The 1,060,430-nt window shown below is 45.4% G+C and overlaps 2 protein-coding genes and 2 non-coding genes across 6 annotated transcripts in view; 1 reads left to right on the top strand and 3 right to left on the bottom strand.

Moving 5' to 3' along the window:
* The window catches only part of LOC139232510 (probable tRNA methyltransferase 9B), a 101,536-nt gene extending 83,589 nt beyond the window's left edge, over positions 1–17,947 (top strand). The window contains exon 3 of the mRNA XM_070862833.1: positions 16,881–17,947. Within this exon, the coding sequence (XP_070718934.1) occupies positions 16,881–17,947 (1,067 nt within the window). The remainder of the gene's footprint in view (positions 1–16,880) is intronic.
* Positions 17,948–69,486: 51,539 nt separating this feature from the next.
* On the bottom strand, positions 69,487–69,559 carry trnaf-gaa (transfer RNA phenylalanine (anticodon GAA)). Its single transcript has one exon. It is a non-coding gene; the product is annotated as a tRNA-Phe (tRNA).
* A 26,036-nt stretch (positions 69,560–95,595) lies between these two features.
* dlc1 (DLC1 Rho GTPase activating protein) lies at positions 95,596–792,450 on the bottom strand. 3 transcript variants are annotated; one of them, XM_070869823.1, is made up of 18 exons: positions 792,397–792,450; positions 776,397–777,544; positions 597,137–597,286; positions 562,876–563,007; positions 391,359–391,392; positions 139,818–139,889; positions 138,102–138,183; positions 129,069–129,132; positions 123,856–125,276; positions 118,763–118,942; positions 113,633–113,792; positions 113,125–113,323; positions 108,841–109,054; positions 106,988–107,102; positions 104,034–104,255; positions 102,051–102,268; positions 101,167–101,343; positions 95,596–100,053 (listed from the first exon to the last, which is right to left on the bottom strand). In XM_070869823.1, the coding sequence occupies exons 2-18, from the start codon at positions 777,414–777,416 to the stop codon at positions 99,936–99,938; spliced, it is 4,578 nt and encodes a 1,525-aa protein (XP_070725924.1). In that variant the 5' UTR covers positions 777,417–777,544; positions 792,397–792,450; the 3' UTR covers positions 95,596–99,935. The 3 variants fall into 3 exon arrangements, with proteins under 3 accessions (XP_070725924.1, XP_070725928.1, XP_070725925.1); XM_070869827.1 differs by lacking the exons at positions 391,359–391,392; positions 562,876–563,007; positions 597,137–597,286; positions 776,397–777,544; positions 792,397–792,450 and adding an exon at positions 287,794–287,853; XM_070869824.1 differs by lacking the exons at positions 391,359–391,392; positions 562,876–563,007; positions 597,137–597,286; positions 776,397–777,544; positions 792,397–792,450 and adding an exon at positions 155,352–155,689.
* Positions 484,891–484,963, bottom strand: trnak-uuu (transfer RNA lysine (anticodon UUU)). Its single transcript has one exon. It is a non-coding gene; the product is annotated as a tRNA-Lys (tRNA).
* Positions 792,451–1,060,430: the final 267,980 nt, after the last annotated feature.

Genomic DNA, 1,060,430 nt, shown 5'->3' with positions numbered 1-1,060,430 from the left:
TTGTCCCTCTCTCCCTGTTCTCCCGGTCTCTCTCCTTGTCACTCTCTCCCTGTCCCTCTCCCTGTCTTGCACCATGTCCCCCTGTCCCTCTCATCTCCCTGTCCTCTCTCCTGTCTCTCTCCGTCTCTCCCTCTCCCTATCCCTCTCTCCCTGTCTCTCTCCCTGTCTTGCTCCATGTCCCTCTACCTGTCTCTCTCTCCCTCTCCCTCTCTGTCTCTCTCCCTGTTTCTCCCTATCTCCCTGTCTCTCCCTGTCTCTCTCCTCCCCCTGCCCCTCTCCCTGTCTTGCTCCATGTCTCTCTCCCCTGTCTCTCTCCTCTCTCCCTGTCTCTCTGTCCCTCTCCCTGTCCCTCTCCCTGTCTCTCTCTCCCTGTCTCTCTCCCTGCTCTCTCCCTGTCCTCTCCCTGCTCTCCTGTCTTGCTCCATGTCTCTCTCCCTGCTCTCTCTCCTCTCTCCCTGTATCTCTCTCCCTCTCTCCCTGTCTCTCTCCCTGTCCTTCTCTCCCTGTCTCTCTCCCTCCCTGTCCTCTCCCTGCCCCTCTCCCTGTCTTGCTCCATGTCTCTCTCCCTGTCTCTCTCCCTCTCCCTCTCTCCCTGTATCTCTCCCTGTCCCTCTCTCCCTGTCCTTCTCTCCCTGTCCCTCTCCCTCCCTCTCTCCGTCTCTCTCTCTGTCCCTCACTCCCTGTCTCTCTCCCTGTCTCTCTCACTGTCTCTGTCTCCCTGTCTCTCTCCCTGTCTCTCTCCTGTTTCTCTCCCTATCTCTCTCCCTGTCTCTCTCCCTGTCCCTCTACCTCTCCCTGTTCTCTCGCCATGTCTTCTCTCCTGTCTGTCTCTCCCTGTCTCTCTCCCTGTCTCTCTCTCTCCCTCTCTCTCTCTCCTTGTCTCTCTCCCTGTCCTCTCTCACCCTCTCTCTCTCCCTGTCCTCTCCCTGTCCCCTCTCTCTGTCTCTCTCCCTGTCTCTCTCCCTCCCCCTGCCCTCTCCCTGTCTTGCTCCATGTCTCTCTCCCTGTCTCCTCCTTTCTCCCTGTCCTTCTCTCCCTGTCTCTCTCCTGTCTCTCTCTCCCTGTCCCTCTCTCTCTGTCTCCCCCCCTGTCCCTCTCCCTGTCCCTCTCTCCCTGTCTCTCTCCCTGTCTCTCTCCCTGTCCCTCACTCCCTGTCTCTCTCCCTGTCTCTCTCCCTGTCTCTCTCACTGTCTCTCTCTCCCTGTCCCTCTCTCCCTGTCTCTGTCCCTGTCTCTCTCTCCCTCTCTCCCTCCCTGTCTCTCTCTCCCTCTCTCTCTCCCTGTCCCTCTCTCCCTGTCCCTCTCTCCCTGTCTCTCTCTCTCCCTGTCTCTCTCTCTCTCTCTGTCTCTCTCCTGTCTCTCTCTCCCTCTCTCTCTCTCCCTGTCTCTCTCTCTCTCTGTCTCTCTCCCTGTCTCTCTCTCCCTCTCTCTCTCTCCCTGTCTCTCTCTCTCTGTCTCTCTCCCTGTCTCTCTCTCCCTCTCTCTCTCTCCCTGTCTCTCTCTCTCTGTCTCTCTCCCTGCCTCTCTCTCCCTCTCTCTCTCCCTGTCCCTCTCTCCCTGTCTCTCTCTCTCCCTGTCTCTCTCTCCCTGTCTCTCTCTCCCTCTCTCTCGCTCCCTGTCTCTCTCTCCCTCTCTCTCTCCATGTCCCTCTCTCCCTGTCTCTCTCTCTCCCTGTCTCTCCATCCCTGTTTCTCTCTCTCTCTCTCTCTCTTCCTGTCTCTCTCTCCCTGTCTCTCTCTCCCTGTCCCTCTCTCCCTGTCTCTCTCTCTTCCTGTCTCTCTCTTCCTGTCTCTCTCTCCCTGTCTCTCTCTCCCTGTCTCTCTCCCTGTCCCTCTCTCCCTGTCCCTCTCTCCCTGTCTCTCTCTCCTTGTCCCTCTCTCCCTGTCCCTCTGCCTGTCTTGCACCATGTCCCCCTGTCCCTCTCTCTCTCCCTGTCTCTCTCCCTGTCTCTCTCCCTCTCCCTATCCCTCTCTCCCTGTCTCTCTCCCTGTCTTGCTCCATGTCCCTCTACCTGTCTCTCTCCCTCCCTCTCCCTCTCTCCCTGTCTCTCTCCCTGTTTCTCTCCCTATCTCTCTCCCCTGTCCCTCTACCTCTCCCTGTCTCTCGCCATGTCTCTCTCCCTGTCTCTCTCTCCCTGTCTCTCTCCCTGTCTCTCGTTCTGTCTCTCTCCCTCTCCCTCTCTCCCTGTCTCTCTCTCCCTGTCTCTCTCCCTGTTTCTCTCCCTGTCTCTCTCCCTGTCTCTCTCCCTGTCCCTCTACCTCTCCCTGTCTCTCGCCCTGTCCCTCTCTCTCTGTCCATCTCTCCCTGTCCATCTCTCCCTGTCTCTCTCTCCATGTCTCTCTCTCCCTGTCCCTCTCTCCCTGTCTCTCTTCCTGTCCCTCTCTCCCTGTCTCTCTCTCCCTGTCTCTCTCTCCCTGTCTCTCTCTCCCTGTCCCTCTCTCCTTGTCTCTCTCTCCCTGTCTCTCTCTCCCTGTCTCTCTCTCCCTGTCCCTCTCTCCTTGTCTCTCTCTCCCTGTCCCTCTCTCCCTGTCTCCCTCTCCCTGTCACTTTCTCCCTGTCCCTCTCTCCCTGTCCCTCTCTCTCTGTCCATCTCTCCCTGTCCATCTCTCCCTGTCTCTCTCTCCGTGTTTCTCTCTCCCTGTGTCTCTCATCCTGTCCCTCTCTCCCTGTCTCTCTCTCCCTGTCTCTCTCTCCCTGTCTCTCTCTCCCTGTCTCTCTCTCCCTGTCCTCTCTCCCAGTCCCTCTCTCCCTGACTCTCTCCCTGTCCCTGTCCCTCTCCCTGCCCCTCTCCCTGTCTTGCTCCATGTCTCTCTCCCTGTCTCTCTCCCTCTCCCTCTCTCCCTGTCCTTCTCTCCCTGTCTCTCTCCCTGTCTCTCTTCGTGTCCCTCTCCACCTGTCCCTCTCCCTGTCCCTCTCCCTGCCCCTCTCTCTGTCTCTCTCCCTATCCTCCCTGTCTCTCTCCCTGTCTCTCTCGCTGTCTCTGTCTCCCTGTCTCTCTCCCTGTCCCTCTCTCCCTGTCTCTGTCCCTGTCTCTCTCTCCCTCTCTCTCTCCCTGTCCCTCTCTCCCTGTCTCTCTCTCTCCCTGTCTCTCTCACTCTGTCTCTCTCCCTGTCTCTCTCTCCCTCTCTCTCTCTCCCTCTCTCTCTCTCCCTGTCTCTCTCCCTGTCTCTCTCCCTGTCCCTCTCTCCCTGTCTCTCTCCCTGTCTCTCTCCCTGTCTCTCTCCCTCCCCCTGCCCCTCTCCCTGTCTTGCTCCATGTCTCTCTCCCTGTCTCTCTCCCTCGCCCTCTCTCCCTGTATCTCTCCCTGTCCCTCTCTCCCTGTCCTTCTCTCCCTGTCTCTCTCCCTGTCTCTCTTTCCCTGTCCCTCTCTCCGTGTCTCCCCCCCTGTCCCTCTCCCTGTCTCTCTCCCTGTCTCTCTCCCTGTCTCTCTCCCTGTCCCTCACTCCCTGTCTCTCTCCCTGTCTCTCTCCCTGTCTCTCTCTCCCTGTCTCTCTCCCTGTCCCTCTCTCCCTGTCTCTGTCCCTGTCTCTCTCTCCCTCTCTCTCTCCCTCTCTCTCTCCCTGTCCCTCTCTCCCTGTCCTTCTCTCCCTGTCTCTCTCTCTCTGTCTCTCTCCCTGTCTCTCTCTCCCCCTGTCTCTCTCTCTCTGTCTCTCTCCCTGTCTCTCTCTCCCTCTCTCTCTCCCTGTCTCTCTCTCTCTGTCTCTCTCCCTGTCTCTCTCTCCCTGTCTCTCTCCCTGTCCCTCTCTACCTGTCTCTCTCTCTCCCTGTCTCTCTCTCCCTGTCTCTCTCTCCCTCTCTCTCTCCATGTCCCTCTCTCCCTGTCTCTCTCTCTCCCTGTCTCTCCATCCCTGTTTCTCTCTCTCTCTCTCTCTCTCTCTTCCTGTCTCTCTCTCCCTGTCTCTCTCTCCCTGTCCCTCTCTCCCTGTCCCTCTCTCCCTGTCTCTCTCTCTTCCTGTCTCTCTCTTCCTGTCTCTCTCTCCCTGTCTCTCTCTCCCTGTCTCTCTCCCTGTCCCTCTCTCCCTGTCCCTCTCTCCCTGTCCCTCTCTCCCTCTCTCTCTCTCCTTGTCCCTCTCTCCCTGTCTCTCTCTCTCTGTCTCTCTCCCTGTCTCTCTCTCCCTCTCTCTCTCTCCCTGTCTCTCTCTCTCTCTGTCTCTCTCCCTGTCTCTCTCTCCCTGTCTCTCTCTCCCTGTCCCTCTCTCCCTGTCCCTCTCTCCCTGTCTCTCTCTCTTCCTGTCTCTCTCTTCCTGTCTCTCTCTCCCTGTCTCTCTCTCCCTGTCTCTCTCCCTGTCCCTCTCTCCCTGTCTCTCTCTCCCTATCCCTCTCTCCCTGTCTCTCTCCCTGTCTTGCTCCATGTCCCTCTACCTGTCTCTCTCCCTCCCTCTCCCTCTCTCCCTGTCTCTCTCCCTGTTTCTCTCCCTATCTCTCTCCGTCTCTCTCCCTGTCCCTCTACCTCTCCCTGTCTCTCGCCATGTCTCTCTCCCTGTCTCTATCTCCCTGTCTCTCTCCCTGTCTCTCTTTCTGTCTCTCTCCCTCTCCCTCTCTCCCTGTCTCTCTCCATGTCCCTCTCTCCCTGTCTCTCTGTCCCTCTCCCTGTCCCTCTCCCTGTCTCTCTCTCCCTGTCTCTCTCTCCCTGTCTCTCTCCCTGTCTCTCTCCCTCCCCCTGCCCCTCTCCCTGTCTTGCTCCATGTCTCTCTCCCTGTCTCTCTCCATGTCCCTCTCTCCCTGTCTCTCTGTCCCTCTCCCTGTCCCTCTCCCTGTCTCTCTCTCCCTGTCTCTCTCTCCCTGTCTCTCTCCCTGTCTCTCTCCCTCCCCCTGCCCCTCTCCCTGTCTTGCTCCATGTCTCTCTCCCTGTCTCTCTCCCTCTCCCTCTCTCCCTGTATCTCTCCCTGTCCCTCTCTCCCTGTCCTTCTCTCCCTGTCCTTCTCTCCCTGTCTCTCTCCCTGTCCCTGTCCCTCTCCCTGCCCCTCTCCCTGTCTTGCTCCATGTCTCTCTCCCTGTCTCTCTCCCTCTCCCTCTCTCCCTGTATCTCTCCCTGTCCCTCTCTCCCTGTCCTTCTCTCCCTGTCTCTCTCCCTGTCTCTCTTCCTGTCCCTCTCCACCTGTCCCTCTCCCTGTCCCTCTCCCTGCCCCTCTCTCCGTCTCTCTCCCTGTCCCTCACTCCCTGTCTCTCTCCCTGTCTCTCTCACTGTCTCTGTCTCCCTGTCTCTCTCCCTGTTTCTCTCCCTATCTCTCTCCCTGTCCCTCTACCTCTCCCTGTCTCTCGCCATGTCTCTCTCCCTGTCTCTCTCTCCCTGTCTCTCTCCCTGCCTCTCTCTCTCCCTCTCTCTCTCTCCCTGTCTCTCTCCCTGTCTCTCTCACCCTCTCTCTCTCCCTGTCCCTCTCCCTGTTCCTCTCTCCCTGTCTCTCTCCCTGTCTCTCTCCCTCCCCCTGCCCCTCTCCCTGTCTTGCTCCATGTCTCTCTCTCTGTCTCTCTCCCTCTCCCTCTCTCCCTGTATCTCTCCCTGTCCCTCTCTCCCTGTCCTTCTCTCCCTGTCTCTCTCCCTGTCTCTCTCTCCCTGTCCCTCTCTCTCTGTCTCCCCCCTGTCCCTCTCCCTGTCCCTCTCTCCCTGTCTCTCTCCCTGTCCCTCACTCCCTGTCTCTCTCCCTGTCTCTCTCCCTGTCTCTCTCACTGTCTCTCTCTCCCTGTCCCTCTCTCCCTGTCTCTGTCCCTGTCTCTCTCTCCCTGTCTCTCTCTCCCTGTCCCTCTCTCCCTGTCCCTCTCTCCCTGTCCCTCTCTCCCTGTCTCTCTCTCTCCCTGTCTCTCTCTCTCTGTCTCTCTCCCTGTCTCTCTCTCCATCTCTCTCTCTCCCTGTCTCTCTCCCTGTCCCTCTCTCCCTGTCTCTGTCCCTGTCTCTCTCTCCCTCTCTCTCTCCCTGTCTCTCTCTCCCTCTCTCTCTCCCTCTCTCTCTCCCTGTCCCTCTCTCCCTGTCTCTCTCTCTCCCTGTCTCTCTCTCCCTCTCTCTCTCTCCCTCTCTCTCTCTCCCTGTCTCTCTCTCCCTCTCTCTCTCCATGTCCCTCTCTCCCTCTCTCTCTCTCACCCTGTCTCTCCATCCCTTTTTCTCTCTCTCTCTCTCTCTCTTCCTGTCTCTCTCTCCCTGTCCCTCTCTCCCTGTCCCTCTCTCCCTGTCTCTCTCTCTTCCTGTCTCTCTCTTCCTGTCTCTCTCTCCCTGTCTCTCTCTCCCTGTCTCGCTCCCTGTCCCTCTCTCCCTGTCCCTCTCTCCCTGTCTCTCTCTCCTTGTCCCTCTCTCCCTGTCCCTCTCCCTGTCTTGCACCATGTCCCCCTGTCCCTCTCTCTCTCCCTGTCCCTCTCTCCCTGTCTCTCTCCCTGTCTCTCTCCCTCTCCCTATCCCTCTCTCCCTGTCTCTCTCCCTGTCTTGCTCCATGTCCCTCTACCTGTCTCTCTCCCTCCCTCTCCCTCTCTCCCTGTCTCTCTCCCTGTTTCTCTCCCTATCTCTCTCCCTGTCCCTCTACCTCTCCCTGTCTCTCGCCATGTCTCTCTCCCTGTCTCTCTCTCCCTGTCTCTCTCCCTGTCTCTCTTTCTGTCTCTCTCCCTCTCCCTCTCTCCCTGTCTCTCTCCATGTCCCTCTCTCCCTGTCTGTCTGTCCCTCTCCCTATCCCTCTCCCTGTCTCTCTCTCCCTGTCTCTCTCTCCCTGTCTCCCTCCCTGTTTCTCTCCCTGTCTCTCTCCCTGTCTCTCTCCCTGTCCCTCTACCTCTCCCTGTCTCTCGCCCTGTCTCTCTCCCTCTCCTCTCTCCCTGTCTCTCTCCCTGTCTCTCTCTCCCTGTTCCTCTCTCCCTGTCCCTCTCTCCCTGTCCCTCTCTCCCTGTCTCTCTCCCTGTCTCTCTCTCCCTGTCCCTCTCTCCCTGTCTTGCTCCATGTCCCTCTCTCCCTGTCTCTCTCCCTGTCCCTCTCCCTCTCCCTGTCCCTCTCTCCCTGTCTCTCTGTCCCTCTCCCTGTCCCTCTCCCTGTCTCTCTCTCCCTGTCTCTCTCCCTGTCCCTCTCTCCCTGTCCCTCTCTCCCTGTCTCTCTCTCCCTGTCTCTCTCTCTCTGTCTCTCTCCCTGTCTCTCTCTCCCTCTCTCTCTCCCTGTCCCTCTCTCCCTGTCCCTCTCTCCCTGAATCTCTCTCTCCCTGTCTCTCTCTCCCTGTCTCTCTCTCTCTGTCTCTCTCTCTCTGTCTCTCTCCCTGTCTCTCTCTCCCTCTCTCTCTCCTTGTCTCTCTCTCCCTGTCTCTCTCTCCCTGTCTCTCTCTCCCTGTCTCTCTCCCCCTGTCTCTCTCCCTGTCCCTCTCTTCCTGTCTCTCTCTCCCTGTCTCTCTCTCCCTGTCTCTCTCCCTGTTCCTCTCTCCCTGTCTCTCCCTGTCCCTCTCTCCCTGTCCCTCTCTCCCTGTTCCTCTCTCCCTGTCTCTCTCTCCTTGTCCCTCTCTCCCTGTCCCTCTCCCTGTCTTGCACCATGTCCCCCTGTCCCTCTCTCTCTCCCTGTCCCTCTCTCCCTGTCTCTCTCCCTCTCCCTATCCCTCTCTCCCTGTCTCTCTCCCTGTTTCTCTCCCTATCTCTCTCCCTGTCTCTCTCCCTGTCCCTCTACCTCTCCGTCTCTCGCCCTGTCTCTCTCTCCCTGTCTCTCTCCCTGTCTCTCTTTCTGTCTCTCTCCCTCTCCCTCTCTCCCTGTCTCTCTCCCTGTCCCTCTCTCCCTGTCTCTCTGTCCCTCTCCCTGTCCCTCTCCCTGTCTCTCTCTCCCTGTCTCTCTCCCTGTTTCTCTCCCTATCTCTCTCCCTGTCTCTCTCCCTGTCCCTCTACCTCTCCCTGTCTCTCGCCCTGTCTCTCTCCCTCTCTCTCTCTCCCTGTCTCTCTCCCTGTCCCTCTCTCCCTGTCTCTCTCCCTGTCCCTCTCTCCCTGTCCCTCTCTCCCTGTCCCTCTCTCCCTGTCTCTCTGTCCCTCTCCCTGTCTCTCTCTCCCTGTCTCTCTCTCCCTGTCTCTCTCTCCCTGTCTCTCTCCCTGTTCCTCTCTCCCTGTCCCTCTCTCCCTGTCTCTCTCTCCCTGTCCCTCTCTCCTTGTCTCTCTCTCCCTGTCTCTCTCTCCCTGTCCCTCTCTCCCTGTCTCTCTCTCCCTGTCCCTCTATCCCTGTCTCTCTTCCTGTCCCTCTCTCCCTGTCTCTCTCTCCCTGTCTCTCTCTCCCTGTCCCTCTCTCCCTGTCTTGCTCCATGTCCCTCTCTCCCTGTCTCTCTCCCTGTCCCTCTCCCTCTCCCTGTCCCTCTCTCCCTGTCCCTCTCTCCCTGCCTCTCTCCCTGTCCCTCTCTCCCTGTCTCTCTCCCTGTTTCTCTCCCTGTCTCTCTCCCTCTCCCTTTCCCTCTCCCTGCCCCTCTCCCTATCTTGCTCCATGTGTCTCTCCCTGTCTCTCTCCCTCTCCCTCTCTCCCTCTCTCTCTCTCCCTGTCTCTCTCTCCCTCTCTCTCTCCATGTCCCTCTCTCCCTCTCTCTCTCTCACCCTGTCTCTCCATCCCTTTTTCTCTCTCTCTCTCTCTCTCTTCCTGTCTCTCTCTCCCTGTCCCTCTCTCCCTGTCCCTCTCTCCCTGTCTCTCTCTCTTCCTGTCTCTCTCTTCCTGTCTCTCTCTCCCTGTCTCTCTCTCCCTGTCTCGCTCCCTGTCCCTCTCTCCCTGTCCCTCTCTCCCTGTCTCTCTCTCCTTGTCCCTCTCTCCCTGTCCCTCTCCCTGTCTTGCACCATGTCCCCCTGTCCCTCTCTCTCTCCCTGTCCCTCTCTCCCTGTCTCTCTCCCTGTCTCTCTCCCTCTCCCTATCCCTCTCTCCCTGTCTCTCTCCCTGTCTTGCTCCATGTCCCTCTACCTGTCTCTCTCCCTCCCTCTCCCTCTCTCCCTGTCTCTCTCCCTGTTTCTCTCCCTATCTCTCTCCCTGTCCCTCTACCTCTCCCTGTCTCTCGCCATGTCTCTCTCCCTGTCTCTCTCTCCCTGTCTCTCTCCCTGTCTCTCTTTCTGTCTCTCTCCCTCTCCCTCTCTCCCTGTCTCTCTCCATGTCCCTCTCTCCCTGTCTGTCTGTCCCTCTCCCTATCCCTCTCCCTGTCTCTCTCTCCCTGTCTCTCTCTCCCTGTCTCCCTCCCTGTTTCTCTCCCTGTCTCTCTCCCTGTCTCTCTCCCTGTCCCTCTACCTCTCCCTGTCTCTCGCCCTGTCTCTCTCCCTCTCCTCTCTCCCTGTCTCTCTCCCTGTCTCTCTCTCCCTGTTCCTCTCTCCCTGTCCCTCTCTCCCTGTCCCTCTCTCCCTGTCTCTCTCCCTGTCTCTCTCTCCCTGTCCCTCTCTCCCTGTCTTGCTCCATGTCCCTCTCTCCCTGTCTCTCTCCCTGTCCCTCTCCCTCTCCCTGTCCCTCTCTCCCTGTCTCTCTGTCCCTCTCCCTGTCCCTCTCCCTGTCTCTCTCTCCCTGTCTCTCTCCCTGTCCCTCTCTCCCTGTCCCTCTCTCCCTGTCTCTCTCTCCCTGTCTCTCTCTCTCTGTCTCTCTCCCTGTCTCTCTCTCCCTCTCTCTCTCCCTGTCCCTCTCTCCCTGTCCCTCTCTCCCTGAATCTCTCTCTCCCTGTCTCTCTCTCCCTGTCTCTCTCTCTCTGTCTCTCTCTCTCTGTCTCTCTCCCTGTCTCTCTCTCCCTCTCTCTCTCCTTGTCTCTCTCTCCCTGTCTCTCTCTCCCTGTCTCTCTCTCCCTGTCTCTCTCCCCCTGTCTCTCTCCCTGTCCCTCTCTTCCTGTCTCTCTCTCCCTGTCTCTCTCTCCCTGTCTCTCTCCCTGTTCCTCTCTCCCTGTCTCTCCCTGTCCCTCTCTCCCTGTCCCTCTCTCCCTGTTCCTCTCTCCCTGTCTCTCTCTCCTTGTCCCTCTCTCCCTGTCCCTCTCCCTGTCTTGCACCATGTCCCCCTGTCCCTCTCTCTCTCCCTGTCCCTCTCTCCCTGTCTCTCTCCCTCTCCCTATCCCTCTCTCCCTGTCTCTCTCCCTGTTTCTCTCCCTATCTCTCTCCCTGTCTCTCTCCCTGTCCCTCTACCTCTCCGTCTCTCGCCCTGTCTCTCTCTCCCTGTCTCTCTCCCTGTCTCTCTTTCTGTCTCTCTCCCTCTCCCTCTCTCCCTGTCTCTCTCCCTGTCCCTCTCTCCCTGTCTCTCTGTCCCTCTCCCTGTCCCTCTCCCTGTCTCTCTCTCCCTGTCTCTCTCCCTGTTTCTCTCCCTATCTCTCTCCCTGTCTCTCTCCCTGTCCCTCTACCTCTCCCTGTCTCTCGCCCTGTCTCTCTCCCTCTCTCTCTCTCCCTGTCTCTCTCCCTGTCCCTCTCTCCCTGTCTCTCTCCCTGTCCCTCTCTCCCTGTCCCTCTCTCCCTGTCCCTCTCTCCCTGTCTCTCTGTCCCTCTCCCTGTCTCTCTCTCCCTGTCTCTCTCTCCCTGTCTCTCTCTCCCTGTCTCTCTCCCTGTTCCTCTCTCCCTGTCCCTCTCTCCCTGTCTCTCTCTCCCTGTCCCTCTCTCCTTGTCTCTCTCTCCCTGTCTCTCTCTCCCTGTCCCTCTCTCCCTGTCTCTCTCTCCCTGTCCCTCTATCCCTGTCTCTCTTCCTGTCCCTCTCTCCCTGTCTCTCTCTCCCTGTCTCTCTCTCCCTGTCCCTCTCTCCCTGTCTTGCTCCATGTCCCTCTCTCCCTGTCTCTCTCCCTGTCCCTCTCCCTCTCCCTGTCCCTCTCTCCCTGTCCCTCTCTCCCTGCCTCTCTCCCTGTCCCTCTCTCCCTGTCTCTCTCCCTGTTTCTCTCCCTGTCTCTCTCCCTCTCCCTTTCCCTCTCCCTGCCCCTCTCCCTATCTTGCTCCATGTGTCTCTCCCTGTCTCTCTCCCTCTCCCTCTCTCCCTGTCCCTCTCTCCCTGTCTCTCTCCCTGTTTCTCTCCCTGTCTCTCTCCCTTTCTCTCTCCCTGTCCCTCTCTCTCTCCCTATCTCTCTCCCTGTCTCTCTCCCTGTCCCTCTCCCTGTCTCTCTCCCTCTCCCTCTCTGCCTCTCCCTCTCCCTGTCTTGCTCCATGTCCCTCTCCCTGCCTTTCTGTCTGCAATTGTCTCCACCTCTGTCTTCGCCTTCGGTGATGTCGGAGCGGGAGGTTGAGTCTCAACACAACCCATGAAGCGAGAGAAATGTTGTAATTTCAAATATGCGCTGAATGATACAGGCAAATATTTGGGAGGCAGACCAGTCCTTGAAGTAAAAATCACTGCCAACGGTCCACCAACCACTCTACGTATGTGTTGGAAAGCAGAAGAATGTAATGGTTAAACAGAAATTTGTTTCAAGATGGCGCCTTTAAATAGCACTGCTCCAGTTGCTTCCCGACTGCAACTTGACAGCTAAAGCTGTCGCTGTCACCGCCAAGCGGTAAGTGAGGGTGTGCGGCCTTTTTTCACTTCCAGGGCCGTAACGGTACGATGCGCATGACGATGACATCATCAATGCCGCCGCATATGAGCGGGGCGCTCCCGGTAGGTTCAAGTAAACCACCTGCAATGTCTGCACCTGTGAGTATGCACAGATCTGTTGTAGATCTGTTGAAACACCCAGGCTGCGACTTTCCGTCATCAGACCTTGCAGAGATACCTTGCAGAGCCCCCTCCTAGATGGTGTGCGCTGGTGACGCCTTTCTTCCATCAGCAGTACTGCCTCAATTACGACACGTAGCTCCTGTTTGTGAGCCTGGGGGGCGTCAGGACCGCCATGCAGGGGCTGCCTGTCTTTTACCAGGACCTCATCAGGCTCTGGAACAGAGTCGCCACCAAGCACAGCTCTCCCCCGTCTGGAGTGGCGACTGTCCTGCAGGAGCCGCTGCTCGGGAATCCGTACCTCCGCGACCGAGGTTTTAGGTGGCAGGTGGACGAGAGGGCTGTGGCTGGCGAGGTGACCATAGTCAGGGACCTGCTCGATGGCAGAGGAGCTGGATGGCGGCAGACGTAATGGCACGGCGCCTAAACTGGGCCGACGTCCGCCGTGCGGGCAATGCCATCGAGTCGCTAAAAACAGCACTGGGCCCTAACTCCATTAGGTGTGTCGAGGAGGCCCAAGCACGTGGGGAGATCCCGTCCGAATTGACCCCCATCTGGATGGAATTCCTCATCGGCGCCAAGCCCTGAAACCTCCCTCGTGAGCCGCGCCTCACAACTTGAGCCGCCTCGGGGAAATCCCCTCCGTGCCTTTCAGTTCTGCGTGGAGGGGTTTCCTGTATGGGCTGCTCCTGCACATTCTCCACCTTGCCATTCTCGTCTGCCGTCCGGACACGCCATGGCGCACCATCTTGCCATCCGGAGGAGGCGAGGGTCCTCAGTGGAATGCACCCTACGCGGGAGTCCTCCCACTATTTATTGGGGACTTGGCCTGGAGGGTGGTGCATGGAGCAGTCCCATGCAACAAGTTTTTAAGCTGGTTCACGGGCTCCCATGCCGCCTGCAATTTCTGCGGTCTAGAGGTGTCCGTGTTCGATGTTTTTACAGAATGTGCGAGGTTGCAGCCCCTGTTCCATTATTTAAAGGGGCTGCTCCTCAATTTCTGGTTGCACTTCAGTCCCACACTCCTGATCTTTGGGCACCCTGTGCGGAGGGGAACGGGTAGGTCCGAGGGCCTCCTCGTAGGACTGCTCCTGGGCACGGCCAAGGGGGCCATCAGCCAGTCCAGGCAGCGGGCGGTCGAGGGGGTCATTCTGCCCAACTGCCTGCCCCTCTTCCGCGATTAAATCCGAGCCAGGGTGTCCCTGGAGATGGAGCACGCGGTGTCCACCTGTACGCTCGCGGCTTTCCGCAAGAGGTGGGCGGCGGAGGGACTGGAGTGCATCATCATCCCTGGCAACCAAATTTTAATTTGAACCACGTCTAAAGTTTAATTTGTTTATGTTTGTCGGTTTTACCCAGGGGGCACGTGTATAATTTGTGTTTTTGGTGCCCTCAAAAAAATCCCCAAAAAACAAAAAAAACCAAAGGGGCACTTGAAAAGTTTTTGAAGTGTGACCCTCCACTTTAACCAGGGGGCACTTGTTTACAGATACAACAAAAATTGTTGTAGAGCTGTTGAAGCTCCCAGGCTGTGACTTTCTGACTTCAAGCCGTGCAGAAATACCTGTACTTCGAGTACCCTCCTATATGGTGTGCGCTGGCGACGGATTTCTTCCGCCAACAGTACTGCCTCAATTATGACACGCAACTCCTGTTTGTGAGCCTGGAGGGCGTCAGGACCGCCATGTGTGGGCTGCCTGTCTTTTACCAGAAATTCATCAGGGTCTGGAACAGAGTCGCCACCAAGCACAGTTCTCTCCCGTCTGGAGTGGCAGCTGTCCTTCAGGAGCCGCTGCTCAGGAATCCGTATCTCCACGACCGCGGTTTTTGGTGGCAGGCGGACGAGAGGGCTGTGTTTGGTGAGGTGACCAGGGTCAGGGACCTGCTCAATGTAGGAGGGGCGGGCTGGATGGCGTCAGAGGAGCTGGCACGGCGCCTATCCTGGGCCACGTCTGGCGTGCGCCCAATTCCATCGAGTCGCTAAAGAAGCACTGGGCCCTGACTCTGTTAGGTGTGTCGAGAATGCTGAAGCACATGGGGCGATCCCGTCCGAATTGACCCCCGTCCGGATGGAATTCCTCAGCGGCACCAAGTCCCGAACCTCCCTTGGGAGCCGGCGCCTCACAACTTGAGCCTCCTCTGGGAAATCCCCTCTGTGCCTTTCAGTTCTGCGCGGAGGGGATTCCTGTACGGGCTCCTCTTGCACACTCTCCACATTACCATTCTCATCTGCCATCCAGACACACCATGGCACACTATCTTGCTGTCCGGAGGAGGTGGGGATCCCCAATGGAGTTCTCTCTATGCGGGTGTCCTTCCTCTATTTATTGGGGACTTGGCCTGGAGGGTGTTGCATGGAGCAGTCCCGTGCAATAAATTTTTAAGTCGGTTCACAGGCTCCCAAACCACCTGTAATTTCTGCAGTCTAGAGGAGTCCGTGTTCAATATATATGCTGAGTGTGCAAGGTTGCAGCCCCTCTTCCCATATTTGAAGGGGTTGCTCCTCAAATTCTGGTTGCACTTCAGTACCACATTCCTGATCTTTGGTCATCCTGTGCGGAGGAGAGCGAGCAGGTCGAAAGGACTCCTCGTAGGACTGCTCCTGGGCATGGCCAGGGTGGCGCTCAGACAGTCCAGGCAGCGGGCGGTTGAGGGGGTCGTTCAGCCCGACTGTCTGCCTCTCTTCCATAGTTACATCCGAGCCAGGGTGTCCCTGGAGATGGAGCACACGGTGTCCACTGGTATGCTCGTGGCCTTCCACGAGAAGTGGACGCCAGAGGGACTGGAGTGCATCATCACCCCCGGCAACCAAATTTTAATTTGAACCACGTAATGTCTAAAGTTGAATTTGTTTAAGTTTGTCGGTTTAAGTGACCCCCCCCCTTTAATCAGGGGGCACTTGATTTAATGATTTATTGTTTTACAGGTGCAACTAAAATAGTTGTAGAGCTGTTGAGTTGGGAGTGGCTTAGCCAGTCACATGATGTTCACAAAACTCAATAAAACCCCAGCCAGTTGGGTTATGGGGATTCACAATGAGGCAAGTGGTTATGAGCCTGGTGGATGAACTAGTAATGTGTAGTCTGATTGTTAACCCTTTTGCTAATAAATAAACTAGTTCTTAATAGAAATGTGTTGCTATGAATTTTTGAGCAAAGAATCCATGAAGCGAATACAATATATCGCCCAATTCCCTGGGGGTGATTTTAGCACCACGCCTGGGTGAAAACCATTTTGCAAAACAGAACAATTTCGGCCCCTTAATCGCTAGTCGAGATGCCTACTGGCTATGGCATGCTGTTTCTCACTTTCTTTTCCAATATTTCCACCAAGTTCAGGTTACAAATATTGAACTTTACATTTCAAATGTAATGCACTGGAATGTACGACCTGAAAGGATGGTGGAAGCAGACTCAATAGTAACTGTCTAAAGGGAATTGGATATGTACTTGAAAAAGAAAAACATTGCAGTGCTTTGGGGAAAGAGCAGGGGTGTGGGACTAATTGGATAGCTCTTTCAAAGAGCTGGCACAGACACAATGGGCTGAATAGCCTCCTTCTGTGCTGGATGATTCTGTATTATGCTTAGGTGAAAAAATAGTTTCTAGTTCCATTGTATAAGGAGTGTGCAGTTTTAAGGCTGCATGGCAAATAGTGCTACCTATCCTCCACAGTGTTTATGAAATTGCTGAGTGTAATTGTATAAATGTGTGGCTTGCAAGCCATACATTCCTAATCAAAGTGCTCATATCCTATTTCAGTTTCTGTTCATATCGTTTTCCAACTCAGTGATCACAGAATCATAGGTTGGAATTTTCTGCAGGTTGGGGGTGGGGGTGCCTCTGAGGCAGGAAAATTTAACGGCATGGCCTGATTTGCATGTGAGGCCTCGGATTCCTGGCCGCAGCCAGCCAGATCAAGAGGCTGGTTGGCTGTGGGCGGGTAGGCCTGTCGATGTAGAGAAGGAGCGTGGGATCGGCTGTGGTTTGGTCGGGGATCGGCAGGGGAGAATTGGGAATGGGGGTGGTTGGAGATCGGCAGGTGTGGTCGGCTGGGGATCGGTAGGTGGAGTGAGAGATTCGGGGCCGGCAATCGGAGGATTGTGACCAGCCTCAACAGGTGGGGTAGGGTGAGGAGGCCTCATGGTGGGGATCGGAGGCCTCATGGGAGGTCTCGAATCGTGGGGGATGGGTTAGGCAGGGACCCTGGATCTCGGAGATAGTTATAAAGCCTGGATCCAACAGTTCCCCCCCCCCACCTCGGTTTAAATGTCAGGTTTCAAGAATTGTGTGAATCCCGTCCACATGCAATTGTATTAAAAATGGAGGTTAAAAAAGAGGCTTCCAGCTTTATTATAATATTTACATTGATGTCCCACCCCCTGGGAGAGGGTAGGTTGCACACCTCCCGTTGAAACTGGAAGTGGGCGGTTGGAGGCGGGATCAGGTCGGGAATCCCATTTTTAATAATTTAACTGCCCCACGCTCCAAACCCACCCTTTTTTTAAGGGCAAATTCCGGCCATTGAATCATACAACGCAGAGCAGGCCATTCGTGTTTGTGCCGGCTCGTTGAAGAGCTTTCCAATTAGTACCTCTCACCCGCTCTTTCCCTCTTTCTAGTGGGATCGGGTCGGGGCGAGGCGCTGGAGTTCGGGCATTGCACTCACGCCATCGTGCGGGGCCTGGCCGACTCCCTGGGCCGGATGGCTGCGGAGCGGCGGGGAGGTGGGTCTGGCCGGAGCCCCCGAGTCCGAGGTAGACATGAAGCGGGCCTGCCGCCAGCACCAGCACTATGTGGGGGTGCTGCGCCACACGCTCGGGCTGCAGGTGCTTGAGCTGCCAGCCGACCACAGCCTGCCCGACTGCGTCTTCACCGAGGACACGGTCGTGGTGTGCGGGGACACGGCGCTGCTCACCCAGTCCGGGGCGGCCAGCTGGAGGGGAGAGGCATTTTAGAGAAAAAATACACACCTACCTTAAGCTGCTGCCCACGTTGGACTTTCCGATGCTGAGGCCTCTCCTGACTGCCAGTCGCAGACCGTGCACGTCGACGCATGCGCAGGCCTACAGCTGGAGTCACGTGGCTCTGGGCAGCCAATCAGGTAAAATATCATAGTAATAGGAGTTCTGCAGGGTCCTAAACTCCTATTACTATGATTGTGATAAAGCCCGAAACACCCAAAACACTAATAAAAAATAGAAAAATAATTACACTACATTCATTTAAATTAAAGTTATTAATGTCTTTTTAAAAATAAAACAATGTTCTCCTATTGTGTTGATCATTATAAGTGAATCCTGTCATTTCTTACTGCAGTGATTCACCATTTTTCGACGAAAGACAGACGTATCCAAGCAATAAGAGAAATATCGAGAACCTTGCACCGCGGTGGACGAATGATGATTTATGTGTGGGCGATGGAACAAAAATACCGTCGTTTTGAAAAACAGGACATCTTTGTTCCTTGGAACCGATCCTTGTGTTCTAGACCATCATCAGAGTCTGGTCAAAACAACAACAAACCCATCATCGGGAGAACAGTCGAAGCACAAGATAAAGACCGAATAAAAACAGCTCCAATTGAGACCAGTGCAATGTTGTCTCTCGGACAGGATCAACACGCAATACTTCCTTACACAACTGACAATCACACCTTGTTAGAGAACTGCTGCCCCAGGATGTCCGAAGATCAAAAGTATCGATTTTACAAGAATCTGGGCAAATCGCTTCGTTCATGGTTCTTCTCCAAATCACTCGATGAGGCGACAATGCAGACACACATCGACCACCTTACGTCAATGAGGAATTCACCAGACGTAATACACGCATGGCGAAACAGCACTGTTTCCATGCAGCCTGTGGGGAAGTTGAGGATATCTTCTCGACACTGCAGTTTGGATGGAGGCTGCCCACCATTGATGAAGGGAGACAGTTTTGAAGATGATGAAGTATTCGCTGAAAATTCAAAACATGAAGAAGCACAATGGATAGAGACCAGAAGCACTTTGAAAGAAAAACAAGGAAGACATCAAAGTGAAATTTGCAGACATGGGGGCCTAAATCCTAATCAGGCTAATTCCATGGAAGACAGCCAGATTTTTCAGAAAAATGAAGAAGCACAGAGGTCCGAGGGAAGTGGGGCTAGGGTTTTTAAAAGGACTTCCACAATAGAGTCAACAGACTCTATGATTGACAGTACCAGAGCTGTGGCTTTGGACAATAAACAGGAGGAACTTGCAGATGCCACAGAATTCATGAGATATTATCATGTCTTCAGGGAAGGAGAATTGGCTCAGCTAATTGAAGAGAACGTACAAGAACTTCACATCCTCAGTTCTTGTTATGATCATGGCAATTGGTGTGTTATAGCAGAAAAAGAATGATATGCAGAGATTGTTAACTGACATATACATTTTAATATAGAAGCAAAGGTAATAGCTCTTTACGCCACTAAATTGTAATCACGCATTGCAGCAAAACTGTTTGCAACTGCAAATGTGCCAGTGGTAAGCACAATATTGAATACCGCAATGCTAAATATTAATTGTAGTCTGTAAAGTGACCTAGAGGTTTGTGCAATTGAATATTTCAGATATAATTGGACAGCATTTTCAGCATATTTTCTCATTGGTGCCACTAGAATTGCAGCAAAGCATGAGTGAGGAAGGGGCTCACATCTAAGGTAAGTTAAAATGACCATTCATCCTTGGTTATAGGACTGTTTTTAGGAATCAAGCATCAAAATGCCATAAGGTCATTGAAAATTACCACCTCACCAGTGCCAGGAGACTTCTCACACCTCTAGTAGTGCCACACTAATACTGCTCCAAAGAGGTGCATGGGAGCGACTTCATCACCCGATTATTCCCACCTATGCTGTGTGGACACACTCTGCCTCTGCTAGGTGGCTCTCTATAACTTAATGGTCCCACACATTGCTGTACCAGTGTGCTGCACCACCAGGTTGCGCGAATGTATTTTATACATCCTTTCTGGAAAGTGAGTGTTAGCTTGGTCTTTTGGGGCTGAAAACCTGCATGTCAGTATGTACCCATTGGTGACCTCTGGCACTAACCCCACTAGAGTTTGCAGGATTAAGGGGAGGTTATCTTATTAGCATACCAAGGACGACTCCCGTGCCACTAGGGAGGCACCTTGGGCTCTCTCACTTGCCCCAAGTTGCCAAGGAATTCAGGAGGAACATCTTTACCCAGAGAATGGTAGAATGTGGAACTCACTACCACAAGCAGTAGTTGAGGCGAATAGCACAGATGCATTTTAGGGAAAGTTATATCAATACAGGAGGGAGAAAAGAATATAGAGTATAAAATGTTGATAAAGTTAGATGAAGAAGGGTGGGAGGAAGGTTGTGTGGAGCATAAACACTGGCATGGACCTGTTGGGCCAAATGATCTGTTTCTGTGCTGTAAATACTATGTAATTAATCCTATAACAAATCTACAAAACATAAGCCTGGAAATCACTAAAAACAATGTTATAATATAAATATAGTTAAAGGGTTAACACCTACATCAAAGAAAAATTGATACAAACTCTAACTGTTTCTACAATAATATATTTTACAGCCATTTCCAAGATATAATTTTGAATATACCTGTATATATAAAATAATTTTAACAGACAACATACTGGCTTACTTAATTGTTAAAATTAGTGATAAAGATGCACTGTAAGGAGTCAACAGCAGGATGCATTCTGATTTTAAATATTCGTACTAGTCCCTTTATTTAAGCAATATAAAATTTCTTTATAAAAATGGTGATTCTTTATAAAAGCTGCGTTACACAGATTCTGTCAGATTTTGGAAATTTGATCAATAAAGATCAATCAATGTTGTTGCTCTGTAATGTTCTTAGGAAAGGTTAATATTTCCAGGAACCACATGATACTGTTCCAATATTTTATGCTCTTTTAGTATATAAGTGATACGTAAGTGATCATTGATGTTGTGTTGCTTTAGTTGGCCCCAGAGATAATATTTTAAGTTACAGTATACATAAGAACATAAGAAATAGGAGCAGGAGTTGATCCCTCGAGCCTGCTCCGCCATTTAATACGATCATGGTTGTACTTTGCTGCCCGCTCCCCAGTACAACAAGAAATATTTTATAATTTTGAACCGTTCAGTACAGGCATCATTTTTAAACATAGAACATCTAACATTAACTTTTTACACCATACATTATTCTAATTTAAGTTTAAATATAGGCTCCTTATATTAGTTATTACAAAACAATTAATGACATATTTGTTATTATAAAATCTCTGGAAATATACATTGGTCTTGGAGAGGATACAGCGCAGGTTCAGTAGAATGATTTCAGGGCTTCAGGGGTTAGATTATGAAGACAGGTTGAATAAAATTGCTTTGTATTACCTTGAGTTCAAAAGAAAGAAAGAAGAAAGAAAGACTTGGATTTATATAGCGCCTTTCACGACCACCGGAGGTCCCAAAGCGTTTTACAGCCAATTAAGTACTTTTGAAGTGTAGTCACTGTTGTAATGTCGTAAAGGTTGCGAGGTGATCTAATCGAGGTGTTAAAAACATTAAAGTAATTCGATAAGGTATGGCGGGTAAATGGAGCTGAGGCACAGATCAACCATAATCTTATTGAATGGTGGAACAGGCTCGAGGGGCTAAATACCCTAATCCTGTTGCTATGTTCCTAAATACTTAAAATATGTAGGCAACCACTGATGAGGGTTTGAGGAACAAGTGAGAATGTGTGTTGGTTTAAGTGCACTGTTAAACCTCAGAGAGAGAGAGATTTACCTGCCAGTGATCAACAGTCCTGATTTGGGCAACAGCGCTCCAAGGCGAATGGAGTGGCACTGCTGCAGACAGACTGATGAAATCCACTTAAAGAGCTGACGTTTGCTGGTGCCTTCCAAAGCACATTTGCCCTTTCCTATTGGGAATATAATCCCTTCCACAAGAAGTAAAGGTCCAAATTTGTTTTGGTCACTGGTAAGCTGAGCATCCTAGCCTAAGTGCACAGGCAATAACAGTGGGTTTGTGATCACTGGTCCATATGGATTGTTCCCCGTCATTGAGAATCGTGGCTGCCAAAACACAAAGGAGCAACAGTTTCAGGTTTCTGCAATACAGGGTACTGTGGAATCTTCCCTTTAAAGTAACTGGGACAGATTTCACAACACCAATGCCAGCAATATCCACAGAGATGTACCTGATCTCCTGCCGTAACTTCAATGGAAGATCGGTGGAAACTCCTTGGAAGTTCTCCCCAGCAAGAGTTTATGGTACAACTGCTTCTAGAAACTGTTCTGCAACATAAGTATGTCTTCGAGGTAATATGGCGTCGGCCTCCTGCAATTTTTCAAAATGACCTCTCACAGGTAATTAATGTTCTGGACAGTTTTCCATGTCTTTTATCACTTCTTCATTCTAAATCGTTATCGCATCATGATGTTAGTATGCTCTCCATTTGTTTCTTAAATATATAAATAACACAAATCTAAGACCTAATATTTTGGTTGCCTCAGTGTTGACTATAAAAGCACAATCTAAATATTCTAGCAGTCCTATTGCAAAAACCTGAACTTGCAAACAGGGGTCGGTGCAATAAATGTGTTAACCTATAGTCCAGCTTCTTTCTCAGGATTCTTTATCTGCAGTGAAAATTCCAAATCCTCAGCAATTTTCAAAATCTCATTCCAGTGTTCCGAAGTGTATAATTTCTGAGATGTTTTTTTCTGCTGACCCGTCCAAAAGTCAAGGTCAAGATTCTTTGAATAGACACTACAATAATACAAATTTCCCTGTGTTTCTGATATAATATATTGTCTAACCCTTGATTTCACAATATCTTTCTCTTGATTTATAAATCTGCAGGTGATATATTCTCCAACTCATTGCATATTTAATTAACATTAAACAGGAGTTAACAATATTTTGTTTTTTGTTTAATTCTTTGGCTTTCTGATCCAATTCTTGTTTTGTTTGTACAGATTGAACCTCGCTTATCCGGCACCCTTGGGACCTGGCCTGTTCTGAATGAGGGATTTTGCCAGGTGAGGGGAGGTCACGTGTTTGGGTGGACTGTGCCTTTAAGTGCCATTGCTGGGCTGGGCTGGGGTGTTGCTGTGGTCAGTGTGTGTGTGCGCGGATTGGCAGGAATGACAGTCAGTCAGTCAGCCAATCAGTGTGCAGGGGACTGAAAAGAGTCAGCAGGCCCCGAAGAGTCGGTGGGTCCCGAAGATTTGTTGGGCCGGCGGGCCCCTAAGAGTCAGCCTGACCACCCAGAGGGAGCGCTATGGGGCGGAGCAGCCGGCCTGAGGACTGTGGCTGCAGGAGCTTCAGCAGGGTAACAAGGAGGAGGCCGCCGATCGAGGAGAAAGATTATATTGGTGAGTAGGATTTCGACGGACCGTGTTCTGCGCATGCGCCACCCGGTGGCCGGGAATGGTCCCGGACGAGGGGTGGTGTTGGATAAGGGAGTCCCGGATAAGTGAGGTTCAAGATATATATTGGTTTCTTCCCTTTCCTTCTCTTAGTCGCCATGCACTGAACTACCAAGAAGGTAGGCATGTGACATAGTTTCGGGTATCTATCTGCCTGTCACACTCTTTAATCAGCTGTTTGTGGGATTGATTGAACATAGAATATAAGAATTAAGAGCAGGAGTATGGTCCCTCGAACCAGCTCCGCCATTCAATAAGATCTTGGCTGATCTTCAATCTCAACTCCACTTCCCCATTCGATCTCCATACCCCTTGATTTCCCCTAGAGTCCAAAAATCTATCTATCTCAGCCTTGAATATACTCAAAGATTCAGCAGCGACAACCCTTTAGGGTAGAGAAATCCTAAAGATTCCCAACCCTCTGAATGATGTAATTCCTCCTTGTTATGTCTACAGATGCTCTAATAATGACTCCATGTGACAATGTGTTGTGCTTGAACTGCAGTGACCTTAGTCCATTTACTGTAACTCCAGAGTGTGGATCACACATGTTGGCCAGCCTTTTATACTAGGCCTGGCACACCTGTACAGGTAACCTACAAGTCTCCCACTGCAGTGCCCCCAGGTGGCACATCTTGTAATAGTACAAGCAGTAACTATGTAGGATACATGACACTCCTCATCTTAGTCTTAAATAACCGACCCCTTATCCCGAGACTCTGTCCCTTAGTACTAGACTCTCCAGCCAGGGGAAACAACTTCTCAGCAGATGCGACGGAGACGGAGACGGAGATGTAACAGGTTTTTAAGCAAGTGTAGGGGAGGGGAGGAAAGAACAAAAGGGATGGTCTGTCGCATCTCCGTCGCATCTGTTCTGACGATGCCACCTTCCATACTAGTGCTTCCGATATGTCTTCCTTTTTCCTCGATCGAGGATTCCCCTCTACTGTGGTTAACACGGCCCTTGACTGTGTCCATTCTATTTCCCGCACTTCTGCTCTGATTCCTTCCCCTCCTCCCAGAACCACGAAAGGGTTCCCCTTGACCTCACCTTTCACCCCACCAGCCTCCACGTTCATCGGATCATCCTCCGCCATTTCCGCCATCACCAGCGTGATCCCACCACCAAGCACGTTTTCCCCTCCCCTCCCCTTCCAGCATTCTGAAGGGACCGTTCCCTCCGTGACACCCTGGTCCTCTCCTCAATCGCACCCAGCACCCACTCCCCTTCCCACAATACCTTCCCGTGCAAGTGCAGGAGATGCAACACCTGCCCTTTTACCTCTTCCCTTCCCACTGTCAAGGGCCCCAAACATTCCTTCCAGGTGAAACAGCAATTTACTTGTACTTCTTTCAATTTAGTATACATATTCGCTGCTCACGATGTGGTCTCTCTACATTGGGGAGACCAAACGCAGATTGGGTGATTGCTTTGCAGAACACTTCTGTTCATTCTGTAAGGTTGACCCCGAGCTTCCGGTCGCCTGTCACTTTAATTCTCCGCTCCACTCCCACGCTGATCTCTCTGTCCTCGGCCTCCAATGAAGCTCAACGCAAGTTCGAGGAACAACACCTCATCTTTCGATTAGACACTTTACAGCCTTCTGGACTCAACGTCAAGTTCAACAATTTCAGTCTGTAACCCCTGCCCCTATATTTTATTTTCTGTTTTTTTCTGGGGTTTTTTCTCTCTTTCCCATGGCAGCTGTGGATGATTCTGCCATCTCCACTTTCACACTTTCTAGACTCATCTTTTGTTTCTTAATTTGTCCCACTACCATCTCCTTTTGCCTTGCATCATCATCCCTCTTGTCTCTTTGAGGTTGAAATTCGGTTGCAACCGCCAGCTGAGACCGCCTGAGTGAGGCGACAATGGGGCGTAAACGGCTGGGTGGGGGTGCTGTCTGATGGGACATTTGATTGTCCTTCTTCAAGGGGTAAAGATTTGCTGCCCCACTGACTACCGCCATGGAAATCCTGACATCAGTATGTGTGCAACGCCTTCTTGGTGCCGGTCTCGCCAAATTCACTTTTGACACCTCATTGGCGGGGACATGCCACAAAAAAATTGGCATTCGCAAGTCATAGTAAAGATTCTGGGGTGTTATTTAAATGGAGTTGCCGCAGGGCCATAGAGATCGCGGTCAGTGCTGCGTTCTCTCCTCGCAGAGTGCGTAGGTGGCATGCTGCAAATACTCAGCTTCACAACTAGCATTTTGCAAAGATCGATTGCTTTCAGGTTGGATAAATTGGTGACTAGCACATCACGGCTACCTTCTGCAACTTACTAAGGGCATCACCCACCTCCATATCCTCGATCACGCCTTCCCGCTCTCTGAGACCGCTTGATCCTCCGTGGCGTCCAGAGAGGTGTCCTCTGCCTCCTCCTCCTCCTCTGCACCATCACCCACAGTGGAAGGCTGACATGACGGCCCCTGGACGTCTGAGTCATCATCTGAAAGTACAAAGCCAGAGAAGAGTGGTTACCTGCAGGGGAGGAGGCCAGGACTGGGAAAGGTGTTCGGAAATGCCAGTCTCATGGAAAGTGGTGAAGGATTGTGGTGTCAGGGCTAAATGGCATGCTAAAGGCTGCAAAGAAACTCAACATACCGTCATTGTCCCGAGGGGGGTCCTGAGGGGGCTGGACCTGAGCCATCATCACCGCACCTACTTGTGCACCCATCAGGGCCGATATGCATTCTTGAACAGGAGTTAGGGGTTGCATCTCAGAGTCCCCTCCTCCGGTCTGCATCTGGTCTGCAATAATTGGGGGGTGGGATCAGGTGAGCAGAAATTTAAAAAGTCAAAGAGAAAGGAGAAGGCAATAGTGTAGGGTAGCAATAGGGGCAATGATAACCAGAGTGACAGGAAGGGACAGAGCGTAGAAACATAAGAATGCATCAGAAAAGGGGGTCAGAGTAGGGAAAATGGTAAAAAGACAAAATTAAAAGCTCTTTATCTGAATGCACGCTGCATTCGTAACAAGACAGATGAGTTGACAGCACAAATATAAATAAATAGGGAAGATCTGATAGCCATTACAGAGACATGGGGCTAGATTTTCCATTATTTTTGCATGCATACCGCCCACTTTACGTCCATTTTAACGCTGAAATGAGGTATAATGCCCAAATATCACCCATTTAGGCACAAAATGAAAACTGACGCCCATTTCTCGGACACTTATCGCCAACTGTTATTTTCGGCATGTAAGCAACGCCGGAAAAAATAATACCGTCCACCCACTTTTTTGGGGCGGAATCATCAGAATGGGTGAACCCAACGCCCATAATATCGCCCAGCGTTACTTTCAGCACGTAATTAACGCCGAGATTCAATAATATCAACCACCCGTCATGAAGATCACATTTGCCAAAACTAACGGCCAATATATCGGCCAGCATCACTTTCAGCACCTCGCACACATCTCGCCCACAATATCGCTCGCCGAAAAAACCGCTGTGAAAAAGTTGAACTGTTCTGAACTAATCACAGTGGTGTGGATGCCATTTTGTAAATCGCTTCATTGAAAAGGCTGCTTTAACTTCGGGGGAGTTTGGATTTACTCTGGAGTTCTTCTCAGGTAATGTGATCATCTGAACAGACATCTTATCATACTGTGGACGATTGGATTTTACTGTAGGTGTCTTAGTGGGGAAATTTATTGCTTGTGAACCACCAGTGTTGTACTTTTATTGGAATGGGGCCAGCCATTTCTCAGCCTGCGTCGATTACAACGCAGATGCTGCAGAGCATAAATGGAACAATGTCTAATCCACATATTATGTGTCCAATCTAAGACATGCCAGACTGATGAGGAGGACCAGACCATATACCCCCCGCACTTACAGGGAGAAGTGGTCTTACCTTGACTTATCTGAAAACACCTTACTTCAGAGACTGCACTTCCACAAAGTGGTTATCAGTGAGATATGCCAGCTCATCAGGGCAGATCTGCAGCCTGCCAGCACCTTCAGGACATCACTGTCCATCAAGGTCAAGGTCACTGCAGCACTGTCGTGCTACGCGTTGGGTTCCTTTCAGGCCTCTGCGGTTGACATTTGCGATATATCTCAGCATGCCACACATTGCTGCATTAGACAGGTCACTGAAGCCCTGTATGCGCGGAGGATGGACTTTATCAACTTGTCTTTGACGACGGAGGCTCAGACTGACAGGGCTTGAGCATTCTACCGAATTGCTAACTTCCCCAAGGTGCAGGGAACAATATACTGTACGCACATCGCCATGCGGGCACCTTCTCAGGACGCAGAGGTTTTTTGCAACCGAAAAGGATTTCATTCCCTGAAGGTCCAACTAGTTGTCGACCACAATCAGATAATTATGGCAGTGAATGCCAAATTTCTGGGCAGTTTCAATGAGGCTCACATCCTGCGTGAGAGCTCTGTATCTGACATGTTTACCAGTCAGCCACAAGGTCAATGCTGGATGCTTGGTGACAAATGATATGGCCTAGCCACCTGGCTGATGACCCCGCTGCATGACACCTATACCGAGGCCAAGAAGCGATACAATGAGAGCCACAGAGCCACATGCAATGTGGTTCAGAAAACTATTAGTGTGCTTAAGCAGCGCTTTAGATGCCTGGAGCACTCAGGAGGGGAACTACAATACAACCCTGAGCAAGTAGCTCAATTCGTGGTCGTGTGCTCCATGCTGCACAACCTGGCTATCAGGAGGGGACAAGAATTGCCAGAAGAGACTAATGGTCCACCTCAGAAGAGAGAGGAAGTGGAGGACAAGGGGCTGGATGCTGACCCAGGGCCAGACAATCAGGCTGACTATGCAACCATGGCCACGCCCCACTCCAGACCGCAGGAAAGGGCCCATGGTGGCTGCACAGCTGCAAGACTCTTACGTCAGCTGCTCATAAATGAGCGATTTGCCTGAAAGAACTTTGCTGTTATTGACAAAGCTGTGTGTGGAGCTCAGACATCAATGGTGGGCATCACCCTGGTTCCAATTAATGTTTAATTTGTTTGAAATTAAGTTTAATTATACACTTTCGTGTTAAGGAATCACCAGTGTGTAACGGTCCAGCTATCTGAGGCAATGCACAACAAGGTTATGTTAGATAAAAAACATTTAATATGACCATTGGTCTGAAATCATAAGTATCATGGGCAAAAACACCCCACCCCCACCTCATTTTTTAGAACATTGACATCAATCAAATGGTCAACATGTCCAGCAACACAGAACACAAATGCAAACCAACAGGGTGGCCCCCTCCTCCCATACCTTACAACAAATTGCATACACCGAGATGGGGATATAACAAAGCCATCACCTGCAGACATGCACCTCACTTTCCTTCCCCCCTCCCCTTCTTCTCCCCACCTCTACCCCTCCCCTCCTTGCTCCATGCCGCCTGGCCGAGGCGGTGCCTCATTGGAAGGGGATGAAGGCAGAGCCGGTGGTTGCACAGAAACAGGAGTGGGGATACCGAGGTGGGAATATTCTCGAATCCAGAAGCAGGATCTTGCTCCAGCCTCTCATATGTTATTGGCATTGGGGATGCGGAGCGTAGGGGTGGAGTGCCGTGCTCCGGGACCACTGGGAGGCCTGTTCCACTAATGTTCCTGGCTATCGCCTCCAGGGCCTCCGCCATCCGTGGAACATACTGCGTAAAGGTGCCGGAAATGCTGCCAGCTGTCAGGATAGGCCCCCAATGCCTGGTCACCTATGTCTACAATCCTCCTGGACAACTCTACCATGTCGCCCCTCTCATCTGGCGCTTGTGGAGCAGACCTGCCACATCCACAAAACCTCTGTGGGGTCGGTGCTGTGCTGGGGACACCTGGGGTGCCCTGTGGTGAGGTGCTTGGGCCCGGTATCTCCAGAGTGGAGGTGGGAATGGCTGGAGGAGCACAAGATGATCTTGGGATCGAATATCTTTTGGAGCCTGGCGATGCAGGCTCCTCAAAGTTTGTGCTCTCCTCTGTTGAGAATGGACCCAGCAGATTGACGGGCGAGAATCGGAGCTCCTCAGCACCAGATGTAGGTTCGTCCGGAGAGTCGGGCCCCGCGCCCCCACCTTCTGGCCTCTGTGGTCTTGCCTGGTGCTGCGCTGCTGGCTGAGCTGCAAAACACAAATGAGGTTATTAGAGGAGAAGTGGGTGCTAGGGTCACAAGGTCAGTCCAGCGCTACACACAGCATATGCACGACAAAAGCACCACCGCTCTCAAAATCACCACAGACATCACTTTTCATGCCCATCAACACATTCTGCATTGCAATGATTCTCATGAGGCCAGCATTATTTATAGGACACTTTTAGAAATCATCTGTCAAAAATTATTGTTTGGATATGAGTGGGTAGGCATCTATTGACTTTACATCATGCAATGGTGTATACTTTACTCACGTGGCATCACTTCAGGGTCTGCAGCTGCCTGCCGTCCAGGGGTTGCTCCCGACTAGTGTGAGCACCCACTCCTCCATGTCAGTGATGTCTCTGATGACTGGTGGCCTCCCCACCCATTTGCCTCTGCTCGGCCCTATTCCTCGATACACTCTTCTGTAAAAGGTATCAAGGTAGACAAGTCTCCTGGTCCTGATGAAATGCATGCCAGGGTATTAAAAGAGATGGTGGAAGTTATAGCAGATGCATTCGTTATAATCTACCAAAATTCTCTGGACTCTTGGGAGGTACCAGCGGATTGGAAAGCAGCTAATGTAACGCCTCTGTTTAAAAAAGGGGGCAGACAAAAGGCAGGTAACTATAGGCTGGTTAGTTTAACATCTGTAGTGGGGAAAATGCTTGAAGCTATCATTAAGGAAGAAATAGCGGGACATCTAGATAGGAATAGTGCAATCAAGCAGACGCAACATGGATTCATGAAGGGGAAATCATGTTTAACTAATTTACTGGAATTCTTTGAGGATATAACGAGCATGGTGGATAGAGGTGTACCGATGGATGTGGTGTATTTAGATTTCCAAAAGGCATTCGATAAGGCGCCACACAAAAGGTTACTGCAGAAGATAAAAGTACGCGGAGTCAGAGGAAATGCATTAGCATGGATAGAGAATTGGCTGGCGAACAGAAAGCAGAGAGTCGGGATAAATGGGTCCTTTTCGGGTTGGAAATCGGTGGTTAGTGGTGTGCCACAGGGATCGGTGCTGGGACCACAACTGTTTACAGTATACATAGATGACCTGGAAGAGGGGACAGAGTGTAGTGTAACAAAATTTGCAGATGACACAAAGATTAGTGGGAAAGCGGGTTGTGTAGAGGACACAGAGAGGCTGCAAAGAGATTTAGATAGGTTAAGCGAATGGGCTAAGGTTTGGCAGATGGAATACAATGTCAGAAAGTGTGAGGTCATCCACCTTGGAAAAACAAACAGTAAAAGGGAATATTATTTGAATGGGGAGAAATTACAACATGCTGCGGTGCAGAGGGACCTGGGGGTCCTTGTGCATGAATCCCAAAAAGTTAGTTTGCAGGTGCAGCAGGTAATCAGGAAGGCGAATGGAATGTTGGCCTTTCATTGCGAGAGGGATGGAGTACAAAAGCAGGGAGGTCCTGCTGCAACTGTACAGGGTATTGGTGAGGCCGCAGCTGGAGTACTGCAAGCGGTTTTGGTCACCTTACTTAAGGAAGGATATACTAGCTTTGGAGTGGGTACAGAGACGATTCACTAGGCTGATTCCGGAGATGAAGGGGTTACCTTATGATGATAGATTGAGTAGACTGGGTCTTTACTCGTTGGAGTTCAGAAGGATGAGGGGTGATCTTATAGAAATATTTAAAATAATGAAAGGGATAGACAAGATAGAGGCAGAGAGGTTGTTTCCACTGGTCGGGAGACTAGAACTAGGGGGCACAGCCTCAAAATACGGGGGAGCCAATTTAAAACCGAGTTGAGAAGGAATTTCTTCTCCCAGAGAGTTGTGAATCTGTGGAATTCTCTGCCCAATGAAGCAGTTGAGGCTAGCTCATTGAATGTATTCAAATCACAGATAGATAGATTTTTAACCAATAAGGGAATTAAGGGTTACGGGTAGCGAGCGGGTAAGTGGAACTGAGTCCATGGCCAGATCAGCCATGATCTTGTTGAATGGCGGAGCAGGCTCGAGGGGCTAGGTGGCCTACTCCTGTTCCTAATTCTTATGTTCTTATGTTCTTGTGACATGGCATGAGATCATTGCGTGATATATAAACATAGAAACATATAAACATATAAAATAGGTGCAGGAGCAGGCCATTCAGTTCTTCGAGCCTGCACCACCTTTCAATAAGATCATGGCTGATCATTCACCTCAGTACCCCTTTCCTACTTTCTCTCCATACCCCTTGATCCCTTTAGCCGTAAGGGCCACATCTAACTCCCTCTTGAATATATCCAATGAACTGGCATCAACAACTCTCTGAGGTAGAGAATTCCACAGTTTCACAACTCTGACTGAAGAAGTTTTTCTTCATCTCAATCCTAAATGGCTTACCCCTTATCCTTAGACTATGTCCCCTGGTTCTGGACTTTCCCAGCATCGGGAACAGTCTTCCTGCATCTAACCTGTCCAGTCCCGTCAGAATTTTATATGTTTCTATGAGATCCCCTCTCAACTCCAGTGAATACAGGCCCAGTCGATCCAGTCTCTCCTTATATGTCAGTCCTGCCATCCCAGGAATCAGTCTGGTGAACCTTCGCTGCACTCCCTCAATAGCAAGAACGTCATTCCTCAGATTAGGAGACCAAAACTGAACACAATATTCCAGGTGAGGCCTCACCAAGGCCCTGTACAACTGCAGTAAGGATTCCCTGCTCCTATACTCAAATCCCCTAGCTATGAAGGCCAACATACCATTTGCCTTCTTCACCGTCTGCTGTACCTGCATGCCAACTTTCAATGACTGATGTACCATGACGCCCAGGTCTCGTTGCACCTCCCCTTTTCCTAATCTGCCACCATTCAGATAATATTCTACCTTCGTGTTTTTGCCACCAAAGTGGATAACCTCACACTTATCCACATTATACTGCATCCGCCATGCATTTGCCCACTCACCCAACCCATCCAATTCACCCTGCAGCCTCTCAGCGTCCTCCTCACAGCTCACACTGCCACCCAGCCCAGTGTCATCTGCAAACCTGGAGATACCACACTCAATTCCCTCATCCAAATCATTAATGTATATTGTAAATAGCTGGGGTCCCAGCACTGAGCCCTGCGGCACCCCACGAGTCACTGCTTGCCATTCTGAAAAGGACCTGTTTATCCCGACCCTCTGCTTCCTGTCTGCCAACCAACCCTCTATCCACATCAGTAGATTACCCACAATACCATGTGCTTTAATTTTGCACACCAATCTCCTCTGTGTGACCCTGTCAAAAGCCTTTTGAAAGTCCAAATACACCAAATCCACTGGTTCTCCCTTGTCCACTCTACCAGCCATATCCCCAAAAACTCCAGAAGATTTGTCAAGCACGATTTCCCCTTCATAAATCCATGCTGACTTGGACCGATCCAGTCACTGCTTTCTAAATGCACTGCTATTTCATCTTTAATAATTGATTCCAACATTTTTCCCATTACTGATGTCAGGCTAACCGGTCTATAATTACCCGTTTTCTCTCTCCCTCCTTTTTTAAAAAAGTGGTGTTATATTAGCCTCCCTCCAGTCCATAGGAACCGATCTAGAGTCAATAGACTGTTGGAAAATGATCACCAATGCATCCACTATTTCTAGGGTCACTTCCTTAAGTACTCTGGGATGCAGACTATCAGGCCCCAGGGATTTATCGGCCTTCAATCCCATCAATTTCCCTAACACAATTTCCCGCCTAATAAGGATTTCCTTCAGTTCCTCCTTCTCACTAGACCCTCGGTCCCGTCGTATTTCCGGAAGGTTATTTGTGTCTTCCTTCGTGAAGACAGAACCAAAGTATTTGTTCAATTGGTCTGCCATTTCTTTGCTCACCATTACAAATTCACCTGATTCTGACTGCAAGGTACCCACGACTGTCCCCACCAATCTTTCTCTCTTCACGTTTCTATAGAATCTTATGCAGTCAGTTTTCATGTTCCCAGCAAGCTTCCTCTCATACTCCAATTTTCCCCTCCCAATCAAACCCCCTGTCCTCCTCCGCTGAACTCCAAATTTCTCCCTGTCATTCGGCCCGCAGCTCCTTTTGGTCAATCTATATGCCTCTTCCCTGGACCCAACACTATTCTTGATTTACCTTGTTAGCCACAGTCATTGCTAGGTACTGTCACAGACACTGATACAACATATAACCAACAGATGTAATCATGATTATTATGATAATTATCATTCTTTACCTAAAGACGTACACCGTGACGGCAGGCTTTGAGTACAACATTCCCGGTAAAAGTGAAAGACCTCACATCTGATTATAGTCAATCATGACTCTTACAAATCAAATTATTTAAATATATAAGTACATGTAAATAAATGTAATACTTACTCTTGCGGATCCGACAAGGTCGTTCCATCGCTTTCGGCATTGGTTGCCCTCACGCTCCTTGTTGGTCGCCGATGAGACCACCTCTGCTATCTCAGCCCATATCTTCTGGTAGGCCTTTGGGGTGGGCTTCCCACTCCCTCCCTGGATCAAATCACTCCAGCGTGACTCGACCTCCTGCATGAGGAAAGCATTTGTCTCGTCCTAGAACCTCCTCGCTCTCTTTCGTTCTCCCAATTGTTCCTCTCCCAGCTCACTGCTCTCGCACCAAATTCGTGATAATATCTGGCTGGTAACAGCTAACTTTTTTCGCAGAATTTCCTATGAAGCTCGAAACTCTCCCTCCTACCTCCCAAAGCAGCCAAACAAGCACCCACACCACAGCCACACACGCCTTCACTCCCTCTCTGCTCCCTTTCTCTCTGTCCCCTCTTATGTGCATGTAATGAAGACCCTTGACCTCCTGAATCGCGGGAAATGAGCGTTGCCATGCCGTTGCTAAGGACGGTGAAACTTTACGGCAGAAGGTCAGATAGATTTAATGCTAATGCCCATTTCAGATCGCTCGCGATAACGCCCAATTTTTAAAATGGAGACTAGGTGCTTTGAAAATGGACGACAATCTGGCGATATGAAAACCCATATTTACTGCCCACGCCGGAAATAATGCCCATTTTTGGGCGATCTGCGCGAAAGTGTAAAATCTAGCCGCAAATCTTTATCTAGAGCTGGCCACCATAAGTAACTGCGTGCAAAACTTTTGGTCAAGCACATTCCCAGGTGCTGGTCATGGAGGTCTCCAAATAATTTGGACCTGAATTTATTTGTTTAACCACTCTTGTACCAATCTTTATTGACTGATAATTCATTCCTACAAATGAAGGATGGATGAATATCTTTGTCTGTTACCTGGTTTGGTCAGCCATTTGCAATATAATCATGCACCTTTGACATATCTGAGTCATGTTTGGCTGCTCTACCAATCTCTTCAGCTGTGACTGGCAGTTCATCAATGTATTAAAAATAGAACACTTCTTCTTTATTGGGTGTAACTTGGGATGGGGAAGGCAATCTAGACATAGCATCAGCATTACTTTGATCAGCTGATCGTCTGTATTCAATATCATATGTATATGCTGACAAAATCAAAGCCCATCTCTGCATTCGGGCTACAGCTAATGTTGGAACTGGGGACTTTGGATGGAGGATTGCTGTCAGGGGCTTATAAGAACATAAGAACATAAGAATTAGGAACAGGAGTAGGCCATCTAGCCCCTCGAGCCTGCTCCGCCATTCAATAAGATCATGGCTGATCTGGTCGTGGACTCAGCTCCACTTACCCGCCCTCTCCCCGTAACCCTTAATTCCCTTATTGCTTAAAAATCTATCTATCTTTGACTTGAAAACATTCAATGAGCCAGCCTCAACTGCTTCCTTGGGCAGAGAATTCCACAGATTCACAACCCTCTGGGAGAAGAAATTCTTTCTCAACTCGGTTTTAAATTGGCTCCTCCGTATTTTGAGGCTGTGCCCCCTAGTTCTAGTCTCCCCCACCAATGGAAACAACCTCTCTGCCTCTATCTTGCCTATCCCTTTCATGATTTTAAATGTTTCTATAAGATCACCCCTCATCCTTCTGAACTCCAAGGAGTAAAGACCCAGTCTACTCAATCTATCATCATAAGTTAACTCCCTCATTTCTCCAATCAGCCTAGTGAATCGTCTCTGTACCCCTTCCAAAGCTAGTATATCCTTCCTTAAGTAAGGTGACCAAAACTGCACGCAGTACTCCAGGTGCGGCCTTACTAATACCTTATACAGTTGCAGCAACACCTCCCGGCTTTTGTACTCCATCCCTTTCGCAATGAAGGCCAACATTCCATTTGCCTTCCTGATTACCTGCTGCACCTGCAAACTAACCTTTTGGGATTCATGCACAAGGACCCCCAGGTCCCTCTGCACCACAGCATGGTGTAATTTCTCCCCATTCAAATAATATTCCCTTTTACTGTTTTTTTTCCCCAAGGTTGATGACCTCACACTTTCCGACATTGTATTCCATCTGCCAAACCTTAGCCCATTCGCTTAACCTATCCAAATCTCCTTGTAGCCTCTCTCAGTCCTCTACACAACCCGCTTTCCCACTAATCTTAGTGTCATCTGCAAATTTTGTTGCACTACACTCTGTCCCCTCCTCTAGGTCATCTATGTATATTGTAAACAGTTGTGGTCCCAGCACTGATCCCTGTGGCACACCACTAACCACTGATTTCCAACCGGAAAAGGACCCATTTATCCCGACTCTCTGCTTTCTGTTCGCCAGCCAATTCTCTATCCATGCTAATACATTTCCTCTGACTCCGCGTACCTTTATCTTCTGCAGTAACCTTTGGTGTGGCACCTTATCGAATGCCTTTTGGAAATCTAAATACACCACATCCATCGGTACACCTCTATCCACCATGCTCGTTATATCCTCAAAGAATTCCAGTAAGTTAGTTAAACATGATTTCCCTTTCATGAATCCATGCTGCGTCTGCTTGATTGCACTATTCCTATCCAGATGTCCCGCTATTTCTTCCTTAATGATAGTTTCAAGCATTTTCCCCACTACAGATGTTAAACTAACCGGCCTATAGTTACCTGCCTTTTGCCTGCCCACTTTTTTAAACAGAGGCGTTACATTAGCTGCTCTCCAATCCGCTGGTACCTCCCCAGAGTCCAGAGAATTTTGGTAGATTATAACAAATGCATCTGCTATAACTTCCGCCATCTCTTTTAATACCCTGGAATGCATTTCATCAGGACCAGGGGACTTGTCTACCTTCAATCCCATTAGTCTGTCCAGCACTACCCCCCTAGTGATAGTGATCATCTCAAGGTCCTCCCTTCCCACATTCCTATGACCAGCAATTTTTGGCATGGTTTTTGTGTCTTCCACTGTGAAGATGGAAGCAAAATAATTGTTTAAGGCCTCAGCCATTTCCACATTTCCCATTATTAAATCCCCCTTTTCATCTTCTAAGGGACCAACATTTACTTTAGTCACTCTTTTCCGTTTTATATATCTGTAAAAGCTTTTACTATCTGTTTTTATGTTTTGCGCAAGTTTACCTTCGTAATCTATCTTCCCTTTCTTCATTGCTTTTTTAGTCATTCTTTGCTGTTGCTTAAAATCTTCCCAATCCTCTAGTTTCCCACTAACCTTGGCCACCTTGGTCTTTGATTTGATACTTTCCTTTATTTCCTTGGTTATCCACGGCTGGTTATCACTTCTCTTGCCGCCCTTCTTTTTCACTGGAATATATTTTTGTTGCGCATTATGAAAGAGCTCCTTAAAAATCCTCCACTGTTCCTCAATTGTGCCACCGTTTAGTCCTTGTTTCCAGTCTATTTTAGCCAACTCTGCCCTCATCCCACTGTAGTCCCCTTTGTTTAAGCATAGTACTCTCGTTTCTGACACAACTTCCTCATCCTCAATCTGTATTACAAATTCAACCATATTGTGATCACTCATTCCGAGAGGATCATTTACGAGGAGATCGTTTATTTTTCCTGTCTCGTTACACAGGACCAGATCCAAAATGACTTGCTCCCTTGTAGGCTCTGTTACATACTGTTCTAAGAAACAATCCCGTATGCATTCTATGAATTCCTCCTCCAGGCTACCCCCTGCAATTTGATTTGACCAATCGATATGTAGGTTAAAATCCCCCATAACTACTGCCGTTCCTTTTTCACATGCCTCCATTATTCCCTTGATTATTGCCCGCCCCACCATGAAGTTATTATTTGGGGGCCTATAAACTACGCCGACCAGTGACTTTTTCCCCTTACTATCTCTAATCTCCACCCACAATGATTCAACATTTTGTTCATTGGAGCTAATATCATCCCTCACAACTGCCCTGATATCATCCCTTATTAATAGAGCTACCCCACCTCCCTTCCCTTCCTGCCTATCTTTCCGAATCGTCAGATACCCCTGTACATTTAATTCCTAGTCCTGGCCACCTTGCAACCATGTCTCGGTAATGGCCACCAAATCATACCCATTTGTAATGATTTGTGCCGTCAACTCATTTACTTTATTTCTAATGCTGCGTGCATTTAGGCAGTGTTTTCATCCTCGTTTTTAAACCATGATTTTTAGTTTTTACCCCTCCTGCAATGGTCCTTTTTGTTTCTTGCCTTTGGTTTCTCTGCCCTCCACTTTTACTCATCTCTTTTCTGTCTTTTGTTTTTGTCTCCTTTTTGTTTCCCTCTGTCTCCCTGTATTGGTTCCCATCCCCCTGCCATATTAGTTTAACTCCTCACCAACAGCACGAGCAAACACTCCCCCTAGGACATTGGTTCCGTTCCTGCCCAAGTGCAGACCGTCCGGTCCGTAAAGATGTTAAACTTACAACCATACAAGCATTTGTGGAAATTCTTGACCCCAAAAATTAATGCCAAAGCTTCCCTTTCGATTTGTGCATAATTACACTCACTGGCACTGAGAATGTGTGAAGCAAAAGCAATTGGTCTCTCCTCCCCACTATGTAGTACATAAGAGATCACTGCCCCAACTCCATATGGAGAGGCATCACATGCTAGCTTGATCACCTTAGATACGTCAAGGTGAACTAACATGGTGCTCTCTACCAATTTGCTTTTACACTCCTTGAATGCTGTATCGCATTCTTCTGACCACTTCTAATGGACCTTTTTTTTCAATAGTTCATTCAGTGGATGTAATACTGTAGCCAAATTTGGTAGGAACGTCCCATAATAGTTCAAAAGACCCAAAAATGATCAAAGTTCAGTGACATTCTTGGGAATGGGTGCATTTCTGATTGCATCCAGCTTTCCCTTGGTTGGATGTAAACCATCTTTGTCTACTCTGTACCCTAAGTACTCCACGGAGTTTTTAAATAACTCACACTTACGAGCAGACACTTGTACTCTGTGCTTCTCTAGCCATTTGAGGACTTCATTCAATATGTTATTATGAATTTGCCTATTTGGTGCTGAAATTAGTATGTCATCTAAATAACATACTACCCCTTCAATACCTTGCAAAATTTGGTTCATCACCCCTTGGAATATGGAAGGGGCGGAAGACACTCCAAATGGTAGCCTATTAAATTGATATAGGCCTAGATGAGTATTTATAGTCAAGCATGACTTGGACTCCTCATCTAGTTCAAGTTGTAAGTAGGCATTTGTAAGATCCAACTTTGAGAAGATCTGACCACCTGTCAGTGTTGTGAACAAATCTTCTATATTTGGCAATGTATTGGGGAGATTACCCTCTAGAACCTGGTTTACGGTTACTTTATAATCATCACACAATCTTAGCTCACCATCGGACTTGGGTACAATAATGTAGCCCAATTACATAGATCTATCTTAGAAATAATATTCTCAGCCTCTAGTCTTTTGAGTTCTTGCTCAACTTTCTCCTTGAGTGCAAATGGTACGGGACATGGCTTCCAGTAAACCGATCTAGCGTCCTTCTGTACACTGACACTCGCCTTGAAGCCTTGGATCGGACTGCCTGTTTCGCAGAACACTTTCGGATAATTCTTGATGACAACATCTTTTGATGCAAATCTCGTTTCAACATGAGAAATCTCACTCCAATCCAGCTTCAGCTCCAACCAATTTCTTCCTAGTAAGGCAGGCTTGTCTCCTGCCACTACTAATAGAGGCAAGCTCTGAAATTGATCCTTGTATTGTACCGGTATGGTGATACAACCTACCACAGGAATGTTTTCTCGAGTAGCCTCGCAGCTCTATCTTGGATTTCTCCAGTGGGAAATCACGCAACTTGTCGAGGTATAGCGATTCCAGTACTATACTCGCGGATGCACCAGTGTCGATTTCCATGGGTATCTTGGTTCCTGCAACATCTATGTGGATTATGATAGTTTTTGAATCACTGTTAGTTAACCTCATGCTCCTGATGCTGTGTAGCTCTAAAACCTCCTCGTCCTGTTGTTTTTCTTCCATGCTATGTAGTCTCTGGGGATTTCTACTTATAGCTTTGAAAGCTGGTTTACCCTTCAGTTGGCATGCCTTCACAAGATACCCAGTTTTCCTGCAGATGAAACACTCTGCCTTCACATATGGACAACTTTGAGCAATGTGTTGTCCCAGGCACCGATGGCAGGACTTCAATGCTCTGTTACCATTGCCAGTTTCTGAGACCTTCGGGCCCAACTGCCTTTTACTTTTAACCTGCAGGCAATTCACCTTGGTTGCCTGATGACTGGAAATAGTGTGAAATTCTCGGGAATATTGGTTGGCCATGTTCATTAACAGAGCTGTCTGACAAACTAAATCAAATGTCAAGTCTGGAGGAGTTGTCAATAACTTTCTTCTGATTGCATCATTTTTCATCCCACAAAGCAGTCACGCAATGCTCGGTTCTGAATGTTTCTGAAATTACAGTGAATAGATAGCTTTTTTAATGCTACAATGTACTCACTGATATTTTCTTCGGTTAACTGATCTCGTATTCCGAAACAATAACTTATAGCAATTTTCAGGGGCTCAGGCTTGTAGAGCTGTTCTAACTGTTTAAGAGTTATGTCCTTTGGCTTGACAGGCACAAGCAAATTTTTCAGGATTTCATACACCTCGGGCCCGGCTTCAGTTCAGAAAATAGCCCTTTGTCTTTCCAACACCACCTGGTTATGGTTTCCATCATTGGGGACTTCGGTGATATTATTTGCAGTGAAAAACATTTCTAGCCACTCCACGTAGGCTCCGAAACTTTCACGGTCACGTTGAAACTCCCCCAAATGCCCTGTTATTCCCATAGGCGCTGCCATCTAGACTCTGACAGTTCAGATAAGTGTGCATGTAATTTACCTTGGATTTGTAGTTATTAATCAAAAGAGAGAAGCTCTCAAAATCTCTCTGTCAGTTGGTTGAATCATCCACCAACAAAAATTACAGCATTGTTTTCAGATTATTCCATTCTCGTCGCCATTTGTTATAGCTTCAGTACAACTCACAAACATACACAACCTGTAAGATGGCTGCTAACATCAGGAATCCTAGTCAGGTGATTCCCTTCTTTATTGTTGTAAACAGCACTGGCTGCATTGCCACAGTAGTCCACCAGATGGAGCTATATATATTACACCCAGCCCAAATCTCAACTCCATCATAATTCTGAACCATCCGAACCCCACTTTGGGCAGATTTCTAAACTCTCGTCTCTACTCAATAGCTTATATTATCACCCTCTCCCCAGTTTATGTCTCACTCCCTCCCCCAGTTTGTGATTTTTCCTCTTCAGTTTGTGTGAGTCTCTTGCCCCAAGTTTATATTTCTCGCTCTCTCCTTCTCCAAGTTTGTGCTTCTCTCTCTTCCTCCCCAGTTTGTGTCTCTCTCCTTCCCCAAGTTTGTGTTTCTCTCTCTCTCCTTTCCCAAGTTTGTGTTTCTCTCTCTCCTTCCCCAAGTTTGTGTTTCTCTCTCTCTCCCTCCCCAGTTTGTGTTTCTCTCTCTCCCTCCCCATGTTTGTACTTCTCTCACTCTGTCCCTCCCCAGTTTGTGTTTCTGTGGCTGCGAAATTCCCCCTCTTACCATCAGCTGTTAAGGCCGGTTTTGGCCAGAAAATAGCAGCAGCTCCGCATCTATAAGAACATAAGAACATAAGAAATAGGAGCAGGAGTAGGCTGTGTGCCCTTCGAGCCTCCTGCGCCATTCAATAAGATCTTGGCTGATCATTGACCTCAACTCCACTTTCCCGCCTGATCTCCATATCATTTGATTCCCCTGGACTCCAAGGGGCTGAAATTGCCCCTTTCTATACGGCCCATGGCTGCCTGAAAGCAGTGGCCATGCATCGGAGCAGAATGGCTGTCGAGTCGCGGCAGATTGAGCAACATTCGTGGCATTGCCCTGATCAATATTTCCGGCAGTGTAGGTATCTTACCCACTCCCCCCACTTCAGCCCCGCTCCTGCATAGGTGTCGTTAACGACGTCATCAGAGCACGCCCCACGTCGGAACCGTCCAGGAAGCTACATTGCCGCTAAATCATCTTCCAGCCACCTGTTGGTGTCAACGACAGGTTTTTGGGTTGGTGCACACTGCCTGCTGAAGACCGCTAGCGGCATTTAAAGGCGCGGTGTGTCTCCCACCATTCTTGTTGGGCAGATTATTTTGAACACTTTAAACCATTGAGAGTTGCCTTCTTGACAGAGGAATTGAGGAATAGTGGACCAACCTCTTCATACTCAGCAACATAGAGCTCTGGTTTCGGATGCTGGGCTTGAGGAGGATTACTAAATGGGGTCAGTGCTGGCAGCGGAACGCCTCTTGCACATTGTGCGCAGCAGGGAGGCACACAGAAGGCGCCGGTTCCAACGACTGGAGAGGCAGTGAGCAAGGGACGCAGGACACATGGATGAGGAACATGCAGAAGGCCATGGAGATGGCGACAGAGCTGAACCCAGAGAGGTGCCCCAGAAAGGACCTCAGGAAGGGCCTGCCATCAGGAAGAGGTACGCAGACCCCCAGCACAACATAGTGGGCCAGATGGACAGGAAGCAGCCTGCACAGGAGGCAGATGCTTGCCAGCAGCAGGCTGCAGAGGTTGTGGGCCAACAACAGCAGGAGGGAGAAGGCAATGAGGCAGCTGTCAGAGGAAGATGCTTACATAGATGTGGTGGCAGAAGGACCTATCGTCAAAGGGTCTACAGACAGCAGTTCTCCTGCATGGACTTGAGTAAGTTGTAGCGGCAGATCGGATTCATCAGAATTACGGGCTTCCCCAGAGTTTGGGGTGCTAGAGACTACACTCACGTCGCATTGAGGGCGCCACAGAACAATCCCGAGATGTTCCGTAACCGCAAGGGATTCCACTCTCTCAATGTCCAGCTGGTGTCCGACTACAACAGTAAAATCATTGCAGTTGATGCCCGGTATCCTGGCAGCAGCCACGGTGCTTTCATCCTGCGACAGACCGGTGTGCCAGGCGTCTTTGCTGGGCCAAACCAAGATTGCGGCTGGTTCCTTGGAGACAAGGGCTACCCACTGTGCACTTGGCTGCTGACTCCCCTTCACAACCCCAGGACTGCAGCACAGCAATCGTACAATGACTCCCAATCAGCCATCAGGTGCATCATTGAGCAGACCATCGGAATCCTCAAACAAACAGAGATTCCCTTGCCTGGATCACTCAGGAGGAGTGCTGCAGTACTCACCTGAGCAGGTGTCCCTATTTGTCATCGTCTGCTGCATGCTTCACAATCTGGCAATCATGAGGGCACAACCATTGGAGGACGAGGCAGCAGTACCACATGAGGAGGAGGACAAGGAGGAGGAGGTGTATGAGTACGACACACAGGAGGAGGAGGCACAGGAGGAGGACCAGGATGCAGGTCATCGGCCATGCAGGAGGCAGCATCGTCCTGCGAGGGAAGCCCTAAACCGTCTCATTGCTGCTCATTTCCACTGACTTCATGCGAACATTAGCCTTCATCTGTGCATCTCCATGGTCAAACCAATGAGCCCTTTCACACATCATTCCCCATCGTGAAATGAGCGACCTGCACAGATATTGAAACCCAAAATAAAGATATATTACACAACAAATAATGATGCAACAATACATAAACATTATCAATTCTCACCCTTGTGCATTTCCTTATAACCACTCTTACGCATACCTATTCTGGTATCTCTCTGTGGCTGCATCATGGCTCTGGGAAGGCTGCTGTATTTCAGGTGTAGAAGCTACAGATATTCTTCTAGGATGCTGTTGACCAGCTCTGGCCCTGGAAGGGCTGGCTGCAGACTGAGCCGCATCCTCCTCAGCGCCTTCAGTCGTCCTTGGCTGGGGCTGTAGGGGTGGTGGATCTGTCAGCTTCACCTTCTGACCTTGAGCGGTTCGATTCGCTCCCACTCCCTGGTTCTAGACCTTGGACTTATTAGTCAGGATCTAATAAAGAGCAGCAGACAATTGTTTTGGTGCAAAAAAATCCTTATGTTTATTTTAGGAAGACAACACGGCACTTCAAGATGATATAGAAAGGTCAATACTTAGAATAAAAGGGGAAACATTAAGTTACAGGTGGAAAAACACACTCCCAGTCTTGCCTCCCAACTCCCACTTCTAACTATCTAAGCCAGAACTCTAGGGTTACAGGGATTATACTCACCAAATGATTCCTTGACAGTTGAGCTGGTTCGCGGTTTCGGGGTTCGCGGGATGTGGTGGTTGGGGCCTGCCGTACCCCGGACGCGGTAGAGGACTCCAACTGCGCACCTGGTCAGTCTTCGCGAGTCCGCTGATGCGGTTGGGCGGGTTTTGGAAATGTACTTGGTGAGTACCCGATTTCCTTCCTCCAGCTGCAGTTTCAGGCCCCTTTAGGTAAATTTTACCCCGTTGGTCGTTAGGAATCGATTGTGGTGGTCGGGTTTTGGTCGGACCCCGGTTTTTCTTTCGGGCCTTTTCCTCCGGCGTCGATTTGTTGGTCGTGGTGTCCTTGTTGCCTCGTGGTTGCTGGGATGGAAGGTGGTGGCTTCTTCTCAAGTTTCTTTGCTTCCTAGCTTCTCGCTTCTGTTGTTTTTCTTCCTTTTTTTCCTTTTTTCGCTTTGTGAGGCCTCTAGTTATACTACTGAGGGGCCTGCTAATCTTGACGCCAAATCGCAAGACTCCTTTGTTCTGTCTTGGCTGGCCCATTGATTCTGATGTGTGTCCTTTGTTAAGTTTGGTGTGCTCGTTACCTTTTGATTAGAGTTAAATGGTTGGACTAGGTGTCGATGGGACCCGGAATTTCTGCGTTTATTTTAGATGGGTTGCCGAGCCCTTGTCTTTGTCATGTTTCTCTGCTGGTTCCAGGAGGTCTGGGTGAGGCCAGAGATTTCTATGGGCTTGCCTCAGTATCACTGTGAGGTAGGGGCACTCTGCTGTGGGCTGGCTGTTTAAGATGCTAATGTCCTTCTGGGAGCTTACTAGGTTAACAGTTTCCCAGACAGTCTTTGATCAATCCAATACCCAAAGTCCAAATTACAGAGGTAGATCCCACCACCCTGCTTGCAGCTTTTCCTTTCACAGGCCTAACATCTTTGAGAAACACAGGGATTTTGTGACCCTTACAGGCGAAGTCATGATTGGCAGCAATGGCGGAGTGGGAGGTCTCAGCTCAGGATTGCTGTGATCCTGAAAGACCACATCAGGATCCTGGTCTGAGGAGCCTGCACCACTCCCCCAGGGCAGCACCTCACCATCCTCACCAATCTGCTGGAGCACAGGTCGGAGGGGTGGCGCGACACCGGAAAGCCCCTGTGGACTGTGATGGATCCAGCCACGATGGCAGCTGTCAGAGATCACGTGGCATCTAGCTGAGACTGCATGAGAGCAGACACAGTCTCGATGCCACCAGACACGACAGCAGTAAGACACTTCATGGCCTGTTGCTGAGAGTGCGTGAGAGCATTCTGAGCTTCCAGGCCAGGGGCCATCCTCTCCAAAGCAGCACTCAGACAATTGTTCCCTTTGCTTGCACTGTAATGGCAGCTGCCACATCACCCATGACACGCATCATCACATCTGGATCCGCATGGTCACTCTGGGAGTCCACCATCATCTGCACACTGGCAATGATGTGCGCAGAGCTGTCCACAATGCGGGAGGTGGACTCCTCCATGCTCTTAACCACTTGCAACAGGCTCTTGGACATCCTTGCCATTGCCCCCATCATCGGTGAATGCATGGTCTACACCCTTGTTTCAAAAGCCGTCACATCGATGGGCTCTTCTGAGTCCTCTGCAGCAGAACTCGTGTGCGAACTCATCTCCCGGAGAGTTGGCACCAGAGTTTCCCATTGCCCCTCACCATGCTGCAGCCTGCTAGGCCCCAGTGCATCACCCAGTGCAGACCCCTCTGCTAATTCTAACTGACCCGACCGCGAACTCCCAGTATCTGAGCTGGCACGTGTGAGTGTAGGAAGCAGTGATGCAGTGCTGGCAGCAGTGTCCCCCTCTTCCTCGCCCTCATCGGACATGTTACCAATGTCTGCACTCGGCTCAAGGGTCTCGTCCTGACTGTTGCTTACACTTGGCTCAAGGGTGTCAGCCTTACTCTGGCTCACACGCACCTCAAGGTTATCAGCCTTACTCTGGCTTACTCTCGGCTCAAAGGTCTCAGTCTCATTCTGGCTCACACTCAGGGTACCAATATCATCATTGTTATGCATTTTAACCCCTTGCAACCTGTATTACACTACCACCAGAGGGCCTACCTGTTGGAGTCCCAAGAGATCCCAGCATCCTTTGGGAGCACGGTATATAAGCAGGCCACCCATGCAGTACCTGCACTCTGGAGTCTCATTAATGGAGCTAAGGTCACACTTACTCATTGTACACAATACTCAGTTTCATCTTTTATTGTGAGCTTATCAATTGGTGATGAGGTAACGAACAGCCACACGAAAATGCAAAGTACAGTTGGTATCCTGGAGAAGTTCTCAGAAGGGGACGATTGGGAGGCCTTCGTGGAGAGGCTCGACCAATACTTAGTGGCCAATGAGCTGGAAGGGGATGAGAACGCTGCCAGACAAAGGGCGATCCTCCTAACTGTCTGTGGGGCAACAACCTATGGCCTCATGAAGAATCTCCTAGCTCCGGCAAAACCAACAGCTAAGTCCTATGAATAATTGTGTACGCTGGTCTGGGAGCACCTAAATCCTAAGGAAAGCGGTTTGATGGCGAGATATCGGTTCTATACGTGTCAACGGTCAGAGGACCAGGAAGCGGCGAGCTATGTCGCCGAACTAAGGCGCCTCGCAGGACACTGCGAATTTGAGGGATTCCTAGAACAAGTGCTTAGAGACTTTTTGTACTGGGCATTGGCCATGAGACAATCCTTCACAAACTGTTGACTGTTGAAACTCCGAATCTAAGTAAAGCCATAGCGATAGCCCAGGCATTTATGTCCACCAGCGACAACACCAAACAGATTTTGCAGGGTAAAGACGTTTCAGCCAGTGCTGTGCACAAAGTAATGTCGTTTTTGAGCAGGATTATACATGGCAGAACATACACGCCATCTGCTGCATGACCTCAGATGAATCAGAGTCCGCCATCAATCATTAATGCGAGGCAGTTAACACCTTGTTGGCGCTGTGGAGGTGATTATCCGCCCCATCAATGCCGCTTCAAGCACTATGAAGTGCAACAGTTCCAGAACAATGGGACACCTCCAGCGAAGGTGTTCCATTGTTCTGCAAACCCTGCAAACCACCACGTTGCAGAGGACAGTCGATCCACTGTGGATCAGGCTGAATTGGAGTCTCGTACCGAGGAGGTAGAAGTGTACGGGGTACATACATTCACCATGAAATGTCCACCAATAATGTTGAAAATTGAACTGAACGGAATTCCAGTATCTATGGAACTGGACATGGGTGTGAGTCAGTCCATAATGAGTAAAAAGGCCTTCGACAGGCTGTGGGGCAACAAGGCACACAGGTCCAAGCTCAGCCCCATTCACACCAAACTAAAGACTTACACCAAGGAACTGATCCCTATAAGTGGCAGTGCAGAAGTCAAAGTCTCCTATGAAGGAGCAGTACACGAACTCCTGCTGTGGATTGTGCCAGGGGATGGCCCCACATTGTTAGGCAGAAGCTGGCTGAGAAAAATCCGCTGGAACTGGGACGACATCCGAGCACTTTCGTCCGTCGACGACACCTCATGTGTCCAGGTTCTGAGCAGGTTTCCATCGTCCGAGCCAGGCATTGGAAGCTTCTCGGGGGCGAAAGTGCAGATCCATTTGGTTCCCGGTACGCGACCCATCCACCACAAGTCATGGGCGGTACCGTATATGATGAATGAGAAAGTGGAAATTGAGCTGGACAGGCTGCAGCGAGAAGGCATCATCGCGCCGGTGGAATTCAATCCGATTGTCCCGGTACTTAAAGAGGACGGCACGGTCAGAATTTGTGGGGACTATAAAGTAACGATTAACCATTTTTCGCTATAGGACCAGTACCCGCTACCCAAGACAGACGACCTATTTGCAACCCTAGCTGGAGGAAAGACGTTCACCAAGCTGGACCTGACCTCGGCCTACATGACGCAAGAATCTTCGAAAGGCCTCACCTGCATCACACGCACAAAGGTCTGTTCATCTATAACAGATGCCCATTCGGGATTCGGTCGGCCGTAGCAATCTTCCAACGGAACATGGAGAGCCTGCTAAAGTCAGTCCCTCGCACCGTGGTTTTCCAGGACGACATACTGGTTACAGGTCGGGACACCATTGAGCACTTGAAGAACCTGGAAGAGGTTCTTCGTCGGTTGGAACGCGTGGGACTCAGGTTGAAATGCTCGAAGTGTGTTTTCCTGGCACTGGAGGTCGAGTTCATGGGAAGAAGAATCACGGCAGATGGCATCAGGTCCACCGACGCCAAGACGGAGGCCATCAAGAACGCGCCGAGACCACAGAACGTGATGGAGCTGCGGTCGTTCCTGGGACTCCTTAACTATTTCGGTAATTTCCTACCTGGGTTAAGCACCCTGCTAGAACCACTACATGTGCTACTGCACAAGGGAGACGACTGGGTATGGGGGAATTCACAAGAGGCTGCCTTTAAGAAAAACAGGAATCTGTTGTGTTCAAACAAACTGTTTGTCCTGTATAACCCTTGTAAACGATTAGTGCTAGCTTGCGATGCGCCGTCATATGAGGTCGGGTGTGTGTTACAACAGGCTAACGAATCGGGGATTTCGCAATCGGTCGCTTATGCGTCCAGAAGTTTGTCCAAGGCCGAAAAGGCCTACAGCATGATTGAAAAAGAGGCTCTGGGCGTGCGTTTACAGGGTAAAGAAAATGCACGTACTTATTTGGCCTCAAGTTTGAGCTTGAAACCGACCACAAGCCGCTCATATCGCTGTTCTCTGAGAGAAAAGGGATTAACGCCAGTGCCTCTGCCCGCATCCAAAGATGGACGCTCACGCTGTCGGCAGACAACTATGTAATCCGCCACAGACCGGGCACAGAGAACTGTGCTGATGCTCTCAGTCGGCTGCCATTGCCCACCACCGGGGTGGAAATGGCACAGCCAGGAGACTGGCTCATGGTAATGGATGCATTCGAAAATGAAAAGTCCTCCATTCCGGCCCGCCAGATCAGGATCTGGACCAGCCAGGATCCTTTACTGTCCTTGGTTAAAAACTGTGTCCTCCATGGGAGCTGGTCCAGTATTCCAGTGAAGATGCAGGAGGCAATTAAGCCGTTCCACAGGCGCAAAGACGAGTTGTCCCTGCAGGCGGAATGTCTGTTGTGGGGCAATCGCGTGGTCTTGTCCAAGAAAGGCAGAGATACGTTCATTTGTGAACTGCACAGCACCCACCCAGGCATTGTAATGAGGAAAGCCATAGCCAGATCCCATGTGTGGTGGCCTGGCATCGACTCAGATTTAGAGTCATGTGTGCACCAGTGCAACACTTGCTCTCAGCTGAACAATGCACCAGAGAGGCACTGCTAAGTTTGTGGTCGTGGCCCTCCAAACAGTGGCCGATGATCCACGTGAACTATGCAAGCCCATTTCTAGGCAAAATATTCTTGGTTGTTGTGGATGCTTACTCAAAATGGATTGTGTCATGCATTCAACTGTCATTGTAATCCATGTATAAACTGACCTAAGTTGTACACCGTGAGAACACTGACCACTAGGTGGTGAACTTGTGGGAGACACTCCTAACCTGGACTTTCAGGTATAAAAGGGGAAACTCCACTCACCTTCTTCACTTCAGTACTGGAATAAAGGCTACTGGTCACAGAGTGACCTTCTCTCAAGTATGTGCCTCGTGTGCATTTGTACTGTATAGTAAGGACATATCATTGGCGACGAGAAACTGGGATTTAAACCACGCGAGCATGGCCACTCGCAGCACAGACGAGAGGTACTGTGTTGGTGATGATTGGGACGATTTTATTGAGAGACTACAGCAAAGTTTCGTCACTAAGGAATGGTTGGGACAGGATTCAGCCGACAAACGCAGGGCTCATCTCCTGACGGTTTGTGGATCCAGGATGTACTCCCTGACGAAGGACCTTCTAGCGCCAGAGAAGCCGGCAGACAAGACTTTTGAAGAGCTCATTAAGTTGATCGGGGAACACTTTAAACCGGCGAGCAGCATGCACATGGCAAGACACCGTTTTACACCCACCGGCTGCGAGAAGGGCAAAGCGTTCCAGACTTAGTGGCAGACCTCCAGCGACTGGCGAGCCTATGTAAGTTCCCAGATGCATGCAGAGCGGAGATGCTGTGAGACTTTTTTATTGAGGGCATCGGGCATGCTGGGGTTTTCAGGAAACTGATTGAGACCAAAGACTTGACCCTGGAAATGACGGCTTTGATGGCCCAGACATTCATCTCAGGGGAGGAAGAGACCAGAATGATGTTTGACAAAAATCTTGGTTGAAATGCAACAAATGGGCAGGGAGTCAACATTGTTAACACGGCGCACAGTTCTCCAGGCAGACAAGGGCAATCGGACATGCCTGAGCATGTAGTCGAACCCAAAGGGGGATTTCAACAGAGACAATGGCAAGCTGAACGGTGATTCATGCCATCGCAAGGGACAATGCGGCCAATAATGGGGCCATCAACACCTGTCAATGGTGCGTTTAAGGAGAGGTACAGAGACAGTCAGAGATGATCGACTGGTAATAGACCTTTTGTTTCCAACAACGGCTCATGTTGGAGGTGTGCAGGCAAACACACAGCCAGAGCTTGCAGGTATCAGCAATATACCTGCAGAAATTGCAACGTCAGCGGTCACTTGGCGCAAATATACAGGAAGCCTGCAGCCAGGTTGATGTACGAGGAGGACGGGCCCGATGTAAGCCCTATGAGGCCAAATGGACACTGGGGGAAATCGCCGGAAGCTGAAGTTCAGCAAGTTCATGTGGAGCACATATACAGTTCATACACCAGGACGCCACCGATAATGATGAAAGTGCTCCTCAATGGCATCCCAGTATCAATGGAGCTAGACGCGGGGGCCAGCCAGTCCCTGATGAGTATCAAACAGTCTGACAAGTTGTGGGCAACCAAGGCCAGGAGGCCAAAATTATTGCTGATTGACGCACAGCTACGGACATATACAAAGGAGATCATTCCGGTGCTAGGCAGCTCCACGGTAGTTGTGACCCACAAAGATTCGGAGAACAGGTTGCCACTCTGGATGGCTTGCTGTCATGAACTGGAAATGGGACGATGTCAATGCAATTTCTTCTGTGGAGCGAATATCATGCTCACAGGTCTTGGACAAATTTGACTCACTATTTTAACCCGGCATTGGCACTTTCATGGGGATCAAGGTAGTGATTCACATCAACCCGGACGCTAGGCAAGTACATCACAAGGCCAGAGCAGGAAAAGATAGAAGGCGAATTGGACCGCCTGCTGAGGGAAGGCATCATCTCGCCAGTCAAATTTAGAGACTGGGCGAGCCCGATTGTGCCGGTGCTCAAGGCGGATGGGTCGGTCAGGATATGTGGTGATTATAAGGCCACCATCAATCGGATGTCACTCCAAGACCAGTACCCGCTACCAAAAGCGGAGGACCTCTTTGCGATGCTATCCGGTGGCAAACTTTTTTCAAAATTGGACCTGACCTCAGCTTACATGACCCAGGAGCTGGCGAGTGAGTCGAAGAAGCTGACCACCATCATGACACATAAGGGGTTGTTTGAGTACAACAGATGTCCGTTCTGGATTCGCTCAGCCGCCGCGATCTTTCAACAAAACATGGAAAGTCTCCTCAAGTCGATTCCAAGGACGGTGGTTTTTCAAGATGACATCCTCATCAGGGATTGCGATACTGAAGAACACCTCCACAACCTGGAGGAGGTGCTAGGCAGACTGGACCGGGTAGGTCTGCGACTGAAAAAGGCGAAGTGCGTCTTCCTAGTTCCAGAGGTAGAATTCCTGGGGATGAGGGTAGCAGCAGACGGGATCAGCCCTACTGCGTCCAAAATGGAAGCGATCCAGAGAGCACCCAGACCCCGTAACACGACGGAGTTGCGTTTGTTCCTGGGGCTCCTGAACTATTTTGGTAACTTTCTTCCCAAATTGAGCACGCTGTTAGAGCCACTACATGTGCTCCTATGCAAAGGTCGCGAATGGGTCTGGGGGGACAGCCAGGAAAGGGCTTTTGGTAGAGCACGCAATTTGTTATGCTCCAACAATCTGTTAACGCTATATGACCCATGTAAGAAACTTGTTTTAACGTGCGATGCATTGTCCTATGGGGGCGGGTGAGTGTTGCAGCATGTGAATGCCAAAGGTCAGTTACAGCCGGTAGCTTATGCCTCCAGAAGTCTTTCCCAGGCAGAAAGGGGCTACGGGATGGTAGAAAAGGAAGCGTTTGCATGTGTATATGCAGTAAAAAAAATGCACCAGTACCTATTTGGCAGGAAATTTGAGCTGGAGACAGATCACAAACCCCTTACATCCCTTTTGGCTGACAACAAGGCCATAAATGCAAATGCGTCGGCCCGCATACAGAGGTGGGCACTCACGTTAGCCGCCTATGACTATACAATTCGACACAGACCGGGCACTGAAAACTGAGCCGATGCACTCAGCAGGCTCCCACTAACCACCACTGAGGGGGTAACCGAGCATGCTGCTGAGATGGTCATGGCTGTTGAAGCTTTCGAAAGCGAAGGCTCACCCGTGACAGCCCGTCAGATCAAAGTCTGGACTAATAGAGACCCGCTACTGTCTTTAGTCAAGAAATGTGTCCTGAATGGGGACTGGGCAGCCACGTACGGGCATGCCCTGAGGAATTTAAACCATTTCACAGGTGCAAGGATGAACTCTCGATTCAGGCTGATTGCCTACTGTGGGGAAACCGAGTAGTCATGCCCCAGATGGGCAGAGAGGCGTTCATCCGAGAACTCCACAAGGAGCACCCGGGCATTGTCATGATAAAGGCAATTGCCAGGTCACACGTTTGGTGGCCAGGGATAGATGCAGACCTGGAACTTTGTGTTCGCAGGTGCAACACGTGTGCCCAGCTGGGCAATGCTCCCAGGGAAGCCCCCCTCAGCCCCTGGTCCTGTCCCGCCAAGCCATGGTCACGTATCCATGTGGAATACGCAAGTCCTTTCATGGGAAAAATGTTTTTGGTTGTAGTAGACGCCTACTCCAAATGGATCGAGTGTGACACTCTCACTTCAAGCACATCCTCTGCCACGGTAGAAAGTCTACGGGCAATGTTTGCTGCCCATGGTCTACCGGACGTCTTGGTCAGCGACAATGGGCCATGCTTTACAAGCATTGAGTTCCAGAACTTCATGGCAGGAAATGGTATCAACCATGTCAGAACGGCACTGTTCAAGCCGCCCTCAAAAAGCCAGGCGGAATGAGCAGTGCAGATAATCAAACAGAGGATGCTTAGAATCCAAGAGGGTTCCCTACAAAGCCGCTTATCACGCCTCCTGTTGGCCAATAGATCCCGACCACACTCGCTCACAGGGGTTCCACCCGCAGAGCTGCTAATGAAAAGGACGCTCAAAATCAGGTTATCCCTCATACACCCCACCATGAAAGAAATTGTTGAGAGCAGACGCCGATCACAACATGACTACCATGACGGGAGGGCGCGATGTATTGATGTCAATGACCCTGTCTTTGTCCTCAACTACGCTGCAGAGCCCAAATGGCTCGCAGGCACTGTGATTGCCAAAGAGGGGAATAGGATTCTGGTAGTTAAACTTACCAATGGACAAATCTGCCGCAAACACGCGGATCAAACAAAAAGGAGATTCAGCAACCCCATAGAAGAAGCAGAGGAAGAACACGATGTAGAGTTCAATCCACCACAGGTGACCGAACACCTGAACCAAGTGGAGGAGAGCCCAGTCACTGTGGGCAATCCGGACAGGCCTGAAGCACCGCAAATAGCAGACACTCAGGCCAGCGCCCAACAACTGGAGCCCCAACTCAGGCGCTCTACAAGGGAGCGTAAACCACCAGAGAGACTTAACCTGTGATCCCAATAAGACTTTGGGGGGAGGTGATGTCATGTATTGAACTGTCATTGTAATCCATGTATAAACTGACCTAAGTTGTACACCGTGAGAACACTGACCACTAGGTGGTGAACATGTGGGAGACACTCCTAACCTGGACTTTCAGGTATAAAAGGGGAAGCTCCACCCACCTTCATCACGTCAGTGCTGGAATAAAGGTTACTAGTCACAGAGTGACCTTCTCTCAAGTATGTGCCTTGTGTGCATTTGTACTGTATTGTAAGGACATATCAGATTGAATGTGCAATAATGTCTGTAAGCAAGACCACGGCCACTATTGAAAGCCTACGAGCCATGGTTGCCATGCACGGCCTGCCTGATGTCCTAGTCAGTGACAATGGGCCGTGTTTCACCAGTGCCGAATTCAAGGAATTCATGACCCGCAATGGGATCAAGCACGTCACATCTGCCCCGTTCAAACCAGCATCCAACGGCTAGGCAGAACAGGCAGTTCAGACCATCAAGCAAAGCTTGAAACGTGTGTTGGAAGGCTCCCTGCAGACCCGACTATCCCGAGTGCTGCTCAGCTACCGTACCAGACCCTTTGGCTCATTTGACATGGACGAGTTCCAAGTAGAGCGCTTGCTTTGGGAGTCTCGTGTCTGGCATGTGAACTATGTGGCCTGCCCAGTGGAGCTGATCAAGTGTGGTCAGTGCTTCAATGCAGGGGATGTTGGCCTGGGCGAGGACGCTAATGTTGGTGTGTCTGTCCTCCCAGGGGAGACATCGTTGATGGTATTTCTCCAGATACTTGATGTGTCTACTGTGTTGTGCATAGAAGAACTTCACGAGGCTGAGTACTGTGACCTAAACTTAGTGTGACCTTAGTCTTCTTTATTACAACTCCAGATTGTCTAAACAACATGGCAGCCAACCTTTTATACTGGCCCTGCACGTGTGTGCAGGTGACCATTAGGATTCCAACAGTCGTGCCCTCTGGTGGCAAGTATTACGTAGTTACATACATAATATCACTCCCCCCCCACTCCCCAAAGTCTTTGGTACAAGTTATTTACAAGTTGAGGCGATCCGGGGCCCTTCGCTCCCTGGTTGGTCGTCTAAGTTCAAACCCTGGCGTGTGTGAGTTGGTCGGACCATTGCTGCACTGCACTGTGGCTGGTCTGACCAGACTGTCAGGAACGGTGGGTTCATCCTCGTGATTGACAACGAGGTCGATTGCTGGTTGGGTGTGTGTTGGTGGATCATCGATGGTGATGTCCTCTTCAAGTCATTCCTGGTTGTCAGTAAATCGCAATTTGGTCTAATCTAAAGGCTTTCTGCATGTTTGGCCATTTAACAGTTTTATTATAAAGACCCTATTCCCTTCCTTGGCCAAAACAGTGCCAGCAACGGGACCATGACCGTAATTCAGGACAAACACAGGGTTGTTAACATCAATGTCACGTGAAACAGCCGCGCGATCGTGGTACATGTTCTGCCGGTGTCGCTGGGTTTCCACGTGATCATTGAGATCCGGGTGGACTAGGGTGAGCCTGGTTTTGAGGGCTCTCTTCATTAACAATTCTGCCGGGGGAACCCCGGTGAACAAGTGGGGTCACGTCCGGTAACTGAACAGAATGCGAGACAAGCGGGTCTGCAGGGAGCTGTCCGTCACGCGTTTCTTGCTCTGCTTGATTGTTTGGACTGCCCGCTCTGCTTGACTGTTAGACACGGGCTTAAACGGAGCAAACCTGACATGCTTGATGCAATTGCGGGTCATAAACTCATTGAATTCCAAGCTGGTGAAGCACGGTCCATTGTCGCTGACAAGGACGTCGGGCAAGCCATGGGTGGCGAACATGGCCCGGAGGCTTTCAATGGTGGCTGTGCTCGTGCTGGATGACATGATTACGTATTCAATCCATTTGGAATAAGCGTCCACTACTACAAAAACCATCTTTCCTAGAAAGGGGCCGGCAAAATCTATGTGGATCCTGGACCACAGTTTGGAAGGCCATGATCACAGACTCAGTGGAGCCTCCCTTGGTGCATTGCTCAGTTGCAAGCAAGTGTTGCACTAATGCACGCATGACTCCAAGTCCGAGTCAATGCTGGGCCACCAAACATGCGACCTGGCAATTGCCTTCAACATGACAATGCCTGATTGGTACTGTGTAGGTCGCGTATAAATGTTTCCCTGCCTTTTTTAGGCAAAACCATGCGATTACCCCATAAGAAACAATCCGACTGGATGGACCTTTCATCTTTGCGTCGGTGAAACGGCTTAATTTTATCTTGCATTTCCCCGGGAATGGCCGACCAGTTCCCATTTAGGCCGCAACTCTTTACGAATGATAGCACAGGATCCTGGCTGGTCCAGGTCCTGATCTGGCGAGCAGTGACGGGTGACCCCTCACTCTCAAAAGCATCCATGACCAGTGGCAAGTCTACGGGCTGTGCCATTCAACCCCAATGGTGGGTAATGGTAGCCGACTAACAGCATCGGCACAGTTTTCAGTGCCTGGTCTGTGGCAGATAACATAGTCATAAGCGAATAATGTTAGTGCCCATCTTTGGATGTGGGACGAAACATTGGTGTTTATACCTTTGCTCTCTGAAAACAGCAAAATGAGCGGCAGTTTCAAGCTCAAAACATTTAGTTTTGGCCTGTGACGCATTGTCATATGGAATTGGTTGCGTGTTACAACAAACCAATGAGTCAAGGAAACTTCAACCTGTTGCTTATGCATTGAAAAGTTTGTCTAAAACAGAAAGAGTTATGTTCATAATAAAGTAATGTAACTGAGTACTGTAGACATGAGTAAGTGTGACCTTAGTTCCTTTATTCTAATTCCAAAGTGTTGGTAAAGCATTGGGAGGCCTGCTTATATACAGTGCTCCCAAAGGGATGCTGGGATCCCTTGGGACTCCAACAGGTACGCCCTCTGGTGGCGGTATAATACTGGTTACATAGGGTTGCATACATAACATCACTCCCTCCCAAAGTCAATAGTACACTTATTTAAAGGTTGAGACGATCTGGGACCTTTGGCTCCCTAGTCGATCATCTCGGTACAAATGCAGGTGCAGGTGAGTTGGTTGGTTCTTCGCTAGGCTGCTGTGCAGCTGGCCTTGCTGGGCTGCTGGGGATGGTGAGTTCAGCTCCATGGTCAACCATGATGTCGGTTGCACTTGTGTGTGTGTCGGGGGTTCGAAGTTGGTGGTGTCCTCTTCAGGTTGCTCGTGGTTGTCTGTGAACCGCAGTTTGGTTTGGTCGAAATGCTTTCTGCAAGTTAGTCCATTTGCAAGTTTGACCTGAAACACCCTACTCCCTTCTTTGGCTATGACGGTGCCAGCAAGCCATTTGGGACCATGTCCATAGTTGAGTATAAATACAGGGTCATTGACTTCAATATCGTGTGACAGATTTGCACGATCATGGTACATGCTTTGTTGATGCCGCCTGTTGTCCACGTGATCATGGAGATCAGAGTGGACAAGAGAGAGCCTTGTTTTGAGCGCCCTTTTCATGAGCAGCTCGACTGGGGAAAAACCCGGTGAGCGAGTGGGGTCTGGTGCAGTAGCTGAGCAGAACTCGGGACAGGCGGGTCTGCAGGGAGTCTTCCGACACCTGTTTCAAGTTTTGCTGGATGGTTTGGACCGTCCGTTCTGCTTGGCCATTGGATGCGGACTTGAACGAGGCAGATGTGATGTGCTTGATCCCATTGCGGGTCATGAATTCTTTGAATTCAGCGCTGGTGAAGCATGGCCAGTTGTCGCTGACAAGGATATCAGGCATGTTGTGTGTGGCAAATATCGCTCGTAGGCTTTCGATGGTGGCAGTGGATGTGCTTACAGTCATTATTACACACTCAATCCATTTTGAATAAGCATCCACAACAACCAAAAACATTGTGCCTAGAAACGGGCCAGCGAAGTCAACGTGGATCCTAGACCACGGTTTGGAGGGCCATGACCACAGGCTTAGCGGTGCCTCCCTGTGTGCATTGCTCAGTTGAGAGCTAGTGTTGCACAGGCACACGCAAGACTCCAAATCTGAGTCGATGCCGGGCCACCACACATGGGATCTGGCTATAGCTTTCATCATTACTATGCCTGGGTGGGTACTATGTAGGCCATGTATGAACATTTCCCTGCCTTTCTTTGGCAAATCCACGCGATTACTTCACAAAAGATAGTCTGCCTGTATGGAAATTTCGTCTTTGCGCCGCTGGAACGGCTTGCTCTCTTCATGCATCTCCGCTGGGACGCTGGACCAGCTCCCATGGAGGACACAGTTTTTTACAAGGGACAATAAAGGATCCTGGCTGGCCCAGGTCCTGATCTGGTGGACCGTAACAGGTGACTTTTCGTTTTCAAATGCATCCATCACCAAGAGCAAGTCTGCAGGCTGTGCCATTTCCAGTGGTGGGCAATGGTAGCCGACTGAGAGCATCAGCGCAGTTCTCTGTGCCTGGTCTGTGGCGGATTACATAGTTATATACAGACAGCGTGAGCGCCCATCTTTGGATGTGAGCAGAGGCATTGGTATTAATCCCTTTGCTCTCTGAGAATAGCGATATGAGGGGCTTTAGGTCAGTTTCAAACTCAAACTTAAGACCAAACAGATACTGGTGCATTTCTTTACCCCGTAAACGCATGCCAGAGCTTCTTTTTCAATCATGCTGTAGGCCCTTTCGGCCTTGGACAAACTCCTGGATGCATGGGCGACCAGTTGCAATGTTCCCGATTCGTTTGCTTGTTGTAACACACACCCAACCCCGATGAAGACGCATCGCAAGCTAGCACTAAACATTTACATGGGTTATACAGAACAAGCAGTTTGTTGGAACATAACAGATTTCTGGCTTTCTCAAAAGCAGTCTCTTGTGATTTCCCCCATACCCAGTCATCTCCCTTGTGTAGCAACACGTGTAGAGGTTCGAGCAAGGTGCTTAACCCGGGTCGGAAATTACCAAAATAATTGAGGAGTCCCAGGAACGACTGCAGCTCCGTCACGTTCTGTGGTCTCGGCGCGTTCTTGATGGCCCCCATCTTGGCGTTGGTGGGTCTGATGTCGTCTGCCGCAATTCTTCTCCCTAAGAACTCGACCTCAGGTTCCAGGAAAACACATTTCGAGTGTTTCAACCTGAGTCCCACCCGATCTAACCGACTTAGAACCTCTTCCAGATTCTTCAAGTGTTCGATGGTGTCCCGACCTGTGACCAGTTTGTCGTCCTGGAAAACCAAGGTGCATGGAACCGACTTTAGCAGGCTCTCCATGTTCCTTTGAAAAATAGCACCAGCCGATTGAATCCCAAACGGGCATCTATTGTAGATGAACAGACCTTTGTGAGTGTTGATGCAGGTGAGGCCATTCGAAGATTCCACCAGCTCCTGCGTCATGTAGGCCAAGGTTTGGTCCAAATTGGTGAATGTCTTTCCTCCTGCCAGGCTCGCAAATAGGTCATCTGCCTTGGGTAGCGGGTACTGGTCCTGCAGCGAAAAACGGTTAATCGTTACTTTATAATCCTCACAAATTCTGACTGTGCCGTCGCCCTTGAGGGCCGGAACAATTGGACTGGCCCACTCGTTGAACTCCGCCGGTGTGATGATGCCTTCTCGCTGCAGCCTGTCCAGCTCGATCTCCACTTTATCTCGCATCATATATGGCACCGCCTATGCCTTGTGGTGGATGGGTCATGTGCCAGGAACCAAGTGGATCGGCACTTTCACCCCCAAGAAACTTCCGATGCCTGGCTCAAAAATGACGGAAACTTGCTCAGAACCTGGACACATGAGGCGTCGTCGACGGACGAGAGCGCTCGAATGTCATCCCAGTTCCAGTGGATTTGTCCCAGCCAGCTTCTGCCAAACAGTGTGGGGCCATCCCCTGGTACAATCCATAGTGGGAGTTCGTGCACAGCTCCATCATAGGAGACTTTTACTGCTTGGTTGCCAATTACAGGGATCAGCTCTTTGGTGTAGGTTTTCAGCTTGGTATGAATGGGGCTAAGCTTGGGCCTGTGTGCCTTGTTGCACCACAGCCTGTCGAAGGCCTTTTTGCTCACAATAGACTGATTCGCACCCGCGTCCAGTTCCATGGATACTGGAATTCCGTCCAGTTCGACTTTTAACATGATCGCTGGACATTTCGTGGTGAAGGTGTGTACCCCGTGCACTTCTACCTCCTCGGTTCGTCTCTAGTTCTGCTTGATCCGCCACAGATCGATCTTCCCCTGCAACGTGGTAGTTTGCAGGGTTTGCAGCTGATCGGCACATTCGCTGGAGGTGGTCCATTGTTCCACAGCCTTTGCACGCATATGTTTGAAGTGGCATTGATGGGCTCAATGATCACCTCCGCAGCGCCAAGATGATGTTAACTGCCTCGCATTAACGTTTGATGGCGGACTCTGGGTCATCTGAGGTCATGCGGTCGCAGGCGTGTACCTTCTGCTATATGCATTTCTGCCTGAAATCGACGTGTATAGTACTTGCCGAAATCTCTTTATGCTGCGAAATGTATTTGGTGTTATTGCTTGCGGACATAAATGACTGGGCTATCGTTATAACCTTGCTCAGGTTCGGTGTTTCAACAATCAATAGTTTGCGAAGGATAACCTTATGGCCAATGCCGAGCACAAAAAAGTCTCTTAGCATTTGTTCCAGGAATTCATCGAATTCGTAATTATCATGGATCTTACATTATTATATATAACTGTATCCCAACATGCTGTACATGTAATAAGATATGACCTGTAACCACCAGCATACCTTACCACCGGGGGTGCACTTGCAAGAGACAGGTACCGTATATACTCGCTTATCATGCGACTTTTGAAGACCTAAATTGTAACCTAAATTTGGGGGGTAGCATGATACGCGAGATACAAAATTTGCGGGTGTGAAGTGCTGGCCAAGATTAGGCTGTTCGGCTGTTAAGCAGACCGTATCCATTTACGGTAAGTCAAATAGTACATATGTATATCAAATAAAGATGATTTTGATAAAACTGCTGTTTTACTTGCTGATACACACATAATGTTTACGCTTTCCAAATCAGCTGAGAGGCATATCAAAATTCACGGGTGTCTCATCCATGTTTCCAATGCACGATAACTTATAGCTGTTAGCTTTGCGATGTTTGATTACAAATGTTTGAAAACTAGTCACTTTTTCTTCTAATTCTTTTGGGAGTTTCTGTGCAATTTTTGTTTTTCTTCTTAACACAAAGTCATGTCTTTTCATCAACCGCGTACACCATCCGAGACTTGCAGTAAAAACACGAATGCCCATTTTTCTTGCTTCTCGTAAAGCATAAAGTCTTATTTTAGATCATGTTATAATATAACCATTTTCTCGATTTTCGGACACCCACTTTGATACTTTATCTTCTAAATGCGGCCAATGACATTTCGACCCGCGATTTGCGCATTTATAGGAAGGAGTTTCCTTCAATTTTTCTTTTTGTTTTCTCCAGTTTCGGACACAGCTTTCTCCGACACCAAACAGCTTTGCAGCTACTCACCACCATCAAGACATATCGAAGCCTTTTCATGTACAATCGATGCCCATTCAGCATCAGGTCGGCAGCTGCCATATTTCAGCGCAACATGGAGAGTCTGCTCAAGTCCATCCCGGGGACGGTTGTATTTCAAGACGACATACTTATCACGGGCAGGGACACCGACTCCCATCTCCATAATTTGGAGGAAGTATTAAAGCGGTTAGATCGGGTAGGCCTACGAATCAAGAAATCCAAGTGCCTGTTTCTCGCACCCGAGGTTGAATTTTTGGGCAGAAGGATTGCCGCTGATGGAATCCGCCCAACAGAGTCCAAAACAGAAGCAATTCGCCTGGCACCCAGGCCCCGGAATGTCTCAGAACTGCGCACCTTTCTCGGGCTACTCAATTACTTTGGGAACTTTATGCAGAACTTAAGCACGTTGCTGGAGCCTCTCCACGTGCTACTCAGGAAGGGGTGCAATTGGTTTTGGGGGGACGCCTTCAATAAGGCACGCAACCTTCTGTGTTTTGACTTTTTTTGACCCAGGTAAAAAGCTAGTTCTCACATGCGATGCGTCAGCGTATGGGGTCGGATGCGTTTCGCAACATGTCAATAGTGTGGGAAAATTACAACCTATAGCTTATGCCTCCAGGTGATTTTCGCGGGCGGAGCGCGGGTACGGAATGGTAGAGAAGGAGGCGCTCGCGTGCGTGTACAGTGTCAAAAAGATGCACCAATACCTTTTCGGAGCCAAGTTCGCGTTAGAAACTGACCTCAAGCCCCTCACGTCCCTCCTATCCGAGAGCAAGGCAATAAACGCCAATGCCTCGGCGCGAATTCAATGTTGGGCGCTCATGCTGGCGTCCTACTATACCATAAGGCACAGACCAGGCACAGACAACTGTGCCGATGCGCTCAGCAGGCTACCCCTGGCGACCACGGAAGGGTCTGACAAACAGGACTGTGAGATAGTCATGGCAATCAATGCCTTTGAGTCCACAGGTTCGTCCATGAAGGCTCGCCAAATCAGAGCCTGGATGGCCAGCGACCCCACGTTATCCTGAGTAAAAAGATGTGTCCTAACCGGTGACTGGGCAGAGGCTCGCGATGCCTGCCCCGAGGAATTAAAACCCTTTCACAGGCGCATGCATGAGCTATCACTACAAGCAGACTGCCTGATGTGGGGCAGAGAGCCATTTGTCCGGGAGCTCCACGGCGAACACCTGGGGATCGTTCTCATGAAGGCCATAGCCAGATCCCACGTCTGGTGGCCTGGTATTGACGCGGATTTGGAGCTCTGCGTCCGAAGGTGCACCATTTGTGCCCAACTCAGCAATGCCCCCAGGGAGGCTCCACTGAGCCCCTGGCCCTTGCCTACCAAACCGTGGTCGCGGGTGCACGTAGACTATGCGGGCCCATTCATGAGCAAAATGTTCCTCGTAGTTGTAGATGCATTTTCAAAGTGGATCGAATGCACCATTTTAAACTCGAGCACAACCTCCACCACTGTGGAAAGCCTCGCAACCATGTTTGCAATGCACGAAATCCCTGAAATATTAGTCAGTGACAATGGTCCGTGCTTCACCAGCGCAGAATTCCAAGACTTTATAATTGGCCACGGCATAAATCATGTCAAGATGGCACTGTTCAAGCCGGCCTCCAACGGTCAGGTGGAGAGAGCAGTGCAAATCATTAAACAAGGCATGCTAAAAATCCAAGGTCCCACGCTGCAGGGTCGCCTGTCGTGACTGCTGTTGGCATACAGATCTCATCCGCACTCACTGACTGGGATCCCCCCCCGCGCAACTGTTGATGAAAAGGACTTTAAAAACAAGACTCTCATTAATCCACGCAGACATGCACGAAATCGTTGAGGCAAAGCGCCGTAAGCTGACTGAGTACCATGACAGAAATTTGAGGGGGAGATGGAATGAGATAGGGGACAAAGTGTTTGTACTAAACTATGGCAGGGGTCCCAAATGGCTTGCAGGGACAGTAACGGGCAAAGAAGGAAACAGGCTACTGGTAGTACACATGGACAATGGCAAAACATGCCGGAGGCATGTAGACCAAGTCAAAAGCAGATTTACCAACAGCACTGCGGAACCAGAGGCAGACTACAATGTGGAACTCACACCACACCTGGTGGACAGACAGAGAGAACAACCTGAGGAAAGGGCAATCCCAACCGACAGCCCAGGCAAGTCAACAACAATCACACCAATCAAAACAGACAGCCCAGACGAGATACCAGCAACCACACCCAAAGAAAAACAGACACCAAGGCAAACCAGAGCGTAGACCATCTGAGAGACTGAACTTATAAAGACAATAAGACCTTGGGGGAGGCTGATGTCATTTATCTTACATTATTATATATAACTGTATCCCAACATGCTATACATCACTGTAATAAGATAGGACCTGTAACCACCAGCATACCTTACTACCGGGGGTGCACTTGCAAGAGACAGGTATAAAGCACAGGTCTTTGGCAAGTGCAGCATTCCAGAGCTGTGACATAAAAGGTGCAGGTCCAGAGTGACCTTGACTTCACTACATGCCTCGTGTGAATCTGTACTGAGGGGACAGGGCTTTACAGTAATGTCCTGCAAGAAGCCTTGGTTCGGCGACGTAGCTCGCCACTTCCTGGCCTTCAGACCGTTGACATGTATAAAATCGATATCTTGCCATCAGAATGCTCTCCTTCAGATTTATGTGCTCCCGGACCAATGTACATAGTTCTTCATACGATTTGGTTGTTGGTTTCACCGGAGCAAGAAGATTCCACCTGAGGCCATCGGTTGTTGCCCCACATACGTTGAGGAAGGATCGCCCTTCGTTTGGCAGCGTTCTCATCCCCTTCCAACTCCTTTGCCACGAAGTATTGGTCGAGTCTCTCCACGAAGACCTCCCAATTGTCCCCTTCTGAGAATTTCTTCAGGATACCCCCAACAGTTCTCTGCATTTTTGCGTGATGGTTTGTTATCTCGTCGCCAGTTGTTATGTTCATAATAAAGTAACATAACTGAGTACTGTAGACATGAGTAAGTGTGACCTTAGTTCCTTTATTCTAACTCAAGAGTGTTGGTATAGTATGGGAGGTCTGCTTCTATACAGTGCTCCCAAGGGACACTGGGATCCCTTGGGAGTCCAACAGGTACACCCTCTGGTGGTGGTATAATACTGGTTACATAGGGTTGCATACATAACAGAAAGAGCCTACAGTATGGTAGAAAAAGAAGCTTTTGCATGTGTGTACGGTGTTAAAAAGATACATGAATATTTGTTCGGTCTGAGGTTCGAATTAGAGACTGATTACAAGCTGCTCATTTCGTTGTTTTTTGAGAGCAAAGGTATCAATACCAACACTTCATCCCGCATCCAAAGGTGGGTACTGACATTATCTGCCTATGATTATGTAATTCGCTACTAGACCTGGCACAGAGAATTGTGCCAATGCTTTGAGCTTGTTGCCGTTGCCCACACCGGAGGTGGAAACGCCACAACCGGCAGATTTAATGTTAGTCATGGACGCTTTTGAGACTGATGGTACCCCTGTCACGGCTCAACAACTTAAGATCTGGACCAGCCAGGACCCGATATTATCGGTGGTAAAGGGTTGCATCCTCAAAGGGGATTGGTCTGCCATTCCTAAGCAAATGTGCGAGGAGGCCAAACCATACATCCGTCGCAAGAACGAACTGTCTATTAAAGTAGATTGCATATTGTGGGGCAATCAAGTTGTAATGTCTAAGAAAGGGAGAGAGAAGTTTCTGCGTGAGTTACACAGCACACATCCTGCTATAGTAATGATGAAGGCCATCGCCACGTCCCACGTATGGTGGCCAGGAATTGATTCTGAGCGGGAAGCATACATACATCAGTGCAACACCTGCATGCAGCTCAGCAAAGCACCAGCGGAATCGCCGCTGAGTCTGTGGTCGTGGCCATCCAAACCTTGGTCCAGGATCCATGTAGATTTTGCAGGTCCGTTCCTGGGCAAGATGTTTTTAGTGGTAGTGGATGCTTATTCGAAGTGGATAGAATGCATAATCATGTCATCCAGTACATCCATGGCAACCATAGAGAATCTCAATGTCATGTTTGCGACACATGGTCTGCCTGACATAGTGGTGAGTGACAATGGGTCATTCTTCACAAGTCAGGAGTTTCAGGAGTTTGTAAAACTTAACGGCATAAAACATGTCAGGTCAGCACCGTTCAAGCCTGCGTCCAACGAGCAAGCAGAAAGTGCAGTACAAATTATCAAGCAAAACATGAGGAGAGTAACCCAAGGGTCACTGCAGACCCGCTTGTCTTGCTTACTGCTGAGTTACAGGACAAGATCCCACACACTCTCAGGGGTCTCGCCTGCTGAACTCATGATGAAAGGTTATCTCTTGTACACCCGGATTTAAGTAATCATGTTGAATACAGAAGACAGAGTCAACAAGGGTACCACGATCGCACAACTGTGTCACACTTAATTTCTGTTAATGATCCTGTATATGTGTTGAATTATGGTCAGGGTCTCAAATGGATCGCTGGTATGGTCATGGTCAAGGAGGGCAACAGAGTATTTGTTATTAAGCTCAAGAATGAGCAAACTTGCAGGAAACACATGGATCAGACAAAGCTGAGGCACACACACAAGCTAGAGCAGTCGGATGAAGAAACCGTCGACGACCAACCAACCTACCAGCAGCCTTCAGTGAACGCAAGGGTCATCAGTGAACCCGGAATTTCCATCACCGACTTGTTCACTAAAAATGGACTTGCAATTCCTGACATGGCCATTGCCACCCCCAACAAGTCGGCCATCCCGCCACAACAGACTCCGCATATTCACCCAAGGCCTGAATCGAACTGAGATTGTCAATCCGGGAGCGTAAAGCACCGGACCATCTCAACCTGTGAAAGACTGTGATATGATCTCAGAGGAGGGTACTGTCATGTATGGTGTCATTGTTGGATACCACTGAGCAGCACGCACATGTTGCTGCTCTGGTGTAAAAGGCCAGCCATTTTGTGAGTCAAGCACTTTGGGCCAAAATAAAGCAGAGCAAGGTTGCACCTGGCTTAGTTAAACAGTACGCAGTTTGAACCTTTATGGCATACATGACAGAACCTCCATTTTGTTTTGCATGCTTAACGCCCACTTAACGCCTATTTTACCGCTGAAATGACGTATAACGCCCATATATCGCCCATTTTAGCACAAAATGAAAACTGACGGGCATTTTTAGGAAACTTAACGGCGAGCGTTACTTTCCCCATGTGCTTAACACCGGGAAAAAATATTATCGCCCGCCCACTTTTTTTGGGCAGAATCATCAGAATGGGTGAAATCAATGCCCATAATATCGCCCAGGGTTACTTTCCTCACAGAATTAATGCCGAGATTCAATAATACCGCCCGCCCACTTTTTTTTTGTTGTAAAGAGCACATTTATTGAAACTAACGCCCAGGAGATCAGCCAACGTCACTTTCACCACCTCGCATATATATCGCCCACAATATTGCTCACCCAAAAAAACGCCCAGTAAAAGTGGAACTGTTCTGAACGAACGTCAGCGGTGTGACTGCCATATTTTAAATCGCAGGTCGCTTCATTCAAAAGGCTGCTTCAGCTTCGGGAGAGTTTGGATTGACTCTGGAGTTCTTCCCAGGTGAAGTGACCATCTCAATAAACATATTTTCTGAATCTGGACTATTGGGGGTTTACTCTAGGTGTATTTTAGTGAGGAAATCATTACTTCTGATCAATCGCTATTATACTTTCACTGCAATGGGACCAGCCATTTCTCAGCCTACATCGATTAACATGCAGATGCTGCAGAGTGCAAATGGCTCAATATGTGATGCACATCATTATGTCCCCAATTTAAGACGTGCCAGAATGAGGAGGGGGGCCAGACCATACACACCCCGCACGTACAGGGAAAAGAGGTCTTACCTCGACGTCTCTGACCACACCTGCCTTCGGAGACTGCGCTTCCACAAGGTGGTGATCAATTAAATATGTGAGCTCATCAGGCCACATAGGACATCAGTGTCAGTCGAGGTCAAGGTCACCGCGGCAATGTCTTTCTACGCGTCCGGTTCCTTTCGGCCTTCGCGGTCGAGATTTGCCCTGTGTCTCACCATGCAACCCATCGCTGCATTAGACATGTCGCGGAGGCCCTGTACGTGAGAAGAATGGACTTTATCAGCTTCCCCATGACCACGGAGGCTCAGACTGACAGGGCTGGAGCATTCTACCGCATTGCTAAGTTCCCCAGGGTGCAGGGAGCAATACAGTGCACTCACATCGCCATGCACGCACTTCTCAGGACCCGGAGCATTTTCATAACACAAAAAGATTTCACTCCCTGAAGGTCCAACTAGTTGTCGACCACAACCAGATCATACTGGCAGTGAAAGCCAAATCTCCAGGCACCTTCAATGAGGCTCTCATCCTGCGTGAGAGCGCTGTCTCTGACATGTTTAAGAGTCAGCCACAAGGACAATGCTGGATGCTTGGTGATAACCGATATGGCCTAGCTACCTGGTTGATGACCCCCCTGCGTGACACCCACACCGAGGCCGAGAAGCGATACAACCGGAGCCACAGACACACACGCAATGTGGTCCAGAAAACAATAACTGTGCTTAAGCAGCGCTTCAGATGTCTGGACCACTCAGGAGGGGAGCTACAATATAACCCTGAGCATGTAGGTAAATTCTTGGTCGTGTGCTCCATGCTGCACAATCTGGCTATCAGGAGGGGCCAAGAATTGCCAGAAGGCACTGATGCTCCACCTCAGGAGAGAGAGGAAGAGGACGACGAGGGGCTGGATGCTGACCTAGGGCCAGACAATCAGGCTGGCTATGCAACCATGCCCACGACCCCCTCCAGACCGCAGGAAATGGCCCGTGGTGGCTACATAGCTGCAAGACTCTTACGTGAGGAGCTGAGATCTGAACGATTTGCCTGAAAGAACATTGCTGTGAGTGACAACGCTGACAGTTAAAGTTTACGTTGATTGAAGTTAAGTTGTATTTAACCCTTTCATGTTAAGGAATACCAGTGTGTAACGGTCCAGCTATCTGAGACAATGAGCAACAAGGTTATGTTCAATAAAAACATTTTTATACCAACATTGGTCTGAAATCATAAGTATCACAGGCAATAACACCTAACCCTCGTCAACACCCCACTTTTTCCACCATTGACATCAATCAGATGTCCAGCAACACGGAATACAAAGGCAAAGCAGGAGCGTGGTCCCCTCCCCCCATACATTACAACAAATTGCACACACCCAGATGGAGATATAACACAGCCATCACCTGCAGACATGCACCTCACTTTCCTTCCCCTCTCCCCTTCTTCTCCCCACCTCTACCCCTTCCCATCCTCGCTCCACGGCGCCTGGCCGAGGAGCTCCTCAGGCGGTGCCTCATTGGGTGGGATGAAGGCAGATGCGGTGGTTGCATGGGTATGGGAGTGAGGGGTGCTGAGGGGGCAACATTCTCTGATGCAGAAGCAGGACCTTGGTCTTTGCTCTCATCTGTTGTTCGCAGTGGTGGTGCGGAACCTAGGGGTGGAGTGCCGGACTCGGGGACCACTAGGAGGCCTGTGCCAGCAATGTTCCTGGCTATCGCACCTAGGGCCTCTGCCATTCGCGGAATGTACTCAGTTATGGTGGCCAGCTGACAGGATATGCTCCCAATGCTTCGATAAGCTAGTCACCAATGTCTACAGTCCTCCTGGACAACTGTACCATCTCTTTGCTCTCATGTGGCACTCGTGGAACAGACCTGCTGTGTCCACGGCACCCCCGTGGGGTTAGTGCCATCCTGGGGACAAATGGGGTGCTCTGTAGCGAGGTGCTTGGAAAAGATTAAATAAACCATCTTCCTACCTGTGTGAAAGTGCTTCAGCCAGGGAGAATTCTGCAGCCGTTCTTGTCGCTGAGCGGGAGGGGGAGAGAAAGAGAGAGAGAGAGGGAGGGAGAGAGAGAGAGGGGGGGGGGCAGGGAGAGAGAGAGAGGGTGGGGGAGGGAAGGAGAGAGAGAGAGGGGGGAGGGAGGAGAGAGAGAGAGGGGGGAGGGAGGGAGGGAGGGAGAGAGAGGGGGGGAGGGAGGGAGAGAGAGACAGGGGAGGGAGGGAGGGAGAGAGAGAAAGAGAGTGAGGGAGGGAGGGAGAGAGAAAGAGGGGAGGGAGGGAGAGAGAGAGAGGGAGGGAGGGAGGGAGAGAGAGAGAGGGAGGGAGGGAGGGGGAGAGAGAGAGGGAGGGAGGGAGAGAGAGGGAGGGAGGGAGGGGGAGAGGGAGGGAGGGGGAGAGAGAGAGGGAGGGAGGGGGGAGGGGGAGGGAGAGAGAGAGAGAGAGAGGGAGGGAGGGAGAGAGAGGGAGGGAGGGAGGGAGAGAGAGGGAGGGAGAGAGAGGAGGGGGAGGGAGGGAGGGGGGGAGAGAGAGAGAGAGAGAGAGGGAGGGAGGGAGAGAGAGAGAGGGAGGGAGGGAGAGAGAGAGAGAGAGAGAGAGGGAGGGAGGGAGAAAGAGGGAGGGAGGGAGGGAGAGAGAGGGAGGGAGGGAGAGAGAGGGAGGGAGGGAGAGAGAGAGAGAGGGGAGGGAGGGAGAGAGAGAGAGGGGAGGGAGGGAGAGAGAGAGAGGGGGGGAGCGGGTGTCGGGTCTCGGGTCGGGGCGGGTGGCGGGGGGGGGAGCAGGTGTCGGGTCTCGGGTCGGGGCGGGGGGGGGGAGCGGGTCTCGGGTCTCGGGTCGGGGCGGGTGGCGGGGGGGGGGAGCAGGTGTCGGGTCTCGGGTCGGGGCGGGGGGGGGGAGTGGGTGTTGGGTCGGGGCGGGGGGGGGGGAGCGGGTCTCGGGTCTCGGGTCGGGGCGGGGGGAGGGAGCGGGTGTCGGGTCGGGGCGGTTGGGGGGGGGAGCGGGTGTCGGGTCGGGTCTGGTCCGCGGGGTGGGGGGGGGGAGCGGGTGTCGGGTCGGGTCTGGTCGGCGGGGGGGAGCGGGTGTCGGGTCTTGTTGGGGGCGGGGAGCAGGAGCTGGCCGTGGGAGGAGCCTTCTTCACGCAGTCCCAGTGAGGCCATTGGGCCAGGGCTAGGGGCTGCGTGCTTCGGGCCCCTCCCACACAGTTCAGCGCTTGGAGCTACTGCACTTGCGTGCTGACTGTAGCGCGCATGTGCAGAGGTCCCGGCACTGTTTTCAGCGTCGGGACCTGGCTCCGCCCCCCCCCACAGCTCGTGCTGGCTGCGCCGAGGGCCAGAGGACCTGTAAGTAAGTGGAGAATACCGAGGATTTTTTTAGGCGCCGTTTTAAGCGCGAAAAACGGGCGCCCAGCTCGGAGGGGCGCCCGTTTTTTTTCTTGTGGAAACTTGGGCCCATGGAAACATAGAAAATACGTGCACGGGTAGGCCATTCGGCCCTTCGAGCCTGCACCCCCATTCAATAAGATCATGGCTGATCATTCCCTTAGTTCCCCTTTCCTGCTTTCTCTCCAATAAAAAAAATAAATAACCAGAAATTGCCAAAACCCGTGATTGAACTATGGACCTTTAGATCTTCAGTCTAACGCTCTCCCAACTGAGCTATTTCGGCCCCAATGTAATACTTACTCTTGCGGATCCCACGAGGTCGTTCCATCGTTTGCGGCATTGGTTGCCCTCACGCACCTCGTTGGTCGCCAACTATCTTGGTCCATATCCTCTGGTAGGCCTTTGGGGTGGGCTTCCCACTCCCTCCCTGTGTCACATCACCCCAGCGTAACTCGACCTCCTGCAGGAGGGAGGCATTTGCCTCGTCTGAGAACCTCCTGGCTCTTTTGCGCCCTCCAATGTGCTCCTCTCCCACTCACTGCTCTCTCCAGCATCAGCGTGCTGTGATGCCTCCTCCTCTCCCTCCATTATAGGCCAAATTCTGGCAAATATGTGGCTGGTAACAGCTAATTTTTCTTTCCTTACTTGCTGTGAAGCTCTAAAGTCTCTCTCCTTCCTCCCAAAGCAACCACACCACACCCAGCCACGCCTTCAGTCCCTCTGAGCTCCCTCTCTCTCTGTCTCCTCTGCTGCGCATGTCATGATGACCCTTGACCTCCTGAATCGCGGAACCAAGCTTTGCCATGCCATTGCTAAGGACGATGACACTTTACGGCAGAAGGTCAGCGAGATTTAACGCCACCGCCCATTTTATATCGCTCGCGGTAACGCCCATTTAAAAAAATTGAGACTAGGTGCTTTGAGAATGGGCAAGAAACTGACGATCTGAAAAGCCAGTTTTACCGCCCACGCTGGAAATAATGCCCATTTTTGGGCGATAAGCACAAAAGTGGAAAATCTAGCCTCAAGTCACCTAGTTTTAGTTTCCCCTATGAGTGGAAATATCCTCTCTGCCCCCTCATTATCTTATAATTTTCAATAAGATCACCTCTCATTCTTCTGAACTCCAATATGTATAGGCCCAACCTACTCAACCTATCCTCATAAGTCAAATCCCTCATCTCCGGAATCAACCTAGTGAACCTTCTCTGAACAGCCTCCAATGCAAGTATATCCTTCCTTAAATACGGAGACCAAAACTGTATGCAGTACTCCAGGTGTGGCCCCACCAATACCCTGTACAGTTGTAGCAAGACTTTGTTACTCTTATACTGCAAACTCTTTGCAATAAAGGACAACATGCCATTTTCTTTCCTTATTGCTTGCTGTACCTGCATGTGTTTCTTGCACAAGGACACCCACATCTCTCTGAACACCAACATTTAATAATTTCTCACCATTTAAAAAAATTCTGTTTTTCTATTCTTCCTACCAAAGTGAACAACTTCACATTTCCCTGTGTTATACTCCATCTGCCACCTGCCCACTCACCAAGACTATCTATATCCCTTTGCAGACACTTTTTGTTCTCCTCACAGCTTACTGTCCCACCTAGCTTTGTATCGCCAGCAAACTTGGATACATTACACGTGATCCCTTCATCTAGGTCATTAATATAGATTGTAAATAGCTGAGGCCCCAGCACTGACCCTTGCTGCACCCCATTGGTTATAGCCTGCCAACCTGAAAAAGACCTGTTTATCCCTACTCTCTGTTTTCTGTCCGTTAACGAATCCTCTATCAATGCTAGTATATTACCTCCAATCCCATAAGCCCTTATCTTGTGTAATAACCTTTTATGAGGCACCTTATCGAATGCCTTATGGAAATCCAAATGTACTACATCCACTGGTTCCTCTTTATCTACCCTGCTAGTTATATTCTCAAAAAACTCTAATAAATTTGTCAAACATGATTTCAGTTTGATAAAACCATGCTGACACTGCCCAATCATGTTATGATTATCTAAAGCCCCGTCCAGCATGTCTCGCAGCCACCATCATTTTGGACAGGTCGGCAGCATGGCTGTAGCCTGCATTCGTTAGAAAAATGCTAATCATTCAGATCATGACATTAATCAGTGTGCAATGCTGTTTTGATGCATGACTTGCTATTTAGGGCATCACCGCTCGACTGCAAGCCCTCCCAAAACACAAACATCTGGGCATGCGTTCAGCTGCACGAGGGAACCACCCCACCAGTGGTATTTAAAGGGATCATCAACAACTTGTAGGTAACTTTCTCTTTGATTTCTCCTGGCTGTGTAAGTTTGTGCAGCTGTTTGGAGCTTATTACAGTTATTAACAGTTGGTGAAGTGTCAGGTTATGGTGCTGCAAGTGGATAACGCCTTGCTTCTGATTTAAAGGGTCCTGCTCACACCACTTGCTCCCAGTCATGGGGGCTCTATTTCCAGTCTCCCTCACGCTCAATTATGACAGGGAGATGGAGCAGAGGCAACGAAGAAGAAGACAAGCTGCTTGCAGAGGGAGGAGAAGGAGTGGCACGTGGGCTCTCTGCAGGAGGCTTTACCCACCTATGGTCTTCCAAGAGCACTTCTTGTACCTGCACTTAAGCCAGTGTATTACGCCGATGTATTAAGCCGGGGTATTAAGCTAGTGTATTACGCCGGTGTATTAAGCTGGTGTATTAAGAGGCTTTGCTTCACCAAGGAGGTAGTCACGGAACTCTACCACATCCTGGAACCAGACCTGCAACCTCAGAGCAGGGCAATGACAGCGCTGCCAGTTGCTCTCAAGGTCACTGTGGTCCTCAATTTTATCACCACTGGATCCTTCCAGTCTGGAGAGATGGCTAACATCTTCCAGTTCGCTGTCCATCGCTGAATCCGGAAGGTCACGAGGCTCTCTACACCAGGAGAGGGGATATCATTGTCTTCTCACTGACTTAATGTGCAGTTGGTATGGGACCACGCCCAGCACATCATGATAGTGAATGCCCGGTATTCTCGCAGCAGTCATGATGCCTTCATACTGCACCAATCTGGTGTGCCAGCAATCTTCCAGTCACCATGTTAAACCTGAGGCTGGCTGCTCGGAGACCAGGGCTGTCCACTCTAAACCTGTTTGATGACTCCCCTCTGCAATCCACCACTTGAGGCCAGCACTCATATAATGAGAACCATGTTATCATGAGGAACCTCATCGAGTAGACCATTGGGGTTCTGAAGGAGCGGTTCCGCTGCCTTGACCGCTCGAGAGGAGCTCTCCAATACACACCGGAGTTGGTGTCCCATTTTGTGGTGCATCCTCCACAACTTGGCCACCACAGGTTCCACGACCACCTCAGAAGGAGGAGGAAGAAGAGGAGTAAGGGGAAGAGGAGCAAGGGAGGAGGCAGGCAGCAGATTCCTATTCCAGGCGGGCTGTCCGTGAGAGCCTCATCAGAATCTGGTTCTCCTGAATGAAACCCCAGATCGACAATGCTCACCACTTCCTCACCTTACAATCCCTCTGTTTCGGAACATCGCAGCATTCTCTTGGGCACAAAGCTGAAATGAGAGCCACCACAAAACAAACATTCCAAACATAACACATAAATTAATTAATGCAAAACTATGCACTGTGTGGGAGATTGCAGATGGCCCTGCAGGATGACCTGAAGCAGCTCTGGACCTAGAAGGCCCAGCTGTAGACTGCACCATCTCGGCATGGGCAGCATCAGTTTGGGCTGCTGGCTGACATGCAACATCAAGGCGGAGTGGCAGTAGTGAGAATAGGAATGCTGTCATCTTGAGAGAGGACAGCAGGTTCTTGCTCCATGGAGCCATTGCCACTCCCCCAGGGCAGCACCACAGCATCCCTAGCAATCTGTTGGAGGACATATTGCTGGACTGTTGTGGCACCCTGCAAGCCCCTTTCCACACTCGTAAACCCAGCCATGATGGCATCAGTTAGAGCTTGTGTGGCAGCAAGATGAGACCGCATGAGAGGAGTCTGAGCCCCGTGCAATGTTGGAGCCAGACACTGACAAGGGGCTCTCTGGCAGGCTTGCCGTTGCACCAAGCATTTTGTGTGCAGCCCATCACCTTCTTCTGAAGGCCACCCCATCAAAGTCATCATCTGAGTCCTGTGCAGCAGAACCCGTGCGCAAGCTTGGCCCCTGGGAAGCTGGCACCTGAGCTACTCTTTCCTCCTGGCCTGGATGCAACCCACACATACCCGGTGACTCACCACGTGCAGAGCCTGCCTCTATACTACCCTCGAAAATACGCGTAGTGTCATTTTCTGAGCTGGTGCCTGTGAGTGTCAGATTGAGTGACGGTGCCTCTTCTGCTTTACTCTCCTCCTCCACAGCATTGGAGGTAGGCTGTGCTGGTGGCAATATTTGCATATCTGAAAGATGCAGAGGCCGAAATTCCTTATGGTAACCACTGCAAGGTGGGACATCCTGGGTCAGGTCCAAACGTCCCGCTCCGGCTGTGAAATTTGGGTTACCGCCCCCAAGAGGAAGTGGAGCGCAATGTCCAATAAAGGCTCAGCAGTCGGGCAGTCCGGGGAGAGAGGCGGGAGTCGGCGACAGGCAGCGGCCTATAAAGGCTCAGCAGTCGGGCAGTCCCGGGAGCATCGAGAGAGGCGGGAGTTGGCGAGAGGCAGCGGCCTATAAAGGCTCAGCAGTCGGGCAGTCCCGGGAGCATCGAGAGAGGCGGGAGTTGGCGAGAGGCAGCGGCCTATAAAGGCTCAGCAGTCAGGCAGTCCGGGGAGAGAGGCGGGAGTCGGTGAGAGGCAGCGGCCTATAAAGGCTCAGCAGTCGGACAGTCCGGGGAGAGAGACGGGAGTCGGTGAGAGGCAGCGGCCTATAAAGGCTCAGCAGTCGGGCAGTCCGGGGAGAGAGACGGGAGTCGGTGAGAGGCAGCGGCCTATAAAGGCTCAGCAGTCGGGCAGTCCGGGTTGAGAGAGGCGGGAGACGGTGAGAGGCAGCGGCCTATAAAGGCTCAGCAGTCGGGCAGTCCGGGTCGAGAGAGGCAGTCCGGGTTGAGAGAGGCGGTACAGCTCCAACTGGGAGAGAAAGCAAAAAAGAAGTAGAAAGAAATCAAAAGGTGATGTCACAGCCAAGAGGGTAAGTGATTGGCTGGTGATTGGTGAGTAGCTTTTCTTTTTCTTTTTTATATCAGTCAGTAACTTTTAACATTGTTGTTGTCAATTTAAGGGTATCTAAGGGTTAAGTCATGGCAGGAGAGCTCGGTCACATGATATGCTCCTCCTGTAACATGTGGGAACTCAGGGACACTTCCGGTGTCCCTGACGACTACATCTGCGGGAAGTGTATCCGCCTCCAGCTCCTGACGGACCGCGTTGCGGAGTTGGAGCTGAGGGTGGATTCACTCTGGAGCATCCATGATGCTGAGAATGACATGAGTAGCACGTGTAGCGAGTTGGTCTTATCGCAGGTGAAGAGTCCACAGCCAGATAGGGAATGGAAGACCATCAGGAAGAGCAGTGCAAGGAAGGTAGTGCAGGGGTCCCCTGCGGTCATCCCCCTGCAAAACAGATACACCTTTTTGAGTACTGTTGAGGGGGATGACTCATCAGGGGAGGGCAGCAGCAGCCAAGTTCATGGCACCATGGCTGGCTCTGTTGCACAGGAGGGCAGGAAAAAGAGTGGGAGAGTGATAGTGATAGGGGATTCAATTATGAGGGGAATAGATAGGCGTTTCTGCGGCCGCAACCGAGACTCCAGGATGGTATGTTGCCTCCCTGGTGCAAGGGTCAAGGATGTCACGGAGCGGGTGCAGGACATTCTAAAAAGGGAGGGAGAACAGCCAGTAGTCGTGGTGAACATTGGTACCAACGACATAGGCAAAAAAAAGGGATGAGGTCCTACAAAATGAATTTAAGGAGCTAGGAGCTAAATTAAAAAGTAGGACCTCAAAAGTAGTAATCTCGGGATTGCTACCAGTGCCACGTGCTAGTCAGAGTAGGAATCGCAGGATAGCGCAGATGAATACGTGGCTTGAGCAGTGGTGCAGCAGGGAGGGATTCAAATTCCTGGGGCATTGGAACCGGTTCTGGGGGAGGTGGGACCAGTACAAACCGGACGGTCTGCACCTGGGCAGGACCGGAACCAATGTCCGAGGGGGAGTGTTTGCTAGTGCTGTTGAGGAGGAGTTAAACTAATATGGCAGGGGGATGGGAACCAATGCAGGGAGATAGAGGGAAACAAAAAGGAGACAAAAGCAAAAGACAGAAAGGAGATGAGGAAAAGTGGAGGGCAGAGAAATCCAAGGCAAAGAACAAAAAGAGCCACTGTACAGCAAAATTCTAAAAGGACGAAGGGTGTTAAAAAAACAAGCCTGAAGGCTTTGTGTCTTAATGCATGGAGTATCCGTAATAAGGTGGATGAATTAACTATGCAAATAGATGTTACAAATATGATGTGATTGGGATTACGGAGACGTGGCTCCAGGATGATCAGGGCTGGGAACTCAACATCCAGGGGTATTCAACATTCAGGAAGGATAGAATAAAAGGAAAAGGAGGTGGGGTAGCATTGCTGGTTAAAGAGGAGATTAATGCAATAGTTAGGAAGGACATTAGCTTGGATGATGTGGAATCTATATGGGTAGAGCTACAGAACACCAAAGGGCAAAAAACATTAGTGGGAGTTGTGTACAGACCTCCAAACAGCAGTAGTGATGTTGGGGAGGGCATCAAACAGGAAATTAGGGGTGCATGCAATAAAGGTGCAGCAGTTATAATGGGTGACTTTAATATGCACATATATTGGGCTAGCCAAACTGGAAGCAATACAGTAGAGGAGGATATCCTGGAGTGCATAAGGGATGGTTTTCTAAACCAATATGTCGAGGAACCAATGAGGGGGGAGGCCATCTTAGACTGGGTGTTGTGTAATGAGAGAGGATTAATTAGCAATCTCGTTGTGCGAGGCCCCTTGAGGAAGAGTGACCATAATATGGTGGAATTCTGCATTAGGATGGAGAATGAAACAGTTAATTCAGAGACCATGGTCCAGAACTTAAAGAAGGGTAACTTTGAAGGTATGAGGCGTGAACTGGCTAGGATGGATTGGCGAATGATACTTAAGGGTTGACTGTGGATGGGCAATGGCAGACATTTAGAGACCGCATGGATGAACTACAACAATTGTACATTCCTGTCTGGCGTAAAAATAAAAAAGGGAAGGTGGCTCAACGGTGGCTATCAAGGGAAATCAGGGATAGTTTTAAAGCCAAGGAAGTGGCATACAAATTGGCCAGAAATAGCAGCGAACCCGGGGACTGGGAGAAATTTAGAACTCAGTGGAGGAGGACAAAGGGTTTGATTAGGGCAGGGAAAATGGAGTACGAGAAGAAGCTTGCAGGGAACATTAAGACGGATTGCAAAACTTTCTATAGATATGTAAAGAAAAAAAGGTTAGTAAAGACAAACGTAGGTCCCCTGCAGTCAGAATCAGGGGAAGTCATAACGGGGAACAAATAAATGGCAGACCAATTGAACAAGTACTTTGGTTCGGTATTCACTGAGGAGGACACAAACAACCTTCCGGATATAAAAGGGGTCAGAGGGTCTAGTAAGGAGGAGGAACTGAGGGAAATCCTTATTAGTCGGGAAATTGTGTTGGGGAAATTGATGGGATTGAAGGCCGATAAATCCCCAATGCCTGATGGACTGCATCCCAGAGTACTTAAGGAGGTGGCCTTGGAAATAATGGATGCATTGACAGTCATTTTCCAACATTCCATTGACTCTGGATCAGTTCCTATCGAGTGGAGGGTAGCCAATGTAACCCCACTTTTTAAAAAAGGAGGGAGAGAGAAAACAGGGAATTATAGACCGGTCAGCCTGACCTCAGTAGTGGGTAAAATGATGGAATCAATTATTAAGGATGTCATAGCAGCGCATTTGGAAAGAGGTGACATGATAGGTCCAAGTCAGCATGGATTTGTGAAAGGGAAATTTGCTTGACAAATCTTCTGGAATTTTTTGAGGATGTTTCCAGTAGAGTGGACAAGGGAGAACCAGTTGATGTGGTATATTTGGACTTTCAGAAGGCTTTTGACAAGGTCCACACAAGAGATTAATGTGCAAAGTTAAAGCACATGGGATTGGGGGTAGTGTGCTGACATGGATTGAGAACTGGTTGTCAGACAGGAAGCAAAGAGTAGGAGTAAATGGGTACTTTTCAGAATGGCAGGCAGTGACTAGTGGGGTACCGCAAGGTTCTGTGCTGGGGCCGCAGCTGTTTACACTGTACATTAATGATTTAGATGAGGGGATTAAATGTAGTATCTCCAAATTTGCGGATGACACTAAGTTGGGTGGCAGTGTGAGCTGCGAGGAGGATGCTATGAGGCTGCAGAGTGACTTGGATAGGTTAGGTGAGTGGGCAAATGCATGGCAGATGAAGTATAATGTGGATAAATGTGAGGTTATCCACTTTGGTGGTAAAAACAGAGAGACAGACTATTATCTGAATGGTGACAGATTAGGAAAAGGGGAGGTGCAAAGAGACCTGGGTGTCATGGTACAGCAGTCATTGAAGGTTGGCATGCAGGTACAGCAGGCGGTTAAGAAAGCAAATGGCATGTTGGCCTTCATAACGAGAGGATTTGAGTACAGGGGCAGGGAGATGTTGCTACAGTTGTACAGGGCCTTGGTGAGGCCACACCTGGGGTATTGTGTACAGTTTTGGTCTCCTAACTTGAGGAAGGACATTCTTGCTATTGAGGGAGTGCAGTGAAGGTTCACCAGACTGATTCCCAGGATGGTGGGACTGACCTATCAAGAAAGACTGGATCAACTGGGCTTGTATTCACTGGAGTTCAGAAGAATGAGAGGGGACCTCATAGAAACGTTTAAAATTCTGACGAGTTTAGACAGGTTGGATGCAGGAAGAATGTTCCCAATGTTGGGGAAGTCCAGAGCCAGGGGTCACAGTCTAACGATAAGGGGTAAGCCATTTAGGACCGAGATGAGGAGAAACTTCTTCACACAGAGAGTGGTGAACCTATGGAATTCTCTACCACAGAAAGTAGTTGAGGCCAATTCACTAAATATATTCAAAAGGGAGTTAGATGAAGTCCTTACTACTAGGGGGATCAAGGGGTATGGTGAGAAAGCAGGAATGGGGTACTGAAGTTGCATGTTCAGCCATGAACTCATTGAATGGCGGTGCAGGCTAGAAGGGCTGAATGGGCTACTCCTGCACCTATTTTCTATGTTTCTATGTTTCTATGTTTCTCTCGGGGGCGGGACTGGGGCGCTAATCACAAGAATTTTCCAGTGCTACGCGGAGTGCTGCATAGCACTGGCGGGAGCACAGGGCCCTCCCCTTCTATTGAAGGGGAGGGCATGCTGCCAACTCTGCATCGGGGAGAAGGGGCCACCACTTCACCACTGGAGAGCGGGGTGCCGGACTGCAACATCTCGACACGTACCCCGCAAATTGCACATGGCATGTCGGCCATTTGTTTTAATCTGCGTGCCACTGCTCCTCTTTAATTTTCGCCCCGTGAGCAGAGTGTGACCTGTTTTGCGACCTGCGAAGCTAGTACGGGCATTGTCCGCGGCGGCCTCATGGGGAGTTAACGCATTTTCGGTCCGGGGCGAAAATGGGTCGCTGCGCATGGTGATGATGTTGTCATCGCTGGTGCAGCGGCCCAGGGCACTACAAGCAGGAGTGGGGAGCTTCTGGTTTGCAGCTCGGGTAACTCCCGCGGAATTTCTTGGGGGGCGGTAGCAGACCCGTGCCCCGGGCGAGAAGTCATTTGTGCCTCATTAGCGCCCACGGGGGCATTAACGGGAGGCGCAAATGATGCAAATTTCTCCCCCGTGACCTCACCACCTACACGTCACAAGGATGGCCTTTCCCCAGGTCATGATTGTGCACAAAAGTTGAATGTGCGCAGACAAAGACATATGTGCATAACCTCCACGCAAACTTGGTGTCAGTAAGTGACTACACATAATGTAACTAAGTTGTATTACAGTAACTTCAGGTGTTATGCCCTTGGAAGATAAGAAGGTGGTAAGACTTTTTTAATTGGAGGTATGGCCACTGAGCTGTGAGTCTACATGGGATGCAATGAGAGAGGTGTACGTTTGTGTAGGAGTTTAGAATGGATGAGCAGGAACAGTGGAACAGATTAACTGTTCACATTTTTGGGCTAATTACCTGATACATGGTACATGTTGAACCTCCCTTATCTGGGACTCCCTTATCCGGCACCATTCCCGGCCGCTCCAACATGAACAAATTGAACAAATTGAAGTCTTTCCTCGCTGCCGACTCCCGCAGTCACTGGCCTGACCCCACGATCCACCGCCGCCGCCCCCCCCCCGGCCTCCCCTCTGTCGCACTCCCAGTCCCAAGCCAGCCAGCCCTGATGTTCCCTTGTTCAGTACCTGTACCATGCAATTTACCGTGACCTCCTCTCGTCCGGCAAAATCCTTTATCCGGCACAGGCCAGGTCCCAAGGTTTCCGGATAAGAGAGCTTCAACCTGTACTGGTGGGTAGTCTGCCCTTGCGAGATTGCTAAAGTGTGCCTTCTTCTTTTGCAATTGTTCCCAGGATCTGCAGGTTATGTGCACAGTACTGAGCCTTACTGCCAGGATGGTGTACTGATGTTCTTGGGGATGGTGCCCTGAAGTATCAAACCGGACATCCCTTCTTACATCCATCTCATTCAGCAGCACATCCACTCTACTACTAAGGTCGATGCTTGTTAGTGATTGCTGACTTTCTGGGAACCTGGGCTTCAAGGTCCTGAAACAAATTGAGAAAGACCTTCAATATTGGTGACACTACAAGGCAGTTTCACCATTTTTCAGAGAATTTCTGTGTACCAAGCAGCACAGTGGAATCTAAATCAAAAGATTTGAATGGCTTGGGCATTACTTCATCTGGACTTTAGTTCTGATGCTACTTAGTTAGTTGTATCACAATGGTGGGACACAAAAATACTACAGCTGCTCTTGTTTGGTTGGCCAGATATGTTTTAGGATTCAGTAAGTATAAACATGTTCAGTTATATGAAGAAGAATAAGAAAAACAATAGCACAGAACATTTAAAAGTATGAGTGGAGATAAATAAAGCCATAAAAACGACTAATAGAATTTTGTGCTTTAGAATAGAATGGAAATAAAATTTGGGTGAGATGACAAATGGGCTGCCGATTTGCTATCACCCGATTTACACTAACATACAAAGTCAAGATCTACCCCAATTTCTAATTATTTGCGGAAGTATTCATTAGCGGCTGTACAAAGAAATAGTTTGTGTGTAGAATTTGCTTTGTTGTGTTAATACTGTCACCTGGTGGTTATTCTGGGACTTGCAGACTAACTCCGACTGCAGTGAACCTATGAATACAAACCTTTAGAGGGAGAAATTGCGTAGCGCCCTGTTTGGGGCGACAACTTTTGCGGTAGACATAGGTCTCGCCTTGCCCTATGGGAGGGACGTCGATGCAAAATTCCGGTTTAGCGCTCCAGGAAGGAAGTTGGCACAACCATCATCACCTTTAAATACCACTCTCCAAGTGCCTGGCCACCCGAACAACATCTCCTGCAGCTGTAAATCTGCGGTGATGCCACAGGGAGTGGAACTGAAGTTCGGGTCCAGACGCTACCGGGGGGGATGGGGGGATGTGCAGCGCGATGCCGTTCTGATCTCCGGAAGCAGAAGATCATGGCACTAGGAGTTACCACCGTCGCAAACCTTGACGGGAATTTTGTGCGCCCGATTGCAAAGCCGGTAGCGCCTCGTTATTGGCCACCGGACGTGCTAACGGGAGGCAAAAAGGAGGTGAATTTCTAGCCCTCAGTATGCCACAGAGTGGTGTTATTTATCACACAAGATACGTCCTTGGATTTAGTGTCACTAGCCACTCTTTTTACTGTATCTTGCATCCTGTATGTCCAAAATGCACCTTTAGTGCCAAATATCTAGATAAATGTAGTGAGACTCGGGAAGAACAGAGAACCTTTGTCAATCTACTGCACCTTACTAGAATTTATCCCATGCCACCTTTGACGAAAAGTCAAAGAATAAGGAGAAGGCAATAAAGCAGGGTAGTACTGCGGGAATTGAAAACTAGAGCGTGACACAAGGGACAGAATGTATAAACATAAAAGTATATCAGAAAGTGGGGTCAAAGCAGGAAAAATGGTAAAAAAATATATATACAAATGGGTATGATCTGATAGCCATAATAGAAACGTAGTTGCAAGGTGACCAAGGCTGGGAACTAAATATTCAGGGGTATTTGACAATTCGGAAGGACAGACAGAAAGGAAAAGGAGGTGCGGTAGCTCTGTTAATAAAAGATGAGATCAGTGCATTAGTGAGAAACGATATTGGCTCCGAAGATCAAGATGTTGAATCAGTTTGAGTCGAGATAAGGAATAATAAGGGGGAAAAGTCGCTGGTGGGCGTAGTCTACAAGCCCCCTAACAGTAGCTATACTGTTGGATGGAGTATAAATCAAGAAATAATGGAGGGTTGTAGAAACATAGAAACATAGAAAATAGGTGCAGGAGCAGGCCATGCGGCCCTTCGAGCCTGCACCACCATTCAATGAGTTCATGGCTGAACGTGCAACTTCAGTAGCCCATTCCTGCTTTCTCGCCATGCCCCTTGATCCCCCTAGTAGTAAGGACTACATCTAACTCCTTTTTGAATATATTTAGTGAATTGGCCTCAACAACTTTCTGTGGTAGAGAATTCCACAGGTTCACCACTCTCTGGGTGAAGAAGTTTCTCCTCATCTCGGTCCTAAATGGCTTACCCCTTATCCTTAGACTGTGACCCCTGGTTCTGGACTTCCCCAACATTGGGAACATTCTTCCTGCATCTAACCTGTCTAAACCCGTCAGAATTTTAAACGTTTCTATGAGATCCCCTCTCATTCTTCTGAACTCCATTGAATACAAACCCAGTTGATCCAGTCTTTCTTGATATGTCAGTCCTGCCATCCCAGGAATCAGTCTGGTGAACCTTCGCTGCACTCCCTCAATAGCAAGAATGTCCTTCCTCAAGTTAGGAGACCAAAACTGTACACAATACTCCAGGTGTGGCCTCACCAAGGCCCTGTACAACTTAGTAACACCTCCCTGCCCCTGTACTCAAATCCCCTCGCTATGAAGGCCAACATGCCATTTGCTTTCTTAACTGCCTGCTGTACCTGCATGCTAACCTTCAATGGCTGATGTACCATGACACCCAGGTCTCTTTGCACCTCCCCTTTTCCTAATCTGTCACCATTCAGATAATAGTCTGTCTCTCTGTTTTTACCACCAAAGTGGATAACCTCACATTTATCCACATTATACTTCATCTGCCATGCATTTGCACACTCACCTAACCTATCCAAGTCACTCTGCAACCTCATAGCATCCTCCTCGCAGCTCACACTGCCACCCAACTTAGTGTCGTCGCAAATTTGGAGATACTACATTTAATCCCCTCATCTAAATCATTAATGTACAATGTAAACAGCTGGGGCCTCAGCACAGAACCTTGCGGTACCCCACTAGTCACTGCCTGCCATTCTGAAAAGTACCCATTTACTCCTACTCTTTGCTTCCTGTCTGCCAACCAATTCTCAATCCACGTCAGCACACTACCCCCAATCCCATGTGCTTTAACTTTGCACATTAATCTCTTGTGTGGGAGCTTTCGAAAGCCTTCTGAAAGTCCAAATACACCACATCAACTGGTTCTCCCTTGTCCACTCTACTGGAAACATCCTCAAAAAATTCCAGAAGATTTGTCAAGCCTGATTTCCCTTTCACAAATCCATGCTGACTTAGACCTATCATGTCACCTCTTTCCAAATGCGTTGCTATGACATCCTTAATAATTGATTCCATCATTTTACCCACTACCGATGTCAGGCTGACCGGTCTATAATTCCTTGCTTTCTCTCTCCCTCCTTTTTTAAAAATTGGGGTTACATTGGCTACCCTCCACTCCATGGGAACTGATCCAGAGTCGATGGAATGTTGGAAAATGACTGTCAATGCATCCGCTATTTCCAAGGCCACCTCCTTAAATACTCTGGGATGCAGACCATCAGGCCCTGGGGATTTATCGGCTTTCAATCCCATCAATTTCCCTAACACAATTTCCCGACTTATAAGGATTTCCCTCAGTTCCTCTTTCTTACTAGACCCTCTGACCCCTTTTATATCCGGAAGGTTGTTTGTGTCCTCCTTAGTGAATACCGAACCAAAGTACTTGTTCAATTGTTCAATTTGTTCCCCGTTATGACTTCCCCTGATTCTGACTGACGTTTGTCTTTGCTAACCTTTTTCTCTTTACATATCTATAGAAACTTTTGCAGTCCGTCTTAATGTTCCCTGCAAGCTTCTTCTCGTACTCTATTTTCCCTGCCCTAATCAAACCCTTTGTCCTCCTCTGCTGAGTTCTAAATTTCTCCCAGTCCCCGGGTTCGCTGCTATTTCTGGCCAATTTGTATGTCACTTCCTTGGCTTTAAAACTATCCCTGATTTCCCTTGATAGCCACGGTTGAGCCACCTTCCCTTTTTTATTTTTACGCCAGACAGGGATGTACAATTGTTGTAGTTCATCCATGCGGTCTCTAAATGTCTGCCATTGCCCATCCACTGTCAATGCCTTAAGTATCATTCGGCAATCTATCCTAGCCAATTCTCACCTCATACCTTCAAAGTTACCCTTCTTTAAGTTCTGGACCATGGTCTCTGAATTAACTGTTTCATTCTCCATCCTGATGTAGAATTGTAAAAAAGGAACGGTAATAACCATGGGCAATTTTAACCTTCAGATTGATTGGACAAAGCAAATTGGCCAAGATAGTCTTGAGGATGAGTCTGGATAGTTTCCTTGACCAGAACATTGCAAAACCAACCAGGGAGCAGGCTATCTTAGATCTGTTTATTAAGACAGGATTAATAAACAATCTCCTAGTGAAGGATCCTCTAGGAATGAGTGACCATAGCATGGTTGAATTTCAAATTCAGTTGGAGGGTGAAAAAGTTTGTTCTCAAACCAGTGTCCTAAGCTTAAACAAAGAAGACTACAAAGGTATGAAGGCAGAGTTGGCTAAAATGGACTGGGAAAATAGATTAAAGTATGGGACGGTTAATGAGCAGTGGCAGACATTTAAGGAGATATTTCATAACTCTTAACAAAAATATATTCCAATAAGAAGGAAAGACTGCAAGAGAAGGGATAACCATTCGTGGCTAACTGAGGAAGTAAGGGATGGTATCAAATTGAAAACAAGGGCATACAAAGGGGCCAAACAACTGGGAGGCCAGAGGATTGGGGACCTTTTAAATGCCAGCAAACAACGACTAAAAAAATAATAAAGAGAAGGAAGATAGATTATGAAAGCAAACTAGCACGAAATATAAAAACAGATAATAAGACTTGCTACAGGTACATAAAAATGAAAAAAGTAGCTAAAGTAAATGTTGGTCCCTTAGCGGATGAGGCTGGGGAATTAATAATGGGGAACAGGGAAATGGCAGACTTTGAACAAATATTTTGTATTGGCCTTCACAGTAGAAGACACTAAAATCATCCCAATTGTGGATAATCAAGGGGCTATAGGGAGGGAGGAATTTAATACAATCACTATCACTAAAGAAGTAATACTCAGTAAAATAATGGGACTAAAGGCGAACAAGTCCCCTGGACCTGATGGCATGCATCCTAGGGTCTTAAAAGAAGTGGCTACAGAGATAGTGGATGCATTGGTTGTAATCTACTAAAATTGCTTGGAATCTGGGGAGGTCCCAGCGGATTTGAGAACCGCAAATGTAACGCCAATATTTAAAAAAGAAGACAGAAAGCAAGAGACGATAGATTAGTTAGCCTAACATCTGTCGTTGGGAAAATGCTGTAGTCCATTATTAAGGAAGCAGTAGCAGAACATTTTGAAATGCATGATTCAATCAAGAAGAGTCAACATGGTTTTATGAAGGGGATATCAGGTTTGACAAATTTGCTGGAGTTCTTTGAGAATGTAACGAGTAGGGTGGTTAAGAGGGAACCAGTGGATGTAGTGTATTTGTATTTCCAGAAGGCATTCGATAAGGTACCACATAAAAGGTTACTGCACAAGATAAAAGTTCACGGGGTTGGGGGTAATATATTAGCGTGGATAGAGGATTGGCTAACTAACAGAAAATAGAGTCGGGATAAATGGGTAATTTTCCGGTTGGCAAACAGTAACTAGTGGGGTGCCGCAGGGATCAGTGCTGAGGCCTCAACTATTTACATAAGAACATAAAGAACATAAGAACATAAGAATTAGGAACAGGAGTAGGCCATCTAGCCCCTCGAGCCTGCTCCGCCATTCAACAAGATCATGGCTGATCTGGCTGTGGACTCAGCTCCACTTACCCGCCCGCTCCCCATAACCCTTAATTCCCTTATTGGTTAAAAATCTATCTATCTGTGATTTGAATACATTCAATGAGCTAGCCTCAACTGCTTCCTTGGGCAGAGAACTCCACAGATTCACAACCCTCTGGGAGAAGAAATTCCTTCTCAACTCGGTTTTAAATTGACTCCCCTGTATTTTGAGGCTGTGTCCCCTAGTTCTAGTCTCCCCGACCAGTGGAAACAACCTCTCTGCCTCCATCCTATCTATCCCTTTCATTATTTTAAATGTTTCTATAAGATCACCCCTCATCCTTCAGAATTCCAACGAGTAAAGACCCAGTCTATTCAATCTATCATCATAAGGTAGCCCCCTCATCTCCGGAATCAGCCTAGTGAATCGTCTCTGTACCCCCTCCAAAGCTAGTATACCCTTCCTTAAGTAAGGTGACCAAAACTGCACGCAGTACTCCAGGTGCAGCCTCACCAATACCCTGTACAGTTGCAGCAGGACCTCCCTGATTTTGTACTCCATCCCTCTCGCAATGAAGGCCAACATTCCATTCGCCTTCCTGATTACCTGCTGCACCTGCAAACTAACTTTTTGGGATTCATGCACAAGGACCCCCAGGTCCCTCTGCACCGCAGCATGTTGTAATTTCTCCCCATTCAAATAATATTCCCTTTTACTGTTTTTTTTCCCAAGGTGGATGACATTTTCCAACATTGTATTCCATCTGCCAAACCTTAGCCCATTTGCTGAACCTATCTAAATCTCTTTGCAGCCTCTCTGTGTCCTCTACACAACCCGCTTTCCCACTAATCTTTGTGTCATCTGCAAATTTTGTTACACTACACTCTGTCCCCTCTTCCAGGTCATCTATGTATATTGTAAACAGTTGTGGTCCCAGCACCAATCCCTGTGGCACACCACTAACCACCGATTTCCAACCCGAAAAGGACCCATTTATCCCGACTCTCTGCTTTCTGTTAGCCAGCCAATTCTCTATCCATGCTAATACATTTCCTCTGACTCTGCGTACCTTTATCTTCTGCAGTAACCTTTTGTGTGGCACCTTATCGAATGCCTTTTGGAAATCTAAATATACCACATCCATCGGTACACCTCTATCCACTATATACTATCCACTATCCACTATAATCTATATTAATGACTTGGATGAAGGGACTGAGTGTAATGTAGCCAAGTTTGCTGATGATACAAAGATGGGTGGGAAAGCAAATTGTGAGGAGGACACAAGAAATCTGCAAAGGGATATAGACAGGCTAAGTGAGTGGACAAAAATTTGGCAGATGGAGTATAATGTGGGAAAATGTGAGGTTATCCACTTTGGCAGAAAAAATAGAAAAGCAAATTATAATTTAAATGGAGAAAAATTGCAAAGTGCTGCAGTACAGAGGGACCTGGGGGTCCTTGTGCATAAAATACAAAATTTAGTATGCCGGTACAGCAAGTAATCAGGAAGGCAAATGGAATGTTGGCCTTCATTGCGAGAGGGATGGAGTACAAAAGCAGGGAGATCCTGCTGCAACTTTATAGGGTATTGGTGAGGCCGCACCTGGAGTACTGCGTGCAGTTTTGGTCACCTTACTTAAGGAAGAATATACTAGCTTTGGAGGGGGTACAGAGACGATTCACTAGGCTGATTCCGGAGATGAGAGGGTTACCTTATGATCATAGATTGAGTAGACTGGGTCTTTACTCGTTGGAGTTCAGAAGGATGAGGGGTGATCTTATAAAAACATTTAAAATAATGAAAGGGATAGACAAGATAGAGGCAGAGAGGTTGTTTCCACTGGTCGGAGACACAAGAACTAAGGGGCACAGCCTCAAAATACGGGGGAGACAATTTAAAACCGAGTTGAGAAGGAATTTCTTCTCCCAGAGGGTTGTGAATCTGTGGAATTCTCTGCCCAAGGAAGCAGTTGAGGCTAGCTCATTGAATGTATTCAAATCACAGATAGATAGATTTTTAACCAATAAGGGAATTAAGGGTTATGGGGAGCGGGCGGGTAAGTGGTGCTGAGTCCACGGCCAGATCAGCCATGATCTTGTTGAATGGCGGAGCAGGCTCGAGGGGCTAGATGGCCTACTCGTGTTCCTAATTCTTATGTTCTTATGTTCTTATGTTCTTTATTGCAAGGGGGGTGGAGTATAAAAGCAGGAAAGTCCTGCCACAACTGTACAGGGTATTGGTGAGGCCACACCTGGAGTACTGCATGCAGTTTTGGTCTCTGTATTTAAGGAAGGATATATTTGCATTGGAGGCTATTCAGAGAAGGTTCACTAGGTTGATTCGGAGATGTAGTTGACTTATGAAGATTGGTTGAGTAGATTGGTCCTATACTCATTGGAGTTGAGAAGAATGACGTGATCTTATCGCAACATATGAGGGGGCTCGACAAGGTGGATGCATAGAGGATATTTCCACTCATAGGGGAAACTAAAACTAGGGGGCATAGTCTCAGAATAAGGGGCCGCCCATTTAAAACTGAGATGAGGAGGAATTTCTTCTCTCAGAGGGTTGTAAATCTGTGGAATTCTCTGCCATAGTGAGCTGTGGAGGCTGGGTCATTGAATATATTTAAAGCGGAGATAGACAGATTTTTGTGCGATAAAGGAATAAAGGGTTATGGGGAGCGGGCAGAGAAGTGGAGCTGAGTCCATGATCAGATCAGCCATGATCTTATTAAATGGTGGAGCTGGCTCGAGGGGCCGTATGGCCTACTCCTGCTCCTATTTCTTATGTTGTTATGTTCTTACGCCGCCACTTGATTTCCTTGCCTTTGGTAGGCAGAAGAATATATGTTCTATCAGACCATGTATCAAGCTATAGACCACTATAGAACAGTGGCTTTATAAATCTAACAATTTATCTCGTGTTATTTTTTAAAAGGCCTCTGAAATATACTTAACATTTCACTGTGAATATTTAGCTTTGCACATCGCCAGCTAAACTGGCTTTAAAACACATTCTCATCTGAAACATTTGAGACAGTTTATTGAAATTATACAGATAAACAAACAGTAGTCAGTGCAAACAGTAGGGGAGAAATTCAATTTGTGCCAAAAATGGGCACAAAATCAGCATACCAACTGCTCTGTATGCCCAATGATCTTCGCGAGAGGTGACTCAGATTGATGCTCATGCCTTATTTATGAATGGTGAGCTGCCAGCACTAGTCGAGCTATTTAGTGGCAACTCACCAACTGGAGGGGGCAGATGGGGGGTTGGTGGAGGAGGGTGGTAAATCGGGGCGCAGTGATGCCATTTCAAAGCAGCCTGTACTTCTTTAAAGGGATGTGTATTTTGGCTGTTTTGAATAAATGCTTTCAATCATTGCTGTAAAGTGAAGATGACGGCTAGAACAAGTTTTACATGATGCTCCGATTTTCACACGCCGCTCTGGATGTCCTCATGGAGGAGATGACCAGGAGAAGGAGCTGCTTTTCTAGAGTGGCCAGAAGTGGGGAAACAGGCTAGTGTGAGGAACATTGCACCCAGGACCTGGCACACCATACCAGGGAGCTGACAAGGACAGATACAGGATTACCATCCCTACATTAGAAGAGACTGTGCTGGAACTAGTTCACCACAGGCGGAGTGTCACAACTAGCAAGGCTGGAGAATATGCTCTGCAGAGCTTTTGATCACCCGACCCTCCTTTTCTCTTCTCGCTGAACTCTCGCTCTCACATATTCTCCACAACAAAGTGGTGCTGCTATAAGATGTCTCTCATCTGTTTCTGCTAACCCTTGAGCATCACTTTTCTTTCTTGTTCCATCAGAAGTAATAGACCCAGTTGCAACAATAGGAGGAAGCCATTCAGCCCCTTGAGCCTGCTCTGCCATTCAATTGGATCATGACTGATCTGTACCTCTACTCCATTTGATTGCCTTTGTTCCATATCCCTGGATACCCATACCTAACAGAAATATATTAAGCTTGGCCTTGAAAATTTTAGTTGATCCAACATCCATAAACTTTTACCACCAAGTCAAAAAGCGCTTCCTAATTTTACTCCTGAACGACTGACTCTAATTTTAAGATTATACCCCCTTTTTCTGAACTCCTACATCAGAGGAAATAGTTTCTCTGTATCTACCCTATCAAATCCCTTTATCATTTTAAAGGGAACCTCAACTAGGTCATCCCGCAACCTTCTGAACTCAAGGGAATCCAATCAAGTTTATGCGATCTGTCCTCAGAATTTAGCCCTTTAAGCCCTGGTATCATTCTGGTAAATCTGTGTTTTACCTCTTCCAAATATAGTTACAACACTGGTGTCTACCTGACAAAGTGGAAAATTGCCCAGGTAAATCCGGTCCACAAAAAGCAGGACAAATCCAATCCAGCCAATTACCGCCCCTTCAGTCTACTCTCAATCATCAGCAAAGTGAAGGGAGGTGTCATTGACAGTGCTATCAAGTGGCACTTACTCACCAATAACCTGCTCACTAATGCTCAGTTTGGGTTCCATCAGGGCCATTCGGTTCCAGACCTCATAACAGGCTTGGTCAAATCAGGGACAAAAGAGCTGAATTCCAGAGGTGAGGTGATAGTGACTTCCCTTGACATCAAGGCAACATTTGACCGAGTGGCATCAAGGAGCCCTCGTAAAATTGAAGTCAATGGGAATCGGGGGGAAAACTCTCCACTGGCTGGAGTCATACCTAGCACAAAGGAAGATGGTTCTCAGCTCCAGGACATCGCTGCACAAGTTCCTCTGGGCAGTGTCCTTGGCCCAAGCATCTTTAGCTGTTTCATCAATGACCTTTCCTCCACCGTTGTAAGTTCAGAAGTGGGGATTGTCATGTATCTTACATTATTATATATAACTGTATCCTAACATGCTATACATGACTGTAATAAGATATAACCTGTAACCACCAGCATACCTTACCACCACGTGTGCACTTGCAAGACACAGGTATATAAGGGCAGGTCTCAGGCAAGTGCAGCATTCCAGAGCTGTGAAATAAAGGTGCAGGTCCAGAGTGACCTTGACTTCACTACATGCCTCGTGTGAATCTTTACTGAGGGGACAGGACTTTACAAGGATGTTCGCTGATGATTGCACAGTGTTCAGTTCCAATGGCTACTCCCCAGATAATGAAGCAGTCTATGCCTGCATGCAGCAAGACCTGGACAACATTCAGGCTTGAGTTGATAATGGTAAATAACATTTGCGCCACATAAATGTCAGGCAATGTCCATCTCCAACAAGAGAATGTCCCTTTGTAACGTTCTGTTCCCAACTATACAACTTAGCATCATCTGCAAACTTGGATATATAACTATCTATTCCTCCAACTATGTCATTAATATAAAAGGATAAAAAATGAGAACCCTGAGGAACCACTTGTCACATCCCACTAATCAGAACATTTCCCTTTATCACTACTCTCTGTCTCCCAACTCCCAACCAATTGCCAACCCATTTCACGGTCACTTTCAATTCTGTGCACTTTTTTGCTAATAATCTCTTGTGTTGGATATTATCAATTGCTTTTTGTATATCCATATCATAATCATCATCATCATCATAGGCAGTCTCTCAAATTCGAGGAAGACTTGCTTCCACTCTAAAAGTGAGTTCTCAGGTGACTGTACAGTCCAATACAGGAATTACAGTCTCTGTCACAGGTGGGACAGACAGTTGTTGAAGGAAAGGTTGGGTGGGGAGTCTGGTTTGCCGCATGCTGCTTCCGCTGCCTGCGCTTGTTTTCTGCATGCTCTCGGAGACGAGACTCGAGGTGTTGAGCACCCTCCCGGATGCTCTTCCTCCACTTAGGGTGGTCTTTGGCCAGGGATTCTCAGGTGTCAGTTGGGATGTTGCACTTTTATCAAGGAGGCTTTGAGGGTGTCCTTGAAATGTTTCCTCTGCCCACCTGGGGCTCGCTTGCCGTGGAGGAGTTCTGAGTAGAGCGCTTGCTTTGGGAGTCTTGTCAGGCATGCAGACGATGTGGCCCGCCCAACGTTGCTGGTCAAGTGTGGTCAGTGCTTCGATGCTGGGGATGTTGGCCTGATCGAGAACACTGACGTTGGTGTGTCTATTCTCCCAGGTTGGTGCGTCTATCCTCCAGGCTTTTTGTATAGCCATATAGACACCATCCAATGACTCTCCTATCCACCATGTGAGCTACCTCTTCAAAACAGTCAACTAAATTAGTCAGATATGACCTACCCTTCACAAATCCATGCTGACTCACTTTGATCAGCCCACACTTGTCCAAGTGCTTAGTCACTCCTGTCTCTGATTATAGATTCCAGTAACTTCCCCATAACTGATGTTAAACTGACAGGTCTGTAGTTACCTGGTCCCTATCTGCACCTCTTCTTAAATAATGGAATGACAATTACAATTTACCAGCCCGATGGCACAATTCCTGAATCTCGAGCTTTGGAAAATTATGACTAACACATCTGCAATTTCCTCATTTACTTGAATTAATCCTCTGGGATGGAAACCATCAGATCTTCGAAATTTGTTTACCTTGCATCCCAATTTTTTCTCCTTCACAATTTGTTCAGTTACATTGAATCTATTAAGTTCCTCCCTTTTATTTTAGGTCCTCTTCCTCCACTGTGAAAATAGATAAGAGTATTCATTTAACAAGGAAGAGGACTATGTTCCTTGGATTTATGAAGGGGAAATCATGCTTGACAAATCTTCTAGAATTTTTTGAGGATGTAACTATAAGAGTGGACAAAGGAGAACCAGTGGATGTGGTGTATTTGGACTTTCAAAAGGCTTTTGACAAGGTCCCACACAAGAGATTGGTGTGCAAAATTAAAGCACATGATATTAGGGGTAATGTATTGACGTGGATAGAGAACTGGTTGGCAGACAGGAAGCAGAGAGTCGGGATAAACGGGTCCTTTTCAGAATGGCAGGCACTGACTAATGGAGTGCCGCAAGGTTCAGTGCTGGGACCCCAGCTATTTACAATATACATTAATGATTTAGACGAAGGAATTGAATGTAATATCTCCAAGTTTGCAGATGATACTAAGCTGGATGGCAGTGTGAGCTGTGAGGAGGATGCTAAGAGGCTGCAGGGTGACTTGGACAGGTTAGGTGAGTGGGCAAATGCGTGGCAGATGCAGTATAATGTAGATAAATGTGAGGTTATCCACTTTGGTGGCAAAAACAGGAAGGCAGAATATTATCTGAATGGTGAGATTAGGAAAAGGGGAGGTACAACAAGACCTGGGTGATATGGTTCATCAGTCATTGAAAGTTGGCATGCAGGTACTGCAGGCGGTGAAGAAGGCAAATGGCATGTTGGCCTTTATAGTGAGAGGATTTGCGTATAGGGGCAGGGAGTTCTTACTGCAGTTGTACAAGGCCTTGGTGAGGCCACACCGTGAATATTGTGTACAGTTTTGGTCTCCTAATCTGAGGAAGGACATTCTTGCTATTGAGGAAGTGCAGCAAAGGTTCTCCAGACTGATTCCCGGGATGGCAGGACTGACATATGAAGAAAGACTGGATCGGCTAGGCTTATATTCACTGGAATTTAGAAGATTGAGAGGGGATCTCATAGAAACATATAAAATTCTGACAGGATTGGACAGGTTAGATGCAGGAAGAATGTTCCTGATGTTGGGGAAGTCCAGAACCAGGGGTCACTGTCTAAGGATAAGGGGTAAGCCTTTAGGACCGAGATGAGGAGAAACTGCTTCACTCAGAGAATTGTGAACTTGTGGAATTCTCTACCACAGAAAGTTGTTGAGGCCAGTTTGTTAGATATATTCAAAAGGAAGTTAGATGTGGCCCTTACGGCTAAAGGGATCAAGGTGTATGGAGAAAAAGCAGGAATGGAGTACTGAAGTTGCATGATCAGCCATGATCATATTGAATGATGGTGCAGGCTCGAAGGGCCAAATGGCCTACTCCTGCACCTATTTTCTATGTTTCTAAGACACACCATAAGTCGACCTTAATCTTGCAGACACCAGCTCAGAAATTGGCAAGCATAGTTTTGAGGGTCAGTTAGAGAGGACCGCACTGGGAAATCCATCCAACACATGTGCAGGATCAAGGGCAGGGAGAAAGGATGGTCCACTGATGGAAGTTGCTTGCCAGAAGTTAGGTTCACATCTTAGCCCTGTTGCAAACGACACAATTGATTTAATTTCACAGGCACTGAGAGTGGCATTGGTTTCATGGGAGAGGCACCTGCTGTCCTAAGGACGACAGCATGCTTGATCCCCTGCCTGCCTCTCAGCCTGTGCTCATGTTTGTGCCAGCTGGATCAAACTGCCCTGGCTGTCACCGAGATGCTGTAGTCTGGATCCGGGTCCATTGCAGCTAGAGGTCGCCCGCCATGGCCATCTGAAGTGCCCTCAGTGGATGATCAGCAACCTCCCATGGTGGCCATGGTGGGTGGTTTAGGCACCCAATGATAGACCCCTTTCAAAATGTTGCTGGCCTCTTAATCAGTGTTAACGTGGCAGTAACAATACCATCGCCATTTTGAGACCGTTACTGCCCATTAATGCCAGACAATAGAAGTGAAAATTGACCCCATTGTGTGCAAATTTTTTGCCCACTCTAGAACTGGGTTACTGACAATTTTGGGGCATATTTTCCACTCTCCTGACTCCAATCCCCCGACCCAGGCTCCAATCCCCCACCCCGGCCTCCGATCCCTCTTCCAAACTTCGCTCAGTCTTCCTTCATGTCGCACTGGCCCGCTCTTCATTGGCTGGCCATTTGTGTCATGCTGGCTTGATGTTAATGAGGCCTGAAACCCAATATCAGGGGCACCTTGAGCATCACCATTCAAGTGCAGGGACATCATTCGACCAAAAATGGGTGTGCCTGAATTTCAACCCCATCATTTTTAATCTATTTTAATACTGGCAAGAAGTTGAGTGCTTAAATGCCCCTTGTTTCTTTGTTAACAATAAAATGTTACTGATATTTTAATGGCAATGAGTAGTTAGTTAGTTAGAGTCTCTTCTGCCTTTGGCACATGAGGCAATCCATTTCTTGCACTGTTGTCTGTCCAGAGCACGGTATTTGACTGCAGTCAGAGTATCATGCCTTACATCCAGCAGATCATGATGCCCCACAGTTGATGTTTATATTTGCAAGCCTGTTACAGACTCATCTCTGGGTTGTTTTTGTAACGAAAGGCATTTTATGTGGACCGGTCATTAGCCTGATTCACAATCACTGCCAGGACCACTGCGAGACTGCCTTTAGTCTGGCTCTTACCTTACGACTTGTCTGGCTTGGGTGGCTCTACCAGAAGTTATACCCTTGCCAGCATTGCTCTCAGGTCATAGGAACATTCAGCACACCAGTGTGCAGTCTCTAGCGAAGACAGTGAGTCGAGCAGTATGCAAACCTGCAAGCATGCATCCCCAGAGCTCAGTTCTTTCTGGCCAGAGAACAATAAATTGTCTCTGCATCACTAACTAGGTACTGCTAACAAAAGGTGGCTATACTGGCAGTTCTGTGAATGAGTGGAAATAAAAATGGGTGTTTTAGAGAATAGCATTTCCTCCTAACAGTATTGGTCTCATCCTGCAGCACAGAAGTGTCCAAGATTTTTGTTTTCATAGGTGCATAGCACAGAGTCTTGCAGGATACGTACAAAGTTGAAATCACAGTTCACATTAATAATCTCAAATTATTGATACAATCAGATCTTGTTTTTCTGGTTTAGGATTTATCCATTAAAGCGGCAACAGCACTAAGTCCTTTCCAAATCTCCAGCCCAACACAATTCAAACAGGACAGACCAAAATCAAATTGAAAAGAGTTGCCCAAATGTCCAGGATTTCCAGGCCGCATGTGGTGCATGGATTGTGGTTTGAGTACTCCTACTATAGCACACCAAGAACAATGTCCAGAAGCACAGAATAATTATTCTCATTTAACACATTTAATAGTGCACTTGACGGTTATAACTGTACAGACATACAAAGATATAAACACTTTCTTGGTTCTTTATACCTTAGCTTTTAGATAGTGAAATATTTACAATTTAAAAGAAAAACTCGAGGTACAAAAAAAGTATAATTGAGGTATAAATACGTGAATACTTAAATAATTAATAACATGCGTTATCCCTATTTGGCAGTATGCAGCTAGACATGTATACGCGTTTACAATACAATGGTATATACAGGGACATCAAATTCTACAAATACCAATCAAATTCTTGTAACAAACACACAGAAAGATAAGCTAGTGTTTTAAAGTGAAGGGACAACACTGATATAATTACTGATAACATTGTTCTCATTGCCACAAATTTCACTAAAAGCTCTTTACATAACACTGAATGGTAAATATTTTAAACAATATTAGATAAATCCTTCTTTTAATTTCTGCTTATTAAGGGCTCCAGCACCCACACATTAAAAAGGGTAATTGAATTCCCAATGGCAATATTTGTATTAACTACATTCCATTTAAAGCCTCAAACAAACAGCAATGTTACAGTAAAACCTGTACAAAAGACCACCTTCTCTGAGAGGACCACTTGGCAACTAGCATCCTGTGATTGTTAATAAAACCTCATGATTGTCAAGTGAGGATGAAAAACAAATTAAAAATGAAAACAGAAGTAAAAAAATTAAACTTAAAAGTTATCTTTAATGTCAGAATTATTTCACTAACAGAGTTGGGGATCTTCCATTGCACACCATTACAAATATTATCTGATACCATGAATAGTAATACTAGGTGGGAATTAAGGAATGTTTGGTTCTATTACGAAAAATACTGAAGACCCAATAACGCAGGTGGTAAGAACCTTGAGTGTATCATTTAGTGGTCAGTCACACAAGTGTGATATGGCCACAGCTCAGTCCCCATGCTCATGTGTTTTACACTACACCTGCACACCCAGAAACAGTCTTAAAGTGGCCATTTTATGTGTGTAATGCCATAGTTCTGATCCCATAAATAAGACAGCGTCCATATCTTACAATCAAAGAAAAACTCACTCATCGTACACCCGCGCTTGTGATGAATATAGCAAAATATTAATAGGCTGTATTAAGACATGAGCCCTGAAAATCAGGGCCATTCAGGCAGATTTCCCACAGTAATGTTGGCAGGACTCTGCCAGAATGCGAGATCCCTCCTTGCGCCTAAGTTTCTGAGGTGGCCTTGTGGGGGTGGAGCCTCTGCTTGTCCTTTCCCAGAGTGTCATCATAAGTGGGAATTCTGAACATTGGAGTCCCTGTGCCCCCAGCCTTCTCTAGGATCTGGCGTGTAGTTGATGGGGGTCAGACCAGCGATACTGACTTATCTCCTGGTGGTTGTGGATCCCACCTGGGAGTCCAGGCCAGAATCTTAGCCTGGACTGCAAAAGATTTGGCAAACAATTTTTAGTCATTTTTTAATCTATTTCCTCTCAGGACATGGACAGTGTTGGCAAGGCTGCATTTAATGCCCATTCCTAGTTGCAGCAAGATGGTGGTGACTGGATTCTTGAATAAGGATTGTTTGTCAGTCAAGTCAAACATGTGGAGTGGGACTGGAGTCACATGTAGGCTAGATTGGGTAAGGGTGGCAACTTCTCTTCCCTCAAGGCCATTAGTGAACTAGTTGAGTTTTTACCACAATCAGTAGCATCCATGATCATTTTGTTCTTTGTGGTACCCTGAGTATTTCTAGATTTATTCAATTCGACTTCCATAACTTGCCCTGGTGGGATTTGAACTCGTAACTTCAGGATTGCTGGTCCAGTGCAATAACCACTATGTTAACACATCCTTTTATAAACTGACCCCTGGCAATGAAGGCCACCTATACCCTATTTTTGGGGATAACCTGGCATTCCCCACCTTTGGCCTGATGCCAATTGCGGGTGCCCCAGATGCGGCCCTAATGGTGCGAATGGTCACTACTATGATAATTAAGGAATCTCCCTCTGTCCCCATGAACTTTAGTGAGGTCAGCTGCGGATGTCTGGGGCAGACGTATTTCAGCACAAGCCAAGATATGGCTTCCAGTGATTTTCAAAGTCAGATTCAAGAGGGTACAAATTGCCCTGGTTCAATGTTTTTTACCGCAGCTGTGGTTCAGGTCGACTCAGATCGACTCTTTTGGGAAATTCCGCTCTTTGCTGCTTTTTTGTTTTTATCCGGAAGTCGGTCATAATGGGGACGGTGACTACAACTGAGGGGCAAAAATGTGGCGGTGACAGCAACTGAGGGGTGGAAGTTGGAGGTGGGTGTGGAGTCACCGCGCGATTATGTCATTGCAGCGCCGCGTCATCGTGGCTCACCCCTTCACTTAAAGCGGGGGCCTCTGCACTTGTTAAACTTCGGTCCACTGGGCCACTAGGGAGGGTTTCGGCCAGGCAGTGGCCTGGCACCCAAGAGAGGGTACCAGGCTGCCTGGTGATGGCCCGGCCAAACCCGGGGGCATAATTGTCGGGTGGACCTGGTAGTTGGCCGGAAAAAAAACTTGGCGTCAGCGGCAGTGAGCCCTTCCCTTCACTGAACCACCGGGCGGGCCGAAGATTTTCCGAGGAGAATGTCGCTGTTGTTGTGTTAGATCGGCGGTGCGCACGGTGATGACATGCTTAACACCGATCGGCAGCAGAGGAGCGGTAAGGAGGGGATCGGGGCATCGCCGGGAAAACTCGGGAGGGCAATTGGGCGAGCAGCGACTATTCCACCGAAAGTCACCGGCCACTCTACTCCGCAGCGTGGCCACCCATTTGCGGTGATAACAGGCCTTAAGGAAAGCGGAAATTTTGGCCCCAAGCAGTTTTTCAGCAAAAGCTGACCTATTAGAATATAGAAGGTAAAATATCCAACTTGACACATTTTTCTGCTTCAGAGGTGGACACAGAATGAAAAAGGGTTGCATTTTACTCTAAAACTATTTTAGTATGACTTGTATAAGTAGCATGCCAACACCTAAAAAGGCTAACAGTGCCACAATATATAAGTGTGACTTATATATCAGCGGCACCAGGCCCCCTATAACTTTCTGCATATAGGCCCAGAATTTTCTGTTTCACAACAGTTTCTATTATTGTTTTTAAAAGATACAACACTTCGTACTCCATGCTAAAAGCAGTTTTGCAATGTTATGCCCTTGCCTTGGATAGAATAAACTCCATGCTGATTGTTAAAAATGTCGCACAGTGTAGTTGTGGGTTGTATATATAAATGTTCTGTAGCATTAAATGCCATCAGTTGACTGTTTAATTGATATGTTTCTGTCCCAATAAGCTTTCAGGACCACATAAGGCCCTCATCTAGTGGGTAATACAAAGGATATGGTATTGTTCATCAAAAAACCCAGCCCTTCTACTTTGAAGATATAGCTGGAGTCCATCAGTGTGTTCAAACAACATTTAGAGGGAACATCAAAGTTGTTACTTTGTTCCAACCAAACCCTCTCCTTATCCCTGCCAGTAGAAAATGGACTGTGTTGTTGGTAGGTAGAACTGCCATCAGTGGTAACCTGTTAGAATCCACCATGAGGAAAAATCCAAGCTCTGGTGGGAAAAAAGTGGCCCTAAAGTGGTCTCCATTGTCTTTCACTTCAAATACTATATTGACAGGTTTAACTGTACTGGACACTCATTGATTGACGGACATAATTCTGCCATGCCAGTGCTTTCCGAGCAAGCAGTGTACCAGACACCGTTCCTTACCCAATCTCTCACTTTTCAGCTCCTCAGAAACACATGCTCAAGCACACACTCCTCCAGATGCACTATGCTAAATGGATAACTGAACCAAGCAAGCACAACAGAAATGCACAACTCTGGAAAATACAACAATGCTCCATAAACTATGAAGATATAAAATGAAATATAAAAAAAAGGAAATCACGTGAACACACCAGGATATTCTTTTACATATGCATGATTTATATTACACAAAATGCTTGATGCTTCATAGAAGCAATTGTGGCCCCTAAACAAGCAAGTGCAAAACATGTTTGCACTTCACTTTTCTCAAAGGACCATTAGTCCCATCCAAGTATTCCAGTAAAGGCCTATATGACAGCCCTCATGTATGAATTAAGCAGCTTTTTAAAAGTATATCGCTACAGTCATAATTAAGAATTCTATTAAAAATAAAATAATTAATTCAAGGTCTGAATGTGCAGGCCTCCATTATAAACGTGTAATTCAGGTCCACCACAGTTTCCTAACAAATATATACGGCTGTTCTTTGAAGCACCGTGCTTCAGAGTTAACATACTAGCTCATTGGAAGTAGTCTCCTAATGCTTGGTTTCATGACTGTCGGAGCCGGGAATATTAAAAGAGTCTCGTATTCTAACAATTTCTGCTGCGCACAAGTGTCCAAATGCTTTATTGTACCATTCCGGCATCCGTCCCCTGAAACAAATGATACAAAATATTATTTAACATTTGCAACACTGATTTAAAAATCTAAACAACACATATTTGATTATGAAAGGCAGTCCCTCGGAATCGAGGAAGACTTGCTTCCACTCTTAACATGAGTTCTTAGGTGGCTGAACCTAATACAAGAATCATAGACTATGTCACATGTGGGACAGATAGTCGTCGAGGGAAGGGGTGTGTGGGACAGGTTTGCCGCATGCTCTTTCCGCTGCCTGCGCTTGATTTCTGCATGCTCTCGGGCGGCGATGAGTAAAAAACTATATTGCGTTGACAAAACTCTATAATAGAAGTCAGAAGACTGTCCCAGGGCCATGTGTTTGTAGTTGAAGGTAGCCCAGACTCTGACAGCAGGGTTGTTGTGTAAATGAGGCTGCACTAGTGCCTCTATGGAGGCCCAGCTCAATAGTGGTTCCCGCCTTGCTCTGCCGCAGATGCACCACTGCTGCTGGCAAATGTAAGCAGATGCTGCTGCCACAATTTTGTTCTGGCTCTGGACAGGCTGAGTTCGCCAGAACAGGCCAGCAATGCAGCTTTGCAACAGGATTTACATGGAAGCAAAATTTGTTTGGTTGACTCAATACATTATTATTATTATTGTAATTTACCGCTGGATTTATTTGCAACTCTTGGTGCCACCATAAGCAATATGGATAGTCCTCTGGATACTTCTCATAGATTGCACTTTTATTTAAACCATACTAGGGTTTGTTGAAAATTGGTGCTGTTCTTGTACAAATGCTTAATGTGCTTGGATCAAATTGCTCTCTGCACTATATGATCAAAAAATTTGGGACATTTAAGCATGTAAATCATTTAAATTATGCACCATGTGTGTCTTAACATTTTTTCATTCATATAAGGGCAGATTTTCCAACCAGCGTGGTACCTGTATAAACTTTTACCTCGGTCACACTAAATTCCACGCTGCATTTTAACATAGCAGCGAATCTGTTTCAATAAATGTGTTAAAAAAGGGCAGAGAGAGATTTAGTATGAGCTGTCTAACGTTTTTATACAGCAGTGGTTGGAAATATACCTCTATAGTACTAACTAATACTACACAAAAAAACACCCTGTCAATACCTTGTGTCTATCCTACACAAGTACGTCAGCTTGGATTTTCCTGACCCGCAGGGTTCGATCAGATATCGTGAGGTAAGAGCATTAGCTCGGACGCCCCCAACCACTGGTGTCCCATTGTGCTCCACCGAGGTGGTCACCAATGCACAGCTCCCCTTGGGCAAGTTTGTTCTCCAAGTCCTGAAAAAAAACATGAAATACATTAATGTTATAAACAGAAGAATTACAAGGTAAAATCAAATATTCAAGAAAATCCTATTTCTAGAAACATTCCTATAAACCTGTTTCTGCAAACTATTTTCCTGTTTTCCCTCCTCTTCTCCTGAAAGAACAGACTCGTTCTACAGCACAGCAGCTCACCAGAAAGCCACACAAGTAGCCATTCTTCGTGTGTGAACCTTTTCAACTGTCTGGAACATCATAGCTGATCCTGATACTGCCTTTCGCCAAATTGCCGTATACGTGCACTTTCTGGAGGATGCCGTTGGACAGTAACAAAAACCTTAGGTGATTGTTTTCCTGTTCCCTAGCCCAGGGAAATAGAAACCAATTGTGGTGCCTACTGCCATCTAGCTGAGATCAGCTAACTCATACACACCAGGGATCATAAGAACATAAGAATTTAGGAACAGGAGTAGGCCATCTAGCCCCTCGAGCCTGCTCCGCCATTCAATAAGATCATGGCTGATCTGGCCGTGGACTCAGCTCCACTTACCTGCCCGCTCCCCATAACCTTTAATTCCCTTAATTCCCTAGCAACTTCCTGTTTTGTATTGGAGAAACTTTTTCAACAATGCAGTCATTGCAAGGCAATGCTGGCTAATCTAAAGCTTCTTTCTTTCACCTTGCAGATGATACTTAGATGAGTTTTTTTTTAATAAGTTTACCTTATGAGCACATAATCTCTGGTTGGGTGTGGAGCCATACTGCTTTGCACATAATGATAAATATCCGTTTGACTATTCAAACTTTCAATGACTTTTGAACTAAGAAGGTCATCATCCCAGAGTTGACGGTCCCGCAGTATCCGCCAGAGAACATCTTCTGGGGCAGCAAGAATCTCAATGCAAGCCTTCCACAATTTTAGAGGAGGTCCGTCACAAACCTGGTCAAAAAAATTGCATTTTAAATCTTTTTATTCTTCATAAAATGCAGCCAAAATAACCATTTTTTTGTAATCTATTTTGCCTAAAAATGACTGCTAGCCATACTGTCCTTGAAATTCGGTAGGAGACTAAGGGATAAAAATTGCCCCCCTCCCGAAACGGGGCGCACGCACCCCGTCTGAATGGTTTTTATCGCAGCTGCGGTTGAGGTTGCTTCTTGAGCACCATTCCACTCTTTGTTGTTTTTTTTTCCCTTCGATTTGGAAGTCGCTCTTAATGCAACACCTGAGGGACGGAAGGTGGGGCGGTGCGAAGTGACCGTTTCAATGACGTCATCATGGCGCCAGGTCACGAAGGCTCTCCCCTTCACTTAAAGGAGAGGGTCTCCGCGATTTTAAAACTTAGGCCCACTGGACCGCCAGGGAGGGTTTCAGCCGGGCCAGCGGCCTGGCACCCTCCTGTTGTCGGCCCTGCCGAATCCAGGGGCATAATAGTCAGGCTGACATGGCAGTCGGCGACAAAAAACAACATGGCGGCAGCAGCAGTGTATCCTCCCCTTTAAAGGAAGCTGCACTGCCGTTGCAGAAGGCCACAGCCTCACTGGACCTCCGGAAAAAACAGGTTTTGTCACTGCCGGGCGGGCGAAAGATTTTCAGAGGGGAATGTCGCCGTCGAGGGTTTAGATTGGAGGTGTGCACAGTGATGACGTGCTTACCGCGGATCGGCAGCAGCACAGCAGTTGGGGGGGGGAATCGGGGCACCGCCGGGAAACCTCGGGAGAGCAATTGGACTATCAGTGGCCATTCCATGAAACATCGGCGGCCACTCCACTCCGCAGTGTGGCCGCCGATTTGCGGTAATAACAGGCCTTAAGGTGAGGGGCAATTTCGGCCTCTAAATTTTGCTGGCCTTGGCAGGCAGGCGTCAAATATGAGCCGCAAGTGGCACTTGCCCGTGCGTTCTATGCAAATGAGGTGTCCTCCCAATGACTTCGTAAACTCAAGCAAGGGTCAGTATTGAAAAGCACCTGCGGGCGCAATCAAGGCACATCCATTAGGATTTTACCCTGTGGAATTCCGGAGTCATTGTTCATTCCTGGATGAAAGTGGCCAATTTAGCTCAAATATGCTTTTAGATTTCCAGTACTCTTTTCACCTTTGAAATGATTTTCACTATCCAACCACCTTTCTTTTTTAAACAAAGCTCTGACACACACTTTATTTGCAAGCTCAGTTCACACTGGTAAAGGTATACAGGTGCAGTGTCGAGAATCCAGAACCCTCGGGACCGAGGCCGTTCTCGATTCCGGGCTTTTCCGGACTTTCGATCGTCTTTCTGACGTCACGAACCCGGAAACACCTGAGCCCAGGTTCGGGTATTTCCGGAATTCAGAATGTCAGAAAGAGCCGGGGGGGGTGGGGGGGGGAGGGGGGTTCCCCGCCGAGGAGCTGTTCGGGCCACTGGCCCTGTCGGTGAGATCGTCGGGCAAGGCCACGCCGCCAAGGAGTTGTTCGGACGGCGAGTTAAGGGGAGCAGCAGCGAGCGGGGTAAGGCGAGGGGCCGTGAGGCGGGGCCCGAGGTCAGGTAGCGGTGGGACCCCGAGGTTGGCAGGGTTGGCGGGTCCGGATTCCGGAACATTTTACGGACTCCGGGCGACCCTGCCACCGATCAGTCTGGAGTCCGGAACATTCCGGATTTTCTACGCTGCACCTGTATTGCTATTGCAGTCTATTGTTGTATTCCTCTTTAATCAATAGTAAGTACCTTTTTGTAGGCCAGCTCTGCTGACTCTGATGTTGAACAGTTGACCCAGCCTTTAAACTTGTCTTTGGCCTCCTTCAGCAGAGTATCAATGTAATTCTGCAGATAAGTCCGGTAGTCAGAAGATGCACCCTTGTTTGTTTGGCCCAGCTCCTCCAAACTGACTGGCTGCAAATCCTGCTCCATGTAGGAGTTACGGCAATGGCTCATCATTTCCTCTGGAATCTAAAGAACAAAAATATCCCCACACTTATTATACCGTCAACAAATATGGCTGCTACTATATTATGGCTTTTTTAATTCAGTTCTGGACAATTAGCATCTATGAGTCAGCTCCCAGTGTCTACGCTGAGTAATCTGGCTCCCTTATGCTGGTGGCAGACTCAAATTAGTTGACATCAAAAACTGGGTCTACAAATCTGCCGTCAGGATAAGAGAGCTGAATTTAGTACTGCAAATGCAGCGAGCCTGCTCCTGAATCTAAATTAAATGTTGCCAATATAAAAGCAGCTTATGACATGCAGATTTGACTACAACAGGCACCTTCTAAGGTGCATTTATACTATAAATTTAGTTAGCCTTGTCCCAGTGGTAGCACGCTAGCCTTTGAGTCAGAAGGTTATGAGTTTAAGCCCCACTCCGGAGACCTGAACACGTAATCTAAGTTGACACTTTAGAGCAGCACTGCCAGAGCTGCTGTTTTGGGTGAGACATTAAACTATCTCAGGTGGATATAAGAACATAAGAACATAAGAAATAGGAGGAGGAGTAGGCCATACGGTCCCTCGAGCCTGCTCCGCCATTTAATAAGATCGTGGCTGATATGATCATGGACTGCTAAAAGATCCTACGTCGCCAATTAAAGAAGATAAGGGGAGTTTTCCCAGTGCCCTAGCCAACATTTATCTCTTAACTAACACCAAAAACAGATTATCTAGTCATTTATCTCATTCCTGTTTGAGGGACCTTGCTGTGCACAAATTGGCTGCTGGATTATATAAATTACAACACGGACTAATTCATTGGCTATGAAGAACTTTGGGACATCTTGAGATCGCAAAAGGTGCTATATAAATGCAAGCTTTCTTTCTTCTCAAAACAGTATAAACTAATCCAAAATTCAAAATAGTGCATTTAGCTAGGTTGCTGATGTATATTGAATGATGTGGACTAACTATTTACTCAGGAATCTCTGCATAGATTTTGTTAATTCCCATATATTCTCTTATCTTAAAAGTGATAATTATCAAAGTCTAAAATAAGTTTAAGTTCAAATACAACTCGGAGATTGGTAAGGCCTTGCATGGGATCAGGGGGCAGGAAGGTTCCTAGTCCATTGGCAGGAAGTCCATTGGCTTCAGGACTTTTTAATTGCTGTTGGAGTGCCATGAGTGTGGGGGGGATGGTTATCAGTTCTATTGCTTCTGGATGCTCTAGGGGCCCCTGCAGCCTCATGCCAGCTTTTGGGGGACACCTCTCAGCTTTTAAAAAAATTATTTTTTCCTGGGATGTGGCTGTCACAGGCAAGGCCTGCATTTATTGCCCTTGAGAAGGTGGTGGTGAACCGCCTTCTTGAACCACTGCAGTTCCTGTGGTGAAGGAACGCCCATAGTGCTGTTCGGGAGGGAGTTCCAGAATTTTGACCCAGCAATCTTGAAAGAACGATTATATATTTCCAAGTCAGGATGGTGTGCAACTTGGAGGGGAACTTGCAGGTGATGGTGCTCCCATGCGCCTGCTACCCTTGTCCTTCTAGGTGGTAGAAGTCGTGGGTTTGGGAGGTTCTGCCGAAGAGGCCTTGGCGAGTTGCTGCAGTGCATCTTGTAGATGATGCACACTGCAGCCACGGTGCGCCGGTGGTGGAGGGAGTGAATGTTTCAGGTGGTGTATGGGCTGCCGATCAAGCGGGCTGCTTTATCCTGGATAGTGTCGAGCTTCTTGAGTGTGATTGGAGCTGGGCAAGTGGAGAGTATTCCATCACACTCATGACTTGTGCTTTGTAAATGGTGGAAAAGCTTTGGGGAGTCAGGAGATGAGACATTTGCTGCAGAATACCCAGTCTCTGACCTTTTGTGGCTGGCCCAGTTAAGTTTCTGATCAATGGTGACCTGCAGGACCTCTCCATTTGGTCAACCCATGGTGATACAAGATGGGAGGAAGGCTGGGAATGCCCCGTCCTGTCATATATGGCATGGTTACACTGGGATTGCACCAACTGTGACTGTAGGTCCAGTCCTGTCTATTATGGGAAACTCCCAGGCAGCATAGATAGGGGCGACCAGACTCAAAGGCTCTCTGCTTGCATCTCCTCTTTGCTGTGCCTGGCCACTGAGCAGTCCCAGCCTCAGTGAAGAGCAAATTCTAACATGTCATGTTTGCAAATAATTGGCTAAATACTGCTTGCATTGCAAGGTCCTGCAAATCCACTGGGAGGATTGATGCACCAACATCAGTGTTCTCGCTCAGGTCAACATCCCCAGCATCGAAGTATTGACCACACTCAATCAGCTCCGTGGAGCGGGCCACATCGTCCGCATACCTGACACGAGATTCCCAAAGTAAGCAAGCCCCAGGTGGGCAGAGGAAATGCTTCAAGGACACCCTCAAAGCCTCCTTGATAAAATGCAACATCCCCACCGACACCTGGGTGTCCCTGGCCAAAGACTGCCCTAAGTGGAGGAAGAGCATCCGTGAGGGCGCTGAGCACCTCGAGTCTCGTCACCGAGAACAACTAGAAAACAAGCGCAGACAGCGGACGGTGCGTGTGGCAAACCCAGACTCCCCACCCACCCGTTCCTTCAACCACTGTCTGCCCCATCTGTGACAGAGATTGTAGATCCCGCATTGAACTCCTCAGTCACCTGAGAACTCAGTTTTGGGTGGAAGCAAGTCATCCTCGACTCCGAGGATGAAATACTGCTGGGTCTGGAATAAAAAAGATCACAATCACAGCACACCTTGAAAAGCTTCTTGCACTCAGCGATCATGTGGGCCAGACCTTGGGTAGCAGCCAAGTTTTCATTCAGGTCCTTCTGGTCAGGTTTGCCCAAGCTTTGTTTCCTCTGTATCACTCTAGATTAAAAAGGAACAAGGACCTCATTAATACGTAGTGACCAATGAACAATAGCACAGACACCTAGGTGCCAGCACAGGTTATTTGCTGAATTGGACAAAGGATCAGTAAACAGCAGCAAACCCTGCAAACTTACACAAGAATCAACGATAAACACACTCGATTTACGACTCACACTTACTTGCGTGGGAGTAAAAATTCTTCCACTCTAGTAACCCTACAGCAATTTGTCTGCGCTTTAGGAGCCGTCCTGAAATGGGACTTGTCTTTCATTTAAATGAGTTAGTGTACTGCACGGCAAGGTCAAGGTTTTATTTTAATTAAGGTCTTTGAGGCAGTGGTGCAGCATGAGGTCAGTGCTTAAACTGTCATATCGGAACACGTCCTTATCAGTTTTACCCACTGATAGATGACAACTTTACACAATAGGTCCATACAACAAATAATTAGGAAGGACACCATAAAGAAGGCATTTTCATACTGGCGCTGTTTTAGTTTGGCAGTCTGTCAGCTGCTTCCTGGTGCTTACATAATGGAATTTGCACCCTTATCTAAGAGATGAATTTCTCATTTATGCTGTTTTTCCTGTGTTTACTACAGCTCTTCCGCTGAAATTACAGTGGCAAGCGGGAGAAACCTGCAATTCTGCTGCAAGGATCTTCCCCTGTATATGTAGATATGTGTTATTGGTCTCCCTGTGCGTCTGTATGTATATTACTGATCTCCCCCTGTAAACGTTTGGATATCTGTATTACTGGTCTTGCCAGCTCATTTTACGTCTCTCCCAATTTTTATTTCCATTGAAGTCACCCATTTCACACTATCACACAAAGTCAAGATCTACCCCAATGCGAGTTACTGGTTTCCTTGTGTTTCTATCTGTATGCAACTGATTTTCCCATGCAAAGGTGTGGATCTGTGTTCCTGCTCTCCCTGTGTCTGTATATCTATATTATCAATCTCCCTGTGTATCATGGGCGACTTTAATCTACATATAAATTGGGCTAACCAAACTGGTAGCAATATGGTGGAGGAGAATTTCCTGGAGTGTATTAGGGATGGTTTTCTAGACCAATATGTCGAGGAACCAACTAGAGGGCTGGCCATCCTAGACTGGGTGATGTGTAATGAGAAAGGACTAATTAGCAATCTTGTTGTGTGAGGCCCCTTGGGGAAAAGTGACCATAATATGGTAGAATTCTTTATTAAGATGGAGAGTGACACAGTTAATTCAGAGACTAGGGTCCTGAACTTAAGGAAACGTAACTTCGATGGTATGAGACGTGAATTGGCTAGAATAGACTGGCGAATGATACTTAAAGGGTTGACAGTGGATAGGCAATGGTAAATATTTAAAGATCACATGGATGAACTTCAACAATTGTACATCCCTGTCTGGAGTAAAAATAAAACGGGGAAGGTGGCTCAACCGTGGCTAACAAAGGAAATTAAGGATAGTGTTAAATCCAAGGGATCAAGGGGTATGGAGAGAAAGCAGGAAAGGAGTACTGAGGTGAATGATCAGCCATGATCTTATTGAATGGTGGTGCAGGCTCGAAGGGCCGAATGGCCTACTCCTACACCTATTTTCTATGTTTCTATGTTTCTATATGTGTGGATGTGTGTTAATGATTCCCTATTCTTGTGTACCGAAAACTAGCTAATCTTTAAGCAGAAATAATTTTTTTATTTAAAAAAAAAAGCACACAACCTCTGTTCCTAGAAATGAATCAGTACCTGGGAGAGGAGTTTTCTCTCTTGAGAGTGTTGAGGTGGAACAGTGAAGGGGCCAGGCAGACTGCAAGGTTCGTAGGTGTCATCTGGTTCTCTTCTACGACAGCTGCGACATCACTGAGGAAATAGAGGAGAGTCTGCAGGGCCTCGCGATTCTCATCAGGCAGCAGCATGATACCAGCCTGGATTGCCTGGAGACGCTGATCCTTTGGGACATCTGCAGCACAAAATTCATTTTTTGTAAGACAACATTTAGTTTTCAGACTTGAATGAGAAAAAGTTAAAGGCGCCTTAATGGTTAAAGAAAGAAAAACTTGCGTTTATGAAGCATCTTATTGGAATAACTCAAATTGCTTCATGTACAATGAATTACTTTGAGATACAATGACAGTTGTTATGTGTGTATTCACTAACAGGCCGAGCACAAAGCTACTAACTGAGTAGCGTGACTCACTAAAGGATGGCTGTTGAGAGAAGTGAAAATGAAAATGGAAACAGATGCATTCTTCGCAACCAAGCCACTTTCAGTTTAAATTGATAAATGCACTGCCCAGTTTGAACTGATCTGCAGAGACTAGGAATCCTCTGGTTCAGCGACAATAACTTGAATATATATAGTACCTGTAACATAGCAAAAAATGTCCCCAAATTAGTCTGTTCCATTCAAATGAGCTGATGTCAACCAGGCCAACAGTACAGTACGGGCGATACAATTGGCAGTCAAGCTTTCGGAACACAGATTGGGGAAAAAGTTAGCCACTTTCCTGTTCCTGATTGCTAACTGGTCACTTCAGGGGAGGAGCGAGAGAACATTAGAGAAGAAAATAAAAGGTATTTCTACAAATTGAAACAATTTTCAACAGTTATCTTGTTCCTTGGGCCTTTGTTTTTCTGCCCTGTGTTTGTAACGTGATGCTTTTATTTTGTGCAGAAAGGCAAGCCATAGTACCCTGCTACCACAGTGCACATAATAAGCTTGACAAATTCAACACACATTAATTTACCTCAAACAGATGAAACAACTTCCTTTTTTGTTCTGAAGCGCATGGGTAGTTATATGTTTTTATTAGGAGGTGAAGGATAATGAAATACATGATGATTGATGAGCCTATACAGGGTTACTTTGTTTTCCTTGTGCAATGAGCTGAGCTGAAAATACATGTAAACTGTTTCAGGCAGAACACTATAACACAATCCTGATACTCTGGGCACATACATCACCGTCAAAATATACATTATCCTCAAAATACACATCATCTTCAAAATATGCAGTGCCTCAAAATATATAACACCCTCAGAATATTTACATAGGAACAACAAAAAATAAGTCAGCAGGGACATTTAAACAGTGATCTCTAAGACCTTTACACTTATAAAGTGTTTATGAAATCACAGCGTCCTTAACACCCGAGAATACAGTACCACTTTCGCAACTTATCAGATGGAATTGCCAAATTATGACGTGACATTATTAAACCTTTGCCACCTTTATGAATTTCAGAAATACCAAAATAAATTTTATTTGGTAGTTTACAAGTGCAAAACACGATAACATAAATTGTGCTCAAATGTATCATCTCGTCACTTGCTCATGACATTATTGTGGTCAAAATGAAACATGGCCTCTCCACTTTCCCAAAGAAAACACCTATTCCTGAAGAGAGTGGCCCCAGACTTCCGCTGGACCTGGACAAAGTTAACAGGGTCAGGAGGAGGTCCCATGATTTAAATGCCTTTGGCAGGCTAGGATTGCATCTGGGGGGTCCTCTGCCAAAGATACCTTTAAATTTAGCCAAAGAGTCCTGGACCATGGGGGTAGCTGATTTGTGATCCCCACTTGGAGACATCTTTCAGCTACCCCAAGACCCTCTTTCTAAAACGGGGAAGGTGGCTCAACCGTGGCTGTCAAGGGAAATTAAGGATAGTGTTAAATCCAAGGAAGAGGCATATAATTGGCCAAAAAAGCTGCAAACCTGAGGAATGGGAGAATTTGTAATACAGCAGAGGAGGACAAAGGATTTAATGAGGAAGGGGAAAATAGAGTATGAGAGGAAGTTTGCTGGGAACATAAAAACTGACTGCAAAAGCTTCTATAGATATATGAAGAGAAAAGGATTAGTGAAAACAAACATAGGTCTCTTGCAGTCAGATTCAGATGAATTTATAATGGGGAACAAAGAAATGGCGGACCAGTTAAACAAATACTTTCGTTCTGTTTTCATGAAGGAAGACACAAATAACCATCCGGAAATACTAGGGGACCGAGGGTCTAGTGACAAAGAGGAACTGAAGGATATCCTTATAAAATGGGAAATTGTGTTAGGGAAATTGATGGGATTGAAGGCTGATAAATCCCCGGGGACTGATAGTCTGCATCTCAGAGTACTTAAGGAAGTGGCCCTAGAAATAGTGGATGCATTGGTGATCATTTTCCAACAGTCTATCGACACTGTCAGTTCCAATGGACTGGAGGGTAGCTAATGTAACACCACTGTTTGATAAAGGAGGGAGAGAGAAAACGGGTAATTATAGACTGGTTAGCCTGACATCAGTACTGGGGAAAATGTTGGAATCAATTATTAAGGATGAAGTAGCAGTGCATTTGGAAAGCAGTGACAGGATCGGTCCAAGTCAACATGGATTTATGAAAGGGAAATCATGCTTGACAAATCTTCTGGAATTTTTTGAGGATGTAACTAGTAGAGTGGACAAGGGAGAACCAGTGGATGTGGTGTATTTGGACTTTCAAAAGGCTTTTGACAAGGTCTCACACAAGAGATTGGTGCGCAAAATCAAAGCACATGGTATTGGGGGTAATGTATTGACGTGGATAGAGAACTGGTTGGCAGACAGGAAGCAGAGAGTCAGGATAAACGGGTCTTTTTCAGAATGGCAGGCAGTGACTAGTGGAGTGCCGCAGGGCTCAGTGCTGGGACCCCAGCTATTTAAAATATACATTAATAATTTAGATGAAGGAATTGAGTGTAATATCTCCAAGTTTGCAGATGACACTAAACTGGATGGTGGTGTGAGCTGTGAGGAGGATGCTAAGAGGCTGCAGGGTGACTTGGACAGGTTAGGTGAGTGGGCAAATGCAAGGCAGATGCAGTATAATGTGGATAAATGTGAAGTTATCCACTTTGGTGGCAAAAACACGAAGGCAGAATATTATCTGGAAGGCGGCAGATTAGAAAAGGGGGAGGTGCAACGAGACCTGGGTGTCATGGTTCATCAGTCATTGAAAGCTGGCATGCAGGTACAGCAGGCGGTGAAGAAGGCAAATGGTATGTTGGCCTTCATAGCTAGGGGATTTGAGTATAGGAGCAGGGAAGTCTTACTGCAGTTGTACAGGGCCTTGGTGAGGCCTCACCTGGAATATTGTGTTCAGTTTTGGTCTCCTAATCTGAGGAAGGGCATTCTTGCTATTGAGGGAGTGCAGCGAAGGTTCATCAGACTGATTCCCGGGATGGTGGGACTGACATATGAGGAGAGACTGGATCAACTGGGCCTTTATACACTGGAGTTTAGAAGGATGAGAGGGGATCTCATAGAAACTTACAAGATTCTGACGGGACTGGACAGGTTAGATGCGGGAAGAATGTTCCCGATGACGGGGAAGTCCAGAAGCAGGGGACACAGTCTTAGGATAAGGGGTAGGCCATTTAGGACTAAGATGAGGAGAAACTTCTTCACTCAGAGAGTTGTTAACCTGTGGAATTCCCTACCGCAGAGAGTTGTTGATGCTAGTTCATTGGATATATTCAAGAGGGAGTTAGATATGGTCCTTATGGCTAAAAGGATTAAGGGGTATGGAGAGAAAGCAGGAAAGGGGTACTGAGGGAATGATCAGCCATGATCTTATTGAATGGTGGTGCAGGCTCGAAGGGCCGAATGGCCTATTCCTGTACCTATTTTCTATGTTTCTATGTTTATATGTAAAGGGGAATGCCATAAAATCATTAAATAGAAAAAAAATATTTTTCAGAGTTCCAGGCTCTCAGGTGTGGGAACCATACACCATGTGGCAAAGAATGGCCATGGTGTCGAACTATGACATTTGGAGTCTCGGCCCCCGGTCCCCTTGTGTTGAAGGCCTTGCAATGTACAGGTAACAGTCCACGAGAATAGCCATGAGTTTTCGGAGCCAGTGTCCCTATAATGTTAATATCTTCAGATGTACGTTTAAAATTCGCTTTGGGCCAGTAATGAAAGACAAAGACAATCCAGTGTTTGTAGATCTAGAAACTTCAGTCAAGCTGCAACATTTTCTCTTCAGCTATTACTTACACTGGTAGATCTGAAGAAATGTTTCCGAGAGTTTGCTGGTCATCAGTGGTTCTGGCAGATCTCTGAAATACTGTTTAAGCATGTCTGCTACGTCATATGCAGACTGGCCTTCGTAGTTTACGTTATCTGTACAAGTTTCATTCATCTGCCGCAAGGCTTGGATTCGGGACTTTACTCCAGACTTCCGGAATAATCCAACCTGTTTTATTAAAAATGAGGAGAAAAACCTTTTTGTAAAGAATGGTCAACAGCAACATCAGAAAAAAGTGAGGTGCAATCTATCAGCAAGGCCCTTTTGCAGATCGCAACAAAAATATCCAACCAACCAATTAATGAAATTATAACAATGTTACATGAATCTTTTACTACATATAGATATAAAAATATATAAAACCATCCACTTTTATCAACATCAAGATCGATGTTTCAAAAGATTAGTGAGTTTACAAGAATTGTGATTAAATGTCATTGTGTCCCTTTTTCACGATCTATGCCGTATAGCACTGACCTGGTCCAGGCACTGGTTACGCAGGTAACGCATGGCCTGCTGAATGCTCTGAGGGAGAGGGTGCCCTGAGCGCTGAACATTCACCAGCAGTGGAACCCCAAAAACATTTCGGTCCTTGTAGTCCGGAACCTTGATCCTCTTCATAAACTTGGGCACGGCCCTGGAAAACAGCGAATATGGAACAGTATGAATACCAATGTATCTTACACACACTTGGAATGGAGCTTGATTAATCAGGAATAGAGTTTTATTTATTCAAGCAATAGCCTGCTGGCACTCTGGCTGGCTGACATGGTCACCTGGGGAAGCGCCAGAGGACACCGAGGAGGGAGGGAGAAAATGCGGGGCGGTGGGGGGGGGGGGGGGGTTGGCAGGGGGAAGGATGTTTGACAATTAGGTGATGCAATTGGCAGTCTAATGAAGTAGGGCAGTGAACTTCACGTGTCTCAGATTGTAGCTACGCTGCCAGATGGAGGGGTTTCAGTGGAGACAAGAGACTTCATCACAGCGAAGCAGGCATTCGAAGAGCAGTGTGAACACATATTTCCTTACTAGAGTACGGTTTCACAAGTGCTAGGGACGCACTGGAACCTCACCATAGTGGATGTTATTCATTGCAGAGCCTTTACACAGAATGTTGGCAGCTTATTTAACTATGTGAGCTATCACAGTCGAGCTTGGTGCTGTATTCACACAATGTGAATACTGTCAGTAGGTGTAGTCATTATTGATAAGCTATTTTTGCTTAGATGCTGTCGGGGTGTGGGGAAGGGGGAGCAGGCAACAAGTTTACAAGCTTTCTCATTTGCAATAGCAATGCCTTCTCCTTTGCACACTACTTTCATGTCTAGAATTTATTTGGTGACAAGATGAGAGAGAGATTGACAAAAGAATGGGATGAGGCTGACCATTAATAATAGCGGAACAGGCTTGAGGGGCTCAATGGCCTAATCCTGTTCCTATGATAAACTGTTTTAATGTTATTATTCTGATGTAAAGCTGAGGTAGATTTTAGCTTTCAGTGGGGGCGGAGAATGGGCAGCAGTACTGAAGGAAAATTGGGCGTGGTGTGTAACGAGCAGCCAATTGGCAACTGCCCATTTGCCTCCCCTGCAAAAAGTTAAAATCTACACCATCGAGTTTTGGGTGTTAAACGATTGTGTAGTTTAGGGTTAATATAGTAGAGTAATAAAGCTTTTCCTGGTGTTGGAGTAACTGTATTACTGTAATATCAATGTTTATTTCATCATTACAGTATATAATCTGAATAAAGGCAGGAGTTGATCCAGGGAGCCAGGAATTTCAGCAGCCCAAGGGTTAATTGTAATGTTTCATTTATTATTTGAAATGGCCTGACATGCCTTCCTTTCATTATACCATTGCCAGGATCATATTCTCTTTGGCATCCTCTATGAAGTACCAATATCCGCTTTGATTCTCTAATTGTCTGTAATCCAATCTGATACTGATTTTAAAAAAAAATCTAAACATCAAACAAGTCCAAGGGCCTATTGGCCACACTACTGACATGTTCCACAGTCAACGATAACATTGAGCTCTGGGCAAAAAACAAAAGTGATCTCTGGTTGATTTGCATCCAAGGCAAAATGAAACCTAATGTTCCACCGTGCTCAATGATGCCACTTCTTGTAGCTCTGGATTGAACAGCTAAGCTGACAATGTGGGTTTTGTGTAATAAGAGCTTGGTTCCATTAAACCTCGAGGCAGCCAGAATGTCCACTGTCATTTATGACAGAGTGAGACTGGTGTGAAAATTCAGACACTGCCAGTGGGAAACACAGCTCGACAAGTAACACAGCTGAAGAGAAGCAAACATCCCCAGCCCGTGCACTTCACGTACTGCTTTGAACGGAAAGTATGCAAAAATACGCTAAGAACTGAGGACGTATTGCTGTGTTTAACTTGAGGCATTGAATCACATGTAGTTTAAAAAAGAAACACAGTGGGCATCTTTCAGATAGATATACAAAGTACTACTGTTAGAAAAGAAGGAAGGATGGAACCATACTTGAAGTCATAAATATTTCTTAGAATAGGCTAGACAACGAGAGTATTGTTGAATGTTGTGAAAAAATACACTGGCGTTTGTAAAGGAATTGGGTACAAGGTTACCATTTTTAGTGTGGTTCATGGAGAACTGGCCAAACAATTCATAGAAACATAGAAACATAGAAAATAGGTGCAGGAGTAGGCCATTCGGCCCTTCTAGCCTGCACCGCCATTCAATGAGTTCATGGCTGAACATTCAACTTCAGTACCCCATTCCTGCTTTCTCGCCATACCCCTTGATCCCCCTAGCAGTAAGGACCTCATCTAACTCCTTTTTGAATATATTTAGTGAATTGGCCTCAACAACTTTCTGTGGTAGAGAATTCCACAGGTTCACCACTCTCTGGGTGAAGAAGTTCCTCCGCATCTCGGTCCTAAATGGCTTACCCCTTATCCTTAGACTGTGACCCCTGGTTCTGGACTTCCCCAACATTGGGAACATTCTTCCTGCATCTAACCTGTCTAACCCCGTCAGAATTTTATATGTTTCTATGAGGTCCCCTCTCATTCTTCTGAACTCCAGTGAATACAAGCCCAGTTGATCCAGTCTTTCTTGATAGGTCAGTCCCGCCATCCCGGGAATCAGTCTGGTGAACCTTCGCTGCACTCCCTCAATAGCAAGAATGTCCTTCCTCAGGTTAGGAGACCAAAACTGTACACAATACTCCAGGTGTGGCCTCACCAATGCCCTGTACAACTGTAGCAACACCTCCCTGCCCCTGTACTCAAATCCCCTTGCTATGAAGGCCAACATGCCATTTGCTTTCTTAACCGCCTGCTGCACCTGCATGCCAACCTTCAATGACTGATGTACCATGACACCCAGGTCTCTTTGCACCTCCCCTTTTCCTAATCTGTCACCATTCAGATAATAGTCTGTCTCTCTGTTTTTACCACCAAAGTGGATAACCTCACATTTATCCACATTATACTTCATCTGCCATGCATTTGCCCACTCACCTAACCTATCCAAGTCGCTCTGCAGCCTCACAGCATCCTCCTCGCAGCTCACACTGCCACCCAACTTAGTGTCATCCGCAAATTTGGAGATACTACATTTAATCCCCTCATCTAAATCATTAATGTACAGTGTAAACAGCTGGGGCCCCAGCACAGAACCTTGCGGTACCCCACTAGTCACTGCCTGCCATTCTGAAAAGTACCCATTTACTCCTACTCTTTGCTTCCTGTCTGACAACCAGTTCTCAATCCATGTCAGTACACTACCCCCAATCCCATGTGCTCTAACTTTGCACATCAATCTCTTGTGTGGGACCTTGTCGAACGCCTTCTGAAAGTCCAAATATACCACATCAACTGGTTCTCCCTTATCCACTCTACTGGAAACATCCTCAAAAAATTCCAGAAGATTTGTCACTAATAAAATTGTTGAAAGTACCTATTCTTAAAGGGGCAGTGTACAACGGGTGGGGGGAGGGAAAAGAGGTGGAGATGAGGACAGCATGTCCCCAATATTTTTTTTAGTTTGGTTATGTCTCTCTCATTGTCCCCATTCCGAGTCCTAGGCCTAGAAATTGGCCTTCTTAGTGCCTCCCGTTATGCCCTCCGGGGGGTGAAATGGGGCGCTAAAGACTTACCGACCAGGCACGGTGAGAAGATCGACTCCCACCATATTCGGCTGGAGGTTAGCGGCATCGGTACAATGTTGTGCCCAAATTTCTGTCGTCCAGAGATCGTGACATCATAGCCATATGCATCACCTAGACCCGAACTTGCATTCCGCCCCCTGCAGCATTGCCGGCAGCTGCAGGAGGCGTTCATCGGGAGGCCGGGAGCTTCATGGGCGATGCTTAAAGGCGAGGTGGCCGAGATAAGTAAAAAAAAATTTGAATCCTCTATTTGATTTTTTTTCTCCGTTTATTGCCCGCGATCGATCAGCCCAGCACTCTGCCGCATTGCATCGGGCTGATCAGGTCGGATCGCGGCTGTTGTCCAAAAGAGTATAAGTCTTCCTTTGCCGAACCTGCACAAGTACCACCTTGCCTGCTGCCTCTTGTGCTCCAGAAAGGAAGTGGAGCGTTTGATTTAGCGCTCCACTTCTTTCCTGGAGCGCAAACGCCAAATTTTTTTAAAGTTTGAAAACATTATCGCCAGCCGCTAATATTTCAAACTTTTAAAAGGGGCGCTCCCAAATTTCTCTCCCCTAGTTTTGCCTCTGATGTCCCTCCCCTCCCCCAATTTTTGAATATGTCGTTGTGCCTCTGGAATGAGTGGAAAGAGTGTTGACATCGTGGCCTGGAAGACGGTTAATCAGCCTATAAATCCATCCACTACTTTGCACTGTTCTCCAAAGGAAGATATGAAAACAACAATTATCCCCAGGATCAATCTGGGTTTCCCAGGTAAACAATCTAAGTACAAAAGACAGTGGGCTAAATTTACGCAGAAGTGCTCCCACTTGTCTGCTGTAACTTCAGTGGAAGAGCCACTGAAAGATCAGGAAAATTACACAAATGTTGTTTACGCCATTTTCCCAGGGTTTCTGCGGCTCTTGTGGTGAGATTACGGCGATTGAGCAGGAGAACCTCTGCAGAAACTCATCCCCTTAGTCTTCACAGTGTGTACGATAACAAGCAGACAGGCTTTAAATCTTAGCAAGAACATGACAACATGATCCTGCAACCTCCTCTGATCCTGATCACTGAATGCAATGATTCCATAAAGTTAAGCTTGACCTCAGAGTGCTGTAGATGCAACTGGTTTACTGTGGAAAGGAATCTGATATTTTAATACTGGACTCTTAGGTATTAGACTAGTGGTTGCAGTCAATAAAAATACGTATATATTCTTTACCTTATGTTTTTATTAATGGGACCAGGAAATATTGATGGAAGATATTTGCTACTGGCACAAAACTCTTGCACCCGGCCCTATGCTTCTTGCAGATTTAAGACAAGATGCCATCGATTGATGATGCATGCATTCCAAAATGACTGCGCAGTTCACAATTTAGACAACTATCATATGGCAACAGATTATCATCTAGAGGTCCATATACATTACTGATTTCTTTTCATTTTTCTATGCAGTGGCACATACCAGTTAAATCCATGCTTGTTCGAAGGTGAATATTTCTCCATCAGGGCAGTAAGCTTCAATAGAGAGAATTTCTGCAGCAGGTTCATCTGCGCTACAGACTGGCTGTTGATCTGCAGAGAGGCTGAATTTAAACTTGGTCTGTGAGAGATCTGGAAGCTGCCCCATCGTAATCTCTGTCGCCTGTTTAATTAAACAACAATAAAAATGAAATCAATAGTCTGAATACTTTTGGTTTGTAGTCTAGCAGGTAGGTCCCATTTATACAATTACTCAAAGAGGATTAAGAGGATTACTTATACAATGCATGAAATGTTTCAAAGTCAACAATCCTATGTGGGTTTAAAATATTCTTTTTGTATTAAAACAGCCACAGAATCTGTTCAAAAGTTCACTTAGGGCCCGAATTTGATGAAGGCCTTCACCCGCCCAAGTGCTGCCCAAAGGACCACCAACAGCCGCCGAGGTACCTGACGGAACTTTAAGCAGGGTTTTCATCGAAGGTTGGGGGATGGCAAATGAGCAACTTATGCTGCCAAACTGGGCGGCAGCCGGCGGGAGCTCTCATTCTCGGCGGTTCCTGGCGGCTCTTCCCTCCCGCCCACTCCAACCCACCTTGAAAGTGGCACTGGGCGGATCTTCAGGAGGAATGTCGGCGGCAGTGGGCAGCAGTCGATGGCAGTGGGCAGTAAGGTGATCAAATTCGGGCCCTAAATGTTCTAGGCATCATGAGCAGTAAAGTACATTACTGCAGAAGATTTCTTAAGTGGTCATGCTCTGAGACTAAACACATAAAATAGAATTTGGTCATATTTTTAGAATGGTCTTAAAATCATCCATTACTGATTAATCATTTCAAACATAATGCATTTCTGGACCCAGAATTAAAACTCCTTTTTCAGTAATGCTGAAATATTCCATGGGTCAGTACACAGAGCTATACAATATTCATATAGACCAGATAAGGACAGCAGGAAAAAAGGAATGGACCGCACCAGAAAAGCCCATCTTCTCAGTCCCAAAGTTAAAAATACCAACAATGCACAACGTCTTGTAATCCTCAAGTGCTGTTTTCCAACTAAGCTATCATGCTTCCTTTTGAATGTGATGACACTATCCGCCTCCATCATTTGTTTCAAACATTCACAACCCGCTTTGCGAAATTAAAACTAAACTGTCCTTCTTCTGATCTTGTTTAATTTTGTTACTGCTATGAAATTCCATGCTAAAGGTTTCAATGAGCTGTCCACCAATACCTCGAGCTCCTTCTGCTATGTTGTGTCCTTGTAGTCTACTTCTGTTCATCTTATATATTCACTGGTTATTCCTCTTCTCAAGACTCATCACCTTACATTTGTCAACATTCCCATTGCTGATATCTACCAGATGTCTGCCCAGCCCCCAAGGTTACAGAAAATTATTGTTGCTGCTCCTAAGCAAGGAGATAAAACTGAAAGTATATAAAACCAAAGTCCCCTGCAGCAGGCAGCACTAGAAAGCGGGCACCATAGTGCAGTGGATATGTTACTGGACTAGTAATCCGGAGAATGCGACTTCAGAATCCAACAATGGCAGTTTGAGAATTTGAATTCAGTTAAAATAATATGGAGATGTCAATAAAAAGTGATCATGAAGTTGCTAAAAACCCAACTGGTTCACTAAGGTCCTTTAGGAGAGAAACCTGCCGTCCTTATCTGGTCTATATGTGACTCAGGCCTACACAAACTTGGTTGACTCTTAACTGCCATCTGAAGTGTTCCAGCAAGCCTCTCAGTTGTATAAAACTGCTACAAAGTTTTCATGGCAACTAGGAAGGTTGGCATGCAGGTACAGCAAGCGGTTAAGAAAGCAAATGGCATGTTGGCCTTCATAGCGAGGGGATTTGAGTACAGGGGCAGGGAGGTGTTACTACAGTTGTATAGGGCCTTGGTTAGGCCACACCTGGAGTATTGTGTACAGTTTTGGTCTCCTAACTTGAGGAAGGACATTCTTGCTATTGAGGGAGTGCAGCGAAGGTTCACCAGATTGATTCCCGGGATGGCGGGACTGACATATCAAGAAAGACTGGATCAACTGGGCTTGTATTCATTGGAGTTCAGAAGAATGAGAGGGGATCTCATAGAAACGTTTAAAATTCTGACGAGTTTAGACAGGTTAGATGCAGGAAGAATGTTCCCAATGTTGGGGAAGTCCAGAACCAGGGGTCACAGTCTAAGGATAAGAGGTAAACCATTTAGGACCGAGATGAGGAGAAACTTCTTTACCCAGAGAGTGGTGAACCTGTTGAATTCTCTACCACAGAAAGTTGTTGAGGCCAATTTACTAAATATTTTCAAAAAGGAGTTAGATGTAGTCCTTACGACTAGGGGGATCAAGGGGTATGGTGAGAAAGCAGGAATGGGGTACTGAAGTTGCATGTTCAGCCATGAACTCATTGAATGGCGGTGCAGGCTCGAAGGGCCGAATGGCCTACTCCTGCACCTATTTTCTATGTTTCTATGTTTCTATGAATGGGCAATAAATGCCAATTTTGCCAGCGATGCCAAAAATGAATTAAAACAAACACGTTGGTAGTGCAAAATTGCAGGGGCCAGGAAAAATAAAGGGAGCACAAGAGGTGTAAACAGAAGAGCGATACAGAATGAAAGTTCACTGGGCTCAAATTTGGCCCCTGCCGATTTTTGGCGCACTCACCCGAGGTGCGCCGACTTCCTAGGATAAAAACGGCGGCAAAAAGTTGTCCCTGCATTCTGGCCACTCCCATGGCTTGGCACGGCATGGCAATTCAATTAGGGAGTGGAGCTAGGGCCCTGCACTCAAAAGAGTGCTGGCAGCTCAACGCATGCACACTGGAGGTTTCGTGCATGCGCAGTAGCTCCTCTGCAGCGTGGGACCCGATGTCCCGTCCCATCCCAGGCTAAGTGGCATCACGACGTGTGCCAGGCTACTGCATGCCATAGAAAGAGACCAGCACCTATCCCCGGCCGAGTGGCCTCCCGCACCGGCCGGCCGGCCCGCTGACTTCCCGGGCCGAGGTAGGACTTAAGTTTTATTTTTTATTTATTGATGATTGTGCTTTGTTTAGTGAGGAGAGTTTTGATTGCGGGGGGGGGGGGGGGGGGGGGGGGGGAGGAGGAGTTTTGATCGGAGGGGGAGTGTGTTTTGATTGGCGGGGGAGTTTTGAAAGTGGGGGGCTAGTTTTGATGGTGGGGTTGATGGGGGGGGATGAGGAGAGTTTTGATGGCGGGGGGGGGGGAAGAGTTTTGATGGGTGGGGGAAGAGTGTTTTGATGGGGGTGGTGGGGAGTTTTGATATGGGGGGGTAGTTTTGATGGGGGGGGCTGTAGGAGGAGAGTTTTGATGGGTGGGAGAAGAGTTTTGATCGGGTGGGAGAATGTTTTGATTGGGGGGGGGAGTTTTGATATGGGGGGGGAGTTTTGATGGGGGGTGGAGGATGAGCGTTTTGAAGGGGGGGGGAAGAGTTTTGATCGGGGCGGGGAGAGTGTTTTGATCGGGGGGGGGGTAATTTTGATTGGTGGGGGTGATAACTGTTTTTATTTGGATATTTTGAAAAAATTATGTAAAAATGTTTTGTCTCTACTTCTTTTATTTTTGTAGTTGAAGCTTCCATGAATGCTTCTGTTGTATAGCAAATTAACTTTGCGAAGTTTGTCATATGTCCTGTATAGCTGTTTGATCCTAATCAGATTCTTTAGTCAAGTCATTAAGTACCTACTTGCGCTGATTTCTGAACTCTCCACAAGGGTTTTTTGTGCAGCCACAAGTCGCCACATACGCTGGCCTAAGTTAGTTTGGAGCAACTATTAGTTGTGCAAACTGGCTTAAATGGCCAAAATGGCTGGTAACGCCCCCTTGGCTGGTAACGCCCTCTTTTGAAAAAAAAACTAAACTAAATAAAATCCAACTAACTCACTTACACTGGCGCAAATTGAATGTGCAGAATGGGGATTTTTAAGACACTCCAGAAAAATCAAGTTGCTCCAAATAAATGGAGCAACTCCTGGGCAAATTTGGGCCCATTACAAGCAGCAGGGACTGATTGGGAGATGATGATAGGACTGGAAGGCATATGAAATAAAGAGTGAATAGGTGGGAATAACACATGTGGAAGACTACCACTGGAAATATATTGGGCCGCAAAGGCCTCCCCGGGTGTGTACGATGCGCGCACACTCCTGAAGAGGCCTCGTAAATGCCGGTTCTCGGCCCGCAAAGTGCTTGCGTCGAATACCGGCATTTGTGATCTGTCAAATTGTCTTTTGACAGATCGCCGCATCCCCGGGAGAAGGACATTTGCGGGACAGAGATTTGGGCTATTTGCTCAACTCCTGCCCAGCGAATGTCCTTCACTCTTAAGAGTTTTAAAACATAGAAAAATTTACTTTTATCACTAATTTTTATATTAAAAATACTGTCAATTAAGGTAAGTTTATTTTTAACCCTATTAAAACATATTTTAAAAAATTTCAAAAAAAAATTTTTTTCCAAAACATTTCAATTAATTTTAAATATGTGAGGTGTTTTTTTTTCTTTATTGTGTTGTGCGTACAAATGGTGCTCCATTATTATCAATAAGAATACTCTATGTTCATTGGTGGTACAGGCCCACATGATCCCAGGTTCCACTTACATTCCTGGGATGTATGAGCCCATACACTGCAATGTGCATCTAGGCCTCAGACCATAAGTATACGTTCTTCCGGGACCACCAGGTACTATCGAGAAAAAAATTTGGTCAGAGGTGTCCATCCGCAGGAAGCCTCCGACCGGAATTTTCGGGCCAATGTAAAAAATAATTTTTCATCTTTTATATTAATGATACAAATATTTAGTGTGAAAGGACTATTCAGTTCTTGGAGAATTAAAGGATTCAGCAAATTGAAAAGGCTTGTTTCTCATATTGAGGTACCTGGACATAACCTAAGAAATTGCACAAAAGATATAGGTGTAATGTTTTATTTCTTTGCCAAAAGGAAAGTTGTCAGTTGTCTATGCACGCTCCAAAGCTAATTGAGTTTATATTGTACAACGTAACTTACTGCCTGTGAAACTTCAAGTACAAATGATTTTACTGACCTGTTAGATCTTGTCAGCGATGCACCAACACCTGAGTCTCTCCTTTCTCGGATTACTGATTGATCCTCGGTTTCATTGATGGAGTTCCCAGTGCTGTCGACATCACTAGGTGAGGCTCTGCCATTTTCGATATCCAGGTGTATTTGTTTGGGGGAAGATGGACAGGGAGAAATAGAGTCCATTGCTGAATCTGAGTCCCCCTCATCAGATAGCTTTTCTGACCACTGGTTTACAATCCTTTGTAATCCGTTGACATGGTGCAGAATGTCATCCAGTTCTGGGAAAATGTCCTCCTCATTCCCGAGATCTGCCAGATCACCAGTGCTGGAGTAAAGGTGGGACCCTGGCACATTGTCATAAATACTAAGGCGGCTGTCTGAAGAGCTGCACGAGTTTCGTCTCCGTCCAAAACTCGACTCCTTTGAGCTGTCAGCACTATTCTCCCTGGTCAGGCTATGATGTCTGTGTCCATGAAAACTTCCATTGCGCCAGTTTACAGAAGTGCTGTCTGGGGGGGAAGAGTTGCCATTAGAAAGTGCTTTAGGAAAGGTGCCCGGCTTGTGATCCTCTGGTATATAGAAGATGATGTCCTCTTCCATGCCCTTCTCATTCTTTAAATTCTGTTCTCTGGTGTCATTCAACATTGACTGGCTGAAAGGGTCAAAGCCTTCTAAATACATTCCGCTTCGCTTATTGCAAGTGCTGTGGCTGCGAGTTCTGGTGACAGGGCTGGGTGTGCTGACTGCGCTACTGGTCTCTGACTGACTGCTGCTGCTACTTGTTTGCGTGGAATAAGAAATACTTTGATTTCGTACTGTGGGAACATTTATATGGTTGCCATTGAGTGTGGATATCTCAATGCAGTTCAGGCGTTTCAATTTTTCCTCATCAATGCCTTCCTGGAGCACAGGTCCGCTGATGACCAGGTTATTTTTTGAAGGAAGTTTCTTTTTGCTGTGAGAACTCTTGATGCGCAGGCTCTCCATCCTCTTCAAGAAGCTCTTGGCCTTGGATTTTGTGTTCCTTTCAGCTTTCACATTGAAAGTTAAACTGGAGAGGTCCTTTGGTGAAGGGAAGGTACTGAATGAGTCATCGTTTGTAATCAAGTTCCCTGAGGAAATCACACTGATCTCAGAATTTGTCCTTTTGGTCTCTACGTCCTTTTGCAAGTTTGCCCCATTGCTCCCTGTGCTGCTAGCACTGTGAATCGATGCCACTTCTTGCCGTTCACTTAGGTCAGTCAGCACACTCTCATGACTCACTGCATTCTTCAGCAAAGCTTCATCAGCAGAGATGTCATTTGCAACCTCTGCTGGTGAAAAAACGTCAAATTCCTCTAATCTTGACCATCGTTTGCTGTCCCGCTGGAAGGTCCATCTGCCACTGATAGCACAAGGCTCATCTTCATCTGAATCTTCACTCTGAAAGAAAACGTGAGCTTTTAGGTAGAGTTTGCAGCAGATACCTTATCTACACAAGTGCTGAGATAAACTTCAAATCATGACTCTAATATGCAGCTTCAATGTGAGACAAACTAATTAAACCCAATTTAGTGAAGAGTGATGAATACTTCCTCTTGCTAAAGAATCAAAATAGAATGAATTTCTTACATCTCTTATTACTGCCCCATATTTTAGGCATTATTTTGGGACACCTAAGCTGGGAATTTCCTCGGTTTGCTGCCGTAACTTCCGCAGAAACACCGTTTAATTCACAGTGAAGTTACAGCAACTCGGAGAAAATTCCTGTCCCTGGAGACCTGTGGAGATAAAGACAATAACGGGTTCTGATGAAAAGGTTCTGTATAAAATTGCTAACTTATGTTTCAGATCCTGACTGACCAGCTGTGTATTTGCAGAATTCTGTTTTTTTTTCAAGTTTCCATTGAATTTCTGTTCATACCTACGTCTAATACATGGGGTTGTGTTTCTCAAGAGTTGATGCTGTTTGTCGCAGCAAATACCATAGACAGCCAACATTTTAATGTTGCATCTGACACGAGCCACACTTCTCCGGATAGAGAGAAAACATTTCTCATTCCCCATCACTAATGAATGCCAGTAAGTGAACAAATTATTAGATACAATTTCACAAAATAACAGCTACCTTATAAAAAAACGATTTTTGTTTTATAATTCCCTTAATAGCAATTACATACATACCTCAAAGCCTTATCCAATTTTGACTATCACAGTGCTTGTCTCAGGACTTCTGTATCTCCCAACTGTGACTAATGAGATGGCGACACATGGCCATTAAATCTCCACAGTTAATGCCCCAAGGTCCTCCCCTGTCGCCTGTTACAGATGACACTGCAAAGCTAACCTGGGGAGTTTCAGATCTGACCCAGTGCTCTGTAATTTAACACTGTGCCTAATTACCATTCTCAGACATCAAGCACCAATGATTATGAAGCCAGGCTTCTATAAATTGTATAGCAGTTTACCAGCATTAAGCAACTTTTAATTAAAAATATATACTTTGCTTGAGGTGTTAAAACAGTTTAATATTTTCAACTGTCTTTGTAACTTCTAGCGATTACTAAATTATTGAGGAATGACTGAGGCTGATGCTTGTGTTACTAACTAAAATGGGGAGCCCCAGTCTGCTAAAACTTTATGCTTGTGTCTCTCACTGTCAAGGCTCATACATAAATAATGGTCACTTCAAGGGCAATCTGTGCCTTTGGAACCGAACCCAGCAAAATATTAATGCCTTCAGGAATGGAGAAGTAAGAAGAACATTGACAAGAAATAGAGAAAATAATTCTCTATTTCTTTTCAAATATCGTTTAGGGCTAAAAATTTCCATTGACAAAAATTGGATAAATGCTTAATGTGTTTATACGACATTCCTCTTAAAATGAATGAGTTAATTCTTCTGTTAAAGTAGTGGACAGAAAATATCATCTAAATATGTTAAGCATTCATCTGCTAATATCACCAAGAATAATTTCTAACTTACAGTTTCCAAATAAAAATGGATGCATTTCCCCCAAGAACCACAACACTTATTAATCTGCAGATATGCAAGATATGTAATCGTTATGTTTTGTAGCGTCAATTGAGTTGCCTTTTTTTTAATTGTCAGTGTTCATATAATTATAGAGTATCTTTGACAATCATGTCTATTTCTTGATCTCTTTATTCTTCTAAAAACCCCAAATCATAAACCCAGGAATATCTCAAGCTTTTAATTGCAGGACTGTGAGAAGTACAACAGTGTGTAGTTATTTATCCAGCAAAGTTTTGAATACACAGTGAAGGTTTTTATTAAAGATGCATGCTGCAAGGCATTTGAATAATGTCACGTCCAGCAAACAAAACTGCAATGAGCTACACATTCTTTTTTTTGAAACCATCCTTTATTGATGTTTGCATTGCGTAACAAGTAATGAGGACCTTAAACTGAGACAGAGCTTTGATCTTAGGATCTGTATGTACTGAAGCTAGATGTTAGTTGAGATTACACTATGTCGTACACTTGTTTTACAAAACTATATTTACAGAAGCAAATACCTATGTGTTCTTTTATCTACCCCAATCTCAAATCACAGCAGCTTGTTGATGACTAAATACCATAATCTGACAAGAGAAAGACAGAAGGGTAAGAACTTTCAAGCATGGCCCTAGCATGCTGACATGCATTCCTATTTAAGGCAGGGCGGCACCAAAAGGAATGAGCAAGTCATTTCTTCCCCTCACCCCTTAGCCGGTCAACAGGGATCTTTGTTGGTCTCTTTGGCCCACTGAACACCAGCTTCATTCACATGCAGTCAAATTTATAGACTGACGGCAAGAGCAATGCAACTTAAATGTACAAAATGGTAGACTTTTATCCCAGATTCTGATCTTCCACCCTCCATAAACATAAGGTCATCCGAAACTCTGCTGCTCTATTCCTAACTCGACCAGTTCACCCCTCACCCCTGTGCTCGCTGACCTACACTGGCTCCCAGTTAAGCAACACCTCGAGTTTAAAATTCTCATCCTTGTTTTCACATCCCTCCATGGCCTCACCCCTCTCTATCTCTGTAACCTCCTCCAGCCTTCCGAGATATCTGTGCTTCTCCAATTCTGGCCTCTTGCAATTGCCCGATTTTAATCGTCCCACCACTGTCAGCCATGCCTTCAGCTGCCAAGGTCCTAAGCTCTGGAATTCCCTCCCTAAACCTCTCCATCTCTCTTTCCTCCTTTAAGACGCCCCTTAAAATCTACCTCTTTGACCAAGCTTTTTGTCATCTGTCCTAATATCTCCTTATGTGGCTCGGTGTCAAATTTTGTTTGATAACACTCCTGTTAAGTGTCTTGGGATGTTTTACTATGTTAAAGCGCTATATAAATGCAAGAAGTTATTGTTGTTGTTGCAAAGCAGTATCGGACAATTTGCGGAGGCACTGACCACTTCTGAAGGGCTGATCAGAGGGGAGCCATTTCCAACAACGCAATCCTCAGTACATGTTTTGGGGAAATGCCTCCTTGCCCATGAAACTGGACGTAAAATTTGGGAGATATAATGTGGTCTACAGCCCAACTAATAATAACTACAGATAATATAGCTTAATCCTAATAAATACACTTATCCCCAAAAAATGACGTACAGTACTTGGATTGGGATTATTTTATAGCAATTTTTCTGCCTAACAGTAGTGATTATGTCCACTGGAACTCTGCTCTGGAATCGGCAATACACTTATTCAGACTCTGCTATGTACTTCATCAACTTCTCTAATTTTATTGTGCTTTTATTACATATTTTATTAATTACATTGCTCCCTTTCTATAGTTTCTTTAGGTTCTCCAATCCATGCCGTAGGTGAGTGGGTTGGTGACGACTGCCACTCCAGTCCCCTACCAATGCTATGGAGAGTTGTTTGACATTTGCCCACAGGGACTTGCCCTTTGATTATCTGCCCTGTGGGAAGTGCTGTGACAATGCCACACCCAAGCAATAGAGCCACGATTAGTGAACCCCTGTCAGGGCACAGAACCATTCATAGTGTGCCTTCAGAACCATTCATCACAGAACCATTCATCACTGTGCCTTCTATTGGCACTTTAAATAATTTCTCAATGAACAGGAACTGTGTTACTCTTAGATGGTGGCTGTGGCTATTGTCTTAAGGGTTCATAATGAAAATCTAAACATACTTGGAAAATCTAGCATGTCATCAACAGTTCCTCAGAAAGAGCTCCACACAAGGTTGAACTTACTCTTTTTCTCTGTGGGCTGATTTCTAGTTTCATCACAGCACATTTATTAAGGGTGTTTAATCGCCTAAAAAAAGAAAAGTAGATTAATATTGACAAGCTGAACCAATCCTGCCCAACCATAGCCAATTCCCGCACCATGAATATGCATTATACAACTCCTTGTGAAGCTCATCTGCATAAAAATGTGTGTATGAAAGGCTCCAATTAGCATCCATTATATTCAGTGGATAATCATTATGTTGTAGGGAAAATGCAGAACAAAAGGACAAATGCACAACCCGAATTACAGCACAGCCTTCACACATTCTCCTGGTAACTTTGTGGAATGTGTACATACTTTGTTTTGAAAGAAGTGAAAACTCAATTTCATCCAGAATCAATGTATTGTTAAAATACAATAGAATCCTGTGAATTTATTTCATGATTACAGTGATGATATCTCCAATACAACTTGTCCACAAAACATTTATCAAAATGATAATCTTTATAAAGAAAACTAAAGACTTGCATTCATGACCGACAATGTTTAACAGCCAATGAAGTGCTTTTTGGAGTGTAGTCACTGTTGTAATGTAGGAAACGTGGCAGCTAATTTGCACATAGCAAGCTCCCACAAACAGCAATGTGATAATGACCAGATCAACTGTTTTAGTGATGTTGATTGAGGGATAAATATAGGGCAGGACACTAGGGATAACTCTCCTGCTCGCCTTCGAAATAGTGCCATGGGATCTTTTACGTCTACCTGAGAAGACAGACACAGTCTCGGTTTAATGGCTCATCTGAAAGACGGCACCTCCCACAGTGCAACACTCCCTCAACAATGCACTGGAGTGTCAGCCTACATTGTTGTGCCAATCTCTGGAGTGGGACTTCAACCCATAACCTTCTGACCCTGAGGCGAGTGTGCTAACCACTGAGCCACAGCTGAATTATGAAACAGAAATATATAGTTCTTCTCCACCCTGCATGTGTTGAAATTGAGGCACAAAATAATTTTCTACTCCAGCTCATTCCTTCCCGCCAACTCAAAACTGTAGAACTCCTTACTCTCCCTCAGTTTTCCTCCCACAATTATATTTTAAAACCAAGCTCGGTGACACCTAATGACTACTTCCTGATTGACCCTGTGTTGTCCCTTACTCTCTTCAGCCTTGGTGGTATCCTGCACTGTGGGTTTTGGCCCTTTGCCCAGGTTTCTCAATAACCATCTCCATTGTACAAGTCAGCAGATCCAATTGTTCTATCAATCTAGTTCTTTGTACTGTCCTTGCGCATGACTTTCTTTCCATTGTACCACAGATCTATGTCATCTCATGTTGTCAGAATGAAAGAATTACATATTAACTGCTTCCAGATGTACCGGCCTGTTGTGGATCATCTCACTTTCAAGTGGCTCTGACAGCACCCTTTCAGCTTTCACATATGATTTGTAGCCACATTAATGCTCATCTACATTTTAGACTATTTTTTATTTCAGGTGAGGAGCAGAATATTGAACATTCCTCACCACTTGGAATTTTTAGCAGGAACTAAGTTCAATTTTTACATAATAAAAAACAAGAAGCAGCTCCTTTTCCCTGACGTGAATCTACTGTCTCCTTGCCTTGTGCAATCACACTCCTGTGGAGCCCCAGTTACTTTGATGTGGGAAACAAAAAATGAACAGCCTGCCTGATAAGAATGCCTTTGATAATTCAGACATTTTGTTGTGCATCAACGTTCGCATAAACCTCCTGTCAGCTGTGACAGATAAGCCAAGTGTCTACAGCGAGGGAGGCAGGCAGCTGTAAGGTAAACAAAACAAAAGGCACGGCGCAGATGAGGCACATTCCTCTTAACAGCCAGGTGAGCAACACACACAAAGATTTATTCCCTTATCGACTGCATCACTTTCTCTTACAAAGTGTTACAAAGTATCTAAGTGCTTTATCTTTGAGATCCATTTGACCAATCTTTTGACAGAACCATTAATTCAAAAGCGTTGATGTTAATTTCTAACATATTTTGACAGCAAGACAAATGTTATCACTATTATCTGATATTCTGAAAATAACGTCAGACTGTTAATAAAGAAGATGGCTGTGTGCGTGCGTTGGAGGTGGGGAGGTTTTCAATGTAAATTATTCCCTCATCTTGCTTAGAATCTCCTATCTGGTACTACAAATATTATTCTAATCTCTCCCCACAACTCCAGAGATCCACCATTTTGCCCTGAAACACAAGGCATAGTTTTGATCGGCCAATAGGTATTTTCGCATCCCTGAAATTTCTTGTGTTCTCACCAGACAACCATTCAACTATCATCAGCTATCGGCTCAGTCAGTTACTGGCTCCATATAATCACCAGAGATTGACAATCTTTTTAGTCCTGGCTACAGATCAAGAGACATCAATAGTTTCAATATCAGTATTGGCTGAGTACACAGCAGTAGGGTGTCTGTGGGGGGAGATGGAGAGATTAAATGTTAGATTTCACATATCAGGTAGGAGTCTAACTAGACGGGTGGTGGTAATAGTGAAGTGGGACATTGTGTCCTTCAGGAATTAAGGGGTTAACAATGCAACCTACAAACTAGCTGCAATGGCTGAGATGGCACATACACATAAACCGCAGACAGGCTTAAGCTAAAAAGAATCTCCTAAATTCATGTCCAAAGCGCAAGCACAGGTTGTGGTTGCTAAATGGCTAGTCTAAGAAGCAGTAATGGCTTCAAATGTACAAACCATAAACTTCAGGCGAACTTTGAATGTTACGCAAACTAGGCATAAAAATAGGTAACCAACCAGCCATTGTGCACGTGGACTTTGAACGAATCAAATGGTGTCACAGAATCGTGAGGTTGAGCATGTACCTTTAAGTGTATAAAAAGCTGTTGAAACTTAAGTATCGTTGGACAGTGACTTGGTTAGACCCAGAGCAGGTCACCGGTACAAAATAAAGACTACTTGAATCTTCGAACGTAGACCTAGTGTCGAGTGTTTATTTTAAATACTCCACTTCAATTGGCGTAGTCGGGCAGGATCTCAAGCGGGCAGCGGACACTGGCAAATCAAAGCGTTGTCAAAGGCGTGAGTACATTTTAATTACCACGCACTGTTAGGACAAGGGCTGAAATCTGTCTGGTGTCAGCTGCCTGAGAGATCTGAATCTGCAGGTCTGGCCGAGACTTCAAGTAGTCAGTGGAAGATCCCAGGTAAAACAATTGCGATTGGTTATATAGAAGTGTGTCTGTGTAACGTTGCGATTTTTAATTGGTATATGTTGCAAGTATCTGTCTCGCTCAGGACAAGTAAGTAAGGGACGTACCGCTGACAACCAAGAGGGTTGCAAGTATCGGTCTCACTTGTGAGGAGTAAGTAAGGGATGTACCGCTGACAACATATAGCCATGGGAAGTGAGAAACTCGCATTGGGACCAGAGTGGTCTCTGACATGGTACCTAGCAGATAAAAATTGAAAACGAATTGAAATAATGATTAAATAAAATTGGAAACCAGAGACCCACCCATGGCACAAAGGAAATGGCGGTAGTCGGAAAAGAAACAAAAAGAGGAGAAAGCCCTCGTTTTAGTGACTCGCGCGTATTGTGAATTAAATAGATGGACTAAACTATTGACTGAGAAAGCGACAAAATAAACCGACAGTAGGTGTGACGGTGACAGCATCCCTCAGGATGACAATATAGAAGGGGGGGAGGTTTAGAGAAGATCTCTTCACCCAGTGGGTGATGGGGGTCTGGAACGCACCCCCTGAAAGGGTGATAGAGGAAGAAACCCTCACCACATTTAAAAGGTACTTGGAGGTGCATGTCGTGTGTATGGGGATCAGAAATTGATACTGGTTTAAGGAATAATGGATAGTTATTACTCAATAAAAAGAAACGAGAAGATTATGCTTTTACTGTTCTGGTGTTTTTTTTGGTGTTTAAAGTTTTTGGGAAGGCATTGTGTCATTGTGGCTCCTCCCCCTTTTCCAAGTGGCACTGGGAAGTTTAAGATTGGAATTATTGAGGTTAATTAACCTATTAAAAATCAGACTTTTATTATGGCCGATAAAATTCTGGTTGGTGTAAATTGTGTGGGGAGCCTTTAGTTTCGAACATAAGGCATTTCACATCAATAATTGGTTTGGTTTTAAAAATTCTGACCAATATGTAACTGGGAAGAAAAACATGAAATGCTATTGTGTGCAAGCTTGTTTTTCTGAATATTTATTTTAAGGGTAAAAGCACAGTGAGGTTAAACTGGAAAGGCTACAAGCTGTGCGACGAAAGTTGACATTGTTTCATGGAGTCTGTGTTTGTCACAAAGGAAGTTAACTCTTTCACAGGCAGCTGTGAACTCTGTTTTAATTCAGTGGGCGATACCTTTTGAATATTGGAGATTTTCTTAATTTCAAGAGAATATTTGCTCCTGGGGTAGAAGGAATTTTAGGATCATATTACAAATTGACCTCTCGGGCTCTTAAGCAGAATCACCAGAGATTCTCTGTTTCTTTTGTTTTAAGTAGGTGATCATCAGGAAGAAATGATGTTGTTTAAAGGGGTTAGTGGAATGTGCCTGAGGGAGTAGGAGGGCACACCACCATAACCGACTACATGTGATGCCAAGTAAATCTCAGGAGTGGGAGGTGGGGGGCCAGGCAATGGAACAAAACTATGTCAGGGTGGAAGTTTTGAACTCCAGTACAAGGGACCGTATAATATCGTTGATAAAGCTGGTCCCATGGTATATGCAGCCCGTTTTTACCTAGGAGAATTAAATGGTTTATATTAACCAGATTAAGTTTTTTCAGTTCAACAGGAGGAAATGGTTATGAACTTGGGGAGTGGGATTTGTCCTCTCCAGGGGGATGAGGAAGAAAGGGTGCCTAATGGGATGCCCCCACCTAATCAGGTATAGTATGATCCAAATGGAAGTGGACAGGACACATGAGCTGGAAGAATCTCCTTGGGTCCAAGATCTGGAACCACCTCCTGTCCACAGACATGCCTTGCAAACCCCGCCAATCTCATGAAGTAGTAAGAGACATATCGTGAATGTTAGAAGTAGGGATGGCCAAGGGTATAGGATTAGGGTACATTTACAGTGGCATGGTAATCATACCACTGTAACTGTCCATGATATCAAGGGATGCAAGGACAGGAGCGCGGTTGTAAAAGCAGTAGAGTTTTTTTTTAAATCATCCAAAGGCTCCTTCTCCAATGAATAAACAGATTTGTGGGAAAAGCAAATTGTTTGTCATAAACACATCCCAGGGCCAACAAATGGGCTAATGGTAATCCCCACTCAGATGATATTGTATCATGATGTGTATCACAAAGTGGTACCTGTAATAATGAATCTGACCAAATTGGGACTACCTGGGTGGTGCAAGCCTAAAACAGCGCAGCTACATGGGAGAATGATCAAGGGATTTTGGCAGAGGGCCAGTACAGCCTGCACTGAGTTCAGGGAGAGTGATGGGCTTGATCGTACCTTGACAAGAATGGCGTCGAGACTACTGGGGAGAATCATAACAGAAGGCAGTGAGGCCCGATTAATATGTTGCAACTGGTTTAATGTTAAAAAGGGGGTAAACCAGATTATCGAAGGGGAACAAATCGTCTTCAATGAAACGGCTCGAAGTAATGTATGGATCTTGGTTTGTGGAACAAGCATATTGCAGAGGGAAAGCTCTCTTTCTGGGTAACTGATTGAGATCTGAGGGCAATGTCCACTTATCAACTGACTAAGACTATGTGCCAAGTCAGAGAGTTGGTACAGGTGTACCCAGTGGCATGGGTGCCATTTACAGGAAAAGAATGACATCACCCTGTTAGAGATAGTATGGTATTACCCAATCATGCCTGAGAAAATTTAGTAGGATACAATGAACACCAGAAATGTAACCCGGATGGATGGGAAAAACATGGGTAGCCCCAGGCCGAATTAGGTGTGCTCAAGCTCAAGGCATTTGCTTTTACAATGTAGTAGTACAGTGCAGCCTCTGCACGCGGGTTTAATTGGGATGAGATAACATGGAACTGCACCATGCAGCATTTTCCTGTACGATCTGTATAAAGAGGGAAGGGTGAATATTGTGTGAGCACCATATACCGGGAATACCAGTACGGTACCAACCTGACCTGTCCCATCGCGACAGGAATGTTTGTTTTACCCCTGTCCAAACTGTGAGACTTGGGGCCCGGGTGTTATTAAGTATTTATTTGCGTAGGCAAGTAAATATCACTGTAAGAAAGGAGTTAAAAATGTAACTGCCAAAGGGAAGTTATAATGAATTTGGATAGTTAATTGGGCCAATTGAGGACCAAATACAATGGGCATTAAGTGAAATGGGGAACAGAGGGTGACAACGGCTAGACGCTGAGGTGATACTTACGGTACATATGATTGAGATAGTCCGACAATGAATCGCGAAACGATGTGTGGTTTTTATGTTATCTATTGTCTAACAACAACCGACACACACTGTCGGTATGTGGCGAGGGTGGCAACTGTTAACACATTTGACACAGCCAGTATAGACCAAGAAGTTCATGACTTACCCCAACGTTTGCGAAACCTTTTACTAAAGAGAAACGATCTGATTTCGCAGTTGTCAGAAACAGGGGAGGAGGTCGTCAGACAAATGCTGCAAGTCGAGGAAATACGAGAGCCTCATGCCCAAACTATCAATAAGATAAGTGTACGACTAATCTAACCCAAGAAACATATAAACAACTTGTATGTTCAATGTATGGCACATGGTTACTAGGTTACATCTTTACTAGGTTACATGGTTACTAGGCACATGGTTACATCTGATACAATGTAAACCAGATGAAGCAGGAAAAAATACCTGATTAGGCAAGTAATGAGTTGTCCAAATGGACTAAGGATGGTACTATCCTCTGTGATGTTCGCAAAGCAACACAAGTGTTTTTGTCCCCAAGTAATTGTATCACCAAAGTGATGAAGTTGATAGGTATGGTCCTAGCTGTCCTACAGATAGAGGGCGCGGAGGGTGACCTCTGTGGACGATATGGAACATTGGCGAGATACAAGGTCAATCCGGGTTTTATTTCAGGATATGCCCCCCTATGCGGTGAAACTAAGTGGCCCATTCCAAGGGATGCACATCGATGGCTGCATGCAATATTTGGATGATGTGATAGTGTGCGCACACCCCATAGAAGGAGGGCAATGTATAGCGTGCAGTTTTACTCAGATGGTTAATTGCATGTTGGAAATCAGCCCCCTTAGTCAGGGAGGGACTGAGATGGCAGCCCGGGATGATGGGACGTACTGCATATCTACCAAGGAAAATGAGTAAAAGCATGGTAATGTCATATGTCCGTTCCGAGAACCTAATTTCTGTTTTATGCCCAAAGCTGTGGTCCAGATAGGAAATCGATACCTATTCCCACAAAAGGAGGATTTTGAGCAACCCGGAATGGAATGATAAAATGAAACAATTCGAGATACCCAGTTTGCAGCGCAATCCCCGTCTTGAGGAACATTTAATGCAATTGAAAAGGACACTGATAAAGTAAAAGGACATTATCAGGAGATTTTGGAAGATACCATAAAGTATTCAAAGGACATCAAAGAAACCCTAAAGGATACTCAGTGGTGGAAACATGTATGGAATTGGGGAATGAATGTGGATATCCATCCATGGATCCGTATAGCTTCTCACGTACTGGTGGTTATACAGTTAGGATTAGCAGTGGGATGGGGAATTGGGTTATTTCTGGCATGCAGGAAAAGGAAAGCAAAGGCGTTGATTATGGAACAGCGGAAATTACTAGCCGAGCACCCTGAAATATTCTGAGATGTAGGTTACGTCCTGAGTCCCCCAAACCGTGTGGCTGATCACCACAGAATGGGGCAGGGGACACAGGACGAAGCAGAATTAGGTTGGTATTCTTGGGCTGGGTAGCCAAGTACCAAAAGGGGGGGACTGAAGTGGGACATTGTGTCCTTCAGGAATTAAGGGGTTAACAATGCAACCTGCAAACTAGCTGCAATGGCTGAGATGGCGCGTACAGATAAACCGCAGACAGGCTTAAGCTAAAAAGAATCTCCTAAATTAACGTCCGAAGCGCAAGCATGGGATGTGGTTGCTAAACGGCTAGTCTAAGAAGCAGGAATGGCTTCAAATATACAAACCACAAACTTTAGGTGAACTTTGAATGTTATGTGAGCTAGGCATAAAAATAGGTAACCAACCAGCCACTGTGCACATGGGATTTGAACGAATCAAATGGTGCCATAGAATCGATGGTTGAGCATGTACCTTTAAGTGTATAAAAAGCTGTTGAAACTTACGTATCGTTGGACAGTGACCTGGTTAGACCCAGAGCAGGTCACCTCCCCACCGGTGCAAAATAAAGACTACTTGAATCTTCGAACCCAGACCTAGTGTCAAGTGTTTATTTTAAATACTCCATTTCAATAGTGATGTGGGTGAAGGGCAGGCTCCTCGCATTCAATATGCTTCTCTAAATCTACCTTTTCTATTTAAACCCTATTGTGAAATCATGTTGTTAAATTTGCTTTACTTTGATACAGAAATCATTATTGATGACATGAAAAGAATGCTGAAAAGAAACATTTTCATAATTCTAATTCTTAAACCATATATTGTTCATAGGGAGGGCAGAAAATGTAATGTGTAGAATCCAGGCCTGCTTGTCAATAGAGTCCAATACAGGTATACACTTTTAGGACATGTTAATGCACCATGAAAGCACAAAGCACACATTCTTACAGCACCCATTTCACAAAGTACACTTTGAAATTTTTCACCCTACCAAATGTTCCCAGAATGCAGGTGTTTGAATATACTGATTGTTTCATTCAGCAACTTTGGTTAGTGCAGTTATATTATTTAACATTTCTGAAGATCAAAATATGTTTACAAAGATTGTAGAAGCCTTCTTTCATGAACTGCCACAGCTAAATAATCTGAATGCATGTTAGGCAAGTGGCCTGGAATAGTTCTGCCATATAATGGACTGTTGCGGGGCTAAGAATCAATGTGTACCTGCAAAGAGATTCAATTGCATCTCGATCCAGAAAATCATGGTCCCTCTTCACTGAAGAAATGTCAATGGGGAACAGCAAATCTGTGATGTAATCAAGACAAATGGATGTATATTAAAAAACAATTCCTACTAATCAGAACCAGCTTTCTTTAATAAAACCAGTTGTCTGCATTCTACAAAACAGAAAAAAACTCCTCCATGATAAATAGAATACCTTTTAGCAAAACATATAGGAAAGCAGTTGCATGAAGACGTGATAAAGTTTGCATTTTAAATGTGAAGAATTCACCAAGGTAAAGGTTAAGAGGCAGAGATAAAAGAATACAATTGCAGCTATAACAAGCAATCTTAAAGTTATCAGTGGGGCAAACCTAATTTGGGTGTAAGCAAAGGGGTTGAAAATCCTGTGTCTTTCTGGCCCTCCCACTTTATGGTCATTCTATTGTGATGCCAGCCCATAATTACCGGATTTAGTGAATTCAATTTCACAGCTTATCGTGACAAGATTTGAACTCGAGACCTTGGGTTAGTGGTCCAGTACCATAAATGAGATACTAACGTACACTATTGATCAAGCATCAATGCAATGCAATATTATTTACTCAGTGAGGTGTGGGGACGGAGTGAACATTAAATTAAAAACTATTCCCAGGTGTTTTCTTGCCTTTTGTTTTCATAATTGCACAGGATAAATTTACACTTATTATGGGATCACTTTCCATCCAGTAAGGATGCTTTTAGACTCAGTTAGGAAGTTAGAAAGACGGAACGATAACAGTAGACACAAGAAACAAATCACACAGGAAAAACAGAAATTAAGAAATTCTGCCAAGAGGAATATTCTAATACAGCAAAACTAACTTAAACAATTGTTTTCATAATGACCGCATTATCTTTCAGAATGATTCACATCTGCACTTTTCATAGGCATAGAGATGGCTTCTAAGGCCAATGTACAAGTGACAGTCACTACCACAAGAATTGACTGGCATCAGTTTATTCTGATGAGTTTACTAAGCCAGTTATAGAAACGTTGCTTCTAACATACGTTATAAACATTTTTCTGTCAAACAATTTTTCTTCAACTCCTTCTTTCCCATAATCAATCAAAAAATTCTCTTAATTCCTAAGGTAAATGCATGTGAAAAATGTTTTTGTCAATTTTCTCCCGTGTCCTCTTCTGAAGCATTGACTCCTGCTAGGGTATGGTTTCTCTGGCACTGAGTAGCATTCTTCGTATGTGACTAGACATTAAGAGTTGGGAGGCTATTCAACTGTGAGTCTGTCTCGCTCCATTTTTTTCAGCCCCTTCCTTCCCATAATTGGTCAACAATATGCTTTACAGGTACAAAGCCCAATTTAAATCACAATTAAAAATCTATCTTTAACACTTTCACTTCTATCATTTGGTAATGCTTTAAACATCTGGAATACCACAATTTTAAGCGCAGCCTTTTGATGGGCTAGTCTTTTTAAAAAGTACTCAAAAGCAAAATTCAGAAATTTCCCCCAGGCAATAAAGTAATTGCTATCAATGTACAGCAATCATTCTGGTTTGAGTGACTTAAAATAGAAGAACCGTGTTTGGTGCAAAATGAGAAACTTAACTGTCTTTAAGCTATAGTTACCACATGACTCAAAAGCAATTTCTTTCATGCCAGCTTTCATCTGACTTCTGGCAGCTTCAATAACAACTATGATATATGTTGCCTCACCTTCATACAGCTGGGCGTATTGTGGGAACCCTGCTGCCCGCAGCCAATCACATGCCTCCTTGGCCTCAATCTCTAAAAGGAAAAAGAACACAATATCCCATAGTTAGTTAGTTGTACAACGACAACAATTTGCATTTATATAGTGCCTTTAATGTAGTAAAATGTTCCAAAGTGCTTCACAAGAGCGTTATCATAACAACCTTGGCACCCAGTCACATATTAGGACATAGGTTTTAAGGAGCGAGAAAAGGGACAGAGGTAGAGACGCGGAACTTAAGGCTGAAAGCGCGGCAACCAATAGTGGAGTGATGAAAGTCAATGATGTGCAAGAGGCCAAAATTGGAGCATTGTGAAGATTTTGGAGTGTTATAGGGCCAGAGGAGGTTACAGAGATAGAGAGGGACGAGGCCATGGAGGGATTTGTAAACAAGGATGAGAATTTTAAAATCGAAGCATGACTGGACCGGGAGCCATTAGGCATTCTATGATGAAGAAATTGGTACCGGTCCTTCATTAAAAATAGAGTTTATACAGCCTTTTCACTTCTCGGACCTGAATTTGAATGAATCCCAGACGAATGGGATGATAAGTTTCCTCTCTCTGGCAGCAGATAGGCATTAAATGAGCCTCAACTTACAGTATTGGCTATTGAACTCCAGCACCAAATTGATCAACATTTGAAATTTATTTACACTAAATATATTTATTTGCACTAAGAATCAGCTTGGCTCTGTTGGTAGCACTGTTGCTTCTCAGCCAAAAGGTTGTGAGTTAAACCTCACTACAAATTTGAATGCATAATCTAAGCTGACACCTCAATGCAGTATTGAAAGAGTGCTGTAATGTTAGTGGTGCTGCCTTTCAGAAGAGGTGCTAAACCAAGGCCCTGTCTACCTACACAAGTAGATGTAAAAAAAAAAATCTTCAAAACTAAAATATTTGAAAATTAGCAGGAACTTTGCCTGGTTTCCCAGTCAACATTGCTCCCTCAACCAATGCCACCAAAAATAGATGATCTGGTTGTTCATTCATTTGGTGTTTGTGAGACCTTGTTGTGTGGAAATTGATTGTAATGTTTGCTACATAACAACAGTGGCTGCACTGTAAGTAATTCATTGGGATGTCCTCAGGATGTGATAAGGCACTTTAAATATCAATTCTTTCTTTAGTCCTAGACTGATAATCTCACTCAAAGAAGCAATAGGAGTCACATGGTGAATGGAGAAATGTCACAGGTGCAATAGGGCTGCTTTTCCAAAGTTAGGCTTTAGCGCAGAATACAGAAAACTTTACTCTGCAACTAACTGTGCTAGATTTAATCTAGGGTGCCTGAAATAGAGCAAACACCAACACCTACCACCTTGCTGAGCACAAAAAGTTCACACAAAATAAAAGTGTATCTGACTGTCTTGAGTGCTCAAAGGGTTATAATACTGGGCTGAAGTCCAATACTGCTATTGCATACCAACACAATATCATGATTGAGGATTTGTAATCTCTTAATACTTTATTATACATTATTATCGTGAAACCTCAATAGTCCTTTACAGATTAGAAAAACGTCCTTGTCGAGGCAGTAACCAGCACTGACACTCAGCATGCAGGGACTTAAATCACTAAATCTCACAATCCCTTGGCAGTGCTAGTCTCCTCGGAATGGAATGTCTAATAAGAAGCACAATACTCTTCCAGTTTAAGGCCACGGAGAGCCAGGACATTGAGAAACCATCGATTCTCTGCATTGGGAATTATTTTAATATATTTTTCATCTTAAGTATGCCACCAATGACACGTAGAGTTACATTCACAATTTGATATAGTCAACATTCCTACAATGAGGAGTGATGTGATAACACAATTGTACAACTGTTCAAACTATTTCTTAATCTTTCTGAAACAATGAAATTGTAAATGTTCAATTATATTCCCTCATTTCCCTAGCAAGTCCCCCAACTCAATTTTGTAAGTACCTGTACGATCCTTATAGTACAAAAGGAAAAAGAAACAGACTGGAGTTTATTTTGCAATAAAGCATAGCACAAATGCGTTACAGTCCAAGTACTCTACCTCCGTCCCCGACCATTTTAGTACAGTATAACACTTTGGTGTATTCTGCTTTGAGAAACCATCGATTCTCTGCATTGGGAATTATTTTAATGTATTTTTCATCTTAAGTATGCCACCAATGACACGTAAAGTTACATCCACAATTTGATATAGTCAACAACAATTATAGACAAAACAACATCAATTCAACACTTTTAAGTAACATTTCCAGCAGTTATAGTTCACTGGTGAATATAGTGGCTTTACAGTACAAACTGAATGTAAGGAATGAGTCTGCAATGGATGACCTCAACAGATCTGCAATGTGCTGCCAAATGATCATAGCTCCTTCTTTCACACATTGTCAAATCAAGATTACAGGTGGCAAGCAACGATAAATTCCTGGCATTTAACCAGCCTTGACCGCATTTAGCCCACCCGGTGAAGCAGAACACAGAGCTTCATTAGACACAAGCAAGTGGACCATTTTGCTACCTACTTCAACCATATCTCCTGCTTCAAAACACTGTTCTGAAGATAATGCTACTTATCAACTAGTTGACTAGCGAAGAGTGACGTCATCAAGGTCCAGGTCGGTGATTGGGACTTGGGCAGATACAGCAGGAGCGGCGATATCGGGGCAAAGGAGCGGCGAGAGACTGTGGAGCAATGTGATCGGGATCCAGGGGAGGCGTGAGTTCGGGGCCAGGGGCCCAGGAGCAGCACGGGCCAGCCCACTCTGCGATATGTGTGTGTGCTAGATCCGTGCAGCAGAGCAAGTCTCCAGCCGTCTTGGGTAATCCTTGCCACTGGATCAAGACCTAGCTCTGTCAAACCCGTGAGGTGGCTGGTGTGCAACAGCCACCCCGCGTTAAAAAAATCCACGCACAGGCATCTTCCACCCTTCAGGATGTAGTTCAGGACCTGGAATTTTAGGTCTTTCATTGGAACACCTGTGAACTTACCCTTTTTTGGCGTGGAAGCAAGTCATCCTCGCCTATGATGATGATGATGACCAACTGCAACATTTTTAGCATTCATTTTCTGCCTTTTCGATAAACTGTTAAATCTGAAGAACCATTCAGTGCTTTGCTTAAAGGGATGGTATATCACATTGGGAAGTTTTCAGACATTCAACTCGAAACGAATCCATGACTGCTTGCTCTGGAAAGCTTGCCAAGTTATCAGATGCTATTTTTACTGTAGTTTAAACACCGGGAATGAGGTTTTGCTTTCTAATGCTAGCTTCTAAATTGTATTTCCTCCCACCTGGCCAGGTACCCTCCCCCTTTCCTGAAGGTGGTTTCTCATGCTGGGTTACTACACCATTAGCACGAGCAGCCCTCTGGTACCTTGCTCAAGTGTCGATTCAGCTCGTGAGCTCCAGTGGGTTATTTGACCATGGGGAGGGAAGAATCACCGAGCTGAGCACAATCCTGTCCTCAACCGACACATGCACATGTCCACTTTCTGACAGGACTCAACTCACTATATACTGATCAGGAGCTGGATTCCGGGCTAATTTCCACCCTCCCAAGCCCAGGAGTGCTGAGGCCAATTGTGTCCATTGCTGACTCAGCACACACCAGAGATTATACCCAAGATCTCTTGCTGGAAAGAGTTGTGTACGTGGATATCTAGTGGGGACAGAATTGAGTTTGGCTGTGATTTCCCAAGTTAAATAGTCCACGACTCTCACTGTCCAAACTTACATTTGATGAATGACCATCAGAGCAAGATATTAGGGGTTAACAGCTAGAACTTCTAGAACTGTATCTCAGCAAAGATTTAATACTTTCAAGAGAGAAAACTGTAAGGAAAAAATAATTACTGTTAAAATTCTGAAGCCTAGTGTAGGCCAGGGGCAGGAAGAAAGAATGTCCACTGCCTTTGACATCCAGCATGGAAAAAGAAAGGTCATGCAGGGCACAGTCAGTAAGGTTAGAATTACCAGTAGGATGGGAAAGATAAGTTTAAAGATTCATATTAGGAATCATATTCTGTAGTATGTAATACTTAAGAACAATATTTAGTTAATCGGTATTTTTTCATATCAAGGTTTAAGTTTTTTATTTGTCCTACATTTAAAGGATTTTTTAAAAACAGTGCTGATCAATGGACATCCTCCAGTCACGACTTGTCAGTTAAAGCTGATTAACTTCTTAGTGACCAATTGATTTTGCAATTGACGCATCTCACTCGGGGATTTAGAGACTGCATGTAGACCAACACTGACTGAATGTCTTGGCTAGAATAGACTGGCAAAGGATACTTAAAGGGTTGACGGTGGATAAGCAATGGCAAACATTTAAAGATCACATGGATGAACTTCAGCAATTGTACATCCCTGTCTGGAGTAAAAATAAAACGGGGAAGGTGGCTCAACCATGGCTAACAAGGGAAATTAAGGATAGTATTAAAGCCAAGGAAAAGGCATATAATTTGGCTAGAAAAAGCAACAAACTTGAGGACTGGGAGAAATTTAGAATTCAACAGAGGAAGACTAAGGGTTTAATTAAGAGGGGGAAAATAGAGTACGAGAGGAAGCTCGCAGGGAAAATTAAAACTGACTGCAAAAGCTTCTATAAATATGGAAAGAGAAAAAAATTAGTGAAGACAAACGTAGGTCCCTTGCAGTCGGATTCAGGTGAATTTATAATGGGGAATAAAGAAATGGCAGACCAAGTGAACAAATACTTTGATTCTGTCTTCACAAAGGAAGACACAAATAACCTTCCGATTGTACTAGTGGCCAGTAGGTCTAGCGAGAAGGAGGTACTGAAGGATATCCTTATTAGGCGGGAAATTGTGTTCGGGAAATTGATGGGATTGAAGGCCGATAAATCCCCGGGGCCTGATAGTCTGCATCCCAGAGTACTTAAGGACGTAGCCCAAGAAATAGTGGATGCATTGGTGATCATTTTCCAACAGTCTATCGACTCTGGATCAGTTCCTATGGACTGGAGGGTAGCTAATGTAACACCACTTTTTAAAAAAGGGGAGAGAGAAAACGAGTAATTATAGACCAGTTAGCCTGACATCAGTAGTGGGGAAAATGTTGGAATCAATCATTAAGGATGAAATAGCAGCGCATTTGGAAAGCAGTGACAGGATCGGACCAAGTCAGCATGGAGTTATGAAAGGGAAATCATGCTTGACGAATCTTCTGGAATTTTTTGAGGATGTAACTAGCAGAGTGGACAAGGGAGAACCAGTGGATGTGGTGTATTTGGACTTTCAACAGGCTTTTGACAAGGTCCCGCACAAGAGATTGGTGTGAAAAATCAAAACGCATGGTATTGGGGGTAATGTACTGACGTGGATAGAGAACTGGTTGGCAGACAGGAAGCAGAGAGTCGGGATAAACAGTTCCTTTTCAGAATGGCAGGCAGTGACTAGTGGAGTGCAGCAGGGCTCAGTGCTGGGACCCCAGCTCTTTACAATATACATTAACAATTTAGATGAAGGAATTGAGTGTAATATCTCCAAGTTTGCGGATGACACTAAACTGGGTGGTGGTGTGAGCTGTGAGGAGGATGCTAAGAGGCTGTAGGGTGACTTGGACAGGTTAGGTGAGTGGGCAAGTGCATGGCAGATGCAGTATAATGTGGATAAATGTGAGGTTATCCATTTTGGGGGCAAAAACACGAAGGCAGAATATTATCTGGGATGGCGGCAGATTAGGAAAAGGGGAGGTGCAACGAGACCTGGGTGTCATGGTTCATCAGTCACTGAAAGTTGGCATGCAGGTACAGCAGGTGGTGAAGAAGGCAAATGGCATGTTGGCCTTCATAGCCAGGGGATTTGAATATAGGAGCAGGGAGGTCTTACTGCAATTGTACAGGGCCTTTGTGAGGCCTCACCTGGAATATTATGTTCAGTTTTGGTCTCCTAATCTGAGGAAGGACATTCTTGCTATTCAGGGAGTGCAGCGAAGGTTCACCAGACTGATTCCCGGGATGGCAGGACTGTCATATGAGGAGAGACTGGATCAACTGGGCCTTTATTCACTGGAGTTTAGAAGGATGAGAGGGGATCTCATAGAAACGTATAAGATTCTGATGGGACTGGACAGGTTAGATGCGGGAAGAATGTTCCTGATGTTGGGGAAGTCCAGAACCAGGGATAAGCCTTAGGATAAGGGGTAGGCCATTTAGGACTGAGATGAGGAGAAACTTCTTCACTCAGAGAGTTGTTAACCTGTGGAATTCCCTGCCGCAGAGTGTTGTTGATGCAAGTTCATTGGATATATTCAAGAGGGAGTTAGATATGACCCTTTTGGCTAAGGGGATCAAAGGGTATGGAGAGAAAGCAGGAAAGGGGTACTGAGGGAATGATCAGCCATGATCTTATTGAATGGTGGTGCAGACTTGAAGGGCTGAATGGCCTACTCCTGCACCTATTTTCTATGTTTCTATGTTACCCAAAGCTAACTGGAGGTGGGGGCAAGCATAAATTCTGCTTTCATGTATGAGGAAATTGATTCATTTTCCATTAAAGAATAATGGCCCTGAAAACGTGTGAGCTTGCAATCCCGGTAATTACACAGAAATCGCACCTTCTGGTAACCTCTGCGGTGGAGGTCCCTTAACTAGGATAGCAATTGGTGGGCACCTGCCTGCCTCGCAATCTGTGGTAATCGGATCCTGGGGGATGCAAAGCCTCCCCTGGAAAGAGCAAACAGGAACCCCCTTGATCCCCTTTAAAGGGGCTAAAATATCTGCAAAATCTTTGCCTCCTCAGAAACAATCTCAGCCTGAACCTCCACCCTCCCCCCAAGGTGGGCCCTACTTCTGCCATTTAGCGACCACTACTGCTGATCCTACATCAGATCCCTCTAAGGCTAGAAACGTGGGAACTCCCAACACTGGAAGTCGTAGCCTAAACCCGCTGATGCCGCTGGCCCAGTAAGGGGCAGGTGGAGACTCCGCCCCTTCCAAGATTCCCACAGAATCCCCCATGTGAGGCCAGGTCTTGACACTGCTGAATTCCAATTCCAGATGAATTTCTGGCCTTCTGGCACGCTCCTGCCGAAGTTGTGATGGGAATGCTCCAGTTAGGCCCTGAATTTCAGCTCCAATGACCATACCATCAAAGAGAAAAGGGAGACATTTACTTTCAAAAGGGAGTGAATATCAACAAACCAATTCCTATATTATATGGCTCGTGGAGATTTTTTAAACAGTGAAAAGTAAAATAATTTTTACAAAGAAAAAAAACAAGATTTCAGCAAGTGCACATTAAAAAATGACTTTTCAGTCAACTGTTGTTCTCCCACCCTCTTCATAACTGAAACTACTTGTGTCTGGTTAAAGTGAGTTTCATTTTTACCTTTCTTTCCTACAGTTCGTACTTTTATTGCAAAAAGGTGCCACCCACTCCTTACTCATGTCCACAGGTAATAAATACAGGACTACGGTTCTGCTGAAACATCTTAGCAGCAGCAGCAGCACCCAAATGTTTAATTGTCACAACTGACAAGGTCTGTTTTTGTTTGGCCACAAGACAAAAGACTTCTCAATTGTAATGGCTCTGTTAACAAAAGGACCAAACTGTACAATAACAACAACATGCCAAACAAATGGTTTAAACCCCTAGCTAAAATCAGCCACCCTCACAGGGTCTCCCTGGCTGTTCGGAACAACAGGGAGTATCTGCTTATCACAATGCAGAGTGCTACTGAGGTGACCGTATCTAGGACAGCTGTGACAGTCATCAGAATCAGTGCTGTTTAACATCAGAAGACTTTATCATCTAGCCTCTAAATGATTTAAATTACAGTAGATAATACTTGAGTCCCACTAAGAGAGCAATGCAAGACATTTTCCCACCAAAAGAATACAACACAAAATGGCTACCTGCACATGTTATCATGATGGTCTGCAATGTCTTCAGTTTGACCACAGTTTTCCAGACTGACTTTAGTGGGACTTGTGCACTGTAGATAAATGTCAAAATGCCAGCCACTGACTCACATTCAACTTTCCGGAATCTATTTAGTCGCAATGTTTCCACACTGAACCTCAGTCATCACAACTTCTTTTGTTTGTGACTCCTCCAAAAATCATAGCGCGTAAAGACAGACTAGAAGGTCCTAAATTGATCCCTGATCGGTGCTGAGTTAATTAATCTGAACTACTTGGGATGTAACTTTTGGCCTCAACACACCACTGTAGGGAGGGAAAATCTGCTGGGATTTTTGCCCCGGATCCTATCGAGTGACCTCTGCTACAAAGTGCTTGTGAAAGGACAAGGCTCAGTTGTGATGTTCTCCACAGTCTGCCAAAATTTAGCGAATAGATTCACATCTGAAGAATGGTCACTTGGATGAGGCACTGGAAGGAAGACTGCCCATGAAAAAGTACATCAGTGCCTTCAGGTGAAAAGGAGAGAAAAAGAGGTTTGAAAAGGGTAATTCTGACCTCTGCCCCCACCCCCCAAAAAAAACAGAAGCTTTACTGTTCCATGCCAAAATAATAATCAGTCTCTTTTTAAATAAGGTTAAATATTTTCATACAGTATATTACTCTATACAAAGTTACACAGAAAACCTTTTTTTTAATAAATAGATACTTTGGAAGTGTAAGTGTAAGTACCAGTCTTGGCTCTTAGAAGGTTGTGAGTCAGAAGGTTGTGTGTTCAAGCCCCAGTCCAGAGACTTGAGCACATCATTTAGGCTGGCACCTCAGTGCAAAACTAAGGGAGTGCTGCCCTATGCTAAACCGAGGCCCCATCTGCTCTCTCTCTCTCTCTCTCTCTCTCTCTCTCTCTCTCAAGTGGATGTAAAAGATCCCACGACACAGAGGAGAGATGGTCTCTGTCTCTCCTGGCCAACATTTATCCCTCAGCCAATACCACAAAACAATTATCTAGTCATTTATATCATTGCTGTTTGTGGGATCTTGCTATGCACAAATTGGCTGCAGTGCTTCTTACATTACAACAGTGACTGGACTTCAAAAGTACTTGATAGGATGTCCCAAAGCGTTTTGCAGCCAGAGGTCATGAAAGACACTATATAAATGCAAATTATTTCTTTGTAAATGAGAATTTAATCCATGGAAGTACTGTAAATGCTTCCATCGTTTACATGACAGTGCTTTCTTAGTTAATATTTCAAAATGAAAGGACCATGCCATAAGAATCAGAAAATTATCAAATGTCTAGATACATTCTTTTGGGGAAAAATAATCAACAGAAGAGAATTGTCAAAGGTTTATTTATAAAGTGGATTGCTGTAGTGCTGTGAATTCTTTCACAAGTATCATTAGACTGCACCAGCACCACAGTGAAATGTTGTTTGTCAAATGTTGACATATTTGTAAACCCTTATTTAAATGCCTTAGGGTCAATGAGTTTGCAGAATGTGGAAGAACACTGACACTTTTTGAAAAAAAATGCTTTGACATACAAGGCTTCATGCTCTGAAATTCCCACCTTGAACCCCTCCATCTCCCCACCTCCCTCTCCTCCTTTAAGACACTCCTTAAAGTCCATCTTTTTTGACCAAGCTTTAGGCTACCCTTCCTAATATCTCCTTTTTTAGCTCAAGGTTCAAACTTTTGATTCCGCCTCTGTGAAGCACCTCGGGCCATTTCCTACCTTGCACCCAGTGGGATCCTTGTTTCATACAAGGATGATGGCCCACCTGACTACACTTGCTTTAGAAATACTTTAATGTTCTACAGTAAAGTCCACTTTTAATGGACTTAATCATAAGGATATAGCCTGCCCCTCCACCCCACCCCCCGCACCTTTACATAGGTCCAGGAGAGACAAAATGTGTTATAAAGAAAACCCCATTTGTACACAAATAGATATATTTATATATTTTAAAGCCATTCAGTTTGTGTCATTAACCCATGTGTTAAGTAAGTACAGGCACATCTTGTGTCGAAGATCATTATAATGGGCAGTGGAAACATTCCTAAAAGCGAACCCACTATTTTGTTTCCATAAATTGTTAGCAGTTGAAAGACAGCTTGATTGCATTATTTTAATTTTCGCTGTGTTTGAATATTGTGGATGATTTTGTTTGGAATCAACTATTCTTTAAAGACCAGAGCTTCTGGAACACTTTGGGGTTGACACAAACAGGTGAATCCAGGGGCTGCATTCAGTTTGAGCAGACATGCATGAGTTATGTGACTCAAACCCTGTACCAGCCCAAGTTAAATTCTGTCTGACCTTGTCTACTGCTGTTCTATTTTAATTCCTGAAACCAGAAAGCACACTGGAAACATTGATTGTTTTGGACACCTTTAACCTGAGTGCAGTACTTTGCACAATGAAGAACTTAAGTTTTAAGATGTGGAGTACATGAGGCTGTCCTTTTGACAGATTCATTGTTCGTCGTTTGTCAAATTATACAATTCACTGATGTGCGATTTTCTCATTATATTTCAAGTAAATATTTGCCTTTTCCCAAATAGATATTTAATACAAGTTTTCACAGTGCATACGATGACTATATAGATACTGGCAGAGAATAACACAATGTGTAAAGCTGACCTTAATTCATATAATAGTTATCTAGCCATAAATACTGGACTTAACAATAGGCAGTTCCAATTGTGTCCTTGTACAGTGCCAGACAAAGGACATCAGGTCAGTCCAAATTAACAGACGTTTTAGGCTAAAATGTGGTTTGCCAAGAATGTCTGCTATTGTTTAAACCACAACATCCTCAAGTTGAACTGCTGTGTGTCTATGGGAAAAGAGTAACATTTCCGAGATTTAGCACTATCCTGTCAGCTCTGCAATAACAGAATATCAGGCATTTGGAAAAACAGTGCTAATGCAATTTAATGAATCTCTAAAAAAACTGCAGCCTTTACACTCCTACATGTGAAAAGATTAACTTGTAGGCAAACATAATAAATACATGCCAATTTTGATGTTTAACACTACAAAGGCCTTGTTCTTCCACTCATACAGAACTGATTTAGGACATAGAACTGGTTTGAGGTATAAAAACACAAGTGAGGCATCCATTAACTATGACTGAAAATTGTCATTCACTACAATTTCCTCTTTCAATTACTGATTTTTTTTAAAGACAGACGCTGTTGTAATGTGGCACAGCAAGCTCCCACAAACAGATAATGTGATAATGTGATAATGACCAGATAATCTGTTTTGATTATGTTGATTGAGGGATAAATATTGGCCAGGACACAGAGGATAACTTCCCCGCTCTTCTTCAAAATAGTGCCATAGGATCTTTTAAGTCCACCTGAGAGAGCAGATGGGGCCTTGTTTTAACGTCTCATCCAAAAGACAGCACCTCCGACAGTGCAGCACTCCCTCAGCACTGCACTGGAGTGCCAGCTCAAACATTTGAACCCAACCTTCTGACTCACAGGCAAGAGTGCTATCCACTGAGCCACAGCTGACACTTATAAAATGTGATTTTGAATAACTAAACATATTTTAAAGCAATAGAAAAAGTCAAGGAAGGTAGAAAATTAAATTGAGTACAAAGTAAACTGAGATTCGCAATCCAAATATCAAAATAAAAATGGTTTTAAGTAATTTGATGAGAAGCAAATAAAATAGAAATTAGGAACAAAAGAGTTTAAAAAATTTGCTTAATACTTTAGAACTATTATGCTTTATATTTTTGTCCATGTGCAGAAGATTTGAAAAACATTCTTCAATGTCATTGCTTACTACAGTCTAAAAGAATAATTTTATAATTAGCGATGACTAGCAGCTCCCGACAGTGTAGCAATATAACAAACACTGCATTCAGGATAATGGTAGCCCCAAAATGTGACAAGTCATCTGCACCACAACACGGTTTGATGAGCTGGTGTGTGTGCTCCTGTTATATTTAGGTGTGGTGCATTCTACTTAATACAATACAAAGTGGGTCCCTGCTACTGTGCAGTAAACCATAGGAGTCGAATGAAAGCTTCACCATAAACACACATTACATGTATTTACACAAGAGAAAAACAATGAGGGACTCGATTTATTTTGTTCCATGTTATTTATAGACATGATGAGTCTGGCACGCTGTATGGCGAGTTTAATATTGTCTGGAGCCATTCAGGATCTTTGCTCTACCTCCTTTCCTGTGCTCTCTTCCTGTTGCTAAGAGGAACAGTAAAGCATGAGACTCCTGTTTACAATGCTGGACCATCCTGTAGAGAACAAGCCCTCAATTGCAAGCAGAATCCAACAGATGCATCCTGAACAAACAAAAGTGATCAGGCACTGACATCGAACCACATCTGCTGAGCTATCTTGCCTGTGTGCAGGACTTTAATCTGCCACAAAATTCTTTTTATCATGAAGGCAGGTCAGGAGACTACAGGAGGCCACAGCCATCTGCTATATCCTGAAAGAAGACACTGGAAACACAAACTTAAGAGAAATAATGGAGATAGCTATTACCAATTAGCTGCACTATGAAGTACCAATAGCTGCAGGCCAGATGGACTCACTGAATACATACAGGCCAGTGGAGCTTTTCTGTGCTCGTGACAGATTTATACACACCAGCTTCTGACCAATCTGCTTGTCTGTTATCTTTACTCTAATTTTTACTTGAAGATACTGTACAGCCACTAAATTAAAAAGCCAATGTGTCCCTCCACTCTGACTGAAGGCATAGCCACAGATTATTTTAGGACAATCTCATCAGCAGATAAACAATGTCACTACTATTCTGTAATGCAATCCTGTACTGTGCATTTATACTCAGAATGTCAAACCGTCTATAAATTGTAAAAGCATAATTATGTATTTTTAAAACCCCTGCTATTGTATAGACTTAGCCAATATAGTGGAATCCCCATTATCTGTCATAATAGCGAGGATGAGGACCATCAGCAGATGATGGAAATTGGCAGATAATCTAAAGTCCCCAAATTTTGGTCTTACACATATGATACAATAACTTTAGGCACAGGAATTAAGACTTATAAATACAAAATAAACACTGTAGATATGTTTTGCCCAAAAAATTAAATACAAATAACCAAAGAAGCTATGCGATGAGGTGAAGTCTCGCATAAGGCTTTGCCCTGTGCAAAGTCCAGCAGTATTGCCTCTAATAGTAATGCAGGTCCTACTGTAAGGTGATATTTTCAACTAATCTATTAATATTGGTCATGAACCAATTCACAATAGGTAATTTCAACAAATTCATTATTAAGATCTGACAAAATCAAATATGAATGCCTGTTGGCTCCCTTTGTGGTGTATACAATTGGCACATGGGGCCGATTATCAATCGCCACAGCCTGAAATTGATGAACATTCCATGGCAGAAGTATCGGGACATGCTCGATTGTGTATGTTTCCCTTTCTCCTGGATATAGTTACACTTCCCAACACAAAAGGTACAATTACATTGGAATAAATATGTCATGCAGATTCTCTAGCAGCGATGTACAAGCACATTAAGTTCTTAACCTAGAGAATTGCAGTGATTTTTAACACCAAAAATACAACTTTTTTGTTTCTTATATTATGAATTAAGAAATGCTATTTAGTACTGAAGATAACTGGTAGAGTATATCGTCATTTCTTTTGCTAGAATATCCACATATTAGTGTCAAGGTTCCCAAAGGTTCCTCTAAATATGCAAAAAGACTAGTGATTAGTGAGCTGTGAAAATGTTTTATACACATACTTGTCGAGCAACTCACTTTTCTCCACCTATAGGTTTATTACAACTTGTTAATAGTTTTATTAGTAAATATTTATTCGGAGACCACATGCTGTTCAATATCAAAGCATCCATGTACAAGTACTGTTTGATAGGTGATTCGGATAAGGGAACAGAGTGATCTGATTGGCTGATTCAACCAAAGGGAAGAGAAGCAAACTCCATCCTGTCCAAACACAAATTGGGCCCATCTGCACTTTCCAGCAGGTAAGTTTCCCGAAATCAGGTCGCAAAGTCTAATTTTTGTGGTTCTATCATCATTCCAGCTGAGATTGGCTACTTTAGCAGGGATTGTGGAATCGAGCCTGGGGCTTTCCTAGTCTATCCTAACCATCTGGCCATTGGGGGAGTGGAGAGCTGCAATTTCTATAAAATCAACAACAGTGTGGTACAGAAGGTTCTTCAGTCAATCCCAAAGGTGCAGTGTGAATGGAGCATTTAAGCTTAAAAAAATTGGTCACAGGGATAAATGTCGAGAACTGTCAAATTTGCACTTTTAATGGAGACATATATTGTTTGGAAAGATGAAAAAAGGCCACGAGTTTGTATCAGATTTTGATGAAAACGCACAAGCTGAAAGACTGAATGCCCCCCAGTTGTGTTGAGCAGCGATCGGTAGCAGTGTGAATGGGACTGGTGCTGGAGGCAGGAAGGCAGGAGCCTGCGGGACAATGTCTGTTTTGCCTTTCTTGCTCCCTGTCCAGTGATGCCGCAGCTGCCTGCAGGAGGCGGGCGGGCGGGGCAGTGACGGGGGCCATACGCCCGTGGATCAAAGGGGCCGCCACTGAGCCAACGCCTACTGTCCAACAAGAGGATTCCGCGCGGTCCTAGTCCCGCCCGATGCAGCAGCCCTGTGCAGGATCCTGCTCACAGTCTCCCCGGAACTGCACCGACATACAGCTCAGGCCTTACCGTGCCGCTTCAAAGCGATCATTTGTAGGCACCGAAACCATGCCACCATCCAAATATAACCAGATCGATCAATAGAGAATCCAAGCTCTTAAATTTATAAAAATGCAAAAAACCTACTGCAGTATTTCCAAGTACAGAAGGTCTGGATTCCCCGGCACGTTAAAGCTACAACAGCCTCTTTCGCACCTTCTCTGTTTCAATAAAACCTGAAACTGAACATTACAACGATATGTTTTATCAGAGTGAATGCCAAGGCAGACACGGGAGCAGCAGGAGAAGGCGGGTTGCCCCCGGGCCCAGGGTATTTGACGGCAGACCTGCGGGGAGGGGGGTCGCTGGGACGAGGCTTACGTGCAGCCCGGGTCCTGCTTATCTGACAGCTTCCATGGGAGAGTGTGGCTCTGAAGTGGAGACAGCGACACATCAGGATCTGCTGACACTCACCCCACCCACCCCCAGACCAAACCAAGCAAGAAGAAAAAATAAACTTCCAAACAATGTATCAAATAGGAAACACTAAATCTTGTCTGCCTGCTTTATCCAGTTCATCGTAACTGGGACGGAATACTGTGAGGAGGAATGCGTTTGAAGTGATAACTTGGTAAAAATGTAATGCTGGAGCTCGGAGCTTTAAAGAAATCTACAGAAAATTGAGATTAAGACGCCTGTTTTGGATTATAATTCCCCTTCGCAATGACCCAAGCCGCACTTTCCAAACAGTTCGCGTTTACAGCACGCATCAAGCCCTCATCTGTCGCACAACCGAATCAAATGTGTCAAATGATTAAGATTTAGCTCACTGCACAATCTCTGTTTGTCAATTCACTTCATTTCACCATCTACAGTTCATTAAACAGTTGCAGGGGGGAAACCCCAGGAAATCATTGCATGCTTACGTGTTAAAATCATCGTTTCCAGCGTTCACATCAATGTACAGTTAGAACGGTATCCAGCTCTGGACAAGGACCAGCTCACTGGCTTTTTGTCTTCCTTCAATAACCGAGCAACAAAAACTGGGAGCCCAGAGCGGGGAGTCCTTGAAAACTTGAAACTGTCAATGTTTTTGATTTTTCAGAGTTGGTTAAACATCCCCAGTTATCACGAAATGATATAAATCCATATTCTCAGTCCTAGTATTCGCTACTGTCTGTACCGAGGAATGGTTGGACCCGCACTGGTTAAATAAAGCTCCGTGTAAATCTCGCTTTTGCTCAGAGCCTCCGAACCGCTCACATCGCCTCTGATCGCATCTGGTCTGCACTCAGCGCAGTGCTGGATCCCAAGTAGCCACTCCTTCCCTGTTCTGCAACCACCTCCCACACACACAGGGGGATCCGATCCAGCCACTGGACGGCCTTCCAACCCACAAGGAGCACCGCTCACTTTAGCCACTGTGCTGTATTAACGTTATGGCACAAACAACGGCAAATATTATAATCCTCTACATTAAATGCCCACATTCCACATAGTTTACCACAAGTCATCTGCTCTCTCAAGGCTCTGAGAACTGTAGTTCTTTCATTCCGAGTTCAGTAAAGTGGCTTTATACAAGGTAAGAGCACAACATTGTCACGTGTGCTTTACTTGATGATTGCTTCCATTATTACGGTTTGCTAATGTACTGAGGGAGTGCTGCACTGTCGGAGATGCCGTCTTTCAGATGAAATATTAAACCGAGGCCCCGTCCATCCTCTCAGGTGGACGAAAAAGATCCCTTGGCACTATTCAAAGAGCAGGGGCATTATCCCCGTCTCCTGGCCAATATTTATCCCTCAATCAACATCCTGAAAACAGATTATCTGGTTATTTATTTTATTATTGTTTGTGGGACCTTGCTGTACGGAAATTGGCTGCCGCGTTTCCTATATTCCAATAGTGACCACACTTCCAAAGTATTTAATTGGCTGTAAAAGAGCAGAGGCTGGAGCTGTGGGCAAATCAAAAAAAGCTAGCCACCATAGCAGAATCAACAATGGTCTCGAGAGGGCGGCAAAACCAAAGTGGGCAACAGAATTAGACGTCACCAGAATGCAGGTAGATGATTGGTGGCATATCTTGGAGCGTGGTGGAGCCTAGTGGAGGGGTCGGGACCCAAGAGCAGGAGCGGGATAAGCAGAGGACGGAAGCAGCGAGGAGCAGAGGTCAGAAGCGACGTGGAGGGGAGGTAGGAATGGGGGAGGAGTGGAGGGAGGGACTGATGAGGAGCAGAGATCGGGACCGGCGAGGTCTGGTGGTCGGGACCGGCAAGGTTCGGAGATCGGAAGCGGAGAGGAGAGGACGGATGAGGCACAGAGGACTCGAGAGGTCAGAGCCCAGAGTGGAGCAGCGTGAACAAGACCAAGGGAAGGCACAACACGGGCCAATAGCGTGGCTGTGAGGTCGTGAGGCTCACATTGCGAACTATGAATTCCACATAGAGAGAGATCCTGTGGGAAGGAGGAAGGAAGGAGGGCAGTAGGAGTATGTTTGAGTTTGTGTGTAAGTATTGGCGCATGCGGCAGAGCCTGGTCTCCAGTTGTCTTGGATCCCCTTGCCACTGGACCAAGACCGCGCTCCGTCAAGCCCGTGTGGTGGCTGGTGTGCAACGGCCACCCCATGTTAAAAAAATCCACACACAGGCTTCTTCCACTGTTTAAAATGAGTTCATCAGTCACCTGAGTACTCATTTTTAGTATGGAAGCAAGTCATCCTCGACCCCCAAGGGACTGCCTATGATGATGAAAAGGTGTCAGAGACACTAAAAGAGGGGAGCAATACATTGGAAGCAGGCAGAGAAGAGGAGCCCAAATTTTAATAAAGTTGACCGACAGACACTGCTGGATGAAATATAGTAAATGAGAGGGAGATTGCTGGGTGCCCATGGGAGGATACCTGAAAAAGGTCTCCAGATAACACTGAGGACGACTGCTCTCACCTCAGAACTGCAGGAGAATGGCAGAGAAAGTTCAATGGCCGAATGAGGGCAAAATAACATGACGGTCACTGTCCCTTTTCTTTTGTGGGCACCATGAGCACTATCCATAATGTCCCAAAATACTTCACAACCAATTCATTACTTTTTTTTAAAGCCCAGTTCCTGTTATATGGCCAAACCCAGCAGCCAATTTGTGCACTGCAAATTTCAGTACATTTGTTATACCACTGTAATGGTGAACTGATGCTGCATTTAGGCTGCGGTTGCATAATGGTAAACACCAGATGCTGCACTCAAGATCCCAGTATGCATATGCAACACCACAGGAGATCTACTTGTGCTATATATGTCTTTTATACAGGAGAGGGGTAAAACACATTGGGTATGGATGGAAATTTTAGACCATCAGCCTCTGAAAAAAGAAAAGATGGGATCATATTTTGGGTGAAAACCTTAATTACAGCCATCATCATAGGCAGTCCCTCGAAGCAAGGATGACTTGCTTCCTCGCCAAAAAGGGATGAGTTCACAAGTGTTTCAAAGAAGGGCATAATACTCCAGATCCTGAGCTACATCTTGAAGGGTGGAAGATGCCGGTGCGTGGATTTTTTTAGCGTATGGTGCCTGTTGCACACCAGCCACCACATGGGCCTGACAGAGCTAGGTCTTGGTCCAGTGGCAAGGATTAACCAAGACGACTGGAGACCAGCTCTGCTGCGCGGACCTAGTGCGCACACATATCGCAGTGTGGGCTGGCCCGTGCTGCCCTTTGGCCCTCACCTCTTCTGGGCTCCGAACTCTCGCCTCTCCTGGGCCCTGATCACATCGCTCTACGAACTCTTGCCACTCCTTCGCCCCTACCTTGCCACTCCTGCTGTACCTGCCCGCACTGCAATCAGCCATCACCTTCCTGCAGCAGTACGCGCTGCTCCCTAAAGTGGCATGCCACCGCATGCTGCTCTCTCTAATGGCCCTGGCCTGCTGATGGTCTTGTAGGCTGAGACCATGCCAATTTACGGGCCGGGCTGCCACACGCTGGCACAGCACAGAAGTATTAGTGGGTATGAGACATTAACACTCTGTTTCCACTTCTCTTGCCTAAAATGATTACACCGTATATAGTCTTCTATATTTTTTGCCATTAGCAATGTTCCTAGAGGCCAATAATGCAGTGTCAATTTCACACACATAAAAATATCTCAAACCTGAGGTCCAGCTAACAAATCTGGATCTGATGAGGGATTGTTTATAGACAAACATGTAAATAATTGATAGACTGCACCTCCTCCATAATCACAGTAGCCATTTTAAAATATTACAATACGAGCCATAGCTACACAGTTCTATTATAACCTGCAACAGGAGCTATCCTCAGGTCTGTCATAGTACTGACCCTCATCAGTATCCAGTGGCCCTCCGTTGAAAATCCCTGTGCATGGTCATCATGTGAAAACAAGATTTGGCTCAGCTGTGTGTAATCCATCCCATGATCAAGCAAGCTCTCATTGAATTATAGAATCATAGAAATTTGCATCACAGAAGAAGGCCATTCGGCCCATTGTGTCCTTGCTGGCCAATAAAGAGCTATCCAGCCTAATCCCACTTTATAGCTCTTGGTCCGTAGCCCTGTAGATTACGTCACGTCAAGTGCATATCCAAGGACTTTTTAAATGTGGTGAGGGTTTCTGCAACTACCATATTTTCAGGCAGTGAGTTCCAGACCCCCACCACACTCTGGGTGAAAAAATTTCCCCTCAATTCCACTCTAAACCTCCTATCAGTTACTTTAAATCTATGGTTGTTGACCATGTCCTTCCTATCCACTCATAATTTTATACACCTCAATAAGGTCTCCCCTCAGCCTGCTCTGTTCCAAAGAAAACAACCCCAACCTATCCAATCTTTCCTCATAGCTAAAATTCTCTAGTCCAGGCAACATCCTCGTAAATCTCCTTTGTACCATCACTAGTGTAAGCACATCTTTCCTGTAATGTGGTGATCAGAACTGCATGCAGTACTGTAGCTATGACCTAACTAGTGTTTTATACAGTTCAAGCATAACCTCCCTGCTCTTGTATTCTATGCCTCGGCTAATAAGGGCAAATATTCCGTATGCCTTCTTAACCACCTTATCTACCTGGCCTGCTACCTTCAGGGTTCTGTACTGGATAGATGTGAATCCCAGATAATTCTGGAATAAGGCTAGTGGCATGAAATATATTTCAGATAGTGGATTTATTTTCCATTTTACTGCTGATTGATGATCAGTTTTGTACACAAGGATACATTATTAATGAAAAGGATCCAATTCGCTGATCAGCCACTGAGTGTCTGGCGCTGGAGTTAGGTGTATATAATACTGAGTAGATAGACTTTTATTTTACAGTTAACTGATTGAGAAATAAATACTTCTAGTAGGATTGACAAATGGATAACAAGCCGATAAAATTATAGGGATGGAAAAGCAAATTACCAGGAATAAGTACAGGCCATACTCTCATACCCGTGCCACAATCTGAGTTAACATGTTCTAATGAAATATGGAAAATTGAACCTTTATTCTCATAGTCAAATCTCTGAACAAATGCAGAACTATTTTAAAGCTTCTGGAATGAAAACTTGTTTCAACTTTATTTTCCTTCCCACAAATAAGTGCTTTGTTATTTATCATGTAAGACCAATCTTTGCTGTCAAGTGCATACATGATATGCACTTGATCCAGATACATGATCCCAAAAACTTCAGCTCATGCCGGCCATGATACAGTTTGATAATAGTAGGTTTCAATATTTAAAATGAAGTGGCATTGTCCTGGGGCAGCTAATCTCACCTGAAAGAAAAGTGACTGCCAAAGGCTGGACAATCAATTCCCACAGATTGTCAGCTCTCTTCATACTGCTAATTAGATACAGTCTAGATGACTCTCATCCAAATTGTACTGGATCTCTTGAGTATTTACATAGTAACTCCTCTACAAATGCTTTTACATTGATGTTTTTTCCATGTGCATCATGGGAGAGCAGCGTTTTACGTTGGCTCTCTACGTTACAGCTGCTAAATTCATCTCCCTTATCCTGATGGTTGAATTCTGGATCCAGATTTTTATGGCCTAAGATTTTGCGGTTGGAATAAGGCAGCTGGCTTTAACAGTGTAAATGTGGGGATTCATGGCATAGACACTGCTTCCTTCTGATCCAAACTAAATAAGTGCCTTATACTTCAGTTCAGCTATTAAATTGCTTTAAATTACCATCTAGGGTCTCAGGCCAGATCCTGGTCTGTTCTGATCTTATCTAGGGCAGTGGTAGGATTCCTACAGTAGGGCTCAGCATGTTTGGTCTAGGGAGAGGACAACAATCGGCCAGGATTCCTATTTTAGTGGCCACTCCTTGAAAGTTTGCATGTGTAGCCATTAGACATAATTCTGCAACTTTGCATTCTCAGTGGGGAGCCTCACCTGCGGCGAGCAAATATACAAAATTGCGCTTCATGTGATTTTCCAATCATTTAAAGTAATAGTTGTAAAATCATGTGCAGCGGGTGCTGGAATTTAAGACACGTGTTCTTAGGGAGGGATAGCTTTGCGGCTCGCTGGGAGCGCAAAGTCGGAAAATTATCTTTACTGGGTGAGGATTGGATCAGCCTTAATAGTGATGCCCCTCACTGTTAAATAGCCTCACTAACTAGGTTGATGCATGATGATTGACCAGTTGGGTGGGATAGAAGAGGTTTTGCGTTCCTTCAGGAGAAACAAATCTTTAAAATAAAATGCCAGACACATGTGACTGTTGCATTTCAGGGATGGTGGTTGATTCGACTGTTCTGTCCTGATTCAAATGCATTTCCTGCTTTGAAAGCAGCACGACAAGCTGAGAACTTTTACTCCAAAATAGCAGTGGAGTCAATTATGTCATCATATTTTCATTTGAACCCAGATTTACGTTTGGATCTGCCCTAAGTAGAGATCTCATACATGGCACATCAGCGGTACAGACGACATTACACAGATGCCACGGCTGGCCTCCCTAGGCACTGGGTTAATGTTTCCAAAGCAGCAGCAGGATGACATGGGATTCACAACAGGCTTAGTTTAAAGAGGCTTCTGTGGGACAGATCCCTTCAGGAACTCTGTGTTTGAGATCCATCTAAAGACTGATAAAGAAAGCCCAACTTGTCAGCTGCACACAGCAGTGGTCACAGCTGGTTTACGGTTGCTCTGGCCTGCAGGGGTCACAGCAAGGGCCTGCTTTAATCAGCCATTCAAATCTGCTGCCTTCAACTTTGTTCCACGAAAAATAAACACTCACCAAGCTCAAGAAGCATTAGGATATCATGGCATTTTAATTAATATGTATAGCAGTTCCTAAATGTTTGGCTTCATGAGGGCATTATTTCCATTACAATTTTGTTAGAGATATTTTCACTGTTTTTTTTAAAGAAAACTTTGTGACATCAAATTTGATTGCTGTATAAAATAATCTGACACTGGCAGACTTTTGCTGGACGTTCACTTTATTTGTAAAGCTTTAAAAAATGGGTTTGCTTCAATTTATCAAAAAAATCAGTAAATTTTCTCCAAAAATATACTGGTGGGAAACATTTCCAGATTCATACTAGCTTTATAAATAGGAGTCTCATGGTCTGGGGTACCATTAGCACTGTAAGCAAGTCTGATTTAAAAGCAATCTTTATCTATTCTGAGTTCATGGCTAACTGGATTCTACCGAACAAAAAAAACTAAAATGATTGTCATCTTTCAAAAAGTTGTTCCATAAAAGACTGTGCAAATTAAAAAAAAATCAAACTTACTGCTTTTGTACATGGGTATTTGTGAAATTAGTCACAGAGTGAGTATGAATGGTCTCTACTGTTCATATATGCAAATGTGGAGAAATTGTTTTTAAAAGGTCTGTGCTACCTGAAGAATGGCATGCTACTTCTGGGGAGTCACCCTGTACCTAATCTCAATAGATGAAAAGTTAATGAAAGAGCATCAGGGACTGTGCGTCTCTGAGCTCCCTCTATCACTGTGAAAAATCAGATAACAGGCATGCAGAAGCCGTCCTCGTTCTCAATGAAGAAGGAACTATAGCCTAAGGCTGTGACCTTCATAGTGATAAACATGTGTTCATTATCGCAACTGTGCCATTTTAGAACGTATGAAGTGTTGAGCAATGGTCTCGAATGAAAAATAATGAACATTTTCAGACCTGAAACTAAGTGACATTCTAAGCATCAATTTCTGGGGTATATATCCCAACCAACGCTGCTCCTGTACAAACACTTAATGTGCTCGCTAACAGGTTAATTCCTGTTAAAAGAAATTGAACACAGGGGTTTGGTACAGGAGCAGTGCCAGTTAAAAAACAGAACAAACTAAGCTTAATCATTTTCTTTTCTTTTGTTCTTGCCTCTGTGTGAAGAAATGAAACGCAACCTTTAATTTAGCTCCAGAATCACTTAGCAAAATTAGTTCCATGAAGGATGACTTTTTCACATTCATTAAAGGCTACTTCCTGTGGCTAGACTGGACAGCTCCAGCCACCTGAGCTAACTAACCAAAAGCCATCAGGCTACTCCTGTTATTATACCTCAGGGGACACCAGTGATGACAGGAAATCATCTTGCAGTAGTGAGTTGAGAAAGCATGCAAATAATGTAAGCTGCAGTACGGCTCTCAGTGGATTATATCACGTCAGCACAATAAAACTTGTGACTTGGAGGCAATTTGTTTGGTTCAAGAAGGATGGGTGGGGGAGGGGGAATTTGTTCTCAGCAAACAAGCCAACATTTGTTTTCAACAATAAAGAACAAGTATTCATCTCAATTTACAGCAGAACCTGACCTTTAGAGGCGCATCTGCACCAACTCCGTGAAAAAGTGTTCGACAAACCCATGCAACTTACTGACATAGATCATGTTAAACATATCACTGCATTACTTGCAAGTGAATATCATCAGGATGCAAAATCATGCATGGTTCTTCAGTTTTCCAACAACAAAATTGGCAATAGCTTTTTTCCACAAAGCTTTTTGCCCTTTAGTACTGTATCACTTCACAGTATTGAGTCAACAACAATTTACTCCTCACGTAAAAGCAAAATTCTCATGTTTAAAAGAGTTTAGGCCCTAAACAGGCTTGATATTGGTGGTGAGCCCAAGGCGGGCGTGATATCGGCAGTGAGCCCGAGATGGGCCTGATATCGGCAGTGAGCCCGAGATGGGCCTGATATCGGTGGTGTGCGCAAGCGCCACAGTCAGAAGGTCCGAACCATTTTCAGGTTCAGGCTTCATTTAAATTTAGTTCTGTGTAAAAACCATGGGTTTTGGCCCGGAGCCGACCAACAGGTAGGGCCTGGTGTGGCGGTGGTGGTGGTGCGGGGAGTGGGGGAGGGGGAGGGGGGGGGGGGGGTGACCGGGAGAGCGGCTTGTGGTTTACAGGGCTTGGTGGGGGGGGGTGGGTGGTGCAGAAACAGGCCCGCAGCAGGTCGGAGGAGCATGAATGTCTGGCCTCACACTCAAAATAGAAAAACTTACTTTAAGTACCATTGGGTGGCCTCTGAATATGCTACACATTTCTCTATGAAAGTTGCACTTGGGGCCTTACAGCTGACATATAACCCCGATTTGCATCAACCTCTCAGCTGTTTTGGCTGTGAGCGCTGGGCACCTATTGAATCAGGTAGGGAATGGGTGCACAGGGTTCCTGCCAGATGTTCCTCAGCCGATCAGTCAAGCCAGTAACTGGTAACCGGCAGTTGAAAATCGCGTCCTTACCCCATGATCTCATTAGATGGAAATCATTTCAGTACAAAATATATTATGATATTTGGATATAAGAATTGCTCACCAGTTGTTTTAAGAAGTATGTGTAAAAGGGTTGAAATTCAGTGTAATTTTTTTCCACTGTTAACTATTGCGGTATGTTGATTAAAGTGCTGAGAAATTATTTGCTACTAAGTTCGTAAATTCTTGGGTTATCGATGGTACTTAATTCCTTTAACACCATCCCATATCACTGTTCTGTACATAATCTACTGGCAATGGTTTTTTGCTGTATAACTCTTTCAACACACACATAAATTAGGAGAATTGCATCATGTTTGGTTTATCGCATAAGCTTGTTTGGACTTGAAATGCATTTTGGAATGCTTCCTGTCAATTTGAGAGCTAATTGAGCATGGATTGATCTCCAGTATTTAAGAGCTTTGAACAAAACTTAGTATTTGCACAACTATCATCAGGGTGAAAAATCATACACAGTTCTTCTGCTTTCCAGCCACGAATGACCTCTTTTTGTGCTGTAAAAGCATAGGCGAGCACCGCGAGTTGCAATATACCGGTTCAAGGAGTGCAGGCAGCATGTCAAGTTCGTACTGCCTGCTAATTCTAATGATTGTAACACACTGCCCAACACTGAACATGCTGCTGACAGGCTGTGCACTTAGCAGGGGTCCCAATTTCTCGATGTTCGAGTGAGGTTAGCTTCATTTAAGGCGAGCCTACATCTTGTAAAGGTGTAAGCTGGCCTTAAATGACTGCCTCTGCGATCGGGTCTCATATCCTTCTAATCTGGAAGGCCTCCTGGCCCCTGTGGGTAGAGGACCTCTCTTCCAGGGTTCACCCCTGCACAAAGCTCAAGTGCTGCTTCCGAGACCCTGGGTACCCTTTTCATGACCTGTTGAGTCATTTGGGTTAGTGCTGAAGCACTTTTAACATTTTTGATCAACAGAAGGCAGCTCACCTTTAAGAGGTAAGCATGCACCTCTTGCTTTTTCGCCTTCCCCTCCCAACAACTCCATCCTTGGGCCTTCCTCATTTCACACACAAGAAATCCAGCCTGCCCAGCCTGTAGTTAACAAAGAAGAGGGAAAGGAGAGTGAAGTGGCATACAAATTGGCCAGAAATAGCAGCGAACCTGGGGACTGGGAGAAATTTAGAATTCAGCAGAGGAGGACTAAGGGTTTGATTAGGGCAGGGAAAATAGAGTACGAGAGGAAGCTTGCAGGGAACATTAAGACGGACTGCAAAAGCTTCTATAGATATGTAAAGAAAAAAAGGTTAGTAAAGACAAACGTAGGTCCCCTGCGGTCAGAATCAGGGGAAGTCATAACGGGGAACAAAGAAATGGCAGACCAATTGAACAAGTACTTTGGTTCGGTATTCACTAAGGAGGACACAAACAACCTCCCGGATATAAAAGGGGTCAGAGGGTCTAGTAAGAAGGAGGAACTGAGGGAAATCCTTATTAGTTGGGAAATTGTGTTGGGGAAATTGATGGGATTGAAGGCCGATAAATCCCCAGGGCCTGATGGACTGCATCCCAGAGTACTTAAGGAGGTGGCCTTGGAAATAGCGGATGCATTGACAGTCATTTTCCAACATTCCATAGCTCTGGATCAGTTCCTATGCCGCGGAGGGTAGCCAATGTAACCCCACTTTTTAAAAAAGAAGGGAGAGAGAAAACAGGGAATTATAGACCGGTCAGCCTGACATCAGTAGTGAGTAAAATGATGGAATCAATTATTAAGGATGTCATAACAGCGCATTTGGAAAGAGGTGACATGATAGGTCCAAGTCAGCATGGATTTGTGAAAGGGAAATCATGCTTGACAAATCTTCTGGAATTTTTTGAGGATGTTTCCAGTGGAGTGGATGAGGGAGAACCAGTTGATGTGGTGTATTTGGACTTTCAGAAGGCTTTCAACAAGGTCCCACACAAGAGATTAATGTGCAAAGTTAAAGCACATGGATTGGGGGTAGTGTGCTGACGTGGATTGAGAACTGGTTGGCAGACAGGAAGCAAAGAGTAAGAGTAAATGGGTACTTTTCAGAATGGCAGGCAGTGACTAGTGGGGTACCGCAAGGTTCTGTGCTGAGGCCCCAGCTGTTTACATTGTACATTAATGATTTAGACGAGGGGATTAAATGTAGTATCTCCAAATTTGCGGATGACACTAAGTTGGGTGACAGTGTGAGCTGCGAGCAGGATGCTATGAGGCTGCAGAGTGACTTGGATAGGTTAGGTGAATGGGCAAATGCATGGCAGATGAAGTATAATGTGGATAAATGTGAGGTTATCCACTTTGGTGGTAAAAACAGAGAGACAGACTATTATCTGAATGGTGACAGATTAGGAAAAGGGGAGGTGCAACGAGACCTGGGTGTCATGGTACATCAGTGATTGAAGGTTGGCATGCAGGTACAGCAGGCAGTTAAGGAAGCAAATGGCATGTTGGCCTTCATAGCGAGGGGATTTGAGTACAGGGGCAGGGATCTGTTGCTACAGTTGTACAGGGCCTTGGTGAGGCCACACCTGGAGTATTGTGTACAGTTTTGGTCTCCTAACGTGAGGAAGGACATTCTTGCTATTGAGGGAGTGCAACGAAGGTTCACCAGACTGATTCCCGGGATAGCGGGACTGACATATCAAGAAAGACTGGATCAACTGGGCTTGTATTCACTGGAGTTCAGAAGAATGAGAGGGGATCTCATAGAAACGTTTAAAATCCTGACGGGTTTAGACAGGTTAGATGCAGGAAGAATGTTCCCAATGTTGGGGAAGTCCAGAACCAGGGGTTACAGTCTAAGGATAAGGGGTAAGCCATTTAAGACCGAGATGAGGAGAAACTTGTTCACCCAGAGAGTGGTGAACCTGTGGAATTCTCTGCCACAGAAAGTTGTTGAGGCCAATTCACTAAATATATTCAAAAAGGTGTTAGATGTAGTCCTTACTACTAGGGGGATCAAGGGGTATGGTGAGAAAGCAGGAATGGGGTACTGAAGTTGCATGTTCAGCCATGAACTCATTGAATGGTGGTGCAGGCTAGAAGGGCCAAATGGCCTACTCCTGCACCTATTTTCTATGTTTCTATGAAGAAGAAGAAGAAACACCGTCACTCGAATTCACACTCCCAGCCACCAGCTCCTCGAGGTCATCCTGCAAGGTCATCTGCAGTCTCTACCCCACTGAAAGTCAGTAGCCTTCCACCAGCCATGCTGCAGCCACTGGAGATCGGCAAAGGCTGACGCACTACAGAGAATGCACAAGGGTGATTAGTTGATTTTCTGATGTAATATTAGATGGATAGATGTGTAAAGTTGGATTGGAAAGTTTGTTTTGTGGTGGTTTTTATTTCAGCATTGTGGCCAAGAGGACGCTGTGATGGCCAGTAACAGAGAGAAGGTAAGGTGTGGGACAAATATTAAAGGGAATTGGGATTGTCGTCATTGGTACCACAGGCAGATGATTCAATCCTGGATATCCCGGCCAGAAAGGTGCTTTCTGGGTTGCCTCCTTCCTTCCGTTTCCTCCTCTCCTGCTTCCTCCTCATCTGTGAGCAGCTTGGCCCATTTGCTGCCTCTACTCCATCTCCATATCATGCTGCAGCTCAAGGGGTCTGCAACTAGAGACCCCAGGACTAAGGCCTTCCTTTAAGAGCCAAAGTCTTGCAAATGTCCAGCAGCATCCCTTCACACTTCAACAATGTTTTAAATGTCTTTCACCAAGCCACGACTCAAATAAAATGTAAAGAAATCAGTACAAAGCAAAAATCCAAACTGACCTGAAAGTTGTGTGTGTCCCTTTAAGATGCGCTGGTCGTACAGCTGCATGCACGTTCTGCTGTGCGTGCTATGAAGAGAGCTTTAAAAGGATTGGCGATGTCCAAAACAGCAGGTCGTGCATCAATTCTGTGTTACACGCTGATTGACATCACGACCTGACTAATTTCCATATCGGTAGTGAGCGCTACAATGGCAGCGCTGTTGACCTGTCCAAAATAGCGGCCACCGTGTTCTATGCTGGAAGTGGGTGCAAGTGAGGCAGCTGCCATTTTTTCATCCAAGTCGGCCTTATCAGCCGGCGCTAAAGGGCCAAATTTCACAGGCTATGATTCTAACTATCCATTTTAATAATTCTATTGAGATATTCATGCTGCCCAGTATGTCAGTCCCGAGTGGAGTTGCCCTAAAACGTAACACATTTGCTATAAGTTAGCTTAGACGTTTACGTGCCCCGTGGCTGCCTATTAAAATTCTTCCCTTCACATTTTTAGCTTTCAGTCTCGTTAACCCTGAAACAGATCCTCATAGAATCATAGAAATTTACAACACAGAAGGAGGCCATTCGGCCCATCATGTCCATGCCGGTCGACAAAGAGCTGTCCAGCCTAATGGTTTGGGCCATAGGCTTCTCCAAGTATACCACCAACAAGGAGTGGTGTGGAGGCGGCCCACCACCCAGGTGGCCCCGAACTACGAAGAACATCTGCGGCACGTCGGGGTCTTAAAAGGAGCATACCACTCCAGGGAGCAGCGCGAGCTGGTGCAGGAGGGCGACAGCAGTGAATAGGGCAACTAGATCGGACATCATCATAATCCAGGTCGGATTATGATGCGGAGGAGCATCGGGGTCGGGGCGAAGAAGCAGCGAGAAATTGTAGAGCAGTGTGATCGGGGCCTAGGAGAGGCGTGAGTTCGGGGCCCAGATGAGGCGAGGGCCCAGGGGCAGCACGGGCCAGCCCACACTGCAATAGATGTGTGCGCACTAGGTCTGTGCAGCAGAGCTGGTCTCCAGTCGTCTTGGTTATCCGTGCCACTGGACCAAGACCTAGCTCTGTCAAGCCCATGTGGTGGCTGGTGTGCAACAGCCACCACATGTTAAAAAAATCCTCGCACAGGCATCTTCCACCCTTCAAGATGTAGTTCGGGACCTGGAATATTAGGTCCTTCATTGAAACAACTGTGAACTCATCCCTTTTCGGCGTGGAAGCAAGTCATCCTCGATATGAGAGATTGCCTCAGAGAAGAAGCTGCTAATGTGGCAGAAAGTGAGTTAAAGCAGGATCAGCCCTATCCCATTCTCACCTCCCCCATAGATAAATTGTTCTGTTCATGATCAGGCCAAGACGTTGTCAAACTTGCCCCATGAAGGTAACTGAACATTTGAATACCCTTAAAGGCTGAGTTTTGAGCTCATGGCCTCCGAGTGCAAAATACTGCTGGAGCTACAGTACCGATAGAACACACACTGCATGTATTAGAAGATTGGGTGGACTAGAAATTCGTCTCGGGCGGTCGCGTAAGACGGGCGGTATCCGATCTGCTGCCCATTATACGCTGCGCCTGATATTCAGTTCTGTTGACTGCAGTGGATCTGAATATCAGGCGCTGCATATAACGGGCAGCCAATCCGATACCGCACGTTTTACGCCACCGCTCGAGACGAATTTCTAGCTCTCTGTTTCAACAGTGTTTCTGCTATAAAACTACTGAATTTGGCGCTTAGTTTTTTTAAGTTACATTTTACACAACATTATTTTGCTACAGTTTATATAATACAAACTTCACGCTAATCTGTGCAAAATGTTTGGTTCCTGAGGTATGTGTTTTTCATACTCAACTCTGTCTCTCCTGAAGGCACTGATTAATGTTGGGGTACAGGCAATGGCTGTCCACTGGTAACTCACCCAAATGATCATTGTACTTGTGTGAATATCGACAGTGAGTATTAGGTTGCTATTCGATTGCTGAACCCAATTCTTTCCCTATCAAATATCCACACGCATACACTTTCTCAAGAATAGTGATCAAATGCACTTGCTGAGAATTTTTTTCCCTTCCACAGCCCAGGTACATGGAGGGGGACCAATTATTTCATTCCCTATTGCCATCCTGGCAGCGAACAGCTAACTCAACACAGATTAGAGACTGAAGCTGGGATCTTACTGAACTGTAGAGCTCAACATCACACCACATGTTGCACAAACTCACTGAGCCATCAAAGGAGCAAAAGTCGGTATTATAATAGCAGTAAGAGTGATCACAAGCAGCAAGTTAGGCCACTTCACATCAAACAGAAAGGCAATCAGTGGGGCAGCTGCTTCACTGGTACCTGACCCTTCTAACATGGTGTGTGTACCAAAAAGAGTTTCTAACATGGTGTGCACAGAAACCAGCTCAGCAACACTTTTTTTTAAAGCAATCAGAAATAAGGAAAATATTACTGTCATCGAGATAGAAGCACAAAACTTTCTGGAATAAATTCCATTTCAAATGAAAGGGTCTGGAGATACCGCACTTACAAACAGTAAAATCATGATACCATTGTAAGAATGTGAGGAAGGGGAGGGGAGGGGAGAGAGCAAACAGCTGAAGCTCAAGGGAAAAGACAGGACACAGTGCCTCTTGTTTTCTGTTCCACGATGAAAATAACTGTCTCCAGACATGATGACCATTTCTTTTTATCTTTGTTTTCCTGACTGAGGTTTTAGACCCATTTACAGCAGTGCCTTCAATACACATTAAAAATAAATTAATTTGACTGGAGATCAGTGAGAGATCTCCTCGGTTGATCTCAACTTAAAAGAGATGTTAATTTAAAGAAGTTAAAGAAATTGAAAACTTGTTTATTGTTAAAGTACATGTAGATATTTATTTTCTCTAGTTCCCTGTAAAATTGTCTTAAACTGAATCCAAAATAAAGCAGACCCTGAAGGTGTGCATTGTTCACACTGATCTTTTGGAATGTTCCAGGAAGCTGCAGAATTTACAATTTGACCCCAACAAGAATGATTCTAGTGTAAAAAATAAAGTTATACTGTTTGGGATAAAATATGTAAAAAACAAAGGCTTATGGTATTTACCACTCCAGTAAATGTTTCGAAAATCACTTGTTTTCTCCACATCTGCTGTCTCGATTACCAATTACAGCTTGCAGTCCTTATATTTGAAATATCTCACAACCACTAAAAATGTTAAAAAAAAGTTAGGAAGAACCTTTCTGTATATGGCCTTGGGAAGTTGCAAGCGCTTCAAACTCTTTGAACTTCAAACTCTCTCAAATATAAACTTACTGCTGACCAAATACTGACCGAATCACTCGAACACTGTACATAGCTCATTCTGTGCCAGTGTGGAGCAAATACTCTATTGCAATGTAATCTCCTGGTTACACTGCGTGTTCTCCTGGACTCTTAACGTTCTCCGAAAAATGATCTCCAGTATACTTTAACAAATTATCCAGGAGGATTGGGAATTACTCGCGGGGTACTTACTGCTGACTCGCAACAAGAACAATGCTGATTTTGGGCTGATATTGAAGACTTTTTGAAAATGATGAAAGGCTCAGGGTAGATAGAAGCAGACTGTTCCCAGCAGTTGAGGGGTCTAGAATGAGGGGCCACAGATATAAGGTTAAATATAAGAAATTTAAAACAGCGAGCAAGATAAATTTCTTTATACAGAGAGTTGGGAGCCTGTTACTGGTTGAGGCTGAAACTGTGTTAATATTCAAGATTAAATTGGATAGGTGGATGAAGAAAAAGCGATATAGGTAAATGTGATTAGAACTATTTGCTTGTGTGGAGGGGAAATGCCGACACAGACTGGTTGGGCCAAATGGCCTGTTTCTGTGTTGTAACTTCAGTGCATTTCTATGTGGCAAATCTTCTAACTGGACAGTGCAGTCGGAAGGTGTGGGAAATCGTGAAGCTCTGTGCCAGGAGTACTGAAGTTGAAAATTTAACTCATGGGGGGATGGGGGTAATTTTGAATTTGGTAATAGTGTAAAACAGGCAATTTCCACAGTCAGTGCAAGGGATGTATAATGGGCGACTGGTCTGTCATCCCCAGTTTTTTCACACAACAACAACTTGTATTTATATAGCGCCTTTAACATAGTAAAACATCCCAAGGCACTTCACAGGAGTATTATAAGACAAAAAATTAAATTCAAAATTATGCCCATTGAGTTGTATATTCTGAATCAGTGCTGCTGTGGAGAAAACCCATCTCAGGAATTGCTCTGGTTTGAATACACACCAATGGATCCTGGCATGTAAGCACATAAGGAAGCATGGAATGAGAAAAAGTTATTCAATATTTCAAACTGACTCCTTTCATAGACTATGTACAATCTATCCTTTCATGGATTATACCTCACCTATTTAATCTGCTGAGGGACAGTACTGCAAAATGCCCCTCATAACTCCCAATGCAGCAACATTTCAAACTATTGACCTATTCCCACAATTGCACCACTCACCCCAGCTAGTTTCACAGATGAAATTTGCTTGTTCACAGCAGTCCAGGAACTATGTTATATTATTCAGCAGGATCTTGGCTTGAAGGAACAAATAAGTATATATGCAGTTGAGTTTGAAGTCAGTGGACTTCAAAGTTTATACAAGGTTTATATCAGACATTGTGGAGGTTTGCACTGAAATCACATGGCCTGCCAAATGCATCTGCAAACATTGGGGCCAAGTTTCGGCCTGAATTGCTCCTGTTTTTTTGGAGCAACTGGTTTAGAATGGAATATCTTAGAAATTTGAATTCTCGGCATTTAGTTTGCTCCAGTCCTAGTCAGTTAGAACAGTTTCACTTTGGAACAGAATTTTTTTTCAAAAGGGGGCATGTCCGTCCACTTACGCCTGTTTTCAAAGTTTAGGCAGTGAAAACTTACTCCAAACTAACTTAGAATGGAATAAGTGAAGATTTTTGTACATTCGAAAAAACCTTGTCTACACTTTAGAAAATCAGGCGTAGGTTACAAATCAGGCGTAGGGAATGGGGGGTGGGGGGGGGGGTTTAAAGGAAAGTTTACAAACATTAAACACTTCAGTTTTACAAATAAAGAGCCATCATCAATAATAAATGATAAATACATCAATAAATTAACCAATAAATCAATCAAAAAAAATTAATAAAAAATAAAGAAATTTAAAAAATCAATAAATAAAAATTTTCTACTTACCGTCTGCAGCACCGGGAGTCCTCCAACAGCGTGCTGGGCGGCCTCCCCAGTGTGTCTCTGTCAGTGTCTCTATCTCTCTGTCTGTCTGTGTGTGTCTCTCATTCTTTGTCTGTCAGTGTCTGTGTTTCTGACAGCGAGGGGAGGGGGAGAAGGGGGGTGGGAGGGGGAGAGGGAGAAGGGGGGTGGGAGGGGGAGGGGGAGAGGGGGGAAGGGGGAGGGGGAGAAGGGGGGTTGGAGGGGAAGGGGGAGAAGGGGGGGTGGGAGGAGGAGGGGGAGAAGTGGGTGGGGGGGAGAAGGGGTGGGGGGAGGGGGAGAAGGGGGGGAGAAGGGGGTGGAGGTGAAGGGGAGTGGGGGGAGGGGGAGAAGGGGGGTGGGGGGGAGGGGGAGAAGGGGGGTTGGAGGGGAAGGGGGTGGGAGGAGGAGGGGGAGAAGAGGGTGGGAGGGAGGGAGAGAATGGGGTGGGGGGGAGGGAGAAGGGGGGAGGGGGAGAAGGGAGTGGGGGGAGGGGGAGAAGGGGAAAGGGGGAGGGGGAGAAGGGGGGTGGGGGGAGAGGTGGAGGAAGGAGGAGGGAGGTAGAGGGGGGTGGGGTGGGGGGGGGAGAGAGGAGGTGGGGGGGAGGAGGGGGTTGGGGGGGAGGAGGTGGGGGGGGTGGAGGTGGGTGGTGGGAGGAGGAGAGGAGGGGCGAGGAGAAGGGGGAGGAGGAGAGGGGGGTAGAGGGGGAGAAGGGAGAGAGGATGGAGGGAGGGAAGGAGAGAGGATGGAGGGAGGGAAGGAGAGAGGATGGAGGGAGGGAAGGAGAGAGGATGGAGGGAGGGAAGGAGAGAGGAGGGAGGGAGGGAAGGAAGGTGAGAGGAGGGAGGGAAGGAAGGAGAGAGGAGGGAGGGAGGGAAGGAGAGGGGGGAAGGAGGGAAGGAGGGGGGGGAGGGAGAGAAGGAGGCTGAATGGCCGGGCCCAAGAATTTGGGCTGGATTTACAGGTAGGTGGCGTCGGGTCTCGGGGGGGCGCGGGGATGTGGGGTCGCGGAGGTCCAGGGGTGGGGGGGCGCGCATGTGCCACGCCCAGCTCCAGAGGGCCTGCAGGGAGCCGGAGAATAGCTAAGTTTTTTTTAGGCGCATTTTCTGGCGCGAAAAACAGGTGTCCAGGTCCGGGCTGCGCTGTTTTAGGCGCGGCCTGAAACTTGGGCCCATTGTCTTAACTTTTGGCATTAGACTCACGTCATCAGAAATTACATATATTTCAGGAAAATTATCATTTAACACAAGCTGCCAGCTTTGTACTGTAACTGCTATATTTGGCAACCACGTTCTTGTGCAAGAGCAACATCCAAGGTAAACCAGTTAAATTTTAACTTCTTCCAGATTACCGCCAATAGTGGAGCGATTAAAATCGGGTTGCTCAAGAGGCCAGAATTGGAGGAGCGCAGATATCTCGGAGGGTTAATAAAGAAAAACCCCGGCTTCTATTCTCCACTGCAAACCACCTTTTTAAACCCTCTCCCAGTCTCCACCCTCACCTCCGACAATAAGTGTGAGGAGCTCATGGACTTCTTTGTCTCTAAGATTGAGACCATCTGTTCGGCCACCTCTGCCTCTTCCCTTCCTTCCCCTAGCCCAGCGGGCCAAACTTCCTCTAGCTATCTCCCCTGCTCTAGCCCTGACCTCACATCTTTCTTCAGCTTCTCTCCGATCTTCCCTCATGACTTTTCCGAGCGCATCATGTCCATGAGACCCATTTCATGCTCCCTCGACCACCCAATTTTGTTTTCTGGCTCCCATGTTAGCTACATTGTTAAGGGTTCACTCTCCTTAGATACTTTCCCCCTCGCCCTCAAATTTGCTGGCATCACCCCTCTCCTCAAAAAAAAACAACCCTCGACCACTCCGTCCTTGCAAACTACCGCCCCATCTCCAACCTCCCTTTCCTCTCTAAAGTCCTTGAATGTGTTGTCGCCTCCCAAATCCGTGCCCATCTTTCCTGCAATTCCATGTTTGAATCCCTCCAATCCGGTTTCCGCGCCTGCCACAGTACCAAAACGATTCTCATCAAAGTCACAAATGATACCCTTTGTGACTGTGACAAAGGCAGACTATCCCTCCTCATCCTCCTTGATTTGTCTGCAGCCTTTGACCATTCTATCCTTCCGTTGTCCAGCTGGATGGGACTGCACTTGCCTAGTTCCATTCTTATCTAATCTTAGCCAGAGAATCACGTGCAATGGTTTCTCTTCCTACCCTCGCATCGATACCTCTGATGTCCCCCCAAGGAGCTATCCATAGCCCCCTCCTATTTCTCATCTAAATGTTGCTTCTTGGCAACATCATCTGAAAACAGAGCATCAGTTTCCACATGTACGCTGATGCCCACCAGCTCCACCACTTCCCTCGACCCCTCTACTGTCTCTAAATTGTCAGACTGTTTGTCCAACATCCAGTTCTGGATGAACAGAAATTTACTTCAGTTTAATATTGGGAAAACCGAAGCCATTGTTTTCGGTCTCCGCCACAAACTTTGTTCCCTAGCCATTGACTCCATCCCTCTCCCCAACTTCTGCTTGAGGCTGAACCAGACTGTTTGCAACCTTGATGTCTTATTTGACCTTGAAATCAGCTTTCGAAAACATATCGGCAGCATAACTAAGACCGCCTATTCCACCTCCTTAACATCGACCGTCGCTGCCCTTGCCTCAGCTCATTTGCTGCTGAAGCCCTCATCCATACCTTTGTTATCTCTAGACTTACCTCAGCACTCCTGGCTGGCCTCCCACATTCTACCCTACATAAACTAGCGGTGATGCAAAACTCGGCTGCCCGTGTCCTAACTCACACTAAGTATCGCTCAGCCATCATCCCTGTGCTCGCTGACTTACATTTGTTCCCAGATAAGCAATGCCTCGATTTCAAAATTCTCATCCTTGATTTGAAATCCCTTCATGGCCTCACCCTCTCTATCTCTATAATCTCCTTCAGCCCCACAATCCCCCGAGATGTCTGCGCTGCTCTAATTCTGCGCTCTTGAGCATCCCTGATTATAATCGCTCCACCATTGGTGGTGCACCTTGTGTTGCCTAGGCCATAAGCTCTGGAACTCCCTGCCTAAACCTCTCCGCCACTCTGCCTCTCTTTCATCCTTCAAGATGCTCCTTAAAACCTACCACTTTGACCAAGCTTTTCGTCACCTGCCGTAATTTCTCCTTATGCGGCACGGTGTCAATATTTTAAATTTTAAGTCCCTGTGAAGCGCCTTGGGACATTTCACTATGTTAAAGGCACTATATAAATACAAGTTGTTGTTGTTGTTGTAGTTGTACAGCTTCAACATGCTGGGGGATGGGGTGTGGATGTGTTGAGGGAGCCATTATCCTAGGCTTCACAAATCTCTGATGCCCAGCTGTCTGTTCACATTCTGATCATTGGGCATGCTGAGTGAGTGCTGAGCAGCAGGAGCATGGTTGGATAAAGCTGCTGTCTCTCAAGGCAATGCCACATCTGGCCCATTCAGTCCACCTGCTCAAATAATGGGCAGGACCTACTAGCCACTGCAATATTGAACATAATGCAAGCAGTTGCAACGCCATCTCATAACTTAGTACAAGGAGATACACAGGCACATGCATCCCAAGAAGCATACACCGATATCCAATAGCTAGCCACTTGACTTACTGCTCCCACTGGAGCATTACCAGAAGGATGGACATTAGGATAGGATCTAGAAGACAGACCCGAAATCTGAGCAAGGGAAAACACTGCAGGGAGGGGACATCAATGGCACATACACTGATCAATTGTAGGGAAATAAATGGGTTATACTTTATGAAAATGTTATCCAGATAGTTTACTTCAGTTGGGCTGGCATATTAGCAGATTAAAGAATGGGCACTGATGATAATTAACTAGTGCAGAGGACAATGGTAATAGTGCACAAGACCGATTCATTATGTACACAGATAGGACTGTTTGCGCACGGGGCAGATCAGCCACTTAGCTGAATCCATTGTGTATTGGAGCCATATTTGCAGGATCTTGCGGGTGGTATTTCTCCAGCGATTTGAGGTATCTACTGTATATGGTCCACGTCTCTAAGCCATACAGGAGGGCGCGTAACACTAGAGCCCTGTAGACGATGAGCTTGGTGGCAGATTTGAGAGCCTGATCTTCGAACACTCTTTTCCTCAGGTGGCCGAAAACTGAGCTGACACACTGGAGGCGGTGTTAAATCTCGTCATCGATTTCTGCCCTTGTTGATAAAAGGCCCCCGAGGTATGGAAAGTGGTCCACGTTGTCCAGGGCTGCGCCGTGGATCTTGATGACTGGAGGATAGTGTTGTGTGGCGGGGTCAGGCTGGTGGAGGACCTTTGTCTTACGGATGTTTAGTGTAAGGCCCATGCTTTCGTATGCCTCAGTGAAGATGTTGACTATGCTGTCTCCGCAAGATCTTGCAAATCCCCTGGGAGGACAGATGCACCAGCGTTAGCATCTTCGACCAGGCCAACATCCCCAGCATCAAAGCACTGACCACACTCGACCAGCTCCGCTGGGTAGGCCACATTGTTTGCATGCCTGACACAAGACTCCCAAAGCAAGCACTCTACTCGGAACTCCTACTCGGCAAGTGAGCCCAAGGTGGGCAGAGGAAACGTTTCAAGGACACCTTCAAAGCCTCCTTGATAAAATACAACATCCCCACTGACACCTGGGAGTCCCTGGCCAAAGACCGCCCTAAGTAGAGGAAGTGCATCCGGGAGGGCGGTGAGCACCTTGAGTCTCATCACCGAGAGCATGCAGAAACCAAGCGCAGGCAGCAGAAAGAGCGTGCGGCAAACCAGTCCCATTCACCCTTTCCTTCAACGACTGTCTGTCCCCCTTTGACAGAGACTGTAATTCTCGTATTGGACTGGTCAGTCACCTAAGAACTAATTTTTGAGTGGAAGCAAGTCTTCCTCGATTTCGAGGGACTGCCTATGATGATGAGAGCCATATTGGAGCCAAACTCTTCCTGGCAACAAATATTCATTCTCAGTGTCATTGCTCTGCCACTGGTTGTTAATGGGCCTCTTTATTCACCTTCTCCATGATAATGCCTCCCTGTATAGCAAAGTTATGAAATATGCAGCACATAACTATCATCTTTTACAAAAAAACATAAGAAATAGGAGTGGGCCATTTGGCTCCTCGAGCCTGCTTTGCCATTCAATGAGATCATGGCTGATCTTCAACCTCAACTCCACTTGCCTGTACTATCCCCATATTCCTTGATTCCCTTAATATCCAAAAATCTATTGATCCCTGTCTTGAATATGCTCAACGACTGAGCTTCCACAGCCCTCTGGGCTAGAGAATTCCAAAGATTTATCACACTCTGTGAAGAAATTTCTCCTCATCTCAGTCCTAAATGACCGACCACTTATTCTGAGATGTGATTCCTGGTTCTAGATTCCCCAGCCAGGGGAAACATCCTCCCTGCATCTACCCTGTCAAGCCCTGTAAGAATTTTGTATGTTTCAATAAGATCACCTCTCATTCTCCTAAACACTCGAGAATATAGGCCTAGTCTACTCAATCTCTCCTCATAGGACAATCCCCCCCATCCTAGGAATCAGTCTGGTGAACCTTTGTTTCACTCCCTGAATGGCAAGTATATCCTTCCTTAGGTGTGACCAAAGCTGTACACAATACTCCAGGTGCGGTCTCACCAGGGCCCTATATAATTGCAGTAAAAAGTCTTTATTCTGATACTCAAATACTGTTGTAATAAAGGCCAACATACCATTTGCTTTCTTAATTGCTTGCTGTACCTGCATGTTAACGTTCAGTGATTCGTGTACAAGGACACCCAGGTCCCTCTGAACACCAACATTTCCCAATCTCTCACCATTTAAAAAATACTCTGCTTTTCTATTTTTTCTACTAAACTGGATAACTTCACATTTAGACCTTAACAAGTCTATACTACAAAACCCCAATCTATCCAATCATGAATGGGTAGATTTTATGAATTAGCACCCCTGGCACAGAGCTTCATGCTACAGGAGTGTAAATTGGGAATTTAAATGTCGAGGTCAGCGTGGCCTTCAAGAAACCTGGATTATACATAGGAATTCATGGATCGACATCTAACTAATGGAATAATGGTTTTTGGGGTTGAAATTTGGTACTGCCATTTTGAGGTGTTGTCACTGCATGAGAGAAGTTTTTAGTGCCTCGCTTCATGCATGATCCCCAAACGCGAAATTCAGTGTTGATGCCTAAAGAATTGATAGCAGTGTAAAATCATGGTGTTGCACATTTACCTGGATGCGCTATGCTGCGCTAACTGGGCCGTTAAGTGTTGGCTCTCCGGGAATTATGCCGCACTTGGAGCTGTGCCACAGACATAATAGAAACATAGAAACATAGAAAATAGGTGCAGGAGTAGGCCATTCGGCCCTTCGAGCCTGCACCGCCATTCAATGAGTTCATGGCACCACTTGGATTCCATGGAGGCATTGATTGGGCACCTCAACGCCTCGTGGGTATATTCGCTTCCTACGCACTCAGAGGCTGAGCATGGCAGATCCAGCAGCAGCAGCTCGTCAGCGTGCCCATTGGTTCTCGGGTGCTGCACTGGCTATACTCCTTGATGCCCTGGAGAGGCGACGGGAACCAACTCACAGAGATCTATGGAGGGAAATTTCACAAGTTTCTGCGATTGGCACGGTGGCCAGGACAGCCATTGAGTGCATACAACAGTAGAATGACATAATGGGGCTAGTGAAGGTGAGTATCTTGCATTTGAACCATCAAGATACTAAGCTCTAATCTCACTGTGCACTTCTCACAATGTAGTGTCTGGGAATCCATGCTCTACGTGGTAGCCTCCTCATTACTGTTGGGTCCTGGCCCCTGAATTCAAACATTGCCACAGCAAGTCCATGCAGTGAATGGAAGTTACATTGAACTCTGAAGACTCTCATACAGTTACATCCATTAATCTATGTAAGGCACTTGGGACACACTGACAGAAGAGCTCTAGCTCTGAAGTTCTCATTAATCTCACAGGACTGCAGGAAGGTACTCTGACCAGTAGGTCCTGACTCCGTTTGAGGAATGTGTCTCGGCCCTAATGGGCGTTCAATTTGGTGCCATGGTGTTGGGTGAGGCCGAACCCCCTGGGGACAGTGACAGTATGTTGAGTTCCTTTGCAGCATCTGCCAGGACACTTAGGCCTGACACCGTAATCCTTCAGCTCTTTCCATGAGACTGGCATTCTCGAATGAGTTTCCCGCTCCTGGCACTGTCCCCTGCAGGTAACCGCTCTTCTCGGGCTTTGTGCTTGATGAGTCAGACGGCCAGGGTTCTGCACGTCAGCCTTCCACTGCAGGTGACGGTGGAGAGGATGAGGAGGTGGACGACACCTCTCTGGATGTGACCAATGATCCAGCCTCCTCATAGAGCGGGGCCAGCAGCTTTTTGTCCGAAGGCTTGGTTGGGAGATGGAGGTGGGTGATGCTCTGGGACCCAATGGCCTGCAGCAACGCCATGGAGGAGTGGAGATCAGGGGGCCAGTTCCCTGGAGGGTGAGTGCATGCCTGAGTGATGCTCAGCAGCACTCTGATGATCAGGCCGACTTAGAGGATCTCACCAATCATTGTAGATGCACAGCGATCTGCTGGGTGTTTTGTCAAAGGTGCCCGAGAGTGTTGATGCACTTGCTTTGAATGTGGTGGAGGCTGCCTCAACAAATTGCATTTGTGTCTCAGCAGCCCATCGAGCCGATCCTTGGTCGATACCAATGGATGTAGGAATCTTCAAGTGACCGTGGGGTCCCAGACATGGTGGCATGGGCTATGGCTGACGTGGCAGTAGCCACTGAGCACCAGGCCGATGCTATGGTAGGCCTGCAGACTGTCGTGTGGTCAGTGCGTGGTGGCATCAATCAGCTCTGTGGTGTGCTGCAGATGCAGTCTGCACTGATGCAGAGCCAACTTGATGCCATGTAGACACTGGCCGCTGCCATCGTGTCTGGGGCCCCATCAGTTCCACAGGGACCTAATGTGCTCACCCAGATTGCTCCAGATGCTGAGGCTCTGCCCCGAGGGAGTAGCACCGTGTCGGGCCTGTTGGAACGTGATGTCGTTTCTCAGGATGACATCATTCTGCCCTTGCCCCTGCCGCTCTCTGCAACCCATCCACCACAGAGTGCTGCCGCCCATGCTAAGGTGATGCAGACCACAGCCAGGCCTTCCAGGGACCAAGTTGGTGCCAAACGTCCAGCTAGGCCCTCAGCTGTGGCAGCTGCGCCAACACAGCAACCTTCTACCAGCTTTGCTGCAGGCACTGAGACCCCATTGAGGAGGGGCAATAGGCGTGGGAGGGGGGAGAAGGGAAGGGGTGGAAAAGCACTGAGAAAGAGCCGGTAAAAATGTGTGTGCTAGTAGCCAGAAATGATCACCTTGCTCCAATGTGAACAATGTAAATAGTTGCAGTTGGATGAGCCAATAGAATTGTGTGATGCTGCCCAGAGATGCTGTTCTTGTTCCATGATGAAGTAATGTGAATAGTTGCACGTGCACGTGGATGATAATGTTTCAAGGGGACTAGTTTCAATTATTGTTTGCTGTGGATGATGGTGTCCTTTAGTGCTTCTTTACGGCATTCTATGGTGGTTTCTGTCAGTAAAAATGTGTTTCATTTGTCACAATCTTGTGTTGCTGTTTGTATGCACGGAGGCTTGGAGGGTGGGGCGTGATGTCTTCAGCAGATGGCCAGGTGAAGAGGCTGCCAGGTGAGGCGGGGCCTGCAATCCCAGATGAATATAATCGTTGGCTCCCTGAACCCTGGGGATGCCTGCTATCATGGCAAAGCCACGGGAACTGTAATGTCCTTGCACAATACCACAAATCCACACGAGGCACATTCTATGGATAAGGTCACTCCATGACCTGAACCTTTATTCACAGGACCAAGAAGTGATGACCCAGCGTGGGACCCCCCTTTATATACCTGGATGACCAGGTGAGGAGTGTCTCCCACAAGTTCACCCCCTGTGGTCAAGGTGTGCATTTCTTACGTATATACAGTATTGCAGTGTTGTTACATAAAGGTTACATACATGACAGGAATGTTCATCCACGTCTTCCCTGGACATGCTGAACTTGATCTAGTCTATTGGTTTGCTGTGGAGAGTGTCTGTAACCGGCGAATGCAGCAATGTACTGCAAACTGTGAGATGTTGCATATATCGCCTACAGGAGAATGGAAGGAGCCAGTAGCATAGAAGTTGAGTGCTGCTGTCACTCACTGCCACTGACAGTGAGGTCCTGGTGCTGATGTCAGCTGCCAGGTATGCCCACCTGCTTGAGGGACCTCAGCCTTCTTAAGCACTGCTCCTCAACATTTCAAGATAAGAATAATGCCCATGGTAAAGCCTGTGTCTGTACGGCCTCCTGCCCTGCTGTCTGGGGTGTCTCCTCTGGGGAGGATCCACATTTGCGCTAAGCTGTCTCTGCAGCCGCGCCTTTCAAGTTGTCGCCGCAGGACGATGTGGTGTGCCATCACTGCCCCCATAAGTTTGCAGAGGTCAAAGCGAAATCCAACTTTCACATTTTTCCGATATTGAACCCAACAATGTCCGAGATACTAGGACTGATTCTGATGAGTCAACAGCAGTACGACGCCAACATCCTACTCTCTGTGCGAGCATCACACACAGCACTGACCGAGACCTCTGAGCCCTGGCTGCAACTCCCTTTAAGTAACGCCCCGAATTCGTTTCTCCACCTTGTGCAATCCAACTTTTTCAGGCATCATGGACGGCAGCTGTTAAGTGAGGCAGCAAAAGTGAATGTGGCGAGAAGGGCGCCAAGGAGACGTTGCACGCTTACTGACGTCATGATTTCCATGGCGTTAGCCGGCGCTACATTACGTTTTAACGCCCTTAAAAAATTACAACTGAATTTCGTGTCAGGCGTGAACAGCACCGAGTGCCACTCCCAAATGCCTAACTCCCAGTTAACACCCAATCCCGGCATTATCAGCAGGCATTAGCAACTGAATTTCGATCTCTCTGTGTTTAAAGATCATTCTTCAACAAATCGAACACTTGCTCTTCTCATTCAGTCACTTCCCGTATATACCTCATATATAGCTCAGCTTTCTTGCATTTGGCTAGGACAGACATGGCCAACATAAATATACATTTAAAAATTAAAATGGCTACTAGTTAAAATAAAAGTCAATATTTTGCAGGACTGGCTTTTTAAATGATTAATTATGAAATTAGCTGGGTTATTCTATGACAGACATATTTATCATAGTTCGGACCATTATTTATATATTATTTCAAATTATATTCCAAGATGCTGCACCTGTTTTTAAGTGGGATTATGCCAGAAGATATAATGCAGACAGTACAATGGCAGATAATGTGACACTCAAGTTTGTTGTGGTTAGCCAAATTTGTCTTACACCTGTAGATTCAGCAAACATTGACGTTAGCGTACTAATAACAACAACCACATGTTATTTAGTTTTACTGCCCTTTTTGTTTGTGCCAAGTACCAGTAGCACTGCATAAAGATTATTATTACAGAAATTAAGGACAGCATGTTTTGAACTGCAGTATCCCGCATGTGCAGATTCATTTTTCTGCTGAAGTTAATGGGGCTACAGTGGTGTCATATATAACAATCTTGGTTCGGTTATAATGTTTTAAGCCCATAGTACGTGATTAAGAAAATCTACCCATCAACATTGCATTATGGCAGCAGGTCTTAGCATAACTGAGCTGTGACAGTGAGTGTTTTCTCCATAAAATGTTCCTCACGACTATTTGCTTTTTGCATGACTCCCTTTCTGAGGATCTATATTACACACAATAAGCTGATGGCAACATTAATTTCATTCAGGCAAGACTACTTTACTCATTCGCTTCAGTAAATATTACAGTTATGCACCATGTAACATTTTTTATATCTTCAGATAAAGCATGCAGTCTGCACTGTGAAATCCTCTATCAGGGTTAGCCATAGCATATTTACGAGGTGAACATGCCAAGGTGAGTCACCAGCATCATTAAATAATGTCTAATCTTGCACACTGTGTTACTAACACTGCTGGAATGCTCAGTTGGCGCACCAGGTTTACATATTATCTTTGTAAGAGTATTCACACTGACAGAACCCATGAGCTACACCACATTCAGTGGATGCGCTAATCTAATTATGTTCGTCTCACCTCAGGCTTACACTGGATTATATCCAACATTTTTGCACGTGGTGTGGAGAGTGGGCCTCAACACACCACTTCACAGTGCACCTGAAGTGCTCAGAGGGTTGACACAAAATGTTGGCAAGCAAAATGAAAAATCAATTTGTAAGAAAGCCAGCAAAAGGCTTCATTCCAGCAGCATGCTGGGAGAACACTTTGAGAGCCCCTTTCATGAACACATCTGGGGAACACTGAAGAAATCTGTACGCTTTATTCAACTTCAGCGGACAATTTGTATACATGCTATTCTTATTAGTCTATTGCAAAGCAATTTAAAAATATGACCATATAGTAAAACTACTGGCTCAGATAATTAAGGACTAGAATTATTTTTCACCGTTTGGTAGTGACCAAATTCGAAAGAAAAGTTAACATATAGCTTGAGATTTTCTCATAGAATTCAGCCAAATAAAGGTTAATATACAATAACTATGAATAAGTCACATAAGTACAAGATTACTCAGAGTTTGGGCTATTTAGTAATATGCTCCAGCATGAGTTTGATGTGCCCATTTTGCACATCAAATATTTTTTCTTACTAGTTCTCCCCATCCCCCAAGGTGTCTCATTGGCTATAAGTCAACTTGAGGACCTCATGCAAGTGGCCATTATTTATTAGTTTTGATAGTAAAGTGCACCACAGCCAAACTCAATTCTGTCTTCACCCGATGTCCACGCACACACTCACATTCAGCTGGAACCCTAGTTGATTTTCCCCTTCTGTAACCCAGGGGTGCAGGGGCCAATTGTAATGTCTTTACTGCTACTGCAACTGTGATCAGCTCACTCAGCAAAGGCCAGGATCAAATCTGGAGCCTTTCTGGTCGTATGGTTCGGTTGATCGCTGAGTGAATGCACTGACCGATCAAAGGAGGAGAACTTAACAGGCAACTCTTCCACTTTGTTTAAAAGTAGGCATTCATACATGTAAGTATTAGAGATTACTTAGGAGCAAGCACAGAGCTTGGGGTTCAGGGAATGCTGATATACTACTCATGGCTTCTGACAACTGAACCCCTTGATAGTCTATTGTTTTGAAGCAGCTCTAGCTCCCTGTTATCTAATGTGAAAAAATGAATCAAGAATGGTTGCATGCTCCCTGACAGCCAGCACTAATACCTAGGCTTTTCAGTGCTGTCAGCAACCTTCAGGGTTAGGTTTGTGAGACAGATCTTCTAATTATAGTTACCGTTTTCTGCAACTCTGCTGCTGTGTTAGTTAAATCACTAAACCCTTTTGAGCAAAATAAACCAATTTTTCCTTTGTTTTTTTTGGGGGGGTCGGGCGGTGGAGGGGGGAGCTGGGTGGAGTTCAACAAATGTAGAAAGACAAAATATAAAACACTGTTATAAAGCCTTTCTATTTGCCTGGTGAATATATATAGGGAACAAATAATTTTTGGCTTAATCAGGCTCATTTTGAATAAGACTCACTGAAAGTAGCTCCTTGTTGCAATATGTCTTTATTTGCTAATATCTTAATACTTTAGGAGAGGAAGTGCTGTAAAAGAACGCTGATGAATCAAGACAAGTATAAACATAGGAGATCTCCTCGGAATTACATATGTTTTCCTTTATATGGAAAAGGAACACTGTTCAAACTTCCAACCAGGAATGCTGCTTCATTTCATACAGGTCACTTAGTGTGTTTACGCCAAGTAGATGCATTGGCTGATTTCCCACACTGATATCTTACTGCAATAAAAATCAAGTAAGCACTCTTTTTGCCTTAATGCAATTTCAATGCATTTGGTTGATGTAGAGTAAATCTTTTGCTGCAGCTTCTTAAGTGAATGAAGTAATATGCGCTTTACTGGATACAAAAGCAAGTTTCAGCAACCAAAATCTCTTAGCTGATTTAAAAGCTACTTTAAGAGGGCTATGTAACTTTAGGCGATGCATTAATGACATATGGGGATTGATTTTATCTTCCGGGCGGAAACATGGCCTAGCCAACGACCAGCCCATCCGGGAGTGGCAGCAGGGAGGCTCAGCTGGGTTTAACATGCGCTTGCTGACTTGCAGACCACAAGGAACAATCCCTAGCCATTAGTATTACTGGGCATCAATAGCCAGTTTTACCCTATTAATGTGCCATCAATGCCAGATGTATAGTGCTTCAACTGCAAATGGCACCTAGAAATATAAAAGGAGGTAAACTTGATGCTTCAGGCAATGGGTACGACCCAGATTTTCATGAGCGCTGAGAGCTGCTGTTTGAGATGACACAAATATGTTGTCACAAAAAGTGGTGCTTTGAGCATGTGTGATTTGAAGAATTTCTGAGCAGTCACTAGTAAGTTTCAGAGTTGGATTAGAAGCCTATTAAGGATTTGTGAATTTCTTGACTTTCACCAGAAGACTTTGAAACAAACTGGAGGTTGATTTTCTTCACAACTTTATTTCGGGCAAGTTTTCTATTAAAAATGTTAACAACTGTATTCTTATGAACTATTCAATTTTTACCTTCTAGACTGATAGACAACACCAGTTTTAACTCCGATTTTAATTTAACCCATCTGGTGGGAACAGCTTGGGCTTGGGCAGCATTTCCATTTGACACTCACCCAATTTTTACACTCTCTTAACTTCATTGGACTGTTCCCATCAGGCAGGTTAGGTTAAAATCGGGGCTCCAGACAGCAAAACCAAAAAGAATGCTTTTCTGAGAATTTATTTATTTTTCTCAATGGAAAAGCCAACTAGAATTTTAGGGTTTTTTTCCCCAAGTAATTTAAACCTATCTGGACAAAGAATTGGAAATACTGGGCTCCGTCTGATTGGCTTCCCTCTGTGTCAATAATAGCAAGCCGCTCACTCTTTATTTTGGCTTCAAATTCAGTTAAAATATTTCTCTTCTGATAGTGAATCAATTTTGGTCTTTCAGGTAAATTGTTTTGCACAAACAATGACCTTCTGAGCATTCTGTGCAGAAAGTTTTGTTTATTAACAACTGTATGGGGTAGAAAATCTGCAGGACTGAAATTCCAGCATACATGCCAGGATGTGCCTGTAGGTAACGTAACCTCCACTCCTGACCCTGTCCGAGAGTATGTAGGATCAGGGTAATGTCACCTTATTTAAATATAGCTGCTGGGCACCCAAAGTAGTAAGATGCATCTCAGGCATCTATCTGACTGGGGAGGTCAATAATTCTGTGAGAGGTTGGCCACTGTGGGCCGCCCCCAAAAAATGACTGTACTGATGTCCCAGCCATGGCCATTCTGACAGGTTTGAATGTAGCATATCCAGATCCCAACCAAATTCTGGGCCTTCTGCTACAAGTGGGAGTGTGCTGGAAGGGCCGTAGACATTTGAGGCCGATAAGTCAACAAACATACTAATTGTGCTCTTAATAATTTAAGGCAGGAAACATCTGATGATATGGAAAGTGATGAAGCTGGTGGTGGTTTTGGGGGGGGCGGGGGCGGGAGGTATGGTCTGGAACTAATGGCCCAAAAGAGACTGTGTGGGGGGATTTTCCCGGGGGTCAGCGGGCGGGATCGGTGTTGGGTAGGGCGATAAATTAGATTTTTTTTGACAGCAGGTTGGGACCCCGCTGTCGACCCGCCACAATGCACCTTTCTTACAGGCGTGTGTGTGATCTCTGATCCGACCCAACCTACAGAGGTGGGTGACCCAATTAAACTAATTAGTGGGCTGTTGACAGACCCTTATTAATGCTTGTAACCTTACCTTTTCACGTTAACTGCTCGTCCACGGGGTCCACACTGCTAGGGGACCACGTCTGTGAACCTGAGGTGGGATTTGAATGATCATTGCTCCAGCTAATTATTTGACAGCTTCAAATGTACAGTAAATGCTCGCACCTGACAGTTTATCACTTTCCTCAGCAACAAGCTGTTTCTCAGTCCATTCCAGCACAGATTCTGCAAGCTTTCCATTTTCCACTCTCCATCACTCTTACCTCATTGGAAGAACAGTCTCAGAATAAGAGGTTGGCCATTTAGGACTGAGATGAGGAGAAATGTCTTCACTCTGAGGGTGGTGAATCTTTGGAATTCTTTATACCAGAGGGCTGTGGATGCTCAATCGTTGGGTATATTCAAGACAGAGATTGATAGAGTTTTTGGATATTAAGGGGATCATGGGATATGGGGATAGTGCAGGAAAGTGGAGTTGAGGTAAAAGATCAACCATGCTCTTATTGAATGGCGGAGCAGGCTCGAGGGGCCGAATGACCTACTCCTACTGTTAATTCTTATGTTCTATGTTCTTATAAATCTCTCACCATTGACAGATCGCTTCTGTCATCTCTACTTCACCTGCCATTTATTCCATCAGCATGGGTGCCCTTTATACTGTTTCACCTTGGTCCTCAGAATCCGACCATGATCAGCCCCAACACCAGCAGCATCAGGCACACCAGTAGCACCAACAACAACACCAACCTTCTCCACAATCAACTGATGCTGCACAGGACAGAGGGTATCACCACCTGACCACATTGCTGCCTGGAAGACCAGGGATGGCTGCACCATGGCCAGATTTACTTCACTTGATACTGTACACCTTGGCTGCCACATGATGCGCCAGGTTGGCACCACCCCTCATCAACACCATAAAGCTTCCCTACAATTTCCAAGCCATTTCTTTCACACTGACCACCATTGCAGGGAGTACTGTTATGTCTCACCATTCACTGCAACTCACAAAGCTACTTCCAAAGGCGCACACAAATCTGTCCATGAACGGAAATTGTTGAAAATAAAGATTTCAATGTTTGACAGCACATCAACATAAACTTTACATGAACCTTGGTTAAAACATCCAAGTGTATGTTGTGGGGTCAGTATGTTGTTAGTTGCTATGATTGCACAAGAATGAGGGTGAGTGTGAGGGGTGGCTAGTGAGATGTCGAGGGGTGGTGGGGGGGGCTGGCTGTGAGATGTGGATGTGATAATGTAGATAGGGAGAGAGGGATGGGTGGAGGTGCAAGGTAAGTTGGTGTGAATAAGAATGAGTAGGAGTAGGGTAGGGAAGGCAGAGTGATGGGGATGTGATGAGAGGCACAGGAGGATGAAGGTGAGTGTGGCTTTGTACTAATGCTTTGTGATCTACTGCAGCTAGGTCCTCCTGATGACATACCTGCTTGTGCCCTCCTGTGCAATGTGCAACCAGGCTGTGTTGGTCTCCTGGGGAGGTCCCTCCCACCCATGGGAAGGGAAGAGGACCTCCCTGCATGCTGAGACTCCCTTCATAAGCATATGGAGGAAATAATGGGAGAGCCTGGGTGCAGCCCTGCACCTTTGTGAAGTGATTGTCAGTGTTTCCATCACTTCAATGTTGTAGAACACTGACAGCACAACTGTCAAAAAACAAAGTTGTCCATGGTCCCTTTAAGTCTATCGATCTCCATCTTGAATATACTCAATGACTGAGCATCTACAGCCCTCTGGGATAGAGAATTCCAAAGATTCACTACCCTCTGAGTGAAGAAATTTCTCCTCATCTCAGTCCTAAATGGCTGACCCCTTATTCTGAGACTATGACCCCTGGTTCTAGATTCCCCAGCCAGTGGAAACATTCTCCCTACATCTACCCTGTCAAGCTCTGTAAGAATTGTGTATGTTTCAATGAGATCACCTCTCATTCTTCTAAACTCTAAAGAATATAGGCCTAGTCTGCTCAATCTCGCCTCATAGAACAATCTCCAGTGGGGATAGTCCAAGAGTCATCAAGGGTAGTTAGGGTTCCATTCTCCTCGGTACCCAATACTTGCCAGACACAGCAACCCCCCACTATTGACAGACCCTGGTACCCTCAATGAGACGAGACCCATTTCTCCTGGACCCAGGACTCCCATACCGAGGACTCCCTGTCTGCTCCCAGTTCCCTGGAAATCCTCCCAGTGCTCACTAACCATAAGAACCCCCTCGCAGTTTTCTCTGATCGCAGACTCTCAGACAAGACCTTCATTTCCAATGCTCTCATATCCCAGTAATCCAAAATCCCAAGACCTGCACCACCATTCTCAAGACTCCTTTCTGCAGTGGTTCTATGTCTCAGCACCTCCTTCAATATACTTCTAGACCCTGATTACTCTAGTACTGTCAGGTCCCAAGCTCCCATCCCGGTGCTCCCTTATCCCAGGATTTCCCCAAGTTCTGAGAAATGAGTGTCCCTAATAATAATACTTAATCACAACACACGTGTTCTTAAAAATGCTCTGACTTATTGTGAGTAATGCTGTGGGACATTAGCTAGTTAACATTAAAAAATATTAGCTGCTCTCAAAGACAACCAATACTTGTATCCCATAAGCAGGGATTACCTTTAAGTAACGACATTCTTTTAAATTTACGACTGTCCCTTATAAGCAGTGGAAAGCATTGCTTACATGTAATTTCTTTCACCAGTCTGGTGAACTCCCAAGGCCAGACCCAACATGGGCTGGGAGCTGCCTACACCATGTAAATGATTCTAACCCCACAAAATCAGTACTTTTGTGGGGTGAGCACCAATAACACACCACCCAATTAATTCTTGATGGAATACATATCCTCAAGGTCAAGTATAATAGATGCATGGGACCTAGAACGTGATTGGTGTTCTTGAATTGATACTCCGGCAAGAAGACAATGCCTTCAGGGGAGGAGGAAGGGTAGAAAATTCATGAGGGAAAATAATAGATGTTAGGACCCAGCTCTTTAGTTTTGGTCATGATCTGTTCTGTTCAAACACATTAACTGGTATGAGGTACTGGTAAGAAAACATTGAAATGTGAAAGTTTGAAATTAAATGTGCTTCCGTTAAAATGGGGCTGTTTCCCTTCCAATCCATTAGGACATAACTTCTGCTCCTGGTGGGTTTTGTTGAATTTGACATTTTCAAATAATTCCTAGCAATTAACTATTCATCAGGAAGGGGTAAGAACATAAGAACTTAAGAATTAGGAGTAGGAGTAGGCCATTCCGCTGCTCGAACTTGCTCCGTCGTTCAATAAGATCATCGCTGATCTGCTACCTCAACTCCACTTTCCCACCCTATCCCCATATCCCTTGCTTCACTTAGTGTCCAAAAATCTATTCATCTCACTCTTGAATATACTCAACGACTGAGCATCCACAGCCCTCTGGGCTAGAGAATTCCAAAGATTCACAGCCCTTTGAGTGAAGAATGCACCAAAGCCACAGTCATAGATAACATCTTTAAGCATTTGATTAGAGCTATTTAGGTGCTGCAGCAGTGGCGGAAACCTGATTGGAGAGACTGATACAGGGAATTATGGGAAAGATGTGCACAGATTTGGAAGACAACAACATGTTCAAAGACCTTGGAGAGAAAAGGGAGACTGGAGATAGGGCAGGAGTTTAAAAGGACAGAGGGGTCAAGAGTGGAATTTTTGAGGAGGAGGTGATGAGGGCAGTGTTGAAAGGGAGGGGGCCAGTGCTTGAGGAGTGGGAATCATTTTAAATGTCAGATAGCATGTGGGCCAGGAAGGAAAGTTGGGTGCTCAACAGTTTAGTGGGAATTGGGTCAAGGAAGCCAGAGGTGGACATCATGGATGAGGTGAGCTTGGAGTGGGTATAAGGAGAAATGGGAGAGAAACTAAAGTGAGATGCAAGTGCAAGACTAGGGCACAGATAGCCTGGGGGAACATTTAGCTTGGTGGACAAGGGGAAGTAGGGGGAAGCAGCAGAGATAACTAAATGGATGGTCTCAGCCTTCGTGACGAATAAGTCCATGAGCTCCTCATCTTCTGGAGGGAGAGCGTATGTCAGTGCCACGATTATGTTACTGGACCAGTATTCTAGACTAATAATCCAAAGAACATGAGTTCAACTCCCACCATAGCAGTTTACAAATTTGAATTTAGTTTTAAAAAATCCAGAAATAAAAAATTGGTAGCAGTAAAAGTTACCATGAAACTATTGGATTGTCATAAAAACCGAACAGGTTCACAAATGTCCTTACCTAGTCTGGCTTCTATGTGACTTCAGTCCCACTTCAATGTGAATGACTTTTAACTGCCTTTTGAAGAGGCCTAGCAAGCTACTCAGTTGTATCAAACTGCAACACAGAATTTAGTGGCTTGAGAAGAAGGCCCATCACCACCTTCTCAGGGCAACTAGGATGGGCAATAAATGTGGCCTTGTTACAGATGCCCACATCCGGAAAATGAATCTAAAAAGAAGAAAGCAGGGGAGGGGGCCTGAGAGGACAGCTGGTAGTGGAGGAAAGAAACAGTGGGTTATCTTTACTTTGCAGGATGATTTGGTTTTGGCAGAGAAGAATGAGGTTCGATAAGACTTGATGTGGATGAAATACACCCCTCTCCAGAAATGAAAACAAAAACAGCATGAAAATGAAGTGACTGTCTCCATGAATATGCACATACTTGTCTGAATACCTCTGCAACAAATGTTTTCATTAATGTATATTATTATACCAAGCACTTCCTTTGAAGAGAAATAGAACAGATGTAGATGTCTCTGGTCTGATGAAATAATGCAGAAAGCTGACTAAGTGAGGTCAGATGAAAGTAATAGCTAAGTTTCCTTTGCCTTCCCTTGTATGATCTAAAATAGCTGTTTAAAATAACGGAAATTCCTACTTGTGAGACCAAAGGACATTTAATCTAAAATCAATGTGCTTGCAGGAAGAGTATGTTAGACAATGCATTTGAAATTCAGGAAGAACAAGAGAAAGGGTAGTTCAGAGCACAAACAACCATAGTATGATATATAGTATTATTCAAAATCAGAGAAAAGAAAAGGTGTAATGCAGAGAGGGGTAGAAGGTTAGAGGAGAACAAGGGATTGCTTATAAATTACATGCTTTCTCCTGCTCAGAGTTGCAAAAAAGTAGTTAGAAGAGCAAGATTCAAGTCCTGGATATATTGAGCTTTTAAGATAGACAAGAGTTGCTGATGGGAAAAAAAAAAGTGTTTAGCACAAAGAGTGATCTGGGCTTTTTGGAGGCACTCTTAGTTAAAGTACAAGAGTGCGTAGCAGCATGAGGTGGGATTCTGCAAAATAGTAGTGAATTGAGCATAAAGAAAGCCGAGTGACTCAGTGACTAAATCCACTTCATGGTGTAGTAAGGAGGCATACAGGTCAGGAAGGTCCCAAAGCTGATTGCTACTTTGCATTAACTAATGATTTGAGCCAGAGTGACAGGAGAGGTACTACAATTGGCCTCATTGACCTTGGGCTCAGGAGGAAAAATAATAGCAATGTATAATAATACAAGGCTGTACTCATTAATATGGGTCAGTATAGAACAATATATAATATATAGGATATGAAAGCATAGAATAACACACAGGCAGAATACAATGTTTTCCAGCAGCATAAAGTTACGTACAGGTATGTACAATAGTGTATACAATTATCCTGTATAGGAAAGATTGTACAATATATAGGAATGTGCAATAGTATATATAAAGATTGAGTAATTATAACAATTTATTGGGGTATTCAGTAATTATAGGAATGTATAATAGTATATATAACTACCCAGTAATGTATAGGGCTGGACAATTTGTTAGGAGTATACAGTAATAGATAGAATACACATCAATGTATCGGAAAATACAGTAACATGTGGGGTAAGCATTACAGACTACATTGTAGTAAGTGGAAGATGCCTGCGTGTGATTTATTTTAATGTGGGGTGATCGTTGCACACCGGCCACCACTCGGGAGCCTCCTATCAACAAGAGCAGGCATTGATGATGAGATCCAACCGCCTCCAGTGCGCCAGTACAGCCTTCGGCCGTCTGAGGTAAAGAGTGTTTGAAGACCAATCTCTCAAAACTGTCACCAAGCTCATGGTCTACAGGGCCATAGTAATACCCACCCTTCTGTATGGTTCAGAGACCGTGGACCATGTACAGTAGACACCTCAAGTCACTGGAAAAATACCACCAGCGATGTCTCCGCAAGATCCTGCAAATCCCCTGGGAGGACAGACGCACAAACATTAGCGTCCTTGTCCAGGTCAATATCCCCAGCATTGAAGCACTGAACACACTTGATCAGTTCTGCTGAGCAGGCCACATAGTTCGCATGTCAGACACGAGACTCCCAAAGCAAGCGCTCTACTCGGAACTCGTCCATGGCAAATGAGCCAAAGGCAGGCAGAAGAAACGCTATAAGGACACCCTCAAAGCCTCCCTGATAAAGTGCGACATCCCCACTGACACCTGGGAGTCCCTGGCCATAGACCGCCCTAAGTGGAGGAAGTGCATTCGGGAGGGCGCTGAGCTCCTTGAGTATCGTCGCCGAGAGCATGCAGAAATCAAGCGCAGGCAGCGGAAGGAGCGTGCGGCAAACCAGTCTCCCTGCCCACCCTTTCCCTTAACGTCTATCTGTCCCACCTGTGACAGAGACTGTGGTTCTCGTATTAGACTGTACAGCCACCTACGAACTCAGTTAAGAGTGGAAGCATGTCTTCCTCGATTCCGAGGGACTGCCTATGATGATGATGATGATGTAGTAAGTGGAATTTTTCCACAAGCTTTGAAACAATGCTATTTCTTCTTATGTAACTTTTCCATTGTGCAAAAATCATGACAGGAATTTAAACATTGATTGGATTCAATTTTAGAAAGAGAAGTGTCCCCTTTTGATTGCATATTTACCAGTAAAGTTAAATTGAAGTGGAGCACTCTCCTCAGGAATCTTTTATTCGTACACTCCAAAAGTACTTCAGTGGCTGAAAAGTACTTTGAGACGTCCAGTGGTCGTGAAAGGCGTTATATAAATGCAAGTCTTTCTTTCTTTCTTGCTATCTCTGGTTATACTGTACCTCCTAATTAGGAACCAGTCCCAGTATGAACTGTGCAGGTATTAAACTGAATTTACAGAGGACTAGAAAGGTCATGCCCGCAGTGTTTGTTAAGTAAAAGTGATAAGTAAAAGTGATAAAGGAATCTAGTATATTTACCAGATTCTGTTCAAAGTTTTTCTGCCACAAGCTTCCCAACAGAACAAGTTTAAACAGTCTGTAAGGTTAAGCTTATCTGCTTTTGACCTTTAGAAACTGCGTAAAGGTAACATTTGCTGATTTGCGTTGAGAGGGTCACTTAAAAGTCATTGAATATCAAACTCCCTTCATGTTTTTCTGCAATAAATCAACTGTTTGTGAGATTTATGAAGTTAAAAGGGAGGATGAATTTAAACATTTTGTCCAAAGACCGATTATTACCTTGTCAGTCATGCTAGAATTTCACAATGGTGATCTATGATTAGTTTGAGAAATGTGGATTGATGCCCTCTCTCCTAAGCTAATTTGATCATTTCTCAATAGTTTAGTCATTTATCTTTGAGCACTGTGAGTACAAGGAAGGACTCGCAATGTTGCTCAACATCCAGGAGGTTGGGTAAATGGTCTATGAGTCTCAGCTCTACTTGGAATTGTTCCAGTGTAGAGATAAAAAAAATAAGTGCAACGTACAAATTTTCATTTAGAAGATCCAAATTATTAGTTTTCAATCAAATAAAGATGTATATATATTTCTGGTGTGCGGCTGTCTTTGCTGTTCTTGAAGTAATTTAAATGAGAGATCACAATGCAGTTTTGTATGTTTTATAAGTCTCCTAATCAATTCGGAAGAATACAGACACTTGACCCAAATTTGGCCCTCCGTTTTTTTACATGCACCTCCGAGCCCCCTGCTGACTTTTTACCTCAGAAGCAGCGCCAAAAAAACTCCCTGCGATCATGGCCGATTCTCGGGCCATCTGTGGAGCTGGCGTGGCATACAATGAAGAGAGGTGGACGGAGTTAGGTCCCGGCACTGTTTAGACCTCTGCACATGCGTGGTAGAGTCCGCACGCATGTGCAGTAGCTCCTGGCAGGCTGTTTCGGCAAACGCGTGCTGCAGGCTGTATGGGAGTTGCCGAAGCACGCCGTCCCTAGCCCTGGCCGAATGGACTCCCTCATCGGCGGCCCACTGTGTTCCCTAAGGTAGGACTTCTATTTTTTATTTGTTATTTACTGATTAATTTTGGTGCTTTAGGTGCAGGGTTCCTTCTATTTTTTTATTTTTTATTTATTGATTGCTTATTACTTTGGTCTTGGTGCTTTAGGGGCAGGGTTCCTTCTATTTTATTAATTAATTGCTTAATACTTTTTGCGCATTGTATGGTGCTTAGTGGTGCTTTAAATGTAGTTACTTGCACCGATTTCTTAACTGTAAGTAAAGTCTTTCTGTGAGGACAAAAGTGGACACATAAGCTGCCCTAAGTTAGTTTAGTACAACTTTTTTCTGGCCAAATTGGCATAAATGGTGTAAGTGGCTGGGAACGCCCTCTTTTGAAAAAAGAACTGACCGAACAAAAAACCTAACTAATGCACTTACACTGGCGCAAATTAAATAGCTATATTTGCAACTAAAAAGATAGACCAGAAAAATCAAGTTACACCAAAAAAAACGGTGCAACTCATGGGAAATTTGGACCCACTGTGTGGGCTTTGCCACCTCCTGGTTTTTGGTGTTACAGCCAAGTCTCTTGACTACACTGCTTCATTGTCCCCTCTAAAGGGGTGCAGTCAGGAGAATTGTCTGTACCATTGGGAGTTGGGAACCCAGCGCAGGTCATTTGGGAAATTGGGATCCTCCTGGATGTCAGGTAATGTACACCATGGGAACATGTGCAGTAACGTGCTACTGATTAGGACATGCAGGCTACTTACAACATCGGGGGCGGGTGGCAGGGTCAAAACTGGCAAAAACTAGTAATGAACAGAGACAGTGCAAAATTACCGACATCATTCATTCTTATCTGTTTTCTGCACAACATAAATATTATAAGAAAGCACAGTGGGAAAAGGCACTTTGACCTATTGAGCCTGCTCCTTTCTACCAACTATGCACAATTGGCTATCTTGTGGACTCTAGCCAATGTATGTAATACCCACAGGCAAGTAAAGAGTATGCAGGTAAATGTTCGAAGAAGACAAAACTGAGATTTCATACTGACCTCAGGATATCAGTCTAATATTACAATCTACATTCTTCAACCCTGACTGGTTACATTCCATAGATGACATTCCCATAGTCCCAACAGACTAGAACTCGCAGTGTTCACTTTTATCTGTATTTATCCTTATAACCTTCAATCCCATTCTTAACCAGATATTCATTCAACTCTTTATTAAAGGAGTTAATCCATATGACAGTAATTGCTTCTGATGGAAAGGCGATACCGTAAACTTACAACCATATCTTGTGATTACAATGGCTGCCTTTTTAGTTGTTACTTCCAATTGAATTGACCTTTTCCTATAGTTTCTATTTTTTTTATTATTTTGTTCATTGTAAGTGTCAATTCCTATCCATTATAACTTTTGTTTTATGCGTACTTTCTAAACTATATATACTTTACAATTTCACTGTGATGTTCATATTGTACCTAGGCGTTCAAAGTCTTGTGTGTATAGAAGGGCAAGAGCTGTCAATGTTATGCAGCAATATAGTGAGACTCTTTCTCTGCTTGCATTAAAGCTGTTCCAAATTTAAATCCAAATTCATTGGCATGAGCAGCCTTCATTCTTAAGGAGCAGTTCTTCTAAACTGGTCAAATGTTATGAAATCCAGTCATTAAACAGTTTTAATTTTTGGCATAATGCCTTCCTTATATTGTAGAACCATTTCTATTTGAAGAGGTTCTGAGAAATGCTGGAGTTTCTAGTGTTGTGGAATCTATCCTGTTTCTATTGAGGGGCGGATTCCAGAGCACTGGCAGCAATGAAAAAACAATTGCTTCTGTTTGTTTCCAGTTCTTTAATAGTAATGATGGTGATTTCCATTTTCTAGCTGCTAGCCTTCCCCAATGTAAAATAAAAGAAGCATTTAATAGGCACCGTGTGGTATGTCAAGACCATTAATGAGTAAGTACACCATTACTAGGTATCAAAAGCATCAAGACTGGTACAACTAGTCTCGTTGGACAGATTTTTCCAATTTGATGTCTGGTAGGGAGCATCACATGCTCGGAACGCCTGTTGGGAATTTAAAAATGGATGTTAGCAGTCTCCACAGGATTTTCTGTCCATTAAAATTAAGGGATGGAAGATCCTGTGAGACTTTAGTGATCGCTGTGCCTGAATTACTAATATGTGCTTTTGGCATGCGGAGCTCCGCAGTGGACGTGTGAATCCATAAAATCTAACTGATTACATACAAAATTGCTTTTATATATATACGTTTATGGCCCAACTCTGACCTGTACCATGAAATGCAGAGAAGTCTGAGGTAAATACTACTATTACCACTATTACTGCAACCATAATTACAACTGCAACTACAATTACAACTTGTGTTCATAGAAACATAGAAACATAGAAAATAGGTGCAGGAGTAGGCCATTCAGCCCTTCGAGCCTGCACCACCATTCAATATGATCATGGCTGATCATTCACCTCAGTACCCCTTTCCCGCTTTCTCTCCATACCCCTTGATCCCCTTAGCCGTAAGGGCCATATCTAACTCCCTCTTGAATATATCCAATGAACTGGCATCAAAGACTCTCTTCGGCAGGGAATTCCACATGTTAACAACTCTCTGAGTGAAGAAGTTCCTCCCCATCTCAGTCCTAAATGGCCTACCTCCTTATCCTAAGACTGTGTCCCCTTGTTTCTGGACTTCTCCAACATCGGGAACATTCTTCCCGCATCTAACCTGTCCCTTCCCATCAGAATCTTATACGTTTCTATGAGATCCCCTCTCATCCTTCTAAACTCCAGTGTATAAAGGCCCAGTTGATCCAGTCTCTCCTCATATGTCAGTCCAGCCATCCCTGGAATCAGTCTGGCGAACCTTCGCTGCACTCCCTCAATAGCAAGAACGTCCTTACTCAGATTAGGAGACCACACCCACTCATATCAGAACAATCATATATGATAGATGGGGAAGCTGAAAAAATCCATCCTTCGCACGTACAGGGCCTCTGTCTAATGCAGCGATGGGTGGCATGGTGAGACAGAGGGCAAATCTCGACTGCGGAGTCCAAAAGGAACCGGACACATAGAAAGACAGTGCCGCAGTGGCCTTGACCTCGACCGATACTGATGTCCTGATGGCAGGCTGCATACGTGGCCTGATGAGCTCACATATTTCATTGATCACCACCTTGTCTCCGCAGTCTCCGAAGGCAGGTGTGGTCTGAGACGTCGAGGTAAGACCTCTTTTCCCTGTACGTGCGGGGTGTGTATGGTCTGGCCCTCCTACTCATTCTTGCACGTCTTAAATTGGCACATAATGATGTGCATCACATTTTGAGCCATTTGCATTCTGCAACATCTGCGTATTAATCGATGAAGGCTGAGAAATGGCTGACCCCATTGCAATGAAAGTATAATAGCGATTGATCAGAAGCAATAATTTCCTCACTAAAATACACCTAGAGTAAACCCCCAATAGTCCAGAGTCTGAAAATATGTCTGTTGAGATGGTCACTTCACCTGAGAAGAACTCCAGAGTCAATCCAAACTCCCCCGAAGTTGAAGAGGCCTTTTGAATGAAGCGACCTGCGATTTTAAAAATGGCACCCACACCACTGTGATTTGGTCAGAACAGTTCCACTTTTTCTGGGCATATTTTTGGGCGAGCGGTATTGTGGGCGATATGTGTGCGAGGTGGTGAAAGTGAATCTGGGCGATCTCTTGGGCGTTAGTTTCGGCAAATGTGATCTTTACGACAAAAAAAAGTGGGCGGGCGGTATTATTGAATCTCGGCATTAATTCTGTGCGGAAAGTAATGCTGGGCGATATTATGGGCGATTGATTTTGCCCATTCTGATGATCCCGCCCAAAAAAAGTGCGTGGGCGGTGTTATTTTTTCCCGGCATTACGCACATGGGGAAAGTAACGCTCAGAGATAAGTGTTCGAAAAATACCCGTCAGTTTCCATTTTGTGACTAAATGGGCGATATCTGGGTGTTAAACATCATTTCAGCGGTAAAATGGACGTTAAGTGGCTGTTAAGCAGGCAAAAAAAGTGGAAAATCTAGCCCTAAGTAACACCACTTTTTAAAAAGGGAGGGAGAGAGAAAGCGGGTAACTAGAGACCAGTTAGCCTGACATCAGTAGTGGAGAAAATGTTTGAATCAATTTTTAAGGATGAAATAGCAGCGCATTTGGAAAGCAGTGACAGGATCGGTCCAAATCAGCATGGATTTATGAAAGGGAAATCATGCTTGACAAATCTTCTGCAATTTTTTGAGGATGTAACTAGTAGAATGGGCAAGGGAGAACTAGTGGATGTGGTGTATTTGGACTTTCAAAAGGCTTTTGACAAGGTCCCACACAAGAGAATGGTGTGCAAAATCAAAGCACATGGTATTGGGGGTAATATACTGATGTGCATATAGAAGCATGGTTGGCAGACAGGAAGCAGAGAGTCGGGATAAATGGCTCCTTTTCAGAATGACAGGCAGTGACTAGTGGAGTGCCGTAGGGCTCAGTGCCCTGGGACCCCAGCTCTTTACAATATACATCAATGATTTAGATGAAGGAATTGAGTGTAATATCTCCAAATTTACAGATGACACTAAACTGGGTGGCGGTGTGAGCTGTGAGGGGGATGCTAAGAGGCTGCAGGGTGACTTGGACAGGTTAGGTGAGTGGACAAATGCATGGCAGATGCAGTATAATGTGGATAAATGTGAGGTTATCCACTTTGGGGACAAAAATGCGAAGACAGAATATTATCTGAATGGCGGCAGATTAGAAAAAGGGGAGGTGCAACGAGACCTGGATGTCATGGTTCATCAGTCATTGAAAGTTTCCTAATCTGAGGAAGGACGTTCTTGCAATTGAGGGAGTGCAGCGAAGGTTCACCAGACTGATTCCCGGGATGGCTGGACTGACATATGAGAAGAGACTGGATCAACTGGGCCTTTATACATTGGAGTTTAGAAGGATGAGAGGGCATCTCATAGAAACATACAAGATTCTGATGGGACGGGACAGGTTAGATGCAGGCAGAATGTTCCCGATGTTGTGGAAGTCCAGAACCAGGGACATAGTCTTAGGATAAGAGGTAGGCCATTTAGGACTGAGATGAGGAGAAACTCCTTCACTCAGAGAGTTGTCAACCTGTGGAATTTCTGCTACAGAGAGTTGTTGATGTCAGTTCATTGGATATATTCAAGAGGGAGTTAGATATGGCCCTTACCGCTAAGGGGATCAAGGGGTATGGAGAGAAAGCAGGAAAGGGGTACTGAGGGAATAACCAGCCATGATCTTATTGAATGGTGGTGCAGGCTCGAAGGGCCAAATGGCCTATTCCTGCACCTATTTTCTATGTTTCTATGTTTCTTGTACTTTTACTGGACTGCTCATGGAACAACCATCTCAGAATGTTTTACAGGGGCCAAGGAGGAGATGGAGATTGGAAATTATGGGAGAAGCAACCTGAAAGCCAAGTCTAAAAGATGTTTAGAAATGTTTTTTTAATGAGGTTTTTAAAGGAAGGGAGAAAGATAGCAAGTAAGGTGATATAGAAAGAGTAGCGACTGAAAGATCTGCTTGGTGACCTGATGTTGTTATTTTTATACCAACTGTGATTATAAAAATGTAATGTTGAACTGAAAACTAACAAAGGTTGTCTTGAAAAATTGATGCTTTGCAACAATTTGCATAACAATGTTTGCCATAGATATGGAGGCCGAAAATGCCTCTTTCTGGGAGGCGCTAAAGGGACGATAAGTCTGTGAAAGTGGGTTTGGGCTGTGCCCCGTACTTTTCGCTCCGGGCGACAGCGCACACACCGATGACATAATTGCCGTGCACATCGACCCCTTATCGCCACACGCCGACCCCTTTATGTCCCGCAGGGGAAATTGCCCGCGAGAGTGAGGTTGGCACAGGGTGATGCCATAAACAGTTTTGCAGGTCTCAGTTTTGTCGGCCGACTTTGTAGTTGGCACGACAATGGCAGATGCTGGTATGGCCGGGCTGCCAATAGGCTCCCCCTCTTGGATGCCGGGCCACTGGCCCAGCCAAAATCCTCCAAGTTGGCCCTGTGGGTGCCATGGAAGTGGCTGCAGAGTTCACAGCATTCCTCCCCTTTATGAGAAGGGGAGGGACGTTGCGATGCGTCAGCAAAACGTGGCACATCTGCGTCGTGCTGACGTCATCAGCGCCGTGCTGATATGCTCAGTGCAGTGTTGGCTCACAGCGCTCTGCTTCTGCCTTCCACCCACCCCGGGAGTGCCCGGATGATTTTTTTAAGTTAAAGTGCCCAATTCCAGGGCTCTTACGTCCACCTATCGCCGGACCAAAAAAAAATCAATTAATTTGAATTAAGCGCCCAAACCGAGCGCGGGCAATTTCGCCCCCGTGGTGTCTGCCACAACACTATTTTACACAAACGGCCAATGTGATGAGCCTTGTATGTGGGGTTACAACTATTTCAGTCCAAAGCCAACCTTGGACAGGAAATAGGAGTTCGGTTATCGGAGCAGGTTATACTTAGTTTCTCAGAATTGTGGCTAGTTTGGTGATAATATTCCTTTAAGATGTGTGCCAAGCAGTCGCAATGGGCTTTTCGTACAGAAACAAACAGGCCATTCATTCTGAGTACAACGGAACAAAAATTCTGGGGTCAAAATTGGCCACCACCGGAAATGAAGCGCACCTACCATTTTTGATGTGTTCTGGAGGCGGCCTAACCGTCGAAATTCAGCACTTCAGGGATTTTTCCCAAGCGGGGTGGAAGTGGCATCATCATGGGGGCAGACGTGGGGGTGGGCGGAGTGGACATCAATAGTGGGGTGGAAGTGGGGGCAGGGCGGAGTAGCCGATGCTGTCAGTCATCAGCGCCACGCTGATGATGTCATCACATGGCGCATCACAATGTCTCTCCCTTTCAGTCAAAGGGGAGGCCCGCTGAAAACTCTGCAACCACTTTAGTGGCAAATATTGGGCCATCAGGGAGAGTTTTGGCCGGGCCGCTTACCCGGCACCCAAGAGGGGGTGCCAGGCTCCTGTTGGCGGCCCAGCCAAACCCGCGGCCAAAGTTGTCGGACTAACCTGGCAGTCGGCCGACAAAAAAAAATAACATCGCGACCACGGCAGCGACACCTCCCCTTTAAGGTTGGCCGCGCCGCCAAGCCACAGAAAGGGGACCGACAGCAAAAGCTGTTGGGGGCACCGACCGGCTGTGGGGCCGTTCCCGAGGGGCAATTTTGGGAAAAGGGCAATTTCCTGAGGGGCAATTTCACGAGGGGGTCGCCTCTGGTCGGTAAGGGGTCGGCGCATGTATGCTGCGGTGGGAAAACGGGCAGAGTGATCCTGGACACCGCTCCAAAACTCAGGAGGGGCAATTTCAAAAAGGCCGGCCCCTCCGCAAAGACTTTCCGGCCATTTTGCTCTGACCCATGGACGCCTCTTTCAGACGGCCAGAGGCCTTATCAGAAGGGACAATTTTGGTCTTCTGACTTTTCAGAAATGGCTGAATTTTAGTTCCGATTACTGCTCTCCTGAAATTATGGTCGAACCACTTCAGGGAGTATTTCTGCAATGCTGACTGCAGCCACAGGTACACCTATATCTATTCAGGGATGCTTTCTGCAACATCAGATCTACATTTATTTAAACAACTGGCTACATGTTTTTCACAAGATTATAATGGATGAGGAATGGATGTAATTTGGCCCATCTTAATTCATCCATCCAGAACAACTTATATTTATATAGAGAGTCCAACGTCCCACCATTTCACCATCCAATTGTTACTTAAATGATCCTATGGATTTGCCTCCAATACTCTTCCTGGAAGACTAAGCCACATATTGATTACTCTTTGTGTGAGAAGAATTACCTGATATTAGTCTTAAGTTTACCTTTTACTAATTTGAACCTGTGTCCCTTGTCCTACTTTCACAATTTAATTCAAAGTTGTTGTTTTAAACTGTTAGTGGCTTATTGCTAGGAGGTGCTTCCTTCCTTCTTTCAATTCAGTATACTGTATTCACCTCTACATTGGGGAGACCAAACGCAGATTGGTGACCGTTTTGCAAATCACCTTCGTTCAGTCCGTAAGCGTGACCCTGAGCTTCCAGTCGCCTGTCATTTTAATTCTCCACTCCACTCCCACTCTGATCTCTCCGTCCTTGGTCTCCTGCATTGTTCCAACGAAGCTCAATGTAAGTTCAAGGAACAGCACCTCACCTTTTATTTAGGCACTTTACAGCGTTCTGGACTCAACATCGTGTTCAACAATTTCAGACCATAACCTACCTCTGCCCCGATATTTTTCCCTGTCCTCCTTTTTCTTACAACCCTTCCCCACTCCCCGCCTTTTTTTCTCTTTCCCATAGCAGCTGGTGATGATTCCGCTATTCACACCCCCATCTAGACTCATCTTTTGTTTCTTAACTTGTTCCATTACCATCTCATTTTTGCCTATCATCCCTTTTGTCTCTTCAATCTCTCCTGCCTTCCCCCCCTAACACAGACCTTCTCTTTTGTTCTTTCTTCCCCTCCCCCTTTCACTGTCCCTGCACTTCCTTAAAAAACTGTTGCGTCTCAAACTTTTCCAGTTCTGACAAAGGGTCACAGGCCTGAAACGTTTATTTAGCATTGAAGCACTGACCACACTCGACCAGCTCCGCTGGGCAGGCCACATCGTCCGCATGCCCGACACGAGGCTCCCAAAACAAGCACTCTACTCGGAACTCCGTCACGGCCGGCGAGCCAAAGGTGGGCAGAGCAAACGTTTCAAGGACACCCTCAAAGCCTCCTTGATAAAATGCAACATTCCCCACTGGCAACTGGGAATCCCTGACCAAAGACCGCCCTAAGTGGAGTTGGAGCATCCGGAAGGGCGCTGAGCACCTCGAGTCTTGTCGCGGAGAGCGTGCAGAGTGCAGGCAGCGGAAGGAGCGTGTGGCAAACCAGACTCCCCACCCACCCTTTCCTTCAACCACTGTCTATCCCACCCGTATTGGACTGAATAATCACCTGAGAACTCACGTTTAGAGTGGAAGCAAGTCTTCCTCAATTTCGAGAGACTGCCTATGATAACTCTGTTTTTCTCCATAGATGCTGCTTGACCTGCTGAGATTTCCAGCATTTTCTGTTTTTGCTTCCTTCTTTAGTGGCTGGAGATGGTTGAAACAGATCAGTAAAAGTCTAACTGCTTCATTTGCCTGAATGGCCAAAAATCAGAGCAGCCCTGCATCCAATGGCAAGTGTTTATGGTCTGAATTTTAATATTTTGCCGGGTTGGCAGCGGGGAGGGGGGTTGGAAGCCTTCAGGAAACCCTGGGTTTTCCACAGGCCCTGCCAAATTTAACACTGGGATCTGATTTGCATTTGAAAACCTGTTTCCCACCCGCAGCCAGTCAAATTGAAAAAGAAAGAAAGACTTACATTTATATAGCATCTTTCATGACCACCAGACATCTCAAAGCCCTTTTGCAGCAAATGAAGTACTTTTGGAGTGTAGTCACTGTTGCGATGTGGGAAATGCGGAAGCCAATTTGCGCACAGCAAGCTCCCACAAACAGCATTGTGATAATGACCAGATAAACTGTTTTTGTTCTGTTGATTGAGGGATAAATATTGGCCAGGACACTGGGGAAAACTCCCCTGCTCTTCTTCGAATTTGTACTATGGGATCTTTTACGTCCACCTGAGAGGGCAAAAGGGGCTTCGGTTTAATATCTCGGGGGGAGGAAATCGGAGGCCTGAGGGGGTGGTATTTGATACTTCATGGGAGGGTTCTCTGATTGAGGGGGGTGGGTTAGGCAGGGACACTGGAGGTAACTGTAAAGGCACTTAGCTCCTAGATCCAACAGGCCCCGCTTTCCATTGATGGCCAGGTTTCACGAGATCTGCAAAACCCGATCAGCCACCATTAAATAGGTTCAGTGAGTGGGAAAAAAATTGGCAGATGGAGTATAATGTGGGAAAATGTGAGGTTATCTACTTTGGGAGGAAAAACAAAAGGAAATTATTATTTAAATGGGGAGAGATTACAATTGTTGCAGTACAGAGGGATCTGGGGGTCCTTGTACATGGAACTCAAAAAGTTAGCATGCAGGTACAGCAAGTAATCAGGAAGGCAAATGGAATGTTGGCCATTATTGCAAGGGGGATAGAGTATAAAAGTAAGGAAGTCCTGCTGCAACTGTACAGGTGAGACCACACTTGGAGTACTGCGTACAGTATTGGTCTTATTTAAAGAGAGATATACTTGCACTGGAGGCAGTTCAGAGAAGGTTCACGAAGTTGATTCCTGAGATGAAGGGGTTTTCATATGAAGAAAGGTTGAGCAGGTTGGGCCTATACTCATTGGAGTTTAAAAGAATGAGAGGTGATCTTATTGAAACATATAAGTTCTTGAGGGGGTTTGACAGGTTGGATACAGAGAGGATGTTTCTTCTCGTGGGGGAATCTAGAACTTGGGGGCATAGATTCAGAATAAGGGGACGCCCATTTAAAACAAAAATGAGGAAGAATTTGTTCTCTCAGAGGGTCATAAATCTTTGGAATTCTCTACCCCAGAGAGCTGTGAGGCTGGGTCAATGAATATATTTAAGGTGGAGATAGACAGATTTTTGAAGGATAAGGGAGTCAAGGGATATGGGGAGCAGGCAGCGAAGTGGAGTTGAGGCCAAGATCAGATCAGCCATTATCTTATTGAATGGCAGAGCAGGCTTGAGGGGCCAGATGGCCTGCTCCTGCTCCTATTTCTTATGTAAAGTGGTTAAATCGGAGGCACATTATTATAATTTTTAAACGATAACTCGCCTCCTGGGAGGAAGTTGGTTGTCCACCCCCGACCCTGCCACCGTTAAAAGCGGAAGTGGGCGGGTTGAAGGTGGGTTCTGATTGGGATTCAGATTTTTAACCCTTTAACTTCCCACCCGACCCCAACACACCTGTTTTTTTGGGGCTAAAACTTCCCTCTATATAATTGTTGGGGACAGTGATACTTTAAGCGGTGCGGGCGAACACAACCTCTTTTAATGGTATGTATTGCCTCCAACAGCACTAGCAGTGCTTTATTTGTTTTTGCTGAAGTTAACTGAGGTGCTGTTGATTCCTTGGAAGCAATATAATTGGGTTATTACCAGCAAAGTCTGCAGGCTTGAGGACAACTGAACAACAACCCAGTTCTTTATCGACCTAATCACCAACATTAGCCGTATTTACATGAAACTGTTAAAGTGTCTTTGTCAACTAGTTTCAAGCTCGTCTGCAAAATAAGATAAATCATTACTCTGCACATTACATGCAGCTGATGTTTTCTTCTCTATTTTTATATGGACTGTGGTTTTATCGACCTTCTGTGATTTTATACACCAGTCTTGACATTTTCTTAAAACTGATTTGCACATGAAGCCAGAAAATAAAATGTTTAGCAACTGAAATTGCCCCGTGCCCCAATTGATGGCGGTAACCTTCCCGGGCCGGGGCTTTTATCGCCCCGCCCGGAGGTCCCGCCCAAGACGCGGAATTGGGCCGTGCGCCCCTGAAACGAGGCAGAGCACTGTCTCCGGTGGTCCTCCTTGCTGGAAGGGAGCTCCCGGAGTGGCAGCGCAGTGCTGGACTCAGTTAAAGGGGAGGGCAGCTGCGCACTCTGCAGGCACTTTGGTGGACACCAATGGGCCAGCAGGGATGCTAGCAACCGGGCCAGCGGCCCAGCACCCAAAATGGAGTGCCGAGCTGCATGATGGCGGCCCGGTCGGCATGAGGGCGCCATTGTCGTGCCGACCCATGAGTCGGTTGACAAAATAAAATGATTGCCCGGGGGAGATAAAGGCCTCTCCTTTTAAGAGGCGCCCTGGCACGGACGTCCGCCAGTTTCGCGCCCCGCGGGGCAATTTCCCCCATAGGACACAAAGGGGTCGGGGCGGTGTGAGGTCTGGGTGCATGGTAATGATGTCATTTCCTCTTGCGCACAGGCTCGGGGTGCTAATCACGGGGCATGATGCTGTTTGAACAGCACCCCAAAACCTCTGGGCAAATTTTCCCGGTGGTGCCCTCCCCCGGGCGAAAAGGCCATTGCGCCCCGTTAGTGCCTCCCGGAGGCGCTAACAGGGGAGCACAAAAAAGGGGCAATTTCGTCCCTTTAATGTCTTCCACAAATACAAACAAAATCTGACAATTAGGTTAGCACCAATTCTCATGAAAAGTTGGCACTGTGTAAATATGAGAAGCCATTTTCTGTGGACAAGTCTGAGGGGGAGAAATTCGCATCATTTGCACCTCCCGTTAGTGCAAATGCCTTCTCTTCCGGGGCGCGGGTCCGCGACCGCCTCCCGTGTAATTCCGTGGGAGTTAGCGGAGGCACAAATCGGTAGCGCCCTGCTCCTGCCGGTGGCGCCGCAGGCCACTGCGCCGATGATGAAGACATCGTCACCGTGTGCAGTGACCCGTTTTTGCCCCAGAGTAAAAATTCGTTAGCGACCTATGAGGTTGCTTCACGAGTCATGGACCGGACCACACTCCACTCATGCCTTGTCCAATTCGTGGGGTCCGAGCCGCGATGTCGCAGCTGCGTTGCTGCCACGGGACCCTGGCTCCCGATCGTGAAGTGGTGGCCCCTGCTCCTCATTGCAGAGTTTGCAGCGTGCCCGCCCCTTTATTCCGGCCCCCGAGAGGAAGTGGAGCGTGTGACATTGTGCTCCATCTCCTCTCGGGGGCGGTAAGCCTAACTTCACTGCTGGGGCGGGAATTCCACACCTGTCGCAGGAACTCAACCCCTGCCTCGGTTACCGCCCCCGAACAGGGCAGTTCCGAATTTCAGTCCCTGAATATCTAGTTTAACAATTAGTTTTCATATTGTCCTCTAAAATGTAGAGACAAGATACTAATTGTGTTAGCTTGGCTCTGATGCGTTTATAATAAAGGATGAAACAGAGTACTGTGTACAATGAGCAAGTATGAACTTAGCTCCTTTAATAAGACTCCAGAGTGCAGGTACCTCATGGGTGGCCTGCTTATATACCGTGCTCCCAAGGAATGTTGGGATCCCTTGGGACTCCAACAGGTAGGCCCTCTGGTGGCAGTATGACATAGGTTGCAAGGGGTTAAATACATATCATCACTCCCCCGTAAAGTCAATAGTACACTTATTTACAAGGTGAGACGATCTGGGACTTTTCGCTCCCTTGTCGATTGTCTCGGTACGAATGCAGGTGTGGGTGAGTTGGTTAGTTCTTCACTAGGCTGTTGGGCAGCCGGCCTTGCTGGGCTGCTGGGGATGGTGAGTTCGGCTTCGTGGTCAACCATGATGTCAGTTGCCACTTGTGTGTGTGTTGGAGGGTCAAAGTTGGTGGTGTCTTCTTCGGATTGTTTGTAGCTGTTGGTGAACCGCAATTTGATTTGGTCCAAATGTTTTCTGCCCGTTAGTCCATTGGCCAATTTGACCTGAAACATCCTACTCCCCTCTTTGGCTATGACCGTACCAGCGAGCCATTTGGGACCATGTCCATAATGAGTACAAACACAGGATCCTTGACCTCAATATCGCATGACAAATTTGCACGGTCATGGTACACACTTTGTTGATGCCGCCTGCCCTCCACGTGATCATGGAGATCAGGGTGGGCAAGAGAGAGCTTTGTTTTGAGCGCCCTTTTCATGAGAAGCTCGGCTGGGGGAGCCCCGGTGAGCGAGTGGGGTCTGGTGTGGTAGCTGAGCAGCACTCGGGATAGTCGGGTCTGCAGGGAGCCTTCCGACATGCGTTTCAAGCTTTGCTTGATGGTTTGGACTGCCTGTTCTGCCTGGCCGTTGGATGCGGGCTTGAACGGGGCAGATGTGACATGCTTGATCCCATTGCGGGTCATGAATTCCTTGAATTCAGCACTGGTGAAACACGGCCCATTGTCGCTGAATAGGACATCAGGCATGTCGTGTGTGCCAAATATCGCTCGTAGGCTTTCAATAGTGGCCGTGAACATGCTTACAGATATTATTGCACATTAAATCCATTTTGAGTAAGCATCCACGGCAACCAAGAACATTTTGCCCGCATAGTCCACGTGGATCCTTGACCCTTGGAGGGCCAGACCACAAGCTTAGCAGTGCCTCTTTGGGTACATTGCTCAGCTGAGAGCAAGTGTTGCACTGGCGCACGCATGACTCTAAATCTGAGTCGATGACGGGCCACCACACATGGGATCTGGCTATGGCTTTCATTATTACAATGCCTCGGTGGGTGCTGTGCAGTTCACAAATAAACATATCTCTGCCTTTCTTGGGCAAGACCACGCGATTGCCCCACAACAGACAGTCCGCCTGCAGGGACATTTCATCTTTGCGTCTGTGAAACAGCTTAATCGCCTCCTGCATTTCCGCTGGGATGCTGGACCAGCTCCCATGGAGGACACAGTTTTTTTTACCAAGGACAGTAAAGGATCCTGGCTGGTCCAGGTCCTCATCTGGCGGGCCGTAACAGGGGACTTTTCGTTTTCGAATGCATCCATTACCATGAGCAAGTCCGCAGGCTGTGCCATTTCCACCCCGATGGTGGGCAATGGCAGTCGATTGAGAGCATTAGCGCAGTTCTCCGTGCCCGGTCTGTGGCGAATTACATAGTTGTATGCCGACAGCGTGAGTGCCCATCTTTGGATGCGGGCAAAGGCATTGGTGTTAATCTCTTTACTCTCAGAGAACAGCGATATGAGTGGTGTATGGTCAGTTTCAAGCTCAAACTTGAGGCCAAGTAAGTACTGGTGCATTTTCTTTACCCTGTAAACACATGTCAGAGCCTCTTTTTCAATCATGCTGTAGACCCTTTCGGCCTTGGACAAACTCCTGGACATATAAGTGACCAGTTGCAAAATCCCCGATTCATTAGCCTGTTGTAATGCACACCTGACCCCGTATGACGACGCATCGCAAACTAGCACTAATCGTTTACAAGGGTTATACAGGACAAGCAGTTTGTTTGAACAGTACAGATTCTTGGCTTTCTCAAAGGCAGCCTCTTGTGAATTCCCCCATATCCAGTCGTCTCCCTTGTGCAGTAGCGCATGTAAGGGTTCTAGCAGGGTCCTTAACCCAGGTAGGAAATTACCGAAATAGTTAAGGAGTCCCAGGAATGACTGCAGCTCCGTCACGTTCTGTGGTCTTGGCGCGTTCTTGATGGCCTCCATCTTGGCGTCGGTGGGTCTGATGCTGTCTGCTGCGATTCTTCTTCCCAAGAACTTGACTTCCTGCGCCAGGAAAACGCACCGAGCGTTTCAACCTGAGTCCCACACGATCCAACTGACTAAGAACCTCTTCCAGATTCTTCAAGTGCTCAATGGTGTCCCGACCTGTAACCAATATGTCATCCTGGAAAACCACGGTGCGAGGAACCGACTTTAGCAGGCTCTCCATGTTCCATTGGAAGATTACAGCAGCCGACCGAATCCCGAACGGGCATCTGTTATAGATGAACAGACCTTTGTGTGTGTTGATGCAGATGAGGCCTTTCGAAGAATCCTCCAGGTCCTGCGTCATGTAGGCCGAGGTCAGGTCCAGCTTGGTGAACGTCTTCCCTCCAGCCAGGGTCGCAAATAGGTCATCTACCTTGGGTAGCGGGTACTGGTCCTGTAGCAAAAAATGGTTAATTATTACTTTATGGTCCCCACAAATTCTGACCGTGCCGTCCTCTTTAAGTACCGGGACAATTGGACTGGTCCACTCGTTGAATTCCACCGAAGCGATGATGCCTTCTCACTGCAGCCTGTCCAGCTCAATTTCCACTTTCTCACACATCATATATTGTACCGCCCGTGCCTTGTGGTGGATGGGTCGCGTATCGGGAACCAAATGGACCTGCACTTTCGCCCCCGAGAAACTTCCAATGCCTGACTCGAACAATGATGGAAACCTGCTCAGAACCTGGGCACATGAGGCGTCGTCGACGGACGAGATCGCTCGGATGTCGACCCAGTTCCAGCGGCTTTTTCGCAGCCAGCTTCTGCCAAACAATATGGGGCCATCCCCTGGCATGATCCACAGCGGGAGTTTGTGTACTGCTCCATCATAGGAGACTTTAACTTCTGCACTGCCAATTACAGGGATTAGTTCCTTGGTGTAAGTCCTTAGTTTGGTGTGAATGGGGCTGAGCTTGGGCCTGTGTGCCTTGTTGCCCCACAGCCTGTCGAAGGTCTTTTTACTCATTATGGACTGACTCGCACCCATGTCCAGTTCCATAGATACTGAAATTCCGTTCAGTTCAACTTTCAACATTATTAACATAGAAACATAGAAACATAGAAAATAGGCACAGGAGTAGGCCATTCGGCCCTTCGAGCCTGAACCGCCATTCAATGAGTTCATGGCTGAACATGCAACTTCAGTACCCCATTCCTGCTTTCTCGCCATACCCCTTGATCCCCCTAGTAGTAAGTAACTCCTTCTTGAATATATTTAGTGAATTGGCCTCAACAACTTTCTGTGGTAGTGAATTCCACAGATTCACCACTCTCTGGGTGAAGAAGTTTGTTCTCATCTCGGTCCTAAATGGCTTATCCCTTATCCTTAGGCTGTGACCCCTGGTTCTGGACTTCCCCAACATAAGGAACATTCTTCCTGCCCCTACCCTGTCTAAACCGTCAGAATTTTAAACGTTTCTATGAGATGGACATTTTGTGGTAAATGTGTGTAGCCCGTACACTTCTGGCTCCTCGGTACGAGTCTCCAATTCATCCTGATCCACAGTGGATCAATCTTCCTCTGCAACGTGGTGGTTTGCAGAGTTTGCAGCTCACCTGCACATTCACTGGAGGTGTCCCATTGTTCTGCAACCGTTGCACGCATAGTGCTTGAAGCGGCATTGATGGGGCTGGTGATCACCTGCACAACGCCAACAAGGTGTTAACTGCCTCGCATTAACGATTGATAGTGAACTCTGGGTCATCTGAGGGCAGAGAAACCCAAGGCAAAGAACAAAAAGGGCCACTGTATAGCAAAATTCTAAAAGGACAAAGGGTGTTAAAAAAACAAGCCTGAAGGCTTTGTGTCTTAATGCAAGGAGTATCCGCAATAAGGTGGATGAATTAACTGTGCAAATAGATGTTAATAAATATGATGTGATTGGGATTACGGAGACGTGGCTCCAGGATGATCAGGGCTGGGAACTCAACATTCAGGGGTATTCAACATTCAGGAAGGATAGAATAAAAGGAAAAGGAGGTGGGGTAGCATTGTTGGTAAAAGAGGAGATTAATGCAATAGTTAGGAAAGACATTAGCTTGGATGATGTGGAATCTATATGGGTAGAGCTGCAGAACACCAAAGGGCAAAAAACGTTAGTAGGAGTTGTGTACAGACCTCCAAACAGTAATAGGGATGTTGGGGAGGGCATCAAACAGGAAATTAGGGGTGCATGCAATAAAGGTGTAGCAGTTATAATGGGTGACTTTAATATGCACATAGATTGGGCTAGCCAAACTGGAAGCAATACGGTGGAGGAGGATTTCCTGGAGTGCATAAGGGATGGTTTTCTAGACCAATATGTTGAGGAACCAACTAGGGGGGAGGCCATCTTAGACTGGGTGTTGTGTAATGAGAGAGGATTAATTAGCAATCTCATTGTGCGAGGCCCCTTGGGGAAGAGTGACCATAATATGGTGGAATTCTGCATTAGGATGGAGAATGAAACAGTAAATTCAGAGACCATGGTCCAGAACTTAAAGAAGGGTAACTTTGAAGGTATGAGGCGTGAATTGGCTAGGATAGATTGGCGAATGATACTTAGGGGGTTGACTGTGGATGGGCAATGGCAGACATTTAGAGACCGCATGGATGAATTACAACAATTGTACATTCCTGTCTGGCGTAAAAATAAAAAAGGGAAGGTGGCTCAACCGTGGCTATCTAGGGAAATCAGGGATAGTATTAAAGCCAAGGAAGTGGCATACAAATTGGCCAGAAATAGCAGCGAACCTGGGGACTGGGAGAAATTTAGAACTCAGCAGAGGAGGACAAAGGGTTTGATTAGGGCAGGAAAAATGGAGTACGAGAAGAAGCTTGCAGGGAACATTAAGGTGGATTGCAAAAGTTTCTATAGGTATGTAAAGAGAAAAAGGTTAGTAAAGACAAACGTAGGTCCCCTGCAGTCAGAATCAGGGGAAGTCATAACGGGGAACAAAGAAATGGCAGACCAATTGAACAAGTACTTTGGTTCGGTATTCACTAAGGAGGATACAAACAACCTTCCGGATATAAAAGGGGTCAGAGGGTCTAGTAAGGAGGGGGAACTGAAGGAAATCTTTATTAGTCGGGAAATTGTGTTGGGGAAATTGATGGGATTGAAGGCCGATAAATCCCCAGGGCCTGATGGACTGCATCCCAGAGTATTTAAGGAGGTGGCCTTGGAAATAGCGGATGCATTGACAGTCATTTTCCAACATTCCATTGACTCTGGATCAGTTCCTATGGAGTGGAGGGTAGCCAATGTAACCCCACTTTTTAAAAAAGGAGGGAGAGAGAAAACAGGGAATTATAGACCGGTCAGCCTGACCTCAGTAGTGGGTAAAATGATGGAATCAATTATTAAGGATGTCATAGCAGTGCATCTGGAAAATGGTGACATGATAGGTCCAAGTCAGCATGGATTTGTGAAAGGGAAATCATGCTTGACAAATCTTCTGGAATTTTTTGAGGATGTTTCCAGTAAAGTGGACAAAGGAGAACCAGTTGATGTGGTATATTTGGACTTTCAGAAGGCTTTCGACAAGGTCCCACACAAGAGATTAATGTGCAAAGTTAAAGCACATGGGATTGGGGGTAGTGTGCTGACGTGGATTGAGAACTGGTTGTCAGACAGGAAGCAAAGAGTAGGAATAAACGGGTACTTTTCAGAATGGCAGGCAGTGACTAGTGGGGTGCCGCAAGGTTCTGTGCTGGGGCCCCAGCTATTTACATTGTACATTAATGATTTAGACGAGGGGATTAAATGCAGTATCTCCAAATTTGCGGATGACACTAAGTTGGGTGGCAGTGTGAGCTGCGAGGAGGATGCTATTAGGCTGCAGAGTGACTTGGATAGGTTAGGTGAGTGGGCAAATGCATGGCAGATGAAGTATAATGTGGATAAATGTGAGGTTATCCACTTTGGTGGTAAAAACAGAGAGACAGACAATTATCTGAATGGTGACAGATTAGGAAAAGGGAAGGTGCAACGAGACCTGGGTGTCATGGTACATCAGTCATTGAAGGTTAGCATGCAGGTACAGCAGGCGGTTAAGAAAGCAAATGGCATGTTGGCCTTCATAGCGAGGGGATTTGAATACAGGGGCAGGGAGGTGTTGCTACAGTTGTACAGGGCCTTGGTGAGGCCACACCTGGAGTATTGTGTACAGTTTTGGTCTCCTAACTTGAGGAAGGACATTCTTGCTATTGAGGGAGTTCAGCGAAGATTCACCAGACTGATTCCCGGGATGGCGGGACTGACCTATCAAGAAAGACTGGATCAACTGGGCTTGTATTCACTGGAGTTCAGAAGAATGAGAGGGGACCTCATAGAAACGTTTAAAATTCTGACGGGTTTAGACAGGTTCGATGCAGGAAGAATGTTCCCAATGTTGGGGAAGTCCAGAACCAGGGGTCACAGTCTGAGGATAAGGGGTAAGCCATTTAGGACCGAGATGAGGAGAAACTACTTCACCCAGAGAGTGGTGAACCTATGGAATTCTCTACCACAGAAAGTAGTTGAGGCCAATTCACTAAATATATTCAAAAGGGAGTTAGATGAAGTCCTTACTACTCGGGGGATCAAGGGGTATGGCGAGAAAGCAGGAATGGGGTACTGAAGTTTCATGTTCAGCCATGAACTCATTGAATGGCGGTGCAGGCTAGAAGGGCTGAATGGCCTGCTCCTGCACCTATTTTCTATGTTTCTATGCAGTAGCAGCCAGCGTGTACGTTCTGCTCTGTACATTCCTGCTCGAAAGCGACGTTGCTTTGTGCACAGTATTGGCCGAAACTTCTTTACTCTGCGAAATCTGTTTGGTGTTGTCGCTGGTGGACATAAATGCCTGGGCTATCGTTATGGGTTTACTTAGATTTGGAGTTTCTACAGTCAACAGTTTGCGAAGGATTATCTCATGACCAATGCCCAGTACAAAAAAGTCTCTAAGCACTTGTTCTAGGAATCCCTCAAATTTGCAATGTCCTGCGAGGCAACATAGCTCGGCACTTCCTGGCCTCCAACTGTTGACACGTGTAGAACCAATATCTCGCCGTCAGAACACTTTCCTTAGGATTTAGGTGCTCCCGGACCAGCGTACAAAGTTCTTCATAGGATTTAGCAGTTAGTTTTACTGGAGCTAGGAGATTCTTCATAAGGCCATAGGTTGTTGCCCCACAGACAGTTCGGAGGATCACCCTTCGTTTGGCAGCGTTCTCGTCCCCTTCCAGCTCGTTGGCTACAAAGTATTGGTTGAGTCTCTCCATGAAGGCCTCCCAATCGTCCCCTTCTGAGAACTTCTCCAGGATACCAACTGTACTTTGCATTTTTTGCGCGGTTGTTTGTTACCTCGTCGCTAATTGATGTGTTCATAATAAAGGATGAAACAGATTAATGTGTACAATGAGCAAGTGTGACCATAGCTCCTTTAATAAGACTCCAGAGTGCAGGTATCTCGTTGGTGGCCTGCTTATAAACCGTGCTCCCAAGGGATGCTGGGATCCCTTGGGACTCCAAAAAGTAGGCCCCTCTGGTGGCAGTGTGATACAGGTTGCAAGGGGTTAACTACATACAGGCTCAGTCTGTTGCACTCGTGCCTGTGTGTCAAATGTTGTTCTGTACAAGAACAGTCACTGCACCTCAGAATGCATTCATTGTGTGAACTGTTTTCAATAAGATATATTTTTTATCTCATAGGGAGAAAAACTTTACTAATAGTAACAAATGGGAGTTAAATCTTTAAGATTTGAAATATAATAATTACATTTATATAGAACGTTATCACATTGAAATGTTTAAAGCACGTTAAAGCAATTAATTACTTTTGAAGTACAATGACTGTTATGTGGGCAAATTTGGATTCCTATTTGCTGCTCTGAGCATAGTGAACTTAGACTGTTCAGTATAAATGAGACCCAGCAGAAATGTTGTTTATACTGAATTCTCTAAAGTGTTATAAATGGTGATTACAAGTACTGGTGGGAGCAGACTTTTTTTTGCCACCACTGCCATCTTTCCCTCCCTCTTGATATAATAGTATAAACAGGATAATGAAGGAAAAAGTCCAGACATTCAGAGTCACTGTCTAATGTGGCTCTGCAGCACAAACATAGCATCACAAATGTTACCATATTCACTTAATCCTTACTTCCATGGGAAATATTTCCAACCACTGTACTTCTCTCAGATTATGAAAACCATTCTCAGATCAAACTGCCCTTTTTGTGCATCTGGTACGTATTCTACACATCAAAGTTTCTCAGAGATGTTGGCCTTGTGATATACAGCCTGTTATGTATAAGTTCAGTATTTCGGGTACAAGAGTTCAACAATGCAGAGTAGCTCTGTGGGAGGGTATGGTCACTCCTTATACAGTGTGTATATCAGCATTCCATTGTGACGTCTTGACTGACATCAACTACTGTACTTTCATGCAGTGCGATATGTACATCGTTGCAGTGGTGTGTGCTGTCAACATGATCTATGGGCTAAGAGAGTAACAGCCATGGCCAAGGAAATACAAGGCTACCAAACACATAGGAACTACTTTCCTGTTATTGGAAGAAAGTAATTTTAAGCTGATGACATTTACTTTAAATACTAAGTAGGAGAAATTCGGGGGGTTTGCTCCTGCCATTAACACTCCCGGGGTACAAATGACTTTTCGCCCGAGTGTGTTGCCGCTTCCGACTCCTGTGAAATTCCACAGGAGTTTAATGGTGGTGGTAACCGGTAGCACCCTGCTCCGCCAGCGATGATGACATCATCACCGTGCGCAGCAAACCCGTTTTAGTCCCGGACCGAAAATTCGGTAGCGTCCCTGTTGCTGCCGAGGGTGATGCCTGCGGCTGTAGGCCATTTACGGGGCGATAATTAAAGTTGAAGTGCCGAGTTCAAAATTTTAAAAATAGCCGACTTATGTCCTTCCTCGCCTGTCATGTATGTATATGCTGTTTGTAGCCACCAGATGGTTTCATTGTTGGAGGCCACTAAGCAGCACGCACATGGTGCTGCTCTGGTATAAAAGGCCAGCCATTTTGTGAGTCAGGCACTTTGGGCCTAAATAAAGCAGAGCCAAGGTTGTACCTTGCTTAGTTTAACAGTACTCAGTTTGAACCTTTATTGCATACATAATATTTGGCGACGAGAATACAAGAACCTTTGTTTGCAAAATGAGCACGATTGGATTTTTAGAGCGATTCGTGGAGGGAGAAGATTGGGTAGACTTTGTGAGCCGTTTGAACCAGTACTTCGTGGCCAACAAAATGAAGGGGTTCGACGATGCAGATCAGCGCCGGGCCGTGTTCCTCACTGTGTGCGGTTCAAAGATCTATGGTCTGATAAAGAATCTACTCATGCCTAGTAATCCAACAGAGAAAATGTATGAGGAGTTGTGTACATTGGTACGGGAGCACCTCAAACCAGACGACGGCATCATCATCTCAAGATACAGGTTTTATACACACGTTCGATCGGAGGGCCAGAGCGCGGTGGAATTTGTTGCCGACCTGAGACATCGAGCGGGACCGTGCAAGTTTGGGACGGTGTTGGCAGACATGCTGCGGGACTTCTTTGTTCGCGGTATCAACCACGAGGTGATCCTGCACAAACTTCTGGCGGTGGAGGAGTTGAATTTAAAAAGGGCCATCCAGATCGCTCAATCATGTGTGACGACGGACAGGAGTTTAAAGCAAATATCGGTGAAGAACCGAAACTCGGCAAGTACTGTAAATGCAATTGATTCGGTGTTCGCCAGAGCGGCACATGGCAGGGCCTATCCGGCTGCGTTCGCGAGTGATTCGGCGTTCGGCAGAGTGGCACATGGCAGGGCCTAGCTTGCTGCGTTCGCGAAACCTATGGCTGCCCAAAGTCCGCCAATGGGAATGTATCCGACTTCTCCGTGTTGGCGTTGTGAGGGAAATCATTGGCACCAGCAGTGCCGATTTAAGCAAAGGTATCAATACCAACGCTTCATCCCGCATCCAAAGGTGGGCACTGACATTATCTGCCTATGATTATGTCATTCGCCACAGACCTGGCACAGAGAATTGTGCCAATGCGTTGAGCCGGTTGCCGTTGCCCACACCAGAGGCAGAAACGCCACAACCAGCAGATTTAATGTTAATCATGGATACTTTTGAGAGTGAAGGCACCCCTGTCACGGCTCAACAAGTTAAGACCTGGACCAGCCAGGACCCGATATTATCGGTGGTAAAGGGTTGCATCCTCAAAGGGGATTGGTCTGCCATACCTAAGCAAATGTGCGAGGAGGCCAAACCGTACATTCATCGCAAGGACGAACTGTCTATTCAAGCAGATTGCATATTGTAGGGCAATCAAGTTGTAATGCCTAAGAAAGGGAGAGAGAAGTTTGTGCGTGAGTTACACAGCACATATCCTGGTATAGTGATGATGAAAGCCATCGCCACGTCCTACGTATTGTGGCCAGGGATTGATTCTGAGCTGGAAGCATGCGTACATTAGTGCAACACCTGCATGCAGCTCAGCAAAACATCAGCAGAATCGCCGCTGAGTCTGTGGTCATAGCCATCCAAATCTTGGTCCAGGATCCATGTAGATTTTGCAGGTCCCTCCTGGGCAAGATGTTTTTAGTGATGGTGGATGCTTATTCAAAGTGGATAGAATGCATAATCATGTCATCCACGGCAACCATAGAAAATCTCAATGTCATGTTCACGATACGTGGTCTGCCTGACATAGTGGTGAGCGACAATGTGTCGTGCTTCACCAGTCAGGAGTTTCAGGAGCTTGTAAAACTTAACTGCATAAAACATGTAAGGTCAGCACCATTCAAGCCTGCATCTAACGGGCAAGCAGAACGTGCAGTACAAATTATCAAGCAAAGCATGAGGAGAGTAACCCGAGTGACACTGCAGACCTACTTGTCTTGCATACTGCTGAGTTACAGGACAAAACCCCACACACTCACAGGGGTCTCGCCTGCTGAACTCATGATGAAAAGAGGTCTTAAGACCAAGTTATCTCTTGTACACCTGGATTTAAGTAACTATGTTGAATACAGAAGACAGAGTCAACAAGGGTACCACGATCGTGCAACTGTGTCATGCAAGGTTTCTGTATATGTGTTGAATTATGGTCAGGATCCCAAATGGATTTCTGGTATGGCCATGGGCAAGGAGGGCAACAGAGTATTTGTTATTAAGCTCAAGAATGGGCAAACTTGCAGGAAACACATGGATCAAACAAAGCTGAGGCACACAGATGAGTCAGAGCAGTCGGACGAAGAAACAGTCGACGACCAACCAACCTACCAGCAGTCTTCAGTGAACTCAAGGGTCATTAGTGAACCCGGAATTTCCATCACTGACTTGTTCAATAAAAATGGACTTGCAATTCCTGGCATGGACACTGCCACCTCCAACAAGTCAGCCATCCAGCCACCAGCCACAACAGACTCCGCACATTCACCCAAGGCCGGAATCGAACTGAGACGGTCAACCCGGGAGCGTAAAGCACCGGACTGTCTCAATCTGTGAAAGACTGTGATAAGATCTGAGTGGAGGGTATTGTCATGTATGTACATGCTGTTTGTATCCACCAGATGGTGTCATTGTTGGAGGCCACTGAGCAGCACGCACATAGTGCTGCTCTGGTATAAAAGGCCAGCCATTTTGTGAGTCAGGCACTTTGGGCCTAAATAAAGCAGAGCCAAGGTTGTATCCTTGCTTAGTTGAACAGTATTCAGTTTGAACTTTTATTGCATAGATAACATCGTCCTAGATCGTAAGGTGCATGCCGCGATCTTGCAGCCCGGCACTCCACTTGTGTGCCAGGTTGCTGCCATGGCACCCCGCTCCCTGGTGGTCCAGCTTAGCCCTCGCCTTTAATGAAGGGGAAGGCCTTGTCTACGCGGCAGCGCTACACGACCCATCTTGTCCCAACATTCTTTTGTTGTTGAAGTTTCCATCAAGGCAAATGTTATATTCATGGATCTAAAGGAAGCTATATTCATTGGCCCTGAAATTCTGGCCTCCCCAGTTCCGTACAGAGTTCCTACGAACCCGGGAAGGCATCGGAAATGCTGGTTTCCAGCGCGCAATGCACATGCGCTGGAAACCAGCATTTCTGATCTGTCAAGTTTCTGGCTTGACAGATGGCCACATCTCGGGAGCGAGGACGCTTGTAAGTGAAAATTTCCGATATTTACGCTTACAAATGTGCTCAAAAATCTTGCGCCTGAAAAAGCAGGTGCATAGCCTACTTTTACAGGCACAAGTTTTTTAAAAAACACAAAAACATATAAAAATAAAGTTATTAAAACATATTTTATCATTAAAAACCCTCCCCACAATGGTAAATTTATTTTAAAAAACTTTTTTAAAAATTGGAAAATTATTTTAGAACCCCGCTGAACTCCGATTTCTATGATACTTTACCTGATTGGCTGCCCAGAGCCATGTGACTCCAGCTTGAGGCCTGCGCACGCGTCGACATTCACGCGCTGGGAATCGCAGTCGAAGGAGGCCTCAGCATCAGAAAGTCCAACGTGAGCACCAGCTTAAGGTAGGTGCATATTTTTTCTCTAAAATGCCCGTGGGAAGGCGAAAACGGAATTTCAGGGCCATTATTTTATTCATTACTCTTTTTCTGCCGCCACACCGCTCTATAGGGCAGATTTTGTGACATGGGGCTCCTGGCTTGTGGAGCCTCGCTTGTTTGGGAGGGTAGGTTAGCGAACTGGCTGCATAGGTCAGTGTGTCCAATTTGCTGCATTCCTGATTTTCTGCTGAATTATTTTAATAATTGAAAAATTGGAAGCATTGAAATTCAGGCGTGCTAACTTCAATACCGATGATGTGATCTATGATCAATTGAAGCTCCATGTCAGAAGTGGAGCCTCCCACCATTTATACATATATAACTTATTCCATTGCAGGATCTATGGTTATCACCTAGTTTCAGGCTGATGATTCCTATTGATCCTTAAAAGGTGCATATGCGTGTTTCTGGATGTATATACATGTACAGGTGTCTTTGGGTGCATAAGGCAGACATTGATGCGGAGATTCAGCATCGCCTCCAGTGCACCAGCGCAGCCTTCGGCCGCCTGCGGAAAAGAGTGTTTAAAGACCAGGCTCTCAAATCTACCACCAAACTCATGTAGTAATACCCGCCCTCCTGTATGGGTCTGAGGCATGGACGATGTACAGAAGGTATCTCAAGTCGCTGGAGATATATCACCAACGAAGTCTCCGCAAGATCCTACAAATCCCCTGGGAGGACAGACGCACAAACATCAGTGTTCTCGACCAGGCTAACATCCCCAGTATTGAAGCACTGACCACACTCTGATCAGCTTCGCTGGGCAGGCCACATAGTACGCATGCCAGATACGAGACTTCCATAGCAAATGCTTTATGCGGAGCTCCTTCATGGTAAACGAGCCAAAGAAGGACAGTGGAAACGTTATAAGGACACCCTCAAAGCCTCGCTGGTAAAGTGCGACATCACCACTGACACCTGGGAGACCTTGGCCGGAGACCGCCCGAGGTGGAGAAAGTCCATCCGGGAGGACGTTGAGCCCTTTGAGTCTCGACGCAAGGAGCATGAAGAGGCCAGGCGCAGGCAGTGGAAGGAGCGCGCGGTAAACCAGCCTACCGCCCCCTTCCCCCAACGAATGTCTGTCCCACCTGTAACAGGGTCTATGGCTCTCGTATCAAACTGTTCAGCCATCAAAGAACTCACTTTGGGAGTGGAAGCAAGTCCTCCTCAATTCCAAGGGACTGCCTATGATGATGATGACAGGTTTGTAAAGCGAATTCCTAGGGATATTTTTTGTCTCCACTGCCTGGTGGTCATCTGGTGGAGCAGAGTCCCTGCCCATTGATTTCAGGCAGCTGATTCACTCCTCCACATTACTGCCCAGGCTGTGAAAACGTATCCGTTAGGTCCGTAATAGCTCAGTTATTTCTAGCTCTGATGGCATTCAAATCATTTCATCTAAAGCCCACATGAAACTCTAAGCATCTGTAAATGTTGCCACATAGATGCTAACTTAGAAAAGCCATAAAAGCTGATGAACATCTCCAAAAAAGCTCACAATTCACATAACAACCAATCATCCAAAAACAGTCTTGAATATAAACATCTGATAAGTGCCACTACTTTATCGAGACAGAATAAGTTTGATTCAATGTTATTACCTTTGGTGCCCACTAGTCTGGGATGACCGCTAAATGTGTTGGAGGCTTCCCGCTCCAGGGGGGCTGCTAGGATCACCCCCTCCCCCCATCCAAAGAAACATCACATAATATACCCTTTCTCCCCCTTATAAAGGGGTCAAGAACATTTTACAAATCTCTGGGCTTCAGACCAAATCCCAGGCCTGGACCCTCAGGTTGGGTCCACTTGTGGCTCTGCACTGACTGGCACACTTCTTCTCATTTGGTGATTTAGCTGCTGCTGATTTGTCAGGCCAGGGCCAAGGAAACTTCGGGCCTGGGAGTCCACTCATCCCAGTCCCACTTCGTGTAATGTGGGTGTCCCCATAGCGTCACTGAGTTGGAACAATAGCAAAGTTAGAATTATATAAAATGAATACTGAGTTAAGACAGTGGAGCTATCATAACTATTTCTCTGTGGCACATATTTAAAATGTTGGAATCCACTGGCAGTTATCTTTAACCAATCCTCTTCTCTTTGTAAATCTATGTTCACTGACCCAGTGTATAGACAGTATTTGTAAGCTTTATCCTTAACTGAAACAGTTGGAATTGTTTATTTACACAAGCAGTAATGAATGAGTGACACTGGATGTAACTCAGTAAACTGGCATTGTTTATTTTAAGTGTGGCTTAAGCCAAGCCTGCTGTATTACCTGGATTTGCTGCAGCCCTTATATAGCAAGTGTGTCAGGCATGTATTCTTTAAACTATGCTATCTTTACCAGGTCTAAATATGCTTTTTTCATAAAAGTATAACACAATCAATATACATTTTTATATATGTATATAAAATATTAATTAGCAAATGTTATTTTCACCTCAATGTTACCTCCGTCTTTTCTTGATTCCAAGTTTAAAATGTCCAATCGACATTCAGGGCCATTAAATGCTGATCATTTTTTGGGGTTTACGTGTTTATCTTTCTGCATATCTCCGGGGCTTTGTGGTGCGTTTATTTTTGTCCAAATGGCCAATACTTTCAGTTATGTGTCATACACTGGGAGAAATCTACAGTTAAATCAAGTGTGAAAGAAAATTCGGCTTAAAGCTGAACACTGGAAATGCAACAAAGTGCAGCTTCATTCCAGCTGGAAGAATTTGGTTAAAAGGTGCGATAACCTTTAGGAAAAAGTATAGAGATTGTTATTTTCTTCCCTGTAATTCTCAGCTTATTTACTATGTAATTGAACAATTTTATATCACAATATTTAGCCCTTGAAATCCTTATTTAATACTGAGTATTAGCCTTTATCACAAATGTAAGTAACTTTGGTTTTGAAATTTACTTTCCCACCTCTATTAAGTTACACCCTTCACATGTACTACATCTTACATGGCTGCGGGGGTGGGGGGTGGGGGGAGGGGGGTTGTAGGAAGTGTCTCGTCTTGATGTTCCAGGCATCATGAATATGGGGCAGGCTTGATGGACTTGGCTGGTCTTTTCCTACCCATCATTTTCATATATGTTTGTATATGCCAGTATCAATCTGTAACCAACCGTTAGGAAGTGCCCGATATCAGTCCTCATCATTCGGTACAGGTCTCCAGTCGTCCTGATTAACCCTTGCCACTGGATAAAGGCCGTGCTCTGTCAAGCCCGTGTGGTGGCTGATGTGCAACGGTCACCACACATTAAAAAAATCCATTCACAGGCATCTTCCACCCCTTCAACTGGAGTTCAGGACTGGAATATTGGGTCTTTTATTGAAACATCTGTGAACTCATGTGGAAGCAAGTCATCCTCGTTCGAGGGACCGCCTATGATGATGGTATAGAATTCCAGTACCTCACACCATTAATGCATACTTCAGCCTTTACAAAGTTTGTTTGGATAGTAAAACCCAGTGGTGGGCACATTAATAATGGAGGCAGAAAATCAACACTGCAGCCCTGTTTGATGAGGCAGAGGTGGTGCAAAATGATGTGAGAGTGAGGAGTGTGGGTATGCTTGCCGTGAAAGGAGGCAAAGGAAGAGGACTTGAGGTCACAGCTGATTGTTACTGTTTTTGACAGTGCCAGTCCTGTTGGCCCAGTTAGTTGCAGGTGTCCTTGCAGTGGACGGTACAGCTGCAAATCTGTCTGTTAACCCAGAACCTAGTTCCCTGTGTAATTGCCAAGTAAGTACGTCTCCGCCTGTAAATATGAGAGGGAGGGTACTGGCAGATGGGCACAATCAGCCTCTGATGCAACCTGACTTGCCTGGCATCGCTCCATTGAATGATACATAGAATGATACAGCACAGAAGGAAGCCATTCGGCCTATCATGTCTGTGCTGGCTCTTTGGCAGAGCTATCCAATTTGTCCCACTCCCCTGCTCTTTCGCCATAGCCCTGTAATTGTTTCCCTTTAAGCATATATCCAATACCCTTTAGAAAGTTACTCTGAATCTGCTTCCACCACCCTTTCAGGCAGTGCATTCCAGATCACAACAATTCGATGTGTAAAATCATGTTCTTTTGCCAATCATCTTAAATCTGTGTCCTCTGGTTACTGACGCTTCTGCCACTGGAAACAGTTTCTCCTTATTTACCATTCAATGCTTTTGAATACCCTCTACCAAATCTCCTCTTAACCTTTGCAGCTCTAAGGAAAACAACTCCTTCTTCAGTTATGTGGGGAGACTGAAGTCCCTCATCCCTGGAATCATTCCAATAAATCTCTTCTGCACCCTCTCTAAGGTCTTGACATCCTTCCTAAAGTGTGACGCTCAGAATTGAACACGGTGCTCCAGCTGAGGTTTAACATAACTTCCTTGCCTCTATTCTGTGCCTCTGTTTATAAAGCCAAGGTTCCCATATGCTTTTTTAAACAGTCTTTTCAACTTGTCCTGCTACCTTCAAAGATTTGTGTACATACACTCCCAGGACTCTCAGCTTCTTCACCCCCTTTAAAAATGATCATTTTGTTTATCTTGCCTCTCCTCAATCTTCCTACTCACATGTATCACTTCACACTTCTCTGTGTTAAATTTCAGGTGCAATGTCTGCCAATTTCACCAGTCTGTTAGTGTCCTCCTAAAGTCTGTTACTATCATTCTCATTGTTTACTACATTTCTGACTTTATCTTCTTTAAAAAGAATAATCCAAAGGGGAATTCCCATTGTCCAATGTTGCTGACATATCATAAAATATCAGTGCCAGAACATTTGGTACAATGCCTACAGACCATCTAAGTGGAAACATGAAAAAGAAAGGCTCAGAAATAGCTACAAGATGCACTACCATAAACAATACATCTTAGCAGCCATGAATGACCATTTTATATGGCTAGGTAGATGACTGAACGCTGTACTGCTGTAACTGTCAGGAAACTGCATGGCACCTAATTATAACGTAGTTAATTGCAAACTACTGGGTGCTTCTGGCACCAGTACAGAAGTCCACTAGAAGCTGGATCTAATGTTAATTGAGTGGAAATTTTCTGTCGGTTACACCAATTAATGGAAGTAAACAATTGGAAAATCTACCTTATTCTGTCTGGCTCACATATGAAAAATGGCCACCTGTGTGAGATATTTCAGGGCTGCAAATGCTTGTGGATCATTACCTAATCAGAGTAAACACCTTTAGGAAATGAAGAGGGAGAAGGGAAGAAGGAGGAAGGAGAGAAAATTGACAAAACAAAACTGCTACTCAAATTCAAATGGTTAGCACGAGCAGAAAAGGGACGGTTTTCTGGTCATACCATGTGCACTGAGAGGCAAAGACCATCAGAGGCCTTACAAAAAAACAGAAGCTTTAAATGTCCTTGGAGCTGGATGTGCCACGTATATAATCTGGGAATACCAACAACCGGGTGCTCGCACCCTTGACCCGCTTTCACTTTCTGGAGTCACAGGCATTTGCATGTACCAGGCAGGTGTCCACCCTGTGAATGGTACAACTGGGGAGTCTGCGTCAGGTGGGAGGAGAAAACTAGCAGTGGGGGTTAATGAGCTGGCCAAAGATATTGAACATAAAACAGAATTGCCCCATTTGTTTCAATCCATACTAAAATCATTCACTCTGACATTAACTGCAGTAGGAAAATGCTGGCCCTTCAGTTCTGGATCCACTGGCCTAGCAATTCTAGGTCCAGGGATGACACCATTTTTAAGAACACAAATGTAGGAATTATGGTGTGTCTGGAATTCCTACATTTGCATCTACCAGGCAATTTGTGGGTGAGCATTGTGTGCCCTGCTAGAAATTTGGCTAGAAATTCCAAGGGTTGAAAAAAGAGACATTGGGGCCCATTCTAACTGTGGCCCTGCTGCCTTGAATACGGTGCCAAAGAATGTAAGGGGGCTGAAATTGCCCTGCTGAGAAAGGCCCATTAGCATCTCCTGGAGTTGCTAAAGGGGTGCTAAAAGGTTTTTGCCCAGGCTTGGCGGCCAAAGCGGCCACCACTCCCCGCAGAATTGCCCTCGGACTCCACGCGCGAAAAGTGCTTTGTGTTGCGCCCCGCGATTAGTGGCCCGGCGCAGCGCAAACACGGCGATGATGTCATCACCATACACGCCGGCCCATTATCACCCTGTGCCGACCCCTTTGTACTGTGGGACGCGAGGTTGGCATGAGGCGATGCCACCGACAGCTTCGCTGGCCAAGAAGCTGTAGTAGCTGGGGTGCTCCGGCCGTCCTTAAAGGGGAGGTGGAAGCGCCGCTGCTGCCTTTTCTGTGTCAGCAACTTCTCAGTCGGCTTGACAATGACGGCCGCATGACTGGGACGCCAATATGCAGCCCGGCACCCCCTCTTGGCTGCTGGCCCACTGGCCCAGCCTACACCCTCCCTGGCAGCTCAGTCGGTGCCACTAAAGTAGCTGCAGAGTTCACAGCGGCCATCCCCTTTAAAAAAGGGGGAAGGACGTTGTGACATATCAGCATGACACGGTACTGATGTGCTCAGGGCAGCATTGAGAGTCACGCCCTGTTACCGCCCCACACATTGGTTTTGCTCTGACCCCAATTCCATGCCATTTAGCAGCCCATCTTGCCGGGCACTAAATTTTCTTTGAATTCAAATTATGTGCCCAAAACTGGGCGCGAGGCAATTTCGCCCCCAAGGAGGTTTGTGGTCAAGAGCTCTTTTTTGTAGCCTGGGCTGTGACTGAGGTTCGGACTGCTCAGTCCACTTGAGATCAAACAGAGGAAGTTTGCATCCAGTTCATCTAGGTTAGGTTTGAACCCAGGGACCCTGGATAACAGGCTAGTGACAAGAGGATTGCACACTTTAATGATAATGACTTATAGCTTAGGTATGTTGTGGTGAGGTGGGGGCTGTGGGGAAATGCATTGATATTTCAAATTGAAGGAAAACAAGTTTGTTTTGGTTACCAATGCGCAATATCCTGAGGTTTATGTAATTTCTTATGCTTTTAGCTTCTCTGTTGCACAACCAGTTGGCTGTGCCTCACCATCACAAGTAGAGCGCAGTGTCAGTCAACACCTCGTCAGTTGTACTATAATATTTATATAAATGTGACTGGTGATTGAGATAATAGTCATTGTACAATGGATGGTTGTGAATAAAACATTCCGTTAGCAGCTATAAGCTACAGTCATCCTGAAAATCTTCCATTAGGACAGAAAGGATGAGTCCACCCTGATATTACAGATTAATCACACAGTGAAATTCTATACGCAAGACTCCATTTTCCCATTTGTCATGGGCAGATCAAATACAGAGGCAACTCAAGCGCAAATGACCATGCTACATGGCTACATGCATTTTTATAACTTTCTCTCTTGCATACTGTGCTATGATATGGAAGACTGTCCTGCACAATAATTTAACAGGTCTGTGTGTAGATGAAAACAAATCAGCATAATGATTTCACAGAATTATAGAATCATGCAGCACAGAAAGAGGCTATTCGGCCCATTGGGCCTCTGCCGTCTCTTCTCCCATAGCCCTGCATTTTTTTTTCCTTTTCAAGTATTTGTCCAATTTCCTTTTGAAAGTTACTGTTGAATCTTTCAGGCATTGTATTCCAGGTCATAACAATTTGATGGCATCAATGCATCATGGACTTCCTCCACTGCTAAAATAATAAAACATGGATTTTATGTGACCTAATAGTCACACAGCAGCAGTTTGCAGAGAAGAGTGTATAATATCTACTAGCCAGTATGATGTAGAGTGGAATGTTTGTTTTACAGGTAAGGATGCAAACAGATTACTACAAGATAAAGCATCATTCTGTTTACTTCACTTTTTCATTATTTTTAAATATAAAAGGCTTTGTCGCACAGATTTACTACCTGCTTCTGGCCATCCTGCTATGAAACATTCAGTCCTGTCAAGTATCACTATTTAGGCACTTTTATCTCAATGTTATGCCCCTGACAGCAGGCACATGCTTCTCCCACTGTTGATGGGATTCCTAAATATAAACAACACGTCCTCTGGAGAACAGAAAACATCACAGACCCACGTTTTCCTCCTCCTCTGACCTACTAAACACACTAAGCACATTTTGTGAATCTGCATCAGGGTGCAAAACTAGCTGTGCTTCAATTCCTAGGCCTGTTGCCTGTATTATGATCTGCAATTGCCTCATGATGTGACATTCTCAAGCCTCCCCTGCCCTGGACTTGATTGATTTGGGTCAGCATAAGGCCAACATGACAGCAGGATCTTCTGCACATGCACTGAAGAACGGGTCTACGTTTTTCAAACCAGCATCTAATGAGTCTGTAATAGAGTCACTTGGATTAACTCTGCTGCCCATATCTTAACTTGCACCAAGTCCTGTTCACCCATTATTCTTGTGCTCGCTAACCTATATTGGCTCCCGGTCTGGCAATGCCTTGATTTTAAAATGATCATCCTTGTTTTCAAATCCCTCCATAGACTCATCGCTCCCTATCTCTGTAACCCTCTCCAACCCTACACCCCACTGAGGTCTCTGCACTCCTCCAATTCTGGCCTCTTGCACATCCTCAAAGGCGGCCTTACCTTCAGCTGCCTCGGCCTTAAGCTCTAGATTTCCCTGCCTAAACCTCTCTGCCTCTCTACCTCTCTTTCCTCCTTTAAGACACTCCTTAAAAACTACCTCTTTCCTAATATCTCCTTATGTGGCTCAGTGTTAGGTTTTGTTTGATGACGCTGCTGTGATGCACCTTGGGATGGTTTACGCCATTAAAGGGGCTATATAAATGCAAATTGTTGTTGTTTCTCTCTGGGTCCTGTTGATTAAACTAAGAGGCTTCTTCAAATGACCCAGTCAACCATTTTAGTTTAAAAATGTAACCCATCGATGTATACCACTCCTAAAATTAAACACAACTCCAGATAACTAAATGGGTTCATAATTCGTGCCATCTTCCAGTCAAAGCCGAAATACAATACTTATTTACCATCAAACTGGCAGTGTTAAAGCACATGGGATTGGGGGTAGTGTGCTGACATGGATTGAGAACTGGTTGGCAGACAGGAAGCAAAGAGTAGGAGTAAATGGGTACTTTTCAGAATGGCAGGCAGTGATTAATGGGGTACCACAAGGTTCTGTGCTGGGGCCCCAGCCGTTTACATTGTACATTAATGATTTAGACGAGGGGATTAAATGTAGTATCTCCAAATTTGCGGATGACACTAAGTTGGGTGGCAGTGTGAGCTGCGAGGAGGATGCTATGAGGCTGCAGAGTGACTTGGATAGGTTAGGTGAGTGGGCAAATGCATGGCAGATGAAGTATAATGTGGATAAATGTGAGGTTATCCACTTTGGTGGTAAAAACAGAGAGACAAACTATTATCTGAATGGTGACAGATTAGGAAAAGGGGAGGTGCAACGAGACCTGGGTGTCATGGTACATCAGTCATTGAAGGTTGGCATGCAGGTACAACAGGCGGTTAAGAAAACAAATGGCATGTTGGCCTTCATAGTGAGGGGATTTGAGTACAGGGGCAGGGAGGTGTTACTACAGTTGTACAGGGCCTTGGTGAGGCCACACCTGGAGTATTATGTACAGTTTTCATCTCCTAACTTGAGGAAGGACATTCTTGCTATTGAGAGAGTGCAGCGAAGGTTCACCAGACTGATTCCCAGAATGGCAGGACTGACATATCAAGAAAGACTGGATCAACTGGGCTTGTATTCACTAGAGTTCAGAAGAATGAGAGGGGATATCATAGAAACGTTTAAAATTCTGATGGGTTTAGACAGGTGAGTACTGGAAGAATGTTCCCAATGTTAGGGAAGTCCAGAACCAGGGGTCACAGTCTTAGGATAAGAGGTATGCCATTTAGGACTGAGATGAGGAGAAACTTCTTCACCCAGAGAGTGGTGAACCTGTGGAATTCTCTATCACAGAAAGCTTTTGAGGCCAATTCACTAAATATATTCAAAAAGGAGTTAGATGTAGTCCTTACTACTAGGGGGATCAAGGGGTATGGCGAGAAAGCAGGAATGAGGTACTGAAGTTGCATGTTCAGCCATGAACTCATTAAATGGCAGTGCAGGCTCGAAAGGCCGAATGGCCTACTCCTGCACCTATTTTCTATGTTTCTATGTTTGAGCTACAATTACTGTGAGCAATATTTCAATATATCGTAATATTAAACCTAATGTCAACTGTCTCCTTTATTTATTATAGCTAATTAATATCTGTTTTCCTTTTATGGGAAAAGGAAAGATCTGGAGTTTGCCAAGGTTTTGTCAGACAGTATTAACAATTTAGTTTCAGGTCGATGATGCTTTAGAAACTAATCTCCCTTCATTCATGGAAACAAAACCTTTTTTATACTGTGAGGGTTAAAAGGATTACAATATAATTCTGCTAATCTGTTATGGAGCTATTGGGCATGAGACTCACAAATGTATTCAGATCCACAACATTGGAAAAACTCTCGATGTGTTCTTCTCTCGGGCACCAAGTGAGTGGTACTAAGTGGAGCTGGGCCGCAGTTCAGAAAAATGCTCTGTTCCACTCACCACAAGGTGCTCGGTGAGAACTGAATGACGTTTTCTTTCTTTGTTCTTGGTACATGGGTAATACTGCAAGACAATATTTATTGCCCATCCCTAGTTGCTCCGAGCTCATTATGAGTCAACCTCTTATAGTGGGCCTGGAGTCACATACAGGCCAAAACAGATAAGGGTGGCACGTCCTCTGTCCAGAAGGACATTGTTACAACAATCCAACAGCTTTCATGTGGACTTCATGTGTGTCAGTTCACAAATTACCAAATTTATTCAATTCAATGAGATAACCTGCCATAACACAAAAGCAAACACAATGTGGATGCTGGAAATTTGAAATAAAAACAGAAAATACTGGAAATACTCAGCAAGTCAGGCAGCATCTGTGGAGAGAGCAACAGAGTTAACATTTCAGATCGATAACCCCTTGTCGGAACTGGAAACAGTTAGAGATGTAACAGGATTTTAAGCAAGTGTAGGGGTAGGGAAAGTGAGCAGGGGAGGAAAGAACAAAAGGGATAACTTGACATGGTGGAATTTGAACTCACAATCTCTGAGTGACTAAGTCCAGTTCCAATAAACACAAGGTATTAATGGGTGACTTGACTACAAGGGACTAGAAATTTATCTTGGATGGCAGTGGTAAAAAGGGGCGATATTGCACTGGCTGTTTGTTCATACCTGCTGCCCGATGTTCAGTTCCATTCAAGGCACTTGAATTGAATACTGGGCTGGGTGTATGACGGGCGGCCAATGTGACACCGCGCGTTTTGCATTACTGCCCAAGATGAATTTTTACCCCAGGATTTTTACAGTGTTTATTTTGCATCAAGAAGCAGTTCTCCAATATTGTCTCAGTGCTGCAGAGACTGCTCCAGTTGTATTGTAGACTGTTTTCCACAGCAGCCAGAGTGGCAGTAAAAGGAACTTCCTTCCTCAATCACCAGGGAAGGGCCATACAGACTGGTGAATGAAGGACAAAAAACACTGAACTGTATAAGCTTTATAGCACTCGCCAGAATGCATGGCTGCTTCTATCTCGAACAGTAATGGTGCCATTACCATTAGTGTTGGAGCTGCCTCAACAAGAGCTACAGAAGTTTTGACAATTTTTCGATTTTCTAGAGGCCACCTTGTTTCTTTTACCATGCTGCTGAAATGCAGGGGCTGTGGCTCCCACCACTAAATTCAGCACCTAAGCAGCAAGTTCCAAACGTGAATTTAAGTCAGATTTGTGAGGTGAAGTCAACAACCTCCTCATCCTTCTCACCCCACTAAATATGGTAATGTAGTAGATTCTAAAATCAATGGGGAGAAATTGGTTTGGACCTCAGTGTCTGTCATGGCTCAGTGGGTAGCACTCTCGCCTCTGAGTCAGAAGGTTGTAGGTTGAAGGGAAGGCTACAAGCAGTGAACACTACAAATTCAGAAATGTGAGACCAATAGGCTAAAAAGGAGTCATTATGAGGAGATTTATTGATATTGTAATATTCTCTGGGTTATATTCTTATATTAATGGATGATTAATGGAACAAACTATATTACAAAAGAGTTCAGTACTTTACGCGGATGAATAGCAATCACACCGGAAATACAGAACAATACTTACTTGCAAAGCAGCTTTTTGTTAAAGAATTAGGTGCCATAGAAACAAATAGGAATTGTTGATTACCTGGAGGAAACATGTTGTTAGCCTGAGCTGTCTGTTTTTAAATATCAGTTACCAGTCACTAAGGAGGTAGTACTCAATAAGATAATGGGACTAAAGGCAGATAAATCCGTTGGACCTGATGGCTTGCATCCTTGGGTCTTAAGAGAAGTAACGGCAGGGATTGTGGATGCATTGGTTATAATTTACCAAAATTCCCTGAATTCTGAGGAGGTCCCAGCAGGTTGGAAAACTGCAAGTGTAACGCCCCTATTTAAAAAAGGAGGCAGACAAAAAGCAGGAAACTATAGACCAGTTAGCCTAACATCTGGGTTGGGAAGATGTTGGAGTCCATTATTAAAGAAGCAGTAGCAGGACATTTGGAAAAGCATAATTCGGTCAGGCAGAGTCAGCATGGATTTATGAAGGGGAAGTCATGTTTGACAAATTTGCTGGAATTCTTTGAGGATGTAATGAACAGGGTGGATAAAGGGGAACTTGTGGATGTAGTGTATTTGAACTTCCAGAAGGCATTTGACAAGGTGCCACACAAAAGGTTACTACACAAGGTAAAAGATCATGGGGTTGGGGGTAATATATTAGCATGGATGGAGGATTGGCTAACTAACAGAAAACAGAGAGTAGGGATTATTGGTTCATTCTCAGTTTGGCAATCAGTAACCAGTGGGGTGCCGCAAGGATCAGTGCTGGGTCCCCAACTATTTACAATCTATATTAACGACTTGGAGGAAGGGACTGAGTGTAATGTAGCCAAGTTTGCCGATGATACAAAGATGGGAGGAAAAGCAATGTGTGAGGAGGACACACAAAATCTGCAAAAGGACATAGACAGGCTAAGTGAGTGGGCAAAATTTTGGCAGATGGAGTATAATGGAAAGTGTGAGGTCATGCACTTTGGCAGAAAAAAATATAAGAGCAAGTTATTATTTAAATGGAGAAAGATTGCAAAGTGCTGCAGTACAGCGGGACCTGGGGGTACTTGTGCATAAAACACAAAAGGTTAGTATGCAGGTACAGCAAGTGATCAGGAAGGACAATGGAATCTTGGCCTTTATTGCAAAGGGGATGGAGTATAAAAGCAGGGAAGTCTTGCTATAGTTATACAGGGTATTGGTGAGGCCACACCTGGAATACTGCGTCCAGTTTTGGTTTCCATATTTACGAAAGGATATACTTGCTTTGGAGGCAGTTCAGAGAAGGTTCACAAGGTTTATTCCAGAGATGAGGGGATTGACTTATGAGGTAAGGTTGAGTAGGTTGGGCCTCTACTCATTGGAATTCAGAAGAATGAGAGGTGATCTTATCGAAACGTATAAGATTATGAGGGGGCTTGACAAGGTGATGCAGAGAGGATGTTTCCACAGATGGGGGAGACTAGAACTAGACGGCATAATCTTAGAATAAGGGGCCGCCCATTTAAAACTGAGATGAGGAGAAATTTCTTTTCTCAGAGGGTTGTGGATCTGTGGAATTCGCTGCCTCAGAGAGCTGTGGAAGCTGGGACATTGAATAAATTTAAGACAGAAATAGACAGTTTCTTGAACAATAAGGGAATAAGGGGTTATGGAGAGTGGGCAGGGAAGTAGACCTGAGTCCATGATCAGATCGGCCATGATCGTATTAAATGGCAGAGCAGGCTCGAGGGGCCGTATGGACTTCTCCTGTTCCTAATTCTTATGTTCTTATGTTAACCCCATGTAGGTATGCAGGCATGTCATACCTTTAGCTGTGACTGTTGCATTCATATCTAACAACACTTTGTTTATTATAAGGAAGTGTCTGGACAGGACCAAGGGAAATATGCCAGGTCCTTTCAGCTATAGTGATTCGGGGCTAAGGGCAGCAACATGCATAATAAGGGAAAAATGTACCAATATTCATATGTTTTTTTAAGGGAGTCGAACTACATATCAAACGAATGAATACTATTCCTTATCTCAAATTTCAACTTCAGCCAAATGCTGAAGAATCCACTATTGAGAAATCCACCACCTCCCTCCACATTTTTTACTGTTTGGACAATTGTCCAGTTATTTCAGGATTGCAGATTTTTTTGCTTCTGGTAAAAACAAATTCTTTAGAATGCATAGAAAGGGCAATTCTCATCTTTAGGGGTTTGCTTCAAAGTCCGCAACAAACTTTTTGTCATAATCGAATAGTAAAATGACAGAATATGCCAACAACAATTTAGACAAATTTAACGCATCTTCAGAGCTTGAAATCAGATGGCACCAACTCTTACAGCATAACATTGAGCGGGTTGCAGAAAATCCATGTGTTTTGTTTTTGAAAGTAGTGTTTGCATAAATTCTTGGAAACAACAATGGGTACTTTTTGTATTGATCAAAATTTCCTCGGACCCGCTCCTGCTCCACCACTGTAACTTTGTCGCACATATGTGAAGTTATGTTGGTAGATGATCAGTGTCAGCTGTGGCTCAGAGTGTAGCACACTGGCCTCTGAGTCAGAAAGTTGTGGGTTCAAGTCTCCCTTCAGGGATTTGAGCACATAAATCTAGGCTGACACTCCAGTGCTGTACTGAGGGAATGCTGCACTATGGAGGTGTTGCGTTTTGGATGAAACATAGAAACATAGAAAATAGGTGCAGGAGAAGGCCATTCCGCCCTTCAAGCCTGCACCAGCATTCAATAAGACCATGGCTGATCATTCCCTCAGTACCCCTTTCCTGCTTTCTCTCCATACCCCTTGATCCCTTTAGCTGTAAGGGCCATATGTAACTCCCTCTTGAATATATCCAATTAACTGGCATCAACAACTCTTTGCGGTAGAGCATTCCACAGGTTAACAACTCTCTGAGTGAAGATGTTTCTCTGCATCTCAGTTCTAAATGGCTTACCCCTTATCCTTAGACTGTATCCCCTGGTTCTGGACTTTCCCAACATCGGGAACATTCTACCTGCATCTAATCTGTCCAGTCCCGTCAGAATTTGATATGTTTCTATGAGATCTCATCTCATCCTGGGATGTTAAACTGAGGCCCTGTCTGCTCTCTCAGGTGGATGCAAAAGATCCCATGGCACCATTTCGAAAAAGAGTAGGAATGTTCTGGCCAACATTTATCCATCAATCAACATAACAAAAACAGATTATCTGATCATTAATCACATTGCTGTTGTGGGAGCTTGCTGTGCGCACATTGGCAGCTGGGTTTCCCACATAACAACAGTAACGACACTTCAAAAGTACCGAATTGGCTGTAAAGCGCTTTGAGATACCTTGTGGTTGTGAAAGGCACCATATAGATGCAAGTCTTTCTTTCTTCCTTGAGTGGGAGTGGAAGCAGCTATGAGGAAATCCCTCACCATTAACGGTGAAGGTAACTGAAGAAGTAGGCACTGGGAGCAGGAGATACAAACATAAGAACATAAGAAATAGGAGAAGGCCATTTGGCCCCTCGAACCTGCTCCGCCATTCAATAAAATCATGGGCTCAGCTCAGTTATGTATGCAACCGCCACCAGAGGACATAACTGTTGGAGTCCCAAGGGATACCAGCATCCCTTGGGAGCACTGTATATAAGCAGACCTCGCAAGCTGTACCAACACTCTGGAGTTTGAATAAAGGAGCTAAGGTCACACTTACTCATTATCTACAGTACTTTATTATGAGCATAGCAACTGGTGACGAGATAACGAACAATCAGGCGAAAATGCAGAGAACTATTGATATCCTGGAAAAATTCTCAGAAGGGAACGATTGGGAGGCCTTCGTGGAGCGACTCGACCAATACTTCGAGGCCATCGAGCTGGAACGGGACGAGAATGCTGCCAAACGAAGGGCGATCCTCCTCACCATCTGTGCGGCAACAACCTATGGCCTCATGAAGAAACTTCTAGCTCCGGTGAAACCAACAATCAAATCGTATGAAGAACTGTGTACACTGGTCCGGAAGCACCTAAATCTGAAGGAGAGCATTCTGATAGCAAGGTATCGATTCTACACGTGTCAACGGTCTGAAGGCCAGGAAGTGGCGAGCTATATCGCCGAACCAAGGCGCCTTGCAGGACATTGCAAATTCGATGGATTCCTTGAGCAAATGCAAAGAGACTTCTTTGTGCTTGGCATTGGCCATGAGGTTATCCTTCGCAAACTATTGACTGTTGAAACACCGAACCTGAGTAAAGCCATAACGATAGCCCAGGCATTTATGTCCACCAGCGATAACATCAAACACATTTCGCAGCATAAAGAGGTTTCGGCTCGTACTGTACACAAAGTAATGTCGTTATCAAGCAGGAATGCATATGGCAGAAAGTACACACCTGCAGCTGCACCACCTCAGATGATCCAGAGTCCGCCATCAAACGTTAATGTGAGGCAGTTAACACCTTGTTGGCGCTGCGGAGGTGATCATCGAGCCCTCAATGCCGCTTCAAACACTATGTGTGCAAAGGCTGTGGAACAATGGGACACCTCCAGCAAATGTGCAGACGAGCTGCAAACCCTGCAAACCAGCACGTTGCAGAGGAGGATCGATCCATGACGGATCAGGCTGAACTAGAGACTCGAACCGAGGAGGCAGAAGTGTACGGGACACACACCTTCACCACAAAATGTCCACCGATCATGCACCGATCGAACTGGATGGAATTCCAGTATCCATGGAACTGGACACAGGTGCGAGTCAGTCTATCATGAGCAAAAAGGCCTTCGACAGGCTGTGGTGCAACAAGACACACAGGCCCAAGCTTAGCCCCATTCATACCAAGCGAAGAACTTACACTAAAGAGCTGATTCCTGTTATTGGCAGCGCAGCAGCAAAAGTCTCCTATGATGGAGCAATGCATGAACTCCCACTATGGATTGTACCAGGAGATGGCCCTGTCATGTATTTCACCATCTTGCAATGACTATAAGTATGTAACTGTAACTCAAGCATACTGTACCTGTACCCTTGTAATGCACACCCTGACCACAGCAAGTGAGCTCCTCACCTGGGCTTCCAGGTATAAAAGGGGAGGTCCCACCCCGGATCAGCACTCTTTAGTCCTGGGAATAAAGTGAAGGTCACAGAGTGACCGTGTCTGAGATATCCATGCCTCGTGTGAGTTTGTAACAAGGTGCAGAGACACAACATCTGGCGATGAGAAACGGGAATCACCGAACCACGAGGATGGCCACCGGCAGCACAGAGGAACCGTACTGTGTGGGTGAGGACTGGGACGACTTTGTGGAAAGACTCCAGCAGAGCTTTGTCACAAAGGACTGGCTGGAAGAGACAGTGGCTGACAAGCAGAGAGCGCATCTACTGACCAGCTGTGGTCCATAGACGTATGCGCTGATGAAAGACCTGCTCGCACCCCAAAAGCCGGCGGACAAGTCCTTTGAAGAGCTCAGCCAGCTGATCAGTGAGCATCTCAAGCTGCCGAGTAGTGTACACATGACCCGGCACCAGTTCTACTCTCATCGGCGTCGGGAGGGTCAAAACATCTCGGACTTCGTGGTGGAACTGTGGCGTTTGGCCAGTCTCTGTAAGTTCTCCGATGCCTGCAGGGGGGAGATGTTAAGGGACTTTTTCATCGAGGGCATTAATCATGCCGGCATTTTCAGGAAGCTCATAAAGACTAAGGATTTGACTTTAGAAGGGGCGGCATTGATAGCTCAGACCTTTATGGAAGGGGAAGAGGAGACCAAGCTAATCTACGCACACAGCCCTGGCTTTAAAGTTGCGTTGAACCAGGGAATCAATGTTATAAAAATGACACAGAACCCCACAGGCAGGCAAGGGCAATTTGACACAGTCCAGGCAGGTAGGCAAGGGCAATTCGACACCACCCAGGTAGCAACAAGCTCCTGGCAACAGGGACAATGGAAAGGGGATTGGCAATTAACGCCATCACGAGGAACAATATATCCTGTGATGGGACAATTAACATCCCCCATCAAAGTGCTTAGAAACAGTCAAAAGGACCATCAGAGAGAAATGCCTGGGAATGGTCCTTTTGTTAACAGCAATCTCAGCTCATGTTGGAGATGTGGGAGCAGACACACTGCAACAATCTGCAGGTTCCAACTTTACACCTGTAGGATTTGTAATGTCAAGGGACACCTGGCCAGGATGTGCAAAAAGGCAGTAGCGAGGCTAATCTGCGAGACGAACCAGACGAGGGGTCTGAAGTGCAGGATGAGGCCTGGGGAACAACCATGGAGGCTGAAGTTCAGAGAGTTCATGTGGCTGACGTCCACAGCTCATACACCAAAACGCCACCCATGATGATGAAAGTCTTACTGAATGGCATCCCAGTGCACATGGAGCTGGATACCGGAGCTAGCCGGTCACTCATGAGCGCCCAACAATTTGAGAGACTATGGCCACACAGAGCTAGCAGGCCCAAATTGGAACGCATCGAGACGCAGCTGCGTACGTACACCAAAGAGATCATCCCAGTGCTGGGCAGTGTAAACTTGGTGGTAATGCATAATGGATCACAGAACCGGCTGCCACTCTGGATTGTTCCGGGAAATGGCCCCGTGCTCTTGGGGAGGAGTTAGCTAGCTGAGATGAATTGGAAATGGGGGGATGTGCACGCCATTTCATCTGTGGAGCGAAGTTCATGCTCGCAGGTATTGCAAAAATTCAAGTCACTCTTTCAATCCAGTGTTGGAACGTTCAAGGGCACCAAAGTAGTGATACACATCATCCCGGATGCCAGACCAGTGCACCACAAAGCCAGAGCGGTGCCGTACGTGATGCGTGAGAAAATTGAAAGTGAACTGGACAGGCTGCTCAGAGAGGGCATAATTTCGCCCGTTGAATTCAGCGACTGGGCAAATCCCATTGTTCCCGTCCTCAAAGCAGATGGCTCAGTTAGGATTTGTGGCGACTACAAAGCCACCATCAACCGAGTGTCGCTGCAAGATCAATACCCGCTCCCGACAGCGGAGGACCTTTTTGCCACGCTGGCAGGTGGTAAGCTGTTCACAAAGTTGGACCTCACTTCGGCCTACATGACTCAGGAACTGGCTGAAGAATCCAAGTTTCTGACCACCATCACGACACACAAAGGATTATTTGTTTACAACAGGTGCCTGTTTGGCATTCATTTGGCAGCGGCTATTTTTCAGCGAAACATGGAAAGCTTGCTCAATTCCATCCCTGGAACGATCGTGTTCCAAGACGACATCCTTATAACAGGTCGAGACACTGAGGAACACCTCCGCAACCTGGAGGAGGTGCTACGCCGATTGGAACGGGTAGGCTTGTGGCTGAAAAAGGCCAAGTGCATGTTTTTGGCCCCAGAGGTCGAGTTCCTGGGCAGGAGGGTTGCTGCAGACGGGATCCGGCCCACTGAATCAAAAACTGAGGCGATTCGCCGGGCGCCCAGGCCCGGCAACACGTCTGAGTTGCGATTATTCCTGGGACTCTTGAACTATTTTGGGAACTTCCTGCCGAACTTAAGCACATTGTTGGAGCCATTATACATGCTCCTCCGTAAAGGTCTTGGGGGGATTGTCAAGAACGGGCTTTCAATAAGGCGAGGAACCTGCTGTGTTCCAACAAACTGTTGACTTTGTAGGACCCCTGTAAAAAACTGGTTTTAACATGCGATGCGTCATCCTACGGGGTTGGGTGTGTTTTGCAGCAGGGTAACGATGACGGCCGACTCCAACCGGTGGCTTACGCCTCCAGGTCGCTCTCCCAGACAGAGTGTGGATACAGCATGGTCGAGAAGGAGGCACTCGCGTGTGTGTACGGTGTGAAAAAGATGCATCAGTACCTTTTCGATAAACGGTTCGAGCTAGAGACGGACCACATGCCATTAACATCCCTGTTGTCTGACAGCAAGGCTGTCAACGCTAATGCGTCAGCTCGCATACAGCGATGGACCCTCACGCTGGCTGCGCATGACTACGCCATATGGCACCGGCCAGGCACCGAAAATGGCGCTGACGCGCTCAACAGGCTCCCATTGGCCACCACCGACGGGGCGTCGGAGCAGAGCGCCGAGATGGTCATGGCCGTTGAGGCTTTTGACACCGCAGGCTCCCCCATCACAGCCTGCCAGATCAAACTCTGGACCAACAGGGACCCCCTCCTATCCATGATAAAGAAATGTGTCCTGACTGGGGACTGGGCGCCCGCACACAGGGTGTGCCCCGAGGAAATCAGGCCGTTTCAGAGACGGATGGATGACCTCTCCGTCCAGGCCGACTGCCTGTTATGGGGCAGCCGGGTAGTCATGCCCCAGAAAGGAAGGGAAGCGTTCATCTGGGAACTCCACAGCGAGCACCCTGGCATCGTGCTAATGAAGGCCATTGCCCGGTCATACGTGTGGTGGCCGGGGATTGACTCAGACCTGGAACACTGGGTTCGCAGGTGCACAACGTGTGCCCAGCTGGGCAATGCCCTAGGGAGGCCCCACTCAGCCTGTGGCCCTGGCCCACCAGGCCATGGTCACGTATTCACGTGGACTATGCGGGCCCGTTCATGGGAAAAATGTTCCTGCTCGTTGTCGATGCATACTCGAAGTGGATCGAGTGCATCATATTGAACTCGTGCATGACATCTATCGCTGTGGAGAGTCTGCGTACGGTTTTCGCGACCCATGGCTTGCCGGACATCCTGGTCAGCGATAATGGCCCGTGTTTTACCAGCCATGAATTCCAGGAGTTTATGTCGGGCAATGGGATCAAGCACGTCCGGACAGAGCCGTTCCAGCCGGCTTCCAATGGCGAGGCGGAACGGGGGGTCCAAGTCATAAAGCAGGGCATGCTACGCATCCAAGGACCCTCCCTTCAGTACCACCTATCGCGCTTCCTGCTGGCCTACAGGTCCCGGCCGCACTCGCTCACGGGAATCCCGCCAGCGGAACTCCTCATGAAATGCATGCTCAAGACCTTATTCACCCAGCTCTGGCAGACATTGTTGAGGGCAAGCGCCAGTCCCAAACCGAGCTCCATGATCGAAGCTCAAGGGGGAGGTGTATAGAAATAGATGACCCGGTATTTGTTCTTAACCATGCTTTGGGACCCAAATGGCTTGAGGACACCGTAATTGGCAAAGAAGGAAACAGGATCATGGTGGTCAGACTAAACAATGGGCAGATATGCCGCAAACACTTGGACCAAGTAAAGACAAGGTTCAGTGCAGACACGGAGGAACTGGAAGAAGAACATGGTGAGATGGCACCCACACCACTGCCAGCGCATGAGCAACAAAGACAGCCCTCAGCATGCACAGTCCCTGCGGCCAGCCCGGACAGGCCGGAATCACCTCAAGTGACAGAGACGCGTGCTGAGGCTCAGCCACCAGAGTCACAACTGCGGTGCTCCACGAGAGAACGCCGATCACCTGATAGACTTAACCTCTGAAACTAAAAGACCTAAGGGGGGAGGTGATGTAATATATTTCACCATCTTGCAATGACTATAAGTATGTAACTGTAACTCATGCATACTGTTCCTGTACCCTTGTAATGCACACCCTGACCACAGGGAGTGAGCTCCTCACCTGGGCTTCCATGTATAAAAGGGGAGGTCCCATCCAGGATCAGCACTCTTTAGTTCTGGGAATAAAGTGAAGGTCACAGCGTGATCGTGTCTGAGATATCCATGCCTCGTGTGAGTTTGTAACAAGGTGCAGAGACACAACAGGCCCCACACTGTTCGACAGAAGCTGGCTGGGAAAAATCCGCTGGAACTGGGACGACATCTGAGCGCTTTCGTCCGTCGACGACACCTCATGTGCCCAGGTTCTGAGCAAGTTCCCATCGCTGTTTGAGCCGGGTATCAGAAGTTTCTCGACGGCGAAGGTACAGATCCACTTGGTTCCCGGTACACAACCCATCCACCACAAGGCACGTACAGTGCCATACATGTTGCGAGAGAAAGTGGAAATTGAGCTGGACAGGCTGCAGCGAGAAGGCATCATCGCACGGTGGAGTTCAACGAGTGGACCAGTCCAATTGTTCCGGTTGTCAAAGGCGACGGCATGGTTAGAATTTGTAGGGACTCTAAAGTAACGATTAACCGTTTTTCGCTACATGACCAGTACCCGCTACCCAAGGCAGACGATCTATTTGCGACCCTGGCTGGAGGAAAGACGTTCACTAAGTTGGACCTGACCTCGGCCTACATGACGCAGAGCTGGCGGAATCTTCGAAAGGCCTCACCTGCTTCAACACGCACTGTTGATCTATAATAGATGCCCGTCGTGATTCGATCGGCCGCGGCAATTTTTCAAAGGAACATGGAGAGCCTGCTAAAGTCGGTTCCGTGCACCGTGGTTTTCCAGGACGACATACTGGTCACAGGTCGGGAATACCATCGAACACTGGAAGAACCTGGAAGAGGTTCTAAGTCAGCTAGATTGCATGGGACTCAGCTCGAAGTTTGTTTTCCTGGTGCCAGAGGTCGAGTTCTTAGGGAGAAGAATCGGGCCAGACGGCATCAGACCCACCGACGCCAAGACGGAGGCCATCAAGAACGCGCCGAGACCACAGAACATGACGGAGCTGCGGTCGTTCCTGGGACTCCTCAACTATTTCAGTAATTTCCTACCCAGGTTAAGCACCTTGCTGGAACCCCTACATGTGCTACTACACAAGGGAGATGACTGGATATAGGGGAAATCACAAGAGGCTGCTTTTGAGAAAGCCAGAAATCTGTTATGTTCCAACAAACTGCTTGTTCTGCATAACCTATGTAAACCTTTAGTGCTAGCTTGCGATGCGTCTTCATACGGGGTCGGATGTGTGTTACAGCAAGCAAACAAATCGGGAACATTACAACCGGTCGCCTATGTGTCCAGGAGTGTGTCCAAGGCCGAAAGGGCCTACAGAGTGATTGAAAAAGAAGCTCTGGCATGCGTGTACGGGGTGAAAAAAATGCACCAGTATCTGTTTGGTCTCAAGTTTGAGTTAGAAACTGACCATAAGCCGCTCATATCACTATTCTCAAAGAGCAAAGAGATTAATACCAATGCCTCTGCTCGCATCCAAAGATGGGCGCTCGCGCTGTCTGCATATAGCTATGTAATCCGCCACAGAGAACTGCGCTGATGCTCTCAGTCGGCTATCATTGCCCACCACCGGGGTGGAAATGGCACAGCCAGCAGACTTGCTCTTGGTGATGGATGCATTTGAAAACCAAAAGTCACCCATTACGGCCTGCCAGATCAGGACCTGGACCAGCCAGGATCATTTACTGTCCCTTGTAAAAAAAACTGTGTCCTCCGTGGGAGCTGGTCCAGTGTCCCAGCGGAGATGCATGATGAGATCAAGCCGTTCCAGCGGCGCAAAGACAAAATGTCCATACATGTGGATTGTCTTTTGTGGGGTAATCATGTGGTTTTGCCTAAGAAAGGGAAGGAAATATTCATACGCGACCTACACAGTACCCACCCAGGCAGAATAATGATGAAAGCTATAGCCAGATCCCATGTGTGGTGGCCCGGCATCGACTCAGATTTGGAGTCTTGCGTGTGCCTGTGCAACACTTGCTCTCAATTGAGCAATGCACCCAGGGAGGCACCGCTAAGTTTGTGGTCATGGCCCTCCAAACCGTGGTCTAGGATCCACGCTGACTTCGCTGGCCCGTTTCAAGGCAAAATGTTCTTGGTTGTTGTGGATGCGTATTCAAATTGGATTGAGTGTAATAATGTCTGTAAGCATGTCCACTGCCACCATTGAAAGCCTACGAACCATATTCGCCACACACGGCCTACCTGATGTCCTAGTCAGCGACAATGGCCGTGCTTCACCAGTGTTGAATTCAAGGAATTCATGACCCGCAATGGAATCAAGCACATCACATCTGTCCCGTTCAAGCCCGCATCCAACAGCCAGGCAGAACGGGCAGTCCAAACCATCAAGCAAAGCTTGAAACGTGTATCAGAAGGTTCCCTGCAGACCCGCCTGTCCCGAGTACTGCTCAGCTACTGCACCAGATCCCACTCGCTCACCGGGGTTCCCCCAGCCGAGCTGCTCATGAAAAGGATGCTCAAAACAAGGCTCTCCTTTGTCCACCCTGATGTCCATGATCACGTCGAGGGCAGGCGGCATCAGCAAAGCATGTACTATTATTGTTTTGTATGGAGAAAGTGTCAGACTGAACACTGTGAGCTCAAAGTAAAGTGTGACATTAGCCTTTTATTGCAGGTCTCCAGAGTGCCTCTCCAACCTGTGAAGCCTCCTTAAAAACCTATGCTCCCAAGGGATTATGGGATCACTTGGGACTCCAAGGGATGAGCCCTCTGGTGGCTGTACAGAGTAAATACAAGTTTACATTTATAACAATTATCGCGCAAACTTGTCACACGATATTGAAATCAATGACCCTGTATTTATACTCATCTATGGATATGGTCCCAAATGGCTTGCTGGCACCATCATAGCACAAGAAGGGAGTAGGGTGTTTCAGGTCAATCTTGCAAATGGACTAACTTGCTGAAAGCATTTGGACCAAATCAAATTGCGATTCACAAACAGCCACGAGCAACCCAAAGAGGACACCACCAACTTCGACCCTCCAACACACACACAAGTGGCAACCGACATCACGGTCAACCATGAAGCTAAAGTCACCATCCCCAGCAGCCCGGCAAGGCCAGCTGCCCAGCAACCCAGTGAAGAACAAACCACCTCACTCATACCTGCATTTGTACCGAGACGATCGACAAGGGAGCGAAAAGTCCCAGATCGTCTCACCATGTAAATAAGTGTACTACTGACTTTGGGGGGAGTGATGTTATGTATGCAACCCTAGGCAACCTCTATCATACCGCTACCAGAAGACATTCCTGTTGGAGTCCCAAGGGATCCCAATATCCCTTGGGAGCACTGTGTATAAGCAGGCCTCCCATGCTGCACCGGCACTCTGGAGTTTGAATAAAGGAGCTAAGGTCACACTTACTCATGTCTACAGTACTCAGTTACATTACTTTATTATGAGCCTAACAAGATCCACTTCCCTGCCTGCTCCCCATAACCCTTGACTCCTTTATCATTCAAAAATCTGTCTCCCTCCTTAAATATATTCAAAGACCCAGCCTCCAGAGCTCTCTGGGGTAGAGAATTCCAAAGATTCACAAACCTCCGAGAGAAGAAATTCCTCCTCATTTCCGTTTTAAATGGACGACCCCTTATTCTGAAACTATGCCCCCTAGTTCTAGATTCCCTCATGAGGGGAAACATCCTCTCTGCATCTACCTTGTGGAGCCCCCTCAGAATCTTATATGTTTCAATAAGATCCCCTCTCATTCTTCTAAACTCCAATGAGTATAGGCCCAACCTGCTCAACCTTTCTTCATAAGGCAACCGCTTCATCTCAGGAATCAACCTCGTGAACCTTCTCTGAACTGCCTCCAATGCAAGTAAATCCCTCCTTAAATAAGGAGACCAAGGGACCAAAATTGCCCCTCCTTTAAGGATTGTTAAAACCGGAAATCACTGGCCATGCTACGGAGTGCAATGGCCGCTGATTTTTTGTGTAATGGCCGCCATTATCAAAATTTTGCTCCTGCAATGACCCACTCTCCCCCCACCCCCCCTGCCGCTCCACTGCTGGTGAGCCATTCTAAGTGAATTATCAGAGTGCGCATTGACGATGTTCACCCCGACAGTGAAATTCCGCCCAGAAAATCCCTGCCACCGGGTGGTGCCAAAACCTGATTTTTCAGATGGCCTAGAGAGGCTGAGGCCTTCTAAAATGGCGGTGCGGCTCCCATTAAAGGAGAGGATGCATTGCTGCTGCCGCCATATTTTGTTTTTGGCGGCCGACTGCCATGTCGAGCTGACAGTTATGTCCCCGGGTTCGGCTGGGCCGCCAACAGGGAGCCTGGTACCCCTCTTGCATGTCAAGCTGCTGGCCCGGCTGAAACTTTCCCTGGTGGCGCAGTGGACTGAACTTTAAAAATCGCGCAGGCTCTCCCCTTTAAGTGAAGCAGAGAGCCGTGGTGATATGGCGCCATGATGATGTCAGCAGTGCTAGGCTGATGACTGACAGCGGCGGTCACTCCGTACCCTCCCAACTTCTGCCCCTCAAGTGTGCTCACCGCCGCAACACCGCCCCTAATATGAGCGACTTCCAGTCCGCCAAAAAAAAGCCAAAGAGCGGAATTTCGTTCAAGAGCCACCTCATCCACTGTGGCGGTGAAAACAACAGAAATTGTGTGCATACGCCCCGTTTCCAGCGGGGGGGCAATTTCGACCCTCAAAACTGGACGCAGTATTCCAGGTGTGGTCTCACCAACGCCCTGTACATTTGTAGCAGGACTGCCCTATTTTTATACTCCATTCCCCTTGGAATAAAGGCCAACATTCCATTTGCCTTCTTAATTACTTGCTGTACCTGCATGCTAACTTTTTGTGTTTCATGTACAAAGATCCCCAGATCCTTCTGTACCTCAGCATTTTGTAATCTCTCCCCATTTAAATAATAATTAGCTTTTTTATTTTTCCTACCAAAGTGGATAACCTCACATTTTCTCACATTATACTCCATCTGCTAAATGTTTGCCCACTCACTTAGCCTGTCTAATCCCTTTGCAAATTCTTTGTGTCCTCCTCACAATTTACTTTCCCACCTATCTTTGTATCATCAGCAAATTTGGCTACATTACACTCGGTCCCTTCATCCAAGTCATTAATATAGATTGTAAATAGTTGAGGCCCCAGCACCGATCCCTTGGCATCCCACTGGCTACAGTTTGCCAACCTGAAAATGATCCATTTATCCAGACTCTCTGTTTTCTGTTAGTTAGCCAATCCTCTATCCATGCTAATATATTACCCCCAACCCCATGAACTCTTAACCTTTCATGTGACACCTTATCGAATGCCTTCTGGAAAACCAAATACACGACATTTACTAGTTCCCTTTTTATCCACCCTGCTCGTTACATCCTCAAAGAACTCAACAAATTTGTTAAACATGATTTCCCTTTCATAAAACCAGCTAAATGCATGAGAAAGCATGGAATGAGAAAAAGTCATTCAACAAATCAATCCTGCTTCTTCCCCAGATCATGTACCTGATCATGCACATTACCACACCCATTTAATCTACTGAGTCTCAGATAGATTGATTTAAAAAAATAATAAATAGTCCTTTTCATGAAATAATCTTGAATGAAAATTCACTTCTAGGGGAGAGATTTGGTCGCACCTCTGTTGCGGTGTTAACACAGGCGGAGGGATAATTTTAGTGCCTTGAAAAAGTGTGCGCCTCCCACCGAGAAATTTGTCGGAATTGGGCAAAGGGCTGAAGATGGCGCAAAATTTACTGTTACACATTTGACCTGAGGGGAGGGAGCTAACGAAAATGTCAGCGCTAAATTTATACGACCCATTGCGCATGCGGCGATCTCCAATTGTGATCCTGGGTAAAGCCAAGTCTTAAAGGCACGGCACATTAAGTATGTGTATGCGCAGTTCCACCTCCTCACTGGCCTTAGAGCGGGAAAATGGAGGAGCCAGGAGGAAGGCAGAGAGTGCACAGTTTCTCAGCCATAGTACATGAAGTCTTTTTGGATGCTGTGGAGAGGCGCAACAATGCCCTACATCCTGGAGGGGGACGAAGGCCATCTCCACAGGTGTTCAGGAGGCTGTGGGTGGAGGTGGCCCAGCACGTCTCTGCTCGCGACACGTTGGTCAGGACAGCGACTCAATGTCGCAAGAAATACAATGACCTCACTAAGGTCATCAGGGTGAGTACGCTTTACATTAACTTTGCAATGCGTTCATGTGAGCCTCACTGTCTTACACAATGTAAAGGCTTTACACTGCCCACCCCTTCTCTATGTGTACCAGGCCATGCTCCTCGTTGTTGGAGACACCCTAAAACCTCTCTATCGCCTCATCCCACATGCCTTGCACATCCAAGCATCTCTCCCCTTCTAGTTCCCAACTCAGCCTGAGGACACCAACCAACACCTTTTAATTCTCCATATGTAGCCACAGGTCTTCAGCCTCATACTTACTCGTAGCTTTGTCTCCAAATCCCACCTTTGACACATACACTGTGCGCTGCCATGCAGGCTGAGGTGCAGAGAATCACACTTCGCAACATTAGTATCGAGTCATTTACTGCAGACACATGTGACACAAGAGAAACTACAGATCCACTGACAACTTCTTGTTTTGGTCATTGCAGGCCAAACTCGCCCACAACAGGCGGGAGCAGGAGCAGACGGGAGGTGAGGTGCCAGACCTCCAGGACTTAACCACCACAGAGGAGCAAGTGTCCGCCCTCATGGGCACACCAGGCGGGCCGGTGGCAGCAGGAGAGGCAGAGCCCCCGATCGATAGTGACGGTTTATGAATGAGATATCCACTTTCTGTGAGAGCCCTGGACCTTGAGCCCACATGCCTACAACATGTAGTTGCACAATAACGATGCCCCCCCTCTGACTACTACACACACTTGTGTTGCTTTGTGCTTACGGACGATGAAGGCAGATGAAGCGCAGCCTGAGGAGGACGTGGAGATGAGTGTGGCCACAGAGCGGGACCCGTTCTCAGTGCCCGCGAGTGGGGAGACCAGCTCGGTGGAGGAGGGTATGTTCGTGGGGTTTCCAGATCATGATGCTCCTGGCCCTAGTGGCCTGCAGCAACGCGCTGCGCAAGGGGAAGCTTGGGGGCCAGCTCTCTGGAGGGCAAATCGGCCCAGGTGTCCTGCTCACAGTCAGACTGATGAGGACCTCGATTGGGGGCTCTGTCCAGGGAGTCGTCGCAGATGCACCGTGAGTTTATGGTTTATGGGTGCATTGGGGAGTGTGTCACGGAGTGTGGCTGCACTTGCTGTGAGTGTGGCGGAGGCCGCCTCCAGCATTGCCCATGTCTTTCAGCAGTCCACTGAGACCACCATTGCCTGTCTAAACCTGCCTCAATGAGCGACAATGGGGTCCCAGAGGTGATAGCACGTGCCATGGTTGACATGGCAGCAGTCATGTAATCATAGGCCGAAGCAACACAAGGTCTTCGTAATGTCATGCGGACACTGGTTGCTGGCATGTAATTTCAGATTGCAGCGGTTAAAACACAGACTGCATAGTTTATGGCGCTCCCTGCGTTTATGCCATCTCAGAATGCTGCCATGCCAGCAGTGTCTGCCGCTATCCTCTGTGTCATCCCCACAGTCGGTCGGGGAACAGATGGTGCCGCAGCAGGTCAGCAATCTGTGGGGGATCGTATTGCTCCTGATGCTCTGGCTCCAACCCACAGAAGTGGCAGTGTGCTGCTGGAAATGGAAGGTGCTGTCCTTCCTCACACTGACAGCATTCCAGCTCCCGCCACTGCTAGTCTGCCTTTGCACCCGACGCGGCCTGCACCCCAGCTATCCCACACTGCTGCCGTCCATCCTGAGGCAGTGCATTCAGCAGTCGGGCCTTCCATGGCCGCAGCTGGTTCAGGGCGTTCTTGTAGGTTGTCTGTCCTGTCTCCCTCAGACACAGAGCAGCCCTCGAGTGGTCTTGCTGCAGCTACTGAGGCCACATTGAGGAGGAGCAGTAGGCGAGGGAGGGGGGTGAGGCAAAGGGATGGGAAATGCCAACGCAAGAAGCACTGAGGAAATGTGTCCTCATGTGACGTCTGCAAAAAATTAATCAACTCTCTGTTGTTTTCTTTGAGGGGGCGGATGCTCCATTTTGTTTCATTTGTGGGTGTGGGATTTTTGGGGGTGTTCCAGCGATGTGTGTTAAATAAACTCTTACTTTTACTGTCTCCTTCAGCCTCTGGTGTATGACTGTGGACTTAGAAACATAGAAAATAGGTGCAGGAGTAGGCCATTCGGCCCTTTGAGCCTGCACCACCATTCAATAAGATCATGTCTGATCGTTCACCTCAGTACCTCTTTCCTATTTTCTCTCCATACCCCTTGATCCCTTTAGCCATAAGGGCCATATCTAACTCCCTCTTGAATATATCCAATGAACTGGCATCAACAACTCTCTGAAGTAGGGAATTCCACAGGTTAACAGCTCTCTGAGTGAAGATGTTTCTCCTCATCTCAGTCCTAAATGGCTTACCCCTTATTCTTAGACTATGTCCCCTCGTTCTGGATTTCCCCAACATCGGGAACATTCTTCCTGCATCTAAACTGTCCAGTCCCGTCAGAATTTTAGATGTTTCTATAAGATCCCCTCTCATCCTTCTAAACTCCAGTGAATACAGGCCCAGTTGATCCAATCTCTCCTCATATGTCAGTCCAGCCATCCCAGGAATCAGTCTGGTGAACCATCGCTGCACTCCTTCAATAGCAAGAACATCCTTCCTCAGATTAGGAGAGCAAAACTGAACACAATATTCCAGGTGAGGACTCACCAAGGCCCTGTACAACTGCAGTAAGACTTCCCTGCTCCTAAACTCAAATCCTCTAGCTATGAAGGCCAACATACCATTTGCCTTCTTCACTGCCTGCTGTAGCTGCATGCCAACTTTCACTGACTGATGTACCATGACACCCAGGTCTCGTTGCACCTCCTCTTTTCCCAATCTGTCACCATTCCGATAATATTCTGCCTTCGTGTTTTTGCCACCAAAGTGGATAACCTCACATTTATCCACATTATACTGCATCTGCCATGCATTTGCCCACTCACGTAACCTGTCCAAGTCACCCTGCAGCCTCATCCGCAAACTTGGAAATATTACACTCAATTCCTTCATCTAAATCATTAATGTATATTGTAAATAGCTGGGGTCCCAGCACTGAGCCCTGCGGCACCCCACTAGTCACTGCCTGCCATTCTGAAAAGGACCCGTTTATCCCGACTCTCTGCTTCCTGTCTACCAACCGGTTCTCTATCCACATCAGTACATTACCCCCAATACCATGTGCTTTAATTTTGCACACCAATCTCTTGTGTGGGACCTTGTGAAAAGCTTTTTGAAAGTCCAAATACACTGGTTCTCCACTTGTGATGGAGATGTGGCATAATTGTGGCACAACACGCAGTCATTATTAACTGCATCGCTCAGCTCCTTCCATTTAAGCAAACCGATCCCTTATGATCCTAGTAAAGGATCCCCTTGGATTAAGTAATCATAGTATGGTTGAATTTCAAATTCAGATGGAGGGTGAGAAAGTTGGATCTCAAACCAGCGTACTAAGCTTAAATAAAGGAGACTATGAAGGTGTGAGGGCAGAGTTTCCTAAAGTGGACTGGGAAAATAGATTAAAGTGTAGGATGGTTGATGAACAGTGGCTACATTTAAGGAGATATTTCACAACTCTCAAGAAAAATATATTCCAGTGAGGAGGAAAGGGTGTAAGAGAAAAGATAGCTAACCCGTGGCTAACTAAAAAAACAAAGATCAGTGTCCAATTAAAAACAAGGGCATACGAAGTGGCCAAAATTAGTGGGAGGACAGAAGATTGGGAAGCTTTTAAAAGCTAGCAAAGCATGACTAAAAAATTGATTAAGAAAGGGAAGATAGACTATGAAAGTAAACTAGCATGAAATATAAAAACAGATAGCAAGAGTTTTTATAGGTATATAAAAAGGAAAGTGGCTCAAGTAAATGTTCGTCCCTTAGAGGACGAGACCGAGGAAGTAGTAATGGGAAACATGCAATGGCAGAAACTCTGAACAAATGTGCATGAGTTCTTTTAACGTGGGGTGGCTGTTGCATAAACACCGGCTACCACATGGGCTTAGCAGAGCAAGGTCTTGGTCCAGTGACAAGGGGGTCCGAGATGACTGGAGACCAAGCTCTACTGTATGGGCCTAATTGCCTACGGTAGGTACACACACACACACACACACACAGTCTCTGACTCACTGAGGCACTCTCACACAAAGCGTCAGTCACACGAACACAAACCCTCCCCCTCACACACACACTGTCTGACACACATTGTCTCTGATAAACCCACACTCACTCTCTCTCTCACACACTGACACTCTCTCATACACAGTGACAGTCACACTAACACCATCAAACATCTCGCACTCATTCCCTCACACAGTCTCTCAATCACACACAAATACACGCTCTCGGGCCCCTGATCCAGCAATCATAGATATTTGGTGTTTTATTAACAATAAATCATTTGTGAGAGTGTGTGTGACAATGCAATGTGTGTTTGTGAGCGTATGCGATTGAAGATTTGAGTGACTGAGAGTATGTGTATCAGAGACTGTGTTTGTGTGTGATTGTGTCAAAGTGACTGAGTGAGAGTTTGAGTGACGGAGTATGTGTGTTTATGAGAGAGAGTTCCTGATGGTGAGTGACTGTGTCAGAAACTGACTGTGAGAATTTGAGTGAGAGTGTGTGTATCAGAAGACTGTCAGAAAGTGTGTGACTGCGAGAGTGCGTGTGTGTGAGCATTTGACTGAGAGTGTGTCAGGCTGTGTGAGGGGGAAAGTTTGTGACAGTGAGAGAGACTGACGGTGTGTTAGTGTGACTGACAGTTTGTGAGTGTATTTGTGACTGAGAGTTTGTGTGTTTGTCAGACGAACACAATCACAACCACAAAGGCGGTGGTACTCAGTAAGATAATGGGACTAAAGGCGGATAAATCCCCTGGGCCTGATGGCTTGCATTCAAGGGTCTTAACAGTAGCGGCAGGGATAGAAACATAGCAAATAGGTGCAGGAGTAGGCCATCCGGCCCTTCGAGCCTGCACCACAATTCAATAAGATCATGGCAGATCATTCCCTCAGTACCCCTTACCTGCTTTTTCTCCATACCCCTTGATCCCTTTAGCCGTAAGAGCCATATCGAACTCCCTCTTGAATATATCCAATGAACTGACATCAGCAACTCTCTGCGGCAGAGAATTCCACAGGTTAACAACTCTCTGAGTGTAGAAGTTTCTCCTCAGCTCAGTCCTAAATGGCCTACCCCTTATCCTAAGACTATGTTCCCTGGTTCTGGAATTCCCCAACATTAGGAACATTCTTCCTGCATCTAACCTGTCCAGTCCCATCAGAATTTTATATGTTTCTATGAGATTCCCTCTCATCCTTCTAAACTCCAGTGAATAAAGGCCCAGTTGATCCAGTCTCTTCTCATATGTCAGTCCAGCCATCCCTGGAATGAGTCTGGTGAACCTTCGCTGCACTCCCACAATAGCAAGTACGTCCTTCCTCAGATTAGGCGACCAAAACTGAACACAATATTCCAGGTGAGGCCTCACCAAGGCCCTGTACAACTGCAGTAAGACCTCCCTGCTCCTATACTCAAATCCCCTAACTATGAAGGCCAACATACATTTGCCTTCTTCACCGCCTGCTGTACCTGCATGCCAACTTTCAATGACTGATGAACCATGACACCCAGGTCTTATTGCACCTCCCCTTTTCCAAATCTTCCGCCATTCAGATAATATTCTGCCTTCGTGTTTTTGGCCCCAAATTGGATAACCTCACATTTATCCACATTATACTGCATCTGCCATGCATTTGCCCACTCACCTAACCTATCAAAGTCACCCTGCAGCCTCTTAGTGTCCTCTTCACAGCTCACACCGCCACCCAGTTTAGTGTCATCTGCAAACTTGGAGATATTATAGTCAATTCCTTCATCTAAATCGTTAATGTATATTGTAAAGAGCTGGGGTCCCAGCACTGAGCCCTGTGACACTCCACCAGTCACTGCCTGCCATTCTGAAAAGGACCGTTTATCCCGACTCTCTGCTTCCTGTCTGCCAACCAGTTCTCTATCCACATCAGTACATTACCCCCAATACCACGTGCTTTGATTTTGCACACAAATCTCTTGTGCGGGACCTCGTCAAAAGCCTTTTGAAAGTCCAAACACACCACATCCACTGGTTCTCCCTTGTCTACTCTACTAGTTACATCCTCACAAAATTCCAGAAGATTCGTCAAGCATGATTTCCCTTTCATAAATCCATGCTGATTTGGACCGATCCTGTCACTGCTTTCCAAATGCGCTGCTATTTCATCCTTAATGATTGATTCCAACATTTTCCCCATTACTGATATCAGGCTAACCAGTCTATAATTACCCGTTTTCTGTCTCCCTCCCTTTTTAAAAAGTGGTGTTACATTAGCTACCCTCCAGTCCATAGGAACTGATCCAGAGTTGATAGACTGTTGAAAAATGATCACCAATGCATCCACTATTTCGAGGGCCACTTCCTTAAGTACTCTGGGATGCAGACTATCAGGCCCCGGGGATTTATCAGCCTTCAATTCCATCAATTTCCCTAACAGAACTTCCCGCTTTATAAGGATATCCTTCAGTTCCTCTTTCTCATGAGACCTACTGTCCCCTAGTACATTCGGAAGCTGATTTGTGTCTTCCTTCGTGAAGACAAAACCAAAGTATTTGTTCAATTGGTCTGCCATTTCTTTTGTTCCCCATTATAAATTCACCTGAATCCGACTGCAAGGGACCTACATTTGTCTTCCCCAATCTTTTTCTCTTCACATATTTATAGAAGCTTTTGCAGTCAGTTTTTAGGTTCCCTGCAAACTTCTTCTCGTACTCTATTTTCCCCCTCTTAATTAAACCCTTAGTCCTTCTCTGTTGAATTCTAAATTTCTCCCAGTCCTCAGGTTTGTTGCTTTTTCTAGCCAATTTATATGCGTCTTCCTTGAATTTAACACTATCCTGAATTTCCCTTGATAACCATGGTTGAGCCACCTTCCCCGTTTTATTTTTACTCCAGACAGGGATGTACAATTGTGGAAGTTAATTCATGTGATCTTTAAATGTTTGCCATTGCTTATCTACCATCAACCCTTTAAGTATCCTTTGCCAGTCTATTCTAGCCAATTCATGCCTCATACCGTCGAAGTTACCTTTCCTTAAGTTCAGGACCCTAGTTTCCGAATTAACTGTGTCACTCTCCATCTTAATAAAGAATTCTACCATATTATGATCACTCTTCCCCAAGGGGCCTCGCACAACAAGCTTGCTAATTAGTGCTTTCTCATTACACATCACCCAGTCCAGGATGGCCAGACCTCTAGTTGGTTCCTTGACATATTGGTCTAGGAAACCATCCCTAATACACTCCAGGAAATCCTCCTCCACCGCATTGCTACCAGTTTGGTTAGCCCAGTCAATGTGTAGATTAAAGTCGCCCATGATAACTGCTGTACCTTTATGGTACGCATCCCTAATTTCTTATTTGATGCTGTCCCCATCCTCATTACTACTGTTTGATGGTCTGTACACAACTCCCACTAGCATTTTCTGCCCTTTGGTATTCCGTAGCTCCACCCATACAGATTCCACATCATCCAAGCTAATGTCCTCCCTTACTATTGCATTAATTTCCTCTTTAACCAGCAACGCCACCTAGGCATCGGAATCGCTGCTTCAGCAGCCCTATTGTCTGCTCGATGATGTTGCAGGTGGTGGCATGGCTCTCATTGAAGCGTTCCTCCGGTTCTGTGGTGGGGTTGCGGATGGGGGGTCATTAACCAGGTGGCCAGGCCGTATCCCTTGTCCCCGAGCAGCCAGCCTCGGCCTTCCAATGGTGGCTGAAACAGTCATAGTACAGTGCTCTCCTGAAGATAAATGCATCATGTGTGCATCTAGGATAGTGAGCATTGACTGCGAGTATGCACTGCATGTGGTCGCACACCAGTGGCACATTTAGGGAGTGGTATCCATTTCTGTTTCTGACTACCTCTGCATTCTGGAATGGTGCTTGCAAGCCCACATGTGTGTCATGTGCTCCTTGCACCCTTGGGAAGCCCACAATCCTGGCAAACCCACTTGCGTGCTCACGCTGTTTCTCTGGTCAATGTGAAGGTAATGAAGTTCATTCGATGGGTGTAGAGAGGTTGTGTGATGTCGCGGATGCCACCATGTGCTGTGAATTGTGAGACGCTGCATATGTCCCCTGATTCAGCCTGGAAAGAGTCGGAGGCATAGAAGGTAAGTGCCACCGTGACCTTCACTGCGATAGGCAGTGCAGTCCTGGTGCCGATGTGAGGCTGCAGGTCTTCCTGCAGGAGATGGCATACCTCTATAACTACCTCCTTTTGGAAGTGTAGCTTTCTGACACACTGCTCCTCCAACAGGTCCAGGTATGAGTGTTGCTGCCAGTAAAGCCGTGGGGGTAAGGCCTCCTGCCCCGATGTCTAGGGGCTCTCCTACTTCAGCCGCAAACATGGCCAACAGCCCTTCTCTCTTTATGGCGCCACCTTGCTTGAGCATGCAGAATGCGACGCTAGCGAACTAATAATGCCCCCATTAAAGTTTTCGAAAAGACTTTTGTCTCAAGCTGACCTATTATGTCTGTTTGCCATTGCAAACTCGGAGGCTCACCACCATGCTGTGTGTAAACGTTGCACTGACTGTGACTTCCGAGGGAAGCACTTCCTCATCACTTTAAGTAGCCACCAGTTAATGACTCTGCAACCCTGTACCGACTGTTTTTCCAGTCATTATTGGCGGGCGCTAAATGAGGTGGCCGCACCTAATTTAATGAGCTGGGCGTAAGCGTGGTCGTTGCACAAGGACTGACGTCATGACCAGAATGATCGTCAGCAGACAGGCGCTAGCAGTTTGTGCCCCAGTGATCCTCGAATGAATTTTCCGTCAGGGCGCTAAAAGCTGTGCGCCTGATCAGTAAGCTCTAACACTTGCATTAACGCCCCCTCTGGGTGCTAACTAAAGCGTTAGACAACCAGCCCTACTGTTTTCAGACTTACTGCATTGCAATTTTTTTTACTCTCACCCGGCTGAATTTCAATTGAAATGAACTAACACTAACATTAACATCAAGACCGGGTCAACACTGCTGGAGGTCACTTGGCTATTGTAGCTCCAATGTGTCTAATTCCTTCTTTAACTGATGAAACGTTTCCACAGGTGAGCTGGAATTGGAATTATTTCAAAACTGACTGCTAGAACCAAGCATTTGACTCTGATCATGTCTTACATCCAGCAGATCATGGTTTTCCACATTTGATGTTTATATTTGCAAATCTGTAGCAGACTCGTCTTGTCTCTGTGTAGTTTCCGGAACAAAAGGCATTTTATGTGGACAGGTCATTAGTCTGACCTACAACCCTGTCTCCTACCCCGTTTGACTTGGGTGGCCCTACCGGAAGTTATACTCCCGCCAACATTGCTCTCAGGCCATCGGAGCATGCACACCTTCCTACCATACCAAGGCACAGCCCCAGAGGAAGCCAAGCTGACACAAACATTAACTCTGACATATTAATGCACAGTTATACTGCAGGTGTCATAAAATTATGTGGCTTTTCAGATCACTATGACACATTATCTTTTACATAACTCTGTCAATGTGGACTTGCAGCAGCGCTTTAGATGCAGCTTAGCAAAGGTAGTTTTGTATTACTGGCGACACGCAATGGGACCCACTGCAATGGGATCCATTGCATGTATTTTGAGCATTACATTTTAAAATGTAAAAATGTCTCAGATGGTCGGGTCTATTAGCCTAGAAATTGAACTGGGTAGCACACATTTTCCAGACACTATGCATCCTCCTGAGTCTCCAAAATGGCTGCAGTGTTAGCAGTGGGCTGAATGTCCATCACTTACCTTCATGACTTCCTCCAGCAGCATCGTTAAAATGGGAATGAGGTCCGATATCCGGGGCTGCTCGGACCATAACCTTCGTTCGCAGGGTATCCTGCGCGGTGGGGGGTGGGGGGGGCGGAGAATTTCTAGGCCACTGCCTTTCTTTTTGTTTTGTTTCCAGCATTGTTCTGTCATTCTTTTGCAGCCATGAGAAATGTAACTTGTAGCAAGAGCCTGGTGTTTTTTGTTAAGTATACATGCATCGACTATTCTTTCTCCCAATCAACAGGAATCAAGAGGTACGGTTTTTGGCTTGCAATGTAACTGGAGCTTCTTAGGCAACAGAAGGCCCTGAAAGTGAATGTCTGCAGCGTATGCTATTACGCTTTGTGGTTGCTTTGTTGAGGTACAGGTGTAGAACAGGGTGGTTACCCTCTATTCATTAATCACTGGTACTGAAAAATGCGCTGTTGTAAAGACTATTACGTTACTAGCTGCCGTCAGTAGATCTGTAAAGGAAATTAATGGTTATTAACACAGAGGATTTCCCTGATCATTAGCACTCACATTCCACACAAAATAAGTTTTGAAGATATCATGCAGACTACCATTGTAATGAATTAGTTGATCCTATTAATAATGACCATTTATTGTGCAACCATTTTGACATACAAAGGCTGGTTGCTTCCAATAAAGAGCATTAACTGTGAATGATGAGCAGCTATAATGGCCCCAAGTTTCGTCCTGTGGTGAAAACGGCGCACCTCCGAGCTGGGCGCCTGTTTTTCGCGCCGAAAACTGCGCTTAAAAAAAAAATCCGATATTCTCGAGCTCCTTGGAGCTCGATGTCTGCTTGGCGCAGCGCGCTCTTTGCAGCAGGGGACGGAGCCTAACACACGCGCCGATTTTCTAAGTAGCAGGGGACGGGTACAATTTAAATTAGCCTTCGTGGTGCCGGCAAACCTGCGCGTGCGCATTGGAGCGTGCGCGCATGCGCAGTCTCAAACAAACATTGGCACTCGGCCATTTTTAAAAGGACTGCAGAAAAAGTGAAGATTTGTTTCTTGGACCCACTGACGCCGCCCCATAAGCGTGGCCGAACGGCCTAAAGAATCTTAATCAGCTGCGTGTGTCCTGTGTTCTTTCTTCTGCTCCCGGCCAGCCACTGACGCCGCTGCAATCCCAAGGCCGAATGGCCTTAAGTCCGTCCGGGTGCTGCATCTTCGCGGGGAATGAAGGCCTGCCTCAAGCACTGCAGCTCAGCTCGAAGGCTGCTTCCCGCCTACCGCTGCCATCGAGACACTGACGCCACACCCCTGCCTGTCTTCAACATGAAAGGCCTGCCTGAAGGACAGCAGCTCGAATGCTGCGGCTGTTTCACACAGGTAGGAAGATGGTTTATTTAATATTTTCTTATACATTTTTATTCAGGTTTGATTTATTTGTATAATATTTGTATAAGTATAACTAAGGATTGATTGTAGAATTTAATGACTTCCCTTCCCCCCCTCCCCCCCCCATTCCCTACGCCTAATTTGTAACCTACGCCTGATTTTCTAAAGTGTAGTCAAGGTTTTTTACAGTGTACAAAAATCTTCACTTACTCCATTCTAAGTTAGTTTGGAGTAAGTTTTCACTGACGAAACTTTGAAAACAGGCGTAAGTGGCCGGACACGCCACCTTTTGAAAAAAAAATTCTGTTCCAAAGTGAAACTGTTCTAACTGACTAGAACTGGAGCAAACTAAATGGCGAGAATTCCGATTTCTAAGATACTCCGTTCTACACCAGTTGCTCCTAAAAATCAGGAGAAAATCATGTCGAAACTTGGGGCCAATGACTCTGAAGCAGTTGACAATACACATCACAGATTTCACTTGAAAGTACAGATTTATCATTTTTATTTTAATCTTAATCAAATCCAAGATTAGAAATACGAGAAGCAGACTGGTATATTTTGCACAAGGGAAGGCAAAATCTAGTATAGTGCTCTTGTCAACTCCCAACGTGTCAATATTAGCCCTTTAACCGCTGCTATTTAATGTTCGGTGAAGTGCTGTGCTACTGGCCACTGGCTCTCCACACACAGGGCTACTGGCCACTGGCTCTCCACACACAGAACTACTTGACACTGGCTCCCCACACACAGGGCTACTGGCCACTGGCTCTCCATACACAGGGCTACTGGCCACTGGCTCCCCACACACAGGGCTACTGGCCACTGGCTCCCCACACACAGGGCTACTGGTACTGGCTCCCCACACACAGGGCTACTGGTACTGGCTCCCCACACACAGGGCTACTGGTACTGGCTCCCCACACACAGGGCTACTGGTACTGGCTCCCCACACACAGGGCTACTGGCCACTGGCTCCCCACACACAGGGCTACTGGTACTGGCTCCCCACACACAGGGCTACTGGCCACTGGCTCTCCATACACAGGGCTACTGGCCACTGGCTCCCCACACACAGGGCTACTGGCCACTGGCTCCCCACACACAGGGCTACTGGTACTGGCTCCCCACACACAGGGCTACTGGTACTGGCTCCCCACACACAGGGCTACTGGTACTGGCTCCCCACACACAGGGCTACTGGTACTGGCTCCCCACACACAGGGCTACTGGCCACTGGCTCCCCAAACACAGGGCTACTGGCCACTGGCTCCCCACACACAGGGTCACTGGCTCCCTACTAACAGGGCTACTGGCGCCCCACACACAGGGCTTGTGCAGATAGCAGCCCAAGGAAAGGTTGCTGGATTGGCAATGGTCAACTGCTGGAAAGAAAGAAGGAAAGAAAACGTTGCATTTATATAGCGCCTTTCATGACCACAGGAGGTACAAAAGCATTTACAGCCAATGAAATATAGTCACTGTTGTAAAGTAGGAAACCCAGCAGCCAATTTGCACACAACAAGCTCCCAGAAACGGCAATGTGATAATGACCAGATATTCTACTTTAGTGATGTTGATTGAGAGATAAATAAATATTGGCCAGGTCATCAGGGATAACTCCCCTGCTCTTTTTCAAAATAGTGCCATTGGATCTTTTATGTCCACCAGAGCAGACGAGGCCTCGGTTTAACGTCTCATATGAAAGACGCACCTCCGACAGTGCAGTGCTTGCTCAACCTTCTGGCGTGTCAGTCTAGATTTTTGTGCTCAAATCTCTGGAGTGGGACTAATGACATAGATGGGAGGGTGCTACTCACTGAGCCACAGCTGACACTCAGAAAACAAAGAAAAAATAAGAAGTTCTCTTGGCTGCTGGCGTTGGCAAATCTGGCAAGTTTACTTGGGGGCTTTTGCGTCGGGAGCGGCCAGCACCGACGTGGATCTTGCACAGTATAAAAGTAGCTTTTGGGCATAGGGAAACATGCCTGGAAAGTATGGGAAAGGACACAGGGAGCTGTTATGATAATGATATCAACACCACTGAGTGCCTTGAAGGTTATGTATAAATTGTGGCACATGCATGATGATATTCAGCACATTTTCCTCTCCAATCTGGTAAGAGTGAACTACAAAGTCATCTGTTTCACTTCAAATTAATAAATAATAATACTTCCATTCATTTAGTGCTTTATCACACCAAAGCATGTCAGATGTGCTTCACACAATAACTGCAGTCATTGCCGTTGTTATGAAGTCACAGAGTCCCGTTTTATTCTCAATAGTTTCATTTTACTAGATAATCCCACTACTTTGAGCCTGCGGTGAAAGAGCCAGGGGTGACAACTAAGTGTTAACCACATCTGAGAAACTTTAGCTAAAATGAAAATATCATTAACACTTGTGGAATTAGTATTCGTATAATATTCCAAATCTTTTTTAAAAACACCTTTTTTCCAGTTTTCTCTGGAAGACACTGACACTGGAAGTATTCAGTCGACACCAGTTGTCCTTAAGTGGCTTCACCAATGGACGAGCCTAGACATTGAAGTCATGGGTTTCTGGCCCCATCCTGCCAATTTTCCGGTGGACTTGGGGTGGACCCATCTGAACATGTGCTCAGAGGCATGTTCAGTTGTGACCACATGTGCCCAGAGGCAGTGCCAGTAGAACAAAATTGCATTGCAAATTACATTAAATTGAGGGAAACAGGCCTCTCCCATACAAACCTAAACCGACCGTACATAGTACATTCCGAGGCTACAGACACAAAAAAGCTGAGCCCACTAGAGCCCCCATAACCTTTCAGAACTTTCAACAACAACTTGTATTTATATAGCACCTTTAACATAGTGAAACATCCCAAGGTGCTTCACAAGAGTATTATGAGACAATAAAATTGACACCGAGCCACATAAGGAGAAATTAGGGCAGGTAACCAAAGGCTTGGTCAAAGAGGTAAGTTTTAAGGAGTGTCTTAAAGGAGGAGAGAGAGGTTGTGAGATGGAGAGGTTTAGGCAGGGAGTTCCAGAGCCTGGGGCCTAGGCACAGAAGGCACGGCCAGCAATGGTTGAGCGATTATAATCAGCGATGCCCAATAGGGCAGAATTAGAGGAGTGCATACATCTCGGGGGGTTTTGGGGCTGGAGGAGATTACGGAGATAGGGAGGGACAAGACCACAGAGGGATTTCAAAACGAGGATGAGAATTTTGAAATCGAGGCGCTGCTTAACTGGGAGCCAATGTAAGTCAGCGAGCACAGGGGTGATGGGCGAGCGGAATTTAGTGTGAGTTAGGACACGGGCAGCTGAGTTTTGGATCACCTCTAGTTTACGTAGGGTAGAATGTGGGAGGCCAGCCAGGAGTGCGTTGGAATAGTCAAGTCTAGAGGTAACAAAAACATGGATGAGGGCTTCAGCAGTGAATGAGCTGAGGCAGGGGTGGAGAGGGGCGATTTTATGGAGGTGGAAATAGGCGGTCTTAGTTATGTTGCGGATATGTGGTTGAAAGCTCATTTTAGGGTCAAATATGACACCAAGGTTGTGAACAGTCTAGTTCAGCCTCAGACAGATGTTAGGTACAGGAATGGAGTCAGTGGTTAGGGAACGGAGTTTGTGGGGGGGACCGAAAACTTTGGCTTCGGTTTTCCCAATATTCAATTGGAGAAAATTTCTGCTCATCCTGTCGGACAAGCAGTCTGACAATTTAGAGAGGGGTTGAGAGAGTGGTAGTGAGGTAGAACTGGGTGTTATCAGCGCACATGAGGATTGAACACAAAAGCAAAAAGGTAAATATAACCTAGTACAAAACAATAAGTAGGTCACATCATGAATGTTGTGTACAGTTTTGGGCTCCTTAACAGAGGAGGGAATAATAATAGCAGATTTACCTGGATAATATCAAGCATGAATCTAAGTTAGAAGAAAAAGGAAAGGAACTGAAAGTACTTCACATCCGATTAACTTCTTTTTGAAGTGTAAGCTATAAAGAAAGGCTAGAGCAACTTGAGCTGCATTCTCTCGAACTGAAAAGATTGAAGGGGTTTGATAGAGGTACTAAAATGTTAAAAGGAACAGACAAGGAAAACATAGATATAAGATTGCTATTGGTAGGTAAATCAGAAGCACGAAACCCTGATCTCAAAATAAGCAGTAGATACATAAAGGAGATTAGAATAAACTTTGTCATGCAGAGTTATTGGAATGTGCAATGCTTTGCTGCAAATGGTGATCACTGCTAAATTGATTACAACATTCAAAAAGATACTGGGTAATTGCTTAACGAAGAATATAAAAAGGAGAAAATGGAACTGTGTAGAGTAAAAGACCTAGCTAGGGATCGAGATTTTAGCACACCAAAAAGAGATGATCTGTTCAGTATCACAAAGGTGTTTGTGGGAGCTTGCTGTGCGCTAATTGGCTGCTGCGTTTCCTGCATTGCAACAGTGACTACACTTGAAAAAGTACTTCATTGGCTGTAAAGCACTTTGGGACGTCCGGTGGTTGTGAAAGGCACGATATAAATGCAAGTCATAGAAACATAGAAACATAGAAAATAGGTGCAGGAGTAAGCCATTCGACCCTTCTAGCCTGCACCGCCATTCAATGAGTTCATGGCTGAACATGCAACTTCAGTACCCCATTCCTGCTTTCTCGCCATACCCCTTGATCCTCCTAGTAGTAAGGACTTCATCTAACTCCTTTTTGAATATATTTAGTGAATTGGCCTCAACAACTTTCTGTGGTAGAGAATTCCACAGGTTCACCATTCACTGGGTGAAGAAGTTTCTCCTCATCTCGGTCCTAAATGGCTTACCCCTTATCCTTAGACTGTGACCCCTGGTTCTGGACTTCCCCAACATTGGGAACATTCTTCCTGCATCTAACCTGTCTGAACCCATCAGAATTTTAAACGTTTCTATGAGGTCCCCTCTCATTCTTCTGAACTCCAGTGAATACAAGCCCATTTGATCCAGTCTTTCTTGATATGTCAGTCCCGCCATCCCGGGAATCAGTCTGGTGAACCTTCGCTGCACTCTGCCCGCTCAAGTGCCACCCAAAGTGTCGCCGATGGCCGCCAAGGTACCGGACGGTACTTTTGGCGGTGTTTTCATCGCCGAGGTCCCTCGAAGGCCGGCGGACAGGAAATGAATGACGTATGCCGCCAATCTGGGCAGCAGTGAGTGGGAGATCTCATTCTCGGTGGCAGAGGTGCTTGCCGCCCAAGTGTCGCTGAGGATGGATTCGGGCCCACGGAGGGTCGAAGATAAATAAAAATCATCCGATAGTTTTTTTATTTTTTAACTGAAGACCTTCAGGGGAGCCCATCCAGGTAAGTTGCTGTGGCAAAAAAAAAAATTCACTTCCCTTTTTTTCAGGATCTTCAGACTTACCGTTGGGGACAGACCAGCCTCCAGCCAGCGGTCCACCCCCATTCTGGCACCGACTCTCACCTGCATGAATATGGGAGCTCGGCGGGCGGGAGCTCAGTTGCGCCACTCACACGTCCGCTGATGTCAGCGGGCGGTTCCTGGCAGTTCTCCCCTCCCACCCGCTCCAGGCCACCTCAAAAGTGTCACTGGGCGGATCTTGCAGAGGAATGTCGGCGGCAGTGGGCGGTAAGTTGATCAATTTCGGCCCCTTACTGTCTAGGCTCACACATGAAGAATGGTTACTTGTGCAATGAACTGGAGGACTGCCTTCAGAGGAAAAGGAGAAAACTGGAGGGAGGGAAGGAAACTATAAGAATAAGACCTTCCTTTCTGCGAATAGTGAAATATGCAAATTCCAAATCTGACGGAATTTTTTGTAATGAATGACAAACAAGCAGGTGACTGTGATGGAGCTCCATGTCATGGTTAAATAAATCACAGCTGGAAAATCTTTGAAGTCACTAAACAACAAGAAAATAACATGTTGGTCTGTGAAACAGATGGACAGACAATACTGACACAGCAAGAACTCCTTTGATCCCATCTGTTGTTGCTGCTCAGACTTTTCACGAGCAATGGCTAATTTAACTACTGCTACCAGCCTCTCCCGTGATAATTTTGAGATTCAGGGGCAACCTGCACAATGCATAAAACACTGCATTTCTTTAACTCTTCTTTGATCAGTTTTCTTCTTGTTGAGCTCACATCTTTGTTTCTATACAGACATCCTCAATCTTTCACTCCTTATAACTAACAGTTTACAGCCTACCTGCCTGCAGCAGTGCCAAATGTGGGTCAATGAGCGTGGCTGCATTTAGTGCATGCAAAAACATTTTTTTCCCCCTTACAGGGCCCAAATTTGCCCAGGAGTTGCTCCGGTTTTTTTTAAGAGCAACTTGATTTTTCTGGAATATGTTAAAAATCCCCATTCTGCACATTTAATTTGCGCCAGTGTAAGTGTGTTAGTTAGGATTATTTTTAGTTTCTTTTTTTTCAAAAGGGGGCGTTACCAGCCACTTACGCACGTTTTGGCCATTTAACAGTTTGGACAGCTGATAATTGCTCCAAACTAACTTAGGCCAGCGTATGTGACCACTTGTCGCCGCACAGAAAACCCTTGTGGAGAGTTCAGAAATCAGCGCAGGTAGGTACTTAATGACTTGACTAAAGAATGTGAATAGAATCGAACAGCTATATAGGACTGACAAACTTCACAAAGTTAATTTACTATACAACAGAAGCATTTATAGAAGCTTAAACTACAAAAATAAAAGAAGTAAAGCGACAAAACATATTTACATAATTTTTTCAAAATATCCAAATAAAAAATAGAAGTACCTGCTGCTCGTAGGAAAACATTTTCATCAACAGGGTTAAGGAAAGTCTTGAGTAAGCTCATTAAAATTACTGGCAACAGTTATCACCCCAACCCCCATCAAATCTCCCCCACCCCCCGATCAAAACTCCATCCCACCCCGATCAAAACTCTCCCCTCCCTCATCAAAACTCTCCTCCACCCCCATCAAAACTCTCCTCACTAAACAAAGCACAACCATCAATAATGATTAAAAAAATAAAACTTAAGTCCGACCTTAGTCCGGGAAGTCAGCAGGCTGGCCGGCCAGTGCGGGAGGCCACTCGGCCAGGGATAGGTGCGGGACTCTCTCCATGACATGCAGCAGCCCAGTGCGCATCGTAACGCCACTCGGCCTGGGATAGGGGTGGGACATCGGGTCCCACACTGCAGAGGAGCTACTACTCATGCGTGAAACCTCCAGTGCGCAATCGTTGAGCTGCTGGCACTCTTTTAAGTGCAGGGCCGTAGCTCCGCCCCCTAATTAAATTGCCATGCCGTGCCAAGCCATGGGAGAGGCCACAGAGCAGTCAGAATCTGGGACAACGTTTTGGTGCCGTTTGTATCCTGGGAAGTTGGTGCATTTCACGTGAGTGCGCCGAAAAAACGGGTGGGCCAAATTTGGGCCCACAGAGTAGAAATACTGGCTGCTATTTATGAGCAGTAACTGCAATCTGTTAATCCCAGTGGCACCGACAAAGCACGCATCATATAAATTCTCCCACTATTACTCTACTGTTGGAGACAGTTCACTTTATAGAAGACAGTTGACTCGATAGACCTATGACCCACAAGAATTTGTTTAATGGTAATTCAGACGAGTACACTTTAATTACTCAGCTGATCTGATGTTAGTTTGCATTGTATAATGACAGAAAAATCTGCTATTTCTTTGAGAAAGAAATAAATGACAATCCTTGTTAATGACCTTGCATCAATGGTGTCATCATCATCATAGGCAGTCCCTCGGAATCGAGGAAGACTTGCTTCTACTCTTAGCATGAGTTCTTAGGTGGCTGTACAGTCCAATACGAGAACCACAGTCTCTGTCACAGATGGGACAGACAGTGGTTGAAGGAAAGGGTGGACGGGGAGTCTGGTTTGCTGCACGCTCCTTCTGCTGCCTGCGCTTGATTTCTGCATGGTCTCGGCAACGAAACTCTCGGAGCTCAGCGCCCTCCTAGATGCACTTCCTCCACTTAGGACAGTCTTTGGCCAGGAACTCCCAGGGGTCAGTGGGGATGTTGCACTTTATCAGGGAGGCTTTGAGGGTGTCCTTGTAATGGTTCCGCCGCCCTCCTTTGGCTCATTTGCCATGAAGGAGTTCTGAGTATAGCGCTTGCTTTGGGAGTCTCGTGACTGGCATGCGAACTATGTGGCTTGCCCAGCGGAGCTGATCAAGTATGGTCAGTGCTTCAATGCTGGGGATGTTGGCCTGGAGGAGGACGCTAATGTTGGTGTGTCTGTCCTCCCAGGGAATTTGTAGGATCTTGCGGAGACATTGTTGTTGGTATTTCTCCAGCGACTTGAGGTGTCTACTGTACATGGTCCACGTCTCTGAGCCATACAGGAGGGCGCATATTACTACGGCCCTGTAGACCATGAGCTTGGTGACAGTTTTGAGGGCCTGGTCTTCAAACACTCTTTTCTTCAGGCAGCCGAAGGTTACACTGGCGCACTGGAGGCGGTGTTGGATCTCGTCGTCAATGTCTGCTCTTGTTGATAGGTGGCTCCCGAGATAAGAGAATTGGTCCGAGGTACAGGGCACCAGCTTAACTTGGCCCGTGAGCTCCTTAAACCTAACCCACAGTTCTTCACTTCTGCTTGTACCGGACCGAGCAGTTCAAATGCCCTGGACTTTGAGGTTTAGAAAAGCTGTTTCCTGATTGGTGCATTAAGGCCAACGAAGGAACAGCATTTTTTGCACCAATGAGGAACCTATTTCTAGGCCCAGGTAGTTTCAACAAGTTGAAAGAGAGTTCATCTGTAATGTGGAAGTAGGTGCAGATGTCACCAGGCTGTAGAGAAAGATGCAGGGGTGTAGGCCAGGACAGGAAGAGCAAAAGGAAGTGAAGTCATTTGTTTGGGGATGCTGAGTTTGAATAATTACAATTATTGCTGTGGTATAAACTAACTGCTTTATTTCCTGACCCTCTAGAAAATTCTCATCAACGAATAACAAAAGCAATACAAGACAGACCTTGGAGTGTACTTGCTATAATGTGCTTAAAGAAAGAATTACATTTATATAGTGTCTTTCACGACCGCAGGACATCCCAAAGTACTTTTAAAGTGTAGTCACTGTTGTAATGTAGGAAACTTACTGCCATCATGGGACCATCTAGTGTTTAGTTAACAAAATGCAAGTACCTTACATATTTTTTTTAGGTGGTGGGGAGGGGGTTGGTGTTGGGGAGGTTGGGGGGGGGGGAGGGGGGTAAGGAAAGGAAGAGATGGGTGAAAGGAAAGGAGGAAAGAAAGAAGAAATAGAAAATACAGAGGCTGTAATATTTTTACTGCTTAGTTGGACTTGGATTTTTTCTGCTTGTGGGAAGTTTAACCTTTCGTTGGAAATTTTAACTGGGGAGTGGGACTTTTGAGTTTTTGTCATATTCAGTCTACTTAATAGTTATACAAAAGCAAAATACTGCGGACATTGGAAATTTGAAATAGAAACAGAGAATGTTGGAAACACTCAGCAGGTCAGGCAGCATCTGTGGAGACCTTCAAGTCCAAACAATGCAGAGCAATAATCAACAAATCACATAGAATGCTGAACTACATCGCCACAACTGGATTGTAAAGTCAGAGGTAATTATGCTCTAATGTATAGTGCTCTGTTAAGACCAGTCCTAGAGTATTGTGTCCAATTCTGGTCACTGAGATATAGGGGAGACAGTCGAACATTGGAAGCAGTGCAGAGAAAAACCATGAAGCTGATCGATAATATCGGAGCGTTGAGGAAAGACTGGGCAGGCTTGGGCTTTTCAGCCTGGAAAGGAGGCATCTGAGAGGTGATCTTATAGAGGTACGTAAGATAGAAAACAGTATGGAAAAGGTAAATCCTCAAAATTAGTTTAAACTAGATTGTGAGAGTAGGATTACCAATATTGCCAGGCTACAATCAGCTAACTCAGCAGAGATCAGGAATCAAACTTGGGACTGCCAAGACTGTATCGATCTATATCTCCCCAAAAGGTGTATTTACCTTCTGAACAATTGTGGCTCCTTCATTTGTTTTCTATCCTTGCAGTGTATGTTTGGACTACAGGGAATATCTGGTCTTGTATGAATTTGCTGTGATGGCCAATTTTGTTGAAGATTTCATAAAGTGATGTTCCCGGCTGGTCTGAAGAATCCATGTTAAGGCAATAACACCCTTGCTATAGTTTTGTGGCTTTTTTATCCTCTTTAACTCTAGATTTTTTGGCTCCTGTATCTTTGGTCACTTTCATAGATAAGTCCCTATGCCTTTGAGAATATCTCTACTAGCTTGGATATATAGACACAGCTTTATTAATGTGCTCATGGTAACAGACAGAACAATCTTTTCATTAATTATTTTAGGTGAGTGTTACCAACTGAGCTAAGTGGCAGTTTGATTCAGTTGGTAGCATCCTCGCCTCTGAGCCAGATGGTGTGTCCCTTGATGGGCATGAGCACATTATGTAGGCTGACACTATCATCATCATCATAGGCAGTCCCTCGGAATCGAGGCAGACTTGCTTCCACTCTAAAAAAATGAGTCCTTAGGTGGCTGAATAGTCCAATATGAGAACCACAGTTCCTGTCACAGGTGGGACAGATAGTCATTGAGGGAAAGGGGGGGTTGGGACTGGTTTGCCGCATGCTCGTTCCGCTGCCTGCGCTTGGTTTCTGCACACTCTCGGCGATGAGACTGGAGGTGCTCAGCGCTCTCTTGGATGCACTTTTTCCACTTAGGGCGGTCTATGGCCAGGGACTCCCAGATGTCAGTGGGGATGTCGCACTTTATCAAGGAGGCTTTGAGGGTGTCCTTGTAACGTTTCCTCTGCCCACCTTTAGCTCGTTTGCCGTGAAGGAGTTCCGAGTAGAGTGCTTGCTTTGGGAGTCATGTGTCAGGCATGCAAACAATGTGGCCTGCCCAGCGGAGCTGATCAAGTGTGGTCAGTGCTTCAATGCTGGGGATGTTGGCCTGGTCGAGGACGCTAATGTTGGTGCGCCTGTCCTCCCAGGGGATTTGAAGGATCTTGCAGAGACATCGTTGGTGGTATTTCTCCAGTGAGGTGTCTACTGTACATGGTCCATGTCTCTGAGCCATACAGGAGGGCGGGTATTACTACAGCCCTGTAGACCATGAGCTTGGTGACAGACTTGAGGGCCTGGTCTTCAAACACTCTTTTCCTCAGGTGGCCGAAGGCTGCACTGGCGCACTGGAGGTGGTGTTGGATCTCGTCGTCAATGTCTGCTCTTGTTGATAAGAGGCTCCCGAGGTATGGGAAATGGTCCACGTTGTCCAGGGATGCGCCGTAGATCTTGATGACTGGGGGGGCAGTGCTGTGTGTCGAGGACAGGCTGGTGGAGGACCTTGTCTTACGGATGTTTAGCGTAAGACCCAAGCTTTCGTACGCCTCAGTAAATACGTTGACTATGATTTGGAGTTCAGCCTCTGTATGTGCGCAGACGCAGGCGTCGTCCATGTACTGTAGCTCGACGACAGAGGTTGGGGTGGTCTTGGACCTGGCCTGGAGACGGCGAAGGTTGAACAAGTTCCCACTGATTCTGTAGTTTAGTTCCACTCCAGCGGGGAGCTTGTTGACTGTGAGGTGGAGCATGGCAGTGAGGAAGATTGAGAAGAGGGTTGGAGTGATGACACAGCCCTGATTGACCCAGGTCCGGACGTGGATTGGGTCTGTAATGGATCCATTGATAAGGATCACAGCCCGCATTTCATCATAGAGCAGGCGGAGGATGGTGACGAACTTTTAGGGGCATCTGAAACGGAGGAGGGCACTCCATAGATCCTCGCGGTTGACAGTATAGACATTATAGTAAAGTACTGAAGGATTGCTGCAATCGGGGGGTGATTTTCAACTACTGGCCACCCCATTTAGGAGGCTTCTGGCAGTTGAAAACGACAACGAAACAACAGCTGCCCTTTGGATGTCCAAGACCTGCCTGATGCGATTTTCAAAACAGGCAGGAGGCTTCTTGGATATCCAAATTGGGGTCCTACACGATTGTAGGACCCTGTATGAAATTTTCAAGTTAAAAATGGTGGTGGTGGTGGGGCATGCTCCGCCCATTTGTACCAGGCAGTGAGTGGCCTAACCAGTTGTCCTGCAAGAGCAATAACTGACGCTTGTGATGAGACTATAGTTATGGCGCATTGTTGGGACAGTTTAGTTGGCACATTTCCCTGTGTCTGCCTTGCATTATGCTCACTGGGGAGGCTTAATACAAAAAGCAAAAGCCTGTTCCAGTGTTGATGATTTAGCTTGATCAACATTAACGTGTATAGTGCCTTTAACGTAGAAAAACGTCACAAAGTGCAATATCAAACAAAATTGAAACACCAAGCCACATGAGATATTAGTACAGGTGAGCAAAAGCTTGGTCAAAGGGGTAGGTTTTAAGGGAGATCTTAAATGAGGAGAGAAAGAGGTAACGAGGCGGAGAGGTTTAGGGAGGGAATTCCAGAACTTGGGGTTCAGGCAGCTGAAGGCACGGCCGCCAATTGTGAAGCAATGAAAATCGGGGATGCGCAAGAGGCCAGATTTGGTGAACTCGTGGAAGATTCTGAGGGGGATTGACAGAGTAGATGCTGAGAGGTTGTTTCCCCTGGCTGGAGAGTCTAGGGCTGTGGGGGGGATAGTCTCAGGACAAGGGGTTGGCCATTTAGGACTAAGATGAGAAGGAATTTCTTCACTCTGAGTGTTGTGAGCCTTTGGAATTCTCTGGCCCGGAGGGCTGTGGATGCTCAGTTGTTGAGTGTATTCGGGGCTGAGATGGGTAGATTTTTGGAGTCTAGGGGAATCAAGGGATATGGAGATCGGGCGGGAAAGTGGAGTTGAGATCGAAGATCAGCCATGATCTTATTGAATGGCGGAGCAGGCTTGAGGGGCCATATGGCCTACTCCTAATTCTTGTGTTCTTCATGGAGGAGCGCAGTGATCTCAGAAAATTGTGCAGTGGAGCTTTTCCAAGGGCTCAGCTGGTAAATACACTGACCCAAAGAAGGTTCTGAATTGCCCTCAATATTCCTGGACTAAAGATCAGAAAATAAATTGCCAGGGTCCTAGTTCTGATCACTATTCAGTGATTCTGCTGGAAAGTAAGCATTTGTAGATATAGGGTAAGGTCGAGGGTCGAGCTTAGCTGCGATGCATGCTCTCATCCCTTACCCCACCCCACTCTCCCAATCAGTTGTCTCTTATGGGGCATAAGCCGACTGGCATTCACTCCCTGGGCTCACACATGTAGAATGGCCAAACGGCCCCTCGAGTTCACTCTGGCATTCCCCTAGAGACCAGAAATCTATCGGTCTCTGCCTTGAATGTGCTCAGAGACTAAGCGTCCACAGCCTTTTGGGGTAGAGAATTCCAAAGACTCACTTTGTGGAGTTATATCCCAGCATGAGTTAAAACCTCGAGAATAGGACCTGGACAGATATGTACAGAACTCATCTCAAATACTTGGGTATATGGAGTTGGGTCGCAGATCAGCCATGATCTCATTGAATGATGGAACAGGCTCAAGGGGCTAAATGGCCCGTTCCTCTGACCACTGCTCAATGTTGCTCAGTAGGACAACATCTTGGGCCGCTCCGACCTGTGTGAGAACACCACAGGTCGGGGCTATAAATAGAGCTGGAGCACTGGGCCCTGGAACATCGTGGGTGAAGGTGCGGTGAATGAGGGTATGGGGCCCAGAAGAGCCAAGGGCCCAGGGGCAGCACGGGCCAGCTCACGCTGCGATATGTGTGCGCACTAGGTCCGTGCAGCAGAGCAGGTCTCCAGTCATCCTGGTTCAACCCTTGCCACTGGATAAAGGCCTAGCTCTGTCGAGCCCGTGTGGTGGCTGATGTGCAACGGTCACCACACGTTAAAAAAATCCACGCACAGGCATCTTTCACCCGCTCAATTCGAGTTCTGGACTGGAATATCGGTTCCTTCATTGAAACATCTGTGAACTCTTGTGGAAGCAAGTCATCCTCGTTCGAGGGACCGCCTATGATGATGATGTGTCCTGACTGGGACTGCTGGAGGCCCCTCGAAATACGTCCTGGAACATTATTTTGGAGCAATAATTGTGGGGTCAAGAGGAGCAGGAATTCTTCTCATATTTCGACAAAAATACTGCAGTTTGCTGGGTAGCCCCCCACCCCTGTCCATCTCCTCCTACTTTACTGCGAACGTGCTACTCAACTTGCCCATGGAGCTGCCTCCTGGCATATAGAGCTATAGGCATCAGCAGCCCTCTGGTACCTCATCCAAACACCATTCTTCATTTGTTAGCTTAAATAGCGAATGCCAGCAGGATATTCTTCCTTATAGTGGCACCACACATGATATTTGTCATCACTTGAGGTCCACACTTACTGGCTACTAGTTCTTGCAAAAACTGAGCATGCCTGAAAAATCACTAGACGAGTTTGATAGCACAAGAAGAAACCTTCCGAATCATTCTAATTTCTGAACAATCAGCTCTTAATATAAATAGGCACGACTCTCTTCGACAAGAAGTACTTCATATTATCTAGTTTTATGCTTATGTAACTTGTGCCCTGGGCCTCCCTAACCTGTTTACATTGACAAAGTCTAATCCTTTTATTATTTTAAAGATTTCAAGCAAATCTCGAAGTGTGTGCTTATGCAAGAGTAAAAAGCCCTAGCTCTCTAAACCTACCCTGGTAACTGAGGGCTTTTAAACGACAGACTTGATCTTTGTTTGTGCTGTATATCAGACAGGCGCTGTGTGGGGCATTCACTCTGCCCATCCAATGTCATCACCAGGAAGACCAATAGATGTTTTGTGATCAGGCCTTATTTAGGTTTGGGTGATGAGCTGCCAGTGTTAATCACGCTACTTATAGACGGCTCACCTCGGGAGGGAGGGGGGACAAAAAGCCAGCATCTGAGGAATGGAGAGAAGCAGATGGTGTTTTCAGTGTTAAAGTCAATGGAAATAAAAATCAGGAGAGATGTAAAAAAGGGCTGTTGATTCGCTATCACCCATTTTACCCTGTGCACAATGTCAAGATCCAGCCCTGTGTATATACTTCGTCTATTTGTCCTCTCTTTTGCAAAATTATTTGAAGGAAAACTAATCAAACAGATATTGTTAGAGATTCAAGAGACTTTAGCCTATAAATTGGGGGCGCAGAAGTTTTGCTCCACTCCTTCCTGGGGTGGGAGTGGGGCGCACGGCTCAGCAGTGCTACGCACTGGGCTGCGTAGCGTTGCCACATACGAGGGGCTCTTCCCTGAATTAAAGGGAAAGGCCCAAGCTGTATACACTCCTCACATACCCACAAAAATATTGCAGTCTGCTGCCAACTGTTAGGTAGCCCCCCACCCCGATCCATCTCCTCCCACTTTACTGAGAATTTGCTACACAACTTGCCCATGGAGCTGCTGTATTTTCTGCCTCCCGGTATACAGAGCTACAGGCATTAGCAGCCCTCCGGTACCTCACCCAAACGCCATTCTTCATTTGTTGGCTTAAATAGTGAATGCCAACAGGATATTCTTCCGTATAGTGGCACCACACATGATATTTGTCATCACTTGAGGTCCACATACACACACTTGCTAATAGGAAAGGGTCACTTTATGCAGGTTTCTGCATCATTTTTTCTCTTCCTTAGCCTGAATGTAAACTACTGAACTCCAGCTGCTCCTCTAGTTGAAATCACAGCTAGCTCAGCACAGACTAGGCATAGTTTTGGTCTCCTTATACTTGCTTTAGAGGTGGTACAACGAAGGTTCACTAGATTGATACCTGGGATGAGAAGATTGTCCTATGAGGAGAGATTGAGTAGATTGGGCCTATACACTCTGGAGTTCAGAAGAATGAGAGGTGATCTTATTGAAACAAATCGGCTGGATTTTCAGCTTTGATGATTTTGGGGTGGTAATGGCGCCCGGGAACAGTTTGTGCCTCAATCATCAATGGGCAGCTGGGCGCTGAGTCTGGGCGCAGCGCTAAGGGAGGTTTTGCACACCTCTCTTAGGGCATTAGCATTGGAAAATCCCGAGCTAAAGGGTCAGGCAGGGAGCGCTCTGAGAGATGCCTGGGGAGAAAATAAAAACCTGAACAAAACCCCACAAAAACATTCCCAATACATAGCCCACGCCATCACAATATAAATCCCAAAAATCATTAAAAGAAAAAACAATCACACTTACATTAGAACTGCATTACTTACCTCTCTGCAGTTGGTATAGATTGGACCGTCTGATTTCCCAGGCGGACACAGCGGGGTGCGCTGCGGGCCGTACAGGTCGGGCTGGAGTCAAAAAGCGTGCCGGTGTTGCAACCAGGAGCGTTGCGCATCGGCGCAGCTCTTCCGGGCGGTACTGCTCCACACTGCTGCAAAACCAGCACGAAAACCCCCTCGGCATACTGGAGGCTGACCTCCCGCCCAGCAGACCTCACCACCATCAGTGCCATTGCTCTGGGGTGAAAAACGGTGCGCAAAACCAGAAAATCCACCCCAAAATCTGAGGGGGATTGACAAGGTAGATGTTGAGAGGTTGTTTCCCCTGTCTGGAGAATCTAGAACTAGGGGGCATAGTCTCAGGATAAGGGGACGGTCATTTAAGATTAGATGAGCAGGAATTTCTTGACTCAGAGGGTTGTGAATCGTTGGAATTCTCTACCCCAGAGGGCTGTGGACGCGGAATCGTTGAGTATATTCAAGGCTCTGATCGATCGGTCTGATCATTTTATGGCATCACGAGCTCAGGTGAGCTGTTGCCTTTATGGGAGACCAAATGCCTGATGCTATCCCACAGAAGACAATGAGAGAAAGTGAGGTAGTGACAAGGTGAACCACTGCTGCTCCCTTAAATCCTGCAATGAGAGGCTTGTATGGTATGAGATGGCCAGTTATATGGTGAGCGCTGTTGCAGATAGGTTGACACCGTACCTTCACCCAGTGCTGGTAATTAGGATGCATGTGAGGGGCTTGTGAGACGCTGGTTGTCATTTCACAATAGTTCATAGTGGTCTGGTGAAAGACTACCATTACATGTAGGGCAAACAGGACCTGTGGATGAGCACAGAGGTCCAGCTGGATTATTTTGCATTTGTAGGTGGACCTTTATATGCTGTTCAATGCATTAATAGGAAATGAAATAGGTACCAAGGTGGCTTTAGACAGGCAGCTTAGGAAGAGGAGATCAGGGTGACATAGTGCAGAGCCGGCCTTATTGATCCAGCACTGGCAGCTGTGGAAGTCATTGACCGAGTTGCACAAGGTCTAGGACTCCTCACAGCTGAAGAATCTCTGGGGACTAGACCAATTTCAGGCAGAGAGTGCATGACCAGCTGAATGACATTTACTCATTCAATATTTGCACATGCTGCTATGTTTTATTTAATTTTCAAAATATTAAGAGAGTTTGCTTTGAAATATTTTAAAATGCTAGAAGCAAATTTCATTGTTAGATGGTTGCAATCACGCACTGTTCGCAGCGGACGCAATACCAAATAAATTGACATTCACATAGCAAAAGGAACTTGGATTGACAGGGTGAGTTGGAGCGATGGAAAGAATGAGCTGAATCCATGGAAAGAGTGAACTGGATATATGGAAGGAGTGACTGTATTTCAAACAGTCACTTACACATTAGGTACAATGGATGGATTGTTTGCAGCAATCTCAAAGAATTCAAAAAGTGGGCGTGTTTTAAGGCTGCATTCTTGTCTGGGAAGATGTCTCAAGACAATTTACCAAGTTAGCAAAGAGGAGTAGAATGCAATGATAGTGAGCAATGCAACTATGGCTGTACAACAGTGACTACACTCCAAAAGTACTTAATTGGCTGTAAAGCACTTTGAGACGGCCAGTGGTCATGAAAGGCACTATATAAATGCAAGTCTTTCTTTTTCTTTTACTAAAAATTAGTTATTTCTAACTTAGTTTTAAATTAGATTTTTTTTTAAGTAGAATACTCTTTGTAAAAATAGGTAACAGTGTAACCAATATTGCAATACGAAGGGCGAGAATTGGCACCGCGTTTGGCTGTTTAGAGCATGAGACACGGGAGATTTTAACTCTCAGGCCTCATTTGAATACCCCGAAAGTAACTCTCGCCTGAAGCTGATGGGAAAGATACCAATGCCGGCTGGTGGGGGTGGAAATTCAAATGGTCCCTGGCAAGGTAAGTGAAAACAGGAAGGTGGGGTGGGGCAGAGGAGGCCCACTACTGCTTTTCCTTGCCCACAAGGATTCCACTTTTTTTACAATTTACCTTGCCCTCTCTGGCCACTCCACAGACTTTCAACATGGTTCAGGTGTCGGGTTGGCCCTGTGCGGATCTTCTCAATGCAGAAGTCAAAATGCCATGATGGCACTGAGGATATCATTGGCGCACGACTTTCAGGTTTAAATTGGGTCCCCGACTCCCCACCTGTCTTTAGTGGGAGCCTCAGCATCTTCAAATTCGATAAAAATGCCATTGGGTGAGAATGGTGTGACCTCAGATCAATAATTGAACTCGGACGATTTTATCCCCTCCCTGGTACCGATTCCACCAGGCGATCCCATTGTTTGCAGCTGGCTATTAGTTCTTGCAATAACTGAACATGCCTGAAAAATCACTAGACGAGTTTGATAGCACAAGAAGAAAACTTCTGAATCATTCTAATTTCTGAACAATCAGCTCTTAATATACATAGGCAATGACTCTCTGCAACAAGAAGTACTTCATATTATCTAGTTTTATGCTTATGTAACGTGCCCTGGGCCTCCCTACTACAGGGCTGTAATGATACCCGCCCTCCTGCATGGCTCAGAGACATGGACCATGTACAGTAGACACCTCAAGTCGCTGCAAAAATATCACCAATGATGTCTCCGCAAGATCCTACATATCCCCTGGGAGGACAGATGCACCAACATCAGCGGCCTTGACCAGGCCAACATCCACAGCATTGAAGCACTGATCACACTTGATCAGCTCCGTTGGGCAGGCCACATAGTTCGCATACCAGACACAAGACTCCCAAAGCAAGTGCTCTATTCGGAGCTCAATCACGGCAAACAAGCCAAAGGTGGGCAGCGGAAACGTTACAAGGACACCCTCAAAGCCTCCCTGATAAAGTGCGACATTCCCACTGACATCTGGGAGTCCCTGGCCAAAGACCGCCCTAAGTGGAGGAAGTGCATCAAGGAGGGCGCTGACCACTTGGCGTCTCAATGCCGAGAGCATGCAGAAATCAAGCTCAGCCAGCGGAAAGAGTTTGCGGCAAACCAGTCCCACCCATCCCTTCCCTCAACGACTATCTATCCCACCTGTGACAAAGTCTGTGGCTCTCGTATTGGACTGTTCAGCCACCAAAGAACTCACTTCAGGAGTGGAAACAAGCCTTCCTCGATTCCCAGGGATTGTCTATGATGATGATGACATTGACAAAGACTAATCTTTTCATTATTTTAAAGATCTCAAGCAAATCTCGAAGTGTGTGCTTATGCAAGAGTAAAAAGCCCTAGCTCTCTAAACCTACCCTGGTAACTGAGGGCTTTTAAACGACAGACTCGATCTTTGTTTGTGCTGTATATCAGACAGGCGCTGTGTGGGGCATTCACTCTGCCCATCCAATGTCATCACCGGGAGGGCCAATAGATGTTTTGTGATCAGGCCTTATTTAGATTTGGGTGGTGAGCTGCCAGTGTTAATCACACTACTTATAGACGGCTCACCTCAGGGGGGAGGGGGGACAAAAAGCCAGAGTCTGAGGAATGGAGAAAAGCAGGTGGTATTTTCAGTTTTAAAGTCAATGGAAATAAAAATCGGGAGAGATGTAAAAAAGGGCTGTTGATTCGCTATCACCCATTTTACCCTGCGCACTATGTCAAGATCTAGCCCTGTGTATATACTTTACTAGTCCTCTATTTGTCCTCTCTTTTTCAATATTATTTGAAGGAAAACTAATCAAACAGATATTGTTAGAGATTCAAGAGATCTTAGCCTATAAATTGGGTACTGCCCCTTTTGGGCGTGGTAACCCCAATTTATTGCGAGGTGCAAGACTCGCCCCTCACAATAAATTGGGGTTACTGCCCCCAAGAGGAAGTGGAGCGCTTGATTTAGCGCTGCACTCCTTCCTTCCTGGTGTGGGAGCGGAGCGCACGGCTCAGCAGGGTTACGCAATGGGCTGTGTAGCATTGCCGCGTACGAGGGGCTCTTTACTGAATTAAAGAGAAAGGCCCAAGCTGTGTACTCTGCATACGAGGAACTCACCTACCTGGACCACCGGGGAGCGGGGGTATCACGCGATCAGCTTGGCACTCAAGCACAGTGCCTGGTTGAGCAATCATGGCACCGATCCCATGATCAAAGTGCCACCGGACTGGAAAGGAAAACAAGAGATTTTTTTCAGTAGCAGCTGGCCACCTTCCCTTTAAACCTTGCCCTGTAGCGGCCAGCCGCCCGGTACACGTGCCCTGAAATTGTCACTGTCATCGCCCGGCGCAGCTTCAGGGGGCAAAACCCAATTTAGGGTCCATGGCGCTAACAGGAGACACAAATTATGCCAATTTCTCCCCCATATTGTATTAGTTGGGCTGAATGAATACTACCTTCATTGCGAGAGGGATGGAGTACAAAAGCAGGGAGGTCTTGCTGCAACTGTATAAGGCATTGGTAAGGCCGCACCTGGAGTACTGCGTGCAGTTTTGGTCACCTTACTTAAGGAAGGATATATTAGCTTTGGAAGGGGTACAGAGACGATTCACTAGGCTGATTCCAGAAATGAGGGGGTTACCTTATGATGATAGATTTAGTAGACTGGGTCTTTATTCGTTGGAGTTCAGAAGGATGAGGGGTGGTCTTATAGAAACATTTAAAATCATGAAAGGGATAGACAAGATAGAGGCAGAGAGGTTGTTTCCACTGGTAGGGGAGACTAGAACTAGGGGGCACAGCCTCAAAATACGGGGGAGCCAATTTAAAACCGAGTTGAGAAAGAATTTCTTCTCCCAGAGGGTTGTGAATCTGTGGAATTCTCTGCCCAAGGAAGCAGTTGAGGCTGGCTCATTGAATGTTTTCAAGTCAAAGATAGATAGATTTTTAACCAATAAGGGAATTAAGGGTTACGGGGAGAGGGCGGGTAAGTGGAGCTGAGTCCATGACCAGATCAGCCATGATCTTATTGAATGGCGGAGCAGGCTCGAGGGGCTAGATGGCCTACTCCTGTTCCTAATTCTTATGTTCTTATGTTCTTATGTTCTTATCACATAACTGTTTGTGGGTGCTTGCTGTGCGCAATTTAGTTGCCTCATTTCCTATATTACAACAGTGACTACACTCCAAAAGTATGTCATTGGCTGTAAAGTGCATTGAGATGTCCGGTGGTCATGAAAGGCGCTATATAAATGCAAGACTTTCTTTCTTTAGGCAAAAAAATATGCAACCAGGGCCCATGCCTGAAGCAGGCGGTAGCTCCTTTGTATATTTAAATAAGGGATCTAGCGTGTATTTGAAGCCCCCTTCTGCAATATTGGGTATTCAGAAAACCAGGTCTACATGTGACCTAACAGGTAGTTCTTAAAGGAGAAGTTCCATAAAAATGAAACAGTAGATTGTAACATTTTCAAATGTATTAAATCATCATCATAGGCGGTCCCTCGAACGAGAATGACTTGCTTCCACAAGAGTTCACAGATGTTTCAATGAAGGACCTGATATTCCATTCCTGAACTCCAATTGAGGGGGTGGAAGATGCATGTGTGTGGATTTTTTTAACGTGTGGTGACCGTTGCACATCAGCCACCACATGTATTAAATAGCACGAGTGGAATTAGTAAATTATTTATTTACAAAATCTTACAGGGATATAAAAGTTCTTATTTTCTAAACAGTATTTCAAATTGTTCACTCTTACTGCCTTTGTTTAGTACCAATTGGGAAAAAAAGAACTAGCTTCTGCCTTTGTATTACAATGAACAGTCTGCCGCCAACCCCCATCCCCAGCCCAGTTAACAAGAGGAAACAGAAGTTTGGCACGTGCAGACAGCCTCACAGGCTAGTGTGACCACATCCGTGAACTGCCTAGGGTTTATGTTGCCATGCCGGCACCACACTGGCACCACAGAACTGTTTTGGAGACTGTCTATGTTCCTTCTGTTGGAAACAAACTCTGTTCTGCCTCAATCCCTCGCCAATTCAAACATTTTCTGAAGTGCTTACTTTGTTTATCAAGTGTTTAGCACAAGCAGTCAAGTGAACACTGTCTTTAGTTAGTGTGGTAGTGAAAAGGTAAATAGAGAGATCTGCCCATGTCAATGCACATACAATCCCCAGGCCCTTTTTAAGCAATCTAAGTAACCAGCACTATTCAGAAGTAAGGTAGTTCGGGGGAAATAAGAATACCTCAGCTTTACAAAAGGGGGACAAAACCAGTAATGCTTTGGCTGGACCAGCTGTAATAATAGTTTAATTCAAGTCTTGAAACATTTCCTAACTTTAAAGTAACTTGATCTTTCCTTTGTCCTTAACTATATTTTGACAGCTTTAGGACAGCGAAAATAAACGTACAATTCCATTTACAGTCATTCAAAAGTCAGCTAAATGTTGTGTTGTACTTGCACTGTTTTAGACACATTTCGATGCATTTAGAACACAATCAACCCAGAGACTAATGAACCAGCAATAACCTCCTTCCCACTAAATAAGGAAAATTTACAAATCTTTCATTTCAGGCCCCATTTTCAGATTTCTGGGCAAAGTCACTTCACTCCGCATACGTGCCAACCTGAAAAACAGCAGAAGCTGACTAACAGCTCAAAAAGTCTACAGTCCCATAAAAGCTGACAGTCCTTTATGGCCAGAAATATAAGCATATGACAGGTGAAACCAAATAATTAGACTCGAGTTGCTTTATTTAATTTAGGTATACATAGCTTTTCTTCAGTCATATTAGAAGACATATCAGTACATAAAAGCCAGAATGTGGAATATAGCATGAATCCTACCAGCGGGAAATATAATATATATATAGTTCCACTTTATTGGTCATTTTCCAATATTTTGGAGTTTATCATAGGTCAGCTGATCCATTCTTCCCCTCCACTATGGAGAGCTCCTTTCACAATTCTCCAAGGTAGGTATGTCATCTGGAGGCCCACCTTAGCAAATACTCTCCTTACCAGTACCAAGTTACATCCTAAATAAACTGCACTTTGTTTTAAAAAAAACACTCCTTTGCCCACATCCGATCCTACTCCCCTATCACCGCTGTCCTCAACCACCTCTACTCAGATAGCACTTTGAGGGTGACCTTTAACCTCTCCCATCCAGCGGAAACTGAGCGGGTGGGCAGTTAAAATCTCCCACGTCAGTTACCCACCTTGGTGCTGCCAAGTGCTGACCCATTGGGATTTTCATCGCAGGCGGCAAAGGCACCCACCTGAAGCCAATGGGGTTCTTTTTAACATGTATGTCGGGTTTTGATATAAACCAATAGGAGAGATACTGGGTGGATATATATTTCCCGTTGGTAGGATTCCCCCTATATTCCACATTCTGACCTTTGTGTACATATAGGTTTCTTGCCTTCCAATATGACTGAAGGAAAGTTGGGTATACCTAAAGTAGGGGCCTTTGTCTTAACTTGTTCAGATTGTGTGAAGTCTGTAAATAAGTTACATAGCTGGAATATTTATTTTAAATAAGAAGAAATTTCCTTCTGCTGCAACTGGTCTGTCCTTCACTGTGGCTGGACAAGTAGCCCCGACATCTGATCTCGAAGCCAGTTGTTGTAGGGGTGGGTGTCCGGTCATGGCAGGAGAATCCCATTACAGTGAGGAGTCCACTCACCATAGGGGGAGAGACCGGTCACAGTGGAGGAGGGATTATTTAAAAAAGTTCGTCGAGCCGTGACCTAAGCAAACCTGTGTTACTTAAAATAAATACTCAGCTGCTGGGAAACCATTTTAAGAAATACCCATGACCACTCATACCGGACCACCCTGCTTCAGCTGCCCATCGCATATCAAGCAGTCATGGTGCCCCTCCCAACCCACCCCCCATGCCCACTGGTGACACACCCCCAAGAAAATGCCCAGCACCAGAATTTTGTCAGCAGGACCACTCAACCCCTCTCTCAGTACTCCCACACTCAGCAAACACCCCTCACAAAGATGTCATAGCCTGAAAATACTCTCCCAATCCTACCAGGCCCTGGTACCCACTTCTCCCTGCTCCCAAACATTGCAATGGCCTTCAGTGCTTCAACATTGTACAATCCCCCACCCCAACCCATTCTCCCAGACCCTTGTACATCGCTCAGTGTTACCACACTTCATGACACTTGATGCCAAATCCCAAGATCTAGACCTTCCAACATTACCAACACACAAACAATCCTAGTTTCTCCCTTATTGGTTTATATAGGGGTAGATTTTTGTCTTCACGGCCTGGGCTGTAATTAGGTGGAGCGGATTGCTCACCAATTGTAGAAGCCAACTGATTTTCATTCCATTGAAATCAAGTGCGCAGCCTACTCAGACAGACTACTGCCCAGGTGGTGAAGACAAAACTCTCCCCCATAATTACTACAGCCTAACTCCAATCGAACTGTAATTTAGAATATATTCCCTCAATTCTCCTCTGTATAAGAACATAAGAACATAAGAAATAGGAACAGGAGTAGGCCATACAGCCCCTCGAGCCTGCTCTGCCATTCAATAAGATCATGGCTGATCTGATCATGGACTCAGCTCCACTTCCCTGCCCACTCCCCATAACCCTTTACTCCCTTGTTGCTCAAAAATCTGTCTATCTCTGCCTTAAATATATTCACTGACCCAGACTCCACAGCTCTGTGGGGCAGAGAATTCCACAGATTTACAATCCTCTGAAAGAAGAAATTCCTCCTCACCTTAGTTTTAAATGGGCGGCCCCTTATTCTGAGACTTTGTCCCTCAGGGACTCTCCTGCTCTTAAATTCTTATGTTCTTATGTTCTTAAATTTCGGGCCACTATTTCAGACGGATGAGCTTCCACTTGAAATATATTTCCCACAGCAGCAACAAAAACTTGCATTTATATCGGGCCTGTAATGTAGTAAAATGTCTCAAGACACTTCATAGGAGTGTTATTAAACAGAATTTGACACTGAACCACCTAAGGAGGTATTAGGACAGGGTCAAAAGCTTGGCCAAAGAGTTAGGTTTTAAGGAGCATTTTATAAAGGAAGAGATAGAGATATGGAGAGGTTTAGGGAGGAAATTCCAGAGCTTAGGGCCAGTGCAGCTGAAGGCACGGTCGCCAACATTGGAGCGATTAAAATTGCGGATGTACTAGAGGCTAGAATTGGAAGAGCGCAGAGATATTGGAGTGTTGTAGGGCTGGAGGAGGTTACAGAGATAGGGAGGGGCAAGTCCACGGAGAGATTTGAAAACATTGATGAGAATTTTAAAATCAAGGTGCTGCTGGGCAGAGAGTCAATATAGGTCAGCAACTCTCGGGAGATGGGGCTTTATGTAAGTTAAGATGGGTGAACGGGAACAGTCGGAGGGAATTATCGACTGCACCGTTGCATTCTGAGCATGTGCCATTGTTGGAATTTCCCAGCATGCACCAGTAGGTATGTTTCTGAATGTTATCTCCTTACTGTGTGACACAATTTCCATGTTTATTTTGTTGAAAATGATGTGGAAACCACCTGATGATTTTTAAAATGCAAAACGCAGGCAATCTTTAACATTTAAAGTATTATCAAATGCATATTTTTCTTTTTATGATCCTGGAACATTTGAGATTTTTTTCTTAAAAGACAAATACATTGAATTTTGAAATGTTTTAGTTAAGCAGGTCAAGCTACTTGCATCACTTATGGTTTATCTGTTATTTTTGAGAAGATAATTATTTCACCTGCATTATCCAATATTAACCATTGTAATCTATTACAACTGTGTTAGTTGGAGAATACTGCATTGTCGACAAAGACAGGAATAAAGTGCATTTCACACTTAAACCGGGTTCAGTGCGGCATAACCCTGAACCTAAGTGTCGGTATGCTCAATTGCTTGAACTGGTCAGGGGATGCGTCAGCCCAGGTTCTCCTGGGCCTTCCATCCTCTCAATTTTGTCAGATTCTGGTACCTCTTCATTGCTCCCAGACTCCAGGATTCCTCTTGCCAATACCCTGAATCCTAGGATTCCCGTCAATGCTGCCAGATTTTAGCTCCCTTCAATGTTATTCCCTCTGAATCCTGCTGGACCCTGGAATCTGACTCCCGTGTTCTCCTGGACTCTGGTATCGCATTCCCCAGTGGTTCCTGACTGCAGGAATCCCTTCAAGTACTACCAAACCTTGGGACTCTCCAAGAACTCAGAGACTCAAAAACCTACCATTCCGTGCTCCGTGACTCCAGGGACTCCTTCCCCATTCTTACAATCATTAGGACACCCTTCCCCTTGCCCCGAGCTTATGGAAAGTCCTCCCCAATGCTTCAAGTCCCCAGGACCTCAGCCCTGTGCTCCAGATACAAGTTGCCCCACCTTCCCAATATGACCAGACCCAGATTTCCCCTGTACTACAAGAGCTGGTACTTCCTTCCCTGTGTGACCAGACTCTGGCACCCAAGATGGGATGCCAGGCTGCCAACACCCATCGCCATAATTGTCGGCCCGACCCCAATCTTTGTTTTGCTCTCTAACATTTTTAAAAAGTTAGAATTTTAAGAGCTTACTCACTTCCTTGCTTGCTGTCTGTGAGAATTCTGCCTTTTGATTGGCTGCTCAGACACCTTGTTTCCGTCACAGCAGCTCGCACTAGGGAATTCCCACTATAAGTCGTTGATTTCAATTGAAAGTCAAAAAACTCAAAGTTCTTGACACAGAGACGCGAGATTCTTGATCGAAGCTTACTTCGGGGCCAACACCGAACGCCTTCGCTTCCACAGCTGACAGCAAATTCCGGGTCCTTGTCTTTGTATCTCTTCCACTCTTTGGGCCCAAGTTTCCACATGATTCGCGCCTGATTTTTAGGAGCAACTGGTGGAGAACGGACTATTTTAGAAATCGCAATTCTCCACATTTTTTTTTCTGCAGTTCTAGTCAGGTAGAACAGTTCTAGTTTAGAACAGAATTTTTTCTTCAAAAGGGGGTGTGTCCGGCCACTGACGCCTGATTTGAAAGTTTCCACAGTGAAAATGTACTCCAAACTAAAGTAGAATGGAGCCAGTGAAGATTTTTGTAGAACTGAAAAAACCTGTTCTACACATTAAAAAATCAGGCGCAGGTTACAAATTAGGCGCCCAGAACAAGGTGAGGGGGGGGAAGGGAACTCATTAAATTCGACAATAAATCCTTATTTATACTTCTACAAATATTATACAAATAAATCCAACCTGAATAAACATTTATAAGCTAAGAAAAGATTAAATAAACCATCTTCCTACCTGTGTGAAAGTGCTTCAGCCAGGGAGAATTCTGCAGCCGTTCGTGCCGCTGAGCGGGAGGGGGTGGGGGAGAAAGCCGTTCGTGTCGAGGGGGGGAGAGAGAGAGAGAGAGAGAGAGGGAGAGAGAGAGAGGGGGGGGAGGGAGGGAGAGAGAGGGGGGGGAGGGAGAGAGAGAGAGAGAGGGGGGGGAGGGAGAGAGAGAGAGAGAGGGGGGGGAGGGAGAGAGAGAGAGAGAGAGGGAGGGAGGGAGAGGGGGAGGAGGGGGAGGGAGGGAGAGGGGGAGGAGGGGGAGGGAGGGAGGGAGAGGGGGAGGAGAGGGAGGGAGGGAGAGGGGGAGGAGAGGGGGGGAGGAGAGGGGGGGAGGAGAGGGAGAGAGGGAGGGGGGGGGAGGGAGGGGAGGGAGGGAGAGAGAGAGAGAGGGGAGGGAGGGAGAGAGAGAGCGGGCGGGGGGTGTGGGGGGGAGAGAGAGGGGGGTGCGGGTCGGGTCGGGGAACAGGAGCGCGGGTCGGGTCGGGTCAGTCGGGGGCGGGGGGTAGCGGGTGTCGGGTCTCGGGTCGGGGCGGGGGGGGGGAGCGGGTGTCGGGTCGGGGTGGGCGGGGGGGGAGTGGGTGTCGGGTCTCGGGTCGGGGCGGGGGGGGGGAGCGGGTGTCAAGTCGGGTCTGGTCGGCGGGGGGCAGGGGGGAGCGGGTGTCTGGTCGGCGGGGGGGGGGGGGGCGGGGAGCGGGTGTCGGGTCTTGTCGGGGGCGGGGAGCAGGAGCTGGCCGTGGGAGGAGCCTCATTCACGCAGCCCCAGTGAGGCCATTCAGCCAGGGCTAGGGGCTGCGTGCTTCGGGCCCCTCCCACACAGTTCGGCGCCTGGAGCTACTGCACTTGCGTGCCGACTGTAGCGCGCATGTGCAGAGGTCTCGGCACTGTTTTCAGCGCCGGGACCTGGCTCCGCCCCCCCCACAGCTCGTGCTGGCTGCGCCGAGAGCCAGAGGACCTGTAAGTAGGTGGAGAATACCGAGGATTTTTTTAGGCGCCGTTTTAGGCGCGAAAAACGGGCGCCCAGCTCGGAGGGGGGCCCGTTTTTTTTCTTGTGGAACCTTGGGCCCTTTGTATCTATCTGTGTTTGACTCTTCCACGTGTGCTCTTTCCTTCTTTTCACTCTCCCTCTTTCTCTCTTTCCTTTCACTCTCCGGTTTCTTTCTCGTTGAACTGTTGCTCCCAATTAAAATAGTTTTCATTGTTAAACAGGAAAAAAATGATCTGTGTCTGTTGCCATAGTTGGCTTTAGTATCTTGGATGTGGGAGGGAGAAAGTTGTGATTGCACTAGAGGTGGTACAGAGGAAATTTACGAGGATGTTGCCTGGACTGGAGAATGTTAGCTATGAGGAAAGATTGAGTAGCCTGGGTTTGTTTTCTTTGGAACAGAGGAGGTTAAGGGGAGACTTAATTGAGGGCTATAAAATTATGAGGGGCCTGAAGAGTGGATAGGCCGGAACTATTTCCCTTAGCAGAAGGGTCAACAACCAGTGGGCATAGATTTAAAGTAATTGGTGGGAGATTTAGAGGCGATTTGAGGAGACATTTGTTCATCCAGAGGGTGGTGGGGGGCTGGAACTCACTGTCTGAAAGGGTAGCAGAGGCAGAAACCCTCACATTTTTAAAAAGCACTTGGATATGCACTTGAAGTGCTGTAACCTACAGGGCTATGGACCAAGAGCTGGAAAGTGGGATTAGGCTGGATAGCTTTTTGTCGGCCGGCACAGACACGATGGGCTGAATGACCTCCTGTGCTGTAAATTGCTCTGATTTCTGTTGTTGATTGCTTTCTGGTTAAAGTGCTTGTGTGTAGATGCCAGCTTCAGATAGGATTAGCCTTGGCTATAGTGATTGCCACAGCCACAGGCTGCAGTGGGCACTGCAGAGGATCTCCTGGACTAGTTTAGATCACCTAGCTGGGTCAGAGAGGAATTTCCCAGATTTTTTTTCCCAAATTGGCCTGGGTTTTTGATCCGTTTTTTTGCCTCTCCCAAGGGATCACATGGTTTCAGGTAGGGCGCAGTGCATATGGTGTGATGCACAAGATATCGCAATTGTGTGGGACAGAGGCGATGGTCAAGACGGTCTTTACATGTCCGTCATTGTTCGTATGTTCGTAAAATAACCTGCTGATGGTCAATGTCCACGCTTACACTTAGTCAAGATACTGGAGGAGATGCAACCTTGGAAGTGCAACCTTGCACGAGATGACAAGTTAGGGGGAAGGAATCTGGTAGCTGGAGCGGAGGGTGCAGGTGACAACCCAGCATGAGATGTCATCTTCAAGGGAAGAGTTATGGCATGCAGGCTGGAGCGTAATGGACAGACAGCATCCGATACCACAGCCTATTGTTTGTCCTTTGGGATTTAAAGTAACCGGGGGGAGGTTTAGCGGAGATATGAGGGGAAATTTCTTCACCCAGAGGGTGGTGGGGGTCTGTAACTCACTGCCTGAAAGGGTGGTAGAGGCAGTAAGTTTCACCACATTTAAAAAATACTTGGATGTGCACTTAAAGTGCCGTAACCTACAGGGCTATGGACCTAGAGCTGGAAAGTGCGATTAGCCTGGGTAGCTCTTGGTTGGCCGGCGCAGACACAATGGGCCGAAATGGCCTCCTTCCGTGCTGTAAATTTCTATGATTCTATAACCTGGCAGTCGGCCAACAAAAAAAATAACATGGCGGCTGCGGCAGCGCGCCCTCCCCTTTAAGGGCGGCCACGCCGCCAAACCACAGAGAGTGTATCGACAGCAAATGCTGTCGGGGGCACTGGCCTCCGGCGGGGCTGCTCCCGCGGGGCAATTCCAGGAAAGGGGCAATTTCCTGAGGGACAATTTCGCGAAGGGGTCCCCACCAGTTGGTAAGGGGTCAGCGCATGCACGCTGCGGCGGGAAAACTGGTGGAGCGGTCCCGGACACCGCTGCAAAACTCAGGAAGGGCAATTTCCAAAATGGCTACCTCTCCGCGGAGACTCGGTGGCCATTCCACACCGACCCATGACTGCCACTTTCAAGCGGCCAGATGCTTTATCGGAAGGGGCAATTTCGGCCCCGACAACGAGCTTGATTAGTTGCATCTGGGGCAGCCAAGAAAGGCAGTGGGGGGGGCGGGGAGGGGGTGTGGAGGAGATCTCTTTGAAGACATTTTTGAAAATAATAGGATAGGTGAATTGAACCGATTCAGCTCCCTTCGGTGGATTAAGATTTAAATTCCCCTTTGGTTGCCCATAGCTGAACACCAGGGATAAATAGGCATAAATGACAGGAGATATATGAATGATATATCCCTATCATTTGGTTCTCATGTGAGTGGATATATTATATGCCTGATGTCATTTTCAGTGGAAATGACATCAGGAGCAGGGAGCAGGTGAAGTGGCTCCCAAAGAATTTTCTGCCACATTCCAGTTAAATTGCTCGAGTTTTCTGGGCTAGCGCTTAACCGGGAAATACTGTCCAACATCTGCTGCCTGCTTTAGTTCGAAATAGATAATGTCAGTAATGCCCATGGAATCTTTTCTGATATGTATGCCACAGTTTTTTAGTAAAGAAAGTACTTCCATTTATATAGCACTTTTCATGATCACAGGCCATCTCAAAGTGCTTGACAGTCAAAGTAGTTTTGAAGTGTAGTCAATGTTGTAATGTGTGGAAACAATTGTGCACAAACAGCAAGGTTCCACAAACAGCAATGCGATAAATGACCAGATAATCTGTTTTTAGTTGTGTTGGTTGAGGGATAAATGTTGGGCAGGACACCAGGAAAACTTCCCTGCTCTTCTTCAAAGTTTTGTGATAGGCCATTCTGTCCCTCAAACCTGTTCCGACATTCAATTGGACCATAGCTGATCTGTACATCAACTGCATTCACCCACCCTTGCTCCAGATTCCTTGATACCATTACCTAACAAAAGGCTATCAACCTCAGTCTTGAAAATTGTAGCTGACCCAGCATCCACAGCCATTTGGGGGAGAGAGAGTTCCAGATTTTCACTTTCCTTTGTCTGATAAATTTGGCATGGGCGATACTGTGTACCATTATGTAATTTGGCTAGACCAAGCTATTTTTTATAAAAATTAAGAACTTCAAAGAATACAGCACAGAACAAAGAGACGTGCAATCGTTTGAAGTCAAATTTATAAGGACCAAATCAGTAGCTGGATTAAGGTGTTCCATCAATATTAGGTTAGTTTATGCAGATAACCAGGTCTCTTTTGTGGTGACTAAACTCCTTTCCTAGTTTGTTGCCTATTTAATCAGTAATCATTTGTGTGCCATTTGAGGATTTAGGCACTGGCCCAGAATATTTAGGTGAAAGGTTATTCGTTAGCAAATTCAGTGCTCTTTGGGCCCATGAGGAGTGTTCATTTTGATACTGTTTGAGCTTTGATAATCTCTGGGCTATATTGAAATGATACACAGTCCAATAAAAATCAAAACACAACAATAATTTGTCATTCAAAAGGAGATATCTGCATTGTAGTCTCAAAAAGTGTAATGACAATTTAAAATTGTAAATTTCCAAGAGTTTGCCAGTGTGTTATAAGAAAAGGACTTGCTCAAAAATGCTTTGACCTGACATAAGGACATGGAAGTTCACAAACATATGAAACGGATTGAAATGTATTCCTGTACTGTTCCGGTCTGTTCTACTGCTCTTATTCATGAACTTTGAAACTTTTGTGTTCTCAAGGAAGTGCCATACTGACTACTTGGCACCAAACGCAACCTCGGTGAGATCTTAACAACATTCACTAATTAGAAAGGCTGTTCCCAGACAGATTTTCTTTCCCAATGTTCGTCAAGACAGGGATTCAGTCTTTGATCTCACAAATACCTCATTTGAAAAAACAGTGTCTTCGACAGTCACTCGTCAAAGGTTCTAATTTTTATTAATCTCGCCTTCTATTCTAAGGTTCTGACATAACAACAGATGCATATAAGTTTACGTGAACTAAATTTGTCAGACAGGACATTAAGTTATGAAATCTAGTGGATATCAAAGTAATATAAAAAGCAATGCTTGTTAATATGTTAATTTCATTAATAATTATTCTATTGGTTATTGAATATTGAGCATTCATATATACCAATTATGCAAGGGCTGTAATTACTTTTCTGCACTGCATCCAAAAATAATAGAAGATAGAGCATTCCACTCCAGGCTGTTGAACTAACAGAGGTCGTGTTTCAAACATCCTCTGCATTATTTATGACCTGACTTTTTTTTTACAATTTAACACACTGATAATTTTTCTTTCAACTTGGAAAACATGTTGTTTCTTTGAGACTAAATGTCCCTTACTTCTCAAAGGAAAAGGACTAAATTATTCGAGTTGATACCACTTTCTGGTAAATTGGCCCAGCAGCCACCGAGTCGAATTGAAGGTATTCAAAAGCCAAGCAAGTCCAATGTAATTTTAATAGCACAGGTACGTACAACATATCCCATTCTCTGAGTTATTATTTCATACTGATTACAGGTAAATCAAGTAATTCAATAAACAATTAGAAAAGAACTCTCAAAGAGTGCCTGTCTCTTTAAGAATCATCCTGTATCATCTTCTTCATATTTTATAGAGTATTAGATAATAATAAGGTAGATTAGAAAATAGAGACGAGTGACTCTTTTCAATTTTTATTTCAACTTAAAGCAAGCAACAGAAAATACAATTATAGCAAAACACTGGGGTAGATTTTCACCTTCACCGCCTGGGCAGTACATTGGTGGAGTGGATTGCCTGCCCATAGTGGGGTAAAGAGAACAGGTGGTGGCTTCATGGACAAGACGAGTTTGTAGATGGCACAATGGAATCAGAGTGGGGTGGAGCACGTTTTGGAAGAGGGAAGCAGCAAAAGATCACAGTCAAGGCGGAGACACTGTCTCTTCAATATTGGGCAGATGAAGATGATGGTTGACCAGGGAAGTAAGTTAGAGTTGATTTTACTCTCCAAAATAACTTTATAGTAGACAAATTTAGCCGGGGAGAGGGAAAAATGTCAAATCTTGAGATGCTCAAGCCACATCAACCAAGCCAGTTAAATGGCAGGTTTCACAGAGCTCTCCATTTGTAGATTGTCACAAATGTGACTACTTTAGCATGAGGAGCGAGAAAGGAATAAACTTGGCTTAGACAGACAATAGAGGAGCAGAATTCTGAAGAAGTGGGTCAAGTGATAAAAGGGTATAATGTTCAGAAAGGAGGAAGAAACATCATCTGTAGGTCTTGCAGTTACTTACATAGAATCATAGAAATTTACAGCACAGAAGGAAGCCTTTCGACCCATCCTGTCTGTGCCCGACAGTTCAGATATGACGGGGCCGAAATTGCCCCTTCCATAAGCTCCATTAGCCCCTCCAAGAGGCGGGAATGGAGCGGAGAGGCCCTACCGACTGGGGGCAGACGGAGAGGCCCCCGGGCTGGAAGTGGCGGGAACTGGTTTCCGGTCTGCCTGCTTTCCCGCCACGTCGGGCATGCGCCGACCCCTTACCGACCGGCGGCGACCCCCTTTCTGACCCCCACGGGGAATTGCCCTGCGGGAGCGGTGCCGCTCCCATTCGGTGCCACTGACAGCTTTTTCTGTTGGGAAGCTGTGTGTATCTGGGCAGCATATCTGCCCTTAAAGGGGAGGGCGCACTGCTGCAGTCGCCATATTAATTTTTTTGTCAGCTGACTGCCAGATCTGGTCGACAATTATACCCCTGGGTTCAGCCGGGCTGCCTCTTGGGTGCCAGGCCACAAGCCCGGTCGAAACCCTCCCTGGTGGCCCAGTGTTTGCCACTAAAGTGGCTGCAGAGTTGTCAGCGGCCCTTCCCTTTAACTGAAGGGGAAGGACGTTGTGACGCGTCAGCAACGGCCGCTCCGACCCGCCCGCACTTCCGCCCCGATGATATGACCATCCGCCCTGCTCCAAAAAAACCCACAAAGACCTGAATTTCTCTGGATTGTCCGCCCCGTGCATTGGGGCAGATGAAACCCTTCGAAATCGGTAAGTGCGCCCCATTTCGGGCAGAGGGCAATTTCGGGCCCAACATTTCTCCCATTCTTCTCCATATTTATTGGCCCTTAATGTTTGATTTTGTGTGTGTGGAAACTAAGCAACTCCTTTACAAGACTGAACAATGATGCACTAGAAAATGGGCCATGTATATATTCTGCAGTTCACTTTTCTGGAATCTTTCTGATCATATTTATGTGTAAGTTGTTAAAAGAGACAGCATTTGGGTAACTAATAATAATGTTTGCATTTACATAGCACCTTGTATTGAAACATCTCCAAGCAGTTAATATAATGAATTACTTGTAAATTGGGGTGACTGTTGCGATGTAGGCAACCTCTCATGAGAATGTGTAAAGTACACGGTAAGCTGTTCTAAACAGTTAGTGATTGAATTCTGATCAGTGTTCTAACTGATGTCATGATTACTTGCTCAGGAATCAGAGCACACTCTAGAGCTCTGCATTTACTCCATGGTATGTTGACTCTCTTATGTTTGGAGGCTGCTCCCACACCTTACAAAAGAAAACACTGACAATATTGTTTCTGGAATTTCATGAGACCATTACTACAACTTTATCTGCAGAAATATTTGTGTGGGTAAGACAGCTGAGGCCAACAAGCAGGCAATACTCTTTGAACTACATACTGTATTAACACTCAAAATTAATGTCATTTCTAATCATTGACAAGAACATTTTAATCGCATTAAAATGACCAATTTTATCATCAAACAGACAAAAGAGTATTTTTTCTCAAAACTTAATCTCTCTTATCCTGATATAAATATTGACTCAGGAGGATAGCTTTGATCCTTCGAATGGTAATGTATTTTTGCCATTTTCTTTGACCTCAGTTGGGTTGGTGTTGAAGAATTTCCCATTCCCATTCCCATTTAAAATGGTACTAGCAGCCATGCCATCTTTGAGGGGCTTATTGGTGAAAAGATTGGTGTAAAGTGTGCTTTAATAGAGGTACACATCTAATATTTAACCTAATTTAGGCTGATAAATTTAAAGTCAGATGTGTACTGTTATATATCGCTGTACACAACCTCTTTGTATTGATAGCTTTGAAGCCGTTCTTTTGAATGTTCTAATATTCAAAAGAACATTAATCTTTCTATTTTGCTTCTACCTTTCCTCTTGTTCTTGTCTCTATACATCCTTCCTTCTGGCAAGAGGGCAGCATGGTGGAGACTAAGCAAAGAAACACAGGTAGTTCTTAAAGAGATCAGTGTCTTGGATTGACCCCAAAAGGAGACCTCCTTGTTCCATGTCAATCTACTCCATACTCTGGTGCATTAAATAGATGCATACAGGGCTGCATGGAGGTGCCTTGCAATAGGAAATTTTGAAACTAAGGCCCTAAAAATCTAGGGGATGAAATTCCCCTGTTCTGCACCTCCTGTCAGTGCCTCCAAGGGTGATGCTAACAGAGCGTGAAAGTGCTTTCACCCGGAGGGGGCGCTAATGGCTCCCGCAGAATTAGGCGGGAGTTAGCGGAGGCGCGCACACGGTAGCGCCGCGTCCCCTCCGGTAGTGCCACGGGCCACTGCACCTCCGGTGATGATGTCATTGTTGTGCGTGGCGACTGGTTTTTGCCCTGCGGCGGAAATTGGCAGGATGTGAACCAGGCAGGGCGAACCTTAAAGGGGAGGTGTGCTGCACCGCGCGCTGCTTTCTTGTTTTTTTCCCGATTCACCGGTCAAGCCGATTGCCGCTCCTTTCTCTGGGTCTGGGCCACCATCGTGCAGCCCCGCACTCCATTTCAGTGCCGGGCTGTGGCCACAGCACCCCTTCGTCCTGGTGGCCCAGTGGAGGCCTTCAGATAACCTGCAGAGTTTGCAACATCCCTCCCCTTTAATGGGAGGGGCGTTGAAACGAGTCAGTGCTACGCGGTGAAGCCACGTAGCGCTGTCGAACCTGCCCCAAAGGGAAGTGGAGTGCGTGGCATTGCGCTCCACTGCTTGTGAGGGGTGGTAACCGTAATTTTGCAGCCGGGGCGGGATTTCTGCGCTGGGCGGAGGAAGTCCCGTCCTTCAAACGGGACATAACCAAATTTTGCCCCCTAAAGTCTTCTTGGTGAATGTGGGATGAATTTGTGAGGGAAGAGGCCGATATCAGGGTGGGACCCAGTTATGACAGCTCTCCAGTCACTTTGTGCAGAATTGGAGTTTCAGCAGGGTAGTGGCAGGGCCAAAGGAAGGTGTTCTAACTGCACACCTGCATGAAGCATGCATACAAGTACTTTCGAGCTGGTAGAGGTTGGCTCCATCAAATTTGGAAAGTGATCAACTGCTGTAAGGAAATCTATCTTACTGGAGAACTTTGAAAGATGCTGCATTATTTGGTGGGACCTGCCTACAATTGTTTCTTCAGTGGTTAGCCATTGTTCCAATTTCCACCCCTGCCCCCCCGCTCCCCGCCCCCCAACCTCTGTCCCCACCCCACCAGTCCCCCCACCACATCTGCTGCTTTTGGAATGGGTCCTTTACCACTTTATTTAAATTGCCTGACCCTGAGAATTCTAACAAGGCCAGGTCCGCGAATGGCCGTCGGGAGTGTTGGCTTTTGGGGCCATACTTCAAGATAAAGAAAAAATTAAACTATTGCCATTCAGTTATGGTATTCTTCAAAGGTACCTGTACAACACTGCTGTAACATTGAATGGTTGTGGGTATCACTCTCTCACAGGCACCCAATGAGTAACTGTGCATCCCAGTTCATGACTAAATTTGCACATAATTCCAATGCCTTCCTATTGAACAGGTATTGCTTGAGCACCTAAGGAGAATAAGAACATAAGAACATAAAAAATAGGAGCAGGAATAGGCCATTTGGCCCCTCAAGCCTGCTCCGTCATTCAATAAGATCATGGCTGATCTGATCATGGACTCAGCTCCACTTCCCTGCCCACTCCCCATAACCCTTTAATCCTTTATCGCTCAAAAATCTGTCTGTCTCCGTCTTAAATATATTCAATGACCCAGCGTCCACAGCTCTCTGGGGCAGAGAATTCCATAGATTTACAACCCTCTGAGAGAAGAAATTCCTCCTCATCTCAGTTTTAAATGGGCGGCCCCTTATTCTGAGACTTTGTCCCCTAGTTTTAGTTTCCCCTATGAGTGGAAATATCCTCCCTGCATCCACCTTGTCGAGTCCCCTTATTATCTTATATGTTTCGATAAGATCACCTCTCATTCTTCTGAACTCCAATGTGTATAGGCCCAACCTACTAAACCTATCTTCATAATTCAACCCCCTGATCTGCCAAATCATCCTAGTGAACCTTCTCTGAACAGCCTCCAATGCAAGTATATCCTTCCTTAAATACGGAGACCAAAACTGTATGCAGTACTCCAGTTGTGGCCTCACCAATACACTGTACAGTTGTAGCAGGACTTCTCTGCTTTTATACTCTAGCCCCCTTGCAATAAAGGTCAACATTCCATTTGCCTTCCTGATTACTTGCTGTACCTGCAAGTGAGCTGAATTGACAAGCCATTGAGAGGAACTAAGGAGACTTCAGGAGCAAATGGTCTATACTTAAGTAGATCTTTGCCTGTGAATCTAAGGTAGATTTTCCAAGTCCTCGCCTTTGTTCGCTGCAGGAAAGGACTCAGTAAATCTACCCTTCTCTGTTGTTGTGATAGTTTATGGAGAATCACCTTCTTGTCTTGGTCAAAGGCTTTTGATTCAATGTATTGCCTGAGATCATGAAAAATTGTTGAAATTAAGAGGAGACATCAGCTAAGATTGTATCTAATTCACATTTCCGGTTCATACCTAAGTTAAGTAACACTTTAATGATCATCTCCTGTTATATAAATACAAGTTGTTGTTGTTGCTCATAGCAGAATGGGCATTAAAAATAAATCAGCCTAGGCTCCCTTTATCAATATTATTTGTTCAGCCAGCCAGAAACATTTACCAGTGGATGTCAGATGAGGACAGAATTGATTTTGGCTACAATGCCCCTCCCTTCATGGTCCAATGTTTTCTGTTGCCGCTCACTGTTTAGATACAAGGGAGAAGAAGAAACAAGAAACAGATCTCATTCTGTATGAGTTGCAAGAGAGTGGCTGGAACCCATGGAACTGTACCTCCACATGTTTTGGCACCTTCAGGATAGGAAGAAATGTTGCTTGTCTGAACGCACATGTCAAATTTCTGTAAGAGATGCCATCACTCAGCTATCTGACAGATATAGGTAGTTATCCAGGTATGACTCACAAAACTTGTTTTTCATTAATGTGGAAAAATACACCAATTCCTCATTTTTCCATCTCTAAATCTGTTAGTGATGCTATAAGGTTCTGCAACATGATGAAACGCAGACTGTAACTTCAGCTGTAAGACTTTCTCATTCTATCAGTGATTTTCACACAGTTCTGCTTTCTGTATGACTGTTTTCATTCACATCATTCTTGGCATTTGTTATCAATAACCTTTCCCCTTCACAGCTGCATTGGTTTTCCTGTACACCCCCACAGTCCTTTGCAGCATTTAACACCTCCGCTAAACTCTGGCAAAATATTATGGGAAAAATATGTGATTTCAGTTCTTTTTTTGTCACAGTAGCTCTTCAGCAGCCCAACTGCCAAATTTGATGTGTAAAACTGAGCTGAGCCTTATGTTTATGTACTTTTGAATCCCCAAATTAGGTGTTAAAATTTTGGAGATGGTGAGGCTGAAATTGCCCCCCGACTAAGAGTAGGCACATTCACCGTTTGTGAAGATTTTTCTCCGCCCCAATCCATGGGGTGGAGAATCAAGCAATATTCAAATCTTGTTTTTTTTTTTCTGGTCGAGGCGATGTCGGGTCGTCAGCGGGGCGGAAGTGCCGTTGAATCGGGTTGGCCATCGCTGACGCGTCACAATGTTCCTCCCCTTCAGTTAAGGGGGAGGGCCACTGCAAATTCTGCACTGAGTTTAGTTTGTCCCACTGAGCAACCAGGGAGGGTTTGGTCTGCCGGCCAGGCACACAAAGCTTCCCAGCGGCCGCACTGCTCCTGCGGGGCAATTTCCTTGCGGGATGGAAAGGGGTCACTGCCAGTTGGTAAGAGGGTCGGCACGTGCCCGACGGGGCAGCATCACGGGCGGCGCAGAAACCCGTTCCTGGTACTCCCGGCCCAGGGCCAATTTTGGATAGGTTGGCCCATCCATCTGCCTCCGGTCGGTGAGGTCTATCCGCTCCATTACTGCCTCTTAGAGGCGGTAGTGAGCCTGAAGGGTGGAGGGTTGGAAATTTTGGCCCCTTTAACCTGCTATTGGGGCACAGAGGATAATGTTTCAGAATGTGGGTCACGGGTACATAACTGCTCTCCAGAAACAGTTAGACCCTAAGCTGTTTCCATCCTTGTTTTTCCTGAGCTGGCCTATTGGACCTCATTGCCCAGAATGAACCAAACTTTAGATACGGAACAAAAAACTTCAATTGGAAAACCACTAGTTTCTGCCAACATCACTCATGACTTCTTTTCCAAAAGTTTTATAGATGTATAAAGAAGCCATTAAAGCAATATAAATCTCATAAGGCTTACAGAGAAATGTAACATTGTCAGAAATCATGTAGCCAAGAGTTTAAAAAAAATAATCTTTATTGGTTAAAAATGTTAAAGTCAAGCTACTCATCATAAGTGCTTTACTTTCCAAATGCTGATTGTTACCTTTCTTAATGGTATGTTTTATTTCAACATTTGATTATCAAAGTTTAAAGAATAATGTCAGAACAGCCATCTAAATGCTTGCTTCATAAACAGTTTAAAGCCCACTCTGTTGATGGTTTCAGACAAGTTAAACTCTGCCAGCAGATAGTCTTGCCACAAAAGTAGGCTCCATTACCAAGGAACAGAACTCATCCTGGGAAGCTGCCTTGCCAGGATAAACTCTGCTCCCAGTTTAAGGTTTGTCACTTGGATAAGCACTGATATCAGGATAAGCCTCATCATCACAGGAAGCCTTGTCATCATGGTAAGCCTCAACCACCAGGTTGAGCTGTGTTTCTAAGACAAATCTTGCCCCTGGGGTAAGTTCTGTTACTAAAGTATGCATTGACATCAAGGTAAGCTTTGTCACTAGCTAAGCCTTGCTGTCAATGAAAGTTATTCGTCCAAGGTATGTCCCTCCACCAAGGTAAGCTCTTCGTTGACTCCATTCTGACAATTATACTGAAAATATTATTTTTGCAATGATTTTTGGGATGGTTTAATTTTAATTTTCAATTAAAGTTAAACCATTTTAAAGGAGCTGGTATGATCATTGATGCAATTACATCATGGCACCAATCATGTCACTCCACACACCTCTAAGAGACAGCAATGGCCAACTAACAATTCAGCTTGAATCCCATGAGATTCAATACATGCTCATTACACTAAAAAGTGAGATGTGGAATCCCGAGGTGGCCTCAAGTTTACTTTGGCTTAGGTTATGCAGAGAGTTAACTGCGTTGACATTAGACGTCATTTAATTACCAAGCCAAGTGTTTGGCCAATATAATTCTATGTATGTGCATACTTTTCATGAGAAGTTTCAAATAAAAACAGGAATCAAGGCTGACCTCCTCCTCACAGACTGCACATTCTGTAAGATCACATCACTTTCCCTGCTAATGATAAATATTAGAGATCAGTTACACTGGCATCAGGCCAGGAAGAAATTTCTCTCTTGCTGTTTTAATAATACTCATTTATTAAGAACGTCTAGTCCACAAACAGAGGAATGGCAATGGCAATGAGAACTCAACTAAAACACAGAGATCCAGCAACATCTGGAAGTCATCATTCCTGTGAAATGCCTTCCACTGATGCAATGAAGTCCTCCAGATGTTAACAAAACCATAGCTGTTTTAATTAGAAAATAGCCTTAAACACAGCAAGGCAGAACTCCCTCTTATAACATGGATGCATGAGAAATCAATTTTTTCTTTTAAAATTTAAGCCTTTTTTTCTAGCAACAAAATAGAATGGATGTTCATTGCTTTTTTGTAAGATCTCGTTGAAAGAAATAAAAAACTTTTTATAGTAACTTTCACCTTTCTCAGATACATCTCGAAGGGCTTCACTTCAATTTTGCTGTTATGTGAGTAAACAGCAGCCATTTTCCCATAGTTAACTGCGATGATATAAATGATTACCTAATCTATTTTTGGTGATGGGTTGATGGTGGCATGCTAACCAGGACACCACATGAACTCTGCTGATCTTTAAATAGTGCATGGGTAAACCCATCAGACCTCAGCCTCCCATATCATCCAAAGGACAGCAATTCCAACATTGCAGCCCTCTCTCAGTATTGCACTAGAATATCAGTATTGCACTAGAATATCAGTATAGATCATGCACTCTTATAAGGGGTTATGAAGAGCGGGCAGGGAAGTGGACCTGAGTCCATGATTGGATCAGCCATGATCGTATTAAATGGTGGAGCAGGCTCGAGGAGCCATATGGCCTACTCCTGCTCTTATTTCTTATATTCTTATGTTCTCAAGTCCTAGAATGGATTTCAACCCTCAAATTTCTGATCCACAGCTGAGAGTGCTATCAACAGAGCCAAGCAGACACTGAAACTATGAAAGCATTGCCTACATAATGAATATCACTACATTTTTGGGACATTTCCAGGATATTATAAATGCAAAATAAAAGGTTATTTTTTTGCCTTTTCCAGAAGGCTACATGGTTCCAGGGGGAAGGGAGGGAGTGGTGGAGGAGGGGGCGCGGGCAGCGGAGGGAGGAAGCATTTAGTCATGATGCTCCAGCCATCATGGTGTGCGGCAGGCTTGGTAAACCAGCTGATCTTTTCCAGCCTGTCAATTCCATATTTTCATAGAATATAAAAAACGATTCAGTAAAAATGTCTTTTAGTTTTATACACTGTTATTTTCTACAGGTGCATTAACCTGTATCTCTCTTTATTTAACTGATTGATTGGCCTACTATGTGTACCTTTCTCTGTCCTTTTATTTCTTAATTCCCTACATTCCATGATTTTGATCTCCTGTTTCCTTTTCTTTTGCTTTTGGGCGAGGAGTGTCACTGGCAGTATTTATTGCCCATATCTGGCTGCCCTAAGGGTACTTAAGAGTCATCCTTGTAGTGTGGGATTGGTGTCACAAGTAAGGGTGAGAGATGCCGTTCCCTGAAAAGACATCAGCGAGTCAGTTGGATTTTTATGATAATTTGACAAGTAATTTTCTGGTGCTTGCTCACAATTCAATTTCACAACTTACTGTGGCAGAACTTCAACTCATGTGCCAGGAATTTCCTTGAAGTTTACGGCAAAGTTACTGAACAGGAGAAGCCCCAAAGAAATTCCTGACGTAATCTCTGTGTTACTAATCTACTACAATAGCCACTATGTTTTCACTTATTTTGGTGTACACTGTTTTCTTCTATTCCATTGCAGATTTTTCCATGTCATCTATCCCTACATTTTTCTTTACATGGTTCTATTCTGTCCTACATTCTCTCATATCTTAACCTGCCTTGTATATCATATGCATTTTATATTAGCATTTTCTACTATTAAGTACTGGTATTCTTAATGCCTTTTCTCAGCAGATTGTTTCTTGCATTATATATTTCTACTCCTCCCGTAAAGGCACTAGAAAAATGTTGCCAATATTAAAACTAACAGCATAAAAGGTTATTTCCAAAATTGTAATGCAAAGAACTTGTTTTCTTTACCATTGTAACAACTTACTCCTGCTCTTCAGAAAACCGTCACTTATGTTGAGGTACATGAATACTAGCCAGCCACCCGCCAATACTCTGCCCAAGTAACCATTATTCATGTGTGAACCTATACAGTGATTTTTTTTTTTAGGTAGGCTATTAATTGTGGAGGGTATCACAGCCGAACATGATCTGTCCACACCCAGCATCCGCACGTTTGCACTTTTCAGTGGGGTTATTGGACAGTGACTCCCCCTGATTTTTCTCTTTGTTAGTCCAGGGCACTAAGACTAGTTATAGAATCCCACTGATACCTTAGCTGAGGCCGTGGAGTCACTACAGGTTAAGGAGCAAACCCAGGATTATCCTAGTCCATATAGCTTAGTTGTATCCTGGGCAATATATTTTCAACTGAGGTATTCGGGGAACTACCTTCCTGTACTCATTAAAGGATCTATTTTTCCTATGGAATGAATATGAACATTAAAAGTGCAAATAAAGAGTTACCATATATATAAAACCAAAGGACATGGCTAACAAGCAAAAAGAAATACTTGAACTTATATAGCGCTTTTCACGATGTCCAACATAGCTTGTATGCTGACAGGGTTCGAAGTAGGGCAGTCAGCAATAAAGATTAATATAACAACTTTTAAAACCAAGCAATTAGAATGACATACTGCCAGGAATTCAAATACAAGTGGCATACTCTCTTCTATTGGTACCTCCTTAGGAATGTCTACGAAAACTGAGACTCCAGAACCAAGTCACCTGCAGACCAAGTGAGAAATACCATTTGAAACAAAACCATATTTCATAAGTTGGCTGGTGACCCCACTTCATTTTATCACATTTCTGAGAGATGCAGGATTAGGTCTTTATATCTTAAATTCTACAAAAGTGCTTGGTTGTCACATACCAAGTGTAATCTATGCCCTATCACTCCTGAAAAACCTGCCACTCCTGTGTACTGGTTACATAGATCTCGATTTTCATCGATTTGTCAAAATCTCTACACCTTCCAAAAGAAACTCCGGTTTTGTGCAAATGTCACATACGGCCACACACTCAACAGGACATCTGTCCTTACATATTTTTAAAATCTAATATCTGGCTGGGAATTAAGCGCAAGATGATAAGGGGCTTCCTATTTTTCGTTGTGGAAAGAACAACCACGATATCAGGTGATTTCAATCTCATGCTGGTTTTGCAAATAAGTTGTGCCACATGTTTCTGAATTAAATTTCGTAAGTGCATTACAGGAACATTTGGACAGCGAGTGACAGTAAAGTCCAATTCCTTGTTATTCAGGGTGCTGGGTTATCTGAATCATCATTGTTTTCCTGGCATTCCTTCAGTCTGAGCTGCTATAATACCACTGTTGGGAATGGTAGCATAGTGGTTATGGACTAGTAATCCCGAGGCTTGGACTAATGATCTGGAAACATGAGTTCAAATCCCACCAGGGCAGCTGGGGGAATTTAAATGCAGTTAATTTTAAAAATCTGAAATTTTAAAAAAAAGCTCGTATCAGGCCATGAAACTACCAGATTGTTGTTAAATTAGGGAAGGAAATCTGCCATCCTTACCTGGTCTTGTATGTGACTCCAGACCCGCAGTGTGATTGACTCTTAACTGCCCTCTAAAATGGCCAAGCAAGCCACTCAGTTGTACCAAACCACTACAAAAAGAACAACGGTTCTTCTCGAGGGCAATTAGGGATGGACAATAAATGCTGGCCTTGCTAGCAATGCCCACATCCTATGAACAAATAAATATAAAAAAACGGAAAGCATTTTGGGATTGTCAAAATGGCTGGCACCGACAACTAATTTTACACAACTAGTATAAACGCCACATGGTGTCAGCCGATGTGGATTTTTACTTATCACTTGATTATTTGTTCTCAATCTTGGTGTCCTATTTGAGCTGAGCTTGAAATTCAACATCCTATCCAGTTCCAAGACTGTTCACTTCCATCTCCGCAAACATGGCCTCCCTCCTCCCCTACCTCAGCTACTCTGTTGCTCTAACAGTTTATATGTGCCTGTCACCTGCAAACTTGATTACTCTAGCATTCTCCTTGCTGGTCTCCCTTTCTCCACCATTCATAACCTACAACATATCCAGAACTCTGCTGCGTGTACACCAAGAGGGAAATTTTAACCCCAAAAAAACGGGCCGGCTTAAGTCGAATGGGAGGTTAAGGTGTTAAAAATCTGAATCAGGACTCGAACCTGTCTCCAACCCACTCACTTCCGGTTTTAATGGAGGCAGGACGCCTGGGGCTGGGGGAGGGGGGGGGCATGGGGGACAGGGGGAGGGCAACCAACCAACAACTCATTCCCAGGAGGTGGGTTGGCAATTTAAATATTAAAATGAAGATTCGTGCTTCATATTGATCCACCATTTCAAATTTAACTCTGGCGGGCCGGGTTTTCCGGGCTTCGGGAAACCAGCTGGCTAAAGGAAGGCGAGAACTGTTGGATCCAGAAGGCAAGTGCCTTTCCATTTACCTGCTGGATCCAGCATACCTGCCTCCTCAATCCCCTATGATCAGACAAACCCTCCCGTCTCTTCAGATCTCCGCCTGACTTCCCTCACAAGGCCTCTGACCTCACCTCTGATCTCAAACCCCTCCCCGAGGTCTCCAATCTCACCACCCCCAGCCTCTGACTCCCCCGGCCTTGAGTCCAGCCCAGTCTCCTTCCACCCCCACCCCTGCCCCATTCAGAAAGGTGACAACCCTGAATGAATATGACTACTTACAGTATCTAGAAGTGATTAAAATAACAGTCTAATTGTGATAAATAGATGCAAACCAGTTGGCTGATGAGATCCAGTGTAACATACCATTAAACAATATTATGCAAAGCGCTTTCTGTAAAGTTTTTCCAGGCGTGGCTCCTTTAAATCGAGTATAATTACACGTGCACGTTGCACATTGTAATCAGAGAATTCCCCTTCACAGCTGCATGTTGATTGCAGCTGAGCCCCAGGCACTGGGGTCAAATCACTGTGTGACCAAAAAATAGAGGTCAAATCTCATTACATCTGCTGCATGTGCAAATCTGTTGTATTTTGTTAGAGATTGTGACCAACACCAGCAATGCTCACTGTAGCAGTATCTAAACTGGTGGAGGGATCAGCTTAATTCAACATTCAGGAAGGATAGAATAAAAGGAAAAGGAGGTGGGGTGGCATTGCTGGTTAAAGAGGAGATTAATGCAATAGTTACGAAAGACATTAGCTTGGATGATGTGGAATCTGTATGGGTAGAGCTGCAGAACACCAAAGGGCAAAAAACGTTAGTGGGAGTTGTGTACAGACCTCCAAACAGTAGTAGTGATGTTGGGGAGGGCATCAAACAGGAAATTAGGAGTGCATGCAATAAAGGTGCAGCAGTTATAATGGGTGACTTTAATATGCACATAGATTGGGCTAGCCAAACTGGAAGCAATACAGTGGAGGAGGATTTCCTAGAGTGCATATGGGATGGTTTTCTAGACCAATATTTCGAGGAACCAACTAGGGGGGGAGGCCATCTTAGACTGGGTGTTGTGTAATGAGAGAGGATTAATTAGCAATCTCGTTGTGCGAGGCCCCTTGGGGAAGAGTGACCATAATATGGTGGAATTCTGCATTAGGATGGAGAATGAAACAGTTAATTCAGAGACCATGATCCAGAACTTAAAGAAGGGTAACTTTGAAGGTATGAGGCGTGAATTGGATAGGATAGATTGGCGAATGATACTTAAGGGGTTGACTGTGGATGGGCAATGGCAGACATTTAGAGACCGCATGGATGAACTACAACAATTGTACATTCCTGTCTGGCGTAAAAATAAAAAAGGGAAGGTGGCTCAACCGTGGCTATCAAGGGAAATCAGGGAGAGTATTAAAGCCAAGGAAGTGGCATACAAATTGGCCAGAAATAGCAGCAAACCCGGGGACTGGGAAAAATTTAGAACTCAGCAGAGGAGGACGAAGGGTTTGATTAGGGCAGGGAAAATGGAGTACGAGAAGAAGCTTGCAGGGAACATTAAGACGGATTGCAAAAGTTTCTATAGATATGTAAAGAGAAAAAGGGTAGTAAAGACAAACGTAGGTCCCCTGCAGTCAGAATCAGGGGAAGTCATAACGGGGAGTAAAGAAATGGCAGACCAATTGAACAAGTACTTTGGTTTGGTATTCACTAAGGAGGACACAAACAACCTTCCGGATATAAAAGGGGTCAGAGGGTCTAGTAAGGAGGAGGAACTGAGGGAAATCCTTATTAGCCGGGAAATTGTGTTGGGGAAATTGATGGGATTGAAGGCCGATAAATCCCCAGGGCCTGATGGACTGCATCCCAGAGTACTTAAGGAGGTGGCCTTGGAAATAGCGGATGCATTGACAGTCATTTTCCAACATTCCATTGATTCTGGATCAGTTCGTATCGAGTGGAGGGTAGCCAATGTAACCCCATTTTTTAAAAAAGGAGGGAGAGAGAAAACAGGGAATTATAGACCAGTCAGCCTGACCTCAGTAGTGGGTAAAATGTTAGAATCAATTATTAAGGATGTCATAGCTGCTCATTTGGAAAGAGGTGACATGATAGGTCCAAGTCAGCATGGATTTGTGAAAGGGAAATCATGCTTGACAAATCTTCTGGAATTTTTTGAGGATGTTTTCAGTAGAGTGGACAAGGGAGAACCAGTTGATGTGGTATATTTGGACTTTCAGAAGGCTTTCGACAAGGTCCCACACAAGTGATTTATGTGCAAAGTTAAAGCACATGGGATTGGGGGTAGTGTGCTGACGTGGATTGAGAACTGGTTGGCAGACAGGAAGCAAAGAGTAGGAGTAAATGGGTACTTTTCAGAATGGCAGGCAGTGACTAGTGGGGCACCGCAAGGTTCTGTGCTGGGGCCCCAGCTGTTTACACTGTACATTAATGATTTAGACGAGGGGATTAAATGTAGTATCTCCAAATTTGCGGATGACACTAAGTTGGGTGGCAGTGTGAGCTGCGAGGAGGATGCTATGAGGCTGCAGAGTGACTTGGATAGGTTAGGTGAGTGGGCAAATGCATGGCAGATGAAGTATAATGTGGATAAATGTGAGGTTATCCACTTTTGTGGTAAAAACAGAGAGACAGATTATTATCTGAATGGTGACAGATTAGGAAAAGGGGAGGTGCAACGAGACCTGGGTGTCATGGTACATCAGTCATTGAAGGTTAACATGCAGGTACAGCAGGCGGTTAAGAAAGCAAATGGCATGTTGGCCTTCATAGCGAGGGGATTTGAGTACAGGGGCAGGGAGGTGTTGCTACAGTTGGACAGGGCCTTGGTGAGGCCACACCTGGAGTATTGTGTTCAGTTTTGGTCTCCTAACTTGAGGAAGGACATTCATGCTATTGAGGGAGTGCAGCGAAGGTTCACCAGACTGATTCCCGGGATGATGGGACTGACCTATCAAGAAAGACTGGATCAAGTGGGCTTGTATTCACTGGAGTTCAGAAGAATGAGAGGGGACCTCATAGAAACGTTTAAAATTCTGATGGGTTCAGACAGGTTAGATGCAGGAAGAATGTTCCCAATGTTGGGGAAGTCCAGAACCAGGGGTCACAGTCTGAGGATAAGGGGTAAGCCATTTAGGACCGAGATGAGGAGAAACTTCTTCAACCAGAGAGTGGTGAACCTGTGGAATTCTCTACCACAGAAAGTTGTTGAGGCCAATTCACTAAATATATTCAAACGGGAGTTAGATGAAGTCCTTACTACTAGGGGGATCAAGGGGTATGGCGAGAAAGCAGGAATGGGGTACTGAAGTTGCATGTTCAGCCATGAACTCATTGAATGGTGGTGCAGGCTAGAAGGGCCGAATGGCCTACTCCTGCACCTATTTTCTATGTTTCTATGTTTAAGCAGACATCGGGCCTCGGTGCAGTTGTCTTTGGCTGCTTGTCTTATTTTTTTTCACTCATGTTCTCATTTCCTCTTCTTCCCACCTTGATTCATTAGTAAGCAATACAATTACTGCTGATGGTTTCTGTCATGTATTCAACCAGCATTGTAACCCATGTATAATCTGACCTAAGTTGTACACTGTGAGAACAATGGTGGTGAACTTGTGGGAGACACACCTAACCGGGACCTTCAGGTATAAAAGGGGAAGCTCCACCCACTTCCATCACTTGAGTGCTAAGGAATAAAGGACAGGTCACAGACTGACCTTTTCTCAAGCATGGGCCTCGTGTGCATTTATACTGTATAGTAAGGACGTATCAATGGCGACAATAAACTGGGATTTAAACCACGCGAGCATGGCCACGAGCAGAACAGACAAGAGGTATTGTGTTAAGGAATGGCTGGGAGAGAGATTCAACATTGTTAAAGCAGCACACAGTTCTCCAAGCAGACAAGGGCAATCGGGCATGCCCCAACATGTAGTCGAACCCAGAGGGGGAGTTCGACAGAGACAATGGCAAGCTGAACGGTGATTCACGCCATTGCAAGGGACAATGCGGCCAGTAATGGAGCCATTGACACCTGTTAACGGTGCACTCAAGGACAGTCACAGGGGCAGTCAGGGATGATCGACTGGCAAGGGACCTTTTGTTTCCAACAACAGCTCATGTTGGAGACGTGGAGGCACACGCTCAGCCGGAGTTTGCAGAGATGAGCAAAATACCTGCAGAAATTGCAGAAATGAACGCTGGGGGAAATCACCGGAAGCTGAAGTTCAGCGAGTTCATGTAGAGCACGTATGCAGTTCATACACCAGGACGCCACCGATAATGATGAAAGTGCTCCTCAATGGCATCCCAGTATCAATGGAGCTAGACATGGGGGCCAGCCAGTCCCTGATAGGTATCAAACAGTTCGAAAAGTTGTGGGTGTCCAAGGCCAGGAGGCCAAAACTATTGCCGACTGACGCACAGCTATGGACATACGCAAAGGAGATCACTCCGGTGCTAGGCAGTGCCATGGTAGTCGTGACCCACAAAGATTCGGAGAACAGGTTGCCACTCCGGGTTGTCCCAGGGGACGATCCCGCACGACTGGGGAGGAATTGGCTTGGTGTCATGAACTGGAAATGGGGCAATGTCAATGCAATTTACATGACCCAGGAGCTGGCGAGTGAGTTGAAGAAGCTGACCACCATCACAACACACAAGGGGCTGTTTAAGTACAACAGATGTCCGTTCGGGATTCGCTCAGCCGCCGCGATCTTCCAATGAAATATGGAAAGCCTCCTCAAGTCAATTCCAGGGACGGTGGTTTTTCAGGACGACATCCTCATCACGGGTCACGATACTGAAGAACACCTCCACAACCTGGAGGAGGTGCTACGCAGACTGGACTGGGTAGGGCGGCAACTGAAAAAGGCGAAGTGCGTCTTCCTAGCTCCAGAGGTAGAATTCCTGGGGATGAGGGTAGCAGCAGACGGGATCAGCCCTACTGCGTCCAAGACGGAAGCGATCCAGAGAGCACCCAGACCCTGTAACATGACAGAGCTGCGTTCGTTCCTGGGGCTCCTGAACTATTTTGGTAACTTTCTTCCCAAATTGAGCACGCTGCTAGAGCCGCTGCACGTGCTCCTACGCAAAGGTCACGAATGGGTCTGGGGGGACAGCCAGGAAAGGGCTTTTAATAGAGCACGCAATTTGTTATGTTCCAACAATCTGTTAACGCTATATGACCCATGTAAGAAACTTGTGTTAACGTGTGATGCATCGTCCTATGGTGTCGGTTGTGTGTTGCAGCATGTCAATCCCAAGAATCAGTAGCTTATGCCTCCAGAAGTCTGTCCCAGTCAGTAAGGGGCTACGGGATGGTAGAAAAGGAGGCGCTCGCATGTGTATATGCGGTAAAGAAAATGCACCAGTACCTGTTTGGCAGGAAATTTGAGCTGGAGACAGATCACAAACCCCTAACGTCCCTTTTGGCTGACAACAAGGCCATAAATGCAAACGCATTGGCTCGCATACAGAGGTGGGCACTCACATTAGCCGCCTATGACTATACAATTCGGCACAGACCGGGCACCGAAAACTGCGCCGATGCACTCAGCAGGCTCCCACTAGCCACCACTGAGGGGACTACCGAGCATGCTGCTGAGATGGTCATGGCTGTTGAAGCTTTCGGAAGTGAAGGCTCATCCGTGACAGCCCGTCAGATTAAAGTCTGGACAAATAGAGACCCGCTATTGTCTCTAGTCAAGAAATGTGTCCTGAAGGGGGACTGGGCAGCCACGTACAGGGCATGCCCTGAGGAATTTAAACCCTTTCACAGGCACAGGGATGAACTCTCGATTCAAGCCGATTGCTTACTGTGGGGAAACCGCGTAGTCATGCCCCAGATGGGCAGAGAGGTGTTCATCAGAGAACTCCACAATGGGCACCCGGGCATTATCATGATGAAGGCAATTGCCAGGTCACACTTTTGGTGGCCAGGGATAGACGCAGATCTGGAACATTGTGTTCGCAGGTGCAACACGTGTGCCCAGCTGGGCAATGCACCCAGGGAAGCCCCCCTTAGCCCCTGGCCATGGCCCGCCAAGCCTTGGTCACGCATCCATGTGGACTACGCAGGTCCTTTCATGGAAAAATATTTTTGTTTGTAGTAGACGCCTACTCCAAATGGATCGAGTGTGACATTTTAAATTCAAGCACATCCTCTACCACGGTAGAAAGTCTACGGGCAATGTTCGCCGCCCACGGTCTACTGGACATCTTAGTCAGTGATAATGGCCCGTGCTTCACAAGCACTGAATTCCAGGACTTCATGGCAGGCAATGGAATTAACCGTGTCAGAACGGCACCGTTCAAGCCGGCCTCAAACAGCTAGGCAGAACGAACAGTGCAGATAATCAAACAGGGGATGCTCAGAATCCAAAGGGGTTCCCTCCAAAGCCGCTTATCACACTTCCTGTTGGCCTACAGATCCCGACCACATTCACTCACAGGGGTTCCACCCGCAGAGCTGCTAATGAAAAGGACGCTCAAAACCCGGTTATCCCTTATACACCCCACCATGAAAGAATTTGTCGAGAGCAGGCTCCAGTCACAATATGACTATCATGACAGGAATGCGAGGGGGCGATGTATTGATGTAAATGACACTGTTTTTCTCCTCAACTACGCTGCAGGGCCCAAATGGCTCGCAGGCACTGTGATTGCCAAAGAGGGAAATAGGATTCTGGTAGTTAAACTTACCAATGGACAAATCTGCCGCAAACATGTAGATCAAACAAAAAGGAGATTCAGCAATCCCATAGAAGAAGCAGAGGAAGAACACGATATAGGGTTCACTCCACCAACCACAGGTGACCGAACACCGGAACCAAAGGGAGGAGAGCCCAGTCACTGTGGGCAGTCCAGATAGAAACATAGAAAATAGGTGCAGGAGTAGGCCATTCGGCCTGAGGCACCGCAAACAGCAGACACTCAGGCCAACGCCCAACAACTGAAGCCCCAACTCAGGCGCTCTACAAGAGAGCGTAAACCACCAGAGAGACTCAACCTGTGATCCCAATAAGACTTTGGGAGGGAAGTGATGTCATGTATTCAACCAGCATTGTAACCCATGTCTAATCTGACCTAAGTTGTACACTGTGAGAACAATGACCACTAGGTGGTGAACGTGTGGGAGACACTCCTAACCTGGACCTTCAGGTATAAAAGGGGAAGCTCCACCCACTTCCATCACTTGAGTGCTAAGGAAAAAAGGACAGGTCACAGACTGACCTTCTCTCAAGCATGGGCCCCGTGTGCATTTATACTGTATGGTAAGGACGTATCAATTTCATTCCTCACAGTCATAAACAATTGACTGACAAGAAGAGTTACAGTCAACACCCTGCAGCACTGTCTGAACAAAATGTATTTCCCCTTTAACCCCAGTTTTTTTAACAAGTGAATCAATAACCTTAATATGATCCTCCAATTTTAACTGGCAACTCTCCAGTCAAAGCTTGCCATTCAATTTCTCTCAAAAATTCTAAAGCCATGGAACTGGAAATTTGGTTGGAGGTTTCTCAGGGCGCTAATGGTGACGGGACGATAAATTTTGCACCAAAAAAAATGGTTTGTGATGGCAGCCAATAATTCGGTTGCTGCGCCCTGAGAGTGGAGTGGAGTACTAAGGGAGGTGTTCCACACCTCAGGGCGCTAGGCCGGGTGAGCAACGGAAAACCTGTTAATAAAGAGCTGGCTTTGGAGTGCCCAAAGAGAGGCCTCCCTGCAACAAAAAAAAATTGGAACAAAAAACATTCCCAATAAAGTACTCCCCCCACTCCTCCCCCCACCCCAAATAAAGGTGAATCGCATAAAAAAACCCACAAAGAAATACAATTTAACTTGCCTTTTTCAATCCCTGAGCGCCGCGGGGCCCCTCTGCACGCCAGCTTTCTCTGCCGGTGTCACTACAAAGCGCTACAGATGGCGCTCCAATATTGCATTACTTTGAAAACCGGGGGGGCGCATTGCACACAGGCATAGCGCACCTGGGCGATACTGCTCAGCGCTGCCGCTAAACCAGCACCAAGTTGTTGTTGTTGTTGAAAATCGAGCCCATGGAATTCTCAAACTATCAGCTAAGTCGCCTTGGCTTTTCAATGGGGCATCATCATCATAGGCAGTCACTCGAAATTGAGGAAGACTTGCTTCTCACTCTAAAAGTGAGTTCTCAGGTGGCTGTACAGTCCAATGTGGGAATTACAGTCTTTGGGTTAGACTTTCCCGAGTGCCCCTCAACGCCCGATTGCCCAATCAGAAAATCCATTAATGTTTTGCAACTAACGCTGGCGAGAATTTCCATAATTAAGTTCAAAATAATCGCCCAGCGAGAAAATGTATTTGCACCAGTATTCTTGGCGGTTTCTCAGCAGTTAAAGGCGAAACTAAGTGAAACGGGTGGTTCTTAAAATTTTTCAAAAATTTACTCCCAGGCTGCGGTTGGGCCTCGGGAGGGGAAAACTTTTTTAAAAATTCACTAAAAAAATGTGTTGAAAAACATTCCCATGACAGTTTTAAAGCTAATCGCCATTTTACAATAAAAAAAACAATAAAGAAACTTTCTTTGCAGAGTACTCACCTACCGCCCTGTTTAAGCAGCTTTCACAGGGCGGTTCCCTCGGCGATCTGGATGGGTTTCCGCTGAGGCCAAACTTACTCCCTTGCGATTTTCTCGGTGATGCACGTCGATGGTTTGCTCCGAGCGGGCATTTTGAGATTTGGGCGGTACCAGTGAAAAAGTAAGGGGGAAACTTTCACCGGGCAGTTTCTCTCCCAAAAACAGCTGTACTGCTGAGAAAACCGCCAAAATGAAGGTGAAAGTCTCCCCCTTTGTAACAGGTGGGGCAGACAGTGGTTGAAGCCTGCGCTTAATTTTTGCATGCTCTCCGGTGACGAGGCTCGAGGTGCTCAGCGCCCTCCCAGATACACTTCCTCCACTTACGGCAGTCATGGGCCAGGGATTCCCAGGTGCTGGTGGGAATGTTGCACTTTATCAAGGAGGCTTTGAGGGTGTCCATGAAACGATTCCTCTGCTCACCTGGGGCTCGCTTGCCGAGTAGGAGTTCCGAGCAGAGCACTTGCTTAGGGAATCTTGTGTTGGGCATGTGGACAATATGGCCTGCCCAATGGAGCTGGTCGAGCGTGGACAGTGCTTCATAGAAACATAGAAAATAGGTGCCGGAGTAGGCCATTCTGCCTTTTGAGCCTGCACCACCATTCAATATCATGGCTGATCATTCACCTCAGTACCCCTTTCCTGCTTTCTCTCCATACCCCTTGATCCATTTAGTGCAGGAGTAGGCCATTCTGCCTTTCGAGCCTGCACCACCATTCAATATCATGGCTGATCATTCACCTCAGTACCCCTTTCCTGCTTTCTCTCCATACCCCTTGATCCATTTAGCCGTAAGGGCCATATCTAACTCCCTGCTGAATGTATCCAATGAACTGGCATCAACAACTCTCTGCGGTCGAGAATTCCACAGGTTAACAACTCTCTGAGTGAAGAAGTTTCTCCTCATCTTAGTCCTAAATGGCTTACCCCTTATCCTTAGACTGTGTACCCTGGTTCTGGACTTCCCCAACATCGGAAACATTCTTCCTGCATCTAACCTGTCCAGTCCCATCAGAATTTTAAATGTTTCTATGAGATTCCCTCTCATCCTTCTAAACTCCAGTGAATACAGGCCCAGTCGATCCAGTCTCTCCTCATATGTCAGTCCTGCCATCCCGGGAATCAGTCAAGTGAACCTTCGCTGCACTCCCTCAATAGGAAGAATGTCCTTCCTCAGATTAGGAGACCAAAACTGAACACAATATTCCAGGTGAGGCCTCACCAAGGCCCTGTACAACTGCAGTAAGACCACTCTGCTCCTATACTCAAATCCCCCAGCTATGAAGGACAACATACCATTTGCCTTCATCACCGCCTGCTGTACCTGCATGCCAACTTTCAATGACTGATGTACCATGACATCCAGGTCTCGTTGCACCTCCCCTTTTCCTAATCTGCCGCCATTTAGATAATAATCTGCCTTCGTGTTTTTGCCACCAAAGTGGATAACCTCACATTTATCCACATTATACTGCATCTGCCATGCATTTGCTCAGTCACCTAACCTGTCCAAGTCACCCTGCAGTCTCTTAACATCCTCCTCACAGCTCACACCACCACCCAGCTTATTGTCATCTGCAAACTTGGAGATATTACACTCAATTCCTTCATCTAAGTCTTGTAAATAGCTGGAGTCCCAGCACTGAGCCCTGCAGCACCCCACTCGTCACTGCTTGTCATTCTGAAAAGGACTCATTTATCCCGACTCTCTGCTTCCTGTCTGCCAATCAGTTTTCTTTCCACATCAGGACATTACCCCCAATACCATGTGCTTTAATTTTGCACACCAATCTCTTGTGTGAGACCTTGTCAAAAGCCTTTTGAAAGTCCAAATACACCACATCCACTGGTTCTCCCTTGTCTACTCTACTAGTTACATCCTCAAAAAATTCTAGGAGATTCGTCAAGCATGATTTCCCTTTCATAAATCCATGCTGACTTGGACTGATCCTGTCGCTGCTTTCCAAATGCGCTGCTATTTCATTTTTAATAATTGATTCCAACATTTTCCCCACTACTGATGTCAGGCTAACCAGTCTATAATTACCTGTTTTCTCTCTCCCTCCTTTTTTATCAAGTGGTATTACATTAGCTACCCTCCAGTCCATTGGAACTGATCCAGAGTCGATAAGACTGTTAGAAAATGATCACCAATGCATCCACTATTTCTAGGGCCACTTCCTTAAGTACTCTGGGATGCAGACTATCAGGCCCCGGGGATTTATCGACCTTCAATCCCATCAATTTCCCTCACACAATTTCCTGCCTAATAAGGATTTCCTTCAGTTCCTCCTTCTCACTAGACCCTCGGTCCCCTAGTATTTCCGGAAGGTTATTTCTGTCTTCCTTCGTGAAGGAAGACAGAAATAAATACCAATGTATTTGTTCAACTGGTCTGACTGCAAGGGACCTACGTTTGTCTTCACTAATCTTTTTCTCTTCACATATCTATAGAAACATTTGCAATCAGTTTTTATGTTCCCAGCAAGCTTCCTCTCATACTCGATTTTCCCCCTCCTAATTTGTCCTTCTCTGCTGGATTCTAAATTTCTCCCAGTCCTCAGGTTTGCTGCTTTTTCTGGCCAATTTATATGCCTCTTCCTTGGACTTAACACTATTCTTAATTTCCCTTGTTAGCCGCGTTTGAACCACCTTCCCCGTTTTATTTATACTCCAGACAGGGATGTTCAATTGTTGAAGTTCATCCATGTGATCTTTAAATGTTTGCCATTGCCTATCCACTGTCAACCCTTTAAGTATCATTTGCCAGTTTATTCTAGCCAATTCACATCTCATACCATTGAAGTTACCTTTCCTCAAGTTTAGGACCCTAGTCTCTGAATTAACTGTGTCACTCTCCATCTTAATAAAGAATTCTACCATATTGTGGCCACTCTTCCCCAAGGGGCCTCACACAACAAGCTTGCTAATTAGTCCTTTCTCATTACACATCACCCAGTCTAGGATGGCCAGCCCTCTAGTTGGTCCTCAACATATTGGTCTAGAAAACCATCCCTAATACACTCCAGGAAATCCTCCCCTGCCATATTGCTACCAGTTTGGTTAGCCCAATCTATATGTAGTTTAAAGTCGCCCATGATAACTGCTGTACCTTTGTTGCACGCATTCCTAATTTCTTGTTTGATGCTGTCCCCAACCTCACTACTACTGTTTGGTGGTCTGTACACAACTCCCACTAGCGTTTTCTGCCCTTTGGTATTCCACAGCTCCACTCGTACAGATTGCACATCATCCAAGCTAATGTCCTTCCTTACTATTGTGTTAATTTCCTCATTAACCAGCAATGCTACACCACCTCCTTTTCCTTTCTGTCTATCCTTCCTGAATGTTGAATGCCCCTGGATGTTGAGTTCCCAGCCTTGGTCACCCTGGAGCCATGTCTTCGTGATGCTAATTATATCATATTTGTTAATTGCTGCCTGTGCCGTTAATTCATCCACCTTATTACGAATACTCCTCACATTGAGGCACAGAGCCTTCAGGCTTGTCTTTTTAACACACTTTGCCCCTTTAGAATTTTGCTGTAATGTGGCCCTTTTTGCTTTTTGTCTTGGGTTTCTCTGCCGTTCACTTTTACTTTTCTTCTTTCTATCTTTTCTTCTGCCCCCATTCGTTTTCCCTTTGTCTCCCTGCATAGGTTCCCATCCCCCTGCCATATTAGTTTAACCACTCCCCAACAGCACTAGCAAACACTCCCTCAAGACATTGGTTCCGGTCCTGCCCAGGTGCAGACTGTCCGGTTTGTACTGGTCCCACCTCCCCCAGAACCGGTTCCAATATCCAAGGAATTTGAATCCCTTCCTTCTGCACCACTCCTCAAGTCACGTATTCATCTTAGCTATCCTGAAATTGCTACTCTGACTAGCATGTGGCACTGGTTGCAATCCTGAGTTGCTGCCTTTTAGGTCCTACTTTTTAATTTAACTCCTAGCTCCCCAAATTCAGCTTGTAGGACCTCATTCCATGTTTTACCTATATCGTTGGTACCTATATGCAATACGACAACTGGCTGTTCACCCTCCCCCTCCAAAATTTCCTGCAGCCGCTCCGAGACATCCTTGACCCTTGCAACATACCATCCTGGAGTCTCGATTGTGGCCGCAGAAACATCTATCTATTCCCCTTACAATAGAATCCCCTACCACTATAGCTCTCCCACTCTTTTTCCTTCCCTCCTGTACATCAGAGCTATCCACTGTGCCATGAACTTGGCTGCTGCTGCCCTCCCCTGATGAGTCATCCCCCCCAACAGTATCCAAAGCGGTGTATCTGTTTTGGAGGGGGATGACCGCAGGGGACCCCTGCACTACCTTCCTTCCACTGCTCTGCCTGATGGTCACCCATTCCCTATCTCTCTGTGTAACTTTTACCTGCGGTATGACCAGCTCACTAAACGTGCTATGCCCTGCATCCTCAGCATTGTGGATGCTCCAGAGTGAATCCACCCGCAGCTCCAGTGCCACAATGCGGTCTGTCAGGAGCTGCAGCAGGACACACTTCCCACACATGTAGTTGTCAGGGACACTGGCATCGTACCTGAGTTCCCACATAGCACAGGAGGAGCATAACATGTGTCTGAGCTCTACTGCCATGACTTAACCCCTACATTAACTTAATTTGGCAACAACAATGATAAAAGTTACCTACTGATAAAAGAAAAGAAAAAGAAAAACTACTCACCAATCACCAGCCAATCACTTACCCCCTTGACTGTGACGTCACTCTTTGATTTCTTTCTTCTTCTTTTTTGCCTTCTTTCCCTGCACCAGCTGGCTTTCTCGACGCTGCTGCTTCCTCCTCGGTCTCCTGCTGATGCCTCCCTGACTGCTGTGCCTTTTATAGGCCTCCTCGACGCTGCTGCTCCCTCACCATTCTCCCGCTGACGCCTCAATGCTGGGATGTTGGCCTGATCGAGAACACAGATGTTGGTGCATCTATCCTCCCAGTGGCTTTGCAGGATCTTGCGGAGACAGCTTTGGTGGTACTTCTTCAGTGCTTTGAGGTGTCTGCTGTATATAGTCCACATCTCTGAGCCATATAGGAGAGCGGGTATCACTACTGCCCTATAGACCATAAGCTTGGTGCCAGATTTGAGGTCAGATTATAGTCAGTGGTGACATGAGAGTAAAATCAATGCAATTTTTTTATGGAACCTGGGTATAGGGAGCACTCGGAGAGTGAGGGAAGAAGTTGTGAAGAAACTTCTTTGCATACGGAGTTGTTGGAGCTTTGCCACAGGGAATTGTTGATGCGGAGACTATTGTTACTATTAAGGGAAAAGTTCTTTTGAAGCAGAGGAAGGTGGAAGGCAGCGGGGAAAGCAAGGTAATGCTGTTTCTTTGAATGTATTTTTATGACATCAGTATAAGTACATCAAAAATGGAAAAGTTTCCATGATTTCATGGTTTTAAACATGCTGTGCTTAATGTGCATGAATATCGGTTGGATGGCTTGAAACTTAAATCAACAATGACAACAACATGTATTTATATAGAGCACTTAGCATAGTGAAATGTCCCAAGGTGCTTCACAGGAGTATTATGCGATAAAAATTTGACACCGAGCCGCATAGGTAGAAATAAGCCCAGATGACCAAACGCTTGGTCAAAGAGGTATGTTTTAAGGAGCGTCTTGAAGGAAGAAAGAGAGGGAGAGAGTTGGAGAGGTGCAGGCAGGGAGTTCCAGAGCTTGGGGGTCAGGCAACAGAAAGCAGGGCCGAGTACAATTAGGGATGCTCAGGAGGGCAGAATTAGAGGAGCGCAGATATCTCGTGGGGGCGGGGGGCTGGAAGGGGTTGTGGGGCTGGAGGAGATTACAGAGAAAGGGAGGGGCGAGGCCATGGAGGGATTTGAAAATAAAGCTGAATATTTTGAAATCGAGGCTTTGCTTAACTGCATACAGAAAGAAGGAATATATGGTACGAGTTCTCCGCTTACCTCGGACCCCGATTATTTATGCTGATTTTTACATTCCGGCGTATACAATGAGATTGGCAGGAAATTTAAGTGTAATTTGAGACCAGAAAAATGGGTGCATGAATGGTGTAATTTCGAATGTAACTTCCTGAATATGCCCCGCAGCAAATTCCACCCAATGGGTCAAGTGGCCTCCACCTGGGTTGTAAACTACTGTGCTTTTACGGCAAAATGTACATAATAGAAGTTAGTTACAAATAGATTGTTTACAGAAAAACAAGTTATATTTGTGTCTACATTCTTATGACCTATATCAGAAGCATCTCACAACTTATAACCAATTCTGTTCTGTGTTTACCCAGAGTTGAAAAGGTTGTACGGTGTGGTGATCCTTCTTACTGAGAGCAGCTACTGATAGATGGGAAGATGCTATTAGCATCATTGCCTTCCAGATCACATCACCCTGAATGCAAGAGTTGGGCAGAGGACAACATGGGAGCAAAGAATCAGAGGGCATTAAATGTCAAAACGAATTAAGAGGAAAGACAATAGCCAGCAACATTTTGGAAGTGAGGAAGAAGAAAGGAATCAAAGAAAAAGGTGACCATTTCTGTTAAAATATTGATCATTTCATGTGGAAATTGCTCAGTGAGTTTATCCAGTGAGTACTGAACTATGTCGACCAGGAAAATCCTGTTAGTCGGCCACACCAGTTACTAACTAGTGTTGGCTGCTTACAGCTAATTCCTATTGCGACTGGTCTAGCAATGTGCCTTGGAGGACGTGGAAAGATGGCCATCACGCACTTTAAGTGAGTGCCTTCTACCCCACAGCCCTTGCCAAAGAGTTTACAGCTCACAGATGATCAGACTGACTTTTTTTAAAATTCAATAACATCAAATATAGAGTAATGTAATGAATGTTCTGTCCCTGTTGCCTTCCTCGAGGCTAAATGAGTCCTACTTGCATTTTACAACTGACTTAAAGGATTAGTGCTGCTCTCTTCCCATTGACTGGCCTGCTGTGTGGAACAGAATTCCCACATTTTAGCCCACGACTGAAAACAGAAAAAAATCTGTGTAAACCAGCAGCTGTGAATTCTCCCAAAAATATTTAGTAATCCACAGTTAGCCCACAAACAGCAATTTCCTGGATCATATCTTGAATGTATGAGAATCGTTCTTCCCCGTCTTTAGTGGGTTATTGCATTCCTGGAATTTACCAACACAAAGCCATCGCATGTTCTGACAATTTTCACTTGTTCCAGGTAGGAAGTGCAGGATAGGGACAGATTACAGTCGGACATGTTGATTTTGACATGTTGGTTCTGAAAAGATTCCAGAAGCCAACAAATGGAGGTCAGGAGTACAGTCTGTCAGGTATTATGAATGAAGGCTTCAGGCACGAATGCGGAACTGGATTCAGAATTTGTCCGACAAATGGTCTTTCAAGGCAAGAAGTAAAAAATATCAATCCTAGCTCATTACTTGAGATTGTACCAGTAGGTTAAATCTTATAGCCTGGAAATTACCTTTAACCCGTTTAATGCCTCTGCTAGCAAACCAAGGAATATCACTAAACTTGTAAGCATTAATCTGCTAATATGGTCAACTGTAATTTCTGGATTTACATTCTATATTTTCTTTAAAGTGTTCTTCAATTGAGCAGGTAAAATTTTATTTACAATAATTTCTAGTCGGGAATATACTTAATGGAAAATAAACATATTCCAAAAGTCATCTGGACAAACTGTTGGAAGACTGTTGTCTGGGATCTAGCTCAAGTTCAGGTGGCCAAATAGGGAAGGTAGGTTGCGATTGGAAAGCATCTGCAGGGGAACCATGCATATTATAGATATAGTAATTAAGCAAAACCAATTGGTCAGGTAGTTAAAATTTAATGTAAAACAATTGTGTATTTTCATTTGACAGGCAGGGTAGTAGAGGATAAATTCTACTTGAAGCAATTTGAAATAAATAATAAATCTTTTTATTTCTACTTGGAAGCAGTTCTGCAATATGCTGTAGCTCCTGGTACTATAGAATTTGCTGCATTTGAAACTAATACTTTGCATTGAATTACAATGTGCAAACAGGATGTTTGACCCAAATAGTTCATGTTGATGTTTTTTTCTCCACATGAGCATTAGCCCTAATTCCATGTGCGAGCCCAGTTCTTTATTCCCTCTTCCCTTTTGTGGGTTCAAGTCCCACTCCAGAGATTTGAGCACAAGATCTAGGTTGACACTCCAGTACAGTACTGAGGGAGTGCTGCACTGTCAGAGGAGCCATCTTTCAGGTGAGATGTTAAATCGAGGCCCTGTCTGCTCTCTCAGGTGGATATAAAAGGTCCCGTGGCACTATTTCGAAGAAAGGGAAGGAGGGGAGTTATCCCCGGTGTCCTGGCCAATATTTATCCCTCAATCAACATCACTAAGGAAAAAAGATTATCTGGTCATTATCACATTGCTGTTTGTGGGAGCTTGCTGTGCACAATGTTTTGCAGCAATGTTTGCTACATTACAACAGTAACCACAATTCAAAAAGTACTTCATTGGCTGTAAAGCACTTTGGGGGGATGTTCTGAGGTCATGAAAGGTGCTATATAAATGCAAGTCTTTCTTTCCTTCAACATGCAAATATTTAAATCTTTATATTTCAGGGTACATTGCACAGCATGAGCAGCAATGGAGAAACAAATGCATGTTCGGTAAGCATGGCTTTCATTTTCTAGTCGTGCATCTTCCCCGATGTCTGTGTCTGCTCAGTACGGGTCAATAGTATGAAATCTCATTGCTGGCCTGCGCAGGTAGGTTGAGCATGCCCAGAAGAAATGCTGACTACAAAATGGGCCACAGCCATTTACATGTGGTGTTAATGCTACTGCCTCAGGAGGACCCTTGGAAAACTCTTCATGTGGTTCTTGGGTCCCCTGATGCCAGTAGCTGCATTGCAGTTATATTACAGTGCTACCGCTGAAGTCAGGGCTGCTACACCTGCTGTCACATAAAAAGGGAATTATTTAAAACCCGTAGTTTTCCGACCGTATCCCTTTAAGAGCAAACATCTGCTGTGTTTATACAAAACCCAAAGCCAGTAACTGAAAAGTGCTGCATTTCTCTATGTTGGTCTATATTCTAACTATTTTCTGTTGCAGTTGGGGAATCAATGCACTTGTGAAGAAAGGTGTAGAAGTGCTCAGCATACCACATGTGTCATATAAATAGCAACTGTTTTTATTGTTATTTAAACAAATGAAATGTATAAATATCTTACAGAATAATTTCATATGTAACTCAGCACCTTAAAGCAACATTACTGCACTCATAGGGAGCCTATTTGTCACACATTACCATCTAAATGCCTCCAGTATTGACATTTCCAGGCGTATTTGTACCTTCTTTTATCTTTAAAAAAGCACATTTTCCCAGGCAGAGGAAAATGGAAAAAAAACAGATAAGAGTTCCTGCTCTCGATCACTATTCTGCTACACAGTACACATAGAAATACTTGGAAATACATAGAAGTTACAACACAGAAAAAAGCCATTCGGCCCCATCAGTCTGTGTCAGCATTTAACCTCTGAGCGAACAAATAGTCCTAATCAATTTACCCACCATGCTCCTATATCTCTACATCCCATTTTCCTTCTTCCACCTATCCAGTCGAATCTTGAATGTTGACATAGTTTCTGTCTTACCCACTAACCCTGGAAGTGAATTCCATATATGGATGTTAGAGGCAGACAGGATTGGGCTTGCCTGTAATGCCTCTTTGACACCTATTGTGTGGGTTCACACAGGCAGAACGGTGACTTGGGCAAGATATCAACAAACTGCCAAAAGCTTTGGAACTGCACCCGAATATAAGTCGCCACCTGCAGAGAAAATGTGGGGGGGATGGGCAAAATTATGCAGTGGACGTGCAATGAAGTCACCCTCGTCTGTTTACAATCTTGGTGAAATGCCTTATAAACATGTGGTGTCCAAGCTTTCGTCTTTTGGGGCTGCCTAGGTGCAAACTATAGAGCCTCAAAAAGCTACAAATAAAGTTGGAATCAATGTTCCCATTAATTTGAATGTATCTCAAGTGCCATTACTAGCAGATATGAGTATTCTGATTTAAGATTTATTCATCAATGAGGCAACAGTGCTAAGAACAGCCTTTTCCACGTTTCGGGAACTATGAAGTTGAAACGAGATAAACTCGTATATAAGAAATAGGATTGAGTTGTCAGAGCTTCAATGACTGAACTGCCAAATCTTAGTGGCTGCATGTGGCTTTATTGGATGTCCCTGTTGTAAACATAAGAACATAAGAACATAAGAATTAGGAACAGGAGTAGGCCATCTAGCCCCTCGAGCCTGCTCCGCCATTCAACAAGATCATGGCTGATCTGGCCGTGGACTCAGCTCCACTTACCCGCCTGCTCCCCGTAACCCTTAATTCCCTTATTGGTTAAAAATCTATCTATCGGTGACTTGAATACATTCAATGAGCTAGCCTCAACTGCTTCCTTGGGCAGAGAATTCCACAGATTCACAACCCTCTGGGAGAAGAAATTCCTTCTTAACTCGGTTTTAAATTGGCTCCCCCGTATTTTGAAGCTGTGCCCCCTAGTTCTAGTCTCCCCAACCAGTGGAAACAACCTCTCAAACTCTATCTTGTCTATCCCTTTCATTATTTTAAATGTTTCTATAAGATCACCCCTCATCCTTCTGAACTCCAACGAGTAAAGACCCAGTCTACTCAATCTATCATCATAAGGTAACCCCCTCATCTCTGGAATCAGCCTCGTGAATCGTCTCTGTACCCCCTCCAAAGCTAGTATATCCTTCCTTAAGTAAGGTGACCAAAACTGCACGCAGTACTCCAGGTGCGGCCTCACCAATACCCTATACAGTTGCAGAAGGACCTCCCTGCTTTTGTACTCCATCCCTCTCGCAATGAAGGCCAACATTCCATTTGCCTTCCTGATTACCTGCTGCACCTACAAACTAACTTTTTGGGATTCATGCACAAGGACCCCCAGGTCCCTCTGCACTGCAGCATGTTGTAATTTCTCCCCATTCAAATAATATTCCCTTTTACTGTTTTTTTTCCCCAAGGTGGATGACCTAACACTTTCCGACATTGTATTCCATCTGACAAACCTTAGCCCATTCGCTTAACCTATCTAAATCTTTTTGCAGCCTTTCTGTGTCCTCTACACAACCCGCTTTCCAACTAATCTTTGTGTCATACAACAACAACTTGTATTTATATAGCACCTTTAACATAGTAAAACATCCTAAGGTGCTTCACAGAAGTGTTATAAAACAAAGTGACACTGAGCGAAGGAGAAATTAAGGCAGATGACCAAAAGCTTGGTCAAAAAGTTAGATTTCAAGGAACATCTTAAAGGAGGAGAGAGAGATAGAAAGGCTTAGGGAGGGAATTCCAGAGCTTCAGGCCTAGGCAGCTTAAGGCACGGCCGCCAATGGTTGAGTGGTTAAAATCAGCGATGCTCAAAAGGGCAGAATTAGAGGAGCACAGTTATCTCGGAAGGTTGTGGGGCTGGAGAAGATTACAGAGATAGAGAGGTGTGAGGCCATGGAGGGATTTGAAAACTAGGATGAGAATTTTAAAATCGAGGCGTTGCTTAACCGGGAGTCAATAGGTCAGTAGACCAGCAAGCACAGGGGTGATGAGTGAACGGGACTTGGTGCGAGTTAGGACATGGGCAGCTGAGGTTTGGATGACCTCATGTTTATGTAGGGTAGAACGTGAGAGTCCAGCCAGGAGTGCGTTGGAGACAATGGCTTCGGTCTTTCCAATATTTAATTGGAGAAAATTTTTGCTCATCCAGTGTCGGATGTCCGACAAGCAGTCTGACAATTTAGAAACAGCGGAGGGCTCAAGGGAGCTGGTGATGACAGATTTTAAGGAACATCTTAAAGGAGGAGGTGTCATCAGCGTACATGTGGAAATAGATGCTGTGTTTTTGGATGATGTCGCCGAGGGGCAGGATGGAGATGAGAAATAGGAAGGGCCAACGATAGATCCTTTGCGGAAACCAGGGATAATGATGTGGGAGGAGGAAGAGAAGACTTTGCAGGTGATTCTCTGGCTACAATTACCTGGATAAGAATGGAACCAAGCGAGTGTAGTCCCACCCAGCTGGATGACGGAGGAGAAGCGTTGGAGGAAGATGGAGTGGTGAACTGTGTCAAAGGATGCAGACAAGTAGAGGAGGACGAGGGATAGTTTATCTTTATCACAGTCACATAGGATGTCATTTATGACTTTGATAAGAGCCATTTTGGTAACCCCATTTCCACAACCACACTGCCCCTCTAACATCCACATTACAACAACAGTAATAAATCCGCAGTTATATAGTGTCTTTTTCATAGAAACACATTCCAAAGTACTTCACAGAGGAGAGAAATAGACACCGAGCATTAGTGAGGGAAATAGAAGGTGATCCAAGGCACGGATCGAATAGGAAGGTTTTGAGAAGGTATTTAACAGAAGGAAAGTGGCGGGGTAGAGGGAGTGAATCCCAGAGAGTAAAGTGAGTTTTGTGGTTGGTGTAATTTATCATGTTCAAGCAGCTGTTCACTAATGAGTTTTTAAAAAAATCCATCTGGAAATTCACAAAATTGCTTGCGTCTCAGATCTTACTTGGGACTGTGTTGAATGCTGCTGATATCCAGCTGTTGACGCCAGCAATTTTATTTCTTGCTTGATCCATAAAGAAAAGGGCCCATTACAAATGTTTACAGTCTCACGAGAATGGAAAATATGAAAACAAACGCTATCTGCAATAGTTCTGCTTCAGTGCACTCCTACAGATCAGTGTTTTACTATTGTCCTGGCCTTCCTCAGTGGGACATATTAATAACCTTGTGGATCATTTGGGGCTTCTGTTAATTATACTTGAAACAATTAGCAAACACAAACTCACTCCTACTATCAATGACCGCATCAACAGAATTTTCCAATTATGAGGAAATGAGGTGTAATTACAGAGGTCTGGTGGCACAGGGGAAAGTTTGAGTCTAAAGAAGGAAGGAAGTCATTAAACTTTTCATTCAATCCTATTAGGCCATCTGATGTGCCAAGCTGTAGCAGTGTGTAAAGCATATAAAATTACCTGTTAAAGCACAATAAACCTTGTGAGAAACAGGATTATCAGCATATCCCTGCAGGTACCTTTATCTGTGATGATGCTGAGCCATCTGCTATTGGACCTGGATGCAGACACTTGAGTGTGTGCTTTGGGGAAGCGGGATGGGGGGGGAGGGGAGGGGTGGGGGGCAGGGGTAAGAGAGCTGCAAAAGACACCTGCCGCCATTATACATAACCCGAGGGCAGGGGCTGTAAAACGGCTGCATGTCACTCTGCTGACTTGTGTATTCTGATTTCAGATCCATCGGAAAACATATCCTGTAAAAGCTGCTTTGAATGAAACTCAGATTTGCTGCCCACTCTTTGGAGATCACACCACTTTTGTTGATATTTTGTGCTCAGGAGCATGACCATGAGCAGCAATCAATGATTAGAAAAGAGTAACTGATCCTATTTGGTGCAGACTTTAGTACCTTTACAGTGCTTTCTAAATATGAGCTGTGGGGGTGGACACAAGTACATTCAATGTTCAGATATTATCAGAAATAAGTACTGAGAGTAGCTGTATTTACAAAAATACAGAGCCTCAGAACGTTCAGCAAATATATTTTTGCCGCCGTCAGTTGCAATTTGCTGAAAATGAAATTCTCTTTCCATAATCTTTAACCTTTCTTGTTTGCGGACATGGCAAAGTGCTTCAGAAAGTAGCAAAACTTTCAGCTGCTGAATTGTTTCCAGAGTACGGTGGAAAATGCTCTGGGTTATTAAGTTTCATTTCTTTCACTAAATAAAATTAGTAAAATGATTTAGTGCTGCTTCTATTTTTATAACTTAAAAAAAAACTTTGGTTGGAATCCACCTGAAGGACCGGAAACTAGGCAAGACCTGGTTATGCTGAGTTCTTACATTTTGATGAACCTTCTGGGTTGGGGGCACAGAGCTTCTGCTTGACTCTAACATGGCCATTGGCATACAAAGGGGCAGGACCAGGGACAGGGACTCACTGCGTCAGGAATCCCTGCATCCCAGGCCCTCAGCAGGACTTGGGATTGTGTCAGCCGAGGTACATTTGATCAGACGAAGCATACCTCCCAACAACTTCAATAGAAAGGAAAATTGGCCAAGGTGTAAAAGGGGCTGCCAATTCACTATCGCCTGTATTGTGTTACTGCTGAAGATAAATTTCACCCCTGTAATCTTTGTCATTATGACACAACATTCTGTTGAATCACTGTGAGCAACTCCATGGAAGATCTGCTAATATTTATAATAACATTTTCCCCTCTCCCAAAAATCAGCTGGTTTGACCCTAAAACACTAGCGCTGCTTTATGCTTGCAATGCCTTCTTAAAGTGCTGTTGCACTTGAAAGAGAGATAAAAATTGAAAGCTAACTACAAATCAAGAAAACATTAAAGAACTTCAGCATAAAGCATCATCTTAATGGCTGTGGTTGCAGAATTTTGGATCAAAAGTTTACTGCTGTCTTCCATAAATATAACTGAGAAATTTTAGATTGCAGTTTGTTGTGTTTTTCTAGCTAGTCCAAGACTTCTTAATTTATACAGTCCCTCTTCATGTGTGACCCCAGAGAGCGAGTGTTGCAGGAAGATTTGACTGCTGCCCTGATGATTGATCTCATTCTTTTAGTAATATGGAAAATAACACGACTGCCTTAATTAAACATGTAAAAGTTGACAATGGATTTGAAAGTTTTCTACTGCAATCATAATACAGTGTTGAGGGAAACCCCAGTGCTGCAATGTTAAAGAATAAGCTTTTCTGTGGCATGGAGAACCATCTCGAAGTATTTTTTTGCTGTGCTACCACATGGATATAACACATTCTTCTCAGCAGCCATTCAGTGGTCTCTGAGTGACATGGCTGTTTATTTCCAAATTAAGGTAGCCCTATGTCCATTGAATTGAAACTGCCCAGACTTATCCCATGTAGGACTTTAACAGCCAGCTGATAAGCAGACTTTTATCCTATCAGTCCGTGTAATATTTGAACCCAGGTCTTAGAGGTAACCAACTGCCCATCCAATCCTTCCACAGTATGTTTCCATGAGACTGGGTGCCTTCTGTTACCTCACCCATGTGGATTTTATTAGGTGTGAGCCTAGACAGTATGTGTTGACAACCAAACCATGGCCAATCCTGCCCTCATCCGATTTCCATAACGGTGCACTTTCTAGTAAAGGTCACGGGATATAAATTACAAATGGAAAAATAAAAATGTAATAATATAAATAATGGAATTCTGAAATGAAAGCAAGAAATACACAACAGGTCAGTCAGCATTTGCAAAATAGCACAGGTCATGACATTTTAGATATGTATCCTTCTCCAGACTGATGCTGACTGACCTACTGATTTATTAAGTGTCAGCCATGGCTCAGTGGGTAGCACTCTCACTTCTGAGTCAGAAGATTGTGGGTTCAAATCCCACTTGAGGGACTTGAGCACAAAGCAAATCTAGGTTGACATGCCAGTGCAGTGCTGAGGGAACACTGCACTGTCAGAGATGCCATCTTTCGGATGAAATGTTAAAGTGAGGCCCCGTCTGCTCTCTCAAGTGGACGTAAAATATCCCATGAAGAGCAGGGGAGTTATCCCCAGAGTCCTGGTCAATATTTATCCCTCAATCAACATAACAAAAAAACCAGATTATGTAGTCATTATCACATTGCTGTTTGTGGGAGCTTGCTTGTTCGCAAATTGGCTGCTGTGTTTCCTACATTACAACAGTGCACTTCAAAAGTAATTCATTGGCCGTAAAGCACTTTGAGACATCTGGTGGTCGTGAAAGGCGCTATATAAATCCAAGTCTTTCTTTCTTTTCTGTGTGCTTCTGACATTTTCTGTTTTTATTAGGTGTGGGAATCCTGGTGATTGCTTCACTTCCTTAGCCCAAGGGGCACTTGTGCCAATTGTAGCACTCCAACAGCGACTACAGGAGCGATCTGCTAACTCAATGACCTTGTAGTCTCTATGGCTCAGTTTGCATAAATTGGCTGCTGCGTTTCCTACAACAGTGACTACACTTCAAAGTACTTCATTGACTGTAAAGTGTTTTAGAACATCCTGAGGTCATGAAAGGTGATCTATAAATGCAAGTTCCTCTTTTCTTTACATATTGCCTTTTAACAACTTGGCCAAAGGAACTCTGGTGTATCACTTTTTATACCCAATTATAATACAGCACTGCCTCTGGAGGTAGCTTTCCTTTAGAGACAACCCTTGTAAAATAAATGATTCATAGTACATTCCTACTGAAACAGGGCACATCCCGCTGAAGTGGTTTCATTGCCTGCCTTCAGGGCTAAGCACTTGTGGCAGAAAAGGTAAATAGCTGTCACTGGTGTTGCTTGACATTGGAGCCACCATTTTGTTCTGGCTGCAGGCAGCCTGAGCTCTCAGACCACTTTTGATACTCCTGGCTGGAGCAGACCTACTCCGCAAATCAGGGAGGATTCCCTGCCTAGACTTGTGAACTTGCATCAGTAACCCTTGAGTAACAGCACAGGTACAATTTTCCTGGTGTTCCCTGCAGTATAAAACAAGTGAAATTCAGAACACAAACAACTGGATCATATTGCAGAATTGGTGGAACCTTTCCCAGAATATAAACGGGGCATTAGTAAAACTCTCTCCCTTTCTGTCATTGGATACTTGAAGGAAGATTTTTTTGCTTCAGCGATCCTAGCACACACCAGGAGTCCATATCAGGAAATTGCATACCCCCAGACCATGACTTTCCACTCATTAATTTTACTGGACAGAAAATCATGGGCTTGGTGTGCACAATTTCCCAAATATGCATTCCTGGTGTGTGCCAGGACCACTGAAGCAGTAAATTTCCCTTTTACTATCCTGCTCTAACCTCGTAATCTTGTAAAATTCACTTTACCTGTCACATTTTGTTTGTATCACAGCGTTTGCCTACTGTCATTTCTGTCATGTGGGATCAGTGTAGCATTAATTTGCTATAAGTTTAATTTAAATTTAAATCCTTCAAAATACAAAATTTCACACATCATACAACTGCATTACAGTCGGCTCTCAGAGTTTGAGCTTGGAACAGTGACAGATGCCACCTGGGACCTACCTGTCCAATGTATGCCAAGTTTCTAGCACCCCTTCCCTCACCACTTATATTCCCTATAGATGATACAAATAGTGCTAGGGAGCAGAACTCAAATGAAGTCTCATGATTGCCATGCGCGCTCCGTTGTAATTATTTTCCCTCACTCCGAGTCAATCCTTACGATTCATGATTCTCATTGTTAAAAGGACGGGAATCCAGCTCCATGCTTCCAGCTGCTAAGAGACCCCAATGCCATATATTAAAGTGTGCAGTTGCTTGCAGTCAGTGAGACCCCATTAAGGTATTAACACTTCATTTTCTATTTCTTACACACCAGTGGTAGAAATGGAGCATCTGCTGTACTAATAAATTAGGTGCTACATTTACTTAAAGCATGCGAATTACATCACAACTGAATGATAAAGTGTGTTAACAAGTTATGCTTATTAGTTATAAACTGTGCTCCACTCATCAGTGTGTAGGGCTCTGTCTATATAGCAAGAGTTTATTATTACTTACTAAGATCTGTATTTATTAATGTAACAAATATATTTTAAAATAAATCCAGAACCTTTCAGAGAAATAATTGGGTTAAATATAACCTGTCTTACAGACTATTGAAACTGTGATGGGAGAAAGCTCGGAGTATGATACTAAACAATTTCTGGGTTGACAGGTCTCTGTGGTACTGGATTTGGAACAAGACTCCTCTACAACTATTTTAGTTGTATCAGTAATCAAGTGGCCCCCTCAGACTCCTCTACATCTTCCAGCATCTTGCAGGCCAAATCTAAGGAGTTTTCAACAAATCAATGAGATTGACCATATAATCAGTAACATTTAATTGGGTTTGAATGAATTAGAGAGCCACCTCATCGCCAAAATTAAATTAGAGTCATTAGTCCACTTTATTCCAGCTAGAATTGTAATAACTATTTGTTACAGTGTATTTAGCAATAGCTTAAAGACCTGTTAATAACAATATATAACTAAAGAATGTTTGAATACCATCACTGCAGAATTTTGTCACAATTGACAGAGGGTTAATAAGAGAATTATTTGACATTGCTGGTTTGCATTGTTCTACAAAATCATAAGCGAATGATGTGCCTGATTGGTATAACTTACAAACTGGTGATTAAAGACAACATTTTCCAGCGCATGGTATTGTATGATGAAGGTTTATAAGTTGGCTTTTATTGCAACGGAAACACTGAATGAACAAGTTAGATTTCTTTATTGTACTTAAAAATGGATAATGGAACAACATTTCCTGACATAAATTTGAGTGATATTTCCTGGAGTGTGCCAAATGCCTACAATGCTGACTCCCTGGGAGATTGCTTTAAATCTTCCAAGCAGCTTTTTACATCCCATTAGAGACACACTATTGCACATTCACTAATCTGATTGTAGTGCTGTACTACAAGTTTACATTTGTTCTTTACAAATGTGTAGTATATAGCTAAGATGAGTGTACCACGTGAACAAGGCAGATTAAAGAAGTGTCTTTTCATTGGCTGAATGCTAAAACAAGATATACAGTACTGCTGGAATCGATGTTGATCAAAAGTGAAACTGACAGACCAGTGACACATTCCAGTTGTTGAGCTGACATACATGTAGATTTTCCAATTGGTGTTATGTTAAGTGGGTTACAGTCAACATCAAATAACACCAATTGGAAAATCCGACCATTGTGTCCAGTGGGACTCAGGCGAGTGTTATGCTTATACCATGGTTCCGTTTTTCCTCTGTGTTCTGTGCGATGCACTGGTCTGGAGTAACCATCGCATGGCTGTCATTCAAAAGAACAACATCTTCACAAAAAGTGTCATAGAAACTTGTAATCCCTCTGGAGTAAGAAAGGAACCAGAAGAATGATGTATCCTTGATATCTTGCACATGTTAAGCAATGTACAATTTTAATATGATTTATGCCATCATATTTGTACATCATCAACACCCAGCTCTATTTCTATGACACTAGTATTGACTTTGGAGCTAATGTTGTACTATTCGACTGCCTAATTTCATGTTCTGATAGATGACAAGACTGGAGTCATTCTATTCAGCTCTTGCTCGCATCTATGTGCCTCTCTGATGATAGGTCACTGACCTGCAACATTAACTCTGTTTCTCTCTTCACAGATGCTCCCTAACCTGCTGAATATTTCCAGCATTTTCTGTTTTTATTTCAGATCTCCAGCATCTGCAGTATTTTACTTTTGTGTATGTGCTTCTGACTCTGTCAGCTACTTTTACTGATCTCAATGGTGCACAATCTCAGACTTATTTGACTGGCAGCCGAGCTTCAATCCACACATCCAGTACATCACCTTCTTCAACTCCCAGAATATTCACTCACTTCTGCTCCTCCTGGGTCCACATTCAAGTAAGTTAAAATTGGAGAACTTACCTTTCAGTTGGCAGCTTGCACTGGTCCCTCTAAGGACAGTTCAACCACAGCAAGAACCTGGAAAACTGTGGGGCGTGTGCTCGGTGCATGCTGACCAGTTTCTGAGAGAGCTCCTGAAACTGGCATTGGGCCCCTCATTAGCACATGCATGCGATCTAATGGTGGTTCCAGGGGGCTGCCAGGGTTGCCTGAATATCACCTGAGCCAATATGGCATTGGTTTATTTCAGGCGCGCATTGGCCGCAATAATTGGGGTTTTTTTGCACCTGTTGTACACCCAATAAAATGGGCAAAGTCAGGTCCAATTTGTCCCTCAAGTGTTTTTTGTTCTCATTCTACTTTTTTTGGATTTCTCAGTATGCAGACTCTTCGGAACAGAGATGGATTTTTGTGCATGTCCGGCACCAGGCTTCTCAAAAAGGATAAGCGAAATGTGGAACTGAAACTAAGCAATCTGCTAATGGCTTCAAGATCAGGCAGCGTAAGGATAATTAAATAATTAACAGCAAGTTCAGATAGGCTAATGTGATTCAATTAGAAATGCAGGTTGTGCTGTGGGTGAATGAGTGACTGTAGTGGGTTTAATAGTGAATGGAACAAGGGCTGCAGATCATTAACATGAAATTAGTGAGGAAATGCTGAAAGGCGAAAGTGTGAAGCAGGGAGGAAGAAGGCAATTATTTTCTGTATGCTAATTATTACTCTGATTGACTTGGAGCAACCATGAATAGACCAGCTGCAGTAGTCAATAACAAGTATTTAAGGAGCAAACTGGTAGGTGGAGAGAGAAAGAAAATGGGTTACAAGAAAATAATGAGTGCTTTCCATTTGGGAGGAAATAAGAGCAGAAAGAAATTCAAAGACTCAGTCTTGAACAGCTTAAAAAATTATTTTCCCCTCAAAAATATAGACACCGATACCATACAAATCAGGACTTTTGGGGTGTTTTTTTGCTAATTGGCTTCCCTTTTCTCCTTTCCTAAAAGCATTGATTCTTGCTGGGATGTTTCCATGAACACTGGTAATCCTCCATTACCTCACATATGTGACTATTCCTGATGTGTGCCTAGATAGCGAGTACTGGCAGGTTAGTTTATCAACGTGGGAGTGGGGGTTGGGGGTGGGCATGGTGGAGGGGTTTCCATAATTCAACATCAATTTCCAACAAGTTGTCAAGTCACTGAGATAAATCAAAGGGCTGACTTCCATCGGAAGTTCACACTTTTCAGTGGGCGTCACTGGATAATGAAAACTAGTTTAGCCAACAACACGCAGATCCTGAGAATGTATATATTAAAAATGAAAAGGAGTAGAAACCCTCTCTGATTTTCATTCCTAATTCAGGGGTGCTGCAGCCAATTATAAGGTTCCTCTGTTCTAACCTTGACAACATCAGCAGAGCTGCTAAAAAAAGGGGGTGCTATTGTTGTATGACGGAAGGACCTCTACCTTGCGGAGGTCAAATGACAACTTTGTGATAACTCGTATCTTCCTCTGGACCATGGTCCCACTACCAACTCAAGTTATTATTTCCAAAACTGTGACAATCTTATCTCTTCCCCCTACTGCCACCAACCTCACAGTTCCCTGTGTTTACCTCCTCCTCAAGATACACAAAGACTGACCCAGTAGACCAATTACTTTAGTCCTGTCCCTCTGAACTAATTTCTTCTTATCTTGAATCTGTTCTCCCCCACCTGACCAGTCTCTACCCACCTACAACTATGAATATCTGACGATTTCAGATTCTCTGGCCCAGTCATCTGCTTTTCACTATGGATATGCCACCCTCTTCATCTTCAACCAAGGCCTGAAGCCCTCCATTTTTTCCTTGAACAGCAGCCCAAGCAGTTCCCATCTATCCTACCTTCCACCGCCTGACTGAATTTGTTCTTAACATGAACATCTTCTCCTTTAATTACCCTTGCTTCCTCCAGATTAAAGATATTGTTAGGAGAAACCACATGGAGCCCAGCTAGGTTTGTTTTTTTGTAAAATATGTTAAACATTCTTTGTTCCAGTACTAATCAGGGCTGCTCTAAGCCTACTTCTTCTGGTACTTCGATAGAAACATAGGAACAGGAGTAGGCCATTGTGCCACACAAGCCTGTCCCATCATTCAATTAGATATTGGCTGAACTGTACCTCAACTCAACATATCCTTTGATACCCTTATCTAACAAAAATATATCAATCTCAATCTTGAAAATTCCAATTGACCCAGCATCCACAGCCTTTTGGGCAACTGTTCCAGATTTCCATGACCCTTTGTGTGGAAAAGTGCTTCCTAAATGGCCTAACCCTAACTTTAAGATTGTGTTCTCTAATTCTGGTTTTCTCCACCAGAGGATATAGTTTCTCTATATCTACCCTATCAAATCCCTTAATCATTGTAAAGACATTCTAAACTCAAGGGAATATAAGCCAAGTTTATGCAACCTGACTTTGTAACTTAACAACAACAACAACAACTTGCACTTATATAGCACCTTTAACATCATAAAACACCCCAAGGTGCTTCACAGGAGTGTTATCAAACAAAATCTGACACCGAGCCACATAAGGAGATATTAGGACAGGCGACAAAAAGCTTGGTCAAAGAGGTAGGTTTTAAGGAACGTCTTAAAGGAGAAGCGAGAGGTGGAGAGATTTAGTGAGGGAATTCCATAGTTCAAGGCTAGGCAGCTGAAGGCATGGCTGCCAATGGTGGAGCAATTAAAATTGGGAATGTACAAGAGGCCAAAATTGGAGGAGCGCAGAGATTTGGAGGGTTGTAGGGCTGGAGGAATTGCAGTGATAGGGAGGGCCGAGGCCATGGAAGGATTTGAAAACAAGGATGAGAATTTAAAAATTGAGGCATTGCAGGACCAATGTAGGTCAGCGAGCACAGCGGTGATGGGTGAACAGGACTTGGTGCGAGTTAAGATACAGGCAACAGAGTTTTGTATGAGCTCAAGTTTACGGAAGGTGCAAGGTGGGAGACTGGCCAGGAGAGGATTGGAATAACATTTTAAACCCCAGTATCAATCTCATGAATCTGCACTGTACCCCCTCCAAAGGCTAATATATCTTTCTTGGGGTTCGGTGCCCAAAACTGAATACTGTATTCCAGATGGGCTTCTGTACAACTGATGCATCACTTCCTTGCACTTGTATTCCAACCCTTTGAGATAAAGGTGAATGTTCCATTTGCCTTTTTGATTAATTTTTGTACCTGTGCACTAGCTTTTCATGATCTGTGCATATGGACACAGCACTATGTCTCTCACCATTAAGAAAATATTCTGATTTCTCTTTCTCAGATCCATTGTAGATGATTTTACACTTCCCCACACTGAACTCAATCAGCCATAATTTTGCCCACTCACTTAATCTGTCCATGTTCCTTTGTGACTTCCTGTTCCCATCTACACAACTTACTATGTCTCCTAATTAGCGCCATCTGCAAACTTTGATATATAACTATTCCTTCATCTAAGTCATTTATATGTATGGTGAAAAACCCGAGACCCCAGTACAGATCCGCTTGTCAGATTGCGCCATTCATACTCTCTGTCAGCTAACACTTCAAAGTGAGCAGCATTGTCAGGCCAGCAATGGTATGTTTCTGCTGCCTGCATGTACCTTCCCTCAATATTAATGTCCGAATCTGCCTTGCAGTGTAACAGGCTGAATTTAGATAATGGGAACTGGATCATATTATGGAGCCGCTTCTACTGGAAATGATTCCAGAATATAAACAGGATGTTACAGCTTTGTTTTGTGAGAAACCGATTCCTACAGCAATAAGTAATTTGGTAAGATGTCTCCAATTAATGTTGAGCATTAATCGTTGGCTTCCATCCTCTCCCTCAGTGAAGCTGTGTATTATCTCACAAATCCGAGATAATTGCTGCATAAAATAACTTCAATTATGTCCATGGCATTTTTAAAAACTGTTTATATTCATATACTTTCTGCAGGAATAAAACAGCAAATATTTATGGCAAAAAGCCAATTGTTACAAACAAACAACTTGCAAATCCAAACAGGAAAACAGTCACACCTTTAACAATTCACCCTTGGGAGAATGAAGAACACTGGAGCACAGCAGGCATAGGAAGGTTTTAGGAAAAGACCTGAAAGAGAAAGAAGAAATAGAGCAGCTAAAATGAGGAGAATAGAGTCCTATCATCACAAGGACAAGCAGAGACAACTGCAACCAAAATACCCCTAGTGTGAGGGAATAGAGTGGGAAGCCCTTCAGAAAAAATGTTTAGAAAGCCTATAATTTTGTTGAAGAAATGAGATGAGTATGGGTTACATTTATCACCGTTATATCACATGCAAATGACATTATGACAAGTTTTGAAGCAATTTACATCGTCACATTGTGCATTTGCCAACAATATGTTCACACATGTGTAATAACGACTGGTAAAGTCACTGTCATTGAATCCACAAACATATATAAGGGGAGTTCCTCTCTTTAATTAGATGACTTAATGATGTGCAACTTTAACAGGAAGATCAATGGACGGAAAGTAACACCGATTTTATTTTCACAAGTTCTGCTTTAGATTAAAAATGCCATCTGAACAGCCAGCCCTCTCAAACTGACAACACTCACTTGACTGGAGCCAGTGAGGCTTCGGATTACTTTAGAGCCTTGGTATACTTCTAATAATAGGCTGGCCCTCAGTGATCTTCTTTTTGAAAATTGTTGCAGTCATGTGAAAGTGAGGACAGAGGTAAGAATGAGGCCTGGGAACTAATGCTGAATTAATCAAGGCGTGTAAAAGTTACAGCTGCAATAAAGATGTTCCAGATGCGAAAACCTTCTGAGAAATCAGCAGAGTCAGCCGGCTCCATTGATGTTGACAATGTTATTGCAGCTTATACTCCAAGTGGAAAAAAAATGCCCCATCTTTTTTCAACCTATTAAGTCTACCAGAATGTCCTGAGGATGCAAGGGAATAACTGGGTTCTCCTGGCCTCCAGTTACAAAAGTGAAGTATCCTACAGTGTTTATTTCCAATTTTAAAAGAATGTACAAATGAACTTTTCAAAAAGGTATTGCCATTAATGCAAATCACTAAAAATGGTTTATGAAAAACAAGAAAACTTAATTGGACAGAAAATACATAAGGTTATCACAGCCTATATATGCACATGGGCCCTGTGGGGCAGGGCCTTTCTCCTGATATGGCAAAAAATCTCAAAGTAAACCATTTTTTGTTGAAACTCAATCTTACTACATTGTTAAGATTCATCAAATTTAACGGTTATGAATTCAGGTTGCTGTAGATAGCTTCTCTGTTTCAGTGGTGTCAGTCGTTCCTGTAAGTAGTCTGAGCATCTTATTTTTTATGGGAGTTTACTCACACTGCCCTACATCTACTTGTACAATAGCAGAACCCAGGGATCTAAGAATAGTATCCCCTTGTGATCTGGGCTGAATATTTGTGACTTTCTCACATGTGCTCCTTCAATCTTTCTGAAAGCAGAATGAGAAAACATTTAGTCAGTTGAGAACAGATTCAAAATGTTAAGCAGCTTTACCTTTCCAGACACCAAATTAACTTAGGGAGTATCTGTTGTAAACAAAACTCACCTATTCCACTTTGCTTCCCATACATAAAGAAAATAATGAACTAATTGAACGTTCGCACTCTTTTATTCATATTTTCATAATAAGCTTACTTTCTGTACAACTGCTGGCAATAAAAACTGAATCCCTGCATTTTGTCCATAAATCCAGACTAGAACCTCCTCTCACTACAGTTTGCTGTTTTTTCTCTTCATTCGCCGGACTCCAATATCAGCTTTTAGTCAAACTGACTCCCCCTGCCCAGCGGAATCCCCCAGCCTAACTTGTCAATGACCCCTACTGAGTTCAAGTGGATAGAGTTGGCACAATAGCAAGGAGTGTGAACGATCAGCAGAATGCTAAATTATCTTTCTTTATTTTCAGCACACTGGTTCAGAAACCCTGCCAGAATACTAATCCACACCTCCCATCCCTGTGAATTTAATCCCCTAAGAACTCAGCATTTATAACATGTATTACACCAAAGACTTCCATGGTCAGGAATCCCAAAACATGTCAGTAACATTCACAATCCCTCCTCAACTCCTCTTAATCCCTTTTCTGCAATGTTATCAACAAAAACTTACATTTATATTGCGCATTTAATGTAGTAAAATGTCCCAAGGTGCTTAACAAGAGCGATATCAATAAAAAACATTTTTGACACCGAGCCACAGAAAGAGATAGCCAGACTTATGACTAAAAGCTTGATCAAAGTGGTAGGTGCTAAGGAGTATCTTAAATGAGGAAGAGAAGCCATTGCAGGTGATTCTCTGGCTACGATTAGATAGATAAGAATGGAACCAAGCTAGAGCAGTTCAACCCATTTGGACGACGGAGGAGAGGTGTTGGAGGAGGATGGTGCAGTCAACTGTGTTGAAGGCTTTCTATCTCATGACTTCAGCATTTCTGTTTCATATTTGCTCCATGGATTCTGTATGTTGGCATCAAATAGATAGCAGAAAGTGGAAGATCACATGCAGCCATTCCTTTACCAAGCATCGCATTTTCTTTGAAAATTCTCCTTAATTCTTATTGCAGTGTTGTCAGATCTTTCACCAAGGAACAAGCCATTGCCCTTTTTTGCTGGCATCTGAGCTTTCATGTTCAGTCTCATTACGCCCTAAACTATTTTATACATTAAATGGCTCAGTTTTTAGTGTTTTCTGAAGACTGGCAGGTACACTAAACCATGAATATCCTAACCGCGTGGTTATAATTCTTTCATTTCTTCTGGGAGAAATCTCACATACCTTGGAAGCTCTAAATAATCTTGTGCACGATTGACTAAAATCACAGCTGGGAATGTCATGTTTGAAATGAAATGAGATACAAGGGGGAATTTAGCAGTCACTGGTATCTGCTTCTCCTACCATACCATTTTGTCTGCTATTTAATATCCTGATAGCTTGGTTTTAAAACAATTATCCATACAACTTTATATTATTTTTCTTGAAGTGTTTTGTACATGAATAATCCTAACTTTCAGTTCTGTCTCTAAATTTCCCCCCATCTTTTCTGAAGGTGGGATTTGGTTACACAGTACCAACAAATCTTCTGTACCTCATCCACATGGCCATTCTATATCTGCAAATCTAGATAGATAGAGAGATAGAAAGAAAGAACTTGCAATTATATAGCACCTTTCACGGCCTCAGGACATCCCAAAGTTTACAGCCAATTAAGTACTTTTGAAATGTAGGAAATAATGTAGATAAAAAATATTAGCTGACTATTTGAACATGGAGGCCATCACAGCTGAGCCAGATCTTGTTCTTATCTAATGTACACACATGCATGTTCCAGAATGGGTGTAGGAGTTCCGAGTAGAGCACTTGCTTAGTGAGTCTCGTGTCAGGCATGCGGACGATGTGGCCTGCCCAACGGAGCTGGTGGAGCTGGGCAGAGAAACCGTTTCAAGGACACCCTCAAAGCCTCCTTGATAAAGTGCAACATTCCCACCGGCACCTGGGAATCTCTGGCCCAAGACTGCCCGAAGTGGAGGAAGAACATCCGGGAGGGCGCTGAGCACCTCGAGTCTCGTCGCCGAGAGCATGCAGAAATCAAGCCCAGACAGCAGAAGGAGTATGCAGCAAACCATATACAGCACCCAGCCTTTCCTTCAACCACTGCCTGCCCCACCTGTGACAGAGACTGTAATTCCCGTATTGGACTGTACAGTCACGTGAGAACTCATTTTGAGAGTGAAAGCAAGTCTTCCTCGATTTCAAGGGATTGCCTATACTGATGATGAGAATGTGTACAGTGAACAGGAGTGGGAATAGTAGCTGATATTTCATTTTATAATTCTACCTTCTCCTAGATCCAGTGTCTTTTTCACTATTTTGACTGAGATCAATTAACTTGGTAGAGCCAGGGATCAAACCTGATAGCTTCTTAGTGTATGTGGCTCAGGTAGTACAATTACCAATAACATTCATGAAATGTGTAATGACTCAAGAGTCTTGTTACTGTAAACCACGTCAGGTGTAAACCTGATCCATCTTTATTCGCGTCCGAAGTACCCGCATGACATAGTACCCGAGCTTATATATACCCGTGACTGCGCACACGCACATACAGCCCGATGACCTCCGACAGTAGCACCCTCTGGTGTCTGGTGATCCCAGGCATCAATACATAACAACATCCCCCTTTCAAGATCTTGATATCAGTCTTTTTACAAATGAAGACGTTATGGGACTTTCCTCTCACGAGTTGATCGTCTCAATTCAACTTTAGTTCTAGGCGAGTGTTCTGAGCCAGTTGTGACTGACGGCTGAGTAACAGATCTGATGGGAGTGGTAATGACCACATCAGAGACTGAAGGTCCAGGTTCGGGAATGACAGCAGAGTCCTCTGATGAAGGAAAATTGGTTGGCTGGTCACTGGCATCTTCCTCAAACGGTTCCAATTTATCCGTGTGCTGCAGTTTTACCTGGTCAACATGTTTCCTGCATGTTTGCCAATGCTTGAGCAGGACAATAAACACTCTGTTACCCTCCTTGGCTGTAACAGTACTGGCGAACCACTTTGGACCTTGACCATAGTTCAGTACATAAACTGGATCGTTAACAGAAATATCACGTGACACAGCAGCACGATCATGATACCATTGCTGACTTTGACATCTGTTTTCAACACGATCATTCAAATCAGGATGAACAAGAGAAAGCTTGGTCTTGAGATTTCTCTTCATCAGTAGTTCAGCAGGGAAAACCCCAGTAAGCGTATGAGGTCGTGTCCTGTAACTAAGCAATATACATGACAAACGAGTCTGCAGTGAGCCCTGAGTTACACGTTTCATACTTTGTTTGATAGTTTGAACAGCATGCTCTGCTTGACCATTAGAAGCAGGTTTGAATGGAGCTGACCTCACATGTCTAATACCATTGAGCTTCATGAACTCCTGAAACTCAAGACTTGTGAAACAAGATCCGTTGTCGCTCACAACAATGTCAGGTAAGCCATGAGTAGCAAACATGACACGAAGTCTCTCAATAGTGGCTGCAGATATACTGGATGACATAATGATACACTCTATCCACTTTGAATATGCGTCCACCACAACAAAAAACATCTTTCCCAGGAAAGGACCCGCAAAATCAATGTGGATCCTTGACCATGGTTTGGATGGCCACTACCAAAGACGCAGCGGAGATTCTGCTAGTACTTTATTGCATGCAAGTATTGCACTGATGTACACATGATTCCAGATTAGAGTCAATTCCAGGCCACCATACATGAGACCTAGCAATGGCTTTCATCATGACAATACCAGGATGGGTGCTATGTAGTTCACATACAAATTTTTCTCTACCTTTCTTAGGCATGATAGCATGATTACCCCACAGTAAACAACCTGACTGAATGGACAGCTCATCTTTGTGACGGTTGTAAGGTTTGGTCTCATCATCCATCTCCATAGGTATTGCAGACCAATCACCAGTGAGGACACAATGTTTCACAACCGATAAGATAGGATTATGCCTGGTCCAGATCCTAACTTGTTGAACAGTGACAGGGGTTCCTTCACTCTCAAAAGCAGCCATTACTAACAGTAGATCTGCAGGTTGAGGCATCTTCATATCAGGTGTGGGCAAAGGCAGACGACTCAGTGCATCGGCACAATTCTCAGTACCGGGTCTATGACGAATAATGTATTCATAGGCAGACAATGTCAACACCCACCTCTGAATACGGGACGATGCATTGGTATTAATACCTTTGTTTTCAGAAAACAATGACATGAGCCTCTTGTGATCCGTTTCGAGTTCAAAACGAAGATCAAACAGGTACTGATGCATCTTTTTAACCCCATACACACAGGCCAAAGCTTCTTTTTCTACCATGCTTGTAAGCTCTTTGCACTTTTGATAAACTTCTCGAAGCATACGCAACATATTGTAGCTTACCCGACTCATTTGCTTGTTGGAGTACACAGCCAAACCCACATGATGAAGCATCACAGGCCAATACAAAACGCTTAAATGGATCATAATGAACAAGCAACTTGTTTGAAAAGAGCAGATTCTTAGCTTTCTCAAAGGCTCTATCTTGAGACACAACCCAGACCCAGTTGTCGCCTTTTCTGAGTAGCATGTGCAGTGGCTCTAATAAAGTGTTCAATCTGGGTAAGAAATGACCAAAGTAGTTGAGTAACCCAAGGAACGAACGCAGCTCCGTCACATTCTGAGGCCTGGGTACATTTTTGTTGGCCTTGGTTTTCAAATCAGTGGGCCTGATGCCTTCAGCAAAAATCTTCCTCCCCAGGAATTCAACTTCAGGTGCCATGAAGACACACTTCGAACGTTTCAGACTGAGTTCCACTTTGTTCAGACGATGTAGGACTTCTTCAAGATTGTTCAGATGTTCAGCAGTGTCGCGACCTGTGACCAAAATGTCATCTTGAAAACACGACAGTTCTAGGAACGGACTTCAGTAAACTCTCCATATTCCTCTGAAATATGGCTGCAGCCGAACGAATTCCGAAAGGACACCTGTTGTAGACAAACAGTCCTTTATGGGTGTTGATGCAGGTGAGTTTCTTCGAAGTGCCGACAAGCTCCTGTATCATATAGACCGATGTCAGATCTAGCTTAGTGAATGAATTTCCACCAGCTAGCATGGCAAACAGGTCATCAGCCTTCGGTAATGGATACTGATCCTGTTTCGAAAATTGGTTAATCGTAATCTTGTAGTCTACACAAATCCTGTCAGTGCCATCACTCTTCAACATAGGAACAATAGGACTGGTCCACTCGTTAAACTCGACCGGTGATATGACCCCTTCACGTTGGAGTCTGTCAAGCTCAATTTCAACCTTCTCCCTCATCATGTAAAGAACAGACCGAGCTTTATGATAGACAGGCCTTGCATCAGAATCCAGGTGAATCTGCACCTTGACTCCAGTAAATCTACCAATGCCCGGTTTGTCATGTATCCTCCATAGTTACTGTTTGTACTATTACAAGGTGTGCCACCAGAGGGAGCCGCAGTGAGAGACTTGTAGGTTACCTGTACAGGTGTGCCAGGCCTAGTATAAAAGGCAGGCCACCAGGTGTGATCCTCACTCTGGAGTTATCAATAAAGGACTAAGGTCATTACAGTTCAAGTACAACATATTGCCTCGCGGAATCATTATCAGAGCATCTAAAGACATAACAATTGGCGACGAGATTACGGACATTCACGCGAAAATGGCTACTCTTGGTATATTGCAGCAGTTCACCGATGGTGATGATTGGAACGCCTTTGTGGAGAGTTTGACCATTTCTTCACAGCAAACGACCTGGCAGGCGACAATCCGGCCACACTGGCTGATAAACGCAGAGCTGTCCTATTAACCTGTTGTGGGCCCACCGTCTATGGCTTCGTCGGGGACTTGCTGGCACCAGCGAAGACAATGACCAAGACGTACGAGGAGCTTGTAACACTGATCCAAGAACAACTCAAGCCCAAAGAGAGCATCCTCACAGCCAGACACCGAATTTACACCCACCGACGGCCCGAAGGCAAGGAAATCGTGAAATATGCTGCAGACCTCAGGAGACTGGCGACACCGTGTGATTTCGGCGACCATCTCACCGAATTGCTGTGAGACATCTTTGTTATCGGAATCGGCCATGAGAGCCTTCTTCATAAACTACTGTCTGAGGATACCATAGTCACGCTGCAGAAGGTCATCTCTGTAAGCCAAGCACTCATGACCTCAACCTGCGGCTCTAGGCAGATGACTCATCCTCAGGATTCAAACCCAACAAGCACAGAGTGGCACCTTTTAGAGGCTGGACTGTAGAATGTAAACCTTCTCATGGAAGAGAGAACATGCCCCCGAGGGGGGCTAACCGAGTAGCACCATGCTGGCGTTGCGGAAGGAATCACAGGGCTCACCAGTTCCGCTTTAAAGATTATGTGTGTAAAGGCTGCAGCAAATGTGTAAAATAAATATGACTCACTGTGTTGATGAAGAGTCTGTAGATGGCCGTGAATCCAGCGCGGATTATGAAGTGATAGTCAGAGAGGCAACTCAGCCCCACGATGAGGTATATAGCATATTTACCTGCACCACCGAGTGTTCCCGTTGAGGATGGAAGTCGAAATAAATGGCGTTCCAGTCTTCATGGAAGTGGACACGGAGGCGAGCCAGTCAGTAATGAATCAAGAAGCCTTTGAGAGGCTATGGGACAATCAAACTGAACGACCCAAGTTGGTCCCGGTTCAGGCAAAGCTGCGCACCTACACCAATGAACTATCATTGGTAGTGCGGATGTAAAGGTACTCCATGACGGCGCAGTGAACAAGTTACCTCTGTGGATTGTTGCAGGTGATGGACCAATGCTACTCGGAAGAAGGTGGATGGAGAAGATCCATTGGAGTTGGGAAGATTTCATTACTCCTCTGCGCTCAGAGGCAAAGCAAGCCCTCACCTGAGGGTGGAGCCAGTACCAGAGAGCAGATCAGCACAGCTCCCGAGGCACAGTCCGCCTAGCATGACTGCGTGGAGATGATCCAGCTGAGATGACCTGAACACACCTTCCAGGCTCCAGTGGCAAGACTCCGGAAGAAGAAAATCGAACCCAGAGATGACTTCCCAGCTTCCTTGGCAGAACCTGGGGAGAAGAGGATCACCGCAGTCGACATCGTGGATGGAGGAAAGATGGTGCCCAAACCACGAGGTGATGCACTGAAGAAAAAGATGGCGGCGGCCAGACCACGAGATGCAGCGCTGATGGAGCAACCTGTGGCACCAAACAGAGAAGAGGATTGGGGTAAAGATAGCAAGGCTCTCTTAAAGGAGGCCTGCAACCCACCACTCTTAAAGGGACAGTTCCACATTCTCAATCAATGTAAGAGCAACTGTGTGAGTTCGATGTAAAATGTGTAATTGATGATCAGAGTTGTGTACATGCAATAAGCAAAGAAAAGTTGCGCAATCGCGATCGAAGCTACAGGTTATTTACAATGAGTAATGAAACGTTGTGCGATATAGGATTTCAACTGCATTCAGTCAATGCAGCGGGCAGACACCCATTGGGAGCACACAGGTCCAGTGAGCTACCCAATGCTGTAGCCTGCGTCCCTGGGATCAGAGTGATGCACCACGAGTGTGGTCACAAACAGCCAATGCATACAAGCTGCAGAGCAAGCGATCTCAGCAGGGCAATGGCACTGGTATCGATACCCTGCCCCTGATCGGCTCCACCTCTCAGGCACCCGATGGCACTAACCGCCATGAGCCGGAAAGAGCAAACTGTGCTAAGGCGCAGCCCCCAGACCCTATCGCCACCAAGGCCATACCCGGGAACGAAGGATCACCTGCAACAGTTCTCCCAAATGGGACCGGGACCAGCTAGGATTCCAAACCAAATAACACCCAGGTTAGCGAGTCAGCAGTTCCCTGTGTACTGCTAGATGACTGCTCCTCAGGGAGCAGCAGCGACCCGGGGCGCAAGGAGAGGACAGGGAGGTTACAGGCATCTGAGAACCTGCCCGACGCTAGGAGCAACGGCAAAAGCCCCAAGAGCAGGCAACTTGAGCCAACCGGATTCCCACTGCCAGCACTGGGCACCGCGCCACCACTAGACTACCTGGACACCATTCAGCGGTCCTGGCATCAGTTTGTCCTCATGCACCAGCACTGACTCCAAGAATATTCCAAGCATGTACCATGAATGCAACACTGTGAATGCAAACTTTTTTCTGGACTTTAATGTATATGAATGTAACGAGCCATCTGTATGTGAGGTGGCGGGGGTTGGGGGGGGAGGGGGGGCGGGGATGGGGGGGTTGGGGGGAGAGAATGGAATGGTCATGGACACACAAACAGAAACCACCAGCACTCTACTGCCAACGAAACATAACCCATTCACCCAAGATGGAAACAATCCGCTAAGGGTCAACCAGATAGAGCTAAGCCCAGAGCACAGTCAATGCAGAAGCGATTTGCACTAAAGGCTTGGGGGAGAGTGATGTCATGTGTCCTACATAGTTACTGTTTGTACTATTACAAGGTGTGCCACCAGAGGGCACCGCAGTGGCAGACTTGTAGGTTACCTGTACAGGTGTGCCAGGTCTAGTATAAAAGGCGGGTCACCAGGTGTGATCCTCCCTCTGGAGTTATCAATAAAGGACTACGGTCACTACAGTTCAAGTAGAACACAATGCCTCGTGGTATCATTATCAGAGCATCGAAAGACATAACACGTTCAAACAAAGAAGGAAACTTCTTCATCACTTGAGCACACAAAGCCAAAAGAGGGGATCATCATCTCACGCTATCGCTTCTACACGCATGTTCATGTTGAGGACCAGGATGTGTTGGGATTCGTCGCTGACCTACAAAGTCTTGTTGAGCCGTGTAAGTTCGGGAACATGTAAGAAGTCATGTTGAGAGATTTCTTTGTTATAGACATCAACCACGATGTGATTCTTCGGAAATTATTGGCCAAAGAGAAACTCGATTTGAAAAAGACCATCGCGATTGCCCATGCATGCATGATGACTGATGATAATTTGTGGCAGATATCATCGAAGAGTCGGAGCTCACGGCAGGTACTATAAACAAGATTGTGTCGTCTTCTCGCAGAGATGTTTATGACAGGGCCTACTCGACTGCTCCGAGTCCGCCAACTGGTATGAATCTGATTTCACCCTGTTGGCGTTGTGGGGGCAATCATCGACCTCATCAGTGCCAGTTTAAACAAACTCCTGTAATGGCTGTTCGAAAATGGGGCATCTTCAGAAAATGTGCCTACAACTGAGCAAGCATGCTGCCGCTCATCACATTGTTGATGATGACCAGTCCAGTGCTGGCCCAGATACACAATCCAGGTCTGCATTTGTTCTTGACAAAAAAAACAGCCGATAATTGTTAATGTGAAGCTTGTTAGCGTGCTTGTATCAAAGGAGCTGGACACGGTGCGAGTCAGTCGATAATGAGCCAAAGGACATTTGACAAGCTGTGGGACACTGAGGCTGTGAAGCCTAAGCTGAGTCCAGTCACATACCAAAACGCACAAACCCTCATACTCATTGTCCATTGGACGTAAAGGCAAGAGAAGGTTCTTCATGAGACCATAAACTTTCTGATCACAAACGGTGAGGAAAGCCACCCTGCGCCGAACTGCTTCAGCCTCTCCCTCCAGTTTGTTGGCCACAAAATATTGATCTAAGCAGTCAACGAAATCTGCCCAATCCTCGCCATCCATGAATTCGTGAAGAGTTCCAATAGTGCCCATTGTACATGTGAAGGTTCTTAATTTACCTTGTTGCCAAATGTAATGACTCAAGAGCCTTGCTACTGTAAACTGCGTCAGAAGTAAACCTGGTCCATCTTTATTCACACCCAAAGTACCCGCGTGACATAGTACCCATGCTTATATACACCCGTGACTGTGCACACGCACATACAGCCCGATGACTTCGACAGAAGCACCCTCTGGTATCTGGTGACCCAAGGCTTCAATACATAACAAAATGTTACATTTAAAAACATTAATTTTTAAAACTTTTCTAAAGATATTGATGTCCAAGGAACAAAGTAAAGGGGGAGTGTTTGCTTGTGCTGTTGGGGAGAGGTTAAACTAATATGGCAGGGGGATGGGAACCTATGCAGGGAGAAAAAGGAAAGTAGAATGGGGGCAGAAGCAAAAGATAGAAAGAAGAAAAGTAAAAGTGGAGGGCAGAGAAACCCAAGGCAAAAATCAAAAAGGGCCACATTACAGCAAGGTTCTAAAGGGACAAAGTGTGTTAAAAAGACAAGCCTGAAGGATCTGTGCCTCAATGCAAGGAGTATTCGTAACAAGGTGGACGAATTAACTGCACGGGCAGCAATCAATGAATATGATATAATTGGCATCACGGAGACATGGCTCCAGGGTGACCAAGGCTGGGAACTCAACATCCAGAGGTATTCAACATTGAGGAAGGATAGACAGAAAGGAAAAGGAGGTGGGGTAGTGTTGCTGGTTAAAGAGGAAATTAACACAATAGTAAGGAAGGACAATAGCTTGGATGATGTGGAATCTGTATGGGTGGGGCTGCGAAATACCAAAGGGCAGAAAACGTTAATGGGAGTTGTGTACAGACCACCAAAAAGTAGTAGTGAGGTTGGGACAGCATCAAACAAGAGATTAGGGATGCGTGCAATAAAGGTACAGCAGTTATCATGGCCGACTTTAATTTACATATAGATTGGGCTTACCAAAGTGGTAGCAATACGGTGGGGGAGGATTTCCTGGAGTGTATTAGGAATGGTTTTCTAGACCAATATGTGGAGGAACCAACTAGAGGATTGGCCACCCAAGACTGGGTGATGTGTAATGAGAAAGGACTAATTAGCAATCTTACTGTGCGAGGCCCCTTGGGGAAGAGTGACCATAATATGGTAGAATTCTTTATTAAGATGGAAAGTGACACAGTTAATTCGGAGACTAAGGTCCTGAACTTAAGGAAAGGTAACTTTGATGGTATGAGACGTGAATTGGCTAGAATAGACTGGCAAATGATACTTAAAGGGTTGATGGTGGATAGGCAATGGCAAACATTTAAAGATCACATGGATGAACTTCAACAATTGTACATCCCTGTCTGGAGTAAAAATAAAATGGGGAAGATGGCTCAACCGTGGCTACAAGGGAAATTAAGGATAGTGTTAAATCCAAGGAAGAGGAATATAAATTGGCCAGAAAAAGCAGCAAACCTTAGGACTGGGAGAACTTTAGAATTCAGCAGAGGAGGACAAAGTGTTTCATTAGGAGGGGGAAAATAGAATATGAGAGGAAGCTTGCTGGGAACATAAAAACTGACTGCAAAAGCTTCTATAGATATGTGAAGAAAAAAAGATTAGTGAAGACAAACGTAGGTCCCTCGCAGTCAGATTCTGGTGAATTTATAATGGGGAACAAAGAAAGGGCAGACCAGTTGAACAAATACTTTGGTTCTGTCTTCACGAAGGAAGACACAAATAACCTTCCGGAAATACTAGGGGAACGAGGGCCTAGTGAGAAGGAGGTGCTGAAGGAAATCCTTATTGGGCTGGAAATTGTGTTAGGGAAAGTGATGGGATTGAATGCCAATAAATCCCCGGGATCTGATAATCTGCATCACAGAGTACTTAAGGAAGTGGCCCGAGAAATAGTTGATGCATTGGTGATCATTTACCAACAGTCTATTGACTCTGGATCAGTTCCTATGGACTGGAGGGTAGCTAATGTAACACCACTTTTTAAAAAAGGAGGGAGAGAGAAAACGGGTAATTATAGACTGGTTACCCTGACATCAGTATTGGGGAAAATTTGGGAATCAATTATTAAAGATGAAATAGCAGCGCATTTGGAAAGCAGTGACAGGATCGGTCCAAGTCAGCATGGATTTATGAAAGGGAAATCATGCTTGATAAATCTTCTGCAATTTTTTTAGGATGTAACTAGTAGAGTGGACAAGGGAGAACCAGTGGATGTGGTGTATTTGGACTTTCAAAAGGCTTGTGACAAGATCCCGCACAAGAGATTGGTGTGCAAAATTAAAGCACATGGTATTGGGGGTAATGTACTGACGTGGATGGAGAACTGGTTGGCAGACAGGAAGCAGAGAGTCGGGATAAACGGGTCCTTTTCAGAATGGCAGGCAGTGACTAGTGGGGTGCCGCAGGGCTCAGTGCTGGGACCCCAGCTATTTACAACATACATTAATGATTTAGATGAAGGAATTGAGCGTAATATCTCCAAGTTTGCAGATGACACTGAACTGGGTGGCGGTGTGAGCTGTGAGGAGGATGTTAAGAGGCTGCAGGGTAACTTGGACAGGTTAGATGAGTGGGCAAATGCATGGCAGATGCAGTATAATGTGGATTAATGTGAGGTTATCCACTTTGGTGGCAAAAACACAAAGACAGTATATTATCTGAATGGTGGCAGATTAGGAAAAGGGGAGGTGCAATGTGACCTGGGTGTCATGCTACATCAGTCATTGAAAGTTGGCATGCAGGTACAGCAGGTGGTGAAGAAGGCAAATGGTATGTTGGCCTTCATAGCTTGAGTATAAGAGCAGGGAGGTCTTACTGCAATTGTACAGGGTCTTGGTGAGGCCTCCCCTGGAATATTGTGTTCAGTTTTGGTCTCCTAATCTGAGGAAGGACATACTTGCTATTGAGGCAGTGCAGCGAAGGTTCACCAGACTGATTCCCGGGATGGCAGGTCTGACATATGAGGAGAGACTGGATCAACTGGGCCTGTATTCACTGGAGTTTAGAAGGATGAGAGGGGATCTCATAGAAACATATAAAATTCTGACGGGACTGAACAGGTTAGATGCAGGAAGAATGTTCCCGATGTTGGGGATGTCCAGAACCAGAGGACACAGTCTAAGGATAAGGGGTAAGCCATTTAGGACTGAGATGAGGAGAAACTTCTTCACTCAGAGAGTTGTTAATCTGTGGAATTCCCTACCGCAGAGAGTTGTTGATGCCAGTTCATTGGATATATTCAAGAGGGAGTTAAATATGACCCTTATGGCTAAAGGGATCAAGGGGTGTGGAGAGAAAGCAGGAAAGGGGTACTCAGGTGAATGATCTTATTGAATGGTGGTGCAGGCTCGAAGGTCCGAATAGAAACATAGAAAATAGATGCAGGAGTAGGCCATTCGGCCCTTCGAGCCTGCACCACCATTCAATATGATCATGGCTGATCATGCAACTTCAGTACCCTACTTCTAAGTAGAATGGCCTACTTCTGCACCTATTTTCTATGTTTCTAAAATATGGAAGTAAATTCTATATTTTCTTCAAAGTGAAATAAATGGCCATATCTATTATTAATTTAGGTTAGGCATTTGGTTGCAAATCAGCAATGGTCCTTGCTTATGATTCACAATACAAACATCATCATCATAGGCAGTCCCTCGAAATCGAGGAAGACTTGCTTCCACTCTAAAAGTGTGTTCTCAGGTGACTGTACAGTCCAATACCGGCATTACAGTCTCTTTCACAGGTGGGACAGACAGTGGTTGAAGGAAGGGTTAGGTGGGGAGTCTGGTTTGCCGCACGCTCCTTCTGCTGTCTGTGCTTGATTTCGGCATGCTCTCGGCGACAAGACTAGAGGTGCTCAACACCATCCCGGATGCTCTTCCTCCACTTAGAGCGGTCTTGGACCAGGGATTCACAGGTGCCGGTGGGGATGTTGCACTATATCAAGGAGGCTTTGAGGGTGTCCTTGAAACGTTTCCTCTGCCCACCTGGGGCTCGTTTGCCGTGTAGAAGTTCTGAACAGAGCTCTTGCTTTGGGAGTCTCATGTCGGGCATGTGGACGATGTGGCCCGCCCAACGGAGCTGGTCGAGTGTGGTCAGTGCTTCAATGCTGGGGATGTTGGCCTGAGCAAGAATATTGACGTTGGTGTGTCTGTCCTCCCAGAGAATTTGCAGGATCGTGTGGAGACAGTGATGGTGCGTTGAAATGTCTACTGTATATGGTCCACCTCTCTGATCCATATAAGAGGGTGGGTATCAGTTGTGCCCTGTAGACCATAAGCTTGGTGCCAAATTTGAGGTCCTTGTCTTCAAACACTCTCTTCCTCAGGTGACCGAAGGCTGTGCTGGCACACGAGAGGCAGTTTTGGACCTCGTCATCGTTGTCTGGCCTTGCTGATAGTAAGCTCCGAGGTTTGGAAAATTGTCCACGTTGTCCAAGGCCGCGCCGTGGATTTTGATAACAGGGGGGGGCAGTGCTGTATGGTCAGGTCAGGTTGGTGGAGGACCTTTGTCTTACGGATGTTTAGTGTAAGGCCCCATGCTTTAGTATGCCTCGGTGAAAATGTTGACGATGGCTTGGAGTTCGGCCTCTGAATGTGCGCAGATGCAAGCGTCATCCGCATACTGTAGTTCAATGACAGACGATGGGATGACCTTGGATCTAGCCTGGAGGTGATGAAGGTTGAGCAGGTTCCCTTTGGTTCTATAGTTTAGATCCACTCCAGCGGGGAGCTTGTTCAGAGTGAGATGAAGCATGGCAGCAAGGAAGATCGAGAAGAGCATTGGCACGATGATGCAGCCCTGCTTGACCTCGGTCTGGATGTGGATTGGGTCTGTGGTGGATCTGTTGGTCAGGATCACAGCTTGCATGTTGTCGTGGAACAGGTGGAGGATGATGACAAACTTTTGGGGGCAGCCGAAACGGAGGAGGACGCTCCATAGTCCCTCACGGTTGACAAGTATTGAAGGCTTTTGTAAGGCCAAAGAAGGCCATGTACAAGTGTTGATGCTGTTCCCTGAATTTCTCTTGTAGTTGTCACGTGGTGAAGATCATGTCCGTTGTACCCCTTAGTGAATGGAGTCTGCACTGTGACTCTGGGAGGATCTCTTCAGTCACAGGGAGAAGACGGTTGAGGAGGATTCTTGTGATGACTTTCCCAGTGGCCAACAGCAGGGAGATTTCTCTGTAGTTGCCGTAGTCGGACATGTTCCCTTTTTTGAAGATGGTCACGATCACAGCATCGCTGAGATCTCCCGGCATGCTCTGCTCCTTCCAGATAAGAGAGAGGAGGTCATGCATTCATGCCAATAGTGCTTCTCCATCATACTTTAGTTCCTCAGCGGGGATTCCATCTGCTCCTGATGCCTTGTTGTTCTTGAGTTGATGGATGGCCTTTTCTACCTCGTGCAGTGTTGGGGTTTTACTGAGGTGATGGCAGGTAGCATGGTGTGGGATGGAGTCGAGGACACTCATGTCAAAGGCAGAGTTTTGGTTAAGGAGATCTTCAAAGTGCTCCTTCCAGCAGGCCCTGACTGCCTTGGTGTCCTTAATGAGTGCCCCCCCGTTCTTGACCAGCAGTGGGGTAGGGCCTTGGGTGCTTGGGCCATAGGTGGACTTAACTGCGGTGAAGAATCCTCACAAGTAATGGCTGTCGGCCAACTGCTGGATCTCCTGTGCTTTCTCCACCCACCATCTATTCTTTAAGTCGCGGGTTTTTTGTTGGACTGACTCAGCTGCTTCATCCGATCCCCAACGACCATAGGTTTGGGCCCTACCTTCTCTCTCTGCCCTCACGTTCAGTCCTTCCTCCCTCTGGCGAAGTTCGGGCCTCCATCCCTCCGGCGATGTCCTGGCCTTCTTTCCTCCGGCGTTGTTCTGGCCTCCCAATACAAACGTACGAACAACGACGGAGAGGTAACGACCCTTTGCACCATTGAGCCTGTCCCACACAATTGCGATACCTTGTGTATCACAACATATACACTCCACCCCACCCAATATCCTGGAAGAGGCAAAAAAGCTAGGTAAAAAAATAGGCCAATTTGGGGGAAAAAATCTGGGAGATTCCTCTCTGACCCATCTAGGCTATCAAAACTAGTCCAGGAGATCACAATGGCCCTGAATTTGCTGCAGTACCTACCTTCTGTAAGAGGTGATCGCTGCCCCAGCCAGAAAAAGGTTCAGTTGTCGCTCAAATGAATTCAGCGAATCAGCATCTACTGCACGAGACAACAGCTTTTTTAAGGTCCATTATTCTGTGGGGAAAGAACCACCTCCTGACACCTAACCTAGATCTAGCCTTATACAACTTACATTTAATTGAATCAAACTGTCAAATGGAACACAATCTATTCCCTTCATTGTCTTAGAAACCTCAATCAGATCACCTCTAAGTCTACACTTCTCTAAAGTGTAGAGTCCCAACTCGTTTAGCATTTCTTGATAACTAAGATACTATAAACTGGAAATTAGTCTAGTGGCCCTATTCTGCAACCTTTTCAAAGTCTCAAATTCACCCCCTGTGTGAGGAGAGCAAAACTGGACACAGTATTCCAAGTGTGGCCTTGTACAAGGACAAAACAGTACGCCTCGTCTAATACCCAATTGTCCTACAGATACACCCCAACACCCTATTTGCTCAAGCTATCACATCAAGGCAATGCTCATGTACCTTTAAAGATGTATGCACTAGAATGCCCAAATCTCTTTCTAGCTCCACCTTCTTTAATGCCCTTCCTTGGAGGGTGTATGGATGTTGAGCATTTACCCTCCCACATGGATAACATTGCACTTATCTAAGGTACACTTCATTTGCCAGTCATGAGCCCAATCTCCCAACACATTAAGATCTGCCTGAATCAGACGAGCCTCTTCTACAGTTCTAGCACTCGCACAGATATTGGTATCATCTGCAAATTTGCAGATTGTGCCCCCAACACCTACATCCAGATCATTAATCAAACTAGTAAAGAGCAATGGTCCCAACACTGATCCCTGTGGGGCACCACTGCCGACCGGGATCCAAACAGATCCAAATCCATCTATGACTATATTTGTCTATTTCCTGCCAGCCAGTTCTTAGTATGTTACCACTAGTACAAGAGGCTTCAACCTTATAGAGAAGCCACTTGTGCGGTACCTTATCAAAAGCTTTTTGGAAGTCTAAGTAGATTCCAACTCTGTAACTTCCACCAACTCCGTAACTTCTTCAAAAAATACAATTAGATTTGTAAGACATGACCTCCTTTTTATGAAGCCATGTTGGGTGTCCCTAATATGTCCCTCTCTATCCAAGCATTCATATATTGCATCCCTTATGATTCCCTCTAGCATTTTACCTATTATTGATGTTAAACTAACGGGCCTATAGTTACCCGGGTCTGGCTTGTCACCTTTTTTAAAGATGGGGACTACATTAGCCACCTTCTAGTCAATCAGAACCATTTCAGAGTGCAGTGAGATATTAAAAATACAGGCTAGGGATTAACACAACACATCTTCCCATCTCCCGGAGTACCCTCGGGCGGATATCAACTGACCTGGCTGCTCTATCTATTTTCAAGTTCTTAATTCTTTCTAAAACAATATGTTCATCTATATTATTCAATTCGAATAGTCGAGCATCATCTTCAAGGTTGAAGACCGATGCAAAGTACTCATTTAATATTTCCGCCATACCTAGTGAATTCTTTGTAACCTGACCTTAAATATCCTTCAATGGCCCAATACAGTCTTTGACAGTTCTATAACAACTAGGTTACACCAGGCAACTTTTATGTCACTGTTTGGGTTCCAGCAGAATAGTTGCCAACCTATGAATGCCACCCACCTCTTTTTACTGCACTTGTCTGTTATCAGTTCCCATTGGAGAAGCAACAGAAAGAGGAAATTATTTTCCATAACTCTGAGCTCTGCTCTTGGATAGGATATTTTCAAAATTGAATCCGGGGACACACAGGGTGGGAGCACAGCAAGGTAGCCAAGTTGAAAAATGCAGGTTGCGTAGCACAGCGAGACATAATTTTTTAGCAGCCTATATTTTAACAGCTGCACATATAAACTACAAAAGCAAAATTAATGTGCATATAATTACTGCGGATGTGACGTTGTTGAAGCATATTCAGACACCTAAACCCCCCACCCCCCCACTCCAGTGACTGCGGTCACACTGCAGCCAAAGTTCACTTTAAGCTGCTGCTGCCACGTAGCATCCTGAAGCTCCTGCACAGCCGGCTTTTAAACAGAAAAACTGTGAATGCTTAATGGACCACGCAGCCCATTAAAGGGGCCATGCGGCACCCAAAAAAATGAAAGAAATCATTGCACCTGACCCTGACCCCCACGCTCACCCCCGTTACTGTGGTCACACCTGACCACCTCCCGCTGTGTCAAGGATTAGCCTGCCCCCTTGTGTCGGTGACTGTGACTGGGTCCTCCCCCATGGCCTCTCCCTCACCTGCCGTGTTCCCAGGCACTTCTGACGTCGACAATCCAGCAGCACAAGCCCGGCCAGAAACTCAGAAACAACAACTGGTTCACACGCAGAAAGACCACCCAGTCGCGCATGCTCAGCGAGTCACTCTGTCTTTAGTACAAGTTGTTGTTTAACCTAGTCTTAGAGCTGCAAACTGACAGCTCGGGGGTGGGGGGGTACCCTCACTGCCCTGAGGGGGGTGGGTACCCTCACTTCCCGGGGGGGGGGGGTACACTCACTGCCCCGGGGGATGGAGGGGGATACAGTCACTGCCCTGGGGGAGGGGGGGGGCCGGGTACACACAATGCCCCGGGGGGGGGGGGGATGGAGGGGAGTACAGTCACTGCCCTGGGGGGGGGGGTACACACACTGCCCCGGGGGGGGGGGGGCGGGTGGAGAGGAGTACAGTCACTGCCCTGGGGGGGGGGGGGTACAGTCACTGCCCTGGGGGGGGGGCAGGTACACACACTGCCCCCAGGGGGGGGGATGGAGGGGGGTACAGTCACTGCCCTGGGGGGGGGGGGCAGGTGGAGAGGGGTACAGTCACTGCCCTGGGGGGGGGGGATGGAGGGGGGTACAGTCACTGCCCCGGGGGGGGACGGGTGGAGAGGGGTACAGTCACTGCCCTGGGGGGGGGGGGGCGGGTGGAGAGGAGTACAGTCTCTGCCCTGGGGGGGGGGGGTACAGTCACTGCCCTGGGGGGGGGGCAGGTACACACACTGCCCCCAGGGGGGGGGATGGAGGGGGGTACAGTCACTGCCCTGGGGGGGGGGGGCAGGTGGAGAGGGGTACAGTCACTGCCCTGGGGGGGGGGGATGGAGGGGGGTACAGTCACTGCCCCGGGGGGGGACGGGTGGAGAGGGGTACAGTCACTGCCCTGGGGGGGGGGATGGAGGGGGGTACAGTCACTGCCCCGGGGGGGGATGGAGGGGGGTACAGTCACTGCCCTGGGGGGGGGGGGGGCGGGTACACACACTGCCCCGGGGGGGGGGATGGAGGGGGGTATAATCACTGTCCTGGGGGGGGGAGGTGGGTACACACACTGCCCCGGGGGGGGGGATGGAGGGGGGTACAGTCACTGCCCTGGGGGGGGGGGGCAGGTGGAGAGGGGTACAGTCACTGCCCTGGGGGGGCGGGTACACACACTGCTCTGGGGTGGGGGGGTGGAGAGGGGTACAGTCACTGCCTGGAGGACACTTTGGGGATGATTCTTTGAACCAGGGACTCTTCCAGGGACATTGCTTGCCCATGGACACAGTACCTCAACTGAGGACATATAGTCGCCCTACTCCTGGAACTCACAAACATTCTGGTCCCCTAGGGCAAATGAAGATGCATTTTTCCCCTGGATTATATTATAGCGTGCTTTTGATGGTGGGTGTACCACAACCCTAATGATACTTCTGCCCCTATCTTAAGAGACAACAAAAGAGCATGTACATCTCCAGCTGTAAGCCAGAGTGCACTTTGCAGGAGAGGCTGTCAGCAAGGCCCATATTGAAGTCAAAAGTAATGTAAACATGCGTGAACAGGCATTACTAGTCATACATCAAATGCTGTCCGCTACTTAAAAAGATCTACAAAATGAAGGAGGATGTGCTCCAATCACAGGAGCCTTTCAGAGTATTTTAGGTATGTCTATAAACGTAACACATGGAGCCAACATTTAGGCTGCTGCCTTCTGTCAAACCCTCAGCTGAGACATCAGCAACAATCAACGACAATATTTATGCCAAAATGCTGTTAATGTTAATACAATTGAGATGAAAGATGAAATGGTCCTATTGCCCAAACATAGAGACATGCTACATACCTAGCCAGCACCATATATTTCTGGGATTGGATGAAATTACTCATCCCTCAGGCTAGTCTGAAGTCATGGCTCCCATTCCAACCAATAGAGCGGCTCTGAGTGACATAGGGATTCTTTCCCATTCCTAATGTCATGCAGCAGCTTATAGACATGTAGACCTGATATGGCAGGTGTCCTTTAAGATAAAATAGGTTCAATTAAAAAGAAAGACTGTATTTTTATAAGGATTGTATTTAATTAACGATAAAGCCAGGTCAGCTTATATTTCTGTATATCTCTTTAACCTAGGCCACCTCAGTGACCATTTTGTTTCTGCTGTGTAAATGAATTCAGCTCTGTCACACTGCAAGGCTTATTGATCTAGTTCAATTCCTTGATTAGGTCACTCTTGTTCATTTAAACATATTCAAAAACAAAATGGATAACTGATGAAGAAACTCGTTAAATGCCGAAAGCCAGCATCAAAAATGGATTATTTTAAAATGTTCAAAAGGTGAAAGCTGAGTACATTGGCTACTCTCATTTCCATTGCTCTCACAGTAGTCACTATATATACATGAATTTTTAGCTGAACAATTGCATGTTTCTGGCAACAATGCCCTTGAATTTAAAACCAATTCCTCAGAATAAAGCTGCAGCAATAATATTCATTGCAAAGAGTGCATGTGTGTGTGTGCATATAGATATATATATATATATATATTACAAATAAATACATAAATACTCTGGTCTAGAAATTCGGGATGTTTGCACCTCCAGTTAGTGCTCCCGGTGCCCTAATGGAGCGCAAACGATTTTTTGCCGGGTGTGGTGCCGCTAACGACTCCTGCCAAGTTCCAGGGACATTTAGCTGCAGCGGTAACCCATAGCGCCCTGCTCCACTGCGCCCCATTTTCACCCCAGAACAAAAATTGTGGAGCACCCCCTGAAGCTGTGCCGGGCGATGCCAGCAACAGCTTCAGGGAAAGTTAACCGGGCTGCAGGCTGCTTGCGAGCGCTAGTTAAAAAGGGGAGGTGACAGCCATGTCAAAAATAACTTTGACTTTTTTCCACATATAAGGAACCAGCAAACAACAAACTTAGCAGCAACAACAAAAGTGCAGCAAACCCAATATAAATGCAGATTTCCTACTAGGGAGCTTTTTCAGATACAAGGAACTCATACTGGAAGAATGGTCTGCACCAAACTTGGTGGGGGGCCAAGTTGTTGGCTTAAATTGTGCAAACAATAACTGGAAGACTCAACAAGAGAGGGTCTGATACTTTAAAAACCTAACTGAACAAATAATTAGTGCTCACCAAAAGGTACAAAGTAATAATGCTGTTCTGGGTAAAGAAAGGAATGTAAATATAATTAAAGATTCTAACAAGATAAGGTGTCAATGGATAAGCTTAAGTGCTTTTACACTAATTCAAGGAGCTTTAGGTACAAACTATTGGAATTAGAGTTATATGTGCAGCTTGTGAAAATATTGACATTATTTGCATCACAAAAAACATGGGTGTGAGCAGAAAGTGGACAGGATTTGGGGCTAAGATGGTATAGACTGTGGTGCAAACATAAATCAATTAAACTAGGGGAGGTCACGCTGCCGGCGACTCCATTTTATTTCTTATTGTCAGCCAACTGCTAGGGTACCCCCTCTTGGGTGCCAGGCCGCTGGCCTGGCCGAAACCCTCCCTAGTGGCTGTAATGCCTGTAAGCTTGTAATGTTTGTAGCTCCACACTGTGGATGTGGACGTATTGTGTACTGCAACTGCAGAGTTAATAATAAACAGAACCAGGCAGATTCCAGAGGCTTCCGAGAGAGCTGCCTGCCATGTTAGGAGCTATGTGTGCTGTGCTCTGTGAAGATATCACATTTGGTGATGAGATGGGATTTTTCAGATGATTTAAAGCTTAAATTTTGTTGGGGAAGGATTCAGCCAGCCGACAGAGAGACTTTCTGTCTTTGGAAAAAAGCTACAAAATCTGAGGTAAAATACAGCACATGGTGTGAACAGCTAGGGATTAAAATGGCAGGTGTAATCAGACAGTTGGGGGAATATAGACACAACCGAGAACATTTTAAAGCGTATGTGGATCGGCTAGAAATGTATTTCACTGCAAATAACATAATTGAAGTTCCAGACAATGCAGTCCAAAACCGGGCTGTGTTGGAATGTAAGAAAGCGATCTTCTTACCAGAGGCGGGTCCGGCATTGTACGAAACCCTTGTAAATCTGCTTGTGCCTGACGAGCCAAAGGACGCACCGCTTAAAGAGATTTTAACGAAGCTGGAGCAGCACTATAACCCCAAATTGTTAGAAATTGCTGAAAGCTATTGTTTTGGGATTTGGAATCAAAAGGATGATGAAAGTATCAGTGATTACATCGTAGCATTAAAAAAGCTATCAATGCACTGTAATTTTGGAAACTTTCAAAACTGAGCATTACGGGATCGTTTTGTTTGTGGGGTGAAAAATGATGCGATAACAAGGAAGTTATTGATGATGGATGACTTGACTTTTGAGATTGCTTGTCAGACAGCGAGGTCAATGGGCATGGCCGAACAATATTCCGGAGAATTAAATAATGATTATGGTCGACAGTCAATGAGGTAAATCACCTGCAGGTTCAAAGTAAAAGACAGTGGGGGCCCAAAGTCTCAGAAACTGGAATTTCTAACAGAGCATCAAAATCATGCTATAGGTGCCTGGGACAACACATTGCTCAAAGTTGTCCATACGTGAAGGCAGAGTGTTTCTTCTGCAGAAAGACTGGGCATCTTGTGAAGGCATGCCGACTGAAGGGTAAACCAGTTTTTAAAGCTATGAGTCCAGCGTTCAAAGCTATGAGTAGAAATCCCAAGAGACTACATAGCATGGAAGAACAACAACAGGACGAGGAGAGGTAAGAGTTACACGTCATCAGGAGCACCAGGTTAACAGACAGCGATTCGGAAAGCACCAAAATCCACATAGATGTTGCGGGATTCAAGATAGCAATGGAAATTGACACGGGTGCATCCGTGAGTGTAGTACCGGAGTCAATATATCACGACAAATTGCGTGATTATCAAGTGGAGAAATCCAAGATAGAGCTGCGAGGCTACTCGGGAGAGAAAATGCCTGTGGTATGGTCGTAAGTTTACCATCGTTATGGACCATAAGCCCCTAACAGCAATCCTCCATCCAAAGTCCCCAGTTCCAACATTAGCTGCAGCCCGAATGCAGAGATGGGCTTTGATTTTGTCAGCATATACATATGATATTGAATACAGATGATCAGCTCATCACAGTAATGCTGATGCAATGTTTAGATTGCCTTTCCCATCACAAGTTACACCCGGTAGGGAAGAAGTGTTTTATTTTTCATACATTGATGAACTGCCAGTCACAGCTGAAGAGATTGGTAGAGCAACCAAACATGACCCAGTGATGTCAAAGGTATATGAGTATATTGCAAATGGATGGCCAAACCAGGTAACAGATAAAGATACACATCCATTCTTCATTCGTAGGAATGAATTATCAGTCGATAAAGATTGTATCATGTGGGGTGCAAGAGTAGTTATACCAAATAAATTCAGGTCCAAATTATTAGGAGACCTTCATGACCAGCACCTGGGAATGTGCTTGACCAAGAGTTTTGCATGCAGTTATTTATGGTGGCCAGGGGTTGATAAAGATATAGAGTACATCATGAGTCAGTGTACGACATGTCAATCGGTAATCAAGCAACCACCACCAGTACCATTACAGCCATGGAAATGGCCTCCCAGGGTGTGGCAAAGGCTACATATTGATTTTGCTGAGTTAGAAGGACAACAATTGTTCACTGTGATTGATAGCCATTCGAAGTGGGTTGAGGTGTTTGCGAAAATTATTTTCTTCATTTGGCCTCCCTGAAGAAATTGTTTCGGATAATGGACCACAATTTCATTCAGAAGAATTTGCACAATTCACGAGCAAAAATGGTGTGAAACATACCAAGGTTCCACCATACCATCCTGCTTTGAATGGTGCAGCAGAGCGTACTGTACAAATTGTAAAATGTGCCCTCATAAAACAAATGTTAGATCCAAATCCAAGGAAACGACAGTTGTCATAGGATCACAAATTGGCTCATTTTTTGATTACATTTCAAAATACTCCTCATACAACTACAGGTAGAACACCAGCAGAGTTGTTTCTCAAACGACAGCCACGAACCAGATTCTCGTTGTTAAAACCAAATTTGGCACAGTCCGTAGAACAGACACAATTAAGACAGAAAGAAAATCATGATAGAGGTAGAGTAAAAGAGAGAAGTGTGCAATTAAACCAGCAGCTGAGAGTGAAGAAGCATCACCATAAATGGTTAAAGTGATTACCAGGAAGAGTGGTGAAGATATGTGGTCCTCGCACATATTTGGTAAAGATGTTTGATAATGGACAGGTTAGGTTTGTTCATATTGATCATATTTTACCTTCAGACATGGAAGGAGTTGAAGGTGGGAATGATTCAATTATTTCTGACTCATCAGATAGTTTTGATACACCAGTAGCAAATCCTAAATCCAATGTACTGGAAACGAATCCAGGAGAGAATCAGAATGAAAGTCTGAGTCTGAGTCAGGAAAACATAGAGCCTGAAGTTAGTGAGTTCAAATGAAAATCAAGGAAATTCCGTGGAGGAAAACGTTCCTCAGGATGAGCCTCGAATGAGTTTAGATTTGACACCATGTTTGGAAGGTTCTGTTCGAGAGCGAAGATATCCTCTTCGAAACAGAGAACAAGTGGTAAAGTTAAATTTGTAAATATGGAAAAAATAAGTCTATATCCTGTGTTATGTATAAACATGAAAGTTATGTATGATGTTTTGTAATAACTTCTTCATTAAGGAGGGAGAAGTGTAATGTCTGTAAGCTTGTAATGTTTGTAGCTCCACACTGTGGATGTGGACGTATTTTGTACTGCAACTGCAGAGTTAATAATAAACAGAACCAGGCAGATTCCGGAGGCTTCCGAGAGAGCTGCCTACCATGTTAGGAGCTGTGTGTGCTGTGCTCTGTGAAGATATCACAGTGGCCCAGTGGACTTAACTAAAAACTTTGCAGAGTTCGCAGCGGCTCGCCCCTTTAACTGAAGGGGAGGGATGTTGTGACGTGTCGGCGCGATGCGGCATGTCCGCATCGCGCTCATGTCATCAGTGCGGCGCTGATGACTGGTCGGGGCAGCCGACCCGCTGCAAGGGCACTTCCGCCCTGCAGCCCCCCGACACACAAAAAAAAACAAGTGCTGAATTTCGATCGGATCTCCACTTCATGGGTTGGGGTGGAGAAAAACTTCAAGAAACGGTAGGTGTGCCCCGTTTAGGGCGGAGGGCAATTTCGGCCCCACAATTTCCAAATTTGCGGATGACGTTAAATTGAGGGCGGGGATAGTTAATACTGAGGAGGACTGCAACAAATTACAGGAAGACATTAGTAAACTTGCAGAATGGGCATATAGTTGGCAAATGAAGTTCAACACAGATAAATGTGAGGGATTACATTTTGGTAGGAAGAATAGGGAAATCACTTGTAAGTTGGAGGGTGTGAGTCTGGGTGGGGTAGAGGAGCAAAGGAATCTCGGAGTACAAATACATAAATCATTATAAGTAGGGACACAGGTTAACAAGGTCATAAAAAAGCAAACCAAGCACTCAGGCTTATTTCTTGAGGGATAGAATTGAAAAGTAGTGAAGTTATGCTAAACTTGTATTGAACCTTGGTTAGGCCACACAAAGCATTGTGTACAATTCTGGTTGCTATATTATAAAAAGGATATAGAGGCACTGGAGAGGATGTTGAGAGAATTTACAAGGATACCAGAAATGCAAAGATATACCTATAGGGAAAGGATGAACAAGCTAGGTCTCTTTTCGCTTGAAAAAAGGGTGAAGGGTGACCTAATGGAGGTTTTTAAAATTATGAAAGGTTTTGATAGAGTAAATACAGAGAGAGTGTTTCCACTTGTGGGGAAGAGCATAACCAAAGGCCAGCTGTATAAGATAATCATTCAGAAATCCAATAGGGAATTCAGAAGAAACTTCTTTACCCAGAGAGTGGTGAGAATGTGGAACTCGCTACCACAGGGAGTGGTTGAAGTGAATAATATAGATGCATTTAAGGGGAGGCTAGATAAGCATACCACTGGTTTGATTCAGTCGTGTCTGGTCAGGGCACAGATAAAACTCCTTGCTCTTCTTCCACTAGCACTGCGGGATCTCCTTCACCCACTTGGACAGCCGATGGGACCTTGGTTTAACGTCTCACGCAAAGCACTTCCGGCAGTGCAGCACCCCTTTCAGCACTGCAGCGGAGTGTCGGCCTAGAGCACGTGCCGAAATCCTGGACGGGAGATCAAACCCACAAACTTACGACTTAAAGGTGAGAGTGCGATGAACTGAGACAAGCTGGCAACGCTGCCATTTTGTACCAGTAAGGAATAAGGAGGCCCCTTCTCCGCTCCGAATCTACAGGTCCTATGCTTTGATGTATGTTCCTTGAGCCTTAAGATGTTTCCCCTTGTGAGGTGGGTGGGAAGCGGGGGAGGGGGGGGAATTTGCTGGAATTCTTTGAGGATGTAATGAACAGAGTGGATAAAGTGGTATTTGGACTTCCAGAAGGCATTTGACAAGGTCATCATCATCATAGGCAGTCCCTCAGGATCGAGGAAGACTTGCATCCACTCTTAACATGAGTTCTTAGGTGGCTGTACAGTCCAATACGAGAACCACAGCCTCTGTCATAGATGGGACAGATAGTCACTGAGGGAAGGGGTCAGTATGACTGGTTTGCTGCACACTCTTTCCGCTGCCTGCGCTTGATTTCTGCATGATCTTGTTGATGAGATTCGAAGAGCTCAGCATCCTCCCGGATGCACTTCCTCCACTTAGGGCGGTCTTTGGTCAGGGACTCCCAGGTGTCAGTGGGGATGTTGCACTTTATCAGGGAGATTTGACAAGGTGCCACATAAAAGATTACTGCACAAGATAAAAGTTCATGGGGTTGGGGGTAATATATTAGCATGGAAAGAGGATTGGCTAACTAACAGAAAACAGAGTCGGGCTAAATGGTTCATTCTCAGGTTGGCAATCAGTAACTAGTGGGGTGCCGCAGGGATCCGTGCTGGACCCCAACTATTTACAATCTGTTATGTATGTAACCCTTGGCAACCTGTATCACACCACCACCAGAGGGCCTACCTATCCCAGCATCCCTTGGGAGCATTGTATATAAGCAGGCCTCTCACGCTGAACCAACACTCTGGAGTTTAATTAAAGGAGCTAAGGTCACACTTACTCATTGCGTACAGTACTCAGTACTCAGTTTCATCCTTTATTATGAGCATAACAATTGGCGACGAGGTAACAAACAACAAACGAAAATGCAAAGAACTGTTGGTATCCTGGAGAAATTCTCAGGAGGGGACGATTGGGAGGCCTTTCTGGAGTGACTTGGCTAATACTTCAAGGCCAATGAGCTGGTATGGGACGAGAAAGCTGCCAAATTAAGGGCGATCCTCCTTACCGTCTGTGGGGCAACAATCTATTGCCTCATGAAGAACAACCAACAACCAAATCCTATGAAGAATTGTGTACGCTGGTCCGGGAGCACCTAAATCCAAAGGAAAGCGTTTTGATGGCGAGGTATCGGTTCTATACTTGTCAACGGTTGGAGGGCCAGGAAGTGGCGAGCTACGTCGCCATACTAAGAGGCCTTGCAGGACATTGCAAATTTGATGGATTCCTTGAACAAATGCTAAAAAAACTTTTTTGTGCTTGGCATTGGCCATGAGGTTATCCTTCGCAAACTATTGACTGTTGAAACACCAAATCTGAGCAAAGTCATAATGATAGCCCAGGCATTTATGTCCACCAGCGATAACACCAAACAAATTTCGCAGCATAAAGAGGTTTCGGCTAGTACTGTGCACAAAGTAACTTCATTTCAAGCAGGAATGTACATGGCAGAATGTACACGCCGGCTGCTGCATGACCTCAGATGACCAGAGTCCACCATCAATCATTAATGTGAGGCAGTTAAAATCTTGTTGGCGTTGTGGAGGTGATCATTGGGCCCATCATTGCTGCTTCAAACAGTATGCGTGCAATGACTGCAGAACAATGGGACACCACCAGCGAATGGGCAGGCGAGCTGCAAACCCTGCAAACCACCACATTGCAGAGGAAGATCGATCCATGGTGGATCAGGCTGAACTAGGGACTCGAACTGAGGAGGCAGAAGTGTACAGGGTACACACCACGAAATGTCCACCGATCATGTTAAAAGTTGAACTGAACGGAATTCCAGTATCCATGGAACTGGACACGGGTGCGAGTCAGTCAATAATGAGCAAAAGGCCTTTGACAGGCTGTGGTGCAACAAGGCACACAGGCCCAAGCTTAGCACTATTCACACCAAGCTAAGAACTTACACCAAAGAGCTGATCCCTGTAATTGGCAGTACAGAAGTAAAAGTCTCCTATAATGGAGCAGTACACGAACTCCCACTATGGATCGTGCCAGAGGATGGCCCCACACTGTACGACAGAACCCGGCTGGGAAAAATCCGCTGGAACTAGTGACGACATTCCAGCGCTTTCGTCCGTCGATGACACCTCATGTGCCCAGGTTCTGAGCAGATTCCCATCGTTGTTCGAGCCAGGCATTGAAAGATTCTCAGGGGCGACGGTGCAGATCCACTTGGTTCCCGGTACACAACCCATTCACCACAAGGCACAGGCAGTATTGTATATGATGCGAGAGAAAATGGAAATTGAGCTGGACAGGCTGCAGCGAGAAGGAATCATCGCGCCGGTGGAGTTCAACGAGTGGACCAGTCTGATTGTACTGGTACTCAAAGGTGACGGCACTGTCAGAATTTGTAGGGACTATAAAGTAACGATTAACCGTTTTTCGCTACAGGACCAGTACCTGCTACCCAAGGCAGACGACCTATTTGCGACGCTGGCAGGAGGAAAGACATTCACCAAGTTGGACCTGACCTCGGCCAACATGACGCAGGAGCTGGAGGAATCTTCGAAAGGCCTCACCTGCATCAACACGCACAAAGGTTTGTTCATCTATAATAGATGCCCATTTGGGAGTCGTTCTGCCGCGGCAATTTTCCAACAGAACATGGAGAGCCTGCTAAAGTCGGTTCCGCGCACCGTGGTTTTCTAGGACGACATACTGGTCACAGGTCGGAACACCATCGAACACTTGAAGAATCTGGAAGAGGTTCTAAGTCGGCTAGATCGCGTGGGACTCAGGTTGAAACGTTCGAAGTATGTTTTCCTGGCACCAGAGATCAAGTTCTTAGGAAGAAGAATCGCAGAAGATGGCATCAGACCCACTGACACCAAGACGGAGGCCATCAAGAACGCGCCGAGACCACAGAACGTGACAGAGCTGTGGTCATTCCTGGGACTCCTCAACTATTTTGGTAATTTCCTACCTGGGTTAAGCACTTTGCTAGAATCCCTACATGTGCTACTGCACAAGGGAGATGACTGGGTATGGGGGAATTCACAAGAGGCTGCCTTTGAGAAAGCCAGAAATCTGTTATGTTCAAACAAACTGCTTGTTCTGTGTAACCCATGTAAACGATTAGTGCTAGCTTGCGATGCGTCGCCATACGGGGTTGGGTGTGTGTTACAACAGGCTAACGAATCGGGAACGTTGCAACCGGTCGCCTATGCATCCAGGAGTCTGTCCAAGGCTGAAAGGGCCTACAGCATGATTGCAAAAGAAGCTCTGGTGTGCGTTTACGGAGTGAAAAAAATGCACCAGAATCTGTTGGTCTCAAGTTTGAGATAGAAACTGACCATAAGACGCTCATATCGCTATTCTCAGAGAGCAAAGGGATTAACACCAATGCCTCTGCCCGCATCTAAAGATGGGCACTCACGCTGTCGGCATACAACTATGTAATCCGCCACAGACCGGGCACAGAGAACTGCGCTGATGCTCTCAGTCGACTACCATTGCCCACCACCGGGGTGGAAATGGCACAGCCTGCAGACTTGCTCTTCGTGATGGATGCATTCGAAAATGAAAAGTCATCCATTACGGCTCACCAGATCAGGATCCTTTATTGTCCCTGGTAAAAAAACTGTGTCCTCCATGGGAGCTGGTCCAGCGTCCCAGCGGAGATGCAGGAAGAGATTAAGCTGTTCCAGAGGCGCAAAGACGAAATGTCCTTACAGGCGGACTGTCTTTTGTGGAGTAATCGCGTGGTCTTGCCCAAGAAAGGCAGAGAAACGTTCATACGTGACCTACACAGCACCCACCCAGGCATTGTAATGATGAAAGCCATAGCCAGATCCCACGTGTGGTGGCCCGGCATCGATTCAGATTTAGAGTTATGAGTGCGCCAGTGCAACACTTGCTCTCAACTGAGCAATGCACCCAGAGAGGCACCGCTAAGTTTATAGTCGTGGCCCTCCAAACCGTGGTCAAGGATCCACGTTGACTCTGCAAGCCCATTTCTTGGCAAAATGTACTTGGGTGTTGTGGATGCTTATTCAAAATGGATTGAATGTGTAATAATGTCTGTAAGCATATCCACCACCACCATCGAAAGCCTACGAGCCATGTTTGCCACACACAGCCTGCCCAATGTCCTTGTCAGCGACAATGGGCCGTGTTTCACCAGTGCTGAATTCAAGGAATTCATGACCCGCAATGGGATCAAGCACGTCACATCTACCCCATTCAAGCCCGCATCCAACGGCCAGGCAGAATGGGCAGTTCAAACCATCAAGCAAAGCTTGAAACGTGTGTCGGAAGGCTCCCTGCAGACCCAACTGTCCCAAGTCCTGCTCAGCTACCGCATCAGCCACCGCATCAGCCCCCACTCGCTCACCGGGGTTCCCCCAGCCGAGCTGCTCATGAAAAGGGCGCTCAAAACAAGGCTTTCTCTTGTCCACGATCACGTGGAGGGCAGGCGGCATCAACAAACCATGTACCATGATCGTGCAAACTTGTCTTGCGATATTGAGGTCAATGACCCTGTATTTGTACTCAATTATGGACATGGTCCCAAATGGCTTGGTGGCATGGTCATAGCCAAAGAAGGGTGTTTCAAGTCAAATTGGCCAATGGATTAACGTGCAGAAAGCTTTTGGACCAAACCAAATTGCAGTTCACTAACAGCTACGAACCACCCGAAGTGGACACCACCAACTTCGACCCTCCAACACACACACAAGTGGCAACCGACATCACGGTTGACCACAAAGCTGAACTCACCATCCCCAGCAGCCTGGCAAGCCAGCTGCCCAGCAGCCCAGAGAAGAACTAATCAACTCACCCACACCTGCATTTGTACCGAGACGATCGACATGGGAACGAAAATCCCCAGAATCAGCTCACCCTGTAAATAAGTGTACTATTGATGTTAGGAGGGAGTGATGTTATGTATGTAACCCTTGGCAACCTGTATCATACTGCCACCAGAGGGCCTACCTGTTCGAATCCCAAGGGATCCCAGCATCCATTGGGAGCACTGTATATAAGCAGGCCTCTCACGCTGCACCAACACTCTGGAGTTTAATTAAAGGAGCTAAGGTCACACTTACTTATTGCATACAGTACTCAGTTTCATCTTTTATTATGAGCATAACACAATCTATATTAAGGACTTGGATGAAGGGACCGAGTGTCTCCCTTCATCCAACGTAGCCAAGTTTGCTGACGATACAAAGATGGGAGGAAAAGCAATGTGTGAGGAGGACACAAAAAACCTGCAAAAGGACATGGGGTAAGTGGGTGGGCAAAAATTTGTCAGATGGAGTATAATGTTGGAAAGTGTGAGGTTATGCACTTTGTCAGAAAAAAATCGAAGAGCAAGTTATTATTTAAATAGAGAAAAATTGCTAAGTGCCGCAGTACAGCGGGACCTGGGGGTTTTGGTGCATGTAACACAAAAGGTTAGTATGTAGGTACAGCAAGTACAGGAAGTCCAATGGAATTTGGCCTTTATTGCAAAAGGGATGGAGTATAAAAGCAGGGAAGTCTTGCTACAGTAATACAGGGTATTGGTGAGGCCACACCTGGAATACTGCATACAGTTTTTTTTTCCATATTTAAAAAAAGATATACTTGCTTTGGAGGCAGTTCAGAGAAGGTTCATTAGGTTGATTCCGAAGATGAGCGGGTTGACTTATGAGGAAAGGTTGAGTAGGTTGGGGGTGTTTCTCATTCATAGTAATAGGAGTTTCGGTCTTACGAAACTCCTATTACTATGAATGAGAAAATACTTTACGGTGTCCAGGCCCATGTGACTCCTACGGACGTCCCAATGTGAACGCGTTGTGCAAGAAGAGGAGGCCTCAGGACCGGGATCTCTGGTGGGCGCAGCAGGAAAAGATAGGTGCGGATCTTTTTAGCCATTTTCTGCCACGCGCCCGTGGGAAGCAGAGGACCACGATTTCAGGGCCAATAAATGGAGAACGTTCAACAAGAATCTGTTCCGAGTCCCCTCCTATTATTCGATTGTTGCTGTGGAGGATGGCATTTCTAGTTATACTATAAAACTTGCTGATGAGGCCTCTATAGCTAAGTGATTGGTGTAGGGGAGATTGGTGATACTTAAAAGGAAACTGGCATGACTATGGAATTTAATATTGATAAATGTAAGTTAATGCACATTGGTACAGGACATAGAAACATAGAAAGTAGGTGCAGGAGTAGGCCATTCGGCCCTTCGAGCCTGCACCACAATTCAATATGATCATGGCTGATCATGCACTTCAGTACCCCTTTCCTGCTTTCTCTCCATATCCCTTGATCCCTTTAGCCATAAGGGCCACATCTAACTCCCTTTTAAATATATCTAACGAACTGGCCTCAACAACTTTCTGTGGTAGAGAATTCCACAGGTTCACAATTCTCTGAGTGAAGAAGTTTCTCCTCATCTCGGTCCTAAATGGCTTACCCCTTATCCTTAGACTGTGACCATGACATGTGAAGTATGTGTGTACAATGGATTAGTGAAGATAGAGAAGGAAAAGATTTGTATTATCGAGATTTGTATTATTGTATTATGAATTCAATGTGAAGCCATTTTCAACTGGGCGAATCAGGAAATGGGATTCAACTTGAAGGTATTTATTATGTTGAAACAAATTATTTAACCCCATAATAATACAATATCGAGATCTGCCGACATTCCTCTTTGGGTTGCGCCCAGTGCCAGTTTGCACTTCGGCTGGACCGAGCGGGAGGGGAGAACCGCCGGGAACCGCCCGTTGACGTCAGTGGATGGCCAAGTGGCGCAAGTGACCTCCCACCTGCCAAGATGCCAGATTTGTGTGGGCGAGAGTCGGCGCCAGAACCGGGAAGGACCGCTGCAAGGAGGCTGGTCTATCCCCGACAGTAGACCTGCAAAAAAAAGGTTAGTGAACATTTTGAAAAAAAATTTCTGACAGCAACTTACCTGCATGGGGTCCTCTGAAGGTGTTCTGTTTTTTTTTGCATTGATTTTTCTTTTCAGCTCTTCGACCCTCCGTGGGCCCGACTCCATCCTCAGCGGCACTTGGGCGGCAAGAGCCTTTACCGCCGAGATTGGGAGCTCCCGCCCGCTGCTGCCCAGATTGATGGCGTACGTCAGTCTTTTGCCGCTGGACGTCCTTTCAAGGACCTTTTTGCCGAAACTCTTGCCCAAAGTCTCGGCGGCCATCAACCGTCCTTTGGGTGACACTTGGGTGCCCCTTGACCATCACCAATTTCAGCCCCTTAAGGCTAAAAATGCAATATTGTATAAAATTTGGGGCATTCTGCCTTCATGAAGACATCAATGCACTTGAGAGGATTCAGAGAACAATGACACAAATTAATCTGAGGTAAAATTGCAGTCTGGCAGCGGCTTGCTGTGTTGCTACAGAGTCGGGAGCAGCACTCCTGCTCCCCTGGGCTCCACATTAAGACAAGTTAAAAACAAAAAAAACATTTTCTTGGCAGGCTCCAGTGGTATCTTTAAGGGACGCTGGTTAGGCCGCAGAAGAACCCGAAAAACTGAGCAGAGCATGCGCAGTTCTGCCGAATTTCAGAGTGGTGCAGTCAAACAGGCATTGGACCCCTCATTAGCATATACAAGATATAGCACATATAGCATGTGGTGGCTGGTGTGCAATGGCCACCTCAAGTTAAAAGGATCCACGCATAGGCATCTTCCACCCTTCAATATGTAGTACGGGACCTGGAATGTCAGGTCCCTCATTGAAACACCTGTGAACTCATCCCTTTTTGGTGTGGAAGCGGTTCATCCTCGGTACAAGGGACTGCCTAATACTATATACAAGAACATGTAAATATTGCTTGACCCAATAGAGCATCAATGGTACATCCAGCACTCTTTGGGCGTAGGACACAGCCCCGCATCATTGATGCTTTTTGCCCCCTTCTTGCAGCAAAGAAAGGGCACAATGGGGTCCAATTTCACCTCTTTTACTTTAAAAACCAAATTAGTTCAAAATATTCTGCCCAGCTCTCCCAATACCTTAGTTAGTACGACAATTTTTAACTAAGCTATACAGAGATGAAGGTCTGTGCTGAGTTAGTTAATATCAGCCAAGGTGGTAACAGGGCTGCTAAAGTTATCATCAGATCAATGAGTACAAATCAGCTAGAGTTCCTATTTCTGATTGCTATCCAGTGATTCCTGCTGGAATATTAGGTGAAATTGGCTGTGATATCCTCAGAGTTGAATAGACTACTGATATAGATGCACACGAAGAATGATGTTACCAGATGACTGGTTCCCAGCATGAGTAAGTGCCCTCTCTAGAAGTGAAGGGAGAAATTTTAATGAAGGAGGAAAGATATTAGGGTGGATTTTCCCCCAGAGCGTTATGCAGGTGGCTGGCCAGCAGAACACCTGGTAGTCCTGCCGGGAGGTCTGGTCCATTTTGAGGACTGGGTCTCATTTGAATCAAGTCACTGGGCTGCAGGCAGAAACCAAGCACCCCCAGGCACCCCATGGCTCTGGGCCGTCACAATATCAGGACGCCCAGTCGAATCTAGGTGGTGGAAGGCAGGTTCCTGGGGGAACCCACAATCGGCGGGGGTGGGGAGCCAGAGTAAAAGTGGCCCTGGCTGGGTTTGTGGGTCCATAAAAATGAAACGGTCAGCACTTTTCAGGTGCTCTTGGGCTTAGCTGCCTGCTGATAATGGCCCGAATATGTGCAGTGCTCCACCTAGTTAAGCCCAAAAAACAGCATTGGATACAGACTTAGAAACTCAATTAATTAAATAAATCTGGAATAAAAAGCTAGTATCATGGTACCCATGAAACTACTGGATAAAAACCCATCTGGTTCATTAATGTCCTTTAGGGAATGAAATCTGCTTTCCTTGTCTGGTCTATATGGGACGGCAATGTGGTTGACTCTTAACTACCCTCTCCAGGCCAGGTCCAAGATCACCCCAACCTCTGTCGTCGAGCTACAGTACGCGAACGACGCCCGCATCTGCGCACATACAGAGGCTGAACTCCAGGACATAGTCGACGTATTTACTGAGGCGTACGAAAGCATGGGCCTTATATTAAACATCTGTAAGACAAAGGTCCTGTCCTCACCGCACAGCGCTCCCCCGCCCGCCACCCCCACCCCCCCCCCCCGAGTCATCAAGATCCACGGTGCGACCCTGGACACCGTGGACCAATTCCCTTATCTCGGGAGCCTCCTATTAACAAGAGCAGGCATCGACGACAAGATCCAACACGGCCTCCAGTGCGCAAGTGCTGCCTGAGGAAAAGAGTGTTTGAAGACCAGGCCCTCAAAACTGCTACCAAGCTCATGGTCTACAGGGCTGTAGTAATACCCGCCCTCCTGTATGGCTCAGATACATGGACCATGTACAGTAGACACCTCAGGTTGCTGGAGAAATATCACCAACAATGTCTCTGCAAGATCCTACAAATCCCCTGGGAGGACAGGCGCACCAACATCAGCGTCCTTGTCCAGGCTAACATCCCCAGCATTGAAGCACTGACCACACTCGATCAGCTCCACTGGGTAGGCCACATAGTTCGCATGCCAGACATGAGACTCCCAAAGCAATTGCTCGCCTTCACGGCAAACGAGCCAAAGGTGGGCAGAGTAAACGCTGCATGGACACCCTCAAAGCCTCCCTGATAAAGTGCAACATCCCCACTGACACCTGGGAGTTCCTGACCCAAGATCGCATCCGAGAGGGCGCTGAACACCTCGAGTCTCAACGTCGAGAGCATGCAGAAATCAAGTGCAGGCAGCGGAAAGAGCATGCGGCAAACCACTCCCACCCACCCCTTCCCTCAATGACTATCTGTCCCACGTGTGACAGAGTCTGTGGCTCTTATATTGGACTGTTCAGCCACCAAAGAACTCACTTCAGGAGTGGAAGCAAGTCTTCCTCGATTCCGAGGGACTGCCTATGATGATGATGACAAAAAATAGCACACAGACTGCAACGGTTCAAGAAGGCAGCTCACCACCACCTTCTACAGAGCAAATAGGGATGGGCAATAAATGGGAATCGGGGGAAAACTCGCCACTGGCTGGAGTCATACCTAACACAAAGAAAGTTGGTTGTGGTTGTTGGAGGTCAATAATCCCAGGCCGAGGACATCGCAGCAGGAGTTCCTCAGGGCAGTGTCCGAGGTCAACCATCTTCAGCTGTTTCATCAATTACCTTCCCTCCATCATAGGATCAGAAATAGGGATGTTCGCTGATGATTGCACAGTGTTCAATTCCATTCGCATCTCCTCAGAAAATGAAGCAGTTCATGCTCACATGCAGCAAGACCTGGATGACATTGGGCTGATAAGGTGGCAAGTAACATTCACGCCACACAAGTGCTAGGCAATGACCATCTCCAACAAGTGAGAGTCTAACTGTTGTGTATCTGTAAAGCATGCACTCCCATGTTCCGCCACCAGGGAGCTCATCCCCTGCAGTCCCAAGGGATCCCAGCATCCCTTGGGAGCTCTGTATATAAGCCGGCCCCTAAGGCCTGTTCCTCACTCTGGAGTATCTTATTAAAGACTGAGGTCACTGTTACTTTAACCTCCCTGTGTGCAGCCTCATCTGTGTTAGGAACACAATAACTGGCGACGAGAATACGAATCCAATGCAAAGATGCAGCAAACTGTGGGCATCCTGGAGAAGTTCTCGGAGGGTGAGGACTGGGAAGCCTATGTCGAATGGCTAGACCAGTACTTTGTAGCCAACGAGCTGGATGGAGAAGGAAGAGCTGCAAAAAGGAGAGCGGTCCTTCTCACAGTCTGCGGGGCACCGACCTACAACCTCATGAAGAATCTTCTGGCTCCGGTGAAACCCACAGATAAGTCGTATGAGGAGCTGTGTACACTGGTTCGGGAGCATCTTAACCCGAGGGAGAGCGTGCTGATGGCGAGGTATCGGTTCTACATGTGCCAGCGATCTGAAGGTCAGGAAGTGGCGAGCTACATTGCCGAGCTAAGGCGACTTGCAGGACAATGTGAGTTTGGTGGCTACCTGGAGCAAATGATTAGAGACTTTTTTATACTGGGCATTGGCCATGAGACCATCCGACGAAAACTTTTGACTGTAGAGACACTGACCCTCAGTAAGGCCATTGCGATAGCAGAGGCGTTTATGTCCACCAGTGATAACACCAAACAAATCTCTCAGCACACAAGTGCTAGCAATGTTCATAAATTAACTGGAACTGTGTTTGCGAGCAGAAATGTACAGGGCAGAAACCACGAGTCTGCAACTGCCAGCAAGCCTCAGGTGACCCAGATGACTCAGAGTCCCCAACAAAGGATGAATGCAAGGCAATTCACACCTTGTTGGTGTTGTGGAGGCTTCCATTCAGCCTATTCATGCCGCTTCAAAGGATATGTTTGCAAGAGCTGTAGAACAATGGGGCACCTCCAACGAGCTTGCAAACGAGCTGCAAGCTCTGCAAAACCTGCTGACCACCACGTGGCAGAGGAAGATCGGTCCATGGTGTATCAAAGCAAATTCGAGCCTCAGAGAGAGGAGGCAGATGCTGAAGTACACCAGGTGCACACATTTTCAACGAAATGTCCACCTATAACGCTAAACAGCCATGGAACTGGACACTGGCGCTAGCCAATCGACCATGAGTAAAAAGATGTTTGAGAGACAGTGGTGCAACAAGGCACTCAGACCAGCCCTGAGCCCCATCCACACAAAACTGAGAACGTACACCAAAGAGCTTAGCACTGTCCTGGGCAGCGCCACGGTCAAGGTCACCTACGAGGGCACGATGCACGAACTGCCACTCTGGATTGTCCCGGGTGATGGTCCCACACTGCTTGGAAGGAGCTGGCTGGGCAAAATCCGCTGGAACTGGGATGACATCAGAGCTCTATCACATGTCGATGAGGCCTCATGTACCCAGGTTCTTAACAAATTTCCTTCCCTTTTTGAGCCAGGCATTGGAAACTTTTCCGCGGCGAAGGTGCGGATCCACTTGGTCCCATAGGCACGACCCATTCATCACAAGGCGCGAGCGGTACCTCACATGATGAGGGAGAGAGTGGAAATCGAGCTGGACAGGCTGCAACGTGAGAGCATCATCACCTCAGCAATTCAGCGAGTGGGCCAGCCCGATTGTTCCAGTACTCAAAAGTGATGGCACGGTCAGGATTTGCGGCGATTATAAAGTAACTATTAATTGTTTCTCGCTACAGGACCAATACCCGTGACCTAAGGCAGATGATCTATTTGCGACATTGGCAGGAGGCAAGACATTCACCAAGCTCGACCTGACTTTGGCCTACATGATGCAAGAGCTGGAGGAGTCTTCGAAGGGCCTCACCTGCATCAACACGCACAAGGGACTGTTCATCTACAACAGATGCCCGTTTGGAATTCAGTCGGCTGCAGCAATCTTCCAGAGAAACATGGAGAGCCTACTCAAGTCGGTACCACACACGGTGGTCTTTCAGGAAGACATATCGGTCACGGGTCGGGACACTGCCGAGCACCTATAAAACCTGGAGGAGGTCCTCCAGCGACTGGATCGTGTAGGGCTGCGGCTGAAGAGGTCGAAATGCGTCTTCATGGCAACAGAAGTGGAGTTTTTGGGGAGAAAGATCGCGGTGGACGGCATTCGGCCCACAGACGTCAACACAGAGGCTATCAGGAATGCGCCCAGGCCACAGAACGTCACGGAGCTGTGGTTGCTCTTGGGACTCCTCAACATTTTGGTAACTTCCTACCAGGGTTAAGCACCCTCTTAGAGCCCCTACATGTGTTACTGCATAAAGGTGAGAACTGTGTATGGGGAAAAAAAACAAGTAATTGCTTTTGAGAAAGCCAGAAACATTTTATACTCCAACAAGCTGCTTGTATTGTATAACCCGTGTAAAAGACTTGTGCTAACATGTGACGCGTCGTCGTATGGAGTCGGCTAACATTGTGAGGAAGTTGCAACCTGTCGCCTATGCTTTCAGGAGCTTGTCTAGGGCCGAAAGGGCCGATGGCATGATTGAGAAAGAAGCATTAGTGTATGTGTTTGGGATAAAGAAAATGCATCAGTACCTGTTTGGCCTCAAATTTGAGCTGGAAACCGATCACAAGCCCCTCACATCCCTGTTCGCTGAAAACAAGGGGATAAATACTAATGCCTCAGCCCGCATACAAAGGTGGGCACTCGTGCTATCAGCGTATAACTAGACCATCCGCCACAGGCCAGGCACCGAGAACTGTACGGATGCTCTCAGTCGGTTACCATTGCCCACCACGGGGGTGGAAATGGCGCAGCCTGCAAACTTGTTGATGTCATGGAAGCGTTTGAAAATGTTACATCACCTATCATGGCCAACCAGATTAGGACTTGGACCAGCCAAAATCCTCTGCTGTCCCTAGTAAAAAACTGAGTACTGCATGGGAGCTGGGCCAGCATCCCCGTTGAAATGCAAGAGCAAATCAAGCTGTTCCAGTGACGAAAGGACGAGCTGTCCATTCAGGCAGACTGCCTGTTGTGGGGTAACTGCGTAGTGCTACCAAAAAAGGGCAGGGAGACGTTCATCTCGGATCTCCACAGCACACACCCGGGTATAGTAATGATGAAAGCAATAGCTAGATCCCACGTATGGTGACCCTGTATCAACTCTGACTTAGAGTCCTGTGTACGGCAATGCAGCGTATGTGCTCAGTTGAGCAACATGCCCAGAGAGGCCCCACTAAGTTTGTGGTCCTGGCCCTCCAGACCATGGTCGAGGATCCATGTCGACTATGCAGGCCCGTTTCTTGGTAAAATGTTCTTGGTGATGGTGGATGCTTTTTCAAAATGGATTGAATGTGAAATAATGTCGGGAAGCACCGCCACTGCCACCATTGAAAGCCTGAGTGCCATGTTTGCCACCCACGGCCTGCCTGACATACTGGTCAGTGACAACGGGCCATGTTTCACCAGTGTTGAATTAAAAAATTCATGACCCGCAATGGGATCAAACATGTCACCTTGGCCCCATTTAAACCAGCCTCCAATGGGCAGGCAGAGCGGGCAGTACAAACCATCAAAGAGAGCCTTAAACGAGTCACAGAAGGTTCACTCCAAACCCGCCTGTCCCGAGTACTGCTCAGCTACCGCATGAGACCCCACTCGCTCACAGGGGTGTCCCCAGCTGAGCTACTCATGAAAAGGACACTTAAAACCAGACTCTTGCTGGTTCACCCCAACCTGCATGATCAGGTAGAGAGCAGGCTGCAGCAACAAAATGAAAACGATGGTCACGCCACTGTGACACGGGAAGTTGATCTGAATGACCTTGTGTATGTGCTAAACTACAGACATGGTCCCAAGTGGATCGCGGGCACGGTGATAGCTAAAGAAGAGAATAGGGTACTTGTAGTCAAACTGGACAATGGACAAATTTGCAGAAAGCACCTGGACCAAACGAGGCTGCGGTTCACAGACTGCCCTGAACAACCCACAGCACACACCACCTTTTTCGAGCCCACAACACACACCCAAAGGATCAACAACACCACCCCGGACCAGGAAATCGAACCCATCACGCCCAACAGCCCAGTAAGGCCAGGCTCACCCAGCAGCCCCGCAGGGCTAACAACACGCCAGCCCAGTGAGGGCACAACCAACACACCAGAACAGACATTTGTACCGAGACGGTCCTCCAGGGAAAGAAAGTCTCCTGACCGCCTCACCTTGGAAATAGTTTTCACTTTAACTTTGGGCGGGGAGTGATGTTTTGTATCTGTAAAGCATGCACTCCCATGTACCGCCACCAGGGAGCTCATCCCCTGCAGTCCCAAGGGATCCCAGCATCCCTTGGGACTGTATATAAGCCGGCCCCTAAGGCCTGTTCCTCACTCTGGAGTGTCTTATTAAAGACTGAGGTCACTGTTACTTTAACCTCCCTGTGTGCAGCCTCATCTGTGTTAGGAACACAATACTAACTACCTCCCCTTGAAATTCAACGGCATTACCATTGCCGAATCCCCCACCATTAACATCCGGGGGGTCACCATTGACCAGAAACTTAACTGGACCAGCCACATAAATACTGTGGCTATAAGAGCGGGTCAAAGGCTGTGTATTCTGCGGTGAGTGTCTAACCACCTGACTCCCCAAAACCTTTCCAGCATCTGCAAGGCACAAGTCAGGAGTGCAATGGAATACTCTCCACTTGCCTGGATGAGCGCAGCTCCAACAACACTCGAAACTCAACACCATCCAGGACAAAGCAGTCCGCTTGATTAGCACTCCATTCACCACCTTCATCATTGATTCCCTTCACCACTGATGCACCGTGGCTGCAGTGTGTACGATCTACAAGATACGAGGTTCAACATCACCTCCAGTGCGCCAGTGCAGTCTTCGGCCGCCTGAGGAAGAGAGTATTTGAAGATCAGGCTCTCAAATCTGGCACCAAGCTTATGGTCTGCAGTGCTGTAGTGATACCCGCCCTCCTGTATGGCTCAGAGACATGGATCATGTATAATAGACACCTCAAATCGCTGGAGAAATACCACCAGCGTTGGCTCCGCAAAATGCTGCAAATCCCCTGGGAGGACAGAGGCACCAACGATAGTGTCCTCGATCAGGCCAACATCCCCAGCATCGAAGCACTCACCACACTCGACCAGCTCTGTTGGGCGGGCCACATTGTTCACATGCCTGACACAAGACTCCCAAAGCAAGCGCTCTACTCGGAACTCCTACACGGCAAGCGAGCCCCAGGTGGGCAGATGAAACATTTCAAGGACACCCTCAAAGCCTCCTTGATAAAATGCAACACCCCCACCGACACCTGGGAGTCCCTGGCCAAAGTGGAGGAAGAGCATCCGGGAGGGCGCTGAGCACCTCGAGTCTCATCGCCGAGAGCATGCAGAAAACAAGCGCAGACAGCGGAAGAAGCGTGCGGCAAACCAGACTCCCCACCCAACCTTTCCTTCAACCACTGTTTGTCCAACCTGTGACAGAGACTGTAATTCCTGTATTGGATTGTTCAGTCACCTAAGAACTCACTTATAAAGTGGAAGCAAGTCTTCCTCGATTTCGAGGGACTGCCTATGATGATGCACTGCAGCAACTCACCACAGCTTTTTTGGCAGCATCTTCCGAACCCATGCCCTCTACCACTTAGAAGGACAAGGGCAGCAGGCACATGGTAGCACCAAGTAACACACCATCCTGACTTGGAAATATATCACTATTCCTTCATCGTCGCTGAGTCAAAATCCTTGATCTTCCTCCCTAATAGCACTGTGGGAGTATCTTCACCACAAGGAGTGTTGCAGTTCAAGAAGGCAGGTCACCACCACCTTCTCAAGTGCAATTAGGCATGGGCAATAAATACTGGCCTTGCCAACAACACCCACATCCCAGAAATGAATAAGAAAAATGCAGGCCTTGCCAGTGATGCCCACATCCCGTGAACGAATAATAAAAAGGAGCAGGGCAGGAAGTTCAAACACTCTCTTTTCACATCACGGCAACTCTGTTTTTGCCGGGTAGGCGGCCTGAAAATTCAACCCACTGTGTCCAATCTGATCATTACAGCTGGTCAGCATTTTATCATCAGTTACATTTTATTTCAGAAATTTCCAAAATTCAGCTCTTTCTTTATGTCTTCTTCCCAAAGATACCCACCCATCCAAATGCATACCTCGACATGTCTTTTAGCATCTTTAGACTGCTTCTAATTAACAGTGCAATAGAAAAACAATCTTTCCAAAGTAAATCATTAGTATATTATAAAAATAGAATAGCAAACTCTTTCCCACCTCATTTTCTGTGTTAATATAACCCTTATTACAACACAGATTAAAACCATTCCATTGAATATAGCGACCAGCTGGGCTTTGATGTCTCACAGTCGCCGATGCATCAACCTGCTGCTAAAGGTCATTGTGTTGCGATCTCTGTCCTATAGGGTCACAAGATGCAGTTCCTTCTCCACCCTGTGCTCTGACCCTCAGACCATCCCACCGTGCCGTGAAAACCCTTTGTTGTGGATTAAAGTGTGAAATGGAAATGTCCAGTCATTTGGATCTCTTTTACTTTTGCTGTTGCATTTATTAAAATCTATAAAGGGACAGTTTTCCCTGCAGCAAAATAATCCAAGTGCTTTTCTGAAGTAATTTTGTTGCTTTGGTTCTCTGATTCTAGTCCTACTGTATGTACTGTTGCTGAGCTCAGGCAGCGGTTCTTCAAATCAATTGTTTTGTGCATTGAATGATTAAATACACACAAAATGTTCTATTTTTCATTACAAAAAGGAAGCCCATATTTCTGCATGCCCTACAGAATTTGAATTCAGTTTTTAAAAATCTGGAAATAAAAAGCTGGGATCAGTAAAAGTGAGCATAATGCTGTCGTCTCGTTGAAAAAAAACAATGCTCTTTAGGGAAGGAAACCTGCTGTCCTTACCCAGTCTGGCCTATATGTGACTCGAGCTCCACACCAATATGGTTGACTCTTAACTGCCCTTTGAAGTGGCCTAGCAAGAAAACAAGCAGTCAACCCGTGTGGACCACTCACTCGCAACCTAGGCATCAAATCAGGATGAGACAAAGGCACAACCAGCCCAGACAACCCTGCTAAATCCTCCTCATTAACATCTGGGGAATGGTGCCAAAGTTGGGAGAGCTGTCTCACAGACTAGTCAAGTAACAACCTCACCTCATTATTATTCTGTGAGTATGACTATCAGCCAATGTACCAGATGCCTCTATCACCTTCCCTGGATGGTGAGCACAGTGATATACAGTCGGGATTAGTGGCCCTGGGAGTCCTTAACATTCACAATCACATGAAGTCTCATGGTTTCTGGTTAAACATGGACAAGGAAACCTCCTGCTGATTACCACCTTCTGATGAATCACTACTCCTCCAACACGACTGTGCTCTATGTGGGGAAGTTCAATGTCCATCACCAAGAGGGCTCGGTAATATCACTACTAACTGAGCTGGCTGAGTCCTGAAGGACACAGCTTCCAGACTGGGTCTGCTGCAGGTATGAGAACCAGCACGAGGGAATAACCTACTTGACCTCATCCTCACCAATCTACCCGTCTGTCCATGGCACTGGTAGGGGAGATCACCTCACAATCCTCGTGGAGACCAAGTTCCATCTTCACACTGAGGACATCCTACTATCATGCTAACTTGGAACTCCTACATGGCAGGCGGGCCCAAGGTGGGCAGAGGAAACATTTCAAGGACACCCTTAAAGCCTCCTTGATAAAGTGCAACATCCCCACTGACACCTGGGAATCCCTGGCCAAAGACCGCCTTGGGTGGAGGAAGTGCATCCGGGAGGGCACTGAGCACCTCGAATCTCATCGCCAAGAGCATGCAGAAGCCAAGGGCAGGCAGCAGAAGGAGCATGTGGCAAACCAATCCCAACCACTCTTTCCTTCAACGACTGTCTGTCCCACCTGTGACAGAGACTGTAATTCCCGTATTGGACTATTCAGTCACCTACAAACTCATTTTTGGAGTGGAAGCAAGTCTTCCTCGATCTCAAGGGACTGCCTGTGATGATGGTGATGAATTTAAGAACTGATCTAGCAACACAAAACTGGGCATTCATGATGTATTGGTGACTATCTGCAGCAGCAGATTTTTATACCCCCATAATCTGTAACCATCACCTCGAAGTTCCCTTCCAAGTCACACATCAACCTGACGTGGACATGTATACCTGTTCCTATATTGTTGCTTGCTCAATTCTGGAACCTACCAAACAATGTGGGAGCATACAGACTACGCACATACCAGCACCTTCTCAAGGGTAACTTGGGATGGGTAATAAATGCAATACTCACATCCCACGATTTGAATATTAATTTTTAAAAATCTTTGGCAGTGCAGCACTTCCTCAGAACTCCACTGATGTATCGGCTTGGATTATTTGCTAAATTCTCTGAAGTGGGACTTGAACACCTACTGACCTTCTGAGGCAAGTGCTACCACTCAGCCAAGGCTGACACCAGATGGTAGTGATGGGGAATAAAACTCCTCCAATTTAAATAACCTACATATATCTGCTAAGTAGTTGTTCATACATTCATCCATTGTCTTGCTGCAATCTCCCCCAGTCCTATATCCCTTCCTAAATGTTAAGTTGTTGATCTTCAGTCCTCTGTGCACCCCTTCTCTCTTTGCCCACTATTGGAGATCTAAACCACCTCAGTGTTACTCATTGAACTCCCTCTGTAAATCTCCACCTCTGCATCGCTATCTCCACCTTTAAAAAATCCTCCTGTAGGCCAAGCTTTTCATTACCCTTCCTAATTTCATCCTTCAAGGCTCAATATTCATTTGCATTACAACTATTCGTGAAGCACCTTGTTATTTTTTGCTGCTTCTATTTCTCTCAGTGATTGATAAAATATAGAACTTTACCTGGCCATATTTCTACAGCTGTGCTAGTTGTTAATTCATCTACTGTAGTTTAAAAAAAATGTTCTTTCATTAAGAGATGCAGGGCCCGAAATTCAGTACCGCTGGAAAGCTGGTCCTCCTCCCACTGTTTTGTGGCCATCAGCGGCAAAACATTTTTATGCCTGGGCCACGCCATAGTCAGCTCCAAAAGTGAACAAATGGGTTCCAGCAGTAATGAACCCTTCCAAAGTGGATTTTCCAGTGGTGTGGATGTCTTAATTTGAGCGTTACCACCACTAAGAAATTCAGTATGCAGGTAAGGGTTTCTAACGAGCCAACTGCTCCTTGGCCTTTTTGCAGAAAGGCCCTGAGCGGGGGGGGGTTGGGTCGGGGGGGCGGGGGGGGAAGGAGTTTGGAAGGATGGCTGACGTAAGAGGTGCAAGGAGAGCCAATGTGAAGCTGGTGACACTGATGGATGGTGTGGAGGACAGAAGAAGAATACTGTTTCCTGACGTGGGGAGACCTGGCAGACCGCCAGTACATAATGCATGGAGGGAGTTTGCAGGGGAGGTGTGTGGTACCTATATATATGTGAGGACGCACCCTCCGAGGAGGGTACTGGCCAGTCTGCACCCGGCCCTTCCGGGGTGGGTCCTCGTCCTCCTCCATGGCTAGGTTGTGCAGCATGCAGCAGATCACGACGATTATGGACATCTGTTGAGGAGAGTACTGTAAGATACCACCAGAGCAGTCCAGGCACCGGAACCTCTGCTTAAAGATGCCTATGCACTGCTCGATGATGCACCTGGTGGCACAATGAGTGTCATTGTAGGCATGCTCTGGCGCTGTCCTGGTGTTCCGCAGTGGAGTGAGGAGCCAAATGGACAGGGGATATCCCTTGTCCCCAAGCAGCCAACCGCAATTCTGATTCGGGCCGGTCAAGACGGCGGGCACAACGGTCTGGTGCAGAATGAATGATTCATGGCTGCTGTCTCCCTTGCCCGCTGCCTGTTTGCACGGTGCTGACAGCGATGCCTTCTCCTGTGTGCTGCCCTGCTTCTGAGCCCTCCCAACACTCCTCCCATCCTCAGGATGAATCCTGCCAAGCAGGTCTCTGCAGCTCACAGGACTCCACTAAAGAGTCAGACCTGAAAGTTGTACAAAAGTATGTGCAAACCTCTGAGCAGCACTCAGCAGATTTAATGGAGCCAAAACAATTAATAAAACTATATGAAAAGCTAAATACTGCGGATGATGGAATTTGACATCAAAAAACTAGAATTAATAAAACTTATTTCCCTATCAATGAGCCCCAAACTCCAGTGGTGTCACGTTCAAGCACCGACTGAAATACCTCACGGGGTCACTGCCTGAAGTCCTACCTTTTTGTAGCTGAAAATCCCTGTCTTGGCCACTTTCCAGCGGCCCGCAAGCAGCGGAGCTCAATGCTGGAAACTTATCTTTACAGCGGCTTCACTGCACCGTTTCCGGTGGAAGTGAGCATCGCTCAATTCCCCCCGCCCCAAGCTGAATATGGCTCAGGGAGGGAAAATCACCCGACCGCCCAAACTCCACAGCAGCCGTCCCTTCGGGGATGGTGAATTTCGGCCCCGCAGAATTTTATTAAATATTATGTGGCACACTTGTTTTACACTCTAGAAAAATGCATGTATTAAAATAAATGCAATGTTGTTTTATGCCTGCTAAGCTGTGTAATTAAAGTTCAACGTCTCCAAAAGAGGTTCAGAGATTATAACCTCCAAAGTGCGAGTATAACCTTTGACCTTTTTTATCCTATTTCCATAATAGGATCTATATCATCATATAATGAAAGGGCATGAGGGTTCAATCTGTGTCAGGCATGAGATTCTCTTGTAATAACCCATTTTGAAGCTATAATTTAACTGTTAAAATACTGTCTAGGAATATTAACGTGATTCAATGACGCTTTGTGTTAAAACACTGAATTTTCACCTCCAAGATATAGGTTCAAATCCATCCTAGCAATGGAAGGTAGGATCTTCAATCTTTTTAAAAATCACTTACATGAAATATACAATTCAATCAAATGTATTTTTTAATTTTAATTTTAATTTTGCTTCTCAAGATGGAAAGTGCCAGCTTTGGAGAATGGAACCTCAGTCTAACGTCTCACCCAAAGATTACACCTCCAATAATGCAGCACTCCCTCAGCACGGCACTGGAGTGTCAGTCTAGATTTTGTGCTCAAGTCTGTGGAGTGGGACTTGAATCCACACTTTTCTGATTCAGAGGCGAGACTGCTATCACTGAGCAGAGGCTGAGACCTTGCATCAAGCACTCTCGAATTAGATACAGCACAAGTTAAACTAGTTGCTTTCCAACCCGTTAAGAATCAGCCTCAGCAATGTGGTGTGACCACATCCTCAGAGGAGCCCCCTCGCTCTGCACCAGTGTGACAATTCAATTTTCCGCAACAGTCATCCTTATAACCTTTCTGAGTGACACCATCAATTTAGTGCAGAGCTACGGGCAAATTGACCAGGGCTCAATTCACACAATAATCTTATAATTATAATCAGCTGCTCTCTTCCCATGATCTCTGCATCTCTACATCATTACAGTAGCACATTCAAGATCAGAAACTGGATTGTGGATGGGCACAATTAAAGTGCTAATTCATTCCCCTAAATAGAGAATTCAATAAACATGTGATTTCCATACAAATAAACGTGAAGCAGAATGCACAGGAAGGCAAAATTAACAAGAAATGAAAATCCAAAATTATTACCACAGACACACATTCATTCAGTCAGTCACCAACAGTCAATCACCAGTCTTTCAGCTCTTAATCAGTTTTGAGTTAATTAAGGACCCAGATGTTTTTTTGTTTTGTTTACTCAAACTGAAGGCAAAGGGATAAAGTTAATTTTGTCATCTCTTTGACTCCTGAACTTCCCACCGACTGATTAAATGGAAAAACTGCCAAGAGAGGGAATGATCCCAAACAGATTATTAACTGAAGAAACACACAGTCTGCACAGAATGTCTTTTACATTTTGCACTAAATGTTCTTTCCCCCTCAGTGAGATGAATGTTTTTTGTGTTCCATATAATGAAATACCCTGAAATTGCAGCTTTTAAACTGTCCAGGGAATTCTGTTCAACAACTGTTTATGATTGCTAATATTTTGGGTAGGTTAGTTCATAACTGGGTCTCAATAAAACCAAATGTACAACTTTTTAAAAAGTTAACAGATTTATGGTGCATTTCTCCATAATATTTGAAGCAGGATTTCCACTGGTTTGTACTTTCTTACATAGCTACTTGTTGGTCAACATTCCTGTCTGACATAGCTGATAATTCTGCAGAAAGTTGGGAATGGTGTAGTTTTATGATTTTATTTTAAAACCTTGTACTCATTGAGGTGCTGGGAAAGGGAACACTCTCCATTTCTAGCACTCAGTATCAGCTTTAAGCAGTGGTGTAAACATAGCATAGTTAGATGCCTGACAATACTCCCTCTACTCTGCCTCAACAATGTGCCTCAGTCCCAATCTTTGAAGAGCACCTAGTGATCTTTATTTATTACACCAAATTTAGTACACCAGTGTGGCATTTTTCTATTTCCCACAACTGAGTGAAATATAGTGCTGGATTAGAAGCAGTTTTGTACTTTGGGCCCCACTAAGAACTGAACTGAGAATGCCCAAACTCAATACAATTTGGATCTGAGAGCCAGAAGACAGAGAAGACTACATTGATTCTAATGCAGGGCCTAGGGATAGGATTTGGATTAAGGAGTTTGTAATGGATGCTACTTTAATAGGTTTTCTATCAAAACTCCAGAACTGAGTTAAAATACAGCATATGAAACTGTACAGAGAGAGAAGAAATTCAAATTTTGTTGCTTCATTCATGTTCTTGCACATGGCCCAATCTCATACCTTTCTTTCTTTATTCTAAAGTTTGAAGAAGCATTGTCACACTTAGGACAAATTCTCAGACGAAGCTGGGTACAAATCAGGGAAGTTCCTGATCTGAATGGCTAAATATCAAATGGGCAATGCGTTAACTCACTAAATTATCAGGAGAGTTGCTACTTGAGGCTTCAAAACAGGTTGTCCTGTTTTTACAGGAAATGCTCCAACATATTGGTTAGCTGAAATATTCCCAATTCCAGCATCCACAGTATTGGGAATCTGACTGATTTTGTAGACTAATGAAAATTGAATGAGTACTTTTTCCATCAAATAACCAAAGCCCAGCAACAAGAAAAGCACCTCATGCATGTAAATTACAGTCGTTAGGAATAACATCAGGAGGCAGATTGTGATGAAACAGTTTGTGATGAGACAGTTTGTGATGAGAACACTCAGTCTGCATGGAAATTCTCGATGAAAAGAAAACAGCATAGCAGCATAAAAAATGCAAAAATATACAGATTTGGCTATTTATACGCTGACATCCTAGCAATGCGGCATTTGTTCCTCCAAAACAAAACAACATCCTTTCCCACACAGCAATCTAGCACAGTGACTGAGGAATTAAGAAAACTCTGTCAGAATGTAAATCTTCACTAAACTCTGCACCCAAGAATATGTCTTTAAGCATCAAAGATTTGCATGCGGAGAATAAAGGGCCCAAACTACATTCTTTGAAGTCCAAGCTTGGAATCCTTGACCAAGTAAAAACACCCCACACATGCTAATTTGAAAGGTTAGCCACTTCTACAGAAACTGATGAAAAATGTTCCTGCACAATGAAGTGAGCCAACTCTATTCACACAGATACATAACCATTTATAGCCAATGATATAGACTTCCCGCACCCACAAATGTAATAAAGAAACTCCAGAATTTGTGCACACTAAAAGGTTATGAAATAAACTGAAATGCCTAACAAAAATCCAGTTAAATTTCATGCATTCCACAAAAAAAATACAAGGTTTCAAATTTGTTGTTTATCAACTGTTTGAAAAGCAAAGGGAATATCACGAGTCCGAAAGTAAGATACAAGTCTACTCACCAGCCTTCCCTTTTTCTGATATCATCGGCATTGCCTACAAAAATATATATAAATAAAGCAATAAATAACATTGTAAACTACTGCAGTTGATTTTGTGCAATATGGTAATCTAGACTTCAGACTCAGTGTAAAAAGCTGTACATTATTGGGGTGGAATTTACACTACTGTTGTGGAGGCGAGAGAATGGAACGATGCACAGTTTGCACCTACCCAAATTAGGCAGATTCCCATTCAGCCACAGCTTTTGAATTTGAGATTCATTAAGTATGCAAAGTGAGATCCCAGTGTCACTTGATCTTACCATTGGAAGGACAGGATTTCGTGCGCAGGTGAAACAATTTAAAAGGACTGCAATTTAAAGGTAATTTCACTTGGGGTGCAATTTGAGAGGGCTACACATTGCAACCTTTGAAGAAAAGCCGTGATGGAGCCAGTTTGCTGGAAATCTGCACAGTCTGCAGGTTTGGCACTGCTACAAGAGGTGGGAGTCGCATCCATGGTGAATACCAACATCAAACAGTGCACGAGGGATGCGCAAGGTGACATCAAAATCAGGGGCCCTCGATGCTAAGCTGTTGAGTGCCTCTGAGGAGGCAGCTTGGAGATTGCTGAATTGCTGACAGCATAGAGGGTGAGAGGGTGGGTAAAGCTGGCGACTGCCCCAAAACTGAGGGCTAATATACTTTTCCTGTTTTTTCTTTCCACCATGCTCACTCACTCACGCACAAATGTATACTCAAGCACCACACCATCACACACAGTATACAACCATGGAAGCTGTATTTGAAGTGGTGCCGTCATTCTAACGTGTATTCTTCTTCTGTTACTGGTCTGCCCCACCCCTCCACCACACCCCCAAGAACCAGCTGCAGTTTCCAGTGGTGTAGAAGAAACCAGCACCTCTTAGCTCCTTGGATTATTCTCTTGACTGTTGCAAGGACTGATGTAGATAGTCAGTTTGAGGAGGTCACCCTGGGTGAGATCACAAGAATGATTGAGAGGAATATGTGGTTATGGTAGTGTAGGAGCAGGAACCCGCTGGCAAGGGGTTGGCTCATGGAATTCCTCAGCTGTAGGGTCCAGAGATTTGGAATGCACAGGCTCTGCGTATAAAAAAAGTTTGCTACCTGAGTACTCTGGGGTCCTTTGATACAGTGTACACCATACAAAGACTGGCAGCAATGGTGGAGGGAACCAGTAGCTAAATCTATACCATTCTTCTCAACCACTTATTGGAACTGCAGTTAGTCATGAAAAGCTATGAAAATGTTTGCCCTGATGAACTAAGTACACTAACTGATGTTGCAGGTGTCCCCTGTGGTAGCTGGGAAAGAGTTGGAGGCAAAAACTTCAAGGTCGCTTTGACTGCAGTTCTGTTCTTGTGGTTGTCTGCACGTCAGATTACTGCTGTTTTGTACAACTTTGGTGTAGGAACCAAAAGTTTGCCTTTCCGAAGTCATTTCTTTGACCAAACTTGAACATCCCTGATCTCTAGATCCAACTATTTAAGGCTGAGCTATGTGCACAAAGAATGGAATTTTGTTGCATGACAGTCTTATTATCACTCAGATCTGATCATCTTTTGTAAAGTTACAGGGCTAAAAATTCCATAGCCCCAGAAAATGGGTGTGGGGATCACAATGTGAGATTATCCAGTGCCCGTTCAAAGTAATGCAGGCAGCACACAAATTTTGTGCTCCCTGCTAATTAAAATGACAGTGGCATGCAACCCAGTACTAAATGCGCTCCTGAGTGGCTGCGCGCTTAGCAGAGGGCCCAAGTTTGTGCGAGGCTTGCGCCAATTAAAGCTAGCCTGCACTTCTTTAAGCCAGCCTGCATCTCTTAAAGGGGAGGTGCAATTTGGCAAGTGCAGATGCTGGAAGTCATTGTAGAGGAGTGTGTAACCTACTGGAAGAGTGAAGATGGTGCAACATGGCAGAGAGAGGGCTCCCAGATTTTCTGATGCAGCACCCAAGGCCCTGGTGCAGGAGTTGGACAGGAGGAACGATGTCCTCCATCCACGGGAACACAGGAGGCCCTCCAGATAGGTGCTGAGAAGGGAATGGGAGCTGATAGCCATCACTGTTAATGGAAGCAGTGTAGCCCCGAGGACCTGGATGCAGTGCAGAGAAGAAGTTTAATGACCTCACATGAGTGGTCAAGGTCAATGAATTCATCTTCAAATGCCATATCCCACAAACTGCACCACTAGCCTCACACACTGCTCAATTCACCACACACCCATTACTCATCTATCAACAATCACGACTCATATGACACATTCACATGCTGCATCTCAGCCTCACACATTTACTATTGTTGCAAGCTTCACACCCACATATCACACACACGCTGTCAGCTATTCGATCATGATAGCCACATCAGCCAAACACAGTGAACCACACTCATTGACACACTTCCATCTCCCTTGCAGGACAGGGTGACACATAATCGTAGGCTGCAGCAGCTAACCAGAGGGGGACAGGCGTGCCTCCATATCCTGATCCCGCTCGAGGAGGTGGTACTCGCCATAAATGGAGTGGCTGTGACCGTGGCCGTGGCCAGTGGCGGCGCTGAAACCATTGAAGATGACAGTATGACTTAATCCTCCTTTTCAGATCCCACTTCCCCATCATCCCACAATCTCTTCTGACTTACAAGCTGCAGATGGTGTAAGCATGCACATCTTGCTTTCCCCTGCCCCTCCTCCTCACCACAACCTGCTCTGTGAAGGATGAACCTGTTGTCCTCTCTCAGGATGGCAGCATTCGTCCTCCCCTCACTGCCACTCCGCTAGTGCCCTTTCTGTTGCCTATCAGCCAGCCAGCCCAGACTGCTGCCGGCTATGCTGAGGTGGTGCAGTCTGAAGCTGGGCCTCCTAGGTCCAGAGCTGCTCGAGGTTGTCCTGCAAGGCCATCTGCAGTCTCCCTCACTGAAAGTCAGCAGCCTTCCGCCAGCCATACTGCAGCCACTGGGGTAGCACTGCGTAGGGGCACTAGGAAAGGCAAAGGCACACAGAAGGGTGATTAGTTAACTTTTAAATGAAATATTATAAAGGTTTGATTCATAAAATTGGTTTGGAATGTTTGTTTTGGTTGTAGTTTTTATTGTAGCATTGTGGCCAAGAGGATGGTCAATAACAGAGTGACAGAAAGCTATGGGACTATTGTTGAATGTGGAATTGGGATTGTGTTCACTGGTACAGCAGTTGGATGAGTTGATTACAGACAACCCGAGCACAAATGTGCTGTCTGGGTTACCTCCTGTCTTCCACTTCCTCCTCCTTCTCTTCCTCTTCTTCCTCCTCCTCCTCCTCCTCCTCAGCTGGTCACCATATGCCTGTTATTGTCTGTGCCCTCATGATGGTGAGGTTGTGGAGCATGCAGCAGGCCACACTGAATCTGATGAGTACTACAGGGTTCCTCCAGTAGTCACCCTCTGGTTTGTCGTGGTAGCTGAAATGCTGATGGTACAGCGGACTGCCGCACAATGAAGGCATCATGGCTGCTGCCAGGATACCGAGCATTGATCTGCATGATGTGCTGAGTATGGTCGCGCACCAGCTGGACATTGAGGGAGTGGAATCCCTTCTAGTTGTGGTACATCTCCGAATTGAGATGCAGCACCCACAAAGTAAAGTGTGTGCAGTCAATGGCACCTTGCACCATGGGGGAGTCTGCAATCCTCGCAAAGCTGTGTGCTCGCTCCGCCTGCTTCTCGCTGGCATACAGAGCCTTACTCACCTCCCTCATACAGGAGTGGATGGCAAACTAGGAGATGTTACAGATATCGCCTGTTCCAGCCTGAAAGGAGCCCAACACAAAGAAATTCAAGATCACAGTCAACTTTATAGCTACTGGCAATGCCGCCCTTGCCCTGACTGAGGCTGCATGTCTGCCTGCAGCAGGTTGCAAATTTCAGTGATCGTCTTCTTAGTGAAATGGAGATGTGGAATGTACTGTTCCTCACTGAGGTTGAGGTAGGGGAATTGCTTGCTGAAGTCCGTGAGTGGCCTCCTGCTGAGAGCCCTTCTCCCCCTCCTCCTCCTGCCTCTTCGAGCAGCTTGTCCTGCTCTGTGTCGCCTCTGCTCATTCTCCATGTCATGTTGCAGGCCAAGTGGGATACAAACTACTGCACCCATGTCTGGGAGCAACTGGTCTGAGTAGACTCCTTGCAAGTCAGTATCAAATCATTGAACATGTGCCACACCACTCCTTGTAGACTTACTTTAAAGAAGGTCTTTGGTGCACCAAACACTTCTACAAACTCAGCAACAGCTAGTAGAAAGCAACTAACCTGTAAGTAGGTGATGATCCCTTTAAATAGCAATAGTAGGGTGATCCTTCCTGTTGCTGAACACAGTCAGCTGTGCGACATTAAGAGAGGGTGTTAGCTCCAGCGTTGAGGTCGCAATGGCAGGGCTGGCATCAAATCAGTGTGACACACTGATTGACGTCACGATCTGCCTACTCTGAACGCTCCTAGCGCCGATGCTAATGCACTCACCAAACTGACGTCGGGCGTGGCCTGCACCAGAAGTGTGCACGAGCTGTTTGGGAGCCATTTCGGCTCCCGTAGCACCCAATCAAGGGAGCTACGCAACCGACTTTTTAGCAGACAATGTGTTAAACTGCTTTTTAAACAGGGTTGCATTTTACTTTCAATAATAAAGTTTTAAAATCCTGTTCAAGACTTTGGTGCAAAGTAATCTGTTGTTATCAAATTGCACTTGTTGAACAGTGGGGGAGGGATCATTTTTGACTTCTGCCCAAATGGGCACGAAAACAGCAGAAACTGAGCAAAACTAGTGTTGGAAGGGACCTAATTGAAAGTGCTGCTGGTGAGCTACAGACTTCACAGCAGCTCTTCGGTTGTGGGTAGGCAGAAATTGGCAGGCTGGCAGCTGGTCAGATTTTTTGAGCCTACTCCCGGCCCTACAAAAATTAAAATATTTTTAGGCCGTATTTTACAGCCTCCAACTGTCCCTTTAAGGACCGCTGGTTAGGCCATTCAATGCCGGGTACAAATAGGTGGAGCATGCATGGTGTCACACCCTAATGTGTTTATTTAAGCAGCCTCCCACCAGAACCTGAGATGCCCATATCCAGCAGTGCTCCAAGAAGCTATTGGTGGTCCTTGTATCTGGGATCGCCTCAGATCACAGAGAGTCTGAGGGAGCCAGGTAGCAAGCTAAAGAATTAAGTCTTACATTTTTTCCCCAGGCACCCATTGGAACTACAAGCCTAGATGCCTTATGGTGGCTGTTGTCCAACAGCAGCCAAAAGGCTCTGAGGCTGACAGTCAGGCCTATAGTTGCACCTCTTTTTGGCTTGATTTCTGGTGCAAGATCCTGCTAAGAAGTAGGCCTGTGGTAAGGGTCTAACTGGACTGGTGCAATACTGGTGCGCTCCACCTGTCCAGCCCTTGGGACCAAGAAGCAGGAGCAATATTGATGCTTTATATATATAATGGTAATAAAATTATCTTCATTTATTTTTGTTAATTCAGTGTTATATATAGTAGTTTCAGCTTTATAACCATTTCAGAGTTACAGCTACTCTTTGGTCTAAAACTACTATGTTGATTTATGTATGTTAAAATAAATAAATTAGAATGAGCAACACCCTGAATACAAGCTACAGATACCTCACAGTCTTGCACCAACAGTTTTTCTTTTACCTCGCTCCTTCCCTCATGATACCGCCTTATATTGGAATACAATTTCATTCTCCAGGACCTCATCCAAGTGACCGCTCTTTATGTGAGAGCCCAGAAAGTGACTCTTAGTGGTGTACAGCCAATCAAAGAAGAAAGAAATGACCGTTCTGGTCGGCAAGAAACGAGAAACATTCAAGCACTGGAGTCAGTGCGGAGAAGAGCTACAAGACTAATCTCCAGTGTCAGCGGTTATGAGGAAGGACAAGAGAAACTGCGGGAATAGAACTAGGAAACATAGGTTCAAACTAGCAAAAGGTAATTTCATGATGGGTATCAGGCCAGTGTGATCAATGTGTGCACTAGATTTCCAGATAGAGCATTGAAGGCAAAAACCCTAAAATTAATTAAGAAAGAATTAGATACTATAACAGGGGAGTAGACTGTCGGATATCTTGGATGGATGACTTAAGATGGGCTGAATGGCCTTCCTCCTCTGTAAGTATCTTGTGATCTTGTAATCATTAGTTTCTGCAGCCAAGCTGTGGGTGGATCAATAAGATGGGCAATACTTTTACATCACCTCAGGTCCCCAGCAGGATAGTCTGATACCAGTAAAACAACTAACCCTCTGGTATCAAAGGAAATGCCTGGTGACATGCTGCAGTGTGCTTTTGATCTCTCTGCATTTCTCCAGGCAACAAAGATCCAGCATGAAGGCAAAATGACCCGTCTGGTGTCCATGCTCCACATGTGTTTAATTTGGATTTCACAGGTCTAAGGCTTGCAGCATCGCAAATGTTGTGGAGCCAGACTGTTAACGGAGTAAGCTGGTTCCATTCAAGATGTAATATAATTAAAAAATATATATAAACAGGGGGTGGGGGCTGTCCTAGTGTGCCATTTATATTGGAGAATGTCTTCTTGAAGCGGTTCTGTAGTGCTGACTCCCTTCCCTGCTGTTTAAATTGTCGGGTGGTTTCTACAGAAGATGAAATACATCAAGACCATTTTGCATGTTTTTGCATTACAGTTATTTTAAGGTTGCTGTTTGAAATTATTGTATTTAGTGCGGTACCTTCATAATAGCTAGAAAGATCCATATAGGCTAGTGATAATAAAACAGTTTTGTTACATAGGAACAGGAGTAGGCTACTCAGCTCCTTGAACCTACTCCATAATTTTATTAGATCATGCTGATCTCTGCCTTAACTTCATTGAACCGCCTTTTCTCCATAGCCCTTGATATCCTCACTGAACAAAAATCTATCGATCATTGTCTTAGAAAATGTCAATTGTCTCAGCATCCACAAACTTTGGTGTGAAAAAATACTTCCTGATTTTACTTCTAACGGTCCTAGCTCTGATGTTAAGATTTTGAGGTGAAATGAATCTTGTGCAATAGCACAAAATGGGAGATAGCCAATCATTAGCCTGTTTACATCCTGCCTGATTCATTACCTCTGCCCCCTTTATTCTGGATTCCCCCACACAAGAGGAAATAGTTTCTCTACCCTATTGAATCACTTTATATTTTAAACTCCACAGTTAGAGCATCCGCAATCTTCTAAACTCAAGGGAATACAAACTAAGTTTATGTAACTTGTTCTCACAATTTAAGATTCGGTATCATTTTGTTACCCCCCTCCAAGGCCAATATATCATTCCTGAGGTGCAGAGCGCAAAACTGAACACAATACTCCAGATAGGGTTTGATCAAGGCTCTATGTAACTGAAGCATAACTTCCTCCCCTTTGTATTCCAACCCCATTGAGACAAAGGACACATTTCCATTAGGCTTATTGCCTGTATGTAAGTGGTGGGAGTGCATTAGCTGCTCTTAGCCCACTGAAAGTCATGTTTTTGACTGCTTAGAGGTAGGAATGAAAACACCTACTTTTAGAGTGTTCTATGCACCAATGTGTTCACGCTACCTTTCTCCGGTCAACTTCAGGTTTGCTGTTGGCAGTAACTGCTCAATAATAAATTGGCTGGCAGTTAAAACTGTTTTGGTGCTTTTACATTCCAGTGCCGAATCTGGGAGCATGTTATAGTGGTCTTCTGGTGCCACTTGCCTCTCTTTACATTTCCAGCCAATGCCATTCCCCTTCAGCTGCTTGGTGTAATTGGAGCCTGCAGCTGTTTATCAGAGCCTCAAAAAACTGGGTCTGTGAGTCTGCCACCAGGAAAAGGAACCAGATTTAACAGCATTAAGTGGAGTGAAAGGGTGCTCAGACACTAGTCTCCCATGATCCAAACTAAAGATACAACAAAAGTAAAAGCATTTAAAAATGGGGTAGAAATGATTTGTGAAATGCTCTAAACAGGATGGTTTGTCGGCTGACCATCAGTACCCAAGAAACAATTTTGACGCACAATGAACTGTGCCTAACCAATCTGCTTGAATTGCCCAAATGAACACAAATAGGAAGCATTCAGAACAGAGGCAATTAAATGAGTTTAACACAGCATGCAACATATCAACTGTATTATATAGAAGTGGCTTACTGTGGAGATTTTACTATGTCTCAAAACATTTCTGCAAAATCAGTGTAAAGAGAAGGTGAGTGCAGTGGAGACAAAGGCCTGCCTTTTCATATTGAAGAAGCTGTCTATCTGATTTGATGCTAACACTCTGTGGCTCCAAGTCATATGAACAGACTTACTTATCTCTCTGCAATCTACGATGAACACAATTTTAGCTGTTCACTAGATAAAAGAGCATGATTTAAAAAAAAGGTCTATAGAAAAGAAATGCCACTTAACAACTGTTAATTAGCAGTCAAGGTACCTTAATTAGGCTTCTTCAAATTTAGGGGTACCCTTTGTGCTCCAAGATAAATGGTACAAAAGGACTGACTAACAGGAGTTACATTCTGAGTAATGACGGGGAGAGAAAGAATTAATCTCTGTCTTGTGTGATCACATCACTGATAAGAGCAGTGTCTCATTCTTAATCTGTCTGGCTACAGCCCACTCTCCCAATCCCATTGAATATAAACTGATGTTTATCAACGACCATTCCAAAATATCCCTAAATCTAAACAGGTCTACAAGCTGCATCTTGGTGCCATTTAAAGCCATAACACCACAAAGTTATAGAGATGGGAAATGTTTCCAACATGATGCATTGAGTAGAGGTGTGACAAATATTAAATAAAAACAGAAAATGCTGGAAATCTCAGCAGGTCAGGCAGCATCTGTGGAGAGAAACAGCGTTAATGGTTCAGGTCTGTGACCCTCCGTCAGAACTTGTTGCCTGTGACAAATATTACGTCTTTAATTCACTGTCAACCACTTTCAGTTCTAATACGGCCATTAATGTTAGCCCGCCTTTTTCTCTGTTCAGATGTTGATGATCTGCTGTGTAGTTCCAGCACTTTCTGCGTTGTTTAAAAAAAAACATTTTCACTTGATTTAGGTTTCAGCATTCCTTACGTATTTTTTTTTAGAGTAAAGTTCATATCAATTCCAATAACTCGGGCCCCAGCTTGGAGTGTAAACTCTACACATTGGGGTAGAAATTAGTATGCAATGCGTTTGTTTTCCGGGCATAAAACGTGCATAAAGGATAACAATTTAACAGGCTTTGGTCCCAGTGCTAAACTCGTGGAGTCCATTTTTCAGGTGTCCCAGATGGACGCCTAAAACAGGCCTTAGGCCCATTGAATACATTACAGGCCTAAGGCTGGTTGAGAATCGCTTTTCGAAATCTATCTCTGAAGATCGGGCCTTACCTGTTTAGGATTCCTCAGCAACCCTCATGGCCATCAGCGACAGGTAGGTGGAAATTTAAAAAATAATTCTGTGGTGCTGTGATTATGCCTTGCCCCTTGCCAATAGTCTGCTCCAATCACCCCTCCAGTGATGTACCTGAGGGTGGCTGCCAATGTTCCCTCGCATTTGCGGTCTAAATACCCAATCCCTTTAAATTGGCTGCGTGACCCATGCAGGGTGTTTTCCAGTGGCAGCAGCTGGAGAGCGGATTGTGCGGGATCTCCCAATTGGCACCTTAGGGGGAAAATTGGCAGCTGCCAGTGAGGTAGGTGGCTCAACATTGATGTATTTGCTGTGCAAGCGTGACCAATGCGCGCAGCTTGTGCCAAGTATGCTGATGAGGCCCGAAGACCGATTTCCATCGATTCTCGGGTCTCTTGGTTCGGACGTGCACTGGACGCATGGCAGTGGGTCTGGGCCTGAAAATGCTTTTTGTTGAAATGGATTGTGGCAAAAGCAAGCTGAAACAGAAGCTAAACTTACATCTGCTCCTCAGCAGATTTTATTGCATTTTGAAAAAAACAGTCATGATTTAAAGCAAACTCTTATCCATGGTGAGACATCAGTCCTCAAAATTATAATTTTGCTTGGGTGAGGCAAACAGAAAAAATAAAGATAACTTTAAAAAGAACAACCTTTCCTAGCCCTTGACTGGCAATGCATGGCTCCACACACACTACATCTGAAAATTGTCTGTGACTCCTGGAAAGTGTGTCACAAGCATATTTAAATTTGAATTATGAACTAAGTTCCTGCACAGAGCCAACAGAGGAAATCGCAATACTGTGTTCTAGCAGACAGAGCAGCAGAAATAGTTGCAAAAATTTGTATATTTTATTGATCATGAGCTGCAGTCAGTGGGTCCATATACGTAATTTTATTTTCACTGTCAAAATCAGTGAGGTTTTATTATGCACTTCACATTCGGAAACGAGAGCCTTGTTTTCCCAGATGTGCCGAGTGAAGACTGTGCTAAGCCAAAATACTTTAAATGTTATATAAACATATGGCAAGGAAAATTCTTCCTGAATATCATCATTTTATATTGAGCAGCATAAATGGTGTGATGGGAGATATAATAATTCTGTTTCAACAACCCCCACCCCCACCGAAAAGAGACAAAAAAACCCACAAATATAATTCTGGAAACTCCCAACATATTACAATAGAAGGAAATGTGCTCATTATCGAGGATATAAACAGTTAGACTTGGTACTTCCGAAAACTATGCTTGTGATCATTCAAAATGTAACTGTTATCACATGAAGAAAACATTTTATGATTCTCTCCAAAAGAGAAGCAGCATTTGTGTTACAATTAGAGTGGTCTTCACTGTTTTTAATTGTGATGTGTCTTTTTTTAATACTGTGAACCATACCATGAAGGCAGTGCAGTCGCGCAGTAGGCAATGTGATGATTCGAACTCTAGGAGGTGATTTTCGGGACACCGCCACCCTGTTTCTGCTTAAAACTAGGGCGGTAGTGTGACCCAACTCAAACGGGAGGTAGCTGTGCTGACTTCCGTCCCAATTTTCTAGCACACATCTATCATGGTGGCTGGAGCCGCTATCGGAAACAGACGGGAGCCTCACACATTGGGCAAATGGTGCAACAAAGATTCAGTCGCCATTTTAAGAACATAAGAATTAGGAACAGGAGTAGGCCATCTAGCCCCTCGAGCCTGCTCCGCCATTCAACAAGATCATGGCTGATCTGGCCGTGGACTCAGCTCCACTTACCCGCCCGCTCCCCATAACCCTTAATTCCCTTATTAGTTAAAAATCTATCTATCTGTGATTTGAATACATTCAATGAGCTAACCTCAACTGCTTCCTTGGACAGAGAATTCCACAGATTCACAACCCTCTGGGAGAAGAAATTCCTTCTCAACTGGGTTTTAAATTGGCTCCCCCGTATTTTGAGGCTGTGCCCCCTAGTTCTAGTCTCCCCGACCAGTGGAAACAACCTCTCTGCCTCTATCTTGTCTATCCCTTTCATTATTTTAAATGTTTCTATAAGATCACCCCTCATCCTTCTGAACTCCAACGAGTAAAGACCCAGTCTATTCAATCTATCATCATAAGGTAACCCCATCATCTTCGGAATCAGCCTAATGAATCGTATCTGTACCCCCTCCAAAGCTAGTATATCCTTCCTTAAGTAAGGTGACCAAAACTGCACGCAGTACTCCAGGTGCGGCCTCACCAATACCCTATACAGTTGCAGCAGGACCTCCCTGCTTTTGTACTCTATCCCTCTCGCAATGAAGGCCAACATTCCATTCGCTTTCCTGATTACCTGCTGCACCTGCAAACTAACTTTTTGGGATTCATGCACAAGGACCCCCAGGTCCCTATGCACCACAGCATGTTGTAATTTCTCCCCATTCAAATAATATTCCCTTTTACTGTTTTTTTTTCCAAGGTGGATGATCTCACATTTTCCGACATTGTATTCCATCTGCCAAACCTTAGCCCATTCGCTTAACCTATCTAAATCTCTTTGCAGCCTCTCTGTGTCCTCTACATAACCTGCTTTCCCACTAATCTTTGTGTCATCTGCAAATTTTGTTACACTACACTCTGTCCCCTCTTCCAGGTCATCTATGTATATTGTAAACAGTTGTGGTCCCAGAACTGATCCCTGTGACACACCACTAACCACCGATTGCCAACCTGAAAAGGACCCATTTATCTTGACTCTCTGCTTTCTGTTAGTTAGCCAATTCTCTATCCATGCTAATACATTTCCTCTGACTCCGCGTACCTTTATCTTCTGCAGTAACCTTTTGTGTGGCACCTTATCGAATGCCTTTTGGAAATCTAAATATACCACATCCATCGGTACATCTCTATCCACCATGCTCGTTATATCCTCAAAGAATTCCAGTAAATTTTCGTCTCTGTCGGCCAGACTGCCGCCGATTCCTGCACCTACCCACCGACTGTGGGTGGTCCAATTTGCGAGGCAGCATTTGGAGTGGCATTTAATAAGAGGGAACTTCAGCTACTGCTGGGGAAGCTGGATGGAGCTGTCGGAGACATTTCCGTGGCAGTCGCTTACGGGTTTTGCACTGTAATAGTGTTCAGAAATGTAATGTAATGTATTTGCTGCTGTGGGTTCTTCACACAACTTCTTTTTATTCCCCACACTAATACCCATCGCCTCTAAGTTGCTGCTGGAGATGCTTCACATTCCGCCACCTCACCCGAGCTTTCACTGGGTGGCAGGGTTCCCTTGAATGCAAAGCGGTGAAGGTGGAATGTCCACACGGACATCATCTTTTGAAGGAGAAGTGCTGGGTGCGGGAGGGGCGGGTGACTCTTCAGAGACCTGGGCTAGCCTCTGAATCCATGGCTGTTGACTGCACTGAGAAAGTCCACTTAGCAGAGAAGCGCTTCGGGTTGGAACCCTGAGTATCTGTTTGCTGTTTGAGATTTGTAAGAAAAATGTGTTGTCCAACTCTGGCATGATGAAAGAGTGTAAAAGGACAATAGTTGTTCACAATGCTTGAAATCGTACCTCCCAGAGGCTACAGGAATTCCCAATTTAGATTGTGCCATGTTTGTCGTACCCCACATGAAATGTGTGCAAAAGCAAGATGTGCAATCAGCTTCCTACTGATACCTGAAAACGTCTTTATCATTTTAAGCCAGGTACAAGGGCTGTCTGTGACTGCATTGACTTAGTGATGCTCTCTCTCCATGTATCTGGCACCTGTGCTCTACTGGAAGGTGACTTTCAACCCAAATAGGGTCACCTTCCTTTGGTGCACCTCTTCTTACAGCAGGTCCTCCAACTGTTTAGCATCATAGAGAACCACGATGCCCACACACCTCCACGGTAACATTTAGCTCACTACCAGTGCTACAACATACCCTTTAGTGACAAGCTATAACCCTTTACGAGCTGACACTTTGCTGGATTTTACACTCACCAGTACTACAGGCCAAGCTCTTTGGACAAGCTTTTCATGCGTCAATATTTACGTAGGAGAGACACCTGGTGAGAAATTTAGTGTGGTCTGCCCATTGAACTATCAACAAAGGTAAACTTACACCATGTGATATCTGAACCCCATTCTGGTCACTTTCAGAAAATCAGGGCTCTTGTCTTTGAAGGAACTTACAAAAATATTTTTACAAATACACAACACGATAAGGTACGTCATGTGACCAAATAACACTATGCTGCTGTGTATGATGCCATTGTTGCAACAACTGCTACACATTGCTCTTCAGCTCTTCCCCCTCCACAAACAAAAACAAATTGTGACAAGCACTTTTTCATGAAGATAGTGCCAGTTTTACATAGACACAGCTAAAATAAGATCCCGACTGTTTCTTTTTGATTTGAAAACATTTATTCTCAGGATGTGGGTGATGCTGACAAGACCACATTTATTGCCCGGCTCTAGTTATCCTCAGAAGGTGTTGGTGGGGCCTTCTTCTTGAACTGCTGCTGTATTTGTGATGATGCAAATCCCTCAATGGACCCATTAACACAAATAACTGCTAATGCTGAGTCAATCACAACATTTATGAGAGAGGTAAACACTTAAAAGAAGAAAAGTATTAAAGAGTATGCGGAGCGAGCAGGGGAAGGGAAGTAGATAGCGCCGATGAGGAACTAACACCAACACAGACAAAATGGGTGGAATGACTCGTTCTGTGTTGAAATCTCTATGATTCTGTGATAATAAAGTTGATTGAACTTACATGGACTACTTTGTTTACACATTTGACCTGAATAGTCTTGAAATGCTGAGACATAATAGAGTGGTGTTGAGCCAAGCAAATAAAACACTTTATAACACAGCCTTGTGTGTTCTTCCAATGAAAACAATTGGACCAGTAGTGGACAGGAAATTAGATCTTGGCCCAGATAGTGAGAGCCTTACCAGCAAAGACTAGCTGACAACTGGAGACAAGAATATTAATCTGCAACAGATTCAGCCATGACAGGAATCTGTACATTACTGTTAAAGTGATCCAATTTATTGTCTCCCCTACTACCAGCAATTTTCTAACCTCCTCTCCTGAAATTGCAAACTCAAGCATGGTTCCACAGGTGACAACTGGCTTCCGATATCTCACCCAAGTGACCATTCTTCTTGTGTGTGCCAAATAGTGCAGGCAAAGCATTCAACTATTTGGGACATCACAACCAAGCCAATCTTGTGCCCACCTGATGCCCATTACACACTTACCAAATAGAGCTGCCAAACAGCAATTAGGAACAGAAACTCGTATTAGCTAGGGTGTTGAGCTTATATCTAGTCCACCTACTGTTGTGTTGACTTGGAGCACGGATGTGAACCGACCTTTGATCCTGCCTGATTTGTACGGCTCACACTGTACAATACCATGACCAATTGAGCCATCCGGGTTGTGGGGGTTGCCTTCAACTGTTCCTGCTGGGAGGGTAATGGGTGGCAGTGGGTCGGCCAATTGTTTTACACCCCGTCCGATTTTGGAGAGGAAAGTCGGACAGAGTATATAATAGGCTTGGACCTGCGACCACCCGTTTCCCACTTGGCAGGAACACTTAAAATCATAGAATTATATAGAATTTACACCACAGAAACAGGCCATTTGGCCCAACTGGCCTATGCCAGTATTTATGTTCCACATAAGCCTCCTCCCACCCTACTTCATAGAATCATAGAAAATTATGACACAGAAGGAGGCCATTTGGCCCATCGTGTCTGTGCTGGTCAAAAAAGAGTTACCCAGTCTAATCCCACCTTCCAGCACTAGGTCCGTAGCCCTGTAGGTTACCGCTCTTTAAGTGCACATCCAAGTACCTTTTAAATGTGATGAAGGTTTCTGCCTCTACCACCCTTTCAGGCAGTGAGTTCCAGACTCCCACCACCCTCTGGATGAAGAAATATTTCCTCAGATCCCCTCTAATCCTTCCACCAACTACTTTAAATCTATGCCCCCTGTTTATTGACCACTCTGCTAGGGAAATAAGTCCTTCCTATCAACTCTATCTAGGCCGCTCTTAATTTTATGCACCTCAATTAAATCTCCCCTCAACCTCCTTTGTTCCAAGGAAAACAACCCCAGCCTATCCAATCTTTCCTCATAGCTAAAGTTTTCCAGACCTGGCAACATCCTCGTAAATCTGCTGTGCACCCTTTCTAGTGCAATCACATCCTTCCTGGAATGTGGTGACCAGAACTGCACACAGTACTCAAGCTATGGCCTTAGTAGTGTCATATACAGCTCTCGCATAACTTCCCTGCTCTTGTATTCTATGCCTCGGCTAAAGCATTCTGTATGCCTTTTTAACTACCTTATCGACCTGTCCTGCTACCTTTAAGGACCTGTAGACATATACTCTAAGGTCCCTCTGTTCCTCCACATCTCTCAGTATCCTCCCATGTATTATGCATTTCCTTGGCTTGTTGCCCCTCCCGAAATGGATTACCTCACACTTTTCCGATTGAATTACATTTGCCAACTGGATCAGTTCATGGATATCTTCCTGCAGTCTAGAGCATTCCTCCTCACTGTCAACCACACAGCCAATTTTTGTATCATCTGCAAATTTCTTTATCATGCCCTCTACATTTAAGTCTAAATCATTAATATATGAGTATTGAGCCCTGTGGAACCCCACTGGAAACATCCTTCCAGTCACAAAAGCTCCCCTCAACCATTACCCTTTGCTTCCTGCCACTGAGCCAATTTTGGATCCAGTTTGCCACTCTCCCTTGGATCCCATGGGCTTTTACTTTTTTGCTCAGCTTACCATATGGGACCTTGTCAAAAGCCTTGCTAAAATCCATGTAAACTACATCAAATGCACTGCCCTCATTGACCCTCCTCGTTACCTCCTCAAAGAACTCAATCAAGTTAGTCATCTCACCCTTTCAGCATAACCTATTCCTTTCTCCTTCATCTAATTATCTAGCTACTCCATGTTTTTTTTTGGTCGGGTATGATGCAACAAAAAATATTGCACTCAATGGGATAAACTAACAAGAAGTGTTATCGTAATATAGTTATAATATTTTTGGCAGATTGGGCAACATCCTTGCTGCATTTAGTTATCTTTCCAATCTAGGGCTAGACTTTCCCCTTCATTTTCGGCAGTTTTCTCGGCGGTACAGCTCTTTTTCGGTGAAAAATCGCCTGCCAAAAGTTTCCTCTTTATTTTTTAAAGAGTTCTGCCGACATTTTCAAAATACCACTAGGGAGCAAACCGTCCAACGTGCATTTGTGTGCACCGCTGAGAAAACCGACACGATCCAAGTTTTGCCTCAACGAGGACCCATACACACTGCCAAGGAAACCGCCCACGAAAAGCTGCCGGAAACAGGGCGGTAGGTGAGTACCCTGCAAAGAAAGGTAAGTTAAAGGCTTTTAAAAATTATTTTTAAAATTCTATAACGATGATTACATTAAAAAGGGTCTTGAAAATGTTTTCTAACTTTTTATTTTTTGTTTAATTGAAAAAATATTTTTTGAGTTTTCCCCGCTCCTTAGGCCCAACCGCAGCCTCAGTCTAAATTTTGAGTACTTACCGTCCATCATCACTATCATCATCATAGGCAGTCCCTCGAAATCAAGGAAGACTTGCGTCCACTCTAAAAGTGAGTTCTTAGGTGACTGAACAGTCCAATACAGGAATTACAGTCTTTGTCACAGGTGGGGCAGACAGTTGTTGAAGGAAAGGATGGGTGGGAGTCTGGTTTGCCGCATGCTCCTTCCGCTGCCTGCGTTTGCTTTCTGCATGTTCTCGGTGATGAGACTCAAGTTGCTCAGCGACCTCCCGGATGCTCTTCCTCCACTTAGGGCGGTCTTTGGCCAGGGACTCCAAGGTGTCAGTGGGGATGTTGCATTTTATCAAGGAAGCTTTGAGGGGATTCTTGAAACGTTTCCTCTGCCCACCTGAGGCTCGCTTGCCGTGTAGGAGTTCCGAGTAGAGTACTTGCATTGGGAGTCTTGTGTCAGGCATGAGAACAATGTGGCCCGCCCAACGGAGCTGGTCGAATGTGGTCAGTGCTTCGATGCTGGGGATGTTGGCCTGATCGAGGATGCTAACGTTGGTGCGTCTGTCCTCCCAGGGGATTTGCAGGATCTTGCGGAGATATCGTTGGTGGTATTTCTCCAGCGATTTGAGGCTTCTACTGTATATGGTCCATGTCTCTGAGCCATACATGAGGGTGGGTATCAGTCCATTCCGGTAAGAACCGCCCATTTTACCTAGTTTCGCCTTTAACCGCTGAGAAACCGTCGAGAATCTTCGTGTAAGATCTATTTTCTGGCCGGGCGGTATTTTTTCCCTTTTTTATGGAATTTTTTGCCAGCGTTATTTGAAGAATCTTCGCGGTCTTTTTGGGCAGCAATCGGGAGGTAGGGGGCTTTAGGGAAAGTCTAGCCCTTAGTCACAAAACAGTGGAAGAATTTTATTAGCTTTCATAATATATTGGTGCATTTTATGAGGTAGATATACTAAATGAGAGCTTAGAGTGAAGATCTGCAGGCAATTAAAACATGGCAAGAAATTAAATATTAATCAGGTGAGATAGAGTAAGAAATTAATCAGTAAAAAGATGAACAGTGTTGTAAAGGGTACGTCAAATCAATTCATACCTTCATTTTATTGAATTAGCCAACATTTTTTAGATTAATTGAAATAGTTACCTTTGAAATAGTGCATAGATTATCACAATATTAAGTATTCCTCAGCTTTGCCAGCATTACAAATTATTCTGGCATGTGCAGGGGAGTTGGGAGAAAGTACATTATTGTAAAACACTTTGACAAGGGCAGGTGACATTTTTCTTCAGCTGATCACTTTTGGTATGTATAATTAATTAGTAAATTGATACACTATGTGGGTTTATACATAGTGTATACATAGTCACCAGATAATCAATTAAGCGTGCCATTAATCAGCTCCTCCAGCTATCACACCTTTAATTGCTACAACATTCGCCAATATCAAAGGCTAGAAAACTGACAAATAATTGGCACAATCATGCCAAAAAGATTATCTCAAATGCCTTATAAAATAAGTTGTAATTTTGCCTGACCTGACAGTGACCGATAAAGTGAATTCTTCACAAGCATAATAATAAAACATTTATACACATTGAATTCCATTTATGTTCTCATAGATTGTTCACTAAAAACAAGCCAACTGAAATTTCTGTTTGTCGCATGAACAGAGGTAGACAGTTCAAACAAATATTTTTTAATGGAAAGAAAGCCAGTTCTGGACCAATGATCCTGTCAATTTGTAATGTGGCTACTATCATTATATTTAAATCTAGTTAAAAAATGAGTTGCTAGATCCATAAATAACTCTTTAAATAACTCACAACTATCTAGCTCGTTTGTTTTGGATGTCTCCCTCACTTCCTCCGATCTTCAAAATGGCGCCCATAGTGCCCAGTCCCTTCTGTAAGGCCCGGAAAAAGCAACTATTTCACAGCGATGTTTTCGGCCTTAAATCAGACCGGCCTTGTGCCGGCGATGTGCCGAAAGTTGGGATGGGCCTTGTGTCGGCGATCACTTTGGCGATCAGTTCGGCGAAGTGAGCCGAAACTTGGGGGCCTATTTTTCCAGCGATATTTCTGGCCTAGTTTCCACTTTTTAGTCAAAATGGCCGATAAAGGTCCGTTTTGGGCCATAGATGGGCCTTAGCTGGGTGATGTGAAGTGGAAAGTCTGCCCTATAAAGGTTTATTATAAATACAATGTTCTTCACAGTGTTTTCATTTCTGGACCAGAAGACTATCCATGAGTTCAAACCCTACCAGAGGAACTTGAGCTTATCTCTAATACTGCCTGCCCAGCTCAACAGACTGTTAAAAGCCAATTGCAGTATTGGAACTGACAGTATCATTTGAATGAGATACTTAGTAGAGTGACCACCAAAATCAATTGGGCCTTGCGCTGATGTCATCGGGTGATCGGAGCAGAGGCCCATAGAAAGACTCTGCAAATATTGACCTCTGCAGCACTAATTGTGAATGGTGGGGAAGCATAGAAACATAGAAAATAGGTGCAGGAATAGGCCATTCGGCCCTTCGAGCCTGCACCGCCATTCAATAAGACCATGGCTGATCATTCCCTCAGTACCCCTTTACTGCTTTTTCTCCATACCCCTTGATCACCTTAGCCATAAGGGTCATATCTAACTCCCTCTTAAATATATCCAATGAACTGGCATCAATAACTCTCTGTGGCAGGGAATTCCACAGGTTAACAACTCTCTGAGTGAAGAAGTTTCTCCTCATCTCAGTCCTAAATGGCCTACCGCTTATCCTAAGGCTATGTCCCCTGGTTCTGGACTTCCCCAACATTGGGAAGTTTCTTCCCGCATCTAACCTGTCCAGTCCCGTCAGAATCTTATATGTTTCGATGAGATCCCCTCTCATCCGTCTAAACTGCAGTGAATAAAGGCCCAGTTGATCCAGTCTCTCATCATATGACAGTCCTGCCATCCCGGGAATCAGTCTGGTGAACCTTCGCTGCACTCCCTCAATAGCAAGAACGTCCTTCCTCTGATTAGGAGACCAAAACTGAACACAATATTCCAGGTGAAGCCTCACTAAGGCCCTGTACAACTGCAGTAAGACCTCCCTGCTCCTATACTCAAATCCCCAAGCTATGAAGGCCAACATACCATTTGCCTTCTTTACCGCCTGCTGTACCTGCATGCCCACTTTCAGTGATTGATGAACCATGACACCCAGGTCTCGTTGCACCTCCCCTTTTCCTAATCCGCTGCCATTCAGATAATATTCTGCCTGGTGCTTTTGCCCCCAAAATGGATAACCTCACATTTATCCACATTATACTGCATCTGCCATGCATTTGCCACTCACCTAACCTATCCAAGTCACTCTGCAGCCTCTTAGCATCCTCCTCACAGCTCACACCGCCACCCAGTTTAGTGTCATGCACAAACTTGGAGATATTACACTCAATTCCTTCATCTAAATCGTTAATGTATATTGAAAAGAGCTGGAGTCCCAGCACTGAGCCCTGCGGCACTCCACTAGTCACTGCCTGCCATTCTGAAAAGGACCCGTTTATCCCGACTCTCTGCTTCCTGTCTGCCAACCAGTTCTCTATCCACGTCAGTACATTACCCCCCAATACCATGCACTTTGATTTTGCACACCAATCTCTTGTGCAGGACCTTGTCAAAAGCCTTTTGAAAGTCCAAATACACCACATCCACTGGTTCTCCCTTATCCACTCTGCGAGTTACATCCTCAAAAAATTCCAGAAGATTTGTCAAGCATGATTTCCCTTTCATAAATCCATGCTGACTTGGTCCGATCCTGTCACTGCTTTCCAAATGCGCTGCGGTTTCATCCTTAATGATTGATTCCAACATTTTCCCCACCACTGATGTTAGGCTAACCAGTCTATAATTACCCGTTTTCTCTCTCCCTCCTTTTTTAAAAAGTGGTGTTACATTAGCTACTCTCCAGTCCATAGGAACTGATCCAGAGTCGATAGACTGTTGGAAAATTATCACCAATTATCCACTATTTCTAGGGCCACTTCCTTAAGTACTCTGGGATGCAGACTAACAGGCCCCGGGGATTTATCGGCCTTCAATCCCATCAATTTCCCTCACACAATTTCCCGCCTAATGAGGATATCCTTCAGTTACTCCTTCTCACTAGACCCACTGTCCCCGAGTGACATTCGGAAGGTTATTTGTGTCTTCCTTTGTGAAGACAGAAGTATTGGTTCAATTGGTCTGCCATTTCTTTGTTCCCCATTATAAATTCACCTGAATCCGACAACAAGGGACCTACGTTTGTCTTCACTAATCTTTTTCTCTTCACATATTTAAAGAAGCTTTTGCAGTCAGTTTTTATGTTTCCTGCTAGCTTCCTCTCGTATTCTATTTTCCCCCTCTTAATTAAATCCTTTGTCCTCCTCTGTTGAATTCTAAATTTCTCCCAGTCCTCAGGTTTGTTGCTTTTTTTAGCCAATTTATATGCCTCTTCCTTGGCTTTAACACTATCCTTATTTTCCCTTGTTAGCCATGGTTGAGTCACCTTCCCCATTTTATTTTTACTCCAGACAGGGATGTACAATTGCTGAAGTTCATCCATGTAATCTTTAAATGTTTGCCATTGCTTATCCACCGTCAACCGTTTAAATATCCTTTGCCAGTCTATTCTAGCCATTTCACGCCTCATACCGTCGAAGTTATCTTTCCTTAAGTTCAGGACCCTAGTTTCCGAATTAACTTTGTCACTCTCCATCTTAATCAGGAATTCTACCATATTATGGTCGCTCTTCCCCAAGGGACCTCGCACAACAAGATTGCTAATTAGTCCCTTCTCATTACACATCACCCAGTCTAGGATGGCCAGCTCTCTGGTTGGTTCCTCGACATATTGGTCTAGAAAACCTTCCCGAATACACTCCAGAAAATCCTCCTCCACCGCATTGCTACTAGTTAGGTTAGTCCAATCAATATGTAGATTAAAGTTGCCCATGATTACTGCTGTACCTTTATTGCGCACCTCCCTTATTTCTTGTTTGATGCTGTCCCCAACCTCACTATCACTATTTGGTGGCCTGTACACAACTCCCGCTAGCGTTTTCTGCCCTTTGGTATTATGTAGCTCCACCAATACCGATTCCACATCATCCAAGCTAATGTCCTTCCTTACAATTGCATTGATTTCATCTTTAACCAGCAACGCCATCCTGCTGCCTTTTCCTTTCTGTCTATCTTTCCTAAATGTTGAATACCCCTGGATGTTCAGTTCCCAGTCTTGGAACCCCTAGAGTCATGTTTCCGTGATGCCAATCACATCGTATCCGTTAACAGCTATCTGTGCAGTTAATTCATCCACCTTATTCCAAATACTCCTCGCATTGAGGCACAGAGCCTTCAGGCTTGTCTTTTTAACACACTTTGCCCCTTTAGAATTTTGCTGTAATGAGGCCCTTTTTGTTTTTTGCCTTGCGTTTCTCTGCCCTCCACTTTTACTATTCTCCTTTCTATCTTTTGCTTCTGTCTCCCTGCATAGGTTCCCATCCTCCTGCCATATTAGTTTAACTCCTCCGCAACAGCACTAGCAAACACTCCCCCTAGGACATTGGTTCCAGTCCTGCCCAGGTGCAGACCGTCTGGTTTGTACTAGTCCCACCTCCCCCAAAACCGGTTCCAATGTCCCAGGAATTTGAATCTCTCCCTTTTGCACCACTCCTCAAGCCACGTATTCAGCTGAGCTATCCTGCGATTCCTACTCTGACTAGCACGTGGCACTGGCAGCAATCCTGAGATTACTACTTTTGAGGTCCTACTTTTTAATTTAGCTCCTAGCTCCCTAAATTTGTCTCGTAGGACCTCATTCCGTTTTTTACCTATATCATTGGTACCTATATGCACCACGACAACTGGCTGTTCACCCTCCCTTTTCAGAATGTCCTGCACCCGCTCCGAGACATCCTTGACCCTTGCACCAGGGAGGCAACATACCATCCTGGAGTCTCGGTTGCGGCTGCAGAAACGCCTATCTATTCCCCTTCCAATCGAATCCCCTGTCCTATAGCTCTCCTGCTCTTTTTCCTGCCCTCCTGTGCAGCAGAGCCACCCGCGGTGCCATGAACTTGGCTGCTGTTGCCCTCCCCTGATGAGTCATCCCCCTTAACAGTACCCAAAGCGGTGTATCTGTTTTGCAGGGGGATGACCGCAGGGGACCCATGCACTACCTTCCTTGCACTGCTCTTCCTGTTGGTCACCCATTTACTATCTGGCTGTGTACTCTTTACCTGCGGTGAGACCAACTCACTAAATGTGCTATTCATGTCATTCTCAGCATCATGGATGCTCCAGAGTTCATCCACCCGCAGCTCCAGTGCCGCAATGTGGTCCGTCAGGATCTGCAGGTGGATGCACTTCCCGCACACGTAGTGAGGGAGCTAGGAGCTAAATTAAAATGTAGGACCTCAAAAGTGGTAATCTCAGGATTGCTGCCAGTGCCACGTTATGGTCAGTATTTTCCCTCTTACCACCTACTCCACTAAAAATCCATTCTCCAGTTATTGCCATGTACTCCATGTACAGTCTCATTCTGGGATCCTGGTAAACATTGATTGATTAAATGAAAGAAACACTAGAGAATCCATTGAAGATTCCATACAAGAGTACAACAGGTTTTCTGGAACCAAGCAGAATTCTATTATTGGCTGGGTTATGCTGGGTTTTGCTACCATTTTTGCAAAGCTTCTTGTATGAAATAATGAGAAAAACATTCTTGAAAATTCTAGCGTGATGGCTATACAGATAGACATATAGGGCTAGACTTTCCATTATTATCGCTAACGCCCCAAAATGGGCGATATTTCTGGCGTTCGTGGTTGTTTTATTTTTCAGGATTGCCAGAATATCGGCCATTTTTAAAACTGCGAGTTTAGCCTTTTTAATTTGGGCAATAGCCTTAGCTATATGAAATGGGTGATAGCGATCTATTCACTCGTGCAAGGCCGGCATCCATAACAATGGCCATGCTGCCCATGCACATTTTTTTTTCAGGCAAAGAACTTTTCCTGCGATTCGGGAGGTCAGGGGTCATCAGGGAGGGAAAGAGAAAAGGAAGGTTGTGTCGACACAATGAAGATGGAACATGAGGAGTCAGGAGAGAGTGATGTTGTGGAGGTTGCAGGGAGAAGGAGGGCGGAAACCTTTTCTGATTAAGCCAACGAAGCTCTGGTTCACGAGGTGAAGACTCGGTGGGGCCAATTAACCCGGGGTGGGCGCGGGAAACCTCCCCCCCGAATATGGGCAGACATTGCCAAAGTGGTAACTTTGGTAGCCCACGACGTTTGACAGCCAGACCAGTGCCGCAAGTGCTGGAACAGTCTGGTGGCATCTGCAAGAGTAAGTATTAAATTATTACATTTATAATTGTAATGATGCACTGACTCATTAACCAGAATGTAAATCTGCTTGATTGTAATTAAGCTGGGTAATCTTGGGCAGCATCGCCTGGGCCCAGGCCTCTAACCCTGGGAGGACAGGGCCCAGGACTCTAACCCTAGCCGGGCAGGGCCCAGGATTCTAACCCTGGGAGGGCAGGGCCCAGGATTCTAACCCTGGGAGGGCAGGGCCCAGGACTCTAACCCTGGGAGGGCAGGGCCCAGGATTCTAACCCTGGGAGGGCAGGACCCAGGACTCTAACCCTGGGAGGGCAGGGCCTAGGACCCTAACCCTGGGAGGGCAGGGCCCAGGACTCTAACCCTGGGAGGGCAGGGCCTAAGACCCTAACACTGGGAGGGCAGGGCCCAGGACTCTAACCCTGGGAGGGCAGGGCCCAGGACTCTAACCCTGGGAGGGCAGGGCCCAGGACTCTAACCCTGGGAGGGCAGGGCCCAGGACTCTAACCCTGGGAGGGCAGGGCCTAGGACCCTAACCCTGGGAGGGCAGGGCCTAGGACCCTAACCCTGGGAGGGCAGGGCCTTAGACCCTAACCCTGGGAGGGCAGGGCCCAGGACTCTAACCCTGGGAGGGCAGGGCCCAGGACTCTAACCCTGGGAGGGCAGGGCCCAGGACTCTAACCCTGGGAGGGCAGGGCCCAGGACTCTAACCCTGGGAGGGCAGGGCCTTAGACCCTAACCCTGGGAGGGCAGGGCCCAGGACTCTAACCCTGGGAGGGCAGGGCCCAGGACTCTAACCCTGGGAGGGCAGGGCCCAGGACTCTAACCCTGGGAGGGCAGGGCCCAGGACTCTAACCCTGGGAGGGCAGGGCCCAGGACTCTAACCCTGGGAGGGCAGGGCCCAGGACTCTAACCCTGGGAGGGCAGGGCCTAGGACCCTAACCCTGGGAGGGCAGGGCCTTAGACCCTAACCCTGGGAGGGCAAGGTCCAGGACTCTAACCCTGGGAGGGCAGGGCCTTAGACCCTAACCCTGGGAGGGCAGGGCCCAGGACCCTAACCCTGGGAGGGCAAGGTCCAGGACTCTAACCCTAGGAGGGCAGTGCCCAGGACTCTAACCCTGGGAGGGCAGGGCCCAGGACCCTAACCCTGGGAGGGCAAGGTCCAGGACTCTAACCCTGGGAGGGCAGGGCCTTAGACCCTAACCCTGGGAGGGCAGGGCCCAGGACTCTAACCCTGGGAGGGCAGGGCCCAGCACCCTAACCCTGGGAGGGCAAGGTCCAGGACTCTAACCCTGGGAGGGCAGGGCCCAGGACCCTAACCCTGGGAGGGCAAGGTCCAGGACTCTAACCCTTGGAGGGCAAGGTCCAGGACTCTAACCCTAGGGGGGCAGTGCTCAGGACTCTAACCCTGGGAGGGCAGGGCCCAGGACCCTAACCCTGGGAGGGCAGGGCCTAACCCTGGGAGGGCAGGGCCCAGCACTCTAACATTCCATGCAAATGTACATTCGTATTCTTGCTAAGATGCCTTAAACTGAATCTACAGTATTATTTTTTAAACGCTTTGATTGAAAATTGGGGCCAAAAGAATGACTGGAAACAGACCGCAAACACTCGGCATTTCTACAATTTTGGTTTAGAAGGAGAATTATTAAATTATATCAATGCTTGTGTGCTGTGAGAAACTCTTTAATTTGGGCACTGTCTCCTTTTTGGTTAGGTTGGTGGATGGGGGCACGATTGAGCGCCGAGGGGGCCGATCAGCTTTGCCCAGACTGTGAGTCTCTCCGGCTCCTGTCAGTCACACAGTGACCCAGCCTGGACTAAGGGAGATCTACTCTGGCTCACAGTCTGCCCTGGGACACTTGGGACATTAGCTCCGGCCACACGGAGGTCTCTGAACACAGCCCAGGGACACGGAGCCCCCTCCCCTCATGGTCCGGTCACTGCCGAACTCACCAGCAGTCCTGATTCCCCGCCACCCCTCGGGGACCTCCATCAATTGCAATAACCCGGCTCCCTCCCCTCAGGCGGCAAATGGCATAATCCGTGGATGGGGCCTTTCCTGGGGATTGTACGTAATGGGTTGATGTCACGCATTAGTTCCTAATCATGATCATATTAAATTTCTTCTCTGAACGTAAATGTTATAACCATGCATCAATTGCATACAAACCGTATGAGCATATAACATTAACAATGAATAGCATGTGCGATAACTAATTGTGGATTACAATATCTGTGTGTTTCCGTAATAGTACCTAGGCAATTAGCTTATGCCATGCTCTTGTCACGTTTGCAGAAGAAGATAGCTAAGAATTGGGCGGAGCAAAGGCAGATGGGAGGAGGGCCTGCGAATCTTTTTCAGTTAACCGACCTGGAGGAGTGTGCCTCAGCCCTTGTAGGGGCGCATAATCATTCTGCCACCTATGGTGGTGCAAATCCTGTTGTTGCGGCACGTGAGTAATGTGTAAACCAGTGGTAATTTAAAGTAATTTATTGCCATTTGATTATAATATATGAATGATGTAATGTTATGCATGCAGCTTCTGTACTCTTCTGTACTCTCATGTTAATTATACGTAACCTCTCTCGTTCATATTTATTGCAGTGGTGTTGCTCCTTGTACATATGCCTGCACAGCGCTATCATTCTCATGTCTTCCCTTCTCTTCTACTAACCTCAATTATGTTTTCCAGCTACCCAGACTCCCCAGGGCAACGGGAGACCCCTGCAGCATCACCCCAATTGCTGCAGGTCATGGTGACCACGGGGGAAGAAGATACAACCGAGGAGGAGGATGATGGGCTGGTCGAGGAATCTGCAGTACCTGCGGCCATGTAATCCTCAACGAATGAAGTAGCGGGGGCAAGCGGCTTGCAGCAGGGCACCCCGCGGAGGTTGGGTTGGCGAGGTAGGCACGAGCAGCGACAGGCAGATGTGAACCAGGACATGGTGTCTCTGTCGAGGGCGAGTGTCGCCATTGGTCGAGAGCTCCTCCAAGCGATTGGTGGGTTGATCAGCAACATTGCTACACTATCTGCGCAAATCTTGGAAGACATGGGGCAGATGGTTGCAGCAATGCGGCAAACGGCTGACTCCATTGATGCCATGTTGCAGGCGATGGTTTTGTGATATGGCACTGCACCCCAAGATGCCCTACCACCAACAACGTCGACAGATGCGAGTCAGGAAGATGCAGTTGCTTCTGACTTAGAAGATGTTTCTTCAGAAATGTCTTCTCCTGGGCCCTCTGAATTGAATCTGCTAACGTCACCTCCACCCCCCCTGCACCACAGCAGCAGAACTCGAGGTGCCCTGCTACAAGACGACTTGGCCCCATTACTAGAAAGGGGAGCGTAAGTGGGAAAGGGGGGGTTATGATGAGGGAGGTAGAGGTAGAGGAGGGAAGTGTGGCCGCAGGTGGGGGGGGGGGGGGGGAACTTGGGCCTTAATCTATTTTAATTAAAATTATTGACTGTTGTTCTTATTGTTATTAAATATTTGTTGAATGTTCGGGGTTGTGAGAGGATGTTTTTTTACTGTTATTATTATTGAAAAATTATTGTTCGGTGAAAAATGTTGTTGACTGTTAGGGGTGGACGGGAGATGGGTGTTATAGGTTGTTTAATTTTTATTACATCAATTGTTAAATTATTTACAATTTTTTATTGAACTTTACAATTGTCGTGCAGTGTCTTCTAATAACATAAGGTTAAACATCAATACAAGGGTTGCAAACAATGGCCAGGCCAGGCCAGGCGAGGATGAAACGTAACGCAACTGCAACTGTCACCAACGTAACTTCATGCAAAGCGTTCATTTATGAGCTGCTGACGCTCCCCTACCGAGGACTCATATTTAGAGTGGAAGCAAGTCTTCCTCGATTCCAAGGGACTGCCTACGATGATGATGATGCTGATGCAACAGTCTTGCAGCTGCGTAACTGCCACAGGGCTTTTCCAGTGGTGTGTGGGGGGCATGGGTTCATCGCCAGGCTGATTGTCCTCCCCGAGGTTCTCATCATCCTCCTCCTCTTCCGCTTCCCCTCTCTCCTGAGGTGGACCGGCAGTCCCATCTGGCAATTGTTGTCCTCTCCTGATAGCTAGGTTATGCAACATGCAGCACACCACAATGAACTCAGTGACCTGGTCAGGGTGGTATTGTAGGTTGCCTCCTGAGTGGTCCAGGCATTTGAAGCACTCCAATAGTCTTTTCAACGATATTGCGTGTGGCTATATGGCTTTCATTGTAGTGCTTCTCGGCTTCTGTCTGAGTCTTTCACAGGGGAGGGTCATGAGCCAGCTGGCAAGGCCACATCCTTTATCCCCCAGCATCCCAACCGTGACTTTGTGCTGACTCTTAAACAAGTCAGAGACAGTGCTCACATGCAAAATGTGCGCATCATGGATGCTCCCTGGAAAATTTCCATTTTCTCGCCAGGATTATTTGCTTGTGGTCGGCAACGAACTGCACATTCAGGGAGTGAAATCCCTTTCGGTTACGGTAAACCTCTGCATGCTATAAAGGTGCTCGCAGGGCAATGTGCGTATAGTCTATTGCTCCCTGCACCTTGGGGAAGTTTGCTTTCTCGAGAACCCCAAAGCCCTCTCACTCTGTGCCTCCACAGTCATAGGGAAGTTTACAAAGTCCATCCTGCGTGCGTAAAGGGCTTCAGTCACCTGTCAAATGCATCAATGTGTGTACCGCAAATGTTGCCAGCTGAGGCCTGAAAGGAGCCCAGTGCATGGAAGGAAAGTGCCGCAATAACCTTATCCTTAATGGACAGTGCGATCTTGATGGTGCTGGTAGGCTGCAGATCTCCCTTAATTAGCTGGTATATCTCACTGATGACCACCTTTCGGGAGCGCAGCCTTCCAATGCACATGTTATCGGACAAGTCCAGGTATGATTGCTTATCCCTGTAAACACATTGGGTGTAACATCTCCTCCTCCTCAGCAGTCTGCCACCTCTTCGATTGGGCACATAATGCTCTGCAATGAACCTTCTCCCATCTCTAGTCTGCAGCATGTGAGTAGTCATCAATACTGGTTGAGAATTTATAGGCCCCATTGCTATAAATCACTATAAATGCCCTAATGTATCTTCAAAATTCTTAAATTGTCCTCAACAAACACAAAATGAACTCAATGTGATTAAATGAGTGGCAAGATTCTAAAACACCCTTAAAATCACTCACGAATTACTTCAGTGTTCCCATCAATTTGAAGCAGCCTTTTATTAAACTTCCTCTGAATTACAAAATGGCGTCTATACTGCTGGGTTAAGGTCAGGTGAGTGTAGCTTTTCTTGAGCGTCTTTTTGGTTGAGCAATCATTTGGGCGCAATATGGGCAAAATGCCGAATGTAGCACTCGGCAATAATCTGGGCGACATTTGGCGTTAGTTTCCATTATAAACAGTATTCTGGGCCTTGCATGAGTGATGACGTCAGATTTTATTTTAAAAAAATAGGCCGGGCATTCAGCTCATTCCTGTATGCCAAAAGTTCGGCCGGTGATAAATGGACGATAATCGGGCAGTAGTTTCCATTTCTCATCAAAAATGGGCAATAAACTGAATCTCGGCGGTTATATGGGTGCTATATGGTGCTAAATGAGCAAATATGTGCGAATCAAAGGAGGCCATTCAGCTCACTGGACCTCACCACATCAGAGCTATCCACTGCAATTCCACTTTCCTGCTCCTTCCCCACACGCCTTAATATTTTTTCTCTTCAAGTGTTTGTCTAATTACCTCTCAAATGCTGTAATTGTCTTAGTCACAATAGCTATTTGCAATAACTATTTGCATATTGTAATAATACTTTGCATAAAAACATTTATTCTAATCCCCTCTTCTAGTTCTGAACTTAGATTTATGTCTCCTTCTTACCAAGGCACTGACCAGTAGAAACATCTTTTACAAGTTCATCATCACCTCATTTGTTTATTCAATGCCCTATGCCCAGAATCCTGTTTGTATAATTTCTAACATTTTCCACCTGCAATCCAACTTTAAAAAATCTGTGTATCTGTATCCCTAGATCGCTCTGTTCCTCTGTAAACTTGAGATCATCCAAAACTCTGCTGCCCATATCCTAATTTGCAACAAGTCCCGTTCACCCATCACTCTTGTTCTCGCTGACCTACATTGGCTCCCGGTTAAGCAATGCCTCGATTTTAAAGTTCTCATCCTTATTTTCAAATCCCTTTATGGCCTCACCCCTCCCTATCTCTGTAATCTCCTTCAACCTCCCGAGATATCTGCGCTCCTCTAATTCTGGCCTCTTGCGCATCCCCAATTTCAATCACTCCACCACTGGTGGCTGTGCCTTCAGTTGGCAAGGCCCTAAGTTTTGGAATTCCCTCCCAAAACCTCTCCATCTCTTTAATCTTTCCTCCTTTAAATCTGCCTCTTTGACCAAGCTTTTGATCATCTGCCATAATATCTCCTTATGTGGTTCGTTGTCAAATTTTGTTTCATAATGCTCCTGTGAAGTGCCTTGGGATTTTTTACGATGTTAAAAGAGCTATATAAATACAAATACAAGTTGTTGTTATTTCATTGAATGTTTTGCTGTTTAGGTTGGATTTCCGATCTCTTTTTTGCTTCAAAATATAGTACTTTAAAAAAATGATTCATTCCGGGATGTGGGTGTCACCTGCATTTATTGCCCATCAGAAGGTAGTGGTGAGTTGCCTTCATGAACTGATGCAGTCCTTGTAGTGAAGGAACTCCCACTGTGCTGCTAGGGAGGGAGTTCAAGGATTTTGACCCAGCGACGATGAAGGAACAGCGATATATTTCCAAGTCAGGATTATGTGTAACTTGGAAGGGAACTTGCAGGTGATGGCGTTCCCATGCGCCTGCTGCCCTTGTCTATCTAGGTGCGAGAGGTCGCGGGTTTGGGAGGTGCTGCCGAAGAAGCCTTGGCGAGTTTCTTCAGTGTATCATGTAGATGGTACCAACTGCAGCCACAGTGCGCCGGTGGTGGAGGGAGTGAATGTTGAAGGTGATGGATGAGGTGCCAATCAAGCGGGCTGCTTTGGCCTGGATATGCTATCGAGCTTCTTCAGTGTTGTTGGAGCTGCACTCATCCATACAAGTGGAGCGTATGCCATCATACTCCTGACTTGTGCCTTGTAGATGGTGGAAAGGCTTTGGGGAGTCAGGAGGTGAAACACTCGCCGCCGAATACCAGCCGCTGACTTGCTCTTGTTGTCACAGTATTTATATAGCTGGTCCAGTTACGTTTCTGATCAATAGTGACATCCCAGGATGTTGATGGTGGGGGATTCAGCAATGGTAATTGTTATATATGTGGACTTGTATTTACTCTGTACAGCCACCAGAGGGTTCTTGCCCTGGAGTCCCAAGGGATCCCAAAATCCCTTGGGAGCACAGGTATTTAAGGAGGCTTCACAGGTTGGAGAGACACTCTGGAGACCTGCAATAAAAGATTAAGGTCACACTTTACTTTGAGCTCACAGTGTTCAGTCTAATTCTTTCTCTATACACAACAACTGGCGACGAGATACAGATAGCGAATCCAAAGATGCAGAGAACACTGGGCATCCTGGAGAAATTTTGGGAGGGGGATGATTGGGAAACTTTTGTGGAGTGACTCGACCAATACTTCGTGGCCAACAAGCTAGATGGGGAAGAGAGCGCTGCCAAATGAATGGCGATCCTCCTCACCGTCTGTGGGGCACCAACGTATGGCCCCATGAAGAATCTGCTCAATCCGGCAAAACCCACGGAGAAATTGTACGATGATTTGTGCACACTGGCCCGAGAGCATTTGAGCCCGAAGGAAAGCATTCTGATGGCAAGGTACCGGTTCTACACCTACAAAAGGTCTGATGACCAGGAAGTGGCAAGTTATGTCGCCGAGCTAAGACACCTTGCAGGACATTGCGAATTTGAAGGACATTTGGAGCACATGCTCAGAGACTTTTTCGTACTTGGCATTGGCCACGAAACCATACTTTGCAAACTTTTGACTGTAGAAACCACAAACTTGAGGAAGACCATAGCGATAGCCCAGGCATTCATTGCCACCAGTGACAATACTAAGCAAATCTCTCAGCACACAAGTGCTGCTACAAGTACTGTGAACAAAGTGATGTTGTTTTCGAATCATAACGTACAGGGCAGGTCACACATACCTGCAGTTGCACGTCTGCAGATAACTCAGAGTCCACCATCAAGGGTGATGAATGCAAGGTCATTAACACTTTGTTGGCGCTGTGGGGGGTGATCATCGTTTCCATTCATGCCGATTCAAAGAGTACATTTGCAAGGGCTGTAGAACAAGGGACACCTCCAATGAGTGTGCAGGCGAGCTGCCAAGCCTGTTAAACCTGCAAATCATCATGTTGCAGAGGAGGACAGATCCACGGAGAATCACGACAAACCAGAGCCTTGCATAGAGGAGGCAGAGGTACATGGGGTACACACATTCACCATGAATTTCCCCCGATAATGCTGAATGTTAAAATAAATGGACTCCCAGTGTCAATGGAGCTGGACATGGACATGAGCCAGTCCATCATGGGCAAAAAGACTTTCAAAAGGTTGTGGTGCAACAAGGCCTCAAGGCCAGTCTTAACTCCAGTTTGCACGAAACTAAGAACTTACACAAAATAACTGATTCCTGTAATCGGCAGTGCTACCGTAAAGGTCTCATACGATGGAGCAGTGCACAAGCTACCACTCTGGGTGGTACCGAGCGATGGTCCCACGCTGCTCGGCAGGAGCTGGCTGGCAAAGATACGCTGGAACTGGGACGACGTCCGAGCGCTATCGCCCGCTGATGACTCTTCGTGTGCCCAGGTCTTAAACAAATTTCCTTCGCTGTTCGAACCAGGCATCGGGAAATTCCAAGGAGTAAAAGTGCAGATCCACCTAATTCCAGGGGCGCGACCTATCCATCACAAGGCGCGAGCAGTACCGTACATGATGAGAGAAAGGGTAGCGATCGAGCTAGACCAGCTGCAAAGAGAGGGCATCAATTCACCGATCAAGTTCAGCGAGTGGACCAGTCCTATTGTCCCAGTCCTCAAGGGAGATGGCACCGTCAGAATCTGTGGCGATTACAAGGTAACTATCAATCGTTTCTCCCTGCAGGACCAATACCCACTACCAAAGGCCGACGACCTCTTTGCAACGCTGGCGGGAGGAAAGACGTTCACGAAGCTGGATCTGACTTCAGCCTACATGACGCAGGAACTGGAGGAATCATCGAAGGCCCTCACCTGCATCAACACGCACAAAGGTTTTTTTGTTTATAACAGATGCCCGTTTGGAATCCGATCAGCGGCGGCGATATTCCAGAGAAACATGGAAAGTTTACTGAAGTCGGTCCCGCACATCGTGGTCTTCCAGGACGACATCTTGGTCACAGGTCGGAACACAGTCGAGCATCTGCAGAACATGGAGGAGATTTTTAATCGACTCAATCACGCACGTGGGGCTCAGGTTAAAATGCTCGAAGTGAGTTTTCCTGGCGCCAGAAGTGGAGTTCTTGGGAAGGAGGATTGTGGCGGACGGCATCAGGCCCACTAACGCGAAGACGGAGGCAATCGAGAACGCAGCGAGGCCACAGAACGTGATGGAGCGGCGGTCGTTTCTGGGACTCTTGAACTACTTTGGTAACTTCTTACTGGGTTTCAGCACACTGTTAGAACCACTACATGTCTTACTACAAAAAGGGGGCGAATGGGTTTGGGGCAAAAGCCAAGTAAATGCCTTTGTAAAAGCAAGAAAATTGTTATGCTCAAACAAATTGCTTATGTTGTATGATCCATGTAAGCGTATGGTACTAGCATGTGATGAATCATTATATGGCGTTGGGTGTGTATTGCAACAAACTAATGATTTCGGGAAACTGCAACCGGCTGCTTATATATCCAGGAGTCTGTCTAAGGCCGAGAGAGCCTGCAGCCTGATTGGAAAAGAAGTGTTAGCGTGTGTCTAAGGTGTAAAAAAAATGCATCAATACCCGGTTGGGCTAAAATTCGAATTGGAAACTGACCATAAGCTACTTACATCCCTGTTTTCCGAGAGTAAAGGGATAAATACCAACGCATCCAGAGATGGGCACTCATGTTGTCCGCATTCAGCTACGTCATCCGCCACAGGCCAGGCACAGAAAACTGCGCCGATGCTCTCAGTAGGCTGCCATTGCCCACCACGGGGGTGGAAATGGCGCAGCCTGCAGATCTAGCCATGGTTATGGAAGCATTTGAGAGTGAGTAATCACTCATCACTGCCCGGCAGATCAAAACCTGGACGAGCCAGGACCCCTTATTATCTCTCGTCAAATTTTGTGTGCTTCACCGGAGCTGGTCCAGTGTCCCAGTGGAAATGCAGGAAGAGATAATGCTGTTCCAGTGGCGCAAAGATGAAATGTCTATTCAGGCAGACTGAGACACCTTCATCAATGACCTCCACAGTATCCACCCAGGCATCGTAATGATGAAAGCGATAGCCAGATCCCACGTGTGGTGGTCCGGTATCGATGCGAACTTAAGAGTCCTGCATTCACAGATGTAATACATGCTTGCAGTTAAGCAATGTACCCAGGGAGGCGCCGCTAAGTTTATAGTCTTGGCCCTCCAAACCGTGGTCTGGGATACACGTCAACTATGCAGGCCCGTTCTTGGGTAAAATGTTCCTTGTGGTTGTAGACACGTACTCCACGTGGATTGAATGTGAGATAATGTCGGCTCGCACGTCAGCTGTCACTGCTGAAAGCCTGTGGGCCATGTTTGCCACCCATGGCTTACCCGATGTCCTGGTGAGCGACAACGGTCCATGTTTTACCAGTGCTGAATTCAAAGAATTCATGACCCGTAACAGGATCAAACATGTCACATCTGGCCCGTTTAAACCAGCGTCCAATGGTCAGGCTTGTAGAGGGTAACTGAAAGCTCACTGCAGACTCGCCTATCCCGAGTCTTGCTTAGCTACCGCATAAGACCCCGCTCACTCACTGGGATCCCACCTGCTGAACTGCTCATGAAAAGAGCACTTAAGACAAGGCTCTCGTTCGTTCACCCTAATCTACATGAACAGGTAGAGAACAGGCAGCTTCAACAAAGTGCATACTATGATAGCGCAAATGTGTCACGCGAGATTGAAATCAATGCTCCTGTATTTGTATTAAATTATGGACAAGGTCCCAAGTGACTTCCCAGCACTGTCGTGGCCAAAGAGGGGAACAGGTGTCTCGGGTCAAACTTTCAAATGGACTCATTCACCGGAAACACTTGGACCAAATCAAACTCAGATTCACGGACTATCCTGAGCAACCCACCTTGGACCCTACCTTTTTTGATCCTCCAACATACACACCAGTGGCAACTGGCACCACGTTTGACCACGAAGCAGAACCCATCATCCACAGCATCCCAGCAAGGCCCAACACATCAGGCAGCCCAGCAAGGCCAGCAGCACAGCAGCCCAACGAGGGCCCAACAAATGATTCAACAACACCAGTTTTCACACCATGACGATCAACCAGGGCAAGAAGGGCCCCAGATCGACTCACATTGTAAATAGTTACACATTGACTTTTTCGGGGGGCGGGGGGGAGTGTTGTTATATATGTGGACTTGTATTTACACTGTACAGCCACCAGAGGGCTCTTCCCCTGGAGTCTCAAGGGATCCAATAATCCCTTGGGAGCACAGGTATTTAAGGAGGCTTCACAACTTGGAGAGACATTCTGGAGACCTGCAATAAAAGTCTACGGTCACACTTTACTTTGAGCTCACAGTGTTCAGTCTGACTCTTTCTCCATACACAACAGTAATGCTGTTGAATATCAAGGGGAGGTTGTTATACTCACTTGTTGGTGAATGTTGTCCAGGTCTTGCTCCATGCTCGCATAGACTGCTTCATTTTCTGACGTTGTGATTGGAACTGAACATTGTGCAATCATCATTGACCATCCCCATATCTGCCCTTATGATGGACGGAAGGCCATTGATGAAGCAGCTGAAGATGGTTGGGCCCAGGACACTGACCTGAGGAACTCCTGCAGCGATATCCTGGGGTTGAGATGATTGACCGCCAACAACCACAACCATCTTCCTTTGTGCTAGGTATGGAGAGTTTTCACCCTGATTCCTATTGACTTCAATTTTACTAGGGTTCCTTGATGCCACACTCTGTCAAATGCTGCCTTGATGCCAAGGGCAGTCAATCTCACCTCACCTCTGGAATTCAGCTCTTTTGTCCATGTTTGACAACTCAAATTGAGCATCGGTGAGCAGGTTCTTGGTCAGTAAGTGCCACTTGATAGTACTGTCAATGATACCTTCCATTAGTATTCAGATTTATGTACATCGAACTGCATTTACCACTCCCCTAATCTGTCTATGGCCTCCTGCATTTTTCCCCACAATTTATCATGTCTCTGCAGTGTCATCAGTAAAATTTGATATTATTTGCTTTATGCTCATGTGCAAATCATTCATTTGCAGCACAACCCATTTTCACCTGGTCAGAATGTTTCTAGTGTGTGTCCTTCCCATCATGTACTTATTTTTTATTGGACAGTGTGGGCACACTTCTAAATATAAAATACTCAGGGCTTAACATTCTGGGGCTTTACTGTCAAAAAATCACAACAAGAGGGTGGCTGCTGTTCTTTTGGCAGCTGGTGGCGGGTCCCGCGATGTCTTCCATTTTTCTAGGCCTGGCAGCGCTGCCAGTAAAATGCATTGCCCTGCTAAGTAGAATGAGGAAGAGCTGATGTCAGTCGGTATGTAACAGCAACTTAACGTCACCACGGCAAACGTGGATTTTTACACTGAGTTCAGTGCTGGGTTCTAAGCTGGCCAGGTAAACCCAGTGAGCAAGCCATTTCTTTACTCAGAGGGTTGTGAATCTTTGGAATTCTCGACCCCAAAGGGCTGTGGATGCTGAATTGTTGAGCATATTCAAGGCTGAGATAGATAGATTTTTGGACTTTAGGGGAAGTGAAGGATATGGGGATAGGGCGGGAAAGTGGAGCTGAGGTCGAAGATCAACCATGGTCTTATTGAATGGTGGAGCAGGCTGGAAGGGTCATATGGCCTACTCCTGTTCCTAATTCTTATGTTCCCACTCACAATTTTTTTCCTTCCACTCTTGCAGACACTGGTTCAGGCTGGGTTGTGGATCACCTTGTGCCTGGAGCTCTCAGGTACTCATTCAAATGGCTATTTTTCACATGTGAGCCTTGGCAATATGCAATGGCAGGCTATTTAGCTTTGGTGGGCATCACAACTCATGCCAGTCACCTCCTCAACTATGCACTTTCCAGCATGGACGAAAACCAAGGTTACATAGAATATACAGCACAGAAACAGTCCATGCCGGTGTTTATGCTCCACTCGAGCATCCTCCCATCCTTCCTCATCTAACGCTAACTGCATTACCCTCTATTCCCTTCTACCTCATATGCTTATCTAGCTTTTCCTTAAATGCATCTATACTATTCGCCTCAATAAACCCTGTGGTCGTAAGTTCCACATTTTCACCACTCTGTGGATAAAGAAGTTTCATCTGAACTCCCTATTCGATTTCTTGGTGACTATCTTATATTGATGACCTCTAGTTTTGGTCTTACCCAAAAGTAGAAACACACTCTTGTCTACTCTATCAAAACCTTTCATAACTTTAAATACCTCTATTAGGTCACCCCTCAGCCTTCTCTTTTCAAGAGAAAAGAGACCCATCCAGTTCATCCTTTCCTGTTCTGGTATCATCCTTGTAAATCTTTTTTGCACCCTCTTCAGTGCCTCTATGGGCTAGAACTTCCACTTTTGAGCTTATCGCCCATAAATGGGCATTATTTCCGGTGTGGGCATTAAAAAAGGGTTTTCAGATCGCCGGCTTCTCGCCCATTCTCAAAACACCTAGTTTACATTTATGAAAATGGGCGTTACCGTGAGCGATATCAAATGGACGGCAGCGTTAAATTTTTCTGACCTTCTGCCGTAAAGTGTGTCTGTCCTTAGCAACAGCATGGCAACGCTCGATTACCGCGATTCATGAGGTCAAGGGTCATCATGACATGTGCAGAAGAGGAGATAGAGAGAGAGGGAGCTGAGAGGCACTGAAAGCATGTGTGGCTGTGGTGTGTGCTTGTTTGGCTGTTGTGGTAGGAATGACAGAGATTCACCAGTAGCAAAAAGCCCACTAAGCACCAAGAACATAGTTGGCACCGAGTTTTTGTCCAACAAATAACATATAAAATGGAAGAGATGGAGGAGGCCCTGGAGCTGGTAGCCAGGAACACAGGTGGCAGAGGGCTCCCAGTGGTCCCGGAGCACCTCACTGCACCCCAAGGTGACGCACCCCCATTGCCAACCACACATGAGAGTCAGCAGCAACATCTTGCTTATGGCTCAGAGCATGCTCCCACCTCGGGACCGTCCTCTCCCGCATCCGTCCAAGCAGGACTTCGGCAATCACCACTGCACCCCCCCCCCCACAATGAAGCATCGCCTGAGGACCTTCTCGGCCAGGCGGCTTGGAGTCAGGAGGGAAAGGAGAAGGGGTAGAGGTGGGGAGGAGAAGCGGGGGGTGGGGGGGGGGGGTTGGTTTGTACAGAAATACTGATGATTTCAGACTAATGTTCGGTTTAAATGTTTTTATTTAACAAAACTTTGCAGCACATTGGCTCAGATAACTGCACCATTAAATGCTGGTGATTTCTTATCAAAGGGTATAACCACACTTAACTTGAATCAACGTAAACTTTAACTGTCACCAAGGTGATGTCCACCATTGATGTATGACCCTCACACCCAGCAGTGTGTCAGCCTTGTAAATAACACCAACTTTCTTTCAGGCAAACTGATCATTGATGAGCACCTGACGTAAGGCTCTTGCAGCTATCATGCCACCCATGCGCCTTTTCATGCGGTCTACAGGGGGGCGGGGGCATGGCTTCAGCATCAGCCTGATTGTTTGGGCCGATGTCAGCATCCGCCTCCTCGTCCTCCTCTTCCTCTCTCTGGTGAGGTGGACTGTCAGACTCATTGGGCAATTCTTGTCCCCTCCTGATAGCCAAGTTGTGTAGCATGGAGCACACCACCACGAATTGAGCTACCTGCTCAGGGTGGTATTGGAGCTCGCCTCCTGAGTGGTCCAGGTATCTGAAGCACTGCTTCAGCACTCCAATGATTTTCTCCATGATATTGCGAGTTGCTCTGTGGCTCTCATTGTATCGCCTCTCGGCCTCGGTGTGTGTGTCACGCAGGGAGGACATCAGCCCATCAGCCAGGTGGCGAGGCCATATCCTTTGTCCCCAAGCATCCAGCATTGACCTTATGGCTCATTGTAAAACAAGTCAGATACAGTGCTCTCACGAAGGGTGCGCGCATCATGGATGCTGCCCGGAAATTGAGCATTCACTGCCAGTATAATTTGCTCGTCGTCAACAACCAGCTGGACATTCAGGGAGTGGAATCCCTTGTGGTTCCTGAAAACCTCAGCATCCTGAAAAGGTGCCCGCATCACGATGTACGTACAGTCTATTGCTCCTTGCACCTTGGAGATGTTTGCAATTCTGGAGAAACCTAGAGCCCTCTCACTCTGTGCCTCCCTGGTCATAGGGAAGCTGATCAAGTCCCTCCTGCTTGCATAAAGGGCTTCAGTGACCTGTCTAATGCAGCGATGTGTGGCATGCTGAGAAAGTCCATAAATGTCGCCAGCTGTGGGCTGAAAAGAACCCGAGGCGTAGAACGACAGTGCCGCCGTGACTTTGACCTCGACAGACAGTGCAGTTCTGATGGTGCTGGCAGGCTGCAGATCTGTCCTTATCAGCTGAAATACCTCATTGATAACCTCTTTGTGGAAGCACAGGTAGTGTCGGGCAAGTCGAGGTAAGAATGCTTCTCCTTGTACTTGTGGGGGGTGTAACGTCTGGTCCTCCTCATCTGTCTGTCACTTCGTACATTAGGCACATAATGCAGTGCAGCGTTCCTTCGGCGATGTCGAGTCTGCTGGATGTATTTGGTCACCAAGAGAGGGTGAGAAAGGACAGGCCCTATTGCAGTAGCTCTCTGTTTGCCACCGATTGCACACAAACAAGGAATGTCCCGACGAGCACATCTCTTCAATTCCAATCGGTCACAGTGTGGTCAAGATATTTTTAGAGATGTTAACATCAACTCCAACAACCTGCAGAGTACATCCGAACTCCGCCGAAGTTGAAACACAGCAGCCTTTTAAAGGACGCAACATGTGATCTACAACATGGCGTCCATAATGTTCCAGTTAGTTCCACTTTTTGTGGGTGTTTTTTGAGCAAGCGATATTGTGGGCGAAATGTGTGCGAGGTGGGAAAATTGATGATGGGCGATCTCCATGGCTGCTAGTTTGGGTAAATATGCTCTTTACGACAAAAAACAGTTGCCGGGCGTTAATATTGAATCTTGGCGTTAATTCCACGCGGAAAGTAACCCTGGGCAATATTATGGGCGATGAATTCGCCCATCCTGCTGATTCCGCCCAAAAAATATTTTTTCTCAGCATTAAGCACATGGGGAAAGTAACGCTCTGCGATAAGTTTCCGAAAAATGCCCGCCAGTTTCCATTTTGTGCCAAAATGGGCGATATATGGGCGTTATACGTCATTTCAGCGGTAAATTGGGCGTTAAGCAGGCAAAAAATTGGAGGTTCTAGTCCCAAATCCTTTTTATTTTATGATGACCAGAATTGCACACAGTACTCTAAGTGTGGTCTAATCAAGGTTCGATACAAGAGTAGCATAGCCTCTCTACTTTTCAATTCTATCCCTCTACAAATAAACAAAAGCGCTTGGTTTGCTTTTGTTACAGCCTTATTGACCTGCATCGCAACATTTTATGTGATTTGTATATTTGTACTCCCAGATCCCTTTACTCCTCTACCCCATTTAGATTCTTATTTTCTAAGTAATAAGTGACCTCCTTATTTTTCTTAGGTTGATTTCCTCCCTCTAACCTGTGACATTGAAGTTACTTCCAGTATTCCCAGTGTTGCCCTGGCTGATGTTAACTAACTCAGCACAGACACTGAGTCAAACCTGTTTCCTTCAAAAGAAGGCCATGTGGCTGAGGACCACACCACATAGTGCGGTTTCCCAATGAGTCACTGAGGCAAGGATCAACAACAACTATTTGCATTTATATAGCGCCTTTAAGGTAGTAAATGTCCCATGGCACTTGGAAACTACTATTTAGTTATTTTCTAAAATTATTTTGCTCGTGAATTTGGTTTTATAAAATTAAAATGACACACCATTCAACCCTAACCGATGATACCTATAAGTCAGCAACATTTTGCTACAAAACCCCATTTGTGAATTAATTACTGAGCCTGCTTAATCCTTTCCATATGTTGTGCGTGAACTCTGTTCTCAGGAAGCAATTTAACATTTTTTAGTGCTGAAGCAATAAGATGGGATTTCCCTCCTGCACTGGATAGCTTCACTGCTGTTCAAAGATAAAAAGCTATCCCCTAGCATCCTACAACCCTTTCAGAGCTATGAAGCATTCATTACTTACTGCTAACTAATGGTCCCACCTTGATTAACCAAAGTGACAAATAAATGTGTTTAAGTTGCTCACTGCTGCAAACTTCTGTCTTGAAATTATACTGTACAAATACATTAATGTGTTTCAATTACATTTCTTTGTTGGCTGTTTTAACAAAGGCATTAATCGCAACATTTAATGTTTTCTTGTGGATAGTCTTTATTAACATCATGGACAGAGGACACAGTGTTTGTTACTAATACTGTACATTCCAATTTCAAGGGACTCGCCTAATAAGTAATTAAATATTCTTTAAGTTGATAATTAGCACATATATTTTTTAATCAATTATCCATTGTGGTTCAATGGTTCAATTGTGATTTTTTTTAAAGGTAGGAAATTAGTGTTGTGCATTTAGAAGTTGTGCATTGGTAGGGATTAAAATGTGAATGCTGCAAATTTGAAAAACAGAAGGGAAGGATCTGAAGCTACAAAATTCACCTGCCTTTCTCTGTTCAGATGTTGTGTACTTCCATCACTTTCTGTTTTTCTAAGTGTTTTATACCATACATACTTTTTGGTGATCTTACAACAGTTTCACTTCAGTTAATGTCTACCACAATATCACTTTTCATGGAGTTAACAGCAAAGTATATATGTGCTCTCTTATTCAGATTTAAAAAAAACACATTGCAGAAAAACCATCATGATACTTACAAATTCCTATAGAGCCCAAACGTTAATAGTGGGAATCTTACAAAACAAAATGCTGACATACAGAAAGTTGGAATGAAAAGTGTTTTGACATATATGCTTTCAATCATCAGTGCAAAGCTCATGTATGGCTCATTCCAGCTCTGCAGCTGCACATTCAGCAACTGTACCTAACCAGATGGCTGTATCAAGTGTACAGTTTCCAGAAAATTCCACTTAAAATATCCATTGTTGTTACTATAACCATCACATAAGGCATGTTCGAGGAAATAGCTTCTGACCAGCTGAAGTTCCCCATCCTCCCAGTTTTGCAGTGTGGGAAAATATTTCCACATTTATGATTATAATTTGGACATGTAGGAGGTCATGTTGGCTTTGTACAATAGAGCAAAATGGATGATAATTAATTGACAGCCCGTTTTACATCTCTCCCGATTTTACAAGTATTCCTGCCTCCATTGGGGCATTTTGTAACCCTCACCCTCTAACTCATACAAGCATCTGGAGTGTTACTTTTGGATTCCAAACAATCTGATCAGTGAAGATCCTGATTTGTGCATTTACTTTTATCATTCATTCTTGGGATGTGGACATCACTGGCAAGGCATTTATTACCCATCCCTAGCACAACTAGGCCACTTCAGAGGACAGTTAAGAGTCAAACTTGTTGGTGTGGTACTAGAATCACATATAGGCCAAACCAGGTAAGGGCGGCAGGTTTCCTTCCCGAAAGGACATTACTGAACCGATTGGATTTTTATGACAATCCAACAGCTTCATGGTTACTTTTACTATACATTATGATGTTGATTTCCATTGGGATTACAAAAGGTGTGCAAGGTTCCATCGGCCATGAATTAACTGTGTAGCTTCTATCGCAGTGGAGCTAACCCTTTTCCTTCTCATTTAGATTTGTGCCATGTTTGATTGCTTCAAAATGAAAGCTTCATGTGTTCTATTCTGTAGCATAAATTTCATGGCAGTGGTGATCTTTACTGCTCATTCATAGATCATTCTCATCTCCTTATATAATGGCACTTCTTAGTGTCTAGGCAGTTGCATTTTGTTATAGTAGATCCATTCATTGGAATATGTTGATCTTCGAAGGGTGCATTTTTTCTGCTTTGTGCACATAAGTGTTGCAGTTCTGTACTTCCTCGCACTCTCTCCTTGAGCTCCTGCTGCAGTTTGTGCTACCGAGCAATGATTATTGCACTGTTGCTACAGGATGAAAACACTGCGAACAATATTAATTTCTCTCAGTGCTCTGAAATGTTGCCCTTGCCTCATAAAGCAAATTTACAGGTCTGACTGAATAATTAACTCGATCTTTTCTAAAAGTTTCACTTGTTTTGTTTTTAACAAGGACTTAAGAAGCATTTTTTTTTTTGTAATAGCCTAACTTCCACAAACATATTTTATCAAAGGAGCATTAAAACAGTCTGTGACTGATTTCTGTCACACTTCCTTACCTATTTACTCACATCTGCTTTTACATTAAACTCTACACCTAGAGGAAGATACATACAACTCATGCCTAAAATGAGCGGGAAGTGGGTGAGGCAATTGCTTTGCTCACCCAATGACGTCTGTGTGGGGCATGAACCATTTCCAGGTTCGTGCTTCATTTCAATTTGGTAGGCGAGCTATCAGCATGAATCACGCTGCTAATGGGCAGCTCACCCATCGAGGGGACAGATCTTGGGCGCACCCTATATAAGTTCCTGCTGGCTTGCACCTCTTAAAGGGGAGCCGCTGTGCTCATTGTGGAGCCGAGCTGAAGCAAAAGCAGGTTTCTGTGCACTGGAAGGCAGAAGGTGTCCACTGGCACTGCGCCTAGATTTTCGGACAATGCCCTGGAGGCTTTAGAGGAGGAAGTAAGGAAATGAGGAAGAATGTCTTATTTCCAGCAGATGGGAGAAGTGTGCCCTACCACACTGCCAGTGAAATATGATTCGAGTGGCTGAATGTGTCAGGCTTAAAGTTTAACCCCTGTACACTCGTGTGGGGTAAGGCCTCCTGAAGCTGCCCCCCACTTCTGTTTCTTCTCTCTGCAACTGCAAATCCCTGGACTCCAGCCTCTTGCTCCTCTTCCAGCCACAATGGCAGTGTAAGCAGCAAACCCACTGAAAGCACCTAAGCTTGACACAAACCATTGGTACGTGATGCGGGAAAAGATAGAAGGCGAATTGGACCGCCTGCTGAGGGAAGGCATCATCTCGCCAGTCGAATTCAATGACTGGGCGAGCCCGATTGTGCCGGTGCTCAAGGCGGATGGGTCGGTCAGGATATATGGCGATTACAAGGCCACCATCAATCGGGTGTCACTCCAAGACCAGTACCCGCTACTGAGAGCGGAGGACCTCTTTGCGACGCTATCCGGTGGCAAACTTTTTTCAAAATTGGACCTGACCTCAGCTTACATGACCCAGGAGCTGGCGAGTGAGTCGAAGAAGCTGACCACCATCACTACACACAAGGGGTTGTTTGAGTACAACAGATGTCCGTTCGGGATTCGCTCGGCCGCCGCGATCTTCCAATGAAATATGGAAAGCCTCCTCAAGTCGATTCCAGGGACGTTGTTTTTTCAGGACAACATCCTTATTACAGGTTACGATACTGAAGAACACCTCCACAACCTGGAGGAGGTGCTACGCAGACTGGACCGGGTAGGTCTGCGCTTGAAAAAGGCGAAGTGCGTCTTCCTAGTTCCAGAAGTAGAATTCCTGGGGATGAGGGTAGCAGCAAACGGGATCAGCCCTACTGCGTCCAAGACGGAAGTGATCCAGAGAGCACCCAGACCCCGTAACACGACGGAGCTGCGTTCGTTCCTGGGGCTTCTGAACTATTTTGGTAACTTTTTTCCCAAATTGAGCACACTGCTAGAGCCGCTACACGTGCTCCTACGCAAAGGTCGCGAATGGGTCTGGGGGGACAGCCAGGAAAGGGCCTTTAATAGAGCACGCAATTTGTTATGTTCCAACAATCTGTTAACGCTATATGACCCATGTAAGAAACTTGTGTTAATGTGTGATGCGTCGTCCTATGGTGTCGGGTGTGTGTTGCAGCATGTCAATGCCAAGGGTCAATTTATACATGGGTTACAATGCTGGTTGAATACATGACACTACCCAACTTGTTTTGACTTGCAATCAAATGCCCATGAGATGCATCCCAGTATATTTCTACTTGCCATGAGGAAACATTGGTTATATTTTCTAGATTTAACCTATTTAGCTTGACTGCCTCATGGGCATTGCTGCTAGCATGAAAAGAACATTTAAAGTCTGAAAGAAAAGTATAACTGTCAACAATTATCCAACATGCCCATGCTGCCGTGGCCCTCCATCTTTGGCCCTGATATTCACTTCAGTGAAAGATGAAAATGAAAGGAATGTGAATGTGAATGTGAATGATCTGTTCTTCCCTTAACTAAGAATTATGTAAAACAACCAGCACTAGATTCAATTCAATGGTTACAGATAGGCTTATAGCAGTTGTATTATTGATGTTTAGTTATCAGTAAAATATTTGCAATTAAATTTGTTAACTGATGTTTAGATACTGCTTCTCTAAATCCAAAGTGTTAATTAGATAAAGTATTGGCAATGGCATTCAATAATCTGGCATATTTATCCTTTTCAACTGGTTGGCCACTTATTTTTGGTCCATAACTAGGGTTTCTTTGTGCGGACCTGTATACTTTACATCACTGTTGTACAGTTTAAAGATTAGTATTTACCTTAAATGACAGTGTCACCTATAAAAAAAAAACAAATGAAACTTCTACTTTCCAAGTTGCAGAAATAACAACTGTTAGCTACATACATTATGGATGATGAAGAAGAAAGAACTTGCATTTATATAGTGGCTTTCAGAACCTCAGGACGTCCCAAAGCACTTTACAGTGAGTTACGTACTTTTGAACTGTAATTACTGTTGTAATGTAGAGAAACGCTGCCACCAATTTGCACACAGTAAAGTCCGGCAAACAGCGGTGAAGTAAATGACCAGGAAATCAGTCTTTAGTGATGTTGGCTGAGGGATAAATATTCGGGAGAACTTCTCTGCTCTTCTCTTAAAAGTGTAATGGGATATTTTACACCCACCTGAAAGGTCAGACGGGGCCTCATTTTAAAATCTCATTCCAAGACGGCACCTCCAATAATGTTGCACTCCCTCAGTAATGCACTGAATTTTCAGTCTAGATTATGTGCTCAACATAGAAACATAGAAAATAGGTGCAGGAGTAAGTCATTCGGCCCTTCGAGCCTGTACCACCATTCAATAAGATCATGGCTGATCATTCACCTCAGTACTCCTTTCCTGCTTTCTCTCCATACCTCTTAATCCCTTTAGCCGTAAGGGCCATATCTAACTCACTCTTGAATATATCTAACGAACTGGCATCAACAACTCTCTGTGGTAGGGAATTCCACAGGTTAACAACTCACTGAGTGAAGAAGTTTCTCCTCATCTCAGTCCTAAATGGATTACTGCTTATCCTTAGACTGTGTCCTCTGGTTCTGGACTTCCCCAACATTGGGATCTTCCTGCATCTAACCTGTCCAGTCCCATCAGAATTTTATGTTTCTATGAAATCCCCTCTCATCCTTCTAAACTCCCGTGAATACGTGAAGTCGATCCAGTCTCTCCTCACATGTCAGTCCTGCCATCCCGGGAATCAGTCTGGTGAACCTTCGCTGCACTCCCTCAACAGCAAAAACATCCTTCCTCAGATTAGGAGACCAAAACTGAACACAATATTCCAGGTGAGGTCTCACCAAGGTCCTGTACACTGCAGTACTGCAGTAAGACCTCCCTGCTCTTATACTCAAATCCCCTAGCTATGAAGGCCAACGTACCATTTGCCTTCTTCAGCATGCCAACTTTCAATGACTGATGTACCATGACACCCAGGTCTCGTTGCATCTCCCCTTTTCCTAATCTGCCGCCATTCAGACAATATTCTGCCTTCATGTTTTTGCCCCCAAAGTGGATGACCTCACATTTATCCACATTATACTGCATTTGCCCACTCCTGTCCAAGTCACCCGACAGCCTCTTAGCGTCCTCCTCACAGCTCACACCGCCACCCAGCTTAGTGTCATCTGCAAACTTGGAGATATTACACTCAATTCCTTCATCTAAATCATTAATGTATATTGTAAATAGCTGGGATCCCAGCACTGAGCCCTGCGGCACCCCACTAGTCACCTCCTGCCATTCTGAAAAGGACCAGTTTATCCCGACTCTCTGCTTCCTGTCTGCCAACTAGTTCTCTATCCACGCCAGTACATTACCCCCAATACCATGTGTTTTAATTTTGCACACCCATCTCTTGTGTGGGACCTTGTCAAAAGCCTTTTGAAAGTCCAAATACACCACATCCACTGGTTCTCCCTTGTCCACTCTACTAGTTACATCCTCAAAAAATTCCAGGAGATTTGTCAAGTTTCTGGGCTGGGGTTTGACTCAAATCAAAAGTGCTACATCTGAGTGGAGGCTGACACAATGGCCTGGAATTTCCTGACTACTTGCGCAGAAATAATGGCTTAAATATGGAATAATTCCAATTTTCAGCAAAAAAGTGAAGAAATTCAAAAGTATTTGACTTAATCTTGTCTTTATACTACATCTGAGTTTCCTTGATATTTTGCACAGTCAGCCAAAACACTCTGCTGCTAATTATCATCCCTCTGCCCCTATGCAGAAGACCAGAGAACACAAGCTTCATACAGTTATGTCAGTTTTGAATGGGCTGTAAATTAATGCCTAAAATCGTAGGTGCTGCAATATCCAGAGTCATATTTCTGGTGTTTTATGGAGTTTTTATGTTTATTTTATTCCTCCAAATGGAGACCTGCACTGTACTTCCTGTATCTATGAATACATTTTTACAGTATCAGAATGAGTTATAAAAAAATTGCTAAACTGCCACAGTTGCATTTTCTTAAACATGCTTTGCCTAATTTCCAAACTTTAATTTTCATTCATGAAGACGTACTTAAAGAAAGAATATGAAGTAAGTTCCATGCTTTCCTTGGGCCTTGATTGTTCACGGTGATTTCCGCTTCTTTTATGCTGTTTTTTTTTGTTCCGTCATATGCTAATGCTATTCTCGGGAAATTTCAGCATAAATTGCTGATAGTAAGATCAGTGTAAATTTTGGCAGAAATTATGGAGTAATTTGATGATTATGCCGTTACAGTAATTTTTGCACCTATATATTTATTTTTACATACACACATACAATGCATCCGCTGTTGATGGTGGCATTGCAAGTATGGCAAGTTTCAAACTTTTAAATCAGGGAGCCATTTTGGGCACTCCTCACATACCACAGAATCATAGAAGGAGACCATTCAGTCCATCATACCTGTGCCAGCTCTTTGAAAAAGCTGTGCAATTACTCCCCTGCTTTATGACCTGATGGGCTGGGAAAGCATTGATGGTGGAAGCCTGGGACAAGGTCACCTGCTAGTTCTCTCAGTTAATGAATTGAACTTGGAAGCAAAAGACAGATGTAAAAAAACAAGGGAGAAAACAAAATAAAAATAGGATTGGAATAACTCAACTAACACAAGCAGCATCAGCTTAGCCAGTAACATACGCTCCAAGAATTTTCAGCTCTGCAAGCCTCTGAGAACATTTTAAGTATTCTGTTTCTCCATGTGTTTCTAATTGTATTCGGCCCGTCGACTGATTACAGGCAGATTTAGATGAAGTATCTTCACACATTGAATACAAAATGTTAACAGCTGTGTGAAATGTTGGTTACATCATATACATGACCCAGATTCCAGCCTGATTTGTATCAAATGGTCCAAGTCACAGTGAGGCAAAACCGTTTTAGAAGCCAAGAAAATGATATGCGTAGATTACAGAAAAGAAAGATGAATCATTCTACTTCTAGCTTCTCATGCCTTATCTACAGACCAGTATGAATTAATTTATTCAGAAAACATGGCTTATACCACACAAGGTGATGTTATTTTTGCAAAATATTTTTCATATTTGATGGAAATGAAATCAAAATTGAGAATAGTTGGCATTGGGAAATAAACTGTCTTACAGTAACATCAAGAAAATCAGTCTAAGATCCATGTTTCAGAGAATTTATATTTAAAATGAATGACCTGGATTTTATGGGGCCTATGGCTGCATATGCACAACGTACCCTACAAGTTTTGGATTTTCACATGCAATGCGTATGCGCCAGAACCCGGAACCTGAGATCTGTGAAGTTTCTGCTTGATAGATTGTATGCATCTGCTGGAAATTGACATTCGCTGGTGCAGAGTTGGGCTCTTTGCCCAACTACTGCCCAGCGAATACCCACCAAACCCCTACAGCTGGTAAAATCAGGCAAAAGGCTTACTTTTACCATGGTAAGGGTTTAAATAAATGTTAAAATACATTTTTAAAAATGTTTTAAACATTCGCTTACATTTAAAATAGTTTAGGTTATTTTTAACCCATTTAAGAATATTTAAATTTATTTTTCAAAAAATCTAATTTTTATTTTAAATGTTTAATGAAATGGTATTTAAATTAATTTTGACCATGTGATTAATTATTTTATTTCATTGGTGTGAAATTGTATTTTTTTTGTGATTCCTATTATGCTTATGGGGATTCCGTACATAATTGGAAACCCCAAAAGCATAATGGCAATCCCTCTTTTTGCTTGGTTGGCCTGGCCCACTGATCCCAGGGACGCTTGCGAACTGCATGCGCCCCTGGGATAAGTGGGCCTTTATGCAGGCATATGCCTGCAGGCCCAGGAGCGCAAGAGTTTAAAGGTTTTGAGGCAGCAGGTAGGTGCATGCCTTTGTTGCGGTTCAGAGGCGTTTGCCCGCGGCAAGCCTCCGACTACAATTTCCAGGCCAATATTTCCATCTCACTTTTATCATTTTCATCTAAATTACTTTTCTAAAGAGAATAGATCGAGAGATGGCATTTTATATGTGCTTGATCCCACTTTGTCATCTGTGAGCTATCAGGTCAGGGCAATTATGCGATATAACTCGCATCACATGATTCCTCAGCACATTCTCTTTATATATTATGTGTTGATGCTCTGTACAAGCAGGCACATTGAACTCTATGCCTAATTTTCCAATCTGCAATCCTGTCAAGTGAAGTTCTGCTATGTGGCCATGCAAAATTCACCCTGATATTTTCTGGCATTCAATTTGTGAAATAAACTGATAATACTACATTGTAATGAAGGAGCCTAAAATTTATTGTATCTTCTAACTGTATGTGTGTCCTCATTTTATTTTTTAACCACTCAACTATGTTTACGTAATGGTTTAAACATGTGAAACTCAAGTATTATTATTTAAAATAAATATAGAGTGCACAATATAAAGTCCAATACATGCCTGGCCATATTGCATTTCTTGTTTTATATGTGCAGTATAAGCTTTAGGTGCATGTTTGCTCATCAAAATGAAGGATTTCAGTACTGGGTACTTGTCCATTTTGTGTTAGCATCAAGCGCTTAAAGGAGCAATGTTCCCTTTATTTTGCCTTATCCTCAAGCACAGAAAAGCGATCCTGAGGTAAGGACCTTACTTTCAGATTTAGTCCTCATCCAGTGTGCATGGGACTTGGACAGTTAAATGTTACAACATTTGGGTCCTCATGGGAGGGGAAAGTTATCTATGGTCTAGTGAGGACATTCATTTTTAACTTGGTTGTGATTTGTTTTAGGCTCTGTTAAGATTCTACTTATTGAATTCCTAATACAGATATAACTAGATAAACAAGAAAGTGATCTTTCCTAATATAAAATTCCAAATAGAAAAATTATGATTTGTGACCAGTTCCCACACCCCTTGCGACAATGTAAGTGGTGTGAATGATTTACGTTTACAATACAAATGAACAAAAATTCATTCCAAATGGATGCAACTAGCCCATTACTGAAAGAAGCGATTTGAGGTGTCTACTGTATATGGTCCACGTTTCTGAGCCATAATAGGAGAGCGGGTATCACTACAGCCCTGTAGACCATAAGCTTGGTGCCAGATTTGAGGTCCTGGTCTTCGACACTCTCTTCCTCAAGTGAACAAAGGCTGCACTGGAGAAATACCACCAACGCTCTCTCCACAAGATCCAGCAAATCCCTTGAGAGAATGGACGCATCAATGTGAGTGTTCTCAATCAGGCCAACATCCCCAGCATCAAAGTACTGACCACACTCGACCAGCTCCGTTGGGCGGGCCACATCGTCCGCATGCCCGACACAAGACTCCCAAAGCAAGCACTCTACTCGGAACTCCTACACGGCAAACGATCCGCAGGTGAGCAGAGGAAATGTTTCAAGGACACCCTCAAAGCCTCTCTGAAAAAGTGCAACATCCCCACCGACACCTCGGAATCCCTGGCCAAAGACCATCCTAAGTGGAGGAAGAGCATCCAGGAGGGTGCTGAGCACTTCGAGTCTCATCAACGAGAGCATGCAGAAAACAAGCGCAGGCAGTGGAAGGAGCGTGTGGCAAACCAGACTCCCCACCCACCCTTTCATTCAACGCCTGTCTGTCCCACCTGTGACAGAGACTGTAAGTCCCGTACAGTCACCTGAGAACTCACTTTTAGAGTGGAAGCAAGTCTTCCTCGATTTCGAGGGACTGTCTAAGATGATGACTGAAAGAAGATTCTTGACTTATTACTCCGTGAATTTGTGCATTGGAAAGTTAAAGAAAATTTGTTTTTTCAAATCACCTATTGTGCAATCATTTATCAGGATCATTTATGTGTTGATTTATGTCTGGGGTGGGGGCTTATAAAGTGAAATGTGTGGAAGGTGACCCCAACCCGCCGCGCGTGCACCCACCAGCATTTCTACAGTGGCGGATATCGCGGCATCCAAGTGTCTCACATGGAGAGGCGCGACGCTTAATTCACATATTTGAATTGGACTCCCACGGTGCAAAGGGGAGTCCGTTTTGAAATTTACTGTGCTGCACGGGTTTCTCAGGGTTCGGGAATTCCGACATGAAACAGAGGCGGGAGCTGCCAGTTCCACAAAGTAAGTGGCTCTTTCAGCACTCCTTGTGGGCCATGAGGAGCAGGAGTACTCCCCTCAGGCCCTGCAAGAAACCCTTTGGCCTCCCCTCAGCCCTCCCGATCCCCAGCTTCCTACCTGCTTCCGATCACAGGTCACTCCCTAGATCTCCCAATCGGCAGCTTCCCCTCAATCCTCCCGATCACAGGCCCTCCCCCACCCCCCTCTATTTGCTGACCTCCCCCTCCCAATTGCCAGAGACGGTCCCATAGGGTCCCCAGCTGCGGCCTCCTGCCACTGGTGTTCGTTCTCAGCCACCAGCCAGTCTGTCCATTTGGCTGGCTGCCGGGCGGGAGGTGGAGCTACAAATATTAATGAGGTCCCGCCGCTAAGATTGGGACTATGAACTCTGATTCAGGAGCCCTGGCACCCATTTTAACACCTCTGTTGCCACTCCAACTGAGACTAGTTAGTCAGCACAGCTTAAGGATAGAACCTACAGCCTTCCTGATGGGTCTCAATATGGTTCACATTATTACACAGGGCATTTGCAAACAAAACATCCTGTCATGAAATGAGTGCCCCTTCAAATGTATGTTCAAAGCAACTGTTTTATGGCTTCACAGAAAAATTGATGGAATCATGAAATATAATTCCAAAACATGTGAAAAAATATCTGGAAAATGTGATAATTCTCTGCAATAAAAATGGAATTTAACTTATTCAGTTACTGTGAACCAGTGACTGCACAGTATTAGAAAACATTTGGCTTTGACTTCGCACTGAGATTGAGTTTAAGTAGCACATTATCGTGTTCTCAGGATGTTTCAAAGTGCTTCACATTCATTCAATTACTTTAAAAATGGAGCTATTGTTGTTTTGCAGGTAAATGCAGCATCCAATTTGCGCACCTCACGATGCCACAAACAGGAAATGGGATGAATAGCCAGGCAGTCCGTTTCTACTGGTGTTGGTTGAGAGTTGGATATTGGCCAGGACACGAAGAGAGCTTTCTGCTCAACTTTGAACAGTGGCATGGGATATTTTACATCCATTTGAACATGCAGATGTATAATGTCTCATCCTAAAGATGTCACCACCGACAGTGGAACACTCTCTCAGTACTGCAGCGAGGTGTCAGCCTAGATTATGTCCCCAAATCCGGGAGTGGGGTTTTAATCTAAAACCTCTGGCTAAGATGAGCCAAGGCTGGCAATATTAATGATGATGGAATACTGTCCAATTATTAATTGTAATATTACTCTGTGATATATTTAGCTCATGTATTATATATGGTACAAAATACCATTGATTTGTATATTCATTGATTTGTTGTGATCTACTCATTCCACCCTAAAGTGGATCGTGCTAAAATGCCAATTGCTTTATATGCCACAACTCTAGGCTGACAGACAAATGATTGTTTATATCTATATATTGTAACCTAATTGTTAACAGGTGTGGATTTTGTGGCTGATCCAGCAATCAGGGGAGTACGTGAGAAAGAACTTGCATTTATATAGTGCTTTTCGTGGCCTCAGGATGTCCCAAAGTGCTTCACAGCCAATGAAGTATTTTTGAAGTATATTCACTGTTGTAATTTGCAGTGTCAAACGCTACAAACAGCTGTAATGCTCTTCCTTTCTGGAGAGAATGCTGTTGTATGTAATGACATCCTGATGTAGCATCAACTAATGTAAAGAATGGGATTTTAAAATTGCTTTCATTTTTAACTGCAAGATCCATAAAAATGACTGAATACTGTTCACAAGTTGGATTTGTGGGGGATTGGGACTAGCTGAAGTGATCTTGCAGAGAGTTGGCATGGGCTTGATGGGCTGAATGGCCTCCTTCCGTGCTGTAACCATTCTATGATTTTATGATTCTACCTGTAACACATCCATTATCAACAAGTTGGGTGAGAATTTGACTTACCCAGTCATTTTTAACCAATGCTTCTGATCATACAGGGAGAGGGCGGATAAGTGGAGCTGAGTCCACGGCCAGATCAGCCATGATCTTATTGAATGGCGGAGCAGGCTCGAGGGGCTAGATGGCCTAATCCTGTTCCTAATTCTTATGTTCTTATGTTCTTATATGTCAAAACACATTGGGGGTAAATTTCCGCCGATGTTTTCCTACTCGTGCCATTGATTTGTATATTCATTGATTTGTTGTGATCAACTCATTCCACCCCAAAGTGGATCATGCTAAAATGCCAATTGCTTTATATGCCACAAAAGAGCCACTGAAACCACAAAAAAACGTATAAACACTGCTTACATAATTTCTCTGGGGTTTCCATGGCTCTTCCACCAAAGTTACAGCGGACGATCGAGAAAACCTCTGCGGAGGTTCACACCCCGTGTGTTGTTTGCTTATTGTGCAGCATGTGATGGAACAGTTGCTTGGTTCTGCTCTGTTTAGGTTGTGTTGTGGGTTGAATGGGTTTTTATCATGGGTCAGCTATGCAGCAATGTGAGTTATTCCTTGCACTGTCAATAGTCCTGAATATTTAGTGGCAGTTATGTTGTGTGAGTTGCTGTGGTTACAGTTGGCATTAACTGGTAGTGAAAATGAACGTAAACTGTTTCATTTATTTTGAAATTCCAGTGGGCTCGTGAATAATAACTTTCATTTGGGTTGTTATGGAACGTGGAATTCATTCTGTCACATGCTGGATATCATGCAGTGCTTTAATTTTACCAGGAATGATTGCAACCCATTCAAAAATGGAACTGACAAACATGATATTCTATTTGGAGTTTTTACAAGTGGCATAACAACAAGATGGAGCTGGAGGCGAATGTAATAAGGACCAGCACCTCATGAAATGAACTGTGGTGGTGAATGAGAACTTCCCAACTGGCAAGAAGTAGCATCACAGAATTAATTCACCCTCATTAAGATTCTGACAATAACTGGATCAGAGCCCTATGTACAGGCTCGGTACAATTAGGATGGAATGAGGGCAGCAACATTTCAAAAGCAAGATAAATGCATGTAATACATTTCGGCTGTATTTTAGTAAAGGATTTTCTAACTATTGTTATTTTAATTGTTGAGTAAGAATTTACTGTTAATATCACACTAAAAATAAATATGCTAAGATTGAAAAGGAACTTCAGTTACTTACCCAGCTCTGAAAATAACCAAACAAGTTCTAATGTCAGTGCTATTAATTGCTAATGGACTGAGATAACGAATACATCACTTAGATACATCTAAGGCTCAATTAACGTAACTGCTGCTGGACAGTCGCTGATTCTTGCATGTCTATTTCTGATGATTTTCCGTCACGGAAACTAGAATGTAAGCTGCAGTAAATATGGGCAATCATTACTTAAGTGGCATAATATGCTAGAATTATCACCGTAAAGATAAAACTGAACAGAAACGTTTGAAGGTTTTAAATAACTTCCATGTGATGATTTTAATGACGTGCACTATCTTGACATGATTAGCAGGCCAATGACTATAGGGGGCACTACTACTTGAAAGATTGTTAGTAAATATCTCTTAATGACCAATATTTTCATTTTGGGACTTGCAAGGAAAGAGTTTCCTCTGAATTCTGGAAGTTTTTCATTGTTAATCAGTTGAATCCTTCTTGTGTTATTTACAATTATTTCCCTTTCTGCAGATCAAAGACTTTTAGAGAAATCACTGTTTGAAAGTGGAGCTTCCTTCATGGAAAAACGTTTGACAACATTTCTTTTCTCTGGGGAAGGAGAACACTCAGAAGAGCTGCACAGCATTTTGTCACAATGTCATGCAGAAGATGAGGGGATGTTTTTTAGTGCTGTCTATGCTATTGCATCAAAATGGATGAATAGAAATAAGGGAACAAAAGAAAGACTATTTGTAAGAAAAATTTAAAAGTTATGAAAAATAAATTATAATCTGCATTTAACTTCCTGGTTTGCTGTCTGTGAAAATTCTTCAATGTGATTGGCTGCTTAGTCAGTTTGATGACATCACTGTTTCTGGATGCAGGAGATTCACTTGATTTGGTGCTGACCGCAAATTCCGAGCCAATAAAACTTAACAGTAAAAAGAGTAGTTAGGGAGGAAACTAGGCTTTCTTAGGATAATAACTGAAGTTGTTATATATGCATGCTTGTTTGTTGTGTGATGTCTGTAACACTGTATGTACCCTTACACTGTACACACCTTACCTGTACACCAAAAGAAAGCTGCTGCTGGAGACCCAAGGGTTACCTGCACACCCAGCAGGTAACCCAGTATAAAAGGAAGCTCACAGCTTGGTGTCCTCACTCGAGGAGCAGATAAAGGACTACAGTCTACACAGTTTAAGTACCACACCCTACCTCGTGGATTCATTACAAAAGGTGCCTACATGCACTACAACTGGCGATGAGGATACGAGGTCACGAACTACAAGCTCAGCATGTTGAATCTCAGCAACTTTCAGCAATTTACTGAGGGGGGAAGATTGGGACGCTTTTGTAGAAAGATTGGAACATTTCTTCATAGCCAACGACCTGGATGGGGACACACCGGCTACACGACCAAACAAGCGCAGGGCCATCCTGCTTAGCAGTTGTGGGCCCACCATCCATTGTCTCATCAGGGATTTGCTAGCCCCAGCGAAGACAACCACCAAAAGCTATGAGGAACTTGTAACACTTATACAGGAGCAACTAAAACCAAAAGAAAGCATCCTCACAGCCAGGCACCGGTTCTAACTTACCGGTGACCCGAAGGCCAAGAAATTACTAAGTATACTGCATATTTAAGAAGACTAGCTGCACCGTGTGATTTTGGAGAAGCACTAAGGGACATATTTGTCATCGGAATTGGCCACGAGGGCCGACATCACAGTCACCCTGCAGAAAGCAATTCAAGTGAACCAGGCCTACATGGTTTCGGCCGGTGACTCCAGGCGAATACTGACCCAGGACTGTAAACCAGTGAATGCAGTGCACCACATGGATACTTCTACAGGCAGAAATGCTGCCCGGAGTCCAGCAACCCTGAATCCGCCACATGGGGCAAACCGGATGGCCCCGTGTTGGCGCTGTGGAGGAAACCACAGGGCTCACCAGTGCTGCTACAAAGACTATGCATGCAAAGGATGCAAAAAGAAAGGGCACCTTCAAAGAATGTACAGAAAAAGCTATACTCACCGCGTCTCTGATGAGTTGGCTGATCATTGGGGCTCTGACACAGATGAAGGTGAAGCTGCTCAAACCTTGGAAGAAGAGTATGGAATTTATACCTGCTCCACCGAAAGTTCTCCGTGGATGATGGAAGTAGACATCGACGGTGTCCCAGGTTCTATGGAGATCGACACAGAGGCGAGCCAGTCTGTGATGAGCCAAACGATCTTTGAAAAACTTTGGATAATTCCCACCAATCGACCAAAACTGCATCCTGTCCAAGCGAAGCTGCTCACCTACACCAAAGGTAAAATTGCGGTCATTAGCAGTGTGGACGTCCAGGTCTCCCAGGGCGGCATGTTGAACAAACTCCCCTTCGTAGCTGGCGATGGTCCCACGCTGCTGGGAAGGAATTGGATGAACCAAGTCCAAGTCGGTCAAAGTGGCGATGGCCTCCGGGCTCCAACAATCGACATCAAACATAGATCCACCGCTGCATCCAGAGATCCCACCGTCCAGCTCATCTGCGCGGCGACGACTCCACAACATCGCAGCGAAATCTCCAGGACCGAAAACTCCACCTTCCGGGCCGGGGCAGGATTTCAAGAGGTGAACATCATCGAAAGAAGTGGATTCCTGACGTCCAGGGCCGAACCTGAGGAAGAAAAGACCACCACAGCCTACCTGAAGGAGAGCCAGAAAATGGCGGCTGCAACACGAGGAGAAGAACCGCAAACAAAATGGCCGTGGCCAGACCACAAGGGGCAGCACTGCAAGAGCGACACGTGGCACCGAGCGGCCAATCGGATTGGAGACCGGTAACCCAAAAAATTTAAAGGGACAGTTTCAACTAAATGAGGACAAGGACTTTAAAGCTAAAGATGCAATAAAAGGGCGCAAGTATGATAATGTAACCATGAATGGTGATGCTGGTGTAACTAATGTGATGAACGAGATGAATGCTTGTGCAAGTAAGGTTAAGAATAAGTTTGTTATGTTTGATGATTATGACAGAGAGTTTGAAATGTCTAATGTAACCATGTCTAGTGAGACCACGACACCCAAAAGTGATGCAAATGCTGTAATTTGTAATGTAGGCTCGACTATGTGTGATCAGAGCCAAGGTGTCATGTACACAGGTAGGGTACTGCTAAAGGACATTGAGTTTGACAGGGACCATGCAAATGCTAGAGGAATCCCCCTGTGGGAGACCCCCAGGTCCAGCTGGCTACCAGACCATGTAGCCTGGACCTTTGGAACAAATGTGATGCCTCTGGAAGCACACACACACACCCAGTGGGAGCAGACCCACTACAGGGACAGTGGTCAATGGACAGCACACCCACCACCACTGGCAACCTGCACCAGACCAGCCCTACACCTCCTGGCCACCAGGGCCAACACCAGGAGCGAGAAGCCAATACCCTCCAGCTTCCCTGGCAAACCCTGGGATGACCTGACCCTCATCTCAATTGGAGGACAAGGAGCCCACCCAGTTCTGTGGCCTTGTCCACCACCACACAATTATCCATATCGCAGAGAATGCATCCTACCTACTGTTGCTCTGGCTACCCCCTTGAGGGATCCCACAACAGTGATACCCACATGGTCTGTGTGTGAAGGGGGGGGGGGAGAAATGTATGAGGCCAGCCTCAAGTACAGGGGTCACACCTGGCACCCACACAACCCTCACCACAACCTCCCATAGCCCATTACTGATCACCTCCCCAGGTCATGAAAATAATGATATTAAAAATGCTTAGAGGGGGAGTGTTGTTATATATGCATGCTTGTTTGTTGTGTGATGTCTGTAACACTGTATGTACTCTTACACTGTACACACCTTACTGTGCACCAGAGGGTGCTGCTGCTGGAAACCCAAGGGTTACCTGCACACTGCTCCATGTTTAAGTATCATACCTTGCCTCGTGGAGTCATTACAAAAGGTGCCTACATACACTACAGAAGTGAAAACAGAATTATTGAACAATTAATGTTGGAAATATTCATTAGTTTGCTGTCTAATTACAGTAATATAATGAATATCCTACAGGATTTTGAAATCAGTGTGGCAGAAGTAACTGATAATTGAGATAAAGGCTAAAAATCCCTGGACCAGATGACATATACTCTAGGATGATGAAAGAGACTAGGAAGGGAATTTGTGGACCAAATATGATGAAAGGCTGCATTTAGATTGTAGCTACTGGTCTCTAACTAATTGCCATGGAATTGGTTCCACCCTAACAGAGCCTTGTTATATTGCCTGTCTCCGAATCAAATTCCCTGCACTTCTGCTCTCACTCTCCCTCCCAGAACCACAATAGGGTTCCCCTCACCTTCCACCCACCAGGCTCCACATTCAATGGATCATTTTTCCTTCCCCGCTTTCCCTGCCTCTCCACTTGCTCAGAATCTGTTATAACTCTTACTGTTTCCAGTTCTGACTAAAGGTCATCAACCTGAAACATTGGGCAGAATTTTCCGGAGGGTCAGCAGGTGCGATTGTTGGCGGGATGGGTGGGGAGAAACATTTTTTGACAGCAGCAGCGGGGGAAGCAATTCAGGTCATTATGACCTTGTTAACAGAGGATTAATAACTAGTCTCAGCTCACCTTCAGAGTGTACCAGGTTGCTCATGGGGTCTACACTGCTCGAGAATCACATCAGGTAAGCAGGGCGGGAGTTGAATGGTTATGGAATCATCTCATTACTTGACAGCTGGAACTGTGCTATAAAAGCTCCTATCTCACAGCTATTTACTTTCCAAGGTCAGAAGCTGTTGCTTACTGCATTTGGAAGACAGATTGAGCTTTATGCAGGTTGCAAGTGTTTGGAGCAAACTCTCTATCCAGTGTCACTTCATTGGAACAACAACTCTCACTATTTAAAGATTGCTTCTGCCATCTATTACATCAGAATAGGTACAGCTTATACTGTCTCACTATTGTCCTCAGAATCCCACCATGATCAGCCCCAACACCAACAGGCACACCAGTAGCACCAACAACAACACCAACCTTCTCTGCAATCAACTGATGTTACACAGGATTTAGAGCATCAGCACCTGACCACATTGCTGCCCGGGACACCAGGGATTTCCTCACCATGGCCAGATTGACTTCACTTGAAGCTGTACATCCTGGCTGCCAATGATGCACCAGGTTGGCACCACCCCATACCAACACCATAAAATATCCCTGCAATGCCCAAGCCATTCGTTTCACATTCATCAGCATTGCGAGGGGTACCTTTATGTCTCACCATTCACTGCAATTCTCTAAGCCACTTCCAGATGCATTCATTATAATCTACCAAAATTCTCTGACTCTGGGGAGGTACCAGCGGATTGGAAAGCAGCGAATGTAACGCCTCTGTTTAAAAAAGGGGGCAGACAAAAGGCAGGTAACTATAGGCCGGTTAGTTTAACATCTGCAGTGGGGAAAATGCTTGAAACTATCATTAAGGAAGAAATAGCGGGGCATCTAGATAGGAATAGTGCAATCAAGCAGAGGCAGCATGGATTCATGAAGGGGAAATCATGTTTAACTAATTTACTGGAATTCTTTGAGGATATAATGATCATGGTGGATAGAGGTGTACCGATGGATGTGGTGTATGGTGTATTTAGATTTCCGAAAGGCATTCGATAAGGTGCCACACAAAAAGGTTGCTGCAGAAGATAGAGGTACGCGGAGTCAGAGGAAATGTATTAGAATGGATAGAGAATTGGCTGGCGAACAGAAAGCAGAGAGTCGGGATAAATGGGTCCTTTTCGGGTTGGAAATCGGTGGTTAGTGGTGTGCCACAGGGATCGGTACTGGGACCACAACTGTTTACAATATACATAGATGACCTGGAAGAGGGGACAGAGTGTAGTGTAACAAAATTTGCAGATGACACAAAGATTAGTGGGAAAGTGGGTTGTGTAGAGGACAAAGAGATTTGGATAGGTTAAGCGAATGGGCTAAGTTTTGGCAGATGGAATACAATGTTGGAAAGTGTGAGGTCATCCATCTTTGGAAAAAACAGTAAAAGGGAATATTATTTGAATGGGAGAAATTACAACATGCTGAGGTGCAGAGGGACCTGGGGGTCCTTGTGCATGAAATTCTTTTGAGTTTACCTGAAAATAAACATAAACATTAAAACCATGCCACCCGCCTGGGTGACACAGCAGACATTTTCAAGGCCCCTTTTTTTTTTCCCTTTTTTTTTCTTTTTTTGTTTTTTTTTGGGGCGCTAAAATCAAATTTTTCCAGTGCCCCCTATAAAAGGGGAGGGGGACACTAAAAGCAACGGCAATGAAAACAAATTAAACTTTAAAACGTAAAATCAAATTAAAATTTGGTTGCCGGGTGTGATGATGCACTCCAGTCCCTCCGGTGCCCACCTCTCGCGGAAGGCCGCGAGCGTACCGGTGGACACCGCGTGCTCCATCTCCAAGGACACCCTGGACCGGATGTAAGAGCGGAAGAGAGGCAGGCAGTCAGGTTGAACGACCCCCTCGACCGCCCGCTGCCTGGACCGGCTGATGGCACCCTTGGCCGTGCCCAGGAGCAGTCCTACGAGGAGGCCTTCGGACCTACCCGCTCCCCTCCGCACAGGGTGCCCAAAGATCAGGAGAGTGGGACTGAAGTGCAGCCAGAATTTCAGGAGCAGCCCCTTCAAATAATGGAACAGGGGCTGCAACCTCGTGCACTCAATAAAAACATGGAACACGGACTCCTCCAGACCGCAGAAATTGCAGGCGGCCTGGGAGTCCGTGAACCGGCTTAAAAATTTGTTGCACGGCACTGCTCCGTGCACCACCCTCCAGGCCAAGTCCCCGATGAATAGTGGGAGGACCCCTGCGTAGAGTGCCCTCCATCGGGGACCCCCGCCTCCTCCGGACGGCAAGATGGTACGCCATGGCGTGTCCGGACGGCCAGCGAGGATGGCAAAGTTGAGGGTGTGCAGGAGCAGCCCGTACAGGAAACCCCTCCGCGTGGTACTGAAAGGCACGGAGGGGATTTCCCCGAGGCGGCTCAAGTTGTGAGGCGCCGGCCCCCAAGGGAGGTTCCGGGGTTTGGCGCCGATGAGGAATTCCGTCCGGACGGGGGTCAGTTCGGACGGGATCTCCCCACGTGCTTGAGCCTCCTCGATGCACCTAACGGAGTCAGGGCCCAGAGCTGTTTTTAGCGACTCGATGGCATCGGCCGCGTGGCGGCGCCATCCAGCCCGCTCCTCCACCATCGAGCAGGTCCCTGACCCTGGTCACCTCACCAGCCACAGCCCTCTCTTCCGACCGCCACATGAAACCTCGGCCGTGGAGGTACGGATTCCCGAGCAGCGGCTCCTGCAGGACGGCCGCCACTCCAGCCGGCGGAGAGCTGCGCTTGGTGGAGACTTTGTTCCAGACCCTGATGAGTTCCCTGTAAAAGACAGGCAGCTCCCGGAGGGCGGTCCTGGCATCCCCCAAGTTCACAAACAGGAGCTGCGTGTCATAATTGAGGTCGCGCTGCTGGCGGAAGAAATACCTCGCCAGAGCACACCACCTAGGAGGGGGCTCGACGTAAAGGTATCTCTGCAGGGTCTGAAGACGGAAAGTCGCGAGCTGGGCGCTGACGCACACCAACGACTGACCGCCCTCCTCAAGCGGGAGACTCAAGACCGCGGCAGAGACCCAGTGCTTCCTGTTGTTCCAGAAGAAGTCCACCAGCTTCTTCTGTATCTTGGCGACAAACGCAGGGGGAGGGGTCAAAGTGACCAGCCGGTACCACAACATTGCGGCCACCAGCTGGTTTATGACTAGCGCTCGACCCCTGTAGGACAGCACTCGGAGCAGTCCTGTCCAGCGCCCTAGGCAAGCGGCGACCTTGGCCTCCAGCTCCTGCCAGTTCGCCGGCCAGGCTCCCCCGTCGGGGCTAAGGTAGACTCCCAGATAGAGGAGATGGGTCGTGCTCCAGGCAAAAGGCCTGAGCTCCTCCGGCAGGGAGTCCACCCGCCACTGACCCACCAGGAGTCCGGAACATTTCTCCCAGTTGATCCTGGCGGAGGATGCGGCCGAGTAAATCTCCTGGCACTCACGCATCCTCCGCAGGTCAGCGGGATCCTCTACCGCGAGGAGCACGTCATCGGCGTAAGCCGAGAGGATGACCTCCACGCCCGGCCCTTGCAGAGCCAGTCCCATCAACCTCGTCCGCAAGAGGCGCAGGAAAGGCTCCACGCAAACGGCGTCCTTGTGCATGAATCCCAAAAAGTTAGTTTGTAGGTGCAGCAGGTAATCAGGAAGGCGAATGGAATGTTGGCCTTCATTGTGAGAGGGATGGAGTACAAAAGCAGGGAGGTCCTGCTGCAACTGTATAGGGTATTGGTGAGGCCGCACCTGGAGTACTGCGTGCAGTTTTGGTCACCTTACTTAAGGAAGGATATACTGGCTTTGGAGGAGGTACAGAGACGATTCACTAGGCTGATTCCGGAGATGAGGGGGTTACCTTATGATGATAGATTGAGTAGACTGGGTCTTTACTCATTGGAGTTCAGAAGGATGAGGGGTGATCTTATAGAAACATTTAAAATAATGAAAGGGATAGACAAGATAGAGGCAGAGAGGTTGTTTCCACTGGTCGGGGAGACTAGAACTCGGGGGCACAGCCTCAAAATACGGGGGAGCCAATTTAAAACCGAGTTGAGAAGGAATTTCTTCTCCCAGAGGGTTGTGAATCTGTGGAATTCTCTGCCCAAGGAAGCAGTTGAGGCTAGCTCATTGAATGTATTCAAATCACAGATAGATAGATTTTTAACCAATAAGGGAATTAAGGGTTACGGGGAACGGGCGGGTAAGTGGAGCTGAGTCCACGGCCAGATCAGTCATGGTCTTGTTGAATGGCGGAGCAGGCTCAAGGGGCTAGATGGCCTACTCCTGTTCCTAATTCTTATGTTCTTATGTTCTTATGTTCCAAAGGTTCACGCAAATTTGTCAAAGAATGCAAAATGTTGACAATAAAGATTTCAATGTTTGACAGCGCATGAACGGAAACTTCACATGAACATTGCCTAAAACATACTCGTGCCTACCCTTGTGTGCTGTTAGGTGGTAAGATTGCACTCGGATGAGGGTGAGTGTGAGGGGTGACTAGTGAAATAGGGAAGTGATAATTTAGTTAGCGAGGGATCGGTGGAGGTGCAAGGTAAGTTGGTGTGAGTAAGGATGTGCAGGTGTGGGGTAGGGAAGGCAGAGTGATGGGGATGTGATGAGTGGCACAGCAGAATGAGTGTGGCAGTGCAGTACTGTTTTGTGATCTATTGAGATCATTGAAAGGTTTGCGCCATGCAGCCAGTTCCTCCTAACAACATCCCTGCTTGTGTCCCCCTGCGCAATGTGCAACCAGACCGCGTTGGTGTCGTGGGGAGGTTTCTTCTGCCCAGTGGAAGGGAAGAGAACCTCCCTGGGGCTGTGACCCCCTCCATAAGCATATGGAGGGAGTCATGGGAGAGCCTGGGTGCAGCCCTGCACCTCTGTGACGTGCTTGTTTGCAGCACCCCAATGCTGCAGAACACTGATAGTACAAATGTCAAAATTAATTTGCGCATGGTCCCTTTAAGGAAACCGGCTGATGACACATCATCAAATAATGTGATTCGATCTGCTTCCTTCAATTGGCTGGGAAACTCGCTGGGCGGGCTTAACAAGTTCAATTAAGGACAAATCATTTTGGAGAGTGGACTGGAGCCAGCAGCATGGTGAGGACCCGCCACCAACGTTGCCCACCATGGACCCGCCGAGGTTGGTAAAATCTAACCCATTAACTCTGTTTCTCTTTCCATAGATGCTGCCTGAACTGTTGAGTATTTCCAGCATTTATTTTGGTTAGACGACACTTGGACCATTCGGGCAACTTTTCCGAATTCATGGTATTGGATTCTTGCTCATTGACCATGCACCTCGGGAAATTGGGAATGTGTTGCCCATGGGTTTTTATTTATAAAACTTGATGGACAGAAAATTCTGGACAACAGATCCTATGATTTCCTGATATATGCAAACTCAAGAGAGATGCCACAGTGGTGGCCCGTGCTCCAAAATTTGTCCATTGAGTCGCCAATGGGACATATGCATGTTGCAAAGGGTGCAGCAAAGAATAACAAGAATGATCCTAAGAAGAACAGGGGTAAGCTATAGGGAAAGATTTAAATACCTTAAACTGTTATAGTCTGGAGAGAAGGTTAAGAGGGAACCTCATAAATCCAGAGAGGTGAAAAAAGGCTATCGGTTCACTAACACCTAATTTACACTATTGCACCAAGTGAAAATTTACCCCAGTGAATCTATGTTTTGACCTTGGGGCTGAAATTGCCACTTTTTAGCCTAGCGGCGGCGCTAATGGGGTGCAATTGCCTTTTCGCCTGAGGGCAGGCGGTGGTGGCGCCTGGGGCGAAATTGCCCCCAAGATTTTGGAGGCGGTTTGGAGTTAGCACCGCGCTCCAGGACGGCGCACACCCAGCGACAACATCATCGCCGTGGGTGCGCCGGCCCGTCACCGTCCAGCGCTGACCCCTTTGCGCCCCACGGCGGACATTACCTCGCAGGACTTGAGATTTGTTGCAGGGCGCTGATGTCCACCCGGGGCACCCCTTAAAGGGGAGACTATGTGCGCCCCGGGCTGCCATTTTCTTTTGTCGCCGACTTTTCCATCGGCCCGGCAATGGCGGTCTTCATCTCCATCGGGCCGCCATCATGCAACCCAGCTCTCCCCTTTGCATGCTGGGCTGCTGGCCCGATCGGGATTGTCCCTAGTGGCCCAGTGGTGGCCACCAAAGGGCCATGCAGAGTGCGCAGTGGCCCTCCCCTTTAAATGAAGGGGAGGGGCATTGTGGCGCCTCAGGAGTGCCCCTCCAACAAGTTGGAGTGCCTGATGCAATGCTCTGCCTCGTTTGAGGGCTGCAAAGAGCAATTACACGCCGGGGGTGTCCATCCTGGGCGTCAACTGACCCGAGGCACGGAAGGTTACCACCCCTGGACAGGTCACGGGGCAATTCCGGCCCCCTAATATTTGGTCTTTCAGCCATACTACTATCAAATACATCAAAAGGCCCAAGCATTTTCGGGCTTGGTATCTGTGTACTTGAAAGGCTAGAAATGTCCCTCTTCAGCAAAAGTTATTTGAAACTGCACAGGAAGTGTAGAAGTTATTTCTTCTTGGTGCCTTTATTGCCAAGCATGTCAGATTTTCTGATAAATCTGAAGATTTAGTGAACAAAGGGCTCAGTTAAGGTGAGGCTACAGGATGTTTGCTGTTATTATGAAACTGTTGTCGTCATACAGGAATGAGGAAGGGAAGGACCAGAGTCTATACTGAGCTCCTCACGCATACACCTACCAATGCATTCCTTTGGGACCTTGTGTAAATTTATACCAAAATACTTCAAAGCGATTCTGTTGTGTGTCCGACAAACAGATTTGTAAATGGTTCTATGATGTGTGGTGCATAAGCCAAACTCCTGGTTTATTCCTGAACTTTGAAATGTAGATGCAAAGCAAAGACTGTCAAGCAGGTGCCTTGCCCTCATTTCCTTATTGGACTTTAAAGGAGACTCAGTGGAAGACTTGTATGGCAACATCAATTTCTTCATGCAATTCAGATTTGTGAAACAAAATCCACATACCTTCTTGAAGAATTTATTCCCCAAATTAAAATGTCACTTTTATGGTGTAATAAAGTATTTAGATGCTCTTTGCAGCATTAGTTGTTGTCATGTGTGACTGATTTCTTTCTTTCCATATGTATTTTCTCTCTTTTCTCCCTCCTCGAGATGTTAACTGATGCTGGACTATGCTTCTACCTCTATCAGCCTTCATGATGTTGTTCTAGTGGCCATTCTTTACGTGTGTGCTGAAACAATTGTCAAGAAATTCAACTTGCAACTAAAATGGGCCCAAAATCAAAATGGCTCCGTGTACCGGTCCATGTGATCTCAGTCAAATTCGGCTTCAGGCCTCATTTTAATGTTGCTGACAACAACCAACTTGCCTTTATATAATGCCTTTAACATAGTAAAATGTCCCAAGGTACTTCACAGGAGCATTATCAAACAAGATTTGACACCTAGCCACATAAGGAGATAGTTGGACAGATCTTGGTCTAAGAGGTAGGTTTTAAAAAGCATCTTAAAAGAGGAGAGAGAGGTTTAGGGAAGGAATTCCAGAATTTAGGGCCGAGGCAGCTGAAGGCACAGCCACCAAGAATTGAGCAATTAAAATCAGGGATGCACAAGAGGGCAGAATTATAGGAGCTCAGAAATCTCAGAGGGTTGTAGGGTTGGTGGAGGTTACAGAGGCAGGGAAGGGATTTGAAAATAAGGATGAGAATTCTAAAATCGAGGCATTGTCAGATCAGGAGCCAATGTAGATCAGTGAGTACAGGGGTGATGAATGAATGGGATGTAGGGAAGCCGGTGGGAGGCTGGCCAGGAGTGCATTGGAGTAGTCAAGTCCAGAGTTAACTAAGGCGCATTTGAGGGTTTCAGCAGCAGATGAGCTGATGCAGGGGAGGAGTCGGGTGATGTTATGGAGGTGGAAGGAGATGGTCTTGGTGATGGCGCGGATGTGTGTTTGTAATCTCATCTCTGGGTCAAATACGACACCAAAGTTGCAAACTGTCTAGTTCAGCCTCAGAAAGCTGCCAGGGAGAGGGGTGGAGTCGGTGGCCAGGGAACGGAGTTTGTAGCGGCAGAAGGGCACCCCACTGCAGCTCACCCATCGGGGATGGCAGGCAATCGAATGACTCTTATCCTGAGCCAGCTGCCAATTCCAGAAGGGGGGGCCTCGAACGTGCCAGCAGCACGCTGGAGTTTCTCCTGGGCCCACAAAAATAAAAACTGAAAACTTCCATGGCTGTTTCTTGAGTGCTTCCAATAGTTCCTTTAAGGGTCACTGGTTAGGCAGCTCAATGCCTTGCACAAGTAGGCGGAACATGCGCGGTACTCGCTCTGCCCTTATATACCTGAATTTGATGATCGTGGTCCTACAATGGCGTAAGACCCCGATTTGTATATTTATGAAACCTAACGCCTGTTTCAGGTGGTGCCCTGGATGACTAAAATAACCTGAGTCAATATGGCATCTGGTACATTTTTGGTGGAGTTAATAAATTTGGAGTTCTAATATTAAATTTACATCAGTAAAACAGGTGGCCATGAGCAAGGCCAGCATTTATTCCCCATTCCTACTTGCCCTTGATATCTAGCAGGGAGTAACTGGAATGGCGAATAGCAGTGGAAACATAAGAACATAAGAACATAAGAATTAGGAACAGGAGTAGGCCATCTAGCCCCTCGAGCCTGCTCCGCCATTCAACAAGATCATGGCTGATCTGGCCGTGACTCAGCTCCACTTACCCGCCCGCTCCCCATAACCCTTAATTCCCTTATTGGTTAAAAATCTATCTATCTGTGATTTGAATACATTCAATGAGCTAGCCTCAACTGCTTCCTTGGGCAGAGAATTCCACAGATTCACAGCCCTCTGGGAGAAGAAATTTCTTCTCAACTCGGTTTTAAATTGTCTCCCCCGTATTTTGAGGCTGTGCCCCCTAGTTCTAGTCTCCCCGACCAGTGGAAACAACCTCTCTGCCTCCATCCTGTCTATCCCTTTCATTATTTTAAATGTTTCTATAAGATCACCCCTCATCCTTCTGAACATCAACGAGTAAAGACCCAGTCTACTCAACCTATCATCATAAGGTAACCCCCTCATCTCCGGAATCAGCCTAGTGAATAATCTCTGTACCCCCTCCAAAGCCAGTATATCCTTCCTTAAGTAAGGTGACCAAAACTGCACGCAGTACTCCAGGTGCGGCCTCACCAATACCCTGTACAGTTGCAGCAGGACCTCCCTGCTTTTGTACTCCATCCCTCTCGCAATGAAGGCCAACATTCCATTCGCCTTCCTGATTACCTGCTGCACCTGCAAACTAACTTTTTGGGATTCATGCACAAGGACACCCAGGTCCCTCTGCACCGCAGCATGTTGTAATTTCTCTCCATTCAAATAATATTCCATTTTACTGTTTTTTTTCCCAAGGTGGATGACCTCACATTTTCCGACATTATATTCCATCTGCCAAACCTTAGCCCATTTGCTTAACCTATCTAAATCTCTTTGCAGCCTCTCTGTGTCCTCTACACAACCCGCTTTCCCACTAATCTTTGTGTCATCTGCAAATTTTGTTACACTACACTCTGTCCCCTCTTCCAGGTCATCTATGTACATTGTAAACAGTTGTGGTCCCAGCACCGATCCCTGTGGCACACCACTAACCACCGATTTCCAATCCGAAAAGGACCCATTTATCCTGACTCTCTGCTTTCTGTTACCCAGCCAATTTTCTATCCATGCTAATACATTTCCTCTGACTCCACGTACCTTTATCTTCTGCAGTAACCTTTTGTGTGGCACCTTATCGAATGCCTTTTGGAAATCTAAATACACCACATCCATCCAGACACCTCTATCCACCATGCTCGTTATATCCTCAAAGAATTCCAGTAAATTAGTTAAACATGGTTTCCCCTTCATGAATCCAAGTTGCGTCTGCTTGATTGCACTATTCCTAGCTCGATGTCTCGCTATCTCTTCCTTAATAGCTTCAAGCATTTTCCCCACTACAAATGTGAAACTAACCAGCCAAAAGTTACCTGCCTTTTGTCTGCCCATTTTTTAAACAGAGGCGTTACATTAGCTGCTTTCCAATCCGCTGGTACCTCCCCAGAGTCCAGAGAATTTTGGTAGATTATAACGAATGCATCTGCTATAACTTCCACCATCTCTTTTAATACCCTGGGATGCATTTCATCAGGACCAGGGGACTTGTCTACCTTGAGTCCCATTAGCCTGTATAGCACTACCCCCCTAGTGATAGTGATTGTCTCAAGGTCCTCCCTTCCCACATTCCCGTGATCAGCAATTTTTGGCATGGTTTTTGTGTCTTCCACTGTGAAGACCGAAGCAAAATAATTGCTTAAGGTCTCAGCCATTTCCACATTTCCCATTATTAAATCCCCCTTCTCATCTTCTAATGGACCAACATTTACTTTAGTCACTCTCTTCTGTTTTATATATCAGTAAAAGCTTTTAATATCTGTTTTTATATTTTGCGCAAGTTTACTTTCGTAATCTATCTTTCCTTTCTTTATTGCTTTCTTAGTCATTCTTTGCTGTTGTTTAAAATTTTCCCAATCTTCTAGTTTCCCACTAACCTTGGCCACCTTATACGCATTGGTTTTTAATTTGATACTTTCCTTTATTTCCTTGGTTATCCACGGCTGGTTATCCCTTCTCTTACCGCCCTTCTTTTTCAATGGAATATATTTTTGTTGAACATTATGAAAGAGCTCCTTAAAAGTCCTCCACTGTTCCTCAATTGTGCCACCGTTTAGTCTGTGTTCCCAGTCTACTTTAGCTAACTCTGCCCTCATCCCACTGTAGTCCCCTTTGTTTAAGCATAGTACGCTCATTTGAGACACTACTTCCTCACCCTCAATCTGTATTACAAATTCAACCATACTGTGATCACTCATTCCGAGAGGATCTTTTACTCGGAGATCGTTTATTATTCCTGTCTCATTACACAGGACCAGATCTAAGATAGCTTGCTCCCTTGTAGGTTCTGTAACATACTGTTCTAATCCCATATGCATTCTATGAATTCCTCCTCAAGGCTACCCCGTGCGATTTGATTTGACCAATCGATATGTAGGTTAAATTCCCCCATGATTACTGCCATTCCTTTTTCACATGCCTCTATTATTCCCTTGATTATTGTCCGCCCCACCGTGAAGTTATTATTAGGGGGCCTATAAACTACGTCCACCAGTGACTTTTTCCCCCTTACTATCTCTAATCTCCACCCACAATGATTCAACATTTTGTTCATTCGAGCCATTATCATCTCTCACAACTGCCCTGATATCATCCTTTATTAACAGAGCTACCCCACCTCCTTTCCCTTCTTGTCTATCCTTCCGAATTGTCAGATACCCCTGTATGTTTAATTCCCAGTCTTGGCCACCCTGCAACCACGTTTCTGTAATGGCCACCGAATCATACCCATTTTTTATGATTTGTGCCGTCAACTCATTTACTTTATTTCGAATGCTGCATGCATTTAGGTAGAGTGTTTTAATACTAGTTTTTAAACCATGAATTTTAGTTTTGACCCCTCCTGCAGCCCCTTTATATTCATACATATTGTCCCTTCCTATCACCTTGTGGTTTACACTTACCCCAGTGCTACTCTGCTCTGTTGCCTCCTGCCTTTTCCATTCTTCCTTGGGGTCCTGTTCATCTGCGCTCTCACCCACTCTAACTAGCTCTGAGCCCTCTCCTGGGTTCCGAATACTAGATTATTTTCCCCATCCATAAACAGTGAAGTCAACTGTAACACCACAGCCACTGTGCTGAGATCAGCAGGAAGAAGAAATTAAACCTGAGTTCTTCATAGAATCATAGAGCACAGAAGTGCATGTTCAGCCATGAACTCATTGAAGGGCCGAATGGCCTACTCCTGCACCTATTTTCTATGTTTCTAGAAGGAAGCCATTTGGCCCATTGTGCCTGTGCTGGCTCTTTGACAGAGCTACCCAATTAGTCCCACTCCCCTGTTCTTTCCCTGTGGCCCTGCAATTTTTTCCTTTTCAAGTGCATATACAATTCCCTTTTGAAAGTTACTATTGAATCTGCTTCCACCATGCTTTCCGGGTTTCTTTCCAGCTTAAATTGCTCAAAAAGAACATGCCAAACATCTTGAGCAACAGTTGTACAGGGTGTAGGGGAGGGGTGGTGGAGGGGTGGCTGAATGGGCAGCCAAACAATAGCAGGGGCTGGAAAAACAGGGCGGTCAATAGCTCTGTGTAGAGGTGAGGGGTCACGGTCTTCCAGTGCCAGCCCAAGAACGGTATCCTAGAGAACATTAGGTCATGATAGTAAAGTGGGCAGGGGCTTTCAGTGAGATTGGAAGGTAAATCTCAGAGGAGGGATGAAATTAGCTTTGAGTACCAAATGCGATAAGATTTGGGCTACAAGGCAGCAGCAACATTTATATATATTATGTACTCGAGCATTAGTCATTGCCTTTAAGAGTAGATGGAAAAGGAGGCGATATATTTATCGATAAAGTTGTGTTTTCCAGCTGTATCATCTTTTTTGAAATACATAAACTGGCAAAATGGGCGCTTGTCTTCTTCAGCATTCCCTCCTACTACTATTTCAGGACTCAATCCTGAAAACTGTTACTGCCCACTTCATGTACAGTTATTCCAATATTTACATTGTATCTTTAACATTTTAATTTGGTGGCATGCGGTGAAAGAAAAAGAAAAATTCCCACTACTGCCTGATTTCTTTCTGATTCTATCACACAAATACAAATAATAGAGTTCCGGGACTGCTGGCTTACATTTCCAAACACATTTTCATAAAGAAAGCTCAGGGCAAAGTAGCACCTCACTGCAATTTGTATCATTTTTAAAGTATCCAGACACAGCACAGCAATGAAAATTAATATGCTGCTTCTACTTTGGCAAATGCTATGTTGGAGCTCCCTCTAGTTAAACTGCACTGTCCGCAGGCTAGTTTGGATTAAACATAATGTTTAATGAAATACATTTCTATGAAATGAAAAAGTCGATTTGTACAATCACCCCACAAAATATTTGGGTTTTCAGTTACATCAGTGCCTCCCCAGCCCTTTTCTCCCCATTATTACTGAGAACTCCCATTGCTGCTACATGGAGGGAGAATGAACGCTGGTCTAGACTGCATGGCCTGCTTTCGGAAGAATGTCAAGGGTATGGAAAGCATGCAGACAAGATTCACTAGAATTATATCAAAGCTTCAGCTATTAGGAGAGTAGAGAAACTGGGGCATTTTTCATTAGAATAGAGAAGATTTAGTGGGTAGGTTTGATAGAAATGTTAAATTATGAAAGATTTTGATAAGGGCAATAGGAAAAAATAATTTCTATTGATCAGTAAGATGGTCAGTAGAGGGCATAAATTTAAAATCATCACCAAAAGTAGGAAGGGAGAGTTTAGGAGAACTTTTATGCAGGCGCTTGTTAAGATATGGAATGGCCTACCAGAAAAAGTGATGGGCGCAGAACCCATTATAGGTTTAAAAAGGAAGTGGATAGATATTTGCAAACAAATGAATAGCCCTTTCAGAAAGCCAGCACATTTGTGATGGGCTGAATGGCCTCCATTGTGCTGTAAAATGCTGATATGTCCTTACCATACAGTATAAATGCACACGAGGCCCATACTTGAGAGAAGGTCACTCTGTGACAAGTTACCTTTGTTACCAAGACCTCAAGTGATGAAGGTGGGTGGAGCTTCCCCTTTTATACCTGAACGTCCTGGTTAGGAGTGTCTCCCACAAGTTCGCCCCTTGTGGTCAATGTTCTCAAAGTGTACAACTTAGGTCAACTTATACACGGGTTACAATGATAGTTGAATACATGACAAATGCAATGATTGTATGTAGTGGGCTGGCAGATAGAACACCTCTTTGACTACTTTAACCAGTATAAAAAGTACTACTAATGACAGGCTGACAAACAAAATCTTGTCTTATTTTGGCACATTAAGTAAACTGAGTACAAAATAGATGCAAACATTGTAGCCTGGAAATTCTATGGGCGTTCTTCTGATCTCCGACTGTAACTTAAGCAGGAGAGTGACAGAACACTCAGAGAAATGTTGTACATGGCTAAAAATGGCCATATGTCAATTTTCTGGGGCATTGCTGATATTCCACTGACAGAATGGGAGAACCCCTATGGAATTTCAGGGCCTTTGTTTATACCAACTAGACTCCTAACTATTTTGATGCAAGAATCTTACACTCTCTAAATAAATCTTCCACATTAATTCCAAACTGAAACAGAATCTAAGGATTCTATGCAAATGGAAAAAACTGGCATTTTCTGTTTTGATGCTCCCTGTACGCAATGCTCCTAAGTGCCCAATACATAAAAATGACCACCATTGATATGCTGGCACTCCTCAATTGCACTATGTGAGCAACGGACATAAATTCAACTATTACCACATTAGATAAACAATAGTAAGAAAATTAATAAAATGCTGGTTTAATAACTTTCATCTGATCACTGTTTTGATGGATGGAGATAAAATTAGGTTGTGGGTAAACATGTAGAGAATGCACAACTACACAACTGCAGGGAGATTCCTCTGTAGTTGCCGCAGTCGGACTTGTCCTTTTTAAAAATGGTCACAATCACTGCATCTCTGAGATCTCCCAGCATGCTCTCCTCCCTCCAGATGAGAGAGATGAGGTCATGTATCCGTGCCAACAGCGCCTCTCCACCATATTTTAGCGCTTCAGCAGGGATTCCATCCGCACCGGTAGCCTTGTTATTCTTAAGCTGTTTTATGGCTTTGCCAACCTCATGCAACGTTGGAGTTTCACTGAGTTGGTGGCGGGTGGCATGCTGCGGGATGGAATCGAGAACACTCGAGTCAAAGGCAGAGTCCTGATTGAGGAGATCTTCAAAGTGCTCCTTCCATCGGGCCCTGACAGCCTCGGTGTCCTTGATGAATGTTTCCCCGTTCTTTGTCAGGAATGGGGTGGGGCCTTGGGAGTTTGGACCGTAGGTGGCCTTGACTACAGCGAAGAATCCTTGCACATCGTGGCTGTTGGCCAGTTGTTGTATCTCCTGTGCTTTCTCCATCCACCACCTGTTCTTTAGGTCCCGAGTTTTTTGTTGGACCGAGCCTTGAGCCGTCTTAATGTTGTTTTGCAGCTCCTGAGTTGGGCTGTTGCTTGAAGCTCAGAAATGCTTTGCGCTTGCGATCTATTAGTTCTTCGATCTCCTGATCACGGCGTGGCCCTGGACAACGTGGACCATTTCCCATATCTCGGGAGCCTCTTAACAACAAAGGCAGACACTGATGCAGAGATTCAGCATCGCCTCCAGTGCACCAGCGCAGCCTTCGGCTGCCTGCGAAAAAGAGTGTTTGAAGACCAGGCCCTCAAATCTACCACCAAACTCATGGTCTACAGGGCTGTAGTAATACCTGCCCTCCTGTATGGGTCTGAGGCATGGACGATGTACAGAAGGCACTTCAAGTCGCTGGAGATATATCACCAAAGATGTCTCTGCAAGATCCTGCAAAACCCCTGGGAGGACAGGTGCACCAACATCAGTGTCCTCGACCAGGTTAACATACCCAGTATTGAAGCACTGACTACACTCGATCAGCTTTGCTGGGCAGGCCACATAGTACGCATGCCAGATACGAGACTCCCTAAGCAAATGCTTTATGCGGAGCTCCTTCATGGTAAATGAGCCAAAGGAGGACAGCGGAAACATTATATGGACACCCTCACAGCCTCCCTGGTAAAGTGCGACATCACCACTGACACCTGGGAGACCCTGGCCGCAGGCCGCCTGAGGTGGAGAAAGTCCATCTGGGAGGGCGTTGAGCTCTTTGAGTCTCGATGCAAGGAGCATGAAGAGGCCAGGCGCAGGCAGCGGAAGGAGCGCACGGCAAACCAACCCCACCGACCCTTTCCCCCGACGAATGTCTGTCCCACCTGTAACAGGGTCTGTGGCTCTCGTATCGGACTGTTCAGCCATCAAAGAACTCACTTTGGGAGTGGAAGCAAGTCCTCCGCGATTCCGAGGGACTGCCTATGATGATGACACAACTGCAACAGCTCTTTGGAGCAACTAGGCATGGCTGGCACCAGGAAGATCTCACAACAAAAGTCTGCAATAAACTTTGCAAGATATAAATCAAAAGATGTTGCGTTTGATTTCACCCCTCTTAGTGAAAACATAAACACAACATTTAATTTATGTAGAGTAGGAAAATAAAGAATAAAATAACAGAGATTTTCCTATTGCCAGCTATGCCTAGTTGCTCCGAGTAGCTGTTGCAGTTGTGCATTTTCTCGATGTTTACCCACAACTTGGTTTTATCTTCATCTATGGAAAGGTGATTAGATAAAATTGAACCTTCAAGATGTTAAAGCAAAACCTTGTTCCTTTTTGTACCATTATGTAATGTGGTATAGTGGAATATCTGTTTTGAGTTTTGAATTTTTCTCTTTTTCAAATAATGTTAATTTTCTTAGTTCTATTTCGCTTCTTTTCTCCTCCTTTCCCAAGCTGTGCTTGCAGATGCATGCTATATTCCTTAGGTTGGATGCTAGGATTGTCCAAACCACATAAATACCTATGAAAGCCCTTAATGACTAGCATTAATATCTTTTGTCAGTTCTTCGGAAGGAGTGGATGAATAAGACCACTCCCAATCCATTTTCCTTCTCTACCTCATACAACTGGCCTGAGTACAGTTTCACTTTCCCCAAACTGAAGAGTCAAATTCAATGAAGATTTGGATCGCAAAATCTCCCATTGCTTTTTGCTGCTAATGTGCCATAGACAACAGCTTCCACTTATTAGCATTTTCCTGCATTACAACAGTGACTACATTTTTTTTTTTAAGTACTTCATGGGATGTCCTGAGGTTGTGAAAGATGCTATATAAATGCAAGTCTTTCTTTTATATTGTGTCTTTAATGTGGCAAAACGTCCCAAGCTGCTTCATGGGAAGGGACAGAGTCAAACATGGATCTCAAGTTTACATTCCCCAATAAACAGGAACATTTTTGGAGGAAACAAAATAAATCGAGCTGGACGAGCAGAAGACCATACAAGAGCTGCACAATACCAGTGATGACTTCTTGAACAGTGGGCATAGAGCTGCAACAACCAGCAGATTATTAATGGCATTTGCTGCTGGCACAGACTGTGAGGTTAAGCTCTACTCACAGTAGGGTGTCAGAATTCAATCAAAGCATTTACAGTTTTATTTTTACGATAATGATGTCAGAGTGCTATGAAATTCAACGCAAAGTTCATTCAGTTTTCTAACACCTTTCCCATTTCATTCATAAAGGTGAGATGTTATGGCTGAACTCAGTCTCTACACTAACACTTACAGATGGACATGGCCACTGCATTATTGATTCCTTACAGGTCTCGACTTGCAGCTGTGAATGTGCAAATGGAAAATTTGAACCTCAGGCTATTTTTTGTATATATACTTAGCTGCTATTAAACTTGTGACTGCAGTTCAACATAAACAACTGATAATGTTGCACACAAATGGTGCCTGGAGTTTCTCTGGAAAGATTTATGAGTTCATAATTGTTTTACAATGACTGCCCTTCACTGTTTATAATGCAATTAAAAATCATGATCAATAATTTTAAATGAATTTTAACCATGTGATTTTTATTAGCTAGATTGCTTTTAGCATCAGAAATTCCTGTAGTACAGACAACAATGCTTGCTATGCTTTAGATACTGGTATTCATTCAACATAACATTTACAGTGTTGCTTTTTTCCAATGCCTCACATAGCCTTCCACCCATAGAATGTATTCCAAGTTCTCCCACAGATTAAATTTAATGCAGAGAAGTGTGAAGTGATACATTTTGGTAAGAAAACTAAGGAGAGGCAATATAAACTAAATAGTACAATTTTAAAGTGGGTGCAGGAACAGGGGGTGTATGTACATAAATCTTTGATGGTGGCAGGGCAAGTTGAGAAGGCTGTTAAAAAGGCATATGGAATCTTTGGCTTTATAAACAGAGGCATAGAATACAAAAACAAGGACGTTATACAAAACCTTTATAAATCATTGATTAGGCCCCCACCTGGGGTATTGTATTCAATTCTGGGCACCACATATTAGGAAGGATGTTAAGGCTTTAGCGAGGGTGCAGAGGGCCTGGTTTCACTATCAGAAGAGTCAGTAACCAGAAGACACAGATTGAAGGTAATTGGCAAAAGAACCAGATGTGAGATGAGGAGAGATATTTTTACACAGCAAGTTGTCATGATCTGAAATGCACTGCCTGAAAGGGTGGTGGAAGCAGATTCAATAATAACCTTCAAAAGGGAATTGGATAAATACTTGAATGGGAAACATTTGCAAGGCTATTGGGAAAGGACTGGAGCGCGAGTCCAATAGCTCTTTCAAAGAGCCAGCACAGGCACGAAGGGCCGAATGACCTCCTTCTGTGCTTTATGAATCTATGAAATGATTTACACAAGGACATCCATTAGTCTCTGATAGACATGATTCAATTGCACAGCTTAAATAAGATAGAATTATGCAAGTGATGGATAATAAGAGAGGAAACTGGGAATTAAGTCATAACGCTGCCATGGCTAGCAGAATGATGGGGCAGACTCAATGATCTGAATGGTCCCAAAATTTGGTCCAGCAGCTGCTTGCACGTGCTCAGATCTCAGTCATCTTTTGCTTGGCCATCCACGTTCATTCCCTCACAGTGCATTTTCCTACATGGCCTTGATTTAACAAACCCAGTTTGAAGCACAACAATTAAGTAATGCATTCTACTTTGTAGTCAACTCATTCCCCCCCTCCCCCCCGGCCCCCCACTCCCCACCTTCCTTCCACCATACCAGGCTGTGTATCCACAAATGTCCTGAATTGCATGATTATATTGCTTGCAAAAAAATTCGGAAACAGGAACTCTGCTTGTTATATGGAAGAACACTGCAATAGAGTTATATTGGATTCTAATTGGTGAGTACTAGCGTATCACTTCTGGTACTGGATGAACTCCAGAGGTTATAAGTTCAAACTCCACCATTGCAAGTTATGAAAGTCAAATTCAATAAATTTGGTAATTTGTGGCCTGGCAGCAACAGAGCTATTGGATTGTCATCAAAATCCAACTGGTTCAATCATGCCCTTCAAGAATCGGAACCTGCCATTCTCCCTCTCTCAGTCTGGCCTGCCCGTAACTCCAGTTCCATGATATATGGTTGACTCTTAGTGCTCTTTGAAGTGGCTGAGCAAACCAATCAATTGTAACAACAATCACTAATACAGATAGTCAATAAATGGGGCCTTTCCAGAATCATGTACATCTTGAAAGCAAATAAAAAAATCCTCGTTCTAGGCAGAGGACTTGAGTTACAATTCAGTACCTAGTGAGCAGGAAATTAAGAAGTCGCAGCAGGTAATGATTAAACTTTCCCGATTAAATTTTCTGGTCAATCCGCATCTTAAATACTGCATCCAGTTCTGGTCGCCAAGAAACAAGAGAGACATACAAACCCTGGAAGGCAGCGCAGAGAAGAGCCATGATATTGGTCACTTGTGTGTAAGGGGGTTGAGTTGTGGGATGAAACATAGAAATACAGAAACATAGAAAATAGGTGCAGGGGCAGGCCATTCAGCCCTTCAAGCCTGCACCACCATTCAATAAGATCATGGCTGATCATTCACCTCAGTACCCTTGGTGCTTTTTTTATTTTTCAGGATCGCTGGAATATCGCCCATTTTAAAACCACTAATTTCGCCTTTTAATTCGGGTGATAGCCTTAGCGATGTGAAATGGGCCTTAGCGATGTATTCAGTCATGCAACGCTGGCATCCACAGCAATGGCTGTTCTGCGCATGCGCGTTTTTTTTCAGCAAATAACTTTTCCCGCGATTCGGGAGATCAGAGGTCATCTGCGCATGCTCAGAAGGCAAAGGGAGGGAGAGAGAGAAGAAAGGTTTTGAAGGATGTCGCAGGAAGATTGGGAGATAGCATGCAGAAGGTTTCAGGGAGAAGGAGGATGAAAGCCTTTACAGATGAGGCTAATGAAGCCTTAGTTAATGAGGTGGAGAATCGGTGAGGCCAATTAACCCGAGGTGGACGTGGGAAGCCTCCATCCTGGATTTATCAAAAAATATGGGGTGATATCGCCCCCCTCGTATCATCGGTGCCCCACGATGGCCGTGAGGCAGACCAGTGCTGCAAGCGATAGAACAGTCTTGTTGCATCGGCACGAGTAAGTATTAAATTATTGTTGTGTATGGAGAAAGAGTCAGACTGAACACTGTGAGCTCAAAGTAAAGTGTGACCTTAGTCTTTTATTGCAGGTCTCCAGAGTGCCTCTCCAACCTGTGAAGACTCTTTAAATACCTATGGGATCCCTTGGGACTCCAGGGGATGAGCCCTCTGGTGGCTGTACAGAGTAAATACAAGTCCAAATATATAACAACACTCCCCCTCAAAGTCAATAGTATAACTATTTACAATGTGAGTTGCCCTGGTTGATCGACTCAGTGTGAAAGCTGGTGTTGTTGAATCATTTGTTGGGCCCTCGCTGGGCTGCTGTGCAGCTGGCCTTGCTGGGCTGCCTGGTGTGTTGGGCCCTGCAGGGTTGCTGTGGATGATGGGTTCTGCTTCGTGGTTAACCGTGGTGCCAGTTGCCACTGGTGTGTATGTTGGGGGATCAAAAAAGATAGGGTCCAAGGTGGGTTGCTCAGGATAGTCCGTGAATCTGAGTTTGATTTGGCCCAAGTGTTTCCGGTGAATGATTCCATTTGAAAGTTTGACCCGAAACACCTTCTCCCCTCTTTGGCCATGACAGTGCCGGGAAACCACTTGAGACCTTGTCCATAATTTAATACAAATACAGGATCATTGATTTCAATCACGTGTGACACATTTGTGCTATCATGGTATGCACTTTGTTGAAGCTGCCTGCTCTCTACCTGCTCATGTAGATCAGGGTGAACTAACGAGAGCCTTGTCTTAAGTGCTCTTTACATTAGTAGTTTAGCAGGTGGGATCCCAGTGAGTGAGTGGGGTCTCATGCGGTAGCTAAGCAGGACTCGGGATAGGCGAGTCTGCAGTGAGCCTTCAGTTACCCTCTTCAAGCCTTGCTTGATGGTTTGCACTGCTCTCTCTGCCTGACCATTGGACACTGGTTTAAACGGGGCAGATGTGACATGTTTGATCCCATTACAGACCATGAATTCTTTGAACTCAGCATTGGTAAAACATGGCCCGTTGTCGCTCACCGGGACATCGGGTAAGCCGTGAGTGGCAAACATGGCCCGCAGGCTTTCAGTTGTGGCAGCGGACGTGCTAGCCGACATTATCTCACATTCAATCCACTTTGAGTACGCGCCTACAACCACAAGGAACATTTTACCCAAGAACCGGCCTGCATAGTCGACGTGTACCCTAGACCACGGTTTGGAGGGCCATGACCATAAACTTTGCGGCGCCTCCCTGGGTGCATTGCTTAACTGCGAGCATGTATTACATCTGTGAATGCAGGACTCTAAGTCCGCATCGATACCGGGCCACCAAACATGGGATCTGGCTATCGCTTTCATCATGGGTGGGTACTGTGGAGGTCATTGATGAAGGTGCCTCTGCCCTTCTTGGGGACCACTACTCGATTGCCCCACAGAAGGCAGTCTGCCTGTATAGACATTTCATCTTTACGCCGCTGGAACAGCTTTATCTCTTCCTGCATTTCCACTGGGACACTGGACCAGCTGCGGTAAAGCATACAGCTTTTGACTAGAGATAATAAGGGGTCCTGGCTTGTCCAGGTTTTGATCTACTGGGCAGTGACGGGTGATTGCTCACTCTCAAATGCTTCCATAACCATGGCTAGATCTGCGGGCTGCGCCATTTCCACCCCCGTGGTGGGCAATGGCAGCCAACTGAGGGCATCGGCGCAGTTTTCTGTGCCTGGCCTGTGGCGGATGGCGTAGTTGTATGCGGACATGAGCGCCCATCTCTGGATGTGGGCCGATGCATTGGTATTTATCCCTTTACTCTCAGAAAACAGGGATATGAGTGGCTTATGGTCAGTTTCCAATTTGAACTTTTGGCCCAAACAGGTATTGATGCATTTTCTTTACCCCATAGACACATGCTAACGCTTCTTTTTCAATCATGCTGTAGGCTCTCTCAGCCTTCGAGAGACTCCTGGATGCATAAGCAACTGGTTGCAGTTTCCCGAAATCATTAGCTTGTTGCAATACACACCTGACGCCATATGATGATGCATCACATGCTAGTACCAAACGCTTACATGGATCATACAACACAAGCAATTTGTTTGAGCATAACAATTTTCTCGCTTTTACAAAGGCATTTTTTTGGCTTTTGCCCCAAACCCATTCACCCCCTTTTCATAGTAAGACATGCAGTGGTTCTAGCAGTGTGCTGAGACCCGGTAATAAGTTACCAAAGTAGTTCAAGAGTCCCAGAAACAACCACAGCTCTTTCACGTTCTGTGGCCTCGGTGCGTTCTCGATTGCCTCCATCTTCACATTGGTGGGTCTGATGCTGTCCGCCGCAATCCTCCTTCCAAAGAACTCCACTTCATGTGCCAGGAAAACGCACTTCGAGCGTTTTAACCTGAGCCCCACGCGGTTGAGTCAATTAAGAACCTCCTCCAGGTTCTGCAGATGCTCGACTGTGTTCCGACCTGTGACCAAGACGTCGTCCTGGAAGACCACGGTGTGAGGGACCGACTTCAGTAAACTTTCCATGTTTCTCTGGAATATCGCGTCGCTGATCAGATTCCAAATGGACATCTGTTATAAACAAAAAGTCCTTTGTGCGTGTTGATGCAGGTGAGGGCCTTCGATGATTCCTCCAGTTCCTGCGTCATGTCGGCTGAAGTCAGATCCAGCTTCGTGAATGTCTTTCCTCCCGCCAGCGTTGCAAAGAGGTCGTCGGTCTTTGGTAATGGGTATTGGTCCTGCAGGGAGAAACGATTGATAGTTACTTTGTAATCGCCACAGATTCTAATGGTGCCGTCTCCCTTGAGGACTGGGACAATAGGACTGGCCCACTCGCTGAACTCAATCGGTGAAATTATGCCCTCTCTTTGCAGCTGGTCTAGCTCGATCTCTACCCTTTCTCTCATCATGTACGGTACTGCTCTCGCCTTGTGATGGGTGGGTCGCGCCCCCGTAATTACGTGGATCTGCACTTTTGCTCCTTGGAATTTCCCGTTGCCTGGTTTGAACAGCGAAGGAAATTTGTTTAAGACCTGGGCTTACGAAGTGTCGTCAGCGGGCGATAGCGCTCGGTAGTCGTCCCAGTTCCAGCGTATCTTTCCCAGCCAGCTCCTGCCGAGCAGCGTGGGACCATCACTCGGTACCACCCAGAGTGATAACTTGTGCACCGCTCCATCGTAGAAGACCTTGACGGTAGCACTGACAATTACAGGAATTAGTTCTTTCGTGTAAGCTCTTAGTTTTGTGCGAACTGGAGTTAAGACTGGCCTTGAGGCCTTGTTGCACCACAACCTTTCGAAAGTCTTTTTGCCCATGATGGACTGGCTCGTGCCCATGTCCAGCTCCATTGACACCGGGAATCCATTTAATTCAACATTCAGCATTATCGGGGGACAATTCGTGGTGAATGTGTGCACCCCATGTACCTCTGCCTTCTCTATCTGAGGTTCTGGTTCGTCGTGATCCTCCGTGGATCTGTCCTCCTCTACAACATGCTGGATTGCAGGTTTAACAGGCCTAGCAACTCGCCTGCACACTCGTTGGCGGTGTCCCATTGTTCCACAGCCCTTGCAAACATACTCTTTGAATCGGCATGAATGAAAACGATGATCACCCCGCAGCGCCAACAAGGTGTTAATGACCTTGCATTCATCACCCTTGATGGTGGACTCTGAGTCATCTGCGGACGTGCAGCTGCAGGTATGTGTGACCTGCCCTGTACGTTACGATTTGAAAACAACATCACTTTGTTCACAGTACTTGTAGCAGCACTTGTGTGCTGAGAGATTTGCTTCGTATTGTCACTGGTGGCAATGAACGCCTGGGCTATCACAATGGCCTTACTCAAGGTTGGGGTCCCTGCAGTCAAAAGTTTGTGAAGTATGGTTTCATGACCAATGCCAAGTACGAAAAAGTCTCTGAGCATGTGCTCCAAATGTCTTTCAAATTCGCAATGTCCTGCAAGGCGTCTTAGCTCGGCGACATAACTTGCCACTTCCTGGCCTTCAGACCTTTTGTAGGTGTAGAACCGATATCTCACCATCAGAACGCTTTCCTTCGGGTTCAAATTCTCTCGGATCAGTGTGCACAAATCATCGTACGATTTCTCCGTGGGTTTCGCTGGAGTGAGCAGATTCTTCATGAGGCCATACGTTGGTGCCCCACAGCCGGTGAGGAGGATCGCCCTTCGTTTGGCAGCGCTCTCTTCCCCATCTCGCTCGTTGGCCACAAAGTATTGGTCGAGTCGCTCCACAAAAGTTTCCCAATCATCTCCCTCCGAAAATTTCTCCAGGATGCCCACTGTTCTCTGCATTTTTGGGTTCGCTATCTGTATCTCATCGCCAATTGTTGTGTATGGAGAAAGAGTCAGACTGAACACTGTGAGCTCAAAGTAAAGTGTGACCTTAGTCTTTTATTGCAGGTCTCCAGAGTGCCTCTCCAACCTGTGAAGCCTCCTTAAATACCTGTGCTCCCAAGGGATTATGGGATCCCTTGGGACTCCAAGAGATGAGCCCTTTGGTGGCTGTACAGAGTAAATACAAGTCCACATATATAACAATTATTACATTTTAAATTGTAATGATGCACTGACCCATTAATTAAAATTTAAATCTGCCAGATTGTAATTAAGCTGGGTAATCTTGGGTAGATTTCGTGCTAAAATTTGGACTGCGCCCTTTAAGTCTAATTTTGCTGAGATGCCTTAAATTTAATCAACCGTATTAATTATTATTTAAAGGCTTTGATCGAAAATTGTGGCCAAAGGAATGAATGGAAAGAGACAGACCGCTAACATTCGGCATTTCTATCACTTTAGTTTCGAAGGAGAATTATTAAATTATATAGCTGCTTGTGTGCTGTGAACAACTCTTTAGCACCGTCTTCTTTTTGGTTACGTTGGTGGATGGGGCACGACTGAGCACTGAGGGGTCCAGTCAGCTTTACTCAGACTGTGTGAGTCTCTCCAGCTGCTGTCACTCACACAGTGACCCAGCCTGGACTGGGGGAGAGCTACTCTGGCTCACTGTCTGTCCTGGGACACTTTGGGACATTAGTTCCGGCCACACAGAGGTCTCCAAACACAGCCCATGGACACGGTGCCCCCTCCCATTATAGTCCTGTCATTGCTGAGCTCACCAGTGGTCCTGATTCCCCCCCTGGGGGACCTCCATCGATTCATATAAACCGCCTATCTCCCCTCAGGTGCCGAATAGCACGACCCGTGGATGGGGCCTTTCCTGGAGATTGTACACGAGATGTTTGGTGTCAAACATTAGTTCTTAAACACGATTTTAATAAATATTTTATCTGAACGTCGATGTTGTAACCATGCATCCATTGGATACAAACCGTATTAGCATATCACGTTAAAATTAGCGATGAATAGCATGTGGAGTGACTAATTGTGGATTTCAATATCTGTTGTGTTTCCATAATAGTACATAATAATTTGGACCATAATCGGGCGCTAGTTTCCATTATAAACACTATTCTCGGCTTTGCACAAGGATGATGTCATTTTTTTTTAAAATAGGTTGTGCGATGCAGCTCATTCCTGTATGCCAAAAGTTGTGCCGGCGATAAATGGGCTATAATCTGGCACTTTTCAGCAAATATGGGTGATAGCCTGAATCTCAGCGCTTATATGGGCGCTAAATGACCAATAAATGGGCAATAATGTGCCAAAAGTCTAGCCCTATGAATTTAGGATGGGTGATGTCACCCTGCCCTAACTCTGCCATTTCTACGTGGCTGCTACTTTAAGGGTGGACACTTTAGCCTGGCCTGAAACTGCACAGAACCTCTGCCAGTGAGCTTCTCCATTGGATGAGTTCCATCAGAAATTCCTGGCCTCTCAAAATCTTGATTGGCACCCTCATAACCCAGTAATTTCAGGGCTGCTACATTTATTCCTCTTTAGTCTACAAAAATAAAAAGTGGTTATCTGTGAATACCCTCCACTACACAAAAGGAGCAGTCAGGAAATAAACAGTGTGGAGAAACAAAGAGACTAAAAAGAGAAGCAAGATGAGAGTACTTGCGCAGAAGGGAAATCATTGACTAAGAAAAGGCCATTTCACTCACTGTACTCACTCCTTCGAACAGAGTAATTTACATCCTGAGGTATGTGAATAACCCTGTACATCTAAACACACTGAGGAAACTTATTCGCTAACCACTGAATAGAATCAAGTGAGGGAACTCCAGGACATCAGTTTATTATAAGCTGAATGATTCAACCCTCACTAGTCACATTCCACAGATAACAGTTCCATAGTCCCAGTAGACCTGAAACCGTAATGGTCTACAGTATTTGATCATTTGTGTGAATACATCCCATTTCTATCAAGCTTTTGATCCAGTTTAATTTAAGAATTCAGTTAACATGGCACGAAGTACTTTTAATCGTCATTTGTACTATTCTATGCGAAAACAAAATTTATTTTTTCTTTACTTTTACTTCGGTCTCAATCTTGACCTCAACCAATGTTCATACACAGGGGCCACTGTGACACAAGGGTCTGAACAATGATAAGGAGTTGAAACCCATCCCAATTTTTCTTGAATCTCTAACCCAAGGACACTGAGGTAAATTGTAGCATCCCAACCACTGAGACTAGGTAGCCCAGCCCAGACTGGAGATCCTTCCTGGTCTGTGTGACTCAGTAGCACATCAGGTACTTATTTTACCATTGAGCCATCTGTAAAGGTCTCTGGGATAAGTTTTGATATTGTGCGATAGGATAAAATGGGTGATAGTGAGTCGGCAGACAATTTTACATCTCTCCCGATTATTAGTTCCATTGACTTCAATGAAAATTGTCTCTGAGTCAGGAAGTTGTGGGTTCAAGTCTCACTCCAGAAGCTTGAGCACAAAATCGAAGGTCACATACCAGTTTAGTACAGAGGGAGCGTCGCACTATCGGAGGTGCCTACTTTTGGATGAGACATTAAACCAAGACCCCGCCTGCTCTCTAAAAGGTCCCATGGCACTACTCAGCAGAGGAATCCTGGCGAATATTTATTCCTCAACCAACATCACTGAAAGACAGATTACCTGATCGTTTATCACATTGCTGTTTGTGGGAGCTTGATGTGCACAAATTGTCTGCCACATTTCCATATTTCCTACATTACAACAGTAACTACACTCCAAAAAGTACTTCACTGCTGGTAAAGTGTTTTAGGATATCCTGAGGTTGTAAAAGGTGCTATATAAATGCAAGTTCTTTTTTTTCTTACTTACCCCATCAAGTTTGGATTTCACAATGCAAGTGTTTACAGTAAGCTTCACTATTTCATCTAAAGACATTTTCTATGAAATTAAATGGTTGTAAAACAATTCCCAATTCTCCTGGTGTGGAACTTATCAAATCAAAACAATTTTATTTGGTGGAAAAACAAATAGTAAGTACACGTGCAGAATGTGCAGTGCTCGGAAACATGATTCCTTTTCTGTAGTCTGTAACATATGGTAGGTCAAAGCAATAAAAATCCTCAAGCATTTACACTGGCTTTGTAATGATAGTGCTCAGTACCTTAAATTATGTTAAGCAGGAAAATGGTCAATTAAAGGCTTAAAAGAAAGACAGGATGCTATAACTGAGGGTCATATTCTGTTTCCGTTTTTATATAATGCTGATGAACTTATGTTACCTTTTCAAAAGATGGCACCTATTAACTGTTATCTGATGACTTGTAAATAATTTCCTTGGCAACTAATTCTCAATTCCAACACATTTTACTCTAACCTATTCAGGAATTCAAAGCATATCATTCTGATATGATCCACTGAAGTTACTTAGAAGGAGTTCTTATTTGCCAAAGAATGCTAATAAAATGCATGCATTTAACAATCTAATTTTCTTATACTATATATGATGCTTTATTATGCTATATATGCATTCTGACAAAGCAATCACTGGACAACAGTTATTGACTGATGTATGAATACCATTTCCAATTGAACCATAAGAACTATAACTCTGAACTCCCCAATTGGTTTAATTGGTAAAACCACTATCGATTGTGGAACTGAGCAATACAGGCCCAGGAACGTTGCAGGTTTGATTTCCGGTCTAGGTGACATATAATGATCTCAGCCAGGGTAGGAGTATGGCTCCTAAAATTGGCGCCAGTGTCCTTGGGCGATGGAGGGGAAAAAAGCAGCCAGGGTTTCTGAGTCTTGTTGGAAAGTGCGTAAGTGAAATGGCAGCTGAAGTGTTAGTGATGCCCTCAGCATGGAATAACTGTAAGAATAACAGTGTTTATTAATTATTAAAATTGATTCTGTGGATGTATAAATGTTAAAAGTGTAGATTATATGGAAAGGTCTGTTTGTGTTGAAACAAAATGAAAGCCCACAGAGCTGCCACATGGGTTTTGCGTATTGGAAAGCCATTTAAACTAATCAAGAGATGGCTGGGCCAGGTTAGACAGCCACATGTGTGAGGAGAGCCAATAAAGAACTGCCCTGGAACCAAGATCCAATCCTGAGGCTTTCATAGAAATAGAGAAAAAAGGTGCAGGAGTAGGCCATTCAGCCCTTTGAGCCTGCACTGCCATTCAATAAGATCATGGCTGATCATTCCCTCAGTACCCCTTTCCTGCTTTCTCTCCGTACCCCTTGATCCCCTTAGCCGTAAGGGCCATATCTAACTCCCCCTTGAATATATCCAATGAACTGGCATCAACAACTCTCTGCGGCAGGGAATTTCACAGGTTAACAACTCTCTGAGTAAAGAAGTTTCTCCTCATCTCAGTCCTAAATGGTCTAACCCTTATCCTAATACTATGTCCCCTGGTTCTGGACCTCCCCAACATTGGGAACATTCTTCCCGCATCTAACCTGTCCAGTCCCGTCAGAATCTTATATGTTTCTATGAGATCCCCTCTCATCCTTCTAAACTCCAGTGAATAAAGGCCCAGTTGATCCAGTCTCTCTTCATGTGACAGTCCAGCCATCCCGGGAATCAGTCTGGTGAACCTTCGCTGCACTCCCTGAATAGCAAGAATGTCCTTCCTCAGACTAAGAGACCAAAACTGAACACAATATTCCAGGTGAAGCCTCACTAAGGCCCTGTACAACTGCAGTAAGATCTCCCTGCTCCTATACTCAAATCCACGAGCTATGAAGGCCAACATACCATTTGCCTTCTTCACCGCCTGTTGGACCTGCATGCCAACCTTCAATGACTGATGAACCATGAAACCCAGGTCACGTTGCACCTCCCCTTTTCCTAATCTGCCGCCATTCAGATAATATTCTGCCTTCGTGTTTTTGCCCCCAAAATGGATAACCTCACATTTATCCACATTATACTGCATCTGCCATGCATTTGCCCACTCACCTAACCTGTCCAAGTCACCCTGCAACCTCTTAGCGTCCACCTCACAGCTCACACCACCACCCAGTTTAGAGTCATCTGCAAACTTGGAGATATTACACTCAATTCCTTCATCCAAATTGTTAATGTATATTGTAAAGAGCTGGGATCCCAGCACTGAGCCCTGCGGCACTCCACTAGTCACTGCCTACCATTTTGAAAAGGACCCATTTATCCCGACTTTCTGCTTCCTGTCTGCAAACCAGTTCTCTATCCACGTCAATACATTACCCCCAATATCATGCACTTTGATTTTGCACGCCAATCTCTTGTGCGGGACCTTGTCAAAAGCCTTTTGAAAGTCCAAATACACCACATCCACTGGTTCTCCCTTGTCCACTCCATTAGTTACATCCTCAAAAAACTCCAGAAGATTCGTCAAGCTTGATTTCCCTTTCGTAAATCCACGCTGACTTGGACTGATTCTGTCACTGCTTTCCAAATGCACTGCTATTTCATCCTTAATGATTGATTCCAACATTTTCCCCACTACTGATGTCAGGCTAACCAGTCTATAATTACCCGTTTTCTCTCTCCCTCCTTTTTTAAACAGTGGTGTTACATTAGCTACCCTCCAGTCCATAGGAACTGACAGTGTCGATAGACTGTTGAAAAATGATCACCAATGCATCCACTATTTCTTGGGCTACGTCCTTAAGTACTCTGGGATGCAGACTATCAGGCCCCGGGGATTTATCAGCCTTCAATCCCATCAATTTCCCTAACACAATTTCCCGCCGAATAAGGATATCCCTCAGTTCCTCCTTCTCACTGGACCCACTGTCCCCTAGTACATTCAGAAGGTTATTCGTGTCTTCCTTCGTGAAGACAGAACCAAAGTATTTGTTCAATTGGGCTGCCATTTCTTTTTTCCCCATTATAAATTCACCTGAATCTGACTGCAAGTGACCTACATTTGTCTGCACTAATCTTTTTCTCTTCACATAATTATAGAAGCTTTTGCAGTCAGTTTTTATGCTCCCTGCAAGCTTCCTCATGTACTCTATTTTCCCCCTCTGAATTAAATCCTTAGTCCTCCTCTGTTGAATTCTAAATTTCTCCCAGTCCTCAGGTTTGTTACTTTTTCTAGCCAATTTATATGCCTCTTCCTTGGTTTTAACACTATCCTTAATTTCTCTTGTTAGCCACGGTTGAGCCACCTTCCCAGTTTTATTTTTACTCCAATCAGGGATGTACAATTGCTGAAGTTCATCCATGTGATCTTTAAATGTTTTCCATTGCTTATCCACCGTCAACCCTTTAAGAATCCTTTGCAGTCACGCCTCATACCGTCGAAGTTACCTTTCCTTAAGTTCAGGACCCTAGTTTTTGAATTAACTGTGTCACTCTCCATCTTAATAAAGAATTCTACCATATTATGATCACTCTTCCCCAAGGGGCCTCGCACAACAAGATTTCTAATTAGTCCCTTCTCATTACACATCACCCAGTCGAGGATAGCCAGCTCTCAGTTGGTTCCTCGATATATTGGTCGAGAAAACCATCCCTAATACACTCCAGGAAATCCTTCTCCACCGAATTACTACCAGCTTGGTTAGCCCAGTCAATATGTAGATTAAAGTCGCCATGATAATTGCTGTACCTTTATTGCACACATCCCTTATTTCTTGTTTGATGCTGTCCCCAACACTCACTACTTTGGTGGTCTGTACACAACTCCCACTAGGATTTTCTGCCCTTTGGTATTCCGCAGCTCCACCCATACTGATTCCACATCATCCAGGCTAATGTCCCTCCTTACTATTGCATTAATTTCCTTTTTAATCAGCAACGCCACCCACCACCTTTTCCTCTCTGCCTATCCTTCCTAAATGTTGAATATCCCTGGATGTTGAGTTCCCAGCCTTGGTCACCCTGGAGCCATGTCTCCGTGATGCCAATTACATCATATCCATTAACTGCTGTCTGCGCAGCTAATTCGTCCACCTTATTCCGAATACTCCTCGCAGTGAGGCACAGAGCCTTCAAACTTGTCTTTTTAACACACTTTGCCCCTTTAAAATTTTACTGTAATGTGGCCCTTTTTGTTTTTTGCCTTGGGTTTCTCTGCCCTCCACTTTTACTATTCCCCTTTCTATCTTTTGATTCAGCCTCCATTTTATTTCCCTCTGTCTCCCTGCATAGGTTCCCGCCCGCCTGCCATGTTAGTTTAACTCCTCCCCAACAGCACTAGCTAGGACATTGGTTCTGGTCCTGCCCAGGTGCAGACCGTCCGGTTTGTACTGGTCCCACCTCCCCCAGAACCGGTTCTAATGTCCCAGGAATTTGAATCCCTCTCTTTTGCACCACTCCTCAAGCTACATATTCATCTGAGCTATTCTGTAATTCCTACTCTGACTAGCATGTGGCACTGGTAGCAATCCTGAAATTACTACTTTTGAGGTCCTACTTTTTAATTTAGCGCCTAGGTCCCTAAATTCATCTCGTAGAATCTCATCCTGTTTTTTACCTATATCTTTGGAACTTATGTGCACCACGACAACTGCCTATTCACCCTCCCTTTTCAGAATGTCCTGTACCCGCTCCAAGACATCCTTGACCCTTGCAGCAGGGAGGCAACATACTATCCTGGAGTCTCGGTTGCAGCCGCAGAAACGTCTATCTATTCCCCTTACAATAGAATCCCCTATCACTATAGCTCTCCCACTCTTTTTCTTGCCCTCCTGTGCAGCAGAGCCACCCACGATGCCATGACCTTGGCTGCTGCTGCCCTCCCCTGATGAGTCATCCCCCTCAACAGTACCCAAATTGGTGTATCTGTTTTGCAGGGGGATGACCGCAGGGGACTGCTGCACTATCTTCCTTCCACTGCTGTTCCTGTTGGTCACCCATTCCCTTTCTGACTGTGTACCCTTTACCTGCGGTGAGACCAACTCGCTAAACGGGCTATTCACATCATTCTCAGCATCGTGCATGCTTCAGAGTGAATCCACCTGCAGCTCCAGTGCTGCAATGCGGTCCGTCAGGAGCTGAAGGCGGATACACATCCCGCACACATCATCGTCAGGGACACCGGAAGCATCCCTGACTTCCCACATAGTACAGGAGGAGCATAACACATATCCGAGCTCTCCTGCCATGTCTTAACCCTTAGATTAACTTAATTTGGCAACAACAATGTTAAAGGTTACTTACTGATAAAGAAAAAGAAGAAAAACTACTTACCAATCGCCAGCCAATCACTTACCCCCTTGGCTGTGACATCACCTTTCGATTTCTTTTTTGCCTCCCCACTGCAGCTGCACCGGCTGGGCCTCCTCCGACGCTGCCGCTGCTTCACGCAACTGCTGGGCCTCTTGTCGGCCTCACCAACGTCCCACTCCACCTCCTCCGACATTGCCGCTGCTTCACGCAACTGCTGGGCCTCTTGTCGGCCTCACCAACGTCCCGCTCCACCTCCTCCGACGTTGCCGCTGCTTCACGCAACTGTTGGGCCTCTTGTCGGCCTCACCAACGTCCCGCTCCACCTCCGACGACGCTGCCGCTATTCCCTGCAACTGTTGGGCCTCTTGTCGGCCTCACCAACGTCCCGCTCCACCTCCGACGACACTGCCCAAAACCTAACACCCAAACAGGGACTTGAACCCTGGACCCTCAGATGAAAAGTCTGATGCTCTACCGACTGAGATATCCGGGCCCTTTCTGAGGGCCAATGGATTTGAGAGTTATAAAGAACTCAGCCAAAGACTTTTCTTTCCCTCTGCTGGACACAAGACCTCCTGTTGAAGACCAGCCAAAACAGCAAGCCATGTGTTCAAATCAGCCAGCCAAAGGGAAGTAACATATATCGCTTGTTATTATAACCTCATTGTATCTGTTGTAATTAAGTAACTGATGACTGCTGATGTGCATGTATGTGTGTTTTTAATAAGCTGTTCCAATTATTTTCAAAGAATCATCTCACTGTCGAACTTAAATGCCAGAGATTTAGAAATCTTACAAATTGGTGGAGAATGCGGGCAACTGGTGAGACAGCTTTTTGATGACTCTTTTGAACAATTGGAAATCTCGGGAGTTGCGATTCTAAACTGTGTTGCGAAGTATAGCTTGAAACGATTAAACGGATCGGGAGAAATTGCGTTTTAAGGAGCGGTCGTCTCAATAGTTGTAAATGTTTAAGTGGGGTGGGTTGTAAATGTTTAAGTGGGGTGGGTTGTAACTGTTTAAGTGGGGTGGGTTGTAAATGTTTAAGTGTGGACCCACAAGTTTTTATATTTAAAAGACACAGGATGAAGGGATCGGTCATGGACAGAAAGCCAACAATAAAATGAAATGTTGAGCTAGTTTATCAGGAGAAGTTGTCCAAAAAGTTCCCGATACAAGACATACAGGAGTTAAAGGCAGAGGCACGGCACATCCACGAGGGTCAACCTGCATTATTTGGGGAGATGGTGAAACTTATCCAGGAAAGGGTAGATAAGGGACAGATAAGGCTAAAATGGGCAATCTCGTGGACGTCAGCGCATTTTATTGTGCCCGGAGAGATGAGGAATTAATGAGACAGGACGCCAAAGTGATACAAGATTTGAAAGAATTACATGTAAAGGAGATTCAACCAAAAGAAAGAGAGAATGAAGGTATAAAACAACAAAAGAAAGAAGGCCTCCAACTTGTGAAGCAATTAAAAGAGGGAGAAATACAGCATTTACGACAAGAAATTGGCCAACTAAACTACAGTATTAAGCAATTGGAAAGAGGGGCCGAACAGGCAGCTCCATTGCTACAACAACAAAGTCTCTCAAACTTAAATGCCACAGCAGCCATTGTTGAAGCAAATGAAACAAATTAGAGTTAAAAAAATATAAATTGGAAAACTTGAGGCTCCAGCAAGAGGTAGAAGATGCTAGAGGTGCATTAAGGGAAGTCATTAAGAAGCCACATAGGGAGGCAGATCACTCCCGGTGCAACTGGAAATAGTGAGGCTAAAAGGTAAGTTAGGGGAGCAGCAGGCCCTGGTATCCACAGTAATCAGACTGCAGCAGACCCAGACCAGCACCGAACCAGGGTTGCAATGCATAGATACCTCCTGAGGAACAAATCCAAGCCCTCTGGGACAGATCAACGATTGGATCAATTGATAACCATTATACAAACCCAAATTGCCATGGGGAGGATGCAAAATCATTTACCGGTGCACACAATCGTCGATGCACACTCATTAGAGGGACCCATTCAAGGATCGACCCTATGACTGGGTTCGACCCCAAAGATTGGTCAGAAGTGGGGTTCCAACGTGATGGTAGTGGGAGACCAGTAGTTCTTGTTGTCTTAAAAGGAGACAGGCAACAGATTCGGTTTATCGATACTGGCTCAGCCGTTACCATCATCCACACCCCATACCCTGAATGCCATGCAGGGCGGGCAAGGGTTATATGACCCTTTAAGGGTTTAACGGTGATACAACCACCATGTATACAGGGAAGGTCACTGAACTTCAGTTGGGAGGCCTCACCTGTAAGGTCCCAGGACCTATGCTGATGATCACCCCCGACAGAAGGGGAATTTTAGGGACTGATGTGTTGGATCAGTATGGCGCGGTGATAGATTATAATCAGGACTGGGATTGAGAGATAAGGCAGGAATGATAGAAATTTCAGATGCTCACTCAGTTTTTGCTATTAAAAAGCCATCTGAGTATGACGCTCCAGGGAGCGAAAATGAAGCTGTGGCAAAACTAATTTAAAAACATCTGCATGACTGTGGAAAAATGGCCAACGAGGAATCTATTGAGAGACCCCCCCCACTCATTCACTAAACAGTACCCCATCCCAAGAGAGAGTCACCCTTACATCCGAGACACCATAAAATCCCTAGTCGAGCAGGGTGTTCTTAGGACAGGCACTTTCACAACCAATTCACCCACATGGCCGGTTAAAAAGCCTGATAGCAGCTGGCAACTGACTATTGATTACAGAAAGTTAAATTCTGTAACACCAGCCTGCTCACCGGTAGTAAGAGAAACTCCTTCCGTATTATCTCAAATTCCCGTTGGTTCCAAGTACTTCTCGACCCTCAACATCGCCAATAGATTCTGGAGTATCCCTGTTAAAGGGGAAGACCAGTACAAATTTGCGTTCACCTTTGAGGACCAGAGCTACACCTGGACATGCCTGCCTCAGGGGTTCCACAATGCGTCCACGATATTCCACAAAAGAATGGCTGCCCTACCTGCTTGTTACAGTATATAGACGACCTGCTGCTGGCAACCGACAGCACGGAGGGGCATCTGTCCCTTTTACACAAACTTTTGACATTGTTGGCTCAGGCGGGACTAAATGTAAATCCCCGTAAGGCTCAATTAGTAAAAGAACAGGCCACCTTTCTTGGAGTGTCCATTTCTCCAGAGGGATTATCCCCGACTCTCACAAGGTGGAGATAATACAGCGATTGCCATTACTCACTTCAAAAACAGCCCTACGATCATTCTTGGATTTGGTGGTGAACCAAAAGAACTTTATCCCAGGCTTTGCAGAGTGTGCAAAGCCCTGTATGATTTAATAAAACTGCAGGGTCATAAGATATGCCCGGGATGGACTGATGCCCACACCCAGTCCATGGCTAAATTAAAAACTGCAGTGATACAGGCCGCATGTCTGATCCCTCCTGATCCCACGCAGCCCTTCCATTTGGAGGTCGGGCCACGGAGCAAAGCCTCACTGCAGTTCTGTGCCAAATGCGAGCCCATTGCATATGCGTCTTGAATCCTGCAGGGGGCAGAAAAGATGTACACAGCATGCGAGCGCCACCTACTGGCCGTCTACTGGTTGGTACATCACTTTACTTTTATTACTGGGTTGCAGGTGCACAGCAGACACACACCTCTGTCATGACTGATGAAACCTGGAGATTCTCTAGTTTCATCGCAATGCCTCAGCAAATGGACATTGGAACTTATGGAAAGAGACATTGATTCCATTTCCAAACCCACCTTGCTGCCACAATTTCTGATCTATGAGGGGGACCCGCATGAATGTCCGTTACCCCTGATTAACTTTGAGACCAATCCTGTGCAGAAAGAGCCCAGACAGGGTGCCCCAGATGTCGATATCGATGGGTCCTCATATCACATTGAAGGATCCCCTCACACCGAATATGCTGTGGTATTGCCAGAAAGAATCATCTAGCGAAGATGCAACAGTATTCACAATATGCAGAAATCGTCGCACTTCTAACTGCTGTAAAGGAGACCTCAGATAGACCAGTGAATATTTGGTCCAATAGTGCCTATGCTATAAACACCATGTTCTCCTTGCCCCATACCACAAAAATGACTATTGTACGATAGACGGTAAGACCCTGGTCCATGGGCCCTGGTTACGCCTGCTCTGGTCATACCTTAAACAGCAATTCCAGCCCTGCTTCATAGGAAAGGTAGCAGCCCATAGAAAAAGGGGTCCACATAGTGAGGGAAATTCCAGAGCAGACAGAGCAGCCATTGATGGGGTGATAGAGGATATAGTTGTTGAGCCCAGCAATGCTGTTAGCAAGGCCTCCCCAACAGATCACCTAGATTTAAAATCCCTGCAGCAGCAATACTGGTCATATGCTATTGTAAGCACCTGACACGAGGAAGGCAGACCCCTCCCTCAACCAACAGTCTGGGCTTCCAATACCATACCAGTCACTGCCCCTGACTCAGATGAGCAGTTGCTGATGTTCAAAAGAAAGCCAAACGCCTGCCCGGTGGTATGTGTTTCACCAGAGGTGAGTCAGGAACTGCTCTCCCTCTTTCACTCCCACCCCACAGCAGGGCACTGTTCGGCCCTGGTAACCATCTATAAGGTAGCATCCACAGCTTGGTAGCCTTCCATGAGGGAAACAATCAACCAATCATCCTCCCGCATGCACTAACCGAGCCTTGCTTCAAAGCGCACCCCCACCTCAAGGGCCATGGACTCACCTCCAGATAGACTTCATTGGGCCACTTCGACAGGCGCAAGGCAATTTTCAGCATGCCCTAGTGGTGGTGGATCAATTCACGAAATGGATCAAAGCATTCCCCTGCTGCTCCAACATCGCAATCACAGCAGCCAAAACACTATTGAATCATGTGTTTTGTAGGTGGGGAGTACCAGTGTAAGTGGACAGCGATCAAGGTTCACACTTTACCAGTAAAATGTTTACTCACCTGCAGGAAATGTTGGGGATAAAACCCAAATTACATATTGCTCACCACCCCCAGTCGTCCGGAAGGGTCGAAGAGGGAAACAGGACCCTCAAGATAATGTTAAACAAATTGTGCACGGCCCACCACACTCAATGGGCTAACATATTACCAATGTGCTTAATGGCAATGAGGTCCACACCTCATAAAACAACAGGGGTCTCCCCATATCAGGCAATGATGGGGAGGCCCATAAGAACACCAGGCCAGCGAACACTAACAGGGATGAGTCCCCTGACAATAAAAACATGTGGTTCCAATTGACTGGAACAAGTGGTAGATCACACCGATCAGATCAATCGATTTGTGGCCACCAAATTGGGGAAGTCAAAAAGACAAATTAAACATAGAAACATAGAAAATAGGTGTAGGAGTAGGCCATTCAATTGATCATGGTTGATCATGCACTTCAGTACCCCATTCCTGCTTTCTCTCCATACCCCTTGATCCCTTTAGCTGTAAGGGTCCCATCTAACTCCTTTTGAATATATCTAACAAACTGGCCTCAACAACTTTCTGTGGTAGAGAATCCCACAGGCTCACAACTCTCTTGAGTGAAGAAGTTTCTCCTCATCTCGGTCTGAAATAGCTTACCCCTTATCATTAGACTGTGACCCCTGGTTCGAGACTTCCCCAACATCGGGAACATTCTTTCTGCATCTAACCTGTCCAATCCCATCAAAATTTTATATGTTTCTATGAGACCACCTCTCATTCTTCAATTTACATTGAATATAAGCCTAGTCGATCCAATCTTTCTTCACATGTCAGTCCTGTCATCCCGGGAATTAGTCTAATGGACCTTCGCTGCAATCCCTCAATTGCAAGAATGTCCTTCCTCAGATTAGGGGACCAAAACTGTACACAATATTCAAGGTGTGGCCTCACCAAGGCCCTGTACAACTGCAGTAAGACCTCGCTGCTCCAATACTCAAATCCTCTCGCTATGAACGCCAACATGCCATTTGCCTTCTTCACTGCCTGCTGTACCTGTATGCCAACTTTCAATGACTGATGTACCATGACACCTAGGTCTCGTTGCACTGCCCCTTTTACTAATCTGTCACCATTCAGAAAATAATCTGCCTTCCTGTTTTTACCACCAAAGTGGATAAACTCACATTTATCTACATTATAACGCATCTGCCATGTATTTGCCCGCTCACCTAACCTGTCCAAGTCACCCTGCAGCCTCTTAGCATCCTCCTCACAGCTCACACTGCCATCCAGCTTAGTGTCATCTGCAAACTTGGAGATATTACACTCAATTCATTTGTCTAAATCATTAATGTATATTGTAAATAGCTGTGGTCCCAGCACTGAGCACTGCGGTACCCCACTAGTCACTGCCTGCCATTCTGAAAAGGACACATTTATTCCTACTCTTTGCCTCCTGTCTGCCAACCAGTTCTCGATCCACGTCAGTACATTACCCCCAATACCATGTGCTTTAATTTTGCACACTAATCTCTTGTGTGATACCTTGTCAAAAGCCTTTTGAAAGTCCAAATACACCACATCCACTGATTCTCCCTTGTACACTCTACTAATTACATCCTCAAAAATTTCTAGAAAATTTTTAAAGCATGATTCCCCTTTCATAAATCCATGCTGACTTGGACCAATCCTGTCACTGCTTTCCAAATGCGCTGCTATTACATCTCGAATAATTGATTCCATTCATTTTCCCCACCATCGATGTTAGGCTAACCGGTCTATAATTCCCTGTTTTCTCTCTCTCTCCTTTTTTAAAAAGTGGGGTTACATTAGCTACCCTCCAGTCCAGAGGAACTGATCCAGAGTCTATAAAATGTTGGAAAATGACCACCAATGCATCCACTATTTCTAGAGCAACTTCCTTATGTATCTGGGATGCATAATATCAGGCTCTGGGGATTTATCGGCCTTCAATCCCATCAATTTCCCTAACACAATTTGCTGACTAATAAGGATCTTATTTAGTTCTTCCTTCTGGCTAGACCCTCCTCCCTGAATAGAAAAATAGAAACATAGAAAATAGGTGCAGGAGTAGGCGATTCGGCCCTTCGGCCCTTTGAGTTTGCTAGTGCTGTTGGTGGGGGGGGGGGGGAGTTAAATTAATATGGCAGGGGGATGGGAAGCTATGCAGGGAGACAGAGGGAAATAAAATGGAGTCAAAAGCAAAAGATAGAAAGGTGAATAGTAAAAGTGGAGGGCAGAGAAACCCAAGGTAAAAAACAAAAAGCGCCACATTACACCAAAGTTCTAAAGGGGAAAAGTGTGTCAGAAAGACAAGCCTGAAGGCTCTGTGCCTCAATGCGAGGAGTATTCGGAATAAGGTAGATGAATTAACTGCGCAAACAACAGTTAACGGGTGTGATGTCATTGGCATCACTGAGACATGGCTCCAGGGTGACCAAGGCTGGGAACTCAAAATCCAAGGGTATTTAGCATTTAGGAAGGATAGACAGAAAGGAAAAGGAAGCGGGGTGGCGTTGCTGGTTAAAGAGTAAATTAATGCAATAGTAAGGGAGGGACATTAGCCTGGATGATGTGGAATCAGTATGGGTGAAGCTGCGGAATTCCAAAGGGCAGAAGACGCTAGTGGGAGTTGTGTACAGACCACCAAACAGTAATAGTGAGGTTGGGGACAGCATCAAACAAGAAATAAGGGATGTGTGCAATAAAGGTACAGCAGTTATCAAGGGCGACTTTAATCTACATATTGATTGGGCGAACGAAACTGGTAGCAATGCGATGGAGGAGAATTTCCTGGAGTGTATTAGGGATGGTTTTCGAGACCAATATGTCGAGGAACCAACTAGAGTGCTGGCCATCCTAGACTGGGTGATGTGCAATGAGAAGGGACTAATTTGCAATCTTGCTGTGCGAGGCCACTTGGGGAAGAGTGACCATAATATGGGAGAATTCTTTATTAAGATGGAGAGTGACCCAGTTAATTCGGAAACTAGGGTCCTGAACTTAAGGAAAGGTAACTTCGACGGTATGAGGCGTGAATTGCCTAGAATAGACTGGCAAATGATACTTAAAGGGTTGACGGTGGATAAGCAATGGCAAACTTTTAAAGATCACATGGATGAACTTCAGCAATTGTACATCCCTGTCTGGAGTAAAAATAAAACGGGAAAGGTGGCTCAACCATGGCTAACAAGGGAAATTCAGGATAGTGTTAAAGCCAAGGAAGAGGCATATAATTTGGCTAGAAAAAGCAACAAACCTGAGGACTGGGAGAAATTTAAAATTCAACAGAGGAAGACTAAGAGTTTAACTAAAAGGGGGGAAATAGAGTACGAGAGGAAGCTTGCAGGGAACATAAAAATGACTGCAAAAGCTTCTATAAATATGTGAAGAGAAAAAGATTAGTGAGGACAAACGTAGGTTCCTTGCAGTCAGATTCAGGTGAATTTATGATGGGGAATAAAGAAATGGCAGACCAATTGAACAAATACTTTGGTTCTGTCTTCACAAAGGAAGACACAAATAATCTTCCGATTGTACTAGGGGACAATAGGTCTAGTGAGAAGGAGAAACTGAAGGCTATCCTTATTAGGCGGGAAATTGTGTTCGGGAAGTTGATGGGATTGAAGGCCGATAAATCCCCGGGGCCTGATAGTCTGCATCCCAGAGTACTTAAGAAACTGGCCCTAGAAATAGTGGATGCATTGGTGATCATTTACCAACAGTCTATCGACTCTGGATCAGTTCATATGAACTGGAGGGTAGCTAATGTAACACCACTTTTTAAAAAAGGAGGGAGAGAGAAAACGGGTAATTATAGACTGGTTAGCCTGACATCAGTAGTGGGGAAAATGTTGGAATCAATCATTAAGGATGAAATAGCAACGCTTTTGGAAGACAATGACAGGATCGGACCAAGACTGCATGGATTTATGAAGGGGAAATCATGCTTGACAAATCTTCTGGAATTTTTTGAGGATGTAACTCGCAGAGTGGATAAGGGAGAACCAGTGGATGTGGTGTATTTGGACTTTCAAAAGGCTTTTGACAAGGTCCCGCACAAGAGATTAGTGTGCAAAACCAAAGCGCATGATAGAGGGGGTAATGTACTGACGTGGATAGAGAACTGGTTGACAGACAGGAAGCAGAGAGTCGGGATAAACGGGTCCTTTTCAGAATGGTAGGCAGTGACTAGTGGAGTGCCGCAGGGCTATGTGCTAGGACCCCAGCTCTTTACAACATACATTAACGATTTAGATGAAGGAATTGAGTGTAATATCTCCAAGTTTGCGATGACACTAAACTGGGTGGTGGTGTGAGCTGTGAGGAGGATACTAAGAGGCTGCAGGGTGACTTGGACAGGTTAGGTGAGTGGGCAAATGCATGGCAGATGCAGTATAATGCGGATAAATGTGAGGTTATCCATTTTGGGGTCAAAAACACGAAGGCAGAATATTATCTGGATGGCGGCAGATTAGGAAAAGGGGAGGTGCAACGAGACCTGGGTGTCATGGTTCATCAGTCACTGAAAGTGGGCATGCAGGTACAGCAGGCGGTGAAGAAGGCAAATGGTATGTTGGCCCTCATAGCTGGGGGATTTGCGTATAGGAGCAGGGAGGGCTTACTGCAGTTGTACAGGGCCTTAGTGAGACCTCACCTGGAATATTGTGTACAGTTTTAATCTCCTAATCTGAGGAAGGACATTCTTGCTATTCAGGGAGTGCAGCAAAGGTTCACCAGACTGATTCCAGGGATGACTGGACTGACATATGAGGAGAGACTGGATCAACTGGGCCTTTATTCACTGGAGTTTAGAAGGATGAGAGGTGATCTTATAGAAATGTATAAGATTCTCATGGGACTGGACAGGTTAGATGCGGGAAGAATGTTCCCGATGTTGGGGAAGTCCAGAACTAGGGGACATCGTCTTAGGATGAGGGGTAGACCATTTAGGACTGAGATGAGGAGAAACTTCTTCACTCAGAGAGTTGTTAACCTGTGGAATTCCCTGCCGCAGAGAGTTGTTGATGCCAGTTCATTGGGATATATTCAAGGGGGAGTTAGATATGGCCCTGCATTCTCTTGAATGGCGGTGCATGCTCGAAGGGCTGAATGGCCTACTCCTGCACCTATTTTCTATGTTTCTATGTTTCAATAAGATCATGGCTGATCATTCACCTCAGTACCCCTTTCTTGCTTTCTCTCCATACCCCTTGATCCCTTTAGCTGTAAGGGCCACATCTAACTCCGTCTTGAATATATCCAATGAACTGGCATCAACAACTCTCTGCGGTAGGAAATTCCACAGGTTAACAACTCTCTGAGTGAAGAAGTTTCTCCTCATCTCAGTCCTAAATGGCTTACCCCTTATCCTTAGATTATGTCCCCTGGTTCTGGACTTCCCCAACATTGGGAACATTCTTCCTGTATCTAACCTGTCCAGTCCCTTCAGAATCTTATATGTTTCTCTGAGATCCCCTCTCATCCTTCTAAACTCCAGTGAATACAGGCCCAGTCGATCAAATCTCTCCTCATATGTCAGTCCTGCCATCCCGGGAATCAGTCTGCTGCACTCCCTCAATAGCAAGAACGTCCTTCTTCAGGTTAAGAGACCAAAACTGAACACAATATTCCAGGTGAGGCCTCACTATTGCCTGTGCAACTGCAGTAAGACCTCCGTGCTCCTATACTCAAATCCCCTAGCTATGAAGGCCAACATACCATTTGCCTTCTTCACTGCCTGCTAAACCTGCATGCCCACTTTCAATGACTGATGAACCATGACACCCAGGTCTCGTTGCACCTCCTCTTTTCTTAATCTGCCGTCATTCAGATAATATTCTGCCTTCGTGTTTTGCCTCCAAAGTGGATAACCTCACATTTATCCACATTATACTGCATCTGCCACGCGTTTGCCCAGTCACCTAACCTGTCCAAGTCACCCTGCAGCCTTTTAGCGTCCTCCTCACAGCTCACACCGCCACCCAGCTTAGTGTTATCTGCAAACTAAGTATTTCCGGAAGGTTATTTGTTTCTACCTTAGTGAAGACAGAACCAAAGTATTTGTTCAATTGGTCTGCCATTTCTTTGTTCCCCATTATAATTTCGCCTGTTGTTGCCTCTAAGGGACCCACATTTGTCTTCACTACTCTTTTTCTCTTCACGTATCTGTGCAAGCTTTTCCAGTCAGTTTTTATGTTAGCTGAAAGCTTCCTCTCATATTCTATTTTCCCCCTCCTAATTAAACCCTTTGTCCTCCTCTGCTGAATTCTAAATTTCTCCCAGTCCCCAGCTTTACTGCTTTTTTGGCCACTTTATATGCCTCTTCCTTGGATTTAACACTATCCCTAATTTCCCTTGTAAGCCACGGTTGAGCCACCTTCCCCGTTTTATTTTTACGCCAGACAGGGATGTACAATTGTTGAAGTTCATCCATGTGATCTTTGAATGTCTGCCATTGCCTATCCAATGTCAACCCTTAAAGTATCATTCGCCAGTCTATCCTAGCCAATTCACGTCTCATACCGTCGAAGTTACCTTTCTTTAAGTTCAGGACTCTAGTCTCTGAATTAACTGGGTCACTCTCCATATTAATGAAGAATTCTATCATATTATGGTCACTCTTTGCTAAGGGGCCTCGCACAACAAGATTACTAATTAATCCTCTCTAATTACACAACATCCAGTCTAGGATGGCCAGCTCTCTGGTTGGTTCCTCGACATATTGGTCTTGAAAACCATCCCTAATGCACTCCAGGGACAGTGGCAGGTGGGGAGTTTGACTGGGGCGGTACACCTGTCACACTGTAGCGCAGGTGTTCAAAGGCGACCTCAGGGAGGACAGAAACCTCCCGTGGAGCAGAAGGGCAATTTGTTTGTTTAGCCCAATCTATATCTAGATTAAAGTCACCCATGATAACTGCTGTGCCTTTATTGCACGCATCCCTAATTTCCTGGTTGATTCCATCCCCAACCTCACTATGACTGTTTGGTAGTCTGTACACAATTCCCATTAGCGTTTTCTGCCCTTTGGTGTCCCGCAGCTCGACCCATACCGATTCCACCTCATCCAAGCTAATGTCCTTCCTTACTATTGCATTAATCTCCTCTTTAACCAGCAACGCCACCCCACCTCCTTTTCTTTTCTGTCTATCTTTCCTGAATATTTAATACCCCTGGATGCCTCGGTCACCCTGGAGCCATGTCTCCGTAATCACAATTACATCATATCCGTTAACAGCTATCTGCGCAGTTCATTCATCCACCTTATAACGAATGCTCCTCGCATTGAGAAGTACTTTGAGAAGAAAGTACATCCCTGTGAATACCTGGTGGGAGACTCAGTAATGATTCCAAATTATGGGACAAAGAAGCTGCCTTTGAGCCCAGGTGGTGGGGACCGCGTAAGATTATAGACCGATTGAAGCCAGCGACTTACTTGATTCAGTTACCAGGGAAAAAGGGTGTTAAGTACAAGAAGTGGTTTCACATTAATCAGTTAAAAACTGCCAAAGAGTAAATACTGCACTGATCTTGTTTCCCACAGACCATGTCACGGATCCTCGCGATTGTTAGGAAGATACCGGCCACGACCGAAGCCAAGGGAAGATGGAGAAGTGGGAGCTGCAGCGTGACTCACGAACATCATCAATCATCAATGTGCTTCGAGAAGCGACAGTGCACTGAAGGTATGGGAAGGGGAGAGTCTCCGCTGGAGATATTAATGGACTATAGTAAATCCCCTATGTGGCCTACAATTGATGATTGATGATGTTCGTGAGTCACGCTGCAGCTCCCACTTCTCCATCTTCCCTTGGCTTCGGTCGTGGCCGGTATCTTCCTAACAATCGCGAGGATCCGTGACATGGTCTGTGGGAAACAAGATCAGTGCAGTATTTACTCTTTGGCAGTTACGAGGTGGGGACCAAGTCAGGCCATCCACTTTTCTCTCTCTCCCTCTCAATATGTTGACCCTGAGGAGATGACCCATATGAGGGGTCAATAAGGATATTTCCCCCTCAAGGTGGGGAGTTTGTAAGAATAAAAGTGTTTATTAATGATTAAAATTGCTTCTGTGTATGTATAAATGTTAAAAGTTAGGTTATGCGGAAAGGCCTGTTTATGTTGAAACAAAATGAAAGCCCACAGAGCTTTCATGGATTTGGTGTACTGGAAAGCCATTTAAACTAATCAAGCGATGGCTGGGCCAGGTTAGACAGCCACGTGTGTGAGGAGAGCCAATAAGGAACTACCCTGGAACCAAGGTCCAATTCTGAGGCTTTCTGAGGGACAATGGCTTTGAGGCGTATAAAGAACTCAACCAAAGACTTTTCTCTCTCTCTGCTGGACACACGGCACAAGACCTCCTGTTGAAGACCAGCCAAAACAGCAAGCCGTGTGTTCAAACCAGCCAGCCAAAGGGAAGTAACGTATATTGCTTGTTATTATAACCTCATTGTATCTGTTGTAACTAAGTAACTGACGACTGCTGATGTGCATGTGTGTGTGTTTTTAATAAACTGTTCCAATTGTTTTAAAAGAATCATCTCACTGTCGAACTTAAATGCCAGAGATTTAGAAATCTTACATAACTGACCGTCCCTTTCTGTTTAGGCTCACACATAGGAATTAGGGAATGGAAGATGATTGTCACTCATGAAATTATATTCCACTTGAGTCAGGGAGGGTGAAATTGCCTCGCGCTTTGTTTGGGGCACATAATTTGATTTAACTGAATAGTTAGTGTTGTGGCATGAACTTGTACCCCCGGTGTGGAATTGTGCCTTTCCGCCCCTCAATGAAGGCGGAGCACTATCACAGGCACTCCACGTCCGTGGCGGGGGCTTGCAGTATGGTAGAGGAGCGCGGCGCTGATCACGTCAGTGCGACGGGGATGTGCCGTGTTGCGCTGATGCGGCACGACATCTTTCCCTTTCTTTTAAAGGCGAGCCGTACAGCCATTCTCATGGTGCCCACTGGGCCATTAGTGTGGGTTTCGGCCGGGTCAGCAGGGGTCGTAGGGCAACATGTTGGTGGCCCGGCTGCACTAAGGGCCATAATTGTTGGGTCGACTGCAAAGTCAGCCGACACAAAAAATATGGCGGATGCAGCGCTACAATCTCCCCTTTAAGGGCGACCGGGACGTCCCATCCATGATAGCTTTGCGTCCCCCAAAGCTGTTGTTGGCCTCGCTCCACACCAATCTCACGGCCTGTGGGGTAATTGCCCCCTGTGGGGTGCAAAGGTGTCGGTTCGCATGCCAATGAAATCATCGGCGTGCTTGCTCTGTGCCGGTGCATAAACAACGGGTCGCGGCACTAATCCCTTTTTGCCCACTGAATCCTTGGGGCAATTTCAGTCGGGGAGGAGGTGCTCTGGCAGGCGTGACCAGGCGAAAACGAATTAGCACCCCGTTGCCGCTTCCGGAGGTGCTAATGGGCCTTTCTCAGAGGGGAAATTTCACCCCCAGGGTCTGTAGGAGAAGAATGGAGTAAATCAGAGAACAAAATCGACATCCCACAATAACAATGGCATGAGGAAAGCATAATTGTAGCTTGCTTTTAAACAATATCACATTATTGTCTCCCTAATAAATATCAAATTACTGACAGGCAGGAGCCAATGGGGTGACCTGAGGCTGACCTGGCCGAGAAAAAGATAGATCGTTGAGGTGGGGGACGCAGGGGAGTGTCTGCTCACGAGTAGTGGGAACCTGGTTCAGCAGCGGTCTAGAATTCACCCACCACACCAGACCTCCGAATCCTCTGCCATCCCCCTTATTCCCCACCCCCCCTGTCAAGACCTCACCCTTGAGACCTTCAATTTCCTCATAAGGCCTCCTTCCCAGGCTACCGATCTCCCCCACGAGATTCCTGCCCTCTGGGCACTCCCCGGTCCCCAATCCTCTTGTGACTATAGGAAGTTGCATGTTCAGCCATGAACTCATTGAATGGCGGTGCAGACTCGAAGGGCCGAATGGCCTACTCCTGCATCTATTTTCTATGTTTCTATGACCCACCGCCCCCCCACTCTTTTGGCCACTCCCAGTCCCCGATCCTCTTGCCACTCCAGCCCCCTGCTACTCCGGCCACCCCCCCGGACCCCACCCAATCCTTCCCTACCTCCTCTCTGCAGCCTAGTGCCACAGGCCTACCCGCTCCGAGCCAGCCTGCCATTCAATCAGGCTGGCTGCAAGTGGGAAACAGCGGCTTCCCATGCAAATCAGGCCCTGCCATTAAATTCGGCAGGGCCTGCGGGAAACTCAGCTTCGGAGCCCCCGTAACCCCTGCTCTCAACCCACCGTCTCCATTAAAATTCAGCTGGGAGAAAACTTTGGGGATTGTTGCACATTAAAGAAAAGGTCGGCAATGAAATCTTTACATGTAAATAAGCTTTAAGCAGAGACTGATTGAACCACTTAAGACATATCATGCACAGTTACAACAATTATCTGATACAGGGATAGAGTCACCGATTATCCTGAGCTTCACCTCCCCCCGTCTAAGGTGATGAGCATTGAGGAGCCTAATCTTACATAACCTTGAAAAACTGATTGGGGCCAAAATTCAGCCTCCCAAAAAGGCCACTCACCACCAGAAAGCGGTGGCCAGGTGGCAGAGTTGAGCGGCCGCCGACTTCCAGTCCAGGATCGAAATTCACCCCAGGGATTTTTCTGGTGGTCCCCACTTCCGCCCGCTGCTGCCGACCAACCGAAGCGCGTCATCAAAGCGCGCAGCACTGCTCTCCCGCATCTCCATGGCACCCCCCGCGAAATTTAGCTGGAAAAATCATAGATCCGCCGCACGGTGCCCCCGACAGCTCTTTCTGTTGGTGCACCTTCCTTTCACTGTGTGAACCATGGCAGCATGGCGGCCCATCAAAGGGAAGGCGCACTGCCGCGGCTGCCATGTTTTTTTTTGCTGGCCAACGTCACAATCAGCTGGTCAATTATGGCCCCGGGTTCAGTCGGACCGCTAAAAGGCAGCCTGACACCCCCTCTTGGGTGCTAGGCCACAGGCCCGGCCAAAACCTTCCCTGGTGGCCCAGTGGCCGAGCCTAAATAATCGCTGCTTCTGTCCCCATTAAATGAGGGGAGAGACGTGGTGACACACATGCGCACTAACATCAGCACCGCTCCACCGCTGACTGACAGCAGCGGAGACTCCGTCCTGCCCCCACTTCCGTCTCTCTCGAATACGTACCGCTGCACTTCTGCCCCCATTATATCCGACTTCTGGTCCAATACCAAAAAAATTGCCAAAGAGCTGAAAATCGATCAAGAGTCCGCCTCGTCTGATGTGACAGTAAAAACACTTAGAAAGCGGTTTGTGTGCCAGGTTTCCGGCAGGGGTGAATTTCTATCCCGTTGAATGTATGAAATATTCTTGAACACAGAACAACAGAGCTGCAGGACTGTGGCAGAACAGTGGCAAACAACCTTTGCCACAATAAAAAGATACACAGTAACAAAAGTAGCATCTACAAGGAATAAATGGCAATTATGGAACCAATTATCCAAAAAAGGAGGATATGCATCCTGCCCTGCCAACCATTGGTATATCAATTATGTGGCAAAGAAAGCTACTTCACAAGATGTTGTTCTAAACTACTGGGAGGCACCACAAGATGCGTCACACCCCAAGGCTCAAAGGGATGACAGAACAAGCAACAAGGAATGAACAAAGTGCAGCTAGAAGACAATGCCTTTCTGTTAAGACATGCGGATTATAATTTTTCCAGCACAGACGCCTCGATGGTAAAATTGTTATCTGCAGGTCGTTGAAATCATAAATTAAACACTCCTATGAAAGTACTAATAAAGTCCAGGAAAAGTACATGGAAGCAGTTACACTACAACTTTAAAGTTTCCATTTCACAGTAACATTAAATTTGTAGCATAAATGTGGAAACCGTGTGGAATCTAACATCAGCAGACCTTCAATTGGTTCCCATGGCACTGTCCAAACATTGAACGTTTGACTAGTGGGGAGGAGCTCTGCACATTTGTGTAACCATGCATGATTAGAATTGTTCCCTCTGCATGAGAAATGGTATTCCAACCAGCATAAAGAGAGTAGTACCTTGTTGGAACTCATACTGCAGCTTCCAAGCTGAGATCAGGAGCTGCAGTTGAAATGAAGCTCAATGAGGCACCCACTCACGAATAGATTCAAACACAGTGCAGGTGGAAAATAGGGGGAAAGATGCTGCATGCCTAAGGCCTACTACCATCATTTTCTGACACACCTGCACCCTTTGTGTACCTCCTTGGGCTGTAGTAATACCTGCCCTCTAATATGGCTCAGAGACATGAACCATGTACAGTAGACACCTCAAATTGCTGGAGAAATATCACCAGCGATGTCTCCGCAAGATCCTACAAATCCCCTGGGAGGACAGGCATACCAACATCAGCATCCTCATTCAGGCTAATATCCCCAGCATTGAAGCACTGACCACACTCGATCAACTCCGCTGGGCAGGCCACATAGTCCACATGCCAGACACGAAACTCTCAAAGCAAGTGCTCTACTCGGAGCTCCTTCATGGCAAACGAGCCAAAAGTGGGCAGCGGAAATGCTACAAGGACACCCTCAAAGCCTCCCTGATAAAGTGCAACATCCCCACTGACACCTGGGAGTCCCTGGCCCAAGACCGCCCTAAGTGGAGGAAGTGCAACCGAGAGGGCGCTGAGCACCCCGAGTCTCAACGCCGAGAGCATGCAGAAATCAAGCGCAGGCAGCGGAAGGAGCGTGTGTCAAACCTGTCCCATCCACCCCTTCCCTCAATGACTATGTCCCACATGTGACAGAGTCTGTGGCTCTTGTATTGGACTGTTCAGCCACCAAAGAACTCACTTCAGGAGTGGAAGCAAGTCTTCCTCGATTCCGCGGGATTGCCTATGATGATGATGATGAATATAGAAACATAGAAAATAGGTGCAGGAGCAGCCATTTGGCCCTTCGAGCCTGCTCTGCCATTCAATATGATGCTGGCTGATCATTCAACCACAGTACCCCACCCCAGCCTTCTCTCCATACCTCCTGATTCCTTTAGCCGTAAGGGCCACATCTAGCTCCCTTTTGAATATGTCCAACGAACTGGACTCAACAACTTTCTGTGGCAGAGAATTCCACAGGTTCACAACTTTCTGGGTGAAAAAGTTTCTCCTCATCTCGGTTCTATATGGCTTACTCCTTATCCATAGACTGTGTCCGCTGATTCTGGACTTCCCCAACATCGGGAACATTCTTCCTGCATCTAACCTGTCCAGTCCCATCAGAATCTTATACGTTTCTCTGAGATTCCCTCTCATTCTTCTAAATTCCAGTGAGTATAAGCCTAGTCGATCCAGTCTTTCCTCATATGTCAGTCCTGCTTCCCGGAAATCAGTCTGGTGAACCTTCGCTGCACTCCCTCAATAGCAAGCACGTCCTTCCTCAGATTAGGAGACCAAAACTGCACACAATATTCAAGGTGTGGTCTCACCAAGGCCCTGTACAACTGCAGCAAGACCTCCCTGCTCCTATACTCAAATCCCCTTGCTATGAAGGCCAGCATGCCATTTGCTTTCTTTACTGCCTGCTGTACCTGCATACCTACCTTCAATGATTGATGTACCATGACACCCAGGTCTCGTTGCAACTCCCCTTTTACTAATCTGTCACCATTCAGATAATATTCTGTCTTCCTGTTTTTGCCACCAAAGTGGATAACCTCACATTTATCCACATTATACTGCATCTGCCATGCATTTGCCCACTTACCTAACCTGTCCAAGTCCGCCTACAGCCTCTTAGCATCCTCTTCGCAGCTTGCACTGCCACCCAGCTTAGTGTCATCTGCAAACTTGGAGATATTACATTCAATTCCTTCATCTAAATCATTAATGTATATTGTAAATAGCTGGGGTCACAGCATTGAACCCTGCGACACCCCACTAATCACAGCCTGCCATTCTGAAAAGGACCCGTTTATTTCCACTCTTTTCTTCCTGTCTACCAACCATTTCTCTATCCACGTCAATACATTACCCCCAATACCATGTGCCTTAATTTTGCACACTAATCTCTTGTTTGGGACCTTGTCACAAACCTTTTGAAAGTCCAAATATACCACTTTCACTGGTTCTCCCTTATCCACTCTACTAGTTACATCTGGAAGATTTGTCAAGCATGATTTCCCTTTCATAAATCCATGCTGACTTGGACCGATCCTGTCACTGCTTTCCAAATGCACTGCTATGGACATCTTTAATAATTGACTCCAGCATTTCCCCCACTACCGATGTCAGGCTAACCGATCTATAATTCCCTGTTTTCTCTCTCCCTCCTTTTTTAAAAAGTGGGGTTACATTAGCTACCCTCCAATCCATAGGAACTGATCCAGAGTCCATGGAATGTTGGAAAATGACCACCAATGCATCCACTATTTCTAGGGCCACTTCCTTAAGTACTCTGGGATGCAGACTATCAGGCCCTGGGGATTTATTGGCCTTCAGTCCCTTCAATTTCCCTAACATCATTTCCTGACTAATAAGGATTTCCCTCAGTTCCCCCTTCTCGCTAGACCCTCGGTCCCCTAATATTTTTAGAAGATTATTCGTGTCTTCCTTAGTGAAGACAGAACAAAAGTATTTGTTCAATTGGTCTGCCATTTCCTTGTTCCCCATTATGAATTCACCTGATTCTGACTGCAAGGGACCTACATTAGTCTTCATTAATCTTTTTCTCTTCACATATCTATTGAGTCATGGCACACAGCTTTAGAAAATATACCTTGCGATAACTGTTAGTAGCGATTTGAAGTTTCTGTCAAGGAGTACAGTTGGACCATCGTTAGTAAGGAATTGAAAAAAATAATTTCATCTTTTTAATTTAGTTCCAAAAGTAATAATTGGGACTGAACTTTGCTTATTATCTTGGTTTCAAACACCTGAAAATGAGGGGGGAAAACTCCACATCATAATGGTACAAAGGTACTACCATGTCAGTGAATTATGTAACCAGTTGAAAACGTTGTTTCTGGTGCCTATATCAAAGAGAAGTCCCGGAATGTAGGATTTACAAATTTGGAGAAATTACTGAGCAACACCTCATCATACCACAGATAGATTGTCACTAGAACCTCTGGGGGTGATTTTCAACTGCCGGCTACCTGTTTCTCGCCTAAAAAATAAGCAGCCAGCAGTTGAAAATTCAGCGGGGAAGTGGCGGGAACAGGGAGCCTAATTCAGGACAAATTCTGATGCAATTTTCGGATGGGCCTGTAACTGGGCGAGCGGAACGCCCGCCTGTTTCGGGTGTGAGAATGTTTCAATGTGAAAATCGGGATCCCACACAAGTTGTCGAACCCCAATTGTAATTTTCAGGTACAAATGGGCAGTGTGTTGTGCACGCTCCATCCATTCTTATCAGGTGGCGAGCAGCCTAACCAACAGCCCTTAAAAGGATGGCTGGAAGCCGCTCAAGAAACAGGCCAGAATTAATTTTTGGAATACATTTTTGTGGGACCAGAATATTTTCTTCCTGTCAGCAGTGCCTTCGCACAGAAACTATTGTAGCACAGTAAAAGATTAGACCTGAACACCCGGCTTAATTGCTAGCTGTTCCTCAACAATCGCACAGAATCGGGTGCTATGGCTGCGGCGAGGCTCGTTCTGTAGCTCTGGCTTCAGCTTCTTCCTGACTCTCACTCCCACCAGCAGCAGCATCCTCCAGCACAGCATCAACAATTTCTACGTCGGTCAGCAATCCGAACGGCAGGACTTCCCGTATCAACAACAACAATGGTGCAAACCTCTGGCAGAGGTGTGTGAACAAAGCGGCTCATTGCTTCTGAGTCAGCCGTCAGTACGTATGTGGGATCCTCAACTGCAGCTTAGCCAGCTGTTTCCTCAAATTTAGTCTCGAAAGTAATTGGCAATGTACTCTGCTTTTAGAGGCAGATACTTTGGGGTAATGATGAAAGCTTGTGCTCCACTTGGGTGCAGCTTGTAAAAAATCTGGTTTCATGAACATTAGAAACATAGAAACATAGAAAATAGGTGCAGGAGTAGGCCATTCGGCCCTTCGAGCCTGCACCACCATTCAATAAGATCATGGCTGATCATTCCTTCAGTACCCCTTTCCTGCTTTCTCTCCATACCCCTTAACCGTAAGGGCCATATCTAACTCCCCCTTGAATATATCCAGTGAACTGGCATCAACAACTCTCTGCGGCAGGGAATTCCACAGGTTAACAACTCTCTGAGTGAAGAAGTTTCTCCTCATCTCAGTCCTAAATGGCCTACCCCTTATCCTAAGACTATGTCCCCTGGTTCTGGACTGCCCCAACATCGGGAACATTCTTCCCGCATCTATCCTGTCCAGTCCCGTCAGAATCTTATATGTTTCTATGAGATCCCCTCTCATCCTTCTAAACTCCAGTGAATAAAGGCCCAGTTGATCCAGTCTCTCCTCATATGACAGCCCAGCCATCCCTGGAATCAGTCTGGTGAACCTTCGCTGCACTCCCTCAATAGCAAGAACGTCCTTCCTCAGACTAGGAGATCAAAACTGAACATAATATTCCAGGTGAGGCCTCACTAAGGCCCTGTACAGCTGCATTAAGACCTCCCTGCTTCTATATTCAAATCCTCTAGCTATGAAGGCCAACATACCATTTGCCTTCTTTACCGCCTGATGTAAAGATGTTTCTGAGCGCTTGTAACAAGAGGAGATTTGAAGAATGCTATCACACACTCAGTTGTCGACATGTTTTGTGAGAATGTTGCTCGTCTCCTCCTGTGTGGACCTGGATTGAATTGTGTGGTGGTTTTTAAGCAGCTGATCCGTGAGGCAGAAACATGGCAGGTTCCAAATTCTTCAGTGAATTCATCATCTTTCCCAACAAGGTGAGGTTAGACAGCTGAGGAAGGTTAGCTGCTCTGTTTTGCATTTGAACCAGTTTGAATTCAAATTAAGCAGATTTCACTGGTCGTGACCCATTTGGCATGGGAAATCAAATTCGAATGATCCAACAATCTGAATTTAGAGGTTCAAATTAAGCAACACATTTTCTATGCATTTTCAATGGGAGATGGTTGTCTTTCAGAATTCCAATTCAAATTGAACAATTTGAATTAAGAGAATTAGAATTTTCTATAATGTAAAAAGATGCACTAACGTGGAATAGATAGAATGATCAATGTTCAACTGTTCAAAATAAACAGGAAGTTCTAAAGATGCTAATTGAGGTAAATATTTCAAAATTCACATAGAAAAGTTTGCATTCTCATCATTCTCTTGTGAATCACACAAATAATCATAGACAGTGGACAGTTAACTGTTTTTCTTCAAAATGTATCATTGCCGACCAAGATTATTTTTCCCTTTTATTTTGTGGATTCTGCTGGTGCATACATTTTCTTCTCTCACTGTGCTTGCTGCAGGATGACTCACTCCGGGCCAATGTTTTCCATTCAGGAGGTTTTTCCAGTCAGTGTTGTTTAGACTACAGTATCCAAGTTTTCCACAGCACAGACTTCATTCCCCAATTCCAGTCACTCATCTAATGTTTCTCCAAATTACCTGAGTTAATGACCAGAAGTGCTCAGTCAAATGGAGTGACAAAGAACAGTCCAACCTGACGTAACAGCTGCACGATGTCAAATATTTTATAATGCGGCTTAGCCTTAAAAGCTGGTGTCAGTTGTTCCAGGAATATTCTGCTAAACCACTGCCATATAACAGAAAGAGCAACACTTTCCCATGCACAGTTATACATTTTGAGGGTCATTTTCTGAGTTTGTGCTATCAGTGGGACCGCTGCTGTCCGGCAGTGCATATAAAAAAAAATGCTGCCCACATTTTCAGATACCCGCTGCCTGTAGGCGGGGTTCTCTGCTGCCAGCACATACTTGGTGAATTAGCCCCTTTGTCTCTTCATAAAGTCTACCCGTCTAAAATCAATAGATTGGCTTCTTAAATTCTGGAGATATTGCTTGCCAAGATAGCAGTATCTCGGGTTAGAGAAGGGAAAAATTAGTTAGGGTCTCCAGTCCTGAGCCTTTCACAATGTGTGGCCATCGAGTGAAAACAGGATTGGTCTCAGTTGTAATGTCCTTCACAGTTAGGTAGTCTGCCAACAATCATGGTCAAAACTCGCAGATGAACGGTGGCCACGTGCGTGAGATTACAGAGGGCAGTTACTGTGTATGGGTCAATGACTTCAGGAGGAGAGAGGAGAGGGTGAGAGAAAATTAGAGAGGCATAAAAATCAAGCAACAATTTAGCTGTTTGAAAAATGCATGAAAAACATCAATATTGTTTGACATTATCTGCAGGTTCATTTGGATTTAGCTGTTCTGCTCATATATAGTGAAGTTTCAATGAAATGAAAGCTGTAATTACAGGGGTTGGATAAATGTGCTAGAAACAATCAGTGCCTTCAGGACAGGGAGAGAGAAAAGAACAAAATGAATGAATCATGATTAATACATCAATTAGTCCTAATGGTTTTTAAGGTTCTTACTATGAACTCTTGGATTAAAAATCCTCTTTGGATTGTTTCATACTACTCCGACTTGTATTTATTCATCTACAAAGTTGTATGAGAATATAAATTTTGTGTTTAGAATGCACATCTTTAGCAAAAGTATATTTTCAAGAAAGAAAGTAATTTTCTTGAAAAGTTTAACACATTGGCGTCAGAAGCATCATTGTTAACAATATATGAGGAGCTGCAGCATTAGAGCACATCTTAAAATGATTAATTTGTAAAGCTTTGTTTGTCTGAACACCAATCAACCAGCACTCCAGAGAAAGTTGCAGCACTTTCCTGAAATGGGTGAATTGAGTGCTGGTAATGAAGATGTGGAAGGGCTGAGGTTTACTTCTGATGTTGCAGTTAGCTGCACAGCATTCATTTTCCATCACCAAGCATGAATTAAAATGACGAAGTAAAATGAGAATAAACTGCACAAGACAGCCAATCCTCTGATTATCTGAAGAATGGGAATGAATCTAAGAATGTGTAGACTCTACACCTCTTTAACAGACCTGTTTCTCTGAAGCAGAAGAGAAATGAGGATAATTTAGACTTTGTGTGACAGTGTAAAACAGGTGGTAGTGAGTCAGCAGCCCATTTTACAACTCTCAATTCTTATTTCCACTGGTTATTGTATTTCCAATTAAAATGATCTGAATTTAAATATCTACAGAGGTGTTAAATCTATAGATTTTTGCTTGATCTTACCTGAAATACAATGTTAATGTTCCATTTGTTATACTTGTAATTTTTCCCCTCAGTTTCCATTGAGCGTTTAATGTATTGGAATCCCAAGGTTCTAGGCATCCTCTGGTACTTCACCCAAGTGAGCAATCTTCATTTTTCAACATTGAGTGTTGATAGGATATTCAAGAATGGAGAGGAATTACAGCTAAAGCTGAAATTGTCCTCACCTTACTTAAAATTATGCACATGTAGCAGTAAGGAGCAGGAACCCATCCATAAACCAGGGCTGCAGAGGCACCCCTCCCCATACCACTCCAGCTGAGATCAACCACTCAACACAGACCAGATGGTCAACCTGGGATCTTCCAAGTATGAATGGTGCTCGCTTTCAGTAGATGTACTATGGGGGAGTTCAAGTTCACTATTTTAATAAACAAAGGGGAGGGAGAATTTTCCTTTGCTATTTCCACCAAAATCATTGACAGGAGTATAAGTAATATACCCCCTCAGTTCTACGGAGGAGCCTTTAAAGGGCACTATCTTCATGAAAAAGTGTTTGTAACCCCTTTTATGTTTAGGGAGGAGGTAAAGCCAGGAAAGTTATTAAACCTTTTCATTTTGTTGCTTACACATATTAGTTTAGTAAGATTTATGTTGTTGCATTAAGGGTTCACTCATCAAAGGCTTTAAATGTGTTGTTGCTTCCCAAGTCCATCTCCATATCTCCCGCAATTCCCTGTTTGAATCTCTCCATATCAGGACTCTTCCCCTGCCATAGCATCAAGATGGCCATATTCATAGATGGTGGTGGCCCAGCCGACACCCTCCCTGGTGACCCAGAGGGCGCCATTAAAGAAGCTGCAGAGATCGCAGCGGCCCTCCCCTTTAAAAGGTGAGGGACGTTGTGACGCACCAGTGTGGTGTGTTCAGTGCGGCGCTGAGAGTTGTGCCCCGCGACCACCCCGTGAATGCTCAGTTACCGCCCCACACATTTTGTTGCCTCTAAGAGGCCAATTCCGCACTGATGATGGCACGTCCCGTCCCCGTGCTAAATTATCATTTAATTCGAAGTGACCCCTCAATCCCGCAAACCCCAAATTTCGGCCTCTATACCTCTAGAAATAAACCCTAGTGCTTGGTTTGTTTTTTTATGGCCTTGCTAACCTGTGGTGCAACTATTAGTGATTGGTGTATTTGTACTCCAAGGTTCCTTTGTTCCTCTACCCCACCCAGGCTCACACCCTCCAAGTAATAAGTGACTTCCCTATTCTTCCTACCAAAATGTACTACTTCACATTTATCTGTGTTGGACTTCATTTGCCAATTATTTGCCCATTCTGCAAGTTTATTAATGTCCTCCTGTAATTTCTTGCAGTCCTCCTCAGTATTGATTATCGCCCCCAATTTGGTGTCATCTGCAAATTTAGAAATTGTGTTTTTGATTCCAAAGTCTAAATCGTTAATATAAATTGTGACAGCAGTGGTCCCAGCACTGATTCTTGTGGAACTCCATTACCCACCTTCTGGCTCTCTGAATAGCTACCCTTTAATCCCACTCTATGCTTTCTGTCTTGAAGCCAGTTAGTGTTCCATTCTGCTACTTATCCCGGACTCTGCATTCTCTGACCTTATTCATTAGTCTATTATGGGGTACCTTATCGAAGGCCTTTTGAAAATCTAGATGAATTACATCTACTGCATTAACATTGTCTACACTCTCTGTTACTTCTTCAAAAAAGGTATCAAAAAAGGTATTTTCAATACTTTGCCTTCTTGGATAGATTTGTATGCACCTTTGGAAGTGGCTTAGTGAGTTGCAGTGAATGGTGGGGCGTAAGGATACCCGCAATGGTGATGAGTGTGAAAGCAATGGCTTGGGTATTGTAGGGATGCTTTATACCATTGGTATGGGGTGGTGCCAATTTGGCACATCATGCAGCAGCCAGGGTGTACATCATCAAGTGAAATCAATCTGGCCATGGTGAGGTCATCCCTGTCATCCATCCCAAGCAGCAATGTGGTCGGGTGTCGATGCCCTGTGTCCTGTGCAGCATCAGTTGATATGCCCAGTGCTGCTGGTGTGCCTGGTGTGTCCGGTGCTACTGGTGTGCCTGGTGATGTTGGTGTTGGGGTTGATCATGATGGGATTTTGAGGACCATAGTGAGATTTTTTTCAAGGGCACCAATGCTGCTGGAATAGATAGCAGGTGAGTTTGGGATGACAGAAGTGATCTGTCAATGGTGAGGGAGGTTGTTCCAATGAGGTGATACTGGATAGAGTTTGCTCCAAACACTTGCTGACTGCATAAAGCTCAATCTGTAAGCAACAGCTTCTAACTTTGGAAAGTGAACACCTATGAAATGTGAACTTTTATAGAGCATTTGCAGCTGTCAAGTTAAGAAATCATTCCCATGCTGACACCACACCCGACCTCCTTACTAACGTGATCCCCGAACAGCGGGGAATCTGTTGGTGAACTCTTAAAATCTAAAGGTGAGCTTAAAATTGTTTTTAAGTGCCCGTTAACAAGCTCTTAATAATCTAAATTGCCTCCCGCACTGCTTGGTGTCGGGTCATTTCAGCGCTGACAGACCTGACACCTGGGAGACTAGCGTGGCGACGGGTTGACAGTGGGATCCCGACCCGCTGTCAATCATTTCAAATTTCACAGCTGACCCGCCTCTAATTCTTTCCTCTAGGTACCGGTAAAATTGTGGCCATAGTTACAGATTAGTATAAATCAACTTTGCAACTGCATTCTCTAGCAACAACACACTTTCAGTGAACATGTCTGCACCTCAGAAGCTGAAATCTTGTGCAATTACAGTTCTCAATTAAAGTTTCAAGAACTATACAAACTTCTAAATTTAGTGTTAAGGGCAAGTCAAATACCAGCAGCAGATAATTTCTTAATGTCCAAGACATGTGCAGGACACAACATTAGCCTTCTAAATGAATACATTAGAGCTCTTACAACAGCTAATCATAATGCTGGAATGTTATTAATTGTACAGTGAAGTTAGTTAGTGTTGGCTTTGAGTAGTGTAATTAATGTTTCAACATATTTTTGGACAAAAAGATTTATGTCTCTTCAAACTTTAATACCATCATAATATCCCTGTAAATGTCACAACATGTACTTAATGTTTGCATCAGTTCACACATTTTGATCTTGGCAGATTCCAGGACCTTGCCGACTTTTCTTGGATAAGAGAGAGAGAGTTTGGGAACAACCAGTCATTTCAGACCATTAACGTCATTATTTTTGTACAGAAAGCATATTTTTTCTTCACTTTTTAATAATTATCTATACGTCAACAGGAAGAATGTGATATCTAATTTTACATGAAGAGTACAATGAAATATGCAAACGGGAAAATAACAAGCTGCTGTACCCTATTCTAATTGGGACTGCTGTATTTTTAAGCAGCATAATAAACATAATAGGGAACATTTATTTTCCCCCTTCATGTTCTGAAGGTGTTGACTCGCAGGAACATAGGACTGCAGATGATTTTAAGTCTAATTTAGTTAATCTGAATAGCCCCAGAGTTCAAAAACAGAACACCCATAATCTGCATTGGCCTTTGCAGAGGATACCTGCAAAGGCTCGGTTTGGGACCCTTACATTTTGCTGGACATACTGATGAGTTGCACTCGCACACGAGTGATAGGGCTCAACCTTGAACGACTGTCAATGGGGAGATCCTGCGGGGCTGTGGAACATGTAAGGCAGGGTGAAGTGTGTGAGCCCAGGGTTGGGGGGTCTCCTCGGGCTGCATCGTTTTCCCGTTTGTGTGTTGGTATTATGAATCTGCTACCCCCACCCCCTCCCATCCATTCGGGCCTTGGACTGGCTTGGGGCTCCGTGTAATTATTGATTGTTGTTGGATCCACCCCGCAGTATAAACAAAGCAGAATCAGATTTTTAAAAATTTGTTCATGGGATGTGGGCGTTGCTGGCAAGGCCGGCTTTTATTACCCATCCCTAATTGCCCTTGAGAAGATGGTGGTGAGTCACCTTCTTGGACCTCTGCAGTCCGTGTGGTGAAAGTACTCCCACAGTGCTGTCGTGCAGAGTTCCAGGATTTTGTTCCAGCGATGAAGAAACGGTGAAATACTTCCATGTAAGGATAGTGTGTAACTTAGAGGGGAACTTGCAGGTGATGGTGTTCCCATGCGCCTGCTGCCCTTGTCCTAGGTGGTAGAGGTCGCGGGTTTGGGAGGTGCTGCCGAAGAGGTTGCAGTGCACCTTGTAGATGGTACACACTGCAGCCATGGTACACCAGCGGTGGAGGGTGTGAATGTTGAAAGTGGTGGCTGAGTGCCAATCAAGCGGGCTGCTTTGTCCTGGATGGTATCAAGCTTTTTGATTGTTGTTGGAGCAGCAGTCATCCAGGCAAATGGCGAGTATTCCATCACACTCCTGACTTGTGTCTTGTAGATGGTGGAAAGGCTTTGGGGAGTCAGGAGATGAGACACTAGATGCAGAATACCCAGCCTCTGACCTGCTCTTGTGGCCACAGTATTTATATGGCTGGTCCAGTTAAGTTTCTGGTCAATGGTGAGCCCCCAGGATGTTGATGGTGAGGAATTTGGCGATGGTAATGTCATTGAATGTCAAGGGGTAATGATTAGATTATCGCTTGTTGGAGATAGTCACTGTCAGGAACTTGTGTGGCACGAATGTTACTTGCCACGTATCAGAACAAGCCTGAATCTCATCCAGGTCTTGCTGCATGCGGGCATGGACTGCTTCATAACCTGAGGAGTTGTGAATGGAACTGAACACTGTGAAGTTATTAGTGAACATCCCCACCTCTAACCTTATGTTGAAGGGAAGGTCATTGATGAAGCAGCTGAAGATGGTTGGGCCTAGGACACTGTCCTGAGGAATTCCTACAGCGATATCCTAGAGCTGTGATGATTGACTTCCAAAAACCATCTTCATTTGTGCTAGGTATCACTACAACCAGCGGAGGTTTTCCTCCGATTCCCATTGACTTCAATTTTACTCGGGCTCCATGATGCCATATTCGGTCAAATGCTGCCTTGATGTCAAGGGCAGTCACTCTCACCTCACCTGTGGAATTCAGCTCTTTTGTCCATGTTTGGGCCCAGGCTGTAATGATGTCTGGAGCCGCGTGGTGAGTAGGTTATTGGTGAGTAAGTGCCACTTGATAGCACTGTCGACTACACATTCCATCACTTTACCGATGATTGAGAGTAGACTGATGGGGCAGTAATTGGACGGATTCGATTTGTCCTGCTTTTTGTTGACAGGACATATCTAGGCAGTTTTCTGCATTGTCGGATTGATGCCAGAGTTGTAGCTGTACTGGAAAAGCTTGGCTAGAGGCACAGTTAGTCTTCAGCACAACAGCTGGGATGTATCCAATGTGCTCACGTGGAGTGAATCGAATTGGCTTTTGTGATGGTGGGGACCTCAGAAGGAGGCCAATATGGATCATACACTCGGCACTTCTGGCTGAAGCTGGTTGCAAACCCTTCAGCCTTGTCTTTTGCACTTGTGTGCTGGGTTCTGCCATCATTGAGGATGGGGATATTCATGGAGCCTCCTCCTTCTATTAGTTGTTTAATTGTCCACCACCATTCAAGACTGGATGAGGCAGGACTGCAGAGCTTTGATCTGATCTGTTGATTGTGGGATCGCTTAGCTCTGTTTTGCTTTCCAGGTTGGCACCTCATTTTTAGGTATGCCCGGTGCTCCTCCTGGCATGCTCTTCTGCACTCCTCATTGAACCAGGGTTGGTCTAAATGCACGTAGCATTCGTAACAAAATAGATGAATTGACGGCACAAATAGATACAAATGGGTATGATCTGATAGCCATTACACAGATGTGGTTGCAAGGTGACAAGACTGGGAATTAAATATTCAGGGCTATTTGACAATCTGAAGGACAGACAGAAAGTAAAAGGAGGTGGGGTGGCTCTATTGATAAAGGATGGAATCACTGCAATAGTGAGAAATGATATTGGCTCAAATGATCAGGATATTGAAACAGTCTGGGTGGAGATAAGGAACAATACGGGGAAAAAGTCACTGGTGGGCGTAGTCTATAGGCCCCCTAACAGTAGCAACTCTGTTGGTCGGAGTATAAACCAGGAAATAGTGGGGGCTTACAAAAAGGGAACAGCAGTAATCATGGGTGATTTTAACCTCCATATTGATTGGACAAATCAAATTGGTCAGGGTAGCCTTGAGGAAGAGTTCATAGAGTGCATAAGGGACGGATTCCTTGAGCAGCATGTAATGGAACCAACCAGCGGGCAGGCTATCTTGGATCTGTCCTGTGTAATGAGACAGGATTAATAAACAATCTTCCAGTAAAGGATTCCCTTGGAATGAGTGATCATAGCATAGTTGAATTTCAAATTCAGATGGAGGGTGAGAAAGTTGGATCTCAAACCAGCGTATTAAGCTGAAATAAAGGAGACTATGAAGGTATGAGTGCAGTGTTGACGAAAGTGGACTGGGAAAATAGATTAAAATGTAGGATAGTTGATGAACAGTGGTGTACATTTAAGGAGATATTTCACAACTCTCAAGAAAAATATATTCCAATGAGGAGAAAAGGGTGTAAAAGAAAAGATAGCCATCCGTGGCTAACTAAAGAAATAAAGGATAGCATCCAATTTTAAAAAAGGGCATACAAAGTGGCCAAAACTAGTGGGAGGACAGAAGATTGGGAAGCATTTAAAGCCAGCAAAGAATGACTAAAAAAATGATTAAGAATGGGAAGATAGACTATGAAAGTAAACTAGCATGGAATATATAAATAGATAGCAAGAGTTTCTATAGGTATATAAAAAGGAAAAGAGTGGCTCGAGTAAATGTTGGTCCCTTAGAGGACGAGACCGGGGAATTAGTAATGGGGAACATGGAGATGGCAGAAACTCTGAACAAGTATTTTGTATCAGTCTTTACGGTAGAGGACATAAACAATATCCCAACAGTAGATAATTAAGGGGCTATAGAGGGGGAGGAACGTAACACAATCACAATCACTAAGGAGGTGGTACTCAGTAAGATAATGGGACTAAAGGCGAATAAATCCCCTGGACCTGATAGCTTGCATCCTAGGGTCTTAAGAGAAGTAACGGCAGGGATAGTGGATGCATTGGCTGTAATTTACCAAAATTCCCTGGATTCTGGGGAGGTCCGGGCAGATTGGAAAATTGCAAATGTAACGCCCCTATTTAAAAAAAGAGGCAGACAAGAAGCAGGAAACAATAGACTAGTTAGCCTAACATCTATGGTTGGGAAAATGTTGGAGTCCATTATTAAAGAAGCAGTAGCAGGACATTTGGAAAAGCATAATTCGGTCAAGCAGAGTCAGCATGGATTTATGAAGGTGATGTCATGTTTGACAAATTTGCTGGAATTTTTTGAGGATGTAATAAACAGGGTGGATAAAGGGGAACAAGTGGATGTGGTGTATTTGGACTTCCAGAAGACATTTGACAAGCTGTCACATAAAAGGTTACTGCACAAGATAAAAGTTCACAGAGTTGGGGGTAATATATTAGCATGGATAGAGGATTGGCTAACTAACAGAAAACAGAGAGTCGGGATAAATGGTTCATTCTCAGGTTGGCAATCAGTAACTAGTGGGGTGCCGCAGGGATCAGTGCTGGGACCCCAACTATTTACAATCTATATTAATGACTTGGAAGAAAGGACAAAGTGTAACATAGCTAAGTTTGCTGACGATACAAAGATGGAAGGAAAAGCAATGTGTGAGGAGGACACAAAAAATCTTCAAAAGGACATAGACAGGCTCAGTGAGTGGGCAAAAATTTGGCAGGTTGAGTATAATGTTGGAAAGTGTGAGGTCATGCATTTTGGCAGAAAAAAATCAAAGAGCAAGTTATTATTTAAATGGAGAAAGATTGCAAAGTGCTGCAGTACAGTGAGACCTGGGGGTACTTGTGCATGAAACACAAAAGCAAGTGATCAGGAAAGCCAATAGAATCTTGGCCTTTATTGCAAAGGGGATAGAGTATAAAAGTGGGGAAGTCGTGCTACAGTTATACAGGGTATTGGTGAGGCCACACCTGGAATACTGCGTGCAATTTTGTTTTCCATATTTACGAAAGGATATACTTGCTTTGGAGGCAGTTCAGAGAAGGTTCACTGGGTTGATTCCGGAGATGAGGGGGTTGACTTATGAGGAAAGGTTGAGTGGGTTGGGTCTCTACTCATTGGAATTCAGAAGAATGAGAGGTGATCTTATGGAAACATAAGATTATGAGGGGGCTTGACAAGGTGGATGCAGAGAGGATGGGGGAGACTAGAATTAGAGGGCATAATCTTAGAATAAGGGGCTGTCCATTTAAAACTGAGATGAGGAGACATTTCTTCTCTCAGAGGGTTATAAATCTGTGGAATTCGCTGCCTCAGAGAGCTGTGAAAGCTGGGACATTGAATAAATTTAAGACAGAGATAGACAGTTTCTTAACCGATAAGGGATTAAGGGGTTATGGGGAGCGGGCAGGGAAGTGGACCTGAGTCCATGATCGGATCAGCCATGATCGTATTAAATGGCGGAGCAGGCTCGAAGGGCCGTATGGCCTACTCCTGCTCCTATTTCTTATGGCCCCCTGGCTTTATGATCATGGTAGAGTGAGGGATATGCCGGGCCATGTGATTACAGATGTGGTGGAATACAATTCTGCTGCTGCTGAATAGCCCACAGTGCCTCATGGATGCCCAGTTTTGAGCTACTTTATATAAAAACATAAGAATTAGGAACAGGCGTAAGCCATCTAGCCCCTCGAGCCTGCTCCGCCATTCAACAAGATCATGGCTGATCTGGCCGTGGACTCAGCTCCACTTACCCGCCCGCTCCCCGTAACCCTTAATTCCCTTATTGGTTAAAAATCTATCTATCTGTGACTTGAATACATTCAACGAGCTAGCCTCAACTGTTTCCTTGGGCAGAGAATTCCACAGATTCACAACCCTCTGGGAGAAGAAATTCCTTTTCAACTCGGTTTTAAATTGTTCTTTTATAAAAAATTTAACCCCCTCCAGCCCTACAACCCTCCCTATCTCTGTACTCCAGCCCCAACACCCCTCCCAATCTCTAACCCTCCCCCCCCCAGCCCCTACACCTCTCCCTATCTCTGCAACCTCCTCCCACCATACACCACTCCCTATCTCTGCAACCCACCCCACCACCCTAAACCCCTCCCTATCTGTAACCTCCTCCACCCACCTACACCCCTCCCTATCTCTGTATCTCCCTCCAGCCGACACCACTCCCCATCTGTAACCTCCTCCATATCTCTAATCTACTCCAGCCCCACACCCCTCCCTATCGCTGGAACCCCCTCCAGCCACTACACCCTCCCTATCTCTGTAACCCCCTCCAGCCCATACACCCTCCCTATCTCTGTAACTTCCCTATCTGTTCTGAATCTATCCCATTTAGCACGGTGGTAAAACAACACGATGAAGGGTGTCCTCAGTGTGAAGATGGGACTTCGTCTCAACAATGACTGTGCGGTGGTCACTACTACCAATGCATCTGCGATATCTGGATTCGTGAGGACAAGGTCAACCTCGTGTTGGTTCTCTCACCACCTACCGCTGACCCAGTCTGGCAGCTATGTCCTTCAGGAATCAGCCAGTAGTGGTGCTACCGAGCTATTCTTGGTGATGGACTTTGTAATCCCCCACCCAGAGTACATTCTGTGTCCTTGTTACTCTTAGTGTTCAACATGGAGGGTTGTAGGTGTAATCAGCAGGAGGTTTCATTGCCCGTACTTGATCTGAAGCCATGAGACTTTCATGTGGTCCGAAGTCAATGAGGATTCGCAAGGCCAGTCTCGCCTGATTGTATACCAATGGGACAGGACATAACCAGGGATAGTGATAGGACATTGTATGATTCTGTTAGTCAGGCTGTTGATTGACTAGTCTGTGGGACAGCTCTCACCAATTTGGGCACAAATCCCCAGATGTTCATAAGGAGACCTTTGCAGAGAAAACTGAGCTGGATGTGCTGTTGTCATGTCCAGTTTTATTCTCATTATAATTCACAGTAGTTTGTTACAACCAAATGGCTTGCAAGGCTACTTTGAGGGCAGTTCAGAGTGAACCACATTACTGTGGGTTTGGAATTACATATAGGCTATTAGTGAACCAGATAGGTTTTTACAACAATCCAATAGTTTCATTACTGGTGCTAGCTTTTTAAATTCCAAATTTATTTAATTAACTGAATTAAAATTTCCCAGCTGCTGTGGTGGGATTTGAACTCATGTCTCTGGATCATTAGTTCAGGCCTCTGAAATTACTAGTCCAGTGACATAACCACTATGCTACCATTCCAGAGACACCATACTTGCCTACAACAGTGAGTAGACATATAAATTATTTCATTTCCTGAAATGGGCTTTGGGATGTTCTGATGTCATGAAAGGCACTATATATGGAGGTTCTTTTTAATTACAGAACTGCCTCCAACTGAAAATCTAGTTAAGGTTCATCCATGGGAAAAACATTTTTTTTAAATTAATTCACAGGATGTGGGCTTTGCTGGCAAGGCCGGCATTTAATGCCCATCCCTAATTGCCCTTCAGAAGGTGGTGGTGAACCGCCTTCTTAAACCGCTGTAGTCTGCCTGGTGAAGGTACTCCACAGTGCTGACTTTGTTGTAGCAGTTTGATACAACTGAATGGCTTGTTAGGCCATTTCAGAGGGTAGTTAAGTCAACCATATTCACATATAGGCCAGACCAGGTAAGGACAGCAGGTTTCCTTCCCTAAAGGACATTAGTGAACCGTTTGGGTTTTTCCAACAAAAACAGTAGTTTCATGGTCACCAGTACTGATACTAGCTTTTTAGTTCCAGATTTATTTAATTAACTAAATTAAATTCCCCCAGCTGCTGTGGTGTGATTTGTACTCACGTCTCCAGATTATTATATATTATTATGAATATGATATAATTGGCATCACAGAGACATGAACAAGGCCGGGAACTCAACATCCAGGGATTGCTGGTTAAAGAGGAAATTAACGCAATAGTAAGGATATTAGCTTGGATGATGTGGAATCTGTATGGTTGGAGCTGCGGAATACCAAAGGGCAGAAAGCACTAGTGGGAGTTGTGTTCAGACCACCAAACAGTAGTAGTGAGGTTGGGGACAGCATCAAACAAGAAATAAGGGATGCGTGCAATAAAGGTACAGCAGTTATCATGGGCGACTTTAATCTACATATAGATTGGGCTAACCAAACTGGTAGCAATACATAGAAAAACATAGAAAATAGGTGCAGGAGTAGGCCATTCGGCCCTTTGAGCCTGCACCGCAACGATGGAGGAGGATTTCCCGGAGTGTATTAGGGATGGTTTTCTGGACCAATATGTCGAGGAATCAACCAGAGAGCTGGCCATCCCAGACTGGGTGATGTGTAATGAGAAAGGACTAATTAGCAATTTTGTTGTGCGAGGCCCCTTGGGGAAGAGTGAACATAATATGGTAGAATTCTTTATTAAGATGGAGAGTGACACAGTTAATTCAGAGACTAGGGTCCTGAACTTAAGGAAAGGTAACTTCGATGGTATGAGGCGTGAATTGGCTAGAATAGACTGGGAAATGATACTGAGACATTTGACGGTGGATAGGCAATGGCAGACATGTAAAGATCACGTGGATGAACTTCAATAATTGTACATCCCTGTTTGGAGTAAAAATAAAAAGGGGAAGGTAGCTCAACCGTGGCTAACAAGGGAAATTAGGGATAGTGTTAAATCCAAGGAAGAGGCATATAAATTGGCCAGAAAAAGCAACAAACCTGAGGACTGGGAGAAATTTAGAATTCAGCAGAGGAGGACAAAAAGTTTAATTAAGAGGGGGAAAATAGAGTGTGAGAGGAAGCTTGCCATGAACTTAAAAACTGACTGCAAAAGCTTCTATAGATATGTGAAGAGAAAAGATTAGTGAAGACAAACATAGGTCCCTTGCAGTCAGATTCAGGTTAATTTATAATGGGGAACAAAGAAATGGCAGACCAGTTGAACAAATACTTTGGTCTGTCATCATGAAGGAAGACACAAATAACCTTCCAGAAATACAAGGGGACCGAGGGTCTAGTGAGAAGGAGGAACTGAAGGATATCCTTATAAAGTGGGAAATTGTGTTAGGGAAATTGATGGGATTGAAGGCCGATAAATCCCCGGGGCCTGATAGTCTGTATCCCAGAGTACTTAAGGAAATGGCCCTAGAAATAGTGGATGCATTGGTGATCATTTTCCAACAGTCTATTGACTCTGGATCAGTTCTTATGGACTGGAGGGTAGCTAATGTAACACCAATTTTTAAAAAAGGAGGGAGAGAGAAAACGGATAATTATAGATTGGTTAGCCTGACATCAGTAGTGGGGAAAATGTTGGAATCAGTTATTAAAGATGAAATAACAGTGCATTTGGAAAGCAGTGACAGGATCAGTCCAAGTCAACATGGATTTATGAAAGGGAATTCATGCTTGACGAATCTTCTGGAATTTTTTGAGGATATAACTAGTAGAGTGGACAAAGGAGAACCAGTGGGTGTGGTGTATTTGGTCTTTCAAAAGGCTTTTGACAAGGTCCCACCCAAGAGATTGTTGTGCAAAATTAAAGCACATGGTATTGGGGGTAATGTACCGACGTGGATAGAGAACTAGTTGGCAGACAGGAAGCATAGAATCGGGATAAACAGGTCCTTTTCAGAATGGCAGGCAGTGACTAGTGGGGTGCCGCAGGGCTCAGTGCTGGGACCCCAGCTATTTACAATATACATTAATGATTTGGATGAAGGAATTGAGTGTAATATCTCCAAGTTTGCAGATGACACTAAACTGGGTGGCGGTGTGAGCTGTGAGGAGACCGCTAAGAGGCTGCAGGGTGAGTTTGACAGGTTAGGTGAGTGGGCAAATGCATGGCAGATGCAGTATAATGTGGATAAATGTGCGGTTATCCACTTTGGCAAAAACACGAAGGCAGAATATTATCTGAATGGTGGCAGATTAGGAAAAGGAGAGGTACAATGAGACCTAGGTGTCATGGTCCATCAGTTATTGAAAGTTGGCATGCAGGTACAGCAGGCGGTGAAGAAGCAAATAGTATGTTGGCCTTCATAGCTAGGGGATTTGAGTATAGGAGCAGGGAGGTTTTACTGCAGTTGTACAGGGCCTTAATGAGGCCTCACCTGGAATATTGTGTTCAGTTTTGGTCTCTTACTCTGAGGAAGGACATTCTTGCTATTGAGGGAGCGCAGCGAAGGTTCACCAGACTGATTCCCGGGATAGCTGAACTGACATATGAAGAGAGACTGGATCAACTGGGCCTTTATTCATGGGAGTTTAGAAGGATGAGAGGGGATCTCATAGAAATATTAAAAATTCTGACGGGACTGGACAGTTTAGATGTAGGAAGAATGTTCCCGATGTTGGGGAAGTCCAGAACCAGGGGACACAGTCTAAGGATAAGGGGTAAGCCATTTAGGATCGAGATGAGGAGAAACTTCTTCACTCAGAGAGTTGTTAACCTGTGGAATTCCCTACCGCAGAGAGTTGATGATGTCAGTTCGTTGGATATATTCAAGAGGGAGTTAGATATGGCCCTTACGGCTAAAGGGATCAAGGGGTATGGAGAGAAAGCAGGAAAGGGGTACTGAGGTGAATGATCAGCCACGATCTTATTGAATGGTGGTGCAGGCTCGAAGTGCCAAATGGCCCACTCCTGCGCCTATTTTCTATGTTTCTATGTTTTTATTAACCCAGGCCTTTGGATTACTAGTCCAGTAACATAACCGCTATGCTACCGTACCCAGTGATGTGCAAATGCAAATGGCAAAACCACAAGCTGGTTAGGAGGTTGTCTAGTTGTGGTTCTGCATCGTGGTACTCTGATGATGATCTTGTAACTTGTCCAATTGTTGACTTTTCAGTAGCAACCTGTTCTCAACTCCCAGGCACTTATTTCCCTGCTCACCATTGTGGGCTTACTATTTGAATTTTGCAAACAGTACATTGTTTAGAGAGATCTAAACTGCTCTTTATCTTTCTGTTGATAGTCAAAATCTCCAGTTGCCGAGCAATTGAAGTGGAATGCTGAGATTTAGGTCACACAAGAGCTTTTAATCGGCTAGTATCCTATCCCCAGTGTTTATTCTGTGATAGCTGCCAACTTTGTCCAAGGAAAAAAATCGTGCCCCTGGAGAAGAATTAAATCAGAATATAATATGGCCAGTCCTTGCCGGTGCACTCCAAAGCACTCCAGCACTGGGTTGACTGTATATGCACGATATTAAATTGTGAGCTGTACCAACTTGGCCACCTATTATAAATAAGACAGCACTATTTAACATGACTCATTTGTTCCTGAAAGTTTAAGAAAATCCTGTTCAAATTGCTAAAATAACACACGTTAGAGTGAAGACTTCACGATGACATTGTAATAAAGCAGTAGTCTGTGGAAGAGGACAATGGCATAGTTGAGATTTAGTTTGATTTACAATCTATATTAACTTGGAAGAAGGGACTGTAAAACATAGCCAAGCTTGCTGATTGTAATGTCTGTAAGCTTGTAATGTTTGTAGCTCCACACTGTGGATGTGGACGTATTGTGTACTGCAACTACAGAGTTAATAATGAAACATACCAGGGTGTTCCGGAGGCTTCCGTCAGAGCTGCCTGCCATGTTAGGAGCTGTGTGTGCTGTGATCTTTAAAGATATCACATTTGGCGATGAGATGGGATTTTTTGGATGATTTAAAGCTTACATTTTGTTGGTGAAGGATTCAGCCAGCCGACAGGAAGACTTTGGAAGTTTATGTCTTTGGAAAAAGCTACAAAAATCCGAGGTAAAATTCAGCACACAGTGTGAACAGCTAGAGATTAAAATGGCAGGTCAAATGGGACATTTGGGTGAATATAGACACGACCGGGAACGTTTTAAAGCGTATGTGGATCGGCTAGAAATGTATTTCACTGCAAATAACATAATCGAAGTTCCAGACAATGCAGTCCAGAACCGGGCTGTGTTGGAACGTAAGAGAGCGATCTTCTTATCGGAGGCGGGTCCGTCATTGTACGAAACCCTTGTAAATCTGCTTGTGCCTGACGAGCCAAAGGACACAACGCAAAGAGATTTTAACGAAGCTGGAGCAGCATTATAACCCCAAACCGTTAGAAATTGCTGAAAGCTATCGTTTCAGGATACGGAATCAAAAGGCTGATGCAAGTATCAGTGATTACATTGTAGCACTAAAAATGGCAATTATGCACTGTAATTATGGAAACTTTCAAAACCGAGTATTGTGGGACCGTTTTGTTTGTGGGGTGAAAAATTATGCGATCAAATGAAAGTTATTGACGACGGATGATTTGACTTTTGAGATTGCTTGTCAGACAGCGAGGTCGATGGGCATGGCCGAACAATATTCCCGAGAATTTCATAATAATCACAGTCGTCAGTCAACCAAGGTAAATCGCCTGCAGGTTCAAAGTAAAAGGCGGTGGGGGCCCAAAGTCTCAGAAACTGGAAATTCTAACAGAGCATCGAAGTCATGCTATAGGTGCCTGGGACAACACGTTGCTCAAAGTTGTCCATATGTGAGGGCAGAGTGTTTCTTCTGCAGAAAGACTGGACATCTTGCGAAGGCATGCCGACTGAAGGGCAAACCAGCTTTTAAAACTATGAGTAGAAATCCCAAGAGACTACATAGCATGGAAGAACAACAACAAGACATGGAGATGTTAGAGTTACATGTCATCAGGAGCACGAGGTTAATGGACAGCGATTCGGAAAGTATCAAAATCCACATAAATGTTGCGGGATTCAAGATACCAATGGAAATTGACACAGGTGCATCCATGAGTGTAGTACCGGAGTCGCTATACCGCGACAAATTGCGTGATTTCCAACTGGAGAAATCCAAGATGGAGCTGCGAGGCTATTCGGGAGAGAAAATTCCTGTGGTAGGTCGTATCACCGTACCGGTTAAATATAAACATCAATTTCAGAACTTGCCTCTAATAGTAATGAAAGGAGCCAAGCCTGCCTTACTAGGAAGAAATTGGTTGAGATCACTGAAGCTGGATTGGAGTGAGATTTTCCTTGTGGAAGCGAGATTTTCATCAATGGATGAGGTTATCAAGAAGTATCCGAAGATGTTCTGTGAAATGGGCAGTCCGATCCAAGGCTTCAAGGCGAGTGTCAGGATACAGAAGGACGCTAGATCGGTTTATTATAAGCCACGTTCTGTACCATATTCACTCAAGGTGAAAGTTGAGCAAGAACTCAAAAGACTAGAGACTGAGAACATTATTTGTAAGATAGATCGATGTAATTGGGCTACACCCATTGTTGTTGTACCTAAGTCCGATAATAAGGTAAGATTGTGTGGTGATTATAAAGTAACCGTAAATCAGGTTCTAGAGGGTAATGTCCCCAATACATTGCCGAATATAAAAGATTTGTTCACAACACTGACAGGTGGTCAGATCTTCGCAAAACTGGATCTTATGAATGCTTACTTACAGCTTGAACTAGATGAGGAGTCCAAGTCATATTTGACTATAAATACTCATCTAGGCCTATATCAATTTAATAGGCTACCGTTTGGAGTGTCTTCCACCCCTGCCATATTCCAAGGGGTGATGAACCAGATTTTGCAAGGTATTGAAGGAGTAGTATGTTATTTGGATGACATACTAATTTCAGCACCAAATAGGCAAATTCATAATAACATGTTGAATGAAGTCCTCAAACGGCTAGAGAAGCACAGAGTACGAGCGTCTGCTCGTAAGTGTGAGTTATTTAAAAACTCCGTGGAGTACTTAGGATACAGAGTAGACAAAGATGGTTTACATCCAACCATGAAAAAACTGGATGCAATCAGAAATGCACCCACTCCCAAGAATGTCACTGAACTTCGATCATTTTTGGGTCTTTTGAACTATTATGGGAAGTTCCTACCAAAATTGGCTACCATATTACATCCACTAAATGACCGATTGAAAAAATAGGTCCATTGGAAGTGGTCAAAAGAATGCGATACAGCATTGAAGGAGTGTAAAAGCAACTTGTTAGAGAGCACCATGTTAGTTCACTATGACGTATCTCAGGAGATCAAGCTAGCATGCGATGCCTCTCCGTATGGAGTTGGGGCAGTAATCTCTCATGTATTATGTAGTGGGGAGGAGAGACCAATTGCTTCTGCTTCATGTACTCTCAGTGCCAGTGAGAGTAATTATGCACAAATCGAAAGGGAAGCTTTGGCATTAATTTTTGGGGTCAAGAAAATCCACAAATACTTGTATGGTCGTAAGTTTAACATCATTATGGACCATAACCTCCTGACAGCAATCCTCCATCCAAAGTCCCCAGTTCCAACATTAGCTGCAGCTGAATGGAGAGATGGGCTTTGATTTTGTCAGCATATACATATGATATTGAATATAGACAATCAGCTGATCACAGTAATGCTGATGCAATGTCTAGATTGTCTTCCCCATCACAAGTTACACCCAATAGGGAAGAAGTGTTTTATTTTTCGTACATTGATGAACTGCCAGTCACAGCTAAAGAGATTGGTAGAGCAACCAAACGCGACCCAGTGATGTCAAAGGTGTATGATTATATTGCAAATGGATAGCCAAACCAGGTATCAGACAAAGATATACATCCATTCTTCATTTGTAGGAATGAATTATCAGTCGATAAAGATTGTATCATGTGGGGTGCAAGAGTGGTTATACCAAATAAATTTAGGTCCAAATTATTAGGAGACCTCCATGACCAGCACCTGGGAATGTGCTTGACCAAGAGTTTTGCACACAGTTATTTATGGTGGCCAGGTCTTGATAAAGATAAAGAATACATTGTGAATCAGTGTACGACATGTCAATCGGTAAGCAAGCAACCACCATCAGTACCATTACAGCCATGTAAATGGCCTCCCAGGGTGTGTCAAAGGCTACATTTTGATTTTGCTGAGTTAGAAGGACAACAATTGTTCATTGTGATTGATAACCATTCGAAGTGGGTCAAGATGTTTCCAATGTGGAAAATAACAACAAGTAAAACATTGAACATTTTACGAAGATTATTTTCTTCATTTGGCCTCCCAGAAGAAATTGTTTCGGATAATGGACCACAATTTCGTTCAGAAGAATTTGCACAATTCACGAGCAAAAATGGTGTGAAACATACCAAGTTTCCACCATACCACCCTGCTTCGAATGATGCAGCAGAGCGCACTGTACAAATTGTAAAACGTGCCCTCATCAAACAAATGTTAGATCCAAATCCAAGGAAACTACAGCTGTCATTGGATCACAAATTGGCTAATTTTTTGATTACATATCGAAATACTTCTCATACAACTACTGGTAGAACACCAGCAGAGTTGTTTCTCAAATGAGAGCCACGAACCAGATTCTCGTTGTTAAAACCAAATTTGGCACAGTCCGTAGAAGAGAGACAATTAAGACAGAAAGAGAATCATGATAGAGGTAGAGTAAAAGAGAGAAGTGTGAAATTAAACCAGAAGGTGAGAGTGAAGAACCATTCACCATAAATGGGTAAAGTGGTTGCTAGGAAGAGTGGTGAAGATATCTGATCCTCGCACATATTTGGTAAAGATGTTTGATCATGGACAGGTTAGGTTTGTTCATTTTGATCATACTTTACCTTCAGACATGGAAGGAGTTGAACATGGGAATGATTCAATTATTTCTGACTCATCAGATAGTTTTGATACACCAGTAGCAAATCCTAAATCCAATGTACTGGAAACAAATCCAGGAGAGAATCAGAATGCAAGTCTGAGTCCGAGTCAGGAAAACAAACAGCCTGACATTAGAGTGAGTTCAAATGAAAATCAAGGAGATTCCATGGAGGAAAAAGTTCCTCAGGATGAGCCTCGAATGAGTGTGAAATCGACACCATGTTTGGAAGGTTCTGTTCGAGAGCGAAGGTATCCTCTTCGAAACAGAAAACAAGTGGTAAAGTTAAATTTGTAAATATGGAAAAAAATAAGTCTATATCCTGTGTTATGTATAAAAATGAAAGTTATGTATGATGTTTGTTACAATAACTTCTTCATTAAGGAGGGAGAAGTGTAATGTCTGTAAGGTTGTAATGTTTGTAGCTCCACACTGTGTACGTGGACGTATTGTGTACTGCAACTACAGAGTTAATAATTAAACAGACCGGGCTGTTCCTGAGGCGTCCGACAGAGCTGCCTGCATGTTAGGAACTGTGTGTGCTGTGCTCTGTGAATATATCACACTGATGGTACAAAGATGGGAGGAAAAGCAATGTGTGAGGAGGACACACAAAATCTGCAAAAGAACATAGACAGGCTAAGTGAGTGGGCAAAAATTTGGCAGATGAAGTATAATGTTGGAAAGTGTGAGGTCAAGTACTTTGGCAGAAAAATATCGAAGAACAAGTTATTATTTAAATGGAGAAAGATTGTAAAGTGCCGCAGTACAGCGAGACCTGGGAGCACTTGTGCATGAAACACAAAAGGATAGTATGCAGGTGCAGCAAGTGATCAGGAAGGCCAATGGCATCTTGGCCTTTATTGCAAAGGGGATGGAATATAAAAGCAGGGAAGTCTTGCTACAGCTATATAAGGTATTGGTGAGGCCACACCTGGAATAGTGCATGCAGTTTTAGTTTCCATATTTACGAAAGGATATACTTGCTTTGGAGGCAGTTCAGAGAAGGTTCACTAGGTTGATTCCGGGGATGAGGGGGTTGACTTATGAGGAAAGGTTGAATAGGTTGGGCCTCTGCTCATTGGAATTCAGAAGAATGAGAGGTGATCTTATTGAAACGTATAAGATTATGAGGGGGCTTGACAAGGTGGATGCAGAGAGGATGTTTCCACTGAAAGGAGAGACTAGAACTAGAGGTCATGATCTTAGAATAAGGGGCCACCCATTTCAAGCAGAGATGAGGAGAAATTTCTTCTCTCAGAAGTTTGTAAATTTGTGGAATTCGCAGCCTCAGAGAGCTGTGGAAGCTGGGACATTGAATAAATTTAAGACTGAAATAGACAGTTTCTTAAACAATAAGGGGATAGGGGGTTATGGGGAGCGGGCGGGCAAGTGGAGCTGAGTCCATAATTAGATCAGCCATGATCTTATTGAATGGCGGAGCAGGCTCGAAGGGCCGTATGGCCTACTCCTGCTCCTATTTCTTATGTTCTTATGTTCGGTATTCTATACCTTGACTAGGTGTATTCAAATTTTACAACAGTGGTTAAAAGCTGCATACGCCACTAACTTCTACACTGAAAAAATATTTAATTATAGCTATCAATATGCTTCGAGGTCAAGGAATACTTGAGGTGAATAGCATACATGTATTTAAGGGGAACGACCAGGAGATCCAGGAGCTAATAAGCCGCAAGCGCAAGGCATTTCTGAACTTAAAGCAGCAACCCAACTCGGGAGCAGCAAAACAGCTCTACTGGCAGCTGAAGGCGGAGGTCCAACAAAAAACCCGCGATCTAAAGAATAGATGGTGGGTGGAGAAAGCACAGGCTATCCAGCAGCTGGCCGACAACCATGACATGCGAGGATTCTTCAGCGCAGTCAAGACTACCTACGGCCCAAAAACCCAAGGCCCACCCCACTGCTGGCCAAGAATGGAGAGGCACTCATTAAGGACACCGAGGCAGTGAGGGCCCGCTGGAAGGAGCATTTCAAAGATCTCCTCAACCGAGACTCTGCCTTCGACATGAGTGTCCTCGACTCCATCCTGCCACCATCTAACCAAAACCCCAGCACTGCACGAGGTAGAAAAGGCCATCCGTCAGCTCAAGAACAAGGCATCAGGTGCAGATGGAATCCCTGTTGAGGCACTAAAGTATGGCAGAGAAGCACTATTGGCACAAATGCATGACCTCATCTCTCTTATCTGGAAGGAGGAGAGCATGCCAGGAGATCTTAGATATGCCGTAATCGTGACCATCTTCAAAAAAGGGGACAAGTCCGGTTGCGGCAACTACAGAGGAATCTCCATGCTGTTGGCTACTGGGAAAGTCATCTCAAGAATCCTCCTCAACCGTCTTCTTCCTGTGGCTGAAAAGCTCCTCCCAGAGTCACAATTTGGATTCCATCCACTAAAGACATGATCTTCACCATGCGACAACTACAAGAGGAATGCAGGGAACAGCACCAACTCTTGTACATGGCCTTCTTTGACCTCACAAAGCCCTTTGACACTGTCAACCGTGTGAGACTATGGCCACGTCCTCCTCCATTTCGGCTGCCCCAAAAGTTTGTCACTATCCTCTGCCTGCTCCATGACAACATGCAGGCCGTGATCCAAACCAACGGATCCACCACAGACCCAATCCACATCCGGACCGGCATCAAGCAGGGCTGCACCATTGCATCCCATTCTTCTCAATCTTCCTTGTTGCAATGCTCCATCTCACTATCGACAAGCTCTCCACTGGAGTGGAACTAAACTATAGAACCAATGGGAACCTGTTCAACCTACGTCGCCTCCAGGCTAGATCCAAGGTCGTCCCATCCTCTGTCATCGAATTACAGTACACGGATGACGCTTGCATCTGTGCACACTCAGAGGCTGAACTGCAAGCCATTGTCAACACCTTCACCGAGGCATATGAAAGCATGGGCTTTATGCTAAACATCTGTAAGACAAAAGTCCTCCATCACCCTGACTCCACCACACAGCACTGCCCTCTGTTCATCAAAATCCACGGCTCGGCCTTGGAAAACGTGGACCATTTTTCATACCTCGGGAGTCTACTATCAGCAAGGGAAGACATCGATGACGAGGTCCAACACCGTCTCCAGTGTGCCAGTGCAGTCTTCGATCGCCTGAAGAAGAGAGTATTTGGAGACCAGGACCTCAAACCTGGCACCAAACTTATAGTGTACAGGTCAGTAGTGATACCTGCCCTCCTACATGGCTCAGATATATGGACTATATAGAGCAGACATCTCAAAGCGCTGGAGAAATACCACCAGTGCTGCATCCGCAAAATCCTGCAAATCCACTGGGAGGATAGACGCACCAACATCAGTGTTTTCGCTCAGGCCAAAATCCCCAGCATTTAAGCACCGACCACACTCGACCAGCTCCGTTGGGCAGGCCACATCGTCCGCATGCCCGACATGAGACTCCCAAAACAACTGCTCTACTTAGAACTCCTACATGGCAAGCGAGCCTCAGGTGGGCAGAGGAAACATTTCAAGGACACCCTCAAAGTCTCCTCAATAAAGTGTAACATCCCCACCGGCACCTGGGAATCCCTGGCCCAAGACCGCCCAAAATGGAGGAAGAGCATCCAGGAGGGCGCTGAGCACCTCGAGTCTCGTCGCCGAGAGCATGCGGAAATCAAGCGCAGACAGCGGAAGGAGTGTGCGACAAATCAGACTCCTCATCCACCCTTTCCTTCAACCACTGTCTGCCCCATCTGTTACAGAAACTGTAATTCCCACATTGGACTGTGCAGCCACCTGAGAACTCACTTTTAGAGTGGAAGCAAGTCTTCCTCGATTTTGAGGGACTGCCTATGATCATGATGATGATGAGATAAGCACATGAGAGAGAAAGGAATAGAAGGATATGTTGACGTGTAGCTCGAGTGGGGCATAAATGCTGGCATAGACCAGTTGGCCTGTGCTGTATATTCTATGGCTAAGGTCAGAACATGTGGAGTCAGGGAACATGTAATGGATAGCAAGCTGGCTACAAAACAGTAAACAGAGCATAGGGGTTAAAGTGGTTACCCTGATTGGCAAATGGTGGGAAGAGATGTTCCACAAGGGTCGGGGCTGGGACCACTGTTGTTCACCATTTACATAAACAATTGGACTTGGGAATTAGAAGTATGCTTTCAAAATTTGCAGATGATACCAAATTGGGGGTTTAGTTAATACAGAGGAGGAGTGAGAAAAAATACAGGAAGAGTAATAAACTTGCAGAATGGCCATGTAATTAGCAAAGGAACTTCAATATAGATAAGCGCGAGGTAGTACATTTTGGTAGCAAGAATAAGGAAGGCTCATACTCCTTGGAAAATAAGGGGGAGATATTTGGGAGCGCCCTGTTTGTGGCGCTAACATTTAAAAGTAGAAAAAATAAGCGGCAGGCACTCATTGTTTTTTACCTTAAAAAAATTTCCGGAGTAGTGCTCCAGGAAGGAAGTGGAGCCCTAAATCAGCCGCTGAACTTTCTTCCTGGAGTGCAATCGGCAGCAGGCAGGGCGGTAAGTGGAGCAGTGCTGCACATTGGGCCGTGTAGCACTGCTGCGTTGAAAGACTCCTTCTCTCCTGGAAAGGGCCATCGCTGCAGGCTCAGCAAAAAAAATCTTACCTCTCCCAACGGCAACCGCGATCCCGGCTGATCAGCCCGATGCACTGAAGCAGAGTGCTGGGCTGATCGATTGCAGGCAAAGAAGACCGGTCAGAAACCTGAAAGAGAGAAGTTAAACTTTTGCTTTTACTTACCTTGGTCACCTTACCTTTAAGTATTGCCCTGAAGCACTCGGCCTCCTGATGGACGCCTCCTGCAGCTGCCGGTGTTTTCGCCCAGTGATGCTGCAGGGGGCAGAACCCAAGTTCAAGTCTGGGGTGCTACCGGGGCAATGCGCATGGCGATGATGTCATGATTTCCGGGCGAAGGAGATCGTGGCGCAATGCCACACCGTTGCCGCAAACCTCCTGCCAAATATGGCGTCAATGTTATCGTTGCGCCCAGTTGGAACCAGGTTAGCGCCCCGTTATCGCACCCCCGGAGGTGATAACGGGAGGCGCTATGGAGGCCAATTTCTAGGTCTTACAGTCTAGAGGAACAGAGGGATCTGGGGGCACAGACACACAGATCACTAAAAGTAGCAACACAGGTTAATAAGTGCATAAAAATGCAAACAACGCTCTGGGGTTCATTTCCAGAGGGATAGAATTGAAAAGCAAATAAGTTATGTTAAACTTGTACAGAACCTCGTTACACCATACTTGGAATGCTGTGAATATTTCTGGTCTCCACATAATAAAAAGTATATACAGTCACTGGAGAAGGTGAAAAAAAGATTTACTAGAATGATCCCAGAACTGAGAGACGATTCCTATCAGGAACAATTGAAAAGGCTAGAGCTCTTTTCTCTTAAAAAGGTAAGACTGAGCGGTGACCTGCTGGAGGTTTTTAAGATTGTGAAAGGGTTTGTTAGAGTAGACATAGAAAAGACGTTTCCACTTGCAAGGTGGACCAGAACAAGGGCCATAAATATAAGATTATATTTATGATTATATGAAATATAAGACTAATAAATCCAATAAAGAATCCAAGAGAAACATCTTTGCCCAGAGAGTGGTTAGAACGTGGAACGCGCTACCACAAGGAGTAGTTGAGATGACTGTCATAGCTGCATTTAAGTGGAAGCTAGATCAAAACATGGAGAAAGGAATAGAAGGATATGCTGATAGGGTTTGATGAAGAAGGGTGGGAGAAGGCTTATGTGGAGCACAAACACTGGCATGGACCTATTGGGCCCAATGACCTATTTCTGTGCTGTAAATACTATGTAATACTATGTAATAAAATCAATGAAGGATACTATCACCACGCTCAAAATTCAAGTTCGGACAGTTGATAGGAGTAGCTGGTGATATCTCCATAATGCACTGCAAATCCATTACAAGACAAAGGCACACATCCTCACAGACACTTGCACTTCAATGTTGTGCTAAAAACTGCATAGAGATGAAAATCCCTCAAACGGTATCTGATGGTGTCTGAGGAAACAACTCTGATTTTTTTCAGCTTGATGAAGTATGCTACAGATCCATGGTTTGCAGCTTGATCTCTTACTCATGATATGGGGACGGAAAACTGGAGGGTGAATTATCATTGGGCCACTCTGGTCCCCTTCCTGGCTGATTAAACCTGGTATGTTGACAGACAGCTGAAAGCACACGGCCCACCTGCTCTCTTGATATGTTTCTCTCTGAAAAAACAGCAAGTGAGAAAATGGGATGAAAGTAAGTTTAACCACACGGACTTGCATTTACATGGCACGTCCCAAAACGTTTCACAGAGGCGTAATTTTTTAAAAGTGGGAAAAAAATGTTTCCATCAACATATGTAAAATATGTTGGTCACACAAGACACTTGGAATTGATAAGGGACGTTTTCCTGATTTCCTCAAGAGTTTTACAACTGAAGCAAGGCTGATACCCACGAAGCTGCCTTAACCGTTACCTTGATAGAGAACCCTTAACTGGAAGGATAACTCACACCAATCACCCTTGCAAAAGTCTGTGACTGGGATTAATGTTAAAGAGTAATATTGCCTAAATATGCTCATAAAGCCACCCAATACAATTGGAAATATCAGATTATCTTAAACAAACACAATTTTAAAAGACAAAAATTAAAGAGTTAATTAAGTTGAGGTAGTTCATACTTAAACCTCATCGAACGCTTCCTTCCAACTTGTTTTGTGTGTCCAGTGACGCCTTCAATGTTTACTTACATTTGCTGAAAACTGGTTGTACAATACTACTCTGTTGAATTTTTTGTTGCCTTTAGTTCATAACCATGTGAGGATGTGGATGTTTAAATTATATAATATTAAAATTAAATTAAAACATTTCAAATGATTGTGAAATGGTTTCCCCCTCAGTTTTGGGGATTCAATAATTTTAGCATTGAACAGTTTTTCAGTGAGGTATAGACTTGGTAGCAATAGGTTTTATGGGTTTTGAACAGTTTAGCATCATTTAAGGCATCAAGTTTTTTATTCAGTACCAGCTGGTGAGTAATTGTTGACATTAATCTCATTTTACATTGTTTGAGGAGTCAGAAAAGGCTGACCACCCAAGGATTCAGTAAAAGTTTGTCTTCAGCAGGTAATCTCTGCTAAAGTGGACTCAAGTTTTTAATCTGCTGCTTACTGCAACTGCTTGTTCTACTAATGCTGACAACAAATTAAAATGTCCATCTTGTGACATAGAGATTGTGTGCTGTATTTGGTAGTGTCATGTTGAATAATTACTCATGATATAATCTGAAGCTCACCTTTTCCATGAGGCTTACAAATGGCTTTGTCTTGTAAAATAATGTTTTGGAGCACGTTATAGTCTATTTATACTGCAGATCTGCTGTATGTAGTGATTCTGTAACAGTGCATGCTCAGTTGTTTTTGGCCAACACAACTTCCTGGATCACTGGAAAGGTTGCTGTGCAGAACAGCAAGACAATTACCTTATACTGTATAAAAGGCTTGTATAAAAGGCTAAAATGTTCTGTTCACTTGGGGCCTAGAAAAGTGGGTCTCAGAGACTCTGAAGGACGACACCTTGTTTAACACTTCCGCTAAATTGGAGGCTGCCATCAGCAGCAAGATAGAAAGGTAACAAAGCATTAGAGCCATCCATAATAAGGAGAGCATGGTAAGATTGTATTTGTAAAGAATGATGCAAACAGAGACATGAGCATTATCATGCCATAAATGGCATTTGGAGTTAGACATTTCTTTTTATTTCAGATAAATATTTTAAAACTGGATTGAGAAAATTTGCAACTGCAGTAGCAAACATATTGGGCCTGAATTTGTGGTGCCTATGAGCCCGTACAAGGTGCACACCCGTAGGGGCCCCACAGTTTCCGGGTTTAGGTATGCGAAGCACAGGCGTCTAAACCTGGAACTTGCGATCTGTCAAGAATCCTCCGCAGGCGGAGAGTTGGGCTATTCGCCCATCGAATGCCCTTCAAATTCTTACGACTGATCAAAAAAGCAAGTGTAAAGCCTGCTTTTATCAGTGTAAGGCCTTTAAGGTATAGAAAAATGCATTAAAAAATAATTTAAATATTTAAAATCCTGTTAAATAAGGTAAGTTTATTTATAGATCCTTTAAAATATGTAAATTTATCTTTCAAAAAATAAAACTTTTGTTTTAATTAATGATATTGCATTTTGATTAATTTGAAATATGTAATGTTTTTTAAATTTATTTTCAGTGTGTGTTTTTGGGGGCATTCCCATTCATACATGGTGATTGGAACCTCCATGAATGGGAATACCCCTACTCTGATAGGTTGGGCCGGCCCACGTGAACCCAGGGATGCGTACAAAGCCCATACGCACCTGGGATACGAGGACCTCTATGCAGGCCTTCAGGTAGAGGCTTAGGATCACAAGTCTCCGAACCTCCGAGACCATCATGGAAGGAGGCCATTTCGGCCCATCGTGTCCATGCCGGCCATCAAGAGGCTATCCTGCCTAATCCCACTTTTCAGCTCTAGGTCTGTAACCCTGCAGATTACGGCACTTCAGGTGCAATCCAAGTACTTTTTAATTGTGGTGAGGGTTTCTGTCTCTATCACCCTTTCAGGCAGTGAGTTCCACAACCCTCTGCATGAAGACATTTCCCCTCTAAAACCTCTACCAATTACTTTAAATTTATGATCCTGGTTGTTGACCCCTCTGCTAAGGGAAATAGGCCCTTTCTATCCACTATATCTCGGCCCTTCATAATTTTATACACCTCAATGAGGTCTCCACTCAGCCTCCTCTGTTCCAATGAAAACAAATCCAGCCTATCTAATCTGTCCTCATATCTTTGATTCTCCACTCCCGGCAACATCCTCGTAAATCTCCGCTGTACCCTCTCTAGTGCAATCACGACCTTCCTGTAATGTGGTGACCAAAACTGCACGCACTACTCCAGTTGTGGCCTAACCAGTGTTTTATACAGTTCAAGCATAACCCCCCTGTTCTTGTATTCTATGTGGTCAGAGGGAAGCCTCCGACTGCAATTTCTGGGCCATCAGAACAGCAGAAGAGTGGACAGATTATTACCTGCCCCTCTAGGAGCCGAACCTGCCCAAATGCTTGGTAATGTGCCAATGCTCTTTAAGTTAGTACAGCACTCACGAGTATTTCACAGCTGTGAAACTTCATTGGCCTGTATTTTGCAGCCCCTACGTGTATATGAGGTGCAAAGCACATGCGCAAAAACCCGGTACTCGCGATCTGTCAAGAATCTTTGAAGCCATCTCCAGGAATAGGGCATCCGTGGGAGGAGAGTTGGGCTATTTGCCCAACTGCTGCCCAGCATAGGCCCGTGAAATTCTTACGCCTAGTAAAAACAGGTGTAAGGCCTGCTTTTACAGCATAAGAGTTTAAATGAATATAAAATTTTTTTTCAATTCTTTAAACATTAAAACACCTGTAAAATAAATTAAGATTATTTTTAACCCCTTTAAAATGTTTACATTTATTTTTCAAAAAATTACATTTTTGTTTGAAAGAAAGAAGGAAAGACTTGGATTTATACATCGCCTTTCACGACCACCGGATGTCTCAAAGCGCTTTACAGCCTATGAAGTACTTTTGGAGTGTAGTCACTGTTGTAATGTGGGAAACGCGGCAACCAATTTGCGCACAAGCAAGCTCCCACAAACAGCAACGTGATAATGACCAGATAATCTGGTTTTTGTTATATTGATTGGGGGATAAATATTGGCCAGGACACCAGGGATAACTCCCCTGTTCTTCTTCGAAATAGTGCCATGGGATTTTTTATGTCCACTTGAGAGAGCAGACGGGGCCTCAGTTTAACGTCTCATCTGAAAGACGGCACCTCTGACAGTGCAGCACTCCCTCAGCATTGCACTGGAATGTCAGCCTAGAGTTTTTTTTGTGCTCAAGTCCCTTGAGTGAGTCTTGAACCCATACCCTTCTGACGCAGAGGCAAGTGTGCTACCCACTGAGCCACAGCTATATTTTAATTAATTTGAAATATGTAATTAAAAAAAAATGCATTTGCTTTGTAAATGTGTTTATTATGTAATCTCCATTCATGCTTATGGCGATTCCGTACTTATGGAATCCGCAAAAGCTTGAATGGGGATTCCCCCTTCTTTCATTGGTTGGGCCAGCCCACGTGATTCCAGGGGTACTTGTGAACAGCCTGCGTTTTTGGGAAACATGGGCTTTTATGCATATCTACGCATAGAGGCCCAGCAGTGTTAGTGTCAGGGGACCCCAAGGCAGAAGGTAGGCGCGGATTTTATTTGTGGATCGGATGCATTTCCCCGCGTGAAGCCTCCGACCGCAAGCTCATGGCCATTATAGTTTAACATAGTATTGAGTTAACAATACCATCAGTAGACATCAGGGGATAGAAATTAGTATACATTATGCCCATTTGCTAAATTTGTTAAGATTAGTTGGAGCTTGCACTGCGCAAACGCTGACTAGTTTTACTGGATCTACAGTGGCTCAACCAACGGTCCTTATAGGGGCCCCTGAAGAAACCATCAGGAAAGTTATTTACACTTACCTCAATGCAGAGTCAGGATAAGCAAGAGTATTCCTCTTCCCTCCCCATTAATACTGTGAGCCTCTACTGAACTGCGATCACCGCCCTCCTGTTCTCCTCCCCCGCCTATCCCAGGACATACCAGATGGCCGCTGATGGCAAGGCAGGTGACAAATTGGTCCCGTGTGGCACAGCAAACTGCCTCTGTAGGCACGATAGGCCTCGAAGGCTCACCCAGATTATTAAGATAAGGGTCATGGTCGTGGACCAATTTAAGGAAATCCTCGGGCCGACCTCCTCAGGTACATGCCTCAGTCACCTCGCCTGTTTCATGGCCATAGTTGGGCGCTAACTAATTTTTGCCCCCAGGATTTTCATCATTTTTATATAACAATTTACATTTCTATAGCTCTCCTCATTACAACATTACAACAATGACTACACTCCAAAAGTGCTTCATTGGCTGTAAAGCGCTTTGAGACGTCCATTGTTTCCACATGACCACTACACACTAATCAAACCAGATTGTCAACACATCAAGATTGAGTATAATTCTCTGATAGAGACAGTTAAAGTGTGAGTTTTAGATTTGGAGGAGGGATAGTGGGAGGGATAGAAGGATATTTTGAAGCAACTTAAAAAAAACTGTGTTACAGCATTAAAATTAGCTTGGATGATGTGGAATCTGTATGGGTAGAGCTGCGGAATATCAAAGGGCAGAAAACGCTAGTGGGAGTTGTTGCAGACCACCAAACAGTAGTAGTGAGGTTGGGAATGGCATCAAACAAAAAATTAGGGATGTGTGCAATAAAGGCTATCATGGGCGACTTTAATCTACGTATAGATTGGGTTAACCAAGTTGGTAGCAATGTGGTGGAGGAGGATTTCTTGGAGTGTATTAGGGATGACTTTCTAGACCAATATGTCGAGGAACCAACTAGAGGGCTGGCCATCCTAGACTGGGTGTTGTGTAATGAGAGAGGACTAATTAGCAATCTTGGTGTGCAAGGCCCCCTGGGGAAGAGTGATCATAATATGGTAGAATTCTTTATTAAGCTGGAGAGTGGCAGTGTTAATTCAGAGACTAGGGTCCTGAACTTAAGGAAAGGTAACTTCGATGATATGAGACGTGAATTGGCTCGGATAGACTGGCAAATGATACTTAAAGTGTTGACAATGGATAGGCAATGGCAGACATTTATAGATTACATGGATGAACTTCAACAATTGTACATCCCTGTATGGAGTAAAAATAAAAAGGGGAAGGTGGCTCAACCATGGTTAACAAGGGAAATTAGGTTAAATTCAAGGAAGAGGCATATAAATTGGCCAGAAAAAGCAGCAAACCTGAGGACTGGGAGAAATTTAGAATTCAGCAGAGGAGGACAAAGGGACTAATTAGAAGGTGGAAAATAAAGTATAAGAGGAAGCTTGCAGGGAACATAAAAACTGACTGCAAAAGCTTCTATAGATATGTGAAGAGAAAAATATTAGTAAAGACCAACGTAGGTCCTTTGCAGTCAGAATCAGGTGAATTTATAATGGGGAACAAAGAAATGGCAGACCAATTGAACAAATTCTTTGGATCTGTCTTCACTAAGGAAGACACAAATAACCTTCCAGAAATACGACGGGTTCGAGGGTCTAGCGAAAAGAAGGAACTGAAGGAAATCCTTATTATTCAGAAAATTGTGTTAGGGAATTTGATAGGATTGAAGGCCGATAAATCCCCAGGGCCTAATAGGCTGCAGCCCAGAGTACTTAAGGAAGTGGCCCGAGAAATAGTGGATGCATTGGTGGTCATTTTCCAACGTTCTATTGACCCTAGATCAGTTCCTATGGACTGGAGGGTAGCTAATCTAACACCACTTTTTTAAAAAAGAGGGAGAGGGAAGACAGAGAATTATAGATCGGTTAGCCTGACATCGGTGGTGGGGAAAATGTTGGAATCAATTATTAAAGATGAAATAGCGCATTTGGAAAGCGGTGACAGAATCGGTCCAAGTCAGCATGGATTTATGAAAGGGAAATCATGCTTGACAAATCTTTTAGAATTTTTTGAGGATGTAACCAGTAGAGTGGCCAAGGGAGAACCAGTGGATGTGGTGTATTTGGATTTCAAAAGGTTTTTGACAAGGTCCCACACAAGAGATTAGTGTGCAAAATTAAAGCACATGGTATTGGGTGTAATATATTGACGTGGATAGAAAACTGGTTGGCCGACAGGAAGCAGAGAGTCGGAATAAATGGGTCCTTTTCAGAATGGCAGGTAGTGACCAGTGGGGTGCCGCAGGGTTCAGTGCTGAGACCCCAGCTATTTACAATATACATCAATAATTTAGATAAAGGAATTGAGTGTAATATCTCCAAGTTTGCAGATGACTCTAAGCTGGGTGGCGGTGTGAGCTGTGAGGAGGATGCTAAGAGGCTGCAGGGTGACTTGGACAGGTTAGGTGAGTGGGCAAATGCATGGCAGATGCAGTATAATGTGGATAAATGTGAGGTTATCCACTTTGGTGGCAAAAACAGGAAGACAGAATATTATCTGAATGGTGACAGATTAGGAAAAGGGGAGGTGCTACGAGACCTGGGTGTCATGGTATATCAGTCATTTAAGTTTGGCATGCAGGTAAAGCAGGCGGTGAAGAAGGCAAATGGCATGTTGGCCTTCATAGCTAGAGGATTTGAGTATAGGAGCAGGGAGGTCTTACTGCAGTTGTACAAAGCCTTGGTGAGGCCACACCTGGAATATTGTGTTCAGTTTTGGTCCCCTAATCTGAGGAAGAACGTTCTTGCTATTGAGGGAGTACAGCGAAGGTTCACCAGATTGATTCCTGAGACGGCAGGACTGACATATGAGGAGAGACCAGATCAACTGGGATTGTATCCATCGGAGTTTAGAAGAATGAGAGGGATCTCAGAGAAACATATAAAATTCTGACGGGATTGGACAGGTTAGATGCAGGAAGAATGTTCCCGTTGCTGGAGAGTTCCAGAACCAGGGGTCACAGTCTAAGAATAAGGGGTAAGCCATTTAGGAGAAACTTCTTCACTCAGAGAGTGGTTAACCTTTGGAATTCTCTATCGCAGAAAGTTGTTGAGGCCAGTTCGTTAGATATATTCAAAAGGGAGTTAGATATGGCCCTTATGGCCAAAGGGATCAAGGGTTATGGAGGGAAAGCAGGAAAGGGGTATTGAGGTTGAATAATCAGCCATGATCTTATTGAATGGTGGTGCAGGCTCGAAGGGCCAAATGGCCTACTCCTGCACCTATTTACTATGTTTCTATGGGCCCAAGTTTCCGCATGATTTGCACTTGATTTTTAGGAGCAACTGGTGGAGAACGGACTATCTTAGAAATCGCAATTCTCCACATTTTTTTTTCTGCAGTTCTAGTCAGGTAGAACAGTTCTACTTTGGAACAGAATTTTTTCTTCAAAAGGGGGCGTGTCCGGCCACTGACGCCTGATTTCAAAGTTTCCACAGTGAAAACGTACTCCAAACTAACTTAGAATGGAGCAAGTGAAGATTTTTGTAGAACTGAAAAAACCTGTTCTACACATTAAAAAATCAGGCGCAGGTTACAAATTAGGCGTCCAGAACGAGGTGGGGGGGGGAAGGGAAGTCATTAAATCCTTATTTATATTATATTATACAAATATTATATAAATAAATCCAACCTGAATAAACATTTATAAGCAAAGAAAAGATTAAATAAACCATCTTCCTACCTGTGTGAAAGTGCTTCAGCCAGCCTCACAAGTTCGTTCGTTCGTTCCCGAAGGCAGGGGGGGAGGAGGAAGCCGTTCCAGACGGCGGGAGGGAGGGAGTGCGGGCCCGCCCGACCGAACGCAGCGGGGGGTGGGAGGAAGACGTTCCAGACGGCGGGAGAGAGGGAGTGCGGGCCTGCCCACCCGAGGGGGGGGAGGAAGACGTTCCAGACGGCGGGAGGGAGGGAGTGCGGGCCCGATCGACTGAACGCAGCGGGGGAGGGGGGAGGAAGCCGTTCCAGACCGCGGGCGGGAAGGAGACAGTGAGAAGGCTGCAGGAAGCCTCAGTGCTGATGTGCTGATGGCAATGTGCTTTTATTAAAAAATGTTCAAAAATTAAACAGCTACAAAGAACTACAAAAATGGCCAAGTGCCAATGTTTCCTTCACACTGCGCGTGCGCGAACGCTCCAACGCGCACGCGCAGCGTTGCCGGCAGGAAAAAAAACTAATTTAAATAGTACCCGCCCCTCCCACTTACAAAATCGGTGCGAGTGTAGGCTCCGCCCCCCCGGGCGCCGCGCCAGGCAGACAAGGAGCTGCAGGGCTCTCCAGAATCGCGAGTTTTTTTTCCGGCGCCGTTTTAGTTGCGAAAAACGGGCGCCCAGCTCGGAGGGGCGCCCGTTTTTTATCGTGTGGAAACTTGGGCCCTATGTTTCTAAAATTGACTGTTCTAAAGCCTTGGCTGTCGAGCAGACTCATTGGTCACTGTGGTAAGATTGTGGTGCAGTGGATGCTGTATATGTTGCAATACAATTTTTTTTCTCCCCTGACGCCTACTCTGCTGAAGAAAGTATGTCATGTTGGAGCATGGTTCTGCAGGTGCTGCTTATCTTCCAGTAATTCATCCAAATATCCATTCGTTATGTGTGATTCTGGACAGCGAGTATTAGCATGAGTCACGGTGGGCATCACAGTGGTGCCAAATTCACCCTCACCTCACAACCACAACGGAAGTCACTAAATAATGACATTATGACATCACAAGGATGGAGGGCGGTGATTGGTTCTTCCATATTAATTGAATCAAAGGACAGGGAATGAATTTTAAAGAAAGCTAAAAACATATTTAACTTGCTTCAATTGCTGATTTTCTAATTTTAACTTAATGTATAATTATTTGTATATTATTTAATTTTATTTAATTATAATTAATCCTTATTATATTAATTTTACTATTGTACACTCCTTATTGTAGAATTCAGAGTTAGCCAATGTTGTAATGAGGAGAGTTATGGAAATGTAATTTGAATTTTTTTCCTTCGTTTTTTTGCCTGTGTCTATCTGCATGCACATTTTGGCTGCCGCATCAGACCCGAGCCTCTTACCTCTATTAGACTTCCTTCTCCCGCTTTTTATCTTTTTCCCTCTCTTGTCAACATCTAATGGGTTGTAAGACTATTGTGAAGCGCCTTGGGACATTTTACTATGTTAAAGGCGCTATATAAATGAAGGTAATTATTATATTATTATTAAATAGCCATCAAGAATGGGATTCTGGTTGATTTTCCCTCTCCCTAGCCCGGGAGCACTGAGGTCAATTTGTAACTGAGAAAACAGCAGAGCAGAACCTGAACCGGGGACTTGCCTGGTCTGTTCCATTTTCAAAAGTACATCAGACTGCTGAAGTTTTCAAGTATCAACTTCCAGAGTGCTGATTTTACAAGATTGAAAACAAATATGGAACAAATTAGTCAAAGATTACATTTAAAGAGCTTGGCTCATTTAATGATAAAACTTAAAAGCTTGGCTAACTCTGAATTCTAATTCACTAACTTTGATATGAGGTTCGAGTTTCACAAAATAAAACCTAAACCCAGTCCCTGGAGATTGTCAGACTGGTAAATGCTCACAGATTCAATACACACATGTCTACACGGTCACCATTTGATACACACAATTATACACTGTCACAGATAGGATACACATATTTCTACATTGTCATAGATAGGATACACACATTTCTACACTTTCACCATTGATGCACACATTCCTACACTGTCATCGATTGGGTACACACATTTCTACACTGTCACAGATTGAATACATACATTTCTACACTTTCACCATTGGATACACACAATTCTACACTGTCACCATTGGATACACACATTAGATGTAATAGCAGCGCATTTGGAAAGCAGTGACAGGATCGGTCCAAGTCAGCATGGATTTATGAAGGGGAAGTCATGCTTGACAAATCTAGAATTTTTTGAGGATGTAACTAGTAGAGTGGACAAGGGAGAACCAGTGGATGTGGTGGACTTTCAAAAGGCTTTGACAAGGTCCCATACAAGAGATTAGTGTGCAAAATTAAGGCACATAGTATTGGGGGTAATGTATTGACATGGATAGACAGAAAGCAAAGAATGAACGAGTCCTTTTCAGATTGGCAGGCAGTGACTCGTGGGGTGCTGCAGGGTTTAGTGCTGGGACCCCAGCTATTTACAATATACAGTAATGATTTAGATGAAAGAATTGAATGTAATATCTCGAAGTTTGCAGATGACAATAAGCTGGGTGGCAATGCAAGCTGCGAGGAGGATGCAAGGAGGCTGCAGGGGGACTTGAACAAGTTATGTGAATGGGCAAATGCATGGCAGATGCAGTATAATGTAGATAAGTGTGAGGTTATCCACTTTGGTTGCAAAAACAGGAAGGCAGATTATTATCTGAATGGTGACAGATTAGTGAAAGGGGAAGTGCAACGAAATCTGGGTGTCATGGTACATGTGTCATGGTACATCAGTCATTGAAGGTAGGCATGCAGGTACAGCAGGCAGTAAAGAAGACAAATGGCATGCTGGCCTTCATAGCGAGGGAGTATGCGTATAGGAGCAGGGAGGTCTTACTGCAGTTGTACAGAGCCTTGGTGAGACCACACCTTGTGTATTGTGTGCAGTTTTGGTCTCCTAATCTGAGGAAGAACATTGTTGCTATTGAGGGAGTGCAACTAAGGTACATCAGACTGATTCCCGGTATGGCAGGACTGACCTATGAAGAAAGACAGGATTGACTAGGCTTATATTCACTGGAATTTAGAAGAATGAGAGGGGATCTCATAGATACATATAAAATTCTGACGGGATTGTACAAGTTAGATGCAGGAAGAATGTTCCCGATGTTGGGGAAGTCCAGAACCAGGGGTCACAGTTTAAGGATAAGGGGTAAGCCATTTAGGTCCAAGATGAAGAAAAACTTCTTCACTCAGAGAAACATAGAAACATAGAAAATAGGTGCAGGAGTAGGCCATTCGGCCCTTCGAGCCCGCATCACCATTCAATAAGATCATGGTTGATCATTCACCTCAGTACCCCTTTCCTGCTTTCTCTCCATACCCCTTGATCCCTTTAGCCGTAAGGGCCATATCTAACTCCCCCTTGAATATATCCAATGAACTGGCATCAACAACTCTCTGCGGTAGGGGATTCCACAGGTTAACAACTCTCTGAGTGAAAAAGTTTCTCCTCATCTCAGTCCTAAATGGCTTATCCCTTATCCTTAGACTGTATCCCCTGGTTCTGGACTTTTCCAACATCGGGAACATTCTTCCTGCATCGTGAACCTGTGGAATTCTCTACCACAGAAAGTTGTTGAAGCCAGTTCGTTAGATATATTCAAAAGGGAGTTAGATGTGGCCCTTACGGCTAAAGGGATCAAGGGGTATGGAGAGAAAGCAGGAATGGGGTACTGAAGTTGCATGATCGGCCATGATCATATTGAATGGTGGTGCAGTCTCGAGGGCCTACTCCTGCACCTATTTTCTATGTTTCTATGTTTTTACACGGTCAACATTGGATACACATATTTCTACACTGTCACCATTGAATACACATATTTCTACACTGTCACAGATTGAATACACACATTTCAATACTGTCATAGTAACACACATTTCTAAACTGTCACAGATTGAAGACATACATTTCTACACTATCACAGATTGGATACACACATTTCTACACTTTCACCATTGGATATACATATTTCTTCACTGTCCAGATCGGCTACACACATTTCTACACTGTCTCAGATTGGATACATACATTTCTACACTGTCACAGTAACACACATTTCTACATTGTCACCACTGGATACACACATTTCTACACTGGCACTTATTGGATACACACATTTCTACTCTGTCACAGTAACACACATTTCTACATTGTCACCACTGGATACACACATTTTCACACTGTCACTTATTGGATACACACATTTCTACACTTTCACTGATTGGATACACACATTTCTACACTTTCACTTATTGGATACACACATTTCTACACTGTCACCATTGAATGCACATATTTCTGCACTGTCACCGATTGAATACACACATTTCAACACTGTCACCATTGGATACACACATTTCTATACTGTCACAGATTGATTACACATATTTCTACACCGTCAGTGATTGGATACACACATTTCTACTCTGTCACCGATTGGATTCTCACATTTCTACACTGTCACAGATTGATTACACACATTTCTACACTGTCACAGATTGGATAAACACATTTCTACACTGTCACCATTGGATATACACATTTCTACACTTTCACTTATTGGATACACACATTTCTACACTGTCACCATTGAATGCACATATTTCTACACTGTCACCGATTGAATACACACATTTATACAATGTCACTATTGGATACACACATTTATACAATGTCACCATTGGATACACACATTTCTACACTTTCACTTGGATACACACATTTCTACACTTTCACTTATTGGATACACACATTTCTACACTGTCACCATTGAATGCACATATTTCTACACTGTCACCGATTGAATACACACATTTCTACACTGTCACCATTGGATACACACATTTCTACACTGTCACAGATTGATTACACATATTTCTACACCGTCAGTGATTGGATACACACATTTCTACTCTGTCACCGATTGGATTCTCACATTTCTACACTGTCACAGATTGATTACACACATTTCTTCACTGTCACAGATTGGATAAACACATTTCTACACTGTCACCATTGGATATACACATTTCTACATTGTCACCATTGGATATACACATTTCTACACTGTCACCATTGGATATACACATTTCTACAATGTCACTATTGGATACACACATTTATACAATGTCACCATTGGATACACACATTTCTACACCGTCTCAGATTGGATACACATATTTCTACACTGTCAGCATTGGATACACACATTTATACAATGTCACTATTGGATACACATATTTCTACACTGTCTCAGATTGGATAGATAAGACTATAAGAAAAAGAGCAGGAGTAGGCCATTTGGCCCCTCGAGCCTGCTCCGCCATTTAATACAATCTTGGCTGATCTGATCATGGAATCAGGTCCACTTCCCTGCCCGCTCCCCATAACCCCTTATTCCCTTAATGGTTAAGAAACTGTCTATCTCTGTGTTAAATTTATTCAATGTCCCAGCTTCCACAGTCTCTGAGGCAACGAATTCCACAGATTTACAACCCTCCGAGAAAATACATTTCTCCTCATCTCAATTTGAAATGGGTGGCCCCTTATTCTAAGATTATGCCCCCTAGTTCTTGTCTCCCCCATCAGCGGAAACATTCTCTCTGCATCCACCTTGTCATGCCCCTTCATAATCTTATACACTTTGATAAGATCACCTCTCATTCTTCTGAATTCCGATGAATAGAGGCCCAAGCTACTCAACCTTTCCTCATAGGTCAACCCTCTCATCTCCGGAATCAACGTAGTGAACCTACTCTGAACTGCTTCCAAAGCAAGTATATCCTTTCATAAATATGGAAACCAAAACTGACACAGTATTCCAGGTGTGGCCTCATCAATACCCTGTATTACTGTAGCAAGACTTCCCTGCTTTTATACTCCATCCCCTTTGCAATAAAGGAAAGATTGCATTGGCCTTCCTGATCACTTGCTGTACCTGCATACTAATCTTTTGTGTTTCATGCACAAATATCCCCAGGTCCCACTCTACTGCAGCACTTTGCAATCTTTCTCCATTTAAATAATAACTTGCTCTTTGATTTTTTTCTGCCAAAGTGCATGACCTCACACTTTCCAACATTATACTCCATCTGCCAAATTTTTTCCCGCTTATGTCCTTTTGCAGATGTTTTGTGTCCTCCTCACACATTGCTTTTCCTCCCATCTTTGTATCATCAGCAAACTTGGCTACGTTACACTCGGTCCCTTCTTTCAAGTCGTTAATATAGGTTGTAAATAGTTGGGGTCCCAGCACTGATCCCTGCAGCACTCCACTAGTTACAGATTGCCAACCCGAGATTGAACCATGTATCAAGACTCTCTGTTTTCTGGTCATTAGCCAATCCGCTATCCATGCTAATATATTACCCCCAACCCCGTGACCTTTTATTTTGTGCAGTAACCTTTTATACGCTCATTTATACACTGTATCCATTGAATACACACATTTCTACACTGTCACAGTAACACATATTTCTACACTGTTACAGATTGAATACACCCATTTCTACACCGTGACAGATTGGATGCACACATTTCTACAGTATCACAGTAATGCACATTTCTACACTGTCACCATTGGATACACACATTTCTACACTGTCACAGATAGAATACACACATTTCTACACTGTCACCATTGGATAAACACATTTCTACACTGTCACAGACTGGCTACACACATTTCTACATTGTCACAGTAACACACATTTTTACATTGTCACCATTGGCTACACACATTTCTACACTGTCACCATTGGATACACACATTTCTACACTGTCACAGATAGAATACACACATTTCTACACTGTCACCATTGGATATGCACATTTCTACACTGTCTCAGATTGGATACACACATTTCTACATGGTCATAGACTGAATACACACATTTCTAAACTGTCACCATTAGATACACACATTTATGCACTGTCACATTTTGGCCACACATTTCTACACTGTCACAGATTGGATACACACATTTCTACACTGTCACAGATTGGCTATACACATTTTACACTGTCATAGTAACACACATTTCTACATTGTCACTATTGGATACACACATTTCTAAAGTCAGATTGGACACACGCATTTCTACACAGTCACGGATTGGATACACACATTTCTACACTCACAGTGACATACATTTCTACACTGTCGCTATTGCATACACCACAGGACCATCTATTTCGCACCTTGCCATTCTACTCGTGGTTAATCCCATCAGCAATTGGTTTACCTGCCCACTATGTAAGCAGTGGAATTCTTTAATGAAAAGGTTGTACAGACACAAAAATATTGTCTAACCTTTTGGATCTAGTCACAACCAGCATTGACTGTATTGTGGCAATATTCTGTCTTTTTAATTGTTTTCCTTTAATGTTACAATGCATGAGGTATCAAAGAATTGATTTGGAAGGCAAATAAATGCAATCATTTTACGGCAAAATAATATTTTTGTTATGAGATGAGGAGTCCAAGTTAATGGATAGCACGTGATGCTTTCACTTCTCACTGATAAATGCCACTGTAAACTGGACAGACATTCCATGCTGCCACCTCTGTGTGGTCTGACCTAAGTTCACTGATGCTGAGCAGTGAGTAAATAATTCAAGACATTAGGAACAATGTGGAAGGTTAAATTAAATTACACAGCTGGTTACATCTGAATGCCTTTAATTCTTCCCCTTGTCAATGCAACCCTGGTAATGTAGTAATCAAAGTGTAATGGGGTCATTACTCATCTCCACAAACGCCACCCCTCACAAACCAACTCCCGCCAAAAGAAAGAGACACTCGCCTTTTCAGACTCATCCATGCCACACAATCCCTATAAGCCTCAGTTGCCATAAATTTCAAAACTACAAATTCTAGTTGTGCGCTCAGGTAGAAATGTAACAATTCATCACGGTCTACTTTCCAGGCCAGACATGCTTGTTCAATTTATACTCCGTTGTACAGCTTGGTTTATTGCGTTTACTAGTGTTGTTTTCATGCAGTGCACTTTAGCCCCAATTACACTTCCAGTATAGGTCAAATCTGCCCTGCACGGAAATACTGTGCTGTATTGTAAACCTATTGCTTCAGTGCAAAAAGTCAACAAGTTAGTCTCGTGCTTCATGGTGATGTTGCACTGCAGTTTCAGTGTGATGTCAACAGCTCCCCTGTGTCACGCCCCTTCTGTCTCTCCTGGCTTGATGTTAAAATAGTGGCATCTAACCTTCCTGATGCACCAGTAGATAAGTGAACTGCACTAAGTAACATTGATCCAGTTTTGTCCCCGTTTCTGCGTTGGGTTTATGGCAATGGTTGGAACATAACTGAGATGCTAAAATTGGCCTCAGAACTTTCATACTAGGAAAGAAGAAAATCTACTAGGGTTCACCTTTCTGGCTGCTCTCTTGTGACTCCTTTTAGATAGTGAACGTGTGTGCACATCAGCTGAGGACTGGATTAAGTTTGGCTACATTAACTTTCACTGTGTAAAAGCTCAGAAGAACAGCCACTTGGTTGCAGTACTGTAGGGTTGCCGGTGTCCTTGAAACCAAACCCCAGCAAGAGGCAGCACCTTCAGGAGAGTAGAGGTCAGGAGAATTGGGGAGAAAATATTACCGGTGCCCTCACATCGCACCAACAAACTACACTTTCATAATATGGTAGCATATTTGTTCAAGAATGCACACTTCACAAGTACTTGTACTTAAAGCTTCACTCTAAAGTATCAGCTTCACATGCTTAGGCCTGCAACATGAAGTACATGAAAGTCAAGAGAGTGAATTTTTTTAAAGATTTCACATGAGTTCAGCCTACTCCTTAGGATAAAATCTGGAGTGTTGTGAATCAGACACACTGACCATAGCATCCAATCCGATCTGCATGCATGTCCAGCAAGACCCTGCACCATCTTGCACCAGAGTTAGAATCTCACAATTTGGGGGTTCATGTGTTGTGAAAGAACAGTGCTCTAAATTGAAAGTAATATGTATGACTCACCAGTCTTCAAACCACGGGACATGATATGGTATAGTACATATTGGAAAACTATTTGGAGATCTGTGAGATTTTCACTTTTGCATTGACAGAAATTGATATGGACATACACTTTCAAAGTGCCACCATGTGAAAGAAGTATAATTTATATCGATGGAAAATAACATTGCATTTCAAAATTGGACTTCCAATGACAAAATTATACTTTAACGTAAATACATAATTTTATAGAAAAGTGACACTATTCCCTTTTAGTTTAGTTCCTAATTCTTAATCCTTGGATGGTTGTTTTAGAGATTGATAAATAGCTGAGGATGTTCTGGGTGAAGCACTGGCGATCAGAATTATTATTTGGCCTGTGTATCATTTGGCTCTTTTTACTTAACTGGATGTCAATTAAGTTACTCAAATTCAGTGTTTTAATTCCTTTGAGGATGAAGCTGTATGAAATTGAAGAATTGCTTTGGTGGCTATGTGCAGTGAAATTGTAAACACATTCTTTTTGAATGAATTTGAAAAATTGCTGAATGTAACAAACAGAGGAATTTCTGTAATACTACTTTAAAATTGTCAAAATGACTAAAAAAAAGAAAGATGGCTTAATGAGAACTACCTAGATTTTCTGATTTATGTTATTTTAACACTGCCATTAACCTATAAACTCCAGTGTTAAAATAATGCTGATTGTAAAATCTAGGCTTATCTGTCATCCAGCACCATTCATCCATATATAGTAGGCATGTCCAAACTTTATCTTTTTGTGATCCACTTAGTTTCATGGAACCACATGGAATATAGAACCAGAAAGAACATAGGAACATAAGAATTAGGAGCAGGAGTAGGCCATACGGCCCCTCAAGACATCTCCGCCATTCAATAAGATCATGGCTGATCTATGACCTTAACTTCACTTTCCTGTCCGATCTCCATATCCCTTGATTCACCTAGAGTCCAAAAATCTATTTCAGCCTTAAATATAATCAACGATTTAGCATCCACAGCCAGTTGGGGCAGAGAATTCCAATGATTCACAACTCTCTGAGTGAAGAAATTCCCCTTCATCTCAGTTTTAAATGGCTGAGCCCTTAGCCTGAGATTATGCCCTCTAGTCCTAGACTCTCCAGCCGGAGGAAATAATCCCTCAGAATCTTATATGTTTCAATGAGATCACTTCTCATTCTTCTAAACTCCAGAAAGTATTGGCAAAATCTACTCAATCTCTCCTCATAGGACAACCCTTTCATCCCAGGGATCAATCTAGTAAATCGTTCTTGCACCACCTCCAAGGCAAGCACGTCCTTCCTCAGATAAGGAAATAAAAACTGCACAGTACTACAGTTGTGGTCTCACTGTAAAATTGTAATTCGACTTCCTTACTCTTGTACTCCAACCCCCTTGCAATAAAGGTAAACATGCCATTTGCCTTCCTAATTGCTTGCTTTACCTGCATGCTAACTCTGTGTTTCCTGTAAGAGGACACCTAAATCTTTCTGAACACCAACATTTAATAGTTTCTCACCAATTCAAAAATATTCTATTTTTCTATTCTTCCGACCAAATTGAATAACCTCACATTTTCCCATATTATACTCCATCTACCACCTTATTGCTCACTCATTTAACCTATCTATATCACTTTGCAGGCTCTATGTCCTCCTCACAGCTTACTTTCCCACCTAGCTTTGTATCATCAGCAAACTTGGATACATTGCACTCGGTCCCTTCACCTAAGTCATTAATATAGATTGTAAATAGCTGAGGTCGAAGCACTGATCCTTGTTGCAGCTTGTCGTTTATCCCTACTCTCTGTTTCCTGTCTGTTAACCAATCCTCTATCCATGCTAATATACTACCCTGAACCCCATGAGCCCTCATCTTGCATAGCAACCTTTCATGTGGCACCTTAACAAATGTCTTTTGGAAATCCAAATATACTACATCCACTGGTTCCCCTTTACCTACCCCTGCTAGTTACATCATCAAAAAACTCTAATAAATTTATCAAACATGATTTCCCTTTCACAAAACCATGAAGACTCTGTCTAATCATATTATGATTTTCTAAGTGCCCTGTAATCACTTCCTTAACAATGGAAAGCATCTAAGGAAACAAAACTTACTTTTACTACTCTCTTCCTTTTTACATACTCTCTTACAATCTTTTTAAAAATGTCTTGCTAATTTGCTCTCATATGATATTTTCTCCCTTGAAATCAATTTTTTTGGTCATCCTTTGCTGGTTTCTAAAGCCCTCCCACTGCTCAGGCTTACTATTATTCTTTGCAACATTATACACCTCTTTTGGACCTGGGGGTCCTTGTGCATGAAACACAAAAAGTTAGTATGCAGGTACACCAAGTAATCATGAAGGTAAATGGAATTTATTGCAAGGGAGTAGAGTATAAAAACAGAGAAGTCCTGCTACAACTGTACACACACCTAGAGTACTGCCACAGACCACACCTGGAGTACTGCATACAGTTTTGCTCTCCTTATTTAAGGAGAGATATTCTTGCATTGGACGCAGTTTAGAGAAGGTTCACTAGGTTGATTCCTGAGATGAAGGGGTTAACTTATGAAGAAAGGTTGGGCCCATACGCATTGGAGTTTAGAAGATTGAGAGGTGAACTTATTGAAATATACAAGATACTGAGGGGGCTCAACAAGGTAGATGCAGAAAGGATTTTTCCACGTGGGGGAATCTAGAACGAGGGGCATAGTTTAAGAATAAGGAGTCGCCCATTTAGAACTGAGATGATGAGGAATTTCTTCTCTCAGAGGATTGTAAATCTGTGGAATTCTCTGCCCTAGAGAGCTGTGGAGATAAACAGATTTTTGAATGATAAGGGAGTGAAGGGTTATGGGGAGTGGGCAGGGAAGTGGAGCTGAACCCAAGATCAGATCAGCCATGATCTTATTAAATGGCAGAGCAGGCTTGAGGGGTCAAATGGCCTACTCCTGCTCTTATTTCTTATGTGCTTATGTTCTTTTAATCTAATACTAGCCTTAACTTCTTTAGTTAGCCATGGATAGATTACTTTTCATGTAGAGTTCTTATTTCCCAATGGAATGCATATTAATTGAGAATTTTGGAATATTTGTTTAAATGTTCGCCACTGCTTATTTATCATCATACCTTTTAATCTAATTTTACAATCTGCCTGATTCACCCCCTCCCCCAATCTATGCAATTAACTTTATTTAAGTTTACAACTCTCATTTTGGATTTAAGTATATCACTCTCAAACCCAATGTGAAATTCTATGATATTATGATCACTCTTCCCCAAAGGATCCTTTACTACGAGATTACTAATCATCCCTGTCTCACTACACAATACAAGATCTAAAATAACGTGTTCTCTGGTTGGTTCCACAACATATTGTTCTAGGAAACTGTCTCAAATTCATTTCATGAACTCATCCTCCAGACTACCTTTGCTAATTTGATTTGTCCAGTCTATATGAAGATTAAAGTCCCCCACAATTATTGTATTACCTTTGTTACGATCTCCTATTATTTGTTGATTAATACACTGTCCATCAATTTAGCTACTGTTTGGGGGCCTACACATTACTCCCACTAATGTTTTCTGGCCTTTGTTATTTCTTATTTCCACCCACTACTGATTCGGCTTCATCATCTTCCAAGCCAGGATCCTTTCTCACTACTGTCCTTATGTCATCCTTTATTATCAGGGCTACCCCCTCCGTTTCCATTCTGCCGGTCTTTTTGAAACATTAAATACCCTTGAATATTTAGTTTCCAACCCTGGTCACCTTGCAATCATGTCTCTATAACGGCTATTAGATCAAACCTATTTATCTCTATTTGTGCCAATAATTTGTCTATCTTGTTGCGAATGCTCCGTGCATTCAGATATAGAGCCTTTAATTTTAACTTTTTACCATTAGTCCCTGCTTCACATTATTCGCGATGCACTATTACCGTTAACCTTTCTGTCCCTTCCTGTCACACTCTGCTTATCTTGAACCAAAGCGCTATACTATTCCATTGCCTTGAATTTTCTCTTTAGATTACTAAATTTTCCCTCACCTGACACCTCCCCCCCTTTTTTAGTTTAAAACCCTATCCACAGCAATTCACCGGGTCAATGGTCCCAGTCGATTTAAGTAGTATCCAACGGAACAGCTCCCTCTTTCCCCAGTACTGGTACCAGTGCCCCAAGAATTGAAACCTCTTCCTCCCACACCACTTTTTGAGCCATGCATTTAACTCTCTGATCTGCTTGTTCCTATGCCAATTTGTGCGTGGCTCAGGTAACAATCCAGACATTATTACCTTTGAGGTTCTGCATTTTAATTTGGTCTCTAGCTCCTCAAACTCTCTCAGCAGAACCTCATTCCGACGTCAATGGTTCCGACATGGACCATGACAATGGGATCCTCTCCCTCCTACTCCAAATTCTTCTCCAACCATGAGGAGATATCCTTAACCCTTGTTGGCAAGGCAACACAGCCTTTGGAACTTCCGGTTGCAGCTGCAAAGCACAGTATCTCTCTCCCTGACGATACTATTCTCTACCACTACAATATTCCTTTTCACTCCCCCCACTTGAATGGTCTGCTGTACTCTGGTGTCGTGGTCAGTTTGGTCACCCACCCTGCAGACTTTGCCCATATCCACACAAGCAGCAAGAACCTCATACTTGTTGGAAGGACAAAGTCAGAGGCTCCTCCAGCACTGCACCTAGGGTTTCCTTACCTGCCTGAGCCAGTCACACTCTCTTGTCCCTGATCACTAATCAGACCGGTGCAACTACTTAACTAAGGGGTGTGACTGCCACCTGGATCAAAGTGTCAAGATAACTCTCCCCCTCCCCGATGCCCCGTAATGTCTGCAACTCGGATTCCAGCTCAACAACTCTGAGCTGAAGTTCCTCAAGATGCAGACAGTTACTGCAAAGGTGGTCACCAGGGATCATGATGCTCTCCATAAAGTCCCACATGCACCACCCGCACTGCCATCCCTTTATAACCTTGTTTCATTTATTTAATTAATTAAATTCATAGTTTATAGTTTAGTTATTTTTTTAACTAATTACCAGCTCTAGTTTAAGTTCCAGGTAGATGAAAGGACTCCAGGTATTGGAGGCAAAAAGCCACACCTCCTTCCCCTTCTGCTCCGACTTACCACTCTCTCCAAATTCCCAACTTTAAGGCCTAGAAATTTGGATCGTTTGTGCCTCCCATGATGCCAGTGACAGCTTCAGGGGATGTGAACTGGGCAGCTAGTTAAGGGGGAATGTGGGCCTTTTAAAAATAATCATGCCGATTTTGTCTTGCGCCCCTTTGGCGCTTTGACCGTGTGGGTCCGTGCCGCAATCGGTCAGCCCGGCAATCTGCTTGAGTGCTGAACTATTGGCATGGCACCCCTGCTCCCCGGTGGTCCAGGTAAGACCCTTTCATTACCGCAGAATTTGCAGCTTGGGCCCTTCCCTTTCATTAATGGAAGAGCCCAGCCTACATGGAAGCGCTACGTGAGCCCAGTGCATAGCACTGCGCCCTGTGTCCGCCCCACTACCGCCCCATAAAGGAAGTGGAGTGCATTATTTTGCGCTCCACTTCTTTTCAGGGTGGTAACCCCAATTTCTTGCGAACGGCGAGACTTCTGCTCCTGCCGCAAAGTCTCGCACGTTACGAGTTTTACCGCTCCCCAAACGGTGCAACAGAATTTTTCCCCCTAACTGTTTAAGTACGCTCTGTTTAAGACCAATTCAGCAGCTAGTGTTTACTTTTATACTCTTAGAGCCACACCCAAGTTAGAAGTGCTGTCTCTGCTCTCTGCTCACAATAATTAGAACCTATTCAAGACAAGCACTTAGATTTCCCTTACCTTAGTGGGTCCTGTATTGTCGGAGTCGGTAGAGGGTCATGGCCTAGTTTCTGGCTCCATTCCTCTCTGGAAAATGAATTTCCCCTAATTGGGCTCGTTAAGTCTACTTAGAGCATTTCCCAGTCCAATTGGAGGAAGCGGGTCTGGTGACGTCATTCATAATGCGTCATCAGCCGGTTTCCTTAAAGGGACCAATGCCAACTTTCCTTTGACATTTGTGATATCAGTGGTCTACAGCATTGAGGTGCTGCAAACACTGATAATCACTGCGCAGGTTCTTCCTTGACTCCCTCCATATGCTTATGGAGGGATGCACAGCACGCAGAGAGGTCCTCTTCCCTTCCGATGGGCGTAAGAGACCTCCCCAGGAGACCAACATAGCCTGGTTGCATGTTGCAGAGGAGGTCACAAGCAGAGATGTCATTAGGAGGACCTGGGTGCAGTGGCGCAAATCTTTCAATGATCTCAGTAGATCACGAAACGTCAGTACAAAGCCACACTCACCTTCATCCTGCTATGCCACTCATCACATCCCCAGCACTCTGCCTTTCTGACCCTACTCCTGCACATCTTTACTCACACCAACTTACTTTGTACCTCCACCCATCCTTCTCTTTCTCTATCTACATTATCACATCCACATCTCACTAGCCACCCCTCAGACGCAACCTCATCCTAGTCTAACCATACCAACTAACAACACACAAGAGTAGGCACATGGGTGTTTTATCTAATGTTCATGTAAAGTTTCTGTTAATGTGCTGTCAAACATTGAAATCTTTATTTTCAACAGTCTTTGTTCTTGAACAGATTTGTGTGCACCTTTGGTTTTGTGAGTTGCAGTGAATGGTGAGACATAACGGTACCCCCGCAATGGTGTTGAGTGTAAAAGGAACGACTTGGACATTGTAGGAATGCTTTATGGCATTGGTGTGGGGTGGTGCCAACCTGGTGCATCATGTGGCAGCCAGGGTGTACAGCATCAAGCGAAGTCATGATGAGGTCATCTCTGGCCTCCTGGGCAGCAATGTGGTTGGGTGATCATACCCTGTGTCCTGTGCAACATCAGTTGATTGCAGAGAAGGTTGGTGGTGTTGTTGGTGCTGCTGGTGTTGGGGCTTATTGTGATCCGATTCTGAGGACCAAGTTGCAACAGTAGAAAGGGTACCCCTGTTAATGGACTAGATGGCAACTGAAGTCGAGATGATAGAGACATTCTGTCAATGGTGAGAGAGTTCTCCCAATGAGGCAAGAGTGGATGGAGAGGGGAAATTGGAAAGCCTGCAGAAGCTGTGCTGGAAATGGACTGAGAAACAGCTTATGGCTGAGGAAAGTGATGATTTGTCAGGTTTTATAGTACATTTATAAGCAACAGTCATGCTCAAAGAATCATACCTTTCCGCCAATGTCCCAAACTCCTCCATCACCATTCCTGGGTATGTCCTGTCCCACCAGCAGGACAGATCCACCTGAGGTGTCAGCACAGTGGTATACAGTTGGAAGGGAGTGGCCCTGGGAATCTTCAACATTGACTTCGGACTCCATGAAGTCTCATGGCTTCAGGTCAAGCATAGGCATGGAAACCTCCTGCTAATTACCATCTACCGTCCTCCCTCAGCTGATGAATCAGTACTCCACCATGTTGAACACCACTTGGAAGAAGCACTGAGGGTAGCAAGGGCACAGAATATACTCTGGATGGGGGACTTCAATGTCCATCACCAAGAGTGGCTCAGTAGCACCACTACTGACTGAGCTCGCCGAGTCTGGAAGGACATAGCTGCCAGACTGGGCCTGCGGTGAGTGGTGAGAGAACCAACACGAGGGAGAAACCCACTTGACCTGATCCTCAACAATCTACCTGTCACACATGCATCTGTCCATGACAGCATTGGTAGCAGTGACCACCATAGTCATCGTCTGCACACTGAAGAAACCCCATCGTGTTGTGTGGCACTACCACTGTGCTAAATGTGATAGATCCAGAACAGACCTAGCAGCTCAAAACTGGGCATCCATGAAGCACTATGGGTCATCAGCAGCAGCAGTATTGTATTCCACCACAATCTGTAATCTCATGGCCAGGCATATCTCACACTCTACGTTAACCATCAAGCCAGGGGACTAACCCTGGTTCAATGAAGAGTTCAGAAGAGCATGCCAGGAACAGCACCAGTGTACCTAAAAATGAGGTACAAACCTGGGGAAGCTGCAACACAAGACTACATGCATGCTAAACAACAGAAGCAGCATCCTACAGACAGAGCTAAGCGATCCCACAATCAACGTATCAGATCAAAGCTATGCAGTCCTGCCACATTCAGTCATGAATGGTGGTGCACAATTAAACAACTAACGGGAGGAGGAGGCTCCAAGAATATCCCCATCCTCAATGATGGCGGAGCCCAGCACGCTACTGCAAAAGACAAGACTGAAGCATTTGCAGCCAGAAGTGCTGAGTGGATGATTTATATTGGCCTCCTCCTGAGGTCCCCACAATCACCAAAGCCAGTCTTCAGCCAATTTGATTCACTCCACGTGAGCGCATTGCATACAGCAAAGACTATGGCCCCCGACAACATCCTGGCTGTTGTGCTAAAGACTTGTGCTCCAGAACTAGCCATGCCTCTAGCCAAGCTGTTCCAGTACAGCTTCAACACTGGCATCTAGCCGACAATGTGAAAAACTGCCCATGTATGTCCTGACCACAAAAAGCAGGAAAAATCCAAACCAGCCAATTACCACCCCATCAGTCTACTCTCAATCATCAGCAAAGTGATGGAAGATGTCATCGACTGTGCTATAAAGCAGCACTTACTCACCAATAACCTACTCAGCGATGCTCAGTTTGGGTTCTGCTAGGACTACACAGCTCTAGACCTCATTACAGCCTTGGTCCAAACTTGGACAAAAGAACTGAATTCGAGAAGTGAGGTGAGACTGATTGCCCTTGACATTAAGGCAGCATTTGCCCGAGTGTGCCTCCAGGGTGACCAAGGCTGGGAACTCAACATCCAGGGGTATTCAACATTCAGGAAGAATAGACAGAAAGGAAAAGGAGGTAGGGTAGCGTTGCTGGTTAAAGAGGAAATTAACGCAATAGTAAGGAAGGGCATGAGCTTGGATGATGTGGAATCTGTATGGGTGGAGTTGCGGAATACCAAAGGGCAGAAAACGCTAGTGGGAGTTGTGTACAGCCCACCAAACAATAGTAGTGAGGTTGGGGACAGCATCAAACAAGAAATTAGGGATGCGTGCAATAAAGGTACAGCAGTTATCATGGGCGACTTTAATCTACATATAGATTGGGCTAACAAAACTGGTAACAATACGGTGGAGGAGGATTTCCTGGAGTGTATTAGGGATGGTTTTCTAGACCAATATGTCGAGGAACCAACTAGAGAGCTGGCCATCCTAGACTGGGTGATGTGTAATGAGAAGGGACTAATTAGCAATCTTGTGGTGCAAGGCCCCTTGGGGAAGAGTGACCATAATATGGTAGAATTCTTCATTAAGATGGAGAGTGACACAGTTAATTCAGAGACTAGGGTCCTGAACTTAAGGAAAGGTAACTTCAACGGTATAAGATGTGAATTGGCTAGAATAGACTGGCAAATGATACTTAAAGGGTTGATGGTGGATAGGCAATGGCAATCATTTAAAGATCACATGGATGAACTTCAACAATTGTACATCCCTGCCTGGTGTAAAAATAAAATGGGGAAGAATAGAGTGAACCAAACTGATTCCCGGGATGACAGGACTTACGGATGAAGAAAGACTGGATCGACTAGGCTTGTATTCAATGGAATTTAGAAGAATGAGAGGGGATCTCCATAGAAACATATAACATTCTGACAGGATTGGACAGGTTAGATGCAGGAAGACTGTTCCTGATGTTGGGGAAGTCCAGAACCAGGAGTCACAGTCTAAGGATAAGGGGTAAGCCATTGAAGACCAAGATGAGGAGAAACTTCTTCACTCAGAGAATTGTGAACCTGTGGAATTCTCTACCACAGAAAGTTGTTGGGGCCAGTTCGTTAAATATGTTCAAAAGGGAGTTAGATGTGGCCCTTAGGGCTAAAGGGATCAAGGGGTATGGAGAGAAAGCAGGAATGGGGTACTGAAATGCATGATCAACCATGATCTTATTGAATGGTGGTGCAGGCTCGAATAGCCGAATGGCCTACTCCTGCACCTATTTTCTATGTTTCTATGTTTCTATGTTTCTCAAGGGCAATTAGAGATGGGCAATACATGCTGGCCTTGTCGGCAACACCCACAATCAGCTGGAACAATGGCCATTCAACGAGCGCCTCAGGTTCACAGACATGGTCCCGAGCAATATGGTTTTTGTGACCATGAAATTAAAGTCAAAAGGTAAGTTAAACAAGACTGTTAAGTGTCTGGTAAGTACATTATAATGAGTTTCATTGGGTCACACGCCACATGCCTGTCGTGTCTGCTCAGCGCTGACAGACCCGACATTGGGAAAGGCGCGTTGTGGCAGATTGACCAGTTTCCCACCCGACCCGCTACCATCCCGCCCGCTGACAACCGGAAATCTCGGCCTTATAGCTGACTGACAGTTAACTGTCACTGGCAGGCAGTTTCTGTTAACTACAGTTTAAAAGTTCTAGGTTAAATTCAAAATGTTAAGCTACATTTCTGATTACATATGTTCTACATTGTATATGACAAAAGATTTTGCAAACACCAATAAAAACTGAAATTGTCTAGAGGAACAAGCATTGTAGTGGCTATTAGATTTGCTTTTTCTCCATCTTTTTCCCTGATAGGAAAGCAGGGAGCAACCATTTTTTGCTGCTGGATTATATTCCTTCTCTGCTGGCTGACTGGCTGTTGCTATCGCTTTTGATATTGGCTTTGTCTTTTAAACTTTGCCTGGTGGATTGGAAAAAGCTGCTTACCATTGATACAAAAGTGCCACTACTTCAATGATGGATTTAGATGTCCAGAAGCCAATGTCTGAAGTCCTGTGATATCCTTTGTGGGTTCCCGAAGTGTCACTGTGGCACTGTGGCATCAAAGTTGAGAGCACTAGTGATAATGTAGAGTGGATGTTTGAACCTTCCTGCCCAAATCTGTGGCCCAAATGTCCGACCTTAGTTACATCCTCCCTGTAAGCCTGTGCCTTCTCATGCGCTACACCTCCATCCTGAGATGAAGGGGTTGACTTATGAAGAAAGTTTGAGCAGGTTGGGCCTATACTCATTGGAGCTTAGAAGAATGAGAGGTGATCTTATTGAAAGATACTGAGGGGGCTCGACAAGGTAGATGCAGAGAGGATGTTTCCCCTCGTGGGGGAATCTAGAACTAGGAGGCATAGTTTAAGAATAAGGGGTCGCTCATTTAGAACTGAGATGAGGAGAAATTTCTTCTCTCAGAGGGTTATAAATCTGTGAAATTCTCTGCCCCACAGAGCTGTGGAGGCTGGATCATTGAATATATTTAAGATGTAGATAGACAGATTGTTGAATGATAAGGGAGTGAAGGGTCATAGAGAGCGTGCAGGGAAGTGGAGCTGAATCCAAGATCAGATCAGCCATGATCTTATTATATGGTGGAGCAGGGTTGAGGGGCCAAATGGCCTACTCCTGCTCCTATTTCTTATGTCCTTATCATGCCTGGTTAACTGACTCTATCTGGGAGTCAGTATGTGGTGGGAATTGTGTGCCATCTATAACCTCTTGCTCTCCTGGGCAGCCATCTCCTCCACCTTGTCCTCCTCCAATGCGATACACTTACAAATACTACAACCAAATGTTCTTGGGCAGAAAACTCCCCTCTATTATTAGCTTTATTCACCGTCATAGTTACACTTTCAAAATCTTTCCCTTCACTAAAGTCATTCATGCTGGATTGGACATGGAAAAATACTCATTTTTGATTTGAATCTGCAGCTGTGGATGACTGCATGAGTTCATCATTAATTACCATAATAAGACCTCAACAAGTAAAATTCAGACATTTATCATGTTTCACAAAACTTCACGAATCATTTTTTTGTCGGGAAAGGGACCATCAGAGCAGTGCTAAACATGGCTAAATAGTCTATTACACCACTTTTTGCTCAAAATTATCAAAGGGAAGAAACTATGGCCCTTTGCAGCACACCAACAGTTACTATCTTGGTATAAACATTACTACAATTTATAACAATCTGTCTATTCTAAGAATTATTTGGTTTGTTTAAATTTTCCAAACCTACCCCAGTCTTTGGTTTCGCCCCCGGACCGGCCATGGGGGATGTGGATCCGAGTGGTGGGTGGACAACATGAACCTTCTGGTTTTGACTGATTGCAATCACATCTGCTCCATTCTCTGAATCAGACTCCAACTCCTGCCAATAGACCGTGGGAAACATCATAATATTAACCCATACGAAACAATAATAAAAGAAAGACTTGCATTTATAAAGTGCTTTTCAAGGCATCAAGACTTCCCAAAGTGCTTTACAGCTAATTAAGAAGTTTTGAAGTGTAGTCACTGTTGTAATTTTAGGAAATGCGACAGCCAATTTGTGCACAGCAAGCTCCCACAAACAGCAATGTGATAATGACCAGATAATCTGGGGCGGAGAATTCCACAGGTTTACGACCCTTTGAGAAGAAATTCTTCTTCATCTACGTTCTAAATGGGCAACACCTTATTCTTAAACTATGCCCCCTAGTTCCAGATTGACCCACACCAGAGGGCATTTGACAAGTGCCACATAGGAGGTTGCTGCACAGGATGAAAGTTCGTGGGGTTAGGGGTAATGTGTTAGCATGGATAGAGGATTGGCTGGCTGGCAGAGGGCAGAGAATCGGGATAGATGGTTCATTCTCTGGTTGGCAACCAGTGGCTGGGGTGCCGCGGGGATCGGTGCTGGGACCCCAACTATTTGCAGTCTATGTTGGTGACTTGGAAGAAGGGACTGTGTAACGTGGCTAAGTTTGCTGATGATACAAGGATGGGAGGAGGGGCAATGTGTGAGGAGGACCAAGGAGTCTGCAAAGGAACATACACAGGCTGGGCGAGTGGGCAAAAGTTTGACAGATGGAGTGTAGTGTTGGAAGGTGTGAGGTCGTGCAGTTTGACAGAAAAAATCAAGGAGCAAGTTATTGTTTGAATGGAGAGGGATTGCAAAGTGCTGCAGTACAGTGGGACCTGGGGTACTTGTGCATGGAACACAGGGGGATAGTATGCAGGTACAGTGGGTGATCGGGAAGGCCAATGGTATCTTGGCCTTTGTTGCAAGGGGGATGGTGTGTCGGGGCAGGGAAGTCTTGCAACAGCTGGGCAGGGTATTGGTGGGGCCTCAACTGGATTACTGTGTGCAGTTTTGGTTTCCATATTTACTTGCTTTGGAGGCAGTAAAGAGAAGGTTCACTAAGTTGATTCTGGGGATGAGGTGGTTGACTTATGAGGGAGGGTTGAGTAGGTTGGGCCACTACTCATTGGAGTTCGGAGGGGTGAGAGGTGATCTTATCGAAATGTATAAGATTATGAGGGGGCTTGACAAGGTGGATGCAGAGAGGATGTTTCCACTGATGGGGGAAACTAGAACTAGAGGGCATGATCTTAGAATAAGGGGCCGCCCATTTAAAACAGAGATGAGAAATTTCTTCTCCCAGATGGTTGTAAATCTGTGGAATTTGCTGCTTCAGAGAGCTGTGAAAGCTCGGACATTGAATAAATTTAAGACAGAAAAAGACAGTTTCTTAAACGAAAAGGGGATAAGGGGTTATGGGGAGCAGGCAGGGAAGTGGACCTGAGTCCATGATCAGATCAGCCATGATCTTATTGAATGGTGGAGCAGGCTCGAGGGGCCGTATGGCCTACTCCTGGTCCTATTTCTTATGTTCTTATAATTTGGTTTTGTGATGTTGATTGAGGGATAAATATTGGCCAGTCATCATCATAGGCTGTCCCTCAAAATCGAGGAAGACTTGATTCCACTCTCAAAGTGAGTTCTCAGGTGACTGTACAGTCCAATATGGGCATTACAGTCTCTATCACAGGTAGGACAGAGTTCAAGGAAAGGGTGGGTGGGGAGCCTGGTTTTCCGCACACTTTTTCCATTGCCTGTGCTTGTTTTCTGCATGCTCTTGGCGACGAGACTCGATGTGCTCAGTACACTGGCAGTACACTGAGGATAACTCCCCTGCTCTTCTCAACAGTGTCATGAGAGCCAGTACTAAAAAAAATCAAATCAAATAATAATCATAGATTCTTCCGAAAATTAGAGATCCGGGGCTGAAAGTGATCTTGATATCAAGCCATTCTCCTTAGATTAGCCAAGCAGGTTCTACATTCAAAATGTTCACACACCTGAGATTAATACAAATTCCACTGATAAATGTTTTTTGAAACTATTCCTGTTGTATTTCCGCTAAATTCTGCACTTTCCAGTATTAATGAATAGCAATTACTACTGAAAAAAGATCTGATAAATCCCCCTTTTGTTCCGTCTGTGTTTTGTGTCATAAAATGACTATGAGCTATACTGAATACAAGTTGTATGTTCAGTCACTGCCACTATGAAGTTTGCCCTGCACAAAGCATCTTCCGTACAATGGCAGTCAGATGATACACAGTGTCTCGAAATCACATTCTGATTATCAATTAGGCACATGTGATTGCAAGGCACTGATGTACTCATTTTTGGGACCTAATTTAGGTGATGCGGGATTCACCAGACAAAATCTACACAATTGGGATGTGGGGGTGGGGGGTGGCAGGGGGTGGTAGGGGAGGGGAGGAAATTTCTTTGATGAAACAAAAAATGTTGGTCTTTCGCAGAATGCTTTGCTCACTTGCAAGTACAGTTTATTGAAATTAGAAAGTTCAACATCTCAAACATATTCCACTTCTAATAACAGCAGAAGAATATAATTCTTTAAAAATTACAGCATAGTTAGAAGAGCATCTAACTTTTTAACTTAAACAGTAAATGATCTTATTTTCCACCCTTTCAATTTGCTCCTTAATTTTCTAAAACGCACTGATTTTTGTTGGGGTACATTTCCACAGGTGACAGCAGGGTGCTGAAATGGCCTCTTTTTTGTGCCCCATAGGCGCCGCTGGGAGGCGTTAACGGTGCGCAATTGCCTTTTTGCCCGGGGTTGGGCGGCGATTGCCGCTGGGGCGAAATTGCTCCCGAGATTTTGGGGACAATTTGAAGTTAGCGGCACGCCCTGCGATTTGCGTCCGGACCGGCGCGCACACGGCGATGACATCATCGCCGTGGGCGCCGACCCCTTTGCACTTTGCACCTTACACCGACCCCTTTGTGCCCCCATGGGGGAAATTGCCCCGTGGGACGCAAGGCTGGCGCGAGCCGATGTCCACATATGCCCGGGGTGTCCCTTAAAGGGAAGGCTGTATGGCGCCCTAAGCTGCCATTTTTTGTCGGTCGACTTCTGTCGGCCTGACAATGGCAGCCCTCATCTTGATTGGGCCATCATCATGCAGCCTGGCACTCCTCTTTGGGTCAGATTGTCCCTCGTGACCCAGTGGTGGCCACCCAAGGGCCTGCAGAGTCTGCAGTGGCCCTCCACTTTAACTGAATGGGAGGGGCATTGTGGCGCATCAGTGCTACGCGGAGCTTCCGTGTAGCGCTGACCTCATCAGCACTGCGCTGACACCCCGGGAGTGCCCCTCCAACGAGGTGGAGCATCTGAGACAGCGCCCCGCCTTGCTTGCGGGGCACAAAGGGCAATTCCTCGTCGGAGGTGGGACTTCCGGCCCAGGCAATAACTGGCCCCGGCTCAGAAGGTTACCCCACTCTAGACGGGTCTCGAGGCAAGTTCAGCCCTCAGATGTACCTCACTAAAGCGACCATTCTTCAGGTGTACCTCTGGACAGCAAATGTTGGCGAACTGTTTAACTGTGACAAGTATTAAATCTGAACACAGTTCTGTTCTCCAGGGATACAAGCAGGTACATACAATGTACGCAACAAAATTGCTTTTCTTATTTTGTCGGGGCACGTTACTAAATAGTTAGATTTTTATTTATTATTTGGCCCTCAGTAAAACCTGACTATAATTGCAGTCTATAATGTGGACTGAACATACATAGCATCGGTGACCAAACGATGTTTGCTGAGCAGCATGCAGCTGTTTTATAGCTGAAATGTAACTTACTGCACCTGGCTACACATTCAATTGTGAGCAATGCTGAATAAAACAAATGAAGCAATCAGTAAAACAGGCAGCATTCCTTTCATGAAGGAATTGCAGAAGGAGGCAGGGAATGAGAAAGAGAAAGAAGGAGAGGGGTAGGGAATGAACGGGAGGACAGAGAATGAGAGACAGGAGAGAGAAATTATTAGTTTGTTTTGCTTGTTTAGTTTATGGTTAAAGTAATTGCAGTGCTTAGTTTGTTCACAATTGTTGTGTTTTAAAAAAAATGAATTCATTCTTTGATTTCGTATCTGTCTCTATAATTGTTTGGAAGGAGTGTACAATTTCACATTTGTTGCCTCTATCCTGCAGCCCTCAACTTTTGCAGCAGGGATAACAATTAAGGTCTCAATTTTCTCCAATTATCTGCACCTTTTTTTTTGGAGTATATTCAAATCTCTAAGTTTCCCCAAAGTTTCTGCGCCAGCGTAATTCACTTTGGTAGGATTTGTCATGTATTCAACTGTCATTGCAATCCATGTATAAACTGACCTAAGTTGTACACCGTGAGAACACTGACCACTAGGTGGTGAACTTGTGGGAGACACTCCTAACCTGGACTTTCAGGTATAAAAGGGGAAGCTCCACCCATCTTCTCCACTTCAGTGCTGGCTAATAAAGGTTACTGGTCACAGAGTGACCTTCTCTCGAGTATGGGCCTCGTGTGCATTTGTACTGTATAGTAAGGACATATTATTGGCGACGAGAAACTGAGACTTAAACCATGCGAGCATGGCTATTAGCAGCACAGTCGAGAGGTACTGTGTTGGTGATGATTGGGACAATTTATTGAGAGACGACAGCAAAGTTTCGTCACTAAGGAATGGGTGGGACAGGATTCGGCCGACAAACACAGGGCTCATCTCCTGATGGTTTGTGGATCCAGAACGTACTCCCTGATGAAGGACCTTCTAGCGCCAGAGAAGCCGGCGGACAAGACATTTGAAGAGCTCAGTAAGTTGATCGGGGAACACTTTAAACCGGCGAGCAGCATGCACATAGCGAGACACCGGTTTTACACGCACCGACGGCGAGAAGGGCAAAGCGTTCCAGACTTCGTGGCAGATCTCCGGCGAATGGTGAGCCTATGTAAGTTCCCAGATGCATGCAAAGCGGAGATGCTGCGAGACTTTTTTATTGAGGGCATCGGGCATGCTGGGGTTTTCAGGAAACTGATTGAGACCAAAGACTTGACCCTGGAAATGGTGGCTTTGATGGCCCAGACATTTATCTCAGGGGAGGAAGAGACCAGAATGATGTTTGACAAAAATCTTGGTTTAAATGCAGCAAATGGACAGTTAATCAACATTGTTAACACGGCACACAGTTCTCCAGGCAGACAGGGGCAATCAGACATGCCCGAGCATGTAGTTGAACCCAAAGGGGGAATTCAACAGAGACAATTGCTAGCTGAATGGCAATTCATGCCATCGCAAGGGACAATGCGGCCAGTAATGGGGCCATCAACACCTGTCAATGGTGTGTTTAAGGACAGTTACAGAGACAATCAAGAGACAATTGACTGGTAATGGACCTTTTGTTTCCAACAACGGCTCATGTTGGAGGTGTGGAGGCAAACACACAGCCAGAGCTTGCAGGTATCAGCAATATACCTACAGAAACTGCAACGTCAGCGGTCACTTGGCGCATATGTGCAGGAAGCCTGCAGCCAGGTTGATGGATGGGGAGGACGGGGATGATGTAAGCCCTACGAGGCCAAATGGACACTGGGGGAAATCGCTGAAAGCTGAAGTTCAGTGAGTTCATGTGGAGCACATATACAGTTCATACACCAGGACGCCACCGATAATGATGAAAGTGCTCCTCAATGGCATCCCAGTATCAATAGAGCTAGACATGGGGGCCAGCCCCTGATGAGTATCAAACAGTTCGACAAGTTGTGGGTGTCCAAGGCCAGGAGGCCAAAATTATTGCCGATTGACGCACAGCTACGGACATATACAAAAGAGATCATTCCGGTGCTAGGCAGTGCCACCGTAGTCGTGACCCACAAAGATTCGGAGAACAGGTTGCCACTCTGGATTATCCCGGGGGACGGTCCCGCACTACTGGGGAGGAGTTGGCTTGCTGTCATGAACTGGAAATGGGGCGATGTCAATGCAATTTCTTCTGTGGAGCGAGTATCATGCTCACAGGCTTGGACAAATTTGACTCACTATTTCAACCCGGCATTGGCACTTTCATGGGGATCAAGGTAGTGATTCACATAAACCCGGAAGCCAGGCCAGTACACCACAAGGCCAGAGCGGTGCTGTACGTGTTGCGGGAAAAGATAGAAGGCGAATTGGACCGCCTGCTGAGGAAAGGCATCATCTTGCCAATCTAATTCAGTGACTGGGCGAGCTTGATTGTGCCGGTGCTGAAGGCGGATGGGTCGGTCAGGATATGTGGTGATTGCAAGGCCACCATCAATCGGATGTCACTCCAAGACCAGTACCCGCTACCGAGAGTGGAGGACCTCTTTGTGGCAAACTTTTTTCAAAATTGGACCTGACCTCAGTTTACATGACCCAGGAGCTGGCGAGTGAGTCGAAGAAGCTGACCACCATCATGACACACAAGGGGTTGTTTGAGTACAACAGATGTCCATTCGGGATTCGCTCGGCTGCTGCGATCTTTCAATGAAACATGGAAAGTCTCCTCAAGTCGATTCCAAGGACGGTGGGTTTTCAAAACGACATCCTCATCACGGGTTGTGATACTAAAGAACACCTCCACAACCTGCAGGAGGAGCTATGCAGACTGGACCGGGTAGGTCTGCGACTGAAAAAGGTGAAGTGTGTCTTCCTAGCTCCAGAGGTAGAATTCCTGAGGATGAGTATAGCAGCAGACGGGATCAGACCGACCACGTTTAAAACGGAAGCAATCCAGAGAGCACCCAGACCCCATAACACGACGGAGCTGCGTTCGTTCCTGGGGCTCCTGAACTATTTTGGTAACTTTATTCCCAAATTGAGCACGCTGTCAGAGCCTCTGCATATGCTCCTACTCAAAGGTCGCGAATGAGTCTAGGGGGACAGCCAGGAAAGGGCTTTTGATAGAGCACGCAATTTGTTATGCTCCAACAATCTGTTCACGCTATATGACCCATGTAAGAAACTTGTTTTAACGTGCGATGCGTTGTTCTATGGGGTCGGGTGTGTGTTACAGCATATTAATGCCAAGGGTCAGTTACAGCCAATAGCTTATGCCTCCAGAAGTCTGTCCCAGGCAGAAAGGGGCTACGGGATGGTAGAAAAGGAAGCGCTAGCATGTGTATATGCAGTAAAAAAAATGCACCAGTACCTGTTTGGCAGAAAATTTGAGCTGGAGACAGATCACAAACCCTTAACTTCCCTTTTGGCTGACAACAAGGCCATAAATGCAAATGCGTCGGCCCGCATACAGAGGTGGGCACTCACATTAGCCGCCTATGATTATACCATTCGGCACAGACCGGGTACTGAAAACTGCGCCGATGCAATCAGCAGGCTCCCATTGGCCACCACTGAGGGGGCAACCGAGCATGCTGCTGAGATGGTCATGGCTGTTGAAGCTTTCGAAAGCGAAGGCTCACCCGTGACAGGCCGTCAGATCAAAGCCTGGACAAATAGAGAAACGCTACTGTCTTTAGTCAAGAAATGTGTCCTGAATGGGGACTGGGCAGCCACGTACGGGGCATGCCCTGAGGAATTTAAACCATTTCACAGGCTCAAGGATGAACTCTCGATTCAGGCCAATTGCCTACTATGGGGAAACCGAGTAGTCATGCCACAGATGGGCAGAGGGGCATTCATCTGAGAACTCCACAATGAGGACCCGGGCATTGTCATGATGAAGGCTATTGCCAGGTCACATGTTTGTTGGCCAGGGATAGATGCAGACCTGGAACTTTGTGTTCGCAGGTGCAACACGTGTGCCCAGCTGGGCAATGTGCCCAGTGAAGCCCCCCTTAGTCCCTGGTCCTGGCCCGCCAAGCCATGGTCACGCATCCATGTGGATTACGCAGGTCCTTTCAAGGGTAAAATGTTTTTGGTTGTCGTAGATGCCTACTCCAAATGGATCGAGTGTGACATTCTCAATTCAAGCACATCCTCTGCCACGATAGAAAGTCTACGGGCAATGTTCACCACCATGGTCTACTGGACGTCTTGGTCAGCGACAATGGCCCGTGTTTTACTAGCATTGAATTCCAGGACTTCATGGCAGGAAATGGTATCAACCATGTCAGAACGGCACTGTTCAAGTCAGCCTCAAACGGCCAGGCAGATCGAGCAGTGCAGATAATCAAACAGGGGATGCTCAGAATCCAAGGGTGTTCCCTACAAAGCTGCTTATCACGCCTCCTGTTGGCCAATAGACCCCAACCATACTCGCTCACAGGGGTTCCACCCGCAGAGCTGCTAATGAAAAGGATGCTCAAAACCAGGTTATTCACCCGACCATGAAAGAAATTATTGAGAGCAGATGCCGGTCACAATGTGATTACCATGACGGGAATGCGAGGACGTGATGTATTGATGTCAATGACCCTGTCTTTGTACTCACCTACGCTGCAGGGCCCAAATGGCTCACAGGCACTGTGATTGCCAAAGAGGGGAATAGGATTTTGGTAGTTAAACTCACCAATGGACAAATCTGCCGCAAACACGTGGATCAGACAAAAAGGTGGTTCAGCAACCCCATAGAAGAAGCAGAGGAAGAACACAATGTAGAGTTCACTCCACCACAGGTGACCGAACACTGGAACCAAGCGGAGGAGAGCCCAGTCACTGTGGGCAGTCTGGATAGGCCTGAGGCACCGCAAACAGCAGACACTCAGGCCAGCGCCCAACAACCGGAGCCCCAACTCAGGCGCTCTACAAGGGAGCGTAAACCACCAGAGAGACTTAACCTGTGATCCCAATAAGACTTTGGGGGGGAGGTGATGTCATGTATTCAACTGTCATTGTAATCCATGTAAAAACTGACCTAAGTTGTACACCGTGAGAACACTGACCACTAGGTGGTGAACTTGTGGGAGACACTCCTAACCTGGACTTTCAGGTATAAAAGAGGAAGCTCCACCCATCTTCTCCACTTCAGTGCTGGCTAATAAAGGTTACTGGTCACAGAGTGACCTTCTCTCTAGTATGGGCCTCGTGTGCATTTGTACTATATAGTAAGGCCATATTAGGATTTTTTTAAGGCTACGATTTTTTTTACCTCACTGGGGGTGTAACCTGCCACCCTTGCCAATTCTGGCCATTTAAGCAAGTTTGGTCAGCTCCAATTTACTCCAATTTTTCTTAGGATGCCGTATGTGACCACTCTGGAAGAACCATCTGGGCAGTTAACAGAATTGGCGCAGGTAAGAGAATCAGCGTAGCAGATACAGTTCCACGGCCCGGACAGCAGCAGCAGAGAGGGAGAGCGGGCAGGGGGTGGGTACAGGAGAGAGGAGGAAGAGGAGAGAAGGGGGGAGAGGAGAGAGGGGGGGAGAGGAGAGAGGGGAAAGGAGGGGGGAGGCCTTTCGGCCAGAGTTAAGAGCAGCACCCAGCACCGGGAGGAGCGGGAGATCTTTCGGCCAGGGCTAGCAGTGGCACCCGGCAGCGGGAGGGGAGGGAGACCTTTTAGCGAGGGTGCCAGAGTTAGGAATGGCACTGGCTCCGGGAGGAGGGGGGTGAGAGCCCTTTCGGCCAGGGTTAGCAGCAGCACCCGGAACCGGGTGGTGGTGGGGTGGAGCGGCGGGGGGCGGGGGAGTGGGGGATAGACTTTTGGCATAAACTCTTTTATAATTTAATGCTGGTAAGCTGCTACAATGTGCAAGGTGCTTGTGCAGGTTGCTGTGAGCTGGCCAGAATGTGTTGTATGTTTCATTTTCCAGCCTCAGCCCGCAGTGTGTCCCTTGTTACCCTGGCAACCCGATCTTTTTGGCGTAGAACTTAGGCTCCATTCTTAAAGCTAAAGGACAGGCTAACTGGTGCCAAAATCAACAATTCAAACGGGGAAAGTTGGATGATTTTTTTTGGCGTATTCTTCAAGTCCGCCAAAAAACAGCTTGGGGAAAATTGAGCCCTAAGAGTGGGAACTGAGGCTACCTTTTGCCCCTCCCTAGCCCGGCTGCACTGAAGCCAATTGTAGCATCACCACCACAGCTGCCTGACTGTCTCAGCTCACTCAGCACAGACCCATCAAAGAACACCTTCCTGGCAGAGCACTGTTTTACCCAGCACATTTATCCAGTGAACATAATAATAAACATCCATTTTTGTTGATCACATGGTGTCTGTTTTTCTCTAAATTCTTTCTCCCCTCCCTCCTCTCCTGAAGGTCTTGTTACACAGGTACAGTTCCACAGCTATCAGGCACTCTTCATTATCTCATCAAGTGGTCATTATTTAAATGTGAGCCTGGGCAGTGAATATTGGTCGGCTATGTAACTAAAATAGTTGAGCTTGATATTCAGCCACATAGACATTCCAGCAATGGTCACTAGATAGCAATCAGGAGTGGGAACTTTAGACAATTCCTCCTTAACTGAGTAACACTGAGGCCAAGTGTTGCCCTCACCACCATTGCTGTTCTAGCTGAGATCAGCTAGCTCAGCACACACCATGAATTATGCCTGGGATCTTCCGATCTGTATAGGTTAGCAATTCACGAGGTAAACTCATTGAACCACCGGATTGGCAGGCAGTTTTTTACTCTATGATATTTCATAGCTTTAGTATTTTTATGTGATGAATGACTGTTGCTCAGAGAATGTACTGTTACTTTGTATTTTCTTTGTGAAAATCATTCTGATAAGCCACTGCTTTCCGACATTGTCACTGGGCGTCAGTGGGAGAATGCCGTAGAAGTTGTTCGAAGTAAAACATTACCAATATGCTAAGATAACCTTACAACTTATTTTTCTAAAAACAGATCCCCTGTAACATATGAATATTTTTCAATTGTATATTAACAGCTGTGAACATTGCTTCCATTTTCTAAAAGTTTCCATGTCCAGTGTTAAATTACTACGTTTCTTTAACTTTAAAAAGTGAAGAATAATTACTTTAAAAATGCCCAATTTTGTAGGAGGTAACAAACTCTTTTATAGCCCAGCCTAGTTCAGAAAAAGTGTTCAAGTATGTTATCAATAATGTAATTATTTTCACTTCTATGACTACAAGAGCACACTTCAGATAACTGTTACTAAGAACAGAGAGGGGTTTGTCTGTTAAAATAGTTTTTCTTTATTCTTCTTCTATACATACTTGTGAACTCTGCGCAACATATGCTTTGCATTTGGCATTCTCCTTCCTTGCAGAATTTGCTCTTGATTTCAGCTTCAGTCGTGACTGATGGGTTCTGGACTTTAACCAAGTACAATGTGTTCTGCCAGCTCCTGTGCTAATTCCTTCTCTTTCATCTACACTCAGGACTAGTAGTGATGTCCAGCTCAGGCCCTGAGTGAGATTTATTGAACTATCAAGATTGCAACGACTTAATTTACATGTGAATACTTACAAGGTCTGTAAAGTCCTGTCCCCTCAGTACAGATTCACACGAGGCATGTAGTGAAGTCAAGGTCACCCTGGACCTGCACCTTTATTTCACAGCTCTGGAATGCTGCACTTGCCTGAGACCTGTCCTTATATACCTGTCTCTTGCAAGTGCACCCCTGATGGTAAGGTATGCTGGTGGTTACAGGTCATATCTTATTACAGTCATGTATAGCATGTTAGGATACAGTTATATATAATAATGTAAGATACATGACAAGGTCAATACCAAGAAGGCCTGTTCAGAGATGCACCTGCAAGGAACACCAATGTTTGATGTGACTTAAAATCACAGGGACTGTAGACATTTTAGGAACAAGAAAATAACATTAAGGCCTAAAAAGTTAGGGTTGGAAATTCGGTACCTTTGCGCCTCCCCAGGGGCGCTAACGGGCGCAAATGACTTACCGCCTGGGCGCGACACTGGCAATGACTTGCACCATTTTGGGCGGGAGTTTAGTGGCGGCACTACAGCATTGCGCCACGATCTCATACGCCCGGAGATCATGGCGCCATCATCACACGCGTCGCCCCATTAGTGTGCCGGCACTGAAATTCACTTTCACTTTCACCCCCTGCAGCAGCGCCAGGAGGTGCGGATCAGGTGACCGGCTGCTACCGGGCCAAAAATGAAAGGCGAGGTGGTTGAGTGAAAAAAAAAAATTATCTTCTTGTTGCTGCTCCTGATCCGGTTTCTTCACGGGGTCCTGGCCGCAATCGCTCAGCCCGGCAATCTGCTTGAGTACTGAGCTGATCGCGTGGCAGGGACGAGGCCCTCAGACACAGCAGCGCAGTATGTCCCAATGTGCAGTGCTGCTGAAGCATCCGCCCCGGTAGTGCTCCAGGAAGGAAGTGGAGTGCTTGATTTACACTCCACTTCCTTCCTGGGGCAGCAACCCAGATTTCTGGAGAGGGACAAGACTTCAGTGCCTGGCGCTAAGTCTTGTGTCTCGTGACTGTTACCACTCCTAAACGGGCTGATGCTGAATTTGACCCCCTTATTCTTTTTGACAGATCAATTCTACTGATTCAAAATACTTTAAACACACTTGTCTGAGGTTAAAGTGAGAAGAAGATTAGATGAATTCTACAGAGAAGAATCTCATCCTTAACTACAGGATCTTTCAAAATGAGGAAGGACCATTATAGTCAAAAAGGGATTATATTGTATCTCCAGGTGAGCTGAATGATGTTGCAATTTGAGGCAACTTTTCAAAAAGGTTCCTGTGAGACTCATGCAAACTAATACTTTAAAGTCTCTGTTATTTTACTTGAACAACATATAGGCCTGGAAATCCCAGCCTCCCCAGGTCCTTACTGAGTGTCCACGGACCTGGGAAGACATTGCAAATACCGGTTTTCAGCGCACAATGCACATGCGCTGAAAACCGACTTTTCCGATCTGTCAAGCTGGAGCTTAACAGATCCAATGCATCCTGGGAGCGAGGACATTTGCAAGGGCAAAATTGCGGGATTTATCCATATCTTGCCCAGCAAATATCCTCAAAACTCTTGTGCCTGATAAAAGCAGGCGTATAGCCTATTTTACAGGCATTAAGAGTTTTAAAACATACAAAAATATAATTAAATTAAATTGAAAAAACACATTTTATTGTTAAAAGCTGCCCACGAAGGTAAATTACAAAACTTTAAATAAAAAAATCGGAAAAATATTTTTTTTTTCTCAGGCATTTATTGACTTTAATTTCAATTAATTTTAATTATGTGAGGTGTGTTTTTTATTTTTTATTATGGTGTTTAGTGTGTTTTTTTCTCTCTCATTAATAGCAATGAGAACTCATAGATATGGAGTTCTCATTCATAATAATGAGAAAGCTATGGAATACTGTACCTGATTGGTTGTGTAGTCACACGTGACTGCACCTTCTGCGTGGGAACCTAGAGGACGGGAGCGCGCTTCGCAGCGCGGGACGAGAACGCCTCCCCAACGGAATCCCATGTTCCTCCAAGACCACCAGGTAGATTTGTAGAAACTTTTCATAAGGAAGAACATAGGAAATAGGAGCAGGAGTAGGCCATTTGGCCCCTCGAGCCTGCTCCGCCATTCAATAAGATCATGGCTGATCTGATCATGGACTCAGCTCCAATTCCCTGCCCGCTCCCCATAACCCTTTACTCCCTTATCGCTGAAAAATCTGTCTATCTCCGCCTTAAATATATTCAATGACCCAGCCTCCACAACTCTCTGGGGCAGAGGATTCCACAGATTTACAACCCTCTGAGAGAATAAATTTCTCCTCATCTCAGTTTTAAATGGGCAGCCCCTTATTCTAAAACAATGGGCCCAAGTTTCCCCAGGAGTTGCTCCTTTTTTTTTGGAGCATTTTGATTTTTCTGGACGATTTTTTTAGTTGCAATTCTGGCCATTTAATTTGCAACAGTGTAAGTGAGTTAGGTTTTTTGTTAGTTCAGTTTTTTTTCAAAAGGAGGCGTTCCGTGCCCTGTTTTAGGCATTTGGCCAGCAAATAGTTGATCCAACGTATTTTGCCACTTCTGTCCGCACAGAAAAACCTTACCTAGAGTTAAGGAATTGGCGCAAGCAACTACTTTTAAAGCACCACCAAGCACCAAACAAAGCACAAAAAGTAATAAGCAATTAAGTAACAAATAAAATTGAAGGAACCCTGCACCGAAAGCACCAAGACCAAAATAATAAGCAATCAATAAATAAAAAATTAAAAAATAGAAAGAACCCTGCCCCTAAAGTACCAAGACAAAAGTAATAAGCAATCAATAAATAACAAATAAAAAATAGAACTCCTACCTTAGCAGGGCCAGGGCTAGGGACAGCGTGCTTCGGGCCCCTCCCACACAGCCTGCAGTGCGCGTTTGCAGAAACGGCCTGCCAGGCACTACTGTACATTCGTGCAGAGGTCCTGGCACTATATTCAGCGCCGGCACCTGGCTCCGCCCCAAACCATTGGGCCACGCTGCGGCACGACTGAGGAGAGACTGGGGAGCATAGAAACATAGAAAATAGGTGCAGGAGTAGGCCATTCGGCCCTTCGAGCCTGCACCGCCATTCAATAAGATCATGGCTGATCATTGCCTCAGTACCCCTTTCCTGCTTTCTCTCCATACCCCTTGATCCCCTTAGCCGTAAGGGCCATATCGAACTCCCTCTTGAATATATCAATGAACTGATATCAACACTCTTTGCGGCAGGGAATTCCACAGGTTAACAACACTCTGAGTGAAGAAGTTTCTCCTCATCTCAGTTCTAAATGGCTTTTCCCTTATCCTAAGACTCTGTCCCCTGGTTCTGGACTTCCCCAACATCGGGAACATTCTACACGCATCTAACCTGTCCCGTCCCGTCAGAATCTTATATGTTTCTATGACATCCCCTCTCATCCTTTTAAACTCCAATGTATAAAGTCCCAGTTTATCGAGTCTCTCCTTATGTGTCAGTCCAGCCATCCCGGAAATCAGTCTGGTGAACCTTCGCTGCACTCCCTCAATAGCAGGAATGTCATTCCTCAGATTAGGAGACCAAATGTGAACACAATATTCCAGTTGAGGCCTCACCAAGGCCTTGTACAACTGCAGTAAGACCTCCCTGCTCCTATACTCAAATCCCCTAGCTATGAAGGCCAACATACCATTTGCCTTCTTCACCGCCTGCTCTACCTGTATGCCAACTTTCAATGACTGATGAATCATGACACCCAGGTCTCGTTGCATCTCCCCTTTTCCAAATCTGCCGCCATTCAGATAATATTCTGTCTTCGCTTTTTGCCCCCAAAGTGGATCACCTCACATTTATCCACATTATACTGCATCTGCCATGCATTTGCCCACTCACCTAACCTGTCCAAGTCACCCTGCAAATTTGGAGATATTACACTCAATTCCTTCATCTAAATTATTGATGTATATTGTAAAGAGCTGGGGTCCCAGCACTGACCCCTGCGGCACTCCACTAGTCACTTACTGCCATTCTGAAAAAGACCCATTTATCCTGACTCTCTGTTTCCTGTCTGCCAACCATTTCTATATCCACGTCAGTATATTATCCCATGTCCTTTGATTTTGCACACCAAACTCTTGTGTGGGACCTTGTCAAAAGCCTTTTCAATGTTCAAATGCACCACATCCACTGGTTCTCCATTGTCCACTCTACTAGTTACATCCTCAAAAAATTCCAGAAGATTTGTCAAGCATTATTTCCCAATCATAAATCCATGCTGACGTACCGATCCTTCCACTGCTTTCCAAATGCGCTGCTATTTCATCCTTAATAATTGATTCCAACATTTTCCCCACCACTGATGTCATTATCACCTGTCTATAATTACCCGCTTTCTCTCTCCCTCCCTTTTTAAAAAGTGTTTTTACATTAGTTACCCTTCAGTCCAAAGGAACTGATCCAGAGTCGATAGACTTTTGCAAAATGATCACCACTGCATCCACTATATCTCGGGCCACTTCCTTAAGTACTCTAGGATGCAGATTATCAGGCTCCGGGGATTTATCGGCCTTCAATCCCATCAACTTCCCTAACACAATTTCCCGCCTAATAAGAATATCCATCAGTTCCTCCTTCTCACTAGACCCTCGGTCCCCTAGTACTTCCGGAAGGTTATTTGTGCCTTCCTTCATGAAGACAGAACCAAAGTATTTGTTCAATTGGTCTGCTATTTCTTTGTTCCCCATTATAACTTCACCTGAATCCGAATGCAAGAGACCTACATTTGTCTTCATTAATCTTGTTTTCTTCACATATCTATAGAAGCTTTTGCAGTCAGTTTTTATGTTCCAGGCAAGCTTCTTCTCGTACTCTATTTCCCCCCTCTTAATTGAATCCTTTGTCCTCCTCTGCTGAATTCTAAATTTCTCCCATTCTTCAGATTTGTTACTTTTTCTAGCCAATTTATATATCTCTTCCTTGGATTTAACACTATCCCTAATTTCCTTTGTGAGCCACAGTTGAGCCACCTTACCCGTTTTATTTTTACTCCAGATAGGGATGTACAATTGTTGGAGTTCATCCATGTGATCATTAAATGTTTGCTATTGCCTATCCACCATCAACCCTTTAAGTATCATTTGCCAATCTATTCTAGCCAATTCACGTCTCAAACCATCAAAGTTACCTTTCCTTAAGTTCAGGACCCTAGTTTCTGAATTAACTGTGTCACTCTCCATCTTAATAAAGAATTCTACCATGTTATGATCACGCTTCCCCAAGGGGCCTCACATAACAAGAGCATCCGGACTACGGACGTCTTTTTTTGGCACAATTGGAGGCGGACAAAAGCGGCGCACCTCGGGTGAGGGCGTCAGAAAAACAGGTTAGGGAAACTCTAGCCCTATGTCCCCTAGTTTTAGTTTCCCCTATGAGTGGAAATATCCTCTCTGCATCCACCTTGTCGAGCCCCCTCATTATCTTATAAGTTTCAATAAGATCACCTCTCATCCACCTGAACTCCAGTGAGTATAGACCCAATCTACTCAACCTATCTTCATAAGTCAACCCCCTCATCTCCCGAATCAACCTCGTGAACCTTCTCTGAACAGCCTCCAATGCAAGTATATCCTTCCTTAAATACGGAGACCAAAACTGTATGCAGTACTCCAGTTGTGGCTTCACCAATACTCTATACAGTTGTAGCAGAACTTCTCTGCTTTTATACTCTATCCCCCTTGCAATAAAGGCCAACATTCCATTTGCCTTCCTGATTAATTCCTGTACCTGCATACTAACTTTTTGTGTTTCATGCACAAGGACCCCCCCCCCGCCCCCAGGTCCCTCTGTACGGCAGTACTTTGCAATTTTTCTCCATTTAAATTATAATTTGCTTTTCTATTTTTTCTGCCAAAGTGGATAACCTCACATTTTCCCACATTATACTCGATCTGCCAAATGTTTGCCCACTTACTTAGCCTATCTATATCTGTCTACATTTTTTGTGTCCTCCTCAAATTTGCTTTCCCACCCATCTTTATATCATCAGCAAAATTGGCTACATTACACTCAGTCCCTTCATCCAAGTCATTAATATAGATTGTAAATAGTTGAGGACCTAGCTCCTATCCCTGGGGCATCCCACTAGTCACTGTTTGCCAACGGGAAAATGATCCATTTATCTCCACTCTCTGTTTTCTGTTAGTTAGCCAATCCTCTATCCATGTTAATATATTACCGCCAACCTCATGAGCTTTTATCTTGTACAGTAACCACTTATGTGGCACCTTATCGAAGGCCTCCTCAAAATCCAAATACACCACATCCACTGGTTGCCTCTTATCCACCCTGATCATTACATCCTCAAAGAACTTCAGCAAATTTGTCAAACATGATTTCCCTTTCATAAAATCATGCTGACTCTGCTTGATTGAATCATGCTTTTCCAAATGTCCCACTACTGCTTCCTTCATAATGGACTCTAGCATTTTCCCAACAACAGATGTTAGGCTAACTGGTCTAAAGTTTCCTGCTTTTTGTCCATCTCCTTTTTTTAAATAGGGGCGTTAAATTTGCTGTTTTCCAATCCGCTGGGACCGCTCCAGAATCCGGAATTTTGGTAGATTGCAACCAATGCATCCAATTTCTCTGCAGCCACTTCTCTTAAGACCCTAGGATGTAAGCCATCAGGTCTAGGAGACTTATCCGCCTTTAGTCTCATTATTTTACTAAGTACTACTTCATTCGTGATAATGATTTTATTAAGTTTCTCCCTCCCTGTAGCCTCTTGATTATCCACTATTGGAATGCTTTTAGTTTCTTCTATCATGAAGACTGATACAAAATATTTGTTCAATGTCTCTGCCATTTCCCTGTTCTCCATTATTAATTCTCCAGTCTAATCCTCCAGGGGAGCAACATTTACTTTAGTCACGCTTTTCTTTTTAATGTACCTGTAGAAACTCTTACTAACTGTTTTTATATTTTGTGCTAGTTTACTTTCATAATCTATCTTCCCTCTCAATCATTTTTTTAGTCATTCTCTGCTGGCTTTTAAAAATTTCCCAATCCTCTGGCCTCCCACTAGTCTTGGCCACATTGTATACCTTTGTTTTCAATTTGATGCCCTCCCTTATTTCCTCAGTTAGCCACAGATGGTTATTGTTATGTATGAATAAAGAGTCTGACTGGATACTGTGAGCTCAAAGTAAAGTGTGACCGTAGTCTTTTATTGCAGGTCTCCAGAGTGCCTCTCCAGCCTGTGAGGCCTCCTTAAGTACCTGTGCTCCCTAGGGATTGTGGGATACATTGGGACTCCAGGGGATGAGCTCTCTGGTGGCTGTACAAGATATATGCAAGTTTACATATATAACAACACTCCCCCCCGCCCCCAAAGTCAATAGTGTAACTATTTACAAGGTGAGTCGATCTGTGACCTTTCTTTCCCTGGTTGATCATCTCGGTGCAAATGCTGGTTTTGGTGAATCGTTTGTTGGGCTCTCACTGGGCTGCTGTGCAGCTGGCCTTGCTGGGCTGCCTGGTGGGGTGAGTTCTGCTGGGCTGCTGCGGGTGATGGGTTCTGCTTCGTGGCCAACCTTGGTGTCGGTTGCCACTGGTGTGTAAGTTGGGGACGTCAAAGAAGGTAGGATCCAAAGTGGGCTGCTCTGGATAGCCCGTGAATCTGAGTTTGATTTGGTCCAAGTGTTTCTGGTGAATGAGTCCATTTGAAAGTTTGACCTGAAGCACCCTGCTCCCCTCTTTGACCACAATGGTACCGGGAAGCCACTTGGGACCTTGTCCATAATTCAATACAAATACAGGATCATTGACTTCAATTTCGCGTGACACATTTGCGCTATCATGATATCACTTTGTTGAAGCCCCCTGCTCTCTATCTGTTCATAGAGAGCAGGGTAAACTAATGAGAGCCTTGTCTTAAGTGCCCTTTTCATGAGCAGTTGAGCAGGTGGAATCCCAGTGAGTGAGTGGGGTCTCGTGCGGTAGCTAAGCAGGACTCGGGATAGGCGAGTCTGCAGTGAGCCTTCAGTCACCCTCTTCAAACCCTGCTTGATGGTTTGCACTGCTCTCTCTGCCTGACCATTGGATGCTGGTTTGAATGGGGCAGATGTAACATGTTTAATCCCGTTATGGGTCATGAACTCTTTGAACTCGGCACTGGTAAAACATGGCCCGTTGTCACTCACAAGGGCATCAGGTAGTCCATGCATGGCAAACATGGCCCACAGGCTTTCAGTGGTGGCAGCGGACGTGCTTGCCGACATTATCTCACATTCAATCCATTTGGAGTACGCATCTACAACCACAAGGAATATTTTACCCAAAAACGGACCTGCATAGTCGACATGGACCGTGGAGGGCCAAGACCATAAACATAGTGGCGCCTCCCTGGGTGCATTGCTTAACTGCGGGCATGTATTACATCTGTGCACGCATCAATACCGGGCCACCACACGTGGGATCTGGCTATCGCTTTCATCATTACGATGCTTGGGCGAGTACTGTGGAGGTCACTGATGAAAGTGTCCCTACCCTTCTTGGGGACCACTACCCAATTGCTCCACAGAAGGCAGTCTGTCTGTATAGACATTTCATCTTTGCGCCGCTGGTATGGCTTTATCTCTTCCTGCATTTCCACTGGGACACTGTACCAGCTCCCGTGAAACACACAATCTTTTACTAGGGACAGTAAGAGGTCCTGGCTCATCCAGGTTCTAATCTGTCAGACTGTGACGGGTGATTGCTCACTCTCGAATGCTTCCATAACCATGAGTAAACCTGCGGGCTGCGCCATTTCCACCCCTGTGGTAGGCAATGGCGACCTACTGAGAGCATATATTGATGCATTTTCTTTACCCCACAGACACACGCTAACGCTTCTTTTTCAATCATGCTGTAGGCTCTGTCAGCCTCAGTCAGACCTCTGGATGTACAAGCAACCGGTTGAAATTTCCCAGAATCATTAGCTTATTGCAATACACACCCGATGCCGTACGACGATGCATCACATGCTAGTACCAAACGTTTACATGGATCATACAACACAAGCAATTTGTTCGAGCATAACAATTTTCTAGCTTTTACAAAGTCATTTTCTTGGTTTTTGCCCCATACCCATTTGTCTCCTTTACGCAGTAATGCGTGCAGTGATTCTAATAGTGTGCTGAGACCCGGTACGAAGTTACCAATGTAGTTCAGGAGTCCTTGAAACGACCGCAGCTCCGTCACGTTCTGTGGCCTCGGTGCATTCTCGATTGCCTCCGTCTTCGACTCGGTGGGCCTGATGCCATCCGCCATGATTCTTCTTCCCAGGAACTCCAATTCAGGCACCAGGAAAACGCACTTCAAGGGTTTTAAACTGAGCCCCACGCGGTTGAGTCGACTAAGAACCTCCTCCAGGTTCTGCAGATGCTTGACTGTGTCCTGACCTGTAATCAGGATGTCGTCCTGGAAGACCACTGTGCGCGGGACCGACTTCAGTAAGCTTTCCATGTTTCTCTGGAATATCGCCGCGGCTGATCGAATCCCAAACGGGCATCTGTTATAAATGAAGAGACCTTTGTGCATTTTGATGTAGGTGAGGCCCTTCGATGATTCCTCCAGCTCCTGTGTCATGTAGGTCGAGGTCAAGTCCAGCTTCATGAACATCTTTCCTCCTGCCAGCTTGACGAAAAGGTTGCCAGCCTTTGGTAGTGGGTGTTGATCCTGTGGGGAGAAACGATTGATAGTTACTTTGTAATCACCACAGATTCTGACGGTGCCGTTTCCCTTGAGGACTGGAACAATCAGACTGGCCCACTCGTTGAATTCGATCGGCAAAATGATGCCCTCTCTTTGCAGCCGGTCTAGCTCGTTCTCTACCCTTTCTCTCATCATGTATGGTATTGCTCTCGCCTTGTGATGGGTGGTTCGTGCCCCCAGAATTAAGTGGATCTGCACTTTTGCTCCTTGGAATTTCCCGATGCCTGATTCGAGTAGTGAAGGGAACTTGTTTTAGTCCTGGGCACAAGAAGTGTTGTCAGCAGACGAGAGCGCTCGGATGTTGTCCCAGTTCCAGCTCCTGCCGAGCAGCGTGGGACCATCGCTCGATACCACCCAGAGTGTTAGCTTGTGCACTGCTCCATCACAGGAGACCCTTACAGTAGCACTGCCGATTACTGGAATCAATTCCTTTGTGTAAGTTCTCAGTTTCATGAGAATGGGAGTCAAGACTGGTCTTGAGGCCTTTTTTTTCATAATGGACTGGCTCATGCCCGTGTCCAGCTCCATTAACACTGGGAGTCCATTTAATTCAACCTTCAGCATTATCGCGGGACACTTTGTGTTAAATGTGTGCACCCCATATACCTCTGCCTCCTTGGTCTGAGGCTCCATGGATCTGTCCTCCTCTGCAACATGGTGGTTTGCAGGATTAACAGGGTTTGCAGCTCACCTGCACATATGTTGGAGGTGTCCCATTGTTCTACAGCCCTTGCAAACATACCCTTTGAAGCAGCATGAATGGAAACAATGATCACCTCCGCAGCGCCAACAAGGTGTTAATGGCCTTGCATTCATCACCCTTGATGGTGGACTCTGAGACATCTGCGGACGTGCAGCTGCAGGCATGTGGGGCCTGCCCTGTACGTTGCGATTTGAAAACAACATCACTTTGTTCACAGTACTTGTAGCTGAGAGATTTGCTTAGTATTGTCATTGTGGCAATGAATGCCTGGGCTATCGCTGTGGCCTTACTCAAGGTTGTGGTCTTTACAGTCAAAGGTTTGCGAAGTATCATTTCATGGCCAGTGCCAAGTACGAAAAAGTCTCTGAGCATGTGCTCCAAATGTCCTTCAAATTCGCAATGTCCTGCAAGGCGTCTTAGCTCGGCGACATAACTCACCACTTCCTGGCCTTCAGACCTTTAGTAGGTGTGGGACCGGTACTTTGTCATCAGAACGCTTTCCTTCGGGTTCAGGTGCTCCCGGACCAGTGTGCACAAATCATCGTATGATTTCTCTGTGGGTTTCGCTGGAGAAAGCAGATTTTTCATGAGGCCATATGTTGGTGCCCCGTAGACGATGAGGAGAATCACCCTTCACTTTGGCAGCGTTCGCTTCTCCTTCCAGCTCATTGGCCACGAAGTATTGGTCGAGTCGCTCTACGAAGGTTTCACAATCATCTCCCTCCGAGAATTTCTCCACTGTTTTCTGCATCGTTGGTTCGTCATCTGTATCTCGTCGCCAGTTGTTATGTATGAATAAAGAGTCTGACCGGATACTGTGAGCTCAAAGTAAATTGTGACAGTCTTTTATTGCAGGTCTCCAGAGTGCCTCTCCAGCCTGTGAGGCCTCCTTAAGTACCTGTGCTCCCAAGGGATTATGGGATCCTTTGGGACTCCAGGGGATGAGCCCTCTGGTGGCTATACAAGGGTGTATACAAGTTTACATATATAACAGTTATCCCTTCTCTTAGTCTTTCCTTCGCATTGGAATAGATTTTTGTTGTGAGTTATGAAATATCTCCTTAAATGTCTGCCACTGCTCATCAACCGTTCCACACTTTAGTCTATTTTCCCAGTCCACTTTAGGCAACTCTGCCCTCATAGCTTTGTCGTCTGCTTTATTTAAGCATGCACCCGCAGGAAGCCTCCCACTGCAATTTCTGGGCCATTACATAGCTTTTAAACCCAAGTTGAACAGCAAGCATTTTTTTAAATGTTCTTTCCTATATCTCCCCTTCTCCTCAAAGCATTGTTTTCTTGTTGGGGTTTAATGTCATGGTTGGCTTCATACCTTGCCGATGTGGCCCAAGTGTGAGCCTAGATAGCGAGTGCCCAGAAGTTATTCAACCACAATAGAATCACAGCTGTGACTGATCTTGTCCTCCACTGACATCCACTTTTAGCACGGGTCAATGAGTCACAATTAGGAGCAGCCACCCCTGGTTGATTTCCCTTTCTCTAACTCAGAGGATTTCAGGCTAATTATAGAGCCCGACATCACAATCATTGTCAATCATCAAAGCCTAATTCCAAGCATAGTGCTAGAGGTAAGTTCGTACATCTGACAACAGTGCAGATACTGTGATAATGTTAAAATATTTAGGTTTAAAGCTCTGTGCGTGTGACTGGACGTAAATGAGTTTCAATATTATGTGTTTTTATAAATCTTAGTCCATGTTTATAGAAAGTTCACTTTTGGCAGTGGCGTGGGCTGGGGTGGATGTATACTTCAATGAAGGGAACTTTTGTTTGAGTTTGGCAACTATTCAACAGAATAGTTTTCTACGAATCTAAAAGTCCCATACATGAATCCTGTCTAAAATATGCAGCAGTGCTTTTTTCCCAGCCTATGATAATAATATCAAAAATAGCACCTTTAACATGAAACTGTCCCAATACACTTTAAAAATGGGAATGGACAGGGAATGAGTGCCAGGTTATGGAAGGAGAGATTAGTGGAGGGGGGCAAAAACATGATTGAAAAGATGGGTTTTGAGAAGGCTTTTAAAGAAGGAGAGAGAGCTGGAGTGGTGAAGAAGTTAAGGGAAGGAGTTCCAGATAGTGGAGCCAAGATGGCTGGAGGCCACCAATAGTGAGATGAAGGGAGGGAGGATACGCAAAATGCCAGAGACAAAGCACCAAAGGGTACGAGGGGGGATTTAAGCAGAAGGAGAGATAGTCAACAGAGAAAGGAGGCTTGCATGCAACAGGCTGAAAATTTATTAAAACCTGGAACCTGAGTTATCGGCCCTATGTTGCTATGACTTACCAACATTGCTGGCTGCCTTCCCTTGTGGCCCTTGCTCTTGGCGTCAGGTATCCTAGCCCTGAAATCCAGCACCCTGCTCAATCAGCCAGACTGCCTCCCGCATTATCTCTGCTTTTGGAATCCACTATCGTAAAATCACTTAGAGGGAGTAGCTGCATGCCTGAGAGACCACCTTCATTAGAACTTTTCTAGGCATGGGAAGCCCACAATTTACTCAGCATTGTTGCCTTCACTCTGGTACTTTGCTGGCCCGACCTCCCCACCTCCGCCCTGTTGATGTCTGCAACTGCCCTTGCTGTGACCTAATTTTAGTGGCCGTGCCAGAGGAACAATGTTGGGGGGTACCCTGACCCTCCTCTTGCCCACCCTGCCAATCCCCCCACTATATAAATGCAAGTCTTTCTTTCTTTCTTTCTTTCTTTCTTTCTTTCTTTCTTTCTTTCTTTCTTTCTTTCTTTCTTTCTTTCTTTCTTTCTTTCTTTCTTTCTTTTATATATGTGAACTTGTATTTACTCTGTAGTCACCAGAGGGCTCATCCCCTGGTGTCCCAAGGGATCCCATAATCCCTTGGGAGCACAGGTATTTAAGGAGGCTTCACAGGTTGGAGAGGCACTCTGGAGACCTGCAATAAAAGACTAAGGTCACACTTTACTTTGAGCTCACAGTGTACATACACAACAACTGGCGATGAGATACAGATAGCGAACCCAAAGATGCAGAGAACGGTGGGCATCCTGGAGAAATTTTCGGAGGGACATGATTGGGAAAATTTTGTGGAGCGATTCGACCAATACTTCGTGGCCAATGAGCTAGATGGGGAAGAGAGCGCTGCCAAACGAAGGGCGATCCTCCTCACTGTCTGTGGGGCACCAACGTGTGGCCTCATGAAGAATTTACTCACTCCAGCGAAACTCACGGAGAAATCGTATGACGATTTGTGCACACTGGTCCAAGAGCATTTGAACCTAAAGGAAAGCATTCTGATGGCGAGGTACCGGTTCTACACCTACAAAAGGTCTGAAGGCCAGGAAGTGGTGAGTTATGTCGCTGAGCTAAGACGCCTTGCAGGACATTGCGAATTTGAAGGACATTTGGAGCACATGCTCAGAGACTTTTTCGTACTTGGCATTGGCAACGAAACCATACTTCGCAAACTTTTGACCGTAGAGACCCCAATGCTGAGTAAGGCCATAGCGATAGCCCAGGCGTTCATTGCCACCAGTGACAATACGAAGCAAATCTCTCAGCACAATAGTGCTGCTACAAGTACTGTGAACAAAGTGATATTGATTTTGAATCGTAACGTACAGGGCAGGTCACACATACCTGCAGCTGCACGTCTGCAGATGACTCAGAGTCCACCATCAAGGGTGATGAATGCAAGGCCATTAACATCTTGTTGGCGCTGCGGGGGTGATCATCATTTCCATTCATGTCGATTGAAAGAGTACGTTTTCAAGGGCTATGGAACAATGGGACACCTCCAACGAGTGTGCGGGTGAGCTGCAAAACCTGTTACACCTGCAAACCACCACGTTGCAGAGGAGGACAGATCCACAGAGGATCACGACGAACCAGACCCTCAGATCGAGGAGGCAGAGGTACATAGGCCACAGAATTCTCCCCCAGTAATGCTGAATGTTGAACTAAAAGGACTCCCAGTGTCAATGGAGCTGGACACAGGTACGAGCCAGTCTATCATGGGCAAAAAAACTTTTGAAAGGTTGTGGTGCAACAAGGCCTCAAGACCAGTCTTAACTCCAGTTCGCATGAAACTAAGAACTTACACAAAAGAACTGATTCCTGTAATCGGTAGTGCTACCGTAACGGTCTCCTACGATGGAGCGGTGCACAAGTTACCCCTCTGGGTGGTATCGGGCGATGGTTCCATGCTGCTCGGCAGGAGCTGGCTGGGTAAGATACGCTGGAACTGGGACGACGTCCGAGCTCTATCGCCTGCTGATGACACTTCGTGTGCCCAGGTCTTAAACAAATTCCCATCGCTGTTCGAATCAGGCATCGGGAAATTCCAAGGAGCAAAAGTGCAGATCCACATAATTCCAGGGGCGCGACCCACCCATCACAAGGTGAGAGCAGTACCGTACATGATGAGAGAAAGGGTAGAGATCGAGCTAGAGAGGACATAATTTCACCGATCGAGTTCAGTGAGTGGGCCAGTCCTATTGTCCCAGTCTTCAAGGGAGATGGCACAGTCAGAATCTGTGGCGATTACAAAGTAACTATCAATCGTTTCTCTCTGCAGGACCAATACCCACTACCAAAGGCCGACGACTGCTTTGCAACACTGGTGGGAGGAAAGACATTCACGAAGCTGGATCTGACTTTAGCCTACATGATGCAGGAACTGGAGGAATCATCGAAGGCCCTCACCTGCATCAACAAGCTCAAAGGTCTTTTTGTTTATAACAGATGCCCATTTGGAATCCGATCAGCGGCGGCGATATTCCAGAGAAACATGGAAAGTTTACTGAAGTCGGTCCCACACACCGTGGTCTTCCAGGACGACATCTTGGTCACAGGTCGGAACACAGCCCAATACCTGCAGAACCTGGAGGAGGTTTTTAGTCGACTCAACCGCGTGGGGCTCAGGTTAAAATGCTCGAAGAGTGTTTTCCTGGTGCCTGAAGTGGAGTTCTTGGGAAGGAGGATTGCAGCGGACGGCATCAGGCCCACCAACGTGAAGACGGAGGCAATCGAGAATGCACCGAGGCCACAGAAAGTGACGGAGCTGCGGTCGTTTCTGGGACTCTTGAATTACATTGGTAACTTCTTACCGGGTCTCAGCACACTGCTAGAACCACTACATGTCTTACTATGAAAAGGGGGCAAATGGGTTTGGGGCAAAAGCCAAGAAAATTCCTTTGTAAAAACGAGAAAATTTTTATGCTCAAACAAATTGCTTGTGTTGTATGATCCATGTAAGCGTTTGGTACTAGCATGTGATGCATCGTCATATGGCGTTGGGTGTGTGTTGCAACAAGCTAATGATTTTGGAAAACTGCAACCGGTTGCTTATGCATCCAGGAGTCTGTCTAAGGCTGAGAGAGCCGACCGCATGATTGAGAAAGAAGCGTTAGCGTGTGTCTATGGGGTAAGAAAATGTATCAATACCTGTTTGGGCTAAAATTCGAATTGGAAACTTACCATAAGCCACTTACTTATATGCCTGTTTTCCGAGAGTAAAAGGATAAATACCAATGCATCGGCCTGTATCCAGAGATGGGCGCTTATGTTGTCTGCATACAACTACGCCATCCGCCACAGGCCAGGCACAGAAAACTGCGCCGATGCTCTCAGTAGGCTGCCATTGACTACCACGGGGGTGGAAATGGCACAGCCCGCAGATCTAGCCATGGTTATGGAAGCATTTGAGAGTGAGCAATCACCCATCACTGCCCAGCAGATCAAAACCTGGACAAGCCAGGACCCCTTATTATTTCTAGTCAAAAGCTGTGTGCTTCACGGGAGCTGGTCCAGTGTCCCAGTGGAAATGCAGGAAGAGATAAAGCCGTTCCAGCGGCACAAAGATGAAATGTCTATACAGGCAGACTGCCTTCTGTGGGGCAATCGGGTAGTGGTCCCCAAGAAGGGCAGAGACACTTTCATCAATGACCTCCACAGTACCCACTCAGGCATCGTAATGATGAAAGCGATAGCCAGATCCCACGTGTGGGGCCCGGTATCGATGCGGACTTAGAGTCCTGCGTTCACAGATGTAGTACATGCTCGCAGTTAAGCAATGTACCCAGGGAGGCGCTGCTAAATTTATGGTCTTGGCCCTCCAAACCGTGGTCTAGAGTACACGTCGACTATGCTGGCCCGTTCTTGGGTAAAATGTTCCTTGTGGTTGTAGACGCGTACTCCAAGTGGATTGAATGTGAGATAATGTCGGCTAGCAGGTCCGCTACTGAAAGCCTGCGGGCTGTGTTTGCCACTCACGGCTTACCCGATGTCCTGGTGAGCGACAACGGGCCATGTTTCACCAGTGCTGAGTTCAAAGAATTCATGACCCGTAACGGGATCAAACATGTCACATCTGCCCTGTTTAAACCAGCGTCCAATGGTCAGGCAGAGAGAGCAGTGCAAACCATCAAGCAAGGCCTGAAGAGCGTAACTGAAGGCTCACTGCAGACTCGTCTATCCTGAGTCCTGCTTTGCTACTGCACGAGACCCCACTCACTCACTGGGATTCCACCTGCTGAACTGCTCATGAAAAGAGCACTTAAGACAAGGCTCTCAATAGTTCACCCTGATCTACATGAACAGGTAGAGAGCAGGCGGCTTAACAAAGTGCATACCATGATAGTGAAAATGTGTCACGTGAGATTGAAATCAATGATCCTGTATTTGTATTGAATTATGGACAAGGTCCCAAGTGGCTTCCCGGCACTGTCGTGGCCAAAGAGTGGAGCAGGGTGTTTCAGGTCAAACTTTCAAATGGACTCATTCACCGGAAACACTTGGACCAAATCAAACTCAGATTCACGAACTACCCTGAGCAATCCACTTTGGACCCTTCCTTTTTTGACCCCCCAACACACACATCAGTGGCAACCAGCACCACGGCTGATCACGAAACAGAACCCATCATCCACAGCATCCCAGCAGGACCCACCATACCAGGCAGCCCAGCAAGGCCAGCTGCACAGCAGCCCAGTGAGGGCCCAACAAATGATTCAACAACACCAGCTTTCACACCGAGACGATCAACCAGGGCAAGAAGGGCCCCAGATCGACTCACATTGTAAATAGTTACATTATTATCTTTTTTGCGGGGGGAGTGTTGTTATACATGTGGACTTGTATTTACTCTGTACAGCCACCAGAGGGCTCATCCCCTGGTGTCCCAAGGGATCCCATAATCCCTTGGGAGCACAGGTATTTAAGGAGGCTTCACAGGTTGGAGAGACACTCTGGAGACCTCCAATAAAAGACTAAGGTCACACTTTGCTTTGAGCTCACAGTGTTCAGTCTGACTCTTTCTCCATACACAACACTTTATTTTTTTTTTCTTTTCATTGGCTGATTGTCTGTCCCTTCCTTGCTGAGATAATTGGTTAACATTCATCTCCTGTCCCCTTTCCCCCATCTTCATCCTATACCCCTGTTCTCTTTTCTCTTTCCCCAAGCTCTGCTCTCTTTGTCCATTCACCCACCCACCCCCCACTTAGGGCTAGATGTTAACTTGGAGGTGGAAAGGGAGCGGCAGTGCTGAATTGAGGTCGGGAAACCGGGAAGAATGGGATTCCCTCAGGCCCTGCCGATTTTACTGGCAGGACCTGATTAAAATTTTTGTCTCCATTTCCCGACGGCGGACACCCAAATTGAGAGGCTGACTGGCTGTCGGGTGGGTAGGCCTGGTGAAGATCGGGAGTCCTGAGTTGGGGGAGATCGTGAAGCCGGAGCAGGGGGAGGAAGATTGGGAGTTGTGAACTGGGTAACATCAGGGGGATTGGAAGCCGGGGTGATCAAAGACCGGAGGCCACAAGGGAGATTGATGGGGAGAGGGGGGTTCGGGGGGGCGGGTGAAGCAGATAAACTGGATCCAGCAGATAAGTGGAAAGGCACTTTCCTCCTGGATGCAGCAGCCCTTTAGCCACTGGGTTTCCTGAGGCCCAGAAAACCCGGCCAGCCACGGTTAAATTTTAAATGGTGAATACGTGTGAGGCTCCAAGCCTCATTAGAATAGTTAAATTGCCAACCCGCCTCTTGTGAGTGGGTTGGTAACCTTTCCCCCGTCCTGCCACCATTAAAACTGTAAGTAGGTGAATTGGAGGCAGGTTGGGGTCGGCATTCAGATTTTTAACATTTCACCCTGCCCCAACCCACCACGTGACTCATTTGAGCCTGGGGCATCACAACCCATGGGACACCGCAACCAATGGGACACCGCAACCAATGGGGCATCACAACCAATGGGGCATCACGAGCAATGGGACACCGCAACTAATGGGGCATCACAACCAATGGGGCATCACGAGCAATGGGACATCACAACCAATGGGACATCACAACCAATGGGGTATCACAACCTATGGTGCATCACAACCCATGGGACATCGCAACCAATGGGACATCGCAACCAATGGGACATCGCAACCAATAGGACATCGCAACCAATAGGACATCGCAACCCATGGGACATCGCAACCCATGGAACATCACAACCAATGGGACCTCACGACCAATGGGACATCATGACCAATGGGGCATGACGACCAATGGGACATCACGACCAATGGGATATCACGACCAATGGGACATCACGACCAATGGGACATCACAATCATTGGGGCATCACAATCATTGGGGTATCACACCATGCCTGATCCTGTCCACACTTCACAGCCACACATCTACACTTTCCAGCATGAGTCCCTGGATATTGTTTAAGAGTGGGAACCCTGGCTCATTTTCTTATCGTTGTATCAGCACACTGAGGTCAATTGTAGTAGCACCTTCACTGCTGCTCCAGCTGCATTTACTGACTTCGAACAAGACCAGGGATCAAACCTGGGATCTTCCTGCTCAATATAGATCAGTAGCACACCCTGAAATCAATTTTAGCTTTGGGCAATTGGGGGAGCCTTTATAGACCATATTTACATTTTGTATAATACAGAGGTAAACGACTAAGCTATGGAGTGTTCTGCTGGTTTGCACAATCAGTTCCATTTGCTGAGCTTTGGATTTCTGCTCAGCTGTCACTTCCGTCAAAACAGCAATGGAACCAGGGAGGCGAGCCACCTTGGCTCGCTTTGTGCACCTCCTTATGGTCCTTGTTGTCTCAGCCAGATGATGGTCTGAGAACTGTGGAATCCCAAAGTGAATGAAAAGTGAATTTGTATTGAAAATGTTAATGATTTTTATAGCAGTATCTGCACAGAACTGCAGTCCAGGCATATCACTCAACTTAATGGAAACTTTCAATCATATCCTTGGGGAGGCAATAAATATTGTGCTCAGAAGGTGATTTTACCTGGTGCCCAACTTTTTTCAATGCTTCAGACATTTTATTTTCGTATTCTACAATAAAATGGAATGTTTAAGGTGTGCCTCCTGAGTTGCTGTCATTGGGACCAGGAACACATCTAATATGTATAACATTGTGAGGAATGAATAATTTCTTGTAAAGTGAGAAAAAATTGTAAAAGAAAACTGCTTGAGATTAGCAACAGCAAATATAGTTCCATTAAACAGCAGTAATGCAGTGCAGTCATAAAATAATATCATTGCACTCATTGCTCTGTGTAGCAAAGATACTTAAGGGATTAAACATTTAATGGGAATATATATATATAACTGTGGACTGCGTAAAATCTGATCATGGGTTGAATGTTCCAGCATATTTTCATAATGACGCCACATGTGCTTTAAATGCTGCAGCATTTCACTCCCATTTCCTTTCCCAGGAGACTTTGCAAGGTTTATGTCAACATCTGTAAACAATAATCTATCTGCTGTGACATCATCCCTCAGCAGCATGTAAGTTCAAGAGTGAAATCATGTAGCAGCTCGATCTTTCAGAGCACAGCTGAAATGGTACTGTTAAAAACTGAAATTATTTAATGCTTATAAAATGAAGAAAAGGTCTTTGTGCTATTTTACTTCAAAGTAACATAGCATAGTAATTTAAAACAAATAATCTCCACAAAATATCCTTTGTCAGAAATCTTTTTACATGCAAGCGTAGTGTTAAGATCATTATCAAAACACATGCTTACAACACAAAGAATAATGCCATGAAAATCACACTGTGTGATCTTATCGTATGAAAGTTTAATGCACTTGTATCAAATTTCTTTCTCCGTTACTTTAATATTCATTTTAACCTATTTATTTTACATAGATTAATATTTTCACTAAAACAACAGTCAAAAGAATTTGGTAAAAGGCATTAAAGAGAAAATTCAGCAAGTCTGTGCTCCTTGAGCAGAGTCTCACCAAATGGTAACACAACTTGAAGATAGGACTATAATATTGTAAACCTAATTCGCTGATCTGTGTTCCCAACTCGTGAGATTCTAATCCAGGAGTGCAATCTGCTGAATTTGCCTTTTTATATGGTAATACTGCACAGTATAATTTCAAGGCTATTAAATGTTATTTTGAAGAATGGCAACATTATAACATAGTTTGTAACAATCTCCGAAAATAAAATCCTAGTGATTTACCTTAAAAACGTACTTAAAGTTATTATTTTCCTCGTTTCTTTCTCTGTCTTGTGCCAGTTTTTTCACCTTTGGGGCATTGGGGGAGGGGAGGCTACGAGACCTGTTGACATATCCTTAAGTTTCTATTATGCTGCTGTTCAGATGTTGCAGTTTTACTTTATTGATCACAGTGAGTTAACTTGGGCTGGATTTTCGGATTTCTTGCTCCACAGTTGGCGCCCTGGAGGGCGGTAAGTGCCATTTCGAGGTGTAACGGCGGGCGTACAGCTTTTACTGCCCAACCGGTATTTTGGCTCATGGTTTGCGGTGGTGCAAAAATGTACCATGCCACTCTCGAGTTTCACTGAGATCATGATGTCACTCCTCGTGCAATGCTGTGCTAGCGCCCCGGATGCAAAATTCAGCCCTAACGCCTCATTTAACGCCCGTCCCAGGAAAAGTCTGAGAAACCAGGCATTCCCAGGGTGCATCAGGTGGTATTGGCAGCGTATTTAAATGGAGGGATGAGGCTCCTACATCGCAAGTCACATTGACTGCAACAGTTGCGCAGAACACGCTGCGTAAAGCTTCAACTTGCAAATGGTACTTTTATCTGCCACTTTAGTGAGAGAATTTAATGGGGGCATTATTAGTTCAACAGCGTAACTTGCTCCATGCTATTGGCAGGCAGCATCAAGCTAGAAGAAGGGCTCTTGGCCATTTCAGGCCACGGATGAGAAGTCGAAGGCGTCTGCGGAGGCGGGCTTACCCCCCACGGGTTTACAGGGACCAACGCTCATACCTCCAGCTCTCTGAGGAGCAGTGTGTGAGAAGGCTGCGCTTTTGAAAGGAAGTGCTGACAGAGATATGCCAGCTCCTACAGGCAAACTGACGCACTGGAGGCAGCCTTCAATACACCCCTCAACAGGTATCCAAATTCATTGTGGTGTGCTGCGTGTTGCAAAGCTTGGCCATCATTAGGGGCCAGAAATTGCCAATGGGGATTGCAGGCCCACCTCAGTAGGAGGAGGACGATGAAGAGGAGCCTGGCGAAGCCGCCATTGGACAGCCACACATCCGCGGGGGAGGCAGCATGGAGATGCTGCCGGACGAAGTGTCACACATCGCCAGCTCATAATGGTCCGGTTCTCCTAAACGGAGGAAACTGCGGGATGGAGCTAACACAGGACATGCTATGTGCCCCCAAAAAGGCACATCTCCCGTGAACGTTAGAATGATACACAAGTCCCCAATCATAAATTTTACTGCAACAAAGTAACAAGAACTCCCTCCACCAAAAGAAAACCCTGCAATATATAACATTATATTGCAGGGCACTGAGCAACAATGAAGTTCCTTAAATGAACTAATCTTTTTTAACGCCACGATTTTCGGCTGGGGCGCAAAAACTTTGTTGTGTAACATCTGATCTTGCGCCCCCGATCATGGAACCTAATTTCTTGCCGAAATTTGCAGATGAGGGCGCAAACATTTTCAAGGCGGCATCAGTACCGCCCTGCCGCCATTACCGCTCTGAAATCTTTAAAGCCAAAAATCCAGCCACTTGTCTCTCCAATGAATTTTACCTGAAGACCTTAATTAGATGCTGTTTTGAGGATGTCAAGTGAGAACCATCAATTGAGGTTAGATATCCTAGTTTCAATTATAATGTCTTAACATGGCTGACTATGTTCTGCCCTTACCTTCCTTAATCTGTTTTAATAAAATTACATATATACATATTTTAAAATTGTCTCGCTGACTGTTACCCTGAAATTAAACTATTCCCAAAATCTGTTTTTATAGATCAGTCTCAATGAAGATTTGGACAATATTCAGTATGAGTAAACAAAGCATACATGTAAGAATAGAATGTGATTGTAAGTAAATGTACTCACAGGAATGTGTCTTCTCTTAACAGTTGGAGTAGTGGATGGAGACGAGTTTGTGCTGAGAGCATTTTCAATGTCTTGGTCAAGCTGGTCCAGTTTCATAATGAGCAGCACCATGGAGTCCAGTCGTGCTCGATCTCGATCTTCCCTAATTTCCTGAGGAAACAGACCATGCAATTAAAACTTGCAGACCTAGAATCATAGAATTATACAGCACAGAAGGAGGCCATTCAGCCCATCATATCTGTGCCGGTTCTTTGAAAGAGCTATCCAATTAGATAGGAAAAAAAAATCACTTCTTTTTTAGAAACATTAGAACATAAGAACATAAGAAATAGGAGCAGGAGTAGGCCACCTGGCCCCTCGATCCTGCTCCGTCATTTAATAAGATCATGGCTGGTCTGATCATGGACTCAGCTCCACTTCCCTGCCCGCTCCCCATAACCCTTTATTTCCTTATTGCTCAAAAATCTGTCTCCGCCTTATATATATTCAATGGCCCCGCCTCCACAGCTCTCTGGGGCAGAGAATTCCACAGATTTACAACCCTCTGAGAGAAGAAATTCCTCCTTATCTCAGTTTTAAATGGGAAACCCCTTATTCTGAGACTGTGTCCCCTAGTTCTAGTTTCCCCTATGAGTGGAAATATCCTCTCTGCATCCACCTTGTCGAGTCCCCTCATTATCTTATATGTTTCGATAAGATCACCTCTCATTCTTCTGAACTCCAATGAGTATAGGCCCAAACTACTCAACCTATCTTCATAAATCAACCTCCTCATCTCCAGAATCAACCTCGTGAACCTTCTCTGAACAGCCTCCAATGCAAGTATATCCTTTCTTAAATATGGAAACCAAAACTGTATGCAGTACTCCAGTTGTGGCATCACCAATACCCTGTACAGTTGTAGCAGGACTTCTCTGCTTTTATACTCTATCCCCCTTGCAATAAAGGCCAACATTCCATTTGCTGTACCTGTATACTAACTTTTTATTAAAGAATAGTATTTTCTAGTTTTATACGACTGAGAACCGCCACATCTCAGAATGTTAGATGAAAATAGAAATCAAAGGCAGTCTCATTTTATTTGGGGAGAATTTGAATTAGTAAAGATGTGGAAGAGTGGCATATGTTATTAATTCTATGCTAAACATGGTTAGGATGCCATAGCAACATGCTGTGATTTCTTGTTTTAAGTTTTGTTATTTATATCACGTATACTGATGTAGCCAAGATAAATCTTTCTATGAATACTGAAGGTGAGAATTGGAGAATTGTTAATTTCTGTTCCAACTGCATGAGTCAGTCTAGTTAAATTAGGAGGTGTTCATTTATTCTGTAAGTGTGACTGGCACTTCCACTTATCTCAGCATTGACGAGTCATGCATATGAAGATCCCAAGGGCAAAAAAAAGCAATTACAAGTTGGCAACAGTATCCTGCATTCCAAAATTAACAGCGAAGAATTTATAGATCTATCAGAGGAAGTGCAGACACAGATATACACATATCAATGTTATTTTTCTAAATGAGTAACTTGCCGAATGGGTGAATTCCAGGCATTATTTCAAGTGTGTAAAAGAGCATAACTCATTTGTGGCTGCGGTTCTCATGAATTACGGTTCTTTCAGGCTCATAAAAGAGTTACCATAACTCATTGTCCCTGTTGAGATATCTTGTGTTACCATCATCTGTTTCAGTTTGTCTGAATAGACTGCACCACCTCTTTTCTGGGGATTTATGAAAGATACTCAACTGAATACACTAATATGTGCGGTAAAATGGAAAGTCTGGTGTTGCAATGTGTAGAAAGAGATTTCAATTTTAATACTTTCCATTTATGTTTAGGAGAACAACTTAATGTTACCTAATATGGCACAAAAAAGATTGAAAATGTTCTTAGAACGCAAGAGCATAAATCATAGAATCAGAAAGGGCTACTGAAGCCTCCTCCTTCCATAGACCATATACAATCTATCCGATCATGGACTCTACCCACTTATTTAAACTCCTAATGGAAAGCTCTGCACTAATATTCCCTGACCCTAAAAAGCAATTAAGCCAACCTCCAGAATATTCTTTCATCATTATAGTTCCACTATTCAATTGTATCTGATGCCCTCCACAAAAAAACTGCTTCACTCATCCCAGCAACATGCAAGACATCAGAACCCACGTATAGTAGATTGTTAAAATTTATATTTATCCCTGTAATTTCTTATCCTGTTCCCAATCACATATTAAACCAGCTCCTTTTTAAATGGGCTAATTGTTTCAGCCTCTATCCTTGTTGTTTGACGCCTATTCCATGTTTCCACTAATCAGTGGGATAAATGTTTCTTCTATTTCCTAGTTTTCATCTGAAGTTTGTTCATTTTAAACCAGTGTCGAGTTCTGCGCATGGTCTTCCCCAAAACGAAATCAAATAAGACTCTGGAAGACATACCTAACCATAAATCCCACATTGTTCATCTCTGATAAGTTGCTTTTTTTCTTTTACTTTTCCCTGGTAGTGTGGGGATATAGTAAAGCCCTCAGTGGAACTTTTTAAAATTCATTCAATGGATGTGGGCATCGCTGGCAAGGCCAGCATTTATTGCCCATTCCTAATTAAATTGAGAAGGTGGTGGTAAGCCGCCTTCTTGAACCACTGCAGTCCGTGTGGTGAAGGTACTCCCATAGTGCTGTTAGGAAGGAAGTACCAAGACTTTGAGCCAGCAACGATGAACGAACGGCGATATATTTCCAAGTCAGGATGGTGTGTAACTTGGAGGGGAATTTGCAGGTGATGGTTGTGATATATTCTTTACGACATCATAAATACACAGAATACAAGATGGCTCAACAGAAAACTTGTCATCATGTGACTTGTCACATGACAGTTTATTGTATTTACATGAGTGGGTACATGACCACAGTAGTCCACTAGGTGGATCAGCAGTCCACTAGGGGACCTCTAAATTACACTTCTCCCTCCTTAATGACGAATTAATCATAATAAAATAACCATCATACATAACTTGTATGGAAATATATCGTCGTTCGTTCATCGTTGCTGGCTCAAAGTCTTGGTACTTCCTTCCTAACAGCACTATGGGAGTACCTTCACCACACGGACTGCAGTGGTTCAAGAAGGCGGCTCACCACCACCTTCTCAATTTAATTAGGAATGGGCAATAAATGCTGGCCTTGCCAGCGATGCCCACATCCATTGAATGAATTTTAAAAAGTTCCACTGAGGGCTTTACTATATCCCCACACTACCAGGGAAAGGTAAAAGAAAAAAAGCAACTTATCAGAGATGTGGGATTTATACACAACAAAAGATATGGACGTATTTTGCCATATTTACAAATCAAACTTAACCACTGGTATTCTGTTTCAAAGAGGATACCTTCGTTCTTGAACACAACTTTCCAAACTTGCTGTCGAACTTAGACTCATTCTAGGCTGAGCCTGAGGAATGTTTTTCTCCAAGGGCAAACCTTGATCTACATTTTGACTTTCTACAACTTCAGACGGTTTGTCTGCCTGACTCGGACTCAGACTTAAATTTGACTTTCTCTTGGACTTGTTTCTAGTACATCTGATGTAGGATTTGCTACTGGTAATCTAATTGTAACAAGACTATCTGACTCATCAGAAATAGTCGAATCATTCCAACTTTCAACTCTTTCCACATCTGTAGGTAAAATATAATCTATGTGAACATACCTAACCGTTACATGATCAAACATCATGACCAAATCTGTGCAAAGGCCACATATCTTCACTACTCTTCCTGGTAACCACTTTAGCCATGTATGGTGATGGTTCTTCACTCTAACCTTCTGATTCAATTTTACACTTGTCTCTCTTACTCTACCTCTATCATGATTCTCTTTCTGTCTTAATTGTTTCTCTTCTACGGACTGTGTCAAGTTTGGCTTTAACAACGGAACCTGGTTCGTGGCTGTCATTTGAGAAACAACTCTGCTGGAGTTCTACCATTAGTCGTATGAGGAGTATTATGATAAGTAATTAGAAAATTTGCCAAATTGTGGTCTAACGACAACTGCTGTTACTTTGGATTTGGATCCAACTTTGGTTGTTGAGAGCACATTTTACAATTTGTACTGTGCGCTCTGCTGCACCATTTGAAGCAGAGTGGTACGGTTGAATCTTGGTATGTTTCACAGCTTTTCCACTCATGAAATGTGCAAATTCTTCTGAACAAAATTGTGGCCCATTATCAGCCATATGAAGAAAACAATCTTCACAAATTGTCAAGTGTTTTATTTGTTGTTATTTTCCGCATCAGAAACACCTCGACCCACTTCGGAGGGTTATCAATCACAATGAACAATTGTTGTCCTTCTAGCTCAGCAAAATCTACATGTAACCTTTGCCATACCCTGGAAGGACATTTCCATGGCTGTAATGGTACTGATGGTGATTTCTTGCTTACTGATTGACATGTCGTACACTGACTGACGATGTACTCTATATCTTTAACTAGACCTAGCCACCAAAAGTAATTGTACAAAACTCTTGGTCAAGCACATTCCCAGCTGCTGGTCATGAAGATCCCCTAACAATTTGGACTTGAACTTATTTGGAATACTACTCTTACACCCTACATGATACAATCTTTATCCATTGATAATTCATTCCTACGAATGAAGTATGGATGAATATCTTTCTCTGATACTTCGTTTGGCCAGCCATTTGCTATATAATCATATACCCTTGACATAACTGGGTCACGTTTGGTTGCTCTACCAACTTCTTCAGCTGTGACTGGCAGTTCATCAATATATGAAAAATAGAACACTTCTTCCCTATTGGGTGTAACTTGTGATAGGAATGACAACCTGGAGATAGCATCAGCATTACTGGGATCAGCTGATCATCTGTACTCAATTTCACACGTATATGTTGACAAAATCAAAGCCCATCTCTGCATTCGTTCTGCAGCTAAGTTTGGAACTGGGGATTTTGGATGGACGATTGTTGTCAGGGGCTTATGGTCAGTAACAATCATACGATCATACAAGTATTTGTGGAATTTTTGCCCCAAAATTTAATGCCAAAGCTTCTCTTTTGCTTTGCGCATAATTACGCTCACTGGCACTGAGCGGGTGTGAAGCAAAGTCTCTCCTCCCCACTATGTAGTATATAAGAGATCACTGCCCCAACTCCATACAGAGAGGCATCACATGCTAGATTGATCTCCTTAGATATGTCATGGAGAACTAACATGGAACTCTCTACCAACTTACTTTTACACTCTTTGAATGCTGCGTCGCATTCTCCTGACCACTTCCAATGGACCTGTTTTTTCAACAGCTCATTCAGTGGATGTAACACTGTAGCCAAATTTGGTAGGAATGTCCCATAATAGTTCAAAAGACCCAAAAATGATTGAAGTGCATTGACATTCTTAGGAGTGGGTGCATTTCTGATTGCATCCAGCTTTCTCTTGTTTGGATGTAAACCATCTTTTTCTACTCTGTGCCCTAAGTACTCCACTGAGTTTTGAAATAACTCACACTTGTGAGCAGTCACTCATACTCTGTGCTTCTCTAGCCGTTTGACCACTTCATTCAATATGTTATTATGGATTTGCCTGTTTGGTGCTGCAATGTATATGTCATCTAAATAACATACTACCCCTTCAATGCCTTGCAAAATCTGGTTCATCACCCCTTGTAATATGGCGGGGGCGGGAGACATTCCAAATGGTGGCCTATTAAATTGATATAGACCTAGATGTGTATTTATAGTCAAGCATGACTTGGACTCCTCATCTAGCTCAAGTTGTAAGTAGGCATTTGTGAGATCTAACTTTGAGAAGATCTGGTCACCTGTCAGCGTTGTGAACAAATCTTCTACCTTTGGCAATGTATTGGGTAGATTACCCTCTAGAACCTCGTTCACGGTTATTTTATAATCACCACATAACCTTACCTTACCATCTGACTTGGGTATAACAACAATGGGTGTAGCCCAATTACTTAGATCTACCTTAGAGATAATGTTCTCAATTTCTAGTCTTTTATGTTCTTGCTCAACTTTCTCCTTGAATGCGTCCGGTACGGGACGTGGCTTGCAGTATACTGGTCTAGTGTCCTTCTGCACTCTGACACTCACCTTGAAACCTTGGATCGGACTGCCTGTTTCGCAGAACATCTTTAGATACTGTTTGATAACATCATTTTTCGATGCAAATCTCGTTTCAACACGAAAAATCTTATTCCAATCCAGCTTCTGTTATTCCAACCAATTTCTACCTATTAAGGCAGGCTTGTCTCCTGTCATGACTAAGAGAGGCAAGCTCTGAAACTGATCCTTGTATTTCACTGGAACAGTGATATGTCCTACCACAGGGATTTTCTCTCCTGAGTAGCCTCGCAGCTCTATCTTCGACTTTTTCAGTGGAAAATCACTCAACTTTTCGAGATATAACGATTCTGGTACTACGCTCATGCATGCACCAGTGTCAATCTCCATGGTATCCTGGTTTCTGCAACGACTACTTGGATGACGATACATCGCGACTCGTTGTTAGGTACCTTCAGGCAGTTGGTGGTGGAGTGAACAGCCGGAGGAGGAGCGAGGAGAGACCTATAAAGGCCCAGCGGGAGGCCGGGGATCAGCAGCAGTCATTGGAGCAGCTAGCTGAAACAGGGTCAAAAGTAAGAAAGAAGTAAAAAGTAATCGAAGGGTGATGTCACAGCCAAGAGGGTAAGTGATTGACTGGTTGAGTGGTGAGTAGTTTTCTTTTACTTTATCTTTTTTGTTGTTCTTAGCAGTAAGAAAACTTTGGCATTGTTGCCAAATTAAATAATTTAAGGGATGGTAGGAGAGCCCAGACCCATATCATGCTCCTCCTGTGTTATGTGGGAAGCCAGGGAGGCTTCCAGTGTCCCTGACGACTACATGTGCAGGAAGTGTATCCAGCTGCAGCCCCTGACAGATTGCATTGCAGCACTGGAGCTGCGCATGGATTTACTCTGGAGCATCCTCGATGCTGAGGATGTCTTGAATAACACGTTTAGTGAGTTGGTCACACCGCAGGTAAAGTTTACTCAGGCAGATAGTGAATGGGTGACCATCAGGCAGAGCAGTGGAAGGAAGGTAGTGTGCAGTCATCCTCCTCCAAAACAGATACTGGTGCTGTTGGGGGGGATGATTCATCAGGGGAAGGCAGCAGCAGCCAAGTTCATGGCACCAGGGGTGGCTCTACTGCACATAGGGGATTCTATTATAAAGGGAATAGACAGGCGTTTCTGCGGCCGCAAACAAGACTCCAGGATGGTATGTTGCCTTCCTGGTGCAAGGGTCAAGGATGTCTTGGAGCGGCTGCAGCGTATTTTGGAGGGGGAGGGTGAACAGCCAGCTGTCGTGGTACATAGGTAAATAAACGGATGAGGTCCTACAAGCTCAGTTTAGTGAGCTAGGAGTTAAATTAAAAAGTAGGACCTCAAAGGCAGTAATCTCAGGATTGCTACCAATGCCACGTGCTCGTCAGAGTAGGAATGGCAGGAGAGCTAAGATGAATACGTGGCTTGAGGAATGGTGCAGGAGGGAGGGATTCAAATTCCTGGGACATTAGAACCAGTTCTGGATAAGGTGGAACCAGTACAAACCGGACAGTCTGCACCTGGGCAGGACCGGAACCAATGTCATAGGGGGAGTGTTTGCTAGTGCTGTTGGGGCGGGGTTAAACTAATATGACAGGGGGATGGAAATCTATGCAGGGAGACAGAGGGAAGTAAAATGGGGGCAGAAGCAAAAGGTAAAAAGGAGATAAGGAAAATTGGAGCGCAGAGAAACCCAAGGTAAAAATCAAAAAGGGCCACATTACAGCAAAATTCAAAAGGGACAAAGTGTGTTAAAAAGACAAACCTGAAGACTCTCTGCCTCACTGCGAGGAGTATTCATAATAAGGTGGACGAACTATCTGCGCAGGCAGCTATTAAGGAATATGATATAATTGGGGTTACGGAGACATGGCTCCAGAGTGACCAAGGCTGGAAACTCAACATCCAGGGGTATTCAACATTCAGGAAGGATAGACAGAAAGGAAAAGGAGGTGGGGTAGCGTTGCTGGTTAAAGAGGAAATTAACGCAATAGTAAGGAAGGACATTAGCTTGCATGATGTGGAATCTATAAGGGTAGAGCTGCGGAATACCAAAGGGCAGAAAACGCTGGTGGGAGTTGTGTACAGACCAACAAACAGTAGTAGTGAGGTTGGGGACAGCATCAATCAAGAAATTAGGGATGCATGCAATAAAGGTATAGCAGTTATCATGGGTGACTTTAATCTAAATATAGATTGGGCTAATCAAACTGGTAGTAATACGGTGGAGGAGGATTTCCTGAAGTGTATTAGGGATGATTTTCTAGACCAATATGTCGAGAAACCAACTGAAGAGCTGGCCATCCGAGACTGGGTGATGTGTAATGAGAAAGGACTAATTAGCAATCTTGTTGTGTGAGGACCCTTGGGGAAGAGTGACCATAATATGGTAGAATTCTTTATTAAGATGGAGAGTGACACAGTTAATTCAGAGACTAGGGTCCTGAATTTAAGGAAAGGTAACTTCGATGGTATGAGACGTGACTTGGCTAGAATAGACTGGTAAATGATACTTAAAGGGTTGACGGTGCATAGGCAATGGCAAACATTTAAAGATCACATGGATGAACTTCAACAATTGTACATCACTGTCTGCAGTAAAAACAAAACGGGGAAGGTGACTCAACCGTGGTTAACAAGGAAAATTAGGGATAGTGTTAAATCCAAGGAAAAGGCATATAAATTGGCCAGAAAAAGCAGCAAACCTGAGGACTGGGAGAAATTTAGAATTCAACAGAGGAGGACAAAGGATTTAATTAGGAAGGGGAACTTAGAGTATGAGAGGAAGCTTGCTGGGAACATAAAAACTGACTGCAAAAGCTTCTATAGATATGTGAAGAGAAAAAGATTAATGAAGACAAATGTAGGTACATTGTAGTCAGAATCAGGTGAATTTATAATGGGGAACAAAGAAATGGCAGACCAATCGAACAAATACTTTGGTTCTGTCTTCACAAAGGAAGACACATATAAGCTTCCAGAAATACTAGAGGACCAAGAGTCTAGCAAGAAGGAGGAACTGAAAGAAATCCTTATTAGTCAGGAAATTATGATGGGGAAATTGATGGGATTGAAGGCCGATAAATACCAGGGCCTGATAGTCTGCATCCCAGAGTACTTAAGGAAGTGGCCCTAGAAATCGTGGATGCATTGGTGATCATTTTCCAACAGTCTATCCACTCTGGATCTGTTCCTATGGACTGGAGGGTAGCTAATGTAACACCACTTTTTCAAAAAGGAGGGAGAAAGAAAACGGGGAATTATAGACCAGTTAGCCTGACATCAGTAGTGGGGAAAATGTTGGAATCAATTATTAAAGATGAAATAGCAGCGCATTTGGAAAGCAGTGACTGGATCGGTTCAAGTCAGCATGGATTTATGAAAGGGAAATCATGCTTGACAAATCTTCTAGAATTTTTTGAGGATGTAACTAGTAGAGTGGACACAGGGGAACCAGTGGATGTGGTGTATTTGGACTTTCAAAAGGCTTTTGTCAAGGTCCCACACAAGAGATTGGTGTGCAAAATTAAAGCACATGGTATTGGGGGCAATGTATTGACGTGGATAGTGAACTGGTTGGCAGACAGGAAGCAGAGATTCGGGATAAACGGGTCCTTCTCAGAATGTCAGGCAGTGAGTAGTGGCGTGCCGCAGGGCTTAGTGCTTGGACCCCAGCTATTTACAATATACATCAATGATTTAGATGAAGGAATTGAGTGTACAATCTCCAAGTTTGCAGACGACACTAAGCTGGGTGGCGGTGTGAGCTGTGAGGAGAATGCTAAGAGGCTGCAGGGTGACTTGGACAGGTTAGGCAAGTGGCAACCACCTGGCAGATGCAGTATAATGTGGATAAATGTGAGGATATCCACTTTGGTGGCAAAAACATGAAGGCAGAATATTATCAGAATGGCGGCAGATTAGGAAAAGGGGAGGTGCAATGAAACCTGGGTGTCATGGTACATCAGTCATTGAAAGTTGGCATGCAGGTACAGCAGGCTTTGAAGAAGGCAAATGGCATGTTGGTTGGCCTTCATAGCTAGGGGATTTGAGTATAGGAGCAGGGAGGTCTTACTGCAGTTGTACAGGGCCTTGGTGAGGCTTCACTAAGAATATTGCGTTCAGTTTTGGTCTCCTAACCTGAGGAAGGATGTTCTTGCTATTGAGGGAGTGCAGCGAAGGTTCACCAGACTGATTCCCGGGATGGCGGGACTGACATATGAGGAGAGACTGGATCGATTGGGCCTGTATTCACTGGAGTTTTGAAGAATGAGAGGGGATCTTATAGAAACATATAAAATTCTGACGGGACTGAACAGGTTAGATGCAGGAAGAATGTTCCCGATGTTGGGGAAGTCCAGAACTAGGGGTCACAGTCTAAGGATAAGGGGTAAGCCATTTAGGACCGAGATGAGGAGAAACATCTTCATTCAGAGAGTTGTTAACCTCTGGAATTCTCTACCACAGAGAGTTGTTGATGCCAGTTCATTAGATATATTTAAGAGGGAGTTAGATATGGCCCTTATGGCTAAAGTGATCAAGCGGTATGGAGAGAAAGCAAGAAAGGGGTACTGAGGTCAATGATCAGCTGTGATCTTATTAAATGGTGGTGCAGGCTTGAAGGGCCGAATGGCCTACTTCTGCACCTATTTTCTATGTTTCTATATTTCTTTGCTTCTGATGATGTGTATGTCAGAACCTCGTCATCCTTTTGCTTCTCTTCAATGCTATGTAATCTCTGGCGATTTCTACTTCTAGCCTTGAACATCGGTTTACTCTTCAGTCGGCATGCCTTCGCAAGATGCCTCGTTTTCTTGCAGAAGAAACACTCTGCCTTCACATATGGACAGCTTTACGTGATGTGTTGTCCTAGACACTGATCACATGACTTCAATGCACTGTTACCTTGACCAGTTGCTTAGGCCTTGGGGCCCAACTGCCTTTTATTTTTAACCTGCAGGCGATTCACCTCTGTTGTCTGATGACTGGAAATGGCAAGAAATTCTCGGGAGTATTGGTTGGCCATATCTATCAATATAGCTGTCTGACAAACTAAATCAAAAGTCAAGTTAGGGTTTGTCAACAACTTTTTTCTGATTGCTTCTTTTTTCATCCCACAAAGAAAGCGATCACACAATGCTCGGTACTGAAAGTTTCCAAATGACAGTGAATGAATAGCTTTTTTAAAGCTACAATGTAGTCACTGATACTCTCATCAATGAATTGATCTCATATTCCAAAACAATAACTTTCAGCAATTTCCAAGGGCTCAGGATTGTAATGCTGTTCTAACTTGGCTCGAATCTCCGTCGGTGGCATAACCTTTGGCTTGTAGGAACAAGCACATTTTTCAGGGTTTCATATACCTTAGGGCCTGCTTCAGTTAGGAAAATAGCCCATTTCATTTCTAACACCACCCAGTTTTCTTAATCAGGGACATCAACGATACTATTTGCGGTGAAAAACATTTCTAGCTGTTCCACATACAATGCGAAAGTCTCTCGGTCATGATGGAACTCATCCAAGCGCCCTATTATTCCCATAGGCACAGCCATCTGGACTCTTCAGTTTTGCCAAGTGTGCTTGTAATTTACCGTGGATTTCTAGCTGTGCTGCAAAACAAACAACTTCTCAAAGTCTCTCGGTTGGTTGGCTGGAAAATCCACCAACAAAAATTTCAGCTAGGAAATCCAGAAATCCTATCCTATCGCCAATGTGATACATTCTTTACGACATCATAAACACACAGACTACAAGATGGGGTTAGACAGGTTAGATGCAGGAAGAATGTTCCCAATGTTGGGGAAGTCCAGAACCAGGGGACACAGTCTAAGGATAAGGGGTAAGCCATTTAGGACCGAGATGAGGAGGAATTTCTTCACCCAGAGAGTGGTGAACCTGTGGAATTCTCTACCACAGAAAGTTGTTGAGGCCAGTTCACTGAATATATTCAAAAAGGAGTTAGATGAAGTCCTTACTACTAGGGGAATCAAGGGGTATGGTGAGAAAGCAGGAATGGGGTACTGAAGTTCAGCCATGAACTCATTGAATGGCGGTGCAGGCTAGAAGGGCCGAATGGCCTACTCCTGCACCGATTTTCTATGTTTCTATGTTTCTAAGATGACTCTACAGAAAACTAGTCATCATGTGACTTGTCACATGACCCTTTATTGTATTTACGTGAGTGGTTGCATTACCACAGTAATCCACTCAGTGGAGCAGTAGTCCACTATGGGGAGATCTATATTACAATGGTGTTCCCATGCACCTGCTGCCCTTATCCTTCTAGATGGTAGAGGTCGTGGGTTTGGGAGGTGCTGTCGAAGATGCCTTGGCGAGTTGCAGCAGTGCATCTTGTAGGTAGAATGATAGAATCATAGAACTTTACAGTACAGACATCATAAACACACAGACTACAAGATGACTCTACAGAAAACTTGTCATCATGTGACTTGTCACATGACCCTTTATTGTATTTACGTGAGTGGTTGCATTACCACAGTAATCCACTCAGTGGAGCAGTAGTCCACTCGGCCCACTGTGTCTGTGCTGGCCAAAAGAGCTTTCCAACCTAATCCCACTTTCCAGCTGTTGGCCCATAGCCTTAGAGGTTACATCACGTCCATTGCATATCCAAGCACTTTTTAAATATGGTGAGCATTTCTGTCTCTACCAGCCTTTCAGGCAGTGAGTTCCAGACCCCCATCATCCTCTGGGTGAAAACGATCTCCTCAACTCCCCTCTAATTCTTCTACCAATTACTTTAAATCTATGCCCCCTGGTTATTGACCTCTTTGCTAAGGGAAAAAGGTCCTTCCTATCCACTTATCTAAGCCCCTCATAATTGGATACACCTCAATCAAGTCTCCTTTCAGCCTCCTCTGTTTGAAAGAAAACAGAGATGGTACACATTACAGCCACAGTAGGCTGGTGGTGGATAGAGTGAATATTTAAGGTGATGGATGGGGTACCAATCATATGGGCTGCTTTATTCTGGATGGCGTTGAGCTTCGAGTGTTATTGACACTGCACTCATCCAGGCAATTCCATCACACATCTGACTTGTGCCTTGTAGATGCTGGAAAGGCTTTGGGGTGCCAGGAGGCAAATCTCTCGCCGCAGAATGGTAGCATAGTGGTAATGTTACTAACTAGTAATGCAAACGCTTGGACAAAAATCCAGAGACATGAGTTGAAATCCCACCAAGGCAACTTGGGAATTTAAATTCAGTTAATTAAATAAATCTGGAATAAAAAGCTATTATCTGTAATGGTGACCATGAAACTATCGGATTGCTGTAAAAACCCATCTGGTTCACTAATGCCCTTTAGGGAAGGAAATCTGCCATCCTTGCCTGGTCTGGCCTACATGTGACTCCAGACCCCCAGCAATGTGGTTGACTCTTAACTGCCCTCTGAAATGGCCTAGCAAGCCATTCTGTTGTACCAAACCACTACGAGAAACAATAAGAAGAATAAAGCCATTGATGCCGGCATCGACTTCGGATACGACAATGGCACACCCAGCTCAGTCAACCCTGCAAAGTCCTCCTCACCAACATCTCTGGAATTGTGTCAAAATTGTGAGAGCTGTCCCACAGATTAGTCATGCAACGGCCTGACATAGACATACTCATAGAATCATACCTTTCAGCCATTATCCCAGACTCCTCCATCACCATCCTTTGGTATGTTCTGTCCCACCGGCAGGACAGACCCACCAGGGGTGGCGGTACAGTAGTTTACAGTTGGGAGGGAGTGGCCCTGGCAGTCCTCAACATTGACTCCGGACCCCATGAAGTCTCATGGTTTAAGATCAAGCATGGGCAAGGAAACCTCCTGCTAATTATCAACGACTGCCCTCCCTCAGCTGATAAATCAGTACTGCTCCATGTTGAATACTACTTGGAAGAAGCACTGAGGGTAGCAAGGGCACAGAATATACTCTGGATGGGGGACTACAATGTCCATCACCAAGAGTGGTTCAATAGCATCATTACTGATCGAGCCGGCTGAGTCATGAAGTACATAGCTGCCAGACTGGGCCTGCGGCAAGTGGTGAGAGAACCAAATCGAGGGAGAAACCTACTTGACCTCGTCCTCACCAATCTACCTGTCATAGATGCATCTGTCCATGACAGTATTGGTAGCAGTGATCACGGCACAATCCTTGTGGAGACAAAGTCCCGTCTTCACACTGAGGACACTCTCCATTGTGTTGTGTGGTGCTACATCATGCTTAATGGGATAGATTCAGAACAGATCTAGTAGCTCAAAACTGGGCATCCATAAGGTGCTTTGGGACATCAGTAGCAGAAGAATTGTATTACACGACAATGTGTAACCTCATGGCCCATCATATCCCTCACTCTACCATTACCATCAAGCCAGGGGATCAACCCTGGTTCAAAGAGGAGTCTAGAAGAGCATGCCATGAGCAGCACCAGGCGTACCTAAAAATGAGGTGCCAATCTGTGGATGCTGCAGCACAGGACTACATGCATACTAAAAAGCAGAAGCAACATGCCATAGACAGAGCTAAGCGATCCAACAATCAACGGATCATAAGAACATAAGAAATAGGAGCAGGATTAGACCATTAGGCCCCTCAATGCCATTTAATATGATCATGACTGATCTGATCATGGACTCAGGTCCACTTCCCTGCCTGCTCCTCGTAACCCCTTATTCCCTTATCAGTTAAGAAACTGTCTATCATTTTCTTAAATTTATTCAATGACCCAGCTTCCACAGCTCCCTGAGGCAATGAATTCCACAGATTTACAACCCTCTGAGAGAAGAAATTCCTCCTCATCTCAGTTTTAAATGGGCGGCCCCTTACTCTAAGATTATGCCTCCTAGTTCTAGTCTCCCCTATCAGTGGAAACATCCTCTCTGCATCCACCTTGTCAAGCCCCCTCATAATCTTATACATTTCGATAAGATCACCTCTCATTCTTCTGAATTCCAATGAGTAGAGGCTCAACCTACTCAACCTTTCCTCATATGTTAACCCCCTCATCCCCGGAATCAACCTAATGAATCTTCTCTGAACTGCCTCCAAAGCAAATATGGAAACCAAAACTGCATGCAGTATTCTAGGTGTGGCCTCACCAATACCCTGTATAACTGTAGCAAGACTTCCCTGCTTTTATACTTCATCCCCTTTGCAATAAAAGCCAAGATTCCATTGGCTTTCCTGATCACTTGCTGTACCTGCATACTAACCTTTCACGTTAGATGTCTAGAACATGAACTTTTCATCACCAAAACCTTGTTCCGTCAGAGGGACAGATAGAAGGCATCGTGGCCACACCCTCACTCCAAACACTGGCACCTGCTCGACTATGTCATCATCCAAGCCAGGGATCGCAAGGATGTGTGCATTACCTGCGCCATGACAGGAGCTGATGACTGCTGGACGGATCACCGCCTAATCCGATCCATCATCGACATCAACATAGCCCTAAAGCGGAGGGGGCAGCAGAAGCAGTGCCGCAAAAAAATCAATGCCGGGTCAATTAAAGACCCAGCTAAGATAGCCCTATACAGTCAGCACCTCACAGCTAACTTGACGTGCCTTGAAGACCCTGAGACGCCGAATGCCCACAGCGCTTGGTCTGGCCCTCCAGGCCTCCATAACCAGTGCCTGCGAGAGAGACGCTCCGTCACTCAACCAGGAAACACCAGGATTGGTTTGATGAGAATGATCAGGAGATCCAAGAGCTAATAGATCGCAAGCCCAGAGCATTTCTGAGCCTTAAGCAACAATCCAACTCGGGAGCAGCAAAGCAGCATTACAGACGGCTCAAGACTGAGGTTCAACAAAAAATCCGGGACCTAAAGAACAGGTGGTGGATGGAGAAAACACAGGAGATACTGGCTGACAGCAATGATGTGCGAGGATTGTTCATCGCAGTCAAGGCCACCTACGGTCCAAACACCCAAGGTCCTACCCCACTGCTGGCCAAGAACGGGGAAACATTCATCAAGGACACTGAGGCAGTCAGGGCCTGCTGGAAGGAGCACTTCAAAGATCTCCTCAATCGAGACTCTGCCTTTGACTCAAGTGTTCTTGACTCCATCCTGCTACCCACCACCATCTCAGTAGAACCCCAATACGGCACGAGGTAGCAAAAGCCTTAAGACAGCTTAAGAACAGCAAGGCTACAGGAGCAGGGAATCCCTGCTGAGGCACTAAAGTGTGGCAGAGAGGCACTGTTGGCGCGAATACATGACCTCATCTCTCTCATCTGGAGGGAGGAGAGCATGCCGGGAGATCTCAAAGATGCAGTGATCGTGACCATCTTTAAAAAAGGGGACAAGTCCGACTGCAGAAATTACAGAGGAATCTCCCTGCTATCAGTCACTGGGAAAGTCGTCGCTAGAGTCCTCCTCAACCGTCTTCTCCCTGTGGCTGTGGAGCTCCTCCCGGAGTCACAGTGCGGATTTCGTCCCCTACGGGGCACAACGGACATGATTTTTGCAGTGCAACAGCTGCAGGAAAAATGCAGGGAGCAGCGCCAGCCCTTATAGATGGCCTTCTTTGACCTTACAAAGGCCTTTGACACTGACAACCGCAACGGTCTATGGAGTGTCCTCTCCAATTTGGATGCCCCCAAAAGTTCGTCAACATCCTCCATCTGCTCCACGACGACGACGACGTGATCCTTACCAACGGATCCATTACAGACCCAATCCACGTCCAGACTGGGGTCAAACAGGATTGCGTCATCACCCCAACTCTTTTCTCAATCTTCCTCACCGCCATGCTCCACCTCACAGTCAACAAGCTCCTGACTGGAGTAGAACTAAACTACAGAACTAGTGGAAACCTGTTCAACCTTCGCCGTTTCCAGACCAGATCCAAGACTACCCGAACCTCTGTCGTCGAGCTACAGTATGCGGACGACGCCTGCATCTGCGCACATACAGAGGCTGAACTCCACGACATAGTCGACGTATTTACTGAGGCGTACGAAAGCATGGGCCTTACACGAAACATCAGTAAGACAAAAGTCCTCCACCAGCCTGTCCTAGTCACACAGCACTGCCCCCCAAGTCATCAAGATCCACGGTGCGACCCTGGACAACGTGAACCATTTCCCATACCTCATGAGCTTCTTATCAACAAAGGCAGACATTGATGAGGAGATTCAACACCGCCTCCAGTGCGCCATTGCAGCCTTCGGCCGCCTGTGGAAAAGCGTGTTCGATGACCAGGCCCTCAAATCTACCACCAAGCTCATGGTCTACAGGGATGCAGTGATACCTGCCCTCCTGTATGGCTCAGAGACATGGACCATGTACAGTAGACACCTCAAGTCGCTGGAGAAATACCACCAACGATGTCTCCGCAAGATCCTTAAAATCCCCTGGGAGGACAGACGCATCAACATTAGCGTCTTCGACCAGGCCAACATCCCCAGCATTGAAACACTGACCACACTTGATCAATCCATTGGGCAGGCCACATTGTCCGCATGCCAGATACGAGACTCCCAAAGCAAGTGCTCTACTCGAAACTCCTTCACGGCAAATGAGTCAAAGGTGGGCAGAGGAAACGTTACAAGGACACCCTCAAAGCCTCCCTGATAAAGTGCAACATCCCCACTGACACCTGGGAGTCCCTGGCCAAAGACCGCCCTAAGTGGAGGAAGTGCATCTGGGAGGACACTGAGCAACTCGAGTCTCATCGCCGAGAGCATGCAGAAAATAAGCGTAGGCAGCGGAAAGAGCGTGCATCAAACCTGTCCCACCCTCCCTTCCCCTCAACGATTGTCTGTCCCACCTGTGGCAGGGACTATGGCTCTCGTATTGGACTGTTCAGCCACCTAAGAACTCATTTTAAGAGTGAAAGCGTCTTCCTCGATTCTGAGGGACTGCCTATAATGATGATGATGATGATGATGATGTTTCATGAACCAGGACCCCCAGCTCTGCAGTCCTGCCACTTCCAGTCGTGAAAGGTGGTGGATCATTGAACTGCGAACAGGAGAAGGAGACTCCATGTAAATCCGCATTCTCAATGATGGCGGAGCACAGCACGTGAGTGCAAAAGACAAGGCTGAAACGTTTGCAACCATCTTCAGCCAGAAGTGCCAAATGGATGATCCATATCAGCCTCCTCCTGAGGTCCCCACCATGACAGAAGCCAGTCTTCAGCCAATTCGATTCACTCAACTTGATATCAAGAAACAGCTGTGTACACTGGGTACAGAAAAGGCTGTGGGCTCCGACAACATCACAGCTGTGGTGCTGAAGACTTGTGCTCCAGAAATAGCCATGCCTCTAGGCAAGAGGATGGTGAGATGTCAGTGTTCCCATGCGCTTGCTGCTCTTTTCCTTCTAGGTGTTTAAGATCACGGGTTTTGGAGGGGCTGCTGAAGAAGCCATGATGAGTTGCTCCAGTGCAACTTGTAGATGATACACACTGCAGCCACGGTACTCTGGTGGTGGAGGGAATGAATGTTGAAGGTGGTGGATGGGGTGCCAATCAAGCAGGTTGCTTTGTCCTGGATGGTGTCAAGCTTTTTGAGTGTTATTGGAGCTGCACTCATCCAGGAAAATGGAAAGTATTCCACTGCACTCCTGACTTGCACCTTATAGATGGGGGAAAGGCCTTGTGGAGTTAGGAGGTGAGACACTAGCCACAGAATACCCAGCCTCTGACCTGCTCGTGTTGCCACAGTATGTATATGGCTGGTCCAGTTAAATTTCTGGTCAATGTTAACCCCAGAATGCTGAAGGTAGGGGATTTGGCGATGGTAATACTGTTGGATATCAAGGGGAGGTGGTTAGACTCTCGCTTGTTGGAGATTGTCATTACCTGGCAGTTCTGTGGCACCAATCTTACTTGTCACTTATCAGTCCAACATTAAATGTCGTCTAGATCTTGCTACATGCGGGCGCGGATTTCCCCATTATCTGAGGAGTTGCGAATGGAACTGAACACTGTGCAATCATCAGCGAACATCTCCAATTCTGACCTCATTGTTATATATGTATACTTGTATATACTCTGTATAGTCACCAGGGGGATCATCCCCTGGAGTCCCAAGGGATCCCATAATGCCTTGGGAGCACAGGTGTTTAAGGAGGCTTCACAGGTTGGAGAGGCACTCTGGAGACCTGAAATAAAAGACGAATGCCACACTTTACTTTGAGCTCACAGTGTTCAGTCTGACTCTTTCTCCATACACTACAACTGGCGATGAGCTACAGATAGCGAACCCAAAGATGCAGAGAACAGTGGGCATCCTGGAGAAATTCTTGGAGGGAGATGATTGGGAAACTTTTGTGGAGCGACTCGACCAATATTTCGTGGCCAATGAGCTAGATGGGGAAGAATGAGCTGTCAAATGAAGGGCGATCCTCCTCACCGTCTGTGGGGCACCAACGTATGGCCTCATGAAGAATCTGCTCACTCTAGCGAAACCCACGGAGAAATCATACGACGATTTGTGCACAATGGTCCGAGAGCATTTGAACCCGAAGGAAAACATTCTGATGGTGAGGTACCGGTTCGACACAGACAAAAGGTCTGAAGGCCAGGAAGTGGCGAGTTATTTCGCCGAGCTAAGATGCTTTGCAGGACATTGCGAATTTGAAGGACATTTGGAGCACATGCTCAGAGACTTTTTCGTACTTGGCATTGGCAACGAAACCATACTTCGCAAACTTTTGACTGTAGAGTCCCCAACCTTGAATAAGGCCATAGCGATAGCCCAGGCGTTCATTGCCACCAGTGACAATACGAAGCAAATCTCTCAGCACACAAGTGCTGTTACAACTACTGTGAACAAAGTGATGTTGTTTTCGAATCGTAACGTACAGGGCAGTTCACACATACCTGCAGCTACACGTCCGCAGATGTCTCAGAGTCCACCATCAAGGGTGATGAATGCAAGGCCATTAACACCTTGTTGGCCCTGCGGGGGTGATCATCATTTCCATTCATGCCGATTCAAAGAATACGTGTGGAACAATGGGACACCTCCAATGAGTGTGCAGGCGAGCTGCAGAGCCTGTCAAACCTGCAAACCATCATGATGCAGAGGAGGACAGATCCACGGAGGATCACAACGAACCAGAGCCTCAGATCGAGGAGGCAAAAGTACATGAGGTGCACACATTCACCACGAATTGTCCCCCGATAATGCTGAATGTTGAACTAAATCGACTCCCGATGTCAATGGAGCTGGACATGGGCGTGAGCCAGTCCATCATGGGCAAAAAGACTTTTGAAAGGTTGTGGTGCAACAAGGCCTCAAGGCCAGTCTGAACTCAGTTCGCACGAAACTAAGAACTTACACGAAAGAACTGATTCCTGTAATCGGCAGTGCTACCATAAAGGTCTCCTACGATGGAGCGGTGCACAAGCGACCACTCTGGGTGATACCCGGCGATGGTCCCACGCTGCTCGGCAGGAGCTGGCTGGGAAAGATACGCTGGAACTGGGACGACGTCCATCCGCTATTGCCCGCTGACGACACATCGTGTGCCCAGGTCTTAAACAAATTTCCTTCGCTGTTCGAACCAGGCATCAGGAAATTCCAAGGAGCAAAATTGCAGATCCACCTAATTACGGAGGCGCAACCTATCCATCACAAGGCAAGAACTGTACCGTACATGATGAGAGAAAGGGTAGAGATTGAGCTAGACTGGTTGCAAAGAGAGGGCATCATTTCCCCGATCGAGTTCAACGAGTGAACCAGCTCAATCGTTCCTGTCCTCAAGGGAGACCGCACCATCAAAATCTGTGGCGACTACAAAGTAACTATCAATCGTTTCTCCCTGCAGGACCAATACCCACTACCAAAGGCCGATGACCTCTTTGCAACGCTGGCGGGAGGAAAGACGTTCACGAAGCTGGATCTGACTTCAGCCTACATGGCACAGGAGCTGGAGGAATCATCGGAGGCCCTCACCTGCATCAACAAGCACAAAGGTCTTTTTGTTTATAACAGATGCCCATTTGAAATCCGATCGGCAGCGACGGTATTCCAGAGAAACGTGGAAAGCTGACTGAAGTCGGTCCTGCACACCATGGTCTTCCAGGACAACATCTTGGTCACAGGTCGGAACACAGTCGAGCATCTGCAGAACCTGGAGGAGGTTCTTCGTCGACTCAACCGTGTGGGGTTCAGGTTAAAACGCTCGAAGTGTGTTTTCCTGGTGCCTGAAGGGGAGTTCCTGGGAAGGAGGATTGCAGCGGGCGGCATCAGGCCCACCAATGCGAAGACGGAGGCAATCGAGAATGCACCTAGAACCTGATGGAGCTGCATTTGTTTCTTGGACTCCTGCACTACTTTGGTAACTTCTTACTTGGTCTCAGCACACTGTTAGAACCACTGCATGTCTTACTATGAAAAGGGGACGAATGAGTTTGGGGCAAAAGCCAAGAAAATGCCTTTGTAAAAGCGAGAAAATTGTTATGCTCAAACAAATTGCTTGTGTTGTATGATCCATGTAAGCGTTTGGTACAAGCATGTGATGAGTCGTCACATGGCATCGGTTGTGTATTGCAACAAGCTGATAATTTTGGGAAACTGCAACCGGTTGCTTATGCATCCAGGAGTCTGTCTAAGACTGAGAGAGCCTACAGCATGATTGAGAAAGATGCGTTAGTGTGTGCCTATGGGGTAAAGAAAATGCATCAATACCTGTTTGGGCTGAAATTCAAAATGGAAACTGACCATAAGCCACTTATATCCCTGTTCTCCGAGAGTAAAGGGATAAATGCCAACGCATCGGCCCGCATCCAGAGATGGGCGCTCACGTTGTCAGCATACAACTACACCATCCGCCACAGGCCAGGCACAGAAAACTGCGGCGATGCTCTCAGTAGGCTGCCATTGCCCACCACGGGGGTGGAAATGGCACAGCCCGCAGATCTAGCCATGGTTATGGAAGCATTTGAGAGTGAGCAATCACCCATCACTGCCCAGCAGATCAAAACCTGGACAAGCCAGGATACCTTATTATCTCTACTCAAAAGCTGTGTGCTTTACGGGAGCTGGTCCAGTGTCCCAGTGGAAATGCAGAAAGAGATAAAGCCATTCCAGCGGCGCAAAGATGAAATGTCTATACAGGCAGACAGCCTTCTGTGGGGCAATCGAGTAGTGGTCCCCAAGAAGGGCAGAGACACTTTCATCAATGACCTCCACAGTATCTAGCCAGGCATTGTAATGATGAAAGCGATAGCCAGATCCCACATTTGGTGGCCCGGTATCGATGTGGACTTAGAGTCCTGTGTTCACAGATGTAATACATGCTCGCAGTTAAGCAATGTACTCAGGGAGGCGCCGCTAAGTTTATGGTCTTGGCCCTCCAAACCGTGGTCAACTATGCAGGCCCGTTCTTGGGTAAAATGTTCCTTGTGGTTGTAGACGTGTATGCCAAGTGGATTGAATGTGAGATAATGTTGGCTAGCACATCCGCTGCCACTATTGAAAGCCTGCGGGCCATGTTTGCCATACACAGCCTACCCAATGTCCTGGTGAGCGACAACGACCCATGTTTTATCAGTGCTGAGTTCTAAGAATTCATGACCCGTAATGGGATCAAACATGTCACATCTGCCCTGTTTAAACCAGCGTCCAATGGTCAGGCAGTGCAAACCATCAAGCAAGGCTTGAGGAGGGTATCTGAAGGCTCACTGCAGACTCGTCTATCCTGAGTCCTGCTTAGCTACCGCATGAGACCCCACTCACTCACTGGGATTCCTCCTGCTGAACTGCTCATGAAAAGAGCACTTAAGACAAGGCTCTCGTTAGTTCACCCTGATCTACATGAACAGGTAGAGAGCAGGCGGCTTCAACAAAGTGCATATCATGATAGCGCAAATGTGTCACACGAGATTGAAATCAATGATCCTGTATTTGTATTAAATTATGGACAAGGTCCAAAGTGGCTTCCCGGCACTGTCTTGGCCAAAAAGGGGAGCAGGGTGTTTCTGGTCAAACTTTCAAATGTACTATTCACCGGAAACACTTGGACCAAATCAAACTTAGATTCACGGACTATCCTGAGCAACCCACCTTGGACCCTACTTTTTTTTGATCCCCCAACATACACACCAGTGGCAACCGGCACCACGGTTGACCACAAAACAGAACGTAACATCCACAGCAGCCCAGCAGGGCCCAACACATCAGGCAACCCATCAAGGCCAGCTGCACAGCAGCCCAGCAAGGGCCCAACAAATGATTCAACAACACCAGCTTTCACACCGAGACGATCAACCAGGGCAAGAAGGGCCCCAGATCGACTCACATTGTAAATAGTTACACTATTGACTTTGTGGTGGAATGTTGTTATATATGTAAACTTGTATTCACTCTGGACAGCCACCAGAGGGCTCATCCCCTGGAGTCCCAAGGGATCCCACAATCCCTTGGGAGCACAGGTATTTAAGGAGGCTTCACAGGTTGGAGATGCACTCTGGAGACCTGCAATAAAAAGACTAAGGTCACACTTTACTTTGAGCTCATAGTGTTCAGTCTGATTCTTTCTCCACACACAATACTTATGATGGAGAGAAGCTCATTGATGAGCCAGCTGATGATCGTTGGGCCGAGGACACTGCCCTCAGGATATCCTGCAGCGAAATCCTGGCGCTGAGATAGAAACATAGAAACATAGAAATTAGGTGCAGGAGCAGTCCATTCGGCCCTTTGAGCCTGCACCGCCATTCAATAAGATCATGGCTGATCATTCAACCTCAGTACCCCTTTCCTGTTTTCTCTCCATACCCATTAATGCCTTTGGCCGTAAGGGCCATATCTAACTCCCTTTTGAATATATCCAACGAACTAGCCTCAACAACTTTCTGCGGTAGAGAATTCCACAGGTTAACCACTCTCTAAGTGAAGAAGTTTCGCCTCGTCTCGGTCCGAAATGGCTTACCTCTTATTCTTCGACTGTAACCCCTGGTTCTGGAACTCCCCAGCAACGGGAACATTCTTCCTGCCTCTAACCTGTCCAATCCCATCAGAATTTTATATGTTTCTATGAGATCCCCTCTCATTCTTCTAAACTCCAGTGCATACGTGCAATTGATCCAGTCTCTCCTCATATGTCAGTCCTGCCTTCCCGGGAATCAATCTGGTGAACCTTCGCTGTATTCCTTCAATAGCAAGAACGTCCTTCCTCAGATTAGACCAAAACTGAACACAATATTCCAGGTGTGGTCTCTCCAAGGCCCTGTACAACTGCAGTAAGACCTCCCTGCTCCTATACTCAAATCCTCTAGCTATGAAGGCCAACATACCATTTGCCTTCTTCACCGCCTGCTGTACCTGCATGCCAAGCTTCAATGATTGGCCTCCAACCACAACAATCATCTTCCTTTGTGCTAGGTATGACTCAAGTCAGTGGAGAGTTTCCCCCTGATTCCCATTGACTTCAGTTTTACTCGGGCGCCTTGATGCCACAATCAGTCAAATGCTGCCTTGATGTCAAGGGCAGCCACTCTCACCTGACCTCTGGATTTCAGCTCTTTTGTCCATGTTTGGACCAAGGCTGTAATGAGACCTGGAGCCGAGTGATCCTGGCGGAACCCAAACTGAGCCTTGGTGAGCAGGTTATTGGTGAGTAAGTGCCGCTTAGTAGCACTGTCGACGACATCTTCCATCATTTTGCTGATGATTGAGAGTAGACTGATGGGGTGGTAATTGGCCAGATTAGATTTAAAAATAGGAGACTTGCACTTGCCTTTATATAGTGTCTTTTATGACCTCAGGACATCCCAATTGCTTAACAGCCAATGAAGTGTTTTTTATGCATAGTCACTATAGTAATGTCGGAAAAACGACAGCCAATTTGCACACAGCAAGCTCCCACAAACAGTAATGTGATAATGACCAGATAATCTGTTTTATTGTTAATGATTGAAGGATAAATATTGGCCAGGACATTGGGGATAACTCCCTGCTCTTTGAAATCATGCAATGGGACCTTATACATCCTCCTGAGAGAGCAGACTGGGCCTCAGTTTAATGTTTCATCTGAAAGATGGCACCTCCAAAAGTGCAGTACTCTGTCAGTACTGCACTGGATTGTCAGCCTATATTTTTGTCCTCAACTCTCTGGCGTGGGACTTGAACCCACAACCTTCTGACTCAAGGGCGAGAGTGCTACCAACTGAGCCATGGCTGACATACTGGGACTATTTTTCACTTTGTCGGGTCGGTGCCAGTGTTGTAGCTGTACTAGAATAGCTTAGCTAGTGGCAAGGCTAGTTTTGGATCACAAGTCTTCAGCACTACAGCCAGGATGTTATCGGAGCCCATAGCCTTTGTTCTACCCGGTGCACTCAGCTATTTCTTGATATCAGATTGGCTGAAGACTCACTTCTGTGATGATAGGGACCTCAGGAGGTGGTCGAGATGGATTATTCACTCAGTACTTCTGACTAAAGATGGTTGAAAACACTTCAGCCTTGTCTTCTGCACTCACGTGCTGTGCTCCGCCATCATTGAGGATGGGGATATTCATGGAGCTTCCTCCTTCTGTTAGTTGTTTAATTGTCCACCACCATTCACGATTGGATGTGGATGGACTGCAGAGCTTTGATCTGATTCGTTGATTGTGGGATTGCTTAGCCCTGTCTATAACATGCTGCTTCCGCTGTTTAGCATGCCTGTAGTCCTGTGCTGCAGCTTCACCCTCTTGACACTTAATTTTTAGGTTCGCCTGGTGCTGCCCCTGGCATGCTCTTCTACACGCCTCAGTGAACCAGGGTAGGTCCCCTGGCTTGATGGTAATGGTAGAGTGAAGAATATGCCGGGCCATGAGATTACAGATTATGGTCACTCATATCACCTTTCTATTGCCGTGACTTTCTCTGAGGCTATATAAGGGCACGGTAGAAAGAATTTCCCAGGGTTGTTCCCCGAACACTTCCATTTAACTTGCGGGGGCGGTGGGGGAGGGCGGGGGCGGCAGAAACTGTTTAAGCATCACACCTCCCCTCCCACTTTTTTGCTACCTATCATTTTCCACATAACATTCAATTATCTAGGGTCATCCTTATAATTATCAGTCCCATTCCTACTCAGATATTCCTCCAGCTCTGTTTCAAATGTGCTATTTGTCATCGGATTATCTACTTGAACTGAGAATATACTCTGTGTATCCAATATTCTATGGGTACAAAACCCCTAATCTCGAGTCTTTCTTGAGGGTTTATGATCACAGTTCAGACCTGCTTGTATGTATATTGTCCATTCCTCTCAACTTAAAAAAAAAATGTATCATGTTTTATGCCTCCTCTCAATCTTTCTTTTTCCAATGGAAACAAGTTCCGTTCCTTGCCACTTCATATCATAAGGTGCTAAAACCTGGAATCATTCCTTATCACTTGTTTTGAGTACTCACTATGCATTAATGTCCTGTTGAAGGTAGACTACCCGAAACACTACAAAATATTCCAAATGAGGCCTTATTAGTGATCCATATATGATTAGGATAACTTGCTTTGAATTATAGTCAAATTCTCCTGAGATACAATCCAGCATATGACTGGCCTTGATGAAACTTCCCATTGGCTGAATACCTTCAGTGGATATCCACAGCCAAGTCTTTTCCTTTCCATTTTTGCTGATGGGCATTTTTTTATTGTGTCCTATGTCTCAGATTCCTATCAAGTTAAAGCAGGCAAATAAATCAGTGTGATTTCTTCACACTACATTGCTTTCCAAAATAAACAAAATTATGCCAATTTTACTTCAGCATGGAAGGAACTATTGGAAGTACGTATAGACAACATTTAACTTTCTATGAGAAACAGAACAGCTAGCTTAGAATATGCTAAATTATATCAGAAATGGTCAAGCTTTCTTAAAATGACAGAAATCCCAACATAAAATACTGCTGGAAATACATTTTTTATAGTAACCTAATATTGTGCAGCCTTACACTTTGCCATTTTGTCTGTTTCCTCTTTCTGTCTCTAAGAGGTTATATTCAAATTTGTAACAACCACTGCCTTGTTTTGTCATTATGTTCCCCTCACAGTGAGACAGTGTAATATGAGCAGGAAAGTAGATGACGCAGTTACTTTATTCTTAGCACAGCAGGATGAGAAGATGAAACAAGTTATTCTTTACAACATATTCAATCTGCTACACACATTATGGCCTTGAAATGCTTGGGGCTCTGAATGGGTAGGAAAGAAGATTTCCACCTGGGGGGAGAGGAACTTTGCGGTAGAATCTGGTTCTATTGGGAATCTAGCCTGCTTAGAGAGCAGCTTTAAATTTCAGTGGGGAATGTGGGGTGGGAGTGGGAGAGGGAGGTAGTGGGGGGTGGGGCAGAGAGGTGTAGGTGTATATTCAGCTCCCCCCCCAATGGAAGTGTTGGGGGAAGTTCCTGGACTACTCTGAGAAATTCTTTCCATTGCATCCTTATAAGGCCTCAGAGAAACTCATGACAGTCGAAAGGTGACATGAGTCCTACTGAGGGCCTTACTATAGCCCCAAACCTTTATCAGGGAAAGGTAATTGATCCGACATTCCCACTTGCTAAAGTGCCCTTACAAGCACAATGAACTCGTCACGGTAATATAGATCATCTTACTTTAGGGAATACTAAAATAACTAAAGTTGTTATAGCAGGTGTGACAAATAAGAAATGTATTACGTTAAACAGTGTGAGAAAGGCAGCATCAGGGCAGAGGACAGGTTAGAGTCTCTTGACCAAATATGAATTTTATATACCAACACACGGAGTATAAGAAATAAATTGAGTGAATTATAGGCTCAAATAGAGATTGGGGAGGGGGTATGCCATGGTAGCCATTACTGAGACATAGCTGCAAGCTGGTCATAATTGGGTGTTATATATTCCAGGTTATAAGGTCTTTAGAAAGGATAAGGAAACTTCAAGAGGAGGAGGGGTAGTTATTGATTAAATATACTATTGCAACATTAGTAAAAGAGGATATAGGTAAGAGAAATAAATCAACAAAGACTCTATGGTTAGAATTGAGGAATGAGAGGACAAAACTGTAAGGGAAGTTGGCTACAAACCTCCCGATAGCAGCAATGAAGTGACAGAATGTGTTAATTCAGAGATTAGAGAGCCTTTTGCAAAAGCAGAGTTATTTTAATGGGAGATTTTAATTTTCATGTAGATTTGTAAGAGCAAAGTAGCTCAAGTCAGAAAGGTAGAGAACTTCTTGAGTGCATTCAGGACAGTTTTCTGCAGCAATATTTTCCAGAACCAACAAGAGGGCAGGCCATACTAGATTTAGTAATGAGTAATGAGCCAGACTTAGTTAATAATTGAATGGTAAGGCAACATTTATCTAACATCATAATATGATCAAATTCAATGTCAGTTTTGAAAAGGAGAAACATAACACAATTATTAGGATTTTAGATGTTGGTAATGCTAATTTAATGCTGACACAGTGAACTGGTCAGAACTGTTATCGGGTAAAACTACAGATGAGCAGTGGGATGTGTTCAAAAAATAATTTAGCTTAATACAGGATCAGTACATACCCTTCAGGGACAAGAGCTCTACTTGTCAAATAAAACAGCCATGGTCGACAAAAGAGGTGAGAGATAACATAAAACTAAAGGAAAGAGCATACAAAAGTGCAAAGAATAGCGTAGATCCAGGGGACTGGGAGAGATATAAAGAACAGAAAATGAAGACAAAAAAGATAGTAACAGCTTCAAAAAGGAATATGAAAAAGAAACTTGCGAGGGATAACAAGATTAATACATCAAGTTTTTACAATTATAGTAACAAAAAAGGATAGTCAAGGGTATTGTGGGCCCTTTAAAAACAGATGTGAATAACATTGCAAATGAAAATAAGGAAATGGCTTGTTGAATAATTACTTTGTGTCAGTCCTCACAGTAGAGGAATAGAATAATATACCTCACATTCCAGGGAAACTAATAATGATTCAAATATTGGAACTCACTCAAATTAACGTAAGCAAGTATTAGAAAAAATAATGGCATTAAAGACTGACAAATCCCCAGGAACTGATGGTATTCAGCCCAGGGTTTTAAAGGAAGTAGGTGAGAAAATTGCATATACTTTAGCCATAATCTTCTAAAGCTCTTTTGATTCTGGAATTGCCCCTTTAGATTGGAAAATTGCAAATGTAACTATTATTTAAGAATGGTGTGAGAGAGAAACCAGGAAATTATAGACGGGTTAGTCTAACATCTGCTGTGGGGAAGTTATTGGAATCTATAATTAAGGACAGAGTGACTGAGCACTTAGAGAAATTTGAGCCAACATGGATTTGTAAAGGGTAGGTCATGTTTAACAAACTTAATTTAAATTTTTGAAGATGTAACTAATGTAGTAGACAGGGGAATGATTATGGATGTAGTTTTTATGGACTTCCAGAAGGCATTCAATAAGGTTCCACATGGGAGACTGTTAGCTAAAACTAAAGCTCATGTAGTTGAAGGCAAATTAATGACCTGAGTCCGGAGATTGGTTAGGTGGTAGAAGACAGAGAGTTAAATGTAGTTGACAGGTACAAAAAAAATCGAAAAGTCCAATGGAATGTTAGCCTTAAAACTGGAGGGCTAGAATATAGAAGGGAGGAAGTTTTTCTACAGCTATACACAGTCTTGGTTAGACCACATCTGGAGTACTAAGCACAGTTCTGGGCTCAACACCTTACAAAGCATATATTGGCCTTGGAAGGAGTGCAGCGCAGATTCTCCAGAATGTCAGCAGGGTACCAACGGTTAAATTATGAGGAGAGATTACATAAACTAGGCCTGTATTCCTTGGAATATAGAAGGTAATGGGGTGATTTGATTGAGATTTTCAGGGTTTTGAAAGGAATTAATAGTGTAGATGGAGAGAAACTTTTTCCACTGGTTGGAGAGTCTAGGACAAGGGGATGTAACCTCAAAATCAGAGCCAGGCCATTTAGCAACGACAACAACTTGCATTTATATAGCGCCTTTAATGTAGTGAAACGTCCCAAGGTACTTCACAGGAGTGTTATGAGACAAAAAATTTGATACTGAGCTGCATAAGTAGAAATTAGCACAGGTGATCAAAAGCTTGATCAAAGAGGTATGTTTTAAGGAGCGTCTTGAAGGAGTAAAGAGAGGTAGAGGTGCGGAGAGATTTAGGCACGGAGTTACAGAGCTTGGGGCCTAGGCAACAGAAGGCACGGCCACCAATAGTTGAGCAATTATAATCAGGGATACTCAGGAGGGCAGAATTAGAGGAGCGCAGATATCTTGGGGGGTTGTGGAGATGGAGAAGATTACAGAGACAGGGAGGGGCGAGGCCATGGATGGATTTGAAAATAAGGATAAGAATTTTGAAAACGTGGCATTGCTTCCAAAACGGAAGCCAGTGAAGGTCAGCGAGCACAGGGGTGATGAGTGAGCGGGATTTAATGCAAGTTAGGCCACGGGAAGCCGAAATTTGGATCACCTTTAGTTTACGTAGGGTAGAATGTGGAAAGCCATTGGAATACATAGAAACATAGAAACATAGAAACATAGAAACTAGGTGCAGGAGTAGGCCATTCGGCCCTTCGAGCCTGCACCACCATTCAATATGATCATGTCTGATCATGCAACTTCAGTACCCCATTCCTGCTTTCTCTCCAATGTAAAGTCCTTACACAATGCCACAAATCCACACGAGGCACATTCTATGGACAAGGTCACTTTGTGACCTGCACCTTTATTCACAGGACCAAGAAGTGATGACCCTGCGTGGGACCTCCTTTATATACCTGAATGACCAGGTGAGGAGTGCCTCCCACAAGTTCACCCCCTGTGGTCAATGTGTGCATTTCTCAAGTATATTCAGTATTGCAGTGTTGTGACATGAAGGTTACATACATGACATCACCTCCCTCCCCCCACGTCTTATTGGGATCACAGGTTAAGTCTTTCGGGTGGTCTGCACTCCCTTGTGGAGCGCCGCAGTTGGGGCTCTGGCTGTTGAGCCTTGGCCTGCGTGTCTGTCCCCTGTGGTGATTCCGGCCTGTCTGGGCTGACCGCAGGGACTGTGCATGCTGCTGAATGTTCTTGTTGCTCGTTCATTGGTGGTGGTATGAATACCATCTCATGATTTTCCTCAGGTTCCTCAGAGTCCATGCTGAACCTTTTTTTTACTTGGTCCAGATGCTTGCGGCATATCTGCCCATTGTTAAGTTTAACCACAATGACCCTATTACCCTCTTTGCCTATTACAGTACCTTCAAGCCATTTGGGCCCCAAAGCGTGATTAAAAACAAATACGGGGTCACCAATTTCTATACATCTCCTCCTTGAATTACGGTAATGGTACTCATTTTGGGACTGGCGCTTGCCTTCAACAATGTCGAACAAGACAGGATGAATGAGGGACAGCCGAGTTTTGAGTGTACGTTTCATAAGGAGCTCCACGGGCGGGACCCCCGTGAGCGAGTGCGGTCGGGACCTATAGGCCAGCGGGAGGTGTGATAGGCGGCATTGAAGGGAGAGATCTTGAATCCTGTGCATGCCTTATTTTATGATTTGGACCGCATGTTCCGCCTGGCCATTGGAGGCCGGCTTGAACTGTGCTGTCCTGACATGGTTGATGCCATTACCCGACATGAACTCCCGGAATTAGTAGCTTGTGAAACATGGGCCATTATCGCTAACAAGGATGTCCAGCAAACCGTGGGTCACAAAGACCGCACGTAGACTCTCCATAGTGGTGGATGTCATGCACAAATTCAAAATGATGCACTCAATCCATTTCGAGTACGCATCAACCACAACGAGAAACATTTTCCCCATGAACGGGCCCACGTAGTCTACATGAATGCATGACCATGGCCCGGTGGGCCAGGGCCACGGGCTGAGCGGGGCCTCCCTGGGGGCATTTCCCAGCTGAGCACACGTCATGCACCTGCGAACACAGTGTTCCAGATCTGAATCAATTCCCGGCCACTAAATGTGTGACCGGGCAATGGCCTTCATCAGCATGATGCCTGGGTGCTCGCTGTGGAGTTCCCTGATGAAAGCTTCCCTGCCCCTCTGGGGCATGACTACCCGGCTGCCCCATAGTAGGCAGTTGGCTTGGATGGAAAGCTCATCCATCCGCCTGTGAAATGGTCTGACCTCCTCAGGGCATGCTCCGTGTGCGAGCGCCCAATCCCCAGTCAGGACACATTTCTTAATCAAAGATAGGAGGGGATCTCTGTTAGTCCAGATTTTGATCTGGTGGGCTGTGATGGGGGAGCCTGCGCTGTCAAAGGCATCAATGGCCATGACCATCTCAGCGCTTTGCTCCGCTGCCCCCTCAGTGGTGGCCAGTGGAAGCCTGCTGAATGCGTCAGCGCAATTTTCAGTGCCCGGCTGGTGCCGGATGATGTAGTCATATGCAGGCAGCGTGAGGGCTCATCGCTGTATGCAAGCTGATGCATTGGCATTGACAGCCTTGCTGTCTGATAACAGGGATGTTAACGGCTTGTGGTCCGTTTCTAATTCGAACCTCCTGCCAAAAATGTACTGGTGCATCTTTTTCACCCCATAGACACATGCGAGTGCTTCCTTCTCAACCATCCCATATCCATGTTCTGCTTGAGAGTGCGACCTGGAGGCATAAGCCACAGGTTGGAGTTGCCCCTCAGCATTACCCTGCTGCAACACGCATCCAACCCCATAGGATGATGCATCACATGTCAGAACCAATTTCTTACAGGGGTTGTACAGGGTCAACAACTTATTTGAACAGAGTAGGTTACGCGCCCGATTGAAAGCCCGTTCTTGACAGTCCCCCCAAAACCAATCACAACCCTTACACAGGAGCACATGTAGCAGCTCCAACAATGTGCTTAAGTTCGGCATAAAGTTCCTGAAATAATTCAAGAGTCCCAGAAATGAACGCAACTCCGATGTGTTGCAGGGCCTGGGCGCTCATCAAATCACCTCTGTTTTGGATTCAGTAGGCCGAATCCTGTCTGCAGCAACCGTCCTGCCCAGAAACTCGACTTCAGGAGCCAAAAACACACACTTAGGCTTCTTGAGTCGCAGGCCTACCCAGTCCAGTCGGCGTAGCACATCTTCCAGGTTGTGGAGGTATTCCTCGGTGTCCCGACCCGTGATGAGGATATCGTCCTGGAATACGATCGTTCCAGGAATAGATTTGAGCAGGCTTTCCATGTTTCTTTGAAAGATCGCGGCCGCTGATTGAATGCCAAATGGGCATCTGTTGTAAACAAACAGTCCCTTGTGCGTGGTGATTGTGGTCAGTATTTTGGATTCGTCGGCCAGTTCTTGGATCATGTAGGCTGAAGTGAGGTCCAACTTGGTGAACAGCTTGCCTCCTGCCAACGTGGCGAAGAGGTCCTCCGCTCTCGGAAGGGGTATTGATCTTGTCGGGACACCCGGTTGATAGTGGCCTTGTAGTCACCACAGATCCTGACCGAGCCATCCGCTTTTAGGACGGGAACAATGGGGCTCACCCAGTCGCTGAATTCAACGGGCAAGATGATGCCCTCTCTCAGCAAACGGTCCAATTCGCTTTCAATTTTCTCCCGCATCGCATACGGCAGAGCTCTGGCTTTGTGGTGCACTGGTCTGGCGTCCAGGGTGATATGTATCACTACTTTAGTGCCTTTGAAAGTCCCGATGCCAGGTTGGAATAGCGACTCAAATTGCTGTAGGACCTGTGAGCATGAACTTCGCTCCACAGATGACACTGCGTGCACATCCCCCATTTCCTGTTCATCTCAGCTAACCAGCTCCTCCCCAACAGTGTGGGACCATTACCCGGGACAATCCAGAGCGGCAGCCGGTTCACTGAACCATTGTGTGTGACAGCCAACATTGCACTGCCTAGCACTGGAATGATTTCTTTGGTGTACGTCCGTAATTGAATCTCAATGCATTCTAGTTTGGGTCTGCTGGCTTTGAGTGACCATAGCTTTTTGAATTGTTGAACGCTCATGAGTGACTGGCTGGCCCCTGTGTCCAGCTCCATGCGTACTGGGATGCCTTTTAATAAGACCTTCATCATCATAGGTGGCGTTTTGGTATATGAGCTGTGAATGTTTGCTACATGAACCCGCTGAACTTCAGCGTCCATTGATTTGCCCCACGTGGCATCCTGCCTCGCAGACCCCTTTTCTGGTCCTTCCGCCTCATAAATTAGCCTGGTCGCAGGCTTCCTGCACATTCTAGCTAAATGGCCAGTGATGTTACAATTTCTGCAGGCGAACTGTTGAAAACTGCAATTCCTAGCAGCATGTCTGCCCCCACACCTCCAGCATGAACTGAGATTCCCATTGTTGTGAACAAAAGAGCTATTTCCAGGCATTCCTCACTGATTGTCCCTTTGACAGCTCTTGAGCACCCTGTTAGTGGGTGTCAATGGCCCCATCCAAGAATGCATTGTCCACTGGGATAGCGTAAATGTCCGTTCAGCCTGCCATTGTCTGTGTTGAAAACCTGTTCTGGGATCTATTGCTGCCTGGGGTGTGTCAAACTGTCCTTGCCTGCCTGCTGGGCTCTGAGTCGTGTTTCTGATATTGACCCCCGATCCATCGCCACGTTGGAGTCAGAGTTGCGCGTGTATATTATCTTGGTTTCCTCCTCCCCCACCATAAAAGTCTGAGCCAGCAACGCCGCCACTTCCAAGGTCAAGTCCTTGGTCTCGATTAACTTTCTGAAAATCCCGGCATGACCGATGCCCTCAATAAAGAAATCCCTTCACATCTCCCCCCTGCAGACGTCTATGAACTTACAGAGGCTGGCCAAGCGCCGGAGGTCTGCAACGAAGTCCAGTATGCTCTGTCCTTCCCAACGTCGGTGGGTATAAAATCTGTGCTGGGCCATGTGAATGCTGCTTGCTGGTTTGAGATACGCACTGATTAGCTTGCCGAGCTCTTCAAAGGTTTTGTCCGCCGGCTTCTCGGGTGCTAGCAGGTCTTTCATGAGCGCGTAAGTCTTAAATCCACAGCTGGTCAGTGGATGAGCCCTTCGCTTGTCGGCCACTTCATCTCCCAGCCAGTCCTTTATGACAAAGCTCTGCTGAAGCCTCTCAATGAAATCGTCCCAGTCCTCACCAACACCGTTCATCTGTGCTACCGGTGGCCATTCTCGTGGGTCGTTGATTCCCGTTTCTCGTCGCCACTGTAAAGTCCTTGCACAATACCACAAATCCACACGAGGCACATTCTATGTACAAGGTCACTCTGTGACCTGCACCTTTATTCACAGTACCAAGAAGTGATGACCCTGCGTGGGACCTCCCTTTATATACCTGGATGACCAGGTGAGGAGAGTCTCCCACAAGTTCACCCCCTGTGGTCAATGTGTGCATTTCTCATGTATATACAGTATTGCAGTGTTGTTACATGAAGGTTACATACATAACTTCTATACCCCTTGATCCCTTTAGCCGTAAGGGCCACATCTAACTCCCTTCTGAATATATCCAATGAACTGGCCTCAACAACTTTCTGTGGTAGAGAATTCCACAGGTTCACAATTCTCTGAGTGAAGAAGTTTCTCCTCATCTCGGTCCTAAATGGCTTACCCCTTATCCTTAGACTGTGACCCCTGATTCTGGACTTCCCCAACATCGGGAACATTCTTCCTGCAACGAACCTGTCCAATCCCGTCAGAATTTTATATGTTTCGATGAAATCCCCTCGCATTCTTTTAAATTCCAGTGCAAATAAGCCCAGTCGATCCAGTCTTTCTTCATATGTCAGTCTTGCCATCCCGGAAATCAGTCTGGTGAACCTTCGCTGCACTCCCTCAATAGCAAGAATGTCCTTCCTCAGATTAGGAGACCAAAACTGAACACAATATTCAAGGTATGGCCTCACCAAGGCCCTGTACAACTGCAGTAAGACCTCCCTGCTCCTATACTCCAATCCCCTAGCTATGAAGGCCAACATGCCATTTGCCTTCTTCACCGCCTGCTGTACCTGCATGCCAACTTTCAATGACTGATGTACGATGACACCCAGGTCTCGTTGCACCTCCACTTTTCCTAATCTGTCACCATTCAGATAATATTCTGCCTTCCTGTTTTTGCCACCAAAGTGGATAACCTCACATTTATCTACATTATACTTCATCTGCCATGCATTTGCCCACTCACCTAACCTGTCCAAGTCACCCTGCAGCCTCTTAGCATCCTCCTCACAGCTCACACCGCCACCCATATTAGTGCCATCTGCAAACTTGGAGATATGACATTCAATTCATTCGTCCAAATCATTGATGTATATTGTAAATAGCTGGGGTCCCAGCACTGAACCTTGCGGTACCCCACTAGTCACTGCCTGCCATTCTGAAAATGACCCTGCAATTCTTAAAAGGACCTGTTTATTCCTACTCTTTGCTTTCTGTCTGTCAACCAGTTCTCTATCCACGTCAATACATTACCCCCAATACCATGTGCTTTAATTTTGCACACTAATCTCTTGTGTGGGACCTTGTCAAAAGCCTTTTGAAAGTCCAAATACACTACATCCACTGGTTCTCCCTTATCCACTCTACTAGTTACATCCTCAAAAAATTCTAGAAGATTTGTCAAGCATGATTTCCCTTTCATAAATCCATGCTGACTTAGACCGATCCTGTCACTGCTTTCCAAATCAAGTCAAGTCTAGAGCAAACAAAAGCATGGATGAGGGCTTCAGCAGTGGAGGAGCTGAGGCAAGAGCAGAGCGGGCGATGTTACAAAGTGAAAATAGGCGATGTTATGCTGTGGATATGTGGTCAAAAGCTCATTTCAGAGTCAAATATGACACCAAGGTTGCGAACAATCTGATTCTGCCTCAGAGAGAAGTTGGGGGCAGTGATGGCGTCAGTGACTAGGGAACAGAGCTTATGGCAGGGACCGAAAACAATGGCTTCGGTCTTCCCAATATGCAATTGGAGAAAATTTCTACTCATCCAGAACTGGATGTCAAACAAGCAGTGTGACAATTTAGAGACCGCGGAGAGGTCGAGAGAAGTGGTAGTGAGGTAGAGCTGGGTGTCATCAGCGTACATGTGGAAACTGATGATGTGCTTTTGTATGATGTTTTTTTGAGGAGAGTGGTGATTACGGGAGATTTGAAGGAGAGAGGGACAGTACCCGAGGAGAGAGAACCATTAACAATGTCAGCTAACATGGGAGCAGAAAAGGAACTTCGGTGGTCTGCAGTTTGGTGGGAATAGGATCAAGGGAGCAGGAAGTGAGTCTCATGGACAAGATGAGCTTGGAAAGGTCATGAGGGGAGATTGGAGAGAAACTGAAGAAAGATGTGAGGTCAGGGCTAGGGTGGGGGGCTTCCTTTGAGGAAGTTTGTCCCAGTGGGCTAGGGGAAGGAAGGGAAGAGGCAGAGACGGCTGAACGGATGGTCTCAATCTTAGAGACAAAGAAGTCCATGAGCTCCTCACACTTATTTTCGAAGGTGAGGGTGGAGACTGGGGAGAGGGGTTTAAAAAGATGGTTAACAGTGGAGAATAGAAGCCGGGGTTTATCTTTACATTCCAGAATGATTCGGATATAAAAGGGGTCAGAGGGTCTAGTAAGGCGGAGGAACTGAGGGAAATCCTTATTAGTCGGGAAATTGTGTTGGGGAAATTGATGGGATTGAAGGCCGATAAATCCCCAGGGCCTGATGGACTGCATCCCAGAGTACTTAAGGAGGTGGCCTTGGAAATAGTGGATGCATTGACAGTCATTTTCCAACATTCCATTGACTCTGGATCAGTTCCTATGGAATGGAGGGTAGCCAATGTAACCCCACTTTTTAAAAAAGGAGGGAGAGAGAAAACAGGGAATTATAGGCCGGTCAGCCTGACATTGGTAGTGGGTAAAATGATGGAATCAATTATTAAGGATGTCATCGCAGTGCATTTGGAAAGAGGTGACATGATAGGTCCAAGTCAGCATGGATTTGTGAAAGGGAAATCATGCTTGACAAATCTTCTGGAATTTTTTGAATATGTTTCCAGTAGAGTGGACAAGGGAGAACCAGTTGATGTGGTATATTTGGACTTTCAGAAGGCTTTCGACAAGGTCCCACACAAGAGATTAATGTGCAAAGTTAAAGCACATGGGATTGGGGGTAGTGTGCTGACATGGATTGAGAACTGGTTGTCAGACAGGAAGCAAAGAGTAGGAGTAAATGGGGACTTTTCAGAATGGCAGGCAGTGACTAGTGGGGTACCGCAAGGTTCTGTGCTGGGGCCCTAGCTGTTTACACTGTACATTAATGATTTAGACGAGGGGATTAAATGTAGTATCTCCAAATTTGCGGATGACACTAAGTTGGGTGGCAGTGTGAGCTGCGAGGAGGATGCTATGAGGCTGCAGAGTGACTTGGATAGGTTAGGAGAGTGAGCAAATGCATGGCAGATGAAATATAATGTGGATAAATGTGAGGTTATCCACTTTGGTGGTAAAAACAGAGAAACAGACTATTATCTGAATGGTGACAGATTAGGAAAAGGGGAGGTGCAACGAGACCTGGGTGTCATGGTACATCAGTCATTGAAGATTGGCATGCAGGTACAGCAGGCGGTTAAGAAAGCAAATGGCATGTTGGCCTTCATAGCGAGGGGATTTGAGTACAGGGGCAGGGAGGTGTTGCTACAGTTGTACAGGGCCTTGGTGAGACCACACCTGGAGTATTGTGTACAATTTTGGTCTCCTAACCTGAGGAAGGACATTTTTGCTATTGAGGGAGTGCAGCGAAGGTTCACCAGACTGATTCCCGGGATGGCGGGACTGACCTATCAAGAAAGCCTGGATCAACTGGGCTTGTATTCACTGGAGTTCAGAAGAATGAGAGGGGACCTCATTGAAACGTTTAAAATTCTGATGGGTTTAGACAGGTTAGATGCAGGAAGAATGTTCCTAATGTTGGGGAAGTCCAGAACCAGGGGACACAGTCTAAGGATAAGGGGTAAGCTATTTAGGACCAAGATGAGGTGAAACTTCTTCACCCAGAGAGTGGTGAACCTGTGGAATTCTCTACCACAGAAAGTTGTTGAGGCCAATTCACTAAATATATTCAAAAAGGAGTTAGATGAAGTCCTTATGACTAGGGGGATCAAGGGGTATGGCGAGAAAGCAGGAATGGGGTACTGAAGTTGCATGTTCAGCCATGAACTTATTGAATGGTGGTGCAGGCTCGAAGGGCCGAATGGCCTACTCCTGCACCTATTTTCTATGTTTCTATGTTTCTATTCTGGAATCGTGAGCAATTTTGGCAGGCATGAGCAGGATCCAGTAGTGCCTTATGTGGTTCAGCCAAAACTGGCTGTGAATGGCTAAACCAGTTATCCACTATATTCTTTCAAGTCTGCGTCCCTTGGACTTAAGGGAGCGAAGATCAGGGCTGTACCGGGGGAACGGCCAGGGTGGGAGAGAGTAATTGTTTTAACAGGAACTCGGACATCAAATGTGGTGATGAGGGTTTGATTGAGCAGATTGGTAGCTGCAGAAATGTCATGGTAATTAGAGGGCCAAAGGCTGGACAGTTGGGAGTTGATAAGTGCAGTTATAAGAGAGTCAGAAGAGAGTTTTTTCCAATGGCGGATACAGAAGGAGGCAGGGTTGGACGGGGTAGAAGGGGTATGTGGGTGTAGGGCGATACAAGGAAGTGATTCAGAGAAAAGTTAAGAAACACTTCATCATGTAAAAAGTGGTAGAAGTGTGGAACTCTCTCCCACATAAATAGATGCCAGTTCAATTAATAACTTAAAATATGCGATCGATAGATTTTTGCTAACCAAAGGTAAAAGGGATATAGAGCTAAGGCGGGCGGATTGAGTTAGGATTTAGATCAACCATGGTCTCATTGAATGGGACCTACCCCTGCTTCAATGTTCCCACAATTTGGGACGTGATCTATGTTTTGAGGTATAGGTTGGTGGGAGATCCACCTCACTCCACTTGGCCGAGAATTTTAGGGCTTCTCTCTATCTCTTATGTGAATGCATGTAAATATATCCAGCTGTGGTGGCAGAATGCGACCAAGATGGATTTTGTAAAATTGATTGTGAATTTTTCACATTACAGGTTTAAATCCTAACTTCACTAAATTAATCAGAAAGTGCATCAGAAAATAATTATTTACTTTAAGATAAAGTATTTTCTAGGAAATTTGCTGGTGGTCCCTATCTGGATGTGATAGGTCATACAGAAATTATATAAACTAAATCATGTTTATACAACAGTATTTAAATATTCTTTCTAAGGTTCCTCAGCAGACTGATTGTTTACATAGTTGCTAAGCAGCTGTAAACAGTCTAATATCTCAATTCAGCAGCTCATTACCTGTACAATTATAACTGTCTTAGAAATTGTGTGCATCTTCACAAAGGTACAGTTTGCTAATTAATAAAAGCCTTGTAGTCAACGTTATTTGTTTTAATCATAGTTATAGCTTCCATTTATTTACTCTGGAAAAATAAAGTTCACTTCATTTTTTGGGTTTGGCTATGTTTTTCTTTATTGTCATCCCCCCATATTCTGCCTTTGAGTGGTTTCAGTTATTCCTTTTTCTTCTTATCAAATATTTAATATTTCTCTCCTGCCTTTCTTCAAGTCTCCCTGGATCTCATCATACTGGTCAAGCAGCCAGAAAAATTACCTACTCACAGGTTTCTGCCACAGCCACTGGCCTCTGGGAGGTGCATCAGAGTGGCTTTAGGTTACTTCTGTTTTGATTTTCTATCCTTCCCTAAAAGGAAGCAGCTAATCTCCAGTTGCCACATCTTTGTAATGGCATGACTTATTCTGGGGCTTAGTATAGTACAGCTTTAATCACCATGCTATTCAATCTTGATCCACTTTTAAACCACTTTTTAACGATTCACTTAAATAATGGTTACTGCCTAAATCTTCTTATTTGCTCCATCTTTTTTTCTCTGCAATTCCTCCGTGTTATTCCTCCAGCATCCATGATATCAAATAGGGAAGGTTGTTAAAAAAGCATATGGGATCCTTGGCTTTATAAATAGAGGCATAGAGTACAAAAGCAAGGAGGTTATGCTAAACATTTATAAAGCACTGGTTAGGCCTCAGCTGGAGTACTGTGTCCAATAGGGCACCACACTTTAGGATGGATGTCAAGGCTTTGGAGAGGGTGCAGAGAGGATTTACTGGAATGTTACCAGGGTGAGGGACTTCAGTAGTGTAGAGAGATTAGAGAAGCTGGGACTGTTCTCTTTAAAGCAGAGAAGGTTAAGGGGAGATTTAATTAATTGGGGTGTTAGTTTCAGCAGTGGCTCAGTGAGTAGCACACTTGCCTCTGAGTCAAGAAGGTTCTGCGTTCAAGTCCCACTCTAAGGAACTTGAACACATAAATCTAGCACTCCAGTGCAGTACTGAGGGAGAGCTGCTGTCTTTCAGATGAGATATTAAACCTCGGTGGATGTAAACGATCCTATGGCACTATTTTGAAGAAGAACAGGGGAGTTATCCCTGGAGTCCTGGCCAATATTTATCCTTCAATCAACATAACAAAAACACATTGCTATTTATGAGAATTTGCTGTGCACAAGTTGGCTGCCACATTACAACAGAGACTACACTCCAAAAGTACTTAATTGGCTGTAAAGCGCTTTGAGATGTCCGGTGGTCGTGAAAGGCGCTATATAAATCTAAGTCTTTCTTTCAAAATTATATGGGATTTTGATCAAGTACATAGGAAGGAAATGCTTCCATTGGCAGGAGGATTGGTAACCGAAGGTTATAGATTTGAGATAATTGGCAAAAGAAACAGAGGGGAGAGCAGGAGAAATTATTTTATGCAGCAAGTTATGATTTGAAAGCAGTGGTGGAAACAGATTCAATAGTAACTTTCAAAAGGGAATTGGATAAATAGTTGAAAAGAAAAAGTATGCAGAGCTCTGGGACTAATTGGATAGTTCTTCCAAAGAATTGGCACAGACACAATAGGTCGAATGGTCTCCTTCTGTGTTGTATCATTCTATGATTCTAGGTAGGATGGTCCAAGCCATGATAGCTCCTCAAATAATATCAATGAAAGACTGTATCAAAGCTCCTCTTTAGTCTGCCTATCTGATGGTCGCCCAGAGTCATGTCAATGTGTACTCTTTAACGCAGGTCCCTCTCCTTCAAACAAGCCAGCTAACCCTGCCAAAAGTTTCACTCCAAAGCATTCCTAAAAACAAACAATTATGTCCGGGTTTCCACTTTGAATTCAATGCTTTAACTTCAGCTACCAGTCTATGCCTACATTCATTGATCTACCTTTCCCATCCACCCCCTCCAAGGTTTTGGCAAATTCAGGCAGCTAGAGGTGGAAATTGTCTGGGGCTCCACTCTGCTGCATTTCTGCTTTTTTTATGCCACCAATACTGTAGGCAGATGCAAATAAGGGAAAATGCAATGTGTTGCCTCTCATTTATGCATTAGAGGGGTGTCTGCCACTCTCTGGCATCCAGCTCTGCTCTGTTGGCAGAGAGGCTCCTTTCAATTTTATTTTATTTACACATTTAAGGACTTTGGAGAGAAATGGGAGGTTGGAGGTGCCACATAACAATAACCTGTATTATCATGTTTTAATAACGTGAAGAAAATGTTCCTGTTATCAGTCCTAAAGTTGCTGTTAAATAGTTTGAACCTGCATTTCCTTGTCCTACTCTTGGAATTTAGTTTGAAGTAATTTTCTGAACTTACCTTTTTCATGTTGTTTACTAAATGATACACCTCTGTAAAGACATCTTTCAGTTGCCTCCTCTCGAGGCTGAAAAGTCCAAGGGGGAAAATTTCATGGCGCTAACGGGCTGCAAATGACTTTTCGCCTGGGCGCGGCGCTGTTATCGGCTCCCGCGAAATTCCACAGGAGTTTAGTGGCAGCGCTAACCGGTAGCGCCCCGCTCCTGCCGGTAGCACTCCTGGCCACTGCCCCGGAGCGAAAATTCAGTACCGCCTCGTGAGGCTGCTTGCGGGACAAAAATTAAAGGGCAGGTGTGGCGATGAAAATTAAAAAAAAGGCCAACTTACCAGTGGAGGCTTTTCTCAGTGTAGATTGTGGGGTCCGTGCTGCAATCCTGTTTATAGGCATTCCACTTGTGTGCCAGGCTGCTGCCATGGCACCCTGCTCCCTGGTGCTGTAGCAGTGCCCCTTCTCCCTCCTGCAGAGTCGGCAGCTTGGCCCTCCCCTTTAATGGAAGGGGAGGGCCCTGTCGTCCCACAAGCACTACATGCCTCTCCACGTGGCGCTGGAAAATTTGTCTGGTTAGCGCCCTGGTCCTATCCCCGAGAGGAAGTGGAGCATGAGATTTTGTACTCCACTTCCTCTCAGGAGCAGTAAGTCCAATTTAGCTCATGTGGCAGGACTTCCTGTCTTCCATCTGGTACCATATGTAATTTTGCGCCGCAAGTTTTTCCAATCTTTTTGTCACATCTCAGATGACTAACATTAGGTTATTAATCAATCTCATGTCTCTTCATCTCCATTGCTTGTGTTTCACTGAAAAGTACTAGGCACAGATCTGACCAGAGCAATACCATTTTGAGAGCTGACCTCCTCTGATTTGTATTCTGTTGTTCTGAGTCCGTAGTTCAGCATTCAAATTGCTTTGTTGATTGTTGTTCTGTAGCCGTTCGAGATGTTGAGCATTGAGTCTATTAAGACTCCTAGATTTCTTTCGATTTTATAATAAGTTATTTCAACACCATTTATGGAGTATGTATGTTGCTCATTTGTTTCTCCTTTCTACAGCACTTTACGTTTATCCATATTAATTTTTATATCATTTTTCTGATCATTTACATATTTTGTCCAATTCATTTTGTATTTCTTGTACTGCCTCCTTCAAATCCAATGTTTCTCCTAGTTTGATATCAATTGCCAATTTGACTAACTTGCATTGTTTCTGAATCCAAGTTGTTGATGTAAATTAAAAACAGTGGGCCAGATTGTGCTGTAGCAAGGCATCTACCGGTGCCTAATGTTAGCTAGACTTGCCCCAGCGCCCTTCAATGCAATGATTTTTGCCCACAAAGTTGCTGAAAGTGCGAAGTGATAAGGGCACAGCCAGGGAACAGGGCATCTGGGACCTGAGTAAACAGGGCTACCAACAGGGTATCTTCTTACCCAATGAGATTCAAAGATTGGGAAATAAACACAGGAAGGACTGAGAAGAAGGGTAAATTAAAGGGGGGTGAGTGAATCCAATGTTAAAGCAGGTACAGCAGGAATAAAGAGAGGAAGAAAGACTGGATTGAGGGGGAAAAAAGAGACAGAAACGAAAAGTAAGAATTTTTAAAAAATTGACATTTTTAAAATAACCCCGAAAAATTCAAAGTCTGAAGGAATGAGACTCCGCACTTGCAATAGTTAATTTTCAATGCCAGAGAGGTTGATTGGCAGTAATTAACAATTATCACATTATTAAAAGGGTACTTACAGTACTAATTACTAGCCCTAAATATCTGCGGTGGGTTTATTTCGTGTCTACCATACAAATACAGCAACTTCATGACATTCAATGCATGTCAATGGTGAGGCAGACAGCAAAATGCCGTTTTTGTGAAGCTAATGGCAGAGTGGCATAATTCAGACAGCAACCTTTTGATATTTGCATTTAACCACGTATCTGTACCTAAAGTAAAGTTGCTGTAGGCATAACTAACGACAATCGTCATTAGCCTCACTGTTATTTTGACAGCAAATTCTGGCCCAGTAGTGTTCCCAACACTAATCCCTGGGGGACCCACTGAACATTGCACCCCCATCCCGACATAACTCCTGTAATGAGTACTCAATGTTTTCTACCTTTCAGCCAATTTCTTACCCAAATGGAGGTAGAGACAGAAACACGGGGCTGTTCAGAAAACCCTTGCTAACATTGGAAGAGATAAGGTTCATGATGAGATGAACTTTGATGGGTCAAATGTCCATTCTCATTCTTGTTTTTTTCTTAATTTATTAAAATGACCATAAGATTTTACAGAGCCTATTTATTATTTTGACAATAATCTGATCTTAAAGTTCATACCAAACAGATTTACATCAGCCAAGTTTTTCTCACAGTTTATGGATCGTTTGAGCCCCTCAATCAGATGATCAGTAATACCGATTCAGTATCCTCTATACAATTACTCTTGGAATAAAATTCCTATCACGTCTCAACTGCATATGGTTGGAACAGACTCCTGGATCCTTTTACAAATACTTAACTCTTGTATTTGCTGAAGGTTAGAAGGAGTCTCAGTGTCAGCTTTTTCCTTCTTTCCTTTATCATGTTTACAACTCCATGAATGTCCACACCAAAACGGCAACTGTTGCTATTATTTTCAGAAGTTAATTCTTTTAAACATTCTCATGACTTCTGTGGAATTCTGGTTATTTGTAGGGCACAAGTGTAAAAATACCATTACACAGTCTACAGCAGCTCGATTATAGTCACTTCCAAATGTGCACTATTTAAAGACCTCAAAGAGAGGTTTGTTCAAGAAGCATTGATGGCCACCAGCCCCCGCCCCATCCTCCCCCACCATCCTCCCCTTTGCTTATCCACGGACTGAAGCCACTGACTTATAGGCTAGAATTGGAAATAAAGAAAAAAACATCCAGCAGCTGAAAGAGCCTTTTGTGCTCTGATACCTAAAGGAATGCTAGCCATCTTGACATAGTCCTGTGAACTACCATTGAAATACATTTCTACTATGACCGTAGGGTCAGATAGCTACCAGCAGGGTTTCCAACGATGGACCACGAGTTTTAGTAAGAGTTTCCAGAGCGCTTGGTATCCAAATGGTAGTTTAATTTCTCTCAAGTTCAAATGAAAATGCTGACATTTTTATCAGAATTAAACTTGCAAATTCCAATAGGCTCAATCATCTCATCATGCATATTGTGAATGATGCATATTGCCCTGTTTCTCTGTAAATCTCTATTTGATACTGAATAAAATACAAGAAGAATGTAGTTACAGCTAATCCCTGACTCTGATATGCATAATTGCCACTTTACCGTCTTGCCTGCAGTGAGACATGTGCTCAGATCTGTTGTTATATACGTGTATCCGATCTGTTGTTATACAGTATATGTGTACCAGATCTGTTATTACATACATGTATCAGTTCTATTTTTATATACATGGATCAGATCTGTCATTTTATACGTGTATCAGACCTTTTGTTATATACGTGTATCAGACCTGTCGTTCTATATGTGTATCAGATCTGTTATATATGTGTATCACATGTATCAGTTCTGTTGTTATGTACGTGGATCGGACCTGTCGTTTTATATGTGATCAGATCAGCAGTGGCAGCAAAAGAAGCTATTGAAACTATATTGGTGATAGCCTAGAGTTAGACATTTTTTAAGGAACCTACATAGATTTTGTTTGTTATATGTTTAAGTTTGTGTTGGGTTTTAGGTTCCCATGGGCGTAAACAGCCATGACACTTGTCCCAAGCTTGGAGAGTACAATGATCTGGATACACAGCTCTTCACAGCTGTGCAATGTTACTCTTTAGGATTCCACTCAGACTTGTGTTTATAATTTTCAAGACTCCACTATTGTATTCAAGGGTTCAAAATGGAAAAAAATAAAGGGGTTGCTGGCATTCTGCCTCAAAATAGCTCTCCTCATCTCCGAAGGCGCTCTCCTATGCTGGAGGTCTGCCTGCAGCACTCTAGTAAAGAAAGAAAGACTTGGATTTATATAGCGCCTTTCACGACCACCGGATGTCTTAAAGTGCTTTTCAGCTTATGAAGTACTTTTGAAGTGTAGTCACTGTTGTAATGTAGGAAATGAGGCAGCCAATTTTCACACAGCAAGCTCCCACAGACAGCAATATGATAATGACCTGATAATCTGTTTTTGTTATGTTGCTTGAGGGATAAATATTGGCCAGGACACTAGGGATAACTCCCCTGCTCTTCTTCAAAATAGTGCCATAAGAATCTTTTAGGTTCACCTGAGAGCAGATTTAACATCTCATCTGAAAGACGGCACCTCTGACAGTGCAGTGCTCCCTCAGTACTATACTTAGATTTTTTTGTGTGCAAGTCCCTGGAGTGGGACTTGAACCCACAACCTTCTGACCCAAAGGCAAGAGTGCTACCCACTGAGCCACAGCTGACGCATGTTGTACCCTGTCCAACTACCCATTCTGTATGTTGCGTATCATCAATGGGAGTATCACAATCAAACTGCATCCTGATGTTTACACGCACACACATTTTCTAACCGGAGTCATAGAATCTTACAGTGCAGAAGGAGGACATTCAGCCCATCATGCCTATGCTGGCTCTTTGAAAGAGCTATCCAATTAGTCCCACCCTCCCTGCTCTTTCCCCATAGCCCTGCACATTTTACACTTTTCAGATATATCCAATTCCCTTTTGAAAGTTACTATTGAATTTGCTTTCACCACTCTTTCAGGCAGTGCATTTCAGGTCAGAACAACTCGCTGCATAATAAAAATTCTCCTCATCTTCCCCTGGTTCTTTTCCCAATTATCTGTCTTCCGGTTACTGACCCTCCTACCAGTGGAAACAGTCAACAGAAATGGATTAGGAATGGTATCCACCGGAACTTCTCTCCCCTAATCTATAGTAACTCAGGGCAGCTGAAGCACTCCTATGGCTACCCAAGCTAAGATCAGCTAACTCAACACATTAAGGAATCAGATCCCAGGATTTTCTTGGTTTGATCAGTGCAATTATCAACTCAGCCACAATGGAGCCACAAGATACAACACTGTATTAACCAAAACATAACATTGTATTTACCTAATATTCTGATGAAATCTGGTACGAGAACATAAATAGTGCACCTAAGGGTAATTTTGCATCCTGCAGTCAACAACAGCAACAACAACGTTTATTTATATAATGCCTTTAACATAGTAAAACATTCCAAGGCATTTCATAGGAGAATTATAAAACAAAAAAATTGACACTGAGCCACAAAACGGGAAATTAGGGCCGGTGACCAAAAGCTTGGTCAAAGAGGTAGGTTTCAAGGAGCAGCTTCAAGGAGGAAAGTCCCACTGGGTAGGAGAATTGGGGCTACAATATTATAGTGCTAAATCTGGGAGTGCAGCTGCCCTGTGAGATCACTGATTATATATTGGGAGTGTGGGATTGTTGATTCACCCCATCATGTCGCTGCCTGGAAGAGTGGTGGATGCAGAAACCCTCACCACTTTTACGAGATGGTTGGATGGGCATTTAAAGTGCAGTAACCTGCAGGATTACGGACCTAGAGCTGGTAATTGGGATTAGACTGGATGACCTTTTGTTGGATGGAGCACATATAATGGTAAGTACTTCAGGGAATAGAATATGGCCAGGGTCATCTCCTGGACTAGTTTCGATCGCCTGGGGGTCGGAGAGGAATTTTCCCAGATTTTTTCTCCCTAAATTGGCCTGGGTTTTTATCTGGTTTTTGCCTCTCCTAGGAGATCGCATGGCTGGGGTGGAGTGTAGAATGTTTTAGTATAAGGGGCATTGCAGATGTGGTGAGGTGGACTGGTTGGGCTGGGTGCTCTTTGCCTTTCCTTTCATTGTTCACAGGTTTATATGTAACCTTTAGGGCTGCTGACCAAGGGCCATGTGGCTTTTGTCAGCCGGCGTGGATACGATGGGCAGAAATTACCTCCTTCTGCGCTGTAAATTTCTATGTTTCTATGTTTCTATGTTTTGACAGGAACCAACTTCAACAGCATTGAACAATTAGGCACTTGACAAGATCTAATAATGCTCTCCTCAATCAGCTGACATGAAGTCCACTGTCATAGACTTCAATCTTATTTGAGAACCTATGCAGTTTAATGGTTAACAGCGCAATCACAATGAACAGTTGTTAAAAATTTAGATCAAAAGCTAGTAATAAACATTTCAAAACAGATTTTATAGGATTTTTTAATATAAAAAAAGATTAAAACGAACCACAGGCCTTGAATTATTACCTTAACTCTATCTTCCACTTTATGAAAACTGTATGGTGAGAAAGCAATTTGAGATACAGCTGAAGGTCATTAAATATGCTCGCCCATACATTGCTCCAGCTCGAACTCCACATAGGCTGAGAGTTATTACACGTATTATATACCAACTGTGCTCTCTGTAAACTGCTGACACAGAGGGGAAGCAATGGAAACGTTTGTGGTGAGATTTTTGACATTCAGTAAATAAGTAATCTCAGTCATACTCTCCCAGACTATGTATACTAGTATGGGATCCATACGTTTTATGCATAAAGGTTACCTCATGAATACCTTTGACAATTTCTGCTAAATTCAGAATGATCTCCTATCCTGACATCTCCTACTCCACTGCTGCTCCAAACATTGTCCTATTCTAGCCTGTTTTATCATCACTTCAGACCATCCTGCTCACTTATTCAGTCCTACTTCAGATCACCCCCCCCCATCCTTGTGACTCAATGGAGACATCAGAACGTTTTCCTATGTTTCATGTCCACTTAGCTCCACATTCTTGGCACTTCATAAAGTCCATAGGAGGTCATGTGGAATTTTGAATACATGGAGGGGACGGGGTTGGATCTGTGAGTTAAGATCTCAGTAAATCTCAGTCTTGGAGGAGGGAATAAGGCATATGCACGGTACAGCATTTCAGAGACACTATGCAGGGTGAGTATCCAAGACATTAAGTGAATGGGAAGGTGAAATGGGATCCCTTAGAGAATGGATAGCAGGATTTCAGTGATATAGAGTGAGCGGGAGAACTGAGAATGCAGAACTAGTGGGAGCAGATTGGCTTATTTTGTCCTGTTGACTTCACATTGCTTTCAAAATCGTGAAAAATCAAAATTATCAATGACTTTTAAGGGGTAGATTACCATTTAATGGACCTATATTGACCAAAATATTATCCTAGGTCAACTAATATGGCAAATTAGTTGTCAATAATCTTCTCATGGACTTCAAGCTTTTAGATTTAGTCCGTTTAAGGCCACTCAGTGCGTGCTACCAAAGGTGCCTGCTCTGCACATGGCTAGTTCAAAATTGCATCAGGGTCCTATATTTGTCATAGCATGTCGATTTACATATTACAAGTGGACTCCCACCTGAAACAGGCTGGCAGCTGAGCCACCCATGTGAAGGCCTCAATGAAAATGCTGATGAATGGATCAGAAGTAGGAACAGAGTGGTAAATTCAGCCCTGCAATTTCTGGGCCATTAGCATTATATTACCCCTCCAGAACCAGGGGTCACAGTCTAAAGATAAGGGTAAACCATATCGGACCGAGATGAGGAGAAATGTTTTCACCCAGAAAGTTGTGAACCTGCGAAATTCTCTGCCACAGAAAGTTGTTGAGTCCAGTTCGTTGGACATATTGAAAAGGGAGTTAGATGTGGCCCTTACAGCTAAAGGGATCAGGGGGTATGGAGAGAAGGCAGGGGTGGGGTACTGAGGTTGCATGATCAGCCATGATCATATTGAATGGCGGTGCAGGCTCGAAGGGCCGAATGGCCTGCTCCTGCACCTATTTTCTATATTTCTATGTAAATCCTTTCCTGCTTCTATCCTGCCTCTGGTTCAACTTTGAATTTGCCAAAAGGTGCCAAGTGTAGTTGGTATGGTAGCAGGGAATTGAAGAGTGATCTGAAGATATGTTTTCTGGTCTTTGCTACATTCACAAATTGCTTACATTTCAGAGCATCTCATCATCATAATTTCCCACATTATAACAATGATCACACTTCAAAAAGTCCTTCATTGGCTGTAAAAGTGCTTTGAGACATCCAGTGGCTGTGAAAGACGATGTATAAATGCAAGTCTTTCTTTCTTTTTATTGTACCTTGAGTCAAATCTACCACAAACCTGTGGAGTAATGACCTGAACCTCCTCTCCTGACCAGAATTGTGAATGAGACAATCATGCACAGTGTATGCCCGAACTTCCCACTGCAGTCCTGATGGGAGAAGTTCCCCACCATGACTACAAAGTTAACCCTTATTTCTGTGACCGAAGAACATAAGAATTAGGAACAGGAGTAGGCCATCTAGCCCCTCGAGCCTGCTCCGCCATTCAACAAGATTATGGCTGATCTGGTGTGGACTCAGCTCCACTTACCCGCCCGTTCCCCATAACCCTTAATTCCCTTATTGGTTAAAAATCTATCTATCTGTGACTTGAATACATTCAATGAGCTAGCCTCAACTGCTTCCTTGGGCAGAGAATTCCACAGATTCACAACCCTCTGGGAGAAGAAATTCCTTTTCAACTCGGTTTTAAATTGGCTCCCCCGTATTTTGAGGCTGTGCCCCTTAGTTCTAGTCTCCCCGACCAGTGGAAACAACCTCTCTGCCTCTATCTTGTCTATCCCTTTCATTATTTTAAATGTTTCTATAAGATCACCCCTCATCCTTCTGAACTCCAACGAGTAAAGACCCAGTCTACTTAATCTATCATCATAAGATAACCCCCTCATCTCCGGAATCAGCCCAGTGAATCGTCTCTGTACCCACTCCAAAGCCAGTATATCCTTCCTTAAGCAAGGTGACCAAAAATGCACGCAGTACTCCAGGTGCGGCCTCACCAATACCCTATACAGTTGCAGAAGGACCTCCCTGCTTTTGTACTCCATCCCTCTCGCAATGAAGGCCAACATTCCATTCGCCTTCCTGATTACCTGTTGCACCTGCAAACTAAATTTTTGGAATTCATGCACAAGGACCGCAGGTCCCTCTGCACCACAGCATGTTGTAATTTCTCCCCATTCAAATAATATTCCCTTTTACTGTTTTTTTTTCCCCAAGGTGGATGACCTCACACTTTCCGACATTGTATTCCATCTGCCAAACCTTAGCCCATTCGCTTAACCTATCTAAATCTCTTTGCAGGCTCTCTGTGTCCTCTACACAACCCGCTTTCCCACTAATCTTTGTGTCATCTGCAAATTTTGTTACACTACACTCTGTTCCCTCTTCCAGGTCATCTATGTATATTGTAAACAGTTGTGGTCCCAGCACCGATCCCTGTGGCACACCACTAACCACCGATTTCCAACCCGAAAAGGACCCATTTATCCCGACTCTCTGCTTTCTGTTAGCCAGCCAATTCTCTATCCATGCTAATACATTTCCGCGTACCTCTATCTTCTGCAGTAACCTTTTGTGTGGCACCTTATCGAATGCCTTTTGAAAATCTAAATATACCACATCCATCGGTACATCTCTATCCACCATGCTCGTTATATCCTCAAAGAATTCCAGTAAATTAGTGAAACATGATTTCCCCTTCATGAATCCATGCTGCGTCTGCTTGATTGCACTATTCCTATCTAGATGTCCCGCTATTTCTTCCTTAATGATAGTTTCAAGCATTTTCCCCACTACAGATGTTAAACTAACCGGCCTATAGTTACCTGCCTTTTGTCTGCCCCCGTTTTTAAACAGAGGCGTTACATCAGCTGCTTTCCAATCCGCTGATACCTCCCCAGAGTCCAGAGAATTTTGGTAGATTATAACGAATGCATCTGCTATAACTTCCACCATCTCTTTTAATACCCTGGGATGCATTTCATCAGGACCAGGGGACTTGTCTACCTTGAGTCCCATTAGCCTGTCCAGCAATACCCCCCTAGTGATAGTGATTGTCTCAAGATCCTCCCTTCCCACATTCCTGTGACCAGCAATTTCTGGCATGGTTTCTGTGTCTTCCGCTGTGAAGACCAAAGCAAAATAATTGTTTAAGGTTTCAGCCATTTCCACATTTCCCATTATTAAATCCCCCTTCTCATCTTCTAAGGGACCAACATTTACTTTAGTCACTCTTTTCCGTTTTATATATCTGTAAAAGCTTTTACTCTCCGTTTTTATGTTTTGCGCAAGTTTACCTTTGTAATCTCTCTTTCCTTTCTTTATTGCTTTCTTAGTCATTCTTTGCTGTCGTTTAAAATTTTCCCAATCTTCTATTTTTCCATTAACCTTGGCCACCTTATACGCATTGGTTTTTAATTTGATACTCTCCTTTATTTCCTTGGTTATCCACGGCTGGTTATCCCTTCTCTTACCGCTCTTCTTTTTCACTGGAATATATTTTTGTTGAGCACTATGAAAGAGCTCCTTAAAAGTCCTCCACTGTTCCTCAATTGTGCCACCGTTTAGTCTGTGTTTCCAGTCTACTTTAGCCAACTCGGCCCTCATCCCACTGTAGTCCCCTTTGTTTAAGCATAGTACGCTCGTTTGAGACACTACTTCCTCACCCTCAATCTGTATTACAAATTCAACCATACTGTGATCACTCATTTCGAGAGGATCTTTTACTAGGAGATTGTTTATTATTCCTGTCTCATTACACAGGACCAGATCTAAGATAGCTTGCTCCCTTGTAGATTCTGTGACATACTGTTCTAAGAAACAATCCCGTATGCATTCTATGAATTCCTTCTCCAGGCTACCCTGTGCGATTTGATTTGACCAATCGATATGTAGGTTAAAATCCCCCATGATTACTGCCGTTCCTTTTTCATATGCCTCCATTATTCCCTTGATTATTGCCCGCCCCATCGTGAAGTTATTATTTGACTTCTTCCCCTTACTATCTCTAATCTCCACCCACAATGATTCAACATTTTGTTCATTAGAGCCAATATCGTCTCTCACAACTGCCCTGATATCATCCTTTATTAACAGAGCTACCCCACCTCCTTTCCCTTCTTGTCTATCTTTCCGAATCGTCAGATACCCCTTTATTTTTAATTCCCAGTCTTGGCCCCCCTGCAACCACGTTTCTGTAATGCCCACCAAATCATACCCATTTGTAATGATTTGTGCCGTCAACTCATTTACTTTATTTCGAATGCTGCGTGCGTTTAGGTAGATCTTTTAATACTAGTTTTTAAACCATGATTTTTAGTTTTGACCCCTCCTGCAGCCCCTTTACATTCAGTGGCCCTTTTTGTTTTTTGCCTTGGGTTTCTCTGCCCTCCACTTTTACTCATCTCCTTTCTGTCTTTTGCTTTTGTCTCCTTTTTGTTTCCCTCTGTCTCCCTGCATTGGTTCCCATCCCCCTGCCATATTAGTTTAACTCCTCCCCATCAGCACTAGCAAACACTCCTCCTCGGACATTGGTTCCGGTCTTGCACAGGTGCAGACCGTCCGATTTGTACTGGTCCCACCTCCCCCAGAACCTGTTCTAATGCCCCAGGAATTTGAATCCCTCCCTGCTGCACCACTGCTCAAGCCACGTATTCATCTGAGCTATCCTGCGATTCCTACTCTGAGTAGCACGTGGCACTGGTAGCAATCCTGAGATTACTACTTTTGGGGTCCTACATTTTAATTTAGCTCCTAGCTCCTTAAATTCGTCTCATAGGACCTCATCCCTTTTTTTACCTATATCGTTGGTACCAATGTGCAGCACAACAACTGGCTGTTCACCCTCCCTTTTCAGAATGTCCTGCACCCGCTCCGAGACATCCTTGACCCTTGCACCAGGGAGGCAACATACCATCCTGGAGTCTCGGTTGCGGCCGCAGAAACACCTATCTATTCCCCTTACAATCGAATCCCCTATCACTATTGCTCTCCCACTCTTTTTCCTGCCCTCCTGTGCAGCAGAGCCAGCCACGGTGCCATGAACTTGGCTGCTGCTGCCCTCCCCTGATGAGTCATCCCCCTCAACAGTACTCAAAACGGTGTATCTCTTTTGCAGGGAGATGACCGCAGGGGACCCCTGCACTACCTTCCTTGCACTGCTCTTCCTGCTGGTCTTCCATTCCCTAGCTGGCTGTGGATCCTTCACCTGCGGCAAGACCAACTCACTAAACGTGCTACTCACGTGATTCTCAGCATCGTGGATGCTCCAGAGTGAATCCACCCTCAGCTCCAATTCCGCAACGCGGTCTGTCAGGAGCTGGAGGCGGATAGACTTCCCGCACACGTATTCATCAGGGACACCGGAAGTGTCCCTGAGTTCCCACATGGTACAGGAGGAGCATAACACGTAAGCGAGCTCTCCTGCCATGACTTAACCCTTAGATACGCTTAAATTGGCAACAACAATGCTAAAGTTTACTCACTGTTATAGAAGAGAAAAAAGAAAAACTACTCACTAATCACCAGCCAATCACTTACCCCCTTGGCTGTGACATCACCTTTCTGTTTCTTTCTACTTCTTTTTTGCCTTCTCCCTGTAGCTGCACAAGCCTCTCGCCGATCCCCGGACTCGGGCTGCTCCGAGCTCCCGCCTCCTCGACTGACTGCTCGAACTACTCGACTCCCGCTGGCCTTTATAGACCTCTCGCCGACCCCGGACTCGCGCTGCTCCGAGCTCCCGCCTCCTCGACTGACTGCTCGAACTACTCGACTCCCGCTGGCCTTTTATAGGCCTCTCGCCGACCCCGGACTCGCGCTGCTCCGAGCTCCCGCCTCCTCGACTGACTGCTCGAACTGCCTGACTCCCGCTGGCCTTTATAAGGTGGGTGCCTTCCATGGCTGTGGACAAAGCCACTGTGTGTTGTGGTACTGAGCCATGCAGGTAGTGAAGTTCTCAGTCATAATGACTGTACTGAGTACCCAGTTATCTCACCTTAACTGAGGTAGCCTTGAGCTTTAAAATTGGCTCCAGCTTTGCCAATTTGGACGAGGAGGCAAAACCATGGGTTCCACTAGTCTGCAACAGTCCCTGCTAAAAGGTCATCATGTGCGGATATTGGGTGAGGTTAAGATTGGGCATGACTATATTATCCTTTATGGTAAAACAGACTATGACAATCATTTTCTACACTCACAAATGAAGAACCATGGATGAGTTGAGGTCTGAACTGTGGTCCACCAAGTCAGTTCCTTTCGGAGAGTAAGGCAAGTGGAAAAAACTGGTAAAATTATACATACATATATAAAAAATGGGGTAAAATTACTAAAACTACAAACTATTCAATGATTCTGTACCATTCTGTGTTAATTATATGAACATATACACAAAATAAATTTTACAGAAGTTATGTGAAAGAAAGGTGCCTGCATTTCAAAAGACAAAAATGTCTTTCACATCACAAAACCAAAATATGAAATTAAGCCAGAACCATGCCAACCCAAAGGTTCTGAGTTTGAGTTACCACATTGATTTATTGCCAGAAAGCATTTAACCTACATTTTCAGGCCAGCAACTGTTTGGCCAAACTGTTTCCAACTAATAAAAATTTACAACACATTTTTTGACTGTTTTCAATGAGGATGTAAATGACAGTATATGGATTCTGATCTGGAAGTTTTTACCATACTGCTGAACCATAATCAAAGTAAATATTGGCCCAGAAATCCCGGATTCTTCTTCCCGTGGGCGTTCGACTGGATTCGAGAAAAAAGAAACATACTTACCTGAAGCTGCTGCGCCCACGAGAGATCCCAGTCCTGAGGCCTCCACTAACAGCGCGTCGCAGTGCGTGCATGTCAGGACGTGCGCAGGGCTGGAGTTGCAGTGACATGGCTCTGGGCAGCCAATCGAGGTAAAGTATGTTTTCATTCATAATATTGCGAACTCCGTATGTTGGAGTTCCCATTATTATGAATGAGAACCCCCCCGCAAACCCCCCAAAACATTAATAAAAAATAGAAAAAATGCACTACATATTTAACATTAATTTAAGTTAAACTTATTTATGTATTACTAAAAATATATATTCTTCTGATTTAAACATTTTTTTTAAAAATTATGCTTTAAAATAAATTTAATGTCGTGGGCAGAGATTTTAAAAATAAAATGTGCTTTTTAAATTTTATTTTTTATGTTTTAAGTGTGTTTTAAAACTCTTGTGCCTGTAAAAGTAAGCTATGCGCCAGCTTTTACCAGGCGCAAGAGTTTTGAGGACATCCGCTGGACAAGATATGGATAAATACTGCAATCTTGCCCATGCGAATGTCCTGGCTGCTGAGATCCAGAGGATCGGAAAAGCCGGTTTGCAGTGCATGCGCATTGTGCGCTGAAAACCGGCTTTTGCGATGCCTTCCCCGGTCCCTACACACTCCGTACGGACCCAGGAGGCTGGAATTTCTGGGCCATTATATAATGTGTTTAAATTGCTTCCCAGCAACATTGAAGCTGGGAATTTCCTCGGGGTGTAGATGGGGTTTTTGTTGAACTTCCACCAAAGTTACGGTGACGGATCGGGAGTAGCCGCGAGGAAATTTCCTGCCTAATTCTCAAGTATAACTCTGGATTCTGGTCCTGAGCTGACTCTTGAGAGAGGTGGTGCGTGACTTTCTGGACGGATTGCTCGCACATAGCTGGAGTTTGATACCACATAGAGTCCAGTGCTAAACTTGGTTAAACAAGTGCTCAGCGGTCACTTGAAGCTCATGTGCACTTTTTATACATATGCACATGCTTAGATAATGCGAGACTGGGGGTTGTGAGGGAGTGGGGCTGTGGGGGGGGGGGGGGGGTGGCGCGGGGTGTGGGGAGCATTGAATTTCCTCAGGGCTTCTTCTGCTCCGTCAACATAACTTTGGTGAAAACCCTGTTTACAGAAATGTAACCCCATTATATATTAAAATAAGTAGCTAAATATAGCTTTTAAAGGTAGGACCATTGTGGTTGCTCAAAATGTGAATTCATGTACCATTGAATTAATGGAGTAGTCTTGAAATACACCAGAGCAGGGAAGTTATCACCGGTATCCTGGCCAATATTTATCCCTCAATCAACACCTAAGACAGATTGTCTGGTCATTATCACATTGCTGTTTGTGGGAGCTTGCTGTGCGTAAATAGGCTGCTGTGTTTCCCACATTACAACAGTGACTTTACTTTTTAAAAAGTACTTCATTGGCTGTAAAGCACTTTGGGACGTCCGGTGTTCATGAAAGGTGCTATATAAATGCAAGTCTTTCTTTCTTTCTTTTACTTGTTTGCTTTTAGATGTTATATTTGACTTATTAACATATGTCTTGCTCTGCTGTATCAATAGTGAAACCTGCGAAAACGGTGCTTGTACGATGTTGTAGTGGGTGGTTCAGGCATGGCACATGGTCTGCTGTACTGATACCAGCCTGACCATGTGACTTCATAAATTTCCCTTATTTTACTGAACCATGTCCAAAACTTGACAATAAAAGAGAGGAGGGGCCAGACTGTGCCCTGAGTAGCAAAAAAAAAGAAAAACTTACATTTATATAGCACCTTTCACGACCTCAGGATGTTCCAAAGTGCTTTACAGCCAATGAAGTACTTTTGAAGTGTAGTCACTGTTGTAATGTAGGAAATACGGCAGCCAATTTGTGCACAGTAAGCTCCCACAGACAACAATGTAATAATGACCAGATAGTGTTTTTTTTTGTTATGTTGGTTGAGGGATAAATATTGGCCAGGACACCAGGGATAACTCCCTGCTCTTCTTCGAAATAGTGCCATGGGATCATTTAGGTCCACCTGAACAGCAGTGTATTTATTTTAACAGCTTTTCAGAGTTAGCTAGACAAGCATATGATTGAGAATCAAACAGAGGGTTATGTGGATAGATTTAGATGAGGAAAGGCAGGGGGAGGCTCGAGTGGAACATAAACGCCGGCAAGGACTGGTTGGGCCGAGTGGCCTGTTTCTGTGCCATATACCTATGTAAGCTCCTACATGGAGAATAATTCAGTACCAGAGAAAATGCACTCTTTGGGATGGATTTTTGGTCAGTTGCTGCCTCTGTTCTTGTCCTGGAGAGGCGGCAATAGCTATGGAAATGACTTCTGGCTGGGCGGCCAGATTCCAATGCCTGCCGGGACATTTAGTGCCAGTTTTGCGGGGGCGCGGAGCAGTACTGCCCGGGAGAGTCAAACCTGTGTGCAAGCCGGTTGCGACACCTTTCTGAAATTTGCTTGCAGCGGGATCCGTAGTGCCCCATAGCGCACCACAGTGAGACTGCCTGGGAAAGCAGGCGGTCCGAGCTGTTCCGGCGGCAGAGAGGGAAAGAATGACTACATGAGGTAAGTGTGATTGGGCTAGACTTTCCATATACTGCCGCTGCTGCTCGTAACTCGGCGGTAATCGGGCGCTATGAAGATATCGAGTCATCCTTATTGCCCAATTACCACCGAGATCTAAAGCCGCTATTTTCACCTGTTTTCCTCCCGCCGGTAGCGGTGGCGGCAGTGTACAGCAGCGGGCAGTCTCAGTCATCGTGTACGGCCGGCTTCATCTGGAATGGCTGTACTGCACATGCGCAAGGTTTTTTTTTGCGCATGTGCGATATTTTTTTATATGCGCATGTGCGAGTTTTTTTTGCGCGTGCGTGATTCCACCCCCCCCCCCGCGCGTTTCGGGGATCAGGGGGTCATCCCACGCATGCACAATTGAAGAAGGGAGGGGTAAAGAGAGCGAGGGAGAGGAGAAAGCAAGCAGTGTGTTAGGAAACATCAGTTACCAAGCTAGCAGAAAAAGACATATTTATCGCCGAATATATATTAATAATCTAAAATTAATCACAAAACTAATAAATGGAAGAATAATTAATGGTCACGATGGAAGTCGAGTCTGAGGCAAATGTGGGAAGGAGGAAAAGGCGAAAAGGTTTACAATGGACGCCCAAGCTGCGTTGGTCCACGAAGTGGAGACGTGCTGGGACTGATTGACCTGGGGTGTTCGTGGCAAGCCCAGCCCCCCTGTGTACCAAAGAATATGAGCAGAGATTGCCGAGGCAGTGTCCTCAGTTGCCCAGATCCGTTAGGGATCAGTCCAGTGCTGCAAGCACTAGAATGACATTGTTTTGGCTGCAAGAGTAAGTAATAACTTTAATAACTTTAATCATGCAGTTAAAATATAAAACTGCAATGCTGTGAATTTGTTAATCTTGCTAAACTTGGAGTTACTATCAATGATGTTATTTTATTGTTTTCCTGTAATTAACAAGATGTGTTCATCATTCATCACTTGGATGCTAATGGTGCATTAATGGGACAGTGTTGAAAGGCATTGTGGCTGGTTACGAGTACTTGGGCAATTATCTTATACCATGCTATTGTCATCTTTTCAGAAAAAAATCGCTTTCAACAGAGGTGAGTTTCGGCGCACCTGCAGAGCTTAACGAGCTGACCGACCTGGAAGGGCGGGTCGCAGCCCTCACAGGGGCGCATGGTCGTGGTGGTGCTGATTCGGTGCTGGCGCCACGTAAGTAATGCATGATCCCCGGGACGTGCATAATGCATAAATTATAATGTACTGTAAAGCTTGTACCATCATGAAATATTATTAGAATGCCATACAGTCTCTGTAAATTCTATTCCTGTTTATTGTATGTAGTGACTCTTGGTGATATATAATGCAATAATGTTGTGCCTCTTCATATGTATGCACAATGTAAGCATTAAAATGTCACCCTGACCCTTCCTCCCTCCCTCACCCTTTCCCTCCCCCGCTCCCTCCCTTCCTCACACTTCTGCTTACCTATTCTGTCTCATTTTATAGCTGAACAGGAGCACACAGTCGACACAGAGGAGCAGGAGGAGAAGGATGATGACGAACTAATGTCCAACCCACCCCAGGAAGTCGAATTAGAAGAGAGGGGGCCGTCCATTGAAGGGTTCCCCATGCCTGTGACCACCTCTTCCTCAGCTGAATCCATTTTTCATGGATTCGGCTCCGAGGAAGTGGCCGGACTAAGTGGTGTGCAGCAGGGCACACCGAGTGTTACAGCCCCCGTGCCTAATCCACGGAGGCTGATTTGGCAGGAGAGGCATGCTGCAAGACAGGCAGACATGCCGAAATGGACATGGTGGCGCTGTCTAGCGCGAGTGTCGACATAGGTCAAGAGCTCCTCCAGGCAATTGGTGCACTCGCAGGAATCATCGCAGCGCAATTAGCACGCCAGTCGGAGGACACGGTGGTGTTGATTGCGGTGATGCAGCGAATCACTGATTCCGTGGATGCCTTGCGGCAGCCAGTGGAATCGGCGGATGACACTGAAGCCCAAGGTGTCGTGCCACCATTGCAGACAGCACATGGGAGCCAGGAGCATGGCGATACTTCTGACTCTGAAGACGGGTTGTCAGACCCTACCTCTTCTCCACATTCCCCACACTTGGCGCTGCCACCATCGGGGCGCACTGCTGCACAACGCACTGGTCACAATTCAGACAAGAGCAGAGGCAGGGCTAGAGGTGAATCCCAGAAACATTTGGGGGTCAGGTAGGCGGGGGGGCAGGGCGGGGGGGACGGGACGGTGGTGGTCGCAGATAATAAAAAAAATGTTTGCTGTTTTGTTTACTGTTTGTGTGTGTAGCCGGGGTGGGGGGATAGGTGGGTGTTGTTGAGTTTTTATTATGAAAAATTGTTTACTGTTTGGGGTGTTGTGGGTTTAAAGCGTGATGTTTACTTTCCAATCTTGCAAATTTTTTTACTTAATTTTTTTCAAAATTTACTTTTAAAAGATTTATTTATTTATTATTAATTTACTTTCCACAAAAGCATTTTCAAAATTTATAAACTTTCATTGAACTTAACAATTTTTGTGCTGTGTTTCACTTACTTTTACTTGAGGGGCCAACAATCAATACAAGGATTACAAACAATGGACATTTTAACTGAACTCTTAACTGTTCAAGCAAAGCGTTCATTTATGAGCTGCTGACGTAACAGTTTTGCTGCTGCGTAACTACCACGGGGCTTCTCCTGCGATGTAGGGGTGGGCTGTATCATGGTTTCATCTCCAGAGTCCTCCGCTTCCTCTTCTGCTTCTCTAATTGCCTCGCCCATTCTGTCCTGAGGTGGTCCTGCAGACCCCTGTGGCATTTCCTGTTCCCTTCTGAGTGCCAAGTTGTGCAACATGCAACACACCACAATGCACTGCGCGACCTGCTCCGGGTGGTATTGTAGGTTGCCTCCAGAGTGGTCCAGGCATCTGAAGCGCTGCTTCAGCACTCCAACTGTCTTTTTGACGATATTACGTGTGGATATGTGGCTTTTATTATAGCGATGTTTGGCACCTGTCTGGAGGGGGGTGGGTCAAGAGCCAGGCAACGAGGCCGTATCCTTTGTCACCTAGCATCCAGCCTTGACCTTGTGGCTGACTCTTAAAGAGGTCAGAGACAGAGCTCTCACGCAAGATGTGCGCATCATGAATGCTCCCTGGAAATTTGCTATTTACTGCCATGATTATTTGCTTGTGGTCGACAACGAGCTGCACATTCAGGGAGTGGAATCGCTTTCGGTTCTGAAACACCTCTGCATCCTCTAAGGCTGCTTGCAAGGCGATGTGTGTACAGTCTATTGCTCCCTGCACCTTGGGAAAGTTTGCTATTCTGGAGAATCCCACAGCCCTTTCACTCTGTGCCTCCCTGGTCATTGGGAAGCTTATAAAGTCAAACCTGCTTGCGTAAAGCGCTTCTTTCACCTGCCGAATGCAGCAGTGTGTGGCGTGTTGAGAGATGCAGCAAATGTCGCCAGCTGATGCTTGAAAGGAGCCCGATGCATAGAATGAAAGTGCCGCAGTAACCTTAACCTCAATGGGCATTGCGGTCCTGATGGTGCTGGTAGGCTGCAGATCTCCCTTAATGAGCTGGCATATCTCACTGATGACCTCCTTTCGGAAGCGCAGCCTTCTAACGTACGTTCTCTCGGACAGGTTCAGGTATGAACGCTGCTCCCTGTAAATGCATTGGATGTAAGTTCACCTCCTCCTCAGCAGTCTGCCACCTCTTTGATTGGGCACATAATGCTCTTCAATAAACCTTCTTCCAGCTGTATTCTGCAGTGATTAGTTAGCAGTGCTGGCTGAGAAATTGCAGGCCCCATTTCTTTAAAAGTCCTCTAAACTGTCAAAAAATGATTCAAATTTCCTTCAACTATCATAAAATTAAAGCAAATACTCTACTATACCCTGAAATGATAAGTATTCCTTTCAAATACCCATACAATACACTAATAAATGATTTAAATGTCACCTACAATTAAAAGCAGCCTTTACATCCAATTTCAAAATGGCGTCCATACCGCTGGCTCAGGGGCAGTTAAGTGTATTGTTTTCAGGGTGGTAGTAATTGTCGGCGATATTTTGGGCGGTAATATGGAGAAATGCAAAAATTAGCACCGGGTGTTATTATGGGCGGTGCACGACAAAATCGGCCAAAAATCGACTGCGTGTAATGGGCAGGCCGCCGTTGATAGACCGCCGAAACTACTGTCGGCAGTTTATGGGTGATAACTCGGTGCAAGTTTCCACCAGAAGCTGCAAATGGGCAGTAATGATGTAAAAAACTAAAATCGGCAGTAATATGGGTGGTAATCGGGCATAAAGATCCCGAAAGTCTAGCCCATTGTTTTTATTTATTTTATTTTTGCAATTTATGTTTTGTGGGGTGAGCAAGGTATTGGGAATGTTTTCCGTGTTTTTTGGCAAATTTTTTTCCCAGGGAAGCCTCTCTTAGGGCGCTCCGAGGCCAGCTCTTTAGCGCGGAATTTTCAGTTGCTCAGGCAAGAGGGGGTGCCAGGCTGCCTGTTGGTGGCCCGGCCGAACCTGGAGGCATAATTGTCGGCCCGACTTGGCAGTCAGCCAACAAAAAAAAACATGGCGGCCACAGCAATGCGCCCTCCACTTGAATGAGTGCCGCACAGCCATCCATGCTGTAAACACTGAAAACACAGTGCACTGACAGAAAAAGCTGTCGGGGGCACCATGCGGCAGGTGAATTTATATGGAGGTGCAGGAGATCAGCGGCGCGCACTTTGATTAGGCACTTAGGAGGGGTTGGCAGCAGAGGGGCGGAAGTGGGGACCGCCGGAAAACTACCGAGGAGAATTTTGCACGCGGCGCCCACTCGACTCCGCTGCATGGCCGCTGCTTTCCAACAGTAAGAGGCCTTTTCGGGAGGCTGAATTTCGGCCCTGCTGAGTTCAAAGAAAACAAATTCCCTGTAAGTGGTCACATGGGTAGATCACAAGATAGGTTTGAATAAAAAAGATCCTTTAGCCCATTTAAACTCATGCTTCCTGATTATATATACTAACATGTAATAATAGGATAGATTCTCAATTTGCTATGGAAACTCATGTATACACAGAATCATGGGTCCAGCAACAGCAATCCTTTTTTACATTTGTACAATTGTCGTAGAGATGAAATCTTTAAGGATACTGAGTAGAAGGTTGCAAGCTACAGATTTTTTATTTGCCAGTAGACTGTAGCAGTGTTACAGAATATAGCTATAGTTTTATTTTCGTTAGCGAACATTCAAGCTCACCAAGGTAAGATGAGCAAGGTGACATTTTGCCATTTTGCACGCGCAATGTCAGGATCAGACACTCGAGGGTCAAGTTTCATATGGCCCGATGCAGAATTTACCTCATCCCCAAAATATGTCTCAGCTGCCCCAGTGACTCAGTGGGTAAAATCACTGTGTGGTGCAGACCATCAAGACTTGATTCCTGGACACGAGAAAGTCAGCCACAGCAACAGTGAGGCACTACAAGCAACGATATAGAATTACATAGTATTTACAGAACAGAAACAGGCCATTTGACCCAACTAGTCTGTGCCTGTGTTTATGCTCCATTGTGGTTCCTTCCACCCAGGGGAGTCGGGAGGTAGAGTGCCAGGCGAGCAGCCTACAAGAGGCCCACCAGCAGCGTCGGAGAGGCGAGCGGGGAGTCGGGAGGCGGAGTGCCAGGCGAGCGGCTGACAGGCCCGCCAGCAGCGTCGGAGAGGCGAGCGGGGAGTCGGGAGGTGGAGTGCCAGGCGAGCGGCCTACAAGAGGCCCACCAGCAGCGTCGGAGAGGCGAGCGGGGAGTCGGGAGGCGGAGTGCCAGGCGAGCGGCTGACAGGCCCGCCAGCAGCGTCGGAGAGGCGAGCGGGGAGTCGGGAGGTGGAGTGCCAGGCGAGCGGCCAAGAGGCCCACCAGCAGTGTCGGAGAGGCGAGCGAGGAGTCGGGAGGTGGAGTGCCAGGCGAGCGGCTGACAGGCCCACCAGCAGTATCGGAGAGGCGAGCGGGGAGTCGGGAGGCGGAGCGCCAGGCGAGCGGCCGACAGGCCCACCAGCAGCGTTGGAGAGGCGAGCGGGGAGTCGGGAGGTGGAGTGCCAGGCGAGCGGCCTACAAGAGGCCCACCAGCAGTGTCGGAGAGGCGAGCAGGGAGTCGGGAGGTGGAGTGCCAGGCGAGCGGCCTACAAGAGGCCCACCAGCAGTGTCGGAGAGGCGAGCGGGGAGTCGGGAGGGGGAGTGCCAGGCGAGCGGCCGACAGGCCCACCAGCAGTGTCGGAGAGGCGAGCGGGGAGTCGGGAGGGGGAGTGCCAGGCGAGCGGCCGACAGGCCCACCAGCAGTGTCGGAGAAGCCAGCTGGGGCAGCTACAGGGAGAGAACGCAAAAAAGAAGTAGAAAGAAATCGAAAGGTGACGTCACAGCCAAGAGGGTAAGTCATTGGCTGGTGATTGGTAAGTAGTTTTCCTTTTTCTTTTCCATATCAGTAAGTAACCTTTAGCATTGTTGTTGCCAATTTAATTGTGTCTAACGGTTAAGTCATGGCAGGGCAGCTCGGACACGTGTTATGCTCCTCCTCTACTATGTGGGAAGTCAGGGACGCCTCCGGTGGCCCTGACGACTACGTGTGTGGGAAGTGCATCCGCCTGCAGCTCCTGACGGACCGCATTATGGCACTGGAGCTGCGGGTGGATGAGCTCTGGAGCATCCACGATGCGAAGAATGACATGAATAGCACGTTTAGTGAGTTGGTCTTAACGCAGGTAAGGTAACGCAGCCAGACAGGGAATGGATGACCAACAGGAAGAGCAGTGCAAGGAAGGAAGTGCAGGGGTCCCCTGCGGTCATCCCCCTGCAAAACAGATACACCACTTTGGGTATTGTTAAGGGGGATGATTCATCAGGGGAGGGCAGCAGCAGCCAAGTTCATGGCACCGTGGCTGGCTCTGCTGCACAAAAGGGCAGGAAAAAAAGTGGGAGAGCTATAGTGGTCGGGGATTCAATTGGAAGGGGAATAGATAGACATTTCTGCGGCCGCAACCGAGACTCCAGGATAGTATGTTGCCTCCCTGGTGCAAGGGTCAAGGATGTCTCGGCGTGGGTGCAGGGCATTCTGAAAAGGGAGGGTGAACAGCCAGTTGTCGTGGTGCATATAGGTACCAACGATATAGGTAAAAAACGGGACGAGGTCCGACAAGACGAATTTGGGGAGCTAGGAGCTAAATTAAAAAGTAGGACCTCAAAAGTAGTAATTTCAGGATTGCTACCAGTGCCACGTGCTAGTCAGAGTAGGAAAAGCAGGAAATCTCAGATGAATACGTGGCTTGAGGTGTGGTGCAGAAGGGAGGGATTCAAATTCCTGGGACATTGGAACTGGTTCTGGGGGAGATGGGACCAGTACAAACCGGAAGGTTTGCACCTGGGCAGGACCGGAACCAATGTCCTAGGGGGAGTGTTTGCTAGTGCTGTTGGGGAGGAGTTAAAGTAATATGGCAGGGGGATGGGAACCTATGCAGGGAGACAGAGGGAAGTAGAATGGGGGTAGAAGCAAAAGATAGAAAGAAGAAAAGTAAAAGTGGAAGATAGAGAAACCTAAGGCAAAAAGCAAAAAGGGCCACATTAGAGCAAAATTCTAAAGGGGTAAAGTGTGTTAGAAAGACAAGCCTGAAGGCTCTGTGCCTCAATGCCAGGAGTATTCGGAATAAGGTGGAAGAATTAACTGCGCAGATAGCAGTTAACGGGTAAGATGTAATTGGCATCACGGAGACATGGCTCCAGGGTGACCAATGCTGGGAACTCAAAATCCAGGGGTGTTCAACATTTAGGAAGGATAGACAGAAAGGAAAAGGAGGCGGGGTGGCATTGCTAGTTAAAGAGGAAGTTAATTCAATAGTAAGAAAGGACATTAGCTTGGATGATGTGGAATCGGCATGGGTGGAGCTACGGAATACCAAGGGGCAGAAAACGCTAGTGGGAGTTGTGTACAGAGCACCAAACAGTAGTAGTAATGTTGGGGATAGCATCAAACAAGAAATTAGGGATGCATGCAATAAAGGTACAGCAGTTATCATGGGGGACTTTAATCTACATATTGATTGGGCTAACCAAACTGGTAGCAATGCGGTGGAGGAGGATTTCCTGGAGTGTATTAGAGATGGTTTTCTAGACCAATATGTTGAGGAACCAACTAGGGAGCTGGCCATCCTAGACTGGGTGATGTGTAATGAGAAAGGACTAATGAGCAATCTTGTTGTGCGAGGCCCCTTGGGGAAGAGTGACCATAACATGGTAGAATTCTTTATTAAGCTGGAGAGTGACACAGTTAATTCAGAAACTAGGGTCCTGAACTTAAGGAAAGGTAACTTCAATGGTTTGAGGCATGAATTGGCTAGAATAGACGGGCAAATAATACTTAAAGGGTTGATGGTGGATAGGCAATGGCAAACATTTAAAGATCACATGGATAAACTTCAGCAATTGTACATCCCTGTCTGGAGTAAAAATAAAACGGGAAAGGTGGCTCAACCGTGGCTAGCAAGGGAAATTAAGGATAGTATTAAATCCAAGGAAGAGGCATATAAATTGGCCAGAAAAAGCAACAAACCTGAGAACTGGGAGAAATTTAGAATTCAGCAGAGGAGGACAAAGGGTTTAATTAAGAGGCGGAAAATAGAGTATGAGAAGAAGCTTGTCGGGAACATAAAAACTGACTGCAAAAGCTTCTTTCGATATGTGAAGAGAAAAAGTTTAGTGAAGACAAATGTAGATCCCTTTCAGTTGGATTCAGGTGAATTTATAATGGGGAACAAAGAAATAGCAGACCAATTGAACAAATACTTTGGTTCTGTCTTCACGAAGGAAGACACAAATAACCTTCGGGAAGTTCTCGGGCACCAAGGTTCTAGTGAGAAGGAGGAACTGAAGGATATCCTTATTAGGCGGGAAATTGTGATAGGGAAATTGATGGGACTGAAGGCCGAGAAATCCCCGAGGCCTGATAGTCTGCATCCTAGAGTACTTAAGGAAATGGCCCTAGACATAGTGGATGCATTGGTGATCATTTTCTAACAGTCTATCGACTCGGGATCAGTTCCTATGGACTGGAGGGTAACTAATGTAACACCACTTTTTAAAAAGGGAGGGAGAAAGAAAGCGGATAATTATGGACCGGTTAGCCTGACATCAGTGGTGGGGAAAATGTTGGAATCAATTATTAAGGATGAAATAGCAGCGCATTTTGAAAGCGGTGACAGGATCGGTCCCAGTCAGCATGGATTTATGAAAGGGAAATCATGCTTGACAAATCTTCTGGAATTTTTTGAGGATGTAACTAGTAGAGTGGACAAGGGAGAACCAGTGGATGTGGTGTATTTGGACTTTCAAAAGGCTTTTGACAAGCTCCCACAGAAGAGATTGGTGTGCAAAATCAAAGCACATGGTATTGGGAGTAATATACTGACATGGATAGAGAACTGGTTGGCAGACAGGAAGCAGAGAGTTGGGATAAATGGGTCTTTTTCAGAATGGCAGGCAGTGACTAGTGGAGTGCCGCAGGGCTCAGTGCTGGGACCCCAGCTCTTTACAATATACATCAATGATTTGGATGAAGGAATTGAATGTAATATCTCCAAGTTTGCAGATGACACTAAACTGGGTGGCAGTGTGAGGGGGATGCTAAGAGGCTGCAGGGTGACTTAGACAGGTTAGGTGAGTGGGCAAATGCATGGCAGATGCAGTATAATGTGGATAAATGTGAGGTTATCCACTTTGGAGGCAAAAACGCGAAGACAGAATATTATCTGAATGGTGGCAGATTAGGAAAAGGGGAAGTGCAACGAGACCTGGGTGTCATGGTTCATCAGTCATTGAAAGTTGGCATAAAGGTACAGCAGGCGGTAAAGAAGGCAAATGGTATGTTGGCCTTCATCGCTAGGGGATTTGAGTATAGGAGCAGGAAGGTCTTACTGCAGTTGTACAGGGCCTGGTGTTCAGTTTTGTTCTCCTAATCTGAGGAAGGACTTTCTTGCTATTGAGGGAATGCAGCTAAGGTTCACCAGACTGATTCCCGGGATGGCGGGACTGACATATGAGGAGAGACTGGATCAACTGGGCCTTTATACATTGGAGTTTAGAAGGATGAGAGGGAATCTCTTTGAAACCTGCAAGATTCTAACGGGATGGGACAGGTTATATGCGGGAAGAATGTTCCCGATGTTGGGGAAGTCCAGAACCAGGGGACACAGTCTTAGGATAAGGGGTAGGTCATTTAGGACTGAGATGAAGAGAAACTTCTTCACTCAGAGAGTTGTTAACCTGTGGAATTCTCAACCGTAGAGAGTTGTTGATGCCAATTCATTGGATATATTCAAGGGGGAGTTCGATATGGCCTTTAAGGCTAAGGGGATCAAGGGGTATGGAGAGAAAGCAGGAAAGGGGTACTGAGGGAATGATCAGCCATGATCTTATCGAATGGTGGTGCAGGCTGAAAGGACCGAATGGCCTACTCCTGCACCTATTTTCTATGTTTCTATGTTTCTTTCTATCTTTTGTTTCTGCCCCCATTCTACTTCCCTCTGTCTCCCTGCATAGGTTCCCATCTCCCTGCCATATTAGTTTAACCCCTCCCTAACAGCACTAGCAAACACCCCACCTCGGACTTTGGTTCTGGTCCTGCCCAGGTGCAGAACGTCCGGTTTGTACTGGTCCCACCTTCCCCAGAACCGGTTCCAATATCCCAGGATTTTGAATCCCTCCCTTCTGCACCACTCCTCAAACCACGTATTGATCTGAGCTTTCCTGCGATTCCTACTCTGACTAGCACATGGCACTGGTAGCAATCCTGAGATTACTACCTTTGAGATGTTGTGGTTAAAAAATGACAGCGCTGGCATAAAATCAACGTTGCTCCCAGCGCCTGTGCTAATGACCTCCTCAGACACCATTTTGAACCCATAGTGCCGAAATGATGGCGCTACGTAGCTGAATTTTGAGCAAAAATCTTTGCGAATGGGCATATGAATTAGTATAGAAATCCATATTTATTTACAAAATTGAATTTCAGCTAACAGTCCTAAAGATAGTGGATTGAAATTGGATGGCTTTATTAGTAATTAATACACTTGTAACATTCCTTTGTCTGCTATTTAACAAATCTGTGATGATGTTTGTTACTGTACTTCATTGGATGTAATGTGCTTTGTGACATCCTGAGGTCATGACAGGCGCGTTATAACTAAAAGACTTTCTACTTTTTAACTTATTAAAATCACATTTCATCCCAAGCTTTAAAGGCCACTCACTACCTTCTTTTATCAAAGGGACCTGAAATGGCAATGCTCAATTATATTTTTTAATTTTGGAAGTGGGATCACAAATTAAATATGGATGAAGATGACCATTTGGTCTATCTTAGCTCATTATTCCAGAAAGATATCACACTGCTACTTGAATGATCCCAGCATTTCTGCCCCCACTGTCTCACCCATATGTTGATCACTCTTTGTGTGAGGAAGTCCTTCTTGACATCAGTTCTAAATTTGCTTTTTACTCGTTTGTGCCCCTTGTCCTACTATCACAGTTTACTTTGAAGTAGTTTTCTAGATTTACCTTTTCTTTACTGTTTATGACCTTCATACACCAAAAAGCCACTTCTCAGACACCTCAAAGATGAAAAGTCCAATTTTTCCAGTCTTTGTTGCTCACATTGCAATCCTCTGATGTTAGGGATCAATCTCACGATGGCTTGTTATGTCTCTCTGTATTTCGATCACCAGAACTGGGCATTCCACTCAGGTGTGGTCTGACCAGAACACTAGACAGTTTGAGTATGCTGGCCTTTGAATTGTACTCTTAACATTTTATCTATTTAATTCAGCATTCTATTTCCTTTGTTAGTTGCCACTCTGTAGTGATTGGACAGGTTGAGCATTGGCAATACATTTACCACTGGGAAATCTTCGGACAGACAGACTCAAAATGGAACTGGCAGCTATAATGTTTTACTTTAAAACTAACAAGCCTTCGGGTGTCATGAATCTGTTCTCAGTTACATTGGGTCTCAAACACCCAATGTCAATTGTTACTAAGGATGTGCAAAAAAAAAATTATGTTTACATTCATTTGCTCCACCTACGAATCCCCTTAACAATTTCTGACACTCAGGCCTTGGTAGACTTCCAAAGAAGTGCAGGTTTCTAGTGACACCAGCTGGTGTTATTTTACAACTACAATCTATCTATCATGCTTTTTAAACAACAATTCTGTCAAATTATTGGGTACAATTTTGCCCAAGCCCGTTTCCTGGCGCATGGCCAAAGATATGCCCATTTTTCTCGGCTAGAAATGCGCCGAAAATAATTTGCCAAAGTTTCCCCGATCTATAATTCGAATTTGGCGCTGCGCAGCGTGTCCAGTTGCCTTGGGGGATGAAGCCTGCTGTATGCACCGAAAAACAATGCCGCACCTTCTGCGCATGCGCGGGAAAAAAAGTTACATTTCTGACGTCGTTGCAATGGACGCGCATGTGTAGTACAGCTCCGAGTTGACAATCGGCCATTTTTAAAGAGCCAGTTGTGTGTGTTACAAGTGCTGCTTGAGAGCATATGACAAATCACAGCTGCAGCAGTACAAGATGCAACGCGGTGCAAGGACCAATAATTTCTTACAGGATGAAGTGGAAGCACTACTTACTGTGATTGAGAACAGATGGCAGGAGCTGGACACCAGCAGACATCACATAAAAGTTCCACCAAAAGAAATGAAAAAACGCTGGAACCAAGTTGCAGAAGATTACTGTGCAATGATGACCATCACGAGATCTGGAGGCCAGTGTACAAAGAAGTGGCAGGACCTTGGTGAAGTAGTTAGTGTAAGTAATATTTTCATTTATTCAATGCAATTGTAAATGTGACCAGCTGTATATGTCCCACCCAGCAGAAAGACACCCTCTCTAAAAAGTTATGTTTTCATCTTTGCAGAGGAAAGTGGCACAAAACAAACGAGAAAGAAGCCGAACAGGAGGAGGCCCGGCAAATCTGCAGCCACTGACACTCTTGGAAGAGAGGGTCGCTGCTTTGATGGGTCCTGCCTGGAGGAAAGCAACTACCACAGTACAAGCTGGGCCCAGACTCAAGGAAGAGGGTAAGTCCTGCAAATTCCAAAGTCTGGCTTTGCTAAATGTTAGTACTGCGTGAGCTAGCTAAGTTTCGGTTCCTGGGGATGTCTCCATCAGCTACGCTTCAGTTGATGCAATGTGCTATGATTCATCGTGGTCCTTCAAATCAGCCTGCTGCCTGCACTGTGTGAGCCTACTCATGCCACCCACCCTGTCCCCTCCTCTGCTGCCAAGCATTTGTCTGTGTTCTGTTATATTTTGCAGAACTTGAGGCCGACCCTGACTATGTAGAAGAAATTTCAGATGAGGACCAGCCTGAACAAGACAATATCTTTGAATCCAACCCTTCAGACCAAGAACATGGAGGTGAGGGGCAGGGGATGGAGGGGGGGTATGGAGCTGGATGAAGCCCCCACTGTTTTACTGACTTTGGAGGAGGTGCCGCTCATTGCGGTGACAGCCTCTTCTGTGACTAGCGGTTTGAGTGCTGGTGGGACATTCCATGATTTCCCACCTTCCGAGGCTACGGGTCCCAGTGGTGGGATGCAACAAGGCACACCCAGTGCTCCACCGTCCCAGGCTGCGGATCCCAGTGGTGGGATGCAGTGAGACACACACGTGGGGAGGAGGGGAAGGAGAGCTCGACCGCGCTCTCCTGAGGTGCAGGATCTAACAGATGTGGTTCAGATGATGTCATTGAGTGCAGACAGCATTGACCTTATCTGATCACTCCTGGACGCCATCAGTGAGATGGGTGATGAGGTAGCGGGGCTGTCGGGAGAAGTAATAACAATGACACGAGTAATGGGAACAATGTCAGGGACCATCAGTGAGGGAATAGTGACCATGAGGGAGGGAATGTCAGAGATAGTGCAAACATTGTCACTGACAATGAGGGAGGGAATGTTGCAGGTAGTTGAGACACTGTCAGGGCGCATAAGGGAGGGAATGTTGGAGTTAGTTGCTGCAATAAGGGAACACGCCCAGACCCCGCGCCCATTGACAGAATCAACTGCCACTCCCACTCCAATCCCCACACCAACATCTGAAGAGCCCAAAGCCGGGCCCTCCAACTTGCCGCTTGGGCCCTCCAATTTGCCATCTGGGCCCTCCAACATGCTGCCTGCCGCCGCCCCCCCACCCCACAACCCAACAGGTGCACACTACCTGAGATCTTAAAAAGAATGTATTTGGTACCAAGCCCAGAAACACTGTGCCACCGCCTGGGGCAGGGGTGGAGTGTCCAAAACCAAACGCAGCGGGCGGCCTTAAAATAAGGGGGTTGAGAGATGGGTGCAGCCTTTCTTTGCTACTGTTGTTGTTGTTATTATTGTTGTTACTGTTGTAACTGTTGTAACTGTTGTCAAATTAAAAGTTTTTTGTAAGTTATGTAAATTTACAAGTTTAAAAGTTTATAAGTGATCTTAAAGTTTTTAAGTGACCCTAAAGAGTGATCTTAAAGTAAAGTTTGATACAAGATTAATATTATTAAAGTTAGGTTAAGTCCAAAAGAACTGTTAAACTTTTGAATAAAATATATTTTACATTAAAACTGAATCATTTCCATTATTTGTTCGATTATTAAAAAAACTTTCGAAGTAAACAAGAATAATTTCCATCGTTTGTTCTATTAACAGAACACAACATTACGGAACATCTCCAAACAGTAAACATGGTTCATGGGGAATAGTTGTCGCTGAGCCCTCAGGCATCAGTAAGACTTTCACGGATGAGCTGCTGGCGCAAGGCTCGAGCAATCGTTAAAGGGGCACAATGGCCCGCCCTCCTCCGTCGTCGTGCTCCGGCCTCAGGCACTTGCATGGCTTCCTCATCCTCGTTGTTCTCCTCCTGCTCATCACCTGCATCTTCTGCATCAGTATCATCAGCCACTCTCATCGTAGGTGGGTCTCCACTACCAGATGCTACTGCCTCATGATGGCTAAGTTATGCAGCATGTAGTACACAACAGTGAACTGACCAACAATCTCAGGGGAGTATTGCAAGTAGCCTCCGGAATGGTCCAGGCATCGGAAACGTTGTTTCAAGATGCCAATGGCACTCTCTATGATGCTGCACGTCGCAATGTGCGACCTGTTGTATTCATGGTCAGGTTCTGTCCGGGTTACGCGTAGTGGCGTCATGAGCCAAGTGGCGAGGCAGTACACTTTGTCTCCCAGTAGCTAGCTCTGCCCTTCTGATTGCTGCTGAAACAAAGCAGATATAACGCTGTCGTATAGTATGAATGCATCATGGGTGCTCCCAGGGTATCTTGCATCAACTGACATGAAACAATGCATGTCGTCACACAGGTACTGTGCGTTAATGCAGTGGAAGCCTTTTCTGTTTCTGTACATCTCAGAATCCTTCAAAGGTGCTCGCAAGGTGATAAGGGTACAATCAATGCAGCCCTCTACCTTTGGGAAGCCAGCAATCCTGGAGAAGCCCACAGCACTGTCATGCATTGCTTGGCCAGTCATGGGGAACTTTATGAAGTCATTGCTCTGGGCATACAGTGCAGCTGTTACCTAGCGAATGCAGACATGTGTTGCATGTTGAGAGATGGTGCACACATCCCCAGTTGTAGCTTGAAATGAGCTGGAGGCATAGAATGAAAGTGCAGCTATAACCTTCACTTCAACTGACAAAGCAGTCCTCCTGATGCTTCTAGGTTGCAGGTCTGCTTTGACCAACTCACAGATCTCAGTTACAACTTCTTTGCGGAAACGTAGCCTTCTGACACAGTCTGCATCACTAAGGTGGAGGTCCGAACGCCTGTCTCATTATAGCCGAAGTAGGTAAGGCCTCTTGCCCAGCACCCTCGGGGCTCTGATGTTCCTGATATGATGAATGGTCTCCTACATAGCAGCATGATACAGAAGGCTCACACGAGGTATGGCATTGTCAGTATTGCCCCCATACTTACATTTTACCTTTGAAAGAAGCTCAAAATGACAGAAAAGCAGTCAGGACAGGTTCACACTTCTCTCTCCCCAAGGACTGTATGGATGGACCACACCCAAGGTCTTGTGACTTCTCCTCTCTCTCTCTCTCTCCCCCCCTTTAATTAATTGCAGTCTTGTGATTCTCCCTTTCTCTCTCACCCCCCCCCGCCCCCCCCCCCAATAATTGCAGTCTTCAGAAGCCTTCCGATCGGCACCTCACTCCCCAGGCTCAGTCTGCAGAAGCCTTCTGATCGGCACGTCGCTCTCTCTCTCCTCCCCCTACCCCCCCAAACTTGTTTCCCAGCCAAGCCCTGAGCCCCTGTGTCCGGGCGCGGGGCCGATTCTGCCGGCCAAAGCTACGACCCTTCAGCCCTGCTTCAAGCTGTTCGGTGGTGGCATGTGAGTGAGTCAAAAAAATGAGAAAACTTCTGAAATCTAAGAAACTTCCATTTCCTACGTTGACAGGTAAAAAAAGTTGAAATTTATTATTGATTTTCACAGTGTTCTGGACTCCCTCCAAAATCTTCGATTAAAAACAATGGCGTCTTTCAGCGTCGATTTCTCAACGTGCGTTGGTTTTCTTAAGTGTCCAGAAGGTTTTTTGGGAGTAGCCAGATACGCCAACCTAGGAGGAAAAAATGTTGGCCAAACTGCGAAAAATTATAAAAACCGGTGCAGACATGAGGGAACTTATACGTAAAAAAAAAACTGGCTAGAAAAATCGTAACGAAGTCAGTTACGCTGGCGTAGATCGCAGTGGGAAACTTTGAAAAAAATAAATACACGAAAAAAAATTGCGCGCACCAAAGAACGGTGCAAATGACCCGGGAAAATTGAGCCCAAAGATATAGAGGGTATTTTTCACATTTGATAGGTGCTGAACCCTGGCAGTAGCGGATCGACCATCCATTATACATCATCTCTACCCCGCCTGCAGCCCTGCCGATTTTACTTTACATTGTGGAAAGAAAAGTCAGGTCAGGTGTATAATGTATAATCTCTGTAATCTTCTCCAGCCCTAAAATCCCCTGAGAGATCTGTGCTCCTATAATTCTGGCCTCTTGATCATCCCTGATTTTAGTCGCTCAACTATCAGTGGACGTGCCTTCAGCTGCCAAGGCCCTAAGCTCTGAAATTCCCTCCCTAAACCTCTCCGTCCCTCTTTCCTCCTTTAAGACACACATAAAAACCTGCCGCTTTGACCAAGCTTTTGGTCACCTGCCCTAATTTCTCCTTATGTAGCTTGGTGTCAAATTTAGTCTTATAACACAAGTGTGAAGTGCATTAAAGGTGCTATATAAATACAAGTTGTTGTTGATCATTCTGCTCTGTCACGTTTCAGCCCCCACCAAAGTCAAAAATGACCTCCATAGTTTTACTATGTTAATAGTACTTACAGATGTTATGGGTACTCCTTCTAAATTATGACACAAATTCTTGACACAAATTGCAAATTCTAAAGTGATTATGAACAATATAGATCATTTTAACTGATTATTCAAGGGTGAAATTTCTCTTTTAATGAAAAAAGGCAGAATCCATTTGTCTAATATGAATGATATGCCAACAAAATAATTCTGATAATTAACATGTTTCAAAGCCATGCAAACCTACAATTTAATTAGCAGATCATTTTAGTGAAAAATAGACCTTCTACTGTTTTTCATTGAAAGAAGAATTTTATGTTTGGAGTCTGTTTATTCCGCTAGGAATGCTTTATCTCATCGTGACTTCCCATATTATCACAGTCTTGCTATTTAATGTTTCATAGATATTCGTCAGACCATGTGATGATCGTGATTATGAGGAGTCCAGCAAGTCCAAGAATAATATCCGTTTCAGTAACCCAAGCCAAAGCATTCTAATGTATTTCACTATAACAAAGGGTCACACTGGAAAGCTTGATGTTTCCTCTACGAGCCTGTGTACTTTACTACTTATTGTGAGAGCAACACTTTAGCGCTTATTTTACAGAAACTGAGGAGCAGGGACACCAAGATCAAAGATACAAAGGCAGCGCTGCCGTGTAAAAGTCAAGATTATAAATTTAAATTCCTAGCCGCAGACCTCCCCTGTTGGATGCCAAAAGTCAGAGGGTGGTGGGGATCTGGAACTCACTGACTGAAAGGGTGGCAGAGGCAGAAACCCTCACCACATTTAAAAAGTTCCTGGATGTACACTTGAAGTGCCGTAAACTACAGGGCTATGGACCAAGGGCTGGAAAGTGGGATTAGGCTGGAGAGCTCTTTGTTGGCCGGCGCAGACACGATGGGCTAAAATGGCCTCCTTCCATGTTGTAAATTTCTATGATTCTATGATTGTACTCTATGCCTCTATTAATAAAGCCAAGGATCCCATATGCTTTTTAGCAGCCTTATCAACTTGTCCTTCCACCTTCAAAGATTTGTGTATACGAAGCAGTCCAGGCAACATCCTCGTAAATCTCCTCTGTACCCTCTCTATTTCAAGCAGTGAGTTCCAGACACCACCACCCTCTGCGTGAACAGGTTTCTTCTCAACTCCCCTCTAATCCTTCTACCAATTACTTTAAATCGATGCCCGCTGGTTGTTGATCTCTCTGCTAAAGAAAATAGGTCCTTACTATCCACTCTAAATAGGCCCTTCGTAATTTTATACACCTCAATTAAGTCTCCCCTCAGCCTTCTTTGTTTCAAAGAAAGCAACCACAGCCTATCCAATCTTTCTTTATAGCCAAAATGCTCCAGTCCTGGCAACATCATTGTAGATCTCCTTTGTACTACTCCAGTGCAGTCATGTCTTTCCTGTATGTGATGACCAGAAATGGGCACAGTATGCTAGCTGTAGCCTAACTAATGTTTTATAGAGTTCCCACATAAATTTCCTGGTCTTATACTCTATACCTCAGCTAATAAAGGAATGTATCCCGGATGCCTTCTGAACCATCTTCTCTACCTGTCCTGCTACCTACAGGGATCTGTGGACATGCACTCTAAGGTATGTCTGTTCCTCTTTACTTCTCAGTATCCTACTATTTATTGTATTTCCCTTGCCTTGTTCGCCCTCCCCAAAACCTCACACTTCTCCAGACTGAATTCCATCTGCCACTTTTCTGACCACCTAACCAGTCCATTGATATCTTCCTGCAGTCTACAGCTTTCTTTCTCACTATCAACCACACAGCCAATGTTTGTATCATCTGCAAACGTCTTAATGATGGCGTCCAAAAAGGATTGGAAAATGATGGTCAGAGCCTCCAGTATTGCCTCTGTAGCTTCACTTAACAACCTGGGATACATTTCATCCAGGCCTGGGGATTTATCTACTTTCAAATACGCTAACCCTATTAATATTTCCTCTTCCACTATGTTTATCTCATCTAATATTTCACACTTCTCCTTAATTACAATGTCTGCATCGTCCCTCTCTTTTGTGAAGACAGCCGCAAAGTATTAATTAAGAACCATACCCATGTCTTCCGCCTCCACACACAGGTTACCTTTATGGTTTTTTGCTTTCCTAATTTCATTTTTAATTTCACCCTTGCACTTTCTATACTCCTCTAGGGTTTCTGCAACGTTGAGCTCTCGGTATCTGACATAAGTTTCCCTTTTTTTCCTTATCCCACCCTGTATGCCTTTGACATCCGGGGACTCTAGATTTGAGAGACTCACCCTTTTTCTTTGTGGGAACATATTTGCTCTGTACCCTCACTATCTTCTTCTTGAATGCCTCCCACTGCTCTGACACTGATTTACCTTCAAGTAGCTATTTCCAGTCCACTTTTGCTAAATCACATCTCAGCTTAGCAAAATTGGCCTTTTCCCAGTTAAGAACATTTACTCCTGGTCTCTCTTTTTCCTTTTCCATAACTACCCTAAATCTAACTGAATTATGATCACTGCCACCAAAATGCTCTCCTACTGATACTCCTTCCACCTGCCCAGCTTCATTCCCTAAAACTAAGTCCAGAACCACTCCCTTTCTTGTTGGGCTTGTTACGTACTGCTAATAAAGTTCTCTTGAATGCATTTTAATAATTCTGCACCCTCTATACCTTTTACACTAATTTTATCTTAGCTAATATACAAAAGCAAGGAGGTTATGCTAAACCTTTATAAAACACTGGTTAGCCCTCAGCTGCAGTATTGTGTTCAATTCTGGGCACCACATTTTAGGAAGGATGCTAACTAAGGCCTTGAGAAGGATGCAGAGAACATTTACCAGAATTATGCCAGAAATGAGAGACATTGGTTATGTGAAGAGACTGGAGAAGCTGTGATTGTTCACCTTGGAGCAGAGAAGGTTAAGGGGAGATTTGATAGAGGTGTGCAAAATTATATGGGGTTTTGATAGGGTAGATAGGGGAAAACTGTTTCCACTGGCAGGAGGATCAGTTAGCAGAGGACTTCAGATTTAAGATAAATGGCAACAAATCCAAGGCAGAAATAAGGAGCGTTTTTTTTACTCAGCGAGTTGTTATGATTTGGAATGTACTACTTGAAATGGTGGTGGAAGAAGATTCATCGGCAAATTTCAAAGGGGAATGGGATATATAACTGAAAAAGAGAAATTTGCAGAGCTATCAGGAAAGAGCAAGGGACTCAGACTAATTGAATAGCTCTTTCAAAGAGTTGGCACAGGCACAATGTGCCAAATGGCCTCCTTCTGTGCTCTATGATTCTATGATTCTATAACTATATTAATGGACCATTGGTGTTTGAGTTCAGTAGATGAGATTATTAGTTAATTTTATACTGTGAAATGGCATTTGGTGGTAAAGCTGCAATTAGCTTGTGCCCGGCTCACGTTGGACTCTTAAATGGACAGCATCTTCACAGAAAATATTCAGAAAACTCAGGTTCATTTGTTTATAAACAGGCAAAGCAATGACCTAAATCCATGAACTGTTGCCTACAAGCAATGGGGGCAGATGCTTCTTCTCCCTCTAATTTATTAACTATTTTTTGTTTATGAAGACAGTACTCCTTTCGAAGAGGTTACTTCACCGCACTGGGGATTGGGGAGACAGCAGAATGTTTGCAACAGTTTAGATAAAGTCAAAGTTTTACTACAGTAAAGGTGGCTGTGCATGACATCATCTGAAGTGTTTCCATACACAACAGTCAGGACAGTCGAACATTGTCCACTCTGTGACTAGCCCTGCGAAGTATGTGCATGACACTGCTATGAATCATAGCTTCGAATGCCAGAATGTCAGACAAAGTCCTATTAACTGTAGTCACACAGCAGAGTGCTACGTGCCTGCTGCGTTGGCTGCCTGAGTTTAAGTTGTGATCTTTCACCTTTGGCAGAAAATGACACAGTCAGATTGTGTTGGCATTTTATCTTTTTTACATAGAATTACACAGAATCTACGGCGCTCCTGTGATGCGCCTTGGGACGTTTCACCACATTAAAGGCGCTATATAAATACAAATTGTTGTTGTTATATTCCACTCGGGCCTCCTCTCATTCGAATTACCTGTTCTCACTTTGCCTCTGCATCCCTTTATTCCCTTCTCCCTTGTGAATGCATCAAGCCTCCCTTAAATGCAACAGTGTTATCTGGTTCAATTACTCCATGTGCCAGCAAGTTCCACATTCTCACCACTTTGTGTAAAATATCCTTTCATTGGTTTCTGCTTGTGTCTTCCTTTTTTCCTCAAGTTTCTTTTCCCTTTTCATTATTTATTCCATTTAATTTCTAAGCTATTTTAACTTTACTTTCCTTCTGTTTTTGTTTTTCTCCTTTTTCTTTCTGTTCTAAGATAAAGAAAGAACTTGCATTCATACAGCATCTTTCACGACCTCAGAATGGCCCAAAGTACTTTTGAAGTGTAGTCACTTGTAATGTTCTTTGTTTAAAAAAAAATCTTGTCAATTCCTCTGTAAATTTATCATTTTGCAGTTTCTTGTGTTTTTGTTCATTCTCCCCCAATTTTACATGGCCTTTTCATTTACCCTCTTTATAAGTGTTAATTTTTAAAAATGTTATTTTTGAATCACTTCTGTTAGGAAAATAGTGTGAAAAACAGTCTGGACTACTCTCCCGAAGGTGCTGACTCCTGCTGGCATACTGTTCAACAGGCAACAGTCAACCTTCAGGACCTTGTCCAATTGGCCATTCTCCATGTGTGAGACTAGAGTGTGCAGGGTATTTGACAGTGGAGGGCCTCACGACCTAGCCCAATTCTGTCTTCAATTAAAAGCACATTTGCCTGCGTAAGTCACAGGATAACAAAAACCCTGACTGATTTTTTTTGCCCTCCTTGATTGATGGGTTCTGAGGCCCTACTGGCAACCTGATGTAATGTATTTTGAGATGTTGTCCAGAATAGGATAGAGATTTTCATACTGTGGCTGGTGAAAAGATAAATGAAACTTGGCTGTCAATGACGATAATCAAGAGTTTGACAATGAAGTAATAATGTAATAAAATGAGTTATCATATCATTAAATTAGCTAAACACACAACAGAATAAGTATGCAGTCAGAACATATATAGCAAAATGGCAGCTTAGATTGGTACTGCAACCTGTTTTTTTTCTCTTTGTATCAATAACATTTATTAAAAGACAAAGGTGTCATATGAAACTCATTGAACTCAGTTCCAGAGATGAGAAAACAGGGTTAGCATGATGTCCCACCTACTTAATTGAGGTCATTCCGCCGCTCTGCACTCCCAGGGTACACAGGTCAGAGAATCAGGGCTGCAACATTGTAATCCATCTCCATCCCACTTTCCTACGGGAAGTGCAGGGTGCAGAATGATTCCTATAAATGTCTGTATCATGGCACACCTTTATCCTGAGGAATAAAACACTGAAGAAATTGAAATTCTGTTTGTTATATTAACAATGTGTTGGTCAATGTATTTATGCAAAATTCCTGTGTGCGTTAGTATAAAAAAGTGTCAGCCTTGGATCCAGTGGTATCACTCTTACCTCTCAGTTAAGTCATGGGTTCAAATCCAACTCCAGGACATGAGCATATAATCCAGAGTGACACTCCAGTGCAGTACTGAGTGAATGCTGCACTGCCGGAGGTGCCGTCTTTTGGATGAGATGTCAAACCGAGGCCCTGTCTACCCTGTCAGGAGGACATGAAAGATCTCACGGCACTATTTGATAAAGGATAGGAGCATTCTCCTGCTGTCCTGGTCAACATTTATCAATCAATCAATACAAATAAAAATGATTATTTGGTTATTTATCTCAAAACTGCTTGTGGGACCTTGCTGTGTGCAAATTAATTGTTGCGTTTCCCTACATTACAACAGTGATTGTACGTCAAAAAAGTACTTTCATTGGCTGTGAAGCACTTTGGGTATCCTGAAGTCATGAAAGACACTATATCGACATTCTTTATTTTCTTCTTTCTTTGAGTGGATAATATTAGATAAAGGGAATGATCCTTTCATTTCAAAAAGGATTATGGCTTACAAGGAGAGTACACATGAATCATCTGCAGTGGATTTTAAACTGTCCTCCAAACATAAACCATTATAGACTTCATTCAGCAGTCCTGGTTATCCATGTTCTATTTTAATAATGTAATGATATATTTTATACCACACATCTTAATTGAAGATAAACATTGACATGGTTTACTTACAGTCATCTATTTTAGCTGCCAACCTTTTTTTTTCACTCCAGTAACTGTGTATAGCATTGTATGTTTCATGTGCTTCATATACCTTCACACTGGGATTTTTGATCAGTTAGGTTTATCTAATCTGCTGCAGTATCCATCTTCTTGAACATTGTTATTTCAAAGCAATGAAGAAAACTAACATCCCATTCTCCACCAGGTAGCAAATAATATTGTTCCAGGACCAAAGAATAAATCCATTGGCCCTGAAACTCCAAGGGGCAGAGCTTCTCGGTCTAAGTGCTGAAATAGACCCACGCTGGACCTCTGCCACTGATTCCATCAAAGTTCATGGGGCCAGGGAGTGGTCCATTCATTTCCTTGCTATTGGCGCCCATGTCCCATATCTGCTGACAAGTCAGTTGTAAGTGCCCAGGTTGAGAGAACAATCTAAATCCCATTTCTCCCCCCAGCAACATTTAGTTTCACTCAGAAAGAAAGTGGTTCTAAAAAGGAGAAATAAAATTAAATCTTTTGGGGTTGAGGTGACAACCCCAGCCTGGACCTCTCTGTATGTCAGCTGGTATGCCTGCATGTGAGGCCTAGCTTTCCCACCCGCAGCCAGCCAGATTGAGAGGCTGGCTGGCTGCAAGCAGTTAGACCAGCAACTACAGAGAGGGTTTGGACTGGGGAAGGATGGGGGGGGGAGGAGCTCCTTTGGGGATCGAGTGGGCATGGTTGGGGAACCAGGTGCAGCTTGGTCGCTGAGTGGTGGGGCGGGGGGGTGGGGGGGCGGTCAGCCAGGGATCAGGGGCTCAGTCAGGGATCACAGGGGGAGTTGGGGAGGGTCAGTTGGGGATAACGGGGGGAGTCAGTTGAGGAGCGGGGATCGGCAAGAGGGGGTTGGTTGGCTGGAATATCGGTGGGGGCAGTGGGAGGATCAGCAGAAGAGGAGAGAGGATCAGGACCGGCCTCTTCATCATCAATGGAGTGGGATGGGAGGCCTCATTGTGGGGATCGGAGGCCTGAGGAGGCAATCGGAGGCCTTATGATGGGGTCTCCGATGGCGCGGAGTGGATTAGGCAAGGATTCTGGATCCAGGAGGTAGGTATAAACCTCCATTAAAACCAGAAGTGGGCGGGATCAGGTCAGGAATCCCATTTTTAACAAATTAACTGCCTCCATGCTGCAAACCCACCCGTTCTTTTAGCAGAAAATTTTGGCCAATATTTTTATGAAATAAGTAAGTTAATACATCAAATTCAATCATGCTGTTTTGGCACATCAATAGAAGGCTATGTAAAGGTTTGTGCCATCACTGTACAAAATTAACAGAGTTACTAAAGTGCTGAAAAATGTCTGAATTTTTTTTTTTGGTAAATTTTTTGCCGATGAAGGTGAGGAATGTTTTTGTTGGGAAGTTTCAGGCAGCCAGTGACACCACTCCCAGGTCATACATAGCAAGGGCTTGATGCCAAGCACTGCTCTGCCCCAACAACAGGCTTCATCCTCTACCACAGAAAAGCCTCCTTGTTACACTAGTGTAGCATTTCTGACTCTCTGCATGCAATCACCATTTCTTTGCCAAATTTAGAGCAGCTTTGTGCTATTGATCTAACTGTAAAAAATTCACAATGAAAAATATTCTGCATGGAGACAAACACAGCCACGGAAAATAATGAACTCATAATGTGATGATGAGATTTGTTCTATTAATTCATATTAATCTGACAATCGGAAAGCCTGGTCTGAGTGTAACTTATACTCTGTTTATACAAGGGGTAAGGGTGGCACTGGTAAAGCCACATTATTGCCCATCTCTAGTTGCCCTGAGATGTTCTCCTTGAACAGTTACAGTCATTGTGAGGATGGTATTTCCACAACGGTGTTAGGTGGCAATTCCGGGATATTAACCCAGCGACGATGAAGGAACAGCGATGTATGTCCAAGTCAAGATGGTGCCTGATTTGGAGGGAAACCTGGAGGCAATATTGGTCCCTTTGTCCTTCTCAGAGCTAGAGGTCACAGGGGATTGAAGTGCTGTTAAAGGAGGGATGAATATTGATTTCTGCGGCAGGGGCACCTTTGTCATAGATAGTGTCAAGCTTCTTGAGTGTTGTTAAGGCTGCACCATTTGAGTAGTGGGTATTCCATCTCACTCCTGATTTGAGCCTTGTAGAGAAGGATTGAAAGATCAGAAGATGATCACAGAGTCAGGAGGTGAGCCACTCTCTGCAGAATACCCAGCCTCTGATCTGCTCTCGTAACAACGACATTTCTGTGGTAATTATGTTGATTCCCTTGATGCTCAATTTGATCCTTTATACTGCAGGAAAACAGTTACTTGCACATTTGTGATTTTGCCATTCTAGTTGAAGCCTTTCCCATAACGGGGACAATTTTCATCAGTCGGCAATGCCGGAAGCCCCTGAGGCCCACAATTTCTCAAGATGTGATTCCTACTGGGAGTGACAGATCGCACAGTCTCCTCATAGATTTGACTTTCATTTCGGCTGAAATGTTCTGCACTGTTAGTGTAGTTGTGCAATGTTAATCTGTACAAAATTGCTCTCTCCATTACTGCAGTGAAGCTGTTAGATCATTTAAACACACCAACAGCTTAGTTAAAATGGCAAACCATTCTTAAGGAGCAAGTGGGCTTCCGGAGCGGCCATAACTACTGCGACCAAGTGGTAGCTTTAACAACGCACATCGAAGCAGGTTTCCAGCGCCAGCTCAAGACTGCCGTAGCACTCGTGCACCTGTCGGTGGCGTATGACACAGTATGGAATCATGAACAGCTTTTCAAGCTCCACCATTGCAAAGCAATGATCCATCTTCTCAACTCCATGCTTAGCAACCAACGCTTCCGTGTGTACTCTGGCACCCAGAAGAGCAGATATAGGGCATTGAACAATGGACTCCCACAGGGTTCTGTCCTGGCACCCATGTTATTCAACATTTGCACCAGTGATCTGCCCGAAACAGAGTCCCGCAAGTTCCTATATGCTGATAACATTGCCTTGGCCGCACAAAACACGAGTCTGTCCATCACCGAAGAGACCCTGACCAGTGATTACAGAGGATGGAGGCATACTACCGCCGATAGCGACTCCGGCCAAACCTGCAAAAGACTGTCACTTCGACATTGCACCTCTCCACCCATCAAACAAACCAAGCTCTGAAAGTCTCCTTTTGCAGCGCAGAGGTAAACCATGCCAAAAAACCCTCCTATTTAAGAGTCACACTTGATTGCACTCTGTCATATAGAAAACATCTCCCGAACCTTGGGAAAAAACTAAAGAGTAGGGTCAACTTGATCCAGAAACTCGTGGGATCCACATGGGGAGCAGATGCTCAAACCCTCCATATGGCAGCACTCGCTCTGGTATACTCTACAGCAGAGTACTGCTCTCCAGCATGGATATCAAGTCCGCATGTCAAATCCATTGATATCCAGCTGAATTCTACTACACGTGCAACATCCCGAATCAGGAACTCCATAAACCGGAATTATCCAAAAACCAAACATTTTGCGCATCCCAGATGGAGTCGTCTGGAATCCGGAATTATTGGCCAAAAACCGGACATTTTTGAGGCAGCCAAGATGGCAACATCGTGCAGCAAGGGACAAGGAAACAGGTAAAAAGCACAGCCCCAGGGGGCCGCTGGCAGCGCAAATCGGCGGGCGGCGAGGAGCGGAGGATCAGAGGGAATTGGCGAGCAGCGAGGAGCGGAGGAGCTGCGTGAATCGGCAAGTGGCGAGGTCTGAAATCTGGCAAAACCCAAAATCTGGCACGGATTCAGTCGAGGATTCCAGATTTCAGACAAGAAAATCAATAGTCTGAAATCCGGACTCCTCGATCAAATCCGTGCTGGATTTTGAGTTTTGCCGAATTTCCGACCTCGCCGCTCAAAATCCGGTCGAGGATTCCAGATTTCAGATTATTGATTATTGATTTTCTTGTCTGAAATCCAGAAAACTAAGCTAATTCTTTCTAAGATCTCGTGTACTGCACATCTGTTGAGGGGTGGGGTTAGGTGGGGAGGGTGGGGGGAAGGGTGGCGGAGGCGTCGGTGGCAGGCGACAAGTTAGAGGGCCCAGGCTGCAAGTTGGAGGGCCCGGCTTTGGGCTGGTGTGGGGATTGGAGTGGGAGTGACAGTTGATTCTGTCAAAGGGCGTAGGGTCTGGGCGTGTTCTCTTATTGCAGCAGATAACTCCAACATGCCGTCCCTCATGCGCCCTGCAACAGTCCCTCCCTCATGGTCAGTGACGTGGTTTGCACTACCTCTGGACATTCCCTCTGTCATGGTCACTATTCCCTCACTGATGGTCCCGGACATTGTTCCCATTTCTCGTGTCATTGTTGTTACTTCTCCTGACAGTCCTGCTACCTCACTGATGGCGTCCAGGAGTGATCGGATAAGGTCAATGCTCTCCGTATTCAATGACATAATCTGAACCACATCTGTTAGATCCTGCACCTCAGGAGAGTGCGGTCGGGCTCTCCTTCCGCTCCTCCCCACGTGTGTGCCTCACAGCATCCCACCACTGGGACCCGCAGCCTCGGAAAATGTGAAACCATGGAATGCCCCACCAGCACTCAAACCACTAATTACGGAAGGGGCTGTCACTGCAATGAGTGGCACTTCTTCAAAGTCAGTACAACAGTGGGAGTTTCATCCAGTTCCATCCCCTCCCCGTCAACCCCATGTTCTTGGTCTGGAAGTTTGGATTGGAAGGTGTTCTCCTCTTCAGGCTCGCCGATGTCTGAATCTTCTTCTGTATCGTCAAGTTCTGAAAAATATAACAGATCAGTCAAATGGTTAGCAGCAGAGGAGGGGGCAGGATGGGTGGCATGAGTGGGCTCACACATCGCAGGCCAGGCAGCAGGCTGATTTGAAGGACTACAATGAATTTGCAGGACTTACCCTCTCCCTCGAGTATGGGCCCAGCTTGTGCAGTGGTGATTGCTTTTCTCCAGGCATGACCCATCAAAGCAGCGACCCTCTCTTCCAAGTGTGTCAGTGGGTGCAGATTTGCCGGGCCTCCTCCTGTTCATGTTCTTTCCCTTTTATTATGTGCCACCTTCCTCTGCAAGATGAAAACATAACTTTTTAAAGAGGGTGTCTTTCTGCTGGGTGGGACATACAGATGGTCACAGTTACAATTGCAGTTGCATTGAATGAATGAAAATATTACTTACACTAACTACTTGACCAAGGTCCTGCCACGTCTTTTTACACTGGCCTCCGGATCTCGTGGTGGTCACCATTGCACAGTAGGAGCTGGTGTTTCTTCATTTCTTTGGGTGGAACATTTATGTGACCTCTGCTGGTGTCCAGCTCCTGCCATCTGTTCTCAATCACAGTAACTAGTGCCCCCACTTCATCCTGTAAGAAATTCTTGGTCCTTGCACCACGTTGCATCTTGTACTGCTGCAGCTGCGATTTTTCCAATGCTCTCACACACACACAGCACTCCTTCTCACACACACAACTGGCTCTTTAAAAATGGCCGATTGCCAACTCGGAGCTGTATTACACATGCGCGTCCATTACAACGACGTCAAAAAGTAGCCTTTTTTTCCATGCATGCGCAATAGGTGCGGCTTCGTTTTTCGACGCAGACAGTAGGCTCCACCCCCCCCCAAGATGACTGGGCTCGCTGCATGGCGCCAAATTCAAATTATACATTGGGGAAACTGTGGCAAATTTTTTGCGGCGCATTTCTGGCCGAGAAAAGTGGGCATAACTCTGACAATACACCAGAAAATGGGCTTAGGGAAAATTGAGCCCAATTTGCCCTATTAGCACTAAGTTGTAAATTTGATTTAATCTTCCCATTCATCCACAAAACCCAGCCTTTGATGCACTCTTCCTGCACTGGAATTTACTTGGTTTGTATCCTTTCCATCTTCTGACTAAACATTTCCCAATTGATGACCTATGATTCTATTGAAGTCAATGGAAATAAAAGTGATGTAAAACAGGCTGCCGTTTCACTATCGCTTGTTTGACACTATCAGACAAACTTAAAATTATCCCCAATGAGTGTGACTTATATAACTTGACCACACAGATTGTAAACTGCCTTCTTGCTCACCAGCTACCATGCCAAGCTGAATTCCAACGCATGAGATTTTGGGGATTGTGTGAGAGGTCCAGTTGTTAGATTTGAGTATACACAAAGCTATTCCATGGCCAGACCATCACTTTGAGGTGGGCCTCTTTGGAGGCAGACCACTAAATGGCAGCCAGATTCAGTGGTTCCATGCCATTGTTTGTTTAATCAAATGTGCACTGACTGTATGTTGATAAAGTATTAAATTTGGCACGGCAGACAAGGGTATTAGATGTTCTGCTTAAATTTATTACTTTTTTCCAGTTTTATGCTATGAAACAGATTATGTAGTTTTATCACATATTTGAATTATCACTAAACATGCACAGTAACAAAAGCAGTAGCTCTTCATCAAACTATCTTGGCTTGAACAACATTTTCCACTAACATTTCAGAACTATTCGATACAAAATATAGATCTACAACATGTCTAAAGTGGTTGCCAAGATCTGTTTTTATATTTTGGTTACTGTATCCAAGATCACTGCTTCAAATATGTGTTCCCTTGTAACAGTGGCATGCCGAGTACAAGGATTTAATTTGGAAAAGCTGCACTTTAGTGCTGTGCCAAATACAAATCACAAAATACAATTTTAAGTTTGTGATAGTGGGAATGCATTGTTCACCAAAAGAACAGCTTTTGTTTATCAAAAAGTTAGTTACTGTTTAAGTTTTGCATTTTCAATTAAATTATGATGTAGCAAGAATCCACTGCTATTTTAGGTAATGGTTTTGCACAGAATAATCTTGCGGGCCCGCTCAAGATCAGGCGGAGATTCTCCCAAATGTCAACATCAATGGTGCGTACATGAAAATCTGAAAGGAGCAATGGAACTGTGGGGTAAAATAGCCTGTCTGAGGAGAATTAAAATGTTGGCAAGCAGAGAGCTAGTTAACGCAGTTTAATCTCCATTCTGGCTGCAGTATATCGCAACAATTTTGAGAAAAGTAACATTAGACCTGAAATTCCACACAATTTTCACTGGTCTATCATAACCCTGGTGGGATGCCAGTGGAGCCCCAGGGAAATAAGGCAAATGGGCATTGATCAGTTGTGTAGGTCATTTCCCTGGGATTCCACTGGTTTCCGGCCAGTGATAGGGCAGGAGAACAGGAGAACTGCCATGGAATTTCAGGTTTACAATTTAAAATAAACTCTTGTCAGTGTTCTGAGCCACCTTTACATTTTTAGTATTAATTGATAATAACGGCAGGTTATTCAACTATTCTCTCTTTCAGCTGTTTCACTGCAGTTCTTATAAGATGTGATTATATACAAAATCCAGTCGTTGTACTTTTTATAGAACACATATTCAGAGTTTATGATCTGAACATTAATGTCGCTTTCAGTAATCAGTTAATTGGCTTAATTGTAATCTTGTGCTACACTACCACATCCATCTGGAACAGTGGATACTAAATTTAGTCAGAGATAAAAATAACTAATATAATTAAATATAAATAAGCAAATATGAAGCACAAAATCTTTGGTAAAATGCTTATCGGCACAAATACAAAAGGAAAATTCCATAATGGGTTAACTTTGCTTTTGAAGAACTAAAATCAATGAATCATAGAAACTTACAGCCCAGAAGGGGGCCATTTGGCCCATCGTGTCTGTGCTGACTCCTTGAAAGAGCAGTCGTGCTTAGTCCCACTTTCCCGCTTGTTGTCCATAACCCTGTAAGTTCCTCATCCTCAAGCACCTGTCCAATTCCCTTTTAAAATTATTTATGGAATCAGCTTCCACCTACTTTTCAGGTAGAGTGTTCCAGATCCCGACAACTCTCTGAGTGAAAACATTTCTCCTCATCGCCCCTCTAGATCTTTTCTCTCTAGTTATTGACCCACTCACCAGAAGGAATCGTTTTTTTCTGTCAATGCTATCAAATCCTCTCATCATCTTGAAAACCTATATTAGGTCATCTCTTATCCTTCTCTGATCCAAGGAGAACAGTCCTAACTTTTCCAACCTCTCCTCATAACTGAAGTTCCTCATCCCTTGTAACAGCCTGGTAAACCTCCTTTGCACCCTTTCTAAGGACTTTACATCTTTCCTGAAGTGTGGTGCCCAGAATTGTCCACAATATCCCAGCTGAGGCCTAACCAGTGATTTGTAAAGTTACATAAGAACAAAAGAAATAGGAGCAGGAGTAGGCCATTCGGCCCCTCGATCCTGCTCCGCCATTCAACAAGGTCATGGCTGATCTTCTACCTCAACTCCACTTTCCTCCACTATCCCCATATCCCTTGATTTCCTTAATATCCCAAAATCTATCGATCTCTGTCTTGAATATACTCAAAGACTGAATTCGGAGACCTGTTGAGGGGAGTATTGAAGGCTGCCTCCAGAGTGGTCAAGCACTACTTGAACACCCCAATTGTCTGTTCCATGATGTTGCGGGTGGTTCCATGGCTGTCATTGTAGTGCTGCTCGGCTTCTGTGGTGGGGTTGCGGAGGGGGAGTCATGAACCAAGTGGCCAGGTTGTGCCACCCCTTAATGGTGGCATATCCTTTGTCCCCGATCAGTCAGCCGTGCCCTTGCCTTTGTCACTGAAACATTTGTGAGACACTGCTCTCATGCAAAATGAAAGCATCATGTGCGCTCCCTGGATAGTGGGCATTCACTGCCATGATGCGCTGCATGTGGTCAAACATCACCTGCACATTTAAGGAGTAGTATCCCTTTCGGTTTCTGAATACCTCTGCGTGTCGAATGGTGCTCGCAAGACCATGTGTGTGAAGTCAATGGCTCCTTGAACCCTCGGGAAGCCCACAATTCTGCCAAACCTTAAAGCCCTCTCATTCTGACTGTCACTGCTCATAGGGAACTTTATGAAGTCCATTCTGCGAGCGTACAGAATCTTTGTTACTTGCCAAATGCAGCGATGTGCAGTGTGTTGAAAGATGCTGCTGCCTGGAAGGAACTGGAGGCATAGAAAGCCATCGCCACAGACACCTTCACTCTGCCAGGCAGCTCAATCCTTTTTGCACTGGTAGGCTGTAAGTCTGTCTGTAGGAGATCACATATCTCTGTCAGCAATTCCTTTCAGAAGCGCAACCTTCTCACGCACTGTGCCTCAGAGAGCTGAAGGTATGAGCAATGTTCCCTCTAAACCCATGGGGGGTAAGGCATCCTCCATAGTCCTCCTTGACCACTCCTCATGCATGGGCCCACATGGCCAAGAGCCCTCCTTCTAGCTTGAAGCTACCCGCCAAAAGCAACCAGCATAATACGCTGGTGAACTAGTAACGTCCCCATTCAAATCTCTCATTGACCTTGTATGGAAACTCTGAGGGCATATAAAAGTGCAGTTTGCAATTCGGAGCTTCACGCAGCGTGCTGTTCACAACCGTAGCAGTCAATATCAATTGCGATATATAATCCTCCACCCTCTCTTTAAATACATTGCCAATACCGCCGGCAGCACCCTGTGAATGCCGATTTTTTCAGATGTTTCCTGGGGCAGGCATTAAATGAGACGTAAGGGCCAAATTTTCCATCTAGGGCACTGGTGCAGTGTTGCAGAATGATTAACGTCATGATCGCAGTCAAACTGGAGGGTGGGGCGGTAAGTTTTTGCACCACTGCAAATCAGTTGCCGAATTTACCGGCCAGGCGTTAAACCTGGACGCCCGGTGTTACGCCCAAAAATAGTATTTACTGCCCCTCTGGGGTGCAAACAGAGGTGCAATAGATCCAAAAATCCAGCCCCAGAACTATACACAATATTCCAAGTGTGGTCTGTTAGCTGGTCATTTTTAATAAGCAGGTTCAAGTGCAAACCAATATGGTGGGTATATTGTGTTTAATCAGGGAATAAAAGTGAGCCTTCCACCTGTCCAAACAACAGAGGTCATCAGAACGCTGGAATTGCAGTAAGTTCCTGGTGTCACTGAATTTCACAAGACGTTAAAAGCACCTCAAGTGGATAAGGCCTTTAAAAAACAACAAATGGAATACTAGGATTTTTGGCAAGAAATGTAGGGGGCGAAATTGCCCCGCACCATGTTTGGGGTGCATCATTTGATTTAAATGACTGTTTATCGCCTGGCGGGAAGAAGAGGTTACTGGTCTGGAATTCGGGTCTTTAACTGAGAAAAATTGTCAGGGCGGTAGCGGGGCGAGAGAGGGGCGGAAGCGCGGTAATGGCACTCAGCAACACGCTGACCATGTCACAACATCCCTCCCCTTCTCTTCAAGGGGAAGGTCGCTGCGATCTCTGCACTCACTTCTGTGGCGCCCACTGGGCCACCAGGGAGGGTTTTAGCCAGGCCGGTGGCTCGGCACCCAAGAATGTTGCCAGGCTGCCCATTGGCAGCCTGGCCTAACCAGTGGCCCCCAATGATTTGCTGTCTGCAAAGTCGGTTGCAAATAAAAAAGATAGCGGCTGCAGCGCAAGGCCCTCCCCTTTAAGGGCAGATGGGGCACCCCAGCCATGATAGCTTCGTGTCCCACAAAGCTGTCAGTGGCATGGTCCTTGCCAACCTTGCAGGGTGTAAAGGGGTCGGCGCATGTCGATAAGTGGTCAGGGCACACGGTGATGATGCCATTGCCGTGTGCGTTGCCACCCAGGGTGAAATGTAAGGGGTGCAGCGTAAACCTGTTTTCGCCATCACCATTTCGGGGGCATTTTCCAACATTCCATAGACTCTGGATCAGTTCCTATGGAGTGGAGGGTAGCCAATGTAACCCCACTTTTTAAAAAAGGAGGGAGAGAGAAAACAGAGAATTTTTGACCGGTCAGCCTGACATTGGTAGTGGGTAAAATGATGGAATCAATTATTAAGGATGTCATAGCAGCGCATTTGGAAAGAGATGACATGATAGGTCCAAGTCAGCATGGATTTGTGAAAGGGAAATCATGCTTGACAAATCTTCTGGAATTTTTTGAGGATGTTTCCAGTGGAGTGGACAAGGGAGAACCAGTTGATGTGGTGTATTTGGACTTTCAGAAGGCTTTCGACAAGGTCCCACACAAGAGATTAATGTGCAAAGTTAAAACACATGGGATTGGGGGTAGTGTGCTGACATGGATTGAGAACTGGTTGTCAGACAGGAAGCAAAGAGTAGGAGTAAATGGGTACTTTTCAGAATGGCAGGCAGTGACTAGTGGGGTACCGCAAGGTTCTGTGCTGGGGCCCCAGCTGTTTACATTGTACATTAATGATTTAGACGAGGGGATTAAATGTAGTATCTCCAAATTTGCAGATGACACTAAGTTGGGTGGCAGTGTGAGCTGTGAGGAGGATGCTATGAGGCTGCAGAGTGACTTGGCTCGGTTAGGTGAGTAGACAAATGTATGGCAGATGAAGTAGAATGTGGATAAATGTGAGGTTATCCACTTATGTGGTAAAAACAGAGAGACAGACTATTATCTGAATGGCGACAGATTAGGAAAAGGGGAGGTGCAACGAGACCTGGGTGGCATGGTACATCAGTCATTGAAGGTTGGCATGCAGGTACAGCAGGCGGTAAAGAAAGCAAATGGCATGTTGGCCTTCATAGCGAGGGATTTGAGTACAGGGGCAGGGAGGTGTTACTACAGTTGTACAGGGCCTTGGTGAGGCCACACCTGGAGTATTGTGTACAGTTTTGGTCTCCTAACTTGAGGAAGGACATTCTTGCTATTAAGGGAGTGCAGCGAAGGTTCACCAGACTGATTCCTGGGATGGCGGGACTGACATATCAAGAAAGACTGGACCAACTGGGCTTGTATTCACTGGAGTTCAGAAGAATGAGAGGGGATCTCATAGGAACGTTTAAAATTCTGACGGGTTTAGACAGGTTAGATGCAGGAAGAATGTTCCCAATATTGGGGAAGTCCAGAACCAGGGGTCACAGTCTAAGGATAAGGGGTAAGCCATTTAGGACCGAGATGAGGAGAAACTTCTTCACCCAGAGAGTGGTAAACCTGTAGAATTCTCTACCACAGAAAGTTGTTGAGGCCAAATCACTAAATATATTCAAAAAGGAGTTAGATGTAGTCCTTACCACTAGGGGGATCAAGTGGTATGGCGAGAAAGCAGGAATGAGGTACTGAAGTTGCATGTTCAGCCACGAACTCATTGAATGGTGGTGCAGGCTTGAAGGGCCAAATCGCCTACTCCTGCACCTATTTTCTATGTTTCTATGTTTCTAATTCCAGGCAGGTCGCTTCCGCCCCTTGCCCCCGGGCAAAATTTCCTTATCGCCCCGTTAATGCCTCCCGGAGAGGAAGGAATTTTGGCACCATAGAACATAAAAGTTGAGATGTAATGGTAAATCTATATAAAAACCTTAGTAACACTACACCCTGTGCAGTTTTGGGCTCCACTCTATTGGAAGGATGTTAAGGCAATCGAGAAGGTACATCACAGATTCATTTGGGTGCTGCATGGTATAAAAAAATACAAATACAAATAAAGGCTTGAAATATTGCTGCTGTTTGCATTCACACAGAAGAGATTAAGGGATGATTTGATAGAGGTGTATAAAATTATGAAGAAATAAGACAGTTCAGATATAAATAGACTCTTTCCAGTGATTAAGTGGTCGAGAAAAAGGGCACATAGATATAAGATTAAAGGTAAGACATTTAGGAGAGTGTGCAGGAGAAATATTTTTCCACAGAGGACTGTAAGGCTGTAGAATGCATTACAAGAGTTAGTGATTGAAGCAGAGACTACGACTAGAAATTTACTTGCAGCTGCTTCCGCTCCACTGTAGTAACTTTGCTGGAAGTGTAATGGAAATCCCATAGTTGCATGGGGTTTCTGCTGTATTTCTGGCAAAGTTACGGTGGTGGCGAGGGGACAACTCCAAGTAAATTCCTGCCCTGTGTCAGCATTTCAGAATAGGTTAGATCAGTGGTTGAAACAAAGGGAATAAACATATATGTGAACTGAGTGGGCACTTGGGATTAGAACTCTTGCTTGTCTGGAGGCAAGCAATACAGAAAGATTACAATTGATCTGAGATGGTAGCCAAAATAGGTGCTCTAGCTTCAACACTAGTACAATGGATTCACAGAGATCATTGTTCAAACATTACCTCTGCAGTGTAATGGTGAGAAAGAAATGAATAATTTCTTTATTCTCTGAATCGCTCCAAATCACCTTTCCTCACATATGTACGTCCATCTATTGCCAAACATTTCACTGTTCTCAAGCATTCTTCCATTGCAATCGGTGAATAATTACATAAATGGAAAAAAAAAGGTAGGAGTACGTAGCACAGAACTGAAACTATACCTTCCTTATGCAGAGAAAAGTTTGCTCTTAATGCCTGCAAATGAAAGGTGGAGGACTAGCAGATATTCTTGTGCTAACACCCCATCAGAAGAACCTATGGAAATCCTGGGCACTAATTCATCTCAGGAAGATAGGGGAGAGTGAACTTGGAATCCTAGCACCCACAATAGGTCCATTATGAGCAGATAAAAATGTTGTCGTGAAAGCAACTTCATATGTATCATATATTTTGCTATCAGATGTGGAAACTCCCAAATAAGGGGTGAAGGAATTGGAGGCATTAAACTAAATTTGATTCTCTTTATCTCTGCAAATGAAACACAAATTCAAACAGTACAAAAGGGCGGGGGCCTCAGTACCAGAGAGCAACTTAAGATCTGTCCCCACTCCATCATACCTGCCCCTTCCCAGTAGCATTTATCAGCCAAAAGAGGCAGATAGTTCAGATGAATTGTTTCTGTGTGAAACATAGAACACAATGATACCAGAGAATGTCAGAGTAGAAGTAAATTGTGCTGTTACAAGTGGAGGCCCAGGAACAGTTCATCCCTTGCTCTGGAGCATGCAGACACTGACCTTAGCAGGGGCTGTAATAAACAGAAGGATAGTTGTAGAGCATCACACACATATGGAGGCTCTACTTTCCATCTCACAAGATATGCAGCACATGACTGGGGTTGTGGCCGAGGTCAAATCTGATCTTTGTGCCATCCTCAGAGAGAGATTATTATTGATGCAGTACATCCTGGAGGCAGTGGCAGCTGCAGGAACATCTGTATCTATCCTTTGTTAGAGGAACGGCTCCAGGCCACTGGGTGCCTCCCACATGAAATATTTAGTGATGGCTTTCAGGCTTTAGAGGACCAAAAGGAGAGGCCGATAAGTGCCGGAATCTGTTTTTTGAGAGCAGGATCTCAGAGGGCTTGCAGAATATTAGGTACACTCTCTTAGCATTCAGAAAGCAAATGGCAGAATTAGGTCTGTTCTCCCTCAGATCAGTGAGCAGCACTATCTTACCCCCGCTTCCCATGGGATTGCAGGAGAATGCTCTGAGGTGCTTTTATAACAGCAACACCGGGATCCTCAGGAATGTCCCTGCAGATGCCTTCACAAGTGGGAGTATGTATACAGACACTGACTGGTGAGTAATCATGTCCTGAGAGGAAAATAATCTTCATCCAAACAGACTCATGATACAGGGAAGCAGTTGTCTGCATCCAAAACATCAGGCCCTGAGATGGCCTTTAGAAAATGTATGAGAATAAGCTTAACGAGAGTATATAAAGTCACAAGGGGTAAACATGGGGGAAATTCCTAGTTTGTGTTTCACCAAATGGTTTCAGAATCATTCTGATGTACTAAATCTTGTTATTATTTCTGCATTTCAAAAGCACAATATGAACAGGAAGTGATGGTGGTAATAATGATTGATCCATTCTTTTTTTTTAGACTGTTGTATTTGTCAATGTTAGTGGAGGGGCTGACAATGGATGGAAGCGATAGGAGAGTAGTGAGCCTTAGTTTTTCAGATGCAATGACAAGAGATGGATCACTCATGATTGACTGAAGGATTTGCTAATAAGTCGGTTTGGCATAACTGGGTATCCCATGTCGCTAAATAGCCATCTGGGCCTTATCTTTAATCCTGAAAGAGAGCAGGGACACTAGACTGCCACAGAATACATGAGTCATAGCAGTTCCCCTCAAACTTAGCATTAATGTGAAGGAAGCTGGGATCATACAACAGTTGGAAATTCAAGCAAGGAAATCGCTAATGGTTGATGGAGTGGCGAGGGTTGACACTGAAGGGATGAATGGGCATATATGTGCAGCCAATTGCACAAACAGTTCTGGAGAAACCTGCAGTTCAATAAAAATTGATAGCTCGCTTACCCATCTGTCTGGCTCCAGTGTTAAAATATATGAACTGAGGTGCCCTAGGGGAAAGTCATGGGCTGCAGGAGGATATCAATCTACTGGTCAGGTGGGCAGAACAGTGGCAAATGGAATTTAATTCAGAGAAGTGTGAGGTAATGCACTTGGTGAGGAAAAATAAGGAAAGGGTATACACATTAAACTATAAGCCACTTAGAAGTGTAGATGAACAAAGGGACCTTGGAGTGTTGTTCACAAATCCTTGAGAGTAGCAGGCCAGGTGGATAAGGTGGTTAAGAAGATATACGGAATGCTTACCTTTATTGGCCGAGGCATAGAATACAAGAACAGGGAGGTTATGCTTTAATTGTATAATACTCTGGTTAGGCCACAGCTGGAATACTGTGTGCAGTTCTGGTCGCCGTATTATAGGAAGGACGTGATTGCACTGCAGAGGGTGCAGATGAAATTTTATGAGAATGCTGCCTGCAATGGAGAATCTTAGCTATGAGGACAGATTGGATAGGCTGGATTTGTTCTCTTTGGAACAGAAGAGGCTGAGAGGAGATCTCATTGAGGTGTATAAAATTTTGAGGGGCCTGGATATAGCGGATAGCCAGGGCCTATTTCCCTTGGTGGAGGGGTCAATTACGAGGGGGCATTGCTTTAAGGTGGTTGGTGTAAGGTTCAGAGGGGATTTGTGGGGAAGCTTCTTCACGCAGAGAGTTGTGGGAGTCTGGAAATCGCTGCTGGTAGGGTGGTAGAGGCAGAAACCCTCACCACATTTAAAAGGTGCTTGGATGGGCACTTGAAGTGCCATAACCTGCAGGGTTACAGGCCTAGAGCTGGTAAGTGGGATTAGATGGGATAACCTCTTGTTTGCTGGCACAGATACAATGGTAAGTACTGCAGGGAATCGAATGTGGCCAGAGTGATCTCTTGGACTAGTTTCACCTGGATGGGTCAGAAAGGAATTTTCCCAGATTTTTTTTTTCCCCAATTGGCCTGGACTTTTATCTGGTTTTTGCCTCTCCCAGGCGATCACATGGCTCCGGTTGGGGTGGAGTGTAAAATGTTGCGATGCATAGGGTTTCACAGTTGTGCGGTGCGGACTAGTTGGGCTGTGCGCTCTTTACCTTTCCGCCATTGTTCATTGTTCTTGGTTTATATATAACATTCAGGGCTGTTGACCGAGAGGCATGTGCCTCTTTGTCGGCCGGCATGGACATGATGGGCCGGAATGGTCTCCTTCTGCGCTGTAGATTTCTGTGTTTCTATGTTTCTGCAAGGCCTTTGTTATATATGTAAACTTGTATTTATTCTGTACAGCCACCAGAGGGCTCATCCCTGGAGTCCCAAGGGATCCCATAATCCCTTGGGGTGCACAGGTATTTAAGGAGGCCTCACAGGTTGGAGAGGCACTCTGGAGACCTGCAATAAAAGACTACGGTGACACTTTACTTTGAATTCACAGTGTTCAGTCTGACTCTTTCTCCATACATAACAACTGGTGACGAGATACAGATAGCGAACCCAAAGATGCAGAGAACAGTGGGCATCCTGGAGAAATTCTCAGAGGGAGATGATTGGGAAACTTTTGTGGAGCGACTCGACCAAGACTTCGTGGCCAACGAGCTAGATGGGGAAGAGAATGCTGCCAAATGAAGGGAGATCCTCCTCACCGTCTGTGGGGCACCAACCTTTGGCCTCATGAAGAATCTGCTCACTCCAGCGAAACCCACGGAGAAATCGTATGATGATTTGTGCACACTGGTCCGAGAGCATTTGAACCCGAAGGAAAGCGTCTGATGGCGAGGTACCGGTTCTAGACCTACAAAAGGTCTGAAGGCCAGGAAGTGGTGAGTTATGTCACCTTGCTAAGATGCCTTTCAGGACATTGCGAATTTGAAGGACCTTTGGAGCACATGCTCAAAGACTTTTTCGTACTTGGCATTGGCCACGAAAGCATACTTCACAAACCTTTGACTGTAGAGACCCCAAACTTGAGTAAGGCCATAGCGATAGCCCAGGCATTCATGGCCACCAGTGACAATACTAAGCAAATCTCTCAGCACACAAATGCTGCTACAAATACTGTGAACAAAGTGATATTGTTTTCGAAGTGCAACGTACAAGGCATGCTTGCAGCTGCATGTCCGCAGATGTCTCAGAGTCCACCGCCAAGGGTGATGAATGCAAGGTCATTAACACCTTGTTGGCGCTGCGGGGTGATCATCATTTCCATTCATTCCAATTCAAAGGGTACGTTTGCAATGGCTGTGGAACAATGGGACACCTCCAATGTATGTGCAGGCAAGCTGCTAATCCTGTTAAACCTGAAATCCACCATGTTGCAGAGGAGGACAGATCCACAGAGGATCACGATGAACCAAAGCCTCAGATAGAGAAGGCAGAGGTACATGGGGTGCACACATTCACCACGAATTGTCCCCCGATAAAGCTGAATGTTGAACTAAATGGACTCCCGGTGTCACTGGAACTGGACACGGGCGCGAGCTAGTCCATCATGGGCAAAAAGACTTTAGAAAGATTGTGGTGCAACAAGGCCTCAACTACAAGTCTTAACTACAATTCGTACGAAACTAAGAACTTACACAAAAGAACTGATTCTCGTAATCAGCAGTGCTACCGTAAAGATCTCTGATGATGGAGCAGTGCACAAGCTGCCACTTTTGATAATACCGGGCGATGGTCCCACGCTGCTCGGCAGGAGCTGGCTGGGAAAGATACGCTGGAACTTGGACGACACTTCGTGTGCCCAGGTCTTAAACAAGTTCCCTTCGTTGTACGAACCCCAAGGAAATCCTAAGGAAGATCCACCTAATTCCGGGGGCGTGACCCATCCATCACAAGGCAAAAGCAGTACCGTACATGATGAGAGAAAGGGTCGAGATCGAGCTGGACCGGCTGCAACGAGAGGGCATCATTTCACCGATCGAGTTCAACGAGTGGGCCAGCCCAATCGTTCCTGTCCTCAAGGGAGATGGCACCGTCAGAATCTGTGGCGATTACAAAGTAACTATCAATCGTTTCTACCTGCAGGACCAATACCCACTACCAAAACCTGACGACCTCTTTGCAACGCTGGCAGGAGGAAAGACATTCACGAAGCTGGATCTGACTTCAGCCTACATGACGTAGGAACTGGAGGAATCATCGAAGGGCATCACCTGCATCAACACGCACAAAGGTCTTTTTATTTATGCTCGTTTGGAATTCGATCAGCAGTGACGATATTCCAGAGAAACATGGAAAGCTTACTGAAGTCGGTCCCGCACACCGTGGTCTTTCAGGATGACATCTTGGTCACACGTCGGAACACAGTTGAGTATCTGCAAAACCTGGAGGAGGTTCTTAGTCAACTCAAACGCTCGAAGTGCATTTTCCTGATGCCTGAAGTGGAGTTCTTGGGAAGAAGGATTGCGGCGAACGGCATCAGGCCCACCAACGCAAAGACAAAGGCAATCGAGAATGCACCGAGGCCACAGAACGTGATGTTTCTGGGACTCCTGAACTACTTTAGTAACTTCTTACCAGGTCTCGGCACACTGTTAGAACCACTGCATGTCTTACTACGAAAAGGGGACGAATGGGTTTTGGGGCAAAAGCCAAGAAAATGCCTTTGTAAAAGTGAGAAAATTGTTATGCTCAAACAAATTGCTTGTGTTGTATGATGCATGTAAGCGTTTGGTACTAGCATGTGATGCGTCGTCATATGGTGTCGGGTGTGTATTGCAACAAGCTAATGATTTTGGGAAACTGCAACCAGTTGCTTCTGCATCCAGGAGTCTGTCGAAGGCTGAGAGAGCCTGCAGCATGATTGAGAAAGAAGCGTTAGCGTGTGTCTATGGGGTAAAGAAAATGCATCAATACCTGATTGGGCTAAAATTCGAATTGGAAACTGATCATAAGCCACTTATATCCCTGTTTTCCGAGAGTAAAGGGATAAATACCATCGGCCGGCATTCAGAGATGGGCACTCATGTTGTCCGCATACAACTACGCCATCCGCCACAAGCCAGGCACAGAAAACTGCGCCGATGCTCTCAGTAGGCTGCCATTGCCCACCACGGGGGTGGAAATGGCGCAGCCCGCAGATTTAGCCATGGTTATGGAAGCATTCGAGAATGAGCAATCACCCATCACTGCCTGGCAGATCAAAACCTGGACGAGCCAAAAGCTGTGTGCTTCACGGGAGCTAGTCCAGTGTCCCAGTGGAAATGCAGGAAGAGATAAAGCCGTTCCAGCGGCGCAATGATGAAATGTCAATACAGGCAGACTGCCTTCTGTGGGGCAATCATCGAGTGGTTCCCAAGAAGGGCAGAGGTACCTTCATCAGTGACCTCCACAGTACCCACCCAGGCATCGTAATGATGAAAGCGATAGCCAGATCCCACGTGTGATGGCCCGGTATTGATGCGGACTTAGAGTCCTGCATTCACAGATGTAATGCTCGCAGTTAAGCAATGTACCCAGGGAGGCGCCACTAAGTTTATGGTCTTGGGCCCTCCAAACCATGGTCTAGGGTACACATCGACGATGCAGGCCAGTTCTTGGGTAAAATGTTCCTTGTGGTTGTAGACGCGTACTCCAAGTGGATTGAATGTGAGATAATTTTGGCTAGCACGTCCGCTGCCACTACTGAAAGCCTACCCGATGTCCTGATGAGTGACAACGGGCCATGGTTTACCAGTGCTGAGTTCAAAGAATTAATGACCCGTTACGGGATCAAACTTGTCACATCTGCTCCATTTAAACCAGCGGCCAATGGTCAGGCAGAGAGAGCAGTGCAATCCATCAAGCAAGCCTATCCCGAGTCCTGCTTAGCTACCGCACTCGCTCACTGGGATCCCACCTGCTGAACTTCTCATGAAAAAAGTACTTAAGACAAGGCTCTCATTAATTCACCCTGATCCTCATAAACAGGTAGAGAGCAGACGGCTTCAACAAAGTACATGATAGCGCAAATGTGTCACGCGAGTTTGAAATCAATGATCCTATATTTATATTGAATTATGGACAAGGTCCCAAGTGGCTTCCCGGCATTGTCGTGGCTAAAGAAGGGAGCAGGGGTGTTTCGGGTCAAACTTTCAAATGGACTCATTCACCGGAAACACTTGGACCAAATCAAACTCAGATTCACTGACTATCCTGAGCAATCCATCTTGGACACTACCTTTTTTGATCCTCAACATACACATCAGTGGCAACCGGCACCACGGTTGACCACAAAGCAGGACCCATCATCCACAACAGCCTAACAAGGTCAGCTGCACAGCAGCCCAGCGAGGGCCCAACAAATGATCCAACAATACCAGCTTTCACACCGAGACGATCAACCAGGGCAAGAAGTGCCTCAGATCGACTCACATTGTAAATAGTTACACTATTGACTTTGGAGGGGAGTGTTGTTATATATGTAAACTTGTATTTACTCTGTGCAGCCACCAGTGGGCTCATCCCCTGGAGTCCCAAGGAATCCCATAATCCCTTGGGAGCACAGGTATTTAAGGAGGCCTCACAGGTTGGAGAGGCACTCTGGAGACCTGCAATAAACTAAGGTCACATTTTACTTTAAGTTCATAGTGTTCAGTCTGACTCTTTCTCCTTACATAACAGCCTTTGTAACTGTCTTATAGAATTGTGCACAGCAATTTAACTTACTTGGCGGAATTTGCATTAGCTCTCTGGAACGATGCTGTAACTTTTTCCTGTTTTGTCAGCGACATACATATTCTTGACATGGTTCACAAGTCATTCTGAAGAATGGAGCAAAGTTCTAATAAAGCTACAGCAGTGAAACAAAGCCATGAGGTCTAACTGTACAGAGCTATTGATGAAGGAACCTTTTGGTCTGTAAACTCTGGAGATAGGGTATCTCTGAAAGGGTCTGGCTCTCCCCTGGTACTACATAATTCACCTCCCTTCGATGGCTGCCTTTCACTCAACTTCCTTCTGTACCGCCAACATGTAGATTATAAACAGTGTGATGGCCATTGGGAATCTCATTCGGAAGACTTTGAGCACTTGTCTAGAAATGAGCGAGTGCATTTCGTTCCAGCGGCAGAACTGTGCGAAAGATGGATGTATCTGCAGTGGATCCAGGGTCCATCAAAAATTCCAGTTCCGCCCAATAAGTTCTGGCCTTCTCTGCCCACCCCCACATTGGAATTTTGGGACCAAGAAATTTAAACAAGGCCCTGGAAAAAAAAACTTCTTCACACATCTGTTTAATGGCTTATCTTTTTGTAAACAATTTACTTTTTAAAGACAATTCCATTTTATTTTTGATCAGAAAAATATGTTTGTGGTGGGTGGGAATAGAAATTATGGATCAAAGTCCTGTGCTCCCTAATATTGCTCAACAGTAGTCTGGGATCAGGATCACAGTTATGATATTAGCTGGGGTGTGGGAGAAAGGGAGAGCAGAGTAAAATGAGGTTGAGGAATGTTTAAATTATACCTGTGCATCCTCATGAGATGTATGGCTTATCTGTTCAATAGGGCTATAGTAAACTCTGGTAGTGGCTGTTATGACAGAATAATTCCCCCTACATCTTATTTCTAATCAGAAGGTTGTGTGGCAAAAGTGGAGTAACCAGGTAACTTGGTTCTCTTAATGACAATGTGGGTGCTGTATATGTAATTACACCAGTGTACGTGTCCTGAGAATCAAATTGGTTAAAGAGGCTATATCGAAACCACAAGGTAAATTTTAATGAATAGATGGAAAATCATATGGTTCAAGACTCAGGCACACTGATGTTAAAATTCAAATTCTCAATATGTTCCACAAAACTCAACTTTGGGAGTGCTAAATCGTAACATTTACCTAAAATGTTCTTAGTTATAACTGCAATCCTTTTACCTTTCTGGCTTATTTCAAATTAGTCAAGTCAGGAATTATTCAGATACTAGAAAGAGTTAAATTTGATCATGGGCAAGAGAGGTTAATTAATTTTGAGTCTACTGACACATCAAATATGCATTTCCAGCACATCAAGCAATTTCTCTTTTAAATCCTACAGTTGATTGACAGGGGCATTTAATTGTGGAAGATATCTACTTCATTTCCTATGTCCTAGTTTGAACTTCAAAGTGGAGCGAGGTATCATATTCTTGTTAGCAGAAGAACCTCAGTCCTTTCTGTTCCACTGAACTGCAGCCCATGCAGAGGTATGCCTGTGGCAGGAGACTAAACCTCATGCATGAATTTTTGCAGGTCCAGATTTAGTACTATTAAAACAGTTCATAAAATAGTATTTTTGAGTCAGAGGAGGTGAAAATTAAAAGTTCTGTCATTAAGAGAAACCCTCTGTATGGATTTTCTGCCTATGTTTTCTTTCAATAAACCTGATTCACAGCTTATACCATCAATCACACAGTCCGATAGAGTAATATATTCTTCTGTTATCTGAAAGCTACAGGCCTTATGTCAATTTGAGTGAGCAACTAAAAGTAATAAAGAGGTTAATTTTGACCTCTGGGCAATGCTACATTGCCAGATATTGAAGCTATAAGGCAGTGTTGTCCAATAGAAATCACTGACTAACCACAGACATGGCTAAGGCAACACTATTTTAGCCACATGCACTAACTTTAGTAGAAAGTGCCTTACATCCAATACAGGTAAATGAACCTCACGTGTATATTTACTTAACACAAATCTACCACCATTCAGTGCAAAACTGTACAGTTTTTGTCTTTTCCCAAAGTTTGGAATTCTGCTTGAATTTATCAGACACTATACCTTGATACGTCATCGTCACCATAGGCAGTCCCTCGGAATCGAGGAAGACTTGCTTCCACTCTTAGCATTAGTTCTTAGGTGGCTGTACAGTCCAATATGAGAACCACAGTCTCTGTCACAGGTGGGACAGACAGTGGTTGAAGGGAAGGGTGGGCGAGGAGCCTGGTATGCTGCACGCTCCTTCCGCTGCCTGTGCTTGATTTTTGCATGCTCTCGGCGACGATACTTGAGGAGCTCAGCGCCCTCCCGGATGCACTTCCGCCACTTAGGGTGGTCTTTGGCCAGGGACTCCCAGGTGTCAGTGGGGATGTGGCACTTTATCAGGGAGGCTTTGAGGGTATCCTTGTAACATTTCCGCTGCCTTCCTTTGGCTCGTTTGCCGTGGATGTGTTCCGAGTTGGGCGCGATGCATAAGATGAATCTGCATGCACTCTAAATCCAGTGCTGTGAGTTTGGAGAACCAGAGGAAATCCTGTGGCCCTCATTTCCTCTCCACTGCTCCTGGGAACTGAGAATTCTTCAGGTGAACAAAAGGGAAAATTTCCTGAAATTGTTTTGTATGCAACAACTTTGAAACTGGGATAATCCCAGACCTATCTGCACTTGGACTAAACCGGGTATGATTGGATATATTCTAAATAACTGTGGGTAGGGTTTTCACTGTGCATTTAGGTGCAGTGAAATTTTTAAGGTGTCTTTTATAAATGGGTGTTTGGTTTAATCATAGCTATTGCACAGAAAAAACTTTCCCTCCATGTAGCTTCCCTACAAGCCATTCTGACTAAAATGCATTTAGTTTATAATCCTCTAAGTATATATTTTGTGAACCTATAATATAATCTTCCTATCCAGGTTTATTTTTTTATATAATAAAAGAAGTTATCAACAGAAACACCTCCCCATGTCTGCATTAGAAAAGGACATTTATGATCATAAAGGGGACCAATATTAAGATTCTGCAATACTCTGTTTTAAAATATGTGATGAAAGACAACAGCTTATGTAAAAGTATTTGAATCAAAGGTAAAAAAAGGAATCATGAAAAAGATTGGCATGACATACATCGGATTATATTTTGTGATAGACAAGAAAATAAATATCCCATAACTGATGCTGTTTGGGTGTTTCAACACTAGATCAGTCAGAACATTTTACTCCTCATCTCTTTCTAATGCATTTTAAGAGTTCTAACATAACAGTTTGAAAATACTTGTAATTAGTGTTACATAAATAAGCATGAAAACATGAGTGCATAATTAAGTTAAAAAGGGTCAATGGTGCATAAATACCAGAAAGCATTCCCATGAGATTTTCAAAGAGTTTGCAACATTCATGTTTATCAGGAATGTCTCTGGGACAGGAAATAGAGGGTGCTGGGTTGACCTCATCTGGATTCCTACCAGTGTCAGAGGTGGTCTATTCAGAAAGTCCCCAAATCCCTGTCCTCTGATAGCCTGGTCAGTAAATAAGCTCAGCTCTACTTTTCACAGCTTGAAAAATTAACAGCAGACTCCTCAGAGAGTTAATTAGAGACAGTCTGTTTTCTCCTTGAAAGAATAAAGGATCTATATCTCCGTGTCTGCCTGGGTTTCTTAACAACTTATTTTATCAGTGGAACTTTGCTAATCATTTGATGAAGGCTTTTGCAGTTCAAAGCACAATAACTTACTTTTTTGAAAACCAACTTTTTACTGTACAGTGCATTGCAAAATAATTATCATGGATGTTATTACAAAGCAAGTATTGATTCATGAACTCTAGAGAATAAGGGTAGCTGGCATTGCTGTTTGGGATACAGATAAGGTGAATACACAAAATACTCCATTGTCAATTATTTACATTTAGAAAATGATGTCAAACACAAGAGCCTGAAGTATTACTTTGTAGAGTGCACTTGGTGCTAGTAAAACTTCAAATAAGAAAACAATGATATCTTAATGAGGCATTATGGATCTGTAGAACGTCAAGACTGACACATTTTCCAAACCTTTCCTTATTACCCAGCATTTTTATAATCAAACATTGCATTCATCATTTGTTTTAGTTTCATCAGTTTGAAGTTCTTATTAAGCAAATGTGTTGATTTGATAGAAATAGGTTTTATTCTACAATTCAAAAAAGAAAAGAAAGACTTGCATGTATATAGTGTATAGATGATCATTGGACGTCTCAAAGCACTTTACAGCCAATGAAGTACTTTTGGAGTGTAGGCACTGTTGTAATATGGGAAATGCGGCAGCCAACTTGCGCACAGCAAACTCCCATAAACAGCAATGTGATAATGACCAGATAATTTGTTTTTGTTATGTTGATTGAGAGATAAATATTGGCCAGGACACCGGGGATAAAACTAGTAAATGGTGAATGTTGTTACTGTGTTCAACTAAGGTACAGAGTAAATAATTTATTACACATGCTTTTCTTATAACATGTACCCAGGTTTCAATTCCAAAAATTCAAACGTAGCAAAATATAAGAACATAAGAACAGAAGAAATAGGAGCAGGAGTAGGCCATACGGCCCCTCGAGCCTGCTCCGCCATTTAATAAGATCATGGCTGATCTGATCATGGACTCAGCTCCACTTCCCCGCCCGCTCCCCATAACCCTTTATCCCCTTATTTTTTAAGAAACTCTATTTCTGTCTTAAATTTATTCAATATCCCAGCTTCCACAGCTCTTTGAGACAGCGAATTCCACAGATTAACAACCCTCAGAGAAGAAATTGCTCCTCATCTCTGTTTTAAATGGATGGTCCCTTATTCGAAGATCATGGTGCCCAAATTTCCCCAGCCGCCTAGTGCGGCGTAGTTAGGGATGGCACGCCGACTTTCTAAGCCAAGAAAAGCGCCAAAAACTTACATTCCACTTTGGCTGCTCCCTCGTCATCCGGATCCATCGGCGTGGTGCTGCAGAGCCTGCCGGGGGGGTGGGGGGGAAGAGCTTCGGCTGCGCTTGCTCAGCATGGCCGGCAGAGGGGGCGGGGCTTGGGCCCAGCATCTTGTGGAGTGCCAGCAGTAGGACACATGTCTGTTTGAGCGTGCGCGCATGTGCAATGGGTGTTTCAGCATGCGCGCATGTATAGTGCAGCAGGAAGCTTGGCAATCGACCAACTAAAGGGAGAGCATCCTCAGTATCATTGGTAATGGATCATATATAAAGGTAAGGTTTAAATACTGATTTTTGTGTGGCTGAGGGAGTGGAAAGGGGTGCTGGATAGGTGGAATAAAGGTGAGAAGTGTGATTTTTGAACATTACCTGAGTGTAAGTCCAATGCACGAATGGCGCAAGAGCGTGCAACAAGAACAAAGAATTTCCTCCATGAGGAAGTGGAAAAACTAGTGACTGACATTAAGGAGAAATGGCTGGATATCAGCAAGAGTGGTCCATCAAAAATTTCACCCATGGAAATGAGAAGAAGATGGAACCTAGTTGTAGAAGAATACTCCACAAGATGTGGGAAGCCAGTGCAAGAAGAAATGGCAGGAAATTGGTCAAATAGTGAGTGTAAGTAATATCTTCATCTTTAAATTGAATTGCAATTGAAAATGTGACCATCTGTATGTGTTCCACCCATCAAAAGCACACCATGTCTGAAAATTAATATTTTCATCTTTGCAGAAGAAATTGGCCCACATCAAAAGGGAAAGACTTAGAACAGGAGGAGGTCTGCCAAATCTGCACCAACTATCATCCCTGGAACAGAGGGTTGCTGCCTTGCTGAGTTGCACCGACAGAAAAAGAATCAGTTCTGCAAAAGCTGGACCCATACGCGAGGGTGAGGGTGAGTCATTAAAATGCATAGTCGCCCTTCAAATCAACCTGCTGACTGGCCTGCTACATGTCAGACTACTCATGCCACCCATCCTGCCCCCTCCTGTGCTGCTAACCATTTTACTGTTCTGTTGTATTTTGCAGAAGAAGAAGATACTCCTCAACATCATGAAATCCACCAGAAGATCCAGATGCGTGCGCTCCAGACCAAGGTGGGTGGGGGGAGCAGGGGTTCATGGAAATGTGTTCACGGGAGAATGCTGACCGCGATATGGATCAGTCCATAGTCATCATAGGCAGTTCTTCGGGATCGAGGAAGACTTGCTTCCACTCTTAGCATGAGTTCTTAGGTGGCTGTACAGTCCAATACGAGAACCACAGTTTCTGTCACAGGTGGGACAGATAGTCATTGAGGGAAAGGGTGGGCAGGGAACTTGGTTTGCCGCACGCTCCTTCCGCTGACGATACTCGAGGAGCTCAGCGCCCTCCCAAATGCACTTCTTCCACTTAGGGCAGTCTATGGCCAAGGACTCCCAGGTGTCAGTGGGGATTTGGCACTTTATCAGGGAGACTTTGAGGGTGGCCTTGTAACATTTCCTCTGCCCGCCTTTGGCTTGTTAGTCGTGGACAAGTTCCAAGTAGAGTGCTTGCTTTGGGAGTCTCATGTCTGGCATGCGAACTATGTGGCCTGCCCAGTGAAGCTGATCAAGTGTGGTCAGTGCTTCAATGCTGGTGATGTTGGAATGGACGAGGACGCTAATGTTTTTGCGTCTGTCTTCCCAGGGGATTTGCAGGATCTTGCAGAGACATCGCTGATGGTATTTCTCCAGTGACTTGAGGTGTCTACTGTACATGGTCCATGTCTCTGAGCCATACAGGAGGGCGGGTATTACTGTAGACCATGAGCTTGGTGACAGTTTTGAGGGACTGATCTTCAAACACTCTTTTCCTCAGGCGGCCAAAGGCTGCACTGGCGCACTGGAGGGGTGTTGGATCTCATCATCAATGCCTGTTCTTGTTGATAGGAGGCTCCCGAGATAGGGGAAGTGTTCTACGTTGTCCAGGGCCACACCGTGGATCTTGATGTTTGGGGGGCAGTGCTGTGTGGCGAGGACATGCTGGTGTAGGACCTTTGTCTTACTAATGTTTAGCGTAAGGCCCATGCTTTCATACGCCTCGGTAAATACGTCGACTATGTCCTGGAGTTCAGCCTTTGTGTGTGCACAGACGCAGGCGTCGTCTGCGTACTATAGCTCGACGACAGAGGTTGGAGTGGTCTTGGACCTGGCCTGGAGACAGTGAAGGTTGAACAGCTTCACACTGGTTCTGTAATTTAGCTCCACTCCAGCAAGGAGCTTATCAACTGTGAGGTGGAGCATAGCAGCGAGGAAGATTGAGAAGAGGGTTGGAGCAATGATGCAGCCCTGCTTGACCCTGGTCCGGACATGAATTGGGTCTGTGATGGATACGTTGGTAAGGATCACAGCTTGCATGTCGTTGTGGAGCAGGCGGAGTATGGTGATGTACTTTTGGGGGCATCCAAAACGGCATCACACTGCCAGAAACCTCCATGAGCTCCTCGGCGACATTCCATGGTTTCACACCTTCCGAGGTCACGGGTCCCAGTGCCGGTCGTGAAATGCATGTTGGGACACCCAGTGCTCCACTGTCCCAGCCTGCACCTCACAGTGGAGGCTGAGGTGCAAGCAGACCCACGCCGAGGGACGGAGAAGCCGACCAGTCTTTCCTGAGATGCAGCCTTCAGCACAGGTTAATCAGGTTCTGTTATTGGGTGAGGAGACCAATGCCCTCACAAGATCACTCGTGGCGGCCGTCAGTGGGGTACGTGATGAGGTAGCGACATAGTCGGGTGAAATCTCAGCACTGAGAGCGGGAAGTGAGGGCGGGCATTTCAGAGAGTGTGCAAACAATGGCAGGTGCCATGAGGGAGCTAGCTTCTGCAATAAGGGCACAAAGGTCGGATACTCAAATGCCACTCCCACTTTAATCCACGCACCAGCCACCGGTGAGATCCAAGCCGGCCCCCCAACCCCCCCACCACCATCACCGGCCCTATGAGGAAATGCACTTTCCCCGAGATGTGGGTGAGAGATGGGTGCAGTCTTTGTTTGCTGTTGTTGTTGTTGTTGTTGTTGTTGTTGTCATTGACGTGCACTGTAAAATATCCAATAAAAGATATTTTGCATTAAAACTAAATCATGTTCCATTTGGACCATGCAACATTTAGGGACAACTGTAAGATGATGTTGTGCAGTTGTTGTGCTGAAGATGTTGTGATGTTTTGCTGATGTTGTGAAGGTCTTTTGTGCTTTAGAATCCTCTAAACTCCTCCCCACCCGCCCCCCCCCCCCGACTATCTCTAGCTACCTGCGCTGATTTCTTAAATAAAGGTTATTCTGTGCCTACAAAAGTGGCCACATACAATGGCCTAAGTTAGTTTGGAGAACTTTCAGCTGGCCAAATTTGCTTCTATGACTAGAAGAGGCGTAAGTGGCTTGTCACGCCCCCTTTTGGAGAGAACAAACTAAACTAGAAAAAAAAATAACTAACTGACTTACACTGGAGCAAGTTAAATGGAGAATTTTTTTATTTTTAAGTTATTCCAAAAAAAGCTACTTACTCAAAAAAAACAGGGCAACTCCTGGGGAAATTGGAGCCCATGCCCAATAGTTCTAGTTTTCCCCATCAGTGGAAACTTCCTCTCTGCATCCACCTTGTCAAGCTCCCTCATAATCTTATACAGTTCGATAAGATCACCTCTCATTTTTCTGAATTCCAATGAGTAGAGGCCCAACATACTCAACCCTTCCTCATTAAGTCAACCCCCTCATCCCCGGAATCAACCTAGTGAACCTTCTCTGAACTGCCTCCAAAGCAAGTATATCCTTTTGTAAATATGGAAACCAAAACTGCGCGTAGTATTCCAGGTGTGGCCTCACCAATACCCTGTATAGCTGTTGCAAGACTTCCCTGCTTTTATACTCCATCCCCTTTGCAATAAAGGCCAAGATTCAATAGGCCTTCCTGATCACTTGCTATACCTGCATACTATCCTTTTGTGTTTCATGCACAAGTACCCCCAGGTCCTGCTGTACTGCGGCACTTTGCAATCTTTCTCCATTTAAATAATAACTTGCTCTTTGATTTTTTCTGCCAAAGTGCATGACCTCACACTTTCCAACATCATACTCCATCTGCCAAATTTTTGCCCACTCACTTAGCCTGTCTATGTCCTTTTGCAGATTTTTTGTGTCCTCCTCACACATTGCTTTTCCTCCCATCTTTGTATAATCAGCAAACTTGGCTACGTTACACACAGTCCCTTCTTCCAAGTCATTTATATAGATTGTAAATAGTTGGAGTCCCAGCACTGATCCCTGCGGCACCCCACTAGTTACTGGTTGCCAACCCGAGAATGAACCATTTATCCCGACTCTCTGTTTTCTGTTAGTTAGCCAGTCCTCTATCTATGCTAATATATTACCCCCAACCCCGTGAACTTTTATCTTGTGAACTTTTATGTGGCATCTTGTCAAATGCCTTCTGGAAGTCCAAATACATCACATCCATTGGTTCCCCTTTATCCACCCTGTTCGTTACATCTTCAAAGAACTCCAGAAAATTTGTCAAACATGACTTCCCCTTCATAAATCCATGCTGACTCTGCCTGACCGAATTTTGCTTTTCCATATGTCCTGCTACTGCTTCTTTAATAATGGACTCCAACATTTTCCCAACCACAGATGTTAGGCTAACTGGTCTATAGTTCCCTGCTTTTTGCCTGCCTCCTTTTTTTAAATAGGGGCGTTATATTTGCAGTTTTCCAATCTGCTGGGACCTCCCCAGAATCCAGGGAATTTTGGTAAATTACAACCAATGCATCCAGAATCCCTGCTGCTACTTCTCTTAAGACCGTAAGTTGCAAGCCATCAGGTCCAGGGGATTTATCTGCCTTTAGTCCCATTATCTTACTGAGTACCACCCCTTTATGATTGTGATTGTGTTTAGTTCCTCCCCCCCTATAGCCCCTAGACTATCCACTGTTGGAATATTGTTAGTGTCCTCTACCGTAAAGATTGATACAAAATATTTGTTCAGAGTTTCTGCCATCTCCATGTTCCCCATTACTAATTCCCCGGTTTTGTCCTCTTAGGGACCAACATTTACTTTAGCCACCCTTTTCCTTTTTATTTACCTATAGAAACTCTTGCTATCTGTTTTTATATTTTGTGCTAGTTTACTTTCATAGTCTATCTTCTCTTAATAATTTTTTTAGTCGTTCTTTGCTGGCTTTTAAAAGCGTCCCAGTCTTTTGTCCTCCCACTAGTTTTGGCCATTTTGTATGCCCTTGTTTTTCATTGGATACTGTCCTTTATTTCTTTAGTTAGCCACGGATGACTATCTTTTCTCTTACACTCTTTCCTCCTCACTGGAATATATTTTTCTTGAGAGTTGTGAAATATCTCCTTAAATGTACACCACTGTTCATCAACCATCCTACAGTTTAATCTATTTTCCCAATCCACTTTACCCAACTCTCCCCTCATACCTTCATAGGCTCCTTTATTTAAGCTTAGTACACTGATTAGAGATCCAACTTTCTCACTCCATCTGAATTTGAAATTCAATCATGCTATGATCACTCATTCCGAGGGGATCCTTTACTAGGAGATTGCTTATTAATTATGTCTCATTACACAGGAGCAGATCTAAGATAGCCTGCCCCCTGGTTGGTTCCATTACATACTGCTCAAGGAACCCATCCCTTACGCACTCTATGCGTATTCTCAACTTATTAAATATCATAATCAAGTAACAATCTATAAAAGATCGGTTCATGCACTTAGTCAAAATAATGAGACACAGAAGCTGCCACAGAACTTTATACCACTGAAGGAGAACATTTGGCCCATCAGATCTGTGATGGCTTGTTGCTAGAGCAATCTAAAACTAATTATTCTGCCCTCCTTTCTCCCGTTCATCTACTTCAAGTATTTAATTTTCCCTTAAAAGAAACAATGATTTCTCCATCAGCCATTTCCTGTGGCAAAGTATTCCATGCTCCAACAACATTCTGTATAAAGACATTTCTTCTAATCTCTTTTCTTACTTGCAATTTAAAATTGATGATCCCTTGTCACTGACTCCCCAACCAGAGGAAATGGTTTTTCTCTATTCACATTAACAAAACCCTTCATAATTCCAAAATAATTTATTAAATCTCTTCTTATCTGCTTCAGTGGAAATAGTTCAAGTAGCTCAAGTCTTTCCTCATAGCTATAGCTTCCCATCCCTGGTAACCTTACACCGTACGTGTTCTATGGCATTAACGTCTTTTCTATAATGGGTGCCCAAAATTTCAGTGTGTAGTATATGGAGGGTTGTATGAAATTCCTTTTTCCTCTATTTTTGTGGAGGCATTAATCCATGGATTAAGGTCACCACTAAAATAAGCCACTACCACTGGGAATTTCCTTGGATAGATACATGAACAGGGTGGCTACTGTTGAGGTTTTGGCACCCAATTGGGAGAACCCTGGAGGATACTCTCGGCGGTATGTGTACAATAGGAGAGTTAGAGTACTTGAGTGATCAGCTTTGATGGGCTGAATAGCCTTTTCTCATCCTTGACTTTTCCAAGTGTTTAAGCAGTCTGTGCACAAGTACACTATGTGGAAGCAGCTGGAGATCAGAGAGGAATTTTCCAGATTTGTTAGAATTTTTGTCTGGATTTAGCCTTTGTGTCTCTCCAAACGAGATTACATGGCTTCTGTGTGGGTTGGGTATGTATTGTGATGCACAAGACAGTACACTTGTGCGGGACAGGCTAGTTGGAGCAGTAGGTCTTTTCTGTTCATCATTTTTCGTATACATATGTGCTAGACAAGCTTTGGTCACCTGTTCTAATTTGTACTTATGCGTGTCCAATTTTTAAAATCTCGTAATATTCCTGTGAAGCGCCTTGGGACATTTCACTATGTTAAAGGCGCTTTAGAAATGCAAGTTGTTGTTGTTGTAATAAAGCAGAGGGACCATACTTTTTTGTTCAGTCAGCCTCCACCCCATGACCAAGAGAGGTAGGAGGGAGCTGTGGCATTAATCATTATCCAACAATGATGTAGCTGAACATAAAAAGGAAAACAGAAAATGCTGGGAATACATAGCTGATCAGTCAGCATCAATAAAAAAATGAGACTTTATGTCTTCAGAACTCATGAAGAATATACACCCAAAATCTGTCTCTCTCTTTCTAGCATAATGACAGTTTTTTTCCTTTGGCATGTGGAATTTGGGAGTACAATTTATTTACCTGTTCAATTTGGTCCACATTTGTGAGTTTGCTATGTTTAAGTCTTCCAAACTGCCAATGGATTTGGCAGAATTAGAATGTGAATCTTGCCTTTGTTTTAAAGACTATTGGAAATTGGGTTGAAACTATCTACTGAATAAACAGGCCTGTTACAAAATAGATAAAGTTGAAACAAGACAGTATGGACAGGCAGGAAGTAATTAAATTAAATAGAAGGAGATTTAAGTTAACTTATTTGTATAGTTATGATTTTCTCAAATACTGCCCTATATTCTATGATTTTACAATCACTTTAAAATAATTATTCTGTCGGTACAACAATGTGGGGAGATTTTCCAGGCATCATACATTAAGGTCCTTTGTACAGTTATATTTTACATCAGCTACTAGACTGCAGCTCAGACAGCAACACAGCATTTTCTGATCAAGAGCAGCGTGGGGGAAGCTCAGCTATCCAATCAGAGCTTAGCCTCAATAATCAGAGTTCATCACCTTAACAAGCAGGAAATGAGCCTCTTGACCCCTGTAATAGGGCAGCAAACCAGATGTGCTTTGTCAGATATTCACAACGTGAAATTGCAGAAAAAACAGAAAGGTGAATTCTCCAAATGGGAATGGCCCGCATCATGAAGAAGGTACCATCAAGGAGGTGGTGATCTTTAGCAAGGGAGCAGAGACCGGCTTTAGAGAAAGAACAAGGTACTTAAATACCATCTCCACTAATTAAATGACTTTGTAAGAAATCTGAAAAAAATGTTTCACAGTGGAAAGAAGAATAGCAAAGAAAATGTTGCAGTCCGCAGCTTTCTTCTTCATTATCAACCACACAGCCTATTTTTGAATCATCTGCAAACTACTTAATCATACCCCCTATATCCAAATCGACATCATTTGAAGTATACCACAAAAAGCAAGGGACCTAGTACTGAGCCCTGCAGAACCGCACTGGAAACATCCTTCCAGTCACAAAAACACCAATCAACCATTACCCTTTGCTTCCTGCCTCGAAGCCAATTTTGGATTGAACTTGCCACTTCACCCTGGTCCCATGGGCTTTTACTTTCATGATCAGTCTGCCATGTGGAACCTTATCAAAAGCTTTGCTAAAATCCATATACACTACATCATATTCACTGCCCTCCTCGAAAAATTCAATCAAGTTAGTCAGACACGACCTTCCCTTAACAAATCCGTGCTGACTGTCCCTGATTAATCCGTGTCTTCCTAAATGTAGATTTATCCTTCAAGATTTTTTCCAATAATTTTTCCACTACTCAGGTTAGGCTGACTGGTCTGTCATTACTCGGTCTATTCCTTTCTCCCTTTATAAACAAAGGTACTACATTAGTAGTCCTCCTGTCCTCTGGCACCACACCTGAAGCCAGAGATGATTGGAAAATGATTGTCAAAGTCTCTGCTATTTCCTATTTTGCTTCGATTAACAGCCTGGGATACATTTCATCTGCACCTGGGGAATTGTCCACTTTCAAAGCTGCTAAACTCCTTAATACCTCCCCTCTCACCATGTTTATTTCATCTAATATTTCACACTCCTCTTCCTTGATAGCAGTGTCTGCATCGCAGCTTACTATTGTGAAAACAGATGCTAAGTATTAAGAACCATACCCACATCTTCCGCCTCCACACACAGATTACCCTCATGGTCTCTAATAGACCCTACCCTTTCTTTAGTTATCCTCTTGCTCTTAATATATTTATAAAACATCTTTGGGTTTTTCTTGATTTTATTTGCCAAGTATTTTTCATGCTCTCTCTTTGCTTTCCTAATATCCCTTTTAATTTCACCCCTTGACTTTCTGTACTCCTCGAGCGATTTGGCAATATTTGTCATAAGCGTCCCTTTTTTTCTTTATCCTACCCTGTATATCCCTGGACATCCAGAGGGCTCTAGATTTGTTAGTCCCACCCTTTTTCTTTAATGGCACATACTTGGCCTTAACCCTGTGGATCGCCTTCTTGAATGCCTCCCATTGCTATGGCACTGATTTACCTTCAAGTAGCTGTTTCCAGTTCATTGTAGCTAAATCAACTCTCAGCTTAGCAAAGTTGGCTTTTCCCCAAGTTAGAACTTTTATTCCTGGTCTATCCTTGTCCTTTTCCATAACTACCTTAAATCTAACTGAATTTTGTTCACTAGCACCTAAATGCTCTCCCACTGGTACCTCTTCCACCTACCCAGCTTCATTCCCGAAAACTAAATTCAGAGTCGCCCTCTCCCTTGTTGGGCTTGCTAAATGCTGGTTAAAAAAGTTCTCTTATACATTTTTGGAATTCCGCACTCTCTACACCCGTCACACTAATTTTGTCCAAGTTAATATTAGGATAGTTGAAATCCCCTACTATTATTGCCCTATAGCTTTTGCACTGCTCAGAAATGTGCTCTTCTATTTCCCTCGCACTGTTTGGGGGTCTATAATACACGCCCAGCAGTGTGATTGCCCCTTTTTTGTTTTTCAGTTCGACCCATATGGCCTTGTTTGATGATCCCTCTAACATATCATCCCTTCTCACAGCTGTAATAGTTTCTTTAATCAATACCGCGACACCCCCCTCTCTTTCTATTGTGGCTGAAAATCCTGTAACCAGGACTGTTGAGCTGCCATACCTGCCCCTCTTTTAGCCATGTCTCTGTAGTAGCTATAATATCATACTCCCAAGTGTCTACCTGTGCTTTAAGCTCATCTGCCTTATTCACTATATTCCTTGCATTGAAACATATACCGTTTAGTATAGCAGACCTCCTTGTTGACTGCTTTCTAGCCCTTGTTTCCTCTGTCCTTCAAATTCAAACACTCTCCAACAGCACTAGCAATCACCCCCACTCCCCCCCCCCACCGGCAGCAATGAGGAAATTGGTCCCAGCTCTGTTGAGGTGCAATCCGTCCAGCTTGTACAGGCCCCACCTCCCCCAGAAGCAATCCCAATGCCTCAGGAATCTAAAGCCTGCACTAACTCTCCTGCCACGCATTCATCTTCTCTATCCTTCTATTTCTATACTCACTAGCTTGTGGCACCGGGAGTAATCCGGAGATTACTACCTTTTGAGGTCCTGCTTTTTAATCTCTCTCCTAGCTCCCTAAACTCTGCCTGCAGGACCTCATCCCTCTTTCTACCTATGTCATTGGTCTGATATGGACCACGACTTCTGGCTGTTCATCCTCTATCCATGTAACTATAATCCCTCATCCCTGGAATTATTCCAGTAAATCTCTTTTATACACTCTACAAAGCTTTCATGTCCTTCTTAAAGTGTGGTGGCCAGAATTGGACACAATACTCCAGCTGGAGCCAAACTAGAGTTTTATATAGGTTTAACATATCTATGGGGCCGAAATTCATCACCTCACCACCCGCTGCTGCTGACTGCTGCCCACTGCCGCTGACATTCCTCCTGAAGATCCGCCTAGTGCCACTTTGGAGGTGGCCTGGAGCGGGCTGGAGTAGGACGTCAGCAGACGGCCAAGTGGTACAACTGACCTCCTGTCCGCCGAGCTCCCAGATTCCTGTGGGCGGGAGTTGGCGGGATTAGGCGGCAGAACAGGGGTGGACCACTGCGAGGAGGCTGGTCTGTCCCCGACGGCAAATGGGAAGAACCTGAAAAAAAGAAAGTGAAAATTAAAAAAAAATGTCAACAGCAACTTACCTGGATGGTGTCCCCTGAAGTTCTTCGGATAGTTTTTTTATTTTTAGTGTTGATTTTTTTTTCAGGGCTTCGACCTTCCGTGGGCCCGACTCCATCCTCGGTAGCACTTGGGCGGTAAGCGGCTCTGCCGCCGAGAATGAGACCTCCCACCCGCTGCCACCCAGATTGGCGGTGTACGTCTTCCATTTGATGCTCGACGACCTTTGAGGGACCTCGGCGATGAATATCCCGCCCAAAGTACAGTCTGGTACCTCAGCGGCCATCGACGGCTCTTGGGCGGGCGGAGGCCTTGATGAAAATCGGCCCCTATGCCTCTATTTATACAACCCAGGATCCCGTATGCTTTATTAATGCTGCTTAAAAAGGGAGAAAGGAATGGACTGATTAATTACAGGCCAGTCAATCAATCCTCAGTGGTAGGCAAATTATTGGAAAGATTCTGAGGGATAGCATTAATCGTCATTTAGAAAGGCACAGATTAATCAAGGACAGACGGTATGGATTTGTTAAGGGAAGGTCATGTATGACTAACTTGATTTAACTATTTGAGACCATTGTTTAAAAATGGAGAAAGGGATAGACCAAGTCTTCTTCTTAGGCAGTCCCTCAGAATCGGGGATGATGGGCAAATGATTGAAAACAATTCTGAGGGACAATATTAATCATCATTTCGAAAGGCATGGATTAATCAAGGACAGGCCGTGCCTGACTAACTTGATTGAATTTTTTGAGGAGGTAACAAGGATGGTCTTTGAGGGTAGTGCATTTAATGTGGTTTACATGGATTTTAGGAAGACTTTTGACAAGGTCCCACATGGAAAACTGGTTAGAAAAATAAAAGCCCGTGGGATCCAAGAGAAAGTGGCAAGTTGGATCCAAAATTGCCTGAGTGACAGGAAGCAAAGGGTAATTGCCAATGGGTGTTTTATTGACTGGAAGGCTGTTTCCAGCGGGGTTCAGTACTAGGCACCTTGCTTTTTATGGTATATATCAATGATTTTGACTTCAATGTGGGGGGCATAAAGTTTGCAGATGATAAAAAAAATTGTCCATGTGGTTGATAGTGTAGTATATGCAAACACTCTAATAACGACTCCACGAGGTAAGGGTATAATACTTGAACTGTAGTGACCTTAGTCCTTTATTGCAGCTCCGATAGTGAGGACACAATAAGGTGAGCTCCCTTTAATACTTGGTTACCTGCAGTGTGCCGGTGACTCTTAGGTCTCCACCAGTAGCACCCTCTGGTGGTACAGGTATGGTGTATACGGTGTGAAGGTACATTCAGTGGTTTAGTGTTACAGTACACACAGTAACATACATAACAGATAGTGAGGAGGAAAGCTATAGGAGCTGAAATTTTCCCTCCATAAGCTCCATTAACATCTTTAAGAGGTGGGAATGGAGTAGAGAGGCCTTATTGAATGAGAGCAAATGGATGGGCCGACCTGACTGAAATTGCTCCCGGGCCGGAAGCGACAGGGCTGGGTTACCACACCGCCTGTTTTCCTGCTGCGTAAGGCACGTGTCGACCCCTTAACGACTGAAGGCGACTCCCCCCCCCCCGCTTTCTGATCCCTGTACGGAATTGCCCCACAGGAACGGCTGCTGGTCAGTGCCCTTTCCCCAGCGGGGAGCTGTCTGTGACTGGGCGGCGCATCTGTCCTTAAAGGGGAGATCGCGCTGCTGGCGAAGTCATGTTATTTTTTATTGTCGGCTGACTGCCAGGTCGGGCCGACAATTATGCCCATGGGTACTGTTATATATGCAGACTATAGATACACGCTCTGTGTAGTCACTGTACAGAGTCCATAAGATGTAGACTTGTTTACCTGATGTACTGTCAATAAGGTTTACACTGCGTATATACTATGCTGGCACCACTCGAGGGTGCAACTGGTGGAGACTTTAATTATTTTTTAAATAATTAAAGATACAAATTACTGTAATAGGATTTTCTTACAAGGAAAAGCAGATGGGTTCAATCAGGAATGACGTAGAATTGTAGACCAAGATCAAATAAATCTCCAAATATTTATTTTATGAATAAGCGATTTACTTTGGCTTCCCTGAAATTGCTTTCCTATGGTAGCACCATTTTTTCTGCCGGAAATTATTGCTATAATGGTGACTGCTAAATTAAAACTTGTCAAAACAAGTCTTTTTGGATTAATTCAGAAGAAATTATATCTGGATCACTTTTGTCCATTTTGGAATGTTATGTGTTTTAACGTGAATCTGTTCCTTTTAAGTGAAATAGGGCTAGAACCTCCACTTTTGTGCTTATCGCCCAAAAATGGGTGTTATTTCCGGCATGGGTGTTAGAAAAGGATTTTCTGATCGCCGGCTTCTTGCCCATTCTCAAAACACCTTGTTCCCATTTTTGAAAATGGGCCTTACCGCGAGCGATATCAAATGGGCGATAGCATAAAATTTTTTTGACCTTCTGCCGTAAAGTGTGGCCATCCTTAGCAACGGCATGGCAACGCTTGATTCCCGTGATTCAGGAGGTCAAGGGTCATCATGGCATGCGCAGAAGAGGAGACAGAGAGAGAGGGAGCTCAGAGGCACTGAAAGCGTGTGTGGCTGTTGTGAGAGGCACGAGGGAGATTCACCAGTAGCAAAAAGCCTACCAAGCACCAAGATCATAGTTGGCACCGAGTTTTTGTCCAACAAATAAAATATAACATGGAAGGGATGGAGGAGGCCCTGGAGCTGGTAGCCAGGAACACTGGTGGTAGAGGCTCCCAGTGGTCCCGGAGCACCACACTGCACCCCAAGGTGATGCATCCCCATTGCCAACCACACATGAGAGCCCGGAGCAACATCTTGCCTCTGGCTCGGAGCACATTCCCACCTCGGGACCGTCCTCTCCCGTATTCATCCAAGCAGCGCTTCGGCCGTCAACCTCCCCCCCCCGCCCCAAAATGAAGCATCACCCGAGGACCTCCTCGGCCAGGCGGCTTGCAGTCAGGAGGGGAAGGGGAAGGGGTAGGGGTAGAGGTGGGGAGGAGAAGGGGGGGGGTGGGGTAGGGGTGAAGAAAGGGTTAGTTTGTACAGAAATACTGATGATTTCAGACTAATGTTCGGTTTAAATGTTTTTTATTTAACAAAATCTTGTAGCACATTGACTCAGATAGCTGCACCGTTACATGCTGGTGATTCCTTAACATCAAAGGGTATAATCATACTTAACTTCAATCAACTTAAACTTTAACTGTCACCAAGGTGATGCCCACCATTGATGTATGACCCTCACACCCAGCAGTGTGTCAGCCTTGAAAATAACACCAACATTTTTTCAGGCAAAGCAATCATTGATGAGCTCTTGACGCAAGGCTCTTGCAGCTATCATGCCACCATGGACCTTTTCATGCGGTCTACAGGAGGGTGAGGGCATGGCTTCAGCATCAGCCTGATTGTTTGGACCGATGTCAGTGTCCACCTCCTCGTCCTCCTCTTCCTCTCTCTGGTGAGGTGGACTGTCAGACTCATGAGGCAATTCTTGTCCCCTCCTGATAACCAAGTTGTGTAGCATGGAACACACCACCACGAATTGAGCTACCTGCTCAGGATAGTATTGGAGCTCGCCTCCTGAGTGGTCCAGGCATCTAAAGCGCTGCTTCAGCACTCCAATGGTTTTCTCCATGATATTGTGAGTTGCTCTGTGGCTCCCATTGTATTGTATCTCGGTGTCCGTGTGGGTGTCATGCAGGGGGGTCATCAGCCAGGTGGCGAGGCCATATTCTTTGTCACCAAGCATCCAGCATTGACCTTGTGGCTCATTGTTAAACAAGTCAGATACAGTGCTCTCACGCAGGGTGTGCGCATCATGGATGCTGTACGGAAATTGAGCATTCACTGCCAGTATAATTTGCTGGTGATCGACAACCAGCTGGACATTCAGGGAGTGGAATTCCTTGCAGTTCCTGAAAATCTCAGCATCCTGAAAAGGTGCCTGCATTGTGATGTGCATACAGTCTATTGCTCCCTGCACCTTGGGGAAGTTTGCAATTATGAAGAATCCTCGAGCTCTCTCACTCTGTGCCTCCCTGGTCATAGGGAAGCTGATCAAGTCCCTCCTGTATGCATACAGGGCTATAGTGACCTGTCTAATGCAGCGATGTGTGGCATGCTGAGAAAGTCCGCAAATGTCGCCAGCTGTGGCGTGAAAAGAACCCGAGGCGTAGAATGACAGTGCCGCCGTGACTTTGACCCTGACGGACAGTGCAGTTCTGATGGTGCTGGCAAGCTGCAATCTGCCTTTATCAGCTGGCATACCTCAGTGATAACCTCTTTGTGGAAGCGCAGGTAGTATCGGGCAAGTCGAGGTAAGAATGCTTCTCCTTGTACTTGCTGGAGGTGTAACATCTGGTCCTCCTCATCTGTCTGTCATGTCTTACATTGGGCACATAATGCAGTGGAGCGTTCCTTTGGTGATGTCGAGTCTGCTGGATGTATTTGGTCACCAAGAGAGGGTGAGAAAGGACAGGCCCCACTGCAGTAGCTCTCTGTTTTCCACCGATTGGTCACAAACAAGGAATGTCCTGACGAAGACACCTCTTCAATTCCAATCGGTCACTGTATGGTCAAGATGTTTTTACAGATGTTCACATCAACTCCAACGACCTGCAGAGTACATCTGAACTCCGCCGAGGTTGAAGCACAGCAGCCTTTTAAAGGACGCGACAAGTGATCTAGAACACGGTGTCCACAACGCTGTGATTCGTTCCGGTTAGTTCCACTTTTTGTGGGCGTTTTTTTGGGTGAGCGATATTGTGGGCAATATGTGTGCGAGGTGGTGAAATTGATGGTGGGCAATCTCATGGCTGCTAGTTTTGGTAAATATGCTCTTTACAACAAAAAAAGTGGGCAGGCATTAATATTGAATCTCGGCGTTAAATCCGTGCGGAAAGTAACGCTGGGTGATATTATGGGCATTGAATTCGCCCATTCTGCTGATTCCGCCCAAGAAAAGTGGGCGGACGATAATATTTTTTCTCGCCGTTAAACAGATGGGGAAAGTAACGCTCGCCGATAAGTGTCTGAAAAATGCCTGCCAGTTTCCATTTTGTGCCAAAATGGGCAATATATGGACATTATATGTCATTTCAGCGGTAGAATGGGCGTTAAGTGGGCGTTAAGCATACAAAAAAAGTGGAGGTCCGAACCCATATTCTTTACCACTTTGTATGTGTAGTTATCCTACTAAATGCTTCCCCTTCATTGTGCCAACTGTGGCTTGAACTGCAAGCTCTGAGGGAGGGGGGACCAGTAACAACTGGGCAGTCTGCACCTGGGTGGAGTGTTTGCTAGTGCTGTTGCGGGGGGGGGGGGGGTGTTAAACTAATATGGCAGGGGGATGGGAACCTATGCAGGGAGGCAGAGGGCAGTAAAAAGGGGCAAAAGCAAAAGATAGGAAGGAGAAAAGCAAGAGTGGAGGGCAGAGAAATCAAGGGCAGAAAACAAAAAGGGCCACATTACAACATAATTCTAAAAGGACAAGGTGTGTTAAAAAAAACAAGCCTGAAGGCTCTAAGTCTCAATGTGAGGAGCATTCGTAATAAAGTGGACGAATTAACTGCGCAGATAGCTGTTAACGGATATGATGTAATTGGGATTATGAAGACATGGCGCCAAGATAATCAAGGCTGGGAACTCAACATCCAGGGGTATTCAATATTCAGGAAGGATAGACAGGAAGGAAAAGGAGCTGGGGTAGTGTTACTGGTTAAAGAGGAAATTAACGCAACAGTAAGGAAGGACATTAGCTTGGATCATGTGGAATCTATATGGGTAGGGCTGCAAAACACAAACAGGCAGAAAACATTATTGGGAGTTGTGTACAGACTACCAAACAGTAATAGGGAGGTTGGGGATGGCATCAAACAGGAAATTAGGGACGCGTGCAAGAAGGATACAGCAGTTATCATGGGTGACTTTAACCTACATACTGATTGGGCTAACCAATACTGTGGAGGAGGATTTCCTGGAGTGTATAAGGGATGGTTTTCTAGACCAATATGTCGAGGAACCAACTAGAGAGCAGGCCATCCTAGACTGGGTCTTGTGTAACGAGAGAGGGTTAATTAGCAATCTGGTCGTGCGTGACCCCTTGGGAAAGAGTGGCCATTATATGGTAGAATTCTTCATTAAGATGGAGAGCGACACAGTTAATTCAGAGACTAGGGTCCTGAACTTAAAGAAAGGTAACTTAGATGGTATGAGACGTGAATTGGCTAGGATAGACTGGCGAATGATACTGAAAGGGTTGACAGTGGATAGGCAATGGCAGACATTTAAAGATCACATGGATGAATTACAACTATTCTACATCCCTGACTGGCGTAATAATAAAACAGGAAAGGTGGCTCAACCGTGGCTAACAAGGGAAATTAGGGATAGTGTTAAATCCAAGGAAAAGGCATATAAATTGGACAGAAAAAGCAGCAAACCTGAGGACTGGGAGAAATTTAGAATTCAGCAGAGGAGGACTAAGGGTTTAGGAAGGGAAAAATAGAGTATGAGGGTAAGCTTGCATGGAACATAAAAACTGACTGCAAAAGCTTCTATAGATATTTGAAGAGGAAAAGATTAGTGAAGACTAATGTAGGTCCCTTGCAGTCAGAATCAGGTGAATTCAGAATGGGGAACAAGGAAATACTTTGGTTCTGTCTTCATTAAGGAAGAAACGAATAACCTCTCAAAAATACTCGGGGACCGAGGGTCCAGCAAGAAGGAGGAACTGAGGGATATCCTTATTAGTCAGGAAATGGTGTTAGGGAAACGGAAAGGACTGAAGGCCGATAAATCACCAGGGCCTGATAATCTGCATCCCAGAGTACGTAAGGAAGTGGCCCTAGAAATAGTTGATGCATTGGTGGTCATTTTCCAACATTCCATGGACTCAGGATCAGTACCTATGGATTGGAGGGTAGCTAATGTAACCCTACTTTTTAAAAAAGGAAGGAGAGAGAAAACCCGGAATTATAGACCGGTTAGCCTGAAATTGGTGGTGGGGAAAATGCTGGAATCAATTATTAAAGATGTAATAGCAGCATTTGGAAAGCAGTGACAGGATCGGTCCAAGTCAGCATGGATTTATGAAAGGGAAATCATGCTTGACAAAACTTCTAGAGTTTTTTGAGGATGTAGCTAGTAGAGTGGATAAGGGAAAACCAGCGGATGTGGTGTCTTTGGACTTTCAAAAGGCTTTTGACAAGATCCCACACAAGAGATTAGCGTGCAAAATTAAGGCACACGGTATTGGGGGTAATGTATTGACGTGGATAGAGAACTGGTTGACAGACAGGAAGCAAAGAGTGGGAATAAACGGGTCTTTTTCAGAATGGCAGGCAGTGACTAGTGGGGTGCCGCAAGGTTCAGTGCTGGGACCCCAGCTATTTACAACATACATTAATGCTTTAAATGAAGGAATTGAATGTAATATCTCCAAGTTTGCAGATGACACGAAGCTGGGTAGCAGTGTGTGCTGTGAGGAGGATGCTAAGAGGCTGCAGGCTGACTTGGACAGGTTAAGTGAATGGGCAAATGCATGGCAGATGCAGCATCGGAGAGGCGGGAGTGCGAGCAGCAGGAGTCCGGGGACAGCGGAGCGGCCTTTAAAGGCTCAGCTGGTGCAGCTGCAGTGGGGACAGAAGGCAAAAAAGAAGCAGAAAGAAATCGAAAGGTGACGTCACAGCCAAGGGGGTAAGTGATTGGCTGGTGATTGGTGAGTAGCTTTTTCTTTTTCTTTTCTTTATCAGTAAGTAACATTTAGCATTGTTGTTGCCAAATTAAGTTTATCTAAGGGTCAAGTCATGGCAGGAGAGCTCGGACATGTGTTATGCTCCTCCTGTACTATGTGGGAAGTCAGGGACACTTCCGGTGTCCCTGATGACTACGTGTGCGGGAAGTGCATCTGCCTCCAGCTCCTGACGGACCGCATTGTGGCACTGGAGCTGTGGGTGGATTCACTCTAGAGCATCCACGATGCTGAGAATGATGTGAATAGCACATTTAGTGAGTTGGTCTTACTGCAGGAAAAGGGTACACAGCCAGATAGGTAATGGAAGACCAACAGGAACAACAGTGCAAGGAAGGTAATGCAGGGATCCCCTGCGGTCATCCCCCTGCAAAACAGATACACAGCTTTGGGTACTGTTGAGGGGGATGACTCATCAGGGGAGAGCAGCAGCAGCCAAGTTCATGGCACTGTGGGTGGTTCTGCTGCACAGGAGGGCAGGAAAAAGAGTGGGAGAGCTATAGTGCTAGGGGATTCGATTGTAAGGGGAATAGATCGGCGTTTCTGTGGCCGCGACCGAGACTCCAGGATGGTATGTTGCTTCCCTGGTGCAAGGGCCAAGGATGTCTGGGAGCGGGTGCAGGACATTCTGAAAAGGGAGGATGAACAGCCAGTTGTTGTGGTGCATATAGGTACCAACGATATAGGTAAAAAATGGGATGAGGTCCTACGAGACGAATTTAGGGAGCTGAGAGTTAAATTAAAAAGTAGGACCTCAAAAGTAGTAATCTCAGGATTGCTACCAGTGCCATATGCTAGTCAGAGTAGGAATCGCAGGTTAGCTCAGATGAATACGTGGCTTGAGGAGTGGTGCAGAAGGGAGGGATTCAAATTTCTGGGACATTGGAACTGGTTCTGGGGGAGGTGGGACCAGTACAAACCGGACGGTCTGCACCTGGGCAGGACCGGGACCAATGTCCTAGGGGGAGTATTTGCTAGTGCTGTTTGGGAGGAGTTAAACAAATATGGCAGGGGGATGAGAACCTATGCAGGGAGACAGAGGGGAATAAAAAGGAGACAGAAGCAAAAGATAGAAAGGAGAATAGTAAAAGTGGAGGGTAGAGAAACCCAAGGCAAAAAACAAAAAGGGCCACTTTACAGCAAAATTCTAAAGGGTCAAAGTGCGTTAAAAAGACAAGCCTGAATGCTCTGTGCCTCAATGCGAGGAGCATTCGGAATAAGATGGACGAATTAACTGTGCAGATAGCAGTTAACGGATAAGATGTGATTGGCATCATGGAGACATGGCTCCAGGGTGACCAAAGCTGGGAACTCAACATCCAAGGGTATTCAGCATTTAGGAAGGATAGATAGAAAGGAAAAGGAGGTGGGGTGGCGTTCCTGGTTAAAGAGAAAATTAATGCAATTGTAAGGAAGGACATTAGCCTGGATGATGTGGAATCGGTATGGGTGGAGCTACGGAATACCAAGGGGCAGAAAACGCTAGTGGGAGTTGTGTACAGGTCACCAAATAGTATTAGTGCGATTGGGGACAACATCAAACAAGAAATAAGGGATATGTGCAATAAAAGTACAGCAGTAATTATGGGCGACTTTAATCTACATATTGATTGGGCTCACCTAACTGGTAGCAATGTGGTGGAGGAGGATTTTCTGGAGTGTATTAGGGATGGTTTTCCAGACGAATATGTTGAGGAATCAACCAGAGAGCTATCCATCCTAGACTGGGTGATGTGTAATGAGAAGGGACTAATTAAGAATCTTGTTGTGCGAGGCCCCTTGGGGAAGAGTGAACATAATATGGTAGAATTCTTTATTAAGATGGAAAGTGACAAAGTTAATTCAGAAACTAGGGTCCTGAACTTCAAGAAAGGTAACTTTGATGGTATGAGGTTCACTCTGCCCCAAGGGGCCTTGCACAACAATTGTATATCCCTCTCTGGAGTAAAAATAAAACGGGGAAGGTGGCACAACCGTGGCTAACAAGGGAAATTCAGGATAATGTTAAATCCAATGAAGAGGCATACAAAATAGCCAGAAAAATTAGAAAGCCAGAGGACTGGGAGAAATTTAGAATACAGCAGAGGAGGACAAAAGGTTTAATTAAGAGGGGGAGAATAGAGTATGAGAGGAAGCTTGCCGGAAACATAAAAAATGACTGCAAAAGCTTCTATAGATATGTGAAGAGAAAAAGATTAGTGAAGACAAACGTAGGTCCCTTGCAGTCAGATTTGGGTGAATTTATAATGGGGAACAAAGAAATGGCAGACCAATTGAACAAGTACTTTGATTCTGTCTTCACAAAGGAAGACACAAATAACCTTCCGGATGTACTTGGTGTCCGAAGGTCTAGTGAGAAGGAGGAACTGAAGGACATCCTTATTAAGCGGGAAATTGTGTTAGGGAAATTGATGGGATTGAAGGCCAATAAATCCCCGGAGCCTGATAGTCTACATCCCAGAGTACTTAAGACAGTGGCCCTAGAAATAGTGGATGCATTGGTGATCATTTTCCAACAGTCTATCAACTCTGGATCAGTTCCTATGGACTGGAGGGTAGCTAATGTAACACCACTTTTTAAAAAGGGAGGGAGAGAGAAAACGGGTAATTATAGACCGGTTAGCCTGGCAGCAGTAGTGGGGAAAATTTTGGAATCAATCATTAAGGATGAAATAGCAGCACATTTGGAAAGCAGTGATAGGATTGGTCCAAGTCAGCATGGATTTATGAAGGGGAAATCATGCTTGACAAATCTTCTGGAATTTTTTGAGGATGTAACTAGTAGAGTGGACACAGGGGAATCAGTGGATGTGGTGTATTTGGACTTTTAAAAGGCTTTTGACAAGGTCCCACACAAGAGATTGGTGTGCAAAATCAAAGCACATGGTATTGGGGGTAATGTACTGATGTGGATAGAGAACTGGTTGGCAGACAGGAAGCAGAGAGTCAGGATTAATGGGCCCCTTTCAGAATGGCAGGCAGTGACTAGTGGAGTGCAGCAGGGCTCAGTGCTGGGATCCCAGCTCTTTACAATATATATTAATGATTTAGATGATGGAATTGAGTGTAATATCTCCAAGTTTGCAGATGACACTAAACTGTGTGGCGGTGTGAGCTGTGAGGAGGACACTAAAAGGCTGCAAGTTGATTTGGACAGGTTAGGCGAGTGGGCAAATACATGGCAAATGCAGTATAATGTGGATAAATGTGAGGTTATCCACTTTGGGGGCAAAAACAGGAAGGCAGAATATTATCTGAATGGCGGTAGATTAGGAAAAGGTGAGGTGCAGTGAGACCTGGGTGTCATGATTCATCAGTCATTGAAGGTTGGCATGCAGATACAGCAGGCGGTGAAGAAGGCAAATGGTATGTTGGCCTTCAGGACAAGGGGATTTGAGTATAGGAGCAGGGAAGTCTTACTGCAGTTGTACAGGGCCTTGGTGAGGCCCCACCTGGAATATTGCATTCAGTTTTGGTCTCCTAATCTGAGGAAGGACCTTCTTGCTATTGAGGGAGTGCAGCAAAGGTTCACCAGACTGATTCCCGGGAAGGCAGGACTGACATATGAGGAGAGACTGGATTGACTGGGCCTGTATTCACTGGAGTTTAGAAAGATGAGAGGGGATCTCATAGAAACATATAAAATTCTGACAGGACTGGACAAGTTAGATGCAGGAAGAATGTTCCCGATGTTGGGTATGTCCAGAACCAGGGGACACAGTCTAAGGATAAGGGGTAAGCCATTTAGGACTGAGATGAGGAGGAACTTTTTCACTCAGAGAGTGGTGAACCTGTGGAATTCCCTACCACAGAGGGTTGTTGAGTCTAGTTCGTTGGATATATTCAAGAGGGAGTTAGATGTGGCCCTTACGGCTAAAGGGATCAGCGGGTATGGAGAGAATGCGGGAATGGGGTACTGAAGTTGCATGATCAGCCATGATCATATTGAATGGCGGTGCAGGCTCGAAGGGTCGAATGGCCTGCTCCTGCACCTATTTTCTATGTTTCTATGTTTCTAAATAGATAAAAGCACTGTTTATTTTATTTTTACAATTGTAGTATAAATCCATTGGGAGTTAAAATCCACCCCAAATGATAAAAACAGTGAAAATAGAATGAGAGTAAACTAGCAAGAAATATAAAACAGATTCTATAAGAGCTTCTACAAGTGTGTAAAAAGGAAGAGAATATCAAAAGTAAGCATTGAACCCTAAAAACGTGAGACAGATGAAATTATATTGGGGAAGAAGGAAATGGCAGAGACTTTAAATAAATATTTTGTAGCTGTCTTCACAGTAGAAGACACAAAAAGCATCGCAAAAATAGTGAGGAACTTAAAGTAATTAATATCAGTAGAGTAAAAGTAATTGAGAAACTAATGGGGCTGAAAGCTGACAAATCCCCTGGACCTGATGGCCTACATCCTAGGGTTCTGAAAGAGGTGGCTACAGAGATAGTGGATGAATTGGTTGTGATCTTACAAAACTCCCTAGATTCAGGAAAGGTCCCAATGGATTGGAAGGTAGCAAATGTAACCCCGCTTTTCAAGAAAGGAGGGGGGAGACAAAACGGGGAACTACAGCCAGTTAGCCTGACATCAGTCATCAGGAAAATGCTGGAATCCATTATTAAGGAAGCGGCAATGGGCCACTTAGAAAATCATGATATGATCAGGTAAAGTCAACATGGCATTATGAAAGGGAAATCGTGTTTAATACATTTATTGGAGTTTTTTAAGGATGTAACTAGCAGGGTAGATAAAGGGGAACTAGTGAATGTAGCATATTTGGATTTCCAAAAGGCATTCGAAAATCATAGAATGATAGAGCACAGAAGGAGACCATTTGGCCCAGCTTGCCTGTACAGGCTCTTTGACAGAGCTATCTAATTAGTCCCCTGCTCTTTCCCTATAGCTCAGGAAATATTTCCTTTGTAAGACCTTGGCTTTTGTTTATTCGACAACAATTGTTCCTCCTTCTTCCTTACTCCAGTCTTCTTTCCCTGCACAAGCATCACCAAATAATGCTAAGTACAAAAACAGAGATGCTTTGTGCAATAATTAATGAAGTACAGACTAAGGTGACACATAAAAAGTTGCTAAGCAGGATAAGGGCTCATGGGGGTTTGGGGGTAATATCTTAGCATGGATGAAGGATTGGTTACCGGACAGAAAGCAGAGAGTAGGGATAAATTGGTGATTTTCCGGTTGGCGGGCTGTAACTAGTGAGGTGCTGCAGGATCAATGCTTGGGCCTCAGCTATTTACAATCTATATTAATTACTTGGATGAAGGGATCGAGTTCAATATATCCAAGTTTGCTGACAATATAAAGCTAGATGTGAAAGTAAACTGAGGAGGACACTAAGAGCCGGCAAAGGGATATAGAGAGATTAAGTGAGTTATGAATAAGGTGGCAGATGGAATATAATGTGAGGGAATTGAGAATATAAGAGTAAACTAGCAATTTGGTTATTCAATTTTGTCGGAAGAATAGAAAAACAGAATATTTTTTTAAATGGTGAGATTAAATATTATTGTTCAGAGAGATTTAGGTGTCCTCATACAGGCAACACAGAGCGAGCATGCAGGTACAGCAAGCAATTAGGCAGGCAAATGGCATGTTGGCATTTATTGCAAGTGGGTTGGAGTACAAGGATAAGGAAGTCTTACTCCAATTGTACAGGGATTTGGTGAGACCACACCTAGGGCCCGAATTTGGTCAAAGCCAAGTTCCGCCTGTTTTTTGGTGGTCCCCGGGCGATGCGTGATTTTTTTACCGCCCGGTAACACTGGGGCCGAGTGGGCGGGAGATTCATCCCACTTTTCTCAGTGGTAGCGGGAGTGGAGTGGAGTGAAGTATGGCAGGCAGAGAAGGCCTTTCGACTTGGGAATCATCAGCTCCCGAGTTGTGCGCATGCGCCTGTGGCACCGACGAGAGGCCAGAGACTGCTGACCTGAGATCGCTGTGTGCGGGGGGGGGGGGCGGGGGGTGGCTGTGTGGAAGCAATCGCTGTGGTGCGGGAGTGCGCACGATCGCTGTGGTGGAGGGGGAGGAACGATCACTGTGGTGGCGGTGGGGAGCGATCGCTGTGGTGGGGGGCGGGGAGCAATCGCTGTCATGGGCGGGGCGCGATCGCTGTGTGGGGGGTGTGTGATCGCTGTGTTGGGGGGGCGCGATCGCTGTGTTGGGGGGGCGCGATCGCTGTGTGGGGGGGGGGGCGCGATCGCTGTGTTGGGGGGGCGCGATCGCTGTGTTGGGGGGGCGCGATCGCTGTGTTGGGGGGGCGCGATCGCAGTGTTCGGGGACGCGATCGCTGTGTGGGGGGGGTTGCGATCGCAGTGTAGAGGGGGCGCGATCGCTGTGTGGGGGGGGTGCGATCACTGTGTGGGAGGGGGTGCGATCGCTGTGTGGGAGGGGGCGCGATCGCTGTGTGGGAGGGGGCGCGATCGCTGTGTGGGAGGGGGCGCGATCGCTGTGTGGGAGGGGGTGCAATCGCTTGTGGGGCGGGTGCGATCGCTGTGTGGGAGGGGGCGCGATCGCTGTGTGGGGGGGGTGGGATCGCTGTGTTGGGGGGGTGCGATAGGTGTGTGGGGGGGTGCGATAGGTGTGTGGGGGGGGTGCGATCGCTGTGTGGGGGGGGTACGATCGCTGTGTTGGGGGGGCGCGATCGCTGTGTGGGGGGGGTGCGATCGCTGTGTTGGGGGGGGGCGCGATCGCTGTGGTGGTGGGGGGGAGCGATCGCTGTGGTGGTGGGGGGGAGCGCCCAATCGCTGTGGTGGGGGGGAGCGATTGCTGCGGTGGCGGGGGGGATGCGATCGCTGTGGTTGGGGATGGAGCGATCGCTGTCATGTGGGGGGGGGAGCGATTGCTGTGGTGGGGGGGACGCGATCGCTGTGGTGGGGGGGACGCGATCGCTGTGGTGGGGGGGACGCGATCGCTGTGGTGGGGGGGGCGCGATCACTGTGGTGGGGGGGACGCGATCGCTGTGGTGGGGGGGACGCGATCGCTGTGGTGGGAGGGACGGGATCGCTGTGGTGGGGGGGACGCGATCGCTGTGGTGGGAGGGACGGGATCGCTGTGGTGGGGGGGACGGGATCGCTGTGGTGGGAGGGACGCGATCGCTGTGGTGGGAGGGACGGGATCGCTGTGGTGGGGGGGGCGCGATCACTGTGGTGGGGGGAACGGGATCGCTGTGGTGGGGGGGACGCGATCGCTGTGGTGGGAGGGACGGGATCGCTGTGGTGGGGGGGACGGGATCGCTGTGGTGGGGGGGGCGCGATCACTGTGGTGGGGGGGACGCGATCGCTGTGGTGGGGGGGACGGGATCGCTGTGGTGGGGGGAACGGGATCGCTGTGGTGGGGGGAACGGGATCGCTGTGGTGGGGGGAACGGGATCGCTGTGGTGGGGGGAACGGGATCGCTGTGGTGGGGGGGACGGGATCGCTGTGGTGGGGGGGGCGCGATCGCTGTGGTGGGGGGGACGCGATCGCTGTGGTGGGGGGGACGCGATCGCTGTGGTGGGGGGGACGCGATCGCTGTGGTGGGGGGGACGCGATCGCTGTGGTGGGGGGGACGCGATCGCTGTGGTGGGGGGGACGCGATCGCTGTGGTGGGGGGAACGGGATCGCTGTGGTGGGGGGGCGCGATCACTGTGGTGGGGGGGGACGCGATCGCTGTGGTGGGAGGGGCGCGATCGCTGTGGTGGGAGGGGTGCGATCGCTGTGGTGGGGGGGATGCGATCACTGTGATGGGGGGCGCAATCGCTGTGATGGGGGCGCGATTGGTGGGGGGGGGCGTGATTGGTGGGGGGGGAGCGATCGCTGTCGTGGGGGCGACGCGATCGCTGTGATGGGGGGCGCGATCGCTGTGATGGGGGCGTGATTGGTGAGGGTGCACGATTGGTGGGGGGGGGAGCGATCGCTGTGGAGGGAAGGGGAGCGATCACTGTGGGGGGAAGGGGAGAGCGATTACTGTGGGGGGAGAACGATCACTGTGGGGGGGAACGATCGCTGTGGGGAGTGAGAGAGATTGCGGGGGGCGGGGAGAGAGAGAGAGAGTGACTGGGGGAGAGTCTGGGGTGGGAGAAACTTTGGGGTGAAAGACAAATAAAATTTTTTTTATAGTTCATTAATAAAGGAGTAAATAAGGCTTTATTAGACCATTTATATTATTGCCTAACTAGAAAATACTACAATCCATTTAAAAATCCATCAAATTTTGGAGAACTATAAAGATCTGTGTAATATCAAACAAACCTGTCAGCTCTGTGTCCATACCGCCCACTTAAGATCCACTTAAAATGCACCTTCTCTGGGACGGTATGCAGTTTCGTCGGTATGTCATGAAACTTGTACTTTTGGGCGATATGTGGGCGGTTCTACATGGGCGGGCTGTATGACACTCATGAAACTTTCACTCGATGGTATGTACCTGTTTTTTGACGAAACTTATATTTTTCGACAGGCCCCTAGAGTACTGTGCACAGTTTAGTCTCCTTATCTGAGAATGAACATACATGCCTTAGAGGCGGTGTAACGAAGGTTCACTAGATTGATCCGTGGGATGAAAGGGTATGAGGAGAGATTGAATAAATTGGGCCCATACTCTCTGGCGTTTAAAAGAATGAGAGGTGATCTCATTGAAACATGAGAGATTCTGAGGGGGATTGACGGTAGATGCTGAGAGATTATTTCCCCTGACTGAAGAGTCTAGAATTAGGGGGCATAGTCTCAGGATAAAGGTTCGGCCATTTTTATCTGAGATGAGGAGGAATTTCTTCACTCAAAAGGGATGCTAATCTTTGGACATCTCCACCCCAAAAGTCTGTGGATGCTGAGTAATTGAGTATATTCAAGGCTGAGATAGATAGATAGATAGAAACTGCCCTTCACCCGAAACGGGGTGGTCCCACCATCATTGGCATTCTGTTACCACTGATATGATTGTGGTGGTAATAAGATTGAAATTGCCCTTTTTATTGTCTTAACCATTATTGTCTTAAATCCTGGTGTGGCTGCGGCATGGTGTTTGCACTGCGAAATTCTCCTCTTATCCATTTGATGTAAGCCATCATGCTCACGGTGCAGCTGCTGCCTGGCCTTCTTAAAGGGCAGGTTTTGCAGCTGTGTCTTGAGTTCGTCTTGACCTTTCTTTGCACAGGCTGGCACTTGCCCTGGAAGCTCAGAATGCTCTCATGCTGGGCAACAGGGCACTGAGCCTCTGAATGCTTTCATCTCTGATGACTTCCAGAGTGTGGCTGTAGTTGCATTTGGAGGTTACGCAACATCTGACTACTGCCATTGTGGCTGGGTCCCCCAGGGACCTAATGGTGCCACCACACCCCACCAACCTGTGCTCTAGCATCTTGGTGAGGGATGTGGGGTGTTGCCCCGGGGTGTGGAGCTGGCTCCTCTGACCAGGATACTGATTTGGGCTCTCCGGTTCACAACAGCCCTGAACTGAGAGCTGCCAGTGCGCAATTGCTGTCAACCATGGCTTCCCCCCAGCCACTCATGACTGAAGGCACACAAGAGGATGTGGCCCAGTCTTCAGCCTGCCCTTCCAGGACCAGAGCTGGTCGAGGGTGTCCCAGGAGGACATCTGCAGCTTCCTCTACACACACATAGCCGCCTTCCCAAAGCTATGAGGCAGCCACAGGGGAGACACTGCGGCGTACTGTAAGGATAGGTCTGCGAAAGAGGTTGGACAAGGGTGATAACGTAAGTGTTTCAGACCCATTGTTTGGGTTGCAATAAATCTTTATTTAATGTTTGTAATTTGTGATCAGGTCTCTCATGACAGTGTGCGGGAATGATGTCTGAGAGCGCTTACAGGTTGGGCTATGGAAATAGCCAGATGCAGGCTTAACATAAGAACATAAGAAATAGGAGCAGGAGCAGGCCATACGGCCCCTTGAGCCTACTCCGCCATTCAATACAACCATGGCTGATCCAATCATGGATTCAGGTCCTCTTCCCTGCCTGCTCTCCATAACCCCTTATTCCTTTATTGTTTAAGAAACTGTCTATTTCTGTCTTTAAATTTATTCAATGTCCTAGCTTCCCCAGTTCTCTGAGGCAGCGAATTCCACAGATCCACAACCATCTGAGAGAAGAAATTTCTCCTCATCACAGTTTTAAATGGGCTGCCCCTTATTCTAAGATCATGCCCTCGAGTTCTAGTCTCCCCCATCAGTGGAAACATCCTCTCTGCATCCACCTTGTCCAGCCCCCTCATAATCTTATACGTTTCGATAAGATCACCTCTCATTGTTCTGAATTCCAATGAGTAGAAGCCCAACCTACTCAACCTTTCCTTATAAGTCAACCCCCTCATCTCCAGAATCAACTTAGTGAACCTTCTCTGAACTGCCTCCAAAGCAAGTATATCCTTTTGTAAATATAGAAGCCAAAACTGCACGCAGTATTCCAGGTGTGGCCTCACCAATATCCTGTACAACTGTAGCAAGACTTCCTTGCTTTTATACTCCATCTCCTTTGCAATAGAGGCCAAGATTCCATTGGCCCTCCTGATCACTTGCTGTACCTGCATACTAACCTTTTGTGTTTCATGCACAAGTACCCTCAGGTCCCTCTATACTGCAGCACTTTGCAATCTTTCTCCATTTAAATAATAACTTGCTCTTTGATTTTTTTCTGCCAAAATGCATGACCTCACACTTTCCAACATTATACTACATCTGCCAAATTTTTGCCCACTCACTTAGCCTGTCTATGTCCTTCTGCAGATTTTTTTTGTGTCCTCCTCACACATTGCGTTTCCTCCCATCTTTGTATCGTCAGCAAACTTGGCTACGTTACACTCGGACCCTTCCTCCAAGTTGTTAATATAGATTATAAATAGTTGGGGTCTCAGCACTGATTCCTGCTGGTTACTGATTGCCAACCTGACAATGAACCATTTATCCTGACTCGCTGTTCTCTATTCGTTAGCCAATCCTCTATCCATGCTAATATATTACCCCAACTCCGTGAACGTTTATCTTGTGCAGTAACCTTTTATGTGGCACTTGTCAAATGCCTTCTGGAATTCCAAATACACCACATCCACTGGTTCCCCTTTATCCACCCTGTTCGTTACATCCTCAAAGAATTCTAGCAAATTTGTCAAACATGACCTTTCTAAGTGGAATCTCAGTCTGCGCAGGCACAGATCATCATTCATATCAGTGTATGCGAATTTCTGGCAGAAGACCTTTCCGCAATATGCCCTCTCGCCCCCCAACTGTGTAGCTGTCTTGCTATGTGAGGAGGCTCATTGACTGCTCCCTGCTGCTGTTGTGCCTCCTCCAGCTCTGCAGGCTGGTGCTGCCCAGCAACTGGCTCCATTGCAGGCTGCCTCCTGGGCTGCTTGCCCATTATCTGCTGGAGGGGAGAGGGGGTCGACAAACCTGACTCTCCTCCTTGGGGAAGACCCTTGCTGAGGGGCTTTGTGTTCCAGCTCTCTTGCTTGTCCTCTGTGGCCATCTCCCTGGCCCTCTCCATCATGCTCCATAATGATGCCTATGGCCCTTGCCTGCTGCCTCTTTATCCCTTGCCCCCGGTGCCGTCTCCCCCTCCGTGCCTCGGCGGCACACACAATGCGCAGGAGGCATTGGCCTGCAAGCACTGCGCCCATCTCAAGACCCTCTACAAGTGTAGCCTCCTCGAATTGGCCTCCCTCTTCTACAGCTGGAAGGCACCTCCAGCATTCGGCAAGCAGTGCCCACTGAAACCTTGCACTGCAAATCTAATAGCGTCAAATAGTCGCCAGCTCGAAATTCTGTGAAATCAACAAGCCTGCAAGAGGCTCCAGCGGTGTGCATTTTCAACGATGCAACGCCCGAAAGAAGCAACTCTTGGGACCGCCGAGCAGCCGCATGACTTTGGAAGGGGAATCTCGCTTCTTTCCCGGGACCTCAGCAGTGCGTGAAGTGATGACACGCTTAAGAGTGCTGTCAATTACCGCCGTGGAAGTGAAGGGGAAGAAGCGCAGAACTGCAGACCGCTGCAAGACCACGTCACGGGAATACCGATATCGGCGTCCATTTGATGGGAGCTCGGCCACCACTGGACTCAGCAGGGTGGCCGCCGGGTTGAGGTGCAAACAGGCCTTTCTCAGAGGGGCAACTTTGGTCCCTTGGACTCTAGAGGAATCAAGGGACATGGGGATCATGCAGGAAAGTGGAGTTGAGATTGAAGATCAGCCATGACCTTATTGAGTGGCGGAGCAGGCTCAAAAGGCCATATGGCCTACCCCTGCTTCTAATTATTATGTTCTTATGATTTGCAGTTGCATATGTCTGATTTATCATTAGAGTATGGACTCTCAAAGTTAGAACACTCTGTATCATTCATACCAACACTCCGAGCTAGAACTCCCTGTATCTATCATCCGTTCTGACACTCAAAGCTAGAATTTCTGTGGCATTCATGCTCACACTCAAAGTCAAAGCATACCTTAGCGTCACTACAAGTAGGATAATCTCGAGAAAATAGATATAAAGATTTTGCTGCAAATTAATGCTGAGTAAAACTTCTATTTTGAAGTTACTACATTGGGTAGCCCTGGAAAATTATCAGCACAGTTAACTTGCGGTGTTTGCTACTTATGGTTTCAAAAGTACATTGTTCACTGCAGTGCAGTTTTGGTCATTACAAATTCAACACTACATTCATACAACATTACTTTGTCTTTTATTTTTAATGGATTAATACCTCTGTTAAAATAGTGCAAAAAGTAATGGTCTACAAATGGATTATATCATCCTCTAATATTGCATACAATAACTTTCAAGTGCAGATTTTTATGATTATTAAAATAGGACTTCAGCTAGGATCTAAAACATAATTGGGGCTAAATTCGATATGGCCCAAAAACGGGCACGGGGATCTGCCCGTGCCTATTAAAAGTAATGTATGTATTGCTACCAGTCTTTTCCCCCAGGACCTGGATCCAGTGTCGGTAGAAGTTTAATGACCTCACATCAGTGGTCAAGGTCAGTGAATGCATCTTCAAATGCTATATCCCACCAACTGCATCACTAGCCTCACACTGCTCAATGCACCACACCCCCATCACGCACCTACCAACAACCTTGATCAATCATGGTGCATACCTCACAATCATAGGTTCACCTTACCACCACTGTTGCAAGCCTCACACCCCCTTCTCACACCTTGCACACAATTGCAGCTATTTAACCATGACTGGCACATCACCCACATTGCACCACATTCACTGACACACTTCCCTTTCTCTTGCTGGCCAAGGTGATGCATAAACGACACCAGCAGAAGCTAACAGGCGGGGGCATGCACGGTTGCAGAACCTGACCCAGCTAGAGGAGACGGTTCTGGATATAATTGAAAGGGCCGTCACTGAGACTTTGGTGACTGGCGAGGCTGAAAGCATTGATGATGATGGTATGCTCATACCTCGTCCTTCTTCTCACATCACACTTCATCATCATCCCACATTCTCTTATCACTTACTAGCTTCTGCTGGTGTAAGTTTGCACATCTTGCTTTTCCCTCTCCCTTCACCACAACCCTTGTGCCTTTCTCCATTCAGATACCCAAGAACTGCCACCAGCCCAGTTTGTCCAGGATGAAGTAGAGGAGGAGGGTGATGGAGAAAAAGAAATACCATCGCTCGATCTGACACTCCAGGCACCAGCTCAGAAAATGACACTGTGCAAACTTGAGGGCTTTATAGAGGCGGGATCTGCAGGTGATGAGCCACTGGTCATGAGTAGGCAGCTGCCAAGGCATGGGGAAAGGGTAGCACAGCTGCCAGCTCCTGAGGGCAAGGTCACACACGAGACCTTGCTGCAGAGAACTTAGATGAGGACTTCGATGAGGCAGCCTTCAGAAGAAGGGTGATGGGCATGCACACACAAGTGCTTGGCGTAATGGCAGGCTTGCCAGAAAACCTCTTGTCATTGTCAAAGAGCATAGAGGAGTCCGGCATCAACCTTGCACAGGGTTTTGTGTGGAGCTTGGAGCCCATGAATTCCTGGATCGAAGTGATGGGCAACTCCATTAGAGCACTTGTGAAACCAACCATGATGCTGGGTGTAATGGACGATGTCTCAGCTTCCCATTGCAGCACAAGCGAAATGACCCAACACCTGGGTGCTGCAGTGGAAGCTCTGACTTCTCTCCTGCAGGCTCAGACTGCTGTCACCATGGCTGGGTTTACGAGTGTGGAAATAGACTTGCAGGGTGCCAGAGCAGTCTAGCAGTCTGTCCTCCAACAGATGGTTAGGAATGCTGAGGTGCTGCCCAGGGGAGTGGCAGTGGCTCTGTGGAGCTCAAACCTGCTGTCCTTTCTCAGGATGACAGCCTTTGTACTTCTACCATTGTCAGTGCCATTGCTGTTGCCTGTCAGCCAGCCGGCCCAGACTGCTGCTGCACTTGCCGAGGTGGTGCAGTCCAGAGCTGCTCGATGTCATCCTGCAAAGCCATTTGCAATGTCTCCCACAGAAAGTCAACAGCCTTCCACCACCTATGCTGCAGCAACTGGGGTAGCACTTCGTAGGCACACTGGAATAGGCAAAGGCATACGAAAAACAGACACTAAGCGACTGCACTAAGATGATTAGTTGCCTTTTAATGTAATATTGGAATTAATCATTCATAAATTGTGTTTGGAATATTTGTTTTATGGTGGCTTTCATTTCAGCATTGTGCCAAGAGGATGCTGTGATGTTCTGTGACAAGGGGATGGTAAGGTGGGGAAGTGTTGAGTAACAGGGATCTGGGGTTTCATTCAGGGGATTAGAGTCTGATGAGATGCCCATGGACAGCCTGTCCATAACGGGGATTTGCAGGATGCCTTCTCCCTTCCTCCTTCTCTTAGTTCTGGTAGGAAGCCCCTCATGCAGCTGAACACACATTCAGCTTTGCGTGTTTAGGAGAGGGTGTTGATTGGAATGGTGACGTCCAAAATGGCAGGCCAGTACATGCTGACTGACGTCACGATCTGCATACTGCCGGCGCATGCACATCGCGCCCACACTATCACCATCACCAAGATGATGACCAGAACAGATCACTATGGAAGCCATCATTTTTTTTTCTCCAAACCAGCCTTAACTGCTGGCATTAAGGTGCCGGATTTCATGCCAATGTCCGCTGTAATAGGTTACTTCCACAGATAGCGAAATCAGCCAGGATCAGTACCTCTGTGTCGCAGAGTGAGAGCAGTATCCAGACTAAACCTCACACTGGAACCATTTCTGAGACTAATCACATTTCAAATGTTTCTAAACCTGAGAGCACTAAGGAAAAAATGCAACTGCTTCTACAAGATCCTCCAGCTCAAATGCGGAAAATGTTAATTTACTTCAGTTTTCAATGGAAAATGGAAAACGCTTAACTTTATGCAGTTGGAAGATTCTTTTGAGTGGGAATGGTTTTCATATAGCTGCCAGTTATAAACATCACTGGGATTTATTAATTAATAAAGCAACTGACATCACTTTAAAATTAATATAAACCTTAAACGTTCATAAGCATGGATGTCACTGCCAATCCCATCCAATCCATCTGCAGCAACTTAACTTTAATCCAAGACCACAGTATTTGTACTTAAAAATAGTGCAATTCAATGCGCTTCATGTTTCAACTTGAGTCAGTACTACTGTTTAAATAGGAAATGACCCAACAATGCTGCTGAATACACTAATATTCCTAGGGGCAGTATAAAGCCTTCCTGCATAGGACAAGGTTCAGTACCGTATTGGGGCGTTTGAAATCTTGGCCTCCAGAAGCCCAGCTCCTCGCTGAGGCTGCTAAACTAATACAAATCCGAATCAGCTCCTGTGCTGCAGGCTGATTGTGTGAGGTTGAATACAGTCTCTAAGGGAAGAGAAAACTGTTATTTCCCAATGATTGATCAGTAGCTTCTTATCCAGTGATAATATGACAAGTTTCTCATAAGTAGATTGGTCCACAGACATTTGATGGGAGGAGGGTGGACTTTTCCTTCAAAGTATAAGAACATAAGAACATAAGAAATAGGAGCCGGAGTAGGCCAACTGGCCCCTCGAGCCTGCTCCGCCATTCAATAAGATCATGGCTGATCTGACCTTGGCCTCAACTCCACTTCCCTGCCCTTTTCCCATAACCCTTGACTCCATTATCATTCAGAAATCTGTCTATCTCCACCTTAAATATATTTAATGATCCAGCCTCCACAGCTCTCTGGAATAGAGAATTCCAAAGATTCATGACCCTCTGAGAGAAGAAATTCTTCCTCATTTCCGTTTTAAATGGGCGACCCCTTATTCTGAAACAATGCCCCCTAGTTCGAGATTTCTCCCGAGGGGAAACAGCTTCTCTGCATCTACCCTGTCAATCCTTCTCAGAATCTTATAAGTTTCAATAAGATAATAATAACTTTTATTTATATTGCACCTTTAACGTAGTAAAACGTCCCAAGGTGCTTCACAACAGTGTTCCAAGAGAAAGCAGATAACTTTGACACCAAGCCGCAAAAGAAGAAATTAAGCTTGTTTAAAGAGATAGGTTTTAAGCAGCGTCTTACGGGAGGAAAGAGAGGTAGCGAGGCGGAAAGGTTTAGGGAGGGAGTTCCTGAGCTTAGGGCCCAGGCAGCTGAAGGCACGGCCACCGATGGTAGAGCAGTTATAATGAGGGATGTTCAAGAGGCCAGAATTTGAGGAGCGAACACATCTTGTGGGGTTATGAGGCTGAAAAAGATTACAGAGATAGGGAGGGACAAGGCCATGGAGTGATTTGTAAACAAGGATGAGAATTTTGAAATCGAGGCGTTGTTTAACCAGGAGCCAATGTAGGTCAGAAAGCACAGGGGTGATGGGTGATCGTGACTTGGTGCGAGTTAGTACACAGACTGCTGAGTTTTGGATGACCTCAAGTTTGTTATGTTCAGAATAACTCCACAAGACTGCATATTGTAAGCTCAAACTGTTGTGACCTTGGTCTCTTTAATGTAATTCCAGAGTGAGGAAGCAGCATGGTAGACTGCCTTTTATACCTGCTTGCCCAGGGTTTGCAGGTGACCCTTGGGTCGCCCACAGATGTGGCCCATGGTGGCAAGTCTTACACATTGGTAATGTTTACATACTACACTACGTAAACTTTGTTATGTATGTGCAAGGCCAACCAGGAGTGAGTTGGAGTAGTTAAGTCTAGATGTAACAAAGGCATGGATGTGGGTTTCAGCAGCAGAAGAGCTGAGGCAGGGGCGGAGGCGGGCAATGTTAGAGGTGGAAAAAGGCGGTTTTAGTTATGCTGCAGATATGTGGCTGGAAACTCATTTCAGGATCATATATGATACCTAGGTTCACCCTCACATTGATGAGAGGGAGAGGGATGGAGTCAGTGGTTAGGGAACGCAGTTTGTGGCAGGGACCAAAGATAATGGCTTTGGTCTTCCCAATATTTAATTGGAGAAAGTTTCTGCTCATCCAGTACTGGATGTCGGACAAGCAATCTGACAATTTAAATACCAAGCAGGGGTCGAGAGAAGTGGTGGAGAGGTAGAGCTAGGTGTCATAAGAACATAAGAACATAAGAATTAGGAGCAGGAGTAGCCCATTGGGCCCCTCGAGTCTGTTCCACCATTTAATAAGATCATGGCTGATCTGATCATGGACTCAGCTCCACTTCCCTGCCTGCTCCCCATAACCCTTTATTCCCTTATCTGTCTATCTCCGCTTAAATATATTCAATGACCCAGCCTCCATAGCTCTCTGAGGCAGAGAATTCCGCAGATTTACAACCCTCAGAGAGTAGAAATTCCTCCTCATCTCAGTTTTAAATAGGTGGCCCCTCATTCTGAGACTATGCCCTTAGTTTTAGTTTCCCCATGAGTGGAAGTATCCTCTCTGTCGTCAGTGTACATGTGGAAACTGACTCCGTGTTTTTGGATGATATCTCCAATGGGCAGAATATAGATGATAAATAAGAGGAGGGCAAGGACATATCCTTGGGGGACACCAGAGGTAACGATGCGGGAGTGGGAAGAGAATCCATTGCAGGAGGCTTTCTGGCTACGATTAGATAGGTAAGAATGGAACCAGGCGAGTGCAGTCCTACCTAACTGAACATTGGTGGAGAGGCGTTGGAGGAGGAAGTAGAGGTCAACTGTGTCAAAGGGTGCAGACAGGTCCACAAGGACGAGGAGGGAAAGTTTACCTTTGTCAGACTCACAAAGGATGTCATTTGTGACTTTGAAGATCACCTCTCTGTCTTCTAAACTCCAATGAGTATAGGCCCAACCTGCTCAAACATTCTTCATATGACAACTCCTTCATCTTGGGAATCAACCTTGTGAACTTTCTCTGAACTGCCTCCAATGCAAGTATATCCCTCCTTAAATAAGGAGACCAAAACTGTACGCAGTACTCCAGGTGTGGACTCACCAACGCCCTGCACAGTTGTAGCAGGATGTCCCTACTTTTATACTCTGTCCCCCTTGCAATAAAGGCCAACATTCCATTTGTCTTCCTAATTACTTACTGTACCTGTATGCTAACTTTTTTGTGTTTCATGTACAAGGACCCCCAGGTCCCTCTGTACTGCAGCATTTTGTAATCTCTCCCCATTTAAATAATAATTAGCTTTTTTATTTTTCCTACCAAAGTGGATAACCTCACATTTTCCCACATTATACTCCATCTGCTAAATTTTTGCCCACTCACTTAACCTATCTATATCTCTTTGCAGATTCTTTGCATCCTCCTCACAACTTGCTTTCCCACCTATCTTTTTATCATCAGCAAATTTGGCTACGTTACACTCAGCCCCTTCATCCAAGTCATTAATATAGATTGTAAATAATTGAGGCCCCAGCACTGACCCCTATGACACCCCATTCGTTATAGTTTGCTAATCTGAAAATGACCCATTAATCCCGACTCTGTTTTCTGTTAGTTAGCCAATCCTCTATCCATGTTAATCATCATCATCATAGGCAGTCCCTCAAGTCAAGGACGACTTGCTTCCAGGCCAAAAATTTCACAGGTGTTTCAATGAAGGACCTAATATTCCAGGTCCCGAACTAAATCTTGAAGGGTGGAAGATGCCTTTGCATGGATTTTTTTAACGTGTGGTTGCCATTGCACACCAGCCACCACACGGGCTTGACAGAACTAGGTCTTAGTCCAGTGGCAAGGGTTATCCAAGACGACTGGAGACCAGCTCTGCTGCACGGACCTAGTGCACACACACATCGCAGTATAGGCTGGCCTGTGCTGCCCCTGGGCCCTCATCTCTTCTGGGCCCCGAACTCATGCTGTTCCTTTGCCCCGACCTCACCGCTCCTGCAGTACCTGCCCACGCTCCAATCAGCGACCTGGAACTTGGTGACGACTAATCCAGTCACCCTCTTCGCTGCCGCCACTCTCCTGCTCCAGCACGTGCTGTTCCCTGGAGTGATATGCCGCCATGCTGTTCCTTCCGCTCCCCGGCCTGCTCTGATGTTGCTCGCAGGCCAGGGGCCGCTGAGCCTGCTGGACCAGGTCACCACGCTGTTCCTTCCACTCCCTGGCCTGCTCCCATGGCACTCACAGGCCGAGGGCCATGCAGACTATTGTCTGCTATGCTAATATATTACCTCAAACCCTGTGAGCTCTTATCTTGTGCTGTAAACTTTTATGTGGCACCTTATTGAATACCTTCTGGAAATCCAAATACATGACATCTACATAAGAACATAAGAATTAGGAGCAGGAGTAGGCCATACGGCCCCTCGAGCCTGCTCCGCCATTTAATATGATCATGGCTGAACCGATCATGGATTCAGGTCCACTTCCCTGCCCGCTCCCCATAACCCCTTATTCCCTTATCGGTTAAGAAACTGTCTATCTCTGTCTTAAATTTATTCAATGACCCAGTTTCCACAGCTGACTGAGGCAGCGAATTCCACAGATTTACATCCATCTGAGAGAAGAAATTCCTCCTCATCTCAGTTTTAAATGGGTGACCCCTTATTCTAAGATTTTTCCCCCTAGTTCTAGTCTCCCCTCTCAACAGAAACATCCTCTCTGCATCCACCTTGTTCAAGCCCCCTCATAATCTTATACTTTTCAATAAGATCACGTCTCATTCTTCTAAATTCCAATGAGTAGAGGCCCAACCTCCTCAACCCTTCCCATTAGTCAACTCCCTCATCTGCAATTGTACAGGGCCTAGGTGAGGCCAAACCTTGAATATTGTGTACAGTTTTGGTCTCCTAATCTGAGGAAGGACATTCTTGCTATTGAGGGAGTGCAGCAAATGTTCACCAGACTGATTCCCAGGATGGCAGGACTGACATATGAAGAAAGACTGGATCGACTAGGATTATATTCACTGGAATTTAGAAGAATGAGAGGAGACCTCATAGAAACATATAAAGTTCTGACGGGATTGGACAGGTTAGATGCAGGAAGAATGTTCCCGATGTTTGGGAAGTCCAGAACCAGGAGTCACAGTCTCAGGATAAGGGGTAAGCCATTTAGGACCTAGATGAGGAGAAACTTCTTCACTCAGAGAATTGTGAACCAGTGGAATTCTCTACCACAGAAAGTTGTTGAGGCCAGTTTGTTAGATATATTCAAAAGGGAGTTAGATGTGACCTTTATGGCTAAAGGGATCTAGGGGTATGGAGAGAAAGCAGGAATGGGGTACTGAAGTTGCATGATCAGCCATGATCATATTGAATGCTAGTGCAGGCTCGAAGGGCCGAATGGCCTACTCCTGCACCTATTTTCTATGTTTCTATGTTTCATCTCTGGAATCAACCTAGTGAACCTTCTCTGAACTGCCTCCAAAGCAAGTATATCCTTTCTTAAATATGGAAACCAAAACTGTGCGCAGTATTCTACGTGTGGCCTCACTGATACCCTGTATAACTGTAGCAAGACTTCCCTGCTTTTATACTCCATCCCCTTTGCAATAAAGGCCAAGCTTCCATTGGCTTTCCTGATCACTTCCTGCATACTAACCTTTTGTGTTTCATGCACAAGTACTCCCATGTCCTGCTCCCGCTGTATTGTCGCACTTTGCAATTTTTCTCCATTTAAATAATAACTTGTTCTTTGATTTTTTTCTGCCAAAGTGCAACATTATACTCTATCTGCCAAATTTTTGCCCACTCATTTAACCTGTTTATGTCCTTTTGCAGGATTTTTGTGTCCTCCTCACACATTGCTTTTCCTCCCATCTTTGTATTGTCAGCAAACTTGGCTACGTTACACTCAGTCTTTTGATGCAAGTTGTTAATATAGATTGTAAATAGCTGGGGTCCCAGCATTGATCCCTGCAGCACCCCACTAGTTACTGATTGCCATCCCGAGAATGAACCATTTATCCCGACTCTGTGTTTTCTGTTAGTTAGCCAATCCTCTATCCATGCTAATATATTACCCACAACCCCGTGAACTTTTATCTTGTGCAGTAACCTTTTATGTGGCACCTTGTCAAATGCCTTCTGGAAATCCAAATACACCACATCCACTGGTTCCCCTTTATCCACCCTGCTCGTTACATCCTCAATGAACTCCAGCAAATATTTTGAACATGATTTCCCTTTCATAAAACCATGCTGACTCTGCTTGACTGCATTATGATGTTCTAAATGTCCTGCTACTACTTTCTTGATAATGGACTCCAGCATTTTCCCAATGACAGATGTTAGGCGAACTGGTCTATAGTTTCCTGCTTTCTGTCTCCCTCCTTTCTTAATTAGGGACGTTACATTTGCGGTTTTCCAATCTGTAGTCTCTGTGCACCTTGTTACAAACTCACACGAGGCACGGGTATATCAGACACGGTCACTCTGTGACCTTCACTTTATTCCCAGGACTAAAGAGTGTTGATCATGAGTGGGACCTCCCCTTTTATACCTGGAAGCCCAGGTGAAGAGTTCACTCCCTGTGGTCAGCGTGTGTATTACAAGGGTACAGGTACGGTATGCATGAGTTACAGTTACATACTTATAGTCATTGCAAGATGGTGAAATACATTACACAATCCACTGGGATCTCTCCAGAATCCAGGGAATTTTAATAGATTATAACTAAGGCATCCACTATCTCTGCAGCCACTTCTTTTACGACCCTAGGATGTAAGCCATCAGGTCCAGGGGACTTGTCCACCTTTTAGTCCCATTAGTTTGCCTAGTACTTTTTCTCTAGTGATAGTGATTGTTTTAAGTTCCCTGGGGAAAAAAATATATTTTTTGTCAGTCATGACAAAAAAACTTACTTACCTGGTCTGGACCCCTGGTGAGGCCCACTTTCTGGAGACTGAATGCTTCATCTTGCTGGCATACTCGACTTGTACCGGGTTTCTTTGAAGCTTTGAGGAAGCAGAATCTCCCAGTGCAGAGAATCCCCAGGCCTAGCCTCACCCACTTTTGTGTCAGGAGCCTTTAGTGGGGTGGGTGGAGGCGCTGCCTCCAAACAAGGTAATTCTGACCAAGAGGTCAGTCTGGGACCTATTATTTCATGTTTCTGCCAGAGATTGCGGCTATTCTGCTGGACTCCTGCAGAGTTCACAAGAATGGCTGAGCAATTTCTGGTGGGTTGTATTAGTTTATTTTCTCCCCCTGCTCCTGCAGGTGCGGATCAATGCCGAGGTGCACTTCCATTGATGCACACAGCCTCTGAAACAACAGACAATTATTTTAGCGTGAGGGGGCATCACAGTTGGGCCTGATCCTGCCCTCATTCAATGTTTATAGGAACTCACTGCAGCTGCCCATGTTTTTCCTCCCCTGGGCCCTTTGCATGGCTACGGTGAATTCCGAGCACAAACACACCCTCCGACTGGGTCAGCACCTGAAAATCAGACAGGAAATAGGAGTGCAACTGCAGGCCTGTAGCTATGTTCCAGGCCACTGAGGTCAAGGCCTCTTGGCTGCTGTTGCTTCGTCATTTTGTCTTTGGAGGTCCAGGCCAAGACCCAGACCTGGACAACCAAATGAGGCCCATTTTCATCAGCTGGGAGGCCTGCCAGCTACTTGACAAGTCCCAGGCCAGAGACAAAGAAACGCCTGGCCAGGGTGTTTCTTTAGCCTGGCCACACCACCTCTAATTTGTGAGATCGATGGCATTTCCATCCCAAGCAAAGCTTCATAGAGACTGGCAACTTAAGCCGGACCCAGTGTAGCCAGGCTCTGGCCTAGTATATGGGCTCTGCCTGATTGATTGGTGAGTGTGAGTCAGAAGGCCAAGTACTTTCAGAGATTATGCAACAGAGAAGAGACCAACCTCCAGGATGGAGATATAATTGGACTGAATAGAGTCAGCTGTTCACTAGTTTATTTACTTCATTAAAATTAGTGGTATACCATTGGTTTCGCAACCTGCCAAAATATGCATTGGCCTGATACAACCTTGTTGTTTGTATGCCTTGGAGTTCATTGCTGCTATTGGGTCACAAGGCTCCTTCATCAGATTCTGGTATATGTTTTTTTTTAAATACAGTAAGTTAAGCAATGAAAGCAAATTTAAGCAGAAATTGGAAATAAAAGAAAGAAAAGTGACAATGCCAAACCGAGTTAAAGAGAGCTTTCAGTTTTAAGATTCAACTGTCCCGCTTGTAAAAGAAGATTTTGTGATTTAAAAAAAATTAAGCTTCTATAAAATCTGGAAGAGCTTGTAAAACTGTAGTCTCTTGAGATTTGTAACATCACGATCCTTGAGAGCTTGAATAATTCCAGGGATAACGAGCAAGGTTAGTTCTATGTTTTGTGATCATAGTGTGGCCAAGGACAGCATAGTCAGGATTCTCACGTGTTTATTTGGGATGGCAGTGAAATGAATTGTAGACCAGAAGGAATTTTACAAGGCCACACTCCTGTTGAGCAAAGATCCACGTTGCAAGTGCAGCTTTGCAAAAATTTCCCTTGTGTTCCTAATCATCCCTTTTTCTTCCTTCCAGTCTGTAGTGTTTAAAACGGCATCATGGAGATAATGCTGCATTCTTTTGATGAGCTTCTGGCTTATCAAGTTAGAATATGGACGACTCAATGAATAAACCCCCCAAATCTGTAGCCCGTCTGTCAAACTTCTGCAGCAGGTTTGGCAGGGGTTCACAGGAAGGACTGGAAACTTGGTCAGAAATTGGATGCCCCAATCCTGACCTTTTGTTCAGCTTTCCAGATGGCCTTGTGGTTGCCGCTTACAAGACCAGTGGGGTAGGAGGGGTGTGGGCCAGGGTAGAGACTCACTACTTCGAGAGATCCCACATCCTCAACCCTCAGTGGGACCAGGTATAAGGTCACTGGAAGTAGGGTTGGACAGTTCAGGCATTCTGTATTGATCAGAGGCAGTTATTATTTAATCTTACAGCACAGAACAAAGGCCATTTGGCCCATCGTACATGTGCCAGCTCTCCAAAGAGCTGGCCACTTCCCTGCTCTTTCCTCATAGCCTTGAAAATTTTCCATTTTAAATATATATCCAATTCCCTCTTGAAAGTTACTATTGAATCTGCTTCCACCACCCTATCAGACAATGCATTACATATCACAAAAACTTGCTGAGTTAAGAAATTTCTCCTCCTCGGCCCCTTTGCTATTTTGGCCTGGACCCCTGCAATGGATTTAATGCACCATCCTTACAAAGTTCTGTTTCTGTGGGAGGATGCTGCAACATCTCCTCCGGTCTGGCCATCATTGATTCATTTTTTTTTTACATGTTTTTCTATGGTACCGCAGGCAAATCGGGGAACTCGTCCTGACCCCAGAAACTCGGCTCCACTTCAGATTTTCAGGGATGTAGTAATCTTGCATAAAGAGGGTTTCTCTTCTAATTTTATTCAGATCCCAGTTCCACAAATAACATTGAGGCTGAATTTGTGGCCCCTATCGGCGCATACGAGGTGCACAGTGCATGCGGCCCAGCAGGCGTGAGGAGGTGGAAGCTCAGAGCAGCGCGAGTCGGGGACTTCGAGAGGCCTAAAAAGGCCAGTGGGTGCAGCTGCAGGGAAAGAAGGCAAAAAAGAAGTAGAAAGAAAATTGAAAGGTGATGTCACTGCCAAGGGGGTAAGTGATTGGCCGGGGATTGGTGAGTAATTTTTCTTTTCCCTAACAGTAAGTAACCTTTAGTATTATTGTTGCCAAATTAAGTTAATCTAGGGGTTAAGTCATGGCAGGAGAGCTCAGACACGTGTTATGCTCCTCCTGTAATATGTGGGAAGTCAGGGACGCTTCCAGTGTCCCTGATGACTACATTTGCGTGAAGTGTATCCGGCTGCAGCTCCTGACAGACTGCATTGTGGCACTGGAGCTGCAGGTGGATTCACTCTGGAGCATTCACAATGCTGAGAATGATGTGAACAGCACGTTTCGTGAGTTGGTCTTACCGCAGGTAAAGGGTACACAGCCAGATAGGGAATGGGTGACCAACAGGAAGAGCAGTACAAGGAAGATAGTGCAGGGGTCCCCTGCAGTCATCCCCCTGCAAAATAGATACACTGCTTTAGGTACTGTTGGGGGGGATGACGCATCAGGGGAAAGCAGCAGCAGCCAAGGTCATGGTACCATGGGTGGCTCTACTGCACAGGAGGGCAGGAAAAAGAGTGGGAGGGCTATAGTGATAGGGGATTCGATTGTAAGGGGAATAGATAGGCGTTTCTGCAGCCACAACCGAGACTCCAGGATGGTATGTTGCCTCCCTGGTGCAAGGGTCAAGGATGTCTTGGAGTGGGTGCAGGACATTCTGAAAAGGGAGGCTGAACAGCCAGCTGTCGTGGTACATATAGGTATCAACGATATAGGTAAACAATAGGATGAGGTCCTACAAGACGAATTTAGGGAGCTAGGAGCTAAATTAAAAAGTAGGAGCTCAAAAGTGGGAATTTCAGGATTGCTATCAGTGCCACGTGCTAGTCAGAGTAGGAATCGCAGGATAGCGCAGATGAATACGTGACTTGAGGAGCGGTGCAGAAGGGAGGGATTCAAATTCCTGGGACATTGGAACCGGTTCTGGGGGAGGTGGGACCATTGCATACCGGACGGTCTGCACCTGGGCAGGACCGGAACCAATGTCCTAGGGGGAGTGTTTGCTAGTGCTGTTGGGGAGGAGTTAAACTAATATGGCAGGGGGATGGGAGCACATGCAGGGAGACAGAGGGAAATAAAATTAAGACAGAAGTAAAAGATAGAAAGGAGAATAATAAAAGTGGAGGGCAGAGAAACCCAAGGCAAAAAACTCTGGCACTATTCCATTTTCTAATTAATTTTTATATGTATGTAATAGTGTCTCTGCTATCTCTTCCCACCGTTCAATAAGATCATGGCTGATCATTCCCTTAGTACACCTTTCCTGCTTTCTCTCCATATCCCTTGATCCCTTTAGCTGTAAGGGCCATATCTAACTCCCTCTTGAATATATCCAATGAACTGGCATCAACAACTCTCTGCAGTCGGGAATTCCACAGGTTAACAACTCTCTGAGTGAAGAAGTTTCTCCTCATCTCAGTTCTAAATGGCCTACCCCTTATCCTAAGACTGTGTCCCCTGGTTCTGGATTTCACCATCATCGGGAACATTCTTCCCGCATCTAACCTGTCCAGTCCCATCAGAATCTTATAAGTTTCTGTGAGATCCCCTCTCATTCTTCTAAACTCCAGTGTATAAAGGCCCAGTTGATCCAGTCTCTCCTCATATGTCAGTCCTGCCATCCCGGGAATCAGCCTGGTGAACCTTCGCTGCACTCTTTCAATAGCAAGAATGTCCTTCCTCAGATTAGGAGACCAAAACTGAACACAATATTCCAGGTGAGGCCTCACTAAGGCCCTGTACAACTGCAGTAAGACCTCTCTTGTTAACAAATATGATGTGATTGGGATTGCGGAGACGTGGCTCCGGGATGGTCAGGGCTGGGAACTCAACATCCAGGGGTATTCAACATTCAGGAAGGATAGAATAAAAGGAAAAGGAGGTGGGGTAGCATTGCTGGTTAAAGAGGAGATTAATGCAATAGTTAGGAAAGACATTAGCTTGGATGATGTGGAATGTGGGTAGAGCTGCAGAACACCAAAGGGCAAAAAACGTTAGTGGGAGTTGTGTACAGACCTCCAAACAGTAGTAGTGACGTTGGGGAGGGCATCAAACAGGAAATTAGGGGTGCATGCAATAAAGGTGCAGCAGTTATAATGGGTGACTTTAATATGCACATAGATTGGGCTAGCCAAACTGGAAACAATACGGTGGAGGAGGATTTCCTGGAGTGCATAAGGGATGGTTTTCTAGACCAATATGTCGAGGAACCAACTAGGGGGGAGGCCATCTTAGACTGGGTGTTGTGTAATGAGAGAGGACTAATTAGCAATCTCATTGTGCAAGGCCCCTTGGGGAAGAGTGACCATAATATAGTGGAATTCTGCATTAGGATGGAGAATGATACAGTTAATTCAGAGACCATGGTCCAGAACTTAAAGAAGGGTAACTTTGAAGGTATGAGGTGTGAATTGGCTACGATAAATTGGCGAATGATACTTAAGGGGTTGACTGTGGATGGGCAATGGCAGACATTTAGAGACCGCATGGATGAACTACAACAATTGTACATTCCTGTCTGGCGTAAAAATAAAAAAGGGAAGGTGGCTCAACCGTGGCTATCTAGGGAAATCAGGGATAGTATTAAAGCCAAGGAAGTGGCATACAAATTGGCCAGAAATAGCAGCGAACCTGGGGACTGGAAGAAATTTAGAACTCAGCAGACGAGGACAAAGGGTTTGATTAGGGCAGGGAAAATGGAGTACGAGAAGAAGCTTGCAGGGAACATTAAGGCGGATTGCAAAAGTTTCTATAGGTATGTAAAGAGAAAAAGGTTAGTAAAGACAAACGTAGGTCCCCTGCAGTCAGAATCAAGGGAAGTCATAATGGGGAACAAAGAAATGGCAGACCAATTGAATAAGTACTTTGGTTCAGTATTCACTAAGGAGGACACAAACAACCTTCCGGATATAAAAGGGGTCAGAGGGTCTAGTAAGGAGGAGGAACTGAGGGAAATCTTTATTCGTCGGGAAATTGTGTTGGGGAAATTGATGGGATTGAAGGCCGATAAATCCCCAGGGCCTGATGGACTGCATCCCAGAGTACTTAAGGAGGTGGCCTTGGAAATAGCGGATGCATTGACAGTCATTTTCCAACATTCCATTGACTCTGGATCAGTTCCTATCGAGTGGAGGGTAGCCAATGTAACCCCACTTTTTAAAAAAGGAGGGAGAGAGAAAACAGGGAATTATAGCCTGACCTCAGTAGTGGGTAAAATGATGGAATCAATTATTAAGGATGTCATAGCAGCGCATTTGGAAAATGGTGACATGATAGGTCCAAGTCAGCATGGATTTGTGAAAGGGAAATCATGCTTGACAAATCTTCTGGAATTTTTTGAGGATGTTTCCAGTAAAGTGAACAAAGGAGAACCAGTTGATGTGGTATATTTGGACTTTCAGAAGGCTTTCGACAAGGTCCCACACAAGGGATTAATGTGCAAAGTTAAAGCACAGGGATTGGGGGTAGTGTGCTGACGTGGATTGAGAACTGGTTGTCAGACAGGAAGCAAAGAGTAGAAGTAAATGGGTACTTTTCAGAATGGCAGGCAGTGACTAGTGGGGTACCGCAAGGTTCTGTGCTGGGGCCCCAGCTGTTTACATTGTACATTAATGATTTAGACGAGGGGATTAAATGTAGTATCTCCAAATTTGCGGATGACACTAAGTTGGGTGGCAGTGTGAGCTGCGAGGAGGATGCTATGAGGCTGCAGAGTGACTTGGATAGGTTAGGTGAGTGGGCAAATGCATGGCAGATGAAGTATAATGTGGATAAATGTGAGGTTATCCACTTTGGTGGTAAAAACAGAGAGACAGACTATTATTTGAATGGTGACAGATTAGGAAAAGGGAAGGTGCAACGAGACCTGGGTGTCATGGTGCATCAGTCATTGAAGGTTGGCATGCAGGTACAGCAGGCGGTTAGGAAAGCAAATGGCATGTTGGCCTTCATAGCGAGGGGATTTGAGTACAGGGACAGGGAGGTGTTGCTACAGTTGTACAGGGCCTTGGTGAGGCCACACCTGGAGTATTGTGTACAGTTTTGGTCTCCTAACTTGAGGAAGGACATTCATGCTATTGAGGGAGTGCAGCAAAGATTCACCAGACTGATTCCCGGGATGGTGGGACTGACCTATCAAGAAGGACTGGATCAACTGGGCTTATATTCACTGGAGTTCAGAAGAATGAGAGGGGTCCTCATAGAAACGTTTAAAATTCTGACGGGTTTAGACAGGTTAGATGCAGGAAGAATGTTCCCAATGTTGGGGAAGTCCAGAACCAGGGGTCACAGTCTAAGGATAAGGGGTAAGCCATTTAGGACCGAGATGAGGAGAAACGTCCTCACCCAGAGAGTGGTGAACCTGTGGAATTCTCTACCACAGAAATTAGTTGAGGCCAATTCACTAAATATATTCAAAAGGGAGTTAGATGAAGTCCTTACTACTCGGGGGATCAAGGGGTATGGCGAGAAAGCAGGAAGGGGGTACTGAAGTTTCATGTTCAGCCTTGAACTCATTGAATGGCGGTGCAAGCTAGAAGGGCTGAATGGCCTGCTCCTGCACCTATTTTCTATGTTTCTATGTTTCTCTGCTCCTATACTCAAATCCCTTAGCTATGATGGCCAACATACCATTTGCTTTCCTCACCGTCTGCTGTACCTGCATGCCAACTTTTAATGACTGATGAACCATGACACCCAGGTCTCATTGCACCTCTCCCTTTCCTAATCTGCCACCTTTGAGATAATATTCTGCCTTCGTGTTTTTGCCCCCAAAGTGGATAATCTCACAGTTATCCACATTATACTGCATCTGCCATGCATTGGCCCACTCACCTAACCTGTCCAAGTCACCCTGCAGCCTTTTAGCGTCCTCCTCACAGCTCACACCGCCACCCAGTGTAATGTCATGTCCACTATGTTAATTTCCCTTGTAAATACCGAGGCAAAGTAATTATTTAATATTTCTGCCATTTCACCGGCATTGCCTTTGAGTTTATCATGTGTATCCCTCTGGCCCTATCCTGATCTTGATTTTTCTTGTTATTTATGTGTCTATAGAATACTGTACTATTTCTTTTTATATTCCTTGATAATTTAATTTTGTAGTTTCTCTTTGCCTTCCTAATTGTTTTTTTGACTTCTCTAACATTTTCGTATTCCCTTTTGTCATCCTGTCCTTTGAGGTCTATCTACTTATTTTATGCATTTTTCTTTAGTTTCAGTTTTGCCCTTATTTCTTTACTCATCCATGGTGCATCATTACTGACTAATTTGTTCTTGCTTTTAGTTGGATATATTTCTCCTGGACTCTCTTGATCACCATTTTAAATGTTTCTCACTACTATTTTATTTTGATGTTTGTCAGTAAATTTTTCCAATTTATTTTCCTTAGTTCCATTCTCATTTCCCTAATTTCAGCATTTTTCCTAATTTATTACTTTGCTCTTTGTCTTACTTATGTCATTCTCAATCTTTATCTTCAACCTTTATTATGTTGTGATCACTATTGCCTAGATGTTCCCCTACAATTAATTCTCTTGCCTGTTCTGGTTCATTTCCCATTCATAGATCCAGCAATGTTCCCTCTCTCATTGGACTGTTTTTTTTTACACACTGGGTAAGAAAGAAATCCTGCACATAGAGTTGAGAAGAATGAGAGTTGATCTAATTGAAACATACAAAATTCTTACAGGGCTTGACAGGGTAGATGCAGGGAGAATGTTTCCTCTAGCTGGGGAGCCTAGAACCAGGGGTCGCAATCTCAGAATAAGGGGTTGGCCATTTAGGACTGAGATGAGGAGAAACTTCTTCACAGAGTGTGGTGAATCTTTGGAATTCTCTACCTCAGAGGGCTGTGGAGGCTCAGTCTTTGACGATATGCAAGACAGAGAGCGATAGATTTTTGAATATTAAGAGAATCTAGGGATATGGGGACAGTGCAGGAAAGTGGAGTTGAGGTATAGATTAGCCATAATCTTATTGAATGGCAGAGCAGGTTCGAGGGGCCGAATGGCCTGTTCCTGCTCCTAATTCTTATGTTCTTATTGTAAAAACTCCTTTCTCTGTACTCTTTTTGTTCCCTCTTCTTGTCAATATATTTGGGGATAGTTAAAATCTCCCATGATTATTATATGTTCTTTATTCATTTCACATATTTACTTACATATTTCTCCTTCCACCTCTGTTCCACTATTAGTGTGATCAATCCCTTCTTATCTTTTATGTCAATCCATATGGATTCTGTTTCTAACTTTCTGGTAGTTATGTCCCTTTTTTCTACTGCCATTACATTACCTCTAATTAGTACAGCTATCCCACCCCTTTCTTCCTTCCCTATCCTTTCTAATTATGTTATAACCTGCAATATTTAGTTGACAGTCCTGTTCTTTATATAACCATGTTTCAATTATTCCTACTACAACTGATTCCTTGCTATGGATTATTGCCTGCAGTTCCCCCATTTTATCTTGGATGCTGTGCACATTGCTGTACAGGTAGTTTAATGTACTTTTATTTTTAACAATCCTTTTATACTTCTGTTTTATAACTCTGTTTGTTCCCTGCCCATTTATGTTATCCTTGTTCCCTACCTTGGCCTAACCTTTACTCCCATCTCTGATTTCTCTTGCCATCATTTTTGTATTTTCACCAGATCCTTCCCCGCTTCTTACTAGTTTAAAGTCCTATTGACGGCCCTATTTATCCTTTCTGCAAGGACTCTAATCCCACTCTGGTTAAGCTGGAGCCTGTCCCAGCAGTACAGATCCTTTCTGTCCCAGTGCTGGTGCCAGCTGGTGAAATGGAACTTCTCCTTTCCACACCAGTCATTCAGCCATGCATTTACCACCTTAAGCTACCTATCCCTATGCCAATTAGCATTTGGCTTGGGTAGTAATCCCAAGATTATCACCCATGAGTTCCTGTTTTTTTAATGTTGTTCCTAACTTCTGATGTTCTCTTAGCAGGACCTCATCTCTTTTCCTCCTTATGTCATTGGTCTCAATATGGACCACAACAACTGAATCTTCCACCTCCTTTTCCAAGTTCCTCTCCAGTTGCTCTGAGATATCCTTCACCTTTGCACCAGATAAACAACACATCCTGCTGGGCTCTCGGTTGCATCTGCAGAAGATGATATTTATTCCCCTAATTATCAAATTCCCTATGACTACAACATTTCTATTCTGCTCTTTCTCCCCGCCCCCCCACCCCCCCAATGCCTCCTGCTCCACGGTGTCATATTTATCATTCTGGCTGTCCACCCCACAGCCTGCATTCTTATCTTCACACATAGCAAATACATTGTACCTGTTGGACAGGAACACTGTGTGTGCAAGACCTTCTCTATCTCCCATTGGTTCCCCTTGTCCTGCTGTCTAACAGTCTTTCTCCCTTCCCTTGCACCTGTCTTTTCCTCTTGAGGTTTTTCTTGTTCCATTCTTGCTGTTTTGTTATTGGTGTGTAAATTATTGCACTGTCTAAAGGAGATACAAACCGATCTGAAGTTGGTACCTGTGCACTAAAGGTGTCTATGGAGTATTAAACCTGTAGGATCCCACAATACCTTGTTAGAACAATCACTGTGAAGGATTAGAGAAATATATACACTCAGCACTTGATCATTTCCACCAATATGAAAGAAAAGGGATAGAAAGATATGCTGAAAGGCAGAGATGAGGTCAATATAATGGGAGTGATTGTTCTAACAAGGTATTGTGGGATCCTACAGGTTTAATACTCCATAGACACCTTTAGTGCACAAGTACCAGCTTCAGATCGGTTTGTATCTCCTTTAGATAGTGCAATATTTTTGAGGATGTTCTAGGCCAGTTAGATAAATCGATGGGGAACTGCAGGGTCTTTGCTGGATGGTTGAATTAAGATGGCTCAAAATTGTCCTGCGAGAGCGGTGCTGCCACCGGTCGGTACCCCCGACAGCTTTTTCTGCTGGTACCCTTTCTGCAGCTGGGCAGCGCGGCCGCCCTTAAAGGGGAGGTGGCGCTCTCGGTGACTCCATTTCATTTTTTATTGTCGACCAACTGCCAGGTCCAACAATTATGTTCGCGGATTTGGCCGGGCTGCCAACAAGCAGCCTGGCACTCCCTCTTGGGGGTGATGAGTGTGGTGCTGATGATTTGGCGCATCGGCCACTCCGACCCGCCCCCAGCTAGTGGCGGCTACTCCGACCTGACTGCACTTCCGCCTCTCTCCTCACACCAACACTGCTCCGACCGGAAACAAAAGCCAAAGTGCTGAATTTCTCCAGGTTGTCCGCTCCATGCATTGGGGCGAACGAAATACTTGAAAAGTGGTACGTGCGACCCATTTCAGGTGGAGGGCAATTTCAGCCCCTGACAGTGCTTGGCTCTTTCACCTCACTCTGAAATGACTTTATTTGACTAAACAGACATCACCTGGACTCGGGCGGCATCAGGGCATGGCACCAAGCCAGAGAAGAACACAGAACTTCACTCATTTAGAACCCCCAAGTCCTCTGCAAGGAAATAGAAGACAAGAGGCACAGACTTTTCAGTGTGAATGCCATCAAGCCACTCAGAAATGTCATTCAAAAATGCTCAGTAACTATTTCACTCTGTGCTGGCCAAATCTGTGCATGCAGACTTAATGCTTGAGATACAGGCCCCAAGCACTATTGCCCAGGAACACCTGCCAAATTCTTAAACCAACATTGTGCTTCATCTCAAACACACGCGCACACATACACAAGCACTTCTTTTTTTTCTTGCCAGAAATGGTTAAACAGTAATCTGGAAGGTAAAGTTGTGTAGTTGCTGACTGTTTCATATTTGATTGCAGTAAGATCTGTGCAGAGTGGAAGTTATCATAATTCTTTTATTTTTGTTTACCAAGGGAATGTCATGAGTTACGTGTCCACCTTTCCACATTTTGCACTCAGTCTTAGCAAATAGTGCCCTAAAGCCAGGTTTAGCGTAAGCCAGATGCAGAATGATCTCCCTCTACTGTGCCCCAACAATATGTCTCAGCCTCCTAAAGCAGTAATGGGAATTTTTCAATGACCCACCCCAAGCATTTTTTTCTGACGGAGATTGCCAAATTATGCCAAAATATGGGTAGCTTTCTGCAGTGCAGGAATATCTAATATACGACAGATTGAGATTGCCCAAATTTATTTTGCATGGTACCCATAAAGCCGGCACAGAGTGAAGGCTATCATCCCAATAACCAGGCTTGGAGTAAAATATATATACCAGAGTTGCAAGGCTTGCATGTTAACCTATGATGCCAACAGGTCTGTATCACGATTTGATAAGAAAATAATGTATCATAGTATACTTTTCAGATTTTCATTTTCCATCAACATAAATCACATCACAGTAGATGGTTGTTCAATAGCTGTTGAACTGTAATGGTATATCACAATTACAATGATACATAGGCTAAATTAGTGCAAGATGCTTGTTTTTAATTGTACTGCAGTTGGCACAATGCAAGACCACCAGTAATTCATCTCTTTCTGGAGGTCTCACTTCTGCCAGTACTAACAAGATCTTTATAATATACTTCGGATACCAGAATTTGGCAGATCTTGATTTGTCTGTGGTACTGAAAGTGCACTAGAACAAGTATTAATTTTCCCTGACTTTGCTTTTCCTGTTGTATGTACTCAATATGTGGGCTGCCATTCTGCTCTGTTAATTATAAAGAAAATGTAGGCACAAGTAAAGAGTGGTGTTATGTCAGAAGAAAACCTCAATTGCTAATTTGTCTGTGATTTGAACTTTCTAACCCTCCAAAAAATGGAATTGAAAATGTTAACGAAAAGTAAGAACTAGTTTTGATTTTTGCTCTAAATACTTTATTAAGTGCCATTAATGTTGAACTTGTATAGCATTCCACAATTGTATAGGCTCCTTTTGGATATGTGCCTGCTTCCCTCCCCCACGTACTTGATCATATTGTTTTATAACGGAAGTTCCTGGTACATGTAGCCTTGTCTTAAATCAGGATTTTCTCACTTATCGTTCAACAGTTTTCAACAAAGATTGTATATTCCATAACTGGATTAATGGACTTTTTGGCATTTGTTAGCTGCATGAGAAGTGTCAAAGGATTATAATCGCAGGTGTGCTGTGATGGGTTGTTAGTTTTTCAGTGCTGCTAATTACCAAAGCCCAGGCATTTTTCCCATGTCAGGCCCCCTGTTATTAGTTTTCTTGAATCATTTCAACTGTCGCCTTGTTAATCTCTCTAGTTTTCTTTTTTCTCTAGTTGCCTTTATTGCAGTTTTGTCATTTGTATTTTTTTCACTTTTAGTTTTGACCTCTCCAGCAGTTCATTTGTATCCCCTAACTTAAGAAGACAAGAATTTGTAGGAACCTTCTCATTGCCTCTTTCAATTCATTCTCTCATTAGTCTTGTCCCCTCCGACCTCAGGTGAAAGGATACGATGAGGTAGATGGAGGTGCTGTGCTGGCTCCATTAGGCGGGCCACATTGTCCACATGCCGGACACAAGACTCCCAAAGCAAGCGCTCTATTTGGAACTCCTACATGGCAAGCGAGCCCCAGGTGGGCAGACGAAACATTTCAAGGATGCCCTCAATGCCTCCTTGATAAAATGCAGCATCCCCACTGACACCTGGGAGTCCCTGGCCAAAGACCGCACTAAGTGGAGGAAGAGCATCTGGGAGGGTGCTGAGCACCTCGAGTCTCGTCGCCGAGAGCATGCAGAAAACAAGCGCAGGCAGTAGAAGGAGCGTGCGGCAAACCAGACTCCCCACCCACCCTTTTCTCCAACGACTGGCTGTCCCACCTGCAACAGAGACTGTAATTCCCAAATTGGACTATTCAGTCACCTGAGAACTCACTTTTGAAGTGGAAGCAAGTCTTCCTCGATTTCGAGGTACTGGGACTGCCTATGATGATGATAATGTGGTGTACAAACACCAGCACAGACCAGCTGGGCTGAATGGCCTGCTTCTGTGCTGTATATTCTATGTAATTCTATGTAATTTGTAAACTCTCGAATTCAGCCTCTGAATGTCCCTCAGTCATATTTGCTAAAAGTGTATCTAACTGTCTGTGAAGACTACTTTTAATGTTCCAAAATTGCCAAAAGCATTCTTGTTACATGTTGAACTATTTGTGTACAATAATGTTTGTATGTTTATTGTGAGATAAACACTGATGGGGAATATATTAATATAATGGTCTAGTGGGTACAGATGGATAAATCCCCACGTTCAAGTTCCATCTATGATGAGTTATCTAATCTCAACCAAGCAGTGTCGGGACTTCATTCACAGAATGTGGGCATTGCTGGCAAAGCCAACATTTATTGCCCATTCCTAATTGCCCTCGAAGGTGGTGGTGAGCTGCCTTCTTGACAACTGAGTGGCTTGTTTGGCCATTTCAGAGGACAGTTAAGAGTCAACCACATTGCCGTAGGTCTGGAGGCACATTTAAGCCAGACTGCGTAAGGATGGCAGATTTCCTTCCCCAAAGGACATTAGTGAACAAGGTGGGTTTTTATGACAATCCGAAATTAACCTGAAATGTTAACTCTGTTTCTCTCTCCACAGATGCTGCCTGACCTGCTGAATATTTCCAGCATTTTTTGTTTTTATTTCAGATTTTCAGCATCCGCAGTATTTTGCTTTTGTACTTCCGAATAACTGAGTTGGTAAAGGCAGCATGTAATAGATTGATACAGAACAGAATTTCCTAGAGTGATTCATGGTCTGTGTTAAGTTAGTTAACATTAACTGGGCCGGCTGGGTGAGATGGGGCAGTAGGCTGGCTACAATTAGTTATTGTGACCTTTGGAAAGGGTTTGACTGTGATTCTGTTTGTCATCCAGGTTCATACATTTAGAAAGTACTTAATTGGCTATAAAGCACTTTGAGACCTCCAGTGGTCATGAAAGGTGCTACATAAATGCAAATCTTTCTTTTTTATCGTCCACCTGCAAGCCTTCCCACTCCTCTCTCTAGTGCTCACAGGTGCTGTGGCTCCTTTAAAGAACTTTTCACATATGGGGGGAAAATACTACAACAAAATAAGTTTTGTTACAATGTAAGGACCAATTTACCTCTGCTGTGGTGCGAATGTTAGTAGTGGAGACCCATTACAGCAGGTAACCATCCTCTTTATGTTGCCTAGGGATCTCCATTGGAGCCATTCAGAAGACAAGTACCTTCTTTATCAGATGTAGCAAGAAGAGAATTGGGGCTGAAGGCTGTCTGGCTGGTGTTTTTGGACAGTAGTCTGAAAGACCTGCAGCTGACAGTTAATACTACTACTGCACATCTCTCCTGCATGCAGCAATGGCTGACGCTTCTTTCCTACTTTCAGGTGTTAAGCTGCACCAGTGGATGGGCCTGAACCAAGGGAGAATTTGGCCAATGAAAATGACCCAAACCCAGAAATATATATGGGTTCAAGACATGTCAGAGGACATTGTTGTAAGATGGTATACTATTGCACCATGTGCTCAGTTCCCTAAATCTCTGCACTTACCTAGTGTTTATACATCTAGAAACCAAAAATATAATAATGAATAGTCAGCATAGATTTCAAAAGGGATAGTTTTGCTTGACCAACTTTTTTGAATTTTTGAAGAGGTAACAGAGGGAGTAGACAAGGGTAATATAGTAGATGTAATTTATCTAGATTTTCAAAAGGCCTTCAATAAGGTATCATATAATAGACTAATGAATAAGGTCAGAGAATGCAGAGTCAGGGGACAAGTAGCAGAATGGATAGCTAGCTGGCTCCAAGTCAGAAAGCAGAGAGTAGGGGTAAAGGGTGGCAGAAGGTAGGAAGTGGTGTTCCAGAAGGATCAATGTTGGGGCCACTGTTGCTTACAATTTATGCTAATGATTTAGACTTTAGAATCAAAAACACAATTTCTAAATTTGTGGATGACACCAAATTGGGAGGGGAAAGTCAATACTGAGGAGGACAGAATATAAATTACAAGAAGTTATTGATAAACTTGCACAATTGGAAAATTACTTTCATCACAGTATTACATTTTGGTAAATAAAATAGAGAGGTCACATATTACTTGGAAAATACGAATCTAAATTGGGTGGAAGAGCAAAGGGATCTTAGAGTACAAATACGCAAATCACATTACTTACCTCACTACAGCTTGGACTGCCCACTTTCCCAGGCGTTTCCAGTACGACACTGTACGGAGCACTACGAATCAGGCGGGAGCCAAAAATTGAGCTGGTGTCGCAATCAGGGGCGTTGTTCACTGGCTCGCCTCATCCAGGCGATAATGCTCCATGCCCTGCTGAAACCAGCACCAAAAATCCCGGCGGGGCGCTGGAAGCTGGCCGGCCACCCAGAAGAGCATACCACCACCATTGCTGCCCCTCCGGGGCGAAAGTGGCAACAGGCTGAAAATCTAGCCCATTGTGTTTCCACTTGTGGGGAAGAGGAAAATTAGAGGCCATCAATATAAGATAGTCACTAAGAAATCAAATAGTGAATTCAGAAGAAACATCTTTACCCAGAGAATGGTGAGAATGTGAAACTCACTACCACAGGGATGGTTGAAGAAAATAGTACAAATGCATTCAAGGGGCCGTTAGATAAACATATGCATAGGCAAGCAGCGGAAGCAGCTTGCGGCAAACCAGACTCCCCACTCACGCTTTCCTTCAACGACTATCTGTCCCACCTGTGACAGAGACTGTAATTTCCACATTGGACAGTTCAGTCACCTAAGAACTCACTTTTAGAGTGGAAGCAAGTCTTCCTCGATTCTGAGGGACTGCCTATGACGATGATGAGACTTGAATGTAGGGGGTATGATTAAGAAGGAGAAAGTTGAACAGAATGTTCAGATTAAGACTGTATGAAGCCACTGGGAATTTGAAAAATAAACCATTTTAATAATTGCAGTATTATGAGTCTGGTAAAAAGATTAAACTCTGTTTTGTAACTTATCAGTAAGAATAGAATACATAATTTCATTTAACAGCAATGCTGTATTAACAAGAAATTAATTCCTACTCACAACTCAAACACTGCGTACAAAGAATTTGCAGATAATCAGCAACACTACACTCCCTTTGCATAATTGATAAATACACTATGTGTTAAATTGTGAATGATAGCCCTGCCTACAAAGATTTACTGTTGAAATCAATTTAGAAAGTTGGAAGTCTGAAATGTGTGTGAGTTTTATAATGGTATCACTATTTGAAAGCAATAACATGAATTCCTACCAAATCTAAACCTGCACCATGCTATTATAAGAACACAAAAAGTACAGTGCAAAATAAGACCATTCAGCACATGCAACATGTTCCTTGCACAAACCTTAGCCAATTTTCTTATTGACTTGATTCACTTTATTTGAAGGGTAGCGGTGATGGTGACTAATCACCAAGTGATGTGAAGTTACTCCCTGACCCATTAAGATATTCTAATGAAACTCCAAATCTAAGGGTATTAGAGTATTTTATGTAAGGATAAAAGCATTTCTCCCAACAAGCTTATCCCCTTTTTGACTTTACCTATCTGCCTTCTTGCCATACCAATAAATCCTTGTTCCCTCCATAAACACAATTTGTTTGCCCTTGAACCCATTAATGTTGATCATTTCAATGTCCTTCTCTGGTAATTTACTGCAAAAACCTGTTAGCTTTTATATTTTAAAAAAATTCTTCCTGACTGTTTTTTTAAACAAGATTTTTAATTTCTGACCCCTGATATTTTGGCCAGAATTTTCTCCAGGTAGGTGGGTTGGGGGTGGGGTGCCTCCGAGGTGGGCAGGAATCCCGGGAAGCCAGGATTCCCGCAGGCCAGGCTGACTTTAATGGCAAGGCCTGATTTGCATGTGGGGCCTCGGATTACCGCCCACAGGCAGCCAGATTGAAAGGCTGGATGGCTGCGGGTGGGTAGGCTTGCAGATGCAGAGAGGGAGCAAGGGGTCGGTCTGGGAGAGGGATCACGCATGTGCCCATGGAGGTGATGTGGTATGGTCGGGTCAGGAGTGGCTTGGTTGGGGATTGTGGGAGGATTGAGGTTGGGGATCGACAGGGGAGGATCAGGACGGGAGGATCGGGGATGGGGGGAGGGTCGGACGGAGTTTCGGTGGTGCGGAAGGGGATGGGGGAGGGGTCAGCAGGAGGGGGTTGGCCATTGCATCGGTAGGGGGCAAGAGAGGATCGGGGCCGTCACCAGAGGATTGTGGTTGACCTCAACATCATTGGTTAGGTGGAGTGGGGGGGGAGGCCTCATGGTGGGGATCGTAAACTTGGGGAGGCGATCGGAAGCCTTGTGAGGGAGTCTCCAATTGTGGGGTATGTTAGGTAGGGATCCTGGATCCAAGAGGTAGGTACATAGCCACTTAGCTCTGTTATCTCTATAACGTATTTATGAATGACTCCACGAGGCAATGTGTTCTACTCAAACTGTAGTGACCTTGGTCCTTTATTCCAAACTCCAGAGTGCTGTACCAGCATGGGGTGCAGCCTTTCATACAGGGCCCTGCCAGCAGGGCAAGGAACCCCCGGTCTCCACCAATTGCATCCTCTAGTGGTGCCAGCATGTATGTACACAGTGTAAACCTTATTGACAGTACATCAGGTAAACAAGTCTCCTATGCAATCACACAGTGACTACACAGAGTACATTTTATAGTCTGCATATACAACAACCTCCTGGATGCAGCAGTCCCCACCTCGGTTTAACTGTCGGGTTTCATGAGTTGTGTGAAATCCGTCCACATGCAGTTAAATTCAAAATGGAGGTTAAAAAAGAGGCTTCCTGCCTCATTATAATATTTAAATTGATGACCTGTCTCCTGGGAGCAGGTTGGCCTCTGTTAAAACCAGAAGTGGGCGGGTTGGAGGCGGGATCCAGTCAGGAATCCCATTTTTAACAATTTAACTCCCCCCACACCACAAACTGGCCTGTTTTTTTAGTGGAAAATTCCTGCCTTTATTTATGTAAATCAAATATAACAATCTGCATCATTCATTATTAACACTGAATTTTGAAGTAGTATTTCGCTAAAAGATGTGAATGAATAAATACATTTCAAATCAAATTGCAGGATACAACAAGGATTGAATTAATTAAATTAATGAATTCACCGACTAATGCAGATGTCCTCATTAATGCTAAATTATAGAAATCAAAATATGATGAGAAACAATGCACTAAAATTAGTCACAACTGAGATAATGATCATTATAATTATATAGTGAATGGAGTTTTGATGATAGCTATGCAGCAGTAAAATGCATACTTTATAAAAGCCACATTAAAATATCAGATACCATAAATTCCATTTTGGCAGGACCATAACAGTAACAATGTTAGAAAAGAATACATCACATGTTCTTTATTGTTAATTTTAGTTTACAGTCTAGACAGTGCTGGCAACTTCAGAAATTTAGTACCGAAAATAACACAAAAATTAGCTGTAAAATGGACATGAAATTCAAAGGGAGCTATTCTTTTTACTGTAGGCTCTGTTATCAACATTTTCAAAATTGGTATCATCCTTCATTTTGACAATTGGCAATGGAAACCAAATCACTTGAAAGAAGTTATTTTGACATCATTGGCAACATGGCAAATGCACCACAAAAAGGAAAATCCAGTAATTTTATCAATGTATCTTATCCGAATGATCATTGCTTCCGAACCAGTAATAGACCATGGCCAAGAGTTCCTGCTTTTGGAGCAAATTGCGCTCAAAATTGTGCTAGTTTGAAGAAGTGTTTTCTTTTGGTCAAATTTCTGCTCAAATATATTTGCATATCGCCAAATATAAAATCTGCCATGAACCAACATAATTGGGCAGAGGGCTAGAATGCAATTAAAAAAACAAAGTTGCGCATCAAAAAATATTCCTTTGATATATTTAAGAGTAGTAACCTGGTGCAGTTTGATTAATATAGCCGAAGCTGAGCTTATCACAATAAATAAGTAGTTTTAATCAGTGTCTAGTCCACCACCTGTGAGCAACCCAATTTTAAATAACTGAAAATGACTTAAAAAATTTACACACAACCATTTATTGGTGTACAGTAGTCAGTTACTTGTAAATTAAAAATAATATTGTAAAGCTTTTAACACCTGGCTAGTTGTGTCCTTGCGTCGACAAAAAACAATAATGTTGATTTAATCCGCTCTGGGGGCATGGCCAGTTATGTGGGCGGGGCCGGCTTCCAGCACAATGTTTTTTAAACCAGCGCAAAGGATCTCAAATGTAATTTATGCTTGAATTCCTCGATCTTTTGTGCTGGTTTGGTCAATTTCTGACAAATTGCCCTAGAAATACCAGCACAATCTAACAGAAACTCCAGGGTCACATGTTATACATGTCTTTAAGTGATTTTTCTTTTAAATATTAATGACAAGGTGGCTCGAATCTTTGAAGGCATTTTATTTCCCAGCATGTTTACATGACTCAGTTTATAACTTTAAACTTTGTGTGAGAGCGAGAGAAAGATATTGGCCGGAATTTTCCCATTGCAGAGCGTGCGGGTTTGGGAGTGGGTCGGCAGTTAAAAGTGCTGAAAGTGACAACGTATCGGGAACCCGCTTTCAGCCCGCCGACTTCCGCATTTAACTGGGGAGGCGTGTCAAAACGCGCCATGGACCCGCTGGGGAGAGGCAGGCGACTTAATTGAGATATTTAACTGCTCATTCAGAGACACTTAAAAGGATTTTAAACTTGAGGTTTCATCTTTTACTGCTTGTGCATGAGGTGGTGGGAGCTCAGTGGCAATTCTGTTATTTCAGTAAGTGACACCTGGAAAAACCACAAATATTCACACCTTAAACCTGCTTCCCTGTCCAGGGGAAAGGCTCTTGCTGATATTATTTTATGCAGAGATTTTGCTATCAGGAGTTTGCAGGTCATTTCTACAACTTCGGAAGCCACTCTCACTGCACTACAAGTCACTCTCGCTACATTGGAGGATTGTGCCTCTGATCTCCACTTTACCCATTATCTATCAGCCACAGCACTAACAACACCAGCCGCAGTAGCAGCAAGCAGCCACACCAGCAACCTTCTCCTCAATGACCTGATGCTCCACAGGAGAGAGGGGATCAGCACAGGGGTGCATCACGCAGCATCCCCACTGACACCTAGGAATCCCTGGCCAAAGACCACCCTAAGTGGAGGAAGTGCATCTGGGAGGGCGCTGAGCACCTTGAGTCTTGTCGGCGCGGCCCTGGATAACATGGACCACTTCCCATATCTCGGGAGCCTCCTATCAACAAGAGCAGGCATTGACGACGAGATCTAACACCGCCTCCAGTGCGCCAGTGCAGCCTTCAGCCGCCTGAGGAAAAGAGTGTTTGAAGACCAGGACCTCAAAACTGCCACCAAGCTCATGGTCTACAGGGCTGCAGTAATACCCGCCCTCCTGTATGTCTCAGAAACATGGACCATGTACAGTAGACACCTCAAGTCGCTGGAGAAATACCACCAACGATGTCTTCGCAAGATCCCACAAATTCCCTGGGAGGACAGATGCACCAACATTTGCGTCCTCGACCAGGCCAACATCCCCAACATCGAAGCACTGACCACATTTGATCAGCTCCACTGGGCAGGCCACATAGTCCGCATGCCAGACACGAGACTCCCAAAGCAAGTGCTCTACTCTGAACTCCTTCATGGCAAACGAGCCAAAGGTGGGCAGCGGAAACGTTACAAGGACACCCTCAAAGCCTCCCTGATAAAGTGCAACATCCCCACTGACACCTGGGAGACCCTGGCCAAAAACCACTCTAAGTGGAGGAAGCGCATCTGGGAGGGCGCTGAGCACAGAGTCTCGTCGCCGAGAGCATGCAGAAATCAAGCACAGGCAGCGGAAGGAGCGTACGGCAAACCAGTCCCACCCACCCCTTCCCTCAACGACTATCTGTCCCACCTGTAACAGAGACTGTGGTTCTCGTATTGGACTGTACAGCCACCTAAGAACTCATGTTAAGAGTGGAAGCAAGTCTTCCTCGATTCTGAGGAACTGCCTATGATGATGATGGCATCGCGCTGGAGGCGATACCCCCAACACAGAGTATAAGGACACAGGATGAGCTTCCATGACTGAACAGCAGTACTTCAGGAGTCTCAGAGTATCTTGCCAGAATGTGGCAGACATTTGTAGCTTGCTGGAACAAGACCTGCTGCCCAGAGGACCTGGTGGACACGCCTTAACAGTGGCTGTCAAAGTCACCACCGCCCTCAATTTCTTCGCCTCAGGCTCCTTCCAGCGATCTGCAGCAGACATTTGTAGGATCTTGCCGTCGGCCGCCCATAGATGTATCACACAGGTGACCGATGCCATGTTTCAGAAGTCAGCCACTGAAATATATTTTGCCACTGATGAAGCTAGCATTACTGAGTGGACACTCAGCTTTGCGGCTCTGGCTGGCTTCCCACAGGTGCAGGGTGGCATCAACTGCACACATGCCCATCAAGACGCTCCCACATCACCCAGGCGTGTTCGGGAACTGCAAGGGCTTCCACTGCCTCAATGTGCAGCTCATCAGCAACCACAAAAAGATCATCATGCATGTGTGCGCCATATTCTCAGGGAGCTGTTATGACTCTTTCGTCTTGCGCCAGTCCACCCTCCCTCAGCTCTTCGCACCACCGAGCAGACTTACTGACTGGCTGCTTGGAGCCAAAGGCTATCCACTGAAGACATGGCTGTTAACACCCTTGAGGATGCCAAGCAATTAGGCCAAGGAGAATTATTATGAAAGCCACTTGCACTTCAGATGCCTGGACATATCTACATGACAGATCTGCAGGCGAGAGGAGCAGAATCAGCGTCGCTATAAAGAGCTTTCAAGGATTGACATCACCGGGCAGCAGATAGGTGATTGGTTTTTGAGTACTACAGTTTTTTTTTAGTCTCTAAGCTAGCTATGAAACTATAAATTGCTATAACTTTACTTTATTAAATTAGTAACTAAACTAGATAAACCAATTAAGTCATAAAACTAAAATAACCGATAAAAAATAATTAACTAATCAAATAAATAAAGGTTAGGTAGATATGGCAGGGCAGGTGGCGTGCCTTAACTGTAGCATGTGGGAGTTTGTGGAGACCAGCGAGATCCCGAGTAACCACATTTGTGGTACGTGTCTGTAACTCGAGGAAATTCGTCTCAGAGTTGCTGAGCTGGAGTACGAGGTGCAGATATTGTGGGGCATCAGGGAGGGGGAGATTTACCTGGACACGATGTTCCAGGAAGCAGTCACACCCCGTAGGCTAAGTAATACTTTAGAGTTCTTCAACGGTCAGGACAGGAGGGTATGATTGCGAGTCAGGAAGGTATGGGGACCCAGGACATAGTGATGGAGGAGCTTCAGCCCTTGACCTTGTCCAACAGGTACAAGGTACTTGCTACCTGTATGGGTGAGAACAAGGACTGCAGGGAATATAGACAAACTGACCATGGCACCATGATACAGGCGGTCATTCAAATAGGGCAAGTAAAAAGGAATGTGGTAGTGGTAGTAGTCAGTAGTCCGGGGGATAGATAGTTTTCTTGAAGTGATGTAATCTCCAAGGCTACGGATCAAGAGCTGGAAAGTGGGATTAGGCTGGCCAGCTTTTTTTTTGGGTGGTACAGACATGATGGGCTAAATGGCCTCCTTCTGTGCCTTAAATGTATATGATTCTGTAATTCTATGCACCCTCGCAGTCAAAGTCTTGGATGGATAAGCACAGGCCCCTCTCCCAACCACCTCTGAGCCTCCTCCAACAACCTTCAACTGATTTGTGCAAGGCTTCTTTCAATATCTGAACTGAAGGCAAGTCATCGGTGACATCCTTAGACCTGCTCCATTTAATTAGCTGGGAAACCCACAGGACTCATTCAATTGATGTCATTTAGTTAAACACAGTGAAGACCATGGCGATGAAAAGTTTGTGATAGCGACCTGCTACGCAGCTCCAACACACCCGAGCCAACTCAAAGGTAAAAATTCAGCATAAATAGTTTGTAAACAACCTTTGGATGAGTGGGGGAAGGATAGAGATTTCTGATGGAGCTCAGTAATATACCCTTGATGGGTCCAGCTGAAACAAAACTCAAGAAGGTCGACACCATCCAGGACAAAGCAATATGCTTGATTGACCTCTCATCCACTTGCTTAAGTATCCATTCACTCCACCACCACCGCACTGTGTCTGCAGCGTGTACCATCTACAGGATTCACTGCAGCAACTTACCAAGGCTTCTTTGGCAGTACCTCCCGATTTTCGTGACATCTACCACTTAGAAGAAGGGCAGCAGGTGTATAGGAACACAACCACCTCCAAGTTCCCCTCCAACTCACACACCGTCCCAATGTGGACATATATCGTCATTCCTTCCTTGTTGCTGAATCAAAATCTTGGAACTCTACCTGATAGAATTGTGGGAGTACTTTCATCACACAGACTGCAGCGGTTCAAGACACACCACCACCTTCCCAAGTGAAACTAGTGATGGGCAATAAATTCCGGCCTTGCCAGCAATACCTACATCCGAAGAATGAAGAGAATAGCCAATGCATGGGCATGCCAGACAGTTGAAATTCAGCACTTCTGGGTTTTTTTTGGAGCGGGGTGGAAGTGGCTGATCAGCATAATGGCAGCAGTTTGATTTAGTTTTATCTGTTTACACTATACCAAGCACAAGGAAAGTTCATGAAGTTGTTACTAAAAATATTCTTCCATCACTGTACTGAACTTTAGATTACATTTGAACAGCTTGTTAACAGATGTCAACAAAAAACTGTTATAATCATGAACAAACGTAAACTTCAAGCAAACCCTCATTTAGACTTTCTCCTAACTTGTGAAGTTCACAGAACATTTGTATAAGATATCTAGAACCATGCTCGTGGTGGAATTCATTGATTCTTTCCCAGAACCTCAAAACTGTAACTTCTTTGCCACCCCATGGCTTCCCTTCTATCCATAACCTGATGACTTTGAAAATCTAAGCTTGATGTCACATAATTACTCCTTCTTGACTTACCTCATCTTTTCTACTACGGGTTTCAATCATTGTGCTATCCTGTTCATGGGCCTTGGCCCCTTATCAATTTGTTTCAAAAAACACCTATTGGAATGAATCCAAAGTAACTCTAGTATTCTCTGATGAGCTATTGTTAGTTATAAGTATTGTCTTCTACTGAGGGAATGTCTGAGGTTGTATGGGCTACGTATTGATTACATTGATCATTAGTAGCAACTCCCTAGCAGGTTAGATACTGATTGATTACTACTTGCCTATAACTATGCTTTGATGGAATCAGGAGAATTGAAAGTCAAAAGTGACCATTATGGTCAATATTAAGAAGATACATTGGGAGAAGATACATATTGACTGAACGTATTTTGTTTTTGTTTCTTTGGATGTCAGAATCATTGGATGAATCTGGCATCTGTGTTCCTGCCAGCTTGCAAAACCACCCTGTTTACACTAGCAGTAGTTTGACAAGCTGAAAGACGGGGGAAAATAGCTAATACTGCACCAACTGTTCTCATTCCTACAGCCAGCTTGTCTTACCACACAACCAGTTTTCTGTCATTTACATTGGTGACAGCACAGGGATTGATTCAAAAATCTTGTAATTTTTTTCAAAGTTGAAAACAGTAATATTTAACCCCAGATGGATTTTTTGCGCAGGCCTGAGTTAAAATTACAGTCGGCTCTCAATGATGTCATTGGGCTGCAATATGTATATGTAAAGAAGGACCCTGTTGTCCTTGCTGCCTGCTCAGGGGAGCAGGTTGAAATTGCAGATGTGGCGATCATTGGTTAAATGGAACAAGTGATTTTAATGTAGTGTAGAATAAAGGTGTTAGTTTAACTGAATATTTAAATGGCAATATTTGAATGTACATTTGTACTAAAAGAACCAACTAACAAAAATTTACACAGCATTCATATGCAGAATTCATCAGGCAGTACAAAAGCAAAATACTGCGGATGCTGGAAATTTGAAATAAAAACAGAAAATGTTGGAAATACTCAACAGAGTTGGGGGGAATTTAAACCTAAAAAATGGGTGGGTTTGGGGCTTGGGTGGGGTAGTTACATTAAAAGAAAAAAAAAATCAGAATCCCGAGTGGAACCAATCTCCAACTCACCTTTTTAATGGAGGCAGGACGGGGGTGGTGCGGGGGGAGCGGGGGGGGTGGGGGGTGGCGGGGCAGATAGCCAACTCACTGCCAGGAGGTGGGATGTCAATTTAAGTAATACAAGAAGGCTAGAAGCCTTTTCTTTAACCTAAATTTTGTTTTTAATTGTAGTTGGATGGGTTTTACACACCTCGTAAAACCCGACATTTACAGCAAGGTAAGGACTGCTGCATCCAGGAAAGTGCCTTTACACCCACCTCCTGGATCCAGGGTCCTTGCCTCACACATCCGCTGCGATTGGAAACTCCGTCACAAGGCCGCTGATTGCCTTGCCAGACCCCTCCACAGCCGATGAGCATCAGGCTGGTCACGATCTTTCTCTCCCATCCCCGACCTGCCTCTGACCCCAATCTTCCTCTTCTCCCCTCCCCCGATGCTCCACTGGCCCCAATCTTCCTTCCCCCCCACCAATCCTTCGGAGACTGGTAACGGTCCCCACCCGATTCCTCCCTCCCTTCCTCCCTTCCTCCTCTGTGCGGCCTAGTACTGCAAGCCTACCTGCCCGCAGCCAGCCAGCCTCTCAATCTGGCTGGCTGCAGGTGGGAAACACAGGTTTCAAATGTAAATCAGGCCCCGCCACTAAAGTCAGCAGGACCTGCGGGAAACCCGTTCTCCCAGGTTTCCTGCCCACACTGGAGCTTCCCATTCCGCTCCCCCCACCCTAACTCATCTTCCCCATGAAAATTCAGCCCAATGTTTTCAATCAGTGACTTGAATTTTCTGATGATAGGTCACCGACCTGAAACGTTAACTCTGTTTCTCTCTCCAAAGCCTGACCTGCTGAGTATTTCCAGCATTTTACGTTTATACTTCAGGCAGTAAACTGAATGGTAGTGACTGCAACAAACAAAGCAACAATGAACAATGGCCAATAGATCTGTGACCACAGGGTCACAGAATGAACTTAAAGCACCTTTGTTTCTCATCCCCGTGTTCAAATCCCTCCTATGGCCTCAGCTCAACCTCCTCCAGCCCAACAACCCTCTAAGAACTCTGCATTTCCCCCAATTCTGGCCTCTTGAGCATCGCCAATTCCCTTCACCCACCACTGGCCATGCATTCAACCATCTAGGCCCTAAGCAATGGAATTCCCTTGCTAAACCTCTCCACTCACCAGCTCTCCTCCTTTAAGACACTCCTTAAAAACTATGGGGTGGAAATTCAGCCATGCCTCTATTGTGGCGTTAACCTGGGCGGGACGATAAATTCTGTGCTGGGTAATGGTTTGCATCTCCAGCTGCAAAATTCACCAGCTGGGCCCGGAGTGTGGAGCAGAGTACTAAGGGAGGCGTTCCACACCTCTCGGAGCGCTAGGCCGGCTTAGCAAATTAAAGTCCCAAAATAAACAGCCAGCCTCGAAAAGCCCCAAGAGAGGCTTCCGTGGAAAAATAAATCTGAAAAAAACTCACCAAAAACATTCCCAATACAAGAAGCCACATCCATAAAAAAAAAAAATCACACTTACCTCGGGTACACATTCCTTCCCTCACTGCGGTCACTACAGCTCAAACTGTCAGCTTTCACAGGTGGTCCCACTAGGGTGCGCTGTGGGGTGCTACGGATCAGGCGAGTGTCAAATGTCGAGCCGGTGTCATAACCAGGGACGTTGCACACCGGCTCGCATCGCCCAGACGGCATTGCTTCACTCCCCGCAAACCTGGCACCAATTGTCCCGGTGGAAGCTGCTGGAAATGCTTTCGGCCACCATTACCGCCCCTCCAGTGCAAAAACAGGCAGCAATGAACCGAAAATCCGGCCCCAAATCTTTGACAAAGCTTTTGATCACCTGTCTTATTATCTCCTTATGTGTCTTGGTGTATAGAATATGTCTGATAATGCTCCTGTAAAGCCCTTTGAATAATTTTACTACATTAAAGGCACTAAATAAATGCAAGGCGTTGTTGTTTTAGTACCTTTAAGTTCTTAAAAAGGGCATCAGCTTGATGCTAAAATGTTTTGGCGAACAGTTTTACTTGTTTGCCAAACACTAAATGAATGTTATATATCACATCAAACTGCATCATGATGTCATCATGGCAAGAATGATATGTGATTCTTTTGCTACTGGCTGCTGGAAATGTGATTCTTTGATTGTTCAATTGGATATGCCACAACAGGGCAGGGATCTGCCCCGTTCAAACCAGCATCTAATAGTCAGGCAGAGAGAGCAGTGCAAACCATCAAGCAGAGATTGAAGAGGGTAACTGAAGGCTCACTGCAGACTCACCTATCCCGAGTCCTGCTTAGTTACCGCACGAGACTTCACTCGCTCACTGGGATTCCACCCGCTGAACTGCTCATGAAAAGGGCACTTAAGATAAGGCTCTCGTTAGTCCACCCTGATCGATATGAACAGGTAGCGAGCAGGCGGCTTCAACAAAGTACATATCGTGATAGCGCAAATGTGTCACGTGAAATTGAAATCAATGATCCTGTATTTGTGTTGAACTATGGACAAGGTCCCAAATGGCTTCCCGGCATTGTTGTGGCCAAAGAGGAGAACTTTCAAATGGACTCATTCACCGGAAACACTTAGACCAAATCAAACTCAGATTCACGGACTATCCAGGGCAAACCACATTGGACCCTACCTTCTTTGACTCCCCCAACATACGCACTGACACCGTGGTTGACCACGAAGCAAAACCCATCACCCGCAGCAGCCCAGCAGGGCTCACCACACCAGGCAGCCCAGCAAAGCCAGCTACACAGCAGTCCAGCGAGGGCCCAACAAATGATTCACCAAAACCAGCATTTGCACTGAGACGATCAACCAGGGAAAGAAAGGCCCCAGATCGACTCACCTTGTAAATAGTTACACTATTGACTTTGCGGTGGAGTGTTGTTATATATGTAAACCTGTAAATATCTTGTGTAGCCACCAGAGGGCTCATCCCCTGGAGTCCCAAGGGATCCCACAATCCCTTGGGAGCACCTGTACTTAAGGAGGCCTCACTGGCTGGAGAGGCATTCTGGAGACCTGCAATAAAAGACTAAATTCACACTTTACTTTGAGCTCACAGTATCTAGTCAGACTCTTTATTCATACTTAACATTTGTCATGCCAAGAAAGAACAGACTTGCATTTATAAAGCACCTTATCACATGTTGCAGAATGTCCTAGAACATTTCACATGCATTTAATTATTTTTAATTGACATAATTTTTGTTATGTTGAGTAAATGCTGAAAGCCAATTTGTACACATCAAGGTTCTACAAACAGCAATGTATGACTGATTAGTTAATTGGTTTTGATGCTCTTTGCTCCTTGCCCTCCCTGAGATGAGACATTTCACTGCTGTTGAATAAAGCTCTGTTGAGTGACCCAACCATGAGCGCATGGAACTTTGACATTGAGTGCAGGTGAGCTAAAGCACCTTGCTTAAATTTGACCACTGTAGTTGGAAACCCAGCAATCTACTACTGGTCCATCTTTTATATACTCTATGCGATATAATCCCAGTGTCTCAACATTTTCTTTGATAGAATAAATAATAACTGCACAAAGATGGAGCATGTCGAATCTGCACAAAATGGGGGTAATTTTAACTTTGGGTGATATTGAATTAGCTGCCCATTATACACCACGCTCAATTTTCCTTTCCATTGTAATCAATGTTATGGAAAATCGGGCAGGGCAACCATTTCGATAGCACCCATTTTACACCAAAGTTAAAATTACCCCCAATATGCTGAAATGTGCAGTCTTTAAGTGTCATATACACATCATAAATGGACAAATTCCTTGCTTGTTTAACCTGAAATCTTCACTCTATCTGGACTGACTATACTACAGAAAAGAGAGAAAAAATACTTAAAATAAGGATCTAAAATATAAAAAATGATTTAATATAATTCATCGATAAATCAATTAAAGTAGAGTAAATTAAAAGATTATTTTCTTACCTTTCTCTTTCGAAGTTTTATGGTGCAATCTGCAGGATTATAATTATTTGTATTTTCCTGTAAATTTAATACTTGGGGATTTTGATTTGAAACATTTGTAGTATTATTTCTGGTATCAGAATCATTCTCTGCTTGTCCTGCATCTAGATTGATTTCCTCCAGAAAGGGTTGATCCAAACTTTCCCTTGAGCACGTCTGAAATGCAATTATACAATTCCCAGGGGCAACCTCTGATGTCGTTTGTACATCACTATTATTAACAAGACATGAAAGAAGAGATAATTCAGCCATATCCTTAGTAAGCGCCACATCACACTCATCTCTTGGTACATCGTGTTTTCTACGTTGCTGTGCAATAACTGCAGAGTGGAGAAGCTCCTGTGTTGGATTAATTACATCCAAACTCTCATCCAGGTTTTTCTTTGGTACATCCCTCAGATCTATTACCTCTGAAGATTCCAGGTGTTCAGACTCGCTTGTTTTCACATCGCCCTTTGTCTCTTCCTCAGGAACTGAATCATAATCTGGATCATTCTCTATTCCAAAATTCACAGATATATTCTTGGTCACTTGCCTGATCTCTTCCAATGGTGATATCATAATAGAAGCTTGTTTAATCCCTGAGGTCTGCCCTTCTCCTGCAACATAATCATCCTCACAACTGAGATCTGAGTTTTCATCAGATACATGAACCAGGGTCTCTGTGCTTGCTTCTAATGGCAGAATGTACTCCTCACTTTCAAGATTATCATTTTCATCCACTTCTCTTCTTTGGTCACACAGTTGCTTTGCTTGAAGACCAAGTAGATCAGAGTTATGGCAACATTCTGGTAAAGAAATACTGGAAAATCTTTCCTTCTTGTCTGATTTTGATATTTCATTACTTGCCATACTTTGTTTTAGATGATCAGCCACAAGTCCATGAGAACAGACTGCACCAGAATCAACAGAATCAAATGAAAAGCCAGGCCAATTGGTCACATGGTCTTCCCAGCTTCTTTTCTTATTAGCTAAAGACATGTCATCACAATCCAGTTAGATTTTTCCAACCATATATCAGAGAGAAAAAAATCAGAGAGACCCATTGACTTTCTCCATGATGAAGGGCACTTGGCAGTTTTTGTTTCTCAAAGCCATGTTAACAGAATCTGTGTTGCAAAGAAAAGAACAGTTTCAGAGATTTGACAAAAATGCATCGACACAGATAAAGTCACTAAATTCTGTGCCAAGATCTTTTTCATCATAGCAACGTGATAAATATTGCCTTTTCAAAAAAACTTGTGCATGAATGTCAAGACTTTCAGTTCACTAGAACATGTGCTGACATTTAAGTATTAAAAAGTATAAAACAAAAATTATTTTGAAAGGAATCACAAAGAGCTTTATGTGCTCACATGAACAGCCGTTTTCATGAACATGTTGGAAAAAACAGAATTGAAAATTATTATGCTGTGAGTTGCAAAATCAACATAATGTTCACATTTAAACATTGCTGTAAAGAAAATAACTGGGGCACTTCATATTACATTAACTGCACAAGATAAATTGCACTAGTATAAGAACAGTAATAATTCCCCACTGCAATCTATAAAACAAATTATAACCATGTTTTTGTTCATCAGTGGAATTCCCAAAACATGTATTCTACAATTCTGAAAGGGATGTATAAAGGATAAGGAAAGGGTGCTGTCTTTGTAGTTCCTTAAAGGGATACTTGCGTCTGCGCACAGAGGCCGAACTCCAAGCCATCGTCAACATCTTCACCGAGGCATACGAAAGCATAGGCCTTACACTAAACATCCATAAGACAAAGGCCCTCCATTGATCTGATCCCGCCACACTGCACTATCCCCGTGTTGTGGATCAAAATCCACAGCACGGCCTTGGACAACGTGGATAATTTTCCATACCTCGGGAGCCTATCAGTAAGGGCAGACATCGATGATGAGGTCCAACACCGTCTCCAGTGTACCAGTGCAGCCTTTGGTCACTGAGGAAGAGTGTGTTTGAAGACCAGGACCTCAAATCTGGCATCAAGCTTATGGTCTACAGGGCAGCAGTGATACTCGCCCTCCTTTTTGGCTCAGGACCATATACAGTCGACATGCTGGAGAAGTACCACCAACGCTGCCTCTGCAAGATCCTGCAAATCCACTGGGAGGATAGACGCACCAACATCAGTGCTCTCGCTTTGGCCAACATCGAAGCACTGACCACACTCGACCAGTTCCATTGGGTGGGCCACATTGTCCGCATGTCCGACATGAGACTCCCAAAGCATATGCTCTACTCAGAACTCCACACAGCAAGCGAGCTCCAGGTGGGCAGAGGAAATGCTTCAAGGACACCCTCAAAACCTCCTTCATAAAGTGCAACATCCCCACCGGCACCTGGGAATCCCTGGTCCAAGACAGCCCTAAGTGGAGGAAGCGCATCAGAGAGGGCGCTGAGCATCTCTAGTTTCGTCGCCGAGAGCATGCAGAAATCAAGCGCAGACAGCGGAAGGAGCGTGTGGCAAACCAGACTCCCCACCCACCCTTTCCTTCAACCACTGTCTGTCCCACCTGTGATAGAGACTGTAATTCCCATATTGAACTGTACAGTCACCAGAGAACTCACTTTCAGAGTGGAAGCAAGTCTTCCTCGATTTCGAGGGACTGCCTATGATGAGGATGATGATGATTAAAGGGACATTTACCTGCAGAGCTTTTTTGGAGGAGGTGAAGTTTACATATTGTATGTGTATTTTATTAATATAGATATTCTCATTTCTTTTCATTGAGAATCAAAAATGATAACATATGATCAAGTTGTTAGTTTAGTATTGTTTGTGGTGTTAGAACGAGATAAGTAATATTGTTGTCAATATTAATTCTTCATGGTAAATTTCCAGTACAGTTTAATAACTGTTTCTAAAAGTCATAGTAGATAGATAATCATAATATGCCACGATAATCCATATTCCATATTCTACTCTCACCCACCTCCCATGAAAGACATGATTTTGATGAAGCACATATTCATGCTGATTGATAACTAAAACCATGTTTCTTGAATTATTCTGTTCTTTGTGTTTGACTCTCAAAGTCACAAATGACATCTTTATGACTGTGACAAAGACAAACTACCCCTCCTTGTCCTTCTTGACTTGTCTACAGTCTTTGACATGGTTGACCACTCTATCCTTCTCCAACGACTCTCCACCGTCATCCAGCTGGGTGGGACTGCACCCACCTGGTTCCATTCTTATCAATCTAATCGTAGCCAGAGAATCACCTGCAATGACTTCTCTTCCCACCCCCGCATTCTTAACTCTGGTGTCCCCCAAGGATCTATCCTTGGCCCCCTTCTATTTCTCATCTACATGTTGCCCCTTGGAAACACAGCATCAGTTTCTACATGTACACTGAAGACACCCAGCTCTACCTCATTAGCACTTCTCTTGACCCCTCCATAGTCTCTAAATTGTCAGACTGCTTGTCTGACATCCAGTTCTGGATGAGCAGAAATTTTCTCCAATTGAATATTGGGAAGACTGAAGCCATGTTTTTGGTCCCCGCCACAAACGACGTTCCCTAGCCATTGACTCCATCCCTCTCCACAACTTCTATCTGAGGCTGAACAACACTGTTCACAACCTTGGTGTTATATTTGACACTGAAATTAGCTTTCGATCACATATCCGCAGCATAACGAACATAGAAACATAGAAAATAGGTGCAGGAGTAGGCCATTCGGCCCTTCGAGCCTGCTCCACCATTCAATAAGATCATGGCTGATCATTCACCTCAGTACCCATTTCCTGCTTTCTCTCCATACCCCTTGATCCCTTTAGCCGTAAGGGCCATATCTAACTCTCTCGAATATATCCAATGAACGACTCTCTGCGGTAGGGAATTCCACAGATTAACAACTCTGAGTGAAGAAGTTTCTCCTCATCTCAGTCCTAAATTGCTTACCCCGTATCCTTGGACGATGTCCCCTGGTTCTGGACTTCCTCAATATCGGGAACATTCTTCCTGCATCTAACCTGTCCAGTCCCGTCAGAATTTTATATGTTTCTATGAGATCCCCTCGCATCCTTCTAAACTCCAGTGAATACAGGCCCAGTCGATCTAGTCTCTCCTCATATGTCAGTCCTGCCATCCCGGGAATCAGTCTGGTGAACCTTCTCTGCACTCCCTCAATAGCAAGAACATCCTTCCTCAGATTAGGAGACCAAAACTGAACACAATATTCCAGGTGAGGCCTCACTAAGGCTCTGTACAACTGCAGTAAGACCTCCCTGCTCCAATACTCAAATCCCCTAGCTATGAAGGCCAACATACCATTTGCCTTCTTCACCGCCTGCTGTACCTGCATGCCAACTTTCAATGACTGATGTACCATGATACCCAGGTCTCGTTGCACCCCCCCCTGTTCCTAATCTGCTGCCATTCAGATAATATTCTGCCTTTGTGTTTTTGCCACCAAAGTGGCTAACCTCACATTTGTCCACACTATACTGCATCTGCTATGCATTTGCCCATGCACCTAACCTGTCCAAGTCATCCTGCCGCCTATTAGCGTCCTCCTCACAGCTCACACCACCATCCAGCTTAGTGTCATCTGCAAACTTGGAGATATTACACTCAATTCTTTCATCTAAATCGTTAATTTATGTTATAAATAGCTGGGGTCCCAGCACTGAGCCCTGCAGCACCCCACTAGTCACTGCCTGCCATTCTGAAAAGGACCCGTTTATTCCTACTCTCTGCTTCCTGTCTGCCAAACAGTTCTCTATCCACATAAGTACATTACCCCCAATACCATGTACTTTAATTTTGCACACCAATCTCTTGTGTGGGACCTTGTCAAAAGCCTTTTGAAAGTCCAAATACACCACATCCACCGGTTCTCCCTTGTCCACTCTACCAGTTACATCCTCAATAGAAGATTTGTCAAGCATGATTTCCCTTTCATAAATCCATGCTGACTTGGACCGATCCTGTTACTGCTTCTAAATGCACTGCTATTTCATCTTTAATAATTGATTCCAACATTTTCCCCACTACTGATGTCAGGCCAACTGGTCTATAATTACCCTTTTTCTCTCTTCTTCCTTTCTTAAAAAGTGGTGTGACATTAAGTAAAAATAGAGGACAGAGAAACCCAAGGCAAAAGCAAAAAGGGCCACATTACAGCAAAATTCTAAAGGGGCAAAGTGTGTTAAAAAGACAAGCCTGAAGGCTCTCTGCCTCAAAGCAAGGAGTATTTGTAATAAGGTGGACGAATTAACTGCGCAGATAGCTGTTAACAGATATGATGTAATTGGCATCACGGAGACATGGCTCCAGGATGACCAAGGCTGGGAACTCAACATCCAGGGGTATTCAACATTCAGGAAGGATAGACAGAAATGAAAAGGAGGTGGGGTGGCGTTGCTGGTTAAAGAGGAAATTAACACAATAGTAAGGAAGGACATTAGCTTGGATGATGTGGAATCGATACGGGTGGAGCTACGGAATACCAAAGGGCAGAAAACACTAGTGGGAGTTGTGTACAGACCACCAAACAGTATTGTGAGGTTGGGGATAGCATCAAACAAGAAATTAGGGATGCGTGCAATAAAGGTACAGCAGTTATCATGGGCGACTTTAATCTACATATTGATTGTGCTAACCAAACTGGTAGGAGGATTTCTTGGAGTGTATTAGGGATGGTTTTCTAGGCCAATATGTCGAGGAACCAACTAGAGGGCTGGCCATCCTCGACTGGGTGATGTGTAATGAGAAAGGACTAATTAGCAATCATGTTGTGCGTGGCCCCTTGGGGAAGGGAGACCATAATATGGTAGAATTCTTTATTAACATGGAGAGTTTCACAGTTAATTCAGAGACTAGGGTCCTGAACTTAAGGAAGTATAACTGTGATGGTATGAACGTGAATTGACTAGAATAGACTGGTGAGTGATACTTAAAGGGTTGATGGTGGATAGGCAATGGCAAACATTTAAAGATCACATGGATGAACTTCAACAATTGTACATCCCTGTTTGGAGTAAAACTAAAACGGGGAAGGTGACTCAACCGTGGCTAACAAGGGAAATTAGGGATAGTGTTAAATCCAAGGAAGAGGCATATAAATTGGCCAGAAAAAGCAGCAAACCTGAGCACTAGGAGAATGTTATATTACAGCAGAGGAGGACAAAGTGTTTAATTAGGAGGGGGAAAATAGAGTATGAGAGGAAGCTTGCTGGGAACATAAAAACTGACTGCAAAAGCTTCTATAGATATGTGAAGAGAAAAAGATTAGCGAAGACAAACGTAGATCCCTTGCAGTCAGATTCAGGTGAATTTATAATGAGGAACAAAGAAATGGTGGACCAGTTAAACAAATACTTTGCTTCTGTCTTCACGAAGGAAGACACAAATAACCTTCCGGAAACACTAGGGGACCGAGTGAGAAGGAGGAACTGAAAGAAATCCTTATTAGGCGGGAAATTGTGCTAGGGAAATTGATGGGATTGAAGGCCGATAAATCCCCGGGGCCTGATAGTCAGCATCCCAGAATACTTAAGGAAGTGGCCCTAGAAAGACCGTCTATCCACCTCTGTAACATCGCCTGTCTCTGCCTCTGCCTCAGCTCATCCGCTGCTGAAGCCCTTAGCCATGCCTTTGTAACCTCTAGACTTGATTATTTCAATGCACTCCTGGTTGGCCTCCCACATTCTACCCTACGTAAACTTAAGGTCATCCAAAACTCAGCAGCCCGTATCCTAACTCACATCTAGTCCCACTCACCCATCACCCCTGTGCTCGCTGACTTACATTGGCTCCTGGTTAGGCAATGCCTCAATTTCAAAATTCTCACCCTTATTTGCAGATCCCTCTGCGGCCTCGCCCCACCCTAGCTCTGTAATCTCCTCCAGCTCCACAGTCCTCCCCCCCACCCCCGCCGCCCCCACCTGGAGATATCTGCGCTCCTCTAATTCTGCCCTCCTGGGAGCCGGTAATGTGTTTTGTGCCACGTTAGCATCCTGCAAAGTTGCTAACAGCCTCTGAAAAGGGGGCAATTTTGCCCCCCTGGTCTGTGAGGAACAAGGGAGTCATGCAAACGCCGAAGGCAGTGCAGAAAAAAGCTGCAAAGCTGCCCCCTAGTGTCGGGGTCTAAGTTATGAGAACAGACTGGAGAGACTGGGCTTTTCAGCCTAGAAAGGAGGCCTCTGAGCTGTGATCTGGTGGAAGTATGCAAGAAAATTATGGGAATTGAAAAGATAAACCCAGAATATTACTTTAAATTAATTGAGAAGAGAAAGGGACACAGGTTCTGGCTGCTAAAAGGTAACCTTTGGACTGATGAGGAAATTCTTCACAAACAAAAACAAAAACAAAGGAATCTTTTAGGAAACAATTGAATGCTGAAATGGGGGGATCTCAAGGTTCTCTGTGGATGAACGAATGGGCCAAATGGCTTTCTTCATCCATAATTATCTTATGATCTTGTGACCACCCTAGAAGTCAAACACTGCTATGTAGTATGAATTTTCTATTTTCCACAACAGTCTTCCTCTGACAAAATTACACGTTAGTCCCAATTTATGAGCAGTTTGTAGTATGAACTCATATCCATTAGTAGCCAGGATGAAAAACTCATAGGCCTAGAAATTAGTCTCAGGTGGTGGTGTAAAACGGGCGGTATGGGATCAGCCTCCTGTTATATGCAGCACCTGATAGACAGATCCACTGCAGTTAACGCAGCTGAATATATGGCGCTGTGAATAAGGGACGGCCGATCGTTACTGCCCATTTTACATCACCACATGAGACTAATTTCTAGCTCATTGTCATTTAATAGGACCCTTATAGTCAGCAAAGAGAGGAGACTTTCAATTCACCAGTACAAGTTTGACTTAAACTCGGGTCGCAGAGGTGAAAGGACAATATACTAACTCACTCAATGCCCAAACTCCCAGTTTGCAGAATTATTGTTTTTATTTGTTCTTGATATATGGGTGATGTTGACAAAGCTGCAATTGTTGCCCATCCCTAGTTGTCCTGACAAAGTGATGGTGAGCCTTCTTGATGAACTGCTGAAGTCCTTGTGGTGATGGAGCTCCCACGATGATCTATTACGGTTCTTTGTAATGATTAGTTGACAACTTAGTGGCTTGCTAAGCCAATTCTGAGGGCAAGAACAGTCAAGCATATAGGGGAGAAAGAAAGAAAGACTTGAATTTATATAGGGCCTTTCATGACCATCAGATGTCTCAAAGCACTTTACAGCCAATGAAGTACTTTTGGAGTGTAGTTGCTGTTGTAATGTGAGAAACGTGGCAGCCAATTTGTGCACAAGCAAATTCCCACAAACAGCAATGGAATAATGACCAGATAATCTGCTTTTTTTTGTTATGTTGATTGAGGGATAAATATTGGCCAGGATACCAGGGATAACTCCCCTGCTCTTCGAAATGGTGCCATGGGATCTTTTACGTTCACTTGAGAGAGCAGTCGGGGTCTTGGTTTAACGTCTCATCCGAAAGATGGCACCTCTGACAGTGCAACGCTCCTTCAGCACTGCACTGGATTATCAGCTTAGATTTTTTGTGCACAAGCTGACAATGTGGAAAGATAGAGACTAGGTAGAGGTGGCAGGTTCCATTCCCTGAAGGGCCTTAGTGAGCCAGTTGGGTACAATCCAAAAGATTCTTACTATTTTGCTGGGTCTAACCCACAAATTATCAGATTTATTAAATTTTATTTCACCACTTGTCCTGGTGGGAATGAACTCATGACCACTATGTTGCTAGTCCCGTACCATTATCATACTAATATATTAATGAGAAGTACAAGAAGAGATTGTTGTGCGTGTTCACTGTCAAAAACTATTTAAACTGTCTACATCTTGAACTACAGAATAAAAGAGTAAGGAGCTACTGTAGTTGTTAGATTTAGTATGGACAAACATAGGTCCTTAAAATTAAATTCTGTAGGAACATCTGGAGACATCTAGAGTCTGTGTTTAGAACATAACGTAGAAGTAAGTGTGGTAAACAGATGCAAGAACATTTTGAGATTGTGCGTTGAGTGCATGGATAAGTTCATGCAGGAACATATCTAATATAAGCAGATAAATTTAACATGAATAAACATTCTTGAGAGTTCAGTACATGCCAGCACTTCCTTACAAGCTTGTTTCCTGGCTGGTATGTGTGGCTACAGGCTGTGCATACCAGAATGCTGTTAAAAGTTTATCATCTGAAGAGAGAATGGAAAAAGTATAAAATATAAATCTAAACAGACATTCTTAATGGAACAGAACTCAACCCAACTTGACCAGCATTATATTGACTCTTGCTCTGTTTCCTGCTTCCTAGTCACGTGAATGTTAATTCCAAATGATGGGATGTATGAGAAATGCAACCAATCCTGTGGGATTTGAAACACTGGAAAAAAAAATGCCAAAGCCATACAGATCACAGATCACAAATGCATGAATTCCATAAGGATTATGCAGGCTTTTGTTCACCCAGCCAACACAATTTGCATTATGACCTTTTTCACAAAAAGAAGTGCCATGTTGATTGCAATGATTTATGAGGGCTTTTATTAATTTGGCATTCTAGTTCGCTAAAGAATTGATTTCACTTGGTCCACGGTCTTTCAAATACTTACCTCATAAAATTTCTTGAAAATCTACTTTTGCAGATTTACTTTCACGTTTAAAGCATTTCTTTGCCAAGATGATTTTCTAATGCACATCTTTTCACAATTGATTTTGTAAATGAGATGTTTTTCTTACCTCAAGAGTTTGTAACCTCCCAAAACACAAAATATACATTACATAGGGAACAAAAGATGAGTAGAAATATTAAGTGACTGAAATTGGTTCCATTAAAAACAACTGCATAAAAGTAAAACCGATAGATACGCAATCAGATAAGTAAATCTATATATAGCAACGTACGGGGTAATGTATTTGGTTATTATTAAAGAAGCTGAATGCCATCAATTGAACTTAACTATGGCCTAGTTAAATGAAGAAACCACTGGAATGCTTACCCTTGACATCTTCCAGTAAGAACCAGTTTTAAGAAGGATGAATTATGGTTTTTTAATAAAAAAATGTATAGTTACTCCTGTTCAGTAAGTGGGATAGTGGGTGTTTGAAGACCTAATTTCAAAACAGAAGGCATCAGCTGATATCTAATTTCTATTCATAGGTGGCACCAGGAAGCAGAGACTTGACCCTCCATTTTGTTGTGTTCCCATTCTCAGCTGTGCCAGTGAGGAGTAACACCAGCCAAGAATAACATTGATACTGGACTGGAAGAAAGAAGGTCTGAGACCACATCCCTGCTGGGCACCCAATGAATGTCGTCAAAAGGTGGGAGGGAGATGGAAGGGAACCTGCAAGGGAGAGGGGGGTAAGAGAATACCAAAGGTATGTAGCTTCAGAAGACCATATATGCTCTCAAAAATGCTTCTACAAGTTTAACAAAATTATTTACCACAGATATTTTAAGAAGTATATGGACAATAAACTGCCTAAGCTTTGGTAACTTTTAATTAGAGCTTATTGTTTTTTCAAGATTGTGCCATGTAACTTCGACTAGAGCAAGATGACTTATAAATCAAATTGTAATTTTTCCTTTTGTCGTCCACATTTGCTCAAAGCCTAAATGTATTTAGCAAAAGGGCTTGTACAAATTCTAATTCAACATTTGAAAATGGGCTGGAAGAAGGAATTTATGGGAGTATTCTTTTGGCAGGGGAGAAGCACGTATGCATTAAACATTTGTCTGCTAGCGTCCCACTGTGGAATTTCTGGACTGTTGTCTCCTCAAAAAAAAAATCACAAACAAAAGGCCACTTTTTAGCAAGAGCAGTGTCCTATAAAGAGGTCAGTATTTTTCTTCTTTTATTGAAAAATACTAGGAGTGGGGAGGCAGAAGTAATGTATCCTCAGTTTCTGTTTTGTCCTCAGCCACTCCACCCCAATATAATGCAAGCAGTGGTGACCTTGGTATCTGATAATGAAGTCATAACATTTACAAATATCGCAGTTGTATCACAGGAAAGGTCCAACATAAGTACACGTTTGAAGGGTCATCGCCTTCATGAAAAATAATTTGGTAAATTGTTTTCTCTTATATTTTAAAGTCTTAAAGATCTTGGGTTTGTGCTAAGTTGGCTAATCTCAGCCAGGGAAGCTGCAGAAATGCTAGAATTGACTTCAAGGTCTCGAGGCTAAGGAAACCAAAAAGAAAAAAAAATTGGGTAGCGTTTCCACTCCTAATCACGATCCACTGACCTTTGCCAAGGGCACACGTATGACTGTCAGTCAGATGAGGACAGCATAGTGCTTAGCTGTGGAGTCCTCCACAGTCAAATTAAACTGTTTACTGACACTCACTCTTGGGGTTCACACATGAATGGTTACTCAGGTCAGGTATTAGGCAGCCACTGGCACTTGTGTGCAATCATATCCCTGCAAGAGTCAGTGCCTTCAAGACAGGAGGGACAAGGGAAGAAACAAACAGACTGTCTCTAATAAGCAATTTAGAACAGTACTTCTTCTACCCACTAACCTCTACATAAGAACTGTCACCACTTATTCTTCAGGAGACTATTAGCCTACACTTGGATATGCCTTTTTAGAGCACAGACATAGGCTGTGATTGACCATTGGGTTGCAGGCTTCATACAGCAGGGTACAAACAGGAGGTCTGACAGCCAGCAGCTTGAAAGGAAGACAGAGGTGTAGCCATGCACCAATATCTGCTGTAAAACAGAAGCCATAATGCATTCACAGATGTGGGATTCTAATACATCTAAATTACTTAACATTTACTCTACATGGTTTTTTTTGCGGGTATACTTGCACATATGTTATCACTTTGTCTTTAACAGACATCAAACACTTGATCAGTGTATGCACGAGCAAAGTTCCAGGCCTGCAAGCATTGCCTGGCACTTAACTCTCTCAGCTCTGAAAATATTTTGCAGCTTTTGATATGCACACATTTCTCCTCGTTATAATATCTTAAATGATCACGTAAAATTTATGATTCTGAATTTTTTAAAGAAAATTTAGAGAAATACATGGAGGAATCCTCCAGGACTCAGTTATGTGTGACACTGAACAGTCAACCATCAGCAGCAAGGATTCCAAAAATGTGCCAGAGGGTCATGGGTTCAAGTGCCATACAAGCATTTCAGCTCACAATCCAGGCTGGCACTCCAATTCTAAGAGACTGCTGCGTTATGGGAGGTGCTATATTTGGATGAGACATTTAGCCAAGGTCTGATGGTCCAGGTGGACACTAAAGATCCCATGGCACTATTTAAAGAAAAGCAGGTCTTCTCAGTTCTTCTGGTGTCCTGGCCAACATTCCTCCTCCAACTAGTAATACTAAAGAAAACCCAGATTAACCGGTGATTCATCTCACTGCTGTGTGTGAAATCTTGCTGGTGGAGGATGGTTGCATCATCTGTCTAAATAATAAAAGTCACTGCACTCTAGAAGTAATTCATGTGTGAAAAGTTTCAATGTGATAAGGCACTATATAAATGCAAGTCTTACAACATCAAAAGTTGATTTCTTGCTGTATTCTGCTCGTAAATCAAATCCTAAATTAATAGCGTCCTATAAAAATTTTGACAACTAACGGGTTACTTAATAAAGCAGTGTTTAAAAGTTCAAAACTGCTAATATAGGCCATAAACTAAATTATTCTATTATTTTGTGAACTGTTCCACTGGGTGATGTCACAACTTTAAACAGTTAATCCAAGTTTCAATCCATGATATCATCATAGGAATAGCCCAATATTCTTATTGGAATAGAAGCACAGAGAATAATCCAGAAAAGACAATAAAACTGATTAGGATTTCAAATATTTCTGTAGTAGAAATTGAATTAATGTTCTAGTCAGAATTTAATAACATTTGGCATTAATAATTTAATGTGATTACATTAATATATTCTTTTTGATAACGTTATTAATTAACTCTTCTAAAACACATGTTAGTTGTGCTATAATTGTATGTTACTGATGCTATTGTTACTAAATGTGATTCAATTTTTATTTCAGAAGTTCAAATCAGGACACTACAGGATGAATACTAACAAAGCATAGGGATGAAAATTTAGCAATTTGGAGTTTTGGAAGGAGTTCAAAAAATGTTTGCGATCTCTGAAGTTCACATTTTGACATCAGGGTAGTCACCTCAAAATGGTGACAAATATTACCTATAATCCTTAGTGTAAGTGAAACTGCTCTATAAAATTATTTTATTATGTAAATATTCATGAGTAACAACCAGCATCCCATATCAGACAGTATCAATACCAGGTAAAGGCTTCTTCCTTGGTTTCCCAATAGATGGTCAGGAATGAATGGCCGCATCAATACCACAAGGCAGTTTACACTTTCCCTGCTACATAAACAGGGATCAGATGTTTAAAAAAAGATTCTTTGTTACTGAAGGTCCAGCCACAGACAGGATCCACTCAGCAGGATTTTTGAAATATTGCCATGCAGACATAGAAAGACATCTGTCCTCTTGTACATGGACACATCCATTTTTAAAAAAGACACAGGTCCAAATTGGTCCAAATTCAAATATGCAGTCAACGGAACCGAACTGACTCAATTTGGATCATTTCAATCTCTCTTTCCAAGTATTGAATGACCTTTTGCTTTTTCCTTAGTGTTAATTGTGTTTGTCTTATCCCGTCTAATTTTCTCTCTTTCTCTCTTGAAGCCACTGATTTCTGTTGAGATGTTTCCATGATGCTGGCTATCCTTCAGCAACTTTACCTATGTCAGCCTACACAATGAGTGTTGTAGGGTATTTGGCAATTGAGGGTATCTTCCAAATACTGTTGTATGGTCAAATACATACATAAACTGAGGCCATAATCCAGTTCTTAGTAGATGTGTGACCACATTTCAAAACTGCGAAACTGCTCCTTCCCTCACTTGATGTCTACACATGTGTACATTCCAGGAGGATTTAGTGGGTAGCAATCTGGAATGGTAATCCCAGCTAAATTGTCCATTTCCTGGCCCAAGGGCACTGGGGCACTTGTAGTCTCCACCACTACCCCAGCTGACATGAACAGAGAGCAGGGATTGAACTGGGGATGTGGATTTAATTCCACATTGGACAACAAATCTACCAACTGAGTTATTGGTGGAGCCAATGCATTTGTTTTAATAAAAATTGACAACATGACTTGTCCCCTGAGAATCTGGTTTAGCTATACAAACACGTGAACACACACCGAGGAAAAGAATAACAATAAATAATATAGTTACAAAACACTTTGGGGCTGAAAATGCCCCTTTCTATAAGGCCCGTGGCCGCCTGAAAGTGCCGGCCACGAATTGGTGCGGACTGGCCGCTGAGTTGCCGTGAAGGGGACCGCCATTTTGAACATTGCCCTCCTAGTGGTGTAGGAGACCACTCTGCCCGTTTTCCCGTCACTTCGTGCACGTGCCGAGCCCTTACCGACTGGCGGCAACCCCTTCCCAAAATTGCCCCGAAAGAAATTGCCCCTTTCCGGAATTGCCCGGTGGGAGCGGCACCACCGCCAGTCGGTGCCACTGACAGCTTTTGCTGTCGGTGCCCTTTCTGTGGCTTGGTGACGCGGCTGCCCTTAAAGGGAAGGTGGCACTGCTGGCGACTCCATGTTTTTTTTTTGTCGGCCGACTGCCAGGTCGGGCTGACAATTATGGCCGTGGGTTCGGCTGGGCCGCCAATAGGCAGCCTGGTACACCCTCTTGGGTGCCAGGCCGCTGGCCCGTCCGAAATCCTCCCTGGTAGCCTAGTGTTTGCCACTAAAGTGGCTGCAGAGTTCGCAGTGGCCCTCCCCTTTAACTGATTGGGAGGGGCGTTGTGACGCGCCAGCGCGATGACATCATCAGCACGTGCTGATGACTTGCATTGTCGACCACATCGTCCTGCCCCCACTTCCGCCCCGCTAGTGACAGCTACTCCGGCCCGACCTCACTTCCACCCCGATGATGAGGCCACTTCCGCCCCGCTTCAAAAAAAATCATGAAGTGCTGAATTTCTCCCGATTGGCTGCCCCATGCATTGAGGCGGATGGAACACATCGGAAAAGGTAAGTGCGACTCGTTTCGGGCGGTGGCCAATCTCAGCTCCTTTACCTCCCAAAGGTCATGCTCCTTCATCTTAATATCTCATAAATGCTAATCACAGATTTCAATATCAGTAATGCTTCAAACTTAAGATCATTAATCTTATAAAGACACTAAATTGCATTCTTCTTAATTTTTGATGACCTGGTTGATATGGCAGAGAGATGAAGCACTAATTCTCAGATAATTCATTAGATTCAGTGAGATACATAGACACAGATACAAAACTGATTTGTTACAGCTGAACTGCAATAAAAAATGATATAACATGCTCAAAGCACCCGTTGTGAAATAATGTACTTTACCAAATGTCAGCTGCTTGCAAAATAGGATAACCATTGAGCAACTAAATAACTTAACTATGCTACTAAACCAATTAGCTTCAAACATACATCAAAAGTATGCAGCAGAGCAAATCTGGTATCAACATCTGTTAAGGTGTGGGCACCTTATTGTATATAAGCCACCAGTAACAAAGAGCACCCTACATTTTTATTTATCTATAACTCTAAAATATGTCTATTTTTACAGAGAAACATGCCACGAAGCTACATTTATTGATGTGGTAGATTGATGGCATCTAGAGTTGTAAACAGAACTTTTAGATTTTGAACGGGTTGTGGATGCAATGAGACCATCTCAGTGTGTTGCTGTGTTTGCTAATGTTTCTATGATTAGTTTTAATAAGTGACATTTCCAGTATAATTTTGTCCACTGTACAGTGCTTCATAATGCCAGCCCGTTCAGTAAAACATATTTCACCATCGACCTCTTCAACAACTTAGGCTGCAACAGGCTAGAACTATGAGAACTACTGTAAAACAGAAATTCAAAGAAGATCTTACCTACATTACACACAGCCACAGAAATGACTGACATCATCATATTCCACAATCTGATCGTAATCCTGGTGCAGAAGTTTTAAAGGTTTTCTCTTGTTTGCCTTACTGAGATCAATGACCTACTCCAAGCAGTTTCGTTCAGCGTGTAATACTGAGAGCACACACACTGCAGCAGGAATGAGACTAAACTGAACCGAATCCTGTCAAGTTATTCCCAGCGTCTCCTGTCTCCAAAATTCAGACGAAACGAATGTTTTGTGAAGGGGCCCAGTGACCAGGCCCAGACTGGCTGGAAACGATTTCCTGCCTCCAAGTAGTATATACATGTGCGAGTGAGTGCACGAGAAAAAAGACGCAAGAAAGTAAAAGAATACAAAAGGGGAAGATACCATAATGGCAGAATGTATAGTGATTCAAGCCATCTTGTATAACTATTAGATTCAGTTTCTTCTTACTCTAATCAGCTATAAACATAGGAGTGGATAAATTATAAAATCTGTCTCAGTCTCAAAAGGTTTGCATAAAAATAGGAACTGACTTTATCTTATTGTAGTAATTGTGACATTTATTTAATAACAGATTAAACATCACGATTTCTAAAGTGGATAACATGCATTATTACCTTTCCTGAGAATCCTCCAGAGCAACAGATAACCACCAACAATGTAAATTCACAAGGGCAAACTCCATCTTGAGCATATTAGAATAGTGCTGACATAAAACACGCAGCAACAGAGCTTTCCAGTTTGACAGAGTGCCTGAATTGGATCACTAGGACTGCCCACAACTTATGTATCCACATTTATGAAAAGACTTTCTTAAACCATCGTCTGTTTATCTTTTTCCCCCATTTTTTTCCTCCCTTGAACAACTTCCTCTCTGTTTCACCGAGCGACTTTCAGGCTGGGAACTAAATTCACCATTTGGTCTTGATTAAAAGCAGACAAGCACCTTTGTAAAAGCCAGAACCAAGCTATTGCAGATCACAGTTTTTTTTTTTAACTCTAATTAGCATGCAGTTCAGTAGCTGTGTGTGACTAAATAAGCACTGTAGCATTACATATCATATAAAAGGACACAACATACTCTTCTTAAAATAATCCATTAGGTTTACATATGCATTGCTCATTGTTCATTTTTTTTCTTACTGTGATCATGGCTTTGATTTCCTTCACATACCATATAATGATGTTTTGGAATTAAACACAGCATCACGTAATACATGGTGCTGTTTTTGATTCATAAATGCAGAGCTCCAAAATTAACAGAATTGTCACAGGTGCTGTAAAATTGCATGGTGCTTAAAACAGTAACTTGTTCTGGCTAAAATATTATAAGCTGTACGATTTAGATAAGGAGTGAGAGAGCAAGTGTGGATGGGAAGAAAGATGACTGAACAAGACATTAATATTTCAAAGACACTCGGATTCAATTTAGTCTTGTTTAAATGCCTCAATAATTTTAAAAATGTCAATTTGTTGCAGTGATATCAATCATAATATACTTTAATCAATAAGTGGGACATTATTTAAAATGCAACATTCAAAGTGCAGATCATGGATTTCACTTTTGATGATGATGACAACAAGATGCATTTAAAGGTATTGTCCTTTTAAAGTAAACAATGCATTGTGTCTATGTAACATCAGAAGCAATTTTTGAGTTTTTTTACTAACATCAATTGAACTTTGCAACTGCAAAGCATCTCGTAGCGGGTGGGAGGAAGGCCAAACATAACATAGCACAGATGGCCCAGCATTTACAGAAGACGTAAATGATTTCTGGACATAAGAAAAAGCAAAGCATCTCTCGGCTGAAGCTAGATCCATTATAAAATTGGCTCAGTAAATGAAAAAAATACACAAATAAAACTGTATAAGTAAGTTTTAAAATGTTACTCTTTTTCCTTCAGGATGATATATATATATATATGTGTGTGTGTGTGTCTTTATATTTATATATATATATATATCTTTACATAAAAAATTATATCCATTACACAGACTGTTTCACGATGTTGCTTAAAAATCAAATGTTGAACGCAGCACCATTAGTTTCACAAAAATACCCTCAGACAATGCAAACAATTTCACCTTTTGAAAAGATTCTTAAAAAAAGAGTAATCTCTGGTCGCAATGAGCCTCCCTCCAGCCATCCCCCACCCCCCCCATTCAATGTTTGAATTTCTGGTGCCGCAAATTTTGGTTCCATGACCCATAGTAACCTTGCATCAGGACGGATTTCTCCCACCCCCAATCTGGAATAGCTTTCAAACCTCAGCGCTAAATCGCACATTAAGGGTAGGTGCAAAAACATGACAACTTCCTAATCAATAGTGTATTTATGCATGCCATGATCCCAGTGGAATATCACACTTATGTAATGTATCTCTACTAATCTTCTCAACATTCTCAACTAATCAAAGAATTGTTTACAGTGCTAGGTTTTCATGGGGTAGGCAGATTTGTGGGGGCGGGGGTGTGGGGGGACTCAGGTGGTCAGAAAACCCAGAAGAACGGGTTTCCCGCGAGCCCATGCTGACTTTAACGACAGGTGCTTATTTGCATGTGAGGCCTCTGTTTCCCACCAGCAGCCATCCAGATTGAGAGGCTGACTGGCTACAGGTGGGTAGGCCTGCGGCACTAGGCCATACAGAGGAGGGTGGGAGGGAGGGATCTCATGAGAGTCGGCCTAGGAATATATCTGGGGGAGAGGTTGGCCCAGGAATAGTTCAGGGGTGGTCCAAAGTGAATCGGAGGTCAGAGAAGGGGGGAGTGGGTGAAAGATCTCGTGGAGTGGTCGGAGGCCTTGTGCGGGCTCTCCGATCATGGGGAGTACGTTAGGCAGGGACCCTGGGTCCATGAGGTTGTTGTAAATGCACTTAGCTCCTGGATGCAGCAGTCCTCACTTTGCTGAAACTGCCTTGTTTTACAAAGTGTGTAAAATCCGACCAGTTACAGTTTAAAAACAAAATTTAGCTTAAAGCAGAGGCTTCCAGGCTTATTGTAATATTTAAATTGATGCCTCGCCTCCTGGCAGCATGTTGGCCATCCGCCTCCGCTAAAACCGGAAGTGGGCAGGTTGGAGGTGGGTTCAAGTTGGGATTCTGATTTTTAACAATTTAACTATCCCCTCGTTCCTAACCCATCTGTTTATTCAGGTTAAAATCCCCCCCCCTCCCAGAGTATCTGAAGGAGACGAGGGGCTTGATTGTGAAAGATGTCTGCAACACTGGGGTTGATTCTGGTGAACCTGCCCTGCACCCCCTCCAAAGCAAATATAAACTTACTGAGGTTCTAAACTGAATGCAGTTCTCCAGATCTGACCAAGGCTCTGTATAATGAAGCCTAACTTCCTCCCCTTTGTATTCCAGTCCCCTTGAGATAAAGACCAACCTTCCATTAGCCGTTTTGATTGCTTCAATCTGATATTTAAAAATGTGCACATGGGAATTTCTATTTGTTAACTACAGATTGGTGTAAAAGTGATTGAAGGACAGTGGAACTCTGCTGTTGGCAGTAGAGCAAGATAGAAAAAGCAAAGTCAAAGACAAGACTATAACCAGACTTACAAGAACTCACTATACTAATGTTATTTATGTAAGGAAACAAAACAACAACAACTTGTATTTATATAGTGCCTGGAACATGGTGAAATGTCCCAAAGTGCATCACAGGAGCATTATGAGATTTAAAAATTTACACCGTGCCGCATAAGTAGAAATTAGCGCAGATGGCCAAAAACTTGGTCAAAGAGGTATGTTTTAAAGAGCGGCGGGGAGGTTTATGCAGGAAGTACCAGAGCTTGGGGCCTAGGCAACAGAAGGCACGGCGACCAATGATTGAGTGATTATAATCAGGGATGCTCAAGAGGGCAGAATTAGAGGAGCGCAGACATCTTGGGAGGTTGTGGGACTGGAGGAGATTACAAAAATAGGGAGTGTTATGTATGTAAACATTGTAATTGTGTAAGACTTGCCACCAGAGGGCACAACTGTTGGAGGCCCAAGGGTCACCTGCACATCTCGTGCAAGGGAGTATAAAAGGTTGTCTACCATGCTGCTTAGGCACTCTGGAGTTGTATTAAAGAGACAAAGGTCACATCAGTTTTAGCTCACAGTATTCAGTCTTGTGGAGTTCTTCCATACTTAACAATTGGCGACGAGTAACAGATTACGAACTTTCACGCGGTCATGGCTGCCATTGGTATTTTAGAGAGATTTGTAGAGGGTGATGATTGGGAAGCCTTCGTTGAGCATCTCGACCAGTACTTCGTGGCCAATGAGCTGGATGGGGACGATAAAGCAATCAAGCGCAGGGCAATTCTCCTCACCGTGTGTGGGTCCACAATATACGGCCTCATCAAGAATCTGCTAGCACCAGAGAAACCAGCAGAGAAGACATATAAAGATTTGTGTACCTTCGTTCGGAACCACCTCAAGCCGAAGGAGAGCATCTTAATGGCCAGGTATCGCTTTTACACGCACCACCGCTCCGAGGGCCAGGACGTGGCGAGTTATGTCGCTGACCTGAGACGCCTTGCGGGAACTTGCGAATTTGCTAGATTTTTGGGGGAAATGCTGCGGGACTATTTTGTGCTTGGCATTGGCCATGAGGTCATTCTTCGCAATCTGCTGTCCGCCGAATCCCTAGACCTGAGCAAGGCCATCACGATAGCCCAGGCATTCATATGCACGAGCGATAATACCAGACAGATATCTTCCCAGCATCGAAGCTCACCGGCAAGTATTATGCATAAAATAACATCGCTAGCAGGCAGAATTGCATATGTCAGGGCCTACACGTCTACAGCTGCAAGACCTAGGATGACTCAGAGTCCGCAATCGGGCGTGAATGCAAATCCATTAGCACCATGTTGGTGCTGCGGGGGTAATCATCAAGCCCATCAATGTCGATTCAAGCACTACGTGTGCAAAGGCTGCGAAACAATGGGGCACCTCCAGCGAATGTGCAGGAGTGCTGCGACTCACCACGTGGCAGAGTCGGCAGAGGATGATCGATCCGGCGTGGATCACGCAGAACAAACAAGAGACAACTCAACCTGAGGAAGAAGTGTATGGGGTACACACCTTCACCACCAAGAGTCCTCCTATCATGCTGAAAGTCAAATTGAATGATATTCCGGTATCAATGGAGTTGGACACGGGGGCGAGTCAGTCAATTGTGAGCCAGAAGGCTTTTGAGAAACTGTGGGGCAACAAGGTAAAAAGGCCCAAACTGAGCCCGATTCAGACAAAGCTGCGCACCTAACCAAAGAGCTCATACCAGTCATTGGCAGTGCGGCAGTTAAGGTATCGTCCGATGGAGCTGTGCATGATTTATCACTGTGGATTGTACCAGGCGATGGCCCAACGCTATTCGGCAGAAGCTGGCTGGGAAAGATTCGATGGAACTGGGACGACATCAAAGCACTATCTTCAGTGAATGATGCCTCATGCGCCCAAGTGCTGAGCAAGTTTCTGTCGCTATTTGAACCAGGCATCGGCAACTTCACAGGCGCCAAGGTGCAGATCCATCTAGTCGCCGATGCAAGGCCCGTTCATCACAAGGCTCGAGCGTTTCCATATAAGATGAGGGAGAAAGTCAAGATCGAACTGGACAGACTTCAACGAGAGGGAATCATATCGCCAGTCGAGTTCAATGAGTGGGCCAGTCCGATTGTTCCAGTGTTGAAAAGCGATGGCACGGTCAGAATCTGCGGAGCCTACAAGGTAACGATTAACCGAGTCTTGTTACCCGCTATCCAAGGCAGATGACCTGTTCGCAATGTTAGCAGAGGCGGATGTCGTTCGTCAAGTTGGACCTAACCTTTGCTTACATGACACAGGAGCTGGCTGAATCTTCGAAAAGATTGACGTGCATCAACACGCACAAAGGACTGTTTATATACAACAGGTGCCCTTTCAGGATTCGCTCGGCTGCTGCCATCTTCCAGAGGAACATGGAGACTCTGCTGAAAATCGGTTCCGTGCACTGTTGTGTTTCAAGACGACACCCTGATTACCGGTCGTGACACCACCGAACACCTGCATAACCTGGAAGAGGTTCTAACTCGATTAGACAGAGTGGGACTCAGGCTGAAGCGCTCCAAGTGTGTTTTCCTGATGCCAGAGGTCGCAGTTTTGGGGAGAAAGATTGCGGCAGACGGCACCAGACCCACGGACTCAAAGACAGAGGCCATCAAGAATGCACCCGGACCACAGAATGTGACGGAGCTGTGTTCGTTCCTGGGACTCCTCTAATATTTTGGTAACTTTCTACCCAGGTTAAGCACTTTGCTGGAACCATTGCACATGTTGCTACATAAGGGTGACAACTGGGTTTGGGGTAAATCTCAAGAGACAGCCTTTAAGGCCAGAAACCTACTTTGTTCTAATAAGTTACTTGTATTGTATGACTCGTGTAAACAATTAGTGCTAGCTTGTGATGCATCTTTGTACGGAGTTGGTTGTGTGTTACAGCAAACCAATGTATCGGGCAAACTTCAACTGGTGGCATATGCGTCTAGAAGTCTGTCTAAGGCTGAAAGAGCCTACATTATGGCCAAGAAAGAGGCGTTGGCATGTGTACATGGGGTTAAGAAAATGCACCAATACCTATTTGGACTTCGGTTTGAGCTTGAAACCGACCACAAAGCGCTCATTTCACTGTTTTCAGAAAGCAAAGGTATAAACACCAATGCTTCGTTCCGCATCCAAAGATGGGCGTTAACATTGTCCACCTATAACTATGTTATCCGCCACAGACCAGAACTGTGCTGATGCCCTCAGTCGGCTACCATTACCCACTATTGGGGTGGAAATGGCGCTGCCCACAGACTTGTTTCTGGTCATGGATGTTCTTGAGAGTGAGGGGTCACCCGTCACTGCTCACCAGATCAGGACCTGGACCAGCCAGGATCCTGTGCTATCACTTGTAAAAAGTTGCGTCCTCAATGGGAGCTGGTCAGCCGTTCCCGAGGAAATGCAAGATGAAATTAAGCCATTTCACCAACGCAAAGATGAAATGTCCATCCAGTCGTATTGTCTCTTATGGGGTAATCGTGTGGTTTTGCAAAAAAAAGACAGGGAAACATTTATACGCGACCTAAACAATAACCATCCAGGCATAGTCATGATGAAGCCTACAGCCAGGTCGTACGTTTGGTCACCTGGCATTGACTCAGACTTAGAGTCATGTGTACACCAGTGCAACACGTGCTCACAATTGAGCAATGCACCAAGAGAGGCTCCATTGAGTCTGTGGTCATGGCCCTCCAAACCGTGGTCCAGGATCTACGTAGATTTTGCTGGCCCCTTTCTCGGAAAGATGTTTTCAGTTGTAGTGGACGCTTACTCTAAATGGATTGAATGCGTAATCATGTCATCCAGCACATCCACTGCCACCATTGAAAGCCTCTGGGCTATGTTCGTCACCCATGGCTTGCCTGACATCCTTTTCAGTGACAATGGACCGTGTTTCACCAGCTCTGAATTCAACAAGTTTATGACCCGCAATGGCATCAAGCATGTCAGGTCTGCCCCGTTTAAGCCCGCATCCAATGGTCAAGCGGAACGAGCAGTCCAAACTATCAAGCAGAACTTGAAATGCGTGATGGAAGGCTCCTTGCAGACCCACTTATCTCGGGTTCTGCTCAGCTACTGGACGCGACCCCACTCGCTCAATGGGGTTCCCCCTGCAGAATTGTTAATGAAGAGAGCACTCAAAACCAGACTCTCCCTCGTCCACCCGGATCTAAATGATCATGTGGAAACCCGGCGTCATCGGCAAAACCACGATCGCGCGGCTGTATCGCGTGACATTGATGTTAATGATCCTGTGTTTGTCCTTAATTACGGTCATGGTCCTAAATGGGTTGCTGGCACTGTCTTGGCCAAGAAGGGGAATAGAGTGTTTATAGTCAAGCTATTGAATGGACAAACATGCAGAAAGCATTTGGATCAGACCAAACTGTGGTTCACCGACAACTAGGAACAACCTGCAGAGGACATCACCATCATCGACCCACCAACACACACCCAACTAGCAATCGACATCGCTGTCGAACAAGAGGATGAACCCACCATTCCCAACAGTCCAGTCAGACCAGCCGCGCCGCAGTGCAGCAATGGTCCGACCAACTCACCCGTGCCATAGTTTGAACTCAGATGATCAACCAGGGAGCATAGGGCCCCGGATTGTCTCAACTTGTAAATAATTTGTATCAAAGACTTTTGGGGGGCGGGGGGGAGGGGACGGAGTGATGTTATGTATGTAAACATTGTAACTGTGTAAGACCTGCCACCAGAGGCCGCTGTTGGAAGCCCAGGGGTCACTTGCACACCTCGTGCAAGGGAGTATAAAAGGTTGTCTGCCATGCTGCTTAGGCACTGGAGTTGTCTTAAAGAGACGAAGGTCACATCTGTTTTAGCTCACGGTACTCAGTCTTATGGAGTTCTTCCATATTTAACAGGGAGGGGCGAGGCCATGGAGGGATTTGAAAACTAGGATGAGAATTTTGAAATCGAGGTATTGCTTAACTGGAAGCCAATGTAGGTCAGCGAGCACAGGGGTGATGGGTGAGCGGGACATGTTGCAAGTTAGGACATGGGCAGCCGAGTTTTGGATCACCTCTAGTTTACATAGGGTAGAATGTGTGAGGCCATCCAGGAGTGCATTGGAATAGTCAAGTCTAGAGATAACAAAGGCATGCAAGCAATGGTGCAGCAGGCCTCCAAAGTCAGTCCTTCATGCCCCCTTCAGGTTTTACTTTCTGGTAAAGGCCGGGGAGCTCTGCATGATCAGGCTAAGGACCCTAGCCAGATAATCAGGGTGGCGGGTGTAATTCCCATCATGCCAAACAAGCTGCCCAGTTCTGCAAAATCAGAATATCTGGGCCAGCATTCCGTAGCCCACTGAATGTGCTATTCAGTAGCTTCAGGATTGGGGTAGTTGGGAGGAGGGATTGGGCTCCAGTGCAATTGAAGGATTAAATGCAGCACAGTTAACAACAGCCTGCCGTACACAGCTAGCAAACTACAGATTCATCCCGATTTAGATTTTGGCAAAGTTGATCCATGCCTTCTTACCTCGGAAATGGAACACCATCTTTTTTATTGTCACAACCTCATTTAGATACCGGATATAAAAGGGGTCAGAGGGTCTAGTAAGGAGGGGGAACTGAGGGAAATCTTTATTAGTCAGGAAATTGTGTTGGGGAAATTGATACGATTGAAGGCCGATAAATCCCCAGGGCCTGATGGACTGCATCCCAGAGTACTTAAGGAGGTGGCCTTGGAAATAGCGGATGCATTGACAGTCATTTTCCAACATTCCATTGACTCTGGATCAGTTCCTATCGCATGGAGGGTAGCCAATGTAACCCCACTTTTTAAAAAAGGAGGGAGAGAGAAAACAGGGAATTATAAACCGGTCAGCCTGACCTCAGTAGTGGGTAAAATGATGGAATCAATTATTAAGGATGTCATAGCAGCGCATTTGGAAAATGGTAACATGATAGGTCCAAGTCAGCATGGATTTGTGAAAGGGAAATCATGCTTGACAAATCTTCTGGAATTTTTTGAGGATGTTTCCAGTAAAGTGGACAAAGGAGAACCAGTTGATGTGGTATATTTGGACTTTCAGAAGGCTTTCGACAAGGTCCCACACAAGGGATTAATGTGCAAAGTTAAAGCACATGGGATTGGGGGTAGTGTGCTGACGTGGCTTGAGAACTGGTTGTCAGACAGGAAGCAAAGAGTAGGAGTAAACGGGTACTTTTCAGAATGGCAGGCAGTGACTAGTGGGGTGCCGCAAGGTTCTGTGCTGTGGCCCCAGCTGTTTACATTGTACATTAATGATTTAGACGAGGGGATTAAATGCAGTATCTCCAAATTTGCGGATGACACTAAGTTGGGTGGCAGTGTGAGCTGCAAGGAGGATGTTATTAGGCTGCAGAGTGACTTGGATAGGTTAGGTGAGTGGGCAAATGCATGGCAGATGAAGTATAATGTGGATAAATGTGAGGTTATCCACTTTGGTGGTAAAAACAGAGAGACAGACTATTATCTGAATGGTGACAGATTAGGAAAAGGAAAGGTGCAACGAGACCTGGGTGTCATGGTACATCAGTCATTGAAGGTTGGCATGCAGGTACAGCAGGCGGTTAAGAAAGCAAATGGCATGTTGGCCTTCATAGCGAGGGGATTTGAGTACAGGGGCAGGGAGGTGTTGCTACAGTTGTACAGGGCCTTGGTGAGGCCACACCTGGAGTATTGTGTACAGTTTTGGTCTCCTAACTTGAGGAAGGACATTCTTGCTATTGAGGGAGTGCAGCGAAGATTCACCAGACTGATTCCCGGGATGGTGGGACTGACCTATCAAGAAAGACTGGATCAACTGGGCTTGTATTCACTGGAGTTCAGATGAATGAGAGGGGACCTCATAGAAACGTTTAAAATTCTGACGGGTTTAGACAGGTTATATGCAGGAAGAATGTTCCCAATGTTGGGGAAGTCCAGAACCAGGGGTCACAGTCTGAGGATAAGGGGTAAGCCATTTAGGACCGAGATGATGAGAAACTTCTTCACCCAGAGAGTGGTGAACCTGTGGAATTCTCTACCACAGAAAGTAGTTGAGGCCAATTCACTAAATATATTCAAAAGGGAGTTAGATGAAGTCCTTACTACTCGGGGGATCAAGGGTTATGGCGAGAAAGCAGGAAGGGGGTACTGAAGTTTCATGTTCAGCCATGAACTCATTGAATGGCGGTGCAGGCTAGAAGGGCTGAATGGCCTGCTCCTGCACCTATTTTCTATGTTTCTATGTTTCTATACCTGTGCTTCGCACTTGATTCACAGAGGAAGCGTTCATAATTTTTATGCAGAGGGTCAATAGAGCAGGCAATACCCAAACAGAAACATTGCTGGAAGCAAATTTCATAATGGGTTTTAAAAGGGAAGTGGATAAAGATTGAAATAAGAAAATGGAATGAAAAAGGAAAGGCAATGGGAATAAATGGATAGTTCTTTCTCAGAACGAGCACAGCACGATGGGTCTTCTTCTGTGTTGCAAAATTCTTATAGATATGTCTCAGGTATGAGAAGGTAATTAAGTTAGTGAGCAAGGCTTTTCCATTAGCTATAATGGTCTGGAAATTGCTCAGGGGTTCGCCCAATCTCCCACTTCAGCGGCAGACCAGAAAAACCCCCAGAGAAGTTGCATAAATGCTCGTTTTCAGCTCTTTTTGTCATTTCTCCGAGGTTTTCGACAACCTCTGCTAAAGTTGTGACAGGAGATTGGGAGAATCCCCATGTAATTTCCGGGCCCATATGTTTAGAAGCTATTTGCTAAAGTACTGATTGAAGATCAAAAAACATGAAACTAATGGCAAAACCGCTAATTAAATTGTAAATTGAGGTAGTCGAAAACAGAACAAGGACATCAGGGGCAGTGACGTGTGCAGTTCCATGTACATTATTTCTGGGTCCATTGTTGCTTAGACTATTCATAAATAATATGGAGCAGGCTAATTCTAATACACAATTAACATGCGCTGATTGCATTACGCTTTGTGGCCAAGTTAACAGTATACAGGATATTAAAGCTCTGAAAGAGAAGTGAACAAATTAAGTGGATTGGTAAGACCAATGGAATTTAATGTGGGGCAGTGTAAATAATACACAATGGTTGAGAAAAAAAATGGAACATATGGAAAGTGGACAGGTTGCACTGGTAATAGTGAGAAAAGAAAAACATTTGGATGTAATTAGTAACTGTTCACAATTGAGCCAATATGAAGCTGTCATAGCACTAAGAATTAAAAAAAAGAGTTGCAGTTATATATAATTTCATCAGGTCTCCCAGAAATGTCACAAACCATTCACACACAGTTACTTTTGAAGTTCAGTGACTATTATTATGTAGGCAAACATGGCAGCCATTTTTACACAGATCAATTCACACAACGAATAATACGAGGAATGATCGGTTAAGCTGCTTTTTACAGCATTAGTTGTGGAACAAGTGCTGCTCGCAACACTAAGATATAGTTTTGTGGGATTTTAAACATCCACAAACAATTGTAAAAGGCAAACAGTGGTTTAATGTGTCAACTGAAGGATGGCACCTCCAACAATGGAGCATTCCCTCAGTGCAGCACTGAAGTGCCAGCTTAAATTATCGGGGGATGCTGGCAACTGAGTCAAAGAGTCAATGGCAGGAAGCAAAGGGTAATGGTCGAGGGATGTTTTTGTGACTGGAAGGCTGTTTCCAGTGGGGTTCCGCAGGGCTCCATACTAGGTCCCATGCTTTTTGTGGTACATATCAATGATTTATACTTCAATGTAGGGGGCATTATTAAGAAGTTTGAATATGATACAAAAATTGGCTGTGTGGTTGATAGGAATAAAGCTGTAGACTTCAGGAAGATATCAATGGACTGGTCAGGTGGGCAAAAAAGTGGAAAATGGAATTCAATCCAGAGACGTGTGAGGTAATGTCTTTGGGAAGGACTAACAAGGCAAGGGAATACACAATAAATGGTGGGACACTGAAAAGTGTAGACGAACAGAGGGACCTTTGAGTACATAGAAACAGAGAAACTTAGAAAATAGGTGCAGGAGTAGGCCATTCGGTGCTTCGAGCCTGCACCACCATTCAATAAGATCATGGCTGATCATTCGCCTCAGTACCCCTTTCCCGCTTTCTCGCCATACCCCTTGATCCCTTTAGCCGTAAGGGCCATATCTAATTCCCTCTTGAATATATTCAATGAACTGGCATCAACAACTCTCTGCGGTAGGGAATTCCACAGGTTAACAACTCTGAGTGAAGAGGTTTCTCCTCATCTCAGTCCTAAATGGCTTACCCCTTTTCCTTAGACTAATTCCCCTGGTTATGGACTTCCCCAACATCGGGAACATTCTTCCTGCATCTAACCTAGTGAAAAGGAGGAACTGAAGGATATCCTTATTAGGTGGGCGATTGTGTTAGGGAAATTGATGGGATTGAAGGCCAATAAATCCCCAGGGTCTGTTAGTCTACATCCCAGAGTGTTTAAGGAAGTGGCCCTAGAAATAGTGGATGCATTGGTGATCATTTTCCAACAATCTATCGACTCTGGATCACTTCCTATGGACTGGAGGGTAGCTAATGTAACACCACTTTTTAAAAAGGGAGGGAGAGAGAAAGCAGGAAATTATAGACTGGTTAGCCTGACATCAGTAGTGGGGAAAATGTTGGAATCAATTATTAAGGATGAAATAGCAGCGCATTTGGAAAGCAGTGACAGGATCAGTCTAAGTCAGCATGGATTTATGAAGGGGAAATCATGCTTGACAAATCTTCTGGAATTTTTTGAAGATGCAACGAGTAGAGTGGACAAGGGAGAACCAGTGGATGTGGTGCATTTGGACTTTCAAAAGGCTTTTGACAAGCTCCCACAAAAGAGATTGGTGCGCAAAATCAAAGCACATGGTATTGGGGGTAATATACTGACATGGATAGAGAACTGGTTGGCAGACGGGAAGCAGAGAGTCGGGATAAACGGGTCCTTTTCAGAATGGCAGGCAGTGACGAGTGGAGTGCCTCAGGGCTCAGTGCTGGGACCCCAGCTCTTTACAATATACATCAATGATTTAGATGAAGGAATTGAGTGTAATATCTCCAAGTTTGCAGATGACACTAAACTGGGTGGCGGTGTGAGCTGTGAAGGGGACGCTAAGAGGCTGCAGGGTGACTTGGACAGGTTAAGTGAGTGGGCAAGTGTATGCAGATGCAGTATAATGTGGATAAATGTGAGGTTATCCACTTTGGGAGCAAAAACGCGAAGACAGAATATTATCTGAATGGTGGCAGATTAGGAAAAGGGGAGGTGCAACGAGGCCTGGGTGTCATGGTTCATCAGTCATTCAAAGTTGGCATATAGGTACAGCAGGCGGTGAAGAAGGCAAATGATATGTTGGCCTTCATAGCTAGGGAATTTGAGTATAGGAGCAGGGAGGTCTTACTGCAGTTGTACAAGGCCTTGGTGAGGCCTCACCTGGGATATTGTGTTCAGGTTTGGTCTCCTAATCTGAGGAAGGACGTTCTTGCTATTGAGAGAGTGCAGCGAAGGTTCACCAGACTGATTCCAAGGATGGCTGGACTGACATATGAGGAGAGACTAGATCAACTAGCCCTTTATTCACTGGAGTTTAGAAGGATGAGAGGGGATCTCATAGAAACGTATAAGATTCTGATGGGATGGAACAAGTTAAATGCGGGTAGAATATTCCCAATGTTGGGGAAGTCCAGAACCAGGGGACACAGTCTTAGGATAAGGTGTAGGCCATTTAGGACTGAGTTGGGGAGAAATGTCTTCGCTCAGAGAGTTGTTAACCTGTGGAACTCCCTGCCGCAGAGAGTTGTTGATGCCAGTTCATTGGATATATTCAAGAGGGAGTTAGATATGGCCCTTACGGTTAAGGGGATCAAGGGGTATGGAGAGAAAGCAGGAAAGGGGTACTGAGGGAATGATCAGCCATGATCTTATTGAATGTTGGTGCAGGCTCGAAGGGCCAAATGGCCTACTCCTGCACCTATTTTCTATGTTAACCTGCCCAGTCCCGTCAGAATTTTATATGTTTCTATAAGATCCCCTCTCATCCTTCTAAACTCCAGTGAATACAGGCCCAGTCGATCCAGTCTCTCCTCATATGTCAGTCCTGCTATCCCGGGAATCAGTCTGGCGAACCTTCGCTGCACGCCTTCAATAACAAGATCGTCCTTCCTCAGATTAGGAGACCAAAACTGAACACAATATTCCAGGTGAGGCCTCACTAAGGCCCTGTACAACTGCAGTGAGACCTCCCTGCTCCTATACTCAAATCCCCTAGCTATGAAGGCCAACATACCATTTGCCTTCTTCATTGCCTGCTGTACCTGCAAGCCAACTTTCAATGACTGATGTACCATGACACCCACGTCTCGTTGCACCTCCCCTTTTCCTAATCTGTCGCCAGTCAGATAATATTCTGCCCTCGTGTTTTTGCCACCAAGGTGGATAACCTCACATTTATCCACATTATACTGCATCTGCCACGTGCTTGCCCACTCACCTAAACTGTCCAAGTCACCCTGCAGCCTTTTGGCGTCCTCCTCATAGCTCACACCACCACCCAGCTTAGTGTCATCTGCAAACTTGGAGATATTACACTCAATTCCCTCATCCAAATCATTAATGTACGTCCACAGATCCCTGAAGTTAGCAGGACAAGCAGATAAAATGGTTAAGAAAGCATACAGGATGCTTTCCTTTAATAGCTGAGGCATAGAATAGAAAAGCAGGGAAGTTATGCTTGAACTGTGTACTGAGTATGGCGTTCAGTTCTGGTCACCACATTACAGGAAAAATGTGATTGCATTTGAGAAGGTACAGAGGAGATTTATGAGAATGTTGCCAGGACTGGAGAATTTTAGCTATGAAGAAAATTTGGATAGGCTGGGATTGTTTTCTTTGGAACTGAGGGGAGATTTAATTGAGGTGTATAAAATTGTGAGGGGCTTAGACAGAGTGTATCGGAAGGACCTACTTCCCTTAATAAACAGGGAGTATACATTTTAAGTGATTGGTTGTAGTTGGATTAGAGGGGAGTTGAGGAAAAACTGCCTGAAAGGGTGCTAGAGGCAGAAACCCTTAACACATTTAAAAAGTGCTTGGATATGCACTTGAGGTGCTGTGGCCTACAGGGCTATGGACCAAGAATTGAAAAGTGGGATTAGGCTGGATAGCTCTTTTTTTGGCTGGGACAGACATGATAGGTTGAATGGCCTCCTCCTTCTGTGCTGTAAACATCTATGGTTCTCCATGAATACCAAATTCCTTTTACTTTGTGTTATAGAAACATTGAAACAAGAAAATAGGTGTCAGAGTAGGCCATTCGGCCCTTCGAGCCTGCACCACTATTCAATATGATCATGGCTGATCATGCAACTTCAGTACCTCTTTCCTGCTTTCTCTCCATACCCCCTGATCCCTTTAGCCGTAAGGACCACATCTAACTCCCTTTTGAAAATATCCACCGAACTGGACTCAACAACTTTCTGTGGTAGAAAATTCCACAGGTTCACAATTCTCTGGGTGAAAAAGTTTCTCCTCATCTCGGTCCTAAATGGCTTACCCCTTATCCTTAGACTGTGACCCCTGGTTCTGGACTACCCCAACATCAGGAACATTCTTCCTGCATCTAACCTGTCCAATCCCGTCAGATGACAATTTTATATGTTTCTATGAGATAACTGCTCCTTCTTCTAAATTCCAGTGAATATAAGCTTAGTCGATCCAGTCTTTCTTCATATATCAGTCCTGCCATCCCAGGGATCAGTCTGGTGAACCTTCGCTACATGGACCATGTACAGTAGACACCTCAAGTTGCTGGAGAAATACCACCAACGATGTCTCTGCAAGATCCTGCAAATCCGCTGGGAGGACAGACACACCAATGTTAGCGTCCTCGACCAGGCCAACTCTCCAGCATTGAAGCACTGACCACACTTGATCAGCTCCACTGGGAGGCCACATTGTTCGTGTTGTGTCCTTAGATGCCCTAACTATGACTCCACGAGGCAGTGTGCTGTACTTGAACTGTAGTGAACTCAGTCCTTTATTAGTTAACTCCAGAGTGAGGATCACACCTGGTGGCCTGCCTTTTATACTAGGCCAGGAATACCTGTACAGGTAACCTACGAGTCTCCCACTGCTGTGCCCTCTGGTGGCACACCTTGAGATAGTACCAACAGTAGCCATGTAGGATACATAACATCACTCCTCCCTGAACCCTCAGTGCAGATCACCTCTGCATTGACTGTGCTCTGGGCTTAGCTGTATGTGGGTTTTGTCTGGTTGACCTCTGGTGGGCCAGCTCAACCTTAGTTGGTGCAGTAGCACTGGTGGTTGCTGTTTGTGTGTGTGTGTTGCTGACCACTCCATTCCCCCTCCCTCCCGTATTGGTGTGGTGGGGGCTCCCGACATTCATGTACATTCAAGTTTAGGTAAGTGGGTTTTGCAGTTTTTTTGTGTGGTTCTGTGGTGCGACAAGTGCGTTAGATATCTTGTCGATGCTGTGACCGGTGCGTGAGGACAAGATAGTTCCGGAGCTGCTGGGTGGTGTCCCTGCAGTCTGGTGGCGGCTCAGTGCCCGGTGCTGGTAGTGGGAAGCCAGTTGGCTCTCGTAGCCTGCTCTCGGGTCTGTTGCCTTGGTCCCTAACATCAGGCAGATTCACAGATGTCTGTGACCCCCCCCATCCTTTCTTTACACCCTGGATCCCAGCTGCTCCCTGAAGAGCTGTCGTCTAGCAGTGCACAAGGAACTGCTGACTCGCTGGCCTGAGCATCGCTTGGTTTGAGACCCTGGCTCGTGCTTGGTTCCTCTGGGGGAACAGTGGCGTGTGACCCTACATCTAGGGGTATGGCCTTGGTGCAGTCTGCTCCTTCAGGCTCGTGGATGTTGATGCTATTGGTTGCCTGAGAGATGGAGCCGACCCAGGGCATGGTATCACTACAGTTGCCGTTGCCCTGCTGAGGTCGCTTGCTTCGCAGCTCGTGTGTGTTGGCTGCTTGTGACCACACTTCGTGGTGCATGACTCTGGTCCCCGGGACGCAGGCTACAGCCTTGGGTAGCTCGCTGGATCTGTGTGCACCCGATGGGTGTCTGCCCGCTTCATTGGCTGTGTGCAGTGGGAATCCTGCATCGCACAGCTTTTCCTTACATGTGATGGACACTCGGGGCTGATCACGATCGCGCGACATTTCCTGGCTGGTCAGTCGAGGAGGCGGGAGCTCGGAGCAGCGCGAGTCCGGGGTCGGCGAGAGGCCTATAAAGGCCAGCGGGAGTCGGGCAGTTCGAGCAGTCAGTCGAGGAGGTGGGAGCTCGGAGCAGCGCGAGTCCGGGGTCGGCGAGAGGCCTATAAAGGCCAGCGGGAGTCGAGCAGTTCGAGCAGTCAATCGAGGAGGCGGGAGCTCGGAGCAGCGCGAGTCCGGGGTCGGCGAGAGGCCTATAAAGGCCAGCGGGAGTCAGGCAGTTCGAGCAGTCAGTCGAGGAAGTGGGAGCTCGGAGCAGCGCGAGTCCGGGGTCGGCGAGAAGCGTACCGGTGCAGCTACAGGGAGAAGGCAAAAAAACAAAGGTGACGTCACAGCCTAGGGGGTAAGTGATTGGCTGGTGATTGGTGAGTAGTTTTTCTTTTTCTTCTTATATTGGTCAGTAACTTTTAACATTGTTATTACCAGTTTAAGTGTATCTAAGGGTTAAGACATGGCAGGAGAGCTCGGTCGGGTGTTATGCTCCTCCTGTACCATGTGGGAACTCAGGGACGCTTCCGGTGTCCCTGACGACTACGTGTGCGGGAAGTGTATCTGCCTCCAGCTCCTGACGGTCCGCGTTACGGAATTGGAGCTGAGGGTGGATTTACTCTGGAGCATCCACGATGCTGAGAATGACGTGAGTATCACGTGTAGTGAGTTGGTCTTACCGCAGGGAAAGGGTCCACAGCCAGATAGGGAATGGAAGACCAGCAGGAAGAGTAGAGCAAGGAAGGTAGTGCAGGGGTCCCCTGCGGTCATCCCCCTGCAAAACAGATACACCGCTTTGGGTACAGTTGAGGGGAATGACTCATCAGGGGAGGGCAGCAGCAGCCAAGTTCATGGCACCGTGGCTGGCTCTGCTGCACAGGAGGGCAAGAAAAAGAGTGGGAGAGCGATAGTGATAGGGGATTCAATTGTGAGGGGAATAGATAGGCGTTTCTGCGGCCGCAACCGAGACTCCAGGATGGTATGTTGCCTCCCTGGTGCAAGGGTCAAGGATGTCTCAGAGCGGGTGCAGGACATTCTGAAATGGGAGGGAGAACAGCCAGTTGTTGTGGTGCACATTGGTACCAACGACATAGGCAAAAAAAGGGATGAGGTCCTACGAAACGAATTTAAGGAGCTAGGAGCTAAATTAAAAAGTAGGACCTCAAAAGTAGTAATCTCGGGATTGCTACCAGTGCCACATGATAGTCAGAGTAGGAATCGCAGGATAGCGCAGATGAATACGTGGCTTGAGCAGTGGTGCAGCAGGGAGGGATTCAAATTCCTGGGGCATTGGGACCGGTTCTGGGGGAGGTGGGACCAGTACAAACCGGACGGTCTGCACCTGGGCAGGACTGGAACCAATGTCCTAGGGGGAGTGTTTGCTAGTGCTGTTGGGGAGGATTTAAACTAATATGGCAGGGGGATGGGAACCAATGCAGGGAGACAGAGGGAAACAAAAAGGAGACAAAAGCAAAAGACAGAAAGGAGATGAGGAAAAGTGGAGGGCAGAGAAACCCAAGGCAAAAAACAAAAAGGGCCACTGTACAGCAAAATTCTAAAAGGACAAAGGGTGTTAATAAAACAAGCCTGAAGGCTTTGTGTCTTAATGCAAGGAGTATCCGCAATAAGGTGGATGAATTAATTGTGCAAATAGATGTTAACAAATATGATGTGATTGGGATTACGGAGACGTGGCTCCAGGATGATCAGGGCTGGGAACTCAACATTCAGGGGTATTCAACATTCAGGAAGGATAGAATAAAAGGAAAAGGAGGTGGGGTAGCATTGCTGGTTAAAGAGGAGATTAATGCAATAGTTAGGAAAGACATTAGCTTGGATGATGTGGAATCTATATGGGTAGAGCTGCAGAACACCAAAGGGCAAAAAACGTTAGTAGGAGTTGTGTACAGACCTCCAAACAGTAATAGGGATGTTGGGGAGGGCATCAAACAGGAAATTAGGGGTGCATGCAATAAAGGTGTAGCAGTTATAATGGGTGACTTTAATATGCACATAGATTGGGCTAGCCAAACTGGAAGCAATACGGTGGAGGAGGATTTCTTGGAGTGCATAAGGGATGGTTTTCTAGACCAATATATTGAGGAACCAACTAGGGGGGAGGCCATCTTAGACTGGGTGTTGTGTAATGAGAGAGGATTAATTAGCAATCTCATTGTGCGAGGCCCCTTGGGGAAGAGTGACCATAATATGGTGGAATTCTGCATTAGGATGGAGAATGAAACAGTAATTTCAGAGACCATGGTCCAGAACTTAAAGAAGGGTAACTTTGAAGGTATGAGGCGTGAATTGGCTAGGATAGATTGGCGAATGATACTTAGGGGGTTGACTGTGGATGGGCAATGGCAGACATTTAGAGACCGCATGGATCCAGTACAACAATTGTACATTCCTGTCTGGCGTAAAAATAAAAAGGGGAAGGTGGCTCAACCGTGGCTATCTAGGGAAATCAGGGATAGTATTAAAGCCAAGGAAGTGGCATACAAATTGGCCAGAAATAGCAGCGAACCTGGGGACTGGGAGAAATTTAGAACTCAGCAGAGGAGGACAAAGGGTTTGATTAGGACAGGGAAAATGGAGTACGAGAAGAAGCTTGCAGGGAACATTAAGGCGGATTGCAAAAGTTTCTATAGATATGTAAAGAGGAAAAGGTTAGTAAAGACAAACGTAGGTCCCCTGCAGTCAGAATCAGGGGAAGTCATAACGGGGAACAAAGAAATGGCGGACCAATTGAACAAGTACTTTGGTTCGGTATTCACTAAGGAGGATACAAACAACCTTCCGGATATAAAAGGGGTCAGAGGGTCTAGTAAGGAGGGGGAACTGAGGGAAATCTTTATTAGTCGGGAAATTGTGTTGGGGAAATTGATGGGATTGAAGGCCGATAAATCCCCAGGGCCTGATGGACTGCATCCTAGAGTACTTAAGGAGGTGGCCTTGGAAATAGCGGATGCATTGACAGTCATTTTCCAACATTCCATTGACTCTGGATCAGTTCCTATGGAGTGGAGGGTAGCCAATGTAACCCCACTTTTTAAAAAAGGAGGGAGAGAGAAAACAGGGAATTATAGACCGGTCAGCCTGACATCGGTAGTGGGTAAAATGATGGAATCAATTATTAAGGATGTCATAGCAGTGCATCTGGAAAATGGTGACATGATAGGTCCAAGTCAGCATGGATTTGTGAAAGGGAAATCATGCTTGACAAATCTTCTGGAATTTTTTGAGGATGTTTCCAGTAAAGTGGACAAAGGAGAACCAGTTGATGTGGTATATTTGGACTTTCAGAAGGCTTTCGACAAGGTCCCACACAAGAGATTAATGTGCAAAGTTAAAGCACATGGGATTGGGGGTAGTGTACTGACGTGGATTGAGAACTGGTTGTCAGACAGGAAGCAAAGAGTAGGAGTAAACGGGTACTTTTCAGAATGGCAGGCAGTGACTAGTGGAGTGCCGCAAGGTTCTGTGCTGGGCCCCAGCTGTTTACATTGTACATTAATGATTTAGACGAGGGGATTAAATGCAGTATCTCCAAATTTGCGGATGATACTAAGTTGGGTGGCAGTGTGAGCTGCGAGGAGGATGCTATTAGGCTGCAGAGTGACTTGGATAGGTTAGGTGAGTGGGCAAATGCATGGCAGATGAAGTATAATGTGGATAAATGTGAGGTTATCCACTTTGGTGGTAAAAACAGAGAGACAGACTATTATCTGAATGGTGACAGATTAGGAAAAGGGAAGGTGCAACGAGACCTGGGTGTCATGGTACATCAGTCATTGAAGGTTGGCATGCAGGTACAGCAGGCGGTTAAGAAAGTAAATGGCATGTTGGCCTTCATAGCGAGGGGATTTGAATACAGGGGCAGGGAGGTGTTGCTACAGTTGTACAGGGCCTTGGTGAGGCCACACCTGGAGTATTGTGTACAGTTTTGGTCTCCTAACTTGAGGAAGGACATTCTTGCTATTGAGGGAGTGCAGCGAAGGTTCACCAGACTGATTCCCGGGATGGCGGGACTGACCTATCAAGAAAGATTGGATCAACTGGGCTTGTATTCACTGGAGTTCAGAAGAATGAGAGGGGACCTCATAGAAACGTTTAAAATTCTGACGGGTTTAGACAGGTTAGATGCAGAAAGAATGTTCCCAATGTTGGGGAAGTCCAGAACCAGGGGTCACAGTCTGAGGATAAGGGGTAAGCCATTTAGGACCGAGATGAGGAGAAACTTCTTCACCCAGAGAGTGGTGAACCTGTGGAATTCTCTACCACAGAAAGTAGTTGAGGCCAATTCACTAAATATATTCAAAAGGGAGTTAGATGAAGTCCTTACTACTCGGGGGATCAAGGGTTATGGCGAGAAAGCAGGAAGTGGGTACTGAAGTTTCATGTTCAGCCATGAACTCATTGAATGGTGGTGCAGGCTAGAAGGGCTGAATGGCCTGCTCCTGCACCTATTTTCTATGTTTCTATGTTTCTATGTTTCTATGTGTACATTTCAGATCATCAATCACACGTTGTACATAATCGCACGACTTTTCCTCGCTGGATGCATGTAAACAATGCGGATTATCAGTTACACATGTTACATGGTCAGTTACACACTTTACATAATCCGTTACACTTTTAGTCTCTAACTCATAATTACTGTTCCATTGCTTAAATGTGTGGAACTGTCCCTTTAATTGTAGTGGGTTGCAGGCCTCCTTTAAGAGCAACTTGCTTGCTTTACCGTTTGGTGCCACGTATTGCTCCATCAGTGCTGCACCTCGTGGTCTGGCCACGGCCATTTTGGCTTCAGTGCATCACCTCGTGATTCGGGCGCCATCTTTCATTCGTCCACGATGTCGACAGGGGTGATCCTCTTCTCCCCGGGTTCTGCCTCCGCAGGTGGGAAGTCGCTTCTGGATCCAATTTTCTCCCTCTGGAGTCCTGCCACTGGAGCCTGGAAGGTTCATTCAAGTCGTCTCAGCTGGATCATCTCCACGCAGTCATGCTGAGCGGTCTGTGTCTCGGGTGCCGTGCTGATCAGCTCTCCGATGCCGGGTCCACCCACAGGTGAGGGCTTGCTTTGTCTCTGAGTGCAGAGGGCTTCGATCTCTGGAGGGGTGAAGTCTTCCCACTTCCAATGGATCTTCTCCATCCACCTTTTGCCGAGCAGCATTGGTCCATCATCTGCATCAGTCCACAGAGGTAACTTGTGCACCTCGCCATCATGGAGTACCTTTACATTCACACTACCAATGACTGGGATGATTTCATTGGGGTAGGTGCGCAGCTTTGCCTGAACTGGGGCCAACTCGGGTCATTCAGCTGGATTGTCCCATAGCCTCTCAAAGGCTCCTTGATTCATCACTGACTGGCTCGCCCCCATGTCCACTTCCATGAAGACTGGACTTCCCTCTATCTCGACTTCCATCTTCAGCGGAGAGCACTCGGTGGTGCAGGTAAACATGCTATGTACATCCCCGTGGGACTGGGCTGCCTCTCTGTCTATCAATTCTTAATCCATGCTGGATTCATGGCCATCTGCGGACTCCTCATCAACACATTCACTGGAGGTGGCCCTTTGTGCTGCAGCCTTTGCAAACATAGTCTTTAAAACGTCATTGGTGAGCCCGGTGATTCCCTCCTCAATGCCAGCATGGTTAGCCCCCATCGGCAGACTCTGAGTTAAGGGACTCGGGGGCCTGTTCTCTCTTCCCTGAGAGGATTCGCGCTCTACAGTCCAGCTCCTGAACGGCGCCACTCTGTGCACAGTATTGCCGGGTTTGAGTCCTGAGGGTGAGACATCTGCCTAGAGCCGCAGGTCGAGATCATGAAAGACTGGCTCACAGAGATGGCCTTCTGCAGTGTGACTGTGGTATCTGCCGACAATAGCTTGTGAAGAAGGCCCTCATGGCCAATTCCAATGACAAAAATGTCCTGCAGCGCTTCGTTGAGGTGGGTGCCTAACTTGCACGGTGTGGCCAGCCTCCTGAGGTCTGCGGCGTACTTTGCGACTTTCTGGCCTTCGAGCCGTCGGTGGGTATAGAACTAGTGACTGGCTGTGAGGATGCTCTCCTTGGGCTTGAGTTGCTCCTGGATCAGGGTTACGATCTCCTTGTACGACTTGGTCATTGTCTTTGCTGGTGCCAGCAAGTCCCTGATGCGGCCATAGACGTTGGGCCCACAACTGGTTAGCAGGATAGCTCTGTGCTTATCAGCCAGTGCGGCCGGGTCGTCTCCTGCCAGGTCGTTTGCTGTGAAAAAGTGTTCTAGCCTCTCCACAAAGGCATCCCAATCATCACCAATGGCGAACTGCTGCAACGTACCAAGGGTAGCCATTTCCGCGTGAAAGTTCGTAATCTCGTCGCCAGTTGTTGTGTCCTTAGATGCTCTAACAATGACTCCACGAGGCAGTGTGTTGTACTTGAACTGTAGTGACCTTAATCCTTTATTAGTTAACTCTAGAGTAAGGATCACACCTGGTGGCCTGCCTTTTATACTAGGCCAGGCACACCTGTACAGGTAACCTACAAGTCTCCCACTGCTGTGCCCTCTGGTGGCACACCTTGAGATGGTACCAACAGTGGCCATGTAAGATACATGACAGTTCGCATGCCAGACACGAGACTCCCAAAACAAGCGCTCTACTTGGAACTCCTTCACGGCAAACGAGCCAAAGGTGGGCAGAGGAAACGTTACAAGGACACCCTCAAAGCCTCCCTGATAAAGTGCAACATCCCCACTAACACCTGGGAGTCCCTGGCCAAAGATCGCCCCAAGTAGAGGAAGTGCATCCGGGAGGATGCTGAGCACCTCAAGTCTCAACGCCGAGAGCATGCAGAAAACAAGTGTAGGCAGCGGAAAGAGCATGTGGCAAACCTGTCCCATCCACCCTTTCTCTCATCGACTATCTGTCCCACTGAATTCATGATCAAATATGACACTAAAGTTGCAAACATCCCAAGGAAACTAATATTGAATCAGGAACAAGGATTCAATAAAATTTACATAAGTAAAAAAACAGTAACAAATCCCCAGGACCAAATGGTTTCCATCTCAGGGTTTTAAAGGAAGTAGATGAACACATTTCAGATGCCCTAATTATAATCTTCCAAAGTTCTCTTGATTCAGGAACATAGAAACATAGAAAATAGGTGCAGGAGTAAGCCATTCGGCCCTTCGAGCCTGCACCGCCATTCAATGAGTTCATGGCTGAACAGGCAACTTCAGTACCCCATTCCTGCTTTCTCGCCATACCCCTTGATCCCCCTAGCATACAACTCCCTTTTGAATATATTTAGTGAATTGGCCTCAACAACTTTCTGTGGTAGAGAATTCCACAGGTTCACCACTCTCTGGGTGAAGAAGTTTCTCCTCATCTCGGTCCTAAATGGCTTACCCCTTATCCTTAGACTGTGACCCCTGGTTCTGGACTTCCCCAACATTGGGAACATTCTTCCTGCATCTAACCTGTCTAAACCCATCAGAATTTTAAACGTTTCTATGAGATCCCCTCTCATTCTTCTGAACTCCAGTGAATACAAGCCCAGCTGATCCAGTCTTTCTTGATATGTCAGTCCCGCCATCCCGGGAATCAGTCTGGTGAACCTTCGCTGCACTCCCTCAATAGCAAGAATGTCCTTCCTCAAGTTAGGAGACCAAAACTGTACACAATACTCCAGGTGTGGCCTCTCCAAGGCCCTGTACAACTGTAGTGATACCTCCCTGCCCCTGTACTCAATTCCCCTTGCTATGAAGGCCAACATGCCATTTGCTTTCTTAACCGCCTGCTGTACCTGCATGTCAACCTTCAATAACTGATGTACCATGACACCCAGGTCTCGTTGCACCTCCCCTTTTCCTAATCTGTCACCATTCAGATAATAGTCTGTCTCTCTGTTTTTATCACCAAAGTGGATAACCTCACATTTATCCACATTATACTTCATCTGCCATGCATTTCCCATTCACCTAACCTATCCAAGTCACCCTCAGCCTTTTAGCATCCTTCTCGCAGCTCACACTGCCACCCAACTTAGTGACATCTGCAAATTTGGAGATACTACATTTAATCCCCTCGTCTAAATCATTAACCGTTCCTTTAGATTGGAAAATAGTGCAACTCACTCCACTATTTAAGAATGGTGAGAGAGGGAAACCAGGGAATTATAGACCAGTTAGCCTAACATCTGCTGTCGTGAAATTGCAAGAGTCTATAATTAAGGATAGGTTGACTGAACACCTCAAGTTTTCAGTTGCTCAGAGACAGCCAGCATGGATTTGTGAAAGGGAAGTCATGAGGGGCAATCTGATTGAATTTTTTGAAGTAGTGACTAAAGTAGTGGACAGACGAATGTCTATGGATTTTATTTATATGGACTTCCAGAAAGCATTTGATAAAATCCCACCGAAGAGACTGTTATCTAAAGAAGAAGCCCACAGAGTTGAGAGCAAATTAGTGACCTTGTTAGGAAATTGGCTGAGCGACAGGAGTCAGAGGGATAGAAATTGCCCTCGCATGAAACAGGGCACTCCCACCCCGGTTCAATGGTTTTTACTGTAGCTGTAGTTCAGGTTGTTGCTATCGCAAAATTCCGCCCATTGTTTTTTTTTTATTTTGATCCAGAACTCGATCACAATGTGAGCGGTGACTACACCTGAGGGGCAAAGATGCAGCGGTGACAGCAACTGAGGGGTGGAAGTTGGGCGCGGTGCGGAGTCACCGCCTTGATGATGTCATCATGGTGCACATCACCATGTCTCACGCCTTCACATAAAGGGGTGAGCCTTCGCGATTTAAAAACTTTGGGCCACCCAAGAGGAGGTGCCAGTGCTTGTTGGCGTCCCAGCCAAACCCTGGGGCATAATTGTCAGGCCGACATGGCAGTCGGCCGACAAAAAAAAATCGTAGCAGTGGCAGTGAGCCCTCCACTTTAATGGAAGCCACACTGCCACTGCAGAAGGCCACAGCCTCACTGGACCTTTGGAAAAAAGCTTGTTTTGGCACTGCCGGGTGGGCCGAAGATTTTCCGAGGGGAATGTTGCCGTCGTGGGGTTAGATTGGCAGTGCACAAGGTGATGACGTGTTTAAACACTGATCGGCAGCAGCGGAGCAGTAAAGGGGGATTGGGGCATGGTTGGGAAAACTCGGGAGGGCAATTGGGCTGGCAGTGGCCCTACCACCAAAAGTCAGGCCGACATGGCAGTCGGCCGACAAAAAAAAATCGTAGCAGTGGCAGTGAGCCCTCCACTTTAATGGAAGCCACACTGCCACTGCAGAAGGCCACAGCCTCACTGGACCACTGGAAAAAAGTTTGTTTTGGCACTCCACTCCACAATGTGGCCTCCGATTTGCGGTGGTAACAGGCCTTAAGGAAAGAGGCTATTTCAGCCCCAGAGAGTAGGGATAATGGTCAGGTACTCTAACTGGCAGGATGTGACTAGTGGTGTCCCACAGGGATCTGCGTTGGGGGCTCAACTATTTACAATATTTATTATCATCATCATCATAGGCAGTCCCTCAGAATCGAGGAAGACTTGCTTCCACTCCTGAAGTGAGTTCTTTGGTGCATGAACATTCCAATACCTGTCTCTGTCACAGGTGGGACAGATAATCATTGAGGGAAACGGTGGGTGAGACTGGTTTGCCATACGCTCTTTCCGCTTCCTGCGCTTGATTTCTGCATGCTCTCGGCATTGAGACCCGAAGTGCTCAGCGCCCTCCCGGATGCACTTTCTCCACTTAGGGCGGTCTTTGGTCAGGGACTCCCAGGTGTCAGTGGGGATGTCGCACTTTATTAGGAAGACTTTGAGGGTGTCTTTGTAGCGTTTCCACTGCCCACCTTTGGTTCGTTTAGATGATGGCGTAGAAAGTCAAACATCAACGTTTGCTGATGACACAAAGATAGACGGCATTGTAGATGATAGACCTATTCTTGAACATCTTGAAGTCGAGGCGGCATTTCTAAAGAACAAAAAAGCTCGCCAGGATTGGTTTCTGAGTCATCTGAGAGTAAAGGTGCTGACAAAACATTTGTTGATCTTTACAACATTCAGGAAGGTTAGACAGAAAGGAAAAGGAGGCGGGATGGCATTGCTAGTTAAAGAAGAAATTAACGCAATAGTAAGGAAGGACATTAGCTTGGATGATGTGGAATAGGTATGGGTGGAGCTACAGAATACCAAAGGGCAGAAAATGCTAGTGGGAGTTGTGTATAGACCACCAAACAGTAGTAACACTGTTTGGTGGTCTATATGAGGTTGGGGACAGCATCAAATAAGAAATTAGGGATGCGTGCAATAAGGGTACAGCAGTTATCATGGGCGACTTTAATCTACATATTGATTGGGCTAACCAAACTGGTAGCAATGCAGTGGAGGAGGATTTCCAGGAGTGTATTAGGGATGGTTTTCCAGACCAATATGTCGAGGAACCAACTAGAGGGCTGGCCATCCTAGACTGGGTGGTGTGGAATGAGAAAGGACTAATTAGCAATCTTGTTGTGTGAGGCCCCTTGGGGAAGAGTGACAATAATATAGTAGAATTCTTTATTAAGATGGAGAGTGACACAGTTAATTCAGAGACGAGGGTCCTGAACTTAAGGAAAGGTAACTTCGATGGTATGACGTGAATTGGCTAGAATAGACTGGCAAATGATACTTAAAGGGTTGACGGTGGATAGGCAATGTCAAACATTTAAAGATCACATGGATGAACTTCAACAATTGCACATCCTTGTCTGGAGTAAAAATAAAACGGGGAAGGTGGCTCAACCATGGCTAACAAGGGAAATTAAGGATAGTATTAAATCCAAGGAAGAAACATATAAATTGACCAGAAAAAGCAGCAAACCTGAGGATTGAGAGAATTTTATAATACAGCAGAGGAGGACAAAGGGTTTAATTAGGAGGAGTAAAATAGAGTATGAGAGGAAGCTTGCTGGGAACATAAAAACTGCTTCTATAGCTATGTGAAGAGAAAAAGATTATTGAAGACAAACGTAGGTCCCTTGCGGTCAGATTCATTTATAATGGGGAACAAACAAATAGCGGACCAGTTAAACAAACACTTTGGTTCTGTCTTCACGAAGGAAGACACAAATAACCTTGGGGAAATATTAGGGGACCAAGGGTCTAGTGAGAAGGAGGAACTTCTTATTAGGCGGGAAATTGTGTTAGGGAAATTGATGGGATTGAAGGCCGATAAATCCCCAGGGCCTGATAGTCTGCATCCCAGAGTACTTAAGGAAGTAGCCCTAGAAATAGTGGATGCATTGGTGATCATTTTCCAACAGTCTATCGACTCTGGATCAGTTCCTATGGACTGGAGGGTAGCTAATGTAGCACCACTTGTTAAAGAAAGGAGGGAGAGAGAAATCGGGTAATTATAGACCAGTTAGCCTGACATCAGTGGTGGGGAAAATGTTGGAATCAATTATTAAAGATGAAATAGCAGCGCATTTGGAAAGCAGTGACAGGAACAGTCCAAGTCAGCATGGATTTATGAAAGGGAAATAATGCTTGACAAATCTTCTAGAATTTTTTGAGGATGTAACTGGTAGAGTGGACAAGAACCAGTGGATGGGGTGTATTTGGACTTTCAAAAGGCTTTTGACAAGGTCCCACACAAGAGATTGGTGTGCAACATTAAAGCACATGGTATTGGGAGTAATGTACTGATGTGGATAGAGAACTGGTTGGCAGACAGGAAGCAGAGAGTTGGATAAATGGGTCCTTTTCAGAATGACAGGCAGTGACTAGTGGGGTGCTGCAGGGCTCAGTGCTGGGACCTCAGCTATTTGCAATATACATTAATGATTCAGATGAAGGAATTGAGTGTAATATCTCCAAGTTTGCAGATGACACTAAGCTGGGTAGCGGTGTGAGCTGTGAGGAGGACACTAAGAGGCTGCAGGGTGACTTGGACAGGTTAGATGAGTGAGCAAACACTTGGCAGATGCAGTATAATTTGGATAAATATGAGGTTAGCCACTTTGGTGGCAAAAACATGAAGGCAGAATATTATCTGAATGGCAACAGATTAGGAAAAGGGGAGGTGCAACGAGACCTGGGTGTCATGGTACATCAGTCATTGAAAATTGGCATGCAGGTACAGCAGGCGGTGAAGAAGGCAAATGGTATGTTGGCCTTCATAGCTAGGGATTTGAGTATAGGAGCACAGAGGTCTTACTGCAGTTGTACAGGGCCTTAGTGAGGCCTCACCTGGAATATTGTGTTCAGTTTTGGTCTCCTAATCTGAGGAAGGATGTTCTTGCTATTGAGGGAGTGCAGCGAAGGTTCACCAGACTGATTCCCAGGATGGCAGGACCGACATATGAGGAGAGACTGGATCGACTGGGCCTGTATTTACTGGAGTTTAGAATGATGCGAGGGGTCTCATAGAAACATATAAAATTCTGATGGGACTGGACAGGTTGGATGCAGGAAGAATGTTCCCGATGTTGGGGAAGTCCAGAACCAGGGGACATAGTCTAAGGAAAAGGGTAAACCATTTAGGACCGAGATGAGGAGAAACTTCTTCACTCAGAGTGTTGTTAACCTGTGGAATTCCCTACCGCAGAGAGTTGTTGATGCCAGTTCATTGGATATATTCAAGAGGGAGTTAGATATGGCCCTTACGGCTAAAGGGATCAAGGGGTATGGAGAGAAAGCAGGAAAGGGGTTCTGAGGGAATGATCATTCATGATATTATTAAATGATGGTACATTCTCTAAGGGCCGAATGGCCTACTCCTGCACCTATTTTCTATGTTTCTATATTTGTATGTTTCAACAATTGGCCAGATGAAAGGTTGGAATGAAAGTGATGGTGTATACGGAAGAATCATTCGTGAACACATGCCAGATTGGAGATGTCGGAATATGCATGAACTGAAGAACATTACCTAATTTAATGCAGTTACTGCAGGGACAGCAAGTAATATGTACACAATACACTGCAGTAGAGGACTTTTTTCACAACTTTGCAAAATATTGTGACATGCACATCACATTAGAGAATTGTTTACAGAGATAGAGTGTGTGGCAAACCAGTCCCACCCACCCCTCACCTCAATGACCTGTGACAGGGACTGTGGTTCTCGTATTGGATTGTACAGCCATCTAAAGAACTCATGTTAAGAGTGGAAGGGACTCTTCCGAGGGGCTGCCTATGATGATGATGATGGTGAGATGAAAGCATAAAATTGCAAAGGGATATTGATAGATTAGTGAATGGGCAAAACTGTGGCAAATTGATTTCAATGTAAGCAAGTGTGAGGTCATCCACTTTGAACCTAAAAAGGATAGAACAGGGTACTTTCTAAATGGTGAAAAGCTAAAAACCACTGAAGGTCCAAAGAGACTTGGGGGTTTAGGCACATAGATTAAAATGTTATGAATAGGTACAGAAAATAATCAAAAAGGCTAATGGAATGATGGCCTTTATATTTCGAGGACTAGAGTACAAGGGGGCAGAGGTTGTACTGCAGCCATACGAAACCCTGGTTAGACCACACGCAGAGGAAAGGGACAATTTTGGCCCCAGAGAGTAGGGATAATGGAAACATAGAAACATAGAAATTAGGTGCAGGAGTAGGCCATTCGGCCCCTCGAGCCTGCACCACCATTCAATAAGATCATGGCTGATCATTCAACCTCAGTACCCCTTTCCTGCTTTCTCTCTCCATACCCCTTGATCCCTTTGGCCATAAGGGCCATATCTAACTCCCTCTTGAATATATCTAACGACTCAACAACTTTCTGCGGTAGAGAATTCCACAGGTTAACCACTCTCTAAGTGAAGAGGTTTCTCCTCATCTTGGTCCTAAATGGCTTACCCTTTATTCTTAGACTGTGACCCCTGGTTCTGGAACTCCCCAGCAACGGGAACATTCTTCCTGCCTCTAACCTGTCCAATCCCATCAGAATTTTGTATGTTTCGATGAGATCCCCTCTCATTCTTCTAAACTCCAGTGGATACAAGCCCAGTTGATCCATTTTCCCCTCTTATGTCAATACTGCCATCCCGGCACTCAAATTGGCAGGATGTGACTAGTGATGTCCCGCAGGGATTTGTGTTGGGGCCTCAACTATTTACAAAGGGATATTGATAGATTAAGTGAATAGGCAAAACTCTGGCAAATGGACTTCAATGTAAGCAAATATGAGGTCACCCACTTTGGAACTAAAAAGGATCGGTACTGTGAGCAGTTCTGGGCACCACACCTTAGGGAAGATATATTGGCTTTGAAGGGAGTACAGCGTAGATTTACCAAAATGACATCCGGACTTCAAGGATTAAGTTACGAGGATAGATTACACAAATTAGGGTTGTGTTTCCTAGAATTTAGAATGTTAGGTGATCTGATCGAAGTTTTCAGGATATTAAAGGGAATAGATAGGATAGATAGAGAGAAACTATTTCTGCTGGTTGGGGATTCTAGGAGTAGATGGCATAGTCTAAAAATTGGAACCAGACCTTTCAGGAGTGAAATTAGAAAATACTTCTGCACACAAAGGGTGGTAGACGTTTGGAAATCTGTTCCGCAAATGGTAGTCGATGCTAGATCAATTGTTAATTTTAAATCTGAGATTGATAGATTTTTGTTCACCAAAGGTATTAAGGGATATCGGCAAAAGACGGGTATATGGAGTTAGGTGGCTGATCAGCCATGATCTCATTAAATGGCAGAACAGGAGGCTCGAGGGGTTTTATGTAAAAAAAAAAGAAAAATATAAAAATATCTCGTTCTACAAATGGTTTAAGAGAAATAACGGCCAAAATTTTGTCTACCTGGGCAGGTCCTGTGTGGATGGCTGCCATGGTGGGTCGCGACCCCACTGCTGGCTCCATCCCATTACTGTAAATGACTTTCCCTTTAATAGGGCCTGTTAAGCCTACGCTGCTCATTACCCGCCCAATTAAATGGTGCGGGTCTGGTGACATCATCGATGATGTGTTTTCAGCCTGGATTTTTAAAGGGGCCATGGCAACATTGCATTTAAATGTCAATAAATCATTGTGCTGTCAGTGCACTACAGCTTTGGAGTGCTATAAACACTGACAATGACTATACAGAGGCAGAGGGCTGCACCCAGGTTCTCCAATTACTCTCTCCATATGCTTTTAGAGGGAGTAAGAGCATGCAGGGAGGTCCTCTTCCCTTCCAATGGACAGAAGAGTCCTTCCCAGCATACCAAAACAGCCTGGTTGGAGATTTCAGAGGAGCTCACCAGCAGGGATGTGGTCAGGAGGACCTGGGTGCAATCCTGCAAATGTTCCAATGAGCTCATTAGATCAAGAAACGTGAGTACAAAGCCACACTCACCTTCATCCTGTTGTGCCTCTCATCACATCCCCATCACTCTGCCATCCAAACCCTACTCCTGCACATCCTTACACCAACATACCTTGCATGTCCACCCATCCCTCTCTCTCTATCTACCTTATTACATCCCCATCTCACTAGCCACCCCTCACACTCACTCTCATCCTAGTGCAATCATACCAACTAACAACACAGAAGGAGGCCACTTGGTTTTGTTACCCCATTCCTTCATAATCACCCTCTAAATATGTAACCCATCTATTCCTTACACTCATTCCATCATTCTCACTCAACCTCTTCTTTCCCTCCTTGCAGGAAAAGAGAGCCCAAAATAAGAGGGAGCGAACCGAAAATGGTCCTCCACTTACAACAGCTTTAGAAATATCTGGAGTCGCCGAGCAGGTGGAGGTAGGGGATGGAGGAAAAGGGACATCTCAGCAACCCAGTGACAGAATTACATATCATACATTTACATGGCATACATCAGTCACTCATATGGGCACCGATGTCAGCAGCCACTAAATGGTCATCATGTGCATAATGGTATAAGTACCCATTACCCATTCTTCATATGTCATATCTAACTTATCTATTTTCTTCCCCACAAGGCCATCAAGAGCCCATCCCCCACTGCACTGTACAGGAGGAAGAGGAAGATGACTCCTCAGAGGAGCCTCCAGCCTCTGAGGGCGCACTGTCACCAGACAGATGCGCACAACTTGGTGGGTGCCATCCTAGATAGAGTAGTCTTGAGACCTGGGGTCTTAACTCACAAGTGAGCAAGAGCAGATGGTGGAGACAGGGGACAGGGACAACAGTGGAGAGTCCTTGCCGGAGAGTGAAGGACACTATTAGCTCTGCTCAGCTGCATGCAGACACTGAGCCTCGGGGGTTATCAAGAAAGAGGGTGATCCTGGAGGTGCAGGTAGAAGTGCAGGGGGCTCTGACAGGTTTTATGAGCACGATGTCTGCAAATGTTGAGAGAATGGAGGAGTCCATTTCCAACATGAGCACCACCATGTCGCAGGCGATGGCAAATGTAGGCTCTTCCATGGATAGGATGCCCACCTACATGGAGCAGCTAATGGAGCACATGGTGTCTACGGAGAATAGATGGTTATCTCGGGAGGAGAGATGGATATGTATGGAGAATAGATGGCAGAGGCTCATAGACCTCCTCTCTCAGAGGGATTTCAGCATAGATGTGGGTCCTCATGATGTGCAGCAAGGTGGTCTCCAGTTCCTTGGCAGCAGGGAAGTCAACAGGTTGCCTCTACCTCGCAGAAGCACACGGATGAGAAAGATGACACACAAGTAGATTCACAAGGGTAGCCAATTGGGTGTTTTATCCAATGTTTATGTAAAGTTTCTGTTAATATGCTGTCAAACTTAAAAATCTTTATTTTCAACACATTCGGTCTTGGACAGATTTGTGCGTACCTTTGTAAATGGCTTAGTGAGTTGCAGTGAATGGTGAGACATAACGGCAGAGGCGGGCAACCCAATTTAAAGTATTGGTAGCTTGTTGTCAGACCCTTAAGAGTGGTTTTAACCTTACCTTTTAAATTTAACTAGATAGCCATGGGAAACACGCTACTCGGGCAATGGTGGTGAGCATGAAATTAATGGCTTGGTCATTGCATGGATGTTTTATGGTGTTGCTGTGGGGTGGTGCTAACCTGGCACATCATGTGATAGCCATATAAGTTTACAGCGTCAAGTGAAGTAAATCTGGACATGATGAGGCCATCTCTGGCCTACCGGACAGCAATGAGCTTGGATGCTGATGCCCTCTGTCCTGTGCAGCATCAGGTGATTGTGGAGAAGGTTAGTGGTGTTTTTATTGGTGCTGCTGGTGTGCCTGGTGCTGGGCCTGGTGTTGGGGTTGATCGTGATCAGATTCTGAGGGCCAAGGGCAGACAGTATAAAGGGCATCCATGCTGATGGAATAGATGGCAGGTGAAGTAGAGTTGACAGAAGCAATCTATCAATGGTGAGAGAGTTCTTCCAATGAGGTGACACTGAATGGAGACTTTGCAGGAAAGCCTGTAGCCTGCAGATTCTGTACTGGGAAGGCAGTGAGAAATAGCTTCTGGTGAGGAAAGTGATCATCTGTCAGGTGGGAGCTTTTATAGTAAATTTGATGCTGTCAACTCATCAGCTGAAGCAATGGCCACTGTACTCCCACCTCAGGTTGACAGACGTGGTTCCCGAGCAGCGTGTTTCCCGTGGCCATCCAGTTAAATTTAAAAGGTAAAGTTAAAACCACTCTTTATAGGTCTGGCAACAAGCTACTAATACTTTAAATTGGATTGCCCGCCTCTGCCGGTCAGGTCAGGTCCACGCTGACTGACGAGTCTGTGGGAAAGGCGCGTGGGATGACAGCGGGTACCCAACTAACTCCCAAAAATAACAACTTTCCCACCTACCTCCGATTGAACTCGTTACCACTCTGGAAAATTCTGGCCAATGCCCTCTAGAAACTAAAGTGTACAGTATATAACCAACTCTATTTTGATAAATTATATTTAAATTGAAAAAAATGCAATGATTTTTAACTGTAAGTAAACTTGCTATATCTGCAAAAATGTATCTGCAATATTGTGGAAATTAATTTTTTTAATGTGAATATAACTTGATTTTCAACGGTTTTGGGTGCACTTTACAAAGTAGAATAGCATGTTTGTAAATTCCAATGCCAAATATTTCTCTTTAAAATTATCTCCAGTTGTTATTTGTTCATTGTTGTGATTATGTTGAGAAACAGCTCTTTATACTTTTTGTCGAATACATATTCATCAGTGGATTTAAATGCAAAGGCACAATGTAATTCTTATTACTTGACCAGACTTTAAATTGAAATTAAAGGAATACTATGGGCTACATTTTCAAAATTCAATAAATTGTGCTTGTTAGTTAAGCTGAGAAATTGGTCAGATCCCCATACGACTTGCTCTGTTTTATTCCAAATACAATACTGTATAAAGTAGAAGATATGCGATTGTATCCAAGTAGGCACCACTATTCTATCCACCTTGCTTAAATTATCTGTTTCAAAATAGCCATCTGGGGTTGTAATATCTTCTTTACGACATCATAAAAACACAGACAACAAGATGGCTCTATTGAAAATTTGTCAGGTGATCTGATCACATGCCCCTTTTGTTATTATACACCGGCAGTTGCATTACCACAGTAGTCCACGAGGTGGAGCTCTATATTACACTTCTCCCTCCTTAATGAATAAGTAATCATAGTAAAATAATCATTATACATAACTTGCATGGTTATACATAACAAAAGATATGGACTTATTTTGCCATATTTACAAATCAAATTTACCCACTGGTTTTCTGCTTTGAAGAGGATACCTTCACTCTCGAACAGAACTTCCCAAATGTGGTGTTGAACTTAGACTCATTCTAGGCTGAGTCTGAGGAGAGTTTTTCTCCAAGGGCAACCCTTGATTTACATTTGGACTCCCTACAACTTCAGACTGTTTGTCTGCCTGACTCGGACTCAGACTTAAATTCTGACTTTCTCTTGGACTTGTTTCTAGTATATCTGATGTAGGATTTGCTATTGGTACTCTACTGGTAACAAGGCTACCTGATGAGTCAGAAACGATCGAATCATTCCAAATTTCAACTCCTTCCACATCTATAAGTAAAATATGATCAATGTGAACAAACCTAATCTTTCCAAATATGTGCGAGGACCACATGCTGGTGTTCTGCCAGTAGTTGTATGAGGAGTATTATGATAGTTAATTAGAAAATTTGCTAGTTTGTGATCCAACGACAACTGATGTTTCTTTAGATTTGGATCCACCATTTGCTTGACGAGGGCACGTTTTACAATTTGTACTGTGTGCTCTGCTGCACCGGTGTGGTATGGTGGAACCTTGGTATGTTTCATACCATTTCTGCTCATGAATTGTGCAAATTCATCAGAACAAAATGCGACCCATTATCAGACACAATTTCTTCTGGGAGGCCATACGAAGAAAAAAATCCTCGCAAATTGTATATTGTTTTAATTATTGTTATTTTCCGCATTGGAAACACCTCTGCCCATTTTGAATGGCTATCAATCACAATGAACAATTGCTGTCCTTCTAGCTCAGCAAAATCTACATGTAACCTTTGCCATACCCTGGGAGGCCATTTCCTTGGCTGTAATGATACTGATGGTGGTTTCTTGCTTACCGATTGACATGTTGTACACTGACTATCTTTATCTCGACCTGGTCGCCATAAGTAACTGCATGCAAACTCTTAGTCAAGCATATTCCCAGGTGCTGGTCATGAAGATTTCCTAATAATTTGAACTTGTTTGGGATAACTACTCTTGCACCCCACATGATACAATCTTTATCCACTGATAATTCATTCCTACGAATGAAGTATGGCTGAATATCTTTCTCTGATACCTGGTTTGGCCAGCCATTTGCTATGTAATCATACACCTTTGACATAACTGCGTCACATTTGATTGCTCTACCAATCTCTTCAGCTATGACTGGTAGTTCATCAATGTATGAAAAATAGAATACTTCTTCCCTATTGGGTGTAATTTGTGATGGGGCTGGCAACCTGGACATAGCATCAGTATTACTGTGATCAGCTGATGATCTATATTCAATGTCATACGTATATGTTGACAAAATGAAAACACATCTCTGCATTCGGGCTGCAGATAAGGTTGGAATTGGGGACTTTGGATGGAGGATTGCTGTCAGGGGCTTATGGTCCATACCAATGGTAAACTTACGATCATACAAGTATTTGTGCAACTTCTTGACCCCAAAAATCAATGCCAAAGCTTCTCTTTCGTTCTACGCATAATTACACTCACTGGCACTGAGAGTGCATGAAGCAAAAGCAATTGGTCTCTCCTCCCCACTAGTTAGTACATGAGAGATCACTGCCCCAACTCCATTTGGAGTGGCATCACATGCTAGCTTGATATCCTTCGATATGTCATCGTGAACTAACATGGTACTCTCTACCAATTGGCTTTTACACTCTTTGAATGTTGCATTGCATTCTTCTGGCCATTTCCAATTGATCTGTTTTTTCAACAGCTCATTCCGTGGAAGTAATACTGTAGTCAAATTTGGTAGGAACTTCCCATAATAGTTCAAAAGACCCAAAAATGATTGAAGTTCATTGACCTTCTTGCGAGCAGTCACTTGCAATCTATGCTTCTCTAGCCGTTTGAGCACTTCATTCAATACGTTAAAATGGATTTGCCTGTTTGGTGCTGAAATTAGTATGTCATCTAAATAACATGTTACCCCTTCAATGCTTTGCAAAATTTGGTTCATGACCCCTTGAAATATGGCGGGGGCGGAAGACACACGAAATGGTAGCCTATTAAATTGATATAGGCCTAGATGAGTATTTATAGTTAAGCATGACTTGGACTCCTCTAGCTCAAGTTGTAAGTGGACATTTGTGAGGTCTAACTTTGAGAAGATCTGGCCAACTGTCAGTGTTGTGAACAAATCTTCTACATTTGTCAATGTAATGGATAGATTACTGTCTAGAACCTGGTTTACGGTTACTTCATAATCACCATACAACCTTACCTTAGGTACAACAACTTGGTTGTACTTAGGCCTATTTCACAGAACACCTTTGGATACTTCTTGATGACATCATTCTTTGATGCAAATCTCGTTTCAACTCAAAAAATCTCATTCCAATCCAGGTTCAGTGATCCCAACCAATTTCTACCTAGTAAGGCAGGCTTGTCTCCTGCCACTACTAAGAGAGGTACGCTCTGAAAGTGATCCTTGTATTTCACCGGTACAGTGATACATCCTACCATAAGGATTTGCTTTCCTGAGTAACCTCGCAGCTCTATCTTTGATTTTTCCAGAGGAATATCATTCAACTTGTCGAGATATAACGATTTTGTTACTACGCTCACCGACGTACCAGTGTCGATTTCCATGGGTATCCTGGTTTCTGCAATGTCTACTTGGATGACGATACTTCGCGAATCGTTGTTCGATACCCTCGTGCTCCTGATGACGTGTATCTCCAGAATATCCTCGTCCTGTTGCATCTCTTAAAAACTATGTAGTCTCTGGCGATTTCTACTTATAGCATTGAAAGTCAGTTTACTCTTCAGTTGGCATACCTTCGCAAAATGCCCAGTTTTCTTACAGAAGAAACACTCTGCCTTCACATATGGACAGCTTTGAGTGATGTGTTGTAAAGGCACCGATATCATGACTTCAATGTATTTTTTTTTTCTGTTCACGGGATGTGGGCATCGCTGGCAAGGCCAGCATTTATTGCCCATCCTTAATTGCCATTGAGAAGATGGTGGTGAGTCACCTTCTGAACTGCTGCAGTCTGTGTGGTGATGGTACTCCCACAATACTATTAGGGAGGGAGTTCCAGCATTTTGACCCAGTGACGATGAAAGAACGGCGACATGCTTTGAAGTCAGGATGGTGTGTGACTTGGAGGGGAACATAGAGGTGATGGTGTTCCAATGTGATTGCTGCCCTTGTCCTTCTAGGTGGTAGAGGTCGCGGGTTTGGGAGGTGCTGCCGAAGAAGCCTTGGCGAGTTGCTGCAGTGCATCTTGCAGATGGTACACACTGCAGCCACGTGGTGGAGGGAATGGATGTTTAAGGTGATGGATGGGATGCCAATCAAACGGTCTGTTTTGTTCTGGATGGCGTCGAGCTTCTTGAGTGTGTTTGGAGCTGCGCTCATCGAGACAAATGGAGAGTGTTCTATCACATTCCTGACTTGTGCCTTGTAGATGGTGGAAAGGCTTTGGGGAGTCAGGAGCTGAGACACTCGCAGCAGAATAACCAGTCTCTGACCTGCTCTTATTGCCACAGTATTTATGTGGCTCATCCAGTTAAGTTTCTGGTCAATGGTGACCCCCCAGGATATTGATGGTGGGTGATTCAATGATGGTAATGCCATTGAATGTTAAGGGACGATGGTTAGACACTCGCTTGTTGGATATAGTCATTGCCTGGCACTGGTGTGAATGTGACTTGCTACTTATCAGCCCAAGCCTGAATGTTGTCCAGGTCTTGCTGTATGTGGGTATGGACTGCTCCATTATCTGAGGAATTGCCTTTGTTACCTCTGGCCAGTTGCTGAGGCCTTGGGACCTAACTGCCTTTTACTTTTAACCTGCAGAAGATTAATCTTGGTTGTCTGACGACTGGAAATGTTGCAAAATTCTCAGGAGTTTTGGTCAGCCATATCTATCGACATAGCAGTCTGACAAGCTAAATCAAAAGTCCAGTTAGGGGTTGTCAACAACTTTCTTCTGATTGCTTCATTCCTCATTCCATAAACAATGTGGTCACGCAATGTTCGGTCTTGAAAATTTCCGAAATGACAGTGAATCGATAGATTTTTTAAAGCTACAATATACTCACTGATACTCTCATCATTTAACTGATTTTGTTTCCGAAAACAACAACTTTCAGCGATTTCCAGGGGCTCAGCACTGTAGTACTGTTCTCTGTCAGTGACATGTCCTGTGGCTTGACGGGAATAAGTACAGTTTTCAAGGTTTCATCCACCTTGGGGCCTGCTTCAGTCAGGAAAATAGCCCATTTTCTTTCTAAAACCACCCGATTACGGTTTTCATCATCGGGGACTTTGACAATACTATTTGCGGTGAAAAACTTGTCTAGCCACTCCACATATGCTCTGAATATCTCTCAGTCAGGATGGGACTCAGCCAAGTGCCGTGTTATTCCCATTGGCGCAGCCATCTGGACTCTGGCAATGTCAACAGTGTGCTTAAAATTTACCTTGGATTTTTAGCTGTTCTGCAACAAAGAACCTCTCAAAGGGCTCAATTTTCCCCAAAACTGTTATTTGGTATAATTGAAGAGTTATGCCCATTTTTTGGGGGCCCAAGAACACCCAAAAAAAATTATCCAAGTTTCCCCGTTTGAATTCTTCATTTTGGCACCACCTAGCCTGTCGTTTAGTTTTGGGGGTGGAGATCAGATTGCCACGGTAACCAGGGTCACAATGCGGGCTGAGGCTGGAAAGTGAAACATACAGCCAGCTTCACAGCAACCTGCACAAGCACATTACACATTGCAGCAACTTACCAAACACAATAAACATTGCATGAACTTACCTCCATTAAATTATTAAAGTGTGATGACAAAAGTCTATCTCCCCTAACTCCCCTCCTGATACTGGTGCCAGTCCCCGCTTCTATCCCAGGCCGAATGGCCTCCAGGTCCCCGGTCCTATCCCTGGCCGAATGGCCTCCCGGTCCTGGTCCCCGCTCCTATCCCTGGCCGAATGGCCTCCCGGTCCCTGCACCTATCCCTGGCCGAATGGCCTCCTGATGCTGGTCCCCGCACCTGTCCCAGGCCAAATGGCCTCCCCCGTCCTGGACCCCGCATTTATCACTGGCCGAATGGCCTCCTCCCTCCTGGTCCCTGTTCCTAACTATGCCAGAAAGGCTTCCCCCTCCCTCTCTCCCACTCTCTCCCCTCTCTGCTGCTGCTGTCCGGACCCTGGAACTGCATCTGCTGTGCTGATTTACTTACCTGCGCGATTTTCTTAATTCACCAGAAGGTTTTTCCACAGAGGCCACATACCTGTCCTAAAAAGAATTGGAGTAAATTGGAGCTGGCCAAACTTGCTTAAATGGCCAGAATTGGTGTGGGTGGCAGGTTACGCCCCCTATGACCCAAAAAAACCCTTAAAAAATCGTAACTAAGTGAGTTACGCTAGTGCACATTGTTCGGGAAACTTGTATTTTTCAACTTAGGCCAAAAAAAGTGACGCGTGCCAAAAAAATGGCGAAAATCACTGGGAAAAATTGAGCCCAAAGTCTCTATTGTTTTGCAGGAAAGATCCACCAACAAAAATTTCAGCTAGGGAATCCAATTGTCCGATCCTATGCTGTCAGTGGAATATTTTCTTTACGACCTTATAAACACACAGACTGCAAGATGGCTCTACCGAAAACTTGTCAGGTAACCTGGGCATATGATCCTTTTATTATTATACATCAGCAGTTGCATTACCACAGTAGTTCACTAGGTGGAGCTCTATAGTACACTTTCCTCAGCCCACTGTGTGTTAGAATTCCATGGGGATGCACTTTATCCCAGCTAGTAGCAAGAATTGTGCAAGAGTTCAATTTGGCGGCCCTGACTCTCCAGTGAGTAGGGCCATAAAAACATTTTCACACAGACAAAAATATGATTGACTTCAAGATTCCTTATTACAGAGAATGTGTTGGAAAGTGACGGTAGATCTGTGATTTTCAATTTATCATGCAAATACAGAACCCCACAGCACAGTATTAATTACAACCAATTAGCAGTTTTATCATATATGCTTAATACAATTAGGAAATGTTGTCATGTTTGAGAACACAATTAATTTTACATAACCTGAACTGACACAAAATCCATCTTCATCCAGTGGTACGTATAAATTTGATTACACTAATTAAATTCATGGAAATGGATTTATTTCTCCTATTAAAAGTTGTCTAGTTTGAAGATGACTGATGCTTGGATCCCATTTAAAAAGTCTTACATTTCATGTCCTCATTGACACATCTTTTTATAATGCACAAAAGGACCATATTATAATCACGTATGCTTATATAGAATATACAACACAGGAACAGGCCATCCACCCAACCCATCCATTCCAGTGTTTATGGGGGGAGGGGATGTGTAGAAGTGCATTTGTTTATGTTGACAGGGCTGGATTAAATAAGGTCATGTTTGAAGAATTAAAACCCACCCTGGGGTGGGTTAAATGAGTGGGTTAAATGAGCCACTGCACCAGTGGATAACCATGGTCCCCAATAGTCAACCCCCTCATTACTGGAATCAACCTAGTGAACCTTCTCTGAACAGCCTCCAATGCAAGTATATCCTTCCTTAAATACGAAGACCAAAACTGTACGCAGTACTCTAGGTATGGCCTCACCAATACTCTGTTCAGTTGTAGTAGGACATCTCTGCTTTTATACACTATACCCCTTCAATAAAGGCCAACATTCCATTTGCCTTCCTGATTACTTGCTGTACCTGCATATTAACATAAGAACATATGTCCCTCTGTACTGCAGCACTTTGCAATTTTTCTCCATTTAAATTATAATTAGCTTTTCTATTTTTTCTGCCAAAGTGGATAACCTCACATTTTCACACATTTTACTCCATCTGCCAAATTTTTGCCAACTCACTTAGCCTGTCTATATTCCTTTGCAGATTTGTTGTGTCCTCCTCACAATTTGCTTTCCCACCCATCTTTGTATCATCAGCAAACTTGGCTACATCACACTTGGTCCCTTCATCCAAGTCATTAATATAGATTGTAAGTAGTTGAGGCCCCAGCACCAATCCCTGTGGCACCCCACTAGTTACTGTTTGCCAACAGCAAAATGACCCATTTATCCTGACTCTCTGTTTACTGTTAGTTAGCCAATCCTCTCTCTTTTTTAATAAAGTGAACTTTTATCTTGTGCAGTAACCTTTTATGTGGCACCTTATCGAATGCCTTCTGGAAATCCAAATACACTGCATACACTGGTTTTCCTTTATGCACCCTGCTCGCTACCTCCTCAAAGAACTCCAGCAAATTTGTCAAACATGATTTTCCTTTCATAAAACCAAGCTGACTCTGCCTGAGTGAATTATGCTTTTTCAAATGTCCTGCTACTAATTCCTTGCTAATGGATGTCAGCATTTTCCCAATGACAGATGTTGGGCTAACTGGTCTATAGTTTCCTGTTTTCTGTCTGCTTCCTTTTTTACATAGGGGCGTCACATTTGCGGTTTTCCAATCCGCTGGAACCTCCCCAGAATCCAGGGAATTTTGGAAGATTACAACCGATGCATCCACTATCTCTGCAGCCACTTCTTTAAGACCATAGCATGTAAGCCATCAGGTCCAGGGGACTTGTCCCACCTTTAGTCCCATTATTTTAACTCGTACTACTTCATTAGTGATAGTGATTGTGTTAAGTTCCTCCCTCCCAATAGCCCCTTGATTATCCACTATTGGGATGTTTTTAGTGTATTCTACCATGAAGACCAATACAACATTTTTGTTCAATGTCTCTGCCATTTCCCTCTTCCCCATTATTAATTCCCCAGTCTTTATTATTTTTTTAGTCATTGCACGGGTCTACTATTCTCCAGGGAAAGAAGAACCGTCCCAAAATCTAGTCCTCTTCTGCCCTGTGTAACTTGTGAGTGTGACCCGTGGTCCTCCCTAACCTATCGAGTTGAAATATTTGGTCCACATAACCATAATCTAGTCGATTTCTTATTTTATAAACCTCGATCAAATTGCCCAAGTCTGTGCTTCTCTAATGTATACAGTCCCAGCTGTTTAAGCCCCTCAGGGTTGCTAAGTTGTTTTAAACTGGGAATCAATCTTGTGGCCCTCATCTACACACTTTACAAAGCCTTAATAGCTGCCAACATGAGAGGGGACCAAACTGGTCATATTAGTCCTAACCAAGGTCTGTTTACCATATACATAGATGACCTGGAAGAGGGGACGGAGTGTAGTGTAACAAAATTTGCAGATGACATAAAGATTAGTGGGAAAGCGAGTTGTGCAGAGGACACAGAGAGGCTGCAAAGAGATTTAGATAGGTTAAGCGAATGGGCTAAGGTTTGGCAGATGGAATACAATGTCGGAAAATGTTAGGTCATCCACCTTGGAAAAAAAAACAGTAAAAGGGAATATTATTTGAATGGGGAGAAATTACAACATGCTGCGGTGCAGAGGGACCTGGGGGTCCTTGTGCATGAATCCCAAAAAGTTAGTTTGCAGGTGTAGCAGGTAATCAGGAAGGCAAATGGAATGTTGGCCTTCATTGCGAGAGGGATGGAGTACAAAAGCATAGAGGTCCTGCTGCAACTGTACAGGGTATTGGTGAGGCTGCACCTGGAGTACTGCGTGCAGTTTTGGTCACCTTACTTAAGGAAGGATATACTAGCTTTGGAGGGGGTACAGAGACGATTCACTAGGCTGATTCCGGAGATGAGGGGTTACCTTATGATGATAGATTGAGTAGACTGGGTCTTTACTCGTTGGAGTTTAGAAGGATGAGGGGTGATCATATAGAAACATTTAAAATAATGAAAGGGATAGACAAGATAGAGGCAGAGAGGTTGTTTCCACTGGTCGGGGAGACTAGAACTAGGGGGCACAGCCTCGAAATCCAGGGGAGGCAATTTAAAAGCGAGTTGAGAAGGAATTTCTTCTCCCAGAGGGTTGTGAATCTGTGGAATTCTCTGCCCAAGGAAGCAGTTGAGGCTAGCTCATTGAATGTATTCAAGACACAGATCGATAGATTTTTAACCAATAAGTGAATTAAGGGTTATGGGGAGCGGGCGGGTAAGTGGAGCTGAGTCCACGGCCAGATCAGCCATGATCTTGTTGAATGGCGGAGCAGGCTCGAGGGGCTAGATGGTCTACTCCTGTTCCTAATTCTTATGTTCTTATGTTTTACAAAGGCAAAATTATTTATTTTGTTTTGTAGTGACATGGTCTGTGAATACAACAACAACTTGCATTTATATAGCGCCTTTAATGTAGTAAAGCATTCCAAGGCACTTCACAGAAGCGTTATCAAACACAATTTGACACCGAGCTACCAAAGGAAATGTTAGGGCTGATGACCGAAAGCTTGGTCAAAGAGGTAGGTTTTAAGGAGCGTGTTAAAGGAGGAAAAAGAAGTAGAGAGATGGAGAGATTGAGGGAGGAAATTCCAGAGCTCAGAGCCTCGGCAGCTTAAATACAACCTGGTAAGCACACTGTCAGGGAGCTAGAAGTTAAATTAAAAAGTAGGACCTCAAAGGTAGTAATCTCAGGATTGCTACCAGTGTCACGTGCTGGTCAGAGTAAGAATTGCAGGATAGCTCAGATGAATACGTGGCTTGAGGAATGGTGCAAGGAGGAAGGATTCAAATTCCTGGGACATTGGAACCGGTTCTGGGGGAGGTGGGACCAGTACAAACCGGTCGGTCTGCACTTAGTCAGGACCGGAACCGATGTCCTCGGCAGAGTGTTTGCTAGTGCTGTTGGGGAGAGTTTAAACTAAAATGGCAGGGGGATGGGAATCTATGCAGGGAGACAGAGGGAAGTAAAAAGGGGGCAGAAGCAAAAGGTAGGAAGGAGAAAAGCAAGAGTGGAGGACTGAGAGATCAAGGGCAAAAATCAAAAAGGGCCACATTACAACATAATTCAAAAAGGACAAAAAGTGTTAAAAAAAACAAGCCTGAAGGCTCTGAGTCACACTGCGAGGAGCATTCGCAATAAGGTCGATGAATTGATTGTACAGATAGCTGTTAACGGATATGATGTAATTGGGATTATGGAGACATGGCTCCAGAGTAACCAAGGCTGGGAACTCAACATCCAGGGTTATTCAATATTCAGGAAGGACAGACAGAAAGGAAAAGGAGCTGGGGTAGCATTGCTGGTTAAAGAGGAGATTAACGCAACAGCAAGGAAGGACATTAGCTTGGATGATGTGGAATCTATATGGGTAGAGCTTCGAAACACCAAAGTGCAGAAAACATTAGTGGGAGTTGTGTACAGACCACCAAACAGTAGTAGGGAGGTTGGGGATGGCATCAAACGGGAAATTAGGGACGCGTGCAAAAAGGGTACAGCAGTTATCATGGGTGACTTTAATCTACATATTGATGGGCTAACCAAAGTGGTAGCAATACTGTGGAGGAGGATTTGCTGGAGTGTATAAAGGATGGTTTTCTAGACCAATATGTCAAGGAACCAACGAGAGAGTAGGCCATCCTAGACTGGGTCTTGTGTAATGAGAGAGGATTAATTAGCAATTTGGTCGTGTGTGGCCCCTTGGGGAAGAGTGACCATAATATAGTAGAATTCTTTATTAAGATGGAGGGTGACAGTGTTAATTCAGAGACTCGGGTCCTGAATTTAAGGAAAGGTTACTTCGATGGTATGAGAGGTGAATTGGCTAGAATAGACTGGCCAATGATACTTAAAGGGTTGACAGTGGATAGGCAATGGCAGACATTTATAGATTACATGGATGAACTTCAACAATTGTACATTCCTGTCTGGAGTAAAAATAAAATGGGGAAGATAGCTCAACCGTGGCTAACAAGTGAAATTAGGGATAGTATTAAATCCAAGGAAGATGCATCTAAATTGGTCAGAAAAAGCAGCAAACCTGAGGACTGGGAGAAATTTAGAATTCAGCAGAGGAGGAAAAGGATCTAATTAGGAGGGGGAAAATAGAGTATGAGAGGAAGCTTGCAGGGAACATAAAAACTGACTGCAAAAGCTTCTATAGATATGTGAAGAGAAAAAGATTAGTGAAGACCAACGTAGGTCCTTTGCAGTCAGAATCAGGTGAATTTATAATGGGGAACAAAAAAATGGCAGACCAATTGAACAAATACTTTGGTTCTGTCTTCACTAAGGAAGACACAAATAACCTTCCGTAAATACTTGGGGTTCGAGGGTCTAGCGAAAAGGAGGAACTGAAGGAAATCCTTATTAGGCAGGAAATTGTGCTAAGGAAATTGATGGGATTGAAGGCAGATAAATCCCCAGGGTCTGATAGTCTGCATCCCAGAGTATTTAAGGAAGTGGCCCTAGAAATAGTGGATGCAGTGATGATCATTTTCCAACATTCTATTGACTCTGGGTCAGTTCCTATGGACTGGAGGGTAGCTAATGTAACACCAATTTTTAAAAAAGGAGGGAGAGAAAAAACAGGGAATTATAGACTGGTTAGCCTGGCATCGATGGTGGGGAAAATGTTGGAATCAATTATTAAAGATGAAATAGCAGCACATTTGGAAAGCAGTGACAGGATCGGTTAAAGTCAGCATGGATTTATAAAAGGGAAATCATGCTTGACAAATCTTCTGGAATTTTTGAGGATAACTACTAGAGTGGACAAGGGAGAACCAGTGGATGTGGTGTATTTGGATTTTCAAAAGGCTTTTGACAAGGTCCCACACAAGAGATTAGTGTGCAAAATTAACGCACATGGTATTGGGGGTAATGTATTGACATGGATAGAGAACTCATTGGCAGACAGGAAGCAAAGAGTCGGTATAAGCGGGTCCTTTTCAGAACGGCAGGCTGGGACCAGTGGGGTGCAGCAGGGTTCAGTGCTGGGACCCCAGCTATTTACAATGTACATCAATGATTTAAATGAAGGAATTGAATGTAATATCTCCAAGTTTGCAGATGACACTAAGCTGGGTGGCGGTGTGAGCTGTGAGGAGGGTGCTAAGAGGCTGCAGGGTGACTTGGACAGGTTAGATGAGTGGGAAAATGCATGGCAGATGCAGTATCATGTGGATAAATGTGAGGTTATCCACTTGGGTGGCAAAGACAGGAAGACAGAATATTATCTGAATGGTGACCGATTAGGAAAAGGGAAGGTGCAACGGGACCTGGGTATCATGGTACATCAGTCATTGAAGATTGGCATACAGGTACAGCAGGCGGTGAAGAAGGCAAATGGCATGTTGGCCTTCATAGTTGTAGGATTTGAGTATAGTAGCAGGGAGGTCTTACTGCAGTTGTACAGGGCCTTGGTGAGGCCACACTTGGAATATTGTGTTCAGTTTTGGTTTCCTAATCTGAGGAAGGACGTTCTTGCTATTGAGGGAGTACAGTGAAGGTTCACCAGATTGATTCCCAGGATTGCAGGACTGACATATGAGGAGAGATTGAATCAACTGGGCTTGTATCCACTGGAGTTTAGAAGAATGAGAGGGCATCTCATAGAAACATATAAAATTCTGACGGGACGGGGCAGGTTAGAGACAGGAAGAATGTTCCCGTTGCTGGGGAGCTCCAGAACCAGGGGTCACAATCTAAGAATAAGGGGTAAGCCATTTAGGACCGAGATGAGGAGAAACTTCTTCACTCAGAGAGTGGTTAACCTGTGGAATTCTCTACCGCAGAAAGTTGTTGAGGCCAATTCATTCGATATATTCAAAAAGGAGTTTGATGTGGCCCCTACGGCCAAAGGGATCAAGGGGTATGGAGAGAAAGCAGGAAAGGGGTACTGAGGTTGAATGATCAGCCATGATCTTATTGAATGGCGGTGCAGGCTCGAGGGGCTTAATGGCCTGCTCCTGCACCTAATTTCTATGTTTCGATGTTTCTACTATTGACCAGAATAAAATTTCCCAGTACAGGCTGTTTGAGTTAGAGTTGGATAAATTAACAACAATAAATGATTGCGATATTTAAATTACTCCAGCATTTATCTAAGCTTTCACAGAGCTCTTTCTGTCAACTCTACCGCAACAGATTACAGCACAAGTATTTAGTACTGGACAATATCTTATAAGGAAATAAAATGCCAGCCTGCATATTAGACGCCCTTTATTTTTAAGTTATTTAAACAGTGCATCAGACAGTGGAAAATTATGGATAAAATGAACCATACATTGTGTATTGTGAATCAGCCATAAGAGTAAATCATCAAACATTAGTGAACATAGACTAATATTCTGTCATTTAGTTGACATTATTGGCATTTAACTCACATGGCCTGAAAGAGCCTGAAAGCTTCTGTTTTTAGATCTATTAAGATGATCCAATAAAAAGTACCATGTTTTATAATTAGAGTCATTTTACAAGTCCACTCTGCCACTGGGAGCCTCACCCACCAGCAGCAAACATCGGAATCCTGCATCACTTGGCCCACAATTTACAATCCTAAAGGCTGAAATATGGTAGACAGTGTATGCCAACATTTCTGCTATGGATTGCTGGTGGGCAAAGCTCCAAGCTGGCAGTGAGGGTCACACAATTACCCCTTCTATATAGGGAGGATATGTCATGACTAGCAGTGTGATATGATACATTTCTCCATGGAAGGGGATTACTAGATAGCTCACAAGTGGATTTTGACCACATTCAGAAGTGGTAATTATTGTGTTCCTAACACAGATGAGGCTGCACACAGGGTGGTTAATGTAACAATGGAACAGTCTTCAATAAGAAACTCCAGAGTGAGCAACAGGCCTTAGGGACCGGCTTATATACAGTGCTCCCAAGGGATGCTGGGATCCCTTGGGACTTCAAGGGATGAGCTCCCTGGTGTCGGAACATGGGAGAGTAAGCTTTACAGGTACACAACATCACTCGCCCCCCCCAAAGTCAAAGTGAAAGCTATTTACAAGGTGAGGCGGTCGGGAGCCTTTCTTTCCCTGGCGGACCGCCTCGGTACAAATGTCTGTTCTGGTGTGTTGGCTGTGCCCTCGCTGGGCTGGCGTGTTGTTGGCCCCACAGGGCTGCTAGGTGAGCCTGGCCTTGCTGAGCTGTTGGGCGTGATGGGTTTGATTTCCTGGTCCGGCGTGGTGTCGTTGACCCTTTGGGTGTGTGTTGTGGGCTCGAAAAATGTGGTGTCATAGAAACATAGAAACATAGAAAATAGGTGCAGGAGTAGGCCATTCGGCCCTTCGAGCCTGCACCGCCATTCAATGAGTTCATGGCTGAACATGCAACTTCAGTACCCCATTCCTGCTTTCTCGCCATACCCCTTGATCCCCCTATATCAGCACATCTTCCCCCTGCCTCAGCTCATCCGCTGCTGAAACCCTCATCCATGCCTTTGTTACTTCCAGACTTGACTACTCCAATGCGCCCTCGATTGGCCTCCCAACCTCCATCAATTTCAACTCACCCAAAACCCGGCTGCCCTTATCCCAACTCGCACCACGTACCATTCACCCATCACTCCCTGTGCTCGCTGACCTACATTGGCTCCTGGGTCCACAAACCCCTCATCCAAGTGTTCAAATCCCTCCATGGCCTCGCCTCTCTCTATCTCTGTAAACTACTTGAGCCCTGTAACCCTCCGAGATCTCCGCGCTCCTCCAATTCTGGCCTCTTGCGGATCCTCGATTTTAATCACTCCACCATCGACGGCCGTGCCTTTAGTTGCCGAGGCCATAAACTCCGGAATTCCGTCCCTAAACCTCTCCACCCGTCTGCCTTGCTCTCCTCCTTTAAGACCCTCCTCAAGACCCACCTCTTTGACCAAGTCCTTGGTCACCTGCCCCAGCATCTTCCCATGTGGCTCGCTGTCAAATCCTGTCTGACAACGCTCCTGCGAAGCGCCTGCTGTGGGTTGTTCAGGGCAGTCTGTGAACCGCAGTCTCGTTTGGTCCAGGTGCTTTCTGCAAATTTGTCCATTGTCTAGTTTGACTACAAACACCCTATTCCCTTCTTTAGCTATCACCGTGCCCACGATTCACTTGGGACCATGTCCATAGTTTAGCACATACATAGGGTCTTTCAGATCAATTTTCCATGACACAGTGGCGTGACCATCGTTTACATCTTGTTGCTGCCGCCTGCTCTCTACCTGATCATGCAGGTTGGGGTGAACCAGCGAGAGTCTGGTTTTAAGTATCCTTTTCATGAGTAGCTCAGCTGGGGGCACCCCTGTGAGCGAGTGGGGTCTCGTGCGATAGCTGAGCAGTACTCGGGACAGGCAGGTTTGGAGTGAGCATTCTGTGACTCGTTTAAGGCTCTGTTTGATGGTTTGTACTTCCCGCTCTGCCTGCCCATTGGAGGCTTGTTTAAATGGGCCCGAGGTGACATGTTTGATCCCATTGCGGGTCATGAATTCTTTAAATTCGGAACTGGTGAAACATGGCCCGTTGTCACTGACCAGTATGTCAGGCAGGCCGTGGGTGGCAAACATGGCCCTCAGGCTTTCAATGGTGGCGGTGCTTCCTGACATTATTTCACGTTCAATCCATTTTGAAAAAGCATCCACCACCACCAAGAATATTTTACCGAGAAACGGGCCCACATAGTCGACATGGATCCTCGACCATGGTCTGGAGGGCCAGGACCACAAACTTACTGGTACCTCTCTGGGCGCATTGCTCAATTGAGCACATACACTGCATTGCCGTACTCTAAGTCAGAGTTGATACCGGGCCACCACACGTGGGATCTGGCTATCGCTTTCATCATTACTATACCCGGGTATGTGCAATGGAGATCCGAGATGAACGTCTCCCTGCCCTTTTTTGGTAACACTACGTGGTTACCCCACAACAGGCAGTCTGCCTGAATGGACAGCTCATCCTTTCGAAGCTGGAAAGGCTTGATTGGCTCTTGCATTTCAACGGGGATGCTGGCCCAGCTCCCATGCAGTACACAGTTTTTTTACTAGGGACAGCAGAGGATCTTGGCTGGTCCAAGTCCTAATCTGGCAGGCTGTGACAGATGATGTATCATTTTCAAATGTTTCCATGACCATTAACAAGTCTGCGGGCTGTGCCACCATCAACAAGTTTGCAGGCTGCACCATTTCCAACCCCGTGGTGGGCAATGGTAGCCGACTGAGAGCATCTGCACAGTTCTCGGTGCCTGGCCTGTGGCGGATGGTATCGTTATACGCTGATAGTGCGAGTTCCTACCTTTGTATGCGGGCTGAGGCATTTGTATTTATCCCCTTGTTTTCAGCGAACAGGGATATGAGGGGCTTGTGATCGGTTTCCAGCTCAAATTTGAGGCCAAACAGGTACTGATGCATTTTCTTTACCCCAAACACACACGCTAATGCCTCTTTCTCAATCATGCTGTAGGCTCTCTCGGCCTTAGACAAGTTCCTGGAAGCATAGGCGACAGGTTGCAACTTCCCCGCAACGTTAGCTTGTTGTAATACACACCCGACTCCATATGACGATGCGTCACATGCTAGCACAAGTCTTTTACACGGGTTATACAATACAAGCAGCTTGTTGGAGCTTAAAATGTTTCTGGCTTTCTCAAAAGCAATTACTTGGTTTTTTCCTCATACCCAGTTCTCACCTTTGCGCAATAACACATGTCGGGGCTCTGAAAGGGCGCTTAACCCCGGTAGGAAGTTACCAAAATAGTTGAGGAGTCCCAGGAACGACCGCAGCTCCATGACGTTCTATGGCCTGCGTGCGTTCCTGATAGCCTCTGCCTTGGTGTCTATGGGCCGAATGCCGTCCGCTGCGATCTTTCTCCCCATAAACTCCACTTCTGTTGTCATGAAGACGCATTTTGACCTCTTCAGCCGCAGCCCTATGCAATCCAGTCGCTGGAAAACCTCCTCCAGGCTTTGTAGGTGCTCGGCCATTTCCTGACCCGTGATCAATATGTCGTCCTGAAAGATCACTGTGTGTGGTAGCGACTTGAGTAGGCTCTCCATGTTTCTCTGGAAGATCGCTGCAGCCGACCGAATTCTAAACGGGCATTTGTTGTAGATGAACAGTCCCTTGTGCGTGTTGATGCAGGTGAGGCCCTTCAAAGACTCCTCCAGCTCCTGCATCATGTAGGCTGAAGTCAGGTTGAGCTTGGTGAACGTCTTGCCTCCTGCCAGCAATTAGGTCGTCTGCCTTAGGTGGTGGGTATTGGTCCTGTAGCGAGAAAAGATTAATAGTTTATAATCGCCGCAAATCCTGACCGTGCCATCACTTTTGAGTACTGGAACAAGCGGGCTGGCCCACTCGCTGAATTTCACTGGGGAGATGATGCCCTCGCGTTGCAGCCTGTCCAGCTCGATTTCCACGCTCTCCCTCATCATGTGAGGTACCGTTCGCCCCTTGTGGTGAATGGGTCGTGCCTCTGGGACCAAGTGGATCCACACCTTCGCTCCGGAAAAGCTTCCAATGCCTGGCTCAAAAAGGGAAGGAAATTTTTAAGAACCTGGGTACATGAGGCCTCATCGACATGTGATAGTGCTCGGATGTCATCCCAGTTCCAGCGGATTTTGCCCAGCCAGCTCCTTCCAAGCAGTGTGGGGCCATTGCCCGGGACAATCCAGAGTGGCAGTTCATGCACCGTGCCCTCATAGGTGACCTTGACCACACCGCTGCCCTGGACAGTGATAAGTTCTTTGGTGTAAGTTCTCAGTTTCGTGTGGATGGGGCTCAGGGCTGGTCTGAGTGCCTTGTTGCACCACAGTCTCTCAAACATATTTTTACTCATGATGGATTGGCTAGCGCCAGTATCCAGTTCCATGGCTACGGGTAAGCCATTCAATTTTATGTTTAGCATTACAGGTGGACATTTCGTCGGAAATGTGTGCACCCCATGTACTTCAGCATCTGCCTCCTCTCTGAGGCTCAAAATTGCTTTGATCCACCATGAACCGATCTTCTTCTGCCACGTGGTGGTTAGCAGGTTTTGCAGAGCCTGCAGCTCATCTGCAAGCTCGTTGGAGGTGCCCCATTGTTCCACAGCTCTTGCAAACATACCCTTTGAAGCAGCATGAATAGGCTGAATGGAAGCCTCCACAACATCAACAAGGTGTGAATTGCCTACCATTCATCCTTTGTTGCGGACTCTGAGTCATCTGGATCACCTGAGTCCTGCTGGCATTTGCAGACTCGTGGGTTCTGCCCTGTACATTTCTGCTCGCAAACACAGTTCCAGTTAATTTATGAACATTGCTAGCACTTGTGTGCTGAGAGATTTGTTTGGTGTTATCAATGGTGGACATAAACGCCTGTGCCAACGCAATGGCCTTACTGAGGGTCGGTGTCTCTACAGTCAAAAGTTTTCATAGGATGGTCTCGTGGCCAATGCCCAGTGCAAAAAAGTCTCTGAGCATTTGCTCCAGGTAGCCATCAAACTCACATTGTCTGCAAGTCACCTTAGCTCGGCGACGTAGCTCACCACTTCCTGACCTTCAGATCGCTGGCACGTGTAGAACCGATACCTCACCATCAGCACACTCTCCCTCGGGTTAAGATGCTCCAGAAACAGTGTACACAGCTCCTCATATGACTTATCTGTGGGTTTCACTGAAGCCAGAAGATTCTTCATGAGGCTGTAGGTCGGTGCCCCGCAGACTGTGAGGAGGACCACCCTCCTTTTTGCAGCGCTTCCTTCTCCGTCCAGCTCGTTGGCTACAAAGTACTGGTCTAGCCGTTCGACAAGGCTTCCCAGTCCTCACCCTCTGAGAACTTCTCCAGGATGCCCACAGTTTGCTGCATCTTTGCGTTGGATTCGTATTCTCGTCGCCAGTTATTATGTTCCTAACACAGATGAGGCTGCACACAGGGAGATTAAAGTAACAGTGACCTCAATCTTTATTAAGATACTCCAGAGTGAGGAACAGGCCTTAGGGGCCGGCTTATATACATTGCTCCCAAGGGATGCTGGGATCGCTTGGGACTTCAGGGGATGAGCTCCCTGGTGGTGGAACATGGCAGTGCATGTTTTACAGAAACACAACAGTAATATTCATCATATCACCATATTGGCTATGGTGTTTTCTAATTACTCATTTTTATAATAAACTTGGGAGAGTATTCATTTCAATTCAACATTGAATGAGAATCACAATTAACATTTGCCTGGAAATTATGCCTTGTGACTAATAGGATTGCACCTAATTCCTCTGTTACTTTAACAGAGGCCTTGCCCCAGTTCTTTTAAATAGTAAATGCCTCAGGCAAAATAACAGAGAGGATTTTGATATGATCGCACCAAATATTTATACAATAATAAATTTATACAATATTATTTATACAATAATATTGCACAGCAACCTTTCCAGGCTATTGACACTTATTGCGGTATGGAGGTATAGTTTTTAGGTTTCAGTAATCCATACACAGATTAATTGTACATGGCATCGCAACAGGAAGTGCCTAAATCTATTTACAAGGGAAAGTAATCAATCACGGAACAGGTAAATGGGTTACAGAGAAATTATTCACTGTATGCCCCTAATTTACTTGAGTTTGAATAGACTAAATCATTTAAACTCAATTACTCAATTATCACTGAAATTATTTAGTATATTTTAACTTTACATAATTTTATAGTCACTTGGTATGCGACCAAATTTATCAGACATCACTGTACTCTTTGTATCTCCCTGTCGGTCAAGTATTGATAAAATGGCCTAACTTTATATTCCTGGATCTAAGGCCAACTTCCACACAGCTTTCTGGCTTAATGTCTCTTTGATTCATTAGGATGCTGCCTCGTATGAGGAAATACAAATACGAAGAAAGACTTGAAAAATTGGGGCTGTTTTTGTTATATATGTGGACTTGTATTTACTCTGTACAGCCACCAGACGGCTCATTCCCCGGAGTCCCAAAGGACCCCATAATCCCTTGGGAGCACAGGTATTTAAGGAGGCTTCACAGGTTGGAGAGGCAGTCTGGAGACCTGCAATAAAAGACTAAGGTCACACTTTACTTTGAGCTCACAGTGTTCAGTCTGACTCTTTCTGCATACACTGCAACTGGCGACGAGATACAGATAGCAAACCCAAAGATGCAGAGAACAGTGGGCATCCTGAAGAATTTTTCAGAGGGAGATGATTGGGAAACTTTTGTGGGCGGACTCGACCAATAATTCGTGGCCAACGAGCTAGATGGGGAAGAGAGCACTGCCAAACATAGAGTGATCCTCCTCACCATCTGTGGGGCACCAACACATGGCCTCATGAAGAATCTGCTCACTCCAGCGAAACCCACGGAGAAATCGTACGACGATTTGTGCACACTGGTTCGAGAGCTTTTGAACCCAAAGGAAAACGTTCTGATGGCGAGGTACCGATTCTACACCGACAAAAGGTCTGAAGGCCAAGAAGTGGCGAGTTATGTCGCCGAGCTGAGACGGCTTGCAGGACGTTACGAATTGGAAGGACATTTGGAGCACATTCTCAGAGACTTTTTCGTACTTGGCATTGGTCACGAAACCATACTTCACAAACTTTTGACTGTAGAGAACCCAACCTTGAGTAAGGCCATAGTGATAGCCCAGGCATTCATTGTCACCAGTAAGAAAATCTCTCAGTACACAAGTGCTGCCACAAGTACTGTGAACAAAGTGATGTTGTTTTCGAATTGTAAGGGGCAGGTCATACATACCTGCAGCTACATGTCCGCAGATAACTCAGAATCCACCATCAAGTGTGATGAATGCAAGGTCATTAACACCTTGTTGGTGCTGCGGGGGGTGATCATCGTTTCCATTCATGCCGATTCAAAGAGTACGTTTGCAAGGGCTGTGTAACAATGGGACACCTCCAACAAGTGTGCAGGCGAGCTGCCAATCCTGTTAAACCTGCAAACCACCACGTTGCAGAGGAGGACAGATCCACGGAGGATCACTACAAACCAGAGCCTCAGATAGAGGAGGCAGAGGTACATGGGGTGCACACATTCACCACGAATTGTCCCCCAATAATGCTGAATGTTGAACTAAATGGACTCCCAGTGTCAATGGAACTGGACACGGGCGCGAGCCAGTCCATCATGGGCACAAAGACTTTTGAAAGGTTGTGGTGCAACAAGGCCTCAACGCCAGCCTTAACTCCAGTTCACACGAGGCTAAGAACTTACACTAAAGAACTGATTCCTGTAATCGGCAGTGCTACCACAAAGGTCTCCTACGATGGAGCGGTGCACAAGCTACAACTCTGGGTGGTACCGGGTGATAGTCCCACACTGCTTGGCAGGAGCTGGCTGGGAAAGATACGCTGGAACTGGGATGACGTCCAAGCGCTATCGCCCACTTAAGACACTTCGTGTGCCCAGGTCTGAAACAAATTTCCTTCGCTGTTCGAACCAGGCATCGGGAAATTCCAAGGAGCAAAAGTGCAGATCCACCTAATTCCGGGAGCGCGAACCGTCCATCACAAGGCGAGAACTGTACCGTACATGATGAGAGAAAAGGTAGAGATCGAGCTAGACCGGCTGCAAAGAGAGGGAATCATTTCACCGATCGAGTTCAGCGAGTGGGGCAGTCCTATTATCCCAGTCCTCAGGGAGACGGCACCGTCAGAATCTGTGGCGATTACAAAGTAACTATCAATCATTTCTCCCTGCAGGACCAATAACCACTACCAAAAGCCGACGATCTTTTTGCAACCCTGGCGGGAGGAAAGACGTTCACGAAGCTGGATCTGACTTCAGCCGACATGACGCAGGAACTGGAGGAATCATCGAAGGGCCTCACCTGCATCAACACGCACAAAGGTCTTTTTGTTTATAACAGATGCCCGTTTGGAATCCAATCAGTGGCGGCGATATTCCAGAGAAACATGAAAAGTTTACTGAAGTCACTCCCACACACCGTGGTCTTCCAGGACGACATCTTGGTCACAGGTCGGAACACAGTTGAGCCTGCATGGGGCTCAGGTTAAAACGCTCGAAGTGCGTTTTCCTGGCGCCTGAAGTGGAGTTTTTGGGAAGGAGGATTGCAGCGGACAGCACCTGGCCCACCAACGTGAAGACGGAGGCAATCGAGAATGCACCGAGGCCATAGAATGTGACGGTCGTTTCTGGGACTCTTGAACTACTTTGGTAACATCTTAGCGGGTCTCAGCACACTGTTAGAACCACTGCATGTCTTACTACGAAAAGGGGACAGATGGGTTTAGGGCAAAAGCCAAGAAAATGTCTTTGTAAAAGCGAGAAAATTATTATGCTCAAACAAATTGCTTGTGTTGTATGATCCATGTAAGCATTTGGTACTAGCATGTGATGCGTCGTCATATGGCCTCGGGTGTGTATTGCAACAAGCTAATGATTTCGGGAAACTGCAACCGGTTGCTTATGCATCCAGGAATCTGTCTAAGGCCGAGAGAGCCTACAGCATGACTGAAAAAGAAGCGTTAGCATGTGTCTATGGGGTAAAGAAAATGCATCAATACCTCTTTGGGTTAAAATTCGAATTGAAAACTGACCATATGGCCCTTATATCCCTGTTTTCCGAGAGTAAACGGATGGGCGCTCACATTGTCCGCATACAACTATGCCATCCGCCACAGGCCAGGCACAGAAAACTGCACCGATGCTCTCAGTAGTCTGCCATTGTCCACCACAGGGGTGGAAATGGCGCAGCCGCAGATGTAACCATGGTTATGGAAGCATTTGAGAGAGAGCAATCACCCATCACTGTGCGGCAGATCAAAACTTGGACAAGCCAGGACCCCTTATTATCTCTAGTCAAAAGCTGTGTGCTTCACGGGAGCTGGTCGAGTGTCCCAGTGGAAATGCAGGAAGAGATAAAGCCGTTCCAGCGGCGCAAAGATGAAATGTCTATATAGGCAGACTGCCTTCTGTGGGGCAATCGAGTAGTGGTCCCTAAGAAGGGCAGAGACACCTTCATCAGTGACCTTCACAGTACCCACCCAGGCATCGTAATGATGAAAGCGATAGCCAGATCCCACGTGTGGTGGCCCGGCATCGATGCGGACTTAGAGTCCTGCGTTCACAGATGTAATACATGCTCGCAGTTAAGCAATGTATTCAGGGAGGCGCCGCTAAGTTTATGGTCTTGGCCCTCCAAACCGTGGTCTAGGGTACACATCGACTATGCAGGCCCGTTCTTGGATAAAATTTTCCTTGTGGTTGTAGACGCGTGCTCCAAGTGGATTGAATGTGAGATAATGTCGGCTAGCGCGTCCGCTGCCACTACTGAAAGCCTGCGGGCCACACATGGCTTATCCGATGTCCTGGTGAGTGACAATGGGCCATGTTTTACCAGTGCTGAGTTCAAAGAATTCATGACCCATAACGGGATCAAATATGTCACATCTGCCCCATTTAAACCAGCGTCCAATGATCAGGCAGAGAGAGCAGTGCAAACCATCAGGCAAGGCTTGAAGAGGGTAACTGAAGGCTAACTGCAGACTCGCCTATCCCAAGTCCTGCTTAGCTACCACACGGGACCACACTCACTCACTGGGATCACACATGCTGAACTGCTCATGAAAATAGCACTTAAGACAAGGCTCTCGTTAGTTCATCCTGATCTACATGAACACGTAGAGAGCAGGCGGCTTCAACAAAGTGCATACCATGATAGCGCAAATGTGTCACGTGAGATCGAAGTCAATGTTCCTGTATTTGTATTAAATTATGGACAAGGTCCCAAGTGGCTTCCCGGCATTGTCATGGCCAAAGAGGGGAGCAGGGTGTTTCGGGTCAATCTTTCAAATGGACTCATTCACCGGAAACACTTGGACAAATTAAACAGATTCACGGACTACCCTGAGCAACCCACCTTGGACCCTACTTTTATTGATCCCCCAACACACGCACCAGTGGCAACCGACACCACGGTTGACCACGAAGCAGAACCCATCATCCACAGCAGCCCAGCGAGGGCCCAACAAATGATTCAACACCAGCTTTCACACCGAGACGATCAACCATGGCAAGAAGGGTCCAAGATCAACTCACATTTTAAGTAGTTACACTATTGACTTGGGGGAATGTTGTTATATATGTAGAATTGTATTTACTCTGTACAGCCACCAGAGGGCTCATTCCCCAGAGTCCCAAGAGGTTCCATAATCCCTTGGGAGCACAGGTATTTAAGAAGGCTTCACAGTTTGGAGAGGCACTCTGGAGACCTGCAATAAAAGACTCAGGAAGGTCACACTTTACTTTGAGCTCACAGTGTTCAGTCTGACTCTTTCTCCATACACAACAGTTTTGTTATACCAGAGGAAATTATGGGGTGGTTTGATAGATTATTGAAAATTAGAAAAGGATAAACAGAATAGATAGCAACAGACTATTTCCAGTCAATGGGAGGCCTCAAATTAAATGTAAGACATCTAATATTTAGTGCATTAAGACATCTAACATAACATTAAGACATCTAACATAACAGTAACTAGTGGGGTGCCGCAGGGATCAGTGCTGGAACCCATCTATTTAGAATCTATATTAACGACTTGGAAGAAGGGGCTGAGTGTAACGTAGCCAAGTTTGCTAACGATACAAAGATGGGAGGAAAAACAATGTGAGAGGAGGACACACAAAATCTGCAAAAGGGCATAGACAGGCTCAGTGAGAGGGCAAAAATTTGGCAGATGGAATATAATGTTGGAAAGTGTGAGGTCATGCACTTTGGCAGAACAAATCGAAGAGCAAATTATTATTTAAATGGCGAAAGATTACTAAGTGCCGCAGTACAGCGGGACCTGGGTGTACTTGTGAATGAATCACAAAAGGATAGTCTGCAGGCTCGAAGGGCCGAATGACCTACTCCTGCACCTATTTTCTATGTTTCTAGTTACAGCAAGTGATCAGGAAGACCAATGATATCTTGGCATTTATTGCAAAGGGGATGGAGTATAAAAGCAAGGAAGTCTTCTACAGCTCTATAAAGTTTTGGTGAGGCTACACCTGGAATACTGCGTGCAGTTTTGGTTTCCATATTTACGAAAGGATAAACTTGCTTTGGAGGCAATTCAGTGAAGGTTCACTAAGTTGATTCCAGGGATGAGGGGGTTGACTTATGAGGAAAGGTTGAGTAGGTTGGGCCTTTACTCATTGGAATTCAGAAGAATGAGAGGTGATCTTATCGAAACGTATAAGATTATGAGGGGGCTTGACAACGTGGATGCAGAGAGGATGTTTCCACTGATGAGAGAGACTAGAACTAGAGGTCATGATTTTAGAATAAGGGGCCACCCATTTAAAACAGAGATGAGGAGAAATTTCTTCTCTCAGAGGGTTATAATTCTGTGGAATTTGCTGCCTCAGAGAGCTGGGGAAGCTGGGACATTGAATAAATTTAAGACAGAAATAGACAGTTTATTAAATGATAAGGAGATAAGGGGTCATGGGGAGCAGGCGGGGAAGTGGAGCTGAGTCCATGATCAGATCAGCCACAATCTTATTGAATGGCGGAGCAGGCTTGAGGGGCCGTATGTCCTACTCCTGTTCCTATTTTTTATGTTCTTATGTTCTTATGCAGTTTAGTAATTATGGTACTGAAATAGCAACATACATAGGCTCAATTTTCCTGGGTCATTTGCGCCATTTTTTTGGCGCGCGCCTTTCTTTTTGGCGTATTTATTGTTTCAGAGTTTCCCTCTGCGATCTGCGCCAGATGACTTAGTTACGATTTTTCCAGGCCAATTTTTTTTTAATGTCATGTCTGCGCTGGTTTTTAAATTTTTCGCAGTTTGGCCAACATGTTTTCCTCCTAGGTTGACGTATCTGGCCACTCCCGAAAAACCATCTGGGCACGTAAGAAAACCAGCGCACGTTGAGAAATCGGTGCTGAAAGACGCCATTGTTTTTAATCGAAGGTTTTGGAGGGAGTCAAGAACACTGTAAAAATCAATAATAAAATTCAACTATTTTTACTTCTCAACATAGTAAATGGAAGTTTATTAGATTTCAGAAGTTTTCTCTTTTTTTTTAGTCACTCAACGCCACCACTGAATGTCTTGAAGCAGGGCTGGAGGATCGTAGCTTTGGCCGGCACAATCGGCCCCGTGCCCGGACACACGGGCTTGGGGCTCAGCTGGAAAACAAGCCGTGGGTTGGAGGCTGGGGGGGGTGGCAGTGGAGAGGAGAGAGAGAGAGCGAGGTGTTGATCGGAAGGCTTCAAGCACGGGGAGTGAGGTGCCGATCGTAAAGCTTATGCAGACTGAGACCGGGGAGCAAGGTACCGATCGGAAGGCGTCTGAAGACTGTAATGAGTGAGGGATGGGGGGAGAGAAGGGGAGATGTCACAAGCCTGCAATTAGTAAAGGCGGGGGGGGGGGGGAGAAAGGAGAAGTCACAAGACTGCAATTAGTTAAGTGGCGGGTCGGGGTGAGGGGGGGAGGTGGGGTCAGTGGGAGGAGAGAGGATAAATCACAAGACCTTGGATGTGGTCCATCCATACAGACAGGGGGAGCAAGAACTGTGAACCTGCTCTGCCTGCTTTCCTGCCGTTTTGAGCTTCTTTCAAAGGTCATGGGGCAATACTGACAATGCCATACCTTGTGCAAGACTTCCACATCATGGTGCGACGTAGGAGACAATTAATTCAATGTTGTCGCATCAGGATCATCAGGGCCCAGCGGGTGCTGGGCAGGAGGCCATACCCACTTCAGGTATATGGAGACAGGCATTCATACCTCCACCTGAGTGATGCAGACTGTGTCAGAAGGCTATGTTTCTGCAAAGAAGTTGTAACTGAGATCTGTGAGTTGGTCAAAGCAGACCTGCAACCTAGAAGGATCAGGAGGACTGCTTTGTCAGCTGAAGTGAAGGTTACAGCTGCACTTTCATTCTATGCCTCCAGCTCGTTTCAAACTACAACCGGGGAATTGTGCGCCATCTCTCAACATGCAACACATGTCTGCATTCGGCAGGTGACAGCTGCACTGTATGCACGGAGGAATGACTTCATAAAGTTTCCCATGACCAGCCGAGCAATGCATGACAGGGCTGTGGGCTTCTCCAGGATTGCTGCTTCCCAAAGGTACAGGGCTGCATTGATTGTACCCTCATCGCCTTGTGAGCACCTTTGGAGGATTCTGAGATGTACAGGAACAGAAAAGGCTTCCACTCCATTAATGTACAGCTCATGTGTGACGACATGCATCGTATCATGTCAGTCGATGCAAGATACCCTGGGAGCACACATGATGCGATCATACTACGCGACAGTGTTATATCTGCTATGTTTCAACAGCAACCAGAAGGGCAGAGCTGGCTACTGGGAGGCAAAGGGTATGGCCTCGCCACCTGGCTCATGACACCCCTACACGTAACCCAGACGGAAGCTGACTGTGAATACAACATGTCGCACATTGCGATGCACAGCATCATAGAGAGGACCATTGGCATCTTGAAACAGCGTTTCCGATGCCTGGACCATTCCGGAGGCTACTTGCTGTACTCCCCTGATATTGTTGGTCAGCTCACTGTTATATGCTACATGCTGCACAACTTAGCCATTAAGAGGCAGCAGTACCTGGTAGTGGAGACCCACCTGTGGTGAGAGTGGCTGATGATAATGATGCAGAAGTTGCAGATGATGAGCAGGAGGAGGAAAAGGAGGAGGAGGACGACGAGCATGAGGAAGCCATGTAAGTGCCTGAGGCCGGGGCACGACGGCGGAGGAGGGCGGGCCATCATACCCCTTTAATGATTGCTCGAGCCTTGCACCAGCAGTTCATCCGTGAAGGCTTTATTGCTGCCTGAGGGCTCAGCGTTAACTATTCCACATGGACCATGTTTACTGTTTGGAGCTGTTCCGTAATGTTGTGTTGTGTTAATGGAACAAATAATGGAAATGATTCAGTTTTAATGTAAAATATATTTTATTCAAAAGTTTAACAAACAGTTCCTTTGTACTTAACTTTAATAAAATTATTCTTGTATCAAACTTTACTTTAAGATCACTTATAAACTTTAAGATCACTTATAAACTTTTAAACTTGTAAATTTATATAACTTACAAAAAACTTTTAATTTGACAACAGTTACAACAGTAACAACAATAACAACAATAATAATAATAATAACAATAACAACAGCAAAGAAAGGCTGCACCCATCTCTCCTCCACCTTATTCTAAGACTGCCCGCTGTGCTGGGTCTTGGACCCGCCACGATCCCTGTCCACAGGCAGTGGCGCAGTGTTTCTGGGCTTGCTACCAAGCTTATTTTTTCTAAGATCTTGGGTAGTGCACACTTCTTGGGGCACGGGGATGTGGGGGGGCGGGGGGGGGGGGCAGCGGAGGGGGTGTGTGTAGGGGGTGTCCAGACAGCAAGTTGGAGGCTCTTCAGAGACTGGTGTGGGGATTGGAATGGGAGTGGCAGTTTATTCTGTGAATGGGGTCTGGGCGTGTTCCCTTATTGCTGCAGCTAACTCCAACATGCTGTCCCTCATGCGCCCTGACAGTGTCTCAACGATCTGCAACATTCCTTCTCTCATGATGAGAAAAACTGCCTGAACTACCTGTAACATTCCCTCCCTCATGGTCAGTGACAGCGCATCAGCTACCTCTGACATTTCCTCACTCATGACCACTATTCCCTCACTAATGGTCCTGGACATTGTTCCCATTTCTCGTGTCATTGCTGTTACTTCTCCCAGCAGTCCCGCTACCTCATCACTCACCTCACTGGTGGCATCCAGGAGTGATCGGGTAAGGTCAATGCTCTCCGCACTCAATGACATCATCTGAACCACATCTGTTAGATCCTGCACCTCAGGAGAGCGCGGTCAATCTCTCCTTCCCCTCCTCCCCATGGGTGTGGCTCACGCCCCACCACTCCAAAGCGGCACCTCCTCGAAAGTCAGTAAAACAGTGGGGGCTTCATCCAGATCCATCCCCTCCCCCTCCCCCCCCCCCTCAACCACCATGTTCTTGGTCTGGAGGGTTGGATTGGAAGACACTCTCCTCTTCAGTCTCGTCCGCATCTGAATCTTCTTCTGCATCATCAGGGTTGTCCTCAAGTTCTGAAAAATATAACAGAACAGACAAATGGTTAGCAGCAGAGGAGGGGGTAGGGTGGGTGGCATGAGTAGGCTCACACATCGCAGGCCAGGCAGCAGGCTGATTTGAAGGACCACGATGAATTTGCAGGACTTACCCTCTCTCTTCAGTGTGGGCCCAGCTTGTGCTGTGGTGATTTCTTTTCTCCAGGCATGACCCATCAAAGCAGCAATCCTCTCTTCCAAGGGTGTCAGTGGCTGCAGATTTGCCGGGCCTCCTCCTGTTCGAGTTCTTTCCCTTTTATTATGTGCCATCTTCATCTGCAAAGATGAAAACATAACTTTTTAGAGAGGGTGTCTTTCTGCTGGGTGGGACATACACCCAGCAGAGTAGCCTGCTGGAAGAGAGGGTTGCTGCTTTGATGGGTCCTGCCTGGAGAAAAGAAATCACCACTGCACAAGCTGGGCCCACACTCAAGAGAGAGGGTAAGTCCTGCAAATTCATCGTGGTCCTTCAAATCAGCCTGCTGCCTGGCCTGCACTGTGTGAGCCTACTCATGGTCACATTTACAATTGCAATTCTAGTGAATAAATGAAAATATTACTTACACTAACTACTTGACCAAGGTCCCGCCACTTCTTTTTACATTGGCCTTCAGATCTCGTGGTGGTCACCACTGCGCAGTAACCTTCTGCAACTTGGTTCCAGCGTTTCTTCGTTTCTTTGGGTGGAACTTTTATGTGACCTTTGCTGGTATCCAGCTCCTGTCATCTGTTCTCAATCACAGTAACTAGTGCCTCCACTTCTTCCTGTAAGAAATTCTTGGTCCTTGCACCACGTTGTATCTTGTACTGCTGCAGTTCTGATTTTTCCAATGCTCTCACACACACACAGCACTCCTTCTTACACTCACAACTGGCTCTTTGAAAATGGCCTTTTGCCAACTCGGGGCTGTACTGTACACGCGCATCTATTGCAACGACGTCATAAATGCATTTTTTTTTCTGCGCATGCGCAGAAGGTGTGACATCATTTTTCTGCGCAGACAGTAGGCTCCAACCCCCCCCCCCCGAGGCAACTGGACACGCTGCGCGGTGCCAAATTTGAATTATGGATCGAGGAAACTTTGGCAAATTATTTCCGGCGCATTTCAGGTCTAGAAAAATGGGCGTAACTCTGGCAATACGCCAGAAAAAGGGCTTAAGCAAAATTGAGCCCAGTTTGTGAGTTCATCTTCCCACCATACAAAGTTGACGAGTTGAATTTGGTAATTTGTTGACCAGCACCAGCTCCTGGATTGTTGTAAAAACTCAAGTGGCTCAGTAACATCCTTCAGAAACCTCTACCAGGTGCGGCCTATATGTGATTTCTTTGACCCCACTATGTGGTTAAATCTTAATACCCTGAGGGATGGGCTATAAATGCTGCCTTGCCAGAGTCACCCACATTCAGAGAACAAATCTAAAAAAAATTACGACACAGAGCAGGAGAATCATTTTTACAGGAAGGGTTGTGAGTCTGTGGAATGTACTACTGGTGTTAGTTATTGAAGCAGAGAGCATGTCAATTTTTAAGAATAGGTTAGATAGGCAGTTGAAGTAAAGGGGGATAAAGAGATAGAGGAGAATGGTAGCTACTTGAGATTAGGACTACTGCTCATGTGATGGATAAGCACTAACACAGATTGGTTGTGATGAATGGTCAGTTTCAATTTTGTAATTGCTATGCAATTCTGTGTAATAATGTCAGAGTTAATCACTTGGAATTTCAAAATATTTCCTTTTCCTCGAAGGTGACAGCTAGTTTCTTCTTGCCCTTACTTTCAGTTTGTTTAACAATCAATGGGTGCAATTTTCGATTCAGATGGTCATTGGGTAGACGGTGGGTGAGGTGATCACACTGTCTGATTGATGCAACCAGCAGGAAGCTTGATCGAATTTGATGATTGGGCCTCATTATAACAAATCAGTGAACTGCCAGCACTAAACGTGCACTGAAAGGCAGTTTGCACTTGTGTACCTTTTGGATTCTTGAAAGTGAAAGTATGGTTTATCATTAGCAGCTGTTGTGTTTCTGTGGTCATGATGTTCGGCAGGGAGAAGAGAAGGCGGAAATCTAACAATCCAGGTACAGTAATGGAATTATATAGAAATTGACTCTTTCATGGAATAGGACACCATCAGCAGTCTACATGTGGTTACAGTTTTGAAAGCATGGGCCTCACATCAGCAAGACAAAGGTCCTCCACCAGCTTGCCCCCCAGTCATCAAGATCCATGGCGCGGCCCTGGATAACGTGGACCACTTCCTATATCTCGGGAGCCTCCTATCAACAAGAGCAGGCATTGACGACAAGATGCAACACCGCCTCCAGTGCGCCAGTGCAGCATTCGGCCACCTGAGGAAAAGAGTGTTTGAAGACCAGAACCTCAAAACTGCCACCAAGCTCATGGTCTACAGGGCTGTAGTAATACCCACCCTCCTGTATGGCTCAGAAACATGGACCATGTACAGTAGACACCTCAAGTCGCTGGAGAAATAACACCAATGATGTCTTCGCAAGATTCTACAAATCCCCTGGGAGGACAGATGCACCAACGTTAGTGTCCTCGACCAGACCAACACCCCCAGCATCGAAGCACTGACCATATTTGATCAGCTCCACTAGGCAGACTACATAGTTCACATGCCAGACACGAGACTCCCAAAGCAAGCGCTCTACTTGGAACCCCTTTATGGCAAATGAGTCAAAGGTGAGCAGCAGAAACGTTACAAGGACACCCTCAAAGCCTCCTTGATAAAATGCAACATCCCCACTGACACCTGGGAGACCCTGAACAAAGACCGCCCTAAGTGGAGGAAGCGCATCTGGGAGGGTGCTGAGCACCTCGAGTCTCGTTGCTGAGAGCATGCAGAAATCAAGCGCAGGCAGCGGAAAGAGCGTGCGGAAAACTAGTCCCACCCACCCCTTCCCTCAACGACTATCTGTCCCACCTGTGACAGAGACTGTGGTTCTCGTATTGGATTGTACAGCCACCTAAGAACTCATGTTAAGAGTGGAAGCAAGTCTTCCTCGATTCCGAAGGACTGCCTATGATGATGACAGTTTTGAATTAGGGTTGTTGATTAATTACAGTTAACTTCAGCAATTAACCCAAGAACATAAGAAATAGGAACAGGAGTTGGCCATTGAGCCCCTCGAGCCTGCTCAGGCACTCAATCAGATCCTGGCTGATCTTCTACCTCAACTTCACCTTCCCGCCCTATCCCCATAACTCTTGTGTGTTACTTTGTTTGGTGATTAATTTTTTTAAATCCGTTAATCGCTGGTGTTATGGCGGGAGAAGGCACCAGGACAAGAACGGAATACGGGATGGGAAAGCCTGAGAGAAGGCTGCTGGGCAGGGGTGGGAATGAGAAAGCCAATCAGAGTTGAGCAGGGTGCCATCCAGTCTGTTATACCAAATAGTCTATGCAGGAACTCATTATCTTTACTAAAGATTGGAAACAACTGGCAAAGTAATGTTCCATTACTTTTATTTTCATTTTCAGGTAAGAGATTTTCAAGTACCTCTGATTATCTCTGTAATATGTTGTTTATTCTAACATAGGAACAAGGAACATAGGAACAGGAGTAGGCCATTTGGGCCCTCAAGCCTGTTCTGCCATTCAATGAGATCATGGCTGATCTATGACCTAACTGCAAATACCCGCCCTTGCCGCACATCCCTTAATACCTTTGGTTAACAAAAATCTATCAATCTCAGGTTTAAAATGAACAGTTGATCTAGCATCAATTGCCGATTGTGGAACAGAGTTCCAAACTTCAACCACCCTTTATGCTACAAAATTCCCCAGTCTGTCGTTATTTGATAAATAATGTAATTTTAATGAATAAATAAGAATAAAAATGTCGCCATTTTTTAAGGGGGTAAAGTTGGCCACAAAATACGGCTGTCCTTAAAAAACGGTTTAAAACCGCGATGTCGCCAACTTTAACCCGAGGCCTATCAATGCCAAAAATACAGGCCCCGGGAGGGGAGAAAACACAAAATAATTTGCAAAAAACAAAAAATTAGAAATCATAAAACATTTACAAGACCTTTACCTAAGTAATTACTGCAAAAGAATTAAAAAATAAAAACTTTAACTTACCTTTTTTGCAGGTCTTCCTACTTACCGATGTTTCTGAGGCTGCAACGTCTGCTTTTCTTGTGTGTTATTTTTAAAATCCGAAAATGGGTTTGCCGAATGGCCATCCTTAGGCGGTGCAGTTTTATTATCGATTTTATCGCGTTGCACATTGACAATCCGCTTTTTGGCGACATTTTCAAAACGCCATTCTTAAGGTTTGGTGAATTTTGACCACTTCATTTTAAGAACAATAAAGCACTTTTAATGCAAAAAAATCGTGTTAAAGCATGCATTAGGCTGGAAAAATTCTAGCCCTTAGTGTGTAGAGTGTTTCCTAACTTCACTCCTGATAGGTCTGACTCTACCTTTTAGACTATATCCCTAGTCTTGGACTTCCCAAGCAGTGGAAATAGTTTTTCTCGATCTACCCTTTCTGTTCCCCTTAATATCTTCAACACTTTGATCAATTCACCCCTTAATCTTTTAAATTCCAAGCAATATAACCCTAGTTTGTGTAATCTCTCCTTGTAATTTAAACCTTGAAGACTGGGTATCATTCTGGTAAATCTCCACTGCACTCCCTCCACGTCCAATATATCCTTCCTACATTGTGGTGTCCAGAACTGCTCACAGTACTCCAGGGCTTGGATTTTCGAAGGGTTTGCAACCTGTTTAGCACCAGAGTGGGATGCAAAAATGATTTTTTGGAGTGTGAAATGAGGTGCACAACATTTTGCGCCCGGGCGGAACTCTCGACAATAGTTTTGCGGCAGCACAAATACTTAGCACCTGCCCGATGTTTTCACCATTTGGATGATGTCAATTGGCATGCAACACTGCACTAGTGCCCCGGACAGAACTGTCGAGCATATCGCCCGATTTAGCGTCCACCTGGGAACCCGCCAGCAAAAAGCAGTCGCACCTGGATCGGACACAGGGCGCACTGGCGCTAGCAGCGCCATCCTTAAAATGGAGTAGAAGTTTAGTGCATAAAAGGATTGGGAGAAGAAGACTGCGTTTTTCATAGTGAAGTTTTATGTGAGTTTATAGTTCGTTTTAAAGGACATTTAAGGACATTTTAAAAGATGGGGTTATACTTTGCCAGCCATTATTCCTGGCTGTTATATTTATATGCTGTCAAGCTGCAAGAAGGTTGATTGATGATCATTTTGAACGTAATCGAAGAGGTCGCAGACTTGTGGAGAGGTGGCCTTACCCCCAACGAGTTTGCAGGGAATAGCACTCATACCTGCAGCACTCTGAATCACAGTGCGTTAGAAGGCTGCGCTTCCGAAAAGAAGTGCTGGACAGAGATATGCCAGCTCATAAAGGCAGAACCACAGTCTACCAGCAGCAACAGGACTGCACTGCCTGTCGAGGTGAAGGTAACTACTGTACTTGCCTTCTATGCCTCCAGCTCCTTTCAGGCATCAGCAGGGGACATATGCTCCATCTTGCAGCATGCTACACATTGCTGCATTCACCAGGTGACTACGGCACTGTACGCATGCAGAATGGACTTCATAAACTTCCTATTGACCAAGGAGACCCAGAATGAGACGACTGTAGGTTTTGGACAATTTGCTGGCTTCCCCAAGGTACGCCCTGCGAGTTCCTTTACACAATCCAGAGATTTACCGAAACTGAAAGGGATTCCACTCCATGAATGTACAGATTGTCTGTGACCTTACTCAGCGCATCATGGCAGTCAATGCCCAATATTCAGGGAGCATCCATGATGCTTTCATCTTAGAATATAAGAACATAAGAAATAGGAGCAGGAGTACGTCATATGGCCCCTTGAGCCTGCTCCGTCATTTAATATGATCATGGCTGATCTGATCATGGACTCAGGTCCACTTCCCTGCCCGCTCCCCATAACCCTTTATTCCCTTATAGTTTAAGAAACTGTCTATTTCTGCCTTAAATTTATTCAATGTCCCAGCTTCCACAGCTCTCTGAGGCAGTGAATTCCACAGATTTACAACCCTCTGAGAGAAGAAATGTCTCCTCACCTCAGTTTTAAATGGGCGGCCCCTTATTCTAAGATTATGTCCTCTAGTTCTAGTCTCCCCCACCAGTGGAAACATCCTCTCTGCATCCACCTTGTCAAGCCCCCTCATAATCTTATATGTTTCGATAAGATCACCTCTCATTCTTCTGAATTCCAATGAGTAGAGGCCCAACCTGCTCAACCTTTCCTCATAAGTCAACACCTTCATCTCCAGAATCAACCTAGTGAACCTTCTCTGAACTGCCTCCAAAGCAAGTATGTCCTTTCGTAAATATGGAAACCAAATCTGCATGCAGTATTCCAGGTGTGGCCTCACCAATATCCTGTATAACTGTAGCAAGACTTCCCTGCTTTTATACTCCATCCCCTTTGCAATAAAGGCCAAGATTCCATTGGCCTTCCTGATCACTTGCTGTACCTGCATACTATCCTTCTGTGTTTCATGCACAAGTTCCCCCAGGTCCCGGTGTGCTGCGGCACTTTGCAATCTTTCACCATTTAAATAATAACTTGCTCTTTGATTTTTTTCTGCTAAAGTGCATAACCTCATAATTTCCAACATTATACTCCATCTGCCAATTTTTTTCCCACTCACTTAGCCTGTCTATGTCCCTTTGCAGATTTATTGTGTCCTCCTCACACATTGCTTTTCCTCCCATCTTTGTGTCATCAGCAAACTTGGCTACGTTACACTCGGTCCCTTCATCCAAGTCGTTAATATAGATTGTAAATCTTATGTGAGAGCACTGACTCAGGCCTGTTCCAGCATAAACCACAAGACCAGGGCTGGATGCTGGGGACAAAGGTTATGGCCTCGCCACCTGGCTTATGACCCCCCTCCGGAACCCTCAGAAAGAAGCTGAGCATCACTATAATGAGAGCCATGCAGGCAACATCGTCGAACAGACAATTAGAGTGTGCAAGCAGCGCTTCCGATGCTTGGACCACTCTACAGGCTGCCGACAGTACTCCCAGCAGCAGGTCTCCAAGTTCATTGTGGTGCGCTGCATGCTATACAACTTAGCCATTATAAGGGGGCAGGATTTGCCAATGGGGATTGCAGGAGCACCTCAGGAGAGAGGGAGGGAGGAAGAGGAGGAGGAGGAGGAAGATAAGGAAGAGGAGCCTGGGGAGGAATGCATGCCACCACCACCACACCCACAACCACAGGGGAGGCCTCATGGAGCTTTCACCGCTGCAAAAGCCTTACGTCAGCAGCTCATAATTAAATGCTTGGCTTGAAGAGTGACCGGCAGGTTTGTGCATTGCCTGGTCACTCTATCCCACCATGTTGACTATTCCCCCTCTTATTCTGCAAATGAGACACTATACAGGAATGGTTAAGGTGAACAAAATAATTTATTAAGCATTGTAAGCTTTGTAAACATAATTGTGAAACTTTAATAAAATTTATTAAACATTGTGAACTTTTATAACTTTCTGAGCAGAATTGGGAAACTTTGAAAACTTTAATAAAATAACAACATCTACAACAAAACAACAACTGTTGCCCCAACTCTCTTTTACCCCAGCTCTTCCCCCGCCCCCCCCCCCCTCGCCTCATGCCCCTACCCAAAGTGGCACCAAGAGTTCATGCAGCAAGGTGGACAGAGTCCTGCTGAATTGGGGGGAGTGACATTGGAGATGCCGTCTGCGGATGCACTGGAACAGCTCGTGGCATGGAAGGCCCGGCTTCTGACTGGCAAGCCTCTTGATCGGCGTCATCAGTTACAGGTGGTGTGAGGGTGTATCTCGGTGACACACTGGGGACTCCCGTATGACTGGTGGAGGCCACCAGCCTCGTAAGGACATTGATGGCCTCGCAGGTTTCGCGGCTCGCATTGACAATCTGCGACCCTACTTCCGTTATGGTTGCAGTGAGTTTGTCAATCCTCCCCAGGACATCAAGGAGCTGACGGGTGAGCTTGACGCTCTCCCTGGATAGTTACACCATGTCCAACTCCGCATCTGCCTGTCTGCCAGCAGACCGACTTTGCCGACTCACCCACCGGAGAGATGGCATACGGAATTCGACCCCAGAACTGCATTGCTGCACGCTACTAGTCCCAGGAGCGTCAAAGATCTCAAAGCCCTGGAATGTAAGATCATCCTCGGACGAGGTGTTTGGCGGTTGCAAAAGAGGTGTCAAGTTCATCTTCCCCCCCCAGAGTAGGCTGCTCCGTCAGCCCCTCTTCCTCAAATTCCTCCTCCTCCCCCACATATGAGGAGAGACTGGATCAACAGGGCCTGTATTCACTGGAGTTTAGAAGGATAAGAGGGGATCTCATAGAAACATATCAAATTCTGACGGGACTGGACAGGTTAGATGCAGGAAGAATGTTCCCGATGTTGGGGAAGTCCAGAACCAGGGCACACAGTCTAAGGATAAGGGGTAAGCCATTTAGGACTAAGATAAGGAGAAACTTCTTCACTCAGAGAGTTGTTAACCTGTGGAATTCTCTACCGCAGAGAGTTGTCGATGCCAATTCATTGGATGTATTCAAGAGGGAGTTAGATATGGCCCTTATGGCTAAAGGGATCAAGGGGTATGGAGAGAAAGCGGGAAAGGGGTACTGAGGTGAATGATCAGCCATGATCTTATTGCATGGTGGTGCAGGCTCGAAGGGCACCTGCATCTATTTTCTATGTTTCTATGTTTCTATGATGCCCTGATGTGGAGGGTTCATGAGAGGGATGTGGCGCCTGTGACTGGTCATTTGGAAGTAGAAAGCAGCAGACAAGTGGTTAGCAGCAGGGGAGACGGCAGGGTGACATGAGGAAGGTCACATAGCACAGGCTCATTTGAAGGACCGCCACTACTCCATTATATGAAGTCCAGGGACACTGCATGACATTGCCCCAACCCTAGTCTACAGACACTGCATGACATTGCCCCATCCCTATCCCAATCCAGCCCAGGCAGTGTGCAGGACTTACCCTCAGTATCCAAGAGAGGGTCAGCACCCCCACGGGCAGTTGACCCACCTGAGACACCGTTGAGACCTGCCACTCGCACCTCCAGGTCGGTGACTGGCAGGGTCCGAGGTGGACTGCCACCTGTCCACTGCTGCTCCTGGCGATTATGGGACTTCTTTGCCTGCAAAGTTGAAAATGGGAATGCTTACAAGAGGGTCCATATGCACACAGATAGCCACCAATGCACTTACATCATTCAGTGTGAATGTAATACAGTCCTTTATTTAATGGCCTTGGAAGTTACACGTGGTTCATCAGGAGGACATCGAACTGCGGAAACATATTTTGAGATCTCAGAAAGCAATCTTAATAATGTGTAAAGATCATTCATGGCAAGTAGGGTGCCAAACTAATAAATAGTGGGTCAGATTTATAATTGAAGTAATGAAGGAGTGCATCAATAAAAATTGTACTCACTCTAACGACCCTCAAATGATTGTTGAATTTCTTCCGGCATTGTGTTGCAGTTCTTTCCACAGTGTCAGAGGCAGAGACCTCCTCTGCAATTTCCCTCCAGATTTTGTTGAATATTGTTGGGAGGGACCTATACCCATCCCTCCTGCACAATTCAGGCCATCTACACTTCACTGCCCCCACTCGAGCCTCGTTTGCCTCTGGGCTGAATTTCCTCGCAAGCTGCCTTAACTCCTCATCCTCCATCCTTAAAATCAAAAGGTAAAATGGCTGATTCAGCCCTGGGTGTACTGCGCATGCGCACGGTCGTTCCCTGCATTAGCGTTTGCAATTGGACAGCGGGAAAAAAAAAATTTGCGCATGCGCAAAACGGCTAATTTTTTTTAAGGTCAGAACTTTTGGTTGTGGTGCACAAATTTTGTGGTGCAATGCCAGAGTTAGCACTAATGCCCGTCGTATACTTTAATTTGTCGAAAGTTGCGCACTCTTGGCGCTAATGCTAACCCGGCGCTTTAAAACATGTTGGGCTGCGATTTGGGTCCGAAAACGGCTGAAGTTGCAAATAAAATTAAAATCCAGCCCCAGATATGGTCTAACCAGGCCTTTGTATAGCTGTAGCATAACTTCTACCATCTTGTATTCTAGTCCTCTGGATATAAAGACCAGCATTCCATTAGTCTTTATGATTATTTTCTTACATTTTAATGGTATTTATAAATGGACCCCCTATTTCTCTTTGGACCACCAGTTTCTAGATTTTCACCATTTAGAAAGTACTCTATCCTTTTTAGGTCCAAAATATATGACCTCACATTTGCTTACATTGAAATCCATTTGCCACAGTTTTGCCCAATAACTTAATCTGTAAATGCCTCTTTGTAATGTTATGCTTTCTTCCACACTGCCTACAGTGCCACCTATCTTTGTGTCATCGGCAAATTTGGATATATGACTTTCTATGCCATCATCTAAGTCATTAATAAATACTGTGAATAGTTGAGGCCCCATCCCTGCATGACACCACTATTCACATCCTGTCAAATGGAGTATCTGCCCATTCTCCCTATTCTCTGTCTCCTGTCGCTCAGCCAATTTCCTAACCAGGTCAATAATTTGCCTTCAGTTCCATGAGCTTCAACTTTAGCTGACAGTCTCTTATGAGGGATTTTATTAAATGCCTTCTGGAAGTCCATATAAATAACATTGATTTACATTCCCCTGTCCACTACTTTAGTTAACTCTTCAAAAAATCTAAAGTTCATTAGTTACAAATCCATGCTGACTCTCTCTGATCAGCTGAAGATTTTCAAGTTGTTCAGTCACTCTGTTCTTAATTATAGACTCTAGTCATTTCCCAACAACAGATGTTAGATTAACGGGTCTATAATTCTCTGGTTTCCGTCACTCACCTTTCTTAAATAACAGATTGACATCCACAATTTTCCAATCTAAAGGAACGGTTCCTGAATTGAGAGAACTTTGGAAGATTATAGTTAATATTTATAAACACCAATGTCCCTTGTACTAATTTATCCAACTTTATAGTCAACCTTTGTTCTGGCAGTCAAATCACTTCTTGCTAACAATAATGACATATTGGTATATGGGCCAAAACAGATAAAGAAAGAAAGACTTGCATTTAGACAGGGATGTGCTTATTTGCACGACAAAATGCTCTCTCTGATTGGCTCTCCATGATCACGTGATCTGATTGCTGATTGGTCCAATGGAGGATAAGACACACCCAGCAGTTTCTCTGGATTGTATAATTAGAACCGTCCAGTCCAAGTTCTCAGTGACTTTGCAAAGTGTAATTCAAGCCATTCTGACTGCTGTCTCCAGACAGGATAGAGCAACCCCATCTCAGCCTAAGTTCCTGCCCCATCCCAGCCCAAGTCCCTGATACCCACAGCCCAAGTTCTTGACCCCCCTCGCCAAAGTTCCTGCCCCATCCCAGCCCAAATTCATCCCTCCCTCAGTCAAGGTCACACCCACCCAGTCCAGTTTCCTGCCCCATCCCAGCCCAGGTTCCTGCCCCATCACAGCCCAAGTTGCTGCCCCATTCCAGCCCAAGTTACTGACCTTCCCCCTCCCCCCTTCGCTGCCACACCATAGATGGGGCATCGTGTGTGAGTCACAGGTTGTTAACAAGTTTATTGGGTATAAAGTGAATAGTGACAAATGCACCGACCCTTCTGAGAAATCGGGTGTGGGTGTAAAGCGGGTTGGGTTGGAAGAACGTGATCCATCTTCCCTGAGTTTGATCTCTCCGCTCCGATCCTCTCTCCCGCTTCCCCTCTCTCTCCCCCAGTGTCTGTCTCTCTCCCCCAGTTTCCTGTCTCTCCCCCCCCCCCACAGTCTCTCTGTCCGCCCTCCCCAGTCTCTCTCTCCCCCCTCCCCAGTCTCTCTCTCCTCCCCCTCTCTCTCGCCCCCTTGCCAGTCTCTCTTCCCAGCCCCCTAGTTCCTCTCCCGACAAACCTCTCTCTCCACCCCACTCCCCAAGTCTCTCTCTCCAAACCCCAAGTATCTCTCTCCAACTCCCCAGTCTTTCTCCAACCCCCCAGTCTCTCTCTCCAACCCCCCAGTTTCTCTCTCTCTCTCTTTCTTCCCCCAGTCTCTCTCTCCCCCCAATCTCGTTCTCCCCATCTCTCTCCCTCTCCCCCCTCTCTCTCTCCCACCTCCCTCTCTCCTATCTCTCTCCCCCCTCACTCTCTCCCCACTCTATCTCTCCCCCTCTCTCTCTCTTGCCCCCTCTCTCTCTCCGCCCTTTCTTTCTTTCACCTCCCCCTCTCTCTCTCTCCCCTCCCCCTCACTCACTCTCCCCCCTCTTGCTTTCTCCCCCTCTCTCATGCTCTCTCCCCGCTCTTGCTCTATCTCCCCCCCTCGCTCTCACTGCCCCCTGCTCGCTCTTCCTTCCCTCTCACTCTCTCTCCCCTCCTCACTCTCTCTCCCCCCTCTCTCTCTCCCCCCTCTTGCTCTCTCTCCCCCTCTCGTGCTGTTTCCCCCCTCACTCTATCTTCCCCCCCTCGCTCTCTCTCCCCCCCTCTCGCTCTATCATTTCCCCCTCTCGCTCTCTCTCCCCCCTTTCACTATCTCTTCCCCCCTCGCTCTCACTGCCTCTCTCTTGCTCTATCTCCCCCTCAGTCTTGCACTCTCTCCCCCTCTCACTCTCTCTTTCCCCTGCCCTGCTCTCTCTCCCCCTCACTCTCTCCCCCACTGACCCCCCCACTCTCCCTCCCTCTCTCTCTCTCTCCCTCCCACCCTCGCTCTTTCTCTCCCTACCCCCCTCTCTCCCACCTTTGATGTCTTCTTTCCGAGAGAAAATGTTTGTGTACATAATCACAGCGATATTCTAGGCAAAAGTCCTGAAGATAATCCATAGCTAAACACACGCAGCACAGCTCCAGCTCACGATACGTGCCCGACTTCCGGTGTCGGGTTCAAGGAGTCTGAGGTGGTGTGCATGCATAGGTGTCGGGGGCGGAGTCCAGGGCACGCAGGTACAGAAGGAGACTCAAAAAACGAGTGCAAATAATCACTGTTTATATTGTGCCTTTCATGACCACTCTCAAAGTGCTTTATAGCCAATTAAGTATTTGGACTATAGTCACTGTTGTAAAGTGAGAAACACGGCAGCCAATTGCACACAGCAAACTCCCACAAACAGCAATGTGATAATGACCAGATAATCTGTTTTTTTTTGTTATGTTGCTTGAGGGATAAATATTGGCCAGGACACCAGGGATAACTCCCTGTTCTTCTTCGAAATATTGCCATGGGATCGTTTATGTCCACCTGAGAGAGCAGACAGGACAAATAATCGCTCTGTTTATATTGTACCTTTCACGGCCACTCTCAAAGTGCTTTACAGCCGAAAGGTGGCACCTCCAATAGTGCAGTTCTCCCTCAGCGTTGCACTGGAGTGTCAGCCTAGATCTTTGTGCTCAAGTTCCTGGGCCTCAATTTTGGCCGAGCTCGTTTTTTGCCGCACTTATTGGAGTTGCACCGTTTATTTATGTGCCGAGTTGCGCCGGAAAAAAATGCTGCAACTTTGGCCGCTGCCTGGCCTCTTCACTGCAGCCGCATAGCATGGCCAGTGGACTCGGAGGGCGGAGCCAACTTTCTGCGCTGAAAACTATGCCGGGATGTCTGCACATGCGCAGTGGATAGTGGTGATGTCCGTGCATGCGCAGTAGCACTGGGAGTTGGCAATGGGCCCTGAAGCTTGCCAGGTAGGTCGCTCCCTCCCTCCCCTCCCCCCCAGCCTCTCTGTTGATTTTCAACCTCTTCTCTGTGGGTCCTGATACTTGACAGGTCGCTCCCTTCCTCCCTCCCCGCCCCCCCACCCCCCGCCGAGCCCAGCCTCTCTGTTGAATTTCAGCTGGCCAGTTCAATCGCTCATGCCCCTAGCCCAGGCCAAGTGGCCTCCCGTTGTGTTGTCCCGCCCCTAGCCCAGGCCGAGTGGCCTCCCGCAACGGCCTGCTATCTTCCCAGACCGAGTGCAGAAAGCTATATTGCATTTTGAAGATGAAGGTAGGAATTTAATTTTTTATTTCTTCTTATTTTAATTGTGCGAAGGAAGGATGGCTGTTCCCTAAAACTTGGTTGGTTCAGGTCCATGTCCTCTCCACTTCCCACCCCTATCCCAGGCCGAATGGCCTCTGATGCACCTACCTGTGCCGATTTCTTTAACTTTCCGCAAGGGTTTTCTGAAGTGGCCACATTCGCTGGCCTACATTAGAAATGGAGTAACTATTAGCTGGCTAAAGTTGTCTAAATGGGCAGAACGGGTGTAGGTGGCTGGTAACACCCCCGTTTGAGAAAAAAAAACGTATCTAAAAAAAATCATAACTAACTCAGTTACACTGGTGCAAATTGATTGGGGAAAATGGGGATTTTTAAGTTACGCCAGAAAAACCAAGTTACTCCAAAAAAACGAAGCAACTCCTGGCCAAAATTGAGCCCCTGGAGTGGAAATTGAACTCACAACATTCTGACTGAGTTCAACAGCAAGAAATGGAATTTTTCTGAACACTGCTTACTGTGGGTAGAGTACTGATTCATTCATTGTCAGATATTGACTTTGTAGAACATTGCCATTGTCAACTGTGATAAGACCTTCGACCAACTTCTATCAACTTTTCCAACATAGCAGAAGAAATATGGCGGTAAAGATTCAGCTATGTCGCTATTTGGTTGCAGCTAGCGCATACCACACTCCCAGCCCACAATTTTCCGTCCATCAGCTTTAAGGGATGGAAGATCATAGGTTGGGAGCGCACTGTTTTGTAATAGGAGCTTGGCATGTCAAGGAGCAGCACATCAGAAGCTTTACCCCCATGCTGTTTATTTCCACTCGCATTAGGAGAATTAGAAATTATATACTTGCTCCAAGTTAATAAATGCTAAAGACAAAGATTTTTAGTTTAATTTTTTAAAAACTATTTTAATGTTAATTTGGCAAGTTCAAAAATCTACACGTAGGAAAGCAAAATGAATGATTTTACCTTCAAAAGTTACCAGATTGCTCAAATCTGCTATATGTTTGAGCTATACTCAGTATGTATAAGAAGATAGGTAACCAAATTATTATGCTATTTTATGAACAGAATAGCTGGAACTCCATAAAATAGAACTAGAGTATTTTCAAACATCTGTAGAACAGAGGATAGGGAAATGAGATTTGCACATTGGGGTCAATGTCAGCATTGCTTGGAAATGTGCAGGATGTGATATATATTTGCACATTTGTGCAGGAATTATTTTAACAAAACATTACTTCCGGCTGAGCATTAACACATGGTAAGATGTATTGCATATGTGTCTATCCATGTGTATATATATATATATATATATATATATCAAATTTATCTAGCATATGATTTATTTGTCATACACCAGATGTCACAATCCTGGGCCAGAACCTTCTGCTCTTTGATTGGGGTGCTTTTCCCAGGAGGCAGGGGAACTTTCACCCACCATGGAGCTACACCCCTGACCTACCTTTTGGAGGTGGGCTTCTCAGTCTCCACTAGAAGTCATGCTAGATTAGAGGTGGAGTTGAGCTGAGCTTAAACTACAGCAAACAGGCTACCCTTGCATTCAGCATTCGATCGTAGGAAAGGCATTGGAGGATGTCTTTCCCTGATTTGCACTTTATTGTAATTAGCCTGCCCATATATGGGCGCCACACCCTCCACCCTGGGGCCAGGAAATGGGGGTGTGTAGGAACAGGTGGGAATGCAGTGGAAAGCAATTTTCTGGCCCTGTCCACCCAAATCCATCGATAAGTTGGCAAGGGTAGGTGAGAAATCTGGATCCACGTGTCACACTTTGTTCCAGAAGCAAAACAATCTTAAAAAAAGAGAAAGAAGGCCAGTCACTAATGCTGGGTGAAAGAAAAAACAACTTGTCTTATAAGGAAAAACACACACGTCTTATAAAACAGAACTGCTATGAGCAACAGCACAGGAGATCAGTTAGTTTATATATCAATGCTGTGCAAATTATGTAAATTCAGAGCAACTTGCTGAACAGAAACTCATATTTGTCTACCAATTTTAAAATAACTTTTATTGAATTAATGGCTAGACCTGACATAGCCCTGTTCCTCCCCCTCGCAAACCTGACTGCTGTCTGCTTGTTGCACTAGCAATTTCTACAGTAGGAATTACATCAGAAATAGGAACAGGAGGAGACCATTTGGCCCCTCGAGCCTGCTCCGCCATTCAATAAGATCATGGCTAATCTGATCCTGGCCTCAACTCCACTTCCCCGCCCGCTCCCCATAACCCTTTACTCCCTTACCATTCAAAAATCTGTCTATCTCCACCTTATTCCAAAGATTCATGACCCTCTGAGAGAACAACTTCCACCTTATTTCTGTTTTAAATGGGCGACCCCTATTCTGAAACTACATACCCTAGTTCTAGATTCCCCCATGAGGGGAAACATCCTCTCTGCATCTACCTTGTCGACCCCCCTCAGAATCTTATATGTTTCAATAAGATCACCTCTCATTCTTCTAAACTCCAATGAGCATAGGCCCAACCAGCTCAACCTCTCTTCATATGACAACCCCTTCATCTCAGGAATCAACCTCGTGAACATTCTCTGAACTGCCTCCCATGCAAGTATATTCTTCCTTAAATAAGGAGACCAAAACTGTATGCAGTACTCTGGTTCTGGTCTTACCAAAGCCTTGTACAGTTGGAGCAGGACTTCTCTGCTTTTATACTCCATTCACCTTCCAATAAAGGCCAACATTCCATTTACCTTCCTGATTACTTGCTGTACCCGCATGCTAACTTTTTGCGTTCCATGTGCAAGAACCCACAGATCCCTCTGTACTGCAGCATTTTGTAAGCTCTTCCCATTTAAATAGTAATTTGCTTTTTTATTTTTCCTACCAAAGTGGAAACCTCACATTTTCCCACATTATGGGCCCAAAATTGCACAGGAGTTGCTCATTTTTTTTGGAGCAACTTGATTTTTCTGGAGTATCTTAAAAATCCCCATTTTGCACATTCAATTTGTGCCAGTAATAGTGAGTTAGTTAAGATTTTTTTAGTTTAGTTTAGTTTTGTTCAAAAGGGGACGTTTCCAGCCACCTATGTCCGTTTTGGCCATTTAAGCCACTTTGGACAGCTAATAGTTGCTCCAAACGAACTTAGACCAGCCTATGTGGCCACTTGTGGCCGCACAGAAAACCCTTGCGAAGAGTTAAGAAATCAGCGCAGGTAGCCAGAGATGGTGGGGTGGGGCGGAAGGGAAGCGGAGAGGACCTTGCAAAGCACGAAACACCTTTACAACAACATTCAAGAAGAATAAAATCCATCAATAATAAATAAAACATAAGACTTAATCCTACTTTCCTAACTTGGACTGGGAAGTCAGCGGGCCACCTCTGACTCTCCCTCCAACTCTCTCTCTGTAAGAATGAAAATGTTCAATAATAAAATTGATTCTGTGTATGTATAAATGTTAAAAAAAAGTGTAGACTGTATGAAAAGATAGTTTTGAAAGATTCAAAATGGAAGCTCACAGACTTCCAGCATGGTGTTTGTGTATTGTGTTAATTGAAAGCCATTAACCTAATTAAGGAATGCGTCCAGACAGACACATGGGTGAGGAGAGCCAATAAGGAACTGCCCTGGGACCTAGATCCAATCTTGGGGTTTTCTGAGGAACAATGGCTTTGAGAGGTATAAGAACTCAAGCCAAAAATGTTTCTTGTTCTTCTCTTTCTCTCCTGAGCACATGGCAGACCTCCTGCTGAAGACCAGCCAAAACAGCAAGCCGTGTGCTCAGCCAGCCAGAGGAAAGTGATGTATACCTTTTTAATAAATTATTATTGTAACATTGTATCTGTTGTAACTAGTAACTGATGACTGCTGATAAATGTGCATGTGTGTGTGTTTAACAAAGTGTTCCGAATTGTTTTAAAAGAATCAGTCTCGCTGTCAAATTAATGCCAGAGATTTAGAAATCTTACAAATTGCTGGGGAATGCTGGAATCTGGCGAGACAGCTTTTTGATGATTCTTTTGAACAATTGGAAATTTCGGGAGTTGCGATTCTAACCTATGTTGCGAAGCATAACTTATAAATGATTAAACGGATCGGGAGAAGTTGCGTCTTAAGGAGCAGTTGTCTCGATAGTTGTAACTGTTTAAGTGGGGACCCACCAGTTGTTATATTCAAAAGACAAAGAATGAAGGGATCGGTCATGAATAGGAAGCCAACAATAAAAAGAAATGTTGAGCTAGTTTATCAGGAGAAGTTGTCCAAAAAGTTCCCAATACAAGACATAGAAGAGGTAAAGGCACAGGCACGGTATCTCTGCAAGGGTCAACATGCGTCCTTTGGGGAGCTGGTGGCCCTTATCCAGGAGAGAATAGATAAGGGAGAGCTAAGGCCAAAAAGGGCAAATGGTCTTGTGGCATTCAGCGCATTTTATTTTGCCCTGAGAGATGAAGAATTAATGAGGCAGGAGGCCAAAGTGATACAAGATTTAAAAGAATTGCAAGTAAAAGAGATTCAACTAAAAGAAAGAGAGATTAAAGGTATAAAACAACAAAAGGAAAAAGGCCTCCAACTTGTGAAGCAGTTAAGAGGGCGAAATACAGCATTTAAGACAAGAAATTGGTCAATGAAACCAGAGTATGAGGCAATTAGAAAGAGGGGCCAAACAGGGAGCTTCATTGCTACAACAACAAAGCCTCTCAAATTTAAATGCCATAGGTGAAGCAAATGTAAACAAATTAGAGTTAAAAAAATATAATTTGGAAAACTTGAGGCTCCAGCAAGAGATAAAAGATGCTAGGGGCACATTAAGGAAAGTCATTAATAAGCCACATAGGGAGGCAGATAACTTCCAGTGCGAGGCTAAAGAGTAAGTTAGGGGAGTAGCAGGCCCTGGTATCCATAGTAACACAGGGAGCCATAACAGAGACAGCAGAAGGGGACAAGGAGAGACAGATTGGGAAGAGGAAGGCAGTCAGTATAATCCCCAGGAGGGTGGTGTAGGATGTTATACCTTGGAGACATAAGAGCCAATTGTAGCCATAGTAACCACTTCTTCACGACGTAACACGGCCACATCACCAGTAACCATACCGACTCACGGCCCATTTCTGGTGCTGATGCCACAGCGTGTAGCCACAAGCCATTAATGATGGGGACGATCCATTAGAAGTTAATAGGAGGTGGTCAAATTTCAGGAGGGGTCATCCTGAGTTGGAAGAGCGAGACTTAACACGAGTCCTCCTCTTCCACTTCCCAAAAAAGATAATCTGCCAGAAGCAGTCCTCCAGCCTGCTGCAGCGGCCGATGCACTCATGTCCGAGATCCTAAACCATTTAGGGATCCAAAACTTGAACTTAGTGGCTCTGCTTAATCAGACCAAGCAGTGCCCAGAAGAGATCCCGAGAGCCTTCAGTAATCGCCTGTACGATATCTATCAACGTACCAGGGATGCGCAAATGCTACAGTAAGAAAGATTCAGGAACAATTTAATTCGATATTCCTGGCCCAACTCCACTCTTTAGTTAAAACCACCCTGGGCACAGCCACGAGGCCCACCAATCAGTGGACAAACATAGAGACCAGCGCTCAAATAGCCTGGGAGATGGTAAAAGACCAGTTAAAGGTGAAGTCACCACCCACTGCAAATAAACCAGTGTCAATGGTGGAGAGATCTCGAATCTACCCCTTTAAGGTTCAGTGCTTTAACTGTAAGAAGGTAGGCCACCCAGCAAAAGTCTGCAGCAGACCCAGACCAGCACTGAACCATGATGCAACGCATAGATACCTCCCGAGGGATGAATCCTAGCCCTCTGGGACAGATCAATGACTGGATCAATTGATAACCATTATACAAACCCAAATTGCCATGGGGAGGATGCAAAATCATTTACCGGTGCACACAATCACCGATGCACACTCATTAGAGATACCTATTCAAGGATCGACCCTATGACTGGGTTCGGCCCCCAAAGATTGGTCAGAAGGGGGGTTCCGATGTGATGGTAGTGGGAGATTAGTAGTCCTTGTTGTATTAAAAGGGGGCAGGCAACAGATTGTGCTTATCAATACTGGCTCAGCCATTACCATCATCCACACCCCATACCCTGAACGTCATGCAGCGGCAGGCAAGGGTTGTATGACCTTACAGGGTTTAACGGTGATACAACCACCGCATATACAGGGAAGGCCACTGAACTTCAGTTGGGAGGCCTCACCTGTAAGGTCCCAGTGCCGATGCTGATGACCACCCCCGACGGAAGGGGAATTTATGGGACTGATGTGTTGGATCAGTATGGTGCGGTGATAGATTATAATCAGGACTGTGTTTGGATGGAATTGAGAGATAAGGCAGGAGTGATAGAAATTTCAGATGCTCACTCTGTTTTTGCTATTAAAAAGCCATCTGAGTATGACCCTCCGGGGAGCGAGAATGAAGCTGTGGCAAAACTAATTCAGAAACACCTAGCGGTGTTTGCCACATGCAAGCATGACTGTGGAAAATGGCAGGCGAGGAATCTATTGAGGGACCCTCCCACTCTTTCACTAAACAGTACCCCACCCCAAGGGAGAGTCACCCTTACATCCGAGACACCATAAAATCCCTAGTCGAGCAGGGTGTTCTTAGGATAGGCACTTTCACAACCAATTCACCCACATGGCCGGTTAAAAAGCCTGTTAGCAGCTGGCGACTATTGATTACAGAAAGTTAAATTCTGTAACACCAGTCTGCTCACCGGTAGTTAGAGAAACTCCCACCATATTATCTCAAATTCCTGCTGGTTCCAAGTACTTCTCGATCCTCGATATCGCCAATGGATTCTGGAGTATTCCTGTTGGAAGACCAGTACAAATTTGCGTTCACATTTAGGATCAGAGCTACACCTGGACATGCTTGCCCCAAGGGGTTCCACAATGCCCACACGATTATCCACAAAAGAATGGCTGCAATTTTAAAAGACTTTTCCCGCCCTACCTGCTTGCTACAGTACATAGATGACCTACTGCTGGCAACCGACAGCATGGAGGAGCATCTGTCCCTTTTGCACGAACTTTTGACATTGTTGGCTCAGGCGGGACTAAAGGTGAATCCCCGTGAGGCTCAATTAGTAAAAGAACAGGTCACCTTTCTTGGAGTGTCTATTTCTCCAGAGAGATCATCCCCCGACTCTCACAAGGTGGAGATAATACAGCGACTGCCATTACCCACTTCCAAAACAGTCCTACGATCATTCTTGAGTTGGTTGGGGTACCAAAGGAACTTTATCCCAGGCTTTGCAGAATGTGCAAAGCCCCTGTATGATTTAATAAAACTGCAGGGTGATGACATATGTCCGGCATAGACTGATGCCCACATCCAGTCCGTGGCTAAATTAAAAACTGCAGTGATACAGGCCGCATGTCTGATCCCTCCTGATCCCACGCAGCCCTTCCATTTGGAGGTCGGGGCCACAGAGCAAAGCCTCACTGCAGCTCTGTGCCAAATGCGAGCTGATCGACTACAGCCCATTGCATATGCGTCTCGAATCCTGCAGGGGGCAGAAAAGACGTATACCACATGCGAGCGCCATCTACTGGCCGTCTCTTGGGCAGTACAATCACTTTACTTTTATTACTGGGTTTTTGGCTACAATCCTGCACAACAGACACGCACCTCTGTAACTACTGATGAAACCTGGAAATTCGCTAGTTTCCTCGCAGTGCCTCAGCAAATGGACATTGGAATTTATGGAAGGAGACATTGATACCATTTCCAAACCCACCACCTTGCTGCCACAATTTCTGATCTATGAGGGGGACCCGCATGAATGTCCGTTACCCCTGATTAACTTTGAGACCCATCCTGTGCAGAGTGAGCCCATACAGGGTGCCCCAGATGTCTATATCAATGGGTTTTCATATCACATTGAATGATCCCCTCACACTATGGTATTGCTGTGGTATTGCCAGAAAGAACCATCCAGCGAAGATGCAACAGACAGTCTTCACAATATGCAGAAATTGCCGCACTTCTAACTGCTATGAAGGAAACCTCAGATAGACCCGTAAATATTTGGTCTGATAGTGCCTGTGCTATAAACACCTTGCTCTCCCTGCCCCTATTCCACAAAAATGACTATTGTATGATAGATGGTAAGGGCCTGGTCCATGGTCCCTGGTTATGCCTACTCTGGTCATAGCTTAAACAGCGATCCCAGCCTTGCTTCATAGGAAAGGTAGCAGCCCATAGAAAAGGGCGTCCACATAGTGAGGGAAATTCCAGAGCAGACAGAGCAGCCAAAGATGCTACAATTGATGAGGAGATGAGGATATAGTTGTTGAGCCCTGCAATGCTGTTAGCAAGGCCTCCCCAACAAATCACCTGCAGCAGCAATACTGGTCATATGCTGTTATAAGCACCTGTCACGAGGAAGGCAGACCCCTTCCTCAACCGACAGCCTGGGCTCCCAATATCTTACTAGCTACTGCCCCTGACTCAGATGAGTAGTTGCTGATGTTCAAAAGAAAGCCAAATGCCTGCCCGGTGGTGTGTGTTCCACCAGAAATGGATCAGGAACTGTTCTCCCTCCTTCACTCCCACCCCACAGCAGGGCACTATTCGGCCCTGGTAACCGTCTATAAGTTAGCATCCACAGCTTGGTAGCCTTCCATGAAGGAAACAATTAACCGATACATGGCACGATGCCTACCATGCCTGCAGCACAATCCTCCCGCATGCACTAACCGAGCCTTGCTTCAAAGCGCACCCCCACCTCAAGAGCCATGGATTCACCTCCAGATAGACTTCATTGGGCCACATCCACAGGCGCAAGGCAATTTTCAGCATGCCCTAGTGGTGGTGGATCAATTCACTAAATGGATTGAAGCATTCCCCTGCCGCTCCAACACTGCAATCACAGCAACCAAAACACTATTGAATCATGTGTTTTGTAGGTGGGGAGTACCAGTGTAAGTGGACAGCGATCAAGGTTCACACTTTACTGGTAAAATTTTACCCACCAGCTGGAAATGTTGGGGATAAAACACAAATTACATATTGCAGACCACCCTCAGTCATGGGGAGGGGTCGAAAGGGGGAACAGGACCCTCAAGTTAATGTTAAAAAAATTGTGCGTGGACCACCCCACTCAATGGGCTAACATGCTGCAAATGTGCTTAATGGCAATGAGGTCCACACCTCATAGAACAACAGGGGTCTCCCCATATCAGGCCATGACGGGGAGGCTCATGAGACTGCCAATCCAGCTAACACAAACAGGGATGAGTCCCCTGACAATGAAAACATGTAGTTCCAAGTGGCTGGAACAAGTGGTGGATCACACCGATCAGATCAATCGATTTGTGGCCACCAAATTGGAGAAGTCAATAAGACAAATTAAAAGGTACTTTGACAAGAAAGTACGTCCCTTTGTATACCAGGTGGGAGACTCAGTAGTGATGAAGGACCTTCTAGTACCAGAGAAGCCGGCGGAAAAGACGTTCGAAGAGCTCAGTAAGTTGATCAGGGAACACCTTAAACCGGCGAGCAGCATGCACATGGCGAGACACCAGTTTTACACGCACTGGTGGCGAGAAGGGCAAAGCGTTCCAGACTTCGTGGCAGATCTCCGGCGACTGGTAAGCCTATGTAAGTTCCCAGATGCATGCAGAGCGGAGATGCTGCGAGACTTTTTTATTGAGGGCATCGGGCACGCTGGGGTTTTCAGGAAACTGATTGAGACCAAAGACTTGACCTTGGAAGCGGCGGCTCTGATAGCCCAGACATTTATCTCAGGGGAGGAAGAGATCAGAATGACGTATGACAAAAATCCTGGCTCAAATGCGGCAAACGACCAGGGAGTCAACATTGTTAACGCGGCACACAGTTCTCTAGGCAGATAAGGGCAATCAGACATGCCCGAGCATGTAGCCGAACCCAAAGGGGGAATTCAACAGAGACAATGGCTCGCTGAATGGCGATTCATGCCATTACAATGGACAATGCAGCCAGTAATGGGGCCATCAACACCTGTTAATGGTGTGCTTAAGGACAGTTACAGAGACAGTCAGAGACGATTGACTGGTAATGGACCTTTTGTTTCCAACAACAGGGCCTCCAGCTCATGCTGGAGGTGTGGAGGCAAACACCCAGCCAGAGCTTGCAGGTATCAGCAATATACCTGCAGAAACTGCAACGCCAGCGGTCACTTGGCACGTATATGCAGGAAGCCTGCAGCCAGGTTGATGTACGAAGAGGACGGGCCCGATGTAAGCCCTACGAGGCCAAATGAATACTGGGGGAAATCGCTGGAAGCTGGAAGTTCCGCGAGTTCATGTGGAGCACATATACAGTTCATATACCAGGACGCCACCGATAATGATGAAAGTGCTCCTCAGTGGCATCCCAGTATTAATGGAGCTAGACACGGAGGCCAGCCAGTCCCTGATGAGTATCAAACAGTTCGAAAAGTTGTGGGTATCCAAGGCCAGGAGGCCAAAATTATTGCCAATTGACGCACAGCTGTGGACATATACAAAGGAGATCATTCCGGTGCTAGGCAGCGCCATGGTAGTCGTGACCCACAAAGATTCGGAGAACAGGTTGCCACTCTGGATTGTCCCGGGGGACGGTCCCGCACTACTGGGGAGGAGTTGGCTTGTGTCATGAACTGGAAATGGGGCGATGTCAATGCAATTTCTTCTGTGGAGCGAGTATCATGCTCACAGGTCCTGGACAAATTTGACTCATTATTTCAACCCGGCATCGGCACTTTCATGGAGGCCAAGGTAGTGATTCACATAAACCCGGACGCCAGGCCAATACACCACAAGACCAGAGCGGTGACGTACGTGATGCGGGGAAAAGATAGAATGCGAATTGGACTGTCTGCTGAGGGAAGGCATCATCTCACCAGTCAAATTCAGTGACTGGGCGAGCCCGATCGTGCCGGTGCTCAAGGTGGATGGGTCAGTCAGGATATGTGGCGATTACAAGGCCACCATCAATCGGGTGTCACTCCAAGACCAGTACCCTCTACTGAGAGTGGAGGACCTCTTTGCAACGCTATCCGGTGGCAAACTTTTTTCAGAATTGGACCTGACCTCAGCTTACACGAACCAGGAGCTGGCGAGTGAGTCGAAGAAGCTGACCAACATCACGACACACAAGGGGTTATTTGAGTATAATAGATGTCCGTTCGGGATTCGTTCGGCAGCCGTGATCTTTCAACAAAACATGGAAAGCCTCCTTAAGTCAATTCCAGGTACGGTGGTTTTTCAAGATGACATCCTCATCATGAGTCACGATACTGAAGAACATCTCCACAACCTGGAAGAGGTGCTACGCAGACTGGACCGGGTAGGGCTGCGACTGAAAAAGGCGAAGTGCGTCTTCTTAGCTCCAGAGGTAGAATTCCTGGGGAGGAGGATAGCAGCTGACGGGATCAGACCTACTGCGTCCAAAACGGAAGCGATCCAGAGAGCACCCAGACCCCATAACACGACGGAGCTGCATTCGTTCCTGGGGCTCCTGAACTATTTTGGTAACTTTCTTCCCAAATTGAGCACACTGATAGAGCCGCTACATGTGCTCCTACACAAAGGTCGCGATTGGGTCTGGGGGGACAGCCAGGAAAGGGTTTTTGATAGAGCACACAAATTGTTATGCTCCAACAAACTGTTAACGTTATATGACCCGTGTAAGAAACTTGTTTTAATGTGCGATGTGTCGTCCTATGGGGTCGGGTGTGTGTTGCAGCATGTGAATGCCACTGGTCAGTCACAGCCGGTAGCTTATGCCTCCAGAAGTCTGTCCCAGGCAGAAAGGGGCTACGGGATGGTAGAAAAGGAGGCGCTCGCATGTGTATATGCAGCAAATAAAATGCACCAGTACCTGTTTGGCAGGAAATTTGAGCTGGAGACAGATCACAAACCTCTAACGTCCCTTTTGGCCGACAACAAGGCCATAAATGCGAGTGCATCAGCCCGCATACAGAGGTGGGCACTTACGTTAGCCGCCTATGACTACACAATTCTGCACAGACCGGGCACTGAAAACTGCGCCGATGCACTCAACAGGCTCCCACTAGGCACCACTGAGGGGGCACCTGAGCTTATACATGGGTTACAATGATAGTTGAATACAAACCGTCAGGAGCTGAGCCCTGCATTTGTCGGCCGAATCCTGTCCCAACCATTCAAAACTTTGCTGTAGTCTCTCAATAAAGTCGTCCCAATCATCTCCAACACAGTACCTCTCTTCTGTGCTGCTAGTGGCCATGCTCGCGTGGTTTAAATACCAGTTTCTCGTCGCCAACGATATGTCCTTACTATATAGTATAAATGCACATGAGGCCCATACTTGAGAGAAGGTCACTCTGTGACCAGTTACCTTTATTTCCAAGACCTCAAGTGATGAAGGTGGGTGAAGCTTCCCCTTTTGTACCTGAAAGTCCAGGGTTAGGAGTGTCTCCCACAAGTTCACCCCTTGTGGTCAATGTTCTCAAGGTGTACAACTTAGGTCAGCTTATACATGGGTTACAATGATAGTTGAATACATGACAGCAACCACGTCTCTGTAATGGCATTCAGATCATAACTGGGAGCTGTTGAAGTGAGTTAGCATGTGTCTTATTGCAACTCCATGTGTAGCATGTTTGTGTTTCTGGTCATGGAACTAGTTAGAAGTTCAAGTACTGTGGTTAAAATGTACCTTTTATTTTGTAAAATTATTGCTTAAAAATGGCCAAGTTACCAATATCTGCCATGAAATCGATTGTGAGTTTTAGAGTTTCTGCATTGTCAGGTAATGTTGATTTATTTGCTGTGTTATTTGTCCATTTGGATTTATTTCATTATTGCTATTTAAACACCCACATTTTACTACAAAATATAGAATTCAATTAATTTTCATCAGATTTAATATATTCTTCCCTTTCATTTTTGGGTTCCCCCAAGCCTTTTAGCATTCCCATCTCAAAGGGCAGAGAGTTGACCTGCTCCCAGGCCTCTGACAATTCCTTTCTATAAGTGGCTGTTAATAGGCCACGTGTTTTTGCTTTGTTTGGGTTCCCTCCCTCCCTGTGTGGAAGTGTTTGGCCTGTGTATCTTGCCTCCTCTTGACAATAGAATTGAACTCAGTAGCTCACCCTTCAGGGAATTGTAGATACGAACCTACAAACTATGATTTCATAGTGCAGCATATGGGAGATCCATTCATTTCTGGACACTGTGGTAGCAACTATCAAACCGTGGATCTAAATGTTTGACTCATCTCTCTTAGAGCAAAATAAGCCTGGATCTCCAATAAGGGAATTTCCAGTTGCACCAAACATTCTGAAGAGAGGTTTAAAGCTATCTCAATTATTTCATTAAAAGTATTAAAGCACCTCCAGCCTTACAACAGTCCCTCCTAAAATTAAATCTTTAAACACATTGGGGGTTTATTTTGGTGAAAGGGTGAAAATAGATGTTGAATGGGCACTGTGCTAATAAGATGTGAATGTTTGAAAGTCTGGTTTTAGCCAGCAATTTTGGAGTTCATTGATGATTACCATGATTTAAATGTGCCTGGAGGTTCTTAAACAGACACTTGCAGGTTTCGCACTGAAGCACTGTTTAGAAACAATTTTCGTGGAGCTTTATATATAACCCCCACACACCCACTTCCACTGAAGACATAGAGTGCACTGGCCAACATACAACGGGACATTTCAGGATGGCTCAGGGACCGCAAAGGTACTCGAACGGAGAACTGGTGGTCCTGGTGGAGGAGGTCCAGAGGAGGAGAGATATCCTGTACCTGCGAAGGTGGGGGGTCGGGGGGTGGGGGGGAGAAGGAGCCCACCTTGCCCTCCTGTCCCTCTCTCCTGCAGCAGCTGGTGCTGCTATGCCTGGTTTCATATCCTCCTCCCATTCCTCCTCTAGACCAAGGGGGGCTCCTAGTAAGATGCCCATAACCAAACACTCCCTTTCTTTTGGTGATTCATTTAAGGAATTCAATAAGGTTTCCATTAAGCACAACACTCACTCTCTTTAGGTGAAGTCCTCTGAGAGTTTCCAGAATAAATGAGGGTGTCGTGACAAAGTGTTCCAGAAAGTCTCCTGATGTGTCTCAAATGTTCTCCTCAAGCCTCCAGCAGCAATTGAACAGTGAAAGCTGAGCATAGCTTTAAGTAGTGCTCAAAATCCTCAGCAACATCTTGTTTATTCCTGTTCAGCTGGTCGCTGTTAGAAGAGGTCATTAATTGAAGCACTAGGCATCAAAATGCCTCTTTAATGAACACTAGCAGACAGTTGAATTGTCAGTCAGACCCTTAATGATCCTTCGGGAAGTCGTTCCTAGCATGTGCTTCAACCTCTTTACCAAGATGGTGTCTTGAAAATGTGGGTTAAACCGGTGTTGCCGTTCAAGTCCCCATCTTGGCCACCTCAGAGGCTCTTTAGCGCCTGAAGTATTTGGGGGGAAATCGCCCCGTTATATCTAAAAGTAATTTGGGTAAGCCATATAAACTAAGTATTAACTAATTATGGACGACCACATTTAACCTTTGTCCATCATTACCCTTTGTGCATTATGTATTAATTTGTGTGTTATTAACAGCATGGGTATTTTTCTTTAAACCTTCAAAATGATTTTTTTCTTTCACAATTCTAATGATTGCCACAATGATATTTTGAATACTTTTTTACGATTCTCTGCAAGACTGACATTGCACATCTTGACATCGGGGTTAGAAATTGCCCCCTGCCTGAAAAGGGGCGCACGCACCCGATTTCGATATTTTTTACCGCAGCTGCGGTTCAGGTCGACTCTTTCGGGAAATTCCGCTTTGATTTTTTTTTCATCCGGAAATCGGTCATAATGGGCGGCGGTGACTACACCTGAGGGGCAAAAATGTGGCAGTGACAACAACTGAGGGGTGGAAGTTGGGGGGGGTGCATATTCACCGCCGCAATGATGTCATCATGGCGCCGTGTCACCACGGCTCTCCCCTTCACTTAAAGGGGAGAGCCTCCGCACTCTTTAAGCTTCGGTCCATTGGGCCACCAGGGAGGGTATCGGATGGGCCAGCAGCCTGGCACCCAAGAGGGCATAATTGTTGGGATGACTTGGCAGTCAGCTGACAAAAAAAACATCGTGGCAGCGCCAGTGAGCCCCTTTAAGGGAATCTGCACGTCCGCTGCAAAAGGCCACTGGGGAAAAGGTTGTTTTGGCACGGCCAGGTAGGCCAAAGATTTTCGGAGGGGGAATGTCGCCTTCGGGGTTTAGATCGGCGGTGCGCACGGTGATGATGTGCTTAACAACGATCGGCAGCAGAGGAGCGGTAAGGGGTGAGTGGGGGGATTGGGGCATCGCCGGGAAATCCAGGGAGGGCAATTGGGCTAGCAGTGACCATTCCACCAAAAGTTGCCGCACACTCCACTCCGCAGTGTGACCACAGATTTCAGGTGGTAACAGGCTTTAAGGAAAGGGGCAATTTTGGCCCCTCAAATGTTGATATAATTTGGTGACCCTTTGAGTAGAGTTGATTAGAGAAGTGTGCTGGGTTAGATTAACAGCCAAACTTCCTGAATTTAGAAATAGAACTCATGTACACAGGCTATTCATTCAGACACATATTTATACCCTACCCATCTCCTAGTGCATAATTCCAATGTGCAATTCCAGTCTCATGTCAATCCAGCATAGCTACACTTACATCAAGTGCCAGCTTTATTTATGCATCCATAATTTGGCTTTAATATTTGCTACCTACAATGCTGGCAGATTAGTAACAGAGTGATGATAACTATTGAATTCGACAGCTGTCCTAACTTGCGATCCCAACTCTGAACCCATGTAGTGACTTTCTGTCCAAGTAGTCTCCAGATGGTGTGACAGTTTCCCTCGCACCCCTCCGAGAATCATAGAATCAAATCATAGAATGATACAGCACAGAAGGAGGCCATTCAGCACAGCACGTCTGTGCCGGCTATTGTTGAATACTATATTTTCTGGCATATAAGCTCCACCAGCAGGCATCAAGATGGGCAGAAATGCAGGAGTTAGCCTTATACCAGCAGCTTCTCTTTGATTCTTGGAGGGATTTAGGTGACTGATCTGCAGAGAAGGTTTGGAAGTTTTCAAGGACACTTGCTGCAGGAAGCCACTGTACACGTTTTATTATGGGGTTCAAGACTGAGTATTGACTGATGAATAGAAACATGAAACACATTGACGTGCAGATCCAAGTCCCTTTCTTTAGTTCTCTTATAAGATAAAGTTTGGTTATCATTTCTTTTTCAGCTTTACCTAGTGTGTTTTCTAAGCAAGAGACTACTCTCCATGGCTCTGCCAGAATGGCTTTCGATAGGAAGTGCAGGAACCACTGTCGTCCTATTCGTTGAATAATGACCTTTTTAACACTTTATTGTAAACTATAGTATGCAAGGAGTCATCTATCTTGTTTCAGACTCCACTTTAAACTAAAAATACTTGATTAGCTAGAGAAACTTGCAGAGGAAGCTTGCTACATAAGGGAATGGAACACTTTTCCATTTTTGGCATCAAGTATCAGCCTCGAGCACTGCCAGGTCAGCGCAGTTTAAACTCTACCTCAGAAATGCATCCTCTGCTGCTGCAGTGTGATTTGTTTTGCTTCCCACACCAGCCATCTTTATGGTCCCTCTGACAATTTGGTGTCAAATTATGGGCAGTTTTATACTGTTGACGTCTACTGGGTTCAAATTGGTCAAACTAAATTCACAAATGACCTTTACAGCCAGGAGAGGGAGAACAGACTTTCATCCCATCAGTGCATGCTTGACTTGAACCCAGAACCCACAAGTGAAAGGACCATGTTTTCATTCACCACCCTCAGTCTTTACTGCTGCTTTTTAAAAATCATATTTCATGCTACACTGAAAAAATTCTCCAAATTAGCTTATACACTGAGATAAGCTCTTCACCATTTTCAAAATATAATCATTTCAGCGACATGTGATTTGTGTAAACGAAACACCAAAATGCTGATGTGTCAATAGTCCAAACTCCGTTTTTTTAATGATCCTTATATTTAACATTTAGGGCTGTAAATTGCTGGCATTTTATTAAAATGTTCCCATTGAAAGAGCTTCCAGATGGTCGATGCTTGGACTCTTTCAATGGGAAAAGGTTAAGCACTCATTCTTACTGCCAAGTGGTTCTCTGTGTAGTGTACTTGCCAGTAGTACAGTCACAAAAAAATTGCACTCCGAGGCTTACTAAGGAAATAGTCCATCACTGAAAGTCTCACAGGAGGTTTTAATGAACAATCTACTTTACAGTATCTTTCCCTAATGAAAACCAGAATTAAATTGTAAACCATATTTGCAACTGTCTCAATGCACTGATATGCGAACAGTTTGTTTTAACCATAGTTTTGAGCAATGTATCTCTGACATTGACCTCTGAAGTTGTCAGACCTCTTCATTTTCCAATTAATCAGCATTTCTGTCACAACTTGGCTTGAGGTTCAGTTACACTGCATGTCACAGAAACAGCTACATTTCCGGTCAAGAAGCCCACAGCTTTATTATTCAAGATGGCCTTGAAAGGATAAGTCTGTACAAATCACTAAGGAATGTTGCGATAAAACATGTGCACGCCCACACAAAATCCTGACCAGCTATAACCATGTAATATATGCAATAGCCTTAAATATTGTAACCAAGTGGCAGAATAGAAGAGTAAACACTTCAAAATGTTAGCCTGGAAATACATTCACTCCCACTCATCCTGCTCCCATTATGATTCTTGGCTCTCGATTGTAATCTTGGTTTCAATATGATATTTGCAGAGGGACACGGCAAATACTGACAATTATCGTACCCACATTTTACTCCTTCGAGATGGCATAAACATTTGCTACATATGTACTTTGATATAATTTCTTAAAATAATGTCTCAATGTGATGATGTTTGGCATGACCGTATTGATACTACGTTACTGATAATTTAGAGTGATGTCAGTTATAATGCATCGGTTTGCTCCAAAACATAGCTTTACAACAGGGCCTACTGGACGTTCTTGGATCAAGGAACATAAAATAGATTGACTTGTTTTAATATTTTCCCTTAGAGAGAGGTTTACTGTACTAATGTTAGCATTATGCTGGTGAACTTTGGTAGCTTGACAATGGCAAGCCTGCTGGCGTGGCATCATCCTAAGGAAGTGATGGCTGGAGTGCCAGTAACCTCTATCTTTTTGAGGATAGGTGTTCAAGTGGCCAGCAGTTGTGAAAAAGTTAGTATTTCTGTCCCAGCCTGTTGCTGTATGCAATGCAAAGCCTAGAGATGAATTAAGAACATAAGAACATAAGAAACAGGAGTAGGCCATACAGCCCCTTGAGCCTGCTCCGCCATTAAATAAGATCACGGCTGAACTGATCATGGACTCAGTTCTACTTTCCCGCCAGCTCCACATGACCCCTTATCCCTTTATCGTTTAAGAAACTGCCTATTTATGTCTTAAATTTATTCAATGTCCCAGCTTCCACAGCTCTCTGAGGCAGCAAATTCCACAGATTTACAACCCTCTGAGAGAAGAAATTTCGCCTCATCTCTGCTTTAAATGGGCGACCCCTTATTCTAAGATCATGCCCTCTAGTTCTAGTCTCCCTCAACAGTTGATCCTCTCTGCATCCCCCTCAAGCCCCCTCATAATCTTCGATAAGATCACCTCTCATTCTTCTGAATTCCAATGAGTAGAGGCCTAATCTACTCAACCTTTCCTCATTAAGTCAAATCCCTCATCCCCGGAATCAACTTGTGAACCTTCTCTGAACTGTCTCCAAAGCAAGTATATCCTTTCGTAAATATGGAAACCAAAACTGCATGCAGTATTCCAGGTGTGACCTCACCAATACCTTGTATAGCTGTAGCAAGATTTCCCCGCTTTTATACTCCATCCCCCTTGCAATAAAGGCCAAGATACCATTGGCCTTCCTGATCACTTGCTGCACCTGCATACTATCCTTTTGTGTTTCATGCACAAGTACCCCCAGGTCTCGCTGTACTGCAGCACTTTGCAGTCTTTCTCCATTTAAATAATAACTTGCTCTTTGATTTTTCTTCTGCCAAAGTGCATGACCTCACACTTTTCAACATTATACTCCATCTGCCAAATTTTTTCCCACTCACTTAGCCTGTCTATGTCCTTTTGCAGATTTTTGTGTCCTCCTCACACATTGCTTTTCCTCCCATCTTTGTATCATCAGCAAACTTGGCTATGTTACACTAAGTCCCTTCTTCCAAGTCGTTAATATAGATTGTAAATAGTTGGGGTCCCAGCCCTGATCCCTGCAGCACCCCACTAGTTACTGGCTGCCAACCAGAGAATGAACCATTTATACCGACTCTCTGTTTTCTGTTAGTTAGCCAATCCTTTATCCATGCTAATATATTACCCCCAACCCCATGAGCTTTTATCTTGTGCAGTAACCTTTTATGTGGTGCCTTCTGGAAGTCCAAATACACCATATCCACTGGTTCTCCTTTATCCACCCTGTTCGTTACATCCTCAAACAACTCCAGCAAATTTGTCAAACATGACATCCCCTTCATAAATCCGTGCTGACTCTGCCTGACCGAATTATGCTTTTCCAAATGTCCTGCTATTGCTCCTTTAATAATAGACTCCAACATTCTGGGATAGCGCTCCATAAAATCTGCAGCAGAGATACCAAAGAGATTACATCATGGCTGTGTTGCAGAACTTAATCATTCCAGCTAGCAAACTGAAATGATGAAAGGTTTTTTCAAGAGAAGAAGATCACAAAATTCAGCTACTTAGCCATCATTGTTTGGGCACAACAAGTGCCGATTTGGGTCCTTGTAAAGTAGATAGATCATGACGTCAATCAACATACAATGCTGATTTGATGCAAGCGCTGCCATTTTGGAGCACAAAGCTCCAGCTAACGCCCTCTCTTAAGCTCGCACAGCTGAACATGCATTCAGTAGTAGGAAGGTCTATTCACCAGTGCTATTTAAAGGGATTACTAACTGCTTACAGGTTAGTTGCTGGTTGATTTCTACTGGCTGTTGCTAAGTTGGTGGTTTGGTGGTTCATACAGTTATTTAAAGTTGCTAAAGTCTACGGGGAGTGGTGTGGCAGGTGCTAATGGAGTTTGGGCCCGAACTTGGTCGAAGCCAAGGCCCGTCGATGACCACCGAGAGACTGGGCGGTACTTTGCCAGGAAGATCCCTCTAAAAAAGGTGGCAGTACTGCCCGGCGGAAAAATAACGGCTTACGTCATCAATCTGGGCAGCAGCGGGCGTGAGCTCTCAATCACGGCGGCAAATTGCCACCTAAGTACCACCGAGCATGGAGTCGGGCCCAGGGAGGGTGGAGGAGCTGAAAATAAAAATAATTAACAAAACAAAAAAATAAACACCTTCAAGGGACCCTATCCAGGTAAGGCGCTGTAAAAATTTTTTTTAAAGATGTTCACTAACCTTTTTTTGTAGATCTTCGTACTTACCGTCGGGGTTAGACCTGCCTCCATGCAGCAGTCCTTCTCCCTGCTGGCGCCAACTGCCGACGACTCCTACCCACACCAATCTGGCAGCTCGGCGGGTGGGAGGACACTTGCACTACTTGACTGCCAGCAGCCATCAGCGGGCAGTTTCCGGCGGTACTCCCCTCCCGTCCGCTGCAGCCCGAGTGGCAACTGGCACAGAGGGGAGACCGGCGGCAAAACTCGACGGCAGTGGGCGGTAAGACCACCAATATCGGAACCTTTGTCTTGACTTCAAGGATTCTGCACAGATCACTTACTCCCAGATATGGGTGCAGTCGTAGGCATTCCTCTTGGAATACAGCATGACTGGGAGAATGAGCAGAGGTGACACAGAAGAGCTGCTAGATGAGGGAGGAGGAGGAGGGGGAGAAGGGCTCTCAGCAGGAGGCCATATCTGCCCAGGGTGCTCAGGCAGCAATTCTCCTACATGAAACTGTGCATCACTAAGGACGTTCTCAAAGACATCTTCCACTGTCCTCCCAAATCTATAGTTCTCAGATGTCAAGGGTAAGGACAAAAAGGAAAGCTTATGTCAGATACCGAGAGCTCAATACAACAAAAAGACTAGAGGAGTATGGAATATAGAAATTTAAAAGGAATCAGGAAAACAAAGAGAGGGCATGAAAAATATTGGCATGGAAAATCAAGGAAACCCCAAAGATGTTTTATAAATATATAAAGACCAAGAGGATAATTAAGTAAAGAGTAGCATCAATTTAGGACCAAAAAGGTAACTGATGCATGGAGCTGGAAGACATGGGTATGGTTCTTAATGAATACTTTACGTCTGTCTTCACAAAAGAGAGGGTTGATGCAGACATTGTAGTTAAGGAGGAGTAGTGTGAAATATTGGAGGAGATAAATATAGTGAGAGAGGAAATATTGAGGGGTTTAGAATCTTTGAAAGTAGATAAATTGCTAGGTCTGGATGAAATGTATCCCAGACTGTTAAAAGAGGCAAGGGAGGAAATAGCAGAGGCTCTGACCATCATTTTCCAATCCTCTCTGGCTGCAGGTGTGATGCCGGAGGACTGAAGGAATGCAAACATTGTACCGTTGTTTAAAAAAGGGCGAAAGGGACAGACTGAATAATTACAGGCCAGTCAGCCTAATCTCGGTGGTGGGCAAATTATTTGAAAAATTCTGAGGGACAGTATAAATCATAATTTAGAAAGGCATGATTAATCAAGGGCAGTCAGCATGGATTTGTTCAGGGAAGGTCTAACTAGATTGAATTTTTTGAGGAGGTAACAAGGAGGGTTGATGAGGCTAGCGTGTTCGATGTAGTGTACATGGATTTTAGCAAAGCTTTTCGCAAGGTCTCACATGGCTGACTGGTCAGTAAAGTAAAAGCCCATGGAATCCAAGGGAAAGTGGTCAATTAGATCCAAAATTAGTTCAGTGGCAGGAAGCAAAAGGTAATGGTCGACAAGTGTTTTTGTGACTGGAGGCAGAAACCCTCATCACATTTAAAAAGTGCTTGGTTATGCATTTGATCTGTCATAACCTACAAGGCTACAGACCAAGAACTGGATAGTGTAATTAGACTGGAATGTTGGCCTTTATTGCAAAGGGGATGGAGTAGAAAAGCAGAGAAGTCCTGCTACAACTGTATAGGGTATTGGTGAGGCCACACCTAGGGTACTGCATACAGTTTTAGTTTTCGTATTTAAGGAAGGATATACTTGCATTGGAGGCTATTCAGAGAATGTTCACTCGGTTGATTCCGGAGATTGACTTATGAAGATAGGTTGAGTAGGTTGAGCCTATATTCATTGGAGTTCAGAAGAATGAGAGGTGATATTATCGAAACATATAAGATAATGAGGGGGCTTGACAAGGTGGATGCAGAGAGGATATTTCCACTCATAGGGGAAACTAAAACTAGGGGGCATAATCTTAGAATAAGGCCGCCCATTTAAAACTGAGATGAGGAGGAATTTCTTCTCTCTGAGGGTTGTAAATCTATGGAATTCTCTGCCTCAGACAGCTGTAGAGGCTGGGTCATTGAATATATTTAAGGCGGAGATAAGCAGATTTTTGAGCGATAAGGGAGTGAAGGGTTATGGGGAGCGGGCAGGGAAGTGGAGCTGAGTCCATGATCAGATCAGCCATGACCTTATTAAATGGCAGAGCAGGCTCGAAGGGCCAAAATGGCCTACTCCAGCTCCTATTTCTTATGTTCAGTCTTCTTCTATAGCTTGCCCCATCGAAGTGCTCAGCTGAGTCCTGTGCAGCACAACATGTTTGCGATCTCGTCCTCCGATGAGCTGGCACCTGCACTACCCTTGCTTCCTGCCCTGTTTCCAGGCCACCCTTGCCCGGTATCTCACCACTTGCAGATCCTCCCTCTAAGTTATCCTCTAAATTATGCGGAATGTCAGTATCTGAACTGATGGCTGAGAGTCTGGAATAGAGTGATGATGTTTCTTCAGGCTACAGTTCTTGGGTATGTGGTGAGGTGGGTCGGGGGGGGGGCGGTGGGGGGGGCGGCAGGGGGAAGCAAGAGGTGCATGCTTGCATCATCTGCACCTTATCAATCAGAAGAGATTGTGGGATGGGGGGAAGTGGGATGTGAGAAGGAGGATTAGGTATGAGGATACTTTCATCTTCTATGGTTTCAACCCTACCTCTGGCCATGGCCTCAGCAATGGACTCCCCAATGATGGCAAGCACTATCTTCTCCATGGGGGAAAGGATGTACACTCTTCATCAGTCTCCAGAGATGCTGCCTGACCTGATGCGATTTCCAGCATTTTCTGTTTTTATACCAACATTTAATAGTTTCTCACCATTTAAAAAATATTCTGCTTTTCTATCCCACCAAAGTAAATAACCTCACATTTCCCCACATTATACTCCATCTACCATCTTATTGCCCATTCACTTAACCTGTCGATATCCCTTTGCAGATTCTTTACATTCTCCTCACTGCTTGCTTTCCCACCTAGCTTTGTATCATCAGCAAACTTGGATACATTGGACTCGGTCCCTTCATCTAAGCCATTAATATAGATTGTAAATAGCTGAGGTCCAAGCACTGATCCTTGTGGTACCCCGCTAGTTACAGCCTGCTGATCTAAAAATGAATCGTTATCCCTACTCTCTATTTTCTCTCCGTTAGCGATTCCTCTATCCATGGTCACACATTACCCCAACCCCATGTGCCCTTATTTTGCATAACAACCTTTTATGTGGCACCTTATCGAATACCTTTTGGAAATCCAAATAAACTACATTCACTGGTTCCCCTTTATCTACCCTGCTAGTTACATCCTCAAAAAACTCTAAGAAATTTGTCAAACACGATTTCTCTTTCATAAAGTCATGTTGACTCTAGCCAATCATATTATGATTTTCTAAGTGCCTTGTTACCACTTCCTTAATAATGGATTCCAGCAATGGATGGCAGGCTAACTGGCAGTAGTTCCCTATTTTCTCTCTCCCTCCTTTCTTGATTGGTGAGATTACATTTACTACCTTGCAACCTGCTGGGGCTGATCCTGAATCTGAGGAATGTTGGAAGATCACAGACAATGCATCCACTATCTCTGCAGCCACCTCTTTTAGAACCCTAGGATGTAAACCATCAGGTCCAGAGTGGCTTTTAGTTTCACAAGTACTTTTTCTCTACTGATTTAAATAACTTAAAGTTCCCCACTCTCATTAGCCCCTTGGTTCCCCAATATTTTTGGTATGCTGTTTGTGTCTTCTACTATGAAGACATATACAAATTATTTGTTTGAAGTCTTGCCATTTCCTTGTTCCCTTTCATGATCCTAGTTTTGGACACTGTCCAATGTAGCCCCCTGAAACCATTCCGTTTGACAAGAGAAGTTACATTGGAGTTCAGGGAACTAGTACATGCCAGGATATTTAGCATAGCATCTGCTCTTAATAACCTTGGGACAGCAAACCTAAATAATTAAGTCACTTGTAAATTAAAGAAAGGTTCTAAATTGCCTTTCTGATTTCTCAAACTTTAAGCCAAACAAATCAACATAACCTATTGTAGCAGCGATAAGGAAGTGCTTCTAATCCCAGTGCATAGGAACTACCATGTTTACCAAAACAATGTTGACGTGGGCTCTGATTCCTACCCCTTGGAAACCGTGCGTTCTATGAAGCACAATTACTCAGATGTTTTAATACCAGATGGTCACTAACTGCATCTACTGCAATTAAATTAGATCATCTGTAATAAGCTTGTCATGACTACAACAGAATAGCGGGGGCAACTTTTACTCACCAAGCCCGGTGGGAATGGGATGGGGGTTTTTATAATGGAGCATTCAGCCTTACTGCCTGTTCGCGCTGGAATCCCACTGGCCGTCATTTTTGCTGCTCACTGCAGTTCAATGGCTAAGGTGCCCACAAGACCAGACAGGAGCTTCATAAACTTATGCAATCAGCCCCATTATATTGAGGCAGGTCATCAGCTGTTGGGAAGACAAAGAGGGGCTCCAAATCTCACATTGCTTCTCTGCTAGGGCCAAGATGAGTGGCCTCCCTGCATCAAGTTCCCCCCTTCCCTCCTGCGAGACCTTGCAAAATCCCATCTCTGTGACTTAGCTGCTTGTGCCCAAACCTCTGCTCCTGCCTGTCGGCCAGCTGCTATGTTCTGCCTATCGGGCAGGCAGCTGACCAATGGCATGTAGATGAAGCCTGGAAGTTAAAATACTCTGGGCTTGAAATCTGGGCCTGCAAGTCTGTTTTGCATTTGCACTGACCAGCCTCCCAACCAACTTCTTCCCGCCCCATCTGCCCAATACCACCCCGTATCAATAGCTAATCCAAGTATGTCATCAGTATCTTGTGAGCTTCAAATGATTCATCTGTGACTGAAGTGCAGTTCCCAAGTAATACTCTTCAGAAGCTGGAATTAAGGCACTTGTGGTAGTTCTTGACTTTGTGCGATATTGTAAAACAGGTGATATGAATCAGCAGCCCGTTTTACATCTCTCACGATTATTATTTCTTTTGATTTCAATGGGGAAGGTGTAAAACAGGCTGCTGACTCACTATCACCTGTTTTACACATTCGCACAAAGTCAAGATCTATCCTGTTGGGTATTAAATTCTAATTCATAGGATTACATAGGATATACGGCACAGAAACAGGCCATTCGGCCCAACCAGTCCATGCCGGCGGTTATGCTGCACTCGAGCCTCCTCCCGTCTTTCCTCATCTAAATCTATCAACATAATCCTCTATTCCCTTCTCCCTCATTTGCTTGTCCAGCCTCTCCTTAAATGCATCTATACTATTTGCTTCAACCACTCCCTGTGGTAGCAAGTTCCATATTCTCAGCACGTTTTGGGTAAAGAAGTTTCTTCTGAATTCCTTCTTGGATTTCTTGGTGACTATCTTATATTGACAGCCTCTAGTTATGCTCTTCCCCACAAGGGGAAACATTGGGCCCAAATTTCCCCAGGAGTTGCACCATTTTTTTGGAGCAACTTGATTTTTCTGGAGTATTTAAAAATCCCCATTCTGTACATTTAATTTATGCCAGTGTAAGTGAGTTAGTAAGGATTTTTTTTTAGTTTCTTTTTTTTTCCAAAAGGGGGTGTTACCAGCCACCTACGCCTGTTTTGGCCATTTAAATCAGTTTGGACAGCTAATAGTTGCTCCAAACTAACTTAGGCCAGCGTATGTGGCCGCTTGTGGCCGCACAGAAAATCCTTGTGGAGAGATAAGAAATTAGCGCAGGTAGTCAGAAAAAGGGGGGGGGTGGGGGGAAGGGAAGCGGAGAGGACCTTGCAAAGCAGTAAACAACAACTTCACAACAACTAATACAAATCTTGTACTGTAACTTTTGCATTATTTACACATTCCACTATATAAAGCTTCATAAAATATACACTTTTTAATATCATTTATATCAGAAGACAAAGCGTTTCATAAAACCATTTATGAATCAAGTATTTTGCTAGCAGGGCTATATTAATGCAAGTTGTTATCTTGTGTATTCACACCATCATGCGATAATGATCGTGGGTGGTGCAATGATAGGAGTAATACACCTGGCCTTGTTGTCATCGGGTTAGGGAGCGGAAAATCAACCAGGGTTCCAGCTCCTGGTCGCTATCCATTGAGCCTGCTGAAACTGTTCTATGTGTAGAAGTCAGGTGAAAAGTGGAACAGGCTGTGATGTCCCTCGTAGTCACATAGCCTGCCTTTCTCCGATTGTCAAGGCTTGGGCTTACACATGAATGAACGATGGTTACTTGCACAAGGTACCTGAGGGTGCCCATACAGAGGGATTTAAAAAAATTTGACCTAAGTCATGATTACTACCAAAACTAAAGCCACGACCAGATATTTGCTGGTACTGAGAGACCAAACCTAAGGAAAGTTTTCTCTGGGCATTCTCACCTCTTAACATCCAGTTGCATTGTGCCATTGACAGAGACTTTTTCTAAATCATTTAAAGAAACTCTCCTCCTTCACCACCCCGCCCCCCGATCAAAACTCTTTCCCCCCGATCAAAAGTCTTCCCTCACCAACCTGTTTCTTGTAGCCCTCAGCACAGGAAGGCAGTGGCTGGCCTGTGCAGCAGGCCACTTGGCCCGGGATAGGAGTGGGACGCGTTGGATCCCACGCTGCAGGCATGCATCATCACAATCATGGGAGGAGCTACTGCGCATGCGTGAACGCTCTATTGCGCATGCAGATAGCTGCCGGCACTCTTTTAGGTGCAGGGCCCCAGCTCCGTCCCCCCAATGTACTCGTCATGCTGTGCCAAGCCCTGGGAGAGTCGGCAGAGGGGCCAGAATACGGGGATATCTTTTCAGCGCCATTTTAAGTGCAGGAAGTCAGCACACCTCATGTAAGTGCGCCGAAAAAACCGGAGGGCCAAATTTAGGCCCATTGTCTCTTTATCCAATCGATCAAGACCTTTCATAATTTTAAAGATCTCTATTAGGTCACCCCTGAACCTTCTTATTTCAAGAGAAAAGAAACCCAGCCTGTTCATTCTTTCCTGTTATGAATACCCTCGCATTTCTGGAATCATCCTTGTAAATTTTCTCTGCAACCTCTTCAGTGCTTCTATATCCTTTTTATAATATGGTAACCAGAACTGTATGCCGTGCACGAAGTGTGGTCTAACCAAGGTTTGATAGAGGTTTAGCATAACTTCACTACTTTTCAATTCTATACCTCTAGAAATAAACACTAGTGCTTGTTTTGCTATTTTTACAGCCTTGCTAACCTGTGTTGCAACTTTTAGTGATTTGTGTATTTGAACTCCGAGATTCCTTTGTTCCTCTATCCCAACCAGACTCGCACCCTTCAAGTAATAAGTGACCATCTTATTCTTCCTATCAAAATGTAATACCTCACATTTATCTGTGCTGAACTTCATTTGCAAATTATATGACCATTCTGCAAGTTTATTAATGTCTTCCTGTAATTTGTTGTAGTCCTCCTCAGTGTTGACTATTCCGCCCAAATTGGTGTCATCCGTTAATTTAGAAATTGTGTTTTTGACTCCAAAGTCTAAATCGTTAATATAAATTATGAACAACAGTGGTCCCAGCATTGATCTTTGTGGAACACCCCTACCCACCTTCTGCCACTGTGAATAGCTACCTTTTACCCCTACTCTGTGCTTTCTGTCTTGAAGCCAGCTAGCTATCCATTCTGCTACTTGTTTCCTGACTTCGCATTCTCTGACCTTGTTCATCAGTCTATTATGAGGTACCTTATCGAATGACCTTTTGAAAATCTAAATAAATTGCATTTACTGCATTACCGTTGTCTACTCTCTCTGTTACCTCTTCAAAAAATTCAATGAGGTTGGTCAAGCAAGACTTTCCTTTTTGAAATCCATGCTGACTATTCGTTATTATATTTTTGGTTTCTAGATGTTCTTCTATTTTCTCCTTTAGTAGGGAATCTATTATTTTTCCTACCACCGATGTTAAACTGACTAGTCTATAATTCCGTGGACATGTTCTATCCCCCTTCTTAATCATAGGTATTACATTAGCTATCTGCCACTGCTCCTTTTTCTAATGAATTATTAAATATATGTAGTAATGCCTCTGCTATCTCTTCCCTAGCTTCTTTTAAAATGCGTGGTTGCAATCCATCTGGGCCAGAGGTGTTATCCTCTTTTTGGGTATGATTAGTTTATTTAATGTATCCCCTCTTTTTATTTTAAATGCACTTATCTCATTTTGATCCATTCAAAACGTTCTCTAGTTTTGTGCCTTTCCCAGATGATTACACAGCTGCGAGCGAGGCAGGGGTTCTGTAGGAAGTGTCTCGTTGAAATGTTCCACCCAGCATGAGATGTGAGGTGGTTTCCTACCCATCAATATTGTATGTTCTACATTTAAACAAGCCGATGTAACCTGAGCTTTTCCCCTGTCTATTCACATTCGTACTTTGGCTGTCGCTCCAGGCCCGAACCATTCAATACTTTTCAACGTTTCCCCCTCTTACCTTTTCTCTTTATCCCTCCCTGACTTCTCTCCTGTCATCATGCCTCTTTTCATCTCTCCTCTCTTGGATACTCTGCCCTCCCAAATCCCTACCCCAATCCTTCATTACTCTTCGACCTTCCTACTCTCCAGCCGCCGTCCCAGGCTTGGCTCCCTCCTAGATAAGCCGACAGCTTCCTGTGTGCCTCTCTTGGCATCCTACAAAGGGCCCTTCGAGGCATTCATCGCTGCATCCTTACGAGCAGCAACCTCAACTGTCCCATCCTACTCTTTCATCAACCTTCCCACCCAGTGCACCCACTGGGGGCTAATCTTGCCAATCTCCTCCCCGTCCAACTCACCACCCCCCACTCTGTGGACTCAGGCAGTGGGGCAGCCATCATTGACCTTCTCGGCATTTCCCTCCAGAATATCCGTTTGCTTATGAACAAGGCCTTTCCCATCCATGAGCTTATCGTGGATGACAGCATCGACATCATGGCTCAGACTGAAATCTGTTTGAGGGGCGATGACACCTTACTCTTAAATGAAGCCTCCCCATCTGGCGATACCTTCCACTACTTGCCCCACTCAGACCGCCGTAGTGGCGATGTGGCTCTCATCAGCATATCACACTGATCTGTGCCCCCACTCCTCCGTCACTTTCTCCTCCTTTGAGCATTCGCCCTATTCCAGCCCCTCACCTCTCATTTAAAATTCTTGTTCTCTACCGCCCACCCAAGTACCATAAAAATATTATCACTGATATTTTTTCATTGCTTTCCTCCCTCTGACTCTGCATCGGACGACTTCTCATTGGTGATTTCAACCTCCATCTCAATTCATCATGCTCTCTCTCCTCCGAGTTCACTCGCCTCCTATCTTCCCTTAATCTCTCCCTCCATGTAAACTCCCCAACCCATATTCATGGCCACCTCCTCGTCCTTGCCATCTCTCGTGGTCTCGCTACTCCCATCGTGTCAATCGCAGATAAGGCCATCTCTGACCACTTCTTCATATCGCGCTCCACCCATGTCCCCCTTGCACCCCCACCTCCCCAACCCTACCTCCTTCTGTGTCCCTGGAAAATACTCTCTCTTACAACTGTACTATCAACTCCCAGCCTGCGAGTACCATCGGAGCAGGCCGGGGAGCGGAGGGAGCAGCATGGTGACATACCACTCCAGGGAGCAGCACGTGCTGGAGCAGGATAGCAACGGCAGTGAAGAGGGACGTCACCAAGGTACAGGTCGATGATTGGAGTGTGGGCAGGTATAACAGGAACGGCGAGGTTGGGGTGAAGGATCGGTGAGAGATTGCAGAGGGATGTGATCGGGGCCCAGGAGAGGCGTGAGTTCGGGGCCCAGGAAAGGCAAGGGCCCAGGGGCAGCACGGGCCAGCCCACACTGCGATATATGTGTGCACTAGGTCCATGCAGCAGAACTGGTCTCCAGTCGCCTTGGTTAATCCCTGCCACTGGACCAAGACCTAGCTCTGTCAAGCCCATGTGGTGGCTGGTGTGTAATGGCCACCACACGTTAAAAAAATCCACGCACAGGCATCTTCCACCCCTCAAGATTAGTTCGGGATCTGGAATTTTATGTCCTTCATTGAAAAACCTGAGAACTTTTTGACGTGGAAGCAAGTCATCCTCGATTTGAGGGACTGATCAACTCCCAACTGTCTAGCCTTTGGCCCTCCATTCACCATAACATTACAGCAGCTACCGATCTGCTCAATCACACTCTCACCACCACCTTTGATGCCTTAGTCCCTGTTAAACAATGACACTCTCTCGTCCTGGCCATTCCCCCTGAGATAGCCCTGATCTTCGCTCCCATAACTCCAAGGGAGGCAAACTTGAATGGATATGATGGGCAACTGGTTTAGCCATTCTCCACCAGATGTGGCTGGATCACATAAAGCATTATCGAGTCCTGTTCTCGTCTGCCAAAATGGCTCTCTATTCCAGAATCATTCGGGAATGTAATGATAAACCCCGGCTAACCGCCTTTTTAAACTTTTCCCCTCAGTCTCCACCCTCACCTCTGGAAATGTGTGAGGAGCTCATGGACTTCTTTGTCTCTAAGATTGAGACCATCTGTTCGGCTGTCTCTGTCTCTTCCCTTCCTTCCCCTAGCCCAGTGGGCCAATCTTCCTCTAAGGATCCCCTCCTGCCCCTGCCCTGACCTCATATCTTTCTCCAGTTGCTCTCCGATCTCTCCTCATGACCTTTCTGAGCTCATCCTGTCCATGAGACCCACTTTCTGCTCCCTTGACCCTATTCCCACCAAACTGCTGACCACACAATTTCTTTTTCTGGCTCCCATGTTAATTGACATTGTTAACGGTTCCCTCTCCTCAGGTACTGTCCCCCTCTCCCTCAAATCTACTATCATCACTCCTCTCCTCAAAAAAACAACTCTTGACCCCTCCGTCCTTGCAAACTACTGCCCCATTTCCAACCTCCCTTTCCTCTCCAAAGTCCTTGAACGTGTTTGTCACCTCACAAATCCATACCCATCCTTCTCGCAATTCGATGTTTGAATCACTTCAATCCGGTTTCCATGCCTGACACTGTACCAAAACGGCTCTCATCAAAGTCACAAATGACATCCTTTGTGACTGTGACAAAGACAGACTATCCCTCCTCATCCTTCTTGACTTGTCTGCAGCCTTTGATATGGTTGATCACTCCATCCTTTTCCAATGCCTCTCCACCGTCATCCAGCTGGGTGGGACTGCACTTGCCTGGTTCCATTCTTAACTATCTAATCATAGCCAGAGAATTACCTGCAACAACTTCTCTTCCCGCACCCATATTGTTACCTCTGGTGTCTCCCAAGGATCTATTGCCCCCCTCCTATTTCTCATCTACATGTTGCTACTTGGCAACATCATCCAAAAACTCAGTGTCAGTTTCCATATATATGCTAATGACACCCAGCTCTACATCAATAACACTTCTTTCCACCCCTACGCGGTCTCTAAATTGTCAGGCTGCTTGTCCGACATCCAGTTCTGAATGAACAGAAATGTTCTCCATTTAAATATTGGGAAGACTGAAGCCATTGTTTTCAGTCCCCGATACAAACTCCATTCCCTAACCACTGACTCCATCCCTCTCCCCAACTTCTGTCTGTGGCTGAACCAGACAGCTTGCAGCCTGGGTGTCATATTTGTCCCTGAAATGAGCTTTCAACCACATATCCAAAGCAAAACTAAATTTAGGGAGCTAGGAGTTAAATTAAAAAGTAGGACCTCAAAGGTAGTAATCTCAGGATTGCTATCAGTGCCACGTGCTAGTCAGAGCAGCAATTGCAGGATAGCTAAGATGAATACGTGGCTTGAGGAGTGGTGTAGAAAGGAAGGATTCAAATTCCTGAGACATTGGAACCGGTTTTGGGGGAGGGGGGACCAGCACAAACTGGACAGTCTGCATCTGTGCAGAACCGGAACCAATATCCAAGGGGAGTGTTTGCAAGTGCTGTTGGGGAGGGGTTAAACTAATATAGCAGGGGGATGGGAACCTATGCAGGGAGACAGAAGGAAATAAAATAGGTGCAGAAGCAAAAGATAGAAAGAAGAAAAGTAAAAGTGGAGGGCAGAGAAACACAAGGAAAAACCAAAAAGGGCCACATTACAGCAAAATTCTAAAGAGACAAAGTGTGTTAAAGAGACATGCCTGAAGGCTGTGTGCCTCAATGCAAGGAGTATTCGTAATAAGGTGGACGAATTAACTGCGCAGGCAGCAATTAACGAATATGATATAATTGGCATCACGGAGACATAGCTCCAGGGTGACCAAAGCTGGGAGCTCAACATCCAGGGGTATTCAACATTCAGCAAGGATAGACAGAAAGGAAAAGGAGGTGGGGTAGCATTGCTGGTTAAAGAGGAAATTAACGTAATAGTAAGGAAGGACATTAGCTTGGATGATGTGGAATCTGTATGGGTGGAGCTACGGAATACCAAAGGGCAGAAAACATGAGTGGGAGTTGTGTACAGACCACCAAACAGTAGTAGTGAGGTTGGGGACAGCATCAAACAAGAAATTAGGGATACCTGCAATAATGGTACAGCAGTTAACATGGGCGATTTTAATCTACCGATTGATTGGGCTAACCAAACTGGTAGCAATACGGTGAAGGAGGATTTCCTAGAGTGTATTAGGGATGGTTCTCTCGACCAATATGTCGAGAAACCAACTAGAGGACTGGCCATCCTAGACTGGGTGATGTGTAATGAGAAAGGACTAATTAGCAATCTTGTTGTGCGAGGCCCCTTGGGGAAGAGTGATCATAATATGGTAGAATTCTTTATTAAGATGGAGAGTGACACAGTTAATTCAGAGACTAAGGTCCTGAATTTAAGGAAAGGTAATTTCGATGGTATAAGACGTGAATTGGCAAATGATACTTAAAGGGTTGACGGTAGATAGACAATGTCAGACATTTAAATGTCACATGGATGAACTTCAACAATTGTACATCCCTGTCTTGAGTAAAAATAAAACAGGGAAGGTGGCTCAACTGTGGCTAACAAGGGAAATTAGGGATAGTGTTAAATCCAAGGAAGAGGCATATAAATTAGCCAGAAAAAGCAGCAAACCTGAGGACTGGGAGAAATTTAGAATTCAGCAGAGGAAGACAAAGTGTTTAATTCAGAGGGGGAAAATAGAGTATAAGAGGAAGCTTGCTGGGAAAATAAAAACTGACTGCAGAAGCTTCTATAGATATGTGAAGAGAAAAATATTAGTGAAGACAAACGTAGGTCCCTTGTAGTCAGATTCAGGTGAATTGATAATGGGGAACAAAGAAATGGCGGACCAGTTGAACAAATACTTTGGTTCTGTCTTCACGAAGGAAGACACAAATAACCTTCCGGAAATACTAGTAGACCGAGGGTCTAGTGAGAAGGAGGAACTGAAGGAAATCCTTATTAGGTGGGAAATTGTGTTAGGGAAATTGATGGGATTGAAGGGCGATAAATACCTGGGGCCTGATAGTCTGCATCCCAGTGGCCCTAGAAATAGTGGATGCATTAGTGATCATTTTCCAACAGCCTATCGCCTCTGGATCAGTTCCTATGGACTGGAGGGTAGCTAATGTAACACCACTTTTTAAAAAAGGAGGGAGAGAGAAAGCGGGTAATTATAGACCGGTTAGTTTGACATCAGTAGTGGGGAAAATGTTGGAATTAATTATTAAAGATGAAATAGTAGCGCATTTGGAAATCAGTGACAGGATCGGTCCAAGTCAGCATGGATTCATGAAAGATTCATGATTGACAAATCTTCTAGAATTTTTTGAGGATGTAACTAGTAGAGTGGACAAGGGAGAACCAGTGGATGTGGTGTGTTTGGACTTTCAAAAGGTTTTTGACAAGGTCCCACACAAGAGATTGATTTGCAAAATTAAAGCACGTGGTATTGGGGGTAATGTGCTGATGTGGATAGAGAATTGGTTGGCAGACAGTAAGCAGAGAGTCGGGATAAATGGGTCCTTTTCAGAATGGCAGACAGTGACTAGTGGGGTGCCGCAGGGCTCAGTGCTGGGACCCCAGCTATTTATAATATGCATCAATGATTTAGATGAAGGAATTGAGTGTAATATCTCCAAGTTTGCAGATGACACTAAGCTGGGTGGTGATGTGAGCTGTGAGGGGGATGCTAAGAGGCTGCAGGGTGACTTGGACTGGTTAGGTGATTGGGCAAATGCATGACAAATGTAATATAATGTGGATAAATGTGAGGTTATCCACTTGTGTGGCAAAAACACGAAGGTAGAATATTATCTGAATGGCGGCAGATTAGGAAAAGGGGAGCTGCAACGTGATCTGGAGGTCATGGTACATCAGTCATTGAAAGTTGGCATGCAGGTACAGCAGGCGGTGAAGAAGGCAAATGATATGTTGACCTTCATTGTTAGGGGATTTGAGTATAGGAGCAGAGAGGTCTTACTGCAGTTGTACAAGGCCCTGGTGAGGCCTCACCTGGAATATTGTGTTCAGTTTTGGTCTCCTAATCTGAGGAAGGACATTCTTGCTATTGAGGGAGTGCAGCAAAGGTTCACCAGACTGATTCCCGGGATGGCAGGACTGACATATGAGGAGAGACTGGATCGACTGGGCTTGTATTCACTGGAGTTTAGAAGGATGAGAGGGGATCTCATAGAAACATAAAATTCTGATGGGACTGGACAGGTTAGATGCAGGAAGAATGTTCCCGATGTTGGGGAAGTCCAGAACCAGGGGACACAGTCGAAGGTTGAGGGGTAAGCCATTTAGGACTGAGATGAGGAGAAATTTCTTCATTCAGAGAGTTGTTAACTTGTGGAATTCGCTATCGCAGAGAGTTGTCGATGCCAGTTCATTGGATATATTCAAGAGGGAGTTAGATATGGCCCTTACAGCCAAAGGGATCAAGGGGTATGGAGAGAAAACAGGAAAGGGGTACTGAGGTGAATGATCAGCCATGATCTTATTGAATGGTCGTGCAGGCTCGAAGGACCGAATGTCCTACTCCTGCATCTATTTTCTATGTTTTCTATGTTTCTAAGACCGCCTATTTCCAATTCCGTAACATCGCCCGTCTCCACCCTTGCCTCAGCTTATCTGCTGCTGAAGCATCCATGCCTTTGTTACCTCTAGACTTGAATATTCCAACGCAATCTTGACTGGTCTCCCACATTCTATGCTACAAAACTAGAGGTGATCCAAACCTCGACTGCCCGTGTCCTAACTTGCACCAAGTCCCACTCACCCATTGCCCCTGTGCTTGCTGACCTACATTGGTTTCCGTTTAAGCAATTGCTCGATTTCTTATCCTTATTTTCAAATCCCTGCATGGCTTTGCCCCTCTCTATCTCTCTGATCTCCTCCAGCCCCAGAGCATCCAGATATCTGTGCTCCTCTAGCCCTCTTAAGCATCCCTGATTATAATCGCTCAACAATTGGTGGCTATGCCTTCTGTTGCTTCGGCCTCAACCTCAGGAACTCCCTCCCTAAACCTCTCCACCTCTCTACTTCTCTTCCTCCTTCAAGTCGCTCCTTAAAATCTACCTCCTTGACCAAGCTTTTGGTCACCTGCGCTAATTTCTACTTCTGCGGCTTGATGACAATATTTTAAATCTCATAATACTCCTGTGAGGCTTTATATAAATACAAGTTGTTATTGTTGTTGTTGTTGTACTAATCATCATCCAATGTCATGGCCACCAAACAAACTTTCCTTACCCTCAATTGTTCCCTGATGGCTTTATTCATCCCAGGAACCTCATTACTGTTTAGTTTGTTCTTTCCTTTCAGTGGAATATATTGTTCCTGCATTCTGTTGAATACCATTTTAAATGTTTCCCATTGCTGTTCTACATCATTGTTTGCCAATATGGTTGCCCATTTTATTTTCCCATGTTCTATTTTCAGCCCCTCAAAATCAGCTTTTCTCCAACCTATTATCCTGGTTTTCATCATACTTATGTCCTTCTCAATTATTATCTTAAACGGTATTATATTATGGTCACTATTGCCTAGATATCCCATTATTTTTACTTCTCTTAGCTGCTCTGGTTCATTCCCCAGTAATAGATCTAATAGTGAAACCTCCCTTGTTGGGCTTTATACATATTGGGTTATAAAGGAGTCCTGTACACATTGTTGGAACTCCATTCCATTATCCTCTTTAGCTGCTGTCGTGCCTTGATGACTCCAAGATGCAGAATGCCCACAGCACGTGGTCTGCCCTCCAGGCCTCCATAACCAGTGCCTGCAAAGAGACGCTCGGTCACTCAACCAGGAAACACCAGGATTGGTTTGATGAGAATGATCACGCGATCCAAGACCTAATAGATTGCAAACGCAGGGCATCTCTGATCTTTAAACAACAACCCAACTCAAGAGCAGCAAAGCAGCATTATAGATGGCTCAAGGTTGAGGTGCAACAAAAAACATGGGACCTAAAGAACAGGTGGTGGTGGATGGTGAAAGTACAGGAGATACAACAGTTGGCCGACAGCCACGATGTGTGAGGATTCTTCATCGCAGTCAAGGCCACCTATGACCAAACTCTCAAGGCCCCACCCCACTGCTGGCCAAGAACAGGGAAACACTCATCAAGGGCACCGAGGCAGTCAGGGCCCGCTGGAAGGAGCACTTCGAAGATCTCCCAATCGAGACTCTGCCTTTGACACAAGTGTTCTTGACTCCATCCCGCAGCATGCTATTCGCCACCACCTCAGTAAAACCCCAACACTGCACAAGGTAGAAAAAAACCATAAGACAGCTTAAGAACAACAAGGCTACGAGAGCAGATGGAATCCCTCCTGAGGCACTGAAGTATAGCAGAGAGGCACTGCTGGCGCGAATACATAACCTCATCTCTCTCATCTGGAGGGAGGAGAGCATGCCAGGAGATCTCAGAGATGCAGTGATTGTGACCATCTTAAAAAAAGGGGATAAGTCCGAATGCAGCAACTACAGAGGAATCTCCCTGTTATCAGCCACTGGGAAAGTTGTCGCTAGAGTCCTCCTCAACTGTCCTCTCCCTGTGGCTGAGGAGCTCTTCCCGGAGTCACCTACGGGGCACAACGGACATGATTTTTGCAGCACGACAGCTGCAGGAAAAATGCAGGGATCAGCAGCAACACCTATACATGGCCTTCTTCGACCTTACAAAGGCCTTTGACACTGCCAACCACGAGGGTCTATGGAGCGTACTCCTCCATTTCGGATTCCCCCAAAAGTTTGTCACCATCCTCTGCCTGCTCCATGATGACATGCAGGCCATGATCCTTACCAATGGATCCATTACAGATCCAATCCACATCCGGACCCGGGTCAAACAGGGCTGCGTCATCGCCCCAACCCTCTTCTCAATCTTCTTTGCTGCCATGCCCCACTCACAGTCAACAAGCTCCCCGCTGGAGTGGAACTAAACTACAGAACCAGTGGGAACCTGTTAACCTTCGCCATCTCCAGGACAGGTCCAAGAAAACCCCAACCTTTGTCGTCGAGCTACAGTACGCGGATGATGCCTGCGTCTGCGCAGATACAGAGGCTGAACTCCAGGACATAGTCAACGTATTTACTAAGGCATACAAAAGTCTCTTGTTCACCCTGACTTCAATAATTGTGTCGAATACAGACGTCAAAGTCAGCAAGGGTATCATGATGGCGCTACTGTGTCATGCGACATTTCTATCAATGATCCTGTGTATGTACTGAATTATGACCAAGGTCCCAAATGGATCGCCGGTACTGTTACGGTCAAGGAGGGTAACAAAGTGTTTATCGTTAAACTCAAGAATGGGCAGACATGCAGGAAACATGTCGATCCGATAAAGCTGCGGCACATGGATGAACCAGAACAGTCTGAGGAAGACAGAATCAGTGACCAACCAACCTACCCTCAGTCATCAGAGGACTCCGCTGTCATCAATGAATCTGGACTTTCAGTCACTGACATTGTCAATGAATCTGGACTTTCAATTCCTGACGTGGTCATTGCTACTCCCATCTGATCAGCTACCCAGCCCACAGTCATAACGAACTCAGAACACTTGCCCAAGGCTGGAGTTGAACTGAGATGTTCAACTCGGGAGCGGAAAGCCCCGGACCATCTCAATTTGTAAAAAGACCATTATTAATATCTTAAAGGGGGATATTGTCATGTATGTATGCTTGGGTTTACTAGCAACCAGGTACTGCCACTGTCGGAGGTCATTGGGCTGTGCACACGTATAAAAGGCCAGCCATCTTGTAATGTAATCACTTTTGGGCCCTAATAAAGTAGAACCACGTTTGTACCTGTTCGGAGTTTACAGCATTCGGTCTATTGAGTTATTGCATATAAAACAGGTTTGTTGAGGGATTTGTCTGATTAACTTGATTAAATTTTTTGAGATGGTAACAAGGAGGGTCAATGAGGGTAGTGCATTTGATGTAGTTTACATGGATTTTAGCAAGACCTTTGACAAGGTCTGACATGGCAGGTTGGTCAAAAAAGTAAAAGCCTGTGGGATCCAAGAGAAAGTGGCAAGTTGAATCCAAAATTGGCTCAATGGCAGGAAACAAATGGCTAAAATAAATGTTGGTCCCCTAGAGGATGAGACTGCGGAATTAATAATGGGGAAGAGGGAAATGGCAGGGAAATATTTTGTATCGGTTTTCATGGTAGAAGACACTAAAAACATCCAAATAGTGGATAATCAAGGGACTATAGGGAGGGAGGAACTATCATGAAAGAAATATTACTCGGTAAAATAATGGGACTAAAGGCGGACAAGTCCCCGAGACCTGATGGCTTGCATCCTGGGGTCTTAAAAGAAGTGGCTGCAGAGATAGTGGATGCATTGCTTGTAATCTACCAAAATTCCCTAGATTCTGGGGAGGTCCCAGCGGATTGGAAAACCACAACTGTAATGCCCCTTTTTAAAAAAGGAGGCAGACAGAAAGCAAAAAACTATAGACCAGTTAACCTTACTTCTGTCCTTGGGAAAATGCTGGAGTCCATTATTAAGGAAACAGTAGCAGGACATTTGGAAAAGCATGATTCAATTAAGCAGAGTCAGCATGGTTTTATGAAAGGGAAGTCACGTTTGACAAATTTGCTGGAGTTCTTTGAGGATGTAACGAGCAGGGTGGATAACGTGGTATGAGAGGATGTGGTGTATTTGGACTTCCAGAAGGCATTCGATAAGGTGCTACATAAAAGGTTACTGCACAAGATAAAAGTTCACGGAGTTGGGGGTAATATATTAGCATGGATAGAGGATTGGCTAACTAACAGAAAACAGAGAATCAGGATAAATGGGTCATTTTGCAGTTGGCAAACTGTAGCTAGTGGGGTGCCGCAGGGATCGGTGCTGGGAACTCAACTATTTACAATCTAAATTAATGACTTGGATGAAGGGACTGGGTGTAATGTAGCCAAGTTTGCTGATGATGCAAAGCTGGGTAGGAGAGCAAATTGTGAAGTGGACACACAAAATCTGCAAAGGGATATAGACAGGCTAAGTGAGTGGGCAAAGATTTGGCAGATGGAGTATAATGTGGGAAAATGTGAGGTTATCCACTTTGGCAGAAAAAATAAAAAACAAATTATAATTTAAATGGAGAAAAATTGCCAAGTGCTGCAGTACAGAGGGACCTGGGGGATCTTGTGCATGAAACACAAAAAGTTAGTATGCAGGTGTAGCAATTAATCAGGAAGGCAAATGGAATGTTGGCCTTTATTGCAAGGGGAATGGAGCATAAAAGTAGGGAAGTCCTGCTACAACTGTACAGGGTATTGATGAGGCCACACCTAGAGTACTGCGTACAGTTTTGGTTTCCGTATTTAAGGAAGGATATACTTGCATTGGAGGCTGTTCAGAGAAGGTTCACTAGGTTGATTCCGGCGATGAGGGGGTTGACTTATGAATATAGGTTGAGTAGGTTGGGCATATACTCATTGGAATGCAGAAGAATGAGAGGTGATATTATTGAAACATATAAGAAAATGAGGGGGCTTTATACGATACTTCCATTCATAGGGGAAACTAAAAGTAGAGGGCATAGTCTCAGAATAAAGGGCCGCCCATTTAAAACTGAGATGAGGAGGAATTTCTTCTTTCAGAGGGTTGTAAATCTGTGGAATTCTCTGAATCAGAGAGCTGTGGAGACTGGGTCATTGAATATATTTAATGTGGAGATAGACAGATTTTTGAGCGATAAGGGAATAAAAGGTTATGGGGAGCAGGCAGGGAAGTGGAGCCGAGTCCATGATCAGATCAACCATGATCTTATTAAATGGCAGAGAAGGATCGAGGGGCCAAATGACCGACTCCTGCTCCTATTTCTTATGTTCTTATGATCTTATGAACCCACAAACTTCTGACTCAGAGGCGAGAGTGCTATCCACTGAGCCACTGGTTGACACTATCTAAGAGAAAATGGGAGCGGTGGTTAAAATATCAAGTTGTTAGAGAGTCCCAAAGGCTGTGTTACATGCCCGGTGCCAGGATTAAGGATATCTCCTCGTGGCTGGAGAAGAACTTGGAGTGGGAACAGGAGGATCCATTCGTCGTGGTCCATGTCGGAACCAATGACATAGGTAGAACTAAGAATGAGATTCCGCTGATGGAGTTTGAGAAGCTAGTGTCTAAATTAATCAGCAGAACCTCAAGGGTAATATCTCTGGATTACTACCGAGCCATGCGCAAATTGGCATAAAGTCAAGCAGGTCAGAGAGTTAAATGCGTGGCTCAAAGATTGGTGTGGGAAGAAGGGTTTTCAATTCATGAAGCACTGGCACCAGTTCTGGGGAAAGAATTAGCTGTTCCGTCAGGACAGGCTCCACTTAAACCAGTGTCCCTGCGAATTGAATAACTAAGGCTGTCGATAGGGCATTAAACTAAAAAGTGGCAGAGGCGGTTTCAGGTGAGGGGAAATTTTGAAATCTGAAGAGAAAGGTCAAGGCAATAGAGCAGTGTAGTGATTTGAGTAAAAATAAGCAGAGTGTGACAGGAAGGGATGAGAGGCTGAAATTGTCCCTTTCTAGAAGAGACTTAACCGCCTCAAAGAGGGCCACAGGTTGGTAAGGACTCACCACTTGGTCGGCGTGGAGGGGCCACCTTTTTGTAAATTGTCCTCCTTTATTTTTGTAGCGGTGTAGGGACCGTTCTGCCTGTTTTCCTGCTGCGTCATGCATGCGCGACCCCTTACCGACCGGCAGTGATCTCCTTTCGGAAATTGCCCTGCGGGAAATTGCCCCGTGCGGAATTGTCCCGCCGGAGCGGCACCGCCGCTGGTCAGTGACACTGACAGCTTTTCCCGGTGGGAACCTTCTTGTGGTTGGGCGGTGCATCCGCCCTTAAAGGGGTGGGCGCACTGTTGCAGCTGCCATTTTATTTTAATTTTTCGGTCGACTGTCAGGTTGGCTCGACAATGGTGGCCAAGGGTTCGGCTGTGCTGCCAAAAGGCAGACCGCCACTTCTTCGTGGGTAGCGGGCTGCTGGCCTGGCCTAAACCCTCCCTGGTGGCCCAGTGTTTGTCAGTAAAGTGGCTGCAGGGTTCGCAGCAGCCCTCCCCTTTATCTGAAGGGGAAGGATGTTATGACGCATCAGCATGACGCGGCACGTCCGCATTGTGCTGATGTCATCAGTGCAGCACTGATGACTTGGAGCGATGGCCGCTCCGACCTGCCCGCACTTCTACCCCAATGATGAGACCACTTCCACCCCGCTCAAAAAAACCCCAGAAAGACCTGAATGGCTCTGGATTGTCTGCCCCATGGGGCAGAAGGAACCCTTTGAAATTGGTAGGTGTGCCCCGTTTCGGGCGGAGGGCAATTTCGGTCCCAGAGAGTTTAACGGGAGCAGTGCAGCAGAGAATAAGGTCAAAGCAGGGGATAATGGTAAAAATGTTAAATTAAAGGCTCTTTATCTGAATGCACAGAGCATTCGTAACAAGATAGACAAACTAATGGCACAAATATACATAAATGGCTTTCAGCTAATAGCCATTACAGAGATGTGGTTGCAAGGTGACCAAAGTTGGGAACAAAATGTTCTAGGGAACTCGACATTTCAAAAAGACAGGCGGAATGGAAAAGGGGAGGGGGTTAGCTCTGATAAGAAAGGATCAGGTCATAAAGAAAAAGGATCTCGGCTCAGAAGATCAGGAAGTAGAATCAGATTGGGTGGAGATAAGACATAACTAGGGGCAGAAAACACTTGTGGACGAGTATATAAACTAATAGCTATGCCGTTGGACAGAATATTAATCGAAATAGTCGGAGCTTGTAACAAAGGTAATGCAATAATCGTGGAGGACTTTAATCTTTAAATAGACTGGACAAGTCAAATTGGCAAAGATAGTCTGGAAGACAATATCATGGAATGCATTTAGGACAGTTTCCAAAAACAATACATCATAGAACCAAACAGGGAACAGATTATTTTAGATCTTGTATTGTGTAATGAGACAGGGCTAATTAGCAATCTCGTAGTAAAGGATCCTCTGGGGCAGAGTGATCATAATATGAAAGAATTTCACATTAAGTTTGAGACTGACTTGCCTAAGTCCGAAACTAGCGTCTTAAGGCTGGATTTGAGGCATTTTGGCTTTTGGGGCATTAATCACAATGGGGAGTTGAAGATAGCAGGTTTCGGCAAAAATGTAAGTTGGAATAGCGTTGGCGTTAAGTCAGGCATTGCACAATGGACTTTGTGTGCTCGAGCCAAAACTTGCGGCGTTAAAGGAGGCAGCCAGTTTGTGCATGCGCAGTGAATTTTTTTTTCCCGGGCGCAAATGCTAATGTAGGGCGCGGCAGCTTCCTGTGCGCATGTGCATATAATAACACCCCACTTCAGCCACTTCTGCAGAGTTGAAGGAGTAGGAAGGAACTCAGTGTGCCAGGTGCTCCTCTAATGAGGTGAGTGAAGCCTTAGTCCATGTAATGGCGAGGAGGTAGTCCTCACTCCATCTTGCTGGGAGAACCAGTCCACTCCCACCTGTATTTAAGAGTCTGTGGAGGGAATTAGCACAGGAGATCTGTGCTGCAGACATTGTGCCCATAACTGGAACACCATGTCGAAAAAAGTTCAATGACCTTACCAGATCCATCAAGCTTAGTACCATTCACATTTATGTATGCCTCCTTTCCTTCTAACATGAATCTCAAACACCATGTGAAGTCTTTCATGCACATGGCCCGACTCCAAAGGCTTTCTATCTGTGGAGTGGGTTTCACAATGCTTAAGAAAGATTAAGGCTTACTTCTGCACCCATTGCCTTCTAAAGATCGAGACACTTGAACTCAATAACTTACATCCTTCCTTGCAATACTGCTGCTTTGGCTTTCAGAAAGATCATCTACAGCCCCTATGTTACATCTCTCTAACCTCCTAACAACCACTCACGAAGCTCATGCAACATCCAAACAGATTGAACGGAAGCCACTAGAACATTCACACAATCTCAATCATTGTACTATTGTACAATTGTATATATGTGCTACAACAGGAGACAAACCCTTTCTGAACCCTTCCTATTTTTCTCTTTGCAGTCGAAGCACTCCCACAACAGGAGGGAGCAGCTGAGCACAGGCTGGGGGCTGCCTCAAATACTGCAACTTAATGATGTCAAGGAACGGGTCTCAGCCCTCATTGAAGTAGCAGCTCGGGCAGTTGCCGGGGATGATGCTGAGCCTCCTTCGGGTAGTGAGGGTATGTAAATGGACAGGGCATTTGAAGGGACTGCATTGAGACATATAATGAAGTGGCAGCGGGTCTTCAAATGAACATGCGCAATGTCACCTTCCTCATGTCACCCTGCCCCTCCCCTGCTGCTAACCACAGGTATGTGTTTTTGTTTTTGAAAAAGATCAACCACAATCGTGCCAGCCTTCCCGGGACGCATCAAGCTCAGACCATGGTTGTGATAATGAGGCAGCAGACACAACCAACATAACTGAGCCACAGACTCCACCAGTTGCCCATTCTCAACATTCCTCATCTGGTGATGATGAGATTTTTCAAGGGTTTGCATCTTTGGAGGCTCCTGGCCCCAGTCACCTGCAGCAACGCAGTGCAGGAAGGCTATCTCACAGGCCAGCTCTCTGGAGGGTGAATCAGCAAAGTTGATCTGTTCAATGACAGGCAGACATGGAACTGGACTTGGTGGAAATGTCCCCAGAAAACACAGGAATGCACACTGAGCTTATGGATCCATTGGGACGGATCCCAGAGGGTATCGACAAGCTAACTGCGACTATTGTGGAGGCAGCGTCACGGATTGTCAATGCAACTCAGGAGCTCAGCTATAAAGTCCTTACACAATACCACAAATCCATACGAGGCACATTCTATGAACAAGGTCACTCTGTGACCTGCACCTTTATTCACAGTACCAAGAAGTGATGACCCTGCGTGGGACCTCCCTTTATATACCTGAATGACCAGGTGAGGAGTGTCTCCCACAAGTTCACCCCCTGTGGTCAATGTGTGCATTTCTCAAGTATATACAGTATTGCAGTGTTGTTACATGAAGGTTACATACATGACATCACCTCCCTCCCAACGTCTTATTGGGTTCACAAGTTAAGTCTTTTGGATGGTCTGCGCTCTCTCGTGGAGCGCCGCAGTTGGGGCTCTGGCTGTTGAGCCTTGGCCTGCGTGTCTGTCCCCTGTGGTGATTCCGGCCTGTCTGGGCTGACCGCAGGGACTGTGCATGCTGCTGAATGTTCTTGTTGCTCGTTCACTGGCGGTGATTTGAATACCATCTCATGATCTTCCTCAGGATCCTCAGAGTCCATGCTGAACCTTTTATTTACTTGGTCCAGATACTTGCAGCACATCTGCCCATTGTTAAGTTTAACCACGATGATCCTATTCCCCTCTTGGTCTATTACAGTACCTTCAAGCCATTTGGGCCCCAAAGCGTGATTGAGAACAAATATGGGGTCACCAATTTCTATACATCTCCCCTTTGAATTACGGTCATGGTACTCATTTTGGGACTGGCGCTTGCCTTCAACAATGTCAGACAAGACAGGATGAATGAGGGACAGCCGAGTTTTGAGTGTACGTTTCATAAGGAGCTCCGCGGGCAGGACCTCGTGAGCGAGTGCGGTCGGGACCTATAGACCAGCGGGAGGCGCGATAGGCGGCATTGAAGGGAGGGACCTTTGAATCCTGAGCATGCCTTGTTTTATGATTTGGACTGCACATTCCGCCTGGCCATTGGAGGCCGCCTTGAACGGTGCTGTCCTGACATGGTTGATACCATTATCCGACATGAACTCCCGGAATTCGTAGCCAGTGAAACACGGGCCATTATTGCTCACAAAGATGTCCGGCAAACCGTGGATCGCAAAGACTGCATGTAGACTCTCCATAGTGATGGATGTCGTGCACAAATTCAAAATGATGCACTCGATCCATTTCGAGTACGCATCAACCAAGATGAGAAACATTTTCCCCATGAACGGGTCCGTGTAGTCTAGGTGAATGCGTGACCATGGCATGGTGGGCCAGGGCCACAGGCTGAGCGGGGTCTCCCTGGGGGCATTTCCCATCTAAGCACAAGTCGTGCACCTGCGAACAGTGTTCCAGGTCTGAATCAATTCCTGGCCACCAAATATGTGACCGGGCAATGGCCTTCATCAGCACGATGCCTGGGTGCTCGCTGTGGAGTTCCCTGATGAAAGCTTCCCTGCCCCTCTGGAGCATGATTACCCGGCTGCCCAATAGTAGGCAGTTGGCTTGGATGGAGAGCACATCCATCCGCCTGTGAAACGGTCTGACCTCCTCAGGGCATGCTCCGTGTGCGGGTGCCGAATCCCCAGTCAGGACACATTTCTTAATCAAAGATAGGAGGGGATCTTTGTTGGTCCAGATTTTGATCTGGCAGGCTGTGATGGGGGAGCCTGCGCTGCCAAAGGCATCAACGGCCATGATCATCTCAGCACTTTGCTCCACTGCCCCCTCAGTGGTGGCCAATGGAAGCCTGCTGAGCGCGTCAGCGCAATTTTCGGTGCCCGGCCGGTGCCGGATGGTGTAGTCATACGCAGCCAGCGTGAGAGCCCATAGCTGTATGCGAGCTGACGCATTGGCATTGACAGCCTTGCTGTCTGACAACAGAGATGTTAACGGCTTGTAGTCCATTTCTAATTCGAACCTCCTGCCAAAAGAGTACTGGTGCATCTTTTCCACCCCATAGACATATGCGAGTGCTTCCTTCTCAACCATCCATATCCATGTTCTGCTTGAGAGAGCGACCTGGAGGCATAAGCCACAGGTTGGAGTTGCCCCTCAGCATTGCACTGCTGCAACACGCACCCAACCCATAGGACGATGCATCACATGTCAGATTCAATTTCTTACAGGGGTTGTACAGGGTCAACAACCTATTTGAACAGAGTAAGTTACGCGCCCGATTGAAAGCCCGTTCTTGACAGTTCCCCCAAAACCAATCGCATCCCTTATGCAGGAGCACGTGTAGCGGCTCCAACAATGTGCTTAAGTTCAGCAGAAAGTTCCCGAAATAGTTCAAGAGTCCCAGAAATGAACACAACTCCGATGTATGGCAGGGCCTGGGCGCTCGTCGAATCGCCTCCGTTTTGGATTCGCTAGGCCGAATCCCGTCTGCAGCAACCCTCCTGCCCAGAAACTCCACTTCGGGAGCCAAAAACACACACTTAGGTTTCTTGAGTCGCAGGCCTACCCGGCCCAGTTGGCATAGTACCTCTTCCAGGTTTTGGAGGTGTTCCTCCGTGTCCCGACCCGTGATGAGCATATCATCGTGGAATACAATCATTCTAGGAATGGATTTGAGCAGACTTTCCATGTTTCTTTGAAAGATCGCGGCCGCTGATCGAATGCCAAATGGGCACCTGTTGTAAATAAACAGTCCCTTGTGCGTGGTGATTGTGGTCAGTAGTTTGGATTCGTCGGCCAGTTCTTGGGTCATGTAGGCTGAAGTGAGTTCCAACTTGGTGAACAGCTTGCCGCCTGCCAGCGTGGCAAAAAGGTCCTCCGCTCTCGGGAAAGGGTATTGGTCTTGTAGGGACACCCAGTTGATAGTGGCCTTGTAGTCGCTACAGATCTTGACCGAGCCATCCGCTTTTAGGACGGGCTCGCTCAGTCGCTGAATTCAACAGGTGAGATGATGCCCTCTCTCAGCAAAGGTCCAATTCGCTTTCAATTTTCTCCCGCATCACATACGGCACAGCTCTGGCTTTGTGGTGCATTGGTCTGGCGTCCGGGGTGATGCGAATCACTACTTTGGTACCTTTGAACATCCCGACGCCAGGTTGGAACAGCGACTCAAATTGCTGTAGGACCTGTGAGCATGAACTTCGCTCCACAGATGACACTGCGTGCACATCCCCCCATTTCCAGTTCATCTTAGCTAACCAGCTCCTCCCCAACAGTGCGGGACCATTGCCCGGGACAATCCAGAGCAGCAGCCGGTTCACTGTGTGTGACAGCCAACAGCCAACATTGCACTGCCTAGCACTGGAATGATTTCTTTGGTGTACGTCCGTAGTTGAGTCTCAATGCGTTCTAGTTTGGGTCTGTTGGCTTTGAGTGGCCATAGCTTTTCGAATTGTTGAACACTCATGAGTGACTGGCTGGCCCCCGTGTCCAGCTCCATGTGTACCGGGATGCCGTTTAATAGGACCTTCATCATCATAGGTGGCGTTTTGGTATATGAGCTGTGAATGTATGCTACATGAACCCGCTGAACTTCAGCATCCATTGATTTGCCCCACGCGTCAGCCTGCCTCGCAGACCCCTCTTCTGGTCCACCTGCCTCATAAATTAGCCTGGTCACAGGCTTCCTGCACATTCTAGCTAAATGGCCAGTGAGGTTACAATTTCTGCAGGCGAACTGTTGAAACCTGCAAGTCCTAGCAGCATGTCTGCCCCCACACCCCCAGCATGAACTGAGATTCCCATTGTTGTGAACAAAAGAGCTGTTAGCAGGCATTCCTCGCTGATTGTCCCTTTGACTGTTCTTGAGCACCCTGTTAGTGGGTGTCAATGGCCCCATCCCAGAACGCATTGTCCACTGGGATGGTGTAAATGTCCGTTCAGCCTGCCATTATCTGTGTTGAAAACCCGTTCTGGGGTCTACTGCTGCCTGGGGTGTCTCGAACTGCCCTTGCCTGCCTACTGGGCTCTGAGTCGCATTTATGATATTGACCCCCTGATCCATTGTCACATTGGAGTCAGAGTTGCGTGTGTATATTATCTTGGTTTCCTCCTCCCCCGCCATAAAAGTCTGAGCCATCAACGCCGCCACTTCCAAGGTCAAGTCCTTGGTCTCAATTCACTTTCTGAAAATCCCGGCATGGCCGATGCCCTCAATAAAGAAATCCCTTAGCATATCCCCCCTGCAGGCATCTGTGAACTTAGAGGCTGGCCAAGCGCCGGAGGTCCGCAACGAAGTCCGGTATGCTCTGTCCTACCTGACGTCGGTGAGTATAAAATCTGTGTCGGCCCATGTGAATGCTGCTCACCGGTTTGAGATGCTCACTGATTAGCTTGCTGAGCTCTTCAAAGGTTTTGTCCGCCGGCTTCTCAGGTGCTAGCAGGTCTTTCATGAGCGCGTAAGTCTTAGATCCACAGCTGGTCAGTAGATGAGCCCTTCGCTTGTCGGTTGCTGCATCTCCCAGCCAGCCCTTCGTGACAAAGCTCTGCTGAAGCCTCTCAATGAAATCATCCCAGTCCTCACCAACACCGTTCATCTGTGCTACCGGTGGCCATTCTCTTAGGTCGTTGATTCCCGTTTCTCGTCACCACTGTAAAGTCCTTGCACAATACCACAAATCCACATGAGGCACATTCTATGGACAAGGTCACTCTGTGACCTGCACATTTATTCACAGTACCAAGAAGTGATGACCCTGTGTGGGACCTCCCTTTATATACCTGAATGACCAGGTGAGGAGTGTCTCCCACAAGTTCATCCCCTGTGGTCAATGTGTGCATTTCTCAAGTATATACAGTATTACAGTGTTGTTACATGAAGGTTACATACATGACATCAGTGACGCCATCATTGTCCACACAGAGACTGGTGGCCTTGAGCAGCGACAGTGGCGTTCCAGAGTGTGTGGCGGTGCCTTTGATCATGTCGCAGCCACGAGCGTATCGCAGGCACAAGCTACTCTTCAGCTTGGTGATGTGATGTGGACAATGACTGCTGCCATCCTCTCTGCATTCTCCAATGTCCAATGGGGACGGGATGTTGCCAAAGCAGAACAGAAAGTTATGGAGACACATTGTGCTCCAGATGCTGAGGCTCAGCTCCATCGGAGAGTCAGTGGCTCCCAGGAAACGGAAGGTGCCGTGAGTGCTTCTGCCGATGATGAGGCACAGCAATCCGTAGCCAGGCCTTCCAAGCCAAGAGCTGGTCCAGGATGTTCTCAGATGTCATCTGCATTGTTTGCCCTCCCCCCACCCCCCGCCCTCTGCTCCACAACACAGCAGCCCTCAAGCAGCCATGCTGTAGGCACTAAGGCCTCATTGAGGAGGAGCAGCAGGCAAGGGATGGTCTGACGTGAAGGGGGTAAAGTGTGGCTAAGAGCCATTAGGGGCTGGCACAAGGTTGAGCTCATTCATTTATGTAGAATTGTTCAAATTGTAAATAGCTCTGTGTTGAGAAATAATTTATTTTGCATTGACTTGCTGCAGGAAATAGTTTTGTGTTTAGTTAGTTTTGGTTTTATTATTTTATCCAGGTACTCCAGGTATGGTCTCACCAATGCCCTGTACAGTTGTTGCAAGACTTCCCTACTTTAATACTCTATTCCCCTTGCAATAAAAGCCACAATTCCATTTGCCTTCCTGATTACTTGCTGTATCTGCATGCTAACATTTTGGGTTTCATGTATGAGGACACCCAGATCCCTCTGTACCGCAGCATTTTGTAATCTCTCTCCATTTAAATAATTATTAGCTTTTTTATTCTTTCTACCAAAGTGGATAGCCTCACATTTTCCCACATTATACTCCATCTGCCAAATTTTTGCCCACTCACTTAACCTATCTATATCCTTTTGCAGATTATCTGTGTCCTCTTCAGAAATTGCTTTCCCACCTATCTTTGTATCATCAGCAAATTTGGCTACATTGTACTCAGTCCTTTCATCCAAGTCATTAATATAGATTATAAATAGTTGAAGCCCTAACACTGATCCCTGTGGCATCCCACTAGTTACAGTTTGCCAACCTGAAAATAACTCATTTATCTTGATTCTCTATTTTCTGTTGGTTAGCCAATCCTCTATCCATGCTAATATATTACCCCCAATCCTGTCAGCTCTTATCTTGTGCAATAACCTTTTATGTGGCATCTTATCGAATGCGTTCCGGAAATCCAAATATATTACATCTACTGGTTCCCCTTTATCCACCCAGCTCTTTACATCCTCAAAGAAATCCAGCAAATTTGTTAAACATGGTTTCCATTTCATGAAACCATGCTGTCTCTGCTTGATTGTACTCTGAATTTCTAAATGTTCTGGTACTTCTTGCTTAATAATGGACTCCAGCATTTTTCCAATGACAGATATTAGGCTAACTGGTCAAGAGTTTCCTGCTTTCTGTCTCCCTCCTTTCTTGAATAGGGGCGTTACATTTGCAGTTTTCCAATCTGCTGGAACCTCTCCCGAATCCAGGGAATTTTGGTAGATGACAACCAATGTTACCTTCTAGATCCCCATACCTACCTCACTTGTAGTCACACCTTGCTGTCCCTGACCACAGACCAAATTTGAAGTATTTGACCTAATGGGTGTGACTGCTTCCTGGAACACAGCGTCCAGGTAACTCTCCCCCTCTCTGATGAATAGCAGTAGCTGAAGCTCGGACTCCAGCTCATCAACTCTGAGCCGAAGTTCCTTGAGCCATCAACACTTACTGCAGATGTGGTCGCCGTGGATCACACTGGTGTCCACCAGCTCCCACATGCTATTGTATTTTATTTAACTAATTAGGTTTTCAAGTTTTGAAATATCAATTATCTATGTTTAGTTTTTAATCACATCTCTTAATTTAAACCAATTCTCAAGTTTAGAAAAAAAAAGAGAGAAATAGAGAAATACTCACCAACCAATCACTTACCTGTTACGTCACAATTTGATTTGTTTTCCCCCTCACAGGTCCATTCGCGCTGCTCTCAGCTTGCTGCTTTTAACCCTGCCACCATTGCCGCTCCCCTGATCCCACTCTCGCCGCTGTTTGAATAGCAGGCTCCCCAGCGCTCCAGCCAGGCTCACCTCATTGCAGCAACATCTCTCACCTTTGATAGAGTGCTTCTGTCATCTCGCTTTTAATTGGTATCTACTCCATCCGATGGGAGCCATTTGCACTCTGTCATCTTGGCCTTCAGAATTTGACCATGATGAACCCAAACACCAGCAGCACCAGGCACACCAGCAGCATCAACAAAAACACCAACCTTCTCCACAATTACCCGTTGCTGCACAGGACAGTGGGCATCAACACCCGACCACATTGCTGCCTGGGACTCCACGAATGGCCTCACCATGGCCACATTTACTTCATTGATGCTGTACACCCTCGTTGCCACATGAAGTGCCAGGTTGGCACCACCCCACATCAGCACCATAAAGTATCACTGCAATGACCAAGCCATTCCTTTCACACTCATAACCATTGCAGGGTTACTGTTATGTCTCATCATTCACTGCAACTCACTAAGCTACTTCCAAAGGTGCACACAAATCTGTCCAAGAAGGCAAAGTGTTGAAAATAAAAATGTTAATGTTTGATAACACATTAACAGAAACTTTACATGAACAATGGCGAATACACCCACGAGCCTACCCTTGTGTGCTGTTAGTTGGTATGCTTGAACTAGGATGAGGGTGAGTATGAAGGGTGGCTAATGAGGTGGGGATGTGATAATATAGATAGAGAGAGAGGGATGGGTGGAGGTGCAAGGTAAGTTGGTGTGAGTTAAGATTGTCCAGGATTAGGGTAGGGGAGGCAAATTAATGGGGATGTGATGAGTGGCACAAGATGAGGTTGAATGTGACTTTGCAAAAACGTTTTGTGATCTACTGAGATTATTGAAAGGTTTGTGCCAATGCAGCCAGCTCCTCCAGATGACATCCCTGCTTGTGCCCTCATGTGCAATGTGCAACCAGGCTGCGTTGGTGTCCTGTGAAGTTCTCTTCCTCCCATTGGAAGGAAAGAGAACCTCCCTGCGTGCTGTGACTCCTTCCATAAGCATCTGGAGGGAGTCACGGGAGAGCATGGGTGCAGCCCTGCACCTCTGTACAGTGCTTGTCAGTGTTTACAGCACCTCAATATTGTAAAACACTGACAATGGTCAAAATTAATTTGTGCAGCTTCCCTTATGGAAACTGGCTGATGATGCATCATCAAGTGACATCATCAGACACGCTTCCTTTTAATTGGCCAGGAACATTGCTGTGCAGGCTTAACAAGCCCAATCAGGGGAAAGTTGTTTGGGAGGCCGTGATGGAGATATCAGTGGGGTAAGGACCTGCCACCGACGTTGCCCGTCTTGGTCCCACCTCGGTAGGCGAAATTGCAGCCAGTGTTTATAAAGTACATAAAGGTTCAAGTCATCCATTTTGCATTGTCCATTGAACTGGTTAACAAGATATGTTATTGTTTGACACATGCTTGAGGCAGTTTATATCATTTTTTTGCACCACCAAAATATTTTCTTCAACATCCTCTTCATTTGGGCTGCCTTGGGTCTACTATGAATTGATGATTGGTCTATGCCGCCAGTACTATAAGGGCGATTCTTCCTTATTCTAGATGGCCTGGGCTATAGATAGTTTTTCCCTAGTGTGCTGGATGTTGGAGACATTAGAGTGCTTTTCAGAGAGTTCCCAGGGATACACTTCTTCCCCTTCTCTATAATTGAAATGATGTAAAATGTGTAGCAGTGTCCCATTAGAGCATCTAAAACTCTGCTTTTTTAGTTTTAGTAGATATTATCTCATTTTAAAAACTAATAATTTTAATATTTTGCAGAAGAAGAATTGCATTCATTGCAGTAAATAACATGGTTTTACAAAATGTTAGATATTTTTGAACCTGCTTTATTGAACTGCACAGAATGTACTGATGGGAAAATAATGGTTTAAAAAAAGAAATAGCATTACCATGACATGGGTACACTTTTCCTTTGAAAGTCCCCAGAGTTTAAGCCTTCAAAACCATCAATCTCAAAAAGCAGGATTATTGCGGAAAATCTGTCTTCTGGGATTAGCTCCTCCACAGTGGGTGGCCCTTCTCCATTTTTAACTTTTTGGGTTTCTCTGCTGTTTGTTTATCTCTGTCGCAAATTTGCATATGTTCTGAGCGATGCTTTTGAAAGTTAATTATTCTTTCCTGAAAAAGACCTCTGTTGTCCCAGTTTAATAATCTTTGGCTAGTGGAATGTTGGCCATTATCTCAAGGGGTCTGAAATTCAAAAGTGAGGAACTGATGCATCAGTTGTACAGAACCTTGGTCAGATCCCACCTGGAGCACTGTGTAAAGTTTTAAGCAACGGACCTCAAGAAATTTATCTTGGTTTTGGAAGTGATACAGTGAAGATTAATGAGAATGATACCAGGACTTAAAGGGTTAAATTATGAGGCCAGGTTGCATAAACGTGGCTTGTATTATCTTGAGTTTAGAAGGTTGAGGAGTGATCTAATCAATGCATTTAAAATTATTAAGGGATTTAATAGGGTAGGTACAGAGAAACTATTTCCTCTGGTGGAGGGATTCAGAACAAGAGGCCATAATCTTAAAATTAGAACAAAACCATGCTGGAGTAAAATCAACAGCAACTTTTTCTCACAAAGTGTAGGGAAAATCTGGAACAAAAGACCGTGGATGCTGGGTCAATTGAAATTTTCAAGACTGAGATTGACAGGTTTTTGTTTGCTAAGGATATCTAGGGATTTGGAACAAAGGCAGGTAAATGGAGTTGAGGTACAGATCAGCCATGATCTCATTGAATAGTGGAACAGGCTTGAGGGGCTGAATGTTCTACACCTTTTCCTATGTTCACATGTGCAAAGAAAACACAAATTGGAGTGCAATAGAACATTCCTCTCTCTCGTGTGTCTTCCACCCTCTGTGGCTACCAGTACATTCCATACTTCCTGAGTGATTGATAAATGAAAAATACAAGGTAGGTTCACTTAAAATCCTTCTGCAGTGGTTCCCCACAATCTACATCATGCCTAAGTAGTACCCTTAGAAGTGTTTTACTTTGATATTGTGATTTTGCTCCGACAAGATAGGTTGTTCTACCAGCTAAACTGGAGTAAAATCTGATCTTAGCAATATCTGATATCAAGTTTTTCTCTGTCAGCTCCATCTGCTTTATACCTTATTTTTGTTAGTACCTGATGTTTTGATGTTCTCATATTCTTTTGCTTATAACCCTCTCCTCCTCCTTGTCCTTTATTTGTTTCCTATTATACTCTGTTCCCCCTTTCACCAGAATCTACCACAAGAGCAATCAGGTTATCCTTTTGTAGTTTCAATCAATTATTCTGTCTGAATCGATCTGTATAAGATATTGGCCAGAATCTTTACCTTGGAGTCGGGTTGCATGTGTGCGAGGCGTGTAGAGGGTCGGGAGCCCGATGGTGTGAGTAGCGCGTTGTTCAGTGCGACTTTCACTTAATGGCCCCAATTAAACCAGTCATCCACGTTTCCTGGCCCATTTAAATAGAGCAGGTCTGATGATGTCATTGCTGACTCATTTCCAGCACCGATATTTAAAGCAGCCTTGCACACAACTCATTTGAAAGTTGATGAAGGAGTGTGCTAGATCTTTTCCAGAGGTCTGACTACTGTTACAAAGCTGATAAAAGTGGTGGTCATGGAGGCACAAAGGCAGAGGGCCACACTAAGATTTAATGATGCATCCCTCGATGTTCTGGTGCAGGCAGTGAGAGCATGCAAGAAGGTTCTCTTCCCTGGCGCTAGGCGCAAAATCACCAGAACATCCTCCCCTGACCCCCCCACCCCCCAACCTCCCAAAGACACCAAAAGGGCATGGCTGGAGATCGAAGAGGTGGTCAGCAACAGGTATGTTATCAGGAGAATGTGGATCCAATGCAGGAAAAGATTTAATGATCTCATGAGGTCAAGAAAGGTGAGTGCAATGCCACACTCACCTTCATCCTGATGTGCCTCTCACCACATCCACATCACTCTGCTTTCCCAAGCCTATGCCTGCACATCATTCCTCACACCAAACTGCCTTGCAAGTCCACCCATACCTTTCTGTCTATGCACCTACTCACATCCCCATCTGACTAACTACCACTGACACTCGCCCTCATCCAAATGCAATCATAGCAAATAATACCACAGAAGGAGGCCATTTGGCAATGTCACGCCACTCCCTCATAGTCATCCTCTACAGAGATAGCACATCCATCCGTTACACTCATTCCATCACTCTCAGTCAACATTCTCTTCTTTCCCTTCTTGCAGGAGAAATGAGCACAGAACAACAGGGGGAGGCAGAGAACCCAAGGTGGTTCTCCAATATTCACACAATTGACTCCAGCAGAGAAGGAGGCCCTAGAGTTATCTCGAGTTGCAGAGCTGCTGGGGGTGGGAGACAGAGAGAGGGGGACCTCCCACCAACCCAGTGACAGAATTACATCTTATACAGCCACATGGCATTCAGCAGACAGCATACAGCGACTGATGTCAGCAGCCAGTGAAATTTCATCATGAGCATAATGGTAATGTAACCCATTCTTAATATAACACTTCTAAATCATCTTAACTCTCCCTTCCTAAAACTCTCCCCCTCCGTCTCCTCCTTCAAGACAATCCTTAAAGCCTAGCTCTTTGACCAAACTTTTGGTCACCTGTCCTAATATCTTTTGATGTAATGCAATGTTAAATTTTGATTGATAATCACTCCTATGAAACACTTTGAGACTTTGCAATGAGGGAGGAGAAGTGTGAAATATTAGATGAGATAAACATAGTGACAGAGGAAGTATTAAGGGGTTTAGCAGCTTTGAAAGTGGATAAATCCCCATGCCCGGATGAAATGTATCCCAGGCTGTTAAGAGAAGCAAAAGAGGAAATAGCAGAGGCTCTGATCATCATTTTTTAATCCTCTCTGGCTACAGGTGTGGTGCCACAGGACTGGAGGACTGCTAATGTTGAACCTTTATTTAAAAAAAGGAGAAAGAGATAGACCGAGTAATTATAGGCCAGTCAACCTAATCTCGGTGGTGGGAAAATTATTAGTAAAAATCCTGAGGGATAGGATAAATTATAATTTGGAAAGACATGGATTCATCAAGGACAGTCAGCATGGATTTGTCAAGGGAAGATCATGTCTGACTAACTTGATTGAATTTTTTGAGGAGGTAACCAGGAGAGTCGATGAGGGCAGTGCATTTGATGTAGTGTATTTGGATTTTAGCAAAGCTTTTGATAAGGTCCCATATGGCAGACTGGTCACGAAAGTAATAGCCCATGGGATCTAGGGCAAAGTGGCAAGTTGGATACAAAACTGGCTCGGAGGCAGGAAACAGGGTAATGGTCGATGGATGTTTTTATGACTGGAAGGCTGTATCTAGTGGGGTTCCGCAGGGCCCAGTGCTAGGTCCCTTGCTGTTTGTGGTATATATCAATGACTTGGACTTAAATGTTGGGGATATGATTAAGAAGTCTGCAGATGACACTAAAATAGGCTGTGTGGTTGATAATGAAGAAGAAAGCTATCGACTGCAGGAAGATATCAGTGTACTGGTCAGGTGGGCAGAACGGTGACAAATGGAATTCAATCTGGATAAGTGTGAGGTAATGCATTTGGGGAAGTCTAACAAGGCAAGGGAATATACATTAAATGGCACGACACTGAAAAGTGTAGAGGAACAAAGGGACCTTGGAGTGCAGGTCCACAGATCCCTGAAGGTAGCAGGCCAAGTAGATAAGCTGGTTAAGAAGGCATATGGAATACTTGCCTTTATAAGTCGAGGCATGGAATGCACGAGCAAGGAGGTTATGCTTGAACTATATAAAACACTGGTTAGGCCATAGCTGGAGTACTGTGCAGTTCTGGTCGCCACATTACAGGAACGATATGATTGCACTGGAAAGGGTGCAGAGGAGATTTACAAGAATGTTGCCTGAACTGGAAAATTTTGGCTATGAGAAAAGATTGGAGATACTGGGTCTGTTTTCTTTGGAACAGAGAAGGCTAAGGGGAGACCTGATTGAGGTGTATAAAATTATGAGGGGCCTGGATAGAGTGGATAGGAAGGCCCTGTTTCCCTTGGCAGAGGGGTCAATAACCAGGGTGCATAGATTTAATGTAATTGGGGGGAAGTTTAGAGGAGATATGTGGGGAAATGTCTTCACCCAGAGGGTAGTGCGGGTCTGGAACTCACTGCCTGAAAGGATGGTAGAGACAGAAACCCTCACCACATTTAAAAGATACTTGGATGTGCACTTAAAGTGGCGTAACCTACGGACCAAGAGCTGGAAAGTGGGATTAGGCTGGAGGCTGGATAGCTTTTGGTCAGCCAGTGCGGACACGATGGGCCGAAATGGCCTCCTTCTGCGCTGTAAATTTCTATGTTTCTATGTTGCTATATTTCTATGTTTCCAGCTGAATTGACTCACTGAGCATTATTTATACTACTTATCTACCTATTAAGAAGTCTAACTTGTGATTTAACATTTGCACGTTTTCCTGATTGGCCAGAAGATATATGTTAGTTTAAATGTGTCCAACCTTTAATAATGTGCAATTATTAATAGTTTGTGTTCCTATGAGTGCATGGCAAAAAGGAGAAACAAATGAACTGTCATTTCATGCACAGTGTCTTGGAAGCATATTAAATCATTTAGGCAGCTTAGTTGTGAAGTATGACTTAAAAGAAAAGTACACATTGAAGATGAGAAGCATTATTGCTTTGGAGTAAATTTAAAAAAAAACATATATTTCATATATTCAGTTACTATTATTTTATTGAGCATGAATATCAAAAATCATCACTGCCAATAAAGTTTTGAGCAGGAATGAATATTTTTTACTGAAGAAATACTGTCTGCTATAAGCTGTGAAAGATATTCAGTAATGAAGCAGTTAAGCATCGAGAAGTAAAGATGAAGGCACTCATCCTTGCTCGCCTGAAGTACCAGAGACGTGTGGCATTTGCAAACGAACGCCTTGTGCATTGTGAATGAGAAACGTGTGGCCTGCAACATGCAGACAAAAGCTGCCATTGTCAGAGCTTGCTGGCATGATGCTCAGGTTTTTAGCTCAAGTGAGCTCCGGTCACTACAATATAAAGGATGTGTTTCATGGTTTTCCTTGATGCATGCTGCTCAGTCCCTGACCACATGGCTGTGCATGGCAGCACCCACATGGTTGGGAATAATGAGCCTTTCACTCCATGCTCATAATCCTGTTCTGTTTCAGCCCCCTGGATTGACAACACTTAGTGGTGAGCTGAGAGCGCTGAGGAAACTTTAGTACATTCCTCAGTGTCATAGCTTATTATTGGAAAATTCCAGTCTAAAATTATGAATGCAGCAAATTTGAAAAAATGAGCAAACTCTAAGCAGCTCACATATCTGTGATCTCAGAGAGAGCCCTCATGAAAAGAACATTTTAAATTCTAAGATCCATACTTGAAACATTGCACTGCTCTAAAAATAGAGCAACTTCATATGCGTAACCTGCATAGTATCACTGTCAATATATATATGTATACCATTCTTTAATCATTTTCTCTATGAAGTTCAATATCTTCCTTCCTTTTCAGTTCTGACCTTTTGATTACTACTGCGACATTATTCCTTCCACAGAAGGTAGTGAAATTTCAACAGCCATTACACTTTGTAACCTATTAGCCATGTTATTCATTGATGTTGCATTTTTTGAATCTAATGGCAAAGATAGAGGCAGAGGCAGACTGAAATTGGTGACTACAATTTGACGTTATTTGGGTTTTGTGAACTCAGCCTTTTGTCCTCAAACAACAAGTACATACTAAACAAAAGATGAGAAAACCTCTCAGGCCCATCAAGGGTTACCAAACTATTCGACAGTGCAACCATATTTACTACCTTCTTCAAACACTTGTAATGCTAACTCCCAGGGAGGCATAAAAATGTGAAAAAAGACTCTGGCCAATTTTAGAAATAACTCTGGGCTATTACACTCTAATTCCACAAAATAATCTAGTGACCTCTAATAGACCATGGTTCCATATCACAATCAGTTAAACGAACCTGTCCGCCCAGTGTTCCAATATGCTTAAGGATGCAGAACTATGTAAGATTTAGGGCTAGACTTTCGCTTAATTGTCGGCAATTTTCTCATTGTTACAGCTGGTTTTCCGCCCGGCGAGAGTTTCCACGTAAGTTTTTTCCTTGGTATCGACCACATCTGAAGTCGCTGACCAGGGCCAAACCACCCACGTGCTACGCCGAGACCAACTGTCAGGGCGTAAGTTTGGCCTCAACCGCCGACGTCAAGATCACTGAGAGAACCGCCTTGTAAAAGCTGCTTTAGCAGGGTGGTAAGGAGAGACCCTGCAAAGAAAGGTAAGTTAAAGGTTAGTTAATTATTTTTTTTAAATGGCGATTCGGTTTAAAACTGCCTTGGTAATGCTTTGTACGTTTTTATTATTTTTTTTTAATTAAATGTTTTTTGTTTAAGTTTTCCCTCCTCCCTAGGCCCAACCACAGTCTCGGACTAAATTTTACTACTTACCGTCCATTCTGGTAACAATCTCCCATGTTGCTAACGTTCCACTACCCGCCGAGAAAACCACCAACAATGAGTGTGTAATGGCCATTTTCTCGCTGGGCGATTAGTTTTACATAGAAACATAGAAAATAGGTGCAGGAGTAGGCCATTCGGCCCTTCGAGCCTGCACCACCATTCAATAAGATCATGGCTGATCATTCACCTCAGTATCCCTTTCCTGCTTTCTCTCCATACCCCTTGATCCCTTTAGCCGTAAGGGCCATATCTAACTCCCTCTTGAATATATCCAATGAACTGGCATCAACAACTCTCTGCGGTAGGGAATTCCACAGATTAACAACTCTCTGAGTGAAGACGTTTCTCCTCATCTCGGTCCTAAATGGCCTACCCCTTATCCTTAGACTGTGTCCCCTGGTTCTGGACTTCCCCAACATCGGGAACATTCTTCCTGCATCTAACCTGTCCAGTCCCGTCAGAATTTTATATGTTTCTATGAGATCCCCTCTCATCCTTCTAAACTCCAGTGAATACAGGCCCAATCGATCCAGTCTCTCCTCCTATGTCAGTCCAGCCACATTATATTGCATCTGCCATGCATTTGCCCACTCACCTAACCTGTCTAAGTCACCCTGCAGCCTCTTAGCATCCTCCTTACAACTCACACCACCACCGAGCTTAGTGGCATCTGCAAACTTGGAGATATTACACTCAATTCCTTCATCTAAATCATTGATAGCTGGGGTCCCAGCACTGAACCCTGCGGCACCCCACTAGTCACTGCCTGCCATTCTGAAAAGGACCCATTTATCCCGACTCTCTGTTCCTGTCTGCCAACCAGTTCTCTATCCACGTCAATATACTACCCCAGTACCATGTGCTTTAATTTTGCACACCAATCTCTTGTGTGGGACCTTGTCAAAAGCCTTTTGAAAGTCCAAATGCACCACATCCACTGGTTCTCCCTTGTCCATTCTACTAGTTACATCTTCAAAAAATTATAGAAGATTTGTCAAGCAGGATTTCCCTTTCATAAATCCATGCTGACTTGGACCGATCCTGTTACTGCTTTCCAAATGTGCTGCTAATTCATTTTTAATAATTGATTCCAGCATTTTCCCCACTACCGATATCAGGCTAACTGGTCTACAATTCCCTGCTTTCTCTCTCACCCATTTTTTAAAAAGTGGTGATACATTAGCTATCCTCCAGTCCATAGGAACTGATCCAGAGTTGATAGACTGTTGGAAAATGATCACCAATGCATCCACTATTCCTAGGACCACTTCCTTAAATACTCTGGGATGTAGACTATCAGACCTTGGGGATTTATCAGCCTTCAATCCCATCAATTTCCCGAACACAATTTCCTGACTAATAAGGATTTCCTTCAGTTCTTCCTTCTCGCTAGACCCTCGGTCCCCTAGTATTTCCCCAAGGTTATTTGTGTCTTCCTTCATGAAGACAGAACCAAAGTATTTATTCAATCGGTCTCTCATTTCTTTGTTCCCAATTATAAATTCACCTGATTCTGATTGCAAGGGACCTACGTTTGTCTTCACTAATCTTTTTCTCTTCACATATCTATCGAAGCTTTTGCAGTCAGTTTTTATGTTCCCAGCAAGCCTCCTCTCATACTCTATTCTCCCCCTCCTAATTAAACCCTTTGTCCTCCTCTGCTGAATTCTAAATTTTCCCAGTCCTCAGGTTTGCTGCTTTTTCAAGCCAATTTATATGCCTCTTCCTTGGAATTAACACAATCCCTAATTTCCCTTGTTAGCTACGGTTGAGCCACCTTCCCCCTTTTATTTTTACTCCATACAGGGATGTACAATTGTTGAAGTTCATCCATGTGACCTTTAAATGTCTGCAATTGCCTATCCTCTGTCAACCCTTTACGTATCATTTGCCAATCTATTCTAGCCAATTCACGTCTCATACCATCGAAGTTACCTTTCCTTAAGTTTAGGACCCTAGTTTCTTAATTAACTGTGTCACTTTCCATCTTAATAAAGAATTCTACCATATTATGGTCACTCTCCCCCAAGGGGCCTCGCACAACAAGATTGCTAATTAGTCCTTTCTCATTACACATCACCCAGTGTAGATGGCCAGCCCTCTAGTTGGTTCCTCGACATATTGATCTAGAAAACCATTCCTAATACACTCCAGGAAATGCTCCTCCACTGTATAGCTACCAGTTTGGTTAGCCCAATCTATATGCAGATTAAAGTCACCCATGATAACTGCTGTACCTTTATTGCACGCATCCCTAATTTCTTGTTTGATGCTGTCCCCAACCTCACTACTACTGTTTGGTGGTCTGTACACAACTCCCACTAACATTTTCTGCCCTTTGGTATTCCGCAGCTCTACCCATACAGATTCCACATCATCCAAGCTAATGTCCTTCCTTACTATTGCATTAATTTCCTCTTTAACCAGTAACGCTACCCCATTGAGGTAATTTCATTTTAGGCAGCAGCAGGGAGCCAGCAACGGGGTTGGGACTTGCCAACAACACTGGCAGCACTGGACCCATTGAGCAAAATTGTGTCCCTTGATTCTGATTTGGAAGAGCTGCTACAGGAGATTAGGCAAAAGAAACAGGGCAGAGACAAGAGAAAGATCTGGAGGATGGGAAAGGTTCAGATAGCTGCCATAAGATTGAGTCCTTTTCTTCCCTAATGGGATAGCAGGCCAGGAACTAACTGAGTCAGAAAGGCCCAACTACAGTGGCCTGAGAAGCCTGCATTAGCAGTTGACCTTCCTCCCCTAATTCTAGATGCTAGACACTAGGCGCCACCACGGATGGGCATGTGCTCAGGAGTGAGGGAATGAGTACCTTGGTTGTTTAAATAATCTGACCCTGCAAATATAAGTGGGTTCAGGCCAGAGCAGGGAGCGCACACTTCAGGCGAAGGGCCCAAAGAAAAATCGGTGTCTATATCCAAACTTGTAAATGTGTTGCTTTTAAACACTTTTAGCACATTCGAAGAATTCTTATATGATTATTTATACAGAATTACAATGTCATTAAGAAAGTATTAGATTACCATTTTGTTAGTTTATTTGGATTTGAAAAATATGTTGGAAATCTTACAGGTTTGGGAGGGGGGATGTGAGGAGTTTGTGACAAGAAATTCAACAGCCTCTGTGAATCACCAGAAAAGTTTAAGCTTAGGCCATCCCCTAATGGTTTAATCTGGGAGGTTTGATCTTTAGCAGTCCAGTGGGGCATGTAGTTCCATTTTGGTCTACTGTTAGATATATTTTTATAACTCCTGGTGGTCATGTGAAAGGAATGCCTTTGTGGTCATTTTTGCCAAATAAGCTGCATGGGTTGGTTTGTTTTTACCAGGATTGGACATAACATCGATATTTGGATCTCAAAATACCAAACCCTAAGTTTATATGTTTTTCTGATCAAATAAGATTAAATATTTTAAAGCCTTTGTATCATGCATTTTCTTGCTCGCAATAAAGAAGCTATTCATGCCAAGTGATATCTTAGAGGAGCGTGTGTTCTCATTTTTTTGTTATCATCCATATGTGCTTCTTTTGTCGTGTCTACAATCGAACAAAGGTTGAGGGTGGCTGGGTTGAATTGACTAGATACTGCTTTGGAGAGTTACACGTCATTTGAACATGATTCCCCTAAAAGGGGCATTGTGTGCTGACTAGATATTGCAATGGGTCAGCACATCGTTTAAGGAGCTATGGTTCAATGCAGCACAGAATGACAGGATAATCATCATCATAGGCAGTCCCTCAAAATGAGGATGACTTGCTTCCACACCAAAAAAAAGGATGAGTTCACAGGTATTTCGAATGAAGAACACGAACTACATCCTCAAGGGTGGAAGATGCCTGTGCGTGGATTTTTTTAACTTGTGGTGGCCATTGCACTCCAGCCAACACACGGGTTTGACAGAGCTAGGTCTTGGTCCAGTGGCAAGGATTACCCAATACAACTGGAGACCTGCTCTGCAGCACAGACCTAGTGCACACACATATCACAGTGTGGGCTGGCCCGTGCTGCCCCTGGCCCCGAACTCACGCCTCCCCTGGGCTCCGATCACATCCCTCCACAGTCTCTCACAGCTCCTTCGCCCCTCTCGCTGCTCCTACTGAATCTGCCCATGCTCCAATCACCGACCTGGCCCTTGCTGACATCACTCTTAGCTGCCGTCACCCTCCTCCACCAGCTCGAGCTGTACGCCACCACGCTGCTCCCTGGGCCGCATGCCGCTCTATTTATGGCCCCGACCTGCAGCTGGTGTTCTCATGCAAGTCGGGGCCTTGTGCGATTCAATATGAAATGATTTTGGACAGCCTCAGCCCCATTGAAAATGAAAGCCCCAGAGTTTAAAACTGCTTACAATTTGATACAAATTGGCACAAAGGGGAACTCTGCTCTGTATCTGTCCTGTGCTATGCTTGCCCAAGAAATGCTTGATGCTGTCTCTGGATGTACAAAGTGGAAAAATGTTCCACTCACAACACTGATCTCCCTCATATGAAAATATCGAAAAAAAAATTCAAAATTAAAATTAAAATAAAAAATATAAGGGGCCTGAAATTCCAGCCTTCCGGGTCTGTATGGAGTGTATACGGACCCGCGGAGGCATTGCAAAAGCCGGTTTTCCAATCTGTCAACTTCTGATTTGACAGATCGAATGCATCTCGGTAGCAAGGACATTTGCATGGGCAAGTTTGTACTATTTGTCCATCTCTTGCCCAGCGAATGTCTTTAAAACTCTTGCGCCTGGTAAAAGCAGGCGCATAGCCTACTTTTACCAGCGTCAGAGTTTTAAAACATACAAAAAAACATATAAAAATAAAATTAAAAAACACATTTTTATGTTAAAAACCCTGCCCACTAAGGTAAGTTTATTTTAAACCCTAATTACAAAACCTAAAAAATCGTGAAAATATTTTTTTCGAACACATTTATTAACTTTAATTTAAATAAATTTTAATTATATGAGGTGTGTTTTTTATTTTTTATGTTGTGTTTAGTCTGTTTGGATTTTTTTCTCATTAATAGTAATGAGAACTCGTAGATACGGAGTTCTCATTGCTATTAATCAGAATACTGTACCTGATTGGTTGTCTAGTCATATGTGACTGCATCTTCTGAGTCCGAACATCGAGGACGGGAGCGCGCTCCGATTCGCGGGAAGAAAAGGCCTCCCCACCGGAATCACAGGCGCCTCTGGGACCACCAGGTACATTCGTTAAAAATTCTCGGGTCGGAGGCGTTCATCTAAAAGAAGCCTCCGACCGGAATTTCAGGCCCGTTATCGCCTGTGTTGCTAGGAAGATTTCTCCACTGTTTTAAAATATGTTCCAAAAGTATAAAAACATTACGATAATGTCATGTGGCTTGTTAGTGACTTCATTGTTGATATTATACTGAGTCCCTATATATTTTAAAAATAGTGAGTGGAACTCCCCAGTTCTTCGTTGAAAAGTGCCGTGGGATCTTTTACATCCACCTGAGAGAGCAGATGGGGCCTCGGTATAATGTCTCGACTGAAAGACAGCATTTCTGACAGTACAACATTTCCTCAGTACTGCTCTAAAGTGTTAGCCTAGATTATGTGCTCAAGTCTTTGGAGTGGAGCTTAAACCCATGATCTTCTGGCTCAGAGGCAAGAGTGCTATAAACTGAGCCAAGCCTGACACATTCCCTGGAATGCTCTCGCCACCTAACCTTACACAGAGCAAAATGGAGCCTTGCGGAGAATAGAATGCCACTCTCACTCCCAAGAGAAAATGCAAGACTCGTGAGGAGTTCAAGGCTAACCTCACACCCCACCACTGAGAGCAAAGCAAATCCCCACCCCCACCATTGAAAAAAAAAATCAAGCTTGGCAAGAAACGGAAGGTCAATACAACTCGCTTCACACAGAGACAAATGAGGCCAAAGTTACTCTGGCCATCCCTTACTGCTGAAGTAGTTTCGCTGACTTCTCTACCTCCATTACCATCCCTATCCTGAAATTCCCCTCCACCCCCAGCAACCCTCCTACCCTCCCTCTTCCTCCACATTGTTCTTTCTGTCCCCTTCCCTGTCTTCCTAGAGGAAGGAATGAATGGGGAGACTGGTCAGGTGAAAGGTGAGGTCAAGTGGAACACTATCCTCCACCATTTCCACCACTTCCACCACCAAACACATTGTCCCCTCCCCTCCGCTTTCCGCATTCCTAAAGGACCGCTCAGTCCGTGACACCATGGTCCACTTCTCAATCACCCCAAACACCCCTTCTCTTTCCCACGGCACCTTCCTGTGCAAGTGCAGGAGAAGCAACACCTGCCCTTTTACCTCATCCCTTCTCATCGTCCAGGGCCCAACACTCCTTATAGATGATTCAGCGATTTAATTATACTTCTTTGCTGCTCACCATGCGGACTCCTCTATATTGGGCAGACCAAATGCAGATTGGGTGACAGCTTTGCACAACACCTCTATTCAGTCCGCAAGTGTGACTCCGAGCCTTCGGTCGCCTGTTACTTTAATTGTCCGCTCCACTCCCACTCTGATCTCTCTGACCTCGGCCTCTTACACTGTTCCAACGAAGCGCAATGTAAGTTTAAGGAACAGCACCTCATCTTTCTATTAGACACTTTACAGCCTTCTGGACTCAACATTGAGTTCAACAATTTCAGACCATAACCTCTGCCCATAATTTTTCAGATGGCAGCCGTTGATGATTCTGCTATACCTATTTACACCTCTTCGAGACCCATCTTTTGTTTCTTTACTTGTCCCATTACCATCTCCTTTTGCTTTGTACAATCATACCTTTTGCCTTCCATCCTATCATAGACCTTATCCTTGTTCTTTTCTCCCCTCCCCCTTTCTTGCCCCTACACTTGCTTAAAATCTGTTACATCTCTAACTTTCTCCAGTTCTGACGAAAGTAATCAACCTGAAATGTTAACTCTGTTTCCCTCTCCACAAATGCTACCCGATCTGCTGAGTATTTCCAGCATTTTCTGTCTTTTCAGAGGCCAATCTTTAGCATCCAAGGCCTTGCAAGTGTCTGCAGTATTTTGCTTTTGTGATAGCTGTATAAAGTTGGATTTAAAAGTTTGCTTTGTGGTGGCTTTTATTTCAGCTTTGTGGCCAAGAGGACACTGTGATGGTCAGTAACAGAGGGAAGGTAAGGTGTGGCTCTAATGTTGAAAGGGAAATTGGGGTTGTGGTCACTGGTGCTATTTTGGATATCTCGGGCAGAAAGGGGCTGTCTATATTGCATCCTTCCTTCTGCTTCCTCCTCTTCTGCAACTTCCTCTTCCCTCTGTGAGCAGATGCTGGAAATCTGAAATGAAAGCATAAAATGCTGGAAATTCTCAGCAGGTCAGGCAGTATCTCGACCTGTGATGTGAACTCTTTTTCTCCCTCCACGGATGTTGCCTGACCTGCTGAGTATTTGCAGCATTTTCTGTCTTCTCAGAGGCCAATCTTTAGCATCCAAGGCCTTGCAAGTGTTCAGCAGCACTCTCTGCACACTTGAAAACTTTTAACATGCCTCTACTTCAATAAAATAATTTTTAAAATCCAGTCCAAAAGCTTAAATGCCAACTTACCTGAAAAATGTGTGTGTCCCTCTGATTCTGCTTGCACGCTGGGTTTTCATGATGAGCTTAGAATCCAGCGTTGAACTCAGCACTGAGTTCCAATTTCGCCGAGGTACGGTTAAGTCGGTATCACCCTCTCCTTAACTTAAATATCTACAGCCATTGGTTTAACCGGCAGCGTGCCGACCATTGGAAAATGAACGCTGCAGGGCCCGCCACCAGATGGTGAAAGAACGGTTATGACGATAACGGGTGGTGTAAAACACACACATATTTAGCCCTATAGAATCTTACAGCACAGAAGGATCCACTTGGCCCATCGAGTCTGCGCCAATTCTTTCTCAATTTTCTAAAAATGAGTTCTAGGAAGCTTATTTCCAGAAGTTTACTGGAGTATTTTAGCAATTAATATTTTATATTAGAATGGGAATGAAACCATGCCCTTCCGACTTGCAGGTGAGAGTGCTGCACCACTGCGCCAAGCCTGACACATAAGATTTTACAATGTCTTGTCTTGCTTTGAATATCTGTGGTCAGTGTATAATTTCAGGATCCATCTAATTTTTTCCTTTACTACAGACTGGAAATTACTATAAGCGATGTCGTCATATGAACAATTAACTCATTTATATCAAATTTATTTGTCTATTACTTTGACAAAGATGTTAACCCATTTAAAATAATGTCCTACATTAGATTGTTCAGCATTACAACAGTGACTACACTTCTAAAGTACTTAATTGGCTGTAAAGTGGTTTGAGACGTCCTGAGCTCATGAAAGGCACTATATAAATGCATGTCTTTCAAGTCTTCAAATAGATTGGTGCTTCTGTTAAAATAGTGAAGAAAGGAATCTGATGGGAACTTGTTTGCCCATTTGTACGATAACATCACTCACAGTAATTTCCAAGCCAACATTTTGTCCTGGAGTGTTTCTATTTCTTTATGGCCATAGCTGTTTTCAAAAAACAATTATATTGACACAAATTTCAAATCGAGCTACATAAATTCACCAGTAACTTGTGCAGTGTAGGTTTTAAATCTGTGTTTGAAGATTTAAAAACTGTTTTCATAATACACTCTTGGACAGATTCTACATTCATTTTCAACATTCCTACCCACTGTTTCTGTTGCTGTGGGCAAACAGAACTTCAGCTCAAGCCAAGTCGGAATAAGGTGCCAACTTTGCATCCAAGATTAACTTTCCAGCTGCCTTGGAGCCAAAGATCTTTTCTTTTTGGATCAAAGTCTTTTCCCCTGGGTGGCCCTCCTTCCACTGTCATGCTTGGGGTTCAGAATTCAATTGTGTGGCAGTAATAATGGCTGGTTGGTAGCGTTATCAGCAATTAGGCTCCAATCACTGTTTGCTTGCCTGCCAAAGAAGCAGAGAAAAATCACAAAAGCCCACTGTTTGGCATCAACTCCATACTGAAGGAGAGCTTGGTTTCATGGAAAGTATTTTACAATACAATACCAGATCAAAACAATTATAACATTCAAATTTACCTATCTCCCGGCTTTTTAATCCCAGTCAATGTTTCCCTCACCTGGCTATAATGAATGTGTGATAGACCCCTTATAACATGCTGTGCCACTGCATCACATCTCCTGATTCTAAATTTGGCTTTGCTTGTGTAACAGGATGACTATAGGAGAGCTGGAAGTCGTACATTAGTCACTTTTTATTAATCGCACAAAATTTTATTAATTTCATTAATTTGATTATACTCGATTATCAAGGCACTTCCTTTGGATCATTTTAAAACTCCGAAATATGCTATTATGCTTACACTTAGTTTCATCTTCCAATCCTGAAGATTACCTCTCCTGTCCAACTGTACAAATGCTGGATGCTCAGTTTGTCAGGTCAGTTATTATATTAGCAAATTGATGTAAGAAATAATATGGTGTACCACAGAATGGTAATTCAGGAGTTCACACCTGCACCTTCTCATACCATGGACTCCTAGTCCCAACCATGGTGTCGGGGAGAGGTAATGAGCAGGGCGCGAACATTTCCTCATAGGGACGTAGAATCAGAGCTGGTCACTATGGGCTGCCATCATACATGATGGGTGCTAAACAGATGCATTAGTGGAGATCTGGAAGGGGGTCTTCAATTTCAGCAAGGGCAAGTACACAATGTGAAAAGATTACAAGAGGAAAAGTATGGAACAAAATCAAATAGATTAAAAAAATACATTTTCAAACTTATGAAGTGAAATTATGCCAAAATGATTTTCTGAATTTCCTGAATTATTCTTATTCACTTGCATGGGATACAAAACAAACATGAATGGTTGGCACCGGAAGGAATAAGTAAAAGGTTCCAGAGACATTCTGTCTCTTGACATATGAATAATTTGCAATATGTATATTGCTCTCTTGGAGCTATGCCTTGGGTGGATTTTTATTACGATGTGAATCATGTGGGCTCCTCCCTAGGCCTAGTCTCCTTTATATTGAATTGTGATGAAATTTGCTTACTTTTCTTAAGAGTTACTATTTGTATCTCGGATTCTTTACGGTATGTATACTTACATTAAGATACATTGCAGACCTTCCTTTTCTGTGCATTTAGGATTGGTTTATGTATTGTAGAACATGCCCATAATGTATCTATATTTTCAATATATTAATTGTATTTGACTTTAAGGCTACCCTGCAGTTACTAAACTCATATCATACATCACAGAAGGAGGCTATTCGGCCATCTTTGATAGAGCTATCCAATTAGTGCAATTCCCTGGCTCTTTTTCCATAGCCCTGTCATTTCTTTTACTTTTTAAATATTTATCCATTTCCCTTTTGAAAGTTACTATTGAATCTCCTTCAACCATCCTTTCAGGCAGTGCATTCCACATTAGATTAGTCCATAAACTAATCTGAACTAGACTGCTTACAGATAGGTAGCCAATGCATTCAGATTATCGATCTAAAATTGTAGCCCTCAAAAATGTTAACACTCCTCATACATATGTCAATGGTGGTGGTTATGACCTGTGCTCCTTTCGAGTATTTTTTTAAAGCAAAATAAGACAGTGTCAGCTACCCAAAGGAAACAGCACTATCACTGAAGGAAATGTTTTTCATTGGTATACAACAACAGAAATAACAAACTAGTAAGTTGTCATTTACAAAATAAATAGCAATCTGATGAGCTTGGCTGACTCCTGGGTCTCATAGTGGAACACCTAGGCCCTGAATTTGCAGTCAGAAGTGCACCTCCGGAGTGACCCATGAAACATCTATGAACTTACCACCTGGCTCCAAAATTACGGAGAGTTTGGGTCCTAGGACTGCAGACATACACCAGCGTAAAGGCCTACAGATCCCAGGGACCGCAGGCAGTTTGGATGTGTCCCTGGGATCACATGGGCCTGGTCCTCCAATGAGAAAGGAGGATTCCATTGCAATCATTTCCGAACGGAATCCATTAATGACATGCAACGGAATCCCCCAAATATTTAAACAATTTAGACAACTGTAATAAATATAAATGTCCTGATTTTCAAATTTAATTTAATGTCCCTTAATTACACCAATAAAATAACATTTTAATTTTTTGTAAAATAATTTTTAACATTTTATCTGAGCCAATATGTGCATAACCTAATTTTAAATGTTTGTGCATATTTTTAATTTTAAAATTTTTGTTTTAAGATTTATATTAACCTTTATGCTGGTGAAAGCAGACCCTATCCTGCTGTAAAAGTTTTGTGGGCAATTGCTGGGCATTAGTTGGACAAATAGCCCAACTCTGCACCAATGAAAATGATTTCTCAATTAATTCAGTAGATCTGTCAAGGTGTACCTTAACAGAGCGTAAGTTCCAGGTTTTCGTGCATCCAAGTGCATGCGGAAACCCAGAACTTGCGGAGGCCAAACAGAAGGATTAGGATGGCGTATTCTCAGCGTTCACAAAGACATCGTAAATTCTGGCATCTCGTGTCCAGGCACCCCAATTTGAAAAATGTAGCCTTAACCAAGCAGGCTAGATAAGAACTCTGGGGATTTTACTTTTGCTTAGTCTAGGTGTTTGAGCAGCAATCAGAAAAATGCATCTCTAACTCAAGACTGCCTCGCCCTCCCAAACTAGACTCCCAAGAAGTAGATAAACACAAAATCATATGAAGTGGCAGTCCATCTATTAGGCTTTCAGAAAGAATACATTACAAGGCTGCACATCATCCCTCCCTATCAGAAATAGTTAAATCTTCTGGGACACTTTCAATCATTGTGCTTTCATTCAGTGGTAACATCAATGTCTATCAGCACATATTTATTACATTAAAATTCACAACCATAGGTTGAACTAAATTAGAAGTTAAAAATATGAAATCTACCTACTTTTGTTGCTGTGGTTACATAGAGTAATAACTGCTCACCCAGCAACTAATTTGTTAAAGGAGCAGGCATAGCCAAACACAAAGAGATTCTTGTGTGCTATTTTGAGTGCAAAGTAACCCATTAATGCCAAATTTCTGTGTGCTAGTTTAATTTAATCATTAGCCCATTTAAAATAAACAGATTTACAGCTTTGTTAAAATAATGCACACAGAAATGTAATGCAAACACATTAACCAGTGCACTAAAAATAGTGCCCTTTGTATTCAGCTCCAAAATGTCCAAACTGGATAAAACTAGGCTTCCTGGTGAATTGATGCAAACTGGCCTAGGTTAGACAACCTTAAGCCTGGAAAATGGTGTGCTGCTGATCCATATTGTTGGCTTTGTTTCAGAGCAAATGCGCATTTTCAAAGTTCAACATAAAACAGTTACAATGTCTCCTTTTTAAGCCAGTGTGAAGTCTACTGACAGAAGTAGCTATCTATGCTGCTTCAAAGCATTTACATGTTCATTGTAAGCCAAAGGCCTGCTCCCGCCACACAGCACTGCCCCCCGGTTATCAAAATCCACGAAGAGGTCTTGGACAATATGGACCATTATCCATATCTCGGCAGCCTACTGTCAACAAGGACAGACATCGACGACGAAGTCCAACACCGCCTTCAGTGTGCCAGTGCAGTCTTCAGTCGCCTGAGGAAGAGAGTGTTTGAAAACCAGGACCTCAAACCCGGCACCAAGTTCATGGTCTACAGGGCAGTGGTGATACCCACCCTCCTATATGGCTCCAAGACATGGACCATGTACAGCAGGTACCTCAAAACACTAGAGAAGTACCACCAATGCTGCCTCCGCAAGATCCCGCAAATCCATTGGCAGGATAGGTGCACCAACATCTGTGTCTTCGCTCAGGCCAATATCCCCAGCATCGAAGCACTGACCATGCTCAATCAGCTCCGCTGGGTGGGCCACATCGCCCGCATGCCTGACACGAGACTCCCAAAACAAGTGCTCTACTCTGAGTTCCGACACGGCAAGCGAGCCTCAGGTGGGTAGAGGAAATGTTTCAAAGATGCCCTCAAAGCCTCCTTGAAAAAATGTAACATCCCCACCAACACCTTGGAATCCCTGGCCCAAGACCGTCCAAAGTGGAGGAAAAGCATCCGGGAGGGCGCTGAACACCTTGAGTCTTTTCGCCGAGAGCAAGCTGAAGCCCAGTGTGAATAGCCCCCCACCCACCCGTTCCTTTAACCACCGTTTGCTCCACCTGTGACAGAGACTGTAGGTCCTGCATTGGACTCTGTCACCTGAGAACTCATTTCTAGTGTGGAAGCAAGTCGTCCTCGACTCCAAGGGACTGCCTATGATGATGAGGCATCAAAGCATTTACATGTTCACCATATACAAAATATTTAAAGATGCAGAATATTTAAACTGTGTCAGCTGGACTCAGAAAAATTCGCTGCAAGTGCAATAAAATGTACTGACAACAGAAATTGTTACAGCAATTATACAAAGCCATAATCAAGAATCCAAATAAATGTAACTAATTACAAACCGTGATTTTATTTGGAAATGTGCAGATTCATCAGTTAAACATGGGAAGACCAAAACAACCCATCTTTGGTCCACAGCATAAACTTTGAATTGTACCCACTGACTCCATTCTCCTCCCCAGGTGACAAGGGTAGGAAGAGCAGTATCTCAGGCTGAACCAGACTATCTGCAACCTCATACTTCGACCCTGAGTTGAGTGTCCAACCTCATATCCTCCCCGCTACAAACACTACCTATTTCCATCTCCCGAAGTCCCTCTGCCACTGAAACCCTCATTCATGTCTTTGTACACTTCCAGACTCAATTACTCCAATGCTCTGCTGGCTGGCCTTTCCTCCTCGACCCTCCATTAACTTCAGCTCATTGAATCCAGAGGTGACAAAAGGCATTAATACGGGTTTCAGCAGCAAATGGGATGAGTTAGGGTTGGAGATGGGCAATGTTTGAGAGGTAGAAGGATCTGATGTTTGTGCTGGAGAAGATACAAGGTCTGAAGCTCAGCTGGGGGGTTGAACAGGACTCTGGGCTAGTGAACAGCCAGCGAGCTGTGGCGGGATGCTTGTCTGTCATCCTCAGCTCACCGGCAGCATGGTACTGAAGTCTGAACCTGAATTTGGTTCGTGCCTCACGTTAGCCTATTTGGGCTACACCATCAAACTTGTGCCTGTTGTGGGCAGAATTCAAGTTTCTTCGCCCATCCCCAGAAACATAAAAACATAGAAACATAGAAAATAGGTGCAGGAGTAGGCCATTCGGCCCTTCGAGCCTGCACCGCCATTCAATAAGATCATGGCTGATCATTCCCTCAGTACCCTTTTCCTGCTTTCTCTCCATACCCCTTGATCCCTTCAACCGTAAGGGCCATATCTAACTCCCTCTTGAATATATCCAATGAACTGGCATCAACAGCTCTCTGCGGTAGGGAATTCCACAGGTGAACAACTCTCTGAGTGAAGAAGTTTCTCCTCATCTCAGTCCTAAATGGCCTACCCCTTATCCTAAGACTATGTCCCCTGGTTCTGGACTTCCCCAACATCGGGAACATTCTTCCCGCATCGAACCTGTCCAGTCCCGTCAGAATCTTATAAGAACATAAGAAATAGGAACAGGAGTAAGCCATCTAGCCCCTCGAGCCTGCTCCGCCATTCAACAAGATCATGGCTGATCTGGCCGTGGACTCAGCTCCACTTACCCGCCCGCTCCCCATAACCCTTAATTCCCTTATTGGTTAAAAATCTATCTGTCTGTGATTTGAATACATTCAATGAGCTAGCCTCAACTGCTTCCTTGGGCAGAGAATCCCACAGATTCACAACCCTCTGGGAGAAGAAATTCCTTCTCAACTCGGTTTTAAATTGGCTCCCCGTATTTTGAGGCTGTGCCCCCTAGTTCGAGTTTCCCTGACCAGTAGAAACAACCTCTCTGCCTTTATCTTGTCTATCCCTTTCATTATTTTAAATGTTTCTCTAAGATCACCCCTCATCCTTCTGAAGTCCAACGAATAAAGACCCAGTCTACTCAATCTATCATCATAAGGTAACCCCCTCAACTCCGGAATCAGCCTAGTGAATCGTCTCTGTACCCCCTCCAAAGTTAGTATATCCTTCCTTAAGTAAGGTGACCAAAACTGCACGCAGTACTCCAGGTGCGGCCTCACCAATACCCTGTACAGTTGCAGCAGGACCTCCCTGCTTTTGTACTCCATCCCTCTTGCAATGAAGGCCAACATTCCATTCGCCTTCCTGATTACCTGCTGCACCTGCAAACTAACTTTTTGGGATTCATGCACAAGGACCCCCAGGTCCCTCTGCACCGCAGCATGTTGTAATTTCTCCCCATTCAAATAATATTCCCTTTTACTGTTTTTTTTCCAAGGTGGATGACCTCACATTTTCCGACATTGTATTCCACCTGTCAAACCTCAGCCCATTTGCTTAACCTATCTAAATCTCTTTGCAGCCTCTCTGTGTCCTCTACACAACCCGCTTTCCCACTAATCTTTGTGTCATCGGCAAATTTTGTTACACTACACTCTGTCCCCTCTTCCAGGTCATCTATGTATATTGCAAACAGTTGTGGTCCCAGCACCGATCCCTGTGGCACAACACTAACCACCGATTTCCAACCCAAAAAGGACCCATTTATCCCAACTCTCTGCTTTCTGTTAGCCAGTCAATTTTCAATCCATGCTAATACATTTCCTCTGACTCCGCGTACCTTTATCTTCTGCGGTAACCTTTTGTGTGGCACCTTATCGAATGCCTTTTGGAAATCTAAATATACCACATCCATCGGTACACCTCTATCCACCATGCTCATTATATCCTCAAAGAATTCCAATAAATTCGTTAAACATGATTTCCCCTTCATGAATCCATGCTGCGTCTGCTTGATTGCACTATTCCTATCTAGATATCCCGCTATTTCTTCCTTAATGATAGCTTCAAGCATTTTCCCCACTACAGATGTTAAACTAACCGGCCTATAGTTACCTGCCTTTTGTCTGCCCCCTTTTTTAAACAGAGGCATTACATTAGCTGCTTTCCAATCCGATGGTACCTCCCCAGAGTCCAGAGAATTTTGGCAGATTATAACGAATGCATCTGCTATAACTTCTGCCATCTCTTTTAATACCCTGGGATGCATTTCATCAGGACCAGGGGACTTGTCTACCTTGACATCCATTAGCCTGTCCAGCACTACCCCCCTAGTGATAGTGATTGTCTCAAGGTCCTCCCTTCCCACATTCCCGTGTCCAGCAATTTTTGGCATGGTTTTTGTGTCTTCCACTGTGAAGACCGAAGCAAAATAATTGTTTAAGGTCTCAGCCATTTCCACATTTCCCATTATTAAATCCCCCTTCTCATCTTCTAAGGGACCAACATTTACTTTAGTCACTCTTTTCCGTTTTATATATCGGTAAAAGCTTTTACTATCTGTTTTTATGTTTTGCGCAAGTTTACTTTGTAATCTATCTTTCCTTTCTTTATTGCTAACTTAGTCACTCTTTGCTGCCGTTTAAAACATTTCTAAGAGATCCCCTCTCATCCTTCTAAACTCCAGTGAATAAAGGCCCAGTTGATCCAGTCTCTCCTCATATGACAGTTCAGCCATCCTTGGAATCAGTCTGGTGAACCTTCGCTGCACTCCCTCAATAGCAAGAACGTCTTTCCTCAGATTAGGAGACCAAAACTGAACACAGTATTCCAGGTGAGGCCTCACTAAGGCCCTGTACAACTGCAGTAAAACCTCCCTGCTCCTATACTCAAATCCCCTAGCGATGAAGGCCAACATACCATTTGCTGCCTTCACCGCCTGCTGTACCTGCATGCCCACTTTCAGTGACTGATGAACCATGACACCCAGGTCTCGTTGCACCTCCCCTTTTCCTAATCTGCCGCCATTCAGCTAATATTCTGCCTTCGTGTTTTTGCCCTCAAAATGGATAACCACACATTTATCCACATTATACTGCATCTGCCATGCATTTGCCCACTCACCTAACCTGTCCAAGTCACCCTGCAGCCTCTTAGCGTCCTCCTCACAGCTCACACCGCCACCCAGTTTAATGTCATCCGCAAACTTGGAGATATTACACTCAATTCCTTCATCTAAATCGTTAATGTATATTGTAAAGAGCTGGGGTCCCAGCACTGAGCCCTGCAGCACCCCACTAGTCACTGCCTGCCATTCTGAAAAGGACCCGTTTATCCCGACTCTCTGCTTCCTGTCTGCCAACCAGTTCTCTATCCACGTCAGTACATTACCCCCAGTACCATGCGCTTTGCTTTTGCACACCAATCTCTTGTGCGGGACCTTGTCAAAAGCCTTTTGAAAGTCCAAATACACCACATCCAGTTGTTCTCCCTTGTCCACTCTGCTAGTTACATCCTCAAAAAATTCCAGAAGATTTGTCAAGCATGATTTCCCTTTCATAAATCCATGCTGACTTGGTCCGATCCTATCACTGCTTTCCAAATGCGCTGCTATTTCATCCTTAATGATTGATTCCAACATTTTCCCCACTACTGATGTCAGGCTAACCGGTCTATAATTACCCGTTTTCTCTCTCCCTACTTTTAAAAAAAATTGGTGATACATTAGCTACCCTCCAGTCCATAGGAACTGATCCAGAGTCGATTGACTGTTGGAAAATGATCACCCATGCATCCACTATTTCAAGGGCCACTTCCTTAAAATACTATAATATTGAGTAGGTGTCCAGGGATGGGAGAGAGGGGGAATTGTGTCGTGCCCCATTTTGCCGGGGGGGCGGGGGGGGGGGGGGGTGGGCGGGCGAACAGTCGTGAGATGGGACTTCCTGCGCCAAGTGCTGAAGTCCTGCCCCGTGACCTAAATTTGATTTACCGCCCCTCCGAGAGCAAATTAACACGCTCCACTTGCTCTGTGGGGCACAAGCGGGCTGGAAAGGATCAATGAGGGGTGCAGCGCTATGCAGTGGGATGCGTTGCACTGCCATGTAGATAGGGCCCTCCCCTTCATTAAAGGGGAGGGCCATGCTGCCAACTCAGCTGGTCCCCACCTGGAAAACCCCGCCATCAAGTGGAGTGCCGGGCTGCAAGATCGTGGCACGCACCCCGCAATCCAACATGCAGCAGGACGATGTTTTTTTCAAAGCACCACCTGCCTTTTAAATTTCGCCCTGCAAGCAGCCTACGGCCCAGTACGCATCCCGTGAAGCTGTCGTTGGCATCACCCAGCACAGCTTCAGGGGGCACTACTGAATTTTCGCTCTGGGTGAAAATGGGTCGCTGTGCAGGGTGATGATGTCGTCATTGCCAGCGCAATGGAGTGAGGTGCTACCGGTTACCGCAGCCGCTAAACTCCCGCAGAATGTCGCGGGAGTCGTTAGTGGCAACACGCCCAGGCAAAAATTAATTTGCACCCAGGAAGCACAAACGCCCTGAATTCCCCCCGCCTTTTAATTTTTACAATATAACATTTTAATAAAAATGTCTGAAGCAGTAAATGTGCTTGTAGACCGGGGCTACAAGTATTCATCTAATTCCAGAGTGTCTAATTTAGGAAGAACGTACAGATATTCCTTCGTTGTCAAAGCAAGTTTTGGGTTTTGGATTAAAAGAATATTTGAATTTTAGCATTTTCAATGCTGATGGTGAAACCTGAAGACTGAGGCATTTCTAACTATTAAAGTCTTATTCGATGAAGACAAAAGTAATACAATGAATAAAGACCATTACTGATGACTTACACCAAAATCAAACAGGAATGAGTGATAAAGGTATTTTCATTGGCAAAGCTTGATAAATTCATTCCAATATGGCTTGGCTAAATTATATGGAAGAAAACAAATATTAACAGAATTCCACTTTAATAGCCATATTCAATGAAACAAAAACATTTTTTACTGGATATTAACCGGAGGCAGTTATTAACTGCCCCTTTAATTTTGTTCTGTCCAATTCCTGACCACAGGCAGCCTGAATTACAGGCTAGAGGCCTTTCACAAGGCCGTAGTCATTGAGAGCAGGTATGTGTATTGGGGGCGTGAGGGCAATCGTGGGGGAGGGCTCCCAATCGCTGGGGTTGTTGCTAGGGTTGGGTCCTGATGGCAAGGAGGTCCAAATCATGTGGGGGTGTCCAATCGTAGGGGATGGTCTGATAGTGGTCAGGGGGGAGTTCAGATGGTGGTTGTGGAGTGTGGATGGTGGTCCGGGGGGCAGATGGTGGTGGGGGAATCCGATGGTGGGTGCGTGGGGTAGGGAGATTTTACTGGATAGCTTGTTGGGCCTGGAGGAACACTCCTGCTCCTCCTGGCCCACAAGCAGTGCTGTAAAGGCACTCACCTTATGGATTCAGCCCTTCTTGCCTCCTTTCAACTGTTGGGTTTCTCAAGGCCTGGGAAACCTGGCTGAACTGAGTTTAAAAATAGAATGCCTGTTAAAATAAAGGCAGGCACTCTCATTATAATATTTAAATTACCAGCCCGCTTCCCGCGAGTGGATTGGTTACCCGCCCCTCGTCCCGCCTCAATTAAAAGCAGAAGTGGGCCGCTTCAAGGTTGGATTGTGTTCCTGGTTCAGATGTTTTGCATTTTAACCTCTGACACGACCCCAACCCAGCTGTTTTTGGGAGTTAAGGTTCAGCCCTATGAGTTCTGTGCCTGAAATAATATGACCCTGGAGATACAACACTACCTTGATAAGTGAAGTGATGAGAAAACTTGGAAGCAGAAGTCAACAAAGACCAGCAGCTGCAGAGTGCTCAACGGGAGGACTGTGGAGGTGAGATAGAAAGCAGCAAAATCTAATATACTGGGAGAGAATGTCTACAACAGCAAATTTAAAATGGCAGATTAGGCAAAGCAGTAGAGAAACCTGCCGCCCGAATGTTCTCGAGTCTGCTGGTGCACTGGGGGTAGAAGTCAAGTGTTAGAGCCTAGATAGGGATAGACATTTGGGCAGGACCTAGAAACAGTACTGGGCTAAAAATTTGGCAGTCCCCAAAAATAGGTGCAGGGATCACAATGCGCGTTTAACCAGCATCAATTCAAAGTAATGAAGGCAGCACGCAAGCTTCGTGCTACCTGCTAATTCAAATGATAGTGGCCTGCAGCCCAGCGCTAAATGCGCTACTGAGCGGCTGCACACTCAGAAGGGGGCCCAATTTGTGCAAGGCTAGCACCAATTATAGCTCGCCTTAAAGGGGAGGCACATTCTGGCTGCAGCAAGTACTGGAAGTTATTGTAGAAGAGTGTGTGACCTACAGGAAAAGTGAAGATGGCGCAACATGGTATGGAGACGGCTCCCAGATTTTCTGATGCAGCACTCGAGTCCCTGGTGCAGGAGGTGGATAAAAAGAGAGATGTCCTGTATCCACAGGGGGCCAGGAAGCCCTCCAAATAGGCGCTGAGAAGGGAATGGGAGCAAATGGCCTTTGCTTTCAATGCCTGCAGTATAGCCCCAAGGACCTGGATGCAGCGCAGGAAGAAGTTTAATGACTTCTCACGAGTTGTCAAGGTCATAAGAACATAAGAATTAGGAACAGGAGTAGGCCATCTAGCCCCTCGAGCCTGCTCCGCCATTCAACAACATCTTCAAATGCCATATCCCACAAACTGCACCACCAGTCTCACACACTGCTCAATTCACTTCACCAACATTACTCACCGACCAACAATCTCTATCAATCACGACTCATAATTCACATTCACATGCTCCATCTCATCTTCAGACACTTGCCAGTGCTGCAAGCCTCTCACAGCTTGCACACACTGCCAGCTATTCAATCATGATATCCACATTAACCAAACACAGTAAATCACAATCACTGACACACTTCCCTCTTTCTTTCAGGACAAGGTGGTTCATAATCGTAGGCTGCAGCAGTGAGCTAGAGGGGGACAGGCGTGCCTACATATCTTGACCCCACGCGAGGAAACGGGGCTCGCCATCATTGGAATGGCTGTGATTGAGGCCGTGGCCAGCGGCAGCCCTGAAACCATTGTAGATGATGGTATGTTCATACCATATTCTCCTTCTCACATCCCACATCCCCTCATTCCACAATGTCTTCTGATTTACAAGCTGCAGATGGTGAAAGCATGCACCTACTTATTCCCCCGCTTCCCCTCACCACAACCCTTTCCTTGTGCCTTTTTCATTTCAGAGACCCAAGAAATCCAACCTGGCCAGGCAGTGGTGCAAGAGGAAGAGGAGAGTGCTGATGAAGAAACACTGTCATGCGATCTGACATTCACAGCCACCAGCTCAGACATTGACACAATGCGGATATAAGAGAATAGCTTAGAGGTAGGATCTGTACGTAGTGAGTCCACATGTGAACTGCAGCCAGGGCAGCGGGAAAGGATAGCACAGCTGTAGCTCCCTGGAGTGCGAGGTCATACATATGTTCTGCTGCACAGGACTCAGATGAGGACTTCGATGGGGCGGCCTACAGAACAAAGCTGATCGATATGCAGAATGAAATGCTTAGTGCATTGACAGGCCTGCCAGAAAACCTGAATGCAATGTCAAGGAGCATGGAGGAGTCCAGATCCAACCTTGCACAGGGCTTTGCACAGAGCTTGAAGTCCATCCTTTCCAGCATGGAAGGGGGGGGGGGGGGGCGGGCAGATCTATTAGCGCACTTATGGACCCAACCATGATGCAGCATCTGATGGCCGATGTCTCAGCTTCCCTTGCAGCACAAACAGAAGCCAAACAATATCTGAGTGCTGCAATGGAAGCTCAGACTGAAATTATGTAAGCTCAGCTTATTGCTGCGCAAACACAGATTGCTGCCATCATGGCAAGGTTGTGGAGCATTGCAGCAGACCATGACAAATCTTGAGATGTGCTCTGCGAGTGCTGCAGGGCTTCTCCAGAGTGGTCCAAGCAGCAGAAGCATTGTTTGAGGATGCCGATGTTCTGCTCTATCAGATTCCATGTGGCAGCATGGATTTATTGTATGCACGCTGCCCAAGTCTGTGTGGGTTGCGCAGTGGAATTATGAGCCACGTGGTCAGTGGATAACCCTGGTCGCCCAGTAACCACCCTCTGTTTTGTCGCCGCAGCTCAAATGCTGATTGTACAGTGGACTGTCGCAGAATGAAGGCACCTTAACTGCTGGCTGGATATTAGGCGTGCACCTGTATGATTCGTTGAATATAGCCGCACAACACAGGACACTGGGGGAGTGGAATCCTTTCCGTTTGCAGTACCTCTGTAATGTCTGTAGCTCCTCACTGTGGATGCCTGTGTTACTGCAGCTAGTGCTGTTTAATAACGAGCAGGTCACCTGACCAGCAGGTCAGAAGTTTCCAGAACCTGCAGCCATATTACAGGTTGTGTGTTGTGTGTTCTCTGAAGATATTACATTTGGCGATGATAATGGGATGTAATCGGCTAATACAAAGCTGAAATTTTTGTTGGTGAAGGATTCAGTCAGCCGACAGAGAGACTTTGAGAACTTCTCTGTTTTTGGAAACAGCTACAAATCTAAGGTAAATTACGTTAAACTGCCAGAGTCAAAATGGGAGTTATAGGGCATTTGCGGGCATTTCAACGCAACTGTGAAAGTTTCAGAGCGTATGTGGATCGGCTAGAAATGTTTTTCACTGCAAATAGTATCATTGAAATCTCCGGTAATGAAGACAATAACCAGGCGGTGTTGGAACGAAAAATAGCTATATTCTTAACTGAGGCCGGGCCCGAGTTGTATGAAACGCTGATAAATTTGCTTATGCCTGACAAGACAAAGGATACAATGCTGAAATAGATTCTAAGTTAGAACAGCATTACAGCCCCGTTCCATTAGAAATTGCTGAAAGTTATCGTTTCGGAATACAAATTCAGAAGGCCAAAGAAAATATCAGTGAGTATATTGTAGCATTAAAAAAGCTTACTATTTACTGTAATTTCGGAGACTTTCAGAACTGAGCATTATGAGACCGCTTTGTTTGTAGGATGAAAAATGATGCAATTGGAAGAAAGTTATTGACTATGCCTAACTTGACTTTTGATTCTACTTGTCAGACAGCTAGGTCGATGAGCATGGCCGACTAATATTCCCAAGAATTTCATACTAATTTCAGTCATCAGACAACTGAGGTGAGTCGCCTGCAGGTTCAAAGTAAAAGGCGGTGGGGCCCCAAAGTCTCAGAAACTGGAAATGGGAACAGAGCATTGACGTCCTGCTATCGGTGCCTGGGGCAACACATTGCTCAAAGTTGTCCATATGTGAAGGCAGAGTGTTTCTTCTGCAGGAAAACTCGGCATCTTGCGAAGGCATGCCGACTGAAGGGTAAACCAGCTTTCAAAGCTATGAGTAGAAATCCCCAGAGACTACATAGCATGGAAGAACAACAACAGGATGAGGAGATGTTAGAGTTAAATGTCATCAGGAGCACGAGGTTAACGGACAGCGATTCAAAAAGTATCATAATCCACATAGATGTTGCAGGATTCAAGATACCCATTGAAATCGACACTGATGCATCCATGAGTGTAGTACCGGAGTCTCTATACCTCGACAAATTGCGGGATTTCCCATTGGAGAAAGCTAAGATAGAGCTGTGAGGTTACTCGGGAGAGAACATTCTGGTAGTAGGTCGTATCACCATACCGGTGAAATACAAGGATCAAGTTCAGAGCTTGCTTCTAATAGTAGTGGCAAGAGACAAGCCTGCCTTACGAGAAAGAAATTGGTTGGGGTCATTGAAGCTGGATTGGAGTGAGATTTTTCGAGTTGAAATGAGATTTGCGTCAAAGGATGATGTCATCAAGAATTATGCGAAGGTGTTCTGTGAAACGGGCAGTCCGATCCAAGGTTCAGGGCGAGTGTCAGGGTACAGATGGACGCTAGATTGGTTTACTACAAGCCATGTTTCGTATCATATGCACTCAAGGAGAAAGTTGAGCAAGAACTCAAAAGACTAGAGACTGAGAACATTATTTCTAAGATAGAGCGATGTAATTGGGCTACACCCATTGTTGTTGTACCTAAGTCCGAAGGTAAGGTAAGATTGTGTCGTGATTATAAAGTAATTGTAAACCAGGTTCTAGAGGGTAATGTCCCCAATACATTGTCAAATATAGAAGATTTGTTCACAACACTGACAGGGGGTCAGATTTTCTCAAAGTTGGATCGTACGAATGCCTACCTACACCTTGAACTAGAAGAGGAGTCCAAGTCATGCTTGACTAAAAATATCCATCTAAGCTTGTATCAATTTAATAGGCTACCATTTGGAGTGTCTTCCACCCCTGCCATATTCCAAGGTGTAATGAACCAGATTTTGCAAGGTATTGAAGGGATAGTATGTAATTTAGATGACATACTAATTTCAGCACCAAATAGGCAAATTCATAATAACATATTGAATGAAGTCCTCAAATGGCTAGAGAAGCACAGAGTACGAGTGTCTGCTCACAAGTGTGAGTTATTTCAAAAGTCAGTGGAGTACTTAGGTACAGAGTAGACAAAAATGGTTTACATCCAACCAAGGAAAAACTGGATGCAATCAGAAATACACCCACTCCCAAGAATGTCATGGAACTTCAATCATTTTTGGGTCATGAATTATTATGGGAAGTTCCTACCAAATTTTGCTGCAGTATTACATCCACTGAATGACCTATTGAAAAAACAAGTCCATTGGAAGTGGTCAAAAGAATGCGATACAGCATTCAAGGAGTGTAAAAGCAACTTGGTAGAGAGCACCATGTTAGTTCACTATGATGTATCTCAGGAGATCAAGCTAGCATGTGATGCCTCTCCATATGGAGTTGGGGCAGTAATCTCTCATGTATTACGTAGTGGGGAGGAGAGACCAATTGCTTTTGCTTCACACACTCTCACTGCCAGTGAGCATAATTATGCGCAAATCGAAAGGGAAGCTTTGGCATTAAATTTTGGGGTCAAGAAGTTCCATAAATACTTGTATGGTCGTTACAGATCATAAGCCCCTGACAGCAATCCTCCATCCAAAGTCCCCAGTTCCAACATTAGCTGCAGCCCGAAAGCAGAGATGGGCTTTGATTTTGTCAGCATATACATATGATATTGAATACAGACGATCAGCTGATCACAGTAATGCTGATGATATGTCTAGATTGCCTTCCCTATCACAAGTTACACCCGATAGGGAAGAGGTGTTCTATTTTTCATACATTGATGAACTGCTAGTCACAGCTGAAGGGATTGGTAAAGCAACCAAACGTGATCCAGTTATGTCAAAGGTGTAAGATTATATTGCAAACGGATGGCCAAACTAGGTAACAGACAAAGATATTCATCCATTCTTCATTCATAGGAATTAATTATCAGTCAATAAAGATTGTATCATGTGGGTGCAAGAGTGGTTATACCAAATAAATTCAAGTCTAAATTATTAGGAGACCTCCATGACCAGCACTTGGGAATGTGCTTGACCAAGAGTTTTGCACGCAGTTACTTATGGTGGCCAGGTCTTGATAAAGATATAGAGTAAATTGTAAGTCAGTGTACGACATGTCAATCGGTAAGCAAGCAACAATCATCAGTACCATTACAGCCATGGAAATGGTCTCCCAGGGTGTGGCAAAGGCTACATATTGATTTTGCTGAGCTAGAAGGACAACAATTGTTCATTGTGATTGAAAGCCATTCGAAGTGGGTCGAGGTGTTTCCAATGTGGAAAATAACAACAAGTAAAACATTAGACATTTTGCAAAGATTATTTTCTTCATTTGACCTCCCAGAAGAAATTGTATTGGATAATGGACCACAATTTTGTTCAGAAGAATTTGCACAGTTCACGAGCAAAAATTATTTGAAACATACCAAGGTTCCACTGTACCACCCTGCTTCGAATGGTGCAGCAGAGCACATTGTACAAATTGTAAAATGTGCCCTCATCAAACAAATATTGGATCCAAATCCAAAGAAACAACAGTTGTCATTGGACCACAAATTGGCTAATTTTCTGATAACGTATCGTAATACTCCTCACACAACTACTGGTAGAACACCAGCAGAGTTGTTTCTCAAACGACAGCCATGAATCAGATTCTCGTTGTTAAAACCAAACTTGGCACAGTCCGTAGAAGAGACAATTAAGACAGAAAGAGAATCATGATATAGGTAGAGTAAAAGAGAGAAGTGTGAAATTAAACCAAAAAGTTAGAGTGAAGAGCCATCACCATAAATGGATAAAGTGGTTACCGGGAAGAGTGGTGAAGATATGTGGTCCTCGCACATATTTGGTCAAGATTTTTGATAATGAACAGGTTAGGTTTGTTCACATTGATCATATTTTATCTTCAGACATTGAAGGAGTTGAAGGTGGGAATGATTCAATTATTTCTGACTCATCAGATAGTTTTGATACACCAGTAGCATATCCTACATCCAATGTACTGGAAACAAATCCAAGAGAAAGTCAGAATTTAAGTCTGAGTCTGAGTCAGAGAAACAAACAGTCTGAAGTTAGAGAGAGTTCAAATGGAAATCAAAGGCATCCCTTGGAGGAAAACTTCCCTCAGGATCAGCCTCGAATGGCTTTAAATTCAACACCATGTTTGGAAGGTTCTGTTCGAGAGCGAAGGTATCCTCTTCGAAACAGAAAACAAGTGGTTAAGCTTGATTTGTAAATATGTCAAAATAGGTCCCTATCCTTTGTTATGTATAACCATGCAAATTATGTATGATGATTGTTTGTTATAATAACTCTTCATTAAGGAGGGAGCAGTGTAATGTCTGTAGCTCCACACTGTGGACAACTGTGTTACTGCAGCTAGTGCTGTTTAATAAAGAGCAGGTCACCTGACCAGCAGGTCAGAAGTTTGCAGAACCTGCAGCCACCTTACAGGTTGTGTGTTGTGTTCTCTCTGAAGATATCACAATCTCTAAACTGAGATGCGGCGCTGCAAAGTGACGTGCAATGGCCCCCTGCACCAGGGGGAAGCCTGCTATCCTGGCGAAGCTGTGTGCTCGCTCTGCCTGCTTCTCTCTGGCAAGAGAAAATAACATTTATTCAGCCCTCTTTGCATACAGAGGCTCTCTCACCTCCCTTACATGGCGAACTGCGATGTTACAGATGTTGCCTGCTCCAGCTTGGAATGAGCCCGACATGAAGTTCAAGGCCACAGCCACCTTGACAGCCACTGGCATTTCCGTCATCACCCTGACTGAGGCTGCAGCTTTACCTGCAGCTGGTGGCAGATTTCAGAGAGCACCTCCTTATCAAAATGGAGACGTCACACGCACTGTTCTTCACTGAGGCTGAAGTAGGAGAATTGCTCTCTGAAGACCCTGGGTGGATATGGCCTCCTGCAGAGAACCCTTTTCCTCCTCCTGTCTCTTCGAGTAGCTTGTCTTGCTCTGTGTCGCCTCTGCTCATTCCCCTTTTCATGTTGCAGGCCAAGCAGGATACAAAGTACTGCACCGATGGATGTCTGGAAGCAACTGAGTAGACTCCTTCCAAGTCAGTACCAAGTCCTTGAGCACGTTCCACACCACTCCGTGTAGACTTTAGGAAACTTTAAAATCCTAGAAAGCACAATACACTTCTACAGACTCAGCAAAAGTAGAAATCATTCAACAACTAACCTGTAATAGGTGATGATCCCCTTAAATATCACTGATGGGGGGAGGTGGGGGAGGGATCCTTCCTGCTGCTGAACACATGTTCAGCTGTGTGAGGTTAAAGGAAGGTGTTAGCTCCAGCATTGAGGTTGAAAATGGCTGCACTGGCATCAAATAAGCATTACATACTGAATGATGTCATGATCTGCGTAGTCTGCATATTTCTGGTGTATGCTCCCAGCACCGACGTTAACACCGACCAAAATAGCGTCTGGCATAACCGCACCAGCAGTGTGCGTGCACTGCTCAGACGCCATTTTCGAGCCAAATCTGGACCTATAGCGGCCAAACAATGGCCGCCACGCAAACAAATTTTTAGCCCACTGGGTCTCTGCCCAGAAGACTGGTAGCTGCCAATTTGTGCTGTGGCTAGGGTAAGTTGTCTTTGATGTCAGTATTTTACATAATGGCGGAGCCCACTTCCACCAGGAGCTGATCCTGACATGATTTGCACGTCTGCATCATTGGGGCCTACAGAGGCGGGACAAGCAGGATCCCAGCAGAAGATGTCATCATATCAGTCCCACCTCTTCCAGTGATGTCAGGACAGGCGTGGTATGGACGCAAGAAGCATCTGCTTACACTTCCAGTGGAATTTTGGAGTGATTACGAAAAGGAATGGAGACTCGGCGTAACTGAGCCCCACCTCAAATTCCTCCCCGCTAAGTGCTCGGAAACTATGTCCTTGAACCATTGCCAGAATTGTGGCCCACAAGTAAGGAATCAGCAAAAATTTGACTTCAGTAAATCATAGCAAAGAAGAAGAATAAAAATGGCATTCTGAAAAATTGCAATAACTACAATTTCTGTCACAGTAAAATCAACTATAATTATTTTAATTAAATAGTACTACCACTATTAACTTAATGTGAATGTATCAACATCATCTATTTATGGAAGAACAAAATTGCCAAACATTCATTTTGAATTATTTTTATAAACCAACCATATATATGGTAGATTTTACTAATTGGAACTCCCTGTGAAGGGTTTTCTGCACCAAGATTTTGGGCAGGATTTGCCCTGCAGGATTTTCTATCCATTAATTTTAATGGCGGGACAATCCTGCGGCTTGCACCTGAATTCCCAATATGTGCTCCCAGAGTACAAAGCTCCACACTGGGAGTTTGAATTAATAAAACCTGCCCTTATAAAGTGTCTCAGTTTTAAGAGTTGCAAATTAAATATCTGTTGGCAGTTGCATTCAAACAGGATCCTGAATCCTGAATGTACCACAAAACTGCCATAAAGCCTTCACTCTCAACTCTGAGTGGACTGGCTTGAATTAACACTGCCGTGTACAGCAGTGATTGCTCTGCTAGGGTTCAGCTTAAGACCTTGGTGATGAAGCGATGCCAGGAATCAATCACTGCTGGTGATCTGTGCTGTGTTTAACATAAGAAGGCTTAAAGTTGAACCATTACGATCACTTATGCCCATATGGTCAATGTTAGATATAGGGATCACAATCAAAGCACCAGGGCAACATTTAACCACAGTTGCCATCACTCATCTGCTTGTCTCTCTCCATTATACTAGCTCAGTGTTGTTGCACCAGGCCCCACTTTGATCTTCATAGAATCATGGAAAACTCATGGATTTGCCCTTTATTTTTAACGCAAACCTTCATCCTGAAGCTGAACGCTGTTTCAAAGTAAAGTGAACAGGCAGGAGAGGTTTGGGGTGTCGATGGTTCTGATTTTGAAGAATGTGAGCTATGTATTGAAGCCTGTTTAACTGCTCATGTCCCAACTGAACACAAGTCTGAGAGTAAGGAAAGAGATGATTTGGAGTTTGGTACTTGGAACAGCAAAATAAAATAGATATCAGATTCAGACATATATTCATACAAACCTTAATCTGTTCTTCACAAAACAAAATTTAGGAGTACTATGGTTTGGCAACTATAATGAAAGAGTGCTGAATCCAAAGTGCTAATCTGAATTCTCTTAAATCAGGCTAGTTTCGATTACTTCAGAAGTATTGAGCTGTTTGAAATCCGTTCAGATGCAGATGTGCTGTGGCTACCTGTTCTTTTAGTTGGATACGTTACCATTCATCATGGCATAAAAAGTGTCTGCCTGTGAACATATCTAATGCAAATTTCTGTGACTTGAAGTGGGTTTAATTTCTTCTGATAGTGCATTGATTAATGCGCTTAAGTACAATTCCTTTGTGTTCTATTTTATTACGGTTGCTAATCTGTTTACAATAAAGAAAAAAGACTTATGTTTATTAGTAACTATCACAGCTCAAAATGAACCACTTTGAAATTCAGTGACCGTTGCTATGTAGGCAAACATAGCACAAGAACCCACAAAGAATGAAATGAGCGACGAGTTGATAAGTTTTTGGTGATGGGAAGAATGTTAGTCTGGACACCTGGAGAACACCCTCCTCTCCTTTGAATAATGCCAAGGGATGGTTCTCATCCACCCAAACAGACATGATAAGGCCTCAGTTTAACATCTCAGCCAAAGGGCTGCATCTCAAACAATACAACACTCTATAACATCTGTGCTGGTGAGTCAGCCTAGATTATGTACTCAACTCGTAGAATGGGGCTCAGAATCCATTATCTTCTAGTTTAGAGGTGAACATGCTACCAATTGAGCTAAACTAACAACAGGTGAAATTAAGTCATAAAAAGGCATTCTGATGGTCTGATAGAAGACATATGTTGCACTCTGCCAAGCTCTGTGTGGGAGTGTGGTGTTTGCATTTGCATTGGTGTGAAAGCTTGTATTTGAGGTGGACTAGGTATGTATTAATTCACTGATAGTTACAGTCAATAATTTATCACAGTTAATTTTGTTTCATAATCATAGGTTGGTTGCATGCAAAATAGAGAGAGTCATGTTCCCTAAAAGCCAGGTCTCAGTAGGGCAGAGTGTTAGCTCAGCCCTCTCTTGCTACCTTCACTATATTCCAGTCTTCTGCAACTGTCTTATTCAATTCATCAATCATCTCAACTCCACAAATCGAGCAAAAAACAAACTTTTTTCAAAACTTGTCTTCCCAATTGCAGACTGAAGTACTGACTTCCACAATTCCTTCTCACCTAACACCATTTTTTCAAAGATAATATTACTCATGAGCAACATCATACTTGTGATGGTAGATTGTATAACCCTTGAGATTTTTCATGGGATGTCAAGGCTTGTTCAATCACTAGCCTTACTAATCATCGAGTGAGGGAATGCATGGGACAGAGGTCTATAGTTTGTGATTCACATAATTATCCAAACCCCTAATGGCAATAAACATAACATATTTGAGCCCATGGGGTCTTTAGAAAGTTTATCTGATATCTCATGCAGCAGTCTTTTTAATTGAACACTATTGGTTCAGAGTATTAAAATGTTTGAATAAAAATTCAAATCTAAGTATCTGCATTCAATGTGCATGCTTACAGCGGCCTTTTAGTGGCTGCTGTGTATGACATTACAGCCATTGAAAGAGTATGATGGAGTCTTTGTTTAGTGGTTAAGATTTATGTATCATATCAACTTTCTCATAGATGTGCTATAAAATTTAAATGTAAAAAGAACTGAATTTTCACTAACCTGCTTGATTTTCTCCTTCATTTTCTTTGCCTTGTTTCTGGTTCAAATAATTTTTTTCCTAATTTCTGCAAAAACTTTCCTGGAATTTTAAAAAAAAATATCTAAATATTGCGAGAAGTACCCATTTTATGGAGTTGGAAAAAAAGATGCAGAAAAAAAATGGATTTAGAAAGGGGCTGAATTACGGATCAAGACAATTACTTCTGAACAGTTACAGTTCTAAAAAAAACTGGGACCATGATAAAAGGACCCACAATTTTTCCGATTTCTTAATATTAAAAATTGGTGTCAAATGTTAACACTAGGTTTGCGATTTGTGCATGCCACACAAAGAAATGAATGAGCTATTCATTCTACACTGACACATTTCTAGTCTTACCTTCCTGTTATTTTTCTTGGCTGCTCGCTGCTCATACCAAATATTTTTAAATCTGTATTTGTTTCTATAGTTTTTGCTTACCAAAACATTTCTGATGCTCAAATTTCATACTTCTTCCTATGGTGACTGGAATGTTTAACTAACTGCTGTGTCGGCTAGAACAAGAGTGATAATAATGTTGTTCTTTTTATAGTCATTGCAATGTGAACATAAATATTCATATCTTGAGAGTCAAACAAAAACATCTTGTAATCTACATTCCGTCCCACGCAAAAATTTTAAGGATATTCTTAAAGCAAGATTTATGTTACAAAATGTATCCTCATAATACTAAGCAGGTATACTTCAGTCAATGTTGGTCCCTGTATGCATATAACCTTTCCATTACAATGTATCACTATGTATGGTATATTGAATTACATTTTACCTTTGGGCTAATTTTGTGTATGCAAATTCTGTGCTACGCAAGCAAAAGATAAATGGGACGTTTATCTTTTAACACCCACTAGCAGCATTGAGAATTCTTTGGCCTAGGCGAGGTGCCATTCACACAATCTACAGTGCAATAGTATCCTTTAATGCTAACCTCATGGGAGCATCCTACACACCACCGGAAATAACTTAATGACATTTCTCTTTCCCACACAAGCAATTGTCAAGACTTTACAGTGAGCTATCTCACTTATTTATTTAAGATTTTTCCATATAACACAGGAACAATCGTATATGATATATTTATGATCTAAATAGGCCCGACAGCCTTACTAAATTCGTATGCCAGTTTGCAGCCTGCCGCTTTGAACTACTATTTGAAAGTATTTATTAAAAAACATAAACATGCAGTTCATTGAAAAAATGTCTTTGTAAGAAGTTGGTGTTAACTTTTGCCAAGTTTTGTGTTGTGAGCCCTTGTTATGTGGAGTGAGCAGGGGAGTTGAGTTGAGTCCATGATCAGATTAGCCATGATCTTATTGAATGGCGGACCAGGCTCAAGGGGACGAATGGCCTACTCCTGCTCCTATTTCTTATGTTCTTATGTTATAGAGAACTGAATTGCAAATAGCCAAATTGATGTCACAATGGTGCAGGATGTTGATGCCCGATGGCAGTATTCTCTATGTGACAAACTCCTAAGCTGTGCTATCACAATAAGGTAGTGAGCAAAGTATAGACAACTGAGAGGGAGCAGAAATTGGTACATCATTCACTCCAGGCCACTCTTTCACATCTACTAGAGGCCCATCACAAAAGTAAAAGTTTGGGAGCAGCTCTTGTGTTTGCCATGTTCTCTGTGGAATAGAGAGTGGAACAGAGGGACATTAAGAGAAATACAAATTAATTTCACAAAGCACTTAAAAATAACTGTTAGAAAGGGAAATCCTGATCCCATAAATATTGGTTCAATATGAGCTGAAGCCTCATAAGTAAGACTAGTAGCCCAACCCACTAACAGCCGGTCACCAAATCACATATTATTCTAAAATATAAAAAGCTCTTGATGATTTTACTCTGAGGCCAACGGTAGTGCCCCTGGCTGAGATTAGTTAACTCAACACAGACTGGGCATTAGATCTCAGATTGTCCTGCTCTGAACGTCATAGCTCAACATCAAAAGAAATCTTCTATTCTCTGACCAGTGCATTAAATTAATTTCTTACATTGCAACAGTGAAGACACTTCAAAAGCACTTGATTGGCTGGAAGGGACTTTGGGGCACTCTGAAGTCATGAAAGGCACTATATAAATACAAGTCTTTCTTTATATTTCTTAATATAGTTATATTAAAATCTTCCGTGTGTTTTTTTATTCGCAGTCCTTAATTGAGGTAGAAAATATATAGCTGTCTAATATTTCCTACATTACAATAGTGACTACACTCCAAAAAGTATTTCATTGACTGTAACGCATTGTGGGACGTCCTGAGGCTGTGAAGACGCTATATAAATGCAAGTCTTTTAATTTATTATTATGTTTTTAACACTACTTTTTGCACTAAGACAGGGTTGGGAATATTTGTTCTGTGGTTTAAGTGTAAGAAATCAAATATCCACTTTTAATTACACATAACATGCAGAGGAAATTATCCACTCTGTTATAAACAGAAAACATGGCTCTAGTTTCTGGGCACAATACGTAAAATTTTACTGGTATCAATCTTCACCTGCCAGGAGTGCATATTGGGATTTCAGGTGCTCGCTCTCCTCTATTATTCACTCAGACGATGAACAGAAGGAAAATCTCGGGAAGTGCATCCGAATTACCAAAATGTGTTTCCTGTGGGCAAGTCTCAGCACTGGAAGCATGCTGTTGCAAAATTATGTGTCTGACAACACAGCAATTAATGGATACAAATAAATAAGTAATCATATTTACCCTTTTGTATCATACACAGTGTTATGTATGTAAATCTATAATTACCATGTCTAACCACCAGAGGGCTTATCCTCTGGAGTCCCAAGGGATCCCACAATCCCTTGGGAGCACCTGTATATAAGAAGGCCTCACAGGCTGGAGAGGCACTCTGAGATCTGTATTAAAGGACTACGGTCACACTTACTTTGAGCTTGCAACATCTAGTCTGACTACTTATCCAAGACTTAACAACTGGCGACGAGATATAAATGACGAACCCCAACGCAATAATGCAGAGAACTGTGGGCATCCTGGAGAAATTTTCAGAGGGAGATGATTGGGAAACCTTCCTCGAGCGACTTGAGCAATACTTCGTGGCCAACGAGCTCTAAGGAGAAGGGAACACTGCCAAACGAAGGGCGATCCTCCTCACCGTTTGCGGGGCACCAACATATGGTCTCATGAAAAAGCTGCTTGCTCCAGCAAAACCCACAGACAAGTCGTATGATGAGTTGTGCACACTGGTCCAGGAACATCTAAATCTGATGGCGAGATATCAATTCTACACGTACAAGAGGTCTGAAGACCAGGAAGTGGCGAGCTACGTCGCTGAGCTAAGGCGCCTTGCAGGACATAGCAAATTTGAAGGGCACTTGGAGCATATGCTCAGGGACTTCTTTGTACTTGGCATTGGCCATGAAGTAATACTTCACAATATTACTTGATTTTGAGACCCCAACCTTGAGTAAAGCCATCGCGATAGTCCAGGTTTTTATCTCCACCAGTGACAATACCAAACAAATTTCCCTAGTGCTGTTGCAAGTACTGTGAACAAAGTAATGTTGTTTTCGAATCGAAATGTACATGGCAGGAATTACACGCCTGTAGCTGCACGTCCGCAGATGACTCAGACTCCGCCATCAAGGGTGGTGAATACAAGGCAATTAACACCTTGTTGGCGCTGCGGGGCTGATCATCGATTCCATTCATGCCACTTCAAAGGATACATATGCAAGGGCTGTGGAACAATGGGATACTTCCAACATATGTGCAGGCGAGCTACAAACCCTGCTAATGCTGCAAACCACCATGTTGCAGAGGAGGACAGATCCACCGTGGATCATGATGAACCAGGACCTCAGACCGAGGAGGCAGAGGTATATGAGGTGCACACATTTACCACAAAGTGTCCCCCGATAATGCTGAAGGTTGAATTAAATGGACTCCCGGTGTCCATGGAGCTGGACACGGGCGCAAGCCAGTCCATAATGAGTAAAAAGACTTTCGATAAGTTGTGGTGCAACAAGGCTTCAAGGCCAGTCCTGACTCCCATTCATACTAAACTGAGAACGTACACAAAGGAACTGATTCCCGTAATTGGCAGTGCTACCTCAAAGGTCTCCTACGATGGAGCGGTGCATGATTTACCACTCTGAGTGGTACCGGGCGATGGCCCCACATTGTTTGGCAGGAGCTGGCTGGGAAAGAAATGCTGGAACTGGGACGATGTCCGAGCACTTTCGTCCGTCAACGACACCTCATGTGCCCAGGTCCTAAGCAAGTTCCCCTCACTGTTCGAACCAGGCATCGGGAAGTTCCAAGGAGCAAAAGTGCAGATCCATCTGATTCCGGGGGTGCGACCCATCCATCAAAAGGCGAGAGCGGTACCTTACATGATGAGAGAGAGGATGGAGATTGAGTTGGACAGGCTGCAACGAGAGGGCATCATTTCGTTGATCGAATTCAATGAGTGGGCCAGTCTGATTGTTCCAGTCCTCAAGGGAGACGGCACCGTCAGAATCTGTGGTGATTACAAAGTAACTATCAATCGTTTCTCACTGCAGGATCTCACTACCAAAGGCAGATGACCTATTTGCGATGCTGGCGGGAGGGAAAACGTTCACGAAGCTGGACTTGACCTCGGCCTACATGACGCAGGAGCTGGAGAAATCTTCGAAAGCCCTCACCTGCATCAACATGCACAAAGGTCTTTTCGGTTACAACAGATGCCCATTTGGGATTAGATTGGCCGTGGCGATACTCCAGAGGAACATGGAAAGCTTGCTGAAGTCGGTCCCATGCACCGTAGTCTTCCAGAACAAAGGTCGGGACACCGTCGAGCACCTGCAGAACCTGGAGAAGGTTCTTAGTCGGATTAATCGTGTGGGGCTCCAGCTAAAACGCTAAAACTTCCTGGCACCTGAAGTGGAAATCCTGGGGAGAAGAATCGTGGCGGACGGCATCAGGCCCACTGATTCGAAGACGGAAGCAATCAAAAACGCACCAAGACCATAGAACGTGACGGAGCTGCGGTCGTTTCTAGGACTCCTGAGCTATTTTGGTGACTTCTTACCGGGTCTTATCACATTGATAGAACCCCTGCACTCTTTACTGCATAAAGGAGATGAATGGGTATGGGGTAAAAGCCAAGAAAATGCGTCGTCGTACGGGGTGGGGTGTGTATTGCAACAAGCTAACGAACAGTATGATCGAAAAAAAGCATTACCGTGTATTTACGGGGTAAAGAAAATGCATCAATATCTGTTCGGGCTCAAATTTGAATTGGAAACCGACCATAAGCCGTTTATATCCCTCTTTTCTTAAAATAAGGGGATAAATACGAATGCTTTGGCCCGCATCCAGAGATAGGCGCTCACGTTGTCCGCATACAACTATGCCATCCGCCACAGGCCAGGCACAGAAACTGTGCCGATGCTCTCAGTAGGCTGCCATTGCCCACCACCGGGGTGGAGACAGCACAGCCTGCAGATTTAGTTATGGTAATGGAAACATTCGAGAATGAGCAATCACCTGTTACCGCCTGACAGATTAGAACCTGAATGAGCCAGGACACCTTACTGTCCTTAATAAAAAACTGTGTGCTCCACGGGAGTTGGTCTAGTGCCCCGTTAGAGTTGCAGGAAGAAATAAAGCTGTACCAGCGGCGCAAAGATGAAATGTCTATACAGGCAGACTGCCTCCAATGGGGGAATCGGGTAGTTGTGCCAAAAAAGGGCAGGGACACTCATGAGTGATCTCCACAGTACCCACCCAGGCATTGTAATGATGAAAGCGATTGCCATATCCCACGTGTGGTGACCCGGTATCTGTTGTGTATGCAGAAAGAGTCAGACTGAACACTGTGAGCTCAAAGTAAAGTGTGACATTAGTCTTTTATTGCAGCTCTCCAGAGTGCCTCTCCAACCTGTGAAGCCTCCTTAAATACCTGTGCTACCAAGAGATTATGGGATCCTTTGTGACTCCAGGGGATGAGCCCTCTGGTGGCTGTACAGAGTAAATACAAGTATACATATATAACAACGTTCCCCCACCTCGCCCTCCATGTCAATAATGCAACTATTTACAACACGAGTCGATCTGAGGCCCTTCTTGCCCTGCTTGATCGTCCCGGTGTGAAAGCTAGTATTGTTGGATCATTTGTTAGGCCCTCGCTGGGCTGCTGTGCAGCTGGCCTTGTTGGGCTGCTGTGGATGATGGGTTCTGCTTCGTGGTCAACTGTGGTGCCAGTTGCCACTGGTATGTATGTTGGGGGATCAAAAAAGGTAGGGTCCAAGATAGTCCGTGAATCTGAGTTTGATTTGGTCCAAGTGTTTCCGGTGAATGAGTCCATTTCAAAGTTTGTCCCAAAACAACCTGCTCCCGTCTTTGACAACGACAGTGCCGGGAAGCCACTTGGGACCTTGTCCATAATTCAATACAAATAAAGTATCATTGATTTCACTCTCGTGTGACACATTTGCGCTATCATGGTATGCACTTTGTTGAAGCCGCCTGCTCTCTACCTGTTCATGTAGATCAGGGTGAACTAATGAGAGCCTTGTCTAAAGTGCTCTTTTCATGAGCAGTTCAGCAGTTGGGATCCCGGTGAGTGAGTGGGGTCTCATGCAGTAGCTAAGCAGGACTCGGGATAGGCGAGTCTGCAGTGAGCCTTCAGTTACCCTCTTCAAGCCTTGCTTGATGGTTTGCACTGCTCTCTTTGCCTGACCATTGGACGCTGGTTTAAACGGGGCAGCTGTGACATGTTTGATCCCATTACGGGTCATGAATTCTTTGAACTCAGCGCTGGTAAAACATGGCCCGTTGTCACTCACCAGGACATCAGGTAGGCCGTGTGTGGCAAACATGGCCCGCAGGCTTTCAGTAGTGGCAGCGGACGTGCTAGCTGACATTATCTCACATTCAATCCACTTGGAGTACGCGTCGACAACCACAAGGAACATTTTACCCAAGAACGGGCCTGCACAGTCGACGTGTATCCCAGACCACGGTTTGGAGGTCCAAGACCATAAACTTAGCGGCGTCTCCCTGGGTACATTGCTTAACTGCGAGCATCTATTACATCTGTGAATGCAGGACTCGAAGTCCGTGTCGATACCGGGTCACCACATGTGGGATCTGGCTATTGCTTTCATCATTACGATGCCTGGGTGGGTATTGTGGAGGTTATTGATGAAGGTGTCTCTGCCCTTCTTGGGGACCACTACTCGATTGCCCCACAGAAGGCAGTCTGCCTGTATAGACATTTCATCTTTGTGCCACTGGAATGGCTTTATCTCTTCCTGCATTTCCATGGGACACTGGACCAGCTCCCGTGAAGCACACAGCTTTTGACTAGAGATAATAAGGGGTCCTGGCTTGTCCAGGTTTTGATCTGCCGGGCAGTGACGGGTGATTGCTCACTCTCAATGCTTCCAGATCCATGGCTAGATCTGCGGGCTGCACCATTTCCACCCCCTGGAGGGCAATGGCAGCCTACTGAGAGCATTGGCGTAGTTTTCTGTGCCTGGCCTGTGACGGATGGTGTACTTGTATGTGGACAACGTGAGCGGCCATCTCTGGATGCGGGCCGATGCATTGGTATTTATCCCTTTACTCTCAGAGAACAGGGATATAAGTGCCTTATGCTCAGTTTCCAATTTGAATTTCAACCCAAACAGGTATTGATGCATTTTTTTTACCCATATTCACACGCTAACGCTGCTTTCTCAATCATGCTGTAGGCTCTCTAAGCCTTAGAAAGACTCTGGATGCATAAGCAACCGGTTGCAGTTTCCCGAAATCATTAGCTTGTTGCAATAGACAACCGACGCCATATGACGACGCATCACATGCTCGTACCAAACGCTTACATGGATCATACAACACAAGCAATTTGTTTGAGCATAACAATTTTCTCACTTTTACAAAGGCATTTTCTTGGCTTATGTCCCAAACCCATTCATCCCCTTTTCGTAGTAAGACATGCAGTGGTTCTAACAGTGTGCTGAGACCCTGTAAGAAGTTACCAAAGTAGTTCAGGAGTCCCAGAAACGACCGCAGCTCCATCACGTTCTGTGGCCTTGGTGCATTCTCGATTGCCTCCGTCTTCACGTTGGTGGGCCTGATGCCATCCACCGCAATCCTCCTTCCCAGGAACTCCACTTCAGGCGCCAGGAAAACGTACTTCGAATGTTTTAACCTGAGCCCACATGGTTAAGTCGACTAAGAACCTCCTCCAGGTTCTGCAGATGCTCGACTGCCTTCCGACCTGTGACTAAGATGTCGTCCTGGAAGACAACGGTGTGCAGGACCGACTTCAGTAAGCTTTCCATGTTTCTCTGGAATATCGCCACCACCGATCGGTTTCCAAACAGGCATCTGTTCTTAACAAAAAGACCTTTGTGCATGTTGATGCAGGTGAGGGCCTTCGATGATTCCTCCAGTTCCTGTGTCATGTGAGCTGAAGTCAGATCCAGCTTCGTGAACGTCTTTCCTCCCGCTAGCGTTGCAAAGAGACGTCGGCCTTTGGTAGTAGGTATTGGTCTTGCAGTGATAAACGATTGATAGTTAGTTTGTAATCGCCACAGATTCTGACGGTGCCATCTCCCTTGAGGACTGGGATGATAGGACTGGCCCACTCGTTGAACTCGATCGCGGAATTGATGCCCTTTCTTTGCAGCCGGTCTAGTTTGATCGCTACCTTTTCTCTCATCATGTACAGTACTGCTCTCACCTTGTGATGGATGGGTTGCGCCCCCGCAATTAGGTGGATCTGCACTTTTGCTCCTTGGAATTTCCCGATGCCTGGTTCGAACAGCGAAGGAAATTTGTTTAAGACCTGGGCACACGGCGTATCATCAGCGGGCGATAGCACTCGGATGTCGTCCCAGTTCCAGCGTATCTTTCACAGCCAGCTCCTGCTGAGCAGCGTGGGATCATCGCCCAGTACCACCCAGAGTGGTAGCTTGTGCACCGCTCCATCATAGGAGACCTTTACGGTAGCACTGCCGATTATGCGAATCAGTTCTTTCATGTAAGTTCTTAGTTTCATGCGAACTGGAGTTAAGACTGGCCTTGAGGCCTTGTTGCACCACAACCTTTCGAAAGTCTTTTTGCCCATTATGGACTAGCTCGTGCCTGTGTCCAGCTCCATTGACACTGGTAGTCCATTTAGTCCATTCAGCATTATCGGGGACAATTTGTGGTGAATGTTTGCACTCCATGTACCTCTGCCTCCTCGATCTGTGGGTCTAGTTCGTAGTGATCCTCTGTGGATCTGTCCTCCTCTGCAACATGATGGTTTGCAGGTGTAACAGGCTTTGCAGCTCGCCCGCACACTCGTTGGAGGTGTCCTATTGTTCCACAGCCCTTGCAAATGTACTCTTTGAATCGGCATGAATGGAAATGATGATCACACCCGCAGCGCCAACAAGGTGCATTCATCACCCTTGATGGTGGACTCTGAGACATCTGCGGACGTGTAGCTGCAGGTATGTGTGACCTGCCCTGTACGTTACGATTTGAAAACAACATCATTTTGTTCACAGTACTTGTAGCAGCACTTGTGTACTGAGAGATTTGCTTCGCATTGTCACTGGTGGCAATGAACGCCTGGGCTATCGCTATGGCCTTACTCAAGTTTGGGGTCTCTACAGTCAAAAGTTTGCGAAGTATGGTTTCGTGGCCAATGCCAAGTATGAAAAAGTCTCTGAGCATGTGCTCCAAATGTCCTTCAAATTGGCAATGTCCTGCAAGGCATCTTAGCTCAGCGACATAACTCGCCACTTCCTGACCTTCAGACCCTTTGTAGGTGTAGAACCGGTACCTCGCCATCAGAACGCTTTCCTTCGGGTTCAAATGCTCTCCGACCAGTGTGCACAAATCGTTGTACGATTTCTCCGTGGGTTTCGCTGGAGTGAGCAGATTCTTCATGAGGCCCTATGTTGGTGCCCCACAGATGGTGAGGAGGATCGCCCTTCGTTTGGCAGCGCTCTCTTCCCCATCTAGCTCGTTGGCCACGAATTATTGGTCGAGTCACTCCATAAAAGTTTCCCAATCATCTCCCTCTGAGAATTTCTCCAGGATGCTCACTGTTCTCTGTATCTTTGGGTTCACTATCTGTATCTTGTCGCCAGTTGTTGTGTATGGAGAAAGAGTCAGACTGAACACTGTGAGCTCAAAGTAAAGTGTGACCTTAGTCTTTTATTGCAGGTCTCCAGAGTGTCTCTCCAACCTGTGAAGCCTCCTTAAATAGCTGTGCTCCCAAGGGATTATGGGATCCCTTGGGACTCCAGGGGATGAGCCCTCTGGTGGCTGTACAGAGTAAATACAAGTGTACATAAAAATAACAGTATCGATGCAAACTTAGAGTCCTGTGTGCACAAATGTAATACATGTTCCCAGTTAAGCAATGCACCCAGGGAGGCACCACTAAGTTTATGGTCTTGGCCCTCCAAACCATGGTCTAGGGTTCATGTCGACTATGCAGGCCCATTCTTGGGAAAAATGTTTTTAGTGATTGTAGATGCGTACTCCAAGTGGATTGAATGTGTGATAATGTTGGCAAGCACGTCCGCTGCCACCATTGAAAGCCACCATGTTTGCCACGCATGGCCTGCCTGATGTCCTTGTAAGTGACAATGGGCCGTGCTTTACCAGTGCCAAATTCAAGGGATTCATGACCCGCAATGGGGTCAAACATGTCACGTCTGCCCCGTTTAAGCCAGCGTCCAACAGTCTGGCAGAACGAGCAGTTCAAACAATCAAGCAGAGCTTGAAAAGGGTAACTGAAGGCTCACTGCAGACTCGCTTATCCCGAGTCCTGCTTAGTTACCGCACAAGACCCCACTCACTCACCGGGGTCCCTCCACTGAACTGCTCATGAAAAGGGCACTTAAGACAAGGCTCTCGTTAGTCCACCCTGATCTACACGACCAGGTAGAGAGCAGGCGGCTTCAACAGAATACATATCATGATCGTGCAAATGTATCACGCGAAATTGAAGTAAGTGATCCTGTATTTGTGTTGAACTATGGACAAGGTCCCAATTGGATTGCTGGCGATGTTTTGGCCAAAGAGGGGAGTAGGGTGTTTGTGGTCAAACTCGCAAATGGACTCACCTGCAGAAAACACTTGGACCAAATCAAACTCAGATTTACTGACTATCCAGAACAACCCAGAGTAGACTCTACCTTTTTCGATCCTCCAACACACACAAGTGGCAGCCGACCCAGCGGTTGACCATGAAGCAGAACCCATCACCCCCAGCACTCCAGCAAGGCCAGCTGCACAGCAGCCCAGCGAAGGCCCAACAAACGACTCACCAACACCAGCATTTGCACCGAGACGATCAACCAGGAAAAGGAAGGCCCCAGATCGACATTGTAAATAGTTATACTATTGACTTTGCGGGGGGCAGTGGGGTGTTGTTATGTATGTAAACATGAAATTACCATGTGAAACCAGCAGAGGGCTTATCCCCTGGAGTCCCAAGAGATCCCACAATCCCTTGGGAGCACCTGTATATAAGAAGGCCTCACAGGCTGGAGAGGCACTCTGAGATCTGTAATAAAGGACTACGGTCACACTTACTTTGAGCTTGCAATATCTAGTCTGACTCCTTATCCAAGACATAACATACAGTATGCGTGTCTGAAACTAGTTGGTACTGTTCAACTAAACCTAAATGTATTTCTGTGTCAATCAACAAGGATTCAAATTTTACACTAAAAAATATTGAATTTGAAAAATATTGGGTGATAGAGCAGAATCAGCAGCCCATTTTGCACCACACCCGAATTTCTGTTCCATTGATTTCCATGGAAAACAATATCGGGTAGGATGTACGAAGGGCTGCCAATTCGCTATCGCTTGTTTTGCAATACCAGTAAAGATCAATTAAACCCCATTGCGTCGTGCTTTCGAGAGATTTCTTAATCTCTACCTTTTTCAGAGCTTCAGTGTTTAATTTCATTAAGATCACATATGTCTAGTGCTTCCTCTCAAGCTGTAGGACCTGACCTTAGAGTTATGTTGATCCCTATTAACCTCACTGAACCTTTGCTCCAAGATTAATGGATTCATTGAACAGGGCCACCCATGAAACTCTGACAGGCTTTTCATACAGAAAGCCTCAGCAAGAACAATCACCATGGAAAACAGATTTTTTTTCAACAATTACTTATTGTATTGATTTTTTGTATTGCGCTAAGCACCCATTTTATTGAGATATGTTTCACTGCCCATTGAATAATTTACTAAATAACAAAAATATAGATGAATTTATAACTAAATGAAATAGACATTTTCTGACCCTGCAATATTTTATACTGTTGTTTTGGGCTATTTTGCAAATATTAAATTCAGTTTAAAATGATACCTAGTCTAATTTTAAAAATGTTGCCATCTTTGGACTCTTTGCCAACCATCAATTACTATGAGGTCTATATTGATCTATTATAGACTAATTACAATAGGAAGTGCATATTTATTTATCAACACTCATGACCAAAGTTACAGGCAGTGAATCACTTAACCTTATTTTTACATTGCTTTATTGTCGCTGGGTCAAAATCCTGGAACTCCCTCCCTAACAACACTGTGGGAGTACCTTCACCACATGGACTGCAGCAGTTCAAGAAGGGGACTCACCACCATCTTCTCAAGGGCAATAAGGGATGGACAATAAATGCTGGCCTTGTCCAATAAACAAATTTAAAAAAAATGCTCATATCTAATCCTTCTCACATCCCACATCCCCCTTATCCCACGATCTCTTCTCACTTACAAGTTGCTGATGGTGTAAGCATGTATTCTTGCTTTCCCCCCTCCCCACACCACAACCTAATCCCTGTGCCTTTATATAAGAATATAAGGAGCAGTAGTAGGCCATACGGCCCCTTGAGCCTGCTCCGCCATTTAATACGATCATGGCTGATCCGATCATGGACTCAGGTCCACTTCCCTGCCCGCTCCCCATAACCCCTTATTCCCTTATCAGTTAAGAAACTGTCTATCTCTGTCTTAAATCCATTCAATGTCCCAGCTTCCACAGTACTCTGAGGCAGCGAATTTTGCAGATTTATAATCCTCTGAGAGAAGAAACTCCTCCTCATCTCAGATTTAAATGGTCGGCCCCTTATTTTAAGATTATGCCCCCTTCAGTGGAAACATCTGCTCTGCATCCACCTTGTAAAGCCCCCTCATAATCTTGTACGTTTCGATAAGATCATCTCTCATTTTTCTGAATTCCAATGAGTAGAGGCCCAACTTACTCAACCTTTTCTCATAAGTCAACCCACTCATCCCCGGAATCAACCTAGTGAACCTTCTCTGAACTGCCTCCAAAGCAAGTATATCCTTTCGTAAATATGGAAACCAAAACTTTACGTAATATTCCAGGTGTGTCCTCACCAATACCCTGTATAACTGTAGCAAGACTTCCTTGCTTTTATACTCCATCCCCTTTGCAATAAAGGCCAAGATTCCATTGGCCTTCCTGATCACTTGCTGTACCTGCATAATAACCTTTTGTGCTTCATGCATAAGTAACCCCAAGTCCCGCCGTACTGCAGCACTTTGCAATTTTTCTCCATTTAAATAATAACTTGCTCTTCGATTTTTTTCTGCCAAAGTGCATAACCTCACATTTTCCAACATTATATTCCATCTGCCAAATTTTTGCCCACTCACTTAGCCTGTTTATGTCTCTTTGCAGATTTTTTGTGTCCTCCTCACACATTGCTCTTCCTCCCATCTTTGTATCGTCAGCAAACTTGGCTACGTTACACTCGGTCCCTTCTTCCAAGTCGTTAATATAGATTGTAAATAGTTAGGGTCGCAGCACTGATCCCTGCGGCACCCCACTAGTTACTGATTGCCAACCCAAGAATTAAACATTTATCCCATTTTCTCCTTTCCGATACCCAAAAACAGCCAGAAGCCCAGCCTGTGCACTCAGAAGTAGAGGAGACGAAGGGGCACCATCACTCGATCTGACACTCCCAGGCACCAGGTCACAAAATGGCACTGCGCAAACTTTAGAGAGTAGTACAAAGGTGGGATCTGCATGTGATCAGTCACCGGGCATGAGTGGGCTGAAGCCAGGCCAATGGGAAAGGGTAGCACAGGTGCCAGCCCCCCCAGAGGGCGAGGTCACACACGGGTTCTGCTGCACAGGACTCACATGAGGATTTCGATGGGGGCCTTCAGAAGACGGGTGAGGGGCATGCACACAGAAATGCTTGGTGCAATGACAGGAGCATGGAGGAGTCTGGCTCCAACATTGCATAGGGCTTTGTGCAGAGCTTGGAGCCCATGGTTTCCAGGATGGAAGTGATGGGCAACTCCATCAGAGAACTTGTGGACCCAACCATGATGCTGGGTGTGATGGGCGATGGCGCAGCTTAAATTGGAGCACCAGCAGAAACGACCCACCTTCTGAGTGCTGCAGTGGAAGCTCAGACATCTATCATGCTAGCTTAGACTGCAGCCATCGTCGTTGGGTTTGCGGCTGTAGAAAAATGCTTATAGGGTGTTGGAGCAGTCCAGCAATCTGTCCTACAAAAATGGCTAGGAATGTTGAGGCGCCGCCCTGGGTGAGTGGCAGTGGCTCTGTGGTGCAAGAACATGTTGTCCTCTCTCAAGATAACAGCATTTGGACTTCCACCACTGCTATTCCGCCAGTTGCCTGTCAGTCAGTCAGCCCGCACTGTTGCCGCTCATGCCAAGGTGGTGCAGTTTACAGCTGGGCCTTCTAGACCCAGAGCTGTTCAAGGTCATCCTGCAAGGCCATCTGCAGTCTCCCCCATTGAAAGTTTGCAGCCTTCCACCAGCCATGCTGCAGCCACTGGGGTAGCACTGCGTAGGAGCATTAGAATAGGCAAAGGCACACTGAAGACAGGCACTCAGAGAATGCACAAGGTGATTAGTTGACTTTTTATGTTATATTGGAATTAATCATTATAAATTTAAGTTTGGAATGCTTGTTTTGTGGTGGCTTTCATTTCAGAATTGTGCTTAAGAGGACGGTGTGATGTTCCGTGACAGAAGGATGGTAAGGTGAGGAAGTGTCGAGCAACGGGGATCTGGAGTTTCATTCAGGGCAACCAGAGTCTGATGTGCTCATGACAGCCCATCTGGAATGGGGATTTACAGGCTGCCTCCTTCCTCCTCCTCCTCCCTCTCCTCCTCCATTACCTCTTCCTTCTCTCCCTCCTCCTCCTCTTGAATTGGTGACTGAACCCATGGTGGCAAGGGCTGTGCCCTCATGATGGCCAAGTTGTGGAGGATGCAGCAGTCCACGAAGTATTGGGACACCCACTCTGGCGAGTCCTGGACAGCTTCTCCTGAGCAGTCAAGGTAGTGGAGCTGTTGCTTGAGTTCCCCAGTGATCTGCTCGATGAGTTTCCTGGTAGCAGCATGGCTCTCATTGTATGATTACTGGCCACAAGTTATTGGGTTGGGGAGGGGAGGCATCAGCCAGGTTTAGGCTGGATTTACGGTTTTTGCGATTTCTGGCGTTAATGGTGGGGGGCGGTACTGATACCACCTGGAAAAAGTTTGCACCCTTGTCTGCAAATTTTGGCAAGAAATTAGGTTCCATGATCAGGGGCGCAAAATCAGGTGAAAAAACAAGGACGTTTTTGCGCCCCAACCGAAAATTGCGACGTTAAAAAATATTGTTGATTTAAGGAACTTCTTCGATGCTCAGTGCCCTGCAACATAAAGTTGTGCATTGTAGGGTTTTATTTTGGTGGGGGGAGATTTTGTTACCTTGTTGCAGTAAAATTTAAGATTCATCCTTTGCCATTGGTGTCTTGTGTATCATTCTAACATTCACCGGAGATGTGGCTTTATGGGGGCACATAGAGTGTCCAATATTTGTTCCATCCCTCAGTTTCCTCCATTTAGGAGAGCCGGTCCATTATGAGCTGGCGACGTGTGACTCTTGGTCCGACAGCATCTCCACACTGCCTCCCCCATGGATGGTGTGACTATCCTTTCGGGGCCTCACCAGGCTCCTCTTCATCGTCCTCCTCCTCCTGAGGTGGGAAGGCAATCCCCACTGGCTATGTCTGGCCCCTCATAATGGCCAGGCTATCCAACATGCAGCATACCACAATGAATTTGGATACCTGTTGAGGGGAGTATTGAAGTCTGCCTCCAGAGCGGTCCAGGCATCGGTCAGTCTGTAGGAGACGGCATATCTCTGTCAGCACTTCCTTTTGGAAGTGCAACCTTCTCACACACTGCTCCTCAGAGAGCTGGAGGTATGAGCGTTGGTGCCTGTAAACCCATGGGGGCTAAGCTTCCTCCACAGATATCTTTGGACTCTCCTCATCCATGGACCGACATGGCCAAGAGCCCTTCTTCTAGCTTGACGCCACCTGGCAATAGCATGGAGCATGATACACTGTTGAACTAGTAATGCCCTCATTAAATTCTCTCACTGAAGTTATAAGGATACTGTAATGGCAGATAAAAATGCCGTTTGCAAGTCAGAGCTTCACGTAGCATGCTGTGTGCAACCGTTACAGTCAATGTGACCTGCGATGTAGGAGCCTTATCCCTCCATTAAAATACACTGCCAATACCGCCTGATGCACCCTGGGAACAACAGGTTTATCAGACGTTTCCTAGGATAGGCATTAATTAAGGCGTTAGGGCCATATTTTGCATCCGAGGCGGTAGCGGAGCGTTGCACAACAATTGATGTCATGATCTCAGTGAAACTAGATGGTGAGACGTTAAGTTTTTGCATCGCCGTAAACCATGAAATGAACTTGCTGGCTGGGCGGTAAAAACTGGATACCAGCGTTACGCCTAGAAATACCATTTACCGCCCCTTTGGGGCACAAACTGAGACACAACCGAACCGAAAATCCAGCCCAAACTTGTCTTAAAACAACCACCCTCAGGTTCAACATGATGGTGGAATGATTTCTGGCATAGTGGACTGGCGCAAGTTGAAGGCATCATGACTGCTGCCAAGATAGCGGACATTCAGCATCATGCTGTGCTGGGTGGAGTCACACACAAACTGCACATTAAAAGCGCCTTTGCGGTTAGGACACATCTCACTATTGATATGCGGCACCTGCAAAGCCACGTGTGTGCAGCCGATGCCGCCCTGCAGCATGGGAAAGCCCGATATCTAGGCAAGGTCAAATGTGCACTCATCCTGCTCCTTTCTGTTCAGAGAGAAGACATTGAAATCCTTTCTCCCGAAGCACAGAACGTCTGTGATTGCCCAGACACAGCGATGTACACCTAACTGCGAGATGTTTGCTATGATGCCTGCTCCAGCCTGGAAAAATCTGCTGGTGGAAAAATTCATGGCCACAGTCACCTAAGGGCCACTGGCAGCGCCATCATCGCCCTGCTCTGAGGCTGCAGGTCTGATTCCACGGGGTGCCAGAGTTCTGTGACCACCTCCTTGGTGAAGCAGAGCCTCTGAACACACTGCTCCTAGCTTAGGTGAAAATAGGAGAATTGCTCCTTGAAGTCCCTAGGTGGCTAAAGCCTTCTGCTGAGAATCCTCCTCCCCTTTCTCCTCCTCCATCTGTGAGCAGCTTGTCTTTGCTGCCTATACTACATCTCCCTGTCATGCTGCAGAGTGAGGGGACCTGCACGGAGAGCCCCCATCACTGAGAGCAAGTGGTGTAGTCAGAGGCCTTCCAGTAGGAGCTAACAACTTCCCAATGCCCCGCAAGCCATTATTGATATAAGCTCTGCAAGATCGAATACAAGAGAAAAAATTAACTTGCTTCCAAATTGGATGTATCCCTTTAAATAGCACTTGCGGGGGTCCCTCTTGCAGCTGAATGCACCTTCAGCTGTGAGTGTTTAGGAGAGGGTGCTGCTTGGAACAAAGTGGCAGCTCGTTGCATGCTGACTGATGTCACAATCTTCCTACTTTGAATACTGCTGGTGCACACATGTCCCACCCACGCTATCGCCCTCACCAAGATGGCAACCGGCATGGGCTGTGCCAGAAGCGGGTTGAAGCGAGGTGGACACCATTTTTTCCCAGAAACTGGCCTTAACTCCCGGCGCTAAGGTGCTGAATTTTGTGGCCAATGACTTTCTAATAAAATGGGGGTGAAATGTTTTTCAATTGGCGACACAGTCTAATGGATTGCTCAATTATGGTATGAGGAAACAGCATTGAAGCCAACTCATTAGCATCTTAACTATCTATCATTTCATTCTTTATTTTTAAACTTTTCTGAATACATAATGCTTTTAAAAACCTGAAATCAAAAGTAACTTAAAAAAATGTTTTCTGTGGAAAAATAGTCCAAAAAATCCTAAAATTACTAATTGCTGAGCTCATTTCTTCAATCGGCATTCCTGCTGGGTAGCAGAGCCTTGCAAAGTTTATCTTATAAAATGAGAGAGTCATGACTTTTTCAGTGGGCAGAGATTTTCCTTCACCAACGGTTTTATCTGATTATGCCCATAATGATGCTAAAGCTTCACTGTTAGTGTGGGTGGAATAGAGTAACTGGAGGATAGGACAACAAGTTACTGATCACATCCATTGTTAGGCAGCTTTGTCAAAAGTGGGGGTGGAGGCTTTTATCACCATCCTGCCACAATTTGTTTTTTAAGTAGTTTTATCTTTTGCTTGGAGCAGGGCCTTCCCCCATGTTTTCCTACTTTGGTATAAAAACAGTGGGAGAGTTTACATGAACAAACAATGGAATTACCTCAGTGGTTAACCTAACTATTTTCCACTGGCTTAAAGCCCTTCATGAAATCCAATTCATACATCTCAACCAGATAAATTATGCTGAAAACAAAGATATCTGGTTTCATTGGACGATCAGCCATGATCTTATTGAATGGTGGTGCAGGCTCAAAGGGCCGAATGGCCTGCTCCTGCACCTATTTTCTATGTTTCTATGTTTCTATGATCTAATCGACACAATTTAGACCCCAGATGCTGAAAGATTCAGTCACTTTTGGTACAATTGCAAATAGTTTTCCCATACCAATTATTTTTACAATGAAGTGTCTCAAGCTTACCTTTTGATTGTTTTTGAATCCCTCCATGGCCTCGCCCCTCCCTATCTCCTCCAACCTTCTGAGATATCTGCGCTCCTCTAATTATCCCCTCTTGAGCATCCCTCATTATAATCACTCAACCATTGGTGGCCGTGCCTTCCGTTGCCTAGGCCCCAAGCTCTGGAATTCCCTGCCTAAACCTTTTCACCTCTCTTTCTTCCTTTACGAGGCTCCTTAAAACCTATTTCTTTGACCAAGCTTTTGATCACCTGCTCTAATTTCTTCTTATGTGGCTCGGTGTCAAATTTGTTGTCTTATAATACTCCTGTGAAATGCCTTGGGACATTTTATTATGTTAAAGGCACTATATAAATACAAGTTGTTGTTGTTGGGAGGCATCTCTGGGCCAGGGCAGCTGGAAGTCCCACACTGAAGATGCCCCCCTGACCATTACCATTTTACAAGCCATGGGGTAATTAGCAATCATGAAGTAGACTGTCCACCAGGGAGTCATGCCAGATTGGGGGTGGAGACTTGCTGCAGCAGACGTCAAGCCCTAGAATGAGGCAGCTGCTGAGTTGCCTGAGCAAAAATCTATTTTTCTTTGCTTGATAATTTGGCGGATGGGGCCATGCATAATTTCCTCTGAGAGCACTGGAATATGCCCCATTTTTATTGAAACTCCAATGCTCCTCTGTTGACCTTTGAACATAAATGTCAGGGCCTTGTGTCCAATATTCAAACTGGCCATGGGATCTTATGCCACCAGGACTAGCTTCGAAAAAAGGAATGGGAAGCAGGAACTTGGCAGAGAACACCGCTGAATACCTTTCTGACCCCTATGTTATGGCAGTCCGAGAGGCGGGAGTGCGTGGAGTCGGAGCGGCCTATAAAAGGTCCAGCGGCAGCGAGACATGGTGGCAGTCCGAGAGGTGGGAGTGCGTGGTGTCGGAGCGGCCTATAAAAGGTCCAGCGGCAGCGAGACATGGCGGCAGTCCGAGAGGTGGGAGTGCATGGTGTCGGAGCGGCCTATAAAAGGCCCAGCGGCAGCGAGAGGCGTACTTGTGCAGCGAAAGGGAGAAGGCAAAAAAGTAGAAAGAAACAGAAAGGTGACGTCACAGCCATGGGGGTAAGTAATTTGTTGGTGATTGGTGAGTAGTTTTTCTTTTTTCTCTTCTAGAACAGTGAGTAAACTTTAGCATTGTTGTTGCCTATCTAAGGGTTAAGTCATGGCAGGACAGCTCGGTCACGTGTTATGCTCCTCCAGTACCATGTGGGAACTCAGGGACGACTCCAGTGTCCCTGACGACTACGTGTGAGGGAAGTGTATCCGCCTCCAGCTCCTGACGGACCGCGTTGCGGAGTTGGAGCTGAGGGTGGATTCACTCTGGAGCATGCACGATGCTGAGAATGACGTGAGTAGCACGTGCAGCGAGTTGGTCATACCGCAGGTAAAGGGTCCACAGCCAGATAGGGAATGGAAGACCAGCAGGAAGAGCATTGCAAGGAAGGTAGTGCAGGGGTCCCCTGTGGTCATCCCCCTGCAAAACAGATACACTGCTTTGAGTACTGTTGAGGGGGATGACTCATCAGGGGAGGGCAGCAGCAGCCAAGTTCATGGCATCGTGGCTGGCTCTGTTGCACATGAGGGCAGGAAAAAGAGTGGGAGAGCGATAGTGATAGGGGATTCAATTGTAAGGGGAATAGGCGTTTCTGCGGCCGCAACCGAGACTCCAGGATGGTATGTTGCCTCCCTGGTGCAAGGGTCAAGGATGTTTTGGAGCGGGTGCAGGACATTCTAAAAAGGGAGGGTGAACAGCCAGTTGTCGTGGTGCACATCGGTACCAACGACATAGGTAAAAAAAGGGATGACGTCCTACGAAACGAATTTAAGGAGCTAGGAGCTAAATTAAAAAGTAGGACCTCAAAAGTAGTAATCTCGGGATTGCTACCAGTGCCACGTGCTAGTCAGAGTAGGAATCGCAGGATAGCTCAGATGAATACGTGGCTTGAGCAGTGGTGCAGCAGGGAGGGATTCAAATTCCTGGGGCACTGGAACCGGTTCTGGGGGAGGTGGGACGGTCTCCACCTGGGCAGGACCAGAACCAATGTCCGAGGGGGAGTGTTTGCTAGTGCTGTTGGGGAGGAGTTAAACTAATATGGCAGGGGGATGGGAACCAATGCAGGGAGACAGAGGGAAACAAAAAGGAGACAAAAGCAAAAGACAGAAAGGAGATGAGGAAAAGTGGAAGGCAGAGAAACCCAAGGCAAATAACAAAAAGGGCCACTGTACAGCAAAATTCTAAAATGACAAAGGGTGTTAAAAAAACAAGCCTGAAGGCTTTGTGTCTTAATGCAAGGAGTATCTGTAATAAGGTGGATGAATTAACTGTGCAAATAGATGTTAACAAATATGATGTGATTGGGATTACGGAGACGTGGCTCCAGGATGATCAGGGCTGGGAACTCAACATCCAGGGGTATTCAACATTCAGAATGGATAGAATAAAAGGAAAAGGAGGTGGGGTAGCATTGCTGGTTAAAGATGAGATTAATGCAATAGTTAGGAAGGACATTAGCTTGGATGATGTGGAATCTATATGGGTAGAGCTGCAGAACACCAAAGGGCAAAAAACATTAGTGGGAGTAGTGTACAGACCTCCAAACAGTAGTAGTGATGTTGGGGAGGGCATCAAACAGGAAATTAGGGGTGCATGCAATAAGGGTGCAGCAGTTATAATGGGTGACTTTAATATGCACATAGATTGGGCTAACCAAACTGGAAGCAATACAGTGGAAGAGGATTTCCTGGAGTGCATAAGGGATGGTTTTCTAGACCAATATGTCGAGGAACCAACTAGAGGGAGGCCATCTTAGACTGGGTGTTGTGTAATGAGAGAGGATTAATTAGCAATCTCATTGTGCAAGGCCCCTTGGGGAAGAGTGACCATAATATGGTGGAATTCTGCATTAGGATGGAGAATGAAACAGTTAATTCAGAGACCATGGTCCAGAACTTAAAGAAGGGTAACTTTGAAGGTATGAGGCGTGAATTGGCTAGGATTGATTGGCGAATGATATTTAAGGGGTTGACTGTGGATGGGCAATGGCAGACATTTAGAGACCACGTGGATGAACTACAACAATTGTACATTCCTGTCTGGTGTAAAAATAAAAAAGGGAAGGTGGCTCAACCGTGGTTATCAAGGGAAATCATGGATAGTATTAAAGCCAAGGAAGTGGCATACAAATTGGCCAGAAATAGCAGCGAACCCGGAGACTGGGAGAAATTTAGAACTCAGCAGAGGAGGACAAAGGGTTTGATTAGGGCAGGGAAAAGAAGCTTGCAGGGAACATTAAGACGGATTGCAAAAGTTTCTATAGATATGTAAAGAGAAAAAGGTTCATAAAGACAAACGTAGGTCCCCTGCAGTCAGAATCAGGGGAATTCATAACGGGGAACAAAGAAATGCTGGACCAATTGAACAAGTACTTTGGTTCGGTATTCACTAAGGAGGACACTAACAACCTTCCGGATATAAAAGGGGTCAGAGGGTCTAGTAAGGAGGAGGAACTGAGGGAAATCCTTATTAGTCGGGAAATTGTGTTGGGGAAATTGATGGGATTGAAGGCTGATAAATCCCCAGGGCCTGATGGACTGCATCCCAGAGTACTTAAGGAGGTGGCCTTGGAAATAGCGGATGCACTGACAGTCATTTTCCAACATTCCATTGACTCTGGATTAGTTCCTATCGAGTGGAGGGTAGCCAATGTAACCCCACTTTTTAAAAAAAGGAGGGAGAGAGAAAACAGGGAATTATAGACCGGTCAGCCTGACATCGGTAGTGGGTAAAATGATGGAATCAATTATTAAGGATGTCATAGCAGCGCATTTGGAAAGAGGTGACATGATAGGTCCAAGTCAGCATGGATTTGTGAAAGGGAAATCATGCTTGACAAATCTTCTGGAATTTTTTGAGGATGTTTCCAGTAGAGTGGACAAGGGAGAACCAGTTGATGTGGTATATTTGAACTTTCAGAAGGCTTTCGACAAGGTCCCACACAAGAGATTAACGTGCAAAATTAAAGCACAGGGATTGGGGGTAGTGTGCTGACATGGATTGAGAACTGGTTATCAGATCGGAAGCAGAGAGTAGGAGTAAATGGGTACTTTTCAGAATGGCAGGCGGTGACTAGTGGGGTACCACAAGGTTCTGTGCTGGGGCCCTTGCTGTTTACACTGTACATTAATGATTTAGATGAGGGGATTAAATGTAGCATCTCCAAATTTGTGGATGACACTAAGTTAGGTGGCAGTGTGAGCTGCGAGGATGATGCTATGAGGCTGCAGAGCGACTTGGATAGGTTAGGTGAGTGGGCAAATGCATGGCAGATGAAGTATAATGTGGATAAATGTGAGGTTATCCACTTTGGTGGTAAAAACAGAGAGACAGACTATTATCTGAATGGTGGCAGATTAGGAAAAGGGGAGGTGCAACGAGACCTGGGTGTCATGGTACATCAGTCATTGAAGGTTGGCATGCAGGTACAGCAGGTGGTTAAGAAAGCAAATGGCATGTTGGCCTTCATAGCAAGGGGAATTGAGTACAGGGGCAGGGAGATGTTGCTACAGTTGTACAGGGCCTTGGTGAGGCCACACCTGGAGTATTGTGTACAGTTTTGGTCTCCTAACCTGAGGAAGGACATTCTTGCTATTGAGGGAGTGCAGCGAAGGTTCACCAGACTGATTCCCGGGATGGCGGGACTGACCTATCAAGAAAGACTGGATCAACTGGGCTTGTATTCACTGGAGTTCAGAAGAATGAGAGGGGACCTCATAGAAACGTTTAAAATTCTGATGGGTTGAGACAGGTTAGATGCAGGAAGAATTTTCCCAATGTTGGGGAAGTCCAGAACCAGGGGTCACAGTCTAAGGATAAGGGGTAAGCCATTTTGGACCGAGATGAGGAGAAACTTCTTCACCCAGAGAGTGGTGAACCTGTGGAATTCTCTACCACAGAAAGTTGTTGAGGCCAATTCACTAAATATATTCAAAAAGGAGTTAGATGTAGTCCTTACTACTAGGGGGATCAAGGGGTATGGCGAGAAAGCAGGACTGGGGTACTGAAGTTGCATGTTCAGCCATGAACTAATTGAATGGCGGTGCAGGCTCGAAGGGCCGAATGGCCTACTCCTGCACCTATTTTCTATGTTTTCTATGTTATTTAAAATTACCATAAAGTCCTTTGGATTGGTTATCACCATATGACCTATGATTTTATCTGTTTTGGTTTAGTTTGTTGGTACAGCACTGACACTGCGTGTCTCAGAATGCAAACATTCTTGCACTACTTTGAAAGTTTGACATCCTTCGGACTTCACACATTCGTGTTACAATGCAGGCATTGCTTCTGTACTGTCTTTCTATTCGCTTCTGATTGAGGACAGTTGAGAAAGACACTTAGATCGCCACACTTATCACCCTTCATAAAACTTTGCAATAATGAAAATTATTTACTTTCTATTTATATTGCTTGAAATGTAATGTACTCATCAAATTATGTGATGTCAGTGCTGACAAATAGAATGTTTTTTTCCTTTCTATCAACTAATGAACAGTGGAAGGATTGCTGAGTAAATGTCAACCTACTCTTGCCAATTTGGTGTGATTTCTTTTTTGCCAAATTATGGGAAGTTTTGGAGTAAATCCACTTCCATTTGGAACTGGATTGAGATTTCCCAACTTCCAATCATGTTGAGATCTTGCAGCCAGAACAGAGATTTTTATCCTGTCGATTTGGGTTCGTTTTGAGCATCAGAAGTGAAAGGACAGTGTGTCATCAGACCCAAATTCCACAGTAGTTGAGGAACGAACAGCTCCCTTTTTTTAAAGATATGAATTCAAAAAAAAACAATCCTTTTTTTTCTCCCTTCTCCCTCTCCTGCAGCTGGTATTTTATACTGAGATATTGTTCCTTGGGTGTCAGCAGATGCTCTGGTACCATGCCAAGGTGGCCATTCTTCATGTGAGAGTTTAAAAAGGCTGATTTTCCAGGCTCCACCAGCTGGGAGCTGGACAGGTGCAGTGCATCCAAAGTGCCTCAGTATACCTGTACTTGAATTCGGCAGGTTGCTCAGTCACACCCTTGGTATAGACCCACCCTCAGGCAGGGCTTAGCCTATGGAAATGGGGGGAGGAAATTCATGCTCTGTATTTGCCTGAGAGGAGAAGGAGGGAACTATCACTGTCTGCCACGGTCAAATTTTCCCTTTGGAAAGGGGCTGAAGACAAAGATTTTGGAACTACTTCTTCTAGATGTCCGTCTTCACCCTGCCAGTGAAACTACAGGGAAATGGGGCAGGAGGGATGGGATTTACATGGAAACACAGGCTGAGATTTTTTGGGGGGTCAGTGGGCACAATTGGTGGTGGGTCGGGTGAGAATGTTTTTTTTCCCCAGTGGATCGGAACCCTTCTGTGAACCCTCCCCTATGTTGGGTCAGTCAGTGCTGAGCAGACTCGACACGCAGTGGCGGGTTCATAGTGGGGCACCCGTTTTAGGTAATTAGTAGCTCGTTTAGAGCCACTTAAGAATTAATTTATTTTTTATATTCATTCAGGAATGTGGGCATTTATTGCCCTTCCCTAACTGCCCTTGCGAAGGTACCGCCTTCTTGAACCGCTGTAATCCGTGTGGTGAAGGAACTCCCATAGTGCTGTCAGGGAGGGAGTTCCAGGATTTTGACCCAGCGACAATGAAAGAATGGCGATATATTTCCAAATCAGGATGGTGTGTAACTTGGAGGGGAATGTGGAGGTGGTGGTGTTCCCATGCGCCTGTTGCCCTTGTCCTTCAAGGTGGTAGAGGTCACGGGCTTGGGAGATGCTGCCAAAGAAGCCTTGGCGAGTTGCTGCACTGCAACTTGTAGATGGCACACACTGCAGCCATGATGCCGGTGGTGGAGGGAGTGAATGTTTAAGATGGTAGATAAGGAGACCAATCAAGCAGCCTGCTTTGTCCTGTATGGTGTTGAACTTCTTGAGTGTTTTTGGAGCTGCACTCATCCAGACAAATGAAGAGTATTCCATCACAAACCGGGACTTGTGCCTTGTAAATGTGGATATGCTTTGGGGAGTCAGGAGGTGAGACACTCACCACAGAATAACCAGCCTCTGAACTGTTCTTGTTGCCATAGTATTAATGTGGCTGGTCCAGTTAAGTTTCTGGTCAAGGGTGACCCCCAGGATGTTGATGGTGGGGATATTCGGTGATGATAATGCCATTGAATGCCATGGGGCAGTGGTTAGACTGTCGGTTGTTGGAGACATTCATTGCTTGGCACTTGTGTGAGGCGAATGTTATTTGCCACTTATCAGCCCAAGCCTGAATGTCATCCAGGTCTTGCTGCATGTGAGGATGGACTGCTCCATTATCTGAGGAGTTGCAAATGGCACTGAACACTATGCAATCATCAGCGAACATCCCCATTTCTCACTTTATGATGGAGGGAGGGTTATTGATGAAGCAGCTGAAGATAGTTGGGCCTAGGATACTGCCCTGACGAACTCCTGTAGCGAAGTCCTGGGCTGTGATGATTAACCTCCAACCCACCACAACCATCTTCCTTTGTGCTAGATATGACTCCAGCCAAAGTAGAGTTTTCCCTCTGATAAACATTGACTTCAGTTTTACTAGGGCTCCTTGATGCCACATTCGGTCAAATACTGCCTTGATGTCAAGGGCTGTTACTCTCACCTTACCTCTGGAATTCAGCTCTTTTGTCCATGTTTGGACCAAGGCTGTAATGAGGTCTGGAGCGCAACTCAAACTGGACATCGGTGAATAGGTTATTGGCAGCATGGTCCAGCCCACACTGCAAAGAGAAAATTATTATTTATATGGAGAAAGTACAGTGGGACCTGGGGGTACTTGTGCATGAAACACAAAAGGATAGTATGCAGGTACAGCAACTGATCAGGAAGGCCAATGGTATCTTGGCCTTTATTGCAAAGTGGATGGAGTTTAAAAGCAGGATAGTCTTGCTACAGCTATACAAGGTATTGGTGAGGCCACACCTGGAATACTGCATGCAGTTTTGGTTTCCATATTTACGAAAGGATATACTTGCTTTGGAGGCAGTTCAGAGAAGGTTCACTAGGTTGATTCCGGGCATGAGGGGGTTGACTTATGAGGAAAAGTTGAGTAGGTTGGGCCTCTACTCATTGGAATTCAGAAGCATGAGAGGTGATCTTATCGAAATGTATAAGATTATGAGGCGGCTGACAAGGTGGATGCAGAGAGGATATTTCCACTGATGGGGGAGACTAGAACTAGAGGGCATGATCTTAGAGTAAGGGGTCACCCATTTAAAATAGAGATGAGGAGAAATTTCTTCTGAGGGTTGTAAATCTGTGGAATTCACTGCCTCAAAGAGCTGTGGAAGCTGGGACATGGAATAAATTTAAGACAGAAATAGACAGTTTCTTAAACGATAAGGGGATAAGGGGTTATGGGGAGTGGGCGGGAAAGTGGAGCTGAGACCATGATCAGATCAGCCATGATCTTATTGAATAGCGGAGCAGGCTCGAGGGGCCATATGGCCTACTCCTGTTCCTATTTCTTATGTTCTTAAGTTCTTATATGTGTGCGCACTAGGTCCGTGCAGCAGAGCTGGTCTCCAGTCGTCTTGGTTAATCCTTGCCACTGGACCAAGACCTAGCTCTGTCAAGCCCGTCTGGTGGCTGGGGTGCAACGGCCACCACACGTTAAAAAAATCAACGCACAGGCGTCTTCTACCCTTCATGATGTAGTTCGGGATCCGGAATATCATTGAAACACCTGTGAACTCATCCGTTATTGGCGTGGAAGCACATCATCATCGTTTCGAGGGACTGCCTATGATGATTGGTGAGTAAGTGCCGCTTGATAGTACTATCGATGACTCCTTCCATCACTTTGCTGATGATTGAGAGTAGACTGATGGGGTGGTAATTGACCGGATTGGATTTGTCTGCTTTTTGTTGACAGAACATACCTGGGTATTTTTCCACATTGTTGGGTAGATGCTAGTGTTGTAACTGTACTGGAACAGCTTGGGTAGAGGCACGGCTAGTTCTGGAGCACAAGTCACCAGCAGGACAGCCAGGAAGTTGTCGGGACAGAAAGCCTTTGCTGTAGCCAGTGCGCTCAGCTGTTTCTTGATATCACATGGAGTGTATCGAATTGGCTGAAGACTGGCTTGTGTGATGGTAGGGACCTCAGGAGGAGGCCAATATGGATCATCCCCTCAGCACATCTAGCTGAAGATGGTTGCAAATGCTTCAGCCTTGTCTTCTGCACTCTTGTGCTTGGCTCCGCCATCATTGAGGATGGGGTTATTCATGGAGCCTCCTTCTCCCATTAGTTGTTTGATGGTCCTGCAGTGAAACTTCCTTGTAATTAAAAATCATTATCAAGATTAGAGTGTCTTTTATCTCTTCCTCAGAGACTGCTAATCAAAATTGTAACTGCTGACTTCTGCTGTTTTGTTATGCGTTACTAAGGTTAAGGATGAATTAACCATACACTTTTAATTCATTATAAGTGTGCTATACCTGCATATGCAAGTATTACATACAATAGGCAATTATAATCCATACCATCACCAATTCCTCAGACCCTCCTAATACTGATTAGTTCACTACTTTGAGCATTTTGTTGTGACCACCTATCTGTCTGCTCTTGCCTGCTACAACTCTACATCCCTTACAATTCCCCCTTTAATGCCCTTGGCTATATGCCCAAGATAGGCCATTTCCCAATTGTGTTCCTCATGGGTGAGCTTCCAGGGTTGCCCTTTTGCTTGGGTAGCGCTACTTCCCGAGCTGCAGGATCTACCTGTTGGCTTTCCCATCAAGGTTATACTAAATAAGTCTTTTCTGCCGGACTGTTTCATTTCCCATTATTTAATGTTTTAACTATAGTTCGGGCTCATGCCTGCCTCTTACGTAAATCACACTTTTTACAGGATAATACTAGCAAGATGAGTTCCCTTGCACTGCAACCAGTACATTGAGTCCAGCATAGTTCATGTATGTCCTTTCTAGCCAACATTTTCTCAGTATTCGAATTATGCCCCGCCTGTGGTATCCTCTGTTTCTTCTATCTTTCCTCCACCTGGGGTCTTCTCGATGTTGTTGAATTCTCTTTCATTGTGTCCAATTCACTTGAGTTTATTCCTCATTCAGTTCGAGTATTGGTTTATCTTGCGGCCCGATGGCCTTCGCATAACCTCCTTGGGTAATGTCCATCATTGTCCCATCGATGGTTTCCGCCTTTAGTTCAGGAGTTACAATAAACCCGTTTATATCTGTCTCATCAAGCGGAGTAAAGCAGAAGTTGGTATCCACAATTGTGCATGAAGTGTTCCTTTCTTCATTTCAGATGCCTTGGTGCTCACACATCAATCTTCATTTTCTCGTGGAACAACGATAATTTTGTAGTCCTGTGTTAGGGGGGGGTGATACTCAAGGTGCACCCATCCACTTGGTCATCTGTCTCTTCCCTTGTGATATTATGTATCCCAGATATGTTACTTTGCTCCTTCCTAGGATTTATTTTTAATCCCGCGCTCTGTAGAGCTCCTAGCACTGTAGTTAAAGCTAGTACGTGTTGTTGTTCTGTACTGGAGGCAATAAGGATATCATCCACAGACTGCAAAAGGGTTCTCCCTTCTCCTATGCCTATGGGTTCCAAAATTCCTGAGAGTACTCGATGAAATATGCTTGGGCTGTTATGGAATCCCTTTGGCACTCTAGTCCATTGTGGCCGGACTTGCCACTATTGGGTGCTCTCGGGGAGTCACCTTATTCAGGGCGGTATAATCGATAATCGGGTTTCTTTACCGGCCACACTGGTGAATCAGTGGAGGCTATTACCTGTTTCACTCCCCCTTGCACTATCTGCACTATCTGACAGACCGCTGCCTCAGCATCGGGTCTTAATGAGTACTGTTGGTGAGCTTTGTGTTTGGGTCCGGGAATTTTGATTTCCCTCTAAATTTTCTGTATCCTTCTTTTGCTGCGGGCATTCTTTACTGCAGTGACCTTCTTGATTTTAGCTATCTTCTCCCGTTGTTCTGACTTTAACTCCTCTATGTGTTCTGCTCACTTCAAAGTTTCATTGTAATTATCCCCCACTTTAAATCCCAACTTAATTATCCTTTGATGGGCTTCTCCTAGCCCATCTTTAAACATCCTGTGCTTGAAGAATGTTTGCATTTTTTGCTACGGCTGTGTATTACACTATCTGTCTGGTCCCGGCTTTTATCTCTTCCAAGGATATTTATCTTAGCTTCTAACTCTTGAATTTGTTTTGTTTGAGTATCTATTCTTATTCTGACTATCGCATCATTTCCTCTGTCTGTCAGGTGAGTCTTCTGGCTGCCAACCTTGCTTTTTCATTTATTTTATTAAAAAACCCAAATTAATAATGTTCAGTATAAAACAGCTGTCAATGGAAAGGGTTAACTCCTTTGCAGGTTTGTAAGAAGGCCTGACGTTATTACGTGACTTCGTGTAATTTTTTAAACCTTTCCCGATATCAGAATTTTTTCCCCAAGTCTTGTGCCTTCAAAACTTGCTTAGAAATTAGGAATCCATTAAAACAGCAGAAATCATTAGTAAAGCTGTCATTAGCTTTAAATAAAACATTCTCATCGGGAAAGACAACATTCTAGATTAAACTCCAATTGTGTCTAAACTTCCAATTCAAATACTTGCCAAAGATTTTTTTTTTTTAAATTGACTTAAAATGAGACCACACATTTTTAATAGCTATTTTGTTCACTGCAATCCAATTTAAAATAAAGTACTGGCAACTGTGGCTTATTTTTCTTAGCTCTGTAAATCATAGTCAAAACAATCAGGGAAACTGCCACACTTTTTACATTTTCACACAAGCTGTATACATTCCAGCATTTTGTTTTTTAAGGTCCCGTTCACTGAGCAAATCGTGTGTTTTATCTCTCTCGGCACAAAAGCTAAAACTTCCGTGTGGGTTCCATTCCCATTTTTTTTCCCTTCCTTTGCTGAGTTTGATAGCTTAGATCTTTTCCCCTCGTTATCCTGCTTGTTTAGACTGTTCGGAACTTTTCCTCGATAAGCACCATCCATTTTAAAAAGGTTCTCAAACCCAAAATTTAAATCTCCTTTACTGCAGTGAAACTTTCTCATAATTTAAAATCATTGTCAAGATCTCTTTTCAATTTTTACACTTTGAAACAAAGCCGGAATTTCACTGTGGCCATTATGAAAGTTCGGCTTTCATTGATTAATTTCCCTCCAATTAAAGCAATATCTTTTTCACAGCCAATATCAACTAGTATCCAGTAAGTTGCGTCTTTTTCCATTTAAATCTTCTTCAAATTAGTTTTTGTATCGAACAAACATTTTACACAGAGGGTTGATGTCTCCATGAATTTGTTAATTTAAATGACATAAGACAATCGCAAACACTTTTTTCCTAATTAGACGTTCAATTTGTTTTCCTTTTAGCAGTCTAGCTTCATGGTTGTTTATTTATCTTTTGATAAAAACAAGCTCTCCTTTGTGAATTTAATACAGCTTATACTATGTTTTTTCTAGCATTCAACAGTCAAGAAAACTTTCACATGAACACTTTCACTTAAAGACAGACATTCACACCAAATTTTCATTCAATACAGCTTATCCTATGTTTTTTTCAGCAACTTAATGCATGCCATTTTTTGACTGGGTACGTTTACCCTTCTACCAGATTCTGTGTACTGTTTCCAAGTCCTTGAACTCCTCTAACATCCGACTGGATTAACAATACTGCTTGCCTCCCTAATCTGGTTACTCCGACCGGAGTTATCGGTTTTATTTTTCGTCTTTCCAGCCCAATTACATAGATGTATAGAAAGATAGAAACATAGAAAAATAGGTGCAGGAGTAGGCCATTCGGCCCTTCGAGCCTGCACCGCCATTCAATCAGATCATGGCTGATTGTTCCTTCAGTACCTCTTTCCTGCTTTCTCGCCATACCCCTTGATCCCCTTCACCATAAGAGCCATATCTAACTCCCTCTTGAATACATCCAGTGAACTGGCATCAACAACTCTCTGCGGCAGGGAATTCCACAGGTTAACAACTCTGAGTGAAGAAGTTTCTCCTCATCTCAGTCCTAAATGGCGTACCCCTTATCCTAAGACTATGTCCCCTGGTTCTGGATTTCTCAACATCGGGAACATTCTTCCTGCATCTAACCTGTCCAGAGGAAGTAGTGTCTCAAACGAGCGTACTATGCTTAAACAAAGGGGACTACATTAGGATGAGGGCAGAGTTGGCTAAAGTAGACTGGGAACACAGACTAAACAGTGGCACAATTGAGGAACAGTGGAGGACTTTTAAGGAGCTCTTTCATAGTGCTCAACAAAAATATATTCCAGTGAAAAAGAAGGGCGGTAAGAGAAGGGATAATCAGCCGTGGATAACCAAGGAAATAAAGGAGAGTATCAAATTAAAAACCAATGCCTATAAGGTTAATTGGAAACTAGAAGATTGAGAACATTTTAAACGACAGCAAAGAATGACTAAGAAAGCAATAAAGAAAGGAAAGATAGATTACGAAAGTAAACTTGCGCAAAACATAAAAACAGATAGTAAAAGCTTTTACCGATATATAAAACAGAAAAGAGTGACTAAAGTAAATGTTGGTCCCTTAGAAGATGAGAAGGGGGATTTAATAATGGGAAATGTGGAAATGGCTGAGATCTGAAACAATTATTTTGCTTCAGTCTTCACAGTGGAAGACACAAAAACCATGCCAGAAATTGCTGGTCATGGGAATGTGGGAAGGGAGGACCTTGAGATAATCATTATCATGAGGGGTTAGTGTTGGACAGGCTAATGGGACTCAAGGTAGACAAGTCCCCTGGTCCTGATGAAATGCATCCCAGGGAATTAAAAGAGATGGCGGAAGTTATAGCAGATGCATTAGTTATAATCTACCAAAATTCTCTGGACTCTGGGGAGGGACCAGCGGATTGGAAAGCAGCTAATGTAACGCCTCTGTTTAAAAAAGGGGGCAGACAAAAGGTGGTAACTATAGGCCGGTTAGTTTAACATCTGTAGTGGGGAAAATGCTTGAAGCTATCATTAAGGAAGAAATAGCGGGACATCTAGATAGGAATAGTGCAATCAAGCAGATGCAACATGGATTCATGAAGGGTAATTCATGTTTAACTAATTTACTGGAATTCTTTGAGGATATAACGAGCATGGTGGAGGTGCACTGATGGATGTGGTGTATTTAGATTTCCAAAAGGAATTCGATTAGGTGCCACACAAAAGGTTACTGCAGAAGATAAAGGTACGCGGAGTCAGAGGAAATGTATTAGCATGGATCGAGAATTGGCTGGCTAACAGAAAGCAGAGAGTCGGGATAAATGGGTCCTTTTCAGGTTGAAAATTAGTGGTTAGTGGAGTGCCACAGGGATCGGTGCTGGGACCACAACTGTTTATAATATACATAGATGACCTGGAAGAGGGGACAGAGTGTAGTGTAATAAAATTTGCAGATGACACAAAGATTAGTGGGAAAGCGGTTGTGTAGAGGACACAGAGAGGCGGCAAAGAGATTTAGATAGGTTAAGCGAATGGGCTAAGGTTTGGCAGATGGAATACAATGTTGGAAAATGTGAGGTCATTCACCTTGGAAAAAAAAACAGTAAAAGAAAATATTATTTGAATGGGGAGAAATTACAACATGCTGCGGTGCAGAGGGACCTGGGGGTCCTTGTGCATGAATCCCAAAAAGTTAGTTTGCAGGTGCAGCAGGTAATCAGGAAGGCGAATGGAATGTTGGCCTTCATTGCGAGAGGGATGGAGTACAAAAGCAAGGAGGTCCTGCTGCAACTGTACAGGGTATTGGTAAGGCCGCACCTGGAGTACTGCGTGCAGTTTTGGTCATCTTATTTAAGGAAGGATATACTAGCTTTGGAGGGGGTACAGAGACAATTCACTGGGCTGATTCCGGAATTGAGGGGGTTACCTTATGATGATAGATTGAGTAGACTGGGTCTTTACTCGTTAGAGTTCAGAAGGATGAGGGGTGATCTTAGAGAAACATTTAAAATAATGAAAGGGATAGACAAGATAGAGGCAGAGAGGTTGTTTCCACTGGTCGGAGAGACTAGAACTAGGGGGCATAGCCTCAAAATACGGGGGAGCCAATTTAAAACCGAGTTGAGAAGAAATTTCTTCTCCCAGAGGGTTGCGAATCTGTGGAATTCTCTGCCCAAGGAAGCAGTTGAGGCTAGCTCATTGAATGTATTCAAATCACAGATAGATAGATTTTTAACCAATAAGGGAGTTAAGGGTTCTGGGGAGCGGGCGGGTAAGTAAAGCTGAGTCCACGGCCAGATCAGCCATAATCTTGTTGAATGGCGGAGCAGGCTCGAGGAGCTAGATGGCCTACTCCTGTTCCTAATTCTTATGTTCTTATGTCCCGTCAGAATTTTATATGTTTCTATGAGATCCCCTCTCATCTTTCTAAACTCCAGTGAATAAAGACCAGTTGATCCAGTCTCTCCTCGTATGACAGCCCAGCCATCCCTGAAATCAGTCTGGTGAACCTTCGCTGCACTCCCTCAATAGCAAGAACATCCTTCCTCAGTCAAGGAGACCAAAACTGACCACAATATTCCAAGTGAGGCCTCATTAAGGCCCCGTAAAACTGCAGTAATACCTCCCTGCTTCGATATTCAAATTCCCGTAGTTATGAAGGCCAACATACCATTTGCCATCTTCACCGCCTGCTGTACCTGTGTGCCCACTTTCAGTGACTGATGAACCATGACACCCAGGTTTCGTTGCACCTCCCCTTTTCCTAGTCTGCAGCCATCCAGATAATATTCTGCCTTCGTGTTTTTGCCCCCAAAATGGATAACCTCACATTTATCCACATTATACTGCATCTGCCATGCATTTGCCCACTCACCTAACCTGTCCACGTCACCCTGCAGCCTCTTAGCGTCCTCCTCACAGCTCACACCGCCACCAGGTTTAGTGTCATCTGCAAACTTGGAGATATTACACTCTACTCTTTCATCCAAATTGTTAACGTATATTGTAAAGAGCTGGGGTCCCAGCACTGAGCCCTGCGGCACTCCACTAGTCACTGCCTGCCATTTTGAAAAGGACCCGTTTATCCTGACTCTCTGCTTCCTGTCTGCCAACCAGTTCCCTATCCACGTCAGTATATTACCCCCAATACCATGTGCTTTGACTTTGCACAATAATCTCTTGTGCGGTACCTTGTCAAAAGCCTTCTGAAAGTCCAAATACACCACATCCACTGGTTCTCCCTTGTCCACTCTGCGAGTTACATCCTCAAAAAATTCCAGAAGATTCATCAAGCATGATTTCCCTTTCATAAATCCATGCTGACTTGGACCGATCCTGTCACCGCTTTCCAAATGCGCTGCTATATCGTCCTTCATGATCGATTCCAACACCTTCCCCACCACCGATGTCAAGCTAACTGGTCTATAATTATCCGTTTTCTCTCTCCCTCCTTTTTTAAAAAGTGGTGTTACATTAGCTACCTTCCAGTCCATGGGAACTGATCCAGAGTCAATAGACTGTTGGAAAATGACCATCATTGCATCCACTATTTCTCGGGTCATTTCCTTGAGCACTTTGGGATGTAGACTATCAGGCCCCGGGGATTTATCGGCCTTCAATCCCATCGATTTCCCTAACACAATTTCCCGCCTAATAAGGATATCCTTCAGTTCCTCCTTCTCACTAGACCCACTGTTCCTTAGTACTTTCGGAAGGTTATTTGTATCTTCCTTTGTGAAGACAGAACCGAAGTATTGGTTCAATTGGTCTGCCATTTCTTTGTTCCCCATTATAATTTCACCTGAATCTGACTGCAAGGGACCTACGTTTGTCTTTACTAATCTTTTTCTCTTCACATATTTATAGAAGCTTTTGCAGTCAGTTTTTATATTCCCTGCAAGCTTCCACTCGTACTCTATTTTCCCCCTCTGAATTAAACCCTTAGTTCTCCTCTGTTGAATTCTAAATTTCTCAAAGTCCTCAGGTTTGTTGCTTTTTCTAGCCAATCTATATGCTTCTTGCTTGGCTTTAACATATCCTTAATTTCCTTTGTTAGCCATGGTTGAGCCACCTTCCCAGTTTTATTTTTACTCGAGACAGGGATGTACATTTGCTGAAGTTCATCCATGTGACCTTAAAATGTTTGCCATTGCTTATCCACCTTCAACCCTTTTAGTGTTGTTTGCCAGTCTATTCTAGCCAATTCACGCCTCATACTGTCGAAGTTACCTTTGCTTAAGTTCAGGACCCTAGTTTCCGAATTAACTTTGTCACTCTCCATCTTAATAAGGAATTCTATGGTCACTTTTCCCCAAGGGGCCTCGCACAACAAGATTGCTAATTAGTCCCTTCTCATTACACAATATCCAGTCTCGGATGGCCAGCTCCCTGGTTGGTTCCTCGACATATTGGTCTAGAAAACCATCCCTAATACACTCCAGGAAATCCTCCTCCACTGCATTGCTACCAGTTAGGTTAGCCCAATCAATGTGTAGATTAAAGTCGCCCATGATTACTGCTGTACCTTTATTGCACACATCCCTTATTTCTTGCTTGATGCTGTCCCTAACCTCACTACGACTATTTGGTGGTCTATACACAACACCCACTGCGTTTTCAGTCCTTTGGTATTCCGCAGCTCCACCCATACTGATTCCACATCATCCAGGCTAATGTCCTTCCTTACAATTGCATTGATTTCATCTTTAAGCAGCAACGCCATCCCGCCTCCTTTTCCTTTCTGTCTATCCTTCCGAAATGCTGAATACCCTTGGATGTTGAGTTCCCAGCTTTGGTCCCCCTGGAGCCATGTCTCTGTGATGCCAATCACATCGTATCCGTTAACTGCTATCTGCACAGTTAATTCATCCACCTTATTCCGAATACTCCTCGCATTGAGGCACAGAGCCTTCAGGCTTGTTTTTTTAAACACACTTTGCCCCTTTAGAATTTTGCTGTAATATGGCTCCTTTTGTTTTTTTCCTTGGGTTTCTCTGTGCTCCACTTTTACTATTCTCCTTTCTATATTTTGCTTCTGCCTCCTTTTTATTTCCCTCTGTCTCCCTGCATAGGTTCCCACCCCCCTGCCATATTAGTTTAACTCCTCCCCAACAGCACTAGCAAACACTCCCCCTAGGACATTGGTTCCGATCCTGCCCAGGTGCAGACCGTCCGGTTTGAACTGGTCCCACCTCCCCCAGAACCGGTTCCAATGTCCCAGGAATTTGAATCGCTCCCTTCTGTATCACTCCTTAAGCCACGTATTCATCTGAGCTATCCTGCGATTCCTATTCTGACTAGCACGTGGCACTGGTAGCAAGCCTGAGATTATTACTTTTGAGGTCCTACTTTTTAATTTAGCTCCTTGCTCCCTAAATTTGCCTCGTAGGACCTCATCCCATTTTTTACCTATGTCATTGGTACCTATATGCACCACGACAACTGGCTGTTCACCCTCCCTTTTCAGAATGTCCTGCACCCGCTCCGAGACATCCTTGACCCTTGCACCAGGGAGGCAACATACCATCCTGGAGTCTCGGTTGCGGCCGCAGAAACGCTTATCTATTCTCCTTACAATTGAATCCCCTATCACTATCGCTCTCCCACTCTTTTTCCTACCCTCCTGTGCAGCAGAGCCAGCCACGGTGCCATGAACTTGGCTGTTGCTGCACCCCACTGATGAGTCATCCCCCTCAATAGTACTCAAAGCGGTGTATCTGTTTTGCAAGGGGATGACCGCAGGGAATCCCTGCACTACCTTCCTTGCACTGCTCTTCCTGTTGGTCTTCCATTCTCTATCTGGCTGTGGAACCTTTACCTGCGGTAAGACCAACTCACTAAACGTGCTATTCACGTCATTCTCAGCATCGTGGATGCTCCAGAGTGAATCCACCTTCAGCTCCAATTCCGCAACGCGGTCCGTCAGGAGCTGGAGGCGGACACACTTCCCGCACACGTAGTCGTCAGGGACACCAGAGGCGTCCCTGATTTCCCACATAGTACAGTTGGAGCATAACACGTGTCCGAGTTCTCCTGCCATGACTTAACCCTTAGATACAATAAAATTGGCAACAACAGTGCTAAAAGTTACTCACTGATATCGAAGAGAAAAAAGAAAAGCTACTTACCAATCACCAGCCAATCACTTACCCCCTTGGCTGTGACGTCACCTTTCTGTTTCTTTCCACTTCGTTTTTGCCTTATCCCTGTAGCTGCACAAGCACGTCTCTGCCGATCCCTGGACTCACGCCTCAGCGACCACGAACTCCCGCTGCCTCTCGCGGCCTTTATAGGCCTCTGCCGATCCCTGGACTCACGCCTCAGCAACCACGAACTCCCGCTGCCTCTCGCGGCCTTTATAGGCCTCTGCCGATCCCTGGACTCACGCCTCAGCGACCACGAAGTCCCGCTGCCTCTCGCGGCCTTTATAGGCCTCTGCCGATCCCTGGACTCACGCCTCAGCGACCACAAACTCCCGCTGCCTCTCGCGGCCTTTATAGGCCTCTGCCGATCCCTGGATTCACGTCTCAGCGACCACGAAGTCCCGCTGCCTCTCGCGGCCTTTATAGGCCTCTGCCGATCCACGGACTCAAGCCTCAGCGATCACGAACTCCCGCTGCCTCTCGCAGCCTTTATAGGCCTCTGCCGATCTCCGGACTCACGCCTCAGCGACCACGAACTCCCGCTGCCTCTCGCAGCCTTTATAGGCCTCTGCCGATCCCTGGACTCACGATAATGTTCTCAGTCTCTAGTCTTTTGAGTTGTTGCTCAACTTTCTCCTCGAGTGCATATGTTACAGGATGTGGCTTGCAGTAAACTGGTCTAGCATCCTCCTATACCCTGACGCTCGCCTTGAAGCCTTGGATCGGACTGCCCATTTCACAGAACACTTTCGGATACTTATTGATGACATCATCCTTTGATGCAAATCTTGTTTCAACACGAAAAATCTCACTCCAATCGAGCTTCAGTGATTCCAACCAATTTCTTCCTCGTAAGGCAGGATTGTCTCCTGCCATTACTAAGAGAAGCAAGCTCTGAAATTGATCCTTGTATTTCACCGGTACGGTGATAAGATCTACCACAGGAATGTTCTCTCCCAAATAGTCTCGCAGCTCTATCTTGGATTTCTCCAATGGGAAATCCCGCAATTTGTCGAGGTATAGCGAATCCGGTACTGCACTCACGGATGCACCAGAGTCGATTTCCATGGGTTTCTTGGTTCCTGCAACATCTACATCGATGATGTTACTTTTCGAATTGCTGTTAGTTACCCTGATGCTCCTGATGATATGTAGCCCTAAAACCTCCTCGTCCTGTTGTTTTTCTTCCATGCTATGTTGTCTCTGGAGATTTTTACTTATAGCTTTGAAAGTTGATTTACTCTTTAGTCAGCATGCCTTCGCAAGGTGCCCAGTTTTCCTACAGAAGAAACACTCTGCCTCCACGTATGAACAACTTTGAGCAATGTGTTGTCTCAGGCACCGATAGCAGGACTTCAATGCTCTGTTACCATTGCCAGTTTCTGAGACCTTGGGGCCCAACTGCCTTTTACTTTGAACTTGCAGGTGATTCACCTTGATTGGAAATGGTACGAAATTCTCGGGAATATTGGTCAGCCATGTCCATTGATATAGCTGTCTGACAAGCTAAATCAAACGTCAAGTTAGGAGTTGTCAATAATTTTCTTCTGATCGCATCATTTTTCATCGCACAAACAAAGTGGTCACGCAATGCTCGGTCCTGAAAGTTTCCGAAATTACAGTGAATAGATAGCTTTTTTAATGCTACAATATAATCACTGATATTTTCTTCGGTTAACTGATCTCATAGTCTGAAATGATAACTTTCAGCAATTTTCAGGGGCTCAGGACTGTAGTGCTGGAATCTGCTTAAGTGATGTGTCCTTTGGCTTGACAGGCACAAGTACATTTTTCAGGCTTTCATACACCTCGGGCCCTTCTTCAGTTAACAAAATAGCCCGTTGTCTTTCCAATACCACCCGGTTATGGTTTTCATCATCGGGGACTTCGATGATACTATTTGCAGTGAAAAACATTGCTAGCCGCTCCACATATGCTCCGAAACTTTCACGGTCATGTTGAAACTTCCCCAAGTGCCCTATTAGTCCCATAAGTATGGCCATCTGGACTCTGGCAGTTCAGACAAGTGTGTTTGTAATTTACCTTGGATTTATAGCTGTTAATCAAAACAGAGAAGCTCTCAAAGTCTCGCTGTCAGTTGGCTGAATCATGTACCAACACAAATTTCAGCTAGTTTATCCGATTATCCTATCCTCATCACCAATGTTATGTTTTCGGTATGACCTTACAAACACACACAGGCTTTAAGATGGCTGATAACTTCAGGAAGCCAGTCTTGTTCCCTCTTTATTGTTGTAAACAGCAATGGCTGCAATGCCACAGTAGCCCACTGGATGGAGCTATATATATTACAATTTCTTTTCACTGAGTCATTAAACTTTGGAACAGATTGCAAAAACGTACAATAAGTATGAGTTTCATGCAGACCTTCAAAATGGACCTGAACAAGTTACTGAGAGAAGAGGTTATAAATGGGTAATTTGCAGGGTAGCTGCAATTTGAAATACTCCTGAATGGCCTTTGGGGTCAGAGTGGAAATTCATGAGTTTTTTCCCTAAATTGGCCTCAGTTCTTTTACCTCTGGCTTTTTGCCTCTCCCTGGGGATTGTAGGACCTGGAGTATGTTGATGCCATATGTGGCTGCACTATGTCTAGGGGAGGTGACCTTGATGGACCAGATGGTTTTTTTCACATCTTTTTTTGTATGTTCAGCTGTTAAGAAATTCCTGGCATCACTAAGCTTAACAAAAAATTAAATGGTTCAAAATGACTGGGAGAGACAGTTAGAGTGAGAAATAATACAGAATTTGGTGGGATCATCAATACAAAGTCGTCTAAGTTAGGATTGGAGTGCATGTGTGTAAATGCACAAAGTTTGGTTGGTGAGCTGCAGGCGCAAATAGCCACAGGGTGGGGGGTGGTATAATGATGTAGTGGTGATAACTGAGACCTGGCTCAAAAAAGGGGAGGATTGGATGCTTAATATGAGATAGATTTTTGGACTCTAGGGGAATGTCGGGATCAGGTGGGACAGTGGAGTTGAAGTCAAAGGTCGGACATGATTTTATTGAATGGCGTAGCAGGCTCGATGGGCTGTATGGCCTACTCCTGCTCCTATTTCTTATGTTTTTATAAGAACATAAAAATTAGGAGCAGGAGTAAACCATACGGCCCTGCGAGCCTGCTACACCATTTAATACAATCATGGCTGATCCGATCATGGACTCAGGTCCACTTCCCTGCCCTCTCTCCATAACCCCATATTCCCTTATCGTTTAAAAAACTTTCTATTTCTGTCTTAAATGTATTTAATGTCCCAGCTTCCACAGCTCTCTGAGGCAGCAAATTCCACAGATCCACAATCCTCTGGGAGAAGAAATTTCTCATCTCAGTTTTAAATGGGCGCCCCCTTATTTTAAGATTATGCCCTCTAGTTCTAATCTCCCCTATCAGTGGAAACATCCTCTCTGTATCCACTTTGTCAGGCCCCCTCATAATCTTACACATTTCGATAAGATCACCTCTCATTCTTCTGAATTCCAATGAGTAGAGGCCCAACCTACTCAACCTTTCCTCATAAGTCAACCTCCTCATCTCTGGAATCAACTTTGTGAACCTTCTCTGAACTTCCTCCAAAGCAAATATATCCTGTCTTAAATATGGAAACCAAAACTGCATGCAGTATTCCAGATATGGCCTCACCAATACCCTGTACAACTTTTATACTCCATCCCCTTTGCAATAAAGGCCAAGATTCCATTGGCCTTCCTGATTACTTGCTGTACCTGCATATTAACATTTTGTGTTTCATGCACAAGTACCCCCAGGTCCCGTTGTACTGCGGCACTTTGCAACATTTCTCCATTTAAATAATAACTTGCTCTTTGATTTTTTTCTGCCAAAGTGCATGACCTCACACTTTCCAACATTATACTCCATCTGCCAAATTTTTGACCACTCACTTAGTCTGTCTGTGTCCTTTTGCAGATTTTGTGAGTCCTCCTCTTACATTGCTTTTCCTCCCATCTTTGTGTCATCGGCAAACTTGGCTACATTACACTTGGTCCCTTCCTCCAAGTTGTTAATATAGATTGTAAATAGTTGGGGTCCCAGCACTGATCCCTGCGGCACCCCAATGGTTACTGATTGCCAACCCAAGAATGAACCATTTATTCCTACTCTCTGTTTTATGTTCGTTCGCCAATCCTCTATCCATGCTAATATATTACCCCCAACCTCCAACCCCGTGAACTTTTATCTTATGTTCTTAATATTGCTGGGTAAAAGGTATCCAGCAAAGATAGGGAAAGGAAAAAGGAGGAGTGGTAGCAGTTTTGATTAAGGAAAATATTACAATGCTAGAATGAGAGAATGTCCTTGAGGGGTCAAAGACCAAATATATTTGGTTGGAGTTGAGAAACGATAAAGGAGCTATTACACTACTTGGTGCATTTTATAGGCCACCAAATAGTGGGAAGGAGACAGAGGGGCAGATTTGCAAAGAAATTACTGAGATGTGCAAAAACTGTAGCGTAGTGATAATGGGATACTTTAACCACCCTAATATTGAATGGGGCTGTGATTGTGTTAAGGGTAGAGAAAGGGAGTAATTTCTGAAGTGTTTTCAGGAGCTAGTTCCCAATCCTACCTCCTTGTGTACCCGCCTCTGGAAAAAAACTCTCTCCCGACTATCTTACAACTGCACTTATCAACTCCCATCTGTCCAGTCTTTGGCCCTCCATTCACCATGACATCTCTACAGCTACTGATCTGCTCAATCTCACCCTCACCACCACATTTGATGTCCTAGTTCCTGTTAAAACAATTACTCCCTCTCACCCTCTACAGCCCTGATCTTCGCTACTTTAAGTCCAAGAGACGCAGACTGGAATGGATATGGTGGACAACTGGTTTAACCATTCACTGCCAGATCTGGCTGGACCACATAAAGCATTATCGGATCCCGCTCTCATCTGCCAAAATAGCTTACTATTTCAGCACCATTCTAGAATATAAAGATAAACACCGGCTTCTATTCTCCACTGCAAACCACCTTTTTAAACGTCTCTCCCCAGTCTCCACCCTCATCTCCGAAAATAAGTGCGAGGAGCTCATGGACTTCTTTGCCTCTTAGATTGACACCATCCGTTCGACCGCCTCTGCCTCTTCCCTTCTTTCCCCTAGCTCACTGGGACAAACTTCCTCTAAGGATCTCCCCTGCCCTAGCCCTGACCTCACATCTTTCTCCAGCTTCTGTCCGATCTCCCCTCACAACCTATCTGAGTTCATCCTGTCCATGAGACCCACTTTCTGCTCCCTTGACCCTATTCCCACCAAACTGCTGACCACCCAATTTCCTTTTTTGGCTCCCATGTTAGCTGACATTGTTAACTGTTCTCTCTCCTCACGTACTGTCCCCCTCTCCCTCAAATCTACTATCATCACACCTTTCCTCAAAAAATCAACCCTCGACCCTGCCGTCCTTGCAAACTACTGCCCCATCTCCAACCTCCATTTCCCCTCCAAAGTCCTTGAACATGTTGTCGCGTCACATTTCCATGCCCATCTTTCCCACAATTCCATGTTTGAATCCCTCCAATCCGGTTTATGCGCCAGCAACAGTGCCGAAATGGCTCTCATCAAAATCACAAATAACATCCTTTGTGACTGAGACAAAGGCAAACTATCCCTCCTCATTATTCTTGACTTGTCTGCAGCCTTTGACACGCTTGACCACTCTATCCTTCTCCAATGCCTCTCCACTGTCGTCCAGCTGGGTGGGACTGCACTTGCCTGGTTTCATTCTTACCTATCTAATCATAGTCAGAGAATTACCTACAATGGCTTCTCTTCCCACCCCCACATCATTACCTTAGGTGTCCCCAAGGATCTATCCTTAGCCCCTTCCTATTTCTCATCTACATGTTGCCCATGCGACTTCATCCGAAAACACAGCGTAAGTTTCCACATGTACGCTGATCACAGCCAGCTCTACCTTACTACCACATATCTCGACCCCTCCACAGTCTCTCAATTGTCAGACTACTTGTCCATAATCCAGTTCTGGATGAGAAGTTTTCTCACATTGAATATTGGGAAGACCGAAACCATTGTTTTCAGTCCCTGTCACAAACTCCATTCCCTAGCCACTGACTCCAACCCTCTCCACAACTTCTGTCTGAGGCTGAACCAGACTGTTCGCAACCTTGATGTCATATGAGCTATCGACCACATATCCGTAGCAGAACTAAGACCACCTATTTCCACCTCCGTAATATCGCCCGCCCCCCCGGCAAAATGGGCACTACACAATTCCCCTTCTCCCCCACCCCTGGACACCTACTCAATATTATAGTATTTTAAGGAAGTGGCCCTAGAAATAGTGGATGCATTGGTGATCATTTTCTATCGACTCTGGATCAGTTCCTATGGACTGGAGGGTAGCTAATGTAACAGCACTTTTTAAAAAAGGAGGGAGAGAAGAAGATGGGTAATTATAGACCGGTTAGTCTGACATCAGTAGTAGGGAAAATGTTGAAATCAATTATTAAAGATGAAATAGCAGTGCATTTGGAAAGCAGTGACAGGATTGGACCAAGTCAGCATAGATTTATGAAAGGGAAATCATGCTTGACAAATCTTCTGCAATTTTTTGAGGATGTAACTAGTAGAATGGACAAGGGAGAACCAGTGGATGTGGTGTATTTGGACTTTCAAAAGGCTTTTGACAAGATTCCCTACAAGAGATTGGTGTGCAAAATCAAAGCACATGGTATTGGGAGTAATGTACTGACGTAGATAGAGAACTGGTTGGCAGACAGGAAGCAGAGAGTCGGGATAAACAGGTCCTTTTCAGAATGGCAGGCATTGACTAGTAGGGTGCCGCAGGACTCAGTGCTGGGACCCAAGCTATTTACAATATACATCAATGATTTAGATGAAGGAATTGAGTGTAATATCTCCAAGTTTACAGATGACACTCGGCTGGGTGGCGGTGTGAGCTGTGAGGAGGATGCTAAGAGGCTGCAGGGTGATTTGGACAGGTTAGGTGAGTGGGCGAATGCATGGCAGATGCAGTATAATGTGGATAAATGTGAGGTTATCCACTTTGGTGGCAAAAACATGAAGGCAGAATATTATCTGAATGGCGGCAGATTAGGAAAAGGGGAGGTGCAACGAGACCTGGGTGTCATGGTACATCAGTCATTGAAAGTTGGCATGCAGGTACAGCAGGCAGTGAAGAAGGCAAATGGTATGTTGGCCTTCATAGCTAGGGGATTTGAGTATAGGAGCAGGGAGGTCTTACTGCAGTTGTACAGGGCCTTGGTGAGGCCTCACCTGGAATATTGTGTTCAATTTTGGCTTCCTAATCTGAGGAACGACGTTTTTGCTATTGAGGGAGTGCAGCGAAGGTTCACCAGACTGATTCTCGGGATGGCAGGACTGACATATGAGGAGAGACTGAATTGACTGGGCCTTTATTCACTGGAGTTTAGAAGGATGAGAGGGGATCTCATAGAAATATATAAAATTCTGAAGGGACTGGACAGGTTAGATGCAGGAAAAATGTTCCCGATGTTGGGGAAGTCCAGAACCAGTGGACACAGTCTAAGGATAAGGGGTAAGCCATTTAGGACATAGATGATGAGGAGAAACGTCTTCACTCAGAGTTTTTAACGTGTGGAATTCCTAACTGTAGAGTGTTGTTGATGCCAGTTCATTGGATATATTCAAGAGGGAGTTAGATAGGGCCCTTACAGCTAAAGGGATCAAGGGGTATGGAGCGAAACCAGGAAAGGGGTACTGAGATGAATGATCAGCCACGATCTTATTGAATGATGGTGCAGGCATGAAGAGCCGAATGGCCTACTCCTGCACCTATGTTCTATGTTTTTATGTTTCCAGCCCCACAACACCCCCGAGATGTCTGCACTCCTCTAATTCTGCCCTCTTGAGCATCCCTGAATATAATCGCTCAAGCCTTGGTGGCCATGACTTCTGTTGCCTCGGACACAATCTCTGGGACTCTCTGCCTAAACCTCTCTGCCTCTCTAGCTCTCTTTCCTCCTTCAAGACGCTCCTTAAACATACCTCTTTGACCACGATTTTGGTCACCTGCGCTAATTTCTACTTATGCGGCTCGGTGTCAAATTTTTTATCTCATTATACTCCTGTGAAGCACCTTGGGACGTTTCACAAGTTATATTATAAATACAAGCGTTATATATGTAAACTTGTATATACTCTGTACAGCCACCAGAGGGCTCATCCCCTGGAGTCCCATGGGATCCCATGATCCCTTGAGAGCGCAGGTATTTAAGCAGGCCTCGCAGGTTGGAGAGGCACTCAGGAGACCTGCAATAAAAGACTAAGGTCACACTTTTCTTTGAGCTCACAATGTTCAGTCTGACTCTTTCTCCATAAACTACAACTAGAGATGAGATTCAGAGAGTGAACCCAAAGATGCAGAGAACAGTGGCCATACTGGAGAAATTCTCAGAGGGAGATGATTGGGAAACCTTTGTGGAGCGACTCAACCAATACTTCATAGCCAATGAGCAAGATGGAGAAGAGAACATTGCCAAACGAAGGGCGATCTTCTCACCATCTGCGGGGCACCAATGTAAGGCCTCATGAAGAATCTGCTCACTCCAGCGGAACCCACGAGAAATCGTACCCTGATTTGTGCACACTGGTCCGAGAGCATTTGAACCCAAAGGAAAGCGTTCTGATGGCGAGGTACCGGTTCTACAGCTACAAAAGGTCTGAAGGCCAGGAAGTGGCGAGTTATGTTGCCGAGCTAAGGTGCCTTGCAGGACATTGCGAATTTGAAGGACATTTGGAGCATATGCTCAGACTTTTTCGTACTTGGCATTGGCCACGAAACCATATTTCGCAAACTTTTGACTGTAGAGATGCCAAACTTGAGTAAGGCCATAGCGATAGCCCAGGTGTTCATTGCCACCAGTGACAATATGAAGCAAATCTCTCAACACACAATTGTTGCAACAAGCACCGTGAACAAAGTGATGTCGTTTTCAAATCGCAACATGCAGGGCAGGTCATACATGCCTGCAGCTGCACGTCTGCAGATGTCTGAGAGTCCATCATCAAGGGTGATGAATGCCAGGCCATTAACACCTTGTTGGCGCTGCGCTGGTGATCATCATTTCCATTCATGCCGATTCAAAGGGGACATTTGCAAGGGCTGTGGAACAATGGGACACCTCCAACGTATGTGCAGGCGAGCTGCAAATTCTGTTAAACCTGCAAACCACAATGCTGCAGAGGAGGACAGATCCACGGAAGATCACGGTGAATCTGAGCCTCAGACCGAGGAGGCAGAGGTACATGGGGTGCACACATTCACCACGAATTGTCCGCTGATAATGCTGAATGTTGAACTAAATGGACTCCCGGTGTCAATGGAGCTGGACACGGGCGCGAGCCAGTCCATCATGGGAAAAAAGACTTTTGAAAGATTGTGGAACAGCAAGGCCTCAAGGCCAGTCTTATCTCCAGTTCGTACGAAACTAAGAACTTACACAAAAGAACTGATTCCCATAATCGCCAGTGCTACCATAAAGGTCTCCTATGATGGAGCAGTGCACAAGCTACCACTCTGGGTGGTACTGGGCAATGGTCCGACGCTGCTCGGCAGAAGCTGGATGGGAAAAATGTGCTGGAACTGGAACGACGTCCGAACGCTATCACCCGCTGACGACATTTCGCATGCCCAGGTTTTAAACAACTTCCCTTCTGCTGTTCGAACCAGGCATCAGGAAATTCCAAGGAGCAAAAGTGCAGATCCACCTAATTACGGGGGCGCGACCCATCCATCACAAGGTGAGAGCAGTACCGTACATGATGCGAGAAAGAGTAGAGATCGAGCTAGACCGGCTGCAATGAGAGAGCATTATTTCACTGAATGAGATCAATGAGTGGGCCAGCCCGCTCGTTCCTGTCCTCAAGGGAGACGGCACCGTCACAACCTGTGGCGTAACAATACCCACTACCAAAGGCGGACGATCTCTTTGCAACGCTGGCGGGAGGAAAGTCGTTCATGAAGCTGAACTGACTTCAGCCTACATGATACAAGAATTGGAGGAATCATCGAAGGACCTAACTTGGATCAACACGAGTTCGAACAGCGGCGGCAATATTCCAGAGGAACATGGAAAGTTTACTGAAGTCGGTCCCGCGCATTGTGGTCTTCCAGGACGATATCTTGGTCACAGGTCGGGACACAGTTGAGCATCTGCAGAACCTGGTTGACGTTCTTAGTCGACTCAACCGCGTGGGGCTCAGGTTAAAACGCTCAAAGTGCATTTTCCTGGTGCCTGAAGTGGAGTTCTTGGGGAGGAGGATCGCGGCGGATGGCATCAGGCCCACCAATTCGAAGACGGAGGCAATCGAGAATGCACTGAGGCCACAGAACGTGACGGAGCTGCGGTCGTTTCTAGGACTCCTGAACTACTTTGGTAACTTCTTACTGGGTCTCAGCACACTGCTAGAACCACTGCATGTCTTACTGCGTAAAGGGGATGAATGGGTTTGGGGCAAAAGCCAAGAAAATGCCTTTGTAAAAGCTAGAAAACTGTTCTGCTCAAACAAATTGCTTGTATTGTATGATCCATGTAAGCGTTTGGTACTTTCATGTGATGCGTCGTCATATGGTGTCGGGTGTGTATTGCATAAGCTAATGATTTTGGGAGGCTGCAACCGGTTGCTTATGCATCCAGGAGTATGTCCAAGGCTGAGAGAGTCAACAGCATGATTGAAAAAGAAGCATTAGCGTTTGGCTATGGGGTAAAGAAAATGCATCAATATCTGTTTTGGCTAAAATTCGAATTGGAAACTGACCATAAGCCACTCAAATCCCTGTTTTCCGAGAGTAAAGGGATAAATACCAAAGCATCGGCCCTCATCCAGAGATGGGCACTCATGTTGTCCGCATACAACTACACCATCGGCCACAGGCCAGTCACAGAAAACTGCCGATGCTCTCAGTAGGCTGCCATTGCCCTCCCCGGGGGTCGAACAGGCGCAGCCCGCAGATTTAACCATGGTTATGGAAGCATTTGAGAGCGAGCATTCACCCATCACTGCTCGGCAGATCAAAACCTGGACGAGCCAGGACCCCTTATTGTCCCTAGTCAAAAGCTGTGTGATTCACGGGAGCTGGTCCAGTGTCCCAGAGGAAATGCAGGAAGAGATAAAGCCGTTCAATCGGCGCAAAGATGAAATGTCTATACAGGCAGACTGCCTTCTGTGGGGCAATCGAGTAGTGGTCCCCAAGAAGGGCAGAGACACCTTCATCAATGACCTCCACAGTACCCACCCAGTCATCGTAATGATGAAAGCGATAGCCAGATCCCACGTGTGGTGGCCCGGTGTCGATGCGGATTTAGAGCCCTGCGTTCACAGATGTAATATATGCTCGCAGTTAAGCAATGTACCCATGGAGGTGCGCTAAGTTTATGGTCTTGACCCTCCATACCGTGGTCTAGGGTACACATCGACTATGCAGGCCCGTTCTTGGTTCAAATGTTCCTTGTGGTTTTAGATGAGTACTCCAAGTGGATTGAAAGTGAGATAATATTGGCTAGCACATCCGCTGCCACTACTGAAAGCCTGCGGGCCATGTTTGCCACACACGGCCTACCCGATGTCCTGGTGAGTGACAACGGGCCATGTTTTACCAGTGTTGATTTCAAAGAATTCATGACCCGCAATAGGATCAAACATGTCACATCTGCCCCGTTTAAACCAGCATCAAATGGTCAGGCAGAGAGAGCAGTGCAAACCATCAAACAGGGCTTGAAGAGGGTAACGGAAGGCTCACTGCATACTCGCCTATCCCCAGTTCTGCTTAGCTACCGCAAGAGACCCCACTCGCTCACTGGAATCCCACCTGCTGAACTGCTCATGAAAAGAGTACTTAAGACAAGGCTCTCGTTAATTCACCCTGATCTACATGACAGGTAAAGAGCAGGCAGCTTCAACAAAGTACATAACATGATCCATCATCATCATCATAGGCAGTCCCTCAGAATCGAGGAGGACTTGCTTCCACTCCCAAAGTGAGTTCTTTGATGGCTGAACAGTCCGATATGAGAGCCACAGACCCTGTTACAGGTGGGACAGACATTCGTCGGGGGAAGGGGGCGGTAGGGTGGTTTGCCATGCGCTCCTTCCGCTGCCTGCGCCTGGCCTCTTCGTGCTCCTTGCGTCGAGACTCAAAGAGCTCAACGCCCTCCCGGATGGACTTTCTCCACCTCGGGCGGTCTCCGGCCAAGGTCTCCTAGGTGTCGGTGATGATGTCGCACTTTACCAGGGAGGCTTTGAGGGTGTCCTTATAACGTTTCCGCTGTCCTCCTTTGGCTCATTTACCATGAAGGAGCTCCGCATAAAGCATTTGCTTAGGGAGTCTCGTATCTGGCATGCATACTATGTGACCTGCCCAGCGAAGCTGATCGAGTGTAGTCAGTGCTTCAATACTGGGGATGTAGCCTGGTCGAGGACACTGGTGTTGGTGCGCCTGTCTTCCCAGGAGATTTGCTGGATCTTGCGGAGACGTCGTTGGTGATATATCTCCAGCGACTTGAGGTGCCTTCTGTACATCGTCCATGCTAGCACAAATGTGTCACACGAGTTTGAAATCAATGATCCTGTATTTGTACTGAATTATGGACAAGGTCCCAAGTGGCTTCCCGGCACTGTCGTGGCCAAAGATGGGAGTAGGGTGTTTCAGGTCAAACTTTCAAATGGACTCATTCACTGGAAACACTTGGACCAAATCAAACTCAGATTCACGGCCTATCCTGAGCAACCCACCTTGGACCCTACCTTCTTTGACCCCCCAACATATACACCGGTGGCAACCGGCACCACGGTTGACCACGAAGCAGAACCCATCATCCACAGCAGCCCAGCAGGACCCACCACACCAGGCAGCCCAGCAAGGCCAGCTGCACAGCAGCCCAGTGAGGGCCCATCAAATGATTCAACAACACCAGCTTTCACATCGAGACGATCAAACAGGGCAAGTAGGGCCACAGATCGACTCACATTGTAAATAGTTACACTATTGACTTTGGAGGGGGAGTGTTGTTATATATGTGGACTTGTATTTACTCTGTGCAGCCACCAGATGGCTCATCCCCTGGAGTCCCAAGGGATCCCATAATCCCTTGGGAGCACAGGTATTTAAGGAGGCCTCACAGGTTGGAGAGGCACTCTGGAGACCTGCAATAAAAGAGTGAGGTCACACTTTACTTTGAGCTTCCAGTGTTCAGTCTGACTCTTTCTCCATAATTAACAAGTTGTTGTTGTTGTAGTCCTGGTGAATAAAGTAGGTTAAGTGGAGAATGTCACAGTTGGAGAGCATTTTGAGAATAATGATAGCGATTAGTTATGGAGAAGGACAAGGAGTAATCTAGAATAAAAGTACCTAACTGGAGGAGGGCTAATTTCAGCAAATTATGCTATTCTGCTAGTTACAACCTCAAAAAACTGTAACAGATTTGTCAAACATGATTTCCCTTTCATAAATCTGTGTTGACTCTGCCTAATCCTATTATTCTTTTCTAAGTGCTTTGTTACCAGGTCCTTAATAATAGATTCTAGCATTTTCCCTACTACTGATGTCAGACTAACTGATCTGTAGTTCCTCGTTTTCTCTCTCCCTCCTTTCTTAAATAGCAGGGTTACATTAGCTTCCAATCTGCGGGAACCATTCTAGAATCTTTGGAATTTTGGAAGATGACAACCAATGCATCCACTATTTCTATCGCCACCTCTTTCAAAACCCCAGGATGTAAGCCATCAGATTCAGGGGATTTATCGGCTTTCAGTCCCATTAATTTCTCCAGTACTATGTTTTTACTAATACTAATTTCTTTCAGTTCCTCATTCTCGCTCAACCCATGATACTCCACTATATCCGGGAGATATTAGTTTAATTTGTTTAATGTTAAAAACAAGTATTTGTTTAATTTCTCTGCCATTTCCTTATTCCCCATTATAATTTCTCCCGTCTCAGCCTGTAAGGGACCCACATTACTTTTGCTAATCTTTTCCTTTTTACATAACTATAGAAGCTTTTACAATCTGCTTTTATATCTCTCACTAGTTTACTCTCATTCTATTTTCCCTTTTTAAAAAAAAAATCGATTTCTTGGTCGTCCTTTGCTGAATTCTAAAACTCTCCAAATCATCAGGCTCACTGCTCTTTTTGGCAACATTATAAGCCTCTTCCTTTGATCTAATGTTATCTTTAACTTCTCTTGTTAGCCACGATTAGATCACTTTTCCAGTGGGGTTTCTGTGCCTTAAAGGAATGTATGTTTGTTGTAAATTATGTATTAATTCTTTAAATGCTCACCATTGCTTGTCTACTATCATACCTTTTAATGTAATTTCCAAATGTGCCTTAGCCAACTCACCCCTCATACCTATGTAGTTTCCTTTGTTTAGATTTATGACCCTAGTTTTGGATTTAACAAAATCACTGTCAAACTTAATGTAAAATTCTAGCCTTGTGCATGAAACACAAAAAGTTAGTATGTAGGTACAGCAAGTAATCAGGAAGGCAAATGGAATGTTGGCCTTTATTGCAATGAGGGTGGATTATAAAAACAGAGAAGTCCTGCTACAACTGTACAGGGTATTGGTGAGGCCACACCTGGAGTACTGCGTACAGTTTTGGTCTCCCTATTTAAGGAAAGATATACTTGCATTGGAGGCTGTTCAGAGAAGGTTCACTAGGTTGATTCCAGGGATGAGGTGGTTGACTTATGAAGATAGGTTGAGTTGGTTGGGCTTATACTCATTGGAGTTCAGAAGAATGAGAGGCGATCTTATCGAAATATATAAGATAATGAAGAGGTTCGACAAGATGGATGCAGAGAGGATAATTCCACTCACAGGGGAAACTAAAAGTAGGGGGCATAGGGCTAGAACCTTCACTTAATGCCCATTTTACTGTTGAAATGATGAATAACGCCCATATATCGCCCATTTTGGCACAAAATGGAAACTAGGGCATTTTTAGGAAACTTATCACCGAGCGTTACTTTCCCCATGTGCTTAATGCCGGGAAAAAATAATACCGCCCGCCCACATTTTGGGGCGGAATCATCAGAATGAGCGAAATCAATGCCCATAATGTCGCCCTGCATTACTTTCCGCATGAAATTAATGCCAAGATTCAATAATACCACCCGCCAATTTTTTTTTTGTCATAAAGAGCACATTTGACGAAACTAACGGCCAGGAGATTGCCCACCGTCACTGTCACCACCTCGCACACATATCGCCTACAATATCGCTCCCCAAAAAAACGCCCAGAAAAACTGGAACTGTTCTGAACTAAAGCCAGCAGTGTAGCTGCCATTTTTAAAATCGCAGGTCGCTTCATTCAAAAGGCTGCTTCAACTTCAGGGGAGTTTGCATTGACTCTCGAGTTCTTCTCAGGTGAAGTGACCATCTCAACAGACATATTTTCAGACTCTGGACTATTGGGGGTTTACTCTCGGTGTATTTTAGTGAGGAAATTATTGCTTCTGATCAATCGCTATTATACTTTCATTGCAATGGGGCCAGCCATTTCTCAGCCTGCATCGATCAATACGCAGATGCTGCAGAGTACAGATAGATCAATGTGTGATGCACATCATTATGTCCCCGATTTAAGACGTGCAAGAATGAGGAGGAGGGCAAGACCATACACACGCTGCATGTACAGGGAAAAGAGGTCTTACCTCAACATCTCCGACCACTCCTGCCTTCGGAGACTGCGCTTCCACAAGGTGGTGATCAATGAAATATGTGAGCTCATCAGGCCACATATGCAGCCTGCCATCAGGACATCAGTGTCAGTCGAGGTCAAGGTCACCGCAGCACTGTCTTTCTATGCATATGGTTCCTTTCGGGCCTCCGCGGTCGAGATTTGCCTCTCACCATGCCATCCATCGCTGCATTAGACAGGTCATGGAAGCCCTGTACGCAAGAAGGATGGACTTTATCAGCTTCCCCATGACCACGGAGGCTCAGACTGACAGGGCTGGAGCATTCTACCGCATTGCTAAGTTCCCCAGGGTGCAGGGAGCTATACAGTGCACTCACATCACCATGTGACCACCTTCTCAGGACCCAGAGCTTTTTCGTAACAGAAAAGGATTTCACTCCCTAAAGGTCCAACTAGTTGTCGACCACAACCAGATCATACTGGCAGTGAATGCCAAATGTCTGGGCAGCTTCGATGAGGCTCACATCCTGCGTGAGAGCGCTGTCTCTGACATCTTTAAAAGTCAGCCACAAGGACAATGCTGGATGCTTGGTGATAACCGACATGACCTAGCCACCTGGCTGATGATCCCCTGTGTGACACCCACACCGAGACCGAAAAATGATACAACTGGAGCCACAGAGACACACGCAATGTGGTCCAGAAAACAATAACTGTGCTTAAGCAGTGCTTCAGATGTCTGGACCACTCAGGAGAGGAGCTACAATACAACCCTGAGCAAGTAGGTAAATTTGTGGCCATGTGCTCCATGCTGCACAACCTGGCTATCAGGAGGGGCCAAGAATTGCCAGAAGGGACTGATGCTCCAGTTCAGGAGAGAGAGGAAGAGGACGACGAGGGGCTGGACGCTGACCTAGGGCCAATCAGGCTGGCTATGAAACCATGCCCATGATCCCCCTCCAGACCACAGGAAAGGGCCCGTGGTGGCTACAGAGCTGATATCTGAACGATTTGCCTGAAAGAACGTTGATATGAGTGACAAAGCTGACACACTGCTGTGTGTGTGCAGCTCAGACATCAATGGTGCCCATCACCTTGGTGCCAGTTAAAGTTTACGTTGATTGAAGTTACATTTTATTTAACCCTTTCATATTAAGAAATCGCCAGTGTGTAACGGTCCAGCTATCTGAGACAAAGCACAAGGTTATGTTCAATAAAAACATTTTTTTAACCAACATTAGTCTGAAATCATAAGTATCACAGGCAATAACAGCCAACCCCCGGCCACACCCCACTTTTTCCACCATTGACATCAATCAAATGTTCAGCATGTCCAGCAACTCAGAATACAAAGGCAAAGCTGGAGGGTGGCCCCCTCCCCCAATACATTACAACAAATTGCACACACCCAGATGGAGCTATAACACAGCCATCACCTGCGGACATGCACCTCACTTTCCTTCCCCCCTCCCCTTCTTCTCCACACCTCTACCCCTTCCCCTCCTCGTCCACGGCACCTGGCCGAAGAGCTCCTCAAGCGGTGCCTCATTGGGGGGGATGAAGGCAGATGCGGTCATCGCACGGGTACGGGGGCAAGGGGGCAACATTCTCTGATGCAGAAGCAGGATCTTGGTCCTTGCTCTCATCTGTCATTCACAGTTATGGTGCGGAACCTAGGGGTGGAGTGCTGCGCTCTGGGACCACTGGGAGGCCTGTGCCAGCAGTGTTCCTGGCTATCGCATCCAGGGCCGCCACCATCCCCGGAATGTACTCAGTCATGGTGGCCAGCTGTTGGGGATATGCCCCCCCCAATGCTTCAATGAGCTGGTCACCAATGTCTACAGTTCTCCTGGACAACTGTACCATCTCTCCGCTCTCATGTAGCGCTTGTGGAATAGACCTGCCGCGTCCATGAGGCCTCCGTGGGGTCAGTGCCATCCTGGGGACAAATGGGGTGCCCTGTGGCGAGGTGCTTGAGACCGGCACCTCCAGAGTGGAGGCAGGAATGACCGGAGGACCACTAGATGTCCTTGGGATGGAATGGCTTCTGGAGCGTGGCGATACAGGTTCCTCGAAGTCCGCGCTCTCATCCGTGGAGAACAGACCCAGTGGATTGATGGGTGAGAATCGGAGCTCCTCAGCACCAGATGTAGGATTGTCCGGAGAGTCGGGCCCCGCACCCCCACCTTCTGGCCTCTGTGGTCTTGCCTGGGGCTGCACTGCTGGCTGAGCTGCAAAACACAAATGAGGTTATTAGAGGAGAAGGGTGTGCTAGGGTCACAAGGTGAGTCCAGCGCTATACACAGCATATGAACGACAAAAGCATCACCGGTATCAAGACCATCATAGATATCACATTTCATGACCGTCAACACATTGTGTATTGCAATGATTTTCATTATGCCATCATTATTTCTAGGACAATTTTAGAAATCATCTATCATATATGATTGTTAGGGTATGAGTGGTGTGGCATCTATTGAATTTACATCACGCAATGTTGTAAACTTTACTCACGTCGCTTCACTTCAGGGTCTGCAGATGCTTGCGTGGCTGTTCAGGTGTGCTTCCCCACAAGTGCGAGCACCCGCTCCTCCATCTCAGTGATGTAACTGGGGATTGGTGGCCCCCCACCCATTCACCTCTGGACGGACCTCATCGTCGATAGCTTTTTCTGTAAAAGGTGACAGGATGATATTGCATGAGATCATTGCTAGGTACTGTCACAGACACTGATACAACTTACAACTTGTAATCATGCTTATTATGATAATCATCATTCTTTACCTAAAGACATGCACCGTGACCACAGGCTTTGAGTAAAACATTCCCGGTAAAAGTGAAAGGCCTCACATCTGCTGATAGTCACTCATGACTGTTACAAATCAAATTATATAAATACATAAGTACATGTAAGTCAATTTAATACTTACTCTTGCGGATCCCACAAGGTTGTTCCATCGGTTGCGGCACTGGTTGTCCTCACACAACTCGTTGGTTGCCGACGAGACCACGTCTGCTATCTCGGTCCATATCCTCTGGTAGGCCTTTGGGGTGGGCTTCCCACGCCCTCCCTGTGTCAAATCACCGCAGCGTAACTCGACCTCCTGCAGGAGGGAGGCATTTGCCTCGTCCGAGAACCTCCTCATTCTTTTGCGCCCTCCAATGTGCTCCTCTCCCACCTCACTGCTCTCTCCAGCGGCAGTCTCCACAGCGTGCTGTGATGCCTTGTCCTCTCCCTCCATTATAGGCTAAATTCATAGAAATATGTGGCTGGTAACAGTTAATTTTTGTTTCTCTAACTGCAGTGAAGCTCTAAAGTCTCCCTCCTTCCTCCCAAAGCAGCCACAACTCACTCAGACACTCTTTCAGTCCCTCTGAGTTCCCTCTCTCGCTGTCTCCTCTTCTGCGTATATCATGATGACACTTGACCTCCTGAATCGTGGGAATCGAGTGTTGCCATGCTATTGCTAAGGACGGTGTCACTTTATGGCAGAAGGTCAGCGAGATTTAACGCTACCGCCCATTTCATATCGCTCGCGATAACACCCATTTTAAAAACTGGAGACTAGGTGCTTTGAGAATGGGCGAGAAGCCGGCAATCTGAAAACCCATTTTTATTGCCCACGCCGGAAATAATGCCCATTTTTGGGCAATATGCATAAAAGTGGAAAATCTAGCCCATAGTTTCAGAATAAGGGGCTGCCCATTTAAAATTGAGATGAGGAGGAATTTCTTCTCTCAATGAGTTGTAAATCTGTGGAATTCTCTGCCCCAGAGAGCTGTGGAGCCTGGTCATTGATTATATTTAAGGCGGAGATAGACAGATTTTTGAGCAACATGGGAATAAAGGGTTATGGGGAGTGGGCAGGAAAATGGAGCTGAGTCCATGATCAGATCAGCCATGATCTTATTAAATGGTTAAGCAGGCTCAAGGGGCCAAATGGCCTACTCCTGCTCCTATTTTTTATGTTCTTATGGAAACATAGAAACATAGAAACATAGAAAATAGGTGCAGGATTAGACCATTCGGCCCTTCAAGCCTGCACCGCCATTCAATGAGTTCATGGCGGAACATGCAACTTCAGTACCCCATTCCTGCTTTCTCGCCATGCCCCTTGATCCCCCTAGTATTAAGGACGACATCAAACTCCTTTTTGAATATATTTAGTGAATTGGCCTCAATAACTTTCTGTGGTAGCGAATTCCACAGGCTCACCACTTTCTGGGTGAAGAAGTCTCTCCTCATCTCGGTCCTAAATGGCTTACCCCTTATCCTTAGACTGTGACCCCTGGTTCTGGACTTCCCCAACATTCATAAGAACATAAGAACATAAGAATTAGGAACAGGAGTAAGCCATCTAGCCCCTCGAGCCTGCTCCGCCATTCAACAAGATCATGGCTGATCTGGCCGTGGACTCAGCTCCACTTACCCACCCGCTCCCCATAACCCTTAATTCTCTTATTGGTTAAAAATCTATCTATCTGTGATTTGAATACATTCAATGAGCTAGCCTCAACTACTTCCTTGGGCAGAGAATTCCACAGATTCACAACCCTCTGGGAAAATAAATTCCTTCTCAACTCGGTTTTAAATTGGCTCCCCCGTATGTTAAGGCTGTGTCCCCTCGTTCTAGTCTCCCCGACCAGTGGAAACAACCTCTCTGCCTCTATCCTGTCTATCCATTTCATTATTTTAAATGTTTCTATAAGATCACCCCTCATCCTTCTGAACTCCAACGAGTAAAGACCCAGTCTACTCAATCTATCATTATAAGGTTACCCCTCATCTCCGGAATCAGCCTCGTGAATCGTCTCTGTACCCCCTCCAAAGCTAGTATATCCTTTCTTAAGTAAGGTGACCAAAACTGCACGCAGTACTCCAGGTGCAGCCTCACCAATAACCTGTACAGTTGCAGCAGGACCTCCCTGCTTTTGTACTCCATCCCTCTTGCAATGAAGGCCAACATTCCATTCGCCTTCCTGATTACCTGCTGCACCTGCAAACTAACTTTTTGGGATTCATGCACAAGGACCCCCAGGTCCCTCTGCACTGCAGCATGTTGTAATTTCTCCCCATTCAAATAATATTCCCTTTTACTGTTTTTTGTTCTAAGGTGGATGATCTTACATTTTACGACATTGTATTCCATCTGCCAAACCTTAGCCCATTCGCTTAACCTATCTAAATCTCTCTGCAGCCTCTCTGTATCCTCTACACAACCTGCTTTCCCACTAATCATTGTTTCATCTGCAAATTTTGTTACACTACACTCTGTCCCCTCTTCCAGGCCATCTTTGTATGTTGTAAACAGTTGTGGTCCCAGCATCGATCCCTGCAGCACACCACTAACCACTGATTTCCAACCCGAAAAGGACCCATTTATCCCGACTCTCTGCTTTCTGCCAGCCAGTCAATTCTCGATCCATGCTAATACATTTCCTCTGACTCCGTGTACCTTTATCTTCTGCAGTAACCTTTTGTGTGGCACCTTATCGAATGCCTTTTGAAAATCTAAATACACCACATCCATCGCTACACCTCTATCCACCATGCTCGTTATATCCTCAAAGAATTTCAGTAAAATAGTTACACATGATTTCCCCTTCATGAATCCATGTTGCGTCTGCTTGATTGCACTATTCCTATCTAGATGTCCCGCTATTTCTTCCTTAATGATAGCTTCAAGCATTTTCCCCACTACAGATGTTAAACTAACCAGCCTATAGTTACCTGCCTTTTGTCTGCCCCCTTTTTGAAACAGAGGCGTTACATTAGCTGCTTTCCAATCCGATGGTACCTCCCCAGAGTCCAGAGAATTTTGGTAGATTATAACGAATGCATCTGCTATAACTTCCGCCATCTCTTTTTAATACCCCTAGGATGCATTTCATTAGGACCAGGGGACTTGTCTACCTTGAGTCCCATTAGCCTGTCCAGCACTACCTCCCTAGTGATAGTGATTGTCTCATGGTCCTCCCTTCCCACATTCCCGTGACCAGCAATTTTTGGCATGGTTTTTGTGTCTTCCACTGTGAAGACCGAAGCAAAATAATTGTTTAAGGTCTCAGCCATTTCCACATTTCCCATTATTAAATCCCCCTTCTCATTTTCTAAGGGACCAACATTTACTTTAGTCACTCTTTTCCATTTTATATATTGGTAAAAGCTTTTACTATCTGTTTTTATGTTTTGCGCAAGTTTACTTTCGTAATCTATCTTTCCTTTCTTTATTGCTTTCTTAGTCATTCTTTGCTGTCGTTTAAAATGTTCCAAATCTTCTGATTTCCCACTTACCTTGGCCACCTTATATGCATTGGTTTTTAATTTGATACTCTCCTTTATTTCCCTGGTTATCCACGGCTGGTTATCCCTTCTCTTACCGCCCTTCTTTTTCACTGGAATATATTTTGTTGAGCACTATGAAAGAGCTGCTTAAAAGTCCTCCACTGTTCCTCAATTGTGCCACCGTTTAATCTGTGTTTCCAGTCTACTTTAGCCAACTCTGCCCTCATCCCACTGTAGTCCCCTTTGTTTAAGCATCGTACGCTCGTTTGAGACACTACTTCCTCACCCTCAATCTGTATTACAAATTCATTATGGCCACTCTTCTCTAAAGGCCCATTGAATACAAGGTTATTAATTAACCCTTTCTCAGTGGGATAAAAGGGGCAGCAGCAGCATGGATATAAAATTGGCTCAGGGATAAAAAAAAATAGAGAGTTGTGGTGAATAGCTCTTTTTCAGACTGGAGGGAGGTATACATTGGCTTTTCCCAAGGGCCACTGCTGTTTTTGAAATACATTAATGACTTGGACTTGGGGATACAGCGCATAAATTCAAAATTTGCTGATGACACAAAACTTGTAAGTGTATTAAACAGTGAGGAAGATAGTAATCGACTTCAAGAAGATATAGACAGACTGGTGGAATAAGCTGACACTTGGCTGATGAAATTTGAGGTGATATATTTTGATGGGAAGAACGAGGAGAGATCATACACACTAACTGGTACAATTTTAAAGGGGGTGCAAGAACAGAGAGACCTGGGGTGCTTGTGCACAAATCTTAAGGTGGCAGGATAGGTTAACAAAACAGCTAATAAAGCATATGGGATCCTAAGCGTATAAATAGAGGCATAGAGTACATAAACAAGGAAGTTATGCTAACCTATATGAAACACTAGTTTGGCCCCAACTGGGCACCGCACTTTAGGAAGGACGTGAAGGATTTGGAGAATGTACAGAAGAGATTTACTAGAAATTCCAGACTTGAGGCAATACAGTTACGTGGATAGACTGGAGAAGCTGGGATAGTTCTTCTTGGAGCAGAGAAGGCAAAGAGAAGATCTGATAGAGGTGTTTAAAATCCTGAAGGATTTAGATAGAGTAAATAAAGAGAAACTGTTTCCAATGGCTGAAGGGTCGATAACCAGAGGCAACAGATTTAAGGTGATTGGCAAAAGAACCAGAGGCGACATAAGGAAAAACATTTTTACGCATCGAGTGGAATGCACTGCCTGATAGGGTGGTGGAGGCAGATTCAATAGTAGCCTTCAAAAGGCAATTGGATACATGCTTGAAGGAGAAAAAATTAGCAGGATATGTGGAAAGAGTAGGGGAGTGGGACTAACTGAATTACTCCTTGAAAGAACCAGTGTGAACTCGATGGGCCGAGTGGCCTCCTTCTGTGCTGTACTATTCTATATTCTATGGGCCAGAAATTCATGGCTGTCCATTTCTCGGCGACCACTGGGCAGGAGGTCCGTTTTTGGCCCCCGCTGCTGCCGGGTCCCATCAGGAGCCGCTTTGGTCGCTGTTGAGTGGGTGGCAGCGGGAGCGGCAGCGGGCGTCATTCGGTGGGCGGGAGTGGGAATCGGTGGCAAATGTCACGAGAGTGCATCAGGTGGAGGCCTCTCCACTTGGGTTTTTTCGGAGGGCCTCCACTGCGCCTGTGCGGGATTTAGGCGTTTTTTTTTTGTAGTTTTGGGGATTGGACCTGTAGTTCTTTTGTGGCCCTTGCACGCTAATTGAGGAAGTGCTCATGGCCATAAAAGGACAGCACTCAATTGCACCTGCGAGGGGAGAGGAGAGAGAGGAGACAGGAGACAGAGAAGAGAGGAGAGAGGATAGTGAAGAGAGAGGAGAGAGAGAGGAAAGAGAGGAGGTAGAGGAGGAGAGAGGAGGTAGAGAGAAAGGAGAGAGAGGAAAGAGAGGAGAGAGAGAGGAGAGGAGGTAAGGAGGAGAAAGGAGGTAGAGAGGAGAGAAGAGAGAAAGGAGAGAGAGAAGAGAAAGAGGAGAGAGATGAGACAAAGAGGAAAGAGAAGAGAGGAGAGAGGAGAGAGGAGAGAGATAGGATAGAGCGAGGCGAGCATTGGAGGTTAGAGAGCAGAGGTGGCATTGGAGAGGGGCCCGTCTGAGTTGCAGATTGTGCAGTGTGACAAATTTCTATCCAGACTTTTGAGCAGCCATTCCTCTCATCATAGAGGATGAGTGGGCAGAAAGCGTCAATGAAGACTGGCAGAACCAGGCCCAGAACTCCGTGGTTCAGTGAGCAGGAGTTGGAGGAGCTAGTGACAGAGGTGGAGCGCAGGTACAGCAAACTCACCCGGGATGGGCGTGGCAAGCCTCCACCAGCCCAATACTGATGTCTTTGGATTGACATAGGTCAGATGGTCAGTGCAATAGGCAACGTGGAATGGATGGGGACCAATGCCGCAAATGGTCGAATGATTTGGTGGCGGCAGCTAAAGTGAGCACAAATTAATTTGCCCCCTCCTGTCCAAGGCCAAAAAGGTTGTGCGCGCGATGCGTGTGTGTGTGGAAGTGTGTGTGGGGCGCATGAGCAAAGGGGGTAAAGGCTGCAATGTTTCTTTGTGCAGAGAAAACAAGCAACCAAACAGGCAAGCCTGAGTGCGACTGGAGTGGGTCCACAAATGTGGTGGAATTGACTAGGCTGGAGGATCGGGCGTTGGCATTGGTGGGACATCGCCGCATTCCAACCACAAACGTTTCTGCAGATCCGGTGCTACTGCAGGGTAAGGCTACACTCATCTCTGGTGTCGGGAATGGTCATGACATGAAAGTACTTGGAATGTTAAGGCACTCGCGGTTGAACGCAGACTTTGTCGTCCATTATTGGTGTGGACATGTAGAGGTGGAACTCCTTGCTGGCATAATGTGAGATGGAACGGCTCACATCTCACCTCTACTTGCAGATACTGACTCGGACACCACGGATCTGGAGAGACCATTGACCTTTGGCCTTCACAGAAGCCGTCACACCCCAGCATCTCCCACCCCGACGTTCTCCACACCCGAGGACACCAGATCCTTCCTGCACCCCCAGCCCACATCATCCATGTCCACCGCTCCCACCTCCGCCACCCAGGGCCAGGAAGAAGAGGAGAGAGAGGAGGGAGAAGGGCCCATATTTGGGCCCCTTCACCTGGAGGATCTGGACGTGTCTGACATCAGCCGCCTGCCAAGTTAGCCAAGTGTCTGCAGAACCTTGGTGTCGGGCTCAGATTTCCTGGGGTTTCCCACAGACGCCACTCAAGCAAGCTCAAGCAAGCGCAGAGTCCATGGCGCAAAGGGAAGCAAGGCCTCAGCACCCAGCAGCATCGAGCAACCACCTGTGGATGCAATATGGCTCGCGCTAATGAGCTAGATAGTCTAACTCTCAACCACTGGCATGGAGGAAGGTTGCGAGATGCAGCAGACCATGGCTGGGATAGCTGCCAGCATCGCCATATTCACCCAGCAGCACGATCAAAGGATGGAACGCCTCCTCACAGTGTTGGAGTGCACATCAGAAAGCGTCGAGGCCATAAGGCAAGCACCTGACCCCACACCATCAAGGCAGACAGATGCGGAAGAGCAAGAGATCCCGGCGCCTTCAGTCCCGCGCCATACGTTCTCACCGGGATGCACACGCCTACACATATCCCGCTGCCCTCCTACACAACCTCCTGAACCAGAGGCAGTGAGGGACAGGAGAGGGCTACACCATCGTGTAGGCATGGGGAGGAAGAGGAAATCAGGCATTGCTGCAAGTGGGGGAAGAGGTGGTGGTGCCGGGTAGAGGGGTGGGTGTTGCTTCCTCGTGTAAATGTCTGTATATGTGATAATATTATGTAACATTTGTCATTGTGCACTTGTAAATACACTCACATTGTTGACCCTCAGTTTGTGCGTGTGTCATTTTAACGTCATATCTGTGGTGTGTTGCACCAACCATACATCTGTCCCTCAGGTCATCTGCTTCATCAGGAATATTTTCCCATCCACATCTGACTGCAGTGTATAATGGGTCCTGTCATCAGGCCATCGCAAGACAACAATGAATGCAGGAAGGTTGCCATTTAATTACTCTAATTTACCAAGTTGCAGGGCAGACCTTAAGGCTTGCACTTCAACCCACTTTTTGCGAGGCCAAACATGGAAGAGTGCCACCCCTGAGATGACATGGTCATCAGTTACATTGCAGTACATTGTGCGAGACAATTAATGAATCAGCTTGGATGTACAACATGTGAGATGCTGAACACTTGTCAGTCACTCATAATAATTTTCCCCTCGCCATTGGCCTTCTCAATGAAGGACTTTCAACAAGGTGCAACAAAAAAGCCTGCATTAGCTTACACACATTTCAGTCGGTTTTAACACATCCAATTTAAACATCACCATCAGCAAGAATGTAAAGCAACATTGATCTAACTTCTTTCCAGCAGTCCCACTGATATGGTGCAGAATCCGACTGGCTGCCGTGATGTGATGGCCACCAGTATTCCTTCCCACCCGATGTGCCAGAGCTGCCCAATTACACTGCTGCCTCCCTCCCACCCGATATGCGACTGTTGGCCGACTGCTGCCAAGCTCAGACCTGCTTTTCCAGAGTGGTCCTTCTGGCGGGTGGCAGGTCAGCGGGAGGACACGAAAAGTGACCAAAATGGAGATTAACAGACATCCGGCATGGGCGGGCGGGATGCTGCGACGTGTGCGGGACCCATCCACACCAGGATCCTGCCGGGTGGATCCTTGACGGGACATTGGTAGTTCCAGAGGAATCGCCCAAAAAACGGCCATTTCCAGTGGAACCTCGGCGGCTGCGGGCAGGACATCGATGAAAACTGGCCCCTATGATTCTATGATAAAAAAGTACTGGAATGCAGGTAGAAAGGATTCTAGTCTATTCATTGTGTTTGCAACAACTTTTAATGCTCATGCAAAAGAACATCTGAAATTAGCTGACAAGTGTGAAATGTAGACACTGGGCGGAAGTGATAGGATTTGAAAGTGGAAGACCAAAGACATGCGGCTTGATTTAGAACATTCCGACCCGCCCAGAGTGGGGGTAGCCGGTAGACCCTGGGAAACCGGAAACCCGGAAGTCCGGGTTTCCCTGCACGTCCACAGCGTGCATGTGATATCATGGCCAGTTTGCCCACCCGGAAGCCAGCCTGATTGACAGGTTGACAGGCGGGTGGGGAATACTGAAGGAGAGAGCGCAACAAACAGGTAGGTGCGGGATTAGACCGGGGGTGGAGGGGGTGGTGCTTCAAGCCCGGGGCCCGGGTTAAGTTCGATCCCTGGGGAGGGGCGGGGGGTGGTGTTGAGGGAATGCGGGGGTGTGGGGTCTGATCCCCAAACCAGGAGGTGAGTTCTGATCCTAGGGGGGTGTCCGATCCCCAACCCTGGGGGTAAGTTTGAAGTTGGATCCTGGGGGAGGGGTCTGATCCCCGACCCCACGGGAGGTCTGATCCCTAACCCTGGCAGTGAGTTTGGTCTCCAGAGGGTGGGGGGTGGGGTCTGATCCCCTAGCCCAGGGAGGGGCAGACTACTAGTGGGTGAGCTTGGGGCGTAGGGAGAAAACACTCCTGCTCCTCATGGTCCACAAGGCTGTGCTCACCTCACTGCATCTACCAGGAATCTCGAGGCCCAGGATCTCTAGCCGGCCACAGTAAAACCTGCACAGCAGGTTAAAGCACAGGGTTCAGGGCTTCATTTTCATATTTAAATTGCCAACCTGCGTCCTGGCAGTGTGTTGGAATTTGTGCGAATTAGGATACGGGCAGCAGAGTTTTAGATGAACTCAAAGTTATGGAGGGTAGAATGTGGAAGGCTGAATTGGAGTGCATTATAATAGTCAAGTCTAGAGGTAACAAAGGTATGGACGAGAGTTTCACCAGTAGATGAGGGACATAGGCGGTCTTAGTGATTGTGCGATTATGTGGTCGGAGACACACCTCAGGGTCAAATATGACACCAAGGTTGCAAACAGTCTGGTTCAGCTTGTGATAGTTGGCAGGGAGAGGGTTGGAGTCAGTGGCAGGGGAATGGCATTTGTGGCAGGGACCAAAGACAATGGCTTCGGTCTTCCCAATATTTAGTTCCAGAAAATTTCTGTTCATCCAGTACTGGATGTCGTACAAGCAGTTTGAAAATCTAGAGAATCTGGAGGGGTTGAGAGAGGTGGTGATGCAGCGTGCATGTGGAAACTGAGGCTCTATTTTCGGATGATGTCGCTGAGGGGAGGCATGTAGATGAGAAATAGGATGGGGCCAAGGATGGATGCTTGGGAGACACTAGAGTTAACAGTGTGGAAGCAGGAAAAGAAGCCATGGAGGTGATTCCCTGACTATGACTGGAGAGATAAGAATGGAACCAGGTGAGTGCAGTCCCACCTAGTTGTATGATGGTGTAGGGACATTGGAAGGAGGATAGTGTGGTTAACCTTATCAAAAGGTTGCAGATAGGTTGAGAAAGACAAGGAGGAATAGTTTACCTTGGTCACAGCCACATAGAATGTCATTTGTGACTTTGATTAGAGCCGTTTTGGTACTTGGCAGGGGCAGAAACCTGATTGGAGGAATTTAAACATGGATTTCTGGGAGAGATGGGCACAGATTTGGAAGGCATCAGCATGTACAAGGACTTTGGAGAGGAAAGGATGATTGGAGAAAGAGTAAGTAGTGTGCAAGGGTAGGGTGAGGGTTAAGTTTTGTTTTTTTGAGAGGGGTGATGATGGCAGATTTGAAGGAAAGGAGGGACAGTACCTGATGAGAGTAAACCACTGACAATATCAGCTAACATGGGAGCCAGGGAAGGAAAGTTGGGTGGTCAGTAGTTTAGTGGCAATAGAGTTGAGGGAGCAGGAAGTCGGTCTCACGGGCTCAATGCCTTGGCTTTTAATCTCCAGAGCTAAATTTTGTTAAAAGCTTTTTGAAAATCCAAGTCTGCAACATTCGCTGCATTTCAGCTATTTATCATGGCAGAGTGATCTTTGACAAACTGCAGCAGGTCATTTAAGCATGGCCCCCTTTCCTGAATGCAAGCTGGCTCTTCAACAAGCTATATTTTTCCAGGTGTGTTCCACTAATTCCCTTGAAATTATTTTAAAGATTTTCCACTTCAACTGATCCTAAACAAACCATCTGTGGCTTCCAGGTGTGATTTCTGGTCCATTTTTTAAAATAAAGCAACGGAGTTATATTTGCCATGTTCCAATCCTCAACAATATTTCCCTGCTTTCTGACAAATCATCTGCAAATCAAGACATTCTAGTTTTAATATTTTCATGAAGGTTATTTATAAATACTAGTTGATCTCCTGTTGCATTGCTTTGGGCAGTCAGCTTCTGGACACATTTGTCATATTTAGCTGCTTGGATGAAGCGTGTTTAATCTGACCTGTCCATTTAAGGGCAATAAATAAGCACATCTTGAGATCAACTATAGACTAATCGCCACTGAAAGGCTGCAGACAGGCAGTTGCTTACAAATCCCTGGTTCCAGCTCTTGGGTAGAGGTCAGGCTATTAAGGTTAGAAAAAAAATTAAAGGCAATGACTGGATTTCTTTTACTTTTTTATGCCTTTGACACTTTGAAGCATGGTATCTGAAAAGTGAAAGATCAAGGGTTCTTAGATATAAATAGATTATGAACAGCCAGGATTGAATCCTGAGGCATTCCCCTGGTCACAGCTATCTAATTAGACCGGGAAAATAAATCACTTCCCCTTGTTTCTCATTATTTAGTCAATTTACTTCTTCCTCCTTTGTCCCAAGAGCTTTGCCCTGGCTACAGGTTTCTGTGAAGAACCTTGACAAATACCTTCTGATAGTCTGGATAAATAACATACACTGCAGTACCGTTATCCACTAATTCTAATACAACCTCAAAACTTCTAGTAACTTTTCAGGCATACTTTCATAAACTTTCTCTGGCTTGGCTTATTGCTCTTTACTTTTGTTTAAAGCTCTTGCTGTGTTAGCTTTATAACAGAGTTCAATGTTTTTCCTACTATGCACTTCAAGGCAACGGACTTAGTGTTTCCCAATATGACATTTCTGACCTTTTAAAATAAAATGAAAGGCAGTTATTTACAATTATTTAGTAGAACTACAATATAGAATGAGCTATTTTTCTTTTCTATTTCCATTTCTTAAGCACTTTCAATGCTCTCCACCTGCTCTTGTAGCTTCTTTAATATTCAAACACATTTCATTACTAATGTAATTACTAATGTCTTGGTTTACAAAACTCATCTGTCAACTTAGGCTGTCAGTATAGATTATTGCTGAAGTATAATATTGCAATATGGCACCTGTAGCAGGGTCCCTCAGCCACCAGGAGTAGTACTTTGTAAAATTACTCCTATAGAACAAACTTTATTCTTCGATGATTGTCTCAGTGTAAGTGGAGGAGGCAAAGTATATTTCAACAGCTATGAGCAACCTCAATACACACTAGGGTAGATCATTGCTCAAGTGGAATGCAGAGAGGAGGATCCCAGGCCAGTAACTTAAAAAAAACCTTGGAATTATATTGCGCCTTTCACGACCACTGGACGTCTCAAAGTGCTTTACAGCCAATTAAGTACTTTAGGAGTATCGTCACTGTTGTAATGTAAGAAACCCAGCAGCCAATTTGCGTACAAGCAATTTCCCACAAACAGTAATGTGATAATGACCAGATTATCTGTTTTTTTGTTATATTGATTGAGGGATAGATATTGGCCAGGACACCGGGGATAACTCCCTTGCTCCTCTTCGAAATAGTGCCATGGGATCTTTTATGTCCCCTTGAGAGAGCAGATGTGGCCTCGGTTTAACGTCTCAGTCAAAAGACGGCACCTCTAACAATGCAGTGCTCCCTCAGCACTGCACTGGAGTGTCAGCCTAGATTTATTTGTGCTTAAGTCCCTGGAGTGGGATTTGAACCCGCAACCTTCTGACTCAGAGGCTTTCTGGCTTTAATGAAAGGAAAATCAGCAAGTTTTGCAACAGACCTGCAATCCTGCCTGACTGATTTTCCTCTGAGTTTCACTCAAACTGTGTTTCTTAAGACCAGGTAGTGAAGCTGAAAATCTAGCCCATAGTTTTATTTAAGAGTAATGCAAACCTAACCAGGTGACCCTCAGGTCTCCCACCGCAGTGCCCTCTGGTGGACAGCCCCTGCCACAGGGGCAGGAAACCCTGGTCTCCACCACTTGCACCCTCTAGTGGTGCCAGCATAGTATATACACAGTGTAAACCTTATTGACAGTACATCAGGTAACAAGTCTCCATCTTGTGCAACGATACAGTGACTACACAGAGAGAGTATATCTATAGTCTGCATATATAACATCACTCTCCCCCAAGTCCTTTGTACTGATTACATTTGCACAATGTGCTCTGGCTTAGCTCTCCCCAGACTAGCCCTTGCACGTTGTGCTCTGGCTTAGCTCTCCCCAGACTAGCCCTTGCACGTTGTGCTTTGGCTTGGCTCTCACTGTTAACCCCCAAGTCCTTTTGCCACAACGTTGGGTAGTGATTACCAGTCTGGATGTTTCCATGATGCAGTGGAGGTTCCAGTGGGTTCTGGGTGTGATCCATGTGTGTCCCCATGGCTACATACATCCATTTCCACCCCCCGCCCCCCACAGCGAGATCATGCAGCAGGCCCATTAAATTAACATACAGGATCAGACACAGTGCAAGTACAAAGAAAGGAAGTTACAGTTGTATCGTGACACCTTGGTTCAGTGACTTACATTCATTACGTTTTGCAGTCGTGTGCCAGGATTGGGTAGATTGCATTCATGGTTCAGTCATGGTAAGTACTGAGGTAGCAGTACAGGTATGCGAGGACGCAGGTTCCAGAGCAACTGGACGGGGTCCTAGTTGTCTGATAGCGGCGCTGCGCCCCCTGCTAGCAGGGTGGGCTTGGTTCGCTCACCTAGCTAAGACTCAGGACCTTTGCTGTTGCCTAGTGGTGGGCAGAGCCATAGATGTGTGTGGCCTCCCTGTCCTCCTTTGAGGGCTGCAGAATCTTCTGCCTGCTCTCTAACACTGTTAGGAACCTGGCTGTTCCAGGTCCCGTTTGGGGAATTCGTTGGTTCTGACTTTTCGCACCCGGACATGGCCGAGGTAGCGAATGGGTCTGGGGGCTGCACCGTCTCCAGCCGGGTGGTGGGTAATGGCGGCCGACTGTGCGTTTTGGCGCCGTTTTCGTTTCCAGGTCCGTGGCGAATGGTGCCATTGGGTGCCTGCAGCGTGAGATAGACCTGGGGCAGGGTATCAGGATCAGTGCCTTCACCCTCCTGAGATCACTGGCCTATAACTTGTGGGGACACATGGGGCAGGGCATCAGGATCAGTGCCTTTACCTTCCTGAATTCGCTCACTTGCTACTTTTGGGGATACTCTATTCCCGACATCTCGCAACAACATTTTGTTCTTTACATTAGGAATAGTATCGACATCTCACAACAACATTTTGTTCACAATCTTAATCGGTTCCTTACATTGATTGCCATGCATACAATGACACTTTAAGTTCAGTTGGTTGCGGGTCTCCTTTAAGAGAACCCTGCTGGCTTTATCCCAATCAAATCCTCTGTTAGACACCACATGTTGGTCCCTCAGCATTGCACCTCGTGATATGGCCGTGGCCATCTTTTTTTTCAGCCACGCTGCACGCGAGCAGGGACGCAATCTTGCCTCTGTCCTAGAGGTCGACTTCCTTGATCCTACTGTCCCACGATTCCATCACAAAAGCTGGAAGAGTGCCTGTGAATTCAATCTTCCTCCCCAGGAGTCCTGCCACTGGAGCCGGGAAGGTACTTTTAGGTCGTTCCGGTCGGATCATTGCCACGCAGTTGTGATGGACGGTCCGTGCCTCAGGTTCTGTGCTGGTCTGTTCTCTGGTGCCTGATTCAAACGAAGGTGAGTTTTTGCTCTGCCTCTGAGCACGGGGGACATCGATTGCTGGAGTGAAGAGGTCTTTCCATTGCCACTGGATCTGCCCCATCCACCTTCTTCCAAGTAGCATTGGACCATCACCTGCAACAATCCACAGAGGTAACTTGTGCACCACGCCATTATGGATTACACATACATCCACACTACCAAGGACTGGGATCAGCTCCTTGGTGTAGGTGCGCAACTTTTCCTGTACTGGAACCAGCTCGGGTCATTTTTCATTCCATTGCCTCTCAAAGGCATCCTGGCTCATCACTGACTGGCTCGCTCCCATGTCCACTTCCGTGAAGACTGGAACGCCGTTTATCTCAACTTCCATCTTCACTGGAGGACAATCGGTGATGCAGGTATACACTCCATACACTTCTTCTTGGGGCTGAGCTGCCTCTCTGGCCAAATTATCAAACTCCCCGCTGGATTCAAAGTCATCTACCGACTCCTCTGCTAGATGCTGAGTCGTATTTCGTTTACACATATGCTGGAGGTGGCCCTTCGTGTTACAGGCTTTGCACACGTACTCAGCAAAGCGACACTGGTGAGCCCTATGGTTTCCTCTGCAACGCCAGCATGGGCTACTTAATTAGCACCCCTCGTGGACTCGGAGTTCTGGAACCCTGAGGTCTGTGCTCTCTGCCCGGGGCAGGGCCACATTCTATAGTCTTGCCTGTGAAAGGCACCATGCTGTGTACAGTACTTGCTGGGTTTGAGTCCACAGGATGAATAATTTGCTTGGTGCTGCAGGTCGAGGTCATGAATGTCTGACTGATGCTGATGGCCTTCTGCAGATTGACTGTGGTTTCGGCAGCTAATCGCTTGTGAAGGAAGCTATCATGGCCAATTCCCATAACGATGATGTCTCGCAATGCTTCGTTGTGATGCGTGTCGAAATCACACAGTGCCGCAAGTCTCCCGAGGTCAGCAGCATATTTTGCAATCTCCTGGCCCTCAGGTTTGCGGTGAGTGTAGAATCTGTGCCTGGCCGTGAGGATGCTCTGTTTTGGTTTTAGTTGGTCGCGAATTAGTTCAGTTGGCTCATCATATGTTTTATCCTTGGCCTTCGTAGGTGCCAACAAGTCCCTGACGAGGCGGTAGACTTTGGGCCCACAACTGGTCAGCAATATAGCCTTGTGCTTCTCCGCCAATGTGTCCGTCTCCCCTGCCAGGTCATTTGCCACGAAATACTGCTTGAGCCTTTCTGTGAAGGCTTCCCAATCATCACCCTCTGCGAAGTCTTTTAGTGTGCCAAAGGTAGCCATAATCGCGTGTGTCATGTATTCAACCAGCATTGTAACCCATGTATAAACTGACCTAAGTTGTACACCGTGAGAACACTGACCACTAGGTGGGAGACACTCCTAACCTGGACCTTCAGGTATAAAAGGGGAAGCTCCACCCACCTTCATCACTTGAGTGCTAAGGAATAAAGGACAGGTCACAGACTGACCTTCTCTCAAGCATGGGCCTCGTGCATTTATACTGTGTAGTAAGGACGTATCAATGGCGACAAGAAACTGGGATTTAAACCACGCGAGCATGGCCACTAGCAGAACAGATGAGAGGTACTGTGTTAAGGAATGGTTGGGACAGAGATTCAACATTGTTAAAGCAGCACACAGTTCTCCAGGCAGACAAGGGCAGTCAGGCATGCCCCAACATGTAGTCGAACCCAGAGGGGAAGTTCGACAGAGACAATGGCAAGCTGAACGGTGATTCATGCCATTGCAAGGGACAATGCTGCCAGTAATGGGGCCATCAACACCTGTTAATGGTGCACTCAAGGACAATAACAGGGGCAGTCAGGGACGATCGACTGGCGAGGGAACTTTTGTTTCAAACCGCAACTCATGCTGGAGGTGTGGAGGCATACATTCAGCCAGAGTTTGCAGAGATGAGCAAAATACCTGAAGAAATTGCAGAAATGGACACTGGGGGAAATCGCTGGAAGCTGAAGTTCAGCGAGTTCATGTGGAGCACGTATACAGTTCATACACCAGGACGCCACCGATAATGATGAAAGTACTCCTCAATGGCATCCCAGTATCAATGGAGTTAGACACGGGTGCCAGCCAGTCCATGATGGGTATCAAACAGTTCGAAAAGTTGTGGGCATCCAAGGCCAGGAGGCCAAAATTATCGCCGATTGACGCACAGCTACGGACTTACACAAAGCAGATCATTCCGGTGCTTGGCAGCGCCACGGTAGTCGTGACCCACAAAGATTCGGAGAACAGGTTGCCACTCTGGAACTCTGGATTGTCCCAGGGGACGGTCCCGCACTACTGGGGAGGAGTTGGCTTGCTGTCATGAACTGGAAATGGGGCGATGTCAATGCAATTTTCTCTGTGGAGCGAGTATCATGCTCACAGGTCCTGGACAAATTTGACTCATTATTTCAACCCGGCATTGACACTTTCATGGAGGCCAAGGTAGTGATTCACATAAACCCGGACGCCAGACCAGTACACCACAAGGCCAGAGCGGTGCCGTACGTGATGCGGGAAAAGATAGAAGATGAATTGGACCGCCTGTTGAGGGAAGGCATCATCTCGCCAGTCGAATTCAGTGACTGGGTGAGCCCAATTGTGCCAGTGCTCAAGGCGGATGGGTCGGTCAGGATATGTGGCGATTACAAAGCCACCATCAATCGGGTGTCACTCCAAGACCAGTACCTGCTACCGAGAGCGGAGGACCTCTTTGCGACGCTATCCGGTGGCAAACTTTTTTCAAAATTGGACCTGACCTCAGCTTACATGACCCAGGAGCTGCCGAGTGAGTCGAAGAAGCTGACCACCATCAAGACACACAAGGGGTTGTTTGAGTACAATGGATGTCCGTTCAGGATTCGCTCGGCCGCCGCGATCTTCCAACGAAATATGGAAAGCCTCCTCAAGTCGATTCCAGGGACGGTGGTTTTTCAGGACGACATCCTCATTACGGGTTACGATACTGAAGAACACCTCCACAACCTGGAGGAGGTGCTACGCAGACTGGACCGGGTAGGTCTGCGACTGAAAAAGGCGAAGTGCGTCTTCCTAGCTCCAGAGGTAGAATTCCTGGGGATGAGGGTAGCAGCAGACAGGATCAGCCCTCCTGCATCCAAGACGGAAGCGATCCAGAGAGCACCCAGACCCCATAACACAATGGAGCTGCGTTCGTTCCTGGGGCTCCTGAACTATTTTGGTAACTTTCTTCCCAAATTGAGCACGCTGCTAGAGCCGCTGCACGTGCTCCTACGCAAAGGTCGCGAATGGGTCTGGGGGGACAGCCAGGAAAGGGCTTTTAATAGAGCACGCAATTTGTTATGTTCCAACAATCTGTTAACGCTATATGACCCATGTAAGAAACTTGTGTTAACGTGCGATGCGTCGTCCTATGGTGTCGGGTGTGTGTTGCAGCATGTCAATGCCAAGGGTCAGTTACAGTCGGTGCTTATGCCTCCAGGAGTCTCTCCCAGGCAGAAAGGGGCTACGGGATGGTAGAAAAGGAGGCGCTCGCATGTGTATATGCGGTAAAGAAAATGCACCAGTACCTGTTTGGCAGGAAATTTGAGCTGGAGACAGATCACAAACCCCTAACGTCCCTTTTGGCCGACAACAAGGCCATAAATGCAAACGCATCGGCCCGCGTACAGAGGTGGGCACTCACGTTAGCTGCCTATGATTACACAATTCAGCACAGACCGGGCACCAAAAACTGCGCCGATGCACTCAGCAGGCTCCCACTAGCCACCACTCAGGCGCTCTACAAGGGAGCGTAAACCACCAGAGAGACTCAACCTGTGATCCCAATAAGACTTTGGGGGGGAGGTGATGTCATGTATTCAACCAGCATTGTATAAACTGACCTAAGTTGTACACCATGAGAACACTGACCACTAGGTGGGAGACACTCCTAACCTGGACCTTCAGGTATAAAAGGGGAAGCTCCACCCACCTTCATCACTTGAGTGCTAAGGAATAAAGGACAGGTCACAGACTGACCTTCTCTCAAGCATAGGCCTCGTGTGCATTTATACTGTGTAGTAAGGACGTATCAGCGTGAAAGTCCGTATTCTCGTCGCCAGTTATGTCTGTAATGCACTTATGAATGACTCCACGAGGCATTGTGTTGTACTCAAACTGTAGTGACCTTGGTCCTTTATCCATAACTCCAGAGTGAGGCACAAGCATGGTGGGCAGCCTTTTATACTGGGCCCTGCAAACCTAACCAGGTGACCCTCAGGTCTCCCACCGCAGTGCCCTTTGGTGGACAGCCCCTGCCACAGGGGAAGGAAACCCCGATCTCCACCAGTTGCACCCTCTAGTGGTGCCAGCATAGTATATACACAGTGTAAACCTTATTGGTAGTACATCAGTTAACAAGTCTCCCATCTTGTGCAACTATACAGTGACTACACAGAGAGTCTATCTATAGTCTGCATATATAAGAGTTTGAGTGCAGTTTTACTTCAGGAGCGACACAGCAGGTTAAGTCCGGTAGCCTGCGCCTCCCGAGTTCTCAGAGGTAGAAAGAGCTTTTCTAATTGTGAGCGGCATCTTTTCGTGATCTTTTGGGCAGTCAAAATTTTCGGTCGTTCACAGGGTTCGTTACAGTGACCCTACTGACCTGTCACACACCGACACAAATGTTACTGGATGGTAGACTGAAGAATGGAACAGTGAGCAATAACAGGATTGCTCATTGGACGTTGATGTTTTCTCAGCTAGACCTAAAGGCAGAGAGTCTAGGGGAACCCAAGCTAGCCCTGAATCTGGTTTATCTGGGGATGGCTCACATGTGTTCAGTAGGAGTGTGGGATGTAGATGTGGGATTCCGGGCTGGGGAACACCCGACAGGTAGAAACATTGATGTGGATGGATCTAGTTCAGTGACGAACGGAGAAAGAAAGACAGGTTGCGGGAGTTATGATCCAGAGGCAGGGATAGAGAAGGCCATAAAACTCCCCAACACTTTTAGTGCACAGCAGGCTGAACTAGCGGCCATAATGTATGTAGTCACACACCCCAGTGAATTCCCAACCCCCTATACGATATGTTCGGACTTATGTTCACTTGCAACTCCTGCATGGAGTATTTAGCGATATGGGCTAGGCGAGGGTTCAAGTCATCAGAAGGGAAGCCGTTGGTGACAGCCCCTCTATTAAAAGTCATTCTAGACGTCACGGGTAGTAACCAGTAGGATTACTGCATCCAAAAGGTTAAAGTGCATTTCAAGACAGAGCCTTAGTGGGAAGGGAATCAGAAGGCTGATATACTGGCTAAAGCAGGGGCAGGGGAAGGGATACCTTGGGACCCGCATCGATCTGGACAGATCATGGCTTTAAAGGGAAAAGAGGGACCCAAGGAAGTACAATTGCCGCCCGATTTAAAACAGGCTCAACTGCAAGATGCAGATCTTAAAATAGTGATTAGGGATAAGGTAGGAGGGAAGCCTGTAGAGGGACCTTTCAGAGCTGCAGATGTAGCTGTGAAATGCAGCATGTTATTCAAGGCGAATAGATGGGTCATGCCTATTATGTATGTAGGCACCTTTGGTAACGACTCCACGAGGCAGGATATGGTACTTAAACTGTGTAGATTGTAGTCCTTTATTTGCAGCTCCTCAAGTGAGGACACCAAGCTGTGGGCTCCCTTTTATACTGGGTTACCTGCAGTGTGTAGGTAACCCTTAGGTCTCCAGCAGCAGCACCCTCTGGTGTACAGGTAAGGTGTGTACAGTATAAGGTACATTCAGTGTTACAGATATCGTATAACAATACAAGCATGAAATGTATGCTTGTGTAAGTAAGGTTAAGAACAAGCTTGTTATGTGTGATGATTATGACAGAGAGTTTGAAATGCCTACTGTAACCATTTCTGGTGAAACCATGATACCAAAAATGCTGTTATTAACAATGTAAAGGCAGTCAATAATGTAGACTCGACTATGTATGACCAGAGCCATGGTGTCATGTATACAGGTAGAACACTGTTAAAGGACACTGGGTTCTACAGGGACCATGCAAATGCTCGAGGAATCCCCCCTGTGGGAGACCCCCAGGTCCAGCTGGCTATCAGACAATGTCACCTGGACCTTTGGAACTAGTGTGATGCCCCAGGAAGGACACACACACCCCCAGTGGGAGCAGACCCACTACAGGGACAGTGGTCAATGGGCAGCACAGTCACCACCACTGGCAACCTGCCCCAGACCAGCCCTACACCTCCTGGCCACGAGGGCCAACACCAGGAGCGAGAGGCCAATACCCTCCAGCTTTCCTGGCGAACCCTGGGATGACCACACCCTCATCCCAATTGGAGGACAAGGAGCCCATACAGTCCTGTGGCCCTGTCCACCACCACACAACTACCCACATCAGAATATGCACCCCACCCACTGCTGCAATGGCTACCTCACTGAGGGATCTCACAACAGTGGCACCCACATGGTCTGTGTGTGAAGGGGGGGGGAATGTATGAGGCCAGCCTCAAGTACAGGGATCATACCTGGCACCCACGCAACCCTCACCACAACCTCCCATAGCCCACTACTGATCACCTCCCCAGGTCATTACAATAAGGACTTGAAAAATGCTTAGGGAGTTAGGGTGTTGTTATGCCGCTCGTTGTCACGTGTCGTTCTTCCAAAGCTGCCCCTCGTGGTCTGGTCACGGCCATTGTGATAGCAGGTTCTTCTCCTCGTGGTGCAGCTGCCATTTTATGGCTCTCCTCCAGGTAGGCTGTGGTGGTCTTTTCTTCCTCGGGTTCAGGCATGGACATCGGGAGTCCACCTTTCTCGATGAGTTTTGTCTCTTGGAGTCCTGCCCCGGCCCGGAAGAAGTTTGGGTTTTCAGTCCTGGAGATTTCGCCGTGATGTGGTGCTGGAGATTTCATCGCGCAGTCGAACTGGACAGTGGGATCTCTGGATGCAGCGGAGGATCCATGTTCGATGTCGATTGCTGGAGCCTGGAGGCTGTCGCCACTTCGACTGATTTGGACCGGGTTCATCCAATTCCTTCCCAGCAGCGTGGGACCATCGCCGGCAATAATCCACAGGGGGGGTCTGTTCAACACGCCACCCTGGGAGACCTGGATGTCCACGCTGCCAACTATTTGGATTTTACCTTTGGTGTAGGTGAACTGATTTGCTTGGACAGGAGACAGTTTTGGTCGATGGCGGGATTCATCCAAATTTTTTCAAAGGTCATTTGGCTCATCACAGACTGGCTCGCCCCTGTGTCCATGGAAACTGGGACCCCGTCGATGTCTACTTCCATTGTGCACGGAGAACTTTCGGTGGAGCAGGTATAAATTCCATACTCTTCTTCCAGGGGTTGAGCAGCTTCATCTTCACCTGTGTCGGAGCCCCGGTGATCAGCCAACTCATCAATGACGTGATGAGTAAAGCTTTTTCTGCACATTCTCTGAAGATGCCCTTTTGCTTTGCAGTCTTTGCATGTATAGTATTTGTAGCAGCACTGGTGGGCCCGTTGGTTTCCTCCACAGTGCCAGCAAGGGGCCATTCAGTTTGCCCCACGTGGCGGACTCAGGGTTGCAGGACTCAGGGCAGCATTTCTGCTTTTAGAAATGTCCATGTGGTGCACTGCACTCACCAGTTTAAAGTCCAGGGTCAGTATTCGCCTGGAGTCGCTGGCTGAAACCATGTAGACCTGGCTCACTTGAATTGTTTTCTGCAGGGTGACTGTGATGTCCGCAGAGAGCAATTTGTGTAGGAGGCCCTCATGGCCGATTCCGATGACAAATATGTCCCTTAATGCTTCATTAAGGTGGTCTCCAAAATCACACGGTGCAGCTAGTCTTCTTAAATTTGCAGCATACTTAGTAATTTCTTGGCCTTCGGGTCGCCGGTAAGTGCAGAACCGGTGTCTGGCTGTGAGGATGCTTTCTTTTGGTTTTAGTTGCTCCTGTATTAGTGTTACAAGTTCCTCATAGCTCTTGGTGGTTGTTTTTTCTGGGGCTAACAAGTCCCTGACGAGATATTGGATGGTGGGCCCACAACTGCTAAGCAGGATGGCTCTGCGCTTTTTCGGTCGTGTAGTCGGTATGTCCCCATCCAGGTCGTTGGCTATGAAGAAATGTTCCAATCTTTCGACAAAAGCATCCCAATCTTCCTTATCGGCAAATTGCTGAAAGTTGCTGAGATTCGACATGCTGAGCGTGTAATTCATAGAAACATAGAAAATAGGTGCAGGAGTAGGCCATTCGGCCCTTCGAGCCTGCAGCGCCATTCAATAAGATCGTGGCAGTTCATTCCCTCAGTACCCCTTTCCTGCTTTCTCTCCATAGCCCTTGATCCCCTCAGCTGTAAAGGCCATATCTAACTCCCTCTTGAATATATCCAATGAACTGGCATCAACAACTCTCTGCGGCAGGGAATTCCATAGGTTAACAATGCTCTGAGTGAAGAAGTTTCTCCTCATCTCAGTCCTAAATGGCCTACCCCTTAGCCTAAGACTATGTTCCCTGGTTCTGGACTTCGCCAACATCGGGAATTCTTCCTGCATCTAACCTGTCCAGTCCCGTCAGAATCTGATACGTTTCTATGAGATCCCCTCTCATCCTTGTGAACCCCAGTGAATAAAGGCCCAGTTGATCCAGTCTCTCCTCATATGACAGCCCAGACATCCCTGGAATCAGTCTGGTGAACCTTCGCTGCACTCCCTCAATAGCAAGAACATCCTTCCTCAGATTAGGAGAACAAAACTGAACACAATATTCCAGGTGAGGCCTCACCAAGGCCCTGTGCAACTGCAGTAAGACCTCCCTGCTCCTATACTCAAATCCTCTAGCTATGAAGGCCAACATACCATTTGCCATCTTCACCGCCTGCTGTACGTGCATGCCCACTTTCAGTGACTGATGAACTATGACACCCAGGTCTCGTTGCACCTCCCCTTTTCCTAATCTGCCGCCATCCAGATAATATTCTGCCTTTGTGTTTTTGCCCCCAAAATGGATTAACTCACATTTATCCACATTATACTGCATCTGCCATGCATTTGCCCACTCGTCTAACCTGTCCAAGTCACCCTGCAGCCTCTTAGCGTCCTCCTCACAGCTCACACCACCACCTAGTTTAGTGTCATCCGCAAACTTGGAGATATTACACTCAATTCCTTCATCTAAATCGTTAATGTATATTGTAAAGAGCTGAGGTCTCAGCACTGAGCCCTGCGGCACTCCACTAGTAACTGCCTGCCATTCTGAAAAGGACCCGTTTATCCCGATTCTCTGTTTCCTGTCTGCCAACCAGTTCTCTATCCATGTCAGTACATTACCCCCAATACCATGCGCTTTGATTTTGCACACCAATCTCTTGTGCGGGACCTTGTCAAAAGCCTTTTGAAAGTCGAAATACACCACATCCACTGGTTCTCCCTTGTCCACTCTGCTAGTTACATCCTCAAAAAATTCCAGAAGATTCGTCAAGCATGATTTCCCTTTCATCCTTAATGATTGATTCCAACATTTTCCCCACTACTGATGTCAGGCTAGCCGGTCTATAATTACCCGTTTTCTCTCTCACTCCTTTTTTAAAAAGTGGTGTTACATTAGCTACCCTCCAGTCCATCGGATCTGACCCAGAGTCGATAGACTGTTGGAAAATGATCAGCAATGCATCCACTATTTATATGGACACTACCTTAAGTACTCTGGGATGCAGACTATCAGGCTCCGGGGAATTATTGGCCTTCAATCCCATCAATTTCCCGAACACAATTTCCCGCCTGATAAGGATATCCTTCAGTTCCTCCTTCTCACTGACCTATTGTCCCCTAGTACATTTGGAAGGTTATTTGTGTCTTCCTTCGTGAAGACAGAACCGAAGTATTTGTTCAATTGGTCTGCCATTTCTTTGTTCCCCATTATAAATTCACCCGAATCCGAATCTGACTGTCTTCACTAATCTTTTTCTCTCCACATATTTATACAAGCTTTTGCAGTCAGTTTTTATGTTCCTTGCAAGCTTCCTTTCATACTCTATTTTCCCCCTCATAATTAAACCCTTATTCTTCCTCTGTTGAATTCTAAATTTCTCCCAATCCTCAGGTTTGTTGCTTTTTCTAGCCAAATTATATGCCTCTTCCTTGGCTTTAACACTATCCTTAATTTCCCTTGTTGGCCATGGTTGAGCCACCTTCCCCATTTTATTTTTACTCCAGACAGGGATGTATAATTGCTGAAGTTCATCCATGTGATCTTTAAATGTTTGCCATTGCTTATCCACCTTCAACCCTTTTAGTGTCATTTGCCAGTCTATTCTCATACCGTTGAAGTTACCTTTCCTTAAGTTCAGGACCCGAGTTTCCGAATTAACTTTGTCACTCTCCATCTTAATAAAGAATTCTACCATATTATGGTCACTCTTCCCCAAGGGGCCTCGCAAAACAAGATTGCTCATTAGTCCCCTCTCATTACACATCACCCAGTCTAGGATGGCTAGCTCTCTAGTTGGTTCCTCGACATATTGGTCGAGAAAACTATTCCTAATACACTCCCGGAAATGCTCCTCCACCGCATTGCTACCAGTTTGGTTAGCCCAATCCATATGTAGATTAAGATCGCCCATGATAACTGCTGTACCTTTATTGCATACATCCCTTATTTCTTGTTTAATGCTGTCCCCAACCTCACTACTACTGTTTGGTGATCTGTACACAACTCCCACTCGTGTTTTCTTCCCTTTGGAATTCTGCAGCTCCACCCATACCAAATCTACATCATCCAGGCTAATGTCCCTCCTTACTATTGCATTAATTTCCTCTTTAACCAGCAACGCTACCCCACCTCCTTTTCTTTTCTGTCTATCCTTCCTAAATGCTGAATACCCTTGGATGTTGAGTTCCCGCCTTGGTCACCCTGGAGCCATGTCTCCTTGATGCCAATTACATCATACCCATTAACTACTATCTGCGCAGTTAATTCGTCCACCTTATTTCGAATACTCCTGGCATTGAGGCACAGAGCCTTCAGGCTTGTCTTTTTAACACACTTTGCCCCTTTAGAATTTTGCTGCAATGTGGCCCTTTTTGTTTTTTGCCTTGGGTTTTTCAGCACTCCACTTTTACTATTCTCCTTTCTATCTTTTGCTTCTGACTCCATTTTATTTCCCTCTGTCTCCCTGCATAGGTTCCCATCCCCCTGCCATATTAGTTTAACTCCTCCCCAACAGCACTAGCAAACCCACCCCCTCGGACATTGGTTCTGGTCCTACCCAGGTGGAGACCATCCGGTTTGTACTGGTCCCACCTCCCCCAGAACCAGTTCCAATGCCCCAGGAATTTGAATCCCTCCCTTCTGCACCAATGCTCAAGCCACGTATTCATCTGAGCTATCCTGTGATTCCTACTCTGACTAGCACGTGGCATTGGTAGCAATCCTGAGATGACTACTTTTGAGGTCCTACTTTTTAATTTAACTCCTAGCTCCCTAAATTTGTCTCGTAGGACCTCATCCCGTTTTTTTACCTATATCGTTGGTGCCTATATGCACCACGACAACTGGCTGTTCACTCTCCCTTTTCAGAATGTCCTGCACCCGCTCCGAGACATCCTTGACCCTTGCACCAGGGAGGCAACATACCCTTCTGGGTCGCGGTTGCGACCGCAGAAACGCCTATCTATTCCCCTTACAATTGAATCCCCTATCACTATAGCTCTCCCACTCCTTTTCCTGCCCTCCTGTACAGTAGAGCCAGCCACGGTGCCATGAACTTGGCTGCTGCTGCTCTCCCCTGATGAGTCATCCCCCTCAACAGTATTCAAAGCGGTATATCTGTTTTGCAGGGGGATGACCGCAGGAATCCCTGCACTACCTTCCTTGCACTACTCTTCCTGTTGGTCTTCCATTCCCTCTCTGGATGTGTACCCTTTACCTGCGGTAAGACCAACTCGCTAAGCGTGCTATTCACATCATTCTCAGCATCGTGCATGTTCCAGAGTGAATCCACCCGCAGATCCAGTTCTGCAACGCAGTCCGTCAGGAGCTAGAGGTGGATACACTTCCCGCACACGTAGTCATCAGGGACACCGGAGGCGTCCCTGACTTCCCACATAGTTCATGACCTCGTCACCAGTTATTGTATATGTAGGCAGCTTTGGTAATGACTCCACGAGGCAGGGTATGGTACTTTCGCTGTGTAGACTGCAGTCCTTTATTTGCAGCTCCTCGAGTGAGGATACCAGGCTGTGAGCTCCCTTTTATACTGGGTTACCTGCAGTGTGCAGGTAACGCTTAGGTCTCCAGCAGCAGAACCCTCTGTTATGCAGGTAAGGTGTGTTCAGTGTAAGGTACATTCAATGTTACAGACATCATATAACAATACCTAACAATACATAACAGTGCCTTTGCAGTGCCGGGAAGAATTTTTGCAGCTAGCTCATAGGGGTCTGGGTGCTGGATATTCGGACCCAGAAATGACCTGGAATAAAGTGGAGGTCATAGGATGGTGGCCCCAGCTCAGGGAAGATGTAAGGGATTATTGCGAGAACTGTTTTATGTGTGCAGCCAGTAATCCAGACCCCCACCGGAGGAAACATAGAAACATAGAAAATTGGTGCAGGAGTAAGCTATTCGGCCCTTCGAGGCTGCACCACCATTCAATAAGATCATGGCTGATCATTCACCTCAGTACCCCTTTCCTGCTTTCTCTCCATACCCCTTGATCCCTTTAGCCATAAGGGTCATCTCTAACACCCTCTTGAATATACCCAACGAACTGGCATCAACAACTCTCTGCGGTAGGGAATTCCACAGGTTAACAACTCTCTGAGTGAAGATGTTTCTCCTCCTCTCAGTCTTAAATGGTTTACCCCTTATCCTTAGACTGTGTCCCCTGGTTCTTGACTTCCCCAACATCGGGAACATTCTTCCTGCGTCTAACTTGTCCAGTCCCATCAGAATGTTATGTTTCTATGAGATTCTCTCTCATCCTTCTAAACTCCAGTGAATACAGACCCAGTCGATCCAGTCTCTCCTCATATGTCAGTCTTGCCATCCCAGGAATCAGTCTGGTAAACCTTCACTGCACTCCCTCAATAGCAAGAACATCCTTCCTCAGAATAAGAGACCAATACTGAACACAATATTCCAGGTGAAGCCTCACTAAGGCTCTGTGCAACTGCAGTAAGACCTCCCTGCTCTTATACTCAAATCCCTTAGCTATGAAGGCCAACATACCATGTGCCTTCTTCACTGCCTGCTGTACCTGCATGCCAACTTTCAATGACTGATGTACCATGACACCCGGGTCTCGTTGCACCTCCCCTTTTCCTAATCTGTCACCATTCAGATAATATTCTGCGTTTGTGCTTTTGTTACCAAAGTGAATAACCTCACATTTATCCACATTATACTGCATCTGCCATGCGTTTGCCCACTCACCTAACCTGTCCAAGTCACCCTGCAGCCTCTTAGCATCCTCCTAACAGCTCACACCGCCACCCAGCTTAGTGTCATCTGTAAACTTGGAGATATTACACTCAATTCCTTCATCTAAATCATTAATGTATTTTGTAAATAGCTGGGGTCCCAGCACTGCACCCTGTGGCACTCCACTAGTCACTGCCTGCCATTCTGAAAACGACCCGTTTATCCCAACTCTCTGCTTCCTGTCTGCCAACCAGTTCTCTATCTACGTCAGTACATTACTCCCAATATCATGTGCTTTAATTTTGCACACCAATCTTTTGTGTGGGACCTTGTCAAAAGCCTTTTGAAAGTCCAAATACACCACATCCACTGGACCCTTGTCCACTCTACCAGTTACATCCTCAAAAAATTCCAGAAGATTTGTCAAGCATGATTTCGCTTTCATAAATCCATGCTGACTTGGACTGATCCTGTCACTGCTTTCCAAATGCGCTGCTATTTCATCTTTAATAATTGATTCCAACATTTTCCCCACTACTGATGTCAGGCTAACCGGTCTATAATTATCCATTTTCTCTCTCCCTCCTTTTTTAAAAAGTGGTGTTACATTAGCTACCTTCCAGTCGATAGACTGTTGGAAAATGATCACCAATGTACCCACTATTTCTAGGGCCACTTCCTTAAGTACTCTGGGATGCAGACTATCAGGTCCCGGGGATTTATCGGCCTTCAATCCCATCAATTTCCCGAACACAATTTCCCGCCTAATAAGGATTTCCTTCAGTTCCTCCTTCTCACTAGACCCTCGGATCCCTAGTATTTCCGGAAGGTTATTTGTGTCTTCCTTCGTGAAGACAGAATCAAAGTATTTGTTTAACTGGTCTGCCACTTCTTTGTTCCCCATTATAAATTCACCTGAATCTGACTAAAATGGACCTATGTTTGTCTTCACTGATCTTTTTCTCTTCACATATCTATAGAAGCTTTTGCAGTCAGTTGTTATGTTCCCAGCAAGCTTCCTCTCATACTCTATTTCCCCCCTCCCAATAAAACCCTTTGTCCTCTTCTGCTGAATTTAAAATTCTCCCAGTCCTCAGGTTTGCTGCTTTTTCTGGCCAATTTCTGTGCCTCTTCCTTGGATTTAACACTATCCTTAATTTCCCTTGTTAGCCACGGTTGAGCCACCTTCCCCGTTTTATTTTTAATCCAGACAGGGATGTATAATTGCTGAAGTTCATCCATGTGATCTTTAAATGTTTGCCATTGCCTATCCACTGTCAACCCTTTAAGTATCATTTGCCATTCTATTCTAGCCAATTGACGTCTCATACCTACGAAGTTACCTTTCCTTAAGTTCAGGACCCTAGTCTCTGAATTAACTGTGTCACTCTCCACCTTAATAAAGATTTCTACCATATTATGGTCACTCTTCCCCAAGGGGCCTCACACAACAAGATTGCTAATTAGTCCTTTCTTATTGACATCACCCAATCTATGATGGCCAGCCCTCTAGTTGGTTCCTCGACATATTGGTCGAGAAAACTATCCCTAATACTCTCAGGAAATCCTCCTCCACTGCATTGCTACCAGTTTGGTTTGCCGGGCTGTGGTCCAATGAAATCTACCTGTACAGACTGCCATGGTCCCTCTATCCTCCTCATGTGCCCGAACAAGTAAAAGTGGAGGGCAGAGAAACCCAAGGCAAAAAGGGCCACGTTACAGCAAAATTCTAAAGAGGCAAAGTGTGTTAAAAAGTCAAGCCTGAAGGCTCTGTGCCTCAATGCAAGGAGTATTTGGAATAAGGTGGACGAATTAACTGTGCAGGTATCTGTTAACGGATATGATGTAATTGGCATCAAGGAGACATGCCTCCAGGGTGACCAAGGCTGGAACTTTGGCATCACAGAGACATGCCTCCAGGCTGACCAAGGCTGGAACTCAACATCCAGGAGTATTCAACATTCAGGAAGGATAGACAGAAAGGAAAAAGAGGTGAGGTGGCGTTGCTGGTTAAAGAGGAAATTAATGCAATAGTAAGGAAGGACATTAGCTTGGATGATGTGGAATCGGTATGGGTGAAGCTACGGAATACCAACGGGCAGAAAACGCTAGTGGGAGTTGTGTACAGACCACCAAACAGTAGTAGTGAGGTTGGGGACAGCATCAAACAAGAAATTAGAGATGCGTGCAATAAAGATACAGCATTTATCATGGATGGCTTTGATCTACAAGTAGGAGCAATAAATATTGTGTGGTAATTAGTGGATCACTTTTCGAAATGGATGGAAGCTTTTCCTTGCCGGGCAGCGACAGCAATAAACACAGCAAAGAATCTGGTGAGGGAAGTGTTTTCTTGGTGGGGACTGCCCCTGAGAGTAGAGTCAGATCAGGGAAGTAATTTCACTGGACTAGTAATGCAAGCCACCCTGAAACTGCTTGGAATACAGGGAAAGTGGCGCGTGGCATATAACCCCCAATCATTGGGTCCGGTAGAGAGGATGAACTGGACCTTAAAAGAGAGGCTACGGAAAGAGATAGGTGAGATCCAGAAGAAGTGGGATGAGGTCCTACCCCTAGTCAATGAGCACCCCGACTCATGTGTTGGCACCAGTCCTGACTGAAACACAGTTTAAAGAGGTCACACGGGACAAGTTTGTCAGAGATCTGTATGATACTCTGAGGGGGCTGCATTGGGAGGCAGCTAACAATATGGGAAGGCAGCACCAACAGAATAAAATATTGTTGGAACCACGGATAGCACAGGAATGGAAGGAGGAGATCAGGCAATGGTCAGGAATTATGCCAGAGTAGGAGCATTATATAAAGGACCATATAATATCGTAGATAAGTCGAGTCCTATGGCCTATGCGATCCAGCCAAAGCGAGTAAGATGGTTTCATATAAACCAATGCAAGCTGTATAACGCCGGAGAGAGAAGTAAAAAGTGGGCCAAGGCCCAAGGAACTGTGATGAGCTTGATTAATGCAAGCCTTGCACCCATGCTGTGGGAGGATGAGGATGTGGAAAACTCAGAGGATGGAGCGGTGAGATGGGGTGCTCGGGTGCCGAGACCCAGCATGCTTTGGACGCCTCCTCCTACTCCACCCCCGAGCCTCAAGAAGCCCAAGCATCGGGACAAGGGAAAAGGGAAGCGGAGATCAGAACGCGAAACATATCAAAACATGAAGTGTAAATATGTGTGTAATTTAAATGGGACCTGTGAAGGGGAGACCTCTCACAGAGCAGGGCTATTCTTTTATTTTGTTTTGATAGAAGCAAATCGAGTCGAGGATGTGAGATGAGCATGTGGATGATCCTGATTAAGGCATGGTGGGGAGATCGGGGAGACACCGAAACATTTCTTACATATGGGTGTATGGGAGGAACCGGCCCCACTATAACTCAGAGGGGGGCAATACGGAATAATAAGGATACAAGTGCCTACGCTCACACTGGAAGTTGGCCAGGGGGGCTCGGGTTAAATTCGACCAAGTACTCAAGGCAAACCAGAAGCAAACTTCAGGAGGCATCCGTGACCTGCCCAAAGGTGAACATCACGACCAAGAAGGTACGGGTGAATGAGGGTAGGCGGGTTTGTCTGGAATGTAAAGGGAGTACCTCGGTGGGAGGGTGGTGGTGGCTACGGAAAACAGACAGGAGTAAAATTAATGCATCTACGGAATGGGAGGAGTTGGGTAATAACTCAAGCAGGTGGGCCATGGGAACTAAGAAAGGGGTGAAGTTGTGTTGGGAGAAATGGTGCAAGATGAAGCAAGGGATTTATGTGTGTGTGGTCGGGTCGGGTCACAACTGCAAGGCGGGTGTGGCTATAGTTTTTAAACGATAAAGTGGCAGGATTTCGGGTCGGGTATGAATTGGACGCAGGGTTTTGACTCTTGCATGACCTTGGATCTGCCAAAAGCAGTTAATGCAACCAAACTAATCGTGAACAGGTTAAAGTCTCTACCAAAAATCCCTGAGGCTCAGGGTAAAGAAGTTAAATGTCCCAGGACGACACCTGGACCTAAAAATGGGCTGGTGTTAATCCCAAAGGGAAAATGCTGATCATACCATGTATTATAAGGTAGTGTAAGTTATTCTTAATCTAACAGAGTTACAATGGCCCCGGTGGTGCCCGCTATATGAGCGGTTGTTAAAAGAAATCTTCAAACAATTCTACCAGAAGAATTATGGGGACAAAAGTCGGGGGGTGGGGGAAGCGTACAAACCAATAAACAACAGCCACACGGGCTGGAGGAGATGAAAAAAAGGACTGATTAATGATGTGGCTGCGGCATTTAATATGGGGACATCACTGGTCAATAGCATGGACAACGCGCAATGGCAATTGCAAGTAAATACTCTAAGGGACCAGCTAAAGAAAATACTGGGGGAGGGTGGTGACAGTGAGAGTCAAGAATTACAGGAAGACCAGGTGATGGCAATTCATGTAAAGGAGATGGTGACTGAGGTGGAGACTCATGCTCAGACCATCAATGTATTAATAAAGGAGGGTCGGAATGTGTCAGACCGGGCTGTCCAAAATGATGTGTGTGTCATGTACGGAGCCTGGTTGTTAAATGAGGGACACAGTAATTTGGAAGATTTAAAACTAGGCCACGTACTGTTGTGGATCAGTAACAAGCACCTAAAGGCTTTAAGTGTTTATGACAATCTCCTGAATCCATGTCAACTACAGTCAGCCTCCGAAGCGTACCCAGTCCCAGTCAACTGTGGTCAAAGCAAAAAAACTATAATGGGGATAGCTCTTAGGATGCCGGTGATGGATCAGTCACAACGACCCATACCAGTATACCGGGTGGAAAACATTGGGGTAATTTGGAACGGGGTACATGTGAAACATCATAAAACCCCTCAGTATGTGGTGAAGTTGGGAGACTCGATAACCGGTACTAGTCTGGAGGGATGTCTGTAGAATTTACCAATATCTCGCAAAGATTCCAGGTACCTTTCCCCTGCAGAGAAGAAGAATCCTTTTCTGGGCTTTTAAAATGAGTTTAAAGGGGCAGACGAAGCCTGCGGGGGATAAAAGGTGATGCATTCATGGAGATCCCCCCCCCCCCAGTGTTTGGACTCATAGGAAAGCAAATTCAAAATGGACCTAAATTACAGAAGCTTGAGATCCCCTAAACATCTATGGGAAGGAGCATATCAATTTTAAGATTCTACAACATTTTGGCTGCGAAAAAGAGTTACCAAATACAGGAGGTGGGGCTAACCTCTGAAGCAAATTCGTGTATTAAGGATCCCAGACTGTCTGGAGGGGGGGAACTATTCACCCCCTAAGAGATAATCAAATTACCCAATCAAGCACAATGGAAATCATGGTCAGGAAACTGGACAATCCTAAAACAATGCAAAACCAATGAAAGCACATTCTCACACCCTAATCGAGTTACTGCTGACAAAGGAGACATTTGAAAATCAATGGACAGAACAGTTTAAACAGAGCCCAAGAGATTTGATGGGAGATAATGGAGCTTTTTTGGGGGATATATCTATCCCCCAGTTTTACAAGGAAAACCTAACAGAACACAGACTGGAACTCGCACAGACTAGAACAGAACACAGACTGGAATTCGCACAGACTCGAACAGAACACAGACTGGAACATGCACAAACTCGAACAAGGACACAGACGGGAACACAGATACAGACACACGCAGCCTGCTTCCTCTACGGTAAAGAAATGGAATAGTGAAGGAAACTACCGGAACTCATCAAGAACTGACTGAGCACTAGGCCCACGAAATGAAAGGTTGTCAGCAACCAAATTGACAACCACTCTACAATCTACTTCTGAACGACCCAACAGGGGAGAAATTACCAAAAGGGACTAACTAAAACTATTCCTAACCAAAGAAGATGGGTACTTACCCCATACATCCAAAACGCAACTTAGCGCATCAACGGACGCACCCCAACCGAAGACTACGCAGTCCGAAGTCCTCTCCTCCATCCGGGGTGTGGCTCGCCTAGAATGCCAAGTGCAGCGAACCCCGAAACCGCGATTCACCGGCAACTGTCTAAAGGGATTGGTGAGCATAGCCCCTGAACCCTCAGAACTATAACTTAGTTAGTTAGGGGAATTGGGAGGGGGGAGGCTGGGATAACTTGTGTAAATATATCTGCATTCTCCTCTTTACCCCATTTAGAGTTTAAGCTGTATTCTTTTCCCCACAGGCTATAATTTGACAATTTATTCAATGAGTTGTACCCATTGGTCTCTGTGTGTATTGGTCTCTGTGTGTTATTAAAGGTGTGCCTTTTACTTCTTTTTAAACACAATAAAGCCATACCTGCTTCCTACCTTGAAATCGATTGTCTGTCCAAGTCTGTCACAGTCCCTTCATAATTCCAGTGTCCAGAACCAAGGGTGTGGGAGCGATTCGGAACCGCTCATATAAGGTCAGAAGGGAAAGCTGACCCCCTGCAAACCACCCCTTACATGTCAGAGAGGAGGTACACATGTAATATTGTGTCCCTATCATTTGAATCCTTTTGACCGGCCAATATGTGCGCTTGAGTACAAAGATGGGCAGCCTATAAGCTGCATCATGGAAGTGATGGCTCTGTCCCAGGCTGTGTACAAGGGTAACAAAACCTACAGTGTCACTACCGGCGAAAGTCAGTGTAGAGTGCACAATGACACCTGGTGCCCAGTGAAAGATCCCACCTTTTGCTTCAAACCCCAGGTAGCACAAGTAGCACAAGAAAAGATAATTCCTATCTCAGACCACAAACATGTCAAGATTACAGTTACTGGTACTTTACTGAACCTCCAGGAGTACATATCACGCTTTGGGTACGATGTCCCATTACCCGAACATTTGAACAACAGAGAAATGAGAAAGCAATGGAAGAAATCAAAGAAATGATTACCTGTCCATGGTGGGATGTGGGACTCAACATTGAGATCCCTCCTTGGATTCAAATTGCGTCACATATGTTAGTGATTGTACAGTTGATTATTGTGTTGTATCTATCAACATCCCCAGCATTGAAGTACTGACCACACTTGATCAGCTCCGCTGGGCAGGCCGCATTGTCCACATGCCAGACACGAGACTCCCAAAGCAAGTGCTCTACTTGGAACTCCTTCACGGCAAATGAGCCAAAGGTGGGCAGAGGAAACATTACAAGGACACCCTCAAAGCCTCCCTGATAAAGTGCAACATCCCTACCGACACCTTGGAGTTCCTGGCCAAAGATTGTTCTAAGTGGAGGGCGCTGAGCACCTCGAGTCTCATCACCGAGAGCATGCAGAGATCAAGCACAGCAGGCAGCGGAAAGAGTGTGCGGCAAACCTGACCCACCCTTCCTTACCCTCAATGACTATCTGTCCCACCTGTTACAGGGACTGTGGCTCTCGTATTGGACTGTTCAGCCACCTAAGGACTCATTTTAAGAGTCGAAGCAATTCTTCCTCGATTCAGAGGGACTGCTTATGAATGAATGAAAGTATCTGTTAATTTTGTCATGTAAATTAAAAAGAAAGACAAAAAGGGGGAACCTTAAAGGATTATTGAAGCAGGAGAGTGAAAATGTATGAACTGAAGTCAGATGTATGTAATGTAAAGATTTGGTTGAGACTGGCAATGTACCCAAAGGCATAGAAGAAGGAGAAGTCGTCCGGAGTAATGTCTCTAGTTTTAAGATGAGACATTAAAGGGGGGAATATAAGATTCACAAAGACATTTGGCTCAGGGCACAAGAAGATGCCAGGGTCAGAGACTAAAACTTGAAGCACAGGAAAAGGCGACAGCCAACTACGGTTTTGAATCGATGAAGGACATTGATACCGGGCATTGGAATGTTTTAAAACTTTTCTGATTGACTATGAAAAGGAGGATTCATGGAAATATGTGGCCTGGGTTCTTGAGCAAGCCTCGATTGATTGCGATGGGAGAAATTAGCATCTGGACAATGCTTTAGGTTTTACTCAAACAACGGGGTCAGATTAACTTCATGGCCTGAATCAGAAAAACGTTTATCTGCGAGCCGATGACCAGACACACCCATCAATAGTAAGAGGAAACCACATTAAATGTGTATTTCAGGGAGTGGGAAACAAAGATGAGGAGTCACCTTCAATCTCGCAGACTCTGCATATCTCCAGTGGTCAAAAAACTGTAGTAAGGACAAGAAAAGCAAAAACTTTACACATGCACTGCCTGACTGGCTTATTCTCCCTCTATTGCTCCTCCTCTTCTGTGGCCTCTTTCGAAAATGGGTGTGAGCACAGGTGCGCGTAATAGAATCGCCATCGCAAAAGGTACAAATAAAAATGGTAAAGTAGTAACAAATAAAAATAAAAATTCAAAATCGGTTGAGAAATAATCTTTTTATAATCACTTTAGAATAGCAACTAGACATTTTAAATCACCTTCCGGATACTTGTTTTATATTGCCGTGTTTTACGGTCAGCCTTAATGAAAGAGAATGGGACACTTGATGTTTCAACATCATTGCCACCTCATTTAAATACTTTTGCCCATTTTAGGACAAGCACTTCTGACAATTACTACACAATTGGGCAAGGAAAATAATTGGGTGCATTATTGATTTTGATCCCATTTCCTGTCCTGGCTGATTGGAACACCACCCAAAAATTAGAAAGGTAGAAAAAAACTAGGCTTATTTGTGTATTTATTCACATCTCTCTCACTCCAAAAGGCAACAGAAACCCCTTTGAGAAAGGAAATTGTTTATTAATATGTAATGCCTCCAGACAGAGATGTGTATTAGTCGTGCCTGTAGAATCTCAAGCTAAAAGGACAAAAGAAAAACTTGACAGAAAGAAGAACATTGCTGCCTTTCACTTGATGGATGGTGATATTGTATTAATAACTGTAGTCACTGTTGTAATGTAGGAATCACGGCAGCATATTTGTGTACAGCAAGGTCCCAAAAACAGCAATGACCAGCAGTGATATTGGGCTAATTTTTGCCCAAAGCCATTTTTTTGCATATTACCAGAGTAACGCCCGTTTATCTAGGCCAGAACTACTCCAAAAATAAATGTGCTGAGTTTCCCCGCTATATTTTTCAAAATTGGCGCCACACAGCCTAACCAGTAGCTTTGTGGAGTGGATTCTACTGTCTGTCTGTGCTGAAAAAACGATGCTGCCCCTTCTACGCATGCATGATGTTTTTGATGTGATTCCTATGGGTACGCATGCGAAGTACAGCTACCGGTCTACAATCGGTCATTTTTAAAGAGCCAGTTGTGTGCGTGAGAACTGTAATTATCATTAAAAAAATCGGAGCTGCAATACAAGATGCAAAACGGTGCCAGGAACAAGAATTTCTTGCAGGATGAAGTGGAGGCACTGGTTACTGTGATCGAGGGCAGATGCAGGAGCTTGACACCAGCAGAGGTCACATAAAAGTTCCACCCAAAGAAATGAAGAAACACTGGAACCAACTTGCAGAAGATGACTGTGCAATGGTGACCACCCCAAGGTCTGGAGGCCAGTACAAAAAGAAATGGCAGGACCTTGGTCAAGTAGTTAGTGTAAGTAATATTTTCATTTTTTAAATGGAATTGCAATTGTAAATGTGACCATCTGTATAGGTTACACCCAATAAAAAGACACCCTCTCTTTAAAAAAAGTTATATTTTCAGCTTTGCAGAGGAAAGTGGCACACAACAAAAGAAAAAGAACTCGAACAGTTGGAGGCCCGGAAAATCCACACCCACCGACACCTTTGGAAGAGAGGGTCGCTGCTTTGATGGGTCATGCCTGGAGAAAAACAACCACCACTGCACAAGCTGGGCCCACACTCGAGGGAGAGGTTAAGTCCTGCAAATTCCACATTCTGGCCTTGCTAAATGTTAAGTACTGCGTGGGATAGCCATGCTTCGGTTTCTGGGGATGTCTCCATCAGCTACGCTTCGGTTGATGCAATGTGCTATCATTCATTGTGGTCCTTCAAATTAGCCTGCAGTCTGCACTGTGTGAGCCTACTCATGCCACCCATCCTGCCCCCTCCTCTGCTGCTAAACATCTGTCTGTTCTGTTATATTTAGCAGAACCTGAGGGCAACCATGATGATGCAGAATAAGATTCAGACGAGGTTAAGCCTGAAGAGGAGATCATCTTCCAATCCCACCTTCCAGACCTAGAGCATGGGGGTGAGGGTGAGGGGGAGGGGATGGATGAAGGCCCCACTGTTGTACTCACTTTGGAGGAGGTGTAGGTGCCGCCCTTTCTTGTGTAGTGGTTTGAGTGTTGGTGGAACATTCTATAGTTTCCCACCGTCCGAGGCTCGGGGCTCCAGTGGTGGACCTCACCGTCTGAGGTTGCGGGTCCCAGTGAGATGCAACAAGGCACACCCAGGGTCCCATCATCCGAAGCTGCAGGTCCCAGTGGGGCACAGCAAAGCACACCCAGGGGCCCACCGTCTTAGGCTGCGAGTCCCAGTGGGATTCTGTGAGCCACACCCAATGTGAGAGGGGGGGAAGGGGAGCTCGACCATGCTCTCCTGAGGTGCAGGATCTAACAGATGTGATTCAGATGATGGCAATGTGTGTGGAGAGCATTGACCTTACCCGATCGCTCCTGGACACCATCAGTGGGTTGGATGATGAGGTATCGGGACCGTCGGAAGTAGTAACAACACTCTCACGAGAAATGTGAATGCTGTCCGGGAACATAATGGAGGGAATATCTCAGTCAGCTGAAACAATGTCAATGCACATGAGGGGGGGAATGTCACAGGTAGTTGAGGCACCATTAGTGAACATGAGGGAGGGCAAGTCACCGGAAGCTGAGACACTGGAGGCAAACATGAGGGAGGGAATGTTGGCGTTAGCTGCTGCAATAAGGGAACACGCCCAGACCCCATTTACAGAATCAACTGCCACTCCCACTCCAATCCCCACCAGCCTCAGAAGAGCAACAAACCCAGGCCCTCCACATTGCCGCCTGCCTTGTCCCCCATCAACAGTTGCGCAGATGTTGGAAAGAATACGCTTGGTACCAACCCGAGAAACGCTGCACCGTTGCCTGCGGGCAGGGGTGGTGGAATCACCAAGACCAAGCGCGACGGGCGGTCTTAGAATAAGGTGGAGCAGAGATGGGTGCAGCCTTTTTTGCTGCTGTTGTTGTTATTATTATTGTTGTTACTGTTGTAACTGTTGTCTCAAATTAAAAGTTTTTTGTAAGTTATGTAAATTTACAAGTTTAAAAGTTAGTAAATGATCTTAAAGCTTTTAAGTGATCTTAGAGTTTGTATGTGATCTTAAGTGAAAACTTTAAAATTTGATACAAGAATAGGTTTATTAAAGTTAAGTACAAACAAATATTTGTAAAACTTTTGAATAAAATATATTTTAAATTATAACTGAATCATTTACATTATTTGTACCATTATTAACACAACTTTTGAAGTAAACAAGAACCATTCACACAACACAACATTACGGAACAGCTCCAAACATTAAACATGGTCCATTTGGAATAGTTGCCGCTGAGCCCTCAGGCAGCAAAGTGTTCATGGAGGAGTTGCTGGCGCAAGGCTCGAGCAATCGTTAAAGGGGCATGACGGCCTGCCCTCCTTCGCCGTCGTGCTCCAGGTTCAGGTAGTTGCATGGCTTCCTCGTCCTCATCCTCCTCCTTCTCGTCATCTGCATCTTCCTCCTCATCATCAGCCACTCTCACCAGCTGCTGCTGCCTCATGATGGCTAAGTTATGCAACATGCAGCACACAACAATGAACTGACCGACAATCTCAGGGGAGTATAGCAAGTAGCCTCCGGAATGATCCAGGCATCGGAAACGCTGTTTCAAGATGCCAACGGTCTTCTCTATTATGGTGCACGTCGCAATGTGCGACATGTTGTATTCCCGGTCAGCTTCCGTCCGGGTTATACGGAGGGCGTCATGAGCATGGTGAGGCCGTACCCTTTGTCTCCCAGTAGCCAGCTCTGCCCTTCTGGCTGCTGCTGAAACATGGCAGATATAACGCTCTCGCATAGGATGAACGTATTATGGGTGCTCCCAGGGTAGCTCGCATCACCTGACATGATGCGATGCAAGTCGTCACACATGAGCTGCACGTTACTGGAGTGGAAGCTTTTTCTGTTCCTGTACATCTCGGAATCCTCCAAACGTGCTCACAAGGAGATGTGGGTATAATCAATGCAGCCCTGTACCTTGGGGAAACCAGCAATCCTGGAGAAGCCCACTGCCCTGTCACGCATTGCCTGGGCGGTCATGGGGAACTTTATGTAATCATTCCTCCTGGCATATAGTGCAGCAGTCACCTGCCGAATGCAGACAGATGTTGCATGTTGAGAAATCGCACATGCCTTCCCAGTTGTAGCTCGGAAGGATCCGGATGCATAGAATGAAAGTGCAGCTGTAACCTTCACTTCAACTGACAAAGCAGTCCTCCTGATGCTTCTAGGTTGCAGGTCTGCTTTCACCCACTCACAGATCTCAGTTACAAATTCTTTGCAGAAACGCAGTCTTCTGACACAGTCTGCATCACTCAGGTGCAGGTACGAATGACTGTCTCGATATACCCAAAGTGGTTAAGGCCTCCTGCCCAGCACCCTCCGGTCTCCGAGGTTCATCATGC

Source organism: Pristiophorus japonicus, chromosome 2, assembly GCF_044704955.1.
Source record: "Pristiophorus japonicus isolate sPriJap1 chromosome 2, sPriJap1.hap1, whole genome shotgun sequence".
Lineage (NCBI taxonomy): Eukaryota > Metazoa > Chordata > Chondrichthyes > Pristiophoridae > Pristiophorus > Pristiophorus japonicus.
Note: the sequence above shows the minus strand (reverse complement) of the source record. Positions and strands in the feature narration are given on the sequence as shown.

What these genes read in the sequence shown, in the direction of transcription:
- dlc1 (XM_070869823.1), bottom strand. Translation starts at nt 777,416, where the DNA reads ATGTCTTTAGCTAATAAGAAAAGAAGCTGGGAAGACCATGTGACCAAT. An exon ending in GGGCGAAACCAAAGACTGGG is followed by an intron (nt 391,393 to 562,875) that starts GTAGGTTTGGAA and finishes ATATTTTTGTAG; the next exon opens with GCAATGCCGATGATATCAGA. An exon ending in GTAACCAGTGCCTGGACCAG is followed by an intron (nt 113,324 to 113,632) that starts GTCAGTGCTATA and finishes TTAATAAAACAG; the next exon opens with GTTGGATTATTCCGGAAGTC.